The 1,153,433-nt window shown below is 43.3% G+C and overlaps 18 protein-coding genes, 1 long non-coding RNA gene, 1 other non-coding gene and 6 pseudogenes across 43 annotated transcripts; 18 read left to right on the top strand and 8 right to left on the bottom strand.

Annotated features, from left to right (window-relative positions):
* Positions 1-145,811: 145,811 nt before the first annotated feature.
* Positions 145,812-151,356, top strand: LOC122497187 (putative speedy protein E7). 3 transcript variants are annotated; one of them, XM_043604006.1, is made up of 9 exons: positions 145,812-145,897; positions 146,330-146,442; positions 146,910-147,026; positions 147,213-147,407; positions 148,964-149,022; positions 149,373-149,458; positions 149,983-150,157; positions 150,249-150,346; positions 151,169-151,356. In XM_043604006.1, the coding sequence occupies exons 2-8, from the start codon at positions 146,427-146,429 to the stop codon at positions 150,306-150,308; spliced, it is 708 nt and encodes a 235-aa protein (XP_043459941.1). In that variant the 5' UTR covers positions 145,812-145,897; positions 146,330-146,426; the 3' UTR covers positions 150,309-150,346; positions 151,169-151,356. The 3 variants fall into 3 exon arrangements, with proteins under 3 accessions (XP_043459941.1, XP_043459939.1, XP_043459940.1); XM_043604004.1 differs by having other exon boundaries at positions 145,850-145,963; XM_043604005.1 differs by lacking the exon at positions 145,812-145,897 and adding an exon at positions 145,980-146,115.
* A 7,263-nt stretch (positions 151,357-158,619) lies between these two features.
* Positions 158,620-257,022, bottom strand: ANAPC1 (anaphase promoting complex subunit 1). The gene is given in 49 exon segments (XM_043604003.1): positions 158,620-158,992; positions 164,979-165,113; positions 171,211-171,409; positions 173,127-173,222; positions 174,921-175,007; positions 177,137-177,275; positions 178,294-178,361; positions 178,724-178,801; positions 179,750-179,867; positions 182,687-182,773; positions 186,090-186,283; positions 187,187-187,240; positions 187,336-187,426; positions 187,914-187,990; positions 190,683-190,757; positions 191,480-191,558; positions 192,698-192,780; positions 192,969-193,103; positions 194,675-194,766; positions 196,041-196,275; positions 198,609-198,880; positions 203,503-203,621; positions 205,887-206,101; positions 209,331-209,509; positions 211,951-212,021; positions 212,119-212,155; positions 212,969-213,047; positions 216,962-217,110; positions 217,883-217,974; positions 219,456-219,724; positions 222,366-222,440; positions 223,088-223,275; positions 225,641-225,701; positions 227,130-227,270; positions 231,692-231,826; positions 235,804-235,869; positions 235,975-236,065; positions 237,486-237,581; positions 240,368-240,577; positions 241,274-241,463; positions 241,466-241,493; positions 241,717-241,862; positions 244,164-244,237; positions 245,547-245,629; positions 246,282-246,382; positions 246,607-246,658; positions 252,852-253,013; positions 254,799-255,035; positions 256,771-257,022. Coding segments are annotated over 48 exon segments (5,832 nt in total). The 5' UTR covers positions 255,012-255,035; positions 256,771-257,022; the 3' UTR covers positions 158,620-158,876.
* On the top strand, positions 167,174-167,738 carry LOC122466891 (annotated as a pseudogene).
* Positions 257,023-278,758: 21,736 nt separating the features above from the next.
* On the top strand, positions 278,759-405,585 carry MERTK (MER proto-oncogene, tyrosine kinase). Of its 2 annotated transcripts, none has more exons than XM_043604001.1 (19): positions 278,759-279,104; positions 306,701-307,106; positions 317,461-317,561; positions 319,552-319,725; positions 337,934-338,020; positions 341,018-341,133; positions 349,082-349,265; positions 353,609-353,760; positions 361,818-361,971; positions 364,480-364,633; positions 367,776-367,861; positions 369,369-369,464; positions 370,617-370,697; positions 374,454-374,546; positions 376,792-376,910; positions 382,931-383,040; positions 384,501-384,660; positions 385,587-385,723; positions 405,386-405,585. In XM_043604001.1, exons 1-19 carry the CDS (start codon positions 279,044-279,046, stop codon positions 405,417-405,419), a joined length of 2,505 nt encoding a protein of 834 aa, XP_043459936.1. In that variant the 5' UTR covers positions 278,759-279,043; the 3' UTR covers positions 405,420-405,585. The 2 variants fall into 2 exon arrangements, with proteins under 2 accessions (XP_043459936.1, XP_043459935.1); XM_043604000.1 differs by lacking the exon at positions 405,386-405,585 and adding an exon at positions 392,670-393,725 and having other exon boundaries at positions 278,764-279,104.
* A 1,417-nt stretch (positions 405,586-407,002) lies between these two features.
* Positions 407,003-458,603, top strand: TMEM87B (transmembrane protein 87B). 2 transcript variants are annotated; one of them, XM_043603998.1, is made up of 19 exons: positions 407,003-407,389; positions 410,986-411,046; positions 416,177-416,268; positions 419,004-419,141; positions 420,339-420,392; positions 421,984-422,074; positions 423,461-423,522; positions 423,758-423,941; positions 428,110-428,209; positions 432,283-432,376; positions 438,194-438,265; positions 440,170-440,278; positions 440,365-440,423; positions 442,957-443,060; positions 444,649-444,722; positions 448,933-449,006; positions 450,936-450,988; positions 454,137-454,167; positions 455,320-458,603. In XM_043603998.1, the coding sequence occupies exons 1-19, from the start codon at positions 407,195-407,197 to the stop codon at positions 455,377-455,379; spliced, it is 1,707 nt and encodes a 568-aa protein (XP_043459933.1). In that variant the 5' UTR covers positions 407,003-407,194; the 3' UTR covers positions 455,380-458,603. The 2 variants fall into 2 exon arrangements, with proteins under 2 accessions (XP_043459933.1, XP_043459932.1); XM_043603997.1 differs by lacking the exon at positions 438,194-438,265 and adding an exon at positions 433,999-434,070.
* A 9,511-nt stretch (positions 458,604-468,114) lies between these two features.
* FBLN7 (fibulin 7) lies at positions 468,115-520,284 on the top strand. Its single transcript, XM_043603999.1, has 8 exons — positions 468,115-468,416; positions 492,859-493,018; positions 498,141-498,311; positions 510,541-510,666; positions 513,693-513,833; positions 514,799-514,936; positions 515,897-516,035; positions 517,438-520,284. The coding sequence occupies exons 1-8, from the start codon at positions 468,342-468,344 to the stop codon at positions 517,808-517,810; spliced, it is 1,323 nt and encodes a 440-aa protein (XP_043459934.1). The 5' UTR covers positions 468,115-468,341; the 3' UTR covers positions 517,811-520,284.
* An 11,147-nt stretch (positions 520,285-531,431) lies between these two features.
* ZC3H8 (zinc finger CCCH-type containing 8) lies at positions 531,432-562,891 on the bottom strand. Of its 9 annotated transcripts, none has more exons than XM_043603990.1 (9): positions 562,634-562,804; positions 558,390-558,486; positions 549,932-550,163; positions 547,765-547,898; positions 545,787-545,909; positions 545,077-545,188; positions 543,585-543,694; positions 542,436-542,473; positions 531,432-531,995 (listed from the first exon to the last, which is right to left on the bottom strand). In XM_043603990.1, the coding sequence occupies exons 1-8, from the start codon at positions 562,708-562,710 to the stop codon at positions 542,444-542,446; spliced, it is 915 nt and encodes a 304-aa protein (XP_043459925.1). In that variant the 5' UTR covers positions 562,711-562,804; the 3' UTR covers positions 531,432-531,995; positions 542,436-542,443. The 9 variants fall into 9 exon arrangements, with proteins under 9 accessions (XP_043459925.1, XP_043459926.1, XP_043459924.1 ...); XM_043603991.1 differs by having other exon boundaries at positions 531,951-531,995; positions 542,425-542,473; XM_043603989.1 differs by lacking the exon at positions 531,432-531,995 and adding an exon at positions 535,803-536,399 and having other exon boundaries at positions 562,634-562,891.
* Positions 561,201-561,288, top strand: LOC122467450 (annotated as a pseudogene).
* A 4,797-nt stretch (positions 562,892-567,688) lies between the features above and the next one.
* On the top strand, positions 567,689-639,954 carry ZC3H6 (zinc finger CCCH-type containing 6). Of its 2 annotated transcripts, none has more exons than XM_043603986.1 (12): positions 567,689-568,138; positions 593,574-593,754; positions 600,733-600,855; positions 615,394-615,640; positions 617,947-618,080; positions 624,215-624,331; positions 625,183-625,294; positions 629,717-629,826; positions 630,709-630,962; positions 632,248-632,744; positions 633,298-633,540; positions 637,479-639,954. In XM_043603986.1, the coding sequence occupies exons 1-12, from the start codon at positions 568,107-568,109 to the stop codon at positions 638,945-638,947; spliced, it is 3,519 nt and encodes a 1,172-aa protein (XP_043459921.1). In that variant the 5' UTR covers positions 567,689-568,106; the 3' UTR covers positions 638,948-639,954. The 2 variants fall into 2 exon arrangements, with proteins under 2 accessions (XP_043459921.1, XP_043459922.1); XM_043603987.1 differs by having other exon boundaries at positions 567,690-568,138; positions 633,298-633,531.
* LOC122467445 lies at positions 580,408-580,510 on the top strand (annotated as a pseudogene).
* A 10,808-nt stretch (positions 639,955-650,762) lies between the features above and the next one.
* LOC122497179 lies at positions 650,763-678,644 on the bottom strand. Its single transcript, XM_043603985.1, has 7 exons — positions 676,779-678,644; positions 665,227-665,410; positions 660,438-663,725; positions 657,954-658,139; positions 655,462-655,634; positions 652,531-652,648; positions 650,763-650,964 (listed from the first exon to the last, which is right to left on the bottom strand). The coding sequence occupies exons 1-7, from the start codon at positions 676,982-676,984 to the stop codon at positions 650,776-650,778; spliced, it is 4,344 nt and encodes a 1,447-aa protein (XP_043459920.1). The 5' UTR covers positions 676,985-678,644; the 3' UTR covers positions 650,763-650,775.
* A 2,979-nt stretch (positions 678,645-681,623) lies between these two features.
* On the top strand, positions 681,624-682,244 carry LOC122497178 (annotated as a pseudogene).
* A 4,292-nt stretch (positions 682,245-686,536) lies between these two features.
* On the top strand, positions 686,537-725,966 carry TTL (tubulin tyrosine ligase). Of its 2 annotated transcripts, XM_043603982.1 has the most exons (7): positions 686,537-686,892; positions 689,841-689,919; positions 700,978-701,210; positions 709,628-709,763; positions 710,689-710,958; positions 719,387-719,530; positions 722,488-725,966. In XM_043603982.1, exons 1-7 carry the CDS (start codon positions 686,736-686,738, stop codon positions 722,600-722,602), a joined length of 1,134 nt encoding a protein of 377 aa, XP_043459917.1. In that variant the 5' UTR covers positions 686,537-686,735; the 3' UTR covers positions 722,603-725,966. The 2 variants fall into 2 exon arrangements, with proteins under 2 accessions (XP_043459917.1, XP_043459918.1); XM_043603983.1 differs by lacking the exon at positions 719,387-719,530 and having other exon boundaries at positions 686,585-686,892.
* Positions 725,967-734,265: 8,299 nt separating this feature from the next.
* Positions 734,266-762,585, top strand: POLR1B (RNA polymerase I subunit B). Of its 2 annotated transcripts, XM_043603981.1 has the most exons (16): positions 734,266-734,545; positions 738,471-738,638; positions 738,891-739,037; positions 740,968-741,100; positions 742,199-742,335; positions 743,102-743,325; positions 744,070-744,241; positions 746,606-746,777; positions 747,863-748,144; positions 749,056-749,189; positions 754,156-754,326; positions 754,936-755,092; positions 758,004-758,200; positions 759,345-759,598; positions 760,491-761,451; positions 761,484-762,585. In XM_043603981.1, exons 1-15 carry the CDS (start codon positions 734,369-734,371, stop codon positions 761,371-761,373), a joined length of 3,408 nt encoding a protein of 1,135 aa, XP_043459916.1. In that variant the 5' UTR covers positions 734,266-734,368; the 3' UTR covers positions 761,374-761,451; positions 761,484-762,585. The 2 variants fall into 2 exon arrangements, with proteins under 2 accessions (XP_043459916.1, XP_043459915.1); XM_043603980.1 differs by having other exon boundaries at positions 734,282-734,545; positions 760,491-762,585.
* On the top strand, positions 735,769-736,494 carry LOC122497176 (annotated as a pseudogene).
* A 6,947-nt stretch (positions 762,586-769,532) lies between the features above and the next one.
* On the top strand, positions 769,533-813,275 carry CHCHD5 (coiled-coil-helix-coiled-coil-helix domain containing 5). 3 transcript variants are annotated; one of them, XR_006301041.1, is made up of 6 exons: positions 769,533-769,773; positions 770,847-770,987; positions 771,088-771,253; positions 779,355-779,513; positions 779,882-780,190; positions 812,537-813,275. XR_006301041.1 is itself a non-coding variant. In XM_043603979.1 (4 exons), coding segments are annotated over exons 1-4 (333 nt in total). In that variant the 5' UTR covers positions 769,537-769,771; the 3' UTR covers positions 774,146-774,298. The 3 variants fall into 3 exon arrangements, 2 of the variants coding, with proteins under 2 accessions (XP_043459914.1, XP_043459912.1); XM_043603979.1 differs by lacking the exons at positions 779,355-779,513; positions 779,882-780,190; positions 812,537-813,275 and adding an exon at positions 774,122-774,298 and having other exon boundaries at positions 769,537-769,773; XM_043603977.1 differs by lacking the exons at positions 779,355-779,513; positions 779,882-780,190; positions 812,537-813,275 and adding an exon at positions 774,122-774,298 and having other exon boundaries at positions 769,543-769,773; positions 770,830-770,987.
* On the top strand, positions 778,248-778,320 carry TRNAK-CUU. Its single transcript has one exon. It is a non-coding gene; the product is annotated as a tRNA-Lys (tRNA).
* A 12,605-nt stretch (positions 813,276-825,880) lies between the features above and the next one.
* Positions 825,881-829,661, bottom strand: LOC122497173. The gene is made up of 2 exons (XR_006301040.1): positions 827,521-829,661; positions 825,881-826,241 (listed from the first exon to the last, which is right to left on the bottom strand). It is a non-coding gene; the product is annotated as an uncharacterized LOC122497173 (long non-coding RNA).
* A 128-nt stretch (positions 829,662-829,789) lies between these two features.
* On the top strand, positions 829,790-847,577 carry SLC20A1 (solute carrier family 20 member 1). 2 transcript variants are annotated; one of them, XM_043603975.1, is made up of 11 exons: positions 829,790-830,065; positions 830,523-831,136; positions 831,283-831,423; positions 831,610-831,695; positions 837,018-837,114; positions 839,800-839,919; positions 841,696-841,965; positions 842,087-842,645; positions 844,103-844,288; positions 845,522-845,606; positions 846,608-847,577. In XM_043603975.1, exons 2-11 carry the CDS (start codon positions 830,791-830,793, stop codon positions 846,761-846,763), a joined length of 2,046 nt encoding a protein of 681 aa, XP_043459910.1. In that variant the 5' UTR covers positions 829,790-830,065; positions 830,523-830,790; the 3' UTR covers positions 846,764-847,577. The 2 variants fall into 2 exon arrangements, with proteins under 2 accessions (XP_043459910.1, XP_043459911.1); XM_043603976.1 differs by having other exon boundaries at positions 829,836-829,997.
* Positions 847,578-898,000: 50,423 nt separating this feature from the next.
* Positions 898,001-904,855, top strand: NT5DC4 (5'-nucleotidase domain containing 4). The gene is given in 16 exon segments (XM_043553328.1): positions 898,001-898,589; positions 899,115-899,188; positions 899,273-899,570; positions 899,791-899,897; positions 900,007-900,064; positions 900,405-900,498; positions 900,795-900,848; positions 901,087-901,170; positions 901,740-901,772; positions 902,506-902,631; positions 902,862-902,928; positions 903,055-903,374; positions 903,899-903,929; positions 904,171-904,222; positions 904,578-904,638; positions 904,733-904,855. Coding segments are annotated over 16 exon segments (1,683 nt in total). The 5' UTR covers positions 898,001-898,488.
* A 7,709-nt stretch (positions 904,856-912,564) lies between these two features.
* Positions 912,565-940,856, bottom strand: CKAP2L (cytoskeleton associated protein 2 like). Of its 3 annotated transcripts, none has more exons than XM_043603970.1 (9): positions 940,727-940,856; positions 938,712-938,778; positions 937,019-937,070; positions 928,175-929,430; positions 924,187-924,394; positions 919,303-919,458; positions 915,620-915,683; positions 914,299-914,488; positions 912,565-912,911 (listed from the first exon to the last, which is right to left on the bottom strand). In XM_043603970.1, exons 1-9 carry the CDS (start codon positions 940,755-940,757, stop codon positions 912,686-912,688), a joined length of 2,250 nt encoding a protein of 749 aa, XP_043459905.1. In that variant the 5' UTR covers positions 940,758-940,856; the 3' UTR covers positions 912,565-912,685. The 3 variants fall into 3 exon arrangements, with proteins under 3 accessions (XP_043459905.1, XP_043459907.1, XP_043459906.1); XM_043603972.1 differs by lacking the exon at positions 940,727-940,856 and adding an exon at positions 940,656-940,705; XM_043603971.1 differs by lacking the exon at positions 940,727-940,856 and adding an exon at positions 940,552-940,648.
* Positions 940,857-952,548: 11,692 nt separating this feature from the next.
* LOC122467094 lies at positions 952,549-953,453 on the bottom strand (annotated as a pseudogene).
* Positions 953,454-957,738: 4,285 nt separating this feature from the next.
* IL1A (interleukin 1 alpha) lies at positions 957,739-967,666 on the bottom strand. Its single transcript, XM_043603974.1, has 7 exons — positions 966,991-967,666; positions 966,317-966,371; positions 965,303-965,351; positions 964,328-964,550; positions 961,900-962,073; positions 960,418-960,539; positions 957,739-958,216 (listed from the first exon to the last, which is right to left on the bottom strand). The coding sequence occupies exons 2-7, from the start codon at positions 966,361-966,363 to the stop codon at positions 958,019-958,021; spliced, it is 813 nt and encodes a 270-aa protein (XP_043459909.1). The 5' UTR covers positions 966,364-966,371; positions 966,991-967,666; the 3' UTR covers positions 957,739-958,018.
* Positions 967,667-1,021,905: 54,239 nt separating this feature from the next.
* On the bottom strand, positions 1,021,906-1,028,229 carry IL1B (interleukin 1 beta). The gene is made up of 7 exons (XM_043603973.1): positions 1,028,151-1,028,229; positions 1,027,670-1,027,731; positions 1,027,084-1,027,132; positions 1,025,253-1,025,457; positions 1,024,549-1,024,710; positions 1,023,172-1,023,302; positions 1,021,906-1,022,199 (listed from the first exon to the last, which is right to left on the bottom strand). The coding sequence occupies exons 2-7, from the start codon at positions 1,027,720-1,027,722 to the stop codon at positions 1,021,990-1,021,992; spliced, it is 810 nt and encodes a 269-aa protein (XP_043459908.1). The 5' UTR covers positions 1,027,723-1,027,731; positions 1,028,151-1,028,229; the 3' UTR covers positions 1,021,906-1,021,989.
* A 61,670-nt stretch (positions 1,028,230-1,089,899) lies between these two features.
* IL36G (interleukin 36 gamma) lies at positions 1,089,900-1,129,017 on the top strand. Of its 3 annotated transcripts, XM_043603969.1 has the most exons (6): positions 1,089,900-1,089,935; positions 1,091,384-1,091,446; positions 1,122,386-1,122,453; positions 1,122,908-1,123,012; positions 1,123,622-1,123,761; positions 1,126,715-1,129,017. In XM_043603969.1, the coding sequence occupies exons 3-6, from the start codon at positions 1,122,405-1,122,407 to the stop codon at positions 1,126,922-1,126,924; spliced, it is 504 nt and encodes a 167-aa protein (XP_043459904.1). In that variant the 5' UTR covers positions 1,089,900-1,089,935; positions 1,091,384-1,091,446; positions 1,122,386-1,122,404; the 3' UTR covers positions 1,126,925-1,129,017. The 3 variants fall into 3 exon arrangements, with proteins under 3 accessions (XP_043459904.1, XP_043459902.1, XP_043459903.1); XM_043603967.1 differs by lacking the exons at positions 1,089,900-1,089,935; positions 1,091,384-1,091,446 and adding an exon at positions 1,121,618-1,121,883; XM_043603968.1 differs by lacking the exons at positions 1,089,900-1,089,935; positions 1,091,384-1,091,446 and adding an exon at positions 1,121,814-1,121,960.
* Positions 1,129,018-1,130,690: 1,673 nt separating this feature from the next.
* On the top strand, positions 1,130,691-1,140,775 carry LOC122497166 (interleukin-36 beta-like). 2 transcript variants are annotated; one of them, XM_043603964.1, is made up of 5 exons: positions 1,130,691-1,136,503; positions 1,137,492-1,137,524; positions 1,138,080-1,138,187; positions 1,139,216-1,139,355; positions 1,140,149-1,140,775. In XM_043603964.1, exons 1-5 carry the CDS (start codon positions 1,136,449-1,136,451, stop codon positions 1,140,359-1,140,361), a joined length of 549 nt encoding a protein of 182 aa, XP_043459899.1. In that variant the 5' UTR covers positions 1,130,691-1,136,448; the 3' UTR covers positions 1,140,362-1,140,775. The 2 variants fall into 2 exon arrangements, with proteins under 2 accessions (XP_043459899.1, XP_043459900.1); XM_043603965.1 differs by having other exon boundaries at positions 1,130,697-1,136,503; positions 1,137,437-1,137,524.
* The last annotated feature ends 12,658 nt before the right edge of the window (positions 1,140,776-1,153,433 follow it).

The following is a 1,153,433-nucleotide window of genomic DNA, read 5'->3' as shown; positions in this document are numbered from 1 at the left end:
ATGCAAAAGTGTGTATACAGCTTGTGCTTAAATAAGCGGTTAAAAAAAAAAAAAGCCACGTAGACAGAGAGATGTGTACATATAGGGCAAAAATTGAGCCCCTAAATTTTAGAGATCATTGTAAAGCACTTAGTTTTCATGTTGGGTGGGGATGCTCCTTATTAAAAAGAACAAACGAACAGGGGCACCTGGGTGGCTCAGTCGGTTGGGTATCTGACTTCGGCTCAGGTCACGATCCCACGGTCTGTGGGTTCGAGCCCCCCATCGGGCTCTGTGCTGACAGCTCAGAGCCTGGAGCCTGTTTCCGATTCTGTGTCTCCCTCTCTCTCTGCCCCTCCCCCGTTCATACTCTGTCTCCCTCTTTCTCTCTCAAATACACATAAACATTTTTAAAAATTTTTAATAAAAAATAAAAAACAAAAAAAAAGAAAGCATTTGATGATACTGAGTGCCACGAATCAGAGGCCTCAATTAATCTGGTCTTGTGCTCCTGATCAAATGATTGGTAGGATGTAGTCTTTTAAAAAACAGAAGCTAAATCTCTGGGTGAAAGGATCATGAGAGATTTTTATTTATTTTTCCAAGTTTTCTTGGAAAAGTTGTATATTCATAATCAGAGACAAGCAGGAAGGAAGGTATTTTCAAGGAAAAATAAACATTATGGCTCCACATTTAGGCCTTCCACTTCTCAGCCTAATTTTTATCAGTCTCCTAACTGTATCAGTTCTTAGGCATCGGGTTTCCTCTTGAGTGACAGGACATTTCCTAAGCTGGGCCCGGTTCTCCTGAGAACACGCCCCAGCCCAGCACAAAGCCAGGCCTCCCAGAGGATGCCTGGTCATGTCTCTGGCCCCAGACCCCTGCTCTGAATGCCAATGTCTAACCCACAGTGTGTTTTCCCAAGCCAAGGCGCCTTCTCAGGAGTGGGCCCATTGCCATGCTGGCTGGGGAGAATCACCGCCCGGCCCAAGCCATTCAGCTCAGACACTGGCCCCTGGCCAACGTCCGTCCCGTGAGCCCAGGAGCTGCCAGTCTGCTGGGGTCAGGAAGCCGTCATGAGCTGGCAGAAGTCTGGAGCACACACAAGCTCACTCTGAGGTCCTCTTATTCTCCTGGTGTTTACAATTCTCTCTCAAAAGACACAATGCTTTCCTAAATAAAACTAGTTATGGCAGCAAAAGTGAAAAACAGGCTCCCTCTCCTTCCTTCCCGTAGACACAGAGAACTTCAAGGCTGTCTCCATCAAAAGTGGGCAGTCCAGCCTAAGAGCAGGGATGGCCACAAAGGGGAGATCAGAGCTCTCCCCCAACGGTGAGTCATTGTCATTGCATTTCCTACAAGGTAAAGGAACGTGGCCTCCTGTCAAGTGAGGACTTCTGTGTCTGAAGATTGTAAAACAAGAATGTGTTTGGAAATCCCAAGTGGGTCTGGGAAATCCCCGTGGGTTACTACAGATCTGTATCTCCACCTGACTCAAGTATTTCCTTGGTCAGGCCTCGGGCCAGTTCCATAACCTCTTGGAGCTTCTATTTCCATCTCTAGAAAATAACAGTAATAATACTAACAGGATTGGATGAGGATTAAACACATAGACGTTAACTGGTATACGGAATGCCCTCAATAATTACTGGTTACTATTGTTGTCGTATGTTTTCCTAATGGCAAGTGTTGTGACAAAGAGGCTTCCTGGCCAAGGGAGACTGGGATCCGAGGGCAGAGCACCGCATGAATGATCGCTGCTCCTCCTGACGACCCAGGTAGAGCGCCTTGGGAAGAAAGCCAGCCAGTGACCTCCATCTTAAGTCATGCCTGTCATGGGACCATGACATGGGCACCCAGATGAGAGTTGGGAAAGTCACGTCATCTCAAACGCTCCTCATTTCATTGAGGATAGGGCATATGCCAAAAAGCAGTACCCGAAGCTGGAGGAGAAATGGGGCAATTTTGGACAAACCTCTTATCATATCTGAGGATCCGTTTCTTCATTTCGAACGTCTGGACCAAAAATGAGAGGCTGAAAATAAAAAGTTCATTGTAAACAGTCAGGGGGCTCTCAGCTACACTGCCGTAGAACCTTCCCCAGGAGTGCGTTCTAAGATCACACCATACAAACCACACGTGCGCCTCCTCAAGGGACCCCGGAAATGCGTGGATGCTGATGCAGAGTCAAAGGAGATTGTCAGGGCTGCTGAGGGTGCAGGCGAAAATCCCCCGGCGGGGTCCTCACCTCTGCAGTTGGTGATCCAGCTGACGTTTCTGGAACACAAACCACGCACTAACGCCCTACTTGGAGCTTTTGGCTCTCTGTGTACTATGGAGAGAGCTGGATCAAGCAGGACATCCGACATGGGAAGTCCTATAGAAGTGAAGATACTCCCCGCGTTGGAAATAATACTAGTCCGAAAACTAGTTGAACACTTGATAGATAGGTTACGCTTTCGACGTGCACTTCCTGCTAATAAAGGGTGCCGGGCCCATCCTTCACAGTAGCAGGCATCTTTGTGATATCCCTGAGTGAGAAGCGTTTTAAAACAAGGACCCGCCTCAAAAGAAAAAGACCAAGTCCAATCTGAAGGATCTCAGCAGGATACAGGAATGGTATAGATTGTTTAGAGAACAAGAAACTGTTTGTGTGAGACTCAGGATTAGAAAAATTTAATTATATCATCCTGCTGCATCATCCTGTTTAATTATATCAGCCTTCAAACTATTGCTCAAAATCCAGAAACTGTAAAAGATGAAAACATTCAACTACATTTAAAAAACAACTTTTTTGGGGCGCCTGGGTGGCGCAGTCGGTTAAGCGTCCGACTTCAGCCAGGTCACGATCTCGCGGTCCGTGAGTTCGAGCCCCGCGTCGGGCTCTGGGCTGATGGCTCGGAGCCTGGAGCCTGTTTCCGATTCTGTGTCTCCCTCTCTCTCTGCCCCTCCCCCGTTCATGCTCTGTCTCTCTCTGTCCCAAAAATAAAAATAAATAAATAAATAAACGTTGAAAAAAAAAAAAACAACTTTTTTGTGGCCAAACAATATGTATATCATAGGCAAACACAAAAGGTGAATAGCAGACTAGGGTAAGGCATTGCAACTCCTAACTCAGACAAGACATAATCGCCTTAATGTATAAAGAGCTCCTAGAAACCAATAAGAGAAAGCATAAAACCCAACGGACAAATGAACGAAGAACGTGAGGAGACTTTTCACGGAAAAGGAAATGCAAATGGTCCCTAAACCTATGAAACCACCATAATAGGGGCACCTGGCTACCTCAGTCAGTTGAGTGTCCAACTCTTGATTTTGACTCAGGTCGTGATCTCATGGTTCGTGGGATTGAGCCCCTTGTCAGGCTCTGCACTGACAGCATGGAGTCTTCTTAGGCTTGGCAAAATTCCAGTAGTATTCTGATGTGGCTCTAACTAGCTCACAGGAAGTTGTTATTAAATTTTCAGGAATTTAGGGGCGCCTGGGTGGCGCAGTCGGTTAAGCATCCGACTTCAGCCAGGTCACGATCTCGCGGTCCGGGGGTTCGAGCCCCGCGTCGGGCTCTGGGCTGATGGCTCAGAGCCTGGAGCCTGTTTCCGATCCTGTGTCTCCCTCTCTCTCTGCCCCTCCCCCGTTCAGGCTCTGTCTCTCTCTGTCCCAAAAATAAATAAACGTTGAAAAAAAAATTTAATTATATAAACTTGTAATTAATACATTAGATTAACAGCAGAGGAAGTAAAACCCAGAACTTCCTGATTACATTACTACATTCCAGTATCACCCGTGTGACCTGCGTCACTTGTGTCGGTGTGGTGGAAGCAGCATGCGACGGTGTGCTATTGCCCAGCTCTTCCCAAATCCATGGTCAGAGACTTCGTGGTGGTAGCTGGAAATCAGCCTGAGTGGGAGTAGTTACACCGTGGAAATCAGCAGACACCGCAAATCAGGGCTTTTACACTTCTCGTGTTTGGGGGGGTGCTTTTCAGACAGGTGGCTGTTAAGCATTTACCAGCAGTCCCCTGCAGAATCCCGAATGTTAACAACATCAGAAAGGCCGTTGAGGGGGAGGGGGAGCAGGTACTCTCATTCACTGCTGATGGTGGGGGGCGGGAATTATGATAGAACCCCATTGAGGGGCAATTTGGCAACATGTACCAATGATGAGATTTGCGTTTTGCCCAGCAATTCCCCTTCTGAGGATCTACCCTACAGCCCTGCCCGCGTGTGTGCGAGATGAGGGGATTGTGGGCTTACCCAGCAGGGTTTGTAATAATAGTGAGTCGGCCACGATCCTTCACAGGGGAAGGGTGAAAGCAAACAGTCCATCCCGACACTGGTCCCCTATGCAGCTGTGACAGAGGAGGGGGAGCTATGGAAAGACCTCGAAGGCCTGGTACAGGGAAAAAGCAAGGCACAAAACAGGACGCCTCTTGTTTCGTGTTTTTGCTTGTTTGAATTCGCGTACGGGAACTGTAAAGGATAGGTGAGTACTAATTAAAATCAGTTACCAGGAAGTGGTTATGGGGCCTATGGGACGGATGGGAGAGAAACTTGTTTCTGCATACATTTTAATATGGTTTTCGTTTTTAAATTTTTTTTAACGTGTATTTATTTTTGAGACAGAGAGAGACAGAGCATGAACAGGGGGAGGGGCAGAGAGAGAGGGAGACACAGAATCGGAAGCAGGCTCCAGGCTCCGAGCCATCAGCCCAGAGCCCGACGCGGGGCTTGAACTCCCGGACCGCGAGATCATGACCTGAGCCGAAGTCGGAGGCTCAACCGACTGAGCCACCCAGGAGCCCCTGGTTTTCATTTTTAAACTGTGTGAATATATTCTCTGCTCAAAAATGGTTAAGTCATTCTTGGGGGATGTGATTTATTGTGGCGGAATATGGTTACAGCAGCTTTTCCACCGTATATACACCTTAGAATACTTTGTCAATAAAGAGAAAAGAGAAAATTATGTACAGACGCTGTGGTCCTTGACACAGATACGTTTACTAGAAAATTGACGGGCACCTGGGTGGCTCAGTCGGTTAAGCGTCCGACTTCGGCTCAGGTCATGATCTCACGGTCCGTGGGTTCGAGCCCCGCGTCGGGCTCTGTGCTGACGGCTCAGAGCCTGGAGCCTGTTTCGGATTCTGTGTCTCCCTCTCTCTCTCTGACCCTCCCCCGTTCATGCTCTGTCTCTCTTTGTCTCAAAAATAAATAAACATTTAAAAAAATTTTTTTAGAAAATTGAGATGAAAGCAAACATCGATGGCAAAACGATTGAAGACTGTGTGTAAGATGTTATCGCTGTCGCTTGGCAATCCCCAGGAATCACCGCATTTATTTCTGGAGAGGGCCTGAAGGGATCGTCCATGACTGCACTCAGATGTGCTAAGATATTTTCCTGCCCTAGGAGCTGGGAAGCACCGTGTGGCTTTTTGATGGGGCAGGAGGCGGGGCCTTAAGGTTATGAAGCTGCAGACAAGCAGGCAGGTGGTATGGAAATCCCAGCAGACTTGGCTGCTGTCTTCAGCATTTGCAAGCCAGTCAGAGCCACAGGCTGCCCCCCACTCCGGGGCTCGCCACCTGCCAATGTCCCACGCTGTTCACAGGCCAGGCCCAGAGGGAGTGGGTGGATGACCGTACCCCTGGGAGCACCAGTCAATGATGGAGGTCCTTCCTTTCATGGACATCAGTGTGACAGTGGCCTTTGCAGTCCCCGAGCACAGAGGCATCTCCAGCCACACAGAGGGATTCATCTCCTTCTCTTGTCTGCCGAGGTCAGGTCCACAGCCTTCCACCTTCTCCTTCACTGTCATAGCTATTTCTGTGCCTTGAACACACCATGCTTCTTCCTGTCTCAGGGCCTTTGCACTTGCTCTTCCCTTTTCTCCAGATCCTTCTCATGATTCGGGAGGTAAGAGTTTGGGCTCTGGGAGTCAGACTCGCTGCCTGTTTCGGTGCCTAAGAAAACCACAGGCTTGGACATGCTCATGGAACCTTGATGTTTCTAGAATAAGCAATAGACTCCCAACCCAACTAAGCCTCAGCAGGCTCAGCATTTCCTCCTCAACAGACCTACCAAATGGGGGCTGGAGAAGAAGGGTACAGTTTCTTGCCTTTCGGATTCCTTTTTTCCCCCCTTAGTAAGAAGCATTTTACTCTTTCTGCCCTCCTTAATTAGCTAAAGGGTGGGCTCTCCTCAAAGACGTAGCTTTTGCCTTGTGAAATCTCAAACTGAGATGAAGAGGGCAAAGACTCTCAGGAATTGGCAGGCTCTTTTCAAGCGACGGTAGCAAGAGCTCCGGGGTCAACTGTCCACCAGATTCCATGAGACAGTGGGGGCTTGTCATGTAGCAGGACATCGTACTGGCTGCAGCTGGGTGGGAGAGCCGCTCACCTGTGCATCTGGGGGTGCGGGCTTACACGGCACCTGGACTCCCAGCAAGGTGCTGGGGGGGTGGGGGGTGTCATCAAGCATGGCAGGACTTCCGGTGTGATTGGAGGGAGGAATGATCCTGTGTTCCTTCTGAGTAAGTGGGTGGAACTTAAAAAACATAAATACCACCAGAGCTAAGATGATATAATGAAGGTTTCTGGCAGTCCGTGAGCTCAGGGCCTCCACTATTGACACTCAGGGACTTGACCCTTGAGGCTTTTTTGTTAAGTGATGCCAGTAGGTGATATACATACAGATAAGGAGGAGGGTTTGTTGTCGTTGTTGTTGTTTTTTAAGTTTATAGTAAGAAAATGGAATCGGAAGAAGGCAGGAGAGGAAGAGAAAGAAACCGTCTCATTGCTTACAGACTAGAGTCGGGGTTCAGTGGCTGTGTGCAGACGGAATACTTATGGTGTCGTGATGCCCACTGGGAAAGATCCAGAAGGATACTGCAGCCGGGGTGTGAAGTCACAAAGGCCGTCTCTCACCAAAATGCCGAAGACTGACTCCACTGCCCGTGACTTCCTGACTAGGGAACTAGCAGGACAAAGGGTTCCATCCACTGAGGAAGACTAGGTCAGGGTAAGAAGGCAGAGATGACTGGGGCACCTGGGTGGCTCAGTCGGTTGAGCGTCTGACTTTGGCTCAGGTCTTGATGTCATGGTTAGTGAGTTCGAGCCCCGTGTCGGGCTCTCTGCTGTCAGCACAAGGCCCGCTTCAGATCTTCTGTCCCCCCACTCGCCCTGCCCCTGGCCTTCTCTCTGCACCTCCCCTGCTCACACACTCTCTCTCGCTCTCTCCAAAATAAATAAACATTTTTAAAAAGGCAGAGATGAGTGACCACCCTTCCTATAAGTCAGGAATGCCAAGGCAGCTAAGATACAGCCCTGACAGGGCCAAGGGGGACAGCTACAGGACTAGGAATTTCAGTAGGATGTGATGAGAAGAGGGACCAGCTGTGCAGTGGCAACAGGAACACAGGGGAGTGTGGAACCCTGTGGGGGTAGAGTGTAGTCAGGATAGACTCCCTGGAGGAAGTGGTACTAAAGCCCTCAAGGCTTTATTACAGCCTCAAGGCTGTCTATTACCTTGTAATAGACAAGGGTATGGTTGGAGGGCAGGAGCCTCGAAGGAGGCAACTCTTTGCCCCCTTCTTCTCTGTTGCTGGGTGAAAAGTGAGCTGTCCAGGCTCGGATGGCATTTTCCCAGATCATCCGGAAAGTTCAGGCAGGTTTGACCTGAGTCAGAGCCTAAGGGAGGGCAGTGAAGCTGCTATTTCATCAAGGTCAGCCTGCACAGCCATCCAGACCGCCTACACTTCCTCTCAGCATCGCACCAGCCAGACCCTGTGTTCAGGAGGCCGCGCCAACAGCACATCAGCCCCGGAGGGGCCCCGGGCAGAGCGAGCAGTGCGCGGCCAGAGGACTCACGGTAATGACACCACTGTGGCGAGGCTCACACATTGCCCCGGGGAACAGGTCGGTGTCCCTAAGGTCCTCGAGCGTGACGCATGCTAAATAATACTGGAGCTCGTTCTGACATCCCACGGCTCACCGTCTAAACGCAAACTCCTCTTTGTCTATGACCTTAAACTCCATGAACAACCGGCGCTGACAGGTGCTTTTCCCTTTGCCATGGGTGCAATGGTGCATTGTGCCCTGAGCACAGACCTCACCTGAAGACCGGGCAGGGGCCCGGAGCCACCCCATTTCCTCCAGTCTGCTGCTGGCTGCAGGTGTCGCTGGTAAAATGAAAGATGCTGCCAGGGAAGCCACGATGAGCTTCAGGGAGGTGGGCACTTGCTGGAGGGAGCAGAGGGCACCCTGGGCAGCGTGTGGTCCTGCTGGGGCATCTCCCCTGAGGCCTGCTGCGGTGCAGGGTGGGGCGCAGGTTTCATACACAGGAAATACAGACTCTTGACCTGAATGCCTTCAAATTAGGGGAGTTTTTACATTTTTAATATTTTTTAAAGAATTTTTTAAGTTTATTTATTTATTTTGAGAGAGAGAGAGCAGGAGAGGAGCAGAGAGAGAGGGAGAGAGAATCCCAAGCAGGCTCTGCACTGTCAGCGTGGAGCCCGATGTAGGGCTCAAACTCACAAACCACGACATCGTGACCTGAGCCAAAACCAAGAGTTGGACACTTAACCAACTGAGCCACCCAGGCGCCCCGGGGAATTTTTTTAAACACAATAAATCATTGGAGCACCTGGGTGGCTCAGTCAGTTGAGCGTCTGACTTCGGCTCAGGTCATGATCTCACAGTTTGCAGGTTTGAGTCCTGAGTCAGGCTCTGTGCTGACAGCTCAGAGCCTGGAGCCTGCTTCAGATTCTCTGTCTCCCTCTCTCTCTGCCTCTCCCCCACTCACACTCTGTCTCTCTCTCTCACGCTCTGTCTCTCTCTCTCTCAGAAATAAATTAAAATTAAAAAAAAATTTTTTTAATGAAACTAAATAAAAAAACACGATAAATCATTTTGGGAAAAAGTATTCCCTGCTTAGGAGAACTATTTTCAAGCACTTAAAAAGTGACGCGGTCAACAGCCATTCTTGGTTAAATTATTTAATCCGCTCAATAGAAGCAGTGAGCAGATTGAGAGGCGGGTCTCACAAGGGTTGGGGGCCTGGAGTCGAGCCACCTCCAAGGGCCTGTGACCTGGGGAAAGCGCCCTAGAGTCCCCGTCCTCCTCTGTCAAATAGGGATGTCAGGACAGCGCATTAGAATATCTCGTGCGTGTCAACAAACTCTGATGGGTTTACGTCACATATTTATGTTCATGCAGCATAGGAATAGTATGTATCATTACTCAGAAAGGCATTTGCTCCGATAATGTTGCTGCTACGATCGATCGAACAAAACGTACAATTATTTTAGAACTCGAATCATTTAACATTTACCTGTCACCCACAAAGGTTTTTTGAGGCTCCGATGGGAAAATACATGCCTGTGCGATCCCTCACCACCAGTGCCTAGCGCTTTGTCAACACACTCTTCGTTATTAGTAGTAGTAACAGCGGCATTATTTTTGTCATTACAATTTAATAATGACTTCTGAGATGAGTTGCCATATACATTAGAAAGCATGAAAATTCTATGTCTTCAAAAACACTCTAAGTTTCAGAAACCTTTTCCGACAATCCAATCAGCCCTTTCGTCACACGCCCCGGACGCGTTCTCTCTACTCGTACTATTCCGGGAACACGGGGCCAGCCCCGCAGCCTCGCTCTGGTCACACCTGAGCTCGTCCCAAGCTGCTGATAAGGACCCAGGCTTCCTTTCCTCACTTCCACCTCCACACTGAAGGCGTCCACAGACAACACGTGGGACCAAAGCAGTCAACGGGAGTGTGGTAGGGATACTCCAGGCATTCGGGTCCACCCTGGGCTGTCTCGGGTCCCTGGGCTGTTGAAATGCGGGCTGCCCACAGCTGGGCTGGACACCAGCGGCCGGTGCTGCGAATTCCACATGAGAAAACCAGAGACGATGGCCAACATTTAAGCCTGCCATGGGCCAGGCACTGCCCTAAAGCACTTTACATGGATTAACCAGCTCATTGAGAGGGGCACTATTATTTTTCCCATTTATAAATGCAGAAACAGAGGCACAGAGAACTTGAGGCACGTGCCCAGTATCACACAGCTTCTGAATGGTGGAAGTCGGGACTCGAACTGGTCTAGAGCCTCTACCTCCAAATCTCTGCCCCACGTGGACCACAGGAATCAGGGGATTCCCACTTGGAAACACCACAGAGCCAGAAAGAGGGACGGGACTACAGAGCCTGTTGCTGAGAGTTAGTGAGTAAGGTACCCAGGAAAGTCTAGGACTGTGCCATTGGTCACCAGCCTGGTGCGGGGCATGCCTGGGCTGCCTGCTGACCCACGAGGACACAGAGGTGCAGAGAGGAGGAGCCACAGGGAGCTTCTGTGGAGTATGTCTTCCAGCCTCACACCCCCTGGATGCAATCTCAGTGGATGGAAGAAAATGACCGTGACGTCATGACCTGAGCCGAAACCAAGAGTCAGACGTTTAACCAACGGAGCCACCCGGGTGCCCCAGGGATTTATTTTTTAAAACACAATCATTTGGGGCAAAAGTATTCCCTGCTTAGGAATACTTTTCAGCTGTGGAAGACAGACCACCTGAGTGATGAACCCCTGTCACCTGATGGTGGCAGATTCCAATTGTAGCGAAAGGGGAGAAAATGTAAAAATCTGTACTTGAGGGGCGCCTGGGTGGCTCCAGTCGGCTGAGCGACCGACTTCGGCTCAGGTCACGATCTCGAGGTTTGTGAGTTCGAGCCCCGCGTCGGGCTCTGTGCTGACGGCTCGGAGCCTGGAGCCTGCTTCGGATTCCGTGTCTCCCACCAGCCACTCCGAACTCGGCAGTCAGCTCCGTAGATCACCTCCGGCTGTTGCCTGAGTCCGTGGTTTGAAGGTAGCCTACTGATTCCAGACGCAGGGCAGGTTTGTGAGTGACCTCTGAGGACCGCTGGTCTGTCCACAGTCGCGTAATTAGCAACTTGTGGAAATGAGGGGTTGACCAAAAGGACGTCTTCCTCTCACCCACCAGCCTCCCACTTCCAATGTCCGGACTGGGGTGGGGGTGGGGGGTGGTGGCTGCGGTCAGATCAGCAGGCTTGCTGATGTCTGTAACATGTGTCCGCTAAAGTTCAAGAGCTACTAACAGTGTCCACAGTGGATGAAATGCACCGTGAAGAACCCTTTACATTTTAAGGATGAGAGACTAGGAGAGCCAGTGACTTCCTCATAACAAACTCAGGAGCGTCTGAAGTCACATGACCTCTCTCACCCACCAGAAGCCACCTAAGGTACCCAAGCTGTCATTTTCAGGGTCACTGACAACAATCAGGATCAGTTACATAATTTTCAGGAGTCACCACACACAGAATTTGGGGTCGTTTGAGCAAAAAGTATTCGGCATTGCAAGACCACAAGAGCAGAGCATTGAACCAGGCGTGAGCACCTCTGGGTGCAGGAGCCCTGAAACCACACAGGCTGTGCCCTGTGACTCTAGCCTGTCACAAAGCGTCGAAAGGTTTTTTGCCTGTCTTCAAAGGCGTCCATCACCTGCTCATTCCCTCGGGAGGTATTCCTCTGAGCCCTGCCCAGGGAGCTAAGCAGGCATATTGACAGGTCTCCAAGACGCTCTCACAGCGGCCTGACTGCCGATCTCTTGACTTAGCTTGTTCTTGCAAATACAGAACCCTAAGTCCACGGACCTAGTACAGGCTGAGACACCGCAGCACAAACTGCCGAAAATGCCCCCAGCGACTCCAACACTTTGATCGAATCAAACCCAGAAAGTCTTGGGTTAAAATGTTTCCTTCCCCCGCCCGCCTTTTATTTTTGGACACGTGCCTTTTAACGAAACATGAGGTTTTCAGTATGTGATTAGTTTTCCCTCTACCGATGAGAAATATTTAGAAGCACTTGACTCACGGCACTTTTAGTATTGACAAAAGTTTGGCTTTTGTCCTGTTCAGCCACCACTCAAGTTCCATCTAGAACATACATCCGGGGCTGAGAGCTCCCCCTTTCGCAATCGAATTCCTATGGCTAGGGAGCGTCAATTCTGTTCTTCCCACTCGGCACAGGAAGTGTAGACCTCGACTGGAGGCAGGTCAGATGCACTCCTCAAAGCTGCTTTTTGAAAATACATCCGAATTAGATTTTCAGCGAGTGCCACTCCGCCCCCCATCAACGTCTTCCCTGTGGGAGGTCACACACTCACTCACGATGTCATTTCCATTGCTCAAAACATGTTTTGCAACATGTGCCTAAGTGGCTCAGTCGCTTAAGTGTCTGACTCTTGATTTCGGCTCAGGTCATGATCTCATGGTTTGTGAGATCGAGCCCCGAGTCAGGCTCTATGCTGACAATGGAGCCTGCTTGGGATTCTCTCTCCCTCTCTCTCTCTCTCTCTCTCTCTCTCTGCTCCTTCCCTGCTCATTCTCTCTCTCTCCCTTCCCCTCCCTCCCTCTCTCTCTCTCTCTCTCAAAATAAATAAATAAACATTAAACTTTTTTTTTAATTACATTTGGGAAAATGCCTCAAAACTGTGGCCTTTCTCATCAGTATCCTAAATGGTGGCAAATTGTCCTCTGGAGGTAGATTGGCTTTCTAGAAACAGTCTAAAGTTGTTTAAAGTCAAACAGTAAACCAAAGAGGGGCCAGGAATAAGAAGCATGTCTGCTCCCAGCCAGCTGGTGCCCTTATGGCCCATCCTGGGGTTCTGAGGGAATTTAGGAAAGATAGTTCCAGATCAAGTCTGGGTCAGGTCCCTTCAGGGCTTGGCTAGAATATGTCCACATCACCCAAGGGGCTTCTATGAAGAAAACAGCATTTATTTTATTGTATACATTTGGGGATGTTTGTAAATGTGTTCTAATTCCCTTGGTCTATAATATTATTTCCTAAGTGTAAAGAAGACTTAGCTTTCATTGTCTTTGCAGAACAAGTTAAAGCTACTTACATTTTTTTTTTTCTCTCAAAGAATGCAATCTTGCCATTTGCAGCAACATGGATGGAACTGGAGGGTACTATGCTAAGTGAAATAAGTCAGTCAGAGAAAGACAGATACCATATGTTTTCACTCATATGTGGATCTTGAGACACTTAACAGAAGACCATGGGGGGGGGGGGAAGTTACAAACAGAGAGGGAGGGAGGCAAACCATAAGAGACCCTTCAATACAGAGAACAAACTGAGGGTTTATGGAGGGTGGGGGAGAGGGGAAAGTGGGTGATGGGCATTGAGGAGGGCACTTGTTGGGATGAGCACTGGGTGTTGTATGGAAGCCAATTTGAGAATAAATTATATTTTAAAAAGAGGAAAAAAAATTTCTCTCAATAACACACACACACACACACACACACACACACACAAAAGAAACTTAAACTATGGCATACTAAGAATTTTTTTTTTTTAGGGCAACTAACTTTCTCACAGCAAATCTGGTAATTTCTGAAGTCCCATGAGCACTTCTATGTCAGATCATATTTCTTCAGACTGGTGTTGGCCATCCTATAGAGCCAAGAGCAGTAATCTCAGAGCTCTGGCACCTTCCTGTCTGGAGCTTAGGATGTTCTCTTCCATTCCTTTAATTCACCGTGGGTGGGCAGGCAGGGGTGTGGGGAAATTGCTAAAGAGGAAAGGGAGGATTATCCTGAAGTCAGCCCTGGAAACATGGACTGAGGATCATCTAAAAGGCATGAAATCAAGGTCTGGGTTTTCTTTCCTTTCCAGAGACTGTAGTTATGTAAGCAAGATCTCACAGAGCTGTCTCTGACCCTGTCTGTCTTGTTCACTATAAAAGCCACAGGGGCAAGTGGGGAGCTCAGGAGCCCCAGAGATCTCTGGGGAGTTTGAAGGAGGCGGCCCTGCACATTTAGCCTGAGCCTGCCAAGAAGCTTGAAATGGGGGCCAGAATATGAACCACGATCACAGCTTTTACCCATTTACTAGTCCAAATGATTGGGACAGATATTAGCCACTCATGTAAAAAGTAATTACTCACCAGGAACTCGCTATAACCTGTCCTCCGTCCCATCTCACATCATTTTGGCTACTTTCTGCTCCCAGCCCCCTAGCTGGCTGTTCTAAGGCCTGGGCCAGGGACAGGTGGAAGGCCCAGAAAAGCAGGTCAAGGCCTGGGACTGGCCAGAGCATAGACCCCAGTGTGGCAGCCATCACTGGCTCAGGAGGCCACAGGCACTGGTGCAGGAACATCATGTTCCTGAAGGGCACATTCCTCTCCCATCCCAGACATGGTCAATTTGCATGAAGACATTTTTCTGGCAGGTGACAAGGAACTGTCTTAGGAAAGGGGTGCCTTTTTCTAATTTGTGCAAAGACCCTGTATCGGCTAGCAGTTCTGATTTCGGCCGGCAATCTCTGGGTAGCTGAGAAGCGGAGAAGAAATACACCACCTCCTGGGACTGGGTAAAACTTGGAGAGGAAGGGAGGTGCAAGCCGATCTGCTTTGCTCCTGTTCTCACCTCTTACGTAATCGTTTGGCGGGTATGTTCGTTAGAAATTAAACTCAGCCTACAGTTAAGAGAGATTTAAACAAACAAACAAACAAAAAGCAACTTGAAGAGATGAGGGTTTATTCTCTCACATCGAAGACCGAAAGTGGGCAATCCAGGGCTAATCCGGGAGCTTCACAAGGTCAGCAGGGGCTAATCGGTCCAAACAAACACTCTTGCCAGCTGGGAACCCGAGCCTTAACCTACCACTGTGGGCTGCCTTATCCTAAACAGTTGATACATATTCTCTCCTCTCGGAGAAGCCCCTGGGAGATGGGTGTGATATCAATACTCATTCTGCATCCAAAGACGCAGAGGCACAGATGGCTTCAGGAACCTGGATTCATCTAGAGAACACATATGAGATTCATCTGTCTTTCCGCCCTACCGTCTGCACCGCGTGACCTCCTTATTCAGAGTCACCTGTGGTTCCAGCCATCCTATCCACATCCCAGAAAGGGGGAGAGAGGAGGGACAAAACAAGAATCGTAGTGCCCAGCTCACTCGCCTCCCCTGAGGGACCGCCTCAGAATTCCCACACAACACTTCCTCTCTGGTCACATCCAGCTGCGAAGGTAGCTGGGAAGTGTAGTCTTCAAGCTGATGCCTGGCCAGCATCACAGGATTCCATCCCTGCCCTGGTACCTGCCAAAAACTCGTCCTTTTCCATTTCCCTTGTGCATTAATTCATCTCCCCTTTTCAGTACCCACACAGACCATGGCCAAAGGATATGGAGGAGATCCAGCATACAAAACACAGCTAGGGAATCTGTCCCACTTGGAAAGGTTGGGTCTCCCCTTTTCCTGAGCCAGGCAGACTCTGGACCTAGGTAATGCTATTAGATGGGGACAAACACAGAAGGGAAGAAGAGCTGTGTATTGATCTAAGTGCTTCTACGTGTGTTATTTTTTTTTTTTTTTATAACTCCTCAAGACTCATCTGAGAGAAAACCCATCACACGCATTTTGCCGACAGTTCACCAGAGGCTGCAAGACAGAAGCAAGGCCTCCCAGAGGCACGTTGGTGGGGTTGGGAGTAAAATGTAAGGGCAGTCTTGACTCCAGAACCGATCCTACTATTGCTGGTTAAAATAAATTCCGCCGTAGCAACTAAAAACAGTTTTTTATTTCACCGAGGTTGATAAAACTAGGAATTTTAAAGCCATTGCAAGAATTTTAAATCGCGGCTCGGTGCACAGAGCAGCATCAGAAACACCCAGGTGAGGGTTTCGCTAGTCCATCCCGAACACAGGGACCCCACAGTGACATATTGTCTTTCTCCTGAAGTCAGTTATTAAAATTAAAGTGGGTATCTAACCTTTTTTTTTTTTTTTTTACTGCCAATTCAGTGGCTTACACATGAAGTCGTGAACAGAAGGGAAATGTTTGTTATTACTGTATTAAGGAAATTAGGTCCCTCAAGTGTTGGCTCAAAAGATATGGACGCTCATAAGAATTGTTTTTTTTGTTTTTTTTTTTTTTTTACAAATTTCCTTACTTTCTCACAGCCACCCTCTCACCTCCTTAGTCTGGGGACGCCAGGCCTGTTTGTTAAGAAGCCAAGGAAATGGAACAAAGGCTTTTGAGCGGTCACATGCTCTTCCCCAGGCTCCACGGCCAGTCTCGCTCCATCGTCTGGACTCTTGGACCACATCCTTTCCACCCTGTAAAACCGAAGGGGTGCCGACCGCTGAAGCATCCAGCAGGAAGGGGACAGCAGCACATCTCACCACGAGTCCCTGTGGCCCACACCTGCAAACACTGCGTGCGGAACCCCTGTGTCCCTCCCTAGGGACAAGAGAACATGTCCTTCCCAAGGTAACCAGGTCCAGTGCTGGGCCCTCTTCCCTTCACCAGCCTGGAGGGCGGATGCCTTCAACAGACAACGCTGTCCTTCCTTCTACACGAATCTTTCTCCCACTGTCCCTCTTCCCACGCTGCATCTTCCCTGTGGTTGCCTCCTGTCGCCTCCTGCCCAGGAGCCAGAAGCCAAGTGGCAGTGCTGGCTCAGGCCAGGCCCTCCAAATTTCTCACCCCATACCCGCTCTATGGGAGAACCCAGGTTCCTTAACCCATGGGTGCCTCCATTTCTCGGGAGACGCACCTGCCTCACGGGGTCTTTTCTAGGATGAGATCACATGTGTGAAATGTTCAGGACGATGGCACGTCAGCAGGGATAGGTGCCAGGTGTTATCATGAAGGCGTTCATTCCCACCCGGGAAGAGTTTCACTTTAGGTAAGTGACCCAAACTGATACAGCAGTCTCCTCGCTCGGCCCCCCACCTCCACTCCCAAACCCTCCAATCTGTCACCCCCCCACACAGCTTCTGGAGTCCGACCCAGGTCACGACATTGTTCCACTTAAAATCCTTCCATGACACCCCAGTGGTTTCAGTATTGAACCTGAACTCCTTACTTTGGCTGCTTTACAAGACTTTGCACCACCTTGCCCTGCCCACCTCTCTACCCAACTTGTGTTATCTTTACGTGCTGAGCAGCTCCGGTCACACTACGCTTCAGTGGTGCCTCAGGACCTTTGCTCTGGCTGTGCCCTCCCTCTGCACCCTCCCACTCTTCCCCACCCACCTCTCCCACAGCCCACTCATTCTCCTCCTTTCCCTTTCAACTTATGTGTTGCCCTCTTCACAGGGGGCTTCCCTCATATTCCATAGAATGTAGATCCAGCCCATCCCTCTTATGTACTGAACATTTGTGTCTCCCAAAATCTGTAGGTTGAAGCCCCAACTACAAGGCAACTAACTGTATGTGGAGACGGGGCCCTTAGGAAGGCTTTTAAGGCTAAATGAGGTCATAAGGATAGAACCCTGATACAAGAAGATTAGTGTAAGGACACTAATAAGAGACAAGAGAGTTCACTCGTGCCCCACCACCACCGTGTGCAAACACACTGGAAGCCCTGTGAGTTCACGGCCAAATGCTAGTCTCCCTCAAGCCATGAGAAGAGTCCTCAAAATGAGACCTACCTTGCCCGCACCTTGACCTTGGACTTCCAGCCTCCAGAAATATGAAAAATAAATGTCTACGGTTGAAGTCACCTGGTCTGTGGTATTTTGGTATGGCAGCATAATATGGCTCAGACACCCCATTCTCATTCTCTGCCAATTGTTTACTTCCTTCAAGGAAGGAAGGCCCCGTTTATAACTACTGTCACTGCCCCCTTACAGACTCTTTGCCTGTGTCCTGCCACCGGAATATAGCTCTCTGTAAAAATCACCTGCTCCAGGGGCGCCTGGGTGGCGCAGTCGGTTAAGCATCCGACTTCAGCCAGGTCACGATCTCGCGGTCCGGGGGTTCGAGCCCCGCGTCAGGCCCTGGGCTGATGGCTCAGAGCCTGGAGCCTGTTTCCGATTCTGTGTCTCCCTCTCTCTCTGACCCTCCCCCGTTCATGCTCTGTCTCTCTCTGTCCCAAAAAATAATAAAATAAAAACGTTGAAAAAAAAAAAAATCACCTGCTTCAGACACACCACAGCCTCCGGCATATAATAAGTATCCTCCGAATCAAAGAATCCACCAAAACCGATATGCTTCCAGCCAAGGAGAGAAGGGATTGACTCATTCCCCTAGGACTAGACAAGCATCCCTAACCGTGGAATCCCCATTCCCAGGATGGACTGCATAGTCACCACCGTCTAAGCTACAAACACTGATCTATTTCTTAGTCGATCCCCCACCTTGTCCCAAAGTGAATTTAAGCCAGCTTATCAAAATACAGAAAATACAACGGGAGAAGCAATCAGGGAAGAAATGATAAGAAAAGTAGGACAAAGTCACGCAGGTGGCCCATGCGCACTGTGGACACCACAAGCTCCGGGTGCCCCAGCAGCCACCGTGAAGAAAGTGGCCCAGGCAGCCTCGTGGTTCGACTGTCCATTGGCCACAAAGAAAGCATGGTCTGGGAGAAGCGGCTCGTACGAGCACTGACCCGTGGCGGCATCCCCACCTCGTCCTCCCTCAGCATCCCTCCCACCCATGGTGGATGAGTCGTGAACAGCATCCTTGAGGAAGGCACAAGGGAGGCTCTTCTTTGGGCTGCTCTTCCTTCCAAGCTGTGCAGGACAAGCTGTTCTAAGGGGAGCAAAACAGGGAGGGCCACGATGCGCTCCTACAATTTTCTGTCTCTGTGTATCCCGCACCAGAAACGGGCCCTTTTCTTCCCTCTGCCCATTGCAGCCGGTGAGACAGATGACCACCCTCCCTCACTCTACCATTGAGTCGTCCGGGTCTTTGCAAAGCCGACCCTTACTGTTATCAGTGGCTGAGAAAGTGAGACCTTGGTGCGGGGGGTCCGAGCATGGGTAACAGATTCGCTGCAGATACACCCGTGGATGTTGCCGGGGACCAGGGGTCCCCGGAGCAGGTGAGGTCCGCAGGATCAGACCCCTCCCCGCACGCGGTCCGGCCCTGAAGACCATCTCCTACCCTAGCGCACGCCTAACAGGCTGTGATGACAATTACGTCTCCTCTTAAGCATCGCAGACACATTCTCTACTTTAACAGCCTGGACTTTTCATCTTCTGGACGAAGCCCGGGAAGAACTCGTGCTCTGCAAACAGTAGGCTGTGTTGGACCTTCTTTTGCCCTTGGTTGCTTTTCCGACGTGCGTTGTCTGTCCTCCCGGGGAATTCCTCTGCCGGCTTCGGCTCTGTGGTCCTGAACTTCACCCCCTGCTCTGGTGGTTGGCGCTTCACCTCCTGCCTCACGCTCCAGGCGCCCACGGGGAAGCAGCAAACCCGCAGCAACGCCTGGTCCTCTGTGTCTGTTCCCCAACTTACCCAGATGCACCAAGTTCGAAAGGGCCCTGGAGGAAGCAGTGACCTCGGATGACCCACCCAAAGGCGTTCACGGCCAGATAGACATGGAAACAAACAGAAATACTGAAGATGCCCTTTGGGCTATTTCTCTTTTATTTCAGACTTCCCTAACTTCACAGACCACATGATTTCCCCCTTGTCTGCGTTTCCTATAGATTTAATCCCAAATGCAATCAAGCTTCTAATCTAGAAACTGGAAAACTATTCTGCCAGGCAAGAGAAGTCTCTTTATGTCTCTGGGATTCTAACCTGGCCAGCAAGTCCTTACTATTCTCACTACTTCCTTTTTTCTAAGAAATCTTTTTTCCTAGTCCCTTGAGTCCCTGGTCCGCCTGAGAGTGTTTCATTCCGTTCCCGAGAAACACTATCCAAATTAGACGGCAGAACAAGGCAAGAGCAGGGGTTCTGGAGCCTGACTGCTGGGTTTCATAATTCTGATTCTGCTACTTACTTGCTGTGCAACCTTAGGTGTGTTACATAACTTCTCTGTGCCTCAGTTTCCTCAGATTCAAAACTGAGGCTAATAACAGTACCTCGGTCAGGGTTATGGGACGATTTAACGTGTTAACATACGTAAAGTTCTTAGAACCATGCAGTATGAACTGAGAGCTATATGAGTGTTTGCTGCTATTATCAAATTATGCCACCAAGTCAGAGGTTTTAAGAGTGAGCCAGACAGAATTGTTGTCCTCAAGTGAAAAAGGCTGACAAGGAAAGAAACAGCTTTAATGCAATTTAGAAATAAAGTGAAGTCTGGTAGGGGCGGCTGGGTAGCTCAGCTAAGCGTCCGACTTCAGCTCAGATTATGATCAGGCGGTTCATGGGTTCAAGCCCTGTGTCGGGCTCTGTGCTGGCAGCTCGGAGCCTGGAGCCTGCTTTGGCTTCTGTGTCTCCCTCCGTCTCTACCCCTCCCCTGCTCATTCTCTGTTACTCTCTGTCTCTCAAAAATAAATAAACGTTTGGGGCGCCTGGGTGGCACAGTCGGTTAAGCGTCCGACTTCGGCCAGGTCACGATCTCGCAGTCCGTGAGTTCGAGCCCCACGTCGGGCTCTGGGCTGATGGCTCGGAGCCTGGAGCTTGTTTCCGATTCTATGTCTCCCTCTCTCTCTGCCCCTCCCCCGTTCATGCTCTGTCTCTCTCTGTCCCAAAAATAAATAAAAATCGTTGAAAAAAAATTAAAAAAATAAATAAATAAACGTTAAAAAAATTTTTTTGGGGGGGCGCTTGGGTGGTGCAGTCAGTTAAGCGTCTGACTTCAGCCAGGTCACGATCTCACGGTCCATGAGTTCGAGCCCCGCGTCAGGCTCTGGGCTGATGGCTCAGAGCCTGGAGCCTATTTCCGATTCTGTGTCTCCCTCTCTCTCTGCCCCTCCCCCGTTCATGCTCTGTCTCTCTCTGTCCCAAAAATAAATAAAAAAACGTTGAAAAAAAATTTTAAAAAAAAAATTTTTTTTAATAGAAATAAAGTGAAGCCACGTGAAAAGCCGCAAGCTGTGGGGACACAAAGGCTGGGGCAGTCAAGTCCGCAGGAGAGTCTGGAAATGTCCTATGGTGGAAGCCCGCAGGGGCAGAAGGAGCAGTCTGATGAATTTGGGGTGTATTAGTCTTCCATTGCCACATAGTAATTTAATCCAAAACTTAGAGGTTTAACAACAACAAATATTTGGTGTCTCATAAAATTTAGGGGGGTCAGGAATTCGGGAGTGGCTTAGCTGGACGTCGGGCTCTGGGTGTCTCTTGAGATTGCGGGCAGATGTCAGCAAGGGCCGCGGTCATCCGAAAGCCCCGATGGCACAGGAGGGCCCACTTCCAATGAGGGGAGGTGCCCACCCAGCACTGGCACGCAAATGCTGGCCGTTGGCACGAAGCCTCGGTCCTTGACGCGTGGCCCTCTCCAGAAGGGGCTGCCGGATGCCGGAGTGTCCTCACAAGACCGCAACCAGCTTTCCCCAGAGCAAACCATCTGTGCCATCCACATAGCATGGCAGAAGGGGTAATGTCTTGTACGACCAAGCCTCAGGAGGCACACTGTCTTCTCCACAACGTTGGTTATCCAGCACAGCCTGGAGGCGGGGACCACAGTCAGGAATCCCCGGGGGCCATCTGGAGCCGTGCTGTGCCGCGCCTGGGGAAGGGTAGATGGGGATCCAGGCGAGACCCCAGGCCACAGGGCCTGTGGTGGCCCCATCAGACATGGCTTTGGCGGGGAGTGGGGGGGGGGGGGTATTATGTACTGTCGTAAACAAACTAAGCTATTACTAAACATTGTGAGGTGACAGAAGAAAAAGGGAAATTCTTATTAATTCTTCTTCTTCTTCTATGCATTTTCTTCCAAGCTCTGGGACACTAGCCCCTCCGCAATACAACCACCTCCCCTGCACTGTGTGCAAAGTTATGAATCCTTTTCTCTCTGGATTTCCCCTAATTGGGTCTCCCGTGTCTTGAATCTGGGCTCGTGGCAGAAACAGAAATACCCACCAAATGTCTCATTTCATTATCCAGCATTGCAGGAGCTCCCCTACATTGTCCAGCTTCCTTTTCTTTTTAAATTTTTTTTCAATGTTCATTCATTTTTGAGAGACAAAGAGAGACAGGGCGTGAGCAGGGGAGGAGCAGAGAGAGAGGGAGGCATAGGATCCAAAACAGGCTCCAGGCTCTGAGCTGTCAGCACTGAGCCCAACATGGGGCTCAAACTCATGAACTGGGAGACCACGACCTCGGCCGAAGTCAAGAGTCAGAGGCTTAAGCGACTGAGCCACCCAGGTGCCCCTCCCAGCCTCCTCATAGTAAAACAGGGGTCATGGCTGTTAGTTCTGGAAGAACCTTGAGTGGCAGGGACACACAAGGAAGAGGCTCAGGAGTGTCTCTTCTCAACGCAGAGGTGCTCTCACCAGCCTTGGTCCCTGAGTGACAGTGTGGAGCAGAGCACCACACTCGTTTGACACATTCACAACCACCAACCTTTGTTCTCTTAAGCTATTGAGATTATGGGAAAATCTGTTACTGCAGCAAAACTCAGTCTATCCTGACAAATACTGGAATCCAAGAGGGAATAAACCTTCGTCGGCAACTTCAGGGCTCGCAAGTGTATGTTGTGGGAGATTGTGCAGGTGTGTGTGAGGCAGTGAAAGGGCACACACCTTTGGGGATGTGTGACCATTTCCCTTCCAACAACCAGAAGCTGCACGGGTTAGAGTGATTGTCACTGGCAAGGAAGGTGCGAGAAAGCGATGAATAGAGACGATGTCAGATCAAGAACTAACCACATCTGGGGCACCTGGGTGGCTCAGTCAGTTGAGCATCTGGCTTTGGCTCAGGTCATGATCTCACAGTTGGTGGGTTCAAGCCCTGCATCGGGCTCTCTGCTGTCAGATCCCCTGTCTCCTTCTCTCTCTGCCCCTCCTCAGCTTGTGCTCTCTCTCTCTCTGTCTCTCTCTTTCTCTCAAAAACAAATAAACATAAAAAAAAAAAAAAGAACTGACCACATCTGTCAATGCTATCACCAAAGACACCTTGAATATGTCCACTCCTCTCTGACTCTATGGCCACCTTCTGAGTCCAGGCTCCTTGACCTCCTGTTGGGTCTACTGCTATTGCCTTGACGGGTCTCACTGCTTCTGTCACTCGACCCTCCCACCCCCGATCTCTTCTCCATGCAGAAGCCAGAGCAATGTTCTTACGACGCAAATCTGTTCACACCACTCTCCCGCTGAAATCCTTTCTTGGATACCCAATGAAACACCAGTTAACACTGAATAGCTAACTGGAGAGCTCACAGTTTCCAGGCTCACCCAGGCCCTATACCCGGAAAGACGTTGTTCTAAACAGGGGCAGAGTGCTGTCGTAACGAGCATGGCGTGCATTAGCCCTCCAACAGACACACGGCCCTACACAAAGAGAACCCACGGGCCTCCACGTGAGGCAGAATTTGGGTGTGAAGGCCAATCTCCATCACTCTCCCTGGTCTTCTCAAAGCAAGTGTCAGAGAGCAAGACTTCGAGTCTGGGTGGAGGTTGGGGGCCCAGGGCACCCACTGCCATGGTGACAGCACATGGCCCAAGGTCTCCCTTTCGGACAGGGAGTCTTCCCTCCCAAAGGGAAGGGATCTTTTCCCTCCCCTGCCCTGCCTGCCCCTGCAGCTTCAAGGGGTCCCAGCGGAGACAGGAACAATGCAGACAGTCCTGGGAGAGCCCTGAATTTCGGAACACTCTGGCACTGAACTCAAATCCAGGACTCATTTTCCACAGGCACACTTTATCACTCCCTGGCGGGAGCCAGGTTTCCATCCTTGTCATTCCCAAGGGAGGGGCGACGTGCCCGGACTCGAGCTGCACGATGCGCATTCATATTTTTCCTATAAAACAACTCCGAGCACTTGAGTTATGCATTTTATCAGAAACCATGTGCTCGGTGATTTTTAAATATTACCTCCAAAATGCATATATATTTTGCCAAGGAACCATCAGCTGTAAATTACCCTGTTCCAAGGGCCACGACATGGTTACTGTCACGATGCAAGCCGTTCACATAAACTCCACAATGTCTCACGCTTTATCTTTAAATTTTACAAAATTTATTGATCTTTATAGCCATGAGAGGCAAGAAGAAATATATTTTAAGTTCACGTCTTTTATTACTGACCCAACTGACCACGTGAAACGGCTCAGATTTATCATCACGTCCAGTTGCCAGCATTTACGGCAACTTTTAAACATGTCATTTTACCTTCGACTCCTCATGGTTCAGGCACTTTGGGGGTTTACTAAGTATCTCTGATTTCAGGACCAGAGCAAATAAACGGTTTAAGTACTTTTGCAGCTCATTGGAAAGAGAATTTGAAATGCACTTGAGAAGATTGTTAACGTGGGCCACAGAAACCTAGGGAAGGTTGCAAGCACTCCCCAAATTTATGTCTCTCCCCGTACGGGAATAAAAGGAGATGCTCCCTCTGCCAAATAGATTCCCAGGCTCCCCAGTGGGCATCTCTGCATTGTCAGGGAGGTTTGAGAAAATAGTATTCAATCGTTCCTCCATTTGCCAAAGTAAAAGTTATTACTGATTAAAATGGAAAAGGAAGTTTCGGTGTCTTTAAAAATGTCCTCAGTGCCATTTACCATGAAGCGAGTATAAACAAGACAGTCCCCTCTGGGCGTGGAATTCAGCCCCTCTTCATTACAAAAGCAAGAGATGGGTTTTTTGTTTTGTTTTGTTTTGTTTTGTTCTTAAAGTTTATTTATTTATTTTGAGAGAGAGAGACAGAGACACACAAGCGGAGAAGGGGCAGAGAGAGAGGGAGAGAGAGAATCCCAAGCAGGCTCCACTGTGTCAGCACAGAGCCCAAAACGGGGCTTGATCTCACAAACCGTGAGATCATGACCTGAGCTGAAATCAAGAGTCAGAGGCTTAACCGACTGAGCCACCCAGGTGCCCCCAAGAGATGGGTTTTTAAATACGAATATTTATGGAAAGGGAACAAGCACCAAGAGGGGACAAGCTCGGTATGCTTTAATGCCATCCATGTCGAATTTGGTCAAGGATGCAGAAGCTCAGGGGGCTTACCCCTTGCCCTTCACTCCAGGTCTGCGCGTCCAGCCGGCCCCTGACTCCTGGGTCAGGCTTCGTGCGTTTCTTCTTTCCCCTTCCCGTCTCCTGGCTCACATGCTCTGCCACCCGACTGACCTCCCTACAACTTGGTTTTGGGATATGTCACCTCTAGGCCCCAAACACCTTGTAGGCTACTCACGGCCGGGACCCGGAAGACAAAATTGAATCCTATCTGTTCCCAAGGCAGAAACCATCTCTGTCTATGTACGTCTCAAGTCTTACACCCCGTCATGAGATTTCTGCTCCCAGCACCCCAGCGAACCCAAACACACAGCTGCCTCCAGACTCCTCTTACACAACCAGAAGGCCTCCCAGTTCTCTCTAAAATCTCCCCACCTGTCAAGATACAGAGGAGCCCCCCGCCCTCACTGGATGAGACTGTCCTCGATCCTCTAGGCCACGCCCAAGGTGTCGTCCAAGGCAGCGCTCTAGGCACCTGGCCTCTCCCTCCTCCATCCTCTGTAACTTGTGTTGGACACTCAGCCTCACACTGTATGTAATTTTTCTGTGCATGGCCTCTCCCCGTCACAAGACTGTCCCCTTGAGGGCATGTACCATGTCCCACGTGTGATTATCTTCCCTGGGATCTAACCCACTGCTTACAAAGAGTAGGTACTGAATAGACAGGTTTTGAACAGAATCAAACTTATTTGCAAAAGCAAAATATTCAGGCTGTAAGCTGGCGGGGGTGAGGGGGGAGAAATGATGCAAACTTACCTGCTTCGTAGAATTCTGTGGAAAGTTTATCCATGTCAATGGTTTTTTTTTTTTAACTTATATATTTATTTTGAGAGAGAGAGAGAGCGCGCATGAGCAGGGGAGGGGGAGAGAGAGGGGAAAAGAGAGAGAGAATATCAAGCAGGCTCCAGACTGTCAGCTCAGAGCCCAACACAGGGCTTGAACTCATGAACCGTGAGATCATGACCTGAGCCGAAACCACGAGTCAGACACTCAACTGACTGAGCCACGCAGGCGCCCCTACATGTCAAGGTTTTTTTTTTAGAGTCTCCATAGTCTCCACCTTTACTGAAGTTCTGGGGATGGGCTGCCGAGAAGGAAACATCTGGCAACATCTTTGGAAGAGATGTCACGTGTCTAGAAACGAACGGTCCCTCCCTTGTGCCACTAATGATACCTTTTGCGTCCCCCTTTCCCTCAACGCATGCTTGCATAAGAGGTGGTGGGCTTCTTGCCTGCAGGGTCTCAACGATGACACATCCTTGAGGTCCCAGGACCCTCTGGCACAGAGAACGAGGTAGTGCTTGACGAAGGCAGGCAGGGGACTGGCTTTCTCCAATTGGGGTGAAGCTAGCTTAAGTCTGTGGGGCTATGAGAATTCGTATGTGTTTGAGTTTCTAAACCCACTCAACAGAGGCTGGAAAACACCCTGTCTCTTTTTTGGCGCAGCTGGTATGTCCCTGCTCTGATTTAGCAGCCAGTCATTAGTGGTCAGATTCAAAACCCAGCATTCACAGCTCTCTCCTCCATCCCGGGAGGGCCAGCCCCTTTGGAGCACAAAAGTAAAGCTCCTGTCTTACTCTGCTCCAGCTGCTGTAACAAAATACTACAGACCAAGTGCCTTAAACAACAGACATTTATTTCTCACAGTTCTGGAGGCTGGAAGTCCAAGATCAAGGTGCCAGCAGGTTCGGTGTCTGGCGAGAGCCCTCTCCCTGGCTTGCAGACGGCCGCTTTCTCACAAAGGAAAGAGAGAGGGCTCTAGTCTCCTCCTCTTCTTATAAGAGGCCCCACCCCCATGACCTCATCTAAACCTAATTACTTGCCAGTGGCCCCATTTCCAAATACCATCACATGGCGGGTTGGGCTTCAACATAAGGATTTTGCCACTGAGACCCCAACAACCTGCTTTGACCCTGTGCTTCCCCTTCATCTATCGGCAGGACCAGACCAAAGCACTTCTCGTCATTAATAGTAGGCAGTCTATGTGCCAGGAAGAATGAGAGGCAAGTAAGGAAGCAAAAGAGAAGGGAAGAAAGCCAGGAAAGAAAAGACTGCTATTAAAAACAAATTCTTCAGGGACACCTGGGTGGCTCAGTCAGTTGAGTGTCTGACTTCGACTCGGGTAAGGATCTTATGGTTTGTGAGTTCGAGCCCCACATCGAGCTCTCTGCTGTCAGCCTGGAGCCTACTCTGGATCCTCTGTCCCCCTTTCACTCTACCTCTCTCTCTCTCAAAAATAAATAAACATTAATATATATATGTAAATAAATTCTTCACAGCGTGACTTGAAAAAGTCTGTGGCTAAGACAGGCACTTGCAAGCATCCTCAAACAGCCCAGAATTGTTTCTTCAAACGCGAGATGCTCAGATATGGGAAAGGGCCAATTGGCAACCTTCTTCCAAATGAGCCGCTGTTCATGGCCAGAAACGTTCAGATCACTTCCTGTATTAGTGCACTAGGGCCGTTGTAACAAAGTACCACAGATGGCTGGCTTCAACCATGGAGACGAAACCAGTTCTGGAGGCTGGATGCCCAGGATTAAGATGTCATCAGGGTCCTTCTGAGGGCTGTGAGGGGGAATGTGTCCATGCCTCTCTCCTCGCTCGTGGGGGGTTGCTGGCAATCTGTGGCATTCCTTGGCTGTAGATGCATGTCTCGATCTCCTCCTTTATGTTCACATGACGCAATCCCTGTGGGCGTGCGAGTGTGTGTGTCCACATTCTCCCTTTTTGTAAGGACACCAGTCATACCGGATTAGGACTCACCCTAATACCTCATCGTAACTGAATTGTCTGCAAAGTCCTTATTTTCATACAAGGTCACAGTCTATAGGTACGAGAGGTTAGGACGGCAGCATCTTCAGGGGTTAACCCACAACACCTTTCAAATGTAACCCATAACACCGCTCTAACGTAAAACATTCACTTGGATGGCGTCAGTGAACTGGATGAGAGGCACAGATAAAAACAAATGATGAGGACTCCTTACATCCGGGTACAAGGGGCAGAGGGTGTGAACAACAGCTAAATGGCACCGATGAGCGAGGACTGAGGTGTGAGATCCCACCTTGGTCTTCAACCCTGTAAATACCCCACCCCACCCCATCCTGCCAAGTGCTGATACAGCAGCCTGGAGGCTCAGATCAAAACCAGCCTGCTGGAGTCAGGGGAGATCTCTTAACACAACTCGGGCCCTGACGGGTATGCTCCTTAATAAACCTGCCCTGAAAAAGCAAGTATTTTCCTGAAAGAATAAAACGTTCAAAAATAACTTCATATTAATACGCGTCAAAGACTGAGAAGTTTCTCATTTGTTCTATCCTCCATTTTTAAAAAAATCCGAGACCCTCTTAGAAGCACAGATTCTCACACTGCTACCCCACACCCTTAAGGTCATCTCATTAATTATCAGTAAGCCTGTGGGATACCCGATATTTCATATTCACATCACATAATTCAACCAGTTGCCCAGGAACATGGCTCTCCCAACGTTAAGGTCATCGGACAAGTGTGGACTGGCGCGTGAGTTGGCGTGAGATGCTATTCAGTGGGCCTTTGCTACTGGAAAGTTTCATTCATTCGTTCATTCATTTGCTTGATTACTGTTTACTCAGCAGATATACGAGGTGTATTCCTTTATGGGACTATTTTAACAAAGTACCACAGACTGGGGGTAAACAGAAATTTACTGTCTCACAGTTCTGGAGCCCACTAGTCCAAGATCAAGATGCCGGCAAGGTTGATTTTTTTCTGAGGGCCCTGAGGGAAAATCTATTTTCCATGCCTCTAGCTCAGCTTCTGGTGATCTGCTTGCCATCTTTGGGGTTCCTTGGATGCGGAAGCATCTCCCCAATCTCCGCCTTCGTCTTCCCATGTCTGTGTCCAGGTGTCCCCTTTCCAGAAGGACCGATCGTACCGGATTCGGGACCCACCCTACTTCCAGTGTGATCTCGTCTTACCTAATCACGTCTGCAACTACCTTATTTCTAAACAAGGTCACATTCCGATGTGGATTTAGGATGTCAACTTAAAGATTTTGGGGGGGAGTATACATTTTCAGCCCATGACACTACATGTCTGGCATGACATTAGCCCTGGAGATTGAGAAATAAAGAGCTGGCCCTGAGAAAGAAGTAGCTTACCTGTAGGGAAACTGATGGCTGCACGCCCCTCTCTTCTCACAGTCGTGATCCCATCAAAACAGATGTTAGCCCAGAGGAAGTTCAGATGCCCAGGACCTGAAGAATCTACCCACGCACACTGGGATAACACCTTTTTCAACAGGTAGGGTTAGGGGAGACTTTCAGATTCTGAGGGCCTAAAACATTAGGCACTACACCTAAGAGGTGTGTAAACCATAGACAGCAACAACACAGAGGAAGGGGGCACTCGGGTGACCCCGTGTCTCTAATCCAGTGAGAGATGCTCTAATGGAGGACGGAACACCGGCAGAGAACGCTTCTCCTGCTGGCAGGAGGGAGGAGGGCAGCCAGGTGATGTTGGAAGACTGAACCAGAGCTGGTCCCTGAAGAAGAGGCAGCATTTTGCGGGGGGTGGGGGTGGGGGGCGCGGGTGGTGAACAGGATGGGGACACGTCGGACAGAAGGAGCGGCTGAGCAGACGCGCTGCGAACAACAGGTCCTGGGTGTGTTTCCGAGAACCTCAATTCCGCACATTGTTCAGATGGTTTCTTGTCACCGAGCTGGTGCATGTGGGAAGTGAAAGTGTAAAATACGGTGGTTTCAGAAATAGGGTGTTATTTTGGGTGCACCTAAAAAGTTCGATAGCCTAGCAGATCACTTTACAAGTTCAAAAAATATATTTTAAGTAAAATAGTGTGACTAAGTTTCTTAATTTCTGATCATCCAAAAAAGGGACCCCAAGAGCATTGAAAAGTGAGTTTATTTTTACTCATTTATTCTGAAATTCTCTGCCATCCAAAGGACCAAAACAGCCCAAACTTTAATCTGTGTTGTATTAAAAGGGAAAAACCTCTCTTCGCCCTCCTTTCTGTCTTCCCCTCACACAGATTTGGTGGAATTTCTTGAGGTATCGATGGGGCTCTTCCGCTCCCAAGGCTCCTCTCCCAGGTCATGTAATGGGGTCATTCTGTGTTCCCTGTTTCTGCCAAATATGACTTAGCAGAGGAAATGGAAGCCTTTCCCTTTCCCTTTGAGTTTAAATCTCAGGTCCCGGGGGGCGCCTGGGTGGCTCAGTCGGTTAAGCGTCCGACTTCAGCTCAGGTCACGATCTCGCGGTCCGTGAGTTCGAGCCCCGCGTCGGGCTCTGGGCTGATGGCTCAGAGCCTGGAGCCTGCTTCCGATTCTGTGTCTCCCTCTCTCTCTGACCCTTCCCCGTTCATGCTCTGTCTCTCTCTGTCTCAAAAATAAATAAACTTAAAAAAAAAAAAATTTAAATCTCAGGTCCCGGGATAAAACCAGGGTCCAGGAGGAATGTGTGACCTTACAAAGTAAGTCTCTGACTTCAACTGTGCAGTGGTCACCTGAGCAGAGGGGAGGATTCTGGGAAAGGCCTGTGCCCCAAAGCGTGTGTCATACATACTCACCCTGCCCTTTTGGTGATCAAGAAGCAGAAAGATAATCTCAGACCCCAAGGCAAAGCCCTGGGTGGAGCAAACCCCAAATTCCCCAGGAGAGGCACGCAGAATAAATACCTATTTAACGGTTCAGAATTGGCAAGCCAGACCCAACATGTGAAGTTGGGTCATGTGACGTTCACACGACTCCCCTAGGAGGGGTGGGATCTCCTGAGAACTTCCCAGGCCCAGAGAGAGCAGGCTTGAAGCAGAGTTGGGATCAAGCAAGAACAAGAGACAACAGCAGTGACCAGCAGGGCCCCCATGACCAAGAACTGTCAGGAAAGCATCTTACAAATTCAAGTGGAGAGACTCTGGCATCAGGGCCAGGCGACCGGCCCAGCCCTCAGCACTGGGCACATGCTCAGGAAAGACAGAGGATGCCAACTGACCAAGAATAAGCTTCCTCTGCCTGTGCAGAATGGGAGCCTGAGAAATTAAATCATGTGAAAGAAAAACCAAGGTGCATTTCTTGCCATTGACTCCAGGGCCTGAGATTGGTGCCTGCCTCCGGGACATGAGTCTGGTTAAATTGCGGTGGCTTCTCCTTAATCACCCAGGGAAAGGGAAAGGGAAGGGCAGGGGTGCGGCGATGCATGGTGACTCAGCCTGCTTGAACTGAACAGTCAAGGCAGAGGTGGGAGGGAAGAAGGAGAGGCAAAGTTTTGAAGGCAAAACAGATAAAAGCAGTAAGCGAAAACGAGTGGTGGGGGCCATGCCACCGTCTTGTCCCATGGCAATTCCCAAGGGTCAGGATGCTGGGCCTCCCTAGATAACCAATGCTTCCACCTTCACCTCAACACTGTGTTGTCTGCAGTCAGGGTGAGCTCTGTAAGGCCAAGGGCTCAGGTGCATCTAGGTGTTGAACGGAGTGCCAGGTGGCGACTGTGTTGGAAAGGATGACATTGGCCTTGTTGAGCAGGACGACTGAGGAGCTCACAGGAGCATAAGAAGTATGAGTCCCACCAAAACTCCCACATGCCTTGGGACTTCCCTTTCCCACCTGGGAATCCAGTCTGGCCCGTTGGCATGAGTGCACTTTAACTCTTCGAAAAACGGTTGCCTACATAACAGAATGACCAGGTAGAGAGGGTGTGCCAGCCACATAGCCCACCGCTCCCTCCAAACCACACCACCCGTATCAGCCACCTTCTAGATGACCCTAAGGAGAAGGTCAAAGAAGCCATCAAAGCCTCAGCGTCAGCATCCCTAAACCTCCAACACAGCCTTGAACTTCCAACAACTCAGACTTCTCGCAGGCAGATAAAGCAAACCCCAATTCTTGCAAACTTCTCCCTTCTGGGTTTTCCATCGTTTGCAAACTACCCAAGCCCTGACCACTCTGGTCTGCAGGTGGGGTATGTGGGCAGGGCCTTGGAGACCCCCCACAGTCCTCTCCAGCCCATAGCTTCCAGCCCCCAGGCTCTTCATGTGGCAATAGACAGGGCACCCAACATTATGAAACCATAGCCAAACAGACCTTCTGTCAAAGGAAGAGAGATAGGAAAGACCTGTGTTTGAGGCCACAGACCAACACAGTCAATCCACCCCTCCTGAATTTCACTTCCTGACTCACACTCTTGATTCAAGTCATCTGGTTATCATGAGCCCCAGTCACTGGACCCCCAATAGCATTCCTTATGTAGGAGACAATATGCATGCTCGTTCTATGGAAGGTCTTGGGTCTCCCAGGCTCTGAAATTCTTGTACCTACTTAATTACAACACATATGATCAAGAGATCAAGAGCATTGCCAAGAAATTGTTTCTAAATTGGGGCTCCAACAAATCCAGGGTATATGGGGCGATCTACTTCCAACAGGCCTCAGCAAGACCTGTTTCAACATGGGGTACCATGATCCCGCCTCATCTCAGTGTCAACCAGAACACAAACACCCATGAAAATGCAGAGTTCCTCGTCCTGATGCCTATCATCATCCCATGGGAGGAGGAAATAGAAGATGGAAAGACCTACTCTATTCTAATCTAATCTATTCCAGGAGAGGAAAACAACGATTCCCTGGACAAGAACATGGCCTGGTAAGCAGAATGAAGGAATGCGGTGCTTCCTGATTTTAGAAAGTGACTTTAGTTGTCACATGTATAAGGAGTGTCAATGTCCAGATAAGGGCTGATCCCTGCATGATCAGCAACACACTTGGCCCAACATGGAAAGCTGAGAATGTGGGCGGTGCACAAAACACATTCAACTTCAGCTCCTTGTGTGAGCAGGCCATAGGGAGAGGATGCTTGTGGGCACTTCCTAAATTTTTCAGGACATGGTACTGACTCTAAGCGAGACTGAAGTTAGGGATGCCTGGATGGTCTCATCGATTAAGCATTCACCTCTTGATTTCAACTCAGGTCATGATCTCACGGTTTGTGAGATCAAGTCCCACATCAGGCTCTGTGCTGACAGTGCAGAGCCTGCTTCGGATTCTCTCTCTCCCTTTCTTTCTGCCCCTCCCCTGCTCTCATGCACACACATGTGTGCACACACTCTCTCTCTCTCTCAAAATAAATAAGTAAACTTAAAAAAAATAAAAGAGACTGAAATTAAATGTTTGTCAGAATGATTAGACCAAACTTTACAAAGCACTCCTGTGGGAACCTCTTGCCGCCCAGGGATATGACCCCTTGGGCAGATGGCCCCGAAAGCTGCGGGTCTTTCATATTGGCCTACATCCCTCAGTTCTGGAATTTCCACTATATGGGTTATAAATCATCCAAAACTCACTTCCATGAGGATGCCAGTGTGGATCCCTCACTCATTGTGAGACCAGATGCAGCTTTCAAGCATCCCCCAAACAGAACCAACACCACAAATGATAAATTAATAAGAAACAGAAAATTTAGGTGAAGAATATGGGGAATCAAGAGAAAGGGTCCATCACATACCATCCAGGAAAGAAGCATGAGCCAATGCAGGATCAGGCCCAGGGGAGAGAATCTGAGCCACGGGACCGGCTGTTCTGGTGTGTTTGACAGCCACTAGGACTGTGGAAAGGACATGTTATGCAAGCAGAAAGAGGAGAGGGCCAATGGGAGGAGAGTTGTTAGAAGACACTGATTCTGCTTCTCCCCATTTGGCCATGACACCAAAGTCTCCCGCCAAGTAATTTGGCTCACAAACGTTCATCATGGGAGATCTGAGCATTAAAGAGCAAATAAACAATCACAACCAAGTACCCCATGTGCTGGCCAAAAGACATGCTCCCTAGGTAGCAAATGGGCAGGCGGACCACTAATACTCCAAGAAACACAACTCGGCCAATCATGATGTCCACAACGGCCGTCGATTTCACAGGCTGTATGCAGTTGGTCCACAGCTACTAAGGCTTCTGCCTGTGTGGCCGTCAGATGTATAGATGAACAAAATGGTTTCTAGATGTTTCAAGAGAGTTTTAGGCTAGTCACAGAATCAAGGCAGTGGTGAATTTGACTTTTCTTTTTACCCAGTCATTGACAGACTCTGTCAGGCAATGTGGGTGCCTCTAAGTTCACCTTTACTAAGGACACCAAGAGAAGGGAGTTTGGGGCTGCTTTCATGGGGAGGCCACCAGCTAGTTCCATGGTGGTTCCATAACCCAAGGTAATGCTTATTGCAAATGGTTAGTTAATGGTTTTAAGCTCTTGGTCTAAAACCACCACCTTGAATTTATATAGCACCCACCTTCCTACAAAGGCCTTCTAAAATTCTTGCAAATTCTTCCCCTTTGCCTTTTCACCCCAGTCATGGGGTTTGGGCTTGTACGCCCTGCACAAACCACCACAACCACACATTAGTGGTCCCTGCCTCTAGCCTCCCTCTGCCCCTGATATGTCAGAGAACATTGCTTCCAGGTCTCTGCAAGATTATTCCCTCCTTGGTACACTTTGGGACCCCATCATCCCTCCCACCCTACCCAAAGTAAGCCCGATACTCTGCTGACCAAGTCCTCCAAAACCCTCAGGGATCCCTCTGCTCCAGGACACCAGGTGGCAGCTCCATTTTCCCCATCAGAGGGCTCTGGATGGCAATCGTGCTACAGTGCCCTTGTTCAGAGTGTGTGTCTGTGTCCTATTGCTGCCATAACAAATCACCACAGACTTAATGGCGGAAAACAACACAAATTTATACTCTTCCAGTTCTAAACGTCAGAGGTCTGAGTCCTACAGAGCTACAGGGGAGGTGCTAGAGGGCTGGTTCCCTCAGGAGGCTCCAGAGGAGGTGTTCCTTGTCTCCTGCAGCTTTGAGAGCCTGCCACAACTCCCGGGCTTGTGGCCACATCAAGCCAATCTTTGCTTGTTATCACCTTGCCTTCCCCTACGCTGATCACCCGCCTCCCTCTTATCAGGACTCCTGTGAGTACATCAGACCTATTCAGATGATGCAGAATAATCTTTCCATCTCAAGATCCTGAACTTAATCCCATCTGCAAAATCCTTTTTGCCATGTATAGTAACATTCACAGATTCCAGAGAGTAGGACATGGACAACTCTGGGGCCATTACCCCGTCAACCACATGGTGTTGTCCTTCCCCCTAAGATGTGGGTGGTAAGGGTCAAGTGCACCTGGTTGAACTTGTACTCCAAGGTGGACACACTGCCCCCATACATTGTTCAGTGAATGAACAAGGAAACGAGCCAAGGAGTGAATGAGCAAAATGGTGCTTCTCTTAACCTCCTCTAGACCTTCTCTTACTTCTTATTTGCTTGTTTGTCCATTTCCTTTTCTCTTTCTTTCTTTCTTTCTTTCTCTCTCCTTTCTTTCCTTCCTTCCTTCCTTCTTTCTTTCTCTCTTTCTTTCCTTCCTTCCTCCTTTCTTTTTGTTTCTCTCTTTCTTTCATTTTCTTTCTTTCCTTCCTTCCTTTTCTTTCTTTCTTTCTTTCTTTCTTTCTTTCTTTCTTTCTTTCTTTCTTTCTTTCCTTCTCTTTCTTTCTTTCTTTCCTTCTCTTTCTTTCTTTCTTTCCTTCCTTCCTTCTTTCTTTCTCTTTCTTTCTTTCTTTCTTTCTTTCTTTCTTTCTTCTCTTTCCCTCTTGTTTATCTTTTTATTTATTTATTCCCTTTATAAACTCTTATTTACAAACTTACTTACTTCCTATTTATCCCTTTCCTTCTCTCTTCCCAGTGCCCACTTCTTCTTCACACGTACATCAGGGAGTCCAGTGCACTGGTTTGTCATCATTTGTCTTAAGCCTGCCTCCTGCCTTAGCTCTCTCGTTTCGGTGAAGTAGATGCCCAGATTTTCTTCTGCTCTCACCCCTTCCCAAATCTGCAAAAGATTTTAAATGGACAAGAAACAATACTCTTCCTGGCCCTCCCTGCCCTTCCTTATCTGGGATCTATTTGACAGCTCAGGAAGTCGTAGAACACTGATTGGAATGCACATCATTCTTGTCCATAGACACACAAATGGACTCTGTCCAGGGGCCAGTGTCAGTTTTGCATCCACTTGTAATTTCCCTTCAGCATTCCCACCTGCCAATGACTTTGTGGTGTTTTCAATTCTCCTTTGGACTGGCCGTAGCATCTTACTGGTTCTCTCATTAATAAATGGGGCACCTGTGTGGCTCAGTCAGTTGAGCATCTGACTTCAGCTTAGGTCATGATGTTGTGGTTTGTGAGTTTGAGCTCTGCATCAGGCTCTGTGCTGACAGTGCAGAACCTGCTTAGGATTCTCTCTTTCCCTCTCTCTCTCTGCCCCTCCCCTGCTCTCTCGCTCTCTCTCTCTCTCTCTCTCTCACTCACACACACACACACACACTACAATAAATAAATAAATAAATAAATAAATAAATAAATAAATAAATAAAAGAAGAGAGCAGAAACATGTCCAGGCTGGTGAGCAGAGGCACGAGCCTACCAGGACATGCCCCGGACAGCTGGGGCGCCTGCCTGTCTCACCTTTTAATCCAGAGTCCACCTCTCCTCTTCCTTATTCACCTCTCCTCTTCCATACTCACCTCTCCCTTACACACTTCTCCAGGGGCCACTCCAAGGAGCCCTGGCTTCTCCTGGCCCTTCCCAGCTCCTGCCTTAGCCGCTCATCCTTCAGGGGAGACAGTGGCCAGCTTCTCAATCTCGAACAGTCTGTGCCAGTACAGCTTCAGCTTCTAGCCCTGCCCCTGCCCCTGCCCCCAACAACCATTGGATGGAGAAATCCTGGAGTTGGTGCTGCTCCCCTTTACCCATGTGGAGCTGCCTCCTCCTCCTTGGAAAGAAAGAGAAAGTCCACCTCCAGACAGGAGAAGGGGTTAGGCCAGGGCCTGTGTCCTGGGCTGGTGACTGTGCACAGAGGAGCCAGATTGCTGACAACCAGGGTAAAGGCAGGTGGGCAGGCAGCCTAGGCGGCAGGGGCTCTGCCCCAGGGTCCTAGGAGTCACCGCATGCCGCCAGCTCTTCCAAACCGCAGACGTCCACCCGGGGTGTTGATTAGAAAGACCCACCACCTTGAACTTGCTGCACACAGACGCCCTCTGCAGTTATCACAACTATTCGCTCTGAACTGGGCCTTGTGGTTCTTTTGGTGTAACATGCTTCACATCCGGGCCCCAGTAACGTCATCTGCTTTGGGGGGCGGGCAGTGATAGGTCTGGATGACCCCCAACAGCCTCGAGCCAGAAGTCAAGCGCTAGCTTCCATTCTCCGTCAGGGAGCGGCCCCAAGCGAACCACAAGTGCGGGCTTTCTTGCAGAGTTCACGGGGACAGAAATGTGCTCATTTGCTGCATCTTCTGCCCCAGTCCTTGAGCTTGGTGCAAGCAGGCCCGTGCCCACCAGTCACTCAGTCACTCGTTCAGTCTGGTGTGGACACAGCTCACTGCCAAATGGCAGAATGCCATCATCACTGAGCTCCTGGCCCAGATGAGAAAAGGAACAGGGACCAAATAGGAGCGCAAACACGGTTTCAATCACCATTGTGACCACTGGTCTGGAGGAAAATGTATAATGGGAAGGGGGGCGGTGTATAATGGGCATTTGACCTGGTCAAGGGGTCAGGAAAGCTTCACTCCCAGGGAGGAGTGAATGGGCTCAGGAAATTCAAGCTTTCACCTCTAAGTGGGATCCGGCCCGTAAGAATTTTGAAAATGTCTTTTACTGTTTGAGGAAATTCCCAACTGTTCCTAATTTGCTGACAGTCTTCGCCATGAAAGGATGTCAAATGTTGTGAAATGGTTTTCCCATCTATTGAAATGATCTTATCATTTTAATCCTTCGTTCTGTTGATAGAGTTACGTTGATTTTGTTTCTAACACTTCACCAGGCCTGCATGGCTGGGATAAACCCAACTTGGTCGTAACTTTTTATCCTTTCTCTAATATCCGTGGAAACAGGAGACAGGCTAATGAATAATTTAACCCTGCCCCAAATCCTCAATCCTCACTTTTTCAAAAGTCACTATCATCTAAAACTGGTTGAAAACAGAGTATGTAGAGGGACCATGCTAAGTGCTGGGGACACAGGTGAATTTCTAAACACACTGTTGGTAGGTTTTCTTGGAGACGTAGCTGCAGGTCAGGACGGCGGGGGAAGCACCTTTAGGGGAGGCCGGTGGCAAGAGTAGAAGAGAGGGAAGGAGTCTGGCAAACTCACTGGGTCGAGGGCCATCCATGGATGTCTCCAGCGCCCAGATACAAAGATGGAACCTTATCCCCCTGCTCAGCAGGGAGCCAGGGATGCAGGCAAGTGCCCACAGGGCAAAGGCAAGTGAATAAACATGGTGGAAAGCCATCTGTGCAGAATGCCTCCCATGTGATTAAACCACGAGTGAGAGAGGAGAGGGGTGCCATCTTAGCTCAGGCCACCATAACAAAATACCACACACTGGGGGGTTTAAACAACAGACCTTTGTTTCTCACAGTTCCTGAGGCTGGTTGTTCAAGATCAGAGAACCAGAGGCCGCATGTCCAAGATGAGAGAGTTAGCAGGTCTGGTCTCTTCTGAGACTTCTCTCCTTGGCTTGCAGATGGCCATCTTCTTATCATGCCCTCACGGTGATCCCTCCGTACACACCCCTGGACTCTCTCTGTGTTGTGTTCTCTTCTCATAAGGATGCCAGCGAGATCAGATTAGGCCTACCCTGATGGCCTCATTTTAACTCAGTCCCCTCTTCAAAGGCTTTATGTCCAATAAGCTTGCATTCTGAGGTACTGGGGGTGAGGACTTCAACACAGGAATTTTAGGGGGGGACACAATTCAGGCCATAACAGATGTTAGTGATTTCCTGATGGAAGAGACTACATTTTTTACATTTTTCTTGGTACTTGTTTAGTTTTCCTATCCAACTTTTTTCCCCCCACTGAACATGTATTACTTTAAAATTGATTTTAGGGGCGTCCGGGTGGCTCAATCAGTTAAGCGGGCCGACTTTGGCTCAGGTCATGATCTCATGGCTCCTGAGTTCGAGCTCCGTGTCTGGCTCTGTGCTGACAGCTCAGAGCCTGGAGCCTGCCTCGGATTCCGCTCTGCCCGTCCCCTGCTTGCGCACACACACATTCTCTCTCTCTCTCTCTCTCAAAAATAAACATTTAAAAATTTTTAGTAATTAAAAAAAATGATTTGAAAGAAAAACATAGGCACCACGAAGGTTATTTTTGCATACAGCACAGGACAGCTGGGGAGTGCGGCCAGAGCACCAAGGGGGCTTGCCACTGGCCGGCTGTCTCCCAAGCATCCCTCCTCTGTCAACTGCTGGCATCTCCACACCGGGTAGCCAAGGAGGCGAGAAGTAAAACAATGACCATAGTGACCGTGATGCATGCAGCGCAGAATCGGAAGGTAATCTGGTAAAGGCCACCGCCTCCTCTCCCAGGGCTTTGAGTAACGGCTTCCCCGGTCATTGCCTGTCTGTCCTTCAAAGACACTACTGGCTCGTTCCCAATCCGGTTTGCATGGTCAGCCAGAGCTCACGCACCAGGGCTCCAAGGAGCACCCCCTCAGCGGCCGGGAGCTTCCCTACTTCTCTGCGGTGAATCCCAGCGTGGCTTCTGAGGCTGGCTTAGAGGGACAGCTGGGAGGCACCTGCACAAGGGCATGCGGCTAGAGCAAACTCACCAACCTGCCTGGGCCAGAGGACGGACGGGCCAGATTTGGACTTGGGTTCCCCAGTGGATCAAAGGGACTTCCATTTCTTCCAGCCTGAAAGTTAATTGACAGGCAGTGTCTCTACTGAGACGTTTACTGTCTAAGAGAGTCGGGTTCATTTTCTGGTTAAGGATAAGATACCCCTCCTCTTCCATTTTTCGAGTAAACATGGTTTGGCAGGAAAAGGAAAGCCTCCCGTAACGTTTCCATCCTGGCAAGATACTTTTTTTTTCCTTTCTGTTTTTTTTTTTAATGTTTTTAACAAACTTAATGTTTTAACAAATTCCCTTATAGCCTCTGTGCATCGCCTATGTACAAAGGGATTTAGGAGGACAGAAAGGATGGCTATGAGGACTTCCTTTTTTAATAGAAAATGATTTTGCAGCCCTCCCTTCCCCCAGCACACACATGCACATATTGGGTATTTTGTCAGCATTAACCAAGGATCAAAATAGCTGATCTTAACTTAGAAAGGCCCTCCAGCTGTCAGGAAAAAGTCTCTGAGTGAGGGAAGTATAAGCCACCGAAACTCTTCTTGAGAAAAATTTGGCAACAGGTATTTTACTTAAAGCCTGAAGTTTTCATACCCTGGGACCTCGTGATTCAGCTTTTAGATACGTCTCAAAAGGAAATAGGAGTGTAGACAAGACTTACCATCTTGAATGCTTTACACAGCCTTGTTTATGATAGCAAAAAATTTAAGCAACCTCGAGATCTAACTGTGAAAGAATGTGTAAATAACCATGCCACAATGTCAACAGAAGGTCCCTCAGCGCCCCTCACCTGGCCCACCGAGAGAGCACAAGGGGACCAGCACAAGGGGACTGGCACAAGGGGAGTGCCAGTGCTGGGGCGCATCCCCAGCCCCCCCACACCGAGAGTGTGGACTAGGAAACAGAAGGTGCTTGCTCTGTGGCCAGACCAACACAGGTTCAAATCCATTTCCACCTGCACTCGTGCGAAGTGGGTTGAAATCCTGAGCCTGCTGGACTCTCAAAGGAATCACACTGGGCCTGACACGTGGGAGCCGACACTTGCCCAGGGTCACCCAAACGGCGTGTTGCAGAGCCAGGATTCAAAATTGGGTCCAGCCCGTTCTGGGATCATTACTTTTTCTGTTCCTTATACCAGGCTGTCTCTTCTAGACTATCCTTCCCCCAAACCCTGGGAGAATAGCAGCAGCCCGAACCCAAGACAGGTGGCTGAGACGTGGGGCTCCAGCTGGGAACCTGAACGTGGTCTTTGCCCTTGGGACACAAGAAGTCGATTCAGAAGGTCGCAGAAACCAGCCGCTTTCACTGCGAGGCCCCAAGTCCCGGGACTGGGATGCTGGAGGGGAATCCAAAGCAAATAGTCACGGGCTTGGAAGCAGACGCTGTGGTCCATCACGCCCAGCTGTCAGAGGGACCGGACTGAGCTCGCAGGTAGAGAGGGGCATTTTTAGTTCACTTGGCCACGATCTACGTGTTTTCACCGTCAGCGAGAGAGGCAAGAGATGACTTTCCCGCCTGCCGCAGACAGAAAGCTCGCTGGTGCCAGCTACATGGAAGACGTTTCTTGCCTCCCCCTCCAGGAAGAGCTCGCGGTGGTGGACACCGGCCTTGGGGGGCCGCAAGCTCAGGTCGGCCTGCTCCCTCTGCCCTGAGGCCCCCTGGCCCTAGGCCCCAGAGGAGGCCCCCGGGGGCCCCTCCACGGTCCAGTCTTCAGTCCCCTCCACTCTGAAACCTTGTAGGTACCCAGGCTGTGAGTCTATGATGCTCTTCTCTTGCGCTTGTGTTATTTATCTGTCATTCTTTCCTTGGGTTTCCTTTCATAGTCCACTGGAGATGGGGCCTCTCTCTCCAGAGGACGCCTGGGCCATAGTGATCCATTTAGAAGCAGGAAGACAGCTCTGGAGGATAGTAGATGTCATTTCCGAATGTGAACACGTTTCTCAGGCTCATCACAGCCAGCCAAATCAGGCTGGCAATTTGTAAACACAGCTCTTCCTCCCGGCCAGGCCCACGGTGACAAAACTAACAGGCCTACCTGCTCCTTCCTTCCTTCTCTCCCCCCTCCCTCCCTCCCTCCCTCCCTTCCTCCCTTACTTCTGTCCCCCCTCCCTTCCTTCTCTCCCCCTCCCTCCCTCCCTTCCTTCTCTCCTCCCTCCTTCCCTCCCTCCCTTCCTCCCTTCCTTGTCTCCCCGCTCCCTTCCTTCTCTCCTCCCTCCCTTCCTCCTTTCCTTCTCTCCCCCTGCCTCCCTCCCTCCCTCCCTCCCTCCTTCCCTCCCTCCCTTCCTTCTTTCTCCCCTGCCTTCCTTCTCTCCCCCCTCCCTTCATTCTCTCACTCCTCCCTTCCTTCTCTCCTCCCTCCCTCCCTTCCTCCCTTCCTCCTTCCCTTCCTTCCTCCCTTCCTTCTTCCCTCCCTTCCTTACCTCTTTCCTTCCTTCCTCCCTCTCTTCCTTCCCTCTTTTCTCCCTCCTTCCCTCCTTTCCCTCCCTCCTTCCCTTCTTCCTTTCCTCCTTCCTTCCCTCTTTCCTCCCTTCCTTCTCTCTTTCCTTCCTTCCCTTCTTCTGTCCTCCCTCTCTCCCTTCTTTCCTACTTTCTTTCTTTCCTTCCTTCCTTCCTTTCTCCCTTCCCTTCTCCCTTCCTTCCCTCTTCTTTCCTTCCCCTTTTCCTTCCTTCCTTCCTTCCTTCCTTCTTTCCTTCCTTCCTTTTTCCCTTCCTCCCCCTCCTCCCTTCTTCCTTCCCTCTTTCCTTCCTTCCTCCTTCCCTCCCTTCCTTTTTTTCTTTCTTTCCTTCCTTCCTTCCTTTCCTCCTTCTTTCCTTCTTTCCTTCCTTTTTTCCTATCTTCCTTCCTCCCCTCCTCCCTCCTTCTCTTTCCCTTCTTCCTTCCTTCTTTCCCTTCCTTCTGTTTCTCTTCCTCCTCTTCTTCTTCAAAGAGACCAAATAGAAATAATGCTGAGGGATCCTGCAGGTACTCTGGGCACCAGAGCAAAACTCCCAGAGATCCGTGCACAGACACAGATCCCTCCTCCTCTTCATGATTTCACCCAAAGTACGGTCACCCTCCTTGAGATGAACAAGTGAAATAAAAGGATGGAGGAAACATTTATTGAGCACCTACTGAGTGCCAAGTGCACTCACAGCCTATGAGGCAGGCATGGTTCTTCCGGTCCAGAGAGCTGAGGCTGAGTACCTGGGTCAGGAGAGGTACCGGAGGAGATGGGACAGGAAATGCTGGTTTCTGGCTCCAGAGCTCATGTCTCCGCCGCCCAGCAGCAATGAGCTATGTAAGTGGATCCCCCAAAGAGGCTCTTCCTGAAAACCGGTGACTTTTGTTCACACAAACAATATTAAACAACAACGAGAATGAACGATGTACAACTACACACTACAGTATGAATGAATCCCGCGGCTGAGTGGGGCCGGCTCAGACCAGCTCCTGAGAGCTGATTATGAAATATTTTGGAATTTTTCAAGCTGAGTATTAAATCATCGGTGGCTTGAAATCAGCCATGGTGGGAGTGTTTATACCCCTGAAATTGCAAACACTACCAACAGCTCCTTTCTTTTCTCTCTCTTTGTTTTTTCCTTTCTTCTTTTTCCTTTTATTGAGAGCCAACTTACCAGCACACCACTGGATGGATCTTACAGATGCTGAGCAGAAGTAACGAGACGTAAATGAGGACAATGCTGATCCCACTTACAAGGAGTTCAAGAACAGCCGCAGCTTCCTACTGTGATGAGCGTCGGAGGGACGGTCACTCTGTGGTGCAGTAGAAGCATCAGGCAAGCTGGGCATGCTCCGCCTGCGACAGTTCACTTGTGATGGAGCCTTTTTCACAGTCACAGCTTCCCGACATCCCCAAACATCTTGGTAGGAAGGAGGGAGGGGGGCACTATTTGATGAAAGGAGCCTTCGCAAGTGAGATCCCTAAGACCCAGGCTCGGGAGTCAGAAGTACCACACTCTGCAAGCTCAGGCAGTCACCCCAGTCCCTCCTGGGGCTGTTAAGGAGACTGAATATACACCACGTTGCCCTGATCACTGCAAATATCCACTGTGTTGGCTAGTATTTGTTTTTGCCCTTGTTATTCATAAGCAGGGCTGAGGGGGAGGGGGCCTGGGTGGCTCAGGTGGTGGAGCATCCAACTCTTAATTTTGGCTCAGGTCACAATCCCAGAGTCGTGGGATCAAGCCCAGCATCAGGCTCCACACGGAGCATGGAGCTTGCTTAAGATTCTCCGTCTCGAGAAGGACAGATTCCATATATTTTCACTCCTATGTGGACCCTGAGAAACTTAGCAGAAGACCATGGGGGAGGGGAAGAAAAAAAATGGTTAGAGAGGGAGGGAGCCAAAACATAAGAGACTCCTAAAAACTGAGAACAAACTGAGGGTTTCTGGGGGGTGGGAGGGAGGGGTGGGTGGGTGATGGGTATTCAGGGCACCTGTTGGGATGAGCACTGGGTGTTGTATGGAAACCAATTTGACAATAAATTGCATTTAAAAAAAAAAAAAGATTCTCTGTCTCTCAGGGAGCCTGAGTGGCTCAGTCGGTTGAGCGTCTGACTTCAGCTCAGGTCATGATCTCACAGTTCGTGAGTGTGAGCCCCACATCAGAGGCTCTGTGCTGACAGCTCAGAGCCTGGAACTTGCTTCAGATTCTGTGTGTCTCTCTCTCTCTCTGCTCCTCCCCTGCTTGCATTCTGTCTCTCAACAATAAATAAATGTTAAAAAAAAAATTTTTGTTAAAGATTCTCTGTCTCTCTCCCTCTGCCCCTCTCCCCTGATTGCACTCTCTCTCTTTCTCTAAAATAAAAAATTTTTAATTGAAAAATAAATAGGGAGGGCTGGGTAGGAGATAAGGGAAAGAGGAAAAGGAAAATGAATGTGTGAGAAAAGAGTCAGTGAAGGAAAGCGCACCATTTCCTGTAAAGTGTATGTTTTACGTCTGCTGCCCCCCTCTCTCCCCGCCCCGCCCCCCCGTGGCTGGCTCAGCTCTCTCCTCACTTAAAATATTGAGTCTGCAATAGGAGAGAATAGCCCAGAGTCAAATAATACCAACTTGGAATAAGTTTGATCCTGGGGCATGCCAGGAACATGGTCCACTCTAGGTCCGCATGGAAGAATTCATCCAGCTGAACCCATAGCAGGTTCCCAGTGTAGCTCTAAAGGAATCATACCAATCGCAAAAGGGCTGATAATTCCGGTAAGGGCTTAAAAAAGATATGCAGAGGGGCGCCTGGGTGGCGCAGTCGGTTAAGCGTCCGACTTCAGCCAGGTCACGATCTCGCGGTCCGTGAGTTCGAGCCCCGCGTCAGGCTCTGAGCTGATGGCTCGGAGCCTGGAGCCTGTTTCCGATTCTGTGTCTCCCTCTCTCTCTGCCCCTCCCCTGTTCACGCTCTGTCTCTCTCTGTCCCAAAAATAAATAAATGTTGAAAAAAAATTAAAAAAAAAAAAAGATATGCAGAGAAAACATAAATAAAAATTGTAAAATTTGTAGTTGACCCCTTCATGGTGCTTCCAGACCTCTTCTCCCCTCTATTATACCAGCTGTCGGGGTACCTGGATGGCTCAGTCAGTTGAGCGTCTGACTCTTGATTTCAACGCAGGTCATGATCTCACAGTTTCACGGGTTCAAGCCCCATGTCGGGCTCTGTACTGACCATGCACAGAGCCTGCTTGAAATCTGCCCCCCCCCCACCTTTCTCCTGCTCACGCTCTCTCTGTCTCTCTCAAAATAAATAATTACTATGGCACCTGTCCCACTGCACTGGAACCATTTCTTTGCATATCTTCCTCCCATTAGACAGTGACTTGTTGGATCGGGGACCACTCCTTTGCCATCTTCTAGCACCTACTATCCTTCTCACATAGGACAGACTCACCATTTTTACTGAATGATTTTTTTCTCCCTCTGCTAACTCAAGCGTACCAAGTATGCGCTTGCCATGAATTGGTTGTGTTCCTTTAAGAAATGTCAAGTAGATTTCCTGATATAAAGCAGTTTGTGTAGAAATAGAGCTTTGTTAAGCAACATGTTCAGATGCCAGTCTCGCTTTTAAGCCCAGTAGAGTAGAGCATTTCTCAACATGGATTTCTAAGAAGAAAGCTACAGTGAAGGTGCGGACTTAGAAGATGTGCTCACAGAAGCCGGTCACAGTTATAAAACTCGGTGTAACTGGTGCGTGATATATAGAACCCAACCCCATCAATGATGTTTTTATTGTATTTGGAATTTGAGCACGTTTATAAAATTAATAATCCACCACATGGCAATCTGCCACAAGGAAGTTAAAATGAGCAAGTTTCTTATAATTAAAAATGTGATGCCAGAATTTCAGCTCACAAGAAGATGAGTCTCTGTGTGCCTCCTACTAAGTCCAACAAGAAACCAGGACATTAAGGGTAACACTAAGACACAGAACGAGAGACTCTGGAAGGTCTGAGAGAAGGAAATAAGCTAGAGAACTCAGAACCCAAGTAACAAAACAATGAGTCTTCTGAGTTAACTTTTTTGGCCCACATACCCCACCCACACTTGGAATTGAAGAAACCAGCAAAAAGCCTACTCTATCGATAGCCAAAGGACCAGGAAAAGGGCAATCTAGCAAGACAGAATACTTTTTGACAATAACCACCCTACTCCAACCAAATTCCATGGAAAAAACTGTGGCCCCATCCCTACACACCAACAATCAAATGGAGAGCCTACATTTCTACCCTCACTGGGCCATAAGTGGGTGCCCTAATGCCCTGTTAGCATGGTGTCAGAGAAGAGTGAGTAGAGAGCCGGGACGCTTGTCCTCACTGAGCAATAAGGAGCACCCCTACCACTACCTGGTGTCAGTGGAGACCACTGGGAAGGCTGGATTCCCTCCCTGCTTGGGCAGTCTCAGTGGAGAGTGGGGAGTCAGGATTTCCACCACAGCCTGGCGGTAATGAGGCCAGTGCTTCCCCTCCCACCTACGGCGTCCTTCAAGCCCTCAGAGCCCTTGTATGATCGTCTTTTGAAGAATTTCCAGGGCCACCTGGGTGGCTCAGTCGGTTGCGTGCCCGACTTTGGCTCAGGTCATGATCTCACAGTTCGTGAGTTCGAGCCCCGTGTTGGGCTCTGTGCTGACAGCTCAGAGCCTGGAGCCTACTTCACATTCTGTGTCTCCCTCTCTCTCTGCCCCTCCCCCGTTCATGCTCTGTCTCTCTCTCCTTCAAAGATAAATAAACATTAAAAAAAAAAAAAGAATTTCCTGTGTATTTGGTCATATGTAGAGGGGAGGAACAGGAGAAAGTGAGTATATGCCATCTTGTTCTGGAACTGAAGAGCTAACATATATTTTTCATGCCCATTCTGCGCAACTTCCACAACCAACCAGAGAGCGGCAGACCCCCATGGACTTTGTGACCACGCCGATGGGTTGCCTCTGCGACACGTCTGTCAGTGTCTCAGCTGGAGCCCTTGAGAAAGATTAAGTTTCACCAAAGTGAATGTTCCTGTAATCTGCAGTTCCCAGGGGGACATTATTTTAATCGCAGGATGAGGGGTCTCTGGATCACACCGTCACTAAAGGGATCACGACCTGAGCCCCTCTTGCGGCCGTCCTCCATCCTTTGCCGTCCTTTCTGTCTCCTGCTTTTCTGGCTCAGTACGCCCACTTTTACGGCCATCCTTCCTCCTGCCTTGTTGTCCACCCGCCGACCGTCCCTCTGACTTCCGGGTACCTACTTTTGGAAGGCTCCTCCTTTCAATCCTTACTGAGGATTTGCTGAGGGTCAAGGAAATCATGTGGCCAAGATTATTTTTACTGCATCTAAACTAAGAGTAAATGAAGTCCGAGGAGCACCTAACAAACTTGGGCGTTACCAGCCAGAGCTTGGGTACTTGGGAGTTTTGCTAATATTTTGGCAGTTCAGTGATTGTTTTTACTACATTCTTGTTGTCGGTAGCATTCCAGACAGTCAGGGCTGCTAGAAAAGTGGACTGTGAACGGAATGAAGCATTTTTGCATGTGTTTTGTAAACACCCCACCCCCATATAACACCGAAGAGTTTTAAGCTCATGACATAGACCCAATAAGTCTTTTTGTTTTGTGGGCAGGGCGATAACGCACACTAACATGAAGATTTTTTTTCTACTTTTCTATGACAAGAAAACAGCTGAAAGGCTCTTTAAAACACTCTCCCAAAGAAATCATTTCTGTGCCAACATAAGACATTTCAACCCGAAATCAAATCTGACAATGCCATCGGTACCTTAATTGTCTGAAGGCGAAAGGGGGCTCCCAGTTGAGTTTTGTTGGAAATTAAAGCCAACTGTGACAAGCATTAACGATATACTGGATAACACCATCTCCAAAATGTAGAACACTCCTATCCTGGACCCAGATTTTAATGATGAGGCTTTGTGCCAGGGACATTCTATCACTGAGAAGGAAACCTGGAAGACCACTCTGCAGGCCTGGAAGTAAGCCTAACTGGTAAGCAGACATGTGTGACTTAACAGGACAAAAATAAATGACTGCCAAATACTTACAAACTCACTTGTTTGGACTCAAGATGGGTCCCTGAAATAATAAGGTACCCTGATTTCCTAGGGGCCTTTGGACAAGGTCATAAAATCTTTGTTAACAGCACACACATCAGGACTGGCCAAACCACCCTCCTTCTCCTGTTTGTCTCCCTCAGATGCACAATAAAAAAGTGTTCCTTATGTGAATCAGCAGTCCCTTCCAAGTACACGGATTAATCCTGAACTGTCCAGATGATCATTTGACCGTTGAAGCCTCTTTCCCACAAAATGAGCTGGGCAACTACATCATCCTGAGACCCTACTACACTTCTCGGGCTCATCTAGGTCTCTGTCCCCAGGGCTCCAAGGACACTTTTTAAGGAAATTGGCTCTCAGGAGCTGTTTTTTCCATGAACTCTGCCCTTTCATAGTGTGTGTGGCCTGGCACCAGCCTGAGCAGTGATTCTGGTCCAGCAGTGTCTGCACCAATCAACTGAGTCACTCAGGCCCCCCCAAGTATACATTTTTTTTAAGTGTTTGAACCCAAGAGGATCTCCCACATCAGGGAAGTGTGCATTTGAGGGGTCTTCTGGGTTCTCTAAAGAGCACACCCTCAATGTGAATACTAACCAAGCAAAGAGAGGGTGCTCATTACCAGCAAAAACCAGGGGAGAAAGGTCCAGAACCATGGCTAGCTTTACCCTTCAACCTGCCCTAGCAAGGGGGAGTAGGAGGCTAGGAAACGCAGAAGGAAGAGAAGGGAAAGAGCATACCTTACCCATACCCCTTCCCAGTGATGGTCCAAGAGCCTAAGCTATATATCAGGAAGGGATATGTGTAGAAGATTTTAACATTTGGCTTCCTCTCCTGACCCTCTTTCCTGGATCGTTAGGCTCTCATACCCTTAAAAAATTACTCCCAGAAAAGCATCTGAGAATAAACTAGCCAGAGCACGCATACCTGCCTTCTGTCTCATCCCAGGTCTCTAGAGATGACAATAAAGTATGCTTTATACAAGAAAACAATTCCTGACTGTGCTAAATAACCAGAAGGGACAGGGGTGCTCAGAAGACCAGAAGCTTACACGACCCCATGAGAGATAAGATCAGAGAGATGTGGTCAGAGACCACATCCAGAGTGGGCCTGTTCACCACACATCCTGCCCTGTCCCCACCATACCCCATCACTAGATTGTAGCAAAGGAGATACACCATTCAGCCAACCTCCAACACAAAACCAGAAAACATATCCACAAAAGGACAAGTATTTAAAATGATCATAAGGAAGAAGAACTGAACTCATGAGTGGAAGAATAAATTCCCCAGAAAAAGAATTAACAGGAAGCAGAAGACCTAAAAATAAATGTAATTAATTTTATGGTAGTTGCATGTAAATATTCTTTCACAAACAGAAATTTTACAAATTTTAAGTAAAAACTACTAAAAAGAACATAAGTACAATCTTCCAGATGTAAAACAATAGGTTTCATTAAGAAGGAGGGGGGAAGAAACAGAAAATTTTATACCCAAGCAAACTATCATTCAAGTGTGAGGGGAAAAAAATAATCCCAATTACGTCATGGTAAACTGGATTGCTGTTCCCAGTTCTTCACTCCCTTCCTTGGCTGTGGTACCTTGAAGTACCTCCCAGCACAGAAAGAAGAGGGTATACTCCCCCTTCCACCCCATTGGTTTTGGGCTTGGCCATGTGACTTGCTTTGACTAATGATACGTAAGCAAAAACTTGGAATGTGTTTGCCTTGTCTGGCCCAGCCTCTCTAGCTCCTCTGATTCGCCATGAAAAGAGTATGCCCCAGGGAGCTGCTTCTCCCATAATAAGATACGTGGATCCAATCCAAATCCAACTTACAGTTGGAGCCAAGCCCAGCCAAGCTTAACCAGAAGGAGCCAAGCCCCAGCTAATCCACAGACCCACAAGCAAGCAAAATATATGTTTGTCATTATAAGTCACAAGACCATGGGTAAATTGCTATGTAGCATTAATGCAGCAACACCAAATTAATAGACAAACATAGAAAGCTTACTGAATTTTTCAGTCCCCTCCTCTGAAAGAATTACCAGAGGATCTCCTTCAGCAAAATACAGTACAATCCAAGAGACAAGTAACAACAACAACAACAACAACAAAAGTAGTAAGAAAAGAATAAAATATATAGTTCTATAGGTATTGGTTATAAGAAAAAATTAACAATAATCTTGGTGACCATTCCAGATGATCTCCAAATGAGCAGTGGTGATGGTAGGGGAAGGAAATTAAAGTTCTTGTCTTGTTCAGATGGTACAAGAAAGGACGAGGGATGTAGATGTGATTAAATCAACATTGATCAGGGAAAATAACTGTCAATGTATAAATTAAAGTTTTAAGGGTAATCACGGGAAAAATATAGAATTGAGATATATTACTTTCAATCTATTAGAATAAAAAAGAAAGCAAGAAAATTAAGGATAACAATCCAACTAGAAGCAAGAAGGATTTTTTTAATGTTTATTTATTTTTGAAGAAGAGAGAGACAGAGTATGAGCGGGAGGAGGGGAAGAGAGAGAGGAAGACACAGAATCTGAAGCAGGCGCCAGGCTCTGAGCTGTCAACACAGAGCCTGCGTGGGGTTTAAACCCATGAGCTGTGAGATCATGACCTGAGCTGAAGTCAGATGCTTAACCAACTGAGCCATCCAGGTGCCCCAAAAAGGACTTTTTTTTTTCATTTAAAAAAAAAAAAACAGGCAGCATTTTACAAATGAAACATAGGATAATATGGCAGGAATGAATTCAAACACATCAGTGGTTAGTAAAAATTCAAGGCTAAATTCTTCTGTAAAAGCAGAAATTTTAAAATTAGGGACACTCTTGAAACAAAATAATGTGAAAAGGATTTTTAAAAAAACATAGCAGGCAAACACTAACAAATAGATACTGACTCGATATCAATTCCAGACAATAGAATTCTAAGATAAAAGCATCAAAGAGGCCACAGAAAAAAAATATATCTAATTAATAAAAAGTAAAATCTATATAACAGGCGTCAACCTTGCTGCGCCTGATAACTAATTCCAAAATCTTGGATACAAAAACTGATATAAAGACAAAAAAGAAAAAAGAAAAGGACACCTCTACCTCACAATGGATGCATTAACACACCTCTTCCAAAACTCAACAGATTAAAACAGACCCAAGAAAGTGAGGACCTAGAAGATATGAATAATCTAATAAACGGGAATGATTTAATAGAGAGCTTTGTACCCAACAAGCAGAAAACACACATGAGTTTCAAACACACAAAACCCTCACAAAAACTGGCCACTATCAGGCTTCAAAGATCATCCCAACAGGTTTCTCAAAGCAGAAATCTCATAGAGCACCTTCCTTGAACACAATTCCATAAAATATAAATTAATAGCAAAGCAATAGTCAAAACCCCAGTTCATCTGAGAACTTTAAAACAACTTGACAAAAACAGACACAGCAATCATTCACTCTCTCCGCCTGGACTGCGGCTCTTAACATCTACCGCTGCTCGGTGTTCTTTCTTTTCTCCTCTTAGAACGTCTATCCCTTTGGATTTGCTTAGATGATCAGATATGAATATTTTTAGGCAACAATTTTGCTCTTCATCCAGTATGCTAGTTCTTAATTGAGAATTATGGTCAGAGGGTATTTGGGTATGGGTATCCTTTGCTTATCTTTATAGAACTGAAATTTTATGGAAGTAACTTGGCTGTACAGAACATAACAGAAGCTTGTCATATTCTTTTCCTCTTAAAATCAGTATCTTTTTATGGCACATTTTCTACATGACCCTTCTTTTGTGCATTTAAGATTTTTCAATTAAATAAGACTGCTGATTTTGCTAGTTCTTCTAAAAGGGCCTTCAAGGAAGTAAAAAAAAAAAAAAAGTTGAGCATCCAACTTTTGATCTTGGCTCAGGTCATGATCTCATGGTGGGTGACATCGAGCCCCATGTCGGGTTCTGTGCTAACAGTGTGGAGCCTACTTGGGATTCTCTCTCTCTCTCTCTCTCTCTCTCTCTCCCTTCCCCCTTACTCTCTTTCTCTCAAAATAAATAAATACATATTTAAAAAAATTTTTAAAGTAAAACCTGTATCATCAAACTCTCTTTAGATTTAAAATGTTGAATACAAAACTTCTGAGGAAAGAGTGTGCTTAGAACTTAGGATACAGTAGGCCATGTACAATAAATGTACCATAAATTTTCTAACTTTACACCTAAAACAAGGAGGTGCAGTCACTAAAAAATAAAAAAATATATATGTAGGACTTAGTGTACTCTTGCTTCACCAAACTATTTGCTATGGTTTTCAAGATCAGAATGGTACTCTAAGTCAGAAAGTGAATGTTGTGTCTGAGTGGCTCAGTTGGTTAAGCATCCTGACACTTGATCTCAGCTCAGGTCATGATCTCATGGTTCATGAGTTCGAGCCCCACGTTGGGCTCTGCGCTGGCAGTGCTGAGCCTGCTTAGGATTCCTTCTCTCCCTCTTTCTCTGCCCCTCTCCTGTGAGTGCAGTCTCTCTCTCAAAATAAATAAAATTAAAAAAAATTTTTTTAAAAACCTGCACCTGTTGGGCTGAGCACTGAGTGTTGTATGGAAACCAATGGGACAATAAATTGTCTTTAATAATAAAATAAAATAAAATAAAATAAAATAAAATAAAAACCTGTAAATTGAAGTCAGAGAGGTATTCTGAAAAAGATTTACAGTCTTTAATGCAAATATTAGGGGAAAAGTTTAATGAAATGGATCCATTGAGCATTCAACTCAAGAAGCAAAAGACAAAAAAGTGAAGTAGCAAAGAAAGAAGAGCAGAATTAATAAATCCAAAAGCATAAATATGTTTGCCCAATGAAAACAAAGATTCTTTTCTTAAAAACTAGATCATTAGCTAGATAAATAACTCTTAAAAAGGAGTCAAGAATTTAGAATTTAGGGGCACCTGGGTGGCTCAGCGGGTTAAGCATCCAACTCTTGATTTCATCTCAGGTCATGATCTCACAGTCATGGGATCGAGCTCCGCATCAGGCTCTGTGCTGAGTGTGGGGCCTGCTTAAGATTCTCTCTCTCACTCCCTCTGCCCCTCTCTTCCATTCACAGGCTCTCTCCCTAAAAAAAAAAAAAAAAAAAATTAGAATTTAGCTGTGTGTATGAGTGAGTGCATGTGTAAGCAAGTGAATATGAAGGTGACGGGAAATTAAATAAATTCTATTAGGCCAATCAATAAAATTTATCAAAACAAAATTGTTCAGATACCTGCCATACACCCTCACACACAAAATTGAATTCCAAAGGAATCAAAGAAGAAACATAAAACAAATACTATAAAGGCATTACAAAAAATATAATATTTTTGTAAATTGAGGGTAGACTAGAAATAAAAAGCAAAGGCTATAAAGGACTATGTACGTTCCTCAATTATGTACAACCACCATGAAAATATAGCTTAACAATAACAGAATGGATCAAAATATATGCAACGTGCATAACAGAGAATTAGCATCCAGAATTATAAACAATTTAATCAGAGAAAAGTAACAATCCTTCTTTTTTTCCACACAAAGAGGGTCATAACCAGCTCCGTGATTGTTATCATCCCTTCTCCTTAGCTTTCTACACAGACTTGCCACTATTTCCATACTACTGGAAATACACCTTCCAAAACCCACAGGACCCCTGACTATATTATGCTGATAGAAAATGAAAGTCTTGGAGAGTTAGATGAACAGTTGTCTGTATAGAGATGCAGATCTCACCACACATAACTTCTAAAATGATTTTGTAATCATGTTCTAAGTGCCCCCCTGCTTGATTAGAACACAATCTCTGCAGATTGCTTTGCTCTGTGGACACATGAAGTTAATGTCCCATGTGAGAAACTATCCTAATTTCTACATAATGCAAACTAATATTTGAAGCCTCCTGTCAGTCTGACATAGATCCCCCCCCAAAAAATGCTATATGATTTGTTAGAGTTAGTTTGGGTTAGTATCCAAACTATATAAAGAACGGCTATAACTCAATACCAAAAAAACAAAACAAAAAACAAAACAAAACAAAACAAACAAATAAAAATAACCCAATTAAAAATGGGAAGAGGACATGAACAGATATTTCTCCAAAGAAGACACACAGATGGCCAACAGACATACGAAAAGCTGCTCAACATCACTCATCATGAGGAAAATGCAAATCAAAACTACAATGAGATATCACCTCACACCTGTTGGACTGGCTAAAATCAAAAACACAAGAAACACCAGGTGTTGGCAAGGACGAGGAGAAAAAGGAACCCTCTTGCCCTGTTGGTGGGAACGCAAGCTGGTGCAGCTACTATGGGAAACAGTGTGGAGGTTCCTCAAAAATAGATCTACCCTACAATCCAGGAATAAAACTACTGGGTATTTACCCCCAAAATACAAAAATTCAAAAGAAAAGAAGGAAGGAAGGAAGGAAGGAAGGAAGGAAGGAAGGAAGGAAGGAAGATTTTGTTTTCCTTGTGATGAGAACTCTTAGAATCTACACTCTTACCAACTTTTGTGTATATATTACAACAGGGTAACACCCCCCTTTTTTTTTCAACAGGAGGAGGTGAATTGGTAATCTGTACAAAGAGAAATATAAGCAGGCGCTGAGTATAAAAAAGGATGCCAGCCTCACTAATCTCTTCACTGAAACCTGCTACCTCCACCTATTTGTAGGGAAGAGAGAGGACAAAGAAAACCACAAACCCTTGCACTTGAACCTTTTTAGGATATTTGCAAAGTAGTGATGGAGGAAAAGAATTTTGATGTGCCGAAAGGAGACTTTCTCCAAGGATCTCCCCCCAAAACTTGAATCGGGGCTTAAAGGGTCTCTGATCCAAAACAAGTTGTGCCTCCAAAGTTCTGCTGGAACTCTGAGAGCAGCACAGCTCTTTAGTTTCCATCTGCATCACAAATACAATCACACTTTGTTTTCCTTTTGGGATCACACATTCTGCAGTTGAGTCTTACATGTAATTACTCTTGAAAACTTCCCCACGTATGAATCAGGCCACAACGTTTTCATGCAAAAAGCACCCAGGCTTTCTAATCCCAGAGTTGCAACATGAAACCTAGCCAACGTCTTAGAAACCACAGACCTGGGCTTGCCCACGAAAACACCACCCCCAGGGGCCCAGGCGCCAAGCCCTGGTGGTGGGTGCTCAACCACATGAGACATTAAGAACTAAGCAGAAGAGGCAGAATTAACAGCTAACACTCAAGAGAACATCAGGGGACATGGGCCAGACCAGGGGAAGACATGACAGTTATATCAGTACTCAGCGCCAGCCACAAGGCATCTGAGGGCACAACAGCCTGTCCTAGAGACCAGCCCTTACTTTCAGGAAGTACTGCATCTAACCATCTTATTCATTTTTAATTGTGGTAAAATACACAGGACATAAAATTTACCATCTCGACCATTTTGATGGGTACTGTTCAGTAGCATTGAGTACATTCATGTTATTGCGCACCATCCCTCCATCGACCCAGAGAACTCTTCCCATCATCCCAAGTGAAGCTCTGGACCCATTACACAGTCACTCCCTGCATCTCTGCCCCGCTCCCAGCCCCCAGCAACACAGTTCTACTTTCTGTCTTTATGAATTCAACTACTCTAGGTAGCTCTTACGTAAGCAGAATCATATAGGATCTCTCTTTTCCTGACTGGCTTATTTATGCCCTCAAGACTCACCCATATTGCAGCAGGTTTCAAACTTTCTTTCCTTTTCAAGGCTGAATAATATCCTATTCTATGTATATACTACATTTTGTTTATTCATTCATTTGTGGATGGACCTTAGGGTTGCTTCCATCTTTCAGTTATTGCAAATGTCATCCTATGCCTTTTCTAAAGGCATCTAGAAGATGGCCCACTGCAAAGGCTTGCTGTGAGCTTTATTTTCCCCAATTCAGCATCATTTCTAACCTAAATCCTTTGTGCTGTATCTTAAGGTCATCTCTTCCTTGTGCCCAACAAAGGCTCTGCTTCGGTTCTACCACTTACAAGCTGTAGGACTTTTAACAACACCCTCCACTCTTCACCTTCCTACCTCTTGGTTTTCTCATTGGTAATGGGGGAAATATTTGCAGGATTTTGTAACATGTTAAGTGCACTGATGCACAGAGGGCACCTGGCCCTGAGCCTGACACTTACTAAGAGTGCGATATTGGTAGTTCTTTGAAATAAGCATACTTTGTAGATTTATAATTTGTCCACCTTCTGTACTCAATCTCAGACTCCTCTAGATGACTCGTATTTCCTAATCAGGCCCTTTTCTGTGCGTGTGTGTGTGTGTGTGTGTCCATTGAGTCAACTTTCACACATAAAGATGCCAGCTAAGCTATCTGCACGTCCTTCCAGAATGGCTCAGGACTGAGCAGTGAAGTCCATGCCATGACAACCAGCCCGGGGATGCATCATTCCAGCCACCTAGGGGGTGGGTTCTGGACCCACATCTCTTTGCATCTCACCACCTAAATGTACAGAAACACCGTCTTTACTGGTGCCAAAATGAAGGGACTAAGCCAGCCCCCTACACACATACTTCCCTTTAGGGCAAAGTTTTCCATATGCTGTGGTGGCTCTTGAACCCAGGTCGATTCAGCTAGCACCAGATTTCCAGGCTTCTTCAGACAGCCCTCTCCTCACCTTCCTCTACTTCTGGCTGTTTGCCCCCTTTTTAGCGTCAAATTAAAGAAACAAACAAAAAATTCTATTTCTTCTCAGTCCAGAAGAGCCTGCACAATCCCATCTCCAGGAAATTTGTTTTTATATTCAATCTAGTCATGTAGTCGGTGTCCAGATTTGCCCACCTTGTGTTGGGGGCAGCTGCAGGCTAGTGTCCACCAGCTCTCTTGCACCACAACCGGGATCTTCCCTCCTCCTGAGCCTTCCTGTAGGGAAAGTTGACCATGGTTCATCTACTGTGGTAACAAGTTGGGCACGGTACCTACCCACCCACCCCCCAGCAGCCCCAGAGTCAGGAACCCCACCTGCATCAGATGCCTCTTCCTACGGTCATCTTCATGATGAAAATACTAGTTGGAAACACCAGAAGCTTAGTTAATAAGGGGACAGCAGCCTATCACACTGACTTTCCTCTGGACAACAAAATTGTGGAAGAAGTTGAGCTGGGGGGTGGGGGCTCAACTTCTTGAAAAGTTTTAAATTTTAACAACCGCCCCCCTCACTAGCTGTAGGGTAGTCATCACTGGGGTGGCTGCCCAGTCACACCACCTCCCCCAGGGGTCAGGGGCTCTGTGACCCATTCTCTGGCCATAGCTGATGGAATTTGGGGAGAAACATCTGGCCAACCACCTTCACAGTATGACAAGTAGCCAGTAGCAAACCTTCCTTTTCACTGTATGAATTGTTCTCACAGGAATCCCAGTACAAGCCCAAGCTTTATCTGCTTCTGAACCAGATTCAGAAGTGTCCAAAAGCCTCACATGAACATGTTAAGGGCATGGCTGTCAGGTCCCACTCCTGGAATACGCAGGGACTGGCGTAGCTCCTAGCCAGGGACCTCCTGGACCCCAGGCAGGCTCCCGGCACCATTCTAGCTGGAAGGCCTGTCACTGTGCCACAAGGCTCCTCAAGGCCTCAGACACCTGCTCCTACCGAGGCCTGCTGGTTTCAGCTTTCCCCAAGAATCTGGAAATGAGCTTCACAGCCCTCCAGTAAATCCCTGTTTATTGCCTGAGCCATCACAACCTTAACTAATGTACTGCATAATCTGAGGCTAAGTATATTAGCCTGTGTGAATGTAGACAGGCTGTGAAGTGGTATAGACAAAGCAGCCATTACAAGGCTGGCCCTAAGCAGAACCACTATAAAGAACAGCAACACTACCTCCTCCCAAGACAAAGGCCAGGAGGGCATTAAAAGTGGGGGGAGCAAGGTGAGAAGTGTGTGCAAACCTGGAGTGATGGGCAGCGTGGAGGACGTAGGCCAGAAAGACCGGCTTTACTCAGTTCCCACTTGTGCCTCAGACTCCTGCCTCTGATTCCCATCCCTGCACTCCCCACCTCCAGCACAGGCCCCAACATTGTCTATTCTGCTGGTTTCAAAGAGCCCCCGATTGCTGAGTATCTGTGCTCCTCTACACGCTGAGTCCTGTGGGCATCTACCCCCTTTAAACAAACCCCTGGGTGGGTTTGTTAGCAATGATGGTGTGCTAGGAGAATAACAGTCCACAAAGCTGCCCACCTCCTAATTCCCAGAACCTTGAATATGACAACATGGAAAAATGCAGGATTTAAGGTTGCTAATCACATCTGGGAGGACCCAATATAGTCACAGGAGCTATTAAAAACAAAACAGGGGGGCGCCTGGAGAGCTCAGTTGATAAAGCATCTGACTCTTGATTTCGGCTCAGGTCATGCTCCCCAGGGTCGTGGGATCGAGCCCTATGTTGGGCTTCGCATTAAGTGTGGCACCTGCTTAAGCTCTTCTCTCTCTCTCTCCCTCTGTCTCTCTCCCCTGCTCACACACTCTCTCTCTCTCTCTAAAATAAAAGAAAAAAAATAAAAATTTTAAAATTAAAAAAAAATAAAAACAAAAGAGGGATGCAAAGAGTTACTGGGGATGTGATGTGAGAAGGACTCAGTCCACCATTGCTGGCTTTGAGATAGAAGAAGACGTCACAAGCCAAGGGATCAGCAGCCTTTAGAAGCTGGGAACGGCCCTCGCTTTATAGCCAGCAAGAAAACAGGGGGTTCAGTCCTACAACCACAAGGAACTGGGTTCTGTCAACAGCCCACAACGAGCAAGGAAGCAGATTCTACCTTAGACCCTCCAGATAGGAACACAGCCCTGCCAACATCCTGATTTCCACTTGGTCAGACCCATGTTGCCCTTCTGACCTCCAACTGTAAGAAAATAAACATGTATTGTTTTAGGTCACAGGGTCTGTGGTGGTTTGTTATATGAGAAATAGAAACGGATACAGATGGTAGTGATGCGTGCATGGTACAGGCCTGTGCTGGCTGTTTTATATGCATGATCATGTTTAATCTTCACTGAAGCCCTGGGGAGTAGCAACTGGTGTCATCATCTCCATTTCATAGAATGGGAGGAGGGAAGCTCTGTCGGTTTCCCACCATCACACTGCCCCCAAGAGGGGAATTGGGACTGGATTCCCAACCGATCAGACTTCAGAGCTTGTCCATAAACTACATTCAGTGCTTCCCCAGGGCCCAGGGACCCACACAGGGCCGCAAAATAACTGTTGGTCCCCTAAAGCATGCACACACGCACACACACACATACACTCATGCACACACAGAGTAGTGACTCACTGGCCATCTTTTGCTACTCTATGGTTGTGCCAAGTGGCCCCAGGTACCTTTGGCACAGGAATGTCTTCCCATTGGTTTGGTTATGCAATCATCTAGAACTGTTTGGTTTTAGGTGCTGGCAACGCTTGACATAAACTAGCAGCTCCAATAGGGACCAGGACCACAGGAAAGGTTGTGCCACTTAAGAAAGGGTTAAACCAAAGTCCACACCCCCTGCCACTCCCTCCCATGGGAGATCTAAGCCACTGGCTTCAACAAATCATCCTAAAAATCCTTTTTTAAGAAGTCAAGAAAAGCATGTAAGAATCTAAAATCTAAAGTCTTTGCTTAACTGGAGGGAGAAAATAAAAGAGTCTTTAATGGGTGGTGTGGTTTCTCTTACTATCTGAGGAAGATCAAGATTACAAACATCACAAAAATCATGATTTGACACAAAGAGGCACAGGCTCTGACATTTCTTTGTCACTAATTCTCAGAATTCTAAAATGGAATAACAATCATTGTAATAAACCATGGTTTTTCAGAGTGTGACCTACTGAATTACAAAAGGGGTTTCACCCTATGTTAATCCCTCAATGACTTTTCGTTTTTCATATTTGGTGTTATTTCCTCCTTTTGCAAACAGCAGTCATGACACAGCAGCCATGGCCCAGGGAGGGACCTTCATTTTCTATGAAGACTCATACAATGGCCCCATAATATCACGGCTGTTGGTCTCCAAAGGAAACATCTCTTTTTATTTAAAAGAAGTACATCCACAATTTATGTGAAATGTAGTCAATCTCAGGAATGAAGGACCTTTTAGTTCAGCAAATAACAAATTAAGAAAGAGTTCCCAAAAGAGTGTAATGGTTTTTCCATGAGGCCCCTGCTGGTAACCTTGGCTGGGAACCACGTGATGCTGGGAGCATCAGAAGAAATGACTTTCACACTTACATTCTTCCTGGGATTCCTGAAATAAGGAGAGAAATCAGAATATTACTTGTTATCAAACACCTCTAGGTCAGAGAGAAAGGAGGAGGTAGATATTAAATACATACCATGTCTCAGAGGCCGTAGAAATAACAGCCATTACCATGTATTGAGTTTGGCTCTCTGCTATGCCCATCACATGTATCATCTCACTTATTATTCATGGCAATGGCATAAGCTCCCAATATCCAGATGGAGAAACAGAGGCCAAGACAGGTTTCTGCCCTAGCATGCCTCAGTTAGTGGCCCATGAGGTCCAGGTTTGAAGCCGGAGGCCAGAAGCATTCACCTGTATGGTGCTGTTATAGTTGTTACAGTTGAGGAATCCTTGTCACTGATTACCAAGGGTCATTCGTGTGGATGGGGGTGGCTGGAGCCCCAAAGTTGAAAACCACACTGTCTTTTCCTCAAATGAGGCAAGTTGGAGGAAAGTGGATTTAGGGAAAGGCTGCCAATCAGAGGACTTCCTACTTGAAAAGTAGGTGACAGACAGCCACCAGGTTACCTCGGGTAGGCTGAACTGATGGGGCAGATGGGTCTCACAGGTTGTCAGGGGACCGGAACAAGGAAAATGCAAGAAGCCAAAAGAGGAACAGGCGCTGCTAAAGGCTGCAAATAAGGGGCTGGGTGAGCTCTCTTGGGTGAGCTGACAAGAGCCCAAGCTGGCCCCGAGTCGCACCTGCACACAGCCCTCTCCCAAATAAGTACAGGAACCCATTTGCCTCCTGAGTATGAGATACCTGGTGTCCAGAGCAGGAATGCAGGGCATGGAAGGGATGAGGAGGAGTATAATCAGAGGAAGGCAGCTGAGCCAAGCACCTTCTCCCCTTTCTCCGTAAGTTAGTATTTTACATGCAAGAAAGAGCTATTAAGCAGTTCTGGTTCCCTTTCTTTTTAAAGCAGTTATTTCCCATGCTTTAATAAAACCACCTTTTTGCACCAAAGGGGGAAAAAAAGCAAAAACAAAACAAAAGCAATCTCTTTCCCACCATTACATACAAACTACCTCTTGAGAAGAGAAAGAAGTTTCCATCTGATGAAAACACTGGACCGTGGAGCTCCTCCCTTCACAGAAGCTACATAGTAACATCATTCCTTCCTTTATGACACACTGAGTGCCCGCCATGTGTCAGACATCACACCAGGCACTTGGGAGCCATACAGAGGTGAAGACGGCAGCACATGAGGATGGCTGTGCAGCTGTGTGACACAGCAGAGGTGCTGACTCAGAGCTGTGGGAGCACAGGAAATGTCTGATCTAGGGTGGAGCAAGGCAGCCAGCATTGTCTCCTTACTCCCAGAGGTGAGGAGATCATAGAGAAAATCTTACAAATTAGGCAAGTTTCTCTCTGGAAGCCCTGAGACAAGCTCAGAAGCCACCGAGATGGTTGATTGCAGAGTTCTGTGCACAGAGAGGCTTTCTTTCCAGACATCTGGCACACCTGCCGAGCTACAAGAGAGCCTAAAGATGCTTCACATCTATGCCCTCCCGTACAGGTGAAGCAAGTGACCTGGAGAAAATGGTCCAAATTGCATTGCAGGGACCTGTACAAGAAAACTAGATGACTGTCAGATGAAAAGCTGAAGTCCACCAATCTGCAATGTGGTCTGATCCCCAATTTGGTCTGATTCTTCCATCCAATCACTCATTCATTCATTCATTGAAACATTTACTGAAACATTTGTAGAAATACTTACCAAGCACTAATTAAATGCCAAGAACTGGACTTGGCTCATCATCTCTCTAGAACTACAGGATGTAATGTTCACATGGAAATAAACTTTAATTGATGCTATTTCAAACTTATTAATCATGAGAAGTGTTGTAATGCTTTTGTCATTGGGTATGTCTCTACTTTGATCTCAATCTGATCACCTATTGGTGGAAGGACCCAAGGGAAAACATGTGGAGCATCGATAGCATCTTTAGTAAATAACAGAAATTAAAATTTTGGAATTTTATGAAAATTATGAAAAACAAAAAACAAAAAAAGTTCTGGAAGCAGCCAGAGCAAGGAAGATATATGACCTTCAAAGGAGCATCAATGAGACTGACAGTTACTTTTCTAACAGAAACAATGGAATTCAAAAACAATGGAATGATTTCAAAGTCCCAAAAGCAAATAGCTCACAACCTAGAATTCTATACCCAGTGAAATATTTTTCAAACCAGAAACAAAGAAGACCTAGGCAAAAAGCCATACATGTGGGTAAATGTAAACAAATATTAATTGCACCAAACAATAATGATGACTTATGGAAACTAAAATACATGTAGAATTAAAATTCATGAATACTGTGATAGCACAAATGGCATGAGAGGTATAAAGAAAATTAGTGTTTTAAGGTGATAACATTGTCTGAAAACTAATAAAAATATTCATTTATATTCAAGTGTAAAAGTCCAAGAATATAAAACTAACAAACTAATGGAAAGGGAGAAATTGGATAATAAAAATATTTGATTCATACAAAAGGAGGGAAGAAGGGAGAGAAAAAGAAATGTAAAACAGATGACACAAATAGAGAACAAATTATAAGATGGCCATAGTTATCTAAAATGGAAATAAAACAAATGTTCCAGTTAAAATCCTGAGGTGACATCAGCAAAAAAGGAAGGAGTAAAGACCTCCAAAAGTTTGTTCCTCTGTAAAAGCAATAAAAAAAAAAGACAGGCAAAATTTCTCAGAACTCAACTTTTTCAGAACTCTGGGAATTAACCAAAGGCTTACGATAATCCGGAAATCCTTCAGTCAAGAAAATCAACTAAACCTTATGAAGAAAAGAGATAAAAGGTATCCTACTGGAAAAGAAGATAAACTGTTACCTATTTGTAGGTGACATGATCTTATGTAAATCCTAAAGAATCAACAACAACAAAATCTATTAGAGCTAATAAACAAGTTCAGCAAGGTTACAGGATACACAATCAATATTCAAAAAGCAGTTATATTTGTAGATAGTAGCAATGAACAATTCAAAAATGAAATTAAGAAAACAATCCCATTTACAATAGTATTGAAAAGAAAACTACAAAAGAAAAAAGTCACCAAAAAAAGTGTAAAACTCAAACGTGGAAAACAATACTTTCTTGGACAAAATTAAAAATCTAAATTATGGAAAGACATCCTGTGTTCATGGGTAGAAAGAGCTAATGTTGTTAATATGGCAATGTTCCCCAAGTTCATTTACAGATTCAATGTGATTCCTATCAAAATTCCAACTGCCTTTTTCCAGAAATAGACAAATTGATCCACAAATTCATAGGGAATTACAAAATACCTTAAGTAGCCAACACAATCTTGAAAAAGAAGGACAAGTCTGGAGGGAGCACACTTTCAAATTTCAAAATCTACATAATAAAAAAAAAAGGTACAGTAATCAAGACAGTGTGGTACTGGCATAGGACTAGACGTATAGATATAATGATCAATGGACTAGACTTGAAATTCCAGAAATAAACTGAACAATTCTAGGGGTAGTGAAAACCCAAATGAGAAAGATGAAACAATAAAGTTTCTAGAAGATTGCACAGAAAAGTGAAAAAGTAAACCACAAAGTAGGAGAAGATAGGTGTAGCAAACATATCTAGCAAAGGGCTCATATCCAGGATATATAAAGAAAATCTTATGATAAGATACAGACTAGCAACCCAATTTAAAAATTGAGAAAATAGCGATGTCTGGGTGGCTGAGTCAGTTAAGCGTCCACCTCTTGATTTCTGCTCAGGTCATGATCTCACAGGCATGAGACTAAGCCCCATATCAGGCTCTGTGCTGAGCAGGGAGCCTGCTTGGGATTCTCTCTCTCCTCCCTCACTGTCCCTCTCTCTGCCCTTCCGCTGTTCATGCACTCTTCTCTCCCTCTCCCTCTCTCTCTCTCTCTAAAATAAAATTGAGCAAATGATGTAAACAGGAACTTCACAAAAAGAGATATCCAAAGGGCCAAAAAACATCTAAAAAGGCACACAATCAAAGGCTTAATCACCAGAGAAATGCAAATTGAAGCCACAGTGAGATACTGTTACACATAGTCCAAAAAGTAATCTAAGCATTGGTGAGGATGTTCTACAAAGGAATGCTCATATATTTCTAGTGGTGATGTAAATTTTCAACTGTTTGGACAACCATTAGACAATATTCATTAAAGCTGAAGGTAAGCATACCTTGTGACCCTTCAATTCCAGTCGTAGATGCATACCCAACAAAGATGCCTACATATATTTGCCAAAGGATATGTTCATGGCACCATTATTCATGATAGTCCAAAGCTGAGGAGAACTCAAATGTCCATCAAGGGAGAATAGATGAATGAATAAGTAGGCTGCATGAAAAAATGTATACAATGGACGGGGCACCTGGGTAGCTCAATTGGTTGAGCATCAGACTCTTGATCTCTGCTCAGGTCATGTTCCTAGGGTCATGGGATCAAGCCCTGCCTTGGGCTCCATGCTGAGTGTGGCACCTGCTTGAGATTCTCTCTCGCGCACGCATGCACTCTTGCTCTCGCTCTCGCTCTCGCTCTCTCTCTCTCTCTCTCTCTCTCTTTCTGTCTCTCCCTGTGTCCTTCTCCCCCACATGCACTCTCTCCCTCTCTCTAAAAAAAAAAAAATCTTATACGAGGGAGTTCTATATAACAATGGAAAAGAAAGGATTGCCACTTTCAACAACACAGAGGAATCTCACAGAGTATTAAGCAAAGGAAGCCAAGCCCAAGAGACTACCTGCTGTATGGTTCCAGTTACCCAGAGCGTAATAAAACAGGCACAATAAATCTGTTGTGAGGCAAGTTGGGACGGGTGGTAACCTCTGGAGGAGGTGATGCTTGGGAGGAGACACGAAGGGAGCATATTGGGTGCTGGTAAGGCTCAACGTCTTTATCTAGTTGGCGTGTTGACTCTGCAATAATTTAGCACACTGCACACGCTGTTCCCTGTGCATGTTCTACTTAAACTCTAAGGGTCGCCAAGAAATCACCGGAGAGGCCATCCAGACACCGGCAGGAGGAGTGTGAGTAGAAGGCGGTGCAGGTGAGAGTGAGGCTGAGCAGAACTCACGAGCGGAGTCAGAAGGCAAGACTGAGACTCGCCTCTCATCAACTTTGCCAGCAGGGATCACGGGCTGGTCCCGCTGAGATGGAGCAGCTGCTTCTCCGAGGATCAGAGACAGACCATTTAGAAGGCCTGACTCTGTCCACATGGAAAACTTTATCTCATTTGCCTCCTCCCCATGGTTTTGAACCATCTCCAACTCCTTTCTTTCTGATAGCACAAAAGGCAGGAATGTACACGGAATTGACTAAAAAGCATCTCTGAACATGACCAGGGGGGAATATGAGACAGCTTTCGGAAGGCAAGCGGACAACACCGAAACTCGAGCACATGACTTCGCCACTGCTTGGCATGGTCACAACCTCTTCGACAGTCACCACTGAGGAGCACAGCTGAGTGTGCACCAAGCATCAGGCAGTGCTCTCCACAGTTTAAATGTTATTAACTTGTTCAATCTCCCCCAAGAAGCCTATGAAGCATATTTTACCATCATTATCCCCAGTTTAGAGATGAGAATATCGGGGTACAAAAATGTAGGCACCTGGCCAAGTTTCCACTGCTAATTACTAGCGGAGCTGGGACTCGATACACAGGCTTCACATCTACACTATACCACGTCCTGATAACACAAGTCCAAGCTACCTCTACAGATCCCCAAGGTCAGCTTCTGCAAGACTGGGTTCATTTCTGGAGAACTGTTCCTCAGGGCTTCAAATCCAGTGCATGTAAGCCATGCACAGAGGAGAAAAGGTGTGTTCCAGAGAAAGATGCTGCGGTTCCCTCCCATTCCTCCAAGAGACATCACATTGCTAATAAAATAATGAGTGGCAAGTGCTTTTTTGTAATGTTTATTAATTTTTAAGAGAGAGAGACAGAGCGCGAGCGGGGGAGAGGCAGAGAGAGAGGGAGACACAGAATCGGAAGCAGGCTCCAGGCTCTGAGCTGTCTGCGCAGAGCCTGATGTGGGGCTCGAACCCACGAACCATGAATCATGGCCTGAGCCAAAGTCAGATGTTTAACCGACTAAGCCACCCAGGCGCTCGAGTGGCAAGCTTTTTTATGGAAATGACCACAAACACAAAATTTCACCAATGATAAATGATGTTCCTTTCAAGAGGTTCACGTTGGCTTTGGAAAGTTTTATTCAATCCCAGCCACAAGCCCTGTTCTTTGTTCTATAAAATGCAATTACCACCAGCCTTAGAAAAAAAGGGTTTTCAGGGAGAACTTGTCCAGGCAGACTGTTGTCAGTAGGTAAGAAGAATCACTGGTGTTGGTGCTTCTCGCCACCATCCAGGTGTAGTGCCGATGAGACGGTGGCTCCCTGGTCGATGATGCCGCAACCACTTGATGCTGTTCGCGTCTGCCTCCCGAAGCAGTTTATCAGTGTCATGGTAGAACTGTCCCCCTAACTGATACTATTCGGAGGCCCTCCTCCCTCCTCCTTCTCTGGAGCATTCCAGAAGCAGGCTGATGGATGGGGCTTACATGAGTATTCCTTGCTTCTTCTGAGGGCTGGACTGTGGGAACACAGATGTAAACTGGCCCAGGGATCCCACCCTAAATCACTAGACCCTGAACTGTTCCAAACTGGGATGCTCTGCATTCGGGGATAGCTGTTTCTTTTCCAAAAGGGACCTTGTCTTTATCATTTGTGGGGATTTCTAAGATACCAGCTTTCAATCGTGGTAAAGAAGCGAATGCACAATTTGGAATACGTTATAGATCGGTTGCATTGCGGTTAGTAATCCCGTTATTTTCTAGTGCACCATCTATTAATGCCACTCCCAAGTCACCCACAGTCACCCTGAATTTGCAACTGACAGAACCAACTCCATCAAAAAGCATGGCCACGAAGGGAACGGCTGCTTTTTAGGCTAAAGCTGGAAGTCCTCGCTTGCATCGGGACAACAAGGAAATAAACGGATAATATGGTTGCTGAGCATCTGGGGCTGGTGATGCCATACCTGAAGTGGAGGATGACTGTTGCCTCACGGATCACCTTCCCAGGGAAGGGAAGATGGGTCTCCATTGTTGGCACACACCCATAGTCCTCTCTAGACCGTGTCTACAAAATTTCATGTCTCAGCCATCACAATACAAAGTTCTGTGTAAGTGAAAAACGTCGTCCAAAACAACGCAAGACCTAAAACCGTTGTTCTGATGCTTCATCCCAATGCACATTTACCGCCACGGAGTTTCCACACTCAGAATCTAGTTAGAGCCTGATGCCTGCCTCCCACACTGGAACACGCTAGCCACCCTGAGTCCTGAACCATGAAAACGAAGGCAAATCACATTCTCATCTTTGAAAGTTCCTGCCCACATTCCCCTGCTCTTGTGTTGGAGACCCAAACATGCATCAAGTCCTTGGGGCAACTGTGGAAACCAAACCCCAAGGGTTAAGTATCTGCCTGGGCTGGCTGCCCTCAGTGTCGTTGATGACCCTGCCTTAAGAGCAGGGAAGTGGTGGGTGGGGGCTCGGTACATGCTGACCAGCAGCCCGGGAAACAGAGAGACCACCTGAGCTTAGTCCCAGCTTCACTGCTCACAGCTGGGTGACCTCAAAGAGGTTGCTCAACTTTCTGAACCTCACCCTTCTCACCTGTAAACCTGGCTACTTAGATCTATTGACTGGGCTGTTGAGTGATTTAAATACATTAGCCTGATGAGGCTAGCTCAGGGACTAGCACAGACCCCATTCTTACATGGTGGGGGGATGTAACTAGAACCCGCCCAGGATGCTTCCATTAACAGCCCTGCACCAGCTCGCCCCTTACCCACTCCCACCTGCACAACCACAGTCTCCAAACAGGGAAACCACAGTTCTGGTACTTATTTTTGTTCAAAAATGATGTGTCAGTGATTCTTTGTCAATAAAGGCGCAACTAATTCTTAAACTTCACATTAAGAAAATAAGGCCCAGAACACGGACAGATGAACTCTCTACTGACCCGCGGAAACAGCCTCAGACCACTCTGCTTTATTTCAGGAGAGCCCAGGGTCCAGGGATGCTGCTTCACGGCATCTGCTGTTTCTTCCTAAACAGACACTGGCTGTCAACCATGGACCTTCCATTTGTCATTGGATGTCTCTCTGAACTGCCATCACCCTTTTGGTTCTATTTTGCCCCAACTTTTGGTGAGCAAAAGTTCCTTTTTTTTTTAGAAAGGAAAGAGAAGTCAGTCAACCTAAGAGAACAGTTTTGAGTTTTTTCCCCAAATCTGATCAACATATGCTGCAAAACATGTAAGATCGTTAAAACTTTCTACCAAAAGAGAGAAAAGAAAATCTCAGGATGCAACTCGCATGATTCATAAGAGTTTTTCAAGCCCCTCGCCCGCCTACAGTCTCCAGTTGGTGAGGAGTTTCACAAATTTTATTAAAGATGAAATTTCTTTTTTTAAAAAAAAGACACCTGTGCTTTTCTCCACTTCTCTATTAATGCTTATCTACAATGCTATGGATAAATCACTCCTCCAAGAATCTTGCTTTGGGATCTTATTATTTTATTAGGTTTTTTCAATTTTTTTAATGTTTATTTATTTTTGAGAGAGTCCGTGCATGAGCAGGGGAGGGGCAGAGAGAGAGGGAGACACAGAATCTAAAGCAGGCTCCAGGCTCTGAGCTGTCAGCACGATGTGGGGCTCGAGCCCACGAGCCATGAGATCATGACCTGAGCTGAAGTTGGATGCTTAACCGACTGAGCCACCCAGGCACCCCTATTTTATGTTTTTTAAGCTGCTACCAACCACCACAGCATGTGCTTCTGAGGTTACCACTGCACCAGCTTTGGATTCAGGTTCTCCCCAGTGCAGCGACATTAGGGTCTGCCCCCTCCAGGGAGCACTCAGATTTCTGCATGATGTAGGCCAGCACTGGCCCAAACCTTCATAGAGAGCCTGCAAGTGCAACTATTCCTGGCTCGGTTCACGTTTATTGTTGGCAAGCAAGTGATTAATGTCAGGGGACGGGGTGGGGGGGGTGCCATGTTGGGAAAACATGAGTTAGGGAAGTAAGCCATTCAAGAGGCAAAACTGGGGAGGACACGTCTTCACTTTTGCAACCATCTGCATTTTCAGCCTACCTTCTAGTCGAGGTGACACAATATTGGCATCTCCTAAAAAGGCAAGGAAATGGACGTGTGTCTCCTGGATGAGGGAGCGGGGTGGGGCTCTGGGCGTAGCATGAGGGGCGGCAAGTACCTGCTCCTCGTCCGCCACCTGGGTCTCCACAGAAGTGGACAACGCACACAAGTGAGTTGCCCTTTGCTTTCTGAGTAAGGGTTAATAAAAGTAAGGCCTGAAAACGTCTTTGCCAAATCCGCAAAACACAATCTCAGCCCTGAGACCAAATGGTTTCAATTCCCCGCTCCTTCTCCTCCCTGCTGCCTTCAAGATAATTCTGGCAGACAAGCCATGCAGAGAGCAGGTTAGCAATCTTTAGTGCTCCGTCCTCCCACGGCCAACAGACAAACCTGCTCTGTTTTTCTCGGGATAACCTTGCCGTCGTTCTCACTTCTGTTCTGTGTCACCTTCTTTGAATGTTTCTTTATTTTATTATCAGCCACAGGGCAAAGGTCTAAATGGTTTCTTCTTGAAGGGTCGTCATCATGGATCCCAAGTTACTATGGGACCATCCTTTATTTGTGGGCAGACAATGACCAGGACGCCCATGGCCAGCCCTGGGCCAGGCAGAGGAGGAGGTGTGCCTCTTATCCTAAAGATTGGGGGGGCTCTCTCTCACTCCTTTTTCTTCTATGTCTTTCCATATGTCTTATATCAACCCTGCCCTTCCCGTTGGGACATCCCTACATCAGTCTTCAGCTATTATGAAGCCAATTCCTCTTTAACTCTTCCTTAGCTTGTTCCCTCTCATTTGGTGGACTCAGGCACAACTGGATTCCAACCCAACTCCCTCATGACCAGTTTCCTCAAGTTGTTGCCAGGGAGAAACAAGACTGGGCGTGAAAAGGGCCGACATGGGCCTGGCATATAGTAGATGCTCAGTAAACAACATTGCTGGCCAGGGAGGGGAAGGATCATCCACCTCATGGAGGTGAGAACTGGAAAACAATGGAATAAATGCCATCTTGTTGGATCCTCTCCATTTCCAATGAGGAACCAAAGCCCAGAAATTGGAGATTTGTTTTCCAAGGGTATTCGGGCATGCCCAGGTGTGGCGGGGGGCTGGGGGCCACACCTCCTTACATCCTTGCCCTCTCTGTTGGCCAAGCTGTGCAAAGATTCCTTTGCCAAAGGTCTCCACAGTGACATTGCCCAGGTGAGGATGAAATAAGAGAAAACCTGGTGTGACCTGACATACACATCATGTCCAAGAGAGACTTCTGATCACAACTACAATTCAACTTCCTAAGAATGAAATGTGGCAAAGCTATCTTCAGAGATCGTTTCTCTTACTGGGAAACAGTGAATGTGATAAAGACAATTATAGTAACTTAAGAAAGGTTATCAAGGTCAAGCCCACGGGCTGTAGAAACCAGGGTATGTCACTCATAGTCCTGGATGTGAGATGTTTACGGAAGGACCTGGCCTCTCAGAACCAAAAGCTTACAGACGTGGCCCCTAAAGCATCCTTGTTTCCCTGATCGCCAGGGAGGTCTGTCTTAGTGCTGGCAATCATCATTCTTACGGATCTCCAAACTATTTACATTTTTGATCATCTCTCAAAGGCATCTCTCAAAGGCAACAAATTCCAAATGTTGACCAAGTTATTTGTCCCAATTTTACCTTTTTAGACCATTCAGGGCCAGGGTAGAGATGCATCAACAAGGTGGCATTGATGTTGTCCTTACACTTTGCCCGCCCTGCCACCACCCTGAACCCTGCCATTTCTTGAGCTCCTACAGTGCCAAGCGATATATAAAGCCTTCACCAGCCTTAACCCTCAGGTTTGGATAACAACCCGCAAAGGCAGGTCCTATCACCATCTTCACCTTACCCATGAAGACTGCCAGGTTCAGAAAGGGCAGAGCCTTGTCCAGCACGCGAGTAGAGCAGGGACTCTTGGCCGCACCCCCTATCTCCAGGGAGAAGCGGAAGACTGAGTTCAGTCCCCACACTAGTAATTTAATCAGGCGTGCCTATGGAGTAAAATTCCAGACCAAACCTGAAGCCACGGGGCAGTTTCCTGGATGGTGGACATATCAATGTGCTGGGAGGGCAGTGCGTCCTCACTCTACCCGCACAGAAACTTCTGCACCTCCCCAGCCCCCAGACCTTGTTGCCCTGTATGTCTCTTCACCTGCCTGATGAGTGGTATCCTTTATACCAAAATGGTGATTGTAAGTGAAGCACTTTGCTGAGCAATGCCATGTGAGTCACTCTAGCAAGTTATGGAACCTGAAGGAGGGACCGTGGGAACCCCCAGATTGTAGCCAAGTTGAACAGAACTGTGAGTGCCCTAGCGAGCTGGAACTTGTGGCTGGTATCTGAAATGGTGGGCAGTCCCATGGAACTGAGCCCCTGAACCTGTAAGGTCTGCACTAATTCTGGGTAATGTCAGATCGAACTGTAGGACACTTAGTAGGTGTCAGAGAATTTGTGTTAGAATGGATCTGCCCTCCACCCTTCCCAGCCCCCGGATGAAGCATCCCAATCCTGTGCCTTAGCCTCTACTTCAACACTTTTTCTGATCATACACCTGTTTTTCAATGCAATAGTAACCACCACACACCTTCTCCAGCTCAGATACTTCCTGGTTGTGTTCAACATGGTGCCAGATGGTTAAAAGAAGGGTGTTAACTGGGCAATGTTAGCATGAGGGGCAGATAACCTAACACAGTCTTGAAAGATTCATCACAACAATGGGATGGACTCAGGTGGCTCAGTCGGTTAAGCATCCAGCTTCACACCAGGTCGTGATCTCACGGTTTATGAGTTCGAGCCCTGCGTCCGGCCCTGTGCTGACCGCTCAGAGCCTGGAGCCTGCTTCGGATTCTGTGTCTCTCTCTCTCTCTCTCTCTCTCTCTCTCTCTCTCTCTGCCCCTCTCCCACGCATGCTCTCTTTGTCTCTCAAAAATAAATACATGTTAAAAAATTTTTTCTAAATAAATAAAAAAATAACATGATGGGCAGAACAGATGTGAGCCTCATTCAGTAGTATGTGCACTGAGCATCACTGCTAGCATCATCGTTTCACAAATGTTTCATGGATTACCTTCACGATTAGCACACGTTGGTGATGAATTAAAGACACGGGAAGCCGGCTCCCATTTTGAAAGTTTAGTTCGCCCTGGATGCTTCCCTTCTACTCTCACCGACGTTAACCACATTGATGATGGGGTCAGCGGGCCCCTTAAATCCAGTTTCCCTTTCTTTCATAAAACTAGAGGCCAGTGATGGGGGATTTGTGTTCTTTCCACAAATCTGTTGGGAAAATGCACAGCTTTACTTAAGACCTTGTTGGTTTTTTTTTTTTGTCTTTTGAAACCCAGCATGAGATTCTCTATCTTATTTTCCTAACTCAACACGTAAAATTCCCCATGTCCCTAATGTTCCCTCCATTTCCCCCAACAAACTGAACCGAAGGTTCCTCCAACAAAAATACTACACTGCAAGTTTACATTTCCAAATGACTTTCACACACGTAGCCCTTTTTGTTTTCTTTCCAGAGCAGAAGGGCTATTGTAATCTTCCTTTTTAAATATGAGAACCCTGACGTCTCAAAAGTGGTAGCAGGCGTGTATAAAACACTTATCCTGCGTGGGCTGCAGTCATTTCCATGTATTTTCCCATTTGGTCCTTTCAACATCCTAGAAAACCAGTGCTACTAGTGACCCACTTTACAGGTATGGAAACTAAGGTTCAAAGGAGCCAAAGAGATTACCTGGGACCACATAGCAAGTGAGAGGCTGAGCCAGGCTTCCTACCCCCAAGTGCATAAAGCCACCTCCAAGGGCTCTTGGGTGCCCAGCTAGGGTATAAGCTCTAAGGACAAGCCCCACCCTGCCTTGTTCCCTTGAGATAACACAACAAATCTTGACCTGATGGTGTGAGAATACACCTTCCGTGTCTGTGTCAGTTTCTTCCCTCCTCTGGCACCTTTCTGCTACTATCCTTCCTTTTGAGGTTGATAGAGTCAGGTCAGTGGGCGGGAAACCCATTATTCTACCCACTCCTCAAACTCCTGACCGCCTCCTTCTGCCTCTCAAATCTCCTGCCTTCTTGTTCCATCCTCTCTCCTGGCCCTCCTGATGCAAGGATCACTCCTTCCCAGCCTCCCTCCCTGGCACCTCCTCATACCAGAGGTCCAGCTCATTCTCTGCCCCTCTACACTCAAGCCACACCACTGCCATCTCTTCGACCACCATTTCCGGGTGGAAACTGCCGGTTTCCAGGGGCCAGGCTAAGGCTTTCAATTCATCATGTGTTTGGACAAATTACTAGATGCACAGAATGAACCCAGTAAATATTTGTTTGAGTCATAAACCCATAAGCAGGAGTAACCAATGGTTTAAATGAGTAAGGCAATGAAACCACTAAGAACAGCTGAATAAGAACTATCACTATTCCAAGCAGGGTGCTAAGCATGGAACATGCTTTTACGTATTCAGTACTCACCAAAATGCTAGGGTAGATGCCATGATTACTCCCATATTGCAGTTGAGAGAAGCAAGTTTTAGGGAGCTCAGGTGGTTTTCCCGAGAGGATGTAACTAATAAATAGCACAGCCATAACCCCAGGTGAGTGCCTGACTCCACCCTTCGGCTCCTCTCCCCAGTAACTCACTGTGTGCCCTTGGTCAGTGCCCCTGCCCCGCCAGTCCTCAAAGGTCCCTCTACGAAATAAAGGAATTAAAGGAGATGGTCACCAAACCCACCTCAACTTGAAAATGGTGAGGGCCCCTATAAGGTTCTCCCATTTGTGACATGTGCTCTTCCAAAGAAAATCACAGAGCGGGAGATGGCGCTCATTTGGGGAGGGTGGCTGAAGGGATGGGAGAGGGAAGGACAAACTTCTTTTCTCAGGGATAATCATTTCTGAGGCTCGCTTTGTGTCATTTGTGCAAAACAGTATGTGGTTTGGGCCAGAGAAAACATCTGAGAGCAATGGATCAGCTCAGAACCACAGACCCAAGCTGCTGGAAGGTTCCTATGGCGTCCCACCTGGACTCCAACTCCAGGCTGGGCCGAGGCCTTGAACCACCAACGCTACTGCCCTCTGGCTTCCTAGTTTCTAGAGCTCCTCCAGCCCCGGGAAGCCCCTTCCTACCCTGTCTTGAGCTTCTTCTTTCCCTGACTTCCCAGGCAGCCTCTGGTTCCCAGGAGTCCCAGAGAGGACTCAGGCTCTCACCCAGCACCTGCTTCTCTTTCCCTTAGGTTTTGGCACCTGGAGAAGTCACTGTCCATGTAGCTGCCTCCTGCAGCTCCAAGAGTGATGAGGTCCCAGAGAACCCATGGAAAGCGAAAGGTGGACCTAGGTTTGCATTTCTCTCCTGCAGAATAGAGCCCAGGGTGTCCCAGCCTGTTCAGGCTGCTGTAACAGAATACCATAGGCTGGCAGTTCAAGCAACAGAAATTTATTTCTTGCTGTTCAGGAGGCTGGCAGTCTGAAGCAGCAGATCTGGTATCTGTTGAGAAGACTCTCCCTGGTTTGCAGACAACTATCTCTTCGCTATGTCCTCACATGCCAGAAAGTGAGCAAAATTATGTCCCTGTGCCTCTTCTGAAAAGGACACTAACCCCATTCACAAGGGCCCCACCCTCACGATCTCATCACCTTCCAAGGGCCCCACCTCCTCATACCACAGCATCTGGAGTTTAGGCTTTACTGCATGTAAGAGGGGAGGGGCACAAACATCCAGTCCATAGGGAGGGGACATCAGATGACTGTTGGTGTTCACAGCCCTGACACTCGGCTTCTGAGTCAACCCAGAATCTGCCAGAGAAGGCGGAGCTGACAGGGCAAACCAGGAACCTCTACGGGGCTCAGCCCTGATGAGGGCGAAGTGCAGACCCTCCCGGGACCGGGACCAGGACCGGCAGTGAGGATAGAGAGGCCTCAGGGAAATCCAGGCCGGCAGCCACGCCGAAAGGCCACCCCTGACACGTTTCATGTGTGTAGTCATCCCCTAGGAAGCAAGGATTCTGGAGGCGGTGCTCAGGACAGGGATACCAAGAGCCCTCCACAAATACTACTCACCAGGAGGATAGACAGGAATTGGCATAATAAGAGCATCAGTGGCTTTGAGCACAGCCCGGGCAACAGGCAGGGCTGGGGGCTCCAATCTCCTCCTCCCACTTCTGCTGCTCCATCATCCTGGGGGGTCCTCAAATGATTTGCTCGAGAGTCATATGAAGGTTCAGTGAAGGAATCCGCCTACAGCGTTGTTCATAGCTGCTCTCCTCATCACGATCACAACAGCTCGGAGGACGAAGAACAGAGAGCAAAAGGACAGTTGTAATTTGTAACTGCACAAAAGTACGTGTTCGTGGGTGACGAGCCCTGTGCCTGCACACACTGAACTCACTCCAAATGCTGTCTCCTTCTGTCGGTCCTCCCCACGTTCATCCTCCTGGAGTCGATACCTTTGTGAAAGCCAGACGCACAGCAGGAGGAACTACATGGAACACAACCGTCACTCCCCAGGGCCCCATTTGCCAGACAGGACATAATCCCTCTCGTTCTTTCCATCAACGTCCGAAGGACTGAACGTGGGATCTTCACTAACGAATGATGGCCAAGCAGTACCTGGACCCGTGCCTCCCTCAAGACCATGTCTCTCATTCTTGCAGACTTCCTTAAGCTGTATTTCTCTGCTTACTGGAAGGGGGAATGAACCAGGAAAATACGCTTTACCTTTGGAGAGGATTTGCCTAGGGGTCTGAATTTTCCACTCTACTTTTTAAGTGGGGAAACTGCCCTGGCCCAGTCTTCCTCTTTAAAGGCATCTGCCCAAATGTGTGTCCCGAGAAGCTTGGCTCTTGGAAGAGCATGAGGAAAAATAGAGTGAAGATTCTGGAAGAGACAGGGTAGAGGTTGATAAGCCTGTCCATGGCCTGGGGGGGAAGCAGTTTGAGGCTGCCTCCCTCTCTCTCTCTTTCTCTCTCTTTCTTGCTTGGTATTCTCTCTCTCTCTCTCTCTCTCTCTCTCTCTCTCTCTCTCTCTCAACAAATTAAATTAAATTAAATTAATAAAATAAAACTAACAAAATAAAATGCTCCCTCCTCCCGGCACCCTGCCCACAGCCAGTGGTCTGAACACAAATTGCTTTCTGCCCTGGGGAAAGGGCCTTGAACATCCAGCCTACGAGAACCATCTCAGACCAGGGCTCCTCCTCAAAAGATTCTTAAAGGTTTGCTGGTGGGGAAAATAGATCTTCATCAAGCAAATCCTCTTTAGACAAAGATACTCCGAGATGCTTTCTGTACCCTCACTTGCAGACAAGAAATCATTCATTGGATAGAACAAAGAAAGCCAACCAGACCCCTGGAGGCCAGATACTATTCCCAAATGTGTTCATTTGACCTGCATAGTCTTAGAATTTTTTTAAAATTTATAAGTGGTCAACCTTTTACAATCAGGCATTTTTGCATTTTAAAAATTCTGAGTCTAGCTTTGGAGTCGGGGGTCAGAAAATCTGGAAACAATAGGCTCTCATTTTCCCATAGCAAAGCCTAGCTGGAGCTGAGTGGCTTTGTTCCGCTGATATGGGGCATGAGCTCTGTGTCCCCCACAGCACCTGGTCCCCCCTGCCTGACAGTTAGCCCTCAGAGGTGCCCACTGCCACTGCCACCTGCCTCTAGGCATGTGAGCTCACACCCCCAGAAGCAGACTTTGGAGCTTGGTTCTCTCCATTTTATATCCCTCTCTTGCCTCAACTTCCCCATCCTCACCCCTATATCCATCTAGTTGTCCCTCAGAGCAAAAAAAGAAAGAAAACATCAGCTAGCATCTAGAATTTGAGGAATGCCAACACAGAGTTTCCATGTCTGACGCAGCAATGCAAGGAATTATTGTTGACTAATAATGAAGGATTTATCATCAGCGCCAGGCCTGTTTGTAAGCCTCAGACCTGTTTCTGTGCTGGATTTGAACAAAATATGATATGTTTCATGTCTAATGAGAGTATATATTTTCCCCCAGAGAGGAAAATTTCAAGGGAGGGAATTATCCAATAAGACTCTCCAACACTTACTATCCAAAAGAGAGAAGACTCATGCCATTGACCCCAAAGGGTAAGATGTGTCAGAAGGGAGCGCTGAGACAGAAAACCTCCCAGAGACGTCTGCCTGGGCCTGGCATTGGAGGGGAGTGACTGGGCAGTGGGCTGCAGACTGGGAGAGAATGCTTGTCATCACACAGAGTCTGCGGGAAAACTTCCTAGCCTCCTCAACTGTTCTTTCTGAACTTAGACTAACCTAATCTCACCCAGAATATACTTGGAAACAAAACCGTGTTTGACCCTGCTGCCTTCCAGTTTTCCTTTCCCCTCTCACATCCTTCCAGTTGCCATCTATGATGCCAACAAAGACTGTGGAGTCCTGTCCTCTCCCCACACCACCCAAGGCAACTCTGCTCTCTAACGATAAACAAATCTACCATGTCCCTGTTGCCATGACTTAAAGTAGTTTTTAAAATCTGGAACTCTTCAGGGGGCATTTTGTGAGGAATCCGAATATGAAAAGCAAATAATGAGGATGCTCACGATGGAAGCGTGAATGGAAGAGGAAGGCCCAGGACCCCATGTGCTTAGTGAGCTGCATATCCCCACTTCTACCCCACCCTTCAGTCAGAGGCTGAGGGCTTCGCAGGTTTAATTTGGAAACCTTTACTATGATGTCTTATCCACATGGGGGATGAGGGTGGTGACAGTGTTGTTAGCGGTGGTGGTGTTACCATTAACGGCCCTGGTGATGGAGGCAGTGATGGAGGTGATGGTAGTGGAAGTGATAGCAATAGTGGTGGTAATGACAAATAGTGGTGGTTGTTAATTCTAGTGGAGGTGGTGGACGTGGTGATGGTAATGGTGGCTGGAGTGGGGGTGATAGTGGTGATGGTAGAGGTGGAGATGGTGGTGGAGATAATGGTGATGGTAATGGTGGTGGTAATAATGGCAGTGATGACGGTGATGGTGGTGGTGGTGATAGTGGAGATAATGGTGATGACGGTGGGGGGATAATGGTGATGGTGGTGGTGGTGTTGGCAGAGATGATGGCAGCGATGATGGTGGTGGCGGTGGTAATGGTGGTGGTGGTGTTGGCGGAGGTGATGGCGGCGATGATGGTGATGGCGGTGATGATGGTGGTGGTGGTGGTGGTGGAGATGATGGCGGCGATGATGGTGGTGGTGGTGGTGTTGGCGGAGATGATGGCGGCGACGATGGTGGCTGTGGTGATGGTGGTAGTGGTGTTGGCGGAGGTGATGGCGGCGATGGTGGTGGCGGTGGTGGTGTTGGTGGAGATGATGGCGGCAGTGATGGTGGCGGTGGTGATGGTGGTGGTGGTGTTGGTGGAGATGATGGCGGCGATGATGGTGATGGCGGCGATGATGGTGGTGGCAGTGGTGATGGTGGTGGTGGTGTTGGCGGAGATGATGGCAGTGGTGATGGTGGCGGTGGTGATGGTGGTGGTGTTGGTGGAGGTGATGGCGGCAATGATGGTGATGGCAGTGATGATGGTGGTGGTGGTGGTGGCGGAGGTGATGGCGGCAATGATGGTGATGGCAGTGATGATGGTGGTGGTGGTGGTGGCGGAGGTGATGGCGGTGATAGTGGTGGTGGTGACGATGGCGACAGTAGCAATAGTTATAGACAATATTACTGAACCAAGGGTTTATTGAAATGGTATTAATTTCAGGCACTATGGTAGGGAAAATAAGAAGGTAAACTCCTTTTTGAAAAGCATCATCTCCCAATTTTTTTTGTATTCCTCAATGGTATACAGGCAGACAAAGGCACGTGGTAGATACCCAATAAATGTAACTTAACTTGAGACTTTCATGTCTGCAAGGAAACAACTGATCCAGAAAATTCTGTTTGGCTATCCCTAAGCCCAAAAAGGCACATATTAGAAGAAAAGAATAATTGGATAAAGGTATTTCAATATGAAAGAAAGCAGATGAGTAGGGTATAAAGAACGCCTACAATTAGATACCAGCTCTATCCGGGAAGAAAAAGGAAATAAGAAAGCTATTGTGTGTTGAGTCCTCACTGACTCTTAGCAACCTTGCAAGGCACGGTGACTGGCATCTGCACAAAGAACTGAGGCCCCCACACCAACATTTCTGGAGCTGTTGACACCACAGCCCATGGGCCTGAGGCAGACTCCAGCCAGTCTGGCTCTCTCCAGTGTGCGGTTCTGGAACAAGAGTTTGAAATCAGCCAGAGGAATCCAAGAATCCCATTTAATGGCCTTTTCTGAGCCATATTAGGCACAGAGGACAGTATCAGTTGTGGTCTTGCTGCCATGCATGAATATGCCTGACAAGGCTTGTTTTTCCTCAGTGTTTAGAAACTTCACAGCCCAGACTGACTTTTGCCTTACATTTCACTCTGAACGGATTGTGGCTAAGATGCCCAGTGCGTAGTTCGGTAGGTTGCACTTAGAATGTGCTGCAAAGTACGGAACCCAACTTGCAGGAACAGTGTGTGTCCAGCACATGGCCAGGCCGTGCTAGAGGAGTCACCTGCGCCTGTTTTTGGTGCTTCCAAAATCCAAATAAACCTCTTGATTCTTCCCCTACGTCACCTCCAACCACCAAGTCATGTACGTGGGCATTCTGGGCCCAGTACTCCCGACCTTTGAGGGTCCCACTCTTCTCCGCTATTTATTTGACTTTTGTGACTCTCTGTTTTATACACAAAAGAAAATGTGCAATATTTGATTTTCTGTTTACTTTAGGTTGATTTGTCATGTGATGAAGGCAACACATACTTACTGATGACATTTTGGAAAATATTAAAAATTATTTTTTTTTTAATTTAAATCATGCCTAGACTTACTATCGGTAGACAAGCACAGTGAGCATTTTAGTGTTTCAGCTACTGCAGGGATGTGTGAGCAGACACGGGGGTGGGGGCATTTTGGGGTTTTAACAGAAGCAATTTTGTATCTTCTGTTTAATTTAAACTTAAGTCGCAAGCATTTTCTCAAACCATCCAATATAAAATTGCATTCATTCATATATTCTTTTCCCAACTTTTTAGCGGGCACCCCCTAGGTGTCAGGCACAGGCTGGGGTCACAGGGACAAACAGGCAGAAAGTCCTAACCTTACACCAAGGGGTGAAGGTGGATGTCAGACTCTCACAACAAACAGTAAAGTCAGGAAACTGAGAACACAGAGGATTGACCACTAAGGTCTTTTACACACTCGGGCAGATGTCTGACCCATGCAGCTGCTGACCCACAGCCCTAACAGTCCAACCAGCAAGATTGTCCTTGTCACTGTATTATATGTCCCAGGTTGAGACAACACTGGGAAGTTCCTCTTTAGGAACAACATCATTTCCTGCAATACCATTAATTACTGATGACGCTTCTTTTTTTAATTGGTTTTTGAAAGAGAGAGAGAGAGAGAGAGAGAGAGAGAGAGAATGAGCGGGGGAGGGGCAGAGAGAGAGAGACACAGAATCTGAAGCAGGCTCCAGGCTCTGAGCAGTCAGCACACAGCCCGACATGGGGCTCGAACCCACAGACTGCAAGATCATGACCTGAGCCAAAGTTGTATGTTTAATGGACTCAGCCACCCAAGCACGACAATTATTGATGATATTTAAAAGCAGCATACATTTAGCCATTAAGTGACCATCAGGTCCTCACTATTTGCCATGCACTGAGGTACCATACCAGAGTGTTGACACCAGGGTTCACAGGCAGGGCATCATCCCAGCCAGCCAAAGGCTATAACTGGAGGTCCCCCTGGGTGCCCAGCCGTTCTCACACCCTCCCCATGGTACCTGCAATAGGACAATCACAGTACCTGCCGGGTCATCCGGTCCATTCTTGTCAAGCACTTAAACCAGCACTTGCCTCCCACAGACCCCATCTGTTATTATGGTGTGTCCTCCCAGGTCCTTGAGCATCCTCTCTTTCTGTCCTTGGGAGCTGCCCTGAATGTCCTTTTATAACAAGGTCTGCCTTCCCTGGGAGTCTGGGAGGGGGTTCCACATAGACTTAGCTTAAAGCTCACCTCTGCAGGAAAGGCCTCGGAGTCACTTCCCTCCCTGAGCTGCAACAGCAAGAACATCCTAAGAGAGGATGACAAATGTGGGGCCCCTGGGTGGCTCAGCCAGTTAAGCGTCTGACTTCGGCTCAGGTCATTATCTTACTTTCGTGAGTTCGAGCCCCGCATTGGGCTCTGTGCTGACAGCTCAGAGCCTGGAGCCTGCTTCGGATTCTGTGCCTCCTTCTCTCTGCCCCTTCCCTTCTCTCTCTCTCTCTCTCTCTCTCTCTCTCTCTCTCTCTCTCTGTCTCTCCCAAAAATAAATAAACATTTTAAAAATTGGCAGAGATGACAAATGCAGTCAGGAGACTTCCAAGGAGAAAAAGGTAAAGAACTATCACTCTAAAGAGATAGAGGGGAAGGTGAAAAACAATGATTTAAGGGAGCCCCAAATAAAATGGGTAAGAATGCAAATCCTAGGTAAGGTTATATGAGATTTTTACCTTTTTCTTGGTGCTTCGCTGATTTTCATATTTTGCAAGGTAGACATGCATTGTGTGTAGCATCCGGAAATGTAAACCTAAAAAAAATATAACAAAGACCTGTCAGTTCAAAGTGAGTGAAGTAATTTTTATGGCAGCAAGATTTTCCTTACCTTTCATTCCTAACACTTTGATATAAAAGGGGAACTGGAACCCTAGTCACCTGTATGGAACCAGGTGCCTGCAAAACAGCATTGGTGCAACAAATTAACCCAAGTCGGTTCAGGTTCACAAAAACATTTTCCATCTACCAGGGGTGCCCCGTGACGGAGTCCCAGCCATATGGGAAAAAAAAAAATGGTTTTGGCTGTGTAATCACAGCTAGAATAATCACATTCTGTTTTTTAAAAGTATATACATCTTTTTCAGTTCTAAATCAGCAAATGCAAATGTGAGAATGCCAGCGTATCTACACTCCAGCCCTTTAAGAATGAGGACGGACCTCAGGAAAATTCATGACAGTGGTTCTGTTCTGAAATGGAAACAAATAGAAGCTTTGCCTTGGGCTTTGGTGGGTAGCCTTACTGTCCTTTCCCCGCCAAATCTAGTCCTTTGCTTCCCTTGTCTTCAGCAGTCAGGCAGGGCTCACAGGACATTGCCCCAAAGCATGTTTTTCCTTCTACCTAATGATGCTGAGTCATGAATGGACAGGTGAGGAACAGGAAGAAGCGGCCTCAGGGGTAGAGGGACCAGGACGCTGTTGCCTTGGAAACAGAGCCACCTGGTTTAAGTAGCTGATAAACCAAACACGGTGTGATTACTTTGCACTGACATGAGCTGATTTGCAAAATGCAAAGTGGTCATGTATTATTGATACAAATAAGTCATTCACTGGGGCGCCTGGGTGGCTCAGTCGGTTAAGCGTCCGACTTCGGCTCAGGTCATGATCTCGCGGTTCGTGAGTTCGAGCCCCGTGTCAGGCTCTGTGCTGATGGCTCAGAGCCTGGAGCCTGTTTCAGATTCTGTGTCTCCCTCTCTCTCTGACCCTCCCCCGTTCATGCTCTGTCTCTCTCTGTCTCAAAAATAAATAAACGTTAAAAAATTTAAAAACAAACAAACAAGTCATTCACTGGCTGGTTCTCACTGACGAGGCACCTGGCATACACAGACAGGCCGCAGCAGCACCCACGGAAAACCCAGGAGTAGAGGGGCAATCCCAGGCCCCACCTGCCAGGCTCTGAAGGAGTCACCTTCTCACGGTGTCAAAGACAGCTGCAGAATGCAAACAGGAAGGTGAGAAGAATTACTGTAAACTTCATTACAACTTAATTACAAAGTAGGGGAGGAGAAAACAACCTTTGGGCGGTCTGGTTTCTTTTCTGCTAGATCCCCAGGACTCTAGCAGTTCCTGGGACAAGCTATCTGCTCAATAAATACTTGCCGAATGCATGAACCAGTGAATAAAATTGCCCGCAGAACTGGTTGATGCCTTATAAAATATATTAAAGCACCGTTTGGCGAAAAGGAAAAGCGGCCACTGTTAAGAGGACGTCACGTTAAATGGACGCTGGGATCAAAAACCACAGGCTTTTGAAAAATCACAGCGGTGTGTTGAAACGAGCACCCGCTGTGTGCATTAGTGATGCTGTGCAGTGCTGACAAGAGGCTTCTTGGTGACACAGCACCCCCTGGGACGGATCCTGGGTCCAGATGAGATGGGGTGGAAAGCCTTGCTCACATACCGTAGTCTTGTACCTGGGACTGAATGTTTCAGGTGAGCAGGTGAAGAACATGAAGCACGCCTTTAAATTAAAAAAATAAATAAATAAATAAATAAAAGATACTCCAGCCCATGCTCCGTTAGAGAATGGAGTTAGTCACATCAGGTCACATTAGGGATAAAGGTGATGCAGATATTTTCCAAGGGACAGGATGGAACCCTGGAAGCTTTAGAGAAGAGCAGGACTGGGTCACACAGAGCAGTCTTCCGGCCCTTGAGGCTGTAGGATCGTCCCCTCCCCCCACATCCCCAGTTATCCTGAAGCGCCATTATCTACCTTAAGTGTAACTTTCTCCAGAAGAGTCCTGAGTTGTGATGTCCTCTTACCTGGCACCTTCTAAGGAGAGGCCTGCTCCAGGGGCGTCCCTGTGAGCACCAGGGGGCTGGGCTGTGTGGGGGCGGAGCTGATTCACTCCCGTTAACCGAGGCATGAAGACTTGCCAGTCATGTCAGGGGGCGGCATGAGAGGGGAACAGCAGTGCTGTGGCTGATAAGCCTCCCGGCTCGGCGGCTTCTCACCAGAGATTTTCCTTGCTCACAGGCCATTCAGTGAAAGCGTTCAGCAGGCCACCTTCCACGTGGCATCTCAGTGTCCAGGATCCTTCCAACTTGTGGTGGCCTCTGGCCAGCAGACGACCATTTGAGTCGAGAAGAAACCCCGTACCTCACCCACTCCCATCTCACTGGTGAGAACCGGCCAAGGAGCCCCATCTAGATGCAAGGGGGACCAGGGACATGGCCTCCCGTCCCAACTCCACTCAACGGAAGAGGAACGTGAGAATCTCCTCAGGGAGAGGGAAGCCTTGGAGGATGAGACCAGCCGCCAAAGCCAGGCTGGGGTGGGGTGGGGTCAGAAATAGAACCAGGCTGCAGGGACCAGCGTGGATAAGCCAGCGAGGGGCTGTGGATCCTACCTTCCCCAGAAGATTTGTGGTGGGATTTCTGTGGTGCGTAATGTTTTTGTGCGACTGGCTCCTTTTGGGGGAGCTGGAAAGGCACTGAGTTGCGCGTCTGGTCTTAGGTGGAGAAAAAGTATCAGAGCCAACCTGTGTTACTCTTTTTTTAATGTTTATTTATTTTTGAGAGAGAGAGAGAGAGAGAGAGAGAGAGAGAGAGAGAGAGAATGCAGGGGAAGGGCAGAGAGAGAAGGGGACAGAGGATCTGATGCTCACAAACTGTGAGATCATGACCTGAGCTAAAGTCGGATGCTTCACCGACTAAGCCACCCAGGCTCCCCTAACCTACATTCTTTACTCTTATATCACACAAACGGGCAATCCTGACCTCAAGATTGCCTGGCGTCATGCATGCAAATGTTAATACTATCATGTAGTTGTGCAATAATGGCCCTAAAATTAGTAGCCACGTTTTGCTGATGTGGAGCTTGAAATGTAAGTTGTAAGCAAGGTGTGCTGGCTTGAATTCATGCCCACATGAGACCTCAGAATGTGTCCTTTTGGAAAGAGGGTCTTTGCAGGCATAATAGTTATGATGAGGTCATGCTGCCTTAGGGGAAGCCCAAAAGCAATAGGCCCAGTGTCCTTATAAGAAGAGGAGAGAGACAAGGACACACAGGAACACCACGTGAAGAGAGAGGCTGAGATTCAAGTAGTGCATCTGGGAGCCAAGGAGCATCTAGGATCACTGGCCACCACCAGCAGCTGGAAGAGGCAAAGAAGGATCCTCCCCTAGAGGCCTCAGAGCCAAGATGGGCCCTATGGCCAACCTCATTTCAAACCTGTGACCTCCAAAACGATGAGAGAATAAACTTCTGTGATTATAAGCCGCCAAGTTTGTGGTGTTTTGTTACAGCAGCCACAGGAAACTTATACAGAAGGGGAGGGCCTGCGGGGAAAGATAACGAAAATGAGTGTTAGAAAGTATAGTCACCAGCGGCTCTCCATAGCCCATCCTCACCTCTATCCCTGGCTCAAGACATTTTTTGCAACAGACTTTAGCTCTCCCCAGCTGGTTGTCCCCGGCACATCAGATACACCAGGTCTGGAGCCTAACTGAAGCCCCCTCCAGCCACACCTTTCTGCTGTGTTTCCTTATTTCTCCATTGCCCACGGTCCCTGGCCAGAGGCCCTGCAGTCAGGCCCACCTCCTCCGTCCTCGTCACCACCCGCCTCCAGTCCACCACCGAGGCCCTCATCTCGGCCCCCCAGGCTCCCTTCTCTGAAATGGGGCTCCTGCTTTCCAGTCCCTGCAGTCCTTTAAATCAGCAAGCCCTCTGCACCTCGCTGTAGATGGGACTTGCTACCTCTCCAACTGGGTCACGTCACTCCCGGCTGAGGCACGTCTGCTCACTCCTTTCCCAACTTCTCCCCGGCCTTCTGCCTGAAGATGAGTCTAGACAGATCCCTCAGTGATGTGCAATCAAGCACCGGACATGGGTTGCTGAAATTATCCCTCACAACTAACCCCCCCTAAATTTAGGTCCGGTCATTAACTTCCTCTGATAGGCCAGAGAACTGGGACTAAAGAAAGATGAACTTGCAGGTGGCAAAGAGGGCCTGAAGCATTCTCCCTAAAAGTAAGCCAGTTCTTTTGGGAAACTTCAACTTGGAATTAAAGATTAAAACATGGACTCTCCCCAAAATCAGCCATCTGGCCCCCCATTAAAATACATAAATCATTGGGGCGCCTGGGTGGCTCAGTCAGTTAAGCGTCCGACTCTTGATTTCGGCTCAGGTCATGATCTCATGGTCGTGGGATCGAGCCCCATGTCGGGCTCTGAACTGAGCATAGAACCTGCTTGGGATTCTTTCCCTCCCTCTCACTCACTCTCTGCCCCTCTCCCACTCATGCACATGCATGTTCTCTCTCCCTCTCTCTCTGTTTCTCAAAATAAATAAATATACATATTTTAAACACATAATTATCATGGTAATTATGAAGCAGCAATAACAAAAAATGATATTGGGCTACTTGAAAACTGTGTTGAGCCTGCAGGTTTACAAGATCATCCATTCAAATCCCATCACTGAGACGTTTTCAGAGACTTGAAAGTCTGGTATCAGGCAGGTCAGAGATCTCCGCTGACGGGTGTGGGGAGCACAGGGGAGCACATATGTGCCTCTGAGGGGTCTTTCTTCAGAGCCATTGTGTGAAATGCTACCCCCAACATGTCTGGGCATTAACGCTATTGTATGCCTCTTATCTAAGCAACTGTTTCTACAGAGAATGTTGGTGTTCCCCCCAAATTCATATGTGGAAGCCCCGACTCCCAGAATGATGGTGTTTGGAGGTGTGGTCTTTGGGAGGTAAGTAAATTTTTTTAATTTTTCTTTTTAATGTTTATTATTTATTTTTGAGAGAGAGACAGACAGAGTGTGAGCAGGGGAGGGGCAGAGAGAGAGAGAGGGAGACACAGAATCCAAAGCAGGCTCCAGGCTCGGGGCTGTCAGCACAGAGCCCGACGCGGGGCTCGAACTCATGAACTGCGAGATCATGACCTGAGCTGAAGTCAGACACTTAACCGACTGAGCCACCCAGGTGCCCCAGGAGGTGAGTAAATTTATGTGAGGTCAAGAGAGTGGTGGCCTCACGATGCGGTTAGCACCCATATAAGAAGAGGGAGAGACAGAGCAAATTTTACAATAAAAATTGGCTTTAAGGTAGAAAAACTATGCCTTTCAGATTTCAAGCACCTGATGTGTGACAATTTTGACCCATAAAGTCAGTGTAAAGAGGTGAGCACTGCTCTCACATGGGCACAGAGCTGCACCCCATATGTGCTCTTAACGTCCTAAAGATCTCTTCTTATGGCTGCGTTCATTCTCTAGTTCAGTACATCAGATCGTCCCAAACTTCATACCTTAAGCAACGTCCATGTGTCAGCTTAGAGGTTACCAGGTGAGAAGGCCCTGGCTGGAGTGGCTGGGTGCTCTGCCCCAGGATGTTTGTTACAAGACTGAAATCAAAGTATTAGACAGCAGCATCTCTTTCTAGACTCTAGGGAAGATTCCACCTGCAAGCTCATTCAGGTTGATGGATGAATGAGTTGCAGGACGAGCGAGGGTCCCTGTTTCTTTGCTGGCTGTCAGCCAGGGCTTACTTTCAGTTCCTAGATGCCACATGCACCCCTACCACACACACCCCCTCCCACACACACACCTGCCACATTCAAACCAGCAAGGGAGAATCTCCGTCACACAGAATCTCTCCCACACATCAAATCTCTCCCTGATTAGTCCAGGCTCACCCGCGATAATCTCTTCTCCTTAAAGGCAACTGATTGGAGACCTTAATCACATCCTCAAAACCCTGTCACGGTAGCACCTAGATTAGTGTTGGATTGAATAACTGGACAAGGTGTGTGCATCAGGGACAGGGATCCCAGGAGCCATCTTAGAATTCCCCCCTACCACAATGCCTTGGCCTTGGGTCACCTACTTCATTCTCTTCTTTATTTAATAAGAGCAGAGGGTGCCTGCGTGGCTCAGTTGGTTAAGCGGCTGACTTCAGCTCAGGTCATGATCTCATGGTTCGTGGGTTCGAGCCCCACGTCAGGCTCTGTGCTGACAGCTCAGAGCCTGGAGCCTGCTTCAGATTCTGTCTCCCTCTCTCTCTGCCCCTCTCCCACTCATGCTCTGTCTCTCCTCTCTCAAAAATAAATAAAAACAGGAAAAAATTAAAGAAAAAAAAAGAGCAGGAAAGGATCACTTATTTCTAATTATTTCAATATGCCAGAAAATGAAACTTATTTTGGAGCTGACGACCTATTCTGTGGCCAAATTGGAGACATTTCAGAGACCAGAATAAAATCCAGGCTATCCTGAAACCTGTTTGTGCAGGGCCTAGCATTAAAGTCTCTTACCAGCTATTACTATCACTAGAACACTGCAAACCAACAGTGGCACTCCAGGGACAACCGGGGACCTGCAGCAGGGAGGCACCTGGCTCTCCATCCACCAGCACTCACCGCTCTTAGAAGGAGCTCGGGACACCTCACCTTCCCTCCTCAAACTGGGATGCTGACCAACAGCATTAGCACCACCTGAGAGCTTGGAGCAAATGCAGAGTCTCAGGCCCCATCCCAGACTTCCGAACCAGAATCTTCCTCTCAGCAAGATTCTAGCTAATCCGTGCACACATCAGAGCTGAGCAGCGTGTTGGAAGCCACGTGCCTAAGCTACTCGTTCTGCCCTGCCAACCACCTCAAACATGTCACCGTTCCCCTGCACAGCCCCACCTGGGTTCCTGCCCAGGCGGAGCCTCGATAATGGATTAGACCCATGTCATAGCTAGCCATGTGAGAGGAATCTCCTAACCCGGGCAATGATTGCCCAAAGTCGTTCCCACTTCCTGTGGTACAGGGCTGAAGCCAGAGAGTGAGCAGAGGTGACATGGGCTGGCTCAGTCTGAGCTACGCTCTGACCTGCGGGCTTTCTCTGTGACACAGTGGGGCGAGTGCTGCCTGCACAGAGTTGAGGTGAAGCGTGGAATCAGTGCTCAATGGCACTCAGTCCTCCTGCCAGGCGTGTCTTCGGCCCCCGAGTAAGTATAGGCCCACTATGTGTCCAGAGAACTGGGCACTCCAGAAAGCAGCCTCTGTCACCAACCCTGGGGCCCTTTCCTAATCACGACTTCACAGCTGTCTGCACTGGGGACCACAGGTCAGTGGCTGGGAGGCAGGACACCTGTCCTCTGGCAACGTTGGGGTTCAAAGCCTGATTCCCCACCTTCTAGCCACGTCACGTTTTGGCAAAGTGCTTCATCTCTCTGAGTAATATTGGATGCCCGATTCTTCTGGCTTGGCTTTCCCTGCCAAATACCCCATAGTTACCCAGGGCTGGGAGGGTCTTCATTTTGAAACTGTAGCCCCAACCTCTGGTGCTCCCTGGGACCATTCAGGGACCTGACCTCCAATGTGGCCCAATGTTGGAGGAGAGAGGGCTCCGGAAGGCCCCACACCTATACTTAACGGTGTCACTCTGGCTCACAACTCACCCGGAGGGTCTCACACCCATACTTAACTATTTCGCTCTGGCTCATGACTCACCGGGCAAAACTAGTCACATGCCCCACCTGCCACAGGACAGGAAATGCCAGCTTGCCACACCAGGAAGTGGAGAGCTGCAGCTATCCAATGAGGGTCCCTCAAACATGCCAGCCCACTGATGGGAAGGAGAGTATGTGGGTGGTCTAAGGCCCCCCCAAGTCCCTTTAGGGCCACCTCTGTCTTCAAAGCATTCTGGGAGGACAGTACATGATTCAGGCAGGTTTTCTGACCGAAAATGAGGGTGCAGGAGGGCCATGCAGCCTCCACTCTCAGCCTGAGCACCAACCTATTCTCCCTACTTGCTGGGCTCGGCCCAGGGCCTGCTTCACCGAGGGGCCTGTGTTGGCCCTCGGGTTCTTACTCCCTCCCACAGGAGAAATATTGGACTCCCTTGATGGAACTCAGATCTGCAATGCTGGGGAAGGCCCGTGGCTTGGTGAGGGCTTTCCCTGGGACAGGAGGTCTCACAACACTGGCTCTGGAAGTTTCTGGAAAGCACAGCTCTACCGCAGGCTTCACAGCTGGGTGGTACAGAAAGCAGCCAGGACTGGCAGCTGGAGCACAGGTAGCTGTCGCTCTTAGGCATGCTTCAAAAGCACAGCCCATGGCTGATGGATGCTCCAGGAGGACTTCGTCACTTGAAGCTGTTTTCCTGTGAGCAACCAACTTCCCGCTCCTTACATATTCTCCTCCCCAGGTATCACCAGGCCAAGCCCTTAAACTCAAGCTCTGAACTTTTATTATGCAAACTAGTTTCTTGGTGAGGAAGAATCAGTTCCCAGAGGGTCTAGATTCTTGTTTTGTTTTTAATTCAAGTTTAGTTAACATACAGTGTAGTCTTGACTTCAGGAATAGAACCCAGTGATACATCTCCTACATATGACCCCTAGTGCTCACCCCAACAAGTGCTCTCCTTAAAGCCCATCACTCATTTAACCTGTCCCCCCACTCACCTCCCCTCCAGCAGCCTTCATTTTGTTCTCTGTCTTTAAGAGTCTCTTACGGTTTGCCTCCCTGTTCCTATCTTATTTCTCCTTCCCTTCCCTATGTTCATCTGTTGTGCTTCTCAAATGCCACGTATGAGTGAAATCACATATCTTTCTTTGGTTGACTTATTTCTCTTAGCGTAATACCCTCTAGTTCTATCCACATTGTTGCAAATGGCAAGATTTCGTTCTTTTTGATTGCTGAGGAGTATTCCATTGTACATATATATCACATCTTCTTTATCCATATATCAGTCAATGGACATTTGGGTTCTTTCCATACTTTGGCTATTGTTGATAGCACTGCTATAAACATTGTGGTGCATGTGCCCCTTAGAATCAGCACTCCTATATCCTTTGGATAAATACCTAATAGTGCAATTGCTGGGTCAGAGAGTAGTTCGATCTTTAATTTTTTGAGGAACCTCCATACTGTTCTCCAGAGTATCTGCACCAGTTTGCATTCCCACCAGCCATGCAAAAGTGTTCCCCTTTCTCCACATCCTCACCAACATCTGTTGTTTCCTGAGTTGTTAACTTTAGCCACTCTGACAGGTGTGAGGTGATATGTCACTGTGGTTTTGATTTGTATTTCCCTGATGATGAGTGATGTTGAGCATCTTTTCATGTATCTATTAGCCATCTGGATGTCTTCTTTGGAAAAATGTCTACTTACGTCCTGCCCATTCCTTCACTGGATTATTTGGTTTTTGGGTGTTGAGTATCGTAAGTTCTTTTTTTTTTTTTTTTTTTTTTTGAGCTTGTTGAGTTCTTTATAGATTTTGGATACTAACCTTTTATCTGATATGTCATTGCAAATATCTTCTCCCATTCTGCCAGTTGCCTTTTCATTGTGTTGATTGTTTCCTTCACTATGCAGAATCTTTTTATCTTGATGAGGTCCCAATAGTTCATTTTTGCTTCTATTCCCCTTGCCTCCGGACACATACCAAGGGAGAAGTTGCTGTGGCTGAGGTCAAAAGCTTGCTGCCTGTTTTCTCCTGTAGAATTTTGATGAGGGTCTGGATTCTTGGCTGGGAAGGAGTTTGGGAAGCTGCAGGCTGAATGTCTCCCAGCTTTGTCCCCAGTCCCTGCTGGGGACACCTACTGAGGATGGGCACATATCCCAGCCTGGCCAAGGACAGGGTCCCCTTATCCCTTCACACTCGAAACCCTATGGATCAGAGTGTCTCAGGGTTCCCAGAACTGCTGATCAGCAAAGGAGCCTAAGCACTTTCTCATGTCATGCCACCTGCAGCCAGATGGTGGACCAGAAGCTTTTTGACAACACAGGGTGAGCCAAGGAAGCCAAAGACAGAATTTTGCCTTTACCCATGTGGTGATTGGGGCTCGTAAAACATATATTTCACACCCCCAAATTTAAAAATTGGCAGCATTTATATGAGTGCTGGAGCTACGAGCAGCTGGCCATCTAAAGCACCCATTTTTTCAGAGGGTGTTTTCGTTGGTTGTTGTTTTGGAACACAACAGTCATTTTCTTATTTTGAGCAGTATAAGAAGAAAAACATCACCTGTCCAGGAAAACCATTGTAACATGTTGTGTTTCAAAATAACTAATTTTGGATGGGCCTCAGAAGTGTCTAGATTTCTACTTTAAAAAAAAAAGGAGGGGGTCGCCTGGGTGGCTCAGTTGGTTAAGCGGCCAACTTCGGCTCGGGTCATGATCTCACCGTCTGTGGGTTTGAGTCCCGTGTCGGGCTCTGTGCTGACAGAGAGCTGTGCTCAGAGCCTGGGGCCTGCTTCAGATTCTGTGTCCCCCTCTCTCTCTGCCCCTCCCCTGCCTGTCCTCTCTCTCTCTCTCTCTCCCTCAAAAATAAATAAATGAACTTTAAAAACAAGTGTCTAGATTTCTAGAATGGTCACGTGTCCTCAGAGGGAAAGAGAGAAGTGTCCCTTTACCCAACAGAGGCTGTGGTATCTGCAGCCCACTTATGCTTTCCAAAATGTCTCATTCAATTGCCTCATCCAAATTGTCTCATTCATGCAAGTGGTTTTAGCAAGGGGGTAAGGTCTCCTTGGGGACACTCCTTCATAACACAGAGAATCCCACCACCGCCCACATGATTTTTAAACATGTTCCTTGACATCCGTGTAGGTGAAAATCTGTTCAGTATTACCTGAGCCTGAACCGAACTCCATTTGACACGTAAACATTGTGTATTTTTTTTTTTACAGTTTCAAATACACTGAATCTGCCAGGAGTCAACCACTGCATACATCAAGGGAAGATAGTACTTTGATTTGTTTGAAACCTTCCCAAGGTCCAGTCTCCAGTCTGGACACTCAGGGCACCAACGCATTTTTTCCAGGCGTGTCAGTCACCAGCCCCATGTCCCTGCTTCGGTCTGCATTTACAGCTGGCAGACCCGTGGTGATTCTAGGCTTAGAAGCAGGTCAGTGTGCAGATGTCACTCGGAGAATCGGCTCACCTGGCAGGGCACATTGGCAAGGGGTTTTTCAGGGGACAGGTGAGAAAAAGAAGGATTAAATATTTATGTAGGTTCCCCAACATTTAAATTTACACCACTGACCCAAAGCATAATTGTATCCAAGAGAGATAAAAAAAAAAAATCCATGTTACTAAAATGGGTCAGTCATTAATTTTTTGGGGGGGGGGGGGGACAGGATGGGGTCAGTGTAATTAGACATCAAGTCCCATGTCCTCCAATCCTTCCAGGTTTCTGTCTTCTGCACCAAGAAGGACTTGGGCTCACCGAGAGGCCTCCCTGGGCTAGCACACCCTTGCCCTTCTCAGCAATTTCTCTTCCTAGTTAAGATCAAACACTACATCCCCGGCCTGATGGCAGAGTCTGGATTTTGTGGAAGCTAGTGCCCTGGTTCTGCTCTCACCTGCTAGAGAGAAGCCCCATCCCCTAGTGCAGGGGTCAGTGAGCCCAGATTCAGGTCCCAGCTCCCCTCTTTCCAGTCAGGTGACCCTGGGCTGTGTCCTCACCCTAACTCTCTTTTTCTTGAGGGAGGGCAGGCTTGTGGGAGGGGCTGCACAGGAGAATACAATGGTCTTAGGCAGGGGTTTAGAGAGAGGAGGCTCTCCCTTAGCAAGGGTGACCCTCCCACTGCCATGATCGTTAGATTCCATTGTCCGGGAGCAGGTTCGCTGCAGCTTTGGGCTCCAGCAAAGGGTGACCTCTTTTTTCACTTCCCATCCCAAATGACATCTCATCTCGGGGTTCCTGATCCAACATGGAGGCATCCTAGCGCCCCACTGAAGTGTCATTAGAAACTCTGGCAACTTGTCACCTTCAGTCTCAAGGGATGCCAGTCTGCCCCAGGCTCCTAGATCATCCAGCCTGTTTTCAAGGCTTTGCTACAAGACCTTCCCACCATGACACTGAGCCCTGCACGGGTAGGGACTGAGCCACATTACCTTGTGTCCTCCCAAAACCATGCACACAGTTGGTGCTTAATTAGTGCTCACCGGGTAGATGGATGGGCAGACAGACAGATGGACAGGCAGATCTGACAGCAAACTCAGCCCAGGTGGGAAGTGTACGTGGACAGATGACCATGGAAGTGACTCCCTCCACTCACCAGGAGAGAAAGCTCTCCCCTCCCACCTAAGGCCTCCATTTCCTGGGCTCTCTGCAGCAGCTTCAATGGGAGACAGGAGAAGCTGGTGGTAGTTAGGGTTCATAACATCGCAAATCATTTTTCAAACTCTTGGTCCAGCCCCTTAGGCCCTTTGCCAAGTACTTGTCTGCTTGGTTTGCAAACCCTAGGGAAATGCTATCTGAACATTTCCAATTCATTTATGCTCAATTCATCAAAATACCATTTTGTCAGAGCCATTTAACCTCTGAGAGGTCTGGGAAACTTTCCCCTGGTATATTTATATGTAAAAAGCAGGCTGGGTCCTTCTGTTAACTGGGAGTGCCCTGCTGTGCTGCCCCCACCTACCCCGGGGGGCCACCTGGATAGGCTTAGATACAGATAGCCCCCAGGCTATTTCAGGGCAGGAGGTCAGGCAGGGTACCATCCAGGCCACCCCACCTCCACAAACAAGAGAGAAATGTTGGACCCAGGCAGGAGATTTGAATTCCCAAAAGCAAACATTTTCCTACAGATTCCTCCCCAGGGAGCATTCCCTAAATGCAAATGAAGAGCCTCCAGAGTTCTCCAGATTGGAGCTGGGAGAAGAGGGATGCATTCTGAGCCTTAGATGAGGAAGAGGAGTCTCAGCTTCCACTGCCATTACTTCCTGACCAGGCTGAGGTTTAAATGGGATAGTGTCCCTGGGGTCCAGAACTCTACTAGATCCAAGATCCCCTTCAAGAAAGGCCAGGAAGTGTCTGGTAGAGCTGCCCTCCTCCCCACCTCCAGCACACTCCTCAGTGAAGCCTGAGGTCCGCAAGATCTGCTGGAGTGCTCCCTCTACCACGTTCTGGCTTCACGGTCAGCAACCCTCCAAGCAGAAGGATGGGGACAGCTTCTTCACCCCCCCCCTACTTCTCCACTTTCTCCTCCGTGACCCAGCTTGGGAGGAGGGGGAGAACCAGACATCAGAAAATCAGAAATCGCTAAAATTGAAAACAGAAAATCAGTGGAGACAATGAATGAAACAAAAAGCTGGTTCGTTGAAAAAAAGTCAAATTCACAAACCTCTAGCAAGACTGACAAAGAAAAAAGAGAGAGGAGACACAAATCACCAATATCACCAATGAAATGGGACAAAACTACAGATCACAGCAGACATTACGTGAGTAATAAGGAAATACTATGAAAAACATTATGAGCATAAATTTGACAACTTAGGTGAAATAAACCAGTTCCTTGAAAATGACCAACTACCACAGCTCATGCAAGATGAAACAGATACTATGAATAGCCCTATAACTAATCAAGAAATTAACTCTTAATTTTAAAACCCCCTAAGAAGAAACCTCCTGGCCCAGATTATTTCACTGAAGGGAATTTTAACAAATATTAAAAAAAAATTAACACAAATTTCCACAATTTCTTCCAGAAAACAGAAAAGAAGGGAAAACTTCTCAACTGATTTTTATGAATCTAGTATTACCTGATATGAAATCAGACAAAGACAGTACAAAAAAAGAAAACCACAGACCAATAGAACTCATGGATACAGATGCTAAAATTCTTTTTTCTTTAAAGCTTATTTATTTTGAGAGAGAGAGAGAAAGAGAGTGACAGAGAGAGAGAGAGAGAGAGAGAGAGAGAATGGGGAAGAGGCAGAGAGATAGGGAGACAGAAAATCTCAAGCAGGCTCCGCACTGTCAGCATGGAGCCCGATGTGGGGCTCAAACTCACGGACCATGAGATCATGATCTGAGCCAAAACCAAGAGTCAGACGCTTAACCAACTGAACCACCCAGGTGCCCATAGATGCTGAAATTCTTAACAAAGTATCAATAAACCAGGCTTAGCAGTACACACAAAGAATACCACATGATCAAGTGGGGTTTATTTCAGAGATGCAAGGTTGGTTCAATACTCAGAAACCAATCAGTGTAGTCCACATCAATAGGTGAAAGAAGGCAAATCACATGATCATAGCAATTGATGCGAAAAGAACATTTGACAAAACTCAACACCTACTCATGACAAAAACTCTCAGAAAACTGTGAATAGAGGCGAATTTCCTCAGCTTTGAACATCTATCAAAAAACCATAGCTAACATCAAACTTCATGATGAAAGACTGAACACTTTCCACCTAAGGTCAAGAACAAGGTAAGGATGTCTGTCCTCACTGCTATTATCAACATAGTACTGGAAGTTCTAGCTAAGGCAATAAGACATACATACATACATACATATGTACATACATACATACATAAATATGATTTTTTAAAAAGTGAAAGGCTTACAGATCAGAAAAAAGAATCTAAAGTATTGTTCTTTGCAGATGACGTGAGGGTCTCCATGTATGGAATCTACCAGACACACATACTCCAAAACAAAACAAAACAAACAAACGAAAAACCTCCTGGAACTAATAAAACAGTTTTATTAAAGTCACAAGATAAAAGATCTACAAAGGACAATTAACTCTATTTCCATATCTTAGCATGAATACACAGAAATCAAAATTAAACATACAATACCATTTACAATCTCTTTAAAAATGAAATACTTAGGGGCGCCTGGGTGGCGCAGTCGGTTAAGCGTCTGACTTCAGCCAGGTCACGATCTCGCGGTCCGTGAGTTCGAGCCCCGCGTCAGGCTCTGGGCTGATGGCTCAGAGCCTGGAGCCTGTTTCTGATTCTGTGTCTCCCTCTCTCTCTGCCCCTCCCCCGTTCATGCTCTGTCTCTCTCTGTCCCAAAAATAAATAAACGTTGAAAAAAAAAATTAAAAAAAAAAAAAATGAAATACTTAGGTATAAATCTAACAAAAGATATACCGGACTTACATGTCAAGGTCTGAAAGCTGCTGCTGAAAGAAATAAAAAAAAACAGACACACGACATTCATGGATTGTAATACCCAACATAGCAAAGATGTCAATTCTCCCCAATTTGATGTACAGATTTAACATAATTCTTATCAAAATCTCAGCAAGGTATTTGTAAATATAAACAAGTTTATTCCAAAATTTGTGTGGAGAAACAAAGGAATTAGAACAGCTAAAATAATTTTGAAAAAGAATAAAATGAGGAGTCATTCAACCCAGTTGTAAGACTTATTATATAGCTATGGTAATCAGGACTATGTGTTAATGTCAGAGGAACAGACATGTAGACCAGTGGAACAGAACAGGAAAAAAAATATGGCCCCACCCAACAACAGTCAACTGGTTTGTGACAAATGTGCAAAAGCAATTCGATGGGTAATTTTTCAACAACTGGTGTTGAAGTGATTGGATAACCAAAGGCAAAAAAAGAACCTTAACCAACACTTCACATCTTGTACAAAAATTAACTGTAAACAGATCACTTAGTCAAAGGTAAAATGTGAACTATATGATTTCAAAGAATACATAAGAAAACATCTTCCGAACCTAGAACTTGGGGAAGAGTTCTTAAACTTGACACCAAAAGCACAATCCACAAAAGAAAATAATTGATAGATTGAACTTCATCAAAATTAAAAAATTTGCTCTGGGAGAGATCTTGTTAAGAGGGTGACAAGATAAACTGCATACTGTGTATTAATTCTCGATTGCATCCATAACAAATTACGACAAATGCAGCAGCTTAAAACAACACCCGTTTATTATCTAACATTTTTGAAGTCAGAAGGCTTGTAGGCTCAGCTGGTTTCTCTGCTCTAGATTTGCCATAGCAGGAGCGCTGTGTTCCTTTCTAGAGGCTCTGCTAATTAATCTTCCAGACTCATTCTGGTTGTTGGCCAAGCTCAGTTCCATGCAGTTGTACGCAAAGGTTATCATTTCCTTGTGGCTGTCAGATTGGGATCATTCTCAGCTTCTAGACATCTGCATTCCTTGGCTCATGGTCCCGTGTCTTTCATCCATCTTCAAAGTCAGCAATGGTAAATCAAATCCTTCTCACACTTGAAATCATTCTGACCTCCTCCTCTTCTTGTTCTTCCTCCTCCTCCTCCACTTTCCATTTCTCTCTCTCCCTCCCTCTCTCCCTCTCTCTTTCTTCCACTTCCTCTTCTACTTTAAAAGGCTCCTGTGTTTACATTGAGCCTATCTAGATTATTCAGGATAATCTTCCCTATTTTAAAGTTGGCCACTTAGCAACCTTAATTGCATCTGAAAAGTCTCTTCACAGCAGTACCCAGGTTAATGTTTGATTGAATAATCAGGGAAAGGGGAATTCTGGGAGGACATCTTTAAAATTCTGCCCACTACAGACTGGAGAAATTATTTGCAAACCACATATCTAACAAAGCACTCATATCTGGAATATAATATAATATTAATATAATATAATATAATATAATATAATATAATATAATATAATATTAATATAATATAATTAACATTATAATATTAATATTAATATTATATTATATATTATTTTAATATTATATTATATTATTATAATGTTAATTATATTATGTATTATTTATTATCATTACCAATATATATATCAAGCTCTCAAAATTCAACAGGAAAAAACAATCCAATTAGAAAAAAGGCAAAGAAAGAAAAAGAAATTTCAAGAGAAAATACAAATGGCAATAAGCACATAAAAAGATATTCAACAACACTAGCCATTAGGGAAGTGCAAATTAAGTCCAAGGCGAGCTAACCCAACTCACCTATCGGAATTGATAAAGTTAAAAAAATAGCAACAATACCAAATGCGGGTGAGAATTTGGAGAAGCTGGATCTCTCATCCATTGCCGGTAGGAATGTAAACTTGTGCAGGCACTCCGGAGAACCATTTGGTGGTTTCTTAAAAACTAAACACACACTTATCTCATGACCCAGCAGTTGTGATCCTGGGCATTTATCCCAGAGAAATAAAAACTTATGTTCACATGAAACTTATACACAGGGGGTGCTGGGTGGCTCAGTCGGTTAAGTACCTGACTCTTGATCTCAGTTCAGGTCTTGATGTCGGGGTCATGAGTTCAAGTCCTGCACTGGGCTCCACAGTGGGTGAGAAAACTTATACACAGTTTTTATTGTTGCTTTTTTGTATGTAATAGCCAAGAGCAAAGTAATCAAAATGTCCTTCGATGGGTGAATAGCTAAACCAAGTGTGGTGCAACCATAGTAAGGATTATTAATCCTGGTTCTCCAGACACAGACACAGTCACAGATGCAAATGCAGACACAGACGCAGACACAGACGCAGACACAGAGATATGGAGAGAAAAAGCGTCGAAGGAACTGGCTCAGGTAACTGGAAGCTGACATTTGCAGAGCAGGCTGGCAGGCTGGACAATCAGGGAAGAGTAGATGTGACAACTCAAATCTGAAGGCAGCCTGCCGACAGGCTTCTCTTTCTTGGGAGAATCCAGGTATTTCTTCTTTTTCCTATTAAGACCTTCAACTGGGGGTGCCTGGGTGTCTGAATCAATTAAGCCTCTGACTCACTTTTTTTCTGTTTATTTATTTATTTTTGAGAGAACGTATGCAAGTGAGTGGGGAAGGGGCAGTGAGAGAGGGAGTGAGAGAATCCCAAGCAGGCTCCGTGCTCAGTGTGGAGCCTGACACAGGGCTCGATCTCACAACCGTGAGACCATGACCTGAGCCAAAATCAAGAGCCAGATGCTGTGGGGCACCTGGATGGCTCAGTCTGTTGAGCATCCAGCTCTTGATTTTGGCTGACATTGTGATCTCAAGGTTCTTAAGATTGAGCCCCACATGGAGCTCTTTGCTGACAGCAAGGAGCCTGCTGATGATTCTCTGTCTCCCTCTCTCAAAATAAATAAATAAACGTTAAAAAAAAAAAAAAAAGGACCTTCAACTGATTGGGTGAGGCCTGTTGACATTATGGAAGATAATCTGCTTTACTCAAAGTCTGCTGATTGAAATGTTACCCTCACAGCCTTGGCAGAAACATCTAGAATAGTATTTGGCCAAATATCTGGGTCAATACTTTGATCGAGCCAAGTTAACACATAAAATTACCCATCACAATGGAGTACTATTTGACAATAAAAAGCAATGGACTGTGGGTACACACAACAACTTGGATGGGTCTTTGTACTCCATTGAGAAAACACTGGAGTCTCAAAAGGTCACATGAGTCCATTTACATAACTTTTCAAAATAAAAATACAAATGTGGAAAACAGATTAGTGGTTGATAGGGTTGGGGATGGTGAGGAAACGGGGCAGCATGATTTAAGGGGAAGAACACGGGGATCTTTGTGGTGATGGAACAGGTCTGTGTCTTGGTTGAGTTGGTGCTTTCAGGAATCTATACATGTGACAAAACAGCATAAAACCACACACACATAGGACAAAGGCCAGTTTCCTGGGTTTGGTATCATACTATAATTATGTAAGATGTAACCAGTGGGGTGACTAGATGGAGGGTACACAGGAAGCCTCTGCACTGTCTTTGCAACTTCCTGTGACTCTATAAAGATTTCAGAATAAAAGTTTAAAAAGAGGGGCGTCTGAGTGCCTGAGTGGGTAAAGCGTCTGACTCTGCATTTTGGCTCAGGTCATGATCACACGATTCATGAGTTCCAGCCCCTCATCTGCTGCTTGGGATTCTCTCTCTCTCTCTCTCTCTCTCTCTCTCTCTCTCTCTGCCCTCCTCAGCTCACTCTCTCTCTCAAAATAAATTTAAAAAAAATAAACTTTAAAAAATAAATTAAGAGGAAAGAACCAGAAGGATTTATAGCAAAGGGCCAATAAGCAAATTTTCAACAATAAACATGTATTCCTCCTAAAGTAATACAAGCTTCCTTTTTCTTTTTCTTGTTTTTATTTTTAATAAGAATGTCCAAAAGTTTTCCCTCAGAAGGAATTACATAAATACCAACGAATACACTGAGGTCTGTTAATAATCATTGGAGGAAGAGGCCAAGGGAACTTGCCTGAGAAGCAAGCGTTAGGATGCCCTCTGCCTGAATACCACTGAAGTGGCTGAACCCCTGGGTTCTCAGGCCCCTGAAGGAAAATATGAGCCCCCTCACCCTGCATTCTCTCCTTAGGTAACCCTGGGATTGCAAGGGTGGCAATGATGGGCCAATGGCACATGGAAAACAATCACTTTGGCACCAGAATCTGTTCTTTTCCATTTGTTCACCTTCTTAAGGCAAACCAATTTCCTTTCTTTTTATGTCTACCTAAACCAACAGCTGAAAATAATTAAACACCCCTGTCTGCAAAGGCCACACAAATCTGTGTTAATAGATTCCATTCATATGAATATATTGAGCCCATGGAGATGAACAACCCTGCCCAAAGCAAGTTATTTGTAACTATCAGAGTTGACAATTGAAAATTACAGGTGCAACTTACTTTGGAGGCTTGTAGATTCATTAAAACGGACCCGTTAGTCCTGGGACTAGACTGCATTCAAGTTGCCCTTCAAATAGTAGTCTAAAAAAAAAAATAAGAACCATGCAGGGATGCATGAGTATCCGAATTAGGCTCAGGTTACGATCTTGCGTTTTGTGAGTTCGAGCCCCGCATCGAGCCCTGCTGATAGCTCAGAGCCTGGAGCCTGCTTCGGATTCTGTGTCTTCCTCTCTCTCTCTCTGCCCCTCCCCTGCTCACACTCTGTCTCTCTCTCCCTCAAAATAAATAAACATTAAAAAAAATTTTTTTAAATAAGAACCATGCAGACAGGAATTTAGGGGAGCCTCAAGGAACTGCCAAACAAGAGGGCAGCAATGGATGGCCTCCACTCAATGTAGAATAACACAATAGGGGAGGCTCATGGGGAGATGGTTCACAGTGAGGAACCATGCCTACAGTGATGAACATGGTCTACAGTGACAAACTTTGTCTACAATGATGGACCTGGTCTGCAGTGATGAACTTCATCTACCGTGATGAACCTTATCTACAGTGATGAACCTTGTCTACAGTTATAAGCTTTGTCTACAGTGGTGATTTTTTTTTACTGTGTTCCCCTAATCTTCCCACCAGCCCTGCCTCCTCCTTGCCCATAAAAATTATCCTCACACTCTGGCCCCATCAGGTATTAACTGACCTTCCAGGGCTCTGTACCTTCTGTTGGGGCTTCTTCCCCATTCCCACTTCCTGGGAAATGAATAAGCAGGGTTTGGCTGGCTCTGCCTCCTGCCTGTGTTATTACAGCTGATTCACCAGATACGGTTGGTACACAGTTTGGAGTACTGATGCAATTCACTTCACATTGGATCATATTTCCCTGTGTCATTAAATATTCTTGAAAAACATGATTTTTAATGGCTGCTAACATTGCCAGCACCATCTGCTTACTTGATGTTGGCATTGAAGCTGGCAGACCTCGGTGTCCCCCTGGTCTTTGATGTATCCAGTGGAGAACACACACCCACGTGTGGCCATTCCCAGTATTCCACATTGTACACTAGGTCCCCTGCAGAGCTACTGCTTTGAATCTAGGCATTTAAATATCAAAACGTGATAGCCACAAAAAAAATTTTTTTAGGTCCTATAATAAGCCACGTGGCCTTTAGCTCAAATTTACCTGCCCCTGAGGGGTGCCTGGGTAGCTCAGTCAGTTGAGCGTCCAACTTCAGCTCGGGTCATGATCTCATGGCTCGTGAGTTTGGGCCCTATGTCAGGCTCTGTCCTGACAATTCAGAGCTTGGAGCCTGCTTTAGATTCTGTGTCCCCGTCTCTCTCTGCCCCTCCCTGCCCCCTCTTTTTCTCAGAAATAAGTAAACACCTTTTTAAAAAAAATTTTTAATCTACCTGCCCCTGGGATATTTCTATTCACTTTAGTTCAGATAATGGAGGAATGAACTCTCTTTCCTACATGACCAGGGATAGGCCTCCAGCACACAGGCCCTGGAAGATGGTATTAAAGGATCCTTGAATCACAGATTTTTTTTAAATAATTATGTTTATCACACATATGACGTGTTTATGTACCAGATGCTCAAAACAACACAGTAAAAAAGTAATTAAAATATAAAGAATTTAAAATAAGGCAGTTTTCTATCCATTTGAATAGATATTTAATCTATTAATATTCAAATTATTATCACAAAATTCCTTGCCTCAGAAATTGCTGGGAAGAGTTAAGTCAACTTCTTAAATCCTCACAGCAGTAACCAGATAGAAACCTTCAATAGAGTTCATCTTCAGGTACCTCTAAAGAAGAAAATGGACGTATCACTCCTGTATTAAAGATTATGAGAAAAAAAATTATGAGAAAGTCATACAATGATAACAGCATCATTTGCTGCACACATACTAGGCCCCAAGTACCGCACAAAGTAACTTTATGGAAGCTATCACCACCCTTTTGGTGTATTTTTGGCCCCAAATGGCAAGGGGGGGTGCTCGCTTCATTGCATAATGTCAGAGCTCAGATTTCAAGTCCAGAACAGTGGGTATTACCAGCAAACAATGTTCCAGATCAAGGGACCCTGAGCCCTCTGGCCTCCACTTGGGTATTTCATGGTCAACTGTATGAGAAACCCACCACCCTTTCCATTACTGGCTGTCCCTGACAGTCCTCTTGCCAGGCTTTGCCCTTCTCAACCTTGTGCTCACTGGTAGAACTAGACAGACAAAATAGGAAACTTTTGCACTTTCCTTCTCACTGATTGCTCTATGGCAGAGTGTGTTTCCAAAGGCAGCCACGAGAATACCTCCCACCCCACATGTCTTTCCAGAACTTTGCATTCCTCCATCAAGAGGTAGAATCTAATTCCTTTCCCCTTGATGTAGGCAGGCTTGGGACTTGCTTTCAACCAAAAGCACACAGCAAAAGGGTCATACCTGGTTTCCAAAGCTAGGGCACAAAAGGTGATCTAGTTTCCACCCTGAAGCTAAAACGCTGAGCCCCATGTAAAAAGTCTGACCTTTCTGAGGCTGCCATGCTGAGAGAAAGTACAGGACATCTGTAGGTATTCCAGGTGACAATGCCAGATAAGGTCCCAGCTAACAGCCAGCATCAGTCACCACAAATACAAATACAAACAAGCCTTCAGGTGGCTCCAGCCCTCAGCCCTGATCACCACCAGCCCTTGTGTCTCGCCAGCTGAAGTCCCGGACACCTTGAAGCAGACTGGCCAATGAAGCCAATGCAACTTATAAGGTGGCACTACAACCAGGACATGGAGGTAATGAGTGTGTTCCCTTCTCAGAGTATTTGTGATGAATCAATGCTCAAGAAAACTTGTATTTCCCTGAAATCTTACAGCCTGTGCATGAAAGAAACTTGATGAAAATAAGGACGGGATGGCCTAAAATTTGCAAAGTTCACAGCTCTGTGAAAAAGCTGGATTGGAGAACTTGGTTGGTCCCAGAAGACAAACTGGAGGCTCCTAGCATCACATTCAAGTTTAGGCCTTGGAACCTCCAGGGGGAGGCTGGGTCTGCTAAGTCCTATTTGGAAGGTTCTGCCTGGCCCATAGGTCCAGCAGACAGCAGGACAGAAATGGGCTGTGAAAAAGACTGGTTCTACCCCAGATGTGTTTGCCATCTGGAGAGAAAATAGAGAAGAGTGAGATTCATGGTGATGTGTGCACAGGGTGCAAAAGAGAGAACATTAATGAAACAACACAGCGGCCACATTCCCTTGTAAATGCGGCCCAGTATGTTCAGGCTCTCACTAGTCTCCCCAGTCAGACAGGACACAGCTCCTCCCTGGGGGCAGGTCAGCAAGGTGGCTGGAGGTAGTGTTTATCCCAACACCGCAGGGGTACCCGGGTCCATCCACCACTATCTCCAGGACACTAGGCTAAAGTGTGAGCTCAAAGAGTGAGCTGGCCCATTCTCCAGAAGGAAGGCCCCAATGGCAAAGAACGCCTCCCATGCATTTGCAACTCTCAGCGGCTCAGAGAGGGGCCACGGGGCCTGTGCCGAGAGCCTCTGCGCTGGACTCCCTGGGCTCCTTTCTCTCTCCTGAAGGAAGTGTTCTCTGGGAACAGGCCCGGGCTGGCTGTCTCACCCCTGGCCACATGCTGCTTGGCACAAAGTGAAAAGACATTCCGGTGGAGCATTGACTATAGAGGAGGGGAAGATCATGGTCATTTGGCATGCTGGGAGAGGAAACGCAATGCACTGCCCATCAGCACGAGGACAGGGACAATGGAACACGTGCAGCAGAGCTCACCCCAGACACGCCTTGGTTCCCCCGGAAGTCAATAAGGCAGAGTAAAAGGAGGCATCAGGGGCTTTGGGCGGCCTCCTCTCCTCCGGGTCCCTCTTCTGGGCACCAGCTCTCCACGCTTTGTGTCCACGCCTGATCCCAGATGGGAAGATCGGACCAGGCAAGCAAGCACATTGGCATGATTATGTCCCAGAGCTACGCCCAAATGGAAAAACAAAAACCAGGGAATGAGATTTTAAAAATAAAACAATTGATGCTTCTCTTCTGTTGGCAGTTTCTGAGGACCCCTGCTCCCCCATTTCTCTAAGAACTCCTTCAGGCTCCAGGGAGCAGGACAGCAGGTCCTGTTTGGACGCCAAATCTCACCTGTCACCAGCAACAGCTACATCTTTTTGATTCTGATACAATTCCCCATGTACAGTAGGTGCTCAATCAATGCTGATAAAATCAAGGGAAACCTTAGGAATGGCTCATATGGATGTTAAGACTCTTGTCCCCCTCTGACTCTCGGGGTTTTCATGGTGCCCGCCAGCATGACAGACATCTCCCGGGTGCCCAGAAGGCCGAGCAGAGCTGTCTCTGTACTTGATGAGTGTAGCCAGCAGGGAAGATGCCTCGCCACCCAGCCTCACCCACACCCTCAGGAGTCTGGGGGTCCTCCGAGCACCTGTTCTGTGCCAGCTGCTATGAACCCTTTGCACAGTGGCTGGCTATGGCTTCATTGGCCGGGGTGAGGAGCCACCCTCAGCCTCTTGACCGCAGGCCTGATGGTGGGGGTAGCGGGAGCACAGTTACTCCCTGAACATGGGAATTATAGAGACTAAAGGAAACTCATCTGCTGCAAGGGCATCTTCCGGTGCCTGCCGGGCCTCATCCTGATGCCATTCCACATTCCTGGCAAGGATGTGCTGGAGAGAACATCACTCCCTCCAAAAGCCAATCTGCCCTCTATTTTACATTAGCTGGCTTCACCCTCATTGGCGGGGGATTGGGTGGGCCCAGCTCCAGCTCCGCTTCCTACAAGCAGCCCACCCTTCAGCGAGGATGGGCAAGGGCCCGAGAGCCCCAGTCTGACATACTTACTCATTCCCAGCAGCCCCATGTCTCCTTGCCTTCCTGCTTACACCATCCCGTGTCCCCCCAAAAATTACATAAGGGAAGAGGAAGGTAAAAAGATGGCCCTGTAAGTGGCCCATGACACACTGACAGGTGTCCCACCCTGCCCCACCTCTTACCTCCCAAAGAGAAGAAAACAACTCTTCCGATCAATGAACTGACGGCTACGTGCCAGGCAGGTTCGAGGACTGGGGACACAGGCCGGCAGGGAGCAGAGGGGACTCGTGCAACCGTTCCTCCGGCTGCAGGGCCGGCACCTCCTGGAGACAGCTGCTTGCAGCACCGTGCGGGCCATCTCCCTCGGAAATGACTCCTGTGACATTCATTTCTAATAACGCAGAATGTCTGACTCACCCCGCCACCCTGATTCTTCCTGCCAGCTGCAGTGATGTGGCAAGGCAGCAAATCTCTGGAGCTCCCCGCCATAGAAGGGAAAGTCCGAGCACCCCACGATTTCCAGGGGGGCCCGCAGCCTTGTGGTCTGGCTTGGTGGTAAAGGAGCAAGTAGGTGTGCACTGGGCAGTCACTGTATGGCTGCCCAGCGACCTGGGCTCCAAGCTGCAAATTAAAAACCTGACCCTGGAGAAGTCCGTGTCTAAAGGTCACAGGCAAGTGTAATGCAAGTCCAATGGAAATGGGATAAAAGGAGGACATCTGGGGCAACCTTTAACTCCGGGTGCAGAAAGGAAAAAAAAAAAAAAAGAGATTCCTTCCCTGTGTTTGTCTGGCAGATTCCAGCCGCTTCCAGTCCCAAGGCTGAGGGCCCAATCTGGCACCGCCCATCGGTTTCATTCCTGTGAATAGAGCAGATTTGATTGGAACCAAATATTCCCATTTCTGAAAGTCCTTGCAGTGAAGCTTGCAACTCGTCCTTCAGGCCTGAGGACTGGAGGGAAGTGGTGGGCACCTGCAGGTGGGGACACAGGCGCTCTCTCCGGGCAGTGGAAATTCGGAGTGTGTACATTGATGTTAGCAGGAAAGGAAAAGTGTTTGCAGTATCTAGCTGCATGGCCAGGTGGAAAGAAAGCCCAAAGCCATGTTGGGACAAACGTGCTGCTTTTATTTCCACCCAAAAAGCACCAGAATGCCAGGTGAGAGCTGTCAGCTCGTCGAGGCGGCATGTAGAAAATCAAAGCCAGGGTCAGGGCACACACGCTCACTTCCAAAAGGGGAGTCAGCCCCGGAGGGGTCTGGGAGGGCCCTGGGGGCTCTCGCACCAAGTGAGAAATACAACTTCATCAAAGGATGGGTCGCCCCAAGCACACTTGCCCTCTTCACGAGCATGGCAAGGATCTGAGCGTCCAGGCAGGCCCTGTCTAAAGGGCTCGCCGGTTTCCCCCTTAGGGTGATGTCTTTCGTGTCGACCAAACTGGGGCAGCCATGTGACTGCAAAAAGCTGCTAAGAGAGGGCAGCACTATTTCCAACAGACACCCAAACACCTGTTTTTCTTGTTAAGTAAAAACAAGTTAATAGTCACAGCAAAACCATGAAAGAAAACCACAAGTGACCTAAGGATTTCTGACTCACCCCCCAGCCTGAGTACTTTGTGACATTCCACCAAAAGCCATCAGCCACACCTGCAGCAGCTCTGAGAATTGCTGATCAGCAGTCCTTTCGTCTCCCCAACTCAGGGTAATTACCCGTGTGTGCCTGCTCCCAGATGGCTCTGGCCTTCAGATGAAAAAAAAAAAAGAAGACTGAACAACAACAACAAAAACCTACCTTCCCCCTAAGCCCAAGTGACTAAGAAAAGCTGGCAGGGACCCTCCCTCAGACCATAATTGTGGGAAACCTCTTGCAAAACAGTTTCCTCTGCAAGATAAACTGTGTCTGTTCCCAGCAGCCAAGTACCACGCCCAAAAGAACGGTGAGAGATTTCCTTTAAGAAACCTCGAGAAAACACCAAGAACATTCACTCTTCTGTGCACTGGGATTAGTTGTGAAGAGTTACTTATACTCTGAGAAGATCTTCTTCTTCTTTTTTTTCATCTTGAAGAAACAAATACAGCCTCCAGGGTAGGCACCATCTAAGCCCAGTTCTGGAAACCAGGGCTAATAAGTTAGTTCCAAGTCAGTCTGGGGCTCAGTCACCTCCTATCAGCAGAGGGTCTGCCACATGCCAGGTGTAGGTCAAGGCCCTTTGCTTGTTGGCGGGGCCACCTGCCAGAAGCCCAGCTGTCCAAGGTTGCACGGGGGCCGGCCAGGCCCCGGAGCCATCCTGCAAGAGGCAGCCAGCATGAAAGTTGCCACGCTCTGTGTCCCACGGCTCAGGTAGCTCAGGTCACCCCTGGCAGGAACCGGGCCTGGGCCACAAGCCAAAGGCTACCTTCCTGGGACTGGACTATGGGCGGCAATGGGCTATGAAGTTTCCTGTTCCCAAGCGCTGCCCTGGGGTCGACCGGGGCCCTCTGTCCCCATCAGAGTCTCCTGCTTTCCATCTGATGACAGTCATGAAGGACCATAAGGTGAGCCGAGGGCAAAGTGCAAGCTAGCCCCCACCCCCACCCCTGGGTGGGATATGTGTGACGTTTCTCAGGCACTTCTGGCTGCCCAAGAACAAAGGAAAGGACAGGAAATAAATGGTTAAACTGATAGAGTCTCCATCAGTTTGCAAATATCTTAGTACAATCAGAAGAAAAGGACAATCTTATCAAAAGCCTAATGTCCAGAAAATCCCTACCATTTTAAGTCTTTGCTAGAGGGAAAAACAACCTTAGCTTGACAATAGCTAGGCCTCCAGTAACCTGTGAGTCTTCTTCAGCACATGGAAATCCCTTTAGAAAACTTCCTCTTGGGGCACCTGGGTGGCTCAGTCGGTTGGGTGGCCAACTTCGGCTCAGGTCATGATCTCGCGGTCCATGAGTTCGAGCCCCGTGTCAGGCTCTGTGCTGACAGCTCAGAGCCTGGAGCCTGTTTCGGATAATGTGTCTCCCTCTCTCTGACCCTCCCCCATTCATGCTGTGTCTCTCTCTGTCTCAAAAACAAATAAATGTTAAAAAAAATTTAAAAAAAAAAAAAAAAAAGAAAACTTCCTCTTGACTTTATCTCCCCCAATTCCTTAGTATACAAGCAGCCACTCTTGACAACCCAGTGCAGCTCTTTCTGCCCACGGGCCCTGTCCCCGTACTTTAATAAAATCATCTTTCTACACCAAAGATGTCTTCAAGAATTCTTTCTTGTCCATCAGCTCCGAACCCCACTATCACCCCAAAATCTCATCAATAGTATCGAGGTCATCGCAGGAGAGGGGACAGCCCCACCTCTGTCTGCCCACCGCCCAGCACTGCCCATGGGCCTCTGGGTCTTGCATTCACCTGCAGTTGTGTGCCCTGTACCCGGCTGGGGTCCCTGTGATTCCCCAGTCTGCCCATTCTGCTCCCTGACAGCTGATCAACGAGCACAGTGCTCAGGGCCCTGGGGAAGACGTAGATGACAGGAACCCAAAGGGAATCCCTGGGGCACCAGGGTGTGAGAAGTGGGGACTCCAAACCCCATAGGTGGGAAGTGCCCCAAATCACGCCTGTCGTGTGAGCACCCTCTGAGGGCACAAGAAATTCTCTCTGCTCAAGAGAAAATATCTCCCTCCAAAGTCTCTCCACGTACTGAAAGTCTCCCATTAGAAGCACCCCAGGTGCTTCTAGGTGGTTGCCTCTGTTCCTCTGTTGACTGTTCTATGGGATGAGGCTCAGGAACAGTAATATTCATCCAGCACCTTCTAAGCTTTCACACATTTCCAGCACATGATCTTTTAATATAGGATCACAACCAACTTAAGAGGTGGGCAGTTCTATTAGCCCATTTTACAGATGAGGAACCTGAGACTGAGTGGATTACATAATGTTTACAGGGCCACGTGGACAGGGGTTGGGGCCTCGGTTCAATCCTGTGAACGTCAGATGCCACAGCCATTGTTTCGTGGCGTTACACACGGCGCGTAGCACAACCCACTGTTTCTCGCCTTCCTGCTGGCACCTGGCAGAGGTCAGCACCCTGGAGAAAAAGGAGTTTGGAGGGTCTAACACTAGACCCTCTGCCCCAGGGTGATCCTCAGCACCTGGATATCTGGCAAAGAAGGCGGTGGTAGGCAGTCTAACCTGTAGACCTGGACTTTGCCTCCTGGAGAGCATTCTTTGGGCAGTCTCCCCGGGCACCATCTGCCACCTCAACTTGAGCACCACGAACACTGGTTGAGTGTATGGCTGGCTGCAAGACTCATGGTTTTAGCTAAGGCTTTTCTATAAATCTTTTTATAGGTACTTAAAAGAAATAAGCCTAAATTTGAGAATCATAGTGTTCCACTTCTCCAGCGCTCAGAACCTACTTCACCCCCTGAGGCTCAGAACTCAGCAGTTAGCAGAGGGAGGAAAAAACCACCTGAACCTGAAGGAAAAGAAAAATTACCTCAGAAAGCCAACACCCCTTCTCTAGATACCCTCAGCACTGCCTTCTTTGGAGTCTATGTACTTAGAATGTTGTGTAAAGTGACAATTTTGACATTCCTCAGAGGGAGCGTCCAGCCTGGGCCTGAGCATGCCCAGGACATAGTGACTGTTGGTCAGGAATAGAGAAAAGCCGCAAGTAAGAACGGCCAGTGTCCAGGGACCGATACCCCCACTGGACACCACTGCTTAACACAACTTGGATGATTTATATGACTTTACCTAATATACAAAGTCTTTAAAACCTGGATACCCTAAAGGTTGAAAATAATAAAGATGTTAGTAAAGAGTTTATGAAGCCAAGAAAGCATGTGGAATGTTCTAGAAAACAGCTCCATCCAGGCATCATATTAGTTTATTGTTATTTCCACAGGGTGCAACACAAAGTAAATTCTCAAGAAGCATTCATTTTCTTACTCTTTTTTGCCCTACATCTCCTGAAGTAACAAGTCACATCTTGACCTCTCACATCACCTCAGGAATGACAGGAAGAAAGCAAAAATCGAAGCGGGCAATTCTGACTCCTCCACAGTCCCCAGCTGAGGTTCACGCTGACATGTGCCGCAAGCCTCACCCATCCGTGTTTAGAATTATCGTTCTGGAAAGCAATTCGGCGATCTGAGCTAAGAGCCTTAAAAAACGAGTTTCCACCCTTCTGCCCCTCACCGACCTTCTGGCAATCCATTAGTAGGAACAAGTCAGAAACTTGGATGTATTTGCAAAGATGTTCACTGAAGCATCATATATAATTGTAAAAAGTCGGCACCAGTAAATGTGTCTTACAATGTAAGAATGGTTAAATAAATTATGGTACATCCATACGATGGAAGAAACCGCAGTGATTTCACAAGGGCGACTTCAAGACTGTTTAATGAGGCAGAACCACAGTTATGCTACAATGTTAAGTGGAAAGCTATAGCTATACAGAATCACACACACAACAAATTCCAAGGCTTCAATAAAATTGCACGTATGTGTGTATACACACAACCGGAAAGAAAATTACAAAATGGCACAAGTGGCTACTATTTCTGGAAGGTAAGATTGTGGTCCGTTTTTTATTCTCTCCTCTGCCCCTTTATTATTTTCTGTCTGTTGTCCTTATAACTTAAAAAGGCTATTGAAAAGAAATTTCCGCCAAAAATAACAAGAAAAAGTTTTTTCACAGTTCACAGTGCAAGTATGGAATCATAGGAAAATTTTGTATGTGAAATTCATTTAAAGACAGTCCTGCTTTGGCTTTGCCCTTGCAGAGCCAGCTGGGCAGGGAGTCCCATACTCCTATCCCTGTTCCCAAGAGGAAACAGGGCAGGGGCCCAGGCCAGGCAGCAAAGGATTACGGTAATTCCGGAAACTCACAACAGAATGTCTCCTAACGGCTGACTTACGGCATCCATTTGCTTTTTGTGTTTTTTAGGATTTTTTTAATGCTGTAATGGGTTACAGGACAAGGTTATATAATTATTCTGTTATTCTGTTTATATTGAGAGATTTTTTAATTTTATTTTAATGTTTATTTATTTATCTTGAGAGAGACAGACAGAGAGTATAAGCAGGGGAGGGGCAGACAGAGAGGGAGAGAGGATCCCAAGCAGGCCCCATGCTATCAGTGCAGAGCCCAGTGCAGGGCTCAATCTCATGAACCTCTCACAAACCATGACATCATAACCTGAGCTGAAATCAAGAGTCAGACACTTAACCAACTGAGCCACCCAGGCGCCTGTCGAGAGATTTTTTTTTTTTTTTTTTAAAGAAAGGTGTCAGGTATAAGTCATGAGATACATGAAGGTGCTGGAGATGCTCATTCACCCCAGTGTGGAAAATGACAATGGCCACAGCGTCCCTGTCCCAGAACAGCTCTGATCAGGGGACACGTGCACCAGGGGTGCTACTGCAGAGGTCTGGAGCTGCACTGGCGGCAACAGAGAGGAGGCTGGACAGATGAGCCCGTGTCCCATAGACACAGCCAGAAGGAGGGGCAGGTGAGTCTTTCCCGGGTAGGGCCCATGCAGCACTGAAGACCTAGCCCTGACGTCCTGACATCACTGTAACGACTTTGCACCATCATTCACATGCCCCGAGGGCTCTCTATTCTGGCTTCCTCCACTCCCCCCTCAAATGTTTATATAATAAAATGTGCTTCTCCGATATAGGCCAAAAATGTGGCTTCAGACTCCCACACACCCCAAACATCCTGACAAACACCACCACAAGGAAGCCCCGCTCCTGATGCAGAAGTGAAGCCTCCCAGGGAAGGACATTCTGCACCCCGCACTCCTGAGCCTCTGGAAGCCAAAGACACGGCTTTGTGCGGCCAGCCTGGGAGCCAGCCCAAATACACAGTAGTGTGTCCCTGAGAAGGGGCAGCGTTCCAGCTGGCCTGGATGCTTGGGTCTATGGAGTTGGCCAGGCCCCCGAGGTACAGGGGGCCTGAAAGAAGGCCGCTTGGTAATTCTACCGCTGCCAGGACACCGTGACAGCCGCCTCAGCCTCTTAGGCTCTGTGGGTGGCAGGGTCTGCAATACATCTGTGATCACTGCCCTTCCACACCTGGGGAACTGAGACCGTGCCATGAGATCCTGAATGAGGGCTTTGAAGTGTAAAAAAGCTAAATACATGCAAGCTATCTTTACTTAAAAAACAAACAACTTTTCAAGTCACAGAAAAGTAATAAGCTACAAATTATGGTCATCAGTGACATCAGGTAAGAGGTGGATGGTTTCGGCTTCAAGCTGAAAAGGCAGGATGATAAGGAAGGAACGACAGGAATTCGGCGGAGCCCTCTCCTAAGAGCAGAAGCAGGGTTGTGGGGGCAGGGGAGCAGGGCAGAGGGAGGAGAGAGGCTGGTGTCAGCTGCTGACAGTGGTCCGGGGGGAGGGCAGAGGAGAGTCAGGGCCTGCTCTGGAGAGCCTGGCAGGGAGGACACGGGGTATGTAGGGCAGGGAGTGGAATGGAGGGGCCCCACGGTCACTGCAGTGTGCAAAAGTCAGCAACAGGAGACAACTGTAGGTGCTTTGCTGTATGCCCCACACTCACCTGTAAGGAGCCCATAAGAATTTCAGGTGCTGGCTCCGGGACTGGGGCTTCTGTGGACTCCACGCTCCGGGAAACTGGTACAGGGGCTGAGCTGTGAACAGAGGCGCACTCAGGCCTGAGACACCAACATGCACTGTGCAGGCAATGATTTTCACATCACAGGTTTGCGAACAGGAAGGACACCTTGACCAATATTTCCCAAAATATACCCCCCACCACCACCATCACCACAAAAAGGGGGTTTTGTGGTCAAAAGGTGAGGGAAATGCTCACTGAACATCCTAACCAGTTTTCTTCCTGTAGGTATTTGCAGATCCTGTCATGTGCTGATGAGTCTTGTAACTGAAAGAATGTGGAGAGGCAGTGTTTTCCAGACACGCTGGACCAAGGAACCTTCCCAGTGAGACATCTTCAAGCATCCGGAATACATTTCACTGTGCCTCATTTTAAACAAGAAGAAAGAGAAGGTAGAAGGTTGAAGGACTTGCCCTAGATCACATGACCAACTCGCCATGAAATCAGAGGCAGCTCCAGACCTTCTGTCTGCTCCCTTCATATGTACCTGGTCTGGGACACCTGCCCATCCAGGTAACCTCCCAACACTCCACCAAGTTCGCCTCGTGCAACCTTCTTTCCATATCACCCCAAAATGCAATGCTATGAAGGTAAATTAGGTAATTGAACCTTAAACCACGTGTCCCAATGCCAAATATACATACTGATCACATATTGTTTGGAATTACACTGCAGCTCACTTCAGCATTGACTTACGTGTAGTTCAATCCAAGAGGAACTGACAGAACAAGAGAATCTAACCAAAACAGCAGACTTTTAAAACCATTGTGGAATCACCCCCTCAGGAAACCCTGCCTCGCTCACCTTCAATGGTTCACAGTAAGGTTACAGCAGATGAACACCCTCCTCTGTGGTCCAGGACCAAGGGCGAGCCCTGGAAGAAAGTGTTTCATTATCATCCTCACAGAGGGCTGGTTGCTGTGAATTTTTTTTTCCAAACTTGTCTGGGAGTCTTCTGGTGATTTAGTCAGTTAAGCACTTGACTCTTGTTTCAGCCCAGGTCATGATCTCACGTTTTGTGAGATAACGCCCTGTGTCAGGTTCTGTGCTGACAGTGCAGAACCTGCTTGGGTTTCTGTCTCCCTCTCTCCCTGCACCTCCCCCCATGTGTGCACACGCTCTCTGTCTCAAAATAAATAAATAAACTTTAATAAAATAACATAAAAAATAAAACTCATCTGGTTATAATTAAAGTACCATGTAACCTGTCCCCTCCCCAGGACCAGAAAACAAAAGGATCATGGTCTTTTCTTGTTGGGAAGAAATAAACTTCTGAGCTTGTTGTTGCTTCCATGGTGACCCTCGGAGTTAGAATCACCAGCCACTGAGATGAAGGGCACAAAGGAGGAAAAAGGAAAGGATTTGTAAGATTGCAGGACTGAAGTCAAGAAGAGATAAGGGAAGAGGCGCCAGGCTGACTCAGGTGGTAGAGTACGGTGACTCTTGATATTGGGACTGTGAGTTTGAGCCCCATGTTGGGTGTAGACATTACTTACATAAAATCTTTAGAAGGAGAAAGAGGAGGAGGAGGAGGAGGAGGAAGGGAAGGGGAAGGGGAAAAAGGAGAAGGAGAAGAAGAATGAAGAAAAAAGAAGAAAGAAGAAGAAAGAAGAAAGAAGAAAGAAGAAGGGGAAGAAGAGGAGGAGGAAGGGAAGGGGAAAGGGAAGAAGAAGAAGAAAGAAGAAAGAAGAAAGAAGAAAGAAGAAGAAGAAGAAGAAGAAGAAGAAGAAGAAGAAGAAGGGGAGGAGGAGGAGGGGGAGGAGGAAGAACAGGGCCAAGAAGAGCTCACTACCCAAGATGCTCAGGTACAACATACACCATCAGCACCCCTTGCCTAGCACACATGCCCCAACCCACCCCAGTGAAAGCAATGAAGGGCAAGATTAGGATGCCTAGAGAAGGCCATCCAGCTGTCACCTGCAGCCAAGAATAGCCTCTCCCACAAATGCCCCATTGTATGTGGTACAAATGCTCTTTTATTTATGGACCAGGAATAACGGAGGTTGGTGCAGCCTTACAAGGAGAATGCTCTCCACCCCCTGCCATATTGGGCTAAATGCCCTTCTTCAGTATCACCATGGATAGAAATCTTGAGCTGACTCCTACCCAACAGCCTTTACTGTGCTGCTGTGTATGTTTGCATGAGTAAGAGCTGCTGGAACCTTTATTCCCCACATTCCCAGGGCTTACACATTAATATACAGTCAATATAACTCTCATTAAGTGTTTGCCACATGCCAGGCACTGCTGAAAACACAATCGAGGAGGCAGTTCAAGATGGCAGCATAAAAATGTCTTGAACCTGCCTCCTCCCATAGACACACCAAATCTATAGCTATTGATGAAACAATTCCCTCTAAAAAAAAGACCTGAAAAACAGGGGAACATATCTCCCACAACAGAGGATAATAGGGCCACATAGAGACAGAAGAGGAAGAGACGCGGTCTCACCCAAAGCCCTGCCACCGGCTCTGTGACCCACAGTTGTTTCTCACAGTTGGAAGGAATCTCGTGAGGAATCTTGGTGCATCACGTCAGGCACCCCAACCCTCGGGGCCTGCACTAGGAAGATGAGCCCCCAAAACAGCTGGCTTTGAAAACCAACGGCGCTTACTTCCAGGAGACCCAATTCTGTAGGGAACTGAGATTCTGCTCTTAAAGGGCTCATGTGCAGACTCACCCACCAGAAAGGCTGCAGTTTGGAAAGAGCCAGACCACGTGTGAAGGAGATTCATTTGCTAATCTTTCAGTGCCCACTGGAGGAGCAGGGGCCTTTAGGACTCTCTCCAGGGGTGGAGGCACTAGCAGGCACCATTTTTTACCCCTTCCTCTACCTTGCCAGTGCCAATAGGCACAACATCCCTCCATGTTCTCCCACGCCCTGCTAAAGCCCCCATGCATGGGGTGCATCTGCCCCCATGCACTTCCAGAGTTCCATGACAGCCAGCAGTGCAGAGTCCACAGAGGGGCCACCCCTGGATCGCCTGGCTCTGGTGGCCAGGGCACTCGCTTTTCTGAGTCCCTCAGGACTTATCCCATCAGAGAGATAGAGGTTGGTAAGCTATTACTGCCAGGGCACAGCACAGAACAGACCGCAGACTGAAACACACCCAACTCTTCCTGTGAAAAAAGGCCTATTTCCTTGTCTGGAGCTTTAGCCTAAGGGGCACACTTCAGGTTCACCACACATGGAGAGGCTACGGAGGGTCTGGGAATATGGGCTGCTATCTTTGTTCGCTCACTTGCCTCACTCCAGCTCACTGGTACCTTCTACAAAGAAGCTATCGGTTCAGCTGGAGCTCTGATTTTTGCAACTTTAATTTGGGGGATACCTCTAGATCGCCTGGTTGGGAGGCCAGCAGTGTTTACAAGCATGGTCCCACAGGAGTAGGTCTGCATACCTGGAGGTTCGGCTTCCAATCAGGCTGAAACTAGGGGCAGACTGAGACCCCTCCCTTTGGAGCACCCACAGGCCTCGGCATTGGTACCTTTCAAGGATAAATCAGCCCGCTTAGAGCATCACAAAGGTTCGAGAGACAATCAAGCCCCAGGGCGATGTTATACAACAAGGTTCATCTCCTACACAAAGCCACTCCTTCAAGACTGGCAGAGGTAGTTATTTAACCTAATACATAGACACAAACACAGAGAGCCAAGCAACATGAGGAAGCAGAGAAATATATTCCAAATGAAAGAACAAGATAAGACCCCAGGAAAGAAACCTTAATGAAACAGAGTCAAGTAAAACTCCTAGAAGAAAACATAGGGAGTCAGCTCTTTGACATTAGTCTTGGCAATGATTTTTTGGATCCAATTCTAAAGGCAAAGGTGACAAAAGCAAAAATAAACAAGTGGGATCACATCAAACTAAAAAGCTTCTGCACAGCAAAAGAAACCATCAACAAAACAAAAAGGCAGCCTACTGAATGAGAGAAGATATTTGCAAATCATATATCTGATAAGGGGTTAACATCCAAAATACATAAAGGACTCAACAAACTCAATAACAACAACAGTAAAAAAAAAAAAAAAGAATCTGATTAAAATATGGGCAGAGGATCTAAGTAAACATTTATCCAGAGAAGACATACGGATGGCCAACAAGCACACGAAAAGATGTCCAACATGACTCATTATCAGGGAAATGTAAATCAAAACCATGAGGAGATATCACCTCACACCTGCCAGAATGGCTAAAATCAAAACAAGAAACAACAAGTGTGGGTGAGGATGTGGAGAAAAGGAAACCCTTGTGTACTGTTGGTGGGAATGCAAACTGGTGTAGCCACTATGGAAAACAGTATGGAGTTTTCTAAAAACAAATTAAAAATAGAAAATAGAAAAAATTAAAAATTAAAAATAGAAATACCATATGATCCAGTAATGCCACCGCTAGGTATTTATCTAAAGAAAACATAAACACTAATTCATAAAGATATATGCACCCTATGTTATTGCAGATAATGCAGTATTATCTTGGCCAAGAGCCAAGATGTGGAAACAACCTCTTTATGGGTAAGTAGATAAAGAAGATGTGCCATATATATATATATATATATATACACACACACACACACACACACACACACACATATATATGTGTATATATGGCACACACATGTATATACACATGTATATATATATATATATACACACACACATACATACACACACACACACACACACACTACTCAACCATAAAAAAGAATAAAAGAATGAGGTCTTGCTATTTGGGACAGCATGAATAGACCTTGAGAGTATTATGCTAAGTGAAATAAGTCAGAGAAAGACAAATATCATATGATTTCACTCATCTGTAGAATTTAAGAAACAAAACAAAGAAACAAAAGAGAGAAGCAAAAAAAACCAGACCCTTAAATACAGAGAACAACCTGGTGGTTGTCAGAGGGGAGATGGGTGGGGGATGGGTGAAACAGGTGAAGGGTGAAGAGCACATTTATCCTGATGAGCACTGAGAAATGTATAGAATTATCGGATCACTGTATTGTCCACCTGAAACTAATGTAACACTGTATGTGAATTATTCTTGAATGTAAAGAAACAAACCAACAAAATAAAACTAACAGACACAGAGAACAGACTGGTGGCTGCCAGAGGGGAGTGAAGGTTGGGGAGGGACAGGGTAGGCAAAATGGGAAGGGGGTCAAGAGGTACAAGCTTCCAGTTATAAAAGAAGCACATCATGAGAATGTGCTATACAGCATGATGACTACAGTAATAATATTGTAGTGTGTATCTGAAGGTTGCTAAGAGCAAAATCCTGAATAAGAAAAAAATGTGTAACTTTAGTGAAAAATGGTAACCAGACTTACTGTGATGACCATTTCACAGTATATACAAATATCGAATCATGTTGTACGTCTGAAACTAGTATAATGCCATGTATCGGTTATACCTCAATTAAAAAAAATAATAATAAAAAAACATAATCAAGCACCAACACAAATGTATGAGGTAGGCACTATTATTCATCCCCATTATAGAGATGAGGGAACTGAGGCACAGAGAGTTTATATGACTTGTCCAGGGGCAGGCAGGTATACTCAGGGTCCAAACCCTGGCAGTTTAGCTACGGAGTGTGTTCCTAACCACTCACCCATTCTGCCTCTCATGAAAAGCGTGTTGAACAATCAGCCCTGGCCATCAATTAAGACCCTTTAGAAACCAACTTCTTACAAAACATTAGAGTAGATGTTGGGTCAGAAGGAGGAAGAACTAGGAAAGCAATGGTAAAGAAGTGTGGTGCTGGCTGGTTTCCACACCAGCAATGGCTAGTGTGAGCCCATTTGTGTAACACCATGCAAACACCAGCTGGAACCAGTATAGAGGGAACTAACCAGAAGGATGTTACAGCAAATACAGTCAGTGGTTGTCTCTAGGTAGCTGGATCTCAACCCAAATTGACTTTCTCCCTTGCACTTTCCTGTGTTTGAATTATTTTCATTTACAGTGACTACAATTTGCTTTTACAGCAATTTTTTAAAAAATTTTTAAATGTTTATTTATCTGAGAGAGAGTGAGAGAGAGCGGAGGAGGGGCAGAGAGAGAGGGGGATACACAGAATCCGAAGCAGGCTCCAGGCTCTGAGCTGTCAGCACAGAGCCCGACGTGGGGCTCAAACTCACAAACCGTGAGATCATGACCTGAGCCGAAGTCGGACACTCAACCGACTGAGCCACCCAGGTGCCCCGACAGGAATTTTTTTGGAAAGGTCAGGGTATAACCCCTGTCATCAGGGGTTCACCATCAAGTTGGGGCAATCTGCTGTAAACTAATAAAGAGGAAAGGGTAAGATGCCCACGCTGAGCAGTGGGAAAGAAAGCCCCGTGGCAGGGCAGCCTGGGGAGGAGTCAGAGAGCAGGCAAGAATGTCCGAGAAGGGTGTGAGCAGGGTTTGCGCTGGCAGAGGCCAGAAGTGGGACGGTGACCGCTGAGTTCAAGAGGGCAGGAGGCATTTCTAAAAGGTGAGTTAAGTGGAAGGTTGGTTTTGGCGTGTTGTTTTTACTGAACTAAAAACGTTCAAAATGATGCAGAACAGCATATCACTCTCCATTTCTTTTCTCGGCCACTCAAAAACTGCTCACCGCACACCCAGAAGCTTTCCTTGGAAGATCGTGGTGTGGGAAGGGGTGAGGCAGGGCTCGGCTCAGCTGTGGGAGAAGCAAGGCACACACACGGCTCCCCCCAAACCGAAACACAGCAGAACAAGTTCTGGGAACGAAAACCACAGGTGACTCAGCAAGGGGGGGAAATGTGTAAACAGTCTTCATTCCACTTCTAAGACTTGAACTTTCCAGGGAAAGGAAGAGCTCCCCCCCCCCCCCCCAGCAAGGGTGACGGCTCAGATCACACGAGTCCTAAACGAGTCAGAACACCGCCCTACCTCAGGTGGCCACCTCCCAGCCCCTGCCCAGGGCCCATGAGGTCAAGCGCCCCTCCCCGCTGGAAGGAGGTACAGCCTCAGGCCAGCTGCACCGAGGGCTCTTCGTAGGGCCTGGTCCCCCACGTGCCAAGCGTGGAGACAGAGGGCCAGCCAGCAGTGTGCAGTTGCTGGGGAAGGGATCGGCGAATGAACGAATAGCCACCACACCGTTGCTGTCATCGCTCTGCTTAGTAAAGAATTGTTGATTCATCAGACTGATTTCCTAACGGCACAAAACAGACTTGAGAGTTTTAGAGGAAAACTATGTGTAGAGCCACGTGAGAAGCGAGCAGAGGTAGAGATGTGGGTGAGAAATGCAGCCGTCCCCATCCCGCACCACAGCTGATGACGCCTAGTCCTTCCGTGTGCCCAGTGCTGAGCTCGACTCTATAAACATGATCTCATTTCATGCTGCGACTCCACAAGGCAATTACATAATTATTACCCCTAATGTATTATGTCATTACCCCCACTTAACCAACAAGGAACCCGAGTGCCAGGGAGGATGGGAAATCGCCCGCAGTCGTCCTGCAGGTAAATGGCAGGACTGGAACTTGAGCGCAGGCCAGGTTGACTCCAAAACCAGGCTCTTGGCGGCCCCACTGCCCTGAGACATCGCGGCGACGGCCTCACCCTCGGTGGAGTGAATACGGGAATGGGCCAGACGCACAGGCTCAGCACAGAGTGAAGCCAAGCCGAGTGGCAGCTCACTGAAGGGTTTTGTCACTCCAAAATGCTGGGGGCGGGGCCAGGAATGGAGGTCCACCTGACCGTGCAAGGTGTATTCCAGGCCCTTTTTGCCAAAACCCTTGCAGACTTTGTTAAGTGCAAATCCAGTGGTTCTTACAACTCCTGTAAGGCAAAAGCAACCTGGAGGGGAGGGAGAGAAAGGAGGAGAAGAGGCAGGGTGACCATGCTGGGGCAGACAGTCTCCCGGAGTCCGGTCCCACCTGTAAAGTGTCCTCCACAAGCTCGCTAGTTGCCATCGACAGGCTGTGACTAGTGTATGGTAGGAAGGGCCTTGGGTCCTTCATCAGTCTTGGCTGGGACTCTGCAGTCTCCTGGAGCAACCCCACTGCAGCCCAAGCCACTTTTGGGGACCAAGACCGTCCCCACCTCCACCCTGAGCATCGCCACCACCCGCCCCCTTTCTCTGGCTGGCTCGCAGCTCCAAGTCCCTGGGTGAAGGAGGGCAGAGGGCAGACCTCATGGCTCAAGGGGCAGACACTTCACTATGACACAAGCTCTTAACCCAGGCCGCGGGCTCTAAGATGTCACGCAAGCTGTGCTGTACCAGCGCATTTAAGCTCACTTATTTTTCCCTTAAGTTTACTTATTTACTTTGAGAGAAAGAGAGAGAAAGAGGGACAGAGAGAGAGAGAGAATTTCAAGCAGGCTCCGTGCTGTCCATGCAGAGCCCCACGCAGGGCTCAATCCCACCAACTGTGAGATTGAGCTGAAATCAAGGGTCGGATGCCCAACTGACTGAGCCACCCAGGCGCCCCATGTACCAGTGCATTTTCATGGACGGCAGGTCCAGCCTTCCCTTGGGTCCTCAGAGGGGTCACCCTGGTTGGGTGGATGAGACTGAGAAGTGAGGAAGAATGCCTTAGGGAGCAGCCCCTCTCTGCTCCTCAGCCAGGCTCCGGGGGACCCTGGACAACAGCTGGCACAGCAGACAGTGAGCACCAGATTCTCAGCAGCTGCGGGCCCCGTGTCTCCAGCAGTGAGCTGAGGTAGAGAGGCCTCCCCAGATGGGAGAAGGCCAGGCTCTGGAAGGGGACTCGCCCCGGGGGAACACAACCTTCTGATGGCCCTGCCACGTGCTCTCTCTCTCTTCATTCTTGTGCTATTGTTTTCGTCCTATGTAGTCGATAAATATTCAAGTAATACCCAAGTCCTTACTTGGGCAAACCCTACCAAGTCTGTGCTAAGGCACATGCACACCCACAATTCACACCGCCCTCTTATTCCAGTTATTCTGGGAGAGGCCAGGCACACCCTGAGGTCCAAACTGCCTGCAGACCCCGATGTCCAGCAGGCACAAGGAGGCAGAGGGAGGTGGGAGTCTGCACAAAGCAGCCTGAGGGGGGCCGATGGCAGAGGCAGGGAAGGCCTGATGGCCAGAGGAAGAGGGTACCGAGAACATACCCAGGCCCGGGCCCCTGAACTGCCCAGACCTGGCTGCATGCTGGATCTTAGCCTCCATCACCCACTTAGCATCTTAGGAATTAATTACCTGATTGCTCCGGGCAGAAGCCAGAAGCTGGAAGGAGGCCGCAGGCGATCAGCCGAGGCCTGGAGAGCGGGGGGAAGCAGCGTTTGATGCCAAATATCAGCAGAATCCTCAGAAGACGGATTGTGATATTGTAACATTTCCTACAGCTCTGACTGCATCTGAACTCACCAACCCTCTGATAGAAGCAAACTTGGTTGTGATAAGTTTATCAACAGAGCATAGTGAAGAGATGTCAAGAGAGCACTCGGGACACCCTTCCGTCAGCCTGGTAGCTTGATTTCTTAAAGAAATCAAAGGGTAGGAGAATAAGGCAGAGCACAGTTGAAAACAAAGGAGGCTTATCATGAAAAAGCATCAGGGAAGAAATGGAAGAAAAAATCGAAAGCATTGCGAGGCTCTTCTAACAGTAACTAAGTATGTATTGATCCAGATTCTTTTCCCCTGAGCGGTGGAAAATGTTTCCCAAAAATTGCTTCCCTAACATGTAAAGGATGGTTTTGTGAACTTGAATCCTGATGAAGAAAAACTGCCAATGATAAAAGCCCATGATTACCAAGGAAATCAGCAGATGACGGTAGCAACAAGGACTCATAGCTGAGTTATTGGGACCTGGGTCACTAGGACTGGAAGCGCTCGGAGAGAACTAGAAGTCGCAGAATGTGTGCAGAGGAGACGGAAGGTTTTCCACGGAAGCTTTTAAGGTAGAACTGGTTTTCTGTTTCCTGCGGGATTTCCGGTGTCAAGGAAAGCATACAGTGTATGTATTATATGATAAGTCATGCTTTCAAGAATATCTGAAATTTCTGGAGGAAGAAAAAAAAAAGGCCTCTAATGTAAAAAACCTAAAGTTCTTTTCTCTCAATCTTAGCCAGTGGTTTGGGGCACAGCCTCCTAGAACTTTTATAGTCACATACACTTGTAATAAAAACTTGCTGCATGTATCCTTCGACCACTTGCATTCTTTATTTAACAATTTGTCATAAAGGCCTTTGCATCTGCTTTTTTAATAGTATATCACAAATTAAGCCATGTCGGTGGCTTCATTTAACTGCCGGCCACCTCCACGGTACTGCTTACCCAGAACCCTAGGAGGAAATCACCATTTGCAGATGTATGGGACTGGGGGTGGGGGGTCACACCTGAGGGCTGGGGCCAGGTTTTAGTTCAGAAATGACCAGAGGAAGATGAGAGGAAGCCAAATCACCCAGCCACCCCTTTTCTTGCCAGATTCTCTGTAACTCCCTTCAGGGCTGAGTTACAGGCAGAGGTTTCCAGTAAGAATGCAGGCATCTCAGCTTTGTGTATCCCACAGGGACACCAGAGTGGGCAAGTCTGAGAGCGTGGCTATGGGCCAGAGCCCATCCAGAACTAAAATCCCTCACCCCTTACCTCTTGCCCTGCTCCAAATACTGAATGAGGCTTCGTAATGAGTCTGAGGTAGACTTCAGATGTGTTTTGTTAGAAGACTGTGACACTCACAAAATCTAAGAGTCGGTTGAGGCGAGAGAGGCAGGGCTGGCTTTCTAAGACCACCATGTAGGCCTATAGAGTCAAATGACACATCTCAAAATAAGTAGTTCACCCACCGATTTCAAAACCCACTCCTTCGCATGAGGATCTGTGTTTGCCTCTTGCTCCTTTTGTCATTCCTGGCAATGGGGGCCCATTGTGTCTGCCTGGGGCCACTCCCCAAGTCCTCATCTGCCGCTGAGTCCTCACTCAATGGGGGGTAGATAACCAAACCGGAATAAGGAGGCAGAGCTCCCAGGATGCCCCAGTCCCACAATCTTCCTGGTTTAGCCAGTGGGGGGCTCACTCCTGCTCTCACGTAGAGGCTGAGATTGGGGACATTCTTTTCTCCATTAAGGCTCCATCCAGGTCCTCCTCCAATGGTGCGCTGTTCCATCTCAGCCCGCCTACGACAGTACATTCCCCAACAGCAGTGATAATAATGACCCTCAGTTACTAGGACTCCCTTCCCAGGAGCCGGACGCAGGCTCAGTGCTTTCCACATAATCCCTACAACAGCCTTGTGGAGCAGACACAGTCATTTCCAATTTCCAAAGGAGGCAACTGAGGGCCACAGGCACAGCCACCGTCCCAGCCCATGCCTGTCCAATGTCCATGCCTGGCGCTCAGCCATGTGGCTGTGAAGGCCTCCCTAAAATCTACGGCTTTGACCACAGAAGTTACAAGTCCCACTAGCTCCCATCGGACGATTATTTCATCCCTTCTAAAAAGTGAGAAAGATCACCAAAACACAGGCCTCTGCCTTATTCACTGAATCCACAGTTTCCAAAACAGAGCCTCATGGGACTCACGTATCAAATGTCTAATTTAATGAATTGCTAGATGGCGAGTAGGTGGTAGCAGACAGGAAACTAGGTAGGGGAGGAGAAATGTGTTAGAGTAAGGTCAGAGAAATGCTTCCTGTCCACGATGCTATTTGCTAGAAGTGTATCCAGCTGGCAAGCAATGTCACCAAGCACCCTGCCTTCGACGGTAGGTGGGGGTGCGTAACAGTCCATTTCCAAATGGTTTGCTGATAGCTGGCCAGACACACTCGGAGTCCAGATGGATGAGCAGAACCGTCCTCTACTTCCCCCACAGAATCCACAGGGACAGGGGCTGGGAACAGTCACCCCCCTCCTAAGACTTTCAAGCGAGGCTCCCGTGGTCACCGTCTCATGGGGGATGGGGAAAAGTTCTTGTGTTCCCCATGGCCCCTTCCCCCACTCTGGTGTGGTTGGGTGGGGACAGGGGAGGCCCTCTCTGTGGTCTGGCCTCAGGGTAGAGTAACCACAAGACAATCAGACTGCCAAATTGAACTCACCATAGCAGAGTTCCTGTGTGCTCTTATGCTAAAAGGTCCTCTTTGTAGTGTTGAGTCGTATTTCAAACAATCCTCAGTGTGCATGCACGTGTGTGTGGATATGTGTTACGGATACATACATACAAGCCTGAGGAAAGAGTGGAGAACGCGAGAGAAATCAGCGCCACTGTATATATCACACTATGTGTAAAATTTCAAGATCAATTTGTGCTTAATATGAGAAGCTGCCTCCTACCTGAATAGGTGAACCTATGTAGGTATTTCAAAATGGCAGCCTCAGTCTCCATCCCCACCAGGGTGATACTTTCCACCCAGCTGAGTCGGTAATGTAAAGCAAGCCATTTTCCCTTGAGGTAAACAACAACACATCGGATTAGAAATACAACATCCGGGGCGCCTGGGTGGTGCAGTCGGTTAAGCGTCCGACTTCAGCCAGGTCACGATCTCGCGGCCCGTGAGTTCGAGCCCCGCATCAGGCTCTGGGCTGATGGCTCAGAGCCTGGAGCCTGTTTCCGATTCTGTGTCTCCCTCTCTCTCTGCCCCTCCCCCGTTCATGCTCTGTCTCTCTCTGTCCCAAAAATAAATAAACGTTGAAAAAAAAAATTAAAAAAAAAAAAAAAGAAATACAACATCCATGGACATCACTCCTAGTAAAGCCATCTTGTAAAAAGAAGCATTTTTTTTAAACCTTTATTTATTTTTGAGACAGAGAGAGACAGAGCATGAACGGGGGAGGGTCAGAGAGAGGGAGACACAGAATCTGAAACAGGCTCCAGGCTCTGAGCTGTCAGCACAGAGCCCGACGCGGGGCTCGAACTCACGGACCGTGAGATCATGACCTGAGCCGAAGTCAGACGCTTAACCGACTGAGCCACCCAGATGCCCCAAAAAGAAGCATTTTAAATGAGACCCAGGAGGCAAGTACCTTTAAGTATCACAATACTGAGAAAAAGAAGGCATCTAACACATAGCATGTTCCCCAATTCTCCCTAGTTTCAGGACAGACCGGCTCTCAGATCAGAACCTGTCTGTGAACTCACAGAGTAACTTGAACCCACCCCCTGGTCCAGCTCTGTCAGCACTCAGTGGCAGGCCTTCCCCACCAGGAAAATCGACCTCCGGCTACACGTGGAACACCAACCCCACCTACCCCGAACCACTTTCAGGCATAGCGGCTCACTCTGGAGCCATTGAAACAGGCTCACTGACCTGGAATATAGCCCGATACCCTCAGTTTAGTTTTTCTCACCAGTGATTTTTTGTTTAATTTATGGTTATTGTTTTCAGAAAAATAAGAGCCACTTTCTGGGGTGCATGGGTGGCTCAGTCGGTTGAGCATCAGACTTTCAGCTCAGGTCATAACCTCGTGGTTTGTGGGTTCAAGCCCCACATCAGGCTCTGTGCTGACAGCTCGGAGCCTGGAACCAGCTTCTGAATCTGTGTCTCCCTCTCTCTCTGCTCCTCCCCCACTCCTACTCTGTCTCCCTCTCAAAAATAAATAAGCACTTTTTTTTTAATTTTAAAGAAAAATAAGAACCACTTTCAAAGATTCTTAGAGCGGAAAGCTGTTTCAAGTTTGGACCTGAGGAAATGCAAAATGAGGCAATTTCTGGAATGCTGTAACCCCCTGTCCTCCCCACTCCCACCCACCTCAAAGATAAAAAGGATGGCATTAAGTGATGTGGACCCCACGCCCAAAGCACTCACAATTTCTGCTGTCCGGAAAAACGATAGTGCACAAAGCAGTGTTTTCTGGGGTGACATTGAAAGGCCAGGGAGTCATGTTTTACCCACTTTCCCAACTTTGGGGTAACGCTTTTCCATTTTTTTCCACACAGGTTTTCTTTCTCTCATTTGTCTCCACACCTCCAGGAGGTGGATTGGGAGGTGAGCTTCCCATACAGGCCCCCAAGCCCCAAAGGGCAACCTCAGTGTGAATTATACACACAGCTAGAGCTGGGGCAGAACCGGGACGCCTCCAGGGGTGCCAATGCCAGAAGAGGCAAGGCCGTGGGGAATCTAGGGTCAACCCAGCCTCTGCACCGCCTGGCACAGCAGCTCTGCTGAGGCCTTCCATCTCCTAATGCACAGAAGATGCAAGACCATACATCTAACCCCCAGTCCAACCCCCTGCCCCACAAGCAAACTGCAAGGCCTAGTTTAGAGCCCCTCAGATGATGGTGGAGAAGGTGCTTTGCAGAGCATACCCCTTGATCTTAATTATAGACTTGGCAGTAACAGGCCAGGACTTGTTGCTGGATCATGTTCTTTACGAGGATTTTTTTAGTTTTTGGGTTTTGCGGTTTTTTGAGGCAGGGGAGGGGCAGAGAGAGAGAGAGAGAAAAAAAAAATCTTAAGCCCACACAGGGCTCGATCCCATGATCCTGGGATCATGACCTGAGCCAAAATCAAGAGTTGGACACTCAACCAACTGAGCCACCCGGGTGCCCCTCTTTATGTTTTTAAAGACAATTTATTAAAAGAAAACAGGAAGTGAATGAGCAGAGAAAAATGGCTGGTCTAGCTTGAACTAACAGAGTTACGTTCTCTCCCTACCTTTTGACCAGTGCTCCGTGAGAAACTCATGCTCAGAAGTAGAAATAAGATGGGAGGGGGTGGGGGGCAATGGAAAGTAGGTTAAGTCCTTCGTATTCTGAAACACTGACATCATTTTCTAGGTTTGGGTTTTTACAGCTAGCACATGAGACATTTTACCTCCTCTGTCAAAGCGTCATTTTCAAAATATTAGAAAGGTGTCCTCATACTGTCAAATATATATTAAGCAATTTCTGGAATGCTGTAGCCCCCTGTTCATCTATGCAGCTCATCAGTGAGGGAGCCAAGGGGACGGTAAAGCTGGTTCACAGCATTAGAGAAAAGACATGGGCAGTCAGGGGGGATAACACTGCAATAAATAGTGTCTTTGTCCAGTTGCGTTGCTGTAACAGAATCCCATAGACTGAGTAGCTTATAAGCAAGAAAAATTCATTTCTTCCAGTTCTGGAGTCTGGGAAATCCAAGATCAAGGTGCCAGCAGATGAGGTGCCTGGTGAGGACCCGCTTCCCAGATGTTAGCTACCCAGCTCCTCACTGTGTCCTCACGTGGCAAAAGGGGACAGGGGATCTCCCTGGGGTCCCTTTCATAAAAACACCAGTCCCATTCGTCCCCTAGTCATCTCTCAAGGGCCCCACCCCCTAAAACCATCACTTTGGGAACTAGGATTTCAACACGAATTTGAGGGGGACACAAACATTCAGTTCATTGCACTAAGTTACATATAAAACTAGTTCATATTCGATGGTACAATAAACCTGTAACATCTGTGGTTATCTTTTCAACCAGACAGAAATCGTTTGCATTTTTGCCAGGTTGAAAACTATATGTGACTTATCCTCTGTAAGTTAACGTGTAACTTCACAGAGTCTGAGTCCTAATAACTAGTAAATAGTACATAATTCCGTGTCTCCTTCTCTCTCTCTGCCCATCCCCTGCTCCTGCTCTCTCTCTCTCAAAAATAAATAAACACTTTGGGGCTCCTGAGTGGCTCAGTCGGTTGGGCGTCTGACTTTGGCTCAGGTCACGGTCTCATGGTTCGTGAGTTTGAGCCCTGCGTTGGGCTCTGTGCTGTAGCTCAGAGCCTGGAGCCTGATTCGGATTCTGTGTCTCTCTCTCTCTCTCTGCCCCTCCCCCACTCACACACTGTCTTTCTCAAAAATAAACATTAAAAAAATTAGAAAATAAATACATAAATGTTTTTTAAAAAGTGTTATGGGTGGGGGGATGGGCTAAATGTGCAAAGGGCATTAAGGAAGACACTTGTTGGGATGAACACTGGGTGTTATACATAGGGGATGAATCACTGGAATCTACTCCTGAAATCATTATTGCACTATGTGCTAACTTGAATGTAAATTAAATAATTAATTAATTAATTAATTAAAAAGAAAGAAAAGTGTTATTAGTAAATAGTACATGAAACAAAGATACATCCCCCTAGAGATTGAATAACCCTTCAGTGGACCTATTAGACATGCTCAGGTACAACACCGAAAACACACGACGAAGGGATCCTTTTTCCTCATCTCCAAGTTTGGGGTAATTTTTCTTAACACCTCCTAGGCCCCTTGCCAGCCATTTGGGCAGCTTCCAGCAAGTCAGTGATGATGGCTGAGTGACAGCCTCATGACCAAAGCAGGGTCTTAGGCAGCTCCACTCCTCTCTGAAAATGAACTGCATGCTAAAAATGAAGCATAATATTAAATAACACATTTCAAATGGCCATGTACAAAATTTTTTTAAAGGTTTTATTTTTAAGTAATCTCTACACCCAGTATGGAGCTGGAACTCAGATCAAGAGCCGGGTGCCCCAAATGGCCATATACAAAATTCAGGGAAATTCAAGCACACAGGGATAACCTGGTACCTTTACACATCTTTACATTTTCTCATCACAGATCAACTTATTTTAACCTTTCCCACTTAGCTTGGAAGAGACACTTGAACTTGTCCTCTAAATGTCAGTCTGCAACCTCAGGCTTAGCCACTTGGGTTACGGTTATGGAGTAAGAGCTGAGGGATTGGGGAGGGGCAGGGCCCAGGATCACAGAACAAGGGGCTGGCAGGAGGGTAGACCAGACACCAGGGAGCATCTAAAAACCAACGGTTAACTCATATCTTGAGTCAGATACACAGCCCTTATAGTCATCCGGGTGATTCAGTCAGTTGAGAATCCGACTTGAGCTCAGGTCATGATCTCACAGTTCATGAGTTCGAGACTCACATCAGGCTCTGTGCTGGCAGCTCCGGGCCTGGAGCCTGCTTCAGATTCTGTGTCTCCCTCTCTCTCTGCCCCTCCCTTGTTAGCACTCTGTCTCTCTCGCTTGCTCTCTCAAAAATCAATAAACATTAAAAAAAAATTTTTTTAAGTAAATTAATACCAAGTGGTGATAAGCAACACAGAAACAAGCAGGGTTAGTTAAAGGATAAAAAGAATGAAGGAGGGTTATTTTATTGCAGGTGCTCGTGAAATTTCTTGGGTCACACCTGGCCTCTTAACATCCTCACCACAACCAGTGTATCCACAAAAGCAGATGAAATCCTTCTGTAAACTCAAGTGAACTAGAAAAACTATTTTTAATACTTGGGCAAGTCCCTGGAATAGAAACGTTTTGTTAAAAGTTTTCCGATGTTTTGGTATTTTAATAAAGACCACATGATATGAGGCTTATTTCCTGGTTATTAAAAAAAAGAAGAAGAAGAAAAAGAATGATGACAAGGGGAAGCCTCTAAGATAGGGGACCTGAAGGGAATGGAAGAGCTGGCCATGTGCATATCAGAAGGAAACTATTCCAGGCAGAGAAAACAGCTAGCGCAAATGTCCTGGGGCAGGTGCACACTTGCATATTAAGCGACTTCAAGGAGTCTGGTAAAGAGAATTTGAAGTGAAGAGAACTGAGTCAGAGGTAAAGATACAGAGGTACCACACCCCAAACCATGGAGAGCTTTGTGGGCCGAGAAAAGGCCTTAGAATGTTTTTCTGAGGGAAATGGAACTGAGCCGGAGAGTGGAATGATATGACTTGTTTTCACAGGCTGCAGAGAATAGCCTGCAGTGAGGCAAGGGGAGAAAGGAGTCTAGCCGGGCAGCACCATCAGTGTCAGATGGGGCATGATGGCAGCTGTGAGTGCCGGCGTCGGGAGAAGTCAATGGATTCTGGACATATTTCCGAGGAGAATGGACAGGATCCCTCATGGCTCAGGCATCAGGTGCGAGAGAAAAAAAAAGAAGTCAAAGACGACTCCAGGGTTTTTGCCCTGTGTAGCTGGGAGAAAGGAGTGGACCTTTGCAGAGACTGGGAGGGTGGGGACCTGGAGAAAGGACAGGCTAGAAAGGGAGTGCAGATAAGGGGTTCAGTTCAGGATGTGCCAAGTTCAAGACCCCTACGAGACATCCAGGTGGAGACATGAAGTGGGCGGTTGGCTGTACACGTCTGGGGTTCAAGGAAAATTGAGACCCGAGACTTACACTGAACGGCAGGGACCGTGTGGTTGGTATGTGACATGTTTGTACGTGCACACGCACCCACGCACCCACTGCAGGTAGTAGTGCGTGTGGCTGACATCAGTTTGGTCATAGATGTTTGGTGGCAGATACACAAAAATCCAAAGCCAGACACAGCTACTCACTTGGAGAGTGTGGAGAGAAGGCGAGAAAACCCCGCAAATGAGCCTGGGGCCCTCTAGCATGTTTGTCTGAAACAGGCTTCATGTGGTCACCCTCCAGAAGCATCCAAGACACCCACCGTCCAAACACTTTGGGCTCATCTCCTCGGGGACAGGGTCTGCATCCCAAACCCACTTCCGTTCCTCCTCCACCTGAGCCTTCCCTACGGCCTCCCGCCTCACTGGCCATGCACACACCACACCCACTCCCTGGAAACCCAAGTTCACACCACTGGCCTTTGTAGGGCAGTCTCCCCAGCCGCTCCCTTCTCTGATTCGTTCCTACTATGCCATCCAAGACCATTCGACCCCCGTCTTTCCCACAAGCCCTGCTCCGTGCCCCATGGAGGGAGCTCCCCATGAAATCCCCTCCCTGGCCAGGCCTAGGCTCCTGATCTTTACCATTAACCTGGCACCAATCATTGTCGTCCTGTACCAGGGCGCTTTCTCTCTCCTGGCGAGGGAGATGCCTCCATATCTAGTGTCCTAACTTCCCGAGTGCTTGGCATTGTACCCAACACAGAGATGCATTCAGCAGACGTCCGTTCATAACGCTGATGCAAATGTGTGGGCAGAGAAGCGCAACTATCCTGGCACCCTATGTGACCGGTGCCCCTGCATGGCCCCCAGCAAGGCCCACGGGCAGGCTTTCACCTGTGCCATCAGGGTGAGCTTTGTCCTTCTGATCATCCGTGCTCAGCCCAGCACCCTCCTGCTTCTTATGAGAGAAAAAACACAGGGCTTTTTCCTCCCACACTATGACTTTCCACTCTGGCCGCACTGAAGCTGGAAGAGAACAGGACGGGGGTCCCCTGGGACCCCTTGCCACAGCCCCCGTGACCACCCTCTCCAACCAAGTGCCCCCCCTCAGATGAAAGAGCCCTCTTCCATGTGTAAATTATTTCTAAATTGAATATACTGTTTAATGTGTTTCAAAACTGAAAGAAAATACTTCTCCCAAAATTATAGCCATTTTGTAACTAAACCCCACAGTTTCCCAGCTCCTTCCAAACCTACCTATTTTAAAACAGAAAAATGCTGCTGTTTCCCAACGTGTTCTTTATTGAGTAAGCCAGGGTGTGTTCAACAGAGCACTTTCCCCTCCAGGATCCTCCTAGGACTATCAGATTAAAGACAAATTAGGTAACAGGGCATGCTGCTCTCTTCCAGAGAGATTTTGAAAGCCTGGTTTTAAGGGAGGTGAGGGAACACCAGAGCACGCACCGAGGGGAGGCAGGGAGGTCCCTGTCACCGAGACCGGCCACAAGGAGAAGCGGACCCCCAGGGAAGACACGGTGTCTGGACGTCAGAGGGCTGTGGGCCAGAGACGGTCTCCCACCACCCACCGGGCTGGCAGGGTGGGCCTCCCAGAGTCTCCCAACACTGAAAGAGGACCCCTACACCTGTTGAAAAAAACAAGCTATGGTCCAGAAGTTCATGGCGTGACATTTTCTAGTGCGTAGTCACTGCTCTCAGTGAAAAGATCAAGACACACACCCTCCTTAACCAAGGCTTTAGATGGAGTGAACTTCAGCCAGGTTTGACCCTGGGCCTTAACCTCCATGTGTGTCATCAACTGATGCCTGGACTCCCACCACTGAACCATACATAAACCAGGGTTTATGCAGTAACCACAGCCTCAGAAACTGGTAATTAATCAACCAATCAATACATACATACATACATACATACATAAATGAGAGAGAGAGAGAGAGTCTTCTTTTCCAGAAGCCAAATTTTACTTTGTAATAAATAAATGACCCTGTCTAAATGCCACAGATCACATGATCTGGAGCTACAACGGGGCCCACAGACAGCGGCAGGTGTCTGCCGTGAAATATGCAGGCTCACACTGACAAAACCCACTCCCTGGGAGAGGATCGAAGGACTCTGAGCGAAGCAGCCATTTTGCACTCAGAAGGTTCAGAGGCACCGTGAGCAAGGAGCCTTCTAAAGGAAAACACTGTCACTCAGGTGCTGTCAGAAACCAGGATGCCTCCAACAGATGCAAAGGGCACGTCAGTCGTGAAAACCGTGCACAAAGTTCCAGCCCAAAGCTGAGTCGACATGTACTTCAGCCCCCATAACTCTTTTTTCAATTGGGAGTCAGTTTTCACCAGGTGTGAGACACAGCGCCACTGACCCCAAGCCAAGCATGCGGCAGCAACCTTCCTTAATCCAGACACTTGTCATCTTGGATTTAAACTTGACCCTGCCTGCCCCTGCTGCACGTGGGATAAAGGTCAATCCAGCGTGCCATAAAAGTCTCCATGATTAATCACTTCCCACCAGATTTGACAGCCGCAGATATTTTTTCCTCTCGCCTTCAGGCACTCTCCCAACTCAGGATGAATTTGGAACTGCCACTTGAGGCACGCACGCAAAATGGACACATGAGGCTCAAAGGACACTCAGGAAATGCGACTCATACCTGTATGGGGTCAGGGTATACCTAGTTTTGTCAGGAGGACAATGCAAGGCTTTCTACGGCACCAGTTCAAAACTGGGGTCATCGCATCCATAGATATGGAATCATCTTTTGCCTAAAAGCTACGTACCTTAATTACATGTCCAACAAACTTCTTGAAAATCGTTGCACAGATAGATACCACACGGATGTCAGGAAGCCAGTTATATGTCCTGGACTAAAAGTGCCCCTTTTGGAAACAAACTGGTGTGGTCACCTTGGAAAACAGGCAGTACCTTACAAAGCGTCCATCCATCCCACGATCCAGCAAACCAGCTCCTGGGTATTTACCCGAGAGAAATGAAAACAGACATCCACACAAAGACCTGCACAAAACAGCTTTCTTCATAATCACCAAAAGCAAGAAACGGCTCAAATGCCCATCAGCTGGTGAAGTCCAATATGGTGCATCCATGCAGTGCAAAACCACTCAGCAATAAAAAGGAACCAACCACGGACACATACAAGGGCATGGACAGGTCTCAAATCGATTATGCTGAGTGAAAGAAGCCAGATACAAATACCAAATGCTGTTTGGTTGCGTTTACATGAAATTCTAGAAAAGGCAAAATTATTGTGATAGAAAACAGGTCACCCGTTGCTGGGGCCAAAGGGAGGGAGTTATTCCAAAGAAGTTAAAAGGAACTTCTTAGGGTGCTAGAATGTTCTATATATCAATTGTGGTGGTGGTTACATGACTATATATAATTATCAAAATTCATTAAAGGTGCAACAGATTAATCAAAATAGACTATTTTTATAATGTAAATTATATCTCAATTTTTTAAAGTTTATTTATTTATTTTGAGAGAGCGTGAGTGGGAGAGGGGCACAGAGAGAATCCCAAGCAGGCTCCGTACCGCCAACGCAGAGCCTAATGTGGGGCTTGATCTCACAAAACCGTAAGATCATGACCTGAGCCGAAGCAAGAGTTGGATGATTAACCAACTGAGCCACCCAGGTGCCCCATATCTCAATATTTTTAAAAGATCCCACCTATTGACTCCAAAAAAAAAAAAAAAATCAGTCTACAGGTTCTGTTGCTGTCCTTCTTTACCTTACTTGTTGTCTCAGCCTCTGTTCCTACAGAAAGAAAAGCTGTGGTTACAGTAAAAAAAAGAGGCTTGGAGGGATCCTTTGCATCCTGTCCCTTTTAAAACAGCGTGGTCTGTGTCAGGACAGTGACACACCTTCAGAAAGCCAGAATGGGGTCCACAGCCTGGCCACCAAACGTCCCAGGAAAAGCAGACATGAAGCGTTCCACCCCAGAGATGATGCATTCTGTCACCCCACAAAAGAGGGGTCTCCACCAAGGAGGGTGGTGTCCAAGGTGATTACCCATGCAGGACCAACTGGAGAACAGGCAAGATCGAAGAAGGGTGTTCCAGGTGCCCAGAGAGGAACCCTGGCCTCAAGGATCAACCCTGTGAGCTCCTGGACCACGAGAGAAAGGCCAGCATCATCTTTAGAAATTCGCCAGGAGACAATGTGAAGAATCCCACGGAGTACGTGCCATGAGCATCTGTATAAGACAAGTCTGTAACAGTCAGAGGGAAGGAACACAGCAATGTAAGTACTGAAACATGTCACCCCTGTAAGATCTGGCCAGACTCTAGGGAACCAAAATGCTTCCTTCCTCACTAGGAAAAAACAAAAACAAAAACATGAAGCATCTTCATATTTAGGGGGCAAATGATAAAGGGCAACTAAATTATTTTTGCAAATTTACACATACACCAAGCCTGGGCAAATTCTTGAGCAAGAGTATGAGGCACCCACGGTCAATGTTGGCAGATCAGCAAACTGACCGCATTCCCTTCCCACTGTCTTGCTCTTCTGGAAAGGTGTTGGGCAAAAGCACAGAGAACCAAGGCTACCACATTACATGCCAACCACTGGTACCAATTTCTGTGAAATAACAAAGAAATCATCACAGATTCTATTGAAACCAAAACCCCGAATAACACCAACAATACCACAATAGTCCTCAAATGAAAGGTTGCAGCTGCCAGGCCTGGAAGGACCGTGGGGGCTCCCCCAGCTGTGGACCTCAGTCTCTGTTGAATGCTGCCCCCACATTCCAGATTTCAAAAGCCACAGGAAGGTGCCGGGCCCTTTGCAACCAAACTCCAGGGAATCTGCAAAAACAGAGGAGGCTAGCTAATGCTCTGACTCAGCAAGGAACACACAACCTTCACATTTCCCAGGGCGCCTTGTCGAATGAGCTGGCCCCACTCTCTGCCTCCCCTTCCTCCCGGCGGCTGTGCTCCTCACCATTCTCTGTGTTCTTTAGCCTCCCCAGGAGAAGGAAGGGCTGGGCCTATCCAGTCCTTGTTTAGTTAACAGAAGAAGAGCCAGTGATAAGGGGAAAGATTGAAACCACGAGTGAAACGTCCAGGATCTGGGAGCACGTGAGTGGCCAAGCAGGATCTGCATTAGATCAGCCTTCTCCCCATGTCCACACCCCAGACATAACTAGGTGGTGTTTTAAATCACCTGCCTAAAGCTGAGATACAAACTAAGCTTCTCTCTTGAAAAGGGAGCTTCTCGAATGCCAGCAGATGCATCCCAGAACCATGGCCAAAGAAAAAGGTCAACTGACCGGGGATGCGGGTGCCGTGGGAAGCCATGACCAAGATGAGCACGTCCTGAGATGCCCCAGGTCTGCTCCAGCCACCCCCTCACAGTCTACCTGGGCCCTCAGCCTCGGCCTCTGTTTCCCCTTCTGTAAATGGGGCACTGTGTTGTCACATGAATGTGTCATAAGGAAAGAATGAGATGAAATCTGTGAAAAGCAAACTATAAACTGTTAAGCGAGATGATTACAGGAGCCAGCTCCCAGAAGTTATTAACGTCCATTTAATAAAAAGCCCTTACCCACGAAGAGCCCTTTAATTACCAGCCAACAAATATCTCAAAGCGTAAGTTCACTGCTCAGTGGATGATGTGATTTTTTTTTAAAACAATAAAACTAGAGGGGCGCCTGGGTGGCTCAGTCGGTTAAGTGTTCGACTTCACTCAGGTCATGATCTTGCGGTTTGTCAGTTGGAGCCCCACGTGGGGCTCTGTGCTGACCACGCGGAGCCTGGAGCCTGCTTCAGATTCTGTGTCTCTCTCTCTTTCCCTCTCTCCCTCTCTCTCAAAACTAAACAACAACAGTAAGACTGGAATTCTGCACTTCAGTGAGTTGTACCTGCCTCTGGGCAGCTGGGCCCATTGGCTGCAGGGATAAAGCAGAAATCTAGGCCAAGCCTTCACTTGGAAAGCTGATCCCTTCCAAACACGGAACCCCAGTTTAACCGGAAAGTGCTAGCTACTGTGCAAGACCTGATCCCTGGCCACAGTGGGTCAAGGAGTCTCTGAGCTAGAGCTCTTCTCCCTCCAGCTTCCTCTCCCCACTACAGGGACCACGTCTGTCTGTCCATCTGCTGGGCAGCTGTCTACCAAAAAGATTCCTGCTTTCACTCCCTGAACTTCCTCCCCTCTCTGCCTAGACTTGGGCTCAACAACACTCTCCTCTTGTGCTGAGTAGACAGTGACAAGGAAAAGAGTGAGAACACTCACAGTACCACCTCATTCCAGATGCTTCTAAATGCACCATTAGTTCATTTTAAACCTCCGGGCAACTCCAACAGTAGCTATCATTAAGCTCGTATTTTACCAAAGACACAGAACAAAGAAATGCCAATATAGGATTCAGGTACAGGCCCGCCTGCGGGCATCCCACCGGCCCCCCAAAGACCTCAGCCTTCGGACATTCACCCTGAGGCACGGCCAGCCCTCCTCCGAGTCTGAGCTCTGTGGGGGAAAACTGCCTTTTACTGACTTATATCTACCACAGAACACATCTCTCACCAGATGTACTAGAAAGTTTCATTTTATCAAGTTTCACTTTATTTTTGGAAGGTTTTTAAAATAAAGTGAATCTGTAATTAAGAGGCTGACCCACAACAATATATAGCAGTTGACCCCAAGAGGATGGTTCAGGCAACTGAAGGGTAGGTGGGCAGACACTTCCTGTGACTCCTGCCCACTTTGGGTCAATGTGCCTGTGGCCTATCTGTGGCAATGCTGTGGGACATTTCACAGGCCATAAAGTCCAGTGGCCAGGATGAGGACTTCAAGCTTCCCAGCCTCCCCAGGCTCATTCCAGGGAGAGTCTTGCTGAGGGAGAGACTCCTGGGACCTTCCACCTGTGGGGCAGGAGAGTGACACAGTATGGTTAAAAAGTCAGCCTGCCTTGCTCCTGTCCTCAGAGGATCTGAAGCTGTGACCTGGTAACATCTCAGGAAATTCTGGTGACCTAAGATTGGTCCAAATGAAGCTGTCCTCAAGTGAGTCCCTGAGGTGGAAGGGCAAGTCCTAGATGTAGCCACACATGAAGGGGTCTGTGGGCAGGGGTTCTGAGGAGAGGATGGGGGTGAGGAAAACATCTTCTTTCTCATAAGACCACTGTCATAAGAAGATATCATGTTGCCTAGCCCACTCAAGAGAAAGTCCTAGAAAAAACAAACTTAGTGTCCACACACCATCTCATACCCATTAGGATGGCTGCTATCCCAAAACAAACCCAAACAGAAATTACAAGTGCTGACAAGGATGTGGAGAAATTAGAACCCTTATGCACTGTTGGTAGGATTATAAAAGTTCTGTGGAAAACAAGATAGCAGTTCCTCAAAAAATTGAAAATAGAATGACCACACAACCCAGCCATCCACTTCTGGGTACATGCTCAAAAGAGCTGAAAGCAGGTCTCAAAGCAATATTTGCACACCCATGTTTATAGCTGCATTATTCACAATAACTAAATTGTGAAGGCAACCCGAGTGTCTATGGATGGATGAATGATAAACAAAATCGGTACGTGCTCATAATGGAATATCATTCGGCCTTAAAAAGGAAGGAAAATCTGACACGTGCCGCAACATGGATGAATCTTAAGGACATGACGCTCAGTGAAAGAGAGTTGTCAGATTCATAGAGACAGAGAGTCAAATGGCAGTTGCCATTTGTGGGGAGAAGGCAATAGGGAGTTAGTGCTTAATGGGGGCAGTTTCAGTTTCACAAGGGCAGAACTTAGGAGATGGGTGGTGATGATGGTTACACAACATGAATGTGTTAAATACCACGGAACTATATACTTAACAATGGTTAAGGTGGCAGGGTGCCTGGGTGGTTCAGTCAGTTAAGCATCGACTTCGGCTCAGGTCATGATCTCGCGGTTCGTGAGTTCGAGCCCCACGTCAGGCTCTGTGCTGACAGCTCAGAGCCTGGAGCCTGCTTTGGATTCTGTGTCTCCTCTCTCTCTGCCCCTCCTTTGCTCACATTATCTCTCTCTCTCTCTTAAAAATAGATGAACATTTAAAAAAATTTTTTTTAAATGGTTAAGATGGCAATTTTTTTTATTCTCAAGTTAGTTAACATACAGTGCAGTCTTGGCGTCAGGGGTAGAAGCCAGTGATTCATCTCTTAGATAGGACACCCAGGGCTCATCCCAACAAGTACCCTCCATAATGCCAAGATGGCAATTTTTATGTCATATATATTTTAGTGCAATTTTTTTAAGTGTCCACATACATTAAAATTAGAAGTGCCCACCCAGTCCTTACTGACCAGATTGCACTTCTTGTTTTGCTGGGATGTGTCTCCTCTTCAGCTTCATATCAAGCCGATGCCAGTTTTATTAACGGTAGGGTGCGATTCAGATCGACTTTCCTCCAGAGAATCTAGGATGGACGCAAGAAGCTGGCAACTTGTCAGTACCAAAGAACAGGAAACTAAGTCACCGGAGGTTCAGAAGGTGTTGGCTCTGCCCCTCAGCTAGGCCCCGCAGGACTCTGGGAGGGGGCACCCCTGCCCTCTGGGAGGGGCCTGGGGTCTCTCCTTCTGAAACTGGCCATTTTGGGAAAAGAGGAAAGGGCAGACTAGACCAAGGACCAGGTGGCAGTCCACAAAATGTGTTATCATTGTCCTTCCAGGTTCTAAATGTTTCTTTCTATGACTCACAAAGGTTAACCGGGAGGCTCGTGAATTAAAAACCCGCAGGGTTTTCCTTTTATAGACTGTCCTCAGGAGACCTCTCACTGAGTGTTCCCTCTGTCCTCATCCCCAACTGGCAGCTGCACTTAGCATGTGTGTTTACAGAAATACCAGTAGTTATTGCATGTTCCTCTCCATGTGATTAAGCATTGCCATAAAGCCCAGGCTGGATTAGAAATAGATCTTTTCCTTCTGAGGAAGGCTGAAAAGAGCATAGCTGGCGGCGGTGGCGGCAGTGTGCATCTTGCGCCACCTACTGGCCACTGTTGGGATCGCACAGCAAAAGCCGAAGGCCTGGTCAGGGCTTTGGCACCTGCCAATGAACCGACCAGAAACACTGCCCCACCCACCCTGCAGGGTGGAGGGTGACTGGGAAATCCCACCAATCAACTGCCCCACACCGGAACCTATCTCCAGACTTGTGCTCCCTACTTTGGTAGCTCCAATCACCTGATCTATTATAGAAGGAAACAGTCTGTTGAGTCTCTTGCTCCCAGGAGAGGGCACTTCAGGACAAGACAAGGGGAACTTCTATCGTGGAATTATTATACGCGTGTTCAGACTTGAAGATGAGGGACTACACCTCACTATGGCTTGCAACTTTGTAGTATTTGCCAGGTAGCGTTTGACAGAATGCTTTGATCCTTTGATCCTCGTAACAGCTGTATGAGAGACATTCTATTATTCTTATTTTAGAGGTGAGGAAACCAAGAGGTTCAATCGCTGGATTAAACAGCTTCCTAACACAGAGGGAAAGGTCAGGGTACCTGTTGGGAAGAGGAACTATAACATAACGGTTCTTTTTTTTTTTTTTTCCTTTGTCTGTCTTCCAAAGCCAACACACCAATATACAGACATCCAAGTACTGCGTTAACAGTGTGGAAGATCCTGTTTGAAAGTTCCACAGGCAAATGAACATCCCCAGTTTGGCACCCACTGCTTCATTTCTTGGTTCATTTCAACACATATGAATTGACCACCTTCTGGGGCCCAGACTGAGCAGTTGGTGGAAACTACTTCATCACCTACCTTACGGTAGGGGCACTCTGGATGCCAGAAAACTAATTTTAACTAATGGAGACCTGCCATCACTGGAGATATTCACGTTCTGAAGCCCATTCACAAAGCGTCTGGAGCCATTATGAGGCCACATACATAAAATCTCCGAGAGTGACCACTTCAAACAGGATGACATCCATGGAAGTGTGTGGCCTAATGTGTTCATTAAAAAAATAATAATACTGTCCTGTTTAGAGTCACACATGACATTTTAGGAAAAGAACTCATTGTCAGGACAACCTTCCTAGAAACAGCAGGAGATCCAGCCCTTTAGAAACAGGATTCTAGAAACTGTCTCCCCACCAACCCTAAACCCCACTCCGCTCCCTCCTTCCTATATGGTCCCAGATAACCATCCTGCAACATGCCTAGTCTGTCCTGAAAAGAAAGAAGGAAAATGCAGTATGATCCCACTGCTAACCACTGGCATTTTTAAGAGTATGTCTTACTCTAAAGAAGGAAGGAAGCCTCCAGTTTAATATGAGGTAGAGTGACAATGCCTCCATGTCTTGTAATCCACCTGACTGAGGAAGGGAAGCCTGCTGTACAGTCGCCCTGCAAAAAGAGCCCAGATGACATCAGCAAACAGGACCCAACTTTTAAGAGAAAATCCAGATTACTTGTTTGGGAGCTCCTTACACTCAGTTTTTTAATATCAATTACAAAAAACATAAAAAGAAATATTTCTAAACCCTCGTCTATACTTCTCTGTGGTTTTAATTTTTTTTTTTTTTTATCTATTTATTTGGAGAGAGACAGAGACAGCATGACCAGGGGAGGCGGGGAGAGAGAATCCCAAGCAGGCTCCGTGATACCAGCACAGAGCCCAGTGTGGGGCTTGAACCCACAAAAGCATGAGATCATGACCTGAGCCAAAACCAAGAGTCAGACACTTAACTGACTGAGCTACACAGGCACCCCCTCTCTGTGGTTTTAGAAAGGACTATTCCTAACCGAGATGACCACACTCTGAAGAAACTGAGCAGTGAATTTTTTCGGCTGGCTTCATATAGTGAAGTCGCCTGAGAATTCAGTCACTCATTTACTAGGCACCTACTATGTGCCAGTAATTGTTCTAGGCAATTAGGATACTTCAATGAATAAAAGAGATAAAGACACTTGCCATTGAGGAGGTTATATTCTAAGAGAGGGAGACAGATCATAAGCTCTAATCAGAAGTTATATCGCATATAGTAAAAGCTGGTACGTGCCACGGAGAAGGAAAGAACAGAGTAAGGACAATCAGGAGAGGAGGGCCAGTCAAGATGGAGGGAGTTATAATTAAATTTCACATAGAGCGGTCAGGGTCGGCCGTTGAGGAAGTGACGTTTGAGCAGAGACTAGGCCTATTTAATGTTGGACCAGGCACTATGCAGACGAAGCATGAGAACAGACGAGTCTGGGAGCAGCCAGAAGATTCCAACAATGCGATTTGCTGAGGATCCACCAACAGGGTTAGGCACAAAATTTAGGAAGAGCGACCGGAAAGCTCTAAGATTGGAGACTTTGCAACAGACCTGATGGTGATGAAATAGGGAACCTGCCCAGAAAGTCCCTAAGGGTCGGGCCTTTGAGTGGCCTTAACCAAAGTTGCAACACGCCGCACATGACCCAGTGACACACTGCAGGTGGCGTCAACACTCACCCCTGTATCCTTTGCGACAATGGAGGAAAACACGTTTGGTGTTAGAAAAATCAGAAAAAACCGTTGCTGCTCACCAGTAAAATCTTTTCCGCGCAGAGACTCCACATGTGCAGCACCATGTCTGGAAGCTCTCCAGGCAATAATCTGGGGCCATCACAGGCCTCACTTCATCTGTTTCCCTTCTCTCAGAGACCACTCATCTGCACTGCCTCACATCCGATGTCTTGAAGTCTGACTTGGTTTTTTCTATTTAGTTATCTCAGGGGGGAGGGTAAATTCTGTCCCTATTACTTCACTTATGTGAAAGCCCAAGTGCGGAGAGCAGTGACTCTTGAAGTTTGAGAACTGGATTCGAGCTGTAGACCCTCTGGTTGTCAACCACTGAGGAGACACTCCCCAGTCAGGAGAGCTCTCGAGCTTCCCAGCGCATGGTTATTCTTCATGTGTGTCATAGATCGATGGTGGGCCCGTTCCTTCCTGCCCGTCGTTACACATCCATGTCCTTGTCATGGCCTCATGGTGGGCGGAGTATATTTCCCCACGCTGGAAATATGGAGCTGGGCTCTGACTTGCAGCCCGACAAAAGCTGAGGTTTGCCATGTGCTCCCCGGCTGGTCTTGAACAATCACAGCAGCCGGAACACCCATCTCCCTGGACTCTGCAGAGTGAGTTTCTCCACTCAGCCCTGAGGGGTGTTTCCTGCAGAAAGTTGTGAGGACTGTCAGCTGGACGAATGGGGGAAATGTCGTTCAGAGCAAGTCTGGGTTAAGATACTGAGTGTGGCTTGGTCTCAAATGCACTGCACTAAGTAGAAGAATTAAAAATAATTTGGTACTTGTCTGAAAGCTCTGGTCACTAGTAGGATTCAACTTGTCTCCCCTAACAAGATAAACTCCCTAAAGCAAAAATAAGGTGCCCCTCGCCAGGAGGATGGGCAGCCTTGATGTAAAGACTCTGTTAAGAGGATGAAAAGACAAACTACAGACTGGTAGAAAACATAGTAAAACCTTGGATTGCGAGTAACTCATTCTGTGAGTGTTCCTTAAGACGAGCAAACATTTCTAGTAAATTTTAATTTGATAAACGAGAGTGATGTCTTGCAATATGAATAGTACGTGACAGCGAATGTCACATGATCACAACTGAGCCAAAGGTTCTTTTCTCTCTCTCTCTCTCTCTCTCTGCAGGATTGCGGGTGATCATCTCCCATGCTCAGATGCTCCGTCTCAGGCCACAGTGTTCGGCAGAAATCAGTGATTTTTCAGAACGTTGGAAGGTGCCCACAGCTGGCACTAGTGTATTTTTTGTCACTCCAAAGCACCTATGGACAGGCCTTTGCTTTTCCATACAAGAGTGAGCTTAGCAATGCTCTGCTTCATTCTAGGCCATTAGATAGGTTCCTTGTTAAAGTTGCACAAAAAGAAAAAGATTCCATTGAGTCAATAGATAGTAATGATTCTGTTAGTGATAGTGAAAGTCGTCCAACACAATAACCCTCCTCTCTCTTGTCTCCCAGCCACGAAAGTTTTCAAAGGTTTTCAAAGGTGAGTGCAGGTTAATTTGTTTATTTTTCTTTATATTTTGTACTTTCTTTCTTATTTTGTATTATATTACAGTATGTAATCATTTTTATATGAATATTTTTGGGTGCTAGAACGAATCATCTGAGTTTCCATTATTTCTTATGGGGAAATTCACTTTGATATGCAAGTGCTTTGGATTACAAGTATGTTTCCAGAATGAATCATGCTCACAAACCAAGGTTTTACTTTATTTGCAAACCATGGATCTTACAAAGGACTTGTATCCAGAATACATAAAAAGCTCTCAAAATGCAATAGTAAAGAAGGAAACAATTCAATTTCACCAGAGGATATACAGATGGCAAATACATGTGAAAAAGATGTTCAAAATGATGCGTGACTATGTGAATTACTTTTATTATGGATGAGGAACTAATCAGCTTTCAAGTTTGTGCTTTCTCAGTTTTTAATATGTGGATGCATTGCTTTCATTGGGAATCATTAATCGATTTGATTAAACACAAGATGAGTTTCAAAGCAGAGAGAATGTTGGGATAAGAGGAGGTTGAGTCCAGTCCTCTGGCTTGGATACTAACTCCCCTCCCCTTGAGGCCCATTGCCTTTTCCTCGAGCACCTTTTATAGACCAAAGAGCAGCTCCTAGTGGAATGGTGTGATGTCATCAGTGACTTGGGGCAAGGGCTCTGGAATCTTAGAAGCCATTTGATCTCAAACACCTGGCTACAGTCAGTGTTCTCACACTGTTCTGAGGCTGTGCTCTGAGTAAGTGTGAGGGGCCTAGATCCTGAGAGAGCCAGGACGTGTGTTCTGGGTGAGTGTTGCTCATTCCTGTACTAGACTGGTGTGTAAGACCATCCAGCTTGGCCCTCATGGAAAGGTAACTGAGACTCAACTATCACTGCCCCTGGCCATTCTTCCCTTGAGCACTGGTCAGACCACAAGTTCTAATCCCAAATCCAAAGTGCTCTAGCCACGGTCAAGGACACATCCTAGACAAGTTAAGTCACCATTTTCTCATCTGTAAATCAGGTAAGCTATACATCTCACCTTACAGATCATTATAAGGATTGAATGAGGTCATTCTCTATGTATTATTGATCAATATTGGAAGTTCAACAAGCAATCAATAACTGTTAGCTATTTTTACCATTCTAATTATTATCAGGTTTCACAAGGAGCAGGTTAAGCAAACAGAAATGGCCAGTCAGAATCAGGTTGATCCCTTCCCTCTTTTTGTATGCAGAGAAGACAGGACCCCTCTGGGCTCCACATCGGCTGCCTCAGAGACTGCTCCAAGCCAACAGGACGCAGCAAAGAAGAGTCAGAAGAAAAGGGTGTGCATGGAAGGGAAGGCAGGTGTGCGTGGTCGTCTGGCCTCTAACCCTGGTTTCTGAATGAGTGAAACTGATAGAAGACCATAGCTCCTTTCTCCTTCCTCCTCTCTACTCTCATGTGTTTGGATCTGCATGGGCAGGAGAAAGGGTGTTCAGGGTAAGACAGGGAGGTCACTATCATGTTCACTTTTATACCTATTAAAGACAGCTAGGACTAGAGAACTTCACATCTGTCTCTATAGAGGTATCCCCCAGGCAGAATGATCCATGGAAAGAGGCACAGGAGAGTAGATTTTGCCTGGCAAAGAAAGGGAAATAATAGCTCAATTCCTACCCTCCTTTATAGACAAGGGCAAAGGGGTGATGGTCATTCTCTTATCCCTTCAGATGTCACATGCAAAATTCTCAAGGTGAGTGGGCAAGGAAGGGCCTAGCATTTCCCGAGTGGGCCCCCTATGATGACACAGGGTCCTTCCTTTCTCTCTGCAGCTCCACAGAATAGGAGCCCTCTGGCCTCCAGTTCTGCGTCTTCAGAGGTTGTCCCTGAGCAGAGACCCAGGACAATGAGAGGCCAGAAGAAGAGGAGATGGACGGATGTGAAGGCAGGTATGTGTCCCTAGGCATCCCTCAGCTTCCCTGCACCAAGTATCAACTAATGCCAAGTAAATCACTTGTTATCTTATCTTCACAAGGCTGGGTCCAGTCTTCAGAGTGAGCTGCAAGGAAAGGACCCCACTTCTCAGGCGGGTCACATCCACACACTCCGAGTGACCGAGTCTGTTGTTCCCGCAGGGACCCAGGAGAGAAGTGCCCCGCCCTCCAATTCCACCCCCTCTGAAGCTCTCTCTGAGCTGAAGTCCTGGAAGAAGAGGGGGCAGAAGAACATATGGACTGTCAATCATGTTGAGGGGACAAAACTCAGGATGAACAAGAGGAGAAGACCCAGTTATCGTCCTGAAGACCAAGAAGCATTCTACCGACTTCTGGGTGTGTGCTCTGGGCTGACGGAGCATTCAGGGCCCTGCTGAGCTGAAAATCATGTGGGAGGCAGTGGCTCTGGGATCGTGCTCAAACCTCCCCCAGGTGCTAAGCTCTAAGGTGTCCAGGTGGTGTGGACACAGAGCGACCCTGCTTCTTCTGTGGAGGTGGCAGGTTCTTCCTCTCTGAGACAAGTTCTTGGAGGGAGAGGATGAAGTGTCACACTAGGGAGTCCTCAACTGTCAAGACATTTCACAACCAACCAAGGGGTCCCTCCTCTACCCACAGAGATAGAGTCATGTATTCCCTGCAAGTAAGATTTCAGAGATTAGTGATGAAAAGGCAACCTAGATCTTGCTGCCTTTGTGTTCAAGGTCGGGGAGACAAAAAACAACCTCATACAGAAATAGGCTGCTCTCAGCCAATGACAAACGCGAAGACATAAATTTTTTCAAAGGCAATGATGCCTGGAGATGGGGCCTGAGCAAGGATAGGGGAGCTTTATGAAATGGAGTACTCAGGGAAGGTCTGTCTGAGAAGGTGGCATCAGGACCAGAGGCAGGACTGAGTGTCACATATTTAGGGACAACACTGAGATCACATTGTCCAATACAGCATTCATTAGCCGCATGGAGCTATTTAAATGTCATTTTAAGTGAATTCAATAAGCTTTTAAAATTCAGTTTCTCGATCTCATGAGCCACATTTCAAGAGTGTGGTAGCCACCCATGCCTAATGGCTGCCATATTGAACAATACAGATATAGAACATTGTCATCATCACAGAACATTCTACTGAAGAGATCCAGACTGACTGGAGAGGGGTCAAGGAGCACGAAATGATCCATGACTCCTCCATCCCCACTGTGCAAATATCATTGTCCCAGGCAAGGAATGAGGGATACACAGCACTGGACATTCTCAGGTCTTCACTGGAAAATGGGGCCTCCAGGGGACACCTCTAATCCCCAACAAGCCTTCTGGGAGCAGGGGAAGCCATATCATTATCTTTGGGAAGCAGGCAGATCCAGGAGAGAAGGGGCAGGTGCCTAGTGCCTCGGGTTGGAGGGTGGGGAGGCTGCAAACTCACCACCACAGGCTCAGGGTGCTCAGTTAATCAGGTGGGGCAGGGAAACTCTGGACAGTCACAGCATGATAAAGTGACAAGGATGTGGTGTCACAGAGACCCATGGCCACATGCAAGCTTCTGGCTTGAGGCAAATTTGTTAAGCTTTGAGAGCCAGGTCACATCTCTGTGATAAAAAAAAAAAAAAAAAAAAAAAAAGTGCCCCCTGCCATCACATGAAGATTAAATTATAATAGCAAACTCCATGTCCCACATTTGAAACTCACAATACAGGTGCCAGTGGAAGGAATAGCAGCTATTACTAATGTTAAGGCTCGTAAGCCTCCTGGAAGAAAGGAGGCTGCCCCCACTTCCATGAGACAAAGGAACTTGGAGAGGCTCCGGTTTTCCTCCTTCCCTCTGGGATGTCCCACAGCCCTTCACTCACATCTCCCAGAAGGGTTGCCCCAAGGCCCTCATCACCTTCCCTTCCTTTGCAGAGGATCCTGTTATCCAGAGCTTCTTGGAAGCTGACATTTTCCTCAAAGTGTCTGATAAGGTATCTGCTGCATAATGATGAGGGACCGAGGGGTCTACAGAGTTCCCACCCCATGAGGGCAAGAACAGAGAGCCAGATTTCTGCCCGGGCAGGAGAAGGCCTGGAGAGACCTGCTTTCAGTGCCAGAGAAGGAAAGGACACACTGCCCATGGCCTGCCCTGCCCACTGGAATCTTCTGCTGGCCTTCCCGTCGGCTCCCCTCCACATGCCAAAGGGCCTCAGCACAGCCTCCCTCCTCCACCTCTGCTGAGGGTTTCCCACTATGGCCATTGGATGGGGCAGGACCCATGGCCTGTGCAGGACACTCTCACCCTTCTATTCACCCCTCACCTGCCTTCTACTCCACACAGTACCTGCTTTCCATGGTGGTGGAATATTTTGGCCGTGTCGGGCTGCCTGGACACCTCTACAACAGGATCCACTTCTTCCTGGCCCTGTGAGTGCCTCCCTGGGGGCGTGTTCTCAGTTCTGCCCAAACCCCCCATTCCCACAGCCTCACCAGCCCACCTGGGTGCGTGGCCATGCTATGAGCCAGAGAGTCCCCACTGGTAGTCCCTCTTGGCCGCAGAGCAGACAAAAGATCTTCAGGGGTCAGACGTTCTTGGGGGAGAGGAAGGCAATGAGCAAGGTCCTGTGATAAAGAAGAGTCAGGAAACACCACTGGCTGCTCAGAGACTACGTGACCCAAGAGAGGAGGCCACAGGGAAATGGCAGACAGCCAGAACCTTGACTCAGGCCAGGCACAGCATGGGTCCTGTAGGCTTAGTGTTGAGGATAGTCCTGCTGTCCCTCTGGACCCAGGCGCCCTGCAGAGAGGGCTTCCCAGACCCTCCCTCCTGGATAGACCGACCCAGGCACCAGGTCCTCCGGTGTGGCCTCCGCAGACTCTCCCCACTGTGCTGCCTGAGGCTGGCTGTGGGCACTGGGGCCTGCCAAGCTTCCCAGCTTTTCCCATGGCAGCTACATTGCCTCCGACATGGAGGAGGACAACCCCACATCCAAACGGAGCATCTTCCAGTTCCTGCTGGGCAGGGAGCACTGGCCAGAACTCTACAAGGAGTTCCTGAAGCTGAAGGTGGAGTTCTTCCATGCAATGGGGCACCAAGCCTGGGTCACCCTGGAGTTGTGTGAGGAGGTCTGTGGGGGACGAGGGCCAGGAGGCACAGCCCAGAGGCGGTGGGGCTGGGCCCTTTCTCCAAGTGCTTACGTTGCTGTTTCCCTTTCAGATCCAGGCCCAGAACCCACATCACTGGGTCTGGAGCCGGGCACGCCAGTGCGCCCCCTAGGTCCCCAGGGAACAGAACGGGGGCTGCAGGTGGTCCCGGTGAGTGCCCTGGGGCTCTGCAGGGTTGGACAACCCCACCCTCCATGCCCCTGCGGTCACCTCCTAGGCTGGCGTGAAGAGGAAGCAGTATAGCATCCCTTAATGCATATTAGCATAGTAAGGGCTCTGAGAACTCCTGTGGTAAAGAAAGTAATTACCTGTGCTTATATCAAAATTCTCCAAATGATTTTCATTATGGAATCATGGAAGCAACACAAGATCCAAATTTGCATATCAAAAAAATTTTTTGGAAAGCTCCTGGAAATGCTGATCTAAGTAACGAAAACTTCTGCAGGGTTTTCGATCTGAGTTGAAAATTTTTAAACATAAATAAATGGAAGACACTGAAGTCATCCTTTCTGGAAAAGGGGCTGTTACCCTGGTGGCTCTTGGGAGGAAAGACAGATTATTTTCAGCATGTGATCAAAAGTGGTATTTGTTTTGCTCCCACATGAAGCAAGCCTAGTAGCTGGGTCCCTGAAGGATATGTCAGGGTCTCACCATGTCATGGACAGAAGGAGTTCCCAGGGCTCCTGGTCTCTGCAGAAATAAAATTGCGGGGGGGGGGGGGGGGCGGGTAGGGAACAAGCCCACAGAACTGTGAGGAAGTACACCATAGATGACACATTTATAGAAAACAATCACTTGACTAGCATCCACTCTTTAGAATATGTTTTCTTTAGTTTAAATTTAGTTTTTATATTTGGGTTTACTTGAAGTCAGGGGAGATCTTCGGTGAAATGCATCAGGAATCCTTTGCCTGGGGACACGGCTATACTAGAATAATCTTGTGAACTGAGCTCCCCCCTCCCCTCTTTGCAGGATGTGATGGAGCCTATTCTCATCCTACGAGAAAGAAGGTCAAGTGTGCTTTGTGATAAACCAAGTTTAGGATAAAGTTTAATTCATCCACAGGCTTTTTCCTTGAGGACAAACAACTATTATATATGTTAGAACCTCAATATGCCAAAGAATGACTGCCACAATAAAAAGGAGACAAATAATGTGTACTGGGGCTGCTCTTGGGTCTGGTCACTTGTAAGAGCAATGAGGGTGGCAGTTGATTTTGCCTGAGCCCCTTTCCAACATGCACCTTGTGGTGAGCTGATGAGAACTTCCTCACTCGAGAGTTTGCCTCTTCCACTCCGATCTCGCTTTCTTTTCTTGTAGCTCCTGCCCAACCCCTGCCTCCCCCTGCCCCGACACCAAGCTGCTGCCTCCTTCGCAGCCTCTGGGAGCTACACAGGGATAGCATCGGGCCTCCAGCTTTCCTCAGACCTGCAGGAAAGAGGGTGCAGGGAGAGCCAGGACCACCGCAGCCTGAATAGCACAGTGACCCTCCAACCTTCCAGTGGGTGTCAGCCAGCAAAGGCCCTGACCCCTGGATAACCTGGAAGGGTACAGTAGTAACATGGAGGGGAGACCAAAAGAGTCAACATGCCAGAGAAGGAGCCTCTGCAGAGACTGAGGCCAGGCAGAGGGAGAAAGGACAGAAAGTCTGGGAAGAGACCTGGACCACTGAGGAGGAAGTGAAGGAAGAGGCCAAAGAAACCGCTAGAAGATGGTGAGGAAAAGAAGAGGAGACAGGAAGGGGAGAAACACATTGGGAGAGAGGATGCAGCGAGGCCGTTGTAGACAATCAGCATCTTGGGGTCAGTTGTCCTTGGAGCCCTTCCTGACAATCTGCTAGAAAACAGCCTTACCCAATGAAGAGACGGTAGGGAACTCCAGAGAGCAGACCAGCAGAGGCACGGAGGGCATTGATGTGTGGATCTAAGGCTGAAACAAAAGTGGGAGTAAGAGGGGGGAGTCCTATGCCATCATACACTCTGACATTATAGAAATAACCCAAATTTCAAAATGAGATAAGGGAGAGAAGGGAGTGGGCTCATGAACAGCTGCCTGGGGGAGAGGTGGGGAGGTCCCAGGGTGCCATTGAGGCCAGAAACAAGGCAGTGGAAGCTGAGGTAAAAAAAAAAAAAAGAGGGAGTCCTATGAAGATATTAGAGTTAAATGTATTCACAAAACAGAAGCCATCCTGAATGCCACATTAATGAATATGACAAATTTTAAGAGAGCAAACAAAACAGATCAAATAATGATACATGATAAATAGAAGAAATACAGTAGAAATATAAAAAATGAGGCTCAACTGAGATCAAATTATTTGTATTAATAAATCTGAATTAATAAACCTGAAGAAAACGATTTTCAGATTGATTCGCAAAGCAAAACCCAGCTCTCTGATATTATCCTTAAATCATTCAGAGGTGCTAACAATAAGGTGAGGGGCAGGGGTATACCATGCAAACGCCCTCAAATGAGAGTAGGGATTGTGATCTTGATACCACGGGAAGGAACACTCAGGTGCAAAACCCTTCAGACACTAAGAAGGATACTTGGGATGGGGATGAGGGGCAGGAACTGGGGGTCGGTGCCCAGCATTACAGGCACTCCACAGGCCTTGGCTGGTCCACTGCAGCTCGATTTGCTCAGTGATGTTGACAGATTTTACAGTCCTCTCGATGGGTGGGTAGGTAGGTAGGTAGGTAGGTAGGTAGATAAACAGACACATATATTGATACATAGATATGTATAGCTACTTTAGATAGGAAATCTAATTATTAGATAGTAATTACAATTACCAAAAACCATCTACCTCTGTACTGTCTTTTTCCCATGGAAATGACTGATTTTGCCACGAAATTTCTGATAACTACAAGGTTCCCAGGAACTTCACAGTCAAGCCATAAGAAGCTAACTCCTTTCAGGAAGTAATATGGTGGCTGTTCAACCCTCTCTACCCCACGAGCGCTTAGCATTTTCTTCTTGCTAAGAAAAGAAGCATTTGCGGGGTGCCTGGGTGGCTCAGTCAGTTAAGCATCCGATTTCAGCTCAGGTCATGATCTCACGGTTCGTGAGTTCGAGCCCCGCGTTGGGATCTGTGCTGACAGCTCAGAGCCTGGAGCCTGTTTCAGATTCTGTGTCTCCCTCTCTCTCTGACCCTCCCCCGCTCATGCTCTCTCTCTGTCTCAAAAGTAAATAAACGTTAAAAAAAATTTTTTTTAATAAAAAAATAAATGAAAATAAAAAAGAAGCATTTGCCAAGAAAAGCATTTTCTTCTTTCTTCTTGAGTCCTCTGGAACTATCCAGTCGCAAATAATCACAGTACTTACTGTCTGTGACACCCAGTCCTTGCAGCTCCAGAAGGCCAAGGTAGAAATAGTTGGGCTAAGAGGTGGTTTCTCTCCTGACTCATGCATCTAAGTGACTCAGTCCCAGGAAGTTTGGCGCAAAACTTGGTCAACGCAAATCATCTCAGTTACTCAGCTGAAAGACCATACATTCTTCCGTTAGTCCCCTCAGTGTGTTAGGGAGAAACTCAAGGCCCCTCGGGGGGGGGGGGGGGGGGTCACTGACACTGTGACCCAAAATGGGTACCATCCAGATGAGTTGGTGCATGGATCATAGGATTGCCACGAAATCTTGGGGTTTCAGAGCACACCTGAGGGTTTGGTAATGGAAAAGGAAAGTGAACACCACTGGGAGATAGCCAAGGGGCTGGAAATTCCATGAGCAAAACCAGGGGAGACCAAGTGGTAGTGAGTGGTTTTTATGGGACTCAGGGATGGGGCTGAGTTCACACCTAGGTCATTGTGTCCCACATAGCAGCACAGGGTTTGCTCAGGAACTAAGAAGAAAAGGTGTTGATAAAGGGAAGCAGACAGAGGGTTTGGGGAGCAGAGGACTGAGAAGCCCCTGCAAAACTCCAGAAACTCAGGGGTGGGGGCCCCTGTCACAGCAGATGTCACCATCTGCCCTCATGTCTGCCTGTGACAAGTGCAGAAGACTAAGGGCTTTGCCGCCTCTTCCTCCTCCAGGCCTCATGTGGGCATCCTGGCTCCTCACGGTGGCACCCGCTTACCTGGCCCCACGTGGAAACAGCTGGAGGCTGAGCAAAGAGGAGGTGGTGAGATGCTGAACTGACATCAGTCCACACAGAGGGCACAGTGAGATGACCCACAAATTGGAGCAGAGAGGGAGTTTGGAGCAAGATGACACAAGACAGCACCCATGCCCCCCTGCCCTCTGGGGATCTGCAGAAATTTCAAGTGGGGGTTGGTGCTCATCTCCTCTAGATCTTACCGCACAGGGAGTCTGCAGCTAGAGAGGCTAATTACAATGGGTTTGCTAATGATTCTTCCATTGTTGAAGAGTTGTGGACACTTACCCACATTTCCAGTTGATGAGACTATCTTCTTGGTCTCTGGAATGGCACACAGTGAACAAAATATTCTTGCTTAAATGAAAAATAGGGACAAATGTGAACGCAAGACAAATGAAAAACCACGAGTAACCCTAACTAGATTCCAAATGCCTATGATGTCTCTCCAGTGATGGGATTCCCCAGATCATCATCTAGCACGTCTAGGTTCTGGAAGCCCATGGACTACAGCCCCACAACGCAGTATACCTGAATGTAAGACTAGAGATGGATCCCTTAACTACAGAGACAAGGCAACAGATTTCACACCTCGGTATTGGAGTAAACGCAGGAGAAAATTATGAACGTGCAGTTATTTATAGGCATTCACTGATTTTATTGAACTGAATATAAATTGTTTCTAAATCTCCCATTTCATATTATAATGTGCCACAGAATAGGAAGAAATATTTTCAGCTGAAAGAGAAATTTCAAATTTAAATGGTTGTTACATGAGCAAGAAAGCAACACGTAGACTAACTCAATCTAATTCCAAGAAATTACAAAGGCCTCTGTTCTTTGAAAGATGCAGAGAGAAAAGAAGGGTCCACAAACTGCCTGGTGCAATGTCCTTCTAACTCATGTTTAGTCTGCCTCTTTCTCAGCATCTACTAGGCTACAAAAAAAGGCAGTAATGAACCCGGTTCAGGGGTTAGAAGCAGTGTGATCTGAAAGCCCAGGCTTGTTAGGGTTGTGATGGGGAGCAGTACAGCCTTGGGCCAGCCACCTCCCTCCCTGAGCCTCAGGGGTCTCAGCTCTAGAAAGAGGGGCAGGACCAGAGGCCACCCTAGAGATCTTCCAATGTTGACATTTTATGTAACTGCCTATGGATTGAAGGTCCTGCCCTCTGAACAACCCCTACTCCCCATCCCAGCAGCCCTTTCATTCAAGGACAGAAGATGGAGCAAAGCAAGAGGATGGCGAACAGGCAAGTCCGTCCTTACCCACAGACAAGAATTAACAATACGGTTTTAGGGGCTTTTCTTTCACTTTAGCAAAAAAGACTTTCCCACAGCTTGTGACTAATGAGAAGCGAGCAATGTATTTCTGAGTGGGGGAAACCTGGCTGGCCCTTGGAAGCAGGAAAGGACAGTCACCTGGGAAGTTCTGTAAACCACATGGGTATCTACAGGGTGCTGCTAAGTGCTAACAGAGGCCTCTAGCCTGGGTAAACCCTTTTAGTAGCCACTCCTCCAACTTCCCCTCTGCTTCCTTTCACTGCTGGTTGCAAACTGCAGATAGCTCGGGATACACAGGTGACATAATCCTGTCCTGTCCTCCACAGCTCATTTGGAGAGAGCTTCAATACAGCTAATTTTCTATAAAGTATGCTATGAAGACGAAGGAACCCAGAAGACAAGCTTCCAGCCCTGTATGCAGGAGGCAACAAAGTCTTCTGCATTGGATCTCAAGTTGACCCATGGCCTTCCAACTTCACCCAGCTCCCAGCATCCTCTCCTGACGTTGGCCTTCTCCTGTCCCTCAGATTGAGCTTTGACATGGCTTTCATCAAAATCAGCACATCCATTCCTCTGACAATTCCTGCCTTGGCGCCACACACTCTGGCTTCTATTCAGAATCCCAGCTTCCAAGCTCTGGCCTATCTGCCCAGCAGGCACACTGGCCTCCCACCAAGTGGGTCTGTACGCTGATTATCAAGCTGAGAGATGAGGCCAGCTTCTTCTGGCTTCCTCTGGGATGTCAGAAGATCCTGTGAGCCAGGATCCCTGTAAGCTATGAAGTCAGCTAGTTTCTGGACAAAGGGTGAGAAAGTGGCCTTACTCCAGTAAGATTAGGCTCTGGAGGCCTGAACCCAATGGACGCTCCTGCTAGGGCCTGGCATCCATGCCTCAGAGCTGCCCACAAGTTCGTGCCTTCACTTCTTCACAAGACACTCAAGGGAGAAGCACAGATGTCAGCACCCATCAGGGAGATGATAATCGGTGTGTGTGCATGTGTGCATGCACGCATGTCTGTAACTACTGTTTCTTTAATTATGTCTAATTATGGAAGCATTTATATTTGTGTGAATAGAAAAAAATGAATGTGGGGAATTATGAGTAAGTTAGGAACCATACTGTGACAGATATTAAGTAACTAGTACTCACCAGCATCTGGTTCTCGTCCCCTTCATGGACATCCAGAAGAGCAGTCACACGAGGCAGATGGATTTGACTACTTCCTACCAACAAGCCGTAATTGGAATTGACATGTGCCATTCCTGGGCCAAAACCCTTAGGAGCCCAATGCATTTCTCCAGCTCTTCCCTTGACTTAACTCGGAGGAGGCTGAAATAGTCTGGATGGTGAGAGCTACTCTCCACATTTTTCGAGAACCCATATATACATAGAATCCATTTCTTAGATGATCCTAGCATGCCTGCTCAAGAGAAGACTGCCGAGAATACGTTCTCTGCTCCCTCCCACCTATTAGTCCCACACTATCAAGACAATGCTGTTCCCAGGCGATCTACAATCTTTGATTCTCTTTCTCTGAGAAAGCCCGGTTTTTGTTTTTGTTGACAACATTCTAATGTCTGTTCCCCTCATATAGGAGAATCCATAGTGTGCAAATAAATGCCTCTCAAGTAATTCTTCAATCAGAGCAAAGCATACAAATTATAAACAATTGAGAATAAAGGTGGCAACAGTCGCTCAGATACTGAGTTCTTTAAATGTTGATTCAAATGGAATTTCTGTAATCTACCATTTTAATTTTTTTGTCTTTTATCTTTAATTATAAGAAAAACCAGCTAAGGCTGGCTCACTTGGTGGAGCGTGTGACTCTTGATCTAGGGGTCTGTGAGTTCGTACCCCACATGGAGCACAGAGGTTGCTTAAAAAAATAAAATCTTTAAGAAAAGAAAAAAGAAAAACTAGCTAAATGTGAAGGGGAAGCACATTCCACCCTCCTAGTCAGTCACATCTCGTCTATATTGTACATGCAGGAGCAAGTCCTTGGGCAAGCGTTGCAGATGAAATATTGAGAGTCTATAGAGGGAATTAGTCTGCTTCTAGATACGTGCCTTGTAAATGCAGAAGCAAATGCCACATGGGTTTTTGCCAAAATCTCAATGAAAACATTTCTATTTACTTTAATCTTTACATTTAAAGCTGAAGAGCAAAATTCAGGATGTGGAAATGTGAAATCACTGAATGGATCTTGCCAGTGTGGTCCCAATGGCCATTCAGGAAGCAGAGGGCACATGTCAGAATCCGGACAGCAGGGAGTTTTCTTCTTCCTGTATTGGAAACCTGAAGCTGGAGGCAGCTTTGTGTGAATATTTTTCATCAGTACTTAGTCCAGCAACTCTTGATACAGATGTACATTCTCCAAATGCTGGGTGGAAACAGACTTTTATTTCTAAATATAATTTCTGAAGGCCTCTCAATAGTGGGAATTTCATATTTTCTCTATTCAGAGCAGGCTTCATGTTGGGCAGTTCTTCATTAGGGCAGAAATGTCCTCCTGTACAAGGTGACTGCTCATACTGTGAGGATGCCTGGCACTGTCACACCAAGTACAAACTAATTTTAGACAGGAAAACTGTGACATCTTAGGAGATGCTAAAAACCATGTCCTTGCTGCACAGAGTAAAACTTGATGACAGGGCTTCTTTTAAAACCTTGCATTTTTGAGCACAGTCACGTCACCTGAATTGCCACAGGTGAAAGACTGAAAAACTAATAGCCACTCTAGGGGCGCCTGGGTGGCTCAGTCGGTTAAGCGTCCGACTTCAGCTCAGGTCATGATCTCACAGTCTGTGAGTTTGAGCCCCATGTCAGACTCTGTGCTGACAGCTCAGAGCCTGGAGCCTGCTTCAGATTCCTTGTCTCCCTCTCTCTCTGCCCCTCCCCTGCTCATGCTCGGTCTCTCTCTGTCTCAAAAATAAATAAAAACATCAAAAAATTTTTTGAAAAAAAAAAAAACTAAACTAAACTAATAGCCACTCCAGCCCCCACTGCTCTTTTATTCTCTGAAACCCCAAACTAAAGTAAGCATCAAGAGTTAGGAAAACAAACCAAAAAACTTTATTTACAAAAGTAAACTTTAACTCACTTTTATATATCATATAATGTTAATGCCAACAGCAACAGAGCCTCTGGAACACTGAAAACACTTGGATATTAAAATACACTGAGGTTTGTGCAGCTCAATTCCCCCTAGTTATATTATAAAACTTATAAACATTTCATCAACTACGTTGTTTGGTCGTGTTTCTGTGCAGAAGTCACGTTTCAGGGTAGGTTTACCACCAGACGCAATCACATAACCATTGGCTGTGGATTTCCAAGAAGCAAAGGAGCCAATCTTAGCAAAGCTCGCACTGGCATTTTCAGATGTTGAAACTTGAAGAGGAGTTCAGCAAAGCTTGTGCTCCCTAAGGAAATGGAAATGGGGGGAAAGTCACATCTCTAAATAAATTCAGCTGTACACCCTTTTGAGGAAGCTTCAGACACAATCACATTTAAAGCTGACATTCTTCCCTTTGAAAATAATTCCCCAAAGACACTATTTAAGTTCTGAATTTCCCATATCAAAATATAATTTGATGTAAGTTTGAATTTATCCATCCTGTACTTCAGAAAGTGACCTGTAGCTACATCTGAAACTATTACTATTATTTAATTATATATCACTTAAATATAATTAATAAATGTGCTTATCTACTTTCAACAACCATAATCAATGTCTTCAATACGTACCTGAAAAAAGAACACAGGCTTAAAGGGAGTCACAGAGAAGTTTAATTTAATGCCTCAACCTCCAAGAAGCAATGGTTCTCAACCTTGGCCCCACAGAGATCCCAACGTCATTCAGAAGTGGAATACAGCCTGGACACCTGGAGGTTTGAAAGCTGCCCAGGTGATTCTGATGCACAGCCAAGGTTAAGAACCACTGTTCTAAAGGAATTAGGAAGTGTATTACCTAAAAATCCTATTAAGCATCCTCTTCCTTTCTGCCTCTACCCCACCAAATGCAACTGTCCAGTACTCTTCTCCTAGCCCTACAACATACATATATATGATCCCTACGCCTCTAGGCCACAGCAAGCATCCTAGCAGACATGCAGACAGCAGAGGGAACAGGATCACAAGATCTCATGAAGATGGACAGAGAAAAGTCTCACGATATGATCAAGAGGCATTCTGATTAAAGGCATGACTAACACAAGAAAGAGTTCCGCTACACAGGATATGAGAAAGGCAAGTACTTCTCCTAAGTATTTCCTTTTATTGATTGGCCTCTGCAATCAGCTGAATTAAATGTGTTTAATAAACCTCAACAGTAATTAAGACAAATTTCCTATTTAATTGTTACTCTATGGTGTTCCCCAGACCTTGCTAAAACCCATGCACAGAGAATAAAAACATACAGGAAGATATGAAACAACCCCAAAATACTGATACACTATGGAATTGAACAGACCATTAACATTTAATGTGATACTGAAATGGTTAGGTTTAAACATATCATCTTGCTATTTGTTTTCTATTTGCTCCATCTGCTCTCTGTTCCCCATCGTCCTCTTCTGGATGGAGTATTTTCTATGTTTTTTTTTATGATTCCATTATAGCTCCTTTGTTGCAGTAAGTTCTGACTCTGTTTTCTTACTTCAGTAATTGCTTTGTGACTTACAGCATACACCTTTAAATTATCAAAGATTACCTTCAAGTGAGATTATACCACTTCACCCATCAGTATATGGGTCTTCCAACAGTACGTCCATTTCTCCCTTCCCAGCCTTTGAGCTACTGTTGTCATATTTTTCATGCTTTATAAACCCCATAGTACATTGTTATTATTTTTATTCTGTTGTCTTTAAAAAAGTATTTTTAAAAGAAATAAATCTTGCCTATTTACCCAGGTAGTTACCATTTCCAAAGTTCTGCATTCCTTTGTGTAGACCCCTATTTCCATCTGATACTATTTTCCCTCAGCCCAAAGGACTTACTAGACAACATGTCCAGTAGCGTGGGTCTGCTGGACTCTTTCAGCCTTTGTATGTCTGAAAAAGGCTTTATTCCATGGTCATTTTTTTTGAAAGATATTTTTGCTGGGTATAAAATTCTAATAAGACTTTTTTTTTTTCCCCTGAGTCCTTTACTCCACTAAGTTATCACTTTCACTGCTTCCTACAAGAAATACACAGTCACGGTTATTTTTATCTGTGTGTAACATGTCTTTTTCCTCTAGCTGTTGTTAAGGCTTTTTATCACCAGTCTTGGGCAATCTGGTTACAATGTGCTTTAGTGTAATTTTATTCATATTTCTCATGTTTGGGATTCACTGAATTTGGAAAATTTCCAGCCATTGTTTCTTCAAATATTTTTTCTGTCACTCCACCCCCTCAATTTCTCCCTTCTTCAGGGACTCCAATCACATGTAAATTAGGTGTTTTAAGTTCCACAGCTTACTTCATATTTAATGCTCTGTTCCTTTGTTTTCCTTTTTTTCTTCTTTTACTTTTGCATTTAATTTTGGACAGTTTCTAGTGCTATGTCTTCAGGCTTGCTAATTTATTATTATGGAATGTCTGATCTGCCCATTAAACCCATTCAATGTACTCTTCATCTCAAAAAGTTCAGTTACAGTCTTTTGTATCTTCTATGTCTCTCAAGGTTCTGAAATACAGAATAGACTTATAAGAACGGTTCTAATGTCCTTGTTTGCTAATTAGAACATCTGTGTCAATTCCAGGTCAGTTGTAATTGACTTTTCATCTGATTATAGGTTCTATTTTCCTGTTTCTTTGTGTATCAGATATCGTGAATTTACCTTGTTGGGTACTGGATATTTTTGTATTTCTATATTCTTGAGCTTTGCTTTAGAATTACATTTCTTGAAAAACAGTTTGATCCTTTTGTGTCACGCTTTTAAGATTTGTTAGGTGGGACCAGAATACGATCAGGTCTATTTAGTCTAGGGCTTCCCATTACTAGAGCAAAACCCTTCTGAGAATCTACTGCCTCTTAAATTATGAAGTTGTGAGAACAGGCACTGTTCCTGAACCTGTGTAAACAACTGGTAATCCATGTAGACAATTCTTCCTCCAGTCTCAAATAATTTCTTCACATGCATGTGCTGACCAGTAAGTACTCTTCTGATAGTTGAGGGTGACCCTCTGCAGGTATCTAGCACTCTCTCTTTGGCATTCCATCTGGTAAACTCTAGCTCCTTGGGTCTTCCTGTACTCTTGGATCTGTCACCTCAAATCAAGAAGTCTTCTAGGCTCGGGGCACCTGGGTGGCTCAGTTGGTTAAGGGTGCAACTCTTGGTGTCAGCCCAGGTCATGATCTCATGATTTGTGAAATCAAACCGTGTTGGGACACTGCACTGACAGCATGAAGACTGCTTGCGATCCTCTCTCTCTCTCTCTCTCTGCCCCTCCCCTGCTTGCTTGCTCTCTCTCCCTCTCTCAAAATAAACATTAAAAAAAATTTTTTTAAAAAGAAGGCTTCTAGGCTCCACCTGGGTTCTTGCTCCCTCCCCACAGTCTGAGACCTCTCAAGGCTATAAGCTGGGACAATCATAGGGCTTATTTCATTGTTTCTCATCTCACAGGGATCACTGTTCTTCATTACCTCATGTACAATGTACCAAAAGCCATTGCTTCATATGCATTGTCCAGGTTTTTGGTTCTAGACAGGAGAGTAAATCAGATTCCTGTTATCTCATCCTGGCTGGGAATGAAAATCTATGCTTTAAATTTTTTTCCTATTTTTAGTATTTTGACTATTCTGTGACTAGGTGTGGTCTTCTTCATATTTATTCTGCCACTGTAAGTTGATGTCCATTACCCATTTTTCAAAACCCTTTGCCTTAGTCTCTGCAAACACTGCATCTCTCTCATCTTCTCTTTCCATTTATTCTGGGGTCCCAACTACATGCATATTTGACTTTTTCACCATGTTCCACGTCTCATACACTTTTCTGTATTTTCAATCCATTTTCTCTGTGTACTTTAATCTGCTTACTTTTTTAAAAATTTATTTACTTAATAAGAGAGAGAGAGAAGGAACAGGGAGGGGCACAGAGAAAAGAAGAGAGAGAATCCCAAGCAGGCTCTGCACTGGCAGCACAGAGCCTGATGCAGGACTTGAACCCACAAACCATGAGATCATGACCTGAGCCGAAACCTAGAGTCAGAGGCTTAACCGACTGAGCCACTCAGGTGCCCCTAATCTGTTTACTTTCTACACACCAGCCTTCCGGTTTACTTATCTGCTGTGTCTGATACACTACTTAATCAATCCACTTATACTTTTCAGTTCCAGAATTTCCATTTAACTCTTTCTTATTGATTCCAGATTTCTGGTGAAGTTCTCTATCTTTTCATTTATTTTCTTGGAAATAATATCATAGTTAAATTTTAAGTCCAAGTCTAGTAACTACAATAATCTAGATCATATATAAGTCAGTTTCTCTTACTTTTGTTATATCTTGTAATTTTTAATTCAACACTAGATACTGTGTATTAAAAATTTAAAGGTTCAAGACATATTTTGTTCTTCCTAAGATTAAGGTGATGCTTTCTTCCATAAGGCAGGTAGAATGCAAAGAGATCTCCATTCTGTTTGAGGCTAACATCAGGTCTTGTCTGTTTTAGTTTTCATCTTTATTCCTAGGGCTTGGCTCTGCTGCTGTTTCATCAGAATGGCTGGGATGCTTACAGAGCCACTTCACCTCGGCAGCCCAGGAGCTCTACCCTTTGTCTCCTTGGCACTACGCTGTTGCTGAAATCTCTGTTCACATTTTTAGCCTCCTGCCTTCTCCTAGATTTCTTAAAAGTCTTACCCTGTGCATGTGCAGGTTAAGATTTGGTTAAGTGTCTCAAGAGAAGAGTGTGTCCAGTTTCTGAATTATTATTCCCATTGCTCCCTCCTACCTGGAATTTAGCTCCTCAAGTTCTAGGTTCTCATGCAATTGTTAACTCAACCTCTGTCCTCTGCCCAGCAGCACCACTGCCTTTTGCTGGGACTCTACTTCTGATACCATGAAGTGGCAAATGCCTTTCAGAGAAAGCCAGAGTAAATATGGGGTTTCCTCATTATGCTTCCCTTCTCTCGTGTACTGCGGACCCTCAATCAATTCTGGCCAGAATGGCTGCTACTAGTTCTTTTAAGTAGCTATTTTAGGGGCACCTGGGTGGCTCAGTCGGTTAAGGATCAGGCCACAATCTCACAGTTCATGAGTTTGAGCCCTGCATCAGGCTCCGTGCTGACAGCTCAGAGTCTGGAGCCTGCTTCAGATTCTGTGTCTCCTCTCTCTCTGCCCCTCCGCTGCTCACACTTTGTCTCTCTTTCTCTCAAAAATGAATAAACTTCAAAAAAAGTGTTTTTAATAAACAGCTATTTTATATAGTCTGCCAAAGTTTTATATTTGTTTTTGTGGGAAAATCAATCCAATATAAGCAATTCCCTCATGGCTTTAACTAGAAGTCTCCAGATGGTACATTTTTATCTGAGGTTTTCAAAACAGCAATAAGCTAGTTATGTTATTAAATTTTAAATGATTAAATGGAGCACTCTTTGCTCTTCTTAAAAACAATTTTTGGGGTGCCTGGGTGGCTCAGTAGGTTAAGTGTCTAACTTCAGCTCAGGTCATGATCTCAGTTGGTGAGTTCAGACCCCCCCCATCGGGCCCTGTGCTGACAGCTCAGAGCCTGAAGCCTACTTTGGATTCTGTGTCTCCCTCTCCCTCTCTGCCCCTCCCCTCCTTACACTCTGTCACTCCCTTTCTCTCTCTCTTTCAAAAATAATAAATAAAACATTAAAAAAATGTTAACAATTTTGAGTCCTCAATTAATAAGCAGAAATTTAAAAGTGATATAAAGGTGCTTAGAATTAATTATATTTTATGATTCAGATTACTGGGCAAACTGTATCTGAATACATATTCTGAAAAATACAGTGAGATGCCAATATTTTAAAACTGTATTATAAAAAAGTTCAAATTCATACAAAACCAGATACCTGGTCATTTTAAAGCTTTATAATATTAGAAATTAAGATTATGTGATTAAAAAGAAACATCTAAACTAAAAACCCAAAATATAAAGAAAAAGAAAAATTACTTTAATAAAAATTAAGAGAGAAAAATAATATATCCTTTTGATTTATTAGTATATAATGGTGTTTGGGGCTCTTTGAAGAAGAATCCATCCTTCTCTAAATAGAAATAAAAGTTTATGCATGTGTAAAGTTCAGATGGTCTTTTTAGAAAAAGTTCTCAACACCTAAACATGAATGAAGACCAAAGCCTAACTAAAGAAAATAACTCACTAGAAATGCCTCCTACCAAGAAACTTAAAAACTAAGTGAGTCAGTAATACAGGTACTGAGCGGATTTAGGTCTGCAATTACCTTCGAGTCCTACAGACGGCAGGTGCCATGGCGCTGGTACCGAGTGGTAGACGAGGAAACAGGCCAGCATGCTCAGCTGAGATTCCTCAAAGGGCTGCCCACTGAGGTAGGCGTGCACACACACATCACCCCCAGCTGTGAGAGAAACACAAATGGAACTGAAGCAACTGATGACAGAACTGAGAGGCATGAGGAGTGCCTTCCTTCTATTATTTTGTCATCCAGAACTCATTAAGCACTTACCATACACTATGCTGGGCATTAAGGCTACAGTGGTAAAGCAGATAGAGTGCATGCCAGCACAGAGTCTGGAGGGTTGTAAGGGACAGTGACGTTTACACAATGATACAAACAAATGTGTAATGAGAAATTGGGATGAGTGCTATAAAGATGTAGTGGTCACTGAAGTTGTCTCTCCAAACATCCATTTTACAACCTTTCCCTCCAGGATACAACATTTGAGGGGACTGACTTCAGCTCCAGAACCGGATCTTGATTAGTACTGGTCAGACTTTCTCAAACTCTAAGATGCATCAGAATCACGTGGAGGGCTGTTTAAAACACAGATAAGTGGGCCTCATCCTCAAAGTTTCTTGGATGGGGTCAGAAAAACCACATTTCTACGAAGTTGTCAGGACACACTGCTGCTGCTCCAGAGACCACGCTTTGAGAACCAGTGGCCTAGGTCAATCAAGGCAATCCTACTCTCAACACGGTGATTGGCTCAGGGACCAACAGACCTAGGCTTTCCAGCAAGACACATTCTTTTCCACAGTGACTGATTGAGGAATGTGCATGAGTTCCAATTCAAGCTGGAGACATGAGGAGATGCTTGACAACATTCTGCTAGAGGCTTTTGGGAAAGTAATTTCCTCATTGTTACGGCAAAGCTCCTAGAAGAAGGCTATTCTTCTTCTGTGCAAAATGCTGATGACCTTGAGGCAAGGAGCAGCCATTTTATTACTCTAAGAAAAAGCACTCTGAGGATAAAGCCAAGGCACAGAGTGTAAATAATGGAACCTCAGAGAAATGGGGCTTAAGCACTAGCATTAGATGACCCTTAGCCCACCTTACCTGTGGACTTCCAATAATGTAAGCTTATGTGTGTCCTTATTGTTTAAGCCAGGTTGAGTTAGGCCCTCTGTTACTTGTAGACAAAGACATTTTGATATATAAAGAAAAGTCGAGGAGGAAGGGGGAGGGGAAGGGAGGAAGGAATAGGGTATAGGAGGGAGGGAGGGAGGGAGAGAGGAAGGGAGAGAGAAAAAGAGAGAGAGAGAGAGAGAGAGAGAGAGAGAGAGAAAGATGGCAGGAAAGCTGCCTGAAGTAGTGTGATCTTAAAAGGCCTATGTTGCTCTATCTCTCTCTGTCCCAAAAATAAATAAACGTTGAAAAAAAAAAAAAAATTTAAAAAAAAAAAAAAAAAAAGAAAGGGGCGCCTGGGTGGCGCAGTCGGTTAAGCGTCCGACTTCAGCCAGGTCACGATCTCACGGTCCGTGAGTTCGAGCCCCGCATCAGGCTCTGGGCTGACGGCTCAGAGCCTGGAGCCTGCTTCCGATTCTGTGTCTCCCTCTCTCTCTGCCCCTCCCCCGTTCATGCTCTATCTCTCTCTGCCCCAAAAATAAATAAACGTTGAAAAAAAAAAAAAAAAATTTAAAAAAAAAAAAAAAGGCCTATGAGAAAGGGGCACTTATATTGAGGCTATAAGAATAAATATAAATTGAGCAGGCACAGAATAAAAGAAAAAGCAGCATATTTAACAGACCTATGCAAGATGGGAGAAAAGAAATTACAACTGCCACCAAAAAAAAAAAAAAAAACATAAGAGACTACTATGAACAATGACATGCCAACAAATTAGACAACCTAGAAGAAATGGATAAAGGGTAAAGTCATAGAAACAAAGGTCTTCTAAGACTGAAACAGGAAGAAACAGAAAATCGGAATAGACTGATTACTGGGAAGGAGTATGAACAGGTAATCTAAAACCCCCCAACAAGCAAAAGTCCAGGACCAGATGGCTTCCCTGGTGAATTCTACCAAACATTCAAACAAAATTCAACACATATCATTCTCAAACTCTTCCAAAAAACTGGAGAAGGGAATGTTTCCAAACTCATTTTACAAGGCCAGAATTAAGCTAACACCAAAACCAGACAAGGACACCACAAAAAAAGAAATTTACAGACCAATTATTCCTAATGAATATAGATGCAAAAATCCTCAACAAAATATTAGCCAACTGAAGTCAACAATATATTAAAAGGGTTCCCACCACACCTATGGCCAAGGTTTCAACAGACCTCACCAAAATGCCACCTCAAATGGAACATGCCATGGAAACCATGATGTTCAGGTTTCACAGGTTTGCTGGGGACAAAGGCAAAGGAGGACCTGAAAGTACTCATGGAAAAGGAGTTCTCTGGATTTTTAGAAAATCAGAAAGACCCTATGGCCGTAGACAAAATAATGAAGGATGTGGACCAGTGTTGAGATGGCAAAGTAGGCTTCCAGGGCTTCTTTTCACTGACTGCTGGGCTCACCATTGCATGCAATGAATATTTTGTGGTATACATGAAGCAGAAGTGAAAGAAGCAGGCAACACTGAGCAGCCTGATAAGAGTTCTCCTAAAGGATCTCTTAAGGAATCTGTCCCACAGCTTCCCCCTGTATAAAGGATTCCATGACCAGATCAGGACCCTCGGAACTATACAAATAAAATCTAACCCCCATTTGACAAGCAGAGAAAGAAGTCAGTGAAAGCTAGATAAGCTTTTGATTTTTATATTTTTTGCATCCTTTTACCCTCAATAAACAAATTCCTTTTTTAGTTCCTCAAAAACACCACCACCACCAAAAACAAAATACAATACTTTTAGAAGGATCATATATACCACAATCAAGTGGGATTTATTCCAGGAATGCAAGGATGGTCCAACATCTACAAATTAGAGTGATATACCACATTGACAAAATAAAGGATAAAAATCACGTGATCTCAATACAAAAAAAAGCATTTAACAAAATTCAGCATCCATTTATGATAAAAACACTAAACAAAGTGGATATAAAAGAAATGTACCCTCAACATAATAAAGGCCACATATGACAAAACCATAGTTAACATCATACTCAACACAGAGAAAGTAACAGTTTTTCATTTAAAACAAGGAACAAGGCAAGGATGCCCACTCTTGCCTCTTGTATTCAACACAGTAGTGGAAGTCCTAGCCATAGCAATTAGGCAAAAAGAAGAAATAAAAGGCATCCAAACTGGAAAGGAAGATTTCAAACTATACTACAAAACTATACTAATCAAATAGTTGGTATTAAATACATAAAAGCACATAGATCAACAGAACAGAGAGCCCAAAAATAAACACACACATATAAGGTTAATTAATTTACAACAAGGAGTCAAGCATATATAATGAGGAAAGGACAGTCTCTTCAATAAATGGTGAGGGGGAAAATGGACAGCCACATGCAAAAGAATAAAAATGTACCATCTTACACTATAAACAAAAACTAACTCAAAATGGATTAAAGACCTGAATGTGAGGCCTGAAACTATAAAACTCCTAGAAGAAAACATGGTTAGTAAGATCCTTGACATCAGTCTTTGGTGTTGAATTTTTGGAAATGACTCCAAAAACAAAGGCAACAAAAGCAAAAATAAACAAGTGGGACTACCTCCAACTAAAAAACTTCTGCACAGCAAAGGCAACCATCAACAAAATGAAAAGGCAACTTACTAAATGGGAAAAAAATATCTGCAAATCATATATCCAATAAGGGGCTAATACCCAAAAGACACGAAAAAACTCAAAAAACTTAACAGCAAAAAAAAAAAAAAAAAAAAAAAAAAAGAAAAGAAAAGAAAAGAAAAAAAATCCAATTAATGTGCAGGGGACATAAATAGACATTTTTTCCCAAGAACAATACAGATGGCTAACACACTCATGAAAGATGTTCAACCTCACTGTCAGAGATATGCAAATCAAAACCACAATGAGGTATTACCCCCTCACCTGTTGGAATATCACCTGTTGGAATAGCTATTATCAAAAAGGCAGGAAATAATAAGTGTTGGAGAGAATGTGGAAAAAAGGAAACTCTCTTGTACTGTTGGTGGGAATGCAAACTGGCACAGCCACTATGGAAAACAGTATGGAGGTTCCTCAAAACATTAAAAATAGATCTATCACGTGATCCAGCAATCCCACTGCTGGGTATTTATCCAGAGAAAACAAGAACACTAAATCAAAAAGATATTCAGTTTGTTGCAGCATTATTTACCATAGCCAAGATATGGAAACAACCTAAGAGTCCATCAACAGATGAATGGGTACAGATGTGGTATATATACACAATAGAATACTACTCCACCATTCAAAAAAATGAAATCTTGCCATTTGCAACAACATGGGTGGACTATGATGGTATTACACTAAGTGAAATAAGTCGGTCAAAGAAGGACAAATGCATATGATTTCATGTATATGTGGAACCTAAAAAACAAAACAAAACTCATATATAAAGAGAACAGAGTGGTGGTTATCACAGGGGAAGGGGGTTGGGAGGTGGGTAAAAAGGATGAAGGGGGTCAACTAGTATGGTGATGGATGATAACTAGACTTACTATGGTGGTCACTTTGCTGTATATACATATATCAGATTATTATGCTGTATACCTGAAATTAATATAATGCATTCTATTGAAACCAATACAAAATTGGAATCAATTTTACCTCAATTTATAAAGTGATGGTTCTCCACTAAAAAATAAATGCACATTTTTGGCAATCATAGTGGCAAGTCAAATTTGGTAGAGAACAGTGTTGTAAACCACCAAATGCCCTAAAAGAGCAATAAGAAAAAAGCGATTCAGGGCACTATTATAGAAAGTGCTCTAGTCACTGCCGAAGTTTCATTACTGATACAAAATGTGCAAATCAGACAATCTGAAAAGGATTAAAGACATACTTCTTATCAAGAGCAAAGGTCTGCTATATATGATCAAATGCTGAACTGAATACAAAATATCAAAACCTATATAATAATCTGTATTTTCCCCAAAAATGAGAACAAAAATGAGATTTTTAAAAAGTTTAAAACTACATGACCTTTTGAATTCAGAGAGAAAATGATAGAACAATGTAGGTATTAAACAAACACTTGGAGTTTGAAACAGTTGTTTTCCATGTATATCCTTCACAATCTGGTTGACAATTTTTTTTTCAGAAATGTATTTCCTAATATTACAGTAGATAATTTTTACTTTAATAATATTCAAGCACGGTTAATATAATAACTGTCAAGATAGTAATCTACTGCTTACCAACAGCTTTAACGCATCAAGAATTGTTACTACTTATGTTACCAGGGTTAGTATTTACCCAAAACTGGTTGCTGTCAGATATATATCAGAAGGTATTTGAATGAACTGAAAAGAGTATAAAGACGAAGGAGTTGACTTAAAATCAATTTCAGACATATTATCACACATCAGACAGATTTCCATAAATCAGAAGGCTCATCACTTGTCTCACATGAGGCATAATTACTTCCACACTATTAGGAGTAACTTTACAATTCCCCTGCAGTCACAAGTCTGTACTTCCAAACCACAGTCACCTGATGTCCCAGGTTCCCACTGACTGACTCACAGAGCTGGTAAAACAAACATTCACTCTAAGCACACATCAAGTTTTCAGTGTAAACAGAGTGGAGACACATGAAAGGGAAGAAAATAGCTACTGGCTTCACAAGTAGGTGACAGGCTACACCCCTAAGAAATAGCCGATAAAGGTGCTAGAAAGGAAACAAGATCTGATGCTAGAAAAGCTAAAACAAGTTCCTAAGTGTCAAGTGGTATTTAAATACCATATATATATACATGTATATATATACATTTAAAATGCCACGTATATACATATACACACACACACACACACGTGTGTGTGTACAATATATATGTGTGTATAACAGATATGTACATGCACACGCACGTATGTGTGTGTATATATAGTTGTATTAAGCAGAGTTAAATATATTTTTAAAGAAGTTGAAGTAAATAATCAGAGTCCAATTCGTTACTGAAAACATTAAATCTATAGCCATTCTAGCTTATACTCAGATTTATCTTATTTACCAACAAAAGAAAATGTCACAACAGAAAAGCCTGAGTCCCAATGTATCTTAAAAGCACAGGGCACGATGCTATTATTACCTTGTAGCCACTGGTCCAGAGTATTATCAATAGTGCATTTGACAACAGGGAGGAACTCAGAGTTCATAAAGAGTCCCCGCTTAGGATGGTTCTGCAGCCGTTCCTGATGGCTCCTGGAGCTGAAAAACTCTAACACCAACTTTATCTGCCAAAGTTCAGATGTCTCAGACATTTCTCTTCTTCCTAGTCTTCTCATAGCCTTGAAGAAACAAAAGGAAAAGCAGTCCACTTCATTAAAGAGTGAAGGGGCCCTAACTGTCTCTTCCTCAGAGTTGCATTATCAATAGAGTATTTTTTAAATACGGCTCATAGATCAATAAAGGGCAGAGGAGAATCCATTCCATGTTTTGATGCCATCTGCCCCACAGAGGAGCCCTCCAATGGGTACAGATACACATCTACTCTTCAATACTCTCTTCAATACGATCCCCACATAAATAGCTTCCGGTAAAAGCAACAGTGGCAAATGAGCTCATTCTTGCCTCAATGGCTCTGAAAAATGAAAACCCACCAGGTCTCCTGCCAGTCAGTCACTTCTGGGAAACCCAAGTGGGGCACAACGATTTGGCTGGGATCGGGCCAGGGATCCCAGGGCTCAGAAGGCAAACACAATACTACTGATAATACTGCTCTTGGGACCCATCTGCAAAGTCACCATGGCTACAACCAGCGGGAATGTTCTTCTGCAGACACCTGTCCACAACTGTGAAGGGATAACGGTTCAGAGCATAAAAAGGGAATACTTCCAGCCAACAAATGAAAAACACAACTCATTACTTGGCTGCTAGATAGAGAGGTGTTATGAGAAAGCAGTCTCAGAGTGGGTATCATATAATCATACTTTCCAATTAAAAAACGTGGATGGATACCAGACAATAATGCCATTCTGGGCCATCTGGTTATATTAGAAGGTGCCTTTTAAGTAAGAATGCTACTTAACAGAATGTGATTTGCAGGTTTTTGGGAATTATCCCCTGCCTAAACATCATTTTCCCACTTTTCAAGAGAGATTATTTTGCCATTACAGATTATTTCCTTTGGCTTTAAACAATGAGTCCCAAATACTTATCTGTGAACTCATCATATCATATTCACTTAAAGAGTTGTTTAAAACCACAGACCTGGACCTCATCTGATTCAGTAGATGATATAGAATTCTGATTCAGTGATGAAATTCTGATTCAGTAGATGATATAGAATAGGATTTGAAGATCTGTATTTTTAAGATTCCTTATATAAATTAAAGCCAAGTTAAAAACCTACTGGCTTAGCTTAATTTTGGGTCTGAAAGTCACATGACATAAGTCATATGTACTACTAATAACCAAAACTGAATAAATTGGTCTCATCCTTTAGAGAAGCTATTAAGCATTATTTTCTACATTACAACTTTCAGGCTCTTTTAAAACAGCAACACCACAAAAATTTTAAAGTGATTTAGTTTCCTAAATCACTACATACTGATACCATAACCTCTTGCAAGCTTAATCACGCAGACATAATTTCACATTACTGCCATCACTAGGGCACTGTTTGTTCATTTACTGCTCATTGGCATATCCTATCCCTGAAGAGGCTTTGTCAGGAAGGATACAAGAGACCACCCAATGATGCTGGGGGAGAAAAGGGAGGGAATGTTCTTTTCCTCTGCTAATCAGGGGAAGAGAAAAAAAGGGAAGAATGGGGACCATAGAGTAAGACAATCCACTAAGAGGCATTCCTGTTATCATAAATTCTAAGCTTTTTTTGTCATATACAGTTTTCAAGTTTTATAGGGTTTCCTTTTTGTGAATTTCTAAAAGCAAATGAGAGACCAAAGAGATGGGACACAGAGGGAACCTTACCTCATGGTTCAGTATGTTACTTAAAATACAGTATAAATCTCATCAGAATTAGAATATGTTTTTTGACCATACCTGATCCATTGCTATGTATGCAGGCAACATCTCTGGGGTCTCCTGAGTGACACATTCATAGAGTACTGAAGAAAACAGATCCAGAATTTCCTGTTTCTGTGAAAAATCAGAAACATTTTGTAGCACATCAATGTATATTCCAAAATCAATTCAAGATTGCATAGCAACTACTATGGCCAATTCTTAAGCTCTGCAGTCAATGACATTATAGGGTAAAACAGCTACCTCTTTATAAATCATAGTGAATGCAACACTAAACATCAATAAAATATAACAAAGTCCCAAAGGACAGATATGGATGTAAGTGCTGTGAGGAGAGGAAGGATCAGCAGGGGTAAATGAGCAAACAGGACACATAGAGATATGCCCTGGGTTAGGCTGGCAAGAGCAAGATCCAGAAAGAAAACCCAGCATCCACAAAGATGCAGCAGAAAACACTGAGCAGAAGAGGCATGGAGGAGGCAGCACAGCCAAATCCAGCTAGGCTTAAGGAAGGGCACGGACTTTCATCAGAGACCTGTGGCCCTGAGTGCATGCCCAGCCCTTACTAGCTGTGTGATCTTGGGCATGTGAGATCTCTGAGTGGGATTCCTCATCTGTAAACCTGGAATGATAAAGTACCTACCCCCAGAGTCAGAAAAATGAGAAAATTACATAAAGTACTGAGCAAAGTATCTAGTAAATAGTAAAGATTCAATATGTTAAAGGGGTTAAAATTATTTCATTTAACCCTCAAATCAACAATGTAAGGTAGGTTCTACCATAATCCCACTTTTAGAAATGAGGAAACTGCATCTTGGAGCGTTAAAAACTTTCCCAAAGCTACACGCACTTATAGGCAACAGGTGACCAATCCCAGATAGCAAATTCCTACATCCAAGCTTTGCGATCTGCAATGATGGATTAAATAACATATCCACTGGGCACCCTTTGAATCCTGAAGAGAACAACAGTTTTATGACCAACAGAAAAAAGTGTTATAAAACACAGAGGAATAAGATTACGTAAAAGTAAGAGAAAGGTAAGAAACACTGAAAATAGCAATCAGTACAACAATGCACGTTAATATCACCTTATCGAAATTAACGTCTTTTATACACACACACACACACACACACACACCACACACACACACACACAGGAATATTACTCAGTCATCAAAAAGAATGAAATCTTCCCATTTGCAATGACATGGATGGAGCTACACTGCATTATGCTAAGCGATAGAAGTCCATCCGAGAAGACAAATACCATATGATTTCACTCATATGTGGACTTTAAGAAAGAAGACAGATGAACATATGGGAAGAGGGAGAAAAAAGAAGAAAGCGGAAACAAATCACAAGACACTCTTAACAATAGAGAATAAACTGATGGCTGATGGAGAGAGGTAGGTGGAAGATGGGCTGGGTGGGAGATGGATACTAAGGAGGGCACTTGTGATGAGCACTGGGTATTGTATGTAAGTGACGAATCACCGAATTCTACTCCTGAAACCAGTACTGCAGTGCATGTTAACTAAAAGTTAAATAAAAAATTTTTTTAAATAAAAGAAAATTTAAAAAAAAAAAAAAAAAACCTTAAGTCGTTTCTTGTATCAAGGTAGGCAGTTATCGAATTTAACAGTTTTAGTCTATGAAAAATGTGCATTTGCCAAGCAAAAATCATCCAACATACCTGAGGTGTATCAGCAATCTCAAAGACAGGTCCAGATGTTACAGAGGTTTATGGTGGTGTCCGCAGGTAGAAATAATAGCAAATTGTAGTCTAATAAGCAAAACATATGACACATACCTGACCCATGTTCACGGTCGGTTTGCAGAAATATTCAGCAAATGACAGAAGTGCTGGATCAGAAGTGAATGCTGAAATTGTTTCTGGCTGAAAAAAATAAACAGCAGCAACAAATATAAGTGAGATATTAGAGGTTATTTTCCTTACTACTCAAACTGTAATATATGCAGTTGTAGGAAATCAACCTCACTGTTTTCACACAATGTTCCCATTAAGCCCAAGGTTGTACAAACTTGCTAGCACTTCACCAACCTGTTCTGCTAAGAAGTTACAAGAAGCTTTTCTGCACAAGCCAAATATGAGCAACTGATTTATTAGAGGCCAATAATAAATAAGAGTTTCTTATACAGCTTGCCCCCAAAAGGCTCTCCCCTCTTCTTCATGAACTAACTGAAAAACAAGTAAGAAAGCAGAACTGGGGCGCCTGGGTGGCTCAGTTGGTTGAGCGTCCGACTTCGGCTCAGGTCATGATCTCACGGTTTGTGGGTTCGAGCCCTGCATCGGACTTTGTGCTGACAGCTCAGAGCCTGGAGCCTGCTTCGGATTCTGTGTCTCCCTCTCTCTGTGCCCCATCCCCACTCATGCTCTGTCTCTCTCTCCCTCAAGAATAAATAAAACATTAAAAAAAAAAAAAAGAAAGAAAGAAAGTAGAACTGTTACTGAAAAGATAAGGACAAAAGCCTATGTACCACTCAAGCCACTCACAAATAGGTAAAGACCGGATGATTCCACTTATATGAGGATCCTAGAGTAATCAAATTCAGAGACAGAAAGCAGAATGGCAGGTGCCTGGGACTGGGAGGAAGAAGGAACGGGGAGCTGCTGTTCAATGGGTACGGAGGTTCAGTTTTACACGATCAAAGAGTCCTGCAGATGGATGGTGGCGGAGACTGCACAACAGAGTGAATGGACTGAATACTACTGAACTGTACACTCAAAAAAAGGGCTAGGACAGCAAATTTTATGTGTATTTAGACACACACACACAAAAAAAATCACTCACAGTTCAAGACCGAAAATGGAATATAAAAGTATTAAAAAGTATTACCATTTTCCACTGAGGTTTATATTTTACTTCTGAATTCCCAACAAGCAGGAAATTGAGATGTCTTTCAATCTTTATGTAATTTTCCAATTCAAAATCAAGTGTAAACTTACCTATTTTCTTTACAAATTAGATTAGGGTGTTTAAGATGGGCTCTAATTTATATAAACAACAGTGTTTAAGTTAAGCAGTATCCAAAAGTCCTCCAAGACTATTTCATAGACAACCTATCAAATACTGCCGAACCAATACGCTGATGCCAACTACATCTATTTAAACCCTGGGAACTATCATAAAGGCTCAGTCATAAGTAACTGACTCAAAATGAAATGTGTGTTCAATTAAAATAAACACTATCTCCTTATGAGGGAACACAAAGAATGCTAATCCAGTCCTCGGGCCACCACTCAGCCAGTCCGCCAGCCACATTTTTGCCTCCACAACTACCCTCCAGGGGTCCTGACTGCTTTAAACAGCCACTCAATATATCTTCTGCAGAACACATTTGCTCGGGGAATTCCTGAAAACTGCAGTTAAGCTGAGACATTTCACTGTTAGACTGAGGAACACATTTCTAGCATGGGGAACTTATTTGAGTTCTGGAATGTAGAGTAAAATATGTACTGACCACAGTGGGCACCACCGTGTCTCACACACTCTTACTTCAACGACTTTTTCATTCTAAATACTCTTGCATTAGCAGTCAAGTACTATGAGAATCATAAAGCAAATTGATAAAGCTGTCCTCACTTTATCCTCACCAAGATTAGAGCAACAAACAGGGAATGGGGGTTAAGAATGAAACTAATTAGTGCTACCTTACAAAAAATTTTCTCTATTTCTGCCATGAATTAGGCAAATCTTAACGTGAAGATTAATAAGTAAAACTATTAAACTATACATTTTTATAGTGTTAAGATACATTGTCCCTGCTGCTAAATGTAAAGCATCCTTAGACGCTGGGTAGGCGGTCCACACTGTATTGTGGTTGCTACATGAAACAACAGACCGACCCACGGCCATTCAGCCTTTACAGTTTGCAGCAACGGGACAGAGCAGATTCGCCTAAACGGTACCGTAACTGTCAACACACAAGTACATGCTTTGGGTGGGACAGTGGGATTTGTAATCATTCCCTCTCATCCTTGAGTTTTTAGCCAATCGATACTACCTTGAAAGCCCGAGCTTCAGAGTTCCTGTTAGCAACAGTCTGGGCCAACAAACTTTGCCACCCCATCGGATCTTCCTTGTAGGAGAGCTGACCCGCTCTGAGCTTAACATATAGAACCCCATCCTTAGAAAGGATTGATCTGAAAGAAAACAAGAATGATTTTATAGGAGGTATTATTTGCAGTTCTCAGCTGGAAACAGAGTGTCTCTCCACACCATGTTCACGTGAAATGACGTCTTTATTATTTTCCAGTAAGGCATATGATTATTTACTGAGTCTAATTCAATCAGTCCCTATGAGAAAGCCAAAATGAAGTTCTACTTTTCTTTGGTGTCTGGGTTCATGGAACTTGTTCATGGAACTTGTAAGAAGGGGCTCTGCTCAAGTGTGAGCGTCAAAGGCAGTATTTCATCTGACACTTCTTCATATTCCCTTTATCCTCTAGCACTATGAGTGGGACACTGGAAGTACTAAGTACCTGCTGATTGGTGTGCAGCAGAAAAAAAAAATGCTGCAAATCTAAAAAGGACAATATAGAAAACAGCTAACATATACTTTAAGGGAAAAATAAATTGGGACCAAACCATAACAATTTTTATGGGCTTGTTAAACCTTTTGGAAATTTAAACACTTACGCACTACTTAATGCATAAAATTAACACTCTGTTCATTAAAGCGACTACTGGCATATGACTATTTCCACCCAAAAGCAATCTATCATGATTTTAATTTTATGAGAACAATCCAACAAAAGAATGACAAAAAGATGCAAAAGATGTGGTCTGACAAACATCAATGGTTATAAAGTTCCTTTAGTAGATGGACACATATGCTAGCCTTACTTTTTTTTTTTTCCAGCCTTACTTTCTTACACTGATTACCTCTCATTACTGCTACAACAGACAATTCCATTATTGTACCAACTTATGTCACTTCAAGTTTCTCACTGAATAAATGTAACTGTTTTCTAAACTGAATCTCATAATTCAAACTGTGTTTCAAAGTTATAAACCACTTTATTCAAAATATACTCTACATATTGTCCTGAATGAGATCAAAGGGTAACAAGGACCATTCCAGTGAAGAATCTGCAATTTCTACCTTCCCATATACTTTATTCACTTCACAGATACATCTAAGAAATTCAATATACTTACTTCAAGTGTTGTGTTCCCTTGCTTAAATCTATGAGCAGTTCCCAGTATCGTGGCCCTTTTACTTTAATCTGCCAAGATAAATGTGAACACAGTCAATCCAATGCTAAAAAGCGCTGGTTTGAAAAATGAAACCCATGTTTCTCAGAGGAAATAAAAACAACGGGGCCAGAAAGAGACACTGAAAAGTTAACAAGCTCCATTTCCAGACACATATGTCTGTGAATCAAGTTCTGAGGCCATCTAACCTATCAGTAAAGACCTCCAAGTAAAGACTTTCTCTGTTCCTCCTGACAACTCCTCCTGGGGCTGCTTTCTGATTTCCTACAGAACACCGAGAAAGCAGAGGCTTTTATTTAGCTATCTCTGATGCTATACTGTTCTAGTTGAACTGATCCCTTGTGTGCATCTCCCTAAATCACATCCCACTTACCTGCTTTAAAAGGTGGAGTTCTGGAAGAAGGGTAGGGGCCATCAATTCTTCTTTGGTTTGTTCATACCATTGAGTACCCTTCACAAATGTAAAAGAACAGCCACAATTCACTATGCAGTTAGGGGAAGCTACAAAGAAGAAACATCATTCTGTACTTCTTCCCCACACTTTCTACACAGATTGTCAAATGGCATACAATGCTCTCTGACATCAAGTCTTAAAGGGCTAAGCCTACAATCCTTTGCTGGACCTGTATCACCTTACACCAACCACTTCGAGCCTTGCACTTCACATGCTAGCAGTGCACTTCTGAGGCCTCTGGGTTTCTGTACACGCTGTCTTTGCTACTGGAAACGTGCCCCTGCTCAGCTGGCAAATCTCAGCCCAAACCCTGTGTCCACCGCGACGACCTCCCCGATCCTCAACAGCTAGATGGAGCATTTCCCCTCTATGCCCCCTGCATTCTACACATACTCCCAATTACCACTCTATTCTTACTGCACCCATGCCTGACCACCCAGTGGACAGAAGTCCCTTAAGGAATACAACAGTTTAATTTTTGAACCCCAGAGCCTAGCATAGTTTTGATACACAGAAAGTACTTAATAATATTCTGAATGAAGGAAGGATAGACACATGACTTATTTATATAATCTGTACATCTAAATCAAAGATCTCTCATCAAATACATGATCTTGGGCTTTAAAGCACCCTGCAAACAAATCTAAGAATAGTTCTAATTTAACTCTTCTTTAGAACACGGTCATTTTCAAACACGGACGTTTTCAAACCATAGGCTCCACGGACAAAAGAGCAGCTGATGACCTCTAAAATATTGCTCTCATAGACTATAAACGAGCCCAAATGGCCTGGCAGGATGTACACAAATTTTAGAAGCTTCAATTTTTATAAGAGGTTAATTTACCACTGCCTTCTTTTAAAGGACAACATTTTTGAAATATTTGAGCTGCAAACAGGTATGAGTGGTAACAAAATTACAAATAAATGGAAGGAGGAAAGAATTACCTTATAGGTAACTTCTAAAAGGGCATAGCAGGGCATGTTTGTATCCACGTCCACAGGCACCAGGAGCCTCGGTTCTGCAGCCAGCACATATAGGTGCCGCAGAGCCTGGAGATGATACCTATCCACAGAAAACACAGGGAGGAGGTAACAAACAGGGGACAACAGTGTGAGCTCTACAACCTGCTGCTGCTGACACCCTGAACCACAACAGAAGCGGGGGTTGCTATCTTCCCATGACAGCAATCCTGACGGAGGACGACAAGATTCAGTTAAAAAGCAATGGACAGATTCTCTTTAAAAAATTACAGGGACGCCTCAGTGGCTCAGTTGGTTAGGCCACTGACTTCGGCTCAGGTCATGATCTCACAGTTCGTGAGTTCGAGCCCTGCATCAGGCTCTGTGCTGACAGCTTGGAGCCTGGAGCCTGCTTCAGATTCTGTGTCTCCCTCTCTCTCTCTACCCCTCCCCTGCTCACACTCTCTGTCTCTCTCTCAATAATAAATAAACATTAAAAAATAATAAAATAAAATAAAATAAAATAAAATAAAATAAAATAAAATAGGGGCGCCTGGGTGGCGCAGTCGGTTAAGCGTCCGACTTCAGCCAGGTCACGATCTCGCGGTCCGTGAGTTCGAGCCCCGCGTCAGGCTCTGGGCTGATGGCTCGGAGCCTGGAGCCTGTTTCCGATTCTGTGTCTCCCTCTCTCTCTGCCCCTCCCCCATTCATGCTCTGTCTCTCTCTGTCTCAAAAATAAATAAAAAAGTTGAAAAAAAAATTTTAAAAAAATAAAATAAAATAAAATAAAATAAAATAAAATAAAATAAAAATAAAATAAATTACAGACACACGATCCTCGACCCAAGAATTCCTTACATGCATTTTCACAGTTAAGAGGTTTTAAAGGAGGTAAAAATTATCTTAACGTGAAAATAATTCATCCCTTATAAAATTTCTCAAATAATCCTTTTCTGCCCCACACATGCATTTTTTACCTTCCTAGGGACTTATTTCTAGTTATTTGGTTTTTGGCTTCAGGGTTGACAGTAGAAGGAGAAGGAAAGCTCTTCTACATACACACACTTCTCTACACAAATGCATACGCACACCTGGAATCTAGGACACCAAAAACTAATGGGTAAGATTACAGTAATATTTTTCTTTCTGTGTGCTTTTCTGTTTTCCAAAAAAATTTTTAAACTTTAAAATTTGTATTTCAGCATTTCGACACGAAAAAAATTTTTAAGATGGCATTTTAAGATGTCATAAAAGGATGAGAGTTAAAATTTTTCTTTTTAAACTTTAGTTACAGCAATAGCCTTCCTCTTCTCACCCAAACCTACCCTTTCCTATAAACTGATTAGAATTGAAAGCAACTTGGGGCGCCTGGGTGGCTCAGTCGGTTAAGCGGCCGACTTCGGCTCAGGTCATGATCTCGCGGTCCGTGAGTTCGAGCCCCACGTCGGGCTCTGTGCTGATAGCTCAGAGCCTGGAGCCTGTTTCGGATTCTGTGTCCCACTCTGTCTCTCTGACCCTCCCCCGTTCATGCTCTGTCTCAAAAATAAATAAACGTTAAAAAAAAAAAAAAAAGAATTGAAAGCAACTCAAAGCCAGAAAAAAAATGATATTTATCAGTTACATAAAAGTTCCTGGTGCTGATCACTAACTTGCTTTGTTCAAAATAGCCACACCAAATGATTCTCTGACCAGCAATATAGGAGTGCGGCTCTCTGTTGTACCCTAACCAATAATTGGCTTTAACAGTTCAAAAAGTCTTTCCTAAGTTGACCAGAGACCACTTGTCAGAGTTGTATTATTTTAACAAGAATATTCTTGTGCTCCACCTATCATCAGAGTTTGGACATCAGATTAGGCAGCTTTTACAAAACAGCTTACTTTCATTTATCACTTTAAACTACATTATGCTATAGTTTGACAGCTTAGTTACTACAATTAATGCTCCATCTCTTGAGGCTTTTCTTAGCAGATGAGCTGAATGCACTGGTCACTGCAGATGTCTCTGGAATATAAGGAGCTATTTTCTTCCCTTCCTCTGGATCCAGTGGAAACCAACGATGCCTGAAACTTCTGGGGAAAACTGAAGAGCTGCTGATGGTTCTTTGTGCTCTAAAATGCAGAACTTCTGTATTATCAGACCTTTTCTACATGTGTGAGGTCTTACGGCTCAATGCCACTTCTAATTTGTCTCTGATTCTTTGCTGCATTTTGCTTTTCATGTCCCTTCCATTTCATTTATACAAAACTTCTCAGCATGCAGGATGCCTAGACAGACCAGTCAGTTAAGTGTCTGACCCCTGATTTCAGCTCAGGCCATGATCTCACATTTCATGAGAATGAGCCGAGTCAGGCTCTGCACTGACAGCACAGAGCCTGCTTGGGATTCTCTCTCTCTCTCTCTCTCTCTCTCTCTCTCTCTCTCTCTGTCTGCCCTTCCCCTGTTCCCACTCTTTCTCTCTCAAAACAAATAAAATTAAAAAAAAAAGTTCTTGGCATTCATGTAAAAGATGGAAAAAAAAAGGAATTCATATAGACAGTGGATAGTGCCACTAAATCAAACCAATTTCTCTCTTGGAATTAAACAATTATAGTACAAAACATATCATCTGCAGCTTCTGTTGGCTACTATCTTTTGCTTAATGAATTTTTCCCTAAAGTTAACTTTGTTTGGCCCACATTTGGGGTTTACAGCAGTTCTAACGACTGAAGGATGGTGGAAAACTGATGGATCAGTCCAACAGCTATCCGAAGTTATCTTTAGGTCTAATATTTAGAGAAACTTTTTAAAAGATTTAGCCAGGAAGGTAACTAAGTTCAAGAAGAGAATAAACTAGTTTGGAAATGAGTCCATGGAACCAAAGCACAATCATCCCTTGGAGAACTTGAGAAAGATCACATTGAGGACAGAATCACTAGACTCACCGGTTGTCAGTGCTGTGAGCTGGGAAGTGTGGGTAAAGGGCACAGAGGAGAGCAGCAATGGAAGAGTTTGATGTACTCAAAGAGTACCTGCAAAACAAAGGCCGGAGTGAAAGAGGTTATTAATTATACTGTGCAAACTCCCAAGGCCTTCTTGAGAATCAGTTCAGTGGAGTGCCATGGCAAGGCATACTGACAACTTGCCTTGATGAATGCAAATGTGTCAATGCTGTGAATGTCTCACTTTTCAGTTAGTCTTTAAGCCATTTCAAGACCATCTACTATTGAAAGCAAAAGCAACAACTCACAAATATTAAATCCAAAACCTGAATTAATAAGCATGGTTTTTGAACCTAAAATATCACCATACTGAGGACCATTAATGTAATCCTAGAGATTATAGACACTGAAAAAGACACGAATGAAGGACACCACTTCTTCTCTGGTTCTACATATACCTACTTACAGAAAAATAAACTTGACTTCTAAGAATACAGGGTTTTTAACTGGGTATTCTCAAACTATTTTTTCTGTTTCTGTAAAGTCTGAGCATCTCCTTAGAATGAAAGACAAAATGAAAAAGGCAAAAGTTATCAAAAGAAGTTACAATGAATGTATAAACAACAATTCCTCTACAAACAGCTTTTTTTCTTATCAATACTATAAACTTACTTTTATCAGGGCCACATAGTCTTCATAAAATCTTCTTAAATTTTCCTTATATTATTTTACTCTTGCTCAAACTCCGCATGGTAATCAGGCAGATCAATCTAAAGTTCTAGAGTTTTTCTTACAAATATTTTGAAATAAAGATGGTTCACTGGGCATCATATAAAACCACTGTTGGGGCACCTGCATGGCTCAGTTGGCTAAGCATCAGACTTCGGCTCAGGTCATGATCTCGCAGTCCAAGAGTTCAAGCCCCACGTGAGGCTCCGTGCTAACAGCTCAGAGCCTGAAGCCCACTTCAAATTTGTGTCTCCCTCTCTCTCTGCTCCTCCCCCAATCATGCTATGTCTCTCTCTCTCTCAAAAATAAACTTAAAAAAAAAAAAACACTGTTGCAGATAATATACATATATATTTTATTATGTGGCTCAGTCGGTTAAGCATCCAACTTCAGCTCAGATCATGATCTCACAGTTTGCGAGTTTGAGTCCCACACTGGGCTCTGCACTGTCGGCACAGAGTCTGCTTAGAGCTTACTTAAGATGCTCTGTCTCCCTCTCTCTCTCTGCCCCTCCCCTGGTAGTACAAGCATGTGTGTGTGCGTGTGTGCGCTCTCGCGCTATCTCTCCCTCTCTCAAAAATAAACATTAAAAAAAAAAGAACAAGAGAGATGCAGGAGTTTACTTTGGAAGAAAAAGAAGTTTACAAAAATCATAAAATAAAAAGAATTTTCATAGTAATATGGGGGAAGGAGGAAACAGAGCTGTTGTTTAAAGGGGACAGAGTTCAGTTCTGCAAGGTGAAAAAGTTCTGGAGATTGGCTATACAACAATGTGAATATGCTGACTACTACTAAACTGCCCATTCAGAAATGGTTAAGAAGATAAATCTTATGTGTATTTTACCACAAATAAAATTTTTTAAATAAATATATAACCCAATATGAAAATGAGTAGAGGAGACTCGGACATCACAAAAGATTTCCAGTTAGCCATTAAAGATATAAAGGGGGCTAAATATCATTATTCAGAGAAACGGAAATTAAAACCACAACTGCTACCAGATGGCTAAAATTAAAAAGACTAACATTACCCAAGTGTTGGAAAGGATGGGGAGCTGGAACATCACACAACACTGATGGGTATATAAAATGGTACAACCACTTTGGAGCACTGACGGCATTACCTACCAAAGTTAAGCACACACATACACTCGTAGATCTACTCACAGATCTATATACAACAAAATCAAAGACATGTAAAACAATATTCATAACAGCCGCAAGCCAGAAACAACACATCCATCAAGAGCAGAGTAGATCAATAACCGTGGAATAATCATACAATGGAATTCAACAGCACAGAAACATGAATAAACCATCGCTACATACAACATGGATTAATCTCACAATGTTGAGCTAAAGAAATACAGTTGATCCTTGAACGATGTGAGGATTAGGGGTACCAACCCCCCCACATAGTCAAAAATCCGTGAATAACTTATAACTTCCCCAAAGCTTAACTAACTGCCTACTATTGACTAGAAACCTTACGGATAACATAAACAGGTGATTGACACATTTTATATGTTATGTGTACTGTATGCTGTAATCTTATAATAAGCTACAGAAAAGAAAACATTAGGAAAACCATAAGGAAGAGAAAATACATCTATAGTACTGTACTATATCCAATAAATTTTGAATTTAAAAATTTTGCATTTCAAAAACAGGCAAAGCCAGTCTAAGGTGTTATAAGACTAAATAGTGATTATCTTTGGATAGAAGTAAAGTAATAATTAACATAAAAGGGAGACGCCTGGGTGGCTCAATCGGTTAAGCGTTCAACTTCGGCTCAGGTCATGATCTCGCGGTCTAGCCCCGCGTCGGGCTCTGTGCTGACAGCTCAGAGCCTGGAGCCTATTTTAGATTCTGTGTCTCCCTCTCTCTCTGACCCTCCCCTGTTCATGCTCTGTCTCTCTCTGTCTCAAAAATAAAAAATAAGTGTTAAAAAAAAATAAACAGAAAAGGAATAGCAGGGTAGAAACAGGTATTCTGAGTTCTATCTTGATCTACATGGTAGTCTACAGGGAGAAGTCTTATAAAAAGATGAGGAGGTCAGGAATGACAGATGCTGGAAAGAGAGCAAGGAAGGTAGAAACTAAGAAAAAGAAACTCTCATAGGACTTGGTGACTGAAGTGTTCCTGAACTTTCAGTTCAGTAGAAGGGTAAAGTCATTAAACAGTGGGGAACGGGAGGTGGCGCACTGAAGAACTGAGTACCGACTCTTCTAAGAATGTAGAGTGACCATGGTCACTACTAAGTAGGGCATAAATTGATGGTTAAACTACAGAAGGGCCCTTTTAAAGTGTAATTATACCCCAGGATAAGCTAACAGCTAGTCAGGATCAAAAACTTTCATGGATCTTCAAATCCAAGATAAGTCACTCCAATAGATCTTGCTCAAGAGATCTTTTCATTACAGGGCGCCTGGGTGGCTCAGTCAGTTAAGCATCCAACTCTTGGTTTCAGCTCAGGTCATGATCTCACGATTTCATGAGTTCAAGCCCCACATCGGGCTCCAAGCTGACAGTGAGGAGCCTGCTTAGGATTCTCTGTCTCCCTCTCTCTGCCCCTCCCCCGCTTGTGCTATATCTCTCTCAAAATAAACAAACTTTAAAAAAAGTTAAAAAAAAAAAAGAGATCTTCTCACTGAGGAAAAAATACATATTCATTTACCTTCCTCCTCCCAGAAAGAGAAGTCCAAGGGCCATGTGATGGGCTAAGTGGAAGCCATAGTTCATTTCACCACCTGTTTTCATGTGCAAGAAGCGACAGAGCTGCAAAACCTTTAGGTTCCCCGAGCCAGCCATCACCATGGCGAGAGACAGAAGCACCACACTCAGGCAGGTCTCCAGGTTGTACGGCCCTGTCTGGAAATGCAAAAAGACAGCATACTACAATTGTTGTGTTACAGTTCTTTATTATCAAACTAAATTGGCCATCGTTAGACTACAGATATTTATTAGTTTAAAAAATCTGCAAAAAAACAAATATTTTCTCTATAAAATTCAACTTCGGTGTAGAAAATTCAAAAAATAAAGTATCAAAAAGGAAATAATAATCCCTTGGAATACTAATACCCAATGACAACAGCCATAAATATTTTGGCCTTTTCCCCAAATCTTTTTCTATACCCATGGTTTTTTTCTTTTTTTCAAATGAAACTGAGGTATTACTATACATGATATTTTTATCTCTTTAAATCTATGACATATGAGCAATCTTCACTCATAAAAAATTCTTAGAGAACATGAGTTTGATAGCTCCATGGTACAACAATGTACAGGTACACGACAGTGAAATTTACCTAATTACTTTTAGACTTTTTGACTTTCAAGTTTTCTCATATTATACATAAGGTTGTATAAATCTGTGTGGTGTTGATCAGAATAAAATCTTACTCTCTCCTGTCACTAGAGGGGCAATGTCTCAAAACTGAATTTTTACTAAGTGCTAATTTTTTTAAAAACCAGTTAACAATATTCAGTCCTGAGACAGGATGGCGTAAGGTACAATAATCCATGAAGGATATGGTTTTTGCTCTCACAAGAATTCAATACCATGTACATCCTTCAAGGATCACACTTGCCCTTAATTAATATCCCAAAACACAAATATAAAGATGGGCCAAAACTTCAAATCCTCCATTCTAAACTCAAACAAACTGCAGAGACACTTGACAACACACAGGTAACTGAATTATCAGTGAATTTTCTTCAAATTCAATTTAATTCCCAAGAAGAATGATCATTTATGATAAAAAAAAGACTTACTACAGAAGCATTAGGTGCAGACAAATATGTCATAAAATCTTTTGCAAATTTATGCTGGAAAAAAAAAGAAAAAATCTGAAGTTAAAAGAAGTGTATCAACACGTTGTTAAAAAAGAAAACAGAACAAAGTAAACTAAGTTATTTCTTACCAAACAGTTAAACGCTGATAAGTTTTCTGAGCCCGCAAATCGAAAACCCAGAGACAAGCAGGCTCCTGCAATTATGTAGACATGTGCCTGCCTGAAAACAGATTACAAGAAATTTAATACTACCTTTATTTTGCTTTAAAATTCATTATAAGTATTATCTTGGGGTAAAAACAATAAATATTCCTGCTCTCTAGTTTTTATTCTCCTGGGAATGCTCAATTGTGCCTCTACTCAATCAGCATGATTGATAAAGTGTGCCTCTTGCCTACGTGCTTCACACACAGCAAAGAAGATCATTTTTGAGAACTGCCAATTTTTTTTTAATGGAAAGGATAAAAGGAATACGTACAAGTTAAATCTCTGATATTGTTTTTTGAGGGCAAGAGCTCTATACTTGAGAGAGCTAAACAAATAACTAAGAAAAAATCAACTCTGAACATCTGATAAGTGATGGTTAGAAACACGGGGGATTCAGAATTACTCAAATCAAGGAGAGCACTTCTCCTACACAGTGTATTTCTATTTATTTATGAGAGATGCTAGGGTAGCTCGTTTGATTTACACATTTCATGACTTACGATAAAGTTTCCAAATTCAAATCCTCTGAGCAAGGCAATTCAATTTCACTGAGAGAGATGCTATTTTCTCTTATAATCTGTCAAAATAAAAAGCAAGAATACCTGGACATTAATATTCAAGTTACAAATATTAAATGATTTGAAAAATAACATACTGGCACCTAGGTGGCTTAGTCGGTTAAGCGTCCAACTTCGGCTTAGGTCTGATCTCACAATTTGTGAGTTCAAGCCCCACATCAGGCCCTGTGGTGACAGCTCAGAGCCTGGAGCCTGCTTCAGATTGTATGTCTCCCTCTATCTCTGCCCCTCCCCTGCTGACACTGTGTGTCTCTCTCTCAAAAATAAACATTAAAAAAATTTTTTTAATCTTCTGCTTATCAAAAGTAACTAAGAAAATGAATAGACCGCCACAGACTGGGAGGAATATCTGGAAAACATAAATCTGGGAAAAAAAGAAAGAAAGAAAGGTTTGCAGAAAAAAATTCTAGCTGCTCAAAAAGACCAGCATCACAAATTTTAAACAGGCAAAAGATATGAAAAGACACTTCACAAAAAAAAGATACATGAAGGAGCAATAAACAAATGAAAAGGTCCTATTCTTATTAGCCAGGAGGGAAATGCAAAATGAGACAACAACAAGATATCATCACATACTTATCAAAACACCTAAAATTAAGAAAACGAATACCACCAAATACTGACAAGATACACAGCACCTAGATTTTTATAAATTGTTGGACAAAGTGTAAAATGGTATACTCTCTAGAAAAAAGATTTATCAGTTATCAAACTAAATATATAATCTACTCCATATCTCAATAATTCCAAAAGAAATTAAACCATAAACCCACAAAAATATCTGTGTACGAATATTTACAGTAGTTTGAAATTTTTTTTTTCAACGTTTATTTATTTTTGGGACAGAGAGAGACAGAGCATGAACGGGGGAGGGTCAGAGAGAGAGGGAGACACAGAATCGGAAACTGGCTCCAGGCTCTGAGCCATTAGCCCAGAGCCTGACGCGGGGCTCAAACTCCCGGACCGGGAGATCGTGACCTGGCTGAAGTCGGACACTTAACCGACTGTGCCACCCAGGCGCCCCTACAGTAGTTTGATTCATAATAGCTAAAACCAGAACCCAACCCAGGTATCCAACAAAAGAGAACAGAAAAAGAAACAAAGGACTACTCACAGAATGCAACACTTACTAACTATAGAAAGGATGAGCTACTGATATACTTAACATCTCAAAATCAGGCTGAAAGAAGTCTTATATGAAAGGATATATACTGTATGTGATTCCATTAACACAAAGTTCTACATCAGGCAACCTAATTTATTTTGGGAAAATGTGAGAAAATTAGCTGCCTTGGGGGTAGGAGGTGAGTATAGATTGAAGGGGCAGGGAATGAGGGCACTTCTGGTCATTTTGACAGAGGTTTGTTTCCATGAGCTTATGCATAGTCAAACCTAGAATATTTGAGATCTGTGGATTTCATCATATAAAATTTTATCTTAAAAGGAAGAAAATGTAAACAAATACTGAATTCTAGTTAATGATACATATGCTGAAATATGTAAGGAAAAGTATACTACTGTCTGCAACTAACTTTGAAATTCACCAAAAAATGATGGATTGGATAAACGATAAATGGGATAGGTGATTAAACAAGTTTATGAAGTAAAATACTAACTGTAATATCCAACTAGTCATATGGACGTTGTACAAAGTTTTCAACCCATATTTTGAAATTTTTCTTATTAAAATACTGCAAGAAATACTATAATGTTCTCAAAGATAAACAGATTTATTTTATAAGTAAAAAAAAAAAAAAAAAAAAAAAAACAACCGGGGCACCTGCATGGCTCAGTCAGTTAAGCATCCAACTTTGACCCACGGTTCATGAGTTAGAGCCCCCCGTCGGGCTCTGTGCTGACAGCTCAGAGCCTCAAGCCTACTTCGGATTCTGGGTCTCCCTCTCTCTCTCTACCCCTCCCTCACTCGTGCTCTGTCTCTCACAGAAAAATAAACAAAGAGTAAAAAATTTTGAATTAAAAAAAAAAAAAAGGAACGGAGACTATCAGACATGGACAGTTGATTAAAGGGCAATATTTAGTTTACAATATTTGGCTTACAATTTTTTTTTTAACTTAATGTTTATTTTTGAGAGAGAGAGAGAGAACGTGAGTGGGGGAGCGACAGAGAGAGAGAGACACACAGAATCGGAAGCAGGCTCCAGGCTCTGAGCTGTCAGCACAGAGTCTGACGTGGGGCTCAAACTCAGAAACTGTGAGATCATGACCTGAGCCAAAATTGGACCTTCAACCGACTGAGCCACGCAGGCACCCCTGATTTGGAATTCAAAAAAGAGTCTGCTTATTTCTAACTATTTGGCTTATTAAATAAATATGCTATAAAGTAATTAAAACAGGTTATTATATAGGAGATCTAAACTTGCCACAAAGTAAAATAGCATCTTAAATCAATGTGTGCTTAATTAGGCTAAAAATGTCAAAAATACTTTTTGAGGGTTCTTTGGTGTATTTCATTTTTAATACCATAATTTCTTGGAATCTGGGGCCACAGCTGCAGTCTAGGGTCAGCACATAATCTTAAACTGCAAAGTTCCTATGTTTTCAAAAGATACTATAAATAATCATCAATATTGCTTTTATTCTAAAAAGTATTTTATAGGGTTTTAGAAAATCCCACAAGAAATTGTAATTTATGCTATTAACAATCTAACAATATTTATTATACATACTTACTTGAGGAACATTGCTATCAACCCACTTGGAATTTGGTAAAATATCATCCCACAGAATCAGGCATCGAGCAAGTGTCTTAAAAATGTAACAGATAAAACTAATCAAAGTAGGCAAAGTTCATACATTAAATAACAATGATAATATTAAATAATGCAAAAATCAGTTCCCAACTGATGGCAATTTTGAAAAAAGACAGTACATAATATCAACCTGAGGCTAATCTCGTTAAAATAAATTGAAGATTTAGATTTTAACACAGAAAAAACTAAAATTGAGTTGATTATTATCAAAGTTTAGAGGACTTTTTTTAAAAGCAAGTTTTAACTTGCTTCATTAAAGAAAAATCAGAATCTTAGCACTGTCTATAGAACTTAAAGGCTTTCATATGCTAAAAACATACATGTTTAAACACTAAAGAATCAAGGGAAAAATGTAGGCAATTAATGTCAAACAGTTACAGTCATTAGTTATACTCTTAATAGTAATGCTGCATCTTAATAATTAAAGAATAAAGAATATAAAATAAAGCAGTAATGAAGCCCCAGGCACTTACTGCTTATTGAATAATGTAATAAGTTGAAATGTCAACTCCTAGTATTACATATCAACATGGCTGTGTTTCCTGGCACTCCTACAAGTTACATTTGGGAAATTTCAAAAGAATACTACCAATTACATACAGGATGGATTAATAGTAAAAGGTCTCCCTTGTAGAAACATCTATAGTCACAAGCTAAACTTGAGAACCCTAAAGACTCCTCATGTTAGCAGAAATAACAAACTACAAAGTACCATACCCTAAGCAAGAGAAATTCCGGTTTCACAAAGTCCAGCAAATACATGGTGTCAGGAGCTCGAAGCCAATCTGCAATAGATCTGGTGGTGGTGGAGATCAGTAAGCATTACTGCTCAAGTAGAGGGCAAAATAATGGGAATCCCAGGACGGATTTCAGACCCTTCTCCCCACTCCATCCACCACCCTGTTTTCCACAGTACTCGATACCTTCTAACACAGTATTTGTTATGTATGACTGTCTGTCCCACTATGACATAAGCTTTATGAGCACATATTTTTAGTTTTGTTTTGTTTGTATCTTCAGTACCAAGAAAGCACTGACATACATTATTCATCCAAACAGATGAGTAAGTATCTGTTTTTAGCCACTTTGTTAATTCTGCATACATTCACTTTTTCTAACAGGAAAAATTTACAGCATTGAAAATTCTCTTGAATCTTAGAATATTTTTTAAATTTATTAAAAGACTTAAAATTTAGGGGCGCCTGGGTGGCACAGTCGGTTGAGCGTCCGACTTCAGCCAGGTCACGATCTCATGGTCTGTGAGTTCGAGCCCCGAGTCGGGCTCTGGGCTGATGGCTCAGAGCCTGGAGCCTGTTTCCGATTCTGTGTCTCCCTCTCTCTCTGCCCCTCGCCCGTTCATGCTCTGTCTCTCTCTGTCCCAAAAATAAATAAACGTTGAAAAAAAAAAAAAAAAAAGACTTAAAATTTAAACTATGGTTTAATGTCTCCTACCCACCTTTTCTAAGTAAAATGTAAAAGAATAAATGCCAACTGTACACTTTCAAGAGTCAGCACTAATTATTGGGCTTGGAAAGGTAGATGGTGTGATTATTACAAAAGTTCTTGAAATAAACAGAAATCAGTTTTACAAATGGTAACCAAGAATAGAATAATGCTAAATTTTTCTGATTTGACCAATCCTCAAACAACATGCAAAATTAATGAAAAGGAATTTGGGCATCTTTTACTGTCACTGATATCAACTATAAAACAAAAATAAAAATTGGGAATTAAATAAAAATAAAAATAAAAATAAAAACTGCCCCAAGATTATATTGTTTCTAGATAAAAATCTATGTAACTTGTAGTACTGGAGAGAATTAAAATCAGGCTAATCGATACAAGGAAAATAAACTCATTAATCTGGTTTTACTACTGAGGTCAGAAAGGAAGCCACACTATCATGGCAAGGGGTGGAGTCAGGGAATGCGATACCTGTTATTGGTTTTTAAGTAGATCATGGCCAAAGCTAGAGTGGCACCTGGACAAGTTACATCAACATTTATGGTATCTCCTTCCTATCAAAAACAAAAAAAATATTCATGTTAAAGAGTTCTGAAATATTACAAATTCTTCTGAATATAAATTCTTCTTCCGGCCTATGCTTAAAATTAACAGATATACAAATGTTGTTAAGAAACATACTATTTGCAAATTCACTTCTTAGCTTCCAAAATTTTGATCTGTTGCTTTACTATGGACTTACTTTGATTTGATAACTTGGGGATTTATGCTTCTCCCTGTGCATTCCTGCTTGAAAGCGCCTATGACCTCCAACCATGTACTGATACAGCTGCTCAGGCACATTGAGATCAGACATACCTATCAAATTACTGCCATGCTGGAAAAGGAAATAACAAACACGTGAAAGGAAATCTTATGGAATAAGATCCATAACACATACAAATTGACAAATAAAAGAATGAACTAACTTGAAAGCAGTGTATTTTGTGGGGTTTTTTAATTAAAATAACGACTACTCATAACTACTACTTAATATTCAAACAAGCTCTTAATTATTCACATTAAGAATTATAACACTTAATATATTTAATACTTTCATTTCACAAAATAAAGGCTTTATAATACAGTTAATGATACTAACAAAAGCAATTATTAGATATATAAATGAGACTTGAACTATGAGCACCTGAGTCCTTTCATTACTATGCCTATGACCTCTTTCAGCAACAATAACTATAAATTTTTTTTTATGTTTATTTTTGACAGAGACAGAGACAGAGCATGAGCGGGGAAGGGGCAGAGAGAGAGGGAGACACAGAATCTGAAACAGGCTCCAGGCTCTGAGCTGTCAGCACAGAGCCCGACGCAGGGCTCGAACTCACAGACCACGAGATCACGACCTGAGCCGAAGTCGGATGCTCAACTGACTGAGCCACCCAGGTGCCCCATCAGCAACAATAACTATAATAATAAACTTACTGAACACTTTCTCTGTTCCAGGTACCATTCTGTATGTTTAACATGGATTAACTTACTTAATATAACAATTCTACCAAATAGCTACCATTTTATAGATGAGGAAAGTGAGGCACCAAGATATTAAGCCCAAGGCTACATAGCTAGTAACTGGCAGGGGTGGATATAAACAAGGATATAAAACAATCCATGGAGTTGCTTAATCAACCGACAATACTGTAGTTAAATGACATAACTCACTGGTCAGGACCAAATCAAGATCCCAATTTCCAGTATGCTGCTTCTCCATTGCACCATCTGCCTCTTTAATCACGTGTCAAATGTGAAGAATCAAAAACCTAATAGACAGTGAACTTTCCTTATATAATTTAGTTTCAGTATAACACTGTACTAGTGGTTAAGGAACCCACATTCTAGGTGACAGTCATTTAATGAAACGTTTCTGATAATTCTACACTATGTATCATGGATGTGGTTAAAGATGGATCAAAGTGATACTACATTGCCACAAAGCAAATACTATGGTGGCAACATTCTGAGATCCCAGTGAATACCAGGGTGCCAAACGAAGGTCATGGTTTATCTCTAGCAACTACTATAGACTCTTAAAGCTCCCCATCATATACACATTTCCACAATTTTCTTTTTTTTTTTTTTTTTTTTTTTTTTGTCTGAGGGGGCTACCACTTCATCTTATGTCCTAGATTCTTGGAGATATTTTATTCCCTTAGTTCATTCATGAGCATTTACATCTAAGCCAGGGGGATAGAAACCTTAAAGCCCACTTTTCAATACAATTTCTCTCCATTTCCAAATCTAGCACTTTGAAAAATATGCAGAAAGAAAAAAGAGCTGAGAATCAGGTTAAGTCAGAGTAAGACAGAGTGGTATTCAGAGTTAAGTACCAAGATCATTTGTCTCAACATGCAGATAATTATTACTGAAGCATCTGAAGGCAGAGAGAGGGCTTACCCCCAAGCAAACCATGCCCAGGGCCAAGCCAGCAGCTAAGGAGTAGGACTCTCTGTCAGTGCAGTATTCCATTTCGGGACCTGGGGGCCGTCCTGTAAAAGAAAATAACACAGTTCAAGCTGGCCTCTTAAAATTCTATCATAAGTCTTAGAATTAACTTTCTAGTAAGTTGCGTAAGAACCATGAATTCAATATAACCTCACTCAGAAAGATACATTACTACAAATGGTATCCACAATTGTCAGTTTACTACAAAATAAAGCCCAAAACGGTTCTTTTCATGTACCAATTTGAAAGCAATGACTTTCAGACACTGTGAAACATTGGGTTTTATTAAGAAAAAAAAAAAAAGTTATCAATAAGTAGAAAAAAATTCTTGAAGGGTGCTCATAAACATTTTAATTTTTAATCTCTTGCATTTTGTTTTTGTTTTGCTATTTCCAATCCACTCATTAGAGGGGGTAAAAAACATGTTCAAATGATAATGATGGACAAGAAGGATGCTATGTTTTTAAGCTAAATACGGGTGGGTAAATAAACGAGGGTGGCTCAGCTGGTTGACTTAGGCTCAGGTCATGATCAAGCAGTTTGTGAGTTCGAGCCCCACATCGGGCTCTGTACTGACAGCTCAAAGCCTGAAGTCTGCTTCAGATTCTGTGTCTCCCTCTCTCTGCCCCTCCCCTGCACATGCACGCATGCTCGCACTCTCTCAAAAATAAACATTAAAAAAATTTCTTAATGTTTTTAAGCTAAATGTTATATTTCTAGGTGCTTATTTTGAATCTACATAATAGTGAACCCTACTGTGCCAGAAGTTCTGTGTATGGATCCTAAAAGTTTGGCTGGATACTAAATTTATACTTTTAGGGGCGCCTGGGTGGCTCAGTTGGTTAAGCATCCAGCTCTTGATTTCCACTCAGGTCACAATCTTGTGATTCGTCGGTTTGATCCCCACATCAGGCTCTGCGCTGACAGTGTAGAGCCTGCTTGGGATTCTCTCTCCCACTCTCTCTGTCCCTCACTGACTCGTGCGAGCACATGCATGCACCCTCTCTCTCAAAATAACTAAAACTTAAAAAAAAAAAAAAAAAAAGGTACTGAGAGAAAAAAAAAAGACCAAAGGTTACCTCATTAAATATGATCTGGAGCTCAAAAATGGGCTCACCAAATAAACATGCAAATTAATAATCTGCACATTAATATCAGTCTCAGAAAATATTACTTTTTTTTTAATTAGCATGAGAATATTCTAACAAAAGCTACTATTTTTCCCTTAATTTTTATGATTTTTACTATCATTTTTACTTTGGCTCCCGCAGAGTGGAAAATGTATGCTTATGAAGACACAGCACTATTAATACCATACCTATCTCAGCCAACAGGACTTCCGCAGTGTGCCTGTGAGCTGTTCCCTGATATACAAGGCCAATGCCAACCACTGCAGCCACCTGGACATTATGAGGAACATCAAGCTCTGTGGACGTTGGGGGTAAGAGGGCAGGAATGTGAATGCTAAGAAGCCGAGTAATTGACATATCCATGGTGCCCAGTTTAGCAGCAGAAACACCAAGGAGCAGTCCAATGCTTGTCATTTCATGACCCTAAGGTAGAAAGTAGAATGAAATGTAAATCACTACCAAAACAAATATGTAGTCTTAAATACAGTACTGCCTGCCAGTACTTTCAGTAAGCAATTTTACTGACAGGCAGAGTGAGAAGTGACAATACAACAGCAAACTAAACAGACGTAGTTCTTTTCTCTCACAATGCTAGTGCCCTAATGGAGGAAAAAAGTGTTGGATTAAAATATACAAATATATTCTTTAAAAGGCAGTATACTGAGAAGGCACAAAATAATATGAAATAGTATTTTTAAAAAGCCTAATTTAGATTAGGAGGAGCTGGAGAATTATTAAGAATCTCTGAAGAAGTAAAATGTACAATAGGACCAGAAGGATTAGTACAAATTAGCCAGGAAAAGTAGTGGAAAGGGAGGAAATTAGCTTTAGAAAGTAAGAGAAAATGAGGTCAGGTGAGAGAACAACATGTAAATGGCTCTGATGTGATTCAGAAAGTAAACCTTCACATTAATGGTTAAGTGACCACAAGATGCCATGACAACTCAATGAGAAACGAATAGTCTTTTCAGAAAATGGTGCTGTGATCATTGTAGACCACATGCAAAAGAATAAAGTTGGACCCCTTCCTTACATCATTCACAAAAATTAACTCTAAAATGGATCACAGAACTAAATGTAAGAGCTAAAACTATAAAACTCCTGGAAGAAAGCACAGGTATAAATGCAACAGGACCATGAAATGAAATATGATACCAAAGCACAGCAATTAAAAAAATAGATGAGGTGCGCCTGGATGGCTCAGTCGGTTGGGTGTCTGACTTCAGCTCAGGTCATGATCTCATAGTGTGTGAGTTCGAGCCCTGGGTTGGGCTCTGTGCCGACAGCTCAGAGCCTGGAGCCTGCTTTGGATTCTGTGTCTCCCTCTCTCTCTGCCCCTCCCCTGCTCACACGCTGTCTCTCTCTCTCTCTCTCTCTCTCAAAAATAAATTAAAAAAAAAATTTTAATAAAAAAATTAAAAAGTAGATGAACTGGACTTCATTAAAATTAAAAACTTTTGTGCTTCGAGGATACCATCAGAAAGTGAAAAGTCTGCCCACAGAATAGGAGAAAATTTTTGCAAATCACTTATCTGTTAATGAACTTAGTATCTAGAATATATAAAGAATACAACTTGGTTAAGACAACCCAATTTTAAAATAAAGGATCTGAACACATTTCTCCAAAGAAGACTTACAAATGGTATATGAACACATGAAAAGATGCTCAACATCATTAGCCATCAGGGAAATGCAAACCAAAACAAGAAGATATTACTTCACACCTACTAGGATGACTACAATTAAAAAGACAGACAAGTGTTGGCAAGAATGCGGAGAAACTAGAATCCTGATGTATTGCCGGTGGGACCGTAAAAAGGTACAGCCACTCTGGGAACAGTTTGGTAGTTCCTCAAATTTAAACAAACATTTACCACATGACCCAGCAATTCTACTCCTAGGAATATATCCAAGAGAAATGAAAACATACATCCACACAAAAACATGCATGTGTTTACAGCATCGCTAATCATAACAGTTAGAAAGTAGAAATAACCCATATATCCACTAACTGATGAATGGATAAATACAGTATATCCATACAATGGAGTATCTACTGAGCAATAAAAAAGAATGAAGTGCTAATACATGATACAACATGAACAAACCTTGAAAACATTATGGTAAGACAAAGAAGCCAGTCATAAAAGACCACCTATTTTATGATTCCATTTATATGAAAGGTCCAGAATCAGTAAATCCATAGAGACAGAAAGTAGACCTGTGGTTGCCAGAGGCTAGAGGGAAAAGGGAATGGAGTTACTGCTATTGACTATGAGATTCCTTTATGGACTGATGAACATGTTCCAAAATTAACAACAGTAATGGATATACAATTCTTTGAATACACTAAAAACCACGGAATTGTAGACTTTAAATGGGTGAATTTTTATGACATAAAAATGGAAGAGTTCACACCAAGAGAAAGAGTTTGGTTTGCCAAGCTCTGATGTGAAAAAATGTGGTTTACCAAGAAGCTCAAATGGCCAGTCCCTATGGTTGGAATGTGGAGAGCAAGGGGATGAGAGATACAAAGCAAAGTTGGACGAGTGGGATCAATAGGCTCCTGGAATGTGTATCAAGAGCAATGCAAAATCTTTAAAAAGTTTTGACACGGGAAGTCTTTAGAAAGATCACTCTGCCTGCTGTGAGAACAATGGATTTAGAAGAACAAAAATAAAGAAGAGCAAACAGAACGATTAGGAGCTACTGCAGTGGCCCAGGTGAGGCACAATGCCAGGAGCTGAGAGTCTCACCTTGGTCAAGTAGTCATGGATATTGAGAGTAGCCAGCTTGGTAAGGTGCCCATTCAGACCCAGGGCCATGAGAAAGCCAGCATATTCATTGGCTAACTCAGCATGCTTAGGCTTATTATAAACAATCCAAGCTGAGTCGATCTGGGAAGCAGGGGCTATCTTCAGGCCAGCAGCCACACCATTGTGGAAGCTAGCCCAGCTTGTCATGTTGGGAGGCACATCGATGTTTCCACTGTTAAGGTCTACTGTTGTGTTCCGAGGAGGGGCCCGTCCTATTCAGGCAAACGAATTTAAAATTGAGAGAGTAATAATTCATAAATCCGTAATTATTCAATTTAGATTTTTGAAAACGAGATTACCTTTTCTACGTTTGAAACCCTTAACCCCATAATAGTTGGAATGATATTAGGTTACTGTGAGTACTTAAACTTTTATACATGTACGTCAAACCTGATTCAAGGTGGAAAAATACTACTTGTTTAAAATAATTCATTATCTGAAACTGGACCACTTTTTTACATCATATATAAAAACAGACTCCAAAGGATTAAAGATCTAAATGTAAGAAGTGAAACCAAAAAACTCCGAGAAGAGAACATAGGCAGTAATTTCTCTGATATCAGCCAAAGCAACATTATTCTAACTATGTCACCTAAAGCAAGGGAAACAAAAGCAAAAATAAACTAGTGGGATGACATCAAAATAAAATGCTTTGGTACAGCAAAGGAAACCATCAACAAAACAAAAAGGCAACCTACTGAATGGGAGAGGATATTTGAAAATCATATATCTGATAAGGGGTTAATATTCAACTTCTACAAGTCAACATCAAAAAAAATCTAATTAAAAATGGGCAGAGATTCTGAATAGACATCTTTCCAAAGAAGACATACAGATGGCTAACATATATGAGAAGACATTCAACATCACCAATCATCTGGGAAATGCAAATCAAACCCACAGTGAAATATCACTTTACACCTATCAGAATGGTTAGAATCAAAAAGACAAGAATTAACAAATGTTAACAAGGATGTGGAGAAAAAGGAACCCTTGTGCATTGTTAGTGAGAATGTAAATGTGGAAAACACTATGGAAATTCCTCAAAAATTTAAAAACAGAAATACCATTTAATCCAGTAATTCCACTACTGGGTATTCACTACCCCTCAAAAACAAAAGCATTAATTTGAAAAGATACATTCACCCCTATGCTTACTATAGTATTATGTACAATAGCCAAAATATGAAAGCAGCCCAAGCATCCATCAACAACTGAATAAAGATGTAGCGTGGGCACGCACATACACACATACACACAAACACACACACACACACACACACACACACACACACACACACACAAACACACACACACACACACACACACACACACACAGAGGAATTTTGCCCAGCCATTAAAAGGTATGAGATCGTGCCATTTACAACAACATGAATGAACCTAGAAGGTATTACGCTAAGTGAAGTCAAACAGATAAAGACAAATACTATATAATCTCACTTATATGTGGAATCTAAAAAACAAAAGAAATGAATAAACAAAGAGCAGAATCAGACCTATAAATACAGAGAATAAAGTGATGATTACTAGAAAGGAGGGGAATAGGGCAATGGCCAAAATGGGTGAAGGAGAGTGGGAAGGAGATACAGGCTTCCAGTTATATAATGAGTAAGTCACAGAAATAAAAGGTGCAGCATTGGGAATATAGTCAATGGTATTATAACAACATTCTATGGTGACAGATGGTACCTATACTTGTGGTGAGGATAACATACAGTTATTGAATCACTACGCTGTACACCTGAAACTAATGTAACATTATGTGTCAACTCTACCCCCCAAAAATAATAATAATTATTTTAAAAACAAAATAATTCATCATCCTTTTGCTAAAATACATGGGGCTAGAATCAGATAACTGATGCCAATTTAATTTTAATCAGATCTGATTAGGATACCTACTGCTTTGAAATTTTTCTTTCAAACAGAAAAAAGCTTATTAAAAAAAAAAAAAAATGAAGAGGCACCTGGGTGGCTTAAGGGTCCGACTCTTGATTTCAGCTCAGGTCACAATCTCATAGTTCGTGAGTTTGAGGCCCACATTGGGCTCCACGCTGACAACGCAGATTCAGCTCAGGATTGTCTCCCTCTCCCTCTGCCCCTTCACAACATGCTCACACATACACATTCTCTTTCTCTCTCTCAAAATAAATAAATGAAAAAAAAAAAAGTTCTAGGGGGTCCCTGGATGGCTCAGTTGGTTAAGCATCTGACTTCAGATCAGGTCATAATCTTGCAGTTTGTGAGTCAGCCCCGCATCCGGCTCTGTGCTGACAGCTGAGAGCCTCGAGTCTGTTTCGGATTCTGTGTCTCCCTTTCTTTCTCTGCCCCTCCTCCGCTCACTCTCCGTCTCTCTCAAAAATAAACAAACATTAAAAAAAAAAACAGGTCTAAAAAATAATAAAATGGGGCGCCTGGGTGGCTCAGTCAGTTAAGAATCCATATGACTTTGGCTCAGGTCATGATCTCACAGTTCGTGAGTTTGGGCCCTGCGTCTGGCTCTGTGCTGACAGCTCAGAGCCTGGAGCCTGCTTCCGATTCTGTGTCTCCCTCTCTCTACACCTCCCCTGCTCACCCTCTGCCTCTCTCTCAAAAATAAATAAACATTAAAACAAATAAATTTTAAAAAGTGTTCATGATGCTATGCTCTCTTAGAATTCCTTGAGTCTTTTGGTTTTGATCTACACTGTGTACTGGCAAATACAAATTCTTTTTATATCTTTAATGTTCTGTATTAATTAAGTCACGCCATGGATGAATGTTTAAGTATTCCAAATATTGCACAAAATTGCACAGTTCACCACACGTTTGAAAATATGGTTTTAAAGGAGTTCTGAAGTTATGTAAAATAAATTTCAAATAGATGCATAATGTCTTAATTGGAGTTGGTATACATATACATACACACAAAGTAAAATATGTTTGTTTTACTTTGTGTACCTAAGAGCTAACTCAAATGCTGGTGCATGACAGCACCACACAGGGTGACAAGTTCATGAAGTATACTTTTACTTTCTCAAAAGGCAGAAAGATTAATAATGAAAAAACTCACTTTCTAAGACAATTCATCATAAGCATAGGACAGAGTATTTACACACAAGAGAAAATGACAGGCAAAGGCTAAAACAAATTTTCTTCAATAAGAATAACAACATACAAAAGTACAAATAGGGTGTAACAGTGTGAGTTAAAGAGCTGTTTATTCTAAGAAAGTATCTTTTCCTAAATTAACTTACTATTAAAACAAGATAATAGGTTTTTGGGGGGGGAAGAGCTTGCCAAAATGGCTAAATAAAAGTTTGGATGAGTGTCAGAACATGCAAATTTGAATATACAAATTTAATTAAATGTATTCAGAAAACAAAAAAGACGATTCATGTATTTATATTTTAACACCCACCCAAGCATCACTGACAGATTTAATACATTTTAACATTTGCCAACCTTGCATGAGATTATTTTCTTTTTAACCCAAATTCTTTATATGAAAACCTTCAAACAGTTGAAAGACTAATAGAATGAACACCTATATACCCTGTTCTCTAAGATTCAGTAATTAGTCAAATTTTGCCATACTGCTTCATCTCTAAGAGGGATAACAATTCAAATACTGAAGGTAATTCTGCTTGCTGTATCTCTAAATAAGATTAGGGCTCCAGAACAGATATAATAAGATGAAAATGTGTTCTTCTCTCATTTTCCATATGCTACTAAATGTGTAAGATCTCCACATACCTAAGTGGGACCCTGGATTTTATTAAATTGTGCGACTTAAAACACTGTGGAATTATATTTCCATATATTATATATATTACTGCATGTATAATATATATATTTTGTAGAGGTCTCATGAAACCACACATATTATAGTTCAGGAATTTTCAATGATAATTTCAATGTACCCAACCGGCACCTTGAGAACATATTCAAACTAGCATTAGGTGAGCATGCACTATAAAACCCACTGTAACCCATAATATTGAGAAATGAACACACTTCCATCTCACAGAAATAAAGATCCACACAACCAATCAGAAAGGTAATTTAACAATATATCAAAGCCTTAAAATCTTGCTGTCCTAGGAATTCCACTTTTAAAGCAATTAAACTAAATGATTACACCCTCCTGACAACATGTTTATAATAGCAAAAAAATGGTAACTTCCAACAAAACCAGGTTGTTTACATAAACTATATTCCATTAAATAAAATACTCTGGAGCAAACAAAAAATCAAGTTGTTGATTAAAAACGTGTATACAAATACCTACCTACCTACACATATACACAATATAATTGTACACCTATGTTTGGTAGGTATGAAAGGATTCTCCCTCTACAGTAAATTTTAGAACAATTTCTAAAACAGATTCAAATTTGCTGATAATTAAGCACATATAAAATTATAAAATAGAAAAAACTGAGAACCATATATACCAAAATGTTAACACCAGTGAACCCTACCAAGTGAGACTACTGTACTTGAGCATTTACATATTCTACTTTAAGATTATTTAAAGTTCAATAACCTCACCATTATCAGTATCTTTCTAAACTTTCCCAAGTGCCTTTTTATATCATGAAATGGTTTCATTAAAAGCAAAACTTAGTAACAGGCTCCATGCTACGTCCCTCAATGTTACTGTGCTTTGCTATTTGAGCTTTGACAACTACTAGAATAGCTATTAATAATATATGAAATCACTGGGGATAGAAAGAACACTTCTTTGGTTTTAACTAAAACAATTCAACAACGCCACTAAAAATAATACTTAATCATTTTCCTTTCTTGCTGAGCACAGAATTTAACATACCAGTCAAATTCAATTTAGGAATAGGCAGTGGTTCCGTTGGAACAGGATGGTATGAAAACAAGGTAAACATTCCTCGTCCTACAGGAAGGGCCATAGTTCGCTGACACAACTGGAGCAATCTATAATTAAAATCAAAACCAACATGTGAAAAACCTTTAAGCAAAAAGAAACTGGAATGTAATCTGTAGGAAAGTATTCCAAAAGAAGTGCTGGTAAAATGAAATCACATCAAAGTAAATCCAAACAAAGATGTGATCCAAACGTGGTTATTCTCATTTTAATACTCTGTTCCCCTTAGAAATTCTAAGAGAGAGATACATTTCCTTTCTTTTCATATTTGCTTTGAGTGAAAACCAGACAGGCTATAAATCAAGCCAACCCTCCCTGGACATCCACAAAGAGAAATGTAAAATTCCACTCTGATGCTAACCTGCTCAAAGGAAAATGTTGTATGTTTTGGGTTTCCTCGTTTTGTTATTTTCAGACTAACTGCATCCACTACATCTCTGGGATCCTCCTCCCATCCTTTCTGCCACCAAAGCCTGAGTAGTGCTACCTCTGTGGCCTGTACATAGGAAAGGAAAGAAACTCCCTATATTGGAAGCCAGTGGATTTCTAGCGTCTCCAGGGAAAAAATAATTAGTTTCACTTACATGATGGCCAAGATTTATAGGATTAATAGCATTATAAATCAGTTACATTCAAGGTTAAAATGGCTTCAGTGGGCTCTAGTTTGAAAATAATATACCACTCTTGTTTCTATATTAAATCCTGTTCCATGTAGCCCCTTAAAAAGAAAAATCAAACAGAAATTGTGGAAGTAGGGGCATTTATAACCAGGAAACAAACACTTAACACAAGTTATATCTGAAGACACAAAAAAAATCCCTTCAGAGGCTTTTTCTCTGCAGACAAAGCTATTCATAAGCACGTTCTCTAACTGTATACACATACAGCTTTTCTAATTTTTTGGTGAGGAAAATTTGCTATCCTAAGATTCTTTAGGAACAATGCCCCACGTTAATTTAGAATCAGAAAAATTCAAGGCAATCCCATAGAATGTTTTTAGCAGAAACCTTAAATATAATCCACAAAACTGTGATAACGGAAACAATACTGTAATCCTTTCTATTTAAGATGTCACTGATTATAAGACGCATCACTATTTCATGAGGCACTAAAAAAAATTGCCAATTAAACTATAATACCTATTGACTGAAAAACATATTCTGATTTCAGAGATATTAAAAGGTAAAAAAAAAAAAACAAAACTAGCATCGTATCAATGAACTCAGTTAATAATCATGGCTAACTGCATTCAGCTTTACTACATACTGGACAGTGTTCTAACCACTACGTAGAAATAACTCACTGTACACACAGAGCAACCTTGTGATGTACGAATGCTACAATTATGCCTATTCTTACAGTTGAGGCAACAAGAAGTTAAGTAATTCATCCAAAGATACCCAGCGGATAGTGGCCAACCTGGGCTTTCACACAACTTCTCTGTCACTCAATCTCCTCTATTACCTAGGTATATATGGAGAGGAAAGTGTGAGAGGAAGATTGTGACTAATTCAGATCTTCAGCACCCTGAGGCTAAGTGTGGATGGTCCTTCCCCTTAAAGCAGTACCACAGTAAGCAAAGTTAAGGAGAACCAGAAAATCATAGTGGAAAAATTACAGAGGATAGATACAAGGCAGGTTAACAGGACAGGAAAGAATTTTAAAATATAAGTGGAATTGTCCCAAGGCAACAACCCTGAAATGTCACAGAATGGGTACTACTGAGTCTTACAATTACCAACAGAAATAACGTATGTTAGAGAATGGCAGCAGAGAAGTTTCAGAGAGTATTACTGATCAGATCAGAAAAAAACTTACTGGTATAAGTTTAAACTACACTAAAAACTTTATATTAAGCAAAATGGTCTTAGAGTCACCTTTTCTAAATAGCACATAGCTATATTTCGAGAGGAGGGTCACTTATGTCATCAGATCCTCTTACGTTTCAAATACTTTGAAAAAATGTTATGGTTTACCAAGTTTGAACAAAAACTTAAAATACATGGTACTTTTAACTCCGAAGTATCTTTTTAGGGTTTTAAAGCACAAAAAAAACATTGACAAGAGGGGCGCCTGGGTGGTTTAGTCCATTAAGTGTCTGACTCCTGATCTCAGCTCAGGTCATGATTTCATGATTCGTGGGATTGAGCCCCGCGTCACGCTCTGCTCTGACAGTGCAACCCCTGCTTGGGATTCTCTCTCTGCCTCTCCCCTATGTACGCACTTTCTCTCTCTCTCTCAAAATAAATACATAAACGTTAAAAAAAAAAAAAAAAAAAAAACACCGACAAGAGATAATGACATGTTTCCTTTACCTGTTTTCTTTTTCCTCAATAAACTCATGGTCACTGAGTTCTGGATACTGTACTACATTGACACGGACAGGATGCGCACTTTGAAGAAGTCTTCGCACGTCCTGCACCCTTAAATCTTCACTCCATATTAATGACATAACTTCCTGATTCATGTCATTCATGCCATCATCTTCCTCCTCAGTTTCTGTTCCTGAAGGAACATCTGATGAGAGCACCTGAGTAACAGACTTGGTTGTAATAATTTAAAAACCAACCACCATGCACTCACTGAACACAAAGATATATAGGATATATATATATATAGACGTACTATGACTCTATCAGTACAGAGAACAAAGTACAGAGTACATCAGTACAGAGTACTATATATAGACGTACTATGACTCTATCAGTACAGAGAACAAAGCTGGTTTGGGTACCCAGTGTATACTGGGACTTAGATCTAGAAGTCTTTTTTAAAAGTACAATCATATTGCTCACTTGGGAAAATTCTTTATTGAGCTAAGGGAAAAAACATTAGATTTAGGACAATAGTCAGCTGACTCCATTAGAGAAACATTCTAAATAAATAATAAAAATATAACTATATCCTAAATGTTCTAAAAAGGAAACAAATTACTAGAAACCCACTCACTATTACTGAAGAACCCAGGCTAACTTAAATAATATCTTTGATTAATATAAGCAGAAGAAAACAACCTGGAAGGGTATATACCAAAGACTGGAGGAAGTTAACAGCACTTTCTTACTTTAGTACTTTAAAATGGATCATAATTGATTTTCACTTTTTTATAAGGATGTTTCTTAATTGGATTTCTTAATCAGACTGCAGCAAAACAAGCGAGAAGGGTTAATCCCTTGATTATCATTCTTTCTCAGAAGCTCAGCATGTGCTTTCATATGAGCCTTCCCCATCCAAATAATTCAATCACACTTCAACCTAGATATGAATAGCATGAAATCTTCTCATTTTCTCTCAAGGATTTTATACTCCTTTAACAAAAAATTAATTCCATTTAAAATGCTAATGTTTTATGACATTTAATGTGGAAGCAACATTAGCTGGAAAAAAAATAATAGATATGATTAACCACTCCTTCTTACTTAGTTCATAAATATTCATTATGGTTCCTATGGAATATCTAATTTAGAAAAAAACTATATTCTAATGGGTGAGTTTGCTATAAAGTATAGACCCAAATAGCCAATGCACTGAAAATAGAAGTTATAAAAGGTAGTCTCAAATAACTGAACAAATTGAATTTAGACAGAATTACTTAAAATCACACCTAAATACAAATCAAAGATTATCAATATCATTTGGTTTTAGTGCTAATGATGCTAAACTGCTCTCATAATAGTAACAAAACAAGTCTAAATACTAAAATTTATCTTGGTAAAGAAAAGGATCATCATATTATTAGCAAAAAAAAAAAAAAATGGTTTTCTGTTTAGAACAAGACAAATAGTAATTCAACTAAGAGCTGTTATACAAGTATAGACAAAAAGCAAGATATGCTGGGCCAACGCTGCTGGAGATGGGATCCACGGCAACAGCTTCTGTCACAGACCCAGCAGGCAAATTGTGATACAGACTCGGAAGGTCTGAAGAAGCATTAACAGCCTAAGACCTAATGTGGATTATAAATAGTTACATTTTGATTAATATGTTCAAAAGCTAGTAAGCGATGAGGCAAATGTGTGCTATTCTCTTAGGGATATAAACAAAGTTGAAGAGTCACCTGGAGTGGAAAAACCATCCCAGAATCCTCTCTGATCCTCAGGGTAACGCAATACTACCATTTTTTTTTTTTAAGCTAAATAGAGTTCTAAAAGAAGTACCAGAAATTCCATTTTTAAGTTTTAAAAGAGACTGATTTTAAAAGAGAGATCATTAGAGAGTAATGATGTATTTGATTTTCTATTGGTAGTTTTCTCAGAACCCATTCTTTATAAAAGCAGACTGGGGGGGGGGGGGGTGCCTGGGTGGCTCAGCTGGTTAAGCATCCAACTCGGTTTTGGCTCAGGTCATGATCTCACAGTTAAGTTGGTGAGTTTGAGCCCCACGTTGGGATCCACACTAACAGCACGGAGCCTGCTTAGGATTCTTTGTCTCTCCCGCTCTCTCTGCCCCTCCCCCATGTGCAGGCACACGTGCGTACACTTTCTCTCTAAAAATAAATAAATAAACTTTTAAAAAACGAAGTAAAAGCGTAGGAATGCAAACTAGTGCTGCCACTCTGGAAAATAGTATGACGGTTCCTCAAAAAATTAAAAATAGAACTACCCTATGACCCAGCAACTGAACTAACCAGGTTTTCATCCAAGGGATACAGGTATGCTGTTTCAAAAGGGTACATGCACCCCAATGTTTACAGCAGCGCTATCAACAATAGCCAAAGTATGGAAAGAGCCCAATGTCCACTGATGGATGAATGGATAAAGAAGATGTGATACATACACACACACACACACACACAACACACACACACACACACACACGGAGTATTACACGGCAATCCAAAAGAATGAAATCTTGCCATTTGCAACTATGTGGATGGAACTAGAGGGTATTATGCTAAGCGAAATTAGTCAGAGAAAGACAAATGTCATATGACTTCACTCATATGAGGACTTTAAGGCACAGAACAGATGAACATAAGGGAAGGGAAGCAAAAATAATATTGAAACAGGGAGGCAGACAAAACATAAGAGACTCTTAAATATGGAGAACAAAGAGGGTTGCTGGAGGGGTTGTGGGAGGGGGAATGGGCTAAATGGATAAGGGCCATTAAGGAATCTACTCCTGAAATCACTGTTGCACCATATGCTGACTTGGATGTTAAGTTAAAAAATAATTAAAAATAATAATAGTAATAATAATAATAATAATAAAAAGAGTAAAAGCAGATTGGAAGACTGACAAAGGACAGAATTTCAGGAGGGATAATCTTAGACATCTTCTAAACAACTTTAGTGTCTCTTATCCCAGCTCCCAAAGAACTTTTTCCTGCGGCTTCAGTTTTATGTGATTAAACAGATGTATTTACATCTACTTCAAAGGTTAAAATCGAGAAATTCACATCAAAAAAAGTAGGAAAGAGAAAACAGTTACACATTCAAAATGAGGCTATTAACTACGAAAGTAGTTACTTACCAATTTCACTACCAACAAGTAAAGAAAGAGTCATGGTACTGGATGTATACACTCAGCACTTGTCCTAACTCAAAAGCAAAGTCTAGGCAAAACAGAGCCTTCACAAAATCTCTGTTCCCATGTCAATTCATACATAAGAGTATCTGCCCAATTATAAACCCCATGGCATAAAACATAAAAGACAAACTGATATATACACTGGGAAAAAGACTTAAGAGAAAAATGAAGATTTCTACTTTGATTTTGAGACTAAACCTGAACTTTGAACTTTCAGTGTTAATACTCACAGATTTCCCTTTGGGCAAGTTTCCTTCGCAGGCCTGTTTGGACAGATCCTGCCGTCCGATCAGGAGACAGACAGCTTCTGGCCAGTCTGAAGCAGGCTGTTCACGACAGTGGTAAATTGCATCTCTGATGGGAAGAGCAATTCCAAAGGGAAGAGTTTCCAAGTCTCTTAAAGTGAAACCTTGTGATGAAAGAAAAGGAGAACATTTTTCATTCAGACCTGCTATTGTCCCAATTATCCTCTGTCTGAAATTAATCAATATCTATCCTGACAAATAAAAAGAGAAATCGATTCCGTTCACCTTACTACCAGACTAATGTCTCAACATCAGGGATTAGTATAAAAGGTCTCTTTAAAAGAACTAAAAACCTTCAGAAAAAGAGAAACAACCCAACAGGAAAGACAGGAAGGACAAAAAGGCATTTCCCAAAAAAGAAACACAAATGGTCAATAAACATATGAAACGATGGTTTATTTCCTGAGTGATCAGGAAAGCTCAAATTAAAAACTACTAAATATACAATTTCATTAATTTGACAGACAAATATTAAAGTAAACCAACACCGAGTGTTGGCAACTATGTAGAAAAATAGTAATTCCCATCCACAGTTGGTAGTGGTACAATCACTTTGGAAAACACGCAGCATGTACACATAGGTCCACCCCTTACGGTCCATTAACAGCCATACAGAAATTTGTGTACATGTGCACCAGTCACAAGTATTAACATACTGATTAGCAACGCTATTCACTCACTATGACAAAAAAAAGGGTAGGGAGGAAACAGCCCAACTGCTATCATCAATAGAATAAACTGGAATATATTCAAACCATAGAGCATAGAGCAGTGAAAATGATCTCCTGCTACATGAGTTAATACGGATGAATTGAGTGAAAACAATAATTTATATCTACATTCATTTATATGAAGTTCAAAGACCTACAACACCAAGCAACAGATAAAGATGATAAAACTATGGGGGCACCTGGGTGGCTCAGTTGGTTAATGATCCAACTTCAGCTCAGGTCATGATCTCACAGTCCGGCTCTGTGCTGACGGCTCTGAGCCTAGAGCCTGCTTCAGATTCTGTGTCTCCCTCTCTCTCTGCCCTTCCCCCGTTCATGCTCTATCTCTCCTTCTCTCTTAAAAATACACATTTAAAAAAAAAAAAAAGATGATAAAACTATGAAAGTAATGAGGGAGCCTGGTGGCTCAGTTAAGCGAACAACTGGCTTGGGTCATGATCTCGCGGTTCGTGGGTTCGAGCCCCACATCAGGCTTGTGCAGACAGCTCAGGGCCTGGAGCCTGCTTCAGTTGCTGTGTCTCCCTCTCTCTCTGCCCCTCCCTTGCTCGCTCTCTCTCTCTGAAAAATAAGCATTTAAAAAAAAGAAAAAAGAAAAAAGAATGAGGGAAGGTAATAAAAAACCTCAGTAGGGCCGTGGTTACCTGCAGCAGTAGGCTGTGTGAGAGGAAAATATCACACGGAATGGACATGCAAGGGCCTTCTAGTACACTAACAATGTTCTACTTATAATGGTAGGTGACCTCTAAACATACACATTTTATGCATTCTTTTATATTATACCATACTTCATATTTAAAATTTTCAAGACCTTAGGTAAATTAAAATTTATTTTTCCTATAACGAATTTCTCAATTTTATACTATTACATATTATTTATTAATATTGGAAGTTGATTAATTATTGAGGTAAAAATGTTCCCTTCTACGAGAATAACACTTTTATTAAATATCATATGATATACAAATGGACAGAACTAACTCATCTAATATTTTTCAGCACAGGTATCTTATCTGTAATACTATACAATAATATTGTAATTTTCATGAGAGCATATTTAAAACAACAGTGAAAAACTAAGTCGTTTAGAATATTCTTTAAATAAGAACTCAGACATCCTGTAATATTCATTACACCATTATTTTATAACAGACTATACTATAACATTGTCATTTTTTATATCTTCATATCCATAATTTAAAATTTTTAGTTATTTTCAAAAAAAAAAAAAAAAGGTCTTTAGTATTTTACTCCATTTAAATCCTAAGAGCACTGGCTTCGAGAAAAGAGAACAGGGAACTCCTTTCCTCCCTTTCCCTCTTTCCAGCTATATCCTCATCTTGGAGCCTAAACCACTAGCCTATATTCTTCAAAAGCACACCCTGAAGTGTTTGTACAATTACTTTTACAATTAGCCAGAAATACTTTCTGATATCTGAGTATTACAACGGCTTCAAGTCTGTACGTGTAGTGATTACAGTTCTCCATTCTAAGGCCAGTCCACATAGCTACAGCTTTAACTGGCCTAAGGTGAAGCAAATAAACATTTCTGACCCATCGAGAGATAAAAGCTGGTATACTAGGTATTATAATACGGAAGGTATGACATGGTCAGGGAAAGGAAGTGAGGCTTGAAGCGCCATAACACTGGTCCTGCAGGATCCTTTCATAGAACGAGAGTCCCTCTCTTCTCCTGCTTCCCAGTTCTAGCTCGCTGTGAAGAAGCACGGCCTACTGAACAAGGAGGTGTCCAGGGAAAGCAGGGGGTTCTCACCAGTATCTCAAAGACACATAAAAAGTAACAAAGACTACCTTACCTACATCAGTCATCCAGACGACTAATCGTTCAGCTAGACTAGAAACTGATGTAGAATGCCTGAAACTAAACCTGTAAGAGAATAAAACACAAAAATATTAAAAAGAATAGTAAAATGCAATAATGTTTTATATTTTTAATATAAAAGCATTATCTGAATAAAAATCACCTGTTTTCTTCTTGTTCTCCTTGTGACTTCTGGGGGGCTAAAAGGCAATGAACAGGAAATTTTATTTTGATAGTTATCCTGATAAAGAGAACATATAACAGAAGACACTTGGAAATGAAAATTCAAACAACTCCTAAAAAAAAAGTAAGCAGTCCTCTGGCAGGCTGGAAAGTATAATAATTTCCCTGAGGCCAAAATAGTCCTTTTTTGATAGCCATCTGCACACCAGGAATCTGTGTTCTCACCAGAAAATGACCGCGCTGGCACTCTGATCTTGGGTTTCATTACCTCCAGAACTGTGAGAAATAGTTTGCTGTTTAAGCCACTTAACTTATGGTACATTTAGTACAGAGGCTCGCACCGACTAAAACAGAACCTGAATAGAGAAACTTATAAAAATAATTGACTTAAACTCAATTATGTCAATAATTTCATTAAATGTAAATTAATACTCTGTGGTAGGCCAAATAATAGTCCTCAGAGATGTCTATGCCTGGTTCCTGGAATCTCTGAATACGTTACCGTACTTTGCAAAGGGGATACTGAAGACAGTAAGATTATGGACAAAAAATAAAATTAAAATAAAATAAAATAAAATAAGTCCTTTTTACATACATTGAAAATATGTAAAATTTGTTAGATCTGAAGTACTCCTGGTCTCTGAAAATTAGCTATAAACCACAGACAAGAACAGTGCAAAAGGCCACCACTAAAATGAGGCAAGACATGGCCTCTAGAACACTTAGGAAATCTTTAATTTTTTAATCTCAATTCTGATATTAACATTTGTAAAACTGTGTTTTGGTGGAAAAAAATTCATTTTGGGAAGTCTAACATTACACTGACTTACCTATAGTTATCCTGGATAAATACTGTGAAGATTCATCAGAAACAGAGCTCTCATTACCAAGTATGTAGAGTGCAATACTCTGCATAAGGAGAAAATTTACATTATTTTTCAAACGAATGACGTATAATTACACAGAGGAAAATTCATCTATTTTAGGTGTACAGCTTTGAGTGTTGACAACATACAATAATACAATCACTACTACAATCATGATGTGGAACACTTCTATCACACCAAAAAGCTCCCTGCACCCTTCGTAATCAATCTACTCCTCCTACACCCAGCACAGGAAACAACTCCTGTTTTCTTTCCCTATGGTTTTGCCTATTCAACAATATCACATAAATGGAATCTTAGATTATATAAGCTTCTGTGTCCTACTTCTTCAACTTAGCATCCCTCTGAGATTCATTCACATTACTGCGTGCATCTGTAGTTGGTTTCTTTTTATTGCTAAGTAGTATTCCATTACACAGATGTACCAAACTTTCTCCATTCATAAACTGACAAACACTTGGGTTGTTTCTGGTTAGGTGAACCCTAACCCACACCCTTCACTTTGGCCTCCAAAGTTCTCATTTGAATATTTGCTACCACCAATATCTGTACCTGCATTAAGCTTTTTTTTCTTTTCAAAGAAAGCACGATTCCATTAAAATTTTACTATAACGCAGGAGAATCTTAAAAACCCTATATTCTAAACCAATACAAGCACTGCAAATGACATAGTCCTGAACCTAACTGACATCATATCTCACAAAGAAAAGTTGTAATACAAGTATCTACAAGTTGACTAACATAATTTAAGTTGGAGGCTGACCAACTTGCTATATTCTTATTTCTCTGCTCCCCTTTGTGGCTAGCTACACATCAAGTCTCCCCCCATCCAGCAGAGTTGGACAGTACCAACATATTTGGTGGTTTCACTTAAATGTTTCCACATAAGCATCAAGGATGTAAAAGTTCTGGAATTAACCTGCTCTTAATATTTCAGAAGTTTTTTTTTTCACGTATGTATTTTGAGAGGAGGGGGAGGCGAGAGAGAGAGAGAGGGAGAGAATCCCAAATAGGCCATCCTGTCAGCATGGACTCCAATGTGGAGCTTGATCTTATGAACTGTGAGATCATGACCTGAGCTGAAATCAAGAGTCAGACGCTTTATGTATCGAACCACCCTGGCGCCCCTAAACCTGCTCTTAATATTTTATAAATATATTTAATGCCACTGAATTAATTGTACACTTAAGAAGAGTTAAAATATTATAAATACATATAAATACATATATAAATATGTTATGTATATTTGACTACCATTTTTTTTTTAAAAAGCAGAATTACTCTCCTGCATGTCTGTTTCAGAGTCATGGGGGCTCTGAAGCCTTTCTCAACAGGAAGAAAAGTAGGATGTGGAATAAAAGAAAAGACGAGCAGGGTACATAGACATTTATAGTGCAGTGATATCTGTGGAGGAAACAAAAGCATGAAATTCTCCAATAAGCCTGGGAAGGCCCCGTCTCTGGAAAGGTCCACAAAGGACCCAGGCTGCTCCAGTGAGAAGGGGATGGGAACGTGAAGGAACTCACCTTTACCAAAGTCCTTTGTTTGTATCTGAAGGTTTGAACTCAGACATGAACTAACTGAATAAGGGATGCTGGATGGGAGGTGGGCAGGGGAATGAGTTAAATGGGTGATGGGTATTAAGAAGGGCACTTGTTATGATGAGCACTGGGTGTTGTATGTAAGTGTTAAATCATTGAATTCTACTCCTGAAACCAATATTATACTGTATGTTAACTAGAATTTAAATAAAAACTTGAAACATACATACATTATATATGTATGTATATATATATGTATGTATATATATGTATGTATATGTATATATATGTATATATATGTGTATATATGTATATATATGTGTGTATATGTGTATATGTGTGTATATACGTATATATATGTATATATGTATGTGTATATATATGTGTATATATATGTATATATGTGTATATATGTGTATATGTATATATGTATATATATGTATATATATGTATATATGTATATATATATGTATACTGTATATACATACAGTATATAATAAAACAATTCTGAAAAAGAAGAATAATGAAAGGAGGAATCACACAAAGCAATTTTAAGACTTACTATACAGCTACGGTAACCAAGACTGTGGACAGCAACACAGATCAACAAACTACAACAGACAGCCCAGAAACAGACCCACAAAAATGCGGCAAACTAATTTTTGATAAAAGTGCTAAAGCAATACAGAAAGGATAGTCTTGGGGCGCCTGGGTGGCACAGTCGGTTAGGCGTCCGACTTCAGCCAGGTCACGATCTCGCGGTCCGTGAGTTCGGGCCCCGCGTCAGGCTCTGGGCTGATGGCTCAGAGCCTGGAGCCTGTTTCCGATTCTGTGTCTCCCTGTCTCTCTGCCCCTCCCCCGTTCATGCTCTGTCTCTCTCTGTCCCAAAAATAAATAAACGTTGAAAAAAAAATTTAAAAAAAAAAAAAAGAAAGGATAGTCTTCTCAACAAATGGTGTTAAAAATAACTGGACATCCAAATGGAATAAAAACCTCAACCTAAATCTCACATCTTATTAAAAAAAAAAATTATCAGAATGGATTCTAGATCTAAGTGTAAAGCAGAAAACTATAAAACTTCTGGGAGAAATTAATTGTGAACTGAAGTTAAACAATGAAATCTTAGACACCAAAAGTACTATCCATAAAAGAAAAACTGGGTAAACTGGATGCAACAAAATTAAACATTTTGGTCTGCAAAAGAAACATTAAGAAAATGATGAGACAGGACAGCTGCAAACCAGACAACATTTACAATCCATATAGCTGACAAAACCTCCCATGTAGAACTCTCAAAACATCATTAGCCATCAGGGAAATACAAATTAAAACAACAATGAGATACTCCTACACATCTGTCAGAATGGCAAAAATTAAAAATCATGATCGGGGCGCCTGGGCAGCTCAGTCAGTTAAGCATCCAACTCTGGATTTCAACTCAGGTCATGATCTCATTGTTCGTGAGTTCGAGCCCCACATCAGCATCTGCACCGACAGTGTGGATGGAGCCTGTTTGGGATTCCCTTTCTCTCTCTCTCTTTCTCTGCCCCTTCCCTGTTCGCATGCATGCTCACACTCATGATTTCTCAAAAAAAAATGCACAAACTCAAGAAAAACTAAAATAAAATAAATAAAAATCATGACCATACCAATCACTGACATGTAGAGAAAATGAAACCCTCACAATTGATGGTGAGAATGGAAAATGGTACGGCTACTCTGAAAACTACTATATGATCATTGATCTCACCCCTGGGTATCTATCCTTAAGAAATGAAAATTTATGTTCACGCTAAAACCTAGACATGAATGTTTACTGGAGCTGTATTCATAACTGCCAAAGACTGGAACCAACTCAAATATCTTCAACGGGTGAATGGGTAACCCATGTGAAACATTCACACAATAGACTAGTACTTAGCAATTAAATGCAATGAACTGCTGACACTGGCAACACCTTGGATGAATCTTAAAAGTATGTGGGAATTTTGCAGGGTGATGAAACCATTCTGTGTCCTAATTATGGTGGTGATTACATGAATCTATACATTTGCTGAAGTTCACAGAAATGTACACAAAATGAAAAAGTTAAATTTTTTGTGTAATTTTATTTTTTTTTTAATTTTTTTTTTAACGTTTATTTATTTTTGAGACAGAGAGAGACAGAGCATGAATGGGCGAGGGGCAGAGAGAGAGGGAGACACAGAATCGGAAGCAGGCTCCAGGCTCTGAGCCATCAGCCCAGAGCCCGACGTGGGGCTCGAACTCGCGGACCGCGAGATCGTGACCTGAGCTGAAGTCGGACACTTAACTGACTGAGCCACCCAGGCGCCCCTTTTGTGTAATTTTAAAAATTAAGTTTAAAAAAAAAATAAACAAGTTAGGCAATACATACCAAGACTACAAGTCTACTTCTTTCACAGATTCCGGGGAGGTAAGGATAGGGCGGCATTCCTTCACCCTTCAGACAAGAACTCACCCACTGATAAATGCTTGGTGGCTCAGAAGTAAAAAATGATGGATGATGCATAAATCCTGTTTGACCTTTAGAATTAAACAAATGTTTATAAAGACACAAGACTACATGAAGACAATACCATTTTATTCCACAGGGAAACTGATCAACAGAATCTATCATTTGGAAACAATCAGAATAACGTTTTCCCATATTCTCCAAAATGCTTCATGTTTTCTGCCACAGTAAATAACGGACTATATTATAATATGTACAATCTAAATGACTACTATTTTATCCCATCCCGCATTGAAATTTAGCAAATCCTTATACTCAAGGCATATAAAGAATCTAACTAAAATTTCTGCCCTAATCCTTATGGTGAGAAAACAAGAGATACCAAGGAGTCCACTCTAACAAGTGGGCCCCAATCTTGAGTCTCTATAACTCAAGGTTTAGGATAAAAGAGCGGTAATGGAAATGTTCTATACTTACACTATCCAATATGGCAGCCACTAGTCTGATGTAGCTACTGAAATGTGGCTAGTGCAACTGAGGAACTGAGTTTTCAGTATGAATTAATTTAAATAACATGGTTGGTGGCTACTAATTGGACAGATCTAGGGCAAAGCCTCTTTAGCACTTAGGGATGGGTAAAAATTTTCCCACACATGAAAATTAATGTTATCTCTTACTACCAGTCAGAGATCAAACAGTACAAACTGAAACCTACTTAGTGGAAAGATACCACCTCTGACTTAAGAGACTAATGGTAAAAAATATATCTTCGGCTATTCCCCCAGAAAGATACAAGCAAAGTCACTCACTGTTTAGAAAAACTTTAATGGCACAAACACTTACCTTGATCAATTGTGCATACTTGTCCAGTAGTTCTGACAAGTGTTGGGTAATCTCTATAGTAATGATCTACATAAGGCTCCAATTTTAAATCCCTAAAATAATAACACCATATAAAAAAGAAATCACAAGAAAGGTATTAAAGTATTTTCCCCCATAGAGTTAGGATTCACCAGTTCAACCTTTCAGTTTAAAAACTTATGACAGGGGCGCCTGGGTGGCGCAGTCGGTTAAGCGTCCGACTTCAGCCAGGTCACGATCTCGCGGTCCGTGAGTTCGAGCCCCGCGTCGGGCTCTGGGCTGATGGCTCAGAGCCTGGAGCCTGTTTCTGATTCTGTGTCTCACTCTCTCTCTGCCCCTCCCCCGTTCATGCTCTGTCTCTCTCTGTCCCAAAAATAAATAAACGTTGAAAAAAAAATTTTTTTTTTTTAAATAAAAATAAAAACTTATGACAAAGAAGATCATCAAATCTAGAGTCTTTTTATTCTATTTCTGGACCTGAAAGTGCCCAGTATGACATATGCAACCCAAACTCCTTTTGCTAGATACATTTTATGGGGGTAAAACTAGTTTCTCCTCTATTATTCATTAGTTTTGTAATCTTCGGCAAGTTATCTCTATGAACCTCAGTATTTTCTTCTAGAAAGTAGGGAAATTCCCACTCAGAAGTTTTAAAGATCAAATAATATATATATGTAAAAAACACCTTTTATAAAATGTAAGACACTATAAAACATTATTTATTTCAGAAAGTCATGATTATGGTTTGGAAATCATTTCATTATAAAAAGAATTTCCCATGACAGTAATGATTTGTCATAAGAGAAAGCGACCATCAATTAAAACTGCCACATCTCAGAAAACAATCTCGGAATCTTGAGGAAGATCAGAGAAATTAGAAAATGTACTATAATCTTAACTCAGAGGTTGACATTTCAATTAAAATTCAACTTTCTATATCACCAAGGGTTACAAAGGCTGAAACAACACCTAAATGTGACCTTTAGAATCCAGTGCCAAAAACAATCTTATCATGGATACACTACAAGAGTCTCAAAGACAGGGATGATGACAGACTGAGACAACAAAAACACAGCAAAAAGAGCCCACACAAGCAAACAACATTCATGTTCTTAGAGACAATTCTGAACAAGTTTCCTTATCAAATCATAACACCTACAATTTACATATGTTAACTGCAATCGTGTTAACTGTATCTCCAATTTGATTCTCGGTATTATTACAAAACAGCCAGGTGTTATTATAGAACTTCCACCACAGTGTAGCCAGTCATCTTGTCAAAACGAAGAGCTGAGCACATCACATCTGCTGTTTAACATAACTTTTGTGACCTCCCACTAATCTTAGGACAAAAACGAGGAACCCCATTAACGGCCCACAAGGTTTTTTCACAGCCAGTACCTTCAAACGTTTCTGTGGTCTATAGAAAAAGCTCTGGTTTCCCAAAAAGGTAGACTTCAGAAATTTATTTTCAAGGTTCCTCTATGATATTCATGGCTGAGACCAAATCCTCTAAGGACCTCTTGGCATTTTCTAAGCTACAAACAATATTTACCTTGCCAACTGAACAAGAAGGCCAACAAGTGAACGGATTCCTTCTCCCATCAGAGTATTCAACTTCAGCTCCTCGTAAACAAGGTGAAGAACAAAAAAAATCGCAGGTATATGAGTAAACAGAAGTGTAGAGGAATCCAGAATGAGATTCTGTGAAAAATCTTCATCCTTCATCTGTGAAACTTCCAAAGGATTCAAACATAAAGATCTATTCAAAAGATGAGACTCAACATTCTGGTGGTAGTCTGAATTCAGTAAATACTCCCAGTCCTGAGAAAAATGAAGAAGATGTTAATTTTTTAAATAACACCTCCTCGTAAGGCCATCATTAAAACAATTCAAGTTCCATTTTTACATTAAGTTGAAAAAAAACTCAGAATACTTAAAAATTAGGGTCCACATCAAAATAAGCTAAGCAACTTCCAGATGCCAGTAACAGACATTAAGACAAGCCACTTCAAAACCCATTTGAAAAAATTTAGTCGTGCCCTTTGAGGAAAGGGACTATGGAGGAAGAATCCCCCTACTTATATAGAGACTGACAAAGATCAGGTGATTAGGTGATTTCCTATGAAGCAAAAAGTAAAGAATGAAAGGCAGGAAGTGCAGACAGGCAAGTTTAGTGACCACTACACTTATCTGTGTTTTGAGGGGAGAAGTCTACTTACATCCAGTTAGTGTATTTTTCTATGTTTATAAAATGCTGGGGCTAGCATTACAACCTAATAAACTTAATCTTATATTCAGACTGATTGTGCTACATTTTCCAAGTACTGAGTCTGTTTTGGTTTCTACTTTGATTTATTGTACTGCATTGACAGAATATAGTTTATGCTATTTTCAGGTCTTAGAATTTCCTGATGCTTCTCCAAGGCTTAATACAGTGTGTTATTCTAATTTAAAAACTCTTGAACCAGGGTACCTGGGTGGTTTAGTCATCAAGCATCTGACTTCAGCTCAAGTCATGATCTCAACAGTTCACGAGTTTAAGCCCCACATCAGGTGAGCTCAAGTCCCACTTTGGGTGAGTACAAGCCCTGCTTTGGGTAAAAGCACAAGCCCCAGATGAGCCCCACTTCCCTCTCTCTCTCTGCCCCTCACACACTTGTACCCTCTCTGAAAAAACAAAACTAAACGCTTGGACCAGATAGAGAAAGAACAAACCATAAAAGTAAAACATGGAGGGGCGCCTAGGTGGCTCAGTTAAGCGTCTGACTTCGGCTCAGTTCATGATCTTGCGGCTTGCGGTTCGAGCCCCACATCAGGCTCTGTGCTGACAGCTTGGAGCCTGGAGCCTGCTTTGGAGCCTGCATCTCCCTCTCTCTCTCTCTGCAGCCCCCCCCCCCCCCAACTCAAGCTCTTTCAAAAATAAACAAACATTAAAGAAAAAACATTTTTTTAAAAAGTAAAAAAATTGATAAAATGAGTAAGATTTTTTTAAATCTGCTCATCCAAAGACATTATGAAGCCACAAATTCAGAGAAAATATTCCCCAAACGTACACAAGTAACTCACATCCAGAATATATAAAGAACTTCTATAACTCAATAAATATTTTTAAAAATCCAATTAAAAATATATAATAGATTTGAGCAGAAACTTGGCAAAGAGATGTGTTGGTCACTAATAAGCACATAAAGAAGTGTTTAAGGGGCGCCTGGGTGGCTCAAGTCAGTTGAGCGTCCGACTTCGGCTCAGGTCATGATTTCGTGGTCTGTTGAGTTCGAGCCCCGCGTCAGGCTCTGTGCTGACAGCTCAGAGCCTGGAGCCTGGTTCAGATTCTGTGTCCCCCTCTCTCTCTGCCCCTCCCCCACTCATGCTCTGTCTCTGTCTCAGAAATAAATATTTTTTTAAAAAAATTAAAAAGAAGTGTTTAACATCATTAGTCATCAAGAAAAGGCAAAAATTAAAACCTAAGAGAAACAACTTTATACACAATCAAATGGTTAAAATTAAAAAGACAAATGTTGGCCAAGATAAAGAACAAGAGGAACTCTCATATGCAGGAATATGTAGGAATGTAGGAACGTAGGACAACGAATTTGGGAACCAGCAATGACCCAACAATTTCACTATGGTATTCACCCATAAGAAATGAAAATATGTGTCCACAAACACTTGTCACTGAATGCTGGTGGCAGCTTTATTCGTAATAGTCAAATCACGGAAATAGCCTAGGTACCCGTCAGCAGGAAAACAGATAAACAAGCCACAGTATGTGCATGCTATTCAGCAATAAAAAGGCACAAACTGCTGAGCTCTGCAACAACAGGAACGAATCACAAAAACACCATGCTGAATGAAAGAAACCTTATACCAAAGATTATGTACCACATTATTTCACTTATATCAAGTTCTAGAACAGGCAAAAATAGCATATACTAGAATTCAAATCAGTGGTTGTTTCTAGAGTAAGGGAATGATTAAAAATGGCCCATGGAAACTTTATGGAATAATGGAAATGTTTTAAGTTTTGAAAGGCGAGTGGGTTACATGAGTACGCATTTGTCAAAGTTGATCAAACTGTAATAAGATCTGAGCTTTTCATTTATGTAAATTATACCTCAATTAAAAAAATTTTTTTGAACCACTAAGAATACATGGAATCTAATATGACTGAGAACCTAAATTAGAGGATTAATGAGCAAGCAGTAAAACATCTACAAATGCAAACTCAAATCATGGACCATTATGCATGCTCAGTAATTTTTAGATGATCATTAATGACAAAAGTACATGAATAACCACAGAAAACAGAACATATCCTGCCCTTCAAAATAAATGTTATTCAGTATTAAAATAAAGCAAAAGGTGTGAGAAATGTAAATCAGTAAGAATACCACTTCTATAGACTATAGTACAAATACCCACAAATTAATTTTTATTAGCAAATAATAACAATAATGCTTACATCATCAGATCCTGTCTCAGAAGGCCTTGCTTTTTTGGGTGCAATGACTGGGGAAAGTGATCCTTCAAAGTCAAACTGAAAGATAACCCCAAAAGAGAAGCAAATTCATATAAATGTATCATTGTCAACTGGTCAACTTAAAGAATTTAGAAATCAGTTTCACCAACTACGGAAACTAATTTTGCATAATGAAAGAGAATAGATACTTGGGCTAAAGCCCTCTAACTCGCCCTCAAATCAAACCTTCCTCCCCACAGACCAAGCAATTTGTGTGTGAAAACAATCTGGGCTACAGAGAACAAAAATAAGCCACGAATCAGAAGACACAGCCTAGACCCAGTTTTGAGCAAATCACAAGTCTGTGATTTCTTTGTGATTCAGTTTCTACATTAATAAAACCAAGATGATTACTACTAATCCTAGCATAACTTGTAGGTGTTTTATAAAGATGAAATGAGAAATTATAGTCAAACATGCTTTACCATGTTATAAAAACTCAATAATTATAATTACTAGTAAAATGTTATCATTAAATATTAAATGACATTTGATTTACCATATAGTAGACACGATAAGCGTTAGTAGTATTCCGTTTTGTTAAATAAAGTATACCTATTAGTAAATTGATCTATGTACTCTAAATATTGTATTACCAATTATACAAAAATTACATTAGTAATAACAGAATAACTCAGGAAAAAAAAACAATTATGTATACTTACGTTTCGGGTCCATGCTAAGCGGTCTGTGTTATAACCCATCATGTTCATGAGACAAGTCACAAATAAATTCCACTCGGAGTGATAACTGGGTCCTCCCGGAGCACTGTGGACACTGTACCACTTGACAAGCATCTGAACAGCTATTTCTTTTGGCAGGATGAACTTAATTGCTTGCAAACATGTTTGCACTATTAAAAGTAAAGAATAATTTTAGTATGCTTCCCATGCGGGCATTTCTTTTTCCCTTTGAGTAAGAAAGTTTTCTAACTACTTCTGTGTAAGGGCCAATTACTCTGAAAAGGGAACTGTCACCAGAGACCAAGAGGGAGCAAACATTACCTTGCCGATCATCTGAAATTTAAAACAACTACTAGGGGCGCCTGGGTGGCGCAGTCGGTTAAGTGTCCGACTTCAGCCAGGTCACGATCTTGCGGTCCGTGAGTTCGAGCCCCGCGTCGGGCTCTGGGCTGATGGCTCAGAGCCTGGAACCTGTTTCCGATTCTGTGTCTCCCTCTCTCTCTGCCCCTCCCCCGTTCATGCTCTGTCTCTCTCTGTCCCAAAAATAAATAAACGTTGAAAAAAAAAAAAATTTTTTTTAAAAAAAATAAAACAACTACTAAATTCAACAGGACTTCCAAGAGGTCTCAGGGCACCTTTCCGCTTACTAATTGTGGACCAGAAATAGAAAACCAACAGTCCAGCTTACCTGAGACAAACTGATTTATATTCACTGCCCGGGCAATTATTAATAGCTCCCCATTTTGATCTCAAAAGATTCCAGTTTGGGGCATCTTGGTGGCTCAATCAGTTAAGCGTCCCAAATTTTGCCCAGGTCATGATCTTAGGGTTCATGAGTTCGAGCCCTGCATCAAGCTCTCGGCTGTCAGCACAGAGCTCTCTTTGGATCCTCAATCTCCCCCTCTCTCTGCCCCTCCCCCACTCATGCTCACTTGTGCTCTCTCTCTCAAAAATAATACATACATTTTTTAAAAAATATATTCTAGTTTGGACAATAAAGATCATTCTATCAAAAACACAATTTCTACATAAGTTCAGATAAAATACTGCTTAAATATGTATGTAATATTCAATAAATATGTAATATTCAATATATGCCACCTCAAATAGCAATGCTTACCTACCGTTAAACAGTGTTCTGCATGAGTTAACATTCCTGTTAACCAAAACTTTGTAACTTTTAATTATTTCTGACACCATTCAATTTATAAACATTCTACATGTTTTTGTCTTAAATAGATCAGTTAATACTACGTAATTTCTACCTTTCTTATGGACTCCACACCATTGGATAAATATCAGTTACAGTGCTCTGCTGTCCTACTACTGCTGTGAAGAGACCTGGGTCTGCTTTTCGTACCAAGTGCCCCCAAACTACAATGTTTTTGCATTCTCACATCAAAAGAGGATCGTTTTCTTCCTTTCCCATTGTCACCAGGCCCATCCTCAGCAGCATATCCTTTTTCTCATCAAATTTACTATGTGTGTATACATACAGCAAAAATTAGAGTCAAATAGAATAAATGTTAGAAAACCAAATAACCACGTTTGTCATGGTTGAATCCAAAGTAAGTGTAAACCAGATACTGCCTGAGGAGCTGAGGACACTTAAAAGTACAGAAACTTATTGACTTCTGCTTGGCTATAAGAGTAAGATTTTACTCTGTTTTCATTTATTTTATTTAATCCGTTATTTGTTTTTATATACTTTGTTTAGGCTTACACTTTCAAGGCACATAACCTTGAAATTACTGGCTAAATACCTGTTAGAAAAGCAAGGTATCTCTACACCTATTCATAGTATCATTTTACCACACCAATGACAGATATTTACTAAAATGAAAAAGTCATCCTAACCTACTTACCAAATTCCAGAAATCACACACAATCTGCCAATGCTTTGCTTTGGCACTTAGATTTTGAAACCAATAGATGTTGTGAATTTTCTTATACGTTCTTTTCTTAACTTACAATTATTGACAAATCCTTTCAATCCTGAGGTTTTCTTTACTATTCTATCTTCAGAAATATTCTCCACCTAGTATTTTCCAAATTGTATTTCAGTAATAATTTAAGCAGACTCCAATTTTATTAAAATATGTCTGACTGTATTTTGACAATATTAAGTCTTATTCAATTAAGGCAATTACGTTAATTTCTCAATTTATGTAACAACTGATTTATTTTGTGATTAAAAGCCATCACCTAGGACAAAAACTATTTTAGTTGCTTAGGTTTCCCTGTTTCTCAGATTTTCTTGCAAGAGGCATGTCCATATATTATAATCTCACCGCATGGCATTCTTCCACCTAAAAATCTCAAGAGAAAAAGAACCAGTGTACCCCACACAGAGTGGACACTGAAAAATGCTCCCCAGCTCTTCACAGCCTCTCTGCAAAGTGAAAAATTCAATCCCATAATTTCAAAAACAGCAAAATTTTTAAAATCCCAATTACTATTATAAATCAGCAACTACTACAAATCTCACCAATCAAACTGAGAATACATGGAAGTGAGGTCTGACCTCAAACATACCTAATTCAGAGGTGGCAATTTCAGGAATAGTAATCCTAACCATGGAACCGTTACTCAATTCCTAAGGGGAAAAATGGAAATAAACAGGAGCAAGTAAATAGAATTTGTGCATTCTAAGTCTTTGAATGTCTTAAAAATGCTATGCTTTGTAAGACTGTTTGCCTATCAAAACAAAATTCAAAAAATAATTGAAAAACAAATATTTTTCGAAAAAAAAGAAAAAAAAAGAAAAACAAATATTTTTCAAACAGAACTGAATACTTCCAAATTTCAGAAACTATAAATGTGCTTATTTAAAAAATATTTCCAGGGCTCCTGGGTGGCTCAGTTAGTTGAGCTTCTGACTTCAGCTCAGGTCACAATCTCTCAGTTCATGAGTTTGAGCCCTATTACATAGGGCTCGCTGCTGTCAGCGCAGAGCCCGCTTCAGATCCTCTGTCCCCCTCTCTCTCCTTCCCCCCACCTCTCTCTCTCAAAAAAAAAAAAAAAAAAAAAAACTTAAAAAACATTTCCAAAAGTTCTTGTTTTAATGAAATGTCTAATTTTTATATGCTGAGTCACTATCCCTGCAAATTAATTTTTAATGAAAAGACAAATGTCAATAGAAAATTCAACTGTTTGAACAAGATCCATTTTCAATAATTTTTTAATAAGAAACTTTAGAAAAACTGAGAATTACTTTAAAGTAGAGGTACAAAAAATAACACACTGCAAGAGAGTTTAAAAATCATGAAAAAATGCTTTCATTTTTCAGATAAAATTCTGCATTCTGACAAATTTGAAAGGAAAGTCATATTTCTTTTTAATTTTTTAAATATAATTTATTGTCAAATTGGCTGACATACAACACCCAGTCCTCATCCCAAGTGCCCTCTTCGATGCCCATCACCCATTTTCCCCTCTCCCCCATGCCCCATCCACCCTCTTTAAGAGTCTCTTGTGGTTTGCCTCCCTCCGTTTGTAACTATTTTTTTCCCCTTCCCTTCCCCCATGGACCGTTAAGTTTCTCAAGATCCACATATGAGTGAAAACATGTATCTGTCTTTCTTTGACAGACTTATTTCACTTAGCATAATACTCTCCAGTTTGATCCACGCTGTTGCAAATGGCAGGATTTCATTCTTTCTCATTGTCAAGTAGTATTCCATTGTATATATAAACCATATCTTCTTTCTCCATTCCTCAGTTGATGGACATTTAGGCTCTTTCCATGATTTGGCTATTGTTGAAAGCACTGCTATAAACATTGGGTACATATGCCCCTTCGAAACAGCATACCTGTATCCCTTGGATAAATACCTAGTAGTGCAACTGCTGGGTCGTAGGGTAGTTCTATTTTTAATTTTTTGAGGAACCTCCACACTGTTTTCCAGAGCGGATGCACCAGTTTGCATTCCCACCAAAAGTGCAAGAGGGTTCCCTTTTCTCCACAAGGGATAGTCATATTTCTTAAAGAGCTACCTACTCTTTTTAATACAAATATACTTACCAGAGTTACTCTGTTACGGACAGGGTCTCTTATAGAATGAATGTAAGTTCCAAGCTGCTGGAAAGTACAATCCTCATTATAGAGAGAGTCATGAAGTTTTGAAGAATCCCTCAGTTCTGCAACTGGGGAGAATAGAACAACCTGTAAAAAGTCATAAATACAACACATATGAAGTATTTTTGTAGGAATTAAGGATAAAGAAACCTTTTGTTACACATGGTCTACCCAACAATTTTACGTAATGATTTAAAATCATTCTGCTCTAGATACGATGAAGTGCCTCTCAGCTGGCAAAGATCCTCACCCAAAGCAACTAGAAAAAGTCAGCAAAATAGCAAAACATCTGATAAACAGGACTGGAGAGCTATGGAAACAACCCAGACCTGAGGGGCCAAGATGCAGGAGAGAAAGAAGCGAGTCACAGGGAGGTAGCCTGAAATTCTTACACTGTTCTTATATATACACTGCTCTTCCCAGTCTTGGCATTTGCAGTATCTAGCGAGGATTTGGTAGGGAGTACGGATATGCTGAGTGTGCACTGAAGGGCACCGCTAAGAGGAAGAAGAGGCAGCAGCACTTCCGGCAATCTTACAGGGCTAGACATGTAGACTGTAACTTGGGAAGCCAAGACAGAGAGGACTTGAGGATCTAAGACCCCAGAGAGAAAGGAGAACAATGAGAAAGCAAAGAAACAAGACAGGTACAAAGTGGTATTTCCTCTACAAATATTTGTTCTGAAAATATGAGAACATTTACTTGCTCGATTGTAGGTATTCAAACAAAAAACTTAATTGATCTTAGTTACTCATTACATGCAGTCCTAACTACTGACCCTTTCTATGTCCCTATAATTCAAATTACAGGCTATCTCTAAGTGAATATCTTGTCAACACTGACAGCCAATCAAGTATATTTATTAAATACAAGCTTCTACTCCCACAGCTGCCACAAAAACTGAGTTCCGCTGGTCCTGAATCTAAGTCTGGTGCACAGTCAACCAGAGATGTGGAAAGCCATTGGCCAATGTGTAATACTGTGATCTTGTCACCTCATGGCTACCACAAAGACACTAACCATCACAGCTTAATGGAATTCTAAGAAAATTGGGAACAATTTTACATTATAAAAGACAAAAATTCTTCCAAATCACACAAAACCCTGACACTTCTCCTGCTCCCTTTTGAATGTTCCACAAATGTCCTGGCTTAAAGGGAAAAAGCTCCACACTACACATATTTAGAAAATAAAACCAGGACCTAGACATTAACTGACACAATTAACTGCTGGTACCACACTTCATTTTGAACTTCCCCTACACATCTGCACCCAATGTCTCTCAAATACAGACCTCCTTTCTCCAGGCTTCTAGGTAAGCATGGGTATCCACCTAGCTTGCTCAGAGAACTCTGACCCTTGTTCCCCAGCACGTCTCCCCAGCACAGCACAAAAGCAATCTCTGACAGACTCTGCCATTTCCACTTCTCCAGATCTCTTATGTCACTCTCCTCCTTTCCAATATGCTGCCATAACTCCAACCCTCTTCCCACCTCCTGAATGAACACAGAAAACACTCAGAATTTCACCGGTCTATCTTCAGTTCAAAGACAAACATCTAAAACACAGATCCTGGGGTGCCTGGGTGACTCAGTCGGTTAAGCGTCCAACTTCAGCACAGGTCATGATCTCATGGTTTGTGAGTTCGAGCCCCACACTGGCACTCTGCGGTCAGCACAGAGCCCGCTTTGGATCCTCTGTCCCCCTGGAACTCTCTTGCGCGCGCCCTCTCTCAAAAATAAACAAACATCCAATTAATTAATTAACTAAATTAAATTAAACACAGATCCTAACATTTATAATTCCATCCTCAAAAACCTCAAAAAATCTTCTGGCGACAGCATTCAGAATAAAAACCTTTTCATCCTCTCTGCCTTTAAGAGCGTGTTAGTAAGAGTATAAACAAGCTCTAACATTTACTAGCTATATGAGTTTAGACATGTAACCTTCTTATCCCTCTATGTACCCATTTGTAAAATGGGGACCAGTATCTTCCCAACAAACCCATTCTGAGGGATTAAATGAGTTTATACATAAAAAACACTTAGAACAGTGCCTAGCACATAGACTCAAAAACAATTTATTATTACCCCCTCCCTACCCTCCCCCACCCAACAGGCTACTTGTATGTTTTTGTTTTTTTGTTTTTGTTTTTTTTTTTAAACCCTTTTTTTTTTTTTTAATTTTTTTTTTTCAACGTTTTTTATTTATTTTTGGGACAGAGGGAGACAGAGCATGAACGGGGGAGGGGCAGAGAGAGCGGGAGACACAGAATCGGAAACAGGCTCCAGGCTCTGAGCCATCAGCCCAGAGCCCGACGTGGGGCTCGAACTCCCGGACTGCGAGATCGTGACCTGGCTGAAGTCGGACACTTAACCGACTGCGCCACCCAGGCGCCCCTGTTTTTGTTTTATAAATGAACTGTTTATGGGGTGCCTAGGTGGCTCAGTCGGTTAAGTGTCCGACTTCAGCTAAGGTCATGATCTCACAATTCGTGGGTTCGAGCCCCACATCAGGCTATCTGCTGTCAGCACAGAGCCTGCTTCAGCTCTTCTCTCTCTCTCAAAAATAAACATTAAAAAAATAATAATAAAATAAACTATTTTTGAGAGAGGGAGAGTGAGAGTGGGAGAGGGGCAGAGACAGAGGGAGACAAGGGAGCCAAAGCAAGCTCTGCACTGACAACACAGAGCCCAATGCGGCGCTCAAACTCACAAAATCAAGAGTCAGATGCTTAACCGACTGAGCCACCCAGGCTACTTGTACTTTTATAAGCATTCATTCATTCCACAGACTTGAGTCTTGCATGCTATAAGATAGAAATATGATTATGAAAAAAAAAAAGAAATATGAATATGCATAAAAAAACATTCAGCACTTACCTGCCTCCACACCCATGTCTATATGATTCCTCTTTACCCCAAATACCCCTTTCCATCCACAGATATCCTACTTATCCTCAAGGTCCAAACCAAGTCAGACACACCTCTCAGATAGAAGCCTCTGGTTCTGCCACATCAACCCATCAGGATATAACTCCCTATCGGCAAACCTGCTGTGCTACTCTCTCTTCCTCATTTGTAAGTCTCAATACTCTACCTTAAACTATCATCTCTCATGCAGACAGTACGTCTGTTCCACCCAAATCAATTTATGAGGTTCCTAGATGAAAAAGAATGTATTATTTTCATCTCTGTAGTACCTTCCACATCACAAAGGAGGTCAGTATGTGCATTGAACCATCTGTGTTTGAAAACATATATATTCTACAAGTATTAGATAAACTTCTAATTCTGTCATTTTTAAAACAGAAAAAAACCGTGGGAAGAACTAATATTTTTGACCAAGCTTCTTTAACATTTCTTTTCTTTAAACATTTATTTAGTAAATAGACCTACCCTATAACCCAGCAGTAGCACTGCTAGGAATTTATCCAAGGGATACAGGAGTGCTGATGCATAGGGGCACTTGTACCCCAATGTTTATAGCAGCACTCTCAACAATAGCCAAATTGTGGAAAAAGCCTAAATGTCCATCAACTGATGAATGGATAAAGAAATTGTGGTTTATATACATAATGGAGTACTACGTGGCAACGAGAAAGAATGAAATATGGCCCTTTGTAGCAACGTGGATGGAACTGGAGAGTGTGATGCTAAGTGAAATAAGCCATACAGAGAAAGACAGATACCATATGTTTTCACTCTTATGTGGATCCTGAGAAACTTAACAGAAACCCTTGGGGGAGGGGAAGGGGGAAAAAAAAAAAAAAGGGGGTTAGAGTGGGAGAGAGCCAAAGCATAAGAGACTCTTAAAAACTGAGAACAAACTGAGGGTTGATGGGGGGTGGGAGGGAGGGGAGGGTGGGTGATGGGCACTGAAGAGGGCACCTTTTGGGATGAGCACTGGGTGTTGTATGGAAACTAATTTGACAATAAATTTCATATAATAAAAAAAATTAAAAAAAAAATAAAGTTTATGAATTAAAAACCAAAAAAAAAAAAAATTAAAAAAAAATAAACATTTATTTAGTTTTGAGAGACAGCGAGACAGAGCATGAGTAGGGGAGAGGCAGAGACGGGGAGACATAAGATCTAAAGCAGGCTCCAGGCTCTGAGCTGTCAGTACAGAGCCCGATGCGGGGCTCAAACTCACAGACTGTGAGATCATGACCCGAGCCGAAGTCGGACACTTAACCGATTGAGCCACCCAGGCGCCCCTGACCAAACTTCCTTAAAACACTATTAATTTGGGGGGCGCCTCGACAGCTCAGTCAGTTAAGCATCTGACATCAGCTCCGTTCATGATCTGGCGATTCGCGAGTTTGATCCATGCTGACAGCTCAGAGCCTGGAGCCTGCTTCGGACTCTGTGTCTCCCTCTCTCTCTGCTCCTCCCCTGCTCACTCCCTGTCTCTTGAAAATTAATAAAAACGTTAAAAATAAATTTAAAATAATAAAATAAAATAAAACACTATTAATTTTTGACGATACCTAGTTAGTTACTTACCTCATCCAAGGATCCAAGTAGTTTACTGAGAGGCTTAGGAGTACTGACACTGTCAAGTGGAGTGCTGGGCCGAGGCATTGTGTTAGACATTGTCAGGGAAGGAGCTGGCAGCCCCGGAATGAAAACCTTTCCCACCTGTAAGCAATGAAAAGATGTGGACAAAAATACTGGCTTTAAGGTATCGTACCCTTAAATAAAGTGTTATGGCACACAAGCATATATTTCTTTTGACATACCAAATTTTACACACCAAACACGACTAAAAAACAAAAAGAATTAAAATTTTAGTAATGTATTAAATTCCACCATCCAACTACAAATATCTTGGTATCATTTCTCTTGATCTGATTCCTTCTCTTCATTACTGATGACTTCCTTCTGGCAGGAAGGAAGGTGAATGCTAATACAGTCACAACGTTGTACAAAATTCCATATACTATGCATTTTCCTACCATATTGGTGGTAGAGACAGCAGGGACAGTAAGCTTTCAGAGACTATAAGCAGTAATCTTGTTAACTACATCTCCAGGCAGAGAATGGACATCAATTACTTTCAAGGGGCTAAAAAAGTGGGCTGAGTGTTGCTCCAGAAATTAAATCCAACATAATCCAAACTGTGCTCTCGAGCTCATAATGTGCCTTCCTTCATAAACTCTCAAATATTTCTTCTTCAAAAAACTTTATCTTAGCTATCCATGGGGTTCTCAGGAAAAACACAACAGAAATTCACATCCACACAGGCTGAAAACTCCCAACAAGCCTCAAAGGAAATATTCAGAATTTAAATGAAATTCTAATAATATCCATATATGTCAATATACTACTCAAAAGCTAATAAAATTATAAACGTCACCCAAGCAAAATCTTCAGGATTAAAAACCCAAATGAGAGAACCAGTATATATAAAGTTTTTAAAAAGCTATGGGGGGGGGGGGGGGCATGCCTGGGTGGCTCAGTCAGTTGAGCCTACAGCTCTTGATTTTGGCTCAGGTCATGATCTCGCGGTTTGTAGGTTTGAGCCCCACTTTGGGCTCCAAGCTGACAGTGCAGAGCCTGCTTGGGATTCTCACTCTCTCTCCCTCTCTGCCCCTCCCCTGTTCATGCTCTCTCTCTCTTAAAATAAATAAACATTTTTAAGAAAACTTTTAAAATGTTATAAGAGACCTCACGTTAATGAAAATACAGAGTAAGCACGTTCCATGCTATTCCTCCCACTAGTTACAACAGAATCTGCACAAAATTGTTAATACAATAGAATACATTGGCTAGGGGCCAAAGAAACAGGAAAAAACGTAGGATGATTCCCTAGACATTTTTGTTTCTTCCACTCTTTCCATAAGCAGATCTTAAGCTCTCAAGGGGCCTGCAACCCAGAAATGGCCACAGGTGCAAACCAAGAGGCCCCAGGTAAACCTTGCTCTTTTTAGACAAAGTGTCAAGAAAACAGTGACCAAGCAAGACAGAAACATCTTCACCATGCCTGCTCCACTCCAGGAAAACACTAGGAAAAAAAACCATGGCCCTCAGGCTCCTCCTTATCAGCAGCTGTGGTCTGGAGACTAAGAGCAGAGTTCTACTGTTCCCTCTGCAGGTGGCGTCCCTCCCCCAGCATAGGGACAGTGAGCCAAGCCTATCTTGCACGGCTGCCCTGCATAACTAGGTGGTATCTCCTCCCCTCCTCATCAGGCACTGTAGGGGCAGAGACTGTGGACAGAGTGCTGCTTTCACTGCCAAGAGGCAGCCCGTCTGCACCTCCCCAAGGTGTGCAAAAGCTATGAAGGGGGAGGAGCACTGGCTTTCATCCTTATTCTACAATAAGGCAGCATACCTCTCCCTTTCCATCGTCCACAGAAATTGTGGGTGAGGCACTATGTTCCATCCCCACCCTGCAATAACACGGCAGTAACTCCTCTCTGTCCCAACTAGGAAAGGAGAGGAAAAATGGAAAGAATCAGAGAAAAGGATTTCTTAAATACGTGTATGAAATCCTGTGCAGGCCTCTGAGTGAGCCATGTGTGAAACTGACCAACAATGACACCGTAAAAGATGTGAGAACTAAACACTGATCTGTAACACCACTCAGTTCTCAGGCTGTCCTCTGGGTAGCACAGAAGTTGGTGCGACCACAATCTCATTAAGACAACTGACAAAAGAAAAAAATACAGGCCCCAGAAATACTGCTCTCCCTGGCCCAAGAATCAGGAAAGAAGTAGCCTAACAAGATCGAAAACTTTTAGACAATAACCAACCTACTCCAGACAAACACCATGGGAAAAACTGTGCCCCACCTCTCATCCCTGTCAGCAATGGCCAAGAAGGGTACCTAGACTTCCATTCTAACCAGCTGTAACAAGGCACAAATTTGGAGACAAATTTAAAAAAAGAAGAAGAAAAAATACAAACAGAACTACGGATTCACAAGAATGTAAAGCAGCGTTCAGAATGCTCACACACCACTGGAGGGAAGGAGTAAAGGGAGACGTTGTAGACCAGTACAACCGGTACAACTTAAACCTTGGATGACAATTTGGTACCACATGGCCAAGATGAATACGCATAGACTCAGAAGGTTAAGAGATGTGTGTAAGAATTTTTTTAAAGCATTATCAGAGGAAACAACCAAAGTAACACAAATACTAGTGCCGGTAAAATGGTAAAAGTTTTGGTAAAACCAAAGGACTACTATGTAACAGTGAATGAGTAAACAGCTACACATTGACATAGATAAACCTAAAAATTATAATAATGTTGAACAAAAGAATGAAGTCATATATGGTATGATTTCCTTTATATAAAAATTCCAATTTGGGGCGCCTGGGTGGCACAGTCGGTTAAGCGTCCGACTTCAGCCAGGTCACGATCTCACGGTCCGTGAGTTCAAGCCCCGCGTCAGGCTCTGGGCTGATGGCTCGGAGCCTGGAGCCTGTTTCCGATTCTGTGTCTCCCTCTCTCTCTGCCCCTCCCCCATTCATGCTCTGTCTCTCTCTGTCCCAAAAATAAAAATAAAAACATTGAAAAAAAAAATTTTTTTTAATTCCAATTTAAGGAAAACTAAACAACTTACTCCTTAGTGGCATGTAGATAATTGCAAAAAAGCTAGTAATAAAAATAAGGAACTGACTTATTACAAAAGCCTAGATGGTGTCTGTCCAGAGGGAGGCAGGGAACACCCTGCAGACTATAAAGATACTGGCAGCATTCTAGTTCTTAACCCGGTAGTGGTTACATGAAGGGTCACTTCATTACTCTTCAAATTATATACACGTATTTAAATTTCATAATTTAAATTTGAGAAATTTATATTATTCTGTATGTAAATGTCACAACTGTTAAAAAATATATATATGGCCAACATATTATACATTTAATGAAACTTTACAAAAACTTTGAGACTTAACAAAGCTACCCATACATCAGTTTCAAAACTACATTCTTTTTTTTTTTAACATTTATTCATTTTTTCTTTCAATATATGAAATTTATTGTCAAATTGGTTTCCATACAACACCCAGTGCTCATCCCAAAAGGTGCCCTCCTCAATACCCATCACCCTCCCTCCCACCCCCCATCAACCCTTAGTTTGTTCTCAGTTTTTAAGAGTCTCTTATAACATTTATTCATTTTTGAGAGTGAGAGAGACAGAGCATGAGCAGGGGACGGGCAGAGAGAGAGGGAAACACAGAATCCGAAGCAGGCTCCAGGCTCCGAGCTGTCAGCACAGGGGCCGATGAGGGACTCGAACTCACTGACTACAAGATCATGACCTGAGCTGAAGTCGGACGCTTAACCGAATGAGCTACCCAGGCGCCCCTCAGAACTACATCCTTTATAAAACTTCAGGTTAACTTTTTTTTTTAATAATCCATCTATACTCATTAAAGGTTCCCCATCTGTGCCAGGTTCATAGCACCAATCCATCTAATGACAGTGAGTCCTAGGCCTCCAAACTGGAACCAACCTAAACTGGAGACCATGTTTTCAACTCTTAGAAAAATCTTCTGCCAAATCCTACAGCCAGGGGGTAACTCATATTAAATATTAAACAAATGAACATTAAAAAATAATAATCAAGGAGGCTGTCGTACAAAAGGATGAAATGCTATATTACTTACCCGAACCACTCCTGTGTACAGCACCAGGTTTCCGCTGCCTTCAAGGACCAGCATGGTATCTATCTTCTGCAAAAAAAAAAAAAAAAAAAAAGACAAAAATTTTATTTTCCAATCTGGGCAATTATAAAACATAAAGATTTTCAACTTCTCAAGAAATGTGCCTGCATTTACCTCCACTGGAGCTGCATCCTTCGCGTGTATGTTGGTGATGGAGCCAAAGATGAGCTGAGTTTTATCATTACTCTCTTGAAACTTTACACAGCTAAATATTAAAATAAAAAGAGAAACAAACTACTGATATGTGCAACAAGCTGTACCAAGCTCAAAGGTATTCTAATAACTGGAAAAAGCCAATTTCTAATGGTTACATATTGTATGATTCCATTTATGTAACATTTTCAAATGACAAAATTATAGAGGCGGAGAACAGATTAGTGGTCACCAGGGGTCAGGGACGGGGGTGGGTGGGTATGCTGTATGGGACTATAAAAGAGCAGCATGAGGGACATCTTTGAAGTAATAAAAAAGCTCTGTATTCTCACTATGGTGTTTGCACAAACCAACATGTGGGAAAACTTCATGGAATCATACAAACACACACAAATGAGTACATGTAAAACTGACAAGGTTTACAATAAGGTCTGCGGATTGTACTAACGTCAATTTCCTTGTTTTGATATTGTACTATAGTTATAGAAGAGGTTACCTTTGGCGAATAGAGTGCAGGGTATGCAGGACCCCCCCTACTATTTTACAACTGCCTATGTTTTATAATTATTTCAAAATAAAAAGGTAAATAAGTGGACAAAAGATCTGAATACACATTTTACCTAAGAAGATAAATGAATGGCTAATAAGCAAATGAGAAGATGCTCAACATCATAAGTCATTAGGGAAATACAAATTAAAAACACTCACACCCACTAGAATGGCTACAAAGAGACTGACAATATCTGATGTTGTCCACAATAAAGAGACTGGGACTCTCATAGATTGCCGGTGGGAATACAAAAGGGCACAGCCTATTTGGAAAGCAGTTTGGCGGTATCTTAAAAAGTTAACATGAATTTACTATTCAACCCAACAATTTCACTCCTTTTTCAAGAAAAAAGAAATCATAGATGTCCACACAAAGATTTCTGCTCCAATGTTCATCGGGGCATAATTCACAATGGTCAAAAAGTGGAAACAAACCAAATGTCCATCAACCAATGAATGGATAAACATAATGTGGTGTATCTACACAAAGGACTACTGCACAGCAAGAGGAATAAAGAACTCATACATGTTACAACATGGTAGATCCTAAAAATCATTATGCTAAGTGAAAGAAGTCAGCCACAAAAAAATACATTTTGTATGATTCTATAAAATCTCCAGAAAAGGCAGATCTACTAGACAGAAAGCCTATAAGTGGTTATTTGAGGTTGGGAGTGAGCAGACTGCAAATCAAACACAAGGGATATTTTTAAGGGGACAGAAATGTTATAAAACTGGATTACAGTGATGGCTACGTTAGCCCTGTACGTTTACTAAAAATCACTGAAGTGTACACTTAAAACATGTTAATTCTTTTGGTATGTAAAATATTTCAGTAAAGCTACTTAAGTCAAAAAAAGAAAAGAAGAAAAAGTAGCCCTAAGTTTACTTACACAGAATCAATGGGAAATCTACGCACTTACCGTAACTGGAGCTCGGACTCCACTAAAAAGCACAAGAACTTCTGCCCACATAGGTCAGACGTAATAAACACTTTTGAGGCCTGTGAATTTTTCTCTCTGTAGTAGATATGGTAATAAAGTGACTGTCAATGCTGGTTCCAAAATCTACCATGGTAACTATTAATGAAAATATTCTGCAAGAAATCTTAAAACCACTCGGGCCAAGCAGTTACAGTGAAGACCCAAAAAACACTTCTAAGATTAGAACTTCATGATCTCTAGGATTCTTTTCAGCTCTCTGATTCTGAGTCCATTCCACAGCTTTTTTGGGGAATAAATTATAATAAATTTAATCATTATCAGTGACCTTTTTAATTCCATATTATTAAAGTTATCTACTGCTAAGCAATGCAAACTTGAATTCCTATCCCTTGTAAGGTATAAGGGGTCACACTTCTTATAACATGACCTCTCCTATCTATCCTTTCTTCCTCTCAGATTAGGCTCTACTTCATCCCTCTTTTTAAAACCATACCTCTAATTCCCAATGATTTCTTTCTGGAGTGGTACAGAAAACCATAATTCTGTAAAATAAGGATCTGCAATATTTTCAATTTGCCAACAGATATGTAAAGACAATGATTTTTAAATGTAGGAAATTTTTATTTGTAAGAAACAAAAACAGAGAAGCTACTTCAACATTGTATTCACAGCCTTACCTTTCTCCAGCTATACCCATTCCCTAACCCCTAAGAAAATGCATTTGCCTTCTGTTTCACAGAGTAGATGTGGCTGTAAGGCTTCAGCCCAATCTCCTGCCCTATGTATCTGATAACCATCCCCATCTTTCATCTCTACCCGCCCACCTCCTCCCAACACCCCCCCTAAAGCCTAATCTCTCCACTTGTGCTCCTTTCTGGTTCCTCATTCCATTCATCATTTCCTCTCTCCTGTATTTTTTTAATGCTTTCCCTACTTTGGGTATATTCCTTACAGCCTACTCTTTCATATTAAGATAAAAATCTTGAAACATGAGGATGGACTGAATATTAAATCATATAAAGGACTTACTGTTAATTGGCTGGGTATAAAAATGGCACTGTGGTTAGGTAAGATGTCCTTACATTTTAGGGATATGCAGAGAGATTTAGTCACGAAGACTCATTTTCTCTAATGTAATTCAGCAACAACAAAATTCTCCCTTGACCCTGACACTCCCTCTTTTGCTTCCTCATCCCCAAAGGCAATCCTTAAAATAATCTGTATGTCAACGTTCACTCCCCCAGGCCATATTTACTTCTTCCACTGCATTCCACTCCACAATCCCTCTCCAAGGGCTCTGGCCAAGGTCACCAGTGAACTCTCTGCCATGCAGGTACCTCCTCTCTGAGCTCATCTCTTAGTGCCACACCTCACCAGCACCTGACAATACTGGCAGCTTTCTTTCTGAAAGGCTGTCTCTTCTTATTTCCCGTGACAACTCCGCTGCTTCTCCCACCTGCGCTCTCCCACTTTGTCTCTCTGTAGCAGTTTTGTCTCTTTTCTGTTTTCACTTCCAAAAACTTAAGTTTCCAACATTTCAGTCCCTAGCCCTCTGACTCTATACCACCTGATCAACTATTTGGAAGTCTGAGACCCCTTATGAGCATATACTGAGTATTTAAACCTTCTCCTTAGGAAGAGGCCTATATACATGTGCACAGGATTACTGCATGATGCCAGCTTCCAGAACCTCTGCAACTGCAAGCTCATCCACAGGCCCTCCAGGAACCCAACTTCCACACACTCCTTAACTTCCAATCCCCCTCCTTGCCTCAATCATCACTTAGAAGCCAACAACTTCCTTCCACATTTATTGCTCTGCTCTTTCCCCTGAGTTTATGACCCACACATAAAGCACCTCCTTAACAGCCCTCATTAAACAGACCATCTGTAAAAGGTAATCTCTCTCTCTCTCTCTCTCTCTCTAAGCCGCCCCTTTCTCAGCACTTGCCCTTCCTTCCTGCACAAGCAAAGCGAGAGTATTTACACATACCACACACTCATACTTCTGAACTTCTGATCCCCCTGCCTATGTGCCCTTCTTCCCTTTCCCACCTGGCAAATACCTAGTCATCTTTCCAAAGCCCTACCAAAGAGTAGGCACTTGCCTCTGTGTCACCATCCTTTAGCTGTCTCTTTTTGAACAGGGACAGTGACCAATTTGCCTGTGAACCCACAGCCAGTAGCACACACACTGGAGTGGGCTGAATTAATAAATGATTAAAGAGAATATAAAAGGAGACCACACAGAACAGAGGTCTGAGTTGTGTTTCCCAAAAACAACAGCTGACACTCAGCCAACATAAAGAGAAAACTTTAAAAAAAGTGCTATAAAATCCCAGGTTTCTTAATCTACAGAAACATCATTAATCTCTCTAAAACATCAAACACCTCAAATCTGAGAGATTATTACTACTAAGGAAGAAATAGGAAATGATAAAAGAATATTTTTATAATCACTTTAATCTCACTAATATCCTCTATTGAAACTGATGTAGCCTTAACATTTATCTCTGTATTTTTATAAATATTAACAACTGATTATATTAAAAAATTAAAAGGAGGGGCGCCTGGGTGGCTCAGTCGGTTGGGCGGCCGACTTCGGCTCAGGTCATGATCTCGCAGTCCATGAGTTCGAGCCCCGCGTCGGGCTCTGTGCTGACAGCTCAGAGCCTGGAGCCTGTTTCGGATTCTGTGTCTCCCTCTCTCTGACCCTCCCCCATTCATGCTTTGTCTCTCTCTGTCTCAAAAATAAATAAACGTTAAAAAAAAATTAAAAGGAAACTTCAGGCAAAATACCAAGTAATTTCTAAGACTTATATCAACATTTTTCTTTGGATATAAAAATATATACTCCAAACCTTATATTAGTAATCGTTTCTGTCCATAAATGGTCAATACAAAGTTCAGGAACAATTGGCTCTGTTTCTGGTGCAAGGAAGGAGCCATTAGAATTACTATTCGGAGAATGAGAAATACTATGTCTCTTTGGAGACTGATTATGGCTTGAAAGGTTGAACCTCTGCACCCCTGAAAAAGAGTGCACTCCTAAGGCAGGAGAATGAGCACGACTGCAAAATAAACAGAGAGAGGGCATCACAGTTAATAAGGCAGGCTGACAGAACACGGTTTCCAATCATACTTTCCAAACCTATGTACCGAGTGCATTCATGGCTTAATCCCAGTCAGAAAAACATTTTTTTAAGGAAATAATTAAATGGTTCACATTAACATATTCTAAAGATTTAAAATTCTTGTTAGAATTCATCCTTTTAAAAACTGAAGCTTGAGTTCATTTTCTGTCTTAGAAAATGAACTGTTTATATTATTCAAAAAAGGTCCAAACTACATTCCTATATATTCAGACATGTACATACCAACAAAACTATGCCCGTCTATTACCAGATAGATATTAACAAAAACAAAAATGCTAATGCAAATTAAGACCAAAAAAATACATACATATATTTATTTGCAACTAATATTCATCAAATTGCTGTCACTCAGTGGAAGAAATGAGGCAACCAATCTGATGAGAATAGGCAGCTTCTAAATAGGACTTATTTTATAAAACTGCCAGGAGACCTAGATGTCTTAGCAAAAGTAAAACAACTGGGATAATAGCTATTTTCCCTAAAAATACCCCAAGAGTTGTCAACAGAAATTTTAAATCCTTCAAAATATTAAGAGAAAGTTTGAGAAGAAAGTATCTCTTTCTTGGGATATCTTGTTTAAAACAAGGAAACACTTCCACACTTAATTCCCACCTTAGAGCTGCCATGTTGGAAATAGAAGGTGAACGAGAGTGGAGACTGGGTGAGGAGGTCGAGCGACTCTGACTGTGAATGGAGGAGTAATTCTGGAAAGGTGAAGCCACGGGGGAATCTCCTTTGGAGAGGCTTCTGAGGTGTGCTGTGAGGGAGCTACTAGTGGCCACATTCTGTGGGGTTCCCCCTGTTCAGAGAACTTTAAGACAACATTCTCTTCCTTAAGTCAAAATGATGAGAAGGGGGGGAAAAAAAAGGCAATAATTAGATCAAAAGGGTTATTTCCTGGTGAGAATTCAGGGTAGAAGCCAGTTATTAAAGACACAATATTTTTTTTTCCTAAGAAGCTCAATCCATTTCACAAATGATTCTTCCAAATACATGTGGAAGTTCTCAGTGTTAAAATCCTTTCATATTAACAAGTGACTTGCCTCTATCCTTACCTCTGGTTTGACTCTCCGGAGAGCCCACACAGAATGCAAACTTTGAACAGTGTCATAGGTCATTATAATGGAAGGGTCAGTGTTGAGAAAAACAATTTTCATTGCATGATCTACAACATATTGCACTCTTGATGAACCAAAAAGACCTTAAAGATAAAACAGAAATGACCAAGGAATTTCATAAGACAGTTCTTTATGAAGAAACTTCATGCAACTCCTAAAGAGAAACCAAGCCAGTTAAGACACAAAATCTGTGATTATATGTATTTTACATATAATATATATTTGTGTGTATTTATTACGTATAATTATATATCTTGTATATAATTATATACAATTATATAACCACCCTGAATTTTTAATAAATTTACTTTGGGTACCAACTCCCTCAAAATACATTAAAGATAAGAGTGTTACCAGTTTCAATTCCACATACATGCAATCCAATGATGAAAATCTGTGCCTACTCACCATTAAATCAGCCACAGGTAGAAGGTCTGTGACTACTCAACAGCTGACTGATTTGAAAATTGCAATCAAATATTCTGCCAAGTTTCACTGCTTTACTGTTCTTCTTCTGTATGAAATCTGTCCTTTATAATAACTATTCTAACAGAGTTGAACAGTACACTACTATTTACTGAGTATATATGCAAAAAAAAAATATATATATATATATATACACACACACACTGAGTATATATGCAAAATAAGTTTTTCCTAGTGAGTTTAGCTTTTACTTCTATAGTAGCCTGAATTGATTTCTATAACCTTATTAGCCAGCTTCCTCAATGATTCCCTCTCAGTTAAAATATTTTTTAAGTTTTAAATAATTATTTTATAAAAATAAGAAGTATTTCATAAAGAAATGAATAAAACCACTCATAATTTCACCATCTCAAAATATCTACTATTAACATATTAGGGAGTATTCCTCCTAGTGTTTTCTCCTATATATGTAAGAACTTTTTATGCTTTTACAAAATTAGAATCATACTGTATTCAGTTTTATATTCTATTTAACATTATGAGTAAGCAATTCCTGAAATCATTAAATATTATTCAAAAATATGATCAATAATGGCTTCACACCATTCAGTCACAGACTCTAACATATTTATTTAGGTTGTAACTGTTACCAATATAATATAGAATTACTAACACGCTTTTCTCTAAAAAAAACAAACAAACAAACAAACAAACAAAAAACAGAGAATAAATAGCTTAGGCTCTGTGGACCCGTACTGATTTCTGCATGTTTTCTTCTACAACCCTTTAAAAACATAAAAACTTGAAAAACATAAAAACATAAGCCTTACAAAAACAAGCTATTGGCTGGATTTAGCCCATGCGCTGTAGTCTGCCAAGCCCTGATACAAAAGATTAAAACTTCAATGAAATTTCATATTGTGTGCTTTGGATAAAGTCCCAAATCGGTCAAAAAATATAAACATTTTGGGGTGCCTGAGTGGCTCAGTCAATTAAGCACTGACTTCAGCTCAGGTCATGATCTCACGGCTCGTGAGTTCGAGGCCCATGTCAGGCTCCATGCTGACAGCTCAGAGCCTGGAGCCTCCTTCAGATTCTGTGCCTTCCTCTCTCTCTGCCCCTCCCCTGCTTGTGCTCTGTCTCTCTGTCTCTCGAAAATAAATGAAAAACGTTTAAAAAAAATTTTTTTAATATACATATATAAACATTGTTTCAGTTTTCAAGTCCTCATTATTTACAATTATTTATCACACTTGGTCACATTTAAATTATTAAAATAAGCATCTAGAAATACCTGTAAGAAGTATTAAAAGTTCTGCATCTCAGCAAATTATTTCATTATGCACAGAGAAAGTGAATCACTAAAATTATATAGTACATACAGGCTGAATAAACTACAATTTTTTCCTCAACAACAACAAAAAACAAGTTTATCAAAGTATTATTTATTTACTTATTAATTACTGAGGAACAGAGTCCAGAGCCATCTACAGGTAGGTTAGCAAGTATATCAATATTGCTGATTGATTACAGGTCCTATTTTTTTTCTTAATGTTTATTTATTTTTGAGACAGAGAGAGACAGAGCACGAATGGGGGAGGGTCAGAAAGAAAGGGAGACACAGAATCTGAAACAGGCTCCAGGCTCTGAACTGTCAGCACAGAGCCCAACACAAGGTTCAAACCCACAAACATGAGATCATGACCTGTGCCAAAGTCAGACGCTTAACCAACTGAGCCACCCAGGCGCCCCATACAGGTCCTATTTTTAATAAAAGAATAACTGTTAAAACATGGTATTCAAGAAGATCTTGCTTTAGTATAAATTTCATAATAAAAATGTTTAAACTATATTATTTCTATAAAACAAGCCCAATTTTCATATAAAGTTCCTTCAATTTCCTATCCCCCAAACTCAAAAAAAAAGCTCTATGAAAGAACTTATAAAAATACACTTACTTCCAGATTTACAAACAAGTGGGGTTATTTCATCTAGTGGATGCAGCATGCTGAACATAGTGGGTAAAGGTTCTCTAGTAATAAACAGATATAAATCAATCACCAACACAAAATGATTCCATTTGTATGCAAATTTTACACTTTGCCTGCAAAAAAGTACCTTCTCCAGATTCCACAAGCAACTAGAAACCTGTCGCCTCAAAAAGCAACCCTCTAAACTTTTCCCAGTATCTTCTATTTCATTCCTAGAAATCCCTCCTCTTATACATGGTAATTCTGTGCATACACACACACACACACACACACACACACACACACACACTCCCTCCCTCTCTTTCTCTCTCTCTCTCATGGAAATCAGTACAGCCCAGGGAATATCTCCAAACAGCAGTCATCACATTACAGAACAGAGTAATGAATAAGCATAAGGCGGTCTTTTTTTTTTTTAACCTCTCTTAGTGGCAGTGTGTCTTTGACAACTAAGAAAGAAATTTAGTGTCTTATACCAACTTACAAAGAAGTACAAACAAAACAAAAAGGGAAGGAAAACTTCAAGTAAATAAAAAGGTGGCATTGTTTTAAGGAGTGACTTTTAAGAAGAGAAAAAAAACAGACCTATCTAAACACAGCAAGATTAAAATCTTTAAGCAATTTTTTAAAAACCGTCAATAAACTTTTAAAAAAGGGTGGGGGGGGGGCCTGGGTGGCTCAGTCGGGTAAGCATCCGACTTCCGCTCAGTTCATGATCATCTCACAGTTGGTGGATTCAAGCCCCATGTCAGGCTCTGCGCTGTAAGGATTAAAGCTGTTAGCACAGAGCTTACTTCAGATCCTCTGTCCATCTCTCTCTCAAAAATACACATTTAAAAATACATACAAACATACATACAAGTGTCCACTACTTGTACCAGGCTATGACAGGTACTGTATGCTCATGCCCTTCAGTAAGCTCACAATTAGGGAAACAAGGTAAAGATGCTACTAATAAGCACCTACCATTTACTGCACACCTAATATGTACTAAGTCCTATTTCAAGATTACATACATTAGCTCATTTAATCTTTGCATAAATCCTAAGAGTAAATGATCGTACTTCTGTAACAGCTAAGGGAACTAAAGCTAAGAAAGCTCTAATGACCTGCCCAAAGTAACACAGTGAAAAAATGACAGCGCTAAGAACTGAGTCTTTTTATCTATAGTATGTGGTTGTTTAATTTTACTATGAAGTGAAGCGGATGGGAGGAAGCAGAAATAATTCAGTGCCAAGTCAGAAATAGAGCTCATGGAAATTATCATCATCCCAAACTTTTAGGTGAAAAATTTTACCTCAAAACATCAAAAAAGCCTGAACAATAATATACTGAACTGAGTAAGCTGAATACCTGGGTGGACCTGGAGGTAACTCATGTGTAGAACTGCTTCGTTCAAACAACAACCCGTATTTGGTGGGCCAAACATTTGCAACCTATCAGGTAAAAGGATAGGAAAAAAACAGAAGTAAAAGAAACTACTCTTCATAACATGTGCTTAAGAAACTATAGAGCATTAGATTTTCTTCCAATTTAATAAAAGCTTTTCCAAACATGATCATTAACGATATATATATGTGTGTATACGTATATATGTGTACATATATATGTGTACACACACACACACACACATATATATATACATTTTTTTTTTTTTTAAGTCCAAGACAAAATCAAATCTAAGCAAGAGCTCAATCAGAAATCCCTGCCACTGGCTAATACTAGTACCAAAATGACAATGTGATAAAATTTTAACAATAGCACTAGGTATGAAAAAGATGATGAGAAACAGGAAAAAGACTACTATTGCTTATGTGCTTTAATATTCCAAAATGATTTCTTTTTAAAATTTAAACTGAAAAAATCTCTCAGGAGAAAAAACCCATAATTCAATTTACTTCAGTAAATAATTTATTTTTTGTGCAAAGGATGGAAAAATAGTAATATTAAAGCTATTAAAATTTGGTTACTTTAATAAAAATAACATTCTTGATTACTACAAGATATAAGAACAGCAATACTTCTACAACCAATTAATTCCAGAATATTCTCCAACAAAATACAAAAACAGTGAAACACTCAACTTACCTGGAAAGGTAAAGAAGCTATATAATCCTTTCCTTCTATGCTATGCATGTTAATACATGAGCTTTGCAATATACATATGCATTTTTCTACTTCATCACTACCTGAAAAAAAAGGGTACAACAAGATTTATTCATTAAAAAAAAAATCCCAACAATCAGAAACTGCCAATTCCCAACAGCACAAATTCTTTAATGTACCATATAAAAATGCATGGGTTGAACCACTATTATTAGTGACTACATATTTTGAACAACAACAGCAACAAAAAACACAAGCAGAGAAACATTTAGAGTAAGATGAAATGAAATTTCAAAAAGAAACTTACTGTAGGCCTTCTCAGATTTATCCTGTGATATGATGAAGTCACACCACAATGCCTAAAATCAAAACAAAATGCTTACCTGAGAAAACTGTATCTAAATGATAACCTATTCACTAATGGCATCTGACTAATAGCAATGACACCTGCATCATACCTGTCCCTCCTCATCAGCTCAATATAATACACCATGGGAACAAAAAAGATGATAAAATTAGACTTAATTAATGATAAATATTATAAGGAAAGACAAACTATGTTTGCAAATAAGTTTTAGGAAAAGAGAAGGGAAGACGAAAATCCAAAAACCTACTGGACAGAAGCCCTGCAGCAAAAGTCAATTCCAATAATGGCCCACCCTCTATTATAGGTGATTACATTAGTAAAGCTTACTATACAAAGCCAAAAGGTTATCGTAAGAGTTCAAAATTGCCAACCTATTTTATAATCTCCAGACTTACATAATGATCTCATCATTCTTAGACTGTCCTAGACTCACTTTAGAAAAAATCTTTAGGGGCGCCTGGGTGGCTCAGTCGGTTAAGCGTCCAACTGCAGCTCAGGTCATGATCTCATGCTTGTAGGTTCGAGCCCTGTGTCAGGCTCTGTGCCAACAGTTCAGAGCCTGTGGAGCCTGCTTCAGATTCTGTGTCTCCCTCTCTCCGCCCCTGCCCACTCTCACTCTGTCTCTCTCAAGAATAAATAATAAACATTAAAAAAAAAAAAAAAAGAGAAAAGAGAAAAAGAAAAAATCTTTAGAAAAATTAACATTTTCCTTAAAGGCCCCGCTTGTAAAATTCAAACTAGGAAAAGCCATTAGACTTCAACTGGCATGCTTAACAATCACATTGAAATTGTTTAATGGCATTTTGTATGTTTTTGTAATTGTAGTAAGATATAAATTTACCACTTTAACCATCCGTAAGTGTACAAATTCAGTGGCATTAAACACATTCACAATGTTGTACAACCTCATCACTATCTACTTCTGGAACTTTCTCATCACCCCAATCAGAAACTGTACCCATTAAAAACTGACTCCCCATTTCTCCCTCCTCCCTGCCCCTAGTAACCTTTATACTACTTTCTGTCTCTATGAATTTGCCTCTTCTAAGAGCCTCATGAAACTGCAATCACACAGGATTTGTCCTTTTGTGTCTACCTTACCATACTTTCAATGTTTTGCCATGTTGGAGTATCAGAATTTCCTGCATTTTTTAAGGCTGAATAATAATCCTCTGTAAGTATACAGTACACATTGCTTATCCATTCATCTGTTTTTGGACACCTGGACTGGTTCCACCTCCCGGCTACTGTGAAGGGCACTGCCATGAATACTGGTATACAAGTATTGGTCTGAGTCCCTGCTTTCAATTCTTTTTAGTTAATTTATTTATTTTGAGAGAGAGAGAGAGAGAGAGAGAGAGAGAGAGAGAGAGAGAATATGAATATCCCAAGCAGGGTCTTCACTGTCAGCACAGAATCCGACACAGGGCTCGAACCCATGAACCACGGGATGACCTGAACCGAAATCAAGAGTCAGACAAACAACTGAGCCACCCAGGCGCCCCTCCCCTCCCGGCTTTAAACTCTTTTGAGGATATACCTACAAGTGGAATTCCTAGATCGTATGGTAATCCTATATTTACCTTTTGGAGGAACCACCAAATTGTTTTCCACAGTGGTTACTTTCCATTCCCACCAGCAATGCACAGCGTTCCAATTTCTCAACATCCTCACCAACACTTGTCATCTTTGGTTTTTTTAATCATCATCCTAGTAGGTGTGAAGTGGTATCTCACCGTGGTTTTGATTTGCATTTGCCTGATAACTAATGATGTTGAGCGTCTTTTCATGTGCTTATTGGCCATTTGTAGATCTTTAGAGAAATGTCTACTTAAGTTCTGTGCCCATTTTTTAATTGGACTGCTTGCTCTGCTGTTGTTGAGTTGTAGGGGTTTTTAATGACATTTTAGCAAATACAAGTTCAGAGAAAAACAGGCACCAGAGCTGCACTCCAATCTGAAATGTCCAAAGTCTGCACTGTACCTCAGTCTCAACTTCCTCTTATGAAACTCTACCCTCCCAGGCTGTAAAACTAGATACTTCAGTCTCCTTTACCCCTAATATCTAAGAAGTCGCTTGCCCTCTCTCTACCTATTTCCCTCAGCCTTGTCTCTCGCCTCCATCTCCCCATTGTCTTCAGGCGCCGATCTCTTTCGGCTGAACCACCACCAAACAGTATTCCAGGCAACAGTCTCTCCAGTCAGTCCTATATGCTCCCACCAAACTAATCACTTCTCAAAATACAAAACTGATCGTGTACTTTCCATTTGCAAAGTAGGGGATAAGCTGCCTTCTGCATACAGTTTAAAATACAAATTCCTGGGGCGCCTGGGTGGCTCAGTCGGTTAAGCGTCCGACTTCAGCTCAGGTCACAATCTCGTGGTCTGTGAGTTCAAGCTCCACGTAGGGCTCTGGGCTGATGGCTCAGAACCTGGAGCCTGCTTCTAATTCTGTGTCTTCCTCTCTCTCTGCCCCTCCCCTGTTCATGCTCTGTCTCTCTCTGTCTCAAAAATAAATAAACGTTAAAAAAAAAATAAAATAAAATACAAATTCCTTGGTTCACATATGAGTTTAAGTTCGGATCTATCCAATACCTGCCAGCATTTACCCTTGGCCACACCCTGAGTACAGCCATTCTGAATTTAGACAAAGTCATGTTCTTCCATCACTCTCTTTACACTGAACATCTGTCTCACCTAAATCTAAATTATTAATAGTCTGCCATATCTGTTTATATACATACATTTGTGTTCACGTGGGATTGAGGGGACACTATTTGAATTACACATCATGACACTTTACCCCTAAACACTTCATCATGCACTTCCTATAAATAAACATGGTTTCCTATATAGCCACAAAGCCATTATCCTGCCTAAGAAAAAAATGATTTTTGAACATCACTTAATATCCATTCCATTTGCAACTTTTTCAAATTTTCAAATTTTCCCAAAACTGTCTTTTTTAGCTGATTTTCTAGAACCAGGATTCAAAGTTCACTTAACAAGTTTCAAAAAATATTGCATTTGGTGATGTCCCTTTAGTCTCCTTTTAATCTAGACAAGTCTCCACCTTCTTTTCTTTCTCCCTGACTTTCTAAAGAGACCAGAATCTAGACTGTGCCCCCAATTGTTTTCTCATGGTGTTTTTTCTTTAAATTTTCTATTATGGGAAATTTTAAACATATATCAAGTAAACAGAGTAACATAAGTCCCATCAGCCAGCTTCAATAATTACCAACCTTTGGCCATTCTTGTTTCATCTACACCTCCAACCCACTTCTCATCTCATGATAGTTTACAAATTGATCCTCTAGTCCCCATTATTTCCTATAATTGAAAATTAGGTCTAGATATTCAAGTTAAGTATTTGAGAAGAAAAGGTAGTAGGTTGACATCACCATACCCCGTGCTGCATTACAGCTGGAGGCGCGTATCACTCCTCTGTCCCACTATCATTGATGATAAACTCAATCAATCTGGTTGAGGTGGAGAATAACAGATACCTCCAAAGTAGAGATATATTGTCCCTCCACATTACAAACAATCCAGAGGGCAACACTTTGGTGCCATGGTCATATCGTTTTACCCAAAAGTGTTAGTGTCCATTTACGATCTTTGTCTGAATCAGTAATTACCTTGGATGCTAAAAAATGGTGATTTTCAGATGAATGGATAAAGAAAAGGTGGTGTATATATATATACGATGGAGTATTACTTGGCAATCAAAAAGAATGATTTGCGGGGCGCCTGCGTGGCGCAGTCGGTTAAGCGTCCGACTTCAGCCAGGTCACGATCTCGCGGTCCGGGAGTTCGAGCCCCGCGTCAGGCTCTGGGCTGATGGCTCAGAGCCTGGAGCCTGCTTCCGGTTCTGTGTCTCCCTCTCTCTCTGCCCCTCCCCCGTTCATGCTCTGTCTCTCTCTGTCCCAAAAATAAATAAACGTTGAAAAAAAAAAAATTTAAAAAAAAAAAAAAAAGAATGATTTGCAACTACGTGGATGGAACTGGAGGGTAATATGCTAAACAAAATTAGTCAGAGAAAGACAAATATCATATGACTTCACTCATGAGGACTTTAAGAGACAAAACAGATGAACATAAGGGAAGGGAAACAAAAATAATATAAAAACAGGGAAGGGGGGCGCCTGGGTGGCGCAGTCGGTTAAGCGTCCGACTTCAGCCAGGTCACGATCTCGCGCTCCGTGAGTTCAAGCCCCGCGTCAGGCTCTGGGCTGATGGCTCAGAACCTGGAGCCTGTTTCCGATTCTGTGTCTCCTTCTCTCTCTGCCCCTCCCACGTTCATGCTCTGTCTCTCTCTGTCCCAAAAATAAATAAACGTTGAAAAAAAAAATTTTTTAAAAAAAACAGGGAAGGGGACAAAACAGAAGAGACTCATAGATATGGAGAACAAACTGAGGGTTGCTGGAGGAGGTGTGGGAAGGGGGATGGGCTAAATGGGTAAGGGGCATTAAGGAATCTACTCCTGAAATCATTGTTGCACTATATGCTAACTAATTTGGATGTCAATTAAAAGAAAAAAAAAAAAAAAAAAAGAGTAGACCCATGTTCCAAGTGTGATCAGGCCAGCCAATATCAATGGATTTGTTTGCTGCTTTTATGTCTGTCCAGCAAAGGCCACAGTTCATAGCGACATGCAGTCAACTAAAACTTTTTCAGAGAATTTCTATGTGAGAAACTATTAAAGGCCATCTTCTCCAATTTGAATTAATTCAATTAATTCTTTGAATTCAAAACAGGATCTCTACAGCTATAACAATCTCTGATTCAGCTTCCGGCCTTTCTATTAATCCTAACCATATCTAAGCCTTATTTCATTTGTTTTACTCTATATCCAAGTCTGTCAAACTCATTTTGAATCTTGATTCTGTCCAGGAATATATTCAGGGTTTTTTTTCCATTTATTTCCTTCCCATATTGATAAGTAAGCCTTCTCTATCTTTACCTACCTCTGAAAACCATCTTTGAGGGTAAGGACTAGAAAACGTCTTAAGGTTGGGGCGCCTGTATGGCTCAGTTGGTTGAGCGCCTGACTTCGGCCCAGGTCATGATCTCACGGTTTGTGAGTTTGAGCCCCACGTTGGGCTCTGTGCTGACAGCTCAGAGCCTGGAGCCTGCTTCAGATTCTGTTGTCTCCCTCTCTCTCTGCCCCTCCCCCACTCATGCTCTGTCTCTCTTTCTCTGTCAAAAATAAACATTAAAAAAATTGTTTTAAAAAAAAAAGAAAGAAAACGTCTTAAGGCATTAAGGAATCTACTCCTGAAATCATTGTTCCACTATATGCTAACTAACTTGGATGTAAATTAAAAAACACATTAAATAAATTCTTATTTTAAAAAAATGGTGATTTTCTAATTCTACCATTCCCTTATTTATTCACTGGTCTACTATAAATATGGGTTTTCCTTCATTAATTGGAGATGAATTGCATGTCTTCCAAAAAGGCAGGGCAAATGTTTAATTCTTTCCTTTTAATTACCAATTTCAGAATAGAATTGGTTTTAATAGCCAACTACAATGATAGCAAACTAGGGATTTCCTTTCCCTTACTCTTTTAGTATTACTATGAGCCCAATCTTTTTTATTCGATATTCTGCAATCATAGTCATCATGTGTTAAAATATTTTTGTATCCTGAATGTCTTATAAGTTTTTATTTATAATAAATCAAATTAATCAAGGACGATGTTTAAAGATTATCCTTAAACTGACAAAAGATAGCATAAAAAAGGTGATGATATAGAAAACAAATGAAATTTTTATTTTCCTATCATCTTTACTACATGTTAAAATATACATCCAGTTGCTGGGATCGTTATGCTATGTTTTTATCATTTCTGTTAAATTAAAAAAAAATTTTTTTTTTTTAAATTTTTTTTTAATATTTATTTATTTTTGAGAGACAGAGAGAGACAGCATGAGTAGGGGAGGGGCAGAGAGAGAGGGAGACATAGAACATGAAGCAGGCTCCAGGCTCTGGGCTGTCAGCACAGAGCCCAACACGGGACTCGAACTTGCAAACCATTAGATCATGACCTAAGCTGAAGTTGGACGCTTAACCGACTGAGCCACCCAGGCACCCCATCATTTCTGTTACATTTTAATACAAAAGTTTGTTGTATTTAAGTGTTAAATAATCAACCAAACGCTAAAATTCAAATCAACTCACCTGCTGAACAGGACTGTCAACTGTAAATGCTTTATAAACAGCTAATGCCTGGCTTTTACTTCCTTTGCTCCAGATCACCATATTTCCAGCCACGTAGAGTTCCTCATCATAATCCACTTCTTCTCCAATTTCACTGACACCTTTCCTTAACTGCCAGCTTTCCTTAAAAATTAATACATGTAAGACAGGTTAATAAAGCACTTTCTCAATTGTAGACAAGACATTAAATCAAACAGTCATCCTAATAGAAGTCTCTTACTCTCTCTCTGGAGTAAGACACAATCCAAACCCAGCTCTTAGAAGGTTTGATGCCACCGATTAACATAGTGGGTGTGTAAATCTTACAGGATTTTATGAATAAGAATTTACTCAAAAATTCTATTAACTGCCTTATACTAATATATTATTCTGCCAAAAATGTTACGCCTTATCAACAAATCTTATACCTTATCTATAGATCCTAAAATGAAACCGACATACTTGGGACACAAAAAAAGGTATATTAAGCATATACGGGGGTGATGCAAGGGAGCAGTGAAGTACACGTGGGAATCACTGGTGGAATTTATACACAATGCTTATTTCCCAGTTTCACAACAACATATACACTCACCTTCCTCCCCTTGTCCTACCCATCAAAATGAATGGGAGTGAGAAAGGTTTAGATTTCTAACTACATAAGCCTCCCCTCCCTGAGATTTTGTTATCCCAAAGGGATAAGAAAATGGAAGGCAGGAAAGACTGATTTTCTGACACACACTTGTATCTCACTCCCCTATTTAAGAATTACTACACTGGGGCGCCTGGGTGGCGCAGTCGGTTAAGCGTCCGACTTCAGCCAGGTCACGATCTCGCGGTCCGGGAGTTCGAGCCCCGCGTCGGGCTCTGGGCTGATGGCTCAGAGCCTGGAGCCTGTTTCCGATTCTGTGTCTCCCTCTCTCTCTGCCCCTCCCCCGTTCATGCTCTGTCTCTCTCTGTCCCAAAAATAAATAAAAAACGTTGAAAAAAAATTTAAAAAAAAAAAAAAGAATTACTACACTATCTATTTGTATGGCATTTGTTTCCTCCTCTAGAAACGTTCAGGTTTTGGGGTGCCTGGGTGGCTCAGTGAGTTGAGCATCCAACCCTGGATGTCGCCTCAGGTTGTGATCCCAGGGTCATGGGATCTAGCCCCGTGTCAGGCTCCACACTGAACATGGAGCCTGCTTAAGATTCTCTCCCTCTCTCCCTCTGCCCCTCTCCCCGACTCAAGTGCACACTCTCTCGCTCACTCTCTCTCTAATTAAATTAAATTAAATTTAACTTAATTTTAAAAAAAGAAGAAACACCCAGGTCTTTTGCGGCAGGGACCATTTCTAACTCTACCATCTACTCATCAAATAACATGAAATCTGGTCTCCACATACTAAGCAAAGAGAAAGAGGTTCAAAATAGACCATAATCAAGCCTGGTGGCTCAGTCGGTTGAGCATCCAACTCTTGATTTCAGCTCAGGTCATGATCTCATGGTTTGTGAGTTTGAGCCCTGCATTGAGCATCAGGCTCTGCACAGCACAGGATTTCCACTTGGGATTCTCTTTCTCTCTCTTTCTCTTTCTCTCTCTCTCTCTCTCTTTCTCTCCCTCTCCTCTGCCACCCCCACCCCGCTGGCAGGCACACTCTCCCAAAATAAATAAATAAACTTTATAAAAAATAAAAACAAAATAGACCATAACCATACGACTGAATTTGACTTCCATTATGAAATCATGAGTTATACATGTCTAAACAGCTATGACACCATAATACAATAATGTAATTATTCTAGCTTTTACTGTAATTACCAAATCTGAATCTCTACCCCCCAAGTAGCATTATATTCATTCCTCAGTTGCATCCGAGTAACCTTAAATTATAAATAGATCACATAACTCTAATTTCAAAAATATAATGGGAAACTTAATGGAACCTTCTGTTTCTCGTGGATTGTAACCTCCTGAAGGGATCCCACCAAGCCAGCAGCACCATCAGAAGACCATAACTCAGAGGCTGGCTGCAGCTGGCGAAGCTGAAGGTTCAAAGCATTAGGGTGGTGCTTGCAGTGGTCTCGACCAAAAGGAACAAATTCCTGCAAATCCCCGGCTGCAATCATTGTTGCCCTTTCTTCATAGAAGTTCGACATCGGTTCCAAATATCAACATTATTTCTGCATGAATTCAAACACATTCTGGTCAGCTTCTAGAGTCAAAACCAGAATATAAAGATCATAAAAGTAAACAAAAGAGTCATTAATCCTATCATATTATATAGATGTACATGTAATCATTAATATCAAAGGGCGTTCCAGATTCCATGAAAGGCATACCTAAAGGATCACTGGCATATTGGAATGAAACAAACAAAAACACGTTACCTCTAACTCATCAGAAGTTGAAATACGGCTTTTAGTAGACCAGTCCACAAAAGACCTAACAAACTATCAAATCAAATGTCATCAGCAGTTTTGACATGCCAATTCACTTAAACATATAACTACAACCAATTCCAATTTTTGGTGAAACCAGAACCAAGGCATGAATAACCCTGGCCATGGAAAAGTCATGCTTATAGCAAATTTAAGAGTGCTAGCTTTTAATTAACACAATCTATTACAGTACAGCTCATTACTGCAAAGATGTAGATGAGCTCTAGATGGAAAAACGCTCCTTTACCTCCAAAACACTGCTACATACAGTAATTGACAACTAATAAAATTCCAATATTCTATAAGGTGGTATATCAGGTGGATGCCAGTTCTGTCTCTGAGACAACACCTACATTAGAAATAGGTTTTGCAGCATCACATTTAAACTGCAATCCTTGAACACAGAAATCAGAACAAACGTATAGATAACCTTTAGCGTCTGAAAACCACTACAGATAACCTTTAGCGTCTGAAAAACACTCACAATTAAGAATGCAATTAAATTTGACACAGATTTCTCATCTGAGGTTTTTTTGCCATCAGTAGTTTTCATTGCTGCACTATCTCAAAGCCTCTGTAGTTTCTATGCAGCAGAGTTGCAAAGCTATTTTGCTGTGAATCAACATTCCTTAGATAACTGTATGTCACAATCGTGGCACTTATTTCCTCCTGCTAAAATTCAGAATTGAGAACACTTGAACTTAGGACACTACTAATAACGTGCCTTACAAAACTTACAAGAAAACAACAAAACTCAGCTGGTCTTCCTATTTCCTAGTCAACAGGATGGCCAGCATTAACCTTGTGACTTTGTCCAACTTCAGTTGTGCAATTTCAAAATGTTATTCTATCAAATCTTCAAGAAAATTACATTATTACAGAATTAATTTAACAGTACAATATCTTTTTGTACGATTAGAACATCTTTAATACTTTTAAAGTACCCCAAATTTTTACGTTTACTCATTAGAGCAACAAAGCTACAAATAAAAGTACTATGTTACATTAATAAGATAAATCAAGATATGAACATTGGTTAGTAGGAACAAAAACTACCCTGCCAGAGGTAACCACAAAACTGCCCTAAGAGGAGACCCAAACACAGGAAACGCATCTTGCGTAGAGTCTCCGCAAAAAGGCAACGCTTCCTCGGCCTCCTTAGGGTTAGGTGAAACCAAAAAGCTAAGCCCCTGGGCCTCAGAAAATTCTGTCCGAGAAGCAAGGAGCCGTAGAGAAGCTGAGGCCCACATGGGACACCGCGTCCAGCTCAGGAAGGAAGTCAACGAGGAGTGGAGCGGGGAGGTGCACCCCGGAAAGCCCAGCCCGCAGGCCGAGAACCCCTTGGCGCAAACGGGCGCCTAGGGCCTGCCCCTGGACTCCCAGCCCTCCGGTCACCGGATGCAGGTCAACCTCGGGGCGGGTGCGAGGTCGTAAGACATGTGGTGAATCACCGGACGCTGCGGGCCCGAGCCCGCACCTGTGTAACTCGGGACGCGTCAGGCGCGGCGAGCCCCGGCTGCTCCCCGGAGGCGCGGGGGCCGAGGGGGCCCGAGGGCAGCGGTGGGGTCGGTCACGGTGACTCCTCGGCCGCTGCCACTTCTCATTCCCTCTCCCTCCCCTATTCCGGAGGAAGAATGGGCAGCAGCTACGGACGCGACTGCGAACGACAAGCAGGCGTGCAGGGAAGCCACTCAGGCGAGATGTTCAAATGGACGTTTCCATCTTTGCTTTCCCGTCCTGCCTCGCGCAGGGGCGGGGCGCGGTGGGGCGTCGCGGGAGGCGCGCGGCGGGACTTTGGTCCTAGCGCCTGCGCAGTTGCAGGAAGAAAGGAGTTGTGTTTTTCAACCTCTCTTGGGAGCCTAGCGAAGGTGTGGAAACCCTGGGCGCCTTTGCCAGAACCTGTGCCGTGATGGGCCTCCTCCTGGCGTCCAGATCTTCTCCAGGTTATGTCATAACAAGCTTGAACTGCTCTTAACTCTGAATTAGGAAATATTCTGGCCAGTTTCACTCCAATCTCCAGACCCCCAAATGGGAGGTATTGTACTCCAGGCTTGGGGCAGAAAGGGAGGGACATGCGGATTTTCTCTCTTTGCCAGTGCACTTTAACTTTTTGGGGTCTGGACCCTTTAAAAAGTTGATGAACGCTATGGAGGCCCCGACAAAAACGTAGCGTGCAATTTCTGAGCTTCACAGACACTTCTATGCGATTCATAGACCCAGATTAAGAACCCTAGTTTTTATTACCCCCACCCCCACCCCGGTGTGGATTCAACTGTACAATACCACACTTACAGAAACTAGAAAACTTTCTTGAGCTCTGATCTCCCATTGCATGATATCTCTAGGTTAAAAGTATTGATAGGCGTCCTATTGCCTAAAAAATAGTTCAAGTTCTTTATCCAGAAATGTAAAGTTGGCTGAAACTTTATGTACACTAGGGTTTCCCCAAACACACTTTGCACTTCGTGGTCTGGTATCACGGCTTTTTATTTATAATGTTAGCCTTCAGGGTTTGGCTCAAATGCCTTTTCTCAGAAGCCTTCACTCCAACAGGAAAGCGGCTACTGAGGACTGAATGTTTGTCCTGCCAAAATTCCTACGTTCAAACCTAATGCCCCATGTGATGGCATTAGGAAATAAGACCTTTAGGAGGTGCCTAGATCATAAGGATGGAGCCCTCATGAATGGGATTAGTGTACTTTTTTTTAAATTTTTTTAATGTTTATTTATTTTTGAGAGAGCGACAGAGCACAAGTAGGGGAGGGACAGAGAGAGAGGGAGACACAGAATCCAAAGCAGGCTCCAGGCTCCGAGCTGTCAGCACAGAGCCTGACGCGGGGCTCGAACTCACAAACCATGAGATCATGACCTGAGCTGAAAAAAGGCACCCCAGTGTGCTTTTTTATGAGACTTCACAGAACTCCCTGTCTCCTGCCACCCACCAAGCGAAGTCACAGTAAAAGACAGCTATCAATGGAACAGACAGCAGGTGTCACCAGACACTCAATCTACCAGTGCCCTGATCTCAGACGTCCCAGACTCCAGAACTGTGAGAAATAAATGTTTGCTGTTTGTAAAGCCAGGCAGTTTATGGTATTTTGGTTATGGCAGCCCAAATGGACTCAGACAGAGACTCTCTTAGAAGTTTGAGGAGATCTGTCTTTCACTATAGTCATTTGCTTGAAAACAAAATATCCCCAGACTTCCCTGGCCTGATACAGGGATCAGATTTTGATCAAGGCAAATTGGTCAGTAGGAATGAGGCAGAAAGGAGCCACACAAATAAATTCCCTTTTCCTCTCCCTCAGATAGACGACTGTAAGGAATGGTTTCTCTGTATCACCTGTCAAGACATGTCTGTGGCTGAGTGGGCCACCTGCCAAGGAGACTACTGATGTGTAGTCAGCCCGTTGTGAAGCAGCATCCATGCAGGACTTCTTAGCCTTCCCTGCTCCTTCCCTTCATTCTCTCCAGCTTGGAGGAAAGCATCAGCACTCATCACACTTGCCTCTGGCTCTATCTTTTAGGGAACACAAGCAGCACAATCCATTAAAGAGTTTCTCATGCTGCTAATGATCCAATCTGTAAAGCAAGTCACTGGAAGCATTCACTCAGCTCTCCCTCCTGGGTGTTCCCTTGTTGGTCACAAATTCTCAAGATGTTTCTCTGTGGCCTCAGCGGATGTGCTCTGTGAGGACACCAAGGTCAATGTGGACATTTCCCCTCCAGTACTCCCAAAGACCATCCTTCCTCAGGTGCACCCCTGCAGCATTCCAGTGTCAGTGACAGCATGGCTTGGACTCATGGTCTGACAAAGTCTCCTAAGAAAGGAAATCTTCTAGCTTCTGCCATTAACCTCTGCCCATAGGGGTCCAAACCACAAATCCAGGAGTTTTAGAAAATGGTCATCTGTTACCTCCATCATCCTCCCATTTTCTTCTAGCGTTTGAGGCATCCACTTGGCTCAGAACACCGAACCCTGGTGTAGACTCCTACAGGCAACCAACTCACCACACTTCTGTCATGTCCTCCAAATGAACATGGATTATCTGTAGGGCTCCTGAGATTGCATTTTGGATACAGATACAGATGTATCCAGTATTATAAAGTAGACCTCTTCTGTTGGTGTACTTACCCAGTAATTAGCAAAATTCCCCATATATAATTGGCACGCCAAAAAAATTGAATAAAATCCCCATTTCTCACTTTTAATCTATTTGTGACAAAAAAAAAATGCAAGTCTCTGCATTAGTAGCCATTGCTACATAATAATATTACCACAAAATGTATGGGTTAAAATAACATGTATTTATTATGTCACCATTTCTATGAGTCAGGCGTCCAGGCCTAGATGGGTCTTCCACTTGGGGTCTAACAAGACTGCAATAAAGGTGTTGCTTGGAGTATGGTCTCATCCAAGGCTCTACTGGGGAAAGCTTTGCTTCTAGGCTCACTCAGAATTCAGTTTCTTGTAGTTCTAGGACTAATGGCTTCAGCATTTTGCTGGCTGTCAGCAAGAGGCTGTCCTCAGCAACTAGAAGCCACGCACAATCCCTGTGGTGTTCCCCAATATCATCAAAGCATGCAAGCCAAGAAGGCAATAGCATTTACTAGCAAGAAGTCACAACCTTAGTCTAGTCACAAAAGTGACATCTAATCACCTTTGAGGGTTAAAAGGAATCACACTCAGGGCTGGGGAAGGATTACATAAGGAAGCAGGGATCACTGGGAGTCTTCTCAGAAGCAGCCCACTACAGTCTCCAATATCTGTCTGGTAAGTATAAGGCTTTAGACTACCCATTTTGGCGGAGAATGAAATGTATGCCAGGTTCTCCCTCTCTTCTGAGCCCTTACAGCAGCCCCCTCTCTGCCCTTCCTTTCTGGGCCTGCACAGGGCCCTACATCTGCCTCTCTACCAGACCCACCCTGGGCCCTCAGCTGACTCTGTCTCACCCTGTAGTTCTCCACAACCTCATAGTCTCAGAAACCACAGAAGGACTTTGGTTAAAGCCAAGTTTTCTGTGTTTTAACTATTGCAGAGGAGACACAGGAAAAACAAGCTGCTTCTCAAACACCTGAAATCATACTTGATTTTTATACAGGTGAAGAAGAAGGACCCAGAAGGTCAGGGGACAGTTAACCAGTTCATTTACATGGTTAAGTGAATAACAAGAGGTATAGTTAATGAACTATCACGTAATATTTTCTGAATGTATTCAATTTTCCAATACATGGTTCACAAACTTGAAGATAATCCAAGCATAGAGGTTAGGATTTATATTTGAAGTAGGGTAACCAATCATCCCAATTTTCCCAGAACTGGGGTTTCCCAGGATACAAGACTCAGTTTTAAAACCAGACAGCCCATGCCAACCGAGACTACTGGTCAACCTAATTTGAAATGACAAAAGGCAGGCTTTATACACATGTGAGTAAACCCTTACCTTCTGGGGTTTGGGGACAATTCAGGGAAATGAACCCCTCAGCACATAAAACACAATATCTTCTCCATTTCAAATGTATGGCTAGCCTGGCTGGTCCAACTTAAGTCTCACAATGTAGTACGTCCCATCTTAAAGAGAAAGTTCTTATTTCTGATCTAAAATTTTTCTTTATCAAACAGAATGTTTACAATATTTTGATTTCACAATTTAAATGCTATCTTTTCCAAAAATAACCCATTTTCCCCAAGAAAAACACAACAATTTTAGAGAACTGTAATTAGAGATTAAGTTGAGAGTAGGTGGGGACACTGGGGTGGCTCAGTTGATTAAGCGTCTGACTTCAGCTCAGCTCATGGTCTCGTGGTTCATGGATTCGAGCCCCATGTCAGGCTCTGCTGACAGTATCAGGCTCTGTGCTGACAGCTCAGAGCCTGCTTTAGATTCTGTGTCTCCCTCTCTCTCTTCCCCTTCTCCACTCACACACTCTCTCTGTCTTAAAGATAAATAAACATTTAAAAAAATTGAGAGTAGGTGGCATGTGGAAACTAAATTGTAAAAGATTGGGTTAGACCATCTTTTTTTTTTTTTCAAAGGCAATTCAGGGTAGTTTGATTAGTACATTTTATATCAAGCCCTTCCTTCCCAATTTTGATTTTAACCAGCAATACTTTACTATTTTAAGCCTCTGCGTCCTATAATTGCTAAATTAGTAGGCCACAAACCTTGAAATGATGACAGTAATAAATTTCCTCATAGTACAGTGAATATGTTACTGTGTGGTACTGAATGGGGACCTAAAATACAAATAGCACCAAGCTATCTGTGGATGGGATGACGGCCCCAGTAACGTAACAAGCAACAATTAAGGTAGTGCTTTCTAAAATCCCTCCACGATAAAGGTATTCTTAGCCATCGTTCATGCCTAATTGATCTCACGTATGGAGAATTTACCAAGTGAGGGTGAGTAGTTGAGATTAGCAAAGAAGGAATGACACCATATGCTGAGAATGAAGAACTACAAGGCTTGAATTCTCACTTGCCTCCTTAATAGGTTCAGGGGTAATTTTGTATAGTATATACATTTGCACCTCTGGAAAAAAAAATATATATGTATGCATATGTGTACGTATATACATACATATACATATATATGCTTTTCGATTTCCGCAGGTAAGTGGGTGTTCTGCATCATTCTCTGTAACCTTTTTTGTCTGTTTTTATTTTTTTAATGTTTATTTTATTTTGAGAGAGAGAGCGGGGGAAGGGGCACAGAGAAAGGAGACAGAGGAGCTGAAGCAGACTCTGCTGGCAGCAGAGAGCCCCATGTGGAGCTTGGACCCATGAACCGTGAGATTATGACCCAAGCCGAAGTCAGACACTTAACCAACTGAGCCACCCAGGGGCCCCTTCTGTAGCTTTTCAAGAACTCTGAGGGGCCTGCGGTTTTACTCTATCTGCCTGCCAGTTCCATGAATGTTGGTAGAAGCCAGAAAACCACTGGGTCAGAGATGAAGGATAATTTCTTACAGCAGCAGCAGAGTATGAGCATTATTGTGCCTGTGCCCTGAGCCCCCGTTTCCACCGAGTGACATGAAGAAGGCCAGATGACATCTGCATACGCATTGGATTGCAGCAGAGGGAAGGCACGGTGAGGTTAGGAAAACCTTTAGTAATAGGCAGAAGAGACATGATCTCTGTCTTCAAAGGCTATAAACAAACCTGCCCTTTGCTCCAGGGACAGACACTCTCTCTATCTTCCAATGTTTCCTAACAAAGGAACAAGGACAGGGTGCCCCCGTGTAAGATAAGAGGAACTGTCTCCCAGCATGGCAAAGTGTAACTCTCTCCAATATCAAAGTTTCTTCCATACCAGTAAATTGTGTACAGAATCTGGGTCACCTGGGTGGCTTAGTCAGTTAAACATCCAACTCTTGATTTTGGCTCAGGTCATGATCTCACAGTTATGGGATTAAGCCCCACATTGGGGTCTGTGCCCGGCTCTGTGCTGGGTGTGGAGCCTGCTTGAGATTTTCTCTCTCTTTCTCTTTAGCTCTCAAAAAAAAAAAAAAAAAAAAAAAAAAAAAAAAGGCAATCTAATTGCACAAAGGTTACATGTTAGTCACTTCTCGCTGTGTAACCACATTACTACAAACCTAGTGGCAATCCACATTATTATCTCACAGTTTCTCTAGTCAGAAATCTGAGTGTGGCTTAAGTAGCTCCTCTGGTTAGGATTGCATGCAAAACCGCACTCAAGATTTGGCCAAGATTGTGGTCTCATCCCAGATTCTCCTGGGGAAGGATATGCTTCCAATTTCACTCGGGTTGTTGGCAGAATTCAGTTGCTTACAGTTGTAGGATTGAGATATTTGGTCTCTTGCTGGCTGTGGGTTGGAGATGCCCTCAGCTCCAAGAGGCCTTACCAGATAGCGTTCCCCAACAGGGCCACTTGGTCCCTCAAAGCCAGCAAGAGAGAGAGCAAACAATTCCAGCAAAATGGGCACTAGAGTCTATAAGAATCACACAATTAAGTATATCCCATCACATTTGAGTTACTCTGTTGGTTTGTGTCTTCAGATGTGTTTGTGGAGGGGACTGGCTGTTGGCTACTTCAGATCATTTGTCTGACAGAGTGAGGAAAACTCTTTCTGAGGAGAGGATCTTTTAGTTGAGAACTCAAATGATGAAGAGTCAACAGTGCAAAGATGAGGTGTGAGGAGCATTCTGGGAAGAAGGAACAGAAAATGGAAAATGTAGCTACACCCACAGACAAAAAATTACCATGCCCTTATAACATTGTAGTTTATTTGTTTCTTTGTCTGTTTTCTCCAGGACCCAGTGAATTGTACAAATTATCTCAGAAACATCATTACCTATTACACAGTAGACAGCAAATCTGTTTAATAAATGGATGGACTCATTCATTTAGGAATTATTTTATTATGCTTCCATGTACTTGAGAGATACAAAATGACTATGTGGGAGCACCTGGGTGGCTCAGTCAGTTAAGCGCCCAACTTCGGCTCAGGTCATGATCACACGGTTCATGGGTTCAAGCCCCACATTGGGCTCTGTGCCGACAGCTCAGAGCCTGGAGCCTGCTTCGGATTCTGTGTCTCCCTCTCTCTCTGCCCCGCCCTGCTGGCACTCTGTCTCTCTTGCAAAAATAAATAAACATTAAAAAGTTTTAGAAAAAACAAAAAACAAAATGGCTATGTGAAGGCCTGTGCCATCAGTGAACTCACGGTTGTGGGGAGCAGAGTTACAAACAGTTATCAATAGAAGGTGGTCAGTGCTGTTGGGGCTACTACAGCATTGGAAGAAAGAATGGAGTTTCAAGTCTAGGGGGATTTAGGGAAACTACATAAAGGCGGTGACATTGGCCCTGAGTCTTGAAGGGTACCTAAATTAGTTGGGGGGCATAAGTAGGAAAAAGCATTTTAGGGGCGCCTGGGTGGCGCAGTCGGTTAAGCGTCCGACTTCAGCCAGGTCACGATCTCGCGGTCCGTGAGTTCGAGCCCCGCGTCAGGCTCTGGGCTGATGGCTCAGGGCCTGGAGCCTGTTTCCGATTCTGTGTCTCCCTCTCTCTCTGTCCCTCCCTCCCCCGTTCATGCTCTGTCTCTCTCTGTCCCAAAAATAAATAAACGTTGAAAAAAAAAAATTTTTTTTTAAAAAAAAGAAAAAGCATTTTATTTAATTTAAAAAAAAAAAATTTAATGTTTATTTTTAAGAGACAGAGCATGAGTGGGGGAGGGGCAGAGAGAGAGGGAGACACAGAATCCGAAGCAGGCTCGAGGTTCTGAGCCGTCAGCACAGAGCCCCATGCAGGGCTAGAACCCACAAACCATGAGATCATGACCTGAGCCGAAGTCAGAGGCTTAACTGACTGAGCCACCCAGGCGCCCCAGGAGAAAGCATTTTAGCCAAAGGAATCAGCTTGAGCAAAGGCTTGGAGATGACAAACTGAATGGCTGGTTTGCAAAAGCCTCAAGAAGCTTAGGAGTAGAGAAAATAAAATCAGGAGTCTGTGTGGAAGGAGGAATAGCCCCAGGCTGCTCATTCAAGAAGCCTCAATATACCAGCAAAAAAATAAGGAAGCTCACACATGTAAAAATGTGTGTATTTGTAATGATGCTAAACAAACAAAACCTTCCTGGTTGACACTGGAGATTGCCTAGTCCATCAACTCACTTCTCTGAAATTTGATAAAGTGAAAGAAGCCAGCATGTATCCAGTCCTTCCTCTGTGATCTCTGTTTCAGAAGAATTAATGGATTGGTGAAAGAAAGTTCTTTTTATAGAAGAATCCCAGGTAATAAAGAGAATTCCTGAAAGTATTAGAAATGCAGTGTTCTAGGATAAAAAACTTAAGAGACAAACCAAAATACAATGTGACAACTTTTCTAAAATTAATTTTATTTCTTTTTTTAACATTTATTTATTTTTGAGAGGGTGGGGGAGGGGCAGACAGAGAATGGGACAGAGGATCCAAAGCGGGCTCTATGCTGACAGCAGAGATCCCAATGCAGGGCTCGAACTCACAAACCATGAGATCATGACCTGAGCCAAAGTCAGACACTTAACTGACTGAGCCACCCAGACGCCCCGGAGACTTTTTGATCTTTTGACCCCAAAAACCAACTATTAAATGACATCTTGGATTCGACCAGGGAAATTTGAGTATGTACTGAGTATTAGAGGATTTGAAAGAATTATTAACTTTGTTAGATGTGATAATGGTGGTTAAGCTTAAAAAATCCTATCAGTTTAAGATGCAGATTAAGGGTAAAATAGTGTGTCTGGGACTTGTTTTAAAGTACTCAAGCAAGAAGGGGGGGGGGGGGGAGGAGATAGATGAAACCAGATTGGCAAAATGTTGGTAATAGTGGATTCTTTTTTTTTTTTTAATGTTTATTAATTTTTGAAGGAGAAGAGACAGAGTGCGAGCATGGAAGGGGCAGAGAGGGGGACACAGAATCCCAAGCAGGATCCAGGCTCTGAGCTGTCAGCACAAAGCCCAATGCAGGCCTCAAACTCACAAACTGTGAGATCATGACCTGAGCCAAAGTCAGACACTTAACAGACTAAGCGACCCCTGGCGCCCGATAATAGCAGATTCTTAATGATGGGCACATAAAGGTTCCTTATTAAAAGTGGAATCTCTCTTGCCAATGTTTAATATTTTCCATAATAAATAGTTTTAAAAAGCAAAGTAAGTAAACAAACAAATGCTCCCTTTTCAAAGAAAACTTCTCTGTCCACCGTATCTAAACTTGGTACCCCAAGTCCTCCTCTGTGATCCAGTTTACTCCTTTTATAAAACTTTTCACAAACTTTTAAACTGTTCTTCTTAAAAATGTATTTACTTGTCTGTTAACCCCCCTCCAGAATATAAACTCCATCTTATTTAGGACAGCGGTACAGCACCTACCATTCAGCCTGGTACATAGTGGATGAGAAATACGTATTTCTTAAATGAATGAGTGAATGAATGGATGAATGAATGAATAACAAAAGCAAATTTTGGTGAAGGTGGGAGCAATGAGCATCGTTAGAGTGTAAACATGCATGCTTCTCTGGAAGACAGAAAGGAGAGCAGACAGAAATGGACTAGGCTATTTATATCACAGGGGGAAATGGAAACAACCTACATATTCAACAAGAGGGGATTTCTATGTAAAATTAACATTGAATAAGTGCCCAAAATGGCACTTAAATACAACAAAGGATTTTTGTTTTAACCCAGAAATTTAGGAGGATTGGGTACACGGGAAAAGACAATAGCTCCAATATTTTGGAAGCTGTAAAGCAGCAGAGTGATTAAGTCATTTAAGAAAACTAAATATTAACAATGGGGGAGAGGTAAGAATTAAGCCAGATTTTATCATAAAACCTCAAAAGTCTCAGGAATTGGTGGCATCAGATACCCCTAGATGTGGGTATGAACATAGAGATGACAGAGTGAGAAGGTTGGGCTGAGGATCCATTTTTGTAGCCCTTTTCTACTCTGATTGTGGCCTTGACCATAAGACTTACATTGGTCAAAGGGACAGTGGTGGTAAGAACACTTAAAAAAAAAAAAAAAAAAAAGGAAAGGAAAATCATTGAGTTGATAGATGTGTTAATTAACTTGATGGAAGAATCCTTTCACAATGTATACATACATCAGATCATCATGTTGTACACTTTAAATATATTACGTTTGTAGTTGTCAACTCTGACTCTCAATAAAGCTGGAAAAAAAAAAAAAGAGAGAGTGGGTTATAGGAGAAAGGATAAACACCCGGATCTATGGGGCGTGTAGAGTTGAGAAACAGATACATACAAATAGAGGCAATTGATATTTTTAAATCAACTTTATTTTTTTTGAACAGTTTAACAGAAAAATTGCAAAGCTAGTTCAGAGAGTTCCCATAGTTCCCACACAGTTTTCTCTATTAATATTTTACATTTATAAAATGTAAGGTGGGTACATTTATTAAAATTGATGAAGCAATATCAGTACCTTATTAATATAAAACCATGCCTTATTCAAATTTCAGTAGTTTTTACCTGAAGTCCTTTTTCTGTTAAAGAATCCAATTCAGGATACACTGTGTTTCCGTAAGCTTCTTTTGTTGTTTTTAAAAACCTTGATAGTTTTGAGGAATGCTGGTCAGGTATTTTGTAGCATATTCTTTACCTGGAATTTCTCTGATGTTTTTCTCCTGATTAGACTGGGGATAAGGATTTGGGGGAGGAAGCTTATAGAGACAAAGTGCCGTTTCATCCCATCATGTGTATACCAACCACATGACTTACCATGAGCTGTGTCACCTGGCTAAGGTAGTGTTTGTAACTTATCTACTTTATATACCTGAAATTACTGTTCCCCCTTTCCATATTGTACTCTTTGGAAGGAAGACAATATGTGCAGCCCTCATTTAAGGAGTGGGGCCAATTGATTTTTTTTTTCAAAGTTGCAAAATAATTCAGCAGAGGATAGATCTGGAATTAGTGCTGGAAGAATTGGATATCCATATGCAAAGAAAGAAAGAAAAGAAAGAAAGAAAGAAAGAAAGAAAGAAAGAAAGAAAGAAAGAAAGAAAGAAAGAAAGAAAGAAAAGAAAGAGGGAGGTGGGGAGGGAGGGAAGGAGAAAGAAAAAAAAGGAGGAAGAAAGGGAGGAACTTGATCCATACCTCATACTAGTTACTCAAAATGGATCAAAGATATAAATGTAAGAGTAAAATGATAAAACATTTAGAAGAAAGCAATGTAGGTGTACATTCTTGTGACCCTGGATTTGACAATGAATTCTTAGGTATGGCCCCAAAAGCTTAAGGAATCAAAAAAAAAAAAAAAGGCAAATTTGACTTCATAAAAATTTTATGATTTTGTGTTTCAAATGACACTATCAAGAAAGTGCAGAGGCGTCTGGGTGGCTCAGTCAGTTAAGCATTGGACTTCAGCTCAGGTCATGATCTCATGATCCAAGGGTTCCGGCCCCGTTTGTGGGTTTGGGCCCCGCATCAGGGTCTGTGCTGACAACTCAGAGCCGGAGCCTGCTTCGGACTCTATGTCTCCCTCTTTGTCTGCCCCTCCCCTGCTCACACTCTGTCTCTCTCAGTCTCTCAAAAATAAATAAACGTTAAAAAAATTTTTTTAATTAAAAAAGAAAGTGCAAAGACAAGCCATAAAATGGGAGGAAATATTTGAAGTCATATATCTGTATTTATCTAGGATATGTAATGAACTCTTACAACTCAACACAAAAAGACGACCCAATTTAAAACTGGGCAAAGGATTTGAATAGACATTTCTCCAAAGAAGATAAACAAATGGGCAAAAAAAAAAAAAAAAAGAAAAAATGATCAGTATCATTAGTTATCAGGGAAATGCAAATCAAAACCACAGTGAGATACCACTTCACACCCACTAGGATGGCCATAATCCAAAAGTTGTACAGTAACAAATGTTGATGAAAATGTGGAAATATTGGAACCCTCCCACATTGCTGGTGGGAGTGCAAAATGGTGCAGCCACTTGGTAAACCAGTTGGACAGATTCTCAAAAAATTTAAACCTAGAGCTACCATATGACCCAGCAATTGTACTTCTAGGTATATACCCAAGAGAACTGAAAGTGTATGTTTACACAAACACTTCTTTTTTTTTTTTTTAATTTTTTATTTTCAACGTTTATTTATTTTTGGGACAGAGAGAGAGACAGAGTATGAACCGGGGAGGGGCAGAGAGAGAGGGAAACACAGAATCAGGAACAGGCTCCAGGCTCTGAGCCATCAGCCCAGAGCCTGACGCGGGGCTCGAACTCCCGGACCGCGAGATCGTGACCTGGCTGAAGTCGGACGCTTAACCGACTGCGCCACCCAGGCGCCCCTACACAAACACTTCTATATGACCATCCGTAGCAGCATTATGCATAATAGCCAAGAAGTGGAAGTAACCCATAATGCCCTTCAACTGATGACTGGGTAAACAGAATGGGATATATGCATACAATGGAATATTATTCAGCTATAAAAGGGAATTAAGTATTGATATGTGCTACAACATGAATGAAGCTTGAAAATATTATGCCTAATGAAAGAATGCAGTCACAAAAGGCCACATATTTTATAATTCCATTTATATGAAACACCCAGAATAGGCAAATCTATAGAGACAGAAGTAAATTAGTGATTGCCGGGGGGGTTGGAGGTTGGGGTAGAGGGTGGGATGGGGGAACAGAAAATGACAGCTAATAGGTATGTGGTTTCTTTTTGAGGCAATGAAATGCTCTAAAATAATGGTGCTGTTGCACAAGTCTATGAATATAGAAAAATGGCTCCCTTATTTTAAAAGGGTGAATCTTGGGGCGCCTGGGTGGCTCAGTCAGTTAAGTGTCCGACTTCAGCTCAGGTCACGATCTCATGGTCCGTGAGTTTGAGCCCCACATCGGGCTCTGGGCTGATGGCTCGGAGCCTGGAGCCTGCTTCCGATTCTGTGTCTCCCTCTCTCTCTGCCCCTCCCCCGTTCATGCTCTGTCTCTCTCTGTCTCAAAAATAAATAAACGTTAAAAAAAAATTAAAAAAAAAAAGGTGAATCTTGGGCTATGTGAATTATATCTGAATAAAGCTGTTTTTTAAAGTTCTTAGATAAGACACCAAAACCACAATCCTTAAAAGAAAAAAAAAAAAAATAATGAATTGAATCTCATCAAAACTAACATTTTTTGCTCTGCTAAGGACATTGTCAAGAAAAAGAAAAGCCAAGCTGTAGACTGGAAAAAATATATATATTGCAAACCACATTACTGACCAATGGCTTTTTTTTCTTTTTTTTCTTTTTTTTTTTAATTGACATCCAAATTAGTTAGCATATAGTGAAACAATGATTTCAGGAGTAGATTCCTTAATGCCCTTCCCCATGTAGCCCATCCCCTGTCCCACAACCCCTCCAGTAACACTCTGTTTGTTCTCCATATTTAAGAGTCTCTTATGTTTTGCCCCCCTCCCTGTGTTTTTTTTATTATTTTTGTTTCCCTTCCCTTGTGTTCATCTGTTCTGTGTCTTAAAGTCCTCATATGAGTGAAGTCATATGATATTTGTCTTTCTCTGACTAATTTCGCTTAGCATAATACTCTCCAGTTCCATCCACGTTGTTGCAAATGGCAAGATTTCATTCTTTTTGATTGCTGAGTAATACTCCATTGTGTGCGTGCATGTGTGTGTATACGATATACCAGCATATATATAAGTATATAATGTATAAAATATATAATTATATGTATATTATATATATATATATATACCACATCTTCTTTATCCATTCATCCATCAATGGACATTTGGGCTCTTTCCATACTTTGGCTATTGTTGATAGTGCTGCTATAAACATGGGGGTGCATGTGTCCCTTCGAAACAGCACACCTGTATCTCTTGGATAAGTGCCTAGTAGTGCAATTTCTGGGTAGTAAGGTGGTTCTATTTTTAGTTTTTTGAGGAACCTCCATACTGTTTTCCAGAGTGGCTGCACCAGCTTGCATTCCCACCAGCATTGCAAAAGAGATCCTCTTTCTCCGCATCCTCACCAACATCTGTTTTTGCCTGAGTTGTTAATGTTAGCCATTCTGACAGGTGTCAGGTGGTATCTCATTGTGGTTTTGATTTGTATTTCCCAGATGATGAGTGATGCTGAGCATTTTTTCATGTGTCGGTTGGCCATCTGGATGTCTTCTTTGGAGAAGTGTCTATTCATGTCTTTTGCCCATTTCTTCACTGGATTATTTGTTTTTGGGTGTTGAGTTTGTGACCAATGGCTTTTATCCAGAACATATAAAGAATTCTGAAAACTCAAAAAAAAAAAAAAAGAAAAGAAACCTACAGCTTTGTTCCTTGATAAAGCTCTTATCATACTTAAGTGAGATCTTCATCATGATCATGGTTACTAATTGATTTATCCAATTGTAACCTGGTGAAAAGGAAGACAGATTCATATTGAAACAATGCAAAAAATATATATGTATGTGGCCATGAAAGAAAAGAACTGGGTAAAGATACTTTATATAATATTTCACCAATACTACCATTATTCTGAGTGGTTTTGTAGATAACACTAATCAATATATATCATTAATCATAACATAATCCTTACTGGGTGTTTTTCTTTACTTGTTAGCTTCTGATCTATACACTCTTTTATGGGATTGCTTATTCTGAATTCCAAGGGGTCAGTTGGAATAAGATCCCATTTAAAGGATGTCTTATTCCAGTTTGAACAAATATGGCAATAAGATTGATGGCTAGCGATAAAGAAAAAGCTTTTTAATATGCTTATTAAAAGAAGGATATTACCTATAATTAAATCTAAAGTAGGTTTTGTGGCTCCTGGGTTAAGCAGTGTACTTATGCATTTGCCTCCTTCTGGACTAAAGAGTCTGCAAACCCTACCCCAGTCCTTTAGTGCAGATTGACAGCAGTCTATGTTGACAATGCCAGTCCATTCTGTATCTATGGTACAGTTCTCAACTGTGGTTCTTTTGATGTTTCTTCCGGAAGACCAATTACTCTCGGGCAAGCGGGGACTCTCAAAAGGAGCTAATAGCTGGATTAACTCCAGCTATTTTGCTATGTGCACTTAGCTGTAGCACTTGTCTAGGTAAATTGTGGCTGAGGTTAGGGGCATAGCTTTTAAGACTTAATAACACTTTATTGTTGTACATGGAGCTTTCCCCTCAAGTTAGGAGACAGAGAGATGCAGAAAGAGGAAAGAGTTATTGACAAACAAGACATTGTAAAAGATTAGCACACTTCGCTTTGGGGAAGAAAAGACTTATTTTCTCTCTTGTGTCCCTTTTTCAGTTTTCATTCCTGCAAAAAGAACTACCAGCTTAGATTTAACAACTTCAGCCAAGGGTCAAAAGGAAACATGGAACTCAAAAACACCAACGCAGAAGCTCCAGCACACATACACACACATGCGCTCACACATGCACACATACACCATTTTTGCACTCCCAGGGCCAACCAAACACCTCAAAGAGCACAGAGAATGCAAGGAGGTAACAGAAGTACAAGTGTCCAAACAGGCAACCAAAAACTATTATCAATCAGATTTCTATTGTCTGCTACCTTGCAGATCACCAGTCATCCGTTCCCAAGGAACTACCAGAACGAGCCCCCTGTGATTTCAGTACATTGTTCAGCAAATGGAATCTCATCTACTTACCATCCCCCATCCCGCCAACAAACTACAAGAACTAGAAACTTCTTACTTCCAGAATGGCTTTGGCAAGCAAAATGGAGTCTTTTACATGCACTATCTCAGTTACCCTGCAACTACAAAGGCAAAACTCTTAGACTACTAGTATTTTGTTGAAGGAGCTAAATGGAGTCGCTTACCAGCATCAGTTCAGTTTCTCATTGGACTACAAAATCTAGATCTCTATGCTTATGATATGTTCTGAAGCATGCTGAACAAACCCCTACATCCACCATCTCAATTTCTTCTAATCTTCAAGTGTCAGACACTTGTACTTCCAGAACAGTTTTCAGTGCCTCGGTGAACTCTAGTGTCTGGATATTTGCACATCCCCAATGTTGTTCAGCATATGGTGAAAGAATACCTTATCAATGTCATCTCAGGTTTCCAAAAGCTGCAAGGGCGAGACACTGGTCCTTCCAGTTTGTCATTCACCCTTTCAAATGCCAGTCGCTGACATGCTCCAATACTTGAGCTTCCCAAATGTTGTTGACCTTGGTGATTTGAGCCTTTTAAACACACAATCTGAATTTGCCTTCCCTGCCCCCACCACACAAATGCCAGCACATGCGAATACGTGAACTGGATAATTTCCAATCTGTTGTTCAGCACATGGAATGAGGCATTTTGTATGCTCCATTATCATACCCCAGCAAATTCAAGAACTGGGCACTTGGCATTCTGTTACATGGTTCAGCTCGCTGGCTGAATGAAGTGTCATACCAGAACTCTCTCAGTCCCATAACAAATAACAAATACCAGATAATACTACTTCCATTTCTTTCCACCGCGGCCAAAACATACACCATCCCATTTTTATAACAAATTGTAACACTTAAATACTTGCACTTCTACTCTTTCCAGGATACCCAATGGGTTCTCTTAACATGCACAACATCACTTCCCCCAACCAACTACAAAAGCCCAACAATCATTTTACACAATGTTCAGTACACTGAGGGGCATCTTTAAACAATACTATCCCTTTTTGGAGCTAGACAGTTTTGCTTCCAGTAAATTTTTGGGGCCTGGCAAATGGATTTTCTTGCAAAAGAGTCCCCAAAAACCACAAAAAGAAATGCCTTTATTTCACGATGATAACCACTATGCTGAAGGTAAACTTTTATGTACCATTTCATTTTGCAACAACTACAAAAGCTATTGTGCTGTGAGGGTCTGGAATTAGCCTGAGCTATTTTTTTTAAAGTTCCTGCATGGCACTGACTCCTGGTCAGGGCATGAAGCATACTGATTAATAATGTTCCTTTGTAATCATGGGTTTGTGGAGGTTTAAGGAGATTTGTACCAACTTGTCAGCATTGTTTATTGAAAACAGTGAGGGGGATAATTTGCACCTGGTCTCAGCAAGACCCCAGAGGGCCCTGCTATGGAGGCTGATTATGCCTCCCAATATGCCTAGGTGACCAGCAAAATTTAAAAATCCCCAGCTGAGCCACTATTTTGTGCTCCCTGTCTCCAAGGTGTCCCAAGTGGTTCCTGATCCAAGAGAGAAAGTGTATCTGGCCACATGCTTTGCAGAGGGAGGATGAAGGACCCTGTACCTGGCCTCTCTGGACCCTTTCCCATGAAACAACCTTTGACTGTGATGCATATTCTTACTTTATTGTTGTTCCTATATCGTGTTCTCTTTTTTTTTTTTAATTTTTTTTCAACGTTTATTTATTTTTGGGACAGAGAGAGACAGAGCATGAACGGGGGAGGGGCAGAGAGAGAGGGAGACACAGAATCAGAAACAGGCTCCAGGCTCTGAGCCATCAGCCCAGAGCCCGACGCAGGGCTCGAACTCACGGACCGCGAGATCGTGACCTGAGCTGAAGTCGGACGCTTAACCGACTGCGCCACCCAGGCGCCCCTCGTGTTCTCTTTTTGTAACAAACTTTAGGATTTTGATCTGGTGAGTTTTCTTTAGCAATGGATTTCTGTGTACCTGCTACTTAGCAGTTATACAAGCACAGCGGTAGGCTTGTGTTAGAGTCAGGATTCCTAGTGAATTACCTTCCCTACAACATAGTCACCCGAGAGGTATACACCTGTTGAGCTCAGTAAATGGAGACCCTTCCATGCACCATCTATGTTGCCCAAAAAACTACAAGATGTTGTGTTTGGAGTATTCTGAGTTGCCTTTTTTTTTTAAACTCTATTTTTGAGAGAGAGACAGAGTGCGAGCAGGGGAGGGGCAGAGAGAGAGGGAGACACAGAATCTGAAGCAGGCTCCAGACTCCATGCTGTCAGCACAGAGCCCTACGTAGGGCTCAAACTCACGAACCGTGAGATCATGTCCTGAGCGGAAGTCAGATGCTTAACCAGCTGAGCCACCCAGGCGCCCCTGAGTTGCCTGTCTTATTGGCACCATCCCAGTCCCCCTGCAAATTTCAAGAACTTGGCATTTCTATTTACAACATGTTGCTCAGCACACTGAATGGAGGACAAGAGATCAAGGGGCTTAGAATACTAGTGTTGGAAGGTTATTATGTGGTACTGAAAGCACCAAGAATTATGACAGGGATAGTGTGAAGGAGTGACTGTGGAGCAAGTACTAAAATCTTCAAGGAGGGGCGCCTCAGTGGCTCAGCTGGTTAAGTGTTTGACCGGCTCAGGTCACGATGATCTCACGGTTGGTGAAAATTCAAGCCCTGCATCCAGCTCTGTACTGACAACGTAGAGCCTACTTTGGATCCTCTGTCTCCCTCTTTCACTGCCCCTCCTCTGCATTCTCTCTCTCTCTTTCTCAAAAATAAACATTAAAAATAAAATACAATAAAATCTTCAAGGAATATGAGAGAGAGAGAGAGAGAGAGAGAGAGAGCGCGCCCTAGGGGTCTGTAGATACCTGCAGCAAACAGGGCTGGTAACATAACGTTCAAGCCACAGACTTTAGAGGGGAGGGACAGGAAATGGTCTTAGGGCAGCAAGAAGAACCCCACCTCCGGGCTCAGGGGCACGAGGGGACGTGAGTGTGGGAGCCATGGTTCTGCAAAGGAAAACCAGGGTGCTGGGACTGGAAGAGCATGGAATGGCTGCCGGGTGAGTGAGTCCAGGCTGTAACAATTACGAGGGGCCATGGGATGGCTCCCTCATGGAGGTGCTGTGCATATGTCCCAGGTGTTGGTATTACGCTTGGAATGGAGCATGAGCTCAGCCGATTTCTGTGGAATAGCGAATGAATGAATGGCTCTCTGGCACCGAAAGAGGGATGGGGCCATTTCCCAGCACACCCTCATTCAGAGCATGCTGAGGCCAAGCCAGCTGTGTAAATACCTTATCGGGTGGTCTGCACTACGTAAAAGTGGACAGGGGGAGGCCTGCCCTGAATGAGGGGGCCACGTGCTAGACTGGAGGGGGAAGGGGGGAGCAAATTACAAGCCACATCTGGGGACAGGGCTGAAAGGGTAAGAGGGGGGCCAGCAGAAGGACAAAGAGAAATAAGACGGCTTTCCAATGGGCTGGTTGAGGACTGAGTCTCTACACAGTTCATGTGGGGAGTTCAACTGGAAGTCTTAAACCTTCTCATTGTCATGTCGAACATGATCAATTTAGCGACTGGGATCACAATGCCACTACATTTGGGGCCCAGCCCTTCTACACTCAAGTCATTGGGGGTAGTCTTCCCCAACCCCTGAATGGATGCTACTGCAGGCCCTCGATACTCCTTCTTTTTCTTAGGGAATAAACAACAGGGTTCCTCCCTGTAACACACCAAGTCTTAGTAAACGCACAACACGTAGTGGGCATTCAAGTATGGGTTCCAGGATGCTGCTGCCCTGTTGAAGTTGCACAAATGTGTATAGGCAGAGGTCCTATAAACATGGAAATAGTTGTTTAATATGGGAGTCTGATTTTTTTTTCTTTTTGGCTCACATTTCCCTTCACATGTCTTGATCCTGTGAAGAACACATTACATGACAATGTCATTTAGGTGCATGGCATGTATGAAACTGATACGATAGAACTGATATCCCACATTTTCACCAAGTTTTCCTATTTGTGGAAGTTAAAAAACATAGCTGCAAATTCTTTGACACTTCCATTATCAGGAGTTGGGGGGGGGGGGTGTCTCTGGTTCTTCCCTGGGAGAGTGGGGTTGTGACTGCTTCCACGGAGAGAGTCTGGTGAAGTGGAGCTAGGTGACCTCCGAAGCTAGGTTACAAAAGGCCAGACAGCTTCTCCCTCGTTCACTAGAACGAATGCCTGCTTTTGCCAGCCCAGGTCACCATGCGAGACTTCCAACTGCACTGAAGCCACCATGGAGAAGCCTCATTAAGTGCTCTGGTCTGCGGCCCTAGTCTTCAGGTCATCCCAGAGCAAGTGCCAGCTATGTGAGGGTGCAAGCCTCTAGATCAGGGGTTGGCCACCTTTTTTTCTTAAAGGGCCATATGATCTCTGTCACAGCTCCTCAGCTGTGCTGTTACAGCACCAAAACAGCCATAGATAACATACACACAAATGACTGTATTCCAGTAACATTTACTTGCAAAAACAGGTGATGGGCCGGGAGGCTGTTGTTTGCTGACCCCTGTTCTAGATGATTCTAATCCCCAGCCATTTGAGCCTAAGATCCCTGCAGAAATGGGAGAGCAAAGACACACTATCTCCCTTGCACTGGTCCAAATCTCTGACCCACAGATTCCATGACTCTAATACAGTGGCTTTTGTTTTATCCCCATATGTCATATGTCACACAGAAATGGATAACTGGAACAGTTCCATGCAAGGTAGAGAAAGAGATTTGAGCAAACTTGAAGGAGTAGAGTTAACCAAGAGGGTGTGAGTCTGAGGGAAGAACATTGTGCACAGTGGGAACAGTAGGTACAATACCCCAGGGTGGCAGAGTGTCTAGGATACGTGAGCCATAGCAAGAAAATTGTAGAACGGCCCCACTGAGGTGTCCTGCCACCTTGCACATCTCCGCATAGGCATGTAGGCAGGACTTGACTGTAGTCTTACCCAGGTCTAGACCGACTGTGTATGGTTCCTCCTGGAGCACGAGGAGGTAAGCCTGATGAGCAGCTGTTTGAAGGCAGCTTCATATCCCTTTCTTGCGGGAGACTACAGGAACGTGTTTTTCTTCCTCCTCCATAGTTGTAGTTGAACACAGAACTTTCCATCTCCTGGCCTCCATGCCGCCTCCTCCCCTGAAGGATACAACTGCAGGCTCGGTATCAGTCTGTAAAACTGCCTGGGAGTAGTTTAGAGTTGGCTGCTCAGCGAGTGACCTGCTGCTCCCTCTGGCTTGGTGTCCTCCCACGGGGCTGGGGATGCAAGGAGCTGGCATGGTGCTGATCTTGCGTTTGCTGTCAGTGTAAGTCATAACCTGTCTAAATCCATTCCATTTGGGTTGGTTCTCTCTGTACAGCCAAATCTACCCAAAGAGGCCAGCCAGCCTCAGGGTCAGGGACTATTTGACAGGAAACCAGCATAAATGGAAGCAGAGTAAGGAGATGAGGTCAGAGAGGATAGGGGACCAGGTCCCATAGGACCTTGTAGGCCTTTGGCCTTTTGCAGCAAGAAAGCAGGAAACATTGGAGAGTTTTGAGAGTTCTGAGCAGAGAAACGACAATGATCTGGCTCATGTGGTCAAAAAGGATCACTTAAAATAAATTAACCCCAAAAATGTTTCCTTTAAGAAGTTATGTAAGTTACTGTTGTAATTATTAGTAAAAGTGGCTTTGATTTCTTTTATGATTAACTTTCTCGGCTGCTGCCCTCTGGGCCCCTCCACACTTCAGAGCTACGGAGCTCCCTCCCTGAGCGTTGCCTCTCTCAGACTTGTCGCGGGCGGGCGCAGCAAACAATTCCTGTCATCAGCAGGAACCGCTCCCCTGGAGGCAGTGCGCTCCCCGCCGCCAAGACTGGTCTCACACCTTTGGCCAGGTACCCAGGGAGCGCTCAGTAGGGAGCGGTGCCACGATGGCCTTGGCCTCTGGGAGCGTTGCTGCCAGGGTTTTCTGTGTCTTGCACGTCTGGATTGCGGAATCGCCGCGGACCCCAAGGTGCTGTACCCTCCTTTTGGGTCTGCCTCGGGAGCCCTCCACGCGTCTCCAACTTTTTCTCTGTCTCAGTCTCCCTCCCACCCACACGTGTTGAACTCCTGGCCAGCCCAGAGGCCAGGGCTGCTCTCTCCTCCACACCTCCAGCCGCCCCTCCCCTCTACTGGTTTCTAATTCCCTCCCTCTCTTGCAGTCCCCTCCCTTTCTCTCCACCCCCGTCCCCCATCCCTGGCCGCCCAGCTCGGCCCATGGCCCGCCCCTCCGCACCCGTGCTGTCCAGCTCGGTCCCCTTCCTTCCCCTCGGCGGCCCGCCTCTCTGCCCTCCTTCCCGCCCCCTCCCCACCCTAACTGGCTCGGGTCCGCTCGGACTCGGCCCCCGGCCCGCCCCTTCCAGCCCTAGGCGCCTCCTGCCCGCGGCGCGGCCCCGCCACTTCGGCGCTTAGCTGCCCCGCCGCCGGGACTGGGCTGCTTAGCTGGCGTGCTCGACCGGGGACTGGGCAGGTTTGGGACGTCCATCTGTCCGTGGATCGGGAGAGAATTTCCAGACGCGCTGCCCCGGGATGGGGTGGGCCGTGCTACCGCTGCTGCCGTGGTTCTTCCTCCCCGCGCTCTGGAGCAGAGGTGAGTGCGCGGGGCCCAGAGCCAGGCGCGGGGGGCCGGGGGCTCGCGGCCGGAGCTCGGTGAAGGGGGCGCGCCGACGGGGGCGCGCCCGGCTGCCGGGCAAGTTTGCAAACACCTCCGCACGCCCCAGCGGTGCCAGGGCGTGGAGTGCGGGGGTCGACACCAACTCACTGATAGAGCGCCAAGGTCGGGTCGTGGGTGCGTGTCCCGGTGGAGCCGGCTAGGGGGTGGGCGCCGAGGGGTTCCCCTATACTGCGGAGGAGGAAATGGAGCTCGGCCCGGCCCGCTGCAGGTCGCCAAGTTTTCAGCCCCCGGGAACATTGGTCGCAGATCTGGTCGGGAACGCTCTGAAAACTTTCCCCTAGACAGCGCTGCGTAGTTGGACCCCTGCTCTGTCAGTAGTCCTGGGAGCCGCGGGCCCCATCTCCCAAGGGACCGGTGCCGGGGACGAGCCGCCTGGGGAGCTGGAGTCACATTCTTGGTGCTGCGATCGACCCGGGACGAGAGTCCGCCAGGGAGGGACTGCCTGCCGTCCAGGCTGCTCCCACTGGGCCCTTATGGGCAATGTTAGCACCCCTTTACAGGGACACCCTGTGAGTGTGGGGGCCCTGGACAAAGGGGAAGCATTCTTTTAACCCCTGTTATTGCTGAACAGAATCTAATGTGCTTGGACAGCGTCTGAGTTTGTCCTGAAAATGTCACATTCCAATGTAAGATAGTGGATTGATAAGTAGAGGCCAAGTAAGGCAGGTTCCATTCTTCATCAACTGTTTGGAGAATAAGTTTTTAACAAGCTAGATGTTTGATTGCTGATGGCATTTTTTGACTAAGCTGGGAGAGAGTAACCAGGCTTTACCAAAAAGAAAAAGAAATGGTGGGGGATGCCACATCCCTGGCATTTTTCCTTAAGCTAAAAGTTTTCTATTTCAATTCAGCATGTGGTTTTTGTCTCTTTTGCCCATGAACATGACTGAATAGCTTTTACCTAATCACAAAGAATTTTTTTAAAGAATACCTGGAAAGTTCAATTAGAGTTAGGCAATTTACTTAAAATTTTTTCCTTTGAGGTTTTCCTTTGAAAGGTCAGTTGCTCAACTAAAAAATTTTTAAGCAGTGAACATTCTTGTTTCATACATTAAATTACATATGCAATTTATAATTTGGGACCACATAGTAGTTTGAAGCAAACATCAAAAGCCAAACCAATCAAAGAACTAAAACAATTCTGTTCTACATCCCCACCAAAACCCTTCAAAATTCGTCAGCATTTCTGTCAGATCCCGCTTTTCATAATCTGCTGCAAATCTCTATTTTGCTACTAGTGAGGACTAGCCGTACCTAGTCTTGGTGGTGAACGTGAACGTGGTGACAATTATGGGAAAAGTAACAGAAACGATAGTTTTGGTGCTTATAAGGTATTTAAAAATGAAGCATTTCTCTAAATTTTTTAAAAACCATAATCAAAAAAGTCTTGTAGCTGACAATCAGCTTTAGTCAGATAATCATAAAACGTCTGCTAAAACCCACCCAGAAGGAAGAGTGAAAAATGTCTGTTTTTCTTCTGCCTTTTGCTTTTTATCTTGAATTTACCTGTGAGATGTGTGACAGTGTTGTATATCACTTTGCAAAAGCTTAAAGGATGGAATTCTCACTGACAGAATTAGAACAGAAGTAAAAATGCTATGGGAAGAGAGAAATTAGACTCTGTCCAGTTATAAGATTTTAGAGAGGGAGAGAGAGAGACAAGGTGAGGGATGTGTGTGTATAACAACGGAGAAGAATTGGTAAAGAATTAAAATTCACATAGCACTTTAACCCAGGACTGCCCGCCCCCATGCAAACACATAAACACCATCCCACAAAGAATTACCCACACGCAGAACTGAAACTGCTGAACCAGGGGCATCAGGCTTTCCAATCTTTCCTTTCCGCTCAGTCTCTGATGGGGGAGCCAGTGAGCAGCAAAACCAGGCAAAGGGTGGCTCTCTAGAGGGCCAGGGAGAGGATAGAAGAGGAAAAATATAAAAGTGGATTAAAGTGAGCGAATCAGCCCATGCTAAAACTGTACATGCAGCTAAACATAGTCCTTAGAACAAATTGGGCTTTTAAAACCCTTCAACATTAGCATTTTTGCCCCAAACTGATGCCATAACAGATATTACAATATATTGTAAACATTTTCCTGGGGAGAACTTGAAGTTGTCCTGTTGCTGACAGGCTTTTTGACAATGGCCTTGAATGCTTTTTGGAAGTAAGCAGGGCACATTTTAAAGATAATTTTTTAAAAGGGGCGCCTGGATGGCTCAGTCAGTTGAGCAACCGATTTCATGGTCTCACAGTCTGTGAGTTCGAGCCCCGCGTCGGGCTCTGTGCTGACAGCTTAGAGCCTGGAGCCTGCTTCGGATCCTGCGTCTCCCTCTCTCTCTGCCCCTCCCTTACTCATGCCCTCTCTCTGTCTCAGAAATAAATAAACATTAAAAAAAATAATAATTTTTTAAAAGTCATTGTGGGGGCACCTGGGTGGCTCAGTCAGTTGAGTCTCAGACTCTTGATTTTGGCTCAGGTCATGATCCCAGGGTTGTGGGATCAAGCCCTGCATCGGGCTCCATGCTGAGTGTGGAGCCTGCTTGGAATATTCTCTCTCTCTCTCTCTCTCTCTCTCTCTCTCTCCCTCTCCCCCTCCCTCTTTCTCTCTTTCTTCCCTCTCTCCCCCACTCCTCTTTATCTCTCTCTCTCTTAAATGAAAAAGCAAAGAAATAAAGTCATTCTGATCTACTTTCTTTTTTTTTTTAATTAAAAAAAAATTTTTTTTTTAACATTTATTTATTTTTGAGACAGAGAGAGACAGAGCATGAACGGGGGAGGGGCAGAGAGAGAGGGAGACACAGAACTGGAAGCAGGCTCCAGGCTCTGAGCCATCAGCCCAGAGCCCGACGTGGGGCTCGAACTCACAGACTGTGAGATCGTGACCTGAGCTGAAGTCGGACGCTTAACCGACTGAGCCACCCAGGCGCCCCTCTACTTTCTTTTTAAAAAGAATTTTTTTACCGTTTATTTATTTTTGAGAGAGAGAGCACAAGTGGGGGAGGGACAGAGAGAGAGGGAGAAACAGAATCTGAAGCAGGCTCCAGGCTCCAACCTGTCAGCACAGAGCCTGATGCGGGTTTGAACCCACAAACTGTGAGATCATGACCTGAGCTGAAGTTGGACGCTTAACTGACTGAGCCTCCAGGTGCCCCCTGATCTACTTTCTTAAAGTGATGACTGGAACACAGATAACGTTTAAAATTTAACAGTAACTATGTTTTTCAATTTTAATTTTAGAAATAATTTCCAGATCGGGGTGCCTGGGTGACTCAGTCGATTAAGCATTCAACTTCAGCTCGGTCATGATCTCACGGTCCGTGAGTTCAAGCCCCGCATCAGGCTCTGTGCTGACAGTTCAGAGCCTGGACCCTGCTTCAGATTCTGTGTCTCCCTCTCTCTCTGCCCCTCCCCCACTCACGCTCTGTTTCTGTCTCTCAAAATAAAAATAAACATTAAAAAAATTAAAAAAAAAAAAGAATTTCCAGATAATCTGAAGAGCAGGGCCAGTGAGTTGCCAGTCAGAGCTGGTTACGAACAGGTTGAATCTTAAGATGCCTGTCAATTGGGAACATGCTACCAGGTAGAAAAGCTGAGCCAGGATGTTGGTTCCCTCCCCAACCTGCAAATGGACACATATTTGTACCTGCTGCTTCCTATGTTATAGCCAGAATGAGCTTTTGAAGATGAACTGGACTGTGTTGTCCCCTGGTTTAAAATCCTCCAGTGGCTTCCCATTCCTGACCAGGGTTTGCAAAGTTGCCAGGAGCCCCCTCCCCACTCCCCCTGCCTTATTTCTAGTTCTGATGTTCACTCTGCTCCAGCTAGAAGCGTCTGTCTAGCATTTTTGCATTGGCTGTTCCCTCTAGCTGGACTCTAACCCAAGATCTCTCTATGCCAGCTCCTTCTTATAGTTTGGGTTTCAGCTCAGATGTCCCCTTTGAAGAGGCCTTCCCTCACTCCCACCCCAGCCAGAGCTGCGCGCGCGCCATTGGGTTTAATTTCCTGATAACACTTTTCACGACGTGATGGTGAGATGGTGCCCTGCTCCACCCATTTCAGATGCTCTGTGAGTGTGTGTGAATGGTATCGGAGAACCAGGACCCTGTGGGTCTCACCATGTGCTCCTCCCCCTCTGTCTTTCTGCTGGCTCACCCAGAAACAGAATTGCTGCAGCTCTCATGCTCTTGTGCTTGGGGCTTGGTTGACAAAAAACAGCCTTATATTTTGCTGTGATGTCAAAGAATGATTTCATTACAAGGACACTTAAGGCATTGAAAGAAGATAGATTTTTGGACTATATTAACCCAATATAGCACTATTAACATTTTATATTCTCTTTACTGTTCCAGCTAGAGGGGGAAAAAAAGTCCAAATCTGATTTTTCAGTTTAAAAACACAGTGTTTGGGGCGCCTGGGTGGCTCAGTCGGTTAAGCATCCGACTTTGGCTCAGGTCATGATCTCGCGGTTCGTGAGTTCGAGCCCCGCGTCGGGCTCTGTGCTGACAGCTCAGAGCCTGGAGCCTGTTTCAGATTCTGTGTCTCCCTCTCTCTCTCTCTGACCCTCCCCCGTTCATGCTCTGTCTCTCTCTGTCTCAAAAATAAATAAACGTTAAAAAAAAAAAAATTAAAAAAAAAAATAAAAATAAATAAATAAATAAAAACACAGTGTTAGCAGCTCCTTGCTGGGGGCAGCTTGCCTGATCTCTAGTTAGCTGTGATCCTGAGTGCCTTGACTTTGGCCGGTTGTCACTGGTTTAATCTTAACCCAAGCATCTGGATTGGTATGCATCCTAGCGGGAGGTTAATGAGTAAAAAAACTGAAAAAAGCTGGTTCACCACCTGAGCTTCTTTGGACTGGGATGAAAATGTTAACGGGGTGCTGGGTGGGCAGTGAGCTGGGCTTTATGTCCCATCTACCTGGCCTCTGTGGAGCCCTGGGGGCCGTGGGTAACTGTCAGGACCTCAGTTTCCACTCTGATACTCACAGAACTGGCGGAAGGATGAAATGAGCTAAGGGGACACAGGAAATGCTCCAAAAATGTTCCCGATCACTGCTGATGGTACCCTTCCGTTCTTTTGAACTCAGATTTTGTAGAACTGTTTTTCCTAGACAAAAGACATTGGGGGAAAGGTTCTTGTTTTCTGGCTGAAATGAAGCCTAAATTACAGCCCGAAATACAAGAACGGAGCCGTGGATCACCCTCCACCGTTCAGAGCACTTTCGTGAAGGGGCTGTCCGTATCATCCTAGAGCCCTATGACAGCCAGCTCCCTGCTACCGCTCTTTAGGGCTTTGTCCCCAGTAGTCCTGCCAGCAGAACCCAGGCTTGTCACTTGTCACCTGAGGCAGGGCCTGCCTGCTGCCACCCCCTCCCCTTACCTTCACTTGTGGAGTTCAGACTTAACAAAGTACAGGAATAGCTTCCTGTCCTGTGCCTCTCAGGAAGGTATAGAAATGAAGTCCAATTCCAGCTCAACTTTTCCCACATAACTCTACTCCCACGTGGGTATGGTTTGTTTTCATTTTTGCATTTGTTTTAGTTTCGTTGTTTTTGAATCTAAACATCCAGGTAATCCCTTTCCTTTCTATCCTCGAAAACTAGGTCTCCCAATTGATACAACATGGATGCAACATGAGGCTCAGTTTCGTAGAGTAAACTGTGTGCGCGTCTGAGCCTGTGTGTGTGCCGGTGGTCCTCAAGCAAATGGAACGGGCAGGGAGCCCCAGATGCATTCCTGCTCCCAGACGCTTCCTGTTTGGTGGTGGCAGGTGTGAGCCATCCCCCAGGCACCCTGAGGGAAGCCCTGACTCCTCTCTGCCTCCTACACTCTGGGCATTTGCTAACCCCTGATGGGGAAGTAACCTGTTCTGTCTCTTCTACACCCCTTCCCTGTTCTAGTCCCTCTGCCTCCAGCTGAAGGCTGAACGTGCAGCCTGGCAGGGGGTGAGAATTCCATCAGGGTCTGTGGGCCCCCTCTTGGACAGCAAAAGTATTGCAAGTACCTGGCCACCCTGGCACTTCCTCCCTGGGAGGCCTTTGCCTGACTGGCAGCCGTTGAACTGTATACAAGATTCTTTTTTTATTTTTTTACTTTGATATCTTTTTTTTTAAATATTTATTCATTTGAGAGAGAGAGAGAGAGAGAGAGACAGAGCACGAGTGGGGGAGGGGCAGAGAGAAAGGGAGACACAGAATCCGAAGCAGGCTCCAGGCTCTGAGCTGTCAGCACAGAGCCCGACACGGGGCTCGAACTCACAAACTATGAGATCATGACCTGAGCCGAAGTCAGATGCTTAACCAACGGAGCCACCCAGGCACCCCAAACTGTGTAGAAGATTTTTAATTGCAGCAAGGTCCAGGCTTTCCCCAGTTCTGTGAGACCTCTCGACTCGGCCGCAGCAGCACTTGGAATAGCTGGGCATCCCTCTCTTCTTGGCAACACTGCTGTTTACATTCTCTGGTCCTCTGCAGTCTGCAGGATCCAGCAGGCATGACCTGTGACCTGCTGGGGAAGCCCTAGGCTGCCACGTCCAGGTCACCTCAGTTTCTGGTGTGTGGTTTTTTTGTTTTGTTTTGTTTTTTTAATGTTTATTTATTTTTGAGAGAGAGAGAGAGAGAGAGAGCGAGCACTCACAAGCAGAGGAGGATAGAAAGAGAGGGAGACACAGAATCCAAAGCAGGCTCCGAGCAGTCAGCACAGAGCCTGATGCGGGGCTCGAACTCATGAACCTTGAGATCCTGACCTGAGCCAAAGTCGGACGTTTAACCAACTGAGCCACCCAAGCACCTCCCCCCCCCTTTTTAAATTTAATTTTACTTATTTTGAGAAAGATACAGAGAGCAAGCGGGAAGGGATGAGAGAGAAGGAGACAGAATCCCAAGCAGGCTTCATGCTGTCAGGGCAGAGCCCGATGAGGCGCTCGAACTCATGAACCATGAGATCATGACCTGAACTGCAATCAAGAGTCATATGTTCAACCGACTGAGCCGTCCAGGCGCCAGTCAGTTCCTGGTGTTTTAAGGTGATAAATGAAGAAAGGGTAGCGTTTTAAAAATGTTTATTTCCTTTTGAGGGGCGGGGGAGGGGGACAGAGGATCCAAAGCAGGTTCTGTGCTGACAGCAGAGAGCCAGAGGGGCTGGAACTCACCAAACATGAGATCATGACCTGAGCTGAAGTCGGACCCTTAACCGACTGAACCACCCAGGCATCCCAGGGTGATTCTGTCTTATACGTTTCATAGAGACCTATACTTAATTCTTTCACTTAATGGCAAAATGGATTTTCCGTGAGTCTTGGGGGTGATGGGGGAGGAGCAGAAGAGGAGGAAGAAAAAGAGAGGAGGCAGATGTTGACTTTAGGTTTGAATCAAGATCATATAGGAGAAGTTTTACGCCCCAGACTTAGAATGTTTGAGAGACTTCTGCTTGGAGAAAACCCATTTCATTACATATCTCAATGTATGTATAGGTTTTTGTGGCAGGAAATTTTGTGCTCCTATATGTCCCCTTGTACCCATTCGCTAGTGGTGTCTTCTGGGTACTTCTCAGTCGGTTCCTTCAAAGGTGCTGTCTGGCGTCTGCATAGTAAGCCAAGGCCCCAGCCAGAGCTGATCATTGCAGCATTTGTGCACTGCCCTGGCTCACTTGGGGTCTCAGGTTGTCGTTTGACGATCAGGCAAAAGCTCTCAGACAGATCTCTTTTTGTGTAATCTGCTGTTTTGGGAGGGGTGGGGGAGCTCCAGTTACCTCAGCATTTAGGGACAACAAACAGCTTAGAATGTGCCTTAGCTGTGGTCTTGCCTCTCATTAGACACACAAAGGAAAGCCTTGTTTATCTTGGAGAAGCGATTGTTTTGCTATTTTAAGCTTCAGGGCGTATTAAAGCTATTAAGAGTAGACCGGCCTCATTATGGTTTTTGAAAATGACCTTTTTTTTTTACACAAGTCAGAACAAGCTGTCTTGGTGGAGAATATTAGAACATGGACTCAAACTTGCTGAAAGTTGTTTTCTGTCCCGGCACTACTTGGTGAATGCACAGTGAGGTGATAAATATTCATGGGCTCCCTAGTGCTGCCTGTTTCTGCCGGGCTGGTGTTCCACTGCATTACATGGCAGGCTGCCTCCACACAGGAAGTGAAACCCGCTTTTAAGCCTTTTTTACCATTCTGGCTCATGATTTGAAGATTTGTTGATGGAAACAATGTTCTTTGAAAGTTTTGTAGCAAAGCAAAAAGGAAGTTCATTGGATTTAGTATTACATCTAAAGCATGAGTTAAAAAACATAACCACTTTGGGAGTCCAGAGGTGTAAATTCTCATCTCGGTTTTGATATTAACTTGTAGGGACACCTTTCTGAAACTTCAAATCCCCACTGATCGAATGGAAGGGCAGATAAGGGATTCTGGGGCCCTTTCTGGGCAGAAAACAGATTCTATCTGAAGGGCAGAGGTGAGGTGGGACCCTTGCTCACTGTGGTTCTAGATACAGGGCCTTAGCATGAATGTCAGCCTCTCAACCCGGTGCCAGAGTCTAGCTGTGAGTGTCCTCAGGCCCCAGCCCAGAAACGGGGCCAGAGGCAATACAGAGTATTTCTTAAAAATGAGTCATGGCAGTGGGTTCTTTTCTGTGGGCAGATGCCATTCCCTGCGGCCTGAGATGTCTGTGCTCCTGTGAAATTCCCCCTCCAGCCCTGTCTGGGTTAATAGAATAGTTTAGAAACATGGATGTATATTTCTGAGAATACTGGACCTGTCCAAACAGATTATGGCTTCTTCCTGTCAAATCTGCAGGCAGTGTGGACTCTTGGGTTCTGGAAGGCATGGGGATAATTAGGTAGTCTTTCTGGGCTGGGCAGAGTAGAGCATGTCTCCCCAGGGTGCACAGCAGAATCCCTAGGGTCCAGGGGGAGTTCTGTATCATTTAAAAAAATTCTGTTCATTTAATATCATGATGTCATTTTATATCTGGAAATTAAATAAGTATTTTATAGTATGAATTGTAGGATGTAAAGCTCCCAAGCATTTTGGCTGGGAGGATAAGGAGAAAGTCAACTAGGAAGCTTTTTCAAAATACAGAAGCCCAGCCCCACCTAGGACCTATGGACTCAATCTTTAGGGTGCAACCCTACTCAGTAGAAGGCTGAGCCATTCTGTACACATCTCTTGTTCCACTCCACCAATGCGGTGCATCTGATCCTCAAGGAGGAGTGGGGAGCCTCACACCTTCCCCCCGCCCCCCCCCCCCCAGAATCCCCCATTGCTCCCCACTCCAGTCTCCTCCCCTCGCCTCACCTCCCCCAGAGGAGACCACTCCCCCACACCGGGTGATTTAATTCCCATGCACCTCTTTACCCTTTGACCACACATAATTGTATTGGTAACACTTTACTGTGTTGTTTGACACCATGTCAGGTAGGGTCTACTTCTGGTTGCATGTAACAGAGAACTTCTCTTCAGTGGCTCAACCAAAAGGAAAGTGTTTCTCTCTTGCCATGAGCAGTCTGAGGATGGCCAGGCTGGGGTTGGGACGGAGGCTCCACGATGTGGTCAGGAACCTGGCTCTTCTTGGCTCTTTATTCTGCCTTCTTTAGTGGCTGGTTTTCATGCTCATGGTCTCCACGTGGATGGTGCCTCCCTGGGCCTTCCATTTGCATTCCAAGAAGAAAGAATCGGGGAGGACAAAAATACAACCAGTTTCATAGCAGCCGAGTCTGCCCTTTTCAGGCCATAAGAAGATGATGGCTTTATGCGAAGCCCCAAGCGGTGGACTTCAGCTTGGCTTTCCCTGGCTGGGCCAAGCTGTAAGGAATAGCAATGTATTTATTACGTGTGTGCTTTCTCTCAGCTTGCTTTCTCACTTTGTGTTAAGTTTGCTAGTCTCCTCTGGGTTGAACAGTGCTGCCCCAGTTTATTTACCTTCATAGGCAACTATGCGGATAACGGTAGTTTATTTATCCGGTCTCCTTTTTTTGGGCACTGAAGAGTTTTTGTTGTTGTTGTTGTTGTTTTCTGTTACAAGCAGTGTTGCCATCACTATGCCTGTTTTTAATCTTGTGTTTATAGAGGTTTAATTCAGGATAGTAAAGTATCCAGTTTGATGAGTTTTAGCAAACATGTATCAAAACCACTACCCCAGTTAAGTTAGCCAGGAACTTGGGTGCCTGTCTCACTGTGGACATGCGTGAGTCTCTGGGGTGGAAATGTTGAGTTGTAGGATAGATGCATTTCAGCCTCAAAGTATACTGCCAAATGATTAGAGCGGAGAAAAGCCTTCTTTCTGCACGTCTTACAGGTATGTTATTGCCGTGGAAGATCTCGGTTGAGGCGTTTCTCCAATATCTTGAGAATTCTCTAGATAGGCCAGGTAATGCTGCTCAGGGCTGGTAGTAGTCAGGTTGCAAAGCAGGCTGAGACCATCTTGGCATCACCCACTGGCCCTCCAGGCTCACCACCCAGCGCCCCATCCCCAGCCTTGCCTCTGGCACACTGGAGCCCTGTTCTGCCCAGCCCTGAGAAACAACCACAAGCAGGGGCTCAGGAGCTGGGCTCTGAATGTGGCCGGTGAGGTGAGGATAGGTGGCACCGGGAGAAGTCCCTTCATTTGTTCCTGTGTGTGAAGATCTGCGTGAGTTGTTTAGCACCTATGAGCCTCAGTCTGCTGCTCTGAACTGGGAACAGCAATACACCCTGCCCAGGATCAGAGAAGATTGTGTAAGTGGAAAGCCTGGCAGAGAGTGAACGTTAAGGAGACAATAATTCAAGTGCTGCAGCCTTTGCCTCTTACCCAATAGAAGATGCTAAACATAGCTGGATTTTTAAAATTAAACTTTTAATTTTGAGATCAGTTTAGATTCTCATGCTACGTCTAAGAAGAAGTAATACAGAGAAGCCCCCATGTACCCATTACCTAGTTTCCCCCAAAGAGTAGCATCTTAGAACACTGTGGAACAAGCTCACAAGTGAGATATTGATGTTGTGTACTCCACCGCCCCAGGACCCCTCGTTGGTGCCCATGTCCCTCTGCCCGCTCACCTCCCTCACCCCTGGCAATCACTAACCGGTTCTCCATTTCTGTAATTTTGTCATTTCAAAAATGCCATACAAATGGATTCGTGCTGTATTCATTTTCCATTTGCTGCTATGACAAACTACCACCAACTTAGTTACGCAAAACGACAAAATACCGTATCATGTTGCATTTCGGTAAGTCAGAACCGTGACATGGGCCCCCCTGGGGCTAAAATCAGGGGGGCAGCAGGGCTTCCTCCCTTTCTGGAGTCTGTAGGGAGAGTCTGTTCCCTTGCTTTTTCTCACTTCTAGAGGCCGCTCACAGTCCTTGGCTCCTGGCCCTTTGCTCCAGCCTCAGAGCCAGCAAGCGTGGGCTGGATCCTTCCCGCACGGCACCACTGATGTGAACTCTTCTGCCTCCCTTTCTCCTTTGATAGGCCCTGGAGATGGCACATTCTCCACAGCATCTGGTGATGTCACTGTTTTTAATTTTTGCCATCCTGACAGGTATGAAGTGATATCACACTGTGGTCTTAATTTGCATTTCCTTAATGATTTACGACGGTGAACGCTTTTTCATGAGCGATCTGTCATCCATGTATGCTCTTTGGTGAAGCAATTTTTCAGGTCCTCGCCCATTTTCTAGTTGGGTTATTTGTTTTTTGTTGAGTTTTTGAGGGTTAATTATGTAGATACTAGTGCTTTGTCGGATACATGGTTTGCAAATAATTTCTCCTAGTCTGTAGTCGTGGTTTTTTTTTTTATGCTTTTAACAGTGTCTTGTGCAGAGTGGACATTTTTAATTTTGATGAAATTCAATTTATCCGTTTTTTCTTGTTAGGAATTACATTCTTGGTGTCAAGTGTGAGACTCTTTGCCTAACCCTAGATCCTGAAATTTTTCTCCTCTGTCTTTTTTCTAAAAATTTTACAGGCTTATGTTTGACATTTAAATCTGTGGCCCGTTTTTAGTTAATTTTTGAATAAACTGTAAGACTTAGGTCAAGTTTAAATTTTTTTGCCTATACATATCCACTTGTTCCAGCATCATTTGTTTAAAATGCTATCTTTCCTCCATTGAATTGCTTTTGACCTTTGCCAAAAACCAGTTGGGTATATTTGTGTGAATCTATTTCTGGTTCTCTTCTGTTCCATTGAGCTGTGTGTCTATATCTCTGCCAGTACTATCCAGTTTGATTATTGTAGCTATGAAATTAGAGGGACTGATTCCTGCCATTTCATTCTTCATTTTCAAAATTGTTTTAGCTATTCTAGATCCTTTGCCTTTCCACACAAATTTTAGAAATATATTAGTTTTATTTACAAAAAAATCTATCTGGGAGTATGTGCTTTTTGTAACTGACATCAAATATGTTGTTTTGACAATAACAAATTCTCCGATTCTTTTTTTTTAATGTTTATTTATTTTTGAGACAGAGAGAGACAGAGCATGAATGGGGGAGGGTCAGAGAGAGAGGGAAGCACAGAATCCGAAGCAGGCTCCAGGCTCTGAGCTGTCAGCACAGAGCCCGACGCGGGGCTCGAACTCATGGACAGTGAGATCATGACCTGAGCCGAAGTCGGACACTCAACTGACTGAGCCACCCAGGCGCCCCACAAATTCTCCAATTCTTGACATCAACTGGGTGCCCTACAATTCAATTCAGTTCTGACACTAACTGCCTGGAGTTAGTGTAGACCTTACAGGTTAAGGACTCAATCTCATAAGACCACCCCCACTGCAGACACCAACTCAAATGAAATATGTGGGCTGCCCACATTTCTGCCCAGCTGACTACAAATTCAGTGGTTCCCATGCCATTCTTTCCCCTTCAGGTTTCATAGTTCACTAGAATGACTCAGGAAAGCACTCTTCTTATGATTACAGCTTTATTATAAATGATACAACTCAGGAAAAAACAAATGGAGGAGATATATAGGGCAAGGTCGAGGGGAAGAGGTTCAGAACTTCAATACCTTTTCTGGGTGTACCACCCTCCCAGCATATAGACGTGTTCACTAACTCAGAAGCTCCCTAAACCTTGTTGCTTAGGAATTTTATATGGGGTTTCATTACATGAGCATGACTGTTTAAATCATTGGTCATTAGTGACTAAACTCAATTTCTAGCCCCCGTCTCCTACCCTGAGGTTGAGCATGGGGCAGAATATTCTAACCCTCTAATCCCATGTTCTTCTAATGACCAGCTTCCATCCTGAAGCAATCTAAGGGTCCCACCCTAAGTCACCTTGTTAGCATGAACTCAGATGTGTTCCAAAGGTGCTCATTATGAATAACAAGAGACATTCCTATTATCCAGGAAATTCTAAGCATTTTAGGCTGTGAGGAACTGGGGACAAGGACCAGATATATGTATTTTTATTATACTGCAGTCTGTGTATCACTTTGAGGAGAATTTATATCTTTACGATGTTGAGATTTCCAATTTATGAACACAGTATGTCTCTCCATTTATCTAGATCTCTCATTTCTCCTATCAGTGCTTTATACTTTTCAGGATATGGGTTCTGTATGTGCTTTGTTTAGATTTATACCTAAGTATTTCATCATTTGTGAGTGATTGTAAAAGGTATTGTATTTTTCATTTTGATGTCTATGTGTTCTTACTTAGTATATAGAAGTAAAATAACTTTTGTATATTTATCTTGTATCCTGTGACATTGATGAAATTGGTTTAGTCTCAAGGACCTTTTTTGCAGATTCTGTGGGATTTTCTATGTAGACAATCATACCTGCAAATGTGACTGTTTTATTTCTTCCTTTCTGGTCTTTCCTTTCCTATACTTTTTATTTCTTTTTCTTGCTCTACTGCATTGGCTAGAACTTTCAGCACTATGTTGACCAAGAGTAGAGAAAGCAGACACCTTGCTTTGTTTCCCCTAAGAGGGGAAGTAAAATGATAGCTATTGGTTTTTGTAGATGTTCTTTATCAAGTTAAGCAAATTCTCGTCTCCTATTTTCTTAAAAATCATGAATGGGTGTTGAATGGCTGCTGGACTTTATTAAATGATTGATATGATTATGTTGTTTTTCTTCTCTAGCCTGTTAATATGGTGGATGACACAGATTGATTTTCATATATTGAACGAACTTCCTAGCCATGGAATAAATTCCACTTGGTCTTGGTACCTAATTCTTTCTATAAATTGTTGAATTCCATTTGTTGATATTTTGTTAAGGAATTTTTGCACCTATATTCACAAAGAATGTTGATCTGTACATTTTCTGTACTGTGTCTAATTTTGATATCAGGGCAACAGAACTAATATATTGGCAATTGTCCTCTCCTCTTCTAGTTTCTGGAAGATAGTGTGTGGAATTTGTGCTAATTCTTCTTTAAGCATTTGGTGTAATTTTCCAGTGAAACCATGTGAGCCTGGAAATTTGTTTTGGGGGGAGTTTTTTAGATTATGAATGTAATGTCCTTAATTAGTTATAGTGCTATTCAAATTACCAGTTTCATATTGGGTGAGTTATAGTAGTTTGTTTTTGGTGGAATTAGTCCATTTCCTCTATGCTGTCAAATTCATGTGTAGAGCTGTTCATAGTATTTAATTACTTTCCTTTTGATGTCTGTATGGTCAATAGTAATAGTCCTTATTTCATTCTTGATATTAGTAATTTGTGTCTTTTTTTTTCTTTGTAAATCTTACTAGAGATTTATCAACTTTACTGATCTTTTCAAACAACCAGCTCTTTGTTTCACTAATTTTCTCTATTGCTTTTCTTTTTTCAATTTCATTTCTCATATTTATTATTTTTTGTTTTGCTCTTCCTTGTCGGTGTTCTGAGCTTAGATTACTGAATAAATTTTCCCCTCAGCATTGTGCTGTGTTTCATAAATTTTGATATGTTGCATCTTCATGTTCATTCAGTTCAGTATATATTTGTTTACTTCCCTTGAGACATCCTCTTTGATCCATAGATTATTTAGAAGTTTCATTTGCAAGTATTTGGAGAATTTCCTATTACCTTTCTGTTATTTGTAATTTTTTCTGTTGTGGTCAGAAAGCACAGAGATTTTAAATCTTTTAAGTTTGGTGAGATTTGCTTTACGGCCCAAGATATGGTTTATCTTGGTTTATATTCCAACATCATTTGGAAAGAATGTGGATTCTGCTGTTGTTGGGTGGAATGTTCTATAAATGTAGACTAGATTCTTTTCATTGGCAATGTCATCAAGTTCTTCTGTATCCTGGCTTATTTTCTGCCAGTTATTTGATCAGTTCTTGAGAGATGGTGACGTCTCCAAATACAATTGTTGATTTGTTTATTTCTCCTTTCAATTATATCAGTTTTTGCTTCACATATTTTTCAGCTCTTTGGTTAGGTATATATTTATTTAAGACTGCTATGTCTTCTTGGTAGATTGAGTCTTTTATCATTATATAATGTGTCTTTGTGTCTGTGGTAATTTTCTTTGCTTTGAAATCTACTTTATCTGATATCATGTAGCTATCCTGCTTTCTTTTAATTAATGGTTGAATGGTATATCTTCTTATGAGTTCAACTTACCTACGTCACCATATTTGGCATGAATTTCTTATAAACAGCAGATAGCTGGGTAATGTGTTCTAATCTACTGTGTTAATCTTGGTCTTTAAATGTATTTAAATCATTTACATTTAATGTAATTATTGATATATTATGTGTTGAAGTTTTACCAGTTCAAGGGAATTATAGAATCCCTACCTCCTTTTAAATTCCTTTGCTTCCCCATTTAAACCATAATTATCTTGGGGCGCCTGGGTGGCTCAGTCGGTTGAGCGTCCGACTTCGGCTCAGGTCATGATCTCACAGTTCGTGGGTTCGAGCCCCGCATCGGGCTCTGTGCTGACAGCTCAGAGCCCGGAGCCTGCTTCCAATTTTGTGTCTCCCTCTCTCTCTGCCCCTCCCCCACTCACACTCTGTCTCTCTCTCCTTCAAAAATAAATAAACATTAAAAAAATGTTTTTAAACCATAATTATCTTAAATATCTCTTCTTCATTTGTAGAACTATATCAGATAGTGTTACAATTTTTCTTCAACCATCAAGCATAATTTAGAAAACTCAAGAGGAGGAAGGTCTGTCGCATTGACAAATATTTTTGCTTTGTGTGTTTTTTTCCTCTCTTCTGATGATTCAAGTTTCCTTCTTTTATTGTTTTCTTTCTGCTTAGAGAATTTCCTTTAGCTATTTTTTTTTTTAATTTTTAAAAATGTTTTGTTTATTTTTGAGTGTGAGACTATGAGCGGGGAGGCGGGGGGAGAGACAGAAAGAGAGGGCAACAGAAGATCTGAAGCAGGCTCTGCACTGACAGCAGCAAGCCCGATGCAGGGCTCCAACTAACAAACTGAGATCATGACCTGAGCCCATGTCGGACGCTCAACCAAATGAGCCACCCAGGCGTCCCTACTTTAGCTGTTTTTTAAGAGTAGGTCTGCTGTTGACAAATGCTTAGGTTTCCTTCATCTGAGAATACTTTGGTTTCCTTTTCATTTCTGAAGAATTCTGAGTTGACAGTTCTTTTAGCACTTACAACATTATGCCATTTCCTTCTGTCTTCCATGGTTTTTGATGTGAAAACACTGCCATTTGAGTTGTTTTTTTCCTCTATTGGTCAGGCATCATCACCCTCTCTCATTTCTTTCAAAATGTTTTCTTTGTCTTTACTATTCAGAAGTTTTGACTATGATGTATCTTGGTGTGGATATTTTGGGGGAGGGGCTATCTTATGTTCACTCAGATGTTTGACTTTGTAGGTTTATAGTTTGTGTCAGGTTTAGGTAACTTTCAGCATTATTTCTTCGAGTCCTTTTTCATTCTTACTCTCTTCTTTTTCCTCTCCTTCCAGGACTCTGATAATATAAACGTTAGATTTTTAGTAATAGTCCTACAGATTCCAGAATCTCTGTTTGTTTTTTCTCAGTCTCTTTTCTCTCTGTTCTTCACATTGGATAATTTTCTATTGTTCTGTCTTCCAGTTCACCGATTCTTTCCTCTGCCCCTCTCTTCTGCTATTGAGCCCATACACTGAGTTTTTTATTTGGGTTATTGTATTTTTTAGTTGAAAGTTTACATTTTTTAAATATGTATCTTTGATTTCTTTGCTGTGACTTTCTATTTCTTTGCCGAGGCTTTCTATTTTCTCATGTGTTTCATGTTCATACTTGCTCATTGGAGTCTTTTTATTATTCTTTCTTTAAAACCTTTTCAGAGGTGCCTGGAAGGCTCATTTGGTTGAGTGTCCTACTCCTGATTTCGGCTCAGGTCATGATCTCATGGTCATGGGATAGAGCCCCATGTAGGGCTCTGCTGAACATGGAGTCTGCTTAGTATTTTCCCCCTCCCTCTTTCTCTGCCCCCCCCCCCCCGCCAAAAAGTCTTTTTCAGACAATTCTCTGTCACTTTGGTATTAGTATCTCATTGAGTTTGAGATTGAATTTTTTATTGAAACCTAAAAATTTTCAGTATTATATTATGAGACTCTGGCTCTTGTTTTTATCTTTTATTCTTTTGTTATACCTGGTTTCCTCTCAACTGCTCTGGCTGGGAAAGAGGTATGCTGCTTCTTTACTGCCTGGTGAGGGTAGAATTCTGGGTTCTCCATTCAGCCTCCATTGGCATCTGAATGTGAGTAACTGCTGGTCAGAGGTGGGTGGGAGTTCTGGCTGCCCATTAGGTTTCTACTGATACCTTCTGTCTGGGAAGGGATGGAGTGCCTTATTACTTCCCGACTGTTCCCCACCTTACCCCCACTGACAGTAGGGGGAGGGGAGGGGTGGCCTCGCTGGGCAGCAGTGAAAGCCCTGACTCTCTACTAGGCCTTCTCTGAAACCATCCCAGTGAGGACCGGGAGGCATGCCTCATTACTGCCAGGTGGGAGTAGAAGTCCAGGCTCCCCACAAGCCAGTGAGGATGAAAGTCCCAGCTTTCTACTTGGCCCTTTCTGATACCACCCAGTGGAATAGTTGTGGCACCGCCTTTCAACCTGATAAGGGTGCAAGTCCTGGCTCCCCATTTGACCTTTGCTGGCATGAGTGGAGATGGGACCATAATTTTTTCTGGGTGGTTTGCCTGGAGGAGAGCAGTTTGTGGTCTGACTGTCTTCTGTCTTGATGGGCTGCCCCTTTCCTGGTCTTTTGACTCTGGAGAACCGGCTTTTGTTTTTGATTTTGTGTTTTTGTTTGTGTGTTTTGTTGGTGGTGGTGGTCTTTGCCTGTGAACATTTCCAACTTGAGACACGTGGAGCCGAAGGAAAACCCAGGGAGATCGTCATCACAGTGTTCTAGCACCCTGAAGTCCTTAGTCAGTCTGCCTTTTCCACTTTTCAGGGTTGTTGGTAGTGGCTTTGTTTGTTTAATGTTTGTTTCCATTGTTTTTATGTGTACTTAGTGGGAAGAGTAAGGAAAAGTATATCTGTTTTTGGACAGAATTCTGTGCCCTCTGTCATTTAGGAAAGAGATTAACAAACTATTCTTGTTAGGTGTTTGCTGTTCTAGAAATAGTCACATTTTATTTATTCTTTTTTTTAAGTTTATTTACTTATTTTGAGAGAGAGATAGTGCAAGTGGGGGTGGGTGAGGGAGGGCAGAGAGAGGGGGAGGCAGAGAATCCCAAGCAGGCTCCGCACTGTCAGCACGGAGCCCAATGTGGGGCTCAAACTCACGAAACGGTGAGATCATAGCCTGAGCCTAAACCAAGAGTCGGATGCTTAAATGACTGAGCCACCCAGCCGCTCCTAGAAATAGTCACATTTTTAAAGGAAATCATTTTTTCTTTAAAATAATGCCTTTTTATTAATAGGCATTCAAGTATTGGTGGACCGGAGCATAGTGTCAGGAGTGGCATGATGGGGGAATTAAACTTGGAGACTGAGAGTCTCTCCTATATGTTGTGAAAGCCACATCTGGTCCTTGGGGAGAATCAGCCCCAAACCCCCAGGGGGCAACTGCTTCACCACTCTGGCCAGAAAGCGTTCCTTCAGCCTTTCCGTGATACTTGGTGTCCTGCCAAAGGGGGAAGAGAAGGAAAACCCTTAGTTAAGTAAACATATATTCATATTTCACTGCAGGAGGCTGCATGGTCTAAGTCAGCATAACTGGTCCCATATGTTCAGCACTGATGGTCCAGACATGACTAGTTGCACCTTCAAAACAAGACGGATCAGATGTTTCGTGTTATGAAAATCTTAACTGCCATTCATTGCATGTCTGTGCATGTCAGGCATTGCACAGAGCTTTACGTGTAGTGTTCTGCTATTATCTCTGACAGAAGGAGGTGTTATGTGTCTTGCTTTCCAGATGAGGAGACTGACTCTCACATGGACAAGTGACTTGCACAGGTCATTTGGCCTCGGCGCGGGGCTAAATCTTCCTTCTTTGACTCCGGGGTTCTTTTTTTTTTTGAGAGAGAGAGAGAGAAAGAAAGACAGAACATGGGAGGGGCGGGGTGGGGGGGACAGAGGATCCAAAGCTGACAGCAGAGAGCCCAATTCAGGGCTTGAACCCATGAACCTGAGCGGAAGTCAGACGCTTAACACACTGAGCCACCCGGGGCCCCCCAGGGGTAAAGGGTTTACATTTTTCTCTTATTAAGTATTGTTGTTCCTCTTTATCAATTGAGAAACCTTCATGTTTACATAAAGTGACACAAAACTAAGTAGCAAGGTTCTGTTTGTTCTTGGTTTGGCCTCAGCCAGCCATGGGAGTGGGGAAGGAGCCCTTAAACTAGATGATAGGGAAGCTGCCGAGGGACATGATTCAAATAGCAGCCAGAAGGACGGGGGTGAGGCTGGGGCGGTGGGGGTCTAGGTATGGCCCTTTCTCTTAGAGGCGGACACAGGGCGCTGCAGGGGAAGGGACGGGGTGCGGCCTCCAAAAGCCTTTTTGTAAACTGCAAACACACTCCTGAAGGAGGCCTTTCTCCCAACTACAAGGGGGCTGCTTGATAGCAAAGCCCACAGCAGACAGCCAGGCCAGAATGGAGGCCTTAGCTCTCGGGCAACGGGCATCCTCCCCTCTGTCTGTTGCTGCCCCCCTGGGCCACGTAGGTTGCAGGTGAGAAGCAAAGAACCCCCAGGAGTTCAGGAATAAGCCCTCACTCGTGCACCCGCCTCTGGGCCTCCTGATTGTGAGGCTGACCTTCAGAGAGCTTGCTTGATGCCTCTGTCCATTTTGTTGTTTGAGGAAGAGTAGAAAGAGTGGAGTAGTGGGTCCCACCGGCTGGCACTTCAGTCCTGCCCTTATTCCAACGCTCAGGCCAAGGTGCTTCCCTTGTCGCTTTCCAGGCACCCAGGGTTGTAAGGCAGATTGATGGCACCTGACACCCAAGGCAGGGCTGGATAGGCTCGCCCACCCGCACTCTTCCTCCTGCAGGGCTGCTGCCGGCCCAGTCTTCTTCCCGTGGTTTGGAGGGCGTCCAGGGCCTGGGGGCCTGCTCTGCCACCATTCCACCTGCTGCCCCTGCACCTCAGAAATCCTACTTTAGGGCGGCTCAGGCACTTAGGCATCCGACTCTTGGCTTCAGCTCAGGTCACCATCTCACAGTTTGTGAGTTTGCGCCCCATGTTGGGTTCTGTGCTGACAGTATGGAGCCTGCTTAGGATTCTCTCCTCTGTCTCTGCCCCTCTCCTGCTTGTGCTCTCTCTCTCTCTATTTCTCTCTCTCTCTCTCTCTCTCTCTCTCTTGCTCTCTCAAAATAAATAAGTAAACTTAAAAAAAAATCCTACTTGGGGTGCCTGGGTGGCTCAGTTGGTTAAGCGTCTGGCTCTTGGTTTCAGCTCGGGGCATGATCTCACGGTTCATGAGTTCAAGCCCCACATCGGGCTCCGCTCTGACAGCATGGAGCCTGCCTGGGATTCTCTCTCTCTCCCTCTCTCTCTCTGCCTCTCCTCTGCTCTGTCTCTCAAAATAAACAAACTTAAAAAAAATTAAAAGAAAAAAAATCTGACTTCAGGGGTGCCTGGGTGGCTCAGTCGGTTGGGCGTCCGACTTCGGCTCAGGTCGTGATCTCACCGTCCGTAGGTTCAAGCCCCACATCGGGCTCTGTGCTGACAGCTCGGAGCCTGGAGCCTGCTTCGGATTCTGTCTCCCTCTCTCTCTGCCCCTCCCCTGCTCAAGCTCTGTCTCTGTCTCTCTCAAAAATAAGTAAACGTTAAAAAAAAACATTAGGGGCGTCTGGGTGGCGCAGTCGGTTAAGCGTCCGACTTCAGCCAGGTCACGATCTCGCGGTCCGGGAGTTCGAGCCCCGCGTCAGGCTCTGGGCTGATGGCTCAGAGCCTGGAGCCTGTTTCCAATTCTGTGTCTCCCTCTCTCTCTGCCCCTCCCCCGTTCATGCTCTGTCTCTCTCTGTCCCAAAAATAAATAAAAAATGTTGAAAAAAAAATTTTTTTTTTAAATAAAAAAAAACATTAAAAAAAATCCTACTTCAGGTGGCCAACAGGCCCAGTTCAGATGCAATGCAATGACAACAGCATCAGCCAAAATCTGTAGAATGTGCTGGCAGACCCTATACATCCGATCATGTCCTACCACTGAGGCACTCTTATCCTTGCAGAGGACCAGAGAGGCTAAAGAGCTTTTCTGAGGTCATGTCTCAGGCACCAAGGCACTTTGCTGGGCATCACTGAACAATACTGACCACCAGCCTGCCTGCCATCATGCACACTCAGCAAGCACTGAGCCATTAGTCATGGATTTAAAGGTGGGATGTGCTAGTTGATCGCACAGAAAGTGGCCTATTTACTAACATCCCCTCAGTGACCAATTCTGAGTCTAACAGACTAAGGTCCCTAAATGGCTGGCTCACTGCGGCTGTGTGTGCTTGGTGGAAGAGGGGCTGTTTCAGAGGCATGCCAGTGTCCCCCCTCAGTCCCAGCCCCAGACCCAGCAGTGTCCCTGCCTGGACCACGTCTCTTCCCAGCTCACCCTTCAGAACTCGGCCCACATCACCACACCCATTTTTTCCGTGAATGTTCACTGCAGAGTAAATCCATGTTTCTCATCCTGCTGGGTTCAAAGGATGTCACCTCCAGCTTTCGAGAAAGCTACAGATTTGTTCAGAAAAACAAGGCAAACCTGCGGGAAACAATGGACAGTATATTGAACCAATTTATTTGTGGGATGAATAAGCATTTGCTAATTGTGTCCCATAAGCCTATCCCTGTGCTTGGCACTGGAGGCCGATGACGGAGGCACAATCCCTGTCTGTGCGAAGCTGACGTTGGAATCTGGGCAAGGGCCGAGTAGTGATTGGGAATGGGCAGGGATGCTCCATCATGCAGCTCCCAGGCTGGGGGCTGGGGGGGAGATGGCAGCTTCTGGAACAGTGGGACAGCTGCTGTCCGACCTGGGTGTGATGCCGTTTATCCAAGGCTGCTTAGTAGCAGTTACTTATGTAAGGCTCAACTTCCCACTTGAGGAGCTTATCCAGTCCACAGATGGAAACAACCTTGAAAGAAGGAAGAGAGGGGTGGGGAGGGTGAAGTTTCTTGTGTCTTCCACCCAAATTATAGCCAGAGGCAGCCCACTTTTCCATGTATGCTATGTAGAGAGTACAAAATTCTCATTCAGTCTCTGTGGGCTGTTTTTGGTTTTGTTTTTAATGTTTATTTATTTTTGAGAGACAGAGCATGAGCGGGCGAGGGGCAGAGAGATAGGGAAACACAGAATCTGAAGCAGGCTCCAGATTCTGAGCTGTCAGCACAGAGCCCGACGCAGGGCTCGAACTTGTGAACCGCGAGATCATGTCCTGAGCAGAAGTCAGACGCTCAACCGACTGAGCCACCCAGGCGCCCCCAGTCTCTGTGGGCTTTTAATACATCTCTCACCTTGACTAAACATTGTCTCAAATGTTTATCCATCTAACAGCAAGGCCACCACGCTCCCTTTTGCCATCGTAAAGATGAGTTAATGGGAGCATGTTAGTGAGAACTAAAAGGTTTGCTGTATAAGCAGGCCTTGTTGGTCTGAACTCCTCCTCCTGCCATAACTCTCCCAAAATAATCGTAAAGCGTTCCACTTCTGGAGGCACCTGGGTGGCTCAGTCCATTCAGCGTCCAACTCTTGATTTTGGTTCAGGTCATGATCTCACAATTAGTGAGATTGAGCCCAGCGTCTAAATAAATAAATTAATTTTAAAAAATCATTAATTTTTTTTTTTAAGTCATGGAAAAAATATATAATTTCTGATCGGTCATTGCCCTGACCCCTGGGTCCAAAACCTTGGATTGGTTTTTATTTTGCCCTTTTCCACATTATCCGAAATCGCTCAGGGCTCCCTGTATGCACTGCAGAGCTCTAAAACAGCATTTACACAGACTGCTCGATGAACGGCACCCCCTCCGGCCCCCAGCAAAGTTGTGCAGCAGAAGCCTCACCAGCACCATCATCCACGAGGAGTTGGGCAGCTCCCTGTATCAACCCTTGTAAATCGGCCCCTCTCAAGTATTGGGCTGTGTGCGGCAGGTGTTTACTGATTCAGAGTAACCTGGGAAAATAATAAAAAAGAGTAATAGCTAACAGTTACTGGAGAGCTGACGATGAGCCAGACATAGTGATACCTCCTTTGTTGCTGACAGCAATACCCTGTGGGGTACCATGGTTACCACCCCCCTTCTCCGTGTGAGACAACTGAACCGGAAGCAGCCTCCCGGCCTGCCAACAACAACCAGTATAATGACCACTCCTGAGAACTCTCCTGTGTTCTGAGGTTATATCCTTCCTAAATACTTGGTGTTAGACCGACCTTTCTGTTGTGGGATGATGGCCATAGTGGGAACACTGCTGGGGTCAACCTTTCTTCTCTCTCCAGCATCCTTCCTGCTCCCAGCCACTCTGGTAGTTAGGTCTGTGCCATCTTCCTGGCGGGTTCCCTTCTTCCTGGCCTCCTCCTTCCTGCTCCTCGGGCTCCCACTCAGCCAGATGTCAGTGCCGGAGTCGGGTACGGCTCTGATCTCCCTCCCCTGCTCAGAAACTTTCCAGGAATCACTGCTGCCTCAGCAAGGATCCAGGAGTCTCCACGGTCAGCTCTATCCACCTGCTCTGGCTCTTTGATGTTAGCACAGGAGCACCACCCTGCAGCTGCAGTCATGTTCCCAAACTATTAGGGCCACTTCTTTCTCTGCAATTTCCCACCGCCCCAGCCCCTAGAAACCCTGTCCCCCCTCCCACATCCCTTCTCTAATTCATGCCTTTACTTTTATTCATTCAACACGCCTATTTTGAGCGTCTTCTATGACCTGGCTAGAGTGTGGGTGCTAGCCCTCTTGGGGCTCCCAGTCCAGCAGGAGAGAAAGAACCGAATGAGGAATCCCAGGAGACGTTACGAGGGGGAGAGCCCCAGCACCCCAAGTAGGAGGGCTAAGTAGTCGGGGGTGGGGAGGGACCAGGGAAAGCCCCCTGACGTTTGTCAGGACAGCCCTGTTGCCCCACTTCCCCATATCCCTTCTTCCTTTTAACTCCTGAGACCCTCTGCTGCTCCCCGTCTGGGGCGAGTGCCTCTCTGTATCCCATTACACTATCACAACAAATCTTAGACCCGGTAGGTGCGAGGTAAATGCTTCCTGGCAGTTGAATCATTCTGCCAACTCCTGGCAGTTCAGCTCGTGGAGCTTAGCTATCTTTTAAACCAGCCATAGTGATTATAGGGTGGGTTTGCCCCTCCGACCTCTGAGTGGGTGGCCCTGTCTCTAGTTTGCTCATTTAGCAGCTTGGCTCCGAGAAAACTGAAGGCTAGACCCCAGCTGTAACCAGAGGTTATCTTGCAGGCTTAGGATTAAAAACAGGTTCCCATTTTATGTTCTCTGGGCTTCTGTAAACATGTGAATTTTCCACTACCAACTTGGGTTACCCTTATAATTTGACATTTTAAGTGTCTTTAAGTAAATTAAACAAACCAAGGAATTATTTGCTTCTCCCACTCCACTTTTTTTTTTTTTGCCTTTAAAGAAAAACACGGTTATTTGGACAAACCCCCTGCCTTCCCAGTCTCATGGATGTCCGTAAATAAGGACTCTCGATAAATTTGCTGATCTGAGAGGCAAAGGTGAATTATAAGTGCTTCAACGCCTCAAGAAAAAGAGTTCTTGCACAGGGTCTGCAGGCATAAGATAAATAGCCAGAGCATTCATAACTGCAGAAAGTATCCCCAAATTCAGAGGAAGATGGTGGAGCTGGATGGCGCCCAGGCAGAGTTTTGCCATTTCCCGCTAAGAGCACAGGCCCACACTTGTGCCTAAGATTTGCCTGGCGTGGCGGCGACAGGAGAGGCAGGGGCCTCTCTCTGCAGAGTCACCCTGACCTCCACTCCCTGGAATAAATGAATGCTTCTATCACAGCACACTCATCTGTCTGGATGGCCGGGCTCAAGGCCAGCCTGCGGCTGACCCACATAGCCTCCCCCAAAGCATGTGGAGGGCCCCTGCTCTCCCACAGCCACTGAGACCTCAGGCTGAGGACAAGCAGTGAGCTTTCCCTGACTTCTCTCTCTCTCTCTCTCTCTCTCTTTTTAAGTTTTTTTTCTTTATTTTGAGAGAGAGAGAGAGGGTGCATGCATGAATGGGGAGGCGCAGAGTGAGAGGGAGAGAGAACATCCCAAGCAGGCTCTGTGCTGTCACCCCAAAGCCTGACTTCGGGCTAGATCACAAACCTTGAGATCATGACCTGATCCGAAATCAACAGTTGGACGTTTGACCAACTGAGCCACCCAGGCACCCCTTCCCTGGTTTCTGATAGTGAAATCTCTTTTTCTCCAACCTGGCATTCACCCTGGAGGCAGTTCCCAAATGCAGCAACCACGAGAGCCGACCTGGCATGAAAGAATCACATAGAGAAGACTCCCTAACAGAAGCCGTGACCTTCAGTTGAGGGAGATGTGCAGTCCAGAGCGACTTGGCAGGCAGGAAGCCAGAGGAACAAATTCTCAGATCCTTCCTTCTGCTCCCAGATTTCCTGATTGTATCTCCATTGGCCAAATAAGCTTAGTTGACCATTTATGCTAAAAATTGTTTGTTGTTTTTCTGAAATTCAATGTCAACTGGGTTTCCTGCATTCTTACTTGCTAAGTCTGTCACAACCGTAAGCAGAAACCACCCTACTCTCCCTGCACATACACACCCAGGAGCCCAGGAGGGTGCAACATCCTGAGTGTGGCAGAGGCACAGCTCTGGAGTGGGGATGGGCACCTCTGTGTACCCCCAGTCACTTTCCCACACAATGTCTCTCCCATTCTCTGCCTATCTCAACTGTGGCCAACGTGTTTGAATGCGTAACAACCAGCATAGGATGTATGCTCCGAAAGTGCTATTAAAAAAGCCAGAAGTACAACTATTGTGGGCCAATATTTTTAGAAATACTTGTGGGCCAGATGAAATCAACATTGCCAGGTTCATTCCAGCAGGCAAGCATTTTAATGGAAGCTCCAAGTCATTCTGTTGTTGATGACATAAGTGACATTGATTTTTTTTTATCCCCCCCATACCTAGAGATGGGTCATGTTGAGGCACCAGAATTGTAAACTCATATCTTTGTGACCGGTAGCAGCCTTTACAAGACCATTGGTCAAATTTGTGGCATAGTCTGTGATTGAGAACACAGTGAGAAAAGTGATCTCAGTTGCCATCACCTTCCTGCCATGCCTTCCTGCCTTCATGGATATGAAGGACTTTGAATGAGTCACAATTTTCACAAATCGAGGAAGGTGGTCAAAGGATACGAATTTCCAGTTATAAAATGAATAAGTCCTCGCAATGTCATGTACGGTAAGGTGACTACAGTTAATAATACTGTGTTGTACATTTAAAAGCTGCTAAGAGAGTAGATCTTTAAAGTTCTCAATACAAGAGGGGCGCCTGGGTGGCTCAGTTGGTTAAGCATCTGACTCTTGATTTCAGCTCAGGTCATGATCTCACGGTCATGAGATCAAGCCCCACATTGGGCTCCATGCTGGGCATGGAGCCTGCTTGGGATTCTTTCTCTCTCTCTCTCTCTCTCTCTCTCTCTCTCTCTCTCTCTTTGCCATTGCCCCACTCACTTGCAGGTGCACACTCTCTCCCTCTCTCTCAAGAAAACAAATAAAAATAAAAAAAATAATAATAAAAAGTAAAGTTCTCATCACAAGAAATAAATTTTGTAACGGGTAGTCAACTAAGTTAATTAGATTGTAGTGGTGATCATTTTGCCACATATACAAATATCAAATCATGTTGTACACCTGAAACTTAATATAAGTCAATTGCATCTCAATAAAAAAGAAAAGAAAAGAAAAAAATGGGTGGGAGGAGTTCTATTTCTTAAACATTCTTTAGGAGGTATGTGAACAAATGAATGAATTTGTGAATGAGAATATATGTCCAGACGTGTGTGTTAAATACATTTTGCTCATGTTTTCTGAGGACCCTGAGGATACCCCCTGTCTGTCATCAGAGGCTTAGAGATTGGGAACCTACTTGGAAAATTCCTTTATCTAAAAGGCTAAAAATCAGGTGTTCTGTTTTGCAGCTTTTGCAGAGGTGAAGGAAGAAACCAAGCCTGACCTGCCATACCCAGGAAGCCTGCAAACTGACCACATGCCATCTTCCCTTCCTCACACCCGTGGGTACCAGCCTGCCTTGATGTTTTCACCAACCCAGCCCGGACGACGGCATACGGGCAACGCAGTCCATCCTGGAGTGACCTCTGCTGGGTCAAAGCTCCCGCCTCTTGCATTTAATCATACGATTGGCCACATAATACTTTCTGAACATAAAGATGTCAAATTTAATTGCTCGATCAATATACCTAACATGTACCAGGACATCGCAGTTATTTCTTGGTGGAAAGATGGGAAGGAGTTGCTGGGGGCACATCATGCAATTACTCAATTTTATCCAGATGACGAAGTTACAGCAATAATCGCTTCCTTCAGGTACGTATTCTTTCTTCCTTTCTTTCGTTAAATGTTGTTATCAAAAGCAAAAACCTCATAAGTTAAAAAACTTTTTTTTAGTTTCTGTGTTAGCAACTCACCGATCCACTTACAGTGTAGATTAATAGCTGACGGTCTGTATTGTTGATTTCTTTTACATTGATCTTGGCCTCACTGGAACTGCTGGTTATCAGAGGCTCTGGGTTCTGGGGAACCACTTCCCACCTGACCTGCAAGTCACGTCACGCTCTGCTTGACTCAAGAGCTCTCCCAGTGAGTGGGAACGAACGACGTTTCTTACCCAGTATGTGGAGGCGTCTAAATCGCACCGTGGGGGTGGAGGTTTTAAAACAAACAGGCTTCCCACCCCTTTCCTTTGCCTTATCCTCCCTTTCCCCCCTCCCCTACACCCCCTGCTCCTGCAGATCATGGTACTGTGGTAGTCACAGTGTCACCGTGTCACCGTCTCATTGTTCCACTTTGTTTTGACAGGGGCCAGCCGAATGCATTGGGGGGTGGGCGTGGGGGGGTGTCAGAGCCAAGTCAGCAGGTATCTGGAATAAGCCATTGTCCCTAGGACTGAGTCATCGTATTTCAGAGTACCGCTGACAGTGAGACAGCTGCTTCTCTTCTCCCCATCCCTTTTTTATTCTCTACTCGCTCCTCGTCAGCCAGGAGGGGTTTGAGTGTTTTGTTTTGTTTGGTCTTGTTGATTTGTCCTTGCATGTGCAGTTCTAGAATTCGGTGGACCTGTGGTCATTAAAAGCTCAAAATGAGGTCAGGGCCGAGCAGAGTTGGCGCCAGTGCCTTTTCCCTAGGATTCCTGTGCTCCGAGCGAGGGGAGCCCTCTTTGATCTGGTGTGTTTTCACTTTCCCTGGCCTGATGCTTGGGGCAGTCCCAGACGGTGTCCCGTCTTTTGGTGAATCATTTGATGTTTCCTTTTCAGAAAACTGCTTCAGAGATACCACAGTACTGACAGCTCCCGTTAGAATTTAGTGTGTCAACATTTCCAGAAGATGCACCTTGGGGGTTTGGTTTTTTTTGTTTCTAGGTTTTTTTTGCATAGTTTTTCCAAGTTATAGGCTTGGTTAGCATCAAAGCAAAGAACACAACTGTCACGTTTTCCGTTGGTTGATTTAAATTTTGGCTGGGACTGTCAGGCTGCCACCCTCAGCCGGTGGCTGAGACCACTCAGGAGATTTGACTGCATTTTTTTTTCTGCATCAACTACAAGACACAGATGTTTTATCATGATAGAGACACAGCTTCTAATGATCCATTTAATAATGAATAGGAGCAGTTTAATGGCTTAAAGGAACGAAGAGCCGGGACATTGGTCCCATCAGGTATCATTAGGAGGAAAACACTGCCCTGCTCTCTCTGGGCTGGGAGTCCTGAATGGGGGTCCTGCCACTGGACAGCTGTGAGACCGTGGGTGAGTTGCCTTCTTGCCAAAGAGATAGGTTTGCGTCACGTGACCAGCAGCTTCAAGTGTGTTCTAAGGGGCCATGGGATGTTTAAAGGACTTAAATTGGAGAGTTTTAATTAAAAAAATATTTTTAATGTGACACTCAGAATTTTTTTTTTATTTGAAAGAAAGAGACAGTGAACAGGGGACAGGGGCAGAGGGAGAGAGAGAGAATTTTAAGCAAAATGCTCAGTGTGGAGCCCGACTCAGGGCTTAATCCCGTGGCCCTGCGATTATGATCTGAGCTGAAATTACGAGTTGGATGCTCAATTGACTGAGCCACCCAGCTGCCCCAAATTGGAGAGCTTTTAAACTTAGAACAGACAGTGTCTTATCTTGGACTTGTGTCTTTAGAATTCAGAAGGTGACCAGGGTCATATTTTCAGAACTTTAGAACAAAATTTTATACTTTTGCATGTACTCAGTTCCAGTCTCATAAACTCATTCTGAAGGGGGAAAAAAAATCTTATTTGACCTCCAAACTAAGCCATACAGCAAATTTAGTGATTAGAATTCTCGTAAACCGTGGACACTCAGCTGAATTGAGTAGCTTTGGGGACAGTACTGAGTCCACCATTACAATATTCTTCAAGTATATTAATGTTCAGGTGACACAGGAGCCGTATGAAGGAAATTGTAGTGACTGAATCAAGACTACAAATATCCGTGTAATTTCTTGGCAAGAAAGAAGGATGTTGGAGACCCTAAATATGGTATCTTCTAGATGATGACTTTGAGGTCCCTCTGAGTAGGGTGACTTGCCCGGGATCACTGGAGAGTAAGCTGTCACCCTTAAACGGGGGGCCTGGTTTGCACACTTGCAATATCGTCTCTTCTCCCATCTCATGGGCCCTGAAAGAAATCCACTCTGGTTGCCAGGAACAGTGAAGAGTTAAAAACAAGTTCTAGGCCTTCAACACATGGAATTCATTAGCTTGTAATTTTCTTGGAGTTGCCCTTAAGAATACCTGTATGGGCCACGTGTATTTAAGGGAATGTACAAAATACATACGTGTATATTGGCAGGGGTCAGAGGAGTATGGGGGGAAACACGAGGTGTTTGGAGTTAGGACATAAGCCAGTTTTGTATAAGGTGTTATTGTAAGAAAGGGTAATGAATTTCGAAAATGGATGGGGTCTCCAGAGAGAGGCCCCCACAATTCGTACCAGCATGCATCCTTTAAATATGAAGCAGTTGTGAGTTGCTAGAGACTGACCAGGATTGTGGATGTGATTTAACTTTCTGAGTTTTTGTTGGTTCCACATTTCCTCTTTCATATCGGGCAGACCCCACACTTGAACCCCCAAATGCCCCATTCTAAAACTAAGGGTCAGTCAGCTATCTGGTCTTTGGCCCTAAAAGTAGGTTAGGAGATGTGCATACTTGTAGATTTGGCCTTGAAGTATCGATTTAGGGGAGAGGACCTGGCATCAGGACTGAGGGGGCACTTCTGCCACTCAGGACCCAACCCATCTTTCGGTCAAACCTCAGTTTATTGAAACCGGGGATGGGGGTGGATGTGGAAATGATAAAAGAAGAAGTTCGTGTGCATTTAAGTACAAGCCCCACCCTACTTGGGAAAGGTTAAAGGAGATTTAACATCATGAGTAAGAGTGTTCCTAAAAGGTTTTAGAAACTGCTTGGTCTTAGTTCCTCTATGCGTATATTTTAAATTTATATTAAGGGCACCTGGGTGGCTCAGTTAAGTGTCCAACTCTTGATTTCGGCTCAGGTCGTGATCTCACGGTTCATGAGTTCAAGCCCCACATCAGGCTCTGAGCTGAACATGGAGCCTACTTGGGATTCTCTGTCTGCCTCTTTCTGTGCCCCTCCCCTGAGCCCTCTCTCTCTCTCTCTCTCTCTCTCTCTCTGTCTCAAAATAGATAAATTAACTTAAAAATAGTTATTTTAATAGTAATATATGTATTTTGTTAAATACATAGAAACTACCAAACATGTACAGAGGAAGAAACCATGGCCCACAACCCTGAGAAAACTTTTCCAAGCACATATGAAATTAATATTCCTGAAATGAAATTAGCATTTTATGACACAGATGATTATATATCTCGTTCCCCCCACGTAACGTCCTATTATGAATGTTCTCCTGTCTTATGAAACGCCTTCAAAATACTGACTGCTCTATGCCACTGTAATCTACTGTTGTAAAGCAGAAGCAAATACAGAAGGATGTATGTGAAATTGTACAGGGAAAACCTTAAAAATTGTTTTTGCGTAATAATGAATAATGGGGCAGATACAAGGGAAAAAGTAACTGATGTGGTGCTTCAAGCCCAGGTGCCCTCTTGAGCTGAGTCCATTCTTTGCTAATAATTTTCATGTTTTCTTCTTTCACTTGGACGTCTATTGTAGGTGTAGGGAACACTCTGTGTCCGCCAGCAGGTTGGGGTATTCCTAATTGATGGCTTGGTGATTAACACTGAAAATTGCATCCCCGCTCTCCCCGGGCCCCCGGACTGGATGGTGCACACCTCAGGCTCTATCTCTCCAGAGCTTGTAGCAATTCTCCTTTGTAGGGCTTAAGCCACCAGGCTTAAGCCAAGCCACCTCGGCTCTCCGACTGGTATCTTGCCTCATTTGCACTTGATATCAGCTTGAAACTGTAGCTCATCCATTTGTGCAGATCCCGGGATGCGGTGTAGCCGGGACCTTTCCCTGGAGTCTCTAAAGGAGGGGGTACTTTTTGGGATACAGTTAGCTCTAAAGTCGGGCATAAGGTATAAGGGGGTAATTTGTGGCAAAGGAAAAGTATTTTGACATGTTTTTTGTGTAGTCTAGGGATTCCCCACTGGGAATTCAATTCTAGCTTAGTTCTCTGTAGCTAGAGCTGGAAGGATTTTATAGTTTTCTAGAACGTGTATTTCTCTACAACTGTTTTTTCATTTTTAATATTTTTATCATGGTGAAATATACATAGGATAAAATGTACCATTTTAACCCTTTCCGAGTGTACAATTCAGTGGCATTTAAGTACATTCACTTTGGTGTGGCACCCATCACCACCATCCATCTTCAGAACTTTCTCAGCCCCCCAAAGGGAAGCTCCATGCCCATTAAACACTAACCCCTCATTCCCTTTTCCCCCAGTCCTTGGTGACCTCTATTCTTTTTTTTTTTCAATATATGAAATTTATTGTCAAACTGGTTTCCATACAACACCCAGTGCTCATCCCAAAAGGTGCCCTCCTCAATACCCATCACCCACCCTCCCCTCCCTCCCACCCCCCATCAACCCTCAGTTTGTTCTCAGTTTTTAAGAATCTCTTATGCTTTGGCTCTCTCCCACTCTAACCTCTTTTTTTTTCCCCCCCTTCCCCTCCCCCATGGGTTTCTGTTAAGTTTCTCAGGATCCACATAAGAGTGAACACATATGGTATCTGTCTTTCTCTGTATGGCTTATTTCACTTAGCGTCACACTCTCCAGTTCCATCCATGTTGCTACAAAGAGCCATATTTCGTTCTTTCTCATTGCCATGTAGTACTCCATTGTGTATATAAACCACAATTTCTTTATCCATTCATCAGTTGATGGACATTTAGGCTCTTTCCATAATTTGGCTATTGTTGAGAGTGCTGCTATGAACATTGGGGTACAAGTGCCCCTATGCATCAGTACTCCTGTATCCCTTGGGTAAATTCCTAGCAGTGCTACTGCTGGGTGACCTCTATTCTACTTTCTTTCCCCATGACTTTGACTACTCTACGTACCTCATCTAAGTGGAACTGTACCCCATTTGTTCTTTTTTGTATTTCTTTTAAGAAGCCTCTAGAATGTAGCTGCTACTTCAGAGCCATGTCTGAGCCGGCCAGTCTACATGCGATAGGTCTGAGAAACAAGGAGTCTCTGTGTCCTTACAGGACGTACTGGGACTCACCCAGCTGAGGCCACCCTGGTGTGATGGGCTTTTGCAGATGCAAAGAGCCCTGTGGCTCTGTCCAGGTGGCTGTCCAGGTGGTTCCTGTCTAGACGTGGTGGCTGAGTCTGTATGGTGGCTTTGGTTTTCCCCGGTTCAGATGTTTGTATTTGACCAGAATCTGACACAATTTTTATACCTTTTTTAAAGCACTACATACACATGGTAAAATACTCCCAACTGTTCAAAAATCCTCTCTTCTGCTCCAGCCTCCAGCCCTTCCCCAACAAGGAGCTGTGGTTATCCACTTCTTGGGTATCTTTTGTAGGTATTCAATCCTTATGACTCGTGTGTGTGTGTGTGTGTGCGCGCGCGCGCGTGCGCGTGCACGCCTAGCCCTGGAGTTCATCTAATAAAACGTTACAACTCTGGTTAAATCAGTACCCAGGACTTCACGTTTTTTGTGGCTATGTAAATGCTGTTTTCAGCTGAGTCACACAGTAGGCTGTGGTTACATCTTACTTCTTCACAGCTTTTTGATTGTCCTCAATTTAATAGTTTCCTTGCTTGTTAGCTTGCTTAATTTTCTAAGTATTACTCTCATTTGTCCCTAAACTCTACATACATCTCCTCTCAAAGTGATGCGATGACCAGGCCTAATCTTTTCGTAGGAGATGCCTGTCCTGTCCTTCTCCTGCTCCAGTCTGGGCAGGTTGCTCCCCAGGTCTGGGGTGCAGCTCTGTCATCTTTACTCTTGTTCTGGGGGCTCTTGTTTCTCCTATTTCCTCCTGGAGCCCAGGTTCCGCACCGCCCCCAACCCCGCCTCTTGGCTTTTACTCCTTCGCTTTGGCACAGAGCCCATCCTCCACCAGCATGGACCTTGCATGTCTGAAAATGCTATTGTGTTTTCTATCCTCACATTGAGGTAGTTTGTCTGGATACAGAACTCAAAAAGAATAATTTCCTGTTGTCATTTGGAAGTCATTGATATATTTCCTTTTTGCCCCCAGATTTGTTCTTGAGAAGTGTGGTGGGGTTCTGATTCATTTGTGAATGACTCACTTTACTTCTCTCTGGAAGCTTCTGGACCTCCACTTTATCTTGGAGTTGTGACATCTCCTGATGAGAGATGGGTGGTCTTGGTGGGTCTTTTCTCTTCCACTGTGCTGCCCACCTACAGGCCTGGTTAAGAAAGACCTAGAATCCAGCCCTGGGGCATTTTCTTGAGTTATGCTCTCCTTCCTGTGTTCTTTCTGGAACTCCTCTTACTCAGTTGTTGGAATGCCTAGATTGCTATTCTGAGCTCAGAGCCTTCGCTGGGGAGCCTCTAGAGACTGCGCCTGCTGTTTCCTTTAGGAAAGGGGAGAAGTTGGGGACAGCAACTCTTCTCCACCTCACCCCCCACCCTGCTCTCAGCATGGCAGCCTTTACTTGCATGTCTAGGAAGCAACATGTAGAATTATTTGTGGAAAATCTGGGTCTGGACTTGCTAATCAATGCAGGCACGTAACCCATCTCCCCAGGCGATTGCTGACCTCTTCCTGATATGAATGACTAAAGACAAAGTTTTGATCATGTTTCCTTTGAGCTCTCCTTTTCTCCTCCTGGTTGAATTTTCCTTCCTTGCTGGTTGGCTTAAGATGCTCCTAGACTTTTCATGCCCTTTGCGTGTGATTTCTGAAGTCCAAGCTGTGCTGCTAAACTATTACTTGCACCCGATAGTTTCTCAGTCACCCCCCCCCCCCCCCCCCCCCCGCACACAGGGGTACTTTGCATCCTTGGGCTGCCTTCCTCGGCCTTGCCCTGCATCCCTCTGTGGCCCTCACTTGCATTCTGGCTCCTGACTACCTAAGTCATGTGACAAGGCTGCTGCAACACTGGGCTTCTGGACCCTGAGCCAGAGCCAGGTCTTCAGAGGCACAGCTGTCCTCAGCCTATCAGATCTTATCATCAGTCCAGCTCCTGGGCCTGGCCTCAAGACAATGACTCCTCTTCTAAAATGAACCTGTGAAATATGTGGAAAGGACCCCCTCTTTGGTAGCCATGACCTTGTTTTTTGGTTTGTTTTGTTTTATTTTTTGTTTGTTGGTTTGTTTTTGAACTGCAAAGAAAACTAGACTGCTCAGCCATGCAGAATCTTCAAGAGCTCCTAGAAGCAGGTGCACCATTCAGCCCCTGGCTGATACTCATGCTGGTCCGGGCACCATTCTAGACACCTGCTTCTCTCCCTCTTTCTTCCTGCCACCATGACATCCAGGGAGATTTATTAGAGGAGGGTCGGCTAACCCCTTATTTGGAGATATTTGTCCTGTGAAGTCTCTTTCCATGTTCTCCCAGTGACCTCTAGACATTGTGACCTTCAGTCCTGCCCTAAAGCATGGAGAGATCTGGCCTTTCTTTGAAATCCCGAGTCCTCCCCAGGTCCAACTTCCGTTCATCAGGTGCAATTCCAAAATTATATCACTCCCACACAGGAGTGAGGGGAAAGGGGAAGGCAAAGTATTCTGAGTCAGTGGGGCACTGCTCAGATTGGCACATCAGAAAGTGCAGGTGACAGATGATAGTCACATTATTGGGCCTTGGGAACAGTAAGGAGGTAATATTAACCCAAGCAGCTCTGGTTCTCCTCATTCTGATTGACACCATTCTTCTTTTTTTTTTTTTTAATGTTTATTTATTTTTGAGACAGAGAGAGACAGAGTGCGAGCAGGGAGGGGCAGAGAGAGAGGGAGACACAGAATCAGAAGCAGGCTCCAGGCTCTGAGCTGTCAGCCCAGAGCCCGACGCGGGGCTCGAACGTACGAACCACGAGATCATGATCTGAACCGAAGTACCAACTGAGCCACCCAGGGGCCCCTGACTGACACCATTCTTGATGTGTATTTTACTTACTCTTTATCAGAAGCTAAAAGGGAACTGCAGCATGGTATCACTGGGGAGAAGTTGTAATTTAAAATGTTCTGTGTTTGTTCTGAAAACTGTGTGTTCAAGACCGTGTGTCCAACCTCAAGTCCAAGGGGCCTTGCTGTGGCAAATTGGCTCCTGATGCCGCTGTGCTGTTTGTTTATCCTGGCGGCTGCCACCTGTGGGCCAAGATGGCGTCCCCTCTGACCTTGCCAGCTTCCTGGTCTCTTTTAAGCATTAAGCTTCAGGCCTTGATGGGTTGAGGGATGGGTCTTACTTTGCTTTGGGATAAATAAGTTGTATCAGGGAACAAGCTACTAGAAAGGAAGATGGACCCCTCCACAGTTTTCTTCTTTTACTTTCTTTCTCTAGCCACAGCCTTTGCTCTGTCTGATGAGCGCAGTAGAACAAATCAGTGCCTTTGGGTCAGTGAAGGTGTCGCCCCTTTGAGAGCATTTGAGGGCACTTCAAAGAGTTCCTCATGCCCTCACCCCTTCCCACACCCAGCTAAGGGCAGGTTTTGCCTAACTTCTTGTGTGTAAACATGTCTGAAGGGTGGAAAGCAGGATTCTGAAGCTCTTAGAGCTAAGGCCACCTATTTATAGCAGATACTTTACAACATGTAGTGTTCAAACTATAGTATAAGAAAAACGAAAGAAAGGTGATCTATAATAAAATAATACGAATGTGAACATGTAGATGCCTGGCATGACCACTCCAGGAGAGATCATAGAATACACAGGGACTTGCACCCTGGCACGCCCCTCACGCACGTGGCAGCCGCAAATAGGGAGGTGCTGTCCGTGATCTGAGTCATGGCCAAGTTCCAAACAGGACAAAGGGATGGCAGCCCCCGTTTTCAGGTAATTGCAGTCCTGGGAATTAGGTGGATATTAAGACCAGACAAATTCTTTGTGTGTCTATAAATGGAATTGGGTTCTAGTCTCAGAAAGTCATTTGGGTTATGGAACAGTTGCCCCTAGCCCCTAAAAACCATGGTGCCTCCTAGTTATTGTGCCCACATAAAGCAACCCTACAGGGGCGCCTGGGTGGCTCAGTTGGTTAAGTGTCCGACTTCGGCTCAGGTCATGATCTCGCGGTCTGTGGGTTCGAGCCCCACATCGGGCTCTGTGCTGACAGCTCAGAGCCTGGAGCCTGTTTCGGATTCTGTGTCTCCCTCTTTCTCTGACCCTCCCCTGTTCATGCTCTCTCTCTGTCTCAAAAATAAAAAAATGTTAAAAAAATTTTTTTTTTTAATTTAAAAAATAAAAAAACAACCCTACAAATTTGCAGCAAAATGCCTTGATGGGGCAATACCCCAACATAGAGAACCCTGGTACAGAGCCTTCCATAGAAGGCAAGAGGAGGGACAGCATATGTGTTAGTCATGTTTCTTCAGAAAAAACAGAACCAAAGAAGGAACGAGAGAAAGTTATTTTAAGGAATTGGCTAATGTGATTGTGGGTGCTGGCAAATCTGAAACAGGCAGGGCATCAGCTGGAGACCGAGGGAAGAGTTGATATTATAGTCTTGAGTCCGAAAGCAGTTTAGAGGCAGAATTCCCCCTTCCTTGGAGGACCTCGGTCTTTGCTCATAAGTATGGCTCTCAGCCGGCTGGATGAGGCCCACCCGTGTTGTGAAGGGTAATCTTTACTCAGAGTCTACTGATTTAAATGTTAACCACATATGGGTGCCTGGGTGGCTCAGTCAGTTGGGTGTCTGACTTCGGCTCAGGTCATGATCTCGCAGTTTGTGGGCTCGAGCCCCACGTCAGGCTGTGTGCTGACAGCTCGGAGCTTGGAGTCTGCTTCGGATTCTGTGTCTCATTCTCTCCACCCCTCCCCCACTTGTTCTCAGTCTCTATCTCTCAAAAATAAATAAATGTAAAAAAAAAAAAATTTAAATGTTAACCACATCTGAAAAATACTTTCACAGAAACATCTAGAGTAATATTTGGCCAAATATCTAGATGCCATGACCTAGCCACGTTGACACAGAAGATTAACACTCAGAGCATATGATAAAGAGGTTGAAGAATGTGCTTTTCCTATAGCAGAAACTCAAAGGGTATTCAGTGTAAATATCTCTATGTGTTTTCTTTGAAGCATAACCAGTGTGCAGCGTTCAGACAATGGTTCATATATCTGTAAGATGAAAATAAACAACGAAGAGATTGTGTCTGACCCCATCTACATCGAGGTGCAGGGTAAGTCCAGAGGCTACAGAGTGACCTGTATTTATTGCTTTGCATATAAAACTCTAGAGTTTAGCATGCTCATTTATAACTCTGTAATCAAACTTTGCAAATTCATAAGCACTGACATTTTATAAGGTGATCCTCTTTTTAGACTTTAGGTAATAAATGGCGTGAATTCAATTCTCAAAGTTTTAGCTCTATCCTGAGCAATTGGGCTGAGATAAAAAACAGATTATGGACTCCTTTGTCCTCAGGTTATTTACAGTTTAGAAACCTGGAGACTTTTCTGGAAGCGATATGCATTCCATTATCCGGTTCTCAGTGCTGGCACCAGGTACCCTTCGCCTGGTCTAGGGATGATTGGCCTATTATTCAGCATCGGTACATGTGGATGGTGAAGCCAGGAGGGTGAGTGGTTTTCCTGAACTGGGTCAGCAGCTCAATCTGGGACTCATTTTGGGCCCTAGGATTTGTCAGGTAGATGGTTCAGTGTAGTTCCATGATGTGACATAAGACGGGCTCAGTGTGGGTCCGAATGAGACGTCGACTAGAAGGCGGTCTCTGCCCTCAAGGAACTTGAACTGCAGTAGGGGATGTGAGCTGATGGCTAGGTGAGCCCAGGTCCCAAGGCCCCGGGTCTTGGGGCGCACGCCTGGTTCTGCAATGGCGGTGCCTGTCGAGGAAGCCTTCAAGGAGGAAGCACCTCTATTCTCACCACAAGTTGTCATTCCTCACCAGCCCACGGGCTGCCTCCAGGGCCCTTGCATCTTGGCTTTCTGAGATACCCCTGCCAGCAGAAGCACCCAAACACCTTTCTTTTGTACTTTCTCCTGACCCGCCTCACCACAGGCTTTAGAAAAAACAAGTGGTTGGCTTTTCAGGGAAGTTCAACCAGAACTGTCCCACAAGGAAAGCCTCCTCTGCTACCCATCCTTCTGCAAACCTAAACCTCATACCCACTAATGCTGCAGGAGGCCTGAGGTGGGGAGGCCCCTCAGAGGAGTCTGTGTTAGCCCTCTGCTCTAGGCCCATCCCAGGCTGGACAGCTAATGCCTCCTCAGGGTTATGTCAGCACCAGCCCTAGGGGAAAGTGGGGGTGTGGAGGATGGTAGTGTTCCTACATTTGCTGTAAATGTTGGGAAAATGTTGAGAGGACATTTAACTTGTCAGAATCCCAACAAAATGCCCAGGGCAGGATCACATTAGGTCCAAATGGAGTTTTGCAAAACTTTGAAATAGGAATAAAGAAGCCCATTATGCCACTCCCACATCATTCCTTCTGGGACCAGATCTGTGAGTTCCCAATCCTCAAAGAACATGGTTTAAGTGCCTGAGGACGGTTAACTTGACTTGTTAATTTTTTAGCATATGCTCCAAGTACGTACTCACTGGCTTTCTCTGAGGTATTTCTAAAGTTCCCTTCCTTATGGCCTCGATTCTGAATAACAGTCAAAGATCTTAGGATTGGAAGTGTGTAACTGTGTCTACACTGTTATCATTAGAATGCACTTTGAAAAGTGGCCAGCCCTGTATAAGCCCTGTGCAAGTGTACAGATGTTTAAATTCACTATCATTCATCTTAAAGGGACACACGCAGTGGATTGTCCTCAAAAACAGTGGACCTATTACGTGGCTTTGTTTTCACTCCATGTGTAATTTGGTAAGAAACACTGAAAAACGTGCCAGCCTGTCCCTGGAGTTGGAATAATGCCTGATTTCAACACCGCCAGGCCTCCCTCCCTTCTGGTAAAACCAGTTCTGAATCACCATCATAACCCCTTTGGGAAAGTGTCCTAGAAAGCCGGCTGGAGCTGGTTGGGTAAGAATAGCTTCTATTCTTTCTCAGCCAATTTTCAGAAGGTGCAGACTAGCCATTTCAGACCAGGGGTGGTATATGAAGAAATCTATTGCCAAGTTCTAGAACAGTCTCCTTTCCCCTTGGGGCTCTGCCTTTGCTTGAAGATCTGAAACATTCTTTCACTGAACTCTTTCTCCGCAGGACTTCCTCACTTTACTAGACAGCCTGAGAGCATGAACGTCACAAGAAACACAGCCTTCAACCTCACCTGTCAGGCCGTGGGCCCTCCTGAGCCCGTCAACATTTTCTGGGTTCAGAACAGCAGCCGTGTTAATGAACAGCCGGAAAAATCCCCTTCTGTTCTAACTGTGCCTGGTAAGTCCGAGTCGTGTGACTTATTTATTGTTTCCTTTCTAATAGTGAGAGGGATCACAAGTTTGGTGACCGCTGCCTTGCACTAGCATCGGATAGAAGAGAATGAAACACAGGTGTGGCAGCTGAGGTGAGGCTACGTGGAAAAGAAACCCCGGGAGTGAGAATTCACAGGCCAGGGCTGGGAAGTGGGTGAACGCCCTGAAGGGTGTCTGTGGTTAAGTTAGCGAAGTGGCCGGAGTCCCTGAGCCCAGGCAGGGGGAGTCTTGCTCATACCTCCCATTGCAGCTGGCGCTTGGCTGGCCTGGCAGGCCGTGCACTTCAGGAAACCACTTGACGCGAAGACCCCTGATGGGAGGTTTGACAGCAGGGGACCGCACAGGTCCCGCGGCACTGCTGTGGGATGACTGAGTCATTGTGGATTGTGGCCGCGCTGATGGTGGTCATCTTGATTCCCATCCGAGTGGAAGTATCTCGGCTTCGTTCCCGTCACCTCCCTGACAAGGCTCTTGGAGTCAGTGCCCTTGCTGTTTCCCGTGCTACGAAAGCCGGTGGACTCCTCTCTGGCTTCTCTCGTGGCATCTTTTCAGCAGCATCTGGCAAGGGCACCACCCCCAAATCCTTCCTTTCTTCATGCAGTCAGCGACCATCTTGCCAGGGAGTGCTGTATCCCAGGGGCTGTTCTAGGTTCTGAGAACACAGGGGTGAACCTCTGGCAACAGTCTTCCTGGCTTCCTTCCCACCCCACTGCTTCTCCTCTGCCCTTGACAGGCGCATCCCCGGACCCACTTCTTTTCACTCTGAGACACTCCCGCCACCCTGGGAGAGTTCCTCTCTGTCCTTGGCTTCAATACTATCTGTGCAACGGTGGCCTTGGGCTTTGTGTCCTGGCCCGGCCCTCTCTTCTGAGGTCCAGGCTCATGTATCCAAGTGCCTCCTTGGCATTTTCACTTGCTGGTACATAAGTATCTTAAAATGAAACTCCTGTTCCACCTCCTCTCCACACTCACTTTGCCCTAGAATTCCCCATCTTTAGTAAATGGTATCACCATTGGCCCAGCCTTCCTCTTTCTCATTCTTCATGCCAAATGCATCAGCAAGTTCTGTCCATTCTGCTTCTACGGTGCATCCCGAATCTGTTTTCTCTCCTTCCCTGCTCCACACCGCTGCCAGCACCCTACCAGTGCAGTAAGTAGCTCCCTAACTGGTCTCTTCGCTTCCAGCCCTGTCCCCACTCCAATCCATCCTCCTCAGTGGCTCCCTGTCGTCTTAGACCGTCGCTCAGACTCATTCCTGTCCCTGCCCATCGGCCCTGTGAGCTCTGGCCTCCGCCCGACTCTCCAACCCAACCCGACGCACCTTTTCCTCCCTGCTTATTAAGCACCGGTCATCCTGATTGTCTGTCATTTCCTCAGACACATTGCCCTCCTTCCTGCCTCAGGACCTTTGCATCCTTTCTTCTGTCTGCCTGCACTGTTCTGCCCTCTGCCCTCTGCCCCATGACACAACTCAAATATTACTTCTTCTGGGAAGCCTTTCCTGGTCATTCAACTATTTTCGGACCTTCCCACCTCTTTATGGACTCCCAGTCATGTGTTGCACTCGCCACAGTCTATAATCACCCCATTTATTTCTGTAGCTTCCTTGTCTGTCTTCTCAGAGAGTATATGCTCAGCAAGGACAAGGACTTTGTCTGTCCCAAGGCAGTGCCTGACTCATAGAAGCACTCACTGAATATTCATGGCAAGAATAGACCAGCAAATGAATGCCAGCCCCTCGGTTTTATCTCTGGATCATTTTCCTAACTCCTGACTCCACGAGGAATATTAGGGTTTTCTCTCCCTCCATCTGAATTATTTTTGAGTCTCCCCAAGAAGCCGATAATCAAACTACTTTTTAGTTTCAAAGTCAATTTGGAAAATACACCCCACCCCTTCTAGGATGGTAACTCTGAAGTCCTGTAAAGACATTTGTTTTTATTGAGGTGAAACTGACATACAGTTAAGTTGTATAGAATTTAAATGCACAACTCAGTGAGTTTTGATAAATGTAGACACGCATGTAACCACCCCTTCAATCAAGGCATAGAACATTGTCATCACCTCGGAATGCCCCTCAGGCTCCCTTCCCATCAGTCCCCACCTCTCATAGACAATGGTGTACTGATATCTGTCATCACGGATTAGTTTTGCTAGTTCTTTTTTTTTTTTTTTTTTTTTTAATGTTTACTTACTTGTTTTGAGAGAGTGCACACTAGCCGCTAGCCGGGGAGAGGGAGAGAGAGAGAATCCCAAGCAGGTTCCTCGCTGTCAGCATAGAGCCCAACACGGGACTTGATCTCACGAGCTATGAAATCATGACCTGAGCCGAAATCAAGAGTCGGATTACTTAACCAACTGAGCCACCCAGGCAGGCGCCCCTGTTTTGCTAGCTCTTGAACATTAAATAAATGGAGTCGCGAAGTGTATATTCTTTTGTCTCAGGCTTCTTTCCCTCAATGTGACATTTTTGGGATTCATCCGTGTTGTTGTAGGAGTACTTTGTGCTTACTGCTAATAACGCTGTTACGGTATGGATATGCTACATTTTGTTTGTCTGTGTGGGGAACATTTGGGATGTTTACAGGAGTTGGCTGTGATAAAGCCACTACAGATACTTGGGTGCAAGTTTTTTGGGAGACATATGTTTTTATTTTGTTGTGGGTAATACCTGGGAGAAGAATTGCTGGATCGAATACTAGGTATATGTTTAACTTTTAAGGAAACCACCAAACTGTGTTCTGAAGTTACACCAAGTTCTATTCCTAGCAACAGTGGATGAGCATTCCAGATGCCCTATCTATATCCTTGCCAACGTTTGCTATAGTTAGTTTTTTTCATTTTAGACACCCTAGTGGATGTGAAGTGGTAAATTTCCAATTTGCATTTCATTTCCCTAATGTCTAATATTAAATTCGATTTAGAAAAGATTTTCGCCTTTTTTTCTTGTGCTTATAGACCAGTCATATATCCTCTAGGTGAAGTGTCACTTCGGGTCTTTTGCCTGTTTTCATATAAATCTTAGAATCAGCTTGACAGTTTTGCAAGAGTCTGTTGTGATTTTGTTTGCAAATTTTTTTTTAAAGTTTATTCATTTTTGAAAGACAGAGAGACAGTGTGAGTAGGGGAGGGACGGAGAGAGGGAGACACAGAATCCGAAGCAGGCTCCAGGCTCTGAGCTGTCAGCACAGAGCCCGACGCGGGGCTTGAAGTCACAGATTGCGAGATCATGACCTGAGCTGAAGTCGGACGCTTAACCGACCCATCCAGGCACCCCGCAACTGTATTTTTTTTTAATTGTTTTTTTTTTTTTTTTTGAGAGAGGGAGAGTGCATGCGCATGGAGCGGGGGCTTAGGGGGCAGAGGGAGAGAAAGAATCTTAAGCAGTCTTCACACCCAGCATAGCAGGGCTCGATGTCACGACCATGAGATCATGACCTGAGCCAAAATCAAGAGTCAGATGCTTAACCAACTGAGCCAACCAGGCACTTCTGCAATTGTACTGAATTTCTAGATCAATTTAGGGAGAGATCACATCTTAATAATATGGAGACTTCTGATCCCAGAACACACACTGTCCATTTATTTAGGTCTCCTTTAATTTCTCTCAGGAATTTTTTTAATAGTTTTTGATGTAGAGGTCTTATAGGTCACTTGTTAAAGGGATTCTTAAATATTTTATGTTGCTGGTGTTGGTAAGTAGCACATTTGATTTCATTTCCCAATTGTTTACTATTAGTATATAGAAAATAAATGGATTTATGTATGTGGGTCTTACATCCTACAACCTTGTGACATTGATGTATTAATTCTAAGAGGGCTTTATTGTTGTTGTTTTGTAGATTCCTTGGATTTTCTATGTAGACATGTCACCTGCAAGAGAGTTTTACTTCTATCTGTCCAATCCTTGTCTTTTTATCTCTGTCCCTTTCCTTATTTTAGTGGCCAAGACTCCAGCACAATGCCAAATAAAAGTGGGGAGAGTGGACATGTCTGTCCCAGTCACCAAGTATGAAATAAACTGTGGGTTTGGGACAATGCCTTTCACTAGGTTGAAGATGTTTCTTTCTATTCTCAGTTTGCCAAAAATTGTATTTTTTTATCATATGATCATAAGAACTCAGGAAATATTTACAATACTTAATGATTACAGTTTTGTTACAAGACATACGCCTTGGGTGATATCTGGGAGGGTCCTCAATGCAGAGCTTCTGTGCCCTCTCCTCTTTGAATTAGGGTGTTTCACCCTCCTGGCAGATCCAGGAAAAGGCCACTCTACTAAGCTTTGGGGAGCAGATTTTTTTTGTGGAGGTTTCCTTACATAGGCACTTCCGATTAGATCACCGGCCATGTGGGGGCACTTGGGTGGCTCAGTTGGTTGAACATCCGACTTCAGCTCAGGTCATGATTTCATGGTTTGTGGGTTCGAGCCCCACATTGGGGTCTGTGCTGACAGCTCAGAGCCTGCAGCCTGCTCCATCCAGATTCTTTGTCTCCCTGTCTCCCTACCCCTCCCCTGCTTGCCCTCTGTCTCTCTCTCTCTTTCTCAAAAATAAACAAACATTAAAAAAAAAAAAAAAGAAAAGAAAGAAAGAAAGAAAGCCTAAACCATTGGCCATGTGATTGAACACAATCTCCAGACTCCTCAACCCTCTTATCACATGGCTGGTCATTCTCTTGACCAGTTTCTGTAGGGGCCAATTGTGAGTCACCTCATTAATGTAACAAAGCCACTCCTGTCACTCAGGAAATTATAAGGGACAAAAGCTAAATTCCTTATTGTACAAAAATGCTTATGAGGGAAATGGGCTGTAATTTTGTTTTTGTAGTGTCAGATTCTGGTATCAGGGTATTGTTGACCTCATAAAACTAGTTAGGAAGTATCCCCACCATCTCTATTTTCTGAGAGAGTTTAGTGATGTTGGTGTTGTTTCGAATATTTATTTTATTTTTGAGAGAAAGAGAGAAACAGAGCATGAGCAGGGGAGGGGCAAAGAGAGAGGGAGACACAGACCTCTAAGTGGGCTCCATGCTCCGTGCTGTCAGCACAGAGCCTGATGCGGCGCTCGAACTCATGAACGGTGAGATCATGACCTGAGCCGAAGTCAGATGCTTAACCAACTGAGCCACCCAGGTGCCCCGGTGTTGTTTTGAAAAGACACGCATAAGTTCACTGGAGGCTGCGTTGATGTGTTTTGGACACAATATTCTTGGTAATGCAGTTTGCATTACTTTTTTGATGAAGGCTAATAGTTTGAGGTTAACTGAAATTCTTAGGTCTTTTATCTCATCAGTTACTCCAAAGTCAAAGCTGTCCTGGTTCTTTTTTGTTTTTTTTAATGTTTATTTATTATTTATTTATTTATTTATTTATTTATTTATTTATTTATTTTGATGGAGAGAGAGAATCCCAAGCAGGCTCCAGGCTGCCAGCACAGAGCCTGATGCGGCACTTGAACTCAGGAACTGTGAGATCATGATCTGAAAGGAAATCAAGAGTCAGATGCCTCAGGGCGCCCGGGTGGCTCAGTCCGTTGAGCGTCCGACTTTGGCCCAGGTCATGATCTCACAGTTTGTGAGTTCGAGCCCCACATTGGGCTCTGTGCTGACAGCTTGGAGCCTGGAGCCTGCTTCCGATTCTGTGTCTCCCTCTCTCTCTGCCCCATCCCCACTCATGCTCTGTCTCTCTCTGTCTTAAAAATAAATAAAACATTAAAAAAAATTTTTTTTTAAGAGTCAGATGCCTAACCAACTGAGGCACCTAGGTGCCCCAGAGCTCTCCTATTTTTTGTGTATATGTTATTTTTGGAATTTCAGCCTACCATTTATCCTTACAAAAATTTAAGCCATTGACTCAGCCCACTGAGGCCATTTGGAACCTCAGTTCCCTCGTTGGTTAACAAATCATCCCCCTGCTTTGTGCTAGCTGCCGTTTGTGTCTCTTTCAAGTTGTTGATGAAAATCTAGATTTTATTCTAACCAAGGGCAGAGTCCAGTGGTCTGTTGATAAAGGCAGCCTCTGAGTTGACATCAGTTCATTAAATCAACTTTCTTGGCCACTGTTTAACCACTAGTAAATCTGCTTGGTTTTCTTTTTCACCCCATTTATTTCTGCAACTTATCTTCTGAGATGTTCTTGATACCTTGGGCTAATAACTATCACAGAATGTCCGGAAACCAGCTTGGAATTCATCTTGAAATCAGACCTGATTTGTTGGTGAGCCTAACTCCTAGATGTGACAGTTTTCTGCACTCTCACAGGCACCAGTTTGATAGCCCTCTCTTCCCCCCCATTTTTTTTATAATGTTTATTTATTTTTGAGAGAGAGAGAGGGTGCATGGGGGGGGGGGGAGAGGCAGAGAGGGAGACAGAAGATCAGAAGCAAGCGCTGTGCTGACAGCAGAGAGCCCGATGTGGGGCTTGAACCCAGGAACTGTGAGATCATGACCTGAGCCAAAGTCAGTTAACTGACTGAGCCACTCAGGCACCCATTGATAGCCCTGTCTTAAGTTTTGCTATGGATTTCTCTCTCTCAGTGATCCTGTCCTTACCAGGATCAGTAGCATTTGATGAAACTAGGGACAAAATCTATCTCTGTTCCTCTGCAACTTTTCCTCGTTTGTGTTTTCTTAGAAAGTAGAAGTGTGTTTCTGCGATAATATCTGCAAAATCTTTTTCATATCCAAGGCTGTATATAATTTGTCTCTGATGGGAGACCTGATTTATTTCTAAGTGGTGGTATACTCTTAGAACTACAACCTATCTTGGGTTTCAAGTTCACTACAATTTTTATTTTACTTTTTTTTAACTTGAAGATTTTTTTTCTTTGGTAGAGAAGATAGGAGTAAAATAGAAATAGAGCAGTTTGGGGGCACCTGGGTGGCTCGGTCGGTTAAACGTCCGACTTCAGCTCAGGTCACGATCTCGCGGTCCGTGAGTTGGAGCCCTGCGTTGGGCTCTGGGCTGATGGCTCGGAGCCTGGAGCCTGCTTCCCATTCTGTGTCTCCCTCTCTCTCTGCCCCTCCCCCGCTCATGCTCTGTCTCTTTCTGTCCCAAAAATAAATAAACGTTAAAAAAAAAAAAAAAAAGAGGGGGCGCCTGGGTGGCTCAGTCGGTTAAGCGTCCGACTTCAGCTCAGGTCACGATCTCGCAGTCCGCGAGTTCGAGCCCCACGTTGGGTTCTGGGCTGATGGCTCAGAGCCTGGAACCTGCTTCCGATTCTGTGTCTCCCTCTCTCTCTGCCCCTCCCCCGTTCATGCTCTGTCTCTCTGTCTCAAAAATAAATAAACATGTAAAAAAAAAAAAAAGAAATAGAGCAGTTTGTAGCCTAATAATGTGTTTTTAAAAATGACATGGAACTGTTAAGCTACATATGTGATTAACTTACATAGAACTACATGCGTGCACACGCACATGCGCACACACACACACACACACACACACACATACAAACGAGTCTATGTATGATTGGTAAAATCTACGTAAGCTTTGTGGATAGTACGAATGTCAATTTCCTGGTTTCGACAATGTGCTATGGTTATATAAGATGTTAACATTGGGGAGGTAGGGTGAAGGATACATGAAACTTCTCCCTATATTTCTTTAAATTTTTTTTTAACGTTTATTCATTTTTGAGAGACAGAGAGAGCATGAGTGGGGGAGGGGCAGAGAGAGAGGGAGACACAGAATCTGAAGCAGGCTCCAGGTTCTGAGCCTGATGCGGGGCTCGAACTCAAACCGGGAGATCATGACCTGAACCAAAGTTAGATGCTTAACCGACTGAACCACTCAGGTGCCCCAACTTCACCCTATATTTCTTTACACCTTTCTGTGAATCCATAATTACTTCAAAATGACAAGATTTTTAACTTTATTTCACATAACTATTAAATGCTTCCATGTTTAAAGTGTAGAAAATTCAGAAAGTATTTTTACATCTCATTACACATTTATAATTATGACGAAAACACTGGTGTGTTTCCTTTCAAACTTCTTCTGTGAATATATACCCTTGGGTGGATGTAAGTATATAAATTATTTTCCTTCAAATTGGAGTGATAAGACACGTGCAGATTAATTTCAGCCTTTTTGTTACACAAGTAATGTGTGAACACATGTTCATTGTAAGACATTCAAACCATGGTTACATACCAAAGCAAAATGGTCAAGTCTCCCTTGAATCTCCACACTTTCACTCTCCATACAGATGTCACACACAATGTGAGCCATTGGTTCACTTCCTTCTAGGCCTTTCTCCCTTAAGTATACTCACATATGTACATATACATATAGATAGATCACCAAGACTTGTAGATCTTTCCATGTAGGTACTCATGGGCCTCTCATTGTTTATGGCAATTGCCTCAGTGCATGAATGGACCATAATTTATTTAACTACTCCCTTGTTGATGAGCATGGAGGTTGTTTTATTCTGGCGGTGGTGGTTGTTGTTGTTACTTATGTGGACATCCGTGTACCCATATATATTTCTTTTCTGAAAACCTTTCTGGACACCGTGTCCTTGTCTGTGTATCCACAGTGCCTCTTCCATAACACTTGCACCTCCTCCCACATGGAAGCACAGCCATCTACATGTCTCCCCACCCTGAATTATTAGTGTGATTATTACATATTAGTTATTAGTTATCTTAGCACCATCACCCAACATAGCGCCTGGCACATCAGAACTGTGTGAATGAATGAGTCAACTAATGAACAAACACGTGAACAAACAGACTCTGAGTCAGAGATCCCTTCACTGGGACAAAGGAACATTGTCATAATGAAGTAACTTGTATTTGCATGATGGCTTTTGCACTTATATACTCCTTCTCATCTCTTCTCATTTATATTTCTAACCAGTTCTGTGACATTAATAGAGCAGATTTTTTTTTTACACCCATTTTGTAGACACAAAGGGCTTAAGGAAGTCCAGGGAGAAAGGTCCAACAGTGTGGGCTTCCCACCATGGGGCTGGTGCCGGACACATCAAGTTCCATCAAATCAGCTCTATCTGTGGACCAGTCCCAAGCAGCTGAATTTTGTAACACTGTAAAAGAACTACATAAAACAGTCTCCTTCTTCTTTACATCTGTGTTTAATTTTGAGGACACTTTAGTGATATCTGAATCTATCTCAAAAGTTCATGTTGGGGAACGAGGTGCCATCCTGACCAGAGATGTGTGGGGAGTTTTATGCTTCACATGCTGATGCAAAACCGCGTTTGCAGGGAGAGGCCATTGTATTTTGAAATTAACTCAAGTAAACTTTCCCAAGCCCTTCTACAAAGAGAGTGCTAAGTAGATAAGTGGTTTAAAGAGTCTTGATTGTTGATACTTGCTTTGAGCCAGCACATTCGTGAACAAGAAGGCCATGTGCTTTTTCCCTCTTGATTCCACTTGTTTCCTGCCCCCCTCTATGACGTAAGAGCTGTCTTTAAGAGACATGAGTGAGGAAGTACTTTGTCTGAGTCAACAAAGTCAATCTCAAAGGTTACACGCTGTATGATTCCATTTATATGACATTCTCAAAATGACAAACTTACAGTGATGGCTCCAGTCAGGGATTAGCTTGGGTAGGATGTTCCTAAAGCATGAGGGAGCACTTTTTTTTTTGGTGTTGAAGCAATTCTGTAATTGTATACAAATCTGTACCTGTAATAAAATTTCATGGAACTCTATACCAGAACCCCTCCCCCCAATAAAACAGAACAAAAATTGGTAAAATCTGAATACAGTCTGTATTGGGGTGAATAGGATTGTACTAAAGTCACTTTCCTGGTTTTGGTCATTGTACTATCCTTATGTAAGATCTTATCATTAAGGGAAGCTGGTGAAGGGTGTACAAGAACTCTGTCCTATTTCTGCTGAAATAGGAAATAAATTGTACTATCTCTTATAAATTGAAAATAATTTCAAAACAGTTTTATTTTTATTTATTTTTAATTTTTAAAAAATGTTTATTTGTTTTTGAGAGACAGAGAGAGACAGAGCACAAGTGGTGGAGGGGCAGAGAGAGAGGGAGACACAGAATCCGAAGCAGGGTCCAGGCCCTGAGCTGTCAGCACAGAGCCCGACGCGGGGCTTGAACTCACGAGCTGTGAGATCATGACCTGAGCTGAAGTCAGACGCTCAACCGACTGAGCCACCCAGGGGCCCCAAAGTTTTGTTTTTAAAAAGCACTTTATCGGGGCGCCTGGGTGGCGCAGTCGGTTAAGCGTCCGACTTCAGCCAGGTCACGATCTCACGGTCCGTGAGTTCGAGCCCCGCGTCGGGCTCTGGGCTGATGGCTCAGAGCCTGGAGCCTGTTTCCGATTCTGTGTCTCCCTCTCTCTCTGCCCCTCCCCCGTTCATGCTCTGTCTCTCTCTGTCCCAAAAATAAACATTGAAAAAAAAAAAAAAAAAAAAAAAAAAGCACTTTATCTTGGGCAAAACCCAATCCCCAAATAAAGAACAGAACTGCCAAAGGTTTTGCTGTATGGTATTTAATGGCAGAGTGCATTGTAGGTTAGTGGTTGGGATTCCTAGCTATGACATATGCTAATACTGCTTCACTGCTGTGTGTCCCTAGGCAAATTATTCTACTTTATTCTCTAAAATAGGGTAATAACAGTGTCTACCTCCTAGAACATTTATGAGAATTCAGTGAAATAGTGAGGGTAAGGCCCTTGGTACAGGGGCAACCTACAGGAATAACCCAAATGTTACCTGTTACAAAAATATTTACTTGAGTGGTTACGATCTCATTATATGCGGTGGTTACTCTCTCATTGTCAATTCGGAGCTACCTTTCTGTCAAGAGTGGTGGACGTCTGCTGGTCTGTCTGGTTTTTATTTTTTTAAAATACTCATTTCATTTTTAAATCCACATTTAGGTAACAGCTAAGGCAGCTTTAGGTTTTAGTGGGATAGAGTTAATAGTATTCATTGTAATACTATAATAATAGTAAATAAATTCTAAAATAACTACAATTTATATATCAGTTCATAATTTTCACAATGCTTTCTATAAAGACTGACTTTGAACTTCATAGCAAGTTGCGATACAGTTAGGCATTTTTGATACCCGTTTTCAGATCAGGAAAAAATTTGGAGCTATTAAGGGACCTACTTGCTTTAGGTGTAGTCTCAGTGTGGCAACTGGAATGATCTTGATAAAACACAAGTTAGATCAGGTCAGTCTCCTGCTCACAGCTCCAGGTTTCCCATCCTACTTAGAAGACAGAGCAAAGGCCTTTTCCGTTTGCCTAGAACCCTCCACCCCACCCCTTACACTGGGCCTTTCCCTCAGGAGCCACCTCTGACCTGAATATTTAAAATCACAGCCCACTTCCCCACCCACCCCTGGATCTCTGATCCTTTTCTCTTTTTTCATAGCATTAACCACCTTCTGATAGAGCTTGCAGCTTACTTATTTATGAAGGTTATTATTTCTCACCCACTTCCCTCTGTGAGAATGTGAGCTCTGTAAGGGCAGGGATCTCTTTTATTCATGAATATACCCCAAGTGCCTGGGAAAATGTCTGACACCTAGTAAGTACTCAGTAAGTATCTGTTGATTGAATGAATTCAGGGCAGATAGGATGTTCCAAGTTAATGAGCAATTTCCTTTATGCGGGGTCTGCTTCTGTTGCTTTGCCTGTTTTGCTCTAGGGGGGGAAAAAATGAAAGGGTTGCTTAATCCAGAACTCAAAGAATTGGCCCAACTGGTGCTCTTAGAAGTTGCTTTCCCAGCAACACTGATTGTCCTTTCCTCAAGAAAACATCCTGTTACTGAATGTTCTTTAAACTATCTTTCAGGGGTGCCTGGCCGACTCCATGGGTAGAGCTTGTGACTCTTGATCGCAGGGTTTTGAGTTCAGGCTCCACATTGGGCATGGAGCCTACTTAAAAAAATGAGTAATAATAAAATAAAATATCTTTCAAACCTTATGCCAGAGGCTATCTTTTTTTACAATTTTTTTTTAACATTTATTCATTTTTTTTTTTTTTTTTTTTAATTTATTTTTGGGACAGAGAGAGACAGAGCATGAACAGGGGAGGGGCAGAGAGAGAGGGAGACACAGAATCAGAAACAGGCTCCAGGCTCCGAGCCATCAGCCCAGAGCCCGACGCGGGGCTCGAACTCACGGACCGCGAGATCGTGACCTGGCTGAAGTCGGACGCTTAACCGACTGCGCCACCCAGGCGCCCCATAACATTTATTCATTTTTGAGAGACAGAGACAGAATGTGAGTGGGGAAGAGGCAGAGAGAGAGAGAGACAGAATGCGAAGCAGGCCCCAGGCTCTGAAGCTGTCAGCACAGAGCCCTAGGCGGGGCTCAAACCCACAAACCGTGAGATCATGACCTGAGCCGAAGTTGGACACTTAACCAACTGAGCCACCCAGGCGCCCCAGAGGCAATCTTTTTTTAAACCAGCAGAAGACCAAGCAAGAGGGGCATAAACAATTGTGATGAGTGAGGTGAGACGTAACAGTAAAGTGGATGGCCCACTGGGAGAGGACATGGCTCAAGAGAGATTAGAGGCTCCAGTGCTGGAGTCACTCGGGAGAGAGTGGGTGGTAGGGTGGGGATTTAGGGGAGTGGATGATTTTTTCCTCTGGAAAGCCACAAGGACTCAGACTATAAAACTTCAAGGTCTATTCCAGTCTGGTGGTTATTGTTCATCCAGACAGAGAAGAGGAAAGTGACAGGCAGCGGTCTTTCCCAGCGCACACTAGTTGTTATATTCAACCCGGGCTTATGCATGAGTCTCTAGCTGGGAAGCTAGTGCCATTACGTAAAGGAAGTATATATACTTATTTATTTTTGAGGTGGGGGGGAAGGGCAGAGAAGGGGAGGACCCAAAGTGGGCTCTGTGCTGACAGCAGAGAGCCCGATGTGGGGTTCGAATTAACAAACGGTGAGACCGTAACCTGAGCCAAAGTCTGACGCTTAACTGACTAAGCCACCCAGGAGCCCCCAAAGGAAATATACATAACTGAATACATTAAGCGAAGACGACTATATTTGGCCTTGAGTTTGGGCCCACCTGCTTTTGGAGAAAGTTAACTTTGGTTTGAACCAGGTTCTGCTTCTCCCTGCTGGCGCCTGGCCTATGGGCATTAACCACCCCAGGGCACAGGAAGTACTGCTATAATAGGTGGTTTAGCTATTTCTGGGCAATTCCATATTAATGTGGATGTCTTGTGCCAGAGAATTTGCTAGAGATTGTTTTCCTGACTTTGTGTGCACTTTGAAAAGAAACACAGAAAGGAAAAGCGACTTCCCACTTAACCTAACATCATGGTCCTGATCAGCGGTTTCACTTTCAGCATTGATAAACCTTGCAGCTCTGAAGGGGCCCCAGTTGTCTTACTTAGGGATCTGTTGCTAGACCACGGATCTCACGAAACGAATCCACCCTCTTGTTTTTCTCCAGGACCTTCTGACCAGTTTGGAATGTGATCTGTATTTTGTACTCAAGTGTTTCCCAAGCATTTTGACAAGAGTAATTGAAGTCAAATAACTGTGTTTAGCTCAACTGTATTAAAAATATAAATTGCACGGCAGCTCTCTGTATTTTCTGGTTGAGCCAAAGCAGATTTTTCTAAATATAAGCCAAGTTTTGCGTGTTCATGGAGCCTGTGAAATGGGCGTCTTACTTGAGAGCTTATGACTTGGAAGGTTAAAGGGGATGCTTCAGCATGAAGACCAAAGCGTCACAAGCCGGACTGTGAAATAACGGTTGGCTGTACAGACGCCATGCAGTGGCTTAGAAGGATAATAAGGTCTCGATCCTCATCTGGGACATGTCTATCTTCTTTTGTAAGATCAATGCCTGACAAGAGTACCCAAAGTCCCAATGCTATGTCAATGCTTCTTTTCCAACTCTTGCTTCCCAGTCATCTCTCCCTCCTTTTGCAAAAGAAGAAAGACCTCTCCCTGACTTATCTGGAGTCACTACGGGGTATCAATTCTCAAATGCTTTGGTCTCAAGATCCCTTGACAGCCTTAGAAATTATTGAGAACCAAAGAGGTTTCGTTTATGTGAGTTCTATCTATTGATAAGTACTGAATGAGAAATTAAAACAAAACTGTTAAAGCACAAAAATAAACAAGCCCATACTCCATTAGCTGAGAGAGCTCATGGCATCATCACACAACATACAGCTTCCGGAAAATTCTTCTGGAAAATTCCATCATGCATTTCTGAGAGAATGAAAGTGGAAAGGGCAAATAACATCTTACCATTATTATTAGTATTGTTGTTGTTATTATTATTATAAAAATAGTTTTCATCTTAAGAGCTCCTTAAAGAGCCTCTGGGATGCCCAGGAGTTTCTAGACCACACTTTGACAGTGGCTGCTATAGTGTTTGGGCACTATAATGTTAAGAAATTTCCAGATCATTACATAGAAAATTCCAAATTGTGTTCAGCAAAGGAGTTGCCCCTCCGGTAAAATTTTACTGTTTACATTTAAGAATTATATATATTGTCTTGATGAGTTGTGCCCTAATAATAATGGTAAGGATCATCAATCTATATCTCAACATGCATGTGTATTTTTGTTGCCAAGAAGTGCTTCCAAACTCACACACTTATGCCATTAGGGTAAAATTCTGCAGGGGAAGTAGAAAATCATGATGGAAAACTTCTGGCAGCTGGACGAAAATTGTTTCAGTTTTCCCTTCCCAGTCTTGAGTATGCTACATAGGTGCCTTCAAAGGAATTTTACTTTAAAATGTCTGAGTACCTGAAATTATATTCCTTGCAGCTGTTTAAATTATAAAAAATTTAAGATGCAAACCTCAAAATATATGAGAGGCTGCGTGTATTTTTCAAAATTATTTGAGAGGAATACAAGCAAAATACCTAAAGACCCCTAAGGCAGGGTGTCCAAGGGTGTCCTTTTATAGATGCGGCTAATGGGTTTGAGGTAAATATTCCTCTTCAGTGAAATAAATATTTCCTAAATGATCACACAAACTATTAGCAGTTTCATCCATCAGCCAAAAGGGAGTGGCCAAAAATGTGAAGAGCGATGGCTCCGACCTGGGATTTTAGTTTCTTAGCTCTTGGAATTGTCAAGGGAATCTAAGAGGATTTTCCTCCAGTCTGAAGGCAATACTCCTTACCTCAGAAAATTAAAATACCTGAAGTGTCTGTCACATTCTGACAGAACATTATTTTCGAGAAGTGAAAAGTCACTGTGGGTTTGTAGGACAGAGATACACAGGTTCGTTTTTTCTTGAGAGATTTGTCTAGTCAGCAGAGTTCAGGTGCCTGGACTAATTTCTGGATGGGAAAAAAATGAACCCGAGGCTCTGATTTTTCATTGCACTTGTAACCCTCAGGAGAAGCACCGACATAAAAGGGATTAGGTTCGCATTTCTTCCCAGAACTTCTTGCAGACGCAGCTCTCTGGCCACTTGGCCCAGCCTTGGCACAGCATTTACCACGTGGACACCCAACATGGCACGGCCTTTCTGGGCTGATGCCCAGCTGGCCTTCCCTCAGCAACTTGTTCCTCTGAATTTTCAAATATTTAATTACTGTTAATGACAAGCTTTGGATTTTAAAATGATCAGATGGAGAATTTCCTATACAAGTAAATGGATAGAAGAAAACAAAATAAGGCTTTCAGGCAAGAAGCAAGTGGAGGTATATTTCCAAGAATTTTTTCTGCCTTTCTCCAGTTCATGATGTGAACTCTGTGTCAGATGACATCTGTGTGCCAGAGGCAGAGAAGTTTCCAGATTCTACTAGATGGTATTTATGACTGTGCGTTAAAAAAAAAAAAAAAGGAAGCGTGCCTGGGTGGCTCAGTTGGTTAAGCGTCTGACTTCCGCTCAGGTTGTGATCTCATGGTTCGTGGGTTTGAGCCCCGCATCAAGCTCTGTGCTGACAGCTTGGAGCCTGGAGCCTGCTTCAGCTTCTGTGTCTCCATTTCTCTCTGCCCCTCCCCCACTCACACTCTTTCTCTCTCTCTCAAAAATAAATAAACATTAAAAATTAAAAAAAAAAATTTTTTTAACGTTTATTTATTTTTAAGACAGAGAGAGACAGAGCATGAATGGGGGAGGGCAGAGAGAGAGGGAGACACAGAATCTGAAACAGGCTCCAGGCTTTGAGCGGTCAGCACAGAGCCCGACTCGGGGCTTGAACTCACAGACCGCGAGATCGTGACCTGAGCTGAAGTCGGACACTTAACCGACTGAGCCACCTGGGCGCCCCTAAAAATTTTTTTAAGAAGGAAAAGCAAACAAACCTGTTTTTAAATTTTAGAATAGTTTTAGATTTTAGAAATCATGGAGATAGTACGGTTTTCCCATCAACCCCATTCCAAGTTCTCCTATTGTTAATGTCTTATGTTAGTGTGATATATTCATTACAGTTAATGAACCAATATTGATATATTTTATTAACTCAAGTCCATACATTATTCAGATTCCCTTAGTTTTTACCTAATACCCTTGTATTGTTCCATGGTTTCATCCAGGATTTGGTTGTCTTGTCTCTTTAGGCTCCCCTTGGTTGTGACAGTTTCTCAAACTTTCTCTGTCTTTAATGGCGTTGATAGTTTTGAGGAATACAAGTCAGGTTTTTTGTAGAATGTTCCACAGTTTGAACTGTCTGATATTTTCCTCCTGATTAGAGTTGGGTGGTAGGTGTTTGGGAGGAAGATTGCAGAGGGGAAGTGCCATTTTCATTACATCATATTGAGGGTACATTCTGTCAACATGACTTAGTGGTGTTAACCTTGGTCACGTGGCCAAGGGAGTGTTTGTCATTTTCTCCACTCTAAAGTTTAAAAAATAAATAAATAAAATAAAGTTTTGCTTTTATTTCCTTTTCATACTGTCCTCTTTGGAAGGAAGTCATTACATGCAGCCCACACTTAAGGGGTTGGGAGTTACAGTCTTCCCCGCTGAGGGCAGAGTATCCACATAAATTAATTTGGAACCCTTGTGCATGGGAGATTTGCCTGTTCTTCCCCATTTATTTAATCATTTATTTATAGCAGTGTAGACTGGTGGATATTTGTTTTATACTTTGGGTTACAATCCAATGCTACTTCCTTTATTTTCTTGTTCAAATTGTTCCAGGAAAATAGCCGTGTGTGTGTGTGTGTGTGTGTGTGTGTGTGTGTGTGTGTTGCATGGTGTTTGTATTATATTCCGTTCCAGGCTCATCTTACAGGTTTCCTGCTCCAATCTGAGAATTAGCCATTTTTCCAAGGAGCTCTGGTCCCTTTTGTTGGCATATCATATTAGAAACCAAGATCTGGGTTGCCTCTCTTCCTTTCTATTTAAAACTAATAAACAGACTAATTTTTTCATTTCTAAGATGTCTTCAAACCTCTGAACTGATAGAATTTTTCTTCATTCAGCCCTAGTGTCTTCCCTGTAAGTAATAATAGTGTCTTATGTTTATATAATAATTCTGCATGAACTGACCGATATTTACCATTAAAAAGGGATTCATTGGGGCGCCTGGGTGGCGCAGTCGGTTAAGCGTCCGACATCAGCCAGGTCACGATCTCGCGATCCGTGAGTTCGAGCCCCGCGTCAGGCTCTGGGCTGATGGCTCGGAGCCTGGAGCCTGTTTCCCATTCTGTGTCTCCCTCTCTCTCTGCCCCTCCCCCGTTCATGCTCTGTCTCTCTCTGTCCCAAAAATAAAAAAAAAAAAAAAAAAAAAAAGGGATTCATTACAACAGATCATCTGAAATTTTTAAGCACTGTGACTTTTCTCCTGCTGTGTTTGGTATTCTGAAATGTCATCAGTGTGTGATTAGTCTGTACTATGTGGCTAACCAGCTGGGGAGTGACCAGGCAAGCCTCAAAAAACATTCTTTTTGATATTGGGGCCAGCAATACCCATACCTGCTGGCAGAAATTTAAAAATCTAAATGTTACTGCTTTGTTACCTAATATCTCACCATCAGGGAAAGATAAAGGACGAAAATGAAGACAGCTGCCTTGTAGCCCCACGGGTGGCTTGCTCCTGGTAGCTAGGGTTTAATCCCAGGTATGTTTTTCAACCACCAGCATACTTTTCAAATTAACTTGGCATTTATGACTTGAAGCAATGAACCAAAAAGTAAAAGATTGCTAAGACAACCGTAGGGTTCTGGTGAACCACAGCCTGTTTCTCAGTGACTGGTCTCATGAGTCCCCTTCCATTCCAGGTCTGACCGAGATGGCTGTCTTCAGTTGTGAGGCCCACAATGACAAAGGGCTGACCGTGTCCAAGGGTGTGCAGATCAACATCAAAGGTAAGCACCAGGGCCATGTCCCCCAAGCCCCTGAGCTCTGCAGCCAGCTACCTTTAAAACTTGGGTGGGTTTGAGCCCTGGCTTCCCCACTGACTTCCTTTGTGACCTTGGACAAGTCACTTAACCTCTCTGGCTTCAGTATAAAATCGGGATAATTACAGAAGCTACCTGTTTCTGAGGCTTAAATAAGACAGTGCAAGTAAAAGCTTTCATAACAGCGCCTGGTGCTTACATCTTTGATAAACATGAGTTCATATAGTTTTGCTTAGTCTGAGAAGAAACTAGGCTGTGATGTCTACCCTTGATTTTCTTAGCTCCTGTTTTCATCTTTCCCTCTGCCACCTTGAACTAGTCCCCATTGTCCCTTGAAGAGCCTGCGGGGGAGGGGGGGGTGGCTTAGGGCATTGATTGAAGGAATGGGCTCTGTCCTTCCAGGGCAGCTGGGGCTGAAGCAAGTCTCCCCCGGCTGCTGCCCTGAGAGGGGCAGAAGCAGGGGAGAGCCCAGAGCCCCTGTGCCTCTTCCTCCTAATCTTCTTGTCGCTCTCCCTCCCCCTGAGCTGGGATATAACATAACGGAAGAGTTGTGTTTGAAGACCCCTGTGCTAGTGGAGATATTACAGTCCAATCGTCTGCTTCATCCTCCTCTCTCCATGGGATCAAGGTTATCAAAACCTGGAACCTGAAAGTCAATACTGTCATTTTATGCCTTTTCAAATCATATTTCTTACCTTCTCTCATAGAAACTCAAGCAAATTTTATGTTTATTTGTTCTTCATTTAAATAACGAGAAGCAAATATTGAGTTCATGTTCCTTTTGGTCTTAATCTTGGGGAAACAACACAAGCAAAAAGCAGAATGTGTTTAATAATGAGTTAAAAGGTAATACACAGTGGGGGGACTCAAAATTGCTAAAGAAGTTATACTTTCATTTTGGCAAACAACTAGATGAAGGTGATGAGGGAGCATTTTCTGAAAGTTCATTGGAATAAAACAAAGAAAAAAAAAAGAGCAAACTGAAACTTACTCCCGGAGGAACTGTATAACTTCCTTCCTCATTTCAAGTCTCATTATGACAATTTTCAAAAGAAATGTTGGGAATTTCAGGAATTCATGAGTAGGTGTGAAGTTATAAAGACATTTTCATAAAGTACAAACACCTTATAATGTAAACATTTATATAAAACGAGTGACAGTTTTTGACATTTTATGCTTCACATAGCATGTCAGCTTTTTTTTTTTTTAAATCAATCCCATTTCTAAAACTTATGCTTTGGGCTTTCATTTTTTAAAAAATTTATGCCAAAGCAACCAAGCCTCCCTTCTTATAATCTATTATTAACTATAATACACATGGCCAAATGATGATCGGAAAGGCAGACATTTGAGGGTAATTCTACAAATAATCTATTCAGGGAAGTGAGTCAAAGTGCCGATTCTTTCCCGTTCACCAAGCTGTGTGTCTATTAGTAAACAGAAACTCCTGAATATGGTACCCAGTGCACTTTACATGGTCTCAGCTCTCCTTCCCCCATCTCCTGCCCACCCTGTCTTTGCCTTTATGTCTCCCACACGTTCCCCAACCCTCGTCCCTGTGTTACCTTATTCGGTCCTCACCACAGCCCCATGGAGCAGTGCTGTTACTGTCTTCATTAATAGAAAAAGGAACAGAGTTTAGAAAAGGCATTTAAACTGTGGCCTGGGCCATAGAGCCGGCTAGGTGGTAACCAGACTCCCCAGTGCCTGCTGGTGCCCACAGTAATGGGCTTACTGCCTCCTGCAACCAGCCTCCAGTGTTCTGCTGAGGGACAGACAGACCTGACAGCTCTGGGGTCAGACAGACCTGAGTTCAAGTCCCCGTTGTACTGCTTACGAGCTCTGTGATCTTTGGTGAATTTTTAACTTCTCTGATCCTCAGTTTCCTCATCCATCAATGAGGATTGGAAGACTACCTGTCTGATAGGGTTCTAGCAACGAATAGATGAAGCAAAGTCCATAACTACGATGTACATAACTACTAGGTACATAACTTACTATGCCAGACCATAGTAAGCACTCAAAAACAACAGTCCTCATTTTTGCTTATAAATGTGATCATCACTACTAATTAAGAATTAAATTTAGCATAAAATAAGACTCCCCAGACTTCAGATCTTCCTTAGATTCTGTGTTGTTGTTGTTTTTTTTTTCTAAGTTTATTTTTGAGAGAGCAGGGGAAGGACAGAGAGAGAGGAACAGAGGATCGGAAGCAGACTTTATGCTGTCAGCACGGATCCCGATGTGGGGCTCAAACCCACAAACCATGACATCGTGACCTGAGCTGAAGTCAGATGCTTAACCGACTGAGCCACCCAGGCGCCCCCGGTCCTTCCTAGATTCTAATTAAAGGGCCTATCCATGTCCCCCATGTGGCCAGGATCGTTGCACACCTGTGGTATTACCTGCCTCCACTCCCAGGAGATGCAGTTGGCCCTTTTGCCTGAACTGACTCTCCCCGACTAGAAAGCTTCTCCCCACTCAGCCACACACGCACACTCATGCTACCATAACACTCTCTCTCCTGGGCTTGGGGCTCTCTCGATCTCAGGTAATGTGGGTCTCCCCTCCTCAACCCAGAACTGCACAAGCATTTGATCCCATGTAGAACACTAGCACCCAGGGACGTGCCCGCATACAGTAGAACAGTGAACACCAGCTCAGTGAAGGAAATAGATGTCTTGACATCCTTCCCCAGCTAAGTTCTCACGTCATCAGTGGGTGGGAAAGCAGGTCTCTGCTCCACTCCACTGGCCCAGGCAGAACCGCGCTATCAAGGGAAGCCCTGTCTGTAAGCTCATATGTATTACTCTCAGGCATAACCTGGCTTCTTTTTAAAACTTGGGTTTAATTTTCCTAATCTTAAGAAACGGAAACAGGTTTGGTATTAATGTGTTTGTTTGGTAGCTGTGGCCGCCCGTGGTTTATAATTGTGTTTGTTTGTGTGTCTTTGTTTTTATGTAGCAATTCCCTCCCCACCAACTGAAGTCAGTGTCTACAACAGCACAGCACACAGCGTGCTGATCTCCTGGGTCCCGGGTTTTGATGGATACTCCCCATTCAGGAATTGCAGCATTCAGGTAAACCTCCAGGATGAAGAGGGAAGTGGCCGTTTGGTGCTCTGAGGGTCTACCTGATTCTTCTTCCTCCTGAGGATGGGTGCCGAGGCCTTCAGCACCTCTGTCCAGGGTCCATTGACCTCCTTCCCACTCAACGTCCACCGTACATGCCCCACTTTATGGTGCTCTGCCTCGGGATGCTGTTTCCTTTCTGCTCAAAGTCCAGGGCCCATCCAGAAGGGAAACAGGTTTCCAGGGTAGAATGTCGTGAGAACAAGAGAATTAATTTTTTTCAATTAATTTTTTAAATTTACTTCCAAGTTAGTTAACATAGAGTGCAACAATGATTTCAGGAGTAGATTCCTTAATGCCCTTCCCCATTTAGCCCATCCCCCCTCTCACAACCCCTCCAGTAACCCTGTTTGTTCTCCATATTTAAGGGTCTCTTATATTTTGTTTTTATATTATTTTTGTTTCCCTTCCCTTATGTTCATCTGTTTTGTATCTTAAAGTCCTCATATGAGTGAAGTCATATGATTTTTGTTTTTCTTTAATTTCGCTTAGCATTATACCCCCTAGTTCCATCCACGTAGTTGTATACACACACACACACACACACACACACACACACAATGGAGTATATATATGTATACATATATATATACATATATATATGTATATATATATACATACAAACGTATATATACATACAAACGTTTATATATACATACATACATACACACAATGTGTATATATATATACATACATACATATATGTATATATATACACACATACATATATATGTATATATATACACACATACATACATATATATTTATATATACACATACATATATATGTGTATATGTGTATATGTGTATATGTGTGTATATATATGTGTATATGTGTATATATATACACATATATATGTATGTGTACATATATACATATATACGTATGTGTGTGTATATATATACATATATGTATGTATATATATATATACACATTGTGTATATACGTATGTATGTATATATATACGTTTGTATGTATATATACATATATGTGTATATATATATATATATATATACACTCCATTGTGTGTGTGTGTGTGTGTGTGTGTGTATACAACTACGTGGTTGGAACTAGGGGGTATAATGCTAAGCGAAATTAGAGAAAAACAAACACACATACATATATGTGTGTGTATATATATATATGTATATATATATATATATATATTTACATATACATACATACACATACCACCTCTTCTTTATCCATTCATTCGTCAATGGACATTTGGACTCTTTCCATACTTTGGGTATTGTCGATAGCGCTGCTATAAACATTGGGTACGTATGCCCCTTTGAAACAGCATACCTGTATCCCTTGGACAAATACCTAGTAGTGCAATTGCTGGGTCGTAGGGTAGTTCTATTTTTAATTTTTTGAGGAACCTCCATACTGTTTTCCAGAGTGGCTGCACCAGTTTGCATTCCCACCAGCAGTGTAAAAGAGATCCTCTTTGTCCACATCCTCGCCAACATCTGTTGTTGCCTGAGTTGTTAATGTTAGCCATTCTGACAGGTGTGAGGTGGTGTCTCGTGGTTTTGGTTTGTATTTTCCTGGTGATGAGTGAAGTTGAGCATTTTTTCATATGTCGGTAGGCCACCTGGATGTCTTCTCTGGAGAAGTGTCTATTCATGTCTTTTTGCCCATTTCTTCACTGGATTATTTATTTTTGGGTGTCGTGTTTTTTAAGTTCTTTATAGATTTTGGATGCTAACCCTCTATCTGATATGTTGTTTGCAAATATCTTCTCCCATTCCGTCGGTTGCCTTTTAGTTTTATTGATTGTTTCCTTCGCTGTGCAGAAGCTTTTTATTTTGATGAGGTCCCAATAGTTTATTTTTGCGTTTGTTTCCCTTGCCTCTGGAGACTTGTTGAGTAAGAAGTTGCTGTGGCTGAGGTCAAAGAACCTGGTGTAAGAAAGTGGTCCAGGTTCATTCTTCTGCATGTCGCTGTCCACTTTTCCCAGCACCACTTGCTGAAGAGACTGTCTTTATATCATTGGATATTCTTTCCTGCTTTGTCAAAGATTAGTTGGCCATACGTTTGTGGGTCCACTTCTGGGTTCTCTCTTTTGTTCCATTGATCTGAGTGTCTGTTTTTTGTGCCAGTAACATACTGTCTTGATGATTACAGCTTTGTAATACAGCTTAAAGTCTGCAGGAGAATTAATTTTTAAGGTACAAAAACACATCCCTAAATTAGGACTGGCTTGTGACCAGGAGTTTGGAAAGTCAGGTACTTGTCAGCCTGGCTCCTCCTGGGCTAGTGGCCATGAAGGGCATACAAGCATGAGATGGGTCATTTTTGCTGTCAGGTACAGCACCTTGGCCCATGGGTCCCTGGACAACCTAGGGCACTACAGGCCTTGCAAAGTCTTCACCCTTTTTTTTTTTAATTTTTAAAAAAAGTTTTATTTATTTTTTGACAGAGACACAGGCAGAGCATGAGTGGGGTAGGGGCAGAGAGAGAGGCAGACACAAAATCTGAAGCAGACTCCAGGCTCTGAGCCATCAGCACGACATGGGGCTTGAACTTGCCAACCACCAACTGAGCCACCCCAGCACCCCAATCTTCACCCGTTTTTAAGCACTAACTAAAATTGGTATAAAATAATGCCGTAATAAGTATACAGCCTAGCCATCCTAAAATGGTACCTTTCCATGATGTAGGCTTTGCTTTGAGTGTTCATTTCATTAAAATGGAAAGGGTAGCAATAACACTGTTTACCGAGTGCCCACAATGACCCAGAGGCTTTGCGGACATTATCTTACTTAAAACCTATACCATGGGGCACCTGGGTGGCTCAGTCAGTTGAGTGTCTGACTTCAGCTCAGGTCATGATCTCACGGTTTGTGAGTGGGTTCCATTGTGTAATGGTTAGCATTCTGGACTCTGATCTCACGGTTTGTGGGTTCGAGCCCCGCGTCAGGCTCTGTGCTGACAGCTCAGAGCCTGGAGCCTGCTTCGGATTCTGTGTCTCCCTCTCTCTCTGCCCCTCCCCCGCCCATGCTCTGTCTCTCTCTGTCAAAAATAAATAAAAATTAAAAAAAAAAACCTACACCAGCACTGCAGGTGCTCACAGAGTGCTCACAGCCCATGAGTGGCAAAGTCAGAATTCAAACCCAGAAAGCTCTGTTGCCAAAGGCAGTGCTCAGAACCATCTGCTCTTCTGTGTCTCAGAAGAGACATTGCTTATGGGAGCAGGTAGTTGAACATGTTTGGATTATCCACTGAAAACATGAATGCATTCTGCCTTGTACTTCCTCAAACAGTAGGGTCAGAAATTGTTCTTAGTTTCATAAGCGTCTTGTCTTACTAGCGAAAACATGTTAACCTGACATAGGCCACTCATGCCAGTTCAACTTGAAGCAGTGAATTCTAAAGAATTTTGTGTGTTGACAACCAGATGTTTTTAATGCCAAATGGAATTAGTGTCTGTGTTTTTATTGCCTCCCACTCTTGTCTAACAGCTGTTCCTTCTCTGAAAAGTGAAAACATTCTATTATCCCCAAAATAGCCTCCACCCTCACCCCACCAACTCCAGCTTTCCTTAATTCTTGCCCACTTTATTTGTAAACCTCCCAAGGGCTGGTAAGTGTTAGGAATTCTTGTGTCTACAAAGTCCTCACCAGGGGTATCTTTTTTTTTTTTTAAGCATATATTTCACAGACCATAATATTCACCCATTTAAAGTGTATAATGTCTTTTTAGTATGCTCACCAAGGTGTGCAACCATCACCACTGTCTAATTGTGTCTATATTCATAAAAAGATGTTGGTCTGTAGTTTTTCTTGTGTTAGCTCGTTCTGGTTTTGGTATCAGGGTGGCACTAGCCTTATAAAATCAGTTGGGAGACGGGGCGCCTGGGTGGCGCAGTCGGTTAAGCGTCCGACTTCAGCCAGGTCACGATCTCACGGTCCGGGAGTTCGAGCCCCACGTCGGGCTCTGGGCTGATGGCTCGGAGCCTGGAGCCTGTTTCCAATTCTGTGTCTCCCTCTCTCTCTGCCCCTCCCCCGTTCGTGCTCTGTCTCTCTCTGTCCCAAAAATAAATTTAAAAGTTGAAAAAAAAAATTTTTTTTTAATAAAAAAAAAAAAATCAGTTGGGAGGGGTTCTCTTCTCTTCTCTTCTATTTCTTGGAAGAATTTGTGGAAGATTGATGTTAATTCTTTAAATATTTGGTAGAAATCACCCGTGAAGCTATCTGATCCCGAGCTTTTCTTTGTGGGTAGTTTGTTTTTTTGTTGTTGTTGTTGTTTTTATTTTTTTTTTCAACGTTTATTTATTTTTGGGACAGAGAGAGACAGAGCATGAATGGGGGAGGGGCAGAGAGAGAGGGAGACACAGAATCGGAAACAGGCTCCAGGCTCTGAGCCATCGGCCCAGAGCCCGACGTGGGGCTTGAACTCCCGGACCGTGAGATCGTGACCTGGCTGAAGTCGGACGCTCAACCGACTACGCCACCCAGGCGCCCCTGTGGGTAGTTTTTAAAATACTGCCTCCATCTTTTTACTTAGTACAGGTCTGTCTAGATTTTCTATTTCTTCTTGAGTCAGTTTTAGTAGTGTGTGTCTTTCTAAGAATGTGTCCACTTCCTCTGAGTTCTCTAATTCATTGGTGTACAATTATTTATAATATTCCATTACAAGCTTTTTTTCTTCTGAGGATAGTAGTAATGTTCCCTCTTTTATTCCTGATTTTAATAATTTGAGTCTTTCCTTCCTTCTGTGTGCTTTGGGTTGTTTGCTATTTATTTATTTATTTATTTATTTATTTATTTATTTATTTATTTTAAGTCCCTTAAGGTAGAAGGCTAGATGATTTTATGTATACTATATATTTCCTTCTAAGCACTGTGTTAGCTGCATTCCATAGGTTTTGGTATTTGGGTGCTTTTTTTTCCCCCATTCATCTCAAATTTTTTGGTCATTTCCTTGTGATTTCTTTTTTTTCTTCCTCTTCTTGGTTATTCAGGAGTGTATTGTTTAATTTTCACATAGTTGTGAATTTCTCAAATTTTCTTCCTTTGTTTCCAGTATTATCCCATTGCGTTTGGAGGATATACTTAAATGATTTCCTACCTTTTAAATTTACTGAGGCTTGTGTTTAATGGCCTAGCATTAGTTCTGTCCTGGAGAACATTTCAGGTGCACATGAGGGGAAGGTATATTCAGCTGTGGTTGGGTAGAGTGTTCTATATGTCTAGGTCCGGTAGATCTAGTTAGTTTATTGTTTTGTTCACTTCTTCTGTTTCCTTGTTGATCTTCCGCCCAGTGGTTCTATCTGTTATTGGAAGTGAGGAATTGGGGTCTCAACTACTGTTTTTGAATTGTCTGTTAGCCCCTTCAATCCCATCAGTTTTCGCTTCATGTATTTCAGGGCTCTGTTGTTAGGAACAGCCAGGGCCTGTTTCCTTCTATACATGTAGATGAAACTGAAGCATGGACCAGCTCTTCTTAAAACTGCTGCTGAGCTGTATGAAGACTTTAAGACCTGAGGCTCTTGCCCATGGTTACCCTCAGGGAGACTTTGAGGACCAGTACTGCCCCCACCTTGATAGAACAGGTCTCTAGATGGAGGTGAGATAGAGTATGGCAGTAGGAAGATCTGAAAACACCAGCTCACTCCTGAAGGTAGAAGATGATCACACACAAGCTTCACTTGCTTTCTCTCCTTTTGCCTTGGCTTTGGGAAGCCATAGCATGAGTGAAAAATCATCCAGTGATGGCCAAATGGCAGGCCTTCCTTGCCCATCTTGGATCCTGGGGTGCCAGATGTGGTTATTCTGTCTTTGCCCCACCAGCTAGCTCCACCTCCCTTTACCCATTCTCCTTTCCATCTCTGGTAGGGTTACCAGATTTAGCAAATAAGAATACAGTTATTTTACAAGTTAAATTACAGGAGTAATTTTGTGACACACCTGTACAACTAATTACTTGTTGTTTATCTCAAATTCAAACGTAACTGGCTGTCCTCTGTCTTCTCTGACCAGTCCTAGCAGAGTTAGTCAGGACTGACTCTAGAAGTTATCCTTTTATATGCTGCAGATTAACAATGTATTCCCACTTTTGAAGGAACCAAGCATAATTTTGTAGCAGGTCCCCAGTCCATTACAATTTTAAACTCTGACTTGGTAGCATATGAATGTTTTGGACACGATTCAGATCCACGCACTAGCAGGACACACCCTCCCACTTCCTTTGGCCCTGATGTTAGTTCCTTTCTTCACCCATTTTTGGGCTGCATACTCCATTTCTATTTTTAACTCTCCCACGTACTTCTTGCTATTTCGTGCCCTCCTGTCCCCTAGGACCCACTGAGAAGGACGGTTATAGAAACCCCGTCTTCTTCCAGCAGTTGTGCTCAAAGAGCGTCCCTGTGCCTGGAAATGCTTCACGCGTTGCTCCGGAAGTGGGGCAGGGGTGGAGAGCCAAAGGTTCCCTCCACCTCAGTTTCAGGGATTGGTCACCAGGAAGTAGGTGCATACTCGAAAGCGTAGAAACAAAAAGTATGTTCTGCCAACAGCCACCACCAAGATAAGCACGTAGCTCTTTGTTTCTCCTCTGGAGGCTCCTCAGGCCAACTGGTGCTTTCTTGTCACCCAGTGGAGCCTGTGGGTCTGAGTCTGAGGTGAGACTTGGCCCCAACACCACCCTCTTGGTATCCACTAGGGGATTTAGAATTCTAAAATGTTTGTGGCCCCTTGGCCTAAATTTCAACACACGTATCCTGAAATAATGGCATTGTGTATCCACACCCAATGACTACCAGCCTGTTATTATCAGGGATACATGGAGGGTTTAAGACTTTTTTCCTCCGTTCTTGTGTTTTAGATATCATTTTCTATTTTCCGATTTTATGAGTACTACATATTGTAGAAATTTTGAAAAACGTAGCGAAGGGGCGCCTGGATGGCTCAGTCGGTTGAGCGTCGGACTTTGGCTCGGGACATGATCTCGCAGTTCGTGGGTTCGAGCCCCGCGTCGGGCTCTGTGCTGACAGCTCAGAGCCCGGAGCCTGCTTCGGAATCTGTGTCTCCCCCTCTCTCTCTGCCCCTCCCCTGCTCGTGTTCTGTCTCTTTCTCTCATAATAAAGAAATGTTAAAAAAAATGAAAAAGGAAATGTGAAGACCATTTTAGGTATAAAAAAAAAAGAAAGAAAGAAAGAAAGAAAGAAAGAAAGAAAGAAAGAAAGAAAAACATCGTGAAAAAAGAAGCTCTCCCTTATCCGCGCTCCCAGACAGGAGGCATGCTTAAGGAAAAAAAGGTAGAAGTTTGGCCCAGGATTAGATTTTTGCTTGTGTGTACAGAGAACATGGATGTGGAGAGATTGGTAGAGCTTATGGAGGGGAGGTTGAAAAGAAAGAACTCAGAGGAAAGAGCTGAGATGTTTTAACAAGATTTGGAGAAAAGTTTGGCAGGTGAGGTGCAAATGACTCCTCCCTATATCTGCTCACCAAATGATGTCAGAAAATCTACCTTCTCTGTCTGTGTTTGGAGTTGAATTTATACTGGGATGGGAGCAGGGGTAAGAAAAAAAGGACACACTAGAGTTTACCTCAAAGCAAGAGCAGAGGTCGAAATGACAGAGAACCACCTCAGTTCTTATTTCATATTATTTATCTTACTTTGTATTCTCACGATCATTTAGTTGCTCTGTTACCTGCCACAGTGAAAACACTTATTTTAGGCATTTTCCTCGGGTCCTCAGTGGCCGCTCCAGTGGCATGAGTAACACACAGTAATGCTGGGGGGGAAATTAGTGTGTGGCCCGAAAGGAAGCAGGTACTTCCCCCCAGGGGAGAGGAAGGGCCACGTGCACCGAATACACGAGTGCCCTGTGTCTGACATTCCCCTCACCTTACTAACGCCTGGTCCACATTTTTACTCTTCCTTTAGGTCAAGGAAGTTGATCCGCTGAGTAATGGCTCAGTCATGGTCTTTAACACCTCTGCCTCACCACATCTGTATCAAATCGAGCAGCTGCGAGCTCTGGCTAATTACAACATTGGTGTATCCTGCATGAATGAAATTGGCTGGTCCGCAGTGAGCCCTTGGATTCTGGCCAGCACGACCGAAGGAGGTAATCCCTGGAGCTCAGAATAAATATTGCCCCTAATGGCATGTGATTAAACAAATCCTTCCCGGGGTGGCCTGATGGAGAAGTTTAAACTTTGCTTTGTTTGGTCTTTGTCCCTGGAGGAGAATTTTATTTGAGGTAGCCAATGAAAATGGGGGGGGGGCGGGGGGCGGGGGGGGGTGGAGAGAGAAAAAAAAAAGAAAATAGGAAAGAAGATTTTCCCTCTGTTTAGTGACAAAACTTACACTTAATGTGTATAGGTAGTATTTTCTTTTACATAGGGAGACATTAATAGCACACTTTATGACATGTTATTTTAAATTAAGATATAATAATATAAAAAGTACTAATCATAGCATCAAATTTAAGAAATAATGAACACACACACAAAAAAAGAAATAATGAACGTGAAGATGGTTAATATTTACCAAACACCACGTTCCAGGCACCACATTAGGTGCTTTGCATGGATTATTTTTTTAGATCCTCATTGAAGCCCTATGAACTAGGTTCTCTCTATGCTGTCTTGCTCATAGCAAACTTTATTTATATCTTTAAACTTTAAAGAATTTTCTGTGTGCTATTTCTGATTTCTGAGATTTTTTTTTATCTTCTATGAATATTGGAATGGATATTGTATTTCTTTTAAATTCAAATCCACAGTTTCTATTCCTTCCCAACAGAGCTCTAGATCAGTAGAACCTCTTTCCTGCCCTTACCTCTGGCCTCATTGAGTCAGTGCCCTAGTCTTCATACAAACTGTGGGCCAGGTCAGGATCAGAAATCTTTAGGGTGTAAGCCTTGCACAAATGAAACTCTAGTGCCAAAATTGTAAAATATCTTCTCTCAAATGATAAACAAAAGCCTTTGAGAACAATTTCATATGCTGTGTTTCATTTTCATCCAGTTCAAAAATACCTTTCTGACTTTTTCTTTTTCTTTTTCTTTTTTTGTAATTTTATTTATTTATTTATTTATTTTGTTTTTTATGAATATAATTTATTGTCAAATTGGGTTACATACAACACCCAGTGCTCATCCCAACAAGAGCTCCTCAATGCTCATCACCCGTATTTCCTCTCCCCAGCCCCATCTGACTACTTCTTTGACCCATTAGTCATTTAGGTGTGTAGCTTAGTTTCCAAATATTTTGGGCTTTTCCAGAAACCTTTGTATTACTAATCTCTGATTTCAGTCTATTGGTGCCCAAGAACATAATCTGTATCACTCAAATACTTTTAAATATATTGAGATTCTTTTAATGGCCCAGAACATGGTCTTTCCTGATAAATGTTTGGTGTGCACTTGGAAAGAATGTGTATTCTCTCATTATAAGGAGTATTCTATAAATGTCAACATGGTTGAATTGGTTGATTATATTCTTACTGCTTTTCTGTCTGCTTCTACCAATTATTTAGAGAGAGGCATTGAAATCCATAGTTATAATTTTGGGTTTACCCATTTCCTTTTGTAGTTCTAGCCAGTTTTGCTTCGAATATTTCAGAGGTTATTTTGTACATAAATGTTTAAGATTACTGTGCTCTCGGGGCGCCTGGGTGGCGCAGTCGGTTAAGAGTCCGACTTCAGCCAGGTCACGATCTCACGGTCCGTGAGTTCGAGCCCCGCGTCAGGCTCTGGGCTGATGGCTCGGAGCCTGGAGCCTGTTTCCGATTCTGTGTCTCCCTCTCTCTCTGCCCCTCCCCCGTTCATGCTCTGTCTCTCTCTGTCCCAAAAATAAATAAACGTTGAAAAAAAAAATTAAAAAAAAAAAAAAAAAAGATTACTGTGCTCTCCTAATAATTGACCACCTTCTCATTATGAGATTGTTTTCTTTATCTTTGAGAGTACTATTTTTTGTGAGCTCTACTTTGATATTAATATAGCCACTTTAAATGCTTTCTTTTGAATATGTGCTATATCTTTGATTCCTCCTTATTTTTAACTTATTTATATTTTCTAATTTAATGGGCAGTGACCTAAGTGTTTTGGTTTGGATACCCCAAAGTGTCAAAATTGGTTTCCTTTCCTCTGGGACCACTCACTTTCTCTAGTAAAGTAGTCTCCTGTTTCCTGCCTCGGGAATGTAAACATGGCTGCCAATATCACGTGGGGAGGAGGACTGAGGTGGAGTCCTCCTCATTCAGTGTACAAACTTACACTTTTTTCCCCAGTTGTCCATCTGGCCCCTCATTGTGTCTTCATCCTGCCCCAAGACCAACAGAGGCTTTTCAATTTGGAGAACAGGGCATCCTGTCTCCTGTTTTTGTTTTTGTTTCTGTTTTTGTTTTTGTTTTTGTTTTGAGGGAGTACCTAGCAGGTGTGTGGGAATAAGTTAGAGGGATCTTGAGGACTAGCTACTTCCTGATCGCTTTCAGTCTTCCAGTTTTAGTACCTGGGTGCACAGCTTCTGAGCCTGTCCATGGTCCTTTGGGGAGTATAGGCTTGTTGAATTAATTATGCCTTCTTCATTTCTTTTTCAGCTTTTGAGTATATGTTGACATTTATTTTCCACTATTGACTCTGCTTTATCTTATGGGTTAATATTGTTTTAAATTCCTTACTGTCATTTTAGAGGGGCTTCAGGAAAAGCAGACATAAAGACATGTTGAGTTGGCCATGTTTGTCCATAAATTCTACAATATATTTGAAACTATACGATTCAGTTCATAGCACAGCTGTAGCTGTATGACATTTCCTAAGCTGAAATTCATTCTATTTGCTCCTAGAATCAGCAGAAATGAAGGTTAGAGTACCCTTTTGTTTTCTTTTTAGGCATATCAGAAATAAATAATTTGATCTTCCAGAAATACAACTATAATCAATGGTTTGGTATATATAATCGCAATTGTTTTTATTCTTTCTATACATAAAACATTTTTTTATTTCTAAAATGGATAGTTGGTACATGTCTTTTTGCAATTTGATTTTTCCCTCCATTAAATATTTTTTCATATCAGTACCTGTGATCTACCTAATTCTTTCCAGTGGCTGGGTAGGAAGTATTTCATTGGAAAATGTATCAAAATGTATTATGTCATAATTATTGACAGAGCATTACATTTATTCCTTTTATTCACTATTATGCCTCAATGAATGTAATACCACCTATAGGAGAATTTCTTAGATTAAATTTCTGGAAATAAAATATTTGGTCAAAGAGCGTATTATTTTCAGTTTTTATAGATATAGTCAAGTTCCTCACTCCCAAAAAATAATCTAGTAATGACCTTAACCTGTTCCCAAATTATTTTGTGTGTACGTGTGTGTATACACACACACACACACACACACACACACACACACACACATATACATACACATATACATATACATACACATACACATACACATATACATATACATATATATGTATAACACAAACATACTTTTTTCCAATGTATTGTAACTTTTATCCTCGTATCCTTGCGAGAGATAACAGACATTTTGACATAAGTGGGAATGTGACTTAAGCAGAATTTTCCTATAAACCAGATAGTGAAAACCAGGGTTAAATTCTACATTTTGACATCTAGTAATTAGCATTTGACCCTCTGGTCTTCAATAATAATGAGATGTCTTATGCATATGTATATGTATACGTATATGTATATGTATACACACATGTATATATGTACATGTACATTTTTAAAGACTTATTGTCTGATTAACTCTGTTCAGACCATCAGTAACCTGCCTTTGGACTTTAAAATGGTGGCTTCCCTTTGAGCTCTGCCGTGTTCCCTGCCTGGTACGTCTCACCCGACACAGGACTGATCTCCAGTCAGTCTGGTTGCCCTTCCATCCCACAGGCGTCTAGTGGAAAACCCTGTTCAAGTTTGTATCTGCTTTGCTTCCCCAGGAGGAATCCATGAGTGCCACTCACCTTCCTCATCTTCGTGATTTTAGTTTAGGAAGTGCTTGCTTTTAAAAACTCATGTAGTATTTCAGGGCACCTGGGTGGCTCAATCAGTTGGGAGTCCGACTTTGGCTCAGGCCATGATCTCATAGTTCATGGGTTTGAGCCCCACGTCGGGCTCTGTGCTCACAGCTCAGAGCCTGGAGCCTGCTTTGGACCCTCTGTCTCCCTTTCTCTCTGCTCCTTCCCTGCTCATGCTCTGTCTGTCTTTGTCTTTCTCTCTCTCTCAAAAATAAATATTAAAAAAAAAAAGCCATGCAGTATTTCAGTGCTCCTTAATTGAAAAAAGGGTGAAAATCTGCTATTCATCTCAACCTCATTTGAATGCTTTCCACAGAACACTGGAAAACCAAACATTCAGAAACTGAGAATAAGCCTCTATGTGCTTTTCTCTGTGGTTCTTCATCATTGTCTCTTTTTCCTTTTGTAGCCCCTTCAGTAGCACCTTTGAACGTCACTGTGTTTCTGAATGAATCTAGTCATAAGGTGGATGTCAGATGGATCAAGCCTCCGATTAAGCGGCAGGACGGGGACCTGGTGGGATACCGGATATCTCACGTGTGGCAGAATGCAGAGACTTCCGTAAGTCTGAACTCCGAAAAAGTGCACTTGTCTCCTTAGATTTGCTCATTTATATTGTGTTAGAAGCTTTCTTTTTAAAGTTTATTTATTTTTGGGGCGCCTGGGTGGCGCAGTCGGTTAAGCGTCCGACTTCAGCCAGGTCACGATCTCCCGGTCCGCGAGTTCGAGCCCCGCGTCGGGCTCTGGGCTGAGGGCTCAGAGCCTGGAGCCTGTTTCCGATTCTGTGTCTCCCTCTCTCTCTGCCCTTCCCCCGTTCCTGCTCTGTCTCTCTCTGTCCCCAAAATAAAAATAAACGTTGAAAAAAATAAATAAATAAAGTTTATTTATTTTTGAGAGAGGGAATGGGGCAGAGAGAGGCAGACAGAGAATCCCAAGCAGAGTCGGATGTGGGGCTTGAACTGATGACCTGTGAGATCATGACCTGGGCCAAAATCAAGAGTTGGACACTTGACTGACTAAGCCACCCAGGTGCCCCTAGAAGCTTTTGTTTTGTCGTGAGAAGACAACAGATTTTTTTTTTTAATTAAAAAAATTTTGTTTAACATTTATTTATTTTTAAGAGAGAGAGAAACAGAGTGCAGGCAGGGGAGGGGCAGAGAGAGAGAGGGAGACACAGAATCTGAAGCAGGCTGTAGGCTCTGAGCTGTCAGCACAGCACAGAGCCTGACACGGGGCTCAAACTCACGAACTGTGAGATCATGACCTGAGCTGAAGTCGGAAGCTTAACCGACCGAGCCACCCAGGTACCCCAACAACAAAGTATTATTATTGAATGAGGTCCCTTTCACTTGGATGTGAAGACTATACTAAAAACTAGAGATGACTGAATAGTTAACAAAATTCCAAGGAATCTTTGGGGCTTTTCTCGCTCACTCACTCACCCATTCGTTTATGCATTCGGTAAATAGGTGAACTCCTCTCTGTCACCACTTGATTCGTGCCTTCTGGGAACTTGGGCTCTTGCAGGAAGATAGTTGAGAACTACCCAGATAACCAGAGCAGAAGGTCCAGAAGCTATATGGCTTAGCAGTCCAACAATTCATAGCCTCTTGGAAATTCCAGAGGATGCTTTTCTGAAGATTATCAGGGAAGAACCCCAGCCTCATAGAGAATGAAAAGGGGTAACCAGACTCCAGAGGACTGGGCTAAGCCAGCAACAGGTTGCCTTAACACAGCTCCACAGGAGTAGGGGTAATGCCCGAGTGTGGATGGGTAGGCAGCTACCAGACAGGTCCCCTTCCCACTTGAGAAGATAGTTGAGGTGACACTGACTTCTTTGTGACGTAGAGCTTCCTACGGAAAGGCAGATGTACTGGTTTCATCATCAGGACTGTCTCTTTACTGCCATCATGCAAAGCACGCTGTTTTGTGTTGTTACATTCCTGATCGACCTAGCCCTGGGGACAGATCAGATTTTAGCATCCTCGTGGCATTTGTTGGGGGTGCCACGTGACAGCAGTACAGCTTCTTGGCAGGAGAGAGGGACAGAGTCCACAGCTGCCCCCATTGACAACATCCAGTCTTTGCCTCAGTCGTCGTCAGCTTCATGACATCCAACTCTTACGCAACTGCTGTTGTTTCCAAAAGGACGGGTGGGATTTATTCTTTGTCTTTTCCTGCCTCAGTTTACCTATCAGGACGCTGACTCTTGGAAGCGGTAGGTGATGGAAGTAGAGGAAAAAGAAGAGAGTTTGGAAGTGCGTGAGTTTTTGTGCCTCAGAGTGATGATAGGGTGTTGTTTGTACAAGGCACAACCCTGCTTAGGAGCGTTGTCCTACGATAGAAGCCTCTCGTTTCTTGGTCTTTTGTCCCAAGGCACCCGTGCAGGGTCCTTATTGACTGCGTTTCCACACCGGCTGACTCAGGGGAATCAAATGCCTGTCTTAGAGGCAAGCCCCTTTCACCATGGTGAATCGTGAACAGCACCTGAAGGTGCAATAATTGTGTTCCAGTTCAATAAGGATTTTATTTTTCTCTGGTTGGCAGAAGATTGTAATTATCAGCAGACACTTGAGAGGTCTAAACAGAAAACACCCCAGTTTGTTTAAAGAGTTCAGGTCATCCTTTCGACTTCTTCTGGCGTGGGTGAAAGCTGCCTCTCCGGAGGGGACCTGAGCTGAGGCGTGCTGAAGGGCAAGAGTGGCGAAAGCCTCATGGATGACGCAGCTGGAGAGCCTCACGCACTAAATGCCACCAGCGCTCCGCTGCATTGTGCATTCTGGTTGCCTTTTGTTCGGCATGGTCCCCTCTGCAGTGAGAACAATACTGCCACAGTGAGAGCTGTGACCTTTCCAGTCATTACCTCCTTGGTGCTGCTGGATCATCCTAGTGAGAACCTCATTTGCGTTGTACTTTGTGCATCATGAGGGTCTCGTGACAACAAAAGACTTGGCAGCTTGCTTTCCTTAGGATACCATTCTCAGATGTAGCCATGCTTCAAGCTCATCGTGGGCTGCAACCAGAGGCAAATAAAAACGCTGGAGAAAAGCTGACCCAGGGAGGATCCTAAAACCCCTGCCCAAAGGGAAGTTTTCAATGACCTCCGTACCCATCACCTCTGTTTCCTGAACTCCCTTCATTTCAGAAGGGCAAGAGTTAGATACAACTTCATCTCTCAAAATTGTTCTTTCATTTCCATTTTTAGGAAACTGATACTAAAGGTATACCTTCTTTATGCAAGACAATGGAATTGGATATTTTCGAAAGCTATTCCCAGGAGTTACTCTAATAAGGGTGGGTTTTTTGTATGCGGCTTCAGAACTTTCTTGGAAGTGATCTTTGGGTGGGCTATTGTTTATACCTTTATTATCCCCGCATGTTATATCGCTTTCAGACTAAAAAATTCCTGATAGTTACTGTACACACATTTACTATATCTTGATGAAGATATCGACCTTTTTTTGTTCTGGTTTTTTTTTTTTTTTTTTTTTTTTTTTTTATCCCTTGCATTTCCTAATCCAAGCTCAAAATCCAAAAGTCAGGAGCAAGTGCAATCTATTCTCCTTGAAGTTGGGGCCATGTCTCGCTCATCTTTGTATCGTCTGAACAGAGGACCTTGAACTTACTTTCTAGGCATTTATGGGGCTTGATGCATGGACCTGACTGACATCCATACTGGCTGGAGAGTTTCACTCTGTGATGAGACAGGCTTTTGATGAGTGTGGACTAGTGTTTCCCATCTATTCCCATTCCCAGAAGTTGTCAGTAGACCTTCCATGAGAAAGGAATTCAATGAGCAAATAAGTTTATAAAATATCACATCGTATACCCCTCTCTGGAAGATCAATAAGGTTTATTGGTAAGCTCAAGCCTCTTTGGTATTTTACAGTAAATAAGTTTGTTTCACTTTGACCCAGAATGGCCCACATGTTCAACAGAGAGACTCATCGTTATATGTGTTATTTATACAAAACTCATTATTATAGGATTGTAGTTCTAATGCTGGTTTAATTGTATTTGGAAGGGGTAGAGATGTTAAATCAGAAGGCGGTTTCATTATGGGCAGATTATTATGGGCCTAGAGACAACAAGACATGTAGAAATAACTTCTTTAAAGACCTAGAGAAGCCACAGTACCTTCAAGGATTCCTTCCTCAGGCCTAGACCACTGCATCCTAACAAGCTTGGATTTGGGCATCAGCACACTGGCTCTTCCTTTCCTTATTGCTCCCTCTCACTCACTCTCAAAGGAGGGCAGGGCATCTGAGCAGGTGTCATGTTAAAGTATGAGAAATGGGCGAGGTTCTTGTGGGATAGGTCAGCCAGGGGTCTGGAACACTGCCGAAACCCAAGAATTAATCAAGGGTGATATGCACAGCTTGGAGGAGAAACCTACAATGGACGTAAATCGCATGAACTAGTCAAATAAACTTCTTGGTGTGAGGCATTAGGCAGCCTTGGTTATTTTCTCTCCTGTGCCAGGACTTGAAAGACACTACAAGGTCACTTCTGTAAGAGGACTTTGCATTTATAGGGAAAGACGATCCAAATATGGCACCTTATAGGTAGAGGAATGTAGGAATAATAATAACCACCATTGGTTACTTACAGTGTGCCAGACTGTGTGCTTCATGTTGTGCGTGTAGGAATTCATTTAACCCTTACAAAAACATCATGAGACATTAAAAAAGAGAGAGAGAGAAAGGTATTACTTTCAATGTTTACTTGAGGAAACTGAAGCTCAGAGATGCTGAGTAACTTACCAGAGTCACAAAGCTTGGAATTGGCAGCACTGGGGTAGGAACCCAGGCCAGACTGACATCCAGAGCCGTGCTTTTCAGAACCCACTACCCCTTCCCAGATTCCTTTGGCTTTCATGATACAGTGTCTCTCACTCAAATTCCACTCTGTGGACTCTTAGCAAAAGGAAGTAAGAACAGGACACGTTTGAAGAGTAAGATGTGAGTTTTGCATTGACAAATGCAAAATGAGTCCTGTGAATGTGAAGAACAAGCCACCTTTGTTGGCATAGCATGACAGAAGCTCTTATCTGGTGGTGCTTCCCCCGTTGTCTGTTACTGTTCTTCGAGGCAATAAAATGGGCCTTATTCTTAATTACATAAATTATAGGGCTGTGAATTCTGACAGAGTTGGAGATCTTAACACCTTTCAGTGATTAGCAACAAATGCCACCGCAGTTGTGCTGACCTTAGTGCCTCACAAGAGAAAAAAAGAAACTGTTTCCAAAGACACGCTATTACTTTCCCTACAGGGTCTACATGTATGTCATCAGATGTTATACTGTAAATCTGATTTCATTACCTGAAAATGCTCTTAGATTTTAAGTCCTCGAGGCTACGGGCCTTTGTTGGTGAAGATGAAAACTCACAGAATGAGAAATTGCAGTTCACCCGTGGCGTGTGCCCCAGAACCAGACCACCTCATGCCAGGGAAACGGCCTCACCTTCTATGCTCTGCACCTGACCGTGAGAGAGAGAATACACACATGGGTGGCTCCTACATGGGTCTGGTTTTAAATGGATTTCTTTGTCAAATTTCAAAACCAAAATGAAAATAAATATTTGGGGATATAGATATGGTCGGTCATACGTTTGCTTACGTATTTGGCATCAAAAGAATTTGGATCGGGGTGCCTGGGTGGCGCAGTCGGTTAAGCGTCCGACTTCAGCCAGGTCACGATCTCGCGGTCCGGGAGTTCGAGCCCCGCGTCGGGCTCTGGGCTGATGGCTCAGAGCCTGGAGCCTGCTTCCGATTCTGTGTCTCCCTCTCTCTCTGCCCCTCCCCCGTTCATGCTCTGTCTCTCTCTGTCCCCCCAAAAATAAATAAACGTTGGAAAAAAAAATTAAAAAAAAAAAAGAATTTGGATCAATTGCATCGATTTTTAGAAACAGGGATCATCTTTATCATTTAAGGCAATTCTTAGAGAAAATGGTTATGCTCCACTGAAATAGTTATCATGTATCTTTCTAATCACTACTTCAGCATTTATTATAGCTCCACCCCTAAAATGGGAAAATTCTTTACGTATTTCCAAAACATGTTACCTGTAAGCGGTGGCTGCCATTGTTTTTGTACTTCAAGATTCAGAAAGATGACAGCAGTAACCAGGATGATTGCCATTGTTGATGCGCTTAAGGAACAGGAGGTGGAAATTTCAAAGTTCCTTCTCTGGGTTTTCACGGTGACTTATTATAGGCCCTAAGCGAATAGATCTTATCAACTACTGTTACGTTTGTTTCCAAAAGGATGATTTTGTGTTAGGATTTCTCTTCTTCTAGGAATTTAATTCATTCACAATTCTGCATGTCCTCTAACTTAGAGATAATTCTCACAAATGATATATTATACATATCTTTTAATTTTTTTTAATGTTTTATTTATTTTTGAGAGAGAGACAGACAGACAGAGCATGAGTGGGTGAGGGGGAGAGAGAGAGAGGGAGACACAGAATCGGAAGCAGGCTCCAGGCTCTGAGCTGTCAGCACAGAGCTCAATGCGCGGGGCTTGAACTCATGAACTGTAAGATCATGACCTGAGCCGAAGTCGGACGCCCAACAGACTGAGCCACCCAGACGCCCCATGATATATTGTATTTGAGTCCTGGCAGATGAAAAGCGTGAAGCTAGAAGCAGGCCCAAAAGCTGTTGTCAGGCAGGACATCTTTTGTACGTTCAGGAGCTGTTAGGTAGTAAATTGTGAAGCAGACATGTTATTTCTCAGTGGCCAACCGGACTCACTGCAGGGCTCCATGACTGTGTGGGTTCGAACCATAGAGTTGCTCTGCTTGATGAGTTCCTGTCCCCCACCCAAATTAAATAGAGAATGACCAACTAACCCATAATCAAAACTGGGTTTGCCATAAATAAAGTGCTCTATTTCTAAAAAAGATATTGCCTGAATACCCCCCAAATTGTTAATTATTATTTTGTTTACTTAATTAATAAAAAAAAAAATCTGTGACAAATCTCCTTAGCATACAGTCCAGTGGGGTGGAAAAACCAGAACATTTTAAAGCCATATTTTCCCCTTTTATCCCTTGTCTAAGATTATTTCTGAGTCCTGATGGTCACTGCTTGTTTACATTTAGGAAGTCTGTGGGTGGCTGACCCAGGTTCCCCCTTGGTCACCAATGACTGGCCTGCCCTCTCCGTAAGGGCTGAGCTGGCCCCACCCTGCCCCACTGTTAGAAGGAAGCAGCATGACACCAAGTGACCAGGAATAAAGTTACCAACCCAAACCAGGCGCCTGCTCGTCAGTGATCTGTGATACCTGTGCGCCACCTGCGTGGTGTGACATTTCTCTTTCTCTCTGTGAAATCAGGTCTCCAAGCTGCAGAGATTAAAGACGTGTTTCTGGGGTGCCTGGAGAGCCCAGTCAGTTCAGCTTCCGACTCTTGATTTCAGCTCAGATCATGATCTCACGGTTGTGGGGCTGAGCCCCACATTGGGCTCTGTGCTGACAGTGCAGAGCCTGCTTGGGATTCTCTCTCTCCTTCTCTCTCTCTCTCTCTCTGCTCTTCCCCCTCCCTTCCTCTCAAAATAAATAGTCCAAAGGCTGAAATGAGGTCCTAAAACAGTCTTTTTAAAAAAATAATTATTTATTTTGAGAGGGAGGTTTGGAAACAAAGGGAAAAGTGTTATATAAACACTGAGTTCTGGGGTGTTTTGTTTTGTTTTGTTTTGTTTTGTTTTGTTTTGTTTCAAAAATCACTTACTCCTGGGGCACCTGGGTGGCTCAGTTGTTTAAACATCCGACTTCAGCTCAGGTCATGTTCTCAAGGTCCATGAGTTCGAGCCCCGCGTCGGGCTCCGTACTGACAGCTTGGATTCTGGAGCCTGCTTCAGATTCTGCACACGCGTGTGTGTGTGTGTGTGTGTGTCTCTGTCTGTCTCTCTCTCTCTGCCCCTCCTCCACTCACACTCTGTCTCTCAAAAATGAATAAATGTTAAAAAAAAATTTTTTTAATCACTTTCTCCTGTGTTTTAATGGCGCATGGTGCATGGCAGTGGTTATAAAACAAAATAAGTAAAAGTGAAACCAGATTTTTGGAAATTGAGACAATTGTGCATGTGTCACACTAGAGGGGAAAAAAAAAACATGCCAGTGCCCTCCTCAAGGTAGATTTTAGTCAAAATTCTTATAATTGTAAAGAACAGGAGCCCATGCATGCTGGTTCAAGGGAAGTTGGCAGGTGGTCAATGTCAAGGTATAGTTTGGCTCTTGGGCATTGTACTGTGGGGGTTCTGAGGGCAGGGGTCTCCCAGAGCCAGGCTTGCTCTTGCCCTCTGGCTGCCTCTGCTACATGCTCCCTCTCTTCCAGAGACATCTTCACTGACCATTCTGAGTGCCATGCCTTCACAGACTCACTTGGGCAAGGCCCTAAGGCCAGAGGTTGCAGCCAGCCCGTTCAACATCCCTGCCCACCCTTGGGTTCCGTTAGCTGTGCGCTGAGTAAGGAAGGGATGCGGTAGAGACACAGCCTGTGCCCCCTGGGAGGTGGGTGGGATGACTTCCCTCAGAAGGAATTGTGGGCGAGCAGGCGACGCGCCCCTGGCAGCTCACTGTTTCATCCCCTTTCCCTCCTTCTCTGTTCCCAGAAAGAGCTGTCTGAAGAAGTTGGCCAGAACGGCAGCCATGCTCAGATTTCTGTTCAAGTCCACAACGCCACGTGTACGGTGAGGATTGCCGCCATCACAAAAGGGGGAGTCGGGCCGTTCAGCGACCCAGTGAAAATGTTCATCCCTGCGCACGGTGAGAGTCGGGTTCCTTATCGTCTGATAGAATGTGCCAGTCCAGGCAATGCAGAGTGCCAGAGAGTAACCTGTGGGATGGGTATCTGGTTTAAGAATGAAAGACAAAGACCAGAAGGGAATTTTTGCTCTGAGAAAGGTAATTGATATGTTAACACACATCACAGAGCACTGATACCTGTGAGTCCTCCCACTGCCATTACTATTGGTGGTACTGAGTTACTGGAAAGATCAGTCCTTCCAGAATACCACATTTGACTTGACTTACTGAATTTAGTATAAATGACGTATACGTGACTGAATGTTGGAGAGCTGTAGTATGGCTAGTCTTTAGGTCTGTGTAATGGGCACTGTTTGTTTATGTGCTAGTGTTTGTTTTGTGTGTTTTAAGCAGTAAAGCTTACCATGTTATTACTCACTCAAGCCTTGGTGCCGTGCTTCGTGACTGATCAGTACAAAACATAAAGTGTTTCCTATAAAAGCTCTCCTTGCACAGCATTGGGCTCACTGAGCTAAATGCCCAGCCCTGCATGCTGTCTTCTTTATTTGTTGGAGTATCCTTTGGCAAGGAGCCACTGTGGTGTCCCATGTGGCCCTAAATGCTGTCCATGCTTCCATAGACCAGTGGAGCCTTTGTTCTGACTCTCACTGCCCTGGGTTGTTTGATATTAAACTGCCGTCGTAGACTGCATGCACAGGCATCTGTATCAGTACGATTTTTGCATTTACAAGGTCTTGCCAGATATGGTCTTTGTATCCATAGCAAATAGGGCTTGTAAGTAGACCATCGAGTTCCTGTCTGTCTGTTCCAGCGACCCCCAAACATGCTGAACTGGAGCCATACTACAGTTCCTGTAGCGCTCGGCTCTGTATCTGGGGAACGTTAGTAACTGGTGATGGCAAGCAAGACGTGTCTACCTGGTTGAAATTCTGAGACCATGAGATTCTGATGCTAAGGGCACAGGTTAAAAAAACATCAGAGTTTGGGAAGACAGAGCTTTCATCTTTATATAAACTCTCCACCATTTTAAAAGTCTGTGCTATGCTGGCAGTCCTTGCTTTTTTGCACAATCCCAACATGCATACTTTTCAGCTGCCACAGTTTGGTTACGTAACACTAGTTCCCCAATGACATGGTCCGAATTTGAGTTACCGTCATGTGTTACTGTGAGTAATTGCATGAAGTATAAACTTTGCCGCCAGTGGTCCGGTCCACAAACCACTACCTATTTTTTTTTTTAATGTTTATTTATTTTTGAGACAGAGACAGAGCATGAATGGGGGACGGTCAGAGAGAGGGAGACGCAGAATCTGAAGCAGGCTCCAGGCTCCGAGCTGTCAGCACAGAGCCTGACGCGGGGCTCGAACTCACGGACCATGAGATCATGACCTGAGCCGAAGTCGGACGCTTAACCGACTGAGCCACCCAGGCGCCCCCACAAACCACTACCTAAATAACAGATGCTCATCGATGCCCATGACGGGTCTTGTTGCTTGTTTCAAAGTTCTCGGTAGTTGGACACGCACTTCCGTTATTCAGATCACATGCGTCTAGTAAGACCCATAGCTGCGTTGCCTCCTTATCTCCCAGGGACACACCCACATGACACTTCCTAAAAATAAGTAATTGAGGGGCATCTGAGTGGCTCAGTCGGTTGAGCATCCACCTCTCGATCTCAGCCCAGGTCTTGATCTCAGGGTGGTGAGTTCAAGCCCTGTGTTGGGCTCTGCGCTGGACGTGAAGCCTAGTTAAAAAATAAATCAATAAATAAAAATAAGTAATTGAAAAAGAGAGTTGGTGAACAAAGGCGAAGTCCAGAAAAGAAAGGAAGAGTGATAGTGTTGGAAGAGAAATTTGAATTGAATGTGGAGTTATGGAAGAAACAGCTGATATGGGAAGGCAGATATTGCCGCCATTGGGTAGATCCGCTATGCAGCCACGGAACAACGGTGAATGAATGAATGAATGAATGAATGAATGAATGAATGAGTTCGCATAAAGGAACTCTCAGAGATAGCTCACAACGTGGAAAGCACAGGGGGTAAAATGTTGGGGATGAATCCAGACCCAGAGAGGAGGAGGAAAATTCTCCACAGCATAGAAAGTATATTCTCTCCATATCGTAAGTTATGTGACCAGAAGACAGTACCATTCAAACTCCTCTTGAGACGTTTTTTACAAAGAAATACAATCTTTTCTTTCTCAATATTCCTCAATGTTTTTGAATTACAGTGTACCAGATGAACACTAGTTTTACCTTTTTTTTTTAATTCCTTATATATTCATAACTGATATGAAAAGCGTCACCCATTGATTGTTAAGATCACTTTGCCTGGTCTCAGCTTGCACCATCAGAGTGAGGACCGCCTGCATAGGTAGATCACAGAATATAAAAGGATTAAGTTCTAGAGCTTTTGACTGTCTTCTTCCCTATTACAAGCTAATGTTTCTTACGTGTTTCGGATCCCAAAGAGATGTTTTCAATTGGGTCTGTTGGTATTTTACTAGGTTGGGTAGATTTTGCCCCCTCGTCAACCCCGGCACCTGGCAACACAGATCCTGTGCTCATCATCCTTGGTTGCTTTTGTGGAGTTGTTTTGATTGGGTCAATTTTATATATTTCTCTGGTCATCAGAAAAAGAGTCCAGGAGACGAAGTTTGGGTAAGTTTCCCAGTTTAAACTGTTCTGCCCCGTGTTACCCTGTGCTTCTCATGCCAAGTAATAATGCTTCTCCTGCTGGCCCAGCTCCTCACATTGTACCTGGCTGGGTGCCCCGTCTTATACACATCCTGGGGACAGGCAGCTTCCTTAGTTAGGCCAATGCTACAGAGGTAGCCAGCAGTGAAAGCCAGCTTTGAAAGGGCTCATTTACAGAGAAGAGCATCCATAGGCCTTCAGTACTCAAACTTCGTTGCTGTAAAGTGAGGATTTTGCTAGAACTCTTAAAAATAATCCTAATTGTTAAAAAAAAAAAATGAGGGGCGCCTGAGTCAGTTAAATGACTGACTCTTGATTTCGGCTCAAGTCATGATCTCATGGTTCCTGAGTTCGAGTCCTGCATCAGGCTCTGCGCTGACAGCATGGAGCCTGCTTGGGATTCTCTGTCTCCCTCTCTTTCTGCCCCTACCCTGTGTGCTGTCTCTCTTTCTCTCTCCCTCTCTCCCTCCCTCTCTCTCTCTCTCTCTCTATCTCAAAAATAAAGAAATAAACATTAAAAAAATGAAACGTATGTATAGATAAAAATACTAGAAGGAAATTCACCAAAGCATTAGCAATTCTGAACAGTATAAGTGTGGATGATTCTGTGTTTTTTTTTTTTTTACTGTATTTTATACATTTTTTCTAATAGAGAAAAGCTTTGTATTTTCACATTCAAGTGTAAAAGAAGATCTTGTTCTAATTTTTCTATACATCTGACTTTTATAACCAAACAGTAGTTAAATATCAACAAAAATGGGAAGGCGTGTTAAGGCAACCTATGATAAGAAAGCTATGTGTAAATTTGTTTCTGGAACTCAGTTTTCTACTCCAGTGCCTCTGCAGCGCGTTTGGGTTTCTGTGAAACCCAGTTTATCGCTCATGGGGTAGAGGAAGTACTTTGTAAGATGCGGGTTGTTGACAGCCTGGAATAGGACAGAGTGATGGAAGGTGAATGGCTGCGTTTTGGCAGGAGCTGAGCAACCTTTATTCATTGCCGAGTCTTAGGAATGCTACTGGAACATTCCACTCCACTCCAAAACTTTTCACTGTCATGGAGAAGAAGCATGAGAGCAGAGGCTATCCTGCCCATTTTTCGTGTCCATCCTAGTCCTAAGGGTCGGGTACCTACAGTACTTATTAACTCTATCCTTATAATTATTATATCTCAGTATATAAATTCTAAGAATGATTGGGGCGCCTGGGTGGCGCAGTCGGTTAAGCGTCCGACTTCAGCCAGGTCACGATCTCGCGGTCCGCGAGTTCGAGCCCCGCATCGGGCTCTGGGCCGATGGCTCGGAGCCTGGAGCCTGTTTCCGATTCTGTGTCTCCCTCTCTCTCTGCCCCTCCCCCGTTCATGCTCTGTCTCTCTCTGTCCCAAAAATAAATAAACGTTGTAAATTCTAAGAATGACTATTTTGAAGAAATGACAAAATCTGACCCAAATCCTGAACATATACTTGACCAAAATGCATCCCAGAGTCTAGATGTGGTTTGTAGGCTCTGCAGAAGTTGTAAGAATAGCACAATAATATGTATTGAGAGCCTTCTGGGTGATAGCCTGGGGTACAACGCTGAACAAAAGCAGGTACTACTTGCCCTCAGGGGTGCCCACAATTCATGGAGAATCAAGCAATAATCACACAAGTGATTACACATAAGTATAAAATGGCAACTGTGTGGGGCGCCTGGGTGGCTCAGTCAGTTAAGCGGCCGACTTCAGCTCAGGTCACGATCTCGCAGTCCCTGAGTTCGAGCCCCGCCTCAGGCTCTGGGCTGATGGCTCAGAGCCTGGAGCCTGCTTCCGATTCTGTGTCTCCCTCTCTCTCTGCCCCTCCGCCGTTCATGCTCTGTCTCTCTCTGTCTCAAAAATAAATAAAAACGTTGAAAAAAATTAAAAAAAATAAAATGGCAACTGTGTAAATCCTATATAAAGGGACATGTAAGAGTGTAGAACAGGAGAATTTGACTGCATTAGGAAAGTCGGGAAAGGCCTCCCTGCAGAGGTGATACCTGCGCTGAAATCTGAAGAAAGAGCAGGTATTAATTAGGCGAAAGACAAAAGGAAGAGCATTACAGCCAGAAGGCACAGTACATGCAAAGGCCCTGTGGCGGTAGGGAGCCTGGCATACAGAGGGGAAGGCACTGGACTGGAAGATGTGACACCTGGGTTCTAGCATTAATTTTGTCACTTGGATGTGACACAGTTATTTTTCTCCCTTTCCTTTTTGGAAACAGGCCAACAAGCAGAGCCCACACAGGTGAGGAGTTATGCTTCCTACACCCTTCGGGGCAGAGTGTCTACATAAAATATTTGGAATTCTTCTGCATAGATTTGTCTCTTCACCTCATTTAATTATTCAGTCATACGTATCAGTATGGACTCATGGACATTCACTTTATACTTTGGATTAGAATCTAGTACTACTTTATTTGCTTGCCCAGGTTGTTACAGCTTTGGCCATTGGGAGCTTATCAGTTGTTTTGTGTTGTCTCTCTGTTTTTTTAAATGTTTATTTTTTTTTTTAATTTTTTTTTTCAACGTTTATTTATTTTTGGGACAGAGAGAGACAGAGCATGAATGGGGGAGGGGCAGAGAGAGAGGGAGACACAGAATCGGAAACAGGCTCCAGGCTCCGAGCCATCAGCCCAGAGCCTGACGCGGGGCTCGAACTCCCGGACCGCGAGATCGTGACCTGGCTGAAGTCGGACGCTTAACCGACTGCGCCACCCAGGTGCCCCTAAATGTTTATTTTTGAGACAGAAAGGCAGAGAGAGAGAAAGGGAGAGAGAGAATCTCAAGCAGGCTCCATGTGAGGCTTGAACTCACGAATCATGAGATCATGCCCTAAGCGGAGACCGAGAGTCAGATGCTCAACCAGCTGAGCCACCCAGGAGCCCCATGTGTTCTGTTCTCAGTGGTATATTGCCAAATAAGCCTAAAACAGAGCTAAGGAAAGAAGTCCATTTCTCCCAGTGGGAGGGGTCTCTGCAGTCAAAGAGGCCTTTCAACAAGCAACAGCTTTGTTACATCCTTGTGGAATCAGCATCTGCCCCAGCAGCCCTTTCCTAATAGTGGGAGATGTCTTTATTTTTATTCGCCCAGGAACGCCTTCACAGAGGAGGATTCGGAGTTAGTCGTCAATTATATAGCAAAGAAGTCCTTCTGTCGGCGAGCCATTGAACTCACCTGTAAGTTAATTTTCATCTTCCCTAAAGTAGTTAGAGCAAAGAAAGAACAGCAGATTGGTAGATTTCTAACAAAAGGCAAAGGAGTCAAAGGAGTTATTTTTAATATGCAAAATGTCTTCAGAAACCAGCAAGCAGATAGATAGTGAGACATTGCCAAGTGCTTTCCTGCTGGCTGGTTTACTGGAAGTCTGGAAGTGGACCTGAGGTAAAGCGGCCTGTGTTAAAGACTCCTAACACCAAGAAATGCGGAAGGAAGAAGGAACTCACCACAGTGATAGGAGAAGATGTGGTTAGAGGTCAGGGATTTAAAGAAAAACAGCAAAGCAATTGACATAATCTCTGAGCTTATTTCCTGCTTTTTTGTGGCAACGGGCTCAGAGAACAATTTGCCAACATACTTTACAACAATTATGGTTTGAGTTTTGCTGATTCGGAGTGGAGCCTTCCAGTTTGAAGAGCGAGAATACACAGATGGCTGTGTTCTTGAAGAATTCAGAAACCATGTACAAAGTATGTGCAAATATCAAGTCCAGGCTTCAGGATGTTTGCTAAAACAAGAGCACCAAAACAGATATAAGAATGATAGAATGACAGAATGATAGAATATAAGAAACAAAAACTCACTCAAGGTACAATGTTACTGATTTCTCTATGTTTCTGATCTACAAGTTTTGACTTTTAGAGATCTGTTCTTGCATTAAAAAAAATTCTCCATTTAGACCCGTTCTTTCCTTTATTAGAGGACCATCTGGGTAAAAACAAAATTTTTTTTCTTTAAGAGCTAATGTATCTTTTCTAATTATCCACATTTTTTTTTCTTTCAAAGGCTTGCTCATCATAACTATGGCACAAACTGCATCATTTGCCAAAATGTTATTGAATTGGTTAATTCCCCTTATTGATAATGCTTATGGTCAATGCTGCATGCTGACACCTTGTTATAGAAGATCTTCTCCACTTGCCCCCACGAACTCAATTTAGCACGTTCTATGTCATATTAATGAGGTTCCAGATGCCATAGGCAGAATAGGAGGGAGCCTGTTCTCTTAGTGTTTCCTGCGGTTTCTGCACTTCCTTCCCTGGCCTAGGACAGGGGAGGGAACCCAATAGCTGTTTGGTATCCTATAGTTAGTGATAAAATAGCACGTACTCCACTAGAAAGCAAGAAAGTACCTAGCGACTCTCTTCCTTACTCCTTTAAATCAAAGGCAACCCCCACCCGCCACGTGAATCTGCTGGCTGCTGCACCATGGGAAGAGAAATATGGTTCTGATTTTTATAAGCCTTCAGAATTAATCTTGCCCTGAAGGATTCATTTTACTCATGTAAATCATAGTAGCATCACCGTGTGATGTTTTATTTACCGACATTGTGCGGGAAGAGCCATGGGTACAAAAGGAAGAAAATGTTTAACTCTTTGATAGGACCATCTGTATCATTTCAATTCTGTCCGAACGAAGGGGAGCAGACTGACAACTCTTACACGTACTTCGTCACTCCCTTACAGTGCGCAGCTTGGGAGTCAGCGAGGAACTGCAGAATAAACTAGAAGATGTCGTGATTGACAGGAATCTATTAATTCTTGGGAAAATCCTGGGTGAAGGTAAGCAGTTCATTTCTTTTAAAATGTGAGGTTAGCATAACAGACTCTTAGATACAGAGAATGAACTGAGGGTTGATGGGGGTGGGGGAGAGGGGAGAGTGGGTGATGAGTGCTGAGGAGGGCACTTAATAAATTATGTTAAAAAATAAATAAATTATGTTAAAAATTTATGTTACAATAAATTATGTGACAATAAATTATGTTAAAAAATAAATAAAATAAAATGTGAGGTTAGAAAGGAAGCAGTTTACAGTAATGTTTTAAATGTGTATTTATTGAGGCGCCTGGGTGGCTCAGTCAGTTGGGCGTCCGACTTCGGCTCAGGTCATGATCTCGCGGTCTGTGAGTTCGAGCCCCGCGTCGGGCTCTGGGCTGACAGCTCAGAGCCTGGAGCCTGTTTCAGATTCTGTGTCTCCCTCTCTCTCTGACCTTCCCCCATTCATGCTCTGTCTCTCTGTCTCAAAAATGAATAAATGTTAAAAAAATTTTTTTTAATGTGTATTTATTATGTAAAATACCATTTTGTGACTTCAAGTTACAATACAAGTAGTTCTGTTTTATAATTTATTACAATGAAAAAGTAAATGGTGGTTTTTGCCGCTCAGATTTCGCATATGGAAAGGGCCTCTATGGTGTCTTACACGTACCGTAATCCCTTGAAAAATATTAATTCCCTTCCTTCATTTGAAAAGCAATTATTTGTTCGGTTTCCTATATGCTTTAAATACCTCTGGTTCTTAGGTTTACTGTTTGGGGCACCTTCCTAATTAGTTCCATAAGAACAAAAGTGAAAACGCGTATAGATTTTGTCAAATTGATGTTAGGATGAATGATAACGGTATGAAGAATTTCCACTTTATACATTTCAGTAACATTTCCCGTGTTGTTCTGTAAGTTTCTTGGATCAGTTCTAATGCTTAATAAAATGATGAGCTGAGCTGAGCCTGAGCCAACCAAGCTTGTGACAAACAGGAGGCTAGTGCATGGCCTGCGTCCCTGGTTTGTGAGCGTGGGTGGCCCCGGCAGGCTCTGCCCGGCTGCCGCGTGTGGGTCACTCTCAGGCCACCTAAAAACAGCAGCCCGGGAACTGTAGCATTTTTATGGTCAGGGGAGATTTTGCAAACTCTATGGAGATGTTGTTCTTCTTTACAGGAGAGTTTGGGTCTGTGATGGAAGGAAATCTTAAGCAGCAAGATGGGACCTCTCAGAAAGTGGCAGTGAAGACCATGAAATGTGAGTTATCACGCATTAAACCCATCCCCCAGGGCTGGGTAGTTGCTTCAGTAATCTGGTGCTCTGTACGGCCAGTGATGGAGTTCATGTGTCGTGATCTCAGTCACTGATGGGTCAGAAGACCATCCAGAACACTGTGTGGTTACAGACAGAAAGTGAATGTAATGAGGTCCTTATAAGTGCATGATACATCCCTTACCCTCAAGGTAGTTACATTTGTAATTTTTACCATACCTCCCTCTCTGTCTCTTTCTGTCTCTCTCAAACTGTCTCTCCCTCTCCCCTCTCTCTCACCTAGTAGAGTGAATGTCTCCAAAGTAAAATATGAATTCCCGAGACAGAGCTGATCTGGTGGCAGCCTCTGACCCCAGGAGTTGGTCTGGCTGACCTGACCAGCTTGGTGGGGTCACTTCCTCACTTGCGGATGCTTGCATATTCCTCAGGAAGTTGCGGGCTGCCTGGAAGGTACATTTCCCAGAGAGAGGAGACATATTCGTTGGTCAAAGGCATATGAAGAGCAGTGAGCCGTGATCACAGGCTGGAACTTTCAAGCAAGCTGAGAAGGGAGTTTGCAGCTGGGTCAGAAAGGGCCTCATAAGTCATCACAAGGAACCTGCTTTTATCCCACAAGTTGCAGAGCCACTAGTAAGAGTCTTTAGCAAATGAGGAACAAAAGCAGATTTCATTCTAGAAAGTTCACTCTGGTGGCAGTGTGGAGGAGAATGAATTACAACGTTGACAAAAGTAAAGACGGGTGCTGACTAGGGCACTCCTGAATCCGTGCAAATGACTGTCTAGATAAGGAAACTAGGCTCAGAGACATGGCGACTTGTTGAAGTCAGATAGCTTAAAAGGGGGAAGATTGTGCTGGATCTTTTCTATCACCAAGCACTGACCAGGCTGCAGTGGCAGAGCATGATAGCATGTGCCCTCCTGCCCTTCTCCAGGAAGTGCATTTCCAGGGCCTGGGGGACCCAGGATTGTGGTTTAAGTTTTATTCTTCACGTGTCAGCTGGGCACCCATAAAATAGACCGTGATTGGCATTTTATCTACAGTTGTTTTCATGATTCACATGGAGAGAGATGATTTGATGCTTCGTTTGTTAATGTTTTCAACATTGCTTTCTCATTTACCCTTGTATATATTCAATATTGTTTTTGATCAAGGAGTAAAATTGGTTTCTTCCTAAAATTTAAATTCACTTTTACTGGGAATTAAAACATAAGTTAGCTTATAAGCATGTATTGAGACTTTTTAACGTGAACCGGAGACTGGAGTTTTAAGTCAGTGATGAAAAGGAACCCTAATAACCTACAAGTCACATGGGCTGTTGTGTTCTGCTTTCTGAAGCTTTTTATGTCTCTAATAATGACCAATACTTATGTAATCCTGTGTGCCAAAGAACACTGCAGTCAGTCTTGAATTTCATAAGGAAGACAGGAAGAGGAAATCAGTGCAACTCGGAAGCAGGTTCAAGGATTATCCCCTGGGGGTGCCTGCATGGGTCAGTGGCATCCGACTCTGGGTTTCGGCTCAGGTCACGATCTCATGGTTCATGGCCTCCAGCCCTGTGTCGGGCTCAGTGCTGACAGCATGGAGCCTGCTTGAGATTCTCTCTTTTCTATCTCTCTGCACCTCCCTTACTCGTTCGCTCTCTCGTTCTCAAAATAAATAAACATTAAAAAAAAAAAAAGGTATCCCCTGGAAACCAAGACAGCCTGAAGTTAGAGTATTCAGTGGAGCTAAACCCAGGACATAGTCAAATCTGGGTGCCAGCCACATTCAGGGCCATTCCTGCCTCTTGCATTATCTTATTTGAACCTCACAATGGTCCCTGTGAAGGCTCCTTTCCGTTGTCCGCATTTACTATGTGGAAGGTTTAGGGGACCTTGTAAAAGGAACTAGGCCTGGGCTCTCTTCTCTCTGGCCTTGGCTATGCTCTTCTTTGACTTAATTAGAATAAATTTTGGGGCAGCCGGGTGGCTCAGTCAGTTAAGAATCCAAGTTTGGCTCAGGTTATGCTCTCATGATTCCTGAGTTTGAGCCCTGCTTCGGGCTCTGTGCTGACAGCTCGGAGCCTGGAACCTGCTTTGATTCGGTGTCTCTCTCTGTCTCTCTCTGACACTCCCCTGCTCTCTCTCTCTCTCTCTCTCTCTCTCTCTCTCAAAAATAAATAAACATTAAAAAGAGAGAATAACTTGCATATGAATTACATCTGTGCTAATTTTCAAAAATCGAAAGGCTAGTCTCTGGCCTCTGCATCCCAGGCTCATCTGTCTTTGCCTCCGATCTTGCCCCCTTGGGGGAGGAGTTTGAAGGCAGACCCTACCCTTTCAAAGTTCTACCCGCCTCGTTGTCTGAGCAAAGGTATTAAGTGAGAGCAAAGGTGGCAGACATTTTGCAGATCTATATTTTTTTTCTTAAATTTGCTTTAATAGGAAAATTAATGTATACAAAGCCCAGAGAATGTACAGACACTATGCTAGATGGCTCTCATCTGGGATTTCAGTCAAAACTTACACCCTATTAAAGCAAATTCCCTAAGGCATGCCTGGCTTTGATTTTAATTGTTTTTAATTGTGGCAAAATACAACATAGAATGGTTTTTTTTAATGTTTATTTATTTTTGAGAGAGAGAGTGCACAAGTGGACGAGTGGGGGAGGGGCAGAGAGAGGGAGACAGAAGATCCAAAGCAAGCTCTGCGCTGACAGCTCAGAGCCCGATGTGGGGCTCGACTCATGAAGTTCTAGATCATGACCTGAGCCGAAGTTGGATGCTGAACCAACTGAGCCACCAGGCGCCCCCCCATCCTAACCATTTTTAAGAGTACAGCTCAGTGGCATTAAGCACATTCACACTGTTGTGCAACCATCCCCACCATCCATCTCCAGAACTGTTTTCATCTTGCAAAACAGAAACTCCCTACACATTAAACAACTTCCCATCTCCTCTGCCCCTCCTTGCCCCTGGCTACCACCATCCTTTCTGTCTCTAAGTTTGACTACGCTGAGTACCTCATGAGAGTGGGATCACACTGTCCTTATCCTCCTGTGACTGGCTTCTTTCGCTTAGCATAATATAGAATTCTAGATGTCTCTCACAAGTGGGTTTAATCCCAAAATGGTACCATGTGAAAGTTAGGAAAGTATATCCAGTTCACAAGGCATGATTGAGCAACCAGTCTTGCAAGAGAGAGACAGAGATGTGAGTTCTTTCTTTTTTTTTTTTTTTTCAGTTAAAAATCATTGCAACAGATGATGCATTTGACTTTCATTTTTTAAACTAGTATACTTTCATTTTTAGAGCAGTTGTAGGTTTATAGAAAAATTGGGCAGAAAATACAGAGAATTCCCATATGACTCCCTCTCCCTTCCCAGTCTCCCATGTCCATTACATCTTGCATCAGTGCATTTTTTTTTTTACAACTGATGTACCCATATAAGACGTTATTACCTGAAACCCAGGGGTTACATTAGCATTTACCTGCTCGTGAACATTCCGTGGGTTCTGACAAATACAGTGTCATATGTGCACCATCACAGTATCATACGGAAGTCCCCCTGCCCTAAAATTTCCTGCGTGCAACCCCTTCATCCCTCCCCACCCACGCGTCCCTGATAACCACTCATCTGTTTATGATTGCTGTGGTTTGCCTTTTCCTGATTTTACTTTTAGAGGACAAAATTGCTATCACCTCCTTCCCCTTTGCTGAGTAAACCATCAGTGCCCCACGTTTTTCTGTCTTCTCTTTTAGTGGACAACTTTTCTCAGCGAGAGATTGAGGAGTTTCTCAGCGAGGCAGCGTGCATGAAAGACTTCAACCACCCAAACGTCATCCGACTGCTAGGTACCTCAGAGAAATGCGGGATTGGGGGGGGGGGGGGCAGTGGGGCTTGGCTAATCCACTCCACACCACAGGAGAAATCTCTGGGGGAGATACGTTTATCATCTTGTATAACTCCACAGTAATTTATAACATCGTGTTTTTTCGCCCCAAAGACATCTTACAGTTATACTTTCTGAGGCTGATGGTAAAAATGGGCCTGCATTTCCTAGACACCCCAAGGGCTCGGGAACATTTAGTGTCCACAGAGTTCTAGTTGACTGTAGATTAAAATGGGGCCCCCCAGTTACTCAAAGGCAAGACCAAAGCTTATGTTAAATTACAATGTTAGTGACTTAAGGTTATCCGTGAATCAAATACCAGTGGGGTAGGGGCGCCTGGGTGGCTCAGTCGGTTAGGCATCCGGCTTCGGCTCAGGTCATGATCTCACGGTCCATGAGTTCAAGCCCCGCGTCGGGCTCTGTGCTGACAGCTCAGAGCCTGGAGCCTGTTTCCGATTCTGTGTCTCCCTCTCTCTCTGCCCCTCCCCTGTTCATGCTCTGTCTCTCTCTGTCTCAAAAATAAATAAACGTTTAAAAAAAAAAAAAAAAACAAATACCAGTGGGGTAAAGCAGTTAAAGTGGACACATTCCATAGATCATCTTTGAGAAACAATTCATTAACATTTTCAAGTACCGATTTCCTAGAATCTGTGCTGACCGTTTAACGGGTCATGATTTAATAGAATTTGGTTTTGTGGCCCTGTCGCTATCATATCAAGTGGTTGCTGTGTAAGTGCCGCTATTCCAAGACAGAAGAGCAACCTAGAAACAATTGTATATTCTGACTTTTTTTTTCTGTCCTGTGATTTGATAAGTGCTCAATAGTTGGGGGAACTTTCAAAGTTTTATTAGGATCAAAGCTACAGAGAGATGTGAAAAATAATGCTTGGATACAACATCATTTTGAAGAAACTACTGTTACTCCTTTGCAGCTAGTGATTTTCACAGGCTCTGAGAACAATCGCCACTTTACAATTGCACTGTGATGTACAGGAGCTTTGCAAGCCTGACTTCAGGTGACGGGCCCTAGTTCTAGCTTTTCATGATAAATGGTGTTTCCTGTGTTAACCATGAAAATTTAGAGACATGATTGGCCGTCAAAATTCTTTTATTTTATTTTTTTATTTATTTTTGAGAGAGAGAGAGAGAGAGACAGAGTGTGAGCAGGAGAGGGGCAGAGAGATTTGGAAACACAGAATCTGAAACAGGCTCCAGGCTCTGAGCTGTCAGCACAGAGCTCGACGCAAGTTATAACTTGTGAACTGAGAGATCATGACCTGAGCCGAAGTTGGCCGCTAAACTGAGCCACCCAGGCGCCCCTCGAAATTCTTTTAATAGTTTTAAGCATTTGCTTGAACTGGGCTTGTTCACCTGATAAGGTTTTGTTTTTTTTTTAATTTTTTTTTTTTTAACGTTTATTTATTTTCGGGACAGAGAGAGACAGAGCATGAACGGGGGAGGGTCAGAGAGAGGGAGACACAGAATCGGAAACAGGCTCCAGGCTCTGAGCCATCAGCCCAGAGCCCGACGCGGGGCTCGAACTCATGGACCGCGAGATCGTGACCCGAGCTGAAGTCGGACGCCCAACCGACTGAGCCACCCAGGCGCCCCAAGGTTTTTAACTATTACATGAAACTAGTTTGCCCTTGAATTCTACTGCAGTTACAACCCCTCACTTAGGCTCGGTATAACAAAAACTCAGTGGTTTTCTAGATGGCTACACTTGTTACAGATTAATTTTTTGAGAGCTCTCATGCAGGGTGGCACTAATCTAGGGCACCTGGGTGGCTCAGTTGGTTGAGCGTCTGACTTGTGACTTCGGCTCAGGTCATGATCTCATGGTTTTTGAGTTCGAGCCCTGCATCAGGCTCTGTGCTGACTGAGTCTGGAGCCTGCTTTGGATTGTGTCTCCCTCTCCCTCTGCCCCTTCTCTCTCTTTCTCTCAAAAATAAATAAACATTTTTTTTTTAATTAAAAAATAAAAAAAGATTGGCATTAATCTGAAAGGAAAAAAATACCGAGACGTGGGCCTAGGGTGTATTCCATAGTCTACTATGTAGTGAGTGTGTGAGTTATGGGTGGTTTTTTTTCCTTCTTTAATCATTACCTTGAGAGCACATGCTTTCAATTTGGCCAGTGCGCCTGCAGTGCTTTTCTGGTTACTGGTAACAAGGGCTCTTTGTAACCTTCTCTGGTTTTAATTTCAGGTGTATGTATAGAAATGAGCTCTCAAGGCATCCCAAAGCCCATGGTAATTTTACCCTTCATGAAGTACGGGGATCTGCATACTTACTTACTCTATTCACGACTGGAGACCAGACCCAAGGTAATTTACCCAGTCGTGTTGCCTCTCACAGTCCTCCAGGCTTCTGTGACAGGGCCTGGGGAACCTCAGCATGTAACCTTGAAAATAAAGGCGGGAGGGGGAATACATGGCCTTTGTTCAGCGCTCACTGTGCGCCCTGGATGCTGAAGTGTGGGATCTGTCCTCACAGCAGACCAGCTCAGAAGTCTTATTATTCCCATTTTATGGGAGGAAGAAGTCTGGCTTGGCACACAGTCTCCTGGCCCAAGCCTCATCACAATGGAGCCAAGTGGGTCCCCCATGCTGACAGAGTGGCCTCTTTCTCTTAAAGTCTCCTCTTTCTGACTTGTTCACTCTGAAATCACTGGAGGCAGGATCTGTTTCATTCCCAGAGGCAAGTTGCACTGAGCTGTTTTTCTGGACACTGAGCATGAATGTCCTCCATCCACCTTTCCATTTATCAAGGGCCCCTCCATCCTCAGGATTTGGAAAGCGTGGTGTGAATTGGTGGGCCAGCATATTTTCCTTCAATAGTGCCTGTAAGAAGGGCAGTGACCCCACAGGGCAAACCCTGCCCTGAATCCCACAGCACAGGGAAACCAGACAGAAACAGGAGCTTAGACGGAAGCACCATACCCACCGGCATGCAGCCACCGGTCCTACCCAGGTGATTGACCAGGGGCCACAAGAATGCTGAGTATGGGGCATCATGGGGAAAGCCCTGGGGGCACCTGGGTGGCTCAGTTGGTTAAGCATCTCACTCTTGATTTTGGCTCAAGTCATGATCTCTTGGTTCAGGGGTTCGAGCCTGCATCAGGCTCTACACTGCACACTCTCTCTCTCTCTCTCTCTCTCTGTCTCTGCCCCTCCCTTGCTCTCTTTCTCTCTCTCTCCCTGCAAATAAACATTTTTTTTTAATGGGCAAGTCCTTATCCCAAGAGACAGGCAAATCTGCAGGCATTACCATTTGTTAAATTTGGCAAGGCACTTGAAAAACAAAAACAAAAACTTGAGGCCCAATTTAGGGTAAACATATTCTGGAACCTTCTTTCCTATGTCCTGCCGACACTGTGTGTTATGGATATAACACTGTTTGTTATGGATATGGAAGGTTATTTTTTCTTTTCTTTTTCTTTTTCTTTTTCTTGTTTTGTTCCTCCCAGGAAGATGTAAGTGGCCAAAGCAGGAGAGTGAGCCCCTTTCTTTTTTCACTTCCCCTTGGTCTCATGCTCAGATTTTTGTTCTCTTCCTCATGACTTGTTTTAAGTCTTCCACCCACCCAGATACTAACCAGAGTTAGGAAATTGTAGCCACATCTCAGAGCTATTATAAAATCACTGAGGTTCCTCCAAAGAAGTGAAGGGCCTAATCGGAAGTAAGGGACTCGGCATGGCTGAGCGTTTTCCTTCCCTTTTCCACCCAAAAGAAAGACAATATTATAAGAAGCCTAGAAAAGAAGGGAAAAAAATACCTACAATTCCCAACATCTTAGCACGTTTCATTGGCAGCTTCAGACATTCCCATCACAACTGCTTATTCTGTGCCTACGTGTTTCACAGGCTGGTGCTCACTATCTGTGCACCTACTCACACGCCATCAAAGGTGCTAACATTTCTCAAGCATAAGTAGAGGCCAGCCTATATTTTGCATATATTAATGCAGTAATAGCGTAACAACCATAGGGAGTAGTTACTAATAGAATCTCCGGTGAGGAAACGGAGGCACAGATCAGACAATGGTGGAGGCTGGACTGGCCCCCAGGCTGCAGACCCCCTGTCTTCAGCTCTTCTCTGATAGCGACATCTCCTGTGCACCCTTCCCAGCAGGGCAGCAGCCTCCAGACCGTTGCCTGTGAATGGCTGCACAGCATCCTCTTGAATGGATCTTGTTCCACATTGATGGGCAATTTCACTCATATTTAATTTTCTCGTATGTGGGATGATTTTTCTAATAATTTTTGGAGGGATGGGATTATCATGTTGCATAAGAGTGAATTCTATAGTTTAAAATAAAAGAAAAAGGGGGTGCCTGGGTGGCTCGGTCGGTTGGGCATCCAATTCTTGATTTTGGCTCAGATCATGATCTCAGGGTCATGAGATTAAGCCCCATGGCAGTCTCCGCACTAGGCATGTAACCTGCTTAAAATTCTCTCTCTCCCACAGTGTGGAGGTTCCTCAAAAAATTAAAAATAGAACTACCCTATGACCCAGCAATTGCACTACTAGATATTTATCTAAAAGATACAAAAATGCTGATTTGAAGGGGCACATGTACCCCAGTGTTTATAGCAGCACTATCAATAATAGCCAAAGTATGGAAAGAGCCCAAATATCCATCGACTGATGAATGGATAAAGAAGATGTGGTGTATATATATACAATGTATACAATATATACTCGAGGATCAAAAAGAATGAAATCTTGCCATTTTCAACAATGTGGATAGAACTAGAGTGTATTATGCTCAGTGAAATAAGTCAGTGAGAGAGATAAATATCATATGATTTCATTCATTTGTGGAATTTAAGAAATAAAACAGATGAACATAGGGGAAGGGAAGGAAAAATAAGATAAAAATAGAGAGGGAGGCAAACCATAAGAGACTCTTAAATACAGAGAACAAACTGAGGGTTGCTGGAGAGGTGGTGAGTGGGGGGATAGACCAAATGGGTGATGGGCATTAAGGAGGGCACTTGTTAGGATGAGCACTGGGTGTTATATGTAAGTGAAGCATCACTAAGTTCCACTCCTAAAATCATTATTACACCATATGTTAACTAACTTGGATTTAAATAAAATTAAAAATAAGAGTCTCCTGGGGCGCCTGGGTGGCGCAGTCGGTTAAGTGTCCGACTTCAGCCAGGTCACGATCTCGCGGTCCGTGAGTTCGAGCCCCGCGTCAGGCTCTGGGCTGATGGCTCAGAGCCTGGAGCCTGTTTCCGATTCTGCGTCTCCCTCTCTCTCTGCCCCTCCCCTGTTCATGCTCTGTCTCTCTCTGTCCCCAAAATAAATAAACGTTGAAAAAAAAAATTTTTTTTAAATAAAAAATAAGAGTCTCCCTTTCTCTCGGCCCCTCTGTTCACTCTCATATACCTAAGTGCTCTCTCTTGCGCGCGCGCGTGCGCGCTCTTCCCCCCGCCTCCCCCCAAAAAAGTAAAAATACACTGGGCTGTTTGATGGCCAAATATCATCTGTCTTTACTTGTGAAGTTTAACTCGCTTCCCCTTTTGGGTCCCTTTGCAAATGTAACCTCTTACTGGATTTTTTTCCTTGAATTGTAGAACAGATAGAGACCATTTATAATCTTTATAATTTTTTTTTTAATTATCATACAGTATTATAGACTCTTTTTCCATTTTGGTGTGCAGTTCTATCAATTTTAACACATGAATAGATCCATCTTCACAGTCAGGGTACAGAACAGCTTCATCACCCAAAAACACCTCCTCCTGCTACCCCTTTTGTAGTGATGCTGTGCCCCCATGGCTAATTCCAGGTAGCCATTCATCTGTTCTCCATTACTATAGTTTTGTCTTTTTAAAAATGTTCTATGAATGGAATCATACAGTTTGTAACCCAGTTAGAAAATGAACAAGGGGCACCTGGGTGGCTCAGTTGGTTAATCGTCCGGCTCCCGATTTCAGCTCAGGTCATGATCTCACTGTGAGATCGAGCCCTGAGTTGGGCTCTGCACTGACGGCGAGGAGCCTGCTTGGGATTCTCTCTCCCTTCTCTCTCTGCCCCTCCCCCACTCATGCTTGCTCACATGCTCTCTCTCATTCTCTCAAAATAAATAAATATTTACAAAATAAAATAAAATAGGGGTGCCTGCATGGCTCAGTCGGTTAAGCATTTGACTCTTGATTTTGGCTCAGGTCATGATCTCAGGATTTGTGTAATCGAGCCCCATGTGGGGATTCTTTCTCTCCCTCTCTGCCCCTCCCCCACTTGCGTGTGCACACTCTCCCTGTTCCAACAATAAACTAAATAATTAATTAATTAAGCAAAAGACTTTGACACTCACCAAAGAGGATATAAAGATGGCAAATAACCACAAGAAAAGATGCTCAACATCATTAATCACTTAGAGACCTGTAAATGAAAGCCATGATAAGGTATCACTATCCACCTATCAGAGCAGCTTACAACCAAATCAAACCCAACCCAAAAACTACTAATACCACGTGCTAACAAGAATGCAGCACAGAGCCTGACACGGGGCTCAAACTCACAGACTGAGATTATGACCTGAGCCAAAGTCGGACGCTTAACTGACTGAGCCACCCAGGCGCCCCTGTTTACACTTTTTTTGTTTACATTTTTTTAACAACTCCAGTATGTAAGAGTAAAGAATGATTAAAGCATATTATTATATATACAGAATATGATTAACACGTATCTTTGCCAGGAAATATAAACCACGGAATCATTAAAAATTCAGTGTCTTCGTGAATACCACTTTGGAAAACTCATGTTCCATAGAGAATAAACCATGACAAATCCAAAGCTTTGGGGAGGCTATGTCATGGATGGACCCATTCATGACTGCCAGGAGCTTGTGGTTTTCTTCAGGGCCCTGACTGTGCTAAGACATTTATTTATAGCATAGAAGTCTTCATTGGTCATCACCCTCATCGTGAATTCCATCGTGGCAGGGTTTCTAACATAGCCATGCAGTCTGATTTTTACAGGATAGACTGTTGAAACTTACAGGAGGGCTCTAGAGAAACAAAAATGAAAAGCCCCAAATACTTTCTTGTGGTCCTTTGGTGCTATGATAAGAGGCAAAGACTATCCTAATTTCTGTCTGGAAGAAAAGTATCTTTCCAGACATTTCAAGGTAAGATGATAGCATATGGGTGCATAATTGGAAACAGCTCCTTGTAAGTGGGCTTTTTGTCCCTCCCCCACTGAAAGCAGACCACCCCTCTTTTCCCCTCTTTTCCTGGCACAGGTGCTCTGCCCCACTGCCATTCCAAAGGACACAAAGAATCCCATTTTATCTCATAACTTGCAAAAAGAATGTTATTCACTGTCAGTATTTGTATTGTATTTATTATTTTATTATTTATTATTTGTTTTACTTTATTTTAGACAGGGGTGTGGAGTGTGAGCAGGGAAGAGGGGCAGAGGAAGAGAGAGAGAGAAAATCTCTAGCAGGCTCCATGGTCAACATGGAGCCCGACTTGGGACTTGATCTCATGACCATGAGATCATGACCTGAGCCGAAATCAAGAGTCGGGCACTTAACCAACTGAGCCACCCAGGTGTCCCTCACCGTGAATATTTTTAAAGACAGAAAGAATGTGAAATTTGCCAAGAAGTTTTATAGTTTGTTGTTGTTGTTGTTGTTATTCCTTTTTTAGAAACCGTTTTTTAAAATCTTTTTAATGTTTATTTATTTTTGAGAGAGAGATAGCGTGAGTTGGGGAGGGGCAGAGAGAGAGGGGGACAGAAGATCCAAAGCCAGAGCAGGCCATGCTGACAGCAGAGAGCCCCATGCAGGGTTCAAACTCATGAACGGTGAGATCATGACCTGAGCCAAAATTGGACACTTAGCAGTGAGATTATAACCTGAGCCAAAGTTGGATGCTTAACTGACTGAGCCATCTAGGCGCCCCTTAAAACCTTATTTGTGAAAAAAATGATGTGGAAATTAAAAGTGTATTTCCTTGCTTCAGGGCCCAACTTTTAAGAAATATAAACACTGGGGTGCCTGGGTGGCTCAGTCGGTTGGGCATCCGACTTCGGCTCAGGTCACGATCTCGTGGTCTGTGAGTTCGAGCCCCGTGTCGGGCTCTGTGCTGACAGCTCAGAGCCTGGAGCCTGTTTCAGATTCTGTGTCTCCCTCTCTCTCTGACCTTCTCCCATTCATGCTCTGTCTCTCTCTGTCTCAAAAATGAATAAACGTTAAAAAATAAAAATAAAAAAAAAAGAAATATAAACACTATTTCCCCACTTCCGGTGGAAATAACTCTCCACGTTTTCCTTTTATAAAAAAGACTTTGTCTTCTTGTTTCTTCCCCCTTCCCCCACCCCCAGCACATTCCGCTGCAGACACTACTGAAGTTCATGGTGGACATTGCCCAGGGGATGGAGTATCTGAGCAACAGGAATTTTCTTCATCGAGATTTAGCTGCTCGAAATTGCATGTAAGAGCCCTGGTCCGACTTGGAAGGGGTTAGACCTCATCATGTTAGACATTTGGGGGGACAGGGTAGGAATAGGGGGTGGCCTGTGGCTATGAAAATATGGAGGAAGGGTAGATTTGGGAGGGGAGCGTGTGGCTGGCTCTAGAGATGGGATTTCTATGGCTCTGCTGTAAAACTGGGTCTTTTCACAATTTCTGCTTCCAAGAGTCTGGTTGACTTCCAAGACTTTCATCTGTGACTCCTTTTTTATTTTCGCACTCTCAGCTTGGAGTGGGTGCTACTTCTGATCTTTGTGATCCTTCCCCCTTGCCATCGGCTAGTTTTGGACCCAGAGTTATATGTAAGTCAGCTAATCCTGGAGACAGTAAGGAAATTGATAAAGGTTTTGCCCCTCAAGTTTCATGATGCCTCCTTGTGCATATGTACTGTGAACCCGCACCAAAGCTTTCCTTTTGCAGCAGACAAGGACTTCTATGAAAACTCTGAACTCAAGTTCCTCTGTCTCTTCATCCTGCTTCAGCAGAGTCGTTATCTGCTGTAAATCTTCAAGAATAATAACTAGTTCTTGATTTTAAGTTTATTATTGCAAAATGAGAGAGTGTTCCTTAAATGTATTGCTGTTATTTGTTTTTCTGGGCTGCAGATGGGGCCCCCTCACTCCTTACCTAGCCTCCCACCGGCCCCCTACCACCTGCACCTCATTTTTGAAAACCCAGAAGGGGCTTGTTTGTGTTTCTTGTTTAAGTAATTTTTTCTGCCATGGAGGGAAAATCATGAAAAGCTCTCTTTGCCCTTCCTATTTCCTTCATGTTTTTCCCATCAGGTAAGGTGATCAGCTGTCCTCTTTGCCTGAGACTGAGAGATTTCCCGGGACGTGGGACTCGTCAGTTTTAAAAGTCAGTGCCGGGCAGACAGGAACAAGGCAGTTACCCCACCTCCAGACCACTCATCTCTCCCCCTCTTTCTCCTTCCTCTTGTCTAGGATCTGCCTTAACAGCTTGGGCTCTAAATGCAATTGCATCCCTTTCTACATGCAGTTAATTCCTCAAGTACCACCTGGCTACCTTAGCAGGAAGTCCAGGGTCCCCCTCTTAGAGCTGGTACTTCCCCAACTCCCTCAAAGTGGCAGGAGCAGTGCTGCCTCCAGCAGGACGGCCAGTGGGCACTGGATGAGTCCCCCTGGGGGCCCTGGGTTTGGGCTGCTGCTCTCTCTCTCCTCCTGTGCACCATCTGTTCCCTGCACATGGCTCCACCCTCTGTGCACAGATCCCCACACGGACCGCGGGGGGTGCAAGGTCATAACTCTTCTGACGCCCCCATCACTGGCTCTGCCATTGGTCCCAGAGCAGGACCCTCACAAGCTGATGGGGTCTTTCAGTTCCTTATCATAAATGTTTCAGCTGCATCCGGTTTAGGCTTTGCCTCGGAGGTCGCTGAAGGCACGAACTCGCTCTCTGTAGGTTACGAGATGATATGACCGTCTGTGTCGCGGACTTTGGCCTTTCTAAGAAGATTTACAGCGGCGATTACTACCGCCAAGGCCGCATCGCCAAGATGCCTGTGAAATGGATTGCCATAGAGAGTCTGGCAGACCGAGTCTACACAAGTAAAAGTGACGTGGTACGTACAGAGTTTTGACGTGGAGCCCCACGTGGCAAAGATGGAAGGGTCACGGAAAGGAATGACTTACACCAGTTTTGCAAGACATTTTACTTCTGATTAACCAAGGATTGGGAGCATGGTCACACCTCCTATTTACTGCTAGATCCTCTTCCTTAACTGGAACACTAGATTCTGCTGAAGCAGCTTGACCTTCAGAAGATCTGTCTTTGCCCAGGCCTTTCATTTATTCCCATCTTTTTGGGGTTTTTTGTGTGTGTGTGTGCTACAATATAGTGACTTACTGACCACCACGAAGATATGTCATATTCACATTAAATTGAATGGGTTCATCCAGTGGCTCTTTGGAAGCAAAAGGTGCTGTGTACAGGCACCTGGGTGGCTCAGTCGGTTAAGCGCCCGACAGTGACTTGGGTCAAGATCTCACGGTTCCGGAGTTCAGGCCCTGCATCGGGTTCTGTGCTGACGCCTCGGAACCTGGAGCCTGCTTCAGATTCTGTGTCTTCCTCCCTCCCTCTCTCTGTCCCTCCCCTGCTCGTGCTCTGTCTCAAAAATAAACATTAAAAATTTTCAAAATAAATAAATAAAAGGTGCTGTGTAATTATACCCTTCCCCAGAGACTGGGAAGAGAAGACACCTGACAACAGCAGTGGAGCAGAGCATTACACAGAGAGAGAGAGAGAGAGAGAGAAAGAGAGAGAGAAGGCTCTATCTGCCTTTGTCACAACAGCTTTTATGCAACTGGGCAAGCGTGGCTCTCTGACCCCCGGGTTCTTGCCGCGTTGGGAGAGCAGCATGTCCCTGGCATAATTGTCAGCTTTGTGCACCACCATCGGGCTTTAAGGAAATGACCTTTCTAAATGAAAAAGTCCATTCAGCCTCTCTGAAAAGACTCGCATCCTAACTTGTTGTTGCTTTGTTCTCAGTGGGCATTTGGCGTGACCATGTGGGAAATAGCAACACGGGGAATGACTCCGTACCCCGGCGTCCAGAACCACGAAATGTATGACTACCTGCTCCATGGCCACAGGCTGAAGCAGCCCGAGGACTGCCTGGCCGAACTGTAAGTGAGCTTCTTGGTGACTCAGGGCACTCTGCACGGGCCGCTCGGCTGGCTCCGCGAAGCCTGGGGAGCCGGCGTGTGCGCCTCTCCAGGGAGCCTGCACGTGCCCTGAGGTCCATAAGCACCAGTAGATCTGTCCTGTAGACCAGTAGGTTGACTCTGTAGTGCATGAGGGCACCTGTGTGATTACCTGCCCTCTCACAGCGGCAGTTTCCCTTCTGTGCAGCATTTCCGACAAACCCCATTGTTTGTGACATTGATTGTGACTGACCACAATCGTATCTCCAGTCAGGAAATCTGGAAGCCTGAGCCCGTGACACTGAGGTCAGCCTGGTCCTCGGACTTGCTGGGGAGATAGTCTAGCAAAGAGATTCCTCAGCGCTGTGCCCGGAGATCGCGATTCTGTTGGTACAGAGCGGGCCCAGAAATGCATGTTTTAAAAAACCAACCCTGGGGCGCCTGGGTGGCGCAGTCGTTTAAGCGTCCGACTTCAGCCAGGTCACGATCTCGCGGTCCGTGAGTTCGAGCCCCGCATCGGGCTCTGGGCAGATGGCTCAGAGCCTGGAGCCTGGTTCCGAATCTGTGTCTCCCTCTCTCTCTGCCCCTCCCCCATTCATGCTCTGTCTCTCTCTGTCCCAAAAATAAATAAACATTGAAAAAAAAAAGTTTAAAAAAAAACCCAACCCTGCGAAATGGGGCGCCTGGGTGGCCCGGTCGGCTAAGCATCCAGCTTGGCTCAGGTCATGTTCTCGAGGCTCGTGAGTTCGAGCCCCGCATCCGGGCTCTGCGCTGACAGCTCAGAGCCTGGAGCCTGCTTCGGATTCTGTGTCTCCCTGTCTCTCTGCCCCTTCCCCACTCACGCTCTGTCCCTCAAAAATGAATAATCGTTAAAAAAAAAAAATCTTTTTAAATAAATAAAATAAAACCTGCCCTGGGAAACTGTGCTCCTGAGGGGCCCCAGCTCCAACGTGTGGGACCACAGCGCACATCTATCCTGACAGGCCCTCTCTCTTCAGGGTGGGCACTATGGGAAAAGGCCCAGGAGTTGCAGTCAGAGACAGTCCTCTGCCTCCCAACCAGCCACGTGTGTGGCCATCACAACTGACTTGACCTCCCTGTGCCTTATTATCCGCCACAAAAAAAAAAAAAAAAAGTAGAGTCACATATTCTTCGGAGAGCGATTGGGAAGAAAAGTTGCAGAAGATAATGGGTGGCATGCTTAGCCTGCGGGAGTGTCTCATCATGGTACCCATTATTAGTAGCATCATTGGTGGCTTGAACCTTCCTGATGAGGAGTCTCCTCCCAACACAACAGGGGTCACGGGCCTAGAGAGGGCACTTTCACCGTGGTTAGCGAGAACATTTCGGGACCACAGGCCTGCACGCTGCTGTGTCACGGGACACCATGATGGGCCACTGACGTGAGGAGGCACGTGTTGGACGCCTCCCGGGGCCCCTCCCCCTCCCCCTCCACATGCATACGCTCTGGCCCTGCTTCTTCAACACGGGTGACAGGGCCCAGGCCAGTCTGCATGCAGGCCTCCTAGATCCCATCCAAGTCAAACAGAAGGAAACTTTGTTGATCCCTCACCCTGCTTTGTGGGGGTGGCAGTGGTTGTCATTGTGGCTGTAAGTATATAACATTAAGAACAGACACAAAAAAAACATCAGCCCTTGAGAAATACCACGAAATCCTAATTAAATTACATTTGGGGTTTCATGGTAGTTTTTAAAGGGAGCACGTTAACGAAACGTTTGCTTCTGAAAATGAGGAAGCAGTCTCAGCCAAACAATATTGAATGAAGAGTTTTGTCGCCGTGTCTTTCTTCGCTTCGCTTGTGCTCCCAAAGAAGTTGGTATTTGCAGTGATTATCTGGGGTCTTAGCAAGGTCTAAGCTGCTGTCACATGGTGGTTTTGAGAGATTTCACGTAGAGCCAAATGGGGAATGCTGAGCCGCTTTTCTGTAAGAACTTTTTTTTAAATGTTTATTTACTTTTGAAAGAGAGAGAGAGAGAGAGAGAGTGCAAGTGGGGGAGGGGCAAAGAGAGGAGGACAGAGGATCCAAAGCAGGCTCTGTGCTGACGGCAGCGAGCCCGATGTGGGGCTTGAGCTCACGAACCGCGAGATCATGACCCGAGCTGAAATCAGACACTCGACCCACTGAGCCACCCAGGCGCCCCTTCTGTGAGAGCTTTTAGGGGAAAGAGCCTTAGACGCTGCATGTCGGGGAAGTCAGGCAAAGCAGATGACTCCATGGTCCCCATGCTGCAGGCTTGTGGGGTCTCTGGTGGACCTTCTTGCCACGTCCCCTCTTGCATCTGATGCTGGAGAACAGTGTCTCCCAAAGAGGCCTCTGTGTTTACATATCTGCACGTTTTCTTTTAAAAATGAACAGATACCTCTGAGCTTCTCCATGTTTGCTGCCTAACCTTAGTTGAGATGAGCTCACTCCTGTGTTTAGTCGCCCCTTGGTCTTTTTAAACTCAACTCCGAGTAGGATAACAATGTAAATAACAGAGGGCACTTTGCACTCTCTAATCCTGCCCCGTGAAGACCACCTCTTCCCACAGCGTCACCCCCACCTGTGAATGACTAAGCCCTGCTCCCCGGTCGCCTACATGGGACATTTCCTTAGCTGAGCTCATGGCCTCCCAGCGGCAGCCCTCAGGGCACCCCCTACCAGCTGACCAGTTTGGTTCATGGCACTTACACTGATTCCCCTCGTCTTCCAGAGTGACACCTGGGAGCCATCTTGTTCTTTCTTTATCCTACCGATATCCTTCAGAGCCCCCCTCCATTCCTACCCCTCACACCATCAAACCATGGAAGACCAGAGCTGGCCAGCGGCTGGGGCCGCCTACTTCCACTTTCCTTTCACATATGTGGACACAGTGGCCCAGTGACATCCCAGTGCATTTAAGTGATGAGCCGGTGAGGGTCATTGTTGTTTCCCATGGAATCGCACAGGCCCTTTTGTCTCCTGTCTCGTTTTTCTCCTTACCCCCAGGCTCCTACCACATCCTTTGGGTGGCAACCAAAGCCATCTTTCTGAAATTAGTCTGATCATGGGATGCCCTAAAGATCATCGTTCTGTGTACCCCATTGCCCATAGGGCAAAAACGGACCCATGACAGGCAGGGTGGCTGAATGGTTAAGAACATGATCAGTGGTGCTAGATACTCCTTGAGTTGGGCCACAGCCTCACCCTCAACCTGGGGCCAAATATCACCCTCTTAGTGTCCTCGTCTGTAAAATGGGGATATTAGTACCTTCGTGGTAGGGTCACGCTGGTTGAGCAAGCTAATATCTATACAGGTACTTCACAGGATGGCCATAGGGTACAGAACAGAAACAAAAGGTCGGCAATTATTTTTACTGAAGCAGGTTGTCATGGACAAGAACAGGGGCCCTGGGGTTGGGCAGACTTGAAGCTGCCACTGACAGCGTGACTTCAATGAGTCCCTCTCCTCTCCAAGCCTCTGTAGCCCCATATGTGAGTGGGAATGCACTTCTCCACAGAGCTGCTATTGATCGAGCAACATCAGAGGGTCGCGGCCCATTAGCCTTACACACAGCCGGCACTTGCTGAGGTGTCATCCACGTCAGCAGCCCTGAAGCTGTGGCCACCCAGCATCAGGGCCTGTCACTGCCCGAGGCTCACCTGCCGCTGTCACAGCACTGCCTCATCCTGTCCACACCTGACCACCCCGACCCCCACCTCCCAGGGCCTGGAATGACAGCAGGTGAAGAGCCGGCCCTGACTTGTACCTGCCGCTCATCTATCTCCTCCAAGGACCCCGGCTCACACCCACCTTCTCCCTCTCAGAAATCCTGCTTTACTTCCCGATCAGTCAGTCCCTCCACTTCTACCTGAGGCAGCCTAGGCCCTGAGCAGGAGAGAGATGGGAGAGATGGGGGTTGGCTGGCTGAGCTAGGATCAGATCGTGGCTCAGTGCTGTAGAGACACGTGCTGCTTAGGAGACTCCCGCCTTCCGAGCATCATTTCCCTGAGCAGACCGGAAACGCCGTACTCAGCTTCAGAGCCAGGGACAAAGCAGGTGCTTGACACATACGATGAATTCAAGCATCTATAAATTTAACGAATTTGCACGATTGCATCTTTTTAAACTCCTTTTTTAAATAGTGGTACAATTCACATAACGTAACCATGTGTAAGTGTGCAGTTCAGTAGGGTTAAGGGTATTCACGTTGTGGTGTCCATCTCTCCAAGCCTCTTCTCATCTGATGAAACGGAAAATCTGTACCCATGAAACAACTCCCCCTTCCCTGCTTCAGCCCCTGGCAACCGATAGGAGTATCTCTTTTATAAAATCTCAACCGAAAGACAAAAGGGACCGTTTACAAAGGCAACTACCAAACCATTTTTTCTTTCTTCCACAAAATTGCAATTACTAAACATCACAGTCCCCGTTACTCTCCAGGCCAAGGCTCTCTCTCTCGCTCCTTTCCTTGGTCCACTCACACAGCATTGCCCTTTTAGGGGAGCAGCTTAGACCATATACATGCTCACATGACTGTAAAAGCCATAGTCCTATTTTTAGGTATTTCACAAAGTACTGAAAGTAATAATAATAATAATAAGTTTCAAAGTGACATTGTTACTTTGCCACATGAAAAAATGATAGATTATTGAAATGCTTTCTCCTAAGACCTGGAATAAATGAAAATAAGTTAACACAGCGCCTTGGTGAAGTAATGGAAAGGAGAGTGTGTCTCCATGGACAGAATTCCTCCAAGCTCCTCTCAGAGTGTCAACAATCAAGGCTTTGGGGGGGGGCGGGGGAAGGAAGTCGTGCAAATTGATTTATACCATAAAAACCTCAAAAATGGAAACAAAAACTGTTTGCCTTGTCTAAGTGACCATCTACTGAAGGTAAAACAGGGAGAGTATAAAGCACTCCTCAGCCTGAGGATCCAAGTGAGGATCGGGATTATCAGAGGAACGTGCCCCTGCTGTGACCTTACTGTTCTGTGTTCAGAGCCGGCCCTTGATGGAGGCCGAAAAAGCAAACAAATGAAAGATGATGTTATATGCCTACATAAATGAGATCTGGACGTGTCTGTGAAGTGCCACAAGCCAGCAGAATTAGTCAGAGGATCTATATTATGTGTTCAGTGTAAATATGGGAATTGCATTTTTTAATTTTTTTAATGTTGATTTCGTTTTTAATTTGGAATGGTCATTTTTGAGAGAGAAAGAGAGAGACAGAGCGCCAGCGGGGGAGGGGCAGAGAGAGAGAGAGAGAGGGAGACACAGACTCCAAAGCAGGGTCCGGGCTCCGAGGCGTCAGCACAGACCCCAACGTGGGGCCTGAACCTATGAGCCGAGAGATCATGGCCTGAGCTGAAGTCGGACACTTAATCGACTGAGCCACCCGGGTGCCCCAGTGTTTGTTTATTTTTGAGAGAGAGAGAACACAAGCAGGGGAGGGGCAGAGACAGAAGGAGACACAGAATCTGAAGCAGGCTCCAGGCTCTGAGCTGTCAGCATAGAGCCCGACGTGGGGCTTGAACCTATGAGCCAAGAGATCATGACCTGAGCCGAAGTCAGATGCTTAACCAACTGAGCCACCCAGGCACCCTGGGAATTACATATTTATGTTCACAACATCGCATCAACTACATGTGTCAGATGATTTAAATTTGGGTTGTTTTCTCATCTAGTGACGTGAATATGAATTTCTCAAAACAGGAAAGAATCAAAATGAAATGATGGTATGACGCCCTCTTCGTCTCCGGCCAGTGGTCCCTCATTCAGTCATCTCTTTGTTTTGTTGTGCTCATGTAAATGTCCCTCCACTGTAATTCTTAGTTATATCAGACACTGGGAATGAAAAAACCAGAGAGTTGTCTGTACAGCACACAACGGAGGGGTCATGAGCACCTGGGAATAGGAGTTGTCCAGCTGGAGGCTGGTCCCCATACTGCCCCTGCTGCCCACAGAGCCATGGCATCTGTAACATCCCTGAGTCCACTCTCATTTTTATTTCTTTTTTTTTTTTTTAATTTTGTTTTTCAACGTTTATTTATTTTTGGGACAGAGAGAGACAGAGCATGAACGGGGGAGGGGCAGAGAGAGAGGGAGACACAGAATCGGAAACAGGCTCCAGGCTCTGAGCCGTCAGCCCAGAGCCCGACGCGGGGCTCGAACTCCCGGACCGCGAGATCGTGACCTGGCTGAAGTCGGACGCTTAACCGACTGCGCCACCCAGGCGCCCCCCTCCACTCTCATTTTTATTGCAAAGCAACAATGACAGGGCTGTCAAGAAGACTAAATATAGTGATACACAACACTGAGCCCCGTGAGGCACACATCCTTCACCTTCCCCCTTCCTCACCCCCTGGCCTCTTTAGCCCTTGCCCCAGGGCCCTTCTAACTCAGTCCTCCTGGTTACAAACCCAATCTGATGGTATGGAACTGGGGTCAGCACGCCTTTTCTGTAAAGTGCCAAATAAATACCTTCAGTTTTGCAGGCCATATGGTTTTTATAGCAACTACACAACTCTGCCACTGTAGCAGAAGCAGCTATAGACAATATGTAAATAAATAAAGGTAGCTGTGTTCCCGTAAAACCTTATTTACAAAGCAGACAGTGGGCTGGACTTGGCCCATGGGCCATATAGTTTGCCGACCTCTAGAGTGAAGGAAAGACCTGAAATACTCCTACTTTGCAAAGTTCGATATAATTGCCATGAATGTCCTGTATTCCTGGAGCCAGAGAATCACTTATTACATACCCATGGAATATTTATAAACATTGAACAAATACTATGCCACAAGGAAAACCTCAGTGATTTCCCAAAAGTGGAATTCGTGTGGATTAAGATGTGACAAAACCAAAGAATAGGTGAAAACACTGTGTGGATTGTCCTAAGCGCTGTGGGTGCTGGGCCAGGAAACAACTCACTCTTCTGTACTTGTAGGTATGAAATAATGCATTCTTGCTGGAGAGCTGAGCCCTTGGACCGACCGACCTTTTCTGTGCTGAGGCTGCAGCTAGAAAAACTCTTGGAGAGTTTGCCTGAAGTTCAGGACAAAGCTGATGTCATTTACATCAACACACAGTTTCCCGAGAGCTGTGAGGACCCCGGAGAGGGCCCCGCACTTGCTCAGCTAGACATGAACATTGATCTTGACTCTATCATTGGCTCTTGTACTCCCAGCGCTGCTGTCAGTGTGGTCACAGCAGAAGTTCATGACAGCAAGCCTCAGGAAGAAAGGTACATCCTGAATGGGGGCAGTGAGGAGTGGGGAGATTTGGCTTCTGCCGCCCCGGCATCAGGGACGGCAGAAAAGGACTGTGTTTTACCAGAGGACAAACTTGTAAAAAATGGAGTCTCCTGGTCCCATTCCAGCCCCTTGCCCTTGGGGAGCCCATCACCAGATGGACTTTTATTTGCCGACGACTCCTCAGAAGACTCAGAAGTCCTCATATGAGGAAACCTGAGAGACATTCCCAACTCAAGGAAAGTCTTCTGCTTTAGGAGGATCTCTGTACGCTCCATGTTTTTAGAATTTGTCTTCCTTGCCAATCCAATGCCATGGCCCCAAAGCACCAGGTGAATGTAAGTCATCATTAAAAATACATAATATATATTTATTTAAAGAGAAAATACACTTATATGTATATGATGGAAAGAGACAAAGATCTATTTTAATAAAAGATGACTTATTGCATGCGCTAACCATGCAGATCAAAGATTTAAGCTTTAACAGCCTCATCTCTAGCGCTGTTCCTTGATGTTAACATTTGCACAGAGTCAGGGTTGTTTTTTTAAAGTTCTTTTCTTTTTCATGACTATTAAGTGTAAAAATATTTGTAAAATGGAATGCTGTATTTGGCTTTGCTTCTGGTCTTATGAAAAATCTGATATTCTTACATGAATCATCTATTTGATAAGAATGATTTATTTAATGTTTAAAGTTTTATAACTGAGTAATTCTTTGATGTGACTTCCTAATAAAATTTGAATGAGGAAGGTTGTGTTGTACTTACTTGAAAGACATTGGTCACCGACCAGTGGCCTCCATGCCTCTGCAGAGAAATTCCCTTAATGGCTGGTCCTCGATGCAATTGCTTTGATCCACTTTGGCATTGTTCTGGAAAGATATGGAAAAACCACTCCAGAGTCCAAGGATGAAAAACAAAATATACTGGGGTGCCTGGGTGGCTCAGTCGGTTGAGCGTCCGACTTCGGCTCAGGTCATGATCTCACAGCTCGTGAGTTCAAGCCCTGCGTCGGGCTCTGTGCTGACAGCTCAGAGCCTAGAGCCCGCTTCAGATTCTGTGTCTCCCCCTCTCTCTGCCCCTCCCCTGCTCATGTTCTGTCTCTCTCTGTTTCAAAAATAAATAAAAACATTAAAAAAAAACTTAAAAAGAAAAACAAAATATACTAAAGCGTTGACAACTACAATCTGAGTGGAAAGATTAAGAATAACTTATGGAAGAGAGTCTGACAGGTAAAACACTTTCCCGTTTGGGAGTCACAACTTACGGGAGGTGGACCCGGGCAGTGGGCAAGGAACAGGCTTAGAACTCAGTATCTGTGAGTTCACAGCCTGGCTCTGCTATGTCATGACAGCGGTTGTTGGTTGAGCACTTGCTGTGTTTCAGGCACTTTATGTGAACTGCCCTATTTAATCTGGATATCACTACCATACGTAGCAATGCCATTATCATGTATGGACCAGGAAACCGAGGCTGGAAACATTGATTGACGCGCTATGGCCCACATCTAGAGAGTGGTAGAGCCGGGATTTCAGAACTCAGTAATCTGATTCTGGCTGGCTCTGCACATGATTTAGGGGTTTGTTTCAGAGGCTCTCGACCTTTTCATTTTAGCTAGTAAACACACAGGTAGCGCTTACTCTGTGGCCACACATAGGACTCATTCAATCCTGAAAACAACCCCGGCTGGTAGGTACTGCTATTATCCCCATTTTCCAGATGGGCAGGCTGAGGCACAGAGAACCTAACTCCCTCTGCTGGTGAAGGCAGTAGACTGATGCGGTGTGAGCACTGGTCCCTCAGGCCTGTTGCTCCCCACTTGTGAGCAGCCGCCCCAAGCCACCGCAGCCTGTGAGGCTTAGCGCCTATCCTGTGCCCAGCCCGGGTCCTTGCCCCAGCTGCCAACCCAGGAGCTGCAGTCTCCAACGGGAGCCAGCTTCACTGTTACTGTGCAATGCTCTATACAAGAAAGTTCTGAGGGTTTGAAAAGGATCTGCATTGTTATAGAAAATGCCAGCATCACATTTTATCAGTGAAAGAGCAAAAAGAAAAAAAAAAAAGGCTGTTAGAGCCTATAAAGATAATAATTTCTATTGTTAGAAATTTTGGAATGGTTATTTAAAAAAATCAATAAAGGGGCGCCTGGGTGGCGCAGTCGGTTAAGCGTCCGACTTCAGCCAGGTCACGATCTCGTGGTCCGTGAGTTCGAGCCCCGCGTCGGGCTCTGGGCTGATGGCTCAGAGCCTGGAGCCTGTTTCCGATTCTGTGTCTCCTCCTCTCTCTCTCTCTCTCTCTCTCTCTTCCTGCCCCTCCCCCGCTCGCACTATCTGTGTGTGTGTCTCTCTCTCTCAAAAATAAATAAACTTAAAAAAAATTAAAAGAATGTGAATGGCTCATCATTAAGTTCTTGATCAGGAACTGATCAAGAACTTAAAAAAATTAAAACTTCAATCTATAAAGGTTATGTCCACATCTGTAAGATAAATAAGCAAACTGAAAAACTGTTACGTGGAAGTTTCATATAAATTTAATATGAAATATCTAAATTAATATACTTAGTGTTTTATATTTCTAACTTTAATGATACAGTGTAAACAAATATATAATAAATAGCTCATTAAATTGCACAGCCCTCCAAATCCTGTCCAGTTTGCTCGGTATAGGCCACGTGGCTTGAGAAAGGCTGAGAAGCCTGGACCAGTTCTACTACAGAATAGCGCAGAGAAGTGAGCAAGCTGTGACTTCTGGCTTTTCTTGAGACATCAACAAACACAGCAGAGAAACTCACTTCATCCAACCCACAACAGTGCACCAGGTCCTTGATTAAATGGGATGTGATGGGCATCACCCTCCCATCTCAGCTTCCTCTTCCCATGAGGGGAATGAAACTAACTACCATTAATCAGGCATTTCAGTCTCCTCACTGAGAACTTTGGAAACACAGTGGTTCTTCTTAGCCACATTCGAATGTTTCAAAGTTCTGAAAGAACTAACTTTCAGAGGACCCAATCATTAGGAAACTCTTGTACGGTCTCCTGAGCATGAACTGAAAATAGCCTTTTAAATTCCCTTTTTTATAAACTCAAATTACTTTTGTAAAGTGGCTCTTGATGGGCCAAAGAGGGGGAGAGAAAACAGAAACAAATTGGGTCATTGTCTTCCGCCAGCTGGGACAGGGCTGGGGAGGTCAAGAGGGCAAGACAAATAAACAAATACCAGAAATACTCGTGACCTACAGGTTGAGACGAGCTCTGCCTTGTGAGGGTTTTTCTTGCCTTCCTCCTCCACCCCTTCTTCCTTTCCTTCCCTTCCTTTCCCTTCTCTTCCTTTCTATCCTTTCCTTCCCTTTTACCTTTTCCTGGTTTTTTTTTTTTTGTTTTGTTTTGCTTTGCTTTCTTGTTTGTTTTCTGAGTAGAGAAAAGTGAAGATCAGAACCTCATGAGCTGAGGAACACTCGGGTGGCTCAGTCAGTTAAGCGTCCGACTTCAGCCCAGGTCATGATCTCATGGTTCACAAGTTTGAGCCCCATGTTGGGCTCTTTGCTGACAGCTCAGAGCCTGGAGCCTGCTTCAGATTCTGTCTCTCTGCCCCTGCCCTTCTGTACTTTCGCTCTCTCTCAAAATTAAAAAAAAAAAAAAAAAAGAACCTCATGAGCTGGGCCATGCAGCCAATGGCAAAGGCTGGAAGGAAACTAGTCGTATGAGTGAGTACTCCTTGAACAGTCTGGGCAGGTCACTTGGCTCTCCTGGAGAGTAAAGATAGAAGTACCTTCTCTGCAACCCCGTAGGTGGTTATGTAGGAAGGGGAGAAAGCAAGGTCTTTGAAAGAACTTTATACTTACTAGAGAATTTCCCCAATTAGAAGCTTCTCCCAATTTCATTTTTTATGCAGTACAAACTCACCATTTGTCATACTAGAAATCTTTTCCCTGATTATGTTATCAACTCCTTCCAAAATAACACAAACTAGCTCAAAAATAAAATAATTTCATCATCGCCAGGGATGCACAGAGTTGCAGAAGTTGGCAGAGTGAAGGAAGTTGGCCATCATCCCTCACCTCAAGTGGCTCTTGGGCTCAAAGGCAACTCTCTGCATCCTGATGCCCAGAAGTTCCTCTTCTGTCCGTCTCATCCTGGAGTTTGGTTACTTGTGAGCCTCGGTGCTCATCCCTCCCTATATGTGAGTATGGCAAGCAGTAGTGGCCTTATGGACAAGATTTGGGGACCTGGGGTGGGTCCAAGTGCCCTCCGGGGATGGAGAGACTCTTCCTCTGCCTCCGTGACTCCAGACCAAGCAGAAGTTCCTGCTCAGGAAACAAGCCAAACCACAGTCTCTTATCTTGCACATCAGAATGACTGTGGCCAGACTAATCCTGATTCATGAAAGTTAAGACCTTTGTGACTTCTGGTCAATGGCAAAAACAAGTAGGAACTTCTGCTGAGTCAATGGGAAAATAATTGGCCCAAAAGTAAACCAGCTATGACAGCAACTTAACTTCTCTAAAGACATTTAGTTACCTTGGATGACAAGTGGGAAAACGGGAAGTTTTGTTTTCGATAACAAACACTTCAGTAATGCCCAGTGTTTCTATATGTAGGTTTTATCTTCTCTCTTTTAAAGCTCCCAGAACAGAAGTGAAACTGCCCATCATCTATTTAACTTAAGCATGTCTTAATTGCTTAAATTAATTGTATTTAAATGTAATGATTATTTCTAGAAGCTGTAACCCCAAGACCACTACTTCAGAATATTTTCATGTACAATATCTTCTATTGAAATGGGATTCCATGTATAGATACTTGAAAGACCAACTTGAGAGTTCTACATATTAACCCTTCCTACCTCAAGGGTACAAGCATCTTAATTAATTAGTGGATTTATTGAAACTGCATAATTATAAATTCTAACCAAGACTGTGTTCTCAAACAAGTGTCCGGTGAGGACACATATAATAAATTCATCCATTTACTGATATTCACTGAGAAGAGGGCTCTTTTCTGGACATTGGGATTTGCAAGGAACAGCCTTGCTGTCTTGATAACAGTCCAGGGGAGGGAACGCATGGCTTCAAATGAATACTTTCTTTTAAAGAATATTCTTCAGAATGCTCTGACTTGCACATTTTGTTGAAGCCAAGCCTGCAGATGTTGTTTGGGCTCTAACAAACCTAAGAACTAGAGAGCAAGGGCTTTCCCTGGAAGTAGGCTCTAAGGCCCTGCCCCTTAAAACTTAAAATTAAAGGGCCATCCATTGGAGTTTGAAAACCAAAATTCCATTATACCACAAATGGTCTGAGCAGTTCAAGGGAACGTAGGCTGCTTCTCTAATGCCATGAGTCCTATGGCCTCTTTTAACATTGTTTCCCCAAAGATAGAAAATAATTTCTTGTGACATAATTTCGTAGTTCTCTAAATCTTTTTCTTCCTGTACTTCAGATTAGACTGTCTCTAATGATCTATCTTCAAATTTGCTGATTCTCTCTTCTGCCAGCTCACATCTGCTGTTGAGTCCTTCTAGAGAGTTTTTCATCTCAGTAACTGTACTTTTTATTTTATTTTATTTTTAAATGTTTATTTTTTTGAGAGAGAGAGACAGACAGAGACAGAGTGTGAGTGGGGGAGGGGCAGGGAGAGAGAGAGAGACAGAGACAGAGACAGAGAGAGAGAGAGGGAGGCACAGAATCTGAAACAGGCTCCAGGCTCTGAGCTGTAAGCACAGTACCTGATGTGGGGTTTGAACTCATTAACCATGAGATCATGACCTGAGCTGAAGTCAGAGCCTTAACCAACAGAACCACCCAGGTGCCCCTTATATTTTTGAAGTAAACCCTACCCCCAACGTGGGGCTTGGACTCACAATGACTCTGAGATCAAAAGTCACATGCTCTATAGACTAGGCCAGTGAGGCACCCCTCAGTAATCTACTTTTAACTCCGGAAGTGCCATTTGGTTCTTTTAATAACTTGTATTTCTTTGTTCATATTCTCTATTTGATTTTGAGTTTTATCTAAATAGACACTTTTTAAAATAATAAAGTGTCTGCTAAATTTTTTGTCTGGGTCTCTTTAGAGACAATTTCTATTGACTACTTTTTTTTTTCCTATGTATGAGCTAACTTTATTGTTTATTTTCATGTTTCACATATTTTTTATTGAAACTGGCTATTTCAGATCATATATTATAGCAACTATAGATTCTAATTTGTCCCTCCTTCCAGAAGTGATTGTCATCACTGTTTTCTTTCTTTTTTTTTTTTTTTGATGTTTTATTTGTTTAAGTAATCTCTGCACCTAGTGTGGGGCTCAAACCCACAACCCTAAGATCAAGAGTCACATGCTCCTCCAACTGAGCCAACCAGGTGCTTGCCTGAATTAATCCTGTAGACTGTATTTCTCCTGCAGTGTTTGACCACTGATGTCTCTGCTTATTTACTTTTTAAACATTATTCTTGTTTTCATTTTTAAGCCTGGCTTTTAAGAGATCACCTCTGAGTCAGCATGGCTTAGTAATAAGTCAGCCTTTGGTCAGTGTTGTACTTGAACATCTTGAGCCATTAAAGCCTCCACCTTTTGTTTATTGATTTGTGTGCAGCTTGGAGAATATATTCCAAGTTCAGGAAATTTATAAGTCTGCCCTGCATTCAGTGTTTCTTGTTTAGCCAGTGATAAGGAGTTCACTAAATGTGAATGGATTAAATATTCTGATTGAAAAGACAGAGATCATTATGCTGGATAAAAAGGGACTTGTATCTAGAAACAATAGAAACAATTCTTACAACTCAACAATAAAAAAAAATTCTAACTTTTTTTTTTTAATTTTTTTTCAACATTTATTTATTTTTGGGACAGAGAGAGACAGAGCATGAACAGGGGAGGGGCAGAGAGAGAGGGAGACACAGAATCGGAAACAGGCTCCAGGCTCTGAGCCATCAGCCCAGAGCCTGACGCGGGGCTCAAACTCACGGACCGCGAGATCGTGGCCTGGCTGAAGTCGGACGCTTAACCGACTGCGCCACCAAGGCACCCCGTAAAAAATTCTAACTTTTAAAAGGGAAAGAAAACAAGTTTTAAAGGGGCAAAGGATTTGAATATATATTTTCCTAAGAAGATATATAATGACCAATGAGCACATGAAAAGATATTCAACATCTTTAGTCATGTAAATGCAAATCAAAACCACAGTGAGGGGTGCCTGGCTAGCCCTCTTGGTGGAGCATGTGATTCTTGATCTCAGGGTTGTGAGTTCCAACTCCACATTGGGTATAGAGATTACTTACAAATAAAATCTTTAAAAACAACAACAGTGAGATACCACCTTGCAGCCACTAGAATGGCTATAATCTAAAAGAAAGATAATAACAAGTGTTGGTAAGGATGTGGAGAAATTGGAACCCTCAAACATTGCTGATGAGATTACAAAATAGTACAGCTGCTTTAAAAAATAGTTTGGCAGTGCCTCAAAAAGTTAAAACATAGATTTACCATATAACCCATGAATTGCATTCCTAGGTGTATACCCAAGAGAATTGAAAACATGTTCACACAAAAACTTATACATAAATATTCATAGTAGTGCTATTCATGATAGCCAAAAGGTGGAAACAACCTAAATGTTCATCAGTGTATGATGAATGGATAAACAAAATGTGGGATATCTATACCATGGAATAGTATTCAGCCATAGTATACTGATACATGATGCAGTGTGGATTAACTCTGAAAATATGCTAAGTGAAAGAAGCTAATTACAAAGAACCACATATTGTGTGATTCCATTTATGTAAAATATCCAGAATAGGCAAATCCATAGAGACAGAAAGTAGATTAATGTTTGCCAGGGGCTGGGGGAGGAGGAAACAAAAAGTGACTGCTAATGGATTCAGGGTTTCTTTTTGGGATAACAATAATTATGGATTTTTATAGATTTCCAACTAGTTTTTCCTTCACTCATCTTAAACTCTGTTATTAGGTGTATAAGTATGTAGAATTGTTGTGTCTTTCCAGTGAAGTGACCCCTTTATCATTATAAAATTACCTTCATTATATCCCTCATAATATGTTCTGCTGTGAAATCTACTTTGCCTGATGTTAATATAGTCATTCCAGCTTTCCTGGAATATCTTATAATTTTTCATTCTTTTCAATTTTAACCTATTTGTGTTTTTATATTTAAGGTGCCTCTCTTATAGGCAGCATATAGTTGGATTTTTTTCAACCAATCTGACATCACTGTCTTTTAATTAAAATAATTAGACCATTAACATCTAATATGATTATTGATATGGTAGAGTTTCAATCAGCCATCTTGCAATTTGTTTTGTATTTGTCCTACCTGTTCTTTATTCCCTTTTTCTACTCTTTCTGCCTTCTTTTGGAATAATCAAACATTTTTTATGATTCCATTTTACCTCCCATCATGATTTATTAGCTATAACTGTTTTTATTCTTCTAGTAATTATTTTAAGATTGGTAGTTATATGCGTAATTTATCACAGTCTCTGTTCAAGTGATATATCATTTAAAATATAGTATAGGGGCACCCGGGTGGCTCAATCGGTTAAGCATCCAACTTCGGCTCAGGTCACAATCTCACCGTCCGTGAGTTCGAGCCCCAGGTCGGGCTCTGGGCTGATGGCTCAGAGCCTGGAGCCTGCTTCCGATTCTGTGTCTCCCTCTCTCTCTGCCCCTCCCCTGTTCATGCTCTGTCTCTCTCTGTCTCAAAAATAAATAAACGTTAAAAAAAATTAAAAAAATTCTGTCCCAAAAATAAATAAATAAACGTTGAAAAAAAAAATTAAAAAAAAAAAATTAAAAAAATAAAATAAAATAAAATATAGTATAGGGGCACTGGGTGGCTCAGTCAGTTAAGCGACCGACTTGGGTCAGGTCATGATCTCACAGTTTGTGATTTTGAGCCCCACATCAGGTTCTGTGCTGACAGCTCAGAGCCTGGAGCCTGCTTCAGATTCTGTATCTCCCTCTGTCTCTACCCCTCCCCCTCCCCTGCTAATGCTCTCTCTGTCTCTCTCAAAAATAAATAAACATTAAAAAAAATTGTATTAATATAGTGTAAAACCCATACAATAATATATTTCCATTTCTCCCTTCCTGGACTTTATGCTATTACTGCATGGATTTTATTTCACACATGTGATAAATCCAAGGTGATATTATTATATTTGTTTAAATAGTAAAATAACTGTTAAAGATATTCCAATAATACAGAAAGATCTTACATATTTACATGTTGTTACCATTTCCACTGCTTTTTATTCCTTTGTGTGAATCCAGTATTCTATCTGGAATCATCTTCTAGACATTTTTTCTCAGGCTGGTCTTATGATGAATTTCTATAGCTTTTTAAATCTGAAAATGACTATGCCTCTTGTTTTTGAAAGATATTTCTGCTGAGTACTGACTTCTAGATTCAAAGATTTTTTTTCTTTCAATTCTTTTAAAAATGTTTCTCCATTGTCTTTTTTTTATTGTTTCTACAAGAAATTTGTGTCATTCTTATCACTTTGTTTTTTGTATTTAACATGTCCTTTTTTTCTGCTTTTAAGATTTTTTTTTTTTATCACTGATTGTATGCAATTTGCTTAAGATATGCTTTGGTGTCATCTTTGGATTTCTTTCGTTTGGCCTTAATTGATCTTCTTGGATCTGTGAGTTTATAGTTTTTACCAAGTTTGAGAAAACTTCAGCCGTTATTTATTCAAAAATTTTTTCTGACTCTCCCTTCTTTTGGGATTCCAATTGCACATATATTGGGCCACTTGACTACTCACTGATGCTCACTGCTTACTGATGTTTAATTTTTTTTTCATTCTTTTTCTTTTCTGAGATTTTGATTCGTTTTTATTCCTGTGTCTTCGAGTTCACTAATATTCCCTTCTGCAGTAGTCAATATGCCATTAATCCCACCCAGTCTATTTTTTTTTATCTCACATGCTGTATTTTGCATTACTAGAAACTTAATTTGGTCTTTTTTCTATTTTCCATGTCTCTACTTAACTTTTGAACATATGGAATTAAGTTACAATGACTTTTAATATCCTTTTCTGCTCATTCTGACATATGTGTCAGTTCTAGGTCAGTTTCAATTGATTTTTTTTCTCCTCCTTACATCTTATATTTTCCTAATTCTTTGCCAAGAATTTAGTTGGATGACAGATATTGTGATTTGACCTTCTAGGGTGCTGGAGATTTTTATATACCTATAAATAATCCTTGAGCTTTGTTCTAGGATACAGTTACTTGGAAACTAACCTTTTGGGTCCTGCTTTTAAGATTTGTTAATTGGGCTGAAGAACCATGTTTAATCTAGGGTTAATTACTCCCCACCATTGGGGCAAAACACTTTTGAGTACTCTAGACAATTGCCCTATAAATTATAAAATTTCCGAGGTTAGCTGATCAGGACAGGCACTTTTCCCAGCCCTTTCTAGTACTGTTCCTTCTTATTCTTTTTGGTGAATCTTTCCTTGGCCTCAGGCAGGTTTCTTCATGTGTAGAGCAGTTCTCTGCTGAAGATTTGAGGAGGACCTTCTCTAGATCTCAAGATTCCCTCATTGTACAGCTGTCTCCTCACCATATTGAGTCCTACCAACTAACTGCCTTACTCACATTGGACTCCTAGCTGAGTCTTCTAAACTCTGAGAATCTGCCAGGCTCTGCTTTAGTTTCTCCTCCCTGTATTGTGGCCTGGAAACTTTCTTAAGCTAGTAAGCCAAACCAATCATAGGGCCCACCTTTCTTTTTTTTTCCTTAGGAATAATTGTCCATTGCCTGATGTCCAGAGTCTTGGAAACTGTTGTTTCACATATTTGGTCTGTTTGTTGTTGTTGTTTTAGGCAGGAATGTAAATTTGGTCCCTACTGCTCTAGCTAGCCGAGGTCTCTAATGTACCTTTCACAAAACGTTTTATTATGGAAAATTTTAAACTTACACAAAAGTAGGCAGGAGGGTCATGCATCATCTCCACGTTTTAGGAAATGGTCTACTCGTGGCCAATCTTATTTTATCTGTATCCCCATTCATTTCTCTCCCTCTTGTATTATTTTAAAGCAAATCCCAGACATCATGGACACTGATGTTAGTATTTTAGGGTGAATTTCTGCAGTGATCCCTGTCAGTGCCCTCCCCATATTCCTCCTATCTTTTCACTTCAGTGTGCCTGAACTGACTCTAGCATCTCTTTGCTTAAAGGCTTTCCTCAAAAGTGGGGAAAACTACTGTGCCCCGCTCACAGCAGCCTGGAATTGCAGTCTCTTTGGTGCCCTCCCAGGGCCAGACCCTAACCAAAGACTAACAGGTGTAAATAGGTAAATATCTCAGCTCCTTCATCCCTTGTGTGAGGTGATTCTGAGGCTTGTGCTTCACATCTTTCTCCCAAGTTTCTCAATGGGACTGTGTTCCCTTTGCCCACGGTAGTAGCTGATGTGATAATGCCCCATTTATTAACTATATCCCCTCCCTGGCAGATTTGCTCACTCCCTGTATCAGTTTTCCAGGGCTGCCATAACGAAGTACCACAGACTGGGTGACTTAACATAATGTATTTTCTCATGATTCTAGAAGCTAGAAGTCTGACATCAAGGTGTCAGAGTTCAAGATGTCAGCAGGGTTAGTTTCTTCTGAATCTCTCTTCTGGGCTTATAAAAAAATTTTTTTTAATGTTTATTCATTTTTGAGACACAGAGAGAGACAGAGCATGAGCGGGGAAGGGGCAGAGAGAGGGAGACAGAATCTGAAGTTGGCTCCAGGCTCCGCACTGTCAGCACAGAGCCTGACACAGGGCTCTGACACGGGGTTCTGACACGGGGTTCTGACACGGGGCTCAAACTCACAAACTGAGAGATCATGACCTGAGCCGAAGTCAGACGCTCAACCGACTAGGCCACCCAGGTGCCCCTCTCTTCTGGGCTTATAGATGGCTGTCTTCTCCCTGTGTCTTCACGTGGTCTCTCTGTGTGTGTGCGTGCGTGCATGTGTGTGTGTGTGTGTGTCCTAATCTCCTCTTCTTATAAGGACACCAATCATACTGTAGTAGGGCCCACCTATACAACCTCATTTTTACCTTAATTACCTCTTTAAAGGCCCTATCTCCAAAGACAGTCACGTTCTGAGGTATTGGGGTTAAGACTTTAGCATATGAAATTTGGATGAAAAATTCAGCCCATAACACTCCCCTGCTGGTGCTGCACCTCCCAAATGAACTACTACTCAAATTTTTATCTCAGGGTCTGCTTCTGGGCAAACTCATATGAAGGAAATCGCTAAAAGATAAGGACTCTTGAAAAAAATAACCAACTTACCCCTGTATACCTTTGATATCCACAGTTCAAGGCTTTACCCATTCTGCCTTGTATTATTGGCTTTTTACATGTGCACATCTTTTTATAATTTTACAGCCTCACAGTGATGACAGAGACTATGCCGTACTGATCTTATCCCTGACCAGGTAATGCCTTGGATGTAGGAGATACCAGTGCTGCTTGATTTGCTCAAGTCAATGACAGTAGTTCTAATCTGCCTTGGAAACTAGGTTTTAATAGAATAGCCATAAAATCTAAATGACAAATAAAAGTACTTGTTCTTTAATAATGTAAAATCCTTGCTAAGTCAATTGCCAGCAATCTGTACAAATGTACAATACCTAGCACTAAGGTACATAATATATGTTGCCTGAATTAAGGTTCTAATGATTTAAATTAGAGGTATCTATAGCATCATCAATTGGACGCTAAAAACTCAGGATTACAAAGCCACGATTTTTATGTAAAATATCTTCAAAATGCTAGTGCCACCTACTGGTGAGGATTGGCTAGTGTTCTAGGAACCTATTTCTTAGGGCCCTTGAATTTTGATGGTTGCATAACAAGGGGTCTGTCTATACAAAGCATTAGTAAACAATAAAAATTTGACACAATAAAAACATATGATATATAATCACAAGATTCTTGTGAAAAGGAACTGTCATACATTCAATCTTCACATTTATCGTTTTTTTTTAATGTTTATTTATTTTTGAGACAGAGAGAGACAGAGCATGAACGGGGGAGGGTCAGAGAAACAGACACAGAATCTGAAACAGGCTACAGGTTCCAGGCTCTGAGCCCGACGTGGGGCTCGAACTCACGGACCGTGAGATCATGACCTGAGCCGAAATCAGATGCTTAACCAACTGAGTTACCCAGGCGCCCCTCAATCTTCACATTTATAAATACACAAGACTCTCAACTCAAACCTCTCTAGACTAGACCCTCAATAATGATTGGCTGAATAAGTGACTAGGGTGAATGAGGGTGACTGATCAGGCAAACAGAACCTCTTGACTGTAAATCAGTCCTATTTTACATTAGAACAGTATTAATCGAGGATTGTATTCTCCCTCTAGACATTATTTACATTTGATAATAAAGCAGTTCTCTCTGACAGCAAGCTTTCAAAGGCGAAAATGCTAGGCAAAGTACACAGTAAGACAAATTTAAGTCCTTTTAGGTTTAAGTAATCAGGCGGCTGTATTTGTCTGAAAATTACTACTGTGCTACCAAGTTATGCTTACAACACAATGCCTTGGGTTCAATTGACCCTGACTTCAAAGTACTTTCCAGACCACTTTCCACGAATTAAGAGAACAGTTTGTTTCCCTTGAGCTGTGAGGACTGGGATAGGGGCACGTGCATAGGATACAAGAAACTGAAACACAAGGAGCAGAAAACTTAAGCACGAAACTCCATCCCATATTCTCCATTAAGCATCAGACCACAGCCATAGCGAAGTCTGGAACTTGACCTTTCACCCCGGGCCGGTCCCGCCCCCAAAATGGTCCCGCCCACGCCCCGCCTGTTCTCCCGGCCCCGCCTCCACACTCCGGCCCGGCCCCAAGCCCCGCCCCCACTCGTATCTCCTCCCGGCCCCCCCCCCCATAGTCCCGCCCCCCAGCTCTTCTCCCGACTCCGGCCCGGCCCTGAAGCTCGCCTCCACGCTCTGGCCCGCCCACCCCTCCCACCCCTCCCACCCCTCCCACCCCTTACCCCCACTTGCCGCGCTCTGTCTCCTTCTAGCTCCACTCCTGGGCTCCGCTTCCCGGGTCCGAACCGCGCCTCCCCGCCCAAGCCCAAACCCCGTCTCCACCTCCCTGTCGGAGCCACACCACACGACCCGAACCCGCCTCCCGGGGGCGGAGCCGCACCAGGTGCGGACCCGGGGCGTGGCGGATGTCCAGGAGCGCCAGGTGCGGCTTCCGTGTCAAGATGGCCGCCGCCTGCCGCATCGGAGCCCGGGTCCCGCCTGGCCGCCGCCTCTTTGCCGGGACCCCGCTGCTTCGCGTCGCCCTCTGCCTCCTGTGCTGGGCCCCGGCGGCTGTGGTCGCCGTCCCCGAGCTCGGGCTCTGGGCAGCGACGATCAGCGACGTAAGTGGAATGTCGAAACAGAGGCGTGGCGCGTCTCGGGCCCTCAGGGTCCTCGCCGGGACTCCTTCAGACCCCGGTTCCCGGCCCTGGACTTGTTCATCTGGTCTTTGCCGGGCCTGCTCGGGTCCCTGATACGCCCCCTGAGCCTTTCGTCTGTTAACGGGCGTGGAGACCTCCCTCCTCCAGCTGGACTTGGGCTGTGGGGAAGCTCAGTGAAGCTAGTGCACGGGGACGGCTCTCCCTTCTGCGCGCTGCTGCTGTTCCTGCGGATCGCCTTTCCCTAAGTCCTGGCCCCTGGCTGTGCTCTGACGCGCTCTGGTTAGATCAGGTCGTCGTTTATTCAGACCCGAGCCCCCCGATTCCTTGGCACTCCTGCCGGCATCTTTGCCTTTTGACCCCACCTCGGGCCGGGTGCAGCCAGAGGGCCACACCCGTGAGGCCACAGGAAGGACTTTCCCAGGCTTCGCTCTCAGCACAAATTTAAAAAGTGTGTGTGCGCCGCTTTCGTTTTCTTTAAATGCGAGAGCTACCCCACCCCTCTTTTCCCTCTTCTGCGGTTCCTGAATTTCTCGAGGGCTCCTGTCACAGTTCGGGGAATGTGTGTGTGGAGATGGGGTGGGACGTGTGATTAAGGAGCGTTTGAAAGGCTAGGCTGGAGGCATGAGTGTGTGGAAACTTCCTTTCCAGGGCAGGATATTTGAGAACTTGGCATCTGGTAGTTGCATGAGATGATGTAGGAGCGAGGCAAGAGTAGCATTTTGGAAAATTTTGCTAAAGAGGGGCAGGAAATCAGGAAGAGGCCTTATCTCCTGCTTTTCTGGAGTCAGATGACTCACCCAGCTCTGTTTTGAGATGATTATTTTCCATATGCATTGAAATGATGTCTAAGTTCTAAAGGCAAAACTTATATTTTGATTTACTCAACCAGAAACATTTAGTACCAGAGGCTGCAAATACTTCCTACAGCATAGAAACTATACAGGAAGGAAAGTTGGTCTCTTTCTCAATTTTTAAGACCCAGTGCTACCATTTCTTCCAGGGTCCTTCATTATATGCACCAGTGATAATAATGTGTGCATCTCTATTACTGAATTTCTCTGGACAGTAAACAGGAAACTCCAAGAGCTACACTCATGGGTTCATGCTGCTTCTCTGGTGAATGGATGACAGTATCATAGAGACTAAGAGTAGACAATATTGGAAGTGAATGAGCTGTGCACAGATTGTTCAACTCCTTGACCGTATCTGTAAAGATCTTTGCCAACTATACTTTAAACAGGGCAACTCCAAAGGGCCTGCAGAAAGAATGACTTTGCTTCCTGAATGAGGAAGGTAATTTTTTCCTTGGATCCCACGTGAGGTCAGTAGCAGTCTGTGAAGCCCTGCTTTGCAGGGAGTAGGCTGATTTTTCCCCCCATTTCAAGTTGTTGGAACTTGTCCTTCAGAACAAGAAAGGAGAGCAAGCCTTTCATAGATCTGTACTGCAGATGTCTCAAGCAGTGCTTCTTTTGATTGTAAAGGTCAACCAATAGTTTGAGCACCTTCGGTATTAGACTGGCTGGCCACTGCTGTTGCAAAGATGAATTTTAGACAACAGTCCCTTCTCTCGAGAAGCTCACACAGTAGTAGGAACAGCAGATTCATGAATAGTGATTACCTACACGGCAGCATTCTTAGGATATTGCTGGAGCACTGAGGGGGCCACCTAACCCGCTTCCTAGAGTTGGTGCCTGGCTGGGTCTTAAAAGATGAGTAGATGTTACCTCAGTGAGGAAGAAGGAGGGAGCAGAGCAGCAGTGATGCAGGAAATTCTTCATGTTTCTGCTGAGTGAGGCTCTGGTAGGAGTGTTAGAGTGACTCAGGCCACCATAAACCTTCCAGAGCTTGCTTGGCCCTGGGCCTATGGCTAGGGGTCTAGACTCCAGGACCTGCAGGGTCTGAGGCCAGTGATATTTAGTGCAGTGAGCTAGATTTAGGACTGGAGGGGATGCTGGGGAGAGCGGTGGACTACAGATTACATGCTTCTTCTGAAGAGGGCAGCTACCATTCGGCTCCAGCAGGTGGATATTATATGGCGGTGTAGGCACAGAATTGCCAGGTCTCCTTTTTTGAAATGTGAAGCCAGAATCCATCTTTTTATCATGTCAACTAATTCAAAACTGTTTTCGAAAGGGTCCTGCTGATTCACAGAAACCCCATTTAAAGGTTGGAGTAGGCCACCAGGAACAAATTTTGGGTGTGAATGAGGGAGAGCCATTAAGGATTTTAGACATAAGTACCAGTCACTGCGGCTGCTGTATCAGGATGAATTATAGGCTCAGATCTGGTATTTCAGGCAGAAATACCAGCTATTGCAGAACTGTAGGCAGAAGATGTTGAGAGCCTGAATTGGAGCAGTGGTGGCAGGGATGGAGAGGAAGAGCTGCATTTGGGAAGTGTTTGTGAGATCAAGTAGGCGTGCTTTGGGGATTGGGCAATGGAGGTGAGAGACTGGAAGGAGCCAAGGCTGAGGTGACTGAAGATGGTATCACCTTTAGCCAACACGGGCAGTGTAGGAAGAGTTGGTGAGGAGCAGAGAGGACTGTATCTGGTTTAGGACAGGTTAGTGTGGAATGTCTGTTGAACATCCTCGTGGACGTGACCTTGAGGCGGTTGGGTAGGTGGATCCGGAGCTCAGAGGAGGGGTCCGGGCTGGGGGTTTTGTTGTTGAAACTGTGTTGGGGTGGGAGGCTATCAAGAAAGAGCTGTCTGTCATCAGCCTTTTTCTTTCGTTCCTAACCACTTGTTCATTGAACACAATCCCTTCTCACAGCGTTTTCATTCTTGGTGAGGGCATTCATTAAATAACTAAGTGATAGATCATTTCGTTTTAGTTGTGGCAAGGGTTGTTTGTGAAGGATGGGTCCTAGAGACCATGGAAGGGAAGGCCTGGCCTGGTGTGGAGCGTCAAGGAAGACTTCCTGAGGAAGGGACTCTTGAACTGGGCTGAGAAGGGTAAGAAGTCACTAACAAGATGAGGAAAGTGACAGAGAAGGGTTTTTTCAGTCAATTTTCAGGTTCCTGAGGGCAGGAAGGAGTATCCTGCTTTTGAAGCACTGAGTGAAAGGTGCTAAAACAGGCGGGCAGGACTTTGACTATGCAGGGACCTATAAGTGGCAGTAAGAATCGGTCTGTTGTAAGACACAGTTAGGGAGAAGCATGGTTGTTTTATCAAAAGTACATTCATACCAGTATCACGAGAGCAACTGCAGATGCACAGGTAGGACCCCTGTCTGAGCGGCAGCGATGGTGCAGACAGCAGCCCTGACCCTCTGTGTGATGCTGGCCCCCGCTGAGATGCTAGAGGCAGGGGCATTCCGGAGCGTAGTAGAGAGTTAGATACATGGAACAGGATTTTAAGCAAGTGGGTGATATGACCAGATTTTTAAAATTATTTTAATTTTTAAAAATTACTTAAAAATTATTTTTAAAAAATCACTCTGGTCACAGGAGTGCAAGAGTTAGAACTGTATATTCTCCAGGGTAAAACTGTACTCCTGAATAGAGAAAAAAATTTTAACTAGATTATTCTGTATTTCCTTGTGTTTTCATTTTAGAAATCAGGACCTTTGATATTTAGGAAAACTGTGTTTAACTCTACAGAAATCAGGTTTTCTGGTAAGTACAATAAACTAATAATATTAACATAACAGTACATTATAAATGAATAACCTCATGTAATATAACAGAAACTGGTATGTTACTAAAACTAATATATATTTTAAACTAGGCTAAATACTTGTTTTTAAGTGGTTCTAAAATTTTCAGGGTTTCTTTTGTTTCAGTGAAGACTTGGTTATTTTCAAGAATGCATTTCTCTGATCCTGTCTCAAAAAATGTAATATGAATCGTTCTTTAAAAATTAAAATTAATGTGTAATAAAGTAGGCTTCTGTGAAATTTGACTCTGAATCCCAGCTTTTAAAACTAGATGAATTCCTTTTATGAGTCTATGAAATGTCATGATTGTGGTAAAGCCTTTATGCCCCTGAAATTTTTATAAATATATCCATCACCATAGAATACAGTAAAAATTACTACATACTAACATTTTAATTAGGATTTTAGAGCTTATGAAAGTGAACTTATTTGTTGGGGACTATGTTCTCTATGTAAATGCCAATGTGTGAGAACTACCAGGTTCTCATACATCTTGAAGTTTTCAAAATATTTTTTTAAATTTTTATAGATTTTTTTTTTTTTTTTTAGTGTTTTATTTTGGGAGGAGCAAAGAGAGAAGGAGACAGAGGGTCCAAAGTGGGCTTTCAGCTGACAGCAGCAAGCCCGATGAGGGGCTGAAACTCACGAACCCTGAGATTATGACTTGAACCGAAGTCAGACACTTAACCGACTGAGCCACCCAAGGTTTTCAGTATTTTTGATGAATTTACAGCAGATCATATTTACTGTGGTCCAACTCCTCTTAGTGTTTCCAGTAACTTGACTAGGTAAATTGGCTGCCGAGGTTAAAGTTTTGGCATAAGGAGTAGTTTTTTGTTGGGTAAAGCAAATTGGCTTCCTGGGGATCCAAAGCCATGCCCCTTTTCTCTATCACAGTACGCTCAGGTCATTTGTTGGGTGATTCTGCTGTATGTCCAGCCATCAGCTAGACAGCAGAGGTGGTTCAAAGCAGTTCGTTGATATCCTAGATCATCAGTGGTGATAACAACTTGGTAAGAGGAAATTGAAGTCCAAGGTGGGTGAGGGGAAAAAAAATTGGCATCTAACTGCTTTAGTGAATTCAGATTTCAATGTGTATTTATTTTTGGGACAGAGAGAGACAGAGCATGAACGGGGGAGGGGCAGAGAGAGGGAGACACAGAATCGGAAACAGGCTCCAGGCTCTGAGCCATCAGCCCAGAGCCCGACGCGGGGCTCGAACTCATGGACCGCGAGATCGTGACCTGGCTGAAGTCGGACGCTTAACCGACTGCGCCACCCAGGCGCCCCGTGAATTCAGATTTCAGTGGCTAGACAAGTAAGACTTAGGAGACTGTTGCAGACAAAAAAAAAAAATTACATGGGGGGGAAAAAGTGATATGGACCAGTGAAACACATAATCTGATTTTAAAAAATCATACCTAATATCTGAGATCAGCTAAGAGTAGACCACACTCAAGACAGTGGTATTAATATATCTAAAGAAAGAATGAGGCAGAAGACAGTTAACAGTAAAAGCATAAAAAATATATATGTGAGGGTTTAGTTAAGTAAAGCAGACAGTGTCTAGTAGCACCGATGAGAGAGAGGTTTTCTTTTTTTTTTTTAATGTTTATTTTTGAGAGAGAGAAAGAGAGATGGAGTATGAGCAGGGGAGGGGCAGAAAAAGAGGGAGACGCAGGTCTGAAGCAGGCTTCAGGCTCTGAGCTGTCACCACAAAGCCTGACATAGGGCTCGAACTCAGGAAGGGTGAGATCGTGACATGAGCCGAAGTCGGACGCTTAATCGACTGAGCCACCCAGGCTCCCTGAGAGAGAGGTCTTCTTGAGCTGTGACTGTAGGTAGGACATGTGGCTGATAGATGTAGACGTAGTATCCATCTGAGCCTTCATTCTGGTGCCATGCTCATCAAGCAGCTTTCATCACCTTTGGGTATCCAGGAAGACATGCTGAAGGGAGAGAGTTAATCATTACACAACCACTTTACAGTTACTGTTCATTTGAAGCAGTAATTGGACATTCCAGATTATACATCTAAATTGGTGTTGTAATGAAGGAGTGAGAATGAGGCTCTGTGTTCTCACAGAACCAATTTTAATGCCTGCAAAAATCTAAGAATTAGTCCCTTGGATATGTGTCCCTGCCGTTTGGTAGATGAGACATCTGACTTTCCTTTAGGCGACCCCTCTTTTGGTAGCCCATTCAAGAGGTAGTCTTGTGGAATTGCTGCTGAAAATCTCTCAATGTTATTCACCCCCTACACAGAATAAAAGAAATATGCTATATAGTCATCTCAATATGTACAGAAAAATATTTGAAAAAATTCAACACCCATTCATGATAAAAACTCTTAGAAAACTAGAAATAGAAGGAACTTCCTTAAGCTGGTAAAGACATCTATGAAAACTCTGTAGCTACCGTTATACTGTCTGTTTTCCCCAGATTGGTCTATAAATTCAGCTAATTTCAATCAAAATCCAAGCTGACTTTTATGTAGAAATTGACTAGCTGTATCTAAAATTTATATGCAAGTGCAAAGAACCTAGAATAGCCAAAGCAATTTTAGTAAAAGAACAAAGTTGGAAGACTTTTACTATTTTATTTCAAAACCTACATAAAGCTTCAGTAACTGTAGCAGTGTGGTACTAGCATAAGGATAGATACACAGAACCATGAAACAGATCAGAGGGGTGCCTGGGTGGCTCAGTGGGTTAGGCGTCCGACTTCTGCTCAGGTTATGTTCTCATGGCGCATGGGTTTGAGCCCCATGTCAGGCTCTGTGCTGACCCCTCAAAGCCTGGAGCCTGCTTCAGATTCTGTCTCTGTCTCTCTCTGCCCCTCCTCCACTCATGCTCTGTCTCTCTCTTTCAAAAATAAATAAATATTAAAAAATTAAAAAAAAATAGATCAGAGAGCCCAGAAATAAACCCACGTTTATGAGGTCAGTTGCTTCTCAACAAAGATGCCAAGATAGTTCTTTAGAGAGAGAATAGTCTTTTCAATAAATGATGCTGGAACAACTGGATATCCACACTGAAAAAAATCTCATCTTTTACATTGGATTATGGATTTAGATACTCTGTCCCCACTTCCCTGTCCTCCCTCTCTGGGGCTCAATTTGCATATATGTTAGACTGCTCGATATTGTCTCACGGATCACTGAGGCCTTGTTAATTTTTTTTCAGTCTCTTTCTGTGCTTCATTTTGAATCTTTCTATTGCTTTGTCTTCAAATTCAGTGATCTTCTCCAGTATTTAATCTCCTGTTAGTCTCATAAAGTGAACTTCTTACTTGGATATTGTAATTTTTTTAATCTCTAGAAGTTTGTTTTTTAATATCTTTTTTCTCAATATTTTTATATTTTCCTTTACATCTTTCAGCATATGGAAAATATTTATAACAACTTTAATATTCTTCTCTGCTAATCATCTTTGTCCCTTCCATTTTTATCATAATGACTAATCTATCATGATTATGAGTTAATTTTTTCTTTTTCTGTCTAGGGTTTTGGTTGGATGGTGGATATCATGAATATTAGCTTCTTAAGTGCTATAATTGTATTATATAGTTGTATTCCTTTGACTTTGTTCTGGCAGACAGCTGAGTTTCTTTTGGGTGAGTTTGATCTTTTCCAGTTTTGTGTTTAATTGCTTTCAGGATGGATCTGGAGTAGCTTTAACTGCAGGGCCAACTTAGCACCACTTCTAAGATGTGACCCTGCTACATTTCTCCTGAATGCTTGGTATATTTAATGAGGCCCCTCCACGCTTGAAACAGTTACAAGCCCTGTATGACCTCTGAGAATGATTGGGCTTCTTTCTATGCATGGGCTGGCTGCCATGCAGTCAGGCTCAATAGTATCTCTGTCCAGATTTCTTTTACTCTCTCTCTGTGCAGGTTCCAGCTCTTGAGTATTCTCCCCCAGAAATTCTACCAGCCTCAGCTTCTTGAACTGCAGTCTCGGGGCTCGGTTTGGATTCCTTCTGGTTACCAGTGGTTCCCTTCTGGTTCACAGTGATCCCAGCCTCCTGGTATTCATGTCCTTATGTAGTCCCCTACCATATTGTATCAAGGTTGGTCTAACCAAGAAATATGATAGAGCTAATGGCATATCACTTCTGAAACTAGGTCATAAAAGATACTGTGGCTTCTTCTTTGCTCTTTCTCTCTGATGGCCTATTCTGTGGGAAGCCAGCTGCCATGTTGTGATGACACTCCCAAAAGAGCTCTTCCTAATTCTAGACTTAATCCTTTTCAGTCTGTCTGATCATGTTACCCTCCTACCTGAAATATTTGGTGTTACTTTGTAACATTCAAAATAAAGGAAAACTCCTTAGCAAAGCATAGTACCCCTTATGACTTTTCTCCAGCACTCTACTCCAGCTTCAGCTCTTCCCTCTTTCCCCAATCTGTGTTCTGACCATAGCAAACTATTTTCAGGTGGTCATACTCATGCCTGCTCTCACATACCCTGCCCTGAACATTTGCATATACTCTGTTTCCACCCTCCTCATCACCTAGCTAACTCCTGCTCTTCACATTAGAGGTCTCCTCCACCAGTAAGCCTGTCAGCACCCCTTCTTTATGCCCTCCTAGACTATGCTAGGTGCCCTGCTCAGGGCTCCTCTGACTCCCTGTTCTCAGCCCCTTATTCTGTCTAAGGTGCCTATTTAACTGTTATTCCTCCCCTGCCCAATACCTCTAATATCAAGGACAGGGGTTGTTTTCGTTTACCATTATGTCTCTTTCTGGCACACAAGGGGTGCTCACTCAGTATTTTTTGAATGAATAAGTTAGTGAAGAGAAGAGTTTAGAGTGCGGTGAGCAGTGACTTAGCATATTCTGTTACTCAGTTGATTTTAATGCTGGATTTAACGTACAGATTAAATGAATAGTATTTGGTTAACTATAATAATTTAATTTAATGAACTTATCTCATGTTGCAGTGATTTGGGGGAGAAATTAGGTAATATTTTATTCATTGTTTCATTATAGTAACATATTTTAAGTTGCATTCTTGAAACCTGAAAGCTTACCTAGGAGTACATATAGGATTGTTGTACAATAAGACTTTCTTTTTTCTAAACAGTTAAGTCATTCAGTTGTTCTGGGCCTGTGAAGTTTACCATCGAGTGGTATTTGAAGTATCATACCTGTCAGAATGAATATTCTAAGCTGGAGGTAAGTAAAATGCAAATTTTTAAGGTACATAAAGGTATGAAGGAAAAATTATGAGTATAAAGATTTATTAGCTCATCAGGTGAGGAGGCCAGAAATGTGGATTGTAGTTTTAAAAGTGCCACAGATTTATTTTGGGACTTAGGCAAGAAATGTTTTAATTTTTATCAAAGTATATACCTTCTGAGAAGGAAACAAATCTTTTAGTTTCCTTTCTGTCTTGAGAGAAATGTTAGTAAATATTTAAATCAGTCATGTAGGAACTGTAGATAAAGATGTTGTGGGTCACATACAAATAAAAATCAACACATTTAAGAAAGAAATGTGAAAGTTTTACTTCATTCAAAAAATTAGTGACAGGACACCTAGAACTTTAGTGAAGTCAGGTAGCTTTAGTGAGTAGAAGTAGATCTCCCAAAGAGGTGAGGGGAGAGGAGACCCCCCCCCCCACCGACCCGCCCCTGCCAAGGAAAGAAGGGGGAGGGTGTAAGAAGAGGAAAGAGGCCCCACTGGGTTTCTTCTTCCCCTGCAGGGTCCACTGGGCTCAGCAAGGTGTTCTCCTGTGACAGGTCTCCTGATGGTTGCTCACGGTCATTTCCTTCACGGCTTCCCTGCTGTTTGTGTGCTCCTAGCATGAATCGTGTGCATTTCCAAACTTTTATCTGTATTGTCTTTCCATTTGGGGTGAAAGGTGCCAGTGTCCTCAAATATTGCCTTTGTGACTTTATTCCCTGTTATTTTACCCCTACATACCAAATACTTCAGTGTGTCCTGGGATGCCTGGGTGGCTCAGTTGGTTGAGTGTCTGACTTCAGCTCTCACGTCGTAGTCTCGCAGTTCGTGAGTTTGAGCCCGCGTCAGGCTCTGTGCTGACAGCTCAGAGCCTGGAGCCTGCTTCAGATTCTGTGTCTCCCTCTCTCTCTCTCCCCCTCCCCTGCTCATCATGCTCTGCCTCTCTCTGTCTCTCAAAAATAAATAAATGTTAAAAAAAAAAATTAAATACTTCAGTGTGTTTCTTAAGAACAAAGGTGTTCACTTAGCTTGCATAGTGCAGTGATAAAATTGAGGGAATTTAACATTGATACAAAATTATTATCTAACAAACAGATCTTATTAAAGTTTTGCCCGTGTTCCCAAAACATCCTTTTTGGCAGTTTGTTGTTGTATCTTTTTTTTCCTGGTACAAGATCCAATCTAGGGTCACAGTGCATTTCTACAGTGTTCTGTTTTGTTTTTGTTTTTGTTTTTTGTCTTTCACGATATGACACTGATATATTTGAAGTATACAAGCCACTTATTTTTATAAAATGTCCCTCAGTTCCAGCACTTCTGATGTTTCCTCTTGATTAGATTCTGGTTATATTTTTGGCAGGAGTACCAAAGAATTCGGGTTTGTCCCATTTTTGGTAATGATAACTTTTGATCTGTTGGTTAAGGACATTTCTGCCAGGTTTCTCCACGGTAGTTACGACTGTTCTCTTTGTTGTTAACAATAACTTGTGAAGAAGTACTTTTGTACTTGTGTGTGAATATCCTGATTTTTCATCAGTTCTTGTTTGAACATCCTTTGACTCTTGCCTGATGAATCAGCTATTGCTCTGATAATTGCTTAGTGGTGATTTTCTAATTCCATATTTCCTTCTGCTTTGTTAACATTCTTCCATGAAGATGAGCCTGTTCTTTTCCTCTTGTCTTACCTGTCAGTCAGTCACCTGAGCAGTCATCAGCATGGACTCATTGAATTTTACTTTGTTAGATGGGTTATAATCTGTTACTATTTTGTATTTATTTGGCTCAAACTGTTTCCTACTGGCCAGTCGAAGCCAACTTAACCTTTTATTGATGACTAGAAGCTGCCATTAGGAGCCTGGTTTTATTCATCTGTCTTTGGTTTATCTTTCCTTATTGTTTATTTTTTTTTTTAACGTTTATTTATTTTTGAGAGAGAGAGAGACAGAGCATGGACGGGGGAGGGGCAGAGAGAGAGAGAGACACAGAATCGGAAGCAGGCTCCAGGCTCTGAGCCATCAGCCCAGAGCCCGACGCGGGGCTCGAACTCACGGACCGCGAGATCATGACCTGAGCTGAAGTCGGAGGTTTAACCGACTGAGCCACCCAGGCGCCCCTATCTTTCCTTATTGTTAAATGCTGCTTTTCTTTGTAAAATCTTTTTATACATGGGATAAAATGAAAGTAGCCTCAGGACAAAATATTTTTTATTTCTCCGTGAACCATCTCCTGCGATAATACCGTATCACCTTTCTTCCTGTAAGATTATGCTTGCATTATGTGTTACTGTATCTGAGCATATTGGAATGGCTAACATGTCATGATAACTTCATCATACTTAAAATTATATTTAAAACATTTTTCTTGGGATGCCTAAGTAGCACAGTCGGTTAAGCATCTGACTTTGGCTCAGGTCATGATCTCACAGTTCGTGAGTTTGAGCCTCGCGTGGGGCTCTGTGCTGACAGCTCCGAGCCGAGAGCCTGTTTCAGATTCTGTATCTCCCTCTCTCTCTCTGCACCTCCCCCTCCCTCCCCCATCTCTCTCTCTAAAAAATAAACATTTAAAAAACACTTAAAAATGTTTTTCTTTTCAGTATTTTGTTCTGCATGTTTTTAAGTGCTCCAAACTGAATAAATCTTTGATATCATTTAGATGTTAAGTTTTACTTATCTTCCTGAGTAAGAAGCGTGGAAACAAATTATAACCCAGAATTTTGCCTTGAGTAGGAGGAGCTATCACAAAAACATGAACCTAGCGTTGATGAAGACTTTTGTGGTCATTATTTCAAGAACGTTGAATGTTGGACAACAAAATATGAAAACATAAATTGCAACAGTGACTTACAGGTGTTTCCCTCATTGAATGTGAGTATATGTGTTGTCATGTCAAAGTAGAATTTACTGTACTCCCACTGAATACAAGTAGTAACTTACATTCTATTCTGTCAACATTTTGATAAAAGAAAGGTGCTTAATTAGTTATTTTTAGGTTAAGTTCTTTTGAATGTGTGGTAGTAGGTAATAAGTAAGGTACTGGCACCGTTGTTCCATTTCTTTGTACCCCTTTGCAGCAACACTCTTGAAAAAGAGCCCTTTTGTCTTCCTATCCTGATCTGTTGTCAGTTCATCTGTCACTCTCTCTTGTTTCCACTCCAGTCCTACCTTTGCCCCCATTACTCCATCAGAACAGCTAGTCAAGGTTTCCAGTGACCTCCATGTGAGATCTGGTGGTCTCTTAGTCTTACCAAAGGTCTGCCAGCCTTCTTGACTTATCACACTTAACCTACTTGAACACTGTCCCCTCCCTTATGCACTTACTTCCCTCCCTGTCTGGAATATTAGATCCCAAAATGTTGATAGCACTCATCCATGAGTTGTGAGGCTGTGGGTCATTTTATCTTATTTTTGTTCTGTAAATTCTGAAATGAAAATATATCTTTGGTAAAAATAGTAAAGGGTTCTTAAAATGTGTATTGAGGTGTGATGAATGTAAAGTGTACATATCAGGAGTGGATGGCTTGATGAATTTTGAGAACCTGAACACACCAGTATAGGCCCAGATCAAGTACAGAATATTTTAGCACCTAGACTCCCCTTTTAGTTCCTAATACCTTCCCCACCAAAGGTAGCCACTATCTTGATTTAAAAAATAATTTTTCAATGGGGCGCCTGGGTGGCTCAGTTGGTTGAGCATCTGACTTCGGCTCAGGTCATGAACTTGAGGTTCATGAATTTTGAGCCCCATGTTGGGCTCTGTGCTGATAGTTCAGAGCCTGGAGTCTGTTTCAGATTCTGTGTCTCCCACTCCCTCTGTTCCTCCCCCACTTGCATCTGACTCTCTGTCTCTCAAAAATAAATAGATTTAAAAAAACTTTTTTAAAAATTTTTTTCAAAAGCAGGATTTGTTACTCATGTTTGGGCTACAAAGAGATGTGTTCTCTGGTGTTTAGCTTTCAAATCTTTACTTTTCTCATAACATATTTTTTTCTTGATTGTTAAGACAGCTTTTCCCCCATAGAAATGCAGCAATATAAAATGGAATTATGTTGTTTGTTTTTCCAGAATAAGGAACTAATTACAAATATCAGAAATGTTTCCAACCAGGAAGGATCAACAGTAAGTCATTTTATTTGTCTTTAAATCAAATGTATACAAGTTCTAGTAAGCCTGAAAAGAATAGATACTTGGACGGTGATATACAGTAGGGTTATTAGAAGTGGGGAAGAAAAAAAAGAAGCGTTATATCAAATAGTATGTTTTTGTGTGTAACTATATGAATTTTGTATGTATTTGTTTCTGTCTTTGTTTAAAAATTCCTTTCAGGTTGTAACTTAAGGTTAACTTTTTTGCAGCCTTTTTTCAAATGCCTAGCATAGCAATGGGCTGGTCTGGATCATCATTGAGGATGGAAATAAATAGATAGAGTCCATGAGTGTAGCACCGGGGAGGAGAGAATTTGGTATTTGGGGGAATTCTGAAAGTCACAAGACCAAGAGGTGGGGAGCGTTGGAAGCAGCTGTGTGTAGGGACTGAAGACAGGTTTAGGAGAGCTTGCTTTGCTTTTATCTTGTCATCCTTTGTGTTTCCAGCTTTGTACAGGCTGTGTCTCAGGTGGAGAAGTAGGAAATGAAAGGAAAAGATAGGAAGTCTTCTGGAAGGATGTATGTGAAAAGTTTGATTCAGTTATGTGGGGGCATTGTGGCGTTCACAGGCATTACAATGAGCAGTGTCCTTTCCCGGCAGGACTGCTAGTAACATAGATCTTAATAAGTAACTGAACCTATGTACCAAATCTGTGCAGTCTCTCTAACAATGTTATCTGACTTCTAACTCCCCCAGTTCAGTTCAAAACCACACCCATTTAAAAACTGAATGCTTGAGGGGCACCTGGGTGGCTCAGTCAGTTGAGCCTCCGACTTCAGCTCGGGTCACGATCTCACAGTTCGTGAGTTCAAGCCCCGCATCAGGCTCTGTGCTGATGGCTCAGAGTCTGGAGCCTGCTTTGGATTCTGTGTCTCCCTGTCTCTCTGACCCTCCCCCGCTTGCACTCTTGTCTCTCAAAAATAAATAAATGTAATAAAAATTAAAAACTGAATGCTTGATATTAGGATAAAATGTGGGAAGGGTAATATTAGGAAAAAAATATTTGAATGGTAATATTAAGTAAAACATAGAATGGTAACATTCAGGGGAAATTCTTTAGAAATACTGAAAGTAGAAAAATTGAAGAGTAGAAAAAAGCTTCCTCTTCCATTGCTTTGGTTCTGAGAGGCCCATGGTGAGAAAACAGTGAGGGAAATCCTTCCAGTGTCCACTGTCCCTCCACTACCTACCATTTTTTTTCATTGTTTCAAAAGACTGAAAAGTGGGGCACTGGGCAGCTCAGTCAGTTGAGCAACCGACTCTTGGTTTTGGGCCCAGGTCATGATCTCACGGTTTGTGAGTTTGAGCCCCATGTTGGGCTCTGTGCTGACAGCAAGGAGCCTGCTTAGGATTCTCTCTCTACCTGCCCCCCTCTGCCCCTCCCCTGCTCATTTTCTCTCTCTCTCTCAAAATAAATAAACTTAAAAAAAATTTGAAACAGTGAAAAGTAACCCAATTGAGTTACTAAAAGTTGTTTTAAAATGTGGTGAACAATTGTTTATATTTTCTATAGCAATTTTTTAAAACAACATAAAGGATATATATATTTTTTTTCCTGTTTCAGGATGCGATAGCTAGAACACAGAGAGATGGATTTCATATATTTGTTGTTTCTGTGAAAACGGACAAAACAGATGCAAGATGGAATTTGAATGGTATATTTAAACTGCATGTGTGTTTGCTGTCTGCTTTTACTGTATTCTGTGTTTTTGTCATTGACCCAAATCTACATTTTTTGGTTAAAATACATCATTGCAAAACAAATCTCTGTGAATCACAAAAACAAACGACCTATTTATCCGGGGGACTTAAAACTTTTTGCTTATCTTACTATTATATGTTTTAATGGATTGGAAATTTAAAATTAAGATAAATTTTTAAAATTTCAAACTCCAGTGGGATATAAAATTCTTTATCCTTTCAGATTAAAAAAAAATTCCTAATATAGAGATGGCTAGGCAACATTTTAATTGTATTTGAAGTAGATTATATTCTATATCAGGAAAATGGCCATCACCAGGCATTTAAAATTCTCATTTTAAAGCATCTGTCTGTAGCTTAGGAGTAGAAGTAGCCTGTCTGGCAACGATAGCTTCTGTGGTCTGTGAGCTCTGCCCACTCCCCACCCCCAATGCAAGAGTGGGCTTACAATAAGCAATCTTCAAGGGACTGAATGCTTTCACAGATCGTAGAATTGCTTCGGCTGTTGTTTTCCAGAGTAGCGTCTGTTGGACCAGTGGTAGCTAAACAGCATGTGAGGATCCTGCTCTGATTCACCCACTGGGGACACAGGTGTGAAGCCAGGCTTTGCCTTTGAGAATTGCCCAGTCCAGCGGGGAGGCAGAAAGTACTGAGGGGACATAGGTGTTGCTTCAGAGGAGGCACAGAACTGGTGTACTACAGGGGAAGCTGGTGGAGGTGGCTGCTCTGGACGAGTGGTCCGTGGGCTTCCTCCCACAGATGACATAGTGGGCCAGATAAGAGCCAAATAAGAGAGCTGCCACCTGGACTTGTGTGTCCCCCCACAACCCCCGGCTTCCCAGGTATTGCGTCTTTTCCCCTGATAGCAGCAGGCAGTTTTAAGGCCCTACTAGTTAGTAACAGAAGCAGTTACTGAGCTCTGCAAGTCTTGTACTTTATTTGGCACTCTGTTTATTATTGTCACCTTGGACAATGACCCAAACTAGATGCTTGAATTCAGTAATTTATCCCAAGTTACAGTAAGGAAGACAAAGTCCTCAGTGAGGTCAGCGACTCAACATGGGGCCAACCTAAGGCCGGTACTGCTTTACTGTCTGCATAAGATCAGATTTGGCCCAGGTTTTACAACAGCATGTATACAAGTAAAGGTATCTTGGTAAGATTACATGTTAATGACTGGTAATTAGCCAATACATTGTGTGTCTTAGGTAAAAATGCAGATTTGTCGGCTTGGTGTGTGTTCTTGGAACCTTCTGGGAAATGAGCTTACGTTTAAAAATATAAGAAAAAGACTGATTGGTAATTTAATTCTTTGATGTCTTTATCCCCATCTTCACCAGTTTCTCTTTCTATGATCGGGCCTCATGGATATATTTCCGCGTCAGATTGGCCACTAATGATTGTGAGTATTTCTCATCATTTTTTCCTTTTTTAAAAATGAACTTTATATCCTAATTGGAAAATCTAACAACTTAAAGAGCTCAGTGGTGGTATCCCTTAGTAGCTAATACTTTGGTATACCCTCTGTTTTTGGCTAGGGTGATAGGAAAATAAAAGACTGGATACTTGAATGAAGAAATGTCCATTTTCAAGTGATCACAAGCCTTAACTGACTAAAATTGCTCTTCTTCCTACAGTTTTACATGGTGATGTGTATCGTTTATATTTTATATGGCGTACTGTGGCTGATGTGGTCTGCCTGTTATTGGAAAGATATATTAAGAATTCAGTTCTGGATTGCAGCTGTTATTTTCCTGGGAATGCTTGAAAAAGCAGTTTTTTATACTGAATATCAAAACATCAGCAGCACTGGGCTATCAAGTAAGCTGTGACTCTCTCCATAAATACTATATGATCCAAGAGGCCCCTAGCATTTGTGAGCAGAGCTGCGGGAGGCCTCCTTTGTACAGTGATTTGGGAACAGTTGCGTTATAGATGAAGACGACAAGAGCCAAGATGAGAACGTGAGAGGAGGACTCTGATCTAGGCTAGTGCCTGTATTGTCCTCATTTTCCATTTCCCTTCTTTCCCTCACTTTCCTCCTGGGGAAAAGAAAACTCCCACTTCAGTGATTGGATTAAATCAATAAAAGTTCCAGAGGGGGGCACTTTAGGTGCTACTGATCCTTTTAACATATTTCTCTGTCATTTTCCCATACTCTTCCTTCTCCTTTCTCCTCCATAAAAGAAAAGAAGGAAAATCTGGCCCCACACAGTAAAATCAGTAGTTCTGGGATGGATGTGCCTGCAGCCTTCTTGTGTTCTCTCTGTCTCTTCGTTCTCACACAGAACTTCATGTGACCAGTGGAGGCCCCTCACAGTTTACTCAGGGAAGTGTGTGAATCAGAAAGGGTAGGAAGGCAGGCATCCTCAGATGTGTGCCCCAGGTTTCTAGAAGGTGGAATGCAAAAAGGCCAGAGAGGTAAAGGTACAATCCCATCACCCAGCCTTTGAAAAGGGAGGTAGCTCCAAAGGGATGAAAGCACTCAGGAGTGATCAGTTCTGAGTGATCAGCTAAAATGATCTTTGTGCAGATTTTTATAGGGTGTGATTATGTCGGCTATTTATTTTTATAATACTCCAGGAAAAAAGAAGAGTGAGTTGGAATGTAGATGAAACAGATTTGCCCTAATGTTGATAATTATTGAAGCTGAGTATTGGGCACATGGGAGTTCACTATACTGCTTTTTCTGTGTTGGGGAATGTTTGTAATTTCCCAAAATAAAAGGGTAGGTACAAAAGAAGAAAGAAAAGACAAACATTCAAGGAGGCACATAAGAGGTATTATTATTCTATAAGAGGTTTTAGTGGTGTGTGTGTGTGTGTGTGTGTGTGTGTGTGTGTGTGTGTGTGTGCTCTAAATAAAATAATGAAGGAGGGGTGAGGCTGCTGCTCCTGGCTGGAGAGTAAAGCATTCTTGAATGTGAAATAAGGCAGTTCAGCTCCTTTGCTCTGAGTGGTGATCCTCTCTTGCCTAGGGAGCGTTGAGGGTGGCTTGAACTTCAGTGGGGAGCCGCAGAAGCTCTTGCCATCCTCACGGACTTCAAGCCCTGTGTCTGAGATGACACGAGAAAGGCTTGGGAGAGAAGCCCCAGGCTGCTGTCAGCGTCTTTGAGGAGTCCTGTGAGAGGGACAGGTGTCAGACGACATGGCTGTTGCTCTTTCTGATTTTCCCAAGTGGGAATTCTGTAACCCAGGCTGTCTTGCTTAGCACTGATCCTGCAGGGACAGGACACAGTGATTGTTAGGACCCAACACAGGGACCTTAAGAATAGGTCATATCAGATTGACTTCTTTTGTGCTTCTAAACTTAGTATACCTGGACTTCTTCAAGGTATTTGACAACTTTGATTTCTTGTGGACAAGATGGAGAAATGTGCACTGAAAACTGGCTGTGCAGCCATATCTAAAGAGCCCGTGCACATAAGCACCCATCAGTCTTGTCAGTATAGAGCTGTGTCGTCCAGTGTGGTGGCCATCAACCACATCTGGCTGTTTAAATTAAGTGAAGTTAGCAGTTTATTTCCTCAGTTGTACTAGCTGCATTTCACGTGCTCAGTAGCCACATGTGACCATTGATTACTGTATTGGACAGCATGGATGTAGAACATCTCCATCATCCTGGAAACTTCTGTTGGACAGCACCGGAGCAGTGGTTCTCATCCCTGGCTGCACATAAGTGTCCCTTGAAGAACTTTCAAGCAATACCAGTGCCAGAGAGTCTGGTTGAAGTAGGCCTAAGAATTGGTTCTGTTGAGAGGCTTCCCATATGATTCTAGTATGCATCTAGGATTGAGAACCACTGGGTTAGAAGGGGGCTTTGAATGACACCTGTCTCATAGGTTTTAGACCTTGTGGCTGGTTTATCCTAAATGTTATACCTAACATTTATTGCAGGCCTGTGCATATGTAGAGAGCATTCACTAAAATTCTGTGGATGATGTGAGGCTGGTGGAGTTGTTCATACTGGGGGTATAGAGAATAATTTTAGATGGACCCTTCTCACGTGAAGGTACTTGAAGGGGTGCAGACAGATTTGATATCCCAAATGGAAAGGTAAAACCTAATAGGTAAGACCTTGAACTTGGGGTTCAAGTATACATTGAAAAAATATAAATGGGAAACTTTTCTAAAGGATTTAAAGGTTGAAGCTGATGAATCAGCTCAACATAGACAGTTATAGGCAGTTGTGCCTCCCACTAGCTCCTACAGCGTTAGGTTATAGCAGGAGGGCTAGCAGTCAAGACACTGAGAAGGTCCACCTGCCAGGAAAGTTGTATTCACTTCATTCCAAGAGGGAAATAGTCCAGACTGAGCAGCTCACGAAGGGATTTGAAAACACGCTACCCTTAAACATTTGTTATCCTAAACCTCTTCACATTCTGCATCCGCTCTTAGGGAGTTCATCCATTGTTTTCTTCTTAAAGCTCAACTTCCTGGCCAGATGTCTGTCCTGAGCTGCAGACCTAGTAACTGGTCACCTGCCAAACATCTTCTGAATGCCTTGCATTCATCTCTGTAGGGCATAAAAGAAACTCACCTTTCCCACCCTTGTACTTTTGACTCACTTTAGTCCCAACCTAATGCTCCTGCAGGTATTCCTGTCGGTGGATGGCCCTGCCAGTTGACCTTGGTGCCATCCTTTTTGCCACCCTCTTCCTCTCCCTCTAGTTCCACATCTGTCCACAAGGCATTTGATGAGGTCTCTTGTGATTTCTTGTGGACAAGTTGGAAAATTGTGAGCTGAAAACAAGACTAAGTAGGTGGATTCACTACTTGTTTCTGTATATCTTTCTGGTTCTCTCCATCTTCCCTGCCAGCACTGTGCTCTTATCGTCTCTTACCCGGATTTCTGGAATGGCTTCCTGAGCATTTTCCTTGCTGGTAGTCTCGTTCCTCTCCAAGCCATTAAGTAGAGCAGTCTTGATAAAATCAAGCTGTCCGTTTTATTCCAAGAGTCAGCAAACTTCTTGTGCAAAGGCCACATGGTAAATATTTTTGGCTTTACAGGCCATATGGTCTCTGTTGCTACTACTCAACTCTGCCATTATAGCACAAAAGCAGCCACAGTCAACACGTGAACAAATGGGCGTGGCTCTCTTCCAATGAAGCTTTATTTACAAAGACAGATGTAGGGCCAAATTTGACCTGTGGGCTATAGTTTACCAATTCCTTTTTTACTCCCTTGTTTACAGTCATTGACTTCCCACTGCCCTTCACATAAAATCCAGATTCATAACATGGCCTAACCACCCTGCGTGATTATCCCTGCCTCTATCACCAGCCTCTTTTTTTGATATCCCCGTTACACTCTCTGCTACAGATACACTGAACTTTGATTTCTTGCAAAGTATTTTACTTTTCATCTTTTCTCCTCCATGCCTTTTCATGTGCCATTTATTTTGCTTTTCTCTTATTCCCCCCAAATGTTTAACTTTTACTAGGCCTTCAAATCCTGACTTAGATGTTGCTTCCTCTGCGAAGCTTTTCTGAACCCACTTGCACCTCCCTTAAGTGTGGATTCAGTTGGCTTCTTCATAGTCCTGGGAGATGCTGTGTTGCCTCTAGCACTCACCACACTGAATTCTGTGTATTTACTTGTCCTCACCAGAGTAGCAGCTTCATGAGGGCAGGGATCATGGTGTCTCTTTTCCTATTGTAGCCACACAGTAGGAGCATAAATAAATAAATGATGAAGGCATCCTGGAGAAAAGAAAATTCTAGAGGACCTTATGGTTTTCAAATATTTACAAGACAGAAAGTTCTTTATAACCTCAAGGGGAAGAACAAGAACAGAGGGAAGCTGGGGGAGATTTTAGATTGATACAAGACTGAGGTTTTCAAACATCAGTTGGATTAGATGACCTTTAAAGCAAATAAGGCTAATTCGTCTGGAGTCAGAATGTAGTTAATACACAGTACATCTTTAGAATCTTGGTGGCAGGCCTCTAGATGTACACAGAATGAATTCTTTTCTTTCTTCCCCTCAGCCCAAGGTTTATTGATATTTGCGGAGTTGATATCTGCGGTTAAGAGGACATTGGCTCGCCTCCTTGTGATCATTGTGAGCTTGGGCTACGGCATTGTGAAGTAAGTATTGGCGTGTTGGAAAGATATCGAGCTTCCAGTCTTGTAACTCCTTCCACTACATTATGAGCTCTGTGAAACTGGACACTTCTTAGTACTGTGATCCAAGCCCCGTGGGGAAATACCAGTGAGGACGTGTTTTCACGGGTCCTCCATGTACTGGCCACTTGACTCTGTCCTCAAATAAAGATCTTGAATTTGAAGTCCAGTGTGGCTTTTTATAGTTAGATGAAGAAGTAATCAACTTTAAGGATAATGGAAAATTTTTAACGATTCTTAAAGTTTAAACCATTTTCTATTTCCTAGACACATGGTTCTGCTTTTACGATTGCACTCAAATATTGTAAAAGACAGGATTAAGCACCAGGGCAGCAGGATTTCGGACTGAAACCTGGCTGTCCACTGAGGACCCTACTTCTTCCAGGCCCCCTCAGGCTGCCGATCTTTTCTCTCCCATGCCTGTGAGTCACTGCGAATGAACATGGAACAGCTTGTCCTCTTTATCCTTATCGCCTTTTTAAAAACTCTCTAATTCCCAGAAGCTCAAGCTTTTAGCCTGGATCACCTGCTATATCTTTTTACTACAGTCACCTTTTAAGTTCCAGACTTCTCCCTTCATCCCTTAACTCATGGAGTACTTGCTCCCTGACTTTCTCAACACTGCGTGTGTCAGAATTCCCAGTGATTTCAGTTTCTTAGTGGGCGATCCTGTAAGTAACCTGAACTCACCCCCTCACCTGCACTGCTCTTACCTGTCCCCTCACCTCAGTTACTGATTCCCACTGCTATTTTCTAGACTTTATTGTTATGTATAACTGTACCCTCTTTACAACCGCAAATTTAAGCAATCCACTTTTCCACTGTCACCTTCTCTGTTTCCTGTTTACTTTTCCTAACACATCAGCCCACTTCATTCTTTGACCTTAGTATAGCCTCTGGCCTTTTGATCCTGCTACCTTCCATTGATCCTTCAGGGTGCTGAACATACACCCATGCCCACAGCCACGCCATGTGCACCTGAAGCCCTCCGCCTTTCTCTTGGCCAGCCTCCCTTGACAAATCCAGCTTTCCATCTGCTTCAGGCTCCTACTGCGGAAGCAGAATCTGCCTGAGAAGAACACCCAACCATACTGCAGGCTCGTGTCGCTTCATGACCCGGAACTTTTAAGTGCGTCCTTAGTGTCCCTGGTAGTTCTTCTGGATCCCCTTGCCAGTCTCTGGCCCCTTTCCCACTGTGCAGAAGACTGTTATGACTGTTCTCTCCCCTCCAGCCTCAGATTCCCTACTCGTATCTGTCTTACCTGATCTTGGTTCTTTTCTCATTGAGGAAATAGAAGCCATCAGAAGGGAATTCCAATGCCTTCCTGCCCCCAAATCTGTACCATTCCTCCCATATCTGAACCATGCGCAGCGTTCTCCTCCTCTTGAAGGAAAGGTACATGGTTTAGTCCTTTCCCTGCTCCTGGGCTCTGGATCCTGTTACCTGTCATCTGCTAAAGAAGCTGTTCCAGCAGCTGCTTCTGTTTGCTCCGGTCTCATCAGTTTTCCTCTGGTGGGTCACTGCCATCAGCATGCTGTTATTTCTGTCATCTTCAGGAGCAACCCTCGCTTGGTCCCAGCCGGCGCTGTCCTCTGCTGCTCCTTCATTCCCTCGCCCCTGTGCAGCATTATTTCTCAGATGCGTGCTCTGTACTTGCCACTCCAACGTCCTCATTTTCTCCTGATCGCACCCAAGGAAGTTTTCCTTCCATTCCTCCCTTGAGACTGCTCTTGTCAATTACCTTGACCTCTGGTTGCCAAAACCACACGGCCTTGCTCAGCCTTTGTGCAGGGGCCCTGGCTGCTCCTTCCTAACCTCCCCTGCTGGGCCCTCTTTGTCTTCCTGAGCTCCAGCATTGAAGCACCCCAGACCTGCTCACGCGACTCATATCCCTGGGCCGTACTCATCTAGTTTTTTGGCTCTAATGTCAGGACACATCCAGAGTGAACCTACCCCTCCCTTCCACAGCTACCACCCTGGGCCCGACCACCATCTTCTCTCCCTAGATAACTTTAGTACCCTCCTAACTGGTTTCCCGGCATCTGCCCTGGTCTCCTGTCAGTCTTTTCAGACACAGCAGAGGCCAAGATGATCCTTTTAAAGTTTATTTTTATTTATTTGGAGAGAGAGATAGAGAGCAAGCCAGGGGAGTGGCAGAGAGGGAGGGAGAGAGAATCCTAAGCCGGCTCCAGGCTATCAGCGCAGAGCCCGACACAGGCCTTGAACTCATGAACTGTGAGATCGTGACCTGAGCGGAAATCGAGAGTCTGATGCTTAACCGACGGAGCCGCCCACGTGTCCCAAGATGATCCTTTTTATTTTTATTTTATTTTGTTTTTTATTTTTTTTTAAGATGATCCTTTTTAAATGTAAGTCCTATCTCATTACTCTTCTGCTCATCTCACTCAAACCCATTCCCTTTTTGTTTTTGCACATGGCCGACCGCACCTGCCACTCTCCCTTTTGAACACTCTGTTCCATCCTGCAGGCTTTCTTGCTGATTGCTCTTCCTTAAACGCAGCAGACATTTCCTCACTGTGCAGTAAAGGCCTCTGTCCATAAGCATCTTGCCTGAGACCCCAGGCGTGGTTTGCTTCCTCACTCTCTTTTTTCTGCTCACCGTCCTCTCCCGGAGAGGCTGGCACTGTCAGGATTCCCGATGTGGTGCACACCCTCCATCACTCTGACCCTCACCCCATTTATAGCTCCAGTTGACACAGACGTTAGGATTTATTGTCTCGTTCCCCCACTTGAATGTGACTTCCATAGAGTAGGAGCTTTGCCTGCAGGTGTCCTGCTGTTTTCTTAAGGCCCAGTGTAGTCCGTGGCACACAGTAGGCACTCGGCAAATACACACTGAATGTACACACATATGCTTGGGAGCTTGAGATTGTTGTAGTTAGCAAGGTTTTGGCCAAGACACCTTTTTTCCATTGGGTATTTATTGAGATTCCTTCTCAAATGCTGTTTGGGTTTTTTTTTTTGGAGGGGAGGGGTTGTTTGTTTTTGGCCCTGTATAGTAGTCAGAACACAGAATCCCCATGTGGAATCTTGGGCCTCCCTTTTCTAGTTATGCACTTCAGAGCACTCGTACTTCTGGCTGTTGGAGGGTTCCAGTTAGCTGGCTGTAAGGAGTCAGAATTTTGATGAACTAAATTAGATACAGTCTTAAATATAAGCTATGGATATTAGTTTAATTTTCAGTTGGATTTTATCTTAAAGTGACTACATGAAGTATTTTTCCAAAATCAGGGGTTTTTTTTCTTCTTCTAATTACTCCAGTAAGAGTGTTTTTGAGCTAAAATGTCTGTGCGATACGATTTGCAAATTTCATGAAGTTTCAGTTCTGTTTTCAAATTACTCATTGCCAAAATCACTGTCTTTGCATTTTCCCAAGTCATCTATATCTTTAGAGAATCAAAAATGTTATTTTAGTTCTTTTCCATGTAAAGAATGGAAACTGAAATGTCTTAGCATTCTTGTTTGGGCCACTGAGTGAAGAAAGGGGGTAGACGTCGATCTCCTCATACTCCTGTTCTTTTTCTACCCAAGTCAGAAAACTAGTGGATTCTCTCTAATGAAATGTATCCCAGAACAGTTTTTAATTGATGTTAATGAAAGAATTAAGTTACTGTTTCTGTCAGTGACACAAGTAGGCCCGGACCCTCCTAGGCGTCACCAATCTAACTGTTCCGCTCCCTGGAGTGAGCACCTGCACTCTGTTCCTTGGGGGGCTTGCATTTCAGCAGCAGAATCGTCTGGCACCTGTGTGGCCTCAGCGTGTTGCTCCATGGGCATCTGTACAGCTTCAAGTCCTGGAGGAGACCCATTTTTTCTGAGGCTGTTTCTGCCTTGTTCCCTCCTGGGAAATACGCTGTTTCCTAACACTGAGCAGAGGCAGGGGCAGGGCAGGCTGATTTGATTAGATAATGACTTCTCTCATATTGAAAATTGGGCCAGTTATTGTATTTGGATGCATTTTACTTACCCATGCTTTTCCTTTTTTTTTTTTTCTTTTTCCTCTTCTTCATTCCAGGCCTCGTTTAGGAACAGTCATGCACCGGGTGGTTGGACTGGGGATTCTTTACTTTATCTTCGCAGCTATTGAAGGCGCGATGAGAGTTATTGGGGTAAAAACTACATAATTTCACTTCTATCCCTTTTTATTGTTGCTGTGAAATATGATTTAACTTTATATCTCCTGAGATGAATTTTTAAAGATAGGAAATGTATGAAAAAGGCCCAATTTGAGCTTTTTTTCCCCCTATGGAATATTTCCCTTTTTAAATAACTTCCTGAATGTAGTAAAAGAACTTCTTAAAATATGATCAATTATGAAGGAAAATATCAATTATAAAGGATAATATGATCAATTATGAAGGAAAACATGATCGATTATGAAGGCACCATTTGATGTCATCCCAGAATGACATCTCCAGAATGTTCCATCCCAAAAACATTCGTGGTTATTCTTTATACAGAACATTTGTCTTTGTTATCATGCAGTCTGAACACATTCATTTCTTCCTTAACCCTTGGTTTTAAACACGTGGAAGTGAACAGAATTAACCGTACCCTTCACACATGCTGATATTACATCTCATCATGCTTGAGTCTCATTTGGTTATAACTGTTCTCTGACTCTTGTGGAGTCAGTGTTTGGGGATTCAACAGTCTCCACTCTTGGAAAACCCACAAGAAGGTAGTGTCCAGGGGGAAATGACTCGGGCGATGTGGGAGGCAATGCTTTACTCTCTAAGAAGAGGCAGAACATTTACATCTGGGAAGACCCCTCGATTTCTGGCTCTCGGTTTTCCTTAATAATATGGTTGACGACTGAGTGACTAAGCAGCTTATTATAGTTTACTCGATTCAAAGAACCTAGTAATTTTTACCCAGAATGTCTTTTGGATTGGATGTGTGAATCAGATCACTGGGCACAGAGTGAATGATCTTGTGTTGCCACGTAAGTTTGCTTCACATATTTTGATCTGAGCCTTACAGCAGGACATTTGTCCAGTAATGTTAAAAGCCTCATTCTTCTATTATCTTCGAAACATCTGCGTTCTGTATTAGACACACTTGCTCTTTTCATCTCTGACTCTCTGAAAGATACATTTATTTTTACTTTTACATAATAGCGAAGTACTGTGCATTTATATATATAATTTACAGGAGCTAGTCTTTGCTAGAAAGAGAAAAGATAAATATCCCGCATGTAGACATAGTATAAACATTGTTTTTCTTTAAGGTTTTACGTAGACAACATCTTAGATATAACTTTTAAATATGATTTTCTGTCAACTTGTGATGAAAGTGTCTAATCCATGGTTTATTTTTACTCTTCCACAGCTCCTTTTCTTTGTTTTGTTTTGTTTTTTCATGTCCCTTCACAGATAGTAAGAAAGATCAGGAGTCCCGTTTCATTAGTAGCCCTGGCTGTAGGTTGGTGTGGAGAGGGGAGAGATTGAAATGGTTTATCTCAGTGGAGCTGGAGACATGATATGTTTTATTTGCCATTGCATAGTACAGTTTTACATTATCTTTGAATAGGTGGATGGCAGACTAACACCTGTTGCTGCCAAAACAAAAATTTCCAAGTGCATAGACACAATTTTGTTAGGAATAAAATTTCTGTGGCTTTTGTAAAATGATGAAATGAGCTAAATTGTTTTTCTTTATCACATAATAATTTCTATAATGGAATGAAACTTTTACATTCAGATTTTTCCCCCTGTTTTTTATCTTCCAGGGTTCTAACCATTTAGCTGTCATTTTTGGTGACATTATTTTGGCAGTTATTGACTCCATTTTTGTATGGTTCATATCCTTTACTATGTCCTAAAGTAGTTTGTTGTGTCATTAAAATCAAATTACTTTTAGTACTGTTCCGTTATAATAGAAGGAACTATAGTTATGCATTATTATTTTTAACCTCAATACAGGAATTTAGTTGAAGGTGAAAAAGTAACAATTCCCCAAACAAACAATATCTTTCTTTTTCTATTAGTTCAGCAAACTTAAGTGCTCAATATGTGCCCCATACTGAGGAGACAGAAGAAAAAGGTATTATTCCTGTGTTACTCTGGTAGGGAAGAAAAATACATAACTAGGAACAATAGAGTGATAGTAATTGCCATTGTAAAATAAGCTTTTTTTTTTTTTAATTTTTTTTTTCAACGTTTTTATTTATTTTTGGGACAGAGAGAGACAGAGCATGAACGGGGGAGGGGCAGAGAGAGAGGGAGACACAGAATCGGAAACAGGCTCCAGGCTCTGAGCCATCAGCCCAGAGCCCGACGCGGGGCTCGAACTCACGGACCGCGAGATCGTGACCTGGCTGAAGTCGGACGCTTAACCGACTGCGCCACCCAGGTGCCCCAGTAATTGCCATTGTAAAGAGGTGCTATGCAAATAGAGAAGAGAGAAAGCAATTCTAGTGCAAAACTCAAGACTTCACAGAGATGGTGACATTAAATTGAGACTGGGAGAACAGATAGAGGCTAACCAGGAAAAGAAGTGGGGAAAACGCATTCTGGGAATATTGAGGGGAATAAATAGTTGGAAGCGTGAAAATACAGGGACCGTGGTAGAATGTCCCAGGGTAGCTTGCCTATAAGGTATACATGTGTGGGAGAATCGTGGAAGGTGGGGCCAGAGGGAGAGGTAGAATGATGTGCTCAAGAGTCTAAAGTTCCTTCTTCAGGCGAGAGGAGACAGGAATTAAAGCCGTGCCGGCAAATACCATGATGAAATCTGTATTAGAAAGAACTCGAAAATAATATTTAAAAGTGACCCGGAAGAGACACTGGCCTGCTCAGTTGGAAGAATGTGAGACTCTTGATCTTGAGGTGGTGAGTTTGAGCCCCGTGTTGGGTGTAGAGATTACTTAAAAACAAAATCTTTAAAAATTAAAAAAAAAAAAAAAATGACCTGAAAAAGGAGGGTCTAGAGTATTGAGACAGGAAGTCTAGTAAAGAGTCGTTTGTAGCGGTCCAACAAAAAGATGGTAAGGGTTAGAAACAGGGCAGAGGGAATGGGAAGGAGACTCCAGATAACAGACTGAGTAGGAATGGGTGGGAAAAGAAGGGCGAGAGGTCAAGAGAAGTCTTGCATATCTCATTTGGGTGGCTAGGGCAGTTTTGCCACCCCACGGCCGTGAACCTAGGGAAGGGACCATCTTGGTGAAGTTTGAACTGACTTGGGCCATTCATGTTAAGTAGAGAGTTGGAAAGCCCAGCCTGGGTTTGTCAGAGGAATTGGAACTGGTGATGAAAGTTGGAGGTCATCTTCACATGAGACAAGGTTGTAGCCTGCAGAAGCGACCCAAGAACACGTAGACGAGTGAGAGAGGAGAGGACCAGGAGGGCGCCTAGTGGAGTGGAAACGTGCATGGAACACCAGCGTGGAAGGAGGCAGAGGAACCCAGAAATTGTCCTGGGGTGAAGACTGGGCGAGCTTGGGTAAGGTAGGGTGGTCCACAGTGGCCAGTACTACAGAGAGATGAGCTGCCAAGGTGTACCTGGCTTAGGTCATTCCAGAGGTCACAGCGGGACAGCAGGAGAGCAGGTTCAGTGAAGCCGATGGGGCAGAAGCTACACTGTAGCAGCAGGAGAACTTTTTAGTGGCAAGGGGAGCCATCCTGGAGAACCCTCCTCACTGCTTCAGTGACTCCAGTCGAGTCTGGGAAATTCCATTCTCTTTAACTCCGAAGCAGAGCCTCTACTACACATTCTTGGAAATGGGAGGAATCCTAAAGAAAGCGTGAGCTGGGCAGAGCAGAGGGCGGTGCTGTGTGTATCCCAGAATATGACCTTTATGTTTCTTCTGCATTTATATCCTCTATGAAGCTCTTTTCTATAGATGGATTTGTTTTTTACCAAGTTTTGTTTTTGTGTTTCCACTGTCTTCAATACTTGTCTTTTTTACCTTTTCATGTTAAATGTTATTTCATTTCCTTGTAATTTCTTTCCATTTTCTCATGTTTGTCTCTCACAGGAAGGCCAGAGGGCTTGAGTTTGCCTGTGTTCCTCCTCTGCAGAGATCCCCCCTTTCTGTAGATGGGCAAACATGCATAGTGCTGCTAACTGCCTTTTCTGAGTCCCCCATGGGTGTTTTCTTCTCAATCCAGTCTGTCTGCCCCTTAAACTCCCTGTTTGCGAATTTTTAGTATGCTTCCAAGTTAAAACAAAACAAAAAAAAACCTTTGACTATACTCTCCTTACTCTCTAAAGCAGCGGGTCTCAGCCTCCTTTGGGTGCCGGGATCAGAGAGGCCTTTGAAAATTGAATGAAAGCTGTCAAGCCTCTTGTCACAAGATTCATACACTCCATGGATGTTTTGCCTGTGTTAGGGCATTTAAAAACCTAAATTATATCAATGGATCCTCTAGTGTCTAAGGGGTGTCTAGTTAAGAAATAATACCTGATTTAAAGAGTTGTTTCTCACCGAACTTGCTTAAAAATCTGCTGTACATCTGTTCAAAGCTACTAGTTTGGAATCCAAGTTTGTTGAAAGAATTTATGGTTAAATTTTATAGTTATCTTTTCAGAGAATGCTATAAATCTTACTGTAGTGTCATTTTTATGTTTTCCCCATGAAAACACATTTAACGACATTCAGCTATTAAGAAGGTGAAACACCTTGCTCAGTCCTGCCCAGGAACAGTGCCCTAACTATAAGTACTCCTCCCCAAGGGCTGTGCTTCCTTCTCGGCTACACTGCAGCCGCATTGCTTGTTGGGATGCTCACCTGACTTGAGGACAAGGGGTGGGCAGTGTAGACATACCTGGCACTGGGATCAGCAGAATTGCAGTGAAGATGAACCTAGCTTTTGGTCTCAGATCTTCTGTTCTGTCATTTGTGCATTTAGAAAGTGAGCTTCAGATGTCTGCTGAATTTGGAATTGTCTTGTCTCCAAAACTGGATACGCTTGGAGCCTTTCATTAGTTAAGGAGTATGCTCTTCAATTAATTGAGCTGTGGACACTGCATTTTAAAAAATCTGTATTATCTTTTTTCCTGGTAATTTACAAGATATGTATTTCAAAGATTTCTTGTTCTTAACCAACCATCCACAAAGTAGTTCACTAGGAAAAACAGTAATGCAACTTGGCAGAAAACTCCAAAGACAAGCAGCTCTAACGACCAAATTCCATCTGGATGTGAATGAGGGTAATTTATCACCTTTATGGACAGCGTTGGCTTTGGTCCATTTCCAACACAATAATGAGCCAAATTGGAGTGGGGAGATAAGGAAAACAACGCAAAAGACTTAGTTTGCTTAATGATTAATATTTTTAATAAAGATGTTTGTGATAAAAGTCATGAAGAAATTCAGAAATTAAAATTATCTTGGTTAGTGTTTCATGGTGAGAGAAAGGACACTTAGTATCCATTTCAGCTTGAACCTGAATTTCCTATTTGCTTTTAGACGGCTATTTGGCAGTTTTCTTGACGGAAGTGAAAAATCTGCATTTTCTGTACCGACAGAGAATACATTTCTTTTTAAATTTTTTTTTAATGTTTATTCACTTTTGAGAGAGCACAAGTGGAGGTGGGACAGAGAGAGGAGGAGACACAGAATCTGAAGCAGGCCCCAGGCTCTGAGCTGTCAGCACAGAGCCTGAAGTGGGGCTTGAACTCATGAACTGTGACCTGAGCCGAAGTCCCACTATTAACCCACTAAGCCACCCCAGCGTCCCAGGAGAGCAGATTTCCTAAATGATTACAAATGGCAGGCAAAAGAAGCAGATCCACATACATCACAGAATTGAGTGCTTGCATAATGACCCTGTTTCCTGTGCTTGGATGAACTTAACATAGCTATCCCCTAAGAATCTGATTCTAAAGTAAAATAGCTTGAAAAATTGAAAGCCATAGCTTTTCTCTTGAAGCCCTCTTCCTCTTTTTTTATGCTTGTTTTAATTTTGTGCTGTTTTGCTGCAGGCAAATGACTCTGATCTTGTGCTTCTGGCCAGCCTCCCTCTCTCTCTCCTTGACTCTGGCTTGTGCTGGTGGATATCCTTTTCCTACCGCAGAGCACGTCCGCCTTCCCGTTGCTTCTAACTCCACGATAACCGGGCCTGTTTGCTTTCGTAACCACTTTCCTTTAATGGGAGAAATGATTTAAGCTTTGCCGAAATGTAACAGTGTCTTGGTAAGTGGGGGTTTAGGCAGTTTTGAATTTGCTTTCGATCTTTTTATTCCTGGGCTTCGAAGAAGTACTTTAGAATTATTAAATGAGACCAGCTTGCTCACATAGAAAATTCATTTTCTTCAGGGATTTTTATTTTATTTTATTTTATTTTTTTTTATTTTTTTTAACGTTTATTTATTTTTGAGACAGAGAGAGACAGAGCATGAATGGGGGAGGGTCAGAGAGAGAGGGAGACACAGAATCTGAAACAGGCTCCAGGCTCTGAGCTGTCAGCACAGAGCCGGATGCAGGGCTCGAACTCACGGACCGCGAGATCGTGACCTGAGCCGAAGTCGACGCTTAACCGACTGAGCCACCCAGGCGCCCCTTCAGGAATTTTTAAAAAAGAATTTTTCTTGATAATGTTTAATGAATACAGCATATTTGCATTTTTGTAAATTCTAACAATAGCCTTCATTCGTTGAATTGTGTTATTTTAGAAATGGATCTTCTTGCGACTACTCCTTGATCATTTAGGAAGATTGAGTCGCAGTTTTGAGTACTACACTGAAGTTTCTGATTAATGAAGAATTGGGAATTTAAAATAGGCAAAAATGCAAAACGGGCCACTTCCATTCTTGGGCTTCGCTCTGTAATTTTCAGCATACGGTTCATAAAACAAAGATTGGTGGTGGAAGATAAGCACCTTCCTCTTACGAAGAGAGAGCTGCCGCGGAGCTCAGTGGAGAAGCCTCTTTTTACTTCTTCCTGCTTGTCAGTGTTGAGCTTCACCTGATCCCTGTACTCCTGGAAGACAGCCACGGTTAACAAAACCCCCACCCTTTCGTGTTCGGGAAAAGCCTTACTACAAAGGACCTCCTTTCTCCATAGGACTCACCTGAGACTCCCGGATGCCCCCTTGTCACCCATGACCAGGCCAGGCACAGACCTCCTGACCAGTCTGGGCAGAACGCCAGCCTGGACCAGACGAAGTGGTCTCCCTCCCCAGGGCCCTGAGCTTTCGTCCACCGCAGCCCTCCTCGGTGGCCTCTTCTGAGAATCTGCACACCTCAGGGAAAGTCTTTCCCCGATCAGCTGACCAGTCACGCCACCCACTTCCCCACACCGGCTTTCCAGTCTTGTTTACCTCTCCCCACAAAGGCAAAGCCCTGTCCAGCCTGACCTGTGGGACTCTTGCAGATCTTAGACTTGGAACATTCTCCCCATTGCAGTGAGCCTCCTCTGCTTGTCTCAGTAATCTTTTGAATGGAGTCTCCCCAGACTTAAGTCCAGATTTATTTGACATTTAAATTTTTTAATTTATAAATGGAATTGATAGATGACCTAATATGGTCATTCAGAGGATAAAACAAGAGGAGACTAGAAAGAACAAAATAAGAAAGAAACAGGCACAAGCCAAAGGGCATGTCATAATGTGATCTGTAGAGTATCTGGCCTAAGGGGGACTCCTTTCCTGTATATACCGGTCTTTCCTGTTCTGGGAGCTTGGCCTTGAAGGAGAACATCACAGGACTTCTTGCTTATTGTCTTCCTCAAAGTTTGTTTAGTTCAGACAATGGTAAATTGTAAAGCAAAATCCGTGATAAAATCAGTATCATGATCATACAGTATTGGCTAAAGTAATATTTTCTGTGTTTTTATTAGCTTTAAATTATAGGAACTATATTTAGCAGTACTAATTTTAGAAATGTAGTAGAGGATTATTTTCGTTTTTATTTTAACTGCTTGTTACTGTTTAAAATGGTTTTCCTTAACTTTCTTTCACATATTTATAAGTTTGGCCCAAACTATGAAGACTCTAAGGCTAAGAAAGAACACGGTGAAATTTTCTTTATACAGGCACTTTACAAATACTCTGATCTTTGCCGTACTGGGTAAGCTATTTGATTTTTCTTGTTATAATAAGTTATTTCAGTATTGTGTGTTCCTTCAAAGGTGACTTTTTTTTGGTGTGTTTCAGCTTCTGTAGTATTTATGGTGTGGACGACTAAGACATTTAGAATTGCAAAATGTCAATCCGTAAGTATAATCTTCCTATTTAAACAGTTTTCATTTCTAATTATACTATTTTGGGTAATTTTGAGTACTTTAGTTTGTGTTTGTAAATAAAGGTAACTTTAGTGGAGATTGTCAGTTTAGTTTTTTTTTTGTTGTTTTTTAATATTCTTTTTTATTTTTATTTTTTATTTTTTTAAATTTTTTTATTTTTTTTTAACGTTTATTTATTTTTGAGACAGAGAGAGACAGAGCATGAACGGGGGAGGGTCAGAGAGAGGGAGACACAGAATCTGAAACAGGCTCCAGGCTCTGAGCTGTCAGCACAGAGCCCGACGCGGGGCTCGAACTCATGGACCGCGAGATCGTGACCTGAGCCAAAGTCGGCCATTCAACCGACTGAGCCACCCAGGCTCTTTTTTATTTTTTTAAATTTACATCCAAATTAGTTAGCATAGAGTGCAACAATGATTTCAGGAGTAGATTCCTTAGTGCCCCTTCCCCATTTAGCCCATCCCCCCTCCCACACTCCCTCCAGTAACCCTCTGTTTGTTCTCCATATTTATGAGTCTCTTCTGTTTTATCCCCCTCGCTGTTTTTATATTATTTTTGTTTCCCTTCCCTTATGTTCATCTGTTTTGTCTCTTAAAGTCCTCATATGAGTGAAGTCATATGATTTTTGTCTTTCTCTGACTGACTAATTTCACTTAGTATAATACCCTCCGGTTCCATCCACGTAGTTGCAAATGGCAAGATTTCATTCTTTTTGATTGCCGAGTAATACTCCATTGTGTGTGTATGTGTATATATATATATATATATATATATATATATATATATATACACACCACATCTTCTTTATCCATTCGTCCATCGATGGACATTTGGGCTGTTTCCCTACTTTGGCTATTGTCGATAGTGCTGCTATAAACATGGGGGTGCAACGTGTCCCTTCGAAACAGCGCACCTGTATCCCTTGGATAAATACCTACTAGTGCAATTGCTGGGTCATAGGGTAGTTCTATTTTTAGTTTTTTGAGGAACCTCCATACTGTTTTCCAGAGTGGCTGCACCAGCTTGCATTCCCATTTTGTCAATTTAGTTTTAATTATTTTACTAGAATTATGTGAACTTTTGCTTTCTTTAAATGAATCTGGAAAAGTTCCTCCTAAATCCACTTTTCCAGTTATGCTCTTTTCTCAACTTCCCTTCATATATACTGTATATATTTTTAAATGTTTATTTATTTTGAGAGCGAGAGATTATGCAAGCATGAGCAGGGGAGGAGCAGACAAAGGGGGACAGAGAAAATTGTAAGCAGGCTCTGCACTGTCAGCACAGCCTGACGTGGGGCTCGATCCCACAAACCGTGAGATCATGACCTGAGCCAAAATCAAGACTCAGACACTTAACAGACTGAGCCACTCAGTCACCCCCCCTTTATATATGTTGAAAAATAATTATCTTCCTTGTAATTTCAGGTAGCAGGAAATCTTTTTTGTCTTGCATACCATGAAATTGGGTTATTTTGTATCTAAATGGGACTATAAACCTTGAGTCTGACAGGTTTCTAGGATGGTATTATGAATATTCAGGAGGTACTTTGGGTGGGTTCTGTAGGCAGAAATACATTTCTTAGACTTAAAAAATTTTAAAGGCCCTCTTGGGAGCTTCTTGATCCAGAGCTAGTCTCGATGTTCTAAACAAACAATTACAAACAACCCTCTGAATATCCTGGACTTCTGCCTCAGGGATAATTTAGTGAGAGAAGAAACTGAACTTTCTGGAATTTCTTTTTTCTCCTCCCCTTACCTTAGTGTTTTCACTTGAGAGTTCTAAGTTTATCTTTGGGATTTTTGTTTTTGTTTTCTAAATCTTTCTGTTGACCCCAAGATTTTATGGAAAGGAGTATTTATGATGTTAAACAGCCATTTAGAAATGTTTGAAACAATATGTAATAAAATCTCCTGTCTTACTAAAAGCAAAATAACCTACTGGGAAAAATCCTACATTGCGATCTTCGCATCAGAAATTCTAATGTCATCAACGTCAAAAGTACCCATTGTCGGGGCGCCCGGGTGGCTCAGTCGGTTAAGGGTCCGACTTCAGCTTGGGTCATGATCTCGCGATCCGTGAGTTCGAGGCCCGTGTTGGGCTCTGTGCTGACAGCTCGGAGCCTAGAGCTTGTTTCGGATTCTGTGTCTCCCTCTCTCTCTGCCCCTCCCCCGTTCATGCTCTCTCTCTGTCTCAAAAATAAATAAACATTAAAAGAAAATTAAAAAAAAAAAAGTACCCATTGTCAACTTGCTTCTAACTTTCCTGTTAACTTGCCTCATGACTGTTCTCATCTAGAAAATAGATGAAATGACCTCTGAAACCCCTTTAAATTCAAATTCAAGATATAGCATTTCTTATTTTTATTTTCTTAAAAAAAATACGTGCTTATTTGGAAGACTCACTTCTCGGAAAGACTTCATTAGTGTTTGCCATTGTGCACTATTCGGGAAACCTATGTTGTTTATCAGAAGATTGACATTTCGTGTTTGAATTGTCACAGGATTGGATGGAACGTTGGGTTGATGATGCGTTCTGGAGCTTCCTTTTTTCGCTTATCCTTATTGTGATAATGTTTTTGTGGAGACCATCAGCAAACAACCAGAGGTACCTAACGTAGGAAAATTCAAGTTTGGCAAGCATTTGTGGGTAACTGCTACTGTGTTCAAATAGAAACACATTTATATAGAAACTGGAGAGGTAACCCTTGCTTTTAAAGGAGAATACAGTCAAGTAGGGAGACAGACGTAATGCAAGAAAGTGAAATAAGAGATGTATAAACTAGAAGTCCAGGGGTAAGACTGAAGATGGATGGGGAAAACTCCATGAAAAGGCAGCACTTATGTTACGCCTTAAGGAAAGGAGCAGAACAGTGAAAGACTGAGCCGGGAAAGAATGTACATTTTCTGAGGTAGTGGAGACAAACATGGCGTACTTTGGAGGTCACTGAGGCATGCGTTTTGGTGAATGCTACTTACACTGGAAGGGAATAAAGCTGGAAAGGAAGGATGGGACCAAAATCATAAGGAGCTTAAATGGTAAGTTCAGGTTGCACCGTTGACTGCGTGTGATGGGAAGCCCCCCCTTCCCTTGCCCCCTCCTCTTCCCCAGGGAAAGTACTATTTTTTTGTATGCCCTTCCAGGGAAAAATGAAAAAGTATATTACCCATGTGTGTGTTTCTTCCTCTGTTTTTAAAAGCGTACGATAATAATTATACATAGGTACTTCTATACATGTATTCACTGTTCTGCACCTTCTTGTCTGAGATCTATCTTTCCATATCAACCTGTATAGGTCTACCACATTTTTTTTTTTTTTATTTTTTTTTTTCAACGTTTATTTATTTTTGGGACAGCGAGAGATAGAGCATGAACGGGGGAGGGGCAGAGAGAGAGGGACACACAGAATCAGAAACAGGCTCCAGGCTCTGAGCCATCAGCCCAGAGCCCGACGCGGGGCTCGAACTCACGGACCGCGAGATCGTGACCTGGCTGAAGTCGGACGCTTAACCGACTGCGCCACCCAGGCGCCCCAACATTTTTTTTTTTTAAAGTAGGCTCCATGCCCAGTGTGGCTTGAACTCACGACCCTGGATCGAAAGTCGCATGCTCTACTGACTGAGCCAGCGAGGCACCCCAAGATCTACCACATTATTTTTAATGACTCTGTGGCATTTCATAATATGAATGTAGCATAATTTATGGAAGCAGTCCCTAATTTTTAGGCTCTTTGTTTCCAGGATTATTGTTATTATCACCAATGCTTTCTGAATGCTGTTGGACCTAGTAAATGTGGCTCAGTCAGTATGCTTTGTTTTCACCAGTCAGATTAGCAGTTTATCTTTTGTTAGGGGAGGAATTACCACGTAGTGGGCAAGGAGGGTAACCTGACATGGAAAAAAAATGTACAGAAAATTCCCTTCCCTGAACATTGTATGTTGCAGAACTGCTTTCCAGCAAGATCTTATCCAGTTATGCTTTTGTCAGCAGGGTTTGGGTGCTCCAGTTTCACTGTTTCATTGGTAGTAATCTTTCCTAATTTGAGAGTAAAATAATTAAATTTTTGTTATGTGAATTTATGAGAAATTGTAAAAATGTAGATATCTTTGTATGCAATGACACTGTTAGCTATAAACTGAAAACTGAACAGATTTAAATGCACTGATAACACTATTCCTTCTTGGTTTGGGTATAGATATGCCTTCATGCCATTAATAGATGATTCTGATGACGAAATTGAAGAATTCATGGTAACATCTGAGAATTTAAGTGAGTGATATGTTTTCTTATTAAATGACCATTGTATTGTACCTTTTACCTGTGAGGCGAAATCACATACACTGTTTTCTATTAAAATAATTTTCAAACTATATCTGCAAAAACCTCTATTATGGTAGATAATCACAAAAGAAAAGTCAGTAATGAAAATGAATTTTTCTTTTTTTTTTTTTTTTTTTAATTTTTTTAATGTTTATTTATTTTTAAGAGACAGAGCATGAGCGGGGTAGGGGCAAAGAGAGAGGGAGACACAGAATCTGAAGCAGGCTCCAGGCTCTGAGCTGTCGGCACAGAGCCCAATTCGGGGCTCAAACCCACGAACCACAAGGTAATGACCTGAGCCGAGGTCGGACGCTTAACCGACTGAGCCACCAAGGCACCCCAGTAGTGAAATTTTCAAGATTGTTAGTGCAGTGTGAGCTTTTGATACTTATTTGCTCTTAAGGCCTTAAGTATTAAAGTAAGTAAACTTTTTCACACTAATAACTTAGTTTATATTGTGCTTAGCTCCTAATAATCTTCTTAATGATAATTGCTGAATTTCCTTCAATCACCTCTTCTTGCTCTTGAGAAATATACAGATCTGTTAATTCCTGGTCATGCCCAAAGCATTTCTAGTTATAGTTTTAGTGCTACTTTCATCTTTCAATTAATTTCTCCATAGCATTTTATCATTTTATTAATTTTACCATAATACTTTAATCATTTGTTGAGGCAACATCAACACATAATTCAGTTGCTGAGAATAAGTATAGAGATGTAACGTTTACGAGTTAACAGCTCTCAATATTATGAAGCAGTCAGTTCCACAAATTGATCAATAGAATCTGTACAATCCCAATCATAATTCTAACTGATCTAAAAAAAAAGAAAATACAAATGGTTAAAATGATTTTATAATGTATATGGAAAAAGCATAGGACCTAGAAGAGTCAAAACATTCTTGTAGTTAAACATGGACAAATCTGGAAAACATTATGCTAAGTGAAAGAAGCCAGTCATAAACATCACAAATTTTATGATTCCATTTATATGAAAAATCTACAAGGGGCTCCTGGGTGGCTCAGTCGGTTAAGCGTCTGACTTCGGCTCAGGTCATGATCTCACAGCTTGTGAGTTCGAGCCCCGTGTCGGGCTCTGTGCTGACAGCTCAGAGCCTGGAGCCTGGTTTGGATTCTGTGTCTCCCTCTCTCTCTGCCCCTAACCCACTTGCACTCTGTCTCTCTCTCTCTCAAAAATAAACAAACATTAAAAAAAATTTATGGGTGGGTGATGAGCATTGAGGAGAGCACCTTTTGGGATGAGCACTGGGTGTTGTATGGAAACCAATTTGACAATAAACTTCATATATTTAAATAAATAAATAGATAAATAAATAAATAAATTTTAAAAATAAATTAAAAAAAAAGAAATCTGATGTTCAAATCCCAGGTTCTTTGATTTTGAATTTTTTTCTCTCCCTCTCTCTCTCAAAATAAATAAATAAACTTAAAATAAATTTAAAAAAATTTATATGAAAAATCCACAAAAGGTAAGTCCATAGAGACAGAAAATATATTGGTGATTGCCAGGGGTTGGTGGAAGGCATCAGTAGGGAGTGACTACTGATGGGTATGGGGTTTCTTTTTAGGGTGATGAAAATTTGAAATTAGTGGTGATGGTTGTACAGTTCCGTGGCTATACTGGAATTCACTGAGCTGTACGCTTCAAAGTGGTGCATTTTATAGTGTGGGAATTATATCTCAATAAAATAAAATTAATGGGCTTACACTAATTTCAAGACATAAAAATTTCATGGGGTGCCTGAGTGGTTTAGTCGGGTAAGCCTCCAACTCTTGATCTCACCTCAGGTCATAATCTCACGGTTCCTGAGTTCGAGCCCCACATTGGGCTCCCTGCTGTCAGTGCAGAGCCCACTTTGGATCCTCTGTCCCCCTCTCTCTGCCCCTCCCCTATTCACACACACATGTGCGCGCTCTCTCTCTCTCTCTCCAAATAAATAAGTAAACATTAAAAAAAAAAATTAGTTCTTAAAAAGTTAAAAATATACCTGCCGTCCAACCCAGCCATTCCACACCAAGGTATTTACCCAGAAGAAATGATAGAAATGAAAGCAGATGTTCACAAAAAGACACTAATGTACATTATTATTTTCAGCAACTTTATTTTTTTTAAGTTTATTTATTTATTTGGAGAGAGAGAGAGTGTGTGAGCAGGGGAGGGGCAGAGAGAGAGAGAGAATCCCAAGCAGGCTCCACACTGTCAGTGCAGAGCCCAATGTCGGGCTCAAACTCACAAACCGTTAGATCATGACTTGAGCCAAAACCAAGAATCAGACATTTTACTGAGCCACCCAAGCACCCCAGCGGCTTTATTCTTAATAGTTTAAAACTGGATGTAACCTAAAGTCCGTCAACAGATGAACAAAGTATTTGTGGTATACCCACACAGCCAACTACTGTTCAGTAATCAAAAGTAGCCAACACTCTACAACATAAATAAATTTCAAAACCTTTATGTTGAGTGAAAGTAATCAAATCCAAAAGATGATAGACTCCATGGATTATGGTTCTATATATGAAGTTCTAGAACAGGCAGTACTAAGCTATGGTGATTATGTCAGTCAGAACAATGGTTGCTTCTGGTGGGAGTAGGATTGACCAGAAAGGGATTTAAAGAACCTTCTGTGATGATGGAAATGTTAAGTGTCTCGATTTAGACTATACACTTAAAACTTGTGTATTATATAGGGGTACCTGGGTGGCTCAGTTGGTTAAGTGTCCGACTTCAGCTCGGGTCCTGATCTCGTGGTCCATGGGTTCAAGGCCCGCGTTGGGCTCTGTGCTGACAGCTCAGAGGCTGGAGCCTGCTTTGGATTCTGTGTCTCCCTCTCTCTCTCTGCCCCTCCCCTGCTCACACCCTCAAAAATAAATAAACATTAAATTTGTGTATTATATATATTGTACTTAAGTTTTAAAAATCAGTGTTTGCCCTTTTAAAAGAATAGATCTCAAATGTTAGGATTTTAAATGCCCCATGGAAATATTTTTTGATCAAGGTACCTCATTTTCACTCATTATATCAACTTAATATATCATATATGTCATAATATATCAATTGTCCATGTCTATGGAGAAGCACTATTTGCAAATTATTATAATAACAATAGTACAATATTGTAATTATACAATATTACAAAGTGAATACTTATGGGACATAGATTAAGTGTCAGGCACCTTATATATGCTAACTTGTTTAATGCTCGTGAGAACCCTATGAAGTAGCTATCAGTATTATCCCATTGTGTTGCTGGGGACACTGAGTTGCAGAAAGGCGATTGCTTTGCCCAGGGTTGTCCAGGGAGAGCCAGAATCCTGGGTGAGGCAGTCTGGTTCCAGTACTCATGCTCTCAACCTCTGCTGTGCTGAAACTGCTCACAGAAAGGAGAGCCTTGGTCCAATAGGAAAGGAGAAAACCCTTCTCTTTCCTATTTTATACCATAGGCACATTCCAAAATGTATGTGTCAGCGAGGAAAAGGCATAGACAAAGATGTGATTTATTCCTAAATATGATACTGCAAATCATAGATTTTTAAATCCATAAACTTTAAAATATATTGAAACTAAGGAAATACGTGTATATGTTTGTATGTTTGCTTGTTTGTTTAAACTCCTCTAAAATGGGAATTCAAACTAGCATCTTAAAAACCTGGTTGTTACTGCAAACATTTGAGAAATCTATTGATTTTTGCCATCCCTCCTACATTTCCAAGTGGTATGTTAAAGCCAGCCCCCTGCCCGAAGCTTCCACTGTTACCTCTCCTTTAAGGAACGCCTGGGTGGCTTAGTTGGTTAAGCGTCCAACTTTGGCTCGGGTCGTAATCTCATGGCTTGTGAGTTTGAGCCCCATGTTGGGCTCTGTGCTGACTGCTTGGAGCCTAGAGCCTGCTATGGATTCTGTGTCTCCCTCTCTCTCTGCCCCTTCCTGCTCACACTCTGTCTCTGTCTCTGTCTCTCTCTCTCTCTCTCAAAAATAAACATTAAAAAAATAAGAATAAATATATATAGTAAATATATAATTAATATTTATAAATCTATATAGATATATATGTGTAGATATAAATCTTTGTTGAGTTATTAAACATGAAGGAAAATAATATTTTATAATTTTAGATATTTATCTCTATCATGTTTCTCGTAGCTGAAGGAATAAAATTAAGAGTCTCAAAAACGGTTTCCAATGGAACAGCTAAACCTGCTACTTCTGATAATTTTGTGAGTATAGTATATATTTAATAGAGTCTGTGTCACATTCATTGACCGTCAGGAAAACATTTTCTACCTTAGTATGAAAGCTTTTTGTATGAAAATCAGTTTTACCAATTAGTGATAGTAGTTAAGTCTGATGATTGTAACTACTGTAGATCTTTGCTTCTCAAATGCTGTTCTTGGACCAGAAGCATGAGCGTCACCTGGGAACTTGCTAGAAATGTAGTCTCGGGCCCACCTCAGACCTACTGAATCTGAATCTACTTTTTAACAGGATCCCATAGATGACTCATATGTACATTAAAGATCGAGAAGCTTTGTTATAGTAGAAGCTTGTTAATTGTTCAGCATTTTGAAGTGATTTTTGAAGCCATTTCAGATAACATTTGGTATCTATTAGGAAAGGATTTTATGTGTTGCCTGTGTAGTTGACAAAATTAGCATTTTTTATATAAAGCTGGAAGCTTGAATAAAATGGTTAAATAGAGGGTAGAGATGAGTTTTTAAATATTTTATGCATATTAAGCAAAGTGGAAATGCCTCTCACAGTTTTCTATTCTGCTTTCTTATAATTGTATATGTTGTGATTAATAGAATATAAAAATTTATGTGTGCTTGTAAGTTCTGACAGAACAGATGATATATGAGAATAGGTTAGGTTAATCTGTTCAGTAAATCTTTTCATTTTTTTGTTAATCAATAATTCTGTAAAATGTGTTCTTTGAGTAGTTTTATGGTGATTTAAACTTTAGAAAAATTACAACAGTTTTAATTATCTGGTGTTAGAGCTATTGAACTTCAAATTTTTAAAGATCTTTTCCTTTTATTTTAGGGATATACAGTATATCCCACTTTATTTTAAAACTCAGTGCTTACCAAAACATCAAAGGAATACTTTTTCATTTCCCAAAATTAAGTGCAGTCAGCTCTTGATCAGAAGCCTTATCTCATGAGAATTGGGGTTCCTGTTAATACTGGCTCAGCTGCTTTGTCTGTCTAGGTGAGCAAGATGTAACTGACACTTGAGTATTCCATGTAGCCGGGTAGATCACAAAGAAACATTTTTATTTATTTTATAGTATAAATCAAAATATTCAGTATACCTTTTATTTTTCTTTGTCCCAATGAGATAACTATAAGCAAGCATCTATTAAAAAACAGATTCCCGGGGCGCCTGGGTGGCGCAGTCGGTTAAGCGTCTGACTTCAGCCAGGTCACGATCTCGCAGTCCGTGAGTTCGAGCCCCGCGTCAGGCTCTGGGCTGATGGCTCGGAGCCTGGAGCCTGTTTCCGATTCTGTGTCTCCCTCTCTCTCTGCCCCTCCCCCATTCATGCTCTGTCTCTCTCTGTCCCAAAAATAAATAAACGGGAAAAAAAATTAAAAAAAAAAAAAAAACAGATTCCCCAACTGACCTGTTTTCCTTCTCTTGTCTCCTGCAGAGAGATGAGTGTAAATACAAGCATAGAAATAAATAGGCTTTTGTAAAATTAGAGTATTTGCACTGTCATCTTTTTCGGTTGAAAAATTATAAACTCATGATATAAAAACTTGAACAAATTAGGAGACAGGCATAATGACTGCTGGGAGCAAAAAACCAATACAAATCAATATTCTTGCTATTTTCTCATTAATCGACTCTGTGTTTCTACTGTTTTTTCAGGGTAAAAAAAAAACACCAAAATCAACACCTGTGCATCTAATGTAAAGAAAACCAAGAAGTAAAAAATTCTGAAATCCAAGTTTTTGTTTGTTTGCCTGTTTAAGAGCATACTGGCATAATTTCTGTGTGGCATAAGTGCCAAGTTCTTAGGATATGTAGAAATGAAAAGAATCATGCATTTGAATTTAAATGCTTACATTTTATATACATTATATTTTACAATTCTTTCAGGTCATACTAAGCAAATGCTGATATATAAATATTTATTTCTACAGGATGAAGATTTGAAGTGGGTGGAAGAAAATATTCCCTCTTCATTCACAGATGTGTAAATATCTTTTGTTAAAGTTTGGGTCTAAAATTTAGTATATCGTATAAAGAGATAACTTTCATGTTCCGTCATGTGCTTTTCGAACCTCGTACCTCCATATGTTTTGATAGGCCCCCATCACTAGTGAATGACTAATGTCATGTCAGACTACAAGGAGAACACAGCCCTGCCTTGGTCTTTCCTTCTTCATTTTTCACTGTACAACAACCACGTGAATGCTTGTGGCCTATAACCAACTCCAGCCCTTTCTGATCTAAGTTTTTCAGGATTAGAATCACTTTATCTTGTTTCAACTTTCTATTATAAAAAAGTTGAAGCATATGTAAAACTTTTTTATTTTTTAAACACATGGAACCCCAATACCATGTATGGTGGGGAAGCTTTTGGAGGAAAAACATGAGCTTCGGCAAAGTATAGACCAAGCCCCTCGGGAACTTTGAGCTAATCAGGATCAATGTTCTGTTTGACGCAACGTTCTGTTTGATAAGGTGAAGCAAGAACTCCACGTAGCTGTTTCCACAACAGAAACCAGCAGGATAGGCAGAGAGGATAACATTTTCATATACTGTTCTTTCCTTTCCCTGCTCCCATTTACTTCCATGTAGACAGTTTCTGTTTAGTATGAAATTCTGCTTGCCTATCTTAGGACAATTTGAACAGATTATCACTTTTCCTTATCTCTGATCAGCCATAAAGGACAGCTTAGTGGAGTTCACCTCCCTCTTCAATGCACTGAATACATCTTACCAAGTTTTCAACAATCATTAACCTCACGGAGGAAGCATTTTTGAAATTGCTAGTGTTTACCTCCAAACAGTGCTGAGCATCCAACGACTGTCTTCTGGGTCTCTCAGGTTCTGGTTCAAGTTTCCCCGAAAGCAGTCCTCTCCCCTGGATTTTCCTTGATAGTATTATTCCAGACAGTCTAACGTGGCCCCTTTATCACACCTAGTTAGTCTCTTGCTTCTCTTTCTTCTGCCTTCACCATAGACTGCTCTGTAAGTGGCGTTCTCTGGAGTCTCACAGGGAGGGGACTTGCATGTGGTAGCTCTGGCGTAGACTTTCCCTTCAGGCTCGCTCTCTGTCTGTGAGGGAGATCTACCACACGGTGGGGCTCTACTCTCGGCTTTTCTTTTTTATCTGTGTTTTCTTTCCCAAGCAAAGGCTGTATTGTAGAACTCTCTCTAGCACCCCCCACCCCCAGTAGGCACCCCATCAGTGGTAATGATGGTATGGGAATTAAGCAAGTACTTGATTCCATAAATACCTTTCCTAATATGTTTCCGTATCCCTCTATTTAAAAAAATTTTTTAGGGGCGCCTGGGTGGCGCAGTCGGTTAAGCGTCCGACTTCAGCCAGGTCACGATCTCGTGGTCCGTGAGTTCGAGCCCCGCGTCGGGCTCTGGGCTGATGGCTCAGAGCCTGGAGCCTGTTTCCGATTCTGTGTCTCCCTCTCTCTCTGCCCCTCCCCCGTTCATGCTCTGTCTCTCTCTGTCCCAAAAAAATAAATAAACGTTGAAAAAAAAAATTTTTTTTTTTAAATTTTTTTAATCTTTATTTTTGAGAGAGAGACAGACAAGAATGAGAGCAGGGGAGGAACAGAGAAAGACAGAGACACAGACTCTGAAACAGGTTCCAGGCTCTGAGCTGTCAGCATAGAGCCTGACACAGTGCTTGAACTCAAGATCTGCGAGTTCATGACCTGAGCCAAAGTTGGATGCTTAACCGACTGATCCACCTAGGTGCCCCTCTCTTTATTTTATTCATTTATTTATTTATTTAGTTAGTTAGTTAGTTAGGTTTTTTTAATTTAATTTTTAATTTTTTTTAATTTACGTCCAAATTAGTTAGCATATAGTACAACAGTGATTTCAGGAGTAGATTCCTCAGTGCCCCTTACCCATTTAGCCCATCCTCCCTCCCACAACCCCTCCAGTAAGCCTCTGTTTGTTCTCTGTATTTATGAGTCTCTTCTGTCTTGTCCCCTTCCTGTTTTTATATTATTTTTGTTTCCCATCCCTTATGTTCATCTGTTTTGTATCTTAAAGTCCTCTTAGGAGTGAAGTCGTATGATTTTTGTCTTTCTCTGACTGACTAATTTCACTTAGCATAATACCCTCCAGTTCCAGCCATGTAGTTGTAAATGGCAAAGTTTCATTCTTTTTGACTTCTGAGTAATACTCTATTGTGTGTGTGTGTGTATATATATATATATATATATATATATATATACACCACATCTTCTTTATGCATTCATCCGTCGATGGACATTTGGGCTCTTTCCGTACTTTGGCTATTGTTGATAGTGCTGCCATAAACAGGGGGGTGCATGTGTCCCTTCGAAACAGCACACCTGTATCCCATGGATAAATGGCTAGTAGTGCAATTGCTGGGTCATAGGGTTCTGTTTATTTTAATATACTGTATATATTTAAGGTGTACATGACCATGTATACATATGGACACTGAAATGATTTGATATACATATGGACACTGAAATGATTACTATAGTCAAGCTTATTCATCCCTCTTAAGTTCTCACAGGACAGAGCCTGATGCGGGGCTTGAACTCACGAACTGTGAGATCATGACCTAAGCAAAGTCAGATGCTTAACCGACTGAGCCACCCAGGTGCCCCTTAACTGAAATTTTTTGAAGTATAGCACACATTCTGGAAAGTACAGAATCCTAAGCTCAATAAATTTGCAATATGAACACACTCATGTAACTAGTACCCAGATAAAAAATAAATAAAACATCACTAGTGTCCTAAAAACCCCTTTATTTTCCTCCTAAATCACAATTCCACTTTTTGAAGGGTGCTACTGTCCTGATGTCTGTAACTGTCAATTATTTGTGTCAGATTTAAAAAATTCATCCCTCAGTAATCCGTTCAGCTTCTTTGCTGTGTAGTATTCCATTGTGTGGATACACTACAGTTTACCCATTTGGTTATTTTCAGGTTGGGGGCTATTAAGAACAGTATGAAAATCCCTCTTTGTGTGCGTTGGTGAGCTTCGGTGTTTACTTCTGTCAGCCGTGTCCATCCAGGAATGAGAATTTACAGATCACAGGGATATGCCTGTACTCAGCCTTCATACATACACTAGCCTGTTAATAACATTGTTACCTGTTTTTGTTTCAGAGCTCTTCCAGTGTTAGTGGATTCAGATGAGGTAAAATACATTTTTTGCTTATTTTCTTGGTGCTGTTATTTTCACAAAGTAGAAATATATTTCAGAAAGAAATTCTGAAAGTTACTTTGTAAAACAATTACAAATCGAGCAGCCTGGAAGACTGCACTGATTTGTCAATGAAACCTAAAGGAGCTAGATCCTCATTTAAAACAGGAGCAAGATAAGTGCTTGTTGGTATAAAGGGAGGGAGAATTGTTTCATGAGATTTTGAGTCTGTGATTTTCTAACATCTTCTGTGTGGGTAAAGAGTTTAGAATACTTTAAGGTGGCAGTTTGTCTAAATTAATTTCTTCTACTTGGGATATTTTGCTAAGGTATTAGAGTTTCTACTCATTCTCATTTACTAAGCAGGAAATTTGAATCGAGGTTGTGGATTTGGGAAGGTTTGGAGGAGAAAATTGAGTTCTAAATCGTCTGGACATTGAAGGGTGGCCCAAAACAGGAAGAAGTCTGAGTAGTAGGAATTAGAGGATGGATATTGGGAACTCTAACTTATGGGCAGGCACAGTAAGGGAGGAAGTTAGTGGTAACTGAGGCGTAATTCAGGTGGTGGCTATAGAGCAGGAGAGCAGCTGCTGCTCTGTTCACTGAAGGCAAATGACTTTGGCCGTGGCACGTTGATCTGGCAGTAGCGGGAAGTTTTGAGGGGGCTGCCGTAGACATGCACCTGGCTACAAAGCAATTGAACTTCAGGATTTAGAATTCTACAGAAAGAGACATGATGGAGAATTACTTTGTAAAGGGCACTTAGAGTAATCATTTGGTGAATAGTTGTATAATTTCAAAATACATGAACTGTGTAAAGCGAGGCAAATCCATCCGTGGATGAACCATGCCTGAGAAAAACACGTGAGCCCCATCTCTGCCTCTCACTGGTAACTCTGAAATTGAAACATTTTCCAGCTAGCAGGATGTTAAAGTTTTCCGAACTTGTCAACAGATATTGGCCACACATCACTAGAAGTGTAGATTATCCAGTGTTTATTTTCTGAATCTACTGTTTCTATGTATATCGTGAAATATACGCAGTTCCCCACAAAATTGTGACTGTGAAAGATTAGAGAATTTTGTTATGTTCTGGAAGTAGCATCAACATTTGGAAGTATGTCATCTTTTTTTTTTTTTTTAAAGGAAATCATGACCAGATCTGAAATGGCAGAAAAAATGTTCTCTTCAGAAAAGATAATGTGATTGGAACCCATATAAATGAAACCCAGTTAACGGTGAAGGACTTCCTCAAGACTGAAAGAGAGCTTTGTTTTGATCTAGTGCAACAAGTTTTTATTGCATTATCTTGGAAATCTATGTATTAAAATTAAGAATTCAGGTGGTAGGAGGGTTCTCCACCCCTTTTAAGCTACTTTAAATGTCAGCTTAATGTCCACCAAATTGCCTGGATTTGGAAATAATCTAAGAGAAGTATTATGATAAAGAAATATGCCCGAATGCTCTTAGCTAAAAGGAGGCAGGGATGTGGATTTGGGCTTTCTCTTTTCTCTGGAAAATATGACAATTCCAGATTTAAAAATATTTTTTACGTGAACACTTCTATTCTTCCACTCACTAACCTTTGAGGTAGAGGATGTGATTCTTCTGAAGTGTGGTAAAGCAGCATCTCCATCTCTTAGGTTTCTAGTTACTAGATGCAATAATAATATTCTTTGACTTTTATATGGAAGTGATTTGATATCAAGTAAAACTTGATTAACCGTAGAACATAAGCATGGTTATAGGGTTAGTTTTGGGGTGTGTGTGTGTGTGTGTGTGTGTGTCTGTGTGTGTACACACATATGGGTCTGCACAAGGTCCTTGTTTGTAAATATCACCATGCACATCAAATCACAGAGGTAGGTCCTCTCTAAGCTCAGGGGAACAGAAGTACACAGGAATAAGGTCTTGAAGGTCACTTCCAAGGATTTGCCCTCCCACTATCCCCTCATTCAGGCCACGTGTTCACGTGCTGCTGCTGAATCTGTGTGGGGCAGGTGGTAATCACGTGGCCAGATGGGGAGCACTTTCTCCCCGGCAAGCTGGCAGATTCGTTACCAGTGAGCCTTATAGACCCTAGAACATCCTTTACATAATCTTGGTTTATTTGATTTTATAATAAAACATGTATTTGTCTGTACAGTACATCACTATTAATCTTGTAATTAATTTCTTGACCTTCAACCATGTTTTATACATCATTTTGTTACATATTATATATGTAATGTATGATTTGAAATTTTTTAATATTTTTTTTTAATGCAGAACATTCTAAACTTGAAAGGTAGTTGAATGTAGTATGATGGAAATGTGAATGTTTTGCTGCTTTCATGACCAAAGATACAGGGCTCGTGGACATGTAGGATAGGAATTAAAGTTAGAATTTTGCATATCTTTCTTTGAAGGAGTTCTAACCTTGGGAATTGAGAATGGCTTCAGAAGAGTTTGAGAAGCACTTAAAGTCTTAACCAGTACAAACACTTAAATATGACCTTTATTATTTTTTTCATTATGAAGCCACAAAATTGTCCTTTCAAAAGCCTACTTTTTCAATTCACTTCTCATTTATTCATTTCATAGGGATTAGTAAGAAAGATCGCTAGTAGTAATATCTATTGAAAGATACTTTCAGATTTATTTTCCATAGGGAACACTGAACAGTTTGGGACATGCTTCCTAGGAAAAGAGTGGCTAACAGTGTGAGTTCCATTCCTTTTTTCTGTTTTTGACACGATAATGGGCCCCTACCTACTACATTTCCCAGCATTTGTGTCCATTCTGGTTTTGCTGTGTTTTACCCGGGCCCAGTTGTTGCAGGGCTGGAGGCGACCCTGCCTTCTAGGTCCTGCTTTTATCTACCACTCCCATTGTTAGAGGCAGACCCCCAACTCCTCAGATAGCTCCAGGTGAATTTTGAAATGCAGAGTCCTGGGCTTCCAGCCAGTAGGAGCTACAAATGTAGCGGAGCAGGAGTGGGGCATCGATGTGAAGTGTGTTAATAAGGGAGACTGCCTCTGGCATAACCTCAGTAGTGCGTACGAAAACACTGCTTTCAGCTATAGGCTGAAATGCAAACTTTTTTCATCTTCTAGAGAAAGCAGGATTCCCTCCTGACAACCTTATCAGAAATGTTTTTCAAAGGGCATATTCTCTGTCACTTTCAGTGACAATTGTGGCACCAGTTGGTGTTTATAATGACCTGAATTGAGTATTCCTACGGAGGGCCCTCTTAGCCCCCCCAACCCCCGTAAACAGAAGGGGGTGTCCTCAGGCTACAGCTGTGGTTCGTACGAAGGGCACTGGGGAGAAGTTATAACCAGGGCCATCGTACAGCTCGTCACCCCGCTTCTGCAACAAGTGGTCAGGAACTGGTCCTCAAAGCTTTTGAGGCTATCAGACCAGTTTATTCTTGGGGAGCCAACCAGATGAAAGGATCTGAGGGTGATTCCAGTTTTATGTGTTCCTAGACAAAATGCTTACATGTTCTAATGCAACTCATGTTAGATTTATACAATGTGTGAAATCTGCGTCAAAGGGAATTTTCATGATTTGAGTTAGATTAGGATTTAATTATCTGCTTTAAAGGACAGTATATTTATTTCAAAAATAAGGAAAAATAAATGAATGTATGAATTTTTTAAGCCTGAGAGATGATGTTCCCTTACTTTTCCTGTAAAGAAAATAATTTTTAAATCTTCCGTATCCTATAGAGAAAACCAACTTTTCCTCTGTGATACAGTACATTATGTTTGCACTACCATAATGTCAGGACTGAGAGTATGAAAAATGTACACATAAGACTGATTTTTGTATCTTTTTTTAAAAGGGGGTTTCAGGTGCCCAACTGGCTCAGTCAGTAAACATGCGGCTCTTTATCTTGGGGTCGTGAGTTCGAGCCCCACGATGGGGGCAGAGTTTCTTTTAAAAATAAATAAAAGGGGTTTGAGTCTATTGCACTAAGCTTTACAAGCTATACATGACTAACTTAAAGGGGAGAACTGTTGTGCTAGATTTAAAACTCACTAGTTTTTTTGGTACTTGTGTCTCTGTAGGGTCAACAGCGTGCACCGAGCAATAGAGCACACCAAGCCTTATACTTACAAAGAGAAGTTTAACATACTAGGTAAAGTTCTAAACATATCAAATGTATATAAGTGACAAAAATAGGATTTTAAGCAAATGTACAGTATATACAGAAGCTCAGTACTTCATTAAGAAACTAGGGAAACGTGTATTTGAGGAGAAAATTTAGGGGTTTGAAAAGTTATATTTTTCTATTTAAAAGGGTTAAATTATTGTATAATTTGGAAGAAGTTGCTTTGAATGTAGGACAAAACTGTTTCAAAGATTTTTGTTTTAAAAAGTTGATGTATTTTTGTGCCTTAATATTTGTTCTGACTTTTAATAAAATGCTTTCTGAAATTCTAGATGATTGATTCTAATATCTATTACTGCCAGATTATATATATAAATCTTCAGGAAATATAGGCCCAAACAGATGGCAGGGCATAAACAAAGTCTTAAAAAAAGGAGAGACAACTAATTAACAAACATGGAAAAGCGTTCAGCCTCAGAAGTGATCAGAGGAATGCAAAGTGAAAGGGTAAATTTTTAAATTAACAAGTCTGTACTAATGTATTTATAAAACCTGTTTCAGCTTTCAAAGTCTGATGAACACACTCATTAATGATAGTAATGGAATTGATTCAGTCTTTGTGAAGAGAAGGGTATAACCTTTGAATGCTGCCGATTCTGGTGATATTTTTAAAAATTCAAATTATAGGGGTGCCTGGGTGGCTCAGTCAGTTGAGCATCCGACTTCGGCTCAGGTCATGATCTCACAATTCATTGAGTTCGAGCCCCGCATCGGGCTCTGTGCTGACAGTTCAGAGTCTGGAGCCCACTTTGGATTCTGTGTGTTCCTGTCTCTCTGCCCCTCTCCTGCTCACATTCTGTCTCTCAAAAATGAATAAATAAAAAAAAATTTTAATAAAAATAATAAAAATTCAAATTATAGAATAAGACTTCTGCACAAAAATGTTTATTATAGCATTATTTTTTTATTCAACATTTCAGAAGGTTAAGACAAAAAGAAGTTTATTTCTTGGCCATGCAACATGGGCCTAGAGGTGGGTGGGGTAACCTTCCTCCACACATCCCCCTCAGGGACCCAAAGTTTATTTCTGCCTTGTGAGCCCTCCAGCTCCTAGGGCCTGTCATCTGTATGCAGCCAGCAGGAAAAAGGACAGCCTGGGAAGTTTTGGGGGGCGAAACCCAGAAGTGTTGCTCGTCACTTTGGCGAACAGTCACATGCCCACACAAACTGCCTGCCCGCTACTCTGTGAAGGAGAGGATGGCTTTGGGTGGACAGCTGATGGCTTCTGCCACAGATTATTTGGGAGCAGTGGAGAGGGAAGACAAAAGCTGCCTATTTTCTAATGTAAACACATGGAGAGATATGTAAAAAACGGTGGTCCACAAGTAGGTTATACGATGTCAAAAAATCTAGAAGCAAGCATGGTCTCAGATCATAGCTTAATCCATTAATAAATAAAATCCATCCTGCCCCAAGTAAATGGAACGTGGAGAATATTCTTGGAAATTCTCCCAGCCTTGGGGGCGGCCAAGATGAGTATTCCCCCCCAAGGAAAAGCAGGCCTGTTGTAATAACAGTGCTGACGGTTTAGGGAAGGCCGGGAATGCTCACGCAGTGGCAGTGGCGGGTTCTGTTAACCGTGTGGTCTCAGTAGCCATGAGGTAGGTCTAGCCAGTGAGTTTATAGAGGTGAAAACAGACTCAGCACGGCCAAATAACTTGCCCAAAGTCACCCTGCTCGCAAATGGAAGGCTAGTATTAACACTGGTGGGAAGCATCCTCGAAGGGTTTCCACAAAGTCCTGGGCCGGAAGGAGGTACATGTTTGCTTGTTAGGGGATTGAGGTCCGGAATCTAAAGTGCCTGGTGCTCAGGCCTTCTCTCTCTCTCTCTCTCTCTCTCCCCGCAAAGAGAGAGAGAGCTTCACGATACAGCGAAGTTACACAGAATGCATCAGAGGTTGTCAGAGGTGCTACTGAGAGACAGCCAGCTGAAATAAACCCCCCCACATGGAATTGAAATTCTAAGATGCGTTTGTGTGTGTTCAAGTTTCCCAGGGAAAGTTATGCCCCTTCAGTGATAGTGGATTTGCAGCTAAATTCCCATTAACATAAGCTCGTATGGTACTCAATTCAGACACAAATAATGTTGACACTTCCTTTAAGTCATTGTGGAAAAGTAGTAAACTGCAATGGAAGTCTATGTACAGAGAAACTTTTAAAAGCTACCCAGCAGATGGTGCCAAAGTAATATCTCTGAGGAGTTCTGGTCTGGAATTCTTGCCTTTACAATTATTTTCTTTGATTAACTTACCAAATGCCATTAAACAAATTTAGAGATGAAACAAGAAACTTTTAAAAAATCCAGTAAGGGTTTCCCTTCCATAGATTGTGCCTTTCAGAAATGCTAAAGTAGGTTTTGCATTTCTTACCTGTGATGTGTCTTCCCCAGCACCTCGGGACACTCACCTTCGGGACCTTGATAAAGTTACTCACTTTATCAGTGTGTTCAATCTGTCTGATCACCCCAAGGAGCATGACTGATCTGCTACTAAAAACCTCTGGGATCTGTAAAACAACAACAACAAAAACCCCACCACTTAGCTACTAATGAAGCTCTTCCTTAAAAAAAAAAAAAAAGTACACAAAGAGCACCACCAGTCCAGGAAAACAGTTATCCTTTTGGAATATTTCCAGTTCTCTCAGAATTAGAACTTGGGGGGGGTGTCTGGGTGGCTCAGTCGGTTCAGCATCCAACTCTTGATTTCGACTCAGGTCACGATCTCATGGTTTGTGAGATCGAGCCCTGCATCAGGCTCTGTGCTGACAGCATGGATTCTCTCTCTCCCTCTATCTCTGCCCCTTCACCACTCGCTCACTCTTGCACTCTCACTCAAAAAAAAAAAAAAAAAAAAAAAAGAATTAGAACTTGGCGGCTGGAAGGGGCCTCTGAGATTATTTTACAGGTGAGAAAATGGGGAACCAGGAAACCTTCATAGATCCCTCAGGCTAGAACTGAAGCCTGTATCCTCATTTGCTTTTCTCACTTATGGATCCTTGGCATCAGAGGGAGGTTAATGCCCTGGGAGGGTTGAACTGCATATCAAAACTTGAAATACACTTTCTGTGGTTTGGTTATTGCTTGCTACATCATTTTGTATGACAGTTGTCTTTCATTCCAGCCTCCAAATTCTGTCTCTACAATAAATAGTTGTAATTCTGATTCTCCGCCTCTTAATTTGGGGCAGAGAATTAGTGACAGAGAATTAGTGACAGTGTCTATTCTAGTTTCAGCACTACTAAAAATAAAATACTCCATAAACTTTATCTTCCCTTCTTTAAAAAAAAAAAAAGTTTGCCCATTAGTGCATCTGCTTCCAAAGGATTATTGTTAGACATTTCTATTAAGGGAATGAGCAAGCTAGGCTTTTCACTATGAAATTGCTTTTTAAATAATGAATCGTATTATAATTCATATTATTGTACTTGTGGATTTCAAGTTCTGATCATGGAGAAGTACCTTCTATTGGGCCAAACTTCCCCACAAATAACAACTCTAGACAAAATTTAAGTAAGAACTACAAAATTTAAGTAAGACATTGGAGACAGACTCAAAGCAGGGAGACTCGAAGGGACTCGACACTTGGATGAGGGAAGTGCACTGGGTGATTTCCCCACTTTTTATGCCTTTTACACTGATAGCAGGCCACAGTTCTTGCCAGAGTAAACCCAGGTATAAACCTGCGCTTTTGGGGCGCCTGGGTGGCTCAGTCGGTTAAGTGGCCGACTTCGGCTCAGGTCATGATCTCATGGTCTGTGGGTTCGAGCCCCGCGTCGGGCTCTGTGCTGACAGCTCGGAGCCTGGAGCCTGTTTCAGATTCTGTGTCTCCCTCTCTCTGCCCCTCCCCCGTTCATGCTCTGTCTCTCTCTGTCTCAAAAATAAATAAACGTTGGGGCGCCTGGGTGGCGCAGTTGGTTAAGCGCCGACTTCAGCCAGGTCACAATCTCGCGGTCCGTGAGTTCGAGCCCCGCGTCGGGCTCTGGGCTCATGGCTCAGAGCCTGGAGCCTGTTTCCAATTCTGTGTCTCCCTCTCTCTCTGCCCCTCACCCATTCATGCTCTGTCTCTCTGTGTCCCCCCAAAAAATAAATAAACGTTGAAAAAAAATTAAAAAAAAAAATAAAATAAATAAATAAATAAATAAATAAACGTTAAAAAAAAATTAAAAAAAAAAAAAACCTGCACTTTTACGTGCTGAATTGGAAGAAGACAAAGATTAGAAGCGTAGCAGCTGGAAAGCAAAGAATTACCGAAAGAGAGAAAGAAGGTGACCATGTTCTGTGTATAAACCCCCAAATCACTGGCTCACCCTGTACTCTGCGTGTGTGGGACAGACGCCATGCAGCCCAGCCAAGGCTAAGAAAGTGGAATTGAAATTTCTGCTACCACCAAGTTTGACTCGTGTCCAGCCAAGTAAAACCATCTGCTTAAGAAAATGATGTGTGGGTGACATCAGAGATAGTGAGGGACTAAGGACCTCTGAAAGTTTGTCCCTTCATAGAAACAATGAAAAACTTAAAAAAAAAAAAAAAAAAAAAAACAACTTTCAAAATTAACTTTCAGAACTCTGGAAACTAACCAGTCTTGCAGCAACCTAAGAAGCATTTACTACAGAATAATGCCTGAATTTCAGTAAGAACACAAGGTTTCCTTTCATCCGCCCCACCCTTCTACTCTTTTCCCCAGCTCAGCAGTTGCCTTCAAAATTCAGGGCCCACATTCCTAGTACTGTATGGAACAGAATGGAGCTGGAGCCCTTTCAAAATCTCATTTTCAAAGAATATTATTCTTTGATTGGTCTAGTGGTTCCTTGGAATTCATGGCTAGAAGGCTTTCCTTTATCTGACCTGGGCCAGAGTTTGCCCAGTGTTAAAAGCCTCTTCCTTGGGAATGTTTGTTAAAAAGCATTTGCAGTCAAGTGTTTTAATGTAGCTGCCTGAGGCAGTAAATAACAATGAAGCAAAAACAGACTAACTGAAAACCTCAAAAGTAAAACCAAAGGGAAAAGCTCCAATGCATTTCTGTGTTTCCAATCCTCAAGGCCATGTGCATATGTAGGGCTCTGCTCAGCAAAGACTGCAAGCAGGAAGCGAAGGCTAAGGCAGAGTGGTAAATTGGCTGGATGAGCGTTGAAGACGTATCTTACCATACACACAAGCACCTTGACAAAGACTGGGAGATTTCCTGGCTCCAAGAATTTAAAGAAAATTATGTCTAATAATTAGCTGACTGCCAGATGACTGAGAGATTTTAGTGGCCCTGTATTACAAAAACTACAAATGTTACAGAATTAGTTTAGAGAAGTCACTAAACAAACAAACAAACATTAAAACAAGCAGCAACAACCAATCCTGGGGAGAGGATAAAATATGATTTCCAGAGTTATCCCGTTACTTAAAATGTCCAGCTTTCACCAAAAAAATTATGACACAAAGAAATAAGGGGAAAAAAGCAATCAATATAAAATGTTCTTGAGGGGCACCTGGGTGGCTCAGTCAGTTAAGTGTCCTACCTTGGCTCAGGTCATGATCTCACAGTTTGTGGGTTCAAGCCCCACGTCAGGCTCTGTGCTGACAGCTCAGAGCCTGGAGCCTGCTTCGGATCCTGCGTCTCCCTCTCTCTCTGCCCCTCCCCTGCTCGCGTTCTGTCTCTCTCTGTCTCTGTCTCTCTCAAAAATAAATAAACATTTAAAAAGTTAAAAATAAATAAATAAAAACAGAATATTCTTGAGAAAGGCCAGATGTTGTACTTGGTAGACAAGAACTTTAAATCAGCTATTTTACATATGTTCAATGACCTAAAGGAAACCATTCAAAAGAACTAAATAAAGTATGAGAACAATATCTCACCAAATAGAGAATATCAGTAAAGAGATGACAATTATAAAAAATGAGCCAAATAGAGTATAAATAGAAATACTTTTCTGTTGAAAAATACAGGGGCACCTGGGTGGCTCAGTCGGTTAAGTGCCGACTACTGCTCAGGTCACCATCCCGCAGTCTGTGAGTTCGAGCCCCACGTTGCTCTGTGTTGACAGCTCAGAGCCTGGAGCCTGCTTCGGATTCTGTGTCTCCCTCTCTTTGTCCCTCCCTCGCTTGCACTCTCTCTCTCTCTCTCTCAAAAATAAATAAAAACTTTAAACAAAAATTTTTTAAAAAGTACAATAACTGACATGAAAAATTTATTAGAGAGGGTCAATAGCAGTTTTAAGCAGACAGAATAAAGAATCAGTGAAATTGAATATAGGTCAATTGAGATTATTCAGTCTGGGGAATAAAAAGTAAACAGAAAAAAAGAAATGAACAGAGCTTCAGAGATCCATGGATCAAACATATCAATATATGCATAGTGGGAAAATCTGAAAGAGAGGAAAGTAGGAAAGAGGCAGAAGGAATACTTGAAGAAATGACAGCTGAAAACTCCCAAATTTGATGAAAAGCATTAATCTACACAATCAGAACGATCAACAAACTCCAAGTGGTATGAACTCAGAGATCCACACTGAAATACATCGTAATCAAACTGTCAAAAGACAAGGAATTTTGAAAGCAACAAGGGAGAAGTGACTCATCACATACAAGGGATACTCAGTAAGATTAAAAACTGATTTTTCATCAGAAAACATGGGGGCTAGAAGGCAATGGGATGATACCCAAAGGACTGAAAGGAAAACAAACAAACAAACAAACAAAAACACCTGTCAACCAAGAATTCAGTATCCAGGCAAACTATCCATCAAAAACGAAGGAAAAAGAAAGACACTCCCAGATAAACAAAACCAGAATTATTTGCTAGCAATATCACCCTACAAGAAATACTAACGGGAGTCCTTCAGGGTGAAATGAAATAATACTAAACAGTAACTTGAATCCACGTGAAGCAATAAATATTACCAGTAAAGGTAAGTGTGTAGGTAACTACAAAAGACAGTATCCATGTATTTTTTGTTTGTAACCCCTTTCTGTATTATCATTTCAAAGAACAAACTCTTGGTTCACGTCTTTGATGTGGTGTGAAAGCATGATGTAGCGCCTCACACAGGGCTGTGCCCTGAGTTGGCACTCAGGTAAGAATCTGTGTAGAGTGAATTTGACCATCACTGTGTTCCTTCTAGATCACCCCCCACCCCTGTTCCTCCCCTGTTGTCCTGGGTCAGGCTAACATGCTGGGTTTTTGTTCCTAAGACCCTTTGTAGGTATTCAGTGGGGGCTGGTGACATTTAGAATCACAGATGTGGGGTGAAGGTGGGAAAGGGAAAGAAGCAGCGCCGAGCAAGCCAACGAGCAGGATAAGCACATGAAACCCCACAGGGTATGCAACATGGAGTGGGGCACCACTCCATGGGGACCCAGAGAACCCTACAGGACAGCTTTGGAATGGCTGTTTCAGACGAGCTGCTGCTTCTGACTGGGTGTCAAACAGACCTCTATAGCAAATTTTCCTCTCTTGTTTTGCATTCCCACGCAGGGAACACAAGTGTTTCAGCAAAAGCACTGATCCCAGGAGATGGCAATCGATTCTGTCAAAAAACTTTACAAATATTGGGGCGCCTGGGTGGCTCAGTCAGTCAAGCATCCGACTTCAGCTCAGGTCATGATCTCGTGCTTCGTGAGTCTGAGCCTTGCGTCGGGCTTGCTGCCGTCAGTATGGAGCTTGCTTCGGATCCTCTGTCCCCCTCTCTGTCCCTCCCCTGCTCGTGCTCTCTCTCTCAAAAAATAAACTTAAAAAAAAAAAGCTTTACAAATATTTTCCTTATATGTGTAGACCCCCCCCCCCGCCCCATCCCTGACATTCTGGAATATTCTCTTGAAAACTAAACATAGAGGAAAGACAAGAGGTAAAATAGAGGACAGACTCATCTTGTTCAAGCCAAGGGTTGGTTTTCATAGCCCCGAATATAGGACGCGTGGCTTATTTTCATGATCTGCTTTCAGACAGCCCTGACAGTTTGGGTCTGCCTTGATCACTGCAGGTCAAGGGCAGTTGGGGACAGAAGAGAGAAGGAGCAGTACTGCTAGCACAGTGGGACCTTAAAAGGTGAATTCACACCAGACACCAGAGCACTAAATGAAAAGTTGCCATAGGACAAGGGCAACAAACAGAAATCGGTAGATAGGGGGAAAATATCCCTGTTAAAACTTATAAATGCTTGAAAATTTAAAAAAAGAAAAAAGGAAAAACAAAACAAAACAAAAATTCTGTTACCACAACTAAAATTCCTGAAACCCTATGCTCTTGTATTTAAGTGAAAAGGTGGAAGAAGGCAGTCTGTGCTGGAAACAGCACAGCTCTGGGAGCGGCCTGAGTCTGGAGATTGCATACCTTGGGTGAGTCACTCAACCATGCCCAGATTCAGCTTTATGAAGCCACAGAGAGGGCAAGAGAAGAAAAAAGAATGCCCGCTTACCTCTGTGAACGTCTGGTTCCCACTGCACAGCCAGAAGAGGGCCGACAAGTCCCGGCCTGCCAGGGGAGGTCACCATATAAAACATGAGGTGGGATCAAACACATATTAAACGTGGCCACAGCGACCAGAACCAAATGTTTCATTAGTGGGGAGGGAGGGGTAAGTGAAAGGGGGCCCGGGGAACACACAGGCTTTGGCATCTTTTGGCATCAACAGCAAACAAACACATGAGGGATTGGGGCAGAAAACCACCATTTCCACAGGCTTCCTGGGATTGGACCGCGCTGCTGCCTGGCCCCTCTACCTGGACAGGAGAAGCGATGTATTGCACTGCTCTCCAAGATTTAAGCAGGAATGCAAAATAAGATCACAGGGGCCCTGCTCTACTTCCTGCAGCAGGAAGGTAGAGGGGGAAGCCCAGTAGGATTTCCTGGATAAGGAATGCTCAGGTGGCCAGCCCACACCTTGCCCTGGCTTTCCAGGGGGCTCCAACTTTCCTTTGTGCCTTCCGATGGAGCACAGCTCTTGCTCCCACTGCAGTCTTCTTAGCTCCACTCCTCGGGCTGTGAGTGGGTTCTGCTAAGTGAAATGCGGAAAGGAAAAATGGATCTGAGGCTTGGCCAGACTTGGTGTGCACCACGACATCTGCAGTGTTGCCTTCTGAAAACATTCTTCCAGTAAGAACTTAAATAATGTTTTCCAGGAGCCTGGGGCTGGGGCCATCTGGTTCCCCCCACAGCCCCTGGATGCAGGGGACTTGAGACCACGAATGCCTGCCCTTCCCGGGGGGATTTCCCACGGACCTCAGCAAAGCATCCAATGTTCTGATAACCTGGCCTCCGTTTTAAGCAGTTTCTCCTTCGGTTTGGGGTGGGGCGGACTATCAGGCGGGCTTCAGATTCTCGGTCACCGTGCATGTGTGTTCTTGTTCCCCACTAGCACGATTTAGAAGGACACCCGTCTACTCAGAGGGAGAACTTAGTTTATGAAGCCCACCTCCCGGCCCAGCCCGCCCTGTTCTCTGAAGGCGGTGGAGGAAGGTGTCCGTGAGCGAGCTGCGAAGTGGAGCAGAGCTGGATGGGGATCGCCACGCTGCCGCCAGCGGCCGCCGACGCGCGCCTCAGTCTCCCCAGCGGGGCAAGGGGGCGGCCAGGGCGGGGGCTCCGCCCGGGGTGGGCTCGCGGCCGGGCGCGCGTGCGGGACACACCGGCCGCGCGGCCTCGGCCGCCCTTGCCCGCGAGGCCCTCCGGATGCCCGCGCTCGTCCTCGGCGTCGCGCCCGGCCTCCTCGGGGAGCCGCGCGGGTTGGGCGCGCTCCCAGGCGCATTCCTGGCCGGGCAGCCCCTCCTCCTCGGCCTCGGCCCCGGGGCTGGCGCCTCCCCGCCTCGCCGGGGCTGTCTCGTGCGGGCGGCTGCGGACGCTCGAGGCCCGCGCGCGGCGCACCTGGACCCGAGACGGCGCCGGCCGCGCTCCGGGGCTCCCGCCGCCCTCCCTGCGCGAGCCGCTCCGGGACCGCGCGGCGCCCTGCACCCCGCGGGGAGGCCGCGGCGTGGGCCGGACCGAGGCGGCGTCCCCCCATCCCCAGCCCAGCGGTTCCCACTGGCAAGATGGTGCCCCGCTGTCCCCGCGCGCTCCTGCTGCTGCTGCTGCTGCTCGCCGGCCCCGCGTCGCGGGCTTCCCAGGTCAGTGCCCTCCCACCTCCCGCCTCCCGCCTCCCACCGGTCCCGCTCGCCCGGGACGCGAAGCCAAGGCCGGACCACCTGGGCTTACCGCTTGGGGGCTTGCGTTGGGGGCTCCGAGCGGTTCTCGGGGACCCCCCCCCCCCGTCTGTCACCTGAGACGCACCGCGGGGCCGGGCGCCTGGGAAGACCCGGGCTGGTCCCGCCGCGCGTTCTGCGCGACAGCCTCGGGCCGCGGGGAACTCGTGGGCTGGGGGGAAGGTTTCCTCGGGGTGTAGGAGACGTTGGGCTTCGGGGGGTCCCCAAGGGGGCTCCCGGTCACCCCGTTAGGTTAGAGGCTGTCCCCGCCCTCCAGCTCCCAGCATTCAAATTTCCAACTGAAATCTCATTCCCACCGCTGCCGACTTTTAAACGCGCGCGGACTTTGTGAGCGGCGTTTGCGCGGCGCAGGCGGAGGGGGGGCCCGGAGGTTCCCGAAGCCGCCTCGCCCCGCGCCTGTGGGGCCTTAGATTTGGGGCTACATTTCCTTTCCCACACAGACAGGCCGCTTGCTGTTCCGTTTTTCTCTCCTTGCCCTTTATATTTGTTGGAGCCTCACTGGATTTTTCACTCGATTTCACTTTTATATTAACCAGTAAAGAACCGATGATTACAATTAAAAGAATGCAGATGAAATTGAGTCTTCGGAAGGTGGAACTGGAATTGCCGAATTCAGAGCCAGCAACCACCGGACAGGCTCTGGCCGACGGGGACCCCTCCCCCTGTGATGGGCGTGGCCCGTGGGCAGCGGGGCGGCCACCCCAATGACACCGGCCACAGCAGTAGCAGTAACCCAAGGCGGAAGGAGAGCACGTGCTTACCGAAAGCCTGATGACTGCCAGGTTCTTTGCTGAGCATCCTCCAGGCTCTTAATTCTCCGAGCAGCCCTGTGACGTGGGGACCACTGTCATCCCCATTTTGGGGAGGAGGGCCTCACCCAGGGAGATTGTGACTTACTCGAGGTCACACAGCCAGGAAGGAGTGGAGAAAATTCAGTCCCTCTCCTTGAGTTCCAGACCTTTCCCCTTCCCCACAGACACTCAGTGTGTAAATTCCTGAGCCAGGCAGGCACACTCAGGGTCATGGAGAAGCCCCTGGGGTGCAGGAAGGGACTCCAGGCAGGGAGAACTCAGTTCAGACCAGAGGTGGGTGGTGTCAGTGCAGACGTGCTCAATGGGCACCGCAGGAAGCCACTGAGCCACCAGGCAGCAGAGGCTCAGTTGAGGCCACAGTGGTCCCACCAGCAGAGCAATGGATCTCCCACCCACTTTGCAGAGTACAAAGCAAAACAGAACATCAGGCTCAGAACTGAGGGCCGGAAGCACAGGGCAGGTGCATCCAGTCGGAGCCCTCAGAGGGGAGGGATGGACAGGATGTGCAAGGAGATGCTGGGGCGCCTGCCCTGCCCCTGTCTCATCTTATGGGGCCTATTGCTGTCTCTCCAGGTTACCTGGAAAACAGGTGAGACCCTGGCAGTTCTCACATGTCTGTGGTTGCTGCAGGGGCAGAAAAGTGAGCTCTCTGGCCTCTGTTCCTGGGAGGTGTGGTTCTGATCCTTGCCTCACTGGGCTTTGTGAGAGGGAAAGGGAGCAAAAAGGATCGTCCACAGAGGTTGGTTTAAAAAATTCCAGTGAAACTGCCCTTCACCCAAAGTAAAGTCTTAGGTGTTTGAGAGGTCTCCCCTCCCGGCCCCCGCCTGGGGGAGTCTGACAGGTAAACTATGAAGAAGGTCCCAGGAACACTCTTTACGGGGCTCCTCATCTTTTGGGTCCCTGCTCAAATAAGCATCCCTTTGCGGAGGCCTTCCCAACCCCACGCTAAACAGGTCTCCTCCCTGCCCTTGTGTGTTCTGTTATGGCCCTGTGAAGGGCTCTGGAATAGGACCGATCACATTTGTAATGGGGTTTCTCGGTAGATTTTGACTTTATTGTCTGTCTTCTCCACTACAGGGCCCCAGGGCCAGGGACCATATCTGGGATTTTTACCCAGGGACCACACATAGCAGGCAGCTAGCAGGAGCTCAGCAAAATGAATGGAGTGTGGTCATGCGGGTGCTGGTCTGAGCAGGACCAAGCTGGGCAGTCTCTGGGTAAACCTTGGCTGCACATCACATCACCTGGGAAGCTTCTAGAAATCTCGATGCCAGCCTCATTTCAGAGAATCTGACTCCAATGGCCTGGGTTAGGGCTCAGGCATTAGTATTTTTTAAAATTGTCCCTAGTGATTTTAATCAAGCAAATGCCTGAGGCCCAGTGAAGCCATCCTTCAGAGTTAAAAAGCTGCAGACCTAGGAAAGGGCCAAAAGCAGGGGAATTCGGAGTGCACAAAGGATCAGACTCAAGAGGACCTGAGGTGACATGGCATACCTGGAGTTGACCTGATCTGAACACATTATGAGCCTGGGGCTCTTGAACCCAGCAGTACGACCTGCTGGCTGGTGGAGACTTGGCTGGTGTTTGGAGAATGAATGGCACCCATGGGACTGTCTCCTGCCACAGAGGAGACAGGTGGGGTGCCCGGCAACCCACGGACGTCTAGCTAGAGGCAGCAGGAATTCTCACAGCAGCAATGCACAGCCCTGTCTGGGCTTCCTCTGTTTACCAGGAAATGTGCTCACTTGGTTATGTTAGGTTATGATGGGTGTGTGTTTGTGAGTGCATGTGCACGTGCCTCTGTGCCGGTGCCTGTGATTGCAACTGTGTCTGCGTGAACGAGTGATTGTATTTGCGATGGTGTGTGTATGTGCAGGTGTACCTGTGATGTATCTTCGAGAGAGAGAGAGAGAGGGAGTGTGTGTGTGTGTGTGTGTGTGTGTGTGTGTGTGTGTGTGTTACAGGGTAGGGGGAGGCTGCTTTCTGCAAGGGTCTGGAGCACTGATCTCATGGGGATGGACAGTATTGTCCCCTCTCCTGCAGTCCTCCGTGGCTTTCCAATTGTGTCCCTCTTGTCAGCACATCTGTCCTGAGTTACTTTGCAGGGTTTTTGTGATTAGCTGGATGGGAGCAGGTGGTCATGGGGAAGGAGGGCAGGTTGAGCAGTGTGGGGATCCCATGGATGGGGGCCCCTTCTTTTTTTTTTTTTTTAAATTTTTTTTTCAACGTTTATTTATTTTTGGGACAGAGAGAGACAGAGCATGAACAGGGGAGGGGCAGAGAGAGAGGGAGACACAGAATCGGAAACAGGCTCCAGGCTCTGAGCCATCAGCCCAGAGCCTGACGCGGGGCTCGAACTCCCGGACCGCGAGATCGTGACCTGGCTGAAGTCGGACGCTTAACCGACTGCGCCACCCAGGCGCCCCTGGGGGCCCCTTCTTAAAACTGCTGCCCACTCTGTGGCCTTCCCACTAGAAGAGAAACAGCCTCACTGGGGAGACAAGAAAGGGAAACATGTAACAAACGCCTCACCTCTCTTCCCCATGGTAGCCCTAAGTGAGTAAGGAGGGCATGGTCTCAGCATCCTCCTTGCCCATGGGGTGGTTCAGAAGGCCTCCCATTCCCCCAAATTTCTCTTTGTGGAGGTTCTTTTGGTTACCTTCTCCCATCTGCTTTTTACAGTTTAATGACAAAAAAAATGTTTTTGGTATACATTTCCATGATTTTTCCCATAGAGCTATATATTCTATATGTGGTAACTACCACCACAGTCAGGATACCGTTCTGTCACCTCTGAACTGCTCTGTCCTTCATCACTGTGGTTCTGTCTTCTCCACAGTGTCATATAAATGGAATCAACAAGTGCATAGCCTTTTGAGTCTGGCATTTTAAATTTCGCATAATGCATTTAAGATTCTTCCATGTTATTCTAGTCTGCATAGTTGTTTTACTAATACTGTAACAGTCATATTTCATGGTGTAGGTGTATCACAGGTTTAAAAATTTTTTTTATGTTTATTTATTTTTGAGAGAGAAACAGAGAGACAGAGTGAGTGGGGTAGGGCAGAGACAGAGGGAGATATGGAATCCAAAGCAGATTGCAGGCCCTGAGCTGTCAGCACAGAGCCTGATGCAGGACTTGACCCCATGAACCATGAGATCATGACCTGAGCTGAAGTCAAATGCTTAACAAACTGAGCCACCCAGGCGCTCCAGTGTACCACAGTTTGTGCATATCGTTCACTGAACTGAATGATACTTAGAATGTCATTTCCAGTTTTTGGTGATTATGAGTGGAACTGCTATAAGCATTCCCATACATCTGTGTGTGTGTGTGTGTGTGTGTGTGTGTGTGTGTGTGTGTGTGAATATAAATATAAATATTCTTTTCTCTTGTGCAGATATGTAGAAGTGAGATTGCTGGGTCCTATGGCAAATGCATACTTAACTTTGTAAGAAACTGCCAAACTGTATTCCATATTAGTTGTATCATTTTACATTCCCTCCCACCAGCAATGTATAAAAGACTGTGTTACGCTACATCCTCACCACTTAATATTGTCAGGTTTGTTTGTTTGTTAACAAGTCATTCCGATAAGTAGGCAGTGAGGTCTTATTGTGGTTTTTATTTCCATTTCTTTAATGACTAATAATATTGAGAATCTCTTCATGTGCTTATTTGCCATGAGGACTCTACTGGGTAAAGTTGTGTCCATCTAAAAACTGGATTAATTTCTGGGGTGCCTGGATGGCTCAGTCGGTTAAGGTCTGACTTCAGCTCAGATCATGATCTCACGGCTTGTAAGTTCGAGCCTCGCATCAAGCTCTGTGCTGAAGCTCAGAGCCTGGAAGCTGCTCTGTGTCTCCCTCCCTCTCCCTCCCTCCCTCCCTCTCTCTCTCAAAAGTAAGTAAACACTAAAAAATGCATAATTTCTTATTGTTCAGTTTTGAGTGTTCTTTTTTTTTTTAACGCTTATTTATTTTTGAGACAGAGAGAGACACAGCATGAACAGGGGAGGGGCAGAGAGAGAGGGAGACACAGAATCGGAAACAGGCTCCAGACTCTGAGCGGTCAGCACAGAGCCAGACGCAGGGCTTGAACTCACGGACTGTGAGATCATGACCTGAGCCGAAGTCGTACGCTTAACCGACCGAGCCACCCAGGCGCCCCGGTTTTGAGTGTTCTTTATGTATTCTAATTACAAGTCTTTTTCAGATATGTGAACTGAAAATATTTTCTCTCAGTCTGTAGCTTGTTTTAAGAACACCTATCCCAGAGCAAATGTTTTATTTTTTTTTAATTTAATTTATTTTTTAAATATACATCCAAGTTAGTTATCATATAGTACAACAGTGATTTCAGGAGTAGATTCCTTAATGCCCCTTCCCCGTTAAGCCCATCCCCTCTCCCACAACCCCTCCAGTAACCCTCTGTTTGTTCTCCATATTTATGAGTTTCTTCTGTTTTGTCCCCCTCCTTGTTTTTATATTATTTTTGTTTCCCTTCCCTTACGTTCATCTGTTTTGTATCGTAAAGTCCTCATATGACTGAAGTCATATGATATTTGTCTTTCTCTAATTTCACTTGGCATAATACCCTCCGGTTCCATCCACGTAGTTGCAAATGGCAAGATTTCATTCTTTTTGATTGCCGAGTAATACTCCATTGTATATATATATATATGTATGTGTATATATATATATATATATATATGCCACATCTTCTTTATCCACTCATCCATTGATGGACATTTGGGCTCTTTCCATACTTTGGCTATTGTCAATAGCACTGCTATAAACTTTGGGGTGCACGTGCCCTTCTGAAACAGCACACCTGTATCCCTTGGAGACATACCTAGTAGTGAAATTGCTGGGTCATAGGGTAGTTCTAGTTTTAGTTTTTTGAGGAAACTCCATACTGTTTTCCAGAGTGGCTTCACTAGTTTGCATTCCCACCAGCATTGCAAAAGAGATCCTCTTTCTCCGCATCCTTGCCAACATCTGTTGTTGCCCGAGTTGTTAATGTTAGCCATTCTGATAGGTGTGAGGTGGTATCTCATTGTGGTTTTGATTTGCATTTTTTCATGTGTCAGTTGGCCATCTGGATGCCTTCTTTGGAAAAGTGTCTATTCATGTCTTTTGCCGTTTCTTCACTGGAATATTTGTTTTTTGGGTGTTGAGTTTGATGAGTTCTTTATAGATTTTGGATACTAACCCTTTATCTGATATGTCGTTTGCAAATGTCTTCTCCCATTCTGTCAGTTGCCCTTTAGTTTTGCTGATTGTTTCTTTCATTATGCAGAAGCTTTTCATTTTGATGAGGTCCCAATAGTTTATTTTTGCTTTGGTTTCCTTTGCCTCTGGAGACATGTTGACTAAGAGGTTGCTGAGGCCAAGGTCAAAGAGGTTTAAAGGTTTTAAACTTTGATGAATCTAAATTGATCAATTTTTTTATTTTTATGGATCATGCCTTTGGTGTCAGGTCTGAGAACTTTTGCCCAACCCCAGGTCCTGAAATTTTTCTTCTGTGTTTTCTGCAGATTTTTTTTTTTTATGGTTTTGCATTTTTACATTTAGGTCTGTGATCCATTTGGAGTTTATTCTTGCGTAAAGTGTGAGTTGTACATTGGGATCACTTTTTTGCATATAGATTCCCATTTGTTCCAACATCATTTGTTGAGAAGATGATTCATTTGCCATTGAATTATTTCAGCAGCTTTGACAAAAATCAGTTCATTGCACACATATGTGAGTACTTCTGCCTGCAACACACTATCTTGATTACTATAACTCTCTAGTAAGATTTAAAATCGGGTAGATTTTAAGATTTTGTTATATTTTTCCAAAATTGTTTTGACTATTCTAGTTTCTTTGCCTTTCCATTAAAATTTTAGGATTAGGGGCGCCTGGGTAGCTCAGTCAGTTAAGCATCTAACTTTTGATTTTGGCTCACGGGGAGCTGAGTCCTATGTTAGGCTCTGTGGAACACACTTGGGATTCTCTCTCTCTCTCTCTCTCTCTCTCTCTCTCTCTCTCTCTCTCTCCTGCTGCCCTTCCCCCACACATGCACTCACGCACTCTCTTTCTCTCAAAAACAAAAAAATAAAACATTAAAAAAATAAAATTTTAGAATTAGCTTGTCTATTTCTTAGAAACAAGAAATCCTATCGGAATTTTTATTGAGATTAAATTAAATCTATTGGTCGATTGGGGTGAATTGACATGTTTAACAATATCGAGTCTTCCAATCTATGAACATAATATGTCTGTCCATTTATCTAGATCTTTGATTTGTTTCATCAGCATTTAAAAATTTTCAACGTAAATATACTTTGTTAGATTTATACCTAAGTATTTCATTTTTGGAACTCCTTTAAATGGCATTATTCTATTAAATTTTCATTTCCAGTGGTATATTCCTAGTATATGGAAATCTAATGGGTTTTTCCGTGTTGACCTGTTATCCTGTGGCATTGTGGAACTCCCTTATTAGGAAGGTTTTTTTGTAGATTCTCTCGGATTTTTTATATAACTGATTACGTCATCTGTGAATATGGGCAGTTTTATTTCTTCTTTCCAATTTATGTGCCATTGGGTCATTTATTTAGCTTTATTACACTGACTAAAACCTCTAGTACCATGTTGGATAGGGATGTGGACATCCTTGCCTTGTTCTAGAACTTAGGAAGAAAGCATTTGGTTGTTTTGTTGTTTTTTTTTTAACATTGTGATACTAGCTATAGGGTTTTTTGGTAGATGCCATTTGTCAAGTTAAGATTTCCTTTGAGTCATAGTCTGACAGAGCATTATGAATGGGTGTTGAATTTTGTCACATGCTATTTCTGCTTCAATTTCTATGATCCAGTCTGTTAAAAAGGTGGATGACCTTGATTGATTTGCTAATTTTGAAACCAGCCTTCCTGTCCCAGATAATCTTAATTGGTCTTATTTCTGTTTTTATATATGTTTCTCTATATTCCTCTGTATTTCTGTATTCCACTTGCTAACATTTCGTGAGTATTTTTGTCTGTGTTCATGAGGGATATTGGTGTATAGTAGGGGTCAGCAAACTATGGCCCCTGGGCCACATGCAGCCCACTGCTGGTCGAATCTGGCCACACCTGTTCATTTACATATTTCTGGAGCTGCTTTTTGCCCTACAGTTGCAGAGTTGAGAGGTTGCAACAGAGGCCATATGGGCTTCAAAAAAGAAAACGTTTACGCCCTGGCCCTCTATAGATAACATTTGCTGACCCTGGTTTATAGTTTTCTTATACTGTCTTTGCCTGGTTTTGTTACCAGGGTCATGTTGGCTTCATAAAATAAGTGAAGTGTTCCCTTCTCTTCTGTTTTCTGAAAGAGCTTGTGTAGGATTTGTGTCAGTTCTTGAAATGTTTGGTAGAATTTACCAATGAAATCATGTGAGCCTGGAGATTTCTTTTCTGGAAAGTTTTTTTGTTTTGTTCTGTTTAAAAATATGTTTTTAATGTTTATATATTTTTGAGACAGAGAGAGAGACAGAGTGTGAGCAAGGGGAGGGGCAGAGAGATAGGGAGACACAGGGTCCGAAGCAGGCTCCAGGCTCCAGGCTCCGAGCTGTCAGTTGTCAGCACAGAGCCCGACGTGGGGCTGGGGCCAACAAAACCACTAGATCATGACCCGAGCTGAAGTCAGACACTTAACCGACTGAGCCACCCAGGCGCCTCCCCCTCTTCTGGAAGGTTTTTAACTATGAATTCAATTTCTTTGACAGATACAGAACTATTTAGGTTAGGTTTCTCCTTTGGGCGAATTTTGGTAGTTTGTGGCTTTCAAAAAATTTGGTCTGTAGTCGTCTCTTTTAAATGTAGTCAACTGCTTTTACATGCCCTGAAGATTAGTCCACATTTCTAAACAATTGATCTCCTGTAATGACAGATACTTTGTGCCATTGTTCACCGCAGAGCCAAATAGTCTACTATGATTAACTTCCTTTCTTATGTAAGTAATTCTTCTGTCATCCTGAAATTTTTCCCCCTTTCCCCTCGGTCAAATACATAAGCACAGTGGTTTCCAGAAGCTCTTTCCTATTCCACGTTCTGTCAGGGCTGCTTTCCCTCGGAGCCTGTACTTGCCAGTCCGGCTGACCCTGACTTTGGCTGCCTGCTCTTCGGAGCTGGAGTCTATGTTTTATAGATCATACGTCTTCCTCTGTCTTGGCTCACTCCCTTGTTTTTCTGAACGCATCCTCAGGAAAATGATGTTTTAATGTGTTCTCGTGAGGTGTTCCCAAGTCACTGTCCTCCTGTAGATAGTACCCTTTTTCTACACCGACCCCTTAAAGCAGTCAGCAGTACACATTATGCCCAGGCTGTCCGTGGGGAAAGCCCTCATGTGGGGCCGCGGAGCCCTCGTGGGGAGCGAGGCCAGAGGAAGAGGTAAGAGGAGGGCAGCTGGCCCATCCGCTGTCCCCTCCTGACCGTGTCAGGGGAGGGAGGTGGAGGAGAGGATTCCAGACTATTCCTTGATCTGTGATGAATGAGGTGGAGAAGGCATGCGTGCCCGGAGTCTAGGCTGAGATGGCTTGTTGGTCGCTTAAGAACTCAGAGTGGAAGGACACTACAACTGACCAGGGCTGTCTGCACAAATCCATGGGTATGGGCTGAAGCGACAGGGACACGTGAAGCATCCAGATCTAAAATAGGGGTACAGGGATTCTCCACTCTGAGAGTTTGCATTGCGCCGCTTGGCTTCTGCAAAAGCCCTACATAAAGACCTGTTTTCACTGTCCAAAAGAAATCGGGGAGGATTTTCGCTTTTATGAAAAAAGGCAAAAAGCAAAAACAGCGGTCCGCGTTGGTTTCGCAGCGAGCTGTTGTAGAGGCTGCGGCAGCCGGAGCAGCGAGGGTGGCGCCACCAAGCTCCTTCCCTGGGAACCACACTCAGCATCTCAGCACCCAGCCTCTAGAGCTTTGAGCCGCGTCCGTGAGCACCGAGCTTCCTCTGGGGAAGCTCAACAAAATTTCCATATAAATTAACGCTAATTGCATCTTCGCTTGAGGCCACTTTGGCTTACAAAGGGTTTCATAGGAACCCTTCACTCTCAGATAGCTGGGGGGTGGAGGGGTGGGGGTGAACAGACCTGTATTTCACAAAACAAATATTTGGTGCCTCCAATGGCCCAGGTGCCAGGATCAAGACAGACAAGGACCCCGCTTTTGGTTTCAAAAGAGCTGCCCTGGAACTGAATTTGGCAGACCCGGTGACAATTTGAACTGGGCTCAGCTGGGCTGTTCTGCTGATCTGCTCCAGATTCAGCCCCTCTGGACTGCCAGCCTCATTCATCTGTGGACGGCTGCCAGGTTAGCCGAGGCGGGCTGGTCTCGGAGGGCCGCACATAGCCTGTCATCCTTCAGCAGGCTAACCTGGCCTTTTCACATGGCGGTAGTGGCCGTGGGCCGAGACTGAGCACGAAGCACAAGACTTCTGGAGACCCTGTTCAAAAATGAACCTGGGATTTGGGGTTGATCCGGGTACGGATCCTGATGCCAGCAGATCAGGATACAACTGCCATTGAAAAGATAGTTTGTTATTTACAGTTCCCAAGAAGATGGGGCACACATGCCTCATGAGGCCTCAGGAGAGACCAGGCAGAGAGATAGGGCAGGAAACTTCCTGCCTTTATTGGGTTTCTGAGGGAAGGAATGGGTGAGACAGGGTAAGGGGGCTAACCAAGTCGAGATTGGCTAGTTTGACTAATCTTAGCAGGGTTGCCCCTATAGTTGCCTGATGCCTGATCCTGGGGCTATGGAGAGAGGGGGACTGGGGTGGGAGGGGGTGTTACTGTCTCACTAGTGCAAGAGTCAGATAAGGGGGGGAATTGTTCTTGGCTTGGTCGGTTTGCATATCAAAGGTGTGCAGCGGGGGTGTGCAGGGTGTTGAGTTGTTTGCTACCTCTAGGAATTTGCTAGCCCTGAGAGGGGCAGTCTGTCCCGAGTCAGCAGGGCCCCAGATGTCAAAATATCAGATACAGAAACTACACAACATGGTTCATCTAGATCCAGCCTTGGAACTGGTATATCGCTTCCACTACATTCTCTTGGCCAAAGCAAGTCACAAGCAAGTCACAAGGCCAGCCTAGATCCGAGAGGTGGGAAAAGAGATTTCCATCTTTATGAGAAAAGCGGCACAGTCTCCTTGCAAATGATGTAGATGGCTGGGGGGCGGGGAGGGGGGGAAGGGGTTTGGATTGTGGCTGTTTCTGCATACTTTCCATCATAGTGACCCAGAGATTTACTCTGCACAGTCACTTATCTTTAGACACACGTGTGCAGTCAGAGTGAGGAGGCGTGACAGAGAGGCCTTCCTGGCATCTTGGGCTTTCTCCAGAGATCCCCTCCTTCCCCTGGCACCTTCAGGAACGGGACTCAAGTCCTGTCAAGGACACCCCTGATTACAGAGAGGAATGGTGGCCTCTTTGCTCTCTTAGGGTCGTTTCTGGCCCCAGCTTTGGGAGGTGGGTATTGACAGTGTGAACGGTGACAGCTGAGGTGTGGCCTGCTAGGGAAGGGCAGTGTGACAGGGCAGCACAGTGCCTTCTTGGGGCAGCCTGGAGTCTTTCAGTTGGGAACCAATGCCCTGCCAGGCCTGCTCACACTAGAGGATCAATCCTGCTTGACACCACACTTGATTCCAGGTGGACCAAACCGTCTTGGTCTGTGAAGCTGCTGGCCTCACCATCGGGCCACCAGCCCTCCCTCCATGCCTGCCCAGGCGTGCTTCCCAGCCAGCGGTCCGTGCTCCACGTGTCCCGGGATGAATGTCTGTCTCCTCTTGACAGAAGCCTGATGGTGCTGGTCACTCCCTTGATCCAGAGGGACAACAGTGGGGCTGCTGGGCCGCCGCCAGGCTTCTCGGGACTTGTGCAGTCCTGGGGCCCTGGGAGAACATCAGGGCAGACTCTCTGGGTGGGTAGAACTTTCTACGTCCTTTCAAACCCTCCACCAGAGTCTTTCATGCTTCTTGGTAACTGCCCAGGACCTAAAATTAGTCCATCACGTGCATTTTCATGAAAGAAAAAAAAAGTGCCTATACTTTGACAGGACTCAAATCTACCCATTTCAGTAAGTAGACTCTGTACCTCAAGGAAGCAATCATTTATTTTCCCCGCATATAAGAAAACGTGTGCCCCCGTGGCAGTCTGGGTACCAGAATCTCCCTAGGGAGGCAGCTAAATGGAAAGAAGGGCCCAAGGAACTCATTCTGGTGATGGATTTCCAAGTAACATCGAGATACGACAATTGTTCGTGTCTGAGAACTGGAGGGCCGGGGAGAGGTTGGTGGCAACTCAAGGCACCCAGAAGTCCCCCCAAGCTGCTCGTTAGCCCCACTGTTGCCCTCTGGTTTGGCCAATGACTCAGACATTTCTCTTTATGCTAGAGATTATAGTGACCCTAGACCCTCCACAGAAGGGGAGGGCACACTGCAAGCCCAAAAGGAGCCCTTTCCTCTACTCCCCTGGGCTGTGTTTCCTAACTCTGCAGGAGGGGCTGGGGTCAGAGAACATGACGTACAACTGGGTGCACTGCCCAGGAAGCTGAGAGAGTCGATGCTTCCAGCTTACTTGAAGAAAGGGAAAGCACCACAGAGTTCCAAGGTAGGGAGGGGTGTCCGTAGTGTCAGAGGCAAAAAGAAACAAAGAAAAGCTGCTTCCAGAGAAGCATCAGACACCAGTCAGTCATTTACACTGTAGTGAGAAAACATACACACAAGTTAGCATCAGCTGAACGTGTCAGTATCACCTCAGGGGCTCCTGTGATTTAGGCCTTTTGTCTGATTGCATGATTCAAGATTTTACCCTTTTAGAAGTTACCCTTACTAACCGGTAAGATAATGTGCTCATTCAACAACTTTGTCCTGAGTGCCAGTCCTGCTGGAGGTCAGTCACTCTTCTGGGCCTGAGGAGGCAGCATGACCCAAGGCAGTTTAGCAAGTGGAAAAGACTCATAGCACCTGGTCCATGTCTTGGCTCCCACCCTTCCTCTTCCTGGATGAGCACCCTAGGGAAAGGTCTTGCCTCTGATGACTCAGTTGCCTCCCATGAACAAGTGAGGATAACAGACATATATGTCTCACAGGATTGTCGTAAGGAGAAAATGAATGGGATTCAAAGAACAGTTTCATAATAAGTGCTCAGTTTGTCGTAGGGGAGGGGAAGCTGAGCCAGACACAGGCCCTGCTGTCAGGTAGCGTACCAAGCAGGAAGAGGAAAACAAGAGAAACATGAGAAATATCAGAAGGCAGGTAACTGGAATGGGGTACTGTTTTGAAGGGAGGCCAGGAGGCTACTGTACCCTTAGTAGGCAGGTACTCTCAGATAACGGAGCTTCTAAGTGAAAGTGGAAATACAGAGCCTGACTTCTGAGGACCAGGGGCAGAATTTCTGGACAGAAGAAACAGCCCGTGCAAAGGCCCTGAGATGGAAACAAGCTTGCTGAGGTGTGTGGAGAAACACAGATGAGGTCCAAACACCGGAGTTCAGCAGACAGAGGAAGGCACTCGATCTGGGCACAGTTGGCAGTGGCTGAACTTGATCACACAGGGCTCTGTAGGCAGAATAATGACCCCCCAAACATGTCTATATTCTTATTCCCAGAACCTGTGAATCTGACCTTGATTTTAGCTCAGTGAGACCCATGTCAGACTTCTGACCTCCAGAACTGTAAGATAATAAATTTATATTGGTTTAAGCTGCCAAGTTTATGTTTTTTTGTAGCAGCAATAGGAAGCAAATACACCCAGCTCCACGGTAAGGGAGCTGGCCTTATTCCCATGTGTAGGGAGCCATTGTTGGGGGTTAGGTGAGTATGTGATGAGGTCTGGCCTCTGACCTCTGTCTTTGGAAAGCATGGATCATAGGGAAGGTGAGGACATGGGAAGAGCAGGTAGGACACACTTGTGGTGGTCCGGAGAGGATCATTCCAGTCTTGCTATTGCCTGCCCACCCAGAAACACTTGGGCTTGTTGACTAGTGAGGGTAGGAAGAACTGGAAGCATTAGCCTTCACAGCCATCCAGGCTAATTGTTACTCTAAGAATAACGAATCCCAAGACCCCGAATCTCCCACCATGCCCAAGCTCAAAGCAGCCATTTTATCTGTCCCGTTAGCTTTGCCCATGCTGCCTGTGGGGACCAGGCTTTTTGTCCGCTCCATCCTCTCTCTTCCCCCTCTTCAAAGGAGTCAACCACAGGAGACTTGGTTTTCTGGCAAAACCCAGATGTTGATTTGCATGAGTCACATAACTCTGGGGTCCTGTGTGAACATGAGTACACATGTATACCACATACTGAAGCAACCAACAACCAGCAAGAACCTTCCTGAAGGGTCTATGTATGTGGCAGGGGGACAGCCAGGGGAACTGAGAGGGGCCACCAGCAGACAGGGGGACTTCTCTGAGACCCTCATTCTTGTTCTCGTAGGCCGAAGAAAGAGACAGAACCTACTTTCTGAGTGGATGGGCTAGACACAGTGTGGTGCATAAGGTAGCCACGCCATCCTCCGACTGGGTGTCCCTTAGCCTCAGTTTCCCTAGCTGTAAAATGGAGATAATGGTGCCCACCTAATAGGGCTGCATGGAGGACTGACTGAGATAAAGATGGCTGTGTTTTTTGGGGGGCGCCTGGGTGGCTCAGTCGGTGAAGCGGCCGACTTCGGCTCAGGTCATGATCTCGCGGTCCGTGAGTTCGAGCCCTGCGTCTGGCTCTGTGCTGACAGCTCAGAGCCTGGAGCCAGTTTCAGATTCTGTGTCTCCCTCTCTCTGACCCTCCCCCATTCATGCTCTGTCTCTCTCTGTCTCAAAAGTAAATAAACGCTAAACAAACAAACAAACAAACAAACAAGATGGCTGTGTTTTCTACAGCAGTGCCTGATGTGAAGTAGGGTACTTGGTAAATATCTGTGGAATCCTGAATGAATGAATGAATGAATGAATGAATGAATGAAAAGAAACACTATATTAAATTTTGCATAACATGCCCCATTTCTGAGGCTCTGAGGTCCTCCGGTTGTGGAGAGAGGTGAGGGGAAGGCCTGACTGTCAGGTGGGCTCCAGCAGGAGACTGTGGCTGGTTGTGTGGCACGGCTCTGTGTGTGTGTGTGCATGTGTGAGTGAGCTGAGCTCTCCACTGGGCTGGGCGTCATGTTTGCTAAAGATAATGCCGGTGCCGGTAAGGCACAAGCAGGTCTACAGGTGGTGTGGCAACTAGACAAAAGTTAGCTGGGCAGCAAGCAGTTATTAGCAGGCAGGTGAAAGAATAAGGCAGGTTTGGGTGATGAGATGAATACGATTGTCCTGGCCTCACACTTCATTCCTTCACCCCTCATTCATTCATTCCTTTGTTGATTCATCTAGTTTGAGCTCAGAGCCTCTGCTCAGTGAGGAGGATACCCAGCTGTCCATAACTGGTTTTCTGCTCTCAAGCATGCAAAGCAGCCAGGGGAGTGGTGGGCTGAGAGGGTGTCCATAAGGGGGCCGTCAGGGCCGGCAGGGGCTGTGTGAAAACGAGAGGAGTCAGGAGGCAGATGGAGGCAGGGCTCTTGGTGGCTCTCCATGGACCCCTCTCTAAAGTAGACCCAGTCATCCTGTTACATCAGGATCTGGAGAAGGCATGCTGGGGTTTAAATCCTGGATGTGTCACCGTGGCCAAGCGACCACTTGGCTTCCTCACCTATAAAGTGGGCGTAATAATGTGCCCACAGCCTGGCGTTGTCGTGAGCATTTAACGAGTTACTTGTGTAAAGTGTGGTGACGGTGCTGGCTCTGGATTCCCTCTGTTGTCATCGCTTCTGTGGTCATTTTAAAAACTATACAAGATGGGGGATTGGAGTGTAAATATAGAATTATGGACAGCCAGCATAAGCCCCCAAATGCCCTGAGCACCCAGGGGTCCAGAGCTCCAAAAGGAGTCTCAGCTGGAAGACTGTGGTGGCTAATTTTCCGTGTCCACTTGGCTAGACCAAAACACCCGAATATTTGATCGAACGCTTAGGATCTAGATGTTGCTGTGAAGGTAGTTTTTAGGTGCGATTAGCATCAAACCAGGAGACTTTAAGTAAAACAGATGCCTTTCATGATGTGGGTGGGCCCCCATCAAAAGACCAAGAGCCACCAAGATGGAAGGAATTCTATCTCTAAACTGCCTTTGGATTCACGCTACATCAACTGTTCCCTGGGTCTTCAGCCTGCCACGTGCTTTGCAGATTTTGACTTCTCAGCCCCCACAACTGCATGAGCCAGTTTCTTAAAATAAATCTGCCTCTCATCCTCTGTCTCTCTCAATAGGTTGTGTGCATACACAGTGTGCTTTCTGTTGGTTCTGTTTCTCTAGAGAAGCCTAACAAGGGCCTTGGCCAACCCCCCAAGCAAAATTCACTCACTTCTCCCAGAAGCATCCACTTTCTCTCCTCTTCTGGGGTGCTGGGTAGAGGTCACTGAGATGAGGGAAGGCGAAGGAGTTATAACCCGCCTCTGACTTGCTCTAAAATTAAAATAACTTCTGGAGAACAAAACATGCACAAATCCGACATGACTCAGACGCGGAGGGCTTCAAGCCTTGGCTAGCAGGCACACATTTGGCAAGTGTGCTCTGTCCTTTCATAGACCTAATGGCATCAAAACATCTGTGTTCCCATTAACAAAATGCTGACATGACACATAGCTGTGGCTTAGAAGAAACCAGCTCAAGAGACGGCCGCTCTGAGGTCTGAGGGGTCATCCGTGGCCACCTGAAGGGGTCTCGGGGTTCTACTGTCAGCGGGGTGGCTCTTGGGGATTGTCACTGTCTCAAGACTGTCACCGTAAGAAAGGCCATTGAGTCAGGTCATGTGAGAACAAAAGCCTCAAAGACCACCCTCCCCCCCCAACCATGCACACCCCTGGAACTGCACCCATGCCCTTAGGTGCCTTGAGAGCAGGCTCTGGGTCTCGAATTTCATTTATAAATTGAACCCAAACGGCCAGAAGGCATGGATGTAGTGGTAGGGGTCAGGTCTTCTGGGTTCTGGCATAGTGATGGGGTGAGCTGGGGTGGGAGATGCATATAGCCTTTGTCTTTGTCCACACCTGGCCCAGCAGGTAGGGTGTTGTATAAAATGGCGCTGGAAGCCCACCTCTACTGGGGCACTGGTTAGTTTCAGAGAAAGGGAGTGTTGTAAGCTCTGATGAATGTCCATTAGATCCTCCAGAATAAATATTATGAGAGAATGGGTTGGGAAGAAGGTGGGCAAGATTTCCCCGGGGGGTAGCAGGGAGGGTGGAATATGGTTTGATGGCTGCATTACTTCCAAGAACCCTCGGACCAGAGCCCCCACCCTCCTGGCTCTCAGCACTGGCCTGTGTGTTCCAGAACCATCTATGCCACCTCCACCCCAGCTTGGGAACAGCCAGGCGGGGTGACTTCTGTTGCTACTTCTTTCACTGGCTCATGTCTTTCCCTGCAAATACTGCCATTGGCATGGAGTGGCATGAAGTGCCCACCCATTTGAAGAGTTTGAACACGGACACCGTAAATCCTGGTCTTTTCTCCTCAAAGATGGAAGAGTTTCTCTGCATGTCTCTTCTTGGTACCATTTCAAAGAAATTATTAACTCAAAGAAATGGAAACTATTTTTCGTTATTTATTGTCAACGGCATAAGCCAGGCGTGGAGCCAAGCTTTCAAAGGGATGGAAACTTAAACCATTTGAGGGGATCTCCTCAAGAAAAATATTAACAATGGGGCACCTGGGTGGCTTAGTCGGTTGAGCGTCCGACTTCAGCTCAGGTCATGATCTTGAGGTTCATGAGTTCGAGCTCCACATCGGGCTCACTGCCGTCAGCACAGAGCCCACTTAGGATCCTCTGTTCCCTTCTCTGTGCTCCTCCTCTGCTTACTCTCTCTCTCTATCAAAAATAAATAACATCAAAAAATTTAAAATAAAAACATTAAAAATGAGGGCCCCTTGAGGGCTCTGGAAGAGACCTTTGAAAGTGGGGGCCCCAACGTGGTGACTTCCTCAGCCACTGGGGTATGCCCTCCCTTCCCTGTGTGGAGCCCTCTCCTTGCCAGCCCCATCTGGATTTGACCTTTGCCCAGTCATGGTTTTGGTGAGCCTTCCCACCTGAGTGGGAGGAGGGCTATAAAAAGGCATGTGGAGCCTGTGGTTGTTTTTTGCAGTTGGGGTCTGAGACTTTGAGATGGGAAGGGTCTGCCCAAAGCCAGGCTTTGCTGTGCCAGTGCCAGGCTGCCATGCAGGTGGCGGACTCCTGAGGGTTTGGCCTCTTTCCTGTCCCCCTGCCCTGGAGGCCCTCACAGCCCCCTTGGCCCGACCTTGCCAAGGGCTACATTTGCAAAGAGGAAAGGACTTGTTTCCATGCTTCCGCCCCTCTCAGCTTAGAGCAGGAGATGGCAGTGGGTGTGGGGGGGAAGCTGGCTGACAAGTGGAGCCCCTTCCCCAGACTGAAGACAGCACTGGGATCAGAAGTGAAATCGAGGGCCAGGGTCCCTTGATGATAACTGTGCTTTCTGACGTCCACGCAATGCCACAAGCCAGTGCCAAGAAGAGGGAGCTGATACAGAACCTGCATCCTGTGGTCCAGCCTGTGCAAGATGACCCTGGTATATGTGTGCATGTGCGTCTAATCCAAGTTCAAAACAGACAGAAAGTCAACAGTGGTTGTCTCTGATCATGGGACTTGCTTATTCTTTGTTTTGATGTGTTTTCAGTATTTTGAATTGTTTTGCAGGAAGTATGCTTTCTATGATCATGCAAGATGATAAATCATTCTCTCTCGGTTTGGAAAGGGAAAACACTTAGCTCTTCAGCCCCCCTCCTGTGTTCTTTTGTTCCCATAATGCAGACCTCCTGAGACCTTGACTTGGTCTGTAAAGATTCCAGCCTCATCGCCCAGCCCTACAGATGAACCCAGTCATGCCTGTGCCAAAGTCCCACTCCAGGCAACAGATTTGAGGGTGGCTCTCAAGGGATCCATTTCTAGCACTTTGGGATCAAGGAAATCCCCTGTTAGTAGCAACTGCCATACAGACCCATCAAACCTCATGTCAAAAGACAGTCATTCTGTCTGTTCCCTGGCATCCTGGCCCCTACCCGGCCTGCTGGCTTGCCAAGAGCACAAGATCTTTCTTTTCTTTCTTTCTTTCTTTCTTTCTTTCTTTCTTTCTTTCTTTCTTTCTTTTTTTTTTTTTTTTTTTTTAGTATTAGGGACTTTATTTTATTTTATTTTATTATTTTATTATTTTTAGTATTAGGGACTTTATTTTTAATATAGTATTTAATATAATAAATAATATTTTTTAATATTGGGCTTTATTTTTTATTATTTTTATTTATTATTTTATTTTTAATATTAGGGACTTTATTTTTTTACTCTCTCTCTCTATATATATATATATTTCACTATATATATATTTCTGTATATTATGTATTATTATTATATATTATATTATATATATAGTGAAATAATCACCACAGTAAGTTTAGTAAACATCACCTTCCAGAGCTACAAGTTGTTTTTCTCTTGTGATGAGAACTTTGAACACCTCCTCTCTTAGCCACTTTCAAATATACAGTACTGTTCACCGTAGTCATTATGCTGTACCTCACATCCCCAGAACTTATTTATCTTATAACTGGAAGTTTGTACCTTTTGACCCCCCCTTCATGCATTTCTTCTGCTCCCCCCCAACCCTTCAACTCAAGCAACCACCAATCTGTTTGGTGTTTTAGATCTCACATATAAGTGACTTCATGTAGTATTTGTCTTTCTCTGTCTGACTTATTTCACTTAGCATAATGTCCTCAAGGTATATTCATATTGTCTCAAATAGCAAAATTTTCTTCTTTTTTATGGCTGAGTAATATTCCACTGTGTGTGTGTGTGTGTGTGTGTGTGTGTGTGTGTACACACACATATATATGTATATATATATGTGTGTGTGTACACACACATATATATGTATATATATGTGTGTGTGTGTACACACACATATATATGTATATATATGTGTGTGTGTGTATATATATATATATACATATATACACACACACACACCACATTTTTAAATCTTTTCCCCCATCAGTGGGCACTGAGTTTGCTTCCATATGTTGGCTAGAGTGAATAATGGTGCAACAAACATGGGGCTGCAGATGTCTTTCTGAGAGAGTGATCTTGTTTCCTTTGGATACAGTGGATATAGAATTGCTGGATCATATGGTAGTTCCATTTTTAATTTTTTGAGGAACCTCCATACTCTCTTCCACAGTGCCTGCACCAATTTACATTCCTGCCAACAGTGCACAAGTAAGCAGTCCCTTTTCTCCACTACCTTGCCAACACTTGTTATTTCTTATCCTTTTGATCCTAGCCATCCGGAGAGGTGTGAGGTGATCTCACTGTGGTATTGATTTGCATTTCCTTGATGATAAATGATATTGAGCATCTTTTCTTGTACCTGTTGGCCATCTGGATATCTTCTTTAAAAAAAAAAATCTCCGTTCAGAGGCATCTGGGTGGCTCAGTCAGTTAAGTGTCCAACTCTAGATTTGGGCTCAGGTCATGATCTCAAGGTTCATGAGTTCAGGCCCTGCATCAGGCTCTGTGCTGACAGTGCAGAGCCTGCTTGGGATTCTCTCACCCTCTCTCCCTGCCCCTCTGCCATGCGTGTGTGTGTGCCCTGTCTCTCTCTCAAAATAAATAAACTTTAAAAAAAAGAAAAAGAAAAATGTCTATTCAGTTCCTCTGCCCATTTTTAATTAGATAGGGTTTTTTTTGCTATTGAATTATATGAGTTCTTTATATATTTTGGATACTAACACCTAATCAGATATATGATTTGCAAATATTTTCTCCCACTCTCTATGTTGCCTTTTCATCTTGTTGATGGTTTTCTTTGCTGTGCTGGAGCTTTTTTAGTTTGCTGTAGCTCCATTTGTTTATCTTTGCTTTTGTTGCCTTTGCTTTTGGTGTTAAAGCCCAAAAAAATCCTTGCCAAGATCAATGCCAGGGAGCTTACCCTCTATGTTATCTTTTAGGAGTTTTATGGTTTTAGGTCTTAAGTTCAAGCCTTTAACCCAGTTTGAGTTAGTTTTTGTGTGTGGTATAAGGTAGGGATCCAGTTTCATTCTTTTGCATGTGGCAGTCCAGTTTTCCCAGCACCATTTATTGAAGAGACTGTCCCTTCCCCGTTGTGTGTTCTTACCTCCTTTGTCATAAATTAATTGGCCATGAGGTGCCTGGGTGGCTCAGTCGGTTAAGCATCCGACTTCAGCTCAGGTCATGAGCTCACGGTTTGTGAGTTTGAGCCCCATGTCTGGCTCTGTGCTGACAGCTCGGAGCCTGGAGCCTGCTTCAGATTCTGTGTCTCCCTCTCTCTCTGCCTCTCCCCTGCTCATGCTCTGTCTCTCTCTGTCTCAAAAATAAATAAAAACATTAAAAAAATTTTTTTAATAAAGAAATAAATTAATTGGCCATAAGCACATGGGTTTATTTCTGGGCTCACAGAGTTCCTTGTTACACCAATTTGTTCTGTTGGCATCACCCCGGTGAGGATGGAGGCAGGGATGGGCCGGGGCTCTGAGATCTTCCCTCAGCAAGTCCACCTGAAACCCTTCCATCGGCCTCCCCTCCTGGGATGAGGTCTTTTTGTGCTTGGTCTTGAAGGTTTTTCCATTGTGACTGGTGAGGTGAGAACTTAGGAGGTTGGTGCCTATTGTCCACTGTGTGGGTGTTGGGAAGGGCTCCGGAAAGTGCACTAGAAGCAGAGGACAGCTGTGCCTGGACCCAGGAGCCAGTTAGACACACTTGGTTGCCCAGCGGCCGAGTGGAACCCGGGCCTCTTTTCCTCCACCTGCTCTGTTCTCCTTTCTCTACTTCTAGGAGCCCCATGGCACCAACCCAGGCCCCTGGCAGAGGCCGTGGCACTGATCTCCTCTTCCCCACTTCAGAATGTAGCCTTTCTGTGTCCCCTGGGGCAGCTGTGGCCCAGTGAGCCCTCTCCAGATGTCAGGGCCCTGGCCACCTTGTACAAGAGGGAGGCAGCTGCTCACCGGGCTCATTGTGGTCAGGGATGTTTCTTCCACTCTGGCCCTGCTTCCTGTCCCCACTGCCCGTGCTCCCTGACCTGAAACTGGCACAGGAGCCAGAACTCCACTCCTGTGGGTTATGTTGCTCAGGTCATAGCAACATAGCAGCATATCAGCTGCTAGTGCAAATTAATCGATAAGATCATTCACCACAGAGGGATGTGTGAAGAACAAATGAGACAGGGCGTAAGACACTCCACTGGGGCACGTGCAGCCGAGGGTTTGGGGTCTGGGGTGGTAGCTCTGGGATGGATGTCATCCGTGTTCCCATTTTGGCCTTACCACTCCTAAGCTGCATGATTCAGGGACCGCTGCTTGAGTTTCAGCCCATATATTTTCATCTGTGAAATAGAGACCATCCCAGGCCTTCACGGGCCTGCTACCAGCCAGCAGTACTCTTTGAAGCAGAAATGGCCTTGTCAACTGTGACGAACTTCACAAGTGTAACACATAGGTCATGAAGCCATCTTTTTTTTTTTAATTAAAAAAAATTTTTTTTACGTTTATTCATTTTTGAGAGATAGAGTGTGAGCGGGCAGGGGCAGAGAGAGAGAGAGACAGACAGACAGAATCAGAATCTGAGCTGTCAGCACAGAGCCCGACACTGGGCTTGAACTCACGAACCGTGAGATCATGACCTGAGCCAAAGTCAGGCGCCCAACCGACTGAGCCACCCAGGCACCCCAGTCAGGAAGCCATCTATAAAAGCAGCTTCTAATCACATCTTGGCCTTTTGGCTAAGATCCAGTGTATAAGCTGCTTCTTTTTTTCTTTAAGGGAGGAGAAGTGGGTGTGGGAAACCCAGTCTGGGTAGGATGGTGTGTGGTGCTGGGCAGGTAGGGGATTGCAGGTCACTCGCTGCCCCGGTGCCCCAGAGCCTGCGTGGGAATCACTACAATGGGGGAGAAGGGAGGAAAACAAACAAAACCTCTCTTCCCAGCAATTGCATTTGGGGCTAGGCCCAGTCAGGCCCCAGTTAGGGTGGAGACCAAGGAGCCCCCATGGGTTAACGAGTTCCAGGGGCAACTGGGGATTCAGCTTTGTCAAAAGCATCCATTGAAGCGGGCCAGTGAGTCATCTGTTTGGTGAAATCCCCAAGGTGCCTTGGCCTGGCAGCCGCCCTGGGAGAACGGCAGCGGCTCTGTTTCCACCGTGGTGGCAGCACGCCATTGGCAAGGCTGGAAGCCACCCGGGCTGCGGAGGCCACATGACTCCCAGCCGCCCTGCGCCCTTTGAGAAAATTACGTAAAATTGTAAAACCAGTACTCACTGTAGAAAAGAATTAGGTATAAAAGATAAAATTAAAAATGATCCATAAGCCTATCCCGAGAGATAACTCTCACTGTCTTCTTGCTGTTCTCCTTTGTTCCGTGCGGGTAATGTGAGTCAGGTTAGATAAGGCCAGGCTGAGGGAACGCACAGACCCCATGGGACTCCCCCCAAGGCCAAGGTCCTACTGTAAAGAAGGTCCCTTCTTTACTCCTTTTCATGTTCTGGCTCTAAAGGGCAATTGAGACTGGAAACCTTGAGGTTTCTATCACTAAGTGTGATGCTGGGTTAGATAGTCTTTATCATGATAAGCACATGCCACCTTTTTCTGTTTTTTAAGCTTTTTAGGATTTTAAAAAGTTGTTTATTTTTGAGAGAGAGAGAGCACGAGTGGAGGAGGGTCAGAGAGAGAGGGAGACAGAGGATCTGAAACGGGCTCTCCGCTGTCAGAGCAGAGCCCAATGTGGGGCTCGAACTCACAAACTGTGAGATCATGACCTGAGCGGAAATCAAAAGCCAGACGTTTAACCAACTGAGCCACCCAGGCGCCCCTGTTTTGTAAGCTTTTTAAAATCCATTATAACTGGACTTTGACTTTCATCGAATGCTTCTTTAACTCTACTGAATTTCTTTTTTATTTGCCTTGTTACATTTTTTAAAGTACAGGAACCATCGAGCATCCCTGGTTTGACTGGTTTATGTTTTATCATCCATCTGCTTTTAAAATTGTTCAAGAGGGAAAGAAAGAAAAAGTTCATGAAGCCCAGATTTCAGAGCATTAATTCAGAGTGAAGAATTAGGAAGTACTTTTGAAGTAAGACTACTGATCATAAGGCACTTAGGTTTGCTGTTCAACCTCCCAATCATTTGGAATCATCAGTTCTGCCCTTTGCTCTGAAAAGCAGGAGTTTTGTTTTTCTTGAGAAGCGATCTGGCGCTAGGATATGTGTGCTCAGGACCTTTGTCTGGTGACCTAACTCAGCACCAGATGTCGGGACGCCTTGGGAGGCCACTCTCCCATCGTGCTTAGCGAGCCACTAGGGCGTTTGGGGCCCAGGTGTCTGGGTGGCTTCTGGAAGCTGAGAGCGAGCTCATGGCACTGAAGCAGCCATGGTGGTGGTGGTGGTGGTGACTTTTTCTCTCCCCAGAACTGTCTCAACAAACAGCAGCTCCTCACGGCCATCCGCCAGCTGCAGCAGGTGCTGAAGGGCCAGGAGACGCGCTTTGCCGAGGGCATCCGCAACATGAAGAACCGGCTGGCTGCACTGCAGAACTCTGTGAACAGAGTGGGCCCAGACACCCCCCCAGGTGGGTCCCCACATCTGCACCACTAGGGTCACACGCAACACTCGGGCCCTTCACCTGTGGGTTCTGTCCCCATCCCCACCTGCCCACGCCTCACCCTGTCCCGAAGTGGATTCTGGGCCTTTCCCTACCTCGCCTCCTGCTGGGGGCCCGTTTTAAAACCCTGGTTGGGGGGTGCCTGCGTGGCTCAGTCAGTTGAGCATCCAACTCTTGGTTTTGGCTCTGGTCATGATCTCAAGCCCCACATCGGGCTCTGCACGGATGGCTCGGAGCCTACTTGGGATTCTGTCTGTCTCTCTCTACCCCTCCCCTGCCCATGCTCTCTCTCTCTCAAAATAAATAAATAAACGTTGAAAAAAATAAATAATAAATTTAAAAATAAAATAAGATACTGGTTGGTTGGTAGGAGCGTATGGTGAGTGTGTTAAAAAAAGCATCTGCTGGCTCTCCTCTCCCCCATCTGAAGGTCACCCATTTCCCCTTTTCATTTGAGGCTTACTAACGCTCTCGTCTACATAGTATCCTCACAGAATTGTCAAAAGACACCACTCTTAGAGCGTGAGCTGCTTTTCCCTTCCCTGTCCCCACCCAGGAAGACTCCATTTGGTTCCATTTTTTTAAAAAAATTTTATTGGCTATTTTCTTCCAGCAGTTTTAAGTTTACAGCAAAACTGAATGGGAAGCACAGAGAGCTCCCTCCCTGAACATACACCCTCCCCGAACACACACACCACCTCCCCTCCACAACGTCCCACACCAGTGTGGCATGCCTGCTAGTCCCCCAACCAACATTGGCTTCAGTTTCTCAGGCATGACGTTAGTCCTCTGACCTGAGTCCTCCATTAGTGGGAGGGGGTGCTGCTGAGGGCAAGTCCCGTTTGGTGAGGGTTACGGTGGACCCTCCGAGGGTAGGACTCTGACAGACACTGGGCGTTTTCCAGGTTGTCCCAGTAACAGCTCTCACTGTGGGGCCATTGGATGGGTGACTGGATTTCCTCTGGCCTCTCCTCAGGGTGACGGGAGTCAGGGGACCAGTCACCATGTTTGTTCTACGTCATGAGCCTATGGAATATCTGCTGTCATTGACTCATGTCAGACAATTTATCAAGGGCCTCCTTTGTTGTGTGAGACGAAGTTTCCTGTGGAAGGCGTTGGATTCCCTACCTCTTCAGAGATTACAGCAGCAAATCCAGAGTCTCTCCAGCACTGAGTTGCTGCTGTTCTCCTCGGCCCCACCGGTACAGAGTTAGACCTACCTGCCAAACTCCTCACACTCTCCAAGGCACTGTGAGGCCCAGCCTTCAGTGGGGCTCCCCACAGCCAGACTCTGAGAGGCAGGCTATCCTTCCTTTGTGCTACAGATGAGGAAACTGAGGCCAATAGGAGTAAGTTAGCAGTAATAGGTACCAGATGTGATTTTTTTTTTCCTGCTAGCTGCACAACTACACGGCTCCTTTCTGCTTTCATAGGATCACAGCTCCCATGGTCCTTGGGAGTTTCCAAGAAGAACCTGCAAGAGATAATTCATAAGACTGCCCTGCCTATATTAGAGGCTTCTGTCCACTAGAGTAGATAGAGAGGTCTATTGTTAAATTATTGATCTTCTTATTGCCGGATTCCAGGTCTTCCTTGAACCAGACAAAATTTTTCTTATTAAGTGGCCAATTCTCTCTTTGTAAGATTTTTTTTAAGTGGCCAATTCGCTTTTTATAAGACTTTTTTTTGAGTCTACTTATTTATTTTTGAGAAAGAGAGAGTGCAGGGGAGGGGCAGAGAGAGAGGAAGACAGAATCCCAAGCCAGCTCTGCACGATCAGGACAGAGCCTGATGTGGGGCTCGAACTCACGGAACTGTGAGATCATGACCTGAGCTGAAATCAAGAGTCAGATGCTTAGCCAACTGAGCCACAAAGTGCTCCTGCCAATTCTCTTTTTAAATATTGCCACAGTGCATTCTGTCTCTCCCATGTGTTGGACATGGAAGCAGGCAGTTGTCAGGATCCCCACTGTGGGTTAGGGGTTAGGAAGCTGAGCCTGGGCCTGGAGCCTGCAGGTAGTAGGGAAGTTACCTTTTACTTTTTTTTTTTTTTTACTTAAAAAATATATTTATTTATTTGGGGGGGGGGGGAGGAAGGGCAGAGAGAGAGAGAGAGAGAGAGAGAGAGAGAATCCCAAGCAGGCTCTACACTCTCAGCACAGAGCCCCATGTGAGGCTCAAACTCACAAACCATGAGATCATGACCTGAGACCAAATCAAGAGTCGGACACATAACCAACTGAGCCAACCAGGTGCCCTGTCTTTTACTTTTTTTTTTTCCCCCTAAGGGCATTTGCTGGGAGTCAGGAAGAATGATTTCTAGGCCTGGAGACTTCTTGGCCTTCCTCTTTCTGGCTTCTAAGACTCTCCCTCCTATTTTCCCAGCTTTCCTTTCTGGGGAACATCAAAACCCATCAGCTTCAGGGCTTACCAGGCAGCCTCATTCCATTTGTGCTCCCAGTCTCTAGGATTGCTTCACTGCTGATTTCATGCCTTACACAGTGACCTCATTCCAGAAAGCGCGGGGAGCTTCCCTGTGGCCCTGTAGACTCACCACATCGTGCTCATAATGAACCAGCCAAGGGGCACGTCCTTCACTGGACAGAGGCCTTTGGCTCCGATTTGAGAAGTGACTGCAAATTGATTTTTAATTGACCTGTACCCACTTATTAATTCTACTAACACTTATTGAGCACCTACTGTGTGCCAGAGACTGTTGCATCTACTCAGGTACGATTTACCTGTGAGTTGCTCCAGCAGGTAGTTTTTCTTTTTTGAGGATTTGTTTTCAGAGTCCTCTACAGGTCTCGTGTTTTTGTTTTGTTTTAATACTTGTTTCTTTATTTTGAGAGAGAGAGAGAGAGAGAGCGAGCACGAGTGTGTGTGTGCGAGTAGAGGAAAGGTAGAGAGAAGGAGAGAGAGAATCCCAAGCAGATTCCTTGCTGTCAGCCGACATGGGGCTTGAACCCATGAACCGTAAGATCATGACCTAGGCCAAAATCAAGAGTCGGATGCTTAACCAAATGAGCCACACCGGCACCCCTCATTTTTGAGGATTTTAAAGATTTTTTTATCCCCAAAGAGACCCTACTCCTTTCCCCAAAGGCATTTGATATGCCTTTCAGCACAATAACGTAGCTGATATTTTAAAAGGACTATAAAGTCATTTATTTTCAGGGACTGAGGCAGCAGCCTGGGAGCTCCCAAGCCTTGGGACGTGAACTCACACTCGCTTCCATCTCACAACGTTATTACCACTGGGTGTCAAGTTGAAGGCTTACTAAAGGAGATTGCTGTGGCAGTGGTCCCCCGGTAACCAGAGGGGACCGAGGGTTCTCCGAGGGGCCATCTCCTGCCCTTCTGCCCAGGCCCGGCCCGCCACAGCTGCTCCGGGAAGGATGTGGGGGGAACGTGTGGGCAGCTGTTCCCATCATGGCAGATGCTGTGCGGTTCTCTATCACTCACTGCAGCCTGAGCGACCGAAGCAACAGCTTCTTTCTCATCTGTCTAAAACAAAAGAGCATTTTCACAAATGACACTTGGAATTTCCTTCTAAAGCATTTCAGAAGTGGCTCTGAGTTTCCGACTAAACAAAATCTATATCCAACCTGTCCCAATTTGGCAACTTTCTTTCCACAAGTGCTGACCACGGGAGGCACCAGCCGCGGGTAGAGGAAAAGGTGGAGTGGCTCTGTCTCCCCTCAGCACACCTTCACAGCACAGCCGGCGTTCAAGCCGCCTTTCTCCGCTCCCAGCTCCCGCCCTGGTCACACCACTGTCATGTCAAGGTTGTGTCTCCACTCCATCCTCCCTCACACCCGGCCCTTCATGCTCAGGCTGCAGCCACTGGTGCTATTAATGTGTAAATCGGCCACCTCGTGCTTCACCTCAAACCCTCACTTCAAACCCTCTCTCGCTCCCTGTTGCCTCTCTGACTTCATCCCCAACTGCTTTCCAGCTCTCCCTAACATTCCTCAGACCTGCCAGGTACACTTCCACCACAGGGCCTGGGCACCGACTTGTACCCTCTGTCCTTTCTGGATATCTGCACGGTTATGCCTTCCTTTCTTCACCTCTGCCCCCGTGAGGCCTACCCTGACCACCACATTCACAATTGGTCCCCTCCCCTGTCATCCCCAATACTACTCCCTACTTTTATCTTCTACATGACACTTACCACTTCTTCTCACACTGTGCCTGCCGCTTAAGGACCTTGGTTATGCATGGTCGCCCCTGTTAGAAGGGGACTTCCTGAGAGCTGGGTTTTGTCTGGTTTGTTCACTAGTTATACCAAGTGCCTATTATAGTGCCTGGCACATGGTAAGCACTCAGTAAATAATTTTTCATTGGTTCGTTTGTTCAAGAATTATTTTTGGGGCACTTACTGTGTGCCAGGCACCAGGCTGATGCTGGGGCCACATCAGGGATGCAAGGCCAGGCAAAATCCCAGCCCTCTCGAACTGCATTTGGAGGGAGAAGACTGACAACAAACATGGAAACAAATACATGGAGAAGTCAACTCCAACAATAACATATGCTAAGAAGAAAGCAAAGTGAGCTCATGGGGTAGAGAGTGCCTGGGGGATGGTTTAGCTAAGCAAGGTGGCCAGAGAACACTCTGGGAGGGGGTGGCGTTCGAGCTCAGACCTGAAGAGTGAGAAGGAGCCAAAGAGGAGAAGTTCTGGGGAAAGAACATTCCAGGCTGAGAAAAGAGCAAAAGCCAAGGCCTAGAGGTGGGCTTGATCCGGGCCTGTTCAGGAGGCCTAAGAAACCCGGTGAGGCTAGAGTTCCGAGAAGGCAGGAGTGGGCAGGTCAGCCACACCTAGGGAGGAGGAGGTCCCAGTTCTGACCCCCCCCCCCCACGCTTTGCAGCCCTGCACACAACACTCAACGTCTCTAAAGTGCCAGCTCATCTTTCACTGAGTGGGCACGTATCACCCAGGCCCACAGCATTAAAAATGCCCAGCACTGTGCACAGCCTGGAGGAGGCACTCAGCACAGGAGCACTTGAAGATGAGAAGCCTTGTAACTGAGATGTTGTAACTCAACTGAGGTTGAGTGACCACGGTCCTTCTTTTTGTCCTCACAGTTTCCTGCCCTGCTCTGAACGCCCCTCTGGATGGCAGAAAGTTTGGAAGCAAGTACTTAGTGGATCACGAAGTCCATTTTACCTGCAACCCTGGCTTCCGGCTGGTTGGGCCCAGCAGCGTGGTGTGCCTTCCCAACGGCACCTGGACGGGGGAGCAGCCCCACTGCAGAGGTACAGCCCCTCCTTCCCACCTCTCTGGGCTGGACCCGTTGCAGCCCAGCAGGGCTCTGCTGGGTAGAAAGGGTCATCCCCTGGGACACTTTCTGCCTGATTCCTCTACCATTCCTCCTCTGCAGAATAGTGGCCAACATGCCCGATGACTCACCTCCACACCAGGCCTGGGCTGGCCTGCGTGAGCTCTGCCAAACCCTCTCAACAATTTAGTCTTGTTTTGCATATGGGGAAATTGAGGCATGGAGAGGTGGAGGAACTTACCCAAGACCACACAGCTGGGGGGCAGGCTAAACTGATTCACTCCCAGACACTCTGACCCCAGAGTCTATGCTCCTCAGCACGTTGCTCTGTTCTGGACACTGGTGATGGGTTCTTACCAATGTTCTGGGCTGTATTTTGCAAGGCCGTTGGTGACCTGTAGGGTTAGGGAAATTCTCAAGTGTCTTTTGTGTCTGCTTTGGGACTTGGTGTAGACTGGCTCCAGGAGAGACTACTAGGATGGAGGGCAGGCATGAAAAGGTTTCTCTTCTCTCTGTGCTCAGCTCAACAGCAGTACTTTCTTGATGTAGAGGAAAATCAGACTTGGCATGCATGATCTCTGGGCTTTTCAAAAGAATATGGTTAGAAAGTCATGGACACCAGTCGTTTTTAAAGCAGGCATAGGACATCTGCTGGGACAGAATGTCCCTGATTTTACCCAAGAGTTGAAAGGCTAATGCACATTACATAAATAAGTATGTTGTCAAGGGCAGTGTAGAGAGGACTTTGAATGCATAAATAACTTGAAAACATAAAGGAACATTAGAAAATATGTCATCTCTAAAGACAGATCGTGTGGATTGACCTCCGGAGCCCAGGGCAACCAGAACCACATTCGTGGATTTAGACTTCTATTTTCTATCTCTTGGGAAATACAGATGCTTTTAAGGTTGATTACAGGTACCAGCTCTCAGACCTGGCTGGGAACCAGCCAAGAAATACAAGCCATGTCACTGGCAAACACACCAAGGAAAATGCCAGTATCTGGATTTACCCTTGACCCTGAGAAGTCTCCATCCAGGGTAAGCACCTTATGGATGATAAATATGGCAGCAGAGGAGGTGAGAACACAACGACATCTCATTATCATTGCTTTGAGTGTCTGTATTTTTAACTTACGGATTGAATGACGGACCCCAGTTGATTTCTTTCTGGCGGCACTCAGGTGCTCCGACGGCCACATCATCCTCTGCGGGGTGCCCCCTACATCTTACCTGACCATGCCCCTGACCATGGAGGCCCAGATGGCAGTCAAGTCCCCACTGCCATAAATGGTGCTGGCAAGGTCTTCTGATCTCCCCTCTGTCTCCAGGCTGTCTCTTTGGGTTTGCAGTCAGGGGACAGCTGGCTGTGTGCTCACTTCCTTTGAACCGAGCACTACCGTGCTGCTCTTTAAAAGGGCCACACCAGCCCACTCTCCCAGCAGTGCTGGGTACAGAAATAGGTTTTGCCCATGTGCTGTTTTCTGTCTTGCTCGGGTATTGTCCACGTAGTCGGTCTCAGTAGTGACGTGCATTTACAGCGAGCACGATGTGGTTTAAATAAAGACACATTCATCAGAAGGGATAGCTGGCAGAATGCATTTGTAGGCAAATGGGTAAGGAACATCAGAGGTTCAGGAACACAGTCACAAGGAGTAGCTTGAGCAAAGGGCCGCATAGGGGCTTGACGAGGGTTGGAATGCAAAACGTTCCCCGCAGCCCAGCTCCATCTTAGCAGCTTGACTGGGCGCCTCCGCAGAGGACCCTAGGCACATCTGCCTGCCAGCTCCGTCTTGAGCTTGCACGTACTAATTACATAATAGTGTCCGGCCTTCCTGCAGCAGGACCCCTCGGTGGAAAAGAGCGTCCTAGTGAATCATGACATGTGTGCCGTGGTTCTCGAACTTTCAGGTGCTCCAACATCGCCGAGAAAGCTTATAAACGGCAGGCTCTGAGGCCTCAAAAGACCCGTTGAGTCGGGTGAGACCTTTATAGATGGGACTTTAGAAATCTACATTTTTAATGTGATTCTGACATTAACTAAGTTTCGAGAAACACCACTTTACTGGTTCTTGCCACTGCCAGAAGCAGAAAAGATCTTGAAAACTTTGAAGCGCTGATGCATTTTAGGCCCTCACCAATCAGAGTAGCTGCCTGCTATAAGCCGACAGCGGGGCTGTGTCCTGACTGTCACCACTGGCCAGGCAAGACGTTCCCGCACCTGCTCACTTACACTTGCATTGACATTTTGGGAAGGCCAGGCTAGCCCTTCCTTACAAAGATCAGGGCAACCAGCCGCACGGAGCAGTCTCCTTTCCTGAGATGTGGAGATCAGACTTTCCGTGGAGGACCAATGCCAAGTGTGGCCAGCAAGTCTCCTGGCCCTCCTCGTTGTCCAATGTAGTGCACCTCCTGACTCTCACCCGTGAGCTCATTCCAGATCTGCCGCGTGTTCTTTGTCTCCCCTTTCCCTCAGCCTCCTTCCTGGCCATGTGTCCTTCCCTGACCTCCATGCCGAGGACTGCTTGGCACAACCCACCCTGGACTTCTACTGGGGCCACATTTACTATCTAAAGCCCGGGAAAGATTGTCTCCAGTCCCCACGGAGATCTCAGATGGATTTCTCATCTGTTTAAGTGTAAACTAGGTATGGGGGCTCACCCTTTGGTGGCGGGAAAGAAAACTCTGATCTGTCACCGCCCAGGGTGCAGCTCGGGTTAGGGTGCCTGTGTGGACGCTTCTGTCCTCAGCAGGAATTTGTTTGATTAATGGATGCCGTCTCCAATAAGAGCCTCAGAGGGATTCCACCCAAGCCTGTCAAGAAGGAGAAATAGAGCCTCGATCTGTTGTTTGGTGACCTCTTGTAACAGTGTTAACAGTGTGGGCAGGACTTGGGCTGGGGTTGAAATATCCAGTGACCTCCACACACACACCCCTCACGGTGGCCCTAGAATTTTCGTGACGCGTGCCTCCGCTTCATTTTCCATATGCGCAGTCCTGTGGTCATTGTGTTGTGACCACAGAAGCAAAAGAATCTTCTTAATCACAGGGGATTCATTTCAAGACCCAAAATGTCAGAGACAGTGAAAGATTTAGCAGCTCTTTAATAATTGCCCCTCACCCCATCCACAGTCAGCTGCTTGGAGAGAAGGTGATGAACCCAACTTGGCATAGAAGGAAATTACACATAATCCTGCCATTAAAAGAGCCCCTTGGGCAGAGGTAGGCTCTGGAGCTCCAGAATGGAAAGCAGCCATTTAGCTTCCTGGATTATTTCCCTTTTTTCCTTTCTTTCTTGGAAGGGTATGTTTTTAAGATTTGAAGCTTTCTGAATTGGGAGAATCATAGCCACGGGCTTTGTTACTTTAACAACATCGGTAACCAAAGAAAAAATTTGAGGGAAATAAATAATATCTTCTCTTATTCCTATGCTGGGAAAAAAGAATTGTTTTTGGTAGTCATCCCCTCCCCTCCACCTTTTAAAAAAAATGTTTATTTTGAGAGAGAGAAAAGGTGGAATGGGGGAGGAGCAGAGAGAGAGGGAGAGAGAGAATCCCAATGCAGGGCTCTGTCTCAATCTCGTGACCATGATGAGGTCATGTCCTGAGCCAAAATCAAGAGTCGGATACTTAACCAACTGAGCCACCGAGGCTTCAAAAAACACCGCTTTTTAACCTTTATTCATCCATTCAACCAATTTTCATCGAACATCAGCTACGCACAAAAGATTGCACCAAGTGCTAAGGATTCGCACTGAGTCTAAGAGACGCTACCCAACCTCATGGGGCTTACCTGTTAAGGTGGAAGCAAGCAAAACAGAGACGAAAATGCAAAGGTAAAGAAATGGGGGTGTGCGGTCAGTGCCCTGAAGGGATCTAAGAAGGGGCTGAGAATAAATATGATGGGGGCAGGAATAGGGGCGGACCTCTCTGAGGCAGTCACAGGGATGCAGAGATGTGAAAGGGTGTGTGTGTGGGGGGGGGGGTCTAGTCATGTGATGAGCGGGTGAGTGGGTGGGTGGCGTGGGGAAGAGTCTGTTCCAGGAAGAGGGAATAGCAGATACAAACAGGACCTAAGGAAGGGAAGAATTTGGTATGTTTGAGGAAACGAATAAAGAAAGTACATGACCTTGCTCCCGGAACAGGTGTGAGCTGAGAGTGAGCAAGGTGAGGTAGAGAGACGCACAGGCCCGCTCTTGCAGCCTTGGAGGCCATGCAGAGGCTGGATTTTAGTTTGGGCACAATAAACAGGTTTACAGAGAGAGGTGTGGTAATTGGATTTGTGTGTTGCTGCTGTGTAGAAAGTGACCGGAGGTGACAGGAATAGAGCCGGATAACCACTTAGGGGGCTACTGAAGTCCAGGGGTGAGATACGGCAGAGGAGATTGAAAGTAAACCTAGAGACAGAACTGATGGAACTTTCCATGATTAAACCCATGTGGGGTGTCTACACGAAAGAGAAGTCCAGGCTCCCCAACTCCGCTTGAAGGTCGGGGTGCATGGTGTCATTTACAGAGATACTGAAGATCGGGTACCTGGGTGGCTCAGTTGGTTAAGCGGCCGACTTCGGCTCAGGTCATGATCTCACAGTTCGTGATTTCGAGCCCCGTGTCGGGCTCTGTGCTGACAGCTCGGAGCCTGGAGCCTCCTTTGGATTCTGTGTCTCCCTCTCTCTCTGCCTCTCCCTGCTTGTGCTTTCTCTCTCTCTCTCTCTCTCTCTCTCTCTCTCTCTCTCTCTCAAAATTAAACATTAAAAAAAAAAAACCTGTAAACCAGAGATACTGAACACTGAGCGACAAGTGTAGGTTTGTTCTTAACCACCCTGCTTGGGGTGGGGGGCGGTCATTGATCAGAGCTTCATTTTGGACACATTAAGCTAAAATGTCTGTACAACATCCTGGTGGAGAACCGTTAATTTAACCCATGGATACCATCGAGCAGAACACCGTATCACCATTCCCAGCGGGGACTCTTCGGCCTCTGCCCACTGCATCTTACTTAGTATTAGAGTTACCCAGGAACACACAGCACGGTCAGGCACCAGATGGAGCCACACTTGGCTCTCACAGGGAAGAGACAGAGCGAGATCAGCCTCGGTAGTGGGCGCCGGTCCAGCGTGGCTGGTGGGTCTCTCTCAGCAGCTGACACGGGGCAGTTCTCGGGTGTGTACCCCTCTCCTGCTGCAGGGGAAGGACCCCCAACCCCTTCCCACGGAGTCTGAAAGATTGAGAGCTGAGGGCCATTGACATACACACGTAAGCAGAACAAAAGAATACTCTTGGAACCCGAAACAGGGAAAGAAGTCTCCCCCAGGCGGTGGTAAGCCCTGCACAGGCCGTGGGCTCTTTGCCTCATGTTAAGGAAGCGGTCCAGTCCCAAGGCCTGTTTTTATTCGGCCAAGTGGGGCTCCAATGACTGCCCGAGACTGCCTTTCCCAACACAGAGGTCAGGTGGAGGGTGGGAGGGAGGGAGCTGGTGACATACTTAGATCTACAGACGGTGCTAAGGGTACCAGTGAGGAGAGGGTAGAGACAGAAAGGAAGTGGCTCAGGGCCTGAAGGGCACTGAGACATCAGAGGGAGACAAAGGCACAGGAGACAGGAGGAGCCCACGTAGACAAACCTCAGGAGACTGAAAAAGCAGGGCTGAGGCACCAGATCAGGTGCTTGGGAGGCTATGTTGCAGTCAGGGCAGAGCACGGGTCACTGTATGAGTCCTTTCCTCAGAGACCTTCAGAAAAGGATTTGAGGAGAAAGAGCTTCCTCTGATACAGTAGCCACTTAGCTACTGAGTGACTGGCTGGCTCATTTACGGACTGATCGAATGAGTGAATGAGGGATTATGTTAAAAAAAAACAAACAAAAAACTAAGAACTTCCTTCCAGACTTTTATCTAGGTGTATATATGCAAGCTTTACATATCCAACATTTGTGGTTAGATATTAACAGAAGTGAGTCTTCATTAACTCTTCCTTCCCAAACATGACCTTCAGTGATTACAAAGCACTTCCCCCTAAGGGAACTATTCTAGTTCTACTGAACTATCCATTTTTTGTGCCTGGCTTTTGTAATCATAAATAATGCCAAGACAAACAATCTTAATACATTTTTTGCAGTGGAAAAAAATTTTTTTCCATAAAGCTAAATTTACTGAATCAAAAGGACTGTTTATGTTCTTTTACATACATATATATTTAAATAGAACTTATCTTTGTTTAAATTAATTTTATTTTTTTAAATTTACATCCAAATTAATTAGCATATAGTGCAACAATGATTTCAGGAGTAGATTCCTTAGTGCCCCTTCCCCATTAAGCCCATCCCCTCTCCCACAACCCCTCCCGTAACCCTCAGTTTGTTCTCCATATTTATGAGTCTCTTCTGTTTTGTCCCCCTCCTTGTTTTTATATTATTTTTGTTTCCCTTCCCTTATGTTCATCTGTTTTGTATCATAAAGTCCTCATATGACTGAGGTCATATGATATTTGTCTTTCTCTGACTAATTTCACTTAGCATAATACCCTCCAGTTCCATCCATGTAGTTGCAAATGGCAAGATTTCATTCTTTTTGATTGCCAAGTAATACTCCATTGTATATATATACACCACATCTTTATCCATTCATCCATCGATGGACATTTGGGCTCTTTCCATACTTTGGCTATTGTTGATAGCGCTGCTATAAACATTGGGATGCATATGTCCCTTTGAAACAGCACACCTGTATCCCGTGGATAAATACCTAGTATTTATCCAATTGCTTTATCCAATTTATACAGTTGCTGGGTTGTAGGGTAGTTCTATTTTTAATTTCTTGAGGACCCTCCATACTGTTTTCCAGAGTGGCTGCACCAGCTTGCATTCCCACCAACAATGCAAAAGAGATCCTCTTTGTCCGCATCCTCGCCAACATCTGTTGTTGCCTGAGTTGTTAATGTGAGCCATTCTGACAGGTGTGAGGTGGTATCTCATTGTGGTTTTGATTTGCATTTCCCTGATGATGAGTGATGTTGAGCATTTTTTCATGTGTCAGTTGGCCATCTGGATGTCTTCTTTGGAGAAGTGTCTATTCATGTCTTTTGCCCATTTCTTCACTGGATTCTTTGTTTTTTGGGTGTTGAGTTTGATAAGTTCTTTACAGAACCTGGATACTAACCCTTTATCTGATATGTCATTTGCAAATATCTTCTCCCATTCCATCGGTTGCCTTTTAGTTTTGCTGATTGTTTCCTTCTCTGTGTGGAAGTTTTTATTTTGATGAGGTCCCAGTAGTTCATTTTTGCTTTTGTTTCCCTTGCCTCCAGAGACATGTTGAGTAAGAAGTTGCTGTAGTCAAGATCAAAGAGGTTTTTGCCTGCTTTCTCCTTGAGGATTTTGATGGCTTCCTGTCTTACATTGAGGTCTTTCATCCATTTTGAGTTTATTTTTGTGTATGGTGTAAGAAAGTGGTCCAGCTTCATTCTTCTGCATGTTGCTGTCCAATTTTCCCAGCACCACTTGCTAAAGAGACTGTCTTTATTCCATTGGATATTCTTTCCTGTTTTGTCAAAGATTAGTTGGCCATATGTTTGTGGGTCCATTTCTGGGTTCTCTATTCTGTTCCATTGATCTGAGTGTCTGTTCTTGTGCCATGCTGTGGAAAATTTTAAATGCACAGAAGTAGAAAGAATGGTATAACGATCCTCACACACTCAAATACAGCAAATTCCTTAATATCTTTAAATACCTAGTTAGGGTAAAAATTTCTCCAGTTGCCTCATGCTTTTTTAACACTTTGGTTGAACCAGGGTCCACATAAGAGCCACACATTACAGTTGGTTGATCTGTCAGCACAGAGTTTCATGCGGGGCTCAATCCCAGAACTGTGATATCATGACCTGGACCGAAGTCAAGAGTCAGACACTTAACCTCCTGAGCCTCCCAGACGCCCCTCTTACTCCTTTTTAGTCTACAGTCTCCTCCCCTTCCTCCTCCTTCCTCCTGACACCCTGCCTCAGTCTCTTCCAGTTTATTTGTTGAAGAAAATGGTTTGTTTCCCACAGCCTTGATTTTGTTAGCTGCATCCCTGTGGGGTCATTTAACATGATTTTCCAGTTTCTTTCTTTCTTTCTTTCTTTCTTTCTTTCTTTCTTTCTTTCTTTCTTTCTTTCTTTTTTCCTTTCAGTTTTATTAACATCCAGCACTGTGTTAAGCTTAAGGTGTGCAGCATAACCACCTGACTTACATACATTGTGAAATGGTCATCACACCAAGTTTCCTTAGCACCCATCCTCCTATATACACACGCAAAAAGAAAAGAAATGGTTTTGCCTTTGTGGTGAGAATCTACTGTCTTAGCAACTTCCCTGTTACCAACACAGCAGTGTTACCTACAGTCACCATGCTGTACATCACAGCCTCAGTATTATCTATCTCATAACTACAGGTTTGTACATTTTTGGTCTCTGTATTTCTTCTTTTTTTTTAAATTTTTTTAATGTGTATTTATTTTTGAGAGGGGGGCAGCGAGGGGCAGAGAGAGAGGGAGACAGAGAATCCAAAGCAGGCCCTGCATGATCAGCATGGAGCCTGACGTGGGGCTTGAACACATGAACTGTCAGATCATGATCTGAGCTGAATCGGATGCTCAACCGACTGAGCCACCCAGGCGTCCCTTGCCTCTTGATTTCTTAAAAACTGGCAGTGAACTCCAGAGGCCTGATGAGATCCAAGAAAGACTTTTGTTTTGTGCCGGCCGGACAGCTGTAGACGCCGTTGCGGGGAAGCCCGAGCCATCCGCCGTCCTTCATGATGCTGTGCCTTGGGGAGCCTTACTGCTGCCCTCGTGCAGACGGCTCTGCAGCCTATTCCTCAGGATGCGCTGAGGGTAATCCCCCGAGTTCTTGCTCTTTCAGAAAGAGTGCAGCTTTCCCACTGGGCGCCAGTTTGGACATCACCTGCCTGTCTTGCGTCTTCTTTCCTTGAGTGTGTTAAATATGCCTCTGTGTCTTCCGTCGTAGCTGATTCTGCTGTTGCTGCCATAAGTATCTTGGGCTTCTCGCCTGGATGCCCAAAGGATTTTTTCTTGGTCTTTGAAATCTAATCATCTTCTTAGGATCCACCCCAGTCCTGGCTTTCCTGGGCTGGCTTTTCAACAGGAAGTCGCGGTGGCTGGAGCACACTGGCCCCTAGGAACTCCTGAAACCTCCCAGGACATAGCCTGATATTGAGGAGACTCTAATGGGAGGAGGATCCAAATGGCTCAACAAAGAATGTCAGTGCACACGAAAGGGATGGCCCAGGGAGCGGGAGAGGAGCACAAAGCGGGCAGCGCAGAGAAAGCATGAGCCACACTGAAAACAGCCACGGAAGCGCCAGGTGGACAGTCAGGAGGCTGGACCGGCCATATAGGAGAACGTGTTTCCTCTAAACATGAGTAACAGAAAAGGACTCTTGTCAAATCCCATACAAAGTGTTATAAGGGGAAAAAAAGATAGAATAAAAAGTCTCTACAGACACTGAGGGAATGCCAGAAAGACCTGGCCATAAAATAGATGAAGACTATTACCTGGTATTTCTAAACAAGCTGAAAGAAAATTTTTTTTTTTAATTTTTTTTTTCAACTTTTTAAATTTATTTTTGGGACCGAGAGAGACAGAGCATGAACGGGGGAGGGGCAGAGAGAGAGACACAGAATCGGAAACAGGCTCCAGGCTCTGAGCCATCAGCCCAGAGCCCGACGCGGGGCTCGAACTCACGGACCGCGAGATCATGACCTGGCTGAAGTCGGACGCTTAACCGACTGCGCCACCCAGGCGCCCCAAGCTGAAAGAAATTTGAAAAAGATAAAAACTGTGAAAGGACAGCACAAATAAAAACTAGCAAGCCTCAGAAATGAAGTGATTGGAGAAATGGAAAATCTGAAACGAGATGACAGAACACAGGAAAGGATTATAAATAAACGGGAAGAGAGCAGATCATGTGCGTAAAACATGTGGATCGGCTCCCGGGAAATAGTAAGTGCTCACTAAACAGCAGAGTTCAACAGGATCATCCGCCATGCTTTTGGCTAGACAGTCTCCCCTCAGCCTCTGCCCATGCCCTCTGTACGGCCCTGAAGCCACCCTGCACAGCCTGGGACAGATGTGAATGTGATGACAGCTATACTTCGATCAGGACATAGATGGGGCACCAGGACTGGGCACTGGGCCATGGAATGCTTCTCACAATGTACCAAGATAAGAAATTACGTCTGTATGGAGCCTGTCTAGAAACGAAAATCCTGGGCAACAAGATCCAGATGGGGAGACAGAGAACAGAGTCCTGGGCCACCTGTACATTTCTCTGTTGAGCTGATGACCACCACCCCCCCCCAAACCCCCTGTCCCACCAGGTGCAGCCAGGCCCAGTCCCTTCCACTGGAGGATCAGAGGGGAGAGACAATGGCGCTCGTCCCACTGGGGCCAAATCGAAGGCTACTCATGTTCACACTCTTTGGCTCTCGGCCCACAACATCATGGCCTAGTGGTCTGCTTGCTTTCAGACTCTGCTAGACAGCAGTGTTGGGGGCAGGCAATGGGCAGAAGCGGGAATTCCAAGCTCTGTGGCATATTGTGTACAGTGTCACTCTAGACACATTCCTAGAGACCAGTCATCTGAGAACAGAACGTATGGGGAGAACACAAGCAGGCTGAGGTTACTAAGAAGCTGAAAAAGCTCCTTCCCCAGGATAAGCAGCATTTGGATGATCTGGGTCCTTTCACAACTAACAGAAACCATACAATAGTCTGTATAACATCCCAGCTCTGAAGAGGCAGAAGGGAAGCCAGCATCCCAGCCAACCCACCCACAGCAAGGCTGCTGTTCTCATCAGGAGCAAAGCACCCTTTCTTCCTCTTGATAGATACAGCAGGAAAGGATGCTCATATGCCAACAAGGAGAGGTTTCCAGCTTCCTTTCCTGAGATGCTGTGGTCAACTCAGTGAACTGACAAACCTCTCTCTTTGGTAGAAAGGGCCTGTGCTCTCTGTGCTTTAAGACTGGGCTTAGGGGTGGGGCGCCTAGGTGGCTCTGTCAGTTAAGCGTCCAACTTCAGCTCAGGTCATGATCTCACAGTTTGTGGGTTCGAGCCCCGCATCGGGCTCTGTGCTGACAGCTCAGAGCCTGGAGCCTGCTTCAGATTCTGTGTCTCCCCCTCTCTCTGCCCCTCCCATGCTCACGCTCTGTCTCTCAGTAATAAATAATGTTAAAAAAAATTAACAAACAAAAAAGACTGGGCTTAGGGGTGCCTGGGTGGCTCAGTCGGTTAAGCGTCCGACTTTGGCCCAGGACAGGATCTCATGGTTCATGAGTTCGAGCCCCGCATCAGGCTCTGTGCTGACAGCTCAGAGCTGGAGCCTGCTTCGGATTCTGTGTCTCTCTCCCTCTCTGTGCCTACCCCACTCGAGCTCTCTCTCTCAAAAATAAAAATAAGCATTAAAAAAAAAAAAAGACTGGGCTTAAGGATTCATAACACGCAGATGTGGCCTGAGGGTTTTTAAAAAATTATTTTTTTCTAATTAGAAAATTTATTGTGAGAAAGGTCGTTGTGGGAAAATGAAAGAGTAGAAAAAAAGTGTAAATGAAGAAAAATTGCCTGTAATCCTACCACACAGAGAGAAATCCATTAAACTTTTAAATCTATATCTCTTTCTATATATTGCTTTCCCACAGGACTGCTGTGTGTATGAGCAAGGAACATTTCCCTTTTCCACCACTTAGGAAGTGTCAAGAGTCAAAAAGTCTTCCTTGGTTGCACAGGAAATGAGTACAGGAGAGCTTCCGGGTGGGAATTTGGAGAGAGCTGGTTTTCCCCTTCTCCGGACACTGATGGACCGTCTATCACTCTTACAACTCCCCTGCAAAGGTGTTCTTCCTGGGTGCTGGCTGCTAAGGGCAGAGTTGGGGACAGTACAGCTTGACTCAAAGGCAATGTGGGTTCATGCAGTGGTCCACCCTGTAAATTAGAAAATGGTGCCTCTGGTGGAGAGTGGCTGGCTGACGGGCCAGCTCCTGCAGGCAGAGCCCCAGGCAAGCTCCTGGTGTGTGGCAGGGTATGTGGCTTGCCGAATGGCGGGAGAGTGGAAGCCGAAGTCCTCCTGCCACGTAAAGAAAAGTAACCCATCTTTGGTTTGGGTTCATTTTAGAATCAGAACTCAACTACTTCTATTTGAAAATTATTTGTTCCTAGACATGAGCGAATGCTCCAGCCAGCCTTGTCAGAATGGCGGCACGTGTGTAGAAGGAGTCAGCCAGTACAAATGCATCTGTCCTCCCGGGAAGACGGGGAGCCACTGTCAGCACCAGGCCCAGACAGGTACGTGGCCGCCGTGGGGCTGGGTGAGGACGTTCCACTGTGGAGAGAGGAGCACCCTGGTCACGGGTCACCACACGCAGATGTGTCAGGAGCTCCGTTCCCCACTGGAGAGTGGGCTTTCTGTCCCCTGATCCCTCCAGTTCCTGCGGTGGTTATCTGAGATGGAATGCAGGTCTCCTGTGTAACCGGAGTTTTGATCCTTCTCATGTAAGAAAATGCAGGTGGAGGTACTGACCCCTAATGTAAGAGCTCCCCAGACTGGGAATTTGGCCTGAGAAGCTTCCCTGTTCCACCTTCACTCGGTCAGCATTTCCTCTGCAGATCAACGGAATGGCTCTTCCTTTCTGATGCTCCCAGCAAAATCAGCAGTTACTGATACAGGCCAAAGTACCCTCAGAGCTGTGCACCAGACATCTGACTGGTGGGAAGCTCATTATCCACATCTTGAGTCCCAACACGTCCCTAGCTAGCAGGTCTAGAGGCCACATAGTGGCTGTTTTCACAGATGGCAAGATAATCCAGTAAGATATCTATGAGGGTCCCCCCACTGTGCTGTAGCCAACGTTTCTTAGATTAAAAAGTCAAATCCTAAAGCTGTCCTCTTTCTTTGCCAGAAAGCCCTGGAGTGTCCCGTCCGGTTGTCTGGGTTTCGGTGCGGAATCTCGGTGTGGGGAGGAGGAGGAACTGGTGGTTAGCGCTAGTGTCCAGAGAGTAGGAGCTTTGTCGGTACTTGATATTCTTGCATCAGACTCCGTCCAAGGCCAGTTTTAAATATTTTGCCCCCAGAGAGCTGCCGCTTAATTGTCTTGGTTCTGTTCAGCTGACTCAGCCTCGCCGGTGCTTTCTCGGAATGAAGCTGCCCTTCCCAAGAGCCCGGAGGCCTCCTTCCAGCTCCCATCCGGGGAGCTGCTCTCTGTGGAAACAGTCCCATCGCCTCTCCTCCTACTTACAAACAGGAGAGAACAAGAAATGGGCCTTCTTTCAAGCCAAATGTGCCGGCCCTAGACCCTGAGTGTCCTAAACCCCACATGTCAGGGTTGGTGCCGTCAGGACCTGTAGGGCAGTTGCTCCTCAGGTGCGACTTTATATGTAAAGATTTCCCCACGACAAGAACCTCCCCAGGGAAGGGGAGGAGGGAGTGGGCAGGTGCGTCTGAAGCCAGTGGATGTCCTCATGGTCTCCACGAACAGCCCAGCAGAGGCCCGGTTCTTGCTCGCCTGGAGCCTTCCTTCCCATCATCTCTGCCCGTGTCTTTCTAGCTCTGAGGGGGAGCCCCTCTCCGAATATCTTTTAAATATTTTTTTAAATGTTTATTTTTTTTTAATTTTTTTTCAATGTTTTTTATTTATTTTTGGGACAGAGAGAGACAGAGCATGAACGGGGGAGGGGCAGAGAGAGAGGGAGACACAGAATCGGAAACAGGCTCCAGGCTCTGAGCCATCAGCCCAGAGCCTGACGCGGGCTCGAACTCACGGACCGCGAGATCGTGACCTGGCTGAAGTCGGACGCTTAACCGACTGCGCCACCCAGGCGCCCCTTAAATGTTTATTTTTGAGAGAGAGCGCACAAGCAGGAGAGGGGCAAAGAGAGAGACACACACAAAATGTGGAGCAGGTTCCAGGCTCTGAGCTGTCAGCGCAGAGCCCAACACCGGGCTCACACTCACAAACCGTGAGATCGTGACCTGAGCTGAAGTCGGATGCTCAACCGACTGAGCCACCCAGGCGCCCCTCTCTGAATACTTTTTAAAATTCGTTCACCTCAGGGTGCCTGGGTGGCTCAGTCAGTTAAGCTTCCAACTTCAGCTCAGGTCATGATCTCCCAGTCCATGGGTTTGAACCCTGTGTCCGGTTCTGTGCTGACAGCTCAGAGCCTGGAGCCTGCTTTGGATTCTGTGTCTCACTCTCTCTCTGCCCCTTCCCCTCTTGTGCGCTCTCTCTCTCTCTCTCTCTCTCTCTCTCTCTCAAAAATAAACATTGAAAAAATCCATTCCCCTCTTTTTCCCTATTATAGTAAAATATATACAACATAAAATGTACCATTTTCACCACTATAAGGGTACAGGCCAGAGGCATTAAGTTCATTTACATTGGTTAGACAGCCCTCACCATGTCTTCCAGAACTGAAACTCTGCCCCTGAAACAGTACTTCCCTTTTCCCTCCCCTCCCAGCCTCCCCCACAACCACTCTACATGCTCTCTATGAATCTGACTACTCTGAAGACCTTGCATAAATGGGGTCACCCCGTGTTGTGTCCCCGCTGAAGAGGTTCAAGCGCCATTTCTTTCACCACCCGTTCCTCTCCCACCTCCCCTAACCGTAAAAAGCTGCAAATCTTTTGAAAACTTTCAAAAGCTAATTAAAAAGATTTTTTTTTTCTGATTGGAAAATTGATGTCCTTGGTTTAAAAATGAAAAGCTTAGATTCCTTAGAAAGGTATAAAAATTCCAACAACAAAAAAGAACCCCCCAAAAGTAGTGTTTTACATTTCATAGTTTTAGGAGCATCTAGGTGGCTTAGTCAGTGTGGCTCTGACTCTTGTTTTTGGCGTAATGATCTCGCCATTTGTGGGGATGGCGCCCCGCCTTTGAATGAGCCTGCTTGGGGTCTTTTCCTTCTCTTCTCTTCTCTTCCTCTCTCTCTCTCTCTCCCTCCTCGCCTCCCCTGCTCGCGCTCTCCGTCTCTCTCAAAATAAGAATAATAAATAAATTCCCTAGTTTCAAACTCCAGGCATCACTGTTAGCATGCTGGTGTGTTAAGCCTTCTGCAGGGAAAACGGAGATTTGACCCCGCGGCGGTCCTTCTGGGCGCAGCCGCGTGGCCTGCGCTTCCTGCCCTGGGATTTGCGGGCGGCTGCGGCCCGGCTGCGGGCTTCTGGTTAACGGCTTGTCTTTCCTTCCCGACTCCAGCGTAAGCCCTGACGAGGGGGCGCGCCCCCGGCCCGGCCCTCCTCCCGGCCCCTGCCCGAGGTCGGGCGCGCGGCGGGTGCGCCAGGGCCGGGCGCTGAGGGTGTCTTGTCCCCGCAGCCGCCCCGGACGGCAGCGTGGCCGGCGACCCCGCCTTCAGCCGCGCGCCGCGCTGTGCGCAGGTGGAGCGGGCGCAGCACTGCAGCTGCGAGGCCGGATTCCACCTGAGCGGCGCCGCCGCGGGCGACAGCGTCTGCCAGGGTAGGCGCGGGCTCTGTCCCGGAAGCGGGCGGGACTTGGGGGGGTGGGGGAGCGAGGACGGGGCTCCCACCCACCGCCCTGCCCTCCTGCTGCCCGACCCAGCGCAGGGGACGGGCAAAGTCTCAGAAAGCCCGACCCGCTTTGCGTTTTAGGTAAGTGTCGACCTGATGGCTGCTGAGACTAGACGTTAGGGGCCATCGTGAGAATCAAGACTGGAGAAAGCAGCCATGGGTGCCCACACTTGCTCCCATGCCAGAACTCGAGCACGGTGCCATCCAAACCACGGACACTCCTCTAGAAGGGCCTTGAGGCCCCTTGTCCCCTCCATCCAGCTGCAGTGACACCGGCAGAGAGGAGCTTGAGTCCTTGTGCTGGCGAGACAGGCCCCCTGAGCTGTGCAGGGGTCTGGGACCCAATTCCCTGGTCCCCTCTCCACTTAGCTTTACAGACCCAGCCACTGCAGCTAACCTCTCCTAATACCAAAGTGCCTTCTAAGAACCACTCAAACTAAGCAGGCCCAAACCTGAGAATTGGTCGGTTGGTGCCAACTACCTCATTTTACAGCAGCAGAAATGAGAGCCTCTCTTACTCCATGCCCAAAGATGAGGCCAGTTGAGGTGCGGCTGTGATCCAAGCCAATAGTCTGGGCTGCCGGCCCGATCTGCCAGCCTCTGCGGGGTCCTTTCTGTTAGTCTTCAGCCTTAGAGGAACCCATCTAGGGTCTACCACGTAGGTCCCTCTCACCCCTCCCTTCGGCCCTGTGGGCCCTTGACTGGGAGGAAGGGGAGCACACCTGCTCTTCTTCTGGATGCTCTGCTGGGGACGGGCTTTCCCTACCCCACCAGGCCCAGCCACTTAGCCACAGTGGCCATCCCCTCCAGGAATTGAGGTGCGGCCATCCTGGGTCATGGTTGGTGGGTGTTCACCACATGGCTCCCGCTCATACTGGGCACTTCTGTCCCCAGATGTGAATGAATGTGAGCTCTATGGGCAGGAGGGACGCCCCCGGCTCTGCATGCACACCTGTGTGAACACCCCGGGTTCCTACCGCTGTGCCTGCCCCAGCGGGTACCGGACCATGGCCGACGGGAAGAGCTGTGAGGGTGAGTGATGCTGCTGCAGAGGCAGGTGGCTGCAGGGCTCAAGAGAGAACCTGGCTGGTCTCGAACAGCAGCTCTTAGCCACTGGGGGAGAAGGAGCAGGAGAGAAGGCAGAGGGTGTCTCCATGGCTTGAAGTGCAATGTGAGAGAAGAGGTGGCTCTCCAGTGACATCCTGGTGGGAGCCCCACTAGGGGCTCTGCAGGGATCAGAGGAGTGAGTAACCTGGGACTGGGGAAGGAGAAGACACCTCCGTCCATCCATCCCCCAACCAACCATCCATCCCTCCCTCCCTCCAGCCATCTATCCCTCCATCTGTTCATCCATCCATCCCTCCTTCCATCCCTCCCTCCCTCCCTCCCTCTATCTATCCATCCCCCATTCATCCATCCCTCCTTCCATCCATCCATCCATCCATCCATCCATCCATCCCACAAGTACTCAAGAAGGCAGGCCCAGGTAGGATTGTGCAGATTGGGAAGAAACAGCTTCCAGCTGGGGTGAAGGCAACAGCAGAGACTTCCTGTAAGGAGAGTGAGGACATCTGCATTTGGGGTGAGGTGAGCGGAGTAGAAAGGCTTTCCGGAGATCTGGCTCCTAAAGGGCCTGATAATAGCCATCGAGGGGAGACTCTGGGGCGCTCAGGCTGAGGAGGCAGCAGATCTGAGAGAAGTGTTGTGACCTGTGACTGGTAATGCTTCTGTGCTTCTAGCACGTCTGTGACGGGTCTACCCTGAGGAAGGACAGGATCCCGGGGAGGCGAGCTCCCCAGCAGGGTTCTCCAGCACTTCCACGGGGGCTGGATTTCAAATAACTAAGGATGACACGGTTTCCTAATCTGAAAAATAAGTTTTAGGAATTTAGAAAGCTCACCACATTCCAGTGCCTGTTGAGGTTTTTCATGTGGTCTTGTGACAGAAGGGACATCAGGATTTTCACCCTCCCTGGGGTGTCCCTTATTTCAGACGTCGATGAGTGTGTGAGCCCCCAGCACGTGTGTCCCCGGGGAACCATGTGCATCAACACCGGTGGAGGCTTCCAGTGCGTCAGCCCAGAGTGCCCCGAGGGCAGCGGCAACGTGAGCTACGTGAAGACGTCTCCGTTGTGAGTATAGCCAGGGCCACCCACGGCCGGGTGCATACATCCCTCAGCCAGGCCTCCCAGGGTGGGTGGGCCAGATTCTACCTCAGTTCTTAGGAAAAGGTACAGTTATATCCAAGGAAAGATGGAAGGCGGGAGCTGAGAGTCTGGCTTCTCTGAGCTTCCGTTTCCCTTCGGTGGTTGCATTTAATGCCTTGCTGCTCTGTGCAGCAAGAACCCAATTTGCCCCAATAGGGGTACAGTTCCAAGTGCTCCCTGCTGACACGGAGGATGACTGAATTCTAGCCACCCAGCTGCAGCACTTTTGGGGGTGGGGGCCGCTCGAGGGAAGACCACTGTGGTCACATTACCAGGAGGCAGAGACGTATTACACAGATTTGGGAGAAGATCGTTTTCTCGTGTTCACATGGCTGGTAACTGGTAGGTTCCAGTCACTCTGCATTATATTAATCTGCTCTTCCTCTGAGATTAGGAGGTTTGATTTTCAGGAATCTCAGCACGTAGTAGTTTTTGTTTTCCAAAGGTGAGAGGCCTTTCAGGAGAATAACTACAACTATCACAGAATGCACGTATTTTCTTCTGAAATGGAGATCACAAGAGCCTTAGCATTGTCTTTAGAGTGAATTGACTTCACAAGCTCAGATGCCTGAATTGCTTTTTGCACTGTAGCAGACAGAATAGAAGCACTGAGAAAGTCAGTGGCACTGAAGAGTGGCAATTATTTCCTGAGCCCGAAGGCATCACGATCTTCCTCAGAAGTCACGTAGTGAAGGGACTGTATGTCGTAGCCTTCGGGGACAGCCCTGATTCACAGCCAGATACCGTATTCAACCCGCATAACTGTGATTATATGGGTCACTGAATTGCATCTGTCTTTTATGTTGGGTAAGGTAGAGAAATTTCAGAAGCACTTCCACAAGATCCCGATTCCAAATTGTTAAGAGAGACAGGGTTCCCTCTTTAAGAGTAAACACTGGGTGTTTGGAAAGTTCACCCCATATAGAGCGCCACATCCCAGTGTTGGCAGCTACCTGCTGGGGTCCCACCATTACTGAGAGAGGTGTCAGCACATGTAGAAGGGTCACCTGGTTTAAATACCAGGACCATCACTAGTTAATCTTCCCCAGCTTTAGTTTTCTGTGAAAACTATAGTAACAGCATATGTAAATATACATGCCCATCCATACACAAGTGGGTCAGGGGAGCACCTGTGCCCTGGCCACACCTGACACCACCCATGCTCATTTGCCTGTGGCTCCGAGCACTTGTGGTGAGGAGCTGGTGGCTGGGGAAGGTCACTCTGCTGGCCTCCGCAAGAAGGCAGTGGGGCCGGCGAGCCAGGTCAGGGCAGCCCTTCCTGAGTTTCGCCAAGGCTGACTCCCTCCACTTTGCCTCTCCGTTCCAGCCAGTGTGAGCGAAACCCCTGCCCCATGGAGAGCAGACCGTGCCGCCACTTGCCCAAGACCATCTCCTTCCATTACCTTTCTCTGCCCTCCAACCTGAAGACGCCCATCACGCTCTTCCGCATGGCTACGGCCTCAGCCCCCGGCCGACCCGGACCCAACAGCCTGCGGTTTGGGATCGTGGGTGGGAACAGCCGAGGCCACTTTGTGATGCAGCGCTCAGACCGGCAGACGGGGGAGCTGATCCTCGTCCAGACCCTGGAGGGGCCTCAGACGCTAGAGGTGGACGTCGACATGTCAGAATACCTGGACCGCTCCTTCCAGGCCAACCATGTGTCCAAGGTCACCATCTTTGTGTCCCCTTATGACTTCTAAGGCAGCTGTGGGATCACTGCAGTGCAGAGATCTGGGCTCATCTCTCTTCCTCAGAGATTCAGCTGTGGGCCCTGACTGCTACAGACCTCTCTCCCCACCCTGCCCTGCCCTGTCCCTGCCCACCTGCCCACCTGCCCGTGCCCCCAGGTTTCTAGGGCACCGCGCACACTCCTCCATGGAGTGGCACAGAAGGGCAGCCACGGGACCCAGACTGCTGCCATCACCGTTTTCTTTCTGCTTTAAGCTCTTCCTGTAGATTATGCACTAACCTTCTCAAGTCTTTTTTACAAGGAAATGGGCGGTTTTTCAAAATGCTGGGTGAATGGCTTTGTGAGTTTGAACCAGCTGGGGAGGGAAAAGCTTATGATATGTGTCTGGGATGACTGTCAGCCCTCTGCATTGTTGTAGTCAAGCCTCTAGCATGCTGAGGGCCGGATCATGCCCCTGCACGTGTGGGCATAGGGACTGGGTCTCCTGCCACAGCCTGGCATATTGTTCTTGTCTGCATTCCCTTCTGTGACATGCCTGCCGGGCTTCTCATCAGAAAGCCGTGGCAGGGCCTGGAACCCCCGTGCAGATTCTTCTAGACCAAGGAACCAACATTAAAGCATAAGTTCTGCCTGAAGTAATTCCCTTTTGAGGACTCGTATCTCAGAACATAACGTGGTATCATAACAGAAGAAATAAAGTCTGTTGCTCCTACGTGCCCACCTGGCCTGTTCCTAAACATGAGTTAGCCCAGTTCCTTCTAGGAAGGGATACCTGGCTCTCTTCTCGTCTAGGCTAGACCCACTGGGATGAATGAAGAAGAAAGAAAACATGGACGTGACCTTGGGATTGCTCCACCAATAGAAATTTTGCTTGGCCAGATGAGAGATTGGTAAGGCAACATCTGGCCATGGTGAGTTTAAGAAAATGTTTGCGTTTACTTTGATCCCAGGGCCTTCTGTTTCTTCTTCTTGTTTTTTAATTTTTAAAAAGTTATTTATTATTTGAGAGAGTGTATGTGTGGGGGAGGGGCAGAGAGAGAGAGAGAGAGAGAGAGAGAGACAGAGAGAATGCCAAGCAGGCTTGGCACTGTCGGCATGGAGCCCGACGTGGGGCTCAATCCCACAAGTTTGAGATCATGACCTAAGCAGAAACCAAGAGTTGGACGCTTCACCAACTAAGCCACCCAGGCGCCGCGCAGGGCCTTGTACTTCTGATGTAACAGCCAAGGGGCAGTGCCCTCCAGGTAACTGAAGAAAGAAAACACTGGCTGGAGCATGGGATGGGGTGGAGGAGACCATTCAACTTAAAACTTAAAAGCCAGCTGAACTGTGAGGAGATTTCAGTATCTAAATACACATTAATCTAGGTGATGTTTCATCAGACATTTATTTTAAAATTCTTTGTATTTGCCTTGGTATGAGATGGAGCCAGAGGAAGTGTGTTGCCAGTTTAGTGATCCAGCCATATATCAAGACGACCCCAGTGTCTCCGATAGTTTCGTAGTTATCTCGTATGACAAGATGTTTCAAGCTCATCTTGTGTATTTTATGCCTTAGCCTTGAAGTCATCCAGTGGTTCCCAGAGAACCCCGGTTCCTCTTAGTGGGAAATAATTTAGAGACCAAAATCTGGGTGTTAGGAGTGCTCATTGATAGTGGCTTGGTGTTAGTGGACAGAACTAGGAAATACGTTACTATGAGTTTTGGGTTCATTTGTTTTTTTAACTACACGAATTTATAATGACACTTCCAATCCAACTCAGGACTACAGGGTTTTTACTGTAGCCTTCCTGATCTCACATCTGTTCTTCTTTGACTCATTCTGAAAACCTCTTTCTCAAAACCACCGAAATAATTACATATTGTTTTAAATCTTCAGAATAACAGTGACAAATTATAAAAAATAATTGTGGAAAAGTTAAAAATTTTCTTTTGCAAATTCTTTTTGTCCTTAGGGTTTATGCCATTAGACATGTTCAAATTACTATTTTAAAATAACTTAGAATAGTAGTTATGGCCTAAACCTGAATCGGGGTTATGAGTATTCACTTTGTTTTGCTTACATTTTTAGAGATTGCTATTTTCATTTTAATTTTTTTATAATTATGTAAATTATTTATATGGCTCCAAAGCAAATCCACAGAATGAGCTACAGTGAGAGAAGTCTGTATTCCAACCCATTGCCCTCCACCTATTTCTTCCTTCTCCCTTGGACAGTAATTTTTTTCCCATTTCACCCTTGCATTAAAAAAAATTACACATACAAATGATAAATGATAGCACACTATTTCACACTTTCCTTGGTCTTGCTTCCCCCCCCACCCTTAACAATATATTGAATATTATTCCATAAAACCAGATAGAATGTTCTCCTATCCAATGCTCCATTATGAAGTCATACATACCGTTGTTTATTCAACCAGTCACCCTTGATTGAGATTTGGGTTGTTTCCGATCCTTTGCTATTAAAAGTATTGCAGCCATATGCATTTGTCTTTTGTATTTTTCCCTTTGTATCTCTGATGCCAATTTTTCCTCCATAGAGATTATACCGCTTTCTGTCTGCAACAGTGTATGAGAGTTCCTATTCCTGAATCAAAGAAGGCCCCAGTGGTATTCCTAGTCCTCACATCTGCACACCCACCAGACCCTCGTTTGAAAGGAGATAGAGGCCCGAATGTAGAGCTATGCCACAAGTAGCCCACCTACCTGTCTTGGACTTCTAGCAGTCAACAGCCACCAGCAAGAGATGAAAGACCAGCCAGCTGGATCACTGACTCAGGAGGGATGGAAAGTTAGCTAAGTTTTTGGATAACTTTTAAAAGTCATCTTACTTTCATTTTTTTTTTTTTTAAGTTTATTCATTCTGAGAGTAAGAGAGAGCGTGCGCGCAGGGGAGGGGCAGAGAGAGAGAGGGAGAGAGAAAATCCTAGGCAGGCTCCACACTATCATTGAGAAGCCTGATGCGGGGCTCGAACTCACGAATTGTGAGATCATGACCTGAGCCAAAACCAAGGGTCGGACACTTAACTGACTGAGCCACCCAGGTGCCCCTAAAACAAAATCACTGCAGAGTTCGTAACAAACTTGATGGGTTTACTGGGAATCTAAGAATGTGCCCCAAGAAGGGCCATGAAGAAGCCAGACTTGATTGGGTCACTTTCCACCAGCCACTGCCTCAGCTTTTACCAAGCTCACACTGCAGGGATGGAAAGGTGGACTTTCATGACTTTTACCACGTACCTATGAAAATCTACAGGTTTTTATAAGCAGCATAATATTCCTGAACGTCTATTCTGTTGCAGGCACTGTTTTAGTTGCTTAGGATACAATGGTTGACAAGATTGACAGAGATCCTGGCTTCGTGAAGCTTCCGTTTCAGCAAGTGAGAAGATAATACACATGAAAACAAGGAAAGTACATCATTTCAAAGAGGGATGCATGCTCTGAAAATAAAGGCAGCAGAAGAGGATGTCAGTATATGGCAAATGTATGCACAAATCCACAGAGACAGGTGATCCATGGAGCCTAGATGTTGCAAACACTGTAATCATGTGTGGCGACAGGGGGATCCCATTTCTCAGTGTTTGGAATTATGACCCAGAATCTTGAGTGTCTGAATGAAGGAGTGAGGTAAAGCAAGACGTAGGATGACCACATTGGCTCATGAGCACAAAGGAGAGGCATCTACAGACAGAACAATGATGCTGACATGGAAAGAGAGGAAACGAAAGGCCATGGGCACTCCAGGGGGAGCCTAATTCTGTGTTCTGGTTATTACTGTTGTATAAAATATCCCATTGTGGTATTATGCTCATGGATTCTGTGGGTCAGGAATTCAGAGCACAGGGGGACGGTTTATATTTGCTCCACAATGTCTGCAACCTCCCTCAGGCAGGAAGCCGCCAGGGCCAGGGCTCCAGTTACCTGAAGGGTCATTCACTCACTCACTCACATGTCTGGCCCGGGCTGGGAAACGAAGACTGGTGATGACCAGAACAGCCATCCTTGGGCTCTTCGTGTGGCTCAGCTTCCTCAGAGTACAGTGGCCTCAGAATACTCAGACTTCTGACATGGTGGCTCAGAGTTCCTGGTTTCAGTGTTCCAGAAAACAAGGTGTGCATGGCCATTATGACCCAGCCTCACAAGTCACATAGGGTCACCTCTGCCATACTCTGTTGGTTGAAATAGTCACAAGCAGCCATTGGGTCAAGGGAAGCGCACATGGGCCAGTGAGTCCTCACTGAGTCGAACTGCGGCAAATTGAGAAGTTTAAAGGATTTCATGGCCATGTTTTTAAAACTGCCATTTCTAGTTTCCTGTTAAGGATTCTGGTGCCTCACGGGATCCGGCTTCCGGTCTGTGGGTATTATCAGACCGCCCTGTGTCCCTTCAGTCCTCCTTTGCTCAACATCTTTTGGGTGTCATTTTCAAACAGGTGATCCCAGCCTAAGACACAACTCATACTAAGATCTTCACTTATATCACAAGGGGGTACCTTCGACGATGGTAGAAACAGCATTGAAGTCCAACGAGCATGGCACTGCATGCTCGCCAAGGTCAGAGGTGGGGGAAGAGAGACCAGTGGAAGGGTCAGGACCAGTTCGTGAAGTTAGCACTTAAAGTGGTTCTTAGCAGAGGAGTTCTAGTGGGAAATGCAGACCACGTCCTGCCGTATACGCTGTCACCAGGAGGATCCCCCACAAAATCCAGCATCGACAAAGCCACGGAAATGTCTGCTGACTTACAAACGAGACAATGTGACTTGGTGAAAATTGGGTTTGGGCTGGTGGAATTTTCTGAATCTGAACACCTTCAAATGATTACTTTTTAGCAATCTGGTTATCTCCAGGAAGCTCTTTAGACTTTTTTTTTTTTTTAATTTTTTTTTTTCAACGTTTATTTATTTTTGGGACAGAGAGAGAAAGAGCATGAACGGGGAAGGGGCAGAGAGAGAGGGAGACACAGGATCGGAAACAGGCTCCAGGCTCTGAGCCATCAGCCCAGAGCCCGACGCGGGGCTCGAACTCGCGAACCGCGAGATCGTGACCTGGCTGAAGTCAGACACTTAACCGACTGTGCCACCCAGGCGCCCCTAGACTTTTTTTTTTTTTAACTTAAATTCAAGTTAGTTAACATACAGTATAGTCTTGGCTTCAGAAGTAGAACCCAGTGATTCATCTCTTACATACAACACCCAGATCATCCCCCAAAGTGTCCTCCTTAATGCCCGTCATCCATTTAGCCCATCCCCCAACCCAACATGCCTCCAGCAGCCCTGTTTCTTCTCTGTGTTTGAGTCTCTTATGATTTGCCTCTCTCTGTTTTTATCTTATTTTTCCTTCCCTTCCTGCTCTATGTTCATGTGTTGAGTTTCCCAAATTCCACATATGAGTGAAATCATATGATATCGGTCTTTCTCTGACTGACTTACTTCACTTAGCATAATACCCTCTAGTTCCATCCGCGCTGTTGGAAATGGCAAGATTTCATTCTTTTTCATCGCCGAGTAGTATTCCATTGTGTGTATGTCCCACATCTTCTTTATCCATTAGACATATTTTTTAGGGTGAAAACAGGCTGTATGGTATGTCCACTTGCTTACTTACACGAGGATTCACAACAGTCACACTGTGACACTTGCACAATGGTCCACCTTCCTTCCCCTTCTAGCTGGCTGAGTCGTCAGACATGTTTCTGAAGACAAAGATCTCTGCATCTCAGATGCATCTGTCCTCCATACCCAAGCTGCCAAGTTCTATCACAGAAAATTTGTTCCTCACCCCTACCAAGTCCTATGGGTCAAGATCAGTTACCGTACTATTTCCTTCATTCCCGCCTTTGGCCAGTAGGGGGTGGCAGACTTGGCTTGAGGGCTGGGTCTTGAATGCTGGAGGTGAGAACACTGCCCTCTAAGGGGGTCTTTCTCACTCCAGTGCTGGGTTTAGGTGGTTTGGAGTCTGTCCACAGGACATATCTCTGCGGTTACTTGGCCATGCGGAAATTGAACACACTCCATGTTCAATCACAGTCATGGTGTTCTTAAGGCAGCTGGATCGTAGAATGTAACTCCAAATCCCTAGAGTCTTGCTTGAGTGGTCTGGCCCCTGCCGACCTCCTGGACCACTGCTCGTGATACTCCCAAACGCACCTGGCCTCCTTTCTGCCCCTTGACCCTGCCAAGCTCACTCTTGCCTGGGGGCCTTGGATTTGCTGCTTCCTTCCTGCAGTGCTCCTTGTTCAGTCCTCCGTGTGGCATGCCTCAAACGTCCCCTCAGAGAGGCTGTCCCAGCGCCGCCCCCCCGCCAGTGCTGCTCACCCACTGCAGTCCCTCTTGATTACCTTACTCTGTTGCATTTTCTTGAAAAACTACTATCTGAAATCACTGTGTGTGTTACCCATTTTTTTTTCTGTCTTTTCCCACAGCGCAGACCCTGTTGGCTGCCCACCCACTATCCATTTTCCTTTGCCACCTTCCGAAAGGAGCCTGTTTTGTTCAGACCACCTTCCCTCGTTGTTATGGCCTGAACTGTTACCCTCTCCCCCCAACCCCCAAATTCTTATGTTGAAGTCCCAATGCCTAGTACCTCCGAATGTGACTGTATTTGGAGATCGGGTCTTTAAAGAGGTAATTAAGTTAAAATGAGGCCATGAGGGTGGGCTCTAATCCAGTATGACTGGTGTCTTTATACAAAGAGATTAGGAAAGAGAGACGCATAGAGGGACGACCATATGAGAACAGAGGGAGAAGACAGACATCTACAAGTCAAGGAGCGAGGCCTCAGAAGAAATCAACCTTGCTGACGCCTTGATCTCAGACCTCTAGCCTCCAGAATTGTGAGAAAATAACGTTTTGTTGTTGCATCACGTGGTCTTCGCTACTCTGTTATGGCAGCCCTAGCCAATAAATACAATTCTTATTCCAGCCTGTGTCTTAGGGGAAGGTGGCCACCCACCGCCCACCCTCCAGGCACCTCCAAGGCAACACAGTGAATCATACTCGGTCCGTGAGTGTCAGAGACCCAGACTAGAGCCAGCCATGCACAGCATTCCCCAGGCGAGGGCTCCATATCCAGGGATTGTCTGAGGCAGGGTGGAGGGAAGGGCTTTCTTAGGATATGGTTGGAAAGGTCTCTCTTTTGCACTGAATGGGAGGAAATAGGTCATCACAGTTGCTGCTGGGAGCCATGTTTTTGACAATGAGAGAAGAGAGTATAAGGGAAAAGCCTCCTGGCTACAAGCAGAGCCAAGGGAAATGAAGTTGGGGTCCCAGTGAAATCGGTCTGAACTTTTTCCCCCCCATCTGGACTCCCTGTTATATGAGATCATGTGGTTGTGGTGTAAATGGGGTGGAGATGGAGTTCTTGTTGTTTGGCTCTAACTGGCTTGACTCCCAGCTCCATGAGAGCAGGCATCTTTTCAGCATGCACCTTTTGGGCATCCAGCTTCCAGAACTGTGAAAGGATACATTTCTGCTGTTGTAAGTCACCCAGTCTGTGGTGCTCCGTCACAGCAGCCCCAGGAAACAACTACACCTTATACTCTACAGTCTCCTCTCCCCTCTACTAGTCTCACACTAGTGACACCCGAGTGTAAACTCCTAACACTCGCTCACTCACACATAAGACCCTGTCAGCTGCCAAGGGTCAGTCCTCTCATCTGCTGAGGGAGGGGTCATCTCCAGCCTGGAGAACACGGACAGCCACTATCCAGCAAGCACATACTTCTCTCTTCACCACATCCTGACCCAGCCATTCTCTTCTTTGTCAATAATCTTGACTCACTTAAGAGTGATAAAGATCATCACTTTATCACTGTAATTGCTAAACTTAGAGTCCCAGAAGAAGGTCTCTTGCAAGGAGCACAAAGTCACACTGGAGACATTCTGGAGATTGATTTTCAAACTTTTTCCCTTTCTTTTCTTTCTTTCTTTTTTTTTTTTTTTGCAAGAGAAATTGGCTAAGGTTCTAACTAGTAATGACATAATTCTACTTCTTTCCGCAGTACCAGCCGAAACAAAGGACTCAATCAGCATATTTCATAAAGAGAGTCATTCACTCCAAGAATAAGGAAGGAATTTGGACTCTTAATCCTAACCCTGGATTAGCCTAGAGGACTGGAAACAAAATCAAAGCCACTCTCCCCTGGGGTGTGCCCCTCCCCGCCCTCGCCCCCCACCCTCCCACCCCCCCCATCCCCCCAGGATTCCCACAGAACTCGGCTGGCTCTGCCAGCGTTCAAGCACTCCTGTGACAGTCTCTGTTTTCGTTAGCATCAGGTGACCCTGCAGAGCAAGTGGGGGACTTGATTACAGGCCAGTTGTGCCCTAAGAACCAGACGCATGGCCTGCATTTCCTTTTCCTCTTATACAAACAGAAGAGTATGACTTCTAATCTAGATCAAAAGTGAGGCAAAACACACACAGATGGGAATTCCACAGAAATTCGTCCGAGGCCAGGCAGGAGGCCCTGAATCGGAGACACGTCCCTGGCAGTCTCCACCGGCACTACAACACACAGCTCCCCCTCTCACGGCTGGCGGGGGACACAGCCTAGCATTCCCCCATCTCTCTCTCTTGCCCCGCTCTCTCCTTGATAAAGAGTAAAAAACTGACGGGGCGCCTGGGTGGCTCAGTCGGTTAAGCGTCCGATTTCCGATCAGGTCATGATCTCACCGGTTATTGAGTTCAAGCTCCGCGTCGGGCTCTATGCTGACAGCTTGGAGCCTGGAGCCTGCTTCGGATTCTGTGTCTCTCTCTCTCTCTCTTTGCCCCTCCCTGCTCACACTCAGTCTCTCTCTCCTTAAAAAATAAAATATTTTTTAAAATTAGAAAAAAAAAGTGAAAAACTGCTCTGCTACCAGCCAGGCTGTGGGGGAGAACCAGGAACTGAAACAGAAACCACAACTTCCCAAAATGCAGTGCCTACGACTCACATAACCCATTTACTGCATCCCTCCAGAGCATGCACGCCACAGAGTGTCCCGGTGTAAACTCCTAACACTCGCTCCCTCACAGATAACACCCTGGAAGCAACTCTCTAGTTGAGAAAATCTGACCCACCCCTGCCAAGACCATCCCATGACTCACCCCGGTCTCCAGAACGGATTATCTTTCCCTAACTCCCTCCTGTTGACGTGGCCCCCAGCCCCCTGAAATGCAATCCCTCTCTTGCTGCAAATCATAAACCTGGCATCATTGACTCTAAGTGGGTTCTGGGTGGTCTTTGACTGACAGGCATCAGCTCTCAACTTGAGCAACCAGTGGTCTCCCCTGTGGTCCCTGGACCTACTGGTGTGCGGTGCCCAACGTTGAACGCGTACTAGGTGATTGGGGGTGGCACTCATTAAGAGTCTCAAGTCTGGGGGGCTCCTGGGTGGCTCAGTCAGTTAAGCATCTGACATCAGTTCAGGTCATGATCTTAACGATTCATGAGTTCAAGTCCCGCATCAGGCTCTGTGCTGACAACTCGAATCCAGGAGCCTGCTTTGCATTCCGTGTCTCCCTCTCTCTCTGCTCCTACCCTGTCTCATGCTCTGTCTCTCTCAAAAATGAATAAACATTAAAATTTTTTTGTTTTAAGAAGAGCCCAGAGGCTGGAAATGAGGAAGGAGGATGGGCTGCTCAGGAGGAACTGTGTAAAGGCTCGAAGGCACCTCACACGTGCATGTGAATGTCACACACAGATCTTCCATTACGATGGGGTCATGTCCCTGTAAGCCCATCGTAAATTGACAATATGGTGAATCAAAATGCATCTAATGCACCTAACTTGAACATCATGGCTTAGCCCAGCCTACCTTATATGAGCTCAGCATACTTTAGCCTACAGTTGGGCAAAATCCTCTAACGCAAAGCCTATTTGATAACCAAGTGTTAAACCTCTTTGAACATGGTACTGAACATAAAAAATGGAAGGGCTATACGGGTACAGCATGGCCGTGAGTGTATTTGTTGTTCACCTTGGTGATCGCGGGGCTGGGACTGGGAGCTGTGGCTGGCAGCGCTGCCCAAAAGGATCAAGAGAGGATCATACTGCATACTGTTACCCTGGGAAACGATCAAAATCCAAAATTCCAGGTATAGTTTCTACCGAGTACCACTTCTGCAGCATGATAAAGTCACAAAAACGTGAAGTTGAACCACTGTAAAGTCAGGACCATCTATACCGGGAGGCATGTGTGCACTTTCCTCCCCCCCCCCCCCCCCAGTCCTCTCTCAGCTGCCTTCCTCCATTTCTGCCTCTGCCCGGGGCTTTCTTGAATTACCTGAGAAGGACACACCACCCCCATCAATGTTGTTCCATGGTTTGACCTCTACCACTTCAAGGCTTGACATTTAGAAATTCCTTTTTATTCTTTCACCTAAAGATCTGTTTTCATACAGTTGGGGAACAAAAAGCAGTGCCCCTTTAAGGTTTGAATATTTTAACAATTTACTGAACACTGAGTGAGGGTCTTCTATGTGCCTGACCCTTCAAGGAATACCACCTTGAACAAGACAGAGACATTGAATACCCTTGTGTTGCTTCCAGAATAGAGAAGGCAATTTAAGACAAGGGGTTCGAGGGCTGCTAGACCTAGAAGAGGGTGGAGGGTGAAGGGCACCTTGCCTGATGTTCACTAAAGCTGTCCCCTGGTGACAGAGGAAATGTGGGCGAGGCCTCAGAGGAAAGCAGGCCAACAAGGCGACTGACACCTGCAGGTGCTACTGAGGTCGTGAACCCCCATTTTCCAATCCTGGATTCTGACGTGGGGCGTTGAACAAAGGAGCCTTGCCGATTCCAGGGCAGGCCCAGGAGGCCTGACACGATCCTTCATGCAGCTCCCACACCACGGCCTTGTTACAGCCCGGTGGAGATTTGACAAAACAGAGGCCCCATGGGCACCAGCGGTGTCTCCTCATTTGTTACAGGGCAACCTCTTCTCTGTCTTGCCTCTCGGCTCCCAGACGGAGGGGCCTGCACATCCCATTGAGAAAGTCAGGGTCATTCTTTTCCTTTTGCTTTCTCCTGGTACGGATTTAGCTGGAGGTGCATCCCAAAGAACACAGCCCCGCAGAACTGCTGGCAGGCTGGGGCAGCAGGGGCCAGGGCAGGCTGGCCAGGTTTCTGCTTCCTGCGGGGCCGCGCACATCATCTCCCCCCGGCTCGGGGAGAACACAGAACCCTTCACAGCGGCACAAGGACAGGCATTCAGACTCCGAGACAATCAGGAATTCACTGGGACCAGGTTTTCCTTCTTCGTGGACCGAAATGAATGTTTTATGGGCATTTGGCTGAAATAAGGAGCATTTCTGTTGATTCCGGGTTCACCTCACTGAGTTCAGCTACACGAGGAAGTTTAAATTGGCCTGCAGTCCGTGGGCATACAGAAAAGCTTGAAAAGAGCTGGTGTGTCAGCAGATATGGGGCTGAATCACAAATTTGTTCAGGAAGTCCAAGATTAAAGCCCAGTTTATATTATTATGTAACAAATATACCTGCCAAGCAACACATGCAGGCAAATAAATTTGAAGTATTTTTGCATAGGACACAGCTGGGATATAGAACTAGTATTGATTTTAGACTTATGCGAATGGCAAATAAGACCACTTCTGTGGAACTCCTAAAACAGGCAGTTAAATTTTTGGAACTGGAGTGAAGGGCCTGAATACTCAGAAACAAGGAGCATCCTGCCAGAAAGACGAGTCCCTGGACAGGGAGGCAGGGAAGGGGGAATTCTGAAATAAAAGGACTATAAGCTGGCACACATTCAGTCTTCATACCAGTCACAACTAAGTATTTCTGAAGTGCAGATGTGAGGGGGAAAATGTATTATGATGTCAAACAATACTTAAAAGTGAACCAGCGTTTCTACTTCCGGAATGGCAGACCAAGGATCTCTGAAAATCCACCACCCCATAAAAGGCATGACAGAAATGGCAAAGACAGTCAAAACCAATTTTTTCAGGTATCTGGAAATTAAAGGCTTACGACAGAGAATTTACTCAAGAAAAAGAGCTGAATCTTGTTAAAATGACTTGTGGCAATGACTTGCCCTAATCTCATTCTCCTCTCCCCAGCTCCAGAGTAGCCTTGAAGATCAATAGCCCACAACTATAGTAACTGTGAAAACCGGTATTCTAACCATAGCGGTCTTCCGAGAGGGGAGGACAGATTCAGAGCTCCTCAAAAGCCCCATTCCCCCCAGACTATCACATTTTTGTAACTTTTTTTGAGTTTATTTTTGAGAGAGAGAGACAGAGAGAGAGAGAAATATAGAATCTGAAGCAGACTCCAGGCTCTGAGATGTCAGCACAGAGCGTGACGCGGGCCTCGAACTCAGGCATGGCAAGATCATGACCTAGGCTGAAGTCGGATGCTTAACCAACTGAGCCACCCAGGCACCCCCAGACTGTCACTTTTTGATCTGCAGGACAGTTCACACTATATTCTCAGGGCCTGTTTTCATCTGACCAGGCACAATAGCAGTAAGCACATCCAGCACCTACATCTCAGATTATGAATACTATTCTGTTAGAAGGAATCTGGGACCCTTTGAGAAATGGCTGATGTGAGGGCTCAGGTGGGAACATACAAAATGAGCCTGGACCACCTGTTCCAAGTTCATCCAAGTGGTTGGCAGCATTCAATAACTTGTGGTTTTAAGACTGAAGTTCTCATTTCTTCCATGTCATTTGAAGGTTGTTCTCAGCTCTAGATACATGGCCCTCTCATAACATGGCAACTCATTTCTTCAAACCCAGTAAGAGAAGTTCCATTCCAATCTTTGGCCTTAGGAAGGCCCCAGTCTCTTTTATGGGTTCATCTGATTATACCTTAGGCCTACTTGGGAATCATCTCCCTCTTGATTAAATTCCAAACCAACTGACTTAAGACCCCAATTATACCAAAGACAAAACCACTTCATCTTTGACATATAATAAAAGATAATCATGGGAGTAAAATCCATCGTACAGTAATGCCCACAGAGGGAAGTGATTAAACGGGTGGTGTGCACCAAGGGCAAAGGATCTTGGGAGCCATCTTTGAATTCTGCCTACCACAAAGGGGGCAGGGGAAGTTGGGAGACATGGAACCACTCTTTTTCACACACAAAAAACTTCTTATGTTTTCATAATTTATTAATCCAAAATAAATTTCCTAACAACTTATGTCACAATAAACTTGACTATACACACATATAAGTTCAATTAAAAAATTACATTCAATCATACATGAATGTCACTAATAAGATCCACCATTTTTTACGTACCAGTAAGAAAAAATAACCTGCCGAGTAAAATGTGATATTCCACCAGCTGTAAAATACATTCCAATTTCAGAGATGTTAACTATGAAAATGCATATCCCAGAATGACACACAGCAACTAAAGATACGGCTATTTTTTCTTATTTTATTTTATTTTTATTTTTTAATTTTTTTTTTCAACGCTTATTTATTTTTGGGACAGAGAGAGACAGAGCATGAATGGGCGAGGGGCAGAGAGAAAGGGAGACACAGGATCGGAAACAGGCTCCAGGCTCTGAGCCATCAGCCCAGAGCCCGACGCGGGGCTCGAACTCACGGACTGCGAGATCGTGACCTGGCTGAAGTCGGACGCTTAACCGACTGCGCCACCCAGGCGCCCCCTTTATTTTTAAGTAATGTGAAGAGTGTTGCAAATTTCACAGGAATCAGTATCACTTTGAGCTGAGCTGGGCATCTTATCCTTCCCTACTCAACATATACATTCTCTCCTTTGCTTTAAATAGATCTTTTCCTTCCCAGTTTCTGCTCCATCCTGGGAACACAGCACTCCCTACTGTCCTGTTTCCTCCTTTCTCACACCCATTTCTTACTCTCTCCTGTCTGCAGGAACAGAGACAAGAAACACAGTCTTCAAGGAAGGTGATTGGAGAGAAACACGAACTTTGGACAGACGAATGGAGGTTTGATTCTTGGCTCACATTTATTAGCTTGCCTTTGACTGTAGGTAACAGAGAACCCAAATCAAAATGGCTTAAAAGAGTAAAGAAAATATGTTGAGGGGCGCCTGGGTGGCCCAGTCGGTTAAGCAGCCGACTCTTGATGACGGTTCAGGTCATGACCTCACAATTCATGAGTTCGAACCCCACACTGGGTTCTGCACTGACAGTGCTGAGCCGCCTGCTTGGGATTCTGTCTGCCCCTTTCCTGCTCGCGTGCTCTCTCAAACTTTAAAAAAAAGAAAAAGAAAGTATGTTGAATTATTCATGTGGCATAACACAAAATCTGAAGGTTGGGATCTCCTAAGGCTGGTAGATTCCATGGCTCAGCTGCTATCAAGAACCCAGCTTCTTCCCAACTTCCTTCTGTGTCACCTTCAGCTGGTTAGCTAGCTCCCCTTGAGGTCATAAGATGGCAGCATCAGTTCTGGGTGTCATATTTAGACATGGCAATGTCTAACCTCCTTCTTGTGTACCTCAAGAAATGATAACTTTCCCAGAAGTGTACCAGAGGACACGTTATCATATTGCAAGCCTAAACCAACTACTGGCAAAAATGGCATTTCCATTAGTGGTTTTCAACCTTGGCTATACTTTAGAATCACCTGGGAGCTACTGAAAATCTCATGTTCACACCCCAGGCCTCCCTGTAACCCTATCTCCTGCCAAAAAAAAGTCAGAATTTCTGGGAGTAGCCCCCAGGCATCAGTTGTTTTTTTGTTTTGTTTTTTAAGTTTTCCTCTTAAAAAGAATTCAATGAGAAGCCAAGGTTGAGAACCACAACTTCAGATTCTTGTTGATACAACTCGAAGGGTTGAAGTCAGAGCCCACCATCTACAAACCACAGATGATGTCATGGAGGAAGGAACGACACCTAAGCAAAACTAAAATTCTGTTAAGAAGGGGAGAAAACACAGGTAACACCTTCTTACAGACATGGTTTCCTCAGCTACCATTGCTATAATAATCCCTATCATAGGGTTGTAATGGGTACTGAAAAGGATTTCATATATATAATCCTAGCATTCAGCAGGTGTTTAACCTGAGATATTCTGATCTCAGTAAACTCCAAATGTGGCATTTGTGCTTCTAATTGGCAGTATGAGCCCCATATTCCTTAGGCCAGATCACCAAATCACATGGTATTCTGACCTCAACAAGCAACAGCTCAGAAGAAATCTTTGAATGCAACCCCCCCCCCCCATGGTTATACTTATCAAAACCAGTCAGTGAACTGAGACACTTGTGCTAGAAGTCAGGAAACCTATTAAGACAGGGACAAGTCATTTAACATCTGTGAGTCCGAATTCCTTAAATCCTAAAATTGTATTAAGTCAAAACACCAAAAGACTACACACTCAACTTCTAGTGTCTTACCATCTGAAAAAAATTGAGTTTTACAGTCATGTGGCTTTTAGTAACTGACCACAAAAAAAAGTTATATGAAACCTGCTACACAGAATCTTAGAAATAAAAATTTTGTTCACTTTACTTAGTGATTTCCACAATGAGGACTCACATAAGAACTGTTTACATGAATTATTAGAAGAGGTGAGGATTTTACATATCACCTCCTTCCTGATCAAAAGAGGTCAAACAGGTAACCACTTTATCTTTTCTGTTTTGGCTCCAAAAAAGATCAGAGATAAATTTTGTTTTTTTAATTTTTTTTTTCAACGTTTATTTATTTTTGGGACAGAGAGAGACAGAGCATGAACAGGGGAGGGGCAGAGAGAGAGGGAGACACAGAATCGGAAACAGGCTCCAGGCTGTGAGCCATCAGCCCAGAGCCTGACGCGGGGCTCGAACTCACAGACCTCGAGATCGTGACCTGGCTGAAGTCGGACGCTTAACCGACTGCGCCACCCAGGCGCCCCGATCAGAGATAAATTTAATATAGCCACATGAATCATGATGGCCAAATGATATAGAAAAATCCATGTACAGACTTTCCTATTACAACTCTCTTATGTACGTTTCTTCTGGTCCATATTTTTAACTGATGATGGCTTAAAATTTTTTTTAATTTTTATTTTAAGTAGGCTCCATGCCCAATGTGGGGCTTGAACTCACAATCCTGAGATCAAGAGCTGCATGCTCTATTGACTGGTCCAGTCAAGTCACTCCAAACTATGGTTTTAGTATTCATGTATCTGCTTGGAGCTGCATCAAGGGTCACTGACGTTTACTTCACAGAAGAAAACCAAGAGGAGCAGTAAGGAGAAGGCAGCAGGAACTAAACGTGGTATGGCTGAGATGGCCATACGACAAAGCATTTAAGACCCGGAAGACGAATGGATCTTGATTCAGACTACACGTGGGCAGGGATGGCTGAAGCAGGACACTGGGAAATGGGCTCTAACTGAGGAAAAGAGAGTAACTAGAGAGAAGAAGTAGAAAATGGAGGCAGGAGATTTCGCTGGAAGGTGCTATAATAACTCAGATAGAAGAGACTCACAGCCTAATGACTGCTTTAGGTACAAAGGGCACATCAGAGAGAACTGGCTCTCCTCAACCTGATTTAACAGAAGTTAAGAGATTTCATGGACACAAATACGTCTGCCTCTTCAAAACAATGACTGTTAAATAAGAGCTTAAAAAATGTTCATTTGAGAGTGCATGCACATACACATACATATGGGGGAGGGGCAGAGAAAGAGAGAGAGGGAGAGATTCCCAAGCAGGCTCAGTGCTGTCAGCGCAGATCCCGACACGGGGCTTGAACCCATGAACCGTGAGATCATGACCTGAGCTGAAATCAAGAGGTGGATGCTCAACTGACTGAGCCCCCCAGGCGCCTATAAAATAAGAGCTTTTTAAATTTCTCTGACTTCTCAGTCCCTGAAACCTCTGCTTGGTCTTTTAAGTTTACAAGTGGGATGGATACTGCCACTTGAAGTTTAAAATTTTTTTCTTAAAATGAACTCTATATGTAAACATTTGTGCCTCATCAGAAATAAACTGTATGTGAATTAACATTATAAGGAAATAAATTGTTAAACTGTCATAGAAAATTAAATGTTAAGTACTATCAAGGTTCTTAGAAATAGGAAAGTAGAAGGTAAATGTTCCTATTTATTCCCTTTTCTATGCAGTTGATCCCATATCCACCTCATAGAGTTATATGGCTTAAATAAGAACGTTAAACAGTATTAAATGAAATAGCATACAGCACATGGATGGTAAGTTTGCATAAATGTTAGCTTACTGTCCACCAATGTTAACTAACATACAAATTTGCCACAAAATTGACCTTCTGCAATTGTGAGCTATGACAGATGTGGAAATCCTTTGAATTGTATATGATGTTTAAAGATACAAAGTATCAATTCTACAGGTGATATGACCACTTCTTTGCACAATTTCATTAAATTATTGAAGGCTTTTGCAAAGGATCCTTTTGAAGTATCAACTCAACCTCTCTCCTCTGTGACTTCCTCTGGCAGCCGCTAGTGCATTGTCTTGCCCTCCTCCCTAGCCACAGCCAGGGAATAAACCAATCAACCTGGCAGAGAGCAATGGGCCATGAAGAGATGACACTCTTAGCTCAGAGACTCCTATGCTAAGGGCCCAGGAACTATCCTGGTTTCTTGTTTTCCTAGGTCTTGTCTGATAAACCTTTGCTTGAAATATGTGCAACTCCATTTCTTATGTTAGCAGGATTAGGTTATAAGCAAAATAACTGACTCATGTTTTCAAACAGGACTCTGTTAAGAATTGTCATTACCTTTGGTGTACTCTATGTATCCAGCAAGCTAGAGATGCTATTATTCTTCCCAGCAATATAACAATATGATAATGACAGTTTCAGGCTCATAGTATTGTTCTAATAATAATCAGTACCACTATATAAAAGTGCATATTTAGAATTTCATTATCTGTGCTTGGAGAACTTTCTATTTGACGATTATGTTAGAGATGCCATCACATTTCTAAAATTTACATTTTACACAAATGTACAGTCTCACTACAGTTTACGCACCAATGAGAAAGATAACCATTCTTATATCTTAACAAAAAAGTTAAAAACTCCAAGTTTAGGAATGGTATAGCAAGAGACATTGTTCCATTTTATTTACAACACTAAGAAATTGGAAACAACAGGAAAGTGGTTTTTAAAAAAAAATCACAAAACTGTAATTTAAGCCATAAAACAAAATTGTGAGCAGCCATTAAAAATATGTTGCAAATGTATTTAAGGACATGAAAAGATCTAACTGTATAGTCATCATCTACCTGCTATCCCAATGTGTTCCTAGAGAAACCTAAGAGTTTTCTCTCTTCAATCTCCTGTATCTCTTCATGCGTCCGCATTCAGCCTAATCTTCCTTCCTATTTTACTGACAAAACTCAATCAGAAAAGACTTCTGCAATTTACTACCACAACATTTGCCTACCAGCCAGCAGCATCTCTGCCATATATGTTCCTTTCCTGTTCCACTGGTTAGAACAGCTTGGTGAAGACCAATCCCCTCACTTATACACTAGATTCTGCCCCTCCCACCATCGATTAGAGAAGATGCACAACATCATAATGACACAAGAGGGCGCTTTAAATGAGGACTCTTGTAAACCACTCCAAATCAACAGTCTTGAACAGGCGTAGACATAAGTACTCTTCATCCATACAAAACTATGGAAGAAAATAACAAAAATACATCAGCTGCTGAAAATTACCAACTTTAGACACCCCTACTCCCTTCCCCCCAAAAATCACGCAGCAGCAGCAAACTGTAACACAAAAATCCAAACTGAATTAAGTATCCCTGTTTAAGAATATGAAAAAACAACCTGAATTGAAATTCAAAAACTAAAACAAACACTGAACAAAAAAACAGAAGTAATGAAACAAGAGCTGACTGACCTCAGAAATGATACAAAAAAGAGATCATGTCAAAAATATAGCCTATATTATAAGACAGATTTGAATGGAAACAATAAGGGTTACTGGATAAAAGTGGAAAAAGAACAAAGAATAAAAATGAGATAAAGAAAGCAAATTTTATAAAAGAATAAAAAAAGAAAATTCATCATAGAGAGGGAAAATACATAAATATAACAATTTACACAGTAACTATAATAAAAAATGACAGGACCTAACCCAAACATTTAGTCATTTCAATAAATGTGAATGGGCTCAATTCACTTATCAAAAGAAGTAAAGGATTTTTGGTTTGGCTCAAATAACAAAACCCAAACTATACATGCTATATAAGAAAGGCTAAAACTTAACGCAGAAAAGCTAAAAAACAAAGTGGTGGGCAAATAAATACTAAAAGCAAATGTAACCAAATTTCCAGTTGCAATGTAAAATCTGAAACAATTAGAAGGAACGTTTTGTACTGCTACATTAAAACCTATTAGTCTATACTGTAGGTAGGATGGATGTTTAACCCATACTTTATACATCTTCCAATTTCACTATATGGATTACTGACATAACATATACTCAAGAATTGGTGTTTAACAACATTAAACATTTTTACTGTTTCATTGAGGACATTCTTTTTTTTTTCAGTTTATTTAATTATTTTGAGAGAGAGAGAGAGCAGAAGCAGGGGAGGAGCTGAAAGAGGGAGACAGAATATCTCAGTAGACATAGAAAACACACTTGATGGGGTGCCTAGGTGGCTTAGTTGGTTAGGCATCCGACTCTTGATTGTGGCACAGGTCATGATCTCACAGTGGTTGAAATAGAGGCCCATTTCAGGCTCTGTGCTGACAGCGCGAAGACTTAGGATTCTGTCTCTCCCTCTCTCTCTGCCCCTTCCTCACGCACACACACGGGCTCTCTTTCTCTTAAAATAAATAAATAAAAACTTAAAAAGGGGGGGGGGGAACACACTTGATGAAATCCAACACCCATCCGTGATAAAAGCTCTCTATAAAACAGGAATAGAAGGGAACTTCCTCAAACCAATGAAGAGTATCTCTGAAAAACCTACAACTAAAATCATATATGATGGTGAAGGACTGAATGCTTATTGCCTAATATCAGGAAAAAGGCAATGATATCTGCTGTCCCTTCTATTTAACATTGCACAGGATGTTTTAGTCAGTGAGATCAGTCAAGAAAAAGAAATAAAAGGGAACCAGATTAGAAAGCAAGAAGTAAAACTGTCTTTATTCTCATATATGTTGAAATTCCTAAGGAACACACACACACACACACACACACACACACACACACACACACTCTACAGCTAATAAATGAGTTCAGCTAAGTCTCAGCAAACAGGATCAAAATACAAAAATTAGGGGCTCCCGAGTGGCTCAGTTGGCTAGGTGTCCAACTTTGGCTCAGGTCATGATCTCACAGTTTGTGGGTTTGAGCCCTACATCAGGCTCTGTGCTGACAGTATGGAGCCTGATTGGATTCTCCCTCCCTCCCTCCCTCTCTCTGCCCCTCCTCTACTCATGCTTTCTCTCTCAAAAATAAATAAATAAACTTAAAAAAATACAAAAATTAATTCTATTTCTCTTTACCATGAATGTATGACCCCAAAATGAAGTTTAATTCCTCTCATCAACACCATCAAAGGAAAAATACATGTAAATAAATTTAACAAAAGTGTAAACAACACACTTGTACACTGAAAAGTACAAAACTGAGAGAAATTAAGGATCTAAATAAATTGAGATACATTCCATATTCACAGACCAGAAGATTCAGTTAACACCGTAATTTTCCACAGATCAATGTAATGTTTGTCAAAATTCCAGCACAGGTTTTTTGCAGAAATTTACAAGCTGATCTTGAAATTTATATGGAAAAGCACAAGACACTAAATTAGCCAAAATGATCCTTGAAAAGGTGAACAAAACCAGACAGCTTCTATTTCCTTATTTTAACACATAGTATAAAGCTATAGAATCACAAGACACTATCACAAGACAGTGTGATAACATATAAGGGTAAACATATAGAGCAACAGATAAACATATAGAGCCTAACATATAACATATAAAGATACACATATACAACAACAGAACACAATTTTTTACATTTACAGTCAATTGATTTCTGACAAAGATGCCAAGGCAACTCACTGGGGAAAGGGCAGTCTTTTTTTTTGAAATGGGGCTGGGACAATGGGATATCTATATGCAAAAAGAAAAATTTAGATCCTTAGACCACACTTTTCTCAAGAATTCAAAATGAATTATAGACATAAATGAAAGAGCTAAAACTATAAAAATTTTTAGAAGAAAACATATAGGAGAATCTTGTGATCTTGCATTAGAATTTTTAGATAGAACCTCAAAACCATGATCCATAAAAAAAAAAAAAATACACTTAGGGCATCAAAATTAAAATGTTCATGCTTTAATAGACACTATTTTAAAAATATAAGCACAAACTGGGCCAAAAAGACAAAGTCACATATTGGGACAAAATATTTCCAAATTATATATGTGATAAAGGACTTGTATCCAACATATAAGAACTCTTACAATTCAACAGTATGAAGATGATCCGATTAAAGAATGGGTAAAGATCTGAACTGACCAATGGCACATGAAAAGATGCTTAACACCAGTAATCATTAGAAAAATGCAAATTACAACCATAATGAGATACCACCTCACCCCTACTAGAACAGCCACAATCAAAACAACTGACAGTAACAAATGTGGGTGAGCATGTGAAGAGACTAGAATATTCTTACATTGCTATCTGGGATGTAAAATGATGCAGCCACTTTGGAAAACAATGTGGCAGTTCTTAAAAAGTTAAAAATATATTTACTGTAAGACCCAGAATCTCCAAAACATACAATGGAATAATGGGGGCAATTTTATATGTACACACACACACACACACACACACACACACACACAAGTGATCGGGGTGCCTGAGTGGCTCAGTTGGTTGAGCATCCAACTCTTTCTTGATTTTGTCTCAGGTCATGATCCCAGAGTCGTGAGAACAAGCCCTGCATGGAGCCTGCTTGGGATTCTCTCTCTCTCACTCTCTCTGCCCCTCTCCCCCATTCGCATACACACTCTCTCTCTCTAAAAATAAAAATATATGGGGCGCCTGGGTGGCTCAGTCGGTTGGGCAGCCGACTTCAGCTCAGGTCATGATCTCGCGGTCCGTGAGTTCGAACCCCGCGTCGGGCTCTGTGCTGACAGCTCACAGCCTGGAGCCTGTTTCAGATTCTGTGTCTCCCTCTCGCTGACCCTCCCCTTTTCATGCTCTGTCTCTCTCTGTCTCAAAAATAAATAAAACGTTAACAAATAAAAAATTTAAAAATAAAAAATATATAAATCTTTAAAAAAATAAAGTTTTTTTAAAACAAAAAGTGATCTATGCTAAGGCATGAATGAATCTCAAAAACATCATACAATGTGAAAAGAATTAGAAGCAAAAGACCACATATTAAAGTTTATACGAAATGCCCAGAAAAGGCAAATCTAGAAATAGGAAGTAGATCCGTGGTTACCTACAACTGGATATGGGACTGGGGAATGACTTAAAATGGGTCTAAGGGATCTTTTGGGGGATGTCAAAAACATTCTAAAACTGGATTTGGTGATGTCACACAACTTTTAAATTTACCAAAAAGTATTAAATTTTACACTAAAAACAAGTGAACACTATGTCAAAGTAAGTAAAAGGGCCCAAAATAGCCAAGGCATTCATGGAGAACAGCATTAGAAAAACTATCAAAGTATATAAAATGCAGTAAAACTACAGTAATTAAGACAGACTATTAGAGAAAAAAACAAATGAAGCAGAACAGATACCCCAGAAATAGATCTTTGTCTGAAGGAAACTTATCTATACCAGAGGGACCAGGCATTACAGATCAGTGGGGAAAGGGCAGTGTTTTCAGTTGAATGGTATGGAGAGAATGCTTATCCATATAAGGAAAGAGAGGGAAAATAAGGTGTTAACAAAGAAATCAGTTTTAATTCTTCTCATCTCCCACTAGCCACAGCCACTCTCTTTTTCATGTAATTTAGCGGCTCTTCCCACATGGAAACTACAAGAGTGTACTTCCCTACTTTCCGACTTTGGACTTGGCTATATATCTTACTTTGGCCAATGGGTTGTGTGTAAATGTGATACAAACAGCCTTGAGCTTCTGCCAATGCTGTGAGAAGAACACATCCCAGCTAGCCCACTGATCCCAGGAGGAGACTGAGACAAACGTGGGCCAGAGCCATCCTGGTCAACCTGCTTTAAGAAGCAGAGCCAACCTAGCCAAGGCTAGCCCAGATCAGCCTATTCCCAGCCAATTTGCAGATGCACAGAAAAAAGAAATGTTTATTTTTACATGCTGAGAAGTTTGTGGTTGTTAAAACCATTAAATTAGCAACTATTACCAGATACTTTTTTCAAAGAAGTAAAAAATAAATGTAAAAAGCAAAACCCCAAAACTTAAACGGATTGCCAAAATAAGCAATTCTGCTCCCAGAGGCACCTCAGAAAAAGTGAAAAGACAGTTTACAAAATGGGGAGACCTGCCACACATACCTCACAAAGGATTACATCAGGAATATGTAAAATCAATTTAAGGTCAGTCCAGCCCAATAGAAATGTAAGCAAAAAACACTAACAGGCATTTCACCAAAGATGAAACTCAAAAGCTAGCAAGCATAAGAAAAGACGCTGAGCTTTATGAAAATAAAGCTATGTGACATCACTTTTATGCCCAATAAACTGGTAGAAAAAAAAAATTAAAGACTTGACAATGCAAAGTATTGGCAAGTATAGAGTAACAGGATTTATTTTACACAGTTGACGGGAATATAAACTGTTCTAACTACTTTCGAAAAGATTAGTATTGTTTTAAAATTTTAAGATGATACAATTCTACTCCTTGGTTTATATCCAAGATAACTTACACACATTTACGTCAAAAGACATGTATGTTATTAGATATATTATTTATTACACATTATTAGCAATACTTTATATTTAAAATATTGAAAATAACCTAAATGTCCATCATTAGTAGAATGTTTAAGTAAATGTTAACATATTTACAGAATGAAATGCTATATAAAAGTATAAATTAATGAATAAGAGCTTTGTGGATCTACATGAACGAATCTTAGAAACATAATGTTGAGTGAAAATACCAAGTCACCAATAAATACACAGAATACTTGTTTAAAAAAAAATCCAAACTGGTGGGGATCCTGGGTGGCTCAGCAGGTTAAGCATCTGACTTGATTTCAGCTCAGGTCATGATCTCACAGTTCATGAGATTGAGCCCCATTGGGCTCTGTGCTGAGCCTGCTTGGGATTCTCTCTCCCCTCTCTTTGCCCCTCCCCCAATGCTTGCTCGTTCACTCTCTCTCTCAAAATAAAAAAGCATTTAAAAAAAACCCCAAACTGTTTAAATAAAATCCAAACACAAGCAGAACTAAATATAGTATTTGGTGAATCACATACATTGGCAAATCTACATAGAAACAAGAGGAGAATAAAAATACAAAAGATAGTGACAAACAGAGGGAAGCAGGTCCAAGGAGACGGGAGATACATATCTATGTATATGTATCAGATATTTTATAATTTTTTAGCAGGGGAGGAGAAAGAAAAAGATTTCTATTTTAGAAAATGGAAAAGCCCTATGTTTCCATGCCAATTTCTAGAGGTGTTTCAGAGAAATAAAAGGAAATGTGCTAAATTCTAATTTTACCTTTTTCATACCTTTATTTTCATGATGACTTCTTCTCAGTATCCAAAACCTAATATGAAAAAAAAACACACATTTTTATGCATCAATATCAAATTCAGGTACATCATAATGGTCTTGTAATTTTCTAATGATTCCAATACTATTTATCCTAGTAATTATAATACCGTAAGAACAACTGAAACATAACTTTTACATCTCTTTTTTCCATATATATTTCATACTAATAACAAAATACTTGGTATGACTTTTTTTTTTTTTTTAAGTTTATTTATTTTGAGAGAGAGAGGGAACGTGCACATGTGAGCAGGGCAGAGAGAGAGGGAGAGACAGAATCCCAAGCAGACTCTGAGCCATCAGCACCAATCCTGACATGGGGCTCGAACTCAGAAACTGTGAGATCATGTCCTGAGCCTAAATCAAGAGTTGGATACTTAATTGACTGAGCCACCCAGGTGCCCCTTGGTATGACTTTTAATTCCAGGGTAAGCCTTCATATTTTACAACATAAAAATATCCATAAATAAGCACCTTTGACTTTCTCATATTTGCACACACTCAAGAGAACTTCTGCCACAAGATGATATGGCTTGGTTCTAGAAGAACCTTTGATTTTCGCTTAAATTTCAATTTAATTTTAAAGGCACAGACTCTAACATATGGGAGATGAAAGAATATAAATTACTATTTTTTCAATTATCTTTCCTCGCTGACTGGAAGAACATTTGAAGAAAACTTTGAAATAACTATTTAAGGATGCTCTGACATAACTTTAAAACATTCATCACCCAATGATTCTTAGCTTTCCTTCTAAGAGTATAACAGGAGTACTAGTTCTCCTATTTGCTTTGTTTTCCTTTGCTTAGCTTGGCTACTAAGGTTACTAACTACTTTGAAAGTTTTAAGAACATTCCAATTTATACTTATTGCTTGCATAACGTTCTTACCAGCAATAAGTATATATTTTCCTTTAAGCTACAAAAAATATATATACAATGAATAATTTTCTAAACAGAATTAAATTCTAAGATTGTCAGTCCTAACATATCCCAAATGGTAACCTATGAGGCATTCTCCTTAAAGAATAGTATGTTTCCAAATTCTTGCCCTTAGTTCAAACATATTCTTTAAAAAAGAAAAACAAAAATTAAAATTCTACTTACTTTGGCCAACAATTCTTGTGTTTCAGGAGTCAGTGGAGCATGTGAAAACTTGCAATAGTCACCCTGATAACATTTTGTTCCTGTATGGTAAAACTTGCAAGGATATTCATGTAACCCAAGTGTTAAGGAAGAGAACAATTTTAATCCAACTAAAATAATTGGTAATTAACTTTATGTTCCCTGTATAAAGGCCTTTCCTTCTAGTAGAAACACTAAATTCTCTATTTAAAATATGATAAATTATGAATTGAACTATATGAAACATCTAATTTTAGGATAATTATAATAAATCAAGTTTATTGGCTATCACATGAAACTTTCCCTTCATATTCATTTTTATAATAAATTATAGGTCTGTTTCAATGACATAAGAAAAGTTTGTGTGTTTTAAATACTTTAAGAAATGTGATTATTATTTTTTTATAATTTTTTAAAGTTTGTTTATTTTGAGAAAGAAAGAGAGAGAGCATGAGCAGGGGAGGGGCAGTGAGAGAAGGGGACAGAGGATCTGAGGTGGGCTCAGCAGAGAGCCCCAATGTGGGGCTCAAACCATGAGATCATGATCTGAGCTGAAGTTGGATGCTTAACCAACTGAGCCACCCAGGCACCCCAGAAATGTGATTATTTTTAAGGCATTCTTTGGGGATAGAGGCAATAAAGTCAATGACGATGATAGGTTTTACAAATCTGGATCCTTTATATATTAGGTTTACTTAAAATAGAATGAACTTAAACAACTTCAACATTGTTTTCTGGAAAAAACTCAAGTTAGAGTTTGAGATTCCCTATACTGCATGACTGAAGGAAAACAACTTTTGTGGTACCCAAAGGTGCTATTACCATAAAATTTTTATGTTCTATGTTTTTACAACCTGTCTGTACCATTTGCATTAAAGAGTTAAGGTTATTCTCCAAATTAAAGGACAATTCAGTACAGACTATACAGAAAACAAGTACTCCCAAATGATGCTTTTTTTTTTTTTTTTTTTTTTTTTTTTTTTTTAACAAAGTAACTCATATGAGGGTGCCTAGCTGGCTTAGTTGGTAGATCATATTACTCTTAATCTCAGGTTTGTAAATTCAAGTCTCACGCTGGGTGTACAGACTACTTAAATAGAAAATCATTAATAACAACAAAGTAGTTGTATATATGTATATACACATATATAGCTATATCTCTATGAACATAGATATAATTAGTTAATGTCACAGCAGAAATTCTGAGTCTTTCTGTGGGTTGAATAGGTCTCATGAACTTGCTGCTATGCTATCCAAGTGAAGGATCTTCATTTGAGAATTACTAAAGAATCCATCTTTTCTTTCTTGGGGAAAAAAAAAAATCACACAATTTAACCAGTTTGATATGGATTTGGGCTTGGGTAACATAATTTTGCCATAGCTAAAACACAGGTTTTATTCAAAATTATACATACTTAAAATGTTCATGTAAATATTTATAAAAAGTAAAATTATATCTTGTGATAAAGGATATTATGCAAATACAGACAATTTTCACCTCTGGTACAATATCCTTGTACATAAAACTTGCACATTTCCTTTTTCTTCTCTATCTCTGCATCATGATCAAATTTACACTGGTCTCCCTGGGCGAAAGGAAAGAACAAGGACAAGCCATTATTTCTCAGTTAAGTCATGCAGTTCCTACTAATCTTAAAATAAGCAAATTGTTCCAGAAAAAAATCTGAGAAGCCCTACAGTCTAATTCTTAACGAGCTATCGTATAACCACTCCACAATCTTAAAATCTTGTTACATCCTAAACCTTTTTAACACAAAGCATTTTTTTAAAAAAATGCTTATTTATTTGATAGAAAGAGCCTGAACATGAGCAGGGGAGGGGCAGAAAGAGAGGGAGAGAGAGAATCCCAATCAGGCTCCACAGTGCCAGCACAGAGCCTGCCACCAGGGCTCAATCCCACGAACTGTGAGATCATGAGCTGAGCTGAGATCAAGAGTCAGCAGTTTAACTGACTGAGACACCCAGGTGCCCCTAAAAAGTGTCTTTTTTAAACATAAAATAATACTTCAGTAAAGCTTTCTAACTGAACCTTTTCCAGAAGGAAAGAGTTATAAAATGTACAGGTATGCTTTTAGAGTATCCAATGGAGACAGGAGTTGGCTTTTGTACATTTTTGCTATACCTTACATTTTAGTATATTTTTGCTTACGCAGTTTTTTATACCTTAATACATTTCCTTTCAAGAAAATATTTACAAACTTGTTTCCCCTTGCGTTCCACTGTATGTTGGTTGATGAATCCCTGACTCATTCTCACATGCTGCTGCTTCTCTTTCGGTTTACCATCCTTTGAAAACAAAAACAAAGAAGTAAATGTGAGAAATATAAATTTAAATATTTTATTCCACTGCACAAAATTATTTTGACCACCTTTAAAACATTAAAAAGTGACTCTTCTAAACCGGCCTACATGTGTAAGATTTGGACTTTTGCACATCAGTTGAAAAATAAATGTTCTGCCAATTACAACAGAATTCCAGCACTGAACGTGTTTGGTCAATTTGAATTATTTTACTATACTTTGCCCTCATTTTTAAAAATTGAATAAGCAATTTTTTAAAGTGAAAATGCGGCTACTTGTGATAAAAAATGAAATCCAGGAATAAGGCTCTTGAGAACAACGGAGACAAAACTGGAGACTGTAAGGTAAACCGAAAGCGGTATACTCTTTAAGTTCAATGAGATGCTCACTGGGTGAGAGCAGAGAATAATAACCAGCTCTATCTAGTAAACAAATATAACCTCAAAGATGGCAACAGAGATATAAAAACAAAAGGTGACCTTTATATAAAAACAAAAGGGGAGGGCGCCTGGGTGGCGCAGTCGGTTAAGCGTCCAACTTCAGCCAGGTCACGATCTCGCAGTCCGTGAGTTCGAGCCCCGCCTCGGACTCTGGGCTGATGGCTCAGAGCCTGGAGCCTGTTTCCGATTCTGTGTCTCCCTCTCTCTCTGCCCCTCCCCCGTTCATGCTCTGTCTCTTTCTGGCCCAAAAATAAATAAAAAACGTTGAAAAAAAATAATTAAAAAAAAAAGGGGAATCTCATAATACATTTTAGCTCTTTAGAAACCTAAACCATTTTAGCATGTTAACCTGTGGTACAATTTACATACAATGTCTGCATCCCAAACTTCTGAACATGTTTAGGAATTAAATATGTGCAAAGAAGAGACCTGACATTTACGTGATCTGCTTTGTAATGATGTTAAATTTCTACTTAACACTATCAAAATTACATGTCCAATATGTGCCAGTTTAAATCTTTGGTTTTATTTGACTATGTTATTAAATTCTCACACAGGTTTATAATTTGCTACTCATGTAGAAGGGCTGTCAATTTTAGCTGAATAATCATTTGAGTCCATGTAAACCAAATGAAGGGAATACCAACAGGGTCAGGAGATACAGGCTGTGGCCTGGCCCTGTGTGACTGAGCAGATACCTGAACCCCCAGGGCTTCAGAGTCCTCATCTGTAAAATATGGAAACATATATAAATGTTTCAATCCATAATATTTGGTATTTCTAATATTTTACCACCCCTGACTCTTGTCTTCTGGACCCAGCCTAACAAAAAAGTTTGTTTAAAACACCTCAGAAAAGCAGAGTCCAGAGGAGTCACTTACTATTCTATCCTGATTACATCTGCAGACCAAGGAACAGGAACTTCTACAAAGCAAAATCAAAACACCAAGCAGATAGGGGGTGTTTTGTAAGCCAATGCTCAGAAATATTCATTTTTAATTTCCAGAGGGGAGTCAAATACTGATAGACCAGGAACCGCAATCATAGCAACTCTGTAAGACTCTGTGACCTTTGAAGTGTTCTCTGGGCTACTTTACCTTCTCCCTGCTTCTCCTGCTTTTCCAGTCTCTGACAGTACAACACGGCCAAATCAAGGGACTTGTGTGCACGTATTCAGGTAAACAGGTTCAACGCTAAGGCTTAACACAGGTGCTGGCAGCTCATGAGGGAGAGGGAAGGAGCTGCAACAGTGACAAGGAAGAATGTGGAGAGCGAACTGATTGTGAGAGGAGATTTTTCACCGTCAGAGAACCCTCGTTTTATGGCTTGCCACTGAGGTAGGTGCAAGATGAATATCCTGCACCATGTAGGCGTTCTCCTACGTGCCCATACTCTTGTACCTGTTCCTGTGAGCCACTGTTCCTCAGTGAAGCGTTGGATCCTTTGTGTCCGGCGCCAGGCCATTTTCGCTTCATTTTCTTCTGTTTACCATTTTTCTGTACAGCTTTAAGGTTTTTATTTTTTTGTTTAACAACTAAAAACAAAGAAGTTAATTCTGTTTAAATCTTAAACATTAAATTAAATCTTAAAATGCTTAATTTTAATTTATGATGACATAAAAGTACAATGGCAGTTTACTTTAAATTTTTTTTAACATTTGTTTCTTTTTGAGAGGGGGAGAGAGAGACAGAGTGTGAGTGGGGGAGGGGCAGAGAGAGAGGGAGTCACAGAATCCAAAGCAGACTCCAGGCTCTGAGCTGTCAGCACAGAGCCCAACGTGGGGCTCAAACTCATCAACCAGGAGATCATGACCTGACCCAAAGTCAGATACTTAACTGACTGAACTACCCAGGCACCCCGGGCAGTTTACTCTTAAGTACATTCTGGGGCGCTTGGGTGGCTCAATCAGTTGAGCATCTGACTTTAGCCTGGATTATGATCTCATGATTCATGAGTTCAAGCCTCACATTGGGTTGTGCTTTGGCAGCTCAGAACCTGCTTCAGATCCTCTGTCTCTCTCTCTCTCCTCCTCCCCTGCTCGCTTACGTGCTCTCCCTTGCTCTTAAAAATTAATAAAATAAACACCTAAAAAAAAAAAAGTACATTCTATAATAATCCAGGAGGAGTTCTCCACTGCTCACTGAGTGAAAAGTGGTATGATGCTGACCTTTCTGGAAGCTCTGGGATTAAGAGACCAAAAGGAGAATTAATATATTCTGGATCCCCAATTCATTCCTTATGAAAATAGATAAGGTAGGGAGGCCTGGGTGGCTCAGTCGGTTAAGTGTCCAACTATCAGTTTCGGCTCAGATCATGATCTGGCAGTTTCATGAGTTCAAGCCTCACATCAGGCTGTGTGCTGATGGTGCAGAGCCTGCTTGGGATTCTCTCTCTCTTTCCCTCTCTCTCTGCCTCTCCCCTACTCATGCTGCCTCTGTCTCTCTCAAAATAAATAAACTTAAAAAAAAATTTTTTTAATAGATAAGGTATAGTCAGGAAGAAAGAAAAGCAAGATAATTAATGAAATCAATCTTGCTTGCCACCAGCCAGATCCTTTTGAAGTGTTCAGAGTATAATGGAGCTAATTAGGAACTGCCATAGCACTATAAAAGCAAAACCTTCAAATGTTTAAAATGACCTCTTACACTACTGTCAGAGTTTTCACTGAAAACATTTTATATGAGTGCCTGGCTGGCTTAGTTGGTAAAAGATGCAACTCTAGATCTTGGGGATGTGAGTTTGAGCCCCACACTGGGCAGAGTGTTTAATTTAAAATAAAAATAAAAACAGATTAAAAAAAAGAAAAAGAAAACATTTTATATAGATTAAATTTATCTATAGACCGATTTTAAACAGAAAAACATTTCAAGAGAAAAAAAGCAGTAAAATAAGAGGATTAATTTCGTTTACCATGGTCATTTGTCCTCGTATCTATGACTAAACTTTATTTGATTAATCTAAAAGAATATTATTTCTGAGTTTAATCTGGCATACCACTATAACAGATATGAAATCAATCCCTCCCTACAACACAGCAATACAAACAGGCACATCTTGTCCTTCATATATGCAGAGGCAAAGGATTTAGCATTCTCCCTTTCAAAGCAGTCATGGCCTTTGATAACCCTGCTGTACTTTCCTCCTATAAACTAAGTATTTGTACACCAAATGGCCAGGTCTCAGGGGGGTCTCCGGCCATGCAAGCTCACATCTGGTGTAAAGATCCATGGACGGGCACCAGGGTAGCTCAGTCAGTGAAGCATTTAACTCTTGATTTTGGTTCAGGTCATGATCTCACAGTTCATGAGATCGAGCCCCAAGTCAGGCTCTGTGCTCACAGCACAGAGCATGCTTGGCATTCTCTCTCCTCTCTCTGTCCCTCCCCCTCGCAAAGTAAATAAACAAAAATAAATAAATAAATAAATAAGATCCATGGAAAGCATGATCTTCCTATGAAATAAAACGCAAGAGAAAACTCCCCCCCCTCCCCAAACCCCAATCTGTATATGGACAACTGTGATTGCTTCTCTAGATAAACACAAAATGACAAAACAGTCTCACCCTTACCTTTCTGGGTGTCCTTCACTCCCTCTTTCTTCAATTCTTCAGGAAATGGTAAGGATTGAGCAGCATTTGCCATTTCTTTAGCTTGTATATACTGCTGAAGCTCTTTAGCAAAAGTATCTTCTGATTCCTGACTGCAGGTATCATTATCACTATATACATCATAGTCCTTACTTCTTGATTTTCTATGTAGCAATTTCTTCGGTGATGCTGTAGAGTTCCCCAAGTGCCTAAACTAAGTAAAAATTAAATTTTCAATTTTAAAAACCTAGCATAATTCAACGCAATCTGGTTATAAAGAAGAAATAAAGACCAGCCATGAACTGATCATTGTTGAAGTTGGGTGATGGGTATACGGGGGTTCATATACTTTTCTTTCCACTCTTACATACTTAAAATTTTCCAGAATTAAAAAAAAAAAACATAAACAAAAAACACAACATATTGTCCTTGAAGAAAACTTAACACAAGATTCTGAATTTGTACACTAGATGTACTCTACTGAATTAAAGACGAAACCCCCAAATCTTAATTATTTGATATAATTTTATTTGATTGAATTATAGTATTACAAGTCACATTTTATTTCTCCCTTTGCATCCCTTTGCATACTTTAAATGGTTTAATTCAATAACTCATCATTTCGTAAAAGAACAAGTAAACTGTAATGGCCCAAGTGAAAATCTATACCACACTAAGATATATCACAGCTAGCGAAGTCCGTAATTTTTCCTGTAACTCACAGCATTGGTGGCAGAGAAGGTGGCAGCACTGACAACAAGGAAGAAAGAACTGCCCCGTTCTCTATAATCAAGTTCATTTTACTTTCAGAAACAGTTTTCTAACACTGTTGTTGCAGCTGCCCCAAGGCGACAGATGCAAACACTGGCACCCACACTGGAAGAGCAAGCCAGGTAAGGCAACTGACCCTGGGTCAGCCTGAGATGATCACAGGAGACAACTTAAAGTACTCTGAATTAAAGTACCAGAATTCCCTAGTATTGGTTATATAGGTATTTATACTCGATAACCCAGGTGGATCAAGTTGTATAATTATAGTATATATGATACATTTTAATTAAGGTTTATTTTAAAAAGTCCAAGTGTCAAAGGGCTCCTGTTTTGATATCAAGAAGAGATGACATGTCTACCATTAAATTGACCAATGATCCCGCTCCAGAGCATGCTTTGGGGCCTGGTCTCTTACCTACTTTCTTATAACTGATCAAGGCAACAGACTCAAACAAACCAGAAGACTATTATAAAATATACTAAGTGGCCCAATTTAATGGTTTACCTTTGATGATTAACTTCAAAGCTAGGAGTCGTACCACCAGAGGATTTATCATAGGCTTAGAAAATGACTTTGCTCCCTGCCTGAAGAATCCAAACAAGTGGAGAAAGTTTCCTAACCTGACAGTGGCCTTAATGTACACCTCATCTTCATTACACCAGACAAGACTACCAACCAATCCAACAATCATCAGGCCACCAAGTTCCTGGTCTCCAAGTTTTCAAGAAAGAGCACCTTTTAAAACTAAAGCCATAGAATGAACTTGTAAATGTATCTTCTTCCAGTCAGGGGTTGGCAGATATCAGCCTGGCCTCTTGTTTTTTGTAAATAACGTTTTGCTGGAACACAATCACACCCATTCATTCACTTCTCTGCTACCTGTGGCTTAGTTGTGACAGAGACAATATGGCTCACAAAGTCAAAATGATGCACTAGCTGGTCCTTTATAAAAAGTTGGCCAATTTCTGTGATAATTATGTTTACCTTGGTTTTCGCCTTTAATTTCATTTAATGGGCACAGGGAGAATCATTCAATTATGCAACAGCTTCGCGAAGCTTAGTCAAACACACAGGAAATTCTATTCAGCGTAACTGAATCAAAATATCACAATGATCCAAATGAATAATTAAGTGCTCCCTCACACACAAAATATGTACCAAAGCAGACCCCTTTTAACAGGTAATAATATGTCTGATTCGTTTGTATTAAATGAAAAGATTAGATGACTTGGCAATATGAATAAAACCAGGAAGATCATCAATTATGTTGTTTTTTATACATTAGAGATGAGCACTCCTAATGGATATGATTACTCTTAGAGAGCAATGAAATACACAAAATACGAATGATTGCTTTAATACTTTTCTTCATGCAGCTAGCTATAAACTCCTTGCTTTGATATTTGTTGTTCTCTATGTAATTTAGAAAGCATATAAATACACTATATAACTTTTTTCCCTTCAGTGAAGGAGTCTAAATAAAAATTTTTTTAAGCAAAAGATTTTTAATTTAGGATGATTTATTGAACTAGTGTGGCCTCCTGAAAGTCCACAGAAATAAAAGTATAGAAATGTAAAAACAGTTCCATATTAGTGGGGGTGAGGGGGAAATGAAGTACATTCATCAGTAATTGAGAAAAGTTTAACAAATTATTGGCAAACATTTGAAAAACAAAAAGCAAATGATAATTGGGAGGCTGGGCTTATGTTGGTGTGTGAGAAACGGGGCTATAAATGAGGATGAATTAAAATTCTACATAAAAACAGACAAAGCTATTGTTAACAAATTCTCTCTACCCTACTCCTCACCAGAATACATACAAACAAAATTTACCCTGGGCAAAAAAGAGAATAAAGAAATTCAGTAACATGTCTGATAAAAGCCAAGTCTTGTTACCTGGGTACTAAGACCCCAGGATGAAGTCCTCCACATTCTGGCATTTGAGAGTAACCCCCACCAGAAATATACTCCATCCACTCAACCTACCACAGGAGTTCTACCCCACTGTCCAGAAGAGATCCGCCCACTGGAGTCTATGGACAGAATTCAATGAACTTGAATGGCAATAAAAATCACACATTATTTGCATCATCAACCCTTAAGTTGACATTTAGCATCTTCCTGTTGTGAAACACAGGCCAACAAACAGCAGTAGTATCAGCAGTACCAGCAACTGTCACTAATAGAATCATAATTACTTTCATATATCACCTTATAGTTGTTGCAAATCTCAAAATATCTTTTATGTTCATCACTATGTCAAAGTTACAATAATTAGACCTGTTGGACCTTATTACTTAGTACATTAATAAAGAACATATTACTCTTTTCCCATTTGTTTTATTTTGATCACTATTATTTCAATAAAATAAATTTCCTTTGTAATCCAACATAGTCTATTTTATTCACTTAAAAACATTATTCTGAGAAGGGACCCATGGGCTTCACCAGACCGCTGAAAGGGATGCATAGCACAAAGCAGGCTGCAGGAAACCCACTTATCCACACAGCCCACTCATGTACAGAGAATGTCCAGTCAAGCTTCCCATCTGGACAAAAGGCCTACAGAGACACAGACCCGGCAACACACCAGTTTAGGCCGTCCATCAACTCTCCAGGCCTATCTTAAATCAAGGGACAATGGGGCGCCTGGGTGGCGCAGTCGGTTAAGCGTCCGACTTCAGCCAGGTCACGATCTCGCGGTCCGTGAGTTCGAGCCCCGCGTCAGGCTCTGGGCGGATGGCTTGGAGCCTGGAGCCTGTTTCCGATTCTGTGTCTCCCTCTCTCTCTGCCCCGCCCCTGTTCATGCTCTGTCTCTCTCTGTCCCAAAAATAAATAAATGTTGAAAAAAAAAATTAAAAAAAAAAAAAAAATCAAGGGACAATGAAGGCACAAAACACATGACAAAAATCTAGAGCAGGTGTCATTAAACTATGTTCCCAGGGCCAAATCCATCTTGCCACTTATTTCTGTAACAGCAAGCTAAAATGGTCTTTAGAATTTTTAAATGTTTGAAGAAAAAAATCAAAATAATAATATCTCATGACAATGAAAATTATATAAAATTCAAATTTCAACACCCATAAATAAAGTTTAATGGAACATAGCCACACTCATTCATTTACATATTATACTAGATGCTTTCACACTACAATAGCAGAGCTGAGCAACAGCAGAGTTGAATAGTTGCAAAAGAGACCATAAATAGTTGCAAAAGAGACATTCAAGACATTATCTATTTAAAAAATGCTAGAAAGCTGTAACATCAAAACAAAGAACAAGAAAGAACTCTTGAATAAATTATGAGAAACCAAGAGTTAGAAAATGGATGCTTAAAAAAGACGTAATTTATAATAGCCTCATCAAACATCTAGCAATAAACCTAACAGAAGGTATGTATATAAGATACCTACAAAGAAAAGTATCATATACTGTTGAGAGAAATTATAGAGGACCTAAAGATTAGACAATTCAATATTCTAAAGATGTCAATTCTTTCCAAAATGATCTACAGATTAAATGTATTCCCAATGAAAATTCCACCAGAATTTTCCACGGAAAAACTAATTTTAAGAAAAAGCCAAGACACTTAAGGAAGAAAAATAAGGTGAGAGGACTTGCTTATCTGACATCTAAACTCACTATAAAGCTGCAGTAACATGGTGAGCTCTTAGGGGAGGGCTAAACAGATAAACCAGCAGAAGAGAATTGAGTCAAGAAAAACCCACTCAAACACAAACATTTGATTTTTGAAAATGGTGACATTGCAGACCAGTGGAGGAAAAGACCATTCTTTTCCTTCAGTGAATGGTGCTGGAACAACTGGGTATGATAACAGGAAAAAAAAAAAAAAAAAAAGGTAAAAAAAAATGTATTACCTCTACCTCACAGTATACAGATACAAAAATTAGTTATGGTGACTATAAGCCTTTGTGAAAAGCAAAACAATAAATCTTTTAGAAGACACTACAGAAAAATATTTTTATTATCTCAGGATATTTAGATAAAACACATAAAACACTAACTATAAAGAAGAATAAATTTGAATACATTAAAATATAAACTTTTAATCAAAAAATGCCATCCTGTAAAGCCACAAAATAAGCAGATATCTGCAACAGATAATACTCAATGAAGGGCGGGGGGGGGGGGGGGACCCTTATAATCCAAAATAAAGAACTACAAATCAAGGGAAAAAAAAATCACAGACAAACCTGTAATACTAAGACAAAAAGACCTGAACAAGCACCAAAAAAAAAAAAAAAAAAAAGGAAATCCAAATGGACAAACACAAAAAGGTGCTCAATCCCAATAGCAATTAAGAAAACATAAATGGGGTGCCTGGGTGGCTCAGTTGGTTGAGCATCCGACTTCGGCTCAGGTCATGATCTCGCGGTTTGTGAATCCGAGCCCCGTGTCGGGCTCTGCACTGACAGCTCAGAGCCTGGAGCCTGCTTCAGATTCTGTCTCCTCCTCTCTCTGCCCCTCCCCTGCTCATGCTCTGTCTCTCTGTCTCTCAATAATAAATAAATGTTAAAAAAATTTTTTTTAATAAAAAAAATATATAAACTAAATTACAATGAGAAACTTCACCAGGTGATAAAAAATAAGATGGATAATAATATCACATGTGGAGTAGCAGAAATACAGTCTTTCATATATACCTCTGGGAATAAAAATTGGTAAAACCACTTTGGAATACAGTTTGGCATTAAGGTAAAGGTATAGATGCTTATACTCTAAGACCCAGAAGTTATACTCCTAGGTAAATACAGAACACACGTGCAACACGACACAAGTTAAAGAATGTAGCAGCACTGCCTATAATCTCCTATAACCTATAACCTCTACCAACAATGAAATCTAGTATATTCAATAAAGGAATACCATGCAGCTAAGAAAATAAACAAGTATACACCACAACATCTATGAATCTTGTAAATATAATGTTGAGACAAAGAAGACAGAAAAGAACACATACAGGGGTGCCTGAGTGGCTCAGTCATTAGGCATCTGACTCTTGATTTTGGCTCAGGCCATGATCTCACAGTTCCTGAGTTTGAACCCCATGCCGGGATCCACATTGACAGCATGGAACCTGCTTGGGATTCTCTCTCTCCCTCTGTCCCTCCCCCTCCTCCCACATGCACACACACACACACTCTCTTTCTCTCTCTTTAAATAAATAAACTTAAAAATCATCTTTAAAAGAAAAAAATACAATCACTATCTTATTTCAATAAAATGTAAAAACAGGCAAGAAAAAACTGTGTTCTTTAAGGATGACAGCATCAGCAGTAAAACTAAACCTGTAAAGAAGAGCAAGGAAGTGATTATTAGCATGCAAGTTAGGTCTCTAGTTACCTCTAGGAGGAAACAAGGGGTTATGACTGAGAAAGGAGGTATCAGAGGCTTTGCGCATAATGTTCTTTCTAGACTTGCAAATTGTTGGCTTGGGTGTTCTATTTTTAATCAGCTGTGATACTGTACATTTATGTTTCATGCACTTGTGAGTAAAGAGTCGGGCTGTAGCAAGCCTACTTAGGAATAATGCAGGTGTCCATCTTCTCACAGTACTGTTTCTTGGAATCTACTTAAGATTAACTGTAGAATGTTCTATCTGCCTAATTCCTGTATAGGATTATACATGGATTAGGGAACCTTAAGTGGGTATGAAGAACTGGGGTCTGTATGACTAAAAGAGTATTAAAAATTGGGGGGAAATCCAGGCTACAGTTTTAGTGTCAAGACCTTGGTTCTTGTCCACAGCAGCCACACATGCCCCAAAGGGCAAAAGAAGTTATATACTTGGGTAGCTGAGAAGCTGAAGATGATGTACCTGCTGCATTATCTGTCCTGTATCCTTTTATAAAGCCAAGTATAAAAGTAGCACATTAAATGATGCCTGGGTGGCTCAGTCCGCTAAGCGCCCAACTTTTGATTTTGGTTCACGTCATGATCTTGTGGTTCGTAAGCTCCAGGCCCACATCCAGCTCCGCACTGGCAATGCAGAGCCTGCAAAGTATCATATTAAAGCCTATTTGTGTCTTGTGAGTCTCACTCCCCACTCAAACCCATCTCTTTGTAATGTGTTAAAATTCACAATTAAAAAAAATTTCACGGGCGCCTGGGTGGCTCAGTCAGTTAAATGTCTGACTTCAGCTCAGGTCATGATTTCATGGTTGAGTTTGAGCCCCTCATAGGACTCTCTATGGACAGCTCAGAGCCTGGAGCCTGCCTCAGATTCTGTGTCTCCCACTGTCTTTGCCCCTCCCCTGCTCTCTCTCAGTCTCTCTCTCACAAAAAAACATTTAAAAAAAATTTAGAAAGGGGCGCCTGGGTGGCGCAGTCGGTTGAGCGTCCGACTTCAGCCAGGTCACGATCTCGTGGTCTGTGGGTTCGAGCCCCGCGTCGGGCTCTGGGCTGATGGCTCAGAGCCAGGAGCCTGTTTCCGATTCTGTGTCTCCCTCTCTCTCTCTGCCCCTCCCCTGTTCATGCTCTGTCTCTCTCTGTCCCAAAAATAAATAAACGTTGAAAAAAAAAAAATTTTTTTTTTTTTAAAAATTTAGAAAAAAAAAATTTCAAAAAGAGAGAAAGAGGCAAGAGAGGCATAGATACTAGCTGTTATGGGTTGACTGTGTCCGCCCCTCAACATTCTCTTGATGAAGTCCTAACCTTAGAATGTGGGCTTATTTGGAAATAGGGCCATTACATGTGTAATTGGTTAAGATGAGGTTCCTAGGGTAGGTTCTAATCCAATATGGCTGATGTCCTTATAAAAGGATTAATTTTGGGGTGCCTGGGTGGCTCAGTCTGTTGAGCAGTTGAGCGTCTGGCTTCGGCTCAGGTCATGATCTCGTGGTTTGTGAGTTTGAGCCTCGTGTCAGGCTCTGTGCTGACAGAGCCTGGAGGCTGTTTCGGATTCTGTGTCTCCCTCTCTCTCTGCTCCTCCCCCGCTCGTGCTCTCTCTCTCTCGCTCTCCCAAAAATAAATAAACATCAAAAATAGAAAAATAAATAAAAGGATTTTAGATACAGAAATATGCACACAGGGAGAACACAATTCAAATATGAAGGTAAAGATCAAGGTGATGCTTCTGGAAGCCATGCCAAGGAACACCAAAGACTGGCAACAAACCACCAGAAACTATGTGAGGGGCATGAAACAGACTCCCCCTCACAGCCCTCAGAAGGAACCAACCTTGCCAGCACCTTGATCTCAGATTTCCAGCCTCCAGAGACACAAGACAATAACCTTCTGTTATTTAAGTCACCCACTTTGTGGTACTTTGTTTAGGGCAGTCCTAGCAAATTCATCCAAGCTTTAAGCTGTAAATCACTAAAGTTAGTTGAGTTAGCTGTAAATCACTAAGGTTAGTTGAGTCAGCAAATCAAAACCCTTAAAAATTGTGACCTAACTTGAAAAGGTTTTGAAATAGACTACAACCCATTTCAGAAATAGAGACAACCAAAATAAAAGCAATACACTAAAACAGTTCACGTTAAATGACTAAAGTTTTTTAATACGTTTTTTGACCGTGTAACCAAGGTTTCCTTGATATAAGCAACTAGATCTCAAATGCTGACTATACTGAGACAAATAGGACCCCTGATAAATTTCTCACACCCACTCCTGTCTGGTGTTTTGATATGCCAACTTAATCTTACTTTTTTGGGTATTTGCTCACACTCCAGTTTTACTTCCCATTTTATTTTCTCTTCTTGTGTTTCTTCAACTTCTGTATCATCTATTTCATCATCGATTCTGTAGCAAAAATATCAAATAATACAAGAAGGGTTTTTCAACCTGGAAATGGTTCATACCACACCATTAAAATTCACTGCTTTGGCTTATCTTCTACTTGCCCTCAAAGGAATTCCAAATTCAAATTCTACTCCAAATACTCCAAGAACAAAATTACAGAAGCAGTAAATGTCAACATGTGTTTGTAAGTAAAGTACAAACCTGAAATTTAATGCATAACCTTCATGTTCTAGTATTAGCAGCTATAGAAACCACCCATTCATTCATCCATCATTCCATTCATTCAACAAATACTGAGTATCCACCATATACCAGGCTGTAGGCCTTAAATCCTGGAACACAACAATGAAAAAGACTTTGTCCCTGCCTTGTGAGAACGTTCTATATTCTTGGAGAAAAAAAAAATAAAGCAATTTCAATATAGTCTGATAAGCATTGGTACATATATGAAGAACACTTAACCTACATTTGGGAGCCAAGGGTTTTCTAAGCCTCAAAGGTATATAAGAATTAGCTAACAGGGGTGCCGGGCTGACTCAGCTGGAAGAGCATGCAACTCTTGATCTTGGGGTCATGAGTTTGAGCCCCACATCGGGTGTAGAGATTACTCAAAATAAATAAACACGTAAACTTTTTAAAAAGTTAGCAAACAAGGAGGAACATAAGGGAGAATAGTATTTCAGGTAAAATGCAGGGTGTCCTTCAAGGTCAGGAGAGAGCCTAACTTATAAGCAAGTGGAAAGATAAAAAAGAAGTTGTTTCCAGACTTGCAAGGACTGAGAAGCTGGACATGCAGAGACGTCATCTGAGACAATTACTTGAGAATATTCTGGCAAAGCTAAAAATGAAAGATGAAGATGGGAAATATAAGAAGCTGGTGAACAAAGATGCCAATGAAATTTATGGGTAAAGCTAAATAATGGCTTATACTATAAATACCAGAGACTGAAAGCAATTGTGTCTGGACAAGTAGTGACTACTGAATAAAAGCTTAAGATAGGAGTTACATGCCTGGTAAAGGTAAGGACTAGGCAATGTGTACATTCTCAAAAAAACGTGTTACAAATGGAATGCGCAAGAATGTGAAGAGTGGCTCTGAGCTTCTTTCAAACTTAGGAGGAACTCAGGCTTCACAACTTAACCCAATTCAACAGTTTACCACTGATCTATCCCCAGTTAGAGCCTCAAAATTTCTTCAGATAAGACACCAAGTTTGAGCCTTCTACAGAAGCCATTATTACAAGAGCCAATAAGCCAGATACTGTGAGCCTTCATTGCTCCAGTTACAGTAATGAAATATTTCATGGAGTAGGAGGCAACCTCCCCTGAGGCAAAGCAATAATGACAGTAATGACTACAATAGCATTAACAACAGCAGCAGCTAACACTTGCATTATGCTTTCCCTCTGCCAGAAGCTATTCCATGCATATTACCCACATCACAACAAACTTAAGACACACAGACCATTTCACAGAGGAGAAAACTGAATTACAGAAAGCTTATAAAACTTCCCACAGACCTAGTTAACTGGAAGAGTTGAGATTGGAGCCCAGGCAGGCAGAGCCAACCAAGTACCTATTCAACATATTCCCCTGGATTGCTACCTGACATATTTTTAATAGAGCCAAAACTGAATTCTTGATCTACTCCTCTTGCTATTTTCAACACCAACTCTACCCTTCTAATGATACCGACCAAAAACCTTGAAGTCAACATAGACTCCTCTCGCCTATCTCCATCCAATCTGTGAGAAAATCCAGTTTATCTTTAAAATATACCCATATTTAGCCACTTCTTGCTACTAAATACTATGATCCAAGCTTCTCTTGACTTGTTACATTCTACTCTCAACACAACCAGAATGACCCTGCTAAAATGTCACCCTGTTGAAAACCTTCCAATAGCCTTTCATCTCATTCAGGGTAAAAGGCAAAGTCATTCTTATGGCATCTACAAGTCCCTACATGAACTGCCTCCCTGACCCTATCATGCGTACCTCTAGAGTATTACTTCTCTTCAACTCCTGCTACTCCTGGCCCCTCTGCTCCAATGACCCAATCACACCATGTTCATTCCACTTCAGGACTTTTATACGTGCTTTTATATTCTCTGCTAGAAATCAATCTTCCTCACCTCCAAGTCCCTACTCAAATATTACTCATCGATGATATCACTGAGTCTTTAAAACATCTACATTCTCCCGACCATCCCATCCTCACTTCCTATCATTTTCGTTTTCTCCCAGGCATTTATCATCACCTAAAACACTATCTATTTATGTACTGTGAACCAAGCATATAAATCTCATGAATATGGAGATTTTTATCTCTTTTGTTTATTTATTCCTATAGCCCCAGGGCCTAGGATATCTCATACATGGCAGGTGCTCAATACACGAGTAATCCCATCATAAAATTACTAGCAAAAAACCCAGAAACCATTAAAGATCAATTCATTTGACCTTACTTAAAACAAACAAAAAAACCTTTATGCAATGAAAATAAAGCCATAAGCAAAGTCAAAAGACAACAAATCGGAAGTAAAATATCTGCAGACCAGAGATCCTAAAATTTTAAAGAGAAAGACCAACAAAAACAGGCAAAGGATATGTATGAACAAGGAACAGTTCACAGATGCTCTCCATACTTCAATACCATTCTCCACCTAATACTTTGGCAGAAATCCAGAAGTGTCTTTTATGTAGTTCAGTAAAATCGCTTCTCGGCCTTTTGGCTAAGATCAAGTGTAGTATGTAGTTCAGTAAAGCTTTTGTGAATAGAATCTTTTGTCCAACACATCTTCAAATCGACAGACCCTATTGTTTTCTTACTTGCAGCTATTGTTTTTGTGATGATTCACCTTGCCGAATTCTCTTACGTATTTCAATAGTCTATTAACTGGTTCCTCTTGTTTTCCTTTGTAGATGATCACCCATCTGCAATTAATTAGTGTCTTTGTCTCTTTTCAATATTTATAGATCTTATTTTTAGTCACTTTGCCTTAGAAACGTAGCAATGAAATCAAATCATGGCTCCTGAAGTAAGACTGGGTAACTTAATCCTAGTTTTGCCACTTACACTGTGCAATCTTGACAAGTTATTTATCCTTTCTCTGCAATTTTCTCATCTGCAAAAACAAGGATAGTTCTTTTCTTCAAGGTTAAGATCAAATGACGTATTTCATGTAAAGCACTAAATAAAACTCTTGATGGTAGCCTGAATTAAGGTAATAGTTTTAATTAAGGTATTTGAGAGAGACGGGAACAGATTTGATATCAGAAGGTAAAATCAACCAGAATAAGAGATATATTGACAACGAGAGAAATAAAGGAACAAAGGACTGTGTGTCACAGTTTCAGCTTAGGGAAATTGGAAAAAATACATTAAAAGCTTAGAAGTTGGTTTTTGCATTTCAAACTCAGTAAAAAAAAAAAAAAAAAGTAAATTAGTATCTGCGTGTAAAGAAACTACACTACACACGTCTCTAAGAATGAGATCAATAAACTAGCACCGTCTGGCCAGCAGTGCCCCCGACTTTCTCAACCTAAAGGAAATGTTACATCTCAAAGGTGTTTGCTGATTTATTATGGTCTTCAGGGTCTTTTGAGGCAAATCAATGCACTAAAGGCAAACTATTCACCCTTCACTGCTTAATGAACTTAGGGTTTCGGTTTTTTCTACAAGAAAAAAAAAAAGCGGTTAGCATGTGTCAGTGAGAAATGACAATCTGTCCCCTAGGAGCTGATGGTCCGATGGAAGTAGGAGTACTTTGGGAACCCACTGGGTTTCTAACCTGGTTCACAGGGTCAGGAGCGCAAGGAAAGGGGAGCATCCTGGGGCCTCCCTCGACCCCCCTCGGTCGCCGCCTGGACCCCGCCGGTCCCCTCAACCTCAAGCAGGGTCCCGGCCAGAGCCGTGGCGGCTTACGAACGGATCCCCACCTCCGGCGTCCGTCCCCGCGGCTTCGGAACGACCTCTCCACGTCCGACCCTCGCGTCTGCCAGGCCAACCCCACGCGCTCGCTCACGCACTCCCCGCGCGACCCCGCGGCGTGGCCCACGCGCAGCCCCAGCGGCCTCCGAATGGAACCAAAAGGCGGAACACAGCTGAGTCCCTGCGACCAAAGCAGAAAAAGATGCGGAATCACCTTTCATCAGAGTCCGTGGTCGGATTTTTACCCAGGGCCGGGTTGGGGGGCTTGGAGAAAAGATTCTCAAAATCCATCACCCTCACAAGGACCCGGCAGCTATAAAGTAACAGCCACCGCGTGAGGAAAAGGGACTCAGTGCGGCGCACTGGCCACAAGTCGCCCCGCGCATGCGCCGATCCGTCCCCGCGCAAGCCCGCTGTCTCCTGCTCATTCGCGGTTCTGCGCACGCGCCAGTTTAGGTGTATTCTTTTTCCGTTCCCTTTTGATCTGTTATCCAAAATGTTTACTAGAATTTTTAAATTGAGTCCTTGGGATTCTTTCTTTCACTTTCATTAGGGGTAAGTGGGCATCCCAAGTTGGAGAGAATTGTGTCAAGGCAGGAAAATAGAGCATATATATGGGAAACGGAATTGTTCAGTTTTGCTTACTACAACGCCGGGGGAAGAGTGGCGATTGTGGGAATAATGAAAGGAAGGCTCAATCTGTAGGTTAGCTAATGACCTCAAACATGACTCACTCCTATTAGTGAGAAACTGATTCCTAGCGTGAATCAGAGTCCGCTTCCCATACAAACGAAGGAAAGTTCTTTGAAGCCAGACATCTTATTTTCCCCTGTAGTTTCACAAATTCTTTGTAACACTTCTCCCTTCAAAAGGTGGAGCCTATTCCCCTCTCTTAAATGTGGACTAGATTTAGTGACTCCTCATAAGTAACACTGTTAGATGGTGCCTGACTTCCGAGGCCAGGTGGTGAAAAGCATCACTCTTTCTGCCTTAGGCTCTTGAATTACCTACCTGAAGGAAAGTCCGTCACCATTTCATAAAGTACTCATGCAGCCTGTGAAAAGCCAGCCATATGAGTGGCCATCTTGGAGCTGATCTGCCAACGTGACTCCAGCTTCAGGAGAATCTGGAACAGAACCACCCCAGCTAAGTAGCTCCTGGATTCCTGACCCACAGAAAATATAAGAAGATAAATAATTATGTTACTGGACTCAGGTCTTTGGACCCAGCCATAGTAGAAATGAGGCTGGACCCAAAATTTAAAAGCACAGGCAAGGCTTTATTATGGGGGCAACAGCTACAGCTGGAGAGAGACAGGTAGTGACAAAGGTGTCAAACTGGCTCTCTGAACAATAGTCAAGGGAACTTTTTTTTCCCTACATGTATTTATTTTTGAGAGACAGAGCACAAGTGGGGAAGGGGCAGAGAGAGAATGAGACGCAGAATCCAAAGCAGGCTCCAGGCTCCGAGCTGTCAGCACACAGCCTGATGTGGGGTTCGAACTCACAAACCGTGAGATCACGACCTGAGCCGAAGTTGGACACTTAACCAACTGAGCCATCCAGGTGCCCCTCAAGGGAACTTTTAAAGGGACTGAGGTGGGAAAGGAGGGATGTTTAAGCATGTAGGGGTGAGGAATTCCAGGAAATTTGGGGCACAGGCCCAGTTGACAAAACATGCTTCATACATATGTTCTGGGTGTTGTCTCCACTTCTGGGTGCATTTTTTAGCATTATAATGAGGGAAAAAGTCAGTGAAAATAAATTTGCTGCCCATCTTATATCAGACTAGTCTGAGCCTGGTCTAGTCTTGTTCCTTGGCTGGGGCTTTGCAAGAAAAAGCAGTAACAGCTCACGGGTTGCTCTGCAAGAGAAGTGTTAACAGCCATGTGGGAGAGTTCCGGGTGCATAGGTTTTTGTTCCCAAGGTCCCTGTCTCATTTATGTTTTAAACCCACAAAGTTTTGGAGAAATTTGCTGTGTAGCAATAGATAAGTGATGTCCCTATCATTATAAAGCAGCTGGCCTAAACATAGAATTATCATATTCTACTCCTAGGTATATACACCAAAGAATTGAAAACCGGGACTCAAACAGATATTTGCATACTCATATTCATTGCAGCATTATTCACAAGAGCAAATAAGTGGAAACAACCCAAAGAATGGATAAATCAATTGTGGTATATACATACAATGGAATATTATTCAGCCATACAAAGGAATAAAATTCAGACACATGCTACAAATGATGAACCCTGAAAACAGTATGCTAAGTGAAGTAAGTCTGCCTCAAGAGCATAAATTACTGGGGCACCTGGGTGGTTCAGTGGGTTAAGTGTCCAACTTCTGCTCAGGTCACGATCTCACGGTTCGTGGGTTCGAGCCCCATGTCAGGCTCTGTGCTAACAGCTCGGAGTCTGGAACCTGCTTCGGATTCTGTGTCTCACTCGCTCTCTGCCCCTCCCCCACTCATGCGTTGTCTCACTCTATCAAAAATAAATAAATGTAAAAAAAAATTTTTTTAAAGGCATACATTACTATGTTTACACTTATATGAGGTATCTAGAATGGGCAAATCACAGAGACAAATAATAGATTAGAGACTTTCGGTGCTGGGAGAGGGGGGAAATGGGAGTCATTGCTTGATGGTTACAGTTTCTGTTAGGGGTGATGAAAAAGTTTAGAAGCAGACAGTGATAGCTGCACAGCAGTATGTAGTTAATGCCACTGAATTGTCACTTCAAAATGGTTAAAACAGCAAATTTTATGTCATATATTTTACCACACACACAAAAAAGCAACTGACCTAATAAGATGTTGGAATGGCCTCTTGAGGACCAGTTTCAGTACCAGCTAGATGCAAAGTACGTTTTGTGGACATATGCTATAAATCAGCAATCAATAATATGGTGCTATTTCTCCCATAGTCGGGATTCGTGGGTCTGGGAGTCAAACCATGGAAATGGGAGTGGACCCTTCCTTTATCATCTCTCTGACATCCTAGTAAAATTGTTGTTGTTGTTGTTGTTTTGTTTTGTTTTTAATTTTTGCTTCTAATCGCTAAAACTTTGGGTTCTACTGGTCAGCAGAGTTTTTCAACCTCAACATTTTGACATTTTGGTTTGAGTAATCGTGGTAGACAGTTCTGTGCATAATAGGATGTTTAGCAGCATCCCTGGCCTCTCCCCACTAGATGCCAGTAGCACTCCTTCCCCTGTTGGCACCTTTATAGTTGTTACAATTTTTGTGTGCATTAGGGGTGGGGATGATTGTCAAAGATAAACAAAGCCAGGCATTAAAGTAGCAATAGTTTTATTCAGTTTTTATTCAGAGAAAGAGCTGAGCTCCAGATTGTGCAGGGGTGACTGGGTGTTTTAAAGGGACAATGAAATAATGTATAATTCAATTTACATGAAATGTTCAAAAAGGCAAATCTTTAGAGACAGAAAGTAGATTATCAGTTGCCTGACACCGGTGTGGCAAGACAGGATTAATTGTAAATAGGCACTTGGGGGAAGGGGAATGTTCTGAAACTGAATGTTGGTGATAGCTGCATAATTCGGTAAATTTACTAACAGTCATATAAGTGTACACTTAAAATGGGTAAATTTTCAGGCATATGTTTTAATATCAAAAAAGCTATTTTTAAAAAAATAAAGGGAAAATGAGAAGTGGGCTATCCAAATTAGCTACAATAAGACCTAGGTAAAATGGTTTACAATAAATAAGGTCCTGAGATTCTAATCTAACTCCGAATGTTAATTGTTACTCCTGACAAAATAGATCTACTTTTCGAATGTTTACTAGTAATGTATTATGTCAAAATGTGGTGGATGCCCGCAGAATTACCTATCAGTGTGCAGGTCTTATCAATGGCTACATTCAACTTAAAAAAAAAAAAAAAGTGCTATTTTTTTCCTTTTTCAATGTACATATCCAATTTTTTTTCGTTTAAAATTTAACCGACTAATTGCGATTGCTTCCGAATGGCTGCATTTACGCATTAGCCAGATGCATTTATACCACAAAGTCATATATCTGAGAGGATTTACCATTAAGTCCATCATTTCATTACAAAACAAGGAACTTTCCTTTGGAACTAAATAATTTACTGAATAGGCCAAAACATTGAGTTATCATTAAAAAATTATTTCCAGGGTCGCCTGGGGGGCTCAGTCGGTTAAGCATCCGACTTCAGCTCAGGTCATGACCTCAGTCTGTGAGTTCGAGCCCCTCGTAGGGCTCTGTGCTGACAGCTCAGAGCCTGGAGCCTGCTTCGGATTCTGTGTCTCCCTCTCTCTCTGCCCCTCCCCTGCTCATGCGGTCTCTGCTCAAAAATAAATAAAAATATTTTAAAAAATAAATAAAAATATTTCCAAAGGTCACACTGTTCCTAAGTATAAAAACACGTGACGGCTAGTTTTTGTGTGTGTTTATTATTGACAGAGAGAGTTAGACAGAGCATGAGCGGGGGAGGGGCAGAGAGAGAGAGGGGGAGACATAGAATCTGAAACCTCCTCGGAGCTGTCAGCACAGAGCCCCGGCACGGGGCTCGAACGCACGGACAGCAAGCTCATGACCTGAGCCAAAGTCCGACGCTCAGCCGACTGAGCCACCCAGGCACCCCTAGTTAATATATACATACATATAAATAAAATATTCGTGTATATTTCCAGATAGAATGTTAATGTTTTTACTATATAATTTAAATCTGATTGTTTTGTTTTCTTTGATTTAACTAATAATCAGGTAAATTTAGTATTAACTATCAGAAGAAGTCACATGTCAACCCATTTTTCTCAAAACGCATTCCCAAGCACTAAACATTACAAAAAGATAGGTGCTACTTTGTAAGAGAATGTACATTTCCCCATTATTTAAGCGACCGAAGTGATTTTTTTTTTTTTTTCACTCTACCCGCGAGTTCTTTATCACCCCACCCGACCACGCCGCAGAAGGGCTTTGAGGGCCTGTTTGTTAGGGGGCGTCTTGAACCAGACTTCCGCCCGTTTCCCCGCGGGCTTTCACAAGACGGGCTCGGAGAGCCCGAAGAAGGCCCGACGGGCCTCCTACCCCGCCCAGTACACTCCAGGCGCCGCCCGGCCCCTCCAGCTAGCTGCCGCCTCCGCCGTTCACTGAGAAGGATGGGAACCCGCCCCTGGAGGTGATTGACGGACTGCCTCCTCCAATGGCCAACGCGATCGGCTCCGGCGGGCCGGGCAAGGGCCGCGGCACGCGGAGGAATCTCTCCTGCCCTTTAGTCCCGGGCTAGGTGTTGCGGCAGGCGCCATTTTATCGAGCCGCCTGTCTCGGGTGCCGCCATGTTGGTGAGGAGAAATCACCGTTACGGCCAGTGTCCAAATCCCCGCGTCGCTGCACGCCGCCCGCCCGCCCGCTCCCAAGCCTCAGCCACCGGCGGCGAATAGAGACTAAAGCGGCAGCGCCGGCAGCGCGGGGCCGTTGCCCAGTGTTTGCAGTTAGAGTCCCATCTCTCTGGCGTGGTTGTTAATAGACTGGAAAGTCTGTGTCTGTGTCGCTCACTAGTAACCGTGAGTTTTTACCACTTCGTCACCTCTCGGCGGCGGCCGGGAGCAGGTACCCGCAGGCGGCGCAGGGGTCCTCCCCGCGCCCCGCCGCCGCCGGCCTCGCAGACCTGTCCTCCAGCCCCGCCCCGTTCTTGACCAAACATGACAGACTCTGAACATGCAGGGCACGACAGGTCGGGAACCCTTCTTGTCTGTCTTTCTGTCGGATGAGAGGAGGGGTCTGGGGCGGCGGGAGCGGGCCGGGGCCGCGCGCCTCCTGCATGACTTAGACGTCTCTGTGTGGCTCCATCAGTTCCATGACGTGCGCCCTTATGTAAAGCCCAGGCTGGCGGCCGCGGGGGAGGTCGGCCCGGCCGCGCCCGCCTCCCCGCGCCGGGGTCCTTTCCGGCCGGCCCCGCCCCCGGCCCGCACGTGCGAGCCCCCCGCCCCCGGGCGGCTCCGTCTGCCGTTCGGTCTGCGCCCGGCGCCTCCCGCGTGCGGGCTCGGTGCTGCGGTCCAGCCTGGGCTGAAATGAAGCCTCTCCCAGCCCGGGGTCCGCCGTTCACTTCCTGATGGGACGAGCCAGGAATTTGTAATAGCCGGTGTTCTGTTTGACTACTACCCTAGCACACTCCTAAAAATAAACTTGGTGTTTTTGTTTTTGTTTTTTTTTTTTTTTAAGGAAAAACTTAAACCCCCAAAGGCCATGTGTTTATAGTCTTACCCCCTTGGAATTTGAAATAGTTAAGTTTCAAGTTAAAAATGTTAGGTTTTGCAAAGCTTAGTGTAGCACAGTTTTCTTCTAAAGTGAAAACCCCGCGGATTATCCCATCTAGCTGCATTTTCTAAATACTGTGTATAATTTGAACATTTAACTGAGATTCTGATATTTTTGCTAGGCCTTGAACAGTTTTGGTTCTTTTAGTGTTTTGGGCGTATTTACATATTTTAGTAGCGCAAATAGCATATTTAAGTTTGGGTTAGGTTTTTATTTTACATTGATATCTATCTTAATCATTAAAAAAAAAGGAGGGCGTTAGTTCGTTAAAATTATTGGAATGAAATCTGTTGAATCTAATTCTTATTTAGAATATTTAAAAATATGGAACTCTGCAGTGACTCCTTAGGGAATAGAAGTAATCAAAAGTATACATTGTACTCTAGTCTAAACCGTACAAATTGCTTAAATTTTACCTGTGGAGTAATGTGATATGCTTTTGGTAAAGCATTCCAAACACTTAAAAAAAAAAAAAAAACCACAAGCAGAAATAACAAACAGAATTGAAATTCGAAATATCTAAATATTTGGCAACCTTGAGAGTGATAAAGATATTTCAACAACTCTCATATGGTAATAATACAAGTAGATCACCAAGCAAGTCAATTAAACATGCAGTAATTTTTGGAAAGTAAAAAGAAAAAACAGTCCTAAAAATTATGGCTATTTAGGCTTGCACTTGACATATTTTCAAGATTATTTTACATTATCTTGTCATTAAAATGACATTATTCTTGGAATGGGTTAACTAATATTTTGAGAAATTTCCCACTCTGAATATCTGTGGACAAACCAATGACTGGGTTTTGCTAATGCAGCTAAAGTTCATAATTTTGTATGGAAGAAGGAAATAACGTTCTCTGTTCACAAAGCAGCTTCAATATGTAGAATTATGTATTCTATGTAATGAAAAAACCATGTCACCAAATTCAGATACTGAAATAATTTTGCTAGCAAGGAACTCTGATGCCAGACTTTAAAAAGACTTTGGAATTTTAAAATAATGAATTACAGGGCGTATGGGTGGCTCAGTCGGTTAAGCATCTGACTCTTGATTTCCGCTCAGGTTATGATCTCAGTTTGTGGGATTGAGCCTTTCTTCCCCCTTGGACTCTGTGTCAGAACAAGATTTTAAATGGGAATGGAAATTCTCAGAAGGCAACTTTTTTTCTTTAAAAAAAATTGTAGTTCTTGCATTTTAAAAACATTTATTTATTTTGAGAGCGCACATGCATGAGTGCACAATTGGGGGAAGGGCAGAAAAGAGATGGGGGGAGAGAGAGAGAGAGAGAGAGAATGAGAGAATCTCAAGCAGCCTCCTTGCTGGCAGCCAGGATTCAGGGCTTGATCTCACGAACTGTGAAGTCATGACTTGAGCCAAAACCAAGAGTTGGATGCTTAACGGACTAAGCCACCCTGGCACTCCTCTTGTACATGTTTTACATGATGAACATTTTGTACAAGGTTTGTTTGCCAGCTTTAAAAAAAAATACCCATTTGGTGTACTTTTCTTTAAATATTTCCATGTCTGGAGTGAAAACATGGTATTTTTATTAGTGTTAACTAATATAATAATACCGATAAATAAATTTGTGGGTATATAGAATGTTAGTAGAGGACTTCTGCATAGGATCTGAGGAATCAATAATAGAGGTGGAGAAGGAGTTGGGGAGAATCCAAAGTGAGACAAAATACTTAACCTCTTTTCATTAATTTCTTCCCTTTCATCTAGTTCTCTTTGGCACAGCTTCAGCCACCTAGCTTTATATTTCACAGGATGTTAATCCAATTAAAACAATTCACAAACAACCTTTAAAGGCTAAATACTGTGAGTTCCTGTTTTGGACACATGTACAGTGGAGTAGGAAAGATAGATACATACCTAAGTATTACATAATTTTCTGAAATATTCTAAAAGTGAGTTTTACAGGGCCTGCACTGGGAAAAATGGTAATTTTAACATGAACAATATAAGACCTTGTGATTCTGAGAGTCTTTGTTAAGAGATATGTAGAATAATTTCCTTTAGGAGGAAGTTATTCTTTGCCCATTATGAGCAACCTTCCCACGTCCTCACCTCCTTCTTTTCCTCCTCTCCCCACTTTTCTTCCTCATGTAAAACAAGAACAGCAAAACTCCCAGCTAGTCAGAATTACAGTCTGTGTATGTATGTGTGTGTATATATGTATGCATACATATATATGTGTGTATATATACATATATACATATGTGTGTGTGTGTACAATATATATAAAGATTATTTATTATGAGAGAGAGAGAGAACACAAGCCGGGTAGCAGCAGAGGGAGAGAGAGAGAGAGAGAGAGAATCCCTCCCACAAACCATGAGATCATGACCTGAGCCAAAAACAAGAGTCAGACAGTTAATCAACTGAGCCACCTAGGCACCCCTATACAAGTTTATATTATTTCCCTCTTCTCTCTCCCTTGCACATAATGATTGAAACCTTACTAAGAGATGGCACTGGAGAATCTGAAGGGATGAGGATGTAGAAGATGATTACACTTTACATTTGTAATAGGGCTTTCATTTGATTCTCACATTAATCCCATGAGGAGGCATATAGTATTACAGCATTCAGTACCTTGTCTAGGGGATCCCACAGATGGAGACTAGATAGCACACAGGTATGCAAACTTCTACTTGTATTATTTTCACTCTTCATTAAGTCTGCATAGGGATGCAGTGCGCTAAGTTCCAGCCTTTACTTTCTGAATTGTTGTGGGTTGTAATGTGGTAAATCTAAGAAACCCCTGCATTCGCAGTAAAACCTAAGTTTTGATCATCATTTTTCCTCTCACTTGGTTAATATTTTTTGTTTTTCCTGATTGTTTATCTTATTTGTGAAATAAGGTAGTTGAATTAGGTGATACTCATCTCTCTTCCCCTTTTAGTCAATATTAATTTAAAAAATTGCAGATGCCTTATCTCACATTAGAGTTCACTTGATGTTATATACAATATTTGGTTTGTAAATTAGTATGTATACTTGAGCAAATGCCTTCCCTCACTAGGCTATTAATTAATGTTTTATATATATATGTTTACATATATATGTATATATATTTGTTTATATGTGTATATATGTTTATATGTATGTATATATGTATGTATATATGTATACACCCACACACATATATTTTCTTTTTAAAGAGAAAGAGAGCAAGCTTGCATGCAAGTTGGGGAGGGGCAGAGAGAGAGAGGGTGAGAGAGAGTCTCAAGCAGGCTCCTTGCTAAACATGGAGGGCTCAATTTGACGACCCTGGGATCATGACCTGAGCTGAAACCCAAGAGTTGGCCGCTCAGACTGAGCCACCCAGGCGGCCTGATTTTATTTTTAATTGTGGTAAAATACACATGTAAAATTTACATCTTAACTATTTGTAATTGTACAGTTCAGTAGTGTTAAGGACCTACACATTGTTATACAACCAATCTTCAGAACTCTTTTCGTCTTGCAAAACTTAAATTGTATCATTAGTTTATTTTTTACTCCTGAATCTACTCATTTAACTATTATGTAAACTACCAAAGTGAGCTTTTCTTTAGCAAATATAAAAAACTTAAGTTCTACGTCATGTTCAGGTTTGATGTTGGAAACCACTTTGACTCTTAGAAAGACATTTTTCTTTTCTTAGCCCTTCATAAACAAATCATTTCATTTACTTTTGAATTTTCATTGATTAAATTTCCATTCAGCAGAATTCTGTGCCAAGTATATAGTGTTAAGCACTGAGGAAACAAATCTGAATACAATCTCACTGAATTTGCTCTCTAGGATCTTATAATCTAGTAAAAGAAACAGACTGGTAAATATATAATTGCAGCACTAGTCATATAATAGAAGTATAAATTGAAGGTGGTAGTGGCATAGATGGGGGATTCACGGAGACATCATGTCTGGAGGATGAGTAAAAATTTGGCCAGAGACAAATATATGAAAAGCATGAAGAAGTAAAATGGCATAGTAGGTTTAGAGATGATAAAAGTGTTAGTATGTGAAGCACGTACAACATATTTTGGGGAATGAGGAAAAGGCTTCCGTGAATTAGGAATCTGACCCTGAATGATGTAAAGATCTCATCAAAGTTTTTAATTTTTTGATTTTTTGTAGTTTATTTAAGTAATCTCTTTACCCAACGTGGGGCTCAAACTCAAGACCCCGAGATCAAGAATTACATGTTCTTCTGACTGAGCCAGTCAGGCACCCCTCTCGTCAAGTTTTTTAAGCAGGAGAATGTTCAGGTGCATTTTTTGGCATGATACCTGGAGGCTAGGAGGAGGCAGACTATGGAAAGGGATATCAGCAGAAGGAAGACAAGTTAGGGAGCTTTCAATGATTTTCATGAAATATTAAGCAGCTAATATTTAGTATATATTGTTTTGGACTTAGGAAAGATAGCAATAAAGAAAAAAATCCTTTACCCAATGGAGCTTACATTTTCTTTAGAGAAAAAGATGATAAACATGAAAAACAAATGTGATCAATGCTGATAGAAAGGAAGGTGGGTTATCCTATGGGTGTGGGAAGGGTATTTCCATCTTAAGTAGGGTATGTTAGGGAAACATTCAACTGAAAAAGGAACATTTGAACAAAGCCCTAGAATGAGCAATCCAGGCCCAGTACATCTGGGAGAAAAGCATTCTAGATAAAGGGAACAGAAGGTGGAGAAAGCCTAGAACTAGGAATGAGCCTAGTGTAATTAAGGAAAAAAGGGGGCAGTGTGGCTAGAGAAAAGAATGAGCAAGGGGAAGAGAAGTAAGAGATGAAGTTGGATGGGCAAGGGTGACTGTGTAGGGCCTTGGAAGGCCATATTAGGGAACTTGGATTTCACTCTGAGTGGTATGGAAGCCACTGGAGGATTTGAACAGAGGAGGTGCAAGGTGATGCTATAGTAAAAGAATGGTAAAAAGGAAGTTGCCTGAAGTAATATAAGTGACAAGTGATGATGGTTTAGGCCAAGGAGGTGAAAATGGTTGGATTTTGGATATGGTTTGAAGATAGAACCAATAGGATTCGCTGATGGGTGTGGAGCATGAAAAAAGGGAATGAATCAGAGCCACTGTAAAAATCTAGAAATTGGGTAACGAGGACCTAATCAAAAGCATTGACAGTAAGAAGGCAGACAGAAGTCAAAATTCATGGGATATTTCTTAGCATTGATAGAACTGGAGGTAAAGATCTGAGAGTTTTTAACAAAGATGTTAGTCTAGATGCTGAGATCACAAAGCTATGTGTAGTAGACCATGAAGAAGACAGGTTTTCTGGAAGCCAAGGGAGGAGAACGTTTCAAGGAAGGGGTGATCACAGAGCAGGTAAAGGAAAGGGTTGAAAACTGGTCACAGGATATAGTAAATTAGGACTTTAATTTTTATTATTTTTATTTTTTTTTTAATTTTTTTTAATTTTTTTTTTTTAATTTTTTTTTTCAACGTTTTTTTTTTATTTTATTTTTGGGACAGAGAGAGACAGAGCATGAACGGGGGAGGGGCAGAGAGAGAGGGAGACACAGAATTGGAAACAGGCTCCAGGCTCTGAGCCATCAGCCCAGAGCCTGACGCGGGGCTCGAACTCACGGACCGCGAGATCGTGACCTGGCTGAAGTCGGACGCTCAACCGACTGCGCCACCCAGGCACCCTTTTTTTTTTTTAATTTTTTTAACGTTTATTTATTTTTGAGACAGAGGGAGACAGAGCATGAATGGGGGAGGGTCAGAGAGAGGGAGACACAGAATCTGAAACAGGCTCCAGGCTCTGAGCTGTCAGCCCAGAGCCCGACATGGGGCTCGAACTCACAGACCGTGAGATCATGACCTGAGCTGAAGTCGGCTGCCTAACCGACTGAGCCACCCAGGTGCCCCAAATTAGGACTTTTAAAAACATGAATGAAACAGTACTGCAGGGCTTGCAAACAGCTGGCCTTCAGACCAGATATCTTGTTGGCCTGACAGGATGTTTAACAATACTTGTGCTTGAATGCCACTAGACTTGTGGTCTTCATCCTTCACAGTCTTTTCACTGATCCTTTCTTTGCATATTCAGCACCTAAGGTCTGCTTATGAAGTGACTTGCTGACCACTTATGCATTTGAGTTTGTGACCTTTTGTTATGTGATGAAGTCAAGTGTTCACCTGGACAGACAAGTGATCTGACTTCCAAAAAAATCTCAGAGAGATGGGTGACCTTGAATTCACCAAGTCAAGTCTCTGGCCAGTCTAGGGCTGTCAGAATATATTTTGTGCATCGATGCCCCCAGTGGTCTTGCTTTAATCTCTCAGATTCAGAAACTGATCAATCTCAAGGCTGATCAGACTTGGGGATGTTAATTCATGCTAAAAAATAATAACAGTGGTTAACATTTTTAAAACTTTTTTTTTTTTAAGTTTATTTCTTTTTGAGAGAGAGCAAAAGCAGGGGAGGGACACAGAGAGAGGATGACACAGAATCTGAAGCAGGCTTCAGGCTCTGAGCTGTCAGCACAGAACCTGATGCGGGACTCCAGCTTATGAACCACGAGACCATCACTTGAGCCAAAGTTGGACACTTAACCAACTGAGCCAGTCATGCGCCCCAACAGTGGCTAACATTTGTATGGTGCTTACTGTATGCCAGGTTCTGTTTTAAGTGTTTTCCATGAATTACTTCACTTAATCTTCACAATAACCCTATATAACAGCCCTCGTTTTACAAATGAAGAGAGATTGATGAATTTCCCAAGGTCACAGAGTAAATCAGTGGGAACTCAAGTAATCTGATTGTAGAGCTTACACTTTCATTTGAGGATAGACATCTCTATCACAAGAGAATGTGTATGTGTGTATCAGAATACCAATTTAGTCATGTAAAATGAGGATAAGACGTTTTCACCAGGGAGGGTATTCTCTCTATATAGGATACTATATGGAAAACCAAATTATCAAAAGTTGCTTAATGAACAGGAGTATGGGATTAGAATGAAGGAGTTGATTGTAAATGACTGCAATTTTAAATGGCATCAGGCTCTAATAAAGTTCGTAATATATCTGCCAAGCAGTTACTTGCATCTGTCAGCTTTACAGGATATCCTCTTTCCTGAGCAATGCTTACATGGGCACTGGCCACATTTGTCTCTTCACCTTTCCTTTTTCAACATTTCTATTGTTAAACAGCCCTCCTTTCTGATAGGTACATTTCTTCTCGTTGCATGTTAATGTCTTAAATTTAGTCATCTTTTACTTGGTCCTGTGTGTCTGACTTCTTCATCTCTGTTTTGGTTCATCTTCTTTTCATTTTATGGTTGAACTTTCTGAGGTCATTGCTATTTCTTGTATCTTTTTTTAAGTGTTTGGTTCCTGGGAGATACTACTTGACTGCTGATGCCATGTACCAACCCAGATAGTAGTTACTGGATGACCTTAGCAAAAGCAGTTTTAGCAGATTATTACTACTCTTGGCAAAGAGCAACGTTTCTCTATTGTAAAATGATTTTGTATTTGTTTTCTTTTGCTTTACTTTTTTAATGTGAGTTCATGGCTTAACATTACTAATTTGAATGAACTTTTTAAAAAGTAATTATTTTTGAGACAGAGAGCAAGTGAGTGTGAGCTGGAGAGGGGCAGAGAGAGAGAGAGAGAGAGAGAGAGAGAGAGAGATGGGGATCCAAGCAGGCTCTGCCTGTCAGCACAGAGCTTGACACGGGGTTTGAACTCACGAATTGTGAGATCATGACCTGAGCTGAAGTCCAACACTCAACCAGCTGAGCCACCCAGGAGCCCCCAAATGAACTTTTTTATTACTTCAACTTTCATAAATCATACCCACATTTTTGTATGGCAAGTAACCAAAGCAAGTCCCAAGAAGTGTTTAAAGGGAATCCTAAGTTAATTATCATTAAAAGGATAAAACCATGTAAAAATCAACAGTCTATTTATAAAAGTGATAGAAAAGGGGCACCTTGGTGGCTCAGTTGACTGAGCATCCGACTTTGGCTCAGGTCATTATCTCGCATTGCAGTCCGTGGGTTCGAGCCCTGCATCAGTTTCTGTGCTGATGGTTCAAAGCCTGGAGCTTGCTTTGGATTGTGTGTCTCCCTCTTTCTCTGCCCCTACCCCATTCACGCTCTGTGTGTCTGTCTCTCTCTCTCAAAAATGAATAAACATTAAAAAAAAAAGGTAGAAAAAAAGAACCTAGATTTAGAACTCATGATACTTAATATTTTACATATATTGCTATTTCTAATCCACATGCTTTAATTCATTTGATTCACATAGAAAGAACAGATATTATTATCTTCATTTTGTAGTTTAGGAAACAGGTTAAGAGGGTAAATAACTTGTCCAAGGTGATGAAGCAGCTGAGCGAGAACCAGTCTATGTCTTGCTGCATTCGGTTTCGAACTCTCTGCCTTGCTGCCATTGCCTCTTAATGGTGGTAAATCTTACTGCATTTACTGATGCTGGATTGGGATATTGGATCCTTAAAAGGGCTTGGGTTTTGTTTTTTTCTTTTAGATATTACTTGATCATGGCAATTTGAGCCTACTTTACTATAAATTCATTTTCTATGACAAAGAGTTTTTCTAAATCCTAAAACATTAAGAATGGAATGTATAAAGAATGTTAATTTTCTCACATATTTTTAAAAGAGTATGAAATCAGTTCAATCTTAGTAACTGTGCACATTTTTAGCTGCAGTAAACAAGAATTCTTCTATTGTATATGCATTTTTTAGACTTTTAAGACAATTGATTGAAAATGCATTGAGGGGTGCCAGCGTGGTTCAGTTGGTAAAGCATATGACTCGATCTATGCTCAGGCCATGATCTCACTACAGTTCATGAGATGGAGCCCCAAGTCGGGCTCTGTACTGACAGCCCGGAGCCCGCTTTGGGATTCTCTGTCTTCCCCTCTCTCTCTGCCCCTCCCCCACTCACATGCACACTCTGTCTCTCTCTCTCAAAATAAATAAAATTTAAAAGAAAAAAAGAAAATGCATAGAGATCAGAAGAGCCAATACCTCTTTTCCTTGAATTTTCTTTGATGACTGACAGTTGACAATAAAATGTTAGATCACTGGTTCTTGTGTCTGGGCTTTGAATTTTTCATGAAGTCTGTTCTTTGGCCCATAAAGGAGCTTGTGGGTTGGTTTATTTTCTATATCCTTGGGATACATAGGAGCCTATTTAAAAAATATGTTTTATGTAAGCAAATGAAAATAGAAGTGAATAATGCATTTATGTAAGAAATACCTACATAGTTTGGCTGTATATATATATTGTAGCAAATATATATATATATTTGGAATACCAGATATCCAAGTATGAAAACCAATGTTTGACCAAAGCTCAGACTAAAGTTAATATCCCCACCATAGATTAAATTTCTGGAATATGTAAATAATTCTGAAATATTATCCCTCAAATTATTATTAGAAATTTTAGTGGTCTAGTTGTTGTTTTTTCTCCCTTAAGTGTAGTTATTTACTTTGAGAGCGCAAGTGAGCTGGGGAGGGCAGAGAGAGAGAATCCCAATCAGGCTTCACACTGCCAGCCCTCAGCCTGACTTGAATTCATGAACTGTGGTGAGATCATGACATGAGCCCAGATCAAGAGTCTGATGATTAACCAACTAAGCCACCCAGGGACTTCTGTTATACTCTTCTTAAAATCAATAGCTAACTTACCCTATCAATAATATTACTCAGGTTTTCTACTTGGCTATTAGAAAATTGTTAGTTTCTTTTGTACATAAAATGGTTTTCATAATCATTAATTACACATTTTTCTCTTACATTAATGTACATTTGTACTTCATCTCATTGATAAAATTTCAATATATAACACACACAAGAAGATTCTTGTTTTAAGTTCTACCTGTAATACCTTCTAAACCTGGAAAATGAAAATTCAGATACAATAGTAAATCCAGATGACATGGCCTTTTGCATATATATGACCTTGTTGCACTGATTAGATATAATAGTAACTAAGGATCATGTAATTTCCAGTCATGTCATATCCAGGGATCCAGAAATGGCTTGAAGCAGGCCAAGGCAGAATGGAGGAAACATGCTTTAGCTGGATACCTAGGCCAAAGACTAATTTTGGCATATCTTAAAAAAAAAATCTACTCCTACCACCCTCCCCAAAACCTGAAGCCTCATATAGGTAATCTCATATCAGTTAATTTGGCATATTTAAGATTTACAGACCGAGTAGGTTTTTTGGATATTACTGGGATGTAGGCAGTTTTACCCAGTTCACTATAGATTCATGCAACAAGATGTTTTCAACTTTTGTTCTGATGACATGACACCTAGATTATTTTCTAGCTTTCAAATTCTAAGAGTGTTTTATTTGCTGAGATTTGTTTCTGTTGAGTTTCCAGCTTCTCCAGTCTATATTGGAGAGCCTAAGTCAGAAGGATAAATTGAAAGGGAATGAGACTAATTTTAGCTTAGTGAGATACCTGAGATAGTAAATGAAATTTTTTTTTTTTTTAATTTTTTTTTTTTCAACGTTTATTTTATTTTTGGGACAGAGAGAGACAGAGCATGAACGGGGGAGGGGCAGAGAGAGAGGGAGACACAGAATCGGAAACAGGCTCCAGGCTCTGAGTCATCAGCCCAGAGCCTGACACGGGGCTCGAACTCCCGGACCGCGAGATCGTGACCTGGCTGAAGTCGGACACTTAACCGACTGCGCCACCCAGGCGCCCCAGTAAATGAAATTTTAAAAAGAATAATTTTGGGGGCGCTTGGATGGCTCAGTCGGTTGAGCGTCTGACTTTGGCTCAGGTCATGATACCACGACCTGTGAGTTCGAGCCCCACATGGGGCTCTGTGCTGACAGCTCAGAGCCCGGATCCTGTTTCGGATTCTGTGTCCCTCTCTCACTCTGCCGCTTTCTCGCTCATGCTCTGTCTCTCTCAAGAATAAATAAAACATTAAAAAAAAAAAGAATTTTTAAAATGTAGTCTCAAAAAAACTTGTGACAAGTTAACACAGTTTTGTTTTATTCCCCTAATAGTTTGTCTCGCTTATGGCATAAAGTATGTTTGAGGAGTAATGTGGTTATCCTTCATGGTGTCAAACATACAAGCTCAAGGATATTTTTTAAATTTCTTCATTTCATAGATTAATATACAATAATACCTCTTTTATCTGGCATTGGATAGAGGCAGGAAATTTAGCATCAACAGATATTTGATTATTAGAAACTAATTTTATTAAAAATATTTTCAAAGGAACTCTTATATGGCATGCCTTCTTGTCATACTGACTAGACAGTTACTGATTTATCCTTTTCTTAGTTACTTTCGATCATCATGAACATCTAATGTCACCATAATCACTATGAACCTTAGGTATTATACTCCATTTTGTATTTCCTTGTTGTGTTCAGGAGACTTTGGAAATACGGGAGGCTTTTATACAGACTGTACCCAAGTGTTGCTTAATGATAGGATAAAGGAGAAATACCCTAAGGAACAGACTTCATATTTGGTCTACCACAGCTTCTTTTCTGCTTTTACTTGTTTGAGATAATTTTTCATTGTTATTTTCTGAAGAAAAATAAAGGAAATTTCCCCCTTGGAATCCATGCTTCTTGGGTTTATATCCTTTCCCAATTTCTATGAAAGTGCCTGTCATCTACCATACCCATTCTATTAAAAGGCATATATTTCATCGCTTCTCGGCCTTTTGGCTAAGATCAAGTGTAGTATCTGCTCTTATCAGTTTAAAAGGCATATATTTCAGGTAAATCAAAAGAGGAGAAAGGAAACTTCAGTTGAGGGCTACTCATCTCAATCCTTAAACAACTTTGTGATGGTAAATTAATTGATCCTATTTGGAGATGAAGAAACTGAATATTAGGGGGTAAAATAATTTGTTCAAGTTAGTATATAAGTTGTATATGACTGGGAGGCAGAATTTGAACCCATATCTTGCTGGCTCTAAAGCTTTTGTTCTTCTACCTTACTACAGTACCTTTTTAAGTAACCAGTTTTCACGTGTCACAAGTTTGGTTATTCTTGTTTAGCACTCCTGCTTTAATTTCCAGGTTCAGGTGATCTCTCTTTGCCAGAATCCTGGGTCCTCATTAAATAAGGTGGTTTTGTTTGTTTGTTTGTTTGATTCATTGATTGATTGATTGATTGATTTGGGTGTGGGTCCTCTTTATTGCTATTCTGGCAGCCAACCATCTCATTAGTATTCTACTCTATTTTCTGGATGTTGGTGCTTAGCCCCTTTTCGTTTTCATTGAACAGCAAACCCTAGTGATAACATAGCAATTTCCATTACTTCCAGCATTCTTTTCTTTTCTTTCCATCTTCTGGCTTTGACATGGAGGCTTTCACCTTAAGTAAGCTATTGCCTAAACTACACCATTTTTCTTTTCCAAGTCCCATAAGTGATCTTTAATCAAATTTAACAGTACTTTTCATCAGAAACCCTGGAGACTGGAAAGCAGTGGGATAATACATGTTTTTTTAAATTCTTACTGAAGTACAGTTGACAGTAAAATATAGTATTAGTTTCTGGTGTACAACATAGAATGTACAATTCTGTACATTACTCTGTGCTCCTCACAATAAGTGTCACCATCTGTCACCATAGAATGTTATTACACAACATTATTGACTATATTCCCTATGCTGTACTTTTCATCTCCGTAACTTATTTATTTTTTTAATTTTGTTAACATTTTAATTTATTTTTGAGAGAGAGAGACAGAGCATGAGCGGGAGAGGGGCAGAGAGAGAGGGAGACACAGAATCAGAAGTAGGCTCCCGGCTCTGAGGTGTCAGCACAGAGCCCTATGTGGGGCTCAAACTCACAAACCACGAGATCGTGACCTGAGCCGAAGTTGGACGTTTAACTGACTGAGCCACCCAGGCGCCCCCGTGACTTATTTATTTTATGACTGGAAGTTTATACCTTTTAGTCCCCTTCAACTATTTTGCTCATTCCCCTACCCCCCCTCTACTCGAGCACCCACCAGTTCTCTGTATTTATGAATCTGTTTCTGTTTTTTGTTTGCTTGTATGTTTGTTTAATTTTTTAGATTCCACATGTAAGTGAAATCCTATGGTATTTGTCTTTGACTTATTTCATTTAGCATAATATTCTCTATGTCTGTCTGTACCTGTTGTCCCAAATGTCAAGATCTCATTCTCTTTTTATGGCTAATATTCCACGTCTTCTTTATCCATCCATCTTCTACTGATGGACACTTAGGTTGCTTCCATATTTTGTGAATTTAAATAATGCCGCAATAAACATAGGGGTGCTTATATATTTTCAAGTTAGTGTTTTTATTTTCTTTGAATAAATACCCAGTAGTGGAATTACGGGACCATCCTCCATACTGTTTTCCACAGTGGATGCACCAATTTACATTCCAGCTAAACTACACCGGTACTTTATCAGCTTGTCTGGGACCCTGAAATGAACAGGGAACCCCATTTTCCAGCTCTGCATGATTTGATTCTTTTTACTTCTTTTTAAAATATATATATAATACAAAATTTGGACTAATTTTCTTTGAGCCCCTGAGAAAAATACTGTTTAATAAAAAGAAAACCCTATAGCACCTTATAACTCCAAGTCCCATATTATCAGTTGAACTGATCTAGCCTGGTGGCTGCCATTTCCTTAACAAACATTAAAATAATTTCTGTGGAACTGAAGTAGTTATATTTACTTTTGCATGTCAGAAATGCAACTTTTAGACCTTAACAGTTTCTCTGTATCGTCTCTTAAAATACCACTTAAACGCATGTTGAAGTTTCTTTTCCTCAACATTTTATTGTGAAAAGTTTCAAACATGCAAAGATGTTGAAGTTTGTAGTAAACACCCTCATAGCCTACCTACTAGTTGGTGAGCTTCTTAAATAATCTTCTTTACATTAGCTGATATTAAGTGGTTTGGCTATTTGCAGTTTCCTCCTGTGACCAAATGTGCTAAGAACTATGGGTCTGGCACTCAGACTGTCTTGAATTTGGGCTCTAGCTCTGTCATTTACTAGCAGAATCAGTTAAGGTCTTTGTCCCTTCTCTTTACCTGTTTATTGGGGATAATTCAGAGTTAACATGAAAATGAAGCAAATGGATCAAAAATGTCTGCAGCATAGTAATTATTCAGTAATTGTTAACTATCATACTAGTTTGGTTTTTTTTTTACTAACCTGATTCAATGTTAGTTTACTTTGTTGTTAGTTTACTTTGATGTTATTTTACTTCAGAATTACTTGGTCATACACACATTTGCTGGAATTGAAGATAGTCTTAAGTAGTGAAAGAATTAGATAATAAAAAGGGTAGACTAAAAATTGCTGGAAAAAAATTTTTTTAATGTTTATTTATTTTGAGAGAGAGTGTGTGGGTAAATGTGAACAGGGGAGGGGAGGAGCAGAGAGGGAAAGAGAGAGAATCCCAAGCAGGCTCCACGCTCAGCACGGAGCCCTATGCAGGGCTCAATCCCAGGACCATGAGATCCCAACCTAAGCTGGCATCAAGAGTTGGATGCTTAAGTGACTGAGCCACCTAGACACCCCCTGAAAACTATTTTTAAATTATTTGTTAAAGTCACATATCCATAATCCTCTGATGGCCCCCAGTTTTTTAAAGGTTCTGTTCCAGCAGTATTTTGGACTTTAAGGGAAAAATAACAAAGTTAACTTACCCTTTTTCTTAGAAGAGGAAAAGCTAAAATGGAATCATTTGCATTTTCTGTTTATTAATATCTAGATTTGAGAGATTAATTGCAGGACTACTGAGACAAGCTGGCACTACAGTGAATGGTGAATGTTAATGCTCTCTTTAAAGGATAGCCATTAGTTTTATTTATGTTCTCTATTGTTTTTGTTCTGTATTTTTTGATTTCTGTCCTTATATTTATTATTTTCATTCTTCTTTTGGGTTTGCCCATTTCTGAATTCTTGAGTTGAATGTATAGTTCATTTGTTTTTAACCTTTTCATTTCCTGAAAACTGTGTTTATTTTATTTTATTTTTTAATTTTTTTTAACGTTTATTTATTACTGAGAGAGAGAGAGAGAGAGACAGAGCATGAGCAGGGGAGGGGCAGAGAGGGGGGTAGACACAGAATCTGAAGCAGGCTCCAGGCTCCGAGCTGTCAGCTGTCAGCACAGAGCCTGATGCGGGGGCTCAAACTCAAACTGTGAGATCATGACCTGAGCCGAAGTTGGTCACTCAACCAACTGAGCCACCCAGGTGCCCCCTGAAAAATGTGTTTAAATAAAAGCATAGATCTTCTAAGGACTCCTTTTCTTCGTTCAGGTCTTTTAATTAACAACTTAATGGTATACTCTGCACCAAATTTATACTGGGAGGTTTATCAGGAAGTTACATTGCTTGAATTCATGTTTCATTAATATGTTACTGATAAATTTATTACCTGAGTCAGATCATTATAATGCCTGCTTTGAAAATTTTGAGGCTGAAATGATGGGGATTATGTCTTCCTATGATATAGAAGATTAACACATTATTCATTCACATCCTTACTACTTTTAAGGAAAATCTTCACCCCATTCAAAGGAATGACCTCAGGAATAATGAGGTGACATTTAAATATACAAATTATGGGAATGTTTGTAATATTAATGGAGGATTGCCTGAAGGATAATAGTTTATTAATTTCTCAGTATTACTAATTTTCAGCTCATTTTTTCTGCCTCAGAACTGTTAGAGAATAAACATCCCCATCTGTGGTAAAATGTATGTATTTGGGTGGAGAGTGTCAAGTTATCAGATTCTCCAAATATATTCCATTCTTCTTTTGGAATCTTGCTTGATTTTTGCAGTGGCATCCTGTTTTCCTGCAACTGTTTTATTTCCCCTTTAGATCTGTTTTTTACTCCCAAAGCTATCTTTCAGAATGAAGATCTAATTATATCACCTTCTTTCCTGGAAACACTTCAGTGCTTTCTCATTTATATTAGAATAAACTCCAAATATGATCAAAGCTCTGCATGATCTAGAAGCAACCAGCCTAATTTTGAACCAACTTTCCTTTTTTCTTTATTATCCAGTGACATTGGCATTGTCTCAGTTTCTGTCTCAGTTCTACACAGAAATTTTGCTTATCTTATTATCTCTGTCTACCAGAGGTCCTTCCCCAACCCTTTATCTCTTAGGCTAACTCATCATCTCCATTCATTCATGACTTCCTCAGGGAAAGCCTTTCAGACTTCCCTGACAGATGACTTTCTCCTATTCTGTGCTCTCATAGCACTATTTACCTCCTCCATTTACTTGTATGGTTGTTATTTTATATATATTTGTGATTCTTTCATTGATGTCTATCTCCCCCATCACTCATCACTAGATTAAATACTTCTTGAGAGAAGAAACCATGTCTCTTTCTGGTTTATCATTGTATCCCCACTGAGAAGGTGGTGAATAAATACATGTTAAATGAACAAATGCCCCCCCCCCCTTTCTGTTGGGAGGACTAAAAATTCTTATATACATAAAGTTTTTGAGAATCCCTGCTCTAGATGTTGTGAATTGCATCCTTGTATTAAATCAGAATCTCAGAGGGGTTGGGTACCTGGCTGGCTCAGTCAGTAGAGCAAGCGACTCTTGGGTTGTGAGTTCAAGCTCCATGTTGGCTACAGAGATTACTTAAAAAATAAAATAAAATCTTTTAAAAAATAGGAACATCAGACAATTGCATACTTGAACAATATTACTTTGTTTCCTCATATAATTGCTTTTTTGCAATTGGATTTTGACTGCAAACCCTTGGTTCAAATTGGGGCATGCTGTAGGTGATAAACTATTGCACTGAAGATAGTGTCCATTGTGTGAAGTACTGACCATTGTACCAGCTAATAATGTCTTTATGAGCACTCAGGGGAGAAATTTTTCTGGTTTCACTCCTAGAAAAAAAGATGCCTCTCTTGAGCAACTGGTCTATATTTGTCTTAGAAGCACTGTTGTCTTGGGGCACCTGGGTGGCTTATTCGGTTAAGATCAGCTCACGTCATATCATCAAAGGTTCATGAGTTTGAGCCCTGGATTGGGCTCTTTGCTGTCAGCCGCAGAGCCCGCTTCAGATCCTCTGTCTCCCTCTCTCTCTGCCCCTCCCCTGCTCTCTCTGTCTCTCAAAAGTAAAATAAATAAAACACTTAAAATTTTTTTTAAAAAGATGCACCATTTTCTTGTACTTAATCCTTGTTTCCTGAAGGTCAGAGCCAAATTTGCAGCTCACATCTAAAAATGAGTCAGATTTCTGGCATACCCCTGTGTAAACTAATCTTAGTCTTAGCTTCATCTTAATCTTTGGAATTTTAACATATTTTATATTTTGATCAATAAAAGTTTCTTTAAATAGCTTTCAAGGAATAATACAGTTCACCTGAGGTTTTTTTTAAGCTATGAATCTGCTTGCTGGGTGAGAAATGAGTTCACCCTGTCTCCATGCTGAAAGTGAAAAAGAGGGGAAAAGTAAAAAAGTTTATTATATATTAGGAGGAATTCTAGGTTTTATGTTCTGACTGGGTCATTTAGGAACTAGAAATTCTTCCTTTTGATTTTGTTCTGCTGTCACAAAAGTATAGAGATTTCTTTATAAAGAGGTATGAGGTGGGATATGAGAGTATCTGTTAGGCTCAGAGATACAGAGTCAGCACTTTTGTATGCACCTGCTAGGAATTTGGTGGAGTTTTCTCTTAGCAGTACTGCTTTAGTCCTATCGGTATAGAACAGTTGCTACATATTCACTGCTGTATGGGTTATGATCTTTGGAGGAATTGTGATCAAAGGCTTTGGTATTTAGCCTGACTGAACATCAGAGTCCTTTTGTTTTCCTTCTGTTGCAAAATGAGTTTTTGTACCATCTGATGAAATAACAGCTGTGCAGAAGCATGTATGACTCTGGAGACCAAGCATTGGAATTAGAAGACTGTCAGACAAGTAAGAATAGCCATGACTATTATAAGAAGTGACTGGAAATTACTTTAGAGTGACCAGAGATTCTCTCACTTTGATTAGGAGATCAGATCTTAAAATTCAGACTTCTGAGTCTACTTTTGATAATCAAGTTGTCTTATCTTTTATTTGAATATAGATAGGTCAACTTTCCCTGTGATACTACTCCGTGGGCAGCAGGAAACATTAGCAGTAATTCATATTTTTTTCTTGGCTTACCAGCAAGAAATTTAGGACTATGCTGTTATCCACGACCACTTAGATCAATGACTTTAGTTTGTTGTAATTCTGGGGCTTTGCAGTATTATTTATCTTTATAGTCAATGTTAGTCACAAATTTTTGATAACATTTTCAAGTTACGTGACCTCTGTAGTTGAAAATAGAGCCCGAATGATTCTAGCATGATGGGAGTGTCTGGTTTTTTTTTTTTTCCTCCAGATAAATCATTGTTCCTTCAGACACTCCCACAGAAGCATAGTCTTTTGAAGGAGATGGAAGGAAATATCTGAAATCGTCTAATTATTATATTTTTTATATACAGTTATCTGTATATATAAGTTAGATTTTGATGAGGCAAATATGAATAAGGATGTTGTTGATTCAGAAAATAAAGATTAAAAGGGTCACATATGTAAAACCATAAGAGGAATTGCTCAAAAGTGAGTAAGAAAGGGATTCTTAGTTGTCTCTGGGATAGAGATAACTTACATAGAGTTAAGCAGAATTTGGAAGGATTGTCATAAGACTATGCAGGATCTTAGGCTAATTAGAATTTAAAATTTTGCCCATTAATTTGTGCAAAATCTCATTCTTGAAGGAATTTGTATTTGAGTTGAGGCTTTGACAAATTCTAAGGTTGGTCAAGTAATGAAACTTGCCATGGCTATAGACAGTCAAAAAGGGATAAGCTGAGTTTCTGCAAACCAAATACATTCCACAGGCTGTAAGAACCTGTTAGAGGATAAAAGTAAAAACACTTCAAATGTTGTAGATATCCATCAGATTTTACCACGGTAGTTTGTAAAGAGAAACTTTTTTTCTGAAACAATTAAGATGAGTCATCTAGGATATAAATGTTCAAGGTCCAGTTTGGGGATAACCATAAAATCGTAAAAACTCAGGTGAGGTAACTCTTCCGTGGCCCTGGTATGACCAGACAGTATTTTCCTTGAGAAGAAATATCTAGTTTGGGAAGTATAAGGTAGGGAGTTAGGTCAAGGCTTTGTCAAGAGGATCATATGTAAGCTATATAGTTGAGGGAAAAGATCAGAGTAGGCATGGGCAAGCCTATAGCCAAGCAGTTTATTCAGTTTATTATAATTCAGTTTATTACTTACATAGACAACAGATCACCATGGTGTCAGCTTCTCTTGTCCATTGTCTCACTGGGTAACACTGAAACCAGATAATCACAGGCAACATGAGTGGTAGGATACCCTGTGTCTGAGGAACAGTGGCCAGACAGAAGAGTTTAGGGCAGTGGGTGAGAGAGCTTTGTAGCAGCACCTGCCACGACTGCATATATTTCCATAGTCTAGAGTATCATGAGGCATTCTGCCAGAGCTTAGGTCAGCCTGTGGTTAAGCCTGCCTGTGTGGAGACATGTAAGGTTGCCAGGGTATGAGTACACAGCAGTTCTTCTACATTATCCTTGGTGAAGGAGAAATGACAAAGTGAATTAGAACAAAAGCACGAAAAGAAGTATTACAAGCAATAGTTTCAAGTAGGTTGGAAATTTATGTTCTGTTGGTCTTGGGATAAGCAGCCTACTTCTATAAAGTCATCTGCTTCTGGAATGTAAAGACATCCTGGACATCCTGACAGTCACTTGGTACCTTCTGAGAAATACCTTTTTTCTGGTGATAATATCAGCTTATCTCAGCAAGCTTGTATTTATGAGTAATATCTTTTAATATCATCCATCAGGAGTACGTGTATAGTCTTTTATTGAGGCTTTTGTGTTTCTTCCAGAAGACTCAGTTTCTGATCTGTAGCTTGTAACAGGAGCCTTTAGGCAAGCATAAAGAAAAAGCAGAAACTACCTGTGGAGGTAAGACTGGTTCAGATTAAGTTGTTTTAATAGCAACAGTATCAGAAAGGAGAAAAGTAGAATCCTTTATGAAGCAAATCGATTTATAAGGATTTAGTGAATAATTTACCTCAGAATAAGAACATATCATTGGCATTGACCAATTTCAGGGTTTTAAATTTATACCAGTGTATTATGATTTTCTCTAGTTGTCTGCAATCTAGGTAGTTAAATCTAGAGAGAAAATATTTTAAAACTTGTTTTTAAAATAATAGCTTTATTGAGATCAAATTCACCTTTTTTAAAGTATATGATTCACTGGTTTTTAGGATATTCAGAGTTGTGCAGTCATACGACTATCTAATTTTAGAACTTAAAAAAAAATTTCTGGAACATTTTCATCACTCCGGAAAGAAAAACCCCATGACCGCTGACAATCCTTCCTCCAAACTACCTGGCAATCCCTAATCTACTTTCTGTCTCTATGGATTTGCCTAAGAGATAAATTCGTTTAAAAATAATTTTGTTTAGGGGCACCTGGGTGGCGCAGTTGGTTAAGTGTCCGACTTCAGCCAGGTCACGATCTCGCGGTCCGTGAGTTCGAGCCCCGCGTCAGGCTCTGGGCTGATGGCTCAGAGCCTGGAGCCTGTTTCTGATTCTGTGTCTCCCTCTCTCTCTGCCCCTCGCCCGTTCATGCTCTGTATCTCTCTGTCCCAAAAATAAATAAACGTTTGAAAAAAATAAAAATAAAAATAAAATAATTTTGTTTGTTAACTGAACAATTATTTACATATCCATAAACATGAATATGTCTCTTCCTAAAAAGGACATAACCACTCTATTATTTTACATTAATAAAAAGTCATCCATTATAGAATTGACCTAGGTAGGAGTTTCTCTTTTTGACTTATTAATTTTTGAAAAGTATCTTGGGTTTAGTAAATAAAACAGCTTTCATAATGTCGTTGAGCTAATTCAAGATCTAGAGAATGCCAAGCACTCTTAACTATATCTACTATCTCTTCCATTTTTGATTCACAGAACTAGATTAGTATCTGATACATTAGTAAGTGCTCAATCCAGAAAGCTTTGTTTTGTTTTGGTGACAGAACTGGAATTAGAATCCGGCTGTCTTCCCATGAAGTTACCTCTTCCCATTACACCACACATGCTTTCCATTGTGTCCAAAGCTTTTTTTTTTTTGATTTTTTTTTTTCAACATTTTTTATTTATTTTTGGGACAGAGAGAGACAGAGCATGAACGGGGGAGGGGCAGAGAGAGAGGGAGACACAGAATCGGAAACAGGCTCCAGGCTCCGAGCCATCAGCCCGGAGCCCGACGCGGGGCTCGAACTCACGGACCGCGAGATCGTGACCTGGCTGAAGTCGGACGCTTAACCGACTGCGCCACCCAGGCGCCCCCAAAGCTTATTTTTGTAAAACATTTGTAAACAGTTCATAGATGTGGGGATCAGTGTTCTTTATGTCCTTTTTCTATCCTATTTTTTGGAAGCATATAGGAATTCACAAGTTTAAATTTGTTATTGTGTGAATGCTGGCTAAGGAGAAGAAAGAAAAGTAAAATACCTTTCAGTGTTTTTTGTCTAATGATAGATATAAATGCCCCATATTTCACAGTTAAAGAATTTATGTAAAGTAGATCATAAATTCATATGCAGCATTTTTAGCTTGAATACTGAGGTACTTAAATAGCTCTAGTCAAAATGTTAAGCATGAATTAGTGATTTTAAGATACAAAATAAAGATTTTAAGTGATTTAAGTGATTTTAAGATACAAAATAAAGCATGATTTATGCTTTAAGGAGCTCAATTTGGAGGAGAAGGATGGTAAAAGAAAGGATGAATGCCCATAGATTTTCTAGGTGCTGTTCAAATTTGATTATGGTATAAATATAGGCAGTATTCAATTTTTAAATGTACACCTTGATGACTTTTACACATTGATCACCACACAGATCAGTATACCGAATATTTCAACACCCCAGAAGGTTCTTTAGTACTCTCTTTTTTTTTTTTTTTTTTTTTGGTAGTTACAACCCTCCAAGAGGTACTCATAATTTTGGCTTCTGTCACCATAGGTTAGTTTTGCCTTTTCTTGAAATATGTATATAAATGGAATCAAACAGTACTGTCTTGTATCTGGCTTCTTTTACTCATAATTGTGTCTGTAAGATTCATCCATATTGTGTATAGCAGTGGTGAATTTGTTTTGCTTTATAGTATTACATTATATAAATAAAGGACGGTGTATTTATCCATTTACTGCTGGGGTTTGTTTTTTTTTTTACAATTTTTTGACAGTTTTTTACTATTGTGATTAAAGCTGCTAAGAACAGAACATTCTGTGCTTATCTTTTCATCAATATATGCACTCATTTTTCTTGGGCCTTAAGGTTTTATAGTGTTATAAAAGTTTAGAACTTTTTTTGTTAAAATAGAATGCCAAGCCTGCCTCACAAGAAAATTTCAAGTCTGCCTAAATGGATATATACCTTTTTGATTTTATAATGGAAACTGGGGAAAAATAACATTGAATTCATAGCCAATTTTGAGTGGTATCATGTGCCTGTTCTGTAATGCAAGGATTATGGATATTATACATTCATTCCTTCAGTGAACAGCAGGGAACCATGCTATGTGTTAGAGATACAGCTATGAAAGACATGGTCATAGTTTACTTTCCCCAACCAATATGTTCAGGTCATTTGAACATAATGTATAGAGCACAGAGATAAAGAAATGAGAATTATTAGGGGAGTACTTAGGGTGAAGCATCTCACCTAAACCTGGGTAGTCAGTGGAAGCATCTCAGAGAAAATGACATCTGAACTGGGTCCTATAGAATGAACTGGACTTAGCCAGGTGTAGGGGCGGGAGTTGGCGTTGAGCTTTTAAGGCAATGTTTAAAGCTTAGAGACACAAGAAATTGAAAGTAGTTGGGTAAGCAGGGACTCAATTATAAAGGGGTTTTTGGCAATATCAGGTTTTGACATCATTCTTAGGTCAGAAGGGAATCCTTGGTACTGTCTTTTTTTTATTATGGAAAACTTCAAACACATACAAAGAGAATAGTAAAACAAATCCTACACATCCCACAATTTGAGCAATTACCAACTCATGACGAATCTTGTTGATACCACTTTTCCCCTCCCCCAGTGAATAGTTCTGAAGCACATTTGAGACATCATATCATCATTGAAGATTTCGAGCAGGATAGTACATGATCAGTTTTGCATTTTAGAAATCACATATCCCTAGTAACTTTAAAGTATATTTACAATACGTACACCATAGTTAGTTGCTTCTCATTTGCTTCCGTTATACAGACATTTGTCTTTCTGCACCACCATGTACTATTTATAGCAGTTTGCATTTTTTCAAACTGTATGGAAGCATGATTAAATGCTAAACTTATTTTTTTAAGTTTATTTGAGAGAGAAAGAGAGAGCTTGCACATACTCATGGAGAAGGGGCAGAGAAAGAGGGAGAGAGGGAATTCCAAGCAGGCTCCACTCTTGTCAACAAGGAGCCAGACATGGGGCTCAGTCCCATGAACCATGAGATCACAACCTGAGCCGAAATCAAGAGTCAAGACGCTCAACTGACTGAGTCACCCAGGCACCCCTAAACTTATTTTGTATATTTATCTTCTTATGAGGATCATTGTTTAATTTGCCTTTAAAGATACTGAATATTTTTGGCTTGTATAACTATAAAAATGTCATAAACAATATAAAAGTTTGTTTTAGTTCAGTTTCCATGATAACAAAGATACTGGTATTTGGAAAGTAGAATTCAATTTATGGTTTTACTACAAATATTTTTTTACAGATTCAGATTTAATTTATGATTCTTCTGTGGCTCAGGTTTTGCTATTTAATCTACCTATTGAAATCTGTTTCTTTTTTTTAATTTTTTTTTTAATTTTTTTTTCAACGTTTATTTATTTTTGGGACAGAGAGAGACAGAGCATGAACAGGGGAGGGGCAGAGAGAGAGGGAGACACAGAATCGGAAACAGGCTCCAGGCTCTGAGCCATCAGCCCAGAGCCCGACGCGGGGCTCGAACTCACGGACCGCGAGATCGTGACCTGGCTGAAGTCGGACACTCAACCGACTGCGCCACCCAGGCGCCCCTGAAATCTGTTTCTTATTGAAGTTTACTTTGATGGTGAAAATTAATATAGATTGCTTTCATTTTAAAACTATTTATAGTTGTTTACACACCACTAAGTTAAAAATTCCTTCCTGGGGGCGCCTGGGTGGCGCAGTCGGTTAAGCGTCCGACTTCGGCCAGGTCGCGATCTCGCGGTCCGGGAGTTCGAGCCCCGCGTCGGGCTCTGGGCTGATGGCTCAGAGCCTGGAGCCTGTTTCCGATTCTGTGTCTCCCTCTCTCTCTGCCCCTCCCCCATTCATGCTCTGTCTCTCTCTGTCCCAAAAATAAATAAACGTTGAAAAAAAAAAAATTCCGTCCTGTAGTAAGAATGTTTACTTCCGAAAGTATTTTAGTTTAACCTTTGGTTTAGTAGATGGTAACTACCAGCACCGCATTCATGCATTTATTCATTCATTTGGTGAAAGTCAGTGATCTTAATCCAAATCACAGGTTGGCAAATATTTGTTGCTGAAACTGGTTCTTAGATTTTTGGAAGGTTGTTCCAAAAGAAAGGGAGAATTCACAACAGAAACCATATGTGGCCTGCAGGCCTTACAGAAAAAATTTGCCACCCATGGTCTAATATAACTCAAATTACTGGATGTGCTTATTTTTCTTTTGGAAGTGTTGAAGATTCATTTTCAAATTGACATTTAAAAATAAAAATTTAATTGTCTTCTACAGAGAAGATGGTGAATTAGAAGATGGTGAAATAGATGATGCAGGATTTGAAGAAACACAAGAACAGGAAGCAAAAGAGGATGAGAAGCAGAAAAATGAGAAAGCCTATAGAAAATCAAGGAAAAAACACAAGAAAGAAAGAGAGAAGAAAAAATCCAAAAGGAGAAAACGTGAAAAACATAAGGTTAGTTGAAATCTACTTTTAATTCTTTTAGTAAATTTTTATGAAATATAAAATACTGAAAATTAGAAAGTATAAATCATTGCTTATTTTTTTATTAAAAAAATTTTTTTTGATGTTTATTTTTGAGAGAGAGCATGAGTGGGGGAGGGGCAGAGAGAGAGGGAGACACAGAATTTGAAGCAGGCTCCAGGCTCTGAGCTCTCAGCACAGAGCCCGACGTGGGGCTTGAACCCACCAACCATGAGATCATGACCTGAGCCAAAGTCGGATGCTTAACCGACTGAGCCACCCAGGTGCCCCAATCATTGCTTATTTTATTATAAAACTTATTGATTAGATACTTTTATTTATGTGAGTAATACATTTTAAACACACAATCTTTAAACACAAAGATTATATGAATTATCTCAAAGATTTAAAAATTAATCAAGGTAACTTTTAATGCAAGTTAAAATAAATCTTTTTAATTGATGATAAAAGGTTAAGAAAGTTTTATTCTCTACAGATCTAAATTAGCAGCATTGGCATTGCCATCCATTTATTTATTTATTTATTCATTCGTATGTATTATTGTGTGCTTGCTATGGAAATCTCTGTGCTCTGTGTTAGAGTTACAGTAATGAGTGAAACAGTCTCTAACAGATTACATTAAAAGTGGAAGGAGAAGGCAATAAACAAATGAAAATATGGTCAAGAAAAAAGAGTAGGGTGCTGGATAGAAAATAATGTAGTTTGGGATAGGAAGGAAAGGATATCTATGCTGATGAGAACTCAGGGAAAAGTTGGCAGCTGTAGTGGGGTAGCTTTTGAAATTCCCCCCATAAAACAGAGCAATAACGATAGCAAAATCTGGGGCACCTGGGTGGCTCAGTCGGTTAAACATCCAACTCTTGATTTTGGCTCAGGTCATTATCATGGCTTGTGAGATCAAGCCCTGCACTGGGCTCTGTGCTGGTAGTGTGGAGCCTGATTGGGATTCTCTCTGTCTCTGTCTCTGTCTCTGTCTCTCTCTCTCTCTCTGTCTCTCTCTGCCCCTCCCCTGCTCGCAAGTGCGATCTTGCTCTCTCTCTTTCTCTCTCAAAATAAATAAATAAACATTTAAAAAAATGAAAGAAACAAGTTACCCTACAAACCTTAAAAATACAAATGGTTAAGGCCAAACTGCAGACAGCAACAAGACCAGTATATTAAATCAGCAACTCTGCATACTGAAGCAGAGGGAAGGTAATGCGACCTCTAGAAAACTAATTGCCATCTTATCTCAAATGGAGGGATCCCCTTGCCACTCAACATGAAAAGTCCATAGGCCAAACTGAGAACAGCAGCAGAAAGTGAGAGGGGGCTTTACTAGTTCCAATTCACATGTGAGTGTAAGGTGATCACATGAATTTCAATGATGCTTGAATGGTCTGGGCCTGATGAACTCATATTACTGATCAACCAAATCCCTCTCTCGGACAGAATCCTATACTGAGAACATAACTGCTAGCAGTAGAATCTAAATTAAGAGGACAAGTATATTAGGACCAGGCAAGGAAAGAAATAGATTTAAAAAAATGAGGGAAAGAAGCAAGGGAGGCATATCTCAGGGGATACATAGCCATATTTATTAATACTTCATGCAAACAACAGAACAAATAACCCTAGAGAACAAGATAAAGCCATGATCACATTCCATGTAAGTTACTATTTAAAAAAAAGGGTGAATAATGGACAGAATATTCTTCCAAAAGAGAAAGAATTCCCACAAAACATATAAAATATTTAACCTAATTTACAAAATGATAAAAAAATTAAGAAAGCAATATAAAGCTATGATCAAACAGCATAAATACAATTTGGAGGACACATCCTTTGGTCATCTAGGCAAAAAAGACCAAGTCCCTTATTAGGAAAAGAAAATCAGATTAAAAAAAATTATTTATTTTAGAGAGAGAAAGCTCAAGCAGTTGAGGGGACAGAGAGCGAGAGAGAGAGAGAGAGAGAGAGAGAGAGAGAGAGAGAATCTTAAGCAGGCTCCATGCTCAGCGAGGAGCCCGACGTGGGACTTGATACCACGACCCTGGGATCATGACCTGAGCTGAAATCAAGAGTCAGATGCTCAACTGACTGAGCCACCCAGGTGCCCCTAAGAAAATCAGATTTATATAGAAATTTTTGATATCAGTATTTTATGCCAAAAGATGATGGAATGCCATATTTAAATAAGAATTGGTTTCAAGAATTTTATATCCAGCTAAATACTGACCTTCAGATATATAGTCCTCAGAAGAACTATATATGGTAGAACTTAGGAAGTATTGTTATCATGAGCCTTCCTACAGACTCTACTAGAGAGCAAGTTTAGATAACCAAAATGACTAGTTGAAAGAGAGGGATCTATATACATGCATATATTTCCTTATAAAATTAAGACTAAATGATGGACATAAGAGCAGTATATTATGTATCTGTACATTACAACTATAAAAAAAATATCAGGAAAAGCAGAAGAGTATATGGCAAGAAGAATAAGGTTACTGATTGCCTTATAGTTATTAACAGAGAGTAAAAGGATGTTGCTTCAAATTATTATCCTGGGAATAAAAGAAAGGAGAAGAGGTTACTGCCAAACTTCAGTATTGGTCCTGTTGGTAAAGAAACAGTATGTGCACCTGGGTGACACAGTTGGTTAAGCATCCAGCTCTTGATCTCGGCTTAGGTCATGATCTCACAGTTCCTGAGGTCTGGTCTGATGGCACAGAGTCTGCTTGGGATTCTGTCTGTCCTTCTCTCTGCCCCTCCCCTGCATGTGTGCTCGCTCTCAATAAATAAATAAACTTAAAAAAAAAAAAAAAAAAGAAACAGTGTGCAAAGGGACAGGAAGTAAGGTTATTGGGAAAAGACTGTATGAAAAAAATAATTGAGACAAAAATATAAACTTTTCTAAATACCCCAACAATGCAAAATCCAACTCTGTGTACAAGAAAAAGATTTTAAAAATGGGTAAAGACATGCGAGGCAAATGCAAAGAAAGAGAAGGCAGAAGTCATAATGTTGATATCTGAGATAGTCAAATTTAGGTCAAAAAGAATTGAAAGAAACAAAGAAGAACATTTTATGATGTTAAAGTTTACAACTCATAATGAAATATAAGTTATTAATATATTTTATCCCCCCAAAAAGCAACTTCTGAAAAGCAGGAACTATGGGAGCTACAAGAAGAAATAGGAATATAGTAATAACAGGAGATACACCAATATGCCTTTCTTAGATCAATCAAGTGGATGAAAAGGTGGTAAGGATGTTAAAGAGAGATTATAAATCAGTTGTAAGCTCTGAATCCTGAGAACACATCATCCTCTCATTATATGGCCACATAGCATGCCTTATAAGCTCCAATTACTTTGATAGAGTGGAAACATCAAACCACAATACAATAAAACTAGACATTACTAATAAAGTCAAAACAAATGCCTTTTTACTTTATAATTCAAATACCTACTATAAATAGCTTGTGGAATATAGGGAAAACAGATTAAAACTGCGGAATTTCATGAAAATAATGAGAACTCTTGATATGTAAGTACTAGTGGAATATGTCTAAAGCAGTTATCAGGAGAAAATTATAGTATTATAGTATTAAAGGCTAGAAAAGTGGCAAATCAAAACAAAAGAAACAAAAAGAAGGACTTTTGATAAAGTTACAAGCAGAACTTAATGAATTAGAATGAAAAGTTAGTAGTTAACGAAAAAAAGATCAACAATATATGTATAAATCTTCGGCCAGACTAATCTAGAAAAAAGGGGGGATTGCCTGGCTGGCTCAGTCGTGGAGCATGCAACTCTTGATCTCAGAATCTGAGTTCAAGCCTCACATTGTGCATAGAGCCTTCCTAAGAAAAAAGAGAATGAAAAGAAAAAAGGGAAAAGCAAAACTAAAACTCACTCTGTTGAAGCTAAGAACTTTCAAAACTAACAAGTTTCATCTCCTTTTTAACAGCCTTTCATTTATCTATTTTCTTTGACAGATAGTTACTTTCAATATTTTGCTTTAAAATCGTTTTTATTTCAAAAAATAAACTTTTTTAAAAAAGTTTATTTTGTGAGAAAGAGCAAGGACGAGTTAGGGGGCAGAGAGAGGGAGAGAAAGAAGAGACAGAATCCCAAGCAGGCTCTGCACTGCCAGCGCAGAGCTCCATCTCACAAGCTGTGAGATCATGACCTGACCCAAAAAGAGTTGGACTCTTACCCAACTGAACTACCCAGGAACCCCTCAACATTGTGCTCAAAAATCATAACCAGATCACTTAGTTCATTAGATAACATTTTCTACTTTGCATGTTATTGAATGCAGCTGTGTTGTTCAACTTTCTGCCACTGCATAACAAGAATGTCCCTTCTTCCAGTTTTAATAAGCTATCTCTCACTTTCCTTTAAGTTGCCTCAAAGTCCAAAATTTTGCTAACAATCATTCAAGGCAGTTTATGTATTGTTATTGTTATTATTATCATTATTATTATTTTGTAATCTCTATCCCCTACGTGGGGCTCAAACTCATGACACAGAGGTCAAGAGTTGCCTACTCCAACTGAGCCAGCCAGGCACCGCTCATTCAAGGCAATTTAGACTTTCACTAAGGCTCTCCTTAAAGTCGTTCCAATATCCATCCACTGTCTGGTTGCAAAATCCCTCCTGCCTTTTAGATACTTGTTATGGAAGCACAGCATTTCCAGACACCAGTATCTTATTAGTTAACTATTGCTGAACAGCATATTACCCCAAACTTAGAAGTTTAAAAGAACAGAGATTTATCTCCCAGTTTTTGTCAGCCAGGAAACTGGATGCAGTTAAACCAGGTGATTCTGGCTCACTTTTCTCATGAGGTTTCAGTCATCTCATGGCTGGCTCGACAGAGGTAGGATCCTGTTCCGTGGTCACTCACTTGGCTCTTGGCGGGCCTCATCAGTTCCTCACCATGTGGACTTCTCTACAGGCTGCCTCAGTGTCCTCATTGATGTCAGCTGGCTTCCCCCAAGGCAGGTGACCCAAGAGTGAGAGAGAACAAGAGAAAGCATCCAAGATGAAAATTATAGTCTTTTTTATGACATAATCTCAGAAGTGATACACCATCTTTTCTGATATATTCTACTATCTATTTTTAATGTAGTCAAGTTGCTAATTTCAGGTAATAATTACTTATTACTATATATGAGCCACATGTATATATTTTTTGATAATAGTCTTCTTAAAGTCAATATGTTTTTTAGCCTCACTTTTTTGGAGTAGCCTGAAGAAACTTCTCCCTTAAGCAGAACCTTCTTTTCCCTGGTGGTTTTTCCTGAAGCACTGTCTTCGTCTGAGCTGTTTCTGTTTTTGGTTTTTTTTTTAAGATTTTATTTTTAAGTATTTTCTATATTCAACGTGGAGCTTGAACTCACAACCCTGAGATTGAGAGTCACATGCTCCACCAACTGAGCCAGCCAGGTGCCCCTGAGTTTCTTCTTAATCAAGTTTTATCCCTTCTGTGATCTTCAACTGAAAGGTTTTCCTTGGAACTGGAGCTGACTTCTGCTAGTGACTTAGCAAACTTGGCTTTTAAATGGACAATAATTGGGGTACCTGGGTGGCTCAGTTGGTTAAGCGTCCGACTTCGGCTCAGGTCACGATCTCGTGGTTCGTGAGTTCAAGCCCCGCGTCGGGCTCTGTGCTGACAGCTTGGAGCTTGGAGCCTGCTTCACATTCTGTGTCTCCCTCTCTCTCTGCCCCTTCCCTGCTCATGTTCTGTCTCAAAAATAAATAAACATTAAAAAAAAATTAAATGGGCAATAATTATTTCAAGCCCTAATTAACAAATAGTAGATAGTTAAGTTTGAAGGATTTCATAGCATAATTATGAAAAGATTGCTTCGTATCACCTATCAAATCAGCAAAAACAGAAATAGCACTACCACAAAACAAAACCTGAAAACATTTAAGAACAAAGTGGAGGAAAAGTTTGTTTTTTTTAAAAGAACCTTTAAGAATTAAAGGGTAAAGGAGGGCACCTGGGTGGCTCAGTTGGTCTAATGTCCGACTTTGGTTCAGGTCATGATCTCATGGCTTGTGAGTTCGAACCCTGCATGGGGTTCTGTGCTGACAGCTGAGAGCCTGGAGCCTGCTTCGGATTATGTGTCTTGGTCTCTTTCTGCTCCTCCCTTGCTCATACTCTGTCTCGATCTCTCAAAAACAAACATTAAAAAAAAAAAAAAAAAAAAAGAATGGGGTAGAGGAAAACAGATCCTTCTATTGTAAAATCATCCGAGTTCAATTTAGTTCACCTAATTTTTACTGAGTATCTTCACTGATAAGAACTTTTAAGAATTCTTTAAAAAGAATGCTTAACCTGAGAAGATTACTTTGACTACATCGAGATTTGGTGACTTTTTTTAAAGAAATGCACACATATTTTAAAAAGCTGACTCTTGATATCTGCTCATCATTATCAGTTCCTTCTGGTTTCCATTTCACTTTCGTTCAATTTTTGGGGTTGGATTTATTTCATATTTATAGTTTGGAATGTTTTGGTATCTTTTAGTTTTAGGGTACTTACACAAAAGAGTAAGAATTCTAAAGCCATTTTAGGTAAAAATAAATCAATTCATACTCTACTCATGTTCTGTGTTCCTCTTTGAGGATCTAGTTTTATTCTTTAGAGATTAACTTTAAGATCGCTTTAAGCATAGTGGAGCACAGGTCCTTGGATCATAGGGATGATGATGATAATGTTGCTCTTAAGTCCCTAAGAAGAGGGGAAGATATATTTTTCCTCAGAAAATTTTAGAGAAGTTGGGGTGGTGGTGGCCTGTAGTAGAGAAAGGATTTTTCAGTTAATACTTCAGAACCTACTAGGCTAATACTGTCTATTGGTTGGCACTTCTGGCTGAAACAAGTCTATCTAGTTACTAGTTAAATGTTCTTCCTTTTGCAAATGTAACATAATTGTGTTTTCCCTTTTAGCATAATTCTCCGTCTAGTGATGATAGTTCAGACTACAGCCTCGATTCAGATGTTGAACATACAGAAAGTTCCCACAAAAAAAGAGCTGGTTTCTACAGGGATTATGACATTCCATTTTCTCAGGTATTGCCTTTTTAAAAATGTGGTCAAATATACATAACATAAAAATTTACCATTTTAACCATTTTTCAGTATACAATCAGTAGCATTAAGTATATTCACAATGTTGTACAACCATCACCACTATCCATTTCCAGAACTTTTTCATCATCCCAAACAGAAGCTGTGTACCCATTAAATTAGAACATCTCACTTCCCCCTTTCCTCTACTTTCTGTCTTTATGAATATGCCTACTCTGTAGGCATATAGGTGCAGTCATACTGTATATGTCTTTTTGTGTCCAACTTCACTTATCATCATTAAAAAAATTTTTTTTAATGTTTCTTTATTTTTGAGAGAGTGAGACAGAGCAGGAGTGGGGGAGGGCCAGAGAGAGGGAGACACAGAATCAGAAGCAAGCTTCAGGCTCTGAGCTGTCAGTACAGAGCCCGATGTGGGGTTCAAACCTTGAACTGTGAGAACATGGCCTAAGCCGAAGTCGGACGCCCAACCGACTGAGCCACCCAGGCACCCCATCATAATTTTTTAAAGGTTCATCTAGCATGTATCAGAATTTAATTTTTTAAGGCTGGATAATATACGATTGTATGGATATACCATATCTTGTTTGTTCCTCTGTTGATGGACACATGAATTTCTCCCACCTTTTGACTGTTGACTGTTGGACTGTATACCTAAGAGTGGGATTACTAGATCATATAGTAATTCTATGTTTAATTTGCTGAGGAACCACCAAACTGTTTCCCAGAATGGCTGCACTGTTTAACATTTCCACCACAATGCATGGGATTTTCCAGTTTCTCCACATCCTTGCCAAACTCATTATTTTCTGGGTTTTCTTTTCTGTTTTATTTTGTTTTGCTTTAGGTTTTCTTCTCCTCTTCTTTTTTTTTTTTTTTTTTTTTTTTTGTTGTTTGTTTTATAATAGCCATCGTAACACGTGTGAAGTGGCATTCTTTTTGTTGTTGTTGGTACTTTTTACTTCTTCTTTTTTTTTTTTTTAATTTACATCCAAATTAGCATATAGTGCAACAATGATTTCAGGAGTAGATTCCTCAGTGCCCCTTACCCAGCCCATCGCCCTTCCCACAGCCCCTCCAGTAAGTCTCTTCTGTTTTGTCCCCCTCCCTGTTTTTATGTTCTTTTTGTTTCCCTTCCCTTATGTTCATCTTTTTTGTCTCTTAAAGTCCTCATATGAGTGAAGTCATATGATATTTGTCTTTCTCTGACTAATTTCACTTAGCATAATGCCCTCCAGTTCCATCCACGTAGTTGCAAATGGCAAGATTTCATTCTTTTTCATTGCTGAGTAATACTCCATTATATATATATATATATATACACACACACACACACACACACACACACACACACCACATTTTCTTTATCCATTCATCAATTGATGGACATTTGGGCTCTTTCCATACTTTGGCTATTGTTGATAGTGCTGCTATAAACATTGGGGTGCATATGTCCCTTTGAAACAGCACACCTGTATCCCGCGGATAAATACCTAGTATTTATCAAATTGCTTTATCCAATTTATACAGTTGCTGGGTTGTAGGGTAGTTCTATTTTTAATTTCTTGAGGAACCTCCATACTGTTTTCCAGAGTGGCTGCACCAGTTTGCATTCCTACCAGTAGTGCAAAAGAGATCTTCTTTGTCCGCATCCTTGCCAACATCTGTTGTTGCCTGAGTTGTTCATGTTAGCCATTCTGACAGGTGTGAGGTGGTATCTCATTGTGGTTTTGATTTGCATTTCCCTGATGATGAGTGATGTTGAGCATTTTTTCATGTGTCAGTTGGCCATCTGGATGTCTTCTTTGGAGAAGTGTCTATTCATGTCTTTTGCCCATTTCTTCACTGGATTCTTTGTTTTTTGGGTGTTGAGTTTGATAAGTTCTTTACAGAACCTGGATACTAACCCTTTATCTGATATGTCATTTGCAAATACCTTCTCCCATTCCTTTGGTTGCCTTTTAGTTTTGCTGATTGTTTCCTTCTCTGTGTGGAAGTTTTTATTTTGATGAGGTCCCAGTAGTTCATTTTTGCTTTTGTTTCCCTTGCCTCCAGAGACCTGTTGAGTAAGAAGTTGCTGCAGTCAAGATCAAAGAGGTTTTTGCCTGTGTTCTCTTAGAGGATTTTGATGGCTTCCTGTCTTACATTGAGGTCTTTCATCCATTTTGAGTTTATTTTTGCGTATGGTGTAAGAAAGTTGTTCAGGTTCATTCTTCTGCATGTCGCTGTCCAGTTTTCCCAGCACCACTTGTTGAAGAGACTGTCTTTATTCCATTGGATATTCTTTCCTGCTTTGTCAAAGATTAGTTGGCCATATGTTTGTGGGTCCATTTCTGGGTTCTCTATTCTGTTCCATTGATCTCAGTTGTCTGTTCTTGTGCCTGTACCATACTGTCTTGATGATTACAGCTTTGTAGTATAGCTTCAAGTTTGGGATTGTGATGCCTCCTGCTTTGGTTTTCTTTTTCAAGATTGCTTTGGCTATTCAGGGTCTTTTTTGGTTCCATACAAATTTTAGGATTATTTGTTCTAGCTCTGTGAAGAATGCTGGTGTTATTTTGATAGCGATTGCATTGAATATGTAGATGGCTTTGGGTAGTATCGACATTTTAACAATATTTGTTCTTCCTTGAAGTGGCATTCTTACTGTGGTTTTGAGGTATTGCCTTTAAGGAGAGAAGTGCAATTTTTAGTTTTATTCTTTGATTTCTGATATTTTGAAAAAATATTTTATATTTTCAGTATGGAAAAAGAGACACGTATATACATGCTGCAGATATTATTTTATTTTATTTTCTAATTATATTTAAATCCAAGCTAGTTAACTAACATATAGTGTAGTAATGGTTTCAGGAGTAGAATTTAGTGGCTTATTACTTACATGTAACACCCAGTGGTCATCCCAACAAATGCCCTCCTTGATGTCCATCACTCATTTAGCCTATCCCCCCACCCAACACCCCTCCAGCAACTGTCAGTTCTCTGTATTTAAGAGTCCCTTATGGTTTGCCTCCTTCTCTGTTTTTATTTTTTCTTCCCTTCCCCTATATTCATCTGTTTTGTTTTTTAAATTCCTTATATGAATGAAATCATATATTTATCTTTCTCTGACTTATTTTGTGTAGCATAATACACTCTAGTTCCATCTGCATTGTTGCAAATAGCAAGATTTCATTCTTTTTGATGGCTGAGTAATATTCCATTGTATGTATATACCACATCTTCTTTATCCATTTATCATTCAATGGATATTTGGGCTCTTTTCATAATTTGGCAATTGTCAATAGCACTGCTATAAACATTGGGGTGCATGTGCCCTTTGGAATCAGCATTTTTGTATCCTTTGGATAAATACCTAGTAGTGCAATTGTTGGGTCGTAGGGAAGCCCTATTTTAAATTTTTTGACTAACCTCCATACTGTTCTCCAGAGTGGCTGCACCAGTTTACATTCCCACCAGCAGTGCAAAAGAGATCCTCTTTCTCCACATCCTTGCCAACATCTGTTGTTTCCTGAGTTGTTCATTTTAGCCATTCTGACAGGTATGAGGTGGTATTTCATTATCGTTTTGATTTGTATTTCCTTGATGGTGAGTGATGTTGAGCATCTTTTTATGTGTCTATTAGCCATCTGGATGTCTTCTTTTGAAAAGTGTCCAAGTCTTTTGTCCATTTCTTCCCTGGATTATTTGTTTTTTGGGTTTGAGTTTGATAAGTTCTTTATAGATTTTGGATACTAAGCCTTTATTGTATATGTCATTTGCAAATATCTTCTCCCATTCCGTCAGTTGCCTTTTAGTTTTGTTGATTGTTTCCTTCATTCTGCAGATTTTTTATCTTGATGAAGTCCCAATAGTTCATTTTTGCTTTTGTTTACCTTGCCTCCAGAGACATGTCAAGTAAGAAATTGCTGCGGCCAAGATCAAAGAGGTCGCTGCCTATTTTGTCTTCTAGGGTTTTGATGGTTTCCTGTCTACATTTAGGTCTTTCATCCATTTTGAATTTATTTTTGTGTATAGTGTAAGAAAGCGGTCCAGGTTCATTCTTCTGCATGTCGCTGTCCAGTTTTCCCAGCACCATTTGCTGAAGAGCCTGTTTTTCATTGGATATTCTTTCCTGCTTTGTCAAAGATTAGTTGGCCATACATTAATGGGTCCACTTCTGGATTGTCTGTTCTGTTCTATTGATCTATGTGTCTGTTTTTGTGCCAGTACCATACTATTTTGATGATTACAACTTTGTAATATAGCTTAAAGTTCAGAATGTGATGCCTCCAGCTTTGGTTTTCTTTTTCAACATTACTTTGGCTGTTCAGGGTCTTTTCTGGTTCCATACAAGTTTTAGAATTGTTTGTTCTAGCTCTGTGAAGAACGTTGGTGTTATTTTGATAGGGATTGTATTGAATATGTAGATTGGTTTGGGTAGTATTGACATTGTAACAGTATTTGTTCTTCTAATCCATGAGCATAGAATGTTTTTCTATTTTTCTGTCTTCAATTTCTTTCATAAGCTTTTTATAGTTTTCCATAAACAGATCTTTTACCTCTTCAGTTAGGTTTATTCCTAGGTATTTTATGGGTTTTGGTGCAATTGTAAATGGGATAGATTCCTTGATTTCTCTTTCTGCTGATTCATTCTTTGTGTATAGAAATGCAACCAATTTCTGTACGCTGACTTTATATCCTGCAACTTTGCTGAATTCACGTATCAGTTCTAGCAGTTTTTGGTGGAGTCTTTTAGGTTTTCCACATACAGTATCATGTTGTGTCAAAGAGTGAAAGTTTGATTTCTTACTTGCCAATTTGGATGTCTTTTATTTCTTTTTGTTGTCTGATTGCTGAGGCTAGGACAACACTATCTTGTATAACAGTGGTGAGAGTGGACATCCCTGTCGTGTTCCTGACTTAAGGAGGAAAGCTCTGTTTTTCCCCATTGAGGATGATATTAGCTGTGGGTCTTTTGGATATGGCCTTTATGATCTAGAGGTGTGTTCCCTCTGTCCCTACTTTCTTGAGGGTTTTTATCAAGAAAGGATGCTGTATTCTGTCAAATGCTTTTTCTGCATCTACTGAGAGGATCATGTGGTTCTTATTCTTTCTTTTATTAATGTGATTTATCACATTGATTTGCAGATATTGAACCAGCCCTGCATCCCAGGAATAAATCCCACTTAATTGTGGTAAATAATTCTTTTAGTGTATTGTTGGATTAGGTTTGCTAGTATCTTGTTGAGAATTTTTACATACATGTTCATCAGGGAAATTGGTCTGTAGTTCTTCTTTTTAGTGGGGTCTTTGTCTGGTTTTGGAATCAAATAGATTCCATAGAATGAGTTTGCAAGTTTTCCTTCCATTTCTTTTTTTGGAACAACTGCAAAAGAATAGATATTAACTCTCAGATGTTTGGTAGAATTTCCCTGGAAAGCCATGGCCTTGAACTCTTGTTTCTTGGGAGAATGTTGATTACCGATTCAATTTCTTTACTGGTTATGAGTCTGTTTAAGTTTTCTGTTTCTTCCTGTTTCAGTTTTCGTAGTTGATATGTTTCTAGAAATTTGTCCATTTCTTCCAGATTGCCCAATTCATTGGCATATAATTGGTTATAATATTCTCTTATTTTTATTTGTATTTCTGCAGTGTTGGTTTTGATCTCTCCTTTTTCATTCTTGATTTTATGTATTTGGGTCCTTTCCTTTTTCTTTTAGATATATCTGGCTAGGGGTTTATCAATTTTTGTTAATTCTTTCAGAGAACCAGCTCCTGATTTCATTTATCTGTTCTACTGTGTTTTTTTTTTTTTTAATTTCAATATCATTGTTTTCTGCTCTAACCTTTATTATTTCCCTTCTTTTGCTGGTTTGGGGCTTTATTTCCTATTATTTTTCCACCTCCTTTAGGTGTAAGGTTACGTTGTGTATTCGAGACATTTCATCCTTCTTTAGGAAGGCCTGGATTGCTATATACTTCCTTCTTATGACCTCCTTTGCTGCATCCCAGAGGGTTTGGACTGTCATGTATTCATTTTCATTGACTTCTATGTACTCTTTAATTTCCTCTTTAATTTCTTGGTTAACCCACTCATTCCTTAGTAGGATGTTCTTTAGTTTCCAAGTATTTGTGGTATTTCCAAATTTTTTCTTGTGGTTGATTTCAAGTTTCACAGTGTTGTAGTCTGAAAATATGCATGGCACAGTATTAATCTTTTTGTACTTGTTGAGAGCTGATTTGTGACCCAGTATGTGATCTGTTGGAGAATGTTCCATGTGCACTCAAGAAGAATGTGTGTTCTGCTGCTTTAGGATGAAATGTTCTGAATGTATCTGTTAAGTCCACCTGGTCCAGTGTATCATTCAAAGCTATAGTTTCCATGTTGATTTTCTGCTTAGATGATCTGTCCATTGTTGTAAGTGGGGTGTTAAAGTCCTCTACCATAATGGTATTATTATCAGTGTGTTTCTTTATGTTTGTGACTAATTGATTAGTATATTGGGTTGTTCGAGTTGGGGGCATAAGTATTTACAATTGTTAGATTTTCTTGGTGAATAAAGCCCTTAATTACAATATAGTGCCCTTCTTCATCTCTTGTTACAGTTTTTGTTTTAAAGTCTAGGTTGTTAAGGTGCCTGGGTAGCTCAGTTGGTTAAGCGTCGGACTTTGGCTTAGGTCATGATCTTGTGATTTGTGGGTTCAAGCCCTGCATCGGGCTCTGTGCTGACAGCTCGGATCCTGGAGCCTGTTCCAGATTCTGTGTCTCCCTCTCTCTCTCTGCCCCTCCCCTGCTTGTGCTCTGTCTCTCTCTCTCAAAAATAAATAAACATTAAAAAAAATTTTTTTTAATTAAAAAAAATAATAAATAAATAAATAAATAAATAAATAAATAAATAAAGTCTAGGTATCTGATAGAAGTACGGCTACTCCAGCTTTCTTTTTTTTTTTTTTTTTTTTAATTTTTTTTTTTTCAACGTTTATTTATTTTTGGGACAGAGAGAGACAGAGCATGAACGGGGGAGGGGCAGAGAGAGAGGGAGACACAGAATCGGAAACAGGCTCCAGGCTCCGAGCCATCAGCCCAGAGCCTGACGCGGGGCTCGAACTCCCGGACCGGGAGATCGTGACCTGGCTGAAGTCGGACGCTTAACCGACTGTGCCACCCAGGCGCCCCACCAGCTTTCTTTTGAAGTCCATTAGCATGATAGATGGTTCTCTATCCCCTTACTTTCAATCTGCAGATGTCTTTGGGTCTAAAGTGAACCTCTTGTAGGCCTATGCCACAAATTTCAAGTCTTTGAAAATCATACAGCATATGTTTGTTTGCCACAACTGTCATAACAAAATATCCCAGACTAGTGGTTTAAATAGCAGAAGTTTATTTTCTAGTAATCTGGAGGCTAGAAGTGCCAGAGCAAGGTGTCAGCAGGGTTGGTTTTCTCTGAGGACCATAAGAGATAGATCAGTTTAGCCTCTCTTCCTTGCTTATTGATGGCCACCTTCTTGCTGCCATGCATGGTCATTCTGCTGTGCATGTACACCCCTGTTGTCTCTGTGTGTCCAAATTTCCTCTTCTAAGGACACCAGTAAGATTGGATCAGGGCCACCCTAGCAACTTCATTTTAACTTCATCACCTCTTTCAATGCCCTGTCTTCAAATACACTCACATTCTGAGGTATTGGGGGTTAGAGCTTTCACATACAAATTTTGTGACATCTACCTCTTTAAGTGCAAAAATTATTTGAAGTGTTTTAAATAGAAAAAAATTTAAACAATAGGATATACTTTATATTTTTCTTAGGCATGTTGTGTTATCTGAACAAAGTCTTCAGTATAAATCGTATTTTATGCTAGAAAAATCACGATGCTCTCACGAACACTGGGGAGTATTCAGATCATTGTGCACCTATCTGAAAAACCCTAGACTTTCTGAGTTCTGGTTTCTGCTGGTCTGTTACAAGAAATTAGGAACACCAAATTAGGAAAAAGAATACAGCTCTGTAGACAGAGCTCAGTAGACAGAGCTATACTCTTTTTCCTAATTTGGTATTCCTAATTTCTTATAAGCTTAGAAAAAAAAATACTGTGTTAGAGTTCTTTCTGTTGCCTTTCATTATTCTGTTGCCTTCTTTATAGTTGAGGTTGCTCAATAACTATTGAATAAATGATGTTTATTATAATATCTTTTAACATTTAAAAAGGATTATACTCTAGTTAATAATTTTATCTAGTTAGGTCAATATATCTGTATATTCAGTGTGTCTATTGATTTTGGAGTAAATGGAGCTGCCATTTCTCAGAATATTTTAATAGCTAGAATTATTTTTGTGCCTAATGACAAAGGTTTTAAATCCATTTAATATATCAAACACTGATGTGATACCTAAATTTCATCATTTGCAGTTACATTTATTTTTTGGAAATATTCAACAGTTGGGGCGCCTGGGTAGTTCAGTTGGTTAAGCGTCCAACTTCAGCTCAGGTCTTGGTCTCACAGTTTGTGAGTTTGAATCCCACGTCAGGCTCTGTGCTGACAGCTCAAAGCCTGGAGCCTGCTTCAGCTTCTGTGTCCCTCTGTCTCTGCCCATCCCCCGCTTATGCTCTGTGTCTCTGTCTCTCTCAAAAATAAATAAACACTGGGGCGCCTGGGTGGCGCAGTCGGTTAAGCGTCCGACATCAGCCAGGTCACGATCTCGCTGTCCGTGAGTTCGAGCCCCGCGTCAGGCTCTGGGCTGATGGCTCGGAGCCTGGAGCCTGTTTCCGATTCTGTGTCTCCCTCTCTCTCTGCCCCTCCCCCGTTCATCCTCTGTCTCTCTCTGTCCCAAAAATAAATAAAAAATGTTGAAAAAAAAAATTAAAAAAAAATAAATAAACATTAAAAAAAAATTAAAAAAAAAAAGAAATACTCAGCAGTTTTGTTGGTTGTTTGCTGTGTAGAAACTTTGTATTTTGATGTAGTCCCAGTAGTTTATTTTTGCTTTTGTTTCCCTTGCCTCAGGAGACAGATCTAGAAAGATGTTATGGCTAATGTCAGAGAAATTACTGCCTATGCTGTCTTCTAGGATTTTTATGGTTTTAGGTTTCACATTTAGGTCTTTAATCCATTTTGAGTTTGTTTTTGTGTATGGTGTAAGAAAGTGGTCCAATTTCATTCCTTGGCATGTAGCTCTCCGGTTTTCCCAACACCATTTGTTGAAGAGACTTTTTCCTATTGAATATTCTTGCCTCCTTTGTCGAAGATTAATTGATCATATAATTGTGGGGTTATTTCTGGGCTTTCTGTTTTGTTTATTGATCTATGTGTCTACCTTTGTGCTGGTTCCATACTGTTTTGATTACTACAGCTTTCTTAGTAATATAAGCTGAAGTCTAGAATTGTGATCCCTCCAGTTTTTTTTCTTTTTTTAAAATTATTTTTCAGAGAGAGAGAGAGAAAGAGTGGGAGAGGGACAGAGGAGGAGGGAGAGAATTTCAAACAGGCTCCATCCTCAGTGCGGAGCCTGACAGTGGGCTTGATCCCACGACCCTGGGATCATGACCAGAGCCAAAGAGTTGCTCACTCAACTGACTGAGCCACCCAGGCACCCCTCCAGTTTTGTTTTTCTTTTTCAAGATTTCTTTGGCCTATTTGAGTTCTTTGTGGTTCCATACAGATTTTAGGATTGTTTGTTCTAGTTCTGTAAAAAATGCTGTTGGTATTTTTATAGGGATTGTATTAAATGTGTAGGTTGCCTTGGGTAATATAGACATTTTAACAATATTTGTTCTTCCAGTCCATGAGCATGGAATGTCTTTCCATTTGCTTGTGTCATCTTCAGTTTCTTTTATCAGTGTTTTATAGTTTTCAGAGTACAGATCTTTCACCCCTTTGGTTAAGTTTATTCCTAGATATTTTATTATTTTTGGTGCAACTGTAAATGGGATTGTTTTCTTAATTTCTCTTTCTGCTGCTTCATTAGTGTACAGAAATGCAACGCTTTTTGTACATTGATTTTGTATCCATGACCTTACTGAATTCACTTATCAGTTCTAGTAGTTTTTTAGTGGTCTTTAGGGTTTTCTATATAGTATTGTGACATATGCAAATAGTGAATGTTTTACTCCTTCCCTACGAATTTAGATACCTTTTATTCCTTTCTCTTGTCTGATTGCTGTGGCTAGGACTTCCAGTGCTATGTTGAATAAAAGAGATGAGAGTGGATATCCTTGTCTTGTTCCTGACCTTAGCAGAAAAGCTCTGTTTTTCCCCATTGAATATGTTCGCTGTGGGGTTTTCATATAAGTACTTTATTATGTTGAGGTATGTTCCTTGTAAACCTGCTTTGTTGAGGAATTTTTTCGTGAATGGATATTGTATTTATGTCAAATGCTTTTCCTGCATCTATTGAAATGATCATATTTTTTTCCTTTCTCTTACTGATGTGATGTATCATGTTGATTGATTTATGAATATTGAACTACCCTTGCATCCTAAGAATAAATCCGTCTTGAATGTGATGAATGATTTTTTTAACATATTGTTGAATTCAGTTTGCTAAGATTTTATTGAGGATTTTTGCATCTGTGTTTATCAGAGATACCTGTGGTTCTCTTTTGGTTGTGTCTTTATCTGGTTTTAGAAGCAGGGTAATAAATGCTGGCCTCATACAATGAATTTGGAAGTTTTCTTTCCTCTTTTGTTTTTTGGAGATGTTTGAGAGGAGTAGGTATTAACTAATTTATTTTATTTTTTTAATTTTAATTTTATTTTTTAAATTTATATCCAAGTTAGTTAGCATATAGTGCAACAATGATTTCAGGAGTAGATTCCTTAATGCCCCTTACCCACAAACAGTAACCCTCTGTTTGTTCTCCATATTTAAGAGTCTCTTATGTTTTGTCCCCCTCCCTGTTTTTAAATTATTTTTGCTTCCCTTCCCTTGTGTTTATCTGTTCTGCGTCTTAAATTTTTTTTTATGTTTATTTATTTTTGAAGGAGACAGAGACAGAGCGTGAGGGGGGAGGGGCAGAGAGAGAGGGAGACACAGAATGTGAAGCAGGCTCCAGGCTCTGAGGTGTCAGCCCAGAGCCCGACGCGCGGCTCAAACCCATAAACCACGAGATCATCACCTGAGCCGAAGTTGGAGGCCCAGTCGACTGAGCCACCCAGGGGCCCCTGTTCTGTGTCTTAAAGTCCTCATATGAGTGAAGTCATATGATAATTGTCTTTCTCTGCCTGACTAATTTCGCTTAGCATAATACCCTCTAGTTCCATCCACATAGTTGCAAATGGCAAGATTTCATTTTTTCTGACTGCCGAGTAACACTCCATTGTATATATATACCACATCTTCTTTAGCCATTCATCCATCGATGGACATTTGGGCTCTTTCCATACTTTGGCTGTTGTGTTAACTCTTCCTTAAATGTTTGGTAGAATTCACCTGTGAATCCATCTGGGCCCTGGACTTTTGTTTATTGGGAGTTTTTTGATTACTGAATCAATTTCATTGCTAATAATCTGTCTGTTCCAATTTTCTGTTTCCTCCTGATTGTTTTGTTAGGTTCTATGTTTCCAGGAATTTATCCATTTCTTCTAGGTTGTCTAGTTTGTTGATGTATTTTTCACAATATTCTCTTACAGTTGTTTGTGTTTCTGTGGTGTTGGTTGTTATTTCTCCTCTTCTGTTTCTGATTTTGTTTATGAGAGTCCTCTTTTTTTTTTTAAATGAGTGACCAGAGATTTAATCAATTTTTTTTTAATCTTTTTTTTTTTTTTAACGTTATTTATTTTTGAGACAGAGAGAGACAGAGCATGAACAGGGAGGAGCAGAGAGAGAGGGAGACACAGAATCTGAAACAGGCTCCAGGCTCTGAGCTGTCAGCACAGAACCCGACGCGGGGCTCGAACTCACGCACAGTGAGATCGTGACCTGAGCCGAAGTTGGACGCTTAACCGACCGAGCCACCCAGGCGCCCCGAGATTTAATCAATTTTGTTAGCTTTTCAAAGAACCAGCTCCTGGTTTCATTAATATGTTGTTTTTTAGTTTCTATATCACTTATTCCCTTATCTTTATTATTTCCTTCTTTCTGCTGGTTTTAGATTTTATTTGTTCTTCCTTTTCTAACTTCTTGAGGCATAAGGTTAGGTTATTGAGATTTTTCTTGCTTCTTGAGGTAAGCCTGTATTGCTGTAAACTTCCTTCTTAGAACCACTTTTGCTGCCTCCCAAAGATTTTGGACTATTGTGTTTTCATTTTCAATTGTCTCTATGTTTTTTTTAAATTATTATTTCTTTGATTTCTTGGTTAACCTGTTCATTGTTTAGTAGCATGTTATTTAACCTCTAGGTATTTGTGATCTTTCCAGAGGTTTTCTTGTGATTGATTTCTAGTTTCATTGTCTTGTGGTCAGAAAAGACACATTGATCTTTTTTAATTTGTTGAGATATGTTTTGTGGCTTATATGTGATCTATTCTGGAGAGTGCTCTGTGTGCACTTAAAAAGAATGTATATTCTGTTTCAGGATAAAATGTTCTAAATATATCTATGAAATCCATTTGGTCTGGTATGTCATAGAATCACATTTTTTAATAAAAGGAAAAATAAGCACTACTGAACTAAAAATTAATCTTCAACTTAATCTAAACAATTATTTTCATAGTACTTTTATAAAAAATTTGAGAAACACTGCCCTTTGGCTGCAATTCTTTTTTTTTTTTAATTTTTTTTTTTTTAACATTTATTTATTTTTGAGACAGAGAGAGACAGAGCATGAACAGGGGAGGGGCAGAGAGAGAGGGAGACACAGAATCTGAAACAGGCTTCAGGCTCTGAGCTGTCAGCACAGAGCCCGATGCGGGGCTCGAACTCACGGACCGTGAGATCATGACCTGAGCCGAAGTCGGCCGCTTAACCGACTGAGCCACCCAGGCGCCCCTTGGCTGCAATTCTTAATCCCCTTCTGAATTTCTGAAGTGCTAAATGAGACCAGTTTTTAAATTTCTTACAAATTTTAAAAATGCTACTTAAAACAAATCAGAAATCTAATACAATGTCTTCAAAATTTAAAATTGATGAGCTAATTGATTTGATATTTTTAGTTAACTATTTTTTTTCTATTTTATAATTACTGAAGAGATCTTAATATTTCTCTACATTTTATTAAAAACACATATTCTCATGTTGGTAATCTGCCAGGGTAGGCAGTATTTTTGCATTATATTTTAAATGTGCTAAGCTGGAGATGAATCATGGCATCAGTTTTTGCTAGGTCCTCAAATTGCAATTACATGCATCTTTTCTTCCTTTCTTTTAAAAGATTGACAGAAGATATGATAGAACTAATAAAAAGTATTTTAGTGAATAGAGGTAGAATTGAATACTACCATTAAATAAAACTATAGGACAAAAATGTATTCTTATTTTTCATATGCTTTTAGTAAAATAAATTACTAATAAAATTAATCATGTATAGTATAGTAAATAGTTTCCAACAGCAGTTTATTCACTAGATTTTTTTTTTTTTTTTTAAGTTTATTTATTTTTTTATTTTTGGGACAGAGAGAGACAGAGCATGAACGGGGGAGGGGCAGAGAGAGAGGGAGACACAGAATCGGAAACAGGCTCCAGGCTCCGAGCCATCAGCCCAGAGCCTGACGCGGGGCTCGAACTCGCGGACCGCGAGATCGTGACCTGGCTGAAGTCGGACGCCTAACCGACTGCGCCACCCAGGCGCCCCTTTTTTTTTTTTTTTTTTTTTTTTTAGATGTTTTTAAGTTTTAGAGAAATCCTTGTTAGACCTCAGAAATAAGAATATTCTTTTTCTAAAATTTCCACACATACAGTTTTTTTTTTGTTAAGTATAAGATGCTTAAACTTGTCATTTGGGACAATGTTAGGAGAATGTATTTTTTCTCCCACCTCAAGCTATTTTACTATATTTTCCTTATTTTCTTTTTTTTTTTTTTTTTTTTTTGAGTTCATTTATTCTGAAAGAGAGAGGAGGACACATGTGAGCAGGGTAGGGGCAGAGAGAGAGAGGGAGAGATAGAATCCCAAGCAGGCTCCACACTGCCAGTGCAGAGCCTGACACAGGACTCTATCCCACAAACCGTGAGATGATGACCTGACCGAAAATCAAGAGTCAGACACCCAACCTATTGAGCCACCCAGGTACCCATATATTTTCCAAAAGATGTTTTCAACTCTTTAGAGAAGGAATTCATGTATAATGGTGTGGATTTTTAAGTATACTTTTGTGTACAAATATGGAGACACCGGACATGGAAAACAAAAAGGGAACAAAACACACTCATCAGCAAGGATCTATGAACATTAATTATAATGTTTGATAATACCAGAGTAGCACTTGGCTTTTTGAACTTAGTTTTAAATACTGTCATAGACAAGTACTAGCCAAGAGTCAGAACTGTAATTGTCTTTCCCCTTTTTTTCTCCAGATTTCTGGGGGGGAAAAAAGATGTCCTGTGTTACTATCAATTCATTTATATAGCTGAAAAATCCTGATAACTATTGTCTATTTTCACTTAGCATGGACATTTATCAGGAAGCTACATGACATCAAAGAAGAGTCAACATAACAAAAAATTTAGAAGTAAAGAATATGATGAGTACAGTACCTACAGTGATGACAACTTTGGTACCTACAGTCAGGAAACAGAGGAAGATTTTGCCAGTCAGCTGAAACAATACAGACAAGCTAAAGAAACCTCAACGACTGCTTTAGGATCATTTTCTAAAGAACCAGGGAAAAAACAAAGAATGAAAGTTCAGCAAGGTAAGTGTGAAATTGTCGGGCTGTGTTTTAATATGGGAACCTTATTACAGCAGGTAGCAATGGAGTAAAAACTTAAATTTCTTAGTCCCTTCTCAAGATCGGCTTATTCCTGTGGTTCCCGAATTCTTTTTTCTTTATTTTTAGATTTTGAGGACAAACATCTACAAATATTTTAATCTGCATAGTATTTTAATATTTGAGTATTTAATATTTGAGTATTTAATATTTTTCCCTTTCCTTGTATAATACCAGTTTACTGAAAAAATAGCCTACCTTTTTCAGTTGTTTCTGTTACTCTATGCGTTGCTTTGTATTTTAGACCTGTAAGGAGAGAATTCTAGGAAGCTATTCTTTTATTAGACTTTAAAAGATGGTGATCATCTTTGCTGTGCAAATGAACTTATACTTAGGATTATGGATATTCTTCAAGATTGGAAATAAGAACATAAACTAAAGAAATTTCTGGAGTGATCATCAATTCATCTTCTGTATTGAGGCGCACATGGTGCCTGGAGAGAGCATGGCAAGGTGCCATATAAACTGTGGGTCACATAAGGGTCAAATCAACCTTAAGAACTGTCCACTCAATATCTGCTTCATGAAAACTGGAGTAGGATGAGGCTGAAGTCAAGCAGTGAGCACCCAAACCCTATGTTACTATACTTTAATTATTGTTGAAAAAAGGAATTAGTTAAGAGTAAATGTGGTAATTTTTATGACTTTATTTTTCTTGATTTCCTAGCAAAATTCCTTTGAAAAATATGTATCCAGGCTTTGCTGACCTAAAAAGGAAAAGAATTTGCCTGTGCATATGCTATTGTAATTAGTAAGTTTGTTCCTGAAGTCTAGACGTAGTGGTGTCAGGAATCATTCCACTTGGGGAATAAGGGAACATAGAGAGGTTTCGCTCATCCATTCCCACCTGGGGTTTTCCCTTTCAAGTTCTTCCTGTTTGCTCTGTTAAAGAATTGAGTATTCTTTTATTTTTGACATTCATTTCCTCCCCCTGAAATATGAAAGTAATACATGGCCAAATGCAGAAAACCTTTTCTGTGTGTGGAAACAATAACCCAACAAAGATCAAACATAAAACAAAAGCAATTTGAATCCCTACACCCAAAAACAGTGACTATTAGTATATTTGGTGTGCATTCTTCCAGAATCTTTCTGACAGTTATTTTTAACAAAAAATTATGCATGCTGTTTAACTTGTTTTTTCCCTTAACTATGAAGTATATCTCATTCTTCCGCTAACAAGTAGCTTTTAATGTCTGCCTTCTATTCAATTAAATAGATCTACGATAATTTGTTTAACAGAGTCTTAGGTTTGTGTAACAGTAACCACTTGAGATTTAAGTGCTACTTAACATTTAAGTTGCACCCAGGTTTTTTTTTTTAATTCTGTGATTAACCATGCATATTTATACATGTCTCAGAAAACATCTTCACAAATACTTTGTAAGAATAAATTCTGAAATGCAGAATTGAGTCAAAAGATATAGCCACATATTTGAAGAATTTTAATCCACATACCAAGGTTGATTTACAAAAAGTTGATAGACCAGTTTTTTTAACAGCATGCCAGTGTGTGAAAATGCCAATTTCTCCAAATCCCTACCAACCCTATTCTTTGAAAAGGTGAAAATTGATGTTATTTAAAATTTTTAATTTCTTTGACTCTTTTTGATAAAAACATTTTTTTCCTATATTTATTTGCTGTTTTGTAGGTTTAAGATCACATAATACGTAAGAAAATATATTAGTTCTATGGGACTTCGGTAAAATGAGAAATACTCTGTATTCTATCCTAATATTTAATTTTGGTAATTTTAGATACTTTGAATACCAAGTTTTTAAAAAGTAAGACAAGTATAAATTTTACTTGGAAACATATGTGATATCTATTCAAAATTATCACTAGAAACTCAGTTTGGTCAAGTTAATCGCTAATATCTATAATGTCTTCCTTAGGGATGAATATAATGTTTAATTCTCTGAAAAACTGTTTTCTTATTCTAAGGAAAATTAAAAAGAACAAAACTAGATTTAACTTCTCTAGTCATGTGTATTCTTGTGCCTTGCTTTCTTATTATCATTAACATCCCTTAAAAAGAAAAAAATGAAAAGCAATACCCAGAAAGTAAAATGGAAAAACTTAATTAATATTTTTCATTGAATCTAGAGAGAAAGAAAAAGAATGCACTGTATATTATATACTATTTAAAATATGCTGTTCCTTATAAGCTAATAGATTGACAGTTGCGTTGTTTTTCTGTAATATTTGAAGTACATTTTAACTCTTTTAGGTATTGAACAGAGGGTTAAAAGTTTTAATGTTGGTCGTGGACGTGGTTTGCCGAAGAAAATCAAACGCAAAGACCGTGGGGGAAGAACCAATAAAGGGCCTAATATTTTTTCAGGAATGGATGACTTTCAAGAGGTACTAGTTTTAACCTATTTGGCTGCAGAGAAATCACTGTGATTGTAATGCTACTTTCCTAGTAAATGAAAATTCTCTAGCTAAGATCAAATGAGTATAAACAGATTCTTAAAAAAATAAAGAATTGTTTTAATAGTCATGATACAAGTATAGAGATGCAAATTTAGGTCACCTTGAAATAAAATGGATGTTTGAAAGCACCTTAAAATAAAATTGGTATGTCAGAAAACAAAAATGTATGGTCTATTAGTTCTCTGCTGTATTTTCCTTTCCTAGGAGTCATTTTCCCCAGATGCAAATGGAACTAAAATGCTAATAGCTTAATATGTAGCAGGGCTGATAAGAAGGGAGATACTGTAGTGGTAAATTAACTTAGTAAAACTGAAAGCATTGAAAGAGAGGAAAAAGATATAAATGGTTGGAAAGATGAATTTGTGTACCTTGTGTTTGGTAGATATTGAAAAAATATGTGTTGAATTGAACTCTGAACATGTACATTTCAGCCTTTTGGCAACTCTGGATTAAAGTGGCCCAATTTCAGTATTCTGTCACTGTTCCAGTAAGATTGATTGAATTATACAGAGCAAGGGTAGATTATTAAAAGTTGTAACCTGGAGTGGGAACAAAGTGATAGCAATGTATTGTAATTTGAAAATGCTTGGTTTTCTGATGTCTGGGTTTAAAGATAATGGGCACAGATTTCTTAATATGTATTCGTTAGTACACTATTTAGGGATATGTTAATAAATATGAGCTAAAAAAAAAAGAAGTTCAGGCCCAGGTAAATTAGTGAAACCCAACACATACCACTCTACCACTAATGTTCTCAGTTAACATTAATGTATTAAAGGCTCCTTGGGGCATCTGGGTGGCTCAGTTGGTTGAGCGTCCGACTTCGGCTCAGGTCATGATCTCATGGTCCATGGGTTCTAACCCCGCGTCAGGCTCTGTGCTGACAGCTCAGAGCCTGGAGCCTGCTTTGGATTCTGTGTCTCCCTCTCTCTCTGCCCCTCCCCCATTCATGCTCTGTCTCTCTGTCTCAAAAATAAATAAATGTTAAAAAAAACTTTTTTTAATGTATTAAAGGCTCCTTGCAAGTTAGATATAAAAAATCCTGTTTTACTTTGTTCAATCCACTGTTTTCAAATTTTACTTAACCCTGAACTCACTCCTTCACCCCACCCACATTTATTAACATTCATTGAACCACTCACTGTTCCATGGAATAGCAGCTTTGGAAACAAGCTTGAAATTTCTGAGTAATTATAACCTGTCTATCCATCTTCCTAGACTCCCCTAGAATGTGCTGCTTTCCCTAGACTAAATTAATGTGAATACTTTCTAAAGTAAGTTTTCTCCTATAACCGATACCTACACGCTATACCTGGAAAAAAAAAAATTAGCTTCCAAGAAAGTGTGGCTTTGAACAAGTTACTACCTGTCTCTGGGTTTCAATTTGCTTAATCTGTAAAATGAAAGTATGGAATTAAATTAACTCTAAGGAGCCCTTCAAGCACTGACATATTATTTTTTTTAATGTTTTTTGTTTTTCAGTGTTTGTTTATTTTTGAGAGAGAGACAGAGCGTGAGCGGGGAGGGGCAGAGAGAGGGGAGACACAGAATATGAAGTAGGCCCCAGGCTCTGCCCGAGCTGTGAGCACAGAGCCTGACCCAGGGCTTGAACTCACAAACCTTGAGATGACCTGAGCCATTGTTAGACGCTTAACTGACTGAGCCACCCAGGCACACCAAGCACTGACATTTTGGTGTTTACTGACCTGGACTGCAACTAAAAGATTCTTTATCATGGTATAGAAAATCAGAATAAATTCTTTCTTTTACATTCATCAGATTTAGAATATTTTTCCTTTTGTTTATTAAGGTTAAAATGTTATCAACTGTTTCAGTTTATTGGCTGTCAAGAGAGATTTCTTCTTATTCCAGAAACAGCCAGGAGAGTGCCAGAGCCCAAGCATGTGGCTCATGTTTGGGAGTAGTCTAGGGGAGACCTATTCAGGATAGAGTGAACATGGTAAAGTGGCCAATATAGATCCATCCTTTCCAAGGAGTGTAAGATCTTCCTAAAGGCAGATAAACTCACAGATACTTGTATGTTCACACAGTCTTGAAAACTCAAGGGTAGTCACAGAACAAGCAAATTTTTTTTTTTATGAAATTTATTGACAAATTGGTTTCCATACAACACCCAGTGCTCATCCCAAAAGGTGCCCTCCTCAATACCCATCACCCACCCTCTCCTCCCTCCCACCCCCCATCAACCCTCAGTTTGTTCTCAGTTTTTAACAGTCTCTTATGCTTTGGCTCTCTCCCATTCTAACCTCTTTTTTTTTTTTTCTCCCCCTCCCCCATGGGTTCCTGTTAAGTTTCTCAGGATCCACATAAGAGTGAAACCATATGGTATCTGTCTTTCTCTGTATGGCTTATTTCACTTAGCATCACACTCTCCAGTTCCATCCACGTTGCTACAAAAGGCCATATTTCATTTTTTCTCATTGCCACGTAATATTCCATTGTGTATATAAACCACAATTTCTTTATCCATTCATCAGTTGATGGACATTTAGGCTCTTTCCATAATTTGGCTATAGAACAAGCAAATTTTTGATGGATTTGAAAGACTTATTTATTCTGTTAGCCATAAAGCATCTAAATTTTTTTGTCTTTATAACAGCTGTTAAATTTTCTGTAAACATATATTATTTTACTGGTAGATCCTTTCATTTCCTCTTCTTTATATATTTAAAAAATATTTTATGTTTGTTTTCCTTATACCAGTGTAATACATCTTCTAGAGTAAATTTTAAAATAACCAAGTAGATAGTTTAGTTTTCTCTCTCTCCCTCCATTTTTCCTTTCTCTTCCTCTTTTCTTGAATTGTGTTTTCTTAGAGGTAATGTGATACAGTGCAGAGAGTTCTATCTAACCTGCCTGCTCACTCACCATATGACCCTTGGCAAGTCACTAATTTCTCTAATCTTCAGTTTCTATACTTGTCCAGTGAGGGTGCCGAACTAGATGACTGATTCTTCCAGCTCTTACATTACAAGTGATCTTTAAGGGTAGAGGACATTCATGTTGCTTCTGTAGATTCAGACGTAAAAGATCAGATCTTCTAGGCACTTTATTTTGTCCTAAAATTTTATTGTTAAAGTTAGATTTTCTGGAATATCATGATTATAATTAGATTTCTCACAGTTATGGATCCTGAGATACTTTCTACTTTTTTACCAAACTAAAGAACAAAACGGAAAAAACCACTATCCTCTATTACAACGAGGCATATCATTAGAAAGTAACATAGAATGAGTTATTAATGAAATATAGGTGCCACTTGGTGTGTTTTTCAGGGTGTTTGGGTGGGTTTTTTTTTTTGGTGATTACCTAATTTTTTACTTTTTAATTTCAGAGTTAATTCTTCAAGCTGGCCCATTGATTTTGTGTAATGCATTCTTCTTGGCTTCCTATTTTATTATAGCCACCATTCTTTGTAGAGAAGGCATATATGAGCTGGTCATTTATATCTACTTGTTCTAAGTGAACCTAGAAATAGAAAATGTTTGTGAGTCAAATCTACATAAATTTAAGACAGTTTAAATGGTTCTATCATAGTATATTATAAGCAATTTCATTGCGTTTCCCTGGGGCAATTTGATTATGCTTATATTTTTTAAAAGAACCTATAGGATTGTCTGTTTTCTTGGTATTTTTGTACTTTTTCCCCCAAGAATTCCTACAGTAAAGCATATTTCAAATGCAAGTGCTGAGGATCAGATTTCAGTCTAGCCATCTCTTGCCTTAAGTGTTTGCTGGAAATTTCCTATTTCCAGTAGGTTGTGTTTTGTTCTCCATCTCCAGCAAACTGAGGGAAAGGGAAACAAATCAAATTATAAGAGCAAGTAGCTATTGAGCTCCTACTGTATGCCAAGCATGGTGCATACCGGGTGTTTGAAAAATAGCGTTGTTTTATAGAGCTCATGAATCTTAAGTCCTTAGCATGGCTAAGCATCATACTCTTGTTAACAAATCAATCTTCTTGTACTCCTAGCGAAAGTTGAATAGGGAAAAAAAAAAGTTGAATAGGGGTTAAAGGAGAACTAAGGAAACATGTAGGGCTGTGAGATTTTCTACAATACATTTCTTTCTGTTTTGTTTTGTTTTTTAATTTAAAAGCTAAAGGAAATATATCTTTCCTCTTTTTCTTAAAGGAAGTACAAAAATAATTCAAAAAATTTCTAATTTTTTTAGGAGTACACCTAGAGACATACACTCTTAAATGTGGGGGTATATTCTTTTAGTTTTTTTTCTTTTTTATTCTTCAGTCTTTTTTTATTATAAAATTGCGATCAATTTTTCACTTAGTAAAGTATTATGTGCATTTTCTTTCTTTTTTTAAATGTCTATCAATTTTGAGAGAGAGAGCGAGAGTGCACAAGGGGCAGAGAAAGAGGGAGAGAAAGAGGGAGAGAGAGAATCCCAAGCAGGCTCCATGCTGCCAGTGCAGAGAGAATGCAGGGCTCTATCCCATGTACAGCAATACCATGATGCAAGCTGACATTAACATTTATTTATTTCTGGGACAGAGAGAGACAGAGCATGAACGGGGGAGGGGCAGAGAGAGAGGGAGACACAGAATCGGAAACAGGCTCCAGGCTCTGAGCCATCAGCCCAGAGCCTGACGCGGGGCTCGAACTCACGGGCCGCGAGATCGTGACCTGGCTGAAGTCGGACGCTTAACCGACTGCGCCACCCAGGCGCCCCAATGCAAGCTGACATTAAGAGTGGGACGCTTAACCAACTGAGCCACCCAGACATCCCTATGAACATTTCTTATGTCCCCAAATTGTCTCTCCATCTCATCAGTTTTTAAAAATTTTTTTAATGTTTTTATTTATTTTTTGAGACAGAGAGATACAGAGCATGAGCAGGGGAGGGGCAGAGAGAGAGGAAGACACAGAATCTGAAGCAGGCTCCAGGCTCTGAGCTGTCAGCACAGAGCCTGACGTGAGGCTTGAACTCTCAGACTGTGAGACCATGACCTGAGCTGATGTCGGACAGTTAACCAACTGAGCCACACAGGCGCCCCTCCATCTCATCAGTTTTTAATGATTACATAGTAGTCTACCAGTGATAGGTATTTAACTGGTTTTCTTATCTGGGATGTGTAGAGTATTTCTAGATTTTTGTTTGTTGTTTTATCATGTAAGTAATTCTGCAGTAGTTATTTTTGTGAATAAATATATGTGTGCCTCCCTGATGATTCCCTCAGAATACTCCTGAAAAGTACAAATTCTGTGTCTAGCAATATGGATATTATAAGTCTTTTATAACATAGCTATCAAGAATAATATGAGAGTGCACACTTTATCATACCTTTGCCAACACTGAGTATTATTGTTAATTTTCAAGCTTTTTATCTTTTTTTTTTTTCAACGTTTTTTATTTATTTTTGGGACAGAGAGAGACAGAGCATGAACGGGGGAGGGGCAGAGAGAGAGGGAGACACAGAATCGGAAACAGGCTCCAGGCTCCGAGCCATCAGCCCAGAGCCCGACGCGGGGCTCGAACTCACGGACCGCGAGATCGTGACCTGGCTGAAGTCAGACGCTCAACCAACTGCTCCACCCAGGCGCCCCTCAAGCTTTTTATCTTTAAAAAGTAGTTGTAGGGGGCGCCTGGGTGGCGCAGTCGGTTAAGCGTCCGATTTCAACCAGGTCACGATCTCGTGGTCCATGAGTTCGAGCCCCGCGTCAGGCTCTGGGCTGATGGCTCGGAGCCTGGAGCCTGTTTCCGATTCTGTGTCTCCCTCTCTCTCTGCCCCTCGCCCGTTCATGCTCTGTCTCTCTCTGTCCCAAAAATAAATAAACGTTGAAAAAAAAAATTTTAATAAAAAGTAGTTGTACATCCTCATTAAAATAGAAATAGGGTTATTTGAACCACTAGTAGCAATAAGCAGTGTATTAGAAACATAACTCCAAATAAATGATAGCATCTGAATGTCCAGTCTTGGCCACTTTAGGTTGTAATTATACTGCTTTCTCAATCCATTTGACTATCCATTTTAATACCTTTAATATTTCGTATGTTGTATTCAAATGAATTGTTTTTTCTCACAGTATAATAAACCAGCGAAGAAATGGAAGGTTATGACTCAGGAATTCATTAATCAGCACACAGTGGAACACAAAGGAAAACAAATCTGTAAATACTTTCTGGAAGGGAGATGTATTAAGGTAAATTTATAGTGATATCTCATGAGTCATTTTAACTTCCAAAATAATCTTTAAAATGTAGTCTTTTGGGGGTGGTTAGGTTTTTCATTTCTCATATAGTTGTAATAAAGCTATTTCTTTGAAATGTACCTTGCATGGAAATACTGTACCACAGAGCTCATTTAATTATATTCTGGGACAGTAATATACTTTGTTAAATCAGGTTTTATTTAACAAACACATAATGCTGACTATGTGGCAAGTACTGTTCAAAGTGGATCACTAATATTAAACGTTTTAATCTTTACGGCAAACCTATGAAGTAGTTACTGTTATTCTCCCCACTTTATTTTATTATTATTTTTTTTAATGTTTATTTATTTCTTTTGAGAGAGAGAGAGAGAGAGAGAGAGTAGGGGAGGGGCAGAGAGAGAGAGGGAGACAGAGAATCCCAAGCAGGTTCTGTGCTATCAGCGCAGAGCCTGAAGCAGGTTCAGTCTCACAAACCATGAGATCATGGCCTGAGCTGGAACCAAGAGTCTTAACTGACTGAGCCACCCAGGCACCTCATATTTTCCCCACTTTAAACGTGGCCAAACCAGGAGATTAATTAAGTGACCACAGTAGCTGAGCTAGAAATGGTGAGTGCTGGTAGAGCCAGGCAGTAGCCTCTGAGGCCACGCTCACTGTGCTGCCTCTGTACATGGCCACATCCACTGTCTTGGGCAAGAATTCCAAGGGATTGTTTGAATTATTATTAGCTCTTTATTTAAAGACTGAAGATGTGTCCATACTTCTACCATGAAATACCATAGAGAAAATTCAATGTTTCTCTTTTTCTCTCTTTTTTTTGTTTTTCTTTTTTGTGACAGGGAGATCAATGTAAATTTGATCATGATGCAGAGTTGGAGAAGAGAAAAGAGATCTGCAAATTTTATTTACAAGGATATTGTACCAAAGGAGAGAACTGCATTTATATGCATAATATCCTTTATTAAAAATATGTTAACCAAAATATTGAGGTTGTAAAACATTACTGAGGTTTTTATTTTATTTATTTATTTATTTATTAACATTACTGAGGTGTTTTTTTTTTTAATTTTTTTTTTATTTATTTTTTTTCAACATTTATTTATTTTTGGGACAGAGAGAGACAGAGCATGAACGGGAGAGGGGCAGAGAGAGAGGGAGACACAGAATCGGAAACAGGCTCCAGGCTCTGAGCCATCAGCCCAGAGCCTGACGCGGGGCTCGAACTCCCGGACTGCGAGATCGTGACCTGGCTGAAGTTGGACGCTTAACCGACTGCGCCACCCAGGCGCCCCAACATTACTGAGGTTTTTAAAAATCCTAGGTACAACCTCTACAGGTTACTTTGGTTGTAAATTTAAAATAGCATATTACAGAAACCAAGTCTAGGTAGCCTTTGTGCTTCGAAAGGGCAAACTGAGGTATTCTTTAGGAAAATAAAATAACTTCCCTTTGGAAAAGAAAATCTGTGAACTAAAGGTACTTTATATTTAATATACTCAGCTTATAAGTATTTCAAGCAACTGTACTTCCTAAAGGAGTAGTTGGCAAACTGTTTATTCTATGACTTAATTATTTTACTTATGAATATAAGTATTAAATTATTGTTGAACATTATAAAACCGAAGTCTCATCAAATCTTATCACACAGTGACAAACACAGTACATTCTTCCCTATTTCTCTTTGGATATCTATACATTTAAATTGTAACTCCTGTCCCCACTCAAATTGGTATTTCATTATACATAATTCTTCTTTTAAAAAAATTTATATATATCTATATCTTTGTGTCTATCTATATCTAAACCTCATGAATCTTTCCATGTTAACTGCCCCCCATTATGTTGCTGGTTATTCATTACCATTTATAACTAATGGAGCCTTTCCTCCCTGATTTGAAACTCCATCTTCATCGTAGATGAAGTGTTTACATGTATGTTTTTGGTTTTGTTCTGGACTTTCTGTTGGGCTCCATGGATCTGTTTGCCCTAATGTCTGTGTTGCTTTGCTGGATTATTTCTGTCTTGCCAGCAAACTGATATTTCACAGATCCTCACATTTATTTCTTCTGCCTAAAATTTAAAATAGTCTTGTGTAGGTCAAAAAATAATATTAACAAATTAAGTAAAAAATCCCTTTTTATCATAGAGCTAAATATAAAAAATGAAACCATACAAATCAAATGATTTTTATGAATGGATTCCTTCATAATCCAGAAGAGTGGAAAACTTTCCCAAGTCTGACTTAAAATCCAGAAGCAATAAAAGATTGAAAATTTGCACAAAAATTTTTAAACTTGCATGACAAAAATATGACCTATGTAGCCAAAGATAAATAATAAAATGAGAAAAATTATCTGCAACTTACATCACTTACAGAGAGATAACAGCCTTAATACATGAGTTTCTAAAAATTGAAAAGAAAAATGAGCAAGACATACAGATAATTCATAGAGAAATGCAGATGTTCCCAAAATGTTATAAAAAGACACTCCATCCTGTTCATAATATAATGTATGTCGAGATACCATTTGTAGCTTCCAGATTTGCAAAAATTAAAAGTGAGAGCAAAGTTTGTTAGCAAGGCTGTGAAAAAACAAATGACATTCCAACTTTGTGGTAAGAATGCAAAATTGTTCACGCCTATAGATGGGAGCTTGGCAGGCTCTGGCAAAATTACATGTGAATTCACCCTTTTCTAATTGGTCTGGGCAGTGATTACTGATGGCTGCTAAACTCATTAGGTGAAATGTTGGTGAGCAACTTTATAATTGGTAGATTGGGCTGACAGCACTGGGGTTGACTGCTTGGTCTTAACCTCACTAAAAAAAGCCAACTATACGTTAAATGCCTCCTAATACGATGCAGTATGGAGTGTTTAAACACCATCTATTGACAAATAGTAAAATTAACAAATGATGCAAAAATCAAGGAGGACTTCTAGAGATCAATAAAGGAAATTTGAGAGGTCTATTAACTGGATGCAATTTATGGATCATGTTTGGATCCTGATGTGAATAAAGCAGTTATAAAAAGACATTTTTTGGAAACAGTCTGGAAAATTTGTGTGTTGACAATATCAGATGAAATTAATGCGTTAATTTTTTTAGATTGATGGTAAGGTTGTGATTGCTAAGAAAAATATTCCTTATCCATTTGAAATAAATTTGGAAACATTTTCTGATGTAATGTATTGGAATGTGCTGTGTTTCATATACTCCAGTGTTTGTGGGGAGAGTCGAGAAGAGAGTATAGGAGTGATAAAGATCTCACAGAATTCCAAATGATGAAAATTGTTGAATCTACATGGCCAGCAGGAGGGAGCTCATTTTCTCTCTACTTTGGTACATGTTTGATAATTTTCAAGTTGACTTTTTTTAATCCTAAGTAATCTCACTCTTCATGGATAACCATGCTAACAATATGGTGTGAAGCCTTTAAGATTTTTTTTTCCATGCTGAGGTATGTATGTATGACTGGATGTATATATGTATATATTTTTACACATAATTTTTTACAAAAACGTTATCCAGCTATGGTTGTTAAGGTTTTATTTTTTTTTAATTTAATATTTATACCTTTAGTTGATATGGATTATTTTTTAATGTGTGATGTGCAGTAAGGACCTTATTTTTTTTCCAGATGGTTACACTTATTGTCTCATCTTCACTGATTTAAAATGGCATCTTGACCAGATCTACCTCTATACTACTATTACACATTGTGCTGTTTGATTTTTCCCCTCTATAATAGTATATTTGATATGTAGTAGGACAAATAATCCTCCTTTCTCTATCAAAATGTTATAATAAATTTGACTTAAGAAAAGGAAATCTTTTTAAGATTTGGCATATTTTTTTTTTAATTTTTTTTTTCAACGTTTATTTATTTTTGGGACAGAGAGAGACAGAGCATGAACGGGGGAGGGGCAGAGAGACAGGGAGACACAGAATCGGAAACAGGCTCCAGGCTCTGAGCCATCAGCCCAGAGCCTGACGCGGGGCTCGAACTCACGGACCGCGAGATCGTGACCTGGCTGAAGTTGGACGCTTAACCGACTGCGCCACCCAGGCGCCCCGGCATATTTCTTTAGAAACCAAACACCTTATTGAAATAAAAGCTTTCAGCCTATTCTAACATTTTCCCCATAGGGTTATGTCATCTGTAAATAATAATAATTACTTCTTTTATCACATTTAAGCTTCTTAATTTTCATTATATTGGCTACACTTCCAGCATGATGTTCAACAGTAGTGATTGTGACAGACATAATACATGTTTTAATGATAGTGCTTTTTTGCTTTGGCTTGTGGCTGTAGGTTTTTATTTGTTTGTTTTTGTTTTTAAGATTTTATTTTTAAGTGAATTCTAACACCTAATGTGGGGCTCAACAATAGAACCCTGAGATTGAGGTACCCATACTCCATCGACTGAGTCAGCCAGGCACCCCTTGTGACTATAGTTCTAAGATACATTTTTTTATGTTTATTTATTTTTGAGAGAAAGAGAGAGACAGAGACCAGGGGAGGGGCAGAGAGAAGAAGGCACAGAATCCAAAGCAGGCTCCAGGCTCTGAGCTGTCAGCACAGAGCCTGATGCAGGCTCAAACTTACAGACTGTGAGATCATGACTTGAGCCAAAGTCAGACACTTAACCAACTGAGGTGTCCCTAAGATTTTTTAAATCAAGTTAAGTAACTGTGTTCTTATTTTACTAAGAGGTTTTTATTTTTATTTTAAGTCAAAAAAAGATTTTGAATTTTAGCAGTTGCCTTTTGTATCTGCTGAGATGATCATATGATTTCTCTCTCTTGATCTTGTCAATATAATGATTATAGTAATAAATATGCTAAAACCACTCAGGAATTCCCTGAACATAAACACAAATGGTATATTTTTTTAATAAACTTACGGATTTAATATTTTCTTTAGAAGTTTGAGGTTTGTCTCCAAAACCATGAGAATGATTTGCTTATAGTTTTCATGTTGGGATATTTGACTTTAACATGACATATCAAGTCCTTTGGTTTTCTTCATAGATATAAGCTCTTGCTACAAAATTTGTTTTATATAATATTTTTATTATGGAAAATTATAGGACTTACATAACTAGAATACTATAGTATTTGCTATAACAATTGTAAGTATTTTTTCTTTAAAAAATTTCTAGTTTAATATAGTAAGAAAGATTTAAAATTTTTGAATGTTTGCTGCCTAATTAAAATACTTAATCTTAAAATAAAAAATTAAGTAGTCTAACCTGACATGATTGTAGAAAATTTAGTATGATATGATTGACTCAGCACAGTTATGTTTTGTGGTTTAAAAATATTGGGGTTTGATTTTACTTGGTTTATTCCTTAATATTTTTATTTACATGAATTTCCATGTAAGTTCTATCACAGTGGAGCGAAATGTTACCAAGGAGACAATTGTAAATTTTCCCATGATGATCTGACTAAAGAAACAAAGAAACTTTTGGACAAAGTAAGTACTGTCTTTTGCACTTCAGTTATTTGTTAGGTCTCACCACAAATTCATTTGACTTGAATCATGTTTTACAAATTACATTTCATAAAACCCTCCTGAGAAATCAAGGGTTTGCTATTTTAGGTTTTAATCCATTAACATAGTGTGTTAAAGGGGTGCCGGGGTGGCTCATTCACTTAAGTGTCCGACTTTGGCTCAGGTCATGATCTCACGGTCTGTGGTTTCGAGCCCCGCATCGGGCCCTGTGCTGACAACTCAGAGCCTGGAGCCTGCTTCGGATTCTGTGTCTCCCTCTCTTTCTCCCCTCTTCTGCTCATGCTCTGTGTCTCTGTCTCTCTCAAAAGTAAATATTAAAAAAAATTTTTTTTAATGTAGTGTGTTAGAAAAGCAGAAATATTGGGCTAGGAATTAAGAATCTTTTCTTACTCTTGTTCTGCCATTAAAAAGCTAATGTACTTTGAGAAATATCCTTTACCATTTTGAATCTCATTATCAAAAATGAGTTTTCTCTCTCTGATCCATTTTAACTTTAAAATGATAATTTTCTAATATCAAAACTAGGTTATTGAAGTGTTCACAGTTTTTAAATGTAAGAAGGAAGAGGGGTGCCTGGGTGGCTCAGTCGGTTGAGCATCCACCTTTGGCTGGGGTCATGACCTCATGGTTTGTGAGTTCAATCCCCATGTTGGCTCTCTTGCTGTCAGCATAGGGCCTGTTTTGGATCCTCTGTCCTTCTCTCTCTGCCCTTCCCTCATTTGCACTCGTCCCTGTCTTTCTTTCTCTCTCTCTGACTCTCTTTCAAAAATAAACATTGAAAAAATTTTAAATGTAAGGAAGAAAGCTTGTGTTGAAATAGTAATCTTGGCGAATTATTTTTAGGTGTTGAACACTGAAGAAGAAGCCACAAATGAAGATGAAAGAGAATTAGAAGAACTTAGAAAACGGGGCATAACTCCTCTTCCCAAACCACCTCCAGGAGTTGGGCTTCTGCCAACCCCACCAGAGCATTTTCCCTTTTCTGATCCTGAAGATGATTTTCAGACAGATCTCTCCGATGATTTCAAGAAAATCCCATCTCTTTTTGAAATAGTTGTGAAACCTACTGTGGATTTAGCACATAAGATTGGGAAGAAGTAAGTTAAAATTTTTTTTAGTGATATCATTTTTGCTCCTAAAAATTCTTATTAAGAAACTAACTTGTATTCCATGGTAATCATATAATTAAACTTAAGTAGAGATAGCAGATACCTGGCATTCACCCCAATTGCTACTTCCTACTTTCTCTTTGTCCCCACCCTCCACTGCATGCCATCCATGCTTTTCTCTATGGAATCCTTAACACAGCTTCAGAAACCTCTCCACACAGTAATCCATCCGGAAGGGCACTGCCAGGTGGATGAATTGATATTTCTCCCAATTTGTTAGGAGGCTGCATGGGTACTGATAACACCTTCAGATAGTGGCATTAGCATGGCTTAAGAATATTTAGTTCTTTTAGAGAAATATTTCCTTGGGCTAGTAGAGGAAAATCTTTGGATAAGCTGGATCCAGATCTGCATTTTCTAACACCACCATTCCAGCCTTGCTACCCACATCGCAGGGTCTGTGCACCTGGGCCTTAAGTCCTATTGTTGATTGTTCTTTTAACCCTGAACACTCAGGGATCCCTAACAGTGAGATGTCAGCAAATGAGGAACAAGAACTCTATAAGAAACATCATAGTTAATGTGAACCATTAAAATTATTTCTATTAAGGTCAAGAAGAAGACAGGTATGTGCACTGTTGGCTAATACTGTAGATCAGATCCTCGTCAATGCAAAAAGAGAAAGATATAATAGATATAAAGATATAAAATGGCCTGGAGAGACAGGCCATTATTTAGGCAGTTTTCCTCAGTAATCCTGAAGGAACCAACTGCCAAAACTATTAGAAATAGTAGTTAAATTAGTAAGATATCCAGAAAGAAGTACAATAGTCAAAACCTAAAGGTCTTTTTATATGCCACCAGTAATCAATCAGAAATTGAAAAGTTGTATGTTTATATAGTATAATTTTAATTTCATTATGTATTCAAAAAGATCTGTGTATGCCTAGACTAGGAGAGAACTAATAAAGAAAAATTTATCTTTGGGTGGTGGGATTAGAGGTGATTCTTACTTATTTTTGTACTTTTCTGTATTTTTCAAAATATCTCTGAGTAAGTTTTAGAACAGGTGATAGTGAGTGGCAGTTAAGACTATGAGCTGAAAATGAAAGCAAGATGCATGTATTGGTGTTTTCACTTGGAGATAATATGGAATAAACTGCTTCTTAAAAACACGTTCTGATATAGAAAAGCACATTCAACCAATACTTAAAAATGTAACATTCTTACTTGCCTCTTTCTTTGAGCTAAGAAATATTCCTTCTGTCTACAGGCCACCAGCATTTTATAATAGTGCCTCACCACCAGGACCACAATTTCAGGAAGGCAGTCCACATCCTCAACATATCTATAGTTCTGGATCAAGTCCAGGTCCTGGACCCAATATGTCTCAGGGACATAATAGTCCTGTGATGCACCCAGGCTCCCCCGGACATCATCCGTGTGCAGCCGTGCCGCACAGCCCACCTTTGCCACCTGGTCCACCTGGAATTTTAGGTCCTCACAGTCAAGCTGGAGTACTTGTTCAACCAGATCCACCTTTGACACCACCAAGTATGAGTGGTGCTTACCATTGCCCGGGCTTTCCAGAACACATGATGAAAGTACCTAGAGAGAATCACTGTTCTCCAAGTTCGTCATACCTGCAAAGTACTGGTGAAATGCAGCTCAACACCAGTTACGAGTCCGTACAAAACCCAGCCGAGTTTTATGATAATTACTATTCACAGCATGTTGTACATAATTTCCAGCCACCCAATAACTCTGGTGGTAAGTTTTCCTTTTGAAATAACTCATTTTTAATTTAAAATCTTTGTGGAGTTATCTATCTTTCATTAAAAACATAAGAATGTATGTTTTAAATAAAGCTAAGTAAAATGTAATGAAATTGAAACCATAAACATGTTTTTTTTTTAAGTTTATTTTGAGAGAGAGAGAGCATGCATGAGAGCACAAATGAAGTTGGACAGAGAGAGAGGGAGAGAGAGAATCCCAAGCAGGCTCTGCCCTGTCAGCACAGAGCCCCACACTGGGCTCGATCTCATGAACCACAAGATCATGGCCTGAGCCGAAATCAGGTTGGCCACTTAACCAACTGAGCTACCCAGGTGCCCCCAAAACCATAAAATGTGTTTTAAATTTAACCAAACATTGGTTACACCAGAACTTTAGATAGTTTTAAACAATATTTACAATCACATAATAATTTGGTAATCAAATGTAGTTAGTATTAGAGCTTCAATTTGTTATAACTCACTGTGGTGCCCTCTAGAGGAGTTCTGTGCTAAATTCGCATCTGTGTCTTTCTGTGTTATGTGTATAGATGGCATGTGGCATGTTGAATTTGCCCAGCATCAGCCTCCGGTTGTTCAGGATTCCCCAAACCGGGGTGGTGGATCTGACGGCAGCAGCAACACGACGGGCCACGGCCCCCTGCCTGCACCAGGTCTCCTTCCTGCAGTGCAGAGAGCTCTTTTTGTGAGACTTACTCAGAAATACCAAGAAGAAGATGAACCAAGCAGCACCCAACCTCAGAGGGCACCAAGCAAGGAAGAAGGTGTGTCAGGTGCTGTGATAGCATCTTACTTTGGATTACTTGGTTCCTGAAACGGTCTTGAATAGGTTAAAACTTGGAAAAGGAGTTCCTCTAAACTATCTATTCTATTTCCAATTTACCTTGTAGCTCCTGTCTGCTTGGAATTGATTGTGGTTTCCAGGGCCATACATGCTTTAGTAATTAATTGCAAAGGGTTTGATCGGAAGCTATATTGTGAGGCCTGGCTGAGCAGACTTGCTAATAAGTCCTGTGTTTGGAAGAAAGAAATAGAACAAAAACAGGACATCTTCCAGTTCAGGAAGTTTGACTTCTAGCCCAAGTTTAAAATGACTCAGTTATTAGAGAAATTTTTATGGGCACAGGCTGTGTATTTCAGGTTCTACTATATTATGAAGGAGTATTCTTTTTAATATAAAAGATTATGTGGAGGGGCGCCTGGGTGGCTTGGTCGGTTAAACGTCCGACTTCGACTCAGGTCATGATCTCACAGTCCATGAGTTTGAGCCCCACGTCAGGCTCTGTGCTGACAGCTCAGAGCCTGGAGCCTGCTTCAGATTCTGTGTGTGTGTGTCTCTCTCTCTCTCTGCCCCTCCCCTGCTATGCTCTGTCTCTCTCTGTCTCAAAAAATAAATAAAAACATTATTTAAAAAAAAATTTTTTTTAAAGATTATGTGGAGACACCAAGTTTACCCTAGTGGTTTTGATATTGATAAGTGTATAGCAATTAGTTAATTCAGTTAAGGAGAGAAAGCTTAAAGCATCAAATTTTTATGAATTACAAAATTGATGTGTTTGCCCACTCTGTGTGTGTGTGTGTGTGTGTGTGTGTGTGTGTGTGTGTGTATTTCCTTTTTCTTAACTGCACACCCACTGTGGGGCTCAAACACACGACTCAGACCAAGAGTCACACTCTCCACCAACTGAGCCAGCCTGGTGCCCATTTGCCCACTCTTAAATATAAAATTTATAAATAACTGTGTAGAACTAGATAACATTAGGTAGCTACAAGCTATTATATAAACATTATTTGTTGCCTTTTCAAAGAAGGTAGCATTAACTTTTCATTTATTTAACATCATGGGGAAACGAGGGATTCCTAATAAGTTAATTTCCTGTATGATTTATGTTTGCTCCTTTAAGTGCTAAAACTTAATTTTAAGAAAAAACAATTTTCATTATTTTCTATAAAGTCTTACAAAGATTTGTATTTTCATAAATAAGAAAATTACAAATTTTCTAGATATAAAATTTTGTACTATAATATTATATAATTGGTGATGTTTTATGAGAGTTTTTTCTCCGTGTCCAGAAAAAATCTTGAACAGCTAGGCTTTTTGTGTTTGTGTTCATTTTTATAAATTTTAATGCCCTTATAAGTTTATCTGTCCTTTGATAAAAAGCTGATAACTGTCATTTCCTATCTAATACCTACTTTCCATTGGGCTATCTCTACTGGTTTGCTTTCCTTCTGTCATATACTCATTCTCATTCCAAAAAGGATTTAAGATTGCTTATAGATATGAAAGTCAAAATAAAATAGCATTTTCCTTATATGGATCAGATTTGGATCATCTTACCTATTTGGATCAAGTAACAAATTCTGTGAGGAGTGAAATTCCTATACAGAAGTATTTAAAATAATGGCAATAGGTAAAAGCTTTAGGCTTCCTGAGGTCACTGAGAAGAAGAAAAGATATCTAGTATGTAGAAGTAGCCTGTTGTTGTTGTTGTTGTTGTTGTTTTTGTTGTTATTGTTGTTGTTGTTTTGAAAGCTAGCTCACTTTTTTTTTCTATTGAGAAGAGAGCGCAAGCAGGGGAGGGCCCAAGGGAGAGGGAGGGAGAGAATCTTAAGCAGGCTCCACCATCAGTTCAGGGCCCAACATGGGGCTCAATCTCATGACCATGAGATCATGACCTGAGCCAAAATCCAGAGCAGGAAGCTTAACTGACTCAGCCACCCAGACGCCCCTAAAAGTAGTTTTCTTCAGACACTGAGATATGAGTAAAACTTTTTTCAGTTGTGTTGGGACACCTGGCTGGCTGAGTCGGTGGAGCATGCGACTCTTGATCTTGGGGTTGTTAAGTTTGAGCCCCACATTGGGCAGGGGGATTACTTAAAAATAAAATCTTTTAGGGGCGCCTGGGTGGCGCAGTCGGTTAAGCGTCCGACTTCAGCCAGGTCACGATCTTGCGGTCCAGGAGTTCGCGCCCCGCGTCGGGCTCTGGGCTGATGGCTCAGAGCCTGGAGCCTGTTTCCGATTCTGTGTCTCCCTGTCTCTCTGCCCCTCCCCCGTTCATGCTCTGTCTCTCTCTGTCCCAAAAATAAACGTTGAAAAAAAAAATAAAAAAAAAAATAAAATCTTTTAAAAAAAAACTTTTTTCCATTGTGATATAATCTATACAATTTTTGAAATTTACTTTAAGACTTTTCTTACGCTTATTTATTTTGAAAGGGAAAGAAAGAGAGCAGGGGAGGGGTAGAGAGAGAGAGGAAGGAGAGAGAGAGAGAATTCCAAGCAGGTTCTGTGCTGTCAGTGCAGAGCCTGAGCGGGGCTCGAGTTCACCAACTGTGAGATCATGTCCTGAGCTGAAATCAAGAGTTGGTCACTCAACCGACTGAGCCACCCACATGCCCCAGTCTGTACAATTTTAAACCACACTTTTCGGGGCGCCTGGGTGGCGCAGTCGGTTAAGCGTCCGACTTCAGCCAGGTCACGATCTTGCGGTCCGTGAGTTCGAGCCCCGCGTCGGGCTCTGGGCTGATGGCTCAGAGCCTGGAGCCTGCTTCCGATTCTGTGTCTCCCTCTCTCTCTGCCCCTCTCCCGTTCATGCTCTGTCTCTCTCTGTCCCAAAAATAAATAAACGTTGAAAAAAAAAGTTTAAAAAAAAAAATAAATAAACCACACTTTTCAGCCTAAATTTCAGTACTTGTTTTGCAAGCTCTGTTCAAACTAAATGTGTAACACTGAAGTTCCATGTAATAGAAACACATTAATGAAATGAAATGAGGTAAAATGAGAATATTTACAATATTCTATTCATCCAAGATATTCTAGTATGTATATGTATGTATGAGTGTGTGTGTATGAGTGTATGTGTGTAACCAATTCAGAGTTAATGTATGTTGTTTTAATGGAAAGGAAGGAGACTCCCCTTCTGCAGCATCAGTTTATAATCTCTTCTGTACTACTAGAGAGAATACCTCTGATAGTTAAGCTTCTTAACAGTGTATCTAACACACTAAGGTTAAATAGACTAGGAGTAAGGTCTGAAGTGTTCCCATAAAGTGTATAGATTTCAGGATGTTAGTTTTGTTACTTTTAATTTTAAATGTTTAAATAGCTAATATATTCACATATGTCAAGCATCTAAAAATATAATAAGCTATAAATGAAAAATCTCTACGTCATCCCTCACTTGGTCAGCTCCTATTGCTTCCTTAACCAGTACTATTAGTGTTTTTGTTTTCTTTCCAGATTTTTAAAAAGTATTTCTCCCTTGTTATCTTGATAAATCCAGACTAAAAAAAAAAAAAAAAAAAAAAAAAAAAGATAAATCCAGAGCTATGAAACCTGAATTACTTGAATTAAAGAGATCCAAAACATTTGGTGTTCTTTTCCAAGAGTATTTCTCTTCTTACCCAACTCTGTCATACCACACACACTTTGGCCAGTCGGAATGAAAGGTTCTGACTTTCTCCTGGCTGGAAGGACATTACACATATTCTAGTATCACACTTCTTTCTTTATGGAGTATAACGACTAAATTGATCATTGTCATCCCACATCTAATTTTGTTCCAGTGTTGAAACTCTGGCATTTCTATGATGCATTTTCTTGAAGTTAGACTACACTTATTTCAGAAATAGCATGTGTTTTTTAAATTATCTCAATTAAGGCCAAATATGAATGTTTCATTCTTTACAATAAGTTTTTGTCTACATTTAGATGATACTGTTAACTGGTATTCCAGTAGTGAAGAGGAAGAAGGAAGCAGTGTCAAGTCAATACTGAAAACATTACAGAAACAAACAGAAACTTTAAGGAATCAGCAACAACCTTCCACAGAGCTCAGCACTCCTACTGATCCAAGACTTGCTAAAGAGAAAAGTAAAGGAAACCAAGTTGTTGACCCTAGACTTCGTACTATCCCAAGGCAAGACATGAGAAAAGCTTCTGAGTCTGCCCCGCTGGATCTTAGACTTGCATGGGATCCCAGAAAATTAAGAGGGAATGGAAGTAGTCACACAGGATCTTCTGTTGGTGGAACAAAGTTTGATTCACACCATGCAAATGCTGGCTCTGTCAAACACAAAAGAGGAGATGATGATGATGAAGATACAGAAAGAGAATTGAGAGAAAAAGCTTTCTTAATACCTTTGGATTCTTCCCCTGGTATAATGCTCCAGGATCCAAGGTCACAACTGAGACAGTTCAGTCACATTAAAATGGATATTATCCTAACCAAACCCAACTTTGCAAAACACATCGTGTGGGCTCCAGAAGACTTACTTCCAGTCCCCTTACCTAAACCTGACCCAGTATCTTCAATCAATTTACCTCTACCCCCTCTTATAGCTGACCAGAGGCTCAGTAGGTTATGGAATACAAAAAGCGATCTTCATCAAAACACCATGCCCATTGATTCAAAATTAGCAGCCAAAGCCAAAATTAACACAACAAACAGAGAAGGCTACCTAGAACAATTTGGGGACTTACATAGTTCAGGAAGTAAGTTAGGAGATCCTAGGCTACAAAAAAATTTTGATCCTAGACTTCATAGACAGCATGGTACAGAGTCTCATCAGGCAGTTACAAAGGATTCACATACATTAAAGAGTGCCCCTCACTTAACCAGATCAAACCCTGGTTCATCACAGCCCTCAGGGGCAATAACTAGCAATTCTAGTCCCGGGGCCTTGCCTCCATATGCCCCTAAACTCTCCTCTTCAGCTGGCCTTCCACTGGGAACTCCAAGTTCAGTTCTTAGTGGCATTAGTTTGTATGACCCTAGGGAGCATGGTTCATCATCTACATCAGAGCTAGCAACAGAAAATGCAGAGAACCAGAAAAAAAGTGGTAGTTTAAAAAGTAGTGACAAAAATGAACCTTCTCCCGGAGAGGCAGTCCCGCCACAGAAAACCAGTCCAAACGTGGAAGTCACTGTTGATGGGCCAGTTGACCCACAGGCAGATAATCTCAGGAGTTCTGGTGTGGTTCAGGTGCCAGCAGTGCACAGTCTTCCTATTCAGGCATTAACAGGCTTAATTAGACCCCAGTACAGCGATCCAAGGCAGTCAAGACAGCCAGGACAGATGAGTCCCACCCCAGAAAATGATCCCGGTAAAGAACCAGATGACAAATCTCTGAAAGAGGTTTTTAAAACTTTTGATCCAACTGCTTCACCATTTTGTTAGCTATTGTGTAATTAAGCAGTTCTTTTCACTCTTGTGACTATTGCAGTCCTCTGCTGTTTTGTAACTGGTTTACCTCTATAGTTTATTTATTTTTAAATTATAAATACTTTTCAGCTGCTAGTATCAGAACCACATGAAGTTATATCCTCTAAAGCCTGTGGTATTTTATATAATATTTTTATAACTTTAAGAGACTGTAGTAATTGACATAGAAACTTATCTATCATGTTAGCTTCGGTAGAAGTAATTTTATCGTAAATAAACCATCATGAACTCAACACTCTGCCCAAATATATGCCAGTTGTCTTTCATAATCAATGTTTAGATAAACGATTACCACTTTTATATGGTTGTTAGTTTCAAGCAATATGATGTACATTACTTTTGAGCAACAGTATTTTGACTAGGATCTTCTCTATTTGTCAACCCAGAACTGATTAATATGTAATGCTAACTGCTAACTAAAATGTAAAATTAAGTAAAGAAAACATTTTTAAAATCACAATTAGCAGAGCAGTTCATGTTTAAGGGCATCACTTTTATTAGTATTGGCAATATTATTTGTGTAAATGAAGCATTTGAATGTCCTATCTTTTAAAAGTATTTTATTGTATACTGTATCATAGAAGTTGGAGATACATAGATTGTTTTTGCTAAAGTGGAAAATTCCCAAGTTCTCTAACATAACTTTTTAAATTTAGTTTTTCATATTAAATAGTTATGAGTTATTGCTGTGTTACATTGTGATGTTTATGTGTTTCGATGTTTTTTGTCTTTAGCAGCATAATTTATATTACTTTTTCAAATGATGTAGCTGCAATAATTGTATTCATCACGACTTTGGTAATTTTTAACAAAATTTTAATAGATCCAGTGACAGTCTGTAGTGATTATTGCATTGATAATGTTTTAAATGTCCAGGTTCTATATTTTTTCTTAAATAGCAAGAAAACACAGAGATGGTATAATCAACTGTATATGGCTACCAATAAAGAATCTCTTTCAGATCTCTCCTGACTGGCATTCTGTAACAGAGGAGACTGCCTGGTATTTACAGTATTTAATGTCCTCATAGATTGGAAATCTCCTAAGTTGGCTAGAAATTGTATTTTTATGAAAACTAATTTGTATTCATTCTTGTGTATTTATTGCAGTATATAAGTAATGGCAGCCCTATTTGTTTTATACATATATTATTTATAACAGAAACTAAGTATTACACTAATATTCATATCTTGAACTGGATGTGTGTGACAGTGTTTGTTGGTAACAACTCCAATAAGTAACTTGAAAACAGAGCATTTCATTATAAAAGATAATGAAAGTGGGGGAAATCGATCCTTGGATGAAAACAGCTACCCTTGAAAAGTGATTTTAAAAACATAGCAAAATATTTCTGTAGGAACCTAACACTTAGATAGCATATGTTAACTATTAATGCATATTTTTTCTATTCACTTCTTCACTTTTTTGTTTTTGTTTTGCTTTGATTCCATGCTTAAATGGAGTTGCAGCTAAGTGAACAACAACTCTGCTTACTGAAGAAGTTCATTGTGTTCTAAGTGGAAGGACAGTTGTTTGAGGGGATATGAATTTCTACTATTTATACTTTGGTTACATTGTTGCCTAACATGGCTCTGGATAACATTTTTGGTTAAAAATGTACTTTAAAGCCACCATAGAAAGTATTTTCTGGTTTCCTATCCACATGAACTTTATTATACACACATACATATATGTAGTACTCCTTTTTCAGGGAAAAAATCAGTAAAATTGCTGAATTTTAGTAATTAAATGGATAATTTTAGCAAATCTCTAATTCCCTTGTGTATTTTATAATTATATTAAGTAATGCTATTTATATTTTAAATATCATACAAAAAAGATAATTTGGCTTGTTAAGGATCAAAATAGAATCCAAATTCTTAACAGAAGATCCTTTTTACCAAGAGATGTTGAACTATTAATTAAAAAGTAAGGTTTAAATATCATTAATGCAAGTTAAAATGTTCACTTGCTCAGTATTTTTGAGCCCCTATTATCTCAGCTAGTGTCCTAGAAGCTATTTTATAAGAAAGTGTGGACTTAGTTTAAAATTTAACAATATATTTTATATGAAAATTTTATATTTATGTTTAAAATAATGATTTTAATTTGTGGTCTTTTTTAATTGAGATAACTTTAGCTTAAGGGATATCCTATTGTATCCTGTCAACTTAGATTATCTTAATCTTATTTTTTCCTTTTTCTCACCAAAATCTAATAAGTAACCCATTTCCGCTGATGAATAACCTCCTTTAAGATGAATCGGTGTTTGTTAGAATCCATGTAAGTTGATTTACACCAGCACACTGGAAAGTACTTTATGTCCCTATTCTTATAAGCCAAACATTTACAGATAACAGAGGTAACTTGTGTCCTAAAAGAGTCTGGATGAGACTCACTGAGATGTAACTTAACTATTCATACTGGTTTGTGGCAGAAGGTTTATCCCTATTTACTGTGACGTTGAGTGGAATGGGATATATCAGGGTGTTACATTGGAATACCCAGGTGACCATAATTTAGATTGGGCAACTACTTTCCCATATCTTGTTTAGTCTTTGCCCAAAACTCCTGTCTCTGGAGCTTTCCCAGTTAGGACCTCATTCTGAACCCTGAAAGAAAACCAAACATTGGAGTGATTTCAAATTCTGCTTCATCAATTAGGTCTGCTTCTGTAGGGACCCTCTGTTACCCAGCTATATGTACCAAACCCCAGAATTAGGGTGCGAGCAAAACAGCCTAAGTAGATTAGATTTGCTTAGGTTTCTATTTGTCTTTTTAACTTGCCATAAGGATTTTAAATAGTAGTTTTCCTTGCTAGTCCTACTTATTTTAAGAGTGGAAGAATAGTTGATTAGTAAAGAAATCCTGCATAAGCTTACATATAAGCCGCTTTGCTGAATTAATTAGAAGAGAGAGAAGGAAAGGAGAACTTAAGAGGGCTAGGGGGTTTAAGGACCATGAATTCATATTGTTCTAAATTGATATATGGATTTTTTTTCTCAATGTCCAGTTCCTTATCTGTGAAATGGGTATAATTTTGACTGCTCATAGATTTGATATAGTGAATGAATTATTATTTTAAAGCATTTTAAAATGTAAAATTGGTTTATAACTTTTGCAGACATAATCATTATACTTCCACTAGGGTGCATTTAGCTGTACAAATTCTAAAGTAACACGGTTTGTGTGGTTTACCAGTTTTATGAAATCTCAGATGATATACATTAAAGACACAATAGAATTGTGTAAGAAGTTATTTTGTAGAATATTAACCCATGAAGTTAGCAATTCCCCCTTAACATTTTGTGTGTTAGTAAGACATAGGACTTTCCTATTTTAGAGCTTTATGGACTTGTAGTGTCTACTCAAGATCTGACCGCTCTGCCCATTTTGTACAAGTTGGATATTGATAGAGGGTTAAAAATGCTGACAGTCCATATTGCATGGTATGTTTGCTTCAATTATAGCATGTGTGCTGTGGGCAAAGTGGCCCATTTATTCATTATAAAAGCCATTGGCCTTAGAAACAACAGAGATGTTTACTCCCATTTCTTAGTATGTATTTCTGCAAGCACATGACACAGAGGTATTTCCGAGTGCCCACTTGCTTGATAAAGGTGTCATTTTCCTTTGTTCACGGCAATTTTAAGTTTGGCACTTCCTGGGGACCTAAATGTGAGGTCTTGTCAAAATCCTTCCAGTTGCACAACACAGAGTCTTAAGGTGGAGATGTTCTCCCCGAGTTCACCCTTCTGGGCGTAAGGGCTGTGTCTCAGAGGGGTGGTCTGCGCTCAAGGCTGTAACTTGGAGGGGTTGTGTGCAGTCACAGGGTCGGCTGATAGGGCCCCTGCACATTTCAGTAATTGGGCTTTTTGTGAATATCCAAAATGAAGAGCTGTAATTATCTTTTCAGAAATGGGTTGGCAGTGTTTGATCACATAATGGTCAAAATTAAGTCTAGTAGGGTATGTAAGTCGTTAGTAAACTTAGTTTAAATAAGGCTTAGTTTAGGAAATGTAAGCTTTAACAAAATGTAACCAAACAGGGCTTGAGTGTCTAGAGCTGTTTTCCTCACGTGTGTGTTTATTGTTTAGCATTTATGGAATGTCTTTACCCAAAGTGTTTAATGTGATTTACAGAACCAGTTTCAGTAGCTACCAATCACCAAATTGCTGGGCTTTTGTTTTGTTTTGTTTGTTTTTGCTGGGGTTTTGTTTTGAGTATGCTATTTATCAGCAGTATCTGCCAGTTGTAACAAAGCCTGTATTAACCTTCTTTTCTTGGAAAGGATACAGACCTAAGAAAGGACTTTAGGTTAACATCAACATAATATTTAGAATTTCTAATTTTTAAATAAGAAATAAAAAGCACATTTTAAATTGTATTTTATGCTTTTGGAGGCAAGACCGGTATGTGCCTCCCTACTTTGCTGTTTCCCCACAGCAACAAGCCTAGTTCTAGGCACACAGGTGGGTGCTTTGTTAATTGCTTCCCAGTATCCATCCAAGTTTAGATTTTCATGTGGCAGAGCCACTCCATGATTGTGTCCAAGAGTACAATTCATAAAGTATACCTCCTTCAGTGGACACAAGGTACCTACCTTCTCTTTTTTGTTTCCCCTCCCCATCTCCCAACCAAACAATGTAAAGGTAGGGTTATGGCAGCTTAACGTTTCTACAATAATTCATAACTCCAAGAGCCCTCCAGTTTTATAAGTTAACTTTACTACTTCATGGTAGAAATTTGAATTGGTCAATAATTTATTCCTGTAGATCTATGAAGGATTCTTTCTGTAACCAGAAAGAACTGCAGAATCAGAGACCTCTTTTTATTTTACAATATATTTGTCTAATTTCTCTCTTCCTGTTCTTAAAATATCAACCACAATTATGAAGTTATACCCCACCTGGTGAAATTCCAATAACATTAAAATTTTTCTTTATCCCAACACCTTGAAAGGTGATTTATCCTTTAATGTCATGAATTGGACTCTATATTGGGTCCTGCATGTTGCTTAATACCCTTCATTACCCTTTGGAATAGAACAATCATGTGTTGCAGTGGGCAAAATCATTGTGGGCATAGAGAAAATCTATTTCTCTATTTTATAGCCTTGTTTTTCCTTGAATCTCTTGTCTTGAAAACTTTAAATTTGTCAGAAGAAGTTAATATATAGCTAATATAGCATTTTAGAAAAATATTAGCTCCGAATTATCAGACCCCACACTTCCTTGCTCATTACTAATTTTAATACCTCTGTGAGGGTATTAAGGTTAAGAGGAGCAGTAAAATTTGCATTAGCTAATACTATTTTGTCAGAGGTCTGATACATAGTTTATTGTAAAACAATTAATTATATAGAGCCTCCCCCCCAAAAACAACTAGCCATGTTATTCCCAGACCTCCATTATGAGCAATATTTTCGTATTAGTTGTCAGCGATAGACTATACGTTTTATATGCTTTTTAAATAGAGAAAGTGAAAAATAATGAACTAATCATTGTTACTAGAGGTTTTCGTCCACCTCTGTTTTACAGAAGTTTGCCTTCCATTTGTTTGAGAGGGAAGTCAAATAAGATAGGAGAATATCTTTTCAGAAGGTAGAATGATATTTCCTTATAAAAGTGACAATCAAGAAATAGTCATTTGTATACTTGCCAAAGTTTTAAAAAGAATTTTACATTCCTGACCCTAAATCCACGGCTCCCCCACCCAGGATTCAGAAAGGGCTCAGTGTAGATCCAGGTTTCCGCGGCCCAGGTCCTTTTGTTTTCAGTCCAGGGCTTCTATGCTTGCACATGACTAAGGCATTGATGGCACTTGTGTCCTAGGATTCAGTGTGTGTCTGTGTTTGGAGGCGGGGTTTGGGATTGGGGTGGGGGAGGAGCGGTTTGTGTTCAGACTTATGATCATCCATTTTTTATCAGGTATCCAAGTACCATCTGTGGGCCAAAACACAGGTTCAACCTATTCAGAATGAGGTGGGATTTTAAAACAAAACAAAAATTTCTAATGTTATTATTTAATTTCCCCCAGTTGTATCTCAAATGTTGGGGAAATGCTGCCTTGACTGTTTTACTTTGCAAGGTTTTAGTAGATACCAATTTAGTAAATTAACTATACTGTCTGTTCAAAAGATACCAGCAGGGTGTATTTTGCTAAACTGATAAATTATTCTACTTAAAGACTAACAAATCATTTGGTAAAATCAGGAATATTATTTCTTTTCATTTACTAATAACTTTCCAAGTTACCTTCTGTTGTTGCAAGTTTCTGTAATTTTTTCCTGTCATACCTTTCTATTGTCTGACTTTAAATAAAAATGTTTCTAATAATATATGTCTAGCACTGTGTTGCTTTTCTTTAATACATCTTCTTCCTTTAAAGACAGAATACAGGGGAGCATGTACTCGTATGAGAACTTACAAATGGACCCCATCCCAGGCCTTCCTGAAAGAAAGAGATGGTAGTCCTTCAGTGTATCAGAGGCACAGAGATTGTGCTTCACTTAGCCACACAGGTTAGTAGCATCTGAAGTCCTCTATTTCCTGAGACTGCTGGCATTCTGGACATGTAAGTATCTCTTAGATGAGCTCACATTAATTTTCTAACGTTTATTTATTTCTGAGACAGAGAGACAGAGCATGAATGGCGGAGGGTCAGAGAGAGAGGGAGGCACTGAATCTGAAACAGTTTCCAGGCTCTGAGCTGTCAGCACAGAGCCCGACGCGGGGCTCGAACTCACGGACTGTGAGATCACGACCTGAGCCGAAGTCAGACGCTTAAATCGACTGAGCCACCCAGGCGCCCCTAGCTCACAATTTTCTATTAAAGGATCGAATCCAAGAGGTTGCTAGCAAATGGACTGCTTAGAGCAGAACAGGACCCCTCAGGACCAGAGTGGGACCTCATCACAGAGGGAGGGCTCAGAACAATGGGGTATGCACTTCCCTTTGAGATAGGAGCAACAAAGAAGTGACTAATCATGACTCCCTCAAAGGCCCGGAAGCTTCATTAAAAGATGTTTTCTGGTTTCTGTTCTAATATGTTCAGTGGCCAAGGACACACTGTCTTGAATAAGGGGGACTTGTAGATTCCTGGACTTACTTATTGAGCAACTCTGTGGAAAAGTCTTTGAGAGCTAGCAATCTCGTCCTGGAGCATACTCTCCTGAGCAGTGCAACACTGGGCGAGTTGGGACTTCCCAGAGCATCACCTTCCTCATAGACAAAATTGGGATCCATCACTCATTTGAGAAAGATTGTTTGAACAGTCAGCATATGCTAGTAGGTGTTGGGTTACAGAGATGGATAGGATAGACTGCTTTTATATCCTACATTTCCCGAATGAAAAATGTATGCAAAACCCCAGTGTGCAAACTGGATGAAAGTGGAGACATTCTGGCTGACGTTGGGGTGGGGTGCCAGATCCCACAGCTGAATCACCTCAAAGGAACGCGAACGGAGTGCGAGAGCCCACATCTGAATCCTCCACGCCGCAAGCAACCAGTTAGTTCATCGTACAATGCAGCTATCATCCTTTCACTCATTGCCTTAAAAGCCCTCCAGGGTTTCCCTTATCTGCACAAAAAGTCCAAACTCCGTGGCTTTGCATTCCAGGATTCTTTTCCAGTGCCTTCCCCCCTCTGGTTGTCACACCCCTGTATCAGCAGAGAACTAATTGTGCTGTCTGCGAATGAGCTGAGAATTTGTCCTCTGTTGCACTGTGAGCTCTTATTCTATTTGCCTCTATTTCCCCAGGACCTCGAGTGGTTTCTGGGTTTCTGTTCCTCAGCAGGAGCTCCCTCAATAATCGCTAGGACGTGACAGACTGGAATTGCAGATCAGAGGCCTTTATCCACACGGGTGGCACGCTTCCAGCTCCCACAGCCTTGTCAAAAGTCTACAAAAAAGTTCGAGACTTGAATTTTGGTTTCAAAATATTACAAGAGATTGTAAAGGTGAAATGTTTATTTTGAAAGCAACATTATTAAATACTGTCATAATGTGTATAATGAATAATTACATAACTTTATATTTTACACATGCATAGAAACACATGCATAAATATATGTGTACATACACAGTGTGGAAGATTGGGTGCCTTTACTACACTAGAGTGAGATCTTTAATTTTTTTTTAATGTTTATTTTTGAGAGAGAGAGACACAGTGTGAGCAGGGGAGGGGCCGAGAGAGAGGGAGTCACAGAATCCGAAGCTGGCTCCAGACTGAGCTGTCAGCACAGAGCCGGACGTGGGGATTGAACCCACGGACCATGAGATTATGACCTGAGCAAAGTCAGATGCTTGCTTAACTGACTGAGCCACTCAGGTGCCCAGTGGAGTGAGATCTTTAGAAATTATCAGGAGGTCAACACATAGCCCTGCTTCCAATCCAGAATTTAAAACCAAGAAATATCCTGGAAGACAGGAAGTGGGGCTTATTCTATAAACCTGGAGCTTCACTGCTGTGAATTATATTTCTGTGTGCGTGTGTATACATATATATACACACATACAAGAAAAATGGGGAGATTGCCTAGTTTTTCTGTGCTTTGTGCAATATTTTTACCAGGAAGATATTTTAGCTAGTTGTGAATAACCACCTATGCTTTATGTATTCATTCAGCAAATACTAAGCACCTATCCTTTGTCAGGCTCCACAATAGGCTCTGGGGATTCAGACGCAAATGGGGCAAATGGGCTTGGAGTTTACAGTTGAATGGAGGAGACTGAGATGCAGGAAGCATGTAACTACAGTGGCCGGGTGCCACTTCTCGTGGCCGCTGAGCCACAGGGTGCTTGGAGAAGGACCCAATGCTGCAATGCTCCCTCTCTTCCAGGGAGGAACTGGTCCTGTACGTGTTTCAGCCCCTTACAGGCAGGACAGCTGAGTCTGATCGCCATCTGGAGGCCATGTTGGATAACCGCTCACAGATGGAGTAGCAAACCCATCCCTCGCACACCTCTAACACTGAACGCTTTGGGGCTCCATGCTAGGTGTCAGGGGTGAACGGATGAGACACACACGATACAGATCCCATCCTTGTGGCAAGATTCAACCCAGCTTCACCCCACCCTCAAACTGGTACCTGTCTCCCTCACAGGCCTTTCCAAAAGCCTCCCCTCCCAACTGTCTGGAGCAACTGGGAAGGGCTCTCCCTCCCCACCACGGCACTGGGGTAGAGACCGGATGCCTGAAGCTTACAAGCCTATCCTTAAAACGCTTTGCTCTGACGGTGCAGTGGTTCTTCAGCAAGGGCCAAAGAGCCGGCAGCAGTCTGGCTCCTGGCTCCCCTGTGCTTGGGGCAAAGGATTTGAAGCCACAAAGAGACCTAAACAAAATTGCAAATTAGAGAGGATAAAGGGTGACAATGTGGAGGAGAGAACAGGTGGAGGTGGGGGAAGGGAGCAAAGGGAATAAAAAGCTGCAGTCAGCAAAGGGGAAAACTGCAGAGAGGAGGCCCACGGAGGAGTGTCAAGAAGGAAGAGGTCCCTGGAGTTGGACCAGTCAAGAACTCAGGGAGACCAAATTTGGAGAAGAGCCCATTGCATCTGACAAATTGGAAAAAAAATGAAAAATGAAGCCAGAGTTTTGAAGGATTGGTGGATGGTAAGGAAACAAAACAGCAGTGATAGACTAATATTTCTTGGAACTGGGTTCTGAATAGCAGGAGAAGACCCAGGGAATGTTTCTGAAAAAGGAGACTCAAACATGAGCCAGAGAAAAGGTAGTTTGAAAAGAGAAACAAGTACTTCCCCTGCTGGCCAAGAGGGAGTAACAGAGGCTAGGTTATACACACACACACACACACACACACACACACCCTTCATCCCTAGAACAGCCAGATGAAACATACAAAACAATAGAGTTCAGAGTTGGACCCCAGGCAGCATAGGACAGTCACCCTTAACAGAGATTAAACCCAACAGGCAAATTCACACTTCTAGTTGCAGATTTCAATACCCTTCGCTCAAAATGCATGGAAAAAGTAGAATGAACATCAGGGAACATCATGGAAAACTTGAACAACAGAGTCGATCAACTTGCCCCAGCTGGTGTTCATAGAAGACTCCACCTACCAACAGCAGAATGTACATTCTTCCCTACTGCACGTGGAACATTTATCCAGATAAACTATACCCCAGGCCCCAAAACAAAGCTCAGTAAACTTAAAAGGATTCAAATAATACAAAGAATGTCTTTTGACCACAAAGGAATTAAATCCGAAATCAAAACACAAAAAAATACCTGGAAATTCCCCCCAAATACTTTGAAACTAAATGACACAGTTGCAAATAATCCATGGTCAACAAAGAATTCAAAAAGGAAATTAGAATGTATGAAAAAGAAAACCATAAAAATTGGAGGCAAATGCTGAAGTAGTGCTTAGAAATCACAGCAGTAAAAGCCTGTAATAGAAAAGAATGCTACAGAATAATGATCTCTGGCTGCACATGCAGAAACTTGAAAAGGAGAACAAGTTAAGCGCAAAGTCATGATAACAAGTATCAAAGAGGGGCACCTGGGTGGCTCAGTTAGTTCAGTGTCTCTTGGTTTTGGCTCAGGTTATGATTTCCTGGTTCATGGGCTCCAGCCCCACATTGGGCTCACTGCTGTCAGCACAGAGCCCACTTCAGATCCTCTGTCCCCTTCTCTCCCCGCCCTTCCCCCACTCACATGTGCTCTCTCTCTCTCTCAAAAATAAGTAAAACATTAAAAAAAAAAAGAAATATTAAAGAGAAGGAATCCATGAAGTAGAAAACAGAAATCTAGAAAAGAAAGTCAATAAAACCAAAAGTTGGTTATTTAAGAAGATAAATAAAATGGATAAATCTCTACATCCAACTTTCAGAAGAAAACCTAGGAGGAAATCTTGGGACCTAAGTATGGCCAAGAGTCCTGAGCATCTGAAAAGGATCATCTTGCAGTGATCATGCTGAAGGAAAGAAGGCGGGGGGGGGGGGGGGTGTAGGAAAGAACACTATTACATGATTCCAGTTTAATTTTTTTTTTTCAATGTTTATTTATTTTTGGGACAGAGAGAGACAGAGCATGAACGGGGGAGGGGCAGAGAGAGAGGGAGACACAGAATCGGAAGCAGGCTCCAGGCTCCGAGCCATCAGCCCAGAGCCTGACGTGGGGCTCGAACTCACGCACCGCGAGATCGTGACCTGGCTGAAGTCGGACGCCCAACCGACTGCGCCACCCAGGCGCCCCTACATGATTCCAGTTTAATAAAAGTCCTAGAAAATGCAAACCAATCTTCAAGTAGCCACGCAAACCAGTCCTTATAGGGAGCTCATCCCAGGCTAACACAAACTTCAGTTTCCCCATACCTTGAACTTGACTGACCTCCCCAGTGTAACCTACACATCTTTCAGTACCTGGCTTCCTGCATAACTGATACTGTTCTCACTTTGCAACACCTTAATAAAGGCTTAAGCTAACAGGGCATCGATGTTTTTCCCCCTCCTCCCACAGTCTATATGTGATGTTCCTTCTAAGCCCAGAAACTGAAGTATCATTCCCAGGGGATCAGCCTCACCAGGGGCCCAGGGACATTCCCCCTCACTGGGAGGACTGCCAAGGCAGCTCTGTGCAAGGCCTAGCCCCTGCCCCCCACCCCCCACCCCTCCGCACCTGCCCAACCCCCATGTAGAAGGTTCTACAATGTGAGCCTATTTCAGCCTAAGAGTCACTCCCCACTCTGGGCTGCCCATCTCAGGGCCAAGGCACACATCAACAGACAGTCTAACTCAGAGAGTATTTCTCAGTCTTTAGAATGCTTCTGGAACCAGGGCTGCTAATGTTGGGGGCCCTTCTGTGCTTGTTTTTCGCAGGCCCAGCTCATCATAGTCCAGGTTTGAAGTTTCTCGGAGTCTGTGCCTTAGCAGTTTTCTTCTCCACTGCACACAGAAGGCAGCAACTTCCAGTTCTTCTGGATCTGAGGAAGGCTGTCTCAAGCCCTGGAGGAGAGAGAGGTAATTACATGTCCTGGGGGACGCTGTGCACACCTTCCCCAGGTCAGCTGACATGAGCTCTTGCTTAGTTAGCAGACTCCACTGACTGACAGTGGAGCTCATTTTCTGACATTTTGGCCCTAATTTTTTTTCCTTGTATGTATGTATGTATGTATGTATGTATGTAATCACTGCACCCAACATGGGGCTCAAACTCATGACCCTGAGATCAAGAGTCACATGCTCTTGAGGCGCCTGGGTGGCTCAGTCAGTTGAGCATCCAACTCTGGATTTCGGCTCAGGTCACGATTCTAGGGTCATGGGATTGACCCCTGCATTGGGCTCCATGCTGAGCGTGGGGCCTGCTTGGGATTCTCTCTCTCTATCTCTCTCTCTCTCTGCCCCTCCCCTGCTCACATGCTCTCTCTAAAATGAGATTAGATTTTATTTTATTTTTGATTAGATTAGATTTTAAATTAAATTTAAAAAGAGTCACATGCTCTTCTGACTGAGTCAGGCCAGGCACCACTGGCCCTAATTGAACAGAGATCAAGGAACTGTGTTTGAAGGGATCCTCTGAATTAAAGCCCACTCATTCCCTCTCTCATGAAAGAAGCACAACAGAACAAAGGATCTTATGTTGGTCAGAATCGAATGTTCGGAGAATGCAGCCAATTAAAAATGCTCTCTCTACCCCAAATTCTGCCTCCTTTTGGATCTTGCTTTCTTCATTTTGGTTTATGCAAACTATCCGTGGGTCTTTGGCCAGTGGCCTAAGCAGAGCCCGGACACAGGTGCCCACGGTAAGGACACAGCCCTGCCCTCAGGTTCTCCTGCACACAAGTGGCTAGGAGACTGGGCTGTGGGGACTGTCCCACCTCAGGTGGTGCTGCAGGGTGAGTGGGAGGCTGGGACTGTGGCCATGCCAGTAAGGAGGGACTCGGCTCCCTCGGGGCCAGGCCTAAGCAGAAGAGCTCAGCCTTCAAGAGACTCTGGAACCTTAGCTAAACTATGCCCATTTTTCAAATGCATGTCTATTCAATGTACTCTTTGAGCTTAGCCGGTACAAAGTTGCTTTAAACTTGAAATGGAAGTTCTCATTCTATTTACTTAGCACCTCCATACACCAGCCACAATTCTAGGTCTGTGGCTTCATGGAGTTTACTTTTTTTTTAATTCGAATTCCAGTATAGTTAGCATACAGTGTTAGATTATTTTCAGGTGTACGATATAGTGATTCCACACTTCCATGCAGCAGCCAGTGCTCATCACAAGTGCACATGGAGTTTACAATTTCTTTTAAATAATTTATTTATTTTGAGAGAGAGAGAGAAAGAGTGGCAGAGAGACAGGGAGAGAGAGAATCCCAAGCAGGCTCCCTGTCGAACCCACAAACTGTAAGATCATGATCTGAGCTGAAATCAAGAGTTGGACACTTAACCGACTGAGATACCCAGAAGCCCCAGAGTTTACATTTTCATAAATGTTTCTTTCTGCCTGTGGCCCAGAGCCGTGGTGCCATATGTGTGTAGTCTCTGCCAGTGGCCACTTTCAGGTGGGGTCAGCACTTACCCGCAGACTTGCAGCTTCTGTGGTCCTCACGGTCTTGGACACGGCCCGGAGGAGCTGTTGAGCATTTTCCAGCAGGAGCTCTTCAGAAGACCTGCTTCTTGCCAGAGAGGCCTTTACACTTGAGAGTTTACAGGAAGAAAGCAGACAATGTTACACCAGGGAAGAGATGCCGTCTCAAATAAAGACTGGAAGGTTCTACAATGTGAGACTCTTCCAGAACACTGGGATGCATTTACAGGGACTACTTTGGGGAAAAAAAATGTTCCGAAGGCAAATGTAACATTTTTAAAATAAAATTTATGTTTTAGTACTAAGAAAGTATGAATCGGACAGTATCTACAAATTAACAAGAAGTATGTTTTTAAAGAAAATAACTGAAGAGACGTGGCAGAACAAATGCCAACATCCATATATGAGGAAGGCAACAAGAAATTTTGCATACAATTGTACTCAGGACTTAATAGTTCTCAGGGCGCCAGGGTGGCTCAGTCGGTTAAGTGTCCGACTTCAGCTCAGGTCATGGTCTCATGGTTCCTGAGTTTGAGCCCCACATCAGGCTCTGTGCTGACAGCTGGGAGCCTGGAGATTCCTTCAGATTCTGTGTCTCCCTCTTTCTCTGCCCCTCCCCTGCTCATGCTCTCTGTCTCTGTCTCTCTCTCTAAATAAGTAAACATTAAAAATTAAAAAAAAAAAAAAAACCATTCTACTCAAAGATCAGACCGGTACCTCCTAATTAAATTATACACCTCAATGATATTTGTTTTATAGTGAATGTAACTGGATTTAGTTATACAAGTTGTTTCCTACAAAAGTAAATAAAGATGTTGTGAAATTCACCTCCTTTAAAGGATTGAGAGCTTGATAAATATACCTGTATTAATCATGTCTTTTTATTTTCTGTATTTCTGATGCGTTGACATTTTAGGACCTTACTGACATTGGAAAGACCCCCCCTGTGGCGTTAGCCGCTTCTTAGAGAGTCAGTAAATGACTCCTGGCACTTACACCTGCAAACTAGCCAGTGCAAAGCCCTGTCTTGAATACCTCCTTTGTGGAGCTCTTACCCTTGGGGCCATAGCCCTGCCCCAGGGCTAGGTACCAGACAACTAGAGATAATCTCCATACTCCAGGGCTCATTGAAAATATTCAATCCAGTCTATCGGAAATCTGTTTGCCTGCTTCCCCTGCCATGCCCATTCCTTCCCACGAAAACTCCAGTAAAGGCTCTCGTCAGGTTTCCCCTTTGCTCCCTCTGCTTTTTGACCAACTCTGGCACTTTCCTGTGTGGTCCTGTATGGCATGCTATGCCTCCTGTTCCTAGGAATCTTCTTCCTCCAAGAAAGTCCTTTCCACATTTGCAGGTGTTACCATACCTGATTGAAACAAATCCCAGGTACCCTTATAACATGACCCATAACTGAAATGCTAACATTAACTGCAGTTCCTGTGTCCTAAGCAGTAAAGTTTGAGTAGCTATCCTTGAGATGATTATATACCTGAAATATTATTTCCTAGAGAAGAGTAGCCACATTTTATTTTTATGTAATTATTTAAAAAATTTATATACCCTGGTCTTAGCAATGTTATTTTTATGCCTCACAGTGACTGATAATAGTTTTAGCTATCAAGATTTCCCATAATATAAGAATATTACAAATACGGGAGGTACCTGGATGGCTCAGTCAATTGAGCATCTGACTCTTGGTTTTGGCTCAGGTCATGATCTCATGGTTCGTGGGTTTGAGTGTCAGGCCCAGTGTCAGGCTCTGGGTTGACAGCATGGAGCCTGCTTGGGATTTTCTCCCTCCCTCCCTCTCTCTCTCTCTGCCCTCTTCCCCCCAAAATAAATAAATAAACTTAAAAAAGAATATTGGGGCACCTGGGTGGCTCAGTTGGTTAAGTGTCCGACTTTAGCTCAGGTTATGATCTCATGGCTCGTGAGTTTGAGTCCCATATCAGGCTCTGTGCTGACAGCTCAGAGCATGGAGCCTGCTTCAGATTCTCTCTCTCTCTCTCTCTCTCTCTCTCTCTGCCCATCCCCCACTCACACTCTGTCTCTCACTATTTCCCAAAAATGAATAAATGTTAAAAAATAAAAATTAAAAAAAAAGAATATTATGAATACAAGTTTGTTACTGACAAATGTGCCAACGCAGGTATCAGGAGACTCAGGGTGAAATGAAACCATTCCATGCTGCCATTATGATGTTCTATATTACCAACACAAAAAGCTGTTATAAGGAGACAATTAATAAAAACTGCTCAACTCCAAAGTCTGAGCACATTAAATGAATAAATCTTAATGTAAGCCGTGTACTGGTATAGTTTTTCTTAGGCCGATTACATTCATGGCGCTTTCACTTTGTAATTAATGTATTTTTAGATAACTGATTTTTTGGTTAAATATGCCTAGTATAAAAACAAATAAAAGAACTAATGGTCAAAATTTAACTGTGGTTATAAAGTAGAGATCAGGCATTTACGTTTGCAGATGGAACTCTGATGTGATGTGAGGGCATATGACCGCTGGAGCAGGTGCACAGCACTGTGAAGCAAGGGGAGCCTTGAAGGGGAACAGAAGTCTTGATGTATTTGGGTTTTAAACATCCCTTATGGTTACTTTATGTTCACACCTCCTCAGGAACTAGTTTTCCATGTTCAATCTTTTTTTTCCTTTCTTATGTATATTACCAGATCTAATATTTTTGAGATAAAGGGAGAAATGACAGTGGCTAAAAATGTATTTTTTTGTCCTCTGTAATACTTCTCTATATTTTCAACATTTGTTTAGTATCCTCAACATAAATGTAGGCTCCTGAAGGAAATACTTTTAAAAGTATACAAAAAGAAAAAGAAAAAGAACTGCCTAAGCCCTCCCTCTGGCTCTTGAGAAAGCAGAGCACAGCAGTCACAACCAAAACCGTTTCCTACCTGGAGATGATGCGGAGCTGGTTGCTCATTGTTTGAATCTGGTCTACCACACACAAAAGCTCCTGGGAACATCTTTGATCTATGCAGTTCTTGGCGATGATGCGGATAAGTCTGGCGAACTTTTGTCCAGAAGTCGCGATTTTCCTAGCAGAGGTAATGAGCTGATCTTTGGTCTATATCAAAGAGATGAAAGTCAGAAGTAGGTAAAGCCCTCACAGGTTTTCCAGAAGAAATTAGTGGCAAATCGTAAAGCATCCCAAACTTGCCTAGCACAACATACTTCAGCCCCAGAGTGAACGTGTCTTAGCTTGGTCTAAAACCATAAGCTCTGGAACCTCCTCCACAGACTTCAAGACCAGCCACTCAGATGCTTACTCTCCTGAAAGCCAGCAGAATGAAGAAGTCCACGCCCTTGCTTCTGTGGGGTAACTGCTGAAGGGAAAGCAGCCCAGCCTCCTGTTCGTGATCTAGCCCTTTTCCCATGGGGGCTGTGGCCTGCACTGGCTCAGGGTTAGTTTTCAGCAGGCCCAGGGCAGAAATGAGGCCCCTAAGAAGGTCCAGGTATGGGGAACATCCAGGTTGAAGGTGATCTTGGCTGCAACAAAGGTGCAAAGGTACATGTAGACTACAGCTACACATACAGCTTCTTAGATGGGAAATGATCCTTAATGGGTGACAGAAAACAGCACCTTTTATCCAAATAAAATCTTAAACATAATGGTGTATGTTGAGGCAACTAATATAGATAAAAGACAGACACAGACAAGCTCTTTGCGTCCACTCGCTCTCTCGATGTGCTAAGTGTGGGTTTGATGACCTGATTTCAGAATCACTGGTCTTAGGATGAGAATGAAAAAGAATAATAAAAGAATCTGGTAGGGAAGGGTGAGAGACCCCCCCCCCCCTTTTCCTGGGGATATTTGATACAGTAAACAGTACTGCTACAGTTCTCCAGGCTGGACAATGACTAAGGAATGCCTTTGTTCTCTGCTGGCCCACAGAAGATGTTCCACAAGTATTTGTTGAGCAAACGAAGATGTGAGATGCCATGATGTTGTGGCAAGTCTACCATGAGATCACCTCCATGTGGGAAGGGGAAGGGCTCCCCTGAAGAGGTCTCAGAGATGCGAGTAACCACATGAGAGTAAGCGTATGCAGACCTCCACCACGAAAGGAAGTGTTTACCTTTTCTGTCTCTCCAAGGGACACCGTCTTCCAATTTTCTCACCTCCCTCCTCGTCTCCTCCAGCTCTGAGCTGAAGAGCTGCTGGCATGGTGGGTTCTAGATTAATGTCATGGGATCTGACGTTCTGCTTCAGGAAAACTTACGTCCCGCACCCCTGTGCTGCCAGTTTCCCCCTCACCAGCTATTTTAAATTCTTTTCTCTGTTTGACTTTGGTTGTTAAAATCTGGGAGGTATTAACATTGAGATTTGGGAGGTTTGTGGGAGAATTCTGCAGAGGCACTTCATCTTACCAGGCACTAGCCTCACTGTTAAAAATTATCATTTGAGGTGCCAGGTGGCTCAGTCAGTTAAGTGGCCGACTCTTGATTTCAGCTCAGGTCATGATCTCACGGTTTGTGAGATGAGCCCTGTCACTGTCAGTGCAGAGCCTGCTTGGGATTCTCTCTCTCCCTCTCTTCCTGCCCTTCCCCCACTTATGCTCACTCAGAAAAAACATTTTAAAATTATCATTTGATTTTTCTTTTGGCATTTCCCCTTATGTGTGCACTTCCCCAGGGAACACTCCATGGGGTAGAGGATTAGTATATTCCTGGGCCCTCAGCCACACAGCACTACCAGCACCCAAGTCCTATATAAATTAGAATACCTGAGATGTTTGGAAAGAAAATGGGAGTCAGCAGGAAGTAACCACTGCCCACTGTGATGTAACGACCCTGTGAAAAAGGGACTGTTTCAACTGGGCAGGGCAATGAAAGGTCTGAGCCTTGGGTGTGGTGGCTGCTGGGTTTGAATCAGGAAGAGGACTAAAGAGAGTTAGAATGGCCACACAGCACTGCAGGTGGTCTCCAAAAGCCAGTGGAAAGCCACCCCCTCCCCCTCTAGGCTGTGCTGGCCCTGAATGGCTATTCATCAGGAGGGTGCCGCTCTGTTATTTCCATTTGGGGGAATTTTTGAGAATGTAAATAGCTCCCTTCAGCTCATCCTTCTGGGGATATGAATGAGTCCTTGGTTTTACTGAATTGCAGTTTCTGGCAAATTACCTTCCCTGGTGCCATAAGACCAAGATTTAGTGACTGAGCACAAAAGAAGAGGGAAAAAGAGAAGTGAACTCTAGGACACACCCAGACAGAGGAAGAAGACAGCACGTTAGAATGCTACAATCCCACTAGTCCACAGTGTGGTCTTTCTTTTCTGGGAGCTGCCCTGCCTGGCCTGGCCCACCTCCTGCAGGGCTGCAGTCGGGGGCTTCTCTTCCCCCAGGGTACCCAGCCCTGCCACCACGGCTGCCCGCTGAAGGCCAAGTACCAAGACGGGTCCTCTCCTCCTCAGACTCTGAGCCATCAGGAGCACCTCTGTAGCCATCTCTCGGGTAATCTGGATGATCCTGCTCCCCCCTTCCACGCCGCCATCCTCCGGGAGCAGCTGGTCTGGCTCAGGGCCCAGCCAGGCCAGTGGGCCTGTGGAGCCAGGTGCTGGGCTGTGCGGCTGCTCCTGCCAAAGGACAGGGTACAGCTAATGAGACTCCAGATGCTCAGGCCTTGAAACTCCTGTGCTGCTATCAAGGGCCCTCTCGCCACTTTTTGAAGAAGGGTGGGCGGAGCGCCTGCGTGGCCCAGTCGGTTGAATGTCAGACTCCAGCTCAGGTCATGATCCCATGGTTCGTGAGTTCAAGACCCAAATCGGGCTCCCTGCTGTCAGCGCAGAGCCCGCTTCAGATCCTCTGTCCCCATCTCTCGGCCCCTCCCCAACTCATGCAGTCTCTCAAAAATAAATAAACATTAAAAAAAAGAAGAGTGGGAGTCAAGAGGTCCCTCCCACCCTGCTGATTCCCCACATGCTGGCAGCTCCAGGCAGTTTACTCCACGTGGGTAGGGAAACAGTGAATCCCTATTCCTCCAGGCTCTGTTCATCCAGAAACCTGGCATGCTGGGATCCCAGTACGGTTCAAATACCACCTGTTCTCTCCTTCTGTCAAGTTTTAGGCCTTACATGGGAGAATATACAGCTTCTTGAGGAAATGCAGGAATCCTTGAATGTTCTAACTTTGGGACCCAGACACTTTCTCACCAATCATTCTACATGAAAGCACTTTACAGTTCTGATATGAATACTTAAGAATTCTCTCCCATGGACTTCCTTGTTAATTTTCTAGTGAGAAAGAGAGCTACTGCTGGCACCCGCAAGTGGGCAGGGCATTCAGCACGAGGCCTGGTGATTTTTTTATTGGACCAGGTGATTTTTTTATTGGACCCTTCTTGGAGCCTCCCCTAAGCCTTTTCCAGACTCTGGAATTGAGACAAGTTGTTCTGGCTTGGAGGCAAATCCAATAGCAGAGGATCAAGAGTGGCCTTGATTTCTCTCTGCCTTGCCTGTCAGATCCTGAGCTCCTTAGGGCAAGGGCTGTGCCCTAGGTGCAGGTGGGAAGGGAACGGGGTGGGAGGGACCTCGGGCCTGCCCCCAGCCCTGCTTTTTCTCCAGTCCCCCAGTGCAGCATACTAATGCCTCAGAAGGGATATAACTGTTAGGTGTCACTGTTGGAAAGGTGTGAAGTCTTGAACATGATAATAAATTCTATCGAAATTGGGAGATACAAGTTCTGAGCCTGATGCAGGCCCCACAAGCGAGATCCTGACCTGAGCCGAAGTCAGAGGCTCGACAGACTGAGCCACCCAGACGCCCCTCTGTGCTTGTGCATATTGAGGCGTCATCTGGCTTCGCTATCCTTTCTTGTTGCTTCTTCAATTTAATAATTCCCTGCCTCTTCAAAACTGTTCATCAGCCTTCTGTTAGGCGGGTTGGGAATCTGAGGCAAGAGGCCTTAGGCTGTAGGGAAAAAGGCACTGTGTCTGCTCTCCTCCCAACTATTTTGGGAAGAGGGTCCCCTCTCATAGTAATGACACTTCAGGGAGAAAAAGCAAGAGTAAGGGGGTGGGGGCACATGGTCTGATGGGCTTTGTGTTGGGAGAAGGCCCAGGGAAGGATTTGGGAGGGTCCATGCAGCCAAGCATGAGGTCATGGAGGGGATAGATGCAGTGGTGAATAAAATGCTGGGCTGAGCACGCTTGCTAGGGAATTTCTTGGGCACTGCCAACCTACTTTGGTGATAGCCGGTATAAGTAAATCAGATGTTTGGGCTCCACAATAGCTGACTGTCCTGTCTGGTGCCTTAGAAGGAAATGACTATGTGTGGAAGGTGTTCAACAGACCCAGCACCCTTCTAATAAATCTTTCTTTTTGCCTGCACTGCTTCCTGCTGGATCCCCGCCATTTGCAAACAAAAGAACCCTGATTGGGACAGGGAGGTAACATCACATTGGTGAAGGCTGCATGAAGCAGCCTGACCCACAGGAGAGGTGCTGTCGGTCACAGCAGAGGGGGACCATTTCCAGTTGGGCCAACGGGGAAAAACTTCACATAAGTCAGTAATTATAGCCACTACTTAGAGGACCCTTCCTATGTGCCAGACAAGTGCGAGTATTTTACATGGAAGCTTTTATTAACTCTCTGCCAGAAGAGTATCGATATTCCCATTTTCTAGACTAGAATCTTGAAGGCCAACGTAGCTAAGAAGCTTCACTGAGGTCTCAGAGCTAGGAAATGCCAGAGGCAGGCACAGCCCAGGCAGTCTGATTCCTGATCTCAGGCTCTCAAAGGCTGTACTGTGCTGCCTGCCAGATGTGAATTACACACGTGGGCACCAAGACAGCTTTCTCTGGAACTTGGCAGTGGCCTTTGGTTACTAGAAAGAGGGCGGTGGTGGGGGAGAAGGAAAGATGCTGGCAGTCCTACCGTGTCCAGGTCTGCTGCAATTGTCCCAGTGACGTCTGGGTCCACAGTGCAGGCCCCCCCTGAGTTCCCTGGGGTGTCTTTTGGGGCAGCACCCCGAGAATCCACACTGCCCACTGCAACAGCTCCTGAGGCACCCTCCTCACAGTGGAGCTGGGGCTGGGCAGAGGCCTGTTCATCCCTGGGCTTCATCACTGCCGTCTCATCACTGGGCTTCAGGCACTGGGCCAAGAGTGCCCAGGCCTTGGTGTGACCACCTTTCCAGGCCTGGAGCTGGGCCATGGCATGATGGGCTTTGGCTGCCCACTCCCACTGAAGCCAGTCCAGGGTGTGCATTCTCCACTCCTCTGAGTGTTCTTGGAGCACTGGGACCCTCTGGGCCACCTCCTGGGTGAGGACAAAAATGCTCTCCAGAGCCCTAAGAAGGTCCTCCTGGCAGGGCCCAGACTCTTGACTTCCTGCCACAATTCCCTGTGCAGCTTGGATACCAGACACCATTCTTTCCAGGGAGCTTTCTGGCCTGGCCTGAGGTTCTTTACAGACAGAGAGCCTTGGATAGAAGGCATCTTGGAAGACATGTTCATAGTCTGCGTTGATGATGCTGAGGTGGCCAGTGAGGGCCTTGGCTTGAAAGGAGAGCTCCAAGCAGAGGAGTTCAAAGCGTGTGGACAGACTGGGAGATGGTTTGGGGGAGGAGGCCAGGATCTGTGCCACATCCAGCAGAGCATCTGTGAGCACATGGATTTCCCTGCACAAAAATGAGACCTCACATTTTATCTGCGCGTCCCCACACAGGAGGCCAGACAGCCTGGCAGCCTCTAGTAGCCTCTGAGAAACAGCTGCTGCCTGGGCCAACTCTTCCTGCAGTCCCTGCTGGTCCTTCACGGCCCGCCGCAGGGGCAGTAAGAACAGGCCTTGTCTCCTGCTGAGTCTCTCCATGCACTGGAGCAGGTCTTGGACAGCCACTGACCATCGAAGGCACCCATCCTCAAAGCTTTCGTCCCATGACGTAGGGGCTTGGAGGCTATCGAAAGCCAGAACCTTGTCCAACAGCTGTTTAGCATGGGTCTGCACCTCCTCCAATCTGCCTTGCATTTGTAAAAGTGCTTCTGGACGCCCAGCTGAGTCAGGGTCCTTCTTACGCCAATCCACAGGCTCACTTTTGGCTGCTAGTTGAACCATTGAGGCCAAATTCTGCTGCAGCTCCATGAACACTGCCATGTTCCCTAGAAGATCACCTGCTGGGTTGTGACAAAAGAGCTGTTGACACAGAGGGTACCAGTCACCATCCCTGGCTACCAAGCCCTGCCCGGTTTCCCTGGGTCTCCCAGACAGCTGGAGAGCCACTTCCGGAAGCCCGCTGGTTCTAGTAGTCGTGCAAGGTTCTATCTCTGTTCCTAGGTCAACAATAGAAAGTGTTAGTGTTGGGATTTCTTGGAGTCCAGGCATCCCCTCTGACCCCAGTGGTCCCTCCCCAGCCAAGGCCTCTTGAGCTGCATCCCCAGCGGCGTTTTGTTCCTGCAGGTTGGTGCTAGCTGTGGTCACTGCCTGGTGGCTCTGGCTGTCTACAGCAACGATGAATTTGCTGATGGCTGGTAGTGGAGGGTCCCCACTCTGTAGATGCATGTCAGGAATCAAAGGGTGGGAAAGATTGTTCCTCAGTGGATAGGAGATGCCTGAATTGCTTTCCCCCAACCCAGGTTCTCCCTGGTGTTCCAGTGCAGGAGTTGTGGAGTCCTGGAGGCTGGGGAGAATAAAATAAGGTTGTTCCTTAGCAGTGTCAAACCTTTGGACTTGGTCCCGAAGCGGGCTGAGGATATCTGGGTGGTTAGTCCCATCCAGCCCTTCTTGGATGCTCTGGGCTGAACAGATCAGATGTTTTGCCATGGTGAAAAATACTTCTGTGTCCTGAGCACTGTGCCCACCCAAACAGCACTCAGCAGCTGCACTCAGGAACAGGGAAGACTGCTCCAGCTGCTGGATCAAGACTCTCAGGCCATTCCGGAAAATGGGATCTCGATCTTGGTCCACATATCTGCTCATCACCTGCACTATGTGAGTGGCCCGACCCTGTAAATATGCCACAAGTTGGGGAAAGCCTCTGGAATCTCCCTTTCTCAAAGCCCATCTAAAGCAGTCCAAGTGCTTGGTCATTTCTTGAATGGACACACTCAGGAACTCAGGAATATTGAGAACATCATCAAAACATGCCAACAGGCCTTCCGATGCCCTGGTCCATGCCTGAAGCAGGGCCTGCAAGGCAGCTGGGCTCCAGTCCAGACCAGATCCTTGGGGACTTTGTGAGAAAAGTTGCTGCACTCTGACCACAAGCCCCCAAAGGCCTGCCATGGTGACCTCCATGTCTTTGCCAGTTTGTTGTCGAGGGCAGCAAACCAAGACCAAGTGAGCCACTCTGAGCATCTGCTTGGCCTGGTCACGGAAAGCAGCAAGGAAAAGCTGGAGATTCTTTGGCAAGGCCTGGCCATCACACAGGGAGCTGACTGGGCGAGTGGCCAAGGCGGCCTGGACCAGTCGTTGAAGAGGGCTTTGCGTGTCAGTGAACGTGTCCAGGATCTGGTGCAGCAGCCCAGAGCGGACTCCTTGGCACAGGGCCTCAGTGGCGGCCTGCAGCTCCGCACACTCCTGCCCGGGTTCCAGGCTCCCGGAGGCCCGGCCTTCTCCCGGATGCCTGTGGATCCGACCCAGGCGCCCGGCGCTCCGCAGCTCCAGCAGCTGGCCGCAGCGGGCCACCAGGCGCAGCCTCTCCGGCGGTGCGGAGCATGCGGCCAGACGCATGCAGTGCCACACTACGGCCGCCAACAGGGCGTCTAGAGGGCCGCCGCGCATGCGCTCGTGCCCGGGCGCCGACAGAAGCTCGCGCAGCCGCCGCAGGCGCCAGGTGAGCGCGCCGGTCTGGGCGCTGGCCGCTGGGGCCGCGGCGCTGGGCTCCAGCTGCGCCAGCAGCTCGCCTAGGGTCTTCCTGGTCTGGGCCAAAGTGTGGCGCTGGGAAGCGGCCAGCTGCGGGTCGCAAGGGCGCTGCAGGTGGCCGCGGGCGGCCTCGAGCAGCGCGGGGACACAGCCCCGCAGCAGGCGGCCGGCGTGGTCCAGGCGCTCCCCGGGCCCGCGCGCAGTCAGGCGGCCCAGGCGTAGCAGCGCGGCGGCCAGGTCGGCGAAGGGGCCGCGCAGCGAGGCCGCGTCGTCCGCGTCCTCCAGCGCGTCCAGGCAGGTCAGGCACCAACCCGCCGCCCGCACTATCTTCCTCGCCATCGCCGCGTCTTCTAGGAGCAGGACCTGTATGGGCAGCCAGGGGAAGAGAAGCTTGAAAATGCTGGCATGTTCCTGGAGCGATAGCAGAAGCAACGGCAGCTGCTTTCCCTCCCCACCCCCTCCACTCCCCCCAGCCCCCTCACCCCCTGCCACCCCCTTCACCCCATCAACCTCCTCACCCCCTGTTTTACAAACATCCCAAGGCTAAATAGGATAGAATGTCAGGGCCAAAACAAAACAAGTCATCTAGGAATGATGTTTAAGGAAAATATTTGGCCTAACTGAAAACGTGAGGCTTCCTAAATTTGACCCACATTTAATGTGGGGTCCAACTTGATTTTGGATTGAGTACCTCCAGGTCAGAAGAGGTACAACCAACTGTCTTATTTGGGAATCCACGTGTTACCACAAAGTGTTCAGGAAGGATTTACTACTTGGATGAGGATGATGGAGGCTGGAAAGATGGCCTGTCCAGGAAGTGACTCTGAGAATCTTTCCTAGCCTGATTCTACCCCTCCTGGATGGCTCTATTCATCCCCTGCAACAGAGCTGGCACCCAAACACTTCCAAGACCCTCCCTTCTTCCCCTCTGCTACTCCCATCAGCAGGTGCCCAAAGCCCTATGGCTTTGCCTCTCTATGGGCTTTGTCCCCATTTCCAATTTCACTTTAATGAGGATCTGTTCAGTTGCCAACACTCCTCATCCCCTCCTCCCCCCACACACCCCACACAACAATAATCCACATTATGAAAGCTTTAATGATGAATGCTGATAATACTGTGATAATATTATATAGATCCTAACAGGGAACAATGCCCCAACCTAAAAGAGTTGTGCCATATGGTGGAATGTTAGGAAAATGGGGAGTCTTGGGAGGCCAAGAGGCTGGTCTAGCCTCGGGAGATCCTAACAGCAGAGGTTTCACTTTGGAGCCGGGTTTGCCAAATAGGTTGAGACCTGCAGAGGTTTCAGCAAATGTTCCCCCACAGCTCCTGGCCAAGGGCAAGGTGAAAAGTGAGTCCCTCAGTGATACCTTCTTATTAGGGGGTTGATTGCCAAGTGTGGGGATGAGGTGCCACACATGGGTTTAAGACCACAGACCCTAGGGGCGCCTCAGTGGCTCAGTCAGTTAAGTATTTGACTTTGGCTCAGCTCATGAACTCGTGGTTCATGAGTTCGATCCTAGCATCGGGCTCACAGAGCCTGGAGCCTGCTTTGGATTCTGTGTCTCCTTCTCTCTCTGTTCCTTCCCAGCTCACACTCTTGTCTCTCTCTGTCTCAAAAATAAAGATTAAAAAAAAAATTTTTTTTTTAAAGACCCTAATTTAGTAGCTCCCTATGGCAGCTTCCACACTTAGCATTTATTAAATTGGTAATGAACTCTGTGCTGTGATCCTGCCGGAAGCTTGGGCAGAGGTCTCTCTCTGCAGGGGCATCCACTGTGGGAATGACTTGCCCCATCCATGCTTCCCAGCAATGAGCTATGTCCAACCGACCAGCTAGCCAGTCTGATACCAGCCTCACCTTTGTGGTGTCCACCAGGATCTGCTGAGCTGTAGTCACTAGCTCCTCCTGGTGGCTTTGACATCCCGGCTGAAGATGGAGCTTCTGAGCCACCAGCACGATGTTCCTTCCAGACAGGACCAGAGACTCAGCAGTAGGCCTCATTTCCTCCCAGAGCCACTCCTCCTCAGAGTCTCCTGCCAGCCTGGACAGACACATTTCTAGTCAGAATTGCCAACATACAGTGATACAAAAAAATATACCCATAAGGAAGTTATGATACATAGAATTTAGAGTACTATGAAGCCCTTAAACTGGTGACGTAGGTCTGTATTTATGGTGATAGAAGCCTCTCCAAGACATAGTGTTGAGTAAATAAAACCAAATTATAGAATGGCATGCATGGCAAGATGTGATTTGTTTTCAGTTATGTACAGATCTACATAGAGAACTCTCTCTCTAGAAGGAAAATCATCAAACTGTGTTTTTTTCTTGGCATGTAAAAATATGCTTAATTACTTTTTGAATTGCTCTCATCTTCTCTGCTGCAATGAACATGTATAAATACTACAAAAGAAAAAAAAAGCCTCTTTTTGTAAGAGAGAAATATCTAGAATGTCATTTCAATCCATGTTATCAAGAGGAGAGATTTTGCATAACACAGATGTCCACAGCAACTGTCTTCATGTGATGGAAACATTTCTCTCTCAAGAGTAATCCCCAGTCATGCAAAACAAAACAAGAAAAGTCCTCTGCTCCCTTATGATTATCCTTTGGAAAGGAGGCTGACCTCTGTGCCTTTGGAATTGCAGGCTGAGAAGACACAGGAGTGCCAGCTGGAGTAATCACTGAGAAGCTCCTCTCAGCTTTTGGTCCCTTATCTAGTGGCAGCCAGTTTCAAAGCCCCTTATCCCAGCCGGCTCCCAACATCCCAGCTACCCTCATGTGAAATATCCCTTGAGTTCCCAGTACACAGAATCACACAAACCAAACGGACCCCGCATGGCAAAATGCTGACACACCAGGGGTAAAGGGAAGAGGGAAGGAATGTATGACAGCTGCCTCCCTCCCTTACTTTACGTTTAATTCCTCTTGGAGAATTTGCACACCAGCTGCAGTGGACGTGCCCATAAATATGATCTGCCACATCCTGGCAGCTGCTCAGCGGCAGAACTGGGACTTCCACCCATGCAGCTGGACTTCCTGGGTTTTCTCATTTCTCGATGTTAAAAGGAGGGGAGAGGGGCACCTGGGTGGCTCAGTAGGTTAAGCATCTGACTTGGGCTTGGGTCATGGTCTTGAGGTTCATAGGTTCAAGCCCTGCATCAGGCTCTGTGCTACGGTGTGGAGCTTGCTTGGGATTCTCTCTCTCCCTCTCTCTCTCTCTCTCTCTACCCCTCCCCCACTTGCACTCTGTTTCTTTCAAAATAAATAAACTTAAAAAAAAAAAAAGGAGGGGGGCGCCTGGGGGGCGCAGTCGGTTAAGCGTCCGACTTCAGCCAGGTCACGATCTCGCGGTCCGTGAGTTCGAGCCCCGCGTCGGGCTCTGGGCTGATGGCTCAGAGCCTGGAGCCTGTTTCCGATTCTGTGTCTCCCTCTCTCTCTGCCCCTCCCCCATTCATGCTCTGTCTCTCTCTGTCCCAAAAATAAATTAAAAAATGTTGAAAAAAAAATTAAAAAAAAAAAAAAGGAGGGGAGAGAAAACTGTCAAGGATCAGGGCTGTATATGTGAAAGGAGGCTGTGGAGTCCTGTGTTAAGGCGATTCAAATGACTATGCCCTAATAGGACCTTGAGTACAGATGCTTCATACAGAGAATGTCAGCAGACACCCCACGGTGACCTGCTGGACTTCCCCACGCTCCTCCCTCTTCCTTGAGACTTGTGAGACATTCTTCTGTCCTCCCCTTGCCCCTCACTCCCATCCCTGCTTTCAGATTTGGCTGAGATCATTTAATGTTATTCATTTGAAGCTACCGTTGGAATTTCCCTCAGCATTGCATCTTCTCTTCCTAGAATTTTTACTATTAAGCATTCCAAGATATTGTCCTGTACAAAGGTCTTTTCTTCTTCATCTTCCCTTACCTTGAGGTCTGGTTTCTGCTTGTGGTTTAGTGTTGTTTATCCTTATTTTCCTTGATCTTCTTGGTTTTTGCAGTTGGGGTACATGGTGGTAAGAGTGACTACATCCTTGCACATCTGCACTATATACATCCTTCCTATGCTCAGGGGAACGGAATGATGAGGGGCCATTCTATCTGACGTGACTTTCCTCTTGGCCGCCCACAGACCCGATTCCAGCACCTGCTGGCCTCCAGAGTTACAGGTGTGAAATCCAAATACCAGTCCAATTGATTTTCCTTTGTAAGTAATTCATTTTTCTTGTGTCTGAAAGCACTTAGAGTTCAGGAATTTTGACATGTTTTATGTGTATCTTTTCTCCTCAGCCTCACCAAGAACCACAGGGGAGCAGTTTTTGTGTACAGACTTGGGTCATTAATAGGCTCAGGGAAATCTTCTTCCATTATTTGTTTAATTACGTCCTCTCCTCAATTTCTTCATTTTTATCCTTCTAGAAGCCCCATTATTTGCAAAATGGGTCTCCTGGATCTGTCCTCCAATTCTACTATTTTTTTTCTTTTAAAAATTTTTAAGGTTATTTATTATGAGAGAGAGAGTACAAAGTGGGGAGGGTCAAAGAGAAGGAGAGACAGAATCCCAAGCAGCCTCCACACCATCAGCACCAAGCCCAATGCGGGGCCTGAAATCATGAACCTCAAGATCATGACCTGAGCTGAGGTCAAGAGTCTGACGCTTAACTGACTGTGCCACCCCTGTTTCTTGTTGTTGTTGTTGTTGTTGTTGTTGTTGTTGTTGTTGTTATGCATGATTTCTATCTACTTTTACTCTCTGGTTTGAATTGTATTATTGACGATCTTTCAGATCATGCTTGGAGTCATAATTATCAACATTCTCAACCTTCTGCTTTAAGCCATGAGGGTATCAGACTAAACTTGTCACCAAGAACAGTTCTAAAAGATGGATAAAGTAGTTTACTAAACCCAGAGGGCAGCAGAGACAGCCAGGACTTATTCCTGAGTAACAGGCCACAAGGCAGAAAAGCCATGCACAAAACAGTAGCTACACCACTTCAGCAATCTTAACGTGCTGAGAAGACAAAAATTAGAGTTTGGGTCTTGTCAATGTGAAGCAAGCCTGAGGAACACCCCAGGATTCCAGCTGTGACCCCCAAAGGCCACACCCCGGGAGTAAGAACAAACGAGAAATAGATATCTTTTCCCAAAGACTGAAATTCATCTTGAATCATCTCAAGGCTTCAATTGGATAAGCATGACCTTTCCCTACATTAAATGCCCACCAGAATATATTAAATTTTTTCTAGAAGGAGGCAATGCTATATAGAAGCACTAAAACTTTTCATTCATAATGTACCATATTTGATTTTTTAAAATTTACTTTGAATGATAGGGAGAGAGAGAAAGAGTGCACACAAGCCAAGCAGGGGCAGGGGGAGACGGGGAGAGAGAACCCCAGGCAGGCTTTGCACTGTCAGCGCAGAGCCTGATGTGGGGCTCGATCTCATGAACTGTGAACCAAAATTCAGTCAGAAACTTAACCAACTAAGCCACCAAGGCACCTCTGTACTGCATTTAATTTTTAAAAATTACCTCCCACATGAGAAAATAAAGGTGGCATCTCAAATTATTTGGGTAAAAATAGACTTCATAATAAACAGTGCTTGGAGAATGGAATGCCATCTGACAAAACAGTGAGACTGCTATTTCAAGATATACACAAAATTGAACTCTGAATGGATTAGGGAATCTAATGTGAAATCAAAAACATACAAGTACTAGAAAAAAACATAAGTGAATGCCTCTTTAATCTTGGTATCAGGAAACCTTTGTAACTATGATTCAAAATTCAGGGGTGACTGGGTGGCTCGGTCGGTTAAGCATCTGACTCTTGATTTTGGCTCAGGTCATGGTCTCACGGTTTGTGGGATCAAGCCCCAAGTCAGGCTCTGCACTAACAGAGTGGAGCCTGCTTGGGATTCTCTCTCTGCTCCTCCCATTCTCTCTGCCTCTTTCTCCCAAAATAAACAAACATTTAAAAAAATACATGTTTAAAAATATTTTCTAATTTTTTTTAACATTTATTTATTTTTGAGAGACAGAGAGAGACAGAGCATGAGCATGGGAGGGGCAAAATTAAAAATTAAAAAAAATATTTTTTTAACGTTTATTTATTATTGAGAGACAGAGCATGAGCATAGGAGGAGCACAGAATCCAAAGCAGGCTCCAGGCTCCGAGCTGTCAGCACAGAGCCCGATGTGGGGCTCAAACCCACGAACTGTGAGATCACGACCTGAGCTGAAGTCGTTCGCTTAACCGAGCCACCCAGGTGCCCCTAAAAATTTTTTTTTTAATGCTTGTTTATTTTTGAGAGAGAGACACCCAGAGTGTGACAGGGGAGGGGCAGAGAGAGAGGGGGACACAGAATCTGAAGCAGGCTCCAGGCTCTAAGCTGTCAGCACAGAGCTTGACACAGGGTTTGAACCCACAAACCATGAGATCATGACCTGAGCTGAAGTCGGACATTTAACTGACTGAGCCACCCAGGCACCCCCCAAAAATACATGTTTTAAAATCAACCAGCATGTGGGGAAACACCCAGAATGAAACATGAACAGGAACAAATAAATTTAACTAGTTACTAAAATTGTCAGAATTCTAAAATGGCCCCCAAATTCTCATCCCCTGGTACACACAGCCTGTATAATGGCCTCTCCTTCCTTACATGTGAATAGGGCCTATGAATAGGATGGAATGTCACTCTATGATCAAGTTATGTTATATGGAAAAGGAAATTTTTTCAGATGTAATTAAGGTCTCTAATCAGTTGGCTTGAGTTCATCAAAAGGAGGGTATCTTGAGTGGGCCTGACCAAATCAGGTGAGCCTTCAAAAGAGGGTGTGGGTGATACAGATTTGAAGCAGCAAGGACACTCTTTGGTTGGCCTTGAAGAAACAAACTGCCACATTCTGGAGAGGGCTGTGTGTCAGGGCCCTGGTTCTGCAACCCTAAGAAACAATTCCACCGACAACCAGTTAGCTTAGAAAAGAGACCCAAGCCACAACTATTGCAGCCCCCTCTGACACTTGAGTAACACAGCTCACCCAGCCTACTGAGACCCAAAGCAGTGGACCAGCTGCCCCAGGCCCAGTCTCCTGACCCACAGACACTGTGAGATAATAAATATGTACTGTTTCAAGCTGTGGCAATTTGCAATGCAACAGTACAAAACTATTATGATTACAAATGGATAACATGACAACTCTGAAAGGGATTGGGAAGAAAAAGAACTAACCTAAGTAACTCTGCAGAACAGTATTTTTCCTGGATAAGGTCAGACTAAAAACAAAACAAATTACACACAAATACTGCCCTCTAGTTAGTCAATTTGTTTCTCATGTGGCTACAGGTTAAGTTTGCAACTTTTTAATGTGTACACTAGGGCTGAACAGATAAGTGGACATATTTTGGATAATGAGAGCCAGGATTCTCATGTTGGAGAAGCTACAAAGAAAGGGGAAGGTAAGAAAGAACCCTGTGGTATTAGACTGGAACTGGAGATAACAGTACGAGATAGATAGATAGATAGATAGATAGACAGATTTACACAGATATTTTTTATATGAATTTAAAAAAGGAAAAGGGAGAGGGGCACCTGGGTGGCTCAGTTGGCTAAATGTCTGACTCCTGATTTTGGCTCAGGTCATGAGATCATGAGATCAAGGGGTCATGAGATCAAGCCCTGCATCAGGCTCTGCACTGAGTGTGGAGTCCACTTAAGATTCTCTCTTCCGGGGCGCCTGGGTGGCGCAGTCGGTTAAGCGTCCGACTTCAGCCAGGTCACGATCTCGCGGTCCGTGAGTTCGAGCCCCGCGTCAGGCTCTGGGCTGATGGCTTGGAGCCTGGAGCCTGTTTCCGATTCTGTGTCTCCCTCTCTCTCTGCCCCTCCCCCGTTCATGCTCTGTCTCTCTCTGTCCCAAAAATAAATAAACGTTAAAAAAAAAAAAAAAAAGATTCTCTCTTTCTCCCTCTGCCCCTCTCTCCTGCTCTCTCTCTAAAAAAAAAAAAAAAAAAAGAGAGAGAAAGAAGGAAAGAAGGAAAGAAAGAAAGAAAGAAAGAAAGAAAGAAAGAAAGAAAGAAAGAAAAGGGAGAGAAGGGGAAGAAAATAGGATGGGAAGAGGGAGTGGGAAGAGGGAGAGAAAGGGAAAATTAATCAATCTATACCAAGATGTTCATGGTGGTTATCTTTAGGCAGTAGGCTTATGGGCAATTATTTTCTTCCTCATCTCATTCATATTTTCTAGATGTTTATCATCCAATACATTTTTAAGCAAAAGGAAACATATATTGTGTTGACCTTTTCTTGTGGGATCGTCCCTGAAGCCTGTCCTGTTGCCAACACTATTCTGCTGATGTAGCAAGTTCTTTCTGGCTTCCTGAGAGCTTACCCAGCAGAGAGAGACAAGGAAACTTGCCAGCAGAACACTTACCACGTTTTGTACTGATTGCCTCCACTTGGCCTGTCTTGAGAAGTGCCCAAGGAGCTGCCCAGAAAGCCAATGGAGCCAAACCCGAATCAGAATATGAATTATTTGCAGTATTGTCCTGATTGGTGAGCTGGACCATTTCTCATGGTCATGAGCATGGACAATTCTCTTTATAAATCACTTACTTGCCCGGAACAGACAATACAATACAACAAAGGCATTCATATGGAAACAGACAAAAAAGACACTCAGCTTCTCTCAAAATTTTGTGTGCTTTTTTTTGTGTGTGTGGTTACAAATGCACTGTGTTAAAAAACTGAAGAATGTACAAAAGAGTATTAAATTGCTATAAATTCACTCTGTTCTCAAACTCCTAAGTAAATTGCTATAAATATTCTGGCAAGTTTCTTTCCACGAATGTTTTTCTTTTTATATAATTGGAGTCACACTACATACTGTCCTCGGCTCCATATTTTTTGTATGTGTATGTTCAAATATACGGAACCAAATTTATCAGCTTACCCATTTTAAGTGTACCATTAAAGTGGCATTAAGTACATTCACATTGCTGTGCAAACATCACCACCATCTATCTCTAAGACTTTTTTCATCTTCCCAAACTGAAACTCTGTACCCATTCAACACTAGCTCCCTATCTCCCCTTATCCCTGCTTATCCCCCTGGCAACCATTATTCTTTCCGTCTCTGCGAATTTGACTACTGTACATCCCTCATATAAGTGGAATCACACAGTATTTGTATGACTCACTTATTTCACCTAGCATAGTGTCCTCAAGGTTCATCCATGTTGTCAGAATTTCCTTCCTTTTTAAGACTAAGTCATATTCCACTGTATATGTGTATATGTTACCACATTTTGTTTATGCATTCGACCATTGATGGACACTTTGGTTGCTTCCACCTTTTGGCTCTTAAAAACAATGCCACTATGAATACACGTATACAAATACCTGGTAGAGTCTGTGCTTTCAATTCTTTTGGATATATACCCAGAACTGGAATTTCCTGATCACATGGTAATTCTAATTTTAATTTTTTGAGGACTTGTGTACAGTTTTGAATCCTTTTTGTTTCTAATTCACTTAACTTTTTGTTTAAAATTTTTAAATGTTTATTCATTTTTGAGAGAGAGAGAGACAGAGAGTGAGCAGGGGAGGGACAAAGAGAGAGGGAGACACAGAATCCGAAGCAGGCTCCAGGCTCTGAGCTATCAGCACAGAGCCCAGCGTGGGGCTCGAACTCACCAGCTGTGAGATCATGACCTGAGCAAAAGTTGGACGCTCAACTGACTGAGCCACCCAGGCACCCCTGATTCACTTAACTTTTGAGCATGGGTATTTTTCCAACAATATTTTTGTAACTTTTTATATAATTTCAAACACCAAAAAAAGTTGCAAAAATTATAGAACTCCAATATATCCTTCAACCAGATTCACTAATTATTCTCATTTTGTCATGCCTTATCATTCTCTCTCTTTCTCTTTGTGTATGCGTTTGCGTGTATGTATAGAAAGTTCCAGATATCATGCTCCTTTAGCCCAAAATGATTCAATGTGCATTCCCTAAGAACAAGGACATTCAGGGGCACGTGGGTGGCTCAGTTGTTAAGTATCCAACTCTTGACTTTGGCTCAGATCATGATCTCACAGTTTGTGGGTTCAAGCCCTGAATAGGGCTCCGTGCTGACAGTGCGGAGTTGGCTTAGGATTCTCTCTCTGTCTCTCCCTGGCTTGTACATGCGCATGAGCTATCTCTCTCTCTCTCTCAAAATAAATAAATAAACTTAGAAAAAAAAAAAAGAACAAGGACATTCAGTTTCGTAACTACAGAACAATCATCAAAATCAGGAAATTAAGCATTCATACAATGTTCTTATCTCATCTAAAGTCAATATTCAAATTTTGCTGGTTGTCTGCACTCTGAGAACACGCACTAAATTTAACCGTCAAGTCCTGTTGTGGGCAGTTTAAAGGTGTCCCAGTCCAAATTCCCATCCCCTGGCTAGTCAATCAAATGTTAATCTGGTACTTCTATGAAGGGGCTTTGCAGATATAACCAAGATGTAACTAAGATTAAGAATCAGCTGATCTTAAAAAAGAGAGAGTATCCTGACCTACACAGGTGGGTCCAGTGTACTCACATGAGCCCTTAAAAATAGAAGAGGAAGAAAAAAAAATAATAGAAGAGGAAGGCAGACGGAGAAGTCAGAAGGTTTGAAGTATGAGAGGAACTTGACCTGCCATCTCTGGAGGGGCCACAGGGAATGCAGGCAGCCGGGAAGAGCAAAGCCCAGCCTTCCGCTAATAGCCAGCAAGGAAATGGCTTTCTCAGTCCCATAAACCACAGGGAACTAGATTGGGCCAATAACCCTAATAGCCTGGAAGTGGATTCTTCCAGAGCATCTGCCTAAGAGCCCGGCCCACAGACACCTCAATTTTGGTTTGTGAGACCCAAAACAGAGGAACCAGCCAAGGCCACCAACCTCTAATCTGCAAAAATGTGCGACAACAGATTTGTGTTGTTTTAGGTCCCTAAATTGATGATACTTATTACAGTAGGCAGCAGGAAACTAATACACGTCCCTTCGGTCCCCTTTACTCTGGAATAGTTCCTGAGACCTTCTGTCTTGACTACTGACATTTTATGAAGAGTACAAGCCAGGGGCGCCTGGGTGGCTCTGTTGGTTCAGAGTCCAACTCCAGCTCAGGTCATGATCTCATGGTTCATGAGTTTGAGGCTCTACATTAGCTTAAAAATTTCTCCATGTAAAGGAATGCTACAAGGTGTCCCTAATTACAAATGTTCATCAACATTTTTAGCATCTAGTTTGTATTTTATGTCTCACCATAAAGTTACATCATGCTTTACTAGACTGGGACATTGAGTTTATTTCTAGTTTTTCACAATTTTTATTTCTGTGAGGCCAGAAAGATAGCATCTTACCATTTTTATTTGCATTTTGTTGTTTGCTAAACAAACTACTGAGTCTAAAATTAGATATATTTTTCATATTTAAAGTCCGTTTTAGGGCGCCTGGGTGCCTCCATTGGTTAAGTGTCCGACCTCGGCTCGGGTCATGATCTCACGGTTTGTGAGTTCAAGCCCCACATCAGGCTCTGTGCTGACAACTCAGAGCCTGGAGCCTGCTTCGGATTCTGTCTCCCTCTCTCTCTGCCCCTCCCCCACTTGTGCTTTGTCTCTCTCTGTCTCTCAGAAATAAATAAATAAATGTAAAAAGAAATTTTAAATTTGCTATAATTTCTTCTTTAGTGAAATACCTGTACTTTTCCCACATTTCTATTTAGGTTTTTTTTTTTTTCCCTATTGAAGAGGTTATGTGTTTATGCTTTGGTTTTTTTTTTTTTTTTCTTTTCTGTGTGCTCTACTGCTCCTGAATGCAGAAACTGTGAACACCTTATTCACTGCTATATTTCAGCACTTTGAATAGTACCTGATACTTTACTAAGGTCAATAAATACTTGTTGGATGAAAGAGAGGAATATTTATGAGTCCTCTTCCTGTTTTAAAGGTATATCTACAGGAATTATTTATCAACTATCATGATAAAGACACTGTACTCAGTGACTTGTGTGGATTATTTCTCATACACTGATGACAGTCGTCTGAGGGAGGTTTCATTATTGTCTCTACCTTCACAGATGAGTCTCCCAGAGATTTCAGAAGTTATCCGTGGCCAGACAACCAGCCAGTGGTTGGGGCTGGCATTTAAACAGTCAGTCTAGGGACGCCTGGGTGGCTCAGTCGGTTGGGCATCCGACTTTGGCTCAGGTCATGATCTCACGGTCCGTGAGTTCGAGCCCCGCGTCGGGCTCTGTGCTGACAGCTCGGAGCCTGGAGCCTGCTTCGGATTCTGTGTCTCCCTCTCTCTCTGACCCTCCCCCCATTCATGCTCTGTCTCTCTCTGTCTCAAAAATAAATAAATGTTAAAAAAAATTTTTTTTAAACAGTCAGTCTAGGGGTGCCTGAGTGGCTCAGTCGGTTAAGCGTCCAACTTCAGCTCAGGTCACGATCTCGCGGTCCATGAGTTCAAGCCCCGTGTCGGGCTCTGGGCTGATGGTTCAGAGCCTGGAGCCTGCTTCCGATTCTGTGTCTCCCTCTCTCTCTGACCCTCCCCCATTCATGCTCTGTCTCTGTCTCAAAAATAAATAAACGTTAAAAAAAATAAATAAATAAAGTCAGTCTACCTGCTGCACTTATGTTAATTTTGGGGCAGTGAGGGGCGCCTGGGTGGCTCAGTCAGTTAAGCGTCCGACTGTTAAGCGATCTCACAGTTCATGAGTTCACGCTCCACGTCAGGCTCTGTGCTGACAGCTCAGAGCCTGGAGCCGGCTTCAGATTCTGTGTCTCCCTCTCTCTCTGCCTCTCCCCTGCCTGTGCTCTGTCTCTGTCTCTCTCAAAAACAAATAAACATTAAAATGTTTTTTTATAGTCTGGGGCAGTGAAAATGTAAAACTTTTGTTGTAGTATTCAACTCAACTTTTGTTGTAGTAGAGTTTGGTTTTGTTGTTACAACCAGGCCCTTTTATATGAACGCCAGAACTGAATTTAATATGTAAATAACTTGTAAGCAAGTTTGTTCACGATCAGGCCCAATGCACTGAATGACAGATAATGCAAGCTATGTTTGGACAACTCTGAAAATGCTTATCGCTGTAACAAAAAATAACCTGTGAAAGAAGAAAAAAATCTAGAAACCTTTTGATGGGACATATGATTGGCTTCTTAGTAGAAAACCCAACTAATTCTGAAGTGTTTGTATACTGAAAGTACACACCAACTAATAAGTAACAACCTATGAAGTAGGTTTACTTTATGTTTTACCAATTTATTTTCCCACCTGACTTCTTTCTGAAAACATTTAAGGAGACTACAGCAAGGCTCTAGTTAACCCTCTTCTTCTGCAAGCTTGTCAGAGTAAAGGGCTTGAGTTCTTTGCAATTATTTTTTACCTTTTGGCAACGTGCACAAAGTCTTCACTAGCTTGGGCCAATTCTTCCGCTGTCTTCTCCAAGCAGGCAAATGCTTCATTTTCCATGTCTTTCTTCTCCATCGAAATGATCAGATGGCAGAGCTGAACAGTCATTGGGGAGATGATTCGCTCAACGGCCTTGTTCTGTATCATAGAGCCAATGTCTTCTGAGAGAAAAGATTCCATCTCTTCGAGTCTCTCAACAGAAGTGTGACGTGGTCTTAGCCCATGCTGACCGACGTGTATAAATATTTCTCTGCCTTGATGTTCACCTGATTTTACCCCTACAGTGGGAAACAAATCTATAAAATATTAAAGAGCTAAATGGGGGTAATTTTCAGGACCTTCAAAGTACAGAATATATTGTGGCTTAGCAGCAACACGTAAAAAAGTAAAATAAGGACACACGGGACAGGTTTAGAGGAAGGCAAACAGGATGGAAAACAGACTTACATACACAACCTGTATGAAACAGATAGTTTAACCAATGGCGAATCTAACTATGAAGATATGACTGAGGTCTTCTTTATTTGTAGAACTAATACAGTAGAGGAAAGAAATATTGTCTTTTATTCTTCGGAGCTTCTCAGAACAAGGAATGAAAGAAAGCCATGGGGCAAGACAAAGTTCTCTCTTAGACTGAATGGGCATCTCAAATCAAAATTCTCAAAGATCCTAAGAATACTCTTACTTGGGGGTTAATAAACTTCCTTCCCCTGGGTGTATACAAGGCTGAATGACAAGCTGAGGATACCATATGGAAATTTCAAGCATCGTATGGGTGAATGGACAAAATTGCAACGCTGAAATGTTTGATCGATAATTCCAAGAGTGTAGCTTCCCATAGAGAACCAACAAGGCGGTGGGGGAGGGGGGAAGATGAAGGTTTTTGCTTACCTTTATGAGATGATACTTCCCATTCTCTAAGCCAAACAGTAGACCACTGAATTCATTCTAGATGTAAGGAATCCAGTTTTTTGTCTTTTGTTTTTAACGAGCAGCAGGAATCTATTTACACCCGCGCCACAGTTCAAGACCGCGGCATCGCCCAGCAACTGTTAGCTGACTCTGCTCCTGACGTCACAGGCAGGATTGCTGACAAACATCATAATTTATACATGGAGCTATGGAAGATCTGCTGTTTCTGCAGTATTTAAAGTCATGCTTATTCAAAAGAATAAGAACTAGACTAAACTATGAGGAAAAGTGAACTGTTCTAATCAATCCAGTCATAAAAATCAGATTCAACTTTGAGTCTTCAGGCCGTTTTGTTGTGGGGAAAGAAAAGGAAATCTGGCACCAGGGCTAATGAAAGGCAGACGATGAATCATTGAGCAGTTTCATTAACTTGGCTTCTTTCTAGTTCCCTCGTGTGGGTTTTCACAAGGGTTTGTTGAGGGAATATTCTGGCAGTTTCTTGAGAACAATAAAAGGAATGGGGCTTAAGCTACAGGAAAAATAGACTTTAATTCATATTAGGTGTGTACTGTGTTTCAGATGTTTTCCACACATCAACTCACTTATTCCATGGAACAACTTAATTGTTATGAAAAGTTTCACTTCATTAGTGAGGAAGCAGAAGACTGGGGTGTATGAATGGTGCCAAATCTTTGAGAACGATTTCCTATTCAGATTATTAGCCATCCCCGGACTTTCAGTAAGTTTCTAAAGATTACAGTGTCTGAGTTGTGTCTGGTCAAGAAAACAGAAATGACTCTAGGTATTTAAAATGGAGGGAATCTGGGGTTGCCTGAGTGGCTCAATTGGTTAAGTGTCTGACCTCAGCTCAGGTCATGATCTCACAGTTTGTGAGTTTGAGCCCTGTGTCAGGCTCTGTCTCGAAGCTCTGGAGCCTGGAACCTGTTCTAGATTCTGTGTCTCCCTCTCTCTCTGCCCCCCCGTCCCCATTCATGCTCTGTCTCTCTCTCTCTCTCTCTCTCTCTCTCTCTCTCTCTCTCAAAAATATTTTTTTCTCTCTCTAAAAAATTTTTTGTAAATGGAGGGAATTTGGTTCAAGGAATTAATTACAAAAATGTTGGGAAGGATAGTGATTGAGGCAGGACTTCTGGTAACAGTTGAGTGAAGAGACTGTCAAATTCTCTTCCCTAGGAGCAACTGGAAATATGGGATGGAACTGCCCTAAAACAACCATTTCAACACTCTGGAAACTGACCAAATGCATACAACAATCCAAGGTGTGTTTATGCTTGAGTACTTGCTGGACTTTGTGAAGCTCTATGGAGTTCTAGTATGGGGCTGACTCCACCTATGCCATCAACATGGGGCTCTACGAGGGAGGGAAGTCCATGAGGACCAGCAGCTTCTCTATTGCCTTCTCTGTTGCCAAACTGGCTCACCCAGTTTGGAGCAATGGGTGAAGACACCCAGGATCGTTGTCAGTGAAAGTGATTTCCCAGAGGCAGGAGTGTCTGTCTATTACAAGACATACTATCCTTCAGCCTATAGGGGAATGGCACTGGATGGTAATTCAAATCAACAGAAAGCAGTGAAAAATTTCTATACAGTTACTTACATAAGGAATTATCAAAACCATAAATGCATTTTTTCTCTTAACAGATTTAAAAATATAAGATTATGTAAAATAACAATTATAACACTATATTGTTGGGTTTACAAGAATAAAAGCATGAAGGACGGGATGGAGAATAGAACTACATTAAAGCAAATTTTCATTATTTTACCAGGATTAAATTAGTACTGAGCTGAAGCAAAGTTTTTTTAAGATGCACATTATAATCCCAAAAGCAAATGCCAAGAAAATAACTTTAAAAAATACTAAAAGTAGGGATGCCTGGTCTTCTCAGTCGGTGGAGCATGTGACTCTTGATCTTGAGATCATAGGTTCACGCTCCACATTGGGTGCAGAGATTACTTTTAACAAAATCTTTTTACAAAAATACTAAAAGTAATCAACAATGAATTAAAATTGCATACTAAGGGCAGCTGGCTGGCTCAGTCAGTAGAGCATGCGACTCTTGATCTCAGGGCCATGAGTTCAAGTCCCATGTTGGGCATGGAGCCTACTTAAAAAAAAAATAATAATGAAAACATTACTTAACATAAAAGACAGCAATCAAGAAGGAGAAAATAGAAAACAAATAGCAAAATGACAAATGTATAACTAAATCAATAATCATATTAAATCTGAATTCTCTGAACACCCTAATCAAAACACAGACATCGACAAACTGCATAAAAAAGCAAAACCCAACTCTGTCTATAAGAGATACAGCCTTGATTCAAAACACAAATAGGTAGAACATAAAGTGATGGGAATAAGCTATCCCTTGCAAAAAGGAACCAAAAGAGAGCAAGAGTACTGTGCTGGGTTGAACAGTGTCCTTCTAAATTTCATCTCTACTGAGAACCTGTGAAAGCAACTTTATTTAGTAATATGGTTTTTGAAGGATGTAATCAAGTTAAGATAAGGTCATACTAGATTTGAGTAGGCCTTAATTCAATGACTGATGTCCTTATAAGAGGAGAGAAATTTGGACAGGGAGACAGAATGCCATGCAATGATGGAGGCAGAGATTGCAGTGATGTATTTATCAGCCAGAAGCACCAGGGACTACTGACAACTACCAGATGCTAGGAAGAGACAGAGAAGGATTCTTCCCTAGAGCCTTGAGAGAAAGCATGGCCCTGATGACACCTTAATTTCAGACTTCTAGCCTCAGAACTGTAAGAGAATCAATTTCTGTTGTTTTAAGCTACCCAATTTGTTAGCAGCCCTATAAAAAAAATGAGGGTTGCTGGGGTGGCTCAGTTGGTTAAGCATGGGACTTCAGCTCAGGTCATGATCTCATGGTTCATAAGTTTGAGCCCCACGTTGGGTCAGCTCGAGCCCCACTTTGGGTGAACCCCGCTCCTCTCTCTCTCTCTGCCCCTTATGGGACTCTCTTTCTCTCTCTGCCCCTTCCTCACTTGTGCCCTCTCTCTTTCTAAAAAAAAGGAAGAAAGAAAGAAATAAAAAAAGAAAGAAGGAAAGAAAGGGAAAGAAAGGGAAAGAAAGGGAAAGAAAGAAAAGAAAAGAAAAAAAAAAGAAAAGAAAAGAAAAGAGAAGAAAAGAAAGAAATGAATGAATACAAGGGCACCTGGATGGCTTAGTTGGTTAAGTGTCTGACTTCAGCTCAGGTCATGATCTTCTCACGGTTTGTGGGTTCGGGCCACACGTTGAACTCTGTGCTAACAGCTCAGAGCCTGGAGCCTGCTTCAGATTCTGTGTCTCCCTCTCTCTCTGCCCTTCCTTGCTCATGTGCTCTCTCTCTCTCTCTCAAAAATAAAATAAATGTTAGAAAAAAATTGGGAAATCCTTGAATATTTAAAAATTGAACAACACACTAATAAATGGCCTATAGATCAACGAAGAAATCACAAGGGAACTTAGAAAATTGTTTGAATTGAAATAACATGAAAACACAACAGATCAAAATGTACTGGATGCAGCTAAAGCAGTAGTTAGTGGGAAATGTATAGCTTTAAAATCCATAAAAGGAAAAAAAATCAGGAAATTAGAATTCATGGAAATTTAAAACTCTTGCACTACAAAAGACATCATTAAAATTGAAAAGATAAACCACAAACTGAGAGAAATATTTACCAATCATATATCTGGTGAAAGAATTCTTGGGGTGTCTGGGTGGCTCAGTTGGTTACATGTTCAACTCTTGATTTCAGCTCAGGTCATGATCTCATGGTTCATGGGTTCATGCTCCACATAGGGTTCTGTGCTGACAGTGTGGAGCCTTCTTGTGATTCCCTCTCTCCCTGCACCACCCCCCGCCAAATAAATAAATGAACGTTAAAAAAAAAAAAAAGAATTCTTACTTCTCTCTCCTTTTCTCAGCCATTGTGCTGTGTGCGGTTGACCGTTCTTTGCCATGTCGTCTCACAAGATGTTCAGGATCAAACAATTCCTGGCCAAGAAACAAAAGCAAAATCATCCCACTCCTCATGGATTCAGATGAAAATTGGCAATAAAATCAGGTACAACTCCAAGAGGAGGCACTGGAGAAGAACCAAGCTGGGTCTATAAGGGATTGCACGTGAGGTGGCAAACATATTTATGCTGCATGAAAGTTACGCCCTCAGATCCTATCACTCTGTAAACATCACTACTACTTGAACAATGGATATGTTTTATCGGGGAAATGATTTTTCTCTCTTACATGCTTCTGCACCAGTAGGTTAGTTCAACAATACATATGTGAGACCTTCTGCTTGGGGGGAAAAAAAAGAATTCTTACAAGTCAACAATAAGAAGACAACCCAGTTAAAAGTGGGCATAAGATTTAATAGACTTAAATAGATTCAATAAACTTTTCACCAAAGAAAGTACATAAAAGGCAAGTAAAAAGATGCTCAACAACAACATAATCATCAGAGAAATGCAAATTAAAGGCATGAGACACCGCTACATAGACACCTTAATGGCTATAATAAAAAAGATAATATCAAGTGTTGTCAAGGATGCAGAGAAACTGAGATCCTTGTGCATTGCAGGTGGGAATGTAAAATGGTAGGCTTCCTTTGGAAAACAGTTTGGCAGTGTCTTAAGAAGTTAAACATATGGGGCGCCTGTGTGGCGCAGGCGGTTAAGCGTCCGACTTCAGCCAGGTCATGATCTCGCGGTCCGTGAGTTCGAGCCCCGCGTCAGGCTCTGGGCTGATGGCTCAGAGCCTGGAGCCTGGTTCCGATTCTGCGTCTCCCTCTCTCTCTGACCCTCCCCCGTTCATGCTCTGTCTCTCTCTGTCCCAAAAATAAACGTTGAAAAAAAAAATTAAAAAAAAAAAAAAGAAGTTAAACATAAATTTACCATTTTACACACAGCAATTTATTTCTTAGGAATCTACCCAAGCTGGATCTACCCAAGGTTGTTTCAGCTGGGCTGCAACCAGTAATCTAGACAGGCTGGCAAGTGATCTGCCTGGAGGAGCAGGGGCCTGGTTTTTGGAGCAGAGGCTTGGAAGTGAAATGAGAATTTCAGTAGGGTCGCTGAGAAAACAGGAGAGTCACTCCTTTGCTCTACTCTAGGGCTGGGAGCTCTATGAAGAGGTAGTCTTTCCCTTTCAGTAGAGCCATCAGGGGGCACTTACATGGTCTTTCCAGCTTTGGGAGGACACCAGGCATCACAGCCCAAAGAAGGGTAGGATTCACCCTGAGGGGCACTGCAGGCTGGTGAACCACAGAGGAGGCTTGGTGAGGCTTGGCATGAGAAGGAAAGCATCCTCCCAGGAATATCTGAGGGGAAGAGAATTTCATAAGCCTCAGGAGTTATGTAAGTGAGGGAATGAACTAGCAAAACCTTGATGTTATCCTTAGTGAGACCCCAGGTCACGTGAGCTTTAGGGATAAACTGGGTAAGGCAGATGTAGCCTTTGGCCTTTCCTCTGGTCAATACAGATGGGACTCAGTTTCCTTCCGTTGTGGATCCATTTCAAAACTCATTTCTTCTAAGAAATTTTCCCTGATGCGTCTCCGCTCTCTCAAATACCTCTAGTATTCCTGCCTCCTTAGCATCATTAGTTATTATAGTTTTATTGGAGGGGAAAATTGTTCTTACATTTATTGATATTTTATTTGATTAAGTTTATTTTTATTTAAGTTGGTTATTCACGGGCCCGTTACTCTATGTGCACTCTGAGCACACATCATGCTGTAGCAACATGACCCAGGCAAAAAGAGAGTATGTGCTCCAGCAGAGGCCTCTGGATGGGAGGCACGGGCATTACCTCACGGTCACTGACACCCTGTGACTCTAGGTTTCGCAATGTCCTTTGAATGCAACTCACTGAGTTATTTTTCTATTTTTCCTATTTTCCTTTACCTCTGTGTGGGAGCTACTGCATTCATCCAGGAAGAACAGGAAATAGAGGAGAAAATGACTCCAGTGCCACATGGACATGAGCAGCTTCCTCCTACATGTTGAGATGTGAGTGTTTCTACAAGGTATTCCTGTCCCCACAACTGTCACCCCAACTCAGAATTCTAGAAACTGTAGGAATATTTGCTCCTCTAGTTAAATTCCTCTAACTAGCATCCAGAAAAAAATGTAAGCTTCCCCAGGAACAGAGCTCTGTGAAGGCAGGGACTTTGTCTTATGTCCTTTGTGCCTTGAACATTGCCTGCAACAAGAATGTGTTAAATGCAGGTTTTCTAGACCAGAAAGGTATGAGGGGCATGCCTCTTCAGGAGGGGTGTTGAAAGGCTTCTATTGAAAAGGGAAGCAGTCTTACCTTGCTAAAGAGCAACTAAGACCTAAGTCTAAAGAAATAGTAAGTCTTATTTTATTTAGCACAACTGTGAGACAGAAAATGCTAGCTAATTAAAGGTTTTGATTAATAAGGACTTTATGATCCATTTGGTACATGGTTCATCAGCTTTGGAAGGGTTAATGCACACTTCACATTAAAACTCCATCTAACACACTTTCACTTGACCTTGATGATGATCAGGGTATTTCAAAGACTTTGGCTGAAGTAGTGTGGTACATGTGGTAAGAGAGATACAATGGGGAGACTTAATTAAAAGGCTGTGACTTTGAAATTGAGAATGCTGTCTTCAATGAGCCATTGCCGTCTGTGATGTATGGAGAGATGTGATGAATGCTGTGTTTCAGAAAGATTAATTCGGTGATGATGTTCAGGGAAGATTGGAGAGGGAAAGGGGCTGAAGCAAGAAAAGCAGCTAGAAGACAGGTGTAGTACCCAAAGCATGAAGTGAGTGTGGTAACGTTAAAGACGATGAGTGAAAAACAATTTTGAGTTGTTTGGTGTCCAAGTATAGGACACAAAGAGAAGGGAGAGGGGAAAGTGTAGTTGAGGATTTTGAAGCTTGTTTCTTAGGAGTATGACCCTCAGGCCCTTCTAAGAAAAGTCCTTGATTTAGAGGCTCCAAGTCTGGCTAGCCATGTCCTCCCTATGGATGAGACTTTTGTGAGGTCAAAGGGATATGGCCACCCAAAGACGGTTACCCTCCCACTTTCCAGAATATGCTAGGTACCTGAGAACCAGAATTCACTGTCTAAATAGCCCAGCTCTTGTCCTGAACCTACACTGGCTTCTTCCCTGGGTCTATTGTCCCAAGGGTCAATGGCATTGCTGTGCACCCCTAGGACCAAGCAGTGGCCAAAATGTAGCTGTTTGTGGGAGGTGCTGGGTGAGTGGATGGAGCCTGAATTTCCTGGATGTAGCGTCCCCATGCATGTGTGCATGGCCCTTCGTGGTGCAGGATGGAGTCAAGGAAGGTAAGAAACGGGTGGGCCATGGTCAGAGGCCAGGGCCATCTCTTCCAGTATTTCCTACTTTTGGCATTGAACTTCCATGAATCTGAGCATTTAAAAAATCTTGGCCTTTCAGGTCATCCTTATCAATATATATTTGTAAGGTGGGAAGATGGGCATTTTATCTAGCAGCTTATTGGCATGGTTTATAACTTTAAAATATTTAGACATATGGTAGACATGTAGACATATGGCTTCCATTTGTACTCTTGTCCTACAACTTTAGATGTGGCCTTGCTTTTTAGCCCAACATATTCTTTATTTATAAAGTGTCTTTGTAGGACACTTCTACAAATCTCTCTTGCTGAGAGTTTACCTATTGAATTGTCCCTTAAGATAGCTAGTTCAGTTTTTTGTTAACCAGCTTCCCAGTTTTTAAAATTATTAATATGCAATTCCTCGTGTATCCTAAATATGGGTCCTCTGTCCGATAGGTATGTATACACACACACACACACACACACACCAGACATCATATCCTATTCTGTGGCTTTCCTTTTGATTCTCTGGATGGTGTCTTTGGATAAATAAAAGTTATTTTTAAGGTTGTCAATTCATCCGTTTTTTTCCTTTACTCCTAAAGATTTTTATGTTCTCTTTAAGATCTTTACCTAGAATAAGGTCATAAGATTTTCTCTCTTTTTTAAGATTTTCTCCCGTTTTCTTTTAAAAGCTTTCTTGCTTTACTTTCACATCTACATGCATCAGATCACAATGAATCTGCAACTGGTTTTGTGAGTGGCAGAGGTCAAGATTAATTTTGTTTTCCAAATGTATATCCATTGACCCAGCTTCATTTATTGAAAAGTCCATCCTTTTTCCCTTTGTACTGCAAAGAAACCTTTGACCCTTTATTATGAACCAAGACTACATGTATCAATAGATAGATAGCGTTCCTTTGGTCTGTTTGTCTCTCCTGTGCCCAAACCGTACTCTCTTAATTGCTACAGCTTTGTACTTACTTAAATACTGTAACTTTTATAGGTCTTGACATCTGCTAGTGTTGTGTTCCAACTTTCTTCTTCAAGATTGCTTTAGTTATCCTCGGACCTTTGCATTTCTGTATAAATTTTAGAGCTGCCTTGTCCATTTACATTCCGCAGACTTGGGACTGTGCCTCGGAACTTTTCAATTTTACCCATAAAACGTCCCTTCGCAACAGTGGGTGGAAGAGCCGCAGCGACGCGCGCTGAAAGGGATCCTCCGCCGGTACCGCCCCCTGGATGGGACCCGGGACTCAGGGGCACGCGCCCAGTCTCCGGTGTCCCCACGCTGCGCCAAGGCCGCGCTCGCCCCCGCCAGCCCCCGGGCGGCCCCCAACCGGGTCCGAGACGCGCTGCGGAGCCGGGGCGCACGAGTCCCCCACCCCCCGGCCCAGGCGGGGGCGGCCGCGCGGCATCACGGGGCGGAGGCGGGGCCGCGCCGGCAGGTGGGCGCGGCCTCCGGGCTGACGCGCGGGCGCCGGGGCGCAGCGCCGCCTGGACCCTAGTGGCGCGGGGAGCCGGCGCGGCGGCGGCGGCGGCGGGGGCCGGACGCGGCGGGCGCCCGGGCGGGTTCCGCGCTGAGCCGCCACCTCGGCCGGCTGGTCTTTGCGGCGGCTGCCCGGGTGGCCCGGGCGCACGGCCCTTCGCCATGTATACCTTCGTGGTGCGCGACGAGAACAGCAGCGTCTACGCCGAGGTCTCGCGGCTGCTGCTCGCCACCGGCCACTGGAAGAGGCTCAGGCGAGACAACCCCAGGTTCAACCTGATGCTGGGCGAGAGGAACCGGCTGCCTTTCGGGAGATTGGGTGAGCGCTTCCCCCTCCCCGCCCTCCCGCTCCTCCCACGGCCCGTTAGCAGCAGCGCTTTTGTCTTAAGGTCATATATCTTCCCCTGCGTCGTTCCCCGGGCAGAGAAAAAATGGATCCATAAAGGTCTAAACCCACCGCTTTGCATGCCTTCCCGTTCCCGAAATCGGATTCGTGGCCGCCGCTGCCTGTGGACAATGGCTGGTGCCTGCAGCCCGGGGGGTTGGGTGGGGGGGCGTCGGCCGCGCGCTCCCGCACTGCCCCGGCCCGACGCCCCCAAATCGCGCAGGGCCGCGGGGCAGAGCTGGGGCGGGGCAAGGCCCCGCTGAGCCGGCGTCGGACCTCCTGCTGGAGTCCTCTTGCGAATTTTCTGCGCTGAGGATTTCACCGTGACTGGTGTTGGCGCGGGAGGGATCCTTGTGTGTGTTGAAAACCCTGCGGATTCAGCTACCCGAAGGCTCAGATCAACTGGGGATTTGGAAAAGACCTCTGGGTTCCCAAAGCAGGAGCTGCAGAAGTGAGCCAAGCTCGGGCCAGGGCGGAAGGAAGGGTGTCTGATTTAGACCTTTCCTGAGGTTCCCCGAAGTATATGTTTTCACAGTTGTGTGTTGAATGCAGATTTTGCACGATGGCTTCACCCTGCGTCCCACTTCTCTGCCCTGCTCACCCCGAGAGAGTTACCTTCACTCCCATGGTCGATGCCAGCTTGGCATCATGTCTACATCCATATCCACATCCTGGCCTGTAGGGAGGGGCACGGGAAAGGAGAAGACCGGCAGCTCCCTTCTAGATGACGTAATCCACAAGTTGTGCAGATCACTTCAACTTACATCCCATTGACCTGAACCGTCTCGTGGCCTCTCCTCACTGCGCAGTCATCCCGGAGATGCAGCCTCTGTTCCTTGCCAAAATTCTCCCGGGGCGGGGACCAAACAGATTTGCCAAAGACGGAAGAGGAGGATCGATAATGAGGAAAAGTCATCTCTGTCTTAAAGGGCAGTCCAGAGAGAGCGGTGTTCTGTGTCCAGCAGAGGACATAGTTTTTAGAAAAGAGGTGTGGTCAGAGGGTAGAGAGGCTGAATGAGCAGACTGAAAATAGGCCATTTGGAACTCACTGGCTACTTCCATAGAGCCTTTGGGCGGGGGGTGTGTGCAGTTGTAATGATTTCAGGAATGAAGGGTGTTGTAGCATAGCCTTATCGAAATTTTTTCTTTGGAATGCACTTTTTGCTGCTATACAAATTTAGGATGTATGATGAGGACTCCATGGAGGGAGTGATTCCAACCCCCAGCAATCTTGGAATACAGGGAATGTGCCTGGAGATTCCCTTTTGTTAAACTGTCTCTCCAGGAAGCCCTCAGCAAAGAGAATACTTTCCCTGAAGGAAGAACTACTTATATAGTTGAGAACATATATTTCCTTCTTGCTCTGTCCACATCCCTGCCTGCCTGACTTACCTTCCTCTATAGACTGGGCAGTGCCTGGCTGTAAAAGCTTAGGGGGAAATCCTAATATTCAAAACTGGCAAAAATGTCTCTGTTGGGGCTGAAGCAGGGGTGGTTTTGCATTGCTATGGTGCTCAGGACTGGGGGGAAGGCCAGAAACTTACAGGGTCCAAATCCTAAACAGGTACCACAAAGTCAACAGATGGTAAGAAAACATTTGGTTTTTGTGGAAAAGAAAACAGCATCACACAAGCAAAATGGTTATATGTCTTCACTGTTAGGGATGTTTAGTTTTTGCTTCAGTGCATTGTGTGAAACCCAAAGAGATGGCTTATAGAGCCAGATAAAGTCTCAGGAATGCCCTTGCCATGGGGATGAGAAGGTAGGCGCAGGTGTGAGGCAGGTTCATCTGTCCCAGGGAGACAGTGAGAGCAAGTTAGTACCTAAATATTTTTATTTGATTATATGCTGTTCTCAGATGTATCCTTTTTACCTCTGGCATCTTCTACTCAGACTCCCTTTGTTTGGTTTTACTTTTATTTTTGTTGCTGGAAATTGAATGCATTTTGTTAGGAATTTAAACAAATATTAAGGCTTTTGTTCTTGTTTGTATCCTCTCTGCTCTGTTTTATGGAGGAGGGGACATGCGGTAGGATTCATTGAAAATGAGTTTCTCTGTGGGAGATACACAGAAGAAAGTCTTCAGGGCTTCTGATTTTATAGACATGGCTTCTCTACTATCTTCCTTCACCTCTTGTGGCTCTCCCAGAAGCTCACAGAGTTAGACATGCTTGAAGACAGTAATATCCTAGTCCTAGTGCTTCTTTGGTGGCTATAGAAAGCAAGGTTAGGGGTGCCAAGGCGTCACTGTTGAAGTCCTACTGTGCTTGGGGTGCCTGGGTGGCTCAGTCAGTTAAGCATCTGACTTCAGCTCAGGTCATGATCTCACGGTTCATGGGTTCGACCCCCACGTCAGGCTCTGTGCTGACAGCTCAGAGCCTGAAGCCTGCTTCGGATTCTATGTCTCCTTTCTCTCTCTCTCTCTCTCTCTGCCCCTCCCCAGCTCACGCTCTGTCTCCCTTCCACAAATAGATAAATATTTCTAAAGTGTAAAAAAAAAATAAAGTCCTACTATGCAGAGACTACTAAGTCCCTATGTGTGAAGCCAAGAGTGGGGTTTGGGGAGGATCAAAGAGAGGTGAAATAGAAAATACCCTTCCGCCCTAAGAAGAAAAAACAAAGGCAGCAGTGGTGTTCGGCAGACCTAGGATATTAGTATCTTTAATATCCACTCTGGGGAGGGGGAGGGTTTCTGGTTCCGTGCTGTGGGAGGGGGTACAGGTGCAGGGCAATGGAATTGTTCCATTTCCACCAACCAGTCTTGAAATGAGAGAAGGAAAAGCTGGGCATGACACAGCTGTTCTCTCTTCTGCGTGCTGGTGCTGACATTGTCGTTTCCCACCTGTCCTCTTTCCCTTCTGAGCCTCCTCTTTCCTTTATAGGTCACGAGCCTGGGCTGATGCAGTTGGTGAATTACTACAGGGGGGCTGACAAACTGTGTCGCAAAGCTTCTTTAGTGAAGTAAGTGTTGAAGATTCATTTGCAGTCTATTACATAAATGTTTTCAACTTTCATCCTGAAGCCCTTTAGCAAAAATGTGGGATTTTTTTTTTTTCTGGACAAAAATACTTTTGTCTAAAAAGCCAACAATATTAGTTCCGGAGTATCCTCCATGCTACTTTGATTACAGTCTAAAACTTTGCTGTTTGCGCCTGATAAATCCTGTCTCTTAGGTGAGGCTACCTAGAAGCAGAACGGGAGGCCCAGGTTTCTTATGTGGTGGGTGACTAATGGCAGGGGAGTGGAGGGGTGGAGGTGAAGGCTCTTGGGAGAAACTCATCCAGAAGCAAGGTGGGGGGCCAGACAGCAGGGGAGGAAGCCAAGCAAAGACACGGTTTCAGCTGAAGTCTCTCCTCAGCCTGACTCCATGGAGCTCGGGAATAAATGGTACCTCCGAACTGAGACGAGAGGACCTGGCTTCTGTCCTCTAATACCAGTCAGCCACTGGCTGTTAGGGGAAGTGGAGAATGTAGCTTCCCCTCCATTTCTGGACAGGGGCTAGACCCTGCAGAAGAGGCATACGTGAGCTCTTGGCAGCCAGCTCATAGCAGCCAGGGGTCCCAGAAAGGACACCCAGGCAGGGTATAACAGTCAGTATCTGCTATACTGCCCACCTCCAAGCAGTGGGGTTATGGCTAGGTGTCATAAGAACGGTCCCATAAGGTAGGGGGAAACAGTATTATACAGGGATTAAGGGGGAGGATTAGCAGCTTGGGTTTTAATCCCAGCTCTCCCTCTCATTAGCTTGGGTGTATTTCCTCATCCCCCCAGGCCTCAGAATCTACCTCACAAGGTGGCTGTGAGGATTAGCTAAGGCGACACATGTAACGTATATGGCACAGTGGTAGTAAGTACCGGACTCTGTGCCTTGGTTTCTCCTTCTGTAAATAAAACGGGGATAATAGTAACCACCTCAGGGTCGTTGTAAGAATTACTTGAGTTCATTTATGCGCTGGCTTTGAATAATGTCTGTCTCATAGTTCACACTACATAAGTAAAAGCTACTACTACTGTTACTATGCCTGTCACTGCTATTATTGTTATCATTTCAGTAGGAAAGAACTGGGTAGTGCCACCCCCAATCAGGGTTGTAATGAGTCTCCAGTTTTCTTTCCATGAAGACCAGTGAACATGCGTGTGTAGCCTAACAAATCCTTTAGGGAGGAAGACACTGGAAGATATGACTCAACGCAAATGCTCTTTTCCCCACTCACATTTCACTCTGGGCCCTATCTATTTACTAAGTTGAGTGTTCATGGCATTAGCTTCCCCTTTTTTTTTTTTTTTTAAATTTAAAAAAAAAAATTTTTTTTTTTCAACGTCTATTTATTTTTGGGACAGAGAGAGACAGAGCATGAACGGGGGAGGGGCAGAGAGAGAGGCAGACACAGAATCAGAAACAGGCTCCAGGCTCTGAGCCATCAGCCCAGAGCCTGACGCGGGGCTCGAACTCACGGACCGCGAGATCGTGACCTGGCTGAAGTCGGACGCTTAACCGACTGCACCACCCAGGCGCCCCTAGCTTCCCCTTTTTGTCCACACTCATTGGCCCCAGTAACTTACATATCCAGTTCTGTCTGTGATGGATTTTCATGATTCACCATCCACCCCTAAAGGTGAGTGAAGCTTTCTGAATTCCTATTACATATTTACATGTTTAGAACACAAAAGATTATTTCACCAGAACTAAGAGTAGAAGTGGGACATGATTATTTATCCATATCATTCATTTAAAAAAATTTTTTAAGGTTTATTCAATCTTTTTTCTACTGTGACTTTTTTTTTAATCTGAGGATAAAGGGAGAATTTAGCTTTTAGAAGTATGAACAGAGGATGTTGTAAAAATTATGTACGTAACATTCTACATATTTGCATAGTTAGTTATAATGAAGTGGCATGACCACGTGACTGGGGTCCTGATCGGGTCTGAGTAGGTACGTAGATCTCTGTGACCCTGGACAACACCGCTCTAAATCCCAGTGACCCATCTGTCAGTGTGGATGGGGATGATTATGCTTGTTCTTTGCCCCTCTGTGACATGTGACATGGTCTGTGATGACACCTTGTAAATGGTGACATGGTTTATGCAGGCTGGGGGTTGTGATTATCCTCATAAGCTTCCTTCATTCTCTTAGGTGGCTGGCAAGGGATTGTAGTAGTTCCAGGAAGCGATGGTTCCCTTTGTCATTTTGTCTCTCTCCATAATTTTGTATGGCTTCGGAGGGCTCCAAAGAGTAAAAAATGTAATTTCCTCATTTTAATGTAGGGCAGAATGGCAACTCATAGAGGATAACTGGGTTGCCCATTGCCATAGCGGTTAATGTCGCTACACGTTGTGCAGTTCCAGTCTGTACAAATGAACCTATGGGCCATGTGACTGGGCATCCCTCACAGGGCTTCCTAGCGTCTCGATAGTGTTCTCCACTGGACCCTTGACAGCAAGTGCCTTCCTCCTGTCACTTCAGGGACTTTGACAAATTCATCAACACCCTGTGGCTGTAGACTCAGAGCCCTGAGTGGCTTTTCTCTCTGACCTAGGTTGAAGGCTTGCTTTTTCTCCTGTGAAGTTTTTCCCCTAATATATATAAATGAGCCTCCATTTGTGATTTCCTTCTAAATGGGTTTCTGAGAGAATGGAACAGTTGCAAAGGATGCTGTCCAGCAGAAACAGAATGCCAGCCACATGTGTAATTTTAAATTTCCTGGTAGCCACATTAAAATAAATACAAAGAAATAGGTGCAATATATTTTCCTTTTTTTTTAATTGTTAAAACATTTTTATTACAAAACCTATAAATTAATCGTTTTGGTAAAGTTATTCAATAATTTAAAATCCTTGATATCCACAGAAATCTATTTGTGCTTTCTACTACTCTCCCTTGAATCCTAACTTTAAACTTGTTTTTATTGGGTTTGGGTATACATACCATGGTTACATTATGAAATGTTTGGTCCAGGGGCGCCTGGGTGGCTCAGTCAGTTAAGCGGCCGACTTCGGCTCGGGTCATGATCTCACGGTCCGTGAGTTCGAGCCCCGCGTCGGGCTCTGTGCTGACAGCTCAGAGCCTGGAGCCTGTTTCGGATTCTGTGTCTCCCTCTCTCTGACCCTCCCCCATTCGTGCTCTGTCTCTCTCTGTCTCAAAAATAAATAAACATTAAAAAAAAATTTTTAAAAAATGAAATGTTTGGTCCATTGTAGAAGCTTGTGTTGACCTTTTTCTATTTAAACAATTGTTTCAAAAGCTGAGCCTGAAAATATTTTATACACTACAACAAAAATCACTGCATTTAGAATTGATGTTACAGCAAATGATCATAGTTTATTTCTTTTTAAACCAAAATGGAATGTCGGTTTCCTAATTCCTTCATAGTTCCTTCTATCAGATGATAGATGGAATAATAATTACACAACAACGTATTTCTGACTTCTCCAGCTATTTTATTTGTAAATATAAACACTCTTCGGTCCTTTTTCTTGATATCTTTAGCTGTTATAAGGAGGTCAGTACTGAGAACAGGTTGGCATTGGACAAATTTTCTTTTTACCTCCTGGTCGAAAAACATTTGAGAGGAAGAATTTTAAAGATTAAATCCATTATTTCATACTCGTTGAAGCAGTTCTTACTGTAGCTTATGAGTTGACTGAGTCAACCCTGGGAAATCCTGAATATTTCTTCTCGCTTTTATGGAACAATGAATTCTGTTCTCTGCTGGAACTGAATGAGAGTGTGGTGAGGCGATGGCAGGGGGCTGGTTGGTCACAACAAGCTTCAAATGAAAACCTGTCTTGCTAGACTGACTGAAGTCCTTGGAGACCTGGCCTTGCTGATTCCAAATTTGACTTGATTAATTTCCTCAAGGTGATCAGTTCTTTGGTGATAGATTAATATTTTACTTTAATAATATATTTTATTTAACCAGAAAAATCCAAAATAATCAGTTTGATATGTTACTAATATAAAAACAATTAATGAGATATTTTATAGATTTTGTTCTCTTTCTGAGTCTTCAAACTCTGGTGTAAGTTCACATTTTTGGAACATCTTAATCCAGACACTAAATTTTCATCTAAAACCCTTGCTCTGTATTTAGATTTCATGAACATTTATGGTTGAAATGTTGATTTACATACTCAAGTTGTTCCCACGTAAAGTTTTTCGGTAACTCAATGAAAAATCATTTTCCTTTCATAGTTGCAGACACATTGGCAAAACTGGTTCATATTTTTAGAAGAATGACTTGAGTTTTCAGAACTGTATCTAAGTTAAATAAATTCATCAACTCTTATGTCAACACGTATTATTAATATCTAATTCATTCTTTTTTTTTTTTTAATTTTTTTTTTAACGTTTATTTACCTTTGAGACAGAGAGAGACAGAGCATGAATGGGGGAGGGTCAGAGAGAGAGAGGGAGACACTGAATCTGAAACAGGCTCCGGGCTCTGAGCAGTCAGCACAGAGCCCGACGCGGGGCTCGAACTCACGAACCGTGAGATCATGACCTGAGCCGAAGTTGGCTGCTTAACCGACTGAGCCACCCAGGCGCCCCTATTAATATCTAATTCAAAAGAGTTATTGAATAAAGTGAAAAGAAATTCTAAATTTAGCAATGTCAACAAAGTGTTCTTAAAACTTTTCTTTAGTTTTTGTAGCCAATTTGCATAATGCTGTCTATTTCAATTTAAATCTTCTACATACTGAGTCATGCTCTTTTTAAATGTTTATTTCTTTATTTTGAGAGAGAGAAACAGAGAGAGAAAGCATGTGCACATGCCCATACACAAGTTGGGGAAGGGCAGAGAGAGCGAGAGAATCCCAAGCAGGCTCCATGCTGTCAAGCGCTGTGCCTGAAGCAGGGCTCGATCTTATTAACTGAGATCATGACCTCAGCTGAAATCCAGAGTCAGATGCTTAACCAGCTGAGCCACCCAGGCTCTCCTCTACTGAGTCATGTTATAAAAATATGTGAAAAAAATCATTATTGTTGGCTGTGTTATGAAATTGGAGCATAAGTTCTCACACCTGTCTGGTTAGGTCATAAATAAGATCTTCTTTTCCCTTCCTTGGAGCTTCAACTTTAGCTTGATCGCCTAGAGCGTATATTGATGAGAAGATGTAAATCACACTGCCGCTTTTTATCTTTGATTACTGAATAAAATAATTATTGATTTGGGAAGCATTTTCTTTTATTTCAAGAGAATCTGATTTGGAGTTGACAATATAGTGAATCTTTGTAGAACTCCTTTCTCTCAATTAGTGAACACTGGCAAAGAACACAGTATCATTAAATCTATTGTCTTCTGTTTCTTTCAACAGTTCCATACTGGGGAATCATTGTAGCATTTGCAAGTATATACTAAACCATTTCAACAACTGATAGTTTTCATAGAGTGGGCTTCAGAAAACTGAGTGCAAGTGTTTCCAATATGTACCATATAGTACAATGAAACACTAAAGGAAGCATTGGTGTACTAAAATCCCAATAAATCAGATTTCGACCCAACCTAGCTGAAGCACTGTCACAATAGAAATTTTCACATGTAGGTGAGATTCTTCTTTGACAGATGTAAAAGATTTAAAAATATCTACACCACAAGGTTGGTAGTTTTAAGGCTGGAATTTGATATTTTTTCATGTATTTGAAAATTCTTTGAGGGGCGCCTAGATGGCTCAGTCAGTTAGGCGTCTGATTCTTGATTTCAGCGCAGGTTATGATCTCACAATTTGTGAGTTTGAGCCCCCTGTTGGGCTCTGAACTGACAGTGCAGAGCCTGCTTAGGTTTCTCTCCCTCTCTCTCTCTGCCCATCCCTCACTTGTGTGTGCGTGTGTGTGCTCTTTTGCTCTCTCTCTCTCAAGATAAATAACTAAGTAAACTTATAAAAAATATTGGAAGCAGAACATTCCCAAAATATTCATTGGGCCACATCTCATGTCACAGAATTCAACTAAAACTGAAGGAAAATATTTAAGATCTTTCCATTTTTGAATCAGTCTTTGATACTATTAGAAAAGTTTTGTATTCCTTGGGCAGTATTCATGACTTAGCTGAAGATTGTTCACTCTTTGTAAAATGTCTTATTTTTACTGTTTTCCTCAAAATATTTCCTCCAGCTGTATTTCTATCTAAAATGGTTTTTTGGGGGCGCCTTGGTGGCTCAGTTGAGCCTCCAACTCTTTTTCTCCTGTCCCTCTCCCCTGCTCACTCTCTCTCTCTAAAATATAAATAAATAAATACACAAACAAACAAATAAATAGAAATGGTTTTCTTTTTTGTGCAAGAATCCATGCCATTTTATAACTGACCAAAGTTACAAGTTCAGAGCCTGTTAAAAATATGTTTAAACATTTTTTGTTAGGTATTTAATTCTGATTTCAGCCACAAATTTCATTGATTTTTTTTTAAGTTTTTATTTAAATTTCAGTTAGCTAACATACAGTGTAATATTAGCTTCAGGTGTAGAATTTACTGATTCAAAGCCTTATTACAACACCTGGTGCTCATCATGACAAGTGCATTCCTTAATCCCCATCCCCCACCCACCTCCCCTCTGGTAACCACCAATTTGTTCTCTATAGTTAAAAGTCTGGTTTTTGTTGTTGTTGTTGTTGTTGTTGTTTTTAATTTTTTTTAACGTTTATTTATTTTTGAGACAGAGAGAGACAGAGCATGAATGGGGGAGGGTCAGAGAGAGGGAGACACAGAATCCGAAACAGGCTCCAGGCTCTGAGCTGTCAGCACAGAGCCCGAAGCGGGGCTCGAACTCATGGACTGCGAGATCATGACCTAAGCCGAAGTCGGCCGCTTAACCAACTGAGCCACCCAGGCGCCCCAAAAGTCTGTTTTTTGGTTTGCTCCCCCCACCCATTTTCTTATGGTTGAGTGGAAACTGCTTATGAAATTCATTACATTATGTATTTTCTGAAAATGTCTCCTTTGTAACTCTGCTATAGCAAGTTGCAGTTGCCATTGATTGTGTAATTTCTGTCATAGCTTCTGCCAGTTCTTTTTTTTTTTTCCCCCCATTACTGTCCTGGTCATAGTTCTAGCTTTGGCATCCCCACTCAATTCTGCATCGGTCTTTGATTAAAAAGATAAGAATCAAGGGGCACCTGGGTGGCCCAGTTGGTTAAGCATCCAACTTTGGCTCAGGTTCCTGGGTTCGAGCCCTGCTCAGGGCTCTGTGCTGACAGCTCGCAGCCTGGAGCCTGGTTCAGATTGTTTCCTTCTCTCTCTGTCCCTCCCCCACTAATGCTCTGTCTCTCTCTGTATCCCAAAATTCAATAAACATTAAAAAATTTTTTTAGGGGCGCCTGGGTGGCTCAGTCGGTTAAGCGTCCGACTTCAGCCCGGGTCACGATCTCGCGGTCCGTGAGTTCAAGCCCCGCGTCAGGCTCTGGGCTGATGGCTCAGAGCCTGGAGCCTGCTTCTGATTCTGTGTCTCCCTCTCTCTCTGCCCCTCCCCCGTTCATGCTCTGTCTCTCTCTGTCTCAAAAATAAATAAACGTTAAAAAAAAAAAATTTAAAAAAAAAAAATTTTTTTTTAAATGAGAATCAAAAACTGAGAGAAGAAATTTCTTCCTCTATCAAAGCCATGGTAAATTAACTGTCTGGGGTACACCAGGAATATGCTGGAGGCTGTGCTTAAGAAGTCAATCGTCAGGTTAAGAGCAGATGGAATTGTAGCAATGAAGGTGTGAATGATACAAGAACTCAAAGGGAGTAAAACTATCACATTAACTTTACAAAAAAAAAATTTGGCATTGGTAGTATGCCTTTGTTTTAAATTTAAAGTATTTTCTCTACTTGTTTTTTAGCTAGATACATAGTTACATTTCACAGTAGTTGCCAGTTACGATTTACATAGTTACCATTGTAACTCGTGCTGTCCGCATAATAAGCACGTTATGATGCTTCATCAATGGATGGGGGATAAAGTTACTTGAACTGAATCAATCTATTGTCGCAGAGTAGAACAGTGACATGTTTATGTCAGCTACTAGGAACAACACATGGCCTGACGTGCCTGCTGCAGGACCGGAGAAATATCTGAGGTCGTGCAATGGTTAATGCCATCCTACCAAAAGAGTGAAGTTGTGAATAATGGGAGAATACAACACTTCAGTTTTTACACTAAAACTAAACAAAGTTTAAAATTCAGTTCCCGTGTCACATTGGCCAGATTTCAAGTACTCAGAGGCCATGTGTGGCTAGTGGCCACTGTTTGGCCAGTGTAGATAGAGTGGAATATTCAGTGAGTTAGAAATTTATTGATTTTTGTTCCTTTGAATTCAAGTAACTTTCAAATTCTGTTGCCTTTGGCTTAAAAATAATTTTACTTTAGGGGCACCTGGGTGGCTGAGTCAGGTAAGCGTCCCACTTCAGCTCAGGTCATAATCTCACAGTTCACAAGTTTGAACCCCATGTTGGGCTCTGTGCTGACAGCTCAGAGCCTGGAACCTGTTTCAGATTCTGTGTCTCCCTCTCTCTCTCTCTCCCTCCCCCGTTCATGCTCTTTCAAAAATAAATAAAAACATTTAAAAATTCTGAAAAAATAATTTTACTTTAAATCTCTGTTGAAAATTTCATTATTTCTGCCGTTTGCTCATAGATTGATTTTGCAGGTGGATCTTTTTTTTTTTTTTTAATGTTAATTTCTTTAAAAGAGAGTGAGAGAGAGAGAGAGCCTGCCAGTATGAGCAGGGGAGAGGCAGAGAGAGAGAAGGAGAGAGGGAATCCCAAGCATGCTCTGTGGTTTCAACACAGAGTCTGACATGGGGCATGATCTCACGAACCATGAGGTCATGACCTGAGCTGAAATCAAGTTGGATGCTTAACCAACTGAGCCACCCAGGTGCCCCTTGCCGGTGGATCTTAACACAGGCTTAACATTAATAGTTCTGTTCTAGATAGTGAAGGGAGTGCACCTTAGGGAAGGCCTGCAGATCTTTGTGTGGGTTCCTTCCTGCCTCTGATTCCTGGGAAGTAAGAGTAAGTTTCAAGTGAGGACCGGGAGTTTGGAGCTTGCATAGTACCTATTTCCTACTACCTTTATGATCTTTGGAAATTTGCTTCTTGGTTGGACCCAGTGCCTCATCTATGAAATGGGATGCTAGTGCTTTCCCCTTTGGGGGTCTGATTGGAGAGTAAATGCAATGGGAGGCCCTTAGTAAGCCCTTGTGTTTATTAAGTGCCTTGCTCATGGCCTGACTTTATCTTCTGTCATGTTGTTTTGGGGTCAGGAGGTGTTTTTAGTTATGATCACTGGAGTCCTATGCCCCATTATTCTGTGCCTCCTTTATTCTGGGGTGTCTGGGTGGCTCAGTCAGTTAAGCGTCTGACTCTTGGATTTTGGCTCAGGTCATGATCTCACAATTCATGAGTTCAAGCCCCAGGTCAGGGATATTCATTCTCTCTCTCTCCCTCTCTCCCCCACCCATCCCCTATTCTCTCTCTCTCTCTCAAGATAAATAAGTAAACATTTAAAAAAGGTAGATTCCTGCTTTATTCTAATAGTCATTGAAGCCAGGTTGCGCTAAAAACAAGCAATGAACTAAATAGATAATTGGATTCCTTTTTTAAATATATTTTTTAACATTTTTATTTATTTTTGAGAGACAGAGAGAGAGCGTGAGCAGGGGAAGGGCAGAGAGGGGAGACACAGAATCCAAAGCAGGCTCCAGGCTCTGAGCTGTCAGCACAGAGCCTGACATGGGGCTTGAACCCACACAACTGTGAGATCATGACCTGAGCCGAAGTTGGATGCTTAACTGACTGAGCCACCCAGGTGCCCCGGATAACTCAGATTCCTAAGCAGTGGCCTTTGTTCTTCAGAGAGTTGGGCCAAGATAGTATTTGTTTCTAGTAAATACTAGAATATAGTTTCCTAAATTCTCTACTTTGTTTTTTTAGCATAAGTTTAGCCTAACCACAACGTAAATGTTGAAAAAGTATGGTTTCAGACTTGCTTCCAGTTTCCTTAGGGATGCGTTTTTTTAATTTATGTATTTATGTATGTATGTATGTATGTTTATTTATTTTTGAGAGAGAGAGAGAGAGAGAGAGAGAGAGAGAGAGAGACAGAGTGTGAGCAGGGGAGGAGCAGAGAGACGGAGACAGAATGAAGCAGGCTCCAGGCTCTGAGCTGTCAGCACAGAGCCTGACGTGGGGCTCGAACCCACGGACCGTAAGATCATGACCTGAGCCGAAGTCAGATGCTTCACCATTACGCCACCCAGGCACCCCTAGAGATGCATTTTATTTTATTTTATTTTTTTTTTTCAACGTTTTTTATTTATTTTTGGGACAGAGAGAGACAGAGCATGAATGGGGGAGGGGCAGAGAGAGAGGGAGACACAGAATCGGAAACAGGCTCCAGGCTCCGAGCCATCAGCCCAGAGCCTGACGCGGGGCTCGAACTCACGGACCGCGAGATCGTGACCTGGCTGATGTTGGACGCTTAACCGACTGTGCCACCCAGGCGCCCCTAGAGATGCATTTTAAAAACAGCTGAAGTTCTGAGGGCGCCTTCAGTTAAGCGTCTGATTCTTGGTTTCCACTCAGGTCATGATCTTGAGGTTTCATGAGTTTGAGCCCTGTGTCAGTCTTTGTGCTGGCAGCATGGAGCCTGCTTGGGATTCTCTCCCTCCCTGCCCGTCCCCTACTCACACTGTTTCTGTCTCTCTCAAAATAAATAAATAAACTTTAAAAAAGTGAAAGATAACCTAGTTAAATACTGCTTTTAAAGTGAACAAATAAAAGGAGCTAAAGTTCTAGACATTAAGCTCCTGTTTAACTATCTGGAACATGCCTTAAGGGCTGCATGTAGTAGCTATGTGCTGCCCAATAGTGTCTTCCTGGTCTGCTCAGGGAGGCCAAGAGCAGAGTGGGATAAAGAAACCAGCTCCTGGCTCTGGTATTGCCCTGCCTCCTGACAAGCTCTGGGGGAAAGCACTGGCTTTTCTGAATGGAGTGGCAGGGTGTACTAAGAAGGGAGACTGACCCTCTGTCATCTGTCAGGCTAATCAAGACAAGCCCAGACCTGGCTGAGTCCTGCACATGGTTTCCAGAGTCCTATGTGATTTACCCAACTAATCTCAAGACCCCAGTTGCCCCAGCACAGAATGGAATCCACCCACCGATCCATAGCTCAAGGACAGATGAAAGGGAATTCTTCCTGGCTTCTTACAACAGAAAGAAGGAAGAGGGAGAAGGCAATGTTTGGATTGCAAAGTCATCAGCTGGTGCCAAAGGTGAGTTGGCATTGCTGTTCCCTTCTTTCTTTCCTGTAGGTTCCTATGTGCTTTGTTCTATTGTGCAGTAGAATTCAATGATATCTTTAGGTGAATGACTGTTCTAATCTGAATGCTCAAGGGTGGAGACCATGTCTAGTTACATAGTTTTAAATATTTATCTAGGTACTGATGACTTCTAAACGTATACCTCCAGCCAAAATATTTCCCTTTACGCTCCAGAGCCAGTGTGGAGGGCATTTCAAATGTAACATGTCTGATACAGAACTCTTCGTTTCCTGCCCAACTTAACCCACCCCAGCCTACCCCTCTTTTCAGTCTTCCCACATAGTATGTGATCCCACTCCTCACCTAGTCTCCGAAGCCCCAAACCTAGGATTCCTCCTTGACTGCTCTTTTCTTTATACTCCATACCTAATGCATCAGCAAGTCTTGTTAGCTCTACCTTCAAAGCACATTCTGAATTAGACTTTTTCTTGCCATTTCTACTGCTCTTACTTGAAGTTAAAACTATTATTGTCTCTGGTCTGTGTAACTGCTGTGCCTGCTCCCAGCCAGTCTCCTCTAAGAGAGAGTGGTATCTAAAAACACAAATCTAATCATTTTACTCCCTGCTCAAGACTGACCAGCTGGCTTCCCAATGCAGTTCAGATAAGCTCCAGACTGCTGATGGTAGCCGACACCATTTGACATTTGCTTGTATCTCTGGTCCCATCTCTGTTCTTTGCCTCGTTCACTGTTCTATAACCATGCCTGCCTAGAGTCCTACAAATACTCTAGATTTGTCTGCGTATCTTGAATGTGCTTATCGATTATTTTCTATTTCTTTCAGCTCAAATGTTACCTTGTCAGAGAAGCCTTTTTTTTTTCTAAAATAGCTTGTATGTCCATTGCTCTCTGTCCTTTGCCTTGCTTTATTTTTTTATCCTTGTAATAACCTCTCCCCAGCACTATATTACATATGTTTATCTGCTCGTCTCCTCTATCCTACCATAAGCTCCATGTAAACACAGACATTCTGTCTTGTTCATCTCTGTACCCTCCCCAGAGGCACTCAGTAAATATGTGTTGAATGAATGCATAGAAGGAATGAGATTTAGAATATTGACTCAGGCTCAAAATACAGGCTGTTCCCAATGTAATGAACACATAAACACAGTCTATCTCTGTAGCTACCATCATATGCTCCTTTTAAAACCATTCCATTTTGAACTTAATTCTTCTTTTATTGCCTTGGAAGACCATCTGGCCATTGGTATTCATTTCTATTCCCGGTCCAGTGGACCTCACCTTCTTTTCCACCAACCATGAGACAGGAGGGCATCACCTGGAATCTCCTGAAAGTGGGAGAGTTGGACTCTTGCCACGAGCCAGGTACCTCACCTACTTCTCTCTCCCCTCTTGTGACCTCTTCTTAAATACCAATCCTAGTAGCTTGGTTCTAATGATAAATGGGGAAATTGGAAGAGGAAATAGACATTTGCAGTACTCCATACTCCTTCTGTGGATTTGGGCTTGAGTCATAATGGCCATTGTAAGGATATCCTGTATCATGGAGCCTTAGCTGGAGTGAGAACCAGGAGTAAGGCAGGGCCTTTGGCGAAGGACATGTCAGGTCATGGCAGTGATCCTACCTGGGTGGTACCTGGACCCTCACCAAGACAAGACATGGAGTCGTGGTCGGCATCAGGGAGTGGTAAAAAGAGAATAGAATGCCAAACAAAGAAGAAATTTTGCTTGAGAAGTTGAGATAAGTGGTATGCATTTGTTTTGTTTGGTAACTACAAAATTAAACCATTAGGATGAATGAATGTCTTATATTCTTGTTAAACAAATATTGAGTATGTATGAGTTAAACAAATATGAGTATGAGATGCTGGGAATAGTTGACTCAACCTTCACACTATATCCAGTATGAAGACCTCCTGTTCACCACCCCACCACACATTTTGCATTGTAGCCACCTTCACCACTCACCTGGAGCATTGCTCCCTGTCCTCCTGCCCTTGCCCGCTCTCCAGAGTCTACACACAGTACAGCAGATCCAGATCCTATTAAAGCACAGGCAGTCCCTGTCACATCTGTGTTCAGTGCTGTCTCCCTGGTGCCAGGGCAGCACCTGGAACCCAGCAAAAGTTCAATATCTGTATTGAGTGATGAATGAACAAACGAATGAAGTCATGAGTGTTTGGAGATACAGTGATGATAAAATAGACCTGATCTCTTGCCCTCATGGACCCAATGGAGTAGAAGGCTAGAGATGCATCTATTTCCAGATAGATAGTTGAGATGAGAACAAAGAAGAAAAAAGACTATCACCTTGAAACTTCTTAAAGAATCCCAGGGGCGCCTGGGTGGCTCAGTCGGTTAAGTGTCCGACTTCGACTCAGGTCACGATCTCGCAGTCCGTGAGTTCGAGCCCCATGTTGGGCTCTGGGCTGATGGCTCGGAGCCTGGAGCCTGCTTCCAATTCTGTGTCTCCCTCTCTCTTTGCCCCTCCCCTGTTCATGCTCTGTCTCTCTCTGTCTCAAAAATAAACAAACGTTAAAAAAAAATTTTTTTTAATAAAAAAAAAAAGAATTCCCGAGTTTCTTCATAATTTTTCCAGGTTTAGTTAGTGAGGATATAAAGAAATAACATTAGAAATACAGTTAATGAGGGGCGCCTGGGTGGCTCAGTCGGTTAAGCGTCCGACTTCGGCTCAGGTCATGATCTCGCGGTCTGTGAGTTCGAGCCCCGCATCGGGCTCTGTGCTGACTGCTCAGAGCCTGGAGCCTGTTTCAGATTCTGTGTCTCCCTCTCTCTCTGACCCTCCCCTGTTCATGCTCTGTCTCTCTCTGTCTCAAAAATAAATAAACGGGGGCGCCTGGGTGGCTCAGTCGGTTAAGCCTCTGACTTCGGCTCAGGTCACGATCTCGCGGTCCGTGAGTTCGAGCCCCGCTTCGGCTCTGGGCTGATGGCTCAGAGCCTGCGGATTCTGTGTCTCCCTCTCTCTCTGCCCCTCCCCCGTTCATGCTCTGTCTCTCTCTGTCCCAAAAATAAATAAACGTTAAAAAAAAAACATTTAAAAAAATAAATAAACGTTAAAAAAATTTTTTTTAATAAAAAATAAAAGAAATACAGTTAATGAAACATGGAAACATGCTACACTGGTATCCAACACTTACAAAATAAATGTAGATTTTATGTATCATTTTATACCTATAAAATAAAAACCTTCAGTCATACTGTTGCTGAAAGTTTGTTATGAACTGCTTCCTCTTAGTGGTGATACACAGACTTTTGAAAAAGTAATAAGATAATACAGAGGAAGAGCCATAAAGAATGCATAGGTTTTGGCCCACTAATCTCATTCCCGAAAACTTAACTTCAGGAAAATATTTTAAAAGAAACAAGAGTGATTTATTATGTGACCTGTAATAGCAAAGTGTTACTTAGAAACAATCCCACTGTCCAACAATCAGCAAATAAATGTGTAATTTTTTATATCCACACAATGGGATATTTTTTCAGCTACTGACGTAATTGTGATGTTAATGTAGAAACAGTGAAAGTATTTACAATATTAAGTGAAAAAAAATTGACAGTTTAAGGCGAGTTCACTGTGATTGAGCCAGTCTTTTCTCTTATGGAAAGGAAGGTAATATTAAAAGATAAAAATAATTAGGAAGTAAGACCATAGGTAACTTTTCTATTTCACTTTAATGCCATGTTTTTTGCAATGACAATAGTTTTTAAAGTTATCAAAATATATCTTTCTACCTTCTTCCTTTATTTTCCCCACCTATCAGCATTAGGTATATTCCTTTTTCAATAAGAAATAATTTACATAAAGAATAGCATAAGGAAAACAAAGTTGGGACAGATAGAAGGGAATGTGAACAGATTATGGAGAACAAGGCATCAAAGGTGATACAGTTTCAGGGCATTAGTAGGAAGGGGTGTTTTAGGATAACTATTTTAGAAGAAATGAAGAGAAGAGACTAAGTTCTATACTAAAAAACTGGCAAGTGGAAATAAAGAGGAACCAGGATATCTGAGTATGGTTCCTGAGGGAGATGAAACAGAAAGAAATTACAAAACAACTGTGAAAGAGGTCAAAAAGGACCTAAATAAATGGACAGATACACCATGTTCGTGGATTGCAAAGTTCAACATAGTAAAGATGTCAGTTCACCCTAAATTGATCTGTAGATTTAATATGATTACTATGATTGCTATCAAGACCTCAGCCAGGTTTTTGTGTATACATAAAGCTTCTTCTAAAATTCATATGGAAAAGCACAAGCCTCAGAGTAGCTTAAACGATTTTGAAAAAGAAGAATCGAATGGGAAGAGTCATTGTATCTGGTATTAAAGCATACTATATGGCTACAGAAATCACTACACTGTGGTATTGGTGAGGGGACAGAAACATGAATCTGTGGAAGAGCGAACTCAGAAATAAACCCCACATATATGCCCTCCTCATTTTTTATTTAAAACATTTTTGGAATGTTTATTTATTTTTGAGACAGAGAGACAGAGCATGAGTGGAGGAGGGGCAGAGAGCAGGGGAAGAGACACAGAATCTGAAGCAGGCTCCAGGCTCTGAGCTGTCATCAAAGAGCCCGATGTGGGGCTCAAACCCTCGAACCATGAAATCATGACCTGAGCTGAAGTTGGACGCTTAACCACACCCCAAGCCCACCTCATTTTTAACAAAGTGCAAAAGCAGTTCCATAGAGGAAGGATAGACTTTTCAACAAATGGTGCTGGAGCAGATGGATATCCCTAGACAAAAAACAATGAACTTCCACCTTAACCTCACACCTTACACAAAAACTAATGCAAAATGGATTTGTGGACTTAAATGTAAAGTATAGAACTATAAAATTTTTTTCAGGAAAATAAATAGGAGATAGGGCTGGGCAAAGAGTTCTTAATCTTGATATCACATATATGACCATAAAAGTAAAAGTTGATAAGTTAAATCTCAACAAACTGAGGTTTTTAGCTCTGTGAAGGCCCTATTAAAGAGGATGAAAATACAAGCTATAGGCTTGGAGAAGGTATCTTCAAACCACATAACTGACAAAGGATATATCTAGAGTATATAAATGACTTTTAAAACTCAGCAGTTAAAAAAATAAAAAGAATCCAATTAGAAAATAGGCGAAAGAAACTGACAGAATGGGAGAGGATATTTGCAAATGACATATCAGATAAAGGGTTAGTATCCAAAATCTATAAAAAAGTTATCAAACTCAACACCCAAAAAACAAATAATCCAGTGAAGAAATGGGCAAAGGACATGAAAAGACACTTCTCCCAGGAAGACATCCAGATGGCCAACTGACACATGAAAAAATGCTCAACATCACTCATCATCAGGGAAATACAAATCAAAACCACAATGAGATACCACCTTACACCTGTCAGAATGGCTAACATTAACAACTCAGGCAACAACAGATGTTGGTGAGGATGCAGAGAAAGAGGATTTCTTTTGCATTGTTGGTGGGAATGCAAGCTGGTGCAGCCACTCTGGAAAACAGTATGGAGGTTCCTCAAAAAACTAAAATAAGACTACCCTACGACCCAGCAATTGCACTACTAGGCATTTATCCATGGGATACAGGTGTGCTGTTTCGAAGGGACACATGCACCCCCATGTTTATAGCAGCACTGTCAACAATAGCCAAAGTATGGAAAGAGCCCAAGTGTCCATCGATGGGTGAATGGATAAAGATGTGGTGTATATATACAATGGAGTATTACTCAGCAATCAAAAAGAATGAAATCTTGCCATTTGTGACTACGTGGATGGAACTGGAGGGTATTATAGAGAAAGACAAAAATGATATGCCTTCACTCATATGAGGACTTTAAGAGACAAAACAGATGAACATAAGGGAAGGGAAACAAAAATAATATGAAAACAGGGAGGGGGACAAAACAGAAAAAACTCATAAATATGGAGAACAAACAGAGGGTTACTGGAGGGCTTGTGGGAGGGGGGATGGGCTAAATGGGGAAGGGCACTAAGGAATCTACTCCTGAAATCATTGTTGCACTATATGCTAACTAATTTGGGTATAATTAAAAAAAAAATTAAAATAAATAAATAAAAGAAGCTAGGCAAAAGACATGAGAATGCATACCGTTGAAAGGCTCTGCAGATAAAAAATTACAAATGAAAAGATTTTCAATGTTATTAACCATTAGGGAAATGCAAATTAAAACCACAACAGTCCTATTAAAATGACTAAAATAAGTGGTAATGACAGCAAATGCTGCAAGGGTCAGGAGAAAGTAGACCAATCACACAGTGCTGGTGGGAATGTAAAATGGTACAGCCACTATGGAAAAAAGTTTGGTGATTTCTTGTAAAACTAAACCTGTAACAACCATATAACCTAGCAATTGCACACACTTGGGCATTTGTCCCAGAAAAATTAAAAGTTGGGGTGCCTGCCTGGCTCACTTGGTGGAGTGTGTGACTCTTGATCTCAGGGTCGTGAGTTTGAACCCCACGTTGGGTGTGGAGCCTACTTAAAGAAAGAAAGAAAGAAAGAAAAGAGAAAGAAAGAGAAAGAAAAATAAAAACTCACATCCATGCAAAAATCTATACATGATTGTTCATAGCAGCTTTATTTGTAATAGCCCCAAATTGGAAACAACTCAGATTCCTTCAGAAGCTGAATGATTAAAAAAAAAAAAAAAAAAAAAAAAAAGCTGAAGGATTAAGCCAACTGTGGTGAATTGATACCTTGCAATATTAGTAATAAAAGGGAATGATACATGCAGCAACTTAGATGCATCTCCAGGGAATCATGCTGAATGAAAGAAACCAATCCCCAGAGATGACATACTGTATAATCGTATTTATATAAAATTATTGAAAAGACAAAATTATGGAAATGGAGAACAGATTAGTAGTTGTCAGGAGGGTGTTATGAGGAAGGAAGTAGTTGTAACAACACTGAGGGATCCGTGCAATAATGGATCCAGAATGTGGATCTATATCCTATATCCAGAATGTGTAAAGAACTCGGATAAGAGTAAACAAAAACAAAAACAAAAACAATCTAATTAACAAAAGAGCAAAGAAACTAAACAGACATTTCTCCAAAGAAGATATACGAATGGCCAGTAAGCACATGAAAACACGTTCAATGTTGTTAGTCATTAGGGAAATGCAAATCAAAACTGCAATGAGATACCACTTCATACGCACTAGGATGGCTATAGTCAAGAAGACAGAAAGTGTTGGCAAGGATGTGACAAAATTGAAATACTCATATATTGCTATTGAGAATGTAAAATGACATGGACGTTTTGGAAAATAGTTTGGCAGTTTCTCAAAAAGTTAAACATAGAGTTACCATATGACCTGACTGTTCACTCCTAGGTATATTCATGAAAGAATTGAAACCATGTCCACACAAAAACTTGTATGAAGATCTTCATAACAGCATTATTTATAAGTACCAGACAACAATGGAAAAATCTCAAATGTCCATCAGTTGATGAATGGATGAACAAAAATGCTATATCCACACAATGGAATATTACCAAGTCCTGGAAAGGAAGAATGAAGTAGTGGTACATGTTACAATATGGATGAATCTTGAAGATATTATGCTAAGTGAAGAAGCCAGACACAAAGGCCACATATCTTATGATTCCATTTATATGAATCATCTAGACTAAGCAAATCCATAGAGACATCAAGTATATTAGTGGTTGTCAGAGAATAGGGTAAGGAAGGAATGGGAAGTGACTGCTAATGGACATGGGTTTTGGGGGGGAGGTGAGGAAAATGTTCTGAAATTGTTAGTGATGGTTGCAAATCTCTTGGATATATGAAAAACCATTGAATTGTATACATTAAAAGGGCAAATCTTATAGTATGTAATATGCATCTCAATACAACTGTTGAAAGGACATTTATTTAATGTTGATAGACACTTTACACGTATATAATTTTTCCTATTACAATGCTATAGGGAATTGACTTGTACAAGTGTGTTTATGCTCTAACCTTCTGGATATTTCTATAAGCTGTAGAGTGAGAGGTGGGTTTATTAAAGTTTTGATCATGGTAGCTAGTGACCAACAGTAGAGTGGCATTTATTTAGGATGCTTGGATGTTTTGAATGTCTGTAAAAATGGAAATTTCATGGTTGGAGCCTGTCAAAGTAGTTAGTGTTCATGGTCCTATGTGGAGAAGGAAGTAGATAGCCCTGGTGCCCTTATGGGCAGAGGGGAGAGTGTGAGAGACTTGGGGGACTGAAGGGATGGAAGAGGAAGAGTGAGCAGTCCAGTAGAAGCCTCCTTCCAGTTTTCTCCCAGTATCTCCCCGCTGGCTTTGTAGAGAGCTTTAACTCTTGGGATGAACTTGACTGATTTCTGTTACAATTTTGCCCTGTTAGGTGAAGGCATCCTCATCTCCTCGGAGGCTTCAGAACTTCTGGATTTCATTGACAACCAGGGTCAGGTGCATGTGATCCAGAAATACCTTGAGCACCCTCTGCTTCTGGAGCCAGGTCACCGCAAATTTGACATTCGGTAATGCATCAGTGTCTGGAGTTTTTGTTACTGAGGTGAAAATAACGCAGGGGTGGGTGATGAGGAGGGTAACATGGAATGTAAGGAAGTATTTGACCATGTTTCATAAGTAGCCAAAATTGAGCACAGCTTAATAGAACTGAGGTTCTGTACCTAATTTTCTGTTTTTCCTTTAGTATTTCTCTTTTCTTTGTAGAAATGTTGCTAAAATTATGGATTTCTCTTTTTTGTATGTTTTCTTTAATCAAAATGACTTGTGGCTCCAAAGAAGAGAGTCTAAATGTATGGGGCTTGCTTATGGACAAAGCTGTGAGATGTACATACAACTCATAATTAAGACACAACAAAATAATAATGTTCTTACTTCATTATTTGTGTCCTATTTTTTAAGAATTTCATAAACACACCTTAGGTTTTTGGATTTTAACTTTCTGAGCAATGGGCCTGGCATAGAGTAAGAGGTTGTATTGTGCTTTAAACAGCCCTGTCCCCAGCCTTCCTGTGGCCTTGCTGACATTTCCTCATTGAGGACTCTGTCTTCTTGATGCCTTTGTAATGACTTGCTCTTCTTCAACACCAGTCCTGTGTCAGATCAGCTTCAGGGTGAACAGTCTTCCTCTTAAGATTACTAATAGAGCAAACATGGCAAATGGAGGTTTCATGGATAAACCTTAGGACCCAGCCCATCTGGATCTCTTTAAAATGCTGTATCTTTTGAACTGATCAAAGTCTTCTTGTCATTTATGTCATAATCTGCTCTCTTAGCTAATAGCAGATTCATAATCTGCTATCTTGGCTATGGCTTTCCTGATATAATTTTAGAATCTACCTCCTTCCTCTACATCCCTCCAAAAAAGGTAAGGAATGGGGATGATATATATACTGTGGAGAAACTTTGAATAAAATTGTTCTCATTGACTTGCAGAAGCTGGGTCTTAGTGGATCATCAGTATAATATCTACCTCTACAAAGAGGGTGTGCTTCGGACTGCTTCAGAACCATATCATGTTGATAATTTCCAAGACAAAACCTGCCATTTGACCAATCACTGCATTCAGAAGGAATACTCAAAGAACTATGGAAAGTACGAAGAAGGGAATGAAATGTTCTTTGAGGAGTTCAATAAGTACCTAATAAGTGCTTTGAACATTACGCTGGAGAGTAGTATCTTGCTACAAATTAAACATATAATAAGGTAACTGAATTGTATCTTTTTTGGTTGTGTGTCTTGAAGAAGCTTTGGAAAGTTTGTGCCTTTCAAGGAATTATTCCATTTAAGCTCTCTAAGGACAAAAGTTATTTGTTAAATTCCTTTATTATCCCTTCAGTATCTGTAGGAACTGTAATGATGTCACTGTTTGCACTCTTTATATTGGTATCTTCTATTTTACCTCTATTGGCTAGAGGTCTATCAGTGTTATCTTTTTAAAAAGTCACCTTTTGGCTTTACTGATTTTCTCTATTGTTTTTATTTTTTATTTCTGTGATTTATGCTCCTTATTGTTTCCTTTCTTCTGCTTTTTTTGAGGGGTTTAATTTGTTTTCTAGTTTCCTTAACACAAGAGGTTAGACCATTGATTTGAGAGATTACCTTTTTTAAGTGCGTTTAATGCTGTCAGTTTCCCTCTAAATACTTACTGACACATCCCCCAGGTTTTGCTATGTTGTGTTTTCATTTTCATTTTATTAAAATATTTTCTAGTTTTCCTTGTGATTTCATCTTTGACTTGTGTTACTTAGAAATTTTCGCTTAACTTCCAAATATTTGGGGATTTTCCACATATTTTTCTATTACTGATTTTTATTTTAATTCCATCATGGTCAGAGAACATACTTTAAAATTTGTTAAAGTTTGTGTCATGGCCCACAATATGATCCAGTTTTAGTGAATGTTCCATGTGCACTAAAAATAACGTTTATTCTGCTATAGTTGGGCTGAGTGTTCTATAAATGTGAATTAGGTGAAAGTGATTAGTGTTCAAGTCTTTTACATCCTTGCTGAATTTCTGTTCTGCTTGTTCTGTTCATGATTGAAAGGGAAAACATTGAAGTCTCCAAGTATAATTTTGGATTTATCTACGTCTCCTTTAGTTTTATCAGTTTTGCTTTATATGTTTTGAAGATCTGTTTTAGGTGCATACACATTTAGAATTGTTACCTTTTTTGTTTTTTGGCAACTGACCACTTTATCCATATGTAATTTCTGTCTTTATCTCTGGTAATATTTCTTATTTTAAAGTACATTGTCTGATATTAATTAATGTAGCCACTCCAGCTTTTTTTGATTAGTGATATGTCCCCATCCCTTTACTTCTATTCTGTTCCGTTCTATATTTAAAGTGGGCTTCTGGTAGACAGTGTATAGTTAGGTTTTGTTTTTGTTTTGTTTAACAAAACAGCCAATATCGTAATCTCTACCTTTCTAATTGGTGTGTTTTTATCATTTGAATTTAATTATTATTGGTTTGGCTGGATTTATATGTACTATTTTTTTATTTACTATCTGTCCCCTTTTGGTTTTGTTTTTCATTTTCCCATTGCCTCCCTTTTAAAAAATTACTTGAATTTACTGCAGTGCCTCGGTGGCTCAGTTGGTTGGGCCTCTGACTTTTTGGCCCAGGTCATGATCTCGTGGTTTGTGAGTTCGAACCCCGCGTCAGGCTCTGCGCTGACAGCTCAGAGCCTGAAGCCTGCTTCGGATTCTGTGTCTCCCTGTCTCTCAAAACTGAATAAATGTTAAAAAAAATTTTTTTAAATAGAAATTATTTGAGTTTACTTAGAATTATTGAATTTACTTGAATTACTTAGAATTTTTAAATAAAAATTATTTTAATTTTTCTGTTGAGTATTTGGCTTTCTCCCTCTCTCTTAGTGTTTACTCTAGGGATTATGATTTATATACCTAATATTTATTTCACAGCCTTCTTAGAGTTAATAATTTATCACTTCAAATAAAGTGCAGAAAACTTATAACCTTATAGTTCACTTAATTCTCCCCCTCTATAGTTGTTGTATATATTACATCTACATACATTGAAATCTCTACCACGTAATGTTATAATTTTTGTTACCAATATTCATATGTATATATTATATGTATGACAGATTATCAGGTTGGATTTTTTTTTAATACAAAACCAAATTGTATGCTGTCTACAAGAAACCCACTTTAAATATAAAAAGAGAAAAATATTTTTTTATTTGCCTTTTTTTATTCTCTTCCTTCAGTCCTGAAGTTCCAAGTTTCTCTCTGGTATTATTTCCCGTTAGACTTTAGCATTTCTTTTAGAGCAGTTCGTTCTGTAGGTAATAACGTCTTTTAATTTTCTGTCATCTGAGAATGCCTTTGTCTCACCTTATTCCTGAAGGATATTTTCACTGCTGTTGCACAAACATAATGTCAAGCAAAAATTACAAAAAATATAAACTGTGTATACAAGATGCATACAGGTTGATTCTGTTCATATAAATTGAAAAGCAAAACTGAAGTTATTTAGAGGAATGTGCATGTGTGGTTAAAATAGAGAACTGAAGGAATGAAAAACATAAAATTCAAAATAGTGGTTATCTCTGAAGGGGAAGCAGAAGGCACCAGAGAAAGGATCCTAAAGGAATTGGATTGTAGATATGTGGTGGTCATTAATGCCACCTATATTTTAAACTCACAAGACATCATCATTATCATCATCATTATTATTATAGAGTTAATAGTCATTTAGATTTTCCTATACATTTTAACCTTTTATGTTGCTTTTTTTTCTTTCATTCATTTTCTTTTGTCTAGGATCAGTTTCCTAACTCTTTTTTTTTTTTATGTTTATTCATTTTTGAAAGACAGAGAGACAGAGCACAAGCAGGGGTGGGGTGGGGAGAGAGGGGGACACAGAATCTGAAGCAGGCTCCAGGTTCTGAGCTGTCAGCACAGAGCCCGATGCAGGGCTCGAACTCCCGAACCGTGAGATCATAACCTGAGCCAAAGTCGGATGCTCAACTGACTGAGCCACCCAGGCGCCCCATCAGTTTCCTAATTCTTAAAAAACTCATTTTTATTCCTTTTTAAGTAAAGTCTGCTGCTGATGAATCATTTTGGTTTTTTATTTATCTAATAATTTATCTACATTTTTTTCTTTAAGATTTGTTTAAATGTTTGTTTATTTTTTTGAGAGAAAGAGAGGGGGGAGGGAGGGGCAGAGAGAGGCAGAAGAGAGAGGCAAAGCAGGCTCCAGGCTGTGAGCTTTCAGCACCGAGCCTGATGCCAGTCTCAAAGTCATGGACTGTGAGATCATGAGCTGAGCCGAAGTTGGATGCTTACCTGAGCCACACAGGTGCACCTATTTTTTCTTTATTTTTTTAAAAGACGTGGAAAGATTTTTTAAAGACATGTTATGGAAATGGATTTCTAGATCAGCAAAATCTTTTTTTTTTTTTTTAAACACTTTGAAGATGGCTTGCCATTGTCTTCTGGCTTCTGTCTCTTTCTGGCTTCTGTCTCTTCCTTTGAGGTGTCAGCAACAATTTTAGCTTGCTCTGTGTCTTTTCTCTGTTTTGAAGATTTATTTTCATTGATTTTTATAAGCGTTACTGTGAGTTGTGTATACTTGTCTTTGTACTTATTGCTGCCTACGTGTCATAGTGCTTCTTGAATCTGCAGCTACAGGTCTTTTATTTGTTTTGGAATATTCATGGCCGCCATCTTTTCCCTTTTGGCTTTTGTCCCATTCTTCTTTCCTCTGGGACTGTAATTACATGGTACCAATCCTTTTCACTGTCTCATATTTCTCCCATGGTTTTTGTGTATCATTTGGTCTCTTTAGCAATTGAAACCTGTTTAAAAAGGAAAAAGGAAAATGCCAATAAAATGTGTTGATAACTCATCTCTTGAGCTCTTGATTTTAGGGATTGTGCTTTTCGGTTCTAGAATTTCCATTTGACCCTTTTTAGATTATAGTTCTCTTGTGAAATTTCCCACTTGTCTTATATCGTCTTGAACATGTTAACAGTGATTCTTTAACATCTTCATTTGATTAGTCTGAAATTTGAATTACCTGTAGTAGAGGTTAGCAAACTATGTCCTATGGGCCAAATCCAACCTAAAGCCTGTTTTCATATAAACCATAAGCTAAAAGTGGTTTTTACATTTTTAAAAGATTTTTTAGAAATAGAAGAATACGTAGCAGAAACTCTCTGTAGCCTTCAAAATCTAAAATAGTTACTGTCTGGTCCTTTGTAGAAAAAGTTTGCCAACCCCTGACTTACATGTTTGCTTCTGTTGTCTGTTTTTTCTCTCAGTCCTGTTTCTTGATATGCCTGCAAATAATTTTTTACTGCTATTACTCATTTATTATAGTTTACTAAATCCAATAGAGATTTTTTTAAATTTTTTTAACGTTTATTTATTTTTGAGACAGAGAGAGACAGAGCATGAATGGGGGAGGGTCAGAGAGAGAGGGAGACACAGAATCTGAAACAGGCTCCAGGCTCTGAGCCATCAGCACAGAGCCTGACGCGGGGCTTGAACTCACGAACCACGAGATCATGACCTGAGCTGAAGTCGGACACTTAACCGACTGAGCCACCCAGGAGCCCCCAATAGAGATTTTTTTTAAGTTGAGGTATAACATGTGTATGGTAAATTCCATACATCTTAAGTGTACAGTGTGGTGAACTTCTAATTATGCGTATACTCAGATAATCATTACACGAATCATGATATAAAATATTTACAGCACCTCAGAATACTGTCTTGAACTCCCTCAAAATATATACTTCATGCCACTGATAGCCACTCTTCTGACTTTTATTACCATCCTTTTGCTTACTCTTACACTTTATGTAAATGGAATTATATGTATTTCCTGTTTCCTGTTCAACTTTTTTCACAACTATGCCTATGGGTTTCATCTGTATTGTTGCATAGGAGTAATTTACCTTTTTTACTGCTGTGTGATATTTCATTGTGTGATTATTACATGATTTATCCCTTCTATAGTCGATGGACATCTTGGTCTTTATCTTTTATATTTTAGACCTATAATCTACCTGAATTGTTGTATGTCAAGTGTCATGTTTCTCTATGGGGTATCCCGTTGACCCAGGACCATTTGTGCATAAGGCTGACCTTTCCTCACTGTATTTTGGTGAGGCCTTGTTATAAATCAGGTGATCCTTTATGTGAGTGATCTCCATTCTGTTCTGTTGGTCTCTTATCTGTTCTGTCATTACCACCTGTCACAATGACTGAGACTTTTTCCTTAATGTATTCTACTATAGAGTCTGGCAGAATAATTATAGAGTCCCATTCCTTCAGGGATTGTAGGTGCTTGGAATTCTGACACCAGAGAAATCAAGTATGCTGAAGAAAGATTTCCTATTTTAGGCAAAAGATTTATTAGATATTTGTTATACCACCACCACCATCACCACTCCCCCATTGTTCTGTACAGTTCAGAGAGTGCTGCTACTTTGGTGCTATAAATGCTCCCAACAGCTCTTACGCGTGTATGTGTGTGGTTTTTTCCCCCTGCTAGCCTCCCCCTAACTTCCCACTCCTGCTGAAAAAAGATGTACTGTATAAAGTCTCCAATGATGAAAAAAATTCTTTAAAGTGAATTATTAATCTTGAGCTTCCAGCAAATTAAAAAAAATATTTAATTTTGATTTGCTTCTGGCTCTTGGTTTTTCCTTTATCTGTTTGAGCATGTTTCTTTCACTTTGTTGGGGTTCTTTCTTTTCTTTCCTTCTTTCTTTCTCTTTCTTTCTTTCTTTCTTTCTATCATGAACATCTATTAAATTTAAATGTTTTCTTAATTATAATATTGGAAAGGATATTTTAATTAAACAAAAGTTAGGGGCGCCTGGGTGGCTCAGACACTTAAGTGTCCAGCTTTGGCTCAGGTCATGATCTCTTGGTTTGTGAGTTTGTGAGTCCCACATAGGGCTCTCTGCTGTCAGTGCAGAGTCTGCTTTGGGTCTTCTGTCTCCCTTGCTCTCTATCCCTCCCCCTCTCATGCATGGGCAAGCGTGTCCATGTGTGCACACGCTCTTTCCGTCTCTCTTTCTCTCTCAAAAATAAACAAACATTTGGGGTACATGGGTGGCTAAGTTGGTTAAGCATCCAACTTTGGCTCAGGTCATGATCTTGTGATTCATGAGTTCCAGCCCTGCATCAGGCTCTGTGCTGACCACTCAGAGCCTGGAGCCTGCTTTGGATTCTGTGTTTCCCTCTCTCTCTGCCCTTCCCTGACTCACGCTCTGTCCCTGTCTCTCAAAAATGAATTAAAATGTTTAAAAAAAATTTTTTTTAATAAAATAAGGGGCGCCTGGGTGGCTCAGTCGGTTGATAGTCCAACTCTTGGTTTCAGCTCAGGTCATGATCTCATGGTTCATGGCATTGGACCCCACGGTGGCCTGTGCTAACAGCACAAAGCCTGCTTGAAATTCTCTCTCTCCCTCTCTCCCTTTGTCCCTTCTCTGCTTGCTCTCTCTCTCTCAAAAAACTAAACTCGGGGCGCCTGGGTGGCTCAGTAGGTTGAGCATCCGACTTCGGCTCAGGTCATGATCTTGCGGTCTGTGAGTTCGAGCCCCGCATCAGGCTCTGTGCTGACGGCTCAGAGCCTGGAGCCTGCTTCACATTCTGTGTCTCCCTCTCTCTCTGACCCTCCCCTATTCATGCTGTCTCTCCCTGTCTCAAAAATAAATAAACGTTAAAAAAAAAAATTAAAAATAAATAAATAAATAAACTGAAAGAAAAAAATAAAATAAAAATAAAGCAAAATGTCATGTGTAAAAATGTTTTAAAAAAAGTTAAGGGTATTCTTTCATAGTAGAGATAAAGGTACAGAAAAAAATGTGATATGTGCCTTACCAGTGTAGGTTAAAAATGAATGAGAGAAGAAAATTTTATTCCAGTTGGTTGTTAAATGGCTAACTGACCAAAATTATATTTAAAGGTTTAAATATATGCATAGAAATATTTTCCTTTTCAGGGGGAGAAAAAGTAAGTTGACACTTGGAGAGGGTCGAGATGGAGGGAAGTCGGGGGAGCAAGACCCCGGCTCCAAGTTCACAGAGGTCCCAGTTCGTTCGTTCTTTCTTTCTTTCTTTCTTTCTTTCTTTCTTTCTTTCTTTCTTTCTTTTTTCCTTTTCTTTTCTTTTCTTTTCTTTTCTTTTCTTTTCTTTTCTTTTCTTTTCTTTTTTTTTTAAAGGTCCCAGTTCTTTAATGTCATTAGTCACAAACTACCTGTACAGATACATTATGGAGTCAGTTACATGGAAGCCAATTTCTTTATTTTTCCTTCTAAACATACAGTTGTGTAGGAGGAAAGCCATTCCTGGTAATCTTAGAGTTGTCATAACATATTTTATTACTAGAATAGATATTTTGCCCCAACATTCAGTTGAGGGAAAAATCAGGGAAGGTCTTCATAAAACAAATAGCATAGGTTGTCTGGGATGGTTATTCTGAAAAACAGTGATTTCTTATTCATAGGTTCTTTATAAATTATTTCATTGAACTATCCCAGCACTAGGACTAGGTATTATTTTTACCCCTTCCTTTATGGATAAAGAAATCAAAGCTTGGCCCAGAGAGGTTAAAAAAAAACTTGTTCCAAATTTTGGCCTTAGCCCCCTGACCTTAGATCTCATGTACTTACTCATTTTCTGAGATTGACTTTGAACTTTTTTGTGTTTGTGTTTTTTCCCAATTTTTTTGAACAGTAGTGGTGTTCATAATAATTCTATTTTCTATTTCAATATTTAAATCTTTTAATTAGTAATAATTTGGCATTAGAACTGGAGCTAGTGAAAGAATTAGAACTGGAGCCAGTGAAAGAAATGAATTCTTTTAATTAGTAATAATTTGGCATTAGAACTGGAGCTAGTGGAAGAAATGAATGAGGCCAGCTTCACTGCAAATTCTGCCCTTCACCAAATGGTAGTCCATTTCTTTCATATGGCAAAAATGCGTGGGAGTGTTTTATTTATTACAAACACATATGGCAGCAGCCCTACTGTTGGAGGAATCCACGGGCCACGGTGACTCAGCGCTGTGGTGGGAAAGCAGCCCCTACCTGTAAGAACAGGACTGCAGAGTTTTCTGACAAATAGCTTGATAAGTAGTATTGTCTTGAATAATCTGTTGGTAACAAATTTAAAAGAGAGAATTGGGGCACCCAGCTGTCTCTGTGGAGTGTGCAGCTCTTGATCTCTGGGTTGTGAGTTCGAGCTGGGTGTTGGGTGTAGAGATTACCTAAAAATAAAATCTCACGGCACCTGAGCGGTTCATTTGGTTAAGCGTCTGACTTCGTCTCAGGTCATGATCTCACTGCTCGTGAGTTTGAGCCCTGTGTCAGGCTCTGTGCTGATAGCTCAGAGCCTGGAGCCTGCTTTGGATTCTGTGTCTCCCTCTCTCTCTGTCCCTGCCCTGCTTGCTCACTCACCCTCTTTCTCTTCCTCTCTCAAAAATAAATAAAACATTTAAAAAAATTTTTTAATAAAATAAAAACTAAGTCAAAGTGGATTTTTATCAGCACTTTTGATATAAAATCATCCAAGTATGTCTTCTGTGTTCCTTCTCCCTCAACCAACCCGTTCTCAGCGAGCTCTCCCACTCTGCCCCACAGAAGCTGCCTCATGAGCGTGGAGCCCGCCATCAGCACCAGGCACCTCCCTTACCAGAGCTTCCAGCTCTTTGGCTTTGACTTCATGGTGGACGAGGAGCTGAAGGTCTGGCTCATTGAGGTCAACGGCGCCCCAGCTTGTGCCCAGTAAGCCTGAACACCACTGCGTTTTAACAAATGGGAAGTTGGTTCCACAGTAGGAATAGCCTATCTTGGCAAGGTAGTGAGTTCCCATTACCAAAGTGTTCAAGTGTAGACCATGTAACTGCTGTCAGGGAGGGTATCCTTTGGCCGGACCCTGGCTGGCGGGGGTCAGGGGGCTTTGCTGAGTCAGTCCTTCCTAATTCCCCCATGTGTGTTGAGCAGTAGTCTGTGCTCAAGTGGGCGGTAGTTGCTATGAAAGTTTCAACAAAGCTAGAAAACTGCCAGAGGAGACCCTCTTGTGTGACCGGTTCAGGGAGCAGGTCCTGTGAGTGGACCGGGATGGTGATGACCAAGAAATCGAGGGGCTCCCTGGGCAAGAAGTGTTCTGAGAAGGCATTGTAGGCACAGTGGAGCTAGAAATGGTATGTAAGAGAAGAGTGTCACATGCATCAAGGGGAGGAGGGGAGAGCCTTCAGAAGGGGGACATAGCATCCAGTGGAACCATGCCCCATGCCAGGCGCTATGGGAGTTGCACAGATGAACAGAATGTGCCCTCAAAAGCATGATGGAGGCCTTAGATGTAAGGGAAAGTCAGACGGACCTTATCCTCATATGCTGCTGGTTTTTCTAAAGATTCACTTTCATCAGGTCGAAACCCCTCCATGGTTCCCCACATCCATGTCCTGGAGGAGTTGAGGTGATCTTCCTCCACAGGTTTAGGAGAAAGTCCCAAACCTACAAGGGGCAGTATTAACACACAAGTAGCTCTTTCATTAGCAGCCAGGCCTTTGCCACGCGCTCAGTGGCTGCGACATGGTGGGTGTGATTCGTCTTGTTCGGCACTCCCTTCAGCCGACCAGTACTCGTTAGTACCCCCCAACTCGCCAGGCCCCGTACTGGGCCCTGAGTCACAGTCATGAGCAGAGGTGCAGACCCTGCCCTTAGAGAGACTGCGGGCATGACAGAGGACCAGACAAATACAGATTACAAGCTGGGACATTTTATCCTTGGTAAAGGATGTGAACAGTAATATCATTGAGCAAAGGGCTGCTGTTGAGGGGTGGTGTTTGGAACTGAGTCGGAAGGAGGAAGGAGAGGTGAGCAGACTGAAGCAAGGGGGAGAGCAGGCCAGCTCACATCTTCTCTTCACCAGATCCACCTCAGCCTGCCCGTTTTCCCCTGTCCTTGCAGTAAAGGTTCTGTCCTCCCTTGTGCTCCGTGCCCTATCCCCACTCCTGTCCTACGTCCCTGGCCTTCCTCATTCACAGTATCATCCTTTCTCCCCCTTCAGGGTGTGGTTCCCATCAGCACGTGGGTGCACAGCAGATTTCCACAACTGTCAGAAAAGAGCCCTCCCCTGATGCCATGTCCTGCTCCAGAGACTCCTCCTCCCCACTCGGGTCAGAGCCAAACTTCTAGAAAGCAGCGCCTGCTCAGGCCGTCTCCTCTTCCTCTGCCCTCATGCATGCCGTGGATCATTCTGGGCTGGATGCTGTCCCCTCCATCCCATAGAAACTGCTCTAAGGTCCCCAGCCGAGTCCACGTTGCCAAGTCCAGCGGCCCCTTTCTGTCTGCACTTCCCTGAGCCTCTCGGCAGTGTTTGAGGCAGCTGCTCACACCTTGCTGAGATGCTCTTCTGTTGTGGCTTCAGGCACACTCTGTACCGGGAGGGTTTGCCTGAGGAGGGGTGGGCAAGATTGGCCCCCTGTTCCTCATCACCCTGGCTATTTGTCTTCTCTATTACGCTTTCTCTGAACGTGATCTTATTCAACTTCATAATTTTAAAACCACCAAATTGCATCACAGCCAAAGTTCCAGACCAGTGTCTGCACCGGCCTGCCCACCGGCCTGGAAGGATGTCTGTGGCTGTCTGAGAGGCACCCCTTGTCCCAGGCTCTCCCGTCCCCGTGAATGACCACCTCCCCTCTGCACAGAATCTAAGCTGGAATCCCGACCCAGATCCGGCCTCCTTCTCTCCATTACCCTCAGATTCTGGCTTGAGGCTTGTCAGCTTGGCCTCCAGCCTTGGCAGTCCCCTGCCATCCACCTTCCCTGCCCTCGCTCTCCCACAGGTCATCCTCCATCACCGTGGACGCTTTTGCCAAGAGCCTCCAACAGGGACCTCCTCTTCTGCTCTTGCCCCTGTAAAACCCACTCTCCGTGCACACTGCTCCTTCCATGGGCGCTGCCCCTCTCTTCCCCCTCCCCCAACATGTTCTCTCTTTCTCTCCTCTCCCCTTCCCTGTTTTCCCCCTCCTTCTGCCTTTTTGGGTCTGTCTCTCCTCTCCTCTTTTAAATTTTTAAAATTTAAAAATTTCTAAATTTTTTTCTAAATTTTTAAAAATGTTTTTACTTATTTTTGAGAGAGAGACAGAACATGAGCAGGGAAGGGGCAGAGAGAAAGGCAGAGACACAGAATCCAAAGCAGGCTCCGGGCTCTGAGCTGTCAGCACAGAGCTCAACATGGGCCTCGAGCTTGTGAACCGCAAGATCATGACCTGAGCCGAAGTCAGACACTCAACTGACTGAGCCACTCAGCCCCCACCCCCGTCATCTACTGTTTGTCTGACTTCACTCGTTCTCCAGATCTTGGCTTAGCTGTCACTCCTGGGTGACTCCTTAGCTGTCTTTCCTGGAGTTTCCTCAGCCACACAGAGAGGGGGCAGTATACCCACTGCAGACAGGCCAGATGAAAGACTTACCCTTGAAAATTGCCCGTCTTTCCTGCCGGTGAGAGCAGGAGCTGTTTGTTCACCTGAGACCTTCTAGAAATGTTTGTTAACGGGGTGCTTTATCTTCATGCCATGCCTCGTGCAGCATTCGTATGTACGGTGGAAACCAGTTTTATAAATTTGGTCACGAGATGGAACATCTAGGGCAGGTCCTGGTGATAAACATCATGACTTTTCATGTACGTTTTGATGAACATCTTCAGTGATATTTCTAAAAACCCGTTTCAGGAAGCTCTATGCAGAACTGTGCCAGGGCATCGTGGACATAGCCATATCCAGTGTCTTCCCGCCCCCAGACGTGGAGCCACAGCACGTCCAGCCGGCCGCGTTCATCAAGCTGTGACCCAGGGAGGCGCCCAGAGCTGCCTCAGAAGAAGCATGAGCTCCTGCTCCAGGGGAAGGTGAAAGGTCAGGATCGCTCGTTCCCAAGCCAGAACTGGAGAAAGAGAGGCAACCGGCCAAGCCATGATCGAAGAGAGAGCATGAGAAAAAAAGGCGACTTCCCTGAAGAGTGGTTGCTCAGGGGTTCCCAGGTGGCGCTCGCAGCACTGCTGTCGAGATGTGAAAACCGCGGCAAACTTCTCTGAGGGGAGACTACAATATTCTTCTAAGGGGAAAAGACAGGGACTTGATTATTTTATGTTCTCGTTCTTTAAAAAAAAAAAAAAAATCCAATTTTTATCCTAAGGCAGCATTGTGAGCAGCGCCTCTCCTCCCTGGGGATCGAGACTGTTGGACCTTTGGTTGGTGTCTTTCCACCTGCTGCAGCCTTAGTGCCTTAGCTCTATGCCCAGCTCCAACCCTTTTGTCTGGGACAGGGATCGGATGTGATAGCTTTCGGGAGGTGGCCGATGCGTTCCCCGCCCATCCCTCTCCACAGCACCCTGCCCGTGGGAGTCTGGACAAGCATGTACCAACAGTCCTTGGTTCCGTGCCAGGCGCCACCTCGCGGCAAAGGGGGTTTTCCTCACCACGTTCCTGATGGTGTTTGGTCAGTCACCTGTCAGGGTTGCTGTGGGCTGGGCACCAAAACGGCAAATGCTGCTCTCGATCTGCTCTGTGCATGTTTTAGAAACCAAACAGCAAGTTTGCCACAACATAAGCATCAAATAAGCATGAGAGAGAAAAAAAACACGATGTCTTGCTTTACTTAATAGTTGGGTATGGTGGATCTTTGAAATATGATGATTCTCAGTTATCTTGGTTTTAACCAGAACTCTACCTGCACTTTTGCAAAGTTCCCTTTTGTTCTCTTTTTGTTGTTGTTGTTGTTGTTATTGTTGTTGCTGTTTTAACTTTTGTAAAAACCCCTCTAGGGGGCAGGAGAGTAGAATTCCACATACACCCCACCGCCGCCACCAGGTGGCACTGCCCCAGACCCAGGTGGCTTTCCTCCATTTTCTTGCTCTCCAAGCACCTCCTGCAGGAGCTGGAAGAGGTTTTGTTCCAGGGTTTTGTTCTTTTCTCTGCTTCTGCCTCTTGACATCAGGGTGAGGCTCCGAACGGGTGTATGTCTGGCCTGGGGAAGACATGGTTTCAGAGCTCCACAGAGCATCTTAGAGGTCAACAAATGTGTCCTATTAGGTGTAGTTTCCATTTACTGGATCAAATATTCTGTAGATGTTTCAGGAGGCTGCATCACTACCAGTGGGAAGAACAAGATGCTACTTGCGTTCAGTGTGAGCTGACTGAACAGGTCCTCCATAGAGTGTGCTGGGAACCACAGCAGGCCCCCTGTCCAATACATGCTGTGTTCTTCCTACGTGTATATATGTGCTCCATCATTCTTTCTACTTGTCACCAGACAACAGTTCTGTAGTCAGGGAGACTTTTAAAAAGAGAAAAGAGAGCAACGCCTCCTCAAACATGATGAGATGTGGGAGCTTACAGTGAAGAAAGGAATATTTCATAGATGGCAGCAGTGGGTGTAGGATGTGATGGCATTATGTCGGGGTGAAGGAGAAGGGCCCAGCTGGTTTAGCTTTTCTGTGAATTTGGAATTACAAGACAAAAGCCCGGGTGGTTACCCAGAAAACAGATAATGAGGTTTGCATCCAGAGCAAAATAAAACAGTTAGTGGTGGAGGTCAGTCTTGGCCGCCCAGCACTGTTGGGTTAGTGTCTAGAAAGTCTAAGTGTCTGAGTCCTTGGGAGGTCTCTGTGGACTGGTTTTGGGGAAAGCATGGAGGTTTCTGTAGTGCTATCACATGTGAACGCAGATTTGTAACAATCTTTTCGACCCAAATTCAAGGGACATTTGAGAGTTTTCCAGCGCTTACAGTGACAGAGCTAAGAATACATGTTGGAAGTTCATGGATCTTGATGGATTTTCTAAGAAATTTAAATCAGTAGCATATACGTGAGGGAAGTAAGGCTTTAAAAAGAAGGTTCTGCTTCATTCCTCACATGGTGTCAAATAAGTATCTATTTTATGCATTTATTTTCAATCAAGTGGGATGGTTGCCTCTGAACTGTTCCATACCCTTCCATGATATCCTTGGCACAGATGGTTATGCCTCGCTCTTCAGTTGGTCTTTATATGTGCAGTCCGAGTACATTTCGCCAGTTGCTGGGGGAGGAGATGTTCTTTATTTGGAGATGATTCCAGTCTTGGTGGTGTCATTTAGCTGCACAGTGTGAGATGAACTCGTTAACCTCACTGTGCCTTAGTTTCTTATCTCATGGAAGAAATTGTTGCCTGACCCAGGGACTACCTCAAGGGCGTTTAGTGAGGACAGGTGAAATTAGGAAGACTCGAGAACCTGTAGTACCAAGGTTCTCAGTGTTGACGGTATGCTGGACTCACTGGGGAAGCTTTTAAAAAATGTTGGTGTCTACACCCTCCCCCTCTCTCCCACCTCTGACCAATCGAATCCAAACGTCAGGCATCAGTATGCTCTGAGATGCCTTCAACCACTGCTTGAGAAGGAAAGACAAATGCATTATTACCTTAGAATAATCAGATCAGGCCTAGGACTTTTTTTTTTTAAAGTTCCTTTTGGAAGGATAGGCATTCCTTTAAGAATGACCATGTTGTTGCCCTGATACAGGCAACTGCTGTCTAAGCACGTTCTCTTTTTGCTTCCTGTCCCAGCATTTGTAAACGCAAACGTGCTTTCATTTACTCACACAGTTTGTGAAGCCCTGACAACAAATGTAAACAGACAGGAATTATAAATCTGTTAAATATGTGTAAGATTATTAACGCTTGAGAGAAAAGCCCCTTCCCTCACACTTAACTCCTGGCGTAATCCTAAACTCGATTTTACCCAGAACATTGAAGTGCCTCCGTGTCTGTAGGATACAGTGGAGCAGGTGCCGGCATACTTCCCAGCTGACTTGATGTTTCAAACTAGTGCCTCAGGATCATTATCTCAGACTTAGCAGTGCTGGAAACGTATGGGATCCACGGAATCCGCAAGCAGCGGTGAAGCTCCCAGAGGGTGTTTTCATTGACAGCCAAGGTTGTGTCCAGCACGTGTGGACCCAGCCCTGTTGTGGGCTTGGGGGGGACTCTACTAGAGAAGACAAGGTGCCAGAGTTAGGTTTCCTGCAGCATGTGGCTGCTGTGGCAAAAATGCAGTGACACACTTGTCTCTGATCCTGAACACAGGATCTGTACCTAAGAGGAAATGACTTCTGAAAATAAGGTGATTTTATGAATGTTTAAAATTCCCAGAGCATTAAAGTAAAGTAATATTTCAAGTATTTTTGTGCCCTTGGGTTCTATCATCTTATGGTGGTTGTTGACTGTCCTAGGAGAGCACTGGCTATTTGAATCCATGACTTCGTTACTCAGAGGTAGACAGACTTTTTTTGGAAAGGGTCAGATTAGTAAATATTCTAGGCTTTGCAAACCAAACAGGTTCTTTGTTGCATATTCTTCTTCTTTTTTTTTTTAACCAACTCTTTAAAAATTTAAAACAGAGGCATCTGGGTGGCTCAGATGGGCAAGCGTCTGACTCTCGATCTCAACTCAGGTCTTGATCTCGGGGTCATGAGTTCAAGCCCCACATTGGGCTACATGCTGGTCATGGAGCCTACTTTTAAATTATTTTTATTTTTGTTTCTTTTTTTTAGTACACACAAACACAAGCCAGATGTGGCCATTGTTGGCTGACCCCAGCATGTTACTGAATACGTAAGCCAACAGATTGTCTTTTGAAAGTGTAATAAGCTCTTCTAGGGTGAAGCGTTGGAACAATTTCCACAGCCAAAATCCAGTCCATGTCTTACATGTCTTGTATATTGTCTGAATCATGATGCAGATTGTCAGATGAGTCCCATGGTTGTGAGAAGGGAAGAGGTAGAGGGGCTTTCTGAAAGGATTCTACAATCAGCCAGAAGGCCATGAAGTCTTTACTAAGACTTTACTAAGGCCAGGTATATGGTAAGTCTTGCACACCTCTGGCAGTTAGTGTCATTTATGTAAACTATAGTTAACTTGTGACTTCATGCATGATGAGGCTGAATGCTCTGGACATCTTTCCCATATATGGCTGCTTTCACTCCATAAACACACTTCTGACACAGAGAAAGGGCCTTCCATAAATGCAAAGCCTGGCTGGTTAAGCACTCCAAACAAGTTTCTGATATGCTATATAACACATACCCACTAGACACCATGTAGATTGCACAGGCAGGGTGCAGGGACAAGTACACATGGACCCGAGCAGGAAACTACTTAGGATCCTGAGAGTGGACAGGTTCAAAGCTTGTGGAGGACTTCTCTTGGAGGCTGGTCCTGCTTGCTGTCAGTAGCTGCCCCTTCTCCTTAAAGAAGATGGGGTTATCCCATTAGCCCCAGAGGTTCAGTGATATTTTAAAGATGTCTTCCCCAAAGCATCCCCAAAGGCAGATTGAGTGTTGCTGTCCTCTGAAAATTGTCTCTCCATGAAAGCAATGGGAACACTGGCAGAAACTGTCTGGAAGTTAACCAAAGGTTTGCAACAATCCAGAAATATTTATTAAAGAAAAATGGTTGCACTTTGGTAAGAACAGCAAGTTTTGTAATGTTTTAAATTGCTCTATTTTCATCCCCCTTTTCCTAGCTCCATGGTAGCCTTGGAAATGAAAAGCCCCACAATCATGGTGAAACCCAGGAGTTTAGCAACCATGGGAGGGTACAGAGTGGGGTTGGAGCTCCTCCAAAGCCCCTTTCCCAGTGAATTGTCATTATTTGACCTGTCTGGCAATTCCATCTAAGTCCTTATCTCAGGGCTTGTCTTTGACATTTCTCAAAGTGTGCCCAGTGTAAACAACCTTTTCCCTGGGGGAGTTTGTTAAAAATAATCAGCAGCAATTGTTGATTTAGCACCTCAATTTCCTGAGTAGACTACACGAGTTGGAACGAAGAACAAGCCCACCAAAAAACTGAGAAGGAAAAGGTGAGGAATGAGATGTCCATTGGAAGTTGTGAAAAGTTTCTGAAGACTATAGAAGGCCACACACATGTATAGGGCTCTGTGCATGCCTGGGGAGACCTAAATTGCCTCAGCTTATATGACCAGGAGGATCTTCAGAAGCAGGAAGAATTAATGCAGAGCTGTAAACTGCCTTCCTGGGCATGAAGGCACGCCCAGTACACACACACACACACACACACACACACACACACACACAACCCCTTGGCAAAGGCTGGGAGACTTACTAGTCCAAGTGTTTAAGGAAATCTGTCAATCATTAGTTAACCACTAAGCTAACAGCAGAGACTTCACTGGCCACACATCAAAGAATATAGCCTTTACAGAATTATTTCAGGAAACTCTAAAGAATAAACAGCAACTATAAACCCTGCAGAGGATAGAGTATCTGGCTTCCAAAGTTGCCCCATTATATTATTAAAATTTTCCGATATTCAACCCGAATTATGGGGCATGCAAAGAAATAAGAAAGTATGGCCCATGGAAGGAAAAGGCAATCAGTAGAAACCATCCCTGAGGAAGCCCAGGCATTGGTCTTATACACAAGACTATCTAAAATGTTTAAAGAACTGAAAGAATGATAATGATGTGTCAGCAGAGAGAGAATATCATTAAAGAGATACAAATTGTTTTTTAAATAGAATCTGGTAGGAATTTTGACATTAAAGAGTACATTAGTGCAAATGAAAAATTCAGTGGAGGTGTTCAAAGGCAGGTTTGAGCTGGCAAAAGGAAGAATCAGTGAATCTGAAATCAATCAAGATCATCCAGTCTGAGGAACGAAAAGAATGAACAAAAATGAACAGTGCTCCAGATATGTATATGTTTACCAACATATATATAACAAGAATCCTAGAAGAGAGGAGAGAAAGAGGCAGAAATCATAATGAAAGAAATTGCAGCCCCAAACTTTCCACTTTGATGAAAAACATTAAATGCATCCATCCAAGAATGAACGCCTGGGTGGCTCAGTCAGCCGAGTGTCTAACTTTTTTTTTTTTAATTTTTAAATGTTTATTTTTGAGAGAGAGAGAGAGACAAAGGTGGGCAGGGGAGGGTCAGAGAGAGAGGGAGACACAGAATCTGAAATAGGATCCAGGCTCTGAGCTGTCAGCACAGAGCCTGACATGGGGCTCAAACTCATGAACCATGAGATCATGACCTGAGCTAAAGTTGGATGCTTAACCAACTGAGCCACCCAGGTGCCCCCCAAGTGTCCAACTCTTGATTTTGGCTTGGGTCATGATCTCAGGGTCATGGGATCAAGCCCCACATTGGGCTCCATGCTGACTGAGGAGCCTGCTTAAGACTCTGTCCCTCTCCCTCTGCCCCTCTCCCCCATTCATGTATGTGCTCTCTCTCTCTCTCAAATAAAAAATAAATTAAAAAAATTTTTAAATGCATCCAAGAAGTCCAACAAACTCTAAGTGGGACAGACTCAAAGAGATCTACACCAAAGACACATCAACCACTGAGAAAATAACTTTAAATATACAGTAAAAGAGACAAGGGACCTAAAACGTACCCTAGAAAATATCTATTTAACAAAAAAGGCAATAATGAAGAAATAGGGGAAGTAGATATAGAGCATATAGAAAACAAATAGCAAAATTACAGACATAAATCCTACCTTCTCAGTAATTTCATTAAATATAAATAGATTAAATACTACGACCAAAAAAGCAGAGACTGGCAAAATAAATAACAAATCAACCATAATCCAACTTTCTATTATCTACAAGAGACACAGTTTAGATGCAAAGATACAAATAAGTGAAAGTAAAAATATGGGAACTATGTTTTTTGCATGGGAATTATGCAAATAGTAGCTCAAAGAGAGCTTGAGTGACCATAGTAATATTAGACAAAATAGACTTTAAGAAAAAAAATTGTTACTATAGGCAAAGAAGGACATTTATAATGGTTAAGAGATCAATCCATCAAGCAGGTATAACAGTTATAAGAATATGCACCTAGCAACAGAACCCCAAGAAACATGAAGCAAAAACTGGCAGAATTGAAGAGAGAAATAGTTCAACAATATTTGGAATAGTTGGAATAGTTCCAACAATAGTTGAAATTTTCAGCCCCTCATTTTCAGTAACTGAAAAGCAAGTCAGAAGATCACCAAGGAAATAGAAAACACTGTAAACCAACTAGGTCTAAGAAATATCTATAGATGATAATTCCACCCAACAAAGTAAAATACACATTCTTCTCAAGTGCACATGGAACATTCTCTGGAATAAACCATATGGTATACCATAAAGCCTCAGTAAATTAAAAAATTGTTGAAATTAGGGGCCCTGTCTGGCTCAGTCAGTGGAATGTGCTACTCTTGATCTTGGGGTAATGGGTTTGAGTCACACTTTGGATGTAGATATTGCTTTTAAGAAAAGTTTTAAGAAAAATAAAAATTACTGAAATAATACATATGTTCTCTGACTACAATGGAATAAAATTAGAAATTGTTAACAAAGAAATTTGGGAAAATCACAAATATGTGGGAATTAAAAAGAGTCCTAAGTAACCATGGATCAAAGAAGTAACAAGGAAAATTAAAAAGTACTTTGAGATAAATGAAAATGGAAACACAACATACTAATACTTATGAAACTCAGCTAAAGTCATGCCTAAAGGGGGATTTATATTTTTTAATGACCATATTTAAAAAATATCTCAAATCAGGATGCAGAAAAAGAGGATCTCTCCTGCATTGCTAGTGGGAATGCAAACTGGTGCAGCCACTCTGGAAGAAAGTATGGACGTTCCTCAAAAAATTAAAAATAGAACTACCCTATGACCCAGCAATTGTACTACTAGGCATTTATCCAAGGGATACAGGTATCCTGTTTCGAAGGGGCACATGCACCCAAATGTTTATAGCAGCACTATCAACAATAGCCAAAGTATGGAAAGAGCCCAAGTGTCCATCGATGGTTGAATGGATAAAGAAGAGGTGGTATATATATACAATGGAGTATTATTTGGCAATAAAAAAGAATGAAATCCTGCCATTTGCAACTACATGGATGGAACTAGAGGGTATTATGCTAGAGAGGGCATTTGTCAGAGAAAGACAAATATCATATGACTTCACTCATATGAGGACTTTAAGACACAGAACAGATGAACATAGGGAAGGGAAGCAAAAATAATATAAAAACAGGGAGGGGGACAAAACATAAGAGACTCTTAAACATGGAGAACAAACAGAAGGCTACTGGAGGGGTTGTGGGAGGAGGGATGGTCTAAATGGGTAAGGGGCATTAAGGAATCTACTCCTGAAATCGTTGTTGCACTATATGCTAACTAATTTGGATGTAAATTAAAAAAAAATAAAACTAAAAAAAAAATATCTCAAATCAGGGCACCTGGGTGGCTCAGTACGTTAAGTGTCCAACTTTGGCTCAAGTCATAATCTTACAGTTGGTGAGTTCAAGCTCCACATCTGGCTCTCTGCTGTCAACACAGAGCCCAATTTGGAGCCTCTGTCCCCTTCTGTTTCTGCCCCTACTCCACTCTCTATCAAAAATAAATAAACATTGGGGCACTTGGGTGGCTCAGTCGGTTAAGCGTCCGACTTCGGCTCAGGTCATGATCTCGCGGTCCATGAGTTCGAGCCCCGCGTCGGGCTCTGTGCTGACAGCTCAGAGCCTGGAGCCTGTTTCGGATTCTGTGTCTCCCTCTCTCTGACCCTTCCCCGTTCATGCTCTGTCTCTCTCTGTCTCAAAAATAAATAAGTGTGAAAAAAAGAAAAAAGAAAAATAAATAAACATTAAAAAAAAAAAAAAGATATGTCTCAGGGACCTGGGTGGCTCAGTCGGTTAGGTGTGCAACTCTTGATTTCGGCTCAGGTCATGATCTCACAGTTTGTAAGGTTGAGCCCCAAGTGGGGCTTGAGCTGGTGGTGTGGATCCTGCTTGGAATTCTCAATAAACTAACTTCTACCTTAAGAAGTTAGAAAAAGAAAAAGAAAGAAATTAGAAAAAGAAGAGTTTAAATACAAAGCAATAATAAAGATGAGAGTAGAATTAAATGATATAGAGAATAGAAAAACAAATGAGACCTTTTCAAAACAAATGAAAATGGATGAGACCAAAAGCACAAACTTTGAAGATGGTCCTTCAAAAAGATCAACAAAATTGACAAAGCATTAGCTAGACTGACCAAGAAAAAAAAATAATGAACTCAGATTACTAAAATAAGGAACAAAAAGGAGACATTCCTAAAGCATAGATAAAAAGGGATTAAGAGGATCTATGAATGATTTTATGCCAACAAACAGATAACCTACATGAAATGCACACATTTCTAAAAAGACACAAAACTGATGAACCTGATTCAAGAAGATAAAATCTGAACAGACCTAACAAGTAGATTGAATTAATAATAATAAATCTTTTCATAGAGAAAAGCCCAGTAACAGATAGCTTCGGTGTTGAATTCTAAGTGTTAAAAATGTAATGCATCCATACAATGGATTCTTAGTCATGAAAGAAATGAAGTATTGAAAGGTGCTGTAACATGGATAATCCTTGAAAGCAGTGGAGAGATAGGATGATCAACCCTTTTAAAACTTGTATTCTGGGGCGCCTGGGTGGCGCAGTCGGTTAAGCGTCCGACTTCAGCCAGGTCACGATCTCGCGGTCCGTGAGTTCGAGCCCCGCGTCGGGCTCTGGGCTGATGGCTCAGAGCCTGGAGCCTGTTTCCGATTCTGTGTCTCCCTCTCTCTCTGCCCCTCCCCCATTCATGCTCTGTCTCTCTCTGTCCCAAAAATAAATTAAAAAAAAAAAAAAAAAAACATTGAAAAATAAAATAAAACTTGTATTCTAAAGAGACTTGGTAGTTGAAGAGAGACAAGTGATCAGTGAGTTATTTTGTTGTTTTGTTTTGTGTAACAGCTTTTCCAGCAAATTTGTATGCTGATGCAAATGGTTGCCCCAGCAATAATCTCCTCCTTCTCTGGCCTTCTAGGAGTCCTTGACTAGGGGAGAGGACATGAAGGAGAGTTTTCCTTAAAAGGAGCAGAGATAGTAAAGGGGGAGAAGACAGAACTTAGGTTACAGCTGCACACGTCTTGGTAGGTTTAATGGTGTCAACATAGAAACAGAAGGTAACTTAAAAAAAAAACAAACTTTTTTTTAACGTTTATTCATTTTTGAGAGACAGAGCCTGAGCGGGGAAGGGGCAGAGAGAGAGGGAGACACAGAATCCAAAGCAGGCTCCAGGTTCTGAGCTGTCAGCACAGAGCCAGATGCGGGGCTCGAACTCACAAACTTCAAGATCATGACTTAAGCCAAGGTTGGATGCTCAACCAACTGAGCCACGCAGGTGCCCTAAACGGTAACTTAAAAGTGATACAGGAATGAAAACAACCAGCTGACCTAGGTAAAGGTGAAATGGACAGGAGGGATGGATTCCCAAGGGGCAGGAGGACATTTTTAGGAGGTGGATTAATTCATTATCTTAATTGTGATGGTATTGCAGGATTTTTTTACCACAATACCCAGGATTCATTGTCCTGCCACTTTGAAGAATGAAGAGGTGGAGGGGTGCCTGGGTGGCTCACTCGGTTGAGTGCTTTCCCTTCCCTCTTGTTCTTTCTCAGATTCTACCCTTATTGGCTTCATAGGTCTAGGTGCTGGGTTGTCCATTCCTGATTGGCTCCTCTACATTGTATGAGGGGTGGTCTATGGCCACACTTAGGTCTTTTGTCAAATTCCTGAGGGAAACCTGAGGGGGAGTAGGTAGGCTCTGTTACTTTTCTTAAGAGGAACCTCATGCCTGAGGGTGTTGCTGTGGTCAGACACTCCCAGCATTGTTCCAAAATGTGTTTTTCCCCACTGAGGGACCTCAGGCCCTAATCTTTCCCTTTCCGCCTACTGAATCCTATCTTCTATCGTAATGGCCTCATGGGTTGTACACATAGGTCAAAACTTAACGTTTACACTTGAAATGTATTTTATGTCAATTGTGTCGCAATACAGAATACAACTGTTACACACACACACAAAGTTGAGAAACAACTGCAGGCATTCCTTGATAACCCCATATTCTGGGCTGGTAAGGGATTCATAGCACTCATAGAAACTTAAAGCTGGACGTCTCCTTGGACCTCCCCTTGGATGTACGGCCTCCCCCTCCCCCCAGGCCTCGGATCTAGATGTGGAGAGGGGGTAGAGAGGGCAGAGCACTCCTTCCCATTCACTGTGAAGAGTCTTCACGACTTCAGAGTTGGGTAGAGACAGCAGTCTGGTGCCCAACATCTGCTTTTTTCCTGAAGCCAAGGTCAGCATCAGGCATCAGCCTCAGAAAACGATCACGGAGAATAGGAAGGGAATAAATCTCTGATGACAGCTCTCCTCCGGGCCTAATCATCAGTGCGAATTTACGTTGAACAGATCACACGCTGAATTGGGCTCAGAGGTAGCGTGAAGCCGGCTTCTGCCTTCCTTCCCGCGGAAGGGGAAATGGGTGGGGAGACCACATTTTGGCTCCGTACAGCTTTATCCCGGCCCGCTCACTCCTAGGTTTAGGTTTCAAGTCGGCGCAGGAAAATGGAAGGGCCAAGGCCGGCGGAACCAGAAGAACTACATTTCCCAGCAGGCCGTGGGCACCGGGGCGCCTGCCGTTCTTCCCGGCGCGTGCGGAGCCGTCGCTGGCGCCCTGTGTACAGGAGGACGCATGGATCCCGCCGGCCGGTGGCAGAGCCTGCCCAAGGGGCCCAGCTTAAAGCATTTGACTGACCCGTCTTATGGGATCCCGCGGGAGCAGCAAAAGCCAGCGTTGCAGGAACTGACGCGGGCGCATGTCGAGTCCTTCAACTACGCTGTGCGCGAGGGCCTCAGCCACGCGGTGCAGGTGAGCGCGGCGTCCTTCCAGGCTGCAGTCGCTCTGCGATCTCCGGTGCCACTTGCTCCGACGAGGCCCCAGATGAGGCGAAACTCGAGGCGGGCACAGGAGAAGGACCCCGCGGGCTGGACGAGGGGGGTGGGTGGGAGGATGCTTGTGTGGCGAGGGGTGCGGGATAGATCCAAGATGCTGGGGTAAGTGGGGCAGTGGCCTTGGGTAGGGTTCCCAGAGAGATGGCTGGGAGATCACAGTATAATCCGAAATAGCTCTCCCAGATCGTGCCAGGCTCGGCGGGGGGCCTGGCACTTGTAGTCTAGTCGACTGGGGGAGTACTAGATGTATTTGTGATTTCTGGATTTCTTCGTGGTTGGAACCTTAGTGTTTTTTAGCCAGTGTCTGCATGCGTGAGAGTGAGGAAGGCGCTATGCTATGGTGGGTGTGCCATTCACACCGCACATGCTTTCATGTCACTGAAGTTTTACCTCTCCGAAACTTACCTGAAAAGGTTCTGAACCTATTTGTACGTAGACTGTACATGTGAGGTCATCCTTCCACGGTGTTCTTCTTAGCTTTAAAGGGAGAAACTACTGGGCACCTGCTCTGAATTAGGTGGGTGTTGAGAAAGATATAATTGAGGCCTGAAAGCGAGACTGAGTAGTAGTGACACTTATTCAACATTAAGTGATTTGATCTAAAGGATACGGTAGCAGAGTTCAAATGAAGATGGTGGGGGAAGGTCTCATTTGGTTAGCATCGCCAGCGTCTCCCAGGCAGTGGGCTCTGAAGGTGCCAGTAATACATAGACTGGAAGTTCTCAAACTTTTTGGTCCCAGGACCCCCTTCCACTCTTAAAATTTTTGAGGGGTCCTAAAGAGCTTTGTTTATCAGTATTTACTCTATTAGAAATTAAAATTGAGAAAAATTTTAAAATATGAATTCATTTAAAAGATAAACCAATGATATATTAACATTTTTATTAAAAATATTTTTGGAGAGGGGTGCCTGGGTGACTCAGTTAAGCCTCCAACTTCGGCTCAGATCATGATCTGAGGTCCGTGAGTTTGAGCCCCGCTTCCGGCTCTGTGCTGACAGCGCAGAGCCTGGAACCTGCTTCAGATTCTGAGTCTCCCTCTCTCTCTGCTCCTCCCCTGCTCGCGCTCTCTCTCTCTTTCTCTCTCTCTCAAAATAAATTAACATTAAAAAAAATTGGCGGGGGGGGGGGGAAGGTGAAGATGGCAGTGACCAGGGTACAGGTCCTGGTAGTCCGATGGCTCAAAGGGCAGCTGGGACCCTGGTGCCATTAGGTGCACAGAGAGCCTCCCACATTACCAAGGACATGCTCCAGGGCACTATCCCAAGATCCCAGAAGAACAGGCTGCCGTTGCCAAGAAGGATAATATGTGGGTGGCAGACTACCTACCAACCACATCCGGGTGATGGCATGGGGTAAGGCAACTACTGGAAGCTTCCTGATGGCTTGCAACAGGAGAGGGATCCATGGTCTGACTGGGACCACCCAGACCTGAGGTTGAACTGGGGTGAACCGATGCACTGGGGCCTTGACGTGTATTTCAGCAACCGTGTGGGCACATCCCCTCACACCTGTTTCCTGGAATCTCATGTGTAAGCACTTCTTGGGCTTCATGGCCTTTATGCTGTTCATGTTTTGGGTTGGGGAAACCTACCCCACCTACTAGTCTGTGGGGCCAAAACAGTATCCTTAAAATAATTTGTAGGTGGAAGGAGGCAGTGATACAGCCAAAGAGCCTGCTAAGCTGGTGGTTCGTTATGAGATCTGAGGAAGCTTCGTCAGCTTTGTGCCCCCTAAGTGACTCCCTTATTTCTAGAGACTTAACCTGAATAAATCCCTAATAAAACAGTGGTATGGTTAAAAAATTTTTTTCTAGGGGCGTCTGTGTGGCTCAGTCAGTTGGGCGTCTGACTTGGGCTCAGGTCATGATCTCACAGCTTGAGTTCGAGCCCTGCGTTGGGCTCTGTGCTGACAGCTCGGAGCCTGGAGCCTGCTTAGGATTCTGTGTCTCCATCTCTCTCTGCCCCTCCCCGACTTGCACTCTCTCTCTCTCTCAAAAATAAACATTAAAAAAATTTTTTTTCTAGAGCAGAAAAATTAATAGGTAAATTATATTTTTCCTGTCTTTTGAATGTCTGGCTTATTAGAAGACAGCTGGATTTGCATTTCTGCTTCTGTATTCAGCCTCTTGTGATAAGTTATTTTGATTAAGTACATGTAGAAAGTGTGGTCAGCACAGATAGTGATGCTGCAACTTAGTATTAGTACCAGAATACTGTATGGAAAATGTTGTTACATAAAACAGTAAAGTAAACGGCTAACATTTATAAAGTCAAGGGAAAGATAGCCTTTGTTATATTTTGGTTTATTTACGGTTTTGCCCAATATGGGGGGGGGGGATATATTTCTTCATTCTGTGAGTCTAAATTGATAAATCTCACAGTCATCTTTTCAGAATACATTCAATCTCATTATTCAGGAATTCGTCTTTGTGAATTGCCTACTCATTAAAATCTATTCATAGCCCACAAATCAGTACATACCACCACATGCAGAATGGTGAAAATTTTGAATTGCCCAGTGCGCACCATTTCAACTGAGGTCCAAGAAGGTGATGCTTTATTTCTTGTTTCAAGTTCCATACTATAAACAAGTATCCTTTTCTAAATCTGTCCAATTTTTCTCCTTCTGGTGCGTTTTGTTGGTGATTTCACTCTTTAAAAGAGTCCTCAAGCATAGTGCTGAAGTGCTATCTCATGTTCTAAGTGCAAAAAGGCTGTGATGTACCCCTTAAAAGAAATATGTGTTAAATAACCTTTGTTCAGTCATGAGTTAGTGCTGTTGGCTGTGAGTTCAGTGTTAATGAATAAACGATATATATTAAGTAAGGTGTCTTTAAATAGAAATGTACATGAAACAAGCTTATGTATTGATCAGTTGACAAAAGTGTGATCAGAGACAGGAACGTAACTTTCCCCTAAGAACAATTCAGTGTTTGTGGCAACTTTATAGACCTTAACTATCTCAAATAACAAGATTGTATTGTGATATAGATAGTGTAGCTGCGACTTGAGAAAGAAAATATTCTGATCTCCCTTTTGAAAATTGATGCTTCATCCTTAAATAAAAAATACATGAAAATTTTATGTTAGAATAAAATCCTAAAACAAAAAAATCCTAAAACAATGCCAGCTTTAGATAACATTTGAAAATGGAGATAAGGTCAGTTGAACTGACATGGGGGTAGAGAACCTTCTCTATATTCTTGGCTCCATTTCTGGCATTCTTGTTCTAACACTAAGGCTAGGAGGTTGTTCCTAGTTAATATGTAGGAGAGCTCAGCGATGCCCCTTCCTCGGAACAGGAGAGCTTCCCCAGGGAGTGGTGCAGAGAAGCAGCTGTTGTGCAACGGGAAGAACCACCGTGGCCACCACCTGTGAGGCTCTGGTTTCAGCATGCGGCCACCATGGAATGAAATGTACAAATATCAGCGTAAAGAATGATGGCATTAGAGTGTCCGGTCCTAAATCAGGAGGATGTTTCCGTATCCTCTCCTGTTAGGAGCAGTCGCATTTGTCTTGCTGTGCACGTTGCAGGTACCACGTACAATAGAGAAGTCAGGCACTTGGTTCACGGAACAGTTTTGTTCTGAACACAACTGTACCCTAGAGCCTACTACAAATGTGACGTGTTGCAGACACTCACAAGCTGAATTAGTTCATTGTAGTTGCAGGTACTTAGCGAGGGTATGAGTAGACCGGATGTAGTTTTAACCGTCTTTTTAGATATGTCATATTTGGCATTTTGGGCATCAGTGCTTGTAGAACACGTGAGCTTTGGGAGAATCTTGGAGAAAGAGGGCCTTGGAAATGCAAGCAGTTCATCGTGTGGATTGTATTTCAGGCTATACCTCCCTTTGAATTTGCTTTCAAAGATGAGCGGATCTCTCTTACTATTGTGGATGCTGTCATCAGTCCACCGATGGTTCCAAAAGGAAACATCTGCAAAGAGCTCAACATTTATCCCGCAGAATGTCGGGGCCGGAGGAGTACCTACCGGGGCAAGTTGACAGTGAGTACAAGTGACAGCGTGTGACTCTTAGGTTGTACGTTTTTGAGAATAAGGCTGGTGCCTAATAAAACTTCTACCAGAATTCTGCTTTCTTAGTACTGTCATTTAAAGATGCTATCTTTTAAATCCAAAGGATAAAATCATTTACCTGATGGTCTTCTTCTTTACTCTTTTAAAATACTTACTTGCTCTGGTCGATCCAGGTAGTTTCTTTTTATTATTAAGTAATTTTCTTCTCTCATTTTCATTTAGGCTGATATCAGCTGGGCAGTGAATGGCATCTCAAAAGGAGTCATTAAACAGTTTCTTGGCTATGTTCCCATCATGGTGAAGTCTAAGCTTTGCAACTTATACAACCTTCCTCCAAAAGCCCTCATTGAGCACCATGAAGAAGCAGAGGTAATTGCGGGCATCCAGGTGATGGTAGAAAAGGCCTGAGATGGGGGTGAGAAGATAGAAACTTGCCGGTGAGAGTCAGTTTTTCTTTCTCCGCTTCCAAGTTCTGGATAGGTAAAATGGGGCTTGGTATCTTGTGTGCTGCATACTTCGTAGGCTCAGAATGAGTCTCAGATGAGACCGTGTGTGAAAAGTGGCCGCACAGTTAGAGAATATTATTATTATGGGGGAAGTGTTGATAGGTTGTTCCCTAATTTCCTGCATGATACACTTTCCGTATGAGATGCTTGCTTTACCAACAGTAAGATTCTGTGAGCATATTGAATTGCTTCCTGTATCTCTCCTTCGGCATTGTTTTCATCTGCGATACGTGGTTTTGTGGTATTGAGTTGAAGTACTCAAGACATACAGACTCCGCTGGCAGTAGGGAGACTGTGTTTTGTGATGGGATGAGGGTTATGGTGTCAGATCTGGGTTTGACACCCAAGTGCTCCACTTACCAGTTATGTGGCTTTGGGAATTTTCTTTTTTTTTTTTTTTTAAATTTTTTTTTAAACATTTATTTATTTATTTATTTATTTATTTATTATTATTTTTTTTTTTTAATTTTTTTTCAACGTTTATTTATTTTTGGGACAGAGAGAGACAGAGCATGAACGGGGGAGGGGCAGAGAGAGAGGGAGACACAGAATCGGAAACAGGCTCCAGGCTCTGAGCCATCAGCCCAGAGCCCGACGCGGGGCTCGAACTCCTGGACCGCGAGATCGTGACCTGGCCGAAGTCAGACGCCTAACCGACTGCGCCACCCAGGCGCCCCAACATTTATTTATTTTTGAGACAGAGAGAGACAGAGCATGAACAGGGGGAGGGGCAGAGAGAGAGGGAGACACAGAATCGGAAGCAGGCTCCAGGCTCTGAGCCATCAGCCCAGAGCCCGACGCGGGGCTCGAACTCACTGACCGCGAGATCGTGACCTGAGCTGAAGTCGGACGCTTAACCGACTGAGCCACCCAGGCGCCCCATGGGAATTTTCATCTTTCTGCGCCTCAGTTTCCTCTTCTGGGCATAATAACTGTGCCACTTATTGTTATGAGGATTAACGGGGCTGGTAACATAGAGCACCCAGCATGATATACCTGCTTCATAGTATCAATGTGTAGTAGCTTTTTATTATGTAACTATGATACCAGAGGGGCACCTGGGTGGCTCAGTCATTTAAGTGTCCAACTCTTGGTTTCAGCTCAGGTCATGATCTCACGGTTTGTGAGTTTGAGCCCCACATCAGACTCTGTGCTGACAGTGCAGAGCCTGCTTGGGATTCTCTCTCCTCTCTGTCTGCCCCTCCCCTGCCTGTGTTCTGTCTGTCTGTCTCTCTCTCTTTCTCTCTCTGTGTCTCTCTCTCTCAAAAATAAATAAGCATGAAAAAAATTTTTTTTAGTTAAAAAAAAAATGTGATACCAGAACTATGAAAAACAGTTTCCTCTTTAGCTAATCTGAATTTCTGGTTTCCAGAGTTTTTGTACAGTCAGAATTTTTTAACTTATTTGGGAACCATATTCACCTGGAAGCAAAATGGCTATTATCTCTTATCTCTTTCAAGTAAGGTGTTTTTTTTTCTTTTTTTTTAAATATCATTTGAAGACTAAATCATGAAATCATTTTAGGGGGACAGAAAGGCAAGTTAGTTCGAGTCTGTCTAGTAGAGGAAAGTATCCTGATCCTTCCATACTTTTCTGCCAGGTCCCTAGAACCTTTTTAGTGCACTTGAGAGAAGACTTAATTCACACACTGACAGTTTCCGTGAAGTTTCCAGGGGACCTGTAGACCCTTTCGCCTCTGCGTGCCTCTTCTGCACGTTGCACTGCGTCTGGCAGTTATCTTCATGTTGACAGTGTATCTTTGTTTAACAAATTATAATTCATCTGTCCGGCAGGAAATGGGAGGCTATTTTATAATCAATGGCATTGAAAAAGTCATCCGAATGTTAATTATGCCTCGGAGAAATTTCCCCATTGCAATGGTAAGACCAAAATGGAAAACCAGAGGGCCTGGCTATACTCAGTATGGTAAGTTGTAGTGACCTTTGGAATGTTCTTTTAGAAAAGTTTTGTTTTTCTAGTAAGCATTTCTGTTAAGTTAGTAAGCATGTTATAGCAGGAAGCCTACTTTTATTACGTTTAATTTTTTTCACATTGAAAGAACACATGTATGGGTCGCCTGGGTGGCTCAGTCGGGTAAGCATCTGACTTCATTTCAGGTCATAATCTCGCAGTTTGTGGGTTCAAGCCTCATATTGGGCTCTCTGCTGTCAGCCCAGAGCCTGCTTTGGATCCTCTGTCTCCTGCTCTCGGAAAAATAATAAACATTTAACAACAAAGAAAGAAAGAATGCATGTACTGATGTTCTTATTTATGGAGACGAAGGCTGGCCTGACTCAACCAGAGGGGGGGTGTGGGCCTCAGAAGTCTCCTATGTAGGTTTCCTCTTCCATAGCATTCCTCTTGGAGTCCCTGGCTGACAGCCACCTGGCCTCTGAGTGCTCACTGTGACAGAGCCTGACTTCATAAGACAACATTTTAATTCTTGGGTAACCCTGCAAGTGAATAACTTGTTTTTATAATTGAGCTAAAAATCAGCCTCTAATGATAGCCATATATACTATCCCTAGAATAATAGCATCTCAGCAAGTCAAAACGGCTAGTCGTTTATTCTTTTGCATCACTGATGTGGAATGCCGTTCCAGTCTTTGTTTAAAGCTGAAACAAAATCTAAAATTCTGCTGTTCTCCATTTGGACTCTTGGATGAAGCCATTTTCTCTTGATCAGATTCCACAGAGTACAGGGGATATAAAGTGCTGTATGATGAGGCTCTGCAAGGTGCTCGCGATATAACGTGTTATAACACACGGACCCAGCTCTACAAGGAAACTTTGAAGTTTCATTACATTTGTAGTTTCAGTTACTTGTAGTGGTTTTCAGCCTAGGGAGATTGTGTGCCCTAGGGGATTTGGCAAGGTCTGGAGACATTTTTGGTTGCCAGTCTTGGCTAACCTTAGTGATTTGGCTCTATTTTTAAGAGGGTTAAAAATAATTTAGGGAAAAAAGTAATTATCAAAGCAGTTACAGTATTACTGAGTTTTTGACTTTTTGCTTTGTTTCTATAGGAGTTTCAATGCACTGTGTAAGGGAAGAACATTCTGCTGTCAACATGAACCTTCACTACCTGGAAAATGGCACGGTTATGTTGAACTTTATTTACCGGAAAGAACTGTTTTTCCTTCCTTTGGGATTTGCACTGAAGGTGTGACTTAACGAATGTGTTTCTTTTGCTATGAAGAGGTTCAGTGGAGGTCACATTCTGTGCAGAATGGATAGGTTCTCCCGAGTGGAATTGATGGCTGTATCAGCTGTGCACTGCTCCAAAACAAATTACCCAAAATGCAGTGGCTCAAAATATCAACAACCATTCCTCTCTCACTATTTCTGTGGTCAGGAATTTGGAAGTGGCTGGGATTTGGGGCACTTGTGCCTCAAGGTCTCTGGAGGTAGCAGTGAGATGTCAGCAGGGGCTGCAGTCATTTAGAAGGCCAGTAGGGCCGGAGGATCCACTTCCAAGGTGGTCACTCATGGCTGGCAGGTCATTGCAGGCTGGTGGCAGCAGGTCCTGGTTCCTGTGCACGTGGGCCTTTCCACAGGCTGCTGGAAGCGGCTGTCTTCCCCGAGAGGGTTAGCCAGGAGAGTGAGGCCGAAGCCACAGTCCCTTTTGGGACCTGACCTTGAGAATCACACATCAACTTTTTTACCATGTTGTCTTGGTCACACAGGCCAGTGCTGACTTAGTGTGAGCGGAGACTCTACAAGGCTGTGAATACCAGAAGGCAAGGATGATGATGGGGCCATCTTGCTGTCTTACCATACAAGCCATGCCTTGTTTTGGAGAGTTCATTTGGATTTGCCAGTAGTGGAGTGCTAAATCTTCCTAGGGAAATAGAATGGCTAAAATTGTTTAGTTATGACTAGCGATTAAAAAGAAAACCTTGGTCTTTTGTTTTTTTCTTCTATTCTAGGCACTTGTCAACTTCTCCGATTACCAGATTTTTCAGGAGCTCATCAAAGGCAAAGAGGAGGACTCTTTCTTTAGGAACTCCATTTCTCAGATGTTAAGGATCGTAACGGAAGAGGGTTGTTCCACACAAAAACAGGTCCTTAATTATCTAGGTGAATGCTTCAGAGTGAAGCTCAGTCTCCCTGACTGGTACCCAAATGAACAGGCTGCAGAGTTTCTGTTTAAGTACGTGCTTTTGCCTAAACGCTTGTCTGTGGGGCGGGAGGTTGTAGTTAGGGCTATGAGTCATCTGGAAATCAGAATGGACCTGGGGGTAGCATTCTGGTCTAAGGAAGCAGGGCCCAGCTCTGTTCCTCTGGCCATCCACACCTTTCTTTCTATAGTAGTTTCGTTTTATTTTACTGTGCTTTTAAACTTTTATTTTGAAACAACTCCAGACTTCCAGAATTGCTGCAAAAATAGTACCGTGGACACTTCACATTCACTAGTTGTTACCATTTTTATTACGTTTGTTCTCTTGATTTCTCTTTACATAGGTCAGCATTTTTCTTCCTGTAACATTTGAAAGTTGTAGGCATCCTGTCCCTTTATTTCTCCAAGGCAAGGACTCTGTTATATAACCATGTACAGTTACTAGCGTGTAAATTAGTATGTAGGCACAGGTCACATGTTGAACACCTGAATGGCCAGTGCCACTGAGAAACTGAATTCTTAATTTTATTTAGTTGTAATTAATTTACATTTAAATAGCCACATTCTGCATGTCATGCCATGTGGTCCAGCACAGCTCTAGACCCTGTGAGTATGTACTGTCCTTTTGCTAATGTTGCCAGTAAAGAGGAAAAGCAGTTGTCTTTAAAAATGAGTAAGAACTTTTAAGTAAACGGGAATCGGGAACCTGGGTTCGTAGGACATCAAGTTCTAGTAGCAGCTCAGTCGTTTTAAGCTTTGCTTTCTGTTTTGACACAGCCAGTGCATCTGTATCCACTTGAAATCCAGTACTGAAAAGTTTTACATGCTTTGTCTCATGACCCGGAAGCTCTTTGCTTTAGCCAAAGGAGAGTGCATGGAGGAGAATCCTGACAGTTTAGTGAATCAAGAAGTCCTTACACCTGGTCAGCTCTTCCTTATGTTTCTGAAGGTAAACGCTTGCTGCTTTCACCCTTGGGCCAGTCGGCCCTCTTGTGGAATGGTGAGACGGTTTCCGGTAGCACTGTTTTCTGCGTGTTTGCAATTTGTAGTTTCGGCACTTTACGTTAGCCTGCCTTTTTAACTTTTTGTTTGTTCGGCAGTAAGGGATTTAATCCAAGATCTTAAGTTTATACCAAATTCAGAAACTTCTTTAATATTTCTAAGAGGTTAAAGGCAACATCAAGTCTCGGTCATAACATTAATGATAACATGTAACTGGCCAAACGTGTGTGATTTCCATACTTTTTTTTTTAATGTTATTTATTTTTGAGAGAGAGAGAGAGAGAAGGAGAGAGAGAGCAAGCAGGAGAGGGGCAGAGAGAGAGGGAGACGCAGAATCCAAAGCAGGCTCCAGGCTCTGAGCTGTCAGCACGGAGCCCGACGTGGGGCTCGAACTCACGAACTGTGAGATCATGACCTGAGCCGAAGTCAGATGGTTAACCGACTGAGCCACCCGGGCGCCCCAGATTTCCATACTTTTATACCAGCTTTGTTTTAAGCTTCTGAACCCCTGACTCTGGGACACAGTACGAATCTTCAGGAAGGTACAGGACAGTGACATAATCTGAACTACAGACTTCAGTAGCCATTTCACTGAATATCACAGTGGAGATTGAGGTGTCCTGTGATTTCCGTGCTTGGTTCTGAGGGCTTCTTAATAGTGAGGGAGCGAGAGATACTGAAGAGCTGCCCTCTCTGAACTTTGGAACAGCTCTGGTGAACGCTGTTCATCGTCCTTTGTGGTGTCTGCCCTCCCTGCCAGAGGCACTGTCTGCTCAGCTTTATACCCCTGAACCTTTTACCAGAAAGGCTGGGGACCTCACAGGAAGGCTTCTTAGAGGCCTCTTCTCACTTCTCTTGCGCTGTTGTGTGCAGGCCTTACATACAGGTCTCCAGTCACTCGACTGCATTTCTAAAGTCAAAAAGTGCTAGAACTCCAAAAATGCGAGTTGGCGGGAGAACCTGACCTGCACTGACGGGAGGCTATTGATAATTTTCATTTATTCTACTTAGTGTGATAGTTTGTTTGTCTCTCCGTAGAAGTGTGTTTGATTACAAGCCGGCACCTCAGTCTTCATAATGAGTTTTTGTACCTGCTACCTTTGTAAAGTCTGGAAAATTCTTCAGACAGAAATAAATTGGGCCCAGGTCGTCCTATAATGCACTGCTCTTTGAAGAAAAGTTTGTTGTGAGGCTTAAATAAATATGCAGGGTGCCAGCTTACAGTATGTGCCCCGTGCTAGTTGCTCACCTTAGCCAGTTAACTACAAAGTGACAATAGGCAGACCTCTTACCTCTTCGGTCCTCATTCCTCCGGTCTCCTGTCTCAAGTCACAGAGCTGCTACCTGGGTCTCTGGTCCTCAGGTCTGTGGCTTTTCTTTCCTGTTTTCTGACTCTGCTATCTCACTTCTTTTCCATTTTGCTTCAGACTTACAGGAGAAGAGAGTGTCACTCTTTCCTACCAGCTTGTCAGCTGTCTTGTGTGTTGGGCGTCATTTGGGGACTTGGACTCTTCTTAGTTGTTTTTACTGTTAAGAGAGTGGCTGCTGCTTTAAAGCTTTGCATTTGTTGCCTGTTTCTGGGGTTGAAGCTGTTCTGACTTCTTGCTGAGAGCATTTTAATGAAAAGCTTTTCTAAAGCCAAAGCAAATGTGATTTTTGTTTTTGTTTTAATTTTATTTTTTAATTGGAGAGAGTGTGTGCACGAGTGGGGGTGGGGGAGGGAGAGAGAGAGGATGAATGAATGAATGAATGAACGAATCTCAAGCAGAGCCCAATGCGGGGCTTGATCCCACGACCCTGAGATCATGACCTGAGCCAAAATCAAGACTCTGACCCTCAACTGACTGAGCCACCCAGGCGCTTCCTCCCAGAGCAGACTTTTGATTCTTTTCGTGAATGTGGATAATCTTTACTAGGAGCAGTTTTTGCCTCACTCCAAGGGACATTTGACTGTGCCTGGAAACATTTTTGGTTGTCACAGCTTGCAGGATGCTACTGGCATCCCGTGGGTCAGGGCCAGGGATAGCGCTAAATATCCTGCATGCAGGGCCTGGCCCCTCACTACAAAGAACTATCTAGCCAAAATGTCAGTGGTGCTGAGGTTGAGAAACCCTGATATGCAGGAGTTTGTGGCTTCTGCCTGAACAGGAATAGTGTGATGAAAGACTGTTTTTCAGGCTTATAGACCAGACGTTCTCCATGTCAAATGTATAAATTAGTGGGCCTTTGTTATGGACATGGGATTATTATGTGGGAGTAAGTATGAAATGTGAGTAATTTAAATGTTATAGTTTCAATTTTTTTATTTCAGGAAAAAATGGAAGCTTGGTTAGTGTCTATAAAAATTGCTCTAGACAAGAGGGCTCAGAAGGCCAATGTGTCCATAAACACTGAAAATTTGATGAAGATTTTTAATATGGGAACAGACCTTACAAAACCATTTGAATATCTTCTTGCTACTGGGAATCTGCGTTCTAAAACAGGTGAAATTAAATAGATTGGCTTCAGGGGTTGCGGGAGGGGGGGATGGGCTAAATAGGGAAGGGGCATTCAGGAATCTATTCCTGAAATCATTGTTGCCTACATGCTAACTAACTTGGATGTAAATTAAAAAAATAAAATTAAAAAATAAAAATAGACAGACAGACTTCATTTTAGGTACAGTTTTAAAGTTATTTGATCAATATGGATTCATATATTGCTGAGAGAGGTTCTCTTTAAAAGTGAACTTATCCCTTGGGGTACCTGGGTGGTTAAGTTGGTTAAGCGTCAGACTCTTGATCTCAGCTCAGGTCTTGATCTCGGGGCATGAGTTCAAGACCCATGTTGAGCTCTGTGCTGGGTGTGAAGCCTACTTAAAAAAAAAAAAAAAAAAAAAAAAAGGCCTTTAAAAAAGTGCATTTGTCCCTTTCACTAAAGACAGATTTCATGTTGTAAATTTGACAAGTGTGCATCAGTGTGCATCAATCTGAAGGGCTTGAGACAAGGCATCTGTAGGGCTTAAATCCACTTCTTATCATCACATGCATCTCTGTGCCTCCTTCTAGAATTCTAAAGATAGCTTAGATCCGTGAGGAATCGTTACAGGTGGTCTGGGGGGGGGGGGGTGCATCACCTAAACCAGGTGCATCAGAAAGGCCTGAAAAACTGAAGTAGTCATTGAGGGCCCAGAAGTAATACTGTTGACTTTTTTTTACACAGATAGTACCGATGCAGATTTTTTTTTTACGACTAACGACTTCTTACATATTTTCCATCCCTCTCTGATGAATCCCGTTGAGTTACTTGCTGTTTCACACTAATTTAACATTTCCCACAAAGGAGGTAGTGGTAGAAGGAGAGAGGGAGCCAGTGGGGCTAATATAACTTGGGAAATCTGGGGGGGGGGGGGCGGTTACTGCCTTGTTACTACTAATTTTGTAAATCCCTCCCACTCGTCAGCGCTAATAAACTTTCTAACTCACTCTGATTTATAGTGTGCTCTGAGGTTTTGTCCTCAGAGCCTCGCATCGAAATACACTTGTTTTTTAAGTTTAGCCTGTTTTTGAATGACTTTTGTTTTATTAAGGTCTTGGCTTCCTGCAAGATTCTGGACTTTGTGTTGTGGCTGATAAGCTGAACTTCATACGCTATCTCTCCCATTTCCGCTGTGTGCACAGAGGGGCTGATTTTGCTAAGATGAGGACCACCACAGTACGCAGGCTGCTGCCGGAGTCCTGGGGTTTCCTTTGTCCTGTGCACACCCCAGATGGGGAGCCCTGTGGCCTGATGAACCACCTGACTGCCGTGTGTGAGGTCGTCACACAGCTTGTGTATACAGCATCTATTCCGGCTTTGCTCTGCAGCTTGGGTATGTGATGGACAGTGATAAACAGTCTTGTTTGGGTGTGGGGGTTTTAACAGGTGCAAACTGTCAAGTTGTGCTTCTTTGGGAACTAAGCAGGGAATTCCTGCAAGAATTCTGTTTACTCTTCTGTGCAGGAGTTGGGCTGGTTTCCTGGCTTGCCTGTAGGTCAGGTGCGTTTTTTTGAGAATGAGTGAGGGAGAAATTAAATGCTATAGTTTTATTTTACTTTTTGCAAAAATAAAAATGTCGAAACATTTCAAATACACCAGCATTCAGCATTATCGTTAATGCATTAACATTCAGCAATATCAGAAATAACATTTTGGGTCACTCCCTGTATCTGGTGACTCGACCACTGCATCTCTAAGTAGGAAACAGTGTCAGTTTGCAGGAAGACCATTAAAAAGAGGTTGTCTAGTAGTCTGTACCCTGATGTCATAAGAGACAGAGCCTTTGTTCCGGGGGACTCACAGCTGCTATCTCTGCTTTGGCGGAATGTCCTGGAATAAACACAAAAGCACCACTAGTCTTGATGCTGGGGTTACAGATAAATTTTAGCAAGTAGGCAAATTCACAGATGTGGAATCCGCAAATAAGGAGGATCAAGTGCAGTTGAGGTTTTGGGGAAAAGTTTATCTATTTACATGGTTCTAATCAAAACATAGAAGATATACGTAGGAAAGCCTCTCTTATACCCTTGTCCCCCAGCTGCTCTCCCCAAAGACAGTCCGAGTCACCAGTTTCTTGTGTATCCTTGCTGAAAGGGCCTGGAAACATGTAAGCAATATAAAAATGTTCTGGTTTGGAGGCAAGATCTCTAAAATGATGAAGCGGTTGTCGAGCCTATCTGGAGGGACTTTTTAACGTAGGAGAAAGCACTCTGGTGTGAGCATTTGGTCTGTTCACTTCCCCAGGGGTCACTCCAGTTGATGGAGCTCCACACCGGCCTTACAGTGAGTGCTACCCTGTCCTGCTGGACGGCGTCATGGTTGGCTGGGTGGATAAGGACCTTGCTCCTGGTGTTGCAGATTCTCTCCGACACTTTAAGGTGATCTTGTGTCTTTGTGAACTGTTCTGTCCCTTACTCCTAGGTTGTCTGTCCTTTTCTCGATGTCGAGGTAGCCCCAGGGCAGCGTAGACTGGCCAGGGGGTCTGGAGGTCAGAAGCTGATTCCGAAAGTGCCTCCACATCCCCTGTAGTGTCACAGTCTTGTCTTGTGCTGGCTTCAGAGGTTAGGGTCAGTGACAGATACTTTGACCTGCATGCATTTTTTTGGTAGTTTCATTGAGGCCCTAGTCTGCTAATCTTGCAAATTTTTAACTTTTTTTGTTTTGTTAATACTAGTGGCATACAGGGGGCCTCAAAATACGTCCTTTATATTTCTTTTTTTTTTTTTTAATTTTTTTTTCAACGTTTTTTATTTATTTTTGGGACAGAGAGAGGCAGAGCATGAACAGGGGAGGGGCAGAGAGAGAGGGAGACACAGAATCGGAAACAGGCTCCAGGCTCTGAGCCATCAGCCCAGAGCCTGACGCGGGGCTCGAACTCACGGACTGCGAGATCGTGACCTGGCTGAAGTCGGACGCTTAACCGACTGCGCCACCCAGGCGCCCCACGTCCTTTATATTTCAAGTAATGTTGAAGATATGCAAGGTATAAGTCACACCTTACCTTCTGGGTCTTAAAAGTGGATTTCTATCTATTTATTTTTTATTATTATTAAACAATTTTTTAAAGTTTATTTATTTTTGAGAGACACAGGGAGGGGGAGGGGCAGAGAGGAAGAGAAAGGATCCCAAGCAGACTCTGCATTCTCAGCACAGAGCCTGATGTGGGGCTCAAACTCACAAACCGTGAGGTCATGACTGAGCCAAAACCAAGAGTCGAACGCTTAACCGACTGAGCCACCCAGGCGCCCCATGAAAGTGTGTTTTTAAAAAATCAGGTATGGGCGCCTGGGTGGCTCAGTTGGTTAAGCATCCAGCTTCGGCTCAGGTCATGATCTCACAGCTCGTGAATTCAAGCCCCATACTGGGCTCCGTGCTGACAGTTCAAAGCCTTGGAGCCTGCTCCCGATTCTGTCTCCCTCTCTCTCTGCCCCTCCCCCACTTGTGCTCTCTCTCTTTCAAAAATAAGTAAAACATTAAAAAAAAAAAAAAAAGTAGAATAACATTCTTTGACTAACTTATATTTGGAATTTTCCTAACAAGAGTTTTGGTATGAGACAATGGGCATTGAAGAATTGTTCTTTGGCAACAGGATGAATTATAGTTCGTGCTGTGGTTTATTTCAAACTGTACTCTGGTTCAGTTTTCGCTATTTTTAGTTTTCAAATTGTTCAATACAATTTTTTTTTTTAATTTTTTTACATTTATTTATTTTTTGAGAGACATAGACAGAGCACAAGTGGGGGAGGGGCAGAGAGAGGAGGAGACACAGAATCCGAAGGAGGCTCCAGGCTCCGAGCTGTTGGCACAGAGCCTGACGCGGGCCTCGAACTCACAAACCGTGAGATCATGACCTGAGCTGAAGTCGGTCGCTCAACCGACTGAGCCACCCAGGTGCCCCTGTTCAATACAATTTTAAACGTAAAGGTGTTCGAACACCACAGAGAACTCCCATCTGCCCATTACCTAGATCCACCAGTTGTTAGGTTTTGCCCCACATGCTTTATCCATTTGTATGCCCTCTATAAACCTGTATAGTTTTTTCTTCTGAACCATTTGAGGGTGGTATACAGACCAATCCCCTTTTCCATGAAGATTGCCACCATCAAGTGTATTCTTCCTGAGAACAAGGGCTTTTTCTCCTCAAGAATCCCAGTACACTTTTCAACATCAGGGAAGGTCAGGGTGGTGGAGTCCACAGCTGACACTCAGATTATGCCAGTTGTCTCAGGAATGACTTCCACAGCAATTTTTTCTCTATCCTGGTTTGGGACCCAGTCCAGCATCATGTATTACATGTAATTATCATGTTTCTTTAGTCTCCTTTAATCATGAACGGCCCTTCAGCTCTTCGTGTCTTGACTTTTTTAAAAACTACAGGCCAGTTTTTATATAGCTATCCTTTATTTATGTTGGTGTATAGCTTTCTGATGAAGAAATTCAGGATATCCTTTCAAGAGGCACATGATCTTGGGGCCCCTGGGTGGCTCAGTCGGTTAAGGGGCCAACTTTAGCTCAGGTCATGATCTCACAGTTTGTGAGTTCAAGCCCCACATCAGGCTCTGTGCTGACAGCTCAGAGCCTGGAGCCTGCTTCAGGTTCTGTGTGTGTCTCTCTCTCTGCCTCTCCCCCACTCATTCTCAATCTCTCTCTCTCTCTCTCTCTCTCTCTCTCTCTCTCTCTCTCTGTCTCTCTCTCTCTTTCTCTTTCTCTCTCAAATAAATAAGCATTTAAAAAATGAAAAAAAAAGAGGCACATAATGTTGACTTGTCCCGCAACTAGTGATGCTAATTATGATCGCGGTAAGGTTGTGTTCTCTAGGTTGATGCACTGTGCTGTTGCTAATTTTCTGGGTAATTAGTAATATGTGGAGAGATATTTGGAAGAAGCTATGTGAAAGCCTCATCAAGTTTTTACCTGCAAGTTGGCGAATTCTTTGCAGAATTATTACTCTCCCATTGATGATTCTTTCCTAAGGGAATGATTATTGTGATGGCTGCCCCGTGATTGTTTCCTAGCTCTATCATTCCTTCTGTGTTTGTGAGTTGCTATTTTGTAAGGTAGAGTTTTCCTTTCTCTTCCATTTATTTGTTTTTTTATTCACAGCAGCATAGATTTACAGATGCCTGTTTTATTTCATGAGTTGCTGTTGCTTATTTTGATGCTCAAATTGTATGATTTCACTTTTTCCAGAGGTCCCTGTGGTTTTGTTTTGTTCATAAATGCATATAACAAAATTTACCATTGTAACCATTTTTAAGCTTCTAGTCCAGTGGCATTAAGTATGTTCAGGTTGTTGTGCAACCATCACCCTATCCATCTCCTGAAGTCTTCCATCATCCCAGACTGGAAGTCTGTACTCATTCAACAGGAGCTCCCATTTCCTCCTTCCCTGGTTGCCACTGTTCTACTTTTCTTCATGAACTTTGACTTTGCTAGGTACCTCATGTAAGTGGAATCATACAGGATTTGTCCCTTTGTGTCTGGCTTATTTCGCTTAGCGTAATGTTTCAAGTTCATCCCTGTTGCAGCCTGTGTCAGAATTTCATTCCTTTTTGGAGCACCTGGCTGGCTCAGTTGGAAGAGCATGTGACTCTTGATGTCACAGTCATGAGTTTGAACCTTACGTTGGCTGTAAAGATTACATGTATAAATAAACGTAAAAATAATTGCATTCCTTTTTTTAAGACTAAAGAATATTCCATTGGGTATACTACCACATTTTGCTTATCCATTCGTTCATTGATGGATACTTAGCTTGCTTCCACCATTTGTGTTGTTGTTTTGTTTTTTTTTTAAGCTTATTTATTTTGAGTGACAGGGCTGAGGGACAAAAATGGGAGAGAGAAAATTCTAAGCAGGCTCCGTGCTAGAAGCGCGGAGCCCAATGCAGGACCTGATCCCACAAACCGTGAGATCATAACCTGAGCCGAAATCAAGAGTCAGATGCTTAACCAGCTGAGCCACCTAGGTGCCCCAGGTTGCTCCTACCTTTTGGCTGCCATGAACAATGCTGCTGTGAACATGGATATACAAGTACCTGTTTGAGTTCCTGCTTTCAGTCCTTTGGCGTGTATGCCTAGAATTAGAATTGCTGGATCATACGGTAATTCTGTATTTCATTTTTTGATGTGTTCTGGGGGAAATCTGTAGTATTTTCTTTTAGATATACTAAGTGTATTATATTAATTTATTCCCTGATCATCATTCTCTAGTACTAGTGATGAATAATGAACCCTCAATTCCTGGAATAAATCCCACTTGGTCATGGTGTATCATTTTCTTAATATTTAAGAAATACCAGTTAAATAGTAAAAATTTATTTTTTTCTTAATAGATACATTTCTGCTTTATAAAAAGAATTAGAAAGTTTTCCTTTGTTTTCAGTGCCCTGGAACAGTTTGTAGAAATTGGGTTATCTGGTCCTAAGTCTGCTAGAATTCTCCTGTGAAACCATCTGGCTCTAGTGCTTTCTTTGGGGATAGTTTCTAGATATGTTTATTTGTAATATGGAACTCGATCATCTTTAAAAAGGCTTTCTACCTCTGTTGAGGTCTGTTTTGGTAACCTGCATTTTATCCATTTCATCTTGATTTCTTAGACTAGACCCATGATTTTAAATTTTAGTTTCACTGGGTTGTTTTTTTTTTTTTCATTTCTTACTCCGTGCATTTGTCCTCCCCCCCTCCCCCCCCCCCCCCGCCAGCTTTTTTTCTTGGTTAGGTTAAGCAGTGGGTATTTGAGAGAATGCAGAATTTTGATTTATTGCCTTGAACCTTTTTCAGTATTAATTTCAGGTTTTATCTTTGTTAACTTGTGGGGGTTTTGTGTGTGTGGTTTTTTTTGTTTTGTTTTGTTTTGTTTTGTTTTGTTTTTTGGCCTTTGTGTTAAGAATTTAATCCATTTAGGGGAGCCTGGCTGGTGGCTCAATTGAGAGTAAGAGAGAGCATGAGCAAGAGAGGGGCAGAGAGAGACAGAGACAGAATCTGAAGCAGGCTCCAAGGCTGTCAGCACAGAGCCTCACGCGGGGGCTCGAACCCACAAATCATGAGATCATGACCCCTAAGTGCCCACCCCTACATCACTTTTTTTTTTTTTAATTTTTTTAACATTTATTTATTTTTGAGACAGAGAGAGAGCATGAACAGGGGAGGGTCAGAGAAAGAGGGAGACACAGAATCTGAAACAGGCTCCAGGCTCTGAGCTGTCAGCACAGAGCCCGACGCGGGGCTCGAACCCACGGACCGCGAGAACATGACCTGAGCCGAAGCCGGACGCTTAACCGACTGAGCCACCCAGGCACCCCCCTACATCACTTCTTAATTGAACTCTTTTTGTTGAAAACAGGTGTTGAGAGAAAAAAGAATTCCTCCGTGGATGGAAGTGGCCCTTATCCCCATGACGGGAAAACCAAGTCTATACCCAGGGTTATTCCTGTTTACCACTCCTTGTAGACTTGTGCGGCCTGTGCAGAACTTGGAATTAGGCAAAGAAGAACTAATTGGAACTATGGAACAGGTACACAAAGCATTGTGTTGGTGCCTGAACCTACTCGTGTGGTATATGACTTCTGAAGACTTCATCACTGCTACTTTTTAAAAATGTTAGCGCTGTTTGATAACCATCAGGAGTTTGAGAGAAAATCAGAACTTACCTCTGTCTTCTCTATGATGAACACAAAGCCGTTTTCACATTTCCTCCCTCCGCTCACCTATCGAGAGAGAGGGTTGATGGTCATGTTACCTGCCTTCCCATCCTGCCCAGCTCCTATGCACCTGACTCTGCCTCAGGTGGTGAGGTGGGAACATTCCATTAGACTCACTCACCGCCTTTGCCTCCATCTTTGCAGTTGGGAAACTGTGGGCTTTGTGCTACCTAAAAATTTCTTTCTTCCAATCTTCCACAGTTGAACCAGGGTGGATTTAGAGTGACACGGGTCAGGTAAGCGATATTTCTAACTGGAAGCTTCCCCGTGCTTCCCAGTGGATCCTGTCCGTGTTCATGATGTTGAGTGGGGAAGGTTTTCGTTCAAGGCTTTGAGTCCTAAACTCTGAGAGATAAGATGAGTTAATATGCTAGCAGTCAGTTATTTTGTGCCTTGAACTTCTTGCGTTTCCTTTTTTCCAGATCTTCATGAACATTGCCATCTTCGAGGATGAGGTTTTGGCTGGAGTTACCACCCACCAGGAGCTCTTCCCTCACAGCCTGCTGAGTGTGATCGCCAACTTCATCCCTTTCTCTGATCACAACCAGAGTCCTCGGAACATGTACCAGTGCCAGATGGGTAAGAGGGGGTAGAGAGTGGTGGTGGTATTCACACAGAAGAAAAGCACTTGTAACTTTTTTATTTTGAAATACTTTCAAGCTCAGAGAAAACTTGCAAGAATGGTACAGAGATTTCCTATAAACCCTTTATCTAGATTCTGTTAACATTTTGTCTCATCTGCCCTGCTTTCCATTTGAGGGGAAGTTACAAACACGATGCCCCTTTACCCCTAAATATTTCATTGTGTATTTCCTAACAGCAAGGATGTTCGCTTACGTAACCAGGGGCAAGCGTTTAAATCAGGAAATTTAACATTGATGTTGTTATACTATTTTATAGTCCTTACTCAAATTTTGACTGATTGTCCCAAAAATACGGCTTGTGGCAGTTTTTTTTTTTTGTGCGTAGCACCTAGTCCAGGATAACAAGTTGCATTTAGTTGTCATGTCTCTTTAGTCTTTTAAATTAGAACAGATCCTTAGCCTTTGTCACTTTTGACATTGATGTTTTTGAACCAAAAGGTAATTTATTTTGTACAATGTTTGTCAATTTGGATTTGTTTGAGGTCTTGTGATTTGACTTTTGAAGAATACAAACCATGTAGTCACCCACATCTTATCACTTGCACTATTCTTCATTCCTGCCTGATGATTGATTCCGTGTTCCGTTGAATACCTCCAAGTACTATCTCTTGAGCCTGAAAAGCTTCCTTTAGCATTTTTTGTAGTTTAGGTGGCTGGCTACAAATCCTCTTAGTTTTTATTTCTCTGAAAATGTCTTTGTTTGATCTTCACTTGAAGGAAATAGATGTACATTTCTAAATTGAGAGTTATGTTTGTTCAGCACTTAAAAGGTATCGAACTGTCTCTTCTTGGTCTCTCATTTTTACTAGAAGTCAGTGGTTACATGTATGGTTGATTGCTTGTAGATAATGTGTTCCTCCCCCCACCCCCCCCCCCACCCTCCCCTGTCCTTAAGATTTTTACTTTATATTTGATTTGTAGCAGATTGAGTATGATATGCCTACATATGATTTTCTTTGTGCTTGGAGTGTATTGGTCTTCTTAAATCTGGTTTTAAAGAGTTAATCGGGGTGCCTGGGTGGCTCCGTCAGTTAAGCATCCAACTCTTGATTTGGGCTCAGGTCATCTCAGGGTCCTGAGAATGAGCCCCACAGCCTTGGGCTCCCTGCTAAACATGCTTAAGATTCTCTCTCTCTCTCTGTCTCCCTCCCCCCACCTACCCCCTCTCCCTGCTACCACTCTCTCTGTCAAAAAATAAATAAAAAATAAAAGATGTAATTAAATTTGTAGTTTTTGCCATTAATTGTAAAAACACTGCTTCTGCCCCATTCTCTCATGCCTCTCCTGAGATTTCACTTATGTGTCATGTATATTAAAACTTTAGGTATCGTTCTGTAAGCCATTGGTTTATAATCTCCTTTTCTATCTTTTTTTTTCCTCTTCGGGTTGGATCATTTTGTTGATCTGTTGTTAATTTCACTGATTTTTCATTCTATGTCAGATATTTAGTTTTTTAGCCTAGCATTTCTGTTTGTTTCTTTTTTATAGTTTCTATTTTCTCTGAGGTTGTTGTCTTCATTGTGAACATATTTTCCTTTATGTTTTTGAGCATTGTTATTACAGGTTTTTAAAAATCACCGTCTTCTGGTTCTAACATCTGGGTCATCTCAGGATCCATCTGCATTGATTACATTTTTCTTAAGTATGGGTTGTGTTTTCCTATTTCCTTGTATTTCTAGTAATATTGGATTGTATCCATGACATCGTGAATGATAGATTTTAAAGATTGTCGGTTCTATTATGGTCCTTCAAAAAGATTGGTTTTTAGATTTAATTGGTAGATAGCTGAACACAGCAGTTGAAGTATGTTCTTTTAGCCTCAGGTGGCCTACTTGGATCTGTCCCAGGCATAGTTTAGTCCGCCAAGGATTTGGACTCCGTTTATTTGCAGAATTTAAGGCTCTTCATGGTTCTTTCCTTTCTAAAATCGACCCCCTTACTTTCCAGTTGCTGTTGTGTTCTGAACTCTGTTCCTTGATTCTGTAGGCTGGTAGGACTGTAGGTTTCTATCCAAGTTGTAGCCACTACAGTGACTGAACCATCAGGCAAAAACATTAAAAACTGAAAAAGCTAGTAGTTCCCTCTGTACTGTTTCTTTTGTCCAAGTGTGAATTCCTCTCCAGTTTCTGACTCCAGTGCTTTCATACTGCGTGTGTTTTGGGGGGGGGGGGGGGGGGGCGGGTGTGGTTTTTTGTTTTGCATTGTTCTGGATCTTAATGTGCTGAGGTGTAGCGTTCTCTTACTGGAAGCTGGAAGTCTCCTTTTCTAGATTTTAAAATTCACTGTGTATCTATGCATACACATATGGTCTTATAAATCATTTTGTTTCAGGTTGATTCTCTGTAATGTGAAGTAGTACAAAGAAGAGTCTTACTTCCCTACCTTATGTACCCCACACCCAGAATTAGCAGATACTGACATTGTGTTCTGTGTGTGTGTAAGGAAGTAATCTAAGTAGATAGATAATAGTTACTGTCTGCTTTTCACCCCGTCTGTCCCCCAACTAGTAATATCCTGTAATTTATATGCATCCTTTTTATGCTTTTCTTACATTATACACATGTCCATAAACTAGGAGTGGAATTACCTGGGATGTGTGCCTAAATCGTATAATATAAAATGTCATTCTGTGCTTTTCCCCTCTCAGCATCGTTTTCATGGTCTGGCTACATAGATACACATGGTCTGCTTCATCTTCATGCCGTGTATTAGTCTGTAGTGAGCAGAACCACCACGATTGATTTATTCATTCCCTGATGATGAATGTTTTATTGTTACCAATTTTATATATCACCTTTATAGTCAAGGGGAAAACGATGCTAAGGGTTTTTTTTTTTCCTTTGTAGGGAAGCAAACTATGGGCTTTCCACTTCTCACTTACCAAGCTCGATCAGATAATAAACTGTATCGTCTTCAGACTCCACAAAGCCCTTTAGTGAGACCATACATGTATGATTATTATGATATGGATAACTATCCAATTGGGACAAATGCCATTGTTGCGGTTATTTCTTACACTGGCTACGATATGGAAGATGCCATGGTGAGTTCTGCCAAGAGAATGTAGTTTCATTTCTTTTCTTTAAAAAAAAAATTTTTTTTTAACGTTTATATTATTGGGAGACAGAGACAGAACATGAGCATGGGAGGGGCAGAGAGAGGAGGAGACACAGAATTCGAAGCAGGCTCCAGGCGCTGAGCTCTTAGCACAGAGCCCGACGCAGGGCTCGAACTCAACAAACCGCAAGATCATGACCGGAGCCGAAGTCAGATGCTTAACCGACTGAGCCACCCAGGCACCCCTCATTTCTTTTCATTTTAACTTTTTTGTTTACTGTGGGATTACTGAAGGAATATTTTCATGTCCTGGCACCAGAGTGTTCTGTTAAATGATGAATTCCTAGTCTCCATTGAAAATGGCAAGCCTTGGGGCGCCTGGGTGGCTCAGTCGGTTGAGTGTCCGACTTTGGCTCAGGTCATGACCTCAGTCTGTGAGTTCGAGCCCCTCGTAGGGCTCTGTGCTGACAGCTCAGAGCCTGGAGCCTGCTTCGGATTCTGTGTCTCCCTCTCTCTCTGCTCCTCCCCTGCTCATACTCTTTCTCTCTGTCAAAAATAAACAAACATTAAAAAAAAAAAAAAAAAGAAAGAAAATGGCAAGCCTTGAGGGATATTCACTAAATATTCAAATATGCATATATCATGGATATTTGAGTGCATGTGTGAGTAGATGCTGAGTGAATAAGGTCTTGGATATGTCTACATTTCATATTTATTTATTTTTAAGTTTATTTATTTTAAGCGAGGGAACACACACATATGTGAGCGGGGGAGGGGCAAAGAGAGAGGGAGAGAGAATCCCAAGCAGTCTCTGTGCTGTCAGCACAGAGCCCGATGTGGGGCTTGATCTCATGAACTGTGAGATCACAACCTGAGCCGAAATCAAGAGTCAGATGCTTAACTGACTGAGCCACCAAAGTGCCCCTATCATTTATATTTATGTATGATTAGGTCTTAAGCCATTTACAAGTGTCTGGGTTTTATTAGTGTAGGTGACTTGGGAAATTTGGAGTTTTAAAATTAGAATGGCAGTTATCATAAACCCAGTATTTTAATTCTAACTAGTTTTAATTTTGAAAATCCCCATTTGGCCTCAGTCTCTTAAATTAATGATTTTTTTGACCTCACAGATTGTGAATAAGGCCTCTTGGGAACGAGGCTTTGCCCATGGAAGTGTCTACAAGTCTGAGTTCATAGATCTCTCTGAAAAAATTAAACAAGGAGATGATAGTCTGGTGTTCGGAGTCAAACCTGGTGACCCACGGGTTTTGCAGAAGTTAGATGATGATGGCTTGCCATTTATCGGAGCACAGTTGCAGTATGGAGATCCGTATTATGGCTACCTGAACCTCAACACCGGGGAAAACTTTGTGATCTACTATAAGTAAGTTCGGATACCCAATACTACTTTGTGAAGGCTGTTTCTCAGTGAAATTGCTGGTGGTCAGTGAATGTTATCTTTTAACAGGAGAATTCTGGAGAAGACAGAAGTGATGGTTTTAGTCACTGACTCAGTCATAACTGAAGTGGCGTTTCTTTTTTTTTTTTTTTTTTTAATTTTTTTTGTCAATGTTTATTTATTTTGGGGACAGAGAGAGACAGAGCATGAACGGGGGAGGGGCAGAGAGAGAGGGAGACACGGAATCAGAAACAGGCTCCAGGCTCTGAGCCATCAGCCCAGAGCCCGACGCGGGGATCGAACTCGCAGACCGCGAGATCGTGACCTGGCTGAAGTTGGACGCCTAACCGACTGTGCCACCCAGGCGCCCCTGAAGTGGCGTTTCTTAAATGAGACAAAGTTCTGTGTCTGCTGTATGGCCTTTGTTTTTCTACTTCTCTTGTCAGTCTCCTAGTTTGATAAGTTACCTGTGATTGATTTCAAAACTGTATTATTCAAACTTGATCATCTCTCTCAGGCATGTTGTTAGGAATTTTCCTAGCTAAAATGTCAAGTTCACTGTGCCTTTTATTAAAATTAAAAATTTCTTAGCTTATTTTACATCCAGAAAATTGTTTCAACAGTAGGTCTTCATCATAGTTTTTCAGTTGCCTCTGTCGCCATTCTTTCAGATGGGCATAGTTGTGTAGTGAACGTAATCAGTAGCCCTGTTCGTAAATACTCGTAGGGACACCATCTCTATTTGTACTGGAGAATAGAGGTAGGAATAAGTTTTGCAAATATCCTATATGACGCACTAATTATATCAATAAGACTTAAGTGTCTTTGTAAGTTTAAAGAACATAGTTTGACCTCCCGTCTGCTTATTTTTTCCTAGGAGTAAAGAAAATTGCATTGTGGATAACATCAAAGTGTGCAGTAATGACACCGGCAGTGGGAAATTCAAGTGTATTTGCATCACGATGAGAGTCCCTCGGAACCCAACTATCGGAGATAAATTTGCCAGTCGTCATGGGCAGAAGGGCATCTTGAGCCGGTTGTGGCCAGCTGAGGACATGCCATTTTCTGAGAGTGGGATGGTCCCAGACATTTTGTTCAATCCTCATGGTTTTCCCTCCCGCATGACCATTGGTATGTTAATTGAGAGTATGGCGGGGAAGTCTGCTGCTTTGCACGGTCTCTGCCACGATGCTACACCCTTCACCTTTTCAGAGGAGAACTCGGCCTTAGAATACTTCGGTGAGATGTTGAAAGCTGCTGGCTACAACTTCTATGGCACCGAGAGGCTGTATAGTGGCATCAGTGGGATAGAACTGGAAGCAGACATCTTCATAGGCGTGGTTTATTATCAACGTTTACGCCACATGGTCTCAGACAAATTCCAGGTTAGAACGACGGGAGCCAGAGACAAAGTCACTAACCAGCCTATTGGGGGAAGAAACGTCCAGGGCGGAATCCGTTTTGGGGAAATGGAGCGGGATGCTCTTTTAGCCCACGGTACATCTTTTCTCCTTCATGACCGCCTCTTCAACTGTTCGGATCGATCGGTAGCCCACGTGTGCGTGGAGTGTGGTAGTTTACTCTCTCCACTGTTGGAGAAGCCACCGCCTTCTTGGTCTGCCATGCGCAACAGAAAGTACAACTGTACTTTATGTAATCGCAGCGATACTATTGACACTGTTTCTGTGCCTTACGTTTTCCGGTATTTTGTAGCCGAACTGGCAGCTATGAACATCAAAGTGAAATTGGATGTCATTTAACCTGATGTGGCCTTTTGGGTTAGGAAAACTATCAGATTAAAATAAGATGTAACTTTAGTTTAGTGAAGATATTACTTGGTTACTGTGGAGTTTTTCCAAGGGTGTTAGAGTTTTCAACCAAGACCTAGCAACTGAGAATTCAGGATTTCTGAGTCTATCCAGCGTAAGAACTACTGAAGTTGATTTTTAATACATTATGTTCAAAAAATGATACACTGGTAAGTTGACGGATATACAGGGAAGTCTTTCCAACCCTAGGTTCTTTGTATCCTATTTTCAGCAGGCAGTGACCATCAAACATTTCTCTGGCTAGAGCAGAGCAGTCCAATACAAATACAATGCAAGCCATAGATGTAATTTTATATTTTCTTATATCTCCATTAAAGTAAAAACAAAAGGTGGCTCTATTGAAATGTAGTTGTTCTACAAAACTGCACGTATTTAATGTATACAATCTGATGGGTTTGAACACATGCATACACCTGTGAAATGATTGTAATCAAGGTAATAAACGCCACTTCCAGAAGATTCCTTGTGCCCTTTGGGGTCGTGTGTGTTCGTTTTTGGTAAAAACACTGAACTTGACGTCCACCCGGACATCCATCCTCTTAACAGATGTTTATGTGTACATGGTAGTATTGTTAATGACAGGCACAACGTTGTACAGGTATCTAGAATTCACTCGTCTTGTGTTAAGTGGAATCTGACACCCGTTCAACAGCAACTGCCCGTTTTCCTCGGGCCATCATTCTAGTTTCTGTGAGTGACTAGATACCTCGTATGAGTGAGATCATGGCAGAGTTTGTGCTTCTGTGACTGGCTCATTTCACTTAGCATAATGTCCTTCAGGTTTACTTGTGTCGCATGTGGCAGAATTTTTTTTTTCCGAATAATATTACATTATATGTATATAGCACATTTTATCTGTTCATCTCTCGATGGACATTTAGGTTGTTTCCATATCTCAGAAATAATGTTCATATACTATATTTAATGTAATATCGTCAAAATGCCATTTCCATATGTAATAAACAAATTTATTGTGATATTTTACATTCTTTTTTCATACCAGTCTCTAAAATCCAGTGGCTGTTCTTCCTGTGTACAGTATTTCAGTGCATGGATATACTGTCATCCCCTGTTGATGGGTATTTGGAAAGTTCCATTCTTTGGCTATTATAAACAGTGTTTGCAATACATAACTTTGTTGTATTCACTTGTGAATGCATGCTCTTTGATGTTAAGCTTCACTAATAATTCTTTCTTGAGTCTGGCTTTAGGTGTTTATCACTAACTGTAAGACAGATCAGGCTAGACTGAGAAGAATATCCATTCAAAGGATATCCTGGCTTTGCTTCATGAGACTGTTGGAAAAAAATAAGGAAAAATACATTGTACCTACTGGCTGATACTTCCACCTACTGTTAGTATCCCAGCTAAACTTTTTAGATTCATCACTAAAATTGACATTGGGGCAATTCATAGAGCTTAGACATATTTCACCAGTTTTACATGCACTCATTTGTATCTGTGCATACAGTTTTGTTCCGTTTCATTCATGTGTAGATTGGTGTAACCACCAACATAATCAAGACACACAACTATTCTACCACAAGGCTTCTTCAGGCTTTTACTTTATAACTACCTACCTCTGTCCCCCATCTTTAACCCCTGGCCACCACTAATCTGTTCTCCATCTCTAGAATTTAGTTATTTCAAGAATATCAGAAAAAAATATATTGCATAAATGGAATCGCACAGTATGGGACCTTTTGAAATTGGCTGTTAACAGTCAATGCAATTCCCCTGAGATCCATTCAAGTTGTTGCATGTAGTTTATTCCTTCTTACTGCCACTCAGCATTCCATGATATGGAGCACAGTTCATCATTTGCTTTTGGGTTGTGGTGGATCATGCTTTTTGGTGTCCTAAGAACTCTTCAACCCTAAAGATGTTCTCCTATGTTACCTTGTAAACATTTTACAGTTTTATGCTTTACATTTAAATCTATGATCCATTTATCCATTTTGAGTTTTTGTAGAAGATGTGAGGTTCAGATCAAGATTCTTTTTTTTTTTTTTTTTTTTGTGCCAGAGGATTGAGTGATATATTCTGTATCTCTTGGAATGTTGGGTTGGTACAACACAAATCACTATATGCAGTGAAAGGGTACAGGTATAGACAAGATACACATATGAATGGAATGTTGTTATAAAACAAATGTCTTTTTTTTTTTCAAGATTAATATTTAGTTAAAAAGTTCATTCATTTTGAGAGAGAGAGAGAAAGCATGAGTTGGGGAGGGGCAGAGAAAGGGAGAGAGAATCCCAAGCAGGTTCCACATTGTCCGCGCAGAGCCCGAGTGGGGCTCGAACCCACGAACGGTGAGGTCATGATCTGAGCCGAGTCAAGACACTTAACCAACTGAGCCACCCAGGTGCCCCCCAAAAGTGAATTTTTAATCAAAGAGCTATACACAAGATGAAGTAAATTATTTGTCTCTGTCAGGAATGTTGATATAACAAAAATGAATTGCCCTGCTGTGGTCTTTGAAAGTAACCTGAGTTTTATTTAATGGACATGCCATACACCCAAGTGGTTGTAACAGGTACTACAAGATCTATTTATAAAAAAGGTTTCAAGTATGTGTAGTACATCTTTTGATGGTAAGAAGCGTTCCTGTTGGGAAAATGTTACAATGAGGACAGTGTCAGTGGGAGCAGTACCCATGTGGGACCCACGAGGTGCCCCAGCCCAGCCCTGTGGTGTGGGTAAGGCAGTACAGGACTGGGGAACAGACCACCGCACTGATGGAAGAGCTGGTACAGGCAGGAGTGCTTCACACATTCCCACAGGCTGTCCACACTGCCCTCGGCCTCTGATCGGTCTCAGTAAGTCTTTTGACAAAACTGCAAGTATTCATTACTGACAATGATACAGAGGACAGCCTGTGGCAAAGGGATGTAGGTTAAAGTGTCCCCTGGGTTTTTGGCCTTGGTGTCCCAAGAGGAGAGGACAGAGACACCCAGGTGATGCGAGTGGAGGCAGAGATGGGAATAATGCATCTACTAGCCAAGGAACTCCAAGGACTGCCTGCGACCACCAGAAGCTGAGACAGGCATAAAACAGATTCTTCAGGGCCTCCAGAAGGAAATCAACTGCCAGGCAGCACCTTGATTTTGGACTTCCGGCTTCCTGAACGTGAAAATGCATTTCCGTTGTTTTAATCCACCAGGTTTGTGGTAGTTTGTTATAGCAACCTCAGGAATCTAATCCCGCTGAGGCTCAGCTCCCTATGGAGCACAGGTTAGATAGCATGAGTTCTAAGTGTGCAATTTCCCAGGGTGCCTCCATGTGGACAGAGATTGGTGAGGAAGCCCAGACTGGCTGTAAGGGAACCAAACCACTTAATTAACCCTTTCCATGCTTGCTTTTCCTTCCCAAGTGGTGTAGGGTCTTACTTGAAACATCAAATACCACTTTTTTTTTTTTTTTTTTTAAGGGAGAGAGAGAGAATCCCAAACAGGCTCCTCACTCAGCACAGGGCCTGATGTAGGACTTGATCCAATGATCCTGCGATCATGACCTGAGCTGAAATCAAGAGTCAGATGCTCAACAGAGAGCCACCCAGGCACCCCTCAAATACCACTTCTTGAAGGCAAAGCCAAGAAGTGAGGACAATGTTCTCTAATCTAGGATGGGTTTCTGCACACCTCCCTTTCAGCCTGTGGCCCACAGCTCTGGAGGACCTGGAAGAGATCGTCACTGGGACCCATTCATCAGCTGCAGCTTCTGAATCTGTATCTCCTATGCCTCAAACCCCATGAATCTGCAGTGGATGAGGAAGGCACAGGCAGTGCTGAGGAGGCAGCCAGGCCCACTGGGAACCCCAGCACCAGGCAGCAGCCCAGGGCAGGAGGAAAGAATTGCCCTGAGCGAGCGGTCAAGGTCTTGCCTAAGACCAGTCCCCAGGAGGCAGAACAGAGCCCAGCAGACCTCACCATGAAGGCACCACACCCTCTGTTCTGCAGCACACCCATCATCACCTAGGTTGTTAAGCTAGTACTTGTCAGTTTCTCTAGGACAGAGCCATGAGTTTCACCTCTTCCCAAACCCTCCCTCACCCAACACCCTTAATACAGGCCTGTGTGGAGCATGGCAGGACCCAACAAGTGGACCCTCTTCCAAGCCTCACTGGCCACTCCATAGAAGTGACAAATGGCTGGAATCCAGAAGCAAGAGGCAGGGATGGAATTCATTGCAGTTCCCAGGAATCCTAAGGCTTTGGGCTCTGGAAGAAAAAACCTGAGAGACATGGGATCCAGGAGACACTGGTGAAGTGAAAGTTAAGCTTCAAGGAAAGCATTCCTTTTTCTCCATCTTTTTTTTTTTGTTTTTTTTTTTTTAAACTAAGGAGCTTAAGTGGTGCCTGGGTGGCTCAGCCGGTTAAGCGTCTGACTCTTGATTTCAGCTCAGGTCACGGTCTCACAGTTTTCATTAGGGTCTGCGCTGACAGTAAGGAGCCTGCCTGGGACTCTGTCTTTCTCTCTCTGCCCCTCCCCTGCTCTCTCTCTCAAAATAAATAAATAGACCTTAAAAAAAAAAACAAACCTGAAATTATTTTTAAAAATATGGAGAAAAGAGGCCAGGAGACACCCCTCACCCCGATTCAGAGTATATGGTTTCCTCTAACAATTACCTGTGCCACTATTTCCAGAGGAGGAGTGGTCCTGAAGCTCTACGTCACTAGCCACCTGACCAGTGAGAAAAGATGTAATGTGGCTGGAAGAGCGTGACTGCTCACTGCCGTCCTCAGCCTGGAGATTTCACATGTATTGGGCTTGTCAGGATCTGCTTCCCACCCATCATGTCCTATAAACTTAAGATCAAGAGGGAGAGCTTCTAGAAAAGGCAAAATAGAAAAGCCCAGAAGATGAAGGTGGCAGTAAAGCCACCTGAGGGGACAGAAGGAGCTCTCAGGAGTCCAGGAGACCCTCTCCTAATTACAGTGCTCTTTTCATAACTCCATTAGGAAATCACTGACACACTCAGGCACCATCCCTTCCTGCCACGTGGGCCCCTCGGGGGATCAAGGGTCAGGACTCACTTTGTTGCCAGCTCACAGATCATCTGGTCAAAGCTGCTTCTGTGCTGCCATTAGTGGTGGCTCCTACTCTGGCCAGGGATCAAAGCACTGAACAACTCCTTCCAAGTCAGTCACATTCAACAAGTGCACGCTCCCATCCACCACCCGGTACCCACCCATCACACTCCCTGCCTCTCATCAAATCTGACGTGCCCTATCTGGAGGACTATATCCTCAGTGACATACACAGAAAGACAAACACCACGTGATCTCACTTACATGTGGAACTTGAAACAGCTGAACTCATGGAAACAGAATGGTAACTGCCAGGCCTGGGGTGTGGGGGAAATGGGGAGATGTTGGTCAAAGGGTATAAACTCAGTTGTAAGATGAGTCAAGTTCTGGAGACCTCACTTGAAATCTGCTAAGAGATCAGAGCTCAAATGTTCTCATCACACTGAAGAAATGGTAACTACATGAGCTGATGGATATGTTAATCATTTCACAATGCCTACGTATATCAAAACATCACACCATATACCCCCCCTTTTTTTTTAGTTTTTTTTGAGAGAGCAAGCAAGCAGGGAAGGGGCAGAGAGAGAGGGAGAGAGAGAATCCTAAGCAGGCTCTATACTGTCAGTGTAGAGCGCAATGCAGGGCTTGAACTCACGAACTGTGAGATCATGACCTGAGCTGAAATCAAGAGTCAAGACACTTAACCGACTGAGCCACCCAGGCGCCCCATTCCTTTTTTAACAGTATAAATTTTTGTCTATTTTAGTCGCTGCTGTTTCCCCAACAGCTAAAACAGTTCCTGGCACATAAAGCAGCACTTAATAAGTATCATTCGAGTCAGTGACTGGGTCTCATCTTATCCTCACGCAATCCTGTGAGCATATGGTTTCATTCATTCCATCACTACTCTGCCAGACCCCATGCTATGGGTGGGTGGGTGGGAGGAAATCCAGTGGTGACCCTAAGATAGATACAAGGCCCCTTCCCTTGTAAAGTTCCAGGGTCTTAAAGCAGGCAGAAAATAAGAAAACAATTACAATACTAACAAATTCTGATAAGGCTAGAAAGGGAAAGTACAAAGCGCTCCATACCATCTGCTCTGCAGATGTCACTTCGGTTTCTGCTCACAAGGGCATCCTGAAGCAGCTGTTCTGGAGGAAACTGAAACCCAGAGAGCAGAAAGATTCTGTCCAAGATCTCTGATTCAAACCCAGGTCTGCTTCACGCCAAACCCCATCGTCACTTAGGTCTGCCTGACATTCGATCCCTAGAGAGAAATTTAGTTACACTCTTGTGCTATAGGCCAAAAACAACCTAGAAGCTTGGGGGCATAGGTGTCACACTCCCCAGAATGTATCTCTTGCTGGGGTCTTCATCTTCTCTACTTATGAACCCAGATCTTTGAACCCCTTCCCTTGAGGAAGCACATTACCCAGACTTCGAGATTAGACTCGAGAAGTGGCAAGGGACAGGTTAAGATTTCACTTAAATGTGAAACATGAGGATTCAGTCCACATTTGAGGCCAAAATATTCTCTGTCATTTATGGGGTTTCCTCCCCTTTTCTCCTACCAGAAATACACTTGGAAGTTTTTGCAAGTAAGAAGGAGGGCTTTGGGTGATAAGCTTTCCTCCTGTGCCCATGGCTCCAAACCTGTCCCTGTCATCTGAGGCAGGTTCAGATGGCCAGTGGCACAATCTTATACCAAGGGCCAACCAAGAGCAGCAAAACCATAATAGCCTCCTCCAACAGCTCTCACTTATCCACAACTCCTGAGGGTCCAGGTAGTGCCCTAAACTGTTCACATGCACTATGCTCTATGTAAAAGATGTCACTATCATCATCCCTACTTTACAGATGAGCAAGTACACAATACTCCAAGTAATTGTCATTTGCTCACAAGTAGCTCTTGCTCCTCAAACACCAAGATGAAGTGCATTTTATGTTCATTTTGGCCAGAGTCTGGGAAGACCCCTACATATTAGACTGCTGGGCTGATGCTTAGTCTCTGCCCAAGGGATACTTGCGCCCAACCTCACAGGTGGGGAAACATACCATCAGGCCTCACACTGGAGGACAGGACAGGAGGTGGAAACAATACCCTGCCAGGAGAAATCAGAAAGAATTGCGAATTAAAAAAAAAAAAAATTAAAAAAGAAAGAAGGGTTGCCTGGGTGGCTCTGTCGGTTAAGCGACCGACTTCAGCTCAGGTCATGATCTCACGGTTCGTGTGTTTGAGCCCCGCATCGGGCTCTGTGCTGACAGCTCAGAGCCTGGAACCTGCTTTGGATTCTGTGTGTGTCTCTCTCTGCCCCTCCCCTGTTCACACACTCTATCTCTCTCAAAAATAAACATTAAAAATTAAAAAAAAAAATTAAAAAAATAGAATTACGCATGCCCATAATCACGTGGAGACATTATTAAAATCAAGTTCGGGGGCGCCTGGGTGGCTCAGTCGGTTAAGCGTCCGACTTCGGCTCAGGTCATGATCTCGCGGTCTGTGAGTTCGAGCCCCGCATCGGGCTCTGTGCTGACAGCTCAGAGCCTGGAGCCTGTTTCGGGTTCTGAGTCTCCCTCTCTCTGATCCTCCCCCATTCATGCTCTGTCTCTCTCTATCTCAAAAAATAAACGTTAAAAAAAAAATTAAAAAAAAATAAAATCAAGTCCGGCCTGGCTCCTGGGCTTATACCTAGAAGGAGGGGGTCTGGTCTGGGTAACCCAGGTACAGCCGGTGGGACGTCCAGGCCGGCTGGTCCCACTCTTGCGACCCCTCTTCCCGCCGCTCCGTGCGCGCGCACGAACCAGCACCCCGAGGCGACAGGGAGCGCTTGCGCAAAACAGATGGTGGCATCGCGGCGCTATGCATCAGACTCCCAGCGCCCAGCAGCCACGGTGCCCAACCTAGCCACCAACGGGGCCACACTGATAGACTGCAGTAACCACTCGCCACCAAATCCCAGTGGGTGGCTAAGAGCGCGCGCAGTACCGGCCACACCTACTTCCGGTGCATTGCGGCACCGCCCCCGCAATCCGGAAGTAGAAAGAGGTACAACAACCGAGTCAGACTGGGAGCTCGCGGTGGCTGCGCAGGCGCTGCCAATACGGGGGGGGGGACCGGAAGGAGACACAGGGCGCCGCCATGACAGGTTGGTCCTAAAGGGAACGAGGCAACTTGCCGGTTCTGTAACCGGAAAAAACGAGGCAGGGACAGCTGACCTGGGCGCCGCCATGACAGCCCGCACCGGAAAAGGCGGGGCTCTTCTCCCTGACTGATTTCCCTCCGGCACCGGCCTCGAGATGTGAGTAGTGGGAGCGCCTACCTCCGATCTGCCGCTTCGCCCATTCCCTTCCCCAGTGACCTAAACCTAGGCTCGCACTCCGGGAAGAAGGATTGGCCTCTTTGTTCCTCGGAGAACCTACCCTTAGGGCCCAGCGCCGTCTATTACAAGCTCCATCTCCGCGTGGAAGAGAGAGGGAGGTCCCGCCCTCTGAACGTTTAGGCTCCGCCCCTGTTTCTCGTAGTAACTGAGGACTTTCAGGCCCATCCCTAACACCCAGTCCCTGCCCCCAGGATCTAAGGTCTGGTCCCTCACCCTGCAGACTTCAGGATTGTCTCAGGACTTTTACGGTTTTTATACCCGTTCTTAGAGCTGCGGGCTCGTCCCCCTAGATCACCTGACCATACCTTTTTGAACCTGCAGATCTGTGCAGTACCCCAGACCTGCCTTGTAGTGCCCGCAGACTTTTTCTTAGACCTCTGATTCCGCTTTGGATTTCTAGATTTTGTTCCCAAGAGCTTACTTCTAGGACCCTCCAGAGCTGTCCCAGAGCCCCATCCTCATCCAGGACTTCCACATCTCTAGAACTCTGAAACCCACCCCAGGATCCCCAAACCTACCCCAAGGCCTCAAGTCTCACCTCCAGTAACCCTGTCCTCAGGCCTAATCTTGAAGACTCTCTGGTCAAGAGACACTTCCCCAGGACCCAAGATCTCACCACGTGGGCTTACAAACCTCTTTTTAGGACCTCCATCCAAATCCTTTAGGGTTCCCAGGTTTTTTTCCCCTAGAATTCAGTATAGTTAGGGCCCTGCTGAGGGATGCCTGGACTCCCAAGACCCTTCTTGCACGATCCCAAGGCTTGCCTTTGAATAATTAGGTCTTTTTTGGAAAAGATCTCCACTATCTTCCCAGAAGCCCTCCGACCTGTTCCACATTCCCCAGGGCTCATGCCTTACCTCTCCCTCCACTTCCCTGACCCTATCCCAGGATCCTTCAGACTCCCTAGTGTTCCTGCTTCACCTCCAACCCAGACCAGAACTCCCTTTCTTGTCTGTTGCCTGGAATTATCCTCAGCCCATTATGTTCCACAGGCAGGCGGCCCTGGAGGTCACTGCTCGCTACTGTGGCCGGGAGCTGGAGCAATATGGCCAGTGTGTGGCGGCCAAGCCTGAGTCATGGCAGCGGGACTGTCACCACCTTAAGATGAGTATCGCTCAATGCACATCCTCTCAGTGAGTGTGGGCAAGTATGAGACAATGTGTGGCGGGAGGCAGGGGGAGAGGTGGGCAGTGGAATGGAAGTCTGAATGCCTGAAATGCCCTACCTCCACAGCCCAATCATCCGGCAGATCCGCCAGGCCTGTGCTGAGCCTTTTGAGGCCTTTGAGGAGTGTCTTCGACAGAATGAGGCAGCAGTGGGCAACTGTGCAGAGCACGTGCGCCGCTTCCTGCAGTGTGCTGACCAGGTGCAGCCACCACGCTCACCCTCGAATGTGGAGGTGAGGCAGGGGCTTATCAGTTCTAGTTGCTCTGACTAAAGACCTGGGAGTTATCCCCAGCCCCACCCTACCCCCCACACAGACCTGCACTGTGTGCATCCAGAATCCAGAACAGGATCATTTCTTGCCCCTTCCCATAGCCCCTGCTTTAGTCCAGCCACTTTCCTGACCTGTTCACCTCCAGGATCCCTGCTCCAGCCTTTTCCTTGGTCTCCCTGAATCTCGTCTTACTTGCCTCCATACAGTGGCCAGAGAGAGCATAGAGGAACTAAAAATGAATCACATTACATGTTTGCTTAGAGCTCTTCAATAGCTTCCCATTCACATTGAGAACAAAATCCCAGGTCCTGGCTGGGTTCTCTGTGTTCTTCCTCAGGCTTCCTTACCTGCTCTCTGTTCCCTTCCTCACTGCCCCTCAGCTGTACTGGGATGGGGGTGAGGGGGGTAAGTCTTACTCTCTTTAATGAATATAGTACATAAACAGATATGCAGTATAACTATGGTATTAAAATTTTGTGGGTGACTGCAATTAAAAAAAATGTCTATAAAGACCTCATGGGGAGCAGTAATAAAAACAAAGTTGAGGGGTGCCTGGGTGGCTTAGTTGGTTACGCATCCTGAGCAACTTCAGCTCAGGTCATGATCATGCGGTTTGTGAGTTTGAGCCCTGCATCGGGCTCTGTGGTGACAGCTTGGAACCTGGAGCCTGCTTCAGATTCTGTATCTCCCTCTCTCTCTGCCCCTTCCCTGTTCCCTCTCTGTCTCTCTCTCTCTCCCTCTCTCAAAAATAAATAAATGTTTAAAAAAACAAAGTTGAGAAACACTACTTTAGATGTTCACTGTCTCCCCCCACTGGATGGACTGTGAGCTCCTAAGACAAAAGTCACATTTTGTACCACCTCCCTCTTAACACCCTCTCATTTGGGCCTCCATGGCTCTGTATTACCCCTTTTAATCTATTCTCTCTGATGATTCCAGAGCAGTCCCAGAGGAAATCTGACCATGTTCTGCTTCCCTTAAAAAACTTTTCCATGACTCCTCATTTCCACCAGGCCAGATCTCAGTTCTGGAACAGCTTATAGGTCCCTGCATGGTGTGGACTCTGGCCCCACCACTCCCTACTTTCCATCTCAAGCTCTGCGTTCCAGCCCCAGTGAACGTGCATTATTCGAGTGCATGCATGTCTGTCCTGCTGGCAGGCTGTTACCCAACTGTTTCCTTCTGCCTGAATTGCCCTTCTAGGCCACCTGGCTACTTGCTATTCCAACTTAGATATCACCTCCCTCTGGAAATCTCCCATGCTGGCCTATCCCCATCCCCAGGCACCCATGGTCTCTGAGCTCCCTCCATCATGGCTTATATCTTACTGCCTTGTCACTGCTTCATTCCTATTGCCTGTTGTAGAGAAGTTCTTGGCTAAAGGTTGAGATACCTTTCTGACAGGCCCTGTAGTCCTTGTTTTGTTTTGTTTTGTTTCATTTTGATAAGGCAGCAATAAATGAAAAGTTCAGGCCCTAACAGCCGACACTAGCACGACTTTTAATTGTTTTTTTTTTTTTAATGAGTATAATTTATTGTCACATTGGCTTCCATACAACACCCAGTGCTCATCCCAACAAGTGCCCTCCTCAATGCCCATCACCCACTTTCCCTCTCCCCCACACTCCCACCCTTCTTCAGTTGTTCTCTGTATTTAAGAGTCTCTTGTGGTTTGCCTCCCTCCCTCTGTGTTTGTAACTATTTTTTTGTCCCCTTCCCCCATGGTCTTCTGTTCAGTTTCTCAAGATCCACATATGAGTGAAAACATAACGATATCTGTCCTTCTCTGACTTATTGCACTCAGCATAATACCTTCCAGTTCCATCCACGTTGCTGCCAATGGCAGGATTTCATTCTTTCTCATTGCCAAGTAGTATTCCATTGTATATATAAACCACATCTTCTTTATCAGGACTTTTAATTCTTAGAAAATATTTAGTAATTTCATACCGTTCACATAGTTTCTTAGTCTATATGTTGGTCATACGTTAGCATTGTTTTTTTTTTGTTTGTTTTTTTTTTTTCCGAGTTGTTTGGGCATGTGAACAGTAAAGACCTCACCTTCCCATCTTAGGGCTAGTTGTTCCCTCCCTACATAAGCAGCCAGCCTCTCCCTGGTCTTCCCTGTGGCCATCCTGCCCCGCCCCACAAGTCTACTCTCCCCTGGCGGCCAGAGGAACTTGTAAAAATGGCAATTAGGTCACATCTCTCCCCTTTACAGCCTTGTCATAGCTCCTCAGTGCACTCAGAATAATTACCACCACACCTGCTCCTCCTCCCCATCTTCCTCCTTCTGAGTAATGGCATCCCAGGTGCAGCTTTCCCCACCTGATTGCGGGCAGCGAGATGCCAGTCTCTATTCTCTGCTCTGCAAAGTGGCAAACACGTAGCCAGTCTCATCTCAGAAAACATGATATAAGGACGTCTTATGTTCATGTAGCTGACAGAAGTGCTACCTCTACCTCCCCCTCCACACACCCTGATTTACTTTTCTTCGTAGAACTTACCCAGTTGACATATTTTTAGTTGTTTGTTTGTTGTCTGTCTCTTCCTCGAGTTAGAGATTTGTGCCTGCTTCATTCAGTGCCCTGTAACAACGTTACAGAGGAGGTGCTCAGTAAATATAGTAAATGGAGCCTTCCCTGCTCCCAGTGACAATTCACTGTGTCTCACGCGTTCACATGGCAGATGGCATGGTCCTCACTTAATACTTTCCCCCTCCAGACTGTGGACTTGGCAAGGGCAGCCTCTGCTGCAATCTCCCCGGTGGTGGTCCCAGGGCCGGGCACAAAGTAGGTGCTAGTAGATGTTGATGTGTTTTTTCTATAGGCACAGCCGCTTCCTGCCTCCTGAGGACTCTTTGAGCCATAGGAAAACTAGACGTGAGTGGCCACTTGATGCCCCCACCCCTGAAGAGTGGCCAGGTGAAGTCATGAGGACCCTGGATGTGGGTCTTGCTTCTCTGGACAGCAGGACTTACAATAAATAAAGACTCTATATACCGGGCTTTGATTCCTGCCTTCGGCACCTGAGGGGCCCCTGGAGAGCTGGCTGGGCAGAAACCCTGCTCCTCTGTTCCCCAGCTTCACTTAGTATGCCAAAGAAGGACGTGTTCACCAGGGTTAAGCTGACTCCTCTTCTTCCCTTGTTAACTCTGCCAACGGCCACTTCCTGTCTCCTGCACAGACATGGGAAAAGGCTCTCTCTCCCTTCCACTTTAGCATTTACCAAGTCTTTATTGAGTGTTTTCCTGAGGCTTGGAGGGCAATAAATATCACACTTCTTTTCCTTCTGAGTTTTGAGCCAGTTGTGTGATAGACATGCACACTAGGCGATGGGGCTAAAAATACTGGCTTTATTATTGAAAACGGCTGCATTGTGGAATGTGGCTTAGAGTCTGCTGCCCTGGATTTCTGCCTTCGTTTGTGTTCTTCCAGAGTCCAACCCTGAGAACCGGAGAGCAGATAGTATATTTGGAATGTGTGATTCCAGAAGCATTTGAAAGGGAGTGGGGAGGTGAGACAGGAAGGCAGCCAATAAAAGGTGCATTATCAGGCCAGTCACCACCGTGGTCAGTGGGCTCAATCCAAGGGGCAAGGAAGTTGGGCTATAGATCATCAACTCCCCATCTGTCATTGGGGCTGTTGCCATGGGTGTTGACCATCTAGCACCTCTGCCTGCCCCATGTGTTGTCATGTGCTCTGCCATCAAAAAAGCCCTGAGCGGAGAGTAGTGGAGAATCAAGTAAGCATTCAGGGCCCAGAAGAATGCTGAGTGGATGTGGGCAGGGACCAGCAATGGCTGCTGCAGCTCCTGAGCATTTCTCCTCAGGAGTCCGTGTTCTGTGGGCCCAGCTATTTGATTACACGCTCCCCAGCAGGGGCATGTCCTAAAGGACAGAAGGCAGACAGACACGTATGTAGGAGAAAGAACCCCAGGTGCCTAGTTGGTGTGCCCAGGACCTGCAGCCAGATTCATTCAGACATGTCGCTTCCCCCTGTGGGTGACTCCAGACTTCCAGAAATTAGAAGTGACTGACCAGTGATGACTGGACTGACTATTTGAAGCCTAAGTCTTGTGCTCTGGCTTGGAAAAATGAGCTAGAGTGTCTCCTCAGGTTTTGATCGTTAAGACAAAGAAAGTTGTCACTTGGCTTGGGAGCTGAGGTGGAAGTCCTGCCATCAGGGTTGCAAGAGCTAACAGATGCCAGGAAGCCCAAAGCAGGGAAAACCCAGGTAGAGGGAGGACTGTGATTAGCTTCTGTGGTCCCTAAAAGGGCTGCTTGGGTCCTGCTGGCTTTCTGTTCGCAGCTCCAGTTTTCTTGGGCTGTGGATTGAGTCCTCAGATTCTTTGTATTCAGCCAACCCCACTTTGCCTGGGTAAGCTTGAGTGGGGTTCTGCTCCATGTAGCTAAAGGAACTGTGATAAGAACAGACAAAACAGGTCGAGACTATGTAGAACCTCTCAAAGTGGCCTCTCTCCCAATAGGCTAGACCAGCTTCCTTATCTGGTGATATCAAGGGTCCAAGAGAGCAAAAATGGAACCGTCAAAGTCCGTTTTTACCACTTTCTGTTGGTCAATGCAAGTCACAAGATCAACCCAGGTTAAAGGGGTAGGAGACTCCGCCTCTTTTTCTTTTTTCTTTTTCTTTTTTTTTTTTTTAATTTTTTTTTTCAACGTTTATTTATTTTTGGGACAGAGAGAGACAGAGCATGAACGAGGGAGGGGCAGAGAGAGAGGGAGACACAGAATCGGAAACAGGCTCCAGGCTCCGAGCCATCAGCCCAGAGCCTGACGCGGGGCTTGAACTCACGGACCGTGAGATCGTGACCTGGCTGAAGTCGGACGCTTAACCCACTGCGCCACCCAGGCGCCCCTCATATAATCTTTTTAATGTCTATAGAATCTGCAGTGAAAGCTGCTTTCTCATTTCTGACATTGGTTATTTGTACCCTCTTTGTTTTCTACTTATTCAGTCTTGATTAGTTTACCAATTTTAATCTACACAGAATTTACTTTTGGCTTTGTTGATGTTCTTTGTGTTGTGTATTTGTTTTTAATTTAATTATCTTCTTTATAATTACCTTTTTTGGATTTAATTTTGTTTTCTACCTTTTAAAGTTTATCTTTCTGAGAGGGAGAGTACGTGTGTGCGCACGAACACACGCATGCACGCACACACACACACACAGAGCAAATGAGGGAGGGGCAGAGAGAGAGAGAATCCCAAGCAGGCTCTGCACTTTCAGCACTGAGCCCAATGTGGGGCTCATGAATGGTGACATTATGACCTGAGCTGAAATCAGGAGTCAGTCACTTATCTGACTGAGCCATCCAGGCACCCCTGTTTTCTACCTTTTTGAAATGGAAGCTTAGCTCACTGAATTTTAGCCTTTTTTTTCTTTAATGTTTATTTTTGAGAGAGAGTACAAGCGGGGGAGGGACAGAGAGAGAAAGACACAGAATCTGAAGCAGGCTCCAGGCTCTGAGCTGTCAGCACAGAGCCCAATGCGGGGCTCGAAATCACGAACAGTGAGATCATGACCTAAGCCGAAGTTAGATGCTTAACCAACTGAGCCACCCAGGCACCTCATCTTTCTTCTTTTCTAATGTATGTATTTAAATTTCCCACAAAGCAAGCCTTTCTGTTTTGCATTTTTCATTGATCCCAGCTTATTTAGAAATTTAAAACTGTATTTTTAAATTCCTAAGCATATGGGGATTTTTCTAGTTATCTTGCCTAATTGCAATTGGGCTGGGAACACGTTTTATATGGTTTCAATCTTTTGAAATATGTTGAGACTTTATGGCTTGGCATAGGGTCAGCTTTTGTTAATGTGCCATCTGTGCTTGGATCATAATCCTTGGTTCATGATGCACTATCTTAGGTTGGGTTCCCCCAGAAATAGACTTTGAGGCAAGGCATTGGGAGATGACCCCAGAAAGCACTGGTAAGGCTGAGGGAAGTGAAACAGGAAGGGAAAGCAGTACATCAAGGCTGCATTATCAAGCAGATTATCACTGGGCAACAGCTTAATTCTCTGGGGAACTCTGGGAAACAGTGGAGAACATACCTTCCCACTCAAGAGGTGGGGGGTATTTATACACTAACCCCCATCAGTCATTTAGTTCAGGGTCACTTAGGGGACTGGAGTTTCAAATTCCCTGCTGCTTCCTGTTTGTCAGATACAGAGGCAGAGTGGACTTTGGTGGAGAGAAAGCTCTCTAGCAAAGAGCAGCTGCCTCAGTGCAGTTCACTTCAGTGGTAGCCACCCTGTGGCCATTCATTACAATGGCCACCACCCATTGCCACAGCCGCCATTGCCCCAGCCTGTCACGGCTGCCTTAACAGCAGCCACCATCATCTCAACTTCCTTTGCTGCCTGTCGCTGCTGCTGCCACCCATCACTGCATCCTGTCACAACTGCCATTGGTGGAGATATTGCAATAACAGGAATGCTTTCAAAATGCTTGACTCAGTTCACAAAGAATGACTACCTTCAACCAAGTAGGCCACCTAGAAGTGGTGGGCATGAAGGCTGAGGGAGTATTGAGAACAGTGTGGGGAGGGACAGGGGGCGGTGTATGGGGACGTGTGCAGATGCTGAAGTGGTTGAGTGAGCCGATGACCCTCAGGATTCTGAGGAGGCAGAAAATGGCAGTCAAGGGAGTGCAGAGGTGAGGAGGTAGGGTTTGTTAAGCAGAAAGCAGATGTTCAGCAATCTCCATTTCACCTTGGTGGTTGAACTGAGGATCTGTGCTTGCCTTCGAATATACTGACTTTGTTGATAAAGTCATCAGAATAGGAAATAAGTATTTCAGTCAGTACTTCCCTTCAGTGGGCAAGCAAGCACCTTATTTATGCTGTGAAAAGCTTTCAGTCAGAATATGCACAAATAGAACCAGATTCTCTAAGGAAGTTTATAACCCTGAAAGGAAGCAAGTTGGCAGGGCACCTGGCTGGCTCAGTTGGTAAAGCATGTGACTCTTGATCTCAAGGTCATGGGTTCAAACCCCATGTTGGGCATAAAGCTTTAAAAAAAAAAAAAAGAAAGAAAGAAAAAAAAAAAAAAGCCAGCTGGCTTCTACCATAAAGTATGCTGCTTTTAAAAAGTCTGAGCCCACACCCTACAGCAATTAAATCAGAATGTCTTAGGGTGAGACCCAGACTTTGGTATTAAAAAATATATACCAAGGGGCACCTGGCTGGCTCAATCAGTAGAGCATGTGACTCTTGATCTCTGGGTTATGGATTCAAGCCCCATGTTGGGCATGGAGCCTACTTTAAAAAAAATGTCTATACTGATTTGAAAATCTATTTCAATGTGCAGGCAAGGATGAGAAGCGCTGTCCTAGTGGAATTTCTCAATTTTGGTTGACTGTGTTTTATAATATTAACGTGCTTGGAATTAAGGTTTGAAAGCTGTTGAGCCTATCTGGAAGCCCCTGATGACACAGAGAGCTGACGAGTGTCACAGTAGTCTTTCTTTTTTAACCCAATAAATATTTGCCAGTGAGGTGGTGACGTGAAACAAGGTCGGACCCAAATAATTTGAATCCCTTCTTTCTTCTCTGATGGGCCAGACATTATGGGGTGCATGGTATGTCAGGTCAGCTGGACAGAAGGAAAGAGTGTCACTTTGAAAAGTATTAAGAAGCGGCAAAAGCGTCAAGGATGTGGGGCACCTGGGTGGCTCAGTCGGTTGTGTGGCCGACTTCAGCTCAGGTCATGATCTCATGGCTTGTGAGTTTGAGCCCCGCATCGAGATTTGCGCTGACAGCTTGGAGCCTGGAGCCTGCCTCAGATTCTGTGTCCCTCTCTTGCTCTGCTCCTCCCCCACTCATACTCTCTCTCTCTCTCTCTCTCTGTCTCTCTCTCTCTCTCTCAAGAATAAAAAAAAAAAATTAAAAAAAATGCCAAGGACATGGACAAGATTGTGTAACAAAGGGATCTGCCCTCCTGAGGCTCCCAAGGGCAGATGCCTGGACGGTTGATGGAGCTGCTCTTGCTGCAGAGTGTGGGCAGATAGTCTAGTCCAAGGCAAATCTCGTACTTTCCAGGAGAAGTCACTGAGAATAACACCAGGACTGTGGAGGAGCAGTGCACGGTGCTGGTGAGGAAAAGGGGGAAGTGCAGACCAGAAAATGAAGACCAGAACAACCCCAAGCATCTGTACCCAGCAGAGCACAAGTCCCATGGAACCAGGCCCAGGCAAACGTGTATGTTCTTAAGATACCTAAATGAATGTTCATTTATTTTGAGAGAGAGAGAGTACACATGAGCATGAGTGGGGGAGGGAGAGAGAGAGGATCCCAAGCGGGCCCTGTGCTGACAGAGGGCTCAATATGAGTTGAGTTTGGGGCTCACTCCCATGAATCATGAGATCTGACCTGAGCCAAAATCAAGGCGTGGACACTTAACTGACTAAGCCACCCAGGCACCCCTTTAAATGAAAGACTTTAAAAAAGAGAATGTAAACCCAATAGTACTGATTAAAAAGCAAATTATCTAGGTTGAAGAAAAAATAACGACATATTTTTTTCTTCTGACAATACGGTAAGTTTGCTTTTTCTCTTTCCTTTTACAGTAAGAATTCTCTAAACTGCCTGCAGTCTTGAAGACACCCTTCTTTTCTTCTATGTGGTGGTGAAACCAAAAATCCTAATTATTCCATGATCAGTGCTTTTGTCAAGAGGATACTGAGCTTGATGTCATCACATCGGACTGACACCAGGAATTAGTGCGATGTGGGCTTGCTGAGCTGCGCGTCAAAGCAGATTTTACGTAATGAAGTAAAAGCGATCAAGTAAAAAAAAATCTCATTAAATGCTTCTGTGAATTTTGAGGAAATGGAAATGTGACCAAAATGCACATTATGAACACCTCAGTGTCACAGGTAAGTAAATTACGTCTCTGTTTTAGCAATGTTGTACAGAAGATGTCCAGGATGTCTAACAAGTAAGGTCTTTTCACTTTCCTTGCTAAGAAGCAGAGACTGAATGGGATGGGTTGCATGCCCGCCAAATATGCAGAGAAATAAGGAAAGTCTAGTTTGTCTTTGGATAAAGGATCAGCAATCTTCTACGTCTTCTGTGATTGCATTGCAGTAGTCATAGGAGTTAAGAAAGTTGATTGAAACTCCATTTTTCGAATCGAAGTACCTGAGAGCTAGGGGGCACATTTGTTGTTGCTGCCACACTGCAGTGGACTAACTATAGGAAGACTAACTATAGCATGAATAACTAACTACAGGAAGACCTGACAGAATCGGTTTTGCACCCTCAGGGGCCAACACATCTGTTTCCAGAATTTCCCCCTTTTGTTAGCCCACAGGACATTTGAGCTGCACTATCTGCATCTGGAAATGTGCAATATCTGAATCCTTAAGGGAAGGATACTGTGTGATAATGCCTGCTTGTTTGTGTGGTGTGCCCACCCCAGTTCAGTGGCGGCTAGTTTCCACTGAGCATTGGTGTCTTTGGGGGAGACCGAAAAGCCCCCATTTTTGATAGATTTAGAAGTCCTCGCCTGTCTTATCCTGAACTTGTGAGATTCAGTCTCCGTGGGTGCTTTCATGTCTGCGCACCGTGCGCGAGCTCACATTCCTTTCTGCGCAGTTGCTTTCCTAATCCAGTTATACACATCCTCCCATTTGTCATTCACCTGCCTCAATCACCGGATCTGTGTTTCAGTGACATCTATGTCATGCTGCTGTTGTTACGTAATCATTCTCATTTTCATTGTCTGAACTCCTAGAAAACAGAGTCATGCTACTCAAAGTGCTAAAAGTTAGACTAGTGTGGTCTCTCTAGAGAGCACAACAGTTAACCCACAGTCGAAGACAAACTGTTGGCGCACCCGGGGGGCTCCGTTGCTTGGGCGTCTGACTCTTGATTTCAGCTCAGGTCATGATCTCAAGGTTTGTGGGATTGGGCCTGGCATCTGGCTCTGCATTGACAGTGCGAAGCCTTCTTGAGATTGATTCTTTCTCTCCCTCTCTCTCTCTGCCCCTCTCCACACGTGCACACGCTCTCTCTCTCTCTCTCTCTCTCTCTCTGAAAGATAAATACACATTAAAAAAAAAGACTATTAACACACAACTACAGTGCTCCTCAGCTGCACACATAAGTCCCATCATTCAGAGTGATGTGGCCATGCATGATTCATTATTTTGAGTCACAAAATATAGAGCAGGGGTGGGGTGGGGGTGGGGACAGCAACAGCAACTATGGAAAGTAGTCAACTTCTGAAGTTCAGTCTCCACTCAGACTTTTCTCCCAAACTCCACGCTTGCAATCAACTGCCTACCCAGTGTCTCTGTTTTGATGTCTTGAAACTTCTCAGCCTTACCAAGTTCAGACCTGAGCCCCCGATCCTGCTCCTAGAACCACTCCACCTTCAGCCTTCCCTAATTCATGTGGTTCCGTTCTTCCAGCTCTTCAGGCCAGCTTGGAAGGCTCCTTGATTCCTGTTTTCTCAGCAGCCAGTGCGGTAGGAGATCCTGTTGGCCCCATCTTCAAACAGAGCCACACTTCCCGTTACCAAATCCAGCACCAGCCACTGTCACTCTCCCTGGGTTTCTGCAGCAGCCTCCTCCCTGCTCTCCCAATTTCTACTCAGCTCCCACCCCTGGGCAGGTTCTTAGTACGATGACCAGAGGGATCCCTTTGAATATGTAAGTCAGAATAGGGGCGCCTGGGTGGCTCAGTCAGTTGACCTTCTGACTTCGGCTCAGGTCATTATCTCAAGGTTTGTGAGTCTGAGCCCCACGTCGGGCTCTGTACTTTCAGCACAGAACTTCAGATCCTCTGTCCCCCCTCTCTCTGCTCCCCCATGCACGCATGCACACTCTCTCTCTCAAAAAGAAATAAACGTTAAAAAAATTGCTTTAAAATATGTAAGTCAGAATAGATGTCACTTCTCTAAAACTGCCGAGGCATGTCATGTTACTCAGAGCAAAAGCCAAAGTCCTTACACTCACCTCTAAAACCTGTGTGATCTGGGCACCCTCCTCATCATTACTTCTGACCTCGTTTCCTTCCAGGTTCCCGGCCACATGGAATTCTTCCTGCTCTTTGAACACTGCAGACTTGGCCCTGCCTCAGGGACTTTGCATAATTGTTTCACTGGAAAACTTCTCCCAGATAAACATGTGACTGTCACCTGTAGGTCTTTTCTCAGATGTCACCTTCTTTCCGTCCGACTTAGCATAGACACCTACCTCTTACCCTGAACTTCTTCACCCCATCGCCTCTTTTCATATAAGGCACTTATTTATTGGACTTACTGTTTATTGTCTGTCTCATCCACTAGAACGGGGCAAGAATTTTTGTCTCATTTGTTCCCTGGTATATTCAATGCATTTAGAATAGTGTCTAGTACATAGTAGGTGCTCAATAAGTGTTTTAGAATGAATGAAGAAGGTGGTCACCATCCTCTGTTTGGATTATATCCTGGGAAGTGCGGCTGTAGTTGTCGTGAGGTACAGGGTCCCCAGAATAGTGGTGAGTGGTGGGCTGAGGTCAGGGGCCTAGTGGTCACCTGCAGCTGCGTCTCACCTCCTGCCCTAAATGGTGCTAGCCAGGTTGATCAAGGTTGCGGCACTGTCTGGGGAAGAAGGTTCAGAGGAAATATAAGTATTAGAAGACAATCAGATCCCTCAAAGGTGGTCAGATAAGCGGAGTGATGGCAGAAGGTTGTGCTAGGTTGGGTGGTAGAGAATGCCCGTTGAGAAAATGACGTTTGTTTGTTTTTTAAACGTTTATTTTTGTGAGGGATGAGGAGGGGCAGAGGCAGAGGGTGGCGGGGGGAGGGGGGCATGCGGGGCACAGAGGCTCCAAAGCAGGCTCTCCACTGGCAGCAGAGAGCCCAATGCGGGGCTCAGGAACCCTGAGATTAAGACCTGTGCTGAAGTTGGATGCGTAACTGACTGAGCCACCCAGGTGCCCCAAGAAGATGACATTTGAGCAAAGGACTTGGTGACAGGTACTGGGTGTGGGGTCAAATCCTAGTTAGGAGGGGGGGAGGCAGCAATGGGGTATGGTAAGTTTATTTCTCTGCTCGACAAGTAATGCTCTAGAGCTCAGATTCCTCCATGTGACCTTCTGTACCCATTGAGCAGATGAAGGAAGAGAGAGAGCTTGAGGACCACAGGGAGAGTTTTTAGGGGCCAGCTCTAGCCGTGCTGCTGTACATCACTACTGCCATCAACCAGAACTCAGCCCTGCTTCAGCACAAGGCATGCCGGGAAATGTGGCCTACCTGTGCGCTCCAGAGGAAAAGCGAGTGAGCACTCGGCCTTGTCTCTGCCACACTAGAGACCTTGCACAATTTGGGGCGGATACTCAGTGCGAAACACATGGAGCAAGGGGCATCCACTGGTGTGAATGGAGGAGATGTGTGGCCTAGAGCAGCCTTTCTGGAAGGAATGTGGAACTGTCTTGCTCCATCTATCGGAATTTATGCGACAGAAACGTGTGTACAAACATGAATGTACAGGAAAGACCTTGCAGTATAGTTTTTAATAATGAATAGTTGGAAACATTGGACAAATAATGGTTTGTCTATAAAATGGGATACATATAATAATTTAGAAATGAAGATAGATCTCCTTATATTATCATTTGAACATATGTCTAGCGAAATGCAAATTATAATATCTCAGAATATTCATACACCAATTTTAAAAATAAGTAATACTTGCATGTGGTCCCAAATTCCAAAGGTACAAAAGGCTGTGCATTGCACAGTCTTTGCTCATGCTTTGGGTCACTGAGTTCCTGTCTTTGCAGGCACCTAGTGCTACCAGTTGCTTGTATCTCCTTGCAAAGCATCTTACACATACACCAGCAAACGCATTTATATGGGGGCACACTCCCCCATATATATGTCTGTGTATTTTTATTGCCCCCTTTTGTATACAAATGCTAACTTACTACACATGTTCTTCTTCACCTTCCTTTTATCACTTAAAGATTTAACTTGGCAACCATTCCATATCACTACATAAATAATTCTCTCGTTCTTTTTATGGCTTCATCATATTTCCATATATGGATATACAAAAGGAATTACTTTTAAAAATAAGTATTTTTACATAGAGCTGTATAAAAGGTATCCACAAACTTCATAGCTCTTGCAGAAGTCAAATGACGTCCATGTGGTTATACTTTTTCCGTCCTCATCCCTGCAGCTCTGGACGGCTGACCCCTGACAAGGACTCTCTCCTTGATCAAATTTTAATCAGGTTCCTCTGGGCCTCTCTTTGACTAAATCTCAGCTTTGACCCCCCCCATCCTGTGTCTGGCCTTCCCAGCCCAGTCTCAGCAAAGAATTCTACGTAGTCGGTTTAGTGAGAATCTCCTCACCTTTGATATCTACTCAAATTCCTCATGCCCTACCTTTGATTCTTGGTAAAGGCAAGAATCGTTGATGTCCCCTCTTAGTAATTTTCCATCCACCGACACTCTGTTGGCTGCACATCCCCACTTGGCCTTGGATTCAGAGTTGAGCCAGATCTTGCTCCCCGGTTGCCATATCCCTATTGCAATAGCCCGAATAAAGTCTTCCTTACTGTTTTAACAAGCGTCAGATGATCTTTTCTTTAACTGCCCTATTACTTTCTTGAACCCCTTCTTCCTTTGTGTTTCTTCACACACACTCTGCAGGTCTCCTCCTCCTTCTCTGGCTGTTCCTCCTCCTTCTCCCACCCAGCCATCATGTGGTGGTATTTTTCAAGGCCTAAACCCCATCTCTTCTATTCTCTACTCTCTGCAGTGATCTCATTCATTATAGAGCATATTAAATCACTGGCTCGTAGATTGTTATCACTAGCCCAGGCCCCTGCCATGGGCTTTCACTTGACTGCATAGACTTTACCTTAGATTTCTTTTTTTTTTTTTTTTTCTTAGATTTCTTGACGGGAACACTCAGCCCCAAGCTGTCTTCCCAAGCTTGTAATTTCCCTCGGCTGCCACGCTCTCTTTTGCTACAGCGTCGTGGACCCTGGGCCCGGGGTGCTTTTGCTCTCGATGGCTCAGTGTGCTCAGTTAATTGCTACTCATCATTCAGACCTGAGCTCAGTCAGTCCAGAGCCCCTCAGAGTCTTCCCTGTCCCTGCCCTCTTCACAGGCCCAGATTCCACTTCTGTGTGTTTTCATAGCAATACCTAAACCTCTCATTCGTGACCTCCCTTGAAAAAGGAAACATCAGCCAGATCTGGGTTGAGAGATACCATGTGAAGTGACTGTTTTGGACTCTTCAAAAACATCAGTATCATGAAAGAAAATACCCACGGAACAGTGCTTGATTAAAAGAGACTGAAGAGGGGCTCCTGGGTGGCGCAGTCGGTTAAGCGTCTGACTTCAGCCAGGTCACGATCTCGCGGTCTGTGAGTTCGAGCCCCGCGCCGGGCTCTGGGCTGATGGCTCAGAGCCTGGAGCCTGTTTCCGATTCTGTGTCTCCCTCTCTCTCTGCCCCTCCCCCGTTCATGCTCTGTCTCTCTCTGTCCCAAAAATAAATAAACGTTGAAAAAAAAAATTAAAAAAAAAAAAAGACTGAAGAGATACTACCCTTGTGCGGGCAGTCTCTCAAAGCCGTTATTTGGACAGTTGGGGACATTTGAATAAGGACTGGATATTGGATAAAAGTATTGAAGAAATGTTAAGTGTCTTGGGTTTGATAATGATATTGAGTTAACATAGAAGAATGTCCTTCTTAGGAGATACATGTTAAAGTGTGTAGGGTTGAAGTCTCATAACTTACTCTCAAGCAGTTCAGGAAAAAAATGTGTTTATATATCCCTATACCTATATCTAAGTTTAGATATGTGCCTATACCTATCCTTCATATACATGTATATTTATACATAAGTACATGTATATATACATGTTACATATAAACAGGTATCTACAGCTATATCTGTCTAGAAAGAACAAATACGGAAAAAGGCTGAGAATTGATGAATCAAGGTGAAGGGTATGCTGTACTGTCCTTGCAGCATTTTGTAGGTTTGAAATTTTCCAAAATAAAAAGTTGGGGGGAAATGAATGATCACATAAAGTACAAGAAGCGTTGGAGAAGAACTTCTTGATGACTGTTGTTCAGGCCATCATCATCCTCTTTTTTTTTTTTTTTTTTAGTTTATTTATTCATTTTGAGGGGGAGAAGGGCAGAGAGCGAGGGGGACAGGGAGAGGGAGAGAATCCTAAGCAGACTCGGCACTGTCAGTGTGGAGCCCAATGCGGGGCTCAAACTCACGAAACGTGAGATCATGACTTGAGCTGAAACCAAGAGTCAGACGCTTAACCAACTGAGCCACCCAGTCGCCCCTATCATCCTCTTTGTTTTTAGCTACAGTCCAGAAAAATTGCTTTCTAAAAAAAAAAAGAAAAAGAGAAAGAAAAAAAAATCTAAGACACAATATAAAGTACAATCCAACTGATAACACCTTAACTTAAATGGCTCAACATCATTTCAATCCAGTAGCCTTACAAACTCTGGATAACATCATTTTCTTAATCAAATATTCCAACTCTCTACTTGGCCAAGTACCACTCACACATTTGTCTTTCAAAAAGAAATTAAAAGGAAAAAGATTTGGTGGCATTATCGTTGCTGCCCAGTATCTTAAGCCTTGACTGTATACAATTCCCCTTTTGTTCATTTTATTTTACTTATTTATTTATTTTTATTATTATGTTTATTTTGAGAGACACAGAGAGAGAGACAGAGGGAGAGAGTGAGTGGGGGAGGGGCAGAGAGAGAGGGAGACACAGAATCGGAAGCAGGCTCCAGGCTCTGAGCTGCCAGCACAGAGCCCGACGCGGGACTCAAACCCATGAGTGTGAGATCATGACCTGAGTCGAAGTCGGACGCTCAACTGACTGAGCCACCCAGGCGCCCCTCGTTTTGCTCATTTTAAAGATGAAACAAGGACTCTGTTAATCTTGTGCTAGTCTTGTCTGGGGAGGGACAATGCTTCACCCTTGCTGTGATCCCTCACACGGTTCCCATTTTCTGCATATGCAACCATTTACTCAGATGCAGATCCTGTAGCTTACATCATGTCATGTTTATGAGCTCTGCACACTGGTTGCATCCTTCAGGCTTTTAGTTCCTTGCAGTTCACCCCTACAGTTTCCTGAACCATTGCGTGTGAAGAAGAGAGTTGGTTTTCTTCTTTTTGTTGTGAAGGGATTACCCACTCCCCACCCCTTGACTGCCATAGCACTGAATGGAGAATTCAACCTTCTTTCCCAACAAGATAGGAAAGGGGGAAGGCATGATAATAGGAGGACAGAAATACCACGGTTTTTTTACCCACCAAATTAAAATTTTATATTTCCGCTTTTTCTGATCAGATGCCTGTCCTCTATTCAATTGTATGTATGTACCTGTGACAGATCTTAATTTAACTTTTAAGTGTTCCTTGAGAATTTGGGAATTTTATGACAGCATTTTATTAATGTCCTCTAAGTCCGAAATTTTCATTAGAGGATGTTGGTTTTTGTCTCTCATGAATTTATGGATTCACATCATGCACAGGAAAAAATTATGTGGATGTTCTTCCTCATGGGGAGATGCCTTTCCTGCCCCTGCTGCCCAGGCTGCCATGTGCATGGGGCTTTCCTAGGCATCAAGGCCACCTTGGTTTGGAGAAATGCCAGAGGTGGAAGCATCAGCTGGGCCATGCTTTCATTCTACTTGTCTACATTTGATTGAAGTCCAAGGAAATTTCAGTTCATGGAGAAGACATCTCATAATCTGTGTTCATGGAGAATAACACCAAGTGGAATCACCTTGAAACAGGCTTGTAATAGCTGCACAGAGCAACAGGGCCTTCCCCCCACCCGCATTTTCACATAAAGGGGTCAGATTTCCAGAAGAGTAAGTCTGCCTATTGTTTTTAAACCACTTTAAACTCATTGTCTTGGTAATGTCCCCAGCCCTGAAGAGAGGCTGAAAGTCCACCTCAACTTGAGCAGATAGTGACCTGGTCTCATTAACTTCCTTTGGGAGAGCTGTCCTCTTACTTCCCATTTAAACCACTGGGTGACTCAGTCCATTAAGTGTCTGACATCAGCCCAGGTCATGATCTCACAGTTCGTGCGTTTGAGCCCCGCATCAGGCTCTGTGCTGACAGCTCAGAGCTGGAGCCTGCCTCGGATTCTGTGTCTCCCTCTGTCTCTGCCCCTCTCCTGCTCATGCTCTGTCTCTCAGTCTCTCAAAAATAAATGTTAAAAAAAATTCTTTTTTAATACAAAATAAACCATAGGTCTTATCCAGCATTTTCTACCTACCAGATTTGGCAAGGGGAAAAAAAAAAGAGATTAATTGCTTAGATCACAAAGCAGAGTTAGGCAGCTACCAGCTGGCCCCCAACATTCTCAACCAAGGCAAGAGTGTAACGGAGGCCCTGCACCAATACATTCAATATTTACAAAGTCAAAGTGACAAGATGCTAAATGAAATATGTCTTATCCTCCTCCCATGATAAACACATATTTACATTAACAGAATCAAAAAACATGTATAGGGTGCCTGGGTGACTCAGTCACTTAAGCATCCGACTTCAGCTCAGGTCATGATCTCATGGTTCATGAGTTCAAGCCCCTCATGGGGCTCTCGCACAGAGCCAGCTTTGGATCCTCTGTCTTCCTCTATCTTTGCTCCTCCTCAGGTCACATGTAGGTGCATGCACTTCCTCTCTCTCTCTAAAATAAATAAACATTAAAAAAAACACCCCAATGTATAAAGCTGTGGCTATAGACGATAAAAGTTGACAGCATATCATAGGTGACTCCATTTAACATTTACTGCTCATGTCTGGGTGATTGATGATGGTTGGAGGAATAATAAAATAAAGACAAGTAGAATTCAGATTTATGAAATATTTTGTTAAATTATTTTTTGCCTTCATTTCAGCAAAACCCCTGACTTGTTAAAATCAGGATTTTTACTGAATTTGAGAAGAAGCAAGAAACTGGGTTCTAAGTGGGTGCTTTTCACTCTTGTGAAATACATTGTTACGCAAGAACCCATGGTAGTCACGGTATCATACATTTCTGGTGGGAATGTAAAATGGTGCCACTGCTTCAGAAAACAGCCTGGCACTTCCTCAGAAAATTAAACATGGAGTTACCATATGACCCAGCAATTCCCCTCCTAGGTATATTCCACCCGAAAGAGTTTAAAACACATGTTCACACAAAAGTTTGTGCAAGAGTGTTCATAACAACATTATTCATAATAGCGCAACAGTGGGAAAAACCCAAGTATTTATCAACTGATGAATAGACAAACAGAATGAGCTATCTCTGTATGATGGAATGTTATTCAGCCGTAAATAACAAGGGGTGAGGGGCGCCTGGGTGGCTCAGTCGGTTGGGCGTTCGACTTCGGCTCAGGTCATGATCTTGCGGTCCGTGAGTTCGAGCCCCGCTTTGGGCTCTGTGCTGACAGCTCAGAGCCTGGAGCCTGTTTCAGATTCTGTGTCTCCCTCTCTCTCTGACCCTCCCCCGTTCATGCTCTGTCTCTCCCTGTCTCAAAAATAAATAAACGTTAAAACAAAATTTAAATAACAAGGGGTGAAATACTGCTACATGCTACAACATGGATGAACCTTGAACACATCATGTTAAGTAACAGGAGGTGGTCACAAAGGACTATATACTGTATGATTCCATTTATATGAAATGGCCGGAGAATAGGCAAATCCAGAGACAGAAAAGTAGATTCATGGTTGCCAGGAACTAAGGTGAGGGAGGAACGGGGAGCAAATGTTCATGAATGTAGGGTTTCTTTTTGTGTGTTTGTTTCGTTTTCCCTTTTTTTTTTTTTTTTATTGTTTTAAATGCTTCAAGTTTTTATTTAAATTCAAGTTAGTTAAAAGTACAGGGTTTCTTATTGGGGGTGATAAACATGTTCTGGAATTAGTTGGGATTATTGTACAACTTTGTGAATATACTGTAAACCAAATTAATAGGTTGAATTTTAAAAGGTTGAATTTTATGGTGTGTGAATACTATCTTGAAAAAGATTGCTATTAAAAAAGCCCACACGGGGCGCCTGGGTGGCTCAGTCGGTTAAGCGGCCGACTTCGGCTCAGGTCACGATCTCGCAGTCCGTGAGTTCGAGCCCCGCCTCGGGCTCTGTGCTGACAGCTCAGAGCCTGGAGCCTGTTTCGGATTCTGTGTCTCCCTCTCTCTGACCCTCCCCCGTTCATGCTCTGTCTCTCTCTGTCTCAAAAATAAATAAACATGAAAAAAAAAATTAAAAAAGAAAAAAAAAGCCCACAAATTTTGGGGTGCCTGGGTGGCTCAGTCGGTCAAGTGACTGACTTTGGCTCAGGTCATGATTTCGCGGTTCATGAGTTCAAGCCCCGCATCAGGCTCTGTGCTGACAGCTCAGAGCCTGGAGCCTGCTTTGGATTCTGTGAGTCCCTCTCTCTCTGTCCCTCCCCTGCTCATGCTCTGTCTCTCTCAAAAATAAATAAACATTAAAAAAAAAAACCTCACAAATTTTAAAAAGCTAGCTCGTTCCCTCCTTCATCCATTCAGTCTGTCAGTCAGACATTTATTGAGCATCTATAAAGTGCTAGGTAGTGTTTTAAGTGCTGGGATTACCTGTATCAGTGAACAAAACAGACAAAATTCCCGGCCCTTGTGAAGGTGATAAATTAGAAGAGAGCACAAGCAGAAAATTTTAGTTCAAGTGTTAGAAAGAGGATCTGGAAGAAGTAAAATGTTTGCAAGTAAGTGTGTTGTCAAAAATTGGTGGGAAATTTCATAACAGAGTCTCTGTTAAGTCTCTGTTGGGCCCAGAAAAAAACAAAAACAAAAAACAAAAACAATCCTCCTAGCGTTCCTGACAATTATAGTCATGTTCTCAGACTTCAGAAAGCATGGAAATCTCTGGAAAGTCTGAATAAGAATGGAGATTGCCCAGAATTCTGTCTGGTTCCTTAGGCCTCTACATTTAATTACACTTTTCATTACAGAGAATTTATTTAAAAAATTTTTTTTATGTTTATTTATTTTTGAGAGAGAGATAGAATGTGAGTAGGGGAGGCAAGGAGAGAGAGAGGGAGATGCAGAATCTGAAGCAGGCTCCAGGCTGCTCAGAGCTCAGATGCAGGGCTCAGAGCCTGATGCAGGGCTCAAACTCACAAATGGTGAGATCATGACCTGAGCTGAAGTTGGACTCTTAACCAACTGAGCCACCCAGGCGCCCTCATTATGGAGAATTTAAAACAAATACAAAGGTAGGCTAGAATGGGGAACACCCATCCAGCCCCAGTGACAACTCTGGAAGACCAACTGCAATAAGGGCTGAAGGGCCTTTCACCAAGGTTCTCAACCTCATCACAATGGACACTTTAGGCACTATAATTCTTTGCAGGGGCGTGGGGAGGTCCCAGGCACTGTAATGTGTTTATCACCATCCTGGCATCTACCCACTAGATAACCAGTGGCATCCCAACCCTCAGTCATGGAAATCAAAAATGTCTCCAGACGTTGTCATATGTCTCCTGGACGAAAAAAATCACTCTTGGTTAAGAACCATCACTTTATTTTTAAAATTAATGTATTACTATTTTCTTGATTGAAGTATAGTTGACACACAGTGTTACATTAGTTTCAGGTGTAGGACATAGTGATTCAACAGTTTTATACATTATGCTGTGCTCACCACAAGTGTAGCTCCCGTGTGTCACCAGGCATTGCTATTACAATACCATTGACTACATTTTCTACGCTGTACTTTTCATCCCCCTGACTTATTTCATAACTGGAAGTCTGTACCTCCCACTCCCCTTCCTCCATTTTGCCCATCCCCCTACCCCCTCAGCTCTGGCAACCATCAGTTTTTTTTCTGTACTTATGAGTTTGTTTCTGCTTTGTTTTGTTTTTTTTTTTTTTAGATTCCACATATAGGTGAAATCATATGGTATTTGTCTTTCTTTGTTTGACTCATTTCACTTAGCACAATACCCTCTACATCCATCCGTGTTGTCACAAATAGTAAGATCTCATTATTTTTTATGGTTGAGTAACATTTCATTGTGTATAACATCTTTTTAAAAAATTTTTAATGTTTATTTTATTTATTTTGAGAGAGAGAGCGAGCAAGCGAGCAGGAGAGAGGCAGAGAGGATCCCAAGCTTGCTCCACACTGTCAGCATAGAGCCCAATGTGGGGCTCGAATCCACAGACTGTGAGATCATGACCTGAGCCGAAATCAAGAGTCGGATGCTCAACCAACTGAACCCCCTAGGTGTCCCTATACCACATCTTATTTATTCATTCATCTCTCAGTGGACACCTAGGTTGTTTCCATATCTTTGCTACTGTACATAATACTGCAGTAAATACAGGGTACATATTATATCTCTTCTAATGAGTCTTTTTTGTTTTCTTTGGATAAATACCTAGTAGTGGAATTATTGGATCACATAGTATTTCTAATTATTGAGGAGCCTCCATACTGTTTTCCACAGTGGCAACGCCAATTTAGATTCCTACCCAACACGCACAAGGGAAGAACCATTGCTTTAGATGATATTCTAAGTCATGTTTTTTCTGACTCTTGGCCTGTCCCCAGTGGATTAGCCATCGGTTCTGTTACTTAGAAAACTACTGACTCTTTGGGCTGCAGACTGAGAACAAATTGTAGTTAATGATTCAGCATACTGGACACATAGTAAGGACCCTTTCTCTGAGGAGACTGATTGGAGTCAAGGTGCTGGTCCACCCTGTGTGGTCCACATTGCCTCCTGAACCCACAGTCATACTGAACATGGCACTACATCCACCATCCTACATTGGACACAAAGTTGAGGACCCTGCTTCTGATGCAGAAGCCTCCACTACATGCAAGACTTGTGACTTCTGCCAAAAGTTGGCCCCTTTATTTAACAGTGAAGGAATCCACAGGACAGGGGCATTGGCTCTACCCATTCTTGATGGATTGCCTACATTGGACCTTTGACTCTCGTTTTTTTGGCTTCCAACAGTGCTTCACCATTGTTACACTTTTTTAGGTTATGATGTTGCTGGTCCAGTCTCATTAGCTGACTCTAGGCATACCATTGTGGTGTTTGAAACCAGACTATCATGTATTTGGCTTTCTGGATTATTTGCAGGTTGACAGTGGTGCACCTTTTGTAACAAAGCCTGCAAAGCCACCCAACAAGGGACTGAGAGTCCAAGTATTCAATGAATCTATATGCTCTCTATCATCCACAGGCTTGTGGTATTGTTGAGCTTTGAAACACTCTCCTTGGAAATCAACTCACAAAGATTTCAGACTCTACCTCTCTCATCTCCTCCTTGTCTAAATACCTCAGTAAGGCAGTTTGGTCACTGTGATGTTTTTGTAGTATGTCAGCTTGGCTAGACTAAACCATATTTCTGAATTCCCATAGCTCAGTGTTGGCCTCCTCTGATGGCAGATTGGATACTCATCAATGTCATAGCATACCAGCCTTTGTGAGGGAAAAGCCATTCTGTTGAACCCAGGCATGGACTCCATTACCCACTATGGCCAAGCCATCTCATACATGGACTATTCCATGTACACTCTTCTCACTTGTACATGGGCCTATTGAGCATTGGCATCACCACCTGATTAAATTTGTGAAAATCTATCATTGAATTTTGTGCAGGCCAAACATATAAGTTAAATGAAAATATGTTGGGGATCACCAGGTCTGCATCTTTTGAGCTTTGGATGGTGGTGGTTCTGGATGGTGGTAACAAGAGATAGGGATTCCCCCAGGGATAGGGCATTGATTTTTGGTTGAGTATTTAAGGTAGAGGTGGGGAGGAGCAGTTCTAGAATCTTTCACTTGGCCTGTCCCATCACAATAGGCTTTATTCTTTGGGTCAGGAAAGAAATGTGGGGATTTCACCAGCTGGGAAATATATCTGATGTGACTGGGGAAATAACCACAAGATTAGTTCAAGGTCTCACCTGGCCCACTGTGAGATGGACTTCAGCCAAAACTCTATCTGCTGATCTCCATAAGCTCTTTCCTTTCCACTGGATGGGGCACTTTGGCTTTCCAAAGATTAGGTTCAGATATGAGGCAATATCCACAATATGGCAGCTAGTGGGATGAGCACGGCTTTAAAAATGATGAGAATCTGATTCTTGGCCTCACTTTTTTCCAGTTTTTTTTGGGGGGGGGTTGGGGAGGGCAAGGGGAGGAGGAGAAGAGGCAAGGTTTTTAAGCTCTCTGAGCCTGTTTGCTTATCAGTAAGATGGAGCTAAAAATACTCATCAGATTGTTGTGAGGATATGGCAAGACCACTTACATCAAGTGTTTTAAGTGCTGCCTAGAATGTAGTCTAATGACCATGAATACCATTTACTTCTTTTTTTTAAATGTGTTTTTAAGTTTATATTTTGAGAGAGAGAGAGAGAGTGAGAGAGCCGGAGAGGGAGAGAGAGAGGGAGAGAGAGAAAATCCCAAGCAGGCTCTGCACTGTCAGTATGGAGCCTGATATGGGGCTCGAACTCACCAACTGTGAGATCATGACCTGAGCTGAAATCAAGAGTCAGACACTTTAACCAACTGAGCCACCCAGGCGCCCCCATTTACTTCTTTTGGAAGGAGAGTGCAAACCTGAGTTGTTATCATTCCTTCATCAATATTTTGATAACTTACATTCCATAGCATTTTGATTTTTCTAATTTAATTTCAAAGGTTTTACATCACTTAACTATTCATAATATTTCTTGAAAGTAGATTTGAGCTGGTACAAACTCCCCTTGAGATTTTAGATACTTAGACCCAGAGAATATAGATGATTTGCTCCTTATTTTCACATGATGAGCCATACAATTTAACTTACATTTTGAAAATACATTTGTACTCCTACCCTAGAACTTAATTTAGCAAGTTATTTCTTTTAAAAGTTGGTGAGAGGGGCGCCTGGGTGGCTCAGTCGGTTAAGCGTCCGACTTCAGCTCAGGTCACGATCTCGCGGTCTGTGAGTTCGAGCCCCGCGTCGGGCTCTGGGCTGATGGCTCAGAGCCTGGAGCCTGCTTCCGGTTCTGTGTCTCCCTCTCTCTCTGCCCCTGCCCCGTTCATGCTCTGTCTCTCTCTGTCTCAAAAATAAATAAAACGTTAAAAAAAAATTAAAAATTAAAAAAAAAAGTTGGTGAGAGTGTAAGAAATTTTGCTCCAACCAGAGCTACTAGGAGTATAAACTGGGAAAGCATGTCTGCAAGATTTAATACAACCAAGAAAAATACCAGTAACTTTAATGCAGCAGTTCATCGTCTAGAAATTCATGTATTTTGTCCTTTTTGTAACTTAAGTTACTTACATGGATCTTTCACTTTTAGCCTTTATTTTTCTCTAACATGAGCATTTAGGGCTATAATATCTAGACAGTGTTTGTGATATGGTAGCATTGTCATTGTTTTTCATTTCTGCATCCTAAGTGATTTCCACTTCTTCTTTGACACATGAATATTGAGAAGTTACTTCATGAGGAGATGCCTGGCTGGCTTAGGGGGTAGAGTCTGTGACTTGATCTCAGGGTGGTGAGTTTGAGCCCCACGTTGAGCATGGAGCATACTTAAAAATAAATAAAATAGAAGTTATTTCATGAATTTGCAAATATGGTGTTTTTCTACTTTTCTTTTGGTTAACACTTTCTAACTTAATTGAATTATGGTCAAGGAGTGACACCAATCCTTTGAGATTTGGTGAACAATGTTACGTGGGATCTTTTTTCGTAAAAGCTCGATGTGAAATTCAAAACAATGTGTGCTCCACAACTGTTGTTCCATTTTTGCCCCAAAGATAATGCCTTTGGCTGCCAAGTTTAGTCAATATAGTAACATCTTGATCAAAATATTACAGAAAGTGATGTGGAAAATATCCCATAGATAGTAGCATTGTGAATTCCTGCTTGCAGTTCTGCCCACTTTTTATTTATATACAGTATTTTATGCTATTCAGTTAGGTTCACAGAAGTTTGTATTTATTTCATGTTCTGGTGAATTAAACCTTTTATCATAATGGAGTGATCCTCTTTATCTCTAGTAATGCTTTTTTGCCTTAAATTCTATTTGGTCTGATAATAACATAGCCACATCTGCTTTCTTTTCCTTAGTTTGTCTAAATACATCCTTTTGCATTCCTTTACTATAAATCTTTTAAGTGAAAATTTTCAGTTATTTATATTATGTATATTCTATTATAATTTATATGATAATCAGTGACCCGTTTGGAATACTTTGGTCATCTTCTTTTGTGCTTTATATTTTGCCTTTTCTTCTAGTTCTATTCATCTTTGGCTTCTTTTGTACTGGTGAAATACTGTTATAGAATTCCTTTTTTTTTTCCTTTGTACAAGTGTGGGATTTCTATTTCTAGTCTAATAATTTTTACCTTAGGTATTTTGACATTCACAATTAACTTATTAAAGTCCAAAATTAGTGAATAGCTTTACCATCCTTCACATCATGCAAGGATATTTGAATACACTAACCTCACATCCTCTCCCCCTTATTTTGTTGTTCATCTTGTTATTTTAAGCCTGGCAGACATTTTTATTATGTTTTGCACCACAAGTGTTCTTCATTCTTTCCTTCGATCTTTTTTCTGGATTGCTTTCCATCTGTACTGCAGCTCTGTTGGAGGCAGACCCTCTACTTTGTTAGCTTGGAATGTCTTCATTTTGCTTTCATTCTTCAAGGGTACTTTTATTGATTACAAAATTCCAAGTTGACAGTCTGTGAAAAAAAAAAAGCATTAACAGGGTGGCTCAAGACCGCTATCTTTAGAAAGGACTGCTTACGAGGATGGCCCGCGGCTGGCATGTGGGCCCTTGGATTTCAGAAGTGTTCCCATCATTCCCTGACTGACAAGAATGGCTTACTGTGTCGAAACTGTACCATATGGTCTATGTTGAACATCTGCTCTCCTACTGGGAGTCTGGAATTTTGATCTGTGCTAGACAGAGGTGCCTACGTTCCCAGTTCCCAGTACAAATCTTACGCCCCGAGCCTCTAATGAGCTTCCCTGGTGGACAACATTTTACACATGTTGTCACAACTCTGCTGGAAGAATCGAGCGTGTCCTGTGTGACTCCCCTGGGAGAGGACTCTTGGAAGCTTGCACCTGGTTTCCTTTGGACTGTGCCCCACGCACCATTTCCTTTTTTGTTGTTTGTTTTTGTTTGTTTGCTTGTTTTTTTGTTTTGCTTTATGTCTTTTTACTATAATGAATGAGTCCGACTATACGCTGAGTCCTGTGAGACCTCCTGGTGAATTGCTGAACCTGAAGGTGCCCTGACACACCGTCATTTCACTTCAGAACACTGGGTATATTCCATCATTTTCTGGCTTCCGATCTTGCTGGTGAGAAGTCAGCTGAAAATCTAGATGCTATCCTGATACTCTCAGCTCAAGCACAGTGGCTGTCATACGGTGGGAACTCAAATACTTGCCCAAAAATGGTGAAGGAAGGGATTCTACAAGAAGAGGCCTTAGAATGTTAAATACCCAGAGACGTTCCTGTTCATCATAACTTGTGACCCAGGCTGCCTGAAGGATTACTCGGGCCTGGAATTGAAGCTTTCTCCAGGAAGAAAGATTCTTTACAACACATAAATAGGGGTACCTGGGTGGCTGAGTAGGTTAAGCGTCCAACTTTGGCTCAGGTCATGATCTCATGGTTTGTGAGTCCAAGCCCCGTGTCGTGCTCTGTGCTGACAGCTCAGAGCCTGGAGCTGCTTCGGATTCTGTGTCTCCCTCTCCCTCTGTCCCTCCCTGCTTGTGCTCTGTCTCTCTGCCTCTCAAAAATAAACAGTGAAAAAAAAATTTTTTTTTAAATACATCAATACATATATACATACAAAAAATTATTTTAGAGGAACTTGGGCAGCTCTGAGGCACCTGTGGGGTCTGCTGGACTCACAGGTCAATTGTGGGAGGCACAGGCTGAGAGCCTTAGAGGCTGAGGGTCAAGGATTCCTAAGATACCTGTGATGCAGCGAGTGGAGTTTAAGGGCCAACAGGTGGAAGAAGTTGGAGGTCCCTGCTTAGTTTTAGGTGAGAAAGAGCAAGTCTCTTGTTTGGAATGGCTGGGAAGGAAGGTACAATAAATGTAAAATCTGCAGGACGGGGTCAAAAAGTGGGCCAAGTCGGTCTTGGAGAGAGGCTAGGAGGCTTGTGGAAGTAACCCCTTTCATTGCTTCCAAGGTCTCTGGCCCCAGTCCATCCTGAGGGAGCAAAGGAGTACCAGAAATGAGTACAGATTCCCAGAGCTTGTGTTCCAAAAGGGAGCTCAACATTATGTTGCATATGACTGCAATTCTCTGTAAACACTTTTAGTTGGTCTACTCCTACTCTTCACCCTGCAAGATTTTTTTTTTTTTTAACCTAACCCAGACTTGCTCTCAGGGGTCCTAATTCCACCCCAAGGCATTTTTGACAACAACCAGAGGTTGGGAGAGTTATACCCTGGGGCAAGATTGTAAATGGCCCCTGATCGGGATGCAAAACAGCCATTTGCCAGATCAGACTGCGTACTGCATTCCTGATAGCCTGTTAAGCTCAACCAAGAAACATCTGGATACCTCTCAGGCAAAGCCGTGATAACCAACCACTGGGGCTACCCTTTGGTTGTGTTTACAGTTGTCTACTTGCCTTCTGCTAGGATATATCTGGTTTGCGCAGGAACCAGGTGTGATTTAAAAGGGGGTATGATAGGCACCTCCACCTGCACATTCTTTCATCTTTATGGGTGACGCTAATTTGTTAGGCCAATCCCCCCTGGGATGGAATATGGTTTTTGACATACTATTTTGGTCGGGGAGGCAGTTTCAGAGGCTTCCACTTGACTTTTCCCCCTACAATGGTTCTTCCCCACAGGCTGAGGACTACGTGGGGTTATTCTGATTGGGAAACATGTCCATTCCAGTGATCTATTTGTGGATCAGGGAAATGAGCATCCGGTGGATCTATGGGCACGGTGGGTCCACTATGACTTGGCCTGGCCCAGGATGCCATGTATGAGCTGGGCTCCATAATGATGATACTTCAGGTCTCTGCTTCTCAGTGTTAACTCATCCTGTGTCCGACAGGCCTTGAAATATCTGGTTATTCTCCTTTCTTCTGAGGTCCCTTTAGAGGTCCATTTGGAGAGGGACCATCACTACCATATACATTTGCCATGACATTGTAGGATCCTTCCTTATGCAGCTCAGCCTCCCTTCAGTCAGAGGTCTGATGGGCAACTGAGCATAATTTTTTACTGGGATGGCTGCCTTGAGCCTTTATCATCCATCTGATTCCCTTTAGTTGTATAAATTAAGCTATATCTTGCCCCCTAGGAATACTATGTTCTAATACCATCTCCATAATTCTCTATGGGAACAGACTCCTCTGGCTGCTGTGAATTACAACTGTTCTTGTCATGTATTATAGTAATCTTACCCACCTTGCTGCTGGCAGTGGCATGCCATCACTGGCCTCTATTATTTTGAGATTCTGTCATCCTCATCAGAATTAGAAGCGTACTTCTTTCTGCAGGGGCATCTCCCATCAGCCCTGGCCTAGAGAGGAGCAGCCACTGGACTTTTTACCCATGCTGGTGGCCATATTCACTAGCACATTCCCTATCATTTGGGAAAAATAGAATGTTCTTCAGGTCATCCTGTGGACCACAGCCACCTGGTGGGTTTTCTGTCCTCAGTAGCCTGTCTACACCAGCATGCCCACTTCTCTGAGTCTTTTGATCCCTTCACCCACTATTTGCCATGGCAGTGCTGGCAGTTCTGTTTCATTTAGTGCAAGCCATTGCTTTTTCTAAGCTTCCATGAGCCCACCAAGTAGAGCATTAATACCACTGCCTGCTCCTTGCCAGGGTGTTACATCCTGTACCACATAGCAGTGCTCCCAATTCAATCCACTCTCCTTCATCCAACTTCATGGTTTGCCTCCCTTGATGCAACACAAGGAGAATCCAGTCCCATGTCAATTCTCCAACTCCTGCTGGACTCACTGGCCATGTCCTGCAGTTCCACTGGTGTTCGATTCCTTCTCCCACTTGGTAGGCCTGCTGTCTTCCCACTGTGGCCAAGAGGACTAGAGTGTGGTTGCTCCAGCTGGGAGGGATCAAGACAAGGTAAGGCCTGGCTGACGGGTTTAGTGGGCAAAGAAACAATGAGCTACTTTTTCAGATTGGGCACTTTATTACTTATATAGAGAGTGAAAGTGTGAGCAGTCAGAAGTGCCAGATCCCTATGGCCCTTGTGCAGGGTGACACCAAAACAAAAGAGGCCAGATGACAGCAATGTGGATGATGGATGGCACTGTGCCAGACTGCGGCTAAGGATGCGTGATGTGGCAAGAGCGGTGGTAGGCAGAATTTGAAGGTGGCCTCCAAGATTCCCACCCCCTGCCATAATGTCCTGTCTAATCCTCACCCCTTGAATGTTGGTGCCAACTCTATAAACTATAGCCAGTGTTTTATAGTCTGTGGTGGTCCTCATAGGAGGGTGAGACCTAAAGCCCCATGCCTCTCTGGAACCAGGGAGGCAGATGATAAACTGTCTCATGACAGCTCCTCAGAAGACTGCCTATCTTGCCATAGTTTAGGGGGTTAGAAGGTGTTCCTCCACGACATGCATCAGACTTCAGTTTAGCCTTGCCTACGTGGCCTATGTGGAGACATGCAAGGTTGCCGGGGCACAATAGTGGAGATGTTTTACCTCACCACCTCTGGACCTCCATATATCATGGCTAAGAATTCTTTTTTGGGACTCCTGGCTGGCTCATTCAGGGAGCATGCAACTCTTGATCTTGGGGTTCTGAGTTTGAGCCCCACACTGGGTGTAGAGGTTACTTAAAAAACAAAATAAAAAAAAGAGAAATATAAACCACGCCATCAAATACTATAGTTAGTTGTACTGATAAGAGCTTAGACCAAATCCTTTTTCCTTACTTTAGGCAACAATGAATGAGAATGGCCACCTCCGTAACTCCTCTTAGGACAACCAGGCTGACTTACAAGAAGATGGATTGCAACCAGGCTTCCCTTCCAGGCCCAGGCCAATTTAACATGTCATTAATTTCAGTGCCAGAAGAGGTGTTGGTTATTACACGTACCCTGACTTGACTGGTCAGCAGAAAATGCAGGCAATGTGATCATCCATCACCACTGACACTGGATAGTTTGGACTGTTTATGAGTGGCAGGTGATTATATACCTGATATTAACTGTGAACAGTACTATTCACTTGGGGCAAAGGTATATTAGCTATCGTAGCCCAGCCCAACCTCAATACTGTGTCCTGCCCATGGTCACTTAGATTCTGCTAATAGAAGGTTTGAGTCATCTCAGCAGCAGCATTTTACTTATGTGAGGTCAAGGTCTAATTCTTGCAAGGCTGGGGGGTGGGGAGGGGCACGTAGGTGGCAGGTTGGGTGTCCTCCAGCTCAGGTCATGATCTCATGGTTCGAGAGCTCAAACCCCACATCAGGCTCTCTGCTGTCAGTGCAAAGCCCACTTCAGAACCTCTGTCCCCCTCTCTCTGCCCCTTTCCCTTGCTCTCTCCAAAAAATAATAAATAAATGTTAAAAAAAAAAAAAAAAGACTGGGGGTTGGGATTAGCCATGTAAAGGAAATTTAAGTACCAGAAAGAACCTATAAGAGAGAATACTTTCTAGAAGAATACTTCCAAAGTGTTCAAAGAAGGAACTCTCAACCATCTATCAGCAGTGTCAAGAGGGTGAGACAGATTCAGCAATCCAAGGAAGTGTGTGTGTGGATTTAGGTGGAAGAGGGAGATCAGCAATAATAAGATAAGCCTAAGTAGAACCATAAGTGTCCTGAAAATTAATTTTTTTGATGTGTTGGGCAAAGATTCTCTACTTTTATAACTTAAGGTGTCCACTAGAATGGGTGTCCTGCAGTTAGGGCACAGGCAGTGGGGACCATGTGGTACAAAGGTTACTCCAAGATGACAGAACAAACCAGGTGTTCTGCGGGCAGGAACCAAGAGGTCTAAGGTATTCCTTCCCACCAGCCCGGGTGGTTGCTCTCCTTGCATGGTCACGTGATTGGTATATCCAGTTCCTGCAATCCATTGGCTACTGTCCATGAATCAATAAAGATATAGCAAGGTACATTTTGGAGGGTTTACTCAGGACAAGCACGCCTGATTCCAACTCTGTTCACTGGGAAGAGTTCTCTCTTTCGTGCAAAGTTTTAAACAGCTGTTTTCTGTGGCTGCACAGCTGCAGGGGCCAAGCACATTCCACTGGTCTTTAACTTGGCTGATCCATCTGTGAACCAGGCCCAGGCATCCTCAGAGACCTTGGTGGACTAGTGCCCCCAAGAAGCTGGAGGCGCTGGCCCAAACTTTCCCTCTGGGGTTGCCGCATCTGGGGATGTCTGGCCACATTTTTATGCAGCAACCTGACTCGTTTGATGCCTGGAGGCTCTAGTCAGCAGAGCAGTTAGTCACTGACTTTTATAGTTTCAAAGGCTTACTGGGACTAACTGGTCAGAGGGGGAGGGCAGGGTGGACAGCCCACAGGAAGGTGGTCAGAAGCACTCCTGCCTGTGTCAGCTCTTCCGTCAGTGCGGTGGTCTCTTCCCCATGTCCTGCACTACCTCACCCACACCACCGGCCTGGGCTGGGGCGCCTGGTGGGTCCCACATGGGTACTGCTCCCCCTGGCCCTGTCTTGACTGTAGCGTTTTCCCCACAGGGCTTCTTACCATCAAGAGAAGTTCTACACACGCTTGAAACGCTGCGTGTCCCCACACCATTGAGGGTGCATGACCCGGGGTGAAATTGTGCCCGTGGGCCAAGGTCATTCTTGGAAGGGGACTCAGCACTGAGCTACCAGCAGTTAAAACCCTGGCAGCTTGAGGATTGACCACCTTGGTCCTGATGGGGGACTTGGGGAGGCACCCACAGGTCTACTCTGCACCCTAAAGTCATTGTGTTCACACTGCCACTACAGCTGAGACTCCAGTAGGCGGTCACACCATTCTGGGAAGCTGTCTGCTTCTAGGAGATATGGCATGTGGTAACATCAGGGAATTTCGTGATTTGGGCCTACTGCCCACATTTTTTTGTCATAAATTAGTATCCCATGGCCAAATAATTTGTGAGACACCACTGTAATTGAATAAGCGTTTGTAAATCTATGAACAGCAGTGTTGACAGAAGTGCCGTGGGCACGTAGGCAAATCCACACCCAGAATATGTTTGCGTTCCCTTGCCTTCATTCCCCACCACCATTTGCCTTTTACACTCACCAAACGGGAGGTAAATGCAGATGCGGTAAAAATCGTTAGTCCTGCCTCTTTCAAATCTTTATGGAACTCATTTCTGCACTGTTCCACAAGCACAGAATTCTTAGGTATTATCTTGGCTATAGGAGGCCTGTTCAAGGAAGGAATTTGGCCATTCTTACCATAATAGACCTATTCCTCTGGTAAGGGAAGGAAGGCTGGCAAAATAACCACACGGTGTGTCTGGGATCCCACTTGACCTTCTGTGAGATGGACTCTGGCCAACACTTATCCTCATACTGACCTCTAATCCTCTCTCCAAAGAATCACAGTATTCCAGGGATTAGGCCCAGATAAGCACCCATATCTACAAATGTGGCTTTCAGGAAAATGAGCACAGACTGAGATTAAAGCACCTGATTCCTGATCCTCTCTTTTGCTAGGCGTATATTGGGCAAAATCCTTAAACTCCCTGAGCCTGTTTGCTCATCCATAAATTAAAGCCAAAAATATTCTTCTGATTGTTTCTTGTTTGTGCTGATGTGATAAGATTACACACCAAGTGCTTTACACGCTGCCTAGAATACAGCCTAACATCTGTCAATACTATCGGCTTCTACTTCTTCTGGAAAATGTAAAGAAGAATAGAAATATGTATGACTATCAGTATTTTAATAGCTCACTTTATGCATTTTAATTATTTCTCATTTATTTCCAATTTTTGTTGTTTCTTAACAACATAGAATCTAGGGATAGAAATTTAGGACTAGGTCAATCATCAGGTTGAATGGATATTCTTATATGACAGACTGGCTACTAAGGCCCAGAGAATCAGATGATTTGATCCTTATTTTCAAATAATTGAGTTGTAAGAGTTATCTTTTACTTCTTTTAAAAAATATCTTTGGGGCACCTGGGTGGCCCAGTCGGTTAAGCATCTGACTTCGGTTCATGTCATGATCTCACAGTCCGTGAGTTCCAGCCCCACATCGAGCTCTGTGCTGACAGCTCAGAGCTTGGAGCCTGCTTCGGATTCTGTGTTTCCCTCTCTTTCTGCTTCTCTCTCTCAAAAATAAATAAACATTAAATACGTTTTTTAAAATACCTTTTTACTTAACATCTAATCTGTACCCCTAGTCTAGGATTTAATTTGGAAAAGATTTTTTAAAGTCTTAAGACTGTAGAAAATGTGTGCTATAACCATAGCTTGTAGGAATGTGAGTTGGTAAAGCATTTCTTTAGCTATTAAGACTAGCTAAAACACTGATTTCTGGACTCTACTCTTAGTTTATGATCCAGTAGAATTGGGGTGGAGCCAAATAATTTGCATTTCTGACAAGTTCCCAGATGATGCTGATCCTGATGCTGCTGGTCCACAGACCACACTTTGAGAACTACTGATGTAGAGTATTCTGGTAATATTTAATTAAAGCCAGAAAAATATTCATAAACTTTGACCCAGGATAAATGAAGATGAGCAGCCCGTGTGCCAACACCTGCCTTGGATGCTCCCCATCTGACCCCAAGGGCCTGCCACAGCCCCTCCTAGTCACGCAGGGCAATCTCCTCCCCCCCCCCCCCCCCCCCCCCCCCCGCCAGGAAGCACAGTGGAGGCATGATTCAGTGGGCAGGGAGCAGCCCCAGGTTTTCAGGGTGCAGCTGAGGCAGGAGAGAGGAAAGGCATTTGGGATCACGCCCCAGCCCCTACTAAAGTGTTTCCCATTGCCCATATCAGGATCTAACATATCACAGATTTGACTGATTTGTCTCATTTATTGCCCGACTCCTTTGCCCTTCTTCAGAGCGTAAGTTCTCAGAGCAAGAATTTTTGTGTGTTTTGGGCAAGAGCAATGCATGGATCATAGGAGGTGCTCAATAAGTACTGTTCAATGAATGATCGTACACATGCATCTGAATGCTCATAGTACTATTTCTTTTATTTTAATTTTTTTAATGTTTATTCTTGAGAGAGAGAGAGAGAAAGAGAGGAAGGGGCAGAGAGAGAGGGAGACACAGAATCCAAAGCAGGCTCCAGGCTCTGATCTGTCAGCACAGAGCCTGACTTGGGGCTGGAACTCACAAATCGCGAGATCACTACCAGAGCCGAAGTCGGATGCTTAACTGAGTCATCCAGGGACCCCCATAATACTATGTCTATAAGGATCCACAAGAAAATGGCAGCAGACTTTCTGTGAGTAAGGGAAATGAGAAAAAGTGGAAGTAAGCATAATTTTCACTGACTCTGGTTCGCCTTTGAATTTTTGCTACCAATTGTTAGAAACAACACAATAGTCCCCAAATAAAGTTGTTCATGCTGAGCGCTGTGTCACGAAACCAAGATTAGATAGACTGTCACCTCTTCCAGAAAGGAAATACTAAACCAGTCAGGAGTCACCCGGTCAGCACTAGTTAAACTGTCTGCCTGGGAGACCCCATCATCCCCTAAGGGAAAATAACCTTGCACTACCCAATCCACTTTTTTTTTGCCTACTATGACTTTCATCCTTGTTCCTGCTCCCATCTGGCTATAGAAGTCTTTCATTTTGGGGTACCTGGGGGGCTTAGTCGGTTGATCATTTGACTTTGGCTCAGGTCATGGTCTTGCAGTTTGTGAGTTCGGGCCCCATATCAGGCCCGTTGCTGCCCTCTTGGAGCCTGCTTTAGATCCTCTGCCCCCCCCCCATCTCTGTCCCTCCCCCACTTGCGTGTTCTCTCTCTCTCTCAAAAATAAAAATTAAAAAAAAAAGGCTTTCATTTTGTATAGCTCCTCGGAGCTTCTTTCTACATGTTAGATTGAAGGCAGGTAGAGACTGCTCCTGGCTTTGTTCAGGAGAACATTTATAGTTTATTGTCTCTCTTTCTGAAATTCTTCTAACAGACCTCTTGTCTGGGTCTCCCAATTCTAGTTGATTTTTGCTCAAATAAACACTTAATTTTTAATGTGCCTCAGTTTATCTTTTAAAACTATATATTTTACTTAGCTAACCAAAAATAAGTTAGATCCCTATTATTATTATTTTTTTAAGTAAACTCTGCACCCAATGTGGGGCTTGAACTCATGACCCTGAGATCAAGAGTTGCATGCTCTAACAACTGAGCCAGACGGGTGCCCCTAGATTCCTATTATTAAGAAAATCAAGTTGTAAGAGAAATAGGCAAAATGGCGAAAACCACAAGGACCACATACACACTAGGTATGGTTAGATCAATGCGTGAGGCTGCGTGAGAATGCCCCAGACAGGCCTGAAGAAAAGCTCAGTGCTTACTGAGCATCCTGCCACATGGCCTGGACCTGAGGCCCCACCTCAACCCTTCCCTGAGCCTGGCCTTGCCCCAAACTAATCCGGATGGTTCCCAGAGGTCCCTCCTGGAAACCAGAAGTTTCTAGCCCTTCCCACCCACCCATCTTAGCTGCAAGTGTCAAGTAACAGCCAGTAGTTAATAGAGAAAAGAGAGATTGCCTGTGGCTGCTTCTGGAAGGAGAGAATATCTCTAAGTCCAATGAACTAAAGTCCAAATGTGAATGCAGGTGTCAAGAAAGGAGACAGAAGGAAATACTTAGAGAGAAAGGAGAGAAAGTTACGCACTAGGTCTCACATGATTGGTAAGTGGCCTGGGCTGGGGCGCCGGGAGTGAGGTTAAGGAATTAGAGGTCCCTGAGACCAAAGGAGGAAGCCCAGGTAGGATCACCAAGATCACTAGGTAGGATCTCATGGAACTGGGAGATCCAGACAAGAGGTCTGTTAGAAGAATTTCGGAAAGAGAGACAATAAACTATAAATGTTCTCCTGAACAAAGCCAGGAGCAGTCTCTACCTGCCTTCTAGGTGACTGCTGACCTAATTATTTATTCAATAATATTTATCAGGGGGTGCCTGTGTGGCTCAGTTGGTAAAGCATCTGGCTCTTGATTTCGGCTCAGGTCATGATCTCATAGGTTCATGGGATCGAGCCCTACGCTGGGCTCTACTAACAGTGCAGCCTGCTTGGGACTCTCTCTCTCTCTCTCTGTCTGCCCCTCCACTGCTCGTGCACTCTTTCTCAAAAATAAATAAATTAATTTAAAAAATTAAAAAATTATGAATTTAAATTTAAAATTTTAAATTTTAAAACAAATTACAAAAAATATTTATCATTGTACCAGACCCTATGTCAGAATATCATTTTGATTTGACTAAATACAGAACACTTATATGACCTGAGACTGTCTTACTGGAGAACTATTAAGAGACCCTGATACCCAAGGAGACCAAGCCTTCCCTGGGAAAGTGTCAAAATAGCGGAACACCTCCTCGATGATGCCTATTGCCCTTCACAGGTGCACAGACTCTAGGAGAGGAGCCCCTCTTTCCCCTCTGGATCTTTCTGTTGCCTCTGACCCCACAGCAGTGTTTGTACTTGCCCAGCAGAGGGCAGCCAGAGCCCGGCCCCCACTTTCCTAGCCACCTGCTTAGGAAACTGGACAGATGGGTACCTAGCCCCCTCACTGCCCACTGAGGCTTGGGCATGATGCCCATGAGCTGGCAGCAGCAGCCCCAGAGAAACAGGATGCACCAGGAAGCTGTACCAAAAGAAAAAAAAAAAAGGCTGTTTTCAATTCTAAGCTGTGTCTGTTCGGCCCGGCAGATGCTCGGCCCTGGCACTCTGCCACATTCACCCTCTCAAGGGTCCTGGGACGAAGGATCATTTCCTTCTCATCCCAGAGCAGGCTGCTTGCCCCGTTTCTACTCACTGTTCAAAATCTGTTTTTTTCTGAGGCATAGAATCCTAGGCCCCAGAGCTGGGAGAGACTTGGGAGCTGCTTGCCTGGGAGTTACCATTTTAAATAACTTCAAAGGCAGGCAGGGAGCCTACATGTGTCTCATGGACTCAGGATGAGCCGGTGGGGGGTGACAGGGGCTGTGTGAACTGGAGACAGACCTGTGCCAGAGCGCCTAGGTTCACTGGGTTGCTCACTGAGAAGAACAGAAAACCTGGCCACTGGCTGAGCTGGGACGCTGGCTGCCAGGTCTCCCTTTCCTCTTAAAAAAATATGAGAAACTGAGGTCCAGGAAGGGAAAAAGACTTGAGCGAGATAGGGCCCGATTCCCTTTCTCCCCATCCTGGTCCCTTCCGTGTTGTTTGCACCGTGGGGACACGTGGTAATATCAAGCTCAACAGTTGAGGATGACTTAGACTTCCAGCTCTGTCTGCCCTGCGGCTGCTTCATGTTGGATTACTTCATTTCCCTCCTTGGCCACCATCTCCTGTTTGGAGAAAGTAGCCTCCCCCAGGATACAGGGCCCTCCTTTTCCTCGCAGTGAGTCACAGCCTCTGAGCTGACTTGCGGACAGCTTGACTCCAAGACAGAATCCTTCCCTCCCACTGCTTTTTCCAATGAATACCTCCAGCTGTGGCGCTCCACTTCCTCTGGCCACCTCCCTACTGCCGGGAACTTTTATTTACTCAGGTTTTTTCCTCCTTGAAATGAGGTCCTATGGAGAAGTACCCAAGAGACTTTCAACCCTAATTCCCCCAATCTCCCTGAGCAGTAATGACTGGAAGCATAAAATGTTGTTTTCCCATATTGTGTGAAGCAGGGGACCGGGAGGGGCGCCTGGGTGGCTCAGTCGGTTAAGGGCCTGACTTCGGCTCAGGTCATGGTTTCACAGTGCATGAGTTCAAGCCCTGCACTGGGCTCTGTGCTGACAGCTCAGAGCCTGGAGTTTGCTTCTGATTTCTGTGTCTCCCTCTTTCTCTGCTCCTCCCCCGCTCACACTCTGTCTCTCAAAAATGAATAAACATTAGAAAACTTTTTTAAAAATCCAGTCTTATACAATCGTATGCTCTACTCAGGCAAGCTGGCACTGTCACCCTGTCCAAGAGAATCGGCAGGTTTGGTGGGGATGCTGCGTTAGGGCTCAGTCTCCTGAGTCACAGGAATGGGGCTGTGGCCCCATTACCAGTCGTAAAGACACCTTTGGGTCCTGGGGCAAGTATTTGATAGAGGCAGTCACGTGAGGAGCACCAACATTCTCTCCCTGAGTAATCCAGGTGAGGAGCAGGAACGACCATCCCCTCTGTCATGGAGCACCCACTTGCAGCACCCCCCAAGCAGCTATAAAAAGGTGACTACGGTCCTGAGAATGCCATCTCAAAAGAACAGTGTCTCAAGAGTATCATTTGGGGCGCCTGGGTGGCTCAGTCAGTTGGCGTTGACTTTGGCTCAGGTCATGATCTCAGTTTGTGAGTTCCAGCCCCGCCTCGGGCTCTGTGCTGACAGCTCAGAGCCTGGAGCCTGCTTCCGACTTCTGTGTCTCCCTCTCTCTCTGCCCCTCCCCTGCTCTCTCTCTCTCTTTCTCTCTCTCCCCCTCTCAATAATAAACATTAAAAAATGTTTTTTAATAAAAAGAATATCATTTGAGGGACGTCTGGGTGGCTCAGTCTGGTTAAGTGTCTGACCCTTGATTTTGGGTCGGGTCATGCATGGGCTTGCAGTTAGTGAGTTCGAGCCCTGCATTGGGCTCTGCACTGACAGTGCTGAGTCTGCTTGGGATTTGCTCTCTCCCTCTCTCTCTGCCCCTCCCCTGCTTGCATGCTCTCTCTCTCTCTCTCTCTCTCTCTCCCCCCGTCTCTCTCTTTCTCTCAAATAAAACTTAAAAAAATGAGAGGAGGAAATAAGGGCATATACCTATGTATTCAAGGGAAACGTAGAGAAAAAGTAAAAAACACCAACTAGTGACATTAGTTAGCTGGAGGGCAGAGGATGGAACAGGTTGGAAAGGCCAGAGGGAACGAGGCCGATGACAGGTCTCTGAAATATCTTCTTGTTCTGACTTGGCTTTTGGAACCATTTTAATGTTTTCCATCTCAAAATAAATGAAAACAAAACTCACAAGGATGGGGAAAACGCTAAAATTGAATATACTTAGAAATAAGCAAATAAGAAATTTTGATTTCCTTTCGATTTCCTTTGATTTTACTAAAAATAATTAATCCCTTACAATGTGTTAAACATTTCCCTGCAATTCACTTAATCTCTGCAACATCTCTAAGTGGTAGGTACTATTACTCTCCTAGTTTTACAAGGGAGGAAGTCATGCTTCACTGGGATTCAGGGAGCTGCCAAGGTCCCAGGGACTTGAATTCAGATTTTGTATCAGATTTGTATGAGGTCTCAGTTCTGAGATCATATTATATACTCAGCTCTGTGCCAGGCACAGAAGTATGAGTTAGAGCCCCTGGGTTCCAAGAATCTACAACATTTGTGATAAACATTTAACACCACGAGGCTATAAAAATAGGGAAATGAATGAGTCCCTTATCATTCACAAAGATTTAAGGGCCATAAAGGTTTCAGGGATTCTGAGCATTCCTTGTGGGTTGGCTCCTTGGAGGATGTGTGTGGGATTTGAACCAAACCTCACAGGTAGGACTCAGGTAGGTGTGGAAAAGGGGCAAAGGAATTCCAGGCAACAGAACCCATTGGGGGCAGAGGTGCAGAAAGGGGCTTGGTGTGTGGCGAGCCAAGGAGAAGACCAGCTTTTGCAGAAGAATGGACAACATAGACGGGCACATACATAACTTTCTTGGAGATCTGCTGGAGTTCAAAGTCAAGGTGAACATCAAGAGAGTAAGGTGTCCACAATGAGGTTGGGATGAGGTCGGTGAATACCCAGGCCCTAAACGTTAGTCCTTTTGTACATAGCTGCATATTGATATTTGATATCTGTCTCATCCCTTTCTGGTTACTGGGCTCAGAGAGATTACTGGAAAAGATAGACACTATATGCTGGATCTACAGATTAAAAACTCTTTTTGCATAAAGGGGAAATAAAATGCTAGCTCCTTTGGTTGCTTTTGCTCTTCTCCTCCGTGTCTACTTAGCGGAGATTTACAAGCAGAAAGAGGAGCCACTCCCTGTTCCTTGGCTGAGCTCAAAGTCAGACAGTAGCCTTGCAGATCTGTCTAAAGCCAACTTGCGGGCAGCCCCCAGGCTGTGCCAGGAGAGGTGTCAAGGGAAAGCACTTCTTCCCCTTCCTGTCCCCTCCCCAGCTGGAGGGTTTAGTGCTCAGCAGGGATAATGAGAGGAAATGAGAGGAGAAAGCAAGGAGAGGAGGAGGGAGGGAAGCAGGCTAAGCCTGGTGGGCAGACACCGATGCTGAGCTCTAGCTGGCCAGCAAAGCAGAAACAGGAAGAAAATCAAAATATGGACATTTTTATCAGACTATCGGTTGGTTAACTGCCTCCAGGGTCTTCATCAGCACCAATATTCAGATAAACCTGAAAAATCCTTGAACAGTGGCTTTCAAATTGCTGCCCTCCGTACCCTTTTGAAATAACAGAACTAATCCCACGTCTGTCAGAGGATAAAGTCATCATCCAGCCCCTTCTGATCTTCTCATTGCTGTCTGTCACCATTGCCCCGTTCCCTTCCCTGCACCCACACCCAAGCCTGGGCCGGGGCCACACCAGCCCCCCTCGCTGCTCTGTGTTCACACCCTCCCCCAATCGGGAACACCACTTCCCTTCTCCTCCCCCAGAAGCCGCTCTTCAGGACCAGCCACACACCATCTCCTAGATGGGGCCCTGAGGCGAAGCGGTGGCTCCCTCCTCTGAACTGGGAGGGGGGTGCACACCCTTCTGTCAGTGTGGTTTGCACATCCTGTCCTAGTGACATGTGTGTCTTCCCACCGCCGGGCTCAGAGCCTCTTAAGTGCGGGACCCAAGTCTTGCTTTTTTTCTTTACTAGAACAAGATACAGTTTTTGATAGTGTTCGTTTAATATTTGAGGAATGGATATTTCCCTTAAAACAATGTTTCATACACTTTTTAGCCACAGCTCTCGGTAAGAACTACTTTTCACACCATGACCCTGTTTACACAGACTCTCACACACACATACCTAACTGAAACAGAAGGTTCGAGAAATAATACTTACTATGTTGGATGCATTCTGATATTTTCTCTTTTATTTCTCTCTCTTTTTTAAGTGCTCATTGGGACCTCAGGTGGAAAGCCGCAGTCCTAAAGTATAAAGAGAAGCTGGTAAAGCTAAAAGGAGAAGAGCTTCCCTTCCAAATCAGGATCCGATTAGGATTAAGCTGTAAACAAATGAGGGCCTCAGCCAGCTCTGATGTGCGGGCCATAAGGGTCTCGGCCGTATCATGAAGCAGAGGGCTAGGTGGGCTTTATTGACCATGTGATGGACCTCAGCTTGGGGCACCAACGGCCCTTGGCAGCTTTCCTGTTCAGTCCCTCCTAGCTTTCCTTCATTCCTGAACACGGCCATCCCCACCTTGCAAAGAATTCCTCGCATTGCACTTGCTGCCCCAGCTGTATTTTGTGCATACCTCTGTGACTGCTGTTACCACGCCAGACCGTATTGCAAGTCTTTTTGACGTGGCTGGCCGCTCAACTGAATTCCTGGAGGGAGCCTGGCCCGGGGAACCCTGTCAACAAGGGTTTGGTGCGTTGAGAAGAGACGAATGTCTGCTCTCTCTTGGGGTCTGCAGGCACCCATCTCTTCCAGACTGTGGCCTGGGTGAGGGGGTGCCGTGGGCTGAGGAGGGAGAAGCAGGCCAGGGCAAGCCACTTTGGAGCAGGACGGGCAGGTACTGCCCAGAGGCAGGAAGCAGTGGCTGGGATTCAACAGGGAATTTACAAAACTCAGTTATCTCTTCACTTTGGATAGAAACCCCATAATTTAAGAAATGAAGACGATAAACCTGAGCTTCAGGGTGAACTTTGGCACTCGAAAGCAGGCTCCTGGGACTGCAGTTGCTAAAGAACTAATAATTAGAGGGGCGCCTGGGTGGCTCAGTCGGCTGAGCCTCTGATTTCATCTCAGGTCATGGTCTATGGTTCTTGAGTTCGAGCCCTGCATCAGCGCAAAGCCTGCTATGGATCCTCTGTCCCTCTTCTCTCTGCCCCTCCCCTGCTTGTGTGTGGGCTCTCTTTCTCTCTCTCTCTCTCAAAAGAAACACTTAAAAAAAAAACTAATTAAGTGGCAGGTGGCAACCAACTCAGGTCTGGGCATCGAGAGCCCAAAGGTGATGGAAGTCCCTCCCCCACTAGTTAATCCAACCCTAGGGCCTTGGAGCTTCGGCCTCTTCTCTGCTGTGCCTCTCATCCTGAGCGAGTAAGCAGAATACAGGGAAGGAGGGTGGTGAATGTTGTGTCTCCCCAACCCTGTCATACCAACATGCTAATAGTCCTGGTGGAAAATTTTCTTGTAACTGTCAGAAATGACACAGATCATGAAACATCAATAGCACATATATCACAACATGACATTGGGAAACATAAGTTATTGTTCTGCTTGTCCTACAATAGCGGTGACCACACTTTCACAAAGAAAGAAAAAACAAACATTGAGAGCTCTCTTCTGTAGAGACACCAACACCTCAGAAAGGAACCTGGAATCTGATTCCAGAACATTCCAGCCGGTCTCTGCTTGCATCGGGGCCCCATTCCCTTTGTGTCTTTGTTCTTTCAACTTTATTGAATGCCTTCTAGCAGGATAGCATTGTGATGTCTACCACAAGGGAAGAAGTTTAACTTGTAAAAGGATTTGAGCAACTCTGTAGGTTAAAAACTAAACAAAGACAAATTCCTCTTAACTATTTGCCTAGTTCTGCTTTCTGTTATGCACCCCAGCTGTAACCCACTGTGAGCATTATTTGTCACACGGGAAAGAGAACCGGGCCCTTATTCCCCTGAGCTTACCTCTTCCACGTAACCAAGGTAAAGTGAGAAGCCTTGGCCTGCAGAGGACAAAGGTCAGAGCTCAGACCTTTATTCACAAGCCCTGTGGTCTTGGGAAGGGACTCCTGAACCCAGTTTCTTCTTATCTGTAGAATGTGGATAACTATACTGCTCCCCAAGCCTCTGTGAGGAGGGAAGGAGGGGATATACGTGGCAACAGCTAACATTCATGAAGCTAATAATTTTTGAAGTTTTTTTTTTAAGTTTACTTACTGATTTAAGTTTATTTCAGAGAGAGAGAGAGAGCACAAGTGGGGGAGGGAGAGAGAGGTAGAGACAGAATCCCAAGCAGGCTCTGTGCCATCAGCACAGAGCACGATGTGGGGCTCAAATCCACAAATCACGAGATCATGACCTGAGCTGAGATCAAGAGTCGGATGCTTAACCAACTGAGTGACCCAGGTGCCCCTTATTTATTTATTTGAGAGAGAGAGAGAGAGAGAGAGAGAGAGAGAGTGAGCTTGCATGCACAAACTGGGGAAGAGCAGAGAGAGGAGAGAGGGAATCCTAAGCAGACTCTGCACTGTCAGCGCAGAGCCCAACACGGAGCTCAAACCCACGAACCGCAGGATCATGACTGGAGCCGAAATCAAGAGTCAGACGCTTAACTGACTGAACCACCCAGGCACCCTGAAGCTGGTAACGTTGTGAGGTGACCATACAAGCACACTGGCTTCAGTGCACAGAAGGGAGATGGAGGTGATGAGTCAGACTGGGCAGAGTAGGGTTTTCCCTTTGTGAATCCGTGGAAAATAAAGCCGATGGTTAGAGGGCCCTGTCATGGAAAACCTCAGCCAGCTGGAACCGGCTGCATTTTGTTCTGCAGGCAGTGAGAGCAGGTGAAAGACTTCATAAAAGTAATGGTTTAGCTGATTCTTCTGGCCTAAAGTCTGCCTGGAAGTTGAGTGAGGCTGGAGGCTGGGAATAGGGGTGAGCAGCTGGACTTAGAAGGCTGAGAGAGGAAGGGGCAGCAGGTATGAGAGGCAAGCCCTAGGAGTTGTCAAAATGGGGTCTCTGCATGCTCCGGATGTTTCCTCAACTGCTTCTTTCTCCCAGTCTTTGCCCTCTGCTCCTGGTCCTTCTGTCTCCACCCCTACCCCCACCCCTTATCAGCCCTGTGTCCTTCCACCACTTAAGGAGGCAGGCAAATGAGGCTCAGCAAATGCTTCAGATGATAAAGATGCTGCCCGGTGGGCCTCCCTGGGTACAGCTGGTCCGGTGGCCATTGATTGGGTCATGAGCAGGGAGGGCGGGCCCGCTTTTTCTTTAGTATGGGAGTGAGAAAAGCCGCTGCAGGTTAGACCTCACAGGAAGCTAGAGCCAAGTGACAGCACCTGACATCAAGTGCAGGACAGCTGGGTGGGTGAGAAGAGAGGTGACACCCTAGGGCTGCTGGGGCCCGTTGCTCCTTCTACTCCAGGCCAAGGAAATCAGGTCACCCTGTTTGCTTGCCAGACACTGAGGGACCCACTGCTGCCGTGGGGGAATGAACCACAAAGTAGTCATGGAACGGAGCACCTGGGGGATCTGTCTGCTAGGCGCAGGACTTTGGTAGGCGCAGGACTTTGGTTCAGCTCATGATCTTGTGGTATGGAAGTTCGAGCTCCGCGTCAGGCTCTGTGCTGACAGCTCAGGGCCTGGAGCCTGCTTCAGATTCTGTGTCTCCCTCTCTGCCCCTCCCCTGCTTGCATTCTCTCTCTCTCAAAAACAAATGAACATTAAAAAAAGTTTAAAAAAAGAAGTATTTGTAGAATGGGGTGCCTAGGGGCTCAGACTGTTAAATGTCTGACTCTTGATTTCAGCTCAGGTTCTGATCTCACGGTTGTGAGATCGAGCCCCACGTAGGGCTCTGTGCTGGGTGTGGAGCCGCTTGGGATTCTCTCTCTCCCTCTTTCTCTGCCCCTCCCCCACTTGTGTGCATGTATGCGTGTTCTCTCTCTCAAAACAAACAAACAAACAAACAAACCAAAAAGAAGTATTCATGGAAGAGTGGCCAGGACAAGGCACCTGGTTGAGGATCTCAAACTGGTGACCCACAGGTCTTTTTACCCTGCATATGGGTTTTCTTTGGCCAACTCAGGCCCTCCCACTCTCTTTTATGTTATACTCCCCCTTTTCTCCCTCTCTACCTCATATATTTGCCTTCTTAGTCTCCCCCCTGAGCTTATGAATTTACCAACCCCATCCTAGAAGGCACAAAGAAATACAAACATGTTCTGGGAGCTTCTGATATTGCTGGGAAAACAAGACAAACACACAGTCCAAGAGGCTGAGCCTGCCAGACCCAGTGTGTGGGGCAGACACCTGTATTTTGGAGCTGTGTCTACATAAGAGATCTTTTCCCACGGAGGTCATAAGAAAAGGGTGTGTAGAAGTCAGGGGCAACTTGTTGGAAGAGAGAGGTCTCGATGGAGATGAGATAGGGATGCTCCCAGATGGGGACAGGCCAGGGGAGTCAGCCTGGAGAAGGTGCACAGGCAGCACGGGACCTCTGAGGCGTTTGCACAGGGCAGTGATGGTGAAGGCACAAGACGATCCAGGAAAGGTAATGTGGGTGGGAGCTGAACTGGGGAGTAATCTTGAAGATGTAAATACTGGTGCAGAGTGGGAGTTGAAGGATCCAAAGGGTGCCAGGCTTCAAGCTTCAGAGCATCTTAGAGATGCTGCTCTAGTCACTGAGAGGGAAGTCACAAGAAGGCAGCTGCTTGGGGTGGGGTGTGAGAAGCTGACAGAAATTTTGGTTTAAATGTGTTACATTTGATGAAAGAAATATGCAGCTGGCATTTAGGACCAGGAGATGGAGGTGGTGATTTAGGGCTGCAGTGGATTAGATGGGACTCCTGAGGGAGATGAGGTGGGGCAGGGCGGGGAGAGTGGCGGAAGAGAAACCAGAGAAGGAGACTAACGTGGGATTGGAGAGGTGGAGAGTACACAGGTGTGGGCAGAGAAGACAAGCGAAGATCGAGGTCTGTTAGTAATATCCGCAGTGGGAGCTTCAGCAAGAACAGAGCAGAAAAAAGCCGGGAGGTTGAAGCTAGGAGGTGACAGGGATTTCTGCTGCTGTGGAGAAGGGGGTGACATATTTCAGGGTCAAGGAGACCTGGTGGAGAGGAAGGTAGCAGGTGTAAACCATTATGTCAAGGAGTATGTAGCAGATAGAAGTCACCGTAGGAGCAAAAGGAAATCCAGGAGACAGAGGTGACAGGGGTGGGGTGCCTGGGTAGCTCAGTTGGTTAGGCCTCTGATTCTTGATTTCGGCTTAGGTCATGATCCTGCGGTTTGTGAGTTCAAGCCCTGAGTGGGGCTCTGCACTGACAGGATGGAACCTGCTCGGGACTTTCTCTCTCCCTCTCTCTCTGCCCCTCCCCCACTCATGCCTGTGCTCTCTTTCTCTCTCTGTCTCAAAATAAATAAGTAAACTTAAAAAAGAAAAAAGAAGAAGAAGGAAGGAGATAGAGGTGAGAACGGTACTGAGTCCCTCAAGGGGAAGGCTAGAATGAAGACAGGACCCAGGAGAGGTGGAGGAGGTAGACAGAGATGCTCATCTTGGATTTTGCAACGTCTGCGTGTCCTTGTCCCTCAATCTTGTGCCAGGTCCTGGGATCCCTCCACTGTCCATGGTCCACATTCTTGTGGTTAGGCAGCAGACAGAAGTCGGTGGGGCCAGACTGGATACTCTCTAGGGATGGTGAGGGGGTTCTTCCCTCAGGACTGGGACCCAAAGCACCAGCAGTTACCCTTTCCCCTTCTGCCATGGATTCCCTCTCTTTTCTCTAGCACAGGGCCCTGGCAGACCTCGTAGCTGGATGCCATCCAGAGGGCTGTACAGAGTAGTGAAGCCTCTGGCCCCTGTTTTAGGTGCGTAGGCACCAGCAGGCAGACGGGAAGTGAAAGTGGGGTAACCATGAGGAAGAGGGGGCGAGGACTGGGTTAATCATCAGAATTCTTGGCCGCAAGCTCCCAGCCAGCCTTTGCTGAAATGGTGAGTAACTACAGATTGAAAGCTTTTAGCGGCAAAGTCTGCGTCCCTTCAGAGTCTGGTCACCTACGCCGAGCACAAAACAACCACCAAGCCAGCAGGCCCTGGTTGGAGGTAGGAGCATCAACAAGCAAGGAGGTGGCTGTGGGGATGACCTCACCAGAAAAGCAAACACACACCCCGAGGGGAAGGAGGGGCTTGCTCCCTGCTGGGCTGTGGGGGGAACTGTTCTGGAGAGTGCAGGCTGGGAAGACAGACAGATCTCGGCTGGGAGGGATGGTGTGAAGGGAAAGAGGCCGATGCCCAAAGGAGGGGGGCTAAAGTGGAAGGGGGAAAAGCCCATTGCTGGGGCTGAATCGAAAGGTTTCATTCTGACTGAGCATTAAGAGGGAGGTTGCGTTGATGGTGATCTGGGGACGTGTCATCTGAAGGAGATTTAAAACATCCTGAGCCTTGAAACTGGCATGTTCTCTTATATGCTGGGTTGGGCATCTACCTGGTATAGTTTGGCAACATCATAGAAAATGAAGCCAGACAGCCTCTCCTCTGTTGTCCTGCCCGCTGCTCTCTTGCACTGTATCTGTATTCAATAAACTTCTATCTCCTTAAAAAAAAAAGAAAGAAAGAAAACATTCACATAGCCTATGACTCAGCTTATTCTACCCACACTAAGACACACATATTAAAAGATATTAAAAGAGGGCACCTCGGTGGCTCAATTGGTTGAGCATCCGACTTAGTCTCAGGTCATGATGTCATGGTTTGTGAGTTCGAGCCTTGCATTGGGCTCTGCGCTGACAGTGCGGAGCCTGCTTGGTCTCTCTCTCTGCCCCTTCCCTGCTTTCTCTCTCTCTCAAAAACAAATAAGTTGGGGCGCCTGGGTGGCTCAGTCGGTTAAGCGTCCGACTTCGGCTCAGGTCATGATCTCTCGGTCTGTGAGTTTGAGCCCCATGTCGGGCTCTGTGCTGATAGCTCAGAGCCTGGAGCCTACTTCGGATTCTGTATCTCCCTCTCTCTCTGCCCCTCCCCTGTTCATGCTTTGTCTCTCTCTGTCTCAAAACTAAATAAACATTAAAAAATTAAAAAAAAAACAAGTTAATTATAAAAATAATAAATAAAAGATATTAAAAGAAGCAAAATGACATGCAAAGGTATCTAAGACAATGTTAAGTGAAAAGAACAAGTTGTATAATTGTGCATGGTATTTTATTTGATTAAAAGAAGAAAAATGATGTATATTATATATTATAGAAAAATATAAATATCACAAGGAATTAAAAAAAATTTTATTATTTTTGAGAAAGACAGAGTGTGTGAGTAGGGAAGGGGCAGAGAGAGAGGGGACAGAGGATCTGAAGCAGGTTCTGTGCTGACAGCGGACAATCCGATGCGGGGCTCGAACTCATGAACCATGAGATCATGACCTGGGCGGAAGCTGGACGTTTAACCCACTGAGCCACCCAGGCACCCCAGGAATGTTTTTTAAAAAATGACTTTATTGAAGTATGACTGACCTACAAAAAGCTGTACATATTTAATGTATCCAACTTGAATTCAGAAGGAACTGGTAATAGTAGTTATTTTGAGGGTTAGATTAGAAAATTGGGGTCCTAAGAGGGGCACTTTTTAAAAAATGTTTTATTTATTTTTGAGAGAGAGAGAGAGAAGTGCGCACACAACTGGGGGAGGGGCAGAGAGAGAAGGGGACAGAGGATCTGAAGCAGGTTCCATGATGAGAGCAGTGAGCCCAATGGAGGGCTCAAACTCATGAACCACGAGATCCTGACCTGAAGTCAGACACTCAACTGACTGAGCCGCCCGGGTGCCCCCAGGAGGGGCACTTTTAACTTGATAGTCTTCTGTGTTAAAAAACAAAATTCAGGGGCACCTGCCATATAGAGCTTGCTTCAGATCCTCTGTTCCCCCTCTCTCTGCCCTCCCTTCCCCAAAATAAATAAACACAAAATAAATCAGTAAATAAATGAATAAATAAAAATCTTAAAAAAACCCACAAAATTCATATCACCCCTCCCATAGTTGGGGTGCCTGGCTGGTTCAGTCAGAAGAGCATGCAATTCTTGATCTCTGATCTTGGGGTTGTGAGTTTGAGCCCCATATTGGGTGTAGAGATTACTAAAAAAATAAATAAACTTAAAAAAATATTCACCTGGGGTGCCAGGTGGCTCAGTCAGTTAAGCATCTGACTCTTGATTTCAGCTCAGGGTCATGATCTCACAGTTCATGGTTCCATCCCAGCATCAGGCTCTGCACTGACAGCGTGGAGCCTGCTTGGGATTCTCTCTCTTCCTCTCTCTCTCTCTCTCTCTCTCTCTCTGCCCCTCCTCCACTTGTGCTCTCTTTCTCACTAAATAAACATTAAAAAATTCATCCAAATAAATGTAAAGATCAAACTGGCTTTGTTCAACAATTCATGAGTTGGGCTGCATCACATTTAGCAAATAGAAAGGAGCTCCAAGGAGCTGCACAAAATACAGTAAAGCCTTGGTTTGTGAATATAAATCGTTCCAGAAATATGCTTGTAATCTAAAGCACTTGTATATCAGAGGGAATGTCAAGAACCATTGGCTCAGTTGTGTTCATGTGACGTTCTGCATCACGAACTGCAAGACATTGCTCATTTACCAAGTTAAAATTTATTAGAAATGTTTGCTTGTCTTGTGGAACACTCGCAGAACAAGTTACTCCCAATCCAAGGTTTTACTATAGAAGGATTTTATAGGCAGAAACAGGGTGGAAGGATGTGTGTTGGGGTGAGGGTGTGTGGAACAATTAGCAAAAGAAAAGAAAGGATATTGTGTAGCAAGGTCATCTTCCCTTGGGGTAAGAGCAAGGGTCTTATTAGGTGGATTACGTCATCTTCCTTTGGGGGATAGAGAGGGCCCATGTGACAGATGACCTCATTGGCGCTTACCAGAAAATTCCTGACTAACTGGTTAAGACTAAATTTCTGGGGAAAGTTATAAATGCCATTAGGTTAAGGATTAAGCCCCAGTTTGGTGCCTTGGCCTAGCATAAGTGACTCCATTTTGGGCCTGGGTTTTCTTTTTTTAGTATCTGCATGGTGTGTTTTTTGTTTGTTTTTGTTTTTGTTTTTGCATGGTGTGGTTTTTAATAGGAGCGCCTATTGTTCAGCTTGATAGTTTCAGTGACCACAATTTATGAACTAGTCAGAACATAAGGCTGACAAATATGAATTTTTATGGGGACAATGGAATAAAATATTTTCTAATTGAGGTCATCCTAGAAAGTGAAGTAACTCTCTTTTTCTTCTCTCCCTTATCTGCCTGAAAGCCTCACTCCTGTAAACAGCTTCTCTGGTTTAAATCTAGAGGGAAGAACATTGGCCTTTGAGTTATTCATTCATTGAATGCCTGCCAGGGCCCACCTTGCCGTGTTCCAGCCCTACTCTCCTACTTACTATCTGGCTGTGGGCTCTCGGTCTTTCGTATCCCTGTAAGATAGGGTAATGATACTTGCTCTGCCTATGAACCCTCCTAAAAGCGTAAAGCTGAACTAAAATAAAAATGGCTGCACTAATGCTTCAGCGAAGCTTGATTTTAAAGTAAACCTTCTCTCTTCCAAAAACCTCCCTCCTCCCTTCTGAGCCTTTTCTTTCAGGAATCTGGTACCATCCTGAAAATCCGACTAAGGAGCCTGGGCAGCACATGCACCATTCCTGTGAAAACTGGCTAGATCCTATATTACCCTATAACTCCCACGCCCCCATTTCTCCCCCCACCCCACCCTTCCTCAGGGCAGGCTTTAAGTCTTTGAAGGCCAGAGCCTGCTGCTTGCAAAGCAATAAAGATATTATCCTTCCTCTTTGTTCCAAACTCCATCTTTGCTGCGAAGCACAGAAGTTGGTTTTCACCAACACCTATATCACACAGATATAAAGATGAAATGAAACAATGCTTTTGAAGGTATCTGGAACCAGGAGGGTAAGAGCCCTACAAACAAATTTGAAGTTTTTATAAATCATGGTTGGGGCATTATCCAAGGTCACAGGTAAAAGATTAAATTCCCACCACAAGAGACTCTCAATGGTAGAGAACAAACTGAGGGTTGATGGAGGGAGATGGGTGGGGGATGGGCTAGATGGTTGATGGGTGTTACGAAGGGCACCTGTTGTGATGAGCACTGGGTTTTGTATGTAATGATAAATCACTGAGTTCTACTTCTGAAACCAATATTGCTCTGTATATTAACTAAAAAAAAAAAAAAAGTTCGATTCCCAGGGCATCTGGCTGGCTCAGTTTGGGGACTGTGCAACTCCTGATCTCAGAGTTGTGAGTTTGAGCCCCACGTTAACTGTACAGATCGCTTAAAAGTAAAATCTTAAAAAATCTTAAAAACTCCCCCGCAAAAAAGTTCAATTCCCCCCAGGAGAGTTCAATTTCCTGCAGTTAGTATCCAAAATATAAAAACTTATACAACTCAATACCAAAAAACCAAATAATCCAATTAAAAAAGGGCAAAAGACATGAACAGACATTTCTCCAAATAAGACACACAGATGGCCAACAGACACATGAAAAGATGCTCCATGTCACTTATCATCAGGGAAATACAAATTAAGACCACAATGAGATATCACCTCACACTTGTCAGAATGGCTAAAATAAAAAACACAAGAAACAACAAGTGTTGGCAAAGATGTGGAGAAACAGGAACCTTGTGCACTGTGGGTGGGAATGCAAACTGGTGTCAGCACAGAGCCCAATCTGGGACTTGAATCCACGAACCATCAGATCATGACCTGAGCTACAGCTGGACACTTAACCAACTGAGCCACCCAGGTGCCCCACAAGACAGTATTTTTTTTTAATGTTGATTTATTTATTTTGAGAGAGAGAGAGAGAGAGAGAGAGAGAGAGAGAGAGAGAGAACATGAACTGGGGAGGGGGGCTAGGGAGAATCCCAAGTAGTTCAGATCATGAGATTATGACCTGGGCTGAAATCAAGAGCCGAACACTTAACCAACTGAGCCGGCCAGGTGCCCCACTCTCAACTATAGAGAACTGGTGGTTACTAGAGGGGAGGTGGGTGGGGATTGGGTGAAACAGCTGAAGGGGATTAAGAGTACACTTATTATGATGAGCACTGAGTGATGTATAGAATTGTTGGACTGCTATATTGTACACCTGACACTAATATAACACTGTATGTTAATTATACTGGAAATAAAAAAAAAACATGGAAAAAAAAAGTTCAGTTCCCTGCAGATGGCAAGTATGGAATAAATTAAATGGACAGTCCCGAAATGGATGTATTTTGGGGTGACAGGAAATTGCCCTCAGGAAATAAAGTCACTTTTGGCAAATGGGAAAGAATCTGTGCATAATAGATGAGACCATCAACTCCAGAAGCATTTCATCCTAAAAGACAGCAAATGTTGTGTGTCAGAAATTTGGGGACACCCAAATCCAATTAGTATCCAAATGTATTGCGTGCTTGCTAAATGCAGGGTGCCATGCAAACACTTTAGTTATTTGATCCCCATAACAACGCTATTATCTCCACTTTACAGAGGAGAAACGTGAGGCACAGAGAAGTGAAGTGATTTGCCCAAGGTCATCGCAGGGAAATGGTAGAGCCAGGATTCTAATTTCAGATAGTCTGACCTCAGAGCCTGTGTGCTGAACGGACTGCTCAGCTGAAGCGGTAGGAGCGCATGCTCAGGAAAGTAGGACTTAATATAGAAAAAAGGGGTGGCCTTTGAATATCCAACTGAAAAAGAATGTGTTAACATACTGTTTCTAAACTTACCAGGTAACAAGAATCATTATTCTTCCCGTAATTGCTTCTCAAGCTGTAATGTACATATGAATCACATGGTGACCTTGTTAAAATGCAGATTCTGATTCAGTAGGTCTGGGTGGGGCCTGAGACCATGCATCTTCCCCTTTGCTCCTAGTCTGCAGACCACACTTTAAGGAGCCAGGCTCTGGGCAGAGGGCAAGAAGGTGCCCATCATTAGAAAAGGATTTGCCCACTGAAAATGAAGAAACTGGGTTCTGCTCAGAACCTCAGTGTCCCATGAAGCCGCTTCCAACAGCTAAAGTCCCACTTTGAGTTTCCAAATACCTGAATTTCTGGGCCTGCCCAGGCTCTGATCTCTCCCCCAAGTCAGACAGCTTTTTCCTTCAGCTTTACCCATGGGGCCCTGTGGAGTTCTTGGAGAGCTTTCTCTTGCTGAGGCAATCAGAAGACTGAGGGGGCTCTGGGCCAGCTGAGCAGGGAGCCTATGGAGAGCAGGAGGCTATGCCGTGTGGGGTAGACTCTGGGATGAGTGGCCTGGCACTCTCTTGTACTCTGGAAATGTTTGGTGAGAGAATGAACGATAATAAGGGTGTACTGGAAAATAAACCATGAGAGTACAGTAGTGGGAGGTGTGCATGGTGGGGGCGGGGGGCGGGGGAGCGGGGAGTAGAAGGTTGACTTTGCTTCCTTGGCTGTTACGTTCATGGCCGGGCCTCAGCATGAAGTTCTAGATCTAAGGAGTTTGTGTTTTGTGAAGGCATGGGCTGGTCAAACTTGCTGATCTGCCAGATCTATAGCAGACTATTTGTTGAGTGAATGAATAAATGAAGAGCTAGGGGGAGCAATGCAGTGCCTAAAGCCCTTCCCCTCTACCTTGTCCTTGGGATGGCTGTGTGAATGACTCACGTCCTGCTGCCCACTCACTTTCTTAGCCTAAAACCACATGTCCTGGGGTGTGGTGGCAGTGAGCTGACCTTCCCCTCCCAACCCTCCCTGTCTGCCACAGGATCTTCATTGTACACAGTTCCTAAGTTTCCAGCAAGTTGCCCTTCCTCCTTGCTTCCTGGGTAAGAGCTGAGAAATGTGGGCCTTGGAGAAAATGGGAGACCCAGTTTAGGTCTCCAGAGAGGTCTTTCTGAACAAGTGTTCAAAAACACCGGGCTGTCCTGAAGCTGGCTCAAGGGAAAACCAGAGACTTCAGGACCATTTCAAACTCTAAGAACTGTCCTTCTGCCCCCTGTCTGGGTCCTAAGCCACATCACGCCCAAACATGTGAACTTAAAACCAAAGGAAAGAGACCAGGCGATGAGCAGTCAGGAAGGAACCACATAAAGTGTGGAGTGGGGGGCCTGTCCCCCACTCCTTGGGTGGGCAGAGGAATGGACTGACCCATTTGCCTGATGCAACCCAAATCCAGCTCCTTATTGCTATGGGACACTGGCCTGAGACCAGTCTCAACCAGTGTCTCCACATCACAGCTTGGCTTTCTGGGTGCTTGAAAGCACCCTCCCCAAACATTCCCTCTTTGTCTGGAACTTTTCCTGGACCTGGTGAGGGCAGAGCTGTGGATACTGGGTGCCCAGTCCTATTTGATGGGAAGTGAGGAAATGTTTGAAGGCAGAGGCCAGCCACATCCACAGCAGGTAGGAAAGTGGAGGTGGTGATGGTGATGTGTGGTCCTTATTATTTATTATTAATTAATTCTGAACCTATTGCCTATAGGAATTGACTACAGGTGTGTGGAAGACAGACTTCCTTTCTTGAGAAGTCTCAAGAGAACAGAGTTTTCAGTAACTCTGAGACATGGTCAGGCTACTTTATCAACTTTATTTTTGGAGAGACCATGTGCCCCTGACTTCCTGCCTCTTCTTGTGCTGGAGAAACTGGGGACAATCTTGGGAGTCAGCTCTCCCAGATGTGCCCTTTCTATTCCAACAGGGTTTGAGGAAGCTTAACATGCTGGCTGTAAAAGCAACAGAGTTAATAAAAATAAGAAAGAAAGAAGGGGGGAAGTAAATGTGTTAAGTGCAAACAACAGTTAACACCCTAGGGCATCATAGTTGCCTCTGCACTTACTGACAGCCGGAGAAAAGGCACCTACGGACTTGAAGTTTAAGTGCTTCGCTCTTTTAACTGTTGCTTCATGCTCTGGGCCTCAGTTTCTTAGTCTGCAAAACAAGGTGCATCAACCTAAAGTTTATTGAGAGTGTCACATGATATGATACACACAGAGCACCTGAAACAGTGCTTGGCAAGTTGTAAACCATCCGTCGCAATCACAGTAATTCCTACCTCATTCATGTGTAAGCATAACCAAGTGGGAGTTGTGGGTAGAGCGGAGGCAGTTTCCATTTATTCAAAGGCTCCTGCCTTCTCTTCCCTGCTCCATCCAAATCCTAATGGACAGCCTCTGAAATTGCCTTTGAACCTGGTCTTGTTCCACAGTGTTCCCATTCCACTGCAGTTCGTCCCCTCCAAGCAGACTATTTCCGGGATGCTTACTTCATGCTCATTGAACAATGACCTCAGAAACATTTCCTTGACTGCAAGTCTCTCGGGCTCTGAAAGTGCAGAAGTGGTGTTGCGTCCTCCTCTTGTCCCACTTCTGCAGGCCTGCAGGGGGTGGTGGGTCTGCTTTCCCAGATCTCAAAAGCTTAGCCTCCACCAAGTGAGTGAGAGATGGAAACACCTCCAAGAAAACTCCAAACCTGCAGCGCCCAGGTTGGTGTTTAGCAGCATGTGGTAGGTTGTATTGCTTTGTGCTCTTTGAGGATGAGGATGGGTGGGGGACCCTTGGGTTTGTGAGCTTAGTGGGAGTAACTCTGATCTACCAAAGATCCTGTGGGCAGTCAGGGCCAGGGCCAGGCCCAGGCCTCCCACCACCAGGCCAGTGAGCCCACGACGTGTCCTCTGCTACACACTGCTCCTCCCCCTGTGGCAGAAGGTCCCAGGTTTTTGTGGCCCCTCATTTTCTTTGAGCAGTGGGAGAAGTGTGAAAAAGCTTGGCCCAGATGGCAGCTCTGACACCTCACACACACACACACACACACACACACACACACACACACACACCCCAGGCCTTCAGCTAGTTTAAGAAGAACATGAATGCCGAGAGAGGACCATCCATGTGCGAGAACTTTAAAAGGGCTCTACATAACTTGAGGCCTCATAATGGCCCTACTTGAGAGTAGGGACTCTCAACATCTCCCCTTTACAGATGACGAAGGCAGAGAATTAATTTGCCCATGGTCACAGGACTAGTGAAGAGCAGAGCAAATAGTATGGCTTTACAGTCTGTTTAACCACTAGACCAAATGCTCTCTGCCCTCTTTCCCACGTCCAGCAATAATGTCAGAACCAGTGCCATTTGTGTGTCAACTGGCGGTCCTCTTACCTCCTCTTTCCATTATCAAGGCACTATAACTTCTCTCATAGGCAGAGCCTTACCTCTTCTCCCCTATGGGAGGATGAAGATTATCAGGACCAAGACAAGTCCAGGTCTCTAAGGGCCGTACTCCACTGATGCTCTCTCCCCTGGTGAGGTGGCCAGGACCCACCCTAATCTCCCATCTCTCTCTTCTTATAGTCTGGTTGGCAGAGGTGCTCTGTTGTCCTAAGGAAGAAGGATAGGACCAGCTTAAAGATGTTGGCAGAATTCATCTGTAATGACGAATTCTCTGAGTCTCTGCCCCAGGGCTCTCCCATTCTCTGCAAGCCCATCCCAAAGGGCCTGGACTGTGCTCTCTCACTGATGACTACTCACTCTGGCTAACAACCCCCCCCCCCCCCCACAAAGAGGTTGTCTAGCAAGTATTTGCCAACTTGAAGGGCTAAATACCACAGATGAGCAAAAGTACGCCCATGGACAAAATGAAAACAAAACAAAACAACAACAACAACAACAACAAAAACCCAAAACAAAAAACACTGTGAAACAATTCCCTTACAAATAACTGCTTTGAAAATTGTTTTAAAATTTTTATTATTTATTTTTTAAATTCAAGTACAATTGACATACAGTGTTACATTAGCTTCAGGTGTATGATGATTCAACAATTTAACACATTTACTCAGGGCTCATCATAAGTGTACTATTAATCCCCTTCACCTACTTCACACCCCCCCCCCCCCGCAAATTATTGTTTTAAATGGCAGAACACTAAGCACCTTTAACAGATCAGTCCTTTTATTCAATTTTTTTATAACCTTGAAATGAACTGAAGGTTGAGGGAGGAGTACATTTTAAGGTGCCAGAATTACATCAGAATTGCATTGTAGGGTCATTGCACCCGGACATGCACTTTTCTTTTTCAGACACGACCTTGGGACCAAGAGCTTTGTAACTCTGTAACTTTGTTACTCATAGAACGCCATCAGATGTTGGGAGGTAGGTCAGAGGATACTCATGTGTAGTTCAAGCCTCCATAGATGTCCCAGACATAGCAATGATTTACAGCATCTTTGTTTCTGCTATTCAGTGCCCTGCTGCTAGAGATGGCAAAAAGGTGGGGAGGGCTCCAGAACATTCTAAGCCTGTTAAGTATTTCTGGTGAAATTCTTCAATCTCACTACAACCCTGACAAGAAACCACGACTTTAATCTCCAGGCATGATTACTTTTGATCTTAAGCTGCACAACAGAATGCCCTCAAATGTGCACAGCAAATCTTATTAATGTCAAAACTACATTATATACCCTGTAGGAGACCAGAAATCAATTTTTATGTCAAAAGAATAGGAAAGTTTCGGGATGCAAAGAGAACATCCCCTTTCACCCTTTCCTACATCCTAAAACAGGCATTTTTACATTAAGAGCAAACCGGAAATTAGAGTTCGGTGCCTACACAGCTCTGGTCTCATTCGCCCACGTTAACTCATTTAAATCCTGCCACAAGGTAGGTACTGATTGTTAACGTTTTACATTCGTGACGATGCAGTCTGAAAGATCTGGAATTTGCTCAAGGTGACACACTGCAGCAAGTAGAAGTCAGGATTTGAATCTGAAGCACTGTCCTTCCTCCCAGCGCCACAGCCACCACGCAGAAAATACAGGTCCACTACAGGGAAATTAATGACCCACAGCCTTCCTGAGGCTCTGCGCTATAATCGGGGAGACAACCTGGTTCTCGTGACTCTTCACTCTTTCCGTTTTCTCCCAAGTGCATGACTGCGGGAGCAAAGCGACCACGTGAGCTTTCCCTCCCTCCCCCCCCAGTGCCTGTCTGGCCAAGGGCAAGTCACAGGTGCGACAACGTGCCAAGACTGGATCCAGAGCCAGAGGGCTCGAGCTCCCCCGCAGCGTCACTGGACGGGCGGGAGGGAACTCGGCCAGGTGTGGCCTCTGGACGCGGCAGGTTATTAAGTAAGCTGAAAAGAAGGCTTGAGAAGCGGTCAGCAATATGAAATGGGGCCCGCAAAAGGGAAACTAGGAATGACCTTGGTCGCCGCCCCTATAAGTCGGCTCCACGACCTCTGGCGGCACAGCTAGGGTCCCCTACGGCCTCCACCAGTAACTAACCCGAGCGGCGAGACGCTACACGGACGCTAGGGCGAGGCTGCAGAAAGGGGGTCGGCCCTCCCCACGTGGACAAGCTCCCCGCCGGGGGCGTGGCCGCGGGCGCGGGTCTGGCCAATGAGCGCCGCCGAAGGGCTCACCCGATTGGGCACGCCGGGCAGGCGTGGGCTGCACCACCCCGGGGGCGGGGCTCTGGAGCCGGGGCGAGGAGCTGCGGGTCACGCGGGTCGCGGCGCCGGCTATAAGTGGCGGCCGGCGGCGTGTGCCGCCAGAGTGATGGCTGCCGGCGCGCGCTGCGTGCTTTCTCTTCTCTGCCGCTGAGGCGCCGCGGGTGCTTCATTGGGTGGGTCGCCAGCCCTGTAGATCCATCCCCGAGCCTCCGCCCCAGGCCGTCTGCTCACCGACCACAGGTGCGTGCGTCCGTGCCGCCGCCGCAGCCTGCGCGTCTGGTCTTCCGCTCGGCCCTTGGTTTCCTCTGGTGAGTGGTGGCGCCACCTTGGAAAGGCTTTCTTTCCCGGCGGGACCAGGCGCCGACGCCGTCGAGCGGGAGGCGGTCTGGTGGGCCGGCGTGGGCGGCGGACTGGGATTCTGGCTTCCTTACCGTCCGCCTCCCTCCCCCATCCCGCCCGCCCGCCCGCGGGCCTTTTTGGCGGTCCTCGGGCGGCGCGCGCGGGAACGGCCCTTTTCCGGTTTTCGCGGGGAGGGCGCGCGCGGGCCGGCGGCGGGCGGTGGGGGTGGGGGATTCCGGGCTGGGCGAGCGCTGACGAGGAGGTCCCCGGCGCCACGTGCCCACCACCTCGCGCGCCCTGCTCGGGGCCGGGGCCGGTGGGCTGCGGCCAGAGGACAAGGCCGGAGCCCCCAGCCTCGTGGGGCGCCGCAAGGGTTCCCCCAAGGGCGCGCTGCTATTGTTATTTTCTTCTCCCCCCCCCCCCCAGGATGAACTTGCGTCCTTTCTCTTCTCCGCCATGGAATTCTCCTTGCTTTTAGCCCTCCAGAGCCAAAGAAACCCCAGACAACAGATGCTCATACGCAGCGTATAGCAGTAACTCCCCAGCTCGGTTTCTGTGCCGTAGTTTACAGTATTTAATTTTATATAATATATATTATTTATTATAGCATTTTTGATACCTCATATTCTGTTTACACATCTTGAAAGCCGCTCAGTAATTCTCTTACAATTAATAAAAACCACTAGTCTAGAGAATGGCATTTACCGGGGCAACGCTGACTACCAGTACTATTGCTGCTACTGCTGCTTCTGGTCCATTGATGGACTACCTATGGATGCTGATCCTGGGCTTCATTATTGCATTTGTCTTGGCATTCTCCGTGGGAGCCAATGATGTAGCAAATTCGTTTGGTACAGCTGTGGGCTCAGGTGTAGTGACCCTCAAGCAAGCCTGCATCCTAGCTAGTATTTTTGAAACCGTGGGCTCCGTCCTTCTGGGAGCCAAAGTGAGCGAAACAATCAGGAAGGGCTTGATCGACGTGGAGATGTACAACTCGACCCAACAGCTGTTGATGGCCGGCTCTGTCAGTGCTATGTTTGGTAAGTTCTTTTTATGTATTCCCCCTTGGTGGTGGGTGAGCAAGCGGGTGGTTCCATACTTGGGCTCTCCCTTTCAGGTTTTCTTCTTCGGAAGGCACTGCATTCCTGAGAATTTTGCCATTTAATAAAACTTGCCTGTGTTTCAGGTTCTGCTGTGTGGCAACTAGTGGCTTCGTTTTTGAAGCTTCCCATTTCTGGAACCCATTGTATTGTTGGTGCAACCATCGGTTTCTCCCTTGTGGCAAAGGGGCAGGAGGGTGTCAAGTGGTCTGAACTGATAAAAATTGGTATGTTTAATTTTAAATGGCTTTTTAGTTTTTATTCTTGTCATGTGCTACCATGGCATTATATGAAATAAATGGTGTAAAATGGAGGGATGGAAAGTTTTGAAGATGGAATACTAAAATTTAAAGTTTTTTTGGTTCCTGATTTTCATTAGTTGACATTTTTCTTTTTAATGTGTTCTGTTCCAGTGATGTCTTGGTTCATCTCTCCACTGCTTTCTGGTATTATGTCTGGAATTTTATTCTTCCTTGTTCGTGCATTCATCCTCCGTAAGGTAATCTCTCCCCTCTTTTATGACTTTTGGTGGGTCACACTCAATGGTATTCAGACTGCTAGCCTTCTTGTAGATGTGATTAGTGTGGCCTTGGAAAGTTAAAAAATACGTCTGTGTTCAGTACACCTCTTGTATGTTGCTGAGCTCTCTGAAAAAGTCAAGTTTTTGATAGTCCAGAGTGCATTCAGGAAGGAAAAATTGAATGAATATATGGTGTGCCAAGAAATAGAGGAGAAGCTGGGAATGAAAAAATAAGGAAATTTATTCAGGGTGATTTTGTACAGGTGTTTGTAGATTATTTTTTTTTCTAAATCAACAACGTATATGGACCATTTTGACTTATTATTATTTTTTTTTTTTTGGACCATTTTGACTTATAAGCTTGGGGTTCGTAAGTCGTAATGTGTCTTGACATAATGTTTTTTTAGTCGACAGTTAAATTGAGTAGTTTGGGTTTCCACGCAGTTAACTTTTGTCGTGCTGATTAGCATAACCAGGTTATAAGCTTCAGGGTGGGGACTCTATCTTTCACAGTGACTTGACTCTAATTTCCCAGATGGGGTAAAAAGAGCCCGTAAAGGTGTTTTTTGTTTTTTCCCTTGGCCCTCAAAAAAAAAAAAAAAAAAAAAAAATTCCAGACAGTCATTTAATTTCCTGTCCAATTGAAAATCCCTTTTGAGGGGCCCAATAGCATTTCTTTTATCAAGAAGTCTGATGCTGGCTCCAAAATAAATGTAGACGACAAGGGATGTTGTCACTGGACTGAATTACTTGGTAAGAATAAATGCATTTTTCTGAGGAAACAAAGTTGTCCTTTTTCTGAGGTGAATGGCTCTTAACGGCCCATTGTAAGTTTGTAAAATGCTCCTAAACTGTAGACATCTGAGTGAAGAGAGATAGGTAGCTTAGTCCCAAGGGGTAAGAATATATTCAGACCCACTTGTTCGGTCTAGTTGTAAGCTTTTGTAGGGAAGGTTTTGGGCCTTTGTAGAAACACTATGGTAAATTGATTCATTAATTGTTCTTTCCTATCACCTGAGTCTGCCAGAATATAGCAGTTGAATACTTGGAAAATTGAAATATTTATAGATTGGTTAGAATTTGAGAGTAAATAGTTCATTGTTACTACTAATGGACTTGAAGTTTGATATCATTTTATTTAGCAAGCAGATTTGATGAGCTACCCGCCGGATCCCCAGAATTGTTGTAGCATATGATAGATAACATGATGCTTAGGTTCGAGGCTTACTGGTAGTCACAGATCAGATTTTTCAGTATTTTTATTAGAGCCATATAGATTACTCCATACCAGAGAACAAGGAGAATACATAGGATCCTGTATTATGGATTCCTGCTTTATGAAACTTTACACTGGGTCTTTGTTGATTATTTATTGGGAAGCAGATTGTTCTGATTCTGGAGAGGCTTTGTATGTCTCAAGATAAAACTTGTCTTCTTTCTTGGAGGGGAAATGGTGGTGCTCTGAGGTGCAAAGAGGGATTTTTAGGTGTTCAGTATCTCTCATTTGAGAACTGCATGGCAGGTATTTTTCTACCCACAGTTGAGAGCTGGAGTTAAATATATTCCCTTTGTAACAATATATTCTTTTTTTTTTCAACGTTTATTTTTATTTTTGGGATAGAGAGAGACAGAGCATGAACGGGGGAGGGGCAGAGAGAGAGGGAGACACAGAATCGGAAACAGGCTCCAGGCTCTGAGCCATCAGCCCAGAGCCCGACGCGGGGCTTGAACTCACGGGCCGCGAGATCGTGACCTGGCTGAAGTCGGACGCTTAACCGACTGCGCCACCCAAGCGCCCCAGTAACAATATATTCTTTATGTAGGTATGAGGATAAGAGCATGATCAAGAATGATTGGAATAGTGTTTAGCAGTATTGACTTTGAGGACTTTTTTTTTTTTTTACCTCCAAACTCCCCTGTCCTCCCTGTGACCCATCATAGTCTTGTGTCCAATCTGCTAATGAGTTTTTGGGTGATGAATGTGAATAGTTGTGGTTACTGTTCGATTTTAAATCTCAAAACATCCTTATGCTGGTAACCTTTGGGGGTACTGGCTGTTAAAAGTCTGAATATTTGACCATTAAGCTGCTTTTCAACTTAAGATTCTGTTTTGGAAATTAACATTAAAATTGCTTTTTAAAATTTTTCTGTTTTCTGATGTCTGTGCCAAGGGTGTTGGGTAGTCTAGTAGGAAAATCCAGAGTGGAGATGAGGTACTTCTCCTTAAAGGCTAGGGGCAATAAAGGAATGGGGGAAAAGGGAAAGTTATCCTATTATTTAAATGCTAGTCAGAGAAAAATGGGTCTTTGAGCAGTCTCCCTTTTGTTAGGAATCACATTAAATCTAGGACATCTTTTCAAACTCAGAGGAGCCTTTTTCTTTAGAGGCTTATCAGAACATCCAGTATGTAAACAATGAACTATTCTGGTTGGGGATGGGGAGTTACAAAGACTCCCCCCCCCCCCGCCCCCCTTCCCATCTCACATGACTGGATGATGAGATATTTACATTATTTCCAGATAAAGTTCCAAGTGTGTATTTAGATGGGTCATAACAGTAATACAAATCTTATAAACTTGTTAGCCTTGGTTATCTCTTGCGAGTGACCGAGACGAGTCTGGAGGGAGTAAAAGTTCCTAGATTTATGAACTTTGCCTTTTTTTAAAAGATGATGAGCTTGTGTTTCATAATAAACCACAAGTATCATTCATTCACTACCTTCCCTGCTACTAATTAAATACTGGTTACCTCAGGGAATACATAATTGGACTGTACAGAAAAATAAAACCCAGAAAAATAAAATAAAACCTATTATTTCTCAACTCTAATTAGTTTGATTTGATACCATATTACCAAATTGTATTTGAAAATCTGTTAAGAGAAGTCCCTACATAATGTTTATAGATCCCTAATGGGTTTTGATTTTGGGGGGATCTTATGAATTGATAGCTTATTTATTGCCCTTGGAGTGTGTCCCACACTGTTGAGTTATTCCAGGATGCTGAATAGTTCTAGGTATAGGCTATCATTTTTATTTTGGCTATTTCTCTATATGTAGCACTTATTTGTGTATTTATTGATGTGTTTATATATATTTAAAGTATGGATAGGGAGGGGCGCCTGGGTGGCTCAGTCGGTTGGGCGGCTGACTTCGGCTCAGGTCATGATCTCGTGGTCCGTGAGTTCGAGCCCCACGTCGGGCTCTGTGCTGACAACTCGGAGCCTGGAGCCTGTTTCAGATTCTGTGTTTCCCTCTCTCTGACCCTCCCCCGTTCATGCTCTGTCTCTCTCTGTCTCAAAAATAAATAAACGTTAAAAAAAAAAAAATTAAAGTATGGATAGGGAAGCTAAAATTAACTTTTTTTTTTTTAAGTTTTTGAATTTTTTCAACTTTTTTTTTTTTAATTTATTTTTGGGACAGAGAGAGACAGAGCATGAACAGGGGAGAGGCAGAGAGAGAGGGAGACACAGAATCGGAAACAGGCTTCAGGCTCCGAGCCATCAGCCCAAAGCCTGACGCGGGGCTCGAAACTCACGGACCGCGAGATCGTGACCTGGCTGAAGTCGGACGCTTAACCGACTGCGCCACCCAGGCGCCCCAGTTTTTGAATTTTTTGAGAGAGACAGAGTGTGAGTGGGGGAGGAACAGAGAGAGGGAGACACAGAATCTGAAGTAGCCTTCAGGCTCCGAGCTGTCAGCACAGAGCCCAGTGCGGGGCTCGAACTCACAAACTGTGAGGTCATGACCTGAGCTGAAGTCGGACCCTTAACCGACTGAGCCACCCAGGTGCCCCTAAAACCAACTTTAAAAAAAAAAAATATTTATTTTGAGAGAGAGAGTGGGAGAGAGGGACAGAGAGAGTGAGAGACCAGTCCCAAGCAGGCTCCCAACGGAGCCCAACTTGTGGCTTGATTTCAACACCGGTGGGATCACGACCTGACCAGAGCCATATCAAAAGTCCTGACGCTTCACCAGCTGAACCACCCAGGCACCTCATGGGAAGCTAAAATTCAAAGTGTGTTTCAGTGAGGGCCCATCTCTACTGATTTTGAATGGCATCTTTCCTTTCTCTTCTGTTCTGTTTGTCTTCAGCCACTATCTCCCTTTTCCCAACTGTTGATTATCCTAGTTAAGAAGCTTTAGAAGCACTTTGGATCTTTCTCTTTCCCAAGATTTTCTCTTGGATTGCTATCCAGACAGCATTAAACCTTTAGGATAACATCTTCATAGTTTAGCCTTCCCATATATTCAAGTTTGTTTACTCTTTAAGTGTTTGACCTGGGTGTTTTCCTGTAGAATTAATACACATTTGTTCTAAGTGGAGCTCTTTTTATTTCCAGTCACACTGGCCTCTTTGCAATTCCTGAGTTTTTGCCTCAGGGTTTTTACACTTGCTGTTATCTCTGTCTGCAATATTCTGTGTCCCACCTCCCCCCCCCCCCCCCATGTATGTACATGGCTTGTTGACTTACCAGGTTTGTGTCTTTGTTCCACTGATAATTCCCATTGTGTTCTGCCTTCCATCACTGCCTCTTCCTTACCCTTCTTTATTTTCTTCATAGCATTTATTGCTACTTTACATTATTCTGTGTTAGAATGTAAATGTTAGTTCTCTGAGGGCAGGAACTTTCTCATTCACTCCCATATTTTAGTGCCCAGGATGGTGTTTGGTACAGTCTGTTGAATGAGGAGGTAACTTAGTGTACAATTGATTTTTATCTTAGCTCTTTGGTAAGTCATTAATAGTGGTGTATTTGTTAATGTCTAGATAAGATTGTTGTTGCAGGTAATTCTACATGTTTTGATTTTAAGAAATCTTTGCAGGCATGGTGAGAAATGTCCTGACATCTCATAGTTTATTTCTTGATATCCTTTACAAATGTATAGTACATCTCAGGTGTATGCTCGGATTTACATCTGGACAATCGGGTACCTTAGGACACTGGGTATTGAAACATTATTTGAGACATTACCAGTCACTGGTGTAGGTGACTTTGTTAGAAATAGCACCCCCCCCCCAAAAAAAAAAAACCTAAAACAAACACAAATTTAAATTCAGGTAGATGTAAAAGGTGAGATCAGCCTTGGTAAGGAGACTTTCAGGAGCAAGGCCAACTGGGCTTTTCCTACTACTATGGATACCATTAACTGGCCTTATGTAATTCCTGAACCTGCCCTTTTACAAAGTTCTATGGAAATGAGTTAACTTAACCCCCCCCCTTTTTTTAAATTTAACTTCAAGTTAGTTAACATAGTTTTATAACACCTTTCAAGATACTGATCTTGATAATCTTTTTTAGACAGATCCCGTTCCTAATGGTTTGAGAGCTTTGCCAGTTTTCTATGCCTGCACAGTTGGAATAAACCTCTTTTCCATCATGTATACTGGAGCACCTTGTAAGTACATATCAAAATATTTAAATGTGAATTTAACGTTGTTTATAAGACTTGCATTAAATGCCCAATTTACCCCTTTTTGCTTTACAGGGCTGAAATCTCCTAGAAGGTGGCTGGCCTGCGCCCATTTCAGAAGGCTGCAGGCTAGTGTATGCTGAGTTAACCTAGATAGTTTTTCAACCAAAGAGACCTGCTCAGATTCTAAATCACTACAGACCTTTACTCTTTATAGTCTTCACAGGATCCACCGATAATATGATCTTCTCCCTCCCTTTCTCCTTTCTGTGCTAAAAATAACTGGAATTGATACTGACCTCAACTGCTGAAGAGTAATTAGTTATATTTGGTCTTCAATAATCAGTCATTTAGGACTGGTTTGCTGGATATTCTCTTTTTTCTCTCCCAAATGGAGCTACTTTTGTTTCTAAGCACTAAATTTACTTCCCTGAATCTGCTTGAATGAGAAGAGTTGGGATGTTTAAACACCTGATCTAAGTGCACTTGGAAGAAGAAATTCATGCAGCTAAGAGGAAAAATAATTTGTGAGGATATAAAGATTCAGATGATTACTTTTTATTTTGGGACTAAGGCAAAGCATGGATAAAAATATGATCCATGTTCAATTTAGCAACTGAAAAAGATTACTAACTTGTAACTTGACAGTACCTGCTTTTTATCTGTTCAGGTTCGCTCTCTAGGGTCTTTTGACTTGATGGTCAGGCGAGTGGCTTTTGATCTTTTGACTGTGACCCACTGGAAAAAATACACTGTACGTTGCTGCCCAAGACATATGTGCACGTAGAGACAGAGCGAGAGGGAAAGAAAACTAGAATAGTATTTAGAAGCTACTTACCCTTACTATGTGCTGTGTCCTCATGTTTTCAGATACTTCTCTTTAGCTTTTTTTTTAATGCTCATTGGAGCCCACTAAATTGGTTTCTGATTAATGGATTGTAAATTGGTTCTTAAACTTCACTGAAGTAGTAAGTCACTGGCCAAAAATGGAATTAGCTAAGTATTTTTAACCTTGTCTTTATTCTTGGAATAATTAGGGAAGAAAATGGACAACTTTATGAGAATATTGATTTTACTTAGGGGATACCAGACTCCTCACCAAATGGTACAGGCAAAAAGCTTGCATGCTACATTTCCAATTATGTTTTAAATTGAGTTCTTCATGCTAAACTAAAGTCTCCTGTGACACTCTAAGCACAGATGTTTTATCTGGTAGCAGCAAAGGTCATAGTTCAGTGAAATTAGAAACTTAAACTTGCAATCATTTTTGAAAAAGGAACTTGGGATATTTTTGTTCTGTTCTTTGTGGATCATTTACAAGAAAAATTTCCCTTTCTCATTTCCCCTTTTGGCTTGGAACATAGATTTAAACTGTGATAGAGATTAATTAAGCTTCATGTATATTTTAGTTTGTGTGACTACATGGTCAGAATTGATAGGAATTAAAATGGAAAGATTTGTAGTCACTATAGAACTTTAGTTTTGAAGGGACCACGGTTACATCTGATTTTTAAATATTAATCATTGGGAGGCAATAGATTTTCCATTTAAATTTTTTTTTTTTTTCCAATGTGTATTTATTTTTTGGGGGACAGAGAGAGACAGAGCATGAACGGGGGAGGGGCAGAGAGAGAGGGAGACACAGAATCGGAAACAGGCTCCAGGCTCTGAGCCATCAGCCCAGAGCCCGACGCGGGGCTCGAACTCACGGACCGCGAGATCGTGACCTGGCTGAAGTCGGATGCTTAACTGACTGCGCCACCCAGGCGCCCCTAGATTTTCCATTTTATAAGTAATCTATTCCTATCAGAATAAAGCAAAAGAACTGCAGGTAGCCAAGCTATTTGTGGATGAACTACAGATCATTATAACATCTTACAGGCTTAAATAGAATTCTGTAGTGCTTTGTTTCTGTCCTTAGTATAGGCTAGTGGCTTGAAGCCTATTGGCATTTAAGGGGTAAGCACATGAGGACTGATATTAATGATCCCAAAGCCATGTGAAAAGTAAGCATGTCTCTAAGATATGCCTTGTTAATGAAATTACCACTAAACTATTTTTGTTAAAGATGGTCCTTTGAACTATCCTTATCTCTTGATAATATTCCGGTTTTCTGTATCTTAGTTTGATAATGTATCCTAAGAGATAATCTTGTTAAAGGTTTTTGCTGGAGGTTAGTACAATGGATTCGATTAACTTCCACAGAAAATTTTATCAGTATGACAAATGTGATTCTTAGGGTCCCTTTTTTTTAACATTAAAATCTGTATGTGCAAACATAATGTGTGGCAGCTACCATGTGGAGGCTAGGGAGTGGAATGCTTCCTTTTTTTCATAGCTAGTTGCAGATCCTCAGAGTATAGTAATCCTTATCTTCTAAACAAAGAAAGGGAAAAAAAGCTAGTTTTTGAAGGAACTTTGGGGACTTGAATCCAGCAGGTGTGGAGAGTGGGCCAGAGGTGGAGGTGTGGGTTTCAGATGACCATTGGATTTTTCTCCTGAATTTGTATAGTCAGTACAATAAACCTTGTGGACCTAAGGCTGGCAGCAGTTGTAAAGGGTGATGGGCTGGCTTGGGGGGAACCCCAGAGTCCCCCCGAGGAGGGTTTACACGTTGTTGCAGGGGGCTGTCGCCCTGGGGTTTTCAAGATGCACCATTTTATCTCCTAGTGCTGGGCTTTGACAAACTTCCTCTGTGGGGCACCATCCTCATCTCGGTGGGATGTGCAGTTTTCTGTGCCCTTATCGTCTGGTTCTTTGTATGTCCCAGGATGAAGAGAAAAATTGAACGTAAGTAACAAATTGTAGCAGATCGTTTTAACTGGCAATGTGTCTGTTAACTTCTTGTGTACAAAAACTCACTATTTGGGTAGATTGGCGAAGTCACACATTTAAATGAGCTTTCAGAATATGGGTTTATTGTTCTAAACTAGGTTTTTAAATTTTTATTTATTAATTTTTTTTTGAGAGAGAGAGACTAGGTTTTTTAATTTTTTTTATTTTGAGAGAGAGAGCGCGGGCAAGTGGGCAAAGGGAAGCAGGGAGAGAGAATCCCAAGCAGTCTGACACTGGACTTGATGCACGGCTTGAACTCACAAACTGCGAGATCATGACTTGAGTGGAAGTTGGATGCTTAATTGGCTTAGCCACTCAGGTGCCCCTGCCCAAACTGTTTTTATTGACTTGAAATGACCTGAGACCTAGTTATAAGAGATTTTTGACATATGCTAGGGGCAAACTGGGCCTTTAATGTAATTTTTTTTTTTTTTTTTACCGTACATCAGTTGCTGGTGACAGAAATATATAGAGATGTAGCTTACATTAATTGGGAAGTGTGAGGATATCTTAATATAAAATAAGGAGTAGATACAAAATATTTTCAAGAAACATTTATCTGAACTACTTCTGTGTGTAATTTCAGATTTGGGCCTGTAAAGCTAAGTCACATATTTATATCTGACTTTAGATTTGGTTAATTCTCAGAATTATAGCACAGATTCTAGAGGTAGACATTTTCCAGTGTTAATGTAAAGGAATCATTTAGATCATTACTATCACACTGTAGTAAAGTATAATTAAATACAATAAATTTTGGTTAGCATCAGTCTTATTTAAACCTTGTATTCATTTCCTTACTGGCTGAGAGCTTTTAAAGTAATCTTCTCAGCCCTTTCTATCTGCAAATGCTTGGTTAGTGATTTCAAGTTTGTTGTTTGGAAGTGGACGGATGCACAGACTGCAGAGGCCTTAGGAAGAGTGCTGTGTCATGCAGCTGCACTGAGACGCCTCTGAGAGGCTCTGGTCTTTGCTAGTCTGGTTGTGCTGAGCGCACAGTGGGAACGAGGCTTGCACCACTTTCTGACCTCGTTTTCCCCCCAGTCTGGGAGAAGATGATACAAGGCTTGATAATGTTTTAGGTCCTAGTCTGTAGCCTAGTTGTGATGCCTGAATGAACATGTAAATATACTGGGCATCGGTAGGATGGGCAGAAAATAAATATTCCTGTGTAGTCATGGCATTTAGAACCATAAGGTAGAACCATAAGGCACATCTCTGTTTCAGGAGGTGGGAATTCAAGTTGTCATCTTTAGTTGCCTGCATTGAGCTCTGTTGCTTTACTTGAACTCCTGACTGAAATTTGGGGGCATTCCTTTTTTAAAAAGAACATAAACTAGATGCAGTCTAAACTTTCAGTCTGTCAGCCTCATGCTTTGATGTATCTTTCACCTCAGAATGGGTCATCAGGGAACTAAGAATGGTTTTTACCCTTGTAAAACAACAATCTTTGTCTTGTGAAGGACAGGAATACACAACAGAGCCCACAAAGCCTAAAAAAATATTTTATGGTCTGGCCCTTTACTGAAAAAGCGTGTGACCCCTGAAGCATTGCTATATCTTTGCAAAGGAAAGATAGGAGATATGGCAAATGAAGTAGACAGGAATATTATCCAGAATTTTCACTGAAATATATTTTTGAGATGGATTTTTTTGAGGTGGGGGGAAAGGGGAGATGGGGAACAAGTTAGTTTGGTCAAAACCAAACAAAAATTCCCCCTTTTTTTCTAGGAGAAATAAAGTCTAGTCCTTCTGAAAGCCCCTTAATGGAAAAAAAGAATAGTTTGAAAGAAGACCATGAAGAAACAAAGTTGTCTGTCAGTGATATTGAAACCAGGAGTCCTGTTTCTGAGGTAGGATCTGCCACTGTGCCCCTCCGGGCTGTGGTGGAGGAGAGAACAGTCTCATTCAAACTTGGAGACTTGGAGGAAGCTCCAGAGCGAGAGAGGCTTCCCAGTGTGGACCTGAAAGAGGAAACCAGCATAGACAGCGCCATGAATGGTGAGTGGTTTCTTAGTGGGGAAAATAAGAGTTTTACTTTGTTTCCTGTACTGGTGAGGGGGCTCACTGTTTGGACCTGATGGGTCTTTGTATTTAATGTGACTGTTTTGGTCTTGGCCAGGAGCAGTTCAGTTGCCTAATGGGAACCTTGTTCAGTTCAATCAAGCCGTCAGTAACCAGATGAACTCCAGTGGCCACTATCAGTATCATACCGTGCATAAAGATTCTGGCTTATACAAAGAGCTGCTGCATAAATTACATCTCGCCAAGGTGGGAGACTGCATGGGAGACTCTGGCGACAAACCCTTGAGGCGCAATAATAGCTATACTTCCTACACCATGGCAATTTGTGGCATGCCTCTGGATTCATTCCGTGCCAAAGAAGGTGAACAGAAAGGTGAAGAAATGGAGAAGCTGACATGGCCTAACGCGGAGAGCAAGAAGCGAATTCGAATGGATAGTTACACCAGTTACTGCAATGCTGTGTCTGATATTCACTCGGCATCTGAGATGGACATGAGTGTCAAAGCAGAGATGGGTCTGGGTGACAGAAAAGGAAGTAGCAGCTCTCTAGAAGAATGGTATGACCAGGATAAACCGGAGGTATCTCTCCTCTTCCAGTTCCTGCAGATCCTGACAGCCTGCTTTGGGTCATTTGCCCATGGTGGAAATGATGTCAGGTCAGTTGACTTGGAATCTCAGCCTCACACTTTCTTTTTTTTTTCTTCTTTTTTTTTTAAGTTTATTAAAAAAAATTTTTTTTTACATTTATTTATTTTTGAGAGACCGAGCATGAGCAGGGGAGGGGCAGAGAGAGAGGGAGACACAGAATCAGAAGCAGGTTCCAGGCTCCGAGCTGTCAGCACAGAGCCCGATGCAGGGCTCGAACCCACAAACCATGAGATCATGACCTGAGCTGAAGTCGGACGCTCAACCGACTGAGCCACCCAGGCACCCCTATTTATTTATTTTGGAAGCGAGTACAAGCAGGGGAGGGCCCGGGAGAGGGAGAATCCCAAGCAGGCTTCTCCTGGCCAGTGTACAGAGCCTGACATGGGACTCGAACTGAGGAACCATAAGATCATGACCTGAGCCAAAGCAAGAGTCAGACACTTAAGGGTGCCTAGGTGGCTGAGTTGGTTAAGCATCTGACTTTGGCTCAGGTCATGATCTCACAGTTTGTGAGTTTCAGCCCCACATTGGGCTCTGTGCTCACGGCTCAGAGCCTGGAGCCTGCTTCGGATTCTGGGTCTCTCTCTCTGCCCCTCCCTGTTTGAGCTCTGTCTTTCAAAAATAAAAACGTTTAAAAATTTTTAATTAAAAAAGAGTTGAACACTTAACCTACTGAGCCACCCAAGTGCCCCCCACCACACTTTCTATTTTTATATCACGTTATCCCTTTTATAAGGCTCTGCTTGTGGTTGTGCTGCTCATACCACCCCGTGGGACACTAAATAGTCTAGAAAGGATGAGGTCTGGGGCGCCTGGGTGGCGCAGTCGGTTAAGCGTCCGACTTCAGCCAGGTCACGATCTCGCGGTCCGTGAGTTCGAGCCCCGCGTCAGGCTCTGGGCTGATGGCTCAGAGCCTGGAGTCTGTTTCCGATTCTGTGTCTCCCTCTCTCTCTGCCCCTCCCCCGTTCATGCTCTGTCTCTCTCTGTCCCAAAAATAAATAAAAACGTTGGAAAAAAAAATTAAAAAGAAAGGATGAGGTCAGAGGAGTTATTGACTTATTAAACAGGCAGTACAATTTTTTTCTTTAGAGAGATTACAAAGAATGGTCTTGTCTATTGAGATAGGATCCAGTTCTTTGATAGTAAACTCTGAGTGTAAGATGAAAAACTTAATCACTGTTGTGATAACTTAGTTGTTAGCCTTAGTCTTGTGGTTTGTAAACTGGCCATTGGAACCTGCGTTTTTTTTAGGCTACCTATTGGAAGATAGGCCACCAAATGCATGGGATTCTTCTGAGAGCAGCTTTTATTTTCTTCTGCTGTGTATGTTGGGGTTTCATTTATTTCTTTTGGATGAGCTTGCCAGCTTTGCTTTGAATAATCTAGTAGGTCATTTAGCAAACTGGATCTTGCGAAATTCTAGTTCTGCCTGAAAAATCATCTTCATCCTCTTTTTTTCTTTCAGCAATGCCATCGGTCCTCTGGTTGCTTTATATCTGGTTTATGACACAGGAGATGTTTCTTCAAAAGTGGCAACACCGATATGGCTTCTGCTCTATGGTGGAGTTGGTATTTGTATTGGTCTGTGGGTTTGGGGAAGGAGAGTTATCCAGACCATGGGGAAAGATCTGACACCGATCACACCTTCTAGGTAAGTTGGCAAAGCAGGTCTTAGAAAGATTAATGCTCATTTTCTTAAGGTTCATAGTACTGTGTAGTGTTACCACACAACTCTTCATCTAAAGTAACCCAAGCTTATATAAGTTCCTGATGTTACTCTCATTGTGCGAACTTTTAGGTTTTACATACTGTCTGGCCCTTAAACATAATTTTGGTCAAATATTCATTTCCAGTGGTTTCTTAACAGTACAGCTTTTCTGAGAAAGGTGTGTGTGGAGTGAATAGCTATGTATACTTTGTCTTTACTTGGGAGCTGAGACTGATTATTAAATTCTTCAAAATAAAAGTGCAAACTTTAATAATGAGCTTCCAGAAAACCTTAAAACCTCAAAACATTAGAGAAGAGGGAAGAGAACCTGATATATTTATTTAAAATTTTTTTTTAATGTTTATTTATTTTTGAGACACAGAAAGAGCATGAACAGGGGAGGGTCAGAGAGAGGGAGACACAGAATCTGAAGCAGGCTCCAGGCTCTGAACTGTCAGCACAGAGCCCGATGCGGGGTTCGAAATCACGGACTGTGAGATCATGACCGGAGCCGAAGTTGGATGCTTAATCAACTGAGCCACCCAGGCGCCTAAACCTGATTTATTAATTTTTTTTAGTGTTTTATTTGAGTGTGAGAGTGTGAACGGGGGAGGAACAGAGAGAGGGGGAACAAAAGATCCAAAGTGGGCTCTGTGCTGGCACAGCACGCCTGATGTGGGGCTTGAAGTCACAAACTGTGAGATCACAACCTGAGCCGATGTCAGACACTCAACCAACTGAGCCACCCAGGTGCCCCGAGAGCTTGATTTAAAGTATATTTCAGGAGCTATAGCGAATTAAAGATTGTTAGTGAAGGTTTTGTCACCGAGTATCAGAGCACAGTAAGATTGTGTTAACTTTGAGATAATGTTAGCTTATTAAAATATCAATTTCTATTCTTTTTTTTTTTTTTAAATTTTTTTTTTTAACGTTTTTATTTATTTTTGAGACAGAGAGAGACACAGCATGAACGGGGGAGGGGCAGAGAGAGAGAGGGAGACACAGAATCCAAAACAGGCTCCAGACTCTGAGCTGTCAGCACAGAGCCCCACGCGGGGCTCGAACTCACAGATTGTGAGATCGTGACCTGAGCCGAAGTCGGCCGCCCAACCGACTGAGCCACCCAGGCACCCCATCAATTTCTATTCTTGACAACTAATCTTTCTATGTTTACAGTGGCTTCAGTATTGAACTGGCATCTGCCCTCACTGTGGTAATTGCATCAAATATTGGTCTTCCCATCAGTACAACGCATTGTAAAGTAAGTAAACATATTGTGTCTGTTGAATGGCTCTAATAATATGGAGAGAGTTTTTAAGTGTGAAACTGTGGTTTAGAAAGTTTTATACAGTTGGAGTCTTGAAGAGTTCACAAGTTTAGGACGAGACTGTAAGAATGTAAAGGCTTATTACATTTTACAATTTTTGGGTCTAGTATGCTTATTTAAGCAAATGATGTAGGCTTTCACCAAATGATGCAAAAGCCCTTTTTGTATTGGTTAGCAAGTCTTTGAGGCTTATTGAACATTGAAGGGCAGTTTATTTATGGAAAGAATATATTCAGAGACTCTCCGAATCGAAGTATGAAGAAACTTGTTGAATTCAGACTTTGCGTGATGGCCATGCATTAACTGTGGGAAGAGGAAGAAACTGGCTTCCTTAAGGCAATTTAAGTTGGTTGATCTTAAAAAGATGGAGTCTGTCAGTTATCCTTTTTTTTCCAGGATATCTCCAGGTCACTGGCTATGAGGTCTAATATCTGTCTCCTTCTGAAATGATATTTGGAAAACCTAAAACTTAAAATAACTTCTTATTAAAGTAGTTCAATATATTTTTTTATGTTTATTTATTTGGGGGGGTGGGGACAGAATCCCAAGCAGGCTCTGCGCTGCAACTCACGAACTGCAGGATCATGACCCGAGGCTGAGATTGAGTCGGATGCTTAACCAGCTGAGCCACCCAGGCACCCCAAGTGGTTCAATATTATTAAAGTAGTTCATTAAAGTAGTTGATTAAATTCCAGTAGCTCAGAAGAGAAAAAGGAAGTGTTCTCCTATTTTACCCCAATTAGCACAGACTTGATTGGATTTTTATATTGTTTTTATCTTCTTATTAGTAATCTTCTTAATACAAACCATCTTTGATGGAATCAGTCTCATCCAGCAGTCTGGGGCTCCTTATCTACATAAATAAGGTCATGTGTCTGTTACCAAAATGCCATTGGCCTTTACTAATCAGTTTCCTTGATCCCTTTCTCTGCTAGGTGGGTTCTGTTGTATCTGTTGGCTGGCTCCGATCCAAAAAGGCTGTTGATTGGCGACTCTTCCGCAACATTTTTATGGCCTGGTTTGTTACAGTCCCCATTTCTGGCGTTATCAGTGCTGCTATTATGGCAGTCTTCAAATATGTCATCCTCTGAGCGTGAAGCTGTTTGAGATTAAAATTCCTGTCAATGTTTGGGGCCACCTTACACATTCCTGCTCCTTTGAAGAATGATCACAGTGTTACAGAAGACCGACAAGAGTCTTTTTAAAGTTTGGGAGCTGTGGGAGGGAAGTGTTACTTGTGCTATAATTGCTTTTGTGCTAAATATGACTTGTCTCAAAATTAGCTATGTAAAATAGCCAGGTTTCCACTGGTTCCTATTAAGGTCCCTTTTCCTTCTGGGCTGTGAATTCCTGTACATAATTCTCTACTTTTTGTATCAGGCTTCAATTCCATTATGTTTTAATGTTGTCTCTGAAGATAACTTGTGATTTTTTTTTTTTTTTTTTTTTTTTTAAACCATTCAGAGCCATTTGACACAGTGTGCTCTGCTTTGGTGGTTTCACCAGCTTCTGCCCTAACATGCACAGGGACTTAACAACAGAAACATAACTGAAGCTTCCCTTGTAGTCTCTTAGAGAAATAGAGCCGTTTGTACTCTGCCCTCCTGTCCGGTAGTGGCAGGTTCCATTGGCATATGTGGGAACTTCTTATAGGGACGAGGTCCTTTGGACACGGTGAAGATTTAAGTTAGTAGTAACTTCTTTGCAAGCAATTCATTGACTATTATTGCTAAAAAGAAGTAGGAAGAAAAAGCCTTCTGGCAGTTGTGGTTATTTAAGATTTCTGGCAGTGTGGGATGGATGAATGAAGTGGAATATGAACTTTGGGCAAGTAAAATGGGACAGCCTTCCATGTTCATCTGTCTACCTCTTAACTGAATAAAAAAGCCTACAGTTTTTAGAAAATTTTGTTCTCATGGTTTTTGTTCATATTTGAAGCATCTGGGCTCCAAATCAGTTAGCCCTATGCCATTCTTAGCAGAGTGTGGATATCTTAAATGAGAACTACCGACCAACTTAAACTTCCCCACTCCTCCCTGTTAAGTTTCTTGGAATCCCAGAATATACATGACATAACTCCATAGGCACTGTTCAACTATTTGACATTTTTCCTTTTTTTTCCTCCTTTTTTTTTTTTAAAGGTTATTTATTTGTTTTGGGGGGGTGGTGTTTGCAAGCGCATGTGGGGAGGGGCAGAAAGAATCCTAAGCAGGCTCTGGGCTGTCAGCACAGAGCCTGACACATGAGGCTCAAACTCCTAAACTGAGATCATAACCTGAGCCAAAATCAAGAGTGGGTCACTTAACCTACTGCGCCACCAGGTGCCCCATTTTTCCTTTCAATAGCACAACCTAGACACTTCGATGTTAGCATGTATAAATCTACTCATTGTTTTCCTGTTTGGATGGACTATTTTACCAAATATTTATTCCAGCTTTGCTATTATGAAGGATGCTAAGACAGATGGGGGGTGTGGTGTGTAGCTCAGCTTATTTAAAAATTCTCTCTGTTCTTGAGTCTTGACCCTTTCTTTTACCCTTGGTCAGAACAGTTAGTGAAAAGTGCATTGCTTTGCAAACTAGGTAGATAGTTACTGTCTTGAGAGTTAAGTTTTAGGAGGATGCTTTTGAGAAGCTACACTGTAGCAGATGAAGTTATGCCTGCTTGACCTATGCCTGAAAGAGATTAGATCACTGGTTGGATACATGCCATAGAATGGCTCAGTCAGTGTTCACCATTTAAGGTCAGGAACTGTGCTCAGCTTTTTATATACATTTAATCCTCAAGATTTCTTCAAACAGGTCTTAATATTCTTTCACAGATGATAGAATCTGTTCGGGGAACTGTATTTTTCCCAATATTACATGTTAGTAGAGAATGAACATCAATTTAGCCTTTGGGCCTGGCTGAAAGTAGTCTTGAAACTTTTTGTTTGAGGAAGGAGGGAGGAGGCTATGTATGGTAAAGGGGAACCTAGCATTAATCTCTGAACTGAAGGTTTTGGAGGAGACCCTCTTGTGTTTTGGTACTGGCTTCCTCTCCTGGTGCTATATGACCTTACACAAGCCCAGATCCTATCTTCCCTGTGATAAAATGGAGAATAGTAACCTTCCTCAGCATTTCCCCTTGGCTCAGGAGAGAACAGCAGAAAAAATACTTGAATCAAAAATGTGCTTCTCTAGGAAGAGCAGCCAGGTCTGGGGAAGAGGAACCCCAAAAGCTAGGAAGAAACCAGAGGGAGTTTGTATTTCCATGTATAGTAATGTCTGATATGGGCCAGGGATATGTGGTTGACAGAACCTTGGCCTGTGTTTCTTGAGAATAGATGTTGGCTTTTCTTTCTTTTTTTTTTTTTTTTTTTTAGGAGAGAGCTAGTGGGGAAGGAGCAGAGGGGAAGAGAGAATCTCAAGCAGGCTGCATGCCCATGACCTGAGCTGAAATGAAGAGTCAGAATGCCCAACTGACTGAGCTGTCCAGTCACCTGATGTTCCCTTTTTTTTTTTTTTTTAAAGTTAGTTTATTTTGAGAGGAAGCAGGAGGAGCAAAGAGAAAGGGAGAGAGAATCCCAAGCAGGCTCCTCCACAGCACAGAGCGTGGGACTCGAATTCATGAACTGCAAGATCATGACCTGAGCCAAAACCAAGAGTTGGATGCTTAACCTGACTGAGCCACCCAGGTGCCCCCAATGTTGCCTTTTTTTTTTTTTTTTTTTAATGTTTATTTTTGAGAGGGGGACAGAGGATCCCAAGTGGGCTTTGCGCAGAGAGCCCGATGTGGGCCTGGAGCTCAACCATGAGATCACGACCTGAGCTGAAGTCGGACGCTTAACTGACTGAACCACCCAGGTGCTCCATTGCCTTTTTTGAAAAAAAAAAAAAAAAAAAAGTGTTTAGGGGCACCTGGCTGGCTCAGTAGAGCATGCAACTTTTTAAAAAATTTTTTTTTAACATTTTATTTATTTTTGAGACAGAGAGCATGAACAGGGGAGGGTCAGAGAGAGGGAGACACAGAATCTGAAACAGGCTCCAGGCTCCGAGCTGTCAGCACAGAGCCCAACACGGGGCTCGAAGTCACGGACCGCGAGATCATGACCTGAGCCGAAGTTGGCCGCTTAACCGGCTGAGCCACCCAGGCGCCCCGAGCATGCAACTCTTGATCTCGGTGTTGTAAGTTTGAGCCCCACACTGCATGTAGAGCTACTTAAAAAAATAAAATCTTAAAAGATTTTTAATTTTTTTCCAACTTTAATTGTTTTTCAATTTTATTTATTTTTGAGAGTAAGAGAGCAGAGTGAGTGTGAAAGGGGCAGAGGGAGAGGGAGACACAGAATCCAAAGCAGGCTCCAGGCTCTGAGCTGTCAGCACGGAGCCTGATGCGGGGCTCGAACCCACGAGCTGTGAGATCATGACCTGAGCTGAAGTCGGACTCTTAACTGACTGAGCCACCCAGGTGCCCCGAAATCTTAAAGTTTTTAAAATCAAGGCTGTATGTGTGCGTATTAAGGAGTCCCGTGATTCAGCAAGGCTAGTAACAGAAATGGGATTCCAACCACCATCTCTCCCTTTCCTCATGCTACTCCACTCTGTTCTTTTGTTGGAGTATTTGTGTGTAGCTGAATAATATACATTTGTGTAACCACTTGGCCCTTCCAGCTTTCAGTTCTTGACTTCCCATAGTGGAAAATGATTTGTAGTTCTACTTGTCTTCAACTTTTACCATACACAGACCTTAACCTCCCACCTTAACTGTATAATTGGGTCTTAATTTTGGTAAGAATAATATTCAGAGTATTTAAAAGTCGAGTCTTATAGTTAATATATTGTAATCACTTTTCCTGTACAAGTTTTTGTTTTTCTGTGGAGTGGTCTTTTCTAGGTTCTTGTCACTAATCCATTTAGTACCACTTGTCTGATTTCCTCCTAGGACTTACTGGAAGCACTGGGAATGTTACTAATTTATTAGGGAAGCCTCTCTCAAAGCTTATCTGCTCCAATCTAGACAAGTTTCATATCTGCATCCTAAAATTTCCCTCTTCGTTCTGGGAGCTTTACTACCGTTGTTAGGTTTACTATTTTCTGTAGTCCCGTGTTCGTTTTTCATGCTTTATGCGCTTGTTCTTATGGAGAACACCCTGTAGCAACTTCCTGGAAAGAGTGTAGGGGAGGATTTTGGGGGGACTTTGCGTGGCTGGAATGTGTTTTTTCTTTTATTATATCTTCACATTTAGTTGATAATTTGCATATGAAACTAGGTTTGAAATAATTTCCATTAAGAATATTGAAGGCATTGCTTTCAGTGCTGCTGTGGAAGAAGTCTGAAGCCTTTCTGATGTGTGTGTGACCCATCTTTCTGGAAGTTTGTTAGGGTATTTAGTTCTTAGTGTTAGAAACCTGACATTGAAGAGTTGGTTTGCTTTTCAGTGAACTGAGTACTTCACTCTGAAGTCCAGAAAATTACAGTTTTAAGTTCTAGGAATTTCCTGAATTACCTTGATATCCTTCTTGCAGTTTTTGTTTTGAGCTTTTTAAGCTACCCAACTAGTCCTAATTTCTGAGTGTTTTGCTCAGTACATTTTTGTTTCTCTGACCTTGTCCTTTTTTGGGGGGAGATGACCTCAACTTTGTTGTCTGATCCTGTTAAAATTTCTGCTTTTTAATTTCCAAAATCTTAAAAGCATCCTACTAGTGGATGCAATCAGTATCTCTAAGGATATTAATGATAATTAAAATATTTTTCTACCTATTTTTCACTCTGGCTTTTCACTCTAGTCTCTTAATGCCAAGTGGCTTTTCTCTGCAACCTGGTGATTTCTGGTCATCTCCTATTTGTAAGAGTGAAATACTAAGATGCTGGTGGGAAGCTCTGGGTGTGTAGGTGGCCCTTGTGAGACTGTGTGGCCTTTGTCTTGGGCAGTGGTTCTTCCACCCCCCCGGAATATATGGCAATATTTAGAGATTTTCTTTGTTGTCAAAGTAGGGGGTTGCTCCTGGCCAGGGATATTGCTATAAACATTCTACAGTCACAGGGGTGTCCCCCGACAGCAAAGAATTACCTGGCCTAAAATGTCAAAAGTCTGAGGTTGAGAAGCCCTGGTCTAGGCTGGTCTAGTTAGACAGTTTCCTTGGGAGAATCCCAGAGGAGAATCAGAAAGGTAAAGGCCCGACTGCTCAAAGTTCTGACTCTTCCTTGGGGTAAGAGTTCACTATGTATTTTAATCCTGTGTCCAGTACAGGCAGTCCTTGCTTTGTGTGGCTTAATTATGTACGAATTGGTTACCACAGTTTAGGTAAATAACACCAGTCCCCCTACAACATGGTTCAAGTTTCAGTTGCCATGGTATATTCACTGTGAGTGATTGCATAAAGTTACAAACTTGAACGCTTGTTCTTCAGTCCACAAATCACATTTACAAAAGAAAGATGTGCAGCTCCATGAATGGCTTACCGGATCACTTCTTTCAAAGTCTGTTGGTGATTGGTTGTTGTTCATCTGTTAGTTTACTCACTGAGGACAAGATTCCCCCCAGTGGCAGAGACCCGAAGCTTTTAGCACTCCTGTTTGGTTATGCTCCAGATTCTCTTGGGGGTTTGAATGAAAATGTGAAAATTTTTTCTTTCTTTTTTTTTTAACCATCACACACAACGTTCATTAATCAGCCAGTGGACAGGTTTATTTCAACTTTTTTTTTTTTTTTTTTTTTTTTTTAAGTTTATTCTGAGAGAGAAAGAGTACCTGTGTGAGCAGGGCAGGGGCAGAGAAGCCCAAGGAGGCTCCACAATCAGCACAGAGCTGGACATGGGGCTCAATCTCATGACTCTGAGATCATGACCTGAGTTGAAACTAAGAGTTGGACCCAAGCTCAAAGGACTGAGCTACTCAGGCACCCCAGATGGGGGAGGTTGTCGGGAGGATTTCAGCAAATGGAATACATGAATGGGGGAGGGGCAGAGGAAGAGAGAGAGAATCTTAAGGCTCCAGGCCCAGTGCAGAGCCTGACACGGGTAGGGACTCCATCTCAAGATCAACCATGAGATCATGACCTGAGCTGAAATCAAGAGTCAACAACTCAACAACTGAGCCACCCAGGTGCCCCTTTACTGGAGTGTTTTAAAACAAATCCCAAACATAGCATCTTACCTGTGAAATACTCGGGGACATGCCTAAAAGATAGTGTTTTGTTGTTTTTAAATGTTATCGTATTGTGCCCTAACAGCTTCTTAGACTCCTAGTCTTTCTGTTTTTAACCTCTCTTCCATGGTCTCTTCTGGAGGTACCATTTCCTCAAATTTCCTAGCTTTTTAGTGGCCGTCTTAGCTTCAGCCTTTTCAGGTCTGCCCTTTGCTGCCTTTGCTGCCTTTGCTGCCTAGCTGCCGAGTTCTGTGGTTTTGTATCCACGGCTGTTGTGTGTCCCAACAGTAGTCCCTTACTACCACTTTGGTGGTGTTTCAGAGGGAATGAAGGTTAATATTTCAGTCTGTGTTTACTTAGGAATTCTTGACTCATTGATACTTTAATTCTTTTTTTTTTTTTTTAAGTTTATTTATTTTAGAGGGAGAGAGCATGGGAGGGGCAGAGAGAGAGAGAAAGAGAGAGAGAGAGAGAGAGAGAGAGAGAGTGAGAGGGGGGAATGAGAATGAATCCCAAGCAGGCTCCGCTGTCAGCTTGGAGTCTTATGTGGAGTTCGAATTCATGAACTATGAGATCATGACCTGAGCTGGAATCAAGAGTCGGACGCTCAACCAACTGAGCCACCCAGGTGCCCAATACTTTTTTTAAAGTGGAACATTTGGGGCGCCTGGGTGGCGCAGTCGGTTAAGCGTCCGACTTCAGCCAGATCACGATCTCGCGGTCCGTGAGTTCGAGCCCCACGTCAGGCTCTGGGCTGATGGCTCAGAGCCTGGAGCCTGTTTCCGATTCTGTGTCTCCCTCTCTCTCTGCCCCTCCCCCGTTCATGCTCTGTCTCTCTCTGTCCCAAAAATAAATAAACGTTGAAAAAAAAAAAAAAGACTAAAGTGGAAAATTTATTGGAATGTTTAAGTTGAAAAAAATTCTGAACAATTAAGCATAGAAGGTAGAGAATGAAGTTCACTTGCTTTCCCCTTTCTCATCCCATTACCCAAAGGTAACTGTCAGTAGCTTGCATATCAGTAAATTGTAGTTAACTGTCAAAGGCTTGCATATTTTAGGCATTTCGCCTATGCATATATGCACAGGTGTGTGTGAGCGCACAAGAAAAATCTTTTTTTTTTTTTTTTTTGAGACATGAAGCTGTTTATTCCTTGGTAAATCCCCCTTGGTGTCTAGAAGTTAAATGGTGTCATTCACAGAATAAACAGGGCAACGTTGAGTCACCTGATTAACCTGTTGTGCAGAGAACTAGATAAATGTTACACAATCATTTACTTGTGTTTACTGGCAAGTTGCTGTGTCCTTTGCAAGCTGGGCTAAGCTTTAGGCTAAGCTAGTGCTTTCAACAGCGCATTTCCTGACTGGTAGGAAATAAAAGGATTTGTTCTCACCCACTCCTTCACCTTCAGGCAACATAAAACCTTTAGAGACACAAGGTGACAAAGTTAAGACTTGCTCATTAAAAGCTGGGTTGTGTTTGTTCCCTGTGAAATGTGGTGTCAGGATGCCTGGTCTGTTAAAACCCTGTCTCCCACTGTGTGCAGTGCATAAGATTTTTATACACCTTAATTGCCCATTGTTTTCCCTTGCCTGATGCCAAAATTCTGATCAGTGCCCCAGTTTTGGTAAGGTTATTGAGCTGTACCCATGGCATGAAACTGGTTTCTCTGTAATACTGTTCTCTTTCTCTCTCTTTTTTGTTTTTAAGTTTATTTATTTATTTTGAGAGAGAGGGCACGAGCAGGGGAGAGGCAGAGAGTGAGGGAGAGCTGTTCTCTGACTTACTCTTCACCTCTACTTGGGAGATGTAAATTCTGTCCATCTTTTCACCTGAGACACAGATATTTGAAAAGCCGAGAGGGTCAGCTAGCTGGAGGTTGCTGAGGTGTTTACACCAAACTATTCCTTTTGTAACAGATGGAGACTTTTGAAAGCTTATGAATAGAGTTTTAAAAATAACTACTAAAATAAAACACTGGAGCTGCTCATTGGCAGTAGTCCTTGCCTTTCTAATGATTGGGCTGTAGTGTAAACCCCTTTTGTTACATTCAGAGATGATGCTGGATTTCTCTCATCTGAACATACTGTGCGGTGCAGAATGCTATTTATTAGAAGGACAGATGGTTATTTTCTGGGGATTGCTGATAGAGCAAGGTTTTCCCTCCCAGAGTATTATTGCTAAAGACCTAGATAGCAGGTTTCTACTTCCCATTCATTCTATTTCTAGAAGCAAGCAAATGTTCTCTAATTGCAGGCTTGGGCTGAATGCCTCAATAGTGTTTCCCACTGTGCTAATTGGAAAAATATAATTCTCAACTAACTGTGTCCTGCTTTGCAAAATAATAGTTGGCAGCCGAGTTGCCAGTTTGGTTCCTAAAGCGAAGTGGTACTTTTATGTTAGCTGTAAGGATAATGTACCTTTGGAAATTCCAGGAAGAGCTTATGCTGTGTACAAGTACCATTAGAGATCAAACTTCGGGGGGCGCCTGGGTGGCTCAGTCGGTTGAGCGTCCGACTTCGCTCAGGTCACGATCTCACGGTCCGTGAGTTCGAGCCCCGCATCAGGCTCTGTGCTGACAGCTCAGAGCCTGGAGCCTGCTTCAGATTCTGTGTCTCCCTCTCTCTCTGGCCCTCCCCCCGTTCATGCTCTGTCTCTGTCTCAAAAATAAATAAATGTTAAAAAAAAATTTTTTTTTAAATAAAAAAAAAAAAAAGAGATCAAACTTCGGCCCATAAGAGCTCAGTGCCTAATGGTATCTTTATCTAGGAACCTTTATTAAATTTAATTTCAATTAAAATTTTTTTGGGGGGGCAGGTTCTGGAAGTGTTAGTCAATATTTTCCATTAGTTGAGTGGTCCTATGATGGGCCTTGTGTGTGCCTTATTGATTTGGAAGGGAGATAATTTTCTTTTAGCTAAGGTCTCGGCCTCTGGCAGGCTCTCCGTCGACATCAAATATGGTTGGCCTTGCCAGCTTTTTGGAAATACTGTCAGCTTGTGTGTATAGAGTTGATGTGATACTTCTGTTTAGAATCTTTGGATTTTCGCAGAGTTCACTCTCTAGTATAGAGTCACTCTCTAGTATAGAGAAGGGCTTTAAATTCAAAGTTTCCATTGGAATCAGAGATCTTAAAGACAGTTGATTGCCTCATGTGTACAGTATAGAATAGTGGTTAGGAACATAAGATTTGAGCCAGATTTATCTGGGTTCTAATCCCGGCTCTAGCACTTGCTAGTTGTGTGTATCCTGGAGGCTGTTTCTAAGCCTCAGTTCCCTTGTGTAAAGATGGTGATAATAATGGTACTTATGTCACAGGATTTTCATGAGATTTATATGAAATAATGCAATGTGAAGTGTGCAATGCCTGGCACTTCATAAGCACTTTGTAAATAGGGTTTATTAACTGATCTCATCCTCCAAATAAACATACGTAATTTTCTTGACACGGTAATTTTCAACTTGACATTAATTCTGTAGATACCTTTCCTTGACTGGTGTGACAATATTCCTTGACTATCCCTTTATTTCTTAAGTCTGAAATAAAGGATTTAATTCTGGTGGAGTGTCTTTGAAGAAAAGTATATAGGACTCTGTATAAAAGGGAATAGGTTAAACTGAATGAAAGGAAATCCTAAGAACAGAGAAGAAAGTTTATTTTTTTCCCAGGTGAAAGAGGCCCAAGGACTGTTACAGTGGCATCATGGTCATCAGGGTAGAAAGACTTTCTGTCTTGCCCCATCTTCAGCATGTGATTACTACCTCAGGACTTGAAGACCCAAACGTATCATTTTTCTCATTATTGGTAATATTTTGATCACTCAGTCCCCATAAGCAGGAAATAGCAAGTAGTTTAGATGCCTTAGGGAAGATATGTGCACATCCTGGAGGGTGGGCTCTAAGTCCCCCTCTTGGTTCTAGTTTCTGCATCTGAATCCAGTCAGAAGAAAGAAGTCATGGGTGCTTTAACAGAGAATTTAATAAAAGAGTTAACTAGGTGTAGAGTGTTAACCTGCAACTGAAATGGCAAAAAACAACTATGGTATCGTGGAAGTAGCAGCTACAGAGGCTGGGGAAATAAAGATAAGATGGTGGAATTATGAAAACTTTTAGAAGCTTGGAGAAGAGACCTTGTGAAGCTGAAACTCTGACCTCTGAGGAAGGGTTGCTGTTGGCTGGTGCCAGGTCTGCACCAGTGAGGAGGGCATGCTTAGTGACTAAGGTATGTGAAAAGGCGGATTCTGTGAGGGCTGAAAAGCTGCAGACAGTATTCAGCTGCTGTACAGAAGGGAACTGCTGCTGTTGTAGTCAAGAAATGTGAGGGTGACCCTCACAGGAATAGGAAGCCAGCAAGAAGTAGGTTCCTTCGCCTGTGGTCTCCTCAGCCCCCGCTAGTGACAGACTGCAACAGGGAGGCAGCTGCAAACAAATGCCTTCTGGCCAGTCCCAGCCCTGGTGTCGCCACAAAGCTTATAGGCTCTGAGGTGTGAGAGCTTAACCAACATAGGGGTGTCTGCCAGATATCTCCATTTGACTTGATTTTATTAAAAATATTTTTTTCTAGATTTGATTTTCAAGTAATTTCTACACCCAGCGTGGGGCTCCAACTTCCAACCCCAAGATCAGGAGTCGCATGCTTCACCAACTGAGCCAGCCAGGCACCCCAGATTTCTCCGTTTTAAAAGAATCTTTGGAATTAATACCTGATCGCTGGAGTGAAAGTGAGATTGTGTGACTGTCTTGTGCCCTAGCAGTCTTTCACCCAGTTGCCTTAGTATTCCCTGGTGAATCTTGGCATCAGTTATCACTAAGATGGTTGTAAAATGGTGATTTTTCTATTTTTCTCATTCCTTGTGTGTTTATTAGTTGGTGTTCTTTGGTGAAGGAGAGCTTTCTCTTCTCCCTCATCACTTTCCCTGGGAAATGTGGTTTTCATTTGGGTGGCCACATACCCTGCTAAGAGCTGGAGTTGTAATACTAAGTAAGAGCTGGGATAGAACAGACACCGGTGTAGGCAGCTAGCATTCTGTCACAGTTCCTGGCCTAAGCAGCCTTAATACTGCAGTTGAATCTATAATTGACCTGAGTTGTAAAAGCTTCAGAAAAAGTAAGAAGGAATTAGTGTTTTACATATGGAAGGATGTGGGAAACAGCCTGAATTCACCCATAGTCTCTGGTGTTTTCAGGGTCATTCCTCATTCTCCTGAGAGAACTAAATGGGTCAGTGGTTCATAGCCACAGCTGTACCTTGGACTCGCCTGGAGAGATGAGGCCTGGGTTCCAGCCAGGGGCATTTTGGGATTTCATAGGTATAGGTGTGACCTGGGCATCAGAATCTCTATCGGTTCCAAAGTGCTTCTAGAGTTGAGGGCTCTGAAACAGGCAGCCTAAATTGGTCACATGGGATAAATTTGTATTCTCTGTTCCATTCCATTGGACAAGAATGAAGGAACTGAACTAGGTATTGGCATGCCTTGCTTTCAAATCAGCACTTTGAAAAATCTGCCCACTGTTCGCATTTGACCATGTGGTATATTTGTAATTTGACTTTTCTCCTTAAAAAAAAAAAAAAAAAATGGGGGGGGGCTCAGTCGGTTAAGAGTTCGACTTCTGCTCAGGTCACGCGGTCCATGAGTTCGAGCCCCACGTCAGGCTCTGTGCTGACAGCACAAAGCCTGGAGCCTGTTTCGGATTCTGTGTCTCCCTCTTTCTCTGACCCTCCCCTGCTCATGCTCTGTCTCTGTCTCAAAAATAAATAAATGTTAAAAAAAAATTTTTTTTTTTTTTTAAAGTTGTCAAAATCCAACCTGACACGGCTAGTCAGATCCAGGCAACCAGATTTAGAGTGATTCTTAGGACTTTAGTCACAAATTCATTTGAGCGTCTATAAAAGCGGAAACACCTTTTTTGTATCTTATGCACGGGGCGAAGGAGAGACTCTCAAAGGTGAGTACATATAAGGGGTGGAATGTCTGAGGAAAAATGACAGAAGTTGCTACTGTGTATGGAGCCTTTGCCACATCCCCAGCAACGTGCTACATATTCAATATAAAGTAGGTCTTTAAAACTTTTAAGGTTTGATGTGAAATATTTAAGACATGGAAAAGGTTCTGTAAAGAATGAAATAATGAATACTTTTTACCCACAGTGTAACTTAAGGTTCAGGTCCTTAGGCGCCTGGGTGGCTCAGTCAGTTAAGCATCTGACTCTTGATTTTGGCTCAAGTCATGATCTCATGGTTTGTGAGGTCAAGCCCCACATTGGGCTCTGTGCAGACACCTCAGAGCCTGCTTGGGATTATCTGCGTCCCTCTCTCTCTGCCTCTCTCTCTCTCTCAAAAATAAATAAAAAAAAGGTTCTAGGGTCTGGATTGTTTTCCCTTTGTTCCACTTAGAGCCACTAACTACTTGTGTTCATTATTACATAATAATAGATACCCAGAGCTACAGCTAAGATAGAAACTGAAGGGAAGACATTTGTTACCCTACGTGGATATTGACAAATATGTATATTTAATGAATTTCAAAATTTTAAAGCCACTCAATACTGCTGTTTGGAGTTCACTTTTCTCATGTTCTACGAATAGTACATTTATAAAATCAACTACCCGTGACTTCCAATCTACTATTTTCATTTTTCCATTTCTGTTCTAGTCCTTGCTATAACAGAATATTTATTTTTTACAATGTTTAGTTTTGAGAGACAGAATGTGAGCAGGGGAGGGGCAGAGAGAGAGTGGGAGACACAGAATCCGAAGCAGGCTCCAGGCTCCAAGCTGTCAGCACAGAGCCTGATGCGGAGCTTGAACTCACGAACCACAAGATCATGACCTGAGCTGAAGTCGGACACTTAACCAACTGAGCCACCCAGGCGCCCCCAGAATATTTAAAATTTTTTTTTAATTTTTAATGTTTATTTATTTAAAAAAAAATTTTTTTTTCAACGTTTATTTATTTTTGGGACAGAGAGAGACAGAGCATGAACGGGGGAGGGGCAGAGAGAGAGGGAGACACAGAATCGGAAACAGGCTCCAGGCTCCGAGCCATCAGCCCAGAGCCTGACGCGGGGCTCGAACTCACGGACCGCGAGATCGTGACCTGGCTGAAGTCGGACGCTTAACCGACTGCGCCACCCAGGCGCCCCAATGTTTATTTATTTTTGAGACAGCACAAGCAGGCGAGGGGCAGAGAGAGGAAGGCACAGAATCCGAAGCAGGCTCCAGGCTCTGAGCTGTCAGGACAGAGCCTGATGCGGGGCTCGAACCCACGAACTGCAAATCATGACCTGAGCCGAAGTCAGACGCTTAACTGAACAGCCACCCAGGCACCCCTGGAATATTTAATTTCTAATTAAATATGTAATTATGAAATAGATGCAATTTAGATTTTCTGTGTCATCTTTAGAAAATTTTTTTCAAGGGGAAGTCAATATTAGGGTAGTACAAAATTAGTCCTACCTCACATTGATTTAGCACTCATTTTGCTTTCACTCATTACAATAATTCAGGAAGTTACATATTACAGATGAGAAGAGTAAGACATTCTAAGGGTTAGGAAACAATCCAAGGTCACAGTACACTAGGGAATATGACATTATGGTGATGGAGAAAGTTAAAAGGGATATTTTATCTGGGGGCCGCAAAGAATAGATTCAACATGCGAGGCGGGAGCCTTCCCAAATCTGAGCTCAATGGACCACTAGATGCCAGTTGGACTGCTCCTACAGTGGAGGAGTGCTAAGAAAATGAGTGAAGGAGTGTGGAAACGTTGGCTGTGTGCTTTGGCGATAGCTCCTTCAGAAAATTGCAGCCAGCAGAAGATCTGGATACCATAAAGGCAATGCCACTGAGACTTCTTGCATGTGCTTGGAGAAAAGAGTCCTTACTAAAACCTGTGACCTGTGCTTTCGGGGTCCTCAAGCCCATACAAATAAGTGAAAGAAAACTGAAGAACAGTGAGGTTGTTGTTGGCTTAGTAGGTGGTAGATGGAGATGCCTCTATTCCCCACTTCTGGGGTTTTATTGCTAGAGTCTTGTACCCTATTTTTTTTCTCTCTCTAATGTCCGTTCATTTTTGAGAGCAAGAAAGAGCGTGAGCAGGGGAGGGCAGAGAGGGAGCTCAGAGCTCCAGGCTCTGAGCTGTCAGCACAGAGCCCCATGTGGGGCCTGAAGCGTGAGATCATGACCTGAGCCAAAGTCACACCCAACTGACTGAGCCACCTAGGTGCCCCTGGAGTCTTGTACCCTTAATGAGGTCTTCCATATCAACCATATGAACCAAGGTGGAGTGTTGGACTAAAACAGTCTGATTTGTAAGAATAGTTACAATCATCTAGACAATGCTGCCATTTCCTGCACGCGGTGTGGTGCCTGCAGCTCTGGCCTTCCTGTTACAAACCCATGGTCTGTAGCAGCTTGGTCTCCCCTGACCACAGGAGGAAACTGTGATGGTGCCATGACAAGCCTGAGTTTGCCCACACCCTGCGTGAAAGAGGGGACTCCCCACTCCCACCTTGCAGAACTTTCTGTCAAACGGCAGAGTTCACTGGCCTACTTGATATAAAATTTCTGGTACAAGCAGATGAGAAATCTGCTTTGGAACGAGAGAGAGAGAGAGAGAGAGAGGCTGTTTCTGGAATTGCCTTTGTGAGGCTGCTAGGCTAATACTAGGGGCTTGCTTCCTGCTTGGTTCTCCCGAGCAGCCCTCCTGGCACCACAGAATAGCCAAGTACCTCAGGATGGACAGTGGCCATTAACAGGCAAGCCTGCATCACCAGGGCCCTTTATGCATTCTGTAACTTTTGTCCCAAGACACAAAACACTGCACACAGCCCCCGTCACTTAGAACTTGTATGTGCCCTTTATTGAGGGACTGGCTGGAATAGGCAGTGAGAGAGAACCTGGCTTTGCCTGCTGTTGGGGTTCTAGTTCCTGATTAGGTCACATGTATTTCCTGGGCCTTTCTTTAGCCTTACACTGGGGTGGACAAGGGCTTTTGAATCGTGAGCTTGGGAAATAATTACAAGAATGTTATAAAGACAAGTGATGTTATGGGTCCATCTAAGATTTAGGAGGCAAATTTCCTCCAATGACAGATTTATCACCAGATTTCAAGGTCTAGGCTCCAGGCTACTTCCCTTCCAGTTCCTTCAGGAAGAGGTGCAGTGGACACTTTAGGACATCTCTGTAGCCATTCCCTGCTCCCTTTCCCCCTTCCCAGCAGCCCCAGATCTCTGGCGGGGGACATAAGTGGTTCCAGCTCTAGGCCAAAGAAGACAAGCCAATTCTGTCTTCTTCTAGGATGGTCATGTGAACAAGTGTGGTCTAATCAGAGTGGATCTCAGGACTTTTGGGGGGGATTTCTGCTGTGTGATTATCACCACAATGCAAAGGGAAGCATGCAGCAGCCCCAGGTATCCAACCAAGATGCTGCTAGCAACAAGAAAGTGCAGAACCAAGGATAGAAATAGATACTTGTAACATTGCTGAACAACTGAAGGAAGGCCTCCCCGCAGACTTTTCCATTACGTGGGTCTATACATTTCTTGTATTGTTTAAGCCAGTTTGAGTCAGATTTTGTTTCTTGCAAACTGAAACCATCCTAACTGGTACCTGTGAAATGCCAGTCACTACTTTGAGCTGTTGTCCCTGATGTAGAGGAGGGACAACTTGGGAATCATGGCCTAAGTGCTTCTGAGAATTCTAGAACCCCTGGGCTGCAGGACTATGGGAGAAGGCAGCCCTGACTTGTTCATTCCAATAGTCCTAGCAGAGGTGGACCCCTTCTTCCCAGAGGTGAGGAAGGCCTAAGTGACCTGTCATCAAGCAAGTTATGCCCATGTGGGTGTGATTTGCCCACTGGGCTTAAAGGACTAATTCCCTATAGGGCTATATTGAATTACTCAAGATCAAGGGAAGTCTAGATACCCTGTAAATAATTACAAGTGTCCCACCATCCTTCCTCTGTCCTTACTTAATACCAGCAGCTCAAAGCACTGCCCCTTCTCCAATTTGTGTTTTCCATCATTCCTTCCCTTTGGGTCTAACCAGATGATCCTGGGGATGTGGCTTCCGGGTGCTATGAGAGGCCTTTTCTCCTATCAGCCTCAGGCAGTTGTGTGCCTGCCTGCCCCACCCAGTCTGGGACTCCTTGACCGGAAGGTAAGGCTTCCTTTGCACCAGATTCTGCTTAGGTCCCTTTTGTTCCTTTCCCACCTAGTTGATCAGTTAAGATTAAGTATCCTCTGTGAAAGACAAACTTTTGACAAATGCATTTCTTTTTTTTTTTTTTTAAGTTTAAATTTTAATTCCAGTTAACATACAGTGTTCTGTTAGTTTCAGGTATACAATATAGTGATTGAACAATTCTATATGTTACTCAGTGCTCATCATGATAAGTGCACTTGATATCCCCATCATCTATTTTACCCTTCCCCCCATCCACCTCCCCTCTGGTAACCATCAGTTTGTTCTCTATACTTAAGAGTCTGTTTATTGATTTGTCTCTCTTTCTCTCTTTTTCCCCTTTGCTTGTTTTGTTTCTTAAATTCCACACAAGAGTGAGATCATATGGTATTTGTCTTTCTCTGACTGACTTATTTCGCTTAGCATTATACTTTCTATCCACCCAAGTCATTGCAAATAGCAATATTTCTTTCTTTTTTATGGCTGAATAATATTTTCCAATATATTCCATTATATGTATGTATACACCACATCTATACATACATGTACATATATACACATTATAGTCCATTATATATGTGTGTGTATATATGTGTGTGTGTATGTGTACATACGCACACATACGTATATATCTTACATCTTTTTTTATCCATTCATCAGTTGATACTTGGGCTGTTTCCATAATTTGGCTATTATAAATGATGCTGCTATAAACATAGGGGTGCATGTATCCCTTTGAATTAGTGCTTCTATATTCTTTGAGTAAATACTCTGTAGTGTGATTGCTGGGGCATAGGGTATTTCTATTCTTAACTTTCTGAGGAACCTCTGTACTGTTTTCCATAGTGGCTGCACCAGTCTGTATTCCCACCAACAGTGTAAGGGGGTTCTTCTTTCTCCACATCCTTGCCAACACCTGTTGTTTCTTGTGTTGTTAATATTAGCTATTCTGACAGGTGTGAAGTGATATCTCATTGTAGTTTTGATTTGCATTTCTCTGATGGTAAGTGATGATGAACATCTTTTCATGTGTCTCTTGGCCATCTGTATGTCTTCTTTGGAGAAATGTCTGTTCATGTCTTTTGCCCATTTTTTAATTGGATTACTTGGAAAACACCATTTCTTAAGTGTTTCTCTAAATTTGATTATTTTAGATTTTGCATATAAATGATGTCATGCAATATTTGTCTTTCTATGCCTGGCTTATTTCACTTAGTTCTCCAAGTTCATCCATGTTATTGCAAATGGCAGAATTTCCTTTTTTTTTTTTTTTTTAAGTTTATTTATTTATTTTGAGTGAATGAGAGAATCCCAGGCAGGCGCCCTGCGTTGTCTGTGTGGAGTCCGATATGAGGTCTGATCCCACAAACTGTGAGATTGTAACCTGACCCAAAATCGAGAATTCGTCCCTGGGGTGCCTGGGTGGCTCAGTCAGTTAAGTGTCTGACTTTGGCTCAGGTCATGATCTCACAGTTTGTGAGTTCCAGCTCTGCATTGGGCTCGCTGTTGTCAGTGCAGAGCCTGCTTCGGATCCTTTGTTCCCCCCTCTCTCTGCCCCTCCCTAGCTTGTGCTCTCTTGCTCTGAAAAATAAATAAAAGTATTTAAAAAAAAAAAAGTCAGTTGTTCAACCTACCGAGCTACCCAGGCACCCATGGATTTCCTTTTTTAAGGCTAAGTAATACAGTATTCCATTATATATTTTATATATTATGTGAATATATTATAATAATGGAATAATATATATATATATAAGATATATATCACAGTTCTTTATCTAGTCATCTATCAGCTGACACTGGTTGTTTCCATATCTTGTCTGTTGTGAATAGTACTGCATGAACTTGGCAGTACAGATATCTTTTTGAGATGCTGATTTTATTTCCTTTGGATATATACATGGAAGTGGGATTGCTGGGGGCACCTGGGTGGCTCTGTCAGTTGCGTGACCAACTCTTGATTTCAGCTCAGGTCATGATCCCAGGGTCATGGGATAAAGCCCCATGATGGGCTCTGCATGGAGCATGGATCCTGCTTGAGATTCTCTCTCTCTCTCTCTCTCTCTCTCTCTCTCTCTCTCCCCTCTCTCTCTCTGTCTAAAAAAAAAAGAAAAGAAAAGAAAAAAGAAAAAAGAAAAAAAAGACGTGGAATTGCTGGATCATAGGGTAGTTCTATTTTTAATTTTTTGAGGAATCTCCATACACTTTCCCATAATGGCTGTACCTATTTACATTTACCATAGCAGTGCCCAAGAGTTCACTTTTCTTTACACCCTCGTCAACACTTATCTCTTGTCTTTTTTTTTTTTATTAAAGACTTTTTTTTTAATGTTTGTTTATTTTTGGGAGAGAGAGAGAAGACAGAGCATGAGCAGGAGAGGGATAGAGAGAGAGGGAGACGCAGACTCTGTAGCAGGCTCTAAGCTCTGAGCTGTCAGCACAGAGCCCAGTGTGGGGCTCAAACTCATGAACTGTGAGATCATGACCTCAGCCATGGTCAGACACTTACTGACTGAGCCACCCAGGTGCCCCTCTTGTCTTTTGATGATAGCCAACCTAAGAGGAATGAGGTGGTATCTCATTGTGGTTTTGATTCACATTTCCCTTGATGGTTAGTAATGTTGAGTTCCTTTTCATATATCTGTTGGCCATTTGTATGCCTATTCAATCTCTTTGACCATTTTAAAACTGGACTATTATTATTATTACTATTGAGTGTATGACTTCTTATATATTTTGGATATTAACCCCTTATCAGATATATAGTTTGTAGAGCTATTCTCTGGTTCTGGAGGTTTGTGTACTCCCACTTGTTTATTTTTAATTTTGTTGCCTGTGCTTTTAGAGTCATCAGAAGAATCATTGCCAAAACCAGTGTTGAAGAGCTTGGTCCCTATATTTTCTTCTAGAAGTTTTACAGTCTTAGGTCTTATATTTAAGTCTTTAACGCACTTTGGGTTGAGTTTTATATATACTATAATATAAGGGCCTAATTTCATTCCTCTGCATGTGAATATCCAGTTTTCCTAATATCATTTGTTGAAGAGACTATCCTTTCCGTATTGTGTATATTTGGCACCTCTGTTAAAAATAAATTGACCAAAAATTAATTGGCCATTAATTGATCATATATTGGGTTTATATCTGGGCTTTGCATTCTGTCCCATTGGCCTATGAGTTTATTTTTATCCCAATCTCATACTGTTTTGATTACTATAGCTTTGTAATATAGTGTGAAATCAGGAAGTGTGATGCCTCTAGCTTTGTTCTTCTTTCTCAAGATTGCTTTGCCTATTTGGGATGTTTTGTGGTCCTGTACAGATTTTAGGATTGTTTTTTATATTTTTGTAAAAACTTCTATTGGAATGTTGATAGGGATTGCATTGAACCTGTAGATTATTTTGAGTAGTATGGACGTTTTAACAACATTAATAATTCTGATCTATAAACACAGGCTATTTTTCCATTTATTTGTGTCTTCTTTAATTTCTTTCATCAGTGTTTTATAGTTTTTGGTGTACAGATCTTTCACTTTCTTGGTGAAATTTATTACTAAGTATTTTATTCTTTTTGATGCTATTGTAAATGGGATTGTTTTCTTAATTGCTTTTTCAGATAGTTCATTGTTAGTGTATAGAAACACAACTGAGTTTTGTATGCTGATTTTGTGTCCCACAACTTTACTGAAGTCATTTTTTTGTTCTAAATATTTTGTTGGGATTTTTAGGATTTTTTTAAAACATTAATGTTTATATATTTTTGAGAGAGGGAGAGAGCTCGCATGGGAGGGACAGAGAGAGAGGGAGACAGGATTTGAAGTGGGCTCCACGCTGACAGCAGAGATCCCGATGCAGGGCTTAAAAACTCACAAACTGTGAGATCATGTTCTGAGCCGAAATCGAGAGTCAGACGCTTAATCGACTGAGCCACCCAGGTGCCTCTTGGATTTTTTATATATAATATCATGTGGTCTACCAACAATAATTTTACTTCTTCTTTTCTGATTTGGATGCTTTTTGTTTCCTTTCCTTGCTCAATTGCCGGCTAGCACTTTCAGGACCATGTCGAATACAAGTGAGCATTCTTGTTTTGTTCCTGAGGAACAGTTTTCAGCTTTTCACCATTGAGTATGATGTTAGCTGTGGCTTGTCATATAAGGCCTTTATTGTGTTGCGGTGCATTCCTTCTATACCCAATATGAGAGTTTTTATCATGACAGTACATTCAATTTTGTCAAGTGCTTTTTCTGCATCTACTGAGATTGTTTTTATCCTTCATTTTGTTAATGTGGTGTATCATGTTTATTGATTTGCATATGTTGAACCATTTTTGCATCCCAGCGATAAATCCCACTTGATCATGGTGTACAATCTGCCCTCCCCCCCAACTTTATTGGGATACAGTTGACATATATGCATGATCTTTTAAGTAGGCTCTGTGGAATTTGGTTTGCTAGTATTTGTTTTCTTGTGATGAGAACTTTTAAGATTTACTCTCTTAGCAACTTTCATATATGCACTACAGTATTATTAACTGTAGTTGCCATGCAAAACATTACATCCCCATGACTTATTTATTTTATACCTGGAAGTTTATACTTTTTAAAGGCAAAGTCTTTTTTTTTTTAATGCTTATTTATTTATTGAGAGAGAGAGAGAGAGAGAGAGAGAGAGAGAGAAAGAGAGAGAGAGAGAGAACAGGCAGGGGAAGGGCAGAGAGGGAGAGGGAGAGAGAGAATCCCAAGCAGGTTCTGTGCTTTCAGTGCAGAGGCTGACACAGGGCTCATTCCCATGAACTGTGAGATCCTGAATTGAACTGAAATCAGGAGTTGGATGCTCAACTGACTGAGCTACCCAGGCACCCCTGGAAGTTTGTACTTTTTGACTGTCTTCACCCACTTTGCCCACTCCCAGGCCCCACCTCTGGCAACCACTAATTTGTTCTGTGTATCTATGAGCTTGGCTTTTTTTTTTTTTTTTTAGATTCCACATATAAATGAATGAGATCATATGATATTTTGTCTTTCTCTGTCTGACTTATTTCATTTAGCATAATACCCTCAAGTTTCATCCATGTTGTCACAAATGGTAAAATTTCATTCTTTTTTATGGCTGAATAATACTGCCATATTATTCTTTTGTATTATTCTTTTGTATTATTCTTAACATATAAAGAGCTATTAGAAATAATGAAAAAAAAGATAATAGACTACAGTAGAAAAATGAACAGTGAAAATATATGACTAGCAAGGTTATTAAGAAAAGAAATATAAGTGGTCAATAAACCCCTGAACAATGTTTAATTTTAGCAATAAGCAGAGAAATACAAATGTAAGGGTAGGTACTTTGTTTACCCATGAAACTGGAAAAAATGAAAAGATGATAAAACTCCATCCATGTTAGGAAAGTTGGAGAAATGGGTGCTCTCATGTGTTGTTGAAGGAATGTAAAGTTACATCATTTTGGGGGGCAGTTGTCAATATTATAAGAAAAACTATCACCAAAGTATTCAAGAAAGAAAAGAAAAACCTACAAAACCTCTCATTGTAGCACTACTGTAATAGATATAAACTGAAGAAAAATGTCAATGCCCAATAATCAAGAGACAGTTAAACATCCACTCAGTGGAATACCATGGAGTCATCAATGATAATGTAGCAATTGCAGAAAGGATAGTTCACTGAGATGAATATTTACTATTTATTCAGAAGGGGAAAAAATCACAGAATTTTTAGTAAAAGAAAAAAATCATGTATTTATTTGAAAATAGAAAAAAGACCAAGTAAAGACAGCAAGCAGTTGATGGGATTATCTCTGGTTGGGGGGAACTGGATTATGGGTTATTTTTTGTGTGTGTATTTTCAGATATTTCTAAAAGGTGCTACTTTGCGATAAGAAATGAATGTTATCTTAAAAAATTTTTAAGTTTATTTTGAGAGAGACAGAGACAGCATGAGCGGGGGAGGGGTATAAAGAGGGAGAGAGAGAGAGAGAGAGAGAGAGAATCCCAAGCAGGTGTCCATATTGTCAGCAGAGAGCCTGATGCGGGACTCAAACCCACAAAACCGTGAGATCATTATCTGAGCCAAAACTGAGAGTCAGACTTGCTTAACCGACTGAGCCACCCAGGTGCCCCTGTTATCTTAAAAATATTAAGCAAAATGGTTGTAGAGTACTAGCCAGGTGCTCTGCCAGGGGTTTGCAGTCTTGGCTTCTGGTCTTTGGACCAGCTCCCATTCTTCCTCCTCTGTGGCCTTGGTCTTCTCATCTATAAAATGTGGATTGGATGAGGTAGGCTCTCAGATGCCTACAGTATCTGCTGCTGCTGTCAAAGGCTGATGAATCCTGTGAAGATTTTGTGCCAGAACATTCCCTCATTCTTATCCATTAAGAGTTAGCAGTGTGGGGGGCGCCTGGCTGGCTCAGTCAGTAGAACATGCGACCCTTGATCTTGGGGTTGTGAGTTGAAGCCCCAGGTTGGGTGTAGAGATTACTTAAAAATAAAATCTTAAGAGGGGCGCCTGGGTGGCTCAGGCGGTTAAGCGGCGGACTTCGGCTCAGGTCATGACCTCGCGGTCCGTGAGTTCAAGCCCCGCGTTGGGCTCTGTGCTGACAGCTCAGAGCCTGGAGCCTGTTTCAGATTCCGTGTCTCCCTCTCTCTGACCCTCCCCCGTTCATGCTCTGTATCTCTCTGTCTCAAAAATAAATAAACGTTAAAATAAATAAATAAAATCTTAAGAAAAAAAAAGAGCAGTGTGGGCCTTAAAAGTTTATGACAGATAATTTATAAAATATTTACAAATGTTGCTTCCATCTCTCGGGTTTTGGCCAAATACAAGGTAGAGAGGTGTCAGGGCCCATTTTAGAGCTTAGCAAGCTGAAGTCCAGTGAGAGGGACATCATTCAGGTTTGATGCTTTCCTGTCCAGGGCCGCTTTAACTGGACTCTGCTAACCCCTGGGCCTTTGTGTGTACAGGGAACCCAGAGCTCCTTTATTATTAAGTCACTGCTGAGGAAAACTGGACAGAGTGTGAAGGGGAGAAGGAATCTGTGAATGACGGAGCAAAAGTTTTATCAATGGAAAAGCTAATTTAAAAAAGATATTCAGAAGATGCTGCAGCAGCCAAAAAGTCCCAAAACTCCTGGGGAAAGGATTATCTTGTCCTGTTGGTGGATCATCAGGGGATATCATTTAATTTGCTTCAGGTTTCAGATTCTTTGTTCTCCTCGTTGTGGGAGGGAAGGTGGATTTGGACTACCTGACACATTCAGCTGAAAAATGCCCATGTTTTGTCTGACAGGGATTTTCTGAGCCTGCCTGGCTGTGCCTACAGGCTGTGAGGTGTAGGAGAAGGAAACAGAAGAAATAAGGTTGTGATAACTGACCATCTGAATAGCTCTTTACTGCACCTTCTTGGATTTCTAAATTAGCCCTGATAGAAGTATAATGGGAACTGCACATAATTGCGACAGGTCTAGTAGCCGCATTTTGCAGAGTAAAAAGAAACAGGTGAAACGAATTTTAATGACATAGTGAATTTAAGCAAATATCAAAAATATTATTTTACCATGTAATCAATATGAAATTATTGAGAGCTTTATATTTGCTTTTTGGTGCTGAGTCTTTGATATCTGGTGTATATTTTATACGTAGACCACTCCTCAGATCACACCAGCCACACCTCAAGTTCTCCATAGCCCCACCTGGCTGGTGGCTGCCATCCCGGGCAGTGCAGTTCCAAGCTCTACGAGGTAGGCAGGACTTATCCCCCCCACCCCACCCCCCATCCCCTTAAAGCAGGAAAAATAGAGGCGCAGAGGGCCCACAGGTGTGCCTGGCAGAACGAGGACAGACCCAGCCTTCCCTCTCCTCCTTAGCTGCTCCTCCCATGATACCTGCTGTCCTCTACAGCCCGAGGCACAGTCCCGGCCTCTTTGGAGCTCACAGGCAAGCAGGGGAGACAAAACCAATTCAGTTCTAGTGCAGTGACAAGCGGGATAGTGCAGCAGGGTTCAGAGTAGGGAGGGGACCCTGGAGGCTAGCGGAGACAGGTCAAGTTATCTCTCAGCAGCAGGACAGCCTGGGCTGTGGGTCTCGGGTGAGTAGGTCTCCCTGACAAGCCGCTCAGATAACAGATTCCTGGAGACCTTCTTGAGGACCCACCTGCCGATCTTCCTAAACCTTGGTGTTCATCTGTGCACAGCATTTTGTGTTTCTGTGAAGCTTGGCCCCTCTAGAGAGACTTAAAATGCCCCGTAGAAAGAAGAAAAGGCATCCATAAAAATAACGATAGTATTAATATTATAGGATGATAATGTGTGTGCATTTATGATATGATAACATATATATCTTATCATATGATGACAGTATGTATCTACCAGAGTACTATTTCCCCAGCATTCTTGGAAGGCAGGTTGGATACACATTTTTCCCTGTATTGAAGGACTTCCCCTACTGTTCCCAGGCCAGTGAGATCTTTAGGGGACTGTCCCCATGCCAGGGTCCTGCTCTCTGGCTGGGGTCTACAGGCTGGTTTTCCCTGGACGTGGTCAACCCAGAGATTATTTGGTATGATCTATGAATTTTGGTGATTTTTTTTAAACTATTTTTAAAATTTAGAGAGAGAGTGAGCACAGGGTGGGAGGGGCAAAGAGAGAGGGAGAGAGAGAATCCCAAGCAGGCTCCACACTGTCAGCACAGAGTCCAAGGTGGGGCTCCAACACACGAACTGTGAGATCATGACCTGAGCTGAAATCAAGAGTCCAACGATTAACCGACTGAGCCACCCAGACGCCCCTCTAATGAACACTGCATTACAATAAAAGCAACTACCTACCAAACATGAACTCATAGCTCAAGCATGTAAGCCAGGAGATAGAGCAAGGTGCAGGTTACCCAGGCAGAGATAGTGCTGCTGAGCAGAGCAGGAGACCAAGAATGGAAACACCATGTGTGAAACCAGCCCTCCGCTCACCATAGGGACCTTCCACGATGTCTCCACAAGTGCCACAAAGATATCATAGCCAATTCTATGACAGAGACACCCCTCTCTCTGTCCAAAGAGTTTTGTCTGTGAATTAGATCTTCAAAGTGCTTTTCTGAATTGGTATAAAATTTTACAGCATGACCTTGAGCCTGGAAAATAATATGTTCCCTGTCTTGAAAGTTGCTGTGAAGGTCAAGTGTGATGATTTAAGTGAAAGCGCTGTGAGTCTTAAGGCTACAAATACACGTAGGTTGTCAATGTACTTAATGAGCATTATTAATTTTCTTTTCACTTAGCTGCAACTGCCGTTAATCTTTGGAGCTTCTGAGAATATTCTCATCAAAAAGCCCTTGCAATCTTAAATTCCGTGGATAAAAATATGAATCTGCCCTTGGCCCAAAGCCTATCTTCTTGTTCTAACATATATATATATATATGGATATCTATATAGATATCTATATATAGATAGAGCTATCTATATATAGATATCCATATATCTATCTATCTATCTATCTATCTATCTATCTATCTATCTATCTCCATTTGGAGCAGCCAGGCACTGGCTGGAGCTGGAACTCACAGTAACCTCTCCTTTTTTTTTTTTTTTTTTTAATTTTTTTTTTCAACATTTATTTATTTTTGGGACAGAGAGAGACAGAGCATGAACGGGGGAGGGGCAGAGAGAGAGGGAGACACAGAATCGGAAGCAGGCTCCAGGCTCTGAGCCATCAGCCCAGAGCCTGACGCGGGGCTCGAACTCACGGACCGCGAGATCGTGACCTGGCTGAAGTCGGACGCTTAACCGACTGCGCCACCCAGGCGCCCCGAACCTCTCCTTCTTGACTGCTCCTCTTTTACCATCAGGGTAAGAAAGGTGTTCCTCACATCCTTTTTAAAAAATTTTTATTTTTATTTTTTTTAATGTTTATTTTTGAGAGAAAGGAAGAGAGAGCGCGAGTGAGCACAAGTGGGGGAGGGGCAGGGAGAGGGGGACGAAGGATCCCAAGCAGGCTCTGTGGCCGATAGCAGTGAGCCCGATGCGGGGCTCGAACCCACTAACTGTGAGATCGTGACCTGCGGTGAAGTCAGACGCTCAACCAACTGAGCCACCCAGGTGCCCCTAAACATTTTTTTTTAAATTGAAGAATAGTTGAAATATTATATTAGCTTCAGGTGTGCAGCATGGTGATTTGACAATTATACACATTATACTATGCTCACCGCGATTAGCGTCGCTACCATCTGTTGCCATGAGAAGTTGTTATAATCTTATTGACCATATTCCCTATGTAGTACTCTCCATCTCCATGATTTATTTATTTTATAACTGGAAGTTCGTACCTATCTTTTCTGTACTGCTCCGCCTCTCTAGATGTGCTGCCCAAATGAGTGCCCACACACCGTTTTGAAGTCAGGTGTTGAGGACAGTCCCTGCCGGGCCTCCCTGCCTCTCGCCCCAGGACCTGCAGATCAAGGATGATGGGTAGGGCCTGGGTGCAGGACTCTGGACCTCGAGCGAAGAATGAGTGAGTGAGTGAGTTAAGGGCAAGGGTCTGTGGCCTCCTTGGCTTCTCTCCCCACCCCGAGAGTGGGGTCAGGCCACTGACTGTAACTGGGCGGAGGTGCTCACTGGATGGGTTGCCCCGGGAGATGGAATGGAACGTGCAGCTGACGGCAGCCGTCACAATCATTACTTTCTTGGGTCTGCTTTTCATGATGTTGCTCACCGATTTCCCAGTAGGGATGAACAGCAAATATCGAAAATAAAATGGAAGCTCTGGCCAGCCCACACACCTGATGCTTTCCTGATGATGGTTTTCCCGAATTCAGGGCCAGGCAGTGGGCCCTGCTAAGGGCAATAATCAAGAACTGTCTCCCCTCCTTTCCTGAAGGGTGGGTAGGGAGAGGAGAGTTATTTTGCCTGCTCACGTTTGCCTGGTATCCTTTGGTGCCTGGGCCAGGGATGGAGAGAGGTGGATAGAGGCTCTGCTTGCTCTTCTCTCTGATGCTTGAAAACTTTGCATCCATCTGGTCATGCCCTGAATCCAAATGGGCAACCACGGGAGTCATACGCTTCTATCATTCATTCATAAATACCACCAAGCACAAACACAAGAGGAAATATACCCCAGCATATCAGTTTCTCATTCAAAATCCCCTCCTCTGTTTTAAAAAATCACTTTTATGGAAGTCTACTTTGCATACTATAAAAGGCCCCCGTTTTAAGTATGCAGTATGATGAGTTTTGACAAATGTATATGTCAGTGTAAATATCAGCTGAATTGTGGGAGAGCAAATTCCCATCACACCACCTCCCTCTTCCACCTTTTTTTTAAAAAAATAAAAATTTTTTAAATTTATTTTTGAGACAGAGAGAGACAGAGCATGAGCAGGGGAGGGGCAGATAGAGGGGGAGACACAGAATTTGAAGCGGGCTCCAGGCTCTGAGCTGTCAGCACAGAGCCTGACGCGGGGCTCGAACTCACAAACTGTGAGATCATGACCTGAGCTGAAGTCAGATGCTTAACCGACTGAGCCACCCAGGCACCCCCCTCTTCTACCTTTGAGGTCAGTCTCTTTCATTCCTGCTTTCTGTGACAGTTTTGCCTTTTCTAGAATTTCACATACATTACATCAGGCAGTGTGTATTGTTTTGTGTCTGTCATTCAATATGTTTGTGAAGTTCCTCTGTGTTGCCATGAGAATCAGTAGTATTTTTCTTTTTGTTGCTGAATAATATTCCATGTGTGGGTATGCCACACTTTTTAGAATCACTCTCTTATTTTTAACTGGGCCAGAGATGGCCTTTTCCATTCCCCCTTCTGGGCCTGTGGAGGCCTTCTCTGTAGGTTCTAGATCCTCATTTCCCACCTCTTCCTGCTAGCCCGGGCCCTTTTTCCCTTTTCCCTGCCCCCTCCTTTGCCTTAGGTCTGTTATAGAGCAAGCCACGCTTCTGTTGGTTGTTTAAGGTGATGTTAAAAATAATCATTTATTGCATAAGTAATATCAAGTAACAACCAGAGACACCAAATAAAAAACTTAAAAAACTGTGCAGTCCTGACAACCCACTAAATTAAGATTTTCGCCTGATTTTAGCAGGCTACCAATTCCTCCCCATTTGCATCTTCCAAAGGCCACACTTTTTGCCAGAATGCATATTTTACTTTATCTTTTTTCTCATGTAGGCACTCTGATGTATTTGTGGATGCATCACATTTCTTTTTTAAGTGCTTATTTTAGACTGTAAAAACATTTAAAAATAATACACGAATATGGCAAAACCAGATTCAAACAGTACAGAAGAAATGTCAAATGAGAAGAAGTCTTCCTCCCCACATTGTCCTCATTCCTCAGGGCAGCTGCTGGGAAGGGTGGGGAGACTCTTGCCCCGCATTTGCAATGTCCAGTATGCATGTTGTCTGTAACCCAAATAACACCAGGCCTCCACCTTCTTGCCTCACCACAGAGGTATGTCTGTAAGAAACACAAACATGGCCTTGCATGTGAAAATAGTGTAGGGCTTTACTGAAGGTCTCTTGCGAGCGCTGAGGAGAGAGATACACAGCACACACACGTCTCAGTCAGGATTCTTGGTTGTAAGCAAGGGAAATTGCTGTTTTCTGTCAGACAATCTTAGGTGCTCACATCGCCTCCGGAGAGCTCACAGCTGGGAGCCTCTGCAGGCCGGGCGAACCCCCAGAATCACACTTTGGCTCAGATCATGATCTCACAGTTCGTGAGTTCAAGCCCCGCATCGGGCTCTGTGCTGACAGCTCGGAGCCTGGAGCTGCTTCAGATTCTGTGTCTTCCTCTCTCTCTGCCCCTCCCCCCACTCATGCTCTGTCTCTTTCTCTCTCTGTCTCATAAAAAAAGTCTTCTTTCATCTGTACCCCAAAGTCTCTTTCTTTAAAAAAAATTTTTTTTTTAATGTTTATTATTGAGAGACAGAGAGACATAGAGCGTGAGCAGGGAAGGGGTAGAGAGAGGTGGAATCCGAAGCAGGCTCCAGGTTCCAAGCTGTCAGCACAGAGCCCGACGCAGGGCTCGAACTCACAAACTGTGAGATCATGACCTGAGCCAAAATCGGTCACCCAACCAACTGAGCCACCCAGGCGCCCTAATATTTATTTATTGTCTTTGAAAGAGAGAGAGAGAGAGAGAGTTGGCAGGTACACATGTGAGCAGGGGAGGGGCAGAGAGAGAATCCCAAGCAATCTCCACACTGTCAGTGCAGCACCTGATGTGGGGCTCAAACCCATGAACTGTGAGATCATGACCTGAGCAGAAATCAAGAGTCGGATGCTTAACTGACTGAGCCACCCAGGCACCCCTCTCTATCTTTCTTCCAGACTCTGTCTCCTTAACTCCATCTTGCTCCTCCCTCTTCTCCCACTGCCTGTGGAGCTCCCTTCTTCTGAGGGGGCGATGGGAAACTCTGAACGCTTATATTTCAATAATTTTATCCTGGCCACATTTACATGTGAGAGGGACCAAAATATGTGTGCATTTTTTATACAGACGATGTCATTCACTGTGCAATGTTTGATGCATGACTTTTGCAGCATAGATTAGAGATCATTTCGTAATAATACAGAGAGCTGCCTTACGTGTTTTGATGGCTGACTGGTGAATGAACCATGATTTAAGATATCATCTCTTTATTTTTTTTAAGTTATTTATTTTGAGAGAGACAGAGAGAGTGCGAGCAGGGGAGGGGCATTGAGAGAGGGAGAATCTCAAGCAGGCTCTGTGCTGTCAGTGCAGAGCCCTACACAGGGCTTGAACCCATGAAACCATGAGATCATGACCTAAGCTGAAATCAAGAGTCAGATGCTCAACTGACTGAGTCACCCAGTGCTCCTCATCTTCCTTTTTTAAAAAAAGTTTATTTATTTATTTTGAGAGAGAGAGAGAGAGAGAGAGAGAGAGAGAGAGAGAGCACAAGCAGGGAAAAGACAAGAGAGAGAGGAGAGAGTGATGGAGAGAGAGGATCCCAAGCAGGCTCTGCGTTGTCAGCACAGAGACTGATGCGGGGCTCAGTCTCATGAACCCGTGAGATCATGACCTGAGCCAAAATCAAGAGTCAGATACTCAACCGACTGAGCCACCCAGGCACCCGTAAGATATCATCTCTTGATGAACATTGAGTTGTTGTCAGTCTTTAAGAATTCAGTGCTGCGCCCCACGCTCATGTATTACTGCCCTGTGAGGAGGAACATTGCTTGGTCCAGCTGGGGAGGAATGCTAGCCCTTGGCTAGCCCTTCTCACTCCTGGGTATGAAGTTATGGTGGGCTGGGTGGGCCCCCGGGGGACTGTTGCCAGCAGGGTCTCCATATGTGTGTGGGTGGGCGTAGACACTTGAGTGAGGCTTGGCAGGAAGTCTACAGTGAGAATGTCACTACCCAAACAGTAACCATATCCAGAGTGCTACATTTCTTGTTCCACTATGACCAGGGGTGTTGGCTGAAAGAAAGTCCCAGAAGTGCTACATTACAGGAAGTGGCCGGGACTCGTTTGGCAATTCGGCACAGTATCTTTTGGACACTTAGCCACCGAGAAACTCAAATCCTCATTTTGAGGAGAGATCTGTAGACTGGTCCCTCAGAAGATTTTTCAGTTCCCTGTCCTCTCAGTGTTCACTCTTTTTTCTGGATGCAGCAGCCCCATTTCCTTCCACGTGTCCGAGGTCACGTGTGTTCTAGGGGAAGCAGCCCTCACTAGCCAGGTGTGAGGGCAAGTGACTCCATCCGGACTTTGGCTTCTGCGTGGACTGAGGCGAGAGCCAAAGAAGCGTGGCTGGTGCTGACTCGTGCCAGAGTCATGCTGCCACCTGGCAGATGCTGGGTCACTGCTTGCTCTCCCAGTCCCCTCAGCTGCCCTTTGTCCCACCTTTCTGACTTTGGTTTCTGCTGTTTCATTCTGTGATCCCAACTTCTCATCAATGCCTTTTTCTGCTTGCCCTTGTTGGTTGCATTGCCAGAAACCAGCAAGCTTGAACTTGACGTCTGGCTTCTGTACTGAGGCTGTGACAGTAATCACAGGAACCCCTGAGCCCAGCTCTTCAGGGTCTGTGATTGCCCAGCGTCCCCTGCTTTGGTCCAGCAGGGTCTGCTCTCTGTGTCTGCAGTCTGCCCAGGCCCATCACCAATGCGGCTTTTCCTCCCCGCCGTGGGCCCTGCTTGACCCTCCCATACCTCCCTCAGTCCTGCACCCAACTTGGGAGCTGTGGCCAGAGCCAGCCTTGGCCTTTCTGGTGCATCTTCTCCTGCCTGAACTCAACTTTGCTCTCCCTCCAGAGCTCCAGTGCCCCACCCAGATTGGATGCTGGAACCATCTAACCCAAGAGATTGAGCTTCATTTCTCCCCAGTGCTGTGGCTTTCCTCTCTGGTCACCCTGAGGACAAGTAGGATGATTCTGGTGAGGCTGTGGGGAGGCAGTGGACAGGCACAGCTAAGAAGCAGGAAAGTGGAGGGAGGGTGAGTCACTGGGAGAGAGAGCAGGAGCCCCTAAAGAAGGAAATGAATCATAAACGTGGGTCTGAAGGCTCAGCTGGTGACTTCCGAACTTCTGTGATTTGAGGTCCTAGAAAGTACTCCCTACTTAGCACTAACTGTTTTATCAGCCTGGGTTAATAAAGGATCTTTGGATTCCTTGTGAAATGAAAATAGTGAAATCATGAACCCATTACAATCTGGACAGGGGCACCTGGGTGGCCCAGTCAGTTAAGCATCTGACGCTTGATTTCAGCTCGTCATGATCTCATGGTTTGGGGGATTGAGCCCCATGTTGGGATTGGGATCCTCTCTCCCTCTTTCTGCCCCTCCCCTGCTTGCACTCATTCTCTCTCTCAAAATAAATAAACGTTAAAAAAAATCTGGACATTTGAACTTGTTTATCACTAAGTCCTAGCAAAGAGCAAGCACAAGAGAATGAGAAAAAGAAAGAGAAAAAGAAAGAAAGAAAGAAAGAAAGAAAGAAAGAAAGAAAGAAAGAAAAGATCAGAAAGTCTGGATTTGAGACCCAGCTCCCCACTTATGACTGAACAACCTACACAAGGTATTTGAACTTTCTGGACACGAATCTTCTCACCCGTAACAGGGGTGTGCTAATTACCTATGATCTCTATCTTACAGGATGCTTGTGGGGGGAAGGGGCAGGGAATCAAATGCTATAGGAGCTTTGAGTAGTAAAGCAGTGGATGGAGGTTAGTCATTGCTGCTACTTTCCTTCTGGGAAGAGACACAGCTCTCTGCTACCAGGCAGGTGGGGGTAGACTCTCACCCCCTATTGTCCTGGTCTTTGGGCTTATAGCTGGGTTGGTAGGGGGAGCAGAAAGGTGGAGGAAGGCTTTTTCTGGGTGGGCTTGTTCAGACAGGGTTGAGAAAGAGTTGGGGTTTGGATTCAGACCAGGAGTCTGTGACTCCTGTGATCCCAGGATCAAAGCCACGAAAGCCGGGCGGGAGGGGGGGGGGGAGGGGTGTCTGTTTGATGCGCTCCAGATTCTCTGGTTTTCTCTGTTTCTAAGTTTAAGTTCATTCTGAAGCTTAAAACCTGTGAATGGACCCTGAGATCCAGAAGGGGAATGCAGGGGCACCTGGGTGGCTCAGTCGGTTAAGTGTCTGACTCGATTTCACCTCAGGTCATGATCTCACTGTTCATGTGTTCAAGCCCCAAGTTGGGCTCTGTGCTGGTAATATGGATCCTGCTTGGGATTCTCTCAGTCTCTCTCTCTGTCTGTCTCTCTCTCTCTCTGTCCTCTCTCCTTTCTCTCTGTCCCTCCCCTGCTCAGTCTCTCTCTCTCTCTCTCTCTCTCTCTCTCTCTCTCTCTCTCTCTCAAAGTAAATAAACATTAAAAAAGGGGAGGGGGACAGGGGCACCTGGGTGGCTCAGTCGGTTAAGCGTCTGGCTTCGGCTCGGGTCATGGTCTTGCAGTTCGTGAGTTCGAGCCCCGCGTCGGGCTCTGTGCTGACAGCTCAGAGCCTGGAGCCTGCTTCAGATTCTGCGTCTCCCTTTCTCTGCCCCTCCCCTGCTCTCTCATAAATAAATAAATAAACGTTAAAAAAAAAGGTGGGAGGGATGTCCACAATGTTGACATTAGAAGCACCTAGAAAGGCCCCTTCTGTTCCCATTTTATCTGCACCCCAGGCAAACCCTTGCCTGCCTGGTATCTGAGAGGAAGCCTCTATCTCTTTTGGGACAAGGTGGTGGCAGAGTGCCCATGCAAGATCAGGGAGGGGTCAGGGAAAGCCTGGGCCTGAAATAGGAAATAGTTGGTGGTTTCAAGGAATAGGAGGCCGGTGTGGCTAGAGGAATGTGAGCCAGAGCAGAAGGGGTGACAAGGTGGGAGAGGCCAGCAGGTCCCCGAGATGGGGGACTTGAAGCCTGCTTGTGGGGTGAGGCTTTGATGCACGCCGGCAGCCACAAGCTTTTCCCTGGGTTCTGAGGTCTCTCCAGCTGTGCCTGGAGAATGGGTGGAAGCAGGTAAAAGAAACACCGGTTGTGCCTGGTGACCTAGAAACGAAGCTGGGAGGGGAGGCAGCCCCTCACTCACCTCCCCGTCCCCAAAGAGCCCCTCCTCAAAGCCCCCACTTGTGTCTCCATGGAAATTAGGTGTTGGGCCTGAACACAGGTGCTTTAGGTTTTTACTCCCACGTATTTGTGGTTATGGTTTAAACAGAGACCCAGTAAATTCGCAAAGCACTCGCCTCCCCAGAATATCCAGCCTGGCGGTAAAGTAGGCAGCAGGTGAACAGGTGAAATGAGGTAGGCTCCGGAGAGATCTGCTCATCCTCTGGGACACTCACGTGACCGAAAAGGGCTGAGAAGATGTCCTATTTAATAAGAAATCCGGTTGTTGGCTTTGGAAATCCTCTGGGCTGCTGGTGGGCCCCAAGCAGAGCCCCACTCTGAGCTGCTGTGGCAGATCCCAGTGCCGCGCCGGGAGCCAGCTGGGCCTTGGGTCCCCCGCAGTTGTCAAGCCGGGGGGTGTCTTGGGTTCTGGAATGCCCACGGGGCCTGGGCGCCTGGGGTGTTGACTGTGGTTGGCGTGGGGACTGTGGCCACCAGGCTGTTCGATCAGGAGTCCATGCTTCCCAGGCTCTCTGCAACTTTCTTTCCTCCATCTCCAGGAAGGCCTCCACTGATGGCATAGTTTTTTAACAGTTAATGCATTAAAAAAAAAAAAAAATGATCTTGTGCTCGATTAGGCAGCACATATACTTAAAAAAAAAAAAAATGATCCCTGGGGTGCCTGGGTGGCTCAGTTGGTTAAGTGTCCAACTTTGGCTCAGGTCATGATCTACCAGTTCGTGAGTTTGATTAGGCAGCACATATACTTAAAAAAAAAAAAAAAGGTCCCTGGGGTGCCTGGGTGACTCAGTAGGTTAAGTGTCCGACTTTGGCTCAGGTCACGATCTACCAGTTTGTGAGTTCGAGCCACGCACTGAGCTGGCTGCTGTCAGTGAAGAGCTCACTTCAGATCCTCTGTTGCCTCTCTCTGCCTCTCCTCTGCTCTCTCTCTCTCTCTCTCTCTCAAAAATAAATAAACATTTAAAAAATTGATCCCTGTCCTCCAGGAATCTGTAATCTAACAATAGTTTTAAGAAGAGCAAAATGCTAGACTTCCTTATTAAAACAAAAGAGTGAGATTTAAACAATTCAATACCTTTTTAGTTATAAAGGTAACACACGCAAGGCAGAGAAATGGGAACCCTGTGTATCACCGGTGGGAATGTAAAATGACTCAGCTGCTGTGGAAGATAGTATGGCGGTTCCTCAAAAAATTACACGTACAATTACCATATGGTCCAGCAATTCCACTAAGAAGTATGCAGTTAAAAGAATTGAAAGCAGGACTCACTTGGACAGATTGGCGTATACTCATGACGAGAGCAGCATTGCTCACAGTAGCCAAAAGGTGGAAACATCCAAATGTCCATGAACAGATGAATAGATAAAATGTGATATAGTCACACAAGGGGAGACTATTCAGCAGTAGAAAGGAATGAAATTCTTTTTTTTTAATAATTATTTTTAGTTTATTTACTTATGTATTTATGTTAATGTTTATTTATTTTTGAGTGAGAAACAGAACACAAGCAGGGGAGGGGCAGAGAGAGAGGAGGACACAGAATCTGAGGCAGGCTCCAGGCTCTGAGCTGTCAGCACAGAGCCCAATGCGGGGCTCGAGCTCACGGACTGTGAGATCATGACCTGAGCTGAAGTAGCATGCTTAACCAACGGAGCCACCCAGGGGCCCCTAATTTATTTATTTCCAGAGACTGTGAGCTGAAGCAGGGGAGGAGTAGAGAGACTGGGAGAGAAAGGATCCCAAGCAGGCTCCGCACTGTCAGTGAGGAGCCCGACGTGGGGCCTGAACTCACAAACCATGAGATCATGACCTGAGCCCAAATCAAGAGTACAGTGCTCAACTGACTGAGCCAGTCAGGAGCCCTTAGAATAGACGAATTTATAAAGGCAGAAAAAAGAAGATCCCAGGGGCTGGGAGATGGAGGAAATGAGGATTATTTTTGAGTGGGTGCAGAGTTTCAATTTGGGAAGATGAAACATTCTGGAGATGGATGGTGAGGGTAATTGCACAGCAATGTGAATGTCCTTGATGCTGCTGAACTGTACGCTTAAAAATGGTTAAAGCGATACATTTTACATTATGTGTATTTGCCCACAGTAAAAATAAACAAGGTAAAATAAAAATAAATATGCACACGGTAAGCATAATTTATTCAAAAAAGTAAATATTTTCGTATTGGTTTTCCCCATCCCCTCACCCCAGTCCCCGATCCTGGTCTCACTCTTCAGAGTTACCTGTTGTTAGCAGATGCCAGTGGATCCTTCCAGACGTTTTCTGTAGACATGCTTGTCCTTCATACATTTTATCTTTATAGACATAGAATCATGCTGTTCACTATACCACAACCTGTTTCTTGCTAAGATCACAGCTGTGTTTCGGTTTCACTATAGACATACCTCCATCATTCTGTGGAGGGTCGCATTTGAGAATACAGTAAAGCCTTGGTTTGCAAGCATAATTTGCTCCGGAAATATGCTTGTAATCCAAAGCACTTGTATAGCAAAGCAAATTTCCCCATAAGAAATAATGGAAACTCAGATAATTCGTTCCACAACTCCAAAATGTTCATATAAAAATTATTACAACACTGTAGTATAATACAAAATAATAAAGAAAATACAAAATATAAAGCAAAATAAACAAATTAACCTGCACGTACCTTTGAAAACCTTTGTGGCTGGTGTGAAGGAGACAAGAGAGAGGAGGGTTATCGTGTAGGATGACTTTCACTGCCAGTAATGGAATCCCTGCTATCTATTGGCTTAATGGAATCTTTTTCTTTTCTTGTTTTGTTAAACAAGGAACCTATCCAATGACCTAGAATGAAGCAAAGCATTCCTAAGCTCACTCTTGGATGGAAAAGCAAAGGACTGTCCATAGGTGCTTTGAAATGACAAAAAATACACTAGTGCCAGTTGTGGGCACCTTGCAATGTTCTGAAAAATCACTGGTTTCTGCCAAACACTGTGGCCTGAGATGGAGCATCAGAGCATGGGAGATGATCACCCACAATCCTTCAGAGAGAGAGAGAGAGGGAGAGAGAGAGGGAAGAAAGAACCATTGGCTCAGTTGTGATCGTGTGACGTTCAGCATCATGTACTACTCATTTTTCAAGACAATGCTCGTTGATCAAGTTAAAATTTATTAGAAATTTTGCTCGTCTTGTGGAACACTTGCAGAACAAGTTACTTGCAATCCAAAGTTTTACTGTACTCCATAATTTAACCACTTTTCTGCTGATTTTGGTAGCTTCCAGCTTTTTGCTCTATAAACTGTGCTGCACTACATATCTTTATATGCCACATTAATTACCTTTCACATAGCCATGGGAATATATCTGTTGGGTACATTCCCAGAAAAGGGACTCCCAGGTCAAGGACATGTGTGTTAAGTGTAAAATTGCCCTGTGAAAAGGGTGTTCCAGTTTACGTTACCAATGAGCTCATTGGTCCTTCCCCCCTTCCTCCCTCCTTCCTCCCTCCTTCCTTCCTTCCTTCCTTCCTTCCTTCCTTCCTTCCTTCCTTCCCTCCCTCCCGACTGACATCCTTCCTGCCTGCTTTTTTTCTTTTCAGTCTTCCTTCCTCCCTTCCTTCCTTCCTTCCTTCCTTCCTTCCTTCCTTCTTTATACCTAAGAGACAAGCAAAAACTTTGCTTTTTCCATAGTAACAACAGGAATAGAAATGAAATGTACATCACAATTTCTCATAGTTTGGTGGTTCAGCTGGCTCTCTGGCATCTAACTGCTGGGTGTGTTCATCACTTTACTTTGTCATATTACCACACTCCATTAGCGTTTGGCATGTTTATACAGCTTAAATTATCTTGCAAAGTGTGGGTCTTATGCATTTGTCTTCTCCCCACTAAGTTAAAAATACATCTTTCCTTCTAATAATGACTTGTGCTCAGGGTATAATTTTATATCTGGTTGTAATCACACTTTCTTTCTATGATCATTTCCCTGTAGTTTTTAATTTCATCTTTTGAATAAGTAAGAAATTTACATGGCTCACCATCCAAAAATATGAGCCAATGTACTGTGAAAATTTTTTTTTTCTCTTATTTCCCATCTCTAATTCCTCCCACCTTCTCTCTCCTCTAAAATCCTATTTTCAGTTTCTCATATATTATTCCAGAGTTTCTTTGTAAAATACAAGCAAATACGAATATAGATTCTTATCTCCCTCTTTTTTTTTTTTTTTTTTCACAGAATATGGTGCACTAATTGTTCTGCAACCTCTGTTTCCTCCCTAGTTATTGGTATACCTTGGAGATCTTTCCTTATTAGGAGACAGAGAGCTTCATTATTCTTTTCCATAATTCCACGTATATAAAGTATTCCATTATGGGAGAGACCTTATTTATTTAACCAGCCCTCTGTCGGCGAGTAAAGACTATTTATTTCATTATTACAGATAGCGTTGCAAGTCAATCTGCAGCCTAACAGTGGAGCTGCTGGATCAAAGAGTTTCTCTTAATTTTGACAGGCGCTGCCAAATGGCCTTCCCAAACGGCTGTACCGCTTCGTCCTATCACAAAGAATGTATGTAAGTTCCTCTTTCCCCACAGCCTCGCCAACGGGTTGGGTTGTCAATGTGTTGGATTTTTGCCGACCTGATAGGTGACAACTGGTATCTGCAGTTTTATTTTAAAAATTTCTTTAGTACCGTATGCACATATTAATTTTATAACAAATGATAAGTATTTCTTTTTGTTTTTTTTTTTGAGAGAGAGACCGCGCGTGCAGACAAGGGGGAGAGACGGAGAGCGAGGGAGAGAGAAAATCTTAAGCAGGCTCCATGCTCAGTACAGAGCTCATTGCGGGGCTTGATCTCATGACCCTGGGATCATGATCTGAGTCAAAATCAAGATTCATATGCTTAACCAACTGAGCCACAAATGATAAGCATTTCTAATGTGGTTTTAAAAATCATGGGCCTAAGCAGAATGAGGTGGATTTCTATGTATTTATGTAGAAGAATGTCCAAGTTAACAGATGATATAAGTTACTGAATAGTGATACACATACCATAATTCTATGAATATAATATGCATACATGTGTCTATGTAGTTGTACATAGGAAAATGTCTGGAAGGATAGATGGAACTTAACAGCGCTTACCCCTGACCAGTGAGAATGGGGAGAGAACTTTTAATTTTTACAGTATATCCTTCTGTAGTTTTTGCCTACTTTTTAAGAAATTAATTTTTTTAAATTAAAACCACGAAAACAGTTCGCCCGTTTCTCCCATCCCTACCCCCCACCTCTGGCAACCACCAATTTGTTCTCTGTATCTGAGCTTAGTTTCTTTTCTTAATATGTGTGTGTGTGTGTTTGTGTGTGTGTGTGTATTTAATGTTTACTTGTTTTGAGAGAGAGAGAGTGTACAAGCAGGGGAGGAGCAGAGAGAGAAGGAGAGAGAATCCCAAGCAGGCTCCACGCTGTCAGTGCAGAGCCTGATGTGGGGCTTGATCTCACGAACCCATGAGATCATGACCTGAGCTGAAATCAAAGAGTCGGACGCTTAACCAACTGAGCCACTCAGGTGCCCTGTAATATATATATATTTTTAGATTCCACATATAAGTGAAATTATATGGTGTTTTTCTTTCTCTGTCTGACTTCTCTCATTAGCAAACTTCCCTCCAGGTCCTGCAATTACAAATCCTGTTTATTCCAGGGGTTCCCAAATTCAGTTATATCACCTTTGCTTCATGGAGCCCTAATAACATGCGGTTGGTCTCTGGTTCTGTGGGACACACCAGGGGGCCCAGGAGCTTGTGCCAGTCCACCTGGAGGTGGCCCCTGCACCAAGAGCTCGTACAGGTAATCAAGCAAAGTGTCCCAGATCAGTGACACAGTGTCCTATGCAAATGTGCTGTGAATACAGCACTGCTGGCCTTTGGGGTTTTCCAGGGTGTGGAAAAGGCGTCCGAGAATGTGAGCCTCCCCTGATAATCCCAGTCATGGGTTCCTGATGGTGTGTAGAGCACCCTCACCACAGCCACTCAATGCAGGATATTCCAAGCACCTTTGTTTGTGAAACCCAGCGACTGCTGTGGGCTCCAGGCTTGTCTAGATGGCAGCTTGATTTGAACTCCACATCCCATGCCCTCTAGAAATCCAAAGCACTCTCCAGACTCCTCACCATTTCCCTGGGGATTATGTTCTCCTGTTATCTCTGACTTCAGCTCCCGCCCCCATGGGTTCTGTCCCTGTTCCACGCATCCAGATGGTAAATGTCAGCCCTTTATTTTATTTTTTATTTTTTATTTCTTATTTTTTTTAGCCTTTTATATTTCTACAAAGGGGTCTGCTCACACCAAGCATGTTGGGTCCAGGAGGCTTTTCTGAAGATTTGGAGCACACCTGGGGATGTGAGGAAGACAGAGGAGGGGTCTTGGCAGCCAGGGGCACATTAGGCAGCCCCATCTTTAAACTGCCCTATCTTGGGGCACTACTGGCTTCCTCTGCAAATGTTGCTGCTTTCCCTCTGTCTCCTTTGCTCTCCGAGTCTCTCGGGAGCAAGACTCCTGACTCATGCAAGAGCAGTTCAGCTCTATCTTTTGATCTCACCTTCCTGGAAGGGGTTTTTCTCTGGTAGGCAGTCACGAGCATGATCTGCACAACCATGTGAGGTGGCCTGGCCTGTTGGAGCTTGAACTTTTTTTTTTTTGCTTTGTAACTGTTGCTATTTGTTTTTCTTGGGGTTTCCAGTGCTTTCTGGAAATTCAGCTTTCTGAGGCCCTAGGTGTGGGAGTGAGGGCATCCTAACGTGGGAGCAACTGGAGGAAGAGGAGTGACACTGTGCTGGCCGAAGGAGAAAGGATTGGAAAAGGGCAATTAAAGGCAATACAGATGCAAGGAAAACAATTCAAATGGTAAAGAAACGAATATAGAGTGAAAAGTAAGTCTCTCCCCTCCGCCATCAGTCCCTTGGTTCGCTTTCCTAAAATAACCACTGTTACCAGCTTCTTATTAATGTTTTAAAGATATCTAATGCATATATAAGCATAAATTATATGTATTATGTATTCTGTCTCTTTTAAAAATAAATGGTAGCCCTCTTTACATAAGGCTTCTGTTTACCTTTTATTTTTTTCAATGTTTATTTATTTATTTTTGAGACAGAGAGAGAGAGTGGGGTAGGGGCAGAGAGAGAGCAGGGGAGAGAGAGAATCCCAAGCAGGCTGTAGCACAGAGCCAGACATAGGGCTCAATCTCCCGAACTGCAAGATCATGACCTGAGCCAAAATCAAGAGTCATTCACTTAACAGGCTGACCCACTCAGGCACCCCACTTTTGCCTTTTAAAAATTTAACAATGTATCTTTACTATTTCCAATGGAGTTACCTATAAATATGTAGACCCAAATACACACAAACATATGTATTTTTTCTTGTATTTGCACAGAAGGCAAACCTAGGTGACCCCCTCCATCAGCCACCAGGGAAACTTTTAGGGTATGGGCATTTCCAGTATGATGAAGGATTCTGATTGCCGAACGTTCTTGATGTCAGCTTCAGTACCAGGAGGTGATGGCGCATACCAAGCATTGTTTCTGAGGGCTCATGGCTGTGGTCAATTGTAATTTTGTTCCCAGGTATTTTCTGTCCACTCTGTAGGGGATTCTGTACTCCCCAACGCACCTTCAGTGTGTCCCCGTGGGAAGAGTAGACACTTCACTTCATTGGCATCAGGCTCGATCACATTACCTCCCTGGGCCAATGGAAGTGAGTGGGGTTGATGCCTGCCATGTCCAAGTCAAGGCCATCAGAGCCAGGGTGGACTTCTGCTCAGTCTCTTTGTGTTTGGACATGAGAATGGAGACGGGGGTTGTTCGGTCAGCCTGGGTCCCAGAACAAGAAGACATTTGGAAAAAAGCTGCAGTCGAACCACATCTTATGAGTCATGTGGGTGGGAAATAAGCCTTCCTTGTTGTAAGCCCCTAAAACTCTAGGATTGTTTGTTACAGCAGCCTCACCTTGTGAAAACCGACTTATGCGGGGAAACAGTGCAGGGCTGTGCTTAGTCAGAGTGCAAGATGGTTCTGAGGAGCTCGTTACCTGCTAACAGTGGCCTCTGTGTTTGATCTGGATTTCCCACCAAGTGATAAAGAAGTTCTGGTTGTTATTACAGGAGTCAAGATATGCCACGAGCAGTACGATATCCCCCACTGTGCTAGTGGCCGTACCGGTTCCTTCAAATGGTGAGAAAGCCGTTTGGCAAGGTATAATGAGAGTCCTAAAATACTTTGTCTTCTGGAAATCTAGGTCAAGAAAATAATCGGAGATGTGCAGGGAGGTTCATAATAGAGTTATTTGAAAAGTTGGAAACCACCTAAGTGCCCCATCACAGGGTGGTAGTTTATACTTTATTCTATATGATGGATACTCTGCAGCCATAAAACTCAAGTAGCTGAATGTTGAATGAATGGGGGAGATGTCTGCATTTTGATACGGAGTGAAATCAACAGGATACAGACTATATCCATGTGACATTCCTGATTTATGTAACAAATATGAGATCATGCTCTTGATAATTTGGCATATTTTTTCACTTACATTACGTGAGTAAGCATTTCCACCAAGTGTCAAGCATGTAAATGTGTATAGGACAAGACTGTGAGCGAAAATAGTGGTTATCTCTGGATGGCGTTTTCTTTTCTGCACTTTCTGTATTTTCCACATGTCCTATGATGAATATGTATGACTTTTAATGTCAGAAGTAAGTAACAGCTCTTTAAAAAAAATAATTATTCCGGTCACCTCTAGGGCTGTGCCTGCACGCCGTGGCTGCCCTGGGGCCTTAACTGGGGCTCCTTGTCTAAGAATAAGCCCGTGTGTTTAATTAGGTCGGTCTCCTGCCGACCTAGAATCTTTGCACAGAGCTTAGCTTGTGCTGCCCAGAACCCCAGAGACGCACCTGGGCTGCCGCCCTGGGCCTCGTGGGGCGCTGCTGTGCCTCGCTTAGTCTGGATGTGACAAATCTGTGAACTGTCACCCTGCCCTGACGGAGCGACCACCCTCATGTCTCTCCAACGTGTCCCTCCAAAAAGTAACATAGACCTCGCGATTTTGTGGAAGAGAAAGGTAAGACTCAGGAAGGAAACACTGGAAGCATTTTTGGTTGATAGTTATTTGGAATGATAATGGCTGCTATGCGGGGCACCTATGGTTCGTGGCTCCCTGAGGCCTTCTGGGTGAGTCCTGTGTCATCCGCATGCTGGCCCTGGAGCGGCTGGCTGGTGGGTGGATGGAGGAGGGAGAATTCTCAGAAAGCTCCTTGGGAGCTCAAGCCAAGGGTAAAAGGAGCCTGCAACCAGCCTGACTGTAAACGGGGTCGGCAAGGGCCGCTCCCCTCATATGGTGTCCCGAACACATCTGTGTCCAGGTTTGGCCCTTGTGAGGGTGTGCGGGTGGGGGGCGGCGAGCAAGTGGTGGTGGCTGCGGTGTCCACAGTACTGCCCAGCGAACGCTGCGGCGGAGATGGAGAGTCAGGTCTGCGCACAGTCCGGGTAGGGACGCCGGGCAGCCTCAGTGGAGCGGAGCCCGTGAGTTAACCACTGCTGCCCAATCCACTTGCAAGAATAGTTCTCCGACCTGTTTTACAATCATCTGTGTAAACTAGCGAGTGATTTCTGTGTCCTCGGAGCACAGAGCTCCCTCCCCTCCCAAACTCTGTCAGGCTCCCTTGGACCTACTTTGGCTCCAGCCTGCAAGACAACACTTGGCCTTCTCATCTCCCAGACTGCTCCACCCCTGAAACCTTAAATTCCATCAACCCTAATTTTTTTAATTGAGGTACAGCGTACATAGAGTAAAGTACATGAATTCTTCTGCTTTGTGTGTCTGTAAGATTCAGCCCTGCTAGTGTGGATGGCACAATTTACTCTTCACTGCTAGTTCCAACAGGTGGACGTGTCTGTTCTGGTGCTGACGGGCATTTGGGTTGTTTCCAGATTGGGATTATTATGGATAAAGATGCCATGAACATTCTCATCCACGTCTGTTGGTGGACACACATCATCTCCATAACCCGCTTTCCTTCGTTCGCCCTCTTTTTGCTCACTGATCCCCCGGTCTGGCACCCCCGCCATGTTTTCTGGCTTTGGCAGTTTGGCCACTGCGCCCAAGCTCATTTCTTCTGTGGCAAAGACTCCTGCAAAGGGGAGCCTCTCCCGTGCTGCTCCTGCTTCCCTGCCCTCTACTCCCGCGTAGCTGCTGTCATCTTGCCACTCATGGCTCACTGGTCCAGGTCTCCTATGACCTACCTTTGCCTTATGTAGGGGGACATTTGGGGCTTCTCTGACTTGGCCTTTCTGTGTCACTGTCCCTGCTCCCGGCTCCCTCTTTCCTCTTGTGGTTTCTGGGACAGCCCTTCCTACTTCCGTCCTACAAACCTGGCAGCTCCCTCTCAGCCTCCTTTGCTGTCTCCTCTCTCGTCTCCATCTCAGTGTGGTTGTTTCTGGGGCTCCGTCCTCAGCTCTCGTCTCTCCTGAAGGGCCCTGCTGGATCATTAGCGACCACAGATACGGATGCAGCATCCTTCCTCTTCAATCCCTAGACCCCAACATGAAAGGGTTTCCCAAACTCATTCGGTGGTAAGCCTTGATTGGGCCCTGCCATGAACTTGTTTGTTGTCTTTTTATGCCCACTTCATGTGAATGAATATTTATATGTTGGCTGCAGGAATGTCAATGCGTTTGATTGCGGGCTGTTGTCTCAGACCCATCAAGGGTGTGATCATGCATATATATGGTAAATCATGTGTTACCTTCTTAAACTCAGGAAATACTAAATTCTGAAATGTATCTGGCCCCATGGGCTTCAGGTGAGGGTTTGTAGACCCAGAGCTCTCTCCCTGCCTCATGCTCTCCCAACAAGCCCCTTCATTTCCTGCTGCCGTCTCTGGGTTGGTGGCCCCTGCTGTGATGCCTCTTGAGTATCCTAGCTTCTTCCTTCCTTAGGATCACCCGCAGTTAATAGGTCCCCAGGCCCTGACTAACCCAGTGACTCTCTGGCCAGCCTTCCCCTCTCAATTAATTCAGGCATGCCACAGCTCCTGCCTGGGCTACTGCAGTAACTTGCCAGTAGCTGTCCCTTGTCCTAGCTGGCACTGCCACCAGAGGCAGCTTTAAACTATGGGGGATCTTATCCTCATTCTGCTCAAAATGCTGCCAGGGTTTCCCACCACCTACAGGGTCAAGGTCAAGTTCTTTAGTAGGACATAGGACCTCTCCTGATCTGGCCTTGTTCCCCTGTCCTACGTCTTTGGGTCCCCCAGAAACAGTTGGGGGCTCATCGCACCCCTTCTTCCTTTCATTCCTGTAGTTGCTCTGCTGGGAATTCTTCACATGGTCTGCCTGGGGAGCTCTTGTTCTTTTCAAGAGGTGGGAGTCACCTTCTCTTGGAACTGCCCTCCCCGCTAACAGAGGTGTTCCCCTGTCCCTCTGGCTGGCTGCCTCTGGACCTCATGGGCAGCATCATGTTGTGCTCAGGATATGGGTGCTAGATATTGGCTTATACGGTGGGCAGTACTGTTGGGTTGCTTATCCCTCAGTGCTCAGTGCCTGGCTCAGGACAGGTGCTCGTGGAATGCAAAAACAAAAACAAAAACAAAAATTACTTAAAGTATTAAATAGTAATTACATAACATTTATATTCTGGTTTCATTTGGCGTTAAGTATTTCTTGAGTTTCCGTGTCATTTTATGCAGTTTATTTTGTATTATCGAGTCACATATCAGAAAATTTAGATACTAAAGACAAGAAATTAAATATAATCCTGCATTTTGGGGTGTCTGGGTGGCTCAGTCGGTTGAGCATCCAACTTCGGCTCGGGTCATGATCTCGTGGTTTGTGAGTTTGAGCCCCGCGTCGGGCTCTGTGCTGACAGTTCCGAGCCTGGAGCCTGCTTTGGATTCTGTGTCTCCCCCTCTCTCTGCCCCTCCCTGCTCACGCTCTGTCTCTCTTTCTCTCTCTCTCAAAAATAATAAATAAACATTAAGAAAAATAAATATAATCCTACATTTTAACCAGGCCCTGGATGATTCCTATGCACATTAAGCCGTTGTTTGTTTTGGGTTATTTTCTCCAGTGCTTTTGTGCGTGCATTGTGTAAATGGTGGGCACACCAGTGCAAATGCCGTTTTGTGTTCTGTTTTTTCTCTCCTCGGATGGCGCTATGTCTTCAGCAGTTTTTGAGTTCATCTTCTTAACCACAGTTAGTAAAGTTTGTTCAACAATTTAAAAATAACAGATTTGCTCTTGAGCTTCACACCGAAGTGGCCTATGCCTCTTCATGAGTCATCTTTTCACATTTAGGCTTTTCTCCTTTCTATATGACTTTGTAAAGGATGGCTTCTCAGAACTGGAGGATTCAAAGGAAATGGACATTTTCGTGACTGGATCTGCATGAAACCCGGTGTCCCTCGGGGCAGTGATTGCTTACTGCAAACACTGTGTGGAGAGGGGGTTGTCATTCTAGGAATGTCCCATGGGACCATGGGACAGGCCCAGGTCCCATGCTGTATACATGTCCTACGTGATGCAACAGGAGATAGCGGCCAGGCTTGTAGAGGATTTACGAGCCCAACAAAAACATCTGGCTGCTGACCCCTCCCTTCCTGCCCTCCAATGCTTTCTACCTGGAGCTGCTCCTGGCCCAGTGCAACTGTAGGGATTTCTATTCTCACCCCTGCGCACCACTAGGCCAAGTGGAAGAAGGACCAATGACCCCAGAAGGGAGGTGACTGTCTCCCTCCATGGTCCCCACCAACTGGGATGGGGTGGTGACTGAGACTCAAGGGCAGAGTGCAGGGAAAGTGGAAGGAAGGGGATGTTTCCCCTGGAAACTTCCAGAAAGATGGTGGTAGTATTGTCTGTGGTGGCAGCAGGGCTTTAAGAGGAGGATCAGTGAATTGAAAAGTGAAGGCTCAGGGAATGACAGAGGTTTCTAGAGCACGTCCCTAACCTGGTGTGGCCAGTTTCCATCTCTAGAAAGGGAAGAGGATGGTAATCATAACAATATCCACAGCACAACGCTGAGGTGAGAATCAAATGAGAAAAGGAACTAAAGACACAGTTTTCTTTCTTTCTTCTTCTTTTTTTAATATCAGGCTTTTATTTTTATTTTTAAAATATAATTTATTGTCAAATTGGCTTCCATACAACACCCAGTGCCCATCCCAACATTGCCTTCTTCAGTGCCCAGCACCCACTTTCCCCTCTCCCCCACCCCCTCAAACTCTCAGTTTGTTCTCTGTATTTAAGAGTCTCTTATGGTTTGCCTCCCTCCCTCTCTGTTTGTAACTACTTTTTCCCCCTTCCCTTCCCCCATGGTCTTCTATTACGTTTCTCAGGATCCACAGATGAGTGAAAACATACGATATCTGTCTTCCTCTGAATGACTTATTTCACTCAGCATAATACCCTCCAGTTCCATCCACGTTGCTGCAAATGGCAGGATTTCATTCTTTCTCATTGCCAAGTAGTATTCCATTGTATATATAAACCACATCTTCTTTATCCACTCATCAGTTGATGGACATTTAGGCTCTTTCCATAATTTGGCTATTGTTGAAAGTGCTGCTATAAACATAGGGGTGCAAGTGCCCCTATGCATCAGCACTCCTGTATCCCTTGGGTAAATTCCTAGCAGTGCTATTGCTGGGTCATAGGGTAGGTCTATTTTTAATTTTTTGAGGAACCTCCACACTGTTTTCCAGAGCGGCTGCACCAGTTTGCATTCCCACCAGCAGTGCAAGAGGGTTCCCATTTCTCCACATCCTTGCCAGCATCTATAGTTTCTGGGATCTGTCATTTTAGCCACTCTGACCGGTGTGAGTTGGTATCCCAGTGTGGCTTTGATTTGGATTTCCCTGATGATGAGTGATGTTGAGCATCGTTTCATGTGTAAAGACAGAGTTTTCAATAAATACTGGGTGTTTCCATGAAGAACAAGATTCCCAAGGCCCAAGGATAAGGTGGCTTCAGCCTCTTATGTGTACCCATATATCTAGTGTTGGCTTGATTTGTTAAATGTCTTTTTTTAAAAACATTTTTTAATGTTTTTATTTATTTTTGAGACAGAGAGAGACAGAGCATGAGCAGGGGAGGGGCAGAGAGAGAGGGAGACACAGAATCTGAAACAGGCTCCAGGCTCCGAGCTGTAAGCACAGAGCTCGATGTAGGACTCGAACTCACAGAGTGTGAGATCATGACCTGAGCTGAAGTCGGACGCTTAGCCGACTGAGCCACCCAGGTGCCCCTGTTAAATGTCTTTGTAAAGCAAGATCCTGAAACTTTGTTGTACATTAGACTCACCCAGGGGGCAAAGTATGCCCAGTGCTTAGGTCCATCTCTGGACCAGTTATATGTAAATCTCAGAGAGGGAGGGGGTCCATCTGCCACACTGTCACTCAGCACTAGCCGTGGTGACCCTGGACTCGAATGCCCCTCTACCTGCATTTGCCTGGCTGATTCTCACTCATCAGAAAGTTTATAGCTCCCCAGGGGATTTGCACGTGCAGGCTAATACTCCACTCTTGCCACTCAAATGTGGTGCAGGCCAGCATCATGCTGGTGATGATCTGAGCACTTGTCGGAAATGCAAAATCTCGGGTACCACCCCAGACCTGCTGAATCAGAAGCTGCATTTAACCAGACCCCAGATGGTTCCCATGCACGTCACAGCTTGAGAAGCACTGACTAGCACACTGTTGGAAGAACATTTGTGGGGACCAGAGCACCGATGTTGGTGCCTGGCCTCTGGGTTCAGTCCCTGCTCTGCTGCTTGCTAGTTTTGTGACCCTGGGCAAGATGCTAAACTCCTTGGTGCCTTGGTTTGGTCACTTGTAAATTCAGAATAGCAGTAGGCCCGTTTTATGGGGTCATTATAAGGCCTGGCTCACAGGGATTCTTTACGGTTATTTTGACAAATCTCTTCCTGAAGGGGCTCTGAAATGCGGCAGATGTCACAAGTGTGACAGTGGCACAGGGATCATGGCCAAGAGGGCTCTGTGACAGCCCCAACGTCCCTCCCCAGCTGGACCTACAGTTAGCCGAGGGGCTCTGCATGTCCTGGGATGGGAGCAGAGACTCACCACCTCAGCAGAGAGCAACATAAGGAGGTGCAGGCCCCCACCTGTGCCACTGCAGGTGCCACCAGGCCCCATGGAGAAGTGATGGACAGCACCAGCTACCAACTAGCAGCACGGCCAGGCGTAAACCCCACAATGTTCAGTCAGCCCTAGGAGATGGCTGAGAGTGCACTTGGAGAAGTGGCCCAAGAAAGTGCTGAGGTGACAGAGTGTACCTAAACATCACTGGATGACCTTCCTGTCCTCAGGTAAAAGGGAAGCTTGGGATGGAACCCTAAGTTCAGCTATAGGAAAAAAAGAGTTTTGCCATGTTAACTTAACTCCCAGTGGGAGGGCTAGGAACTTCCCAGTGATTTCCTATAACCGGGTAGCCCTCCCTTTGTTTCTGACTAGACAGGAACCATGCAATATGGGAAAGGGCACTTTTTAAAAGGTTCCGCTAAGACAAGCAGAAAGCACAAGGTTATGAGTGAAGGGGACTCTGGAAGTCCTCCTGATTTCTAAAGCTTGATTTTCCTCCGACACTCTCAATAAAGCCTGCCATTTATGGCCCACTTTCTGTCCATCTGTCTGCTCATCTAATTGTCCATCCATCCATCCATCCATCCATCCATCCAACCATGCACGCATGCATGCATGCATGCATGCATGCATCCATCCATCCATCCATCCATCTACCCATCCATCCATCCATGCATCTATCCATCCATCCCTCCCTCCCTCGCTCCCTCCATCCATCATCCATCCGTCCATCCATCCATCCATCCATCCACCCCATCCATCCATCCAGTGAAGGAATGTAACTCCTGTACCTCCATATTTTTGCTTTATCATTCTAATAGTTGTTCATCTGGCATTGTAAAGGAAAGAACTACTCCTTTGAAATATGTTTTTTCCAGATAATTTTTATCCCTGTAAGAGTGTCTTATTTCCTTTAGTCATTTTATTTATTTATTTTTAAAAATTTATTTATTTATTTTGAGAGAGAGAGTACATGATGGGGGTAGAGGGAGAGAGAGGGAGAGAGAGAGAGAATCCCAAGCAGGCTTAAACTCATGAATGGTGAGATCATGACCTGAGCTGAAATCAATAGTCAGATGCTTAATCGATTGAACCACCCAGGCCCCCCAAGTATAGTCATTTTATTTTATTTTATTTTTTATTTTTTTTATAAAAAGTTTTTTTAAATGTTTTATTTATTTTTGAGACAGAGAGAGACAGAGCATGAATGGGGGAGGGTCAGAGAGAGAGGGAGACACAGAATCTGAAGCAGGCTCCAGGCTCTGAGCTGTCAGCACAGAGCCCGACGTGGGGCTTGAACTCACGGACTGTGAGATCATGACCTGAGCCGAAGTCGGACGCTTAACCGACTGAGCCACCCAGGTGCCCCAAGTGTAGTCATTTTAGAGAGAATTTTAAGTGCATCATAAACTTTCCTTCCTTTTTATTTATTTTTATTTTTAAAAGTTTATTTATTTTGAGAGAGAGAGAGAGAGAGAGTGAGCAAAAGAGGGGCAGAAAGAGAGGGGAGAGAGGGAGAATCCCAAGCGGGCTCCATGCTCAGTCTGGAGTCCAACTCAAGGCTTGATCTCACAAACCATGAGATCATGACCTGAGCTGAAATCAAGAGTCAGACAGATGTTCAACTGACTAAGCCACCCAGGTGTCCCTTGTCTTCCTTTTTATTTTTATATATTTTTAAAATTTTTAAATGTTTATTTATGCTTGAGAGAGAGAGAGAGTGCCAGCAGGGAAGGGGCAGAGAGAGAGGGAGACACAGAATCTGAAGCAGGCTCCAGGCTCTGAGCTATTAGCACAGAGCCCGATGTGGGGCTCAAACCCATGAACTGTGAGATCATGACCTGAGTCAAAGTCGGATGCCTAACCGACTAAGTCACCCAGGCACCCCTTGTCTTCTTTTTTAAAAGAGGACATGCTACATCATATGTCTTTTTAGATAATCCAGACGAAAGTTCTAAATGGAGGCCTCAGTGCTTTCTTGTAAAATCAGCATTGTGGGCCCTCAGAGCTGTTTACAGCTCCACACTAAACGGTCTCAATTGCTCTGCTCTCACTTTTGTAATTTTTTCTGAGATTCTTGTCATCTGCCACTTCCTATAGCTCGTGGCATGCTTTTAAGCAATTATTCCTTCAAGTGGCATTGGCTGGGAAATTGATTGCCAAGTGTGTGAGAGTTGTGCATAGAGCAAGAGTCCTGAGTTCTTTATGTATTTATTAAAGTCTCTTTTATTATTATTTTAAAAGTTTATTCATTTATTTTGAAAGAGAGAGAGAGAGAGAATGAATAGGGAAGTGGCAGAGAGAGAGGGGGAGAGAGAGAGAATCCCAAGCAGGCTCCACACTGTCAATGAAGAGCTTGAGTCGGGCTTGAGTTTGCAGACCGTAAGATCACGTCTGGAGCCCAAACCAAGAGTCAGAGATTAACCGACTGAGCCCCCCAGGTGCCCCAAGGCTTGTTTATTTTTTGAAGCACATGAGTCTCCTGCCTTTGTAACCCCTATGTTTGCTTCATCCTGGGTTGAAGGGCTCTAGGTGGTTGAAGTCCTTGGAGGCATAAGCCCTAGAAATAGAGGTGGTATAATATCGATGGATTGTTCTTCCTTGATCATAACTGCTTTCCTTTTTGAAGAAAGGAGGGGATACCAGAGACTAACATGGATTACTCCTCCCCCAAAAGAGGAGATGGGGGCCCAGGGTGGGGCCAGCTGGGTCAGTGGTGTCCGAAGTGTTTGAGGGATAAGGAAGCTGCTGGCTCCCACTGATAGTGAGCAGGTGGCTGGGGAAGGAACCATTGCCTCCTGTTCGCTCTTCATGGTGATGGCCAGCGTGGATGGGGGAGAGCAAAGGGAGCCCCAAGGGGAGCCACAGCGCCTGGTCTCCTCTCAAGTCCTGAAGTAGGACTGGCACCAGCGGTGTCTAGATGGGCACTTGGGGTGGGGTTCGGGGGCATCTCAGCCCGTAAACACCCCATTTCCTGACATACTCCTCATTATACAGCATGGGTGACTCCTTTAAATACACAGATATGGTGACACTCAAAACGCTGACAAGCACCTGTGCTTGCATGGGGACCCCTTCTCTCTAAGTGGGCAGCGACCTGTTACCTGGAAACAGCAACAATATACACTCAGGCAGGGAGGGCGTGCCCTCCACTTCCCTCCCGTATGGTGACCAGGGCTGCCCATTTGTGACAAACACATCTCTGAACTTGGACACAGTGACCCCACTCAAAAAAGTGACACCCCAGACGATAATTGCACACCCACAGGGATGCCCACAGCACACTCCCGCATGGTGAGCTGCTCCTCTTCGGAAGCTCCCTGTCCACACTTACACATGCTCACACGCGTGTGCTCAGACGCGCTCAGACCCACTCAGACCCAACGGAGCTTGGGGAGCTGAGGGGCTGATTCCAACATTCTTCTTCCCCTCCCCAGGATTTTTGTCAATTGCAGGTTGGTGCTGGGGAAGATTCGCTGCTTTGGCTTTGACATGGACTACACCCTGGCTGGTAGGGAGGGAGGGAGCAGGGTATTTGGGGCTCGGGGAGCAGGGGGTAGGCACCAGCCGGCCTGGTTCTGCTTGGTTCCCACAGCCTACAAGTCCCCAGCCTATGAGGCACTGGTCTTTGAGTTACTACTGGAGCGTCTGGTGTGCATTGGGTAGCTGCGTCATATCCTGCACTACACCTATGACCCCGCCTTCCCCACCAGGTGCGGGAGCTTGCTGGGGTGGGAGGCTGTGGCCGGTAGTCAGCTCTGGAACCCCCATCCACAGCCTCTGCGCTCTCTCCCTCGGGGGCTGGTGTTTGATGTGCTCTATGGGAACCTGCTGAAGGTGGACACCCATGGGAACGTGCGGCTGGGCACCCATGGCTTCACCTTCCTCTCGGAGTAAGGGACCCAGGGAAGGGGGAAAGGATGATGGAGGAAAGAAGAAGGCGGGGGAGGAGAGACTCAGGACACAGCAGAGGCTCAATAATGCCAGCTGGATAAAAGAGGGACAGCAGGGGTGGGCGGAGGTGGGAAGGAGCAGGGGGTAGGCACCAGCTTGAGTGCAGGGCTTGAGTGCACAGCTAGGAGGAACTAGGGAGGGGCATTGACCTCACCCAGCCTGCTCCCTCCCCAGGGCAGAGATCTGGAGCTTCTACCCCAGCAAGTTCGCTCAGAGGGACAACCTGCAGAGGTTCCACATCCTCAACACGCTCTCCAACCTGCCTGGTGAGGGCTGGATAAGGGGTGTGGGAGGTGGTCCTCGGGGACACAGCTCTGGCCTGGGTGGGTTGCTCTGGATCCCTGGGCCAGCGACTGACTGGCCTCTCCACCCCAGAAATCTACCTGTGTGCCTGCCTGGTGGACTTCTTCTCTGGCTGCTCCCACTACACCAAGTGAGTCCTGTGCACTGTCCAGCCCTGGGTCACCAACAGGATGCTGCCACTGCCCAGAGCCCAAGTGCTGAAGTGGGGTCCCTGCCAAAGAGCAGAGACCCTTCCTGAGGGGCTCTAGGAACTCAGTGGGAAGGCTTTCACTGCAGGCTGTCCCCCCCACACCTTGTAACTGGTGCCCTCCCAAGGGATGACGCTCAGCACAGGGTGATATCCCTTCCAGCATGGTTGGGACATAAGTTCAGTGTGGTTTGAGGGGTGACTCTGGTATAGGATCTGGGCTGAGGGGTCACCTCAGGCCCCCTTATCAGCCTGTCTTGTTCTCAAGCCTGTCCTGCCCCAGCTGTGACACTGGCTATCAGCATGGGAACCTCTTCATGTCCTTCCGAAGCCTCTTCCAGGACGTGAGTGATGCCATGGATAATGTCCACCAGTCGGTGAGTGCCCAGGACCCCAGGACCCTTGACCTGTCTGCCTTTGGCTCTGCTGGGTATGGCCCAATGGCTCCAGCCTCCACAGAATTTCCTCTTTCCTTCCCGCTGAGGACTATGGTCTGGGCTCCTGCACCTTGGACGCATGCATGCAGGTGGGCATGCATGCACACGCACACCTGCATGCACATGCATGTGTGCACACCCTTACACACACACACATGCATGCACATGCACACCTGCACACACACACACACACACACACACACACACACACACACACACTCTGCTCCCCCCTGCAGGGCTGTCTGAAGGAGAAGACCCTGGAAGACTTGGACAAATACGTGGAGAAGGATGTGAGTGGGTCATGACCAGGCCTGTCCCTTTGTCCCCCTCCTCCCCATGGCAGTGGAGCTGTGTCCCTGTCTCCCCCGCTCAAGATGTGGGCAGAGCTCTGTGGCCTCGTCTTGCTCACAAACTTTCCTGCTTGGCCTGGAGCCCCGTGCCTGGGAGGCTGCGAGCTGAGAAAGGGATCCCAGGGCAGCTGGGGGAGACCCCACCCCTGGAAGTGACTGACCTCTGCCTCTGCTCCAGGTGCGAATCCCCATCCTGCTAGGTAAGATGAAGGAAGTTGGGAAAGTATTTCTGGCTACAAACAGCAGCTACAACTACACGGATGTAAGTGTGTGGATGGAGGGGTGGGACCCTCAGCCATTAGAGCCCAGAGGACATTGGAATCTGCCTTTCTTGGCCCCTGAAGGAAACTGAGGCCCTGTAGGAACAGTGAGGAGTAGGAAAGAGCAAAGGCCGTGGTACCCCCATGGTCTGGTTGGCATTTTGGGTTCCATTTCTTGGCCTTGAAAAAAAATTTTTTAATGTTTTTTTTTTGAGAGAGAGAGAGAGACAGAGAGAGAGAGAGAGAGAGGACAAGCAAAGGAGGGGCAGAGAGAGGAGGACACAGAATCCAAGGCAGGCTCCAGGCTCTGAGCTGTCAGCACAGAGCCTGACATGGGGCTCAAACTCTTGAGCTGTGAGATCATGACCTGAGCTGAAGTCAGATGCTCAATGGACTGAGCCACCCAGGGGCTCTATTTCTTGGCCTTTATTAAGGTCTCAGTGGATTAAGAAATTTCTCCCCATCTTGCTCCTGTGGTCCCCAGCATATCCTGTGGGGTGAGGGCACAGGCAGGCAGCAGCCCCTGGCCCACCCCACCTGGGTGCTCTGACCCTTGCCCTGTCTCTGCCAGGCCATCACGACCTACCTGTTTGGCATTAGTGAGGTGAGTGCCACATGCCGGGCTGGGGTGGGCTGTACCAGGAGGAGGACCAGGCCAGGCCACGGTGCTGAGGGCCTCTCCCATGCCTGGCCCTCCCCCTGAGGAAGAACCAAGCGTGGGAGGGGGCATTTCACATGCATGGGCTTTGCTGGAGCCTCTGCAGTGGGTGGGAGGCAGTGACCTCAGCCAGGCCAAGGGATCAGGGAAGCCACTGATGGCCTTGGAGAGAGCCATGAAGAGGCAGTCGGTTGTTTGGGGAAGGGCTTAATGAGGTGCAAGGGGGTGAGATCAGGTTGTGGCAGGCCCAGGGGAGGAGTGTGTGTGACATACACTGTGGCACCATGTGCCATGCCAGGTGTCACTGGCATGCAAACAGGTGAGCAGGGCTCTAACTCAGCAATTGTGCTCATATCCCAATGCTGACAGGAGAGCCTGCACAGTGTCCAACACCAGCTTCCATAAATACCTTTTGAGCACTTCCTTGTGCCAGAGTGGTCATGGTCAAGGATGCTGGGGAGGCAGACCATGTGGTTCTCGAATCCAGGGGTGTACAGGGCTAGGAGTCAGGACCAGGATGCATGGATGGGCATGTGACTTGAGGGCTGGCAAGCTTTCACCAGTCCAGAGCTTGGTGGGTGGCCAGGGAAGAGCTGTGAGGTGTGTCGGGGTCCAATGTTCCAGACTGTGTGTGTATGTGTGTGTCTGCACACGCTCCCATCCCTTCACAACCCCACAGGCTGAAGGCTCAGCCAGGCCCTGGAGGTCCTACTTCGACCTGACTGTGGTGGACACACAGAAGCCCTGCTTCTTTGCTGAGGGGACAGTGCTGAGACAGGTCAACAGGGTAAGGGCAGGGGCTGAGGCCCCATCTACCTTGACCCAGGGGCCACAAGGTGGGGAGGGACCCTGTTCCTCACGCTTGGCCTGCCCTGCAGAGGGATTTGCCTCTCTGCTACTCTGTCCCTGGAGACGAGGAACCAGGGGACTCCTTTGGGACTCTCTGTCACCTCCTTCCTCTCATGCCCCCATAGTAATCCTGGCCACTCCCAGTGCTCTGCTCTCTCTGACCAGGGTGCCCCTCTCCTCTTCTAGGATTCAGGCAAGCTCCGCGTGGGCACCTACATGGGGCCCCACCAGCACTGTGTGGTTTACTCTGGAGGTACCAGCTCCCGCCTTGTCCCCGTGCCTCCACAGACACCCTCCCCAGACTAGGAACCCATGTCCCCAACCTGCCCACCAGGACAGGAGGGGCTCTGAGCAAGCCTGTCCTCCCATGGTGGGGCAGGCTCTTCGGACACAGTGTGTGAGCTGCTCGGGGTACAGGGGAAGGATATCCTGTACATTGGGGATCACATCTTTGGAGACAGCCTCAAGTCCAAGAAGTGGCAGGACTGGCGAACTTGCCTGGTGGTTCCTGAGCTGTTCCGGGAGCTTGGCATCTGGGAGCAAGAGAAGGGTGAGCTGTGTGTGTGGGGGGCTTCAGGACCAGGTAGGGGGAGGCACTGGCCACCAGTGCAGAGGCCTGCCCCTTCATCATCTTGTCCTCTTCCCTGTTGGGGGTTAGTAGTAACTGTGATAATATTGTTCACTCTGTGGTTTATGAGAGTGGATCTACTTTACACAGAGGAAACAGAGATCCAGAGAGGTTAAGAAACTTGCCCAAATTCGGGGCGCCTGGGTGGCTCAGTCGGTTAAGTGTCTGACTTTGGCGCGGGTCATGATTTCACAGTCTGTGAGTTCGAGCCCTGCGTTGGGCTCTGTGCTGACAGCTCAGAGCCTGGAGCCCGCTTCGGATTCCGTGTCTCCCTCTCACTCTGCCCCTCCCCTGCTCTGTCTCTGTCTCAAAAATAAATTAAAAAACACTAAAAAAAAAAAAAAAAAAAAAGGAAACTTGCCCAAATTCACACAGGCAGAAAAGGGCAAACTGACTCAAATACCTGTGTCCTGACTCCAGGGTGTTGTGGTGGTTCTGTAGTCTGAGCATTCCTTCCTCACCTGACTGTACCCTCCCCACTCACCTGAGGACTCTCAGAGAGAGGAAGGTACAGTTCCACACCTGGGAATGACTCGAAGTATCCTCTGGGTCAGGAGTAGCTGTGAGCCTAAACAATTTGGGTTTGTTCTAAAAGCTGGGTTTGACTCATTACCATGTGACCGTGGGTGAGTCACCTGACTGCCTGACTAGCTTCGTCACCTGTCCCGCAGGACCTTTGCTGTTTCTGCTTTGCTCTGAGCTGAGTCTCAATCGATGTAAGGAAGGGGCGAGGGATGTTATGTACATAGCTGGGGATGTGTAGACCCCTGGTGACCTGTCCACCCTCACCAGTGGAACTGGGCCTGGGGCAGACAAAGGTAGGCAGGGCTGTCCCTCATCCCCTGCTGTCCTCTGTCTACTTTTCAGAGTGGACGGAGGAGCTGAAGAGGCTGAACGTGCACTTGGCAGACCTGTACCAGTGAGAGAGCCCTGGCCCATGCTCCCTGCTAGCAGAGGGGAGAGGGGTGGAGGGTCCTGGCCAGGGTAGTCAGGAAACCAAGATCTGTTCCAGGCTGGGCTTCCCTAGGAAACTGGATTTGGGGATCCCTCTGACCCCCTTGGGTTGCATTGTGACCTCTAGATCCTTCCTCCTTACCCACTCAGCACGAACTCAGGATGCCTGCCCTCTCACACAGGTGTGCACACCCAGCCCGGCAACTCCACCGGGTGCCTGTGGAGTGTCCTCTGACCTCCATGGGGTCTAGGGAGGTTGTGCCTGGAGCTTGGAGGCACCGTTCCTTTTCTCCTGGGTCATGTGGCTGTTTTTGCACCAGGCACATGGAAGGGAGCAGTTATGGGCTGCAAGTTATCAACTCCACCAAGAGGGAGATTCAGGTAAGAGTGGGAGCTGAGTGAGGAGACCCCTAGTGAGGGTTGGGGGGCCAGGGGTGTGCCTCCAGGCTGCCTGCCCTGATCTGCTCTGTCCCAGGTTCCTGAGCCCAGTTACAGGATTTTCCACAACTCCTGCAGAGCTCCACTTGTCCTTGTCTGCCAGCGCCCTCTGCTGGTCTATGCTCTGAATGACAGCAGCGTGCGGCTACAGGAGGACTGAGTTCAAGGTGATTTGTGGAGCGTGGCTAGACCCTCAATCTCCGTTAACCTAATCTCCATGAACCCTCCTTGAGACATGCCTGCCTGTTGGGTCGGGTCCTCAACGTGCCAGACTAGCCAGCTGTGATCAGCGTCTGGGGGCAGCTAGGTGAGTGGTCCCAGAAGATGGGGGTTAGGGCCAGTGAGCTGACGGGTCCTGGGAAAAGAAGGAAGGAAAACACGCCCTGTGGCACTACCGACCAGCCACCAAAGCTGGGAGAGTCCCATAGCCCGTGTCAACAGATTCAGGCCATTTGGCATTCACAGAGCCAGCTGGGACCAATGATGAAGGATCCCTGCTGAGCCTTTTGCAGGGTATAAAGCCCTTGCCTGCTATTTGATCCTTCCATAGCCCTGAGAGGTGGGCTGGGCAGGGACAGCTACCTTTATCTGACAGATGGGAAACAGGTTTGGAGAGAGGAAATTGCATGCTTTTGGTCACTTTTGGAGTAAATGTCCAGATCAGTTCTCTAGACGCTAAAAGCAAGGCCTGGTGAGGAGGTGGAGACCTGCTAGGTGGGCAGGAGTGGGTGGGGCCAGGTGTGTGGGCCTCTGCAAAGCCCTCTGTCGGGGCATCAGAAGCTACATTAAGCTGAGGGTTTAGTCCGGGTGGTCACTCTCCAGGGCCAGGCAGGTAACTGAGGAAAGCAGGAAGGGGGGTCTGTGGCAAAGTGGAGAGCTGCCCCACCTCCCTAAGCTCCATGCGCCACCTCCGGGGTTAAAGAACACAGCTCCTTCCCAACTGGGGGCAGACACCCTGGTGTCTCCAGGTGACAGACCCAGGGAGGGCAGAGCTGGCCCCAGAAGGGTGGGGGGATTCGTCTGTGGGTGATGCAGGTCCCAATGGGGGGGATCTCTTCTCTGCCAGAGAGTCACCAGGGAGCTGGACCTGTGCTACAGCGCGATGGGCAGCCTATTCCACTGACGTTTCAGCCAGACGCTTTTCTCCAACCAGCTGATGGCGCTATGCAGACCTCTACACCAGCTGCCTGCCTCAACTTCCTGAACCACCCGCTCAGCTTGCTGTATCTGGCAGTCCTGGAGCTGGTGGGTCCCTGCAGAGCCTCTCTGGCTATCCCTGACCCTCTGCCCCAGGAGGAGCCGCTGGTCCCCAGCCCTGCCAAGAGCTTCTGAGGTCACCAGGCCCCATCTCCCACCTCCAGGCACAAGTGGGTCAAAGCCTTGCAGGTAACTGTGGGCAACAGAACACATGCATGGGAGCAGTTACAGATATAAGTTGCCTCTGCTGGGGAAGTTTCCCTCATGCCCAACCTTCACACCTGCTTTCAGTGGAGGCCACATTAACTCAGTATTTCCTTAATAGAAAGGATGCCAGTTGCTAGGAGGAAAGCTATAGTCCCTCTGCCCTCAGTTAACACGCAGTGACTGCAGAAGGAATGGACGAAGCCGCAGATGATGCGGTAAATGCTTCAGCTGGTTTTCCTCTGGAACACCTGGACATGCTCCTGGGTCAAGAGCAGGGAAGTGGCAGTGGTCGTGACGCCCCCCGGGGTTAGTGGCGCCGTGAGGCCGACCAGCGCAGTGCTTCCCTGAGCACGTGTGTCGGTTCTCCCAGCGGGATATTATTTCCATCTTATAACATGTAGTCTCATGTCAAGGATCGGGACTTGAAAGTAGTTCTCCAGGGCTCCCTGCCTCCTGCTTTCCTTGCCACGATCAGCTAGCTGCCTTCTAGATGTTTGAGAGGGAAAACCATCTTCGGAGTGTCTCCTCTGTTTCCTGTATTGGGCTGTGTGACCTTTTTTTTTTTTTTTTTTTTTTTTTTTAACTGATTCTGCTTAATGCTTAGTATAACCTACCAAAGTTGTTCTTTTAAAAGTTGTTTTTTTTTTTTTTTTAACATTTATTCAGTTTTTGAGAGTGAGAGAGACAAAGCGTGAGCAGAGGAGGAGCAGAGACAGAGGGAGACACAGAATCCGAAGCAGGCTCCAGGCTCTGAGCTGTCAGCACAGAACCTGTTGCGGAGCTCGAACTCATGCACAAACCGCGAGATCATGACCTGAGCTGAAGTCAGATGCTTAATCGACTGAGCCACCCAGGCACCCCCAAAGTAGTTCTTGACCTTTACCCAACCGTGCTGGCCAGGAATTTTTGACAAAATGATGTCTATCTACCAGAACCTTCCTTCTCCGGCTCACCCTCCTGGGCTTCCTCTTCTATAGCATCATTGGGCAGGGAGCTGGCAGCTGTGGGCAGAGTGGAGTGTGTGTGTGTGTGTGGGGTTGTTGTCTGTAAAACCCGGGGGCTTCTGGGAAGCCTTACCACTGGAGGAACTACTACATCTCCACCTGCCTTTGTCCTTATAGATGCCCCATGAGTCTGCTGTGGAGCAGGAACGGGTTAACCAGCATCCCCTCTCCTGCCCTGTCTTCTACAGCCTGAGGGTGAGCTGCTAGGAGGTGGCAGGTTGCTGGCTGTGGGGGGGTGGGGGTAGGGAAGGATGGGGAGGGTGGGGGGCTGGGGCTTAGCAACCTGGGGCTACCATGGGCTAGACCAGGAGGGCCCAATGGGATGGTATCAACCCAATGAGGCATTTTGAAGATTTGTGGAAGCTTTTTTTGTCTTCACGTGTAATCACTCCTGAGTATTTATGTAGAAAGACATATTATTTTATCACAAATTGCTTTCCTTTTTCTTTCTTCTATGTTACAGTAGTACATTGATTTTGAAAATTGTAGAGACAATAATTATACTATCTATGAATTTCAATTCAGGATAGAAAAGGGGAGATTAAAGTGTTTTTATTTATTTATTATTATTTTTTAATGTTTATTTATTTTTGAGACAGAGAGAGACAGAGCATGAATGGGGGAGGGGCAGAGAGAGAGGGAGACACAGAATCGGAAACAGGCTCCAGGCTCTGAGCCGTCAGCCCAGAGCCCGACGCGGGGCTTGAACTCACGGACCGTGAGATCGTGACCTGGCTGAAGTCGGACGCTTAACCGACTGCGCCACCCAGGCACCCCTGGAGCTTGATTTTTAAAATGTCCATACCATAGATTTCCATTTGCTGGGTGGTTCCAGGCTCAGGGTGCATTTTTTCAACCAGTGTTTACCTGGTGCCTCCTGCACACCCAATAATTTAGAAATGGAGTCGTAAGCTACCTAATTCCTGCCTGGGAGCAGCTCAGAATTCAAGTACACTGACGATCTTTTTTTTTTTTATTTTTTTTTTTTATTTTTATTTTTTTAAAATTTTTTTTTTTTTTCAACGTTTATTTATTTTTGGGACAGAGAGAGACAGAGCATGAACGGGGGAGGGGCAGAGAGAGAGGGAGACACAGAATCGGAAACAGGCTCCAGGCTCTGAGCCATCAGCCCAGAGCCCGACGCGGGGCTCGAACTCCCGGACCGCGAGATCGTGACCTGGCTGAAGTCGGACGCTTAACCGACTGCGCCACCCAGGCGCCCCGTCACTGACGATCTTTTATCAGTGGTCTTGCAACTATTTTTCCATCCCAGCCCGTCAGAGGGCTGGACGCATTCCCATCAGGAACTGTGGGTTCTCTGGGGATGTGTGTGGTTTGGCTTCTCTACCCCTCATCTCCATCCTAGACCAGACTAAGGTATTCGGACACATGGTCTACCCATGGTTGGGTGCTCTTGTGTGAGCTTGGGAGGACGGGTTCCATAACCAGATTTCTTAGTTTCTTATAAGGCTGAGGGCAAGGACAGAGTTGAGGACCAAGAGGGCTTCATGGAGGCCGAATGAATCCTGGACATGTGCTGGCTTCATGGTCATCTTCTACTTGAGATATTTTTCAGATAAATGGAAAAGTATGGAAGAGAGAAAAAGCAATCCATATTGAAATCTCCCAAATGTAACAGATTTGGAGCCCAAGAACACATCTTTTAGGGAGGAGGGAGTATTGTCATCCTAGAAGACATTCCCTATGGCCTTTGGGCCATTTGGAAATGGATGGAACAAGTGGAATTGCTGTACCCAGTCTCAGTCCCCCTGAGCCGCATCATGCTTCACATCCAATGTTGTTTCTACACATTTCTTTTAAGAAAAATAATATTTCCACGCACTTTTGATTCTGTTACGAGTAATAACAATACCTGATAGGCCATAGGTGGTTTCATTAACTGTTCTTTCTTTCCAGGTCACTATGAAAGATTGATGAGTAAATGTGATAGCACCAACATCTTTGAGCTTGATGTGTACATGCATTGAAACATGTAAGAAGTCATACTTATGATTTAAGAACTTGGTACTTTATTTTGGTAGGAGCTGCCCTGTGGTACTGAGCCTGGGTCCTACATTGTTCTGATGTCACTCCTACAGCTCGTGTTTTGTCTGTTAGTGGTATCATCTGGCATTATATAGAGGCTTAGAATGAATATGCATCTACATAACTGAAATGACAAAATAAACTCTTGAAGGAACAGGTCTGTGAAACAGTTCACTAGCTTCACTTTCTGTGGAGAAACAAGGCAAACATTTGGAATATCTGAGGATACATAAGGGACAACAGGCCATGTGCTCAGAGAGTTTCAGAAGCTTCCGGGTCTGACATTGCTATGGCCTTTGTTTTTCTTCCTGGGCTGACTTGTGGGCCTGAGTCTGCAAGGCAGCTTCTCCAGGCAAAGACCAGGTGTCCTTGGCCTTGTGTCTTCACTAGATTCTTATTCAAGGGCTAGAGGGTAGCGTTTTGTCAGGAAAATTGCTCAGACCCTAGGCCCATACTTTTCTGGAAAGATGCTGAAATATGGCATGGTAACCAATACTACAAAAATTGGCCCTTGGAATTCCCTTCTAGGCTAGCAAGAATGCAGAGAGGGCTGGGGGATGAACAGCCCGCAGAAGAACAGGAAGGGTCTGAGGAAGAGAGTGAGGGAGGGGGAGGGGAAAGAGGTGGCCAGAGGGCCTTTCCCACGTTTTTCCTTCTGCCTGAAGCATCCCCCGACTCTTCTCCTTAAACCTGCTCTTTCCCTCAGCTCTCCAAGGGTCTCCCCACCTCTCTGACTGGATCAGACCCTTTCACACTTGTGTCCCTCCTGGACTCTTGGCTCCGTGGTCAGCTCATTTGGCTCATTGCTGCTTCTCTGGCATCTACAGTGTCCTGTCGTTTTATCAAGTGAATGACATCACCTGCTTTATTATTACATTGCAGGGGAAAGGGCAGGGCAAAAGATGGATTGTAAGATAAGAGGACATGGGAAAAGGCTAGAAAACCATGGATTAGAACACTTCTAAACTCTTAGGAACCCAGCTGGGGCATGGTAGGGTACTTCTATCTGGGAGCTGTTCATTTAATGAAGTTTTTTTTTTTTTTTTTTTTTTTTAAGTTTATTTGAGAGAGAGAAAGGGAGAGAGAGAGAGAGGGAGAGAGAATGTGAGTGGGGGAGGGGCAAAGAGGAAGGGAGAGAGAGAATCCCAAGTAGATTCAGTGCTGTCAGTGCAGAGCCTGATGTTGGACTTGATCCCGTGAACTGTGAGATCATGACCTGAGCTGAAATCAAGAGTCAGATGCTCAACCGACTGAGCCACCCAGGCTCAGTTCTGTTTTTTAAGTCTGATGTTACCTCTATATCATTTACCTACAGTGTAGTTGGGGATGTACTCCATTATTCCTAAGAATACCATAGATAGTGATAGTCATACCCCATTTCTGGAAGAATTTTTAGCTGGGCATGTGGCCATCCAAAATAAATTTCCCAGCCTTCTTTGAAGATAAGTGCATGTGCCCAATGGCCCTACGATCCTAAGTAGAAATAATGTGTCCAGCTTCCAGGTTGTAACCTTAAAAGGAGAGGGGCGTGTCTTCCAGCTCCTCTCTTCCCTGTTCCCTCTGGCTGGAATGTGAAATTCCAGCTATCCCAGGCCATATGGATGAGGCTGCACGCCGGGGCTGGCAGAGCCATGAGGCAGATGTGGCCTGGGCCTGGCACCAAACACTGGACAGCTTCACTTGGACTGCCGACGTCAGAGAGAAGTTTCCCTCTGGGACTAGTTACAGACTCTGAATCCATCCCCTAATTCCGACACCCAGCCCTGAGCAGTCAGAAATGAAAGGGCTGGAAGCATCATCCTGGGGTCAGTGGCCTGGTGGTAAAAAATGTGATCGAGTCACCTCATTTGTAGAACAAATGACAGTACTTTGGCTGCCACAGTGATTCCTGTTTAGTAAATGGGAACAGCTCAAGAAGTGCTCTTTCCTCACCATCCGAGTCCTCATTTTCGTACTTCAAGTAGAGGCAGGGATCAAAAGCTCTGGACTTGGTGCCAGACAACCTTGAGTTTGAAACTTCAGCCCCGTCACTGACTGACTACTGTCCCCATACCTATGTCATAAGGCCATTATGAAGATGTAGTGAGATAAGCTGCACAGAACATGGCCAGAGGAAGCACCAAATCAGAGTCCTACACTATTGTTTGTGTGTAAGACTTTTTCCCTAGCAACCGACAGAAACCTAATTGAAGCTGGCTTTCGCATTTTGTGATCTCTAAGCAGCATCCTGGGCATTATTGGGCTTTCCAGGTAAAGTGAGTCCATCCAAAGGGAAGGAAAGGGCTGGCTGTTTGGATTCCTGCATCGTGGTGGTGGTGACCATCTATTCGTATTGAAACTTAGTGTATTAACTTGATGGTTTTATAAACCCTGTTATTATAAACCTGACCTAGAGAGATGGTGCTTCCCTCATTGTGATAAAATCTAGTTCTTGGGTGAGGCTGATGGTCAGACTCTTGATCAAGGTGAGTTCTCCATGGTAATGAATGTTCCCTATGAGGCCTCTTGAGATAGTCTATCAGTGTTTCCCTGGACAAAGCCCTAATTCTCTAGGCCAAGCCATCATCACTGTTTTTTATAATAAAGAAAATAAATGAATAAGCAGGAATGAACAAAATTTATTTTTTTTTGTTTTAGATAATACTTAAATACTGAGAAAGCTAACATTAAAAAATTCAAAATATGTTGGCTAGGTTTTTCTATACATTATATTTAAATAATGATTCTGATTTTACCTTCCCAAGAACAGTTGCCCAGGAGGAAGGAAAGGCAGCCTAGAATAGTCTCTTGGGGCTCGTACAGTCTGCTCAGGCCAGGTGTCCCTTAGCAGAACAAAGAATTGAAGAAACAAGTGTCCCTCCCCCTCCCCCCTCCTTGTCTTTATTTGAAGCATTTCTGAACAACAAATGCAAAATGAGATTAGAATATAAACAGCTAGGTAACGCCCCCAGTTCGGTTGTGTTTCACCGGAGGAGCCCTGGCAAGCTCAGGAACTGCCCTTCATCTACAGGGACCACGTGACCAAAATCAAAGTCGTACATGAAAGTCATTTAAGATCTCTGAGCGAAGGCACAGCTAAGCACCAGCTCCAGAATGAGGGCCTCCTGTCGGAAGGTGAGCATCTCAGCTCAGCTCACCAGGCCTGGGAGGTCTCCCTCTCTCTGCTAAGGCGGCTGCAGGAAGGAAAATCTATCATACTGTGGCACCAACCTTCTGACATACAAAAGAACTAAGTTGAGAGTAAAGTAGCTCAAAAAAGTGAAAAATTTTACCATACTTGGGGGGTAAATTAATATTAAATAGTTTAAAGTTTATGCTAGAAAACTGTGGCAAACTATAGTCTTAAAGCAGTAAAACAAACAGTCCCATGGGGATATTAAATTGGAGAGTAAGCCCGGCGAATTATTAAATTCTGAGAGCCCATGATCTGCCTGTATGTTATACAGTTTTTTCCAGGTCACCCAGAGAAGGGTTGTTTCTTCTTTCATGGAGGATCTGAAACATCTTTTTTTTTTTTTTTTTAAGGCATTAAGAAATTATGACTCAAGGATTTTAAACCCTAATGTGACAGGCAAAGCCTCATTTTTACGGAATATAAAACACTCTGTTTCTTCCACTTCTAACAGCTCGTTAAGAGAAGCCACCACCAAATCGTGTTCCTGCAGCATTTCTGGGTAGCGGGACACCGCTCGCTCAATCCTCGCCGACCGGCGCACGGGAGTGATCAGCTTCATGTCGTGCACTTCTGCTATTCCACTTATCCTGTGAGACAGAAAGAGGTGCATTCCAAGTCTTATTATGTCTTTTGAAGTTCTACCTATTGTTCTTAATTTTTTTCTTATTCCCTGATAAGGCACGGTAGACATTTCAATGAAAGCTGATGTAAGAGGATGTGTAGAGCAGCTCTCGTACCAAGATGGCTTTTCCCTGATTGTCAGAATGAACGGGGCGGTGTCCATCTGCTCCTGGATAGTAGAAGCATTAAGGATTTCCTGAACGAACTGTTAAGTTTGGTTTTTACTTGAAGTCAAATACGTGGCAGTTGGTGTTTGTTTATCCCATAAACTTTCAAAGAGTTGACAGGTTTTGAGGAAATTGGGCCTTGGGGTTGGACTAATGAATTCTAAGATTCTTTCTAGCTCTGACAGAAAATTATTCAAAAAACACTTTTAAGATGGTGGACGAAACCACGATTTGAAACTGGAACAAATTGGGCACCTTCCTCGTAAGCTTTAATGCATTCCCATAAAAAGGAACCCAGAGGCTAGGTTGCAGAGAGCTTTCCGCGCAGCAAATCTGGTCTACACCTCACAGACCCACTGATGATGTCAGCCTAAGCAAAACTAGCCTATCAGTCTGCTAAAAACTCTCCTAATAAATTCCAGATTCAGCAAAAGGTGGTTTTCGGATCAACTGCTTGCCTCCATCTGTCCATGAGCCAAGTGTAATGCCGGGGCCGAGAGAGGCCGGCAGGGACCGACAACACAGAACTGTGTGGTCCTGGTACTTTTGTTTGGGATTCGCTTTTAAGATCATGAACAGAGACTGATGTTATATTAATGTTTTAGAAAATGACATTCGTACCCTGACACAGTTCCTATGGATTCTACCTTAAACTTAAACTTACACACTCTCAATAAAATGAGCAACTTCTGTCTAGTACATCCTTGACTGCGCTCCCTGTTCTTACAGGGGGATTTGCTGTCCCTTCTCTCCCACAGCTAGGGAGGTTGCCCCTGCTTGGCACTCGGTGTCCCCTCCCCGTGCGGCTGGGAGGAAAGGGACGTCGGATCTGTAAGCGCAGGACAGATGAGGGTGAAGAGGTAGGACGGGATCCAGGAGGGAGGGGGGAATCCATTCCAACAGTCTCCAGACTCCTGCAGCACCTTCCTCAGGGCAGGTCAGGTCTCCCTGGGAGTGTGTGAGGGGGATGGTGTGTGTGCACAGAAAGCACACAGATCTTCCTGTCAGTGGTCCCTCCCCTCCTCAGCTCCTTCCCTTAATGCCAAAGATGGCTTAGACCACCTGGTCCTCACATGAGGCAGAGGGTCTCCAAAGACAGCTGGTACTCTGGGTCTGTGCAAGTCAAACTGAGAACAGGGCTTGAACTAGGCCCGTGGACACAAAGCCCGCTGTAGAGTCAGCTTACCTAGGGATCGGGGCCACCTGTAATTTGATACCAGGATGGTTATCCTGCTCGGCCTTGGTTATTTGGGGTGTTCCTGTAACCTGTTCTCTCTCTTTTAGAGAAAGACAAGACTTTTCAGATTCCGTTTTATTGGCCAGCTCTTCTATTGACGTTATATTCGTCTCAGCAACTGAAGAGTCAGAGGTAACTCCTGTGTATGCAAGGTCAAGTAGGAAAGTGAGGTTTAGCAAGTTAATACTGAAACTAAAAGTCAATAAAATGACAAATCAATATATACAATGATTTCTCAATTAAAATAAAGAGGAACTGATTTGAAATGGGACATAGAACTAGTTTTTCCTGCTCAGCCCTCTAGCAATGCCCTGCTACATCAGGCCATCTTTCTAACCTGCCCTCCAGGCAGTCTTTGGACCTTCTTGCCACTTGAGATGGATCCTTGATACCTTTTCAACATTCTGAACACATTCCCCCCTCCCCCCCCCCCCCCCCCCCCCCGTCTCTTATTCTCTCTTGAGAGAAGTTCCCTTAGGGATAATCATTGGCCTTTTACCCTTATACCATATCTTAGGTCAATTTTCTTGACTCACTAGGGTTAACATCCTCTCCTACCCTGGGATGAGATACTATTACTCAGACCTTAATCCCCAAAGTAATGGGTTAGTTAGCTATCATTCCACATGACTTGATTGTTTCTCAAAGTTCAATCTGTCTTAAAGGAAAAATATTTGGTCACCTTCCAAGATCATAAAAATAATCTGTTTTATTTTCTCAAGGTAGCTTGTTTTTTCTTGCTACTCATATAACAAACGTAAGCAATTATAGTGGGCCACTCACTGTATTTGGCACAGTATTTTTCATAGAAGAGTTCTCTAAATGTTCTGACCAGTGGTTAACTAAGTGAAAAGATGCCTGCTCTGGCCATTGTTAAAGGTGATAATGTGAATTTGGGTGTGTAAGTGCTGGGGGGTTGTTATGACGGAACATGGAACTCACTCCGAGGCATCTCTCCCTTCTGCCTCAGTCTTGTCTGAGAAAGAGCCGCTCGTCTTCTCCCACCTAGAAATCCAGGGAAGCAAGACACCCTCCTCTAGGCTGCTCTTGTGAAAACAACCTTTGTTTGGTGTTGAGCAGTACATTTACTTGTAATAATAGAAATAGATCAGCTGATGATGATGGCTGAGAAAACTAGGCCATGGAAACCAAGAAGTGAGAGGCATTTCAGGGGACTTTTAATTCATTTCTTTTTTTCTCTATGTGTTCCTCAATGACTTTTACGTGAGTGGCTGGAGGGAGTGAATTTAAATGCAAAAAATACCAATACCTTCTGTGGTTCTGTTTGTGTCTTGCAAAATATTAAGAACAACTTCACGCAACTCTTGTATTGGCTGGAAGGAAGAAAATACATAAACAGTATTAAAAACTTGCATGGGGAATATGATCCAAGCAACTTTGCTTAACATCAAATGAACTTATTTTTATAATAAGAATGTTTCCTTTTTTAATCTCTTGCCTAACAATAAATAATATTTAAAAAATTTCAGATTTATAGCTTTAGGTGAAAAATGAAGGAACAAAGAAAATGTTGGTTAAATGCTAGCATGCTTGACTTTAAAGAAGAGATGTGCTTATGGAAAGTTGTCTATAATGACATTTCTCTAAATTAATTAATTTTCCTATTGTCTCATATGATCCCACTAAGGATGTGTTCCCACATAAAGATTCTGGCCCAAAGATGTAAAGTTAGCTATACAGAAAATGCAGCATGCGTTTTTAGTGTTCTCTTAACTGAATTTTTGTTTTTAATCATAAAAGGCATATACCTCATTACAGAAAAATTGAACAATAGTCAAACTTAAAAAGAGAAATCACCCATAATCCCATCACCCAAATATAGCCATTAGTTAGCATTTTGGGAAATTTTCTCCAGCATTTCCTTTCTTTCTTCTCTTATTTAGTAACATAACATAAAAAACATAACATTAAATATAACATATAAAACATAATATTAAACATAGCATAAAAAACATAACATTAGGAAAAAACCATTACAGAAAAGTAATTTTCTGGTAAAATTATCTGAGATAGCCTTCCTTTTTCAAAGTATGTAAACCATGCCATGAGCCATAACATCATAAATGAACTGTAGTTTCTCATAGGAATATTCTATTTGGACGTTGGTCTTTCTGATCTGGGATTCTGTATCAAATAAATAATAGATATCAACTAACAATAGAGCATAAAAACAAAGCTATTTATACAATTTTCATAAAGTCTAATGTGCTTTAAGCTTAAGGGAATGGCAATAAATGTACAGAACATATTGCAAAAAGCCTGAATTATATAAAAAGTTTATCAATCATATTTTACATTTTTACAGGCTTCTAGTTAAAAATGATAGACTGAATATACATTTATTTCTTAAATGTTTATTTATTTTTGAGAGAGAGAGTGTGCATGCGGGGGGGGGGGGCGGGGGGAGGGACAGAGGGGGACAGAACATCCAAAGCAGGGTCTGTGCTGACAGCAGAGAGCCTGACGAGTGGTTCCAACTCACAAACTGTGAGATCATGACCTGGGCCAAAGTCAACACTTAAGGGACTGAGTCACCCAGGTGTCCCTGAATATATATATATTTCTAATCCCTGTTGAAACTCCACTGAAATGGTAATGGGATTAAAGGAGGCAATGACGGCAAAGAATAGAAAGACAACAAGATTTGGAAGCTAGAAAGTAGAAGGAAGAGATGACCAACTTAACCAACTTGAAAGAGCCAGATCCTAAACTGGCAATGTAGCTGAGAAACAACATGATTCAACCCCAGGGCCTTTAAAGGCTCAGGAATGAATGGTCAGGTCCAAATCAAGAGGACTCTTGAGCATCTGTCCAGCAGTCAGACCTCCAACTCTTTATCCTAATAGAAAACTGGGGATGTATTTTCCAAGTCTCTGGGGAATATCATGCATGTCTGAGGCTGAAAGAAAGGGATACATGAAAATTTCCATGCTGAAGGTTGAGACTCCCAGATCTCTTCTCCCTCACAACACTGGTAGCCTGGTTTCCAGCTCCCAGGAAGAGATTGGAAGATCCTTCTTTAGAGAATATGGTCAGTTTTATCTATCTATCTATCTATCTATCTATCATCTATCCATCCATCTATTTTTTAAGAGAGAAAGGGAAAGAGAGAGAATCTTAAGTAGGCTCCACGCCCAGTGTGGAGCCTGATGAGGGGCTCAATTTCATGACCCTGAGATCATGACTTGAGCTGAAATCAAGAGTTGGATGTTTAACTTGCTTAACCAACTAAGCCACCCAGATGCCTCTGTCTAGAGCTTTTACTAAGCTTTTTCAAACCCACCTCTTGGTAAACAGCCCAGTTTTACTGACATCTGAATAAAGCTTTTAATGAATAGAGAACAAAACAAAATAAGACCACCACTATCACAACCAACAACAACAATAAAAGATAGAGAGGAAAAACAGACAATGTAGGAAGAAAAGGGAATCTGAGGATAATGGTGAAAGGTCCTAGGATGACCGGCAGCAGAGACAGGTTAAAGAGAAACCTGATGAGCTTGGAACATGTCAGAAGGGCCTGGGAGAAGGGTCTCGAAAAAGAAATCGATAGGATATCTGATGTTTTGAAAGTAGTGAGAAATTTAGACAATTAGACAAGAGTTTGGGAATTAATTTTATAGTAATAAATACTCAGGAAAGTAAGCAAAGGGAAAACAAGACAATAATTAACTTCAGAAATAAACATTAAAAAAAAAAAAGAAAAAAGGGGCGCCTGGGTGGCTTAGTTGGTTGAGTGTCTGTCTTTGGCTCAGGTCATGATCTCGCAGTTTGTGAGTTCAAGCCCCGTGTTGGGCTCTGTGCTGACAGCTCAGAGTCTGGATCCTGTTTCAGATTCTGTGTCTCCCTCTCTCTCTCCCTGCCCCTCTCCCACTCATACTCTGTCTCTCCCTCTCTCAAAAATAAACATTAAAAAAAAATAATTAACTTCAGGAAAAGTAGAAAGTTGTGCATGAAAGGCAAAATAATCATAGTATACACCACATGGCTCAGAGCAGTCATGTATTTCTTATATATTCATAACAGTGTAAACACAGGATTATTCATAACACTAGTAACCAGGATTTCCATAAGACTCTAATGGAAATATGGAGGATGGCAAAAGTCTGCAGGCATGTGTCTTTTGGGGATCCATGCAGGCGTGTGTGAGAAAGGGGGTGAAATCCTCATCCTGCACAGCTGGAAGTCTACAAGTCATGTCTAAAACTGAAAAATCAAGAAACAGAAAAACAAGCACACTATGTGAAACTATTCAAGGTAAATATGAAAATAACCAGTTTGCTCCAGGAGGTGGGAAATAGGAGAGGAGGGGCACAGAGTCCTCAGGGAAAGAACCTTATTGAACTCTTTTGACTATTTATGTGCATGTACAACTCTGACTTTGAACTCTCATGGGAAGAGGTACGGAGAAATATAAAATGACGCTGGTAAGTGACATTTAAGTGAAAAGAGTTATAAAACTGCTGGATGCAGTCTTTGTTAAAAAAAAAAGTTATAGAGAAATGATGGTTTTACTAGGTTTTAGAATTAAATTTATTTTTCAGGCACTGGCTCTGAATTGTTGCCATGTGAATATTGATGTAGTGGGCTTAAGGTATTTTTTGGTTCTTCATGGTGAGGTATGACTTTGTAAGTACTGCATATCGATGTTATAACTTTCCATAAGTGCATATTTCTACAGTGAGTGTAAAGTGAGACACAATCACTTGACAAGAACAGTGATTCTGTTGGTTTACATGTAACACTATTTTCTACCAAATAAAATTTTAATTAAATGTACATAAAGGACATGCTGTGTTTCATACTCTGTGCATAACTTTATGATGTGAATTAGAAGTTTCACATGGCATTGTATAACTGCCATATTGTAAACAACAGAGAACTCACACGAGAGAATTTTCAGGAAATCACCCACCCGAGACAGATACTCACTGTTGCCCCATTTCGAATGGCCTCTTCATACAGCCCAATGACATCAAAGGTACCTTTACTGGCCAATAACTTTGCTTTGCAGATCCAGAATTTAGCAAATTTTTTGGCCTCAGGAATACTGGACAATATGGTAAATACTTCATTAGAAAGTATATCCTGTAAAAAAAAAAAGCCAGAGGTAATTATTACCATCTTGCTGTTATTCTCACATCTAGTATTTATCAGAGAAGTTTGGCAGGAATCAGTCTGATCATTTTTTCTTAATTTTAAAAAATTTCAATTTTACTGAGGCACAATTTACGTATAATAAGAGGCATCCATTTAAATAGTATATTTCAATGCACTTTGACACTAGTCATTAAATTTTAAGAGTTACATGAGACCAAATAGGAAAATGTTTATCATAGCTGAAGGTAAGGAATATCTTTACATTTTTATGCAAAACCAAACCCAAACCCAAACCAAACCCTAGAGTAATCAACATTCATATACTTCTCATATATGCATAATAATTTCCATATATCTCTAATGGAACTATGAAGAATGGCACAGGTAAGCAAGGGTCATAGGGGTGTATATATGTGTGTGTGTTGAGGACCCATGCAGGTGTATATAAAAAGGGCTAAATCTCACAAAAAGTAACTTTATTTATTTATTTATATTAAAACATTTTTTTTAATGTTTAATCATTTTTGAAAGCAGACAGAGACAGCACAAGCAGGGGTGGGGTGGAGAGAGAGGGGGACACAGAATCTGAAGCAGGCTCCAGGCTCTGAGCTGTCAGCACAGAGCCCAATGCGGGACTCGAACTTACAAACCGCGAGGCCATGACCTGAGCCGAAGTTGGACGCTCAACCGACTGAGCCACCCAGGTGCCCCTATTTATTTATATTTAAAAAAATATTTTAATGTTTATTTATTTTTGAGAGAGAGAGACAGAGCACAAGTGGGAGAGAGGCAGAGAGAGAGAGAGAGAGGGAGACACAGAATCTGAAGCAGGCTCTAGGCTCTGAGCTGTCAGCACAGAGCCCAACATGGGGCTCGAACTCACGGAGTGCAAGATCATGACCTGAGCTGAAGTTGAATGCTTAACTGACTGAGCCACCCAGGTGCCCCTCATAAAAAGTAAATTTAAAATTGCCTCACTGATTTGGTGTCCTTCTGGCCTGTACCTAGAGCAGAGCGGTGCCATGGACCAGAAGGAATATGGGGAGCTACCATGTCTTGGCACACTCAGCCAAGCAGAACCTCCTACTCCTCCTGCGATGGGGGAGACCCAAAGGTAACCTCACAATCAAGAATCATCAGTGTTTGAGAAAACCAACACTACACGAGAGAGGCATAAACCTCAATGGAGTTGATGAGGAAATCAATCAGCTGAAAATGTGGCTGTGGAATTCTCCCAGAATCAATTAAGACAGAACAAAGAAATGAAGAGTATGAAAGAAAATTTAAAAGAGTTCTGGAGGATACATCTATTACTCAGGAATTCCAATATCCATCTAAGAGATGGAACGTTCACCAAGATTGATTAGACATTAATTTCAACATATTCTATCAAGCAGAACACATACAGGCTACATTCACAATGCAGTATAATTAAAAGCTAGAAGAAAGACAGGAAAAAACAAAGCAAAACAAAACAAAACTCTATCTGGAAGTTAAAAGATGTTCTTCTAAGATAACTTTTGGGTTAAACAACTCAAAATGGAAAACTCAAACTATTTAGAAATGAACAACAATGAGAACTTATGTCAATTATTAAGCTATGGTCTCCGAGCTCCAAACCCACCTTGTATCCTCTGCTGTGACACTGGGGCTGGAATTCTGTAAATCACTGTTTTCACAGCAGCTCTATGCTGGGCTCTGCCAGTATGCGGGGCTAGAGGGAGATGGGGATGGAGAAGAGAGGGACTTCCTCTTTCCCATTTGCTTTCGTCACCCCAGCAATGGTCCTTCACTCTGGCAGCAGTAGTTGGTTCTAGCCTCAACCATTTTTTTCTGGCATTTACAGATCCTGCCTCACTGCACTCTTTCAGAGGCAAGAGCACCAATTGGGTAGCATCCTTTCCTCAAGGTCTGAGATCCAGCCCTGCTGGGCACCTCCTCCAGTTCCTGTGGTCCCAACATCTGCTGGGTAGTATGCCCTCCTTGAGAGTTGGAGTTTGTCTCTCCTAACTTCTAGGTTCGGACACCCTCAACCTCTCTTTGTTCCTCTAGACCCAGTGGGTGCTAGCTGCTTCCTGAAGTTATTGCCACTGTTACCTTAGGTTCTCTTTTGCAGTCAGCCCTGTGTGTAGTACCCATACCTCTCCTGATGGTCCCTTTACCATTTTTGTGCACACAGGCTCAGAAAGTGCTTTCAAGTCCAACAGCCAGCATCTGCTCCTCTTTGTATGTGTCCAGAGAGTCAAAGTGCCTGGGAATTTTTGTCCGCCCCTTCCCCGCCCGCTCCCCCCATTAGTCAATGACCATGGAGGTATTACTAGTATAGCTTCTTTGCCCCTGATCAGGATGACTCTGAGAGGTCTGGTCCATAGTCTCCAGAGCTCCCCTGTGGGATTTTGCCAGTTATAGTCATTGGATTTTGCTCGATACCACATCCTACTTGGCCTCCTGCCCTTCCTGGCCCCACATCCCCACTCCCCTCCCAGTTTTCCTTGGGATCCTCTTCCTAATAAATTACTTTCACACAAATTCTCCTCTTAGATTTGCTTCTAGGGAACTCACATAAGACACTGTGAAACCAACCTTTACATTACATTCTTTCTATTAAGATACCTGGTGCAGTTTCTGTTTTTCTGACTTGACTCTGACTAATACAGAACATGACCTAGTCAAACATAAAGGATATGACCAAAGCTAAATTCAGAGGCAAATTTATAGCTTAAAAAATTTTTTTTAAAAATGTTTATTTATTTTTGAGAGAGAGAGAGAGAGAGAGAGAGAGAGAGAGAGAGAGAATGTGAGTGGGGGAGGGGCAGAGAGAGGGGCAGATGGAGACACAGAATCTGAAGTAGGCTCCAGGCTCTGAGCTGTCAGCACAGAGCCCAATTTGGGGCTTGAATTCTTGGACTACGAGATCATGACCTGAGGCAAAGTCTGATGCTTAACTGACTGAGCCACCCAGGTGCCCCAAATTTATAGCATTAAATTTATTTTTAAGAAAATAAGAAAGACTGACATAAATGATTTCAGCTTTCAACTAAAAAGGCTAATAAAAACCAGTAAACATAAAAATAGTTGCAGACATTGATGCAAGAGAAAAAAAATCAATAAAACCCCAAGATAGCCTTTTAAAAAGATTAATAAAGAAATCTTTAAATAAAAGGCATTAAATTACTAGAATTAGCTCAAGAAATACAAAACCTAAATAGATCAATGATCACAGAAAAAATGGAAAAGATATACCCAAAATTATCCCATAGTCCAGATAACCTTATGGGCAAGTCCTTACCACACCTTCAAAGAAAAAAGTAACTCTCATGTTGTATAAACTATTTTTAGAGTACAGGAAAAAAGGAAAATACCCAACTATTTGGCAAAGCCAACATGATACTAATATTAGGGAAACACAAGAAAAGACAACCAAAGAACATACGTAAAAATCTGGAATAAAATAATTGCAACTCACAAAACTATATATTTAATTTCTCTATGTATCTACATGGTATGTACATACATAAAAGCTGTCTGGATGGATAACTGGCAATAGTGGGCATCTTTTGGGAGAAGCCTGGGATGCCTAACTGTGTGTGTGTCCCTGTGCATGTGTGTGCGCGCATGCTCAGTGGGGAACACTGGTCATTTTCTACAGTGTTTGAAAGGTTTTTATTTTTTAATTTAATTTAATTTTTTAAGACATGTTTAATTATTTTTGAGAGAGAGACACACACAGAGTGTGAGAGGGGGAGGAACAGAGAGAGAGGGAGACACAAAATTCATAGCAGGCTCCAGGCTCCGAGCTGTCAGCACAGAGCCAGATGCGGGGCTTGAACTCACAAACCATGAGATCATGACCTGAGCCAAAGTCAGGCGTTTAACTGACTGAACCACCCAGGAGTCCCGTAATGTTTTTAATAATAAGAATGTATTCATGCATTTTCTTTAATACAATGAAAATACAAGAAAGAGCAACAACAACAAAAGAATGGAACTTTAATTCCATAAAGGAGAAATAATTAACGTTTAAGTGAATTTTGTGAGAAAATTGCCTGGAGTGGACCTAAACTGAAGGTTTCCTTTTTATGTTTCTGTCCAACACCACCAGCCAAAGCACAGAATTGGGTTTGCTTCAGGCAAGGACCTTAGTGTAGACATCTATCCAATTATTTTTTATTAATATAATTTTCCTTCAAGGTATCTCCTGAGGATCATACCCTTTGCTTACCATCTCCTTTATCCTTATCTGCAGAATCCAAGATACAATTTCAATGCCATTTATAGCCACCCAGTCTTTAGGATAATCTAATTTTACACATGACCTTGACTTTGACTTCAGCTTCATATCCAAATGTCAAATATTTACTTTTTTGACCTTGATGGCGAAAAAAGGCAAAACTCCTTTGGATCCCTCCAGAGGCAGACTGCTTGGGTTAGTTTTCCAACTTCTTTGTGCCTCAGTTTCATTTGTAAAGTGGGCATGGTAATAGTTATTATGATAATTGTATGAGATAATATAAGTAAAGTGTTAGAACAGTGCCTGGCATACAAGAGCTATTGTTTAAATGCATGCCATTATTATTAGTGCTATTCTTCTTCTATATAAAAAGAGCAGCTGAATTTCTACTTAGACGGAGGTTATCTCTCTTACACTGTATTTAAGAAAAATATTTAAAAACTCTAAGACTGCGGGCCAAGCTTTGGGAGCTTACTTATACTCACCCTTTCAATGAACTGCAGACATTCTGTCAGAGTGTTGTTAATTTTATTGGACAGTTCAAGTTGTGCTTTCTTTTCTTCATCTTCTTTTTCCATACTCTTCCAGAATGAAATATTCATTTCCTCTATTATTTTTCTTTTTGTTTTAAGTTCCATAGGAGGCCGTTTATAGATTTTCCCCTTAGATTTCTGCCATTCTTCCAGTTGTTTCCTGTCATAAAATTAAAGGGGTGGGGTGGAGTGGAGTGGGAAAATGCTTTAGGTTTCTTTTTGTATACAGTCACACTCCCAGAGTATAAGGTATGCATGAATGGAGTACCACTACATACCTTCAACAACATACAGAGTCAGGAGAATGGAATTAAAAACAATTTACAAAGGGGTAATGGCAGCATTGGTTGCTCCTACCCTTCAGAAGGCAGACTGCAGAGGGATTACTAGGATTACTAGTGGCTAGTATCTCAGTCTTCAAATTCCTCAACTTTCATGATTATTCTTCATTCTTTTTTTTTTTTTTTTCATTATTTTTCTCTAGAAATTTTCATTTCTCCTGTACATTACCTCTGGCACTAAGACATCCCTCTAGCTCTGAGATGACGAACTCAGCACTCCATTTCTCTTACCATAAGCTCTCTATCAGCCACTCAACCTGACCCACCAAACCTGCACTCTGCCCTCAGTAGGGTCTTGGCCAGAGTGACCCACTTTGCCCAGTTCCTTAGCCCTCTCCTACTGCACACGACCCCCTTTGTTCCCAAACAAGATCACTAATTTCAGGACTCTTAAGTAGCTAGTCTCCGATGGTGCCATGTCTGAATCCTTGCTCTCCTTCACTCTCCACATTCTCTGCTCCTGCTTCTAAGCAGCCAACAGACTGCTGTTGGGGGAGGCACCAAGACCTTAGACTTAAGCATTTGAATGTAGGCTCTTCAGCTTCTTTACATTACTACATGTTTATAACTCACAGATGTACATTTCAGCCCAGATGTTTACAAAGAGCCCCAAGCTTTGTAAAACCCAGTGCCTAGTTGCTATTTTGTATTTGATGTCTGGCACGCATTTCAAACAAAGCTCTTGATTGTCATCTCCAAACCTATTCCTGAACAGTCTTTTCTACATTGATAAACAGTGCCCCAATCTGCCCAGTTGCTAGGACCTAAAACTAGGAGTGGTCTTTGAGTGGTCCTTTCTTCCCCACACCCGACACATCATGGTACAGGCTTCTAGCTCTACTACTATCATCCTAGTTCATATCACTTTAACCTTTTGCCTGAAAGGCTATAGCAGCCTCCTTCTTAACTCATGTCCTTGCTTCCACTCTGACCCTTATCAAATACATTGTGTGCACAGTAGCCAGAGTGATCTTGAAAGTGTGAAGCAGACTGAGTCACAGCCAGGAACTTCCTATGCCTCTTGGAATAAAATTAAACATGCTTTCCGTGCCTCTCCAAACTCATGTCATACCACTTTCCCTCTTACTCTTCCCCTCCAGGAGCTCTGGTAACCCTTCAGTTACCTGACCCATGCTCATGCCTGCCTCAAGGTCTTGTAGTATCATTTTTATTCAGTCCTCTGCTCAAATGACACCTTTTTGAAGAGGTAATTATCTCTAATTATTCTGTCTGTTTCATCAATGTGTTGATTTTCTGTCTTCTCCACTAGGATGCAAGTTCCATGAAGGCAGAAACCTTGGATGTCCCAGTGCCTAGCGCAATGTCTAGAACACACAAGTGTTCAGCAACATACAGTAAACTTCACCTTTTTAAATGTACAGTTCTGCGAGTTCTGACAAATGCATATGGTCATGTAAACATAGCAACAATGAAGATATAATACCTTCAAAAATGCTCCTCATGCTCCTTGGTAGTCAACCCTGCTCTTCATGCCCAGCTCCTGGTAATCACCGATCTGTTTTCTGACCTTATGGTTTTGTTTTTCCCAAATGTCAATAACTAATTAACCTTCTTGTTTCCTTGACTCCAGAGCACAATTCATAGTGCTTGTTTCAGCTCCAACTGCCCTGCTTCATCTACATGCGAACCACCTACTTAATGACAGAAGCTGAGATGTTTGGCATGTGCTTCCCTTATGCTCCTGGCATTCTTCCAATCTCAGCCTTCCTCCCAATCATGAATGAACAGGGAACTTACCTTTTTTAAAGTCAACTTATTCCCAGGACCTCAATGCTATGATTTTATTATTCTAGCACTTTCCATAGATACATCAGAGAAAAAGCTCCATTAAGGTAGACTTGTGACTGTGTGGTCACCACTGTATCTCCCAATGCCCAGCACATGGTAGGTGCTCAAGGAACACTCCAGCAATGAGTGAGTGATCTATCGCTCTCCATAGATTCCTCTTGTATAATCAAATGTGGTCAGCATTCCACACACTGTCTTAAGACCCATCATCTATTGTCTGGTCTAGACTACGAGCTGCATGGGAGGGACCCTGACTTCCTCATTCACCAGCTTGGGGTCTTTGTACTCAGTTTTCTTTTTGCTTAGAAGGGTCATCCTTCTTTTTGTCACTATCCTTTTCCTAGACCAGACGTCATTGTTGAAAAGTACCTCCCTAACCCTTCTCTTCTATCTAAAGAAGTCAGCCCAGTCTCACTCTCAATCGCATCATCCTAAATTAAGCTGTTTATTTTCTGTCTCTTCAGGAGGGCAGAGAGCTTGTTGGTGGTGGTCAGGGCTGTATTCAGAGAACAGATCCTGCCCTCACTTTACCCTGCTGTACTCTTTGGCTACCATCTAATTTTACATGTTCTTTTCACCCTTGTCAGTCAGGAATCTCCCTATTTTCTACTCCAACCAAGTTGAAGTCTACTCCAATACACAGGTGCTTCTCCTGGGAGGGTCACCACATTATGAGACTATGTCTGGTCCTGGGCAGGAAGTGTGAAATCCTTTGGCTTGGTTTCAAGCATCATGCATGTTGATGTTAACCCCCAGCACCCAGAGATACTGATTTCTGTATGTGAACTGATTTTCTTCTTTGTCTTAGCTTACTTTCCAAAACTTGGCCTGCTCACACTCATGGAAGTTTCCTGTTCCTTCTTCCCTGACAACTTTTCTGGATTTAACCACTGGTCTGCTTCAGAAGGGACTACCAACTCCCCACTTCCTAGCTATGTAAACTCACTACTCAGGCTCCTCCTATTTTGCCCTCTTCTATTGTTGTTCAGTCCCTGCAGTCTACTTGTTGAGTAGGCTACATCTGCAATTCCTATTTCTTTCTTTCTTTTTTTTAAAAGTTTTAATTTTTTAATGTTTATTTTTGGGGCGCCTGGGTGGCTCAGTCGGTTAAGCGGCCGACTTCGGCTCAGGTCATGATCTTGTGGTCCGTGAGTTCGAGCCCCGTGTCGGGCTCTGTGCTGATGGCTCAGAGCCTGGAGCCTGTTTTGGATTCTGTGTCTCCCTCTCTCTGACCACCAACCCCCCCCCCCCCCATTCATGCTCTGTCTCTCTCTGTCAAAAAAATAAAGTTAAAAAAAAAATTAAAAAAAAAATGTTTATTTTTGAGAGACAGAGTGTGATGGGGGAGGGGCAGAGAGAGAGGGAGACACAGAATCCAAAGCAGGCTCCAGGCTCTGAGCTGTCAGCACAGAGCCTGATGCAGGGCTTGAACCCATGGACCACCAGATCCTGACCTGAGCCGAAGTTGGAGGTTTAACCAACTGAGCCACCCAGGTGCCCCTGCAACTCCTATTTCTTATTCAACCATTTTGTTTCAATATCTTTTTAAAAAATAAATTATTTTCAAGTATCCAAAAAATTACAGAGAATAATTTATAACACCTGTATATACCACCCAGCTCTACCAAGTCTTAGTACTTGTAGTATTTGCTTCTAATCTGTTTTATAGGGTTGTAGCTAAAAATTACTCAGAAGCCATTATTTATGGCCTATGTCCTGACTGAGTATTCCTGATGGTCAATATGCTTAATCATCTAAAACTGCAAAATCATGGACATAAAGCAAAGTACCTTCGGTCCTCTGCTGTGATCTTCTTCTTAATATTTGGATTGGTTTGGGTCCCATTTGGGACTCTTCCTCCATGTATGGTTTTGTTACCAGCTTGAGTTTTGGGAGCTGTCTTATTGAGAAAATGGTTCTGGGGAAGAGTCTTTTTCAACTTGGTGTCCAAAATCTGTGCTTTTTGTTGACAGCTCTTGCTGCATTTATTCCCATTGGTTCCATTTGCTGTTATGTTAGGGGTGCTTGGAACGACTGAATTGAAACTGCCAACTATCAAATTAGGCCTTTGACTTATGGCTTTTGATTTTTGTAGTGCACATGATGTCCGAGGTCTACAACAAGGTTGAGTGGATTTCTGATCTTGCCTAGTGTTTGGATGTCTGTTGTTACAGCCTCCCGGAAGCACACTAGGGCATGTCCGGGGTTTGGTTTGTTTTACTTTCTGTTCAGTAACAGTGTGTGACTGTACCTTAGTTTCATTTGGTCTTTCGTATTTACCCCTATTAACCTTTATATCCTTTATGTCCTTGACCACTGGTTTCCTTGATGCTTGAGTCCTACTAAGGGTCTGAACGTAGTGATAGGGAGCCGTCTTTGGGAGTTTTTCTCCTGGTCTTGCAAGGTTTGTTCCTCTAGAGAGTTGCTGTGACTTTACTGGTGGAATCCTAATTTGTGTTTTTCCAACAAATTGTTTATTAACTCGGTCTTTCAGAAAAGCACTATTCCCAGAACTTTTGCCCAAGGCTTGTTTAGGAGCCAAACTGCTCTTGGTTTGATTATAAGACTTAGTCTTTGGCTTACATATTGTCCATAATTCAGGATTTGACTTCCTTTCAGAGTCTAGTAAGGTTTGGGGCAAGTTTTCTTTGTTTATCTCTTTTAGAAAGCTATCTAAGGATTCATTTTCAACATGGTTACAGTCCACAGAGTCTGCACACTTAGCATTTCCTTGATCTGCTACCTGCTGCTTTGCAGTTTTCAGTTCCTGTATATTAAGTGACCCCATAGTTTCTGTAGGCAGTTCGCCAGTAGTGGATGATCCCTCTTCATGGTGTTGTTGACGATTGCTGGAAGGCTTAGAGTTTAAGTTAGAAGAAATACATCCTGAAGTCAGCCTTTTGCCCAGAAGTTTTGGTGGCTCCGACTTTGGCTTCTGGGATCCTGGGCCTTTGGCAGGTCGGGGCTGGAGTTCAGTGCTGATGGGTCTTGTAGCTTTGACAGGCAAAGCAACATAATTGGTAACATTCTTTTTGGGTACAATAGTCTAAAAAGACAAAGAAAAATATCAAAAAGTAAATTTTATAACAATAGTTCATTGCTTTTAAAATAAAAAAAAATAGTTATTTTACTTAGAATTTCATTGAAGAAAGCCGAATCTGGGAAATAAAGTCTCGCTAATAGATGATCTTTATAATTTGAACTCCTATTAGAAATATATCAGAATATTTTAGCTTGATAGAATTAAGCAGAGATGCAGTGAACATATAAAAATTGCTGTTTAAAAAACAAATTTGCCTCAATTGAACAAGTACTTGCTGGATGCTCATTATGTCTCAAATGAAGTGTCCTTCTAGGGACTCTGGAAAAATACACACATAATAAACTTATGTTAGGGTGTCTCTCAACTTCCTCCTAGTAGTAGAGTGTATTGCTATACTTTTTTTTTTTTTTTTTACACAACATTACCTTTGTAAAGGTCACAGTGTAACTCAAGAACCTTTGTTTTGTCCCTGGATATCAGTGGCAAGGATAGGTAAGTGGTAGATGCTGGGAGGCCGGAGACACTTTGGAGCAGTTTTCAATTAAATCTAATATCTCAGTAGAAAGTCATATTTGTAAAGTCAGGACAGGGTTTTAAGGTTAGATTCTACATTATTAACAAGTAAATGTTTCAGCCATGTGATTTAATCTTGGATAAGAAAGGCAGGGATAGATTATAGAGAACTTCAAAAACAAGGGAGGGGAGTTTAGAATTGATATGGTAGGGGCGCCTGGGTGGCTTAGTTGGTTAAGCGTCCGACTTCGGCTCAGGTCATGATCTCATGGTTTGTAAGTTCGAGCCCCACTCTGGGCTCTGTGCTAACAGCTCAGAGTCTGGAGCCTGCTTTGGATTTTGTTTCTCATTCTCTCTCTGCTCCTCTCCCACTTGTGCTCTGTCTCTCTCTGTCTCTCAAAACTAAATGAATGTAAAAAAAAAATTAAAGAATTGATATGATAGATAATAGGAGCAAGCCACTGTGGATTCTAGAGCATTTGCATCGAAAACAAGTATTCAGAAAGGAGAATTTGGCAGAGATTTGTAGATTATACTTCTCTAGGGGAAGATATGGGAGTGATAGAGTTACCACTCTTTATTTTTGATTTGGTAATATTGTTGAGAATTACTATGTGAACTTTGTGAGTGTGTAAAGAAAGTCTGTAACCAGAACCATGTGGCATTAAGGGCAAAGAGATGTTCACTCTAGAATGGTATGTGTAGGGCAGTGTTGCTGGGGTGAAATAGGGGAGGGTTAGAAGTGGGAGCCAGAGAGATGGATGGTATATGCACATGGCTATAGCTGGGTTACTCCTTGAGCCCCAACAATTACATCCACCCCTGATCCCTCCATTATTGCTTACTGAAGAGGCAGGGATATGGTATCAATGTTTCCAAACATATGCTATTCCTTAGTTGTTCTCTTTTTTTTAATTGAGATATAATTTGCATCGCCTAGAATTCATCATTTTTATTTATTTATTTATTTATTTATTCATTCATTCATTCATTCATTTATTTGTTTGAGAGCGCAAGCGAGGGGAAAAAGAGCAGAGGGAGAGAGAGAGGATCTTAAGCAGGCTCCGTGCTGAGCACGGATGTGGGGCTTGATTCCATGATACTGGGATCATAACCTGAGCTGAAATTGAGAGTGGGACACTCGATTGACTGAGCCACCCAGGTGATCCTAGAATTCACCATTTTAAAGTGTATAATTCAGTGGGTTTTAGTATATTCACCAGGCTGTATAACCATCATCACTGTCTAGTTCCAGAATATTTTCATTACCCTAGAAAGAAATCCTATACCTGTTAAAAGTCACTCCTCATTTCCCTCTCCCTACAAACTGTGGCAAACACTAAAACCTCCTTTCTGTTTCTATAGATTTGCCTATTTTGGACATTTCGTGTAATGGGATCATACAGCATGTGGCCTTTTGTTTCTGGCTTCTTTCACTTAGCATAATGTTGTTGGGACTTACCCATATTGTAGGATGTATCAGTCTTTGCCACTTTATTTTTCAATAATAAAGTTTATTATTTATTTTTTAAAATCTTTTTTTTTTTTTACAGTTTATTTATTATAAAAAAATGTTGCTATCAACATTTGTTATAAGCTTTTGTGTGAACATGTGTTTTCAATTCTCTTGGGTATATACCTAGGAATGAAATTGCTGGGTCCTATGGTAACTCCTGTGTTTAACTTCCGAGGAACTTCTAAGCTGTTTTCCAAAGTGGCTGTCGCATTTTACATTCCACTAACATTGTATAAGGGTTCTAATGTCTCCACATCCTCCCTAATCCTTGTTATGCCTTTTTTGATTTATGCCCATCCTAGTAAGTATGCAGTGGTATTTCATTGTGGTTTTTATTTGCATTTCCCTCATGGTAATGATATGGAGCATCTTTTCACGTCCTTATTGGCCATTTGTATATCTTCTTTGGAGAAATGTCCATTCGGATCTTTTGTCCATGTTATTATTATTATGATTATTATTATGATTATCCTTTGTCCATTTTAAAGTTGGGTTGTTTTTTAATTGTTGAGCTGCAAGAGTTTGTTATATATCCTGGATAGTAGGTCCTTATCATATATATGACTTGCAAGTATTTTCTCTTTTGTTCAGTTTTTATATCTTTATTTTAGATTAGCTTGGCCTTGCTAATTTATTGTAAGTGGTAGAACTGGTCTGCAGTTTTAAGTACTACATTGAGAGAAAACCTAGGCTTAGAAGAGTCATCTGGCTGACAGAAGAGCCAGCAATCAGTATGCAAATACAGACCATTAAGGTCAGAATTTTACTTTATTATAAGATTTTATTTTTAGGTTGTCTCTGCACCCACTATGAGGCTTGAACCTATAACCCTGACATCAAGAGTATCATGTTCTACCGACTGAGCCAGCCAGGTGCCCCCAAGGTTGGAATTTTAGAGATCATTAAGTTGAGCCCCTTCACTTGAGAGGGAAAGTGAGTTGCCCAAGGTCAGGCAGGGTGTTAGAGGCAGTGCTGGAGCTAGAACTTCAGTCTCTGAACTCCTGGTCTCTGACAACTTACCTCAGAATTGATGGATCAAAATGATAAAAAAATTAAAGAATGTACAAGAAGGAACAATCGATTCAAATTGAATTTGGTCACTTTATTCTGGACATATGAAGCCAGGGGAGGGAGAAAATATACAACATACAATATATGACAAGGGTTTAAATCAAGACAGACTTACTGAATGTATACTAGGCACAGTGCCAGACTCTAAGGGGACGCAAAGATGAGAAGAGAAGACACCTGTCCCTGAGGAGTGCTAATAGAAAAGATACATGCACAAAAAATGATGATATGATGAAATAAGGGCTATCGTAGGGCTGGGAGAAATTGTAGAGCTTATCTCATCAGTGTTTTTTTTTTTTTTTTTTAATTTTTTTTAACATTTATTTATTTTTGAGACAGAGAGACAGAGCATGAACGGGGGAGGGTCAGAGAGAGGGAGACACAGAATCTGAAACGGGCTCCAGGCTCTGAGCTGTCAGCACAGAGCCCAATGCGGGGCTCGAACCCACGGACCGTGAGATCATGACCTGAGCCGAAGTCGGCCGCCCAACCGACTGAGTCACCCAGGCGCCCCACTGAGCCACCCAGGTGCCCCTCATCAGTGTTTTTCAAGCATTTTTGTTCATACATGCCCAAAATAATTTTGACAAACTCTGTACCCTTTCATACTTTTTAGAGTTAACATCTAAAGTTTTTCATTGTTAGTTTAAATAGTTGCAAAAGATGCAATTTCAGGCACACAGTCAATATTGACATCTTAAGATAAAATGAAATTTGATACTATAATCCCTTTAAAAAATTGTACAAACATACTTCTTTAAAATTGAAAATGTAACACGTTTCCTTTATTCTCTTGGTATATTTTCATTCCAGTTCACCACAAAATTTCTTTCCTAGATTTTTGTGCTTGGCAGTATATAGTTCATTAGCCTATCATACTTCTCAACAAATATGCATATGTTTATAAATTTATCTTATTTGTATTTGCCATAACTAGAAATAATTCAGCAAAAGAAGATAAATGTTACTGATTTTGACCACTAATTATTATTATTATTATTTTTTAAAAGTTTATTTATTTTAAGAGAGAAAGAGAGAGAGAGCGTGTGTCAGGGAGGGGCAGAGAGAGAGAGGGAGATGGAGAATCCCAAGCAAGCTTCATGCTGTCAGCACAGAGTCCAATGTGGGGCTTGAACTCACAACCATGAGATCACGACGTGAGCTGAAACCAAGAGTCAGACCCTCAACTGACTCACCCAGGCACCCTGATCACTAATCATTAAACATGAAAAGGAAAATATTTTTTCATAAAGAAATAGAAATGTATCTCTTAATGAGTTGGTTGGAGCTCCCATCCCTATAATTAGTTTATGTATTCATTGGGAGACATTTGTTGCTGGAATGAGACAGAGGTTTGCATCAATTTTATTCCTTTTTCTTTTTAAATAAAAACATTGAGAAAATTTGTTCACATTACTAAGTAGATGGGTTAGTATCCAGAATACATAAAGAACATTTACAACTCAACATCAAAAAAACAAATATTCCAATTAAAAAAATGGGCAGAAGGTATGAACAGACATTTCTCCAAAGAAGACACATGGCCAACAGACACATGAAAAGATGTTCAATATCACTCATCATCAGGGAAATGCAAATCAAAGCCACAGTGAGATATCATCTCAACCTGTCAGAATGGCTAACATAAAACAAAACAAAACACAACAAACAACAAGTGTTGGTGAGGACGTGGAAAGAAAGGAAACTTCATACACTGTTGGTGGGAATGCAAACTGGTGTAGCCACTGTGGAAGTCAGTACGGAGGTTCCTCAAAAAATTAAAAATAGAATTACCATATGATCCAGTAATCACACAACTGGGTATTTACTCAAAGAATATGAAACCACTCATTCAATAGGATATATGCACCCCTATGTTTATTGCAGCATAAATTCCAAAGCCAAATTATGGAAGCAGTCCAGTGTCCATCAATAGATGAATGGATAAAGAAGTGTATGTAAATATAATGCAGCCATAAAAAAGAAAGAGATCTTGCCATTTGCAACGTGGATGGATCTAGAGAGTATAATGCTAAGCAAAATAAGTCAGTCAGAGAAAGACAAATGCCATCTGATTTCACTCATATGTGGAATTTAAGAAACAAAACAAAGGAAAAAAAAGACAAACCAAAAAAACCAGACTCTTAACTACAGACAGCAAACAGACGGTTAATGAAGGGAGGACGGTGTAAGGAGGGAATGGGTGAAATAGGTGAAGATTAAGAGTACACTTGGCTTAATGAGCACTGAGTAATATACAGAATGGCTGAATCACTATATTGCATACCTGAAACTAATTTAACACTGTATATTAATTATACTGGAATTAAAATTTAAAAAATAAGTTCATGAGAATAGAAGATGTTTTGTCACAGCCAGTAAGTAGTAGTCAATTCTTTGAACTCATCTAGAGGCATATGCTAAAAATCACAGTGATCTCTCAGCAAAAAATTATTTTTAATGTTCTACTAGATGACAATGTTGAGTGCAAAGAACTGGAAGCCACCTGAATTGAAAAAGACTTTCTCAACATCGACACCATTATTTCACTATTGTCCCTTGACGTTGTACTCTGTAGGCATTCCCATCTCAGGGCAAAGCATCATATTGAGATTAGGGATGAAGGGTGAGTGGTTTGTCTAAAACAGCAGAGAAAGAAAGAACTGAAAAATGGTAGAAGGATGATATTGACAAGGGAGGTGGGAAAGGAGAAACTGTATGTGAGGCACATTCTACAAATCAATTTTAGGCAAAAGTGTATGTGGAAGTTGAGGACCTGGAAGCTGATTCTGTTAAACTGTGAACCTATTGGAGATACTTTATGTACCTCCAGAGGAACATATATCCCAGTCTGTAGACATTTCTAAATGTATTTCAGTGTATACTAACTCAATCTCTTCAAACAACTCTATGAGATATCTCCTATTATTTCCATTTTACAGATAAAGTTCAATAATTTGCCCAAGGTCATTTAGCTGGAAAATGAAGGAGTTAGCATTTGGACGTAGGCAGTTTTTAACAATTATACATTACTATTTCTCAGTAAATTTAAGAGCATGGCTCCAAGGAATCCTTTCAAATCTTGGTTCAATATGTTAGAACTGCCAGAGACGAACAGAAAATGAAAAACCTTGTGTGTTTCTTTAAGTAGAAGCACTGCAGTAAGAGTGTGCCGGAAAAACTTTGTTCAAGTCTTAAGTCTGACTCTTACCGGTTATATAATTTTGGCAAAGTACTCAATCTCCTTGAGCCTCAGTCCTCTCATTTGTAAAATGAGAATAACAATAATGATATGTATCTTCTGGGAAGGGTGTCACAATGTCCTGTTTTTCACAAGATAGTTTTTATTTATGGCTGTTGGCCCAACATAACAGTACCTCCTTTTACTCTCAAAGGTAAATGGACATTAAATCATAAGGCCACCTTTCTTATAGGGTTGTTTTGATTATTAATTATGATGTTGTGTATAAAGTATCTTGCCCAGTATCCGGATAATAAGCACTCAAATGTTAGCTATTACAATTAGGTATAAACATGTTTTATAAATTGTAAGGCATTATACAATTGTCATGATGACTATTATTTGCCTAGTCCTTTTAGCTCCTCCTATTTCATAATTGCCTTTCCCACTTAATTTTTATCTTCACAACTGGGTAAAAAAGATAGTTAGGTATACAGTATTGTCAGCTTCTAGAGAAGCCTCTGGGAACTCTGAATGAGGTTTTTTGTTTTGTTTTGTTTTTCCTTTAAGATTTGCATGCTACACTAACTCAATCTGCATAAAGTGGAAGTCTAACCCAATGACTCCCAACTGTTCACATCATGATGTACCAATTTTGCCTTATATACCTTTTCTTTCCTTCACAGGGTCTAGTGATGTTATACGCAGCCTTTCAGAAGGCTAAATTCTCCCATTTAAGCCTTGGGAATTTGAGAATACTTTACTATTCTATCCATAATCTAGCTGCATTGAACCGTTTGGGAAGCATATCTTGTTAAGTAGCTTGGAAGATACAATAAGATGGTCCCTTTTAATGACTACAGAGCCATTTAACTTCATGGCAGCATACCAAAGTGGTTAAGATCACAGGTTCTCACTCTGTCATGTAATAACTATGTGACCTTGGGGAGTTACTCAACCTTTCTGTGACTCAGTTCCCTCATCTGTAATATGGGGCTACTAAGTACCTACCTCATAAGGTTGTAAGGACTCAATAAGTTAATGTAATGCTAGATGCATAGTAAATATTCCATTAATGTTAGTTATTAAGAGGACCAATGTGCACTTGAGAATTTTTTTTGATTAACAAAGCCAAACTATAATATGCTGTACTTTTCAAAAAGTGGTTCTGTCTCTTACTAAACCAAATTGATCTTTTATTTATGAGAAATATCTTTGCATAACATAGTCTTTAGGTTGCAAACATCTTTGTTATTTTTATTATTAATCATCTAAAATGATTATTATTTAAAAGACTAATTTCTACTTACAGATTTAGAAGGTGGAGGATTCAGACAATTATTCTTGGCTTTTAGGTAAGGCCTGTAAAAGACAAAATAAGATTAATTCTTAGTCCAGAAGGATCAGCAAGGCTTGGGAAGTATAGTAATTAAAATTTATTATGATTATGGGGCGCCTGGGTGGCTCAGTCAGTTAAGCGTCCGACTTCGGCTCAGGTCATGATCTCATGGTCCGTGAGTTCAAGCCCCGCATCGGGCTCTGTGCTGACAGCTCAGAGCCTGGAGCCTGCTTCGGATTCTGTGTCTCCCTCTCTCTCTGACCCTCCCCTGTTTATGCTCTGTCTCTCTGTCTCAAAAATAAACATTAAAAAAAATTTTTTTTAATTTATTATGATTAGAATTTTAAATCATTGGAATTTCTGTAGATAGTAAAATATTTCAAAATTATATCCAATAGTCTCATTATCCCTTCATTAGTCCCACTATTCTATTCCTCAGACTACACCACTCTTACCCATGTTTTAGTAATCATTTTCAGAGATGTCCCACGCATAAATATAGCATTCTAACTAGATTAATGAAATGTAGGTGTTTTCTTCATATTTGCATAGTCTTGTTCATTCGAACTACAATCCTTGAACAAGTACAATGTGCCAGGCACTAGAGATACAATGTCAAATAAGGTAATTAACAGCTTCTTTAAAAAGTTTAAGTGTCTTCAGATAATGAATATTCAGAAGTGAAAAAAGAGATACAACTAAAAACACAGGAGCACATATGAAATCTAGCCAGTGAGACAGAAAATGTAAAAAGGCATAGGAAAATAGAGGAGCATTTAGAATGATTCAATCTGCATGGATCAAAAATAATTCACACTAACAGGGACTTTGATCATGACTTGCTGTTAGTTTCCCCCATCTTGAACATAAACCCTGGAGATGCCGGGGCCTCTTTGTTTTGTTAAGCACCAGATCTCCAGAACCAAGAGTGACTGATACATTACAGGTATTAAATAAGTATTTGTTGAAAAAATGAATCAGATTTATTGAATCAAGGAAACAGAGTTAAAACCCCAAAGTAAAAGGAAACTAAAATATAGGGTCCAAGCTAGCTTTGTAAAGCTTCATTTCCAAATAGAAATTTAGCAACACGCCAGGGGGAGAATATATCAATGCTAAGCAAGAGGGACTAGTAACACCACTACAGTAGCAAGATGTTGACAAAAGACAAAAGTGAACAGTCCTATTCTGTCCACCTCAAGAGTAAGTGCTAAGAGAATGACCACAGAGGTCAGGCTGGAGGATGCTGGTGTGCAGCTATGGAGGACTGATTATAACTGGCTCTCCTGCTTTAGCAAGGAACAACAGAACCACGGTCACGCAACTCTTCGACCTTTTCTAGCCTTCATGAGAACCACTTTCCCAGGGGGGGAAAAAAAAAAAAGCAGGGACAGGGACAGAAAAAGTACTGTAGGTAATACTGTGGACCTTCTCCTCTTCCCTTTAGAGACTGCCACAATAATAGTGCTTTAGTCTTGCCTGTGTACTAGATACTGGCCAGGGTTTTTGTCATGTCTGGACCAACATACCCTTTCCTGAGTTATCACAGGATTTCAGTGCAGTCTGAGTAGACTACACACAAAAGGGCAATGTTTTGAAAGGCTTTAAATTGCTATGAGCAACCAGGGCAACAAAACTTGCATAACTGGGTGAGACACACTCACTTGGTGTTTTGGCACTTCAGTTTTCCCTTGGCTGCTAGGTACTCCTGGAGCTTTCTCTGCCGCTCTTCTGCAAAACAGGCAAGCCAACAAACAACAGAACTTTAGCTGGAGATTTTAACCAGGTCATCTATCTTCTAAAAGATGGTACTTTTCTATACTGCTTTTGGCTTTGGATCATATATGATAAAGTCCCTCGTCCCATAAGTTTGCCTCCAAGTTAGTGTCCACATCAACAACATCATTTGTATGCTGCGTCCTACACTGAGCTCTTCACACTTACATTGCTTTCTTTAATCCGCACAACAATTTTCTTAGGTATTTTACAGTCTGAAATCTAAAGAGGGTAAATGATATGCCCAAAGTTACCCAGCCAGTATGTAGCAAAGCTAGGATCTGAAACTAGGTTTATCCAGTGTCAGAGCCCTTGCTCACGGCCACTGTTCCAGCTACAACATATTATGCTTTACATGAAGAAGTCTATTACTGGCTCACCTGAGCTGGTGAACCAGGCTTGGTCTTATTAATTATGTTTTTTCTGACAGGGATGATGAATTTTGCCCACAAACCCTTACACGGTTTCCTTTGGGCCTCAGGCCAAAATAGGCCAGGTTAGGGGTTCATGGAAAACATCTATTGTATGGCTGACTTTCTAATAAGCAACGCATTTGTGAGGGGATGAAAATTCAGTATTTCTGTCTTGAAGAAGTTTCAGTGTAGTAGTGGGGATAAAATAAACACAACAATAATTACAATGTAAGGCAAAAACTAGGTACCATAAGAAAGCGTCAAAGAGAGAATTATGGGATTTCAGAGGCAGGGACTGAGTGAGGGGAATAGGTGGTTGGAAAAAGCTAAAATTTAATAATGGCAAAAAGAAGGGGTGCCTGGGTGGCTCAGTTGTTTAAGTTTCCAACTTGGGCTCAGGTCATGCATGATCTCAAGGCTTGCGGGTTTGGGCCGGTGTTGGGCTCTGTGCTGACAGCTCAGAGCCTGGAGCCTGCCTTGGATTCTGTGTCTCCCTCCCCTGCTCACACTATCTTTCTCTCCTTCAAAAATAAATAAACGTTAAAAAGAAATTTTAAAAAAATAATGGCAAAAAAAAGCTATAAGTGTGCAAAATTACTCTTAATTTGATCTAAACTGCGGTGCTGTGTGTTTTGATATCTGGCTCTGATGATTCCCTAGGAGACAGCTTTGAGAATTAAGCATTTTACGCCATGCCAGGCAGTGTAGAGAGCAGGGACTGACAGACCAGGTTGGAAACCCAGCTCTGTGACTTCTAGCAAGTTAGCAAACCTTGCTGCCTCTGGACCTATAAAAATGGAGACAGAAATGCCCAACTTTAAGAGCTATTATGTAAAGCACCTAGGTCAGTGCCCAGGACCTAGCAGACAGTCAACAGGTATTATTACTGAAACTATCAAAACACTGTCTGCACTGGGGAGCAGGTGGTGTCTGAGTAGTATTTGGAAAGATAGCTAAGGCCTCTAGGTACATTTAAGAGATCAGGGAACCCAGGACTCAGCTCTCAGTGCAAATTTAACCATCAACTCCCAGTGCCCCCTGTTAGGGTCAGACTCAGCCTCTTGGTAGCTGTCAAAGCTCAGCACGCAGCACAGAGGACCACGCGCAGGCTCTGGATCCAAATCTGGATCGCGGCAGGAGCGGTTGGCTTCCTTCTGGAAGTGCGACCCGGGAAAGGGGCCTCAGGTTCTCTACCTAAACGAGGTGACAATGACATCTCCTTGCAGAGCTGCTCCAGGAATTATTGGCAAGATGCCTCTGAGGCATCTGGCCCCGCATCCACTCTCCTCTAGCCCCGGCCAGATAGATGTCTCACCCTGGGCCAGGGCCGGGGCTCCCGTCAGCTCTCCCTGGACTGGAAACACCCAGGCGGAGACCGAGGCAGACAGGCGAATGTTTCCATCCGCGAAAATAACTCACTTGGTGGCCTCCTTTCTTCCCCGCCCTTGCTTGAGCGCCTGGGAGACGCGGGGGTCCACGGTCATACTCACCGGCAGCTGCGGACGGTCGCGGTGGCACCATGACTCCTTCGCGACAGTTTTTCTTCAAAACCCGCGCCTGGAGCTACGGCTGGAACACAGCGCGTCCGCTCGCTCTCATTGGCTCCCGTGGGTTTGAAACCCGCCAGTCGGAAGCAGGGGAGGGCGGGACAAAAGGAAATAGACGCCTTGCGGTTGGCTCTGCCCTTTGATTGGAAGAACGTGCAGCTCCCGGGGCATAAAAGACGGCTGGTGGGACCTGCGACACACTGGCTGGTCCTTTCAGAGGAGCGGTGGGAGGGGCGGTTGTGGAGTCGGTCACGGAAACCTGCTTGGCCCGCGTAGACAGGACCGCCCTACTCCTCTCAGACCCTAAGGTTCACAGGAGCTCTGAAAAAACAAGGTAAACCCCAAATCTGATGAATTCGGGGGTCCACACCAGTATATTAGCTCTACGTGTGAAAGTTCTCATGCATCTAAAAGCCCTAAGTTCTTAGTACTGCAGGGTGGCTGCTGTTTTTAACTGGTAAAATATCCGTCACAGAAGTTACCATTTTAACCCTTTTTAAGTGTACAGTCCGATGGCATTAAGTACATTCACAATGTTGTACAACCCTCACCACCGTCCACGTCCTGAACTTGGTCATCCTGCCAAATAGAAGCACAATACCCATGAAATGGGAACTCCCCCTTGCCTCCTCCCCTCAGGCCCTGGCAAGTACCATTTCACTGTCTATGTGTGATTCTGGTTACTCTAGGAACCCCATTTAAGTGGAATCGTCCGGTACTTGTGTTTCTGTGGCTTACTTCACTTAGCATTAAATCCTCAAGGTTCATCCATGTTGTAGCATGTGGCAAGAATTCCTCCCCAAATTCTTTCCTTTCTAAGGCTGGATAATACTCCATTGTATGCGTTGCGTGTACCAAGTTTTCGTTTATCCATTCATCTGTGGGTTGCTTCCACCCCTTAACTGTTGTGAATATCGCTGCTGTGAACATGGGGGTGCAGCTGCCTGTGGAAATTTCTGCTTTCAGTTCTCTGGGGGTAGATATATCTAGAAGCAATATTGTTGGATTATATGGTAATTCTATTTTTAACTTTGGGGGAAGTGCCACACTGCTTTCAAGGTGGCTGCTTTTTATTATATATTTTTTATTTGACCTCATCAGCTGGGTATATGCCTAACCGAGAAAGGGATGAGGGGGGCAGGCCCAGTCTTCCTGAGTCATTAGACATACCTCATTCTTCTTATTTCAGCCCTAAAACATTTTCCTTCAAAGCCTGCCCCCTGTTTTGACTCTTCCCTGGTTTCATGAAGCAATCTGGGGAATGTTTCTGACATTCTGCACGGCAGGGTTCCTCTTTCCTGGATGCTGGTGAAATGTTCTGGGCCAGCTATGGGTAAAGAGAGACAGCTATGTCTGGGCCTCTGTTTGCCATGTTTGCTTCACCCGTTGGGTACTCAGCTGGGCATGAAGCGATTGCAGGAGTTCTTTGACCCCAAATGGGGAATTTAGCAGGGGGCCATACTGGGGTTCCTGGATTTATGCATTTTGACATTTAAATTAGCTGTATACAAATATGCTTAAAATAGGACACCTATCAATTATTTCAGTGAAAATTCTGGACTCTTTGTTTAGGACCATGAGTCCACCTAATGGTTAACTCTAGCAGCTGGGCAAGAGCGTTTGTGGTTAATGAGTAAGAAAGGGGCTCCCGTTATCTTGACTGATCTCTACTCAATGCTAGAGTATCCTACAGATCCCATGTAGGTATTGCATCTTTGCAGGAACCCTGCTGGTGTCAGGGAGCCGCCTTACGTTATTGGAAAGCCCTGATTATTATGAAACTTTCTTTAAAATGGGCTCAGGGGGCGCCTGAGTGGCTCAGTTGGTTAAGCGTCTGACTCTTGATTTGGGCTCAGGTCCTGGTCTCATGGTTTGTGAGTTCGAGCCCTGTGTCAGGCTCTGTGCTGAGAGTGCAGAGCCTGCTTGGGATTCTCTCTCTCCCTCTCTCTCTCTGCTGCTCCCCTGCTTGTGTGCTCTCTCTCTCTCAAAATAAAGAAATATTAAAAAAATATAATTATAAAATGAACTCAAGTAAGCCTCTTGCTCATCGGTCCTAGTTCTTTGGAGCAACATAGGCCAGTTCTGCACCCTTTTCTACATTCTTTGGATAGTTGAGGGAATATTCGGTGGAACACAAAGTGTGGAAAGAAAGCTAAATAGGTTTAACAATTTTCAACTTATCAGGCAACATATCCACTGTAGTTCTCCTTGTGGCTTTAATGGCTTCTCATTGCTCTCACACTAAAGTCCTACAAGCTCCCGAAGGGCCTGGCCTTTGTCTACTTCTTCAGTTTCAATTCATACTGCTCTCTCCTTGCTCACTGTAGTTCGGTCACACTGCTTTTTTCCCCTTCATTTCCTTTCCATATTTTCCTGTCTGGGAGCTGAACTCTTCCTCCCATTTTCCCCTGGTTTCTTCTTATTATTACTGTTACCATAACAGCTTTGTTGGGATATTCACATACCATATGATTCATCCACTTAGAGTATACAATTCAATTTTAGAACATTTTCATCACCCCCTAAAGAAGCCCCATAACAATTAGCAGTCACTCCCCATCATTCTTCCCTCTTCCTAGTCCCTGGAAAATGCCAGTCTACTTCTTATCTCTATAGATTTGCCTGTTCTGGACATTTCATATACATGGAATTATACTGTATCTGGTCTATGATGGGCTTCTTTCACTTAGTGTAATATTTTATTTTATTTTATTTTTTTTAATTTTTTTTTCAACGTTTATTTATTTTTGCGACAGAGAGAGACAGAGCATGAACGGGGGAGGGGCAGAGAGAGAGGGAGACACAGAATCGGAAACAGGCTCCAGGCTCTGAGCCATCAGCCCAGAGCCTTACGCGGGGCTCGAACTCTCAGACCGCGAGATCGTGACCTGGCTGAAGTCGGACGCTTAACGGACTGCGCCACCCAGGCGCCCCCACTTAGTGTAATATTTTAAAGGCTCATCCATGTTGTAGCATGTGTCAGTACTTCATTCTTTTTTATGACTGGATAACATTCCACTGTATGAATAATATACCACTTTTCGGCTATTAAGAATAATGCTGCTGCGGGGCACCTGGGTGGCTCAGTCCGTTAAGTGTACGACTTGGGCTCAGGTCTTGACCTTGTGGCTCATAGGTTCGAGTTCCACATTGGAATCTGCTGTGAGTGAAGAGCCTGCTTTGGCTCCTCTTGTCTCTGCCTCTCCCCTGCTCTCTCTCTCTCTCTTTCAAAAATGAGTAAACATTAAAAAAAAAAAGAAGAATGCTGCTATGAACATCCATGTTTATATTGTGGACATATATTTTCAATACTCTTGGGTATATGCCTTAGCAGTGCAATTGCTAGGTCATATGGTAACTCTATGTTTAACCATTTGAGGGACTGCCAGACTTGTTTTCCAAAAGCAGCTGCACCATTTTACATTCCCACAAGCAGTGTATAAGAGTTCCAGTTTCTTCACATCCTAACTAACTAGTTACTGTCCATCTGTTTGATTGTAACCATCCTAGTGGATGTGAAGTGGCATCTTATTGTGGTTTTTATTTCTATTTCCCTGATGGCTTATTGATGTTGAACATCTTTTCATGTGCTTATTGGCCTTTTGTATATCTTCTTTGGAGAAATGTCTATTTAGATCTTTGTGCATTTTTCAATTGGGCCATTTGTCTTTTTATTCTCTTTTAGTTAACTCTTTATCATCCTTTAGTCTCAGGCAAGACATACCTTTTTCAAGGAAGTTTTCCTGAGGTTCCCTTGGTAATTAGCTTGATTATTTGTTTACCTTTCTCCCTGCTAGTGTGTAAGTTTTATGAGAGCAGACCATTATAGCTATTGTGCCTGGCACCAAATAGGAACTAAATAATTATCTGTTGAATGAATAGAGCTTTCTCCCTTTAAAGTCTTTCAATACAGGGGTGCCTGGCTGGTTCAGTTGGTAGGGCATGGGACCCTTGATCTTGGGGTAATGAGTTTGAGCCCCATGTTGGGGGTAGAGATTACTTAAAAAGAAAAGACTTTCAGGATAGTAATCATACTATCTAGAAGTAGCTGGGGGAATGGGGAGGGAGGCAAGAAATTTATCCACAAGAAAGATAAATAACCTTATAGAACAATTTCAAATAAGTGAACATGTCAAGGCCAGGGTTGAGAGAGGGTACCAAAAATAAGATACTTTGCTTGCACAAAAGAAGAAATGGAATAGGGATACTTTTTCCTTTTGTAAATGAAAAATAAAGCAAGCCTTTTTATTAAGGCATAATTTGCATATATCAAAATACATTTTATGTATAGTTCATGTTTTTAAATCATACATACTGAGATAAATGAAATAGAAAAACTATTAGCTAGGCTTACTGGAGAGAGAGAGAGAGAGAGAGAGAGAGAGAGAGAGAGAGAGAGAACTCAAATAAATGAAAATATAAGTGAAGAGGAGGGGCTCCTTGGTGGCTCAATCAGTTAAGCGTCTGACTCTTGATTTTGGCTCAGGTCATGATCTTATCATTGTGAGATTGAGCCCCCTGTCAGGGTCTGTGCTGGGCATGGAGTCTGCTTATGATTCTCTCTCTCCCTCTGTCCACCCTCTGCCCCCTTTGCACATGCTCTTTCTCTCTCTCAAAAAAAAATTATTAAGAAGTGAAGAGGAGACATTACAACTTATATGGCAGAAATACAAAAGATCATAAGGGATTGCTATGAACAATTACATGCCAATAAATTGAGCAAATAAGAGAAATGGATAGATTCCTAGAAAATAGACAATATATCAAGACTGAATCATGAGAAATAGAAATTCTGAACAGATCAATTACTAGTGAGGAGATTAAATCAATAATTAAATCCGCCTCCCCCCTGCCCAACACCAAAAAAAAAAAAAAGAAAAGTCTAAGACTAGATGGCTTCACTGGTGAATTCTACCAAACATTTAAAGAAGAATTAATACCAATCCTTCTCAGACTCTTCTGGAAGATACAAGAGGATGGAACACTTCCAAACTCATTTTATGAGGCCAGCATTACCCTGATACCAAAACCAGACAAGGGCACTAGAAGAAAATAAAATTATAGGCCAATATCCCTGATGAACATAGATGCAAAAATCCTCGACAAAATATTAGCAAACTGATTTCAACAGTACATTAAAAGGATCATAAGCCATGATCAAGTAGGATTTATTCCAGGGATGCAAGGATGGTTCAACATCTTCAAATCAACTAATGTGATATACCACAGTAACAAAAAGAAATACAAAACTCATATGATCATCTTCATAGAGGCAGAAGAAGCATTTGACAAACTTCAATATCCATTCATGCTAAAAAATCTCAACAAACTGGGTATAGAAGTGTATCTCAACATAATAAATGACAAGCCCAAATCATACAAGTATAACATCATACTCAGTGGTGAAAAGCTGAAAGCTTTCCCTCTAAGATCAGAAACAAGACAAGGATGCCCACTCTCATTTTTATTCAACATAGTATCAGAAGCCCTAGCCAGAACAATGAAGCATAAATAAAAGGCATCCATGTCAGAAAGGAAGAAATAAAATGGTCTCTATTTGCAGATGACATGATATTATATATAGAAAACTCTAAAGAATCTACCAAGAAAACTGTTAGAAACAATAGATGAATTCAGTAAATTTACAGCATAAAAATCAATATACATAAATCATTTGCATTTCTATATACTAACAATGAACTCTCAGAAAGATAAATTAAGAAAACAGTTCCATTTACAATAGCATCAATGAGGTGCCTGGGTGACTCATTTGGTTAAGTGTCCAACTTTTGATTTTGGCTCAGATCATGTTATCACAATTTGTGAGTGTGAGCCTTGCGTTGGGCTCTGTGCTGACAGTGCAGAGCCTGCTTGGGATTGTCTGTCTCTCTCTCTCTTTGCCCTTACTCTGATATCGCTTTCTCTCTCAAAAAGAATAAATCAACCCTTAAAAAAATTTTTTTAATGTTTATTCATTTTTCGAGAGACAGAGGGAAACAGAGCATGAGAGGGGAGGGGCAGAGAGAGAAAGAGACACAGAACCCGAAGCAGGATCCAGGCTCTGAGCTGTAAGCACAGAGCCCGATGCGGGGCTTGAACCCATGAACCATGAGATCATGAACTGAGCCAAAGTTGGATGCTCAACTGAATGAGCCACCCAGGCACCCCAATAATCCCTCCCCCTTTTTTTAAAAAGAGTAAAATAGGAATAAATTTAATGAAGGCGGTGAAAGATCTGCACACTGAAAACTGTAAGACATTGATAAAAGAAATTGAAGAAGACACAAATAAGTAGAAAGATATCCCATATTCATAGATTGGAAGAATTAATATTGTTAAATTTTCACTTCAGACTACAATACAAAGCTATAGTAATCAAAACAGTATGGTAGTGGTATAAAAACATATAGACCAATGCAACAAAATTGAGAACCCAGAAATAAACCCATACATATATGGCCAATTACTTTTTGAGAAAGGAGCCAAGAATATACAATGGGGAAAGGACAGTCTTTTTAATACCTGGTGTTGGGAAACTAGACCCCTATCCTATACCATAAATGAAAATCAACTCAAAATGAATTAAATACTTAAATTTAAGACTGTAACTGTAACACTCCTAAAAGAAAACAGGAAAACAGGAAGTAAGTTCTTTGGCATCAGTGTTGGAAATAACTTTTTGGATATGACACTAAAGCAGAGGCAGCAAAAGCAAAAATAAACAAGTGAGACTACATCAAACTAAAACTGCACAGCTAAAGAAACCATCAATAAAATGAAAAGGCATGGGGTGCCTGGGTGGCGCAGTCGGTTAAGCGTCCGACTTCAGCCAGGTCACAATCTCGCGGTCAGTGAGTTCGAGCCCCGCATCGGGCTCTGGGCTGATGGCTCAGAGCCTGGAGCCTGTTTCCGATTCTGTGTCTCCCTCTCTCTCTGCCCCTCCCCCGTTCATGCTCTGTCTCTCTCTGTCCCAAAAATAAATAAACGTTGAAAAAAAATTAAAAAAAAAATAAAATGAAAAGGCAGCTGACAGAATGGGAAAAAATATTTGTGAACCATCTACCTGATAAAGGGTTGATATTTAAAATATATAGAGAGCACATACAACTCAATAGCAAAAAACCAAACATTCCAATTAAATGGGCAGAGGAACTGAATAGACACTTTTCCAAAGATATACATATGGTGAACAGAACGTGAAAAGATGCTCAACATCACCAATCATCAGGGAAATGCAAATCAAAACCACAAAGAGATATCAACCTCACAGCTGTTAGCATGGCTGTCATCAAAAAGACATGAGAGGGGCATCTGGGTGGCTCGTTCGTTAGGCATCTGTTGATTTTGGCTCAGGTCATGGTCTCACAGTTCTGTAAGATCAAGCTCTGTGCTGACAGCACTCAGCCTCCTTAGGATTCTCTCTCTCCCTCTCTCTCTACCCCTCCCTCTCTCTCTGCCCCTCTTCTGTTTGCATCCTCCCCTCTCAGATAGTGAAAAATAAACATTAAAAAAAAAGACAAGAGAAAACAAGGGGTTGGCAAGGATATGGAGAAAAGGGAACCCTTGTGCCATGCTGTTGGGAATATAAATTGCTTCAGCTGCTATAGAAACCCATATAGAGGTTCCTCAAAAAACTAAAAATAAAACTACCATGTGATCCAGGATTTCCATTTCTAGGTATATAGCTAAAGGAAATGAAACAAGGCATCAAAGAGATAATCTGCACTTTCATATTTATTGCAGCATTATTTATAATAGCCAGGATATGGAAACAACCTAAATGTCCATCAATGGATAAAGGAAACATTTTATATAATGTGGTATATATAAATTGATGTATACCTTTCCATAATTATTTAAATACAGATTGTAGGTATTTTAAATGAAAATAGGATCACACTGTAAAAATGTTTATAACCTATTCTTTTTTTTTTTTTTTTTTAATTTTTTTTTCAACGTTCATTCACTTTTGGGACAGAGAGAGACAGAGCATGAACGGGGGAGGGGAGAGAGAGGGAGACACAGAATCGGAAACAGGCTCCAGGCTCTGAGCCATCAGCCCAGAGCCTGACGCGGGGCTCGAACTCCCGGACCGCGAGATCGTGACCTGGCTGAAGTCGGACGCTTAACCGACTGCGCCACCCAGGCGCCCCAATATAACCTATTCTTTATACTCCACAATATACTATAAACAAAAATCTGCTCACCAAATGTCACAAATGTCTGTTACAAATGTCACAAAGCTAAGAGGAAGTGCCAGTATATTAAAAAAATTAGAATCTGGAACAATCTAGAAAGAACAAGCTAAATTAACAAGAATAATTTTAACAGGGATACATTTGAAGTTTTGAATTTAGGTTGAGGACCTATAGGTATGAATTGCCTACAAACACTGAATCAACAATGTCACTTGCTTTCAAACAGCTAATGTCAATTTCTAACAAAACCATGGTATTTAAAATAGGAAGGACAAGATCCCACTTACAGGCTGTGTTACTCTGACCATATCTTGAGTACTATACTCGATTCTTGGCAACAAATTTTACGAAAGGTATTGACAAACCAACACTGGTCAAGACTTAGGAAGATAATTTTGACAAATGAATATAGTTATAAAACACAAGGAATAAATAAAGATATACAAGCATGTTTTTTTTAATTTTACTTTTATTTTTTTTAAATTTACATCCAAATTAGTTAGCATAGAGTGCAACAATGATTTCAGTAGATTCCTTAGTGCCCCTTACCCATTTAGCCCATCCCCCCTCCCACAAGCCCTCCAGTAACCCTCTGTTTGTTCTCCATATTTATGAGTCTCTTCTGTCTTGTCCCCCTCCGTTTTTATATTCTTTTTGTTTCCCTTCCCTTATGTTCATCTGTTTTGTCCCTTAAAGTCCTCATATGAGTGAAGTCGTATGATTTTTGTCTTTCTCTGACTAATTTCACTTAGCATAATACCCTCCAGTTCCATCCACGTAGTTGCAAATGGCAAGATTTCATTCTTTTTGATTGCCGAGTAATACTCCATTGTATATATGTACCACATCTTCTTTATCCATTCATCCATCGATGGACATTTGGGCTCTTTCCATACTTTGGCTATTGTCGATAGTGCTGCTATAAACATGGGGGGTGCAACGTGTCCCTTCGAAACAGCACACCTGTATCCCGTGGATAAATGCCTAGTAGTGCACTTGCTGGGTCGTAGGGTAGTTCTATTTTTAGTTTTTTGAGGACCCTCCGTACTGTTTTTCAGAGTGGCTGCACCAGTTTGCATTCCCATTCAGTATTTCATTATCAAAGATTGAGCCCCTATTATACTTTTAAAGTTTTCTTGAATTGGTATTGCTTGCTCAGTGTTATGTACTTTTCTATTTCTTAAAATATATCAAGATACTAGTCTTACTGTAGCCAGACTTAGTATGGAGACTGCAGGAAAGTTGTGGCAGCTAGAAAGAACCAAGTGAAACAAACAGATCAGATTTTTTCCTTTTCTTTCTGTTCTTTCTGTGGTGCTGTGTATCAGTTACACTGAGTTTGGCTGTGAGTAATAGGAAACCAAATGACAATGGCTTAAAACCACAATAATTCATTCATTCATTCATTCATTCATTCCTTCTCTCTCTCTTCCTTCCTTCCTTCTTTCCTTCCTTCCTTCCTTCCTTCCTTCCTTCCTTCCTTCCTTAATTTCTTAATTTCTTTCTTTTTTTTAAAGTCTGGTAGTAGGTTCTTAGTGCAACAACATCATTATAGATGCTGGTTCTTTTTCTCCTGTCATTCTATCTTCCTCAGCATGTCTTCACAAAGGTTGCAAGTTGACTGCCATAATTCTAAACTTCACATTCTCATAGACCATATCTCATGTAGGTAGGATGGAGGAAAGGAACTGTCTTCTATCTTTTGTCAGGGCAGTAATTCTTTCCCAGAAGTTGCACTCAGCAGATTGACATTTCATTAGTCAGGACTAACTCAGCATGACTCAGTCATGTGAGGGTAGAATGGTCATGATTGGCTTAGATCAACTGGATTCATTCTTTGGGTCAACACTTTTCCTTCTGAATGAAATCAGGGTTCTGTTAGTAAGGAAGATGGGGGTTTGGCAGTTGAATGAACAACCAGCAGTGTTCACCATATGCTTATCTCCCTCCGATGTCACTTTAGAACTTTACTTGCTATAAACCTACTGATGCCTTCAAAATCTATTATCTAGTTCTAACTTCTCCTGAGTTCCAGAAACGTTATCATCTGCCCGTTGTACACCTGCAGTTGGGCATCATGCCAGTAGTTCAAATTATGTCTAAAATGGTACTCACCATACTTCATCCTGGAACTGAGAGAAGAACTACATATTTCTACCAAATATATTGATTAAGACACCACTACTCACTCATTCTACAGTACCAGGAAACTGAGAGTCATCTCGGGCTATTCCTTCCCCATTTTTCCTACATTTAACTTCAAGTTCCCTTGACTTTAGCTTTTTCCAACTCAACATATCTTGTATGCATGCTTTCCAGATGGATCCATTCTTCTTATTGTTTTTTTTTTTAGTCTTGGAAAATAAACTTTATTGTGAGAGCAATTGTTTATAAGTTTGAATATATATGTGTGTGTATATATATAAATACATATATATACATATAATACAAATATATAATATACATATTATATATTTGTGTGTGCTTTGTTTGTTCTTTTTTATTAAATCCAAGTTAGTTAACACATAGTGCAATAATGGTTTCAGGAGTAGAATTCAGTGATTCATCACTTACATATAATACCCAGTGCTCATCCTAACAAGTGCCCTCCTTAATGCCTGTCACTCATTTAGTCCCCATCCCCACCCAACACACCTCCAGCAACCCTCAGTTTATTCTTTGTATTTAATAGTCTTTTATGGTGTGCCTCCCTCTCTCTTTTTATTTTATTTTTCCTTCCTTTCCCCTATGCTCATCTGTTTTGTTTCTTAAACTCCACATGTGAGTGAAATCATATGATACTTGTCTTTGACAGACTAATTTCGCTTAACATAACTAATTTCGCTTAACAATCCCTATGTGATTTCAGTCCATAAAAAACAGCATTTGACAGTCTGTGCTGCCTTAAAAACCCCAACTCAGGATACACCTAGGAGAAAAGCATTTCTTCTCTTAAAAAAAAATTCCCCTTTGTCTTTCTCCAGTTCAACTTCTACCATTTATTCCTAGAACACCCAGAAAATAACCAAAAACAAGACCTAGCTCACTTGCCGCTCCCTATCTGTGAAGGCTCACACAGAGGATTAGTTCTTAGGAATATTCATCCCTAAATTTCTGGGCACTTGCAAACTGTCCTGCTTCTTTCAAGGAGGTGCTGGAGGGCTCGTGGAAGGATCCAGGAAGCAGTGTACTTGGCCAAGAACTGGAATGCCAACCTGGGCAAAGGAGGGCCTTGCTAAATGAACACACCCAACACCTTACAACCCAATGTCTAACCTGCCAGGTAAAAAAAAGTAGCAATTAGCTATACCACAACGGTGCTTCTGTTCCCTTTCCCCCTTTACCATAAAGGTGACAGAGAGGAGTCATCTGGAGTATTTGACCTCCTCTCTCTCCCAAATACTGTGATGGCATGTTTTAGGCCAAAAGCCATGTTGCAAAAACAGACATATGGCCCCAGGGCCATATGGCCTTTGCTGCTTCTGGCTGGATAAAGCTGCTATTCCTGGCAAACGCTTCAATAGCAGCTTCTAGAAAACCACCTGGAGACAGCCTTGTGGTTCAGGGTCACAGACTTTTCCAGTTGATGGGCTCCTTGCCAGACTTTTGCAGCAACTCATTGGTTTTAGAGAAATGTCTATATCCAAAGAACCCTCTGTACACCGACAGCGGTGTGGGGTGAGCAGTCTGCAGCACATGGTGGCCTTTCCTATGGATGGCACTGCCTCTCTTCTGAGCCTAAGAGCCCCAGAGCAGGAAGACAAGCCTCCAGAGTTCTGATTTAGCCAGGACACAAAACACCAGTAAATTGCTCCCATCCTCTCTCTTTATGAGAATTAGCCTGATGTGCCCAGAATGTGAGGACAGCTTAGAGTAAGAGAACAGCACCTTGTCTGGCCCACCCGGATAAATCTCTGTGAGCAGGATGAACAAAACCATCTATGTCTGTAGACAGCTCTTTATACATGTTTTCCAAACTGGGTGGCGGTGGGACGGGTCTTTGAACACCAAAACAGAGCCTGTGCGCTTGATTGGGTCCATGATACCGCTCTTGTCCCAGGATGACAACCTTCACATGTCTCGTGTCACACATTTGGGTCCAACTGAAGATTTGATGTGGGAGTGGGTAAATAGTGTAATGTTTTCATTTTTCTGCAATAGATCCCATGAGCTTTATAAAATATGGTTTCCCAAACTCTGTGCTAAGGTGCTTCTTCCAACTCTTCACCAAAATCCAAGGGCATGCTGTGCATGGCGAGTCTGAGCAGGGCAGCAGCCTTGGTCCTCTGGACGCAGACCAACTGTTCGGGGCTCAGCGGCGAGTAGGGTGGCGTGCAGTGGTTCTCCTGCCTGGCCTGGGCCTTCTTGGAGGGGCTGGCCTGCAAGTGGTGCCTGCACCGGGCAAGCGGGCTGCCCAGGCCCCCCACAGCTGCTGCCCCCAACCCCATGGCCCATTGGCGCACCATGCCCATCTGCGGGGATGCAGCACCCAGGGAGCAAGCCGCAGGGAAACAGGACTCTGGGATCCCAGTCTGGGAAGGCAGGCCCCTGCCCCCAGTTTTGGGCTGGGCACTAAAATGCCACCAGGGGCAGTGAGCAAGGCCCTGCCGGACCCCCACCTGTGGTGAATACTTCTTTTAATGTAATGTTGGATTCAATTTGCTAGTATCTTGTTGAGAGTTTTTGCATCCATGTTCATCACGGAAATTGGTCTGTACTTCTTTAGTGGGATCTTTGGTTTTGGAATCAAGGTAATGCTGACCTCATAGAATGAGTTTGGAAGTTTTCCCTCCATTTCTATTTTTTGGAACAGCTTCAGAAGACTAGGTATTAACTCTTCTTTAAATGTTTGGTAGAATTCCCCCGGGAAGCCATTGGCTCTGGGCTCTTGTTGGGAGATATTTGATTACTGATTCAATTTCTTTACTGGTTATGGGTCTGTTCAAATTTTCTATTTCTTCCTGTTTCAGTTTTGGTAGTTTATATGTTTCTAGAACTTTGTCCATTTCTTCCAGATTGCCCAATTTATTGGTGTATAATTGCTCATAATATTCTATTATTGTTTGTATTTCTGCAGTGTTGGTTGAGATCTCTCCTCTTTCATGTGTGATTTTATTTATTTGGGTCCTTTCCTTTTTTTTTTTTTTTTTATCAATCTGGCTAGAGGTTTATCAATTTTGTTAATTCTTTCAAAGAACCAGCTCCTGGTTTCATTGATCTGTTCTACTGTTTTTTTGTTTTTTTTTTTATACATCATTGATTTCTGCTCTAATCTTTATTATTTCCCTTCTTCTGCTGGTTTGGGGCTTTATTGGTTTTCTTTTTCCAGCTCCTTTACGTGTAAGGTTTCTTCCTTCTTTAGGAAGGCCTGGATTGCTATATACTTCCCTCTTATGACTGCATTTGCTGCATCCCAAAGGTTTTGAACTGTTGTGTTTTCATTTTCATTGGCTTCCATGTACTTTTTAATTTCCTCTTTAATTTATTGGTTAATCCATTCATTCTTTACTAGGATGTTCTTTAATCTCCAAGTATTTGTGTTCTTTCTAAATTTGTACTTGATTTCAAGTTTCATAGCATTGGGGCACCTGGGTGGCTCAGTCTGTTAAGCATCTGACTTCAGCTCAGGTCATGATCTTGCCGTCTGTGAGTTCAAGCCCCGTGTCGGGCTCTTTGCTGACAGCTCAGAGCCTGGGGCCAGCTTTGGATTCTCTGTCTCCCTCTCTCTGCCCCTCCCCCATTCATGCTGTCTCTCTCTGTCTCTCAAAAATGAATAAATGTTAAAAAAATTTTTTTAAAGTTCTATAGCATTATGTTCTGAAAATATGCATGGTATGATCTTGATCTTTTTGTACTTGTTGAGGGCTGATTTGTGACCAAGTATGTGATCTATTCTGGAGAATATCCCATATGCATTTGAGAAAAATGTGTATTATGCTGTTTTAGGATGAAATATTCTGAATATGCCCATTAAGTCCATCTGGTCCAGTTTGTCATTCAAACCCATTATTTCCTTGTTGATTTTCTGCTTAGATGATCTGTCCATTGTTGTAAGTGGGGTGTTAAAGTCCCCTACTGTAATGGTATTATTATCAATGAGTTTCTTTATGTTTGTGATTAATTTATGTATATATTTGGGTGGTCTGAGTAGCGGGCATAAATATTTACAATCGCTAGATCTTCTTAGTGGATAGACCCCCTAATTATGATATAATGCCTTTCTTCATCTCTTGTAACAGTCTTTGTTTTATTTTTATTATTTTTTAAAATTTAAATTCAAGTTAGTAGGGTGCCTGGGTGACTCAGTCGGTTAAAGGATCAACTTCAGCTCAGGTCGTGATCTCACGGTTTGTAAGTTTGAGTCCTATGTCAGGCTCTCTGCTGTCAGTGCAGAGTCCTTTTCTGATACTCTCTCTCTCTCCCTCCCTCTCTCTCAAAAATAAACATTAAAAAAAGTTTATATAAAAATTAAATTCAAGTTAGTTAGCATTTAGTGTAGTCTTGGCTTCAGGAGTAGAACTCAGTGATTCATCTCTTACATATGACAGTCTGTGTTTTAAAATCTAGTTTATCTGATATAAGTATGGCTACTCTGGCTTTCTTTTGATGTCCATTAGCCTGATAGATGTTCTCCATCTTCTCACTTTCAGTCTGCAGTGTCTTTAGGTCTAAAATGAGTCTTTTGTAGATAGATCCATTAATTTTTAATGTGGCTCTGTATGTGTGAGTTTGTGTAGCTATATGAGCACAAATGTTATACATGTGTAATGTGAGCTTCAAATGAAACATGGGAATATTATCATTTTTTTTAATGTTTTATTTTATATTTGAGAGAGAGAGACAGAGAGAGAGAACGCGCAAGCAGGGGAGGGGCAGAAAGACAGAGACAGAATCTGAAGCAGGCTTCAGGCTCCGAGCTGTCAGCACAGAGCCTGATGTGAGGCTTGAACTCACGAGCAGTGAGATCATGATCTGAGCCGAAGTCAGACGCTCAACTGACTGAGCCACCCACGCGCCCTGGGTACAAATGTACCATTTGTGCATAGTGGCAAGCTAACAAAGGGGAGAGAAAAACCATAAAACTTGGTTTGGTTTTATAAAGTAACACTAATTAGAGTTATTTATGTGAAGTTTTATCATTTGTTCCTAATTACCATGCATTAAAATAATGATTAAGACAGTAAATAATTGTGTCAGACTTATGTTTTTGTAAGTTTTATTCAATTATGATTTATAGTAATGTATCAGTCCTTATTTTTGATAGAAATTTAACACTATAGTTTGATCACAACTTGTAGAACCTTGAAGGAACATTGCTTACGTTCCGGAAAAGAAAGTTTAGATTAACAGTTGTCTCGTGGTCACCAAAGTTAAGTTTATCCCTCTTTAGCTAGTAGGACTTGATAGCAGGTGAAATTGAATGACACAAGCATGCTAAGCAAGTTTAAAAGTAGAGGATTGAAAGATTGTCAATGATCAGCACAAGATGTTAATATAAATTTATTATCATAATTATAGAGCTTCCAGGTACTACAAAAAGCAAGACTTAGACCAAAGTGCCTTAGTGTGAATCAATAAAACTATTTAGCCTGAAAAGCATTCTTTACTGTTGTTAAGGATGATCAGTCATACTCCAAGAATACAAATAATTGCCACAAATATAATAACATGTTATAATTATATTAAAAATATATTCATAAATATGTATGTTCATAAATAATAAATACTTTACACTTGACTTCTTGAGGCTCAAAATTTTCATTCAAAAAGCATTTTACCAAACTGATCTCATTGATTGGCATAAAACACTGTTGAGGCAGGAAAGGTATAAGTATCATCCCCTCCATTTTGAAGATAACCAAACTAAGTCCCAGAAACTTACAGTATTTGATTAAGGGTCCATCAACAACTTAAAGACAAGCAGTTGGAATGAAATCCTGGGCAAATGGCTTCTCATTCCAACTGCTGTGTGGGTATTTCTTAGGCCTCACTTACTTAACCCATATGTAATATGGGTAGAGTCTTTTTGGTAGCAAAGTCTTTTTGGTTTGCAAAGTATAGGGTATTCTTTTTTTTTTTTTTTTTAATTTACATCCAAATTAGTTAGCATATAGTGCAACAATGATTTCAGGAGTAGATTCCTTAGTGCCCCTTACCCATTTAGCCCATCCCCTTTCCCACAACCCCTCCAGTAACCCTCTGTTTGTTCTCCATATTTTTGAGTCTCTTCTGTTTTGTCCCCCTCCCTGTTTTTATATTCTTTTTGTTTCCCTTCCCTTATGTTCATCTGTTTTGTCTCTTAAAGTCCTCATATGAGTGAAAGCATATCATTTTTGTCCTTCTCTGACTGACTAATTTCACTTAGCATAATACCCTCCAGTTCCATCCACGTAGTTGCAAATGGCAAGATTTCATTTTTTTTGATTGCCGAATAATACTCCATTGTATATATGTACACCACATTTTCTTTATCCATTCATCCATCGATGGACATTTGGGCTTTCCATACTTTGGCTATTGTCAATAGTGCTGCTATAAACATGGGGATGCATGTGTCCCTTTGAAACAGCACACCTGTATCCCTTGGATAAATGCCTAGTAGTACACTTACTGGGTCATAGGGTAGTTCTATTTTTAGTTTTTTGAGGACCCTCCATACTGTTTTCCAGAGTGGCTGCACCAGATTGCATTCCCACCAACAATGCAAAAGAGATCCTCTTTCTCTGCATCCTCGCCAACATCTGTCAGTTGCCTGAGTTGTTAATGTTAGCCATTCTGACAGGTGTCAGGTGGTATCTCATGGTGGTTTTGATTTGTATTTCAAGTATAGGGTATTCTTTAAATAACAAATAACATTATATGTTGATGTTGGTTCCATTAGAGCTTGCTCACTCTCTTACAAAGAGAGTAAACATTCATTTAGAATTACAAAGGCTCAGCACATGCTCAGCAGGTGACTAAGAGTAAAAGATTTGACTCCTCCATGTACATAGTACATATGGACTGTAAACACTTCACAAGGAAGTAGACTCCAGAGTCAAGACTGGGTTTCCAGTATCTGAAAGTCAGTGACAGAGGGTAGCCCTCTTGCCATGTGCACCAGTTTTTCTTCCTGTGTGGCAATGAACAACTTTGGATGGGCAACTGATTTGAAGTAGTTCTTACTGCCATGACGTTCCCAGAAGAAGAGAAGGTTGGTCTCATCTCTGATGGTTTTGGGTGTCTCAGGCATCTCCTGTAATTAGGAGAACAGAGATATGTTAGAAAACAAGATTCTAGACAAAGAACTGAAGTGCAATCCCTTGACATTTGGCCTTTGTAAGAAATATAGCACTTTAGGACTGTGACTCTGTAATGTGATGATATAGGTTCTTCATTCATTTGTTCATTCAGCAAGCATCTATTACATGCCTGTTAGATGTATGGCCAGTCTACACATAATAGCTAACTTCCTTAAGTAACTGGAGAGAAATCCAAATTATTCATGAGGATTGCCAATGACAGTCGTGTCTTACTGTATCCTGGAAGGTAGGGTAGAACATTGTTCTTGTCCTGCCTTCAACATAGGCATAAGGCATTTTGCATAAAATCTGAGCACTAGCAATTCTGAGACCTCTAAACATTTTGACCTCTAAGTGTGCTGATCATATCTTTGGGAAAATAATTTATTATTAGAGATGCTTATCTCCATATTTAAGCTAACAATTAAAAGTTTAAAAAACCCAACACACACACACACACACACACATTTCCAAGTATAACAGCAACTAACTCCATGACAATTGCGATCTCTTTAGACTGTACTATTCTTGCGAGTATGGATAGAATCTAACAATACTTTCATGGAAAAGTAAAATTCAAATTTCAACTCGATATGCTTCTTCTGTGCTCTTTTTAATCTAAAGCAACCAATTATCCTTTTGAGGTTTCCTTGGGGTTTTCAATGCCAACAAAGAATTTATTTCCCAAACCTATTCCTCTCCTACTTTTTCCCCATCTCAGTAAATGTATTTTCTCTCCTACCTCCTGTTGCTTCTATCTCTGAAACATAACCATTTCTGTCTCCTTCTTTTTATCTGCCTCACCACCCCCAGTTCCATGACTGTTATTATTACCTCCTATTTGAGCTTTGTGCTTTCTTCATTGCCTTCTTGGTGATCTTTTCTCTAGTTTAGAAAATATAAGCGAGGTCAGGACACTTCCCTGTTTGAAACCTTTTAATGACTTTTCATTGTACCTCAAATGAAACCCAAATGCAAGGCTCCACAAACACTAGCCTCCGCTTTTCTTTCCTCCTTCTCACAGTGCCTCAGTTCTACAATGTTCCTTCTGGTCTCTGAAGGTGGCCTTTAAACTCTTGAAGGTATAGAGCCCAGATACACTCAGATCCCTCTGTTTAGAATGCCCATGTTTACCTGCCCCCTTGCAAGGCATGCTCCTATCAGATCTCACAGGGAGCTCTGCTCTTGCCTCCCTATGTAAAGAGTACTCTCCCATTTTTCTGTATCTCAGCACCCTTTTCATTTGCTTTACAGCATCTTTTACTTTTTGCTGTTTTTTTGGCTTATCTACTGTCTGTGTCCCCCAGAAGACCAACTTCTATAAGGCTAGGGATTTTGGCTCACCACGGTCTACGTAGCTGTTGGCACTATGTTTGAAAAATAGAAGCCTCTCAATAAATGATGACTGTTGAATGAATTCATGAAGGAAGATACTGCCCTCGTCTGTAGATATCATTTTTACCTCCCTTAACCCACGTGGAGAAATACATGCACCCACAAAAATCCTGGTTGGAGTTGGGGGTTTGCATTATACATTTACTAAATAAGAGTCACCTCTTATCAGTGGAGAAAACATCTAAAGGCTATCGTGTGTGTGTATGTGTCTGTATGCTTGAGGGAAAGGTGGTAGTGGAGATGGGGCTGGGATGAGGGATAATGCTGGCACCAATGAAGAGAGAGAGGCCATAGAGTCAAAGGCCAGGGTTTCAGTCTTGGCTCCCAGATTTTTGCTTGTGCCCAATGGCAGGTGATTCATACCGTCTGCTCCTAGTTGGCTTTTTTGAGTTTCTTAGAAGCAGGCCCCATTGTCCTAAGGCCTACCATCATATAGCTCAGATGGTAGAGTTCAAGATGGATAGAATAAATGGATGCCCTGGGATGGGAAGTGACTAGGATCAGGTAGGGTAAGGACAAAGAAGGAAGAAGGTAATTTCCCTTTTATTCACTCTTGCCATTTTTACTTTCTCATAGATCCTGCGTAGAAGCGCCTCTGGGGATAGGTGAGAAGTAGCAGGTAGGGGCAGGTGGACAGGTGGAAACTGTGGTAGGAAGAGAAGAGGACTGTGCCACCCTGCTAGGGGTGTCTGTCTATTGGAATCAGTCACAAACATATGGGATGTAAATGAAGGTCAATTGGAGACTGAGGACGACTGACCTTTAGCAATACAGGCTCATCTTCATTTTGGGCACTCACAAACAGTCGAGTTTTTGAGATTCTGAGAGTCACAGGAAGTTTAGAATCTTCTTTCGATGTATAAGCCCCCATGTCAAATTTCACTGGCAAAGAAAAAAGCCAAAAAAGAAAGTAAATCCATTGTACTTGAATAAAATCCCATGTTATGTAAATTGTGTGTGTGTGTGTGTGTGTGTGTGTGTGTGTGTGTGTGTGTGTAGTTAGGTCCCCAACTATGATGTAAACACCAGAATGAAATTCCATAGATCTTTGTATCCTTCACAATGTCTGCCGCTTTTACTGGACAGGTAAATACTTGGTTGATGTCTTCAGAATTTTCTATGTTGAATGAATGCTTGGGGGCTATTTGTTGAATCTCCTGTAATTACATTAGTGGGACAAGACCCTTCAACTTGTGAGCCCATGAGTTCATTATAACCTAAAGTGGAGGGGTTTGAGGAAGCTGATACGATCATGTTACTAGTGCTAGTGAAAAGTAGTTGTTTTCCTCAGAGAACAATGCTTAATAAGAGCTGGAAAGTTATTCACCCCTAGGAACCTAAGAGTTCCTTTTTTGGGATATGCTCCAAAGAAATAACCTCCTAGGGAAAAATTATATATACAATAATCTTTGCAATAGAACTACTTGGAGCAAACCTAAGGGACCAGCATAGCAACATGATTGAATATTCTAGTGCCATTAAAATGGCAAATATATATACTATTTCAATGTGTGGGAAAATTACATGAGATAATATTAAGTAGGAAAATAGAACACAAAATAATTTGTAAATGTCTGAGTGGAAAGTATGTTGTCTGAAGTATGTCCAATTAGAAGGAGCCCCGTTTGTTTATTGCCAAGTAGCCCGTGTGGAGCTCTGAAAATAATTTTGTATGCTGATGACATGTCCTGAAGCTAAAATATGTACAACATGGAAATTGGATTTGTGTGGCTAAGTTTCTTGGACACTAAGTTTCATCCTCCCCAAAATATTCTCAGCTTATTGGATGTTTCGCTTCACAGTTATGTTATCAGAGATGATGATTCTTTTTAGTTGGTGCTTATTTCTAAGTTTGATCAGCAGGCTTTCTAATGGAGAGTGATTGCCCCTCATTGGCTTCTGGGTAACTTTGGGTAAGTCATTTCATATTTCTGGGAGTCAGTTTCCTCATCTTTAAAACTGAGGAGAAGACTATCTAAGAGAACCAAAGGAGATACTACATCAGAAAGCTTACCACTCAGTGCTCCCAAAGAAAGGAAACTTCTCTCTTTGTGGAGCTTCCTGATTTGGCGGAAACTCCCGTCCTTGCCTAGGATTTTACTGCGGGGTGTTGTGCTTCATCCTATTCTAGAAGGATTGTGCAAAGCCAGGAATCTAGAGAGGTCTATATTTTGAAAGTACAAAGCTTGAAATAAATACAGAAATAAGAGGAGGGGAGGAGGACAGAGTTGTGACCACTTACCTGCATCATCCAGATTCTGTAATGCAGCAGCTGCGAGGTATTTTCCCCCTGCTTTTCGGATTACACTTTGACTGAGGTTGTCATTCAGGATGAATTGGGATTTGATGATCTTCTGATAGTTGTATTTTTCACTGCTATAGAAGTTGGGTGCTACTGATCTGGGCTTCATGATTTCTGAAACCATTATCACAAGCTCAGATTGATGTCTTTGTACAAACACAGATGATATTTCTACTCTAATGCAAGCATCAAAAGTAGCTATGGAAGAGACATTAAGAATATTCCAATCCAGATGAAGAAACAGAGAGAAGTGAAGCCACCCAGTCAGCGGAGTTGGTTCTAGGATTATCTTTGTGATTACTTCTTTTTAAACTTCAACTCCTTAGGCAGTATTTTTTTTAAAAAGAGATCATTTGTGGGGCGCCTGGGTGGCGCAGTCGGTTAAGTGTCCGACTTCAGCCAGGTCATGATCTCGCGGTCCGTGAGTTCGAGCCCCGCATCGGGCTCTGGGCTGATGGCTCAGAGCCTGGAGCCTGTTTCTGATTCTGTGTCTCCCTCTCTCTCTGCCCCTCCCCCGTTCATGCTCTGTCTCTCTCTGTCCCAAAAATAAATAAACGTTGAAAAAAAAAATTAAAAAAAAAAAAAAAAAAGAGATCATTTGTGAAGTATTTTCATTTTGGTTGTTTGGAGGTTTCTAAGAAACCAGGAAGACTGCTAAGATTCACCATCTATATTTTTCAAATGAATATACTCTGAGAAAAAATGAATATGTTAAGAATTCTATGTCACTGGACATGCAGGTCTAAATGTCTACCCCCCTTTCTGAATAGTGGATATATCAGTAGCTTCACAAATCCTCATGGCTCTAAGTTTACATCTAGTAATCTATTCCAAGGAAATAAATAGTGTTAAAAAGGAAGATTTACTGGGGCTTCTGGGTGGCTTAGTCAGTTAAGTATCCAACTGTTTCGGCTCAGGTTATTATTTCATGGTTCATGAGTTTGAGCCCCATGTCGGGTTCTGTGCTGACAGCACAGAGCCTGCTTGGGATTCTCTCTTTCTCCCTCTTTCTGCCCCTCCCCTGCTCTCTCTCTCTCCAAATAAATAAATAAACTTTTTTAAAAAAAAGTAAAAAAAGGGGCGCCTGGGTGGCGCAGTCGGTTGAGCGTCCGACTTCAGCCAGGTCACGATCTCGCGGTCCGTGAGTTCGAGCCCCGCGTCAGGCTCTGGGCTGATGGCTCAGAGCCTGGAGCCTGTTTCCGATTCTGTGTCTCCCTCTCTCTGCCCCTCCCCCGTTCATGCTCTCTCTCTGTCCCAAAAAAAATAAATAAACGTTGAAAAAAAAAAAAAGTAAAAAAAAAAATGATGATTTATTGATATGGATGTTCATTGTTATATTACTTATAATGTTGAAAAATTGGTACTCTAGAATGCCCTTGATATATTGCTAAGTGAAAAAAGCTGACTATAAAATTGTATATGATATAATCCTAATAATTGTTCATATGTGTGTATGTACCTAGAAGAGACTTTAAGGAACATACCATAGTGGTGGCAGTGGTAAACTCTTAGCATGAACTGTTTTTATTTTCTGTTTTACATTTTCTTGTATCTTCCAGTTTTCTGGCTGAATGTGTATTAGTGTTTACCTGTTATCTTAAAAAGCTATTATCTGAAAAATATTGGGCTTATGTTTCATGTAGAGGTTTGTATAGTAGACGCATGGGAGAATAGTCCTAAGTGTTATAATCAGAACTGAATTTGGTTTAAAGCTCTCCCGCTTACACACTATGTGACTTACCTAACTGAGCTTAGTTTCCTCATCTGTCAAATGAGAATGTAAGATTGTCATAAAGTGTAGAGATAATGCAGCCATTAACCAATTAGCAGTATTGGTAGTATTAACAAAGGTAGTAGTAAGTAGGAGGAATAGGAGTAGGGGTAATGGCAATACCTAACACTTAGTGGGTATTTCCATGCCAGGCATTATTCTAGTCCAGCAGCTTGCAAGTATTGACTCATTTAATTTTAACAAGTAGGGACTCTGATCATCTCCATTTTACAGTAGAGGAAACTGAAGCACAGAAAGGTTAAGTGACTTGCTCAATGGGGGCAGAATTATTATCTGGAGGAATGTAGCTTGTAAATAGTCACCTACTAACAGTATATGACAGCTTTCTGCCATAAGGATAAAAGCTACATGACCTTTATCTATAAGCCCATGAGGAAGTATTCTATAGATTCAGACCACTGCTGCTCCCTCCCTACTGGAGAAGGATGAAAGTATCTTCTCCTTCCTTGTAGTTACCGGACTAATGCCTGGTTGCCCTCTTGCTACTGATTCTAGGTTTTATTTTCTCCTGTGCTCTGTTGTCTCGAGGTTCTTAAAAATGGAAAACAAAGATATTATTTGCACTTGACTTCTTACCTTCTTCTACTTCGTTGGCAATGGCTTCCAGGTCATCAGCAGTGAGGAATTGATTTAAACTCAACCGTCTCTTCTTCAGAATCTTCCCATTGGCTGCCACCATCACCACACTCTTCTTGAGGGTAAGCTGGGGTGTCTTAGAGGTTTCAGAAGTACTCGGAGACATGAATTTATCTGTACAGTCCTCATGAAGTGGGTCATAGCTTGCATCATAGAAGGATTTCTATGAGGAAGGAACACGGAAACTGAGGGGCTGCATATGGTCATAGGATGAGATCCTTTTCAGTAGAAGTTGTATTCAATAGACTTGGTGAGAAGGGTCTCTATTTCATCAGTCTTCTCCCCGCTTCCCTCTCTTCTTCCCTCCCTCCCCAAACTCTCCTCTTTTTCTACCTCCCTCCCACCTTTACCTAGGAAAATCTGTTGAGAATGGACAGTGCCATCAACTGTCAGTGTAGAGAGGCAGTTGATCTCACTTAGGAGGGAGAGATGCAGGTCTCTGAACCTCTAGTTAGGGTGAAACCAAAACATCGAGGATTCCAGTTATTGCTGTTTTCTTCTGGTAGAAAAAATACTGCATAAGAATGGCAATCCTGTGAGCCATCTGGGTGGCTCAGCTGGTTAAGCCTCCAGCTCTTGGTTTTGACTCAGGTCGTGATCTCATAGTTCACGGTACTCTGGAATGCCTTTCATGTATTGCTAGTGAAAAAAGCTGTATATAAAATTATATATGATATATTCCTAATAATTGTTCAAATGTGTGTATGTACCTAGAAGAGACTTTAAGGAACATACCATAGTGGTGGCAGTGGTAAACTCTTAGTATGATCTATTTTTATTTTCTGGGATGGTTTCTCTCTCTCTCTGCTCCTCCCCTGCTCTCTCTCTCTCTCACACACACACACACAAAACTAAAATAAATAAACTTAAAAAAAAAAGAATAGCAATCCCATAAGAATTAGATCATTTGCTTACCTGATTCAGAGTGAGATGGTCAATTTCAGAACTGTATTCTTCATTTTCACTGCCAAACAAGATAATGAGAATGTAATTCTGTGTTTTACATCACTGCAGTCACCGGGCAGTGTATTTTAATGACCATATTAGCTTTGGGTAACAGACACCTGGTCATTACTGTCGTCTAAGAAAATTAAGGACTTCTATACATTTACGTACATGTATACAGTAATTTGTGACTCACTAATTTGGAATTAGTAATCGTCGGGACAGGCCTTGAACTTTGTCTGTAAAAATGGGCCTTGGCTAACAAATTGAAGAGTTCTAGTTGAATTTCAGGGAAAAATGTTAACCTCCTCAAAAGAGAAATGCTTTGGAGGCACCTTATTTTAATTTTAGCCAAATAGGTCATGTGTTACACATTGCTTTCATGTATTCACTAAAATAAATTTAATAGTTTATACTTGGGAACTAGTATAGCCACATTTTGATAGCCTAGTTTGTGTTAGTGTATATTAACAGGTAATGGGAATACCATGTTTGTTTAAAGTATTCTTTAATTTTAAATTTTATTCACTTACCCTACTCTTATGTCTGAATGAGGTTAGACTGTGTATGTGCATTCACATGCTAAAATTGCTGTTTAGCCATTGCCTGTTCCAGATTGAGATCCAGAAGTTTTCCTGAGAATGGTTTTTCTCTCTGGCAGTCCATGAAAACCCAATACTGTATCAGAGCATGTGAACTTGACTGAGGCTGTGTCTAAGTAGATGTTGAAATTCACTAAGACACAGCAGACTGTAAAAATAGTTTTTCTGAAAAGGTGGCCTCCCTGTTAGTGCCATCTTAGTTTAACATGTGGGGTACCTACTCTTTCTGGATCTTCACTGAACCTGCCCTGACTTCAGCAGTAGGACACATCTCTATACCTTTGCCAGTCGGGCTCCATGCTAGTTACTGTTAACTCTGAGGTGGATTCTCATGTACCTGGATCCCTTCATTAAATCATAAGAGATAGAATTGATTTCCTACCTGTAACAGTTCTTCAGGTCTTCAAAGAGGTCAGGAACTTTGGCCATCTTGACTTCTGCAACAGAGAATACCAGTGGCCGTCAGCCTAGCAGCCACTGAACCAAATGCCAGAAAAGGGAGCCACCTGTGCTTTGTGCTTCTTGAGAAACCTAATGAATGACTTAGCCCACAGTCAGCATTTTCCCCATTCTTCTTTTCACTCCCTTGAGTTATTGGCAAATGTATCTGCCTCCTCTACTAGATTATTAACTTCTTTTAGAAACTTGGTAGTTTTATGTGCCCAACCCAATATACTGTACACAGTAGGCATTCAATGAAAACTTGGATAAATTAAAGAAAAAACCCCCACAAGAATGAGGTATTTGCCTTGCATAGATGCAAGAGAGAGACAGAGTTGGAAATTTCCAGTTTTCTCCTAATAGTTTGGTAGTCCAGATTCCCTCCAAAGGAAGGCTCAGCTGTACTCACCAGTGCCCTCATATGAAGCCAATTCCCTCAGTTCCCCATCAGCAGGAAGAATTCTCTGAAATCTGACTGTGATTCTAACTCACACACCAAACCAGGGAAGAAAGGAAGGAAGAGGCTTAATCTTCAGAGAAGGCGGTTTGAGAGACAACAGCCAAGAAGAAAAGCAAAATATATTTTAAAAGTCAAAGATGTGATAAGGACAATACCTTTGCTGATTCAAGCGCCAATGAAATGACTCCCTCTCTGCCTGGAGACTTGGCCCTTGTCAGGCTTCTTGGCCTTTTGTCTTCTTGAAGTAGGCGTGGTCTGTGTGCGTCACCGGGGAATTTACAGGGAAGAATTGTTTTGTATGGTTTTTATGTTCCTTTAACGAAACTGGCCAAAATACTGACACACTGCGTACTTGATAGTAGTGTTGCTTGTAGAGATTCCAGGAGTTTCTAACTTGGTTTAAGTTAGAGAAGTTTCATTTATTGAACTAATTCAATGAAACTAGTAAGTTTCATTTATTTATTGCTTTGTTCTGAACAGTTGTAAACATGTGGTCTTAGAAAAAGGGAAGAAGGGCAGGAAATGTAAAAACGTACGGTGGGGAGGAGGGGAGAACTCCTAAAATCAGACTTCTAGATGGCTGGAGTTGGAAAGGAGCTTGGGAGCTGTGGCTTGTGTTTTAGCTAAATTTGTTTTTTTGTACCTCAGGGCTGAGTATGAATTGATGGAATGCTTGGCAGCCCCTGGCAGATGAGTGTTGGCTCTGAGAGAAGATGATCTGTCTCTTCTGGAGAGGGAGGTTTGGTTGAATAGGCATAAATCATTCTCAGTGTCAGGAGACAGCCTCCTGGTTGGGGCAGGGTAGGGAGAGAAAAATGATACCCACAGAAGTCTTTTTTTTTTTTTCCCCAATATATGAAATTTATTGTCAAATTGGTTTCCATACAACACCCAGTGCTCATCCCAAAAGGTGCCCTCCTCAATACCCATCCCCCACCCTCCCCTCCCTCCCCTCCCCCATCAACCCTCAGTTTGTTCTCAGTTTTTTTTTTTTATTTTTTATTTAAAAAAAAATTTTTTTTTACATTTATTTATTTTTGAGAAACAGAGTGAGACAAAGCGTGAACGGGGGGGGGGGGGGCAGAGAGAGTAGGAGACACAGAATCTGAAGCAGGCTCCAGGCTCTGAGCAAGCGGTCAGCACAAAGCCTGATGTGGGGCTTGAACCCACGAACTGTGAGATCATGACCTGAGCCGAAGTCGGACACTCAACCGACTGAGCCACCCAGGCGCCCCTGTTCTCAGTTTTTAACAGTCTCTTGTGCTTTGGCTCTCTCCCACTCTAACCTCTTTTTTTTTTTTTTTTCCTTCCCCTCCCCCATGGGTTTCTGTTACGTTTCTCAGGATCCACATAAGAGTGAAACCATATGGTATCTGTCTTTCTCTGTATGGCTTATTTCACTTAGCATCACACTCTCCAGTTCCATCCACGTTGCTACAAAGGGCCATATTTCGTTCTTTCTCATCGCCACGTAGTACTCCATTTTGTATATAAACCACGATTTCTTTATCCATTCATCAGTTGATGGACATTTCGGCTCTTTCCATAATTTGGCTATTGTTGAGAGTGCTGCTATAAACATTGGGGTACAAGTGCCCCTATGCATCAGTACTCCTGTATCCCTTGGGTAAATTCCTAGCAGTGCTATTGCTGGGTCATAGGGTAGGTCCATTTTTAATTTTCTGAGGAACCTCCACACTGCTTTCCAGAGTGGTTGCACCAATTTGCATTCCCACCAACAGTGCAAGAGGGTTCCCGTTTCTCCACATCCTCTCCAGCATCTATAGTCTCCTGATTTGTTCATTTTGGCCACTCTGACTGGCGTGAGGTGATGTCTGAGTGTGGTTTTGATTTGTATTTCCCTGATAAGGAGCGACGCTGAACATCTTTTCATGTGCCTGTTGGCCATCTGGATGTCTTCTTTAGAGAAGTGTCTATTCATGTTTTCTGCCCATTTCTTCACTGGGTTATTTGTTTTCCGGGGGTGGAGTTTGGTGAGCTCTTTGTAGATTTTGGATACTAGCCCTTTGTCTGATATGTCATTTGCAAATATCTTTTCCCATTCCGTTGGTTGCCTTTTAGTTTTGTTGGTTGTTTCCTTTGCTGTGCAGAAGCTTTTTATCTTCATAAGGTCCCAGTAATTAATTTTTGCTTTTAATTCCCTTGCCTTTGGGGATGTGTCGAGTAAGAGATTGCTACGGCTGAGGTCAGAGAGGTCTTTTCCTGCTTTCTCCTCTAGGGTTTTGATGGTTTCCTGTCTCACATTCAGGTCCTTTATCCATTTTGAGTTTATTTTTGTGAATGGTGTAAGAAAGTGGTCTAGTTTCAATCTTCTGCATGTTGCTGTCCAGTTCTCTCAGCACCATTTGTGAAAGAGACTGTCTTTTTTCCATTGGATGTTCTTTCCTGCTTTGTCAAAGATGAGTTGGCCATACGTTTGTGGGTCTAGTTCTGGGGTTTCTATTCTATTCCATAGGTCTCTGTGTCTGTTTTTGTGCCAATACCATGCTGTCTTGATGATGACAGCTTTGTAGTAGAGGCTAAAGTCTGGGATTGTGATGCCTCCTGCTTTGGTCTTCTTCTTCAAAATTACTTTGGCTACTCGGGGCCTTTTGTGGTTCCATATGAATTTTAGGATTGCTTGTTCTAGTTTCGAGAAGAATGCTGGTGCAATTTTGATTGGGATTGCATTGAATGTGTAGATAGCTTTGGGTAGTATTGACATTTTGACAATATTTATTCTTCCAATCCATGAGCAGGGAATGTTTTTCCATTTCTTTATATCTTCTTCAATTTCCTTCATGAGCTTTCTATAGTTTTCAGCATGCAGATCTTTTACATCTTTGGTTAGGTTTATTCCTAGGTATTTTATGCTTCTTGGTGCAATTGTGAATGGGATCAGTTTCTTTATTTGTCTTTCTGTTGCTTCATTGTTAGTGTATAAGAATGCAACTGATTTCTGTACATTGATTTTGTATCCTGCAACTTTGCTGAATTCATCTATCAGTTCTAGCAGACTTTTGGTGGAGTCTATCGGATTTTCCATGTATAATATCATATCATCTGCAAAAAGCGAAAGCTTGACTTCATCTTTGCCAATTTTGATGCCTTTGATTTCTTTTTGTTGTCTGCTGATGCTAGAACTTCCAACACTATATTAAACAACAGCGGGGAGAGTGGGCATCCCTGTCGTGTTCCTGGTCTCAGGGAAAAAGCTCTCAGTTTTTCCCCATTGAGGATGATGTTAGCTGTGGGCTTTTCATAGATGGCTTTTATGATCTTTAAGTATGTTCCTTCTATCCCGACTTTCTCAAGGGTTTTTAATTAAGAAAGGGTGCTGGATTTTGTCAAAGGCCTTTTCTGCATCGATTGACAGGATTATATGGTTCTTCTCTTTTTTTTATTAATGTGATGTATTACGTTGATTGATTTGCGAATGTTGAACCAGCCCTGCATCCCAGGAATGAATCCCATTTGATCATGGTGAATAATTCTTTTTTCTTTTTTAATATATTTTTTTTTCAACGTTTATTTATTTTTGGGACAGAGAGAGACAGAGCATGAACGGGGGAGGGGGAGAGAGAGAGGGAGACACAGAATCGGAAACAGGCTCCAGGCTCTGAGCCATCAGCCCAGAGCCTGACGCGGGGCTCGAACTCACAGACTGCGAGATCGTGGCCTGGCTGAAGTCGGACGCTTAACCGACTGCGCCACCCAGGCGCCCCAATAATTCTTTTTATATGCTGTTGAATTCGATTTGCTAGTATCTTATTGAGAATTTTTGCGTCCATATTCATCAGGGATATTGGCCTGTAGTTCTCTTTCTTTACTGGGTCTCTGTCTGGTTTAGGAATCAAAGTAATACTGGCTTCATAGAATGAGTCTGGAAGTTTTCCTTCCCTTTCTATTTCTTGGAATAGCTGGAGAAGGATAGGTATTATTTCTGCTTTAAACGTCTGGTAGAACTCCCCTGGGAAGCCATCTGGTCCTGGACTCTTATTTGTTGGGAGATTTTTGATAACCAATTCAATTTCTTTGCTGGTTATGGGTCTGTTCAAGCTTTCTATTTCCTCCTGATTGAGTTTTGGAAGAGTGTGGGTGTTTAGGAATTTTTCCATTTCTTCCAGATTGTCCAGTTTGTTGGCATATAATTTTTCATAGTATTCCCTGATAATTGTTTGTATCTCTGAGGGATTGGTTGTAATAATTCCATTTTCATTCATGATTATATCTATTTGGGTCATCTCTGTTTTCTTTTTGAGAAGCCTGGCTAGAGGTTTATCAATTTTGTTTATTTTTTCAAAAAACCAACTCTTGGTTTCGTTGATCTGCTCTACAGTTTTTTTAGATTCTGTATTGTTTATTTCTGCTCTGATCTTTATTATTTCTCTTCTTCTGCTGGGTTTAGGCTGCCTTTGCTGTTCTGCTTCTATTTCCTTTAGGTGTGCTGTTAGATTTTGTATTTGGGATTTTTCTTGTTTCTTGAGATAGGCCTGGATTGCAATGTATTTTCCTCTCAGGACTGCCTTCACTGTGTCCCAAAGTATTTGGATTGTTGTATTTTCATTTTCATTTGTTTCCATAGATGTATATTTTTTAATTTTTTTTTTCAACGTTTATTTATTTTTGGGACAGAGAGAGAGACAGAGCATGAATGGGGGAGGGGCAGAGAGAGAGGGAGACACAGAATCGGAAACAGGCTCCAGGCTCTGAGCCATCAGCCCAGAGCCTGACGCGGGGCTCGAACTCACGGACCGCGAGATCGTGACCTGGCTGAAGTCGGATGCTTAACCGACTGTGCCACCCAGGCACCCCTGTTTCCATATATTTTTTAATTTCTTCTCTAATTGCCTGGTTGACCCCCTCATTCTTTAGTAGGGTGTTCTTTAACCTCCATGCTTTTGGAGGTTTTCCAGACTTTTTCCTGTGGTTGATTTCAAGCTTCATAGCATTGTGGTCTGAAAGTATGCATGGTATAATTTCAATTCTTATAAACTTATGAAGGGCTGTTTTGTGACCCAGTATATGATCTATCTTGGAGAATGTTCCATGTGCACTCGAGAAGAAAGTATATTCTGTTGCTTTGGGATGCAGAGTTCTAAATATATCTGTCAAGTCCATCTGATCCAATGTATCATTCAGGGCCCTTGTTTCTTTATTGACCGTGTGTCTAGATGATCTATCCATTTCTGTAAGTGGAGTGTTAAAGTCCCCTGCAATTACCACATTCTTATCAATAAGGTTGCTTATGTTTATGAGTAATTGTTTTATATATTTGGGGGCTCCTGTATTCGGCACATAGACATTTATAATTGTTAGCTCTTCCTGATGGATAGACCCTGTGATTTTTATATAATGCCCTTCTTCATCTCTTGTTACAGCCTTTAATTTAAAGTTTAGTTTGTCTGATATAAGTATGGCTACTCCAGCTTTCTTTTGGCTTCCAGTAGCATGATAAATAGTTCTCCATCCCCTCACTCTCAATCTGAAGGTGTCCTCAGGTCTAAAATGAGTCTCTTGTAGACAGCAAATAGATGGGTCTTGTTTTTTTATCCATTCTGATACCCTATGTCTTTTGGTTGGCACATTTAGTCCAGTTACATTCAGTGTTATTATAGAAAGATATGGGTTTAGAGTCATTGTGATGTCTGTATGTTTCATGCTTGTAGCGATGTCTCTGGTACTTTGTCTCACAGTACCCCCCTTAGGTTCTCTTATAGGGCTGGTTTAGTGGTGACGAATTCCTTCAGTTTTTGTTTGTTTGGGAAGACTTTATCTCTCCTTCTATTCTAAATGACAGACTTGCTGCATAAAGGATTCTCAGCTGCATATTTTTTCTCTTTAGCACACTGAAGATATCGTGCCAGTCCTTACTGGCCTGCCAAGTTTCAAAAGAGAGATCAGTCACGAGTCTTATAGGTCTCCCTTTATATGTGAGGGCACGTTCACCCCTTGCTGCTTTCAGAATTTTCTCTTTATCCTTGTATTTTGCCAGTTTCACTATGATATGTTGTGCAGAAGATCGATTCAAGTTACGTCTGAAGGGAGTTCTCTGTGCCTCTTGGATTTCAATGCCTTTTTCCTTCCCCAGTTCAGGGAAGTTCTCAGCTATTATTTCTTCAAGTACCCCTTCAGCACCTTTCCCTCTCTCTTCCTCCTCTGGGATACCAATTATGCGTATATTATTTCTTTTTAGTGTATCACTTAGTTCTCTAATTTTCCCCTCATACTCCTGGATTTTTTCATCTCTCTTTTTCTCAGCTTCCTCTTTTTCCATAACTTTATCTTCTAGTTCACCTATTCTCTCCTCTGCCTCTTCAAGCCTAGCCGTCGTGGTTTCCATTTTGTTTTGCATTTCGTTTAAAGCGTTTTTCAGCTCCTCGTGACTGTTTCTTAGTCCCTTGATCTCTGTAGCAAGAGATTTCTGCTGTCCTGTATACTGTTTTCAAGCCCAGTGATTAATTTTATGACTATTATTCTAAATTCACTTTCTGTTATATTATTTAAATCCTTTTTGATCAGCTCATTAGCTGTTGTTATTTCCTGGAGATTCTTCTGAGGGGAATTCTTCCGCTTGGTCATTTTGGATAGTCCCTGGCGTGGTGAGGACCTGCAGGGCACTTCCCCTGTGCTGTGGTGTATAACTGGAGTTGGTGGGCGGGGCTGCAGTCAGACCTGATGTCTGCCCCCAGCCCACCGCTGGGGCCACAGTCAGACTGGTGTGTGCCTTCTCTTCCCCTCTCCTAGGGGCGGGATTCACTGTGGGGTGGCATGGCCCGTCTGGGCTACTTGCACACTGCCAGGCTTGTGATGCTGGGGATCTGGTGTATTAGCCGGGGTGGGTAGGCAAGGTGCACGGGGGCAGGAGGGGCAGGCTTAGCTCGCTTCTCCTTAGGTGATCCACTTCAGGAGGGGCCCTGTGGCAGCGGGAGGGAGTCAGATCCACTGCCGGAGGTTTGGCTCCGCAGAAGCGCAGAGTTGGGTGTTTGCGCGGAGTGAGCAAGTTCCCTGGCAGGAACTGGTTCCCTTAGGGATTTTGGCTGGGGGATGGGCGGGGGAGATGGCGCTGGCGAGCGCCTTTGTTCCCCACCAAACTGAGCTCTGTCGTCCGGGGGCTCAGCATCTCTCCCTCCCTTTGTCCTCCAGCCTTCCCGCTTTCCGAGCAGAGCTGTTAACTTATGACCTCGAGCAGAGCTGTTAACTTATGACCTCCCAGACGCTGAGTCGCGCTTGCTGTCGGAACGCAGTCCGTCAGGCCCCTCTGCTTTTGCAAGCCAGACTCGGGGACTCTGCTTGGCCGGCGAGCCGCCCCTCCGCCCCGGCTCTCTCCCGCCAGTCTGTGGAGCGCGCACCGCCCCGCCGCCCTTCCTACCCTCTTCCGTGGGCCTCTCGTCTGGGCTTGGCTCTGGAGACTCCTTTCTGCTAATCCTCTGGTGGTTTTCTGGGTTATTTAGGCAGGTGTAGATGGAATCTAAGTGATCAGCAGGACGTGCGGTGAGCCCAGCGTCCTCCTACGCTGCCATCTTCCTATCCCCACAGAAGTCTTAATCCTCTTACTCCTCTGAATACCGTTAACCCATTTCCTACCAAAGTGACAGCTTTAGGAGAGAACTCTCTGCACTGGCCATGTTATAGCAAAGTGCCCCTCCATCAGGGCCCAAAGAGAAGTTTCATCTTTTCTAGAATTAACCCAAGGAGCGTGACTCAGGAAATATGGGCAAGGCCCCGGCCAAAAGCTGGGGGCTGGATTTGAGAATGGAGGTTGAGGGAAGGGGAGGGGACTCAGCTAGGACACTACATCAGTGTTGCCTGGCTGTTATTATCAAAGACTTTTTGGGTATCCTGAGACTGGCCACATTCTTGGCAGATAAATGTTGAAGGTATCCTGGTTGGAGCTTAAGCCATGTAAGTTTTGTTTCATTTTGTTTTGTTTTGTTTTTTAAACGTTTATTTATTTTTGAGACAGAGAGAGACAGAACACGAACGGGGGAGGGTCAGAGAGAGAGGAAGACACAGAATCCGAAGCAGGCTCCAGGCTCTGAGCTGTCAGCCCAGAGCCCGACGCGGGGCTCGAACTCCCAGACCGCGAGATCGTGACCTGGCTGAAGTCGGACGCTCAACCGACTGAGCCACCCAGGCGCCCCAAGCCATGTAAGTTTTAAATAAAGAAAATGGATGGAAAAAGAGGGTAGAGAAGGGGAGCAAAAGGTAAAGAGAGAAAGACGAGGCACTGCCAAGTAATGTGGCATGAAAAGGCAAAACAGCTCAGAACTGGGAGGAAAGTGGCTTGTGTGAGTTGGGTAAAATGTTTTCTCTGGTCTCGTTTCATGGGAAGTAATGGAGTTGGTTTACATGATCATTAAGGTCTATCCTAAGTGCAAAATCTCTGATTCTGATTCTATTTCCTGTCCAGATCCTCTTGGTCATAGACCCAGTGTCACAATAGCTATAAACAAGAGCCACAGAACTGATGTGTCCTGGATGTAGGCAATGTAAATTTAGGACCAGACTGGGGCAGATCTTGGGTGTCTCAGGATGGATCCTTCTTTGAATGGTGATGGTAGCCAATTCTCTACATCTGTGGTTCTCCTTCAGGCAACACAGTCCTGGTTATTCCCTCTGCCTCCTGGAGATCTTGTGAGGACTATTACTAAGAAACAATTGCAAAGCACACTGTGAATGTGGACTACTATGGAGATGCAACTAAACAAAAATAGTAACAATGTTAATGATGGCTCTGTCATTTGGGAACCTGTATAGTCATCATTGTAACGCTTTAGTTCACTGAAGGAAATATAGTTCTTATGAAATTATTGGCTTGAAAACTTCAGCAGGGAGGACATTTTCAGGTGAAGACCTCGCTTGAAACCCTGCAGATATTTAGTTTCTGGGAGTAACGTATAGCACTTGTTTGGTAATCCAGGAAAACATCCTTGGTTCTATCATTAGTGGTAACGCCCATCCTGTCCTATGCCCCTCCTCTGTTGTAGACAATGAGAATTGCCCAGTTTCTAGACAGCCAATTCAGATTGAGGTTTCACTTAACTTTTTCCTTACTATGACCTTTTTTGGAAACTGGCTTCTATTTATTTATTTAAAAAAAATATTTTTTTAACGTTTATTTATTTTTGAGACAGAGAGAGACAGAGTATGGACAGGGGAGGGGCAGAGAGAGAGGGAGACACAGAATCTGAAACAGGCTCCAGGCTCTGAATTGTCAGCACAGAGCCCGACGCAGGGCTCAAACTCACGGACCGCGAGATCATGACCTGAGCTGAAATCGGATGCGTTTCACCCAGCCAGCCAGGGGCCCCGGAAACTGGCTTTTAAAGGAAGAACAAAGTGGGTGAGGTTTAGAGAGTAAGAAGTCCTCACTTTTTGGGGGGAACTTACTTTTCTGTTTGCGTGTACCAAGACTGACTTGTAAGTAAGTCTGACCACCAGATCATCTCCTCCTAGGGAGAGAAACCTGCTAGGTAGAGCTCTATGGGAGCCTGGGAGTTTAGGGGGGCTGTCCTGTGACGGGGACCTTGGGGCTTTAAGTACCCATCTCTTGACCCTGAGGAGGCTTCAAAAACTCTTCTTTAGTCATTTTCACTTACATCATTCAGAAAAAAGAAATTTATTCTGTCCTTATTCTGTGCCAGAGTTTTTGTTAGACATCAGCATTTTTCTTTCAGGATTCACAAATTAAGTATGCAAGATGCGATGATATCTTTTGACAGGTGAGTGGATACGCTTTAGAAGCCTGGAGTCTGTGAGTCCAAAGAGTCATGGTGGTGCTTTTCATTTGAAAACGGTTTTATACTTCACAAAGAGCTCTCACTTGCGTTGTCTCATTGGCCCCACACTTTACCCACAGATGTAGTGATTACTGTCCCTTTTCACAGTTGAGGGCCCTGAAAAGGTCGAGTGGCCAACCTATGGTCACAAAACAGGCAGAGCCAGCACTCTAACTCACCTTTCTGTTCCAAGTCCAGCCTTCTCTTTCCACGGCATTTAGGTGCTCATCCCTCTTACCTCCACCAACACCAAGCAATGGGGCTGAAAAAGATCATCTTTAAAGGTCTCTCCAGCCTCAAACACCCTGTAATTTATTGGTTCTAAGATTTTTTCGTTTCAAAGAAAAAAAAGATGAAAAAGAAATGGTTTGAAATATCTCCTGGCCCTCTCCCCTTCTCCTCCAATGAGACGTATTTGGTTCTGTGACATATAGGAAAACGGTGAAAGTGATCAACATAGTTGAGCATATGGTCAATGGTGGAGTCTGGATATGGACTTTAGCCATGCTCTTGCCATTGTACCATGACGATAAGAAACATCTATAAACATCTTTGGGACCAACTTTAAAATCATTGCAGGTAGTTGCATCTGACAGAATTGCTTGAATGAAAAAATAAGCATGACTCTTCCCTGTGAATTTTCAGGGGGTGCAATGATTTGTTTTTAGGTTGTAGAAAGCCTCTTCAGAGGAATAAAGTGTGCATAAACCATTATGTACAGAAGCAATTGAGCCTTTTGTCTTAACTCATGGCCTGTTTAATTATAACCTGCTTTTAAATTCCATGACAGTTAGTAAGCAGGAGGAAAGGACCTAACATATAACATAGCCTTCTGGTATTATAATACAGTATCTCATTTAATCCTCTCATCAAACCTGTGAGGTAGGTATTCTTATCACATTTTACAGAAGAGGAAGTCAAAGTCCAGGGAGATTAACCAACCAACCTGTGTAAGATTTCGAGGTTACCAAATTGCAGAAGTGAGATTCAGAGCCTTGAGTCAAGCAACTATGGGCTATCTCTTTTTTTTTAGTGTGACGTCTTCCTTTTCTTTGCTCTTTTTAATTTCTAAGTTTTTCTGCCTTGTCTTGTTAGTCTATTGAAGGACCTAGAAAGATATATTGAGGGATGCACCGGAGACACTATCTAGATTAAACTCTTACGTTATAAAAGTGGAAACAGGCTGAGAGAGAGGAAGTGTCAGGGTCGCAAGGTCACATGGAGAGTTTGTGTGAGTGTGGGAATGAAGGTGATAACTCCATTTCGTAATTTCTAGTTCAAAATGCCAGACTACCTAGTGACACTGGCTTCTCAGTAAAGAGGGGAAAGATGAAGAAACAAGGTCTCCCATGACTTCTCACCTAAAAGTAAAAAAAAGGAGTTAAAAAGAATGGAACCTCAGTCAAGTGAACACAACCAGTGAAAGCATTCAACAATAATCCCCTAAATAAGCAGATAAGCTGAGATAAGTTTAGTAAGGCCATGAACAAAGAAGTGAGTCTTAGACTGGGAGTGGGCAGTTCAGCGGGGAGGGAGGAGGGAAAATTCTAGGCTGAGCAAAGGTTGTGGGGTCAAAAAAGTGAAAGTAGAACTTTGAGGCTGGAGCTCAGAGAGGCAGGGGCTGTGGAAGCGGCAAGATGAGGATGGGAAGGGCGGTAAGAGCTAGACAATCAGGGTCCTGTGTCGAGCTCACTAAGGTCTTTACCCATTCAACTTTGGGTAAACTTTGGACAAGTGCTCTGGCAACCCAGGGAGCAGAGGATGGTTGTGGCTGTAATAGAGGAATTCAAGTTGGCACAAACCTGCAGCAGGAAGGGACAGCTTCATGTTGAGCCGCCAAATCCCCATTAGGCTGTGATTCCCTCTCTTTGCCTTAGCTGTTTTGTTCCCTAATTTACGTGCTTTGTTGTTGTTGTTGTTGTTTCTAAATTCCCTTTCTCTTTTCTCTTGGGATGGTGGCCCGTAGGGCTGTGCCCCCTCTTTGCCTTCTCCGTTGGCACTGTGCCCTTCTTTTGGTCTTTCACAGATGCACTTTATTTATTTATTATTATTTTTTAACGTTTTATTTTTGAGACGGGGAGAGACAGCATGAACGGGGGAGGGTCAGAGAGAGGGAGACACAGACTCCGAAACAGGCTCCAGGCTCTGAGCTGTCAGCACAGAGCCCGATGCGGGGCTCGAACTCACGGACCGCGAGATCATGACCTGAGCCGAAGTCAGCCGCTTAACCCACTGAGCCACCCAGGTGCCCCTTCACAGGTACACTTTAAAATCAGAGTTCATCAGAGTGCTTCCTGTGTCAAGTCCATGCCCATCTCACTCTTCTTGCTGGCTAATTGTGATTGTCTAATCAGAAGGGCACTGTAAAGAAATTCCCTTTTCTTTTGAGTCATTTTCCTCATGGAGTCATAATTGTTTCTGGTCTGAACTTGTTTCACAATTAAAAAAAAAAACTTGGATTACTTTTTATGGATTCTAAAACATGATTATTAAATATTGCTAGGAAAATATAAAGAATATAAAAAGAAAATAAAACTCATAAATAATTAAATAAGCAGAGGTATTCACTATTACCATTTTGATGTATTTTCTTTCATTCTTTCTTTTTTCAAGGCATATATACACTTGTTTTTATACAAATGGGATACTCTGAGCATTTCAGTACTTGCTTTGCTAAAATCTGGGGAACATGTATGTGGTAGGCTCTACTTACCAAAAATCCATTTGTGGGATTACTTGGTAAATATATGTCTTCATTTCCTAGCCTCCCTTGCAGTTGGATTAGGGACACGTGATTTTTTTGGCCAAAGCACTGTGAGCAGGAAGTGCTACGTGATGTGTTATACTTCTAGGCTTATGCAATCAAGGGCCAGTGAGTGCTTCCGTCATCTCCAACTTCCGTTGATGCAGCAATTTTGGAAGTCACATCTCCCAGACGGTGTGGCTACAAATGGATGAGGTGTGGTTGCAAATGCAAGAGACTAGAACAACCTGCATTTGACTTTGCATGAATGAGAAACAAATCCTTAATTGTGTGAAGTCACTGAGATATCAGAATTTGTAACTGTGGTATAACCTGACCTATTGTGACTACTATGAATAACTATCTTTCCCTTCTCTATTACAGACTCCAAGGTGACATGCACTTTATCTCAAAATTCCTCTTTCACATAATTGATTCCTTCTTGTACAGAAATGTGTCTGGATTGGTAGTCCTCTTATAACATTCTCCACTCTCTGGGAGATGAATTTTTAGATAAGGTGAATCAAGAACCTAATCAGATGCTTTCATTTTGGCCAAATTCTGATTCCAGATAGAAAGATATGTTAGCTGTGAAAGTAAAATGGCCAGTGATAAACTGTTGAGCTAACATCCCAGATAGAAATCTCATAACAATTACATTAAACATCTAACATTTATATGGTGCTTTATAGTTTTTTGAAGCATTTTTTTTTATAAACATCAATATAAACATCATTATAATGTGAAGCTGACTTCTTTGCATACAAATAATCAATAGCAAAGCGTATGCATGGTTCTCTCCTCCCTCCTTTTGGTATGAATTCCTGGCTGCTGAGAGGATGGGCCCCTAATTAGAGCAACTGTGGCACAGGGCAGGAAATGGCAGGTGTGGCACACAGGGTGGTTGGAAAAGCAAGAAAAGCAAGAGACTTGGATCTGGCTTTGACCCTAACCACTTGTTGTGTGACCTATGACATTATTACATGTCTCAGAGCTTTCCTTGTCTATAAAGAGAAGAAGAGGTTGGACTGGATGACTACTGGGATTTTTCCAGCTATTGCTGTTCATTCCATACCTCATGACTACCCCGAACATGACCATGGTCTGCTTCATGCTACCTCTGTGCTCCTGAAGTGTTATGTTTGGTTACATAAGGACCTTCCTAGATTCATTCCTTACTATTCTTTTGTAGAGCCTTTCTCTGTCACATGTATAGTTGCATTACAAATGGGTACATGCTTTTTCATTACTTCACTGGCCAATTTGATTTATCACTCTGAGTATAAATAGAAACAAGTTCCATTTCTAATACAGAAGATGACTCAGGCTTGATGTAGATAAAGGATCATCTGGGGCCTTGATTACCTTTAAGAAAAGGAAGTTTATGTTTCTGAGTCAAAAGGCTAGACCAGTTTTGGAGTATTTTGATGAAAAAAAAAAAAAGAACATCCGAGGAGGAAATGTGATCTTAACTTTCTTGGTTTTGCACTCTGCCCTCCATGGGATCTTAGTGCAGTTCCCAGTAGGTCATCATATCCCCCTCAGCATTGCTCAAAGGCACTGTAGCTCCCCTGGGAGAGGAAGAGCAGACTGAGAGGGCCTGGACTCAGGACGTGGGGGGCAGAGGAGAGCAGGAGTTCCCACAGAGCAGAGTTGCATGAAACCTTCCTGAAGCCAGCTTGGGAATCTGCTTCACTGTGAGGCGTTGTATCAGAAGCCGTGGGAGGGAGGTGGCAGAGCACCTCACTTGCCCTTAATAAGCTTTCAACTTGTGGGGAAGATCTGTGCAGATGACTGTAGGGCAAAGTCCTGTAATAGAGGCAGAACAGACAGATGGGAAGCGAGTGGCTAAAGCTAACACAGAGAATTAGGGAGGAATTCATGGAGACTGCATTTTAGGCGTGACTTGAAGAGGTAGGTTTGAAGAGATAGTGGAGAATGGATATTCCAGGCTGAGGAAATAGGATGAGTAAAGGCATAAGGCATAGCATTTCATGTCAGTGTCTCCTATTGTGTGGCCTTGGGCAAGTTGCTTAGCTTTTAGAACTTTGGTTGCTTCATCTGTAAAGCTGGACTAATGATTCTTCATAGGGTTTAGGAAGGATTAAATGAGGTTGTGTTTGTGAGAGTGTTTAGTTTAGTGTTAGTTTCCTTTCTCCCCAAATGTCCAATATTCTCCTGATTCTCTCTCCCTCCCCCCATTTGTGCTCTCCCTCTCTTTCTCTCTCTCAAAATAAATAAATAGATAACTTAAAACAAATAAAAAGATCTGTCTGGATTCTAAAGAGGAGAGAACAAATCTGGGGAGAAGGCTAATGAACTGTCTGGGTGAGAAATGAGGATGGCTTTGGACTTGTGGCAGTGGAGATGGAGGGGAGTGGATACAGTGGAATTATTAGAAGTGTGGAATCATCACAACTTGGTGATTGGTTAGAGGTGGGGCATGAGGAATATAGACGGCTCAAAGAAAAGTGCACCCCCTTAGATGGATATTTAAGTTCTATGTATCCTGGAAGCAGCAATGAGGAATACTGAAACACAATTTTCTGAGGGAAATGCTGGCAGAATTGGAGAAAATGGTGTGGATTGTGAGGATCCCATGAGGCAAAGCCCATGGGACCTACATGCATGAATTTGGAGCTTGGAAGAGGCATGGACCTCTTGGGAGTCGGTGAGAGGCCCAGGGCTGGGTGTGGAGGTGAGGCACACCCACCAGTCAGCATGTGTGCACCCAGGAGTGGCAGTCAGGGTGACCAGGAAGAAGCCAGGCATGTCGGGAGGAAATGTGGAATGTGGTGTCCTGGGAGTCAAGACAGCTGACTGCGCTGGTCCATCCATGTGGAGATGCAGTTGGTGTGGTGCACCCTTCCCAGTGCAGCCAGGAACATGGCTGGCTCACTTGGGGCTCACCTCGTTGCTCCTTCCAGCTTCTTCTGACCTTGTCTCAGCACTTTATTTTGAGTCACCCTGTGTCCTTTTGTGCCCCCAGATCCTTCTTGACTTGGAGGAAAGTGATCTGGTAAATCTTTGATGCAAAATTTCCAGGACTTAATAGGCGCAACTTGCAGATATTTAAGTCTTTTAAAAGATGAGCTTGGAAAAAAGCATGGCTTTACTTTGGGCCTGGGAATTTTGCTTTTAGGAGCACTGCTGACCCAGTGAGAAAAGCATATGTGTGGGCATTAAGGTGCAACGAGATTTACAATTTTAAAAATTAAGATCAGGCAGTATAGCACTTTGTTCAATACTTGAATAAATATCCTTAAACCCAGTTCAGAATAGAAATAGAAGAGGAAAGAAACATTTAGTGTAATATTTAAGAGACGGAGCGCTATGTTGGAATAGGAAAAGATTGGAGAGGTAGGTGGGGTGGGATCAAATTGCAGTGGGCCTCGCCTAGTGTGTGATGTCTAGACTTTCATTTATGAGCAACAAGGAACACCTTGAGTGTTTTGAGCAGAGTACTGACGTGATGCTAAAGATTCTCACTGTGGTGAGCTTAATGGATTAGTCCAGGAAATGAGTGAATCTGGAAGATTGGTCTGCTCTTCCTGGTGACAGACTCTGAGGAGAGCCTGGGCTGAGGGAAGCAGCTATGGGGTGCCACAGAGGGAATGGACCTGAGAGGCCCGTACAGGAAAGGAAGAACTGATGTGATACGTCCTGGGTGCTCAGGAGAGCAGAAAGATGACTCTAGGATGACATCGAGACAATAGAAATAGAGAAATCTAGAGGAGGAAATGGTTTGGGGAGGAAAAGGATGATTTAGTCTGTGGATAGTTTGAGTCACCATATAGGATAGACTTAACTGAATAGGTAAACATTTCCCAGATTTCCCCATATTAGTTAGTTCTGCTTTGTTCGGGCCCTGGAAATTTCTATAGAACTGAACTAGTGGCCTTGCAGACTTTGGAAAGAAGGAATTCGTAGAAACAAAGTGAAAAAAGGGGAAGTGACATATTCACTGTCTCATAGGTCTGAGGGAAGAAACAGGATTTCCTCAAATGTAGCCTGAGAGGAAGTGGATTACATTTTTAAAAAAAAATTTTTTTTTTCAACGTTTATTTATTTTTGGGACAGAGAGAGACAGAGCATGAACGGGGGAGGGGCAGAGAGAGAGGGAGACACAGAATCAGAAACAGGCTCCAGGCTCTGAGCCATCATCCCAGAGCCTGACGCAGGGCTTGAACTCATAGACCGTGAGATCGTGACCTGGCTGAAGTCGGACGCTTAACCGACTGCGCCACCCAGGCACCCCGGAAGTGGATTACATTTTAAAGCCAAACTCCGCTATGTAAAATCAGAAAGTGTGGATTGATTAATAAGTAGTGTTTGGGAACCAGTGAGCCATTTGGAAAAATAAAAAAATTAAAAGATTACATTTTCTTCTTCATACCAAATTAAATTCCAAATAAATAAAAGGCTTAAACATAGGGAAAAAAAAAAGAAATAAAATTAACACAAAATAAAAGCAAATTTATCTAATCCTGGGGATAAATTTCCTTAGGATGAATTTCTAAAAGGGGAATTGAGGGTCCCAGGTTTATGGTACCCTATTGCCAAATCGCCCTCCAGGAAGATTGTGTCTTTCTACATTGCTACCAGCATTGTGTGAAAGTGCCTGCTTCTCCACCCTTCCATCAGTGCTGGCTATTTTCACTCTAAAAAACATCTCATTAATTTCCTGTTAATGACTTTTACCTTTTTAATTAAAGGAGTTCAACTTTTATTGTTAGCTTTTAAGAGCTCTTCATAAAATAATAATGTAAACCAATTGACACAAATGAAGTAAATATTTTTTTTTTCCCACTTTGGTCTGCATTTCAGTTACTGAGCAGTATATGTGTTATGATTCCATTTTATAAAAACAAAAAAGACTGGTTCTATATCCACCAGTATGTCAACAACAGAAATATTATAGTAGTGGGATCACAGATGTTTTCATTTTCTTATTTGTGATTTTCCTTATTTTAAAAAATGTCTACAACAAACATATTATTTTTGTCACAATAAGCAAAACATTTAAAACATGTTGCAAACATTTAAAAAACATTGAAAACACTTAAAAAATGTCTTTCCCAATTTTCTGTGAAACTTCTATGAAGAGAGCTTCCTCTGGCCTTAGGAATATTCTCTTCTGGACTCTTGAAGGTGGCAGGGGTGGGAAGTGAGCTTCTCTTTTTATTGGATACCTTCGTGGCTGTTGGGTAGTAGACCCCTGTATAAAGTCGTTCCAGTTTTTCTCTCTCCAGTTGAGCTGGCCTCATGCTCAGCATTACTTAATATTCTGGGAAATCTTCTGACCCAGCTGTCACCACTATAATTGAGCCAGGCCCTAGAACTTTATTGCCGTCCACTTGGGTTGCCTTAATGCAATTTCTGTTAAAGACTAATTTAGCATTTTGTGTTCCAACTCTTCAGTTTCATTAAATGAAGACTTTAGAAAACTCCTAGTATGAGCCTGACCTACTTTCTAGAATTTAGGAGCAATTTTCCGAGTCCCACCTCTTCCTCAGGGGACGAGTGAGTACCTTCGGTTGCATTTCTGCAAAGACGAGGCTGATTTGAGAGAGGGGACTCTTGTAACTTTGTGAAGCAGCCCACTCTGCAGCTGGAGAGCTGATGTTCTTCCTCTGGTGGACCAAAAGCTATGAGCTACTCTGTGAGTCCCATCTGTTTATCCAAGGTATGCCCTCAAAGCTGCAAAGATGTTCTGGTACTGTAGGAGAGCCCCTCAGGAATGTGAGACGTCTGTTATGTGCTCCCCTGAGTCTTCTCTACCTGTTCCTCACCCAGCTTGTTTCTTCTTAGACCCCTCATTGAGCTAGTCACTCTCTGCAGTGCAGGGTCAGTGAGCCCCGGGCCTTCCTGAAATACAGTGGACTGGCAAATACTTAGGGTGTAAAGTACAGGGTGGGCTGACCTCTACTTCTCATGGATCGGGCCTTAGTGGCTCTCTAGTGGAGCAGAGGTAAACCAGATTTTTCTTCTTTTAAATCCTCAGCAAGTTTGTCTCCAGAGGTAAGGCCCGGCCAAACCAGCTTGTAACTGATTCCATTTACTGTAAAATTCTGATCAATCAAAAAACAGGTTTTTCCTCCATGATTGGCACTGTTCTGGGTGCTGAAGAAGATACCAATGTAACTCTAGACTCTCTGGGTCTCCTTATACACCTCTAAGAGTGTCTGTAATGAAAAAGACTGACCACACCAAGTGTTGATGAGGATAGAAGAGATCTAGGACTTTTATACACTGCTAGTAGGAATGCAAAATGGTACAAACACTTTGGGAAACAGTTTGATAGTTTCTTTTCTTTTATTAAAAATTTTTTTTTTCATTTATTTATTTTTGAGAGACAGAGCACAAGTGGGAGAGGGGCAGAGAGAGAATGAGACACAGAATCCGAAGCACGGTCTAGGCTCTGAGCTGTCAGCACAGAGCCTGACATGGGGCTCGAACTTACAAACCGTGAGATCATGATCTGAGCCGAAGTCAGAAGCTTAACGGACTGAGCCCCCCCAGGCGCCCCTCTTTTTTTAACAATTTTTTTCTAATGTTTATTTATTTTTGAGAGAGACAGACAAAGAGTGTGAGTGGGGGAGGGGCAGAGAGAGAGGGAGGTACAGAATCTGAAGCAGGCTCCAAGCTGTCAGCAGCACAGAGCTCGATGCAGGGCTCAAACTCACAAATCGTGAGATCATGACCTGAGCTAAAGTCGACCTCCCAACTGACTGAGCCACCCAGGCACCCCCACTTTGTTAGTTTCTTAAAAAGTTAAACATACAGCTACCATACGGGCTAGCCCTTCCATTGCCAGGTTTTTATTTACCCACAAGGAATAAAAGCATATTTTTATGCAAATATTCCTACAGGAATATTCATGGCAACTTTATGTGTCATTACTAAAAAGGAAACAACTCAATGTCATCAACAAGTGAATGAACAAACAAACTATGGTACATTCATACAATGGAATACTGTTCAGCAATTAAAAGGAATGGACTAATGATACATACAACAATATGGATGAATCTCAAAATAGTTATGCTGAAAGAAACCCGGCATGAAGGAGTACACACTGTATGATTTCATTTATATGAAATTCTAGAAAATGCAAACTCATCTATGGGACAGAAAGCACTAGTAGTTGTCTGATGTTGGGGTGCAGGGATGGGAAGGGAAGGTTGTACAGGGGTATGAGGAAACTTTTGGGGGTAATGGATATGTTCATTCATGGGTATATGCTTTTGTCACAATGATCACATCGTACAATTTCAATTTGTGCAGTTTTTGCTAAAAGACTATTCTTGGAAAAATAACAAGACTCTGTGGGCCTCACAACTGTGTGGATGTAAAGGAAGTGTAGTAACAATTCACTCCAGCTTCCCTGGCCCCTGTTCCCTTTATGACCAGGACCTCGGAGGCTCATCCTGCAGATCTCACCTGGCTTATCGCTGAGTTCTCTGAGGCTGTCTCACATATAAACCAGTCTGGCAGCTGGTACTCACATGGTGCCACCCTTGTTGCTGCTTTGAGCTACCTGTGATGCTTTGGGCACAACACTGGCTTTGCTGCAGGGACCAACCGAAAAGGCTGATGTCTTCACCAGAGGCCTGTCTCCCAGAGGGGCTGTGTGTAGGTGTACTGGCACCAAGGCTATTCTGCGTTTGTGTTGAAGAGGAAAGAACGCATCCCTACTGCCTTCCTCTGTGTCCTGGGTACTCTTACATCCATGGGTCACAGAGTCTCTGGTGAAATAACTCCTATAAGCCTCCTTCCTCCGTGATTTCCTGTGCCTGAGCAAAGACATCCGCTAAAATTAATTAAGAGGGCACAAGTGAGCAAGGGGGAGAGAGAGAGAGAGAGAGAGAGAGAGAGAGAGAGCGCAAACCCTTGAAGGTTGGAGAGAGAGAGAGAGAGAGACAAGTGAGGCTCACCCAAAGTAGGGCTTGAGCTCACCTGATGTGGGGCTCAAGCTCACGAACTGTGAGATCATGACCTGAGCTGGAGTCTGATGCTTAACTGACTGAGCCACCCAGGTGCCCCTAAAATTTAGCTTTTTTAGAGTATTTATTTTGAGAGAGAGAGAGAGAGAGAGAGAGAGCAGGGAAGGGGCAAAGAGGGAGACAGAATCCCAAGCAGGCTCTGCGCTGTTAGTGCAGAAGAGCCCCATGCAGGGTTCAGTGACCGTGAGATCATGACCTGAGTCGAAAACAAGAGTCGGTCACTTAACTGACTGAGCCACCCAGGCACCACAACAAGGGCATCTACTAAAGAAGGATGCCACACTGTTTTCTCATGGCTGATTCCTCTGCAAGTTCTCCCACCCCTGCATACAGATCAGCTCATGCCAGTGAGTGACTTCCTGCTGCTTGCCCCATCCACTCGTCTGACCTGCTTGGACAAGTTGTATCCAAGCAACAGTACCACTTAGACCTCAGCAGGGTACTCCCACCCCCTGAGGAGGCTTGGTCTCTCTGGCAAGCCCCAGATATGGAAGGCTTTCTCCATTTCCCACTGCCTCTTCCTAGATTCCGGGTCAGGGGAGGTAGGGTTGAAGATGGAGGGGAAGGAGGAAAGAGTGAAGGAATAGACATTTTTCCCTTCCCAGAGCTATAGGTCAGGCTGAGCAGGGGAAGGTGAGAAACTTTGAATTAAGTGTGAAATTGTGTTCTTCTTCCTTCTGCCCTCTCCTCATCCATTTTATCATGAAAATTTTCAAACACACAGATAAGTCTAAAGAATAGCACAATGAACATCTGCATACTCATCTTCCTCAGCCAATGTCCTCAATGTTTTGTCACATTTGCTTCGCATGTGTGTGCATGGCAGGCTAATGTTTGGCTGGACAAAGAATTCTAGGCTGGGGGCTTGGGTGGCTCAGTCGGTTCAGTGCCCAACTTTGGCTCAGGTCTGTGAGTTCGAGCCTTGCATCAGGCTCTGTGCTGACAGCTCAGAGCCTGGAGCCTGCTTTGGATTCTGGGTCTCCCTCTCTCTCTCTGCCCCTCCCCTGCTCACGCTGTGTCTCTCTCTCTCTCTCAAGAATAAGTAAACATTAAAAAAAAAAAAAAAGAATTCTAAGCTGAAGTTAGTTTTCCCTTATGATTTTGAAGGCATTGCTTCATTTTCTTCTAGCCTCCAATATTGTTGCTGAGAAGTCTGATGCCATTCAAATACCCAATTATTTCCATGTGACTGTTGTTTTCTATCTGGAATATTTTATATCTCCAGTGTTCTGAAATCTCATGATGTGGGTCTTTTTCATTCATTATTCACTATATTTCATTACAATCTGAAAACTCTTATTTTTCAAGTTCTGAAAACTTTGTTAATTATTTGATTAAGTGCCTTTTCTCTCAGTTTTTTTCCATCTTTTCCTTTTCTCTGGAATCTCTATTTTCACCTTTTTACTCTCCTGGACCTGTCCTCTCATGTTCTTATTGATTCTATCCTATTTTTATGCTTTTGGATTACTTTCTGGGAGATTTGCTTAATATTATCTCCAACTCTTTTATTAAGTTTTCATTTCTCTTATTGTATTTTCTTGTTCTTTGAATATTCTCCCTCCTTTCTCTCCCATAGTATTTTGCTCTTGTTTCTTGGGCCTATTATCTTATTATTATTTTTTTAGTATTATTTTTTAAATTTATTATTTTTGAAAATTTAAATTCAAGTTAACTTATAGTGTAATAATGATTTCAGGAATAGAATTTAGTGATTCATTGTTTACATATAACACCCTGTGCTTATCCCAACAAGTGTCCTCCTTACTGCCCATTGCCCATTTAGCCCATCCCTCCCCCAACACCCTTCCAGCAACCCTCAGTTTGTTCTCTGTATTTAAGAGTCTCTTATGGTTGAAACAGGAGGGGGAAGATGGCGGCGTAGGAGGATGCTGGGCTCACCGCATCCTACTGATCACTTAGATTCCACCTACACCTGCCTAAATAACCCAGAAAACCGCCTGAAGACTAGCAGAACGGAGTCTCCGGAGCCAAGTGCAGATGAGAGGCCCATGGAAGAGGGTAGGAAGGATGGCGAGGCGGCGTGTGCTCCACGGACTGGCTGGCAGGAGGGAGCCGGGGTGGAGGAGCGGTCCCCTGGCCAAGAAGAGACCCCGAGTCTGGCTTGCAAAAGCAGAGGGGCCGGATGGAGTGTGTTCTGACAGCAAGCGGGACTTAACATCTGGAAGGTTATAAGTTAACAGCTCTGCTCAGAGAGTGGGAAGGCTGGAGGACAATGGGAGGGAGAGTTGTTGAGCCCCAGATGACAGAGCTCAGCTTGGTGGGGAACAAAGGCGCTCGCCAGCGCCATCTCCCTCGCCCACTCCCCAGCCAAAATCCCAAAGGGAACCAGTTCCTGCCAGGGAACTTGCTCACTCCGCGCAAACACCCAACGCTGTGCTTCTGCGGACCCACACCTCTGGCGGCGGGCCTGACTCCCTCCCGCTGCCGCAGGGCCCCTCCCGAAGCGGATTACCCACCAAAGGAGAAGCGAGCTGAGCCTGCCCCTCCTGCGCCCGTGCACCTTGCCTATCTATCCCAGCTAATACGCCAGATCCCCAGCACCACAAGCCTGGCAGTGTGCAAGTAGCCCAGACAGGCCACGCCACCCCACAGTGAATCCCGCCCCTAGGAGAGCGAAAGAGAAGGCACACACCAGTCTGACTGTGGCCCCAGCGGTGGGCTGGGGGCAGACATCAGGTCTGACTGCGACCCCACCCACCAGTGCGAGTTATTCAAGCACAGGGGGAGTGCCCTGCAGTTCCACACCACTCCAGGAACTATCCAAAATGACCAAACGGAAGAATTCCCCTCAAAAGAATCTCCAGGAAGTAACAACAGCTAACGAACTGATCAAAAAGGATTTAAACAATATAACAGAAAGTGAATTTAAAATAATAGTCATAAAATTAATCGCTGGACTTGAAAACAGTATAGAGGACAGCAGAGAATCTATTGCTACAGAGATCAAGGGACTAAGGAATAGTCAGGAGGAGCTAAAAAATGCGATAAACGAGCTGCAAAATAAAATGGAAACGACGACGGTTCGGATTGAAGAGGCAGAGGAGAGAATAGGTGAACTAGAAGATAAAATTATGAAAAGAAGAAGAAGATGAGAAAAAGAGAAAAAAATCCAGGAGTATGAGGGGAAAATTAGAGAACTAAGTGATGCACTAAAGAGAAATAATATATGCATAATTGGTATCCCAGAGAAGGAAGAGAGAGGGAAATGTGCTGAAGGTGTACTTGAAGAAATAATAGCTGGGAACTTCCCTGATCTGGCGAAGGAAAAAGGCATTGAAATCCAAGAGGCACAGAGAACTCCCTTCAGACGTAACTTGAATTGATCTTCTGCACAACATATCATAGTGAAACTGGCAAAATACAAGGATAAAGAGAAAATTCTGAAAGCAGTGAGGGATAAACGTGCCCTCACATATAAAGGGAGACCTATAAGACTCGTGCCTGATCTCTCTTCTGAAACTTGGCAGGCCAGAAAGGAATGGCAGGAGATCTTCAATGTGATGAACAGGAAAAATATGCAGCTGAGAATCCTTTATGCAGCAAGTCTGTCATTTAGAATAGAAGGAGAGATAAAAGTCTTCCCAAACAAACAAAAACTGAAGGAATTTGTCACCACTAAGCCAGCCCTATAAGAGAACCTAAGGGGGATCCTGTGAGACAAAGTACCAGAGACATCACTACAAGCATGAAACATACAGACATCACAATGACTCTAAACCCATCTTTCTATAATAACACTGAATATAAATGGACTAAATGCACCAACCAAAAGACATAGGGTATCAGAATGGATAAAAAAACAAGACCCATCTATTTGCTGTCTACAAGAGACTCATTTTAGACCTGAGGACACCTTCAGATTGAGAGTGAGGGGATGGAGAACTATTTATCATGCTACTGGAAGCCAAAAGAAAGCTGGAGTAGCCATACTTATATCAGACAAACTAGACTTTAAATTAAAGGCTGTAACAAGAGATGAAGAAGGGCATTATATAATAATCACAGGGTCTATCCATCAGGAAGAGCTAACAATTATAAATGTCTATGTGCCGAATACAGGAGCCCCCAAATATATAAAACAATTACTCATAAACATAAGCAACCTTATTGATAAGAATGTGGTAATTGCAGGGGACTTTAACACTCCACTTACAGAAATGGATAGATCATCTAGACACACGGTCAATAAAGAAACAAGGGCCCTGAATGATACATTGGATCAGATGGTCTTGACAGATATATTTAGAACTCTGCATCCCAAAGCAACAGAATTTACTTTCTTCTCGAGTTCACATGGAACCTTCTCCAAGATAGATCACATACTGGGTCACAAAACAGCCCTTCATAAGTATACAAGAATTGAAATCATACCATGCATACTTTCAGACCACAATGCTATGAAGCTTGATATCAACCACAGGAAAAAGTCTGGAAAACCTCCAAAAGCGTGGAGGTTAAAGAACACCCTACTAAAGAATGAGTGGGTCAACCAGGCAATTAGAGAAGAAATTAAAAAATATATGGAAACAAACGAAAACGAAAATACAACAATCCAAACGCTTTGGGATGCAGCGAAGGCAGTCCTGAGAGGAAAATACATTGCAATCCAGGCCTATCTCAACAAACAAGAAAAATCCCAAATACAAAATCTAACAGCACACCTAATGGAAATAGAAGCAGAACAGCAAAGACAGCCTAAACCCAGCAGAAAAAGAGAAATAATAAAGATCAGAGCAGAAATAAACAATATAGAATCTAAAAAAACTGTAGAGCAGATCAATGAAACCAAGAGTTGGTTTTTTGAAAAAATAAACAAAATTGATAAACCTCTAGCCAGGCTTCTCAAAAAGAAAACAGAGATGACCCAAATAGATAAAATCATGAATGAAAGTGGAATTATTACAACCAATCCCTCAGAGATACAAGCAATTATCAGGGAATACTATGAAAAATTATATGCCAACAAACTGGACAACCTGGAAGAAATGGACAAATTCCTAAACACCCATACTCTTCCAAAACTCAATCAGGAGGAAATAGAAAGCTTGAACAGACCCATAACCAGTGAAGAAATTGAATCAGTTATCAAAAATCTCCCAACAAATAAGAGTCCAGGACCAGATGGCTTCCCAGGGGAGTTCTACCAGACGTTTAAAGCAGAAATAATACCTATCCTTCTCCAGCTATTCCAAGAAATAGAAAGGGAAGGAAAACTTCCAGACTCATTCTATGAAGCCAGTATTACTTTGATTCCTAAACCGGACAGAGACCCATTAAAAAAAGAGAACTACAGGCCAATATCCCTGATGAATATGGATGCAAAAATTCTCAATAAGATACTAGCAGATCGAATTCAACAGCATATAGAAAGAATTATTCACCATGATCAAGTAGGATTCATTCCTGGGATGCAGGGCTGGTTCAACATTCACAAATCAATCAACGTGATACATCACATTAATAAAAGAAAAGATAAGAACCATATGATCCTGTCAATCGATGCAGAAAAGGCATTTGACAAAATTCAGCACCCTTTCTTAATAAAAACCCTCGAGAAAGTCGGGATAGAAGGAACATACTTAAAGATCATAAAAGCCATCTATGAAAAGCCCACAGCTAACATCATCCTCAATGAGGAAAAACTGAGAGCTTTTTCCCTGAGATCAGGAACACGACAGGGATGTCCACTGTCACCGCTGTTGTTTAACATAGTGTTGGAAGTTCTAGCATCAGCAATCAGACAACAAAAGGAAATCAAAGGCATCAAAATTGGCAAAGATGAAGTCAAGCTTTCGCTTTTTGCAGATGACATGATATTATACATGGAAAATCCGATAGACTCCACCAAAAAGTCTGCTAGAACTGATAGATGAATTCAGCAAAGTTGCAGGATACAAAATCAATGTACAGAAATCAGTTGCATTCTTATACACTAACAATGAAGCAACAGAAAGACAAATAAAGAAACTGATCCCATTCACAATTGCACCAAGAAGCATAAAATACCTAGGAATATATCTAACCAAAGATGTAAAAGATCTGTATGCTGAAAACTATAGAAAGCTTATGAAGGAAATTGAAGAAGATATAAAGAAATGGAAAAACATTCCATGCTCATGGATTGGAGAATAAATATTGTCAAAATGTCAATACTACCCAAAGCTATCTACACATTCAATGCAATCCCAATCAAAATTGCACCAGCATTCTTCTCGAAACTAGAACAAGCAATCCTAAAATTCATATGGAACCACAAAAGGCCCCGAGTAGCCAAAGTAATTTTGAAGAAGAAGACCAAAGCAGAAGGCATCACAATCCCAGACTTTAGCCTCTACTACAAAGCTGTCATCATCAAGACAGCATGGTATTGGCACAAAAACAGACACAGAGACCTATGGAATAGAATAGAAACCCCAGAACTAGACCCACAAACGTATGGCCAACTAATCTTTGACAAAGCAGGAAAGAACATCCAATGGAAAAAAGACAGCCTCTTTAACAAATGGTGCTGGGAGAACTGGACAGCAACATGCAGAAGGTTGAAACTAGACCACTTTCTCACACCATTCACAAAAATAAACTCAAAATGGATAAAGGACCTGAATGTGAGACAGGAAACCATCAAAACCCTAGAGGAGAAAGCAGGAAAAGACCTCTCTGACCTCAGTCGTAGCAATGTCTTACTTGACACATCCCGAAAGGCAAGGGAATTAAAAGCAAAAATTAATTACTGGGACCTTATGAGGATAAAAAGCTTCTGCACAGCAAAGGAAACAACCAACAAAACTAAACTAAAAGGCAACCAGCGAAATGGGAAAAGATATTTGCAAATGCCATATCGGACAAAGGGCTAGTATCCAAAATCTATAAAGAGCTCACCAAACTCCACACCCGAAAAACAAATAACCCAGTGAAGAAATGGGCAGAAAACATGAATAGACACTCTTCTAAAGAAGACATCCGGATGGCCAACAGGCACATGAAAAGATGCTCAATGTCACTCCTCATCAGGGAAATACAAATCAAAACCACACTCTGATATCACCTCACGCCAGTCAGAGTGGCCAAAATGAATAAATCAGGAGACTATAGATGCTGGAGAGGATGTGGAGAAACGGGAACCCTCTTGCACTGTTGGTGGGAATGCAAATTGGTGCAGCCCTCTGGAAAGCAGTGTGGAGGTTCCTCAGAAAATTAAAAATAGACCTACCCTATGACCCAGCAATAGCACTGCTAGGAATTTACCCAAGGGATACAGGAGTACTAATGCATAGGGGCACTTGTACCCCAATGTTTATAGCAGCACTCTCAATAATAGCCAAATTATGGAAAGAGCCAAAATGTCCATCAACTGATGAATGGATAAAGAAATCGTGGTTTATATACACAATGGAGTACTACGTGGCAATGAGAAAGAATGAAATATGGCCCTTTGTAGCAACATGGATGGAACTGGAGAGTGTTATGCTAAGTGAAAAAAGCCATACAGAGAAAGACAGATACCATATGTTTTCACTCTTATGTGGATCCTGAGAAACTTAACAGAAACCCATGGGGGAGGGGAAGAAAAAAAAAAAAAAAGAGGTTAGATTGGGAGAGAGCCAAAGCATAAGAGACTCTTAAAAACTGAGAACAAACTGAGGGTTGGTGGGGGGTGGGAGGGAGGGGAGGGTGGGTGATGGGTATTGAGGAGGGCACCTTTGAGATGAGCACTGGGTGTTGTATGGAAACCAATTTGACAATAAATTTCATATATTGAAAAAAAAATAAAAATAAACAAAAATAAATAAACATAAAAAAGTCTTTTATGGTTTGTCTCCCTCTCTGTTTTTATATTATTTTTGTTTCCTTTCCCTTATGTTCATCTATTTTGTAACTTAAATTCCACATATGAGTGAAATCATATGATATTTATCTTTCTCTGACTGACTTGTTTCACTTACCATAACACCCTCCAGTTCTATCCACGTTGCTGTAAATGGCAAGATTTCATTCTTTTTGATTGCCAAGTAATATTACATTGTATGTTTATATAGCCCATCTTCTTTATCCATTCATCAGTTGATGGACATTTGGGCTCTTTCCATACTTTGGCTATTGTTGATAGTGTTGCTATAAACATGGGGGTGCGTGTGCCCCTTTGAATCAGCATTTTTTACCCTTTGGATAAATACCTAGTAGTGCAATTTCTGGGTCATAGGGTAGTTCTAATTTTTAATTTTTTTTAGGAACCTCCATACTGTTTTCCAGAGTGGCTACACCAGTTTGCATTCCCACCAACAGTGCAAAAGGGTTCCTCTTTCTCTGCATCCTCACCAACATCTGTTGTTGCCTGAGTTGTTAATGTTAGCTATTCTGACAGATGTGAGGTGGTATCTCACTGTGGTTTTGATTTGTATTTCCCTGATGATGAGTGATGTTGAGCATCTTTTCATGTGTCTGTTGGCCATCTGGATGTCTTCTTTGGAAAGGTGTCTATTCATGTCTTTTGCCCATTTCTTCATTGGATTATTTGGTTTTTGGTTGTTGACTTTGATAAATTCTTTATAGATTTTGGATACTAACCCTTTATCTGATATGTCATTTGCAAATATCTTCTCCTATTCTGTTGGTTACCCTTTAGTTTTGCTGATTGTTTCCTTCACTGTGCAGAAGCTTTTTATCTTGATGAGGTCCCAATTGTTCATTGTTGCTTTTGTTTCCCCTGCCTCTGGAGACATGCCAAATAAGAAGTTGCTGCAGCTGAGGTCAAAGAGGTTGTTGTCTGTTTTCTCCTCTGGATTTTGATGGCTTTCCTGTCTTACATTGAGGTATTTCATCCATTTTGAGTTTATTTTTGTGTATGGTGTAAGAAAGTGGTCCCGGTTCATTCTTCTGTTTGTTGCTGTACAATTTTCCCAATACCATTTGCTGAAGAGACTGTCTTTATTTCATTGGATATTCTTTCCTGCTTTGTCAAAGATTAGTTGGCCATATGTTTGTGGGTCCATTTCTGGATTCTCTGTTCTGTTCCATTGGTTTATGTGTCTGTTTTTGTGCCAGTACCACACTGTCTTGATGATTACAGCTTTGTAGTACAGCTTGAAGTCTGGAATTGTGTTACCTCCAACTTTGGTTTTCTTTTTCAGGATTGCTTTGGCTGTTCAGGGTCTTTTCTGGTTTCATGTAAGTTTTAGGATTGTTTGTTCTAGCTCTGTGGAAAATGCTGGTGTTATTTTGATAGGATTGCATTGCATGTATAGACTGCTTTGGGTAGTATAGACATTTAACAATATTTGTTCTTCCAATCAATGAGCATGGAATGTTTTTCCATTTTTTTGGATCTTCTTCAGTTTCTTTCACAAGCTAGGTATAGTTTTCAATGTACAGATGTTTCAACTCTTTGGTTAGGTTTATTCCTAGGTACTTTATGGGTTTTGGTGCAATTGTAAATGGGATCAATTCCTTGATTTCTCTTCCTGCTGCTTCATTTTTGGTGTATAGAAATGCAACCAATGGGCCTATTATCTTACTACTCTGAGGATATGCATAATAGTTTTTTTTAGGTTTCCTTCTCTTTGCATAGTCTCTTTCTTCTTCCTGCTTTTTAAAAAAATCCAATATAATTAACATACCGTATTATGTTAGTTTCAGGTGTACAATATGGTGATTCAACAATTCTATATATTATTTGATACTCATCATGGTAAGTGTACTCTGAATATTCTTTACCTATTTCACTCATCTCCCCTCCACCCTCCATTCTGGTAACCACCAGTTTTTTTCTCTATAGTTAAGAGTCTATTTTTTGGTTTGTCTCTTTTTTCTTTGCTAATTTGTTTTGTTTATTAAATTCCATATATGAGTGAAATCATACTGTATTTGCCTTTCTCTCACTGACATTTCACTTAGCATTATACCCTCTAGATCTATCCACGTTGTTGCAAATAGCAAGATCTCATTCTTTTTATGGCTTAGTAATAATCGTGTGTGTGTGTGTGTGTGTGTGTTTGTGTGTGTCTGCGTCTTTATACCTCACATCTTCTTTGTCCATTCATATAGATAGACACGGGTTGCTTCCATAATTTGGCTATTGTAAATAGTGCTGCAATAAACATAAGGGTGCATATATCCTTTTGAATTACTGTTTTCATATTCTTTGAATAAATACCCAGTAGTGGAATTACTGGATCATATGGTAATTCTATTTTTAATTTTTTGAGGAACTGCCACGGTGTTTTCCATAGTGGCTGCACCAGTTTGCATTCCCACCCAACAGTGCACGAAGGTTCCTTTTTTCCCACATCCTCACCAACACTTGTTCTTTTTTGTGTTTTTGACTGTAGTCATTCTGACAGGTGTGAGGTGATATCTCACTGTGCTTTTGATTTGCATTTTCCTGACAATGAGTGATGTTGAGCATCTTTTCATGTGTCTGTTGGCCATTTGTGTGTCTTCTTTGGAGAAATGTCTGTTCATGTTTTCTGCCCATTTTTTAATTGTATTATTTGTTTCTTGGTGTTGAGTTGTATAAGTTCTTTATATACTTTTGATAGTAACCCCTTATCACATATGTCATTTGCAAATATCTTCTCCCATTCCCTATACTGTCTTTTAGTTTTGTTGATTGTTTCCTTTGCTGTGCAGAAGCCTTTTATTCTGATGTAGTCCCAATAGTTTATTCTTACTTTTATTTCCCTTGCTTCAGGAGACATATCTAAAAAAAAAAATGTTGCTACAGCTGATACCAGAAATTACTGCCTGGGCTCTCTTCTATGATTTTTATGGTTTCATGCCTCGCTTTTAGTTCTTTAATTCATTTTGAATTTATTTTTGTGTATGGTGTAAGAAAGTAGCCTAGTTTTAATCTTTTGCATGTAGTCGTCCAGTTTTCCCAACACAATTTGTTGTGTTTCTCCCATTGCATATTCTTACCCCCTTTGTCAAATATTAATTGACCATTTAATCATGGGTTTATTTCTGGGCTTTCTATTTGGGACCATTGTTCTATGTGTCTATTTTTGTGTCAGTACCATACTGTTTTGATTACTGCAGCTTTGTAGTATATCTTGAAATCTGGAATTGTGATCAATTAAACAAAACCTCCAGTTTTGTTCTTCCTTTTTAAGATTGCTTTGGCTATTTGGAGTCTTTTGTGATTCCATATAAATTTTAGGATTGCTTATTCCAGTTCTGTGAAAATGCTATTGGTATTTTGATAGAAATTGCATTAAGGCTGTAGATTGCTTTGGGTAGTCTGGACATTTTAACAATATTTCTTCTCCCAATCCATGTGAAATGGAATATCTTTCCATTTGTTTGTGTCATCTTCAATTTCTTTCATCAGTGTTTTATAGTTTTCAGAGTTTGGTTGGTTTATCCATCTTGCTAGAAACTTTCTGCAGATGTTTAGTAGCTTTTCTGCTTATATTCAAGGTTAGGCAACTTTAAAGCCAATTGGAAGCTCTGAATATATGGGTGAGGCCTGTTGGCTGTAAGTGCTGTCATTTTAATGACTTGGCAGGGCCACTGTATTGGAGAAACCCTAAAATTAGTATTGACTTTATTCTCTAGGGAAGCCTCTTTTAGTCTCCTGCCTAAAGGATAAATGCCTGGTAAGGATCCTTCTGTAAGTGGTGTGGGGAAGAAGGTCTGGGATTCTCAACATCATGCCACATGCTTTCATTAATCATCCTGTTTTCAGTATTTTTCTCCTACCTTCAAATGTGCCTGGTGTCTCCCATTCCCCTTCATTTTACATTTTCTACAGAATAAACTTGCTGTCTTCTACTAGTATGGGAAAGGTGATCTGTGGATATAACTGTTAGTTTCCCCCCCCCCCGTTAATGTCATTTTTGTTATTACCAGATGTTAAATTATTATCATGTTCTTCTTCAAAAAGACTGAACCAGTCAGCAACAAGTGAGAATTTCCTCACAGTTCTGCCAGTACTTTTAAGAGACAGTGTTATTGAGGTAAAACTGACATATACTAAACTGCATGTAATTTAAACTGTGTAATTTATGTTTAACATACCCCCTTTAAACCATCCCCAAGTCAAGATAGTGAACATATTTATTATCTGTCTCCTCAGGACTCTTTGCAATTCCTTCTTCTCCCCTTCTTTATTCCCAAGCAAAGACTGACCTATTTTCTGTCACTATAGATAGTTTACATTTTCTAGACTTTTATGTAAATAGAATCATATCATACATATTTACAAATGTACTTTTTCTTTGGTTTGTAACCATTAATTTTTTTAAGTTTATTTATTTAGAGAGAGAGTGAGAGTAAGTGTGTGCAGGTGGGCAAGGAGCAGAGAGAGAGAAACCCAAGCAGTCTCTGTATTGTCAGCCCAGAGCCAGATGTGGGGCTCGAACTCACAAACCATGAGATCATGACTTGAGCTGAAATCAAGAGTCAGATGCTTAACTGAGCCATCCAAGCACCATTTTTTAAACTGGTTTCCAAACAGTCTTCCTTATTTTACCTTCCCCTCCGGTCTCAAATGTACTAGGTGTTGGTTGGTTCTCAGCTTTTCCACTGCTGACTTAGGAACAATTTCCTCTTGTCCAACGTCTTTCCAGCTTTCAATTTTTTTTTTTTCTTTAAAAAACTCCTGTGTGGGACGGGGAACTTTTGAATTTTTGTTGTGAATGTGAACTCAATGAAGTGTATGCCCAGGAGTTGCCCGATCAAAACAATTCATACCCCCTCCATTGTTGCTGTGTCCTTTTCTCTTCTCACCATGCTTGTGGGTTTGTGCCTTTAAGATCCCTTTCAGGTTATTTAATGGTGCTTGCAAAAAGGAACAGAATTAAGTGAAAGAATTCATATCTGTCATCTTTGTCTGGAAGCTGAGACTGTTCATACATGAAGGTTTACTAGAAAGTTCTGTGCTGGCTGGAGATGTCAGAGCATGTGTGAAGCAGTTGCTGGAGGAAAATAAAGTCATTTCTTGTTTATAATTCACTAAGTTCAGACTGCCAAATATACTAGTTACATTTGGTATTCAGTAAAATGTAGGTTCTTCTCCTGCCCTCCTTTCCTCCCTCCTTCTCTCCCTTCTTCCCTCCTTTCCTCCTTCCACTTTAGCAGCTGCTGTGGGGAAACTTCTCAGGAAATTTCTGTTCTCGGAGGAGAATGTGCCAGCCCACAGGTAAGGGAGACATTTTGCGAGAATAAAAGAGTTGTGGCAGCTCAATTTAGGATAGTGTGAAGGTCATTGAAGATATCTCAGGAGTTAGCTGGTTAGGGCAGGGACTTCCTGCCAGGGAAGAGGGGAGGGGGAATGGGAAGAGAGTTAAGGATGAGTTCCTAAGGATAGGGATTTCAGTGTCTGTGGTCAGGAAGAGACTATTAGAGGCCTGAGCCTGCAGGACCTCGGCTGATGAGGAGCAGCCTGGAGTCCAAAGGAGGACTTTTTCTGTGACCAGGTAGAAAGTTCCTTCCTCACACAGAGAGGCCAAGTGGGAGATGAGTGAGGGGACGTGGAGAGACATGTCCCTGGGACAGGTTTGGGAAATAGGCTCAGGTAGGAACTGCCAAGTTCTTATTGATGAGTCTTTTTTATCCCTAATCTTAGGAAATGGAATCCAAGGCCCCCTGAGATGGAGGGTAGATAGAAGGAGGAAGGGTAACTGGAGCTTAGGTCCTGGAGAGCCATGGAGTCACTGCTCAACTGTCTCTCAGGGACTCTGCTGAGGTCACTATGAAGACAAGAGATTCTCAGCCTTGCTGGGTGGCATTGATTGAAGGAACCTTATTAGCATTCACTTCCTTCTCTTTTGATGAAAGTCTAAAGGTCACCATTTCCTCTTGTGGAGGAAGTTCCACAAATATTCCATTGCCACTCTTAGAAATAGCAAGACATCAAGAGGATTGCAGACTCCCCGTTCTGGGGGAATTCCCAAGGAGGGGGAGGCAGAGCTCTCGTGGAGACAGTGAATTCAGAGTGATTACTCAGTGGCAGCAGCAGTAGCAGCAGCGGGGACCAGAATTTCCCTGCACGTGTGTCAGGCTCGCATTTGCCAACTCAATCTCTAAGTATTTCTACTGACAGAAAAAAAAAAAAATAGCTGTGGGTGAAACAATTCATTTTTCAGACAGGAGCCTCCACCCGTGGTTTGCTTAGAGGCCTGTCTTACCTTTCTCTTGGGTGGCAGATACAAATGTCCCGGATGTTGTTGGGAGTGGGAAATGCGTGGGCATCTACACTGTGAGTGGGTTCCATCCACTCACAGCAATAAACGGAGGTGAATGCCAAGTGTGTAGACATTCTACAGACTGTAGGCAATCCCGTCCTACCACTTCCGGTGAGTTGGCAAGGAATGTAAATGATTTTGGGCTGCCCTGCCCCTCTTTGGGGCAGATAATCCAAAGCTCACTTAAAAAAATTTTTTTTTTAATTTAATTTATTTTTTAAATTTACATCCAAATTAGTTAGCATATAGTGCAACAGTGATTTCAAGAGTAGATTCCTTTATGCCCCTTACCCATTTAGCCCATCCCCCCTCCCACAAGCCCTCCAGTAACCCTCTGTTTGTTCTCCATATTTAAGAGTCTCTTATGTTTTTGTCCCCCTCCCTGTGTTTTATTATTTTTGCTTCTCTTCCCTTATGTTCATCTGTTTTGTCTCTTAAAGTCCTCATATGAGTGAGGTCATTTGGTATTTGTCTTTCTCTGACTAATTTCGCTTAGCATAAAACCCTCTAGTTCCATCCACATAGTTGCAAATGGCAAGATTTCATTTTTTTGATTGCCACAAACTCACTTTTTACAGGTGGAGAGTTGGTTGGTGGTCAAATGTGAGTAATGCAGCCGTACCAGAACTCCAGAGAGTTACATGCCCATATGTCATTCAGCATTTGTCCATGTGAATAGCTGTGGTTATCTAAGTTTAGGGCTTTCCTACCATCTCTGGGGGAACATTTCCAGACCAATCTGAGATGCTTCTGTTAGAGAGAGAGGCTCCCCCCCCCCCCCCCCCCCCCCGGACTGATGGGCTATTCCCAGATACTTTGTTTTAAAAATGCAGACATCTTCTTTAGGAGAGATAGCATTGTGAGCCAGAGGAGAGCCAGCTCAAAAAAGAGGAGGGAGAAGTTCTGGGCATTGAGTACAACAGCATTTAGTGGGGAGAAGGGAGAAGGCTGACGAGGAGGGAGAAGTGTTTTCACCTTCACCCACCCTGCGCTGATGATAATCCCTTTGTTCTTTATTGAAATAGCAAAGGCAGTTGGGCAGGAACTCTTATCTTCCAACCACAAGACCAAATCCACTTGCCTTCCCTTCTATCATGACAGGAGAGGTGTCCCTGAGGACAACCGTTCTCTTGAGCTCTGGTGTTTATGCCCCACTGCCTGCTCAGGACTTTTGTCTCATCAACACCAACTCCTCCCTCTCTCTCAGGTTGTTGACAACAGCTATGAACATGCCCAAGAGTCTGCCCTTGTGAAGAAGTCCTCCCTTGACCCTATGTCCCTCTGCAGCCACCACCCCACTTTTTTGTGTTCCTTCCCAAAGAGTTGTACTTTTTATTTGTTGTCTCCATGCCTACATCACACAATTCTTTCTTCCTTCTATTCTGGTGGGTCTTCTGTATCCACCATTCCTTGGAGACCCACATGCCAAAGCCACCACTGGCCTCCATCTAGTGGCCACTTCTCTGTCCTCATCTTACCCTGTTGGCAGAGTTGGACACAGGTAATCACTCCCTCCCTTTTGAAAAGCTTCCTTACTTTGGTTTGTGTGACAACCTGCTCCCCTGGTTTTCCTTTGCCCTGGCTGCCCTTTTCAGTCACCTTTGCTGGCTCCTCTTCTCAGACCTCTCAATGCCGGCATGTCCCAGGCTCAGTTGTGGGTCTTCCTTCTTTTCAGGAGTCCAATTTGGTCCTGTGGCTTCATTTGCCATCCATTTCTCTGCTTGCTGTCCATTCCTAAGTTTGTGTCTCCAGCCTGCGTATTATCTCTGAGCTTCAGACTTGTATATTTGGCTGACCCCTTGACATCTTCACTTGAATATATAATTGGTGTCTCGGACTAAACATGTCCAAGACAGAACCTTTGACCCACCACCTCCTTTACCCATCCTTTGATCATCCTTTCTTGGTCTTCCTCAGCAAATGGTACTAATTTTTACCCAGTGACTCTTACAAAAAATCAAAGAAGTTATCTTTGATTCATTTCTTTTTCTCTTTTCCACATGCAATCCACTGGGAAGACCATTACTTTTACCTCTAAATTAGAATCCAAAATCTCTTTATTCTTTCTTCATCTTCCATTATTGAAGCTTGGACTCACGATAGTCTAAGCCACCATCATCCCTTGGATGGTGCAATAGTCTCCTTATCTGTATCCTGTGCATATAGTCCATTCTTCACACTGTGGTTAGGAAAGTGTTTTTAAAACACGAATTTGGTAATGTTACGTTTTGCCTAAAGTCTTACATGTTTTCCCAATGATCTTGATCCAAATTCCTCAGTATGGCTTGCAACACTCAAGTGATGGTGGCCTTTATCTGCCTCTCAATTTCATCTCACCGCTGTCAGTGGTGTGCCAAAGCTATGCTATCTACTTGGGAGAGCTGGCTGTGTGCATCTGTTTCCAATTTTGTATTTCATGAAATCACATTGGTAGCTTGGTAGGTGGAAGCATTTATACCTTGGAACTGGTAAATGCTACAAACCAGAAGTTTTTGTTTTGTTTCTCAGAAGGCCAGTGGTTAGAACACCTCCCAGCACTGATGCTCCCCTTTGTCACTATGCTCCAGCCTCACGGGCGTTCTCATCCAGGTGGTTGCTGTCTGAAAGCCTTTATACTTACAGTTCTCTCCGATGGATTGTTCTTCCTTTCTGTGTTTGGGGCCTTCTTACCATTTAGGTCTTAGTTCAGAGTCATTTCCTAGGAAAGTCCTTCCTTGAGCTTATTCAAGAACCCCATTTTCAATTCTATCACATCACTCTGTGTTATTGCCATCATGGCATTTGCCTCTAACTGAAGTAAATTATTTTCTTACTTGTTTATTCTTTGTCTCCCCGTATTAAAATATTCCCTTCTGTGTTTCTGGCACCTAGAACAGGGTCTGCCACGTGGTTGGTGCTCACTAAACATTACTGAATGAATAAATGAACTTTGTTAATATGGTTTATAGTTTCTGGGCCTCAATTTCCTCATCTAAAAACGGGATCATTGAAGTGATGTCACCAAGATGGTAAAGTAGAAAACTCCAGCCTCTGTCCCCCTACAAAGATCAACAATTAGACAGCTGTCCATGAACCAAAGCAGCTCTGGGAGGACTCTGGAGTCCACGAAAGAAAGTGCAGCGATACAGTAGGACACAAAACCTGCAAAGAGCTGCACAAAACGGGAAGGAAGAACAGCTTCATTTGGCTTTTGCATCATCCCTTCCCCCCAAACCAGTGTTGTTCAGCAACCATGAGGGAACTCGCCCGCTGGGCCGAGTTCTCCCTGGAAAGGGAAAAGCAGGGTCAGCAACCGGCTTCCCCAGCCCTTTGGCGGCACTGCATGAAGGATGCTCTTTGGTTTTACCCCAGAGACCAGCAAAGCTAGATATATAGGGACAACTAGGAGCAGGGAAGAACAGGGGCTACCAAGTATGAGCCATGCAGTGGGAGTGACCGGGGTTCCGAGTGACCTGCTCTGCAGAGGACCCCAGCAACTTCTGTCACTAAAGAAACCAACAGCCAGCACAGCTGCCATGGACCCTTCCGCAGGTGGCACTGTGTTTTGTGCCACAGGTATTCCTATTCCCAGCCTCCAGCCGCCTGAATCTCTCCCTACTTCATCCCGCATTCTTCCATCAGAACCTGGGACCTGCAACCAGCAGCCATCCCAGTCCCCTGTGGCCGTGTGGGTATGAAATGCCAGCCTGGACCTCAGAAGCTGACCCCCTACTGCCATTCATGCCTGCTCGTGGCTACCCCTTCCAGTTGTGCACTTGGGGGCCACTGGCCGGCCTCTCACCACCAGCCCCTACTGCTGTGTGTACACCCATGGTGAAATCCTATAGCCATGGAAATTCATGCTGACAGCCAAGGCCCTGACAGCTGCTTGTGGGCTTGGGCCTGTGCCGCTCACCTGCAGCTAGCTCCTCCTAAAGCTCTGCACTTGAACCCCCTGGCCCTGGCCCCCATCACTGGCATCCACTACCATGCACCTGTGGAGAGAACGCACGTCCATAGTCAGGGCCCCGCAGCTGCTAGTATGCCCGCAGTTGGCCCAGGCCATCGCTGCTGGCTTTGGCTGCCACTACTACATGAGTAGCTGCAATTGGCACCTGCCACTGCACAGGCATCTGCGTGCCCCTGCACTTGGAGGAAAAGGCAACCTATGGAATGGGAGAAACTATTTGCCAACCATTTATCTGGTGAGGGGTTAATATTCAAAATGTATAGGGAACTCATATACCTCAATAGCAAAAGAAATATTCAGTTTAAAAATGGGCAAAGGACTTGAGTTGAATAGATATTTCCCCAAAGAAGACATACAAGTCAACAAATACATGAAAAGTGCTCAATCAACATCAGGGAAAATACAAATGAAAACCACAGGAGATATCACCTCATACCTGTTAGAGTATTATCAAAAAGATAAGAGACAAGTAAATGCTGGCAAGGATTTGGAGGAAAGGGAACCCTGGTGCACTGTTGTAGGAATGTAAATTGGTGCAGCCATTATGGAAAACAGTATGGAGTTTCCTTAAAAAATTAAAAATAGAACTGTCATATGATCCAGCAATTCCACTTCTAGGTATATGTCCAAAGGAAATAGAGTCACTATCTCAAAGAGATTTTGGCACTCCCATATACATTGCATCTTTATTCACAAATAGCCAAGATGTGGAAATGATATGTGTCCATCTATGGATGAATGGATAAAGAAAACATTATATACATGTAATACATATATTACATATATACACACACAGATATAATGGAATATTATTCAGCCATAAAAAGCAAATCCTGCCATTTTCAATAATGCAGATGAACCTTGAGGGTATTATGCTAAGTGAGTAAGTCAGAGAAAGACAAATGCCATGTGATCTCACTTACATGTGGAATCTAAAAACATTGAACTCATACAAACAGAAGTAGAATGGTGGTTACCAGGGGCTGGCGGTGGGGGAAATGGGGAGATGTTGGTCAGAGGGTACAAACACTCAGCTCTAAAATGAGTAAGTTTCAGGGATCTAAGGCACAGCTTGGCAACCATAGGTAAAAATACTGTATTGTATACTTGAAAGTTGCTGCGAGACTAGAGCTTTAAAGTTCTCACCATAATAACAACAACAAAATGGCAGTTATGTTAGATTAAGGATGTGTTAACTAACCTTATTGTAGTCAACATTGTAGTTACACAATATGATATTTCAATTCTGTCTCAGTAAGGCTGGGAAAAAAAGGGCACACACACAAAAAGTGGGATTTTTTTTTTTCATTGAACATTTGTTAAGCTCTTGTCCTGAGCACTGTGCCAGATGTTGGACTGAAAATTAAACTCACCCGCATGATTGTTCTGCAGGATAAAATGTGAAGTTTGTAAAAATAACAGTAAAGTGCTGTACAAATATGGTTATTCAACGACTGTGGGCATTACAGGGGATTTTTTATTTTCTCTTCAGTAAGAGTATCTTTCTTATGTAATAAAAAGGAATTTGTGGTGTTGGTGGTTATTATAGTGGACCTATTTCACTTGGTTTTTTATTGCCTCCAGGCCATTCCAGAATTGCCATTTGGGTACTTCTTATCATCTCAATAACTGAGGAGATAAAGCACTTTCTTAAGAGAGGAATAAAGGTCAATAGTATTGTTTTTCTAGGAAAAGGGCCTGGAGGAAGCAGAGATAGGAAGGGAATTGGCAAAGATAAAATTACTTTTGTAAACTAGCAAAGTTAGACGCAAAAATTGGGCACTAGTACCATTTGTTTTTATAACTGGAAAGGACCTTAGATACCATCTGGTCCAAAGGAATCCATTTTATAAGTGGGAAGATAGAGCAGAGAAGTTAAGTATGATTATAGGTCAATCAAGTTTGTGTAAAAGCTGGAATCCCAGCCTTTCACTCTTCTTCTTCTGCACCTGATGGCTAACATTGGCCATGAACAATATCACAGTCTATGGTGATATGGTGATATAGTGAACAATATCAAAGACAGTCTATGGTGGCTAAAATAGATATGTTAGTGATGAAGGGAGCCTGAGTCAGCATACTTGGATATGAGGTTTGGTCCTTGTTTTGTGCCAAATCATGGTGCCATTGGAACAAGTCACTGCCCTCCTCTGTGCCTCCGTCTTCTTTTTCTTCTGAAGAGGGAGGGAATGGTGGGGTAGAAGCACACATTCAACAAACCCCTGTTATCTTGGAGCTAGGTCACAGGGTTGGGGGTGACCAGTTTACCCACAGAATTAAATTTGCCCACAGAATTAAATCCAAACTGTCCTGTGTCATTCTGTTTCTTCTAAACACCAGCCTCGCCTCCTTCTATACTAGCCATGTCCCACCCTCCCTCTGGTCACATCTGACTCAGCCCTCTGCACTTCCCTCTTTATCTTCTTTGCTTCTGTTTCATCTGCCCCATGTCCGTTAATAGAAGTTCTCATTTTGGGGGGTCTAGCTTTTATGAAAGCTGTCTTGAACTTCAGCTTTTATGAAAGCTGTCTTGAACTTCATCCCTGTTCTTCCCTACACCTTCCCTGCCCAAGCCAGAGTCTATGTTTATTTCCTTTTGTGGTCATGGGACCGGGTTAGTATGTCTCTTGTTATACTTAATGTTGGGACCAAAGATTCTGAGACTTTATCAGCCAGAGAGATAAACAACTATGGTGTGTGGACTGTAGCCTGGACTTGCTGATGCAGGGCCTCTGCCTTCTCCCCAAGTCTCCCCACTGTTTCAGGAATTTTCCGCAGTTGTGGTGCAGCCCACAAGTTCAGGGGCAAGTCCATGCACATCTTTGCTTCCTCTCTTCTACAGTTGACTTCCTTAAGTTCTGGGAGTCCCAGAAAGCTGCTCCACAGCCTGTAGAATGAGTGGGGAGGGGTCTTCAACAGTTATGCTGTCATTTGGCTCCCTGCAAACGGCAGGAGGCACAGACTCTCAAAAAAATTGTTGCATTGCTCTCTGGTCCTAACCTGAGGGCTCAAAACCAGTCCCCCAGGCTAAGCAGGAGGATAGATATAGCCCACCTTCACTACCATATTTGTCTAATCTTTCTGCTCTCTAGAGCAGGTATTAGATATATAGTATGTGCATATAATGTGTATTATATTGTATTATATATAATATAAATTACATGTAACATATATATCATGCTATATATTATATATGTGTATACATATATGTATATATAAAATGTTACATGTTCTGTGTATATATATAATATGCATATAACATTATATGTACTCATTAATTTTTGAATAAAATTGCTTATTTTGTAATTTACTTTTATTTTCATGCAGCACCATATAATGAACATTTATCCTTGCCATAAGATAGCCTACTTAAATGTGATCTCCAATGGCTGCAAAATATTCTGTCATGTAGATATACCAAAAGTTATTTAACTGGTTTTCAATTGTTGGGTGATCAGGTTTTTTCCAACTTTTTAAAAGTTAGTTTGAATAATACTAGTAGACAGCAATAAAATACATAAAATTTGCTACATATCCCTGCTTTTTTCCTATAAGTAGAATTTCTGGGCCAAAGGAGAGGCATTTTGAAGATTTCAGATACTTATTGCCTTTGTACTCTTCTATTCAAGGTTTATTGCATTCAGCGTGACTCACAGTTTGGGGAGCAGAGGAGGAGGTGGAGACAGCGGTCCCCTCCCTGTCCCCACAGACCTCCTTGGGTGAGGTTAGAGAGTCTGGACAGGTAGAGCTTGCCCTGGTAGATCCTGCTTCCTGCATTTCTTTTTAATCCACCCAGCCCAGTCTTACTGTCCAAGTGTCTTTTAACTCCAGGAGCTTAAGCACTGAGGGTGGGTCAGGGTTGGAGGAGGGGCTGCAAAGCTTCCATGGCCTGGGGAATGGTGGCGCCAGTCTGGTCCAGGGTAACCCAAGTGATTCTGGTTCTAAGGAGACAGGAGAAAAAGGATTGACACAGAAGTTGTCAAAGTATAAGTTTTAAGGTGTTAAAAATATAACTCTCATGGGACGCCTGGGTGTCTCAGTTGGTTAAGCGTCTGACTTCGGCTCAGGTCATTATCTTGTGGTCTGTGAGTTCCAGCCCTGCATCGGGCTCTGTGCTGCCAACTCAGAGCCTGGAGCCTGTTTCAGATTCTGTGTTTCCTTCTCTCTCTGCAACTTCCCCCACTCGCACTCTGTCTCTCTCTCTCAAAAGTAAATAAACAGTAAAAAAAAAAAAATTAAAAATATAGTTCTCACAAATATATAGGAAATGTGTCAAAACTTTATTTAACTCCATATTAAGGCTACCAAAAGTATGGCAAAGCTAGTCAAAGGAGGAGATAAGGGGCAGATCTCTCTCTGTCTCTATATCATCTATATCTATATCTAATCTATGTATCTATATATCTATATCTTTCTATCTCTATCTCCATCTATCCGTATCTATATAATCTCCATACATAGATAGATATAGATACCTATATATGTGTGTATATATATATATATATATATATACACACACACACACACACACACATACACACACATATATGTGTGCGTGTGTGTGTGTGTGCATATATATATACATACACATAAAGTCAGTGGAATAAAGAATGTTGGGGTAAGATGGCAAGGTTAGATATAAACCAGGGCAATAATATCATAGCAGCTGAGTTACCATTTTTCTGAACAGAACTACTTTGCTATTTTACTGGACAAAAATGACTCAACCCCTCAATCTTCTGCAAGTTAATGTCTAACTCTATAGTGTCTGGGCCTTGACCATGAGTAAACAGTAAATCAAACAAAAAGATACTTTCCTGTAGAGAAGGGGTCAGCAAACTGGTTTGTGGGCTCAATCTGGCCTTCTGCCTGTTTTGTAACAAAAATATATTGGAACACAGCCATATCCATTTGTTATAGATTGTCAATAGCTGTTTTTAAGATATAACAGCAGTGTTGAATAGTTGTGCCAGAAAACCTTATGGTCCTCAGGCCTAGAAGATTTACTATCTGGCCTCTTACAGAAAATGTTTTGTGGACCCCTGCCCTACAGCATTGGATGCTTTTTAGGTGGGTTCGTTAGACAGTGAAAAGGCACAAATGGTCTTTTTGTCTTTTCCCCACATTCTGGATAACCTTTCTTAATACAATATTTTAGCCCTTTCCCTCTTATTTCTGACCTCAAAGAGGCAGTTCTATCGTAGCCAGTCTAGTTATTTAGACTTTAGTGATGCCAAATGTGTAAAGAGCAGGGAGTCTAGGGCATGGCATAAGGATTCTAACAATTTGGAAGAGAAAGAGTGGAGACAGCTGTGTGGCAATGGATGCAAGAAAAAGAAAATTCCAAAAAATGTGGCTGGGGCTATGTATACTTTTCATGGGGTTCATGAAAATTTAAATTCAAATTGCTTTTTGTTGCCAAAGAGTGTGTGGGGTGGGGGATGGGCAGCGGGTGGCAGGATAATGGATGGATGTTTGTCCTTCTGGGACTCAGTGCTGAGACTCAGCAGCATAGTTGCTCATCATCAGGGATTCAAAGGGACTGTTAATGCACTGGGAAGGGGTAGGACAGGCACAGCTTCATAAAGACCACTCGGGGAGGGTCCTCCCTCCGTGGTCTTCTGAATTGAGTTCTGTGAAGGAGGCTGACTTCCTTAATGTCAAATTTTTTGGGTGGGGGGGTGGTTCAGTGTTTAAATGTTGCATGTATACATGGAAAAGACATTTACAATTATTGGAGCCTAAATTTACATAATTAATTTTTTTACAATTATAAATTTCAAAAAGCCAAAATTTTCTTAACATGTTAAGTTCAACTTAAAACTCTTGCTGTTCTAGGGACACCTGCGTGACTTAGTTAAGCGTCTGACTCTTGATTTAGGCTCAGGTCATGATCTCACAGTTTGTGGGATCAAGCCCCATGTTGGGCTCCATACTGACAGTTCGGAGCCTGTTTGGGGTTCTTTTTCTCTCCCTCTGTTTCTACCCCTCCCCCGCTCTCAAAATAAACATTAAAAAATATTGCTATTCTATTTATAATGCCAGTTTTTGATATAACAATGAGAAAAACCGTTTTCACTTTTTAAGTTCCTGCTCAGTTATTTTATTGCTTAATGTATTAAGTCCCCCTAAATATTTACCTTTCTTTTCTACCACAGTTAATTGAGGTCCCTTAAATACTTTAAACTACAAATTTAATGTATCTGCAAATTTAATATATAATTCTTTCAAATACTTCAAACGCCTGCCAAGGCAGACTTAAAAACCTAATAAACAAAATATTTCCAAGCATCTGAGTAATTTCCTGTAACTTCAAAAAAAAAAAAAAAAGCAAATGAAAACCAAAGTAATAAATCAGGCTATAAAAATTGAAACAATTTTTACAAACATAAGCAAATTGTTTTCTACCCTTCAAATTAAAACCCGAAGTCTAATATCAATTACGCATTTCAAATTGAAATTACAAAGATAAATTTCAGATTCTTTAATGTTTCAGTTTCTTTAATTGTTTCAAACTCATTGAGTAACAAAGACAGATTACCGGGACAACCTTAAAACTTATTTCTAAACATAAAAGTGTTAAAGCTGTGGGTTTCATTTACATCATCAGCTCTATGCTTTTTTTTTTTTTTTCTTAAACATTTTCTTGGAGTTGTAAAGCCATTTAATACAAGGGTACAGATCACTAATTAACCATCTGAGATGGTTCCTAAGCCAAAGATTCTGACCCTGAGGTTCCTGGGTCAGATTCAGGAACTTGTTTTGAGCTATAGGTTTGAGAATTTGAGACAGTGTCATTGGTCTCTTTTTGGGTAACTTGATGCAAACCACCTGTAATTCCTAGAGTCAATTCTTAGAGTTGGGGCCAGGCTGGTAAGTCAGTGGGAAGCCTTAGCTGTGAAATGGTCTCACAACTAAGCCCCATAGACACCTTTCACATGTTACCGTTGCCCAATTTTTATCTTAACTGCTTTCAACTTTTTTCCACCTGATACAGAAAGATGAGATCTTTCCCCTTATTTGGTACTTAGTTATTATCTTTTATTGCTTTATTAGCTAATTTCCAAATTTTTTAGTATCTGATTTTTTTCAACATTTGCTGAAGACTACAATTCTGCACTCACTATAATGATTAACGAGTGCTTTAAAATCTCAGCATTCTTATGTATTTAGTGCCTGTGATGGCATAAATTCTTATGCATTTATTACCTGTGATAGCCACTGCTCACAGCTGCCATATGATAATGAGTAGGAGGGAGATGCCTCTGAGACTTTTCTAGAATCCAGTAGGACCTTAAAACGGGTTGAAGGAAAGCACAACAACATTTGGAGTTTGGCAGAGGATGACTCCAAGAGAATGTGCCAGTGGCCAAGGCAGCTCAACCCGTTTGGTTTGAGAGTAAGATCTGGGCAGTGAAAATGGTCCTGCTTACAGAGCCAGGAGAGGAGAACTCAGTCTGTGCAGGAATAACACCCACAGGGACCTGAGTAGCTAGTGTGACTGAGCACACTCTGTGGATCTCAGTCAGAAGACAGGCATGGTCAGGAGAAGAGTTGCCTTGTATTTCTCCCCCAGGAATTACTGACCGACTTGTATCTATCCATGTACATCACCTCCCTTCCTCACCTTCCCTCAGGACTACTCTAGTCTTTGCCTCCTGTGATCCTCCTTTTCCTCTCCTGTATCATTTCTCTCCCTCCTACCGATTGATTTATACGAGTCTACCAAACCTACTGATGTGCTGTAACAACTCCCGTCTTAAACATAAAAATCCTATTTGATTTTACAGCCCTCTCCAGCTACCACTGTGTTTCTCTATCCCTCTTGCTCCCCCTTTTCTTTTACAGCAAAACTATGCAAAGGAGTCTTGGCTACTCACTGGCTCCATTTGCTTGCCTTTCATTCTCTCCTGAATCAATTCCTAGAAGGGCTTTGTCCTTAAGCTCTGTCCTCTTGTTATGGCCACCCACAACCTCTTTTTCACCAGAGTCAATGGCCAGGTCCTCATGTACATGACCTCTCCGTATTTGTTGGACCTGCTGGACCTCCTTCTCCTTTACCCGCTTTCTCCTGTTGCCCTCTCCCTTCTCCTGGTTTTTCACTCACCTCACTGGTTACTCCTCCTCAATCTCCTTTGATGGTCTATTTCTTCCTTTCGACCTCTCTATGTTGTCGTTCCCAGGGCTCAGTCTTCAGCCATTCTTTCTTTTCCAGCAACTCACTCTTGTTAGGTAGTATCAGGTGACCCATGGCATCATACACTTTCTACATGCCAGATACTCCTGAATCTGAATCTAAAGGGAGATTTGGATTTTATATTCTGGTGGCTAATAGGTATCTCAAATATAGCTTGGTTAAAACAGAACTTTTGGTCCACCTCTTTCTCCCCAAAAGAACATGATATCTGCTGCTTCCCGAGGCTGCCCTATTTCTTTAAATACCCCAATTTAGCCAGCTACTCAGCTCTTAAACCTGAGTCCCCTTTGATTTCTCTCTTTCTCTCATCTGCTACATTTACTCCATCAGCCAGTTCTGTTGTTTCTATGCCCAGAATATATCCCCCACACTTATTACCCTGGTCCAGGATACTATTATTTCCTGCATAGTCCATTGCCACAGTCTCCTAACTGGTTTCTCTGCTTCCACTTTTGTCATCCTTTCTTCCTGTCCCCAGGCTCCATTCTTCACAGAACAGCAAGATGATAAAGAATGCAAGAGATTATCTCTTCCGTGTTTAAGAACCTCCAATGGTTTTGCATGACACACTAGGTCCACCCTTCTTGCATAGAGACCTGGCCCTTGTCCCTCTCTCCTGTGCTCACCCTGCCTCAGCCACATTGGCCTTCTTACTGTGCCTTATTTATGTCAAGCCCACTTCTGACCTTGGGGACTTCACGTCTAGAAGTTCCCTTCTTTTGGCACACTGTTCCCCTAGATCTTAGCAAGATTGATACCTTATCTATATTCAGTACTCTACTTAAGCTACTTTCTCAGAGGGACATTTCCTGACCACCTTACCTAAAATAAAATAAAAATAACATCTTTCATTGCTAACCCACCCAGTTATTCTCCATCCTATTGCTGTGTTTGGTTATTTTCCTATCACTGATGATGAACTGACCCACAGATGCTGGAGCTGATACCTGACGTTGCCCCCACCCTGCATTGTTACAGAGGAAGAAAAAAGGTCAGAGTTAAGAGTGGGCCCAGGCCTCTCACTCCAGCCTTTAACCCCTCACCACGAAGTAGAGCTCAGTTAGGTGCTGTGTCGTCACCTGATGCCCTGACATCAGCTGTGGTCACTCCTGGCATTCACTCCAGTCCAATAAACAGCATCAGGGCAGGCAGCCATGTGAATAGCAGAAAGGAGGCAGGCTTACCTTCACTTCCCATTGTATATTTGCGCTTCTACCCTTCAAGAAAGAAGAGAACGCCAGTCTTCCCACACATTGCTCCTCTCAGGAAGTTACATTGCTCTGGGGAATCGGGACCCCTGGGGCACTAAACAAAGGGAATGTCTCAGTCCCCAGTGAAGGACTCCAAGGACTTTTGCAGTTTAGGGTGATTTCCATTTCTTAACTTCCAACAAAATTGAAGAAGGACCTAAATAAGTTGTTGAATAATAAGTCATTAAACATAATTTTTGATGATAGATGACTGACTATGTGATTTTGGCAAGTAACTTAGAAAGATTTCAAAGAATTGTGTGACGTAGCTACAATAAAATTCCTTTCATTCCTATCTATGTATTATTTATATGTACGTGTTTTCCCACTACCTATAGGATCAATGTTGAGTAGGATCATTCTAATTATGAGTAATATATAAATGTATGAAATAACTTTTTAAAAAGCTTGGTCTTATCAAGATATATCACAAGTAATCAATATGCATTTTTTTAAATAAAGAATATCAGTCAGTCTCCTTTTTTTTTTTTTTTTAATGTTTTACTATTTATTTTTGGGAGAGAGAGACAGACACAGCATGATCAAGGAGGGGCAGAGAGAGAGAGAGGGAGACACAGAATCCGAACGAAGCAGGCTCCAGGCTCTGAGCCGTCAGCACAGAGCCTGACGTGGGGCTCGAACTCACGAACCGTGAGATCATGACCTGAGCTGAAGTCAGACGCTTAACTGACTGAGCTATGCAGGCGCCCCGCTAATAATCAATATTCGTAATATGTTTATATATTTATGTTATTTTGATCAATTGTATGCTAACAATAATTGTAATGATGACTCAATCTAGAAGAATTTTTTTTTAATTTAACGTCCTATATTTACATAAAAAAATAAGTTTTTTTAAAATTAAGTTTTGATTGAACACATTTTTATTATTGCAAAGAAGTATCATAGAATGATCAGTAAAATGTTTTTAGACATGTGTTACATTATATTAAGATTTCATGGGAGAAATGAATGGATATATCAGTTCAAGAAAAAAAGGAATGTGGTTAATTTTCTCCCGTTAAAGTGGAATTTTTAGATGTATAACATGTAATTTTTAGATGGATGACAGTAAGAATCAGTCACTGAGGTATTAGGATTTTGTTGGATATGTTTATAAGTGATGTAGCAGTTTTCTTTTTATGTCAAATTTACAGTATTCCAGAAATTATAACCTTTGTAATTAACTATTTAAAATCACAAAAAATTTTAGATTTTAATCTAAAACATGTATGTTGGCAAAGGGGTGAAGTCATAGTTTTTCAGAATTCTTGTAAGTGGTTTGTATGCTAAAATATCAGAAGACCAATATCTTACAAGGATTAGGGCCTTGGAAGGGCCTTTTGGAGAAGGAATTGGACTCACTGCTCTAGAAGTGAGGCCCATGATGGATGGTGCATCGAGTACATTACATACTTGGGACAAGGGTCTCATCCCCAAGGCTAGGAGGGCACCGAGGCTTAGTTCCTCTACTTGACATCTCTTCCAGGTGTTCCTGATGTGTTGTATTTTATTTTACTTTCTTTTTTGTTTCAGAGAGAGAACGAGTGGGGTAGAGGGACAGAAAGAGAGAGAGAGAATCCTAAGCAGGCTCTACCCTCAGCACAGAGCCCGATGTGGGGCTTCATCCCAGGACCCTGGGATCATGACCTGAGCCGAAATCAAGAGTCAGACACTCCACCTACTGAGCCATCCAGGCAGCCCAATGATATATTGTATTTTAAAGCCAAATACAGTGTGTAGATGCTCCTGTATGTATCTGGATTCCACACATCCCTCTGCTCCAGGGACTCATCCAAACTGAGCCGTCGCACGCAAACCATGTGGACTGTCTGGCTAGGTGATTCTTCAGGTTGACTTGCAGTGTCAGGCTGCTCAGGTGGTGGCTAGGACTCCCTCATCTCACACTTCTGATCCCTGGCATATAAAGGATGTCATACCTTTTCTGTCTCTGAGGGCTGATGGGTTTGGGTGCCGGGATGGAGGTGAGGGGCTGGGGAGAAACAGAAGCACTGGCCCCTTCAAACAGCCTGTGTGGAAGCTCAGGGCCAGGAAGAGGGTGGCTGAATACCAGTAACAACTGACACCTTGGTCCCCTGAGGGACCCAAGCACTGGCTTGCCCAAGCACAGCTTCACCTGGATCCCTCTAACTGCAGCTGCCTTATTTGCCAGAAGGTGAGATGTTCTCAGAGACAGGGAGACCCCTGATTTGAGAGAGTAGCCCAGGCCCCTGGCACCCTCCTTGTCTACCTTTCCTGCTCCGTGTGCCTCGTTTCATGGTTTCATGATTTGCTTTCCAAGAAGGATTTGAATTTTCATGATTATTTGTGGAAGCAAACAATCATACTTCTACAAATAAGAAACATACTGCTTTGGGACTTCCCAGGGGGAAAATCTGTTCACTGGGCTTGCTCCAAAGTGCCAATTTAGAAGTCAGGATCTATCTGGGTGAGATGTGATAAGAACTGGGAAGAGGCTCTGACTTTGGTTCTGCATCCCTGAGTGGGCATCACACCAGTTCTCTAAGTCATTCTCACCCTGGCTTCCAGTTGAATCAGATGTTTGTGGATAATTCAGCAAGGCTGTCCAGGGGGATGAGGAATGTGGCAGGGAGCAGGTCTGCACAGAAGGCAGGCTGACTTATCCTTCCTTCACTGGAAGGACATTGTAGCAACCACCCACCCCCAACCTAGATAAGCTCCCACACACCACTGCATCACTTACCTTCCCCCCACCAGATACTTGCTTACTCCAGCCCAAGCATATGGGATAAGCCACACCCTAACTGTATGGACTCAAATTTATAAGCACTTGCCTCCTACTGTCTGGGTACATGGGATCTCCTTGAAAGCTGGTAGCTGGTAGGTGTGGTGTGTTACCTGCTGGAGGTGCAGACAAATCGACTTCCCAGCCCATTGTAAAGACTACCTACTTCCGTTATATTGCATGTGGTTGGTAGAGTGGGGGGAGGGTTCTGGTTCTGGGGAGGGATCAGATCAAATCATCTGATCCTTTCCACTTAGAAACAGGCTATTTTGGGGCTCCTTGGTGGCTTAGTGGGTTGAGCATCCATCCGGCTCTTGATTTCGACTCAGGTCATGATCTTACAGTTTCTGGGATCAAGCCCTGTGGTGGGCTCTGTGCTGACAGCTTGCAGCCTGCTTGGGATTCTCTCTCTTCCTCTCTGTCTTTGTCCCTTCCTTGCTTGCATGCTTGCATACAGTGCGTGCATGCTGGCTCTCTCTCTCTCTCTCTCTCTCTCTCTCTCAAAAATAAATAAATAAACGTTAAAAAGAATTAAGAGTTAGAAATAGGTTATTCTTCTTTTCCAGGATAAGAACACCTAGTGCAGAGAAAGGGAGAGCTCTTATCAGGGAAAGAACTTGGCTCCAAACCAGGAATAGAATAGCCCTTGGAGGGTCAATTTTAGTCTTTGGCTCAGTTCCGAGAATTGAAACCCATGTCTTTTGAACATTTCAATGCAGAGGATTGAAAAAAATTATGTAAGTAATTCACAAATACATTCTTCTTGTAAAAAATTCAAGCATGAAGCTAAAGTTCCTGTTAACGACCTCCCCTCCTGCTCCACCCCCACCTTACCCTACCCCAAGTAACCACTATTTTTAGTCTAGTCAGTACCCTTCTAGAGTTCTCTGCCTTACATACTCTTAGAAGCACATGGCCATGCATTTTGGATGTGCAGTGCTTTTTTATGTAAATAGTATCATCCTGTGCTAACAGTTTTGCAGTTTGACTTTTCCTCTTGATGACTTGTCTGAATCTCTTTCCATTTCAGCACTATTAAAAATTTTTTTAAACTTAGCATGGTTTATTTAACCTTTTCCTTACCAGTGGGCGTTTATGTTGTTTCCAGTTTACTTTGTTGAACTTTTTATAAACAATTCTAAAATAAACATCCTTGAAATTGTTTGGGGAAGGCACCAAACAGCGGAATTGCTGAGTCATAAGTCATGTTAAAATAAATTAGACATGGGGCGCCTGGGTGGCTCAGTCGGTTAAGGGAGTGACTCTTGATTTTGGCTCAGGTCATGGTCTCAGCGTTTGTGAGTGCCAGCTCTGCATGGGGCTATGCACTGGCAGTGCAGAGTGGCCTTGGAATTCTCTCTCCCTCTCTCTTCCCCTCCCCTACTCTCTCTCTCTCTCTCTCAAAATAAATAAATAAAGATTAAAAAAATAAATTAGACATGGCCAAGTTTCTTTCCCAAATGGCTGTACCAATTTGCACTCATATAGTTGATTTGGAATCTGGCTTCCTATGAGGTTCAATGGCTTCAAGTTTGCCATTCTTTCTGGCATGTTCTCCCTTTGGACCTGAGAGAGGTGGGTGGGATTGTATCAATCAACCAAGGAAAGGGGACAGTATCACTGCTGGGGATCCCAGGGGTACTTCTGCTTTCTTCCCTGAACTGGCCACCAGCCTCCCACCAGCTCTATCATGTACTGGGGAATGAGCACCACTTGGGTACCTTCCCATCCTTTGCACTGCAGTTATGAAGCAGACAGAGTTGGGAGAAGGAGCTCTTGCCAGGTGGTAGGGCCTCCATCGAGCTCCTGTGCCCTAGCTTGTTCTGCGAGTATTCTGAAGATGAGCAAACATTTCTAATACATTTTATCTTGATAAACGAGCAATGTCTTGCAATACGAGTAGTATGTGATGCCGAACATCACATGATCACAACTGAGCCAATGATTCTTCTCTCTCTCTCTCTCTCTCTCTCTCTCTCTCTCTCTTTCTCTCACTGAGGGATTGTGGATGATTGTCTCCCATGCTCAGATGCTCAGTCTCAGGCTGTGGTGTTTGGCAGAAATCAGTGATTTTTTCAGAACGTTGGAAGGTGTCCACAGCTGGCACTAGTGTATTTTTTGTCCCTTCAAAGCACCTCTGGACGACAGTCCTTTGCTTTTCCATACAAGAGTGAGCTTAGAAAGGCTTTGCTTCATTCTAGGTCAGGCTGCCTGCAGATATAGACCCTTTCCTCTGCTGCTTTATTGCCAGTTACATTAAATACAATATATGACAAGAGTTTATTAATGCTATACGGTAGTCAACATATTGGTGTGGAATGCTTTGTGATTCTTTTATAGCTGCATTATAGAATGCATATAGAATGGCATCCTATTGTATCGATGTCTCATAATTCATTTAGCCAGGCTCCCATTGATAGACACTTGGGTTATTTCCAATCTTTTGCTTTTACAAGTGATGTGAAATGAGTAATTTTGATCATGTATCATTTCCCATGGGTATATTTCTACCTGTAGGATAAATCCCCATGAATGAAATTGCTGGGCCAAAGGGGTTGTTTATTTGTAATTTTCATAGTTATTATCAAATTTTCCTCTATATGAGTTGTACCAATTTATACTCCCACCTGTAGTATCTTAGAGTGGGGGTTTCCCCAGTCTTCCCAACAGGGTATCTTGTTAAACTTTGACTTTTGGTAATCTGATAGGATAACACTGTTATCTCAAAGTACTGTTAATTCAATTTTCTTATAAGTTATGTTGAGCATGTTTTACTCTGTCCAAGATCTAATAGTATTTCCTTTTCTGTGGACTGCCTGTTAATACATTGTTTTGTTAGATTTTTGCCTATTGTTTTGTTGGATTTATGTTCGTGTTTTTTTCTAATGCTTTTGAGGGAACTCTTTATATATTAAACAAATTATCCCTTTGTGTGAGATACAGTTACAAGTATTTTTTCCCTAGGTTGTTTTGGTGTTTTGACTTTGCTTCTGGTGACTTCTGCAATTCTGAAAGTTTACTCTTTGCATCATTCATTCTTTATTCTTCACTCCATGCTTTTGATGATACTGGTCCCACTACTGAGAGTACCCTTTCCCTTCTTTTCTGTACAAGGAATCCTGCTCATTCTTTTAGGCTTGACTCATAGGTCGGTCCTCCTTGACCCTCTGTCCTTCACAGCGGATGTTGTCACTCCTCCTGGCTGCTCCTTTCATACTTTAGCTTACCTCTCTTTGCCAGGTTGCCTTATTTTTGCTTGTATATATCTGCCTCTCCTATCTAACTAGAAATGCCTTACCTGTCTTGTTTCTGTAGCTCTTAGTACATAGCATTTCCCTAATACATGTTTGTTGAATAAATGAGTAGAGAAATTGTTGGTGGCTGTTACCACCAACCCTTCCTCCCTTACTTCAGCTGATCCTGTTCTTCAGATGAAACTTGTGTACCAAATATCCTTTTCTTGAAAAATGGAAATGAAGGGGAGGGATAGGGAGGCTTGTCTTTGCTGGCCGGTGATGTTCCTAGGTATTTTGCCACGCTCAGAGACGAGGATTGGGCTTACAGCCTCCCAAGGAGAACTCTCATGGCCCCATTTATCTTTACTCTTCTGGATCAGATCCCAGAAAAGGCAATTACCACATAGAAAAAAAAAATTTTTTTTTCAGTGAAATTTATTTCAGAATCATGGAAGCAGAGTGATCATACTTAATCATTCATAAATATTCCTATGTAAACAATCTGAGCTTATACATTTTTCAGCCTTGGTGAAAGGGCTTGGTATAAAGATGGCACACTAGTGCAAATTAAATTAATTTCATAGATATTGAAGGCTGGGCTCTTTTCACAGACACTGATGCTTCTTGGCCCTCTTGACTTAAATTAAATAGACTAACCCACCAATAAATAAATAAATAAATAGTTAAGAGGTTGTTCATCAGAGGCTGGGCACAAAGGACAGAGGGTTTCTTTGAACCTAAAGTGTAATGGTTTCTGCCAGGGTGGCTTTGAGTGAGTAGAAGAGATAAAGGTGACCTGGCTCAGTAGAGGGGACCTGAGGATTGGCCCTGGGAAGAAGGGGTTATTCCTCCTGGCTGGCGGACAGATCTTCTTAGCAGTGATTTAAGGAAGACAGCTGTGCATTGATTAGATAATAGTGAAGTTCAGCCTGAGGCCATGTTTAAGCCCTTCTATTCCCCTTCCGCCAGCCAGCAGGGGTTATTTGGCACATTTGGACTCTCTTTAGGGTACAGGTCTCTTTAGGAAGCGCTTTCCATGATGAAGTCAGTTATATCCTGACCACCTTTGGTATTTCCTAGGAAGACAGGCATTTCTTCTGCTTGAGAGGTGCTGATGTACCAGTTGGGGAACTGGGAAGACTCAAATTCCACATTGCCCTTGATTTCTGTCTTGTTGAAGACAAATCGCTTTTCCATCTTCTTCTTTGGGTAAACTTTGGGGTCTAACATCTGCAGCAAAACAGAAATAAGAATTTTTATGAGGGAAGGGACAAAGACACTCAGGTAAAGTTATTCTCTTGTTCAGCCAGAGAGGAAATGATGAGTCCTAGGACCAGGATCCAGACTCCTGATTTATCTTTGTGATACCAACTTTCTGTGTAGTGACTAAAAGAGCTTTTTCTCTTTTCTGAAACTTAATATCAAATGGTAGGGAGCATAATATAAGTGAGAATTAAAAAAAACAATTTTTTTAATGTTTATTTATTTTTGAGACACAGAGAGACAGAGCATAAGCGGAGGAGGGCTAGAGAGAGGGAGACGCAGAATCTGAAGCAGGCTCTAGGCTCTGAGCTGTCAGCACACAGCCCGACGTGGGGCTCGAACTCACGAGCTGTGAGATCATGACCTGAGCCGAAGTCGGACGTTTAACCGACTGAGCCACCCAGGCGCCCCTATAAGTGAGAATTTTATTAAAAAGTGAACATTAGGTGAAAACTTGTAGGACTACCTAATTTCCAGGGACTTTTGCTGTATTTTTCTCTATGGCCCTGGTTAGAATGACTTCAACTTAGAATTGAAACTTTTGCTGGCAAAGCTGGTTAGGGGGGTGGGGTGGCAGGTGATTTTGAGAGTGGAGGAGATGACAGGTGACAGCTCCCTTGAATTGATTAATTTCCTAAGGTGTCATTTATCAAATGGAGTAGCCCTAACAATGTTATAAGCCTTCTAACCCTAACACTGTATAATCTGTTGGGTGGTCACAATGGCAGGACATAATAACATCAGCAAAATGACTTAATTTTCCGTGGTGGGAGTGAAAGTTTCATGCATTTGGTAGTTAAATGTATTTACATTTATGCAAAATTACCAAGTAGGTACGCTCCCATATTTTCTGAGCAAAAAAGGTGGTTGTTTTGGAAATAAATGAGGGCTAAATGTGCTTCAGTGAAGCCTAGGAAGCCTTCAGCCCCTGGTACTCACCTCCAGCTGTAGGGTGGGTTTCCCGTCTTTCATCACACAGGACAGGTACAGGTTATTTTTCTTGATGCACAACACTACTGGTATCTTCTTACTATTTTCCTCCCCATGCACAAAGCTCATGCGGAACACCACTAGAGAACGGAAAGGGGCCTTGTGGTTAGGAACGCACAGCCACGCAGGGCTGGCCCAACACCTGGACCTCGAGCCCAGGACTCATACAATTAACATCTTCTGTGGGAACCCACACTAAGATTCTTATGGCCTAACAGACAGGATAACTTGGCTTGTCACAGACAGTAGCAGGTTTAGTTGCCTGATTTCATATTTTCTAGAAAGAAGGTCTGCAGGGGTTTCTTAGAGCCTCATCACAGTGGCAATGAAGAATTAGGGGGTCTGATTTTTAAATGCTGAAAGAAGGAAGCCATTTTGTGACTGGCCAGTGGTGTGCCCATCCGTATGGGCAGAACAATTTGATCAATGTGCAAGGCAAGAAAAGAGGTAGATCAGGGCTCCCGAAAGAAATCAGGCACAGATCTGTTTCAGGAACATGGAGCAACAAGTGGGAAGAACTTGGGAGAGGTGAGGCTTAGCTGGGAAAAGTGGCTCCAAAGAGACATTCATTTTAGTCTTCCTTAGTCACCACCATCTCATTTGGGGGCCTTGAGGTCATGCTCACAACCCAGTTCTGAAGAAACAGGTTCGTCCTGGCCTGGCTGGGATGCCTCTCTCCAAGGTCAGCAGCCTTGGAAGGGAACAGCCTGCTCCTTTCAGCTGCTCCCTTGGCTGCCCTCTTGCATACAGGGTTCAGCCACAGTGGTGAGGTGCCAGGCGGATTCCCACAACTAATGGGCTCTCCAGACTTGAAACATTTGCTGGCTACAGTAGAGAGAGATAAGCTCCTGCTTGCCAGTAAAATTTCCCTACAAGGAACCATCTGGTATCGGGCGGGAAGGATGTTTGGATTAAGGGGGCAGGGTTGGGAATGCGGATGGACACAGTATCTCTTCACCATCCTAGTTTCAACCTCAACGACAGGAAAAAGGAACCCACAGGCAGTTAGGTCATGTCCATCAAATGACCCCTTTCTAATGGAAGCATTGACATTACACTATCATTCAAAGACTTGGCTGGACAATGGTCCTGGGTGTGCTTGAGCATTCTAATTTCTCAGAGTCTCATCTCTTGCTAAAAAATGAACATGCTAAGGGAATCAATCTGGTGTCCTTGCTAGGACCAAAACACAAATGTTTACCTGTTATACATTATACATTTTTCCACTTAGGTCATAATTTGCCTTATTGTACTACTTTGTTAAAAATGTGGAGAGTTAGCACAGGGTCAGGAGGCCAAGAAAAGAATCAAAACGTCCCCAGTTACCTTGTTGGTTCATATTCTGTCCATTGAGGTGGAGGGCCCGCAGCTCGTATGAGCCAGACAGCACCAGGCTCTTTTGGCTTATGTCTCGGAACGTGTAGTCCTGTGACTGTATGGCCGCATCACACACAAAACCGTCATCCCACGTGTCACAGATGATGGGTTCTGAAATGTGGAGCATATATGCTGTTTAGGAGGAAAATTGGAAAGGCAGGCCAGATGATGTAAGGCAGCAGAATTTGGTGTTTTGGAGGACATCTGAGCATGTGTAGCTGGACTTCGATTATAACTGGTGGGGAGGAAGTTGGGGTGTGCGAGAACTCTGGACTTGGCATCATGAGATGTAGATTTGGGCTGCAGTTCCATTGCCGGCTGCAGACTAACAATAGAGCTACTCACGTAAAATGGCAACGGCCATAACACTAGCCCAACAGGGACAGTGTGAGACTTGCAGGAGGTAGTGCAGATGAAAACCCCTGAGAATGGGAGAGTAACTGGCAAATGTGAATAGTTATGGCGCTTTTGTGTTAAGAATAGTTTCAACTAAATTCATTTAGTTTCTAGGCTTCTCTGTTTTTCTCTCATTGCTGGCCCTTCTACATTTGAAGGACTTTAGCTTTAGGGTAGGTTCGTTGTCTGTTGAGTTGTGGACTCTGAAAAGGACATGACCAGAGATCTCCTGTCTGCCCTTGGTTCTCATTAAGTACCTTCTTCAAAGATGCAGCAAAAGAGGCTCTTCAGGTCCTCATCCTGGAGGGGCTGTGAGCAGGGAAAAGATATCTTCTTCAGTTTCTCCATAGCCACAATGACCGACACGGCATGCCTAAGACTCTTGTTGTCGGGCTGGTGGGAGATTTGCAACTGGATGCCCTCATCTCCCAGAAAACTGTGGCTCAGGTTTTGGAGACAGCCCTGTGGAGAGACCCAGGAAGAGTATGTTAAGGTGGTTGGGCCAGAGAGCTCCCATTTTGACATCAGAGAAGTAGAAGGGGCCTTAGAGAGAACTGAGCTTCTAATGATAAACTCTCTTCTCTCTGAAGCATATAGAGGTTAAGTGGTTTACCCATGGTGAGTTAGAGACAGAACCCAAACCAGAACTGTGGGCTTTCTGATGGCCTAGATGGTATTCTTTTAGAATAAAACCCATGTCTACCTCATTTATCTTCTTCACAAACTACTCCACCTGGCCATAAATTTATACCTTCTTCAACTGCGTCCTCTTGGGTCCCTAATGCTCTAACACTGTATATTTAATTTTTCATGGCAGTGGTGATCATAACATTTTCTATTCATCTATGTTCATTCAACAGGTTTTTAATTATCCTATACAAGTTCTTTCTTTTTTTCTAAACACTGTTTTATGAGCATTCTACAAATACTTTACAAGTGGTTACTATGTGTGAAATACGTTCCCACTTTCCCGTTATTCAGAGAAACCGCAAAACTGCATGAGGGCTTAAGTGAGGTTGCCCTGGTGGCTGATAATGGTTTGAATGCTCAACAGTTAAAGAGGCCTCTAACAGCACAGAGGAAAGCTGAGTGAGAGAAGTTCCTGCTCAGAGCTGAGGCTCCAGATGAGGCAGAGGGAGAGACAGGCTGTGGAAGGAACAGCAGGGAAAGAGCCAGACAGAGAAGCACCCCGCCCCCCACCACCTCCCCTCAGGGCTGGAGTACACCAGTTACTGGTTTCAAAGCATTCAGAGAAATAGGCTTTGAACAACAATAGGGACTGACTTATTAGGCTAGAGGAAGCTGCCATGAACTGAAGAAGAAAAAAAAAAAGTCAGAGAAAAGTGGCTGCTTGCTAATCTGTGCAACTGACCTGGCTGGGTTGATGGCACCTTGGAAAGTTATTAGGCCTCATACAGAAAAGAAGGGACATCCTGAACGTCAAAATGGCTCTCAGTAAAGGTGAGAGTCAGAGAAACACCCATTTCCTGGGATAAACTTAGCTATCACTGACAGTATTTCAGAACTGAAGGTTACAGGAGGCCCACAGCTAAGAGATCATCTAGTGCATGCCCCTTATATTTCAGAGGTCCAGGGGGTGAAATGGCTTCTTTAAGGTCAAATAGCAAGTGAATGATTTTCTTTCAACTCCCAATTCATCTTTTTGTTTACATCATCCACATCTTATTGTCATCAGCTCTATCCCAGGGAGCAAAAAGCTATTCTACCTTTAAAGGGGGCAGATGTACATGAACTCCCAAGGACTCCAGTGACTAATGTAGGCCGAACCCTCTCTTAAAAGGAGAATTAAATTTGCACTGGAGCCTGGGCCGCCTTCCAAACAAGAGGTAGCAAACTTTATCCCCACAGCCATTCCTCCTCGCCCTCCATGAACATGGCCACCATCGCCAAGCCTCAGTGAGTGACTGTGGGAGCAATATCGTGCCATCTGCATCTGCCTCACTGGAAGAGGTGAAAGTCCTTCCATCACAAAATGCCACGGGAACAAGGTGGCCCAGAACCCTTTTCCTGGAGCCTTTCTCATGTCTGAGTCCCTCCAGGAGTTGTGAGCTTGGCTCACGGTCTCACCTTCATCTTTTCGGGGCCATCAGCCTCAAAGAACAGGTCATTCTCATCACTGTAATAAAAACAGAGAGATTGCTCAGTTAGTCTCCCAGACACGTTTTGTTTTCCCTTCCCTGCAAACAGTCTCCACTGTTAATAGGAAACTGCAAATAGCATGTCTCTTAAAGCTACTGAAAGCTGTTGGCAAGTTTTATGCTAATATACACGGGCAGCATGGGAGGCGGGGCAGATATCCCTTGTACTCTCTGTTGGATCCTGAGACCTAACTTCCAGCCCAGTTAACATCTGAACTTTTCCTCTCCATCAAGCCAAACATTGCCAAGGAGTCCCCTGTATTGTGCACTTGGAATCTTTTTTTCCTGTTTGTCATCTGCAGGAAGCCCCTGTAGCAACAACATCTGAATGTCCTATGCGGCCCCAAGGCTGGACTTGTAGTGGGAAATATGTCATTAAACCAGGTTCACTTGGAACCCCACTTGCCACTGGAAGAGGCAGTTTGGGGGACAAATCTGGTCTCCAAGCACAGATAACACTCCACTCTTGAAAGAGGAACCCTGCTCACATTGCTAGTCTCAGTCTCCCCACTGACCTGTAGTAAGCCATCATTTCACTGGTGAGTTCAGGTACTGCTGCCATGGCCATTTCAGAAACCTGGGTAAAGAGGAGAAAATGAGTAACTTCTTGCCAGGCCAGTCCCCACGAGGGCCGCCTTCTTATGTGAATTTCCCTTAGCACCTGCAACATGGCAGGCATGCAGAGAAACAGCCTTTGAATGAATGAGTGAATGTGTGAAAGAGCCTTCCTTTGGGTCCAGAGGAAACAGTTGCTAACCCAAACCCAAACCAGGAGCGTATTTGTTAGATCTGGAGCAGAGGCTTTGACACTGATCTCTCAGATGTCAGCTGCTACATAAGCAGTGCCCATTCCCAGAATATTTCACAAATCATAACCATAGTAGTACGTGTGGCATCTTTATAGAAAACCCAGCCCTTAGGCAGAGAGGAAGGGAGAGAGGGACAGAGAGACTTGATTAGAATCGAGTCATAAAGAAGAGTTAGTTCAAGTTGTACCTGAGTAATGAAGACTGACTGGAGAGAATAGAATCCCGGAGTGGGCTGCTGTGCCTCGAGAGATCTGCTCTCTGCCAATTTCAATCTCATTCTTTTATATTCTTTAAAAGCAGAAGTAGAGAGCTGAGAAATTTCCCCTTTGGTTAACTAATTTCACAATCAAGTTTTTTTAAAAAAAGAATTGATGGGAACTTCTGGGAGAAGATAAAATGAAATAATCCTCTAGGCCATGGAAGGGCAAATGGTAGCAAATGATGACACATCTTTGCAAATGTGTCATTATGCAAATATATATTGTTTTCCTGATAACAATTACATGAATGGTGTCAATATTAAAATACAGGATTTTCCTAGGCTAGAATAATGTTTTAATTTGGGATCTCTGGGGGCAAAGTGGAGGACATAGAGATACATACGCAAACATGCTTCCTTAAATTTAAATTTAGGAGGCTTCCCACTTGGAGATGGATTAAGGGGTAAAAAGAAATGACAGTAACCCTCCCAGTCTGTATTGAGGGTGCTGTTTTCTACTTTGGGAGCTCAGGGTCCATTATAGGAGCCTCTGGGGAGACAGTTGACCTCCTAGGATGGGGCAGAAAAAATATATTTATGCAGGGGTTAGGCTCCTGATGGGGCTGGGGGAACCTTGGAGACAAGCTCGTGCAACCCTTTCAGAACAGGTGCTGGTACCCTAGCCAGTTACAAATGTAATCAGTATCAATGCTTGATGAACAGTGCATGAGCCTGGATTGAGAATGTATTTGAAAAGATTGTGAATAAGTCAAGCTTTCAGGAGCACAATTCCTCCTTAAAATGCAGATAAGATGTTTTCTGCTTAAAATAATTTTTCTGTTAACTCTGAAATGTGGACTATTTTTTTAAAGTTTATTTATTTATTTATTTATTTACTTATTTATTTATTTGGGGGGAGAGAAAGAATGAGAATGAGGAGGGGAGGGGCACAGAGAGAGACAGACAGAGGATCCAAAGTGGGCTCTGTGCTGACAGCAGACAGCCTGATGTGGGGCTCGAGCTCACAAACCCAAGATCATGACCTGAGTGGAAGTCAGACGCTTAACTGACTGAGCCACCCAGGTGCCCTTGGACTATTGTTTTTATAAGACTATCTAGCTGCAACTATATGTCTTGGTATCTCCAAGAGTTATTAGACTGTTTTTTCCCCCCAGATCTATTGAGATATAATTCAAAAATAACACTGTGTAAGTTTAAGACGTACAACACAACAGTTTGCTATACATATATGTTGCAAAAAGATTACCACTAAGGTTAATCAACACATCCATCACCTCATATAATTATGTGTATGTATCCTTTTTGGTGAGAACATTTAAGATATACCCTGAGAGCAATTTTCAAGTACAGGTATATGATATGGAATAGTTAACAAGAGTCACCATGTTGTATATTGGATTCCTAGAACTTATTCATCTTATAACTTGAAGTTTGCATCCTTTGACCAAACACACTCTCCCCATTCTTTTCTCTGTTTCTATGAGTTTGCCTTCTTCTCTTCCTCCTCTACTTCCTCCTCCTCCTCCTCCTCCTTATTCTTTTTCTCCTCTTCCTCCAAGATTCCACATATAGGGGGAATAATAAAGTATTTGTCTTTTTCTGTCTTATTTAACTTAGTGTAATGCCCTCGAGGTCCATCCATATGGTCACAATTGGCAGGATTTCCTTCTTTTTTATGGCTGAATAATATTCCTCTGTGTGTGTGTGTGTGTGTGTGTGTTATATAAAATATCTTTGACCCATTCATATGTTGGTTGACACGTATGTTGTTTCCGTGTCTTGGCTGTTGTGAATAAAGCTGCAATGAATTTGTGAGCGCAGATGCGTGAGATAGTGATTTCATTTCATTTAGCTATATACCTAGAAGTGGAAATCCTGGATCATGTGGTAGTTCTATCTTTAATTTTTTGAGTAACCTCTATATTATTTTCCACAGTGGCTGTACCAATTTGCATTCCCACCAACAATGCTCTAGGGTTCCCTTTTCTCTACATCCTCAGTGGTATCTCTTCTGCTTTTGATTTGAATTTCCCTGATGATTAGTGGTGTTAGGCATCTTTTCATGTAGCTGTTGGCCATTTGAATTTCTTTGTTGGAAAAATGTCTATTGAGGTCCTCTGCCCATTTTTTAATTGGATTATTTATTTGTTTATTTTTGCTATTGAGTTATAGGTGTTCCTTATAAATTTTGGATATTAATCCCTTACCTGTAATATGGAAGATACCTTCTCCTATTCTGGAGGTTGCCTTTTTGTTTTGATTGTTTATTTTGGTGTGCAAAAGCTTCTCAGTGTGACATAGTCCCCCTTGTTTGTTTTTGCTTTTGTTGCTTGTGTTCTTGGTGTCACATCCACAAAACCATTGTCAAGAATAGTGCCAAGGAGCTTTCCCCCTATGTTTTCTTGTAGGAGCTTTACAGTTTCAGGTCTTATTTTTAAGTCTTTAATCTATTTTGAGTTAATTTTTGTAAATGGTGCAAGTTAGGGGCCTCTAATTTCATTCTTGCATGTGAATATCCAGTTTTCCCCACACCATGTATTAGAAAGACTATCTTTTTTACACTGAGTATTCTTGACTCCCTTGTTAAATATTAGCTGACCACGTATGCATGGGCTTATGTCTGGACTCTCAATTCTATTCCTTTGTTCTATGTATCTTTTTATGCCAGTACCATACTGTTTTGGTTACTATGGCTTTGTAGTTTAGTTTGAAATTGGGAAGTGTGATGCCTCCAGCTTTGTTCTTTTTCAAGGTTGCTTTGGCTATTCAGGATCTTTTGTGGTTCTCTACAGATTTTAGGATTTTTTTTTCCATTTCTGTAAAATATGCCACTAGATTTTTAATAGTTGTTGCATTGAATATATAGATAGCTTTAAGTAGTATGGACATTTTAATGTATTAATTATTCCAATTCACAAACATGGGCTATCTTTCCACTTATTTGGGTTTTCTTCAGTTTCTTTCATCAATGTCTCAAGTTTTCAGTGTACAGATCTTTCACCTTCTTGGTTAAATTGTTCCTATTTATTTTATTGTTTTTGATACTGTTGTAAATGGGATTCTTTTTTCTTTATCAAACTTTGTTTAATTCAGAGACCAGCAGAATGCCTTTCCAGGGTAGCCCTCACATTTGTAGAATGATTGAATGACAGGTCATAAACTATGCATGGAATCTAGGAATGGGGCCTTCCCCACTTCTTTTGGCACTGAATTGAAACCTTGCTGGCTTATCTGGTTCCCTTAGGAAACTGTGAACTCTTTTTTTTTTTTAATTTTAATTTTTTTTAAGGTTTATTTACTTTTGGAAGAGAGACAGAGAGACAGAGTGTGAGCGGGGAGAGACAGAGAAAGAAGGAGACACAGAATTCAAAGCAGGCTGCAGGCTCTGAGCTGTCAGCACAGAGCCTGACGCGGGGCTCAAACTCGCAAACTATGAGATCCTGACCTGAGCCGAAGTCAGACACTCAACCGACTGAGCCACCCAGGTGCCCCAGGAAGCTGTGAACTCTTAAAGCTGGGTCTAGCACAGTGCCTAGCATGCAAACTGAGACAGGAAAATTTGCTGCCTGCATGGGTGCGCAGGAATTTGACAGTTTTCCCTCAAATAAGTACGTGCCTGCTATGTGCCAGGTACTGTGCTTGCTCTATGTTGTCCGTAGGAGAGAGTTCCTGACTTTTCCAGGTAGGAGGGAAATAGACCTTACTGTGGGGCAAGGATCGCTCAGCAAACTGGCTCACCGAGCAGCCTTCTGAATCTTAATTAGGCTCCTAATACCTTGATATCAGGAAGGTGGTCACAAGAATGCCGTCCTTGGTCAGTTGTATGTTCCACAGGGAATCTAAAAGCTGCCTCCTGTTCAGTGCATCAATTTCTTGTGAGTTTGGTAAGCAATAGTCAGTTCTCAACTCTGAACCCTCATAAAATTGAATGGCTGTTTTTGCAGACACGCTAGAAGTCCTGTCTAGGGAACCTGATGGACATTTCTGTTTTGCTTCCACAGTCTTCACTCTACAAATTAACACTGGTCCCCAAACTTCACTGAAGGAATTACTACCTTCCTCAGAGTCTTTATGCTGGGGTCAGCAGGACCTGGTGGTCTGATAGCTCTGTGGGCTCTCTTGACAGAGAACACAGAGATGCCTTCAGCCTGTTGATGTGATTAGAAGCTGAGTGAAGGAGGGTGAAAGCCAGTGACAGAAAGGGAGGTCTGCAAGAGACTCAAGCGTCATTTGTGAGCTAAACCATTCTATTTCTAAGGACTTGAGATTGAGGTCGGGAGTCTCAAATCTACTTCTCTATCTTCTAGCACCCAGGTTGCATGAGTTCCCATTCTTTTTCGCTCAAGGGAAATTTTTGGAGCCATGGGGCAATGCCCCTTGACGTAGTAGTTTCTACAGTTCTGCCATGTCTCATCCCAGCCCCATAGCCTGGACCCCAAACCTGGCAGCATCCTGACCATCTTAGGAAGTGAAACCTCTTATTGTGTCAGACAGGCATATTGCACAATACGTGTATCAAACCCTGTCTCTCCAAGAAGACTAGTCAGGCCACAGAACTTCCTTCAAGTCCCTAATAAACGGAAAACTTCTTACTACAGAAATAGTTGCACTGGGGGAGGACCTAGAAGAGTGACGGTGGTGTAGATGGCAATGCAGGCCCACGAAAATGGAACAAGCAGAAGTGGGGAGTTGGCAATGCCAGGATGTAGTGGGAAGATTCATCTCTTGAGTCATTCAAGCCCGTACCAACTGCACGTTGCCCTCTGTGCTGGTCATCTTTCCAAGACAGGAGACTGGCATTTAGTCAGAGCGGGTGCTTTGGTGCCACCTTATGTCTGATATTAAGCCTCTCGCCTCTCTTATCAAGCCTGGCCTCACCCAATGGTCTTTCATCATTCTGAACAGGAAGACAACCCAAATAATCATGGGTTAGTTCTTACATTATCATGTTTAATTGTAGTATCTACTCTCTGCTATGGGCCGTTTCTTTCTTATTGACTCTCTTGTGCAGAACAGCATTAAGGCATGACTGTCCCCACCATTTTTGCCAAGTCCCATCTCATCCTTGGCATTGACTTCCAATATTCTTAAGAGTCTGTCATTTTGGGGGCACCTGAGTGGCTCAGTCAGTTGAGCGTCCAACTTCGGCTCAGGCCATGATCTCATGGTATGCCGTCAGCGTAGAGCCTGCTTTGGATCCTCTGTCTCCCTCTCTCTCTGTCCCTCCCCCCTCTCAAAAATAAATAAACATTAAAAAAAAAGAGTCTGTCATTTCTTTCCACCATTTCCATGGGTCTTTCTGGTGTCTGAAAGTATTTACAGTGTCCTGTGTAGCCATGCCAGTCTCCATGGATACTTCTCTCCTTTTCTTTCTGTTTCAGTGATTATTTCAGATTGGGAGAGTGTGATTTTAGTTTTGAGACCTCTGCTCTTCCTTGTATAGCATCATCTCCATTGGGCCTGCCCCACTCTTGGATCCAGGTACTCAGGGCAGACAGGCAGATTCCAGGGATGGGCCATTTCCCTGCTTGGTCTAGAACAAGGAGGACTCAAATATACAAGCAGGCCACTGGGTCTGGTGAGGTATATGGTCTGCAGAGGCTTCTCCCTGTTGACTGAGTCATTATTCCACCTCTGAGAGGCCAATGGAAACTTGTCTTTCCTTTGGATTCAGTAGCAAAAGCCCTTTTGGTAGGTAAGGTGGATGCCAGGCATTTCTACTCTATATCTTTTATTGCACATAATGGGTATAAGACAGTCAGCCCCAAACACAGGGCTCTAGTGCCGCTTATACTAGGAGTCTGGAAACATTGTCTATAAAGAGCCAGTTAGTAAACATTTTAGGTTTTGTGGGTCTTAGAGTCTCTGTTGCAACTACTTAAGTCTCCCATTATTGTGAGAAAGCAGCCATAGAAAACATATAAATGAATGAGCTTAACTGGATTTATCTTTCAGGTCATAGGATGCAAGCCCCTGTCTTATAACACTGTATTAAATCCTTTTTCTCACATGTAAACTTAGAAATAATTGTTTTAAAAAAACCACCCGTCCTTTATTGAGCAACTATTACGTACCAGGTGCTTCTTTTCATTGTCTTATTTAGTCTTTATAATAAACTTTAAGGCAGATAGTATGACCCATTTCACCTATGTGAAAACTGAGGCTGACAGAGATAACTTATATAAGATCACACAACTAGTAAATGCTGGAACCATGACTCAAACATGGTTTAGTTGAACCTAAACCAGATTCTTTTTTTTTTTTTTAAATCACTGAGCCAAATCACTGTGTTAATTGTTACACACATTTTTTTTTTAATCCCATCTTGTGCTGTCCACAGTGCACAGACCTCTTTCTCAATGATCCAATTATCTTCTAAATGACATTGGCTTGGTAGATTCATGAATCTTGGCAACTCTGCCCATAAATGTTTCCACACTGTCCTTTTAGGATTAGGGTAAACTCTGTTCCCTTGTCCTCCCTCCTTATCCCACCTGGCTGTGACATGTTATGTGAATTATCTTCTTTCTCCTTCTCTCAGGGTCGCCCTGGGACTTTGCAAACTGGGTGTTTATTTCTCTCTCTTCCCTTTTCTGAGTTTCTTCCTTATTCCTTTTCACTTTCTCACCTGCTCCTGTCAGCTCTGTTGTTTGATTTCTTTTGTCCTTTCCTATCTCCTCAAGACTTTGTTCTAGCACTCTCAAAAAAAAAAAAATTCCTTTAGGATTACTACCCTTGGAATCATCAGCTTAAAAAAAAATAATGCTTACAAATACTTGGCTCCTAAAATTATGATGAAATTCTTCTCTCCTAAACTGCCTGGGGTGTGTGTATTCTACTTGCTGGTTATTACATAATTGAAGGTGATTTGGCCATTTCCTTCCAGGATTCAGTTAATTTCGCTTCTCCAATCACTTCCTTCTTGTTGGCTGTAACTGAGTTTTCTATCTTCTGGAAATAGGAAGTTCCTAGTCAAGCCACTCAGATTTGTTGGGTTCAATGGTCCAGTCTGGGGCCCAGATTCTAGGTGGTTGATCTCCCCTAATTACTAAGCAATGTGGAATGAGGAAGTCTGATTGTATAAAGGTATTATAAACATTCTGCCCAAACTCCAATATAATGGATAGGTATTCCAGAATTCACCAACCTCTGACTTGGGTTTCCTTTTTCTCCGTGGCATTAGAGGGTTGGAAAATCTTCCAGCATGTAGTAATGAATCTATGAAGCTGCCTCACATGACTCATTTTTCAAAGTAGATTTTCACAAGGGAGGATGTTTGATATGATAGTTCTAGAAATGATCTATCAAAGTTAACTGATGACGTGCAAGCAGAAAGTTGTATGTTAGAACTAGTAGTGATTTACAAAACATCCTTCTCAGGCTTTTTGTTAATATACATGCTCATTTTCAGAGTTTCAAATAATACAAACATTTAAAGTACAAAGGAGAAGCCCTTCACTACCCCCCCTGCCCCACTGCCTTTCTCACTGGATGAGCCATTTCACCAGAAAGTATCCCAGTCACTGCAACCCAAGGACTCACCCATCCATTCATTCATCAACCACCATCAGCTGTTTGAATAGGTCTTTTTTTTGAGCACTTCCTGACTGCCTGGGATCTGTAGATTTCTCTCCATCTTCATCTCCATTGTCAATTCAAACCCTTCTCCCTTCTTACCTAGGGCATTTAAATCATCTCCTAATTGGTTTGATTGCTGCCATGGAAGCTCCATCCATCCATTCATTCCTTGTACACCAGCCACAGGGATATATATCTCCACAAAGCAAATCTGGTGACATCAAGCCCTTGCTCACATTTCATCACTGGCTCCCTATCTCCTTTGTGAATGAGTCCAAGCACCAGAGCATGCCAGGCAAGGTCCACCATGGAATCCTCTGCTCTCCTCTCCTACCCCACACTTTAACCTTCCCAAACTATTTGTAGTCCCTTGAATGCAATATTCTTTCTAGCCTCTGTGCTTTCGCACAACCTGGAACCTCCGTCTCCTCTTTGTAGTTTGTCCATCGTCTAATCCTTCAAGACTCAGTTCATACTTTACCTCCTCCATAACATGCCCCTTCCCAAGCTAAATGGTGGGTGTCCTTCCTCTGTGCCGTGAGCCTCTAACACCCTCCACAAGCCTCCGTCATCATGCTTTATTTGCTCATCTCCCTTACTATTAACATACCTGTTGCAGGGCTTGGATTATATCTCTCATTTCCATGCCTTGCACATGACAGTGCTTCCCGAATGTTGGCTGACCAAATGAATGAAAGCCAGGAGTGATCATGCTGCCACTCTCATGGCTTCCATCTTGAGCTAGCTTCCTCTGACAAGAAAGTACTTCCTTAGAAAAGAATATCCTGGATTAAAAACAGAGACTCACCAGAAGCACAATGTCCAGCTCAGAATGAACTCCTCAGTCAGCAGCTTTGTTGATAAGCAGAGACAGCAGGTCGGCCTGATCTGGGCCTGATCGGGGATGTTGTCCTCCTGGAAAAGTTTAGTTCCTTCTGCAAAGGCACAGTGAACACCTTGCTACCCTGGCTTGAGTCAGAACGGTGTCCATCTACTTTTCTGGGGAATCCTGAGCTCTTTATGAAGTCTTCTGGGACAGGGAGGTGACAGGAGCTGTCACTATTACCAGGAAGAGATGGTGTTCTGTTCCATGTTTCATCACAAATGCCTGGGAGGTACATTTCTGGAGAGACACTCCCATTTTACCCAAAAGGCAATTTTCAGGTGTTTCTTGAGGACTTTTCCCAATTACTCTGGGAATGTGGGAGATCCAGAAAGATGAAATCAGAGGTGATGACAAGTCAGGGTAAGTAGCTTTTGGAATGACTTCCATCATTCATCCCACCAAGCACCATGTAAGTTGTGTTTGTGGTGCATGTGTGCCATGGGTGCACAGAGGAAGGAGAACAAAACTATACAAGCCATGGTACTTGTCCTCAAGGAATTTTTGCAAATGCCTACGATTTAAGGCAGAATATGGCAGGTGTTGTGAGGTGTATAAGCTGCCATGGAGGGGTCATCTGCCCTTTCCTCTACGTGCGCTTAGGGACATGGCCAGGTCAGAGGAGGGGGAGAAACATGGTTTGGCTCTCGGTGAACTGAGTGCTCTGGGCTGCACACTGAGATGGTGTTCGGGAAATTGTGGGTTCACGTTGGAGGGATTGTTCACTGCAGAGCAAAGTGAGGACCTGAGAGCACCAGGAAAGGCATGAGGTGAGTGGTGAGTGTCTCCTCACTTTGGACCAGGGACTGTAAGAAAGAAGTGGGCTGACCTTGGCAAACTGGGCTGTGGACTGGGGTCTCCATGTGGTCATTGTTGCTCTCTGGCTTGGAGCCCTGAAAGGAATGGATGCCTACTGTCAGACATCCTGGGGAGAAGGCAAGCTGGGACAGGAGGAGGGCCCTGGTGCGTATGGGGTCAATCTTAGGCATCTGGCAGCTGGGGCGAGGACTCTGAGCCTTGGACCTGCCTGGAACCCATCGTGGGAGGTAGGGGCAGGGGAAGTGGGGGTGAGCTGGTTCCTACCACACTGAGAGACTCTAAGAGTGAGGCAAGGAAGGAGGCCCTGGACTGTGGGCCTGGGGGTAGCCACACTGCGCGTGGCAATTTTACTCCCCTTCTTTCATCCTCAAGCCTTCAGAAAAGCCTCATTGAAGGCAGGAAGGTGGTCTCAGAGATTTAGGGGAGGGCAATATACCTTCTCCAGAGCTGATAGGACAGGAGCAGTTAGGAGGCATTGTGTGCCCAGCAGTGCAGCCACCTCATGAATGGTCCCCAAGGTCAGGGGCTGGGTCCCTTTGCTCATTGTAGTATCCCCAGACACTAGAGCAGCGCCTAGCAGGTAGCCGGTGCTCAGTACAATTTGATTGACTTGAATGAATGAATGAATGAATGAATGAGCGAATGTCACCAGCAGCAGTGTGAGTGTGGCAAACTGAGGTGGAGGTCGGAGGGAGGATTCTGAGACAGTGTCCTTGGGACTCTTAGAAGGTGATCACTGGGGATGCATTTCTGTCCTCATAATTAGGCATAAGGCATATTTGACCCCTGTGAAACCTGGGCATGTTGTAAGTGGTTAATGAATTGAAATAGAATGTGTTATTCAAAATGTACTACTTTGGCATGTGGATTATTTTGAGCTGAAGGCAATCAGACTCAAAACCCAGCTTATTACCTCTCTCTAAACTACCTAAACTACCTAAAATAATTTAGATAAGGGGCCTGTACCAGAAAGAGGGCTATTACCAGAGATAAGTTTTATCTGTAAGACTTTTCTGCTTCAGAGGACAAACATCTGATTACCACACATCTTATCTGCCTGCGAATTGTCCTCCTTCCCTCTGAAGCCCCAGGCCCCTAGCCTTTTCCCTAGCTCAGAATGGCTCCATTGCTTGACTGCTTTGGGTCTCATATTTTTATGGGGCCTCTATGCAAATGAAATTAAATTTGCTTTTCTCCTGTTAATCTGTCTTACAGCAATTTAATTATTAGAGCAGCTAACAAACCTAGAAGAGAAGAAGGGAAATTTTGTCTGCCCGTACAGAATCCTCACCACTGGCCTTCCCCCATCCAAGAGCCCACCTTCACCTTCCCTCTCCCTGGATGTCTGCTTCAGCAGGGCATCTGGCAGATTTGTACTGTGCAAAGGGAGGCCTAAGGAAATGGTTACCGGGGTCTCTACATCCAGACATGATCTGAAGAGGAGTGGTTCTGTGAGTGCATTGGGGAATAATCGGAGGGCTTTGAGTGCCTGGGTGGTTCACTCTTGGCTAGTCCAGGTGGCCGGAATTGTTTGCCTCCTGCTGGGGCCTGTCCACATCTCTGGTTGCAGGATGCTTGTGGACTAGGGAGCATGAGATGGACCCTAGGTGCCCTTCTTTAGGGGATAGGCTACCCCTATGTCTCCGAGTTTGGGGTAGAAGTCCATGACCTCAGCATGCCCCATTGCGACATCATTAGTTAGTTTAGGTGGGGTCTCCTTCCCTGAGGCCCTTCCGAGGCTCACACAGCCAGCCCTGATGGCACTTTCTTTAATCTCTCAGCCCTCTTCCTCTTGCTTACCACACCTGGCACACAGGCTTTCTGTCTGTTTCTTGACTTGTCAGTCTTGCCCCTAACTGAGGGCAAGTTGGTTTATGTTTTTCTCATCAAGATCTCCTTTGACCCCCAAGTCTCATCCTCTGTCTCCAGTTCCAGCCATCTTTTTTTTTTTTTTTTTTTAATTAGGATGGTATGTATAGGCAGCATACAATGTTACTAGTTTCAGGGGTATGACACAGTGATCTGACAATTCTATACATTATGTAATGCTCACCGTGGTAAGTGTAGTTACCACCTATCACCATATAATGTTTTTTAATATTACCATGAACCCTATGCTGTACTTCCATCCTTGTGACTTTATCTATCTATCTATCTATCTATCTATCTATCTATCTATCTATCTATATATCTATTTAATATTTTTAGAATATAATTTATTGTCAAATTGGCTAACGTACAGTGTATAGAGTGTGCTCTTGGTTTTGGGAGTAGATTCCTGTGATTAATCGCTCGCGTATAACACCCAGTGCTCATCCCAACAAGTGCCCTCCTCAGTGCCCATCACCCATTTTCCCCTCTCCCCGGCTCCCCACATCAACCCTCAGTTTGTTTTCTGTATTTAAGAGTCTCTTATGGTTTGCCTCTCTCCCTCTCTGTTTGTAACTATTTTTTTCCCCTTCCCTTCCCCCATGGGTGACTTAACTTATTTTATACCTGGAAGTTTATACCTCTTAATCCCCTTCATCTATTTCACCCAGCCCCACAACCCCTTTCCTTCTGGCAGCCAGTTAGTTCTCTGTATTTACAAGTCTGTTTCCATTTTTTGTTTGTTTTATTTTTTAGATTCCGCATATGAACATAAATGACATCATATAGAATTCGTCTTTCTCTCTCTGACTTATTTCACTTAGCGTAGTATCCTCTGTGTCAATCCTTGTTGTTGCAAATGGCAAGATCTCATTCTTTTTTATGGCTGAGTAATATTTCATCATGCATATTACATATAATAAACATATACATTTATGATATTTTAAATATATATAATAGATACCATATTTTTTATAAAACTGGGCGGCTACATGCAAAAGAATGAAGCTGGACCATTTTATTACACCATACACAAAAATGAACTCAACATGGATTAAAGACCTAAATGTGGGACCCAAAGCCCTAAAGCTCCTCAAAGGAAACAGGTAGTGGTCTCTTAGCTATGGGCTTCGGCAGTATATTTATGGATATGTCTCCTCAGTTAAGGGAAACAAAACCAAAAATAAACAAATGGGACTCTACACCAAAATAAAAAGTTCTAGCTACTCATTAGCACGTTACTCCTGTGTATTTGCTTCTTGCTGTCTGAAATGATCTCTCATCTGTTGTTTGCTGGCAGACTGCTCCACTAGCCTGTGGCCACAATTGGAGCATACCCCTGCTGCCTTGTTCCTCTTGTGTCCCAGGCCAGGGTGGAGGATTAAGAACGTTTGAGTGGAGATTGGTCAAATGAGCCAGCTGGCTCCTGTCTTAGGTTTCACCCCAGATTTTCCAAAGGATGCAGGCCCTGAAATATTAGAGTCATTCAGTTCAGTGCCTTTGGGTGGGCGGTTTGTGTCCCTGGCTCCTGCCTGGTGGATTTGCCTGCTCTGGCTGAGTGGGTAGGTTCCCTGCCCTTTCTCACTTCTTACTTCCTCTTGGGAGTTCCATCTGAAATTGCTTGTTCAGTTCAGAGAATGACCTTGCCCAACAGGGTTCTACTCCACGTGGTCTTAAGGCACCCAAGAACTCTTGCTCGGATCTCTCCTATTGAGCTACCGAAGTCAGTTTGTAGATGAGGAATGAGTCTAGCCGAGGGTCAAGCCACAGATTGGGGAAGTTGCAGACTCCCATGTAGGTGCCCAATTTCCGCCTGGAGTTTTCCCCACAGGGGTGTTCAGTAAGAGAGAGGGCAGGATGTTACACTGTGCTCCTGGGGAAGCCCAGGACTGAAATCTCAGCCAAGGGCCACATTCTTCAGGAACTTGCTCAACTAGTCCTGACAGTGGGAGCTGGCCCCTGCCTGATTATCTTACTACAAATGGACCGTGGGCCAGGGTACTAGGTCGGTATGAGTGGAGATGAAGGGAAAGGGGAATAAGACCACAATGTTTTCTCTGAACCCACAGCAGTCTTGCTGGCTTTAGCACAGATTGTTCGACTGTCAGACCACTTAGCTCTTACGTTATCTTGTGGGCAACCAGATCTCAGGAATCAGTCAGATTTTGTGAAGTTTGGTAAGTTCCTGGACTCCCTCTTTCCTGAGATTGATTTCTTAGGAGACACTATTTTATTTATTTATTTAAATTAAAAAATTTTTTAAATTTATTTTTGAGATAGAGAAAGAGCATGAACGGGGGAGGGTCAGAGAGAAGGAGACACAGAATCCGAAGCAGGCTCCAGGCTCTGAGCTGTCAGCACAGAACCTGACACGGGGCTCGAACTCACGGACTGTGAGATCATGACCTGAGCCGCAATCGGATCCTTACCCGACCGAGCCGCCTAGGCTCCCCAGGAGACACTATTTTCAAGTATCAAGGATACAGTAGGATTTACCTCAGTCTCTCTTTGTTTGCTGGACAGGGAAATTTGCCCTCCTCCTTCTTCTTCTTCTTCTTTTTTTAATGTGCACTTATTTTAGAGAGAGAGAACATGTAGGGGAGAGTCAGAGAGAGGGAGACAGAGGATCCAAAGTGGGCTCTGCACTGACAGCAGGGAGCCCAATGTGGGCCTTGAACCCACGAACCATGAGGTCATGACCTGAGCCAAAGTCGGGCTCTTAGTCAATTGAGCCACCCAGGCTCCCCTGCTCTTACTTCTTCTAAGTGCTAGTCAAAAGAAAGCAATCCTGAAAATAAGCAAACAAACTCACCATGTCAATACCCAGAACAGGACTTTTCACTTTAGTCTCCCCCAATTAATATTAATTAGGGAGCTGCTTTGAGTGTGACTGTTTGGGAACACATGTGACCTTCCCCTCTGGTCTTTAAGCTCCTGGAGAGCCATGACAAAATCAACTCCCTCTCCTCCTATGACACCTTGCTTGTGATGAGCACTCAATTAATGGGTGGAATTATCACTGAATGTTGGGTTCTAGGAGATAGTCAGTGGGTGAGTCAAAAAGACCAAAGAGAATTAGCCTCTGCCCTCATAGCCTTATCCCTGAAAGTCATTCATCTTCCTGGCCTGATGTCCTTATGTTTAAAATGAAGACCTATCTCTCAGGGTTGTTATAAAGATAAACACGGTCCCGTATGTGAAAGCATCTAACAGAGAGGGACCATGGTCAACACACAGGAAATACTAGTTTGCCTCCCTTCCTCCTTCTTTCTTCTCTTCCTAATGAGAGTGGCCTCCTTTTCACTGTTGACATCAAATCTCTGATAGTAGTGATAATCCAACAGGGACCACTGGTTATGTGTGTGTACGTGTGCATTAAGACTGGAAAGTGTTAACTGGCAACATTCATTCATAAAGAGCTCACTTGGTCTGGGGTTGTAGTAGGGAGGGGGAATCTTGTTCCCCAGTCAGCATCACTGTCTCTTTGTTTCATTAGTTCCTTGAGGCTGCTGTCCAAATGCAGCCCCCTGCAGTGAGCTCACCATGAATTTTCCAGCATCCTCTGTTCCCGAAAAGTATAATTGCCTTCCATATAGTATTTTTAGTATTACTAGGAATACAAAGATGAATTAAATATAGGTACCTCTCTTCAGGGAACTTATCTTGAGTACAAGAAATTAATAGGAGGTGCTGAGAAGAGGCACCCCTTTTTGCCACCCCCAAGGCTGTGCACCTCTTGGAAAGACTCTATGTAGGCAATCATACACACAGACATCCTTCTTTCTGACCACAGCCTTCCTGTTTCTCACTCCCATACTCTCAAAGTGCCAATTATTCACCCTTATCAGGACCACTAGACCACAGATATCCTCCCTCTCTATCTGTCTTTTTGCTTTTGCTTCCTTATTCAGCCAGTTTAGTTTCTGTGCTCCAGCTGTTCAACCATTTTCTTGCTGGTCTTCTCAGCAGCCGTTCCCTTTTTCTTCCCTAATACTTCCTAGGCAAAACCCCGGGCCTAGTTGTATTGATGGTCTGTTTCTTCTGCATCTCTATTGGGGCTGCTGGAGGCTGTTGAAGACAACCACCTAGCCTCACGGATGACTGCCACCTGGATGCATGGGCTCTCACAATGTCTGTCAGTCCTACAAAGCTCTCACAGCAATGATTTCAAATTCTCACCATTGACCTCAAATCCTGATCCCACCTCTCCCCCTCATACTTAGTCCTTGAAAATAGACACCCCCAGGAGAGCTCCTCCAGCATTTCCTATCATGCTTCCAGCCTGCATCCCACCCAACCCAGCAATCTGTTCTCTTATTACTGGAGTGGGAGAGGTTTTTTATCCTTCCACCCAGGCCTGGAACCTCCTGACCCACTGTTGTATGATAAGAGTTTATCTTGTTTTTTCCCTAGATATCTGTTAAGGAATTTTTGAAACCCTTGAAGTTTCTGACTCTTGGCAGAGCCCCTAGATAACGTCAGGATGGAAGCTAGTGTCCAGAAATATCAATCACGTGATTAGAAGATTGGGGCTTTGAGCCACACGATGATACCAGTCAACTCTTCCTCCCAGCCTCCTGGGAGGCCAGGAGAGGGGGACTGAAGATTGACTTCAGTCACGTGGCCAATGATTTAATCAAACATGCTTCCATAATGAAATCCCAGAAAAACTCTAGATGCTGAGCTTGGAGAAGCCTCCTTGTTGTTGAACACAACCATGTGCTGGGAGTCTGATGCATCCTGACTCCACATGGAGAGGGCAGGGAAGCTCTCTGTTCCCTCCCAGACCTTTCCCTCGGTGTCTTGGCATTTGGCTGGTCCCCCTGATTTGTATCCTATGTAATAAAATAGTAATGATAACAGCACTTTCCTGAATTCTGTAACTCTTTCTAACGAATTATAAAACCCAAGGGGGTCTTGGGATCTTCTGAATTTATAGCCAGTCAGTCGGAAGTATGTGTGCCCTGGGGGCCCTTGAAGTGCCACTGGCACCTGAGGTCAGGACAGTCTTACTGGGGACCATGTCCTTTAACTTGTGGAGTCTGCACTAACTCTGGGTGGTTATTGCTAGAATTGAATTGAAGTACACCCAATTAGGGTTGAAATGGAATACCCGTCTTCTCAACGATCTTGCTGTTTTGGGATCTCTCTCTCCCTCATGTTCAACCTTTTACTCTCTACTGGTTCCTTCTCACCAGAGCCTCTCATGCCTTGCTTATTTAAATCAAAACAAAACAAAACTGCTTTGTTTCTCTTCAAAAAGTGCCTTCACTTGTTTTTCCTCCTACTCCTCAGCCCTCAACACATTTGCTTCCTCCCTCCACTGGATCAAAACTTCTCTGATGAAGGCCATCTTTGTCCCCACAGTCATTGATCACTTTGAGCCTTTTTTTCCCTAAAAAAAAACCCAAAAAACAAACAACAACAACAACAACAAAAACCTTGACTGGCAGCATCATTTCACACTACTGATCATTTTCTTCTTAAGCCACAATCCCCTCCTGCCCCAGTTTCTGCAATACCACTGTGGTTTCCTTTGGCCACTCCTTTCCCGGTCTCCTATCTAGTCTTCTTCTGTTAACCCCTTAACTATGCCAAACTGCAACTATTGTCCACTTCCTACCCTCCTGTTTGGTTCCTAGCCTGGGAAAGTCTCACCATCCCCCCAGATACCTAGAGCATCACCTTGAGCCCTTTATTTTCTTCACCACTCCAACCTCATGTCTAATAACCACCATGCTTGGTTCCTTTTACTTCCCAAGTACTCATGTCTCCATGCATTTACATCCTCTGCTTCTGTTGCTCCCCAGTCCAGATGACAACCTCCAGCTCACTTCCTCAGTAGTCCCCTGCTTCTAGTTTTGTGACCCTCCAACTTGTTCTCCTACAGCCAGAGTGATATTTCTAGAACAGATGCAGTCATGTGGAGCCAGAGCCTATGTGGGACCTGCCCTTTGGCAAGTACCAGTGACTTTTTGTTGAATGAAGGAATGAATGTTATGCCCTTCTTTAAGACCCTTCACGAATTTCCCATGGCTCTTAGAGTCCAAGCTCCTGGACACAGTTTCTAGCCCTCTTGACTTGGCTCTTGCCCATCCCTCTTTTTGGCCGTGAATGTATTATGCTCACCCTTCTTCTATTTGGAACACCCTTCCCTTCCTTTGGCTGGGTAACTGTTATTCATCCCTTACATCCCAGCCTTCACAGGCTTTTTCCTGCCCCACCTGCCATATGTCCTGGTCACTTCCTGCTCCACCTAATATATACTTATTACATTGTATTGCAGTTGTTTGCATTATGATTTACATACCCACTAGCAGTATCTCAACATCCTCATCACTCCACATTTTTGGCAACACTTGGTATAGCCAAACTTTAAGAATTTTGACAGTCTATTTGGTGTAAAATGGTATCTTACTATGCTTTAATTTCCATTTCTCTATTAAATTTTTTTTGTTTGTCTTAGAGGGAGAGAGAGAGAGAGAGGGAGAGAGGGAAAGAGAGAAAAAGAGAATGTGAGCCTGAGCAGGGGAGTGTCAGAGGGGGAGAGAGAGAGAATCTTAAGCAGGCTCCCCACAGAGCTTGATCCCATGACCCTGGGATCATGACTTGAGCTGAAATCAAGAGTCAGACACTCAACCGACTGACCCACCGAGGTGCACCCCCCCATTTCTCTAATTTTTAATGAGATGGATCATCTTTTCAAATGTTTCTAGTCATTTATATTTACTTTTCTATGAAATGCATCTGCTTTTTCTTGCTGGATTAAAAAAAAAAAGTATTTGTAGGAGTTCTTTATATTCTGAATACTAATCTTTGGTGAAATGTATATGTTGCAAATTTTATACCCCGGTTTGTGGCTTGCCTTTCCACTTTTTTTTTTTTTTTTTAAATTTTTTTTTCAACGTTTATTTATTTTTGGGACAGAGAGAGACAGAGCATGAACGGGGGAGGGGCAGAGAGCCAGGGAGACACAGAATCGGAAACAGGCTCCAGGCTCTGAGCCATCAGCCCAGAGCCTGACGCGGGGCTCGAACTCACGGACCGCGAGATCGTGACCTGGCTGAAGTCGGACGCTTAACCGACTGCGCCACCCAGGCGCCCCGCCTTTCCACTTTTTAATGGTATCTCTTAATGAAAAAAGTTTAACATTCAAAATGAGGTCGAAGTGTTCAGTTTCCCATTTATGGTTTATGCCTTTAGCGTCTGGTTTAAGAGATCACTCCCTGCCCCCAAATCACAAAGGTTTTAAAGTTTTGCTTTTCACATTTTGCCATTCTTGCATTTAACGGAGTGCCTCCTCTGCTGGAGAGCAGCTGCACAAGGACAGGAGGTATGATCTTGTTTCATGCTGATCCCCAGAGCTCTGTGTAGTGACTGGTACCCAGTAAGGGATCAGTGATTGAATGAATGATTGAATAATTGAAGGTAGGAACAGAGTGGTGTGGGAATTCAGAGGGGGCAAGAGGTACCTTTGAGAAGGTGAAGGAGATAAAGTAAGATGGTGGTTCTCAATCCTGGGTTTACACTAGAGTTTCCTGGGGGAGCATTAAAATGTAGACAGTTTTAGGGGCGCCTGGGTGGCGCAGTCGGTTAAGCGTCTGACTTCAGCCAGGTCACGATCTTGCGGTCCGTGAGTTCCAGCCCGCGTTGGGCTCTGGGCTGATGGCTCAGAGCCTGGAGCCTGTTTCCGATTCTGTGTCTCCTTCTCTCTCTGCCCCTCCCCCATTCATGCTCTGTCTCTCTCTGTCCCAAAAAAATAAATAAACGTTGAAAAAAAAAATTTTAAATGTAGACAGTTTTACCCCAGAGATTCTTTGTGATGGGTCTGAGGCATAATCTGGGCATCAAGTGATCCTAATATGGGATCAGGGCTGAAAGCACTGGATTTTGAGGTAAAATAGTGCTGTGGTCAAGGGAACAGAAGCTGGGCTTAGTAGACTTGGGCTTGAATTTCAGCCTTGTCACTGACTAGCTGTGTGCTCTTACACTTTTGAACCTGCTTTCTTTGCCTACAAAATGGGTGTAATAACACCTGCCTGCCATGGTGGTTATGAGAGTTAGAGGAGATAAATGTGTTCCCAGAATGAAGTGTGTTCTTAATAATTTGTAGTATGTATGTATGTATGTATAAGTTATATTTTTCACAGAGGAGATGACATTTGAGCCAGACCTTGATGCCTGCATGAAACATAAGCATATGGTGATTGAGAGAGAAGGGCCATTCAGGTGGAAGGAATGTAATGATTCAAGGGCGTGAGGAGAAGACATGCTGGGGGAGAGTGAGCGGGCCAGTTAGCACTGGCAGACAGTGCAAGAAAGAGAGAAGTGGGGAATCTGCCAGAGGAGATGGGTGATGACCAGGTGCCAAGGGTATGGCTTCTCAGAGATTCCTATGGGCGCTATTGTCTTCAACAAATCTCCAGCCTAGCCCTAAGTGAGCAAGAATTCTGGATTCTCTGTCTCTGTCTCTGTCTCTCCCTTCATTCCCAGACCAGAAGAGTGAGTGATTTTTAGGAGGAGAGTCAAAGCAGGGTGGCTGTGGGGATCAAGGGGGAAGAATACAAGAATGTTCCACATATTCTCTTACTGAATTCCTGCCTTAGTCCCCATCTACTCCAAGGCAATGCCCAATGGGGGTTCTCCTTTCTCCCTCTCCCATATGCCTAGATTATCTTTTTTTTCCCATTTCTATCGTATTATTTATCACATCTGTTCTGTGCCAGTTTTTCCACTTTGCATCTGCCTTTCCTCTTTTCTAGATCCTGAGTGTTCCTAGAGGTTTAGATCATTTCCTTCTTATTTACTTGTTCCCCAGAGTACAGAGAGTGCTTAATACATAAATTTTATTTAAATGGTTAATGATTTAAATAAAATTTTATCTAAATGGATATGTTGCACATCTAATTGGCTCCTGGATCAGTGCATTCTTTTCTAGCGTAACCAGGGATGGGGAACCATATCAAAGGCAGGGCTACGCCAGGTAGAAGTGCATAGAACCTTCTCCCTCACTGCTAAAAATCAGGATGGGAAGGTGCCAAAAAACAAAACCTTCCACTTTTAGAAATGTAAAACATGTGACACTTGTCACACTTAGGTGTTATCTTGCTGAGAAGTTGTTGCTGATGTTTTATGACCGCGTTTACCCAGATGTGGATTTGTCCCATGTGAGGAACTGAGGACAGGAATATTGTTGATGCACACTCCTGTATGGAAGCCAATAGTCAGAGAATTGTCATGAAGTTTTTGAAGAATTGTTTTGCATTTATTTATTTATTTATTTATTTATTTATTTTTTTATTTATTATTTTTTTAATGAAATTTATTGACAAATTGGTTTCCATACAACGCCCACTGCTCATCCCAAAAGGTGCCCTCCTCAATACCCATCACCCACCCTCTCCTCCCTCCCACCCCCCATCGACCCTCAGTTTGTTCTCAGTTTTTAACAGTCTCTTATGCTTTGACTCTCTCCCACTCTAACCTCTTTTTTTTTTTCCTTCCCCTCCCCCATGGGTTCCTGTTAAGTTTCTCAGGATCCACATAAGAGTGAAACCATATGGTATCTGTCTTTCTCTGTATGGCTTATTTCACTTAGCATCACACTCTCCAGTTCCATCCACGTTGCTACAAAAGGCCATATTTCATTTTTTCTCATTGCCACGTAATATTCCATTGTGTATATAAACCACAATTTCTTTATCCATTCATCAGTTGATGGACATTTAGGCTCTTTCCATAATTTGGCTATTGTTGAGAGTGCTGCTATGAACATTGGGGTACAAGTGGCCCTATGCATCAGTACTCCTGTATCCCTTGGATAAATTCCTAGCAGTGCTATTACTGGGTCATAGGGTAGGTCTATTTTTAATTTTCTGAGGAACCTCCACACTGCTTTCCAGAGCGGCTGCACCAATTTGCATTCCCACCAAAAGTGCAAGAGGGTTCCCGTTTCTCCACATCCTCTCCAGCATCTATAGTCTCCTGATTTGTTCATTTTGGCCACTCTGACTGGCGTGCGGTGATACCTGAGTGTGGTTTTGATTTGTATTTCCCTGATAAGGAGCGACGCTGAACATCTTTTCATGTGCCTGTTGGCCATCCGGATGTCTTCTTTAGAGAAGTGTCTATTCATGTTTTCTGCCCATTTCTTCACTGGGTTATTTGTTTTTCGGGTGTGGAGTTTGGTGAGCTCTTTATAGATTTTGGAGACTAGCCCTTTGTCCGATATGTCATTTGCAAATATCTTTTCCCATTCCGTTGGTTGCCTTTTAGTTTTGTTGGTTGTTTCCTTTGCTGTGCAGAAGCTTTTTATCTTCATAAGGTCCCAGTAATTCACTTTTGCTTTTAATTCCCTTGCCTTTGGGGATGTGTCGAGTAAGAGATTGCTACGGCTGAGGTCAGAGAGGTCTTTTCCTGCTTTCTCCTCTAGGGTTTTGATGGTTTCCTGTCTCACATTCAGGTCCTTTATCCATTTTGAGTTTATTTTTGTGAATGGTGTGAGAAAGTGGTCTAGTTTCAACCTTCTGCATGTTGCTGTCCAGTTCTCCCAGCACCATTTGTGAAAGAGACTGTCTTTTTTCCATTGGATGTTCTTTCCTGCTTTGTCAAAGATGAGTTGGCCATATGTTTGTGGGTCTAGTTCTGGGGTTTCTATTCTATTCCATTGGTCTATGTGTCTGTTTTTGTGCCATGTTTTGCATTTTTTTAAACACTTACTTGAATGGGTGGTTTAACTTAGTTGTGAAACCTGATGAAATCTTTGGGATATTCTCGTAATGATGGCTTTGGTTTTTAGAAAAGTTATTTTTTCTGGCAATACTTAAACAGCATGGTCATGTGTTTCTTAAGGCCTATCTTTTATTGTGATAGTAAAACTATATCATCGCTATGTCGAAAAATGCTTATCCTTTTGTCCTCTGTTGGCATGTATAAACTTAGCTTGTCCCCAAAACTAAATCAGGTGAGTAAACTGCAGTGTACTAAGAAAATGGGAGGGACCAAACAATCTCTGTTTTATTTACTCTGTTGGAAATCACATATCCATCAGGAGGCTGTTTGACTGACCACAAACAACTCTCGTGAACGGATAAAAATAAGAGTTAACAGCATCAATTTGCCTTAAAAAAAAAAAAAAACTTCAGCATGTTTTAGATGGATTATTGGTTGGGTAAGCTGATAGATCTATAATTTGGGGGGGAATTGGTTGTTGCCCTTAGTGGTTTGACTTATTTCAAAGTTATACCTACTTTTGTTGTGAAATAGTCTGGATTCTCTTAAAAAAAAAAAAGTTTGCTTGGGGCGCCTCGGTGAGTCAGTCAGTTGAGTGGCTGACTTCGGCTCAGGCCATGATCTCACAGCTCATGAGTTCCAGCCCTGCGATGGGCTCCGTGCTGACAGCTCAGAGCCTGGAGCCTGCTTTGGATTCTGTCTCTCTGGCTTTCTCTGCCCCTCCCCCGCTCTTGCTCTGTCTCAGTCTCTCTCTCTCAAAAGTAAATAAACATAAAAAAATTAAAAACAGCAACAACAACAACAACAACAAAAAGTTGGCTTGTATAATGCTAAGAAGTACTGAACTACTCATCTGAAAGAGTAGGCCTGAGAAATAATTTGAACAAGTTTAGAGATGGACACTACTGACATCTACCTCTGTCCTAACTGGCTGCTCAGATATAGACAGGAAGGATAAGAGGAGTAACAATTAAAAGTAGGTGCTGAGCAAAGGCAAGGGAATTAAAAGCAAAAGTGAATTACTGGGACCTTATGAAGATAAAAAGCTTCTGCACAGCAAAGGAAACAACCAACAAAACTAAAAGGCAACCAACGGAATGGGAAAAGATATTTGCAAATGACATATCGGACAAAGGGCTAGTCTCCAAAATCTATAAAGAGCTCACCAAACTCCACACCCGAAAAACAAATAACCCAGTGAAGAAATGGGCAGAAAACATGAATAGACACTTCTCTAAAGAAGACATCCGGATGGCCAACAGGCACATGAAAAGATGTTCAGCGTCGCTCCTTATCAGGGAAATATAAATCAAAACCACACTCAGGTATCACCGCACGCCAGTCAGAGTGGCCAAAATGAACAAATCAGGAGACTATAGATGCTGGAGAGGATGTGGAGAAACGGGAACCCTCTTGCACTTTTGGTGGGAATGCAAATTGGTGCAGCCGCTCTGGAAAGCAGTGTGGAGGTTCCTCAGAAAATTAAAAATAGACCTACCCTATGACCCAGCAATAGCACTGCTAGGAATTTACCCAAGGGATACAGGAGTGCTGATGCATAGGGCCACTTGTACCCCAATGTTCATAGCAGCACTCTCAACAATAGCCAAATTATGGAAAGAGCCTAAATGTCCATCAACTGATGAATGGATAAAGAAATTGTGGTTTATATACACAATGGAATACTACATGGCAATGAGAAAAAATGAAATATGGCCTTTTGTAGCAACGTGGATGGAACTGGAGAGTGTGATGCTAAGTGAAATAAGCCATACAGAGAAAGACAGATACCATATGGTTTCACTCTTATGTGGATCCTGAGAAACTTAACAGGAACCCATGGGGGAGGGGAAGGAAAAAAAAAAAAGAGGTTAGAGTGGGAGAGAGTCAAAGCATAAGAGACTGTTAAAAACTGAGAACAAACTGAGGGTTGATGGGGGGTGGGAGGGAGGAGAGGGTGGGTGATGGGTATTGAGGAGGGCACCTTTTGGGATGAGCAGTGGGCGTTGTATGGAAACCAATTTGACAATAAATTTCATATATAAAAAAAAAAGTAGGTGCTGAGCTATGTGTGATCTAGTTGATCTACAACACTGGAAAGGCTGGGCCAACGGACCTCCGGGAAGAAGGGTGTGCATTTATTGATCACACTACATGAAAGTCACTATGATAAGCCCTGGAAAAATGAAGCGGAGTAAGAATTGGTCTCTGATCTTAAGAGGCTGACAGATTTGGGGGGAGACAGATAAAAATATTTAATAAAAATATTTAATGTTATAAATGCTCTGATGGAGTTGTGTGCAAGAGATCAAGAGAAAGGCTGGTTGATTGAGTCCCAAGCACAATGGGAGAGCACATTCCTGAGCAGCTACTGGTACTGAGTCTCAAAAGAGGAACAGTGCACGAGAGGGATGGGGAATGTCAGGCATAGAGATTTCAGGTAGGGTCTCTGCAGGAAATGATGAAAAATGAGACTAGAAAGTAGGCAGGGACCAGATTGAGAAGAGTCTCATTGTAGGGAGGCAAAGGTGATCTGAGTGACACAGTTTTGCATTTCAGCAAGTTCATTTTCACACTATAACATAGAAAAAGCTGGAGCTGGGCCAGACTTGAAGCAGGGAGACAGAAAGTCTGGGGGAAGTGATGAGGCCCTGAAACAAGGCAGCGGTGGTAAGGAGAGAGTGGAAGAGATAGAATTGAGGTTTTTTTTCCAAAGTAAAATCAGAATGGACTTAGTGACCAATTGGATATGCGTGCGGTTCAGGAAGCAAAATCTGAGGATAACTCTGAGACTTCTAGGTTGACCTAGTAAAGTGGCATTATCTAACACCACCTGGAAGCCAGAGGGATGATCAACTTTGTTTGTTTGCTTTGGGGGGAGTGATATATAAGGAGTTACTATTTTAAAGTTGGGATACGTGAATTTGGTATGTCTTTGGGATTTATGGGTAAATCTCCCCAAATGGCAGTTGAATATGTCTGTCTGGGATGAGGAAATAAGAACAGTTTGGCCAGTGATACACAGTTAGAAGTGGTCATTGTATTTCTCAGAACTTAGAGACGGTAGCTGAATGGAGAGGGCAACCCTGAAGGAGCTGGGTGTGGAGCTAGGGGAGTAAATATTCTCATCTCTCACACCTCTGCCTTCTTCTTCTTCTTTTTCTTTTCTTTTTTTTTTTTGTGATTTTTGTTTCTATGTTATTTCAGATTCCCAGTGGAACCTCCATAAATTCTCCTTTTTTCTTTATTTTAATTTATTTTTTAAATTTACATTCAAGTTAGTTAGTGTATAATGCAACCGTGATTTCAGGAGTAGATTCTTTAGTGCCCCTTCCCCATTTAGCCCATCCCCCCCTCCCATAACCCCTCCAGTAAACCTCTGTTTGTTCTCCATATTTAAGAATCTCTTATGTTTTGTCCCCCTCTCTGTTTTTATATTATTTTTGCTTCCCTTCCTTTATGGTCATGTGTTTTATATCTTAAAGTCCTCATATGAATGAAGTCATGATATTTGTCTTTGTCTGACTAATTTTGCTTAGCATAATACCCTCTAGTTCCATCCACGTAGTTGCAAATGGCAAGATTTCATTCTTTTTGACTGCTGAGTAATACTCCATTGTGTGTGTGTGTGTGTGTGTGTGTGTGTGTGTGTGTGTGTGTGTGTTTATTCTTTAGCCATTCATTCGTCGATGGACATTTGGGCTCTTTCCATACTTTGGCTATTGTTGATAGTACCACTATAAATAGTGGGGTTCATGTGCCCCTTCAAAACAGCATACCTATATCCCTTGGATAAATACCTAGTAGTGCAATTGCTGGGTCGTAGGGTAGTTCTATCTTTAATTTTTTGAGGAACATTCCATACTGTTTTCCAGAGTGGCTACACCAGTTTGCATTGCTACCAGCAGTGCAAAAGAGATCCTCTTTTTCTGCATCCTCGCCAACATCTGGACATCCTCGCCAATATCCTGGACAACCACCATCTGTGGGCAGGTAGTGCAAGAATTGTCAGTAAAGGAGACTGAGGAGCCAGAGGCCAGAAGAAAAACCAGGTGACTCAGAAGCCAAAGGGAAAAGGAAGTAGAAATGGCCCATGGTGCCCAATGCTGCAGAAGTCAGGCAAAACAAGGATTGAATCCATTAGGTTTGGCAATTAGGAGACCTTCACAAAAGTAGTTTTAATGGAGTGGTAGAGCCAGAACTGGTAGAGCCAGTTAAAGTGGATTAAACAATAAAAAAGGATTTTCATTTCTAGCAATATGGATGACTAGTTATACAGAGCAGTTTCTCCTAGTAAAAGACATCCGAAAAAGCTGGATAAACTAGTTTTAACTTAAATAGTTTTAAAAGCATGACTGAGCTGATGAGAGAAACGACTTGATGTGAGTTGCAATGGGAAGATTATTCTACAGCCGAGGGTAAACACTAGAGTTGGCAAAGGGGAATTGGTTTATTACAGAGGAACAATACTCAGAATGATGGCAGACTCTTCAACAATGATAGTAAAGCCAGAAAACAGTGCGATATTTTCATAGTATTGTGAGTAGGCCCTATCAACTCATGGTTGGGTAACTAGTGAACCTATCTTTCAGGAACAAGAACCTATGCAAAGATAATGGTGATGAGAGGATTCATACCAAAGAACCTTATTAAGGCAACTTTGAAGGGTGGTACTACAAGGTGGGGAAAATGACCCCACTAGGAAGGCCTGGGATGTAAAAAGGGATGGTAGGCCAAGAAAATGGTCAAAGTTTGGATAAAACTAAACAAATATCAACTGTTTAAAATGGTAATAATGTCTAATTTGTGAGGGAACTATAATTCTGGGCTACAGTAGTTTTGGAGAGGGGAGAGATTGGGGTTAAAGCATTCTGTGGTTCTTTTTTGTTCTAAAGGAGAGGGAAAATATTGAAATTTTTGATTTTGTTACGTTAGATGTGATGTTAAAAGTTCTTGGAGGTAAGCACCAAAATAATAAAGGTAAAATATATAATTTCCAAACCAGTAAACAAAACACTAATGGTGTAAGAAAAACAGAGTGAAGCAACTCCTACCATCTAAGAGAAAAACAAGAAACAGAAAAAGGGGACAAGTAGCACAAAATAAGACAGTAGAAGGAATTAATATATATGTAAAATCACCATCAAAATAAGTGAACTAAACGTATTAGTTAAAAGGCAAAGATTATCAGACTGGATATAAGAAAGTAGAGCTGTGTTTTATCACAGAACCCATGAAGATACAACATACCAATACATAGCAATATACATATATGACAGAAAGATACAAAAAGTCTGAAAACAAAATGGTGAAAAGAATATATGTTAAGCTAGTTTTAAACAAGATAAAGTTATTGATTAATAACAAAAGAAATAAGCATTAAGACAAATAGCATTACTAGAGATAAGTAGGTTCACTCATATTGATTAAAAAGCCCTACAAAGGTATGCAATTTTAAACATGTATGCACTAATAATGTACAAAAATACTAAAGCAAAAAAAAAAAAAAAAGACAGATCCACAAGGAGCCACTGACAGAGCCACCAATATAGTGGGAAATTTAATACACATCTCTTATTAATCAATAGTGCAGATCCATGTCAGTAAGGAAATAACAAGCTTGATTAGACGGATATACCTGGAATGTGGCACCCCGCAACTGGTGCAAGTCTCTCTGTGAAATGAAGATAAGAACTTCAGCCAAATAGAATATGTTGTTAGGAGTAAATGTGATAAACTACTTAAGATACTTTGTATAGAGCCTAGCATGTATTAAGCACTTGATAAGTGTTTGATAAATATTTGTAATTTGTTCCCTGAAGATGCCTCTGGGGGGGACTTTGAGAACAAATTAAAAACAAACCAACAAACCCTGTCGCCTTTAAGATCATTGACAGGTAGAACCCCAGAGGCCAGGTCTGAATGAATACTACAGGGAGATGGCTGAGGGCCTTGGGGCCCAGGGGCCCCAGTATGACCTGGGGCAGGACCATGAAGGATCAAAGACAGCATAGCAATCAGATTGAATGTGCTCTAAGCTATGCAGTCATAAGGATCCACCAAGACTCAGACTGTAATTTTATTTAGTTATTTTTATTTTTAAAAAATTTTTATTAGATTATAATTTTTTTAAGGTGAGGATAGGGGTGTTTCTGGGGATTTCAACAAGAGTTTTGTTAACTGAGGAAAGCAGGGGGAGAGAGTTGAGGGAGGCCATCTGAGGAAGCTCTGTGAGCCCATCTAACAAACCCTTGCGTCAGCACAGTTTGCCCTCCTTCCCTTGTACCATCTAGAGGATCCTCCCCAAGCCACTAGTACCAGGGTCATCCCCACATAGTCATAGCCCCTCAGTTCCTGGAACAATGTAAGGAAGCCAGAGTCTTAAGAGATTGTATTAAAAATCATATTGCTCGGCAAGGTATCATTATCTTACCCCAAGCCTGGTTTGAGGAAGAGAATGCTCATAGATAGTTGCTACCCATGATTATGGCAGCTTCTTCAATCTCCTGACCCACGCTCTTCTATATTTGTCTTTCCGGGGCTTCGTCTCTTCTGATAGCCTTTCAGGTTCAGAGTGTCCCACTGAGTGATTCCAGTCCTGGAAGTTTCTAACATTTCTAAATGACAGAGGGGCCTGATGTATGGGAGTGCAAGTGAGGTCCCGGTGACAGCATGCTTTGCGAACATTTAAAACTCTCCTAGCCTGGAGAGAAATTCTGTGAAAAGATTGGCATTTCCACAATTCCAGATTTATATAAAAAGATGACATTAGCAGTGAGTTGGAGGTGGCTAACACTGGGCCTGGGTTTCCAACTGTGGCTTCTCACTTAGATCCTTTTAAAATGGCTCTAGCTTGTTGGGTCACGTTCTGAGGACCAGCCTGGGGACTACGGGATAAAGTAATGGAAGATGCCCCTGGTACCTGCTTGATGCCTGCTCTGGGCATGTGAGGCTGGAGTGTGACATTTTTTAAAAGCTTCTTGGAGTTTTACTTTCCTCGAAATAGCTCTACTTGAAGAATTTAAAGAGCTAGACAAAGTAACTGTTCAGCAGGTCCAAGGATCTCCCAGGTGGAGGTGGGAGTGGAAAGGTATTGTAGTATATGTAAATTTTTCTCTGAGATAAGCTGGGAGATATTCTCAGAGAGGATACCCAATCCTTGAGACTTGAGCCATCCAGGAAACCTTGGACTAGTAGGGTAGTCATACCTGCGAAAGCCTAGGAATTCCTAGATCACCCGTCTTTAATTCCCACGGCAATCTGCATTAAGGAACTCTGGCTAGTAAACCTCCAAGGTTACTAGTGGTAAATGGGGGTAGTGGTGGTGTGTTTGGCCTAAGGGTGCAGTGGGGCTTTGAGGTGAAAAGGCAGTTGGTTCTAAACCTCGGAATTTACTTTATTGTTTCTGAGTGTTCTGGTGCAATTAAATTCAAGTACACAAGATAGGTGCTGTTGATGGACAGGGCTGCTCTAAGTATGTCCAGGGTGTCTTCAACCAGGGTCCTTTCATGCCGGTAATAAATTGGGCCATCTGGGGCGGGGGGTGGTCTCCACTTTCCTTTCTCCATTTTTTTCTTCTTAGCCCTGGAATCAGGGCATGGCCACTTTGTCTGGACTGGCCTTCGGAAAGCAAAACATCCTCCTTCATCTCCATCAAGGACGGGAACTGGTGAGGTCCTGGACGGATAGCAGATGGATCCAAGTGGGATGATAAGGGGTGTGGAAAGACACGAGCAATGAGGGATGCTGCACGTGGTGTTGGAGCTGTGGCGATGGATAGGTATAGAGTTGGTGGTTAGGGGGTAAAGGAGAGACCCAAGGGGGAGTGGATAGAAAAGGCAGGGCCCATGTAAGAGACTGAGGTGGAATGGCCTGCTGCTGGGTGGGCAGTGGTGGCATTTGTATATGTTTTGCATCCCTAGGTACTCAGTGAGCTCTTGAGAGACAGAACCTGGGCCCTAATGCTGCTTCAGTATCCCCGCAGCACAGAGCTGAGTGTGTGGTGGGCGAGTGAGAAAATGCCCTCAGATTCATATTGGCTATTGCATCATGTCTGTATTATATATGTATATGGATTTCAGGATATATAAATCGGATACTGTAGTTTTGAAATTCCTAGAATTTTTTTAAATTAAAAAAATTTTAAAGTATATGAGCTTAGAGGAAGCAATCAAGCAGTGCAGAAGAGTTCACTGTGGAAAGTAGAATGCTCTGTCTCTGCTCAGAAACAGATACTGCAGCCCAGATGTTGCTACCATCCATCGTGATTTTTTTTTTCCTATTTTGATAGTTTTACGGAGTACATAGCTCAGGAGGCTTGACACGAGGGTGGGTCTCAGAAAATCATTGGCGGTCTCACAAAGGTAGACATACAGCGGGGAGATTTCCCCTGGGGCTCATCAGCCACTTGTCCCCTTTTCCTTCTCTGCCCAAGTTTGGCTCAGAATAGCCTGCAGTGGTGGTCAGCTGTGGGGAGCACGCTGGCATGGAGTTGTCAGGAGCCCACTTAATGTCATCCTAGGCTACCCGGAAGGGTCTGCCAAGGAAACCAGGCCACCTGAGGCTCTTAGGAAGGAAGGATGCTTGTCCATTTAGGGTTTTCTAGATCCAGAGTTTAGGGGAGGAATGGTTTAGTTTTGGGCCATGCTCCCATTTGCCAAACTGGATGGGATGTACCCATGAGCTGTTGGGCTGAGTGCTGGAGAAGAGAGCAAGGCAGAGGCCAGAGACCAGGAAGTTGATGGGGTATAGGAATGCTCATGGGTACCAGGGGGGCTGGGCAGCAAAGGCGGGAGTGGTCATCCCGGTGGCAATGGTGGGGGCTGAGGGTGGGGATCAATACAGGACTACGAGCTCACGAACTCGTGGGCTGCCAGTGACCTGACCATGTTTCTCTGCTTTCTTGATGCATTTCGGTCTCTCCAGCTGCAGATGACCAGGCAGCTTGGGCCTCGGTCACCTCCATGTTGTGAGAACTTTGCAGTTGCTATACTGGGCAACACAAGGCTAGTCTGAGTCCTGTCGGGAGGAAACCTGGTAGCAGCAGCAACAGCAGCAGCAGCAGACGGACAGATTGGCTGACAGGAGACATGTAGGTGGCTACTCCATTAGGTTTGTTTTTTTCGAGGACTCCCAGCCAGAGAGCCCTCGATGATTGATTAAATGAGAGAGGAATGGAAGCCACCTGTGAGTCAGACCCACATAGAGACTAAGGGTCATAGGCAGTGTGTCATCCAGGGCCTGGATCATCTCTGTAGCTGGATCTGAGCCCAGTTGGTAAAGGGTGAGCTGGTCGGAGAGACGTGTTGCAAAGCTACAACATGCTCTCGGAGGAATGCGAGTGTGCAAGCACACACAGGCAGGCATGCTGTCACTTCCCCTTTCACTACCGGGGCTGTGTCTAGGCTGGGATGATGCCATTCTGTGGAAAAACAGGTTGTGCTTAGTACATAAAGATAAAGGACTTTTGGGGAGCCCGGCTATCCTGAGACCCTGGGCCCAGCCCACAGATATTGACAGATTCTGCTCTTCCAAGGCTGGGTCTCAGGGCAGATTTGTGGTCTTTTGCCCACCTGTGACACCCTCCAGCTGATGAAAGGCTGCCTCTCTCTTGTAGCAAGTGGAGGCCCCAGGCCCTGGCCAGGAGCAGTGGCTGTTTGAGCAACTAATGGAAAAGGCGAATCAAAAAAAAAAAAAAAAAAGTTATCCAAATGATATTTCCCTTGAGATGGGGAGGGGCCTTCATGTCATCTGACCCCATCCCCATCATCAGACCTTGTTCCCAAAGACATACCATGGAGGAGGGAGGTTCTGAGCGGACATCCAAGAAGGAGCCGTGCAACGAGGCCCCATCACCGGGCCTGACCAGAGAAAAACCCAGCTTGACTCACAGCTTACGTTTTAGATCCTTGTGTTGACTCAGCTCTGTTTCATCTCACCAAAACCCCTTTCTGTGACAGAAGGAGATTGGGCTAGTTACTTTCAGTTTATGCAAATCAAACGGGAGGAAGTGAGTAGTTTGTGCTGATGGCCCAGGAGGAGTGACCGGAGCCGGAGCCGGAGCAGGAGCCGCCACCAGAGTTGGGACTGGATCCCGCAGCCCAGCCTAGGGGAGAAGCTCCACCCCTAGGGCTGGGGTTTATTTCTATAGCTGAGGGCAGAGCCCTTAGTCTCCTGGCGGGGAGCATTTCCCAGGAGCAGTTTCTCTTCTTGTTATCACCGCCTCCACATTGAAGCAGCCCATGTGCAGGTGTATCAGGTGCACCAGGTACGCCAGGTGCAGCGTGGCCTGGAAGGCATGGAGAGAGGGGAGTGGAGGCATGCCGTTCGACTCCAGCGAACTTGTGTCTTGTTGAAGGAGAGAGGTCACACACGCACCCACCTGCACCCCAAGAATTGCCTAACACAGGCCACTTTTAACAAAGACCAGTGAACTTTCCGAGTCAGAAATGCAAGAATAATGGAGGTAGGGCCCCAAGCAGTAAGCAGGTAGGGGCCGTGGATGTTGGGGTGCCATGAAGGGGCAGAACTGACCAGAGGACGACTTGAGAGAAACCGCTGAACGTGTCCAGAACAAAGCCACCACCCAAACCTCCTGTTTTGTTGCTGGAGAAAAGGTCAGGGCTGGGCTCTCCTGCTGCCTGAGTCTGAGGTCATGGGGCCTGCGGCCATTGCCTCCAATGGTTTCTTGGGGTCAGAGGCTTTTTCGGTCTTGTTTCCACATCGGAGCTGCAGTGGGAAGATGGCAGGCATCCAGAAAATCATGGATGAGAAGGTGGACTGCAGTGCAAGGGCGGCCCCCTGAGCAGCTGCAGCTGGCAAATTGAAAAGCGTATCCATTGTGATTTGCACGGCCACATGGGAAAGCTTGCTTATCCGCAGAAAAACAGAGGCGTGTGGTTTGCTATTTTTATATGTTTTTAAGATAGGAGTTTCAACAGTCGAAACATACAAATATTTTTATCGATTTGATTTAGTTAGGTATTTGGGGGACTAGTTTTGTAGCTCATCTTGAACATCAGGAAAGAAGAATTATTTGATTGTTTTAATTACAAAACGTATAGGTATTTCTGAAGTGGCAGAAATAAAGGATTTCAGTGTTGGAAGGGGCCTCAGGTAGCCAATCCCTGAGGATGAGGAAGGGCATCTGAGAGATGGACTGATCTACCGGGAACTACTCAGCCAGGGACCGAAGGAAGCTGGGGTCCAGATTTGTCACCACCACTAGCCACAATGCCCACTCTGTTCAGTGCCTTCCTGCTTACAGTCTTACACATGCATTATCTCTTTTGATGTAAGCATTTTGTAGCTGTCGATAACTTGCCATTAAAGCCTCCTTAAAACGTTACAAACATTCTACTCGATTCCAATGAGTTTTTTCACTTAGCCTTTACCTAACACACAACTCCCTCCAATATTGATTGCTACGCCAGGCACAGTAAGGGTCTCCCTGAATTGTTGCTTCTTTTTAAAAAAATTTCTTTAATGTTTTATTATTTATTTTTTGAGAGAGAGAGAGAGCATGAGCAGGGGAGGGGCAGAGAGAAAGGGAGACCCAGAATCCGAAGCAGGCTCCTCTGAGCTGTCGGCACAGAGCCCGACGTGGGGCTCGAACCTACAAACCACGAGATCATAACCTGAGCCAATGTCGGACACCTAACCTACTGAGCCACCTAGGCGCCCCTGAATTGTTGCTTCTAAAGTGAACCAGACAATAATGGCAACCACAGATTGAACATCTTCTGTGTGACAAGGGGGGGGGGGGTCAGCAGGGTGCATGCTGGAAACCCAAGTGCTGAAGGCTGTTCTTGCAAAAACTGAAAAGGAAGGAAAAGAACAGGAGAAACCCAAGTTAAAGTGACCACCACATCATGGACCCAGTCCCCATCAGAGCCCAGTGATGTCCATCTGCTGGTTCTACGGTGGATCAAGCAGGATAACCCCACCTCCTCTGTGTCTCCACCTGGCCTCACCTCTAAGGCCTCCAAATGTTACTGCCACATAACTTTCTCCTTCTTTCACACTTGGGGAAATCGAGGCACCCGAAACAAATTATTATGCTTTCCTAAATCAGGTAGAATTTCCCTTCTCTATCCACAATTTTGTACTTTTCGACAGTTGCATTACATTTCACATTTCTCCACATACACCGACTGCCTTTGCAAAGTGAATTTTAAGTACAGTGCAAGGAGTGAACTCGAAATGAGATGACGGCAGTGAGGGAGTCCGACAGGGCTTTATGTAAGAGAAAAAGTGGCTACCAACCACCTTATGTTTATTATTTCATTTTATCCTTACAACATCAGTAAGCATCAGCTATTATTATCCTTTCCTCTTTGCAGGGGTAAAAAACCAGGTTTAATAACTTGCCCCAGTGCCCATAAGTAGGATGTGGTAGGGGCAGGATTTGAACCAGGGTCTGTGTCTTTAAAAGTTTTGCACCACGTTGCCTTCTCAAGATTTGACTTTTGGTACTCCTCACAGCCACAGGAACACATCAACATGAAAGCATAAGGAAAAAAAAAATACCACAAGCAAACATAAACTTAAACAGAACCTTGGTATTAGGAAACTTCTGTTGTTTCCATTGAGTCACTGACCTTGGAATATAATCAATGAGGGACCACATACAAGGAGACATCAAGTTAATTTTGTGGAGCAGCACTGTCTGGTAGAATTGTCAGCGGCTAAGCTGTAAGTGTAATTTAAAATGTTGTAATATCCCTATTAAAAAAGTAAGAAGAAATAGGTAAAATTAAAAATTTTTAAGTTTATTTATTCTGAGAGAGGGAGAGCATGAGTTTGGGGTGGCAGGGAGAGGAAGAGAGAGAGAGAATCTCAAGCAGGCTCCACGCTGTGAGTGTGGAACTGGATGCAGGGCTTGAACTCATGAATCATGAGATCATGACCCGAGCCGAAATCAAGAGTCAGACGCTTAACCGACTGAGCCACCCAGGTGCCCCAGTAAAATTAATTTTAATATATTTTAATACAATATATTCCAAATATTATCATTTGAACACATAATCAATGTAAAAGTTATCAATGAGATATCATTCTTTTTTTTAATGTTTATTTTTGAGAGAGAGAGAGAGAGAGAAAGAGAAAGAGAGGTAGGAGCAGAGGAGGGGCAGAGAGAGAGGGAGACAGAGGATCCAAAGCGGGTTCTGTGCTGACAGCAGCAGGCCCGACGTGGGGCTCAAACTCACAAACCATGAGATCATGACCTGAGCTGAAGTTGGACACTTAACTGACTGAGCCACCCAGGCGCCCCTGAGGTAATTATTCTTTAGTTTGTGCCACATCTTTGAAATTTGTTGTATGTTTTATACTTTACATTTCAGGTGCTCAGTAGCCTCATGTGGCATGTGGCCGCTCTAATGGACAGTGCAGGTAAGTGTCCAAACACAGAAAAGGAAAACTATGTCTGGAAGGATGGTTGTTGAATGTCAATGCCATGGCTAACTCTTTTTTTTTTTTTTTAATTTTTTTTTTTTTAACATTTATTTATTTTTGAGACAGAGAGAGACAGAGCATGAATGGGGGAGGGGCAGAGAGAGAGGGAGACACAGAATCAGAAGCAGGCTCCAGGCTCTGAGCCATCAGCCCAGAGCCCGACGCGGGGCTCGAACTCACAGACCGCAAGATCGTGACCTGAGCTGAAGTCGGACGGTCAACCGACTGAGCCACCCAGGCGCCCCTGCCATGGCTAACTCTTAAGGAGTTGGGTATTGAAAATATCGGCAAGAAGTAAGGTGAGACAGTCATTGTTGTGCTTAAATTATTACTATTATTTTTTGATTTAAGAAAGTAACACACGCCACATACTCCAGTAGGAGTGAGATGCGATGAGAAGAGAGCAGGTTTGAGAGGTAGTGCTGATGGGTTCATGTTTGGGCTCCATTCCCCACCAGCCAAGCAACTTTGCAGAGGCCATTCCACGGCTCTGAGCCTCAGCTTCCTCATTTGCAAAATGGGGATCATACCTTCTGCCTCCCAGAGATGTCAGTGTAGAAAATGTTGTCTCATTGACCTTGTTTCTGGGGCTCACTTCCTTCTCTGCAAACCTCACAGCCCATTTCCTGAAACAGTGATTTCCCTGCCTTTTGTTCAAGGTCCAGAAACAGAAGTCAGCCTGTGTCTCTCTGGCCAGAACTCAGATTTGGGCCATTTTCTAGATAGTGAACACATTTCACAGGCCACATATTCAGGGGAGCACAAGTGGCACTTCCCTCATTTTTCTATAATTTTCTATAATTCCCCTTCATGTCTGATTGAGGCCTTTAGCATTCGTTTCTCTCAGATAAACTCAGGCACTTCAGTAATTTCGCGGTGTTTTTTAGGTTTAAACTCTGCCAGGTCAGGGTTCTCCCTCCCCCCTCTCTCCCGTGGGGGTGTTCGAGATGTGGTGGGGGTCTCCACAGCACAGGGTTGTTGGCGGGGAGGGGCCAGCGGGTCTGTGGTGGTTCTTGGGAACTGTTGAGCTTAGTCTGGCTCTGACTGGCCTCTGGCCATTGGCCTTGCTCCCCAGCATTCCCATTGCAGGGTACTCTGTGTCCTCCTTGTTCTCAACCACTGGCTTTCGGGCCCACAGGCTTCTCTCACTGCTGAGATACGAAATAAGGGCAGCTTTTGGAAGTTTTTTTGAACTTTCCTGAGGCCACAGGAAATCGCATGTTTCTGTGCTTCTGTCCAGACCTTTCTTGCTACTGTTTTTGTTATTTCTAGTTTCTGTTAGGCTTGCAGCTTCCTTGTGTTCCCTTAGATACCCTCTTCCTCCCACAGCCTCCCCTCTCCACATCAGGGAAGCCTATTTTAGTCTAGTGGGCAGGGTTGTCTGGCTGTTGCACCTAGGGTTGCAGCTTTGAAGGGTATAGTTTGGGGGTAAGGCAGCCCTCGCATGGAATCAGAGTTGCTCTTGGAAATCCCTGAGATCGTTATCACACGGAGACTGTCACCTGGCTGTCCTTAAGTCCACAAACCAGTTTTTCTTGGGGCAGTTTTGGGAGGAGGGTGTTGTAGAGAGTGGTTGAGGAAGGGCAAAAGAAGATAAGCAGATGTATGTAGAGACAATCCTTAGTTAACTTCTCAAGTTTTACCTTGCCACCAAGGCTTTCTGGCTCCCCATCCCCAGATTTGGACTAATTGCCATTTTATCAACTCCTCCTCCCTTTAGAGAGGTAAACCAAAGGAAACAGTGACAGAGACAAATCCTTCGTATTAATACAGTGGTTAAAGGGTGAGCTAGATGTTGTCTTGTCCCTAGTCTGCTTTAAAAAGCAGCACAAGGTCCTCAGGGCTGATAAATGACTACTCTGCTGGGAAGTGTCTGCGTTCAGGACCTTAAGTTGGAAACATCTTTGAAAATGAACTGGCCTTAAAGATTTTCTTCTGTGGACACCTGGGTGGCACAGTCACTTAAGCATCCGACTTCGGCTCAGGTCATGATCTCGCAGTCCGTGGGTTCAGGCCCTGCGTCCTGCTCTGTGCCAGGAGCCTGCCTCAGATTCTGTGTCTCCCTGTCTCTCTGCCCCTTCCCTGCTCTCGCTCTGTCTCTCTCTCTCAAAAATAAGCAAACATTAAAAAAAACAATTTTTTTAAAGATTTTCTTCTGAAGTGTGGCCTTTTCATCATTAAGTAGGCATGTTCTGGAGGATTTAGGGAGCAGATTCTAGGTTTGTTGAAAGGCCTGAATCACCTCACTAGCGGGCAAAGCGGAGTTCACGCTCCCCGCAGGAGACTCTCTTCCGCCACCTAGTGGCCATGTGCCCACATTCCATGTGCCACTCGGCATACCTCAGTGAGTTCATCCGCCCAGGGTGTTAGGGACCTTAGTAAAGAAAAGCTTAACTTAGTAAAGAAAAGCTTAACTCAGTAAAGAAATGGGAAACACACACACACACACACACACACACACACACCACCTCAAAAGTATTTTAAGAGAAAATTGGCATTTGTGTTTCTTTATGTGTCAAGCTTTATGTCAAATTATTGCTTACATAAATAGTGCTTATTATATGTGCCAAGCACTATTCTAAAACAGAAAATAGATTTTTAGTTGTGCCCAGTCTGTGGGCATGAAAAGATAGTTGATATGAAATTTGCTAGGATGCATATTTTTGGGGGTAAGATGAGGGATTTTTTGAGGGCTAGGTTGTAGCATTCTAGAATGCTCAGAGAACCATTCCTGATGGGGCGAAGAAGGGCTGAGCAGCCGCCTCAGCCCGGTGGATTCCAGGGAGAACATTAAGACAGATGAGTCTGTGAGCGCTGTCCATGCCAAAGCGACAGCTGTGGGCGAGGGGGCTGACAGATAGCTCTTCCTATTCCTGAGAAGAAGTTAATGATAAAAATGGCATAAATATACATCTAACAGTTGCAATCAGAAACCACAGCATTAATGTGTTCCCACCGAAGTTTGGCAGTGTTTTTCATGTTTGGGAGTTTTCTAAGTGGCATTTGGACATGGTTTTTCATGTTGTTAGAGTGAGCAACAGGTGATGGAGAACATCTTCCTTTTAAGCCCCCTCCTGGGACTTGGGTTGTTCCCACACATGCAATTAGAAAGCTTCAACTTCAATCCCATCTGCCTCCGGTGTTCCCTGAGCAAATCACTTAAGTTCCGTCTTCTCCTCCGCCTCCTTCCTCTAAGTGTTTTTGTTTTTGTTTTTTTCACAAAATTCAAATGAAACACAGAATTTGCAGAAGAGAATCTCCAAGTCCCTTTTACACATCCTCACTCCCAAATGAACGCCCTGATGCCAGGATAACTGTGTCAGCTGGTTGGGATCCTTCTAGGTTAAGCCCTTTCTTATGCATGTATCCATCATAAATGTATACTATTTATTTATGTATTTGCCTAGATGAGGTCATACTTAACCATATTATTTTCCCTGAAAAATAAACTTTTTTGAGGTATAATTTATATGCAATTTTATTTATTTTTTAATTTATTTTTAATTTAATTTTTGAAGGGGGAGGGAGAGAGCAGAGCAAGAGAGAGAGAGAGAGAGAGAGAGAGAAAGAGAACCTTAAGAAGGCTCCACACCCAACACGGGACTGGATCCCACGACCCCGGGATCATGACCTGAGCTGAACTCAACAGTCAGACGCTCAACTGACTAAGTCACTCAGATGCCCTGACAACACCCATTTTTAAATGTACAGCTTGGTGATTTTTGACAAATGAAAAACTTGTGAAACTAATACCTTAGCCAAGTCATAGAATATTTCCATCACCCCCTGAAGTTCCCTAATGCCCCTTTCCGGCCAGCCTCCCACCCCATCCCCAGGCAGCCATTTGTCTACTTGGCCACTGCAGGTTTCAGTTGGTCTCTTCTACAGTTTCACGAAAACGAAACCATATATCGTGTGGTCTTTTGTGTCTGGCTTCTTTTGCTCTGGTTGTTTCTGAGATGTGGCTGTGTTTTTGTTTGTTTGTTTGTCAATAGTTAATTTCTTTCTGGGACACCTGGGTGGCTTAGTCGGTTGAGCATCCAGTGTCGGCTCAGGTCATGATCTCATGGTTCGCAAGCTCGAGCCCTGAGTCTGGCTCTGTGCTGACAGCTTAGAGCCTGGAGCCGGCTTCGGATTCTGCATCTCCCTCTCTCTGCCCTCCCCACCCCCCCGCTCGCACTCTGTCTCTCTCTCTCTCTCAAAAATAAATAAACATTAAAAAAAATAAAATAGTTCATTTCTTTCTATTGATGAATAGTTTTTCATTTTACAGATGTACCATAATTTGCATGTTCACTCAACTATTGATGGGCATTTGGTTTGTTTCCAGCTTTTAACAATTATGAATAGAGCTGTAATGAAAATTCATGTACAAGTCTTTGTGTGGATTGATGTGTTCATTTCTCTTGGTTAAATAGCTAGGACCAGAATTCCTGGGTCATATAGTAAGTATATGTTTAACTTGGTGAAAAACTGCCCAAGAGTTCTTTGTACCTGCTGTACAATGTTGTATTCCCTCCAGTGATGTGTGGGAGTTCCAGTTGCTCCGTATCTTTGCCAATCCTTTTTATTTTATTTAATGCTGGATATCTAATTCAGCATATAGAGACATCTCATTGTGGTTCTAATTTTCTTCTCTCTGATGACTAACAATGTAGTGCATCGTTTCATGTGCTTATTGGACATTCACATATCTTTTTTGAAGTTTCTTTTCAGATCTTTTACCTATTTAAAAAATTTGGTAGTTTGTCTTATTGTGTTGGAAAATGTGAGGTGATAAAAAATATTTATATTGGTCTCTGCCCCTGATTCCTGGTACAGAGCTCCTAAAGCCCTTATCAATTCCTTTTAAATAAGAGTACTAGGAGCATCTTTTGTTCTATTGAGGCTACTCTGGATGGATTCCTAAATGAGGACTGGTCACTAGGAAGGCTTGTCATGAGAGAGGGAAGAGGGACTGGAAACAGAGTTCATAACTGATATGCCTACGTGAGGAAGCCTTCATAAAAGCGCAGTTGCTCAAGGTTCAGAGAGCTTCCAGATGGGTGAATACATCCACACTGGGAGGGCGATATACCCCAACTCCTTAGGGACAGAAGCTTCTGCACTTGGGACCTTCCCAGACCCTGTCCTATGTATCTCTTTATCTGGATGTTCATCTGTATCCTTTATTATATCCTTTAGTAAATTGGTAAACATGAGTAAGTGTTTTCCTGAGTTCTGTGAGCCATTCTTTCAAATTAATCAAACTGAAGGAGGGGTCATGGGAACCCCTGACTTGTAGCCAAGTCAGATAGAAGTTGTGGGTAACCTGGGCACCTACTATTTGTGACAGGCATCTGAGGGGAGCAGTCTTGTGGATCTGAGCCCTTAACCTGTGGAATCCGACATTATCTCCTGGGGGATGTGTTAGAATTGAATTGAACTGTAGGACACCCAGCTTGTGTTGCAGAGAATTGCTTGGTGGATATTGCTTGGTGGAGAATTACACTGGGTCTTAGAATCATCACAAAAGAGTTCTGTATTTATTTTTTATTCTTTATCTATTTTGTATACAAGTCTTTTGTCAAATATAGTAATATCATGTGTCTTGCCACTTCATAGGACTGGTCAGATAAGATAATGAGCAGGAAAATGGCCTGCAAATGGGGGAACATAATTCATATATTATTCATTAGGGCCATAAGATCCTTCCTGTTGTGGTCACAGAAGCTGCTTCTTGCTTTTTATAGACCAGCACCGTGGAGCCACCCAGGCCGCCTGTGTTGGCCGCTATTAGGTTTTTTGTGTTTTTTTTTTTATGATTTTTATTTTCTTTTATTTAAAAAAATTTTTTAATTAAATATAATTTATTGTCAAATTGGTTTCCATCCAACACCCAGAGCTCATCCCAACAGGTGCCCTCCTCAATGCCCATCACCCACTTTCCCCTCTCCCCCACCCCCCATCAACCCTCAGTTTGTTCTCATTATTTAAGAGTCTCTTATGGTTCGTCTCCCTCGCTCTCTGTACCTTTTTTCCCCCGTTCCCCTCCCCCATGGTCTTCTGTTAAGTTTCTGAGGATCCACATATGAGTGAAAACATATGGTATCTGTCGTTCTCTACCTGATTTATTTCACTTAGTATAATACCCTCCAGTTCCATCTATGTTGCTGCAAATGGCCAGATTTCATTCTTTCTCATTGCCAAGTAGTATTCAATTGTATATATAAACCACATCTTCTTTATCCACTCATCAGTTGATAGACATTTAGGCTCTTTCCATAATTTGTCTATGGTTGAAAGTGCTGCTATAAATATTGGGGTCCATGTTCCCCTATGCATCAGCACTCCTGTATCCCTTGGGTAAATTCCTAGGAGTGCTATTGCCGGGTCATAGGGTAGATCTATTTTTAATTTTTTGAGGAACCTCCACACTGCTTTCCAGAGCAGCTGCACCAGTTTGCATTCCCACCAAGAGTTGGCTGCTATTAGTTAATCAGAGGGTTTTTGTTTGTCTTTTCTTGCCATGTCATTCTAATTTGTGACACACAATCAACCACAATGTGTGTTTTTCGTTATGACGCTGGCCTTGGAAGCCAAGGAGTGATGTGAAGTGGGTTTCCCTGATTTTGCAACAATTGTGTGTTTTGCTGGTCTTATGACACCATCTTCTTTTAACATGAATTCATGGAAGTGAAACATCTAGCAAGATACCTTGAAGACCTTCTCCCCTTCTTCATGAATCTGATTTCTCATAAATGTAATGTTTGTTTCTTTATTCTCAAGAGCAATAAGGCTCACTGAGAAAATTTGGAAACAGCATAGAGGGAAAAACTGTCCATCCCCCTCCCCCAGACCCCCACTGTCTTCTTACTTAAATATAATTTCTGGTCTTTTAAAAGTTTCTTTTCTGGGGCACCTGAGTGGCCAGTGAGTTAAGTGTCCAACTTTGGCTCAGGTCATGGTCTCATGGTTTGTGAGTTTGAGCCCCGCGTTGGGCTCTGTGCTGACAGCTCAGAGCCTAGAGCCTGCTCCCGATTCTGTGTCTCCCCAGCTCTCCACCCCTCCCCGACTCATGCTCTGTCTTTCTCTCTCTCAAAAAAAGAAACGTTAAAAAAATTTTTTTTAATGCTCTAAAAGTTTCTTTTCTGCCCTGATTTCCATGTTTGTGAGTGTTGGTCTTTTTAAGTATTTGGATTTGATCCTGGCTATCAAAGTAATATAATATCTTTGCAGAGAATTGGACAATATGGAAAAATGGAAGAAAATCATCATAACCCCATATTTCAAAAGCAATCACTGTTAATATATTTCTAGACTGTTGTATTACTTCTTCCTTCTAGCCATTTTAACAGGAATCTTCAGACCACGGTCATGTCTTTGAGTTTTAACCTTTCTTAGATGAAAATAATCTTTATTGAGGTGCTCCTGCTAAAGAGGATTGTGAAATGAGAACTTAAAGATTGAAAATTTACAAAAGAATCATTTTTATTGCCACTGGATTTGGGCCTTGTGGCAAGTTACTGAGAAGAGGGGCTGTAACTCATAAGGGATGAAGGAAAATGAGGAAGCTGACATTTGGAAAAAGGCCAGAGACAGGGTCACGTTTCCCAAGTGAACCCAAAAGGCGAGTTAGCAGACAAGCAACCTTTGGGTGTGCTCATACTAGCCATACACCTGGACTACTGGGGGGAGATGAAAGTAAATCTCCTGTACACTGATTGTAGCTGGGGTTCTCACACACGTGGGGGGAGGAGAGAAAGCTCTTCATAACAGCATGTGGAGGAGGCAGGGTCAGCCTGCAGGAGAGTGTAATGAAACAGCAACCTCTAGAAATGTGTACATTTTGGGGGGTGACTTTCTTTACCACTAGGGTGCTGGGTGGGACTTTCTCAGCCATGCAGCCCAATTCTGGTCTCCCCACCCAAGCCTGGAATCTTCCTACCTCTAGGATCTTAGGTTATGTTGTCCTCTCTACTTGAACTCAACCAATCAGTGGATATGTGTTGAGTAACTACCATGTACTACACACTTTATTTAGTGAAGTTTTTGGGGGTAGGATTTGGTGGCTGAACCCTACTGCATGTCTCCCCTTTCCTCTTGTGTTCCCTGTAAAGGAATCTATATGTGCAAATTATAATGGTTCAACAGAGAACAAGGGACTAATTCTGTAAATGGTGGGACAAGCATCCTATGGAACTCGATATAGGGCTCTTGTATCTGTGTTGGAGGGGCCCATGGATTGGCTCAAGGCTGGAGAAGAGCCTCACTCAAGTTTCCTCCCCTCTGAATCTAGGTGGTTCAGTGGGTGAAATAATACAAGCCAGCCACCCGGATGAGAGTTGTTATGGAGAAAGCGTGATGGACAGCTGGGCTTCCTTCTAGAAGTCTCTGACCAGGTATATTTACTAACTGGGAGAGGAAACAGAAAGAAGAAAGGAGGATGGCTGGACCTTCTCTCTTGAGGGAGAGTATGGCCAGAATCTGTCATAGGAACCATGGCCTTCCTCACAAAGGCAAGGTGGCCTACTCTGTCTGTTCAGGGAATGAGTGGACATGAGCACAGCCATGGACTATTAGCTCACTCCCTGGTTGAAGGCACCCCAGTGGATGTCAGCGCATCCAATTAGCAACTTCTCCTCTCTGGGGTGGGGGATGCAGGGATGTCGTGGGTGCTGAGCACGTTCTTTCTTCAGGGAGGGACCCTGTAGGGGCATAATGAGGACAGCCTTCTTTGAAAACCAACATGTGAGCTGGGACCTGAATGACAAGCTGCAGAGGGCTGGGAGATCTTCAGGGCCCCCCAGACCATGGCAGGGTGGTACTGAGGACTCATTTTAGGCCATCTGGTTGGAAACTGGGTCTCAGCCATTGGCTGGAGGTTTAGGGGCCAGGATTCAGCTTCCAAGAGTAAGAAACTAGGAGTGCGCTTGGGGACTAGGTTTCAGTCCAATAAATCAAGGCAGGGCTGCAGTCATAGTGGGAGAACTGTCATCTGTTAGAAAACCAGGACAAACATATTTACATGGCCAGGGAAGTACAGGGGGCCTCTAGTAAGTCATTCATTTAACAAATACTACTGAACATCTGCTGTGTAACAGGTTATGTTATGGCCACTGGAGTGACGAGGTAGACAAGGTGGTCTGTTCACATAAAGCTTATGTTCCCATGGTGGAGACAGGCAAGGGACCAATTATGAATCATAAATGAAGAAAATGTCCAGATAGTGAAATACTCTGCAAAGAAAATGAAACAAGTGATGAGGGCAGCAGGTATGTGAGCCGAGAGAGTTGGTCAAGGAAGTTCTCTGAGTGGTGCCCATGAGAAAGAGTCAGGCATGAGAAGATCTGAGGAGGAGCCCCTACTTGGGGCAGAGGCAACAGTCAGTGCAAAAGCTGTGCCATTATCAGAAGAACTGAAGGAGGCCCATGCAGCACAGGAGTGAGGGAGGGGAGGGTGAAGCGGTCAGAAAGGTAGATGGACCTTATTAAATCAGGGCGAGGAATTAGGATTTTATTTTAAGTGAGCAGGAAACTGCTGGAGCGTTTAAGCTGGGGAGTCACATGATCTAATTTACAATGATAAGGATCATCTTATTAGGGCTGGGGTAAAGCAGGGACTCAGGTCCAGAGGAGAAAAGAAAACCTCACTGTTGGGGGGTAGGGCAGTAGCAGTGGGGTGAGAGGGAAGTGGACACAGTTGGAATATATCTTGGAAGGTGGAGTTACCAGGAGTCGGTAATAGACCATAGAGGAACGGCAGACCGGGGGTGCCAATTCCTAAGGGGGAAGATTGGGAAGAAGAAGCTTTGGGTGACAGGGAGGCAAGAGTTTGGTTTTGGCCAAACCATTTGAGATGCCAAATATCAATGTCAGATTGGCAGTTAAATAAACAAGCCTGGAGTCTATGGGAGAGGTGAGGGCTACGATGTAAACATGGGCATCATTGGCTAAGAGATTTGAAGCCATGGGACTGGATGAGATGCTTTAAGCTTGCTGGTGCCCGGACACCAGCTTAGGCAGTAAGACCATGACCAAATCCTGCCACCTGGTAGGGGCTGAAGAGGACAGGGTGGGATCTGGCTTGCAGGCGGAGTCTTTCATACCCACAAGGTAGGTGTGGCTGAGTCAGGTGGGCACTGGCACTGCTCCCTCTTCTTTCTCATTTCTCCCTCTGTAGCTCCACTCGCATCTTTTCTAGAAGCCCCCATTGTCTTCATACCCTGCCAGCTGGCCACACCAGTCTCGCTGCAGGGCCCAGGGCAGATATCTAATGGTCCCCGTTTACACGTCTCATTGGTTGTCATGCCCTGGGTTTTGCCCTCGGGCTCATACAGTTGACTGCGTAAAAAACCCACATTGATATTGCAATGCAGCCTCTTCAGTCCATCTGGAGCCTTTTATCTCAAGAACCGCAGGAATTTTGAACAGTCATTCAGTTTCATTTCGAAGATGGGAAATTGAGGTCCAGGGAGGAGAAGTGGCTTGGCCGGGGTTACAAAACAAATCAGCAGAAACTGTGAGCTCCGGGAGGCTGGGGACCACTAGTGCTGTATCTTGATCATTATAGAAAAATTGGGAGTTCCAATAGTAAAAGAGGCCTTCTAAAATTAAATGATGCAGCCTTTTAAGAAAATGTTTCATTTAGAAACAATTACAGATTGGCAGGAAGGTGTAAAGGACTATACAGGGAGGTTCTGAGCACATTTCAGCCAGCTTCTCCCACTATTAATATATTGTACTTTTTTTTTTAATGTTTATTTATTTTTGAGAGAGAGACAAAGACAGAGATAGAGACAGAGAGTGCATGCAAGCAGGGGAGGAGCAGAGAAAGAGGGAGGCACAGAATCAGAAGTAGGCTCCAGGCTCTGAGCTGTCAGCACAGAGCCCAACGCGGGGCTCAAACTCACAAACTGTGAGATCATGACATGAGCCAAAGTCGGATACCTAACCGACTGAGCCACCCAGGCGCCCCATCACATCTTGCACTCTTACAGTATAATGGCAAAACCGGGAAACTGCCTTTGGTACAATCCACAGAGTTTGTTCAGATTTCACTAATAACACATGCACACTCATTTGTGTGTGTCTGCAGCTGTATGCAGTGCTACATGTGTAGCTCCATGTAAGCACCACAATCAAGATAAGGACTATACCACCTCACATCTCCCTCTTTATAGACACACTCACCTTGTTCCCCTCATCCCTAAGCCCTGGCTTCTACCAATCAATCTGTTCTCCATCTCTGTACTTTTGTTATTTAATGGATGTTACATAAATGGAACCATGAAGTAAGTATCCTGTTGAAATTGGCTTTTCTTTACTCAGCATAATTTCCTTGAGGTTCATTCAAGTTGTTGGGTATATCAAGCGTTCTTACCCTTTCACTGCTGAGTATCTTCCAAGGCATGGGTGTGCCACAGTTTGTTCAACCAGTCACCTCTTGAAGGACATTTGGATAGTTTCCAGTTTGGGGCCATTATGAATAAAGCAACCATAAATCATCAGTGCATAGGTTTTTGTGTGAACTTAAATCTTTATTTCTCTGGGGTGTATGCCCAAGAGTACAATTGCTGGGTCATATGGTAGGTGTTCATTTTTAGTTTTAAAAGGAGCTGCTGAACAATTTTCCAGAGTGGCTGTGCCGTTTTGTATTTCTCTCACAATATATACGTGGTCTAGTTTCTCCACATCTTTGCCAGCATTTGGTGTTCCCATTGTGTTTTCATTCTAGCCGGTGTGACAAGTATGGAGTGGTGTCTCAGAGGGGTTTCAATTCATATTTTTCTAATGGCTAATGATGTCGAATATATTTTCGTGTGTTAACTTGTCATCTGCATGTTATTTTTGGTGATATGTCTGTTCATATCTTTTGCCCATTTTTTTCTTTCTTTCAAGTTTATATATTTTGAGAGAGAGAGAGAGCACGCGTGTGCATGCATGTGAATGGGGGAAGGGCAGAGAGAGACACTCCCAAGCAGGCTCCGTGCTGTCAGCATGGAGCCCAAAGCAGGGCTTGAACCCACAAACTGCAAGATCATGATCTGAGCCGAAATCAAGAGTTGGAAGCTTAACCAACTGAGCCACCAGGCACCCCTATTGCCCAATTTCTAATTGTATGGTTTATGTTTTAAATGGTGATCTTTGAGAGTTTTTTGGTATATTCCAGATACTAGTTCTTTGTCAGATATGTGATTTGCAAATATTTTTCCCAGGCTGTAATTTGTTTTTTCACCCTTTTAACAGGATCATTTGCAGAGAAAATATTTTAATTTTGATGAGTTCCAAATTATCAGTTTTTCCCTTTATGGATCATGTTCTTGGTGTCAAGTCTAAGAATTCTTTGTGTAGTCCTAGGTACCAAAGATGTTCTCCATTTTTTTTCTAGAAGTTTTATAGTTTTGTATTTTCTCTTTAAGTCCACGATCCATTTTGAGTTAATTTTAAAAAATTTTAATGTTTATTTATTTTGGGGACAGAGAGAGGCAGAGCATGAGCAGGGGAGGGGCAGAGAGAGAGGGAGACACAGAATCTGAAGCAGGCTCCAGGCTCTGAGCTGTCAGCATAGAGCCCGATGTGGGGCTTGAACTTGCGAAACTCAAGATCATGACCTGAGTCAAAGTTGGACACTTCGGCAACGGAGTCACCCAGGCGCCGTGTTAATTTTTATATATGGTTGAGGTTTAGGTTGAGGTTGAGGTTGAGGTTAATTTTTTGCCTATGGATGTCTAATTGTCCAGCATTGTTTATTGAAAAGGGTATATTTTCTCCACTGAATTACTTTTGCTACTTTGTCAAAAATTAATTGCACGTACTTGTGTGGGTCCATTTATCTATGTGTCTGTTCCTCTCCCAATACCACATTGTCTTAATCACTGTGGCATTATAATGGCTTTAACATTGGGAAGAATATTTCCTCCTATTTCTACCATTAATCGTGATTAAAAAAAAAAATTCCTCGGGCTGTGTGTTTTGTTTTTGGTCGGGGGAGGTTTGGGGGGGGTGCCATTCTTATGTTCACAAACTATTTTTTTTTTCTCCAAATTATTTTCATCCCTGAACTAAAAAATATGATTGGAACAAAGCTTATAGAACTGTGTGTGTGATATAGAAGTAAATTGGCCAAGGGTGACACCTTTACCTGGAGGAAGTTGCATGGACTTTATGTCCACTCTCTTGGCTTCTTGGAGGCCTCCTTCATGCCTATCAAATCTCAGAGGATCTTCTGGATAGTCGAAGTTATAGTAATCCTGATCTGTGTGTAAATGGAGTGAGTTTAACCTTACTACAATAGCTTAAACAAAAAGAGAGGCCTTCAGGATCCATGAGCTTTCCAAACAAGGGCTGTCGTATTTGTTCCAAGAATGTATAACCCCAAATATAGTACCTGGTGGGCATGACAGGTGATATAATTGAAAGACGTGGGTTGGGATAAGAAAGAAACCCAAGCACCATCTGAAGGGGGAAATTACCACTCTGCTCCAGCCCTCTGTGGAAACACACCCTTAGTATTACCAGATTTTTAAAAAATAGCCAAAACTCTAGATTTTTAAAAATGTGAGCTCTCTTTGTTTTTAATGTGGGAACTAATCAGTATTTTGAAATAACACTGGGTGGGCCAGATGAACTTGTCTGTGACTCTAATCTTTCCCAAGGGTGGCCAATTTGCAACCTTTGCTACTTATCTGGGTCAGCCGACAATGTTTTGTTTGTATTGCCAGCCATGAAGGTAATGTGTGATTGTTCAAGCAATTATGTGCTCAGTGTCTAGTCTGTTTCCAAAGAGTCCGAGGGTGCATAAAAACAGTTTATTTGCCCATGCAGATCTTGCAATCTTGTTTACACTGTTCATTTACTTTGCAAATCTTTCATGGTTTTTTTTTTAAGCAGCCAGAGCTGAGGAAAGCTTTAGCACATTCTCTTTGTAATGATCAGTCTATCAGACTCTGTGGAATTTGATGGTCTTCTATTGACTGAGAGCCAATGGGTGTGATTCCTTTTCTAGGTGTGGTGGAGAGCCAGGGATGGAGGCTGACAGGGTGTGTGTGTGTGTGTGTGCGTGTGTGCACGCGTGCATGCGTGTACACATGCAATGTTGGGGAAAGGGGGCTGCAGAGGGCAATACTTAGGTATAAAAAGCTTAGTCTGAGGCCCATGAGGTCAAAACTATTCTTATAACAATTTAAGGCATCATTACCCCTTCTCCCTCTGATTTTTAAATGTGTGTCCAGGGGAGTGTTCCAGAGGCTCTATCTATGACATATGATGATGTCATTGCTCTGATGGCTAATGAAAGACGTATATGTATGTTTTTGTGTTTTGAATTCTGTTTTAAAACAAACTTCTTTGTGATCTTAATAATATGTAAGAGTAAAACGAGGTCTTGAGATCAAAAAGTTTAAGGACTGCTGGTCTAGGGCAGTGGTTGTCAACACTGGCTCTGTATTAGAGTCATCTGGGGAGCTTTAAATTAGTACTTTAAACTGGTAAGACCAGATAGTACACTTGATCTTAGTCAAAGGGCCGAGAAGTGATTAAATTCGTGCTTTAAATTAGCTTTAAATTAGTACTTTAATTAGGTTGCCTGAACCTCATCCTAAACCTATCGGTCCAGAATCTCTGTAGATGGGAAGTCATCATTATTGCCATCCCCACCCCCACCCCCATCCCCATCATCATCATCATCATCATTACTATTACCATTACCATCCCACCATCATCATCATCATCACTATTTCCACCGCCACCATCATCATCATTAGTATTTCCATCACCATCGTCATCATCGTTGTCATCGTTATCGTCATCATCTTCAGCATCATCGTCGTCATCATCATCATATCACCGTCACGCCACCTGTGACCTGCCCACCACTGCTCAGGCCCTGTGCTATGTGCTGCACCTCTGATCGTTACAGTTGCCCAGAGAGGCCAACATGATCTTACTTTACAACAGGAGAAGTTTGGGTTGGAAAAGCTGAGGTGAATAAGGTCACAGAGCTGGCGCAGAAGCCAGGATTCGAAGCCAGTTCTCTCTGCTTTGTCAGTGTTCCCTGTCTTTGCACTACTGAAACTTGTTGAATTATGCTTTTATTCCTCCAACTCCACAGTGTATTTTGATAGATTTTTATGAACAAAACTGACTATGAAGCAATAATTAGCTTATGTTTTAAACCATGTGTTAAAACCATGCAATGGTCAGTCATGACTTCTGCTTAGTACAAGATCATCAGACCACACCACACAGAGCTGACAGAATTCCACCTAAAAGGAGAGAGACCTGATCGCTGGGTGAACTTGGCAGGCCTTCATGTGGTTAAATATGTATTTTTTCCTGACATTTTGAAATACTCTTCTCAGTATCATGACATCCCCACCTCACAGCTCTTACCTCGATGGACCTCAAGCTGAGCACAATTCATGAGCAGATGAAGGAAGGAATAGGACACCTTATACTTTTTGCTGAATTCTGAGCAGTAGAATGCCCTGGGTGTGCCCAAAGCCTTATCTTGCAAGTAGATCTTCACGGACAATTTATTTTAGTTTTTGTCAGGGAACTGGCTTTATGGGTGCCAGAGGACGGAGCGGGGGGAGGAAGAAAAGTAGGTGCCATGAGCTCTTTGTTTCTGGGGCAGCGATCCTTTTCCTCTATGTGGACGGAGAGCATGGTGATTAAAGGCACACAGATGAGGTATCTGTAAGACATGCTAACCTGCCAGATACAGAGATGTAGCGATTCTCACGGAGTCCTCATTGCTCTGTCTTTGCGCTGCTTTTGCTTATGCTAATGTTAAAAACAAACATTATGATCCTCCAGAGAGCTACGACCTCCCCTCTTGGGCTAGTTAAACCCTGGATCCTCTTTAGATCTCAGTTCAAGAGTCACTGCTCAGAGAAGCCTCTCTCTCCCCTGGCCCCAAATCCCTATGATAAGCTGGGCTCTTCTGTCTCACAGCACTTGTCCTAGGAGTTGTTTTTCATTTGCCTGGGTGGAACTTTGATTGACATTTGTATCTCCCACTAGACTACAATTCCTTCAAGGGTAGGGATGGTGTCTGCATTTGCTCACCATCTTTATTTCTAGCATTTAGCACCATGCCTCATGCAAATAAGTTTTTGAAAATGAAATGAATGAACGTGTGAATGAATGAGTTTAGCAGTGCTGAAAATGCAACTACAGTTTGTCGTTGTTGTTTGGTTTTGTTTTTAAAATATTGGATTCCTCTCTGATACTGTTGTTCTCAGAGTCATGTCACATTTTTTTTTTCTTTATTGTAGTAGGATGCTGATAATGGTCTGTATTTGAGGCTAGACCAAACACTGTTCATGCAGATTGCTAGGTCCCAATTACCCCAAATAGCTCTCAGCCCTGTCATACACTTTATCACACTTAAAAAAAAATTTTTTTTTAACATTTATTTATTTTTGAGAGACAGAGAGAGACAGAGCATGAGCAGGGGAGGGGCAGAGAGAGAGAGGGAGACACAGAATCCAAAGCAGGCTCCAGGCTCCAGGCTCCAAGCTGTCAGCACAGAGCCTGATGCAGGGCTCAACCCACAAACCACGAGTTCGTGACCTGAGCCGAAGTCAGACGCTCAACCAACTGAGCTACCCAGGCACCCCACTTTATCACACTTTTAAATAAAACATATTTTGTTTTGCAAAATATGACCTGAACCACCTGCACCAGGATCACTTGGGGAGCTTTGTAAGAAAGTCTATTTCTGGGCTTACCCCTGGGCCTGCTATATCAGAAGCTCAGGGTGTAAGGAGGTGAGAATTTGCATTTATTGTTATTATCTTTAAAAAAATGGATATGTGCCACATGATTCCAAACCCCAAAGTATAAAAAGTCATATGGATTTTAGCAAAAGATTAAATGTTTAAAAAAATTAATATACATTTTATTTTAGCATAGTTTTAGGTTTATAGAAAAATTTTGAAGATAGTACAGAGAATACTCATTTATCCCACACTCAATTTCCTCTATTGTTAACATTTTACATTATTAGGGGCAATTTGTCATGATGAATGAACAAATACTATTGATACATTTTTATTAACTAAAATACATACTTTATTCAGATTTTATTAGTTTTTATCTAAAGTCCTTTTACCATTCTAGGATCCCATCCACATTATAATTAGTCATCCTATCTTCTTAGGTCCCTCTTGACTGTAACAGTTTCTCAGACCTTTGTGTTTTAATGACTTTGACAGTTTGAGGTATTTTGTAGATTTTCCTTCAGTTGGGGTTTGCCTCATATTTTTCTTATGATTAAACTGGAGTTACAGGCTTTTGAGGGGAAGACCATAGAGGTAAAGTACCAGTCTTATGACATCATATCAAAACTACATGTTATCAACATGACTTATCAGTGTTGACCTTAGCCTTGATCAGCTGACTGAGGAAGAGTCTCTCCGATTCCTCCGCTGTTATATTACGACCCCCCACCCCCTTAACACTGTATTCCTTGGAAGGGAGTCAGTATAGGTCAGTGCACACCCAAGATGTGGGGAGTTATGTTCCACCTCTTCTTTTTTTTTTTAACGTTTATTTTTTTGAGAGACAGAGAGACAGAGAATGAGCGGGGGACGAACCCATGAGACATGACATCATGACCTGAGCTGAAGTCAGACGCTTAACCGACTGAGCCACCCAGGTGCCCCTAATGTTCCACCTCTTTAAGGGAGAAAGTATATACATAAATTATTTGGGTTTCCTCTGCAGAGAGATTTGTCTGCTTCCCCCATTTATTCATTTATTCAGTCATTTATTTGCATCAGTATGGACTCACGGATATTTATTTTATACTTTCAGTTCTAATCCAATGCTATGTTATTTATTTTATTGCTCAAATTGTTCCAGCTTTGGCCACTGGAAACCCTTCAGCTGGCTCTGGTGTCCCTTTGACATCCCCAATTATTGCCTCTCCCCGTGCCCCCTTTCCTTTCTGGAACTCCCAGTGGCACTCTAGGCTCATCTTGCACATTTCCCAATCCAGCCCTACAATTTCAGACATTTTCCCAAGGAGCCTTAATTCTTTTTGTTAGAGAATTGTATTAAAAACTATCAACGGGGCACTAGCTATGCTTACTGTCCTGGGGAATCATTGCTTCTAGGCTCTCTCAGCTGACCGAGCAAGGAAGCATACATGTGTCTACCAACTCAGGCCTATATACATATTTATAAATATTTCTATTTGTAGCCATATATACTATATTAAGCTAACCCTGAGTTCACACTGATGTCCCTAACTCTAAGCCATCACCACATCGATCACATTAGCCTTTTCCCCATGCTTGTCTGTAAGTTCTCACTGTAATAGTGAGAAACCTGTCTGCTACCATCCACCATTCACTTGCTTAACTGTCCGATTCCAGAACCCATGTATACTGGTTTCAAAGCTGTTCACTTGTGCTCCATACTCCATGGGCTACAACTTTACCATCTGTGTGCAGGGCTTACGTACAGTGTCTTTGCCTTTCGTCTTACACACGTCGCTCATTTCCAGAGTTGCTTTGGGTCAGCACCTTTCTCAACCACTCCCTTCAGTGATGTTATTTCGTACCTTCCTAATACACTTAGATTCTTTTTGCTACAGTGTGCATTCCAGCCTGGGATTTAAAAAATAAAGGGAAGTAAATAAAATAAATTCAATTAATTTCAATACTTTTGTACTTAAATTTTATATTTGATAAATTTAATTTTATGTTTCTTTAATTTTATATTTTAACCCACGCCCCCCAAATATAAAAAGACCTACAGTTTTGAAATCATCGTCACTCAAACAGTGAAATTTTCGAGCACACATTTTTTTAATGCTTGCTTTTTTAAAAAGTTGTATATATTTGGTACTTTCCTACTGTTGTATAATTAGAAATTCTAACAGTTTCTCACCATCTACCTGCTGTGTGTGTGGGCCTCTCTTAGGAGACAAGGGCCACAGGCTCCCTGAAGTTTCCAAAAGCTCATATGTGAGTGAGTTTGGAATGTAAGATGCATTTTCTGATAGGAAAAAAAAAATGTAGTAAGTGATGATTGGCTTCCCAGTCTCATCCACAAAATCCCACTCAGTTCCTTTTTTATTTATTCCCAGCTGCAATAGTGACATTTTACTAATCTCCGACCCCATGGAGAAGACTTCTTCCCTGGGGAAAAAAAATCCAGATTCCACGTGAGTTTTGTTTTTGTTTTTTTTTTTTAATTTTTTTTTCAACGTTTATTTATTTTTGGGACAGAGAGAGACAGAGCATGAACGGGGGAGGGGCAGAGAGAGAGGGAGACACAGAATCGGAAACAGGCTCCAGGCTCTGAGCCATCAGCCCAGAGCCTGACACGGGGCTCGAACTCATGGGGCTCGAACTCATGGACCGTGAGATCGTGACCTGGCTGAAGTCGGACGCTTAACCGACTGCGCCACCCAGGCGCCCCCCACGTGAGTTTTTTAAGATTGCCTTTTGACAGGGACTGGATGTTCCTTGAGGCAAATGGTAGGACAGTGGGACCTGCAGAAGTATCTTGATACGGGCGGAGAACCCACAGGAGCTTCCCAGTGGTAATAATGAACTTGGCAATTCGGGAATGAAGGAGAATTAAGGGTATATTCTGCTAAACGAAAACAGAGGGTGTTCACTGCTGTAAGTCCTTCCAGAAAGGAAGCTGGAGCTAAGCGCTATCAGTACAACTTTCAGACATGACGAAAATGTTCTCTATGTTTGTTGTGCAGTAGCCATTAGCCACTTGTGGCTACTGAGCACTTGAAATGTGCCTCTAATGAGGCCAAGGAACTGAATTTTAAATTTTATTCAGTTTTACTTACTTTACATTTAAATAGCCACATGTGGCTGGTGGCTACCATATTAGACAACGCGATTCTAAAGTATGTACTTCAGGTATAAAGAAAATGATCCCAGATGGAAGATATAGATATAAGAAGAAATGAAGAACCAAGAAGATTACTAAATATGTGGGCAAAAGGAAATTAACTCTCATGCTATGAAATAATAATGATGATGATGATGATGATGATAAAATACGTAGTTTTGAAAGTATATGGAATTAAAACATGTGACAGTAGAAGCATAGAAGTTGGACAAAGTTGGGGCACCTGGGTAGTTCAGTTGGTTTAGCATCCGACTCTTGATTTCTGCTCAGGTCATGATCTCACAGTTTATGAGTTCGAGCCCTATGTCAGGCTCTGTGCTGACAGCATGGAGCCTGCTTGTGAGTCTCTCTCTCTCCCCCCCCCGTCTCACTTTGCCCTTCCCCTACTCACGTGCTGTGTCTGTCTCTCTCAATATAAATAAATAAACTTAAAAATTTTTTAATTGGGCAAAGTTGAGGTAGATGGAGGTGTTCTGTCATCCTTGAATTGTCTGAGAGGAGAATAAAGTTCTTCATTAGCATGAATCTTAAGGATACATGGGGTACTTCTAGGATAAGCACCAAAAGAGTTGAAAATAAATATAGAGGTATGTACATTTCAGACTAGTAGGGAGAGAAATGGAATGATAAAAAATATTCAAACCAAAAGAAAGCAAGAAGGGGGAGGAGAAACAGAATAGGAGTAATGAAAAAAACACCATAACAGCAGTAGGTTTTTAAACCCAAATGCTCTATTTCATTGATTTTAAGACACACAAGGAGTGCCTGGGCAGCTCAGTCACTTGAGCATCTACTTCGGCTCACGAGTTCTCAAATCTTGCGATTCACAAGTTCAAGCCCCACGTCAGGCTCTGTGCTGACAGCTCAGAGCCTGGAGCCTACTTCAGATTTCTGTGTCTCCCTCTCTTTCTGTCCCTCCCCCGCTTGTGCTCTGTCTCTCTCTCTCCCTCAAAAATAAATAAGCATTAGGGGGGCCTGGGTGGCTCAGTCGGTTAAGTGTCCGGCTTTTGCTCAGGTCATGATCTCGTGACCTGGTGAGTTTGAGCGCTACGTTGGGCTCTGTGCTGACATCTCAGAGCCTGGAGCCTGCTTTGAATTCTGTGTCTCCCTCTCTCTCTGCCCTCTTCTGCTCATGCTTTGTCTGTCTCTCTCAAAAATAAATATTAAAAAAATTTTTTCGTAAATAAATAAATAAACATTAAAAAAAAGACACACATTTACTTGTATTTTTATATTTCTGAAATTGGGAAACACATGACAGGCTATGGCATCATATGAACCCTGTCAGGGTGTGCTAACTTGTCAGAGTTTTTTTTTTCTTGGTCCTCAGTTGAGTTTTGTGGATCATTGTTATTACATGTGTTGAGTTTAATTTCTGCTGAAAATGTTTCAAAAAGATGCCCTCTGACTTGGCATGGAAACTGAGTAGCGGGGTAAACAGGTAATTTTAATGAAGCTTTTTTTTTTTTTTTTTTTTTTTTTGCCAAATACCAACAACTTTCAGAGACCCAAAAAAGAAACTACCCACAAGTAGATGAAGCTCTTTATACTTTGTTTCTGAGATATGTGCAACGTAAAACAAGAGAAATTGCCAAATTCCTTGGAATTGATGAAAGAAAATTTGCCACATGGAGAAGCTGGTATGATTGATCTGTGCATTTGATAGGGCTGTTGTTGAGATGTTATGTCATGGTTTAATTGGTGGCATTTCTCTTTCTTATTGATCTATACAACTTTGGTGTATCTTATAATCCATGATGTTTTAGAGTTGATGTAAGTGGTTTGTATGATAATGTTGATTATGCAAAGCAAAAAGAACTGAATTATATCCTGTTTGCTTTAGATACATCTAAAGCATAAGGGTGGAGGACATTGAAAGGAAAAGGATGAGAAAAGATATACCACACAAATACTAATGAAAAGTCTTCTGTATCTGACAAAGTAGACTTTAAGGCAATAAGCATTCGTAGAGATAAAGAGGATTTCTCCTTAGAGATAAAAGTCTCAGATCACCAGAGAGATATAAAAATTATAAATTTATATGCACCTAATTAACATGGCTTCAAAATGCCGAAATCAAGATCAAAATAAATCTATAAATCTACAGCATAGTAGGAGATCTTAATATCCCCCTTACATAATTGATAGAATAAAAGATAACAGTGAGGATAGAGAGGATCTGCTCAATAGAATTAATACATCTGACTTCATGGTCATGTATAAAATACCATACATAACAACTACAGAATACATGTCAAACATTTACATGCAGACGTTGGTGGAAAAAAGGTAAGGTTGAAAGGAGCAGACTGGGGGCGGGTGGGTGGCTGAGTTGTTAAGCGTCCGACTCCTGATTTTGGCTGAGGTCATGATCTCGAGGTTTGTGGGATTGAGTCCCGCATCGGGCCCTGCACTGACAGTGGGAAGCCTGCTTGGGATTCTCTCTCTACCCCTCCCTATCTCTCTCTCACTCTCAAGATAAATAAACATTTTTTTTTTTTTTTAAAGAAAGGGAGCAGACTGGCAGTCAGGAGATTTTAGCTAATAGCAACACTAATAATGGGGATTGCAGCCATCCCTTTACTGACTTCCAAAAACTTTCCTATGGCAAACATGAACTTACATAATTTTCTCTGCTTTCTTACTCTGTTTTCTCTTCTGGATTCGCTCCTACTCACTACTTAACACTATGGACTCTTGAGAGTTGCCAGTCTCCTGAACCTCACGCCAATGATGAGGCCTTGCTTCTGGGCCTCTCAGATGCTGGTTGGATGGTCTGCTGGATATGTGGCTACCACCTGACCTGGATTCCTTATTGCTGTGCCCTCCCGTCTGTTGGGACCTGGTGCTACCTGTGTGGGAGCCACTTCCCACCTTCCCCCACTAAATGCTCACAGAGCATTCCCACGCTCCCTTGGCCACTATGTTCTGGACTGCAGGCTGCATGTCTCCTGTGGGCGTCTGCATCTGTCTCTGTTCCTCAAGCACTGTCCAGTTCCTCGGGCCTGGCTAGGTCTACGGCAGGGAATTCACCTTGCTGCCTCTCCTGCTGTTCGTGCCTGGACAAATCATGAGAAGTGCCAGCATCCTATGGTGATGCAGGATGCAGGAATCAAACCGATTTCAGTAACATTCTAATTCTTTGACTGTTGGATGACAGAATTTATACTCAGTTGGGTTTCCCATTTTTTAACTTCATATTTTCCTTCACAATCTCATCCCTAGCCCAAAGGCTTATCAAGAAATTCTCCGAAGATCTCTCTATATTAGGCATTTAAGAGACAAATTAGAGATTTCTATTCCAGCTATCAAGGGAATCACATTTTTCAGATCTTTAGACCAATAATGAAATACCCTGTGACAATTAAAAATAATGTAGAAACGTACTGATGAGATGAAATACTACTTGAGATATCATCTTGACTAGGAAAGGCAGGATGCATTGTAAATAGGGAAGGAAAATAATTTGTCAGACACATTCCTGTCATTGCATGTTATGTAGATGTGGGCATGGAAGAAGGTTTGAAGATAAGACCCTAGTCTGTGCCCACATTTAAAAGACAGAGCTGCGACGTTCTCAGAAAAGCCTAGGCTGCCTGGAACTCGGTTCGTGATCTCAGGGAAATTGCTTAACCTCGGTAGACTGCTCTGGCTTTTACAGTGGGAGCTGGGAGGACAGCCCCAGCCCCAGGATCAACACAGGACTTGGGGACATAAGGAATGCAGGGGACATAAAGAATGCCCTGGATTACTGAGAGCACACAGAGGACCGTGGTGGCTGTTACTCTTGCCCCTGTGCTATTGTGCTGTTGCCGGTGACCCAGTGGCTATGACCTTGCTTGGTCACGTGGATTTTCCTCTGAGTGCACCAGCTGTTTTTAGCATTGTAAAACACAACCATACTTATTAACTGACAAGAGCAAATGCAATGCAATGCAATGCAATGCCAAAAAACAAAAAACAAAACAAACAAACAAAAAAAACCAACCAAGGTAAGTAAATAGCCAACAGGCTGTAGGAAGAAGCCAGTTCTTGGTGGGCTTGATCAAGAAAGGTCCGCTGGGGATGTGTTGCATGTCCCCATTGAAGAAGAGTGAACACAGGAGATGTGGATGGGGGTGTCAGTGATGTCCTGGAGTGCTCTTTAAGGAGAGGAGAAAGGACAGTGTTTTTCTCTGGGACGTGGGGCCCCACCTGGCTGAACTCTGGGACTGGGGTAAAGAACCACCATGAGGACAAGGACTTGCCCACACCTCCCAGGCTCGGTGTCCGGGCTGGACACTGCATCTCCCCTTTCCTTTCATTCGTGTCTCTTTCCTACACCTTCGCTGTTGCACTGGACCAGCAGCCACACAGCCTGTCTCAAGTGCCTTGAAACGTGTTGAATGGATGTGGCACAGTCCTTGGCAGAGTGACACTACTCCACAGGAATTTGTTTATTCCTTTGGGGTGGAAAATGGCAGGCAATGAGTAATGACTGATACCTAAGATGCTGCTTATTATTGGATAAAGGAATGTGCTGCTACATTTGCATACACACTCCCAAACCGATTCTTCAAAACGAGGACCAGACCTGGCCCCTCCACATCAGAGATCCTGAAGGGAGAAGACAAGCAGAGCTCCAGGAGCCACAGAGCGTGGGGACCCTTGCCGCAGGTAGGTGGTACTGATGCGGGTTCAAGAGACCAGTTGACATAGATGGGGAAGCAGAACAGCATCTGGACCTGCCTTGCTTTTTTTTCCCATTAGAAGCATGCCCTTCTGTGGATTTCTTGACTTTCTAAGTGATATCTCTGACACCTGCCCAGACCACCTCGCTCTCAGCCCCATGAGCAGCCTGAATGTCTTCCAGGGGGGCTTCTGCCGATAAGCGGGGCATTGCTGGAGGGCCAGGCAGACGCTGAGCTTAGGAAACTTGCCAGCCCTGCTAATGCTAGCTTTCTCTGTTTTCAGCTGCTAGAGAAGAAGAATCTAGAAAGTACTGGTCTTCAGAAAAGAGATTTGGGGACCCTAAATATTTTGATTGTTCTTAGGTGAAAAGACATGGATCTCAGATGGCTGAATGCCCTGCTTCTCTAGGGAGCTCTGGGGAAACCATCTGCATTTATTTTGATACAGGTGGGAAATTCCAGAAGTGGCTCACAGGGATCTCCCAAGTACTTCAGCCTGTGGGCATCATTCTGTCCCCCACCAGGACCACCACTGTCTTCGTGTATTTTAGTACCTACATTTCTGCCAGACATTTCTTTGTCTAATGTCAATTCCCTGTGTCCCTTGATCTAGCCCCAAACTGCAAAGAGATTTGTGCTTTGTAGATGTGGGGAATGCAGCCAAATAGCAAATAACTTAAACTCAAGTGGTGACTCTCCATGCCCTTAAAGATCTGTCGGGTGTCCCCACCCCCTAGAGCCACCCAGTGGCCATCCTTCACTGTGGCCATCCTATCATTCACTGTCCTTGCTGCCAAGCCCTGGAGCCTTTCCTTGCCATTTTTTATTTTTGCAAAACCATGTAGCCCCCTTTGTCCTGCTCCTAAGCCCTTCTCAAGGGATTGGGTTTCCACACAAACTGCCCATCTCTGCAAACTAAAAGTGGTGTGACCCTTGAGAATTTACTACCTTTGGGTTTTTCATCTATATAATGGAGATAACAATTATTGCCTCACTTCCTTCTCTGAACTAATGTTGGGGAAAGTTCTTTGTGAAGTGAGTGAAATGTGACTTGCAGAATTGAGGGGTGTTTAGAAATCTCTCTCCTCCAAGTCCTCCCAGTGAAGAGCTCCTGTGTCATCCCTTCCCCAAGACATTAGGAGCTGAGCCTCCTGGGACCTTTGGAGGCTCAGTTTTCTATGACAAGAGGCTACAAAAACAAACAAACAAACAAACAAATAAAACCTGCCTTTCTTTGCAAAGATTAGACTACAGCAGAGGGTTGGCAAACTTCTTCTGTAAATGTTGGGACAGCAGCATTTTAGGCTTTGCTGACCAGATGATCTGTCTTTCAAATACTCATCTCTGCTGTTGAAGCCAGAAAGCAGCCGTAGACAACATGTAAAAAAGGACATGGCTGCGTTCCAATAAAACTTTACTTAAAAAAAAAAAAAAGGCAGTGGGACAGATTTGTCCTGTGGTCTGTAGTTAGTTTGGTAATCCCAGGACTAGAGCAATACACTTTGAGCTTTCTGTTTCATTTGTATCAAATGTTGTCAGGATCCATGAAAATGATATTGTGACCCACTGTTTAGAAAGCATTGCTGTCCAAAAATCAAAGAAGGAATGATAGGAGAAGCACAGTCCATTCTTACAAGGCCTTCCTGGACACAGCAAACATTTCTGAGCAGAGAGCAAGGCTGATGGCCTACTAAGCACTTGTGGTGCCCAGCAAGGTTTCCTGGGTTCGGAAGTGTCATAACTGACCTCCTTCCTGCCTTTAATCCCAGGTTCCTGTTGAGTCATTTCATTGTGTTAAAAATGTCATTTTTGGAGGACTCAAGTGTGAAAATGGAGTCTGAAGACCAGGAAGGAGACGAGCCCCAGTGCTGCTCAGAAGGTAAGATTCTTGCAAAAGCATCCATACTAGGACCAAAACATAACTCCTAAAGCAGGACCTTGTAGGTCTGTGCACAGACTGGTTCCTCCCTGTTGACCTTGCATGGTAAGTGACCTTTGAGAACTTCTCTGGCAAATGCATTAGACCAGAGAAGTCCTTGAAGGGAAAATGAAGCTCTGTCATGGGTGCCTAGGTGCATAAGGTGATAGATAAACAGATCACCTTCACCCGGAGATCTGGGGCTTTGAAGCGAACCAGCTGGATGGTTCTGAATCCTCCCCCAGCCTGCCCAGGCAGAGGAGAAGGCCCTGCAGTAGAAGGAGTTGTCTGGGTCTCGGGTGGGAAAAGTACCCTGGCTCAGGACTTTCGATCATCCCATGGAAGAAGGCACTCTGGTGTTGGTGTTGACTCAAGGCATATGAAAAGAGGAGGCTTTTGACCCAAATGACTGTCAAGTGTGTGAAGTGTGAAGGGAGGGCACGTAACAGGGGCCTTCAACTCACACGTGGAAATCAGGATTCCCAAACTAAAAGTAAGACATTTGTCTGACAAATATGGATCTGCCCACAGAGAGGTTTGGAAAGCACTGCTCCTGCTCTTGGAACACAGGCCATGTGGTGGCCACCATGCACCTCCTGTCCCTTAGGCAGCAGGAGTGGACACCAGGAAGGTCCAAGCACCAGACACTATAATTATGCAACCTTGGGGAACTCCAAATGGTGATATCGACTCCTAACTCTGCTGTTGTTTGTGGCATGTGTGGAAGCGGTAAAGGCTTCCTCTGACTTCCAACACAATCCTTGAGAGTCTCTGTCTGAACTGAGTCTGGGGCAGCTCCACCTTCCGCCATCTTTCCTCACCAAGGTGCAGTCTTCCTGCTTCTTAGAAGCATCGACTGTCAGAGCTGGAGGGACAGACAAGGAAGGGAAGGCTCAGAGCGGTGAGAGGCAGCCACGTACCCTATAAGGCAAGTCACTACAGCCAAGCAGTGGGCAAGGCCAAGACTGCCTTCATACCAGAACACAGCATTTGGGTTTTCTTCTTCCCTAGGTGCTATGTGCTCTCCATGTGCAAAGGTTGTTTGGGTTGTGACCAGGGATTTCATTCAGGCATTTCTCAAACTTAATGTTTCATCAGCTAGAAGCTTCCAGATTACTCTCAGAGTACTGTGGACAATGTGTCCTATACCCCCTGAATTAATGCAACGCATGTGTTTTTAATAACTAAGGCTTCTACAGATTTCTGCATTCAGAAACTGAGTTCGTTCTATTTCATCTCCATTTCTACCATTTTTGACCAGGAAGGCTATTTTTTGTCATTACTGTCTCTTTGCTTTAGCGTTTCTCAAAACATACAACAATAAGTAAAGCATTAAATGGCCCCTGATGTTCCTGAATCCCTGGAAAATCCCAATTGTCATGTGCTAACCTCACTGTCTCTGATTCCAGACTTGGACAGAAGCCCCCTGGAGCCAGACATGAGCCTCACCTCACAAAGCTCTCCCTATTCAGGTAAGGCCCCTGGGTGAACCAATGAGGGTGGCGACAGATGAGGGTGGGCACGAGGCTGGTGCCACGATGTTCTCGTAGGGGCGTCGGAGGATCAGAGGCTGCGGGTACCTAAGGGTGCTGGGATGAGGCCAAAGGCTTTTCCTTTGTGGAAACGAATGAAAGAAAGATGAGCCCTGGGTGGGCCTCGGGCTTTCCAGAGAGGTGTAGGGAACACATATCACTGAGTGGCCCAGGAGAAGAAAGGTTTTGAGCCTAGGACTCTTCCATGCCCTTCTTCTGACCTTTGCCATGAGGCTGGCAAGCCGGACCTTCTCAAAGAATTTACGAAAAACAGAAACTTGACCAGCAGAGGGCGCACGCGAAACCCTCACCGCGGGGTGTGCCTTGGATGCCCTCACAGCTACTGCATGAACCTCACAATAACCTTAAGAAAATTCAAGGGCAGAAACCAAAGGCGTGAGGGAGGCTGCCTGCCCAGGTGACACAGGAAGTATTGGTGACAGATGCTGGAATTTAAAGGTACTGTGACCGCTGTCTGCCCAAGTCAGGTTTAAGACTCTTCGTCACCATCCTCTGCACAGGCAGAGTCGGGAGGCCTCAGCCTGAGTCCCAGGTCTAGTGCGGGTGACCCTCCTCGCTGGTAAACCGGAGGTGAGCGCACACAGGCGCACGGCCAGCCCCCCGCGACTCTGCGAGGGAGGTTGCGTCAGGCACTATTGCCGCTCCCGCTGCTGCTGTTGCTCCCGCTGTTGTTTGAGAACGGACTCCCCAGAGGAGATCATTACTAGCACAGTAAAACACGGACACCTCTGATGTGGCCTTGAGAAGGGAGTCTGAAGAACGCGGGTCAGGCCAGGAATGATGTGCGAGAACACCAGTTAACGAGGAGGATCCGGCACAAGCCTCAGTGTGAGATGATGGGGGGCGCGACCCAGGGTGCGATGGGAGGGAAAGAGAAGTAAAAGAAGGACAGGTTTTGGAAATATTTAAGAGGAAGACAGCCCAAAGCTAGTGCTGGACATGCAACGTATAGAGCATGTGTGGGTGTCTCCCCAGACCAACCGGAATCTCAGGGCAGCGGGGACCAGGCATCCATGGTCCTAAAATGTCACCCATCAGATGATTTCCTGTGTAGGCTCCTAGGTACTTCCTACCTAGTTTCTCGCCCACCCCACTCCGCTCTTCCCCTGGCCCTCTAAGGATCTGTCCTTAGACAAGGCTTTGCTGACAGCATGATGCCCCCAGTGACAGGCTGCAGGAAAGAGGGTTAAGAAGAATAAAGATCAACATGTTCTGAGTCTTTTATATGGCTCAGATACCTGGCTAAGTGCTACTCGCTTGAATGAGCATTTTAATCTTCCCAATACCCCCTCCAGGGAGGTGCTATTATTACCCCCTTCTCACAGATGAGGAAGTTTAGAGAGATACAGTTACTTTTCCTAGGTCCTAAAGTAGTAAGTGATGGGAATTTGGATTGAACCTATCTGTGAAAATGGATAACCCATGTGTTTACATCGGGTTTTAAACCCATAGTGTTTACATGCTAAATTGCTTATAAGGCAGAAAGACTTGGAGTGGGAGAAATTTTGAGTGGGCTGTGATGTTTGAGGCCACAGGAAGGTAGAGGGCTAGGGCTGAGACCCTTGCATGTGGGCTAGAAAGGATTGCCTGTAAAAGGGCAATCTCAGGTTATGTAGCAAGAACAGAAGCACCCTAATCAGAGGTTCCTTTCATAGCTGGTCACTCCTCCTGGCCCCATCCAAGATCCTGGGGTAAGGTGAGGCAGGTGAGGGCAAGAGGAAGGTGTCTTGGGAATAGAAGGAGAAGACCCTTATCCATCCTGTACTCTGCTTGGCAATGAGTTAATTGCACAGAGATAATAGCCTTAGGAGTGGTGCCCTCCAAGCATTTTGGATCCTAGTGACCCCAATCAATGAAACAAAACTGAGGGCACTCCGTTTTGAAATATGGGCATTAGTCCTTTATGAAACTTACACAAAAGTAGAAAGTTCACAAAGACTAAATAAAATAGGAACTGACATTTAGTGGTTTCTTCCCACATTCCAGTGGATTGTCTGGCTCGCCCAACTGCCACGCCCCACCCCCATCCCAGCAGACACACACCTAGCGATGTGCTGGCAAATGTTTGACAACCAGTTCTCTGGGGATGGGTGGGAGTGGGAGGGAGCTCTTCCTTGGAAATCTGGGAAGAGAAACTGCTGTATTCTTTACACAGCCCCAAAGCAGATCCTGGCCCCTGATCTGCTTTCTGGAACTGTAGCCGTAGCCTACATGTTACCAAAGACTGCCAAGGAGAGGAAAAGCAAGGCGAATTTCATAATGTTAGTATGTGCTAATTACTTCCTGGCTCAGTCAGCAAAATCCTTTAAGAGAGAGATGGACTTAGACCAGCACTCACCAGATAGCAAACAAGATGGAGGGAAAACACTGCTTTGCTAAGGAAGGGGGCTGGTCTGCCGCCTGCAGTCTAAGTGCACTGCAAATCACGCCCCCTCCTTTTTCTCTTTCTTTTTTAAAATTTTATTTATTTATTTATTTATTTATTTATTTATTTATTTATTTATTCATTGGAGCTCCGCAGGGCTGAGAAAGCCAACTGTTAATGCATGGGCCATAGAAGCTACAAAGTGGCTGCTTTCATAGTAGATAAGATGTGGGGCCCCACATCTTTATGAAGCATGGTCCTTCAAGAATAAATATATTAGTATATTTATTCCAGTGTATCAGGCATGGTCCCTTAAGAGTTAGGTCCGGTCCGTCTTCCAGCCAGTATCAGACTAAGGATATTTATGATCTCATCTGAGCCCATTCCGAATTATCTCAAGGCTGCATAATGAAATTGAAGGACCTCTCACAACACACATCGGTGGCTCGATGCCACTGTCAAACAAGAGGTGTCAGTCGCTAGAACTCCCAAAATGAAAATAAACACAAACAAAACACATTAAATATTAGTTAAGTACTTACGCTACCATACAAAGTGGAGAATTCTTGAAAATATTGTAACTACAAAGTAATGTTGATTATACATTCTCTTCGGGTTGTAGTCAAAGAAAAAGGCAATTGAATTGTTAAATCTGGCTATTCATCAAGTCACTTTAATTTTTAGATATTAGTCATGTTGTTTTGGACTCTGTATCAGCAGATAAATCAAATGAGTAAGCTAATTGTGTATCAAGATTTTCAGTTAGAAAGTAATAGCATAGCTCACTGAATTCTAAAGGAAAGGCATAGTGTTTCAGTAACCTGGTGGCTTTGGTCTTAAGATGATACAAACAGGGTTTGCCTTTCTAAAGGATATGAGCAGAGGGGCACCTGGGTGGCTCAGTTGGTTAAGCATCGACTTCGGCTCAGGTTGTGATCTCGTGGTTTATGAGTTCGAGCCCCATGTCTCTGTGCTGATAGCTTGGAGCCTGCTTCAAGTTCTGTGTCTCCTTCTCTCTCTGCCCCTCCTTTGCTCATGCTCTTTCTCTGTCTCTCAAAAATAAATAAATTTTTTTAATAAAAATTTTAAAAAAAGTATACAAGAGGAAAGATCAACAACAGAACAAAAGGAGGCACCAACCTCCAGACTCCACATTTTCACTAGGTTTTCCCAGTGCAGATCACAATTTTTGAGCAGGTAGGGATCACCCAGACTTTAACCATTAGATCTGTTACATGCAGCCTAGGAAAAAACCAAACCCATATAAGCCTCCAACCTCCCCTGCCCCCAAATTTGTACCTGCCTCCTGAGTTCCTATCCTGATTGCCTGCCTGGCAGCCTAACCCCACTTTAGCATCTGGACTTTGCCTTGCTTTGAACCTAAACCCTGATGAGTCATGAGGGACCTGTGCCTGCCTTCAGGTTTCCCAGAAGCAGCTTCTCCAGGTTCTTTGTTATTGGTTCCTCCCACCTGTTCACACCCACTGCCCCATCCTCCCCCACGGGGGACTCAAAGACAGTACCTTGCCATACCCCTTGGACCCTGGACCCCACTGGACCTCTCTCAATGCACCTGCAGCTGGACCAACTTTCCTAGAATTCATCCAGCATCTACTCGATCACTTATTACAGAGCTTGCATTGTCCAGGCTGGCCTCCTGGAGGAGATAACCAGTAGAGCCTGGCTATATCTCGAAAAACAGAAGCACCTGGGTGAGGTTGGGCATGTTTAGGAAGGCAGCAAACCCACAGGCACTGAGATCATCACTTCCCAGAAATTTATTTCACCTAGAACTTTGTAATTAACCACACTCTACTTTTTATAGCCCAAATGACATACACTTTACAAAAATGCTGATTCAAAGGGTTGTGTGCACCCCAAAATTTATAGCAGCACTATCAACGATAACCAAAGTATGGAAAGAGCCCAAATGCCCATCGACTGATGAATGGATAAAGAAGATATGGTGTATGTATGGTATGGTATGTATAGTATGGTATGGTATATGTATTTTATTATATATATATATTATATATAATATATATAATATATATATATATAATGGAATATCACTCAATGACCAAAAAGAATGAAATCTTGCCATTGGCAACAATATGTATGGAACTAGAGTGTATTATGCTAAGTGAAATAAGTCAGAGAAAGACAAATACCATGTGCTTTCACTCATCTGTGGAATTTAAGAAACAAAATAGATGAACATAAGGGAAGGAAAGGAAAAAATAAGATAAAAACGGAGAGGGAGGCAAACCACCAGTGACTCTTAAATACAGAGAACAAACTGAGGGTTGCTGGAGGGGCATTGGGTGGGGGGATGGGCATTGAGGAGGGCACTTGTTGGGATGAGCACTGGGTGTCATATGTAAGTGATGAATCACTGGGTTTTATTCCTGAAATCAATGCTACGCTGTATGATAACTCACTTGATTTTAAATAAATACATTAAAAAAAATAAAGGGACAAATGACACTGAAAGCAAAGCCCACATGCTTGCTGGGTGAAGACAGCATGTTATGGGGGGGGGGAAGCTATGTTATTATTTGCTATTGTCTATAGAGATAAATGTTGACACAAAATGAACAAACCTTTTAGAATCTCTAAAGAAAGAGAGTTTTATTTGAGCCTAAGTTAGGACAGTTGCCTGGGAAACACCCTCTTCGCAGGGAAAAACGTGCTCCGGAGAATGAACCATTTTTACAGGGCTATATTCTTTTTTACAGCTTGCAAAAGCCCAAAAGATAACACATTAACATATAGGCAGGAATCACAGGTTTTAATGTCAAGGAATGCAGGGAGATAGAGATCTTAAGAGCAAGGTGGTTTCCCTTAGGCTGTGCATTTACAAGGCAGGTGTACAATGTGTATTTGATGGGCCATAAATCAGGCTTTTGGTTGGAACAAAGTTTATGTACAGTCATGCTGACTTAGAAATCTAAAATGGCTTCCCTTCTATATCAGGACTTTAGAGAAGGTCTCATCATGAAGACTACTCAAAGAACACACAGCAGCTATTTATTCAGAGTTTGCTGTAGCAAAGGAGTCAAGCCTCCATCACTTGCATTTGGCAGTGATTCAAAGGCAGACAGAGGAGTGGGTAAACTTTATGGTGAAAAAGGTGCCTATTGACTGGAGTTGTTGGTCTTGGATGCTGGAGCTGGGGCATCCTAGGTGCTTGGTTTGAAGAGCGTAGTCGGCTTTCTCTGGTTGGTCCTGAGTTGGAAGTGAGGACAAAAATAGAAAAGCTGGCAGCCATTGAACACTTCTGACTCTGGGCCCATTGCTATAGAAGCTGAGGGTTTGAGTTCTGTTGTCTCAGATGTTTGCGTATTCAGTCTCCTCCTGTATTGAGAGTCACATCGGTGTTTTCAAATTTGAATTGAGTGTTTTTTTCTTTCCCTAGATCTTTTCTCACTCCCACAGGTTGTCGGTGTGTATGTTGGAAGTATAGACAAAGTATCTGGGATGCACAGCTGACTCCAAAGTGAAACAGGAACCAAACTGTTCCTTAAGGAAGGTGAAGGGATCCTCATTGTTCAGTGAGTTCAGTTCTTTGATGTTCTTTTTCTGAAATACAAAGGAGAATTTATTTGGTAGCCAGGCTACTTTGTGAAGGAAAAAAGGAAAGATCAGGCAATCTTTGCTAAAGTGTGGGTTTTCAGCCTTAGCAGTCAGGCTTCCCACCTCTCTGAATTGGGAGGACAGGGGACATTTCTTTCCCACATCTCTTACCTTCCTTTGCAATGAGAGATGCTTTGGCTCTTTGACTCTATCACAGGAAGGACAGGGCTCTCCTTTAGAGACAATGAAAAACAAAGTGATCTTTCTTGGTACGAGCTTTTCTGAGTGTGAAGTTGATATATAAAAGGTCTGTGGAAAAAGTCAGAAAACTGGGTCAGCCATAGTCGTAGAAAAATGATCTTCTTGTTTCTCTTGACATTTCTGGTACAACACCCTCTTTCCTTTAGCACCGTCATCAAATTCTTACACCTGAGTTGGCCCAGGAGCCAAGAACATTCCGATTCTTGGAATTTCCTTCTTCCTCTGGCTCCTTCTTCCTTCCAACCCTTCCACGTAAGCTTCTTTTAGATCCAGAACCCCTTTGGGGCCATCCACTGTTGCCCACCACTAGCTGGTCTTCGAGGCTGTTCCCCAGGCGGCAGTCCTTTGCCCACCCCAGAGAAGAGAGTGGCTGAGGGCTGCATGGGGAGAGGGGCTTTATACAGGCCAGGTGGGAAGTGAGAGAGAACAAGAACCATTTCTGCTGAATAAAGCAAGGTGGAGAGTCACCTGGGATTGTGGTGCTTTTGTCTGGAACTGCTTTGAGCACCCTGCCTTCTAGAACCAGAATTTACTGGTTTGGGTCTCGAATAGTATGCATATCTAAGGTTATGGATTTGATTTTTATTCCTGAAAAACAGTACCAGAGATTGTGAGTAGTGAACATACCTCAGTTCACCAGCCTTGAATCCCCACTTTGCCCATTGGGCTCAGGCAATATGTATTTCTCTCATTAGTTTTTCACTCCAACTCATTGACCCATTCGTAAGGGAACATTGATAACTAACCACACCACTCTGGGGTCAGACTCCGTTGGGGCCAAATTTCTGTTCAGTTGTTTGCAAGCTGAACAAGTTACTAAACTTCTCCAATTTCATTTTGCCCACCAGTAAAATGGGGATAATAAAAATCAATACATAGGATTGATATGAGGAATAAGAAGGGATTCAATGAAAGTTCATTATTATTAGTAGTAGTATTAGTATTGATAACCGTCTCTTCTGCACCCTTTCACTGGTGGGCCCATGACATCAGCAATGCCCAGGTGGCATGGATCTCTGCTGTGTTGGGCACCGGCTGGACCGATGGTGAGGACAGTGAAAGGGTGCTGATGATGGGGTGAGGCAGGAAGCACCCAGGAGCAGCAGCTTTGTGTCAGGAAGGGTATGGAGATGGCAGGAATCTTGAGGAAAATTCAAAGGGGTTGTGCCCACCTCTGTGGAGCCTGTCTGAGTGAGAAGGACGAACTGCAGCAGTGACCAAGGATCTGCCTGACTATAGGGGGTTTAGGGATTCAGTTGGCCAGCCAGCGTATGGGAAATGGGGGTGAGGGACAGTTCTAGACAAGGAACTTGTCCCTGTGCCACCTCTGATAGGGAAGATGACCAGACATCAGTGGTCGAATTCAGGTTTTGCACGGGAGAGGGTATGAGCCCACATATAGGACTGATGATTGAGTCTACTTCGAGCAACACATATAAAATGTGATTGATGTGGTAGGATTATCTTGTGGATTAGCATTTATACTGTATAATTATATATAAACATAAACAAACATAGCCTTGTTTCTGACTCCATAAACATGACACCTTTAGCATGGATCTATGGTTTGTACACTCTCCGTGTCACCTACTGACTTTAGGTCACCTGAGGAGCTTTAAAATTACAGATCTGGGTCCCATCCCCAGTGACTGCCTCAATTGGTTTGGCGGGTGCCCAGGCATTGGTATTTTTTAAAGCTCCCAAGTGATTTTAACGTATGGCCAGGACGAAGAGTCATTGTGCTATAGGGTTGGGCTCCTAATTGGAAACAGTTTGCACCATCAGGCAATACAGATTCTGATAGCAGTTAAGCTCCCCTCCTAGATTTTCTGATACAAGATGAGTCATGTTTACAAGTTTGTATCAGCAGAAGAACTACTTTCCTGACCTTGTTTTTTTTCTTTGACTATTCTGACTCCAGAGTCCTTTGGAAATCCCACTGGGAGATGATTTAGACCAGGGATGCGTAACTTGTTCTGTAAAGGGCCAGACAGTAAATCTTTACTGTTTCACAGGCCATATGGCCCCTGTCATGACTACTCGGCTGTGCCTCTGTAGCACAAATGCAACCATACACAATGTGTAAATGCGTGGGCAGGCCATAGTTTCCCTGATTTAGATGATGAGGTCCTGGACATCAAGCTGATGCCTTAACTGGATGAGACTTTGGGAGCCCTTGGGTGGGTATATGTGTATTTTGCATAAGTGAGGAAGAGAAATAAGGCAGACTATGACAGATTAAAAATAAATGCAAATTCCTTGACATTTCCCTCACTGAAAGATGGCATTTATGTGCACTCTTCTTGAGTCAGTGCAGGTTCTGTGATTGATCAATAGAATATGACAGAAATGAAGGATTGCCAGTTTCTGAGTCCAGGCCTTCCACTCTTCTGGAGGTCAGGATACTTGATCTAGATCTTGGAACCCAGCTGCCATTCTTACTATTGCCTCATCAAGAGTAATAAAATGGGAGTGGATTGATGTGAAATAATGAAAGTAAAAATTAGTCCATAGCTCCTTGGTAGAGCAGATTAAATATATTGCAAATTATTTGACGTTCTTCTCCATGAGAGGGATGGTCAGTGTTTCCTCCCCTTGACTCTGGGTGGGCTCTGTGATTGCTTAACCAATATTTATTAGAATGAAGTAGAATTTTGCCATTCCTGGCCACTCCCAGGTCTTAAGGATGGGCAACTTTTTTTTTAATTGAGATATAATTGAGATACATAATACCGTGTAAATGTACAATGTGTTTGATACATTTATATTTTATAGTATAATTACTGCAGTATTTAGCTAACACTCCTTTATCATGTCACATAATCATAATTTCTTTTTTTTATATTGGGATCAGTTAGGATCTGGTCTGTTAGCAACTTTGAAGTTTATAATATAGTATTGTTGGGGCGCCTGGGTGGCGCAGTCGGTTAAGCGTCCGACTTCAGCCAGGTCACGATCTCGCGGTCCGGGAGTTCGAGCCCCGCGTCGGGCTCTGGGCTGATGGCTCAGAGCCTGGAGCCTGTTTCCGATTCTGTGTCTCCCTCTCTCTCTGCCCCTCCCCCGTTCATGCTCTGTCTCTCTCTGTCCCAAAAATAAATAAATGTTGAAAAAAAAATTTATAATATAGTATTGTTGATTATAATCACTATGTTGTGCATTAGATTTCTAGAACTTGATTATCTATGAGTTACAAATTTGTCCCCTTAAATAACATCTCCCCAGTTTCCCCACTGGTAACCATTCTACTCTTTGTTTTTGCAAGTTCAGGTTTTTGGTTTTTCAGATTCTACATGCAAGAGATATCATATAGTATTTGTTCTGTCTGACTTATCTCACTTAGCATAATGCCCTCAGTGTCCATCCATGTTGTTGCAAATGGCAAGTTTTCCATCTTTCTCATGGTTGAATACTATTCCATTGTATATGCATACCACATCTTCTTAATTCACTCATCTATTTACAGGCATTCAGGTTACTTCCATATCTTAGCTATTGTGAATAATGCTGCAATGAACATGGGTGTGTCTCTTCAAGGTCCTGATTTCAATTCCTTCAGATACATACCCAGGAGTGGGATTTGGTTTTTACTTTTCTTGAGGAACCACCATACTGTTTTCCATAATGGCTGTGCCATTTTACATTCCCAACAATAGTGTAAAAGTGTTCCCTTTTCTCCACATTCACACTAACTTGTTATCTCCTGTCTTTTTGATAAAAGAGGACTGGTATCTTTTACGTCATGTCTCCTAAAATATGTATTCTTGCACACCAGTGGGAAACTGTAAGACCTCAGAGAGATTTAGGGCGTGCCTGAAAGGTCCTTTAAGAACCAGAAGCCTCACAGGTAACACAAGGTAGAGAAAACTGTCTTGAAAAGAAATGTAGGTGTGTTTTTCCCCTAATGGAATTGATTCTAAATTGAGAATGCAAAACATTTTTAAAAGAATTAAAGTAGGGGCGCCTGGGTGGCGCAGTCGGTTAAGCGTCCGACTTCAGCCAGGTCACGATCTCGCAGTTGGTGAGTTCGAGCCCCGCGTCGGGCTCTGGGCTGATGGCTCAGAACCTGAAGCCTGCTTCCGATTCTGTGTCTCCCTCTCTCTCTGCCCCTCCCCCGTTCATGCTCTGTCTCTCTCTGTCCCAAAAATAAATAAATAAACGTTGAAAAAAAAATTTTTTTTTAAAAAAATAAAAGAATTAAAGTAGATTGGACTGAAAGGGACAGAGAAGTAAAAAATAAAGAGGGGCCTTAACATATAAAATGTTATATAAATGTTATATCTATATATCTATATACTAAATATATAATATAATATATAAATATAGTAAATACTATATAAATTATATATAATATAATAATATATATAAATACAATAAAAATAACGGCCCCAAAGATTACATCCTAATCCCAGGATTTGTGAATATGTTACCTTTGTGGCAAAAAGGGTCTGCAGGTGTGATTAGGTTAAGGGTGGCTCAGTGGGTTAAACGTCTGACTCTTGGCTCAGGTCATGATCTTACAGTTTGTGAGTTCAAGCCCTGTGTCGGGCTCTGCACTGACAGTGCGGAGCCTGTTTGGGATTCTGTCTCTCCCTCTCTCTGCCCTTCGCCAACTTGCTTTCTCTCTCAAAATAAATACACTTAAAAAAATAAAAAGACTCAACTAGCCGTTGCTGTCTTTGAAGGTGGAAGGGAGACATGGAACACAGGTGACTCCTAGAAGCTGGAAAAGGCAAGGCAACGATTCTCCCCTAGAGCCTCCAGAGAGAGCATGCCAACATCTTGATTTTGGCCCAGTGGGACCTGTTTTCCACCTCTGACCTCCAGAACTGTAAGATCATGTTTGAGTTGTTTAAGTTATGAAGTTTGTGGTGCTTCTTTTACAGCAGTGATAGGAAACTAACACAGACCTCCAGCTGTCAATGGGCAGGAAGGAAGCAGGCTGAGAAAACTGCTCTGCTGCAAACATGGGCTGTTCCATATGGAAAAGGAAAGATGACTCAGAGGGTAGAACTGATAGTCTAGGGCTAGAACCTGCTCCTGGGGCACAGGGCGGGTCCCTAGTCAAGGAATCGGTGATATGTTCCCAGCTGGACTTCCGAACTGCTACGAACCAGGGAATGCTATGTATGTCTAGACGGTCTCCTTTTAACAGGAAGATCTCATGTGGCCACTCTATGCCTATTCACCATTGCATGTTGGGTCAGTGTGGACAGATAACTTGTCTCTTTAGTTCACAGGTCTTCAGATTGGGAGAAACCTCCCAGTAAGTCATGTCTGCACCTGGACCTGTTTTTGAACAACAGAGAGAGACAGAGTGTGAGTGGGGGAGGGGCAGAGAGAGAGGGAGACACAGAATCCGAAGCAGGCTCCAGGCTCTGGAGCTGTCAGCACAGAGCCCGACTTGGGGCTCGAACTCCCGAACCACGAGGTCATGACCTGAGCTGAAGTCGGATGCTTAACCGACTGAGCTACCTAGGCACCCCAGTCTGAAATGATAAATTGAAGTTAATATTCTATTGGTAGTTATCATTTGAGAATGGAAGCTTTTCATTTTGCTCCATTGGTCTCAAACAGTAACAGTTTTCACACAGGCTGTGTGAGGGATTTGCCTTTAACTGTTAACTGCATCATTTTGTGACTAGCTCCAGTTGTAGCCAAGCTCACAAAATCATTGTTTCTTATTTTGCATTTGTAGACACTTTGGGACTCTCCATTCACTTGCAAGGCGTCCCCATAGTTTGTTTCCTGCTCTTGGTGGTATCTCTTTCATACAAACTAAGGAAGATAATTATTTGGAGCATGAATCCAAATATGAGATCATTGTTATTGTGTCTCCTATAAAACAAGGTACTGGGCCCAAACCAGAGTTGTTCATTCTAAGCCCCAGGTCACCAAACTGAGGCTCAATTACAGTCTCAACTCTCCCTGAAATGGAATCTGAAACCAGGGGTGAAAAAAACCCAGTCAGTCGGGAGTCACCTGATCAGCAGTGGCTAGCTAATCCGCCTGAGACCCCCACGGTCCCCTCTGGGAAAGTAACCTTGCAGCAATCAATAACCAACCTGATTTTCTGCCAACTTTGATTTCCCTGTTTCCACTCCCTTCTGCCTATGAAAGTCTTTCATTTTGCACAGCTCCTCAGAGCTCCTCTCTATCTGCGGGATTGGATGCTGTTTGATTCGAAGTAATTTCTGCTCAAATAAATTCTCAGTTTATCTTTTAACATGTTGTAGATGTGATGGCAGTTTTATCCCTACAAATCCCTACAGTCATTTTTATCTGAATGACTTGTGAATCAGATACCTTTCTAGTTTTCATTAAAATTTCACACACTCTTTTCCTGAGAAAATAAGTAACTCATGAAAATCAGGTGTTTCATTTTAAGGAGGCTGTAGGCCTTTATGACCTTACACAGTCAAATTGTCATAATATTTTGTTACCCTACATCTTAAAAAAGTGTATTTATTGATTTGGCGGGGGGGGGGGGGGAGAGGGAGAGAGAGAGAGAGAGAGAGAGAGAGAACACAAGCAGGGGAGGGGCAGAGAGAGAGAATCCCAAGCAGGCTCCACACTGTCAGTGCAGAGCCCAGTGCAGGGCTTGAACCCATGAACTGTGAGATCATTACCTGAGCCGAAATCACGAGTCGTAAGCTTGACCAACTGAGCCACCCAGGTGCCTCTGTTACCTACATTTTAAAGAGTGTCATGTATTCGGTAACTAAAAATCTGAATATTTTGCCAAAAAAGGCTTCAGTTATATAAAAGCAAATTATTTAAAACACTAATTTGCTGGAAGGTATAAACAACAAAGGTCCACTTTGGTTAACTAAATTTAATGTTGTTAAATTATTTTTTATTTTTTGAAAATTCATTTCATTATGAAATTCCATCAGTCAGAATTTGGTAAATTAGCAATGCAAGTGGACAATAAATTTACATGTATGTATGAACTGGGTTGCAAGGTAAAATGGATTTCCAAACGGCCTGCAGTAAAAAAGAAGTTTGAAAGCAGGATTCTAAGCTTTCTGCAAAGTTCTTGCCTTCAGGCGCCACACTGAATTCAGAGCTCCAGCAGCCCCCCTCCCGGGATGTGGTCTCCAGAGTCTTGGCCATTCGATGGCATTCAATGTCAGGGTGCCCTCTGCTGGTCCCAGGAGGCACAGCTGACCACTCAACCAGAGCCTAGCTCCAAGTCTTTGAAAGCTGAAAACGGTGGATTCCTTGGCAGCCAGGCCCTCTCTGTGGCAGCATCCAGGGACAGAGGATGTCACTTGAAGGGGTTTGTGATGAACCAAACACTTGCATTCATAAAGTTATGGTGAGCGAGGTGGTGAACTGAGTCAGCTCATAACAGGTCGTAGGGTCTCACTACGGAGCTTGGACTTGCTGGGTGGATAGTGAAGAAGGTTCTCCTAGGGGGAGCTGTGTGATCAGGTCTGAGTTTTAGAGAGATTTCTTTTTTTTTTTTTTTAACATTTTATTTATTTATTTTTTAATGTTTATTTATTTTTGAGAGAGAGAGAGAGAGAGGGAGACAGAGATTCCAAAGAAGGCTCCATGCTGACACCAGAGAGCCCCATGTGGGGCTTGAACCCAGGAACCATGAGATAGATCATGACCTGAGTCGAAGTCAGACGCTTAACCAACTGAGCCCCCCAGACCCCCCAGAGAGATTTCTTGACCAAAGTGAGGTGGACAGCCTGGAGTGGGAGTGCCTGCAGGTAGGTGGGCAGTTATGGGCTGAGCCAGGAACCCAGGGGGGTGTGTCCTGTGTCTTCACAGGAGACTGTTCTGTCTGTGAGACTGATCTCGTGGGCTGCTTCAGTGGTCTCTTGTCCTCTGTCTCCTGCTTAGGCTGAGGCGATGGGAAATCAGATGGAGGAGGAGAGTTTAGTTAGAGTACACCCCTCCCTGACATTTGCTTTCCCTTCTGCTTTCCCTCCCTGCTTTCCATTCTGATAGAGAAGCCACAGCTTCAGCTCTGGGTATACCAGTCACTGGCAGGTCCCCCTGCCCCTTCTCCTCCTGGGGGCATGGGGATAGGGGATTCCAGCTGTTGGCAGCTCCCCCCCCTGTGATTCACCATCTCCTGTTGCTTTCTCTAAACCTGCCTGCACTTTTGTAAATACTCCCTTGCTTATGTTCTCCCCAGTGTACAACTTCTGAGTGTACTTCTATCCCTTGCCAGGTCCTGAGCCATGCCAGAGAGTTTGAACTTTATTGTTCAGGCAGTGGGGAGTCATTGAAGGTTTTAGAGAGGACAGTAGCAAGAGCAGAGGTGTACTGGGGAGAATCTGAAGTGAGCAGGACCGCCCAATCGGCGAGGGTTTGACGCGAGTAAACCGAGCCCCCGAGCCCGACGTGGTTGGGTCAGGGAATGGGAGAGGGAAGCTGAGGCATTAGGTGATTATGCCAGTTGCACGTATTATTTGGTAATTAACTTCAAAAGCCTGTACATTTAAGGTTGGGGTTTTTAGGGTTGAAAAAAATGAGTATGTCAAAAGTGTTACAATAAGATGTTGTGCTTTGCCTTGGCTCTCAGCCCCTGCCCCTTCCACGCAGGCTGGACCAAGTGGCCGCCCCTTCACTGATGTGGTACCTCAGTCTTTCTGGCACCCAAGCTGCATCTTTCGACTAGTGTCCAACCAAAACATACTGAATGGTGAGCCACAAATATGGCCACACATGGAATTAAAAATTTTCTAGCAGCCATGTTAACAAAAGTAAAAAGACATAGGTGAAACTCAAAATATGCAAAGATCTCCTAACATTCAATAATGTGAGCAGAAACAACCCAATTAAAAACAGGCCAAAAATCTGAACAGACACCTCACAAAGAAGACATACAGGTGGCAAATAGGTATATGAAAAGATATTCCACCATCATATGTCGTTAGGGGATTGCATATTAAAACAACAGAGATTATTCCGCACCTATGGAAATGGCCAGGATCTGGAACACTGACAACACCAAATGCTGGTGGGGATGTGGAACAGCAGGAATCATTGCTGGTGGGAGTACACAATGGTACAGCCTCTTTGGAAGACAGTCTGGCAGTTTGCTCTTTGTTCTGTCTTGTTTTGTTTTTCTACAAAGCTAAATGCAGAGTCTGACCATATGATCCAGCAATTGCATTCCACACAAAATTTACACATGAATGTTTATAGTAGCCTTTAGGGTTTCAGAATATCATATCCCTCCCACCCCCCCCCCCCACCAATATCATCCAAGATGTTGTATTTATACCTTGTGAATATTTTAGAAATTCAGTTGTTTAAGAAAATAAATTTGTTACCATTTTTTTAAGTTTATTTATTTATTTTGAGGGGGAGAGGGGCAGAGAGAGAGAGAGAGAGAGAGAGAGAGAGGGAGAGAGAGAATCCCAAGCAAGCTCTATGCTGGATCTCATGAACCGAGAGATCATGCCCTGAGCTGAAATCAAGAGTGGAATGCTTAACCGACTGAGCCACCCAGGCACCCCTGTTACCAAAATTTTAATTTATTAAGTATTTCACATTATTTGTTTTGAAACATCCCTAAACATAAAGGTAACCTAAAGTTTGAAAAATTAATTCTCTGGACCCAAAAGGCCTTTATGTATTTATATATAAATAGAGCAATACTTTACAGAGATTTGTTTTCTGGACAGCATAATAGATAATTTTAATTAAAACTGAAAAGTCTCATATTGACAAGACAAATGTTTGTTTTGTTTGGGGAAAAGCAAACAAGAAACTATGTTTAAATCACCGATTAGGCTGTATGCTAGAGAACACCTCAGTTTGGATTTGCCCAACCTGATAATTTTCCTTTTCATTAGTCTAAACACCTTATTTGCATGGAAAAAATTATCAAAGAATCAACTACCCTACGAGTTTACCATAATACATGCATTTTACTCTTCTCTTTAACTTTTTATTAGAAATAATAATAGAAAAAGTTGAAAAAATGTGCAGGGAATTTACACATTTCATTCATCTAGCTTCCTCTAATGGCAGCAATTTAAATAACCATCATTGTCAGCCTGGCCAGGGTAGCTACCCGTGAGTTCTTCAAGAGACTAGAATGCCCCTCGCCAACACATTGGCTATTGGTCCCTCAGGTCATCCTTGGGGGCGGGGGTGATTAATGGGCAGCTAGCTAGGTTAAACACAATAGATGTGTTCCAACATCCCCAGCATGTCCCTGAGCCTCTGGTATAGCAGCGGCTCAACCTGAGCTTCATATGTATGTAGAACATTAGCACACTGGGGCAATGACTAATTCACCTTAGGGTTTCTAGAAATGAAATAGTTGGAGATCCTTCTGAGGTGCTGCTTCACATATACGAGAAAAAATATCTAGGTGTGGCAGGCAGAAAACCTAACTTGAATTGCTTATAGTGAGGATTCATTCTTACCCACTTTCCAGATTTAAGGAAGATCACACACCTGAAGCCCTTTGAGGCAAAGGCCAGGTCCCTTTGAAGAAGAATTTTGCATGGTGTGTTGTAGACCGAATAGTTCCCATCCCACCCCCATTCACATGTTGAATCTCTAACTCTCAAAGTGACTATTTTTGGAGATAGGGCTTTTAAAGGAGTGATTAAGGTTAAATGAAGTCATTACTAGTGGGGCCCTAATCTAAGTATGACTGCTGTCCTTGTAAGAAAAGGAAGAGGCATCAGGGATGCGAATGCACAGAGGCAAGGCCATGAGGGGTCACAAGCCAGAAGGAAAGAAGCCCCAGGAGAAACCAAAGCTGCCCCAACCTTGATCTTGGACTTCCAGCCTCCGGAACTGTGAGAAACAAATTTTTGTTTTTGAGCCACCTACTGTGTGGTATTTTGTTACGGCAGCCCAAGCAGACTGATACAAGGTGACAGGTAAACAAGTAGGACTCTTCCTTCCCCTGAGCCTTCCCCAGAGACACTTGTGGCCATTTATCAGAGGACTGTGTGCTGGGAAGACAGAAGGACTTTCCAGGGGTTTCAAATATTGGCTCCATACGGATGCTGATCCCCAGAGATGCAAAATGCTGCTGTGGTCCGTCAAGCCACATGGAAGATTATAAAGGCCAGGAGACAAATGGACTTTGGATCTATGTCTGTCTGAAGACCCAGCCTTAGATTATTTTCTCAGGCTTAGAATTTATCTAATTTAAATCAATAAATGTAGTGATTGGCAGCAGGCCCATTTTGGGTTCCTTCTCATAGAGTGAAGGTTACTATGAAGAAAATGCAAAGGGGAAGCCTGAGGATTCTTTCTCACCCCTGCCAAGATAATAAACTAAAAACCCCAAAGCAATACTACATACCTGGTGGAATTACTAGAATCAGTGCCATCATCAAAGACTTGAAAGTTGCAAGGGTATTAATTTCACATCCCCATGTAACTTGCCTTTTTGGCTGATACAAATACTGCACAGGTTGCAGAGAATGCCAGTAGATCATCATAAACTTAACCGGCTTGTAAAGCCAATTGAAGCTGCAGATCGGCACGTAATGTCCTTACTGGAGCAAATAAACACAGCCCCCGAGTCCTAGTATACAGCTAGTGACCTGGAAAATGTTTTTTAAACCCCATAGGTAAGAGCAACAATGACCAGAAGCAGTTTGCCTTCACATGCAAGACTGTATTGCCTCACGTCTGTACCAACTCTCTAATTCCTTATCATAGTAAGACCTGGGGACCTGGTGCTGGTCCATTATATTGATGACATTAAGTGTATCTGGTAAGCTAGAAACAGCAAACACACTAGATGCCTTAGAGAGATAAATGCATGCTAGTGAAATGCAGTCAGAGGTCTGCTATACTGATGAAATTTCCAGGGGTCCAGTAGTCTAAGACATCTCAGAATGTCCCCTAGAAAGTTATAGACAAGTTGTTGGACCTTGTATTTCCCAGCGTTAAAACAAACAAACAAACAGACAAAACCCCAGATGCTTAATGGGCCTCTTTGGATTTTAGGGTTAACACATTCCTTGTCTAGGCATGTTGTTTCAGTCCACATACCAAGTAACTCATAAAGCTGCTAGTTTTAATGGGTCCTAGAGCCAGAAAAGATTATGCCGAATGTCTAGGCTTGGATGCAAGTTTATTTGCCCCTTGGGCCTTAAGAATTAAAAAAGCCCAGGGGCGCCTGGGTGGCTCAGTTGGATACACATCCAACTCTTGATTTTGGCTCAGGTCATGATCTCATGGTTCATGGTTTGAGCCCCCCATTGGGCTCTGCACTGACAGTGTGGAACCTGCTTGGGATTGTCCTCTCTCTATCCCTTTACCTCTGTCCCTCCTGTGCATTCTTTCTCCCCCCCCCCCCCAATAACTAAAATAAGCCTAAAAAAAAAAAAAAAAAAGAACAGACCCACTGGTTTTAGAAGTGTTTGTGGCAGATACAGGTGCTGCATGGAGCTCTTACAAGCCCCAGGCTCAAGGATGACAGGGAACATCCCTGGGGTTTTAGAGTAAGGCCAAGTCCTCTTCTGCTTTGCTGAAAATCAGCTCCTGAATTGCTGTTTGTTCATTACAGAGTCTGAATTCCTAACTGAGACATGAAATGACTATCCAACTTAACTGCCCACCATGAGCTTGGAATGACCTGATCGGCCAAACCATAAAATTGGACAGGCACAGGGATATTCTATTTAAAGAACAATAGTACATAGGAGACCAGGCCCAAGCATATCTGAAAGGCAGAAGTAAACTTCATAAACTGGTAGCTCAGACTCCCACAGTATTTGCTCCTACAGCTTTTCCAACTATTTCTTAGTTCACAGCAGAATCTTACGGGGGAGATCTAAACATCAAGGAGAAAAAGTGTAGGCCTGATTGGATGTATGTATGGGTCTGCATAGTATGCTGGCCCCAGCCGGAAATAGGGGGCTATTGTCATTTCACGATAGCCCCTTCAAGTTGCCCTGAAAAATAATGATGAAGGGAAATCCTCCCACTGGGCAGAAATTGAGATGGCATATTTGGTTATTCATTTCATGTCGGAGGAGATCTATGATACAGATCTACATCAATCTGTGGGCTAATGAGTTGGCTAGCTGGGCAGGGACTTGGAAAGAAAACGATTAGAAAACTGGCTGCAAGGAGGTGTGGAGAGTGGCATGCAGATGAACTTCTCAGAATGGACATGGAATGTGAAGATATTTGTGTTCCAAATAAGGGCCTACCAAAGGGAATCTACTGGAGAGGATGCTGTCAATAAATGAGAGGTCAAGGTGTCCCACCCTGTGGATGTCAATCTTCCCCAGGCACTTGCCTACTCAGTGGGTCCATGTACAAAGTGACCATGGTGGCAGATATGGAGGTTATGCCTGGACTCAGCAGGTTGATTTCCTTTCAACAAGTTTGATTTGGTTATTGCCACTGCACAGTGCCCAAACCACCATCAGCACAGATCAACAGAAAACCCCTGGTATGGCGCCATTTCCTGGTGAAACCACCCAGTTCCCTATTGGCAGATTGTTTATACTGGACTCTTCCATTATGAAGTCAAAGCTTTCTTCTTGGATACCTATACATTTTGTGTATTGGTTTGTCTTCTCAACTCATAGTACTTTTGCCAGGAACGCCATTTGTAGACTTACTGAATGACTTTATCTATGTCCCATACAGCATCACTTCTGACTAGGAGTTACATTTTTCAGTAAAGGAATTATGGCAACAACTCACACTCAGGTAATAATAATTCATTAGCTTTACCGTGTGCAGCTCTCTTGATAGAGTAGTGGGATGGTCTTTTGAAGAGTCAAATGTGGTGCCGGCTAAAATACAACACTCTGAGAGTTCTGTCTTGCTGCAAGCAGTGTATTCCTTAAACCACTGGTTTGTAAATGTTGCTATCTTCCTCATGACAGAAATGCAGAGGTTCAAGAACCAAAGGGTGTAACGGGGAAGAGAGCTCCTCTTACTGTTAAACCAAATGACATACTGTTGGAGCTTTTTCTTCTTTGTCTGGGACCTAAGCCTCCATGGAAAGGAGGTTCTAATGCCCAGGAATGAAAGAAATGCTTCCCTTAGGGAATATAGTCAGGATCTGAGGAATTGGAGGTTGGGATGCCTGATAGCCATCTGGCCCCTCATGTCAGTGAATAAACAGGTAGAAAGGAGGGATCTTACTGCTCGGGGTGATTGATGCTGACTATTCAGGGAAAACTAGGTTGTTGCTACTCAGTGGAGGTAAATAGGACTGTGTCTGGAACCCAAGGGATTCCCTAGAGCATGTCTTATTACTTCTCTGCCCAGTAGTTTCGGAAAGTTGAAAACTGTAGCACCCAATAAAGAAAAGCACCAAGGACTCAGAGTCCACAGAAGCAAAGATGTGATTCCCACTCCAGGTGAAGAAGAAGAGCATCAGGCTGAGGTACCCGTAGAGATAAGGGGAACATGTGATAGTTAGTGGAAGAAGTTAGCCATGGTTATCAAACTAGAGACCTTGTGAGGAGCTATAGAATCAAGTAGTCTCTCAATTAACTGCTTAACTGTTTCCTCCTCACTCCTGCCTTTTCCTCCAACCACCGCACGTGAGTAAAAAGTTTCAGTTGGGATTATGACCACATTGACCTAACTTGTGATCATTCAGAAGCTAATATTTTTTTATATTTTTCTTGGGATAGGGAACAGAGAGTTCTCACCCATGGAGGAAGAGCATGGACCTGAGGGGCAAAAGGCTTAGACTATGCTGGATGACTTCCAGTGACCCTTCAAGATCCACTGGAAAGAAATTGGAGGGTGGGAAGAGAGTGAGGTCAGGGTATTCCTGATTCCTTCTCTCTGGGGTCACCCCAGTCTATTTTTCTTGAGGAGGGTCATGGCTCCTATTACGTTGTCATTTCCACAAAGCTCTCTCTGTGGGTTCTGGTAACCTTTTCCTCCTCTTGTCCATTCAGGCCTATGGGTAGGAAGGGGTGTATCCTATCGTTACTAGCCCTGGGGTTGGGCGCTATGCCTTGGGATTTCCCTATACTCTGCCCATATCTTTATAAATAGCTCCTTTATTACATTTAACTCAAATTGCCAAATTCTGAATGTGTCATATGTTTCTTGTTAGGACCTGATTGGCACAGCATGCCTCCCAAGTTCGCCCAAGCAGACTTGAAAGACTTTGATGTGGGAGAGACGTTCTCTCTCTTGAAAAGATGTAAATGACTGAGCATACAGTTCTGATTCTCACAGAAAATTATCTTACAGACATGAGGGAACCTGGCCTTAGTAATGAACGTCAGTTCAGAGAGAACTAAATACATGCTGATCCTTGCTGACATTGTGGAATTATCGTATCAGCCATTCTGATCCTGTACTTCTTCTAGACTGCCAATGACGGAATCGAGTAAATATTTTGATCACTTTGAATTGGATTTTTCCAGATTTTGAAGCTGAAAGTAAATTTAACTGATTGGTTCTTGTGAGTAGAATTGAGGAGTCAAGGGGTACACGCATTAATTTTTTCATAGCTCCTGCAAAATTGCCTTCCAAAAAGGCTGTGTTAATTCTCACATTCATCCATACAGTGAGTGAATCTGTTTCTTCACCGCCATTGCCATCTTTAAAAAAAAAAAAAAAAGTTTATTTATTTATCCTGAAAGAGAGAGAGAGAGAGAGAGAGAGAGAGAGAGAGAGAGAGGAGAGACAGAGTGCACATGTGTGAGTAGGAAAGAGTCAGAGATAGAGACAGAGAGAGAGAGACAGAGAGAGAATTCCAAGCAGGCTCTGTGCCGTCAGTCCAGAGCCTGATGCGAGGCTTGATCCCACCAACCATGAGATCATTACCTGAGCCAAAATCAACAATCAGACGCTTAACTCTGAGCCACCCTCGTGCCCCACCTACCACCTTTTTAATTTGTGCCTTCCTGTTGGGTGGAAATGGAATCTCATTGTTTCTTTGATCCTCATTTTGCTAATTACTAGTATGGTTAACTATAATTACGTTTATTTGTTGGATATTTATATTTTCTTCTCAGTGAAATGCTTTTTACATCTGTAGTTTATTTTCCTATAAAATTACTTGCATTTTAAAATTGATTAGTAGGAACTATTTAAAAACTTTGAATATAAGGTATTATCTTATTGGATGCATTGCACATATTTTCTCCCACATACTTTTCTTTTAACTTTCACCTATGTGTTTTGTCGGGTTTGTCCAAAATTCTAAAATTTTGGTGATGTTCAATTTACCATCGTTTGTTTCAAGACTGTTGCATTTTGTGTGATGTGGATCATTGGGCTAAAAGTTCTCTGTCACTTGGCTCTTTGTCCAGGAATTTCAAACTTTAGGCATTTAACCTAAACTTTTCCTTCAATGTTTTACTGCAAGCTGTCTGATGAGGCTTTAGGTGTTTGTTTCTTATTTTGTGGTTGCACATGAATGTACAATTTGATCAATAGATGTTTTAAATTCAGAGAAATATACCTTGATGTTGGTCCTTTAGAGTTGGGCTCTTTTGTCTTGATGCCTTTAATATTTCTATTTATTTCTATTTATTATTTGGTGAGGCGTGTGGAGGTAATTTTTGCTAATTTGTCTTTCATTTTCACACGAAGGAGAGGAAACTGTTGATCCACAACCTATAAAGTCTGGGTTTTCACAGAGGACCCAGCTTCAGGAAGGTGTGATGATGGATCAGCCCACAGGGAAGTAAGTCTTAGACAATGGGCTTGGGCTGCTTAGAGGAGCAGAGGTTTGGGCAAGTTCAACTATATCATCCCACCCACGTTTGGTAAAAGCTGTACTGCAGAGGTCGCCCTGGGAATTTCCTTGGCATTTTCCCATTTTCCTAAATCTACTCAAGTACAAATGGCCTGTGCTGTTCTCTGTGGTACATGGTACACATCATGTTGCCCCATTAGTTTGACCAAGGTTAGTGCCAGTTCTTTTCCAGTAGCAGGGCCCAAACCAGACTGCCAAGCTTGCTTGTTAGTAGCCCTTGATGGGATGTAAGCTACAGTGGCCCTAGTCTTTTCAGGAGTCCCAAGGGAACTGATGAGCACGGCAGCAGGAAGCCCTGCATTGAGGAGTTGGGAGTTATAGATTCCAAGCCCAGTTCTACTACTAATTTGATTCTGTGTATTTGTCAACTGTGGGGGCCAGGTAACCTCTACTTTCTACCACTTCTTGGTTCCTTCTGCTTTATTCATTGTGAATGTTAGCTTGGCTACGTGAATAAGTTTTTATGGAGATTGTGCATCTATGAACAGATTATAGAGATTCTAGTGATGTTGAATGACCAAGCTCTCTCACCCTACCTTGTGTCCATTGATGTTCCCTCCACTTATCAAGATCATGGGCATGTTTGTTTGTTTGTTTATAAATTTACATCCAAGTTATTTAGCATATAATGCAATAATGATTTCAGGAGTAGATTCCAGTGATTCATCCCCTACATATAACACCCGGTGCTGATCCCAACAAGTGTCCTCCTTAATGTCCCTTGCCCATTTAGCCTACCTCCCCACCCAAAACCCCTCCAACAACCCTCAGTTTGTTCTCTGTATTTAAGAGTCTCTTATGTTTTGTTCCCCTCCCTGTTTTTATATTATTTTTGCTTCCCTTCCCATTGTTCATCTGTTTTGTATCTTAAATTCCACCAAAAAACTGCTAGAACTGATCCATGAATTCAGCAAAGCCGCAGGATATAAAATCAGTGCACAAAAATCGGTTGCATTTCTATATACCAATAAGGAACCAGCAGAAAGAGAAATCAAGGAATTGATCCCATTTACAATTGCACCAAAAACCATAAAATACCTAGGAATAAACCTAACCAAAGAGGTGAAAAATCTGTATACTGAAAACTATAGAAAGCTTATGAAAGAAGTTGAAGAAGACACACAAAAAATGGAAAAAGATTTCATGCTCATAGATTGGAAGAACAAATATTGTGAAAATATCTATACTACCCAAAGCAATCTACATATTAAATGCAATCCTATCAAAATAACACCAACATTCTTCACAGAGCTAGAACAAACAATCCTAAAATTTGTATGGAACCATAAAAGACCCTGAATAGCCAAAGCAATCCTGAAAAAGAGAACCAAGACTGGAGGCATCACAATTCTGGACTTCAAGATGTATTACAAAGCTATAAACATCAAGACAGTATGGTACTAGCACAAAAACAGACACTCATATCAATGGAACAGAATAGGGAACTCAGGGGGCGCCTGGGTGGTGCAGTCGGTTAAGCGTCCAACTTCAGCCAGGTCACAATCTCGTGGTCCAGGAGTTCGAGCCCCGCGTCAGGCTCTGGGCTGATGGCTCAGAGCCTGGAGCCTGTTTCCGATTCTGTGTCTCCCTCTCTCTCTGCCCCTCCCCCATTCATACTCTGTCTCTCTCTGTCCCAAAAATAAATAAACGTTGAAAAAAAAAAAAGAATAGGGAACCCAGAAATGAACCCACAAACGTATGGCCAACTAATCTTTGACAAAGGAGGAAGGAATAGCCAATGGAATAAAGATAGTCTCTTCAGCAAATGGTGTTGGGATAACTGGACAGCAACATGCAGAACTGGACCACTTTCTTATACCATATACAAAAATAAATTCAAAATGTGACACATCAAAATCCTAGAGGAGAAAGCATGCAGAAATCTCTTTGACCTTGGCTGCAGCAACTTCTTACTCAACACGTCTCCGGAGGCAAGGGAAACAAAAGCAACAATGAACTATTGGGACCTCATCAAGATAAAAAGCTTCTACACAGTGAAGGAGACAATCAGCAAAACTAAGAGGAAACCATTGGAATGGGAGAAGATATTTGCAAATGACATATCAGATAACGGGTTAGTATCCAAAATCTATAAAGAACTTATCAAACTCAACACCCCAAAAACAAATAATCCCGTAAAGAAATGGGTAAAAGACATGAATACACACTTTTACAAAGAAGACATCCAGATGCCTAACAGACACATGAAAAGATGCTGGACATCACACAGCATCAGGGAAATACAAATCAAAACCACAATGAGATACCACCTCATACCTGTCAGAATGGTTAACATTAATAACTCAGGCAACAACAGATGTTGGCGAGGATGTGGAGAAAGAGTAACACTTTTGCACTGCTGGTGGGAATGCAAGCTGGTGCAGCCACTCTGCAAAACAGTATGGAGGTTCCTCAAAAAATTAAAAATAGAACTATCCTAGAACCCAGCAATGGCACTCCTAGGTACTTGTCCAAATGATACAGGTGTGCTGTTTCAAAGGGGCACATGCACCCAATAGCAGTGCTATTGACAATAGCCAAAGTATGGAAAGAGCCCAAATGCCCATTGATGGATGAATGGATAAAGAAGATGTGGGAGGAGGTCAAACTTTCACTCTTCACAGATGACATGATACTCTATATGGGAAACCCAAACGATTCCACCAAAAAACTGCTAGAACTGATTCATGAATTCAGCAAAGTTGCAGGATATAAAATCAGTGCACAGAAATCAGTTGCATTGCTATACACCAACAATGAAGTGACAGAAAGAGAAATCAAGGAATCAATCCCATTTACAGTTGCACCAAAAACCATAAAATACCTAGGAATAAATCTAACCAAAGAGGTGAAAAATCTATACACTGAAAACTATAGAAAGCTTATGAAAGAAATTGAAGAAGACACAAAGAAATGGAAAAAGATTCCACGCTCCTGGATAGGAAGAACAAATATTGTTAAAATGTCGATACTACCCAAAGCAATCTACATATTCAATGCAATCCCTATCAAGTAACACCAACATTCTTCACAGAGCTAGAACAAATAATCCTAAAATTTGTATGGAACCAGAAAAGACACCGAATAGCCAAAGCAATCTTGAAAAAGAAAACCAAAGCAGGAGGCATCACAATCCCAGACTTCAAGCTATACTACAAAGCAGTAATCATCAAGACAGTATGGTACTGGCACAAGAACAGACACTCAGATCAATGGAATAGAATAGAGAACCCAGAAATGGACCCACAAACGTATGGCCAACTAATCTTTGACAAAGCAGGAAAGAATATCCAATGGAATAAAGGCAGTCTCTTCAGCAAGTGGTGCTGGGAAAGCTGGACAGCGACATGCAGAAGAATGAACCTGGACCACTTTCTTACACCATACACAAAAATAAACTCAAAATGGATGAAAGACCTCAATGTAAGACAGGAAGCCATCAAAATCCTCAAGGAGAAAGCAGGCAAAAACCTCTTTGATCTTGCCCGCAGCGACTTCTTACTCAACACGTCTCTGGAGGCAAGGGAAATAAAAGCAAAAACGAAGTACTGGGACCTACCTCATCAAAATAAAAAGCTTCTGCACACTGAAGGAAATAATCAGCAAAGCTAAAAGGCAACCGACAGAATGGGAGAAGATATTTGCAAATGACATATCAGATAAAGGGTTAGTATCCAAAATCTACAAAGAACTTATCAAACTCAACACCCAAAAACCTAATAATCCAATGAAGAAATGGGCAAAAGACATGAATGGACACTTCTCCAAAGTAGACATCCAGATGGCCAACCGACACATGAAAAAATGCTCAACATCACTCATCATCAGGGAAATACAAATCAAAACCACAATGAGATACCACCTTACACCTGTCAGAATGGCTAACATTAACAACTTAGGCAACAGCAGATGTTGGCAAGGATGCAGAGAAAGAGGATCTCTTTTGCATTGTTGGTGGGAATGCAAGCTGGTGCAGCCACTCTGGAAAACAGTATGGAGGTTCCTCAAAAAACTAAAAATAGAACTACCCTATGACCCAGCAAGTGTACTACTAGGCATTTATCCACGGGGTACAGGTGTGCTGTTTCGCAGGGACACATGCACCCCCATGTTTATAGCAGCACTATCAACAATAGCCAACGTATGGAAAGAGCCCAAATGTCCATCAATGGATGAATGGATAAAGAAGATGTAGTATATATATATACAATGGAGTCATACTCAGCAATCAAAAAGAATGAAATCTTGCCATTTGCAACTACGTGGATGGAACTAGAGGGTATTATGCTAAGTGAAATTAGTCAGTCAGAGAAAGACATGTCATATGACTTCATTCATATGAGGACTTTAAAACAGATGAACATAAGGGAAGGGAAATAAAAATAATATAAAAACAGGGAGGGGGACAAATCAGAAGAGACTCATAAATACGGAGAACAAACTGAGGGTTGCTGGAGGGGTTGTGGGAGGGGGGATGGGCTAAATGGGTAAGGGGCACTAAGGAATCTACTCCTGAAATCATTGCTTCACTAATTTGGATATAAATTTTAAAAAATAAAAAATAAAGTTAACAACAAAGATGTGGTATGTGTGTATATATATATGTATATATATACATATACATACAGACACACACACACACACACACACACACACACACACACTGGGATATTACTCAGCAATCAAAAAGAATGAAATATTGCCATTTGCAACAACGTGGATAGAACTAGAGTATATTGTGCTAAGCAAAATTAGAGAAAGACAAATATCATATAACTTTACCATATGTGAAATTTAAGATACAAAAAAGATCATGGGCATGTTAAGTGAGCAAACTAGTGGGGCTTGTTAGCAAACAAGCGTGGATGATAATATCTTAGAGCTTAAAAATTGGAATCTGGGGCGCCTGGGTGGCGCAGTCGGTTAAGTGTCCGACTTCAGCCAGGTCACGATCTCGCGGTCCGTGAGTTCGAGCCCCGCGTCAGGCTCTGGGCTGATGGCTCCAAGCCTGGAGCCTGTTTCCGATTCTGTGTCTCCCTCTCTCTCTGCCCCTCCCCCATTCATGCTCTGTCTCTCTCTGTCCCAAAAGTAAATAAAAAACGTTGAAAAGAAAAAATTTAAAAAAAAAATTGGAATCTGGACTTAGTGAGCTCATAAAATTATTTCCATGTCTAGGATCTTTGGCTTTACGAGTACTTACTTGAATTCAATTCAAGCCACGCTTAATGGTGTGCATATTTCATTGTTGTAAGTGACAACAAAACATTAATAGAAAGAACCTGGCAAGCTGGGTTATGTTTACATAGCAGAATCACATTCTTTACTTTTTATAACCAGCATAAATATTGATAGTCCTCTCAAATACAGCTAGGATGACATGTAATTTTATTATCCATCCCTCTAAGACAAAAGTTCTGGTCCATTTCTTCAGTAGATGGGCTGTCTGCTCCTCAATTATGTACCCCAGTGGTTCAGTTCTTCCCTATTATCACCATCACTCCTATTCTAATTTCTCTTATACTCATTCACACTAAAGTTTAAACTGGGAACCTCAGAATGGATACTGATTGCTGGGAACTCTGGAAAGTACTGGATTCTCTGAATATTGGGAAGTGAAGGAAAGGTCAGGATCAAGTGGAATAAAGAGGACACATGTCATCATAAAACATAGATTTTTACACCCTCCTTCTGGGCATGGAAAATTCAAGCTAGATCCAATGGCTTTTGAATCACTGAAAATACAGCTTTCTGGGTTGTGTCGCTTGGGACCTCTGAGCATCTCTTGGGCTCATGCCTCCTCTCCACATTTGTGGTTCATGCAACCAACCGATTATACTCTCTTTTCAGAGGTCTGAGCATCAGTTTGGCAGAAGGTCTCCTCCTGAGGTCTGGGCATCCGTCCTACAAGTTCCTTCCTTTGAGCTCCTAGGCTTTTTTGTTCTCTCTGGTTTCTTTCCTGCAATTAACTATCTGGGATCCCTTAGTACCTCCTTGTTACTCTTTAGCCTTCTGACACGTTTTCTAAACAATTCCCTTTGTTTGAAATTCCTGGTGTGGGTTCTGCTTTCCACACTAGATCCTGATTGAAACAGAAGCCTAAAGAATTTGGGGGCCAGATGATAGGACTATTTAGATGCCATTTTATGGTGAGCCTCCCAAGAAAGGTATGTTGACTGATGCGTAATGGAGAGGCTCTTCAATTGGACAGAGGGGACCCAAGAGAGGTGACCCTGGCTGAGCCTGGCTTTGAACACCAGTGTGCCTGAATTCATTTTCACACTGTCTCCTGGGGTGACAGATAAACTGGAAGCCAAAAATGATGGGATTGATGTCTTCACAGGAAAGGACCATGTTCATCCAAGGCTAACAGGGAGATGGGGGTGAAAATTATGAGAGGTTGAGCAAGAAGATTCCTTTCAGGGTTGGGAAAAGGGGCTCATGGAAGTGCTTGCCTAGAAGGTTCTATTTTAGCCCTTCCCCCAACCTCCCTGTAGCTAGGTAGTTAAATATGAAGTTGATTCCAGTCTGTCTTTTGAAATTCACCTCAGTCAAGTTAACTTGTGCCTCAGAAGGTTTTCATGCTTGATCTCAGCAGATGGGGTGTGGAGGTGGGAGTGGAGGCATAAAAAAACATGATACAAAAAAAAATAATAATAGTAACTGTTACCATTAGTTGAGAACCTACAAATGTCTTGCATTACTAGAACAGAGAGGGTGGGAGAGAAGTTGGGTTCTGGGGCTCTGTTAGAGAAATCAGTGCCAACCATTTTAGTCCTTAGGCAGTTCTGGGTCCACTGCATTTTGGGGGCACCAGAGACCAGGTTTGCATCAGTTATGGGTGCACCACTCAGTACCTGTGGCTTCCCAAGGGGATGAGGTGCATCTCTGAGGGGCTGAAAGAGTATAGTAGGCTTTCAGCTTAACCTTTCTTTCAGGTGTGGCCTGAGGTGGTTCAGGCATGGTTGGATGAGTGAGAATGCCATGTGGGAACCCTGCCTAAAGCACACAGCTAATTTTGCAATCACAAGACTCCCTTAGTGGAACTGTAAAGGGCAAGCTTGATTGCCCCAGCAGATGGACTTGCCTTGTGGAGGGCCTGGCATTCCAGGTGTAGCCCAAGTGACAAGGCAGGAGAATTGAGCTCCGGGGAAGTCCCGCAGTCTCCCCTTGCTGAGCAGCCTGGGGTCTGTCATCAACTCTATTTCCCCGTAGGTGTGGCTCGGGGCCTCCTTCTCAAGGAGCTCAGGCTGGTCACACTCATGCTGATGCTGTGATTTCTTCATCTGAGTCTCACAGGATCTTCTGGCATATGATTGCCACACCCCACCCAGCCAGGTGGGACCTCCCCGTACTTCCCAAATAAATGACAGTCTCGGTCACTGCTCTTGGGAGCTATTGGAGCTGTGATTCAGTCCCCTGCACTTTCGATAAAGGTCCTTCCTTGCCCGCTGATAGCTGGCAAGTCCTCCAGCTCTTCTTTGTGCTTTAGGGCTCAGGGAAGAGATGTGGCCATGCCAGGCTCAGTCCAGCGCGGGGTCAGTGGTTTCCGGGAGTTACTAGGATCTTGGCAGAGATGCCCTGGCCTGGGGCCGCCCCCCCCCCCCCCCCCCTGCTCCCAGGCAGAAGCAGTTGCCGATGGGGAGGAAGGAGGAGGGATACGGGCATCAGGTGGCGGTGGCTTTTTAAGGTCAAAAGTCACGCCTGGCTCAGGACTTCTAGGGAGAGATTCTGTCACTGGCTGGATCTTTGGGTGGAGTAAACTCTGCGCCACGTCCCCCTCCCTGACACCACCTTGAAGTTTTGTCTCAGGAAGTGGCTCAGATTTTCTGACTAGGGCTTTGTGTCAGGCCAGGCTTCCAGGCCAGCTCCCTATCCAGAATGGGGACCTCAGTAACTAGTGTCCTGGAAAGGTCTTAGGAATGTCTCCTGACCCTTCTGTCTCCTATTGCTGTCCCCGCAGGTGTGGAGACAATCCCATTATGACATGCATTCGAGGAGTCCCTTTCTGTGGAGAACCCTATACAGCAGGTGATGTTGAGATGGGGCTCTGTACCCACGCCTGTGCCCACACCTGTCTCTTCTGGATGCCCCAGCATTCTCTGCCCCTCTTTGTGCATGGCCCTTCCCACCCGGTGCTGTCCATCTTCCACTGGATGGTGGGCTTCCACGGGGTGGGGAGTGGTGCTTATTCTCTGCTCTAGCTCCAGACCCAGCACCAAGCCAAGCACAGAGTAGTTATCAGAAGGAGTACCTGGGCCTTGACTGTACTGTGGGACAGGTTATCCTCTTAGACCAGCTTCAGCCCTGGCCCTCCTCATCACCACCTGTAGCTTTCCTGGAAAGAAGGGCTGGGCTGAGGGTCACGAGATCGCTGCCAGTTTTGGTGTGTAAACCCTGAGTCTTCCTTCCCGAAGGGCCTAGCGTCTAGTAAAGTGGCCTAATTAGAATGTTTCCTCATTATTCTTTTCTATTTGAACCGTAGTGAATAAACCTCAGACCGGGGAGGTCTCTGACTTGAATCAGCAGGTGTGGATCCTGCAGGATCAGACCATTGTGACAGTTCCACGGACTGACAGTGTGACTCCAGGTGAGTGGTCATCCTGTGGCTGCTGCCTTGGAGGCAAGGGAGGCGTCATGTTAGCACACATGGGATGCTGGCACTGGCCTTGTGTTCAAAGGCAGCTTTACAAAAGGGCCCACGTGGAGGGGGGAGACTCCCACACCTGCCTGGGAAGGAGTGTCCTGGGGAGCCGGAGAGCTGCTTTCAGTGACCTGATGGCCTGTCACATGGAAGAGGAGTATCTTATTCTGCCTGACTTCTGGGTATCCTAAAAGGACTCAATGGGTGGGTAACCATGGGAAGGCAGGTTTCAACATCACATGAGGCCAAACTTGCTCATGGACGGAAGTCTTCAAGGAGCAGAGGGGCTGCTTGGGGTTGGAGTTTCCCACCTCCAGGTGGTCCAGCAGGGGCTGCCATCTGTTTAGCTCTTCATGTTTGCTCCATTTCCTAGGGCAGTGACTGGTGCATGGTGTGAGTGAATGAATGAACGAACAAATGTCGTGGTTGGCGTTTTGGTGGGCCTGGGGTAGCAGGGATTGCACTCAAGGTTTCTTCCTGCCCCACCTGGGTGATGCTGGCCTCGTCCTGATTTCAAGAGGAAACTGACACTATCTTCCCTTTTGTCCTTCTTAGTCACTGTCACTGTTGTCCCATGCAAGTATCCAGAGTATCTTGAGCAAGGCAGAGGGATTCCCATTTATATGGGAATAGAGAATCCAGAAATGTGTCTGTCTTGTGAGGACATAGGAGGGCAGCCCACATTGCAACTGAAGGTGAGTAAGAAAAATAATGTTATTAAAAAAATATACCAGTTTCTTTCTTCCTTCCTCCCTTCCTTCCTTCTTTTCTCCCTTCCTTCCTCCCTTTCTCCCTCTCTCCCTGCCTTCCTTCCTTCCTTCCTTCCTTCCTTCCTTCCTTCCCTCCTCTTTCTTTCTTTCTTTCTTTCTTTCTTTCTTTCTTTCTTTCTTCCTTCCTTCCTTCCTTCCTTCCTTCCTTCCTTCCTTTCAGAGAGAGCAGGGAAGGGCAGAGAGAGAGAGGGAGAGAGAATCCCAAGCATGCTCCGTGCTGCAGTGAGGAGCCTGACATGGGGCTCTCCACCTCATGAGCCATGAGGTCATGACCTAAGCCAAAATCAAGAGTCAGACCAGATGCTCAACCAACTGAGCCACCCACGTGCCCCAAAAGGCCAGTTTCTTTTATGAGATATTTATTTGGTAGATAATCTAGTTTTAGAAGTAAAAAAAGAAATATTCTCCGTTCTTAAACATATTTATTCCTAGATATTTTTGAGTTATCTGCATGCAGTTGTGTTATCCTGCACATCACTAGTTGAGGATCTTTGTCTTTCTTGTATTTTAAGATATTGTCTACCATTGTTTCAAGTATAGTCTCTCCTTCATTCTGGCTTCTCTTTCCTTCCTTTTGGAATGCCTATTCCTTAGTCATTGGAACATCTAGATCTCTCTTCAGTATCTCATCTTATTTTCCATACTTTCTATCCTTTCACTGTTTTGTTTTTTTCTTGTTGCACCCTGGGAGAATATCTTGGTTTAATCTTCCAGGTCATGATTACATTTTAAGTTTGTCCTGTCTGCTTCCTCACTCTCCTATTCAGTTTTCTGAGATTTCAGTCTTTCCTCTTGTTCCTTAAACTTCAGTTTAGTTCGACTCAATTTCATTTCATCCAGTCCAATTAGCTCAGTAAATGTGTAGGTTTTTAGTGGCACAGCACCGTTGTGGCCATTTGAGATATATTGGTGCCCAGAATGGCACAGAGCTCTGCCCTCAGAGGGCGTGGATTCTAGCGGGAGAAGAGAAGTGGTAGACAGTAAGTGTAATGGGTAAGTCTGTGGTGTCTTTAAGGGTGTTATGTCCCATGGGAAAGCACAGTTAGAACAGGCTAAAGAGACTGGCAGTGCCAGCTCAGGTGGAGTTGGGCTGCCGTAGAAAATAGTGCAGTCGGCATCATCAGATCTTAGCAGACAGTAGAAGGCAAGAAGAGAGTTAGCCAACAGGTGTGAGTGGGAGCAAGTTCAAGAATTAGCGGAGAGAACAGTGTGACAGGAGTGAACTAAGTGGGGAGGAGTTCAGAGAGATAAAAAGGCAGGACACAAAGGGCCTTGCCGGCATTTGTAAGGACTTTGCCTTTCCATCTGAGTAAGATGGGGCATTATTAGAATGTTTTGAGTAGAAGAGTCCCATGCATGAACATAGGTTTGAAAAGAATTATTTTGGCTGCCAGTTGAAAGCAGACTGTGGGGGGGGGGGGAGGGCGGGGGCCAGGGTTAAAGTCCTGTGGGGGGCCTTCGAGGTGATCTAGGGGAGATTTGATGGACGTGGACAAGTGGGTAGCAGTGGAGGTAGGCAGAAGCCAGTCAGACTCTGAAAATATTTTATTTAAATTGAGGCAAGAGGACTTGCTGACAGAGTGAATGCCGGGTGTGATGAAAGAGGACTGAGAATTACATTTTCACCTATGTCCTGTCTGCTAAGCCACCCTTCTATTGCGATTTTGTCTACTGTGGTTTTCGATGGATTGAGAATTGACCGTTTCATTCTGCCACATGTGGGTCCTTAGGGACCCTGGTGCCAGCAGTGTTGCTGCAGTGCTGGAGGTGAACGCCCAGACCGAGGGGTTTAAGAGTGGGACAGGAGGAGAGAAACTAGAGACAGCCTATATAGACAACTGTTACAGAGAGTTTTCTGCAAAGGGGGAGTCGGGAAAGGTGGTGGGCAAGCGAGATTATTTAAGATAGAATGGCAGCGAATGTGCTAATGGAAATGACGGAGAGAACGCAAACATGAATGGCCGGAAGAGGAACAGCAGTAAGCTGGGGAGGGCAGCTGGGGGCTTGCCGCCCAGTCCTTCCCAGGCGGGAGGTTGAAAAGGAGGATGGAGGAGGTGGTGTCAGAGTTTGAAATGAGCAAGTGTCTTTTTATTTATTAAACAGCCAACACATCTCTATTAAATTTCTGTGTGTTGGGATATACAGTGATGAACAAGTCTAGCAATAATTATATGATTGATGGATATTCTAAGTTCAGATGGTAATGAGATAGGGAGGAGGTCCAAATGTGGACAAATTATGGACCATCCCCGTGTAGTGTCTCTCTGGAGATCTTGTGTGTGCATAATTTTGTTAAAAATACTTCAATGCACAGTATATAAATACACAAAATGTACTTCTACATATGATATAGAAAGCACTTTCTGATTGCTCTCTTTACTTGGTTTGTTTATTTAAATACAAATCCTTTGGTTTGTTAGACCCTCTTGTGTCTTTTTTGTGGCACTGACGTTCCTCGAGTGTTGGCAGCTGGTCAGAGGCTAATACTGGAACTTTTGTTAGAAGACTGGTTTTGCAAGGTGGCGGCCCTCAACTGTTGCGGCTTTGGTAGGGGAAGTCCTTGGTTTATTGCTGCAGATCTGCAGCTCCTTCTTTCCCCCCCATCAGCCTCTTGTGTGAGATGAGTTCCAATGCATCGTTGGAGTGTGCCCACTTGTTCATTAACCTTTCTTTGTGCCATTCCTACTCCATCTCTGGATTTGAGGAAAGAGACTGAGAAGGTGAGATTCCATGCTCCCTCTGCTGCTCCTTTGAAATGTGTTTTAATAGAGGGATAAGGCTTTCTCTAACTTTGGAACATTTATTGATTGTGCACAAGTAACTCTGAACCGCTAACAGCCTCTGCTTCTCCTGCTGGGCGTTCTCTGTCACGTTTCAGGAGGAGGAGATACTGGATCTGTACAACGAAGTCGCGCCCGTGGAGCCCTTCCTCTTCTACCACTCAAAAGATGGCAGGACCTCCACCTTCGAGTCCGTGGCGTTCCCTGGCTGGTTCATCGCCTCCTCTGAGATCCGCCATCCCCTCTTCCTCACTTCAGACCTGGGGGGAAAGAACAATGTTAACTTCAATTTAAGTATCAATGCTTGACCTCAGTCTGGAGGGGGCAGCTTGGTCAGAGGTCTTTGTTAAATTTCCTAGTTCCCAGCATGCTTTCATTTATATTCTCTCCGTGTCATTTCGCGTCAGTGCTGAGAGGTGGGCAGGACCTTGTTATCATCACACTTTGTGAATGACTTCAGGGCAGCCGAGGCATAGAATGTGAGCTCAGACATGGGGGGAGGGGTCATGTAAAGTTCTCCTCTCAAGCTGAAGTTGTCCATCCCACAGCCATCTATCTGTACGAGGGTGTCTGGACCCCAAGACATTAGTGCCTTCTCTGTGGGTGGATACAGAGAAGCGTCAGAGCTCATGATCTGGTGACTAGTGTGGAACTGATTCGTTTTGTTTTCTTTCCTATTTAGATTACATTTTCCATATGCTTTGTATGTTGCCAGTATATTTCACGTTGTAGAATGTATCCTTTCAAGGGTTAAGGTAAATAATTCTTAACAATAGTTAAACTATTTTTTTCCTAATTCTAATATGTAAACATAAAGCCAAATATAAACTTCATGTGTTTACACAACAGAAAAGCTAAAACTAAGCTGTAAAATGAAGTAGAAAACATAGTAAACTGAAATTAGCGAGAGTAATTGAATGAGGATAGCTCACTGGGGTTTCACTGGGGAAAGAAGGACCCCTATCAGTGGTGACAGTCCAGGGTGGAGATAATGCATGTAAAAGAACACTACTATATGACTATTTTCTGTACAGTCTCACAGCCTTGATTTCTTTGCCTCTTCTAGACTTTTCCTTTTAGGCATCCACAAGATCTCTTTAAAAATAGCAGTAAAGGTGATGACAGAGCCTAAGGCAGGGCAAACTACAAGCTAGCACACTGCCCCCACTCCCCCAGGTGGCATATGTGGGACATTCCTCAGGCACTGCTGGCTGCCCAGGGACAAAGGAGAGGAAATAAACAAGTAGCTAACTGATAGAGATCACAGTCATGCAGGACCAGAGTCTCCCTCAGTTCGCAAATATCTTAGTAAATTTCAAGAAAAAGTCAATCTTATCAAATAGCCTAATCTCCGGAACCTGTAGAATCAGTTTGCTGGAGCCCCAACGTCACCCTTCCATAGTGATATAGGGAACAAAGGCAAGAAGGAAATGGCAGGTAAAATTAAGTGCCCGTATAACCTGCGGCCCATTGACAAATGCTTGAGGCAAATACAGAGTACCACGTTTCTCCAGGAACCCCCTACCGTCCTAATGTTAATGCCTTACTAGAGGAAAACCAACCTTAGCTTGATAATAGCAAGGCCTCAGGTATCTTAGGAGTCCTCTTTAGCATATCAAAGTCCCTCTGGAGGCCTTCCTTTTGTCTTTACCTCCCCCAGTGCCATTGTGTATAACCAGTCACTGTTCACAACCACAGTGCAGCTCTTCCTGCCCACAGGTCCTGTCGACCTGCTTTAATATCACCTTTTTGCACCAAAGACGTCTTCAAGAATTCTTTCTTGGCCGTCAGCTACAAACCCCACGAACCCCACCATCACCCCAAAACTTCATCAAAGGTGCCTTTTCTTGGAACAGAGAGCCTAGCTTTCCCACCGGTCATGCTTCAGATGATGTATTCTGATGAAATTAAATCACTGTGGGTATAATTGTAGAAAGATGTAGCTACATCTGGTTCTGTATATAACAGATTTCTTATTTTGACTCTGATACTACAGACACAGGAAGTTCTGTTTGCTTAAATACAATTTCCAAAATAGCGCCAGTCACTTACTTTTTTTTTTTTCTTCCTACTTTTGGACAATCAGACCACATACTCTACTAAGCAGGCCAGTAAGCAATCAGTAAGCCCCGATTTAATGCAACGTCTCTTGATTCTTTGAAGTTTTCTTCCTCAATTAAATATAGTTTTAGCATTGCAGTTTTATTAAAAAACAGCATTAAAATGGGCACTGAGGTAATTAGTTCTGGGATATTAAATAGGAGAATTGGTTATTGAATATTTACTACTATACTCACTGCTCATAAATGGTGATAGCTTCTTATATCTGACCATTTACATTGTTACACTGTCAGTTGTTACATCTGCCAGTTGGGATCCAATAACACATTTGCTTGTGACGCGATTATGGTCTGAGTGTGACAGCACCTCCATCCTCCTACAGGCTGTGTGGTGATTCCATTGTCCCATCTCTTTACCACGAAAACTGCATGCAGGTGCTGTGACACTTTGGATTGTCACTTAGCACAGATTTGAGCTCAAACAAAAGCTCAAATATGAGTCCTGGTGTCATGTAACTGGTTATCCTGATGGTCCAGAAGAGGTTCTGATAACATATTTAGAGTGTAATCAAAATGAAAACATAGTAATCTCTAGCTTGTGGAGCCTGGAGAGCAGACCTCCAGAGACCCCCCCCCCCCCCCCCCCCCCCCCCCCCCCCCCCCCCCCCCCCCCCCCCCCCCCCCCCCCCCCGCTTATCCATCACGTTTGTGAAAGACCACAGCATATGAAATCATAGAAAGGACCCTATGAGTAGCAACGTCCTCATTTTCAGGTGAACACCTGTTTTTCACACATCTGAATATCCAATGCTCTTGCATTTGGGTTCCGTGAGCTCCAGGCCAACACTCACTGAAGGATTTGGTTCTTTTGCATCTTTGGTATGAAGGGCTTGATGCCCTGTGTTGGGGGAGGTCATTGAGAGGATGTGACCACCAGCTGACCCATGGGCTGGACCCTGGCAGCTGGAGGCTCCTCACCCCCTCTCCTGTCCTTGCAATGTGTGCTCTGGGTGCCTTCCGGGCTCCCAGAAGCTGCCCCAAGGACACAGCCTTGAGGCAGTGTAGTGATGTGATGTTGAGACATCTGGACGGTACCTGTGGCTGAACCCAGTTAAAGCTTCTATATAAATTTTTAATATTCTAGTGGGTGGGTATGGAAATGTATTTATCTTACAGCTGCCCCAAAACAAGCATCATATATAAATTCCCTTGCTTATTAAACTTGCCACCTACAGATCTGGGGTGAATTATTTCTTTCTTTGGTCTCAATCCTGACCTACCCATATGAGGACTGGTTTCAGATTACACTGGGAAGCTCCTGAGAAGGTGTAATCTAAGAGATTACACTGAGAGAGGGGATTTTGGATTCCAGGAAGGAATTTAGAGCCTTGCCACCAAAATCACAATTGCAGTGAAAACAGTTGAGTGGGATGTTTTTCTGCTGAGCTGCTTTGGGGCTTGTATCTTCCGGCACCAGGATGGCTGAAGGGCAAAGACCACTTCCTGAAGCTGGACTTGAAGATACTGTCCCTGAACTCACAAACGATTGGGCACAGGGACTAAAGACGCTGTCCCCGGGACACTGAGAACAGTGGCTATAATTAATGATCCTCATGTCAATAAAACATTACTTTTTATTTCTCAGCCTTTAAAGAGTTGTTTAAAAGACGATTCTTACCAAAGCAATACATGTCTATGATTGAAAACAACATCCTGCCCCGATCATATTTCCATGAGGCAACTGCTAAGTCTTTTTCAGCTCTTTTTCCTCCATGTGTCTAGGTATATGTTTTACTCCTATTTCTTGAATTACCAACTTTAGACATTATCTTTTCTTTTTTTAAAAAAAGTTTTTATTTAATTATGAGAGAGAGAGAGTGAGCACAAGTGGGAGAAGAGCAGAGAGAGAGAGGGAGACACAGAATCTGAAGCAGGCTCCAGGCTCTGAGCTCTCAGCACAGAGCCTGATGCAGGGTTTGAACCCACGACCTGAGAGATCATGACCTGAGCCAAAATCGGATGCTCAACTGACTGAGCCACCCAGGTGCCTGAGACATTATCTTTTTTACCAGGCAGATGGCATTTGCATCCCTACTCTACAAAAATCATATGCTCTTTATCTATTTGCTAAAGTTAATAGAAGTAGTAAGTCAAACAAAATATATTTATAGAGAGTTAGATAAACTTTGGTGGTCCTGTTAGTGCTCTGGTATGACATTGGAAAGGCACACAATAATCCTTTCGCCTTTTTCAGAATTTGGATAACTTCTCTGAATGATATCATTTTCCTTCAGCCTTTTCTTTTTAGGGGTAAAATGCGGGGGGAGATACATGGAGTGGAAGTGACTTGCAGTGACCATTAGTAGTAGGTTTGGAAATGTGATACTCTTGATTTCAATTTCCATCTCCTGGTGTTGGGGTGTTATGAAGCACTCTTTGAGAAATTAGCAACAATTACCCAAAGCAAGACAGCAGAATAAAGTATGATCCCCCTTGTTCCCATCATTGGGGCTGTCTAGCAGGGTGTCAGCAGATGACCCACCCAGGGTGGAACATTCCTGGCCACCTAAACATTGTTATGTAATGGTGTAAGTGCTGAAATATATTGTGTATCTATATTTCTCAAACTTGAAGTAATATCAGAATCATCTGGGGTCTGAACTACAAGCTCAGGTGTTTGGGCTCACTCTGGACCCAGTAAATTAAAACCTATTCCCTGCATAATTCCTACTTAGTAGGTTTAGAGGAGGGCTGAAGAATCAATATTTTACTAATGACCTTAGGGAATAGAATGCACTCCCACTGTTCACATGCCCACAGGGCAGCTGAAGACAAAGCCTGGCTAAGGTCAACTAGCAGAGTGATTTTATTTGCTTGGGTAGCCAGTGACTCTTCTGTGGTTGATGCCTTCTGGCGGACATTAACAAAAAAAATACAAACATCTTCGCATTTTGTGCGCATTCCCACAGGTCCATCCACATGTCTTTATATCTCTTTATCTTTTAGTCTTCTGATCAGTGAGCAGGCATTGACCACTGCCCAAGAATCTATGTGTATTGTCCTTTTGGGACATTGTTTTTTTGTTTCGTTTTTTGGGGACATTTTGTATTTTGTTTTGTTGTCTACTTGTGTGTTCTTGCAGTTCACTGAATTTCTTTAAGAGGGTTATTCAGAGTTCTTTGTCAGACCATTTTTCTCCATTTCTTTAGGGTCAGTCATTGGAACTATATTAACTTTCCTTGGCGATATCATGTTTCCTTGATTATTTGTGATCCTTGTGGCCTTTATTGGTGTCTGTGCATTTAAGGAAGTAGACACTTCTTTCAGTCTTGGCAGGCTGGCTTTGGAAGGGAAAGCCCTATACCAGGCAGCTTGTCCAAAGATTCTGCGTGAGCTTGTTCTGAAGTCCTCAGACAGGCAGGTCTGGTGCCTGGATCAGCAGGTGGGCAGACCTGGTGCTTGGGTCCATAGGGGCCGGTCTGGTGTCTGGGTTCACTGGGACAGGCCCAGTGCCTATCTGTGGTGGTGGGCCTGGGACCCGGGTCTATGTGGATGGGCCTGGTGTCTGGGTCCACAGGAGCTGGCCTGGAAGCTGAGACATGGAGGCCACCCCAGCAGTTGGGCAAGCCTGAGCCTGGGGCCATGGGAGTCAGCCTGTAGCCTGTAGCTGCAGGGGCCATGAAGGACCACTTGAATCCCCGGGGGCTGGCTTGGAGGCTAGGGCCCAGGGAAATGTCTGGAGACTGGAGCTCTAGGATCCAACCTGGTGGCAGGGTGGGCTGGGAGCCTGTATCCATGGGAGCCCATGTGGAACGTAGGTTTATGGGGGGGAGCCTGTCTAAAGCCTGAGGCAATGGGGCTGGCCTGGTGCTAGGGTGAACAGGTGGCCTGGATCCACAGGAGACTGCCTGACCTTGGCCAATGGTAGCAGCGTGGCACAGGGGCAGGCCAGGACCCTCCTTCCATGGGAACTTATTTGGGGTCTAGGTCTGTGAAGGCTGACCTGGGTGCTGAGGCAGGCTGGTAGCCTGGGTCCATGAGAGTGAGCCTGATACTAGGGAGGGCCAGGAGTCTGGATTTGCAGGAAGTTGCCTGGAGCCTGGGTTTGTGGGGGGTCTTCCCAGTGCTGGAGTGGACAGGTAGCCTGGGTTTGTTGGAGCCCACCAGAAATCTGAGGCATGGTAACTTGGCCTGGTACCAGAGTAGGCCAAGAGCCTCAGGCCACAGAAGTCAGTCTGGTGCTGGTGTGGGCTGGTGGTGGAGTCTGCTGTGAAGTCAGTTCCTTACTTCACTCTTCTCCTGTGAACTGGATGTCTCTCTCCATGCTGGGATACTCTGGCTTGGGGGATGGGTGATGGGAGTAATATGAAATTATATTTCCTACCCTTTTTTCAATGTATCTTTTCTTATTTCTGTGCTGCACCCAGATGCTGTCATCCCTCACCTGAAATTCTTAACTCTTGTGAAGGTATTTTTGTGTATGGATAATTGTTCAAATTGATGTTTCTGGGAGGCAAAGAGTGCTAGAAATTCCTATACCATCAGCTTGCTTTACTCTCTAATTCTCTCCTCTGGTGTGTGTTGTCTGTTGCCAAATACAAATTTTGGTTTATTTTAATTTTATTTGTTGTATTATATTGTTCTAGAGATGCTGTTTAATGCTTCCAAATCTGCCACTTTTCATAGTTTGCTACTCTAGGAAAACATCCATGTTTGTCATTTGCTTCTTAAATATGGTTAGTATAGTTGTTTTAAGCTCTGTGTATAATAATTATAAAACCAGATGTCTCTGTATGTTTCTACTATCTTGCTTTGTCTATTTTTTTGGTTCTTGTTCTTGTGATCTTGTTTACTTATATGCCTGGTGATCTTCAACTCTTTGCGGCTTGTTGCCTTTGTAAAATTATTTAAGTGGCTCTGCCCTCCTCTAGATGGGTTTTCTCTTTTTGTTTCTGGTGGAAAGCATTTGGCCTACATTAAACCAAATGCAGTTTGAGAGTTCCTGGCTCAATCAAACTGTGAGTACTCAAAGTGAAAATCCTCAGGAGGGCATGTTCATGGCCACAGCCTTCCAGGAATTACTTCTTTTCTTTATATCTTTCCTTCACCCACTTTGTTCAGTGCCAAGACCATCTACTTCATGGGTTCCAGAGATTGGGTGAATCTAGATCTGGTTTGCTTGCCTAGTCCTAGGCAGCCCCTGAGTCCTGATCTCTCTCTCTCTCTCTCTCTCTCTCTCTCTCTCTCTCTCGTGCTGGTGTGACTAGAGTATGGCATGGGTGCATGCTATAGCAGCACAGAACATATCGTGGCTTTAAGGCTCCTTTATTTCAGATCCTGATTCTATATGTCTGGGATAAAGCCTGAGATTCTGCATTTCTGACAAGCTGCCAGATGATGCCAATGCTGCTGGTCCACAGATCATACTTTGAACATCAAGGATGTATAGAACAAGGACTCTTTCATTTAATAACTTGGCAATATGTGAACAATAGTCAAACTGAGTGATAGGAATTGTGCTATATAAATTGGGAGAGATTTATGGAACCGAGGGGACTATGTTAGACCATGACCTGACTAGTGAAGGATAGATATGGATGGACAAGGGAATGAAATCCTAATTCAGATCCAGTTCGGGCTACTTGAAGAGAGAAGAAAGGCTATATCTCTAGATTTTATTCATATGGAGTTCTTTTTTTTACAGAGAAAGAGGTTTCCTTCACATATTTTGACCCAGGGGCCCTTCTCAGGATCACCCACCACCTCGGTGGTAAAGGATGCACCTCCATTCTAGGGAGACATAAGTTGAGGTCTTGTGTTATCTGGTGTCACCAAAGCCCCCATCACCTCAACTAATGGCACTGTGGACTAAGTGCCTAGGCTACACGGAGCTCCATGTATTTATAGGATGAAATAATGAATCTGAAAGGCTCCATCCCCATCTTATTAGCTGTGGTCCTGAATGAATTTGCATTAGTATATGCAGCATCCGTATCAATGTGTCCTGAATGTTTGCTTCTTTGTACCTTATATCAGGACATTGAGATCCTCTCCTCAAGATTTCCAAGTGGGTCCAGTCCTATATAAGGAGCATGGGGGTGATGTCATAGGCTCTGGACTTTCTTCTTTGAGCATGGAAATCAACTCATGCTAATGGATACCTGGGGAAACTCCTCTTCATAGCCACAGATCGATTTTGAATCCTAGTTTTGACTCAGACATACCTACTGCACATTTGAGTATGAGTGCTTCATGATTCCACACTCTTGAGGGAATGGCTATGGAGCTACTCAGGACAAGATCATAACGACCTTTATATCCCACTGTGCAGTGAGAATCCCTTGGAAGACTATATAGTGTGAACTTGAGAGTGTCTTTATGTGTTAGGTAGGCTGATAAGGTAGCACAAATGTCAAGAGCTAGGATGATCTACTGGTAGTCAAAGCAAAAAGGCTGGTAGAGACAAATAGGCTGATCTGGGGTCTAGTGACAGACATAAGAGACTCAATAGGCCAGTTGCTACAGGAAGGTGTCATGTACTGGGGACTTTGCATACTCTTCTTTAACCAACACAATAATCCAGCAAGGTACAATGCATTCATATAACAGTCATCTTGGGATCAGAGATGTGAAAGGATTGTGCCAAGGACACAAGTCCAAACGTTGCAAAGCCTAATTGTGAACATACATCTTTTGAATACGAGTCTCTGGCTCTTGAATACTAAACTACTGTCTTAGTCTGTTTTCTCCCTGAGAAACCCTAGCATTGTTTCAGAAGCTGGGGAGGCTAAGATATTAACCCACCAGTCCCTTCCCCCATTGGTTGAGGTTGCTATTGAAATAAATACCCTTGAGGTGTGAAGCAGACAGGTGCTAGAAACTGCCACAGTGATGGTGAACTCAGTTGGGCTGAAGGGATTGGGGCAGGGTATCTACAGCATTGTCTAAGCTTTCCTTCAGGGAAAACCTAATGTGTGTTCCTAATGTGTGTTTGCTAGATTAGAGCACTGGAGCATCTGGGAGGCATACTCCCTGCCCCACTAATCTAGGTCAGTGACCAGTAGTCCATGATGGGCAGGGTGCCCAGGAGCTGGCCTTGCCCAGGGGAGTCTCCCTTGAGTGGAGAAGCAGCATGCATACAGGCTCTGAAAAGCTAGAGAAGCATACACTGGGGTGTTTTTACCTGGTCTGAGATTGGTAGAGAATACGGTGATTGTGAACCAGGAGTAGTTGCAAGCTACACAGGTCTTAGGGGACCCATTCCTTCCTTAGTCTACTTCCTACCTTGAACCTACTGGGGGCTTCCACTCCTAGGAATAACATTCCAGTGTGTCATTTTGTGGCAAAAGAATCCAGTCATCAGCCCTGGGGCAGTCCCATAATGTTTCTTCCCTCAAACTCAGTGTTGATGACTATATTTCCTGGTTGTTGCTCTTAAGAGCTTACTTAGCATGCCCTACTTTTTCAGGGTGAATGGGCAAGTCACAGTCATACTTGGTTGACATTTACATAAAGACTCACTGAATCTCTGCACCAGGAACCAGAAAATATTCAGCGTCAGGCAGTCCCAACCCAAGTGAGGTAGAACCTCCTTCCTTCCCTGTGTGTATAAAAAGCTTGGAACCTGTTGGATTCAGTCAGAGCACCTAAGTCTGGAAGAAGCCATAGTCCATAATAACAGATTACAGGTGTAGTCTGAAGCCATGAAACCTGCTGATCTTTGATCTTCTCTTGCTTCTGGGGAGTCCTAGACAGCTTTCCAGAGCCCTTGGATGCAGCTAGAACCTTTACTTTGGATCCTGGGGAAAAAGCATCTCTTGGACAAAGGTAATTTGAGCTCAGAAGCCATGTGTCTAAGCTTTCCTTTGGGGAAGACCTAATGTGCATCTACTAGCTCAGAGTACTGGAGCATCTGGTAGGTAAATTCCCCTCCCCACTAATCTAGGGCAGTGATCTAGAGTCCATGATGGACTTCTTTCACTGCTGTCCTTGGTGAGCCTTGGGGGACCTTGGTGGAAGGCACAGGATACTGGAGGAGCTAGGGCTACTTCCAAGAGTACAGGTGATGATTTGCTTACTTCCTGTCCATGGATAACTATTGAATCGGGCACTGAGGATCCTGAGGCAGGGAGGGATATGAACAACTGGCTCTCACTGTGGGGGAGCTTGTGGCCTTCTTAGGGAACTGTCCTGGTGCCCTAACCAGAAGCCCAGGGACAGATGACTCCTGACAATCAAAATGCCTAATGGAACTTGTGGATGTCCGTGTGCAAGATCCTTAGGGATGCCTCTTTGGATGAAGAATGGGGGAAGATGGGGGTCAGAGAGGCTGATTTTCTGACATTTAGTAGCCAGGATTAAGTGACTTGAAGACAGGATAAGTGGTGACTCACTAGATATGTGGGAGGCTAGAATGGAGATAGATGCACACTCTCCTCTCCCTTCAGTTAAATCCAGAGACTTGGTGCACTGAACAGTGCCTGAGGTGGTGCTCTGGAACCTCCTAACAATCACAGATGTGATGGATGGAGGGCATCCCAAGGCCACTGTAGTCTGAAGAACCAGGACTACCAGTCATGATAGAGATGGGAGTTTCCATTTGGGGTTTTCTGGCCTTGGAAAACCCCCTCCTTAGTCTCAGATGTGCATCTGGGACAGGAGCTTGGAGGCAGCTTTCTTAGAAGAATTTTTACACAAAATTCTGGGGTTGGGAAGGGGAGAGAACTGGATGACATGTTTTCTTCTTCCCTTTTCCATGAGACCTGCTGCTGACAACCTCCTCTCCATCGTCTGATTTACCTTGTCTTCTTCACAGGAAGCTCTGAAGCCAGCATGGCCACCCCCCAAGGTGAGTGGTGAATCACAAACCAGCTTGGAAATATCTCCATCCTGCCTCACCAAAGATAATACAGTACAAGGGCCCCTATCATTTACTTAGCTACAGATGCATTTGCTCTTGCTAATATACTCAGATCATAAAACGTGCATTTGAAAATCTCAGAGCATTTAGATCTTTTCTTATTATGTATATTTGGAATTTATTTACTTTGTTAAAGAGCATAAAGAAAAAAAACAAGAAACTGATGACAAATTTAAATATTTTTGGCTTTGTTACTACCCAGAGAGTATAAATTAGAAACAGACAAGTCACTGATATCCCTAGAAAAAAGACAAACCTTGAAAATCTCTTGGGGAGTATAAATGCAGGTAGAGTCTTACAGATTCTTTGATCCACAAACCAGCTCCTGGCTTATTTCCCCTCCCTTTCTCCTTATAGCCACTCTTTCTCTGAGCAGTGAGCCTACCCCTAAGGATTCAGAAGTCATTATGACCAGGATGCAGCTAGAGTCCTGAAGTTTATAATAACCTTATATGTGTTTTGTGCTTTTCTGTCTTCTGGCAGCGGTAGACTATTCCAGAATCTTTGGTGTTCATGATTCTCTACAGATGGTGTGGGTCCTGAATGGAAATTCTTTAATAACAACTCCTTTTAACAACAATGTCAGTCCTGGTGAGTGACAATCAAAGCCACTTTTTCTTCTTAAAGGGGCACCAGTTCCACTGGAGATGGGGCTGAGCTTGCATGAGCTTACATGCCTTCGGCCTGTCCGGCTTCTGGGACCAATGTCCACAGGAAGGGCAAGCAAGGACAAGATGGTTCCCTTCCACAGAGGAAACTCTGCACCTAGAAATGAGGGGATGAGGGGTTGGCAGCCCTTCTTACCAAGAGAAAATGTCTTCAGATAAGGAGGGATTGTCCACTCAAACAGTATTTGACCTTCTTATTGGAGTTTTTCTCCTTTAAATTTCAACCATTGCTACCTATGTCCTCAAAATCAAACTTGATCATCTTTCCACTATACACTTTCCTAATTCGGTGTCCTCTCTTCTAATATTGGGGATATTCCTTCCTCCCATCAAAAGTCAATCTATCTCAGCTTCTTTCCCTCTTCTAGGACTTCAATGTTTGATTTAATTCTTCTCTTCCCTGTATATTCCACCTTTGTCTATCTACTGGATCCTTTCCATCCCTGGTATACGTGCTCTAATATAATATTGCTAAGTTTAATAGAAATTCCACCTTCTCTTGATCCCCACATTCCATTCCTACTTCCACTCTTTTTTCCCATATGCTAGTCTCAATACAATTCTATGTACCAGTCATAGCCAAACTTCATGGAAGAGCTGGCTACATAACTTGTCTCTACATAACTAACCAGTCATAGCCAAACTTCATGGAAGAGCTGGCTACATAACATAGCTTCTCCCAGATGAGTCAACTCCTTTTAAAGAACATTCTTAGAAGCCCCACCAGTGTGCCCTGGTAACATCTGGGGTTCTGATATTAAGTAAGTGAAAGAAATGGGCTTCAGATAATGATGTAGGGTCTCAGCTACATGATGAATAGGAAGAGGCTTCTGGGGGAGTTCTGGCTGCTCAGTGTCCCCCTCACTGGGAGGAGTAATGTCAGGTCAGAAGGACTGTCCTTTCTGCTCCCTGGAGGCTGATACCTGTTTCCATTTTTCCTTGTGTTTCCAGTCAGTCTTGACTTAATGACATGTATGGACAAAGAATTCCATGATGCAGGAAAAGGCAATCCAGTTTACTTGGGAATCAAGAACAACCATCTTTGTCTTTTCTGTGGAGAAATTCAGGGCCAGCCAACTTTACAGCTTAAGGTGAGTGGTTGTACAGCTAATGAGAGAAGCACTGTGAGATGTACTTTTTATTTCATTTAACATATCACTGAAGAAAAAATAACATTTTTTCAATCCTGGATTGTTCAATTCTTGGCTGTCCCCCAAGTCAATAAATGCTGCTTTTGGCGTGGGTGTAACACTCATTTTAATGTGAAAACATTCTCCAAAAACCAGAGAATACACCCACGAGAATGCTTCAGAAAGGCCAAGGAATGGTGGTTTCTCCATTCTCAGTTTTCTTTAACTACCTCCCAGAAATCCCCCACGATGCTGGGCTGCTCGCACTTAAACAAAGGCCACTGTATGACAGAGGAGACAAGGCGGAGATTGTTAGTCTGGATTTTGTGGATTATATGCCTATGGTTCCTGTCCTGAAGGTAGCATTTATAGTTATGAAGCAAATCTTTTTGGTTATGATGAAAGCTTTAAGATCTAAACACACTCAGAGGCTGGGAATCTTGTGAGACGCCCACACCTGTGGGTGGGTGCCCACCAAGAGCACCCACAAAAGAGATTTAAACCTCTCTCTGTTCTCAGGGAAGACAGTGCTGTCTCAGAGAATCAGAAGCACCTTGTATCAGGGGATCCTGGGGTAGAGCCAAGCTATTAGGAGCCAGTGGGTTGCCTCTTCTGACACCTTGTGTCCTTTCATCTGGTTGTGTCCCTGGCCCCTGGCCCTCCCTTTGGGGAAAGCGGTCACTCTCAAGGGCTATGTTAGTTTAGACCCCTTCTCTCAGTAATCCTCTCTAATAAACCTTTTTCCTGATCCTAGGAGAAAAATATCATGGATGTACACAACAAGAAGAAAGCACAGAAGCCTTTTCTCTTTTTCCATAATAAGGAGGGCTCCACCTCCACTTTTCAGTCCGTCTCCTACCCTGACTGGTTCATAGCGACTTCCAAAACAGCAGGACAGCCTGTCATTCTCACCAAGGAGAGGGGCAAAGATTACATCACTAACTTCTATCTAGAGCCTCAGGACTAAATTCAGCCTGGGCTGTGGGTAACTGATTCCAGGAAAGAGGATCAAGCAATCAGAGAATCTTCCATTCGGAGACATAGTAGGTCATCTTCATAGACTAACATGCACTGATGCCCATCCGTAGCCCCACCTCATTCTCGTCACCCAAAACTACCTTTTCCTCTAGACGGCCATTTGTGCACCATGTTTCCTCATATGAACATCACCCCAGTATGAAACCTGAATCACTTTTTATTCTTTCCTGATCTTGTCCCACTATCCACTTAGTTGCCAAGTCCAGTTAAGTCAACATCCCAAATGCTTCTTACGCACACCCCTCTCTATACCTATTCCTTCTGACAACCTATAGCCTAGAGATGTGAGTTCGAAACATTTTTGTTCATACAACCCTATCAATAAAAGAGTATTATTTGTTAATTCTCTGCATGTATTATGATATGTATTCCCAAAGATGAATCTAAAGTTTCTATTTAAGTAATCTTTACTCCCCATGTGGGACTCGAACTCATGACCCTGAGATCAAGAGTCTCGTACTCTTCAAACTGAGCCAGCCAGGCCCCCCACCAAAGAGGAATCTAAGGATAAATGTGAAATACAAATGAATGGGAAGCTGTGAGCTGTACATTTATGATGTAGCCACTTTTCTGTGTGTACATATGTATGCTTCCATTAAAAGTTCGCTTTTTTTTTTTTTCAACGTTTATTTACTTTTTTTGGGACAGAAAGAGACAGAGCATGAACGGGGGAGGGGCAGAGAGAGAGGGAGACACAGAATCGGAAACAGGCTCCAGGCTGAGCCATCAGCCATCTGACGCGGGGCTCGAACTCGCAGACCGCGAGATCGTGACCTGGCTGAAGTCGGACGCTTAACCGACTGCGCCACCCAGGCGCCCCAAAAGTTCGCTTTTAAAAAGAAAACAGATAAAGGTGAAATAAAAAATTTAAATGTCTTGATCATCATAACAGATTCATAATATCATTCGTTAATAATTTGACATGTAATACATACTTTGATTAAGATTAATCATTTACCGTAGTGAATTTAAATCAACCAGTATTTCAAAGAATCACTTAACAAGGGTGCCTGGGTGGCTCAGTTAAGTGTCTGACTCTTGGTTTTGGTCATGCTCTTACAGTTCACGAGTTCGGGCCCCGTGTCGGGCTATGCTCTAGCAGTGCAGAGCCTGCTTGGGATTCTGTCTCCCTCTCTCTCTGCGTCTCCCCTGCTTGTTCTCTGTCTTTCTCTCAAAGACAGACAAACAAACAAACAAACAAACAGAAACCAAAAAACAAACTGCCCGTGGTTCTGAGCTAATCCTTGAATCCCCTCTTACATCCTGGTGGCATGCCTCTTACTCCAGTCAATGCTGTGCAACCAGCTCGGAGAAGGTATAAATAACCTGACAGCATGTTATCTCAGCTACACCAAGCATCTGTCTCTCTCTGCTCGGAGGCTCCTAGGACACCGTGGGGAAAGACTTGTAGGAGCCCACTTGGCACTCACACATGTACACGCTCGGAAGTAAGAGGGAGCAGCCCCACGAGGAACCCTTGACCATCGTGGGGAGGGGGTGGGAGTAGATGGGAACATGCTACTCGCTGTGACCATTCAAGTGTACAATTCTGAGATGCATTCTACCCGCACAGTACCTTGGAGGGTCCCAGTGGGATTGAGTCATTGTCACCCATGGCAGTGCTGAGCTCAAGAACATAGCCTTGCATTGGCTTGCCTCATTTCCCTGCTTCAGTTTCTTCAGGCCCCAGTCCTGTTCCCTGGGGTCACTTCTCATTATCTGAATGCAAGCCCTTGTCTCAGGTGCTGCTTTCTGGTGTAAACCCAGGGTAAGGCAGATTCGGTCAAGGCGAGCTTCTTTCGTCTACCAGCTACTCCCAACGCATTGGATTTCTTCCCTCCGTGCCTCTGCGCGTGCTTTTGCAAACATCTCAAGCACTGTCATCACTGTGTATCTTATCTGCCCCTTATGTCTTCCTAACATCCCACGTCTGTCTAAAGTGTTCAGAAGCCACTCCTCATCCTCCCAACGAAATACAACATCTTCTCTTTTCTGAGGTCTATAGCACTTTACCTTATCCTGAGACATTTCTTTTGTTAGACTCATGCTGGAGTTTTTTTCCTTGTCTTGGCCTCTTTGCTCTCTTTTCAACCAAATTCTAGGTACATTAGAAGGCAGAGATTGTATCTTTGAGAACCCTATACTCCTTGGGTGCCAGATCTTGCCTCCTACATGGCAGTTGTTGAAACAAATGAATTCTCACTGCATGTACTAACGTCTTCATTGATACTCAAGTGTGTCAGAGTGGAGTTTGCTCGATCAAGGCAGAGACAGCCCTGACTGCAATAAGGGCACGAGGAACATCAAAGCTCCTCAGAGAAGGTGGGGAAGGACAGCACAGAAAGGCTGACTAGGAGCCTCCCTGTCTCAACTTTTCCTCCTCCTGTGCCAGTCTGACCTTGGGGGACTGTAATGATGTCAGGATATCCTCTCAGGAGAGGGTGGATATAGAAACAAAGCACAGCCCAGAGCTTCCCAGAGAGCCTCCAGCCAATGCCCATTGGCATCTTCTTCTTGGATTTTGTCCAAACCCTCACCAACGTACATTCATGCACTCATAAACCATTTGGGGGGCACAGGAAAAGGACACCAGGGGAATCCAGTGTTTTGGTTTTTTTCTCTGACAAGGTCAGGACGCAGCACCAGATGACCCCAGGGATGACTATGAGAGACTTGTGGCAGCAATGAAATGGACATATAGTAAGCAAGTTTTCTGAGAACGGTAATGCGAGGAATGTGAGTTCTGTAGGTAGCTGAATGTGTAGAAAGAATAGTAGATAGTGATGAACCCAAAACAATGTAACCCTAGGCTGTGCTTGTAAATATTAGCTTCTCAGAAATCCCAAGAGCACTGGACATGAGCAGGGGGTAGATGGCCAGCCCGCCTACACTCTTCTCTCTGAAAGAGGAGGTGAGGAAGTGGTGGTGGTGAAGGAGGAGGAGGGGGAGGGGGAGAAGAAGAAGGAGGAGGAAGGGGAGGAGGAGGAAGAAGAGGAGGGGGAGGAGGAGGAGGAGGAGGAGGAACCATAGAAGGAGCCAAGAGGTGTTCTCAGATATTTTACTGGCTCTCTTAGTTCCAGGGAGGTTTTAGTCTATTTGGGCTACTGTAACAGAATTCCATAGACTAGGAGGCTTAACAAGCATGATGTCTCGCAGCTCTGGAGGCTGGAAGTCTGATCTGAGGGTGCCAGCACAGTCCGGTGAGGGCCCTTGGCAGGTTGCAGACTTCTCATTGTGTCCTCACATGGTAGAAGGGGAGAGGAAGGTCTCCTAGGCCTCTCTTAAATGGCTATTGGTCTCATTCATGAGGGCGCTGCCCTCATGATCTAATCACCTCCCAAAGGCCCCACCTCTTAATCTGATCACACTGGGCATTAGGATTACACCATAGGAATTTTGAAGGACTCAGACATGCCTATTCCCACACCCATCTTCTCCTTCTCAGTTACTCAAGACAGAAACCTAGGAGCCGTCCTTGATTCCTCCCTTCCTTGGAACCCACCTCTAATTCATGAAGTCTGTCTCCAAAGAAGGCTACCTTCAAAACACATCTCCAGTACACCCATCTCTCTTCAACTTCTCTGCCACTCACCACTCCATACCAAGTAGCAGCGATAGCTCACTGGTGCTATAAATCAGACTCCTGACTCGTGAGTTCCGCCTGCTCCTCCCTCTGCCCATTCAGTCTGGTCTCTACAAGCTGGACAGGGTTATCTCCATAAATGGAAATCTAAGCTATGTAGTTTCAATGTTTACCCCTTCAATGCTTCCATTTGCACTTATAAGGAAATGCAAATTCCCTACCATATTTTCAGGGTTGCCTGGATGGCCTGACCCCCATGTCCAACCCCTCTTCCAGGTAATTCTCTTTCCATCTCTATTCTCAGTCATGCCAATCTTTCAGTTCCTTGAACCTGCCAAATTCTTTACAGCCTCGGGACCTTTGCATATGATATGCTCATGCACATCCCTATACCTGTATCGTTTTACTCTGATTCTCTGCCTTTCTGGCTCCTTCAAGTCACTTCTTTATATGTGACCTTCTCAGAGAAGCCTTCCTTGACCACCATGTCTGAAGTAAGCCCCTTCTTCTACCTCCTGAATTTTCTATCTCTCGTTTTTGACTGTTTATCCTTCACACAATTTCTTTATCTCTACTTCCTCCTTACGTACATTACAGTCCTTGATTGCAGGGAAGTAACGTTTGTCTAGTTTACCACTATATCCCCAGTCCCTAGCACAGTGTTTGTGTTTAATAAATATATGTTGAATAAATACATTGCTAATAAATTAATTAGTGAATGAATGATTGAAGACCTGCCTTCCTTCCCAGGCAGCCTGCCCTCCTTCGTGAGATTGGCCTCATTTAGAATAAAACCTACCTTCCTGTTCCTACGTCATGGAACGTCATGGAAAAAGGAGCTCCCGTGTCCACAGAGTCCTTCAGCTTTGTGAAGACTGCTTCTGTTGCCTTCTTTAACCTCTCTTTCTCCTCTGACGTAATCCACCAAAGAGGGAGAACAGTTCTTCCTCACTCCTGATGTCTCCTGCCATCACACACCTGTTCTCTGCTCTCCCTCCCTCCCTCCCTCTCTCTACCCAAGTGGAGGCAAGACCATATGTCCTAGTGCACACCTACTGTCCTGGTGTAATTGCCAGTACCACTGCCTTTCCCTTTCAAAAGTGCCATATTTTATGATAAATTATGTGGTCACCCTACTTATTAGAAAAAGGGATAGTGTGGCTCAGTTGCTATTTGCCTACTTTCCACTGGGAACCAACTGAATTGAAGAAAGCATCCTTATAGAGGTGAAATGACAGAAACATTTTGTGGAACTGTCCTGAGTCAGGTGCCTGGACCCTGTTCTATCTGAACATGGAAGCTCCCTGGTGTCAGGGAGAATACTTCCTCAGGCTGAATGAAGGAATTCTGGTGAGGAGCACCTCCACCTGACAGGTCCCCAGCTTCTCAGAGTCCAGGGAAGGTCACCCCTGTGAGCATCCTGGTCCTTAAAAACAGATTGAAAATCCCTCTGTTAGGAATCCAGAAGACAGAGGCACTTTCTCCAAGACTGAGACTCTAGCTTATAGCTTTTCCCAGTAATCTCGTTTCAGATCCCAGTGCCTGGAAAGTGTGGGCTTTTCTAGACATTTGTGAAGACGGAAGACTCTTAGAGCATTCCCTATGCCAGCAGAGCTTGAAGGGACTGTGGGGTAATATTCTTCAGAAGCAGTTGGTGGAAACTCCCACCCCAGCTCAGAACTTTGGGATATATAGGAGGGTGGAAGATAATCCCAGACGTCCTCAAGACTCATGTAAAGAAGATGGGGTTGGCAGAAGGCTTGGAACCATGAGATTTTTCTCTAAGGGAGCAATGGGTCAAGTGATGAGATGCTCAATCCCAAAAAGAGTTTGAGCCTGGGAGTTACTTAAGTCCTTCGGACAGTGCTTAACAGTGGGTAGAGGCAGGGTGACACCAATAGTCATATCCTCCCCGACAGCCACACACACCCCACCTACTGAAATCTGATGAAACCAGACTACACCCAAGAGTGTGGGAACACCTTCCCTGCAGATCCGAAGCCAGTGCCCCACAGAGGGGGCTGTGCCTTTCCTATTTTTGCTCTTGGCTTGCAGCACTTTGGCCCTAAGCCTGGTAAAAGGGTTCCAAAACCAACACATCATCTCCTCTTCCCCTACCATTCTGAGAAAAATGACGAGAAAGTTGGGACACCTTGACTGGGTATTCTTAGGGGGCCTGATAATCAGGTGGGAAAGTGGAGTGAACACTGCAAAATCTAAAGAAGTGACTGCTCTAAAGGAAAATTAAAAAATGAAATATTTTGACATTTATACCTAGATGATTAGATGGCCACTTATAAATGGGTTGAAAAGCAAACAGACCAAGGAGAAGAAAGACTCAGGAGTCATAGGATGGGGGCTTAGCCCTGGAGAGGGGCATGGGATTCCTGCGAAGGCATAGAGAATACCTTTCCTGAAAAGATCTGAAGATTGGGCTAAGAGAAGGAAGATGGTGTGGGGCAAGATTCTGTTGTTTATAGTTATGCATTTAAAAAATTCTATCTAGCCTTTTTGAAATGTTTATTTATTTATTTTGAGGGGCACAGAGGGGCAGAGAGCGAGGGACACAGAGAATCCTAAGCCGGTTCTGCTCCCAAAGTGGGGCTCAATCCCGTGACTGTGCATCATGACCTGAGCCAAAATCAAGAGTCGCATGTTTAACTGACTGAGCCACCAGGCACCCCTCTATCTGGCTTTTAAAAATAATGTGTATATTACAATGATAAAAATTAAAATGAATTAAAATAGTATGATGCTGTGCCCTTGTTTAACTCATCTGGAAATGTCTTTCTTTTTTCACTGGGAATGGAAACTGATTCCCTTTTAAGGAGATAAATATAGGAAACCCAGGAGGGTTTATCTAAATCACAAAAATGGCATCTTTCCTCTTTTCTCCAGAGAAGAAAACCAAACCTCTGATGAATACACTTGAGCACATCAAGCTCATTTTTCACATTCATTTTCACCTGGATGTTGGAGTTTCTGCCTCAATCCTTGTCTTTCTTGGTGACAAAGTCAATGATGAACTAGAACTTCCATCCCCTGACCCTTCTGTGGGTGCCCAAATAGCTCAGGGCACCTGGACAGGTCATTCTCGGGCCTTCAGAGGCCCTTGAGCCAATGAATGAGTAAGTACTTGATCCTGTCCAGAGTGCCTCATCCTGCTTTCTCAAAGAAAGGAACCCAGAGATGTCCCTCTCCTGGTTTAGAGTAAGGTGGATACTAATGGGAGACCAGCCTTGGTGATTCAGCCGATCAGAGGAGGCCCTGTCCGGGCAAGACGAAATCTAGGGCTGCACTGCCCTGCCTGCATTCTACCTGTAGGCAATTTGCCCTTCCCTGAGTTTCTCCAGTCTGGAGAGTGTAATCGAATCACGGTAACTGTAGCAAAATAATTGCTAAACTAAACCTGAATCTATAGAGTGGGAGGAGCCCTGGCTCTAGATTCCTTCTTCTGACCCTTAGGTATGTTTGTCAGTGCTTGAGAAACAAGTGGCATCCCTCTCTGTCCCTCTCCATGGTGCGCACGGGTGTCTGCATGCATCTGTGACCGCAGATAGAAGCTGTGTATCACCGTGTCCCGGTTCTTTCTGCCATGAACTTCCATGGATGTTCCAGCATCAAGAACGCTTTGCTGTTTCTGAATCCCTTTGAGACTTGTTTGTGGGTTCTCTCAATAGACCAGAGAGTGCAACCATATGCTCTTTTGGAAGGCTTGGCTCCTATAGAAGACCCAGCTGGTCCATAATTTCTGTTTTCATACATTCTTCGAATCATTATATGAATAATGGGATTCTTCTGCATCCTTTTTGTTGTCTTCTTATTTTGTCTAGTTTTAAACACACTCAAGTGCCCTTTAGGCAATTGGGCTTAGTAACTGCCAGATATGATTTAGAGGCAAATTCTCATCAAAATCGAATACTAAATTTTATGTGCTGATTTGACTCTTCAATTGACTCAGCTCGATTAAAGGAGTGCATGTTTGGTACTACTAAATTTGCATGGATAATTTTGTGTTTCTTAGTCTAATTTAGTGTATGCATCATAATTAGGGTAGTTCTGCAATGAGAGAATTTCCTTGGGCATTTCCCTCCTTGAGGGAATGAATAACAGGAGTTTCAGTGAGCCTTTGAAGCTGACATTTGAAGTTCAGTGGTATTGTTCCTTCTGAGGTTAAATGATAGCTTGATGGGCACCTTCTTCCCCTCCACTACAAAGCCCTAAGTGGGGCTGAGATATCCCCAGAGGACAGATTGTATTGATAACTTGGGCCAGGAAACAGCTTGGATCTGAGCTTTGCACTTCCAAACAGGAAAGATGCTTTTTTTTTTTTTCCCTTCTTGCTATAAGATGGTGGAGAGAAGGCTTTAGAGAACAAAGTATCCAGACCAGATCCACAATTCCAGCTCCAGAGGGCTTCTCATTGCTGGCTGGGCTCAGGGATCTGCCCAAGAGAGTGAAAGATGTGAGAACCAAATTGGCTAATGGCATAGTATTTTTTTTAATTTTATTTAAATCCAAGTTAGTTAACATGTAGTGTAATAGTTTCACGAGTAGAACCCAATGATTCATCACTTACATATAACATCCAGTGTTCATCCCTACAGTGCCCTCCTTAATGCCCATCGCCCATGTAGCCCATCCCCTCTCCCCTCCCTTCCAACAACCTTCAGTTTGTTCTCTGTATTTAAAAGTCTCTTATAGTTTGCCTCCTTCTCTTTTTTATCTTGTTTTCCTTCCTTTCCCCTATGTTCATCTGTTTTGTTTCTTAAATTCCACATATGAGTGAAATCATGTGATATTTATCTTTCTATGACTGACCTATTACGCTTAGCATAATACACTCTAGTTCCATCCACATTGTTGCAAATGGCAAGATTTCATTCTTTTTGATTGCCGAGTAATACTCCAGAGCGTGTGTGCGCGCGCGCGCGTGTGTGTGTGTGTGTGTCACATCTTTTTTATCTATTCAGCTAATGATGTAGTTTTAACCCAAATGCTATTTACGTCTGAGCCACCTTTGCTGGTCCTCTGTGCAGAACAAGTTAATATCAGTCCTTCATTTTCTTTACTTCAGTCACTCTTGGCCTCTGACCAAAAACCAAACTCTGCCCTTTTCCCATCTGGGACCAGCAACAGTTGAGAGGGAAGGGGCCCAGAGCTAGGGGACCAGAAGGCTAGCTGCCCAGGAATGGCCTTCTTTGAGGCCAGACCTGGGGGTGGGATGTAGCTGGATCACTCTGAACATTTTCCATTTGGGAATTTTGAGTTCCATTGTTAGAAAATTTAATCTCTCCCCAGTTAGGATATATATATTGTTAGAATTGAGTTTTTATTTATTATTAAAACAAAAAGCCCAGCTCCGCCAAGACCTGAGTGTCCCCTGAGGGAATGTCCTCAGTTGGATGGTCTTGAGACCTGATAGGGGTGGCCTGGCCAGACTCTTGCTTGAACAGAGACTCAAGAGGTGATGATATGTTGTGTGCATAAAGTAAATATGGACACTTGCAAAAAACCCAAACCCAAAACCAAAACATGGTCATTGTGTACCAGATCCTGTCCTGTGGTACTTCTATTTCTTTGCAAATAGAGGAGCTTTCTTACTGGGAAGTCAAATGGTTCTGGACGTGCCCATTTGTTTTCAGGAAATCTCTGCTCCATGTTTCTTCTCTAGAAGGTCCAATTCCTATAGAAAGGAAAGGTAGTTTCCTGATGGGAAATATTTAACCCAGCTGTGACCTCTGGTTGCATCACTGTGATAGTTCATACAGAGTGAGATATATGATAGTGGGTGACATCCTTGAGTCTCAGTCCAGTCTGGCTACAAGCTGAGGAGGCTGACTAATGTTGGGAAAGATACAGGATAGTGAAGACTAAGTCTCAGATGAGAGATCATGGGATTGGTTATTTTAGGAAGTCATGACCCCAGAATGCAGGGAGAAGAGATAAGCTTCATGACTTCAAGGATCAGTGATAGGAGAGGGAGGCAGAGAGACAGAAATGAGGACAAGAGATTGAGCTTCAGATGGTTTCAGAGACAGGCTGAGAGAGCCCATCCCTTCCTCTCAACTGCTCAATCTCCATCTATGCCTGTGTTTCAGGTGATGAACTCAGCAAGGAGACTGACTCAGTGCGAAACTTCCCATTGCAGACCAGACAAAGCACATCCTCGTGGGATCTACTTCCTTTATCACCGGACTGAAGGCAAGTAATCATGGGTCTAAAGGCTGAGGACAGAGAAAGGGAAGGGTGGTCTCAGATTTCTGCATCTGGCCTCTTGTTTCTGAGTTGGATATCAACTAGTGAAGATTGGACTTTGGATGCCAAACTCACTCCAGGCATCTTGGTGTCCAAGGAGGTAGTGTGTGCTTTGTAGGATGAGGCAGGCACCAACTTTGAGTTCTGCTCTTTCTTGACCCTTAACCATTACAAGCTGAATGACAGAGTCCCACTGTGCACTCATTACAAAACTCAGTGAACACGAAAGAAGGAAAAATCAGATAACCCCAAACGTGGTCACCATCCTCACCCTGTGGGCATCCTCACTATGGCACATTTCTCCAGCTAAAAACACTGATTAGCTTTGTATTTAGTTGGGTCAGGAAAGATTTTTATTTAAAAAAAAATTTTTTTTTCAACGTTTATTTATTTTTGGGACAGAGAGAGACAGAGCATGAACAGGGGAGGGGCAGAGAGAGAGGGAGACACAGAATCGGAAACAGGCTCCAGGCTCTGAGCCATCAGCCCAGAGCCTGACGCGGGGCTCGAACTCACGGACCGCGAGATCGTGACCTGGCTGAAGTCGGACGCTTAACCGACTGCGCCACCCAGGCGCCCCTGGAAAGATTTTTAAAATAACTGGAGTAACTATCAAATTAACATAGAGTATGTAACTTCCAAAGTTGAGGGAAGGATGAACAAAGGAGAAACAAACAAAACCTCACTCATCCAGATGAAGGCACTAAATGAAGGAGAAAAAGAAATAAGAGAAAGAGAGAAAGAAAGAAAGAAAGAAAGAAAGAAAGAAAGAAAGAAAGAGAAAGAAAGAAAACAAAAGGATGGTAGAAATAAATTGACATATTTCAGTAATTAGTCAATTTAAATTAACTTAACTTTCCAGTTAAAAGAAGGTTAACAGACTAGAAAAAGAAATACTGCAATGTGCTAATTACAAGAGACATCCTTAGAACTAAAAGGCATGAGTTTCTTTCAGTGTCACTGAGTAGGCTCTGATTGGACCAAGACTTTCACAAAACCAACTACAAGAGCTGGTGGGAAATGGGGAGGGACCCAAAATGCATTGGTGACCAAGCATAAGCAAACACACGCAAGCACATTCTGCAGGGGAGTAGCTACTTGGAAAAATATGTCCAATTTTCGTTCTGATGGCAGGCTTAAGCTGCACAGCATAAGACAACTAAAGCTAAACCCTAAAGTCCTCCTTGAAGAACCAGGGGACAGATCTGGGACAACCACAGCACTGGAAAGTAAGGGGGTAATCTTAGAAGGAGAGAGGCAGGGGCATCTGGGTGGCTCAGTAGGTTAAGCGTCCGACTTCGGCTCAGGTCATGATCTCATGTCTTGTGGCTTTGAGCCTCCTGTTGGGCTCTGTGCTGACAGCTCAGAATCTGGAGCCTGCTTCAGATTGCGTCCCCCTCTTTCTCTCTGCCCCTCCTCTGCCCCCTTCTCTGCTTGTGCTCTCTCTCTCTCTCAAAAATAAATAAACACTTAAAAAAAAAAAAAGGAGAGAGGCAGTGAGGGAGAGCTCAAAATTCAGTGTAAAAAGTGCCCAAATCCCTGGCTGACCCTCGAGCTATGCCTAGAAGCCCAGCTAAAGGTAAAGGAACTGATCTGACATATTTCCTGCCACTTGAGGGACAGGGTTTGTATTTTGAGTCTAATGAAGTTACTGCATGGTAGAGCAGAAATATAAATTTCTTCAAAGGAGTGTAACAGATATAGAGCCTCTGCAATATAACGTTTATAATGCCCAGGGAACAATTCAAACTTACGAGGAACAAAGAATGTGTGCTCCTGTGTCAAGAATTATGGCAATGACGACCAACCCTGAAATGATCTAGATGTCAGAATTAGTGGGCAAGAATTGTAAAACAGAACCATCTTAACAGAATAAAGGAGAAATGCCATATGATTATTTCAATGGCTACAGAGAAAACATTAGGTTAAAGTTAACCCCTACTCATGATATACACTTTCAGTCCACCAGGAACAGAAAAAACTTTTTCAGTATCTAAAAGGGCATCTACACACACACACACACACACACACACACACACACAAATCTACAGCTCACACTTAATGGTGAGAGACTGGATGTTTTTTCCTGAGATTGGTAATCAGTCAAGGATGGTTGTATTCAACATTTTACCAGAGATCCTAGCCATTTAAATTAAAAATAAATTAAATTAAAATATCCAAGGAATGAAGACCCGAAAATAAGGAAAGCTGTCCCTATTTGCAGATGATATGATTGTATGGAAAATCCTGAGAAATCTACAGAACAACTACCAGAACTAATAAGTGTAAGGTGGCAGGATACAGTGTTAATATAGGAAAGTTAATTGCATTTTTAAATGTTTATTTATTTACTTTGAGTGGGGGGAAGAGACAGAGAGAGAGGGGGGGAGAAAACATTCCAAGCAGGCTCCGTGCTGTCAGCGCAGAGCCCAATGCGGGGTTCAATCTCACGAACACTGAGATGACGACCTGAGCAGAAACCAAGAGCCAGATGAGTAATCCACTGAGCCACCCAGGAGCCCCTAATTGTATTTCTTAAACAAATAACAAACTTTCTTTAAAAAATTGGAGTATAACATACACAGAGGACACTGCACAGCTCATCAGGATATAGTTTGCGGAATTTTCCGATTATACACATAAGCAGCCAGAAGCAACCTTTGCTCCTTGCAGCCACTATTTCTACCTCAGGGTGTGGCTAACCCCTAGCCTGATGTCCAACACCATGGATTGGTTTTCCTCAGTTTTGAATTATGTAAATAAAACAATACAGCATGCCTTCTTTTTGTGCTTGGTTTCTTTTGCAATATTATGTTTGAGGACCACCTTTGAAGTTAAGCAAAAAAGCAAACTTTAAATAAATAACACACTTGAATGATTTTTTAAAAAAATTCAGGTAGGGTGAAGAGAACAGAGTGAAAATCAGTTCTGCCTCCCAACTCATTTTATCATTTTCTTTTTTGCCTAGAGATAATTTAATCGACTTTTTCCAGTTTGCAGACTATCTTTGGAGAGAAATTTAGGACACAAACAGGCCTCTGAATGTGTACTTTTTCCACATACATGGTAGCACATGCTACATATAGAAGAGGACCCTTCAGAGGATGTACTTCTGAGATATTTTCTGAGTCAACCTACTCTTTCTCCATCCCTGTTGTCA

Source organism: Prionailurus bengalensis, chromosome A3 (genome assembly GCF_016509475.1).
Source record: "Prionailurus bengalensis isolate Pbe53 chromosome A3, Fcat_Pben_1.1_paternal_pri, whole genome shotgun sequence".
Lineage (NCBI taxonomy): Eukaryota > Metazoa > Chordata > Mammalia > Carnivora > Felidae > Prionailurus > Prionailurus bengalensis.
Note: the sequence above shows the minus strand (reverse complement) of the source record. Positions and strands in the feature narration are given on the sequence as shown.

Coding starts and splice junctions, on each gene's coding strand:
- ZC3H8 (XM_043603989.1), bottom strand. CDS start 562,710: ATGGATTTTGAGAATCTTTTCTCCAAGCCCCCCAACCCGGCCCTGGGT. Junction 545,189..545,786: donor TTGAAAGGAAATGTATTAAG/GTATAAAAAACT, acceptor CCTTTCGCCCAG/GGAGACCAGTGTAAATTTGA. Junction 542,474..543,584: donor CACAAGAATTGTTGGCCAAA/GTAAGTAGAATT, acceptor TTTTCATATTAG/GTTTTGGATACTGAGAAGAA.
- IL1A (XM_043603974.1), bottom strand. CDS start 966,363: ATGGCCAAAGTTCCTGACCTCTTTGAAGACCTGAAGAACTGTTACAG. Junction 965,352..966,316: donor GACCTGAAGAACTGTTACAG/GTAGGAAATCAA, acceptor CTTGTTTGGCAG/TGAAAATGAAGAATACAGTT. Junction 960,540..961,899: donor ACAGAATCTGGATGATGCAG/GTAAGTGGTCAC, acceptor TTTCTTTGCCAG/TGAAATTTGACATGGGGGCT.
- LOC122497179 (XM_043603985.1), bottom strand. CDS start 676,984: ATGGAATCTTTTCTCTCAGAAGACATTGGCTCTATGATACAGAACAAG. Junction 658,140..660,437: donor TTGCAGCAGACCTGGACACG/GTAGGACTGCCA, acceptor GTCCTTTGGCAG/GAGCAGCCGCACAGCCCAGC. Junction 650,965..652,530: donor CAGAAGCTGCAAGTCTGCGG/GTAAGTGCTGAC, acceptor TCTCTCCTCCAG/GGCTTGAGACAGCCTTCCTC.
- LOC122497166 (XM_043603964.1), top strand. CDS start 1,136,449: ATGCAGCTAGAACCTTTACTTTGGATCCTGGGGAAAAAGCATCTCTTG. Junction 1,137,525..1,138,079: donor CAGCATGGCCACCCCCCAAG/GTGAGTGGTGAA, acceptor GTCTTCTGGCAG/CGGTAGACTATTCCAGAATC. Junction 1,139,356..1,140,148: donor AGCCAACTTTACAGCTTAAG/GTGAGTGGTTGT, acceptor TCCTGATCCTAG/GAGAAAAATATCATGGATGT.
- TMEM87B (XM_043603998.1), top strand. CDS start 407,195: ATGTCCAGGAGCGCCAGGTGCGGCTTCCGTGTCAAGATGGCCGCCGCC. Junction 416,269..419,003: donor ATGAATATTCTAAGCTGGAG/GTAAGTAAAATG, acceptor TGCCTTGAGTAG/GAGGAGCTATCACAAAAACA. Junction 449,007..450,935: donor CTGCTACTTCTGATAATTTT/GTGAGTATAGTA, acceptor TTATTTCTACAG/GATGAAGATTTGAAGTGGGT.
- CHCHD5 (XM_043603977.1), top strand. CDS start 770,836: ATGTTCCACAGGCAGGCGGCCCTGGAGGTCACTGCTCGCTACTGTGGC. Junction 770,988..771,087: donor GCTCAATGCACATCCTCTCA/GTGAGTGTGGGC, acceptor CTACCTCCACAG/CCCAATCATCCGGCAGATCC. Junction 771,254..774,121: donor GCTCACCCTCGAATGTGGAG/GTGAGGCAGGGG, acceptor TTTTTTCTATAG/GCACAGCCGCTTCCTGCCTC.
- SLC20A1 (XM_043603975.1), top strand. CDS start 830,791: ATGGCATTTACCGGGGCAACGCTGACTACCAGTACTATTGCTGCTACT. Junction 837,115..839,799: donor CATGTATACTGGAGCACCTT/GTAAGTACATAT, acceptor TTTATCTCCTAG/TGCTGGGCTTTGACAAACTT. Junction 841,966..842,086: donor CATAGACAGCGCCATGAATG/GTGAGTGGTTTC, acceptor GGTCTTGGCCAG/GAGCAGTTCAGTTGCCTAAT.
- IL1B (XM_043603973.1), bottom strand. CDS start 1,027,722: ATGGCCATGGCAGCAGTACCTGAACTCACCAGTGAAATGATGGCTTAC. Junction 1,025,458..1,027,083: donor ATGGCCCCGAAAAGATGAAG/GTGAGACCGTGA, acceptor GTCTCTCCACAG/GGCTGTCTCCAAAACCTGAG. Junction 1,024,711..1,025,252: donor TTGCTGCATCTTTGAAGAAG/GTACTTAATGAG, acceptor TCCACATTTCAG/AACCCATCATCTGTGACACG.
- MERTK (XM_043604000.1), top strand. CDS start 279,044: ATGGGGTGGGCCGTGCTACCGCTGCTGCCGTGGTTCTTCCTCCCCGCG. Junction 319,726..337,933: donor TTCTGTTCTAACTGTGCCTG/GTAAGTCCGAGT, acceptor CTTCCATTCCAG/GTCTGACCGAGATGGCTGTC. Junction 341,134..349,081: donor TCAGGAATTGCAGCATTCAG/GTAAACCTCCAG, acceptor CTCTTCCTTTAG/GTCAAGGAAGTTGATCCGCT.
- LOC122497187 (XM_043604004.1), top strand. Junction 149,023..149,372: donor TCCTCAAAGTGTCTGATAAG/GTATCTGCTGCA, acceptor TACTCCACACAG/TACCTGCTTTCCATGGTGGT. Junction 149,459..149,982: donor ATCCACTTCTTCCTGGCCCT/GTGAGTGCCTCC, acceptor TTCCCATGGCAG/CTACATTGCCTCCGACATGG.
- CKAP2L (XM_043603970.1), bottom strand. CDS start 940,757: ATGGTGCCACCGCGACCGTCCGCAGCTGCCG. Junction 938,779..940,726: donor GCGACCGTCCGCAGCTGCCG/GTGAGTATGACC, acceptor CCTGTTTTGCAG/AAGAGCGGCAGAGAAAGCTC. Junction 929,431..937,018: donor ATCCTCCACCTTCTAAATCT/GTAAGTAGAAAT, acceptor TTGTCTTTTTAG/ACTATTGTACCCAAAAAGAA.
- ZC3H6 (XM_043603986.1), top strand. CDS start 568,107: ATGACAGACTCTGAACATGCAGGGCACGACAG. Junction 625,295..629,716: donor GAACTGCATTTATATGCATA/ATATCCTTTATT, acceptor ATTTTTATTTAC/ATGAATTTCCATGTAAGTTC. Junction 629,827..630,708: donor CAAAGAAACTTTTGGACAAA/GTAAGTACTGTC, acceptor AATTATTTTTAG/GTGTTGAACACTGAAGAAGA.
- TTL (XM_043603982.1), top strand. CDS start 686,736: ATGTATACCTTCGTGGTGCGCGACGAGAACAGCAGCGTCTACGCCGAG. Junction 709,764..710,688: donor CACCGCAAATTTGACATTCG/GTAATGCATCAG, acceptor ATTGACTTGCAG/AAGCTGGGTCTTAGTGGATC. Junction 710,959..719,386: donor CAAATTAAACATATAATAAG/GTAACTGAATTG, acceptor TCTGCCCCACAG/AAGCTGCCTCATGAGCGTGG.
- IL36G (XM_043603967.1), top strand. CDS start 1,121,789: ATGACAGTCTCGGTCACTGCTCTTGGGAGCTATTGGAGCTGTGATTCA. Junction 1,122,454..1,122,907: donor TGGAGAACCCTATACAGCAG/GTGATGTTGAGA, acceptor TTTGAACCGTAG/TGAATAAACCTCAGACCGGG. Junction 1,123,762..1,126,714: donor AGCCCACATTGCAACTGAAG/GTGAGTAAGAAA, acceptor GTCACGTTTCAG/GAGGAGGAGATACTGGATCT.
- POLR1B (XM_043603981.1), top strand. CDS start 734,369: ATGGATCCCGCCGGCCGGTGGCAGAGCCTGCCCAAGGGGCCCAGCTTA. Junction 743,326..744,069: donor GCTGCAGAGTTTCTGTTTAA/GTACGTGCTTTT, acceptor GTTTTGACACAG/CCAGTGCATCTGTATCCACT. Junction 744,242..746,605: donor TCTTCCTTATGTTTCTGAAG/GTAAACGCTTGC, acceptor TTTTTATTTCAG/GAAAAAATGGAAGCTTGGTT.
- FBLN7 (XM_043603999.1), top strand. CDS start 468,342: ATGGTGCCCCGCTGTCCCCGCGCGCTCCTGCTGCTGCTGCTGCTGCTC. Junction 493,019..498,140: donor GGGCCCAGACACCCCCCCAG/GTGGGTCCCCAC, acceptor TTGTCCTCACAG/TTTCCTGCCCTGCTCTGAAC. Junction 516,036..517,437: donor TACGTGAAGACGTCTCCGTT/GTGAGTATAGCC, acceptor TCTCCGTTCCAG/CCAGTGTGAGCGAAACCCCT.